Source organism: Plodia interpunctella, chromosome 20 (genome assembly GCF_027563975.2).
Source record: "Plodia interpunctella isolate USDA-ARS_2022_Savannah chromosome 20, ilPloInte3.2, whole genome shotgun sequence".
NCBI classification, from domain to species: Eukaryota; Metazoa; Arthropoda; class Insecta; order Lepidoptera; family Pyralidae; genus Plodia; species Plodia interpunctella.
In genome coordinates this window covers 76,966-1,230,398 of record NC_071313.1, presented here as the reverse complement: position 1 = coordinate 1,230,398, position 1,153,433 = coordinate 76,966, and the positions used below count along the sequence as shown (strand labels likewise).

The following is a 1,153,433-nucleotide window of genomic DNA, read 5'->3' as shown; positions in this document are numbered from 1 at the left end:
GAAGTCTGATTTTGATGAAATTTAAAAGGGATATAGAATCTGTCTGAATCTTTGAAATATTCACATTTTGTAAACAAATATTGTATTCGAGAGGCCTAAGTTCGCAGCGAATAACTAATTATATAAACAGTTTATTTTTATAGGAGTTACACATCAAATGTATCTGTGTGGGTGGATCCTGGGCTCCGATACTCTATGGCTTTGGAAGTGACCGGGAGATCAATCAGACGTAAAATAAAATCAGAGAGACATCGAATGTCTATAATAAATAGTATTAGGTATTATGCGAATGTGTGAATAAAATTATTGTTGTCTCACACCTGTGAGAAACAATTGATCTGAACATTTAAATTCTGCGTTCATATTTTTCTATTTACTGAGCAAATTTGAATTTTATTCCTGGATAATATTTCGAAATCGGGCGCAATGATTCCAATTGCATTCTACTTTCTTAATCTAGTATTAGGTAACCTATTTCTTTTAGTAATAATTTGAATAAGTTACAAAAGTTTGGCAACCACTGTCTAGTCTATTGTATCGGAATAAAGTCTTTGCAAGTCTCGCTGCCTTCTTTATTTCCCTAACGAAATGAGATTGGATATTTCCTAAATAAAATTCTGCCATAAAACAGAAATTATATTAGGGTTAAATTCTGTGTAATATTGTGTCATTGTCAGGACTTCGGAATTAGGTCTGTTTTTGATCTGTTTTGTCTGTTTTTCAATTAAATTAAATGTTGTTTATTTTATTTATATGACGAGTACAGAATATAGATATATTACATGATAATTATTATAAGTATAAAATTTTAATGTAAATGTCTACTAATATTATAACACATATGCGACGAAATTCGCAATAACTGTAAAAGGCGACTAAGTTATAAGCAATAATTGTAATTACTTTAAGATCATTTATGATATGAATCATCATCATATCGAGTGTGTTATTGCTAACACTGGTGTCAGATTTTATTCAAGTCGCCAAAAGGCATCTGACACGACTTTACGACTACTTACCGCCATCTAATGGACATCATTGACATGACAGGTAGTCGCATACATGTTAGTGAACTAAACTGTCCACCAGAGTGCAGGTTTCCTCACGATGTTTTCCTTCACCGGAAGCAAGTGGTGGTCTATGAAAACTACTATATATGAGTCAGATTGGTATACAAACACATATGGCACGAGTAGGATACGAACCTGACACCTTTCGATCCACAGGCGGGCGTCTTAAACATTACACCACCACCGTTTCCACAGATTTTAAATCATCAACAGATTTCATCATCATTTAGATTACCCCATTGCTAGGACACAGGTCTTCGCAGACTAGCGGCCCGTCCCGGCTTCGCTCGGATAAAAACATAATAAATTATACATATTGGTGAAAACTGCATGAAAATCCGTAAATGAACGAATCCATGAAAAAGTTTTTGTTTCACATTTTTAAGTAATTATTATATTATTTATCTTTGAATGAGGTGTCTATCCACGTATCGGGACACTTGCGCGAAAAAAATTGCGCGACAGACACATGCGCGAAAGACATTTGCGCGCAAAGACATTTGCGCGGAAAGACATTTGCGTCTTTTGCGCATGTGTCTTGCGCGCAAAAGTACCAAACTCGTCTGTCCACCAGCTTGTATAAACTTTTTCGTCGTGTCGAACGTTCTGACTGCAACATATTACCCGTATATAAATTTTAATAATCACTTTTCTGTTTAAATGTATTTGTTAACAAGTCACACATGCTTTTTAATTTATTTTAGTTAGATAGTCTATCCGGAAGAAGATGAATTCATTCGGCCGATCTGGCATATGGTCTAGATAGCTCAGTGATTAAGAGCACTCTGTCCCGGATGGGCGTGGATTCAATTCCCGCTCGATTCCAGAATTTTTCCATCTTATTATTATTTTCAAAAATAGATTTTCTAGTCAACTATTATCTGTGCAGGGCTTATTATTACATTTACCCTATTTGAATTGACTACGTAAGTTGCCTCGTAGCTAATTGATCAAAGGGCTCTGAATAGTTCAGTTAGTTTCACTTGTTTACGTTAATAGATTCACACCACAGCTTATGAATTATTAATAATGCTGTATCTTGTATGAAAATATGTCTACATATTTTAACATGATAAATGTTTGTATGTCTATGTTAAACTTAATAAATGGAACCTATAGGTCCCAAATTAGTTTTCTACTATCGCCACATGAGTCAGCGGCACGCAGGTTAAAGTCAACGTCAAAGTTAACTAGTATTTAGTTGCTCAAACCTAATACAAGTTCCATATTATTATTAAAAATAACAAAACACACAATTCTTGTCTCAAAACATTACATATTGTTTCTTTCCACCCAACAGACGTGGTATTTAAGATAACATTATATTCTTGCCGAAATATCATACAAACCGCTCCACACACTCTTATCTCCATTGGTTTCCGTACGATTTCCCTCCAAAACTGGCTTTATCCTTCCCGCTTTTGACCTTTAGATCTTACTAAGACGATTTCTGTATGTACACAGAACAATATAAATATATATGTTACGGCTGAACCCCAAAATGCGCCTGCTTAGGTGATTTGGCCAGTTTTCGTTCCTAGATTTATCACTTATTTAATCTGACAGATCTAACTGCTAGATAAATAAGCCTGATATGGCTGGCCACTTAAATCCTATGAAACAATTTTTTTAAAGCTAACTGTTCGAAATGTCACTTGTAAGCTAACTTTATCAGTTAGCGAAACAGGTCCTTAGATACGTTCCGTAATCAATTCAGTGAAAATAATCCTAATTCTGTTCTAAAATAAACAGTTGGTGATCTAAAATTCAAATGATAAAACTTGGGGAGTGAAATATCCTTTTAAGAACACTAAGCTACGAAATAATAATGAACAACGGTCTGACAACTAGCTATGCCGACGACCGTGCGAGGTGGAGACCCAAAAGTAGGAAAGCGGACCCTGGGCTCCGACGCTCAGCGGCTGGGGAAGTACCGGGAAAACGATCAGATGAGAGAGAGGAATGATGATGAAGAATTAAAGACATCCCTTGATAAGTGAACTGATATAATAATTACGTTATAAGCGTTTACGTTACACTAGCTATTGCCCGCGGTTTCGCTCGCGTAAATTTCCCACGGGAACATTTATTTTTCCGGGATGATAGTTATCTTCTCCGTATTTCAAACTATTCGTACGCAAATTTCAAGAGGGTAACAAACAAACTTTTGCATTTATGTAGTTGACGACCTCGGTGGCGCAGTGGTAAAGCTTGCCCCTGAACCGAGCGGTCCCGGGTTCGATCCCCGGTCGGGTCATGATGGAAAATGCTCTGTTTCCGATTGGCCCGGGAAGTTTATCTATATATGTATTTGTTATAAAATATAGTATCGTTGAGTTAGTATCCCATAACACAAATTTCGAACTTACTTTGGGTCTAGCTCAGTCTGCGTGATTTGCCCTATCTATCAGTATTAAACTAATATATTATAATATATTATTATTATATTATGATTTAGTTGCATACTATATTAGTTAGGATATAATGCAACCAATATGGTAAAGGTTAAATCTCTATCCGAAGATATATAAGACATACTTAGGTATAGCAAACTGAGACCAGCTGTTTGCCGTAAATATACTAGGTAAAAATTTTTGAAAACAATTTATATTCAATACGGTTGGTTTACTCAACTAACAATAAATCTTAGTGCATTGTATTGTGTCTCAAATTGACTGAGTTTCAAAGTGAATACATATGTGATTTGACTGTCAGATTTAGCAGAAAACGTGCCAAAGTAAAACTTCCTCTTGACGACCTCTGTATCATGCCGGAACGCTGCACTGGAGGTCCCGGGGTCGATTCCCGGTTAGGTAAAGATGGAAAATGTGTTATTATCCCTACGATGTGTTAGTACGATACTCAAGACTCGAACTTACTTTGGGGCCAACTCAATCTATTACCTATATTACCTTGCTATATATATATATATATATTTACACCAGTGCTCGTGGTCCACCCAGGTGAACCTTTAGTTGGACGACGACCGACGCCCAAATTACTCAAATAATGGATAAATAATTGCCGCCTCCATAAATTCTTACCTCGGACACGCAAGGGTGCCCACCTGCGAGACGAATCCAAAATTAAATCAATTGCGAGAGTTGAAGGAATCCCCAGACTTACTTCAGAAATGGGACAGAGCACCTATTTTACAACCCTTGAACAAAACTAGGAGTGGTGTATACTTTTTACAAACATTTATTTAATTTTCAAATGCATGCGATAAGCGTAAAATGATGTCAGCTCTCTGTCTCATTCTCGTGTATTTATAATAAACACATATCTTTCTTGTGTGAGTGAAATGGAATATGTGACGGGATCTATAGTTTTCTCTGTAAATAAGCAGAATATCACAATGATAGACGTCAAATCTCTTACAAAGCACTCTCATCTCATCACGTACGTCAGAGCCATCGCTACGTAATACCAGTCGCTTAATATTTCCCATTTTGATAAAAGCGACGCTTAATAAAGACAATTAGCTTAATTGCCTTAGTAGGTTCTTTTGCGGATGAGTAAATATGTACAACAAGATAACCTGCTACCTTTACTCCTCATGACATTCGACTATTTTATCTTTAATACTATCCATAGTGTTATCGACATAGGATTGAGGTTTTCAAGAAAATAAAAAAATTAGTACTTACACGGAGTTGATTGGTATTAAATACCAAGTTTTCCAGTTCCAAGTTAAGTAGTATCGTTATTTTCTATTTATTAATATTTCACAGTAATATCACAATGAATCATACACATATAATAAATAATAATAATAAATAAATACATTAGGACAAATCACACAGATTGAGCTAGCCCCAAAGTAAGTTTGAGACTTGTGTTATGGGATACTAACTCAACGATACCATATTTTATAACAAATACATATATAGATAAACATTCAAGACCCGGGCCAATCAGAAAAAAATCATTTTCCATCATGACCCGACCGGGGATCGAACCCGCTACCTCTCGGTTCAGTGGCAAGAACTTGACCACTGCGCCACCGAGGTCGTCAAGTATATATGTCTCTATGACGCAAGACAACCTCTGCTCTTCTCAGTTAACATCATAATACCCCCACAGTCTGTCTGCACGTGGGTCTCCCCACCGTCCCCACTCCCATAGAGGTGGGGTGAGAATCACACGCAAGAATGACAGTTTCATTCAAAACAATACCGACTTTCCACAAGATACTTTTTAATTCTTTAAAATTAAATGAAATACATTCAACAAACAAAATTAATAAACTAAAGTATTCATTATTATTGAATATATTGCGAGTTAACAATAGAAGAGATAGCAAAAGACGAAATTATAAAACTGAGTTCCTGTTAAAGGCTAGAAAAATCATTGTCGCATTATTCCTAGATTTTATAAATATTTTTACAAAATAAATTTTAATAAAAGAATAAGGGGATTTAAATTCAAGTTTTAAGTCATACCTTTAGTTTTAAGTCTATGGTTTCAGTTTGCTATGAGAATGCACTAGTTTGTTTTTGGGGACACCCGCTTTCTGGTGCTTGCTGCGTCACTCTGTATGGATATTGATGATTTTTCACAGCTCGAGTTATTGTATCCACAGTTATATTTTGACTGGTGATTATCCCACCGATATCCATCACGACGATTTCAACAAGAACTCTCTTGTGAATGTTCTGATGCATTTCGGCCATATGATGTGTAATATGTCTTTTTGAAATACTCACTATCTGTGGTGTATTTACTCATGTGACCACGCGACTGTGCTCTTAAGGCAATGTATTAGATTACACATGTATAGGACGCTGAGAAGGCACTTACGATTTTTCTTCTGCCTTGTTCATTGAATGTTAAATGACCCAAATATTTTGCTCTCTGCAAACGTGTTTTATGAGAGAGCGAGTTATTTACGCATTTTTATATTTCTCTATTTAGTTTATATCAAAGTCTTATTGTTTTAACGTACTTTGCAAGCCTTTATTTATGATACAACAGAAAATAATCGAAAAGATAGCTGCTGTGGTAGAACTTTTAGTCATGTTTAAATAAATAAGACTGGGATAAATCCGCAATTGTGCATTATTTCTATATAATGTACTTTCTTCATGTTTTTTTCATAAATATATGTCATGTATGTATGTAGACAGATAACTAGTAGGCGACTGGTAGACAGATAACTAGTAGGCGACTGGTAGACAGATAACTAGTAGGCGACTGGTAGACAGATAACTAGCAGGCGACTAGTAGACAGATAACTAGTAGGCGACTGGTAGACAGATAACTAGTAGGCGACTGGTAGACAGATAACTAGTAGGCGACTGGTAGACAGATAACTAGTAGGTGACTGGTAGACAGATAACTAGTAGGCGACTGGTAGACAGATAACTAGTAGGCTACTGGTAGACAGATAACTAGAAGGTGACTGGGAGACAGATAACTAATAGGACATTGGTAGACAGATAACTAGGGTCATTGAAAACCGTGAGAAGTGGCAAAGAAGAAGCAGGAAGCGGACGCTGGGCTCTTACGCTTTATGGTATAAGCCATCAAAATCATGCTGTAAAAAAAAACAAGTCTCGCAACTCAGTTATTCTACCGCAAAAAGTTGTGAGATTCATGTAATACCCAATAACGGCGACAGGTGGACAGATAACTAGGTCACTGAATACCGTTCGAAATGGCAAAGAAGAAGCAGGAAAGTGTTCCCTGGGCTCTTATGCTCAATTGTATGTTAGAGGGCGAAGCTCGGTTACGCATTTCACTTCTCACTGTCGAGTCGACTCGAAATGAGTCGCAGCGAACCAATCAAAGATAAGATAATGAGAAAGGCTCAGAAGAGAAAGAGAGGAGGGGTATATACAATGCAGATAAATATAAATGTACCTATAGCCAACACCTGCACTCCCATAACCCGGGGCAGCAGTAATAAACATCCGTGTAGTTCCTGGATCCTCTGTCTCCCGGGACCTGACCCGCTAGATTAGTTCCGTCTGATAATTGACGCAGAGAATCGCTAACGAATAGGTACGTGACACCGAGGCATTCATTGAGCACTTAGTTTTCTAGACTATAAGCTGTAGCTAGCTGTAACAGTAGCGCCATCTACATTGACTATCAGATTTTCCTAGAATCCTACAAGAACCGCTTACTTTTGGGATAAAAAGTGTTAATCCAAGGTATCAGCTATCTCAATACCACATTTCATGATAATTGGCTAAGCCGTTTGAACGTGAAGAAGTAACAAACATAGTAACAAACTTTCGCCTTTATTGTTAGTGGAAAGTGGGATAATAGTGCGCCTCATTTGGGAGTTGACATCCGTCGACGAGCCACGTAGAGATTGTATGAAAATTCGATGTACGTCGATGCACGTAAATGTCTAAACATTATATTTGATCTTATTTGTACTGTGCTGTTTGTACAATTTGAGCAAATAATATCCACTTACAATTTGTATTTACTCTCTCCAATATCCTAAATTTCTTTTCTCCGCCCTATTTCCTTATCTCGTCGGATATCCATACCTAACTTTATAACGTTATGCATATATGTATCCCAACTACTATTATAAATGTGAAAGTAAGTTTGTTTGTTACCTCTTCACGCGCTATCTACTGGAACGATTATTATGAAATTTGGAACACGAGTAGAAAATAACCTGGAATAACACATTGGGTACTTTTTATCCCGAAATTCCCACGGGAGCGAAGCCCCGAGGCGCTGCATATGTTATAATTATATTTTAGTCCGCCTGAAAACCGTGGACTGATATTATAACGTTTAAGTATTATTCTATATCCTTCTTACTATACTGTACTATTCTCAACACTTTGGCAAAATCATCGTTTCGGATTCTTCATTCTTCATTTTTTCATCACCAATTAATTCTCTAAATCTGTGTGTTATCTGTGTAGATTTAATAATGCTCGTTTGTTCCGTTTAGTATTATTTGTTCAAGAATTTTGGTTCAATTCAAACATCAAGGGTTATTGGGGCGTCCTATATTGTGTTTTGCTGTTTTGCCCTCACAATATAAATTGATATATGACGATGTTTTGAACTCGACAAGTTGGTATAAAGTTTCTATCTATAGTGTTAACTGGAAGACCTCTTTTGTATTTTAGATGTATATTTGATTGAATTGCACAAATGAACAAAGAACATCGTGAAGGCGTGCGCGCACTCTCTCTTATGATACAGGTTACATTAGTGGCTGTGACACCACGACGCCCAGGTTCAACGGAACTAAACTTATGATAAAATTTGAGTTTAATTTTACGAATGGTCGACTGTCTAATGGAAACCCTTTTTGGAATGTTATTGTTGTTTATGAGATAGCAAGGACGTTGTGCGGAAAAAATCCAATTTTATCTTTATTTTAGATGGAACGAAAAAAGCCGGGAAGGAACTGATTGAAGAAACATATCTTCCCAAGTAAAATCCGTGAGCGTATGCTCACGCTTTGCATATGCGTATGTTCGCTCACCGTCAGCGCATGCTATTCCCAGATACATATCCCTTAGTTGCCTCTTACGACATCCACAGAAGAATAAGGAGTATCGTGTTTGTTTCTGAAAAAAATCTATGCAGTGTTCTAGTAGTAAAAAATATTACGGAAAATTATAAGTGGAAAATATGAGCACTCGAACAAATCATTCATATATTTAGATAATCATTCGATCCTCCAGCATTCAAAATGGCTCTTGAACGCATTGCAATTGATGGGGGAAATCCATTTCGATGCTGGAATTTTTATTTCTATAATCATTGAAAACTGAAAAACACACTTTTCAACCAATCAATGTGGAATGTGGTTTAATAGAGTGGCCACTCTGATATGATGATATCGAGGAGTTGAGATAATAAATAAATGATGCATTTATGACTGACTATAGCTTGTTGTTCATAGTCGTATTCCTCATGGCTGAGGGTCGTGGTCATTGCGGGGAATGAAACACACACAACAATTTTCTTGCCATTGTTAATGGAGTGGTTTGCCATTGCCTCCTCAATTTCACACACGAGTTAATAATAATCAACCAGTGTTCAGGTTTCCTCACGATGTTTTCCTTCACCGGAAGCAAGTGGTGGTCGGGCATCTTAACCATTACACCACCACTGCTTCTACTATATTTTTGCAATATTCTTTTCAAATACTTACGTTTTCAATTTCATGCACAATAGCGCCATCTGCTTTATAACTTTGGCTTCTATAATAGTAATGGTATGGGTTAATACCTAGCTGTTTACTGTAAACCGTGTGTACTGGGTACATCCACGTCCTGCATAAATCGACAAATTACAAATACCTGGCCATGCCGTTTCTAGATCAATTAATAAATAAATACCCTATAAGGCCAAATCACACAGATTGCTAGCCCCAAAGTAAGTACGAGACTTGTGTTATGGGACAACAAATACATATATAGATAAACATCCAAGACCCGGGTCAATCAGAAAAAGATAATTTTCCATCATGACTCGACCGGGGATCGAACCCGGGATCTCTCGGTTCAGAGGCAAGCTCTTTACTACTGCGCCACCGAGGTCATCAGAGATCAACAGAACAAACACAAAAAGTGCTGACTTAATATTGTCAAGGAGCATATTTGGCCAATGATCAGACTATTACTGATGCTGAAGAGCGAAGACAACAGACTAGTAGATGCAACCGGGAAACCGATCGACCGCTCAAACGAGAGAGTCTGAGTACTTTTGCCTGTCCATAAAACAGTCATATTTTTTACGCCCCTAATCGAATATGCATCCTAAAAATTAAAATTCAAATTCAAATCATTTATTCAGAAATTAGACCTTCGCACTTTTTCTCGTCAATTTTTATATTTATAGTTATTTCTCACAAGCTACAAACTACTGGCATTTCGGAACGACCACTGCTGACAAGAAATGCCAAAAGAAACTCATTTGAACAGTGTTGGTCCCTATCATACCAGATCGGCTTACCATTATTGTTTCTTACAATGCTTTTTTTTTTCTAATAATATATAAAAGTACATAATGTACATAGTCAAAAGGTATATCAAAACAGGTTATGATTGTGATCCGAGTGCTGATTATAATATATAGATAGATGTGAAACACAATTAACTCACATGAAAATATATGAGAAACGAGATGACCAGTTCCCTTACTAACTTTACGCATTTGGTCTACGTATTCACAAAGTCCATAGCAAATCTCATGGTTAGTTAAAGCTGTTTACATAATCAACAGCCCGGCTTGTGATCGGAAATTGGTAAACCTGTAGTTCTGTTTGAGCTAATTGATTGCAATTGTAATGATCTTACCAGGGGAATTCGGGACCTGACAAAATTTAATGAAAATCCAGTTCTTATTAAGTTGTTTTCTTATGAGTCTTCAGTTTTTTTTAGCAATGTATTATTATTTTTTTATTAAACACTACCTGGTGGTGCAACTAGGAGCACCCAGGGGCAGGAGTTCCCTCGTTGGAAGCAGATCCTGGGATCCGAGGCTCAACGAGGAACACACTGCTGCACTCACTCAACGGATTATTGCAACGCAACAATATTATTTTTTGTCACGCGTTGAATGTAACAAGATCTCTTTAATGATAATGAAAGCTATGAGGAAGAATAACAGTTACTTTCCTTGGCCGGACTTAAGAAATGAAATTATAAATAAAACATGGTGTCCCTTCATTAGGGACTTAATTAACGCGACGGAAACAGCACATCAATCTCACCTGTTTGTTGTAATAAGCTGAACTTAAACTAAGCTAGTAGTTAGGCAAGTCTTGAGTCAGTTGTTACAATTTTAGTATACATTCGGCGAAGCGGTGATTGTCCAGAGGTTAAGACCGTTCGCCTGTGAAGACGGTCCCAGGTTCGAATCCTACTCGTGCCATATGAGTTTGTATATCAATCTGATACGTGCATAGTAGTTTTTATAGACCACATAGACACACACAGAATATTAAATAAACAAACCAAAACATAGAACATGTTTTGGTTTGTTTATTTAATATTCTATAGTTATTTAATATATAGTAGGGTCTTTAAATCACACGTACTGCACGCGGAGTACCTACACTTTTCGCAAAGGCAGCAGCTGAAAATCTGCAGTTGTTCTCGGGAATGTTGTTTTGTGTGTATCCATTTGTTGTCTCTTACATCATCCACGCTATTATAATGGAGTGGTCCTATTCTAGGGCGGAAACCGCGTGACGCAAACAACTTCCACCACCGCCACATGACGATCATACAGTAAATGTTAGAAAAATCTACCAATCTGAACTCTGTATGTAACAGATGCTACAAAATTATATTTTTTAGTGTGTCTTAATTAATGTAAGAAAAGGCTTTTTGTAAGGACAAATGACACACGCAGTTCGCAATAGACAACATTTGTTTGTTTGTAATATTTTTTTTGTTCGACAAATAAAAATTAATACAAGAAAGTACAATGGCGGATTTATCTCATTTATCTTTTTGGTTCATTACCATTACCCAAAAATTTATTTATTAGACAAATCAAAGAAGCCCCCGGCTTTCAATATTCATTTCGCTACAACTTTTGAAGGGGTGAACCGATTTCGATCAAACATATCTAAGAATCACCGCATAAAATATAACTATGAAATAAAAAAAAAACGCATCCAAATCGATTCACTGTTGATAAACTACGGTGCCTCGTACACAGACAGACAGACACAACAAACTTATAACAGACATTATGCAAAAAGAAGGGTGCTTTTTGCGTCGGGGGTTAAAAAAGAAGTCCCCCTGTCGCGTCTGTTTATACATGATAAACTCAAAAACTACCGAACAAATTTTTGTACGGATTTCACAAATAGGCTGATTCTGAGGAAGGTTTAAGTATTATGGTTTTACATAAGCGAAGCCGCGACGGTCCGTTAGTAATAAAAAAAAATCGTTCTCATTCCGGCCGCCAAGATGTGGGCGTCTCAATATAAGAACAAGTAGGTACCTAGTTGGTTTGTTTATCTCAAGCTAGTGGGAGTACAAAACTTTTTCCCCTACTACAGTATCAATTTGTTTAATTTTCTTTAACTCATATCTTACTTGCATCGTTGCACTCAATTCAAAAGCGGTGGTGATGTAATAGTTAAGACACCCGCCTTTTGATCGAAAGGTCTCAGGTTGTACACCAATCTGACTTATATAATAGTAATTTTCATAGACCACCACTTGCTTCCGGTGAAGGAAAACATCGTGAAACCCGCACACATTAAAATAACCGTTGATATTCAACCCCCAACTGAATCTTTCACCTCACGAACGGGAATTGAATCTAACCTACATCGTACCATTCGAATCGATTCGCAGTGAGACGCAGCTAACCAATCACAGTGCGTCTTTGTGACGCAACGTCAACGCAATGTGATTGTTTCGCTGCGTCTCACTTCGAATCGACTCGATGATGTGAATAGCGAACCCGCACTAAGCCCTCTCAAGGCATTTTCTGAACATTCATACCTAACAGTCGCTTCATTTTTAGATATTATATTCTAGAAACATATATCATGTTATGTATACATATATTATGTGTCAAGTATAAAGTATGCCATCAAAAACATGCTGTAAAAAACCCAAGTCTCGCAGCTCAGCTTTTCTATCGTAAAATGTTGTGAGATCCATGTTACCAAGTCGATTAATTTATTTAGTCCCTACTTAAGGGACCTTCTGTCTTAAGTTATTGCGCAAGTTATTAATTATCATATCAATATTTAAAATCTTTTAGGTTTTAAAAAGTATTATTAGTAAAAAAAAGGTGAGAAAGAGATAAGGACGGACAGCAAAGTAATTGAATAAGGGGTTTAGTTTTAACCATTTGAAATACAGAACCCTAAAACGATGAAAATCCCTGTTGCTTAGATCAATCGAGAACCAGAAGTAGTAAGTATCAGAATTTTTATCAGTTGCTTTAGTACCGGTTTATTTGGCGTCCACTTCTGGCAGTTGTTTTTGTTTTATCTGTGTGTTTCTGTAACTTTGACAGATACTTAGTGAGGCGTTTTGTTCTGTTTCAGCGCATGAATAATGGTCGGTCAATGTTGTATAGTTTCCGTTTTGTTTCAGCTTAGATTTCGACAAAATAAAGTTGTTCATTTTGCCACTATTCTTATTTCATAACCATATTGTTCAATATTTTTCATTTAAACATTTTATTTTTCATTTAAACATTTTATTTTTCATTTAAACATTTTATTTGTAAAGTTGTAATTCAATAGAAATTGTAATAAATTAAATAGCATCCATACTAATATTATAAAAATGCGAAAGTCTTCTGTCTGTTCAGTTCAAAACCGCCGGATCGATTTTGATGTAATTTGCTATGGACGTAGTTAACGAGCCCCGTTCAAATATTGGCTATTTTTTTCATAAATCATGTCTGTTCCGTTTTTGCACACAAATCTACGCAAGCTAAGCCGCAGACAAATGCTAGTTGTCTATATACATGTGGTGGCGTATTCAAAGTTTTGAATTTTATGTGTGAATATTTTTAAAAGAACTTTGAAGCTCAAATAATTCCATTCCATTCCTTTAGCAATTTTGACCAGCAAATTTTCGATCTCGGTGGCGCATTGGTAAGGTTCTTGCCACTGAACCGAGAGGTTCCGGGTTCGATCCCCGGTCGGGTCATGATGGAAAATGATCTTTTTCTGATTGGCCCGGGTCTTGAATGTTTATTTATATGTGTATTTGTTATAAAATATAGTATCGTTGAGTTAGTATCCCATAACACATGTCTCGAACTTACTTTGGGGCTAGCTCAATCTGTGTGATTTGTCCTAATATATTTATTTATTTAATTAATTCTATTAAAAAAATAAATAATACCTTTTTTCATAGCCTGTATTATGTGTACTGCTGGGCAAGGTCCTCCCTTTTTGTCTTCCAAAGGTCTCTATCTTGAGCCATTTGTTGCCAACTACGCTAAATAATTCCTCATCATCATGTAATTTAAGAGCGAGGCTCTTGTCGGTGGAGTTCCTTCAATTGTTCTCTCTCCAAAGCCAACTCCTTCTTGATACGACACGATACCCACTTTTTCTTTAATTTGTTTGGCGTAACTATCTCTTGGTCTCCCTGAACGCCTCCTTCCTTCCATCTTTCCTGAATAATACATAAATGAAATACGAATACCTATATAAATAAAATTGTATATATATATAATTTTAATTGGGTTGGGATCAAATCCATGTGATTATTTTACTCAAAAAAATTTACAAATTCGTAACTTATCACATCACAGCGGGACCATAATTTCCCAATCACATTAAATCGTTTTCAATCACACCGCCAGTAAATAGCGGTTCTTATCACTCTGAATATTTATGTCGGTGTAAAACAACGAGGTTACAGAAATAAAAATTACACTAGCTTTTGCCCGCGGCTTCACCCACGTTAATTTCTCTACGACAGCAGATCGGATATAATTTTCATAGAAACTTTCAACCCATATTATAGACATTTGGGTGTTGATTTTTGAAACCAATGTTTGAGGTTCGTTGCATACCAAATTTCATCAATATCGGTCCAGCGGTTTAGCCGTGAAAGACACACAGAGTTTCTGACAACTGACTACAAATCTGAAACACTACTGAGAACCATTGCTTGCCATTAGTCATAGTAGGTTATCATAAAAATCATGGGAGATGATTTTAGATGACTTGGATAATCTGACAATGATAATCTATTAGCAATTAACACACTTGAAAAGAAGAAGACTGTTGAGAAGAAATGCCAAAAGAACTTATAGCAGTAATGACTCATATATTGGCAGTAAGGCTTAGCTGAAAATCTTTTAGCGCCCATCTGCGGTCTATGTAATTTGCGCGACAGCTCTGTAAAACCGAACGTATCCGGTGTGAGCCGCTTTCAGCCGAATTGAACCGGAAAGGTATGAATGTTTTAAACATCGCCCGATAAGAGACGTGTGAAATCGGAAGCGTTTGAGGCTGGCTGTTATGAGATTTGTCTGTTTCGTTTGTGTCGATATTTTTGAATTGTTTTTATTCTAAAATTCTTACGTTCTAGTTGGTATATGATAGAAGAGATTTTTTCACATCTTGTACAATGCTTTTTGGTTATGTTAGCTATAACATGAATTACTATTAATTAAGGCTATTAATTATTACTGTTACTTAAAATATTTTTTTATATGATAAAGGAACAACGGCACATTTTGCATGGCAAATAGTTCCAACACGTGAAGGCCATTTGTGTACCATAAATAAAAAATACGTCGTTTAAATAGTCGTAGCAGTGTCAGTACATATATCTTTATTTCTTATTATTTTGAAGACCACAACTTAATAACTAGCTTTCCTTATGGATAAAATGAGAAGAACAGAAGTGTCAGAATTGTATTCCAAAAAAATTAAGCTAGCAACAGTTATAATGTTGCAAGTTGCAATTAGAACGGCCGACTCGACGAAGAAGAAGAATAAGCAGAACTGGCTACGACCCACCTTGTGGATCCAATACGTATTATTTGATTTTAATGACTGCAAATACAGCCACGATCATTTTGGTCATCCAAAGGCCAAATATATGTATATATAATATATTCCATTTTTAAAACTAATACCTACTAATTGCCAGAACGTGACCAAACATGACGTAAACAGCTAGTTGTCCGCACAGGATTGATATGAGTAACGACTATGGGTGGCCCTGGTCATTACTCATATCAATACTGTTGTATGATGTAATGTATATTAGGACAAATCACACAGATTGAGCTAGCAAAGTAAGTTCGAGACTTGTGTTATGGGATACTAACTCAACGATATTATATTTTATAACAAATACATATATGTATAGATAAACATCCAAGACCCGGGTTAATCAGAAATAGATAATTTTCCATCATGACCCGACCGGGGATCGAACCCGGGGCCTCTCGGTTCAGAGGCAAGCACTTTACCACCAAGGTCGTCATTACATTTGATAACTGTCCCTTTTATAACAATCATTGCGCCATAGAGTACCTATTCGAGAGTTTTCTATTAACATAATATTAAAACACAAACAGCATTCATATTAATAAAACAAATAATCGCCATTCAAACATCCACTTAAGGCAACAAATTTCTGTATTTTCCTCCCCTAATAAAGACGAGAATCAATCAAAAAATTGACGTCAAACACGACGGTAACACAGCGGTAATACACAGCTAACATAATATTTTTCTTGTTACACTTTACCTTTCATATAAGCTTTTTACACCGTATTTCATTTTCTATTGTTACTTCTCATGATTTACCTGATCGTAGATATTTTATAACGTTGAGACTTTCGGGCAGGAAAATTAAATTTGCATACAGGGTTCATTGAATGCCGGGTTCCCACGGGGCGTTTATTAAACCGCCGTCTATTAGATTACACCATCTTCAACGTTACTATGACATAGAAAATCATTCGTATGGGAGGAAGATAAAATAAAAAGTAAATATAGTAAATATGACAGTTTTCAGTCGTAATTTGAACACGAAGTCAAGTCTTTCGTGAAAATTGTGGAAAATCCGTTCGAAGCCGATGATTTTATTTCAAAAATGGCTATAATTTGATGCATAAGTGGTCACAGTTGATTACATGGATTTTGTTGGCCATCGTTTCGGGATAGTCAGCAGTGACTACATTGTGTAATGGAAAACTTTTTAATATTTCCTAATAAAATTATTTATCTCGTTGGTATGTTTTGTCAAATTGTATTTTTTTTATTTTTCGTAAAATAACTAAAGAAATCGATTTAAGTAAATGGTGGCGCTAGTGTGCGGCTAGATAAGGCTGTAAATTTAGAATATTATTCTTTACCAAATTTTATTTATAGGACGCGAAAATTTTATAATTTTAAAAGAACCATCTAGAATATAATTTATGAAAAATATTTTCTCTCTTTCAACAGGATTGTTTTACTTCAGACACGGAGCTCAATTCACCTACGGGCGTCAAAAAGCCGCTCCGCTGAAACATGCCTTAACGTCTGCAAGAAATGTCTTTTTGTTCGCAGGTAAATTTCGGTAGACGTGTAAAAGTTTTTGCTAAATTATTCCTTCCACGAAATTTCCGAGGCCAGCGTTACGGAATGGTAACGTGATCAGGTTTTTTGCTAAGCGTTAACGACTGTGATCGCTATTTTTGTTATAACTATCTACGCAAATAAAATCAAAACATTTATTCAGAAATTAGACCTTCACAGGTAATTTTTTTATGTCAAATATTATCCAAATAATGTTTGTGTACAATACAATACTCTTTATTGCACCAAAAGCGAAATTAACAAAAAAAGAACCATACAAAAATAAAATAAAAGGCACAAAGGCGGACTTATCGCGAAAGCGATCTCTTCCAGTCAACCTTGGGGTGGGAGGAAACGATAATGGAGAGAGGCGTTGGCGCAGGAAATAAAATAAACTAAAACATAATAATAACATATAGTGTATTTCCTCTTCACGCTTTATCTACTCAACCAATCTCCTTAAAATTTCTCATACATATAGTACTAAGAATATGGAAAATAACATAGGGACATAAAATACATTTCAGTCCGGGAAAACATGTATTTCCCGTGGGAAATTGACGAGGGCGAAGGCTGCTTATATATAGTAATTTCTCAAAAAGCTAACTAATGACATTTAGGAACGACCACATAGCTGTGAAGTGCCAAACTTACCCTAAGAGTATGACGGGACTCTATAAGAACCCGCTGTCTGTCTGTCCGTCTGTCACCAGGTTGTAGGTACTCCATACACCGGATAAACAATTCAATTTTTTACAGATAGATATTTCTTTCTTTAAAAACAGAATAAGGTAATTATTGAAAGGGGTTTCCATACAAAAAACGTATTTATTCCCGGTCCCAGGTTTGAATCCTACTCGTGCCACATGAGTTTGTACACAAATCTGACAATATATATATATATATATATATATATATATATATATATATATATATATATATATATATATATATATATAAGAGAAGGCAATGGCAAACCACTCCATTAAGAATGCCAAGAAATGCCAATTCCACGTAATAACCACGACCCTCAGCTATAAGGAATACGACTATGAAGGATGGCGTCCTTTGTCCATGAGTCGGTCCGACTCACACTTAGCCGCAATTTCATACTAGAGTTACTAATTTATGCCTGCAACTCCCCCCGTGTGAAATTTCCACGGGAACAATTCGTGACTTCGGGATGATTATATCTCATGTTTTCTCATTCATAACTACACAATTTCCCAAAACATACCAATCAATATATAAGTTCTTGTTATAAACTGTCAAATTACTCGATCAAAGCTCCACAAATTAAAATGAATACGAATTAATTTAATCGATGTCAGTATCTGGTTAAACGTAATAAGCGCGTGGCATCAAGCATTGGATTAACCCAATTAAAATGGCGGTGTTTAAATTTTAACTTTGAACAAGTATATGTTGATTGGTTCAGGGCTTAAAACCGGTATTTTTATCAACTGGTTAAATAAGGTGCGGAATATTTCCGCGAGCGTAACGTTGCGATTAACGTTGATAACGACACGCGTAAACAGAGACCACATTATGATTCTCTCTTTCTTCGTCTTCAGGTCGTTTGACGTGGTATGTAGAAAATGTACAAAATCGTTTTGGATTTAACTGATAGAACTATTCGATATGAGAATGCTCTTCGATCAGAAGACCAAAAAATAAGGGCTCTCTCAGAGTTGAATCGTGATGAAATCGCTCTCTACAAAACGAATGGAGAAGCGCGATAAATGGCATAAAAAATTAACCAGGTATCCGATGCCTCGAATAAATACGGTTGAAATTGGATGAATGGAATGATTCGAAAAACCTTTTTCACACGGTATTACGCAGGACAAACATTCGAGGCCCTCATATGTGCTCAATTCAAATATGTTCGGTTTTAAATAAAATTAAAAGTGGTCTGATTAATTACTGAATTCATTTATGCAACAGAGAATACAGTTGATAGGTACTAAGCTGATGGCGTCACGATTTATAGGAAGGAAAGTAGGGTGAGAGAAGCAGTGTAATTACAGGGCACTGTGGCAAAATATGAGTTGTTCCCGTTTCTCGATTGGTACTCCGTTTGGTAAGAGAAGCGGGAATATTTTTTCCTACTACACAGATTTTTATGCGGTTTCCATCAATAGATAGTGTGATTTCTGAGGAAGCTATAGGTGTATAATTTATTAATTATTTACCGGAACAACGGGCCGCTAGAAAAAAATAAAATTAACCTTGACAATAAATTTGATTTCCTAACAGTCATCGTGTAAAAAGCCAAAAGGTTGTATTTATACCCCTAAATTGGGGGAAAAGAATGGAGGTCTCTAGGCGACTCGTTATGGGGCCTGTTTACGCCTTAAGACTTATAGTCTGTATAAATTACCATTTTATTTGAGAAACCAGGTGAAAAAGTCAAGGCGCAGTGTCGCGACGGCAATGTGATGAGTTCGAATTAATTTTTAGAGATTAAATTTAAAATATTATTCGGAAATTAGACCAACATAGGCACTTGTTACGTTATATTCTAAGTTAAATTATATTTATCATAGCTACAAACTACTAGCATTTCGGAAAGACCATTGCTAGAAGCAATGCCGAAAGAAACATTTCAACTTTCATTCATTATTAAGCTAGAAAGGCATAAGTACCATGATTTTTTGAAATATATTTTTTCAGTAACGATACATTATATTAGGCTTGATTGTGATCGAGATCTGATTAAAAAATGGCCGAATGTTAATCATATTTGCGAATTTTATTGTTGTTATCAGCTACCGAGTCTATATGCTTCTCGTTCTCGCAATATGTACTCGACTCATACGATGTCCACAGAAGCATACGTTGCAACTTTGACTATAATCTGCATGCATCCGACGTTTAGACAAAATGGTGTTCTTTTCATTTTCTGCGCAGTTTAAATTCAACGTCCATGTGACTGGTGCAACTAACCCTTGTTAAATAAAATAACTCAAATTAAACTTTAAAGTAAACTGTATTTAAAATATATACAAATTGTATGACCTAAGTACTTTTGGCTGTTTTATTTCGCGGCGTCTTTGTTTTTTTTTTCCGTGCCCAAGTTTATTTGAAACGCAGTGGCGTCGGACAAAACTGGCTTATTAATAGAAAATTTATACGGCGAATTAACTCGGCATCGCTGTACGTGAGACGGGTAAAGTGTATTACAATTTTTATTCTACGCAATTTTCCCGTGGAAACTTTTTAGCACTGGATTTTCATAAACTTATTCTTTCAACTATGGCGTTATAAAAAAAAAATTCAACTATGGCGTTGTAAAAAAAAAAAAGCAGGATATCTGCTGTATGTAGATCGGTGTTCAAGTTTTTGGCATTTTCGTAATTATTAGTATTATTATTTATTAATTATGATTATTTATAATTTGATTTGGTATTTAAGTTCATATGTTTAATTTTAAATACACGTACAAGACGCATTTGAGGGCGTTCTTGAATTTAATATTGTTTTTAACAATTTCTTTTTTGGTGGTTTCTGGGTTTCTTGCTAAGAAATCTACTTATTCCGCTATTTAAAGATAAGCTCTTGTCAAATTTTATGCCCGTTTGTTTGTATTTTATTTCTTCACAAAAGCTCGTAAATAATGAAACAAAAAAGTTTGTCCTTTGAGAGAACACATTAAATCTTAATTTTAATTCGCCAACTTTCGAAATACTTTCGCCAACCCGTCCTTTCTGATGCAAATCACTTCGACTTCAAATGTTTTCATTAGAAATATTAATTAAATGCTGTAGTGGCCACAACATTTTTTTCAATTATAATTAATATATTTTTTTTTTATTACAGAATAACAAACAGTTACAAAACAAGGTAGGTACTTAATTAAAATATTATTAAATATGTATGTACTATTCTTCTAGAAATATAAATTTATTCATTTATTAAACTTAAACATATTACATAACATAAATGTATCTGCTAGCAGTGTAACAAACCTTATTTTTATAATATATAATATCCATTTTCATGTTTGTCTCCATCTGACCAACAATACAAGTTTAGTTCTTAGTGTGGTCGTTATAGCGAGATCTATTTATTTATTTATCTTCTAGAAACATTAAAAAATACTAAAAAAAAATTAGAAAATATGTAAAAGAAACTAAATATACTTTTAAAATATATACTACCTATATTTGATAAAGTGAATAATAGATACTGTGCTTTAATCCTCGAATCAAGCATTAATTTCAAATCTGTTTTCGGATAGTTGTTCAAATGTGTTGTACGGATTTAGGAGATATTTGGCGCATGACCCATATTTCTCCTAAACAATGAAATAATAAACAATAAAAACAATTGAAAATTCCATCTGGAACAAAGGATATATATTACTCTAAAATATTTAAGTAGGCACTATAATAAATTGTGTAATGCATTTGGTAATTCCGACAATAACTTCGAATAATTAACTGAAACATAGACCTCTAGTAATCTCTTAGAAATGTTGGAATTAGCCCAATGCCCTTATATATAATAATAAAAAATTAGTTTCTCTCTTTTTTTTTAAGGACAAATCACACACATTGAGCTAGCCCCAAAGTAAGTTCGAAACTTGTGTTATGGGATACTAACTCAACGATACTATATTTTATAACAAATACATATATAGATAAACATCCAAGACCCGGGCCAATCAGAAAAAGATCATTTTCCATCATGACCCGACCGGGGATCGAACCCGGGACCTCTCGGTTCAGACGCAAGCACTTTACCACTGCGCCACCGAGGTCGTCACCTTCTCTGAAGACCCATTCAGCATAATAACACTGTAAATAAATATATAGGACAAATTACACAAATTGAGCTAGCACCAAAGTAAGTTCGAAACTTGTGTTATGGGATACTAACTCAACGAAACTATATTTTATAACAAATAGATAAACATCTAACACCCGGGCCAACAACTTAGCTTGCCAACTAGCTTAGCTTAACAACTATTTACCTACATAAAATTATCTTGCTCTAAAATAATGCTTGTTGAGTGTTTACTCAACAAGAACAAAAACAAAATTCGCGCTTTGAAGAACTTGACATCTGTCATCTGACATAAATTTAACTTTTTCTTTTTTATGGCCAGGTAGTTTGAATGCAATGTTCCATTTTGGACAGTAGGGCGTGTTGTAAGTATTATCTGTAATAATCCAAAAAGTAGAAATTTGTAGTGAACAGGTGGCGTTATAGTCCTAATTTCGTGAGGAAGGTTCAACACAATAACTTTTATGAAAATTGGCCACGGCTAAGCCAACTGAATCGATGTACACTTCGAGGCAAAATGTTTTGGTGTTCGCAATATGGTTCTGTTTATTTTTTCTGTTTACAAAATTGAAATGTAGTGAAACAACAAAATATAAAAATTATATTTTATCTATGAAAAAATAAGGTTTAAGGTTTATGAAATATCTTGAATATCAGTTTTTGTGTGCATTTTCTTTGCAGAGAGGTGTATGAAATTCCTGTCTCAACCACGCTATCACGTGCAAGCATAATATTGGAAAATGTCTTATATTTTTATACCCTTAAAGGTACAGTTTCAACGGGAATGTCAGTGATAACGTATATCTTTAAAAACCAAGTCAATTTAAAAGGTCACTTTACAATAGCGAGTATTACTGCGCATTTATCCCGCCAGAGTACAGCACTGTATGTTAGGTATACAGAATCATTGCCGGCTTTTGCTAAGTCGATTAAAACTTTTATATTAGAGTACTTTATTAATCCTATGGAAATATTGGTGACGAAATATTGGGAAAAATCGTGTTCCATAAGATAAAAAACTTCGAAAACTATGGAATACGCCTCACGCAGTAAAATTTTCGAGCCAGTAAACGGTCGAAAAAAAGCGCGGGACAGTTCACACGTGAAGAAGACTTATTAAAATATGGACTGTATGAACAGGTAAGATCTTCAGTCAAAATCAAGTTTGTATCAGTTTATCATCACAGTTGAACAAATGATGCAGAACATAACCTAAAATAGTGTTACTATTATTTTCAGGACCAGTTAACCGCCCTTCAGTTTTCTCATGGTCTAAAACTGAAGTCGTAAAAGTGTACTCAAAGACGACAAAGATCTGCTAAACGTGAAACCCGATTTTTGCTAAACGTGAAACGCTAAAAATCAAATATGTGTCGTGGTATATGAAGTTAACCCTATAGACGGTTTTTTGTATTTATATTTTTGATTTGAATAGATTTTGGTTGAAGTGGTTAATTGATTATGTTGTAGAAGTGGTGGTCGAAATCCCACAAATAAGTAGTGCAATTTGAATCAATAGTGTTCAATAATTTATAATAAAGGTATTGTGTTATACAATGGACTTGAATAATTTTTAGCAAATTTGTCTTTTAACTTTTTTAATTCAAGACGAATTTTGTATTTAATTTTTTGAATTTTTCTTTTAAACTCGCACTACGTTTGCGAAGAAGGTATTTTAGTCGTAAATCTTCATAAATATTGAAAATTGGCGCTTTTTGCCTCTATTGGCAATGTTTGTTAACCCTAGTTTTACCAGTAGTGCCATCTGCGCTTATCTTTGGGCAATATGCCCTATTATACCAGTCTATATAAAGCAAAAAGAGGGTTTAATGAAGGTTTAATAGAAATAAAGAAATAAATAAAAATATATTTGCCAAAAACATAAGTACAAATATACAAATTGATGCTAAAATGAATTAAACCTACATGTTTTACCGAATATAGGTATGCAAATATAAATAAATAAAGAGGAGCATGCTATCCACTACAATTATATATATATATATATATATAAATTTTAATAACATTTATCAGTTAATAAAGACTTGAGTCTGAGACTTGCTTTTTTAAATAGATAAGTTTAAGCTTTTATAATGATTTGCAATTTTGTTGTTGTTTGTTTGATTAAATTTTCGGTGGTCCGCAACGTCTGGGAAATAAAAAAGGTATGTGCGCATTGAATACCTGTTCTTTAGTATATAGTAATCTCTGTGGAGTTAAAAATCGGGACTTCTGTAGCTGTAACCCTTTTCCTTGAACCTGATTATGCAGATAGCCACTACAAGAGCACCTGTTACTATATTTACATAATAACGGTTGGTCCTGGCTCACTCATCTGAATTTAGTTGAAACAGTTTTGGCCATAAATGTCTTGCAAATTTAATCACAAATATATCAAGAATATCAATCAAAGAATATGTAAGATGTGTTATCTATGTAAATATTGTTGATTTCAAAGAACTTAGATTTCGATATTTAGTAACACTGTTTACTGTGTTATTAAATATGTCTCAAAAGGTACTCGTATACTGACAGGATTTTTAGTCTTTTCAAATTGTGAGTGTTTCCGTTCGAATTGCACGGTGGGTCACGATGGGTATATTATATCCTCCACATTATGGATGGATAACAAGGATTTGTTATCCATCCATAATGAAGAGCAGCGACCCAGCAGTCGGAACATGAGGCTTGTAAATATATGTTTCATTAATAACAAGTACCTACATTTGGCCGTAAACAATAACAATCCAATGAAAATTCCATACGGATACCGTGAAATAATGTCAGTGATTCATCAAAATATAACTGTGCTTGGTCGCGCGAATAATTAAGGTGGACGAGTTGGCCTGATTTGTATCAACTAATTGATTTAAATTAAATCGAGACGCGTTATAAATCGTGCGCGAATCGCCATGAATTATTCAGACAACGGCCCAAACACGATTTTCTGTTAATGCTATAAGCGATGCATTGTTCGTTCGAACATAATTCCATACGACTGAATGCCAGTACTGTTTTTAATCTTACTATTTACCTACTACATATATATAGTACTAGGTTTATATAAGAAGATAATTTCGAGGAGATTTAAAAAAAAAAGCTAGTCGATAAAAAAGTTTGGTGAAAATTTCTGTGTTGACTATAAGCGTCTGTGAAGGTTCACTCTTGAAGAAACAAATTTAACTGAAGTAATTTTCTTAATAAAACAAAAAGTTTCTAGCTTCTGTTGGTGTTTGGGAACTATTTTTAAAGCATTGATAGAGTATGAATAGTAAAATAATTTATCTACCTATCAAATATTCTAGAAACTTCGATCACCACATATAAGTAACGAGAATTAACATAGGATACCTAAATTGAAAATTTGGAAGTATGTAAAATCCCATCGCCACACACGCCGTTGATGCCAAAAGCTAGAATAATAAACAAACTAACTGGTTACCCTAAGTCCACATAGTGTTTGAACTGCATTGGAGCAGTGCTTCTCAAACTGTTGACCTGTTTGTTAAACTAAAAATTTGACGGAACCCTAGACGAGTTAAAATTCAGTTATGATCAAATCACATGTATCACATTTTACTGAAGCAAAGCCACACAGGAACCGAGATACATAGCATAGGCAACTGAACAATAGTAGCATTCCCAAGGTGGATCGGTAAGGCAGTTGGAATAGGAATTTAAATTAATAATTAAAATGTGTTATTACAGTGTAGCTGACATTTTATTTGTCAATAATATTGAATGTAATGAAGAATTGTAACTGTTATTATGTGCGACATATTAATTAACACAATTTTTTGCATGCTTTTAAAGTAAAATATAATAGGCACTAAGTAATCTATAACATCTTATATCATCTATATTTATGCAAATAAATAATTTCAATTTGAATAGGCTTAGATGAGAGAGACAATATTTTCCCGGATGCGCACATATTTTACGGAGACCTAGGGCTTCACAGAGCACACTTTGATTACCGCTGCATTAGACAAACGCTTCAACTGAAGCACACAACCGCCAGTGTCATAGGCAATATAAACAGGAGAAGTAATTAACTGCCACAAATGTTTGGCTGTCTATCTGCATCGTGCAAATTGAGTGCATGAGTCCAGCGTTGTTGCGTAATTTCATGGTGCGTTTAAACGATAATTACTTGTTTCGGTTCTGTCACGATCTCATGAAATACTAATATACATTTGATACTAGCTTTTGCCTGCGGTACGGTAGCAGTTATTTTTCAGGGATGAAAGGTACCCAAGGTACGGAGAAGGATATATATCCTTCTCCGTACTTCAAATTATATGTATGAAAAATTTCAAGAAAATTGGTTTAACAAACTTGATTTCGCATTTAAGATATTAATTAGAATTAGGACTAATTAGGATATGGTAAACCGTTCTGGCATGATAGTAACTGTTCAAATGAGTTTTTTTCGGCATTTCTTCTTAGTAGTTGATAGCTCTTAAATGCTAGTAGTTTGTAACTTTGATTAATATTAATTTAGATAATGACGTGTAAAAGTGCCTGTGAAGTTCTAGTTTCTGAATAACTCCTTGAGAATGTTATCGTTGCCTATCAGCTACACAAAGTAGAAAGATTTATTCAGAAATTTAATTTCATTTATTTATTTTCATTGTACATTTATGTACACTTAACCTTATATACTTAATCTTATGTGTAACAATACAATCATTCTTCATCTTCACAGGCACTGTTTCAATTCTATCACGTTCCTTTAATCGCCTCGTACGAGTCTCGCGGGAGACCATTGACAATAATAATAAAACTTACACCTTTTGTTTTACAAAAATGCGAGACATTACGACCAGAAGAGTTAACTGATAAGAACCTTTTAAATTAACTGCCCAGCGAAATAATTTGGTCCTTTTTTTTTGTAAAAAAAGTGCCTGTTGCCATAACTCAAGCAGTAAATCAGTCGGAGGTAACAGGGAAATTCTTAATTACTAAGCTTAAAAGGGCAGTAAAAAGCAATGAGGAATTTAATTTTTGCTCCTATGATGTTTTTTTTTGTGTATCCGTATTAGGAATTCGAGAAGGAATCGTGATGGCTTACGTGATTTTTCAGTTTATGTTCTTTGAAGATAATTAAAATTTATTTCTGTTAAGGAATACCTATGTCCAAACTGTGGTAGGTATATTTTTTTAAAACATTTTAGTGTCCACGAAATTCTTTAATTGAACTATGTGTACGTGGCTCTTTTTCTCTTATCGAATATGTTATTGCTGTCACTGGTGTCAGATCTCATTCAAGTCGCCTAAAGGCATCTGACATGACTTTTAGGACTTCTTGCCGGTATCCAAATTAGTGTGCACGTTACCGAATGTTTCCGTTCGAATGGGTTGATTATTATTAACATGAGTGTGAAATGGAGAAGGCAAAATGGTGAATGTGTTTCATTCCACGTAATAACCACGACCCTAGCCACGAGGAAATACATATATGAAGAGGACTAGTAAAATCTTTGTCAAGTTGATTAATACGACACAAATACGAAAAAAATATATATTTCGTGTTCTAGTGTGTTTGCGATTGCTTGCCACTAGATTGCAGTAGTCGTGTCAGATACTTTTAGTCTACTTGAATGAAATCTGACACCAGTATTAATAAGAAGAAATAAATAAGCATCAATGATTTTATAAGAACAGCTTAAAAAAGGTGATGCAACGTCATCAGAGCCATAAATCTGTGTGATTTGTCCTTAAAAAAAAAAAAAAAAAAAAAAAAAAAAAAAAAAAAAAAAAAAAAAAAAAAAAAAAAAAAAAAAAAAAAATTATTTCATTGTTATTTTCAGAAACTGAGTCAGGTATATACATGTTTGTAAATGTTGTGCTCGCTGTTAACTGGTGTTTATGTATCACATTAAACTGCAAGTACAATTTGCTTACTATAATAAGTATTATATATGTATAAACTGTAAGCGTTCCTAATGTTATATAAATAAATAAATAAATTTAAATTTCACAACATTCACAATCTTCTGTGGTACAGTCAACTGCTCAACAAGTTGACCTGTATATCTCTATGTGAAGATGAATTTACAACAAATTGGGCTAGGTTGTTTTGCGGTTGGCTGTACAGAAACAAGGGAAGCACAACCACTGGTTGAACACCGCTGGGGAACTAAAGTAACAAGATTTCATTGGAGATTGAAGTCTCATTCGATTATGTGATGGAAAATGTGATTTGAAACCGCACTTTGGACTTCATTGATCGGTCAATATTGCATTTTTTAAGGAAATTGGTATCTAGTTTCACAATTTGCTGATAATAGCAAACGTTCCAAAAAGTTCTCCGATCTTTTATAGTACCAGAGTATGTTACTTGGAAACATATTATGTAACATACCGAAATAGCGTTAAAATTGAATTTTATAAGTGTTGATTCCAAATCAAACTTTATTAGAAAGTAGTAGTACAAACTCATATGGCACGAGTAGGATACGAACCTGAGACCTTTCGGTCCACAGGTGGGCATCTTAACCACTACACCACCCACCGCTTCTGTGGTGAACCGCTTCAGAAGTTATTGGTGTGTCGATGTGTCGTATCAGATATCAGATTTTGTCAGATATTCTTTGTATGAAAAAATTTTGAGCATAGTGTTAAAATGCGTTTCATAACCGTTGATAATAAATTAAACTTTATAAGAAAGTGGTATTAATAGAGCCTAGATTGATTGTAATACATATAATCTCATTTTAGGCTATTATAATAATTTGTTTATTTGTTCACAACTTACATCTACCTTTACAGGCTAACCCAATTCGATAGTGTAGCTTACAGAAATGACTTTACAACCTATAACAAATTAAAATTAATGATATATGTGTGAATTCACTCAGGGTACAATTAATTTATGTCTTAAGAACTCTTTATTGCACCTAAGTAAATTGGAATAAAATACACTATACTTCACATAAACTCTTTTAATCTTCAAAATAAAAAAAAAAATCCTCATGAATAAAGTCAACATGATTCTTTATTGAACATTGGAAAAAAGAGCATTTTTTAGCTTTAGCTTAATGTAAAGAACTTACTATATCAAGGTTATCACAAAATAAATGTTATACGATTTTGACAACCTCGGTGGCGCAGTGGTAACGTGCTTGCCTCTGAATCGAGAGGTCCCGGGTTCGATCCCCGGTCGAGTCATGATGGAAAATTATCTTTATCTAATTAGCCCGGGTCTTGGATGTTTATGTATTTATGTATTTGTTATAAAATATAGTACCTATCATTGAGTTATATCCAATAAAACAAGTCTCGAACTTACTTTGGGGCTAGCTCAATCTGTGTGACTTGTCCTAATTTATTTATTTATAATATTTTTCATCGAAATGCAAAAATAAAAAAGTATTTGGAATAACACCTTTTTGATTAGTTGTCCGTTCACTAGCCCACATAAACTCAACACTATCTTTTTATATAAGTTAAAACTATGAATAAATTACATATATTTATCAAAACAGCGTCTAAACATATTGTATCATAACGAACTACCCACCAAAATGTACAAAATTCATAATTTATGTAATATATATGGTAATTCATGCAAACACGAGCCGAACAAAATACCACTACATTTAGCCTCCATTTAGTATATTAGGCTTCTTAATCGGGTTTTATAATTAATCGAAATAGATTTGACGACCTCGGTGGCCCAGTGGTAAAGTGCTTGCCTCTGCGAGTTCGATCCCCGGTCGGGTCATGATGGAGAATGATCTTTTTCTGATTGGCCCGGGTCTTGGATGTCTATATATATATGTATATGTTATAGAATATAGTATAATCGAGTCAACACAAGTTTCGAACTTACTTTGGGGCTAACTCAATCTGTGTGATTTGTTCCTATGTATTTATATTGCTATTGCTTGTACATAGGCCTTTACATAAATATTTTTATATATAATTTGTGTGTTACATTATGCGTTCTAAATGTTCCTTTTTTGTATTATCTCCAGTGTCAAATAAAATATGCGTATGGGTTGTTTACAACGTCAACTTTGACGTAAAAATTAACGCGTGCAAAAAAACACAAAGCACTTCGTTTTGTCTAAACGTCATCGGCGCGCCGGTTAAAGTCGACGTCAAATTTGACGGTGCAACTCACCCTGTCTTAGATATAATTCAAAATAACGCAGCCCCTCCATTAGCATAACGTCAGAAAATCAAAACTGATCCGTTTTCTCGCCCTCTCAATATCTGATTTGCATAATTCAATTTGTAAATTCTGCTCCTCAATAACCAGCCATTGACGGCTTCAGATTATGATATGCAAATATTAAGAAATGTTTTTATAAATATATATTTTAAAAAATAGTGTAAATCATCTAGCATACGAACTACACACTAATTTTAGAGTGAGTCGTTAACTTTAAGGTGTGCAGAAAAACTCAAAAGTAGGTAGGTACTCACGCCATTTTATCTAAACGTCGAATATTATTAACGTCAAATTTAACGGTACAACTCTGTTTGTTTCGTACCTATGCATATGCGGCTGAACCGATTTCCATGAAAGATGCCTAAGAACACTCGGGATAAAATTATCTATGATACAAAAAAAAAGTAAACGAAAATCGATGCAACCGATTCATATAATCAATACACAAATTTCACTCTCTGTAAAAGTGTCGTAATGGTTAAGACGCCCGCCTGTGGATCGAAGGGACCCAGGTTCCTGAATCCTACGGAATCCTACTCGTGCTACATAAGTTTGTATACCAATCTGTCTCATGTATAATAGTTTTCATATATTACCACTTGCTTCCGGTGAAGGAAAACGTCGTGAGGAAACCTGCACACTGGTTCATTATTATTTACTTGTGTGTGAAATGGAGAAGACAATGGCAAACCATTAATAATGCCAAGAAAGTTGTTGTGTGTGTTTCATTCCACGTAATGACCACGACCCTCAGCCATGAGGAATACGACCATGAAAAAGAAGAAAAGTGTCGTTATATCAATACAGATGTCGTAAAAGGGGTTCTAACCAAGATTTATAGTGGCCTCACTTTTAATATTAAAGTGTGCTGACAAGGGTGAGCGGTCTGCTGATAAGTACCTAGTTTCCCCATTTTATCAATTCCTTACTGCTATTTTCTCTAGACAGATACTAGCTAATTAGGTTAGGGTTTCGCTCTCTAACAATTTAGGAATAAAGAAGAAGAATTATTTTTGACGCTAGCTTTTTGTTGCATTCAAGAAATTATGTCCGTGCAGTAGGCCGTCGAGGAGTTCCCACATGGAGCCGATCCTAGGTGCACTATCGGTCATGCGTGTAATATGATAATAATAGCTTCCAGGAACCTAATTATAAAATAATTAGAATTTCGTAATTTTAAGTGCACTATCAGATCATGTGTGTGATAATAAATAATATTTCGTAATTTTCGGTGTTTTCGACCAACGACATTGCTTTGGTGATTCGAAATGCTCAATCCGTCCCAATAAAGAAGTCCCGCAGACGTGGCGCTACTGTCGCTGAAAACAACAATGCAGTCTATCTGTTAATGATAGTTCCTCATATTGCCACGGGACTTCTTTCGTGGTGCGATCTCTACAGACCGCTCTGCATTAGTGGGGTTATAAATAAATAAATATATTAGTACAAATCACACAGAATGAGCTAGCCCCAAAGTAAGTTTGAGACTTGTGTTATGGGATACTAACACAACGATACTATATTTTATAACAAATACATAATATAGATAAACATCCAAGACCCGGGCCAATCAGAAAAAGATCATTTTCCATCATGACCCGACCGGGGATCGAACCCGGGACCTCTCAGCTCAGAGGCAAGCACTTTACCACTGCGCCACCGAGGACGTCAAATTTGTACGTCAGGTACTTGTACGGAGTATCTACTAATTCCATGCTAGGCGTACATCCACTAGTGTAAGTCCAAATGGCAGGGTCAGTTACTGTAAATTTATTCATAAGCAATGTATGGATCCCGCGAGACACTCAGTCTGTGACATCAATCACAGTCAGTTGCAGAGGTCTGCCGGGACACACGAGCACACAGATTAAGCAATTGCATTAAAAAAATATTTTATGATAAACTGATTTAAATAAGTATGAATCATGTAACCTATAATATAATTTCGATTGAGTCACGGGTCAAAATCGGTCATTACAAAGCTACAACGCCACAAACAGAACATAAATAAATAAATAAATATAAATAAACATATCAGGACAAATCACACAGATTGAGCTAGCCCCAAAGTAAGTTCGAGACTTGTGTTATGGGATACTAACTCAACGATACTATATTTTATAACAAATACATATATAGATAAACATCCAAGACCCGGGCCAATCAGGAAAAGATCATTTTCCATCATGACCCGACCGGGGATCGAACCCGGGACCTCTCGGTTCAGTGGCAAGAACCTTACCACTGCGCCATCGACGTCGTCATCACATCACATATACAATGCAAGTCAAATTTATGCCTAAAACCCTCTCTATTTCCGTAGAGGATTAAAATACATAATTATTAATAAATATTTGGTCTTTTGTTGATTTTGGGTTTGTTATCTTTAAAATATTGATCATGTCACGTCATGTCCTCTTGTATTTTTTTGGCACGCAGACGGTAAGAGTAGACCACTGTACCAAAGTCACTTTCAGGCGCCAAACAGCAGTGCTTGCATTGTTGTGTTCCCGCTTGAAGGGTGAGACGCAGGCGGTGTGATGTGAGTAGGGGTACTGTGGCGAAAGATCCTAGGCCACTAAGTAGGCAACGCGTGTAACTCTCCTGGAATTGCAGGCGCTTATAGACTTTGGTGATCACTTACCATCTGATGGGTCGCATGCCTGTTTGCCTGCTTGATACCATAAAAAATTACGTGAGTTAGATTCTAAATGAAGTTTAACTTGCTAAGTATTTCATAATCTGTGGTTAAAACTAAATAGTATAGCTTAAACTGGTTAAAGTTTATGAGCACACTGATTCCCGTTTGATATTCCAATGTAAAACACAACGGTCAGAACTAAATTCTATTCAATTCAACACAAACGCGTTTCACAACATTATATCTTACTTTCTTGTTGAAACTTTTGCAGCTTAATCCGAGTTACGAGTTATTCCTCTTCTCCAGAACAATATTCTCGAGAACAATCAAAGTTGCTTTCGCAATTATCTGCGAATGGTCAACTATCTGCTGCAATAATGCTGTGGTAATGCTGCAAGTTTTTAAATACTGCAATGCAGGGATGCCATTGTCTAGATTGTATCTTTTAAAATTGTTGCCTTTTTGTAACATTTTGAAGAGATCTGGGGGCACGGGAGTGCCCCCGCCGGTCAAGCATAAAAAAAAAAGGCACGGCCGTAGCATCCTTTTCTCGAAGCAATTCAGGCCAATAAATTCGTTGTGGATAAAACAGGAAGCGTGCATTTTCAGTAACTAAGTAGCTATTGTATAACGTATGTACACTGTAAATTTCAAATTTTATTCGATCTGTTTATTTAAAATATAATATAATAATATTTATATGATAATAACTTAAGACAGAAGGTACCTTAAGTAGGGACTAAATAAATTAATCGACTTGGTAACATGGATCTCACAACATTACACGGTAGAAAAACTGAGTTGCGAGTCTTGGGTTTTTTACAGCATGTTTTTGATGGCATATATAATAACAGAAGTCGTGTCGTCAAGTACTTTGTAGCTTTGGTAAATATCATTTAATTTAGAATATGACGTGAAATAGTGCCTGTGAAGGCCTAATTTCTAAATAAATGATTTGATTTTGATTTTTTGATTTCTATTTGATGCAGAAATTTCAATTGCCGTTTTTGTTTTAACTGATTCCGATTCAGATTTTATTGCAAATCACAAGTTATATAGGTTGGTTACAAGCACAAGGGCACAGTAAACATAGAGGGCAACTAGATGTTTTTCTTATATTGGAGTTTCCTCGTGTAGTTTTTTTTTTTAACGTTAAAACGATGATGTTGATACAAGTATATAAAACTGACAACCCACAGTCAAAGCTACTAGACGTAGACAGTTGAAATTTGGTATGAAAGTGCTATAATCACTGTAAAAGAGCACTGAGAATTTTTTTTTCAAAATTCAAATTCAAAATTCTTTATTCAATTTAGGATGTTATACATCACTTATTGACGTCAAAAAAATTATTTAAACTAAGTTTACTGCCGGCTTCCAAAGCGCAAGTGAAGAAGAAGCGGCGCAACAAACTTCACCGCAGCCTTTTCTCCAAGGACGTCAATTAACAAATATAGGTCTTATATATATAATAATAATAATTTTACAAAACTCTTACGCTCAAATGAAGTCGCGAGAAGCCAGTAGAATTTATAATTCTACTGGCTTCTGGCAGTTTGTAGACAAGTATTAAAACTGTACTGTGATCGAAAGATCGCAGGTTCGAATCTTACTCGTGCCACATGAGTTTGTATACCTATCTGTTTCATATATAGTAGTTTTCATAGACCACCACTTGCTTCCAATGAAGGAAATCGTGAGAAACCTGCAAACAGGTTGACAGTTTAAGTTCACTATTGACGACCTCGGTTGCTTAGTGGTAAAGTGCTTGCCTCTGAACCGAGAGGTCCCGGGTTCGATCCTCGGTCGGGTCATGATGGAAAATGATCTTTTTCTTATTGATCTGGGCCTTGGATGTTTATCTATATATGTATTTGTTATAAAATATAGTATCGTTGAGTTAGTATTCCATAACACAAGTCTCGAACTTACTTTGGGCCTAGCTCAATCTGTGTGATTTATCCTAATATATTGAAAAAATTTGAACTAGTATGCGAATACTTGCCACTAGACGCGACTGACGCATTTAGAAGACTTGAAAAAATACTGAAGTTTTAGCAATTAACACTCGAAAATAAAGCAAGAAGTAGAATAAAAAGTCCGGCAGCCCTAAAACAAATGATATCGTAATAGCCTTGTTCCTTCTCTCTCCATTTGCTGGTTGTGGTCGTGTTTACGTAAGCAATGCGTTCTTAAAGGTTTATTTTTATCCCGTATAACAATTGACTCGGAACACATTGGATGCTTCTGTTGTTGTAATGATTGTACTAAATGCAATGGGGTTTTTTAAGAGACTCATCACTTTTTGGCTACTCTTAGGGTATCAACTTTAACCTGCGCAGAAAAACGCAAAATAAGTACGCCGCGTGCAGGTTATTGTCAGCGTCAAAGTTGACTGGTGCAACCAACTCTTTAGTAGATGTCGTACGTGACAAAGGATTAAGTCCAGACAGCTGATAGGCAATAAAAATATTCCCAAAGAGGTTTGGCGTCAGGCCGGTCATAAAATCAGAACCGAATCCTCAAAGTTTAATTATTTTTTAGGCTAACTAACCGGGCTTCAATAAGTGGACGAATATTCATTCATGAAAAATATACATTCTATAAATATCTATGTAAAAAAATAGCATTTTCAATGAATACACGCTACAACACTGAGAGATGTCATAACTGTCGCCGACACTGAAATTAGTGTCTTCCCGTCCATGTGTCCCGCTCTGTCCGTGACATTTGTGGTTATCACGAGATAAATCTAGGTAATGTCCGTCATGTCTCTGATTTGTGTCGCGATTTCTGTTTGAATTAGTGGCGATTTTGTCATATTTAAGCCATAACGAGAAGGCAATATCTGCTTCAAAATTGAGTTGCAAAATATAGTTAAGTATAGTTGGACATTGGAAGTTATATAAAAGCTTGTAAAAATAATACAACTGTCCAAAACAGGAAAAAAAAGAAAGAAAAAAACAAACTTTCTGGGCACAAATCCCACTAGCTTATTGGAAAACGAATTTACAAATGTCCAGTACAAATGTCGTCGGCAAAGAAAGTCGATACATCAGCGAGGCCGGGCTGTACCGAAATATACTTATCTGGATTGCGTTTTGAATTTGAATTCGGAAATAAAGTTACACATTTTGCTATTGAGATTCTTTCAATTTAAATTCGAATTGCAGTGAGCTTTTTGCAACTGAAGTTTTAGTGTCCTTTAGACAGAATATTATATACTGAGATGAGAATGAATACTCTTGTCATTTTCATTCAGAAATTGAATAGAGTGACAACAGTAAATTAATCGGTCAAATTCGTTTTCAAATGTACTAATCTGGATTGCATTCTAAATTTGAATTTGGACAGTGATTCATGTGCTATTGAGATTCTTTCGGTTTGAATTTAAAAGTTTAGTTAGAAATTTAGTTTTCTGAATTTAAAAGCATTTAGAACGATTAATTTACTTTTGTCACTCACATTTATTTCTTGATGACAGTGACAATAGTAAATTAAACAATAATGAGGGTTTCGTTGTATCCTAATGTAAAGTGCAGTGTAGTTTCTGTGGTAAAGGATTTTAGCCATAAAGTAGTGAACACGTGCGCGTGACGCCATGTTGTTTCCTAGTTTCATTGTTGCAGACTTCCAGTAACAGGCTGAATAACCACTGTCCATTTGATGGGCTATGTTCCTGTATTCAAACTTAGTAGTAAATATGAGAAAAAGGATACTTAATCCGGTCCTGGGCACCCAAAATCACTGTTTTCATATCCAATACAGTGTGATTCCCGTTTAGAATAGGACCACCAAATTCTCCCTTGGATTAAAGCATAGCCGAATCTTCAAGGTTTAATCGTTATTTTTTACGCCACTCATACGTCACTGAGATTACAATCAGGAACACGCGAGTAATTACAGCTGAACTTAACCAATCTTCAGATAATATAGGTACGGCTGCGTCTTGCGTAGACAAATTACGTAGGGAACAAACGTCTGGCTATGCCACTCCCGCCTGGCCTTGACAGAAAGGGCAAGCCAAAGAATTGTTGGCTTGATGTCATCAGGGATGATATGCGCGCCACTGCTGTGACAACCAAGTATATTGACGACCGTGCGAAGCGGAGACGAAAAATTAGGAGGGCTCCGACGCTCAACGGCTATGGAAGAAACCAGGAACACGCTCAGATGAGAGAGAGAGAATGTTCAGGTAATAAAAAAGAATAAATATATTTTCGAATTTACTTTCAATTTGTATTAAACGAAAAGCCATTGGTCCTAAATGCACCACAACAAAATTGTTCAAGAGGCATGCGACACAAAAACAAATTGTCTTTTATTTCCCATGAGACGAGGTTTCCATTTCTCCTCTATAAATGAGTTTATAATGATGATACGGCTTTGTGTTGTAATAGTAATAAGATTGCTCATTTGTAGTCGTGTGGCTATGCTGAGCCTAATATAGAGAGAATTGTTTTGAGAGTTTTGGGTGTGGTCGATGCATGTAATAGTATCATTATAGAATCATTATCAATCATCTTCTTGAAATTTTGCATACATGTAGTTCGATATATGGATAAGGACATAGGGTTCCTTTCATCCCGGAAAATTATAAATAAATAAATATATTAGGACAAATCACACAGATTGAGCTAGCCCCAAAGTAAGTTCGAGACTTGTGTTATGGGATACTAACTCAACGATACTATATTTTATAACAAATACTGAAATAGATAAATATCCAAGACCCGGGCCAATCAGAAAAAGAAAATTTTCCATCATGACCCGACTGGGGATCGAATCCGGGACCCATCGGTTCAGAGGCAAGCACTTTACCACTGCGCCACCGAGTTAACTATTAACGAGAAAATTAACTCGGGCGAAGCCGCTGGCAAAAGCTAGTATCATATAAATCGGGATCGATAATAGAGAGAGAAAGAGAATAGTAACCTAGTCAAAATACTGAATGACTAATAGACTGGAATATTTAAAAATCTAGAACGAAATCTTGGAAACGGTAAATTTTTTCACTCACCTACTTACCTGTGTGGTGCGGTGGTGGTGTAATGGTTAAGACGCCCACCTGTGGATCGAAAGGTCCCAGGTTCGAATCCTACTCGTGCTACATGAGTTTGTATACCAATCTGACTCATGTATAGTAGTTTTCATAGACCACACTTGCTTCCGGTGAAGGAAAACGTCGTGAGGAAATCTGCACACTGGTTGATTATTAACTGGTGTGTCAAATGGAGAAGGCAATGGCAAACCACTCCACTAATGCCAAGAAAATTGTTGTGTGTGTTTAATTCCACGTGATGACCACGACCCTCAGCCATGAGGAATACGATTATGAAGAAGAAGACCTGTATTCGTGTCTGCAGGAATTTATATTTTCTCTGCTACGGAACTTCAAAAATCCTAAAATATTTCCTCTCGCATTTCCATTAAAATCTCAATCTGATATCCGAATGACTTTCCTCAATCATCATATGAGTTCTTTCACAACAAATATCGAATAACAGATTATAAATATGATTCCAACAAGTACTTCCGAGCAAGTATTTTACTAAGAATGCCTATGTGTTATTAGAGCGCGGGTCTTATGGATAATTTTAACATGAATATATTCTTATATTATATTTAACTAGATGTCGCCCAGGGCTCTTTCTAATGGTGAAACAATTCTTGAAATCGGTTCGGTAGTTTCGGAGATTACCCGCCTCAAACATACGAACTTACAAACGCTAACCTACCTCTTTATAATAATAGTATAGATGTAGCATTATATATCTCATAATACAGGTATTGAAATACAAAAATATTTTCCTTTCAAAACACATGAAAATTAACACACTTAGAGTGGGTTACACTAGTCAACTGTGCCGTTAACTTTAACCTGCGCACAACAAGGCAATGGCGTAACTTAGCTTGAGGTGAAAAATCGCCTAAGAATTCCCAATCCTAACTAGTTTGTTTGTTACCTCTTCTAATATTCTTGAAATTTTGCGTTCATGTAGTTTGAAGTATGGAGAAGGACATACCGGAAAATTAACGCGGGCGAAGCAGCGGACCGAGACTCTGAACCGAGAAGTCCCGGGTTCGAATCCCAGTCTGGTCATGATGGAAAATGATCTTTTTCTGATTGGCCCGTGTCTTGGATGTTTATCTATATATGTATTTGTTATAGAATATAGTATCGTTGAGTTAGTATCCCATAACACAAGTCTCGAACTTACTTTGGGGCTAGCTCAATCTATGTGATTTGTCCTAATATATTTATTTCATTATTCAATTAGAAATGTGTCAAGTCATAATTTAATTCATAAATATATTATCTGTGGAGACTACCAGAATGAAAAAAGAATTCCAACGACGGCAGGTCGACACGCCCACCTCGCGCGACCTCGGATGCAAACTGACCGAAAGAGACAATATTACATAGACATTACCGCTAAAAAAACTACACTCACAATTATGGGAAATCGTTCACTTATCGTTCATTAACTAGTCTATAGAAATACAAAAACGATTAAATACTTTTTTTTTAGGCGAGTGTGTACTTTTTTCTGAGAAAATATAATCTTTCCTTTTTTCATCGAGGCTAAATTTTTCGTGCGGCTTTCCAAGGCGGCAAATAAAATATGTATCATGTAATCTTGGGAACTTATTGCAGGAAAACCGACAACGACGTTGAGGAATCATTGTGGTGGAAAAAGGCTGGAAGCCTTTTTGGCCAGAGGCTCAGCGTTGCAGTGTTAATTGGCAATGCTGCGAGTGCAATTTTTTTTCAAACGGACTGTACGATTTGTAATTTTTTTAAATTATTTTATTTTAAGTTTATATCATTTCTTTATTCGAATTATTAAGGAATAGTTTTACTTTTATCTTGTCATATTAGGTGTAAACAAATCATGAAGTCACTGTGTCAAAATCATGGTTTTAATAAGTACTTGTACGGAGTACCTACTAATTCCATGGTCAAAATAAACTTTAAGTCACAAAATTTTGTCTATTACGACATAAATTTGTTGATTTTCAATTTTGTTGATTACGTAAACCAGATAACACACAAAGTCATTACGGGCATATTTCTCATATCGCCCTAATAAAGTATAACCTTCATTAAATCACCTCTATTACCAAAACAAATTACGTTATACCCACTAACCCACAAAATTATCCGTCCAAGTAAAAATGGTAACACGAAATTTCCTTCGCATAATCCTTGTAAAACTACCAAAATGGCGCCGCCGACGAACCCTGTAACCATTACTGCCTTTTGTAATATTGTTGGACATTTACTCGGCTCAATACCCGGATTAACCTATAAAAGTCGGCTGTATGCATCAATAATTGTCCCCCTAAATAGAAATTGTACATTTTGCGTTGTTTTATTGTGTAATGAAAAAGTTTGCGAACTTCTAAATTTGTTTAGAGCTTGTAGCTCCCTAAAAAGATACCATTCTATATCCTATAAATCTTCCCGTGGAATTGTTACGAGTTAACTTAAATAAAAGTTAACGGGATACAATTTTAAATGCTTGACATATAATTTTGAAGCGTTGGTGGTGTAATGGAAGGCTAAGACGAAGGTGAAGGCAAAAATTACGCACCTAACCCATCTTCAGAAATCATACTATCTATTGGTAAAAATCGCAATGAAAATCAGACGTTTTTGAGTTTATCTCGAACAGACAGAGCGTCAGAGGACTATGTTATTATAACATGTAAGGAAACGTACTCGTATATGGAAATCAACAGCATTACAGCGTAAAACTTATAAAAATACAAAAATTCATGAGTATTTTTGTTGTCATCACACAATTTATTAACAAAAATATCACCCACACTACATAATTAGGTTATCGGAGTATATTCATTACTTATCGAGAATAGTTTCGTTAGTGTTGAACATAATATACTTAACCGATATTAATTTATTGCAACTAGTACGTAGCTACGTGTACGATTCGTGTACGATAGCTCGGAATAAGAACAAGTATTTTCGAAAAATACAGGGAGGAGGCTCAATGGCTTAGTGGTTAGCGCACTAGGCCTATGATAGTGGCGGTTAAGACACTCTCAGTATGGTCGCTCATTGGATTGGTGACCAAAAATGGAACATTTTTGGTTCCGATTACATTTTGCAGAGTCGTTAAAACCCGGCAATACGCAATGGGTCCGCGTGGTGGGTCATGGCTCATAGTCATTGTCCATCGGGAAGGTCTGTGTGCCCCAGCAGTGGGGGACGTTTAAATGGCTATTAATGATTATGATTTAAAAAAAATAAACAAAAGTCAGAAACAATAATGACTAAGAACAATGTCAATTATTTATCTTGCAAAATCTATTTCATTTGAGCGGTTTCTCTGTTTCTTTGTCAGCCATAGAGCGTTGGAGCCATGGATCATTGGCATTTAAAATTGTTAGCATTAGAGAAGAGTGGCTGAATAAGTTTATTTGTTAGACAAATTAAAAAAACTCCGACTTTAAATATTCATTTCACAAAAAAAAAACTAAACGAAAATCGGTTAATCCGTTTGGGAGCTACGATGCCACAGACAGATAGATACACAGATACAAAGACACGTTAAACTTCTTTTTGCGTCGGGGGTTAAAAAGGGTGCTTTTTGCCCAGCAGCGAGACAACAACCAAGGGCTAGATAGAAGTATTAAAATAATTCTAAGGGTGGGTTGCACCGTCAACTTTGACGTTAACTTTAACTACGCACGTTAAATTTAACGTCAAAGTTGACGGTGCAACTCACTCTAACTATCGTAACTTGTTATGTTTAAGTACTCAACTTTTATTTATATATTCTGCTTTTATTTATGAAGATCATTAATTGGGTCGTTTGTTAACCAACTCCACGTGTAGTTAGGTTTATGTAACTGTAGGTCATCTTTTTTTAACCCCCAACGTAAAAATAGGGGTGTTATAAGTTTGGCCGCTGTGTACGTTCCACCGTAGCTCATCAACGGTTGACCCGATTTGGATGCGGTTTTTTATGTGATAGCAAATTTTTATGCGGTGGTTCTTAGATATGTTTGATCAAAATCGGTTTAGCCGTTCAAAACTTGTGGCGAAATAAATATTACAAGTCGGGGTTTCTTTTGATTTGTCTGATAAATAAACTTGTTTAAATTCAAAGTTCTTTATTGAACTTAGGATGATATACATCACTTATTGACTTCAAAATTTTCTCGTGAATGTGAATAATATGTAACTAGTTGTTCGCCACGTACTTAGACATTTTTACAAAATTGTGAATATTTCAAAATCTACCAAACCGATTTTATTGCCCCTCGAACTTAAAAATTCTATCTGACAGATCCTACATATACTTTTTAAATTTCATCAAAATCAGACCAACGGTTCGAAAGTTATCGCGTTACAAACGTACATACAAAAAATGTGTTTTTGCCCTAAGTTGATTCGTAGACTAGAATAAAATGCTGATATTTAAAAATAAGTCTGAACAAATAATAATTCTGGAACTATCAAACTCCAAACAAACTATGTACTAAGAGGTCATCATGATAACCGAGCAATGCTCAGTATTAACTACACACAAATAAAAACAAGACGTTTCTTAATGAGGTCGAGATGGAACAGTGGTTAGGACTCCCGTCTGTGGAAGACTACCACGGTTTGAATCTGTACAATTTATCGTTGAACAGTGCTTATGTGATCGCTAATACCACGCTGAAAAGTGTTTTTATTTATGCTGCGAATGATCTTTGTTATGAGGTAAGTATAAATTAGTTCTAACAAATAATTCAGATGAAGTATCACGTGTTTTCTCTTATGCCTATCGACATAAAGTTCAGATAATTATATTACATTGCTGGGTTTTTCATTGCGCACTTTGTTAAATGTAATGCTCATTTATTCCCACGCCTTTGTGATGTTGTATTAAGAAATCATCGGGATAATTATAGACTAAGTTTACACCCTTCTAAAACGGCATCACTCAGTAAAAGTATTGTATGTATGGCACATAAAATTTGTAACAAAATTCCACAACAAGTCAAAGATCAGAATTTAAATTTATTTAAAATGCACCTCAGGTGTTCGCTGATTGATAAATGTTATTATAATTTGAACGATTTTTTTAATGACTGAGATAAAAATTTGGTTAATATTGTTACTTTTATTTATTCGATTTTGTTTTGCGGGATGATAGCATGCTCTCCATTTAAATTTGCATACCCGTGGACGGTGTGAGACAACACCACATTGTAAAAAAATATAAACTCATGTTTTTGCAAATAAATAATTTCTGTCTTTGTGGTAAATAATATCTCTGATAGATACTCCACAACGTAATGCGCAATTGCGTTGTAACTGTCTGAGTTCGGCGGTGGTCTGTAGCTGGTATTAGACACAGCCAGATGATACTAACTGTATATATTGATGACTGAACATCAGTGTTTGCTCGTTTAGCATTTTCAACACTGAGTTATTAGTTACGTCATGGAAACAATAACATTATTATTATTATTTATAAATCGAATCAAATCAAATAATTTTATTTACTTTTAATAGGGTAGATAATACAATATCCACATAATGGTTTAGAACAAGCCTATTCAGCCGTTGTCAATAGCATGCAAATGTTAATAATAGCATATTTAAAAAAACCATAAAATGACATCAGATTAAATTAAGATAAAATGTCACTTACAATCTAAATGTATGTTAATTAAATAGCTTTAGATATTTTTGTCTAGCATTGTTCCAGATTTTATTTTTTTGTATGTGTCTCAGTTGATGCAAATAAACGTTTTATCTATCATGGCGACCTCGGTGGCGCAGTGGTAAGGTTCTTGCCACTGAACTGAGAAGTCCCGGGTTCGATCCCCGGTCGGGTCATGATGGAAAATGATCTTTTCTGATTGGCCCGGGTTTTGGATGTTTATCTATATATGTATTTGTTATAAAATATAGCATCGTTGAGTTAGTATCCCATAACACAAGTCTCGAACTTACTTTGGGGCTAGCTCAATCTGTGTAATTTGTCCTAATATATTTATTTATTTATTATCTATAACTATCTATGGTGAAAATGAAAAAAAAAAATAAAGCAAAATTTTTTTCTCATTTTCTTTTTGCTCATAATGACATTTTAAAGTTTTTACACAAGTATAAAAACATTGCATTGTAATATTGTTAAATCTGTGAGTTTTTATCAATTTATTGATTTATTTTTACACTAGCTTTTGCTCGGGGCTTCGCCCGCGTAAATTTCCCACGGTAACATTTAATTTCCGGGATGAAAGCAGAATAGGATTAGGATTTAGTTTAGATCGAAAAACTGGAATAGAATTGATCAATTCTGATATTTATTCTAGGACTTTTTTGTACCTATAGAATATTGCTTGTTCTCCCAAATGGAAACTAAACAAACAAATTCTGAGCACTGGACGCACGCAAACATACCATGGCAATGGAAAAGCATGATTGTTTCAGATGTATTTCTGCAACCTTCTGTGTTTGTCAATGGAAAATTAGTGGGAATTATTGGGCTGGAAGCTATAAGTGCTTTGTTCTGTATCCATGACTGTAGGAATGGATAAATAAAGCAATGCATGATGCCGTGGATGTCGTACGAGACGATTAAGGGACACATAGTCTTAATAGCTGATAGGCAACAATGGCATTCCCAAAGTGGGTTTACGTCAGGCTGACGGCCTGTTGTAAAATCATCAATCTTCAAAATTTCACTTTTATTTTTTCCGCGAACCCGCGGGCTTTGGGCGTCACAGCTTCAAATGCAACCTGCACGCAAAGATGAGTAATGAACTGCTGACCGTAATTTCAATATTGCCAGATGATAACACCGACCAAAATTGTATTAAATACACGATACATTCATTTACGCACGTATTAATAAAAGAAGTATTTATTTCCGCAACGTCCCTGTATATCAAAATGAAAACGCAATAAAAGTCACATAGTCCCAACTATCGGTTCCAGAACATATCGGGTTACTTCCGCAGTTTAGAGACGTCCTAGCTTGGTGGACTCCCTCTGTGTCTATATCGCTTTTAGTTTTACTTGCTTACTCCTAAAGTGTGAATGCAAAACTGTGATCCTAAAGTGGATCCGTAAAAAAATCCCAAAACCAAGGTCAGAGCACCAGGGTCTTTGTTTATGCTCTATTCTACTAATTTTATAAGCAAGCTTTTGCCCGCGGATTCACCCGCGTGAATTTCCTTCCCTGATAAAGAATCAACATAATCAATCATTATTCTTTTATACCATGTGTTTTCATTAGAGAATGATTATTACTGAACAAAAATCGATGCATTAGGGTACCAACTAAAAGTAATAAAATAAAATATTTAGTATTTTTATTTCAGGCTTAGATACGAGTAGATAGATAAACTCTTTATTGCACCATTCATAAAGGAGTACAGTTACAACAAGATATTCAAACATAATGAGTGCAAAGGCGGACTTATCGCTAAAGCAATTTCTTCCAGCCAACCTTTGGATTGAAAGAGACACAAGTAAACTAAGAGGGTGCAGTAAACTTAACAGTAGTTTCGGAGATCAATAAGCCAACTCCACACTGTTGCCGAACTCAGACAAATGCCGACGCAAATGCGTGAATATTTTGTTCTTTTTTTTGTACCCTAAAAACGGATCTGACTAAAGCTAGGATATTTTTACCCATTTTTGTTTTGATTTGGCGCTAAACATCTGGGTACAATGGGAACAAATCATAAGAACCAAGCGGAAGAGATTAAACGTTATTTTTATCAGGAAGGCTTATCCGATCGAACGGCTTTTTATGAACATTTTATTTATCAAATGTCCCAGTCAATGGCTTCCATTTCTCTTCAACCAATAAAAATAAGGAAAACACTTGTGATTTGTGACAACATAATAATACAAATAAATACTAATTGTCGTAAGAATTATGTCAGAATCCTTTAGGTGACTTGAATGAAAACTCCCATAGTTAACAATAACACACTCGATCAGAAAAAAAAATATGGTTTACAAAATCTGTGATTGTGCTTATGTTGAGTTAAAAAAAGAAAGAAAATTATTTATTGTTAATAATAGCTAAGCTAGCTAATATTTTAGTTTACCTTTTTATTGTTTATGGCTTTTTATTGTCTATTGTTTGTTCCCGCTCTCTCTGTGCCTCCATCTTGGAGATAATACACGTAGTTTCAACACCTCCGGACCTTTTATTTACAAGCCCTACTACAGTTTTCAACTAATATTTTCGTATATAAACACTAATATTACAACTGCAAAAGTAAGTTTGTTTCTTACCTCTTCACGCTCTATCTGTTCGACCAATCTTCTTGTAATTTTGTATACATGTAGTCTGAAGGAAGGAGAAGGACTGTTTCCGTGGGAAAACGGAAAGCTAGTGTTTGATATTGCGTTCGGCGTCGTTGTAGGAACCAAACTAGTTATTTGGTTTACAACTGCTGATTAATTTGAATATATTTCACGATAGTCCAAAAATATTTAAGGATAAAACTTTGAAAAATTAGTTTGTTTTTATATAATTATTAAGTTATTTTTTAAGGTTACTAAATTCATCAGTAAGCAAAAAATGGAATGTTGTGCACATCTATAATTGATGTAAATATCAGAAATTACTACCATGTTTTCTAATAATGTTATATATTTATGTTGTTGATGTGCCTTATAATTAAATAAACTGTATCCACCACCACAATCTTACACCGCAATTACTCCAATCTGACTGCTTCCACGGTGACTGCAAGGTCGTTGAAGCATCAGCTACATTATATGAAAAGGTCCTAGACTTCCTTTAATAATGACATATCTGATAAAAATATTCATATTTTACATACAACAAGAATACAACTATGAAGGAAGATTTTCATATTCCTTCATTGTTGTATTCCTCATGGCTGAGGGTCGTGGTCATTACGTGGAATGAAACACATACAACAACTTTCTTGACGTTACTAAGGAGTGGTTTGCCAGTGCCTTATCCATTCACAAACAAGTTAATAATAATCAATCATTCCTCATGATGTTTTTCTTCACCGAAAACAAGTGGTGGTCGATGAAAACTACTATACATGAGTCAGATTGGTGTACAAACTCATGTGGCACGAGTAGCTTTTGAATCTGGGACCTTTTGATCCACAAGAGGCGTCTTAGAACCATTTTTCACCACGCTTTTTTTCATATTCCAGTGTCCGTTTAATCTAGTTACGGAGTTGAGGCAAAATGAAGAGACAACATGGATAGTGGACACGAGCATGCCTTACACTTGGAGACTGATGAAGAAGGATTTGGGGTCTTTCTCCAGGAATATTAAGAGGTTATATTTCAGTTTTATTTTGATCAGTTTTTGTACAAGCAAGATATAAGCTGTAAATAGGAAATTAACAACAAAGGTGCTTCTTATTTCAAATTACCTTTTCAATCAAAATTCAGAAAAAATATTTTTTATAATTATATGTGTTTTTGTATAGCGACTGTAACTATATTTGCACACCATACTATGGAAAGGCATGTTGATTCAGAATGTTTTGTTTTGATGTACCAATTTACAAGTGTAAACGTTATAGATAGGTAAGTATGGGTACACGTGTATATGCATATCTACAAATAACAATACACAAAAAAAACTTAATACTTTTTATATAAATTAATGTATGTATGACTACTCATACATACATTAATTTATATAAAAAGACATCAATTCTAATGAAACTTGCAATTTTATATATGTTTCATTTTTCTATCCGAGTGCGACCTCCTCTGTCAATTCTGTCCCAATTATTGTGCCCGACAGCGCCCACAAAATGTACTTTTATTTTATATATAGCACCATTTACTATATCATATTTTATTATATCAACTTTGTGGATGCAATAAAGTATTGAGTATTGAGTGTTTTGCAAATAAGATATATTTTATCTTTTTGTTACAAATTGAATATTTTACCTTTTTGTTACAAATTGAAATGTAAAACTTATTTTAGGGGTATCCTGTGTGAAATGCGACCTACACTCAAAGAGTTTGGAGTCTATCGTTTGGATATCGGAAGATGCGAGGCCAAGCCGTTGGTTCCTACCTATAACAGCTATTTTCGTAAGTACCTATTCTATTGTTCCACTCGATCACAAGGAAAACCTTTAAGGGTATTATCTATATAGAACAAGAAAACTTGTTTGTTTGTAATAACTTTATTGCACGAAAATAAGCAAATTAATCAAAATTAATGCAAGAAAGATACATTGTACAACGGCGGACTTATCCCATGTAGGGATTTCTTACAGTCAACCGGCGATAGGTTGAGAGGACGTGTATACAGTAGCAGGCTAGTCAGACGTAATAACGCACAACATGAACAGAGAAGACTATAAATTGTAAGAAAATAAATAAATATACTTAGGAAAAGTAAAATCTAAATAAATAAATACATAAATATATATAACAATAACAAAAAATAAAAAAAATATATATAAATACATTTTAGAAATAACATACAATTATAAATACATATTAATACTTACATACAAATATAAATACATAATATAATAGCCTAAATGTTAGACGCGACAAGAGAGAACTTAAGAAGTCATTCTTTAAAAGAGTTATAACTTATTTCTAGAAAATGTATGTTGATTGTATTAATTTTCAATTGTACATTAAACGCTGTTTTGAAGATCGAATACTTTTAATACTTTTAGAAATCTAATCATTTCACGATGACCTTAATAAAAAAGAACCTAGTTCTATGTGTACAGATTTATCTGTATGTATATAACATTAAATGAAGATATTATTAAACTTTTAAAAGCAACTTTTTTCAATGTTCGTATTGAAAAAAAAAAGTGTAATTTCGGTATTATCTTTTGGAACCGCTGTTATATCTATTCTTTAAAACGTAACATTTTAGAATATTAGTACATATAACTTATTTCCCATAACACAAGTTTTAAACTTTGAGGCTGGATAAATCTGTGTGGTTTGTCCTAAGTTTATTTATTTTTTGCGTTAAAATATTTATCTTTATTTCAGCTCTCATACTATTCACGTCAATGCTTCTCGTCTGCGGAGGTATATACGCAGTCATTAAATTTGCCCTCAAGTGTAGGGCACGGAAGGACGGCGAGGCAGAACTAAGCACTACTGATAATGAAAGGGCTAAATGCGTACACTTCTATAGGGGGTGAATATAATTTTGTTTTCATTTTAATGAACTTGTCATTAAGTTTGTCTTGCAGTGTAATATAGTAAATGTTGATAAAATTATCAACATTATTATGAAATCATAATTCTATTTCTAAGCCAGAAATGAAAGTAAACAATAGTCTTATAACACTCTTTTATAGATTTTGTAAGTTCAGCTCCAGTCGTGGGAACTCCTCAACGGTTTACTGCACGGATGCGATTTTTTTGTCACACATTGTATGCAATGAGATCTCTCTAATGATCTCAACAATAAAAGCTTGTGTCATGATTTTTAGTTAAAAAAAAAAAACTTTATTTTTATTTATTTTTATCGGTTTGCAGGGTTCTTTTACTTCTCCTGATCTTCATAACGTCGGGCGCTGGAGGATACCCAGTCTTCAGCATCAAACATGGCGGGCTGTCCGTAGCAGACTGTCTGTTCTGCGTATACGCATGGACTATCGGCATCAAGATACCCACCGCTATGGACGAGGCTGTGAGCAAGGGCAAAAGCAAAAGGTCCATTTTTGGAGACATCTTTATTGTAAGTACTCCCTCATGTATATAATACTATATTTTTTAACTTGGTGCATACGATAAAAATAAAACTAGTTTTTAACTAGTCATTTTTTGGCATAGATCTTGTGAAATAATATATAATGTTGTTATAATTTCAGAGATCCTTCATCCTCATATTACTGGGAATAACAATAGAATCAACATTGTCCCAGTTCCCAACTAATGTGCCTACACTGTGGCGTCCACTGGAGATGGTCGGCGTGGCTTACCTCTTAGTTGGCACCGTTTACTTCTTATCCGTACACAAGTTGGAAATAAAGTCAGAAGTAAGTCAGTGAGCGAATTACGATTTTGTTTCTCCTTCATCTTCTTCTTTTCGAGACGAAATAGCAAACAAAATTTTACGTACCACCATTCACGTAGTATCCAGCAAAACATAGTCAAGCCTTTGAGCCCAAGCAAAACACAGCAATTGCCTTAGCATTGGCCTCAAACAGATCCTCTGTGGAGCAGTAGAAGGGACAGTTTAGGCAAGACATCAGATCGCAACTTTGAATTTATTAGAAAGGTAGAGCTTGCTACAAAGGTCATCTGCATGGGTATCGCGTCATTTCAATCACTTAACTGTGCTTGCATTGTTGTGTTCCAGTTTCAACCCTGTAATTTATAGGGAGGCAAACTATCCTTTTTAATTACAGGATGCTGTGGCAAAAGACACTAGGCCCTAAGCACTGGGTTTGCCACTAAGCGACCACTTACCCACATGTTTGCCCGGTTAATAGTTTCTATAAATTAAATTGTAGAACACTGCATTGTGATCCTACAATTTAAGGATCTTGAAGACAAGTGAGATAGGTAGTAGCCTCTCGCACCCTATAACACCCTACAGGGTAACCCTTTTTAATTACAGGGTGCTGTGGCAAAAGACACTAGGCCCTAAGCACTGGGTTTGCCACTAAGCGACCACTTACCCACATGTTTGCCCGGTTAATAGTTTCTATAAATTAAATTGTAGAACACTGCAGCTGTGCATTGTGATCCTACAATTTAAGGATCTTGAAGACAAGAGTGAATCTCTGGGTATTTTTTGAGCGTCCGTGTACATAATAATACCCTAGACCAAATCTTTGCTTTCCATCAGGATAGAATGATCAGCACTCAAATTTTTAACGATAGATATATTTATATTTCAGAACATTTTCTTCAAAATGATTTCGAATTTAACCTCCCTAGTGTGGTGTTGGATCATTGCTAGCTTCGTGTTGGTGACCATCATTATCTTCGTGACTATGCTCGCATCCTATAATTGTATAATGTAAGTACTTAGGGTTAGTTAGTTCACCGTCAACATTGAAAACAATCCTCCTAATTTTTAATATATGTATAAGACCTATATTTGTTAATTGACGTCCTTGGAGAAAAGGCTGCGGTGAAGTTTGTTGCGCCGCTTCTTCTTCAGCTGCGCTTTGGAAGCCGTCAGTAGACTTAGTTTAAGTAATTTTTTGACATCAATAAGTGATGTATATCATCCTAAATTGAATAATTTTGAATTTGAATTCTTCCCTGATTTGTCTGAATAAAAAAAATATTTGTAGAAGTACCTAGTTAAAGTTTTCGTAAACTCTGTCCAGAACGCTAGCTTTGGACAGAGTTCACGAAAACTTTAACTACTTACGTCTCCTATATTAGCGTATTTAATAGTACCCAGGACGGAATTCTACTTATCTACATTAAGTAAATAAATTGACCATTCTCAGCGGCCCACACTAAGCATATAAGTGTACAAGCATTGTAAATCATTTCTTGTTACTTTCAACTTTTGTTGCTTACAGCAAAATACCTCTGACCAGCACAGAGTACACGTACGTCGTGCCGGAACAGTCCACATATTGTAACAATGAGTTCACCAAATGGGTCAATCTACTGTTCACTGGAGAAGCTGAAAAGACTATATTAGTAGACGGATTCAATGGATTTAGCGGAGGGATCTTAGGTGAGGACTGCAGCCAATAAACCTAGTACTTATAAAAATATATATAGTTTCTCTCTGTATTACCTATTGGTAAACTGTGATGAAGTTAAATAAATAAAATCATTTTTTTTACAAACATTATATTTTGTTGTCTTTAGTTATTAGCGCGTGACAAAAAAATATATCCATCGTGTAGAAAAACATCAAAAGCCACGGCCAAAAATCACCAAAAATGTAGCTGATTTTAGATTTATAGTAATGAAGAAAATTGGACTATATTTGAATTCGGCGTAATTCTATTCTTTTCAGATTTTAACATTGTATTTCTATTTCTTCCAGGTTTGCTCTCAACTACGCTCTCAACTCTGATTGGAGTAAAAGCGGGATATGTCTACCTAAACTATGACAAGCATACAGACAGGATAAGACTGTGGGCGTTGTGGGGTCTCCTGTTTTCTGTCGGAGCTGTTGTCTTCGCTGGGATATCCTACGCTGTTAAATGTAACTTGTGGTAAGTGACAACAATCGCGTTATAGTAATTACGATATCAGAACAGTAACAAGTCTTCTTTATGAGCATTTTCCCTGTCACTTTCGCAGCAGTTGAGCTCCACTTTGTGAAGTAGAGCTCAACTGCTGCGAAAGTGATCGGCACAAGTCAGCTTTGAAGTTGACTGTGTAACCTGCGCGTCGCTGGCGTTTCGACAAAATTGTGTACCTTGCGTTTTTCTGTGCAACTGAAAGTTAACGTTACAGTTGACTACAACAACCAACTCCAAAGGTCATTTAATAAAATATAGTATTTTTTTAAATTTCAGGCCGATATCATCGATCCTGTTCGTCACAGCGTCTTCGCATTTCTTCCTGATTACTATATATGTCCTAACTGAATACTACAACTGCAGCTCGATTGTGACAGCCCTAGGTGAAACATCTCTGCCAATACTGGCAGGCCACCTGTTATTTTCAAAATCTTTACCATTCTCATGGCCCGCAGAAATTAATAACCATTCTTTGTTTTTACTCCAAAATATTTGGATTGTATTACTATGGATTTCCATAGCTGTTTTTCTGAGGAGAAATAAAATTTCCTTTCCCGTTTAATATAGTCACTATTACTATTATAGATATACATAGAAAAAAACAAAAACACTTCCCGCTGTCTTCGATCTTCAAAACTACGCAACGGATTTTGATGCAGGTTCAGGTCGATATTTTATTATAATTTTACCCGAGCAAAGCACGGGCGAACCGCTAGTAATTAATGAATTCGACTTGGTAAATAAATTAACAGTTTCATACAAACTCTTTGGGAAAGTAATGGTTTTCTATGCATACATGATTGTTTAGAAATAAATTTATTGGGAAAAAAATCATCGTTCATGTTTTTGTAACTTTCAATGTAAAAATTTAATAAATAAATATTTTTTCTATATTTGAAGCACTTTTGTTTAATTTATTTTGCCATTATTTATATACCCTTTCATACTTTTTCGCGGATGATAATTTTAACCCTTAATTTTGGATTCTGATTATTTTAACTTAGGGAATGGCTAGTAATTCCAAACCAATAGCGCAGCTAGTAATTCATATCCCATATAACTGACTCTTATCGTAACAATATAGGGTAATTATGTTCCAAACTCGAGATGTGATTATAAAAACCTATTCTATATATATTCCACGACGGCTCACACGGCTCGCAACGCCGATGGCCCAATTAAATACATTATTCTCAGGGTTAATTACGACGAAAATTATCTTCTTAAACTCAGACAGAGGGAGAAGGGGTTAAGTTATAAACGGCAGAGAGTAATTCTTCTATTTTTCACCATAAACAATTTGTCTACGTTCGTATTGATGTTATATTTGTGTTTAATGTAACAATTTGTTTATGTACACGAAAAATGAATATATTTAATATTTGTAGATATTATTATTTAGAAATAAGTAGCATATCTCTTTAGGCCCGAGATTTTTCGTTGTGTTATTGTTATATTTCGATTTTTTGTTGTTCTATCATCAGAATTCCAAATGTCATGGAACAATTTGCAGTTGAATTTATTCTACATGCAAATATACAATGGGAAAACATATAGAGTAGAGAAATGGTTAAAAACTTTATTCAGTTTTGTTAAATAATATAATTTTTTGAGGTTCGAGGAAAATCTACCTAAATCTCTGTGGGTTTTGATGTGTTTCAGCTAGTCGCAATAAACCAATGTGTCCTGCCCAATATGACTTACAATGCCGAGACATGGACACAAAGAGGGAAGCTGTGTACAATTCGAGAGTCGCACAGAGGGCCACGGAGTGGGCCATGCTTCACATCATATTCTAAACACCACTATTGGACAGCATACCACAGTTTGGGATGTTTAAGTCATGATTCAGAAATTGAACTGGACAGGACACCTAGCACGTTAGTGGGAATAGAATAAAGCACTGACTGTGTGATAAATATAAATATATTAGGACAAATCACACAGATTGAGCTAGCCCCAAAGCAAGTTCGAGACTTGTGTTATGGGATACTAACTCAACTATGTTTTATAACAAATACATATATAGATAAACATCCAAGACTCGGGCCACACAGAAAAAGATCATTTTTCCATCATGACCCGACCGGAGATCGAACCCGGTACCTTCCGGTTCAGGGGCCTAGGACAGGTGAAAGAAATGTCGAACAACCTGCAATTACATGGGCTAACTATATAATGAAAGTCAACAGAGAACAGAGGATGGTGGCGCACGCTGATAGAGGCCTATGCTCACCGGTTGACGGAAAAAAGGGGCTAAAAATGATAATTATGAGTTACAATTAAATCACAACTTTAGAAAATATTCATTTGGACCATACAATGAAATAAAAGCTCGCTTCGTGTCTAAAATATTGCTGAAATTCCAACAGTGAAATGCCTACTCGATCCAAATTATAGCTAATGACACGAAAATTAAAGAAATTGATAGCTGCTCTCCTTGACATTCAGTCTTGTGCCGAGCTCGAGTCATTTCTGGAAGTTGTAAAATATTAGATGATTTTTCTTCATCGCGAATTAATGGTTACATCTGTAAATTAATGGGAGAGAAGGTCTATAGACATTTGAGGTAATGTTATCTCCTATTGTTACAAATCCTGTTTGATCTATACGCATTCCAGATTGTATGTCGATGCCGTAAAGAAAATTTCCTGAGGGTAATATTGATGTCTGTAGTAGAAAAATAACGAGAGGCATTCTGCAGTTATTTATTGATTGAGAAGTTATATTATAAATCAAATCACAGACTCATCATCATCATATCGGGTGTGTTATTGCTAACACTGGTGTCAGATTTTTTTCAAGTCGCCAAAAGACATCTGACATGACTTTTACATCTACTTACCGCCATCTAGTGGCAGGTAGTCGTATACACACTAGGGAACTAAACTGTCAACCAGTGTGCCAGTTTCCTCACGATGTTTTCCTTCACCGGAAACAAGTGGTGGTCTACGAAAACTACTATAAATGAGTCAGATTGGTATACAAACTCATATGGCACGAGTAGGATACGAACCTGAGAACTTTCGATCCACATGCGGGCGTCTTAACCATTACACCACCACCGCTTCATCACAGACAACTCAACTACTAGGTATTGCTTACAGAATGCAAAATCAAGGTCAAGTTAATTATGCGAAGTGAGAGTCAATAGCGAAGTGAGTTGCGAGTTGTGGTTCAAATAAAAGGTGGCACATCTTAATTGTAGTATGTTGATTATTTACTTCATATGTAATAACATGGAATAGTTGTAATCAGATCCAATTTGATAATACGCAGAAAACAGACATAAAATAAATTAGTTTCGTTTCTAGTCTATCAAATATGTAATTATATCCTGAATACGTTTAGCAGTTTACTAGAAATATGGAAATACAAATAAATTTGATGAATAATATCAATTTAACACGGTCCAAAATTAAATTTAAAAAAAAACATACATAAAATAAATTAGTTTCGTTTCTAGTCTATCAAATATGTAATTATATCCTGAATACGTTTAGCAGTTTACTAGAAATATGGAAATACAAATAATATCACTTATGAATAATATCACTTTAACACGGTCCAAAATTTTTTACTACAGCGCTAAACTGTGAGTTTTTTGAGAACGTTTTTTGAGCTATTATAATCGAGTAAAAGCACATAGTGCTTTCATATTTTAGCGTTAAATATGGGTCTTGTTATGATAGCAATTAAATACAAGAATTTTATGACGGGACGTTTAATAAAACATCTGTAAATTTTACTTATTAGTGTAATTAAAGCTTGTTGTCGCGTACGAAAAGTATAGAGACAGTCAAACGTAAAATTAAAAATTTTAAATGTAATATATATATATATACACATTACATTTAAAATGTATATATATATATATATATATATATATATATATATATATATATATATATATATATATATATATATATATATATATATATATAAGATAAGATATAATAATATAAGATATCAAACTAACCTATTTGTTCCTATTTTTTTTGTGTGCGATATCTATGGTAAATTTCTGAAACATGCAAGCAGGCCACAACAAGTCAAAAATACAATTATTACTACAAATATGCTGAACACTGGCTTTGTGTAACCAAGTGAACATCTGCTACAACTGCAAGGTGAATGCACTGCATATGAGCATTGCATTACGTGTATCGTGTCATGTTTATTTTATCCGTTTACCTCCATTACTGTAGAGGCGTCACTCTGGAAGTTTGGTACGAATATAACGAGGGTACCCCTCGTGGGGCAATTAAAAAACGCTGTTGAAGATCTAATATTATTAGTGCAAAGGCGGACTTATCGCTAATGCAATTATTTAAAGTATTAATTAGTATCTTGCACCGCTAAGTAAATATAATAAAAAGATAGATATTTTTTATTGCATTATTCACAATGCAATTAGCGATAATTATGTTTGAATATCTTGTTGTAACTTATAACTCCTTTGTGAATGGTGCAATATATAAATACAATTCAATAAATATAAATAAATATATTAGGACAAATCACACAGGATGAGCAAGCCTCAAAGTAAGTAGCGAGACCTGTGTTATGGGATACTAACTCAACGATACTATATTTAATAACAAATACATATATGGATAAACATCCAAGATCCGGGCCAATCAGAAAAAGATCATTTTCCATCATGACCAGACTGGGATTCGAACCCGGGACTTCTCGGTTCAGAGGCAAGCACTTCATCACCGAGGTCGTCAATGAACACTTTGGTCTTTTATTTTCCCTCATCTGAGTAGCTTCACTCATTATCAGTAGCTTCTTCTGGCATATTATTTAGAAATTAGCTTTTTCCCGAAGGTCGTCATATATATATATATATATATATATATATATACAAGTATTGTACATTACATTGTAATTGTGTATACGCTGTAGGTTTCAATTCAATAAAATTATCAATAGTTTTTATTAACACACAAAAGAACTTCTATTAATTAAAACTACATACAATACGCTGAGTCCCTATAATTAATTGTATCGAAGTCAGTGACGTGAATTTTTTTAATGAAAAGAATGATTCTCGTTTAAAGCTGTGAATATGCCATTGTAATAATGAAATCTATAAGCGTGTCTCAAACTAAATTTTATTCGAGAGTGCCTTATCTGTATAATATTCTATATCATATTCTTTGATTGCTGTGAGGCTGGAACTAATGGAAGGGTATTACTGGTTTATTTTACTGTTCTTTGCTATTATTTGTCTGGTCTAGAGAACTGTTCTAACAAACGCTAATACAATCTTTCCTGTGTAAATAAACATCTTCAACAATTTCAATTAAAGTTTATGGTAAGATATTCGAATGGTGGTAACTAAGACGAGCACAAAAATGATTTTATACATTTAAATTCTCTATTTATTTTAAAAGTATAGTTTTAATTAGAACAATAATGATTAATCATTACGATTTTGTTAACATTTTCATAGTGGGTTTGTTAATGTTATCATGTTACACAATTATGTAGGTACTAAATAAAAAAAAATGATTGAATCCATGTAATTATGATCTCTCTGGCATAAATATATTTCTTTTATCTATGGGACCAACATTGTTTTAATTTTTTTTTATTGACCGTTGTCGTTCCGAAATGCCAGTGAGAAGTAGTAAAAAGTGACTGGGACACTCTAATTTCTGATTAAATACTTAGACCATAGATAAAAGAAAAATAATTTTATCTATGGCTTAGACTAAATCTTGATTTAAATCCAGGATGGCCTGTCGGTTTGTCTCCTCAGCGCTCAATAAGAGATAACTTTAAAATTTTAATACTAAGGTAACTTCCTAATATTATAAATGCGAAAGTAAGTTTGTTACCTCTTCACGTACTATCTATTCAACCAATATTCTTGAAATTTTGCACGTTGTTTGAAGTATGTCGCCTTCTACATACTTCAAACAACGTGCAAAATTTCAAGACATGGGTTCATCCCAGAAAAATAACTGTGGGAAATTTACGCGAAGCCGCGGTGGAGAGCTTAGTATACCCATGTTTTGAAGTTATCTCATAAACGCAGTAAAAACTGAAGGTGGAATGAAATTTCAATGAAAACTAATTCATTGTCAAGAGTCTGGCTCTTTCCAAGAGTGATAAAATATTACTTGGCGGAATTAATATCTTTCCTGTTTTTCCTCAGGTTAGGGTTAATTAATAATTTTATGGTGATCGTAAAACTAAACGTCAGGGACAGTGTTATTTTATTATTCGCCAGGGTTTTATGGTCGCTACGTTGATATTATATTTAATCTAAGTAATGCTTTGGAGTAAAATCGGAAGCTAGATTATCCAGGGATAAACATAGGTTTATACCACTTCTTTCCTCGTCCGTCGTTGCTATTGCTGACTGAATGATCTATTAGCGATATCTAACAGGGCAGCAGTTTTGTATTTTTGTTTTTATTGACTAAACTCAAAAACTACTAGGCATATTTTGATGAAATTTGACACAGAGATAGAGGAAACCTTAATGAGAGATATAGGCTGCTTTTATTATCGTTTTAACCGAGCGAAGCAGGGGCGAGCCGTTGGTGTTTAATAAAACAACTGTAAAATTTACCTAGTAGTGTAATATATTAACTAATTGTCTCGCAAGAAAATCTTCGAGACTGACAATTTTATAGTAAAATCAAAAATTTGAAATGTATTTATTGTTCTCCATACAATCTCCACCACACGAATTTCAGTTTTTCAATTTGTATTTCGGGACTGGCATTTTTATAAATGATTTAATTTGTAAGTTTTTAGTTAAAGTTTAATTTAGTTATATCTAATTTTATTTATTGACCGAGCGAGCGAAGTGAGTGAGGTTTACAAGAGTCAACTTGGGGCAAAAAAACTTTTTTTGTATGTATGTTTGTGACTCTATGACTTTCGAACCGTTGGTCTGATTTTGATAAAATTTATAACATCTGTGTAGGATCTGTCCGAAATTCTGTTCCGAACCGTTGGTCTGATTTTGATAAAATTTATAACGTATGTAGGATCTGTCAATAGAATTTCGGTTAAATAGTTTTTGAAATATTCACAATTTTGTAAAAACGCATCAAAAATTATTATGTTCGCGGGGTCTAAGTTCGCGACGAACAACTACTTTTGTAACATTTTCATCTTTGCAAATGTTGAAACACAGACACGTTACACTTACAACTCCCAATCTTCTGGCATCGGGGGTTAATAAACGAAAAGAAAATATTGTTCTAGATTCTGGCCGTTATAGAACAAAAGATTTATCTATTTCCTCATGAAAGCCTAACGTAATGGGGCACGCGGTGCGCGGTCAGCGTTCCAGTGAGATGTTCCGTTAATGAGCTCTCGATATACCTTGAGGGCCATCAGCGCGCATAGCTATATGCGAGACACACGGTTTTTTTAACTAGTCAATATCTTACAAGGGGTTATTGTATATTCGTCACAAAGTTAATTCGTCACGTTTTTGTATTCTCCATACATTCAAAGTAAATTCGTCACATGTATTTAAAAAATGTGTTAATTATTAATAGATAGGTAAGGGTTACTGTAAATTCGTCACAATTTCACATTTTACATACTTTTTGCATGAAGTAGCGATAGCAAGCAAACTTATGAGCTTACGAAAGATTATGAGCGCTTGGAATGAGAGAAAATAAATCTTAAATTAAGAAAGTACTTACAGGTAGTAAGTACTAAGGTAAAATTTAAAGACATGACGATGATAATTGTGATTAAATTATCTTTTTTATTTATAATTATAATGTGGGCAAGTCGGCTACTTGAGAACTACTGTTGAAACTGATGATGTTGATTAAAAATAAATAACTTTTTTATTCTATTTATTGTTTGATTTTTTCCGCTGTCTGTACTGAAAATAACGATGTGACGAATTTACAATAATCAAAATTAATATTTATTAGAAAATTATAAGTGTGACAAATTTACACATACAATTTTTCGTGACGAATTAACTTTGTGACGAATATACAATAACAAAAAAAAATGGACTTATGGTCTGAATAAACAAATTTTATTATTATTATTATTTGTATCTCCTTTTGGGATTCACGGCACTAAGTCCGGTCCTTTGAGAGGCTTGCGTGGGGATATGGATCCAACACGTAGAGGCCCTTTAGAGAATTTTGATGTTGTGTAGGTCTCCCGCCAAGACCCGCTCCCGTTATTATTATTAATAACCCGTTACAAGACAATATACTAATATACTTTTTATTAGTCTTCACATCCCGCTGTTGGACAAAAGCCTCTACTTTGCAATTCATCCATGTTTCTAACTTCTTCAATTCTCATCTGTTGCATTTAGATCGTCCGACCATATCTCATGGTGGCTTTTTTTGTCGCCAGCTATACCTATTGTAGATACAAGGTAGGTTTTTTTCCGCCACGAGACTGCTCTGATGGGCTTCTTTTTAATTTATTTACCTCCTCATATATATAAAAAATTACAATTTTCTAATAGCTATATTATAATTTGTACAAAAATATTGAATGTTTTAGACCAAATATTTACAATAATTTCTGTCTGTTTACCGCTACGGAAAACAAGCTTGATCAATACATACAATTAAATATGACTTATTTTCATATTCAAGTGTTTTAATCAAACACGACATTGAAATTAGTGTTTAAAACAACAAAAGCAACAAAACCAAGTTTAATACATTCGAAATTATAGATACAATTAAAATCTACTAACTGACGACCTCGGTGGCGCAGTGGTAAAGTTCTTACCACTGAACCAAGAGACCCCGGGTTCGACCCGTCGGGTCATGATGGAAAATGATCTTTTTCTGATTGACCCGGCTCTTGGATGTTTATCTATATATGTATATGTTATAAAATATAGTAACGTTGAATTAGTATCCCATAACACAAGTCTCGAACTTACTTTGGGGCTATCTCAATCTGTGTGATTTGTCCCAATATTTACTCGCAGCTCCGCCCGCGTTTATTTCCCACAAAAGCAGTTATTTTTTCACAACAAAAGGCACTGTCCTTCTCCCTATACTTAAAACTACATGTGTACAAAATTTCAAGAAGATTGGTTCAGTAGAAAAAGCGTGAAGATGTAAGAAACAAACTAACTTTTGCATTTGTAATGTTAGTTGGGATTTGCAAGTTGACAACAAATTTACTCTCTATTCATCCCGACAGTGTGTCACCACTTAGTGATGCAGGCGAAAATTTCCGATAAAATTATCATAATGACGTTTAGAACGAGTGGCCTGGGATCGACATGGTAATCTTCTCGAGTACAATGATATGTGCTTATTATTGCCTCTAGAGGATAGGCTGTGGTTGCTGATTACGTATAGTAAAACTCTATTTGGGTGTAACTAAAAATCGTGCTTCGATTAAACTAACTCTTGTCCTTTTCATTTTATTTGGAACTAGCTTTTGCCCGCGGCCTCACCCGCGTATTTTCCCACGAGAGCAGTTATTTTAAAGTTATGAAAGGTAACCTGTGTTCTTCTATATATGTATACAAAATTTCATAAAGATTGGTTGAGTAGACAGAGCATGTAGAGGTAATAAAGAAGAAAACAAATAAACAAACTTACTTTCGCATTTATAATATTAGTTAGGATTAGGATAAGGGTTAGGATACATCAATTTGAAAAAACATTGGCATTTAATAAGATGCGGGAGGCGAAGAGAGGCGTGTGAGTTAAACAAGCGTTGATTGTAAACTGGTTTATTGAGATCCCAACACAAATATATAACATACTTGTTACTACATCTTACACTACATACACCACAGGGGTTGTTTTTTTTTTAATAATGTTTTCAATTTTTTTTTTCAATCATGAAAAATTAAACAATATTTGTTTTCAATGTAAAACAAGAAATAAAGGAAATTGTTGACAATTCGTATATTATTTTCCTTTTATTTTTAGGTTTAAGTTTAATTAATAATTGAGATTTTACTTCACCAATCGACATGAAAATAAATATTATTTATGCCTTAATAAAGATAAGAATAAAAATGTATAATTTCAATTCTAATCCTCTATAGCTCCATGAAAAAATTATACACTGTTATATAGAATTAACTCTCGTATATGTGTACGTTCACGCACACAACTTAATTCTAATACTTAAAACTTATCGGAAATTATATTGTATACAATTTAGTTAGGCATTTTTATGAACTATATCCGATTTATTATTAATAACAATTTTCACATTTGGACCCCATCATCATGGGATGCTATCTTCGAATTGAAGTTTGGAGGTCAGCATACGGATATCCTCACGGTTTTGGGCCGCAAAATTCAGTTGGTTGTATCTAAGTCCGGTCCAATCCTTTATATCATCAAACCACTTTCGTCGAGGGCGGCCAGGAGGTCTTTTGCCAGGGATTTTGCCTTCAAGAATCAGTCTTAGAAATTCAAATTTGGACCTAAGTCTTCTAATACTTTATATGGTCCTAGATATAGCTTATCAAATCTTTTACACGTTTCAATTTTGATCAAAATTAAATGGTTAAGTTTATTAGTAATAGGATTAATGTAATGTAATGTTTTTATTACTACGTCTTACACTACACTACACTACAAAGAAATGAAACCTAATGTCACACGATAATAAGTAAGAACCCTTAATATACTAATATTAAAAATGATAAATCTGTCTATTATGCTTTTCAAGTCAAGCCTCTGAACAGATTTCAATGTAATTCGGTATGCATATAGTTCAAAACCGTATATTTATAACAGACAATATATATATATATATATATATATATATATATATATATATATATATATATATATATATATATATAGAGAGAGAGAGAGAGAGAGAGAGAGATCGGAAATGGAAGTGAAAATTTGTATGACAAACAATATGTTTTTCAGCGGACGGCAACGCGGACAACATCTAATCAGATTTATATGCGGTATAAATATATTTCACTTGAACAAAGTAATGGTGCGAAAATGAACCGAAACTAAATGAAACGAGTTATGTGAATGTTATTGAGTAATCAAGTATTTATGAAAAACGTCGATTCCATAGGGATCCTACTCAACACAGGCTGGTTTATTAATCAGATACGACCAAGATTTTGGCTGGCAAATGTAATATAATATTAAAGTAGCTAGCCAATGATTTGTTGAGTCACAACAACACACAGGAATTATATTTCGTTGGGAATATTTGAATAGAGACAGTAAGTAGTCTTTTTAGTTAAACATAAATTGTGGGTGTTGAGTTAAAGAAATATTTTATAGATGCTTTGTGAATTTACGAGTGACTCAATTAGTGTGTAGTCGTAAAAATCATGTCTGGAACTTTTGTCTTGTTCAAAATTTGTTATAAATCACGTGGAAAGTGCTTGACACGGTCCAATTTTCTGATTTCGATTTGTGGGCCACCATTTAACACCTCGATAGAAACTGAGAATACAGGAAACGGGACAGGTGTAGGACTTCGGCCATACGAAAGAAAGGGATGAAAAAGATCATAGATAAGTTCAAGGCAAGAGAGTTGGAAGCTTTTGCCCAGCTTTTGAAAATATTACAGCTACTAAAAAAATGTTTGACAAAACCCCGTCACCTATACCAATGCTTTGTGTCTCGATTCTCTGCGATCGACAGGACAGAAATACGATCACGTTCGATTATACTGCTATATGGTGACCACATCTGATCAGAATTGACCACATTCGCCAAGTGTGTGGTCACAGGAAGAATCACCCGACCAAGCCACTACGTATCTCAGGCCTAACAGACCCCATTAACTTGTTTAGGCTGTGGTTACAGTGGAGAAAGAAGCGATTTCCATTTATTTATTTAAAAAAATATATTTCACAGACATAAATATATATACTTAACAGTAAAACAAAGCTAGATTTTTATGTCACATTACAGTGCACATAAAAATAACATTGAAATTGTGACGCAGCTACGATTTGTTTGGAATCTCTTTCGATGTATTTCGCCAGCGCTGGCACATTTGGAACTACTGTCATAAATTTTCAAATTCTAAATCCGCTCGAACACTTTGACGCGTAAACATTACGATCCGTACATTACGAGGCCATGATAAATTTAGAAACGTTAAATAAAATAATAAGAACAGACCCAATAAGATTAAGTGCTCCATTTAATGTGAATATATAATACAACGTATCACCTAATCTCTATTTTAGATTTTTAATTTATATTTAATTGTTCTAGGTCTTACCTTAAGTTTTATAATAAACTTACTTTACTACCTACTGCCTAGTACCTATATACTATCCAACCCACGATAAAACCTCGACAAAATTACAAGGTTAGCCTTGTTTTGTATAAATGATTCTTTCTCCTATACACAAAAATCTTCTAAATGGATTTCGATGTAAAATATAATCTGAGTTGCATATATAAAACGCGACCGCGGCTTCGCCGCGTGAATTTCTCTGCGAAATCGGAACAGACATGATTTGCATACAAAGCTTCACCCCTCATGATATTCATTTGGGGATAGATTTAAAGCTATGCATACCAAATTTCATCAAAATCGGTCCAGTGATTTAGGCGTGAAAGCGGAATAGATAGACAGTCATAAAACATTAGATAAATATAAAAGCATACATTTTAAAGCAAACGTTAGTACGGGATAAGCAAAAGTATACGGAGCGTTTCCGCCCGCTTCCGCCTATCACTATAGTCTGTAGCGTAACCACGGCCATAACGAACTAATGCTGACGCATCGCCATTACTACCTCAATGCGGAGTAATGTGGCGACGAATTGACAGTCCGTTAAGATTCACGGCTCCTGACCAGTGTACTGAGAAATCTAGATCTAAAAATTCAAAGTTGAAGCCTTTATTATTTGGAATGATAAATAGACTGTATAGTTTTCACGAATAAAACAAATTAAAAAAAATCTTTAATTTCTACTTCGTCATAACCTAAAATTAATACTGAAATTAAATTCTCAAGGGAGACTTTTGCTAAAATAACTTGAATTTTGGTTAAAACAATATAGAAGCCGCAAAATAAACTGTTATTTAATTTAATTACAAGCAAACTTAACAATGAAAATGAGAACTTTAACGATTATAAAGATGTTTTCTAGAATATTTCAATTCTAATAACGAGCCGCTAGTGTAACCCGAAACGGCCCAATTGAGAAACTTACGCGATAATTTCAACTTCGATGTGTAGGGTTACCAAAATGATTAATAGGTAATTATTATTATTTGTGATAAGTATCGATATATTTGAAGTGAAAACGTTTTTAACGGCGTTGTGCACTTTTTGTGATGGATAAAAAATGTTAAACTCGCGTCAGGACCCGTGACCCTGATCGGAAATTCGTAAGTTTTCATTGCGGAACTAATAGATAGTTAAAATAAAATACTTTTAGCTAAAAATAAATCGAATGACAAGAATGCAAAAACCAAAAAACTATATTTGTAGTGCGCGCGCAGGAATCTAATTTAAATTGTAGTGTACGATAGCCATTGGCTACTGCGCGAGGGGTCGCGGGCGGGACGTGCCTAGTGTTGTGGTGTACTGGCGTAGACAGTAAGACTTCAAAAATGCACAACGTTATTCAAGTTTTCACTTCTGCCAGGATATTTTATTTTTACTCAATTGAGATAATAAACGTTATTCAAGTTTTCACTTCTGCCAGCATAATTTTTTTTTACTCAATTGAGATAATATTTAGAACATATTTCATACAAAAAGAGAGAGAGAGTACATGCTGTACCTATTTATGTAAAATAAATGATACTTGACATTGAACGTGTTTGCACTGGAGTAATCCATACCATCTACACATTTTTATATAATTATTATAATGTTTGTCTGTTTGTCACGTAATTTTCGAGATACAATGTAAAACACTAAAATATATTTCAATATTTGCAATATAACACTATTACTAAGAGTACGTTTTGATATCCATGCATGATTTTGATTACATGCGGCCTATTTTTTGTGTTTGAAAAAGTACGACATTTTTTTGTCACTGTACAGTACAAAACGAAAAGCAATCATGAAGAAATGTATAAGAATGTGAAAAAATAAAAAAATGTTTTTATCCTTTATCCCAAAAGAATGCCAAATAATGGTGACCGTAGTCATAGCCCCCAAGAGATGCCTTCACACATAACTGCGCCCCTCTTACAACCCATATTTTTGACTAAGCCCAATAACCAGGCGACGAGCAAGTTTGCCAGCCTTCTCTAATTAATTTCTACTCCGTGCCGCTAAAATAAGAGCATTGGATGTGGCCCAAATTACAAGAAATCGTTTGTATTCATTTATATTTAGAATTTATATTTAAAAATTTCATTTATATATAGAATTTATATTTAGAAATCGTTTGTATTCATATATATTTCCCAAAAGGTTGTCTGGAAGAAATTGTTTACAACGATAAGGCCGCGTTTTGTACAATGTAATGAATGTAATGAAATCATGATGTCATGCCATGTGTGATAATACATTTTGTACTTATGTATACTAAGTAACTAATTTAGTAAAGTATTATTGTTTTGTAATTTTAGTTATTGTACTAGAATTGAGAACTGTCAATTGGTGAACCATAGCGCAGAATAGAAAATATTGGCGCTCTCTCTCGTTTCAGAGGCCAAGATCTACTTCGGAGTCATTGAGCATTCGTCACAATTCTCTATCTTTCTCCATATTTGGATCCACCCGCAGCAACCTCATATCCTCCCTGACACAAGGCCTAGGCCTTCCTCGTCCTCTATATCCATTTACTACTTAAAGTAGGAAGTACAGTAATCTATGTGTATTAAATAATCTTCTAAGATGAAACCGATTTATTCATTGATCATTGATCTCACACTAAGTAACTTAAATTCCACGCTATGTTATTTAGAGAATCAATTATCGACTTAATTATTACATAGACATAAATGTGTTTTTTGATAACTCAATATAAAAATATTAATAATTCATTAAAAATTTTATTATGCGTATATTTTGTTTTTGTTAAACAGATGTAATTAATCCGAGATAGTTCCACAAAAAATATTTTTCCTTTATGGTTTAAGATATTTATTCTCATTAAGAATTAGAACAAATTCACTTCACATGGGAACAACACAATTAAATCTAAACAACAAAATCTATGTTCGGTATGCGCGTACAAATTTGCGTCTCACTATTATTAAGTGTTCGGTGTGCGTTTATCCTCACTTAAAAATATTGCATCGATCTAGCGGTCACAACTTCGAGCGTCGAGTGGTATCATACAATGATGTAAAGCCCAACGCAACTGGAAGGGACATCGAATCTATATCTGAGTTGGTACATAGGTAAGTTTTTACATGTATATAATTTATTATGATTATATGAATACGTACGTATCTATAATATATATATACATTATATATACACGATATATTAATATATTTTTGTTAATTTTTTTTCAATTTTTTTTTTATTGTTTGTAGTTTAATACATAAGACCCGCTATCTCTTATAACTAGTACCACATTTTATGGGACTTTGCGCAGCGATAGTGTAACTTGCCGAGCACTGAATTGGCGAGATTAATTCTGCAACAAAAGTGTGATCTTTCCGCCTGTGCCATCGCTGTAATATATCCTATACTAGTTAACGCCTGCAATTTTCCTCACTGTCCTAATATGTCTATAGACTTTAGATTTGAAAGAAAGAATATTTATTTGTTTCCAAATGTTTAGTGAAGTCAGTCAATCTGGGGGCACTTTCACTTTTATTTATTTAAAACCTAAAAGATTTTTAATATTGATATGATAATAACTTGCGTAATAACATAAGACAGAAGGTCCCTTAAATAGGGACTAAATAAATTAATCGACTTGATATTACATGGATCTCACAACATTTTACGGTGGAAAAACTGAGCTGCGAGACTTGGCTTTTTTACAGCATGTTTTTTAGGGCACACACTTATAGAAAAAATGACATAAAATTACGTAAAACTTTGTAAATGTATTTTTTTTTTCTAGCCCGTTGATTGGAAGAGATTCGTGGGATATGTCCGTCGTTGCATTCACTATAATGTTTTGATTACATTCTTATTCTGTGACTGTTACGGCCTAAAAAGGTTTTTGAAAATTTTAACGAAACGAAAAAACAATGACTTCAGATATCATACCAGTCATATCAGTCACGGGAATAAATCTTAACTTTGACGTTGCGTAAATAAAAATAAAACATTATTTAGATTCTAACATAAAGATACAACCTCCCCGGATAAAAACAAAACATCTTTTTTCCCAGCGAAATGACTGCGCGCCGAAAGTTATTTATCATAAAGTTAAGTTCAGAAAAAAACCGACAAATCTCTGTTAAGATCTCGCGGCACAAACGAGTTGGCGGAACTGTCTGTTGGCTTAAAATATGAACTGTTGTTTCGTGGTGTTCGTTGCGTAAATAAGGCGGAATTCGATTACGAAATGGCGAATTTCTTGGCCAGCTTGCCCACAGGTTCTTTCCGGGGAGTTTTGTCAATATTGTATCCAATCAACTTTGGTTTACGAGTTATCGAGGGTTTTATATCGTATTTCATTCGTATGTGACTAAATTAAATATTAAACTGTACAATGTAAAAAGCATACAAAGCATAAAAAGCATACTATTATTATAAAGAGGTAAGCGTTTGTGAGTATGTTTGAGGCGGGTAATCTCCGAAACTACCGAACCGATTTCTAAAAATGATTTCATCATTAGTACAAAGGTACATTATCCAAAATTGCTATAGGCTATTGTTTATCTCAAAATTCACACGGGAGCGTATCCCCGGGCGACATCAAGTCATTAATAAATAAACGAGGTTCTTGTCGATGGAATATTTTCCATTTTATTATGTTTCTTGGGAATTTAACCTCCCAATACAACACGATTTTTACTTTGTCTTTTATTTCATCTATGAAGTCTACATATAATGCTTTTATTGCCAAGGCTGTGTTGGCTCGTTCTACTTTTACGGTAGGACGAGACGTGGTTCTAACCACACACATCACATGGCGATGTCGTAAACATAATCAGTTATTTATGGCAACCGCATAAAATTTATAAATGAAATACAAATTAAGTCTAACAAAGACATACCTCATTTAAATTTAAAGTGATCGCGAATGTCCCACTAAACAACACCAGTGAAAAGGGACCATTATTAACGTTACGGACCAAAATTAGTGTTTCCATCCCAACTTTAATTATTTATGTGTCGGATATGGGCCTTAATTAATAAAGTTCATCTTTTGCGTGCAATTAGTGAGGTCGCACACATTTATTTTTGATGTAACCCACCATTCTCCTCTTGTCTGAGCGTTTTTTCGGTTCCTTCCTTAGCCGTTAAGCGTCGGAGCCTAGAGTCTACTTTACGTCAGCGCACGTCAGTGTCGAAACTAGAAAACAATGGAACTACGACGTTTTGTTTTTTTAATAGAGCACGGCTCTCAATCTGTAGTTGACAACAACGACAAGAGTGTCTGAAACGGTTCACCGACAATAGCTTCGTCTACGAACGTTTCGTCGACAGAATATTACGACATCGGTCGTTTGAACTACTGAACCCTTCATCTTCACAAACGATTCGTATTCGCAATTGTCGGAGTACCGTTTCAGACTCCGACAAGATGTTGACAACATCATATTTCTATTTCAACTTACACCCAGCCAGTATTTTGTGCAGTCCTGAAACGAGGTAATGTCAAATACAAACCTACTGCTTTTCCGTGTCGTGAGAGGCTAAGTGGAGTTTTAATACTAACACCTGTGAGGCCAAATGAGCTTAAGATAAGCCCCCCATAGATAAACTTCAAAATAGATTTCCTTACAAAAAGAAAATGAGAATCTCTGTCTGTTTGTTACACTTTCACAGATAAACTGCGGAATCGATTATATTTTGATATGGCATGCACTTAGTTCAAAGACAGGCTTCTTTTTATCAAGATTTTATACTTCTAATATAATTATAACTTAAAGTTTGTATAACAAACGCAGCGCACAAAGGTAAAAGAAGGTAAGGCTGTAGATGCAGCCTGCTACAAAAAAAAAAAACAATCGATATTTTCAATTATTCAGAACATTAATAACAAAATCAGATTTCACTTTGGAACTTTATTTTTTTTTTGCGCGACGAATCAGCCAGTTAAATGAAAACTTTTTATCTTAAATTTTTCACTAGGTAGATAATATTAGCGAAACCTGGAACCTCCGACGCTCAACGGCTAAGGAAGAAACAGGAACACGCTCAAATGAGAGAGAGAGAGGTACTACTATTTTAAAGTTTTTTTTTTGTGAAATTCCATGTCTGATAAGAGAGTACTGCAGTAAGATTTCTCACAATGTCGAATTTCGAACATATATTCTGTTTGTCTCAAAGTTAAATTGAATTCCGAATACAAGACAGGACAGGCGCACTTAAAGCACTCTAGAAATAGTGTTGCATTTCAAAAAGTACCAGCCATTTTGTTGCAAAATATTTTTGGGAATTCTTGATGGTGAAATATGAAATGTAGCGAAAAATAAATATGTATTCTTTGACGACCTCGGTGGCGCAGTGGTAAAGTGCTTGCCTATGAACCTAGAGGTCCCAGGTTCGATCCCCGGTCGGGTCGTGATGGAAAATGATCTTTTTCTGATTGGCCCGGGTCTTGGATGTTTATCTATATATGTATTTGTTATAAAATATAGTATCGTTGAGTTAGTATCCCATGACACAAGTCTAGAACTTTGGGGCTAAATTAATCTGTGTGATTTGTCCTAATATATTTATTTATTTATTCTATTCAACTGGGAATACATACATATGGAAATCAGATCATTTTTGTGTTGATTTGAATCTAAAATTTTTACCTTACCTACATTTTTATTGAAATTGTGTGTAAAATTATTTTTGATGTAATTTGTGCGTGTCAGTTGTTATTATTGTGTGAATCCTATAATCTATACTATTATAATAAAGAGGTAATCGTTTGTGAATTTGTATGTTTGAGGCGGGTAATCTCCGAAACTCCTGAACCGATTTCAAAAATTCTTTCACCTATAATATTAGTAAGGCCGGCGAAGCTCCGGGCAATATCCCATTTATTACTAGACTTTAAATAAATTTTATTAATTTATTTCAATATTTATTTAAAATTAACTTCTTTTTAGTCTGAAGAACAACAAAGTAATGGATGCCATTCTCTTCCGTTTCACGCTTTCCTTTTCAATCTTCTTCCAACACTCTCGACCAGACCGTCCGCACATCTGGCAAGTGGTTACCCACACTTCGGCCATCAGTTCTGGTTCTCCACTCAACCACTATTCCTCTTTGTTCATCTGTGGTGCGCATATGTGGCGCCGTTCATCGCCAGTTTCTTTTTGGACTGATTCCCGATCCACATCGATAAGTGCTGTCTGTTTTTGCATCAATTATTTATATTATTTTAAACAGAAATACCAAGCATTTAATTGTATACCCGTAGCTTTTTGGGCGACTTAGTATGTAAGTTTATGTAATATATACTCGTAAACCCAAAAGTGGGTTGATTATAATCTGGAATAACACACAGGATACTTTTTATATCAAAATTCCCACAAGAGTAAAGCGCCGGGACGCAGCTAGTTTTGCCTTTTGACCTGTAGTTTCATTGATCTCCTTTAAGGATTTATAAGGTATATAAAACCGGGATCGACGACTTCGCATACACAAAAATAATTGCATTTTCAATAAATATATTGTGTGTTTGTGAGAACAACATCAAATCCGTTGGAGATCACTCAATCGCTGACCTTTTTTAAAACGCAAAGATTTTTTCCCATTCATCGGATCTCAACCCTTGCGAAGTAACAATACATGCCGCAAGTTAATGACCTATAAAGCTCCAGTGATTCCACCCTAATGTGTTTTTAATGGCATACACTTTGCTATTGAACTGTCATTTAATATGGCTAACCAAATTTACGGCCGCTTTGCAAATGGGCGGCAAAAATTCTGTTAAGCTTCCGTAATTATATTTGGTTCATTATTAATTCTTTAACATTTTCCGTTGGTTATTTCAAGTTTTAATAAAATTAACAGCGTTTCTATGGTTCCGTAGCTATATTCTTGTAAAAAAATATTTTTAAAGTTTTGGGTAGCGTTTGTTTAGGCTACGATTATATCGCCTAAATTTTGTAGCCATATTTTCTATAGTCTATGCTTTTTTAGATAATATAACCACCATAATATAAACTACCTAAACCCTAGTCAGGGAGTCCTGGAGGAGCCCTTGTCCGGAGACGGATAGGGCTGCAACGGTTATGATAGGTAAACAATTTATTATATCAGATACGGTTTATATACCTACAGTTTGATTCTACCTAAAATTTTATTATTTCGAGGAGTTCTCAAAAAGCCCAGTTCCAATATAAACATCTTTTTTTATATATTTTTTCTTAAAAAAATTTTTTTTTTGCTATTTTTTTTAATCGATTGGAACATTGAAAAATCTTGTTTGTCCTCTGACTGATTAAATATCAATTAGAGGACAAACAAGTTTAAAAAAAAAAGATTAACGGTTTAGATGACGTGAAAGAGTCAGTTTTTTTGTTTTGTCATTGTAATTTGTAATTTTATCTCGGCACCACCTTATTATTTGACTGTTAGAAACAGCCTCAGACTTTAAATGACTATTATATGTTTTTGTAATAAAATAAAATGAATATATAAATAGATACTCAACGTCTTCTACATGTTTTGTTATAAAGTTAAACAAAAAAAAAATAAAAATTCTCAAATAAATCAATGTTGCGTAATATTTCTCAAAATAAATTCTAATGAGGCATCACAGCAGTGATCCTCGGATTACATTCCTCCTGCAAGACGAATGCCAAGATTTACAACTACCCGCGTAATTCCGAAAATTCCCTTCTTCTTGCTCCCCTTGAGTTATGGCTTGGAAATGATGCGGAAAAAATATAATTTCAAAAGCCGCTTTGGAAAGTTACTATAGTCAATTTTTTTCTTCACAAGTCTTAACGTGTAAACAATCTTCAATTTTTTGATACAAAAACTATTTTAGGTACTTGGATCCTAGTGATGATCTGTCTGAAGGATTAAATTCATTCCAAAAACTGGAAAATAAATTAAACATATAAGATATCCCGTCAAATGGTCAAATTAAATCGCTTTAGAGTAGATACAAATTAACGATCTCATATATGTATGAATAAATTACTGTAATTAATTTGTATACCAGTATTGGTTTAATGTATGGAACTTTATATTTAAAGCAAATAAATTTCATTTCATGTTATTGACTCATGAATAATTTTCTATTTAACCGTAAATAATATAGTTAAAGGAACATGTTCACATTTTGAGAAAGAAATGTGTGATTCTAGAAAAAAAAATACATAAAAGAAAATGTTATTATAATTTCATTGAATATTATTAACAGTATCTCCCAGTATTCGTGAGTAATTTTCTTTGGACAGTTTAAAATATTATAACTTATCACCAATTCACCATTTTAACTTTATCTCTCACCATTTTTGCATGAATTTCTCAAAATTTTCCTCCAAATCAAATATTGAAATGAGCACACGACGTTTGTTCAGTTTATTTTTGTTTCTGAACAAAGACTGACGCGAAATGTTAGCAGTTTTCTGCAGGTTTCGACAACTTCATTCACAAGACCTTTTGTGACATACATATATAAAAACGGAATCAATAGGTCATGTCACGTCGTGGCTATAGAGTGAGTTGAGTGTAGAGCACGCGAGCAATGAGTATTTATTATGTCGTTGTAGAAAGTAAATACTCACATCTTCGTGGGGTTTTATTTGGAGCTGTAAAAGCCTGGAGTTAGTGTACAAAATAAATATTAAAGTTTACTTTGGTTGTCATTATGCATCGGCCTGCCTGATATCGACCCTCCATGGGATAATATTACTATTGTCATGTTACATGATGTCCTGGTTTGGAGGACGTGATTGTAAAATATGAAGTAACAACATGTTTTAATTACGGCCAGCCTATTCGTAAAATAAATAAAGTGAATCTGAGAGTGAATAATAAAATTAAATATTTCATATTAGCGAGCCGTTCCGGCTTCGCTTGTATTAAACAATAAATTATACAAATAAAACTTCCTAAAAAATCCTACTAACAATTGGTGAAAACCGCATGAGAATCCGTTCAGAGGGCGAAGTGCGGGTTTGCATTTCACTTCTCACTATCGAATTGATTCGAAGTCACAATAGCACACTATGATTGGTTGGCTACAACTCACTTCGAATCAAGTCGATCGTGAGATGTAAATAGATTTTGAGTTTAACGCGAACAGACAGTCGTAGCAGAGGACTTTGTTATAAGTACCTCTATTATGTAACATAAGCTATATATTGAGTTGTTCAAATACCTAAATCATTCATTAAATTAATACATCAAATGATTCATCAAAGGACATCAAAGAAAGTTTGTTCTACGTAGAAAAGGTGCTCTAAGTTTAGAAGTTCCTCGCCGTCTATATTCGTAAGGTCTGATTTGATTGTCATTTCCAGATTTAGCAGATGTTCAGACAAAGTCCAGTCTATTTTTACGAAATGTTTTGTAAAAATAGATATGGGTTTTTATTTTCGTCAGAGATTTTCTTGTTACTTGAAGAAGCGGTGGTGGTGTAATGATTAAGACGCCTGTGGATCGAAAGGTCTCATGTTGTCGAGACGAGTGCAAAAAATGTGTGATTTTATTTTTGTCATATCTAAGAAAGCATTGTCATTATCACAGTAATTTTTCACTGATGTTTATAATAATTTAAGGGTATTTAGTCATTAAAATTCAAAATGACCTATTACATATTTATATACTTTTTATAATTGTATAGTGATTCAAATAGATATTTAAAATAGGTACTTTAATAATAGGTACTTTAAAATATAAATTCCACAAAAATACTCAAAAATTCGCGTACTGAATATGAAATACAATTTTGCATCGTCCAACTGAATATTTTATTGACGACCTCGGTGGCGCAGTGGTAAGGTTCTTGCCAATCAACCGAGAGTTCCCGGGTCCGATCTCCGGTCGGGTCATGATGGAAAATGTTCTTTTTCTGATTGGCCCGGGTCTTGGATGTTTATCTATATATGTATTTGTTATAAAATATAGTATCGTTGAGTTGGAATCCCACAACACAAGTCTCAAACTTGCTTTGGGGCTAGCTGAATCTGTGTGATTTGTCCTAATATATTTATTTATTTATAATATTTATGCGTCACACGTCACGTTACGTCAATAAAAAAAATGCGACGTGATCCCAGGTGACGTCGGGCAGTCCGTTGGATATTATAATCCCAGTGGTGGGTACAGTAGATCGCACACATGTCAATTTACCCAGCACGGTCGATGTGCTTTTGAATGTACCTCCGATCGTTACTCTGTTCGTTAATGCTGCGTTATTAAGGATGAATTTGCTATAATTTCGGATAGGCTGATGTGCCGTTGACTGTACATGGAGAGTGGAAATAAAAAAAGATAATCGGGACGTGTCAATCTGGTTTTTATAAAGCCACGAGTTTCGTATTACAAATCATTTTAATTTTTACTCACCCGTTAATTTTTACTGCTTTTCGGCGGTAAAGAGTAGCCGTTTAGTCAACTGTGATCATATTGTATTGTAGAAAACTATAATTCTATTCTATGTAGCAGAATAATCTGTTAACATTATGGTAGTGCTAATGTCAAGAACAAGCGCCTTAAGCAACAACATGTCAATTCAAATAGGTATATCAAATCTCAATTCAACATTTCAAACGTCACAAGACACTTCTTGGAAAGTTTGTAAACAATCTTAGCATATGCTCACAATTCAGGCAAATAGATTTATCAGCGGCTGCCAGGCTGTGTCTGACTGTACTTGGTACAGTCGTAGCCGTTAACTTTTACGCCGCCTATTAAAGGGATAATTGTCATCCTAATGAACTTCGCTCTGCTTATTCACAGGCATTGAGTATTTGTTAACAGAATGAACGTTGATTTTGTAAACTAAATAGTTAAAAAAATAAGGTTTAAAGAATTTTATTCTCATAAAGAAATTACATTCCACTTAAAATGAGATGAGTAGGGTACATTAAAAAATATTTACAAATCACAAATTAATTATATGGTACTGGTCGCGATGTGTAGTCTAAGTTTTTTCTTAAATACATTTATGCTCATTCTTGTTCTAAGTTCATTAGGCAAATAAAACGCACGAGGCAGTACCTTACAGTTTATTATAGTTTCGATATTTTTTTATCTCTCTCACTCAAATGAAAATAAAAAAAAATATATAAATATGTTTATTTCATACTAGCGACCTGCTCGAGCTTCGCACGGGTACAACATTATGCATTAAACCTTCCTCTTGTTTCACTATATTTACTAAAAAAACCCGCATCAAAATCCGTTGCGTAGTTTTAAAGATCTAAGCATAAATAGGGACAGACAGCGGGAACCGGCTTTGTTTTATACTATGCAGTGATAGTGATATGCGTCCGCTCATAACTTATTATAGCCAATATCTCGCGTTCTAAGCAACGCATCACCATATAACACATACAACAGTGAAAATCGCTTCAAATTCCATACAGTAGTTTTAGCATAATAGGCACAGACAGAGAAACAAAAATTAAATAAAAAATTTTTAAGATTTTCTTTTCTTTCACGTCTTCCATAAACAGACCAACCCCGCTTACAATTTTATTACATGTTATAGATCAAACGTCATACAACTTCTATTCCTTATACTTACTCTGTGACACAAGTTGCCAGCCTAAAAAGCGATATTGGGGGGGGGGGGGTAACTTATGATAGTAATTTACCTTGATGGGTACTCCACATTCTCATGGAAATCTTACCCCTTGCGCAACCCATATTCATTTCCTATTTCTCACTAAACACTGCTATATTTTACACTGGAATAGCTCGTAACAAATGCTTTACTTAAATTTTTGGCATGCGGCTATACGTTTTTGTTAGCCAACACCCGAAAAATATTCGGCTACCTATACTTTCCTGGAAGCCCTTCGGCCGTCTACAGCACCGGAGTTCCGGTACTGGTTCCGTACAAGGGTTTTTAAATTAGTATATTTTTGTAGTTGTGTCTGTGTTTTTTTTTGTTGTTGTGTTCAATCCTACTAATATTAAAAATGCGTAAGTTTGTGAGGATGTGTGTATGTTTGTTACTCTTTCATGCAAAATCGACTGGACGGATTGTTATGAAATTTGGTGCACGGGTTAGAATATGATCTGAAATTACACATAGGGTACTTTTTATCCCGAAATTCCCACGGAAGCGAAACCTCGGGCCATTGCTAGTATAAAAAATAAAACAAAGTCGCTTTAAATGATCATATATTATAAGATTTCAATGCAGACTTCATTAAGTTTAATTACTTAGAGAAGTTATTACTGCGGGACTTAATTTATTTATTCTTTTTTTTAAATTAGTTTAAGTTTGGAATAAGTAAAAACGTACTTTAAAAAGTTTTTAAATTTTGGAATTATTAATAATATTATTGGCAAATATAATTGTATTGGAAATTATCTTAGTAAAAATCCAATAATATGGGTAATGGGAAAAATATATTTATTTATTATTATTATTATTCATATTTACAAAAAGCATCATAAATACAAAACAAAAATGCCGTTTTACAAATAAAAATAATCTTCCAACGTGCCACAGGGAGGCAACGTGCCCAGTATACTGGCAGCGTTGCCCCGTTGTATAGCGAGGCTTACACGCTGAGCAAAAAAGCTGCCAGCCCTCGAGTCTCCCGTTGCCTCCACGAGGCGCGTCGTTATTTCTCTTAAAAATAGCCTTGCTTCAGGACCCCAAAGACCCATCGTTTCAACAGCAAAAGGTAAAAAATAATAATTATCCACCAGACCCATATATTTTCGCATTTTGCCTGCTTCAGCCGCACTAGCCGCCGCGCCGCCATGAAGAGAGGTGGACGGTAAATGTGACGGTGCCAAAGTGTCAACACATGTGGCATCCCAAACCAGGCTCCTTCCCAAGCGCCAAGGGACAAGGGACATACCGTCCGGGCGTTTACCGTCAGCACGGAATATCCCGTTGGGTTCCAAGATTGAGGGGATACCAATCGTTGCCAATGTTCTGCGAATGATATCATTGAGAGATGCATGACGAGGAATTCGCCCTACACTTCTCACACAAGACAGGCCATGATGGCCGAAACTGTTAACGGCCATACCACATTGACAAATGTGGGGTTGATTTATTTTCGCACCCAAGCGAAGTCCCATAGCCAAGGTAAAAGTGGTTTTGTCTAAAAGAGTGCCTACATGTTTTGATGGGAGTGCCCGAAGCCAATAACCAGACTCTTTCTCCATTAAAGCTAGAAAGCGAGCACGATCCTCCAAACGGCTGCACTGAGACAGAGTCCTCTCCTGGATGGCCTTGCATAAAGGATTGTCCCACTGTCGCTGTGAACTTCTGTTTAGTGGTAACTCCTCCGAACTAATTGACCGCCATACCTCCTCAGCCTCGCTCAAGCCGCACACCTCAATGGGACCCGATAACGGGGACAGAATCCTACCACATAATGAGGATGCCGCATGAGCGGAGGACAAAAAGGCTGGAAGAGCCACATCAGATACTTTACGCACGCCTATGCCTCCAAAACGAACTGGTAGTGAGGCAAACTGCCAGGCCTCGCTATTTATTTCAGAATTGATCACTCTTACCAGTGAAACTTTAATAAGTTCATCAAGGACTTCTAGATGATTGTGATGCTTCCACAATAACGAGCACCGTATAGCATAAGTAAACTTGGGCACAAAGAGGCAGAATTTTATAATAAAGTAAGCCATGTGAGGATTAATTTTAAATAAAAGGTCTGAAGACGCATTAAATTTAATGACCTGTTCATTTACGAAATTCTCAACAGAACCCTCCAACACCGGGGCACCCAAAATACGTAAACTATCCCCATTCACCAAAGTCAATCCAGGAGCTACTGATAGAAAACTTGAATAAATATTGTCTCTGTCTGAATCTGCAAAGGAATCGCCTATGTATAGTTCGCACTTGGAGAAATTTAGTTTTAACCCTACCTCTTCAAAACTATGAATCAAAGTCTCCAAGTCCGCCCTTACGGTCTCAGCGTTCCCACCCAAGGTCCCATCATCTAAATACCACATATTTAGAGGAGAACTGAGAGTAGATATTATAGGGTTTATACCGAGACTAAATATGGCAGGTCCCAAAGGATCTCCCTGTTGACAACCTGTTACAGATTTTATAAGTTTATCCTTGTAGACAAGATTTGATGGTGTACCGTAACATTGCCACAAATATGAATAAATATCTGGAATGTGCTCTCTAGCTTCTCGCAAGAAAACACCTCTATCAATTGAATTAAAAGCATTACATATATCAAGTTTTAACAAAACCTCACTATTAGCAGAATTGATAAAAGTCCTAGCAGAGTGTACCATAGCCTCACAGCCACCCTTCACTCCAAAACCTAACTGCTTAGGCTGAAATAATGAAGACAAAGTAATGAAAACATTTTTGCAAACAATTTTGGAAGCCAATCTTCTTATTGTGCAACCTACTGCTATCGGACGTATACCACCATCCTTTTTGACGAGGGCACATAAATTAGCCCCATACAAAATCCTGGCTACTTCATTGGGAACCTTACCGGCCAACATTAAATTAATGAGCGCAACCAAACTCTGCAGTAAAGCGCGGCCCGTATCACCAGTGGCACCACACAAAAGGTCTTTCAAATGCTGTGGTGATAAGCCATCCAGACCGCTTGCAGATCCACCTTTAAAAGAATTAAGAGATTCCAATACTTGATCAGCAGAAATTTGTAGGTTATGGTCTGCGTCTACAGGAGGATCCGGGTGAAGATTACGCGTTGTATTTTGAGGATGTTTTCTCACCAAGGATTCAAAGGTTTCATCAGTTTCTGGAGCAAGAGCATCATTGGAAAAAATCAAATGAGCTGCCCCCTTCACATCCCCATCGCTAACCTTATTCTCAATTCTCTTAATCCTACCAAATAGAACATTGTTGGACCTATTTATAAAGCGTTGCGCATCCCCAATACTAACTAGATAATGATCATGTTGACAACAATTCGATTTTATGAGTTGGGTTAGGGAAGATGAACGTCCTTCCTCACCGTGTACATGCAAAATTCTGAAAGCAAAAGACAATAAGCTTTCCCAGCTTTCTATACTGTTGGTCACAATGATATTGTCGATAACTTTTTTTAAAGCTGTTGCAACCGACAATCTTGCACCCCTGGGGATTCTCTTGACTACTGGCAAACATTTTTTGTACTTAGACAAAAGAGCCCAAAACACACCCTCCGGATGGTGACTATCACCTGGACCGGAAACTGCCAATAAAGGAGGAGGCCCATCAGTATTGGACCTGTGATTAGAACTTGATACCGATGAAGATGAAGCCTTATGAACCCGAGAAATATGTACATTAAGACCCCTACGTCCTTTAAAAAAAAAAAAACGCGGGCGATCACACTGCTCACACTTTTGGTAAGAATCTAAAGAAAGAACCGTGGGGCCAGCTACAGGCGACACTGCAGCAGGAGCTGGGTCTGGTAGTGACATTATAAAGGTAAAAAAAAAAAAAAAACAAATAATAATAAATAACATGCAACACCATGCATTAAATTAATATAATTTCCAAACTCGTTACAATGACAGTATTTATATTAAATCAATCGCTCAGAAATATAATAATCCAATTACAATATACATTTTTTAATTATTAATTATATTAATGTTTCATATAAGTCAACCAGATATAAAATAAAAAGTTAAACTGTCAATTGCCTAAATACATTTATAATTCAGTCACAATAATCTTGAAATAATATGAATTTATTGCAAATCGTCATTATAATTTAATTCCTCTAATCACAAAAATAATAATAACAATGAAGACAAAAAATTATTCATGTAAAACATTTGCATTCCAGTTCATAACATGTCCATAAAAAAACACAATCAATAATATAAATGTAATATTTTAATGATAATAAAAAGAAAAACATAACTAGTAAAGACAACTAACTACAGACTAAGATTCGAACTCGTAACCCGCAGATCAGAAGCAAGACGCGTTGACCACTGGACCATTTTATTGATGACGATGACGATGAAATTGTTTATCGGAACATAATAACCAGCTGATATTTAATCATATGATGGTGAATATCGATTGTTGGTTTTAAAGACACCTTCAGCCAGTAGTTGTTATAAAACAACCAATTGAATAAAATAACCAATTAAGTACTTATATAGATTTATAAGTGAAAAGCACTGTTGCACAAAAACCACTACACTGCACTGCACACACTTCTTCATGATTCTTCGACTTGATTGAGCCAAAACACGACCAAAGCCAAAGAGCAGTTATTTCCTGAGGTATTTTCGTTTATTAGCCAATTTAGAAGTATTCCATTGTCGAATTATACCACGAACAGACACACATATGCCTCGATGCGTATACTTTAAAAAAAATATTCAATTCACATTAAAGTGGTAACTGTATTATTTTTAAGGAATTAAAATGTACAGAGTCTGTGTTTACTGTGCAGCGCCCTTCCACCTTCACATGGGAAAAATTAATATTTCATATTTCACAGTGATATTTCTGATGATATTTAACAAAAGCATATTAAAATGTCCGTCGCTGGGAATTTATGGAAAGCAATTTAAATTAAACATTTAAGCCAGACAGCACCAACTTATTAATCAACTTTGCCCAGAAAATTTAATTTGCCGTAATTCACTTTACAGTAAATAATTGTAAGAAATTAAAACCCCGAAATGACTGAGTTTTTCTTATGTTTCTTTCTATGTATTCAATTATACTTAGCTTTTTTAAAAGAATGGTAAACATTATTAAATCGTGTAAAATTTATAAAATCATTGGAATTTTCACATTTAACTAGCTTATTGCCCGCGGCTTTGCCCGTATTTATTCTTTGCATCCTCTCATAAATTATTTTTGTCAATATCTCGCGTTTGTCTATAATCGCGATGAAACCTATAACAGATTTTAAGTTAGACCATTTGCTATACAACTGTGGAGACCGCACCAAATTGCATCCAGTAAGATTTGCATGATGCGCGAACAAACATACAGACAGACAGACTAAAATATTAGTACCGGAAAAACGGTCAGATAAGTGAGACACCGTTTTAATAGCCATTCTGTTTGGAGAATAAAGAGATGTTTATTTTTAGACGGATAAAAGTGGCTTTGATATTATTAGTTATTTTCATCCGATATTTATAGGTTAATGTATTTTTATAGACAGATAAGAGTATTAAGGGATAATGAACATAAATTTAAGACATGATAAAGAACATTTTTTAATGAGTTTAAATCTTGAAGATATAATTTTAATGTATTTCCATGTTCATTGTATAGTGTAATTTTTTTCACGAAACTAGTGTTGCCATGCCACTAAATAAAGTTTTACTATCGATTGTTGACTTTACATAACGTCTAAACTAACTCCGATAAGTTTAGGATAGTATCGATGAATAAACTATCGATAGTTAAATGATATTGATAGTCTGAAACAATCAATATTATCGATACTATTAAATAGCATCAACAGCTCAAAATGAGACAATACAATCGACACAATCATTCCTTTTATATCGATAACATCTCTCGAAACTATCGATAATTCCACTATTGGCAAATTATGAATAGTTTGTAACGCCACGCATTATGACCTCTTTAGTCATATCGCGTGCGCGCTGGCATGATTTTTATTTCTTTCATTCTAAATTCAAAATTTTAAATTATTGTTCCACTTGATATTTTGAAATCACATTTTGACTCATTCATTATCATAACGATATCGGCACGTACCACACGCACGCTGTAATTATATATATATATAATAAAATATCTTAAATTGTTTATAGACCCTTGAAGGGTCTGTATTTTATTTATTAATTATATTATTATATAACTGTCTGCCTTTGCCTATTCCTACCCCAACCCTACCTGAGATTACCCTACCACCTAACAAGTCTATTATAGAACGAGACTAATAAAACAAAACATTTAATTATATTTTCAACACTTTACAAGTTCAGTTATAATAAAATTGCGATTAAAACAAATTCTTTAATTAAAGTCTGCAACGTTCGAGTTGTTTTATGAGAGTCATTGAACCTCTATTATTGTTGACTTCTATTTCAGGTATATATATATATATGTGAAACTATAATAAATCCTACATATTATATATTGGTTGGCAAATTACTGCGTGATTTGTCCATGTATATTTATTTATTTTATTTGTTCTGAAAGGGAAACCAATTCCAATATAACTGGCAAACTATATTGGTTCACTTTTATGCTGCATACATCTAGTGGGGAGGGGCTGGTGCACTGAGATACAAGCTCTGCTTAGTTCAGACACCAGTCTCTCAAAAAAATAAAAAATAAATAATTTTTTTTTTTTAATTTTTGAATACTTTATCAGTGCGCTTGGAACATTGTTAATTAGAAACTTTACATAATATATAAGTATATAATTTATAAGTATATAATTTATAAGTATTTTAAAGTTATTTTTGATTTAGATACTTTTTAGTCTAAATTAATATAATTTTAAAACTTAACATATTTATTAGTCATTAAAAACAGTTACTATTAAAAAAGAACTCCGTCTTTAAAAACGAACTTTTGTAGCGTGTCAAATTTATTTTTTTATTAAATAAATAATTTATTCAGAAATTAGACCTTCACATGGATTATTCCACGTCAAATTTTATATTATATAATATTTACCAAAGCTGCAAACTATTAGCATATCGGAACGGCCACTGCTGATAAGAAATGCCAAAAGAAACTCATTTAAACAGTGGTTCCTATAATGCCAGAAGGGTTGCTATTTTTTTTATAAAATGTATTATAAATGCTATTTTTTTAATAATAATAATTCATTCTATAGACCAGTATTTCTATCCATTATTCTGCAATAGTTCACACTCCCGCCGAGACCTGCTCATGGGCATATCATTTCATTGGTATATCCGCGAGCGGGTCTTGGCGGGAGACCTACACAACATCAACATTCTCCAAAGGGCCTCTACGTGTTGGATCCATATCCCCACGCAAGCCTCTCAAAGGACCGGACTTAGTGCCGTGAATCCCAAAAGGAGATACAAATAATAATAATAATAATATAAAATGTATAACTTTTTCTCAATAATATAACAATGTAGGTAAACAATAAAGTACATGGTCAAAAGGTATAAATGGAAATATATTATGATTGACCAAACGAAATACTTTTAATAAGAGATCTAGCTGACCAGTTCCCCGGAAGCACGAGTTGACGCATGGGTCAGCCAACGGAGGGCACATCTCGATTCCCGCGGCCCACGATGCCGCCACCGGTTTGACCATTTGTGTTACGACAACTTCTCAAATCATAATCAAATCTCATACCTTTTCATTGAAATCTGCGTATTTATTGAAATTGAACAGGACTGCATGAAATTTTACAACATTATTAGCAACTAGAGGCCCGTTCCGGCTTCGCTTGCGTGAAACTATAATAAATTATACGCTTAGACCTTCCTCAGGAAACACACCATCGGTGAAAACCGTACAAAAGTCTGTCTGGTAGTTTTTTAATATATCGCGTTCATACAGACAGACAGACGTATTAGGGGACTTCTTATTATAATAAGTAAGAATATACTTTTATCTAAAGTTATGTAACAACATAAAAACTACATAAAAACTTAAACTGAAATTATTTGTCTTAAAACCCTTGTTAGAAAAGTGGCTCGAAAGAAGTTTTAAAACTTCATTCATGTATTTTTAACTAGGTCAAAGTCGATATCGAACTCGAGTTAGAATATCTTCGAATACTTATTCGAAATCTATCGAAAGTTTTCGTAAGGTATTAGTGCGATTTTCAGATTCACTTTTCACTTTTTGTAGTGAAACGCAGCAAACCAATCGCAGCGTGGTATTTGTGACGCGACGTCAACCACACAATCTGTTAGGTTCGCTGCGTCTCACCGCAAACAGTTTCAACCAATATCTATATGCAAACTTGCTTCACAACGACAGATAAGAACAGCTGTCGCTTTGTACGCCACTTAATCGAAACTTGCCGTAACTGTATGTAAAGCGGGTCCTATACATGTTTGCATAACTCTGCATATTGCATGAAGCGCCTAACTGAATTTAAGTTCCGTATCTTAGATCGGCTGCAGGCTAGATTGTTACAGAGCTTCTTGAATAAATTGGCGATGACAGTGCATGGTTTGATTAAATAAGGCGGTATATAGACGACCTCAATGGCGTAGTGGTAAAGTGCTTGCCTCTGAACCGAGAGGTCCCGGGTTCGATCCCCGTTGAGGTCATGATGGAAAATGATCTTTTTCCGATTGGCCCGGGTTTTGGATGTTTATCTATATATGTATATGTTATAAAATATAGTATCGTTGAGTTAGTATCGCACAACACAGGTCTCGAACTTATTATGGGGCTAGCTGAATATCTGTGATTTGACCTTTTATTCAATATATTTATTTCAAGTTATCATCCACAATTGTTTAGTACAAATCCTTAAAAAATAATGTTAGTAATTATATTTTTTATTTATTTATTATTCTATAAGTATGAACTCCGTTTTGGGAGGATACGCAGGTTGGTCCATTGCTCAAAACACGAACTATGAACCAAGTCTGCTGCCACACTCAGGAGACTATTGTTACTGCCACGCACCATGAACAACAGAGAAACTTTCGCATTATGGCATGGACACCGTCTATATACACTCCGGCAAACATTTGTGATGCGCTACAGAAGCGTGGCAATCGCAACAGAATCCTAAACATACCATACAAAACTTATTGATTTGAGGGCTTTCTGAGTATATTTGGCCCATATCCGTTAATTTTATATTTATATATAACCAATAATCTCTTGAACTAGCTTCGATAATGTTGGTTGGACAAGTGCAGAAATACAAAACTCTCGCAACCAAAACAAATGTTTATTTTTGACCACGTTTATTTTATGAGCCATGAACGACAATGGCTGTGCGTGGTAATGACCGGCGTTTCTGTCATTCCTCCAGTGATTGCGTGGGCAACGGCAAATCTGGGGCCCTTGGGTATGTCACCGCAAATATTTTTGGACATTTAGCTCTGGGGATCACAGAAATATGGAGACATTGCGTAGAATCCCTCGTAGAATTGTATCACTCTACCATATCATCCCATGGATGTCGTAAAAGGCGGAACATAGACTTGGTAGCTGTTAAGCAATAGTATTCCTATAGCTAGGTCCATTGCGAATGTTATAAACACTGTTTTGTACACAGGGATAGAAAATAAACAGAACGTTCGCTGTGATTTTTGTGTAAGAACATTGTTTTTCATTTTTTGACAATATATGTTAAGGACGTTATCCTTAACATATATTGTCAAAAAATAGGATCCCTCTAGATTTGTTAAATAACATCTAGAGAGATCCTAGATCTATATTCAGACTGAAAATCTACTGAATACTTACCTTTGAGGTACGTATGTACCTTTAAGTACGATTCGATCGATTTTATCGCTCTGGAATACAACTTTTTGATAAAATAAATAAATAAATAATAAATATATTAGGACAAATCACACAGATTGAGCTAGACCCAAAGTAAGTTGGAGACTTGTGTTATGGGATACTAACTCAACGATACCATATTTTATAATAAATACATATATAGATAAACATCCAAGAACCGGGCCAATCAGAAAAAGATCATTTCCATCATGACCCCCGACCGGGGATCGAACCTGGGACCTCTCGGTTCAGTGGCAAGAATCTTACCACTGCACCACCGAGGTCATCAAATCGAGGTCGTTTGATGTTTTGATAATAGAAAGAGGCCAGACGTAACTGGCAGGAAAGTGAAGTCAACTATATTTTTTATATTTTATGATAGAGAAACACCATAACATAGCCAACCCTGCATAATAAGTTTCACGTCAGACAGGCATGTAAAATCACTCACGAATCTTCTAAATTTTAATTCAAAGTACATTGAAATATACATAATATAACAATCAAAAATATATACATCTATATAAAATATGTATAATATCTTTGTAAAAAAAAAAAAGCTTTCATTTCGCCGTATTTCTTTCTTTCTGTTATCAAAGTTCCATACCGACCCGACTAATAGCAACTGTAATGGTGTTAAAATGTAATATATGTACGAATTTTTCATACTGTTTGTACCACGGAGTGATTTATACATTTTGCAGACATTTATTTAGTTCCACCCGCTGTTCTAAGTTAAGTGTTAAAAGTACAGTAAAACGCATATTAAAATTAGTCCGCACGGACCTCTATCACACGGTAAAAGGACTTCATTATTTGGGGTCGGCCTCAATTATTTAGTAGAAAATAATCGAAATTAATAATCAGATAGGTAGATGCGAATTTGATTATTTTGTGCGACAAAAACGTGAAAAAATTTTATAGTGCAGTAAATCGTTGAGGAGTTACGAGTCACGTTGGAAGGCGATATATGCACCATAAGGTCATTGGAAGAATATACAAAAATGCTTATCATAATAATGTAATTTCACAAAAACTGGAGCGATATGGAAAATTTTATAGTTTCACAAGCGGAAGCAGGTGAAATTTTACTCACAGGTTTTCTTTCTCTCTTTCTCTTTATCTCTTTCTCATATTTCTCTCTCTCTCTCTCTCTCTTTGTCTTTTTCTCTCTTTCTCTTTTTTATCTTTCTCTTTCTATCTTTCTCTTTCTCTCTTTCTCTCTCTTTCTATAGATCTTTAACTCTCTCTTTCTTTCTCCCTTTCTCTCTTTCTCTTTCTTTCTTTCTCTCAGATTAGATTTGACAGTGTTTCACACCTTAAAGTCGTTTTAAAATCCAATGCACCAACCAGTATCTTGCAAGTCTCCTCCTACCACAGATGTGCTCCAGAATCTTAGCGAACGAGTCGACAACGACACGAGTCACATTCAAAACAATTACATCTGTCGCCGCTGACACTATCTCCAGTCTCACTAATAGATATAACACCCACTCTTAAGTTACTAAGTTGCAAGCGGAAGCGATTTAGCTAACGGAATACACAGGTATTTCTTTTCACAACATTATTTATTTTAATTTTATTGCACAATATAAAAAGTTAACAAGACCAAACAGAAATATGTAAAATTATTTTCTATTGATATTGTTCGAAGCTGGTAATCGCGATAAGTAAAATAGGATTTATTGCATAATGTTTTTACACATAAAAAAAAAAACAACACGAAAAAGTTAGTGATTATAATAAATTGTGATTTTATTAAATTCTAGAGGCAAATTTGGCATCGTATTTTTTATTCTCAATCCTTACATATTATAAAAGAAAGACCTCTGCCGCGTCTGTGACTGTCTGTCTGTCTCTGCGATAAATTCAAAAACGATGGCATGGATTTTCATTTGGTTTTCACCGAAAGATAGTGTAATTCCTGAGGAAGGTTTCGATGTATAATTTTTTATGTTTCTATCCGAGCGAAGCCGCTAGTAACTTTATAATATAGGTATTTATGGTATAGTGTGTGAAGAAATTAAGTCCTCTATTACTTTCTTCACACACTATACCATAAATACCGCGAGTAAAATTTGCAAGGATCGTGGCAAGTGGAAATAAACAGAAATAGGTAAAATTCCCTTATCTCTGCGTACTAAAGTAAAGTATTTTCTCTCTTTCTGTCGTCAAGTCTTTTCGAATTTACTAAAAAATAATAATAATAATAATACATTTTATAAGTACTTAGACAGTTGGCAAACCCCGCCATCTCTCATACTTTGAACCACGCAATAGTTGTCCAATAAATTTTTGTAAGCCCCAATAACCGTTTGCTTCCCGGCGCACTTGTAATTAATTTCATGGTAACACCGCGGCTCGGTGTTGCCACACGAATTATGAGCTCGTTGTGTACCGTCGGTTTGTCTTGTCAGGCTTCTGTTTCTATGACAGTGCGGTAACCTGCTAATGACAACCTCGGTGGCGCTGTGGTAAAGTGCTTGCCTCTGAACCGAGAGGTCTAGGGTTCGATGGCCGGTCGGGTCATGATGGAAAATTATCTTTTTCTGATTGGGTATTGAATGTCTATATGTATTTGTTATATAAAATATAGTATCGTTGAGTTTAGTATCCCTTAACACAAGTCTCGAACTGTCTTTGGGGATAGCTCAATCTGTATAATTTGTCCTAATATATTTATTTATTTAATTATCTGTTTCTTGAGTTTGTGTTTGTAGATATGTCTTGAGTGTTATTCGGAGCTGTAACGCCCGGGGTCAGTTGGTAGCTGTAGTTTATGAACTTTCTCGAATGTTGTATGTCGGCGTTCATAATATTATAAGTTATGTAGAGAAATAAGGTACTTGGCTCAAATGTACCAACTTCTGTGAACAAAATTAATCTCAGGCAGTCCACATAAGAAAGTTATATGTGTTTTGTCTAGACTACTAGAATTCGTTGTGGTTTTAATTTTATGCACTTTAATTATTATTAATTAAAGCAAAATGTAAATTACACAAGTTAGTACAAAGCTAACTTAATATGAACGGCTAATTCACACTTTTACAGACGTCTTTTGGGAACGTTAGTATTTTTTTCAAATTTTTAACATCATATGTCACTATTTTAGTTGTTTAAAAATATGCATAATTTTGAAATGTTTCAAACACGGTGTTTATTTTCCAGCAAAATCAGTCGACCTAACTAAAGCACCAGGAAAGGATTCTGTAGGAACTGTCACATTTTCGAAAACATAGAAGATTTTCCGTCACGGGCTCTTCTCGTCTGGTCTTGACTAGTTATAGTTTATATAGTTAGTTGGCTCTTGGTCTTGACTACAGTTATAGTTTATATAGTTAGTTGGCTCTTGGTCTTGACTACAGTTATAGTTTATATAGTTAGTTGGCTCTTGGTCTTGACTATAGTTAAAGTTTATATAGTTAGTTGGCTCTTGGTCTTGACTATAGTTATAGTTTATATAGTTAGTTGGCTCTTGGTCTTGACTACAGTTATAGTTTATATAGTTAGTTGGCTCTTGGTCTTGACTATAGTTATAGTTTATATAGTTAGTTGGCTCTTGGTCTTGACTACAGTTATAGTTTATATAGTTAGTTGGCTCTTGGTCTTGACTATAGTTATAGTTTATATAGTTAGTTGGCTCTTGGTCTTGACTACAGTTATAGTTTATATAGTTAGTTGGCTCTTGGTCTTCACTACAGTTATAGTTTATATAGTTAGTTGGCTCTTGGTCTTGACTATAGTTATAGTTTATATAGTTAGTTGGCTCTTGGTCTTGACTACAGTTATAGTTTATATAGTTAGTTGGCTCTTGGTCTTGACTACAGTTATAGTTTATATAGTTAGTTGGCTCTTGGTCTTGACTACAGTTATAGTTTATATAGTTAGTTGGCTCTTGGTCTTGACTACAGTTATAGTTTATATAGTTAGTTGGCTCTTGGTCTTGACTACAGTTATAGTTTATATAGTTAGTTGGCTCTTGGTCTTGACTACAGTTATAGTTTATATAGTTAGTTGGCTCTTGGTCTTGACTACAGTTATAGTTTATATAGTTAGTTGGCTCTTGGTCTTGACTACAGTTATAGTTTATATAGTTAGTTGGCTCTTGGTCTTGACTACAGTTATAGTTTATATAGTTATATACATATTTTTCATATTTTTTACGATATCTGAATGAATATTAGGGCCCCAAAAAGATCGGTCATGACGAATATATCAAACCAAACACAAATTTCGAAAATCGGTCCATAATTGACGGAGAAATCGTTGAACATACATAAAAAATATATATATACACCGAAACATAACATAACCTCCTCCTTTTTTGGAAATCGGTTAAAACGGTATATTTTGCGATTTTCTGCACATGTTAAACTTTAAGTTGCAACTCACACTTAAACTTACTTTAAGCTAACTATATTGTCTGCTAATTAAACAGAAAATGGCGATTTATATTTGAACAAAGTTATTAAATACCTTTTTCTCGTAATGATACAATAAAAAAAGTTTTTACGTAAGGAAGTACAGCTTTTCTTAGCAATTAGGTCACTGCAGACCACACAAAGGAAATTATTGTACAGAGCACAAGCTTCATTAACATGCAACTGCCATGAAACATACACGTAGTATACATGAACAGCACCTCATTGCGTCCACAAGTTCTTTTTTTAAAAGATGCAACATGGGAAAAAGTGTTAGCATGTGAACTTTAAAAACGTGCTATGTATTTGATTTGATTTTAGACTCAGAATATGGACCTATTGGGTAATTAAGCAATATTTAAAAACTTTGTTAGTATGTTACAATTTTTTCAATACCTACCTCTATCTACTATTTGATGACCTTGTGGCGCAGTGGTAAAGTTGCCTCTGAACCGAAAGGTACCGGGTTCGAGCCCCGGTCGGGTCATGATAAAAAAAAACGATCTTTTTCTGATTGCCTCGTTCAAGCTGCTCTGGTTTATCTATATATGTATTTGATATTAAATATAGTATCGTTGAATTAGTATCCCATAACACAAGTCTAGAACTTACTTTGGGGCTAGCTCAATCTATGTGATTTGTACTAATATTTATTTATTATTTATTAAACAGTCAGTGCTTTTTTAATCACTTGGATTTACAATATAAATATCTGAATATCAAATCAAAAATATATTCATGAAAACAATCGCATTCGAATAATTGCAATTCAATTGCGATTTAAGATTTTTTATGTCGTAATTTTGTCTTAAATTCATGTGTTTTATCTAGTATTTGGTACATTATATTGTTTTAATTACTTACTTCCAATTGCTACCCTAAAGTGTAATTAATATTTTGTACTTACTTGGTATCTCGATCGTAGTTACTCTGTGTTGCAGACTATGTCTTAATTAGCTTGTTCGAGGTAAAAATTTAAATTGTTGAAAATGTAAAAAGGAAAGACTTCGCAATTAAAATCGGTTCAGTAGTTTTTCAACGGAACGGAACTTTCTTGAAAATGTTTAAGTCGAGGCGCTTTTATGTGAGATTGTGCCTTTTAATTTTTAATAAACATTTTTTACAAGATTTTATTTAACTTGCAATTTATGTAGGTATGTATGAGATATGTTGTTTTTTTTATACTTTTTATTCTTACAACTCAATTTTGAAGTAGATATATTTGATTGATTGGGTTTAATATTTGTATAAACGTTTAGTTTGGATGCCAATACATTATTATGATATACATGACCTGATGGTGGACCAGTAACGGCTCCCAACCGGAGAACCCCTCAAGAGCTTACTGCACGAACAATAACTTTGCGACGACAGTAACGTAAGCAGCAAAATCAACCCAATTTTTTTTTAATTACAGCCAAATATGCAAGATGGAAGACGACGTCTGACAATAAACTCGATTATTGTCCTAATATTAGTCCTAAAGAAAAGTATTTAATTTCTAGAGGCCTGTCCTGACTTCGCTCGGGTGAAGTATTCCAGAAGGTTTCGTCTATCTCTGTGCCAAATGTCATCTTAATCGGCCCAGTTTTTGAGTTTATCCATACATACAAACAAAAATACAAAACTTCTCTCTTTATATTATTAGTATTGATAACAAAAGTATTGTTTAATATACATTATTCAAACAAGGCTATTAAAATTATTCCATAGCCTTTTCGTTAACTTTATAAGCTAAAGGCTTGTTTTAAAATAAATTATGTCTGGAGTTCAAAACATTTATTACCCCGATGGCTTATACTGTAGGGTTATTGGCTGTAATAATAGCAAAAAGCTGTATTCATAAAGAAAAAGTTTGTTAATACATCAGAATAAAATATAGAACAATTTAACTAGTACATTGTTAGTTTAAGGCTCTATTAGTTAGGTTAGTTAGCAAAGCGTATAAAAAGAAGCTTTTACGCGCGGCTTCGACCGCGTTTATTTCGGGAATAGTTATTTTTCCAGGATGAAAGTATCCGATGTCCTTCTCCATACTTCAAACTATATGTATGCAAAATTTCAAGAAGATTGGTTGAGTAGATAGAGCGTGAAGAGGTAACAAATTTACTTTCGCATTTGTAATATTAGTTAGAATACGGTTTTTTTTTCTAATTAGCTAAACGAAACGAAAAAGTATTGGAAATAATCTACATAATAAAAATCCGAGGAAAACCTGTTATTTATATAAAAATAACAAACCAATGTTCGTCTATTCAGTTTTGTTCGTCCATTTAAAAGCTTCTACAAATGTTTCTTGGAAGAAAAATTTCAATCCGCTAAGAGGACCGTCAGCAAATGACGCGAAAAACTGTTGAACACGAGACAAATTTATCTGCTGACCTTACGCTTTTTCGAGTTTTAGACATTGTTTGCGAAGAAGTTTTGAATGGGCACTAAAAATAAATGTATTCTAAGAATGAACAATATTTTGTGTTATATAAACAGGTCAAAAGTGATAGAAAAGCTGTTGAACAAATTTTGATAAAACTTTTTATAATGTCAGATAAAAATTAAGAATAAATGACGGCAATTTTCATAAAAATCTAGTTTCATCACGAGCACCGGATATTTTTTTATGTGTATGAAAAATTCATAATTAATTTTAAATTAATTAATTTTAAAAAACGACATGTCAAAACTAATCTCTCCCTCTCATCTGAGCGTCTACCCCGTTTCTTTCTCAGCCGTTGAGCCTCGGAGTCCAGGATTCGCTTTTCTACTTTTGCGTCTTCATTTTGCACGGTCGTCGGGATCCCTAGTTGTCAGACCATTGGCACCAGCATTTCGTGGGTTTGCCCCTTCTGCCAGGGCCAGCCGAGAGAGATAGAGCATTTTACTCTCTCTCTCTCTCATCTCCACTTGTTCCCGTCTTCGTTCGGGGCTGTGACACCGCGAAGCCCGAGGTCAGCGTAAAAATAACCTTGAAATTTTAAACATTCGGCTGTGTCTTTACAACCGGCCGCGTGCCTGACGCCAACCCTCCTTGGGAATGCTGTTGTTGTCTATCAGCTGTCTAACTATATGCCCTTTAGACTAAGTTCCACGGGAAAAGATATAGTGGTCCTATTCTAAGGCTAGTAGGTTATTTTATCACAAACTTGCGGCTTGCCTCGGTTAAAACCGTAATAAAAAGTAGCCTATGTCACTCCCGAAAGTTTCGCCTATCTCTGTGCCAAATTTCATCAAAATCGGCCTAGTAGTTTTTGAGTTTATCCATTAGAAACAAAAAACAAATTTACGTAATATTAGTATGGATACAGTCGTAGCCTCGTAGCACAGGTCTACGAGACTACGAGTTTCGTAGCACAATGCTACACGCCTACAACGTTGCTTAGTAGATAGACAACGCAGCGCCAAACAACAGACTGCCAGCCAACCAATCAGAGCGCGCGTTTGTTTTAGTTGCGTCCCGATGACATAGTGCGATTTGTACCAAAACATTATTTATTTATTATTTATTTATTTATTACATCATGTTACATGGATTATTTGAGCGTAAATTGCACTTAGAAAACTGAGGTTTGTGGCGCACTGCATGGATGAATTACATCAAGTATATATAGTATTTTAAGACTAGAACTACCTATTATCATTAATATAAATGTACACAACCAAAGCAATAAACCAATAATTGAAAATATGCTAATGCTTGGCAGCTACGACATAGCATCGACAAGAGCTTGACAAAAAAATAAAATTATATAAAACAGTCCAGAAACAGTATCCAAAACAATAAATTTATATTATTTAAAAGAAAACTCTTAATCTTTTCTCTCTTTTTTAAAAGAAAACTCTAAATCTTACTTCTAAAAATATTAAGTTTAAACTTAATATTTTTAGTAGTAAGATTCTTCTTTAAATCGTCCGGTAATTTATTAATCAAGGGAGGTAGCAGATCACCGTTCTCTCACTGTAGGTATTGTTCGCGCGCTCAGTAACCAACCGGTTCCGTGCGACAGACAGACATTAAGTGTTTTGTTTTCTTTTCTATCTATCTAAATGGAATTAAATCCAGCCAGTCCATTCATATTATAGTTGTACTCTACATAATCTGTGGTCGCAGGTGCGGTACCCTCGTCAAGCGGACAGTCCGAGTCGTGGCGTCATCAAGTAAGCCCGCTGATTTTGATATTTCGGAGATTATGAAGTTGAATGTTGGCCCATCACAAGATTTTAGGTATATTACACTAGCGGTTTGGCTCGGGTAAAACCTTCATAAATTATATACACGTCAACCTATTAAATCACTGCATTTATTTTAAAAAAATCGCATTAAGCAACTTTGGGTTATACTGTCTAGTGATAGGGAGAAATATTCATAAAGATAACACATTTACATTTAAGAAACGAACACCAAATATAGTGGTGTAAATATTTATGTTAATCTACGTAATTTTTTTTTTCTTTTTTATTATGTATGTAGTTACATCCTTCACAATCAAACTTCAGAAGTCCACGTATACATTCAAAGGAAAAGCGGGTCATTCTCATCACGAGTTTCATTTGATCTCACTGGGAAATCCAACTATTATTTTGTAACCAAGTATACTGCAATAAATGACATTTAATTAACCTCCAACGCAAAAAAAGGGGTGTTATAAAATTGACAGCTAAGTGTGTCTATTTGTGTACGTGGCACCGTAGCTCATCAACGGGTGAACTGATTTGGATGCAGTTTTTTTTTTTTATTTGATAACAATTTTTTATGCGGTGGTTCTTAGATATGTTTGATCAAAATCGGTATGAATAATGAAAGTCGGATGTTTGTAATTTTGTCTAACAAATAAATTTGTTATATTTATATATGTTGTCGACGAAATTTCGCTCGATATAAATTGAAACATCAAGTAGTGATGTGAGTCGAGTGCATTGCCCTTTGCACTCTGCATTCCGCTTCACTTTGCATTCTGAGCAAACTGCAAAGAATAAATGTTTATACTTTTATATATTCAGGAATATTTAAATTTCATCACGTTTTTATACGAAGAATTGAAAATGCTACTGATATTAGAGTCTCGTACGGAAATCGTTGTGATAAAAAAAACTTTATATTCCAAGAAATTTCATGACAATTCGTCAAATTCAAATAATTTATTCAGAAATTAGACCTTCACAGGCACTTTTTCACGTCAATTTTTATATTAAATAGTTATTTCTCACAAGCTACAAACTACTGGCATTTCGGAACGACCACTGCTGAGAAGAAATGCCGAAAGAAACTCATTTGAACAGTGTTGGTCCCTATCATGCCAGATCGGCTTACCATTATTGTTTCTTACAATTTTTTTTTGTTCTAATAATACCTATATCAAAGTACATAATATACATAGTCAAAAAGTATACCAAAACAGGTCAAATAGATTTGACGTGAAAGAGTAACAAACATACATCCACACATACTTTCGCATTTATAATGTTAGTTGGAACATTAATGTTATATAGTAATTATACCCTTTTTATTTTATCTTTTAAACCTCAATTTAGCTCTATTGAAGTAACATGAATTAAAGACATTATTAATATCTATGACAACTTTCTTGGCATTATTAATGGTGGTTTGCCATTGCCTTCTCCATTTCACACACAAGTTAATGATCAACCAGTGTGCACATTTTTCAAAGAACAAACAAACATAAATTCATTAGGCACAAATGTTATACATAGTCATCCATCCCATCGACTAATCATCGCTAAGCAACTGAGCTGAAATCGATTGAAATGAACCAAAAATCCTTTAAAAAGAGGCCTTATTAATATCTATTATTATTATTATTATATGAGTGAGACCGTCTAAACCATTGCAGCGTAATTGTATAAATTGATTTTTTTCTGTTTTCAATATTCAATTTCTCATATTTTTTTTCTGAATTGATGAAACTTGTTGAAAATTAAATGTATTTGACGACCTCGATGGCGAAGTGGTAAAATGCTTGCCTCTGAAACGAGAGGTCCCGGGTTCGATCCTCGATTCGATCAAGTCTCGAACTTACTTTGGGGCTAGCTCAATCTGTGTGATTTGTCCGTATATATTTATATTTATTTATTTATTTATATTTAAGCTTGAAAAAGTTAACAAATGATTCGAGCCTTTCATCGAATTTTAACAATAAATTTTATTTTCTCTTTATATTACACAGATGCAATATTTAATTTATAAAGAAATGATGGTACAATTTGTTTATTATTATTCCTACTAATATTATAAATGCGAAAGTTTGTGAGAATATTTAATTAGGAGTACGGATCAACCTGATAGAATCAACTGATACGTGTTAAAAAAAAACATTTCATTCCCAAATCAGAATCGCGTACTGACTGAATGCAATAACTTCTAAAATTCAATGAAATCGAAATTTTGACGAAAATTTATTATTTTCAATAACTTTCCACTGTTCATTTTACAGTATAGTTACCTCGACGTCTAGACTGTGTAAATTTGGTGTATTGAATTTGGAAGATTACCAGTCAGGCATCGTGAATTGAATTTTTGTACACGATTTCCAAAGAATATATTAAACTATATTTTTTATTGATTCAAATTCTAACATCTATTGGTTGAACAGACAACTTCTGTGTCGTATTTTGATAGTTATTACAAATTAAATATTTCTTATATTAATTAAAACTTCGTAAAACTATCAAAATAAATTTTCCAACTAAAGATTTGTTTACGTTGACAGAAATGATGGGTATATACCCAGTTTACGCCCGAGCGTAAAAAAATATGGTTTACGCCGGAGCAGAAAAAGTTAACGCTTAGTTTTTCGTGCCGGAGTAAAAACATCCCTGCTTCCAACTGAAGATTGGTCGAGAAAAGATAAAACACAATTTACATTAGATTAGTCCCTCATACAAGTTCGAAATTAAGTTCGGTAAAGTTGTTAACGAGTGCATGAGAACTTCAAAGCTTTCACAGATACTATAAATTGATCCAAAAGAAAACCAAACCAATGCTTTTATAAATCGTCCATATCAAAAAATTGAACTCTACTACTTACGAAATAGAATCGAGAATTATTGGCAACATTTAAAAGATTATTATTTAAATTGGTATCGTTTTTCGAATCAGCAGAATTTTGTACTATACCAAAAGTAGTCTCCTTAATTGTTAATCTTATGTTTATTAGCATAGGGTTTAAAACTGCACGGTATTTCATGTTGTTAGTTAATTTTGTGCGACACAGCGTGGTCATCAGGATGCGCTTTTGAAGGCTCTGCCTCAATTTGCATATTAACTGCTTGTGTTAAGATATGTAAAGTAGGTGGTTTGAATTAAGGAATTATGTGGGGAATATGTTGATAAGGTCTGAAAAGATTTTAATTAAGAATATGTTGAACACTTACCAGTGTTCCTAACATAATTATAGTCATATATTCGCGTAAAAATTCAAAATTTTATCCGGCCCCGTGGGAATTTTGAGAAATTATCTTTTTATATCCCTACGCATCTAATTTCAGCTTTGAACACCAAGTAGTTTTAACTGTTCCATCAATATTGAGGTTACTAAAACCGAACTTAATTCAAAACTTAATTAAACTTATCGCAAATCCAAACTTGTTTATTAAAACGCAGATTCGTTTTTTAATTTTAAAATCATGAAAGATGTGCGTGAAAAGTAATTCTAGTTTCAAGTCCTGGGACGGACAAAATCAAATCATAGTCAAATCATTTATTCAGAAATTAGGCCTTCACATGCACTTTTTCACGTCATATTCTACATTAAATTATATTTACCAAAGCTACTAACAAACTACTAGCGTTTCGGAACGACCACTGCTGCTGAGAAGAAATGCCGCAAGAAACTCATTCAAACGGTGTTGGTCCCTATCATGCCAGAAGGGCTTACCATTTTTTACACAGTACATGGTGAAAAGGTATACTGAAACATATTATGATTGTGATCGAGTGCTGATGAAAGGGAAAAAGATATAAAATATAATAAATTAACCAAACGAAAAAACTTTTAATAAGACACAAGTTGCTTCTATTTTGTATATCTGTATTCAGACATAGAAAAGTTTCATATTACCGTCAAGATATTCAAAAACACATACCGAATTTTCGAGGCCGTAATAGAAAAGCGACAAGAATTTAATATTCCTACCGGCTCATAACTCAAAATATTAATATTCGCGATGTCTCACATTTGTGTGCGATTTCGCCACACTTTGTTTACTTTTAATATGACATTTTATCGGATTTTCGAAAACACATACAAGAAAATGAGATATCGAACTATCGAACATTTTACTCTTGCGTACTGAGAATGTATTTCTGAATATTTTAGGTATAATTTATGACGAGATGTGTGGTTGCACCCTAGAATAAGATACTCCACTCCATATCCTCTCGTGGATATCCTCGGTAACTGTTTCTGCCGCACGCGGCAACAATAGTATTTCCACGGAGTAAGGTTGTAAAATCAGATTTCTTTCAAAGAACTTCTTCATAGTCGTATTCCTTATGGCTGAGGATCGTGGTCATTACGTGGAATTAAACACACACAACAACTTTCTTGGCATTAGTAATGGAGTGGTTTGCCATTGCCTTCTCCATTTCACACACAAGTTAATGATCAACCAGTGTGCACATTTTTCAAAGAACAAACAAACATAAATTCATTAGGCACAAATGGTAATACATAGTCATCCATCCCATCGACTAATCAGCGCTAAGCAACTGAGCTGAAATCGATTGAAATGAACCAAAAATCCTTTAAAAAAAAGCCTTTTTTAATTTCGAAACATTATTTGCTTACCGAATGAATCGACCTGTCAAATATTGAATGGGATACAATTTATAACCTCATAGAAATTTAAATATATCGTTGGCCACACGTTATGTAAAACTAAAGACAGGTGTAGGAGACATGGGTCCCTCTCTGGGTGTAATTGTCATGTAAATCTGAATGCACAAAAATCTACGTCCCTTTACACTCTTATTACCATAACGTACAGTTCATATTTGAATAAATTTAGGAACAGTGATATGAAAATATCAGGTGAAGTACTGGGATATTGTGCAGTGGTGTTACGCTTTATTATGTTGGCTTAAGGTTTAGTTTTGTAAGTTTGAGTGGTTAATCAATTGGGCATACTCAATGTCTTGTTAGGGTGACCCAATGAAATGTTGACATGGGATAAGGAAAATTATTGTGATTTATGTGATGCATAGTCAGAGTACGGCAGGAAATAATAAGTTTTAATCTATGCATCATTTGAATAATGTGTTTTTCACAAATCATCAGTATTTTTTTATCTAAAAAACTTTGTTACAAAAATGAAAATAGTATTGTGGCTTAAGATAGTTGGGTGATGAGACGAGAAGAGACGAGACGAGACGAGACGAGACGAGACGAGACGAGACGAGACGAGACGAGACGAGACGAGACGAGACGAGACGAGACGAGACGAGACGAGACGAGACGAGACGAGACGAGACGAGACGAGACGAGACGAGACGAGACGAGACGAGACGAGACGAGACGAGACGAGACGAGACGAGACGAGACGAGACGAGACGAGACGAGACGAGACGAGACGAGACGAGACGAGACGAGACGAGACGAGACGAGACGAGACGAGACGAGACGAGACGAGACGAGACGAGACGAGACGAGACGAGACGAGACGAGACGAGACGAGACGAGACGAGACGAGACGAGACGAGACGAGACGAGACGAGACGAGACGAGACGAGACGAGACGAGACGAGACGAGACGAGACGAGACGAGACGAGACGAGACGAGACGAGACGAGACGAGACGAGACGAGACGAGACGAGACGAGACGAGACGAGACGAGACGAGACGAGACGAGACGAGACGAGACGAGACGAGACGAGACGAGACGAGACGAGACGAGACGAGACGAGACGAGACGAGACGAGACGAGACGAGACGAGACGAGACGAGACGAGACGAGACGAGACGAGACGAGACGAGACGAGACGAGACGAGACGAGACGAGACGAGACGAGACGAGACGAGACGAGACGAGACGAGACGAGACGAGACGAGACGAGACGAGACGAGACGAGACGAGACGAGACGAGACGAGACGAGACGAGACGAGACGAGACGAGACGAGACGAGACGAGACGAGACGAGACGAGACGAGACGAGACGAGACGAGACGAGACGAGACGAGACGAGACGAGACGAGACGAGACGAGACGAGACGAGACGAGACGAGACGAGACGAGACGAGACGAGACGAGACGAGACGAGACGAGACGAGACGAGACGAGACGAGACGAGACGAGACGAGACGAGACGAGACGAGACGAGACGAGACGAGACGAGACGAGACGAGACGAGACGAGACGAGACGAGACGAGACGAGACGAGACGAGACGAGACGAGACGAGACGAGAGAGTCATCATCATATATAGTGTATTATTGCTAACTTCACTGTCAGATTATATTCAAGTCGCTTAAAGGCATCTGAAACGGCTTTTACGACTATTTACCGCCATCTACTGGCAGGTAGTCGCACACACACTAGTGAACTAAACTGTCCACCAGTCTGCTGGTTTCCTCACGATGTTTTCCTTCACCGGAAGCAAGCAGTGGTCGATGAAAACTACATACTACATTAGTCAGTCACTGGTTGATCATCAACTTGTGTGTGAAATGAAGAAGGCAATGAAAATCCACTCCATTATCAGTGTCAAGAAAGTTGTTGTGTGTGTTTCATTACACGTAATGACCACGACCCTCAGCCATGAGGAATACGACTATGAAGAAAATAATATGAAAGTGACGCGAGATTTCCCCATAGAAAAGGGCCACTTTATATCATCCCGTTAATATCGTACGAGGCGACTAAGGGATAGCCTAGGCTACAATAACAATAGAATTTCCAAGGAAAGTTGACGTCAGACGTTTGTAAAAACACAACAGAATTTTCAAAATTTTAATCTTACATATTTCTTACGCTGACCCCGAGCTTCGCGGCGTCACAGCCCCGAACGCAACATGCGAAGGTGAATGAGTATGAGATAATACGAGTTTCCATTCAATTCTGACTCGAATTGCAATAAAGATGTCATTTTTTTCTTACTTTACTGATCAATTCATGGGATGTCCTTGCGAAAATAAAAAGGGTCCTGAACGAGCGTGCGACAGATGGACAGACGACATCGTAAGGGTTTTATAAGGGTTGCACGGAATCGTAAAACATTGTGGAAGTGGTGTATTTTATCTACGCCCCTGGGTGTCTAACGTTTAGGAGTAATGGGCTGTGCTTTGGGGGAAATATCATCTTGAAGCCTCGTTTTGGATATTTCTTCGATAGTTTACAGAATTTTTAATATGTAATATATGTATGTATATGTTACCTAATAATGACATAGAGGGATAGAGACAGAGGGATTTCTGCGGGGGTGGCATCATATTGCACTCGATAGATATCTATGGAAGCAGAAAGGGGAGGCCTTTGCCCAGCAGTGGGACACTTAAACAGGTTATTAAAAAAAAGCTAATAATATTGTTTATGATGATGACGAAGCGGAACACGCTGACGATGAAGCGGTGATGGTAAAGTGGTTAAGACCGTCCGCCTATGATCGAAAGATCCTAGGTTCCAGTTTCTACTCGTGTCACATAGACCAGCTTCGGGTAAAAGATACATCGTGAGGAAACCTGCACACTGGTTGACAGTTTAAGTTCCTTAGTGTATATACGATTACTTGGCACTAAATGTGTTAGGTAGTAAAAGTCATGTTATATTTGAATTGAATACAATACAGTATTAGCAACACACTCGAAAATAAAGAAAGGGAGACCATTTCATAAGCCAAATTGATTTTAAACTTTCGTCTGATATAGTTGTAGTTCGGGATAAAAAGTACCTTATGTGTTATTCCAGGTTATATACTATCAAATTACATAACAATATGTCCAGTAGATTTTGCATAAACAAATATACACGTATGCATCCTCACAAACTTTAGAATGTATAATAGATATTAGTAGTATTGGATATGTGTGGTGATTTTGGCAAATGCCTAAACTAAGTCGTGTGTGTAAGTTTGATAGCCAATTGAACTGAAATATATATACCACTAGCTTGGCCACAAATTTGTATGTAAGTAAAATCCGTTTCCCGTGGGAATTTCAGGAAATCCCTTCTCTACACTGTCCTATGAACCTACACACCAAATTTCAGCTTTCTACGCTCATTAGTTTCGGCTGTGCGTTGTCTGTCAGTCAGTCACTCAGTAATGCAAGAGTTTTATATACTCGTATACAGATTTATCATCTTCCCTACTACGCTTACATTAGAAGCCATGCCTGCTAAGTCGTATCTCAATTGACTCAGATTCGTCGCGGTTTTTGGACCGTTACTAAAGCTCTCATTATTAGGTAGTAATAGTTTTTATGAAAGTGAAATTACTAATATCAGTACGGTGGGACATCAAAAAATTTGGGTGGATATGTACAGTTCCGTTCGAGGATGGCGCACAACACGTAGCCGTATACCACAATAGTTTAAAGCAGTTTAATAAGAAAGATAAAAATATGCTTGGAAAAATTTTAACTATCATTAAATTTACTTAATAACAAGGTCTGTTAAAAACTTCGCAGTTTTAGAAGTAATTTTATAAGTAACGAAACACAAGCTTCGAATTAGTGGTCAGACAGATTTACTTGATTACAACGATATAAATTTAATCAACTGCCGGCAGTCGGTTTGCATACATTACCACTGAATTTACATAAACGGGATTCAATTTGCACTGAGCGCTAATATCTACACTATTAATACAACATTACTAATATTGCAAGTTTTTGTCTCATGTAGAAAAACACCGTAGGAAATCGCACAGTGTATTTTTTTTCGAGTGTCTTAAATGATAACGATTTGATTGATTTTAAGCGGTGGTGGTTTAATGGTAAGACTGTGGATCGAAAGGTCCCAAGTTCGAATTTAACTCGTGCCAAATATGTTTGTATAATAATCCAACTAATGTATATTAGTTTTCATAGACCACCATTAACTTTCGGTGAAGGAAAACATGGTACATGATATAGGTATTAGCGCTTGTAGAATCAAATAAATAGTTTATTTATTTAACTATCTACTTATCTAGTATCGTAGTATCCCAGTATATATTTCACTAGGTACATATTTTAAGCACTATATTACTGCACTCATGTTTCGCACCAGCACCTACTTAGTAGTAAAGGCTCCAACTGAAAATCAGTGTATTGCTCCTAGAGTAATAACATCATTGAGTTGTCGCCTGTTTAGATTACTGCAGCACACACACCCATAATCACTTTTTGTACTTACCCACGTTTTGTTTTTTTTTTTTTATCTTAATTTTCTTTTTTGGTTATTATGTGTGTGTCTGTAGTTTTTTGAATAAATTTGTTTCTATTCTAGGTATCATAGCGACACGGTGCTTAGAACCGAGATGTTGACAATAAGATGTTATGATCGGACGCACGAATAAAAGCGGGCGATTCTAATTATAATAAAGCCACACGAAATTAATTTGTCTTTTAACTTGTGATTGAATGAACTTGTCCTCTGAGCTGAGCCGAAACTCAGCTTTAAGCAAACGAAATTTCGTAAATTCATTAAAAACACCAGATCCGAAACGAAAAAGTAGGAAAGTATACTAATATTCCTTTTTATTTTTTTAATATTCTGTTTCGTGTACATAAATTGGTAAATAAATAAAGTGGACTCTAGGCTCTGAACTCATGGGCTGAGGAAGAAATTGGGAAAACACTCAGATGAAAGAGAGATAGTATTGGCAATCTGCATCCCTGCATACGTGGTCTTATTCTGGCTTTGAAAAATATCTGATTAAAACAAATTGATTACTTTTCGTTTTTTTTATATAAATGTCCCCTAATCATATATTGACTGCTGATAAATCAACAAATAAATATCAATCATTTTTGTCTCTAGAGAGCTATCAACTTGAAAATGAGATATCCCCATAGTTCCACGTGATGGATGGAAGTTCTGGAAGAATTGACGAAGTAATTTTCATTATAATGACTTTAGATCATCACTCATATTAGGCGTCTATAGATCGACATAGATCCTTTAGAGCGTGCGATAAATAAATTGAAAATAAAAATTGGGTTTAGGAAAGTAATTGAAATTAATATAAATGTATATTTACCTACGTATTTTCCTGGTATGTTTAATGTATATATGTATGTAATATTGTCGAATAATCACTGAATATATATATATATATGAAAAATTACAACTTCTTTTTGTAAAAACGATAATTATTAGGCTGAGTTACATTTTTGATTTTCTGTAAAATTAATTCTAGATAGAATTTTTTTTTTCATAAATATATCTTTTTGACACAAGCATTTATTATTGCCAGAGAAAACCTTTGAAGAGTTTCCTCGTCGGGAGCTCCATCTAGTGATGCCATAATAAAATATTGTCATCTAAATAAAACGCGTGTACAAAATTTCAGCTCAATGGGTTTAAGATATCTGCTATCCGGGATAAACCCTATGTCCTTCTCCACACTTCAAACTACATGTATGCAAGAACAAACAAACAAACTTACTTTCGTATTTATAATAATAAAACCTTTATTTATCCTTAATAAAGAGTTACAAATTATATAACTATTAATTGTTAATTTATAATATTAGTTGGAATAGTATTGAGGAATCATCGAGATATCTATCGATTATGCATGCACCAGTCAAAAACTGCTTTACTCGGTAATAGCATAGTATGTATGGCACCGAAAATTTACGACAAAATTCCAAATCAATATAAAAGCTTAAATTGAAATCTATTTAAAAAGCACTACAAGTCTTTATTAACTGATAAATGTTATTATACTTTAAATGATTTCTTTAATGATAGACTCGGATAGAATTTAGTGCTAGTATACATTATAATTCTTTTTTGTTTTGGATTTGTAGTGGATAGCATGCTCCTCTTTATTTATTTATATTTGCATACCTATATTCGGTAAAACATGTAGGTATAATTAATTTTGACATCAATTTGTATATTTGTACTCATGTTTTTGGCAAATAAATGTCTTCTTTCTTTCTTGGGATGAGTTTACGTCTAAAAACGTTTTTTCCCGATGCAAACCCATGCTCAATAAAGATCTATGGACCGTAAGACTGCAACATTATTTGCATAAAACAAAATGACAATGTTATAAGTAACGCTTTCAAACACATTTCCTTGTAAGATAATGTGTGTGGAACTGTTATGGGTCGCATAATGCATAAACATAAAAAGAGCTTTAAGTATGTCACAAAAACTTTACATGACACTGTTGCCGGCAAAAATGTATGATAATTTTTTTATGATTTTTTGAATTATTACGTCTAAATTGACGTTTTCTTATTAAGTAATAGTAATAACCACTAATAGTAGTTATCACTTTCCCTACATTACTTTCATGAGCTTAAGGAGATTAAATCTGCTGCTGTATGTATGTTTGTAACTCTTTCACGCAAAATCTGGACGGATTGTTATTTGATCACAGACAGGAATAACAAAGGGTACTTCTTATCCCAAAATTCCCACGGGAGCAAAGCCCCGAGTAATTATTTATAAATAGTCCAGGTATCTGTTCTCATAGTGCCTCGAAACTATAACCACAAATTTAATAAATACAAGTGTATTCTACTATTATGGATGCAACATACTGAACTGCATTCCAGGTAACCGGTCTTATGGGAGTAAACTAGACTCCAACTCATTAGAGAAAACTAGTAACTAAACTAAATCACTGGTTTAATAATCTGGAACAATTACGTTGAGTTCCGCTGGGAGGGAACTTGGTAAGACTTGTGGATTTAGCGGCACTACTTCTGTGTGTGCTTCCAACCGTAAGTATGTTACTTTAAGAGCATACTGTTCAAAAATATCCGACTGTTTCATCTAATGTCTTGTTGCTAAATGAAGTCATACATTAGTCTAGTTCGTCACCAATGTCAGATTTTCAGTTAGACCATCTCATATATATAACTATGAAAACCGCATCAAATTCCGTCAAGTAGTTTTTGCGTGATATGCGAACATACAAACGGAAAGACAGACAGGAATGTTTTGGCTTCTATTAGTCCTATAAATATATATATAACTCATGCGTTACTGAGTGAGTGACTGACTGACTGACTGACAGACAGACAACGCACAGCCGGAACTACTGGACGACATTGCAATTTAAAAAAATGTAAAGTGAAAATGTGAGCAAACTTCACTTGTGTCACTGACGTCGAGCCGAGTAAGTTCGTCTATCGCCAAGAGACACGCATATATTTTTTAACTTATAGTGTATGCTTCATTAGCGAGGTTTACTTGGAGTATCGTATAAAAGGAGGAATTAATTTGCATCCCGCTGCATTTAGACTGTTAATTGCACTCTGCGTGCTCCGTGTTAAGGGGAATAATTTTCTATAAAGTGACATAGTATATTATATTTTAATTGGTAGCTTATTCTTAATGGCATAAAGATTATAATAAATAATAAATATATAGGGACAAATCACATAGATTAAGTTAGCCCCAAGGTAAGTTCGAAAATTGTGTTATGGGATACTAACTCAACGATACTATATTCTATAACATATACACATATATAGACAAACATTTGAGACCCAGGTCAATCTCAAAAACATACTTTTCCATCTTGACCTGACCGGGGAGCGTAAATACAAAGGTGGACAACACAGACAGTCGCTGTTCTGTAGCGCAGCCGGGTCCGTGTATGTAAATAATTACAAACACGACTATACCACAGACATTTGGAAACTGTCTGCGCTGTGATCGGTTTCGGAAGACATTGTTTTAATAAAAACGGCTGCAATACAGGACAGGGGGGGCTTACCATCATCTCTTAACGCGATCCACTTTACGACCTACTGAACTGCATTGCAAATTCGTACCATTAATTTTTTGTATGAATGCGATTCATTTTAAGTTCCTAAATTGAACTGAGTTGCATTGGAATCGTCCTGTAAAAGTTGATGGTAGGCATACTGCTCAATAACGTGTTTAGCTGGTGTCTGTACCACGATCGCGTCCGGAATGGCAACGTTGCACAAATCCAGCGGCTTTGCAGCTAATAATTTCATTTTTTTTATTAGTTTGTCCTTGTACTAGCGACAAGTCGGTGCGTCCGTGAATTATCGGTTAAAACTATTGCATAAAGAGGTGAATGTTACGACCATGTGAAAATGTTACGGTATATCCCTTAATGACGATAATCCCATAATAATACCAATGGATTTTCAAAAAGACGAACCGAACCAGTGCATCCGAACTCAAGTTGACCGGTTAAAAAACCAATTCAATCGTGTAACCAACATTTTAGCTCAAGAAATCACACCAAATAATTTGTTAATTACAAAGAAGTTAGAAAAAGTTTTGGACACAATTGTATCATCTGCTCAAGCAAGATTATGCGTGTGTCTGTGTTGAATCCGCCTTTGTATTTACGCGACCGGGGATCGAACCCGGGACCTCCAGTGAAGCTGTCCGGTATGAACATCATTTGGCCACGTAGGTCGTTGTTACGGCCTTACTAATGTTCAAAACAGTAATAAATCATTTATTTATTTATAAAACTTTATTGTTCCAAGTAAAAACATACTTATAAACAAATGGCGAGCTTAATGCTATAAGCATTCTCTCCCAGCTAACCATATAATAACCAATAATACATCCATATAATATATCCATATAATAACCAATAATGGTTCGATTTTAATTAAATGTTGCTGTTGAATGCGTATAATAATTATATATTGTAGCAAGTATAATTTTATTTTAGGTAAATTAAACCTACATAAGTTATACCTGTTAAATTATAGTCTACTTTGACTGTAATTTTAACCTGTTCACAAAAAACAATGTACGTCATTTTATGTAGACGGCGGAGCGCACGTTACCGTTAACGATTTCTGAGTTAAAATGTGAATCAGTGAAGGCTCACTTGGCGTGACCAAGCCCTCGCCATAACACTGTTAAGACCAGTGACACTCAAATCCTCGACTCGTCTTGTCTGTTAAGTAACTCAGATCTCGAAGACAAAGACCGGCAAGCTTCAAAACGTAACAGGCTTAACGCAAAGTCTCTTTGATTAAAATAGCTGGCTGTCAAAGAACACAAATGGAAGTATGACCTAGATGTTCTTTCTCTTTCTCATATTATAATTATGCACTTTACACATGTTTGTGATATCCATCACACTTTATGTCACATGTTTGTGTCATATATACAATAATTACGCACATCCTCACATGTTTGTGACGATGTTTGAGGATGTCTACTGGACCGATTGTTATGGAATTTGGTACACGGGTAGAATATAACCTGCAATAACACATAATATACTTTTCTTCCCGAAATTCTCACGGGTGTGATGCCCCGGGTTGCAGCTAGTATAACATAAAATACGCGATGAAAGTGCCTGTTATTTCTTAATTAAAACTTTGAATTTGACTTTTAGATTTAATTCAACGCCTGCTGCTTTTATTATTTATTTTAACTTTTATTTATTTATTTTATTCAACGCCTTTTATTTCAACGGTTTGTTTATTGTTTTCAGCATAGATAAAATTATTTCTTTTATACATATAATAAATAAATAAATATATTAGGACAAATCACACAGATTGAGCTAGCCACAAAGTAAGTTCGAGACTTGTGTTATGGGATACTAACTCAACGATACTATATTATATAACAAACACATATATAGATAAACATCCAAGACCCGGATCAATCAGAAAAAGATCATTTTCCATCATGACCCAACTGGGGATCGAACCCAAGACCTCTCGGTTCAGTGGCAAGACCTTTACCACTGCGCCACCGAGATCGTCAAATATCTTAATATATAATAACATCTTCCCCTTAACCAGGCAGTAGCCACTGCATGTAAACAAGCTCTAACGCCAGCTGTTAATTACAACGTCGCCAGTAGAATTACACCTCGTAATAAAGTTCCACGAGCATTACAAACCTCTGCTGAGCTTCTGTTTGACAAGTAGCTTTGGATGTTTCCGGCATTATATCTTAGGGTTGCACCAGTAAACTTTGAGGTTAACATTAACCCGCACAGAAAAACGCGATGTAGGTACGCCATTTTGCAACTCACCATGCGGCGCGTTTGGTCGCTCTTCGAAGCAAGGTCAATTCTTTACAGCGTGTTAATTTGAGATGTGACAATGTGCTTAGATACTATGGTCGTCTATATGATCTAATATTTAAGTCGTAACATTTTATTTTACAAATAAAACCTTTACTGTTTGTTAACTTACTACAAAGCGCTGATATATTAACCATTGATAACCGTTCATGAGATGAAAATATGACTAGGGCGAATTCGATTAGATGTAATGCAGCTAGACAAAATGTATTCAAAGTGAAATGAACCATGGGATGAAATATTTTCAGTCATATCAAACGTTTTGATAATTGAACTACCGATGAAAGTAATAATGTATGTAAGTCGTCATAAAGTGTAACAAGATATAACGTATTTAGAACTGGCGTCACTACGCCAAGAACCCCTAAGAAGAGAATATTTTAAGAGCATTGTACTTAGCACTTAGAGCACTGTAACTTTATGCTGCGCGCCGCCCACTTTATTCTTAAGCAAACATCTTTGATTGAGCTGAAATTTTTTAAACATATAGTTTGGATTACAATACATGACTACAATAAAAGTTTGCGTTTGTTTTTGTATAAAAACTTTAATTAAACATGAGAAGAGTAAATCTGGATGACAATTCATGACTTGATACAACAAAGTTAAGCAGTAAAGGTCGACGTAGCGACCAACTGCAAATAGGATTCAATAAACAAAAAAAGATACAACAAAAGTTTATGTTTGTTTTTGTATAAAAACTTTAGTTAAACATGAGGACAGTAATTGGATCGCATAGTATCAAACACTATGTCTTAAACTACAGCAAACATTCAACTATGTACTTTTTGTTTAGATTGTCCGAAACTTTCTCATTATAGACCAACAATAACCATGATTAATGGATGAATATACCTTATGGCTGTTCGAAACTTAACAAAGGAACCGGTTCAAATAAGAAAAGATGAAAGAAAAATGGAATGACTCAATTGACCAAGTTTTCGCCACAAAAAATTTGGAATCATTATTAATTAGCATGGCAAAACAAAACAATTCGAGATTAAAAAGTTTGTGAATTGATTAAAAAGGCGCGGTGGCTTAATGGAGCCGCTTCAAATTAGCCACAAGTTTTGGCTTCAAAGGGCGTAATTAGACTTTTGTGTGGAATTTTGATAACGCCAGGATACCAGAGGTCAGATGCCGCTGCGTGATTGTTATTTTGTTTTGTTTTACTTCGTTTGATGAGCTACGGTTAATAATAGATGAGAAAATCAACTCGCATTTTGAATTTTCATCATCAAATTAAATTGTAATGTTAGTAGTAGCTTTGTACTTAGTTATGTAAATTTGTAATATGTAAATTTTATATTTAATCTGTTATTTTGTGTACATAAATTAATAAATAATTAAATGTATCTCTTGTTTTTTTTTTCTTTAAATTGAGATTAAGAGAGCCTAATACTGAAAAAATGTCTTCACAGCTGAGAGGCAACTACAGCATTCTTGAAGAGGCTTGACGTTAGGCTGTTGTAAAATGTCTACCGAATCTTTTTTTTTTTAAGTGTCATAACTTTATCGTTCGCCAAAACGGTGATTTTGCCAACGTCAAGGTTAATTAGGGTGGTTTGCACTGACAACTTTGACACAGCAAAGCGCAAAGTCTCAACGTCAAATTTGAATGCGCAACTCACCCATTAAGAATAGAATAGCTACAGTTTGTTTATTCAGATCTCTAACAATAATCTTAGAAGTTTTCATACGCTGGAGAGTATATTTATAATAGCCGAAGGTTAACCACGCAAAGGTATACTGTAATATTAACCAGGGTTTTCGTCAAATTTATAACCTGTGCTTACAAAATATTAATATGTACAGAAAACACCGCGTTTAGCTCATAGTTGCTATTTTGATAGCATTAAAGGGAATTTAACTGTAATATCTTCATATTATTTATGGTTCTGTACCCAATGGGAAATACGGGGCCCTATTACTAAGACTTCGCTGTCCGTCTGTTTATCTGTCCGTCTGTCACCTGGCTGTATCACATGAACATATTATAGTAGACAATTTATATTTTCTCTGGTGATGTATTTCTGTTATCGCTATAAGAAATAAATACTAAAAAATAGAATTAGACACATTTTCAGGTAGGCTCCCATATAAAAAACATGTCGTTTTTATAGATAATGATACGGAACCCCTCGTGTGCAGTGTTGGCCTATTTATTTTTTGGTTTTGGTTACAAACACATCAAATATTATTAATATGAGCATATTTCGATTCCAAAAATGTTGTAGGTACTTTGTACAGACCGCTGTTTCACTGTTATATTTCTTACTAATAAATGGCAACGAACCGATAACAATTTGTGATGTTTTTAAGACCCCTACCTTTGACACCCATATTTCTAATTTAAAGAATATCATTTGAAGTGTTTCTTTCTAGGTCATATATTCTGTACTATCCTTATTGTGCAGTTCCGTCAAATTTATAGCCTTTCATGGAAGGTTTAATTAAAAATTGATAAAAGATTGTATGGTTTGATTAATGGTATTCGGTCGAATATTGTTGCTTTCACAACTACAGCTGTTTTCATGAAAGCGATGATGGAAAGCTTGATAAATTAATGCGTCTATTTTTTAATTCCCTTCAACAAGTTCTTTTATAAATTTCTGCCAAGCACGAGTCGTATTCGCTTAGATTTTTGTTTGTTTTTTTCATTGTTGGGCATCTCTTATGTTATGTCTCGTACTAAAATAATTGATTATATTAATTATCTACATAAATCAATCCTATATATTTATTTCGTTTAAATTGTCAAACTCAGTGATTAATATAAGATGATTTTGTATGCTTGATATATAATATTTTTTATTCAATTATATCCAAATTCTAGTGTACTAAATTGGGTTGCATCAGTCTGTTCTATCAATTTTTCTGTGCAGATTAAAGTCAACGGCAAATTCGACTGGTGTAACCCAAACTAACTGAAATGAGAGCTAGTAAAAAGTAAAACAAGCAAATTGAAACGTGTTTCAGTACACGAGGACCTACATAACAATTATATGCTAATGTGATTGGCTGCAAACCCCCATTTTTTTGCCCTTCTCATCAGGGACATGAAAAACTATCACCGCGCTATAAACTGCTTCACAAATTAGACTACGCCTGGTCTTTTTATTTTATGAAGCTAAAGCTTTCTGTTCACTGTGAGACTATATTAATTTACATACCAGCATTGGATAAATATATAATGATAATGTTTCCTCTGTCTAGGTTTTATTGGAATAAAAACGCGTGTTTCTGTGGAAAAAAATCAAGATATTTATTTTTTATTGCTAAATACAACATTTATAAACTGAATTAAGTTTACCATGAACAAAAAATGTACTCACCTGTGAAAAATCAAGAAACAACATTAAGAGATCCTATTCCAAATATTCTTTAACTAATTTGTAACAATAATGTGAAATCTTAATGTAACAAAAATAAATTCCGATTCTCCTTCATGACATGTAAATTACAATTTTTAAATTAAAGAAAATCTTAAATATATAACCACTATATATATTCTACCAAACTATATTTTACCCGCAGCTTCGCCCGCGTTAATATCGAGCGTCCGCTATAACTTATTATTGATAACATCTCAGATTATACCGAACGTATCGCTATGAAACCTATACCAGATTTTAAGTTATACTTAGTAGTATTTGTGTGATGCGCAACAAACATACAGATAAAAATTCTTAAAAAAATGTTTTCATTTCCATCAGTCCTATAAATACTCCCTATAATACCCATACTCCCTATAATATCTCCTATGTACAGACATAGCCCACTAACAGTTTTGTTATATGTATAGATGAACTACATTTAAAGAAAATTTAATTAAACTTTAAGGCTTAGCACGTACTACCATAAAACGCACACGCTTAAACGTAAGTCTGAAACCGTCAAAGATTGTAGTTTACCAATGAAATGTCAAACTTGAAACATTTATTTATATTAAATATAAAGATTAATTGCGTGTAATTTTAATGAGGTTTACCTGCCTTTTGTTTATTTAATAAAATTGTTATGTAGTAAAACATTATTATAGAAGGAAATTGATTCAGGTTTTCCAGAGGGTTGTCCGATGAATATCAATATAATATTATCAATTTTTTCATCTATTTTAGTAGTCTTGTTTTATATCTACCGTCTACACAAACTAATTAATTTCGGAGCGGTGGTGGTGGTTAAGACGCCCGCCTGTGAACTGAAAGGTCCCAGGTTCAAATCCTACTTAGTACCGCATGAGTTTGTATATAAATTTGAATGATGTATAGTAGTTTTCATAGACCAAGCGCTTGCTTTCGATATAGGAAAACATCGTGAAGAGACCTGCACACTGGTTGATAGTAAGTTCACTAGTGTGTATGCGGCTACTTGCCACTAGCTATCGGTAGGTAGTCGAAAAAATTGTGTCAGATGCCTTATCAAAACCAGTAGAATAAAATCTAACACCAATGTTAGCCATAACACATTCGAAAACAACTTTGTTAAACAAATCAAAAAACCCCCGACTTACAATATTCATTTCGAACACAACTATTGAACGGCTGAACCGATTTTCAAAAAACACGGCTAAGAACACTCGGGATAAAATTATCGATGACACAAAAAAAATAAACGAAAATCGATTGATCCGTTTAGGAGCTACGATGACACAGACAGATACGTTAAAGTTATATATATATATATGTAACACCTCTCTTTTTGCATCGGGGTTTAAAAAAAGACCAACTTGGCGCCTAAGCTAGAAAAAATTTTTAAAGTATAATGAGTCTCCCGCTTTAAAACGAGGTAAGAGCGTCTCTTATTCATAAGTGTCTCTCAGTAATGCCGACGACGTCCTTCTCCTGTTAACTTATTCACGGGCTTAGATATAGGATGAGGATTTACATTAATTTTTAACCTTTTTCTAAACCCACTACATACTTGCTGTGTCAGTAACTTGCTTTGTAACAAGACATTACGTGGTGTCATTGCGTGGTGCAATGTGATTGGTTCGCTGCGTCTCACGCGAATCGATTCGATGGTGAGAAGTGAAACGCAAACCCGTACTTCGGCCACAGTCTAGTTCATGAAATAAATCATGTTAAACACATGCGCAGACGCACGAGTGCTATAACAGACTTCTCCCTTAGCTTCTTTTTAAAATAATCACTAAACTTTTCGTTAAAACTTCGCGTCCCAAAAGTAAAGGGTGGGTTGCAGTAACCAACTTTGACATAAACTTGAACCGGTTGTTTAGATAAAGTGGCATACTTTGCCTTTTTATGCGCATGTTAAAGTTAACGTCAAAGTTGACTGGTGCAACGCACCCTAAAATACAGATGTCTTAGCATGCGTTACATCAGTTTTGTTTTAAATAATGTACGTGTGGTCTGTGGACCCACTTCTTGAAATTATATGAAAGTATATAATATATAACTAGCTGCGGCTCGGGTCATCGCTCCCGTAAGAATATTTCTTTATAAAAGTACCATATGTGTTATGCCAGGTTGTATTCTACCCGTGTACCAAATTTCATGGCAATCCGTCCATTAGATTTTGCATGAAAGAATAACAAACATACATAAAAAACATCGTCAGAAACTTTTGCATTTACAATATTAGTAGGACAATATATATTTGCTTTATATTTTTAATAAACAATTACAAAATATTCTTGTAAAATGCTCGAATAGAACGAAAGTTATTAAATAACAGTGGAACGCGGAAATGAATATTAAAAAGGAAATTATGTGAAGAATATTTTCTTCGGCAAAATAGTGAACATTGCCAGACGGGAATCAAAGGCGAATTTATATGGTTCTCATTAAAACTGTAGTTTTAGTGACGTACTACTCTCAAATTAAAGCAAGCGCTGACGAGCAATTTTCTGTGGAGGAGACGTAGTACAAACATTGGAATAACGTAGCTTAAATGTTATGGTCATTTTTATATACTTGGATATGCTATTAGATCTTAGGTACCTATTCTTTGGCATACCGGTTTTGGCATAAGGTTTTGGCATAAAATATCTTAGCATAATAGGTCTAAGATGATGATTTTAGGCGTCGGATAAATGTTGTATAATTAACTTTTAGGTTAGGTTATGTTAGTTACTGTTACGAGTATGCTTCAAATAGTTACGCGTAAACCGTTATACGTAAGAATGTTATGCTTAAAAATCATTAAATTCCTTATTCATTCAGTATCCTTAGTTTTGTCTTGGATTCATGGTCTTCATATTAATGTTGCTTGCTAGTTATGCGTAAAACCGTTATACCTTATTACAGTATGCTAAATTTTATTATGGCTTAAATTTTTATGCTTACAGTTAGAGAACCTAGAAAAGTTATAGATTGAAAGAATCCCAAAATAGACAAACTCAACGGCCCACACTAAGCACTAAGTTCGTCTCGCGGGACCGATGGATCCGACACAGGAATGACCACAACACAACACAGTCAGTGACTGTGCTGTGGGCATATTTATCCGCACTGGAAATCGAATTATAGCGAACGGGCGTGGTAACCATTACGCCACGGAGGTCGTCAAGCCATGCCCTGTGTAAATTAGCTACGTTAATACACATACCACATCCAAACATAATCGTACCTCACTCTGAAAGTAGCCATTACGGCTTTCTCAACAGGGAGATTGCTCCCGCCGCACTTCATTTCTCGTGTAAATTTCATTTTTCACCGTTCACGTGCTAGCTCCCGGTTAATTTAACGGCGTGCTAACCTCCGCCATTTAAATTTTAAGGGTTCCGTAGGTCTCTAGGGATATCTCTATGTATCTATCTGTAAACCTATAGAGTAAGTAAGCTTTTTATACGAGTATGTTTTTTTTTGACGGATAAAGTTGGATCTTATGGACATTTAAATTCATATATATATATATATATATATATATATATATATATATATATATATATATATATATATCATCTAACAGCTTTATCTTTATGATTTCGATGGTTTTCCACACTAGAATGATTCTAATACACAGTAGAAAACACAAACTAATTCTGATTGGTACATGAAACAAGCCTTGAAAGCTGACAGGCATCAACAGTATCAATGCGAATTGAGGCAGAAGACCGGTCGGCCGTAAAGCCACTGAATCTTCAAATTTGTAGCTTAATTTAACTCTCTTTCACCTCCGCATGTTAGCTTCGGAGTTGTGATGCTCCGAAGCCTAGGGTCAGCTTAAAAAATAACCTTAAAATTTTGACCAATCGTCTCTGCCTGACATCAACCTTCCTAGAGAATATATTATTGTTGCTTATCAGTTGCCTAGTCTATGAGCCCCTTATTCGCCTCGTACGAACTTCGCGGGTGGACAGTGGTCCCATTCTATAGCAGTACCACACGCCTAAGGTTTATAGGTTTATTTAACTAAATCTCATCCGATTTCCCGTTTCCTTCCTCGGTCGTGAGGTGTCGTGGTGCGACCGTGCGAAGTGGATTCGCACGGTCGTCAGCATCCATAATTATCAGACCATTGGCACGCATACGAGTATCTAATCTAGTATATACATTCGATCTTAAAAAACATATTTTATATAAAACGTTTCTTCTATAATCATCCGATATAATATCTAGATCTGTATCTATAATAGAAATAACTAAGGTGAATCTCGCATCAACTCCAAACGTCAGACTGTCTAAAGCAAGCTAGCTCCTCGACTTCTAACGAAGCCAGTTTTGGCATGTTCGATGTATTTCTGTCCATGCCTTGTAAATACAAAACATATAAAGAATAGAATTAGCACTACTTAGGATAAAATCTTTTTTTTTTTACTACTCTGAATAAGCAAGCTGGATATAGGGCCCAATTAATGGAATGTGCGCTGCTTTTTTTGTTTATTTATTGGTACAACAGTTTCCAACTTATACATTCCGTGTCCAAATAGCTGGTAGTAAGACCAAAAGTGGGAAGACAATAGAACATCAAGTTACCCTGCATGAAACTTTATGACGCGGTAATAGGGGCGAGTTTGCAATGATTCTGGGTAGTTTGATGAGCTGTTGACTGTACACACAGCATGAGAAAGATTATTATTCTAACAAGAAAATATGAGTACAGTAAATATATAGCAGTGAAAACAAAGCCTCAGTGTATATTATGTGTCTTTTTATATTATGTATTAGTGGATCGTAAGTTAAGTGGCGTGTTGTGGACATTTTAAAGTTTTTTTTTTAATATAATCCTTACAATGTGTCAAAGAAAATACGCTATTCGCTTCGTCAATAAAAGACACGAAATCTGTAATAAGCATTTTTGTTTGCTTGCTCAATTGAGTATATAAAAAATAAATCGGATCTAATATTAAGTTTCATAGTTAAATTATATTAGTGTCACGTCTTGTCCCATGGAACTACTGGGATGAAATCCCATTATGGGACAACTCATTGGGACTACAGTGGGATAGACAGAATTATGTTTCGAAATTTTCATATTTTCTTTAATACAATGTATTAATTAAATAAAAATAACAAGGTACATCTATGAAACGTATTAACAGATCCAATATTTTTTTCTCTTTACTATATTGCAAGCCAACAGGCATGCGGCCCACCAGATGGTATGGTCACCGCAGCATATGGACGCGCGTTGCCGACTCTGAATGGACCTTTCCACGCACTTTTTGAAGAACTCCATGTTTTAGTATTAGGAAAAACCATTTCACATTAATTTCACAATCTTATAATACGCGGTAGGAAATCTACAGGATTGATTCATCACTACATAGTATACAAGTTTATTTGTTGGACAAATTAGAAAAACCCTTAACTTTCAATATTCATTTCGCTACAACTTTTGAACGGATAAATCTTTTCAGGATTTTCATGAAACATGAACTAAGAACACTCGGGATAAAATTATCTATGACGCAAAAAAAACTAAACGAAAATCGGTTCATCCGTTTGGGACAGATACACAGACATACACGTTAAACTTGTAATGCCACGCATTATGACCTCTTTAGTCGTATCGCGTGCGCGCTGGCATCATTTTTATTTCTTTCATTCTAAATTCAAAATTTTAAATTATTGTTCCACTTGATATTTTGAAATCACATTTTGACTCATTCATTATCATAACGATATCGGCACGTACCACAGTACGGTGTAATTATATCCAACCTACCCTGAGCACCTAACAAACATATAACACCCCTCTTTTTGTATCGGGGGGGTTAAAAACAAAGTAGCTTCCTGCTGTCTGTCACTATGTATGCTTAGATCTTTGAAACCAACCAACCGATTTTGATGCGAGCGGTTTAAAATAGAAACAGCGATTCAAAAGGAATGTTTAGGTGCATTACAATTTATCATGGTGTTACTCGAGCTGAGCCGGCGGACTGCTACTAAAGATATACATTTAAAACACCCTGACATTGAATCATTATCAAAATCGGCATAACAATAGAAGCTAAGTCGAGACAAGCTTAATGGTTAGGGCAAACTGTTGCCGTGTTGTTTTTTCTTTCCGTCTTGTTTTGTCTCTCTATCATCTGAACATTTTCCAGGTTCTTCCCAGCCGTTGATCGTCGGAGCCCAGGGTCCGCTTTCCTACATGTCTCCTGTTTTTGTTTTTCAGTGCCGTTCTATTTGCAACATTTTTAATTTGTGTTATCAATCCCAAATGCCAGATATTCGTCTGCATAAGACATAATTCTATCCAATGGTTTTGAATAAACGCGAAACATGTATACACCTTTACACGTAGTTGTAACATTTTCAATAAGATATATTTGAATTGTTTATATATTTGAATTTCCCGGTGGCGAAGTGGTAAAGTGCTTGCCTCTGAACAGAGAGGTCCCGGGTTCGATCCCCGGTCGGGTCATGATGTAAAATGATCTTTTTCTGATTGGCCCCGGTCTTGGATGTTTATCTATATATGTATATGTTATAAAATATAGTATCGTTGAGTTAGTATCCCATAACACAAGTCTCGAACTTACTTTGGGGCTAGCTCAATCTGTGTGATTTGTCCTAATATATTTATTTATTTATTTTATTTTTTATTATATATTACTTGGACTGGATATAGTCACCTACGAGATGAGTACCTACTTTAAATATTGTTTCATTAGGTTTACAGTTCGTTCAAATACAGTATTACTTAAACTATATTATTGCAATGGGAGAAGAGATGTGATTCTATCAAGTTTTCGTACGTTACGTAGTAACGTATCTTCATAGGTATATTCATTTTATACCAAATGACATAAAAACTATATTTGTTACAGGTCGTATGTAATTACATTTCTAGTAATTCTATTACACAGTCGCTCATCAACACGGTAATTAGCGTTACGATAGCGCCACTGACGTCAGTTGCGTTAATCAGACAAGACGGCTTTGATTTATCACTGTCCGCGTCGTCACACTAGGCGAGTAGCGTGCTAAAAATGGTAATCCTTTTTGGCATGATGAGTCCAACCCTCTGTTTGAATGAGTTTCTTTCGGCATTTCTTCTCAGCAGTGGTCGTTCCGAAATGATAATAGTTTGTAGCTTTGGTAAATATCATTTAATTTAAAATATTACGTGAAAAAGTGTTTGTGAAGGCCTAATTTCTGAATAAATGATTTGATTTTGATTTGCTAAATAGAATAGTTTTCTAGTGACTACTCTCTGATAAGTTAATCTTTTTTTTTAGCGTGACGAAGTGGAAGGATCGGCCGTTCTGCGTTACCCACTTGCCGTCCCCGCAGACCGTTGTCTAGAGTGTGCCGGACAACAAATATTTTAGTGCGGGTTTGATACCTAACGGGTCTGATAAATTAATTACCTATGTCTAGCATACGTTATTCATTCTAAATATTGTAGGAACATTCAACCAGTTGATTGTAGTATAATTAAAAAGACCAGTTAATGCAGAAGTTCAGAAGTTATTGCCATTTATATTGTACTGTACATTACTTACACATATTCATTGCAAACTCGCCGCTATTACCGCGCCATACTGGTTTATGCAAGATAACTTGAGTTGCTGTTGACTGTACATCTATGTTAATTGATGTCTTTGAAGAAAAGTTGTTGCGTCGTTTCTTCTTCATATGATTTTATGAAGACAACAGTAAAATTTGTTTTAAGTAATTTTTTGACGACAATTCTATATTTGTACATGGAGTACTTGCGTCTCTTTATTACGAAATTCACGTATTTTTTATTTCGTTGTGTCCTAGGGTTGTGTAACGTTGTGTAATATGGATATTCAAAACTAAGAAAAATACATATCTAAGTATACTTTTCTAAATTATGTCTTAGTAACGAACTACTCAAGAATAAGACAGTGCGAGTTAACATCATATTTGTACTACTAGCACAATGTGAACTTGGATGTAGGCACAATATGATTACATGGCCATAGAATACGAAGGCCATTAATGGCACGGAGTAATATTAAAGTGATGGAACTAGGAATTTAGTGGCATATTACCTACATTGAATAGTTTGCACAGTCTGTGGCTAATATTCCTATATAATTATATTGTATAAATTATAATTTTATTATCAAGCTGTTGCCTGTTAGATTTTACTGTTTAATTTCAAAGACGATTGCTGAATAAATGTATCTTATTTTTATATTATTTGGGATAGACACGACAGACTTCGTAGCCGAAAAATTTTAGAGCGAAACCTTATAAAAATAAAATAATAAAAAATCTACTTCGAAGAATTTAGGGCTAGAATTTAGGGCTAGTATAAGTACATTATAATTCTTTTTTTGTTTTGGATTTGTAGTGGATAGCATGCTCCTCTTTATTTATTTATATTTGCATACCTATATTCGGTAAAACGTGTAGGTCTATTTGTACTCATGTTTTTGGCAAATAAATGTTTTCTTTCTTTCTTTTTTCTTTCGTGTTGCCAGCAACATTGCCCCCGGTTCCATCCGCGGTAGCCTAAGTTTGACCTCAGAAGACCTACCGCAAGACACACCGTGCATAAAAAAGAGAAAGTATGGGCGCAATTGACGTGTTTTATGTTTCATGTAACATGACAAAAAATAAATAAATATATGGAGTTTTTATTAATATTGCAATATCACATTTCTCTTAACTGTTCCAAAAACAAACAAAACCTTATAAATTATTCTCTCATTTTATCATTGTAATTGAATATTTATTTAAATACATTTAAGCGTCTTATTTCATACGATGCCAATTCGTGAATTTTCCCACGTATTTTTTTTTTTCAATATTTTTTTTTTATTGAATGAATCACTACTACAAATGAAGGTATATTTACGAATTGAACGAAAATGAAACACATAAATAACACACAAGACCACAACTTAATATAAAGTTTACACGAATAAGTTTTAAAAAATCTGAAAAACGTTATTATAAAAATGTCCGACGGCATAACCGGACATAATTACTCAAATTCCATTGTTCCGCTAGTTCCATTCCGTTTTATTCCCCTTTTCCCCGAAAATGTTCCTATTTGACCCCAAATTAAGTCCCGTCTAATCTACCGCATTTCTGTGACAAAACGGAAGTTGTAATTAAATTACTGTCTCCGCGGACATACGCGTGGCGGTAATATGTTATTTTTCCCTTTTTTTTAATTTAAAAAGTTCATTCGGCCATTTCCCTTGAACGTGAATGTATAATAGCTAGATGTGAATATTTAAGTTCATGATATTCAAGTTAATTTAATGATATTCTCTGGTACGATCACGTGTTGCGTAGACCGGCAAATTACGTAGGGAACAAATCTGTCTGGAAGGAAGGGAAGGGTCCGTCTATACCGCTCCCGCCGCCGCCGCCATGCCGGCCGGCAGAAGGAGCGAACCCAAGAAATGGTGGCTTCTTGATGTCGTCAAGGATGATATGCGTGCTAATGGTCTGACAACTAGGGATGCCGATGCCGATAACCGCGTCAAGTAGAGACGAAAAGGAGGATCCTGGGCTCCGACACTCAACGGCTGCGAACTGGGAAACCGCTCAGATGAGAGAGATAGAGTACCAATAATAATTCTTTATCGCCTGTCGCGAATCGAGCACCGGCACCGATCAGTGTTACGTGCGAATAATTATCAATTGAATAAGTATACTTTTTTTAATTCTAAACGACCTTTATTATCCATAATCATACAATAATGTTATTTTGATGACGTTTTCATTATGATTTTGTCGCAATAAACTTTGATAAATTAATTTTGTTGTGTTGAATATCATTCCATGAATTATATTGCCATGTCGGGCCTAAATTAATGAGTACAATGCTCCGACATAGCGGTTTTTGTCACGGCAGGTAAATGTTTTGCTGAAAATTTAGGCGCGTCCGAGATTTCACTCCTGTATTATTATAATGCCCAAAAAACACAACGGTAAAATTGAAGCTTCATAATTTTTTGTATGTAATAAATAGCGCTTCTAAACATTTTTTCATTTCAAAACTAAATGGCACGCGATGTATAATATATTTGCATTTTAGGTAGAGTTGCACCAGTCAACTTTGACGACAACTGTGACCTATGTCTACCATCGTTTAGATAAAATGGCGTACTTCACGTTTTTCTGCACAAGTTACTCACGTTGTGAAAAACAAATTCGACTGCTGCAAGCGACCCTTAATCCTGAAAAATTTGGCACAAACTTAACTAATATTAGACAAGATTGTGGGACATCGGCGTGTTTTACTGTCCTAGATTACCTTCGCGTATTGTCGTACGAGCGGACTAAAAGGTAAAATAAAAAATCATGTCGGCTATGAGGCAACAATAATTATTAAGGATTACCAATAGGTTATATGTAAACATTATCTTAAACATTCTGAGGTACTTAACCTAGCATGCAACCCTATTAAAGGTAACCACAACATACAAAACAAACATTCAATTAACAATTCACAATTCAAAACAAAAAAGTAGGTTGGTATTTTTCATCTGCCCACAACACGTGATACAGCACACAGTAACATGATAAAGTAATTTTAATTATGTGTAAACATAATCAAAATTACTCTCATTATTTATCTATTTAACTGTAGAAAAAAAAATTGATCAATAATTGCAGTGACATTAGATTATCGTTGTTAGGGATCTTGTCAAATTCCAAAAACTGCTGTTTATAATGTATTTTATTTTTATATTAATTGGGACACATGACAGAGTTCGTAGCCGCCGATTTTCTTTTTTTTTAGAATAATAACCTTATAAAAAATAAAATAAAAAATAAAACTACTTGTGTTGCCAGCAACATACTGCGGGCCAGGAGAAGGCTCAACTTACAATAACAAATGACAAGTCAAATTATAAGCTCTATACAATGCACAGAACATTTTCTCATTTGGAAATTATGAGTAGAATAAGTAAATAAATTATTAGGATTTAAAACATAAAACCTAAAGCGGTTGTTGATATCCTTATCAATCGTGTTTCATGTGAATGCATTTTTATATTTTATTTTATAAGAAATTAAGATTAAGCGACATACGATTTTGTTATTGAAATGCGGATCCCTTAATAAAATACTTCCACAGTAAACAAATATTTTGCCAACGCCGTTTCTACACATCGCCTTAATTGGGTTTTAAATTAAAAAACACGCAAATAAAATGTTTTCTCTTGACAAACGCTGGCCGCTTTGCATACACGATATTATTAAAAACATTGAGATAAAATGCCAAGAATACATTTTTAATTTAAGCATTTTTTTTAAATGACGTAGACTTTGGTATAAAGGTCGTCTGCATGGGTACCTCACTCTTGTTGTGTTCCAGTTTGAAGGGTGAGAGGCGTGTGATCACAGGGTACTGTGGCTAAAGATCCTAGGACACAAAGCAGGCAACGCGCGTGTCACACCCCTGGTGTTGCAGACGTAGATAGGCTGTGGTGACCACTTACCATCAGGTGGGCCGCATTTCTGATTGCCTCATTGGCAAAATAAAATAATTGGGTAGGAAAATAATAAATAAATAAATATATTAGTACAAATCACACAGATTGAGCTCGCCCCAAAGTAAGTTCGAGGCATGTGTTATGGGATACTAACTCAACGATACTACATAAATACATCTAAGACCCTTTTTTTTTTACCCAGGGGAATGCTTGTGACGCACTGAGTGTGGGACTCCTGGGCCGCTAGTGGGCCCAGCCTACACACTAAACCCCTGGGGCGCTTTCACGCTGCCGTTATGGGGGACGTTACGGGGTCGCTAGGCATTTCACCGCGACGCCCCCCCGGCCGGCCTTTCGGCCCCGACCACAAGCACAAGTGCTAACTACCCGCCCCTTACACCACGCGAGCGTGGCGCGTATCATCAAGCGCACACCAGTCAGAAAGCTGACGGGGGGAGCGGGCATCACCGACCACTGGTCCTGAAGGGACCAGCGGTCACAAAATACATCTAAGACTCAGACTAGTGAATAATATTCTTGCATGCAATTTACATTATAATCTAGTTTTCACGTGACACATGGAAACAATTTTACAACAAGTATGTACGTATACGACATATGATATATATAGATCCAGTACATTATCATAGTTCAACACTTTAGTATCTAAACTAGGCTGAGCCTGTGTCTCAGATACTAGATCCTTCCTTTTGCGTAACACTATAGGCATACAAATTGAAATTACTATAGGCAATACTATACAAATTGGCAAGCTGCCAGCCTTTTGTGCACGTTGTCACAGGTCATGATGCCGGAACCTAAACATCGCAGCCATGAATGCAATTCAAAAAAAGGTTGAATCGTTTCATTCCTATAGTTCTCTATATAATCAGTCTCAGAGTAGTAGCCGACACAGCCACAGCGCTACGAGACTACGACTCTCGTAGCACAGTGCTACGAGTCTACGAAGCTACGAAAGTATAGTGATGAAATAAAACGCCCTATAGGCGTGTGGCTCCGCCCTGGAAATAGGACCACTCCATATCCTTCCTTCAGTTGAAAGGCAACAACAGCATTCTCAATGAGCGTTGACGTCAGGCAGACGGCCGGCTCTAAAATGTAAGCGAAACCGTCAAAATTGGATGGTTATTTTTTTACGCAAACCTTGGGCTTTGGAGCCTCACAGCCCCAAATGTAACCAGGTCCAGGCAAAGATGAGATAGAGAGCCATAAATCTCATACAAATACATGAAACTGACTTAATGGATATAGTGTAAAAAGTGATGTGGTACGACGACCTCGGTGGCGCAGTGGTAAAGTGCTTGCCTCTGAACCGAGAGGTCCCGGGTTCGATCTCCGGTCGGGTCATGATGGAAAATGATATTTTTCTGATTGGCCCGGGTCTTGGATGTTTATCTGTACGAGTATATGTATTTGTTATAAAATATAATATCGTTGAGTTAGTATCCCATAACACAAGTCTCGAACTTACTTTGGGGCTAGCTCAATCTGTGTGATTTGTCCTAATATATTTATATTTATTTATTTATATTTATGTGATTAGTACTTACTATTTTTTTTGCCTTTATGCTACTTCATAATATTCCTCAGGGCAAAAGGTCAAATGTTATGAAATAAAATGAAACGCACACAATGACTTTTAACACTATTCGCGACAGATTGGTATACAAACTTATATATGGCACGGATAGGATTCGAACCTGGTACCTTTCGGTTCACAGGCGGGCTCGACCTACACCGCTTTTTCGCCTACGTATAGTTAAAATCGCCTGGTCCGAAAATCATTTTTCTTGATATTATTGCTAACCGAGAAAATATTAAAATGCCTTTCGTCCACTTTCAATAGGTTTCGCCAGTGGCCGTCAAACTTTCGGCGTGGAATTAAAAAATCTGTCTAGAGCGAATGGATATGACTTAAGATAGGGTTCCGTAGTCATTTTTACTTCCATACGAAATAATATTATAAGCAAAAAAAGAGAATTGTATTTTTATTTCTAATATATAAATTTAAAATCGATTAGACCTATTTTAATAATGAAAATGATTACAAGAGACGGATGAAAAACTCGTGTTATAGATGTCGAAGTAAAAATTCACCCCAATATAAATAACTGCACATTCCAAGTATGAAATCTCTCTCTAATCTTCGCGTGTTCCCCGTTGTATTCGGAGCTGTGACGCCCCAAAGCCCAGGGTAAGTGTAAAAAAAATGTCCATTAAGCTTGGAAGATGTATTGAACTATGGAATATTTTTTTAACGAGATACACATTTGATTGCTCAAATAAATACCTAGTAATGTCTGCCTTGGTGCGACTTCAATTGTGTAAGCAATTTACAACACACGATAAAACACCCAAATAAACAGTTTCACAATCTAAAAGAGTATACGAAGATGACCAACTTTTGCGGAACCCCAGAGACGATTAAAGACTATTAATAATCTTGTCCGAAATGTTGACGTGACGTCAGATTTTCCGTGATAAACGAGTGCACATTGTTTGTTCGCGTATTGAACTTTTACAGCTCGAACACAATGGATTGTGGACAATTTGGGACTTTTTTAATATCACAGTTTAGTCCCGCGGTATCCTGTCGCTATGGCGTTCAATGGGGGGGAAAGAAGAAAATATTTGCATCATATATTACGAGGAGGAGCTTTGAAATCTTTTTGTGGCTTGTATATAACCGATATCACCAGTTGATATCTAATAAAATAAAATTAAAACGAAGAACGCCTTTTGATCATTTCAAATTTTCATACCTTTCACATGTTGAGATAATAAAATTTCATTTAAACTAAGCCATTTTGGAAAAGTGTGCCAGTCTGGAAAGTAGATCGTTTAGAAAAGTATACTAACTTGGAAAGTTCCGCGGAGAATTTTTGACATCATCAATCAATAATAATATATCCAATATCCTTAAATGAAGACTTTAATTTAAATTTATTTTTATTTATAAGTCTTATAAAAAATATCATATAAATATTTCATGACACTTTAAATTAAATTAAAATTTATATTTAAAAAAAACATAACAGTGTTCAAAAATATGCTTCGCATAATTTTGTTCAGCTGAAAAATTCACGTAACTTTTATTTAAGTAATTATTTATAATTACATTACATTTTTTATTGTGGCGTGTGGTCCCGTCCTAGAATAGGACCACTCTAAATCCTCCCGTGTATGTCGTACGAGACGATTAACGGACACATGCCTTAACACTAGACAATTAATAGCTTCACCAAAGAGAGTCGACGTCAGACAAAAAAAAGCATAGCCAAATATTAATAGCGAACCCTGGGCTTCGGGACGTCACAGTTCCGAATGTAATCGGGAATTAAGAAACATTGCATATTAATGGTTTTATCAAATCAAGATTCAATTACTTAGGCCCTGATTTAATGAAGCTTTTAACCAAATTAAATGAGACGATTTCGTAAATCAAAGATATTTCAACGCGAATTTCAAGATTGTGTTCAACCAATTATATATTATCTAATTAAGTTTTAACATCTTTAAGTGTACAGTCAACAACACATCGAGTTACCCTCTATGGCGCGCTAATAACGACGAGTTTGCAACAAATTTGAGTATCCCCTTTTTTCGCATAAAATTTATATCCTAATTTAATTTAGCCAAGCGAATTAGGCATATATTTTTTTGACATATTAATATTTTGACATACTTGTTTTTTTATGTTGTTACTTGTTGGGCTATGCCCAGCAGTGGGTTACGGAGTGGATCCTTGTTTTTTGGCATACCTTTTCTATAAGCATAATTATAGTTTAGGCTAATGTATTTTACCATAATTTTGATTTGCATGAAGCTTAGTGCAGCAGTAGGTTAGGGTGCGGCGGGATGGCCCTTGGGACACTCATAAGTCGCCAATATGCTTTAGAATATTATGCTTAAAAATAGTTATGCTTATGGTAGGGACACGTAAAAAAAATGTGCCTAAAACATTATGCCAAATTAATATAGGTAGTGCGTAACTATTATTATGATAACTAAAAGTATGCAATGTGAAATTATGACATAAAATTGTATGCATAAAAATAGGGAACCCATCTGAGCATTTTATGGTTTCTTCCTCAGCCATATAGGATGTCATAATAAGCCAATGACCGTTCGAAGTGGAGGCGAAGTAGTAAGAAAGCGGATCCTGGGTTAAACGCTTAGCAATTGAGGAAGTAGCTGAGAAACCTCTAGTATTCTTTATGGGTTAGGGTCGTTTCCATGTGAAATAAAGTATCTACTTCAATATTTTGTTTCATTGCCTTCATTAATTTAAAAAAATAAATGCAAAAAAATCCCGCAAACCGACTTTCTATAAATAAAATAAAGTCAAACAATGACAGGGCGATTTCGAGAAACAATTAATTTCCGTTTCCCTTTTGGGAACAACAAACCGACAAACAGAAACAAAAGTACAAAAGTATCATTCACTCTGATTGATTAAAAAAAGTTTAGATTGCTCGACATAAACATGCTAATACAGTGTTGTCATAGATTTCTATTCGTGGCATGAAACTGGATTGAATATTAGGATTTTTCACATCTTTATACAAACAATTTTATTGAAAAGTGAATTTTAACAAAAAGAAAGAATAAAACGTTTTGCACTCCGGGAGAAAATATGAATATTAACGTTGTGCATTTTTTACCTCTTACGAATTTCTGGTCACGTGTCCTGACGCCAGTTTAACATTTTTTACCCATCACAAAAAGTGCACAACGTCGCTAAAGAAGTTTTCACATCAAAATTATAAATTAAGCTACTTGAAAACTCCTGGAGTGCTGCCTGCGCTTGTGTACGTCAACGTCTTTTGTAAAGTGAACCGACAAAATTATTTAAGGAATAAATGAATAGCCAGGACTGGCCAAAAAGGGCATGGCAAATCCTAAAAGTGCTTATTTGACGTTGCAAAAATATATGATATGTACCGAAGACCGTGCGAAGTGGTGAATAACATATAGGAAAGCGATCTCCGACGTTTAACGGCTGATGAATAAATCGAGAAAACACTGAGTGCGATATTTTCACTATTTTCAGTCCAGCAACCGGCCCAAAAGACGTCAGTGTAGTTACAGTTAGATTTAGCGCTAAGTAAGTGAATGAAGTAAGGAAATGTTTCACTTTGGGAATCAGTTTGATGAAGTTTCGTACGTTTATTGTTGAAAGTCTGACAACTTTGTAGCGATGCGATTATTTGTTGGCATTAGAACTTTAGAATTCAAGACGCAATAAAAATATAAAGGACACACATAAGATTTGTACTCATCATCATAATATCGAGTGTGTTATCGCTAACACTGGTGTCAGATTTTATTCAAGTCGCCTAAAGGCATCTGACGTGACTTTTACGATTACTCACACCGCCATCTAGTGGCAGGTAGTCGCATACACACTACTGAACTAAACTGTCCACCAGTGTGCAGGTTTCCTCACGATGTTTTCGTTCACCGGAAGCAAGTGGTGGTGGCGGAAGCTAGTATATGAGTCAGATTGGTATAAAAACTCATATGGCATGAGTAGGATACGAACCTGGAACCTTTCGATCCACAGGCCAGGAGTGTCTTAAACATTACACCATCACCACTTCGTAGATTTGTACTTAAAATTATTTTTAGTCGCAGTTTATCACTAAAACGGAGATTTGCGTTTAATAGGAAAACTAGACTTAGATATATCATCGATACTGTAAGTTTTTTAAAACGAAACTATATAAAGACAAGTATATCTAAGACCCATTACAATCTAAAAAATATCATGTTCCATAAATAACTACTGTGCTATCATTGGGGATCAAACTCATTCGAAGTGACCATCTGACATGATGACCAATCAAATTGTGCCATTGTGACGCAACGACAACCACACTGCAATGTGATTGGTCCGCTGCGTCTCACTTCGAATCGATGATGAGAAGTGAATTGCAAATCAGCACTTCGCCCACAGACAATTTGACCATTAAGCCAAAGTGGCCGACGAAATTCACGAGTGATATCAAAAAATTTTTAATTATGTTATGAGTGATCGCGTCGCAAAAAAGTCGTGAGATAGTCGAAGAAAAACTTGAGACCACACTATCCTACAGATAAAGAGCTAGTTCTTATATATCTCTCTTTGTAAACAAAACTATATAATATAAATGTTTATTTATTTCAAAAGAATATTTACAAAAATAATTATAATTATAAATGATAAAGAAATTCCAGGCTGGCAGCAATACGACTCTGAACCGCTATGGCAATCCTCTGTGCAAAGTAACTGCCCGCCCTTGGATCACCCATTACCTCACGGAGACGAGCTGAAATCTCAGTCATCATCAAATCTCAGCCTCAGGACCGCTGATGGGCCCATCGTCCCAAAAACTAATTGAGTTGAAATTTAAAACTAGTTGAATCCTAAAACTACTCTCTCACTTCTTCACGCCTGCAGTTGCACTTGTACAATTTGACACAAAGCGAGTGGTTACGTTCACAACTTTGTCAGTTGCTGAGTTTCTGTCAAATCTCCCGACTTGCCGCTAATTTCTAAGCCAACTTGGGAAATTTTGGCGCATTCCGCCTGTACAGGGTGATTCTATTTCTACTATCATACTGTTCAGGATTTATGTTGCACTGCAATCAACAAAAAAAAAGTAAATTTGTGTTCCTTAATCTACTCTAAACTATTATTATAAAGAGGTAAGCGTTTGCGTGTTTGTATGTTTGAGCCGGGTAATCTCCGAAATTATTGAACCGATTTCGAAAATTCTTTCACCATTAGCAAGGTACATTATTCAAGATTGTTATAGGTTTTTATCTCAAAATTCCCATGAGAGCGAAGCCTCGGGCAACATCTAAAATAATTTTAAAAAAATTGCGATTGCCTTTAATATGAAAATTGATAAATTTATTATTGTTTGTTGTGTTTTTTATTGTAAAAAAATAATAATACAATTTCATTGAACTACATCATATTTTTATTTATTTACTAACGAAAGAATTTGATCACAAATATTTTTGTATATAGTTTTTTTGTTGAAAAGAACGAACCAATTTGTCATGTTTTAGAATCTAATTTGGAATGGTCCTAAGACTGTCAGATGCGATATTGTATATCTACGTTTCGAATAAAACTTATATATAGTCAACAGCACATCAACCTAGCCAAATTCATGGCAAACTCGCCGCTATTACCGTACCTAGAGGTTCGTGCAGGGTAACTTGATGTCATTGCGACGGATGTGCTGACGAGGACGCCCAGCACACTTTGGAGGACTGCCCAGCCTGGGACGAAGACCGCGCGCAGCTGCGCGCGGTTGTGGGGGACGACCTCTCCCTGCCGGCTGTCGTAAGACAGATGGCCCACAGCGAGACGTCGTGGACAGCGGTGCAGGCCTTTGCAGAGAGCGTAATGCTCCGCAAAGAGGCGGCGGAAAGGGAGAGGGAGGATACAACCGACCTCCCCATTCGCCGCCGGCGCACAGGGCGCAGGAGGCGGGCATACGCCCTGCACCTGCTGCCCCCACAATAGGGCCGGTCGGGTGGCGGAAACGGGATTTCCCGTCGCCCGGCTTAACGGCCCCCGGGTAGAAAGGCGCGCCCATGCCAAGCGCGCCTTTACCCAAGCGGGTAGAAGGCTGACGAGCCGTCCCGCTGGCCGCTCCGAGGAGAGCGGCCGAGCCGAGGCCGCCGTGGTAGCGGCCGCCGCGCCGGGGCTGTGGAGCGAGAGTAGCACATGGTCCCGGCACAAATGCGGTTGGCGTTGGCATCGTGTGGTTTTAGTGGGTTCAAGTCCCACACACCTGTCCGGCTTCCCGTGGCCGGATGGACGGGACGAGGGTCTTTCCACACGTTAAAAAAAAAAAAAAAAAAAAAAAAAAAAAAAAAAAAAAAAAAAAAAAAAAAAAAAAAAAAAAAAGGGTAACTTGATGTGCTGTTGACTGTACCTAAATATTTTTTATTTTTACTATTTTTTGTCAAAGAAACATCGATTTTTTCTTGTAATAATGTAACTAATATTAATTGCTTTTGTATTAATCTTTTTGGTTTAACTATGTATTTTCCTATTTTATTTTATTTATTTATTGTTTATTTTATTCCTTATCAAAAATGAATTTATCATATTTGGTGTCTCACACTTACACGCTTAAACAATCATGGCCCCTTAAGAGTGCAGAATTAACCAACTGTTAAATTATGAGCCAAGTAACGTTCCAAGTTACTGGAACACGGTTCCGAAAACTTAGAAATTGTTATCATAACTTGTATCCATGTGTACTAAAATTTAATCTTACTAAAATTATCTTCAAAAATCTTCATAGGTGTAGACACACGGCATTAGTAATAGCGATTATATTTTTACCTATTTTATTAGGTGTATGCAATGCCTAAGCAGACAATTGATATTTTATAGATACGCTTCAAAACAAAAAGATTTCCCGAGCGAAACTAACGAGGGCGAATTCGCGAGCAAAAGCTTAAATTTTAAATCTTAAATTTAAAAATTCTACTTGTATTCCATTAGGTATTAACAAAAATGTTATCCTCGAATTAGGTTCCGTGAAATTATTCTTTGGTGTCGTGTGGATATAGGACACTCAACTTCCAAAAATGGTTTTTTTTTTCTCTTCTTTACACATATTGAACACCAGTTCTCCTTTTCGAACAAAAAGATGTTTTGAACAAACTCCAATGAGAGAGACAATCGCTCCCACCACTCTACTTAGAAAAAGTGATACTTGTATCTTCTTTTCGAGTGTGTTACTTTATTTAAATCATCTAAAAATATCTGACACGACTTCGAGTACCTACCAACTTCTACTGTCCACCATTGTGAATGTTTCCTCACGATATTTTCTTTCACCGAAAGCAATTGGTCAATGTAAACTAATATACCTGAGTGAGATTGGTAAACAAACTCATCTGGCACGAGTGGAATTCGAACCTATAGGACCCCTCGATCTCAGGCTTCCGCCACAAACTGATACTGGAGTGAGCTAACATTTTTTTTTCACATCAAGCATGTCTCTTTTGTATATACATCTGAAGATATAATACTTGAAATGATGCTATTATGTTAAATACATATATCAAATATGTAATCCGCAATGCAAATAAATTGATATTTACTTCACGCCATTTATAACGGCAATGAAACCCAATTTATTAATTTTAATAAGCGCTCATTTATACTCACATACACGTTACCCGCGTGTGGAAATAAAGATGCCCATTAAATAACTGGAATAACACATGTACATTACAGAAATTAGGCTATATTGATATAATATTAGTAGAACAGTGATCAGGAATGTGTGGTGTGACGCTAAAAGTTATGGAATATTACTTAGAAAGTAATATATAAAATTACACAGACCATTTTCATGTGTTTATTTGTATAAAGTAAACAGAACAAAATCGTGAATGAAGTGTTAATCTAGATTTTATTTTACGTGTTCAGGGTGAGATATACCGTCAAATTTGACGTTGTTAACCGATGCACCGCTGACGTTTTTCTAACAACTTTGACGTAAGTTAACGTCAAAGTCGACGGTGCAACCCACCTTACCCATGTCGTAAGAATGAATGAATGAATGAATAATTTTTATATTTTGCATAAAATGTGGTACATACTATAGCGGGAAAAATCAGGAGTGTTTCTCACAGTCATTTTTGGCGTACAAGAGACAATCTCATAATTATTATTATTGGAGGAGTATACTGCAGAAATGAAACTCGAATTGTAGTAGAAAATTAGACTATATTTTGACAGATTTACACGGCTATTTATTACTAAAATTAACATTTTAATCGATTTACGCCGATTGCCGCCAGGGGTCCACTGCATAAATATGTTCGATCTGTCTCAACGCTCGCAGAAATGCAGTGACGGCCGTGTGGCGCAGGCGTGAAAATCTTGTTCATGGCGCCGTGCAGACGTCATCTCATACATGTTTGTAGAAGTCGCTACATTATAAACTAAATTGGGAATTAGATCGGGAAACAACATTCAACCGGACAAAATAGAAATTTAGTTGTTGTTTCACGTAATAAGGTCTATTCTGTATATATTGCACTTCAGAACAAACTCCTACGATTTTACATTCCTTCCCCGCGTCGATATTTCCCGAATCCTAAAATTTAGAGGTCTTCAAAGGAATAATGAAAGGTTTTTGAGCTTCCATGTATCACTAGACCCTATCTTTGCTTCCCGTCAGGCTAGTCAGAGTTCACACGAACATAAATTAAATAAGTAATTTAAAAAAACAGCCCGCACCTATCTTTATGTAAGCCTCAATGTGAAGAGCACAGGTATAGCATAGGCTTTCGTATACATTACAATTTATATAAATATATATAAAATAGTTTCAGTTATATATGTATCTATATTATATGTTCATCCAAGATGACAACCATTTCAGACCTTTCAACCTTCTAGAAGCACAATGGTGGCTGTGCTTCTACACAGTCGCTGTTCTGTGCAAATGCACAGAATAAAGCGAGAACAATATACGCTATAAAGAGATACGTCGTTAAAGGTTTAATGGTATATAAGAGCATTTATAGGTAATATTGATTTTATGTTGTATACAGTCGTAAAGAGAAGTGCCTGCATGTGTTATGGCGCGTGTGTAAGCTATACTCGATGGAATTATCTAGAAATTTTACTGAAACAGAAGCCTTACTTTTATTATATTATTTTTATTATATACTAGCTTTTTCGCGCTGCTTTGCCCACGTGGATTTTCCACGGGAACATTTATTTTTCCTGGATGTAAAGTACCCTATGTCTATCTTCATACTTTAAAGTGCATGAATGCAAAATTTCAATATGCTTGGTTGAGCAGATAAAGCGTGAGGTAACAAACAAACAAAAACTCACTTTCGCATTCATCATCATATCGATTGTGTTATCGCTAACACTGGTGTCGGATTTTATTCAAGTCGCCTAAAGGCATCTTACATAACTTTTACGAGTACTTACCGCCATCTAGTGGCAGGTAGTCGCATACACACTAGTGAACTAAACTGTCCACCAGTGTGCAGGTTTCCTCACGATGTTTAATTTGCATTTATAATATTAGTTAGGATTGGGATGGGAATTAGCTATCTTCTAAGCGAGACGACTCGGAAAAATTTGTGAAGATTATAATATAATATCTATCCAATACTAAGCACCGAAACGGTAGTTTCTGTAGTGACATACAGAGATCCCTGAGGATGCAGGTGGTAGGACACATAGGGCAGGACAATATGGGTGCAATGTGATCAGCTATGGAAAGAAAACAATGTAAGAAACTCCACCGACAAGAGCCTCGCTATTAAATTGCCTGTTCTTAGCATAGTTTGCTTGTTCAAACAAACATGTTTATGAGTATAGGTTTCATTTCACTTTTCACTATCGAATATTTTCGCATTGAAACACAGTTTTTGATACAGGCTTTTGTTTACTTTAATCTGTCCCGTCTGTTTGTCTGTGATATTTATCGTCACGTGTTAATTGTAACTAGATCTCCCATGACACAATAAAAACTTGTGTCTAAAATAACTTCTCGTTCTCATCAGAAAAAGGTCATTTTCCATCATGACCCGACAGGGCATCGAACCCGGGACCGGTCCAGAAGCAAGCACTTTACCACTGCGCCACCGTGGTCGTCGGGTGGAAGCCGCCCTAGTCTATAACACAAAACCAAATCTTCGTCTGCGAATTTCATTTTTTCCGAAGAGCGAGCGTAAAATAATATCTTATACAAAAGTAACATGCTCTAAAGTAAAACTTAAAGTCTTCGTCTATAATCAGCTCAATAGTGGTCAGTAATTTAATTCGCCAAAACGCCTTCATCTACTAGTATTAGAATGTTTATTTATTATTGTTAAATAGGTATGTTAGGTAAAACTTCATACCATGGATTAAAATATTATTTTAATAACTTTTTAGCCTTGAGTTTAAAAGCACATGTTCACAAAAAAATACATTTTGTAATAAGCTTTAAGAGCCATTCCTCATAGCTTACACTTGAAGACAAAATAACACAACACATTCTTTTGTCGAGCACCGGACACTTTTGGCTATGAATTATTACGTCCGAAAGATGATTTATGTCGTCCCAGATTTTCCCCTTTTTCTGTCCGCCATTATGTTCATTCCATTGCATCTGATGTGAAACGGTCCGGTGGTTAAGACTGTCCGCCTGTGATCGATAGGTCCCAGGTTCGGATCCTGCTCGTGTCACATTAGTTTGTATACCAATCTGACTCATGTATAGTAGTTTTCATAGACCACCACTTGCTTCCGGTGAAAGAAAACATCGTAAGAAAACCTAGTTGATCGTTTAAGATCATTAGTGTGTATGCAATTACTTGCAACTAGATTGGGTAGGTAGTCACGTCAGGTAGTCTTTAGGCCTGAATAAAATCTTCTCTTCTTCTATGAATGGCATAGATAGAGAGCTCGATATGAAACACCTACAAATCTATACTATTATTATAAAGAGGTAAGCGTTTGTAAGTTTGTATGTTTCAGGAGGGTAATCTCCGAAACTACCAAACCAATTTCAAAAGTTCTTTCACCATTAGAAAAGTACATTATCAAAGATTGCTATAGGCTATATTTTATCTCAAAATTCCTACGGGACCCCGAGCAACATCTATTAAAGTATGCAGACAAAAATCAAAACGAAGAAACGCATTTAAATTTTTTCCATAAAAAAATACCTTTTTCTGCGATATTTACTTGTATAATTTTAACAAGATGCCGAGTATATTTACTACTAATACATTATGTATATCTGTGGCATTAAGAATCAACATATAAATGCTAAAAACACTACCTACGATCCTGCAAATCGAGAAAGTACTGATAGCATATAAATCGCGCTGGCCGTGCTATAACTCAAGTCGATAGCTTCATTTTGTGAACGGACATAGTTCCATCGTGTTGTTTTGTTTTCATTGTTTTATATTTACTTTGTATTTAGCAGTTTAATAAATTGTTTATAGAACGACGCGGTGATGGCGTAATGGTTAAGACGCCTGTGAACCGAAAGGTCCCATGTTCTAATCAGATGTTTTCGGAAGCAAGTGGTGGTCGATACATGTGGGATTGTTTAGCAAAATAAACAATGTAATCTTCAAAAAACTTTTATTTCAAGACCACACAACGTTCGCCATGAAAAATAAAATCACTATTTCTCTTTTTTCTCGCTCTTTCTCCTGCCTCCCTTTCTTACATCCGCTGCCTTCCGTTTTACACCAATTTCTATCCCATATACACGAGTTAGATTGGTAGGTATACAAAGGATTCGAACTCTCCAGCTAAGAAGAATCAAAGTTCCATTTTAGCCTTTATCCAAAAGCGGAACCGAAACTTAACACGAAATATTTTCTCCGAAATTCAGTGTTTATTGTTGGAAAACTTCAAACTGCAAACAATGGACAAGTTCTAACTTATAGCTTGTTTGTTTCCGAATGTTTGTGAAAACGTTCATTGAATTTATAATACTAGCTACGCCCGCGGCTCCATCCGCAGTGTGATTTATAACGAACACATATTACTTAGTTATGTATATATGTGTTTCAAGAGCCTTTATCTCGGGAACGCGTTGAGTTATGTAATTTGAAATTTGTAATTGTTGGTGTCTGTGGTCTTTGAAAAAATGTAAAAAGAAAAATGTAATAACAGGATACGATCTTTTTTATCGTTTTTTTTTTTGTGATAGCACAAGGGAATCGTGACACTAGTTTATAGAATTTAACTTTTTATATTTGCCGCGAATTTTGTGGTTGTTAAATAAGTATATACTTTCTAATCAAACCACACCTTTTCTTTTTTAAACATACATAGCTGAAACTTAAAATCGACCGACAGAACTCATAAAAAAATTATTAATTGGTTTAAAATTTTTATAACAACAGCTAAAGGGTTGTTCTGAGCGTTTTGATACCGCTGCGGTAGCGCTGTCATGACGATCCGTCAATTTTCTTGAGCGCAAGGAATCATTCCCGAACGAGATCTAACATTCTACTTGGGGCAAAAATACATTTTTTGTATGTATGCATGTTTGTAATGTGATAACTTTCGAACCGTTGGTCCGATATTGATGAAAATTAAAAGGTATGTAGAATATCCTAATATAATTTCGAAGTTCGTGGGGCATCAAAATCGGTTCAGTCGTTTTTGAAATATTCACAATTTTGTAAAAAAATATTGTGTTCGCGAGGTCTAAGTTCGCGGCGAACATTCTACTTGGGAACATTTTTTTGTATGTATGTTTGTAACGCGATACCATTGGTCCCATTGTGATTAAATTTAAAATGTATGTAAGATATGCCAATATAATTTTTAAGTTCGCGGGGCATCAAAATCGGTTCAGTCGTTTTTGAAATATTCACAATTTTATAGGTCGCGAGGTCGCGCCGAACTAGTTATTTCAACGTCAAATATTGAAACGAATTCTTATCTTTGCAATTGCAGCGGTCGAAACGCTCTGAGTACCACCCTAAAATTCCGGCAACAGGTGTACTGTAAATTAGCGGAAAATATAAGGTATTTTCCGTATTTGCCCTAGAATTATCATAAATGGCTCTATCAACATTAAAATTAGTTTATTCACTGATTGTGACACTATAATTAACATATGCGAAATAGATCAAGTTACTGAAACAATTACGTCATAATAAAATTAACTCAAAACGTAAACAAAACATAACCTCAGTATCATTAAAAACGCCATCTCCCTTGGAATGACCACCAGTAACCCGGTTCACATAAAGCTGGGTCCTCACGAAGGTCGTTAGTGGAACACTTACAGGGCCCTCGTTCCTTGCAAAGGTCGAGCTTCCTGAGAGTACAGTCGCGGACAAACGTTAGTGTAACATTCGATTAGGGCAAAGGTATAAGGAAAATTTGTAAGTAAAATCCTGAAGCGTTAAAAGATAAGTTTTAGTGTTAAAGATTACGTGCTAACGTGTAAGTCTGTAAAGTATAGAGTAAAAGAGTAAGGAGAAAAGAGTAACAATTTTTACGTTAAAGTATTCATATGTAAAGGACTCTTCACGGATGTGAAGAGTCTATCTGTAACTGAATAGTTACAGATCAATTAATTACCTTTTTGATCTGTTGATAGAAAATCGCTGAAAAAAATCACGAGTAAAATTTTACTCAATTTTTTCAGCGATTTTCTTCATTACTTAAATTAAACACTTGTAACTGTCAGTCAAATCGAAAATTTGACTTCTTGTGAATGGTGATGACGATTGGTGAAATAACATTAAAATAATTCCATATTTTCCGTAAATAATAAATGTTAGCTTTATGATGAAATAAGATGGCAAGTAAGAACGCAACTTTTAATTTATAACATTGTTATAACTTTGAAAAACACACTTTTCTCCCCACCATTACGCCTCCCCGTCGATTTGGCGCGGCCCTTACGAATATGAATATCTAAAGTATTGTGTACTTTGTAACAGCTCCCTTCCAACTCGCAGAGGGCCTGAGTACTGCCCTCAATGGTCCCCGAAATTTGGGGATGAAAGAATGTTTCGAGGGCAACAAATAGGGTTGTTTTGTGCCTGCTCAATGGATCGGTGAATTGCAAGGAAGTATTTTGGTTTTCGGAATTTTTTTCCCTTATATTGTCTAAGCTGTTTGACGACCTCGATGGCGCAGGTGGTAAAGTACTTGCCTCTGAACTGAGATGTCCCGAGTTCGATCCTAGGTCGGATCATTATAGAAAATGATATTTTTCGCATTGTCCGCGTTTTGGATGTTTTGATTTATATAAGTTTGTATTTGTTATAAAATATAGTTATATATATGTATCGTTGAGTTAAGTATTCCATAACACAAGTCTCCAACTTACTTTGGGGTTAGCTCAATCTGTGTAATTTGTCCGTATATATTTATTTATTTATTAAGCTTGAAATGGGTATATAAACTTACTGAAAATAAATATAAATATTTAGGAAAATGTGAATTCCAAACTTGGAAAAGTTATGTATGTGTATGCAAAACATAAGAGAAAAGTAAGACTAGTTTACATCAGTCAACTATAACGTTAACTTTAACCTACGCGGAACAACGCAAAGTACGCAATTTTTTATCTAGGCAACATTCACTCTTGGTCTTCATCTTTTAACAAGCGTTATGTTTCAATTATTCTCATAATGTTAACGGTTAATGCGCCTTCAAGCAAAAATTATACAATATACCGGCGATAGTTTGGCATACTTTGGCGTTATCTATCAAAGATTCTGGATACTCGAATAACTTGGGATGTTAATCCCTCTGGTATTTTTTCCAGTGAACTGAACTTCAAATATTAAATAAAACTCCAAAAGTGCAAAAGTTAACAGAACTACGATTTCCAAAATCACAGCGAAAATATAACAATTCAATTGATCACGAAGAACTAAATAAAATTAGCGGGAAAATATACTTCTTTTTTTTACATGTCATTTTTATTTTTTAAACTATAATCTTATTTTTTAATTTATTTGCGGCCAATGTATTTTAATAACTAAACTGAAAACTTATACAGATTCTATAAATTCCTGCGTATTATTTCTTTGCTATGTTTTATTTCATAAGTTTTTTAAAGATAGAAACCGCTTGAGAAATACAAACATTACCTTGCTATCATAACCTCGTTATGCTCTCAAAGAAAGCTGCTTCCTAGTCGCCACACAGCAGCCCCGCCAACTATGGGTTTACGCCCAGTTTTTTTCTAGTTTCTGCCCAAATATTTTCTGCCCAAACTCGTCTATTTGGGCAGTAACTGAGCATAAACACTGGGCATAAACCCATCTATGCCGCAAACAACATGACTCAATTCTCCAAGGCAAACACGCGAGCTGCAATATGGCGCAAATATTGTTTCGCAGAATCATCTGCTATGTTTAGTTTTATTGGCCTGGGACAAAAACAAATGTTATCAAACAATTACAAACAGTGTATAATAAAATCTCTCTTTCATTTGAGCCTGTTCCCGGTTGCCGCCGCAGCCGTTGAGCGCCGGAGCCCTGATCCCGCCTTCCTACATTCCTGTGTGATTTGTCCTAATATATTTATTTGTTTGTTCGTTCGTTCGTTCGTCCGTCCGTCCTTCCGTCCGTCCATTCGTTCGTTCGTTCGTTCGTTCGTTTATTTATTTATTTATATTTCCTACTTGTATATTATAACCCGAACTAATCTGAATCGTACCTAATAAGATACGAAAGTAAGTTCAACAAATAGTTTGAAGTATATAGAAGGACATAGAGCCACCTTTCATCCCGGAAACATAACTATTCCCGGTTGAAATTCACACAGGCGAAGCCCCATAGCAAAACACAGTACAGGCGCCAATGATGATGGCCGATGACGAATTTGACATAGGGACAAACATAGTTTACAATTCATGTTGAATAAAAGCTTGCAAATATAATAATATTGAAAGTGCAAGACATGAAAAAAATATTGGATTTTTTTTTAATCTCATTATTACTTTCAAAAATAAAGTTAAAAAGCATGTTTGACATGTACATAATCCATTGAAGTACAACACATTTTCAACAGAAATTTCCTACAGCAATATTAGTAGTTAGCAGACAAGTCGACGCACACGTAAACTTTGACTTCGGCCCGGGTCGTTCCCGTGGCGCGCACAATGCAACGGCGCTCTAATTAATTCTGCAGCTGATACCTGAACAGGCATTGTGGCAAATCGAGAGATTTATTGGCTGAGGAAATATTGTTGGAAAATTATATTGTACTAGCTGATGCCTGCGACATCGATCGCCGGTCGGTAATGATGGAAAATGATCTTTTTCCGATTGGCCCTTGATTGGGTCTTGGATGTTTATCTTTATGTATAATATGTATTTGTTATAAAATATAGCATCGTCGAGTTAGTATCCCATAACACAAGTCTCTAACTTAGTTTGGGGCTAGCTCAATCTGTGTGGTTTGTCCTAATATATTTATTTAACGATGTCTAAAGTTGCTAAACACATTAGTCTCACATTTTAAAATGTCACTTAATTGTCAGTATCTTTAATGTGGTCGGACGAGTTAACCATTACACCACTACGCCATCTATTACATAAAAAAAGTTAAATTTATGCAGCACCTGCCGATGTTTTTGCAGTACTATTACCAACTTTAAAATTGATAAAAGTTGGCGTCCGTCTAATAACGGAACTATTTTAGTTTAGTAGTTAGTTATAGTCCACTAAAAGCAATGTTGCAATAGTTCTTCTTTTTCGTGCAACGAAAGTTTTAAAGCATATTTTCATCGCGAAATTAGTTTGGTGTGGAAAATACGCGAGAAACGGGGAATTCTATGGGAAATTCCATTATGAACATTTATTGAATTTTTTCGCATTAATAACTGATAATAATGACATTTAGAACTCATGATAATAATAAAATACTTACTTACTACGTTGGCTCAGTGACCCCAAAGTGGATCTTGGCTACCGAAACGAGAGTCGTCACAATCTTCTGTTCTGCACGGAGTTCTACCAATTGACCGCTCCCAACTCGTGCAGATCAGCTTTCACAGTGTCGCTGAGATTTCCTCTCAGCGGGGCGAAACATCGTAATATTAAAAGTACCATATAAAAGTACCATATGTCTATTCATACTCAGAAATAACAGAGCTTGCTATCTCATTAAAGAATTTTGGAAGTCGGTTACACATTTACCAAAAACCAAAATCACCCCAAAGACTTCCATTAAAATATTAATGTAGATTACTTCCAAGAGCATATGATCTACTCCGACCAATAAACTGTGAAGATATTGAAAAAAAAATCCAAATTTTATGTTAAATTAGTAAAATATTTAAGAAATTAAGTCATAAATAGATTTATTCTTAAAATTTAAAGTTTCGTTACATACTTTTTCGTGTGTTGGTATATTTATCTGAAAGTTAAATATTTAAGATAATCTTTTGTTCAAACCACGAAGTCATTGACTCGAAAAGGAGACACGACAATACGGCAACAATGGCGACATAAACGTATAGTCAACATCACATCAACCTACCCAAATTCATTGCAAACTCGCCGCTATTACCACGCCATAGAGGTCCATGCAGGGTAACTTGATGTGCTGTTAACTGTACGTTGTGGCAATATGTTTTCAACGCACGATTAAATGCTGTTTATTCCCTAGATCCTAAATAATGATAACTTAATTTCCTGCGATAATATAGTGTAACTAATATTATAAATGCGAAGGTAAGTTTGTTTGTTCATTTGTTTCTTACCTTTTTACGCTCTATCTATTAAACCAATGTTCTTGAAATTTTGCATACCTGTAGTTTGAAGTATGGTGAAGGACATAGAGTACCTTTCATCCCGGAAAATTAACGCGGGCGAAACCGCGGGCAAAAGCTAGTTTACTATAAAATATCTTAAGATAAAAATTAAAGTCTTATTTTGTCAAATATGTACTAATGTTTATTTTCGATTCAAACTAGTTTTTTCGACGTGTTGTATCATTATATTTCTTCTGAATCTCTAAGATTTTTTAAATCTCTGACACATATATTATAAAGGGTCTGATAGACCGACACTCAAGAGCGTTCATTGCCATAATTCCATGTGGTGTCTGCACAAACGGACAAAATATATTTGACGACCTCGCTGGCGCAGTGGTAAAGTTCATGCCACTGAACCGAGGGGTCCCGGGTTCGATCCCCGGTCGGGTCATGATGGAAAATGATCTTTTTCTGATTGGCCCCGGTCTTGGGTGTTTATCTATATATGTATTTGTTATAAAATATAGTATCGTTGAGTTAGTATCCCATAACACAATTCACGAACTTATCTTGGGGCTAGCTCAATCTGTGTGATTGTTCCTAATATATTTATTTATTTATATTCCAGCCAAAGATATCTATATGTATTATTTACTTTGATAATCTAGATCTATTTAATGATACAAGTTTAGTTAAAATTCAATTAAAACAATGCAGCATTTTAAAGCACATTATCACAATATGAATTTGGTAAGATTGAGGCATTCTTCAAACTCCCCAACGAGCTTAGAGATCTATTCAAATGCCGCCATAAAATCTTAGAATTCCATGTCTAAAACAAACTGCCTCCATTCATTAAGTTCACCATAAACGTCGGGCATAGACAAAAGCTGGCGTTTTGAACTGAATGGCATCCAATTGGGGGCAAGGGTGACAAATTAGCAAATTATGACCCTTTCCGAATCAGATTGTTGGTATTTTAAACGATACTTTGACAAAACACTCAAATTCTTACAACCCTCAAGGCACAAGTCAACTTTGACCAATTTCACCTGCGCAGAAAAATGTAAACTATTCCATTTTATATAAACGTAAGCGGCGCGCAGGTCAAATAATCGTCAAATTGACTGGTGCATCTCAAAAGGACCTGTTTCACCGCTTGCCAATGAAGTATCGAATAGTTTATATGTAACATATCAAATAGTCTGTCAAGAACGTGGAAAAAACTGATTTTTTATGAACTACATTTTTTTTTGCAATTGCAAACAAATAAAATGAATACAATAATAAAAATGCCGTTTATATTCAGCTCAAACTACAGAGAACATAAAATACAAAAACAAAAGAAGATAAACAGACACACAATAAATAAATAAAATGAACATTAGTGTGTGAACGTCCTACAAATAGGTGACGTCTCAATATTACGCTGGGCAAAGTCCAGAACTGAAAATAAATAATATTAAATAAATAAATATTTTAGGACAAATCACACAGATTGAGCCAGCCCCAAAGTAAGTTCGAGACTTGTGTTATGGGATACTAACTCAACGATACTATATTTTATAACAAATACATATATAGATAAACATTCAAGACCCGGGCCAATCAGAAAAAGATAATTTTCCATCATGACCCGACCGGGGATCGAACCCGGGACCTCTCGGTCCAGTGGCAGGAACTTTACCACTGCGCCACCGAGGTCGTCAGGCGTCACCGAAAATGATCAAATCAATGAATAAAACAAATAACACCAAGATTGGATGATAAACACCTGGTGTTGCCAGCCATTAGGAGACATCGTCCTCAGTTAATTCCACCACTTTCTTGACAAAAAATTGTAAAATTATGTGTGTGTTGTAAAATTGTGCCATGCACATAGCTTACAAGCACCAGATTTATCTATCTTATGTATATAATAAACTCTAATCTCTTTTCTAATCGTCTGCGGTTTTAGGTGTGTTATGTCCGTCCGATTTTGATCACTGAGCCAGATACATTCCGCTCAGTCTGTATAAACAGGCGTTATAACAAATACAGTGTGGAATATAAACTTACAAGGTTATCATGTTTTTAAAACATAAGTTTTTGACAGGAAGACCAGGAAATGTAAATCTTAAAAGCGTATAAAATTTAAAAGAGAACTTGTTGCCTTTGAACCATCTCCGGGTAATGTATCGCGTCTTTGTAACGTAAAATATTTCGAGCCGTGGAATTGGCCGGGCTATTTAAAATGCCGGACAACGCTGTGCAAAAAAGCTGAAACACTACGATTACAGTTTGTTTGAGAATATATTTACTGGATATAACATGGTATTAATACAAATACATAATTAATGTTAGAATAAAATACCTTTAATTTACGAATTTAGTTCCAATCAGGCTGTAATGGCATACAAATATAAAAAATAATTTCCACATCGAACATTAACATAAAAAGCATTTATATTCTAGTCAATTAATATCAAAACCCTGGTAGCTTTATGTCAATTGACATAAAGCTATATATATATATATTTAGTTTTGATAAATGATGCCGTGGTGGTCTAATAGTTAAGTCCTTCCGCCTGTGAGCGAAAGGTCCCAGGTAAGAATCCTACTCGCGCCACAACAGTTTTCAGTTCTATGAGTGATATACCAATCTGACTCATAAATAAAAAAATATAAATAAAATTTCGTTAGTTTAAAAATACAACTTATGTAACTTCTATAAGAATGCAAAATTTATCTATATGTTGAAAACGATAGTGTATTTTATAACAAATAAACATCCAAGACCCGGGCCATTCAGAAAAAGATCGTTTTCCATCATAACCAGACCGGGGATCGAACCTGGGACCTCTCGGTTCAGTGGCAAGAACTTCACCACTGCGCCACCGAGGTCGTCAATTTAATTATTAATAATTATTTATAATTTAATTTATTATTAATAATATTAAATTAATTTAAAATAACATTTCCAGTATATTTAATTCAGAGCTCATTTCAGCATTTTAAAGTTTTTCTAGGCTGCTGTTTAAGAATTCCCTCCGCCTCCGGGCACCACTGTAACACTTGCAATTTTGCCACTAACTTCAGTAATGTCCCATTTAACTTACTGGCTCGGAACTATATCCAACATATTTTGAGTGCAGTATGTTTAGTGATCTGGGTTCTTGGAAATGTCGTTGTTTTGTCGGTGATTAAGAGGATTTTCTACCAGCCACTCGATAATACAAAAATAGAACGTGTTTTTTTATACGCCTAAATATTGTTCGATCTTAATTAATTTTTAATTTTTCATTAACACCATGATTGATGATTGATGACGAAAATTTGCAATGGATTAAAATTTATTGAAATTGATTTGATTGAATGATTGAAAAATCGTTATATTTGTGATTAAAATTACATAGAATTTTACTATATATGTTTCTTATTCGATTAACATCAAAACCAAAGAGATTTAACACTCTTTCATTTATGCAAACAATGTTCCCTTATCAAAAATGCCTACAATACAAGTGCCTTCTCGCTTCTTTATCTCTTTTTTAAATATGTACCTTTTTGAATAAAGTCAGATCGCTAGACTCTAGTCTTAAGGAAAATGTTTACCAACTTTAGGTTTGCTGAAAAAACTTCGGATACCAGAACAGCAGGACATATAGATCTATGGAAGGTGAGCTCCGCGGTGGCCTAGGCTCCTCTAATCTTATTGGATAATATTTCAATATGGATCATATTAAAAAAGTATCTTGTTAATATAACAAAGTTCAGTAGTACCTTACTTAACATGAAATATTAATCGCTTTTTTGTATTGCGGTTTATAAATAATAATTTGACAAATTTAAATGAACTTCTAACCGTGCGAATATCATTTTGGTATCACGTCGTATATATTTATTACTAGCTTTTGCCCGCGGCTTCGCTCGCGTAAATTTTCCAGGATAACTTTTAATTACTAAATTATATACTAAATTATATTAAACCTTCCACAGAAATATATATTAGGACAAATCACACAGATTGAGCTAGCCCCAAAGTAAGTTCGAGACTTGTGTTATGAGATACTAACTCAACGATACTATATTTTATAACAAATACATATATAGATAAACATCCAAGACCCGGGCCAATCAGAAAAATATCATTTTCCATCATGACCCGACCGGGGATCGAACCCGGGACCTCTCGGTTCAGAGGCAAGCACTTTACCACTGCGCCACCGAGGTCGTCAAATCCGTCGTCAATTTCCGGGACGAAAGGCAACCTATGTCCTCCATATTTCAAACTATATGTATACAACATTTCAATAAGATTGGTTGAGTATATGTTTATTATCATCAAAGAATAATTTTCAAATTAATAAGTTCATCAAAATCAAAATCAAATCATTCATTCAGAAATTAGGCCTTCACAGGCACTTTTTCATGTCATATTCTAAATTAAATGATGTTTACCAAAGCTACAAACTACTACCATTTCGGAACGACCACTGCTGAGAAGAAATGCCGAAAGAAACTCATTCAAACAGTGTTGGCCAGAAGGGCTTACAATTTTTTAAATATAAATTTTTGTATAATTTTTTATCAGTAATGTAACAATGAAACATATTATGATTGTGATCAAGTGGTTAAAGTTAAGAAAATAAAATCAATTCATAATATTTGTTACATCAATACAATTCATAACCAATGTTAACATATTTTCAAATGCCGATGTAAGTATAAGCATCAGTTTTTAAAAGTAACGCCTTAATAAGATTACAAAGTCGATACGATAGCAAACAATTTATGCAAGAACTTGTATAAATTATATATAAACTTGTATAAATTATAAATTATATATATTATATATATATATATATATATATATATATATATATATATATATATATATATATATATATATATATATATATATATATATATATATATATATATAATTATTTTATATATTATACTCTATCTATAGTATAATTTTTAATTAAGTAGTTTTATTTTCTTTTAGTTGGTAGTTTAATGCATACAACAAACATAATAAAAAATATCATATTATGTTTGTTGTATGCATAAATAAAAATTCATATGAAATTAGGGATATCTCACGCAGAAATTAATGAAATTGCATCTTAACTACACTCGTGCATATTTCATGACCGCATCTTCTTAATTTAAGAGGACAGGCTAGTGTGCTGAAATATAAAATTAATTACGTTTTAATTAAACGTGGAGCGTTAAATCCCGTTTTTAAAGTTTATAACAAGTTCTTGCATAAATTGTTTGCTATCGTATCGACTTTGTAATCTTATTAAGGCGTTACTTTTAAAAACTGATGCTTATACTTACATCGGCATTTGAAAATATGTTAACATTGGTTATGAATTGTATTGATGTAACAAATATTATGAATTGATTTTATTTTCTTAACTTTAACCACTTGATCACAATCATAATATGTTTCATTGTTACATTACTGATAAAAAATTATACAAAAATTTATATTTAAAAAATTGTAAGCCCTTCTGGCCAACACTGTTTGAATGAGTTTCTTTCGGCATTTCTTCTCAGCAGTGGTCGTTCCGAAATGGTAGTAGTTTGTAGCTTTGGTAAACATCATTTAATTTAGAATATGACATGAAAAAGTGCCTGTGAAGGCCTAATTTCTGAATGAATGATTTGATTTTGATTTTGATGAACTTATTAATTTGAAAATTATTCTTTGATGATAATAAACATATACTCAACCAATCTTATTGAAATGTTGTATACATATAGTTTGAAATATGGAGGACATAGGTTGCCTTTCGTCCCGGAAATTGACGACGGATTTGACGACCTCGGTGGCGCAGTGGTAAAGTGCTTGCCTCTGAACCGAGAGGTCCCGGGTTCGATCCCCGGTCGGGTCATGATGGAAAATGATATTTTTCTGATTGGCCCGGGTCTTGGATGTTTATCTATATATGTATTTGTTATAAAATATAGTATCGTTGAGTTAGTATCTCATAACACAAGTCTCGAACTTACTTTGGGGCTAGCTCAATCTGTGTGATTTGTCCTAATATATATTTCTGTGGAAGGTTTAATATAATTTAGTATATAATTTAGTAATTAAAAGTTATCCTGGAAAATTTACGCGAGCGAAGCCGCGGGCAAAAGCTAGTAATAAATATATACGACGTGATACCAAAATGATATTCGCACGGTTAGAAGTTCATTTAAATTTGTCAAATTATTATTTATAAACCGCAATACAAAAAAGCGATTAATATTTCATGTTAAGTAAGGTACTACTGAACTTTGTTATATTAACAAGATACTTTTTTAATATGATCCATATTGAAATATTATCCAATAAGATTAGAGGAGCCTAGGCCACCGCGGAGCTCACCTTCCATAGATCTATATGTCCTGCTGTTCTGGTATCCGAAGTTTTTTCAGCAAACCTAAAGTTGGTAAACATTTTCCTTAAGACTAGAGTCTAGCGATCTGACTTTATTCAAAAAGGTACATATTTAAAAAAGAGATAAAGAAGCGAGAAGGCACTTGTATTGTAGGCATTTTTGATAAGGGAACATTGTTTGCATAAATGAAAGAGTGTTAAATCTCTTTGGTTTTGATGTTAATCGAATAAGAAACATATATAGTAAAATTCTATGTAATTTTAATCACAAATATAACGATTTTTCAATCATTCAATCAAATCAATTTCAATAAATTTTAATCCATTGCAAATTTTCGTCATCAATCATCAATCATGGTGTTAATGAAAAATTAAAAATTAATTAAGATCGAACAATATTTAGGCGTATAAAAAAACACGTTCTATTTTTGTATTATCGAGTGGCTGGTAGAAAATCCTCTTAATCACCGACAAAACAACGACATTTCCAAGAACCCAGATCACTAAACATACTGCACTCAAAATATGTTGGATATAGTTCCGAGCCAGTAAGTTAAATGGGACATTACTGAAGTTAGTGGCAAAATTGCAAGTGTTACAGTGGTGCCCGGAGGCGGAGGGAATTCTTAAACAGCAGCCTAGAAAAACTTTAAAATGCTGAAATGAGCTCTGAATTAAATATACTGGAAATGTTATTTTAAATTAATTTAATATTATTAATAATAAATTAAATTATAAATAATTATTAATAATTAAATTGACGACCTCGGTGGCGCAGTGGTGAAGTTCTTGCCACTGAACCGAGAGGTCCCAGGTTCGATCCCCGGTCTGGTTATGATGGAAAACGATCTTTTTCTGAATGGCCCGGGTCTTGGATGTTTATTTGTTATAAAATACACTATCGTTTTCAACATATAGATAAATTTTGCATTCTTATAGAAGTTACATAAGTTGTATTTTTAAACTAACGAAATTTTATTTATATTTTTTTATTTATGAGTCAGATTGGTATATCACTCATAGAACTGAAAACTGTTGTGGCGCGAGTAGGATTCTTACCTGGGACCTTTCGCTCACAGGCGGAAGGACTTAACTATTAGACCACCACGGCATCATTTATCAAAACTAAATATATATATATATAGCTTTATGTCAATTGACATAAAGCTACCAGGGTTTTGATATTAATTGACTAGAATATAAATGCTTTTTATGTTAATGTTCGATGTGGAAATTATTTTTTATATTTGTATGCCATTACAGCCTGATTGGAACTAAATTCGTAAATTAAAGGTATTTTATTCTAACATTAATTATGTATTTGTATTAATACCATGTTATATCCAGTAAATATATTCTCAAACAAACTGTAATCGTAGTGTTTCAGCTTTTTTGCACAGCGTTGTCCGGCATTTTAAATAGCCCGGCCAATTCCACGGCTCGAAATATTTTACGTTACAAAGACGCGATACATTACCCGGAGATGGTTCAAAGGCAACAAGTTCTCTTTTAAATTTTATACGCTTTTAAGATTTACATTTCCTGGTCTTCCTGTCAAAAACTTATGTTTTAAAAACATGATAACCTTGTAAGTTTATATTCCACACTGTATTTGTTATAACGCCTGTTTATACAGACTGAGCGGAATGTATCTGGCTCAGTGATCAAAATCGGACGGACATAACACACCTAAAACCGCAGACGATTAGAAAAGAGATTAGAGTTTATTATATACATAAGATAGATAAATCTGGTGCTTGTAAGCTATGTGCATGGCACAATTTTACAACACACACATAATTTTACAATTTTTTGTCAAGAAAGTGGTGGAATTAACTGAGGACGATGTCTCCTAATGGCTGGCAACACCAGGTGTTTATCATCCAATCTTGGTGTTATTTGTTTTATTCATTGATTTGATCATTTTCGGTGACGCCTGACGACCTCGGTGGCGCAGTGGTAAAGTTCCTGCCACTGGACCGAGAGGTCCCGGGTTCGATCCCCGGTCGGGTCATGATGGAAAATTATCTTTTTCTGATTGGCCCGGGTCTTGAATGTTTATCTATATATGTATTTGTTATAAAATATAGTATCGTTGAGTTAGTATCCCATAACACAAGTCTCGAACTTACTTTGGGGCTGGCTCAATCTGTGTGATTTGTCCTAAAATATTTATTTATTTAATATTATTTATTTTCAGTTCTGGACTTTGCCCAGCGTAATATTGAGACGTCACCTATTTGTAGGACGTTCACACACTAATGTTCATTTTATTTATTTATTGTGTGTCTGTTTATCTTCTTTTGTTTTTGTATTTTATGTTCTCTGTAGTTTGAGCTGAATATAAACGGCATTTTTATTATTGTATTCATTTTATTTGTTTGCAATTGCAAAAAAAAATGTAGTTCATAAAAAATCAGTTTTTTCCACGTTCTTGACAGACTATTTGATATGTTACATATAAACTATTCGATACTTCATTGGCAAGCGGTGAAACAGGTCCTTTTGAGATGCACCAGTCAATTTGACGATTATTTGACCTGCGCGCCGCTTACGTTTATATAAAATGGAATAGTTTACATTTTTCTGCGCAGGTGAAATTGGTCAAAGTTGACTTGTGCCTTGAGGGTTGTAAGAATTTGAGTGTTTTGTCAAAGTATCGTTTAAAATACCAACAATCTGATTCGGAAAGGGTCATAATTTGCTAATTTGTCACCCTTGCCCCCAATTGGATGCCATTCAGTTCAAAACGCCAGCTTTTGTCTATGCCCGACGTTTATGGTGAACTTAATGAATGGAGGCAGTTTGTTTTAGACATGGAATTCTAAGATTTTATGGCGGCATTTGAATAGATCTCTAAGCTCGTTGGGGAGTTTGAAGAATGCCTCAATCTTACCAAATTCATATTGTGATAATGTGCTTTAAAATGCTGCATTGTTTTAATTGAATTTTAACTAAACTTGTATCATTAAATAGATCTAGATTATCAAAGTAAATAATACATATAGATATCTTTGGCTGGAATATAAATAAATAAATATATTAGGAACAATCACACAGATTGAGCTAGCCCCAAGATAAGTTCGTGAATTGTGTTATGGGATACTAACTCAACGATACTATATTTTATAACAAATACATATATAGATAAACACCCAAGACCGGGGCCAATCAGAAAAAGATCATTTTCCATCATGACCCGACCGGGGATCGAACCCGGGACCCCTCGGTTCAGTGGCATGAACTTTACCACTGCGCCAGCGAGGTCGTCAAATATATTTTGTCCGTTTGTGCAGACACCACATGGAATTATGGCAATGAACGCTCTTGAGTGTCGGTCTATCAGACCCTTTATAATATATGTGTCAGAGATTTAAAAAATCTTAGAGATTCAGAAGAAATATAATGATACAACACGTCGAAAAAACTAGTTTGAATCGAAAATAAACATTAGTACATATTTGACAAAATAAGACTTTAATTTTTATCTTAAGATATTTTATAGTAAACTAGCTTTTGCCCGCGGTTTCGCCCGCGTTAATTTTCCGGGATGAAAGGTACTCTATGTCCTTCACCATACTTCAAACTACAGGTATGCAAAATTTCAAGAACATTGGTTTAATAGATAGAGCGTAAAAAGGTAAGAAACAAATGAACAAACAAACTTACCTTCGCATTTATAATATTAGTTACACTATATTATCGCAGGAAATTAAGTTATCATTATTTAGGATCTAGGGAATAAACAGCATTTAATCGTGCGTTGAAAACATATTGCCACAACGTACAGTTAACAGCACATCAAGTTACCCTACATGGACCTCTATGGCGTGGTAATAGCGGCGAGTTTGCAATGAATTTGGGTAGGTTGATGTGATGTTGACTATACGTTTATGTCGCCATTGTTGCCGTATTGTCGTGTCTCCTTTTCGAGTCAATGACTTCGTGGTTTGAACAAAAGATTATCTTAAATATTTGACTTTCAGATAAATATACCAACACACGAAAAAGTATGTAACGAAACTTTAAATTTTAACAATAAATATGTTTATGACTTAATTTCTTAAATATTTTACTAATTTAACATAAAATTTGGATTTTTTTTTCAATATCTTCACATTGGTCGGAGTAGATCATATGCTTTTGGAAGTAATCTACATTAATATTTTAATGGAAGTCTTTGGGGTGATTTTGGTTTTTGGTAAATGTGTAACCGACTTCCAAAATTCTTTAATGAGATAGCAAGTTAAGAAAATAAAATCAATTCATAATATTTGTTACATCAATACAATTCATAACCAATGTTAACATATTTTCAAATGCCGATGTAAGTATAAGCATCAGTTTTTAAAAGTAACGCCTTAATAAGATTACAAAGTCGATACGATAGCAAACAATTTATGCAAGAACTTGTTATAAACTTTAAAAACGGGATTTAACGCTCCACGTTTAATTAAAACGTAATTAATTTTATATTTCAGCACACTAGCCTGTCCTCTTAAATTAAGAAGATGCGGTCATGAAATATGCACGAGTGTAGTTAAGATGCAATTTCATTAATTTCTGCGTGAGATATCCCTAATTTCATATGAATTTTTATTTATGCATACAACAAACATAATATGATATTTTTTATTATGTTTGTTGTATGCATTAAACTACCAACTAAAAGAAAATAAAACTACTTAATTAAAAATTATACTATAGATAGAGTATAATATATAAAATAATTATATATATATATATATATATATATAAGAATAGATAGAAGATAAGAATTATATACACATATTTACAAAAATTCCAGTCCCATATTCATACCAATATTGTTGATTTGTTCGTATTGAACAACTCAAAAATTACTAGACCGATTTGCATACAAAAAATTGGTTTGAATATGCATACAACAATAATGTTGTATGCGTAAATAAAAATTCATATAAATAAAGTATTTAAGTATATATAAATAAAGTAGGGATATCGAGAAGTCGCTCACACAGAAACGAAAGTAATGAATTATTAACTAAAAGAAACAAAAATAAAACTACTTAATTAAAAATTAAAATCTATTTAAAAAAGGATAAGAATTATATACATATATTTACAAACATATATTTATAAGAATTATATACATATATTTATTTGTTCGTATTGAACAACTCAAAAATTAGGTACTAGACCGATTTTGTTAAAATTTGGCACAGAGACAGATGATACCTTCAGGAGTAAAATAGGCTACTTTATTATATTATGGTTTAAACCGAGCGAAGCCGGGACGGGCCGCTAGTATAAACTATATAGATTGCACACTTAAAACGGATGGTCTGACTGATTAATACACTACATAGTATAAGAACAAAATCACGTCCCTCTGCCTGTATATATATCTTTAAAACTAACGCAACGGATTTTGACCCGGGTTTTTTTTAATAGATAGTTGATTCCTGAGCAAGGTTAATAGGTAATCTATGTGGGATTGTTTGACGAAATAAAAAAAATATATCTTTCAAAAAAACTTTAACTTTCAGACCACACAACGACCACAAAACAAAATCGCCATAAGTCTTTTTTCTAGATCTCTCATGCCTCCCTTTCTTACATCCGCTGCGTTCCGTTTTATACCAATTTCTATTGGTATAAAATGGTATATGTTAGACAACGGGTCTGTGCCTTTACCTTATGGCACGAGCGGTGGCGTCGTGGCCCAAAACTTTTATACATTACGCGTTATGGCACGAACGGGACTAAAGTAAGGGACCGTATACACTACTCCTTATAGTCGTGTCCTCATGGCTGAGGGTGGTGGTTAATATGTGGAATGAAGCACGCACAATCTTGGCAATCAATTTTTTTTTATTATTCTACTTAGGATAATATTGTACATAGTTCAAATTCAAAATTCAAATTCAAAATTCAAATTCATTTATTTATATACATATTATTCTATTAATAAGCCAATCAATCAAAATAAATAATATCCTCTCATTAATTTTATTATAAACAATAATTTACATTAAACTAAGTCTCCTGCTAAGGTCTATGAAATCTGCAATACATGAGTCAGATATCAGTATCATAGTCAGATGGTATACAAACTCATGTGGCAGGAGTAGGATTCGAACCTGGGAACTTGGGCGTTAACCACCTTGACCACCATCGCTTTACTGTCTCCGCTGTCGCTAAAGCGATAATTAGATTTGGGAATTCCATGGAGCAGAGAATCTCAAAATAATTATAATTCCCTTCCTGACTAAACAGCTTGGCCGATTTTGATCATATTTGGAATATATATATATATATAGTTTAAGGACCGAGGTCATACATAGACTAACGCGGGCGGAGCCTTGGACAACAACAAGTATCTAATAAAATAAAGACTGGGACCGTGGTCCCAGTTTACAGCGGTCCCAGTTGTCAGAATCTTTAATTTAGATATATTTAAAAAGAAACAAAGCTACAATTGCCTATAATGACTTTGCTGACACGCTTCGCTTTCTTCGCTCATAATTTTAGCGAACCAGTTCGACCCTTGTAATTTTGGTATCTATTTTCATTTCATTTCAGATTCATTTATTGCAATGTCACAAGTGGAAATGTTAGATGTTACATAGATAATAAGTATGTACAGGTGACGCCCTGCGAGGGCGCAGCAAACACTGGGGCAGCTAGATGCCATTTACTTAAATATTTAACATTGTTTGTTAATTGTCATGCATTAAATAATTTAATGATTAAAATTGAAGTAATGAAAAAAAATGAAGGGGAGTCGAAGGTATCACCGATCAATTTGATCTTCAAAGAACTGATACTGTAATAACTAAAGAACTTCCTTATATTCTTTCAATGCGAAGTTTACAGATTGTAGTTGGGGTTCCACACGTATTCCAGATGACTACGGACGCAATAAAGCTCAAATACTCGCATATCCTAAAAACTAACCCTTTTTAAGCGGTCAGTTACAGTAACTTTTGATATGGGTTTACTTTTGTCTCGTTGGGAATATTAACCTCTCGGGTCACAGAGAGCAGCCAGTGCTTTTGAAATCCTTAAGGGTTTATCGGGAAGGTAAATAAGTTGTGGCCAAAATACTAGACGAACATGGCGCGCGAATTTTGTACCAGTCGTTTCTAAATATGCGATTATTTTATAGAAATGTACGTTTTAGAAGATTAAAAAAAAACTTTCTTTTCATTAATCCAATAAATTAAGTTATTAATTGATTTATTTAAAAAAGAAAATTACGTTTTTATTTGTGTAATTCTTAAATATCCTGTAATCAAACCACAATTCCATACTAATATTATAAACGCATCTTGTTCATTTTGATGTACTTTAGAATAAGTATAGTTTACTGACACAAGGTCAAACATAGGCTACCGCAGGCGACGCTGCGTCCGACAGCAAGTGTATTACAATCGCATATTGTCTCTCTCTCTCTCAGGGTCTCTATCTATAAGCATAAAATTTTAAGCTATATGTAATATTCTGTAGCATAATATATTATCATATCATTATACCATACTGTAGCATGGTATAATGATTTTTAAACACATCGTTCTTGCGCATAACGATTTACGCATAAGAAATTTGAAGCATAACTAACTTAACCTTGCCTAAAAGTTTATTATGCCATATTTACCCTTATGCTTAAAAAACAATTAAGCCTTAATATTATGCCAAAATATGTTATGCCAAACCGGTACGCCAAATTTAAGCAACTCGTTAAGTCTCACTATCTATCTAACGTATCCTAATTTTATTGTACATGTATTTCCTTCTATATAATGATATTTATGTATGTATACATATGTATTTATATGTATATGTATATGTGTATTTGGTATGCTTATATATGTATGTATATTGTATGTAATGTATTTATTTATATATAGTGTATGTAATTATATATTTGGTAGTTTGTTTTACTGCGCCTAAATGTTTTTATATATATATGTCTCCTTCCACCTAAAGGTTGACTGGAAGAGATCGCTTTAGTGATAAGTCCGCCTTTGTACCTTCTTATATTTATTACAAATTGTTTTCTGTGTATTTTTTCTTTTTGGTGCAATAAAGAGTATTTGTATTGTATTGTATTGTATTGTACGCCAAAGAACAATATCATATAATATTTTATGCGAAAAAATCGAGACTCTTCTCCCCTATTATGTTACAATAGCATGTCTCTCGTTCTTACGTTTTCAAATTCAAAATTCCAATCATTTATTCAGAAACATTAGTACCTAGGTAGGTACAGGAATTAGTTGGTACTGCGAAAACCATGTTCATAAATTAGACCTTCACAGGCACTTTTTCACGTCAAATTTTATATTGTAATTTCTCAAAAGCTACAAACTACTGGTATTTCGGAATCAAATGACGAAAGAAACTCATTTGATCAGTTTCCCGAGTTCATACGCGGCTGTAACCCCACAAAACAAGAGTCAGTATTACGAGTATCAACACATTTGGAATAAATGAATAACTATTTAGATTGAAACACAAATGAAAACACTCCTTTATAACAGACATGTGGTGTACGCTCCCCATCACGGGCCATCATGATACCACACGTTGCTTTTAGCCGCAAACTTTAAGTAGTTCAATCCCTTATGATGCTGGTTTTGTTGGATTTTAGTCTCTCTCTTTCTCTTATCTCCACGTGTTCTTGGTTGCATCGGTCTGTGGCACCTAAAGTCTGAGTAAAAAAACGTTAGTTTTTAGGCTATGACTGTTTTTAAGCAATTTTTTTATAATATGTAATTAATACTATTAATATTATAATTGCGAAAGTTTGTGAAGATATATGTGTGTATGTTTGTTACTCTTTCATGCAAAATCTACTGGTCTGATTGTTATGAAATTTGATTCACAGGTAGAATATAACCTGGAATAACACGTAGGGTGATTTATCTTCCGAATTTCTCACGGGAGCGAAGCCCCAGGGCGTAGTTAGTAATTAATATACAGAACAGAATAGGATACTTGACCGAGGGCAACGAAAGGAGTATAAATTTACTAGGTTAATTGTGAACTTTTGACGAAAATCAATCCATGCTATATACTATTATACTTTATTAATATTGTAAATGCGAAAATCTGTCTGAAAGTGGAACAATCCAGTTTTACGGGTAAACCGTTGGACCGATTTTGATGAAATTTGGTATACATGTAGTTAAAGACCCCCGTTCAAACATAGGGTACTTATATTTTCAGAAATGACTGTAATAGGGGTGAGAATTAACGCATGTGAAGCCGCAGGAAAAAGCTAATTTAATATACCTATCTCTGCAAAATAGAAGAAACATTCTAAGATAAAAATAAAACACGGACGAAGACAGATCAAAATCAGTTCTGAATATACAGTCTAAGTTCGTTCGCTAAACTCACAACTCCATGTTGTCTTATGAGTTCAAAATCTCGTCCACATTATTACTTCGCTGTTCCAAAGTTACATATTTTAACAGCTATTGTACAAACTTTGGCTGTATTTGTACGTTTGGAATAAATTGGCATTTCTACTGAAGCAATTTGCTGTGTCCAAGGGTTCTGTATACAAGGTTGGTTAGTTCAGTGCAATCTGGTAAGTTTTGACATAGAAATTGCGGACATTTGATGGAGCCAATACCTAAAGCAAACTCTGTTTGGTTACACCATTTTGTAATTCAAGAACTGCTGAATCGGTTTACGTAAAATTTGATTTATTTTAGTCACATTAATGTAATTTATACACAGAGAAAAGCATTGTAAAAATCGTCAAATCGACATGTAATCAATAAATACATTTTCTTTAATTTTTGATGGTTCTTGTTATTTATTTTAGGGTTCAACATCAATTAGATAAGATAGATAGAGAAATTATTTATTTGTTCCGCTGTAACATACACTAAACATATAATAAAACTGATATGCATTTGTGTGGCACAGTGCACAAATAGGCTACAACTCAGCTAAACGCTACCCACCGGGAGTAGCAGCCGATTATCAGCTGGCGCCCTGAGTGTGCTCGGACAAGATTTGAAAAATTATAATTTTATACAGCACGATTTAAAGAAAACGTCTAAATTAAAAACTACTATAAATGTAAAAAAAAAATTATTATGGCCGTGTAATGAACAAATCTATCAAATAGATTTTTGTTACTAAGTAAACATTCTAATTATACCTTTCTTTTGGTGTCAAAAAATGTGGAAGAATAAAACAAACTAAGGCTGAAATTTTCTGAAATTTATCAAAATATCAAAAGTTCAGTATAACTTTCGCCCAATTCACAGATACCAACTTAATTGGTCCAGATGTTACCAAAGTAGCTAAAATATTTTCTTACTTCGTTAACTTAATTACTAATCAGTATTAATAATAAAGATAAAATTATAGTTTGTTTCTAACCTTAAATTAATTACGAGTGTATGATTTTTAATTAAATGTCACTTTTATTGACGACCTCCGTGGGCTAGTGGTCATCACGTCGGACTGCTACACTGGAGGTGCCGGGTTCGATCCCCGGCCTCAGATTGGTCTGGGTCTTGGATGTTTATCTATTTAAGTATATGTTATAGAGAATATAATATCGTTGAGTTAGTATCCCATAACACAAATTTCGAACTTACTTTGGGGCTAGCTCAATCTGTGTGATTTGATATATATATATATATTTTTTTTATTGATTGATCAGTTTTATTAATTAAGAGATTTACTATTTATTGATCTCATTAAAGATTTAATTGATTGTTATTATATTAATTTTAAAAGTTAGGTTCAGTTTAAATCTGGAGTATTGCACATAACACAGGTAACACGTCATTGTTTATACGATGTGGGAGAACGAGACAACATGCAACTAACTACATTGTTATATCACTGATAAAAAATTATACATAAAAAATGGTAAGCCCTTCTGTAATAATTGGAACCAACACTGTTTGAATGAACTCATTCAAACAGTGTTGGTCCCTATTATGCCTTTCGGCATTTCTTCTCAGCAGTGTTCGTTCCGAAATGCTAGTAGTTTGTAGCTTTGGTAAATATAATTTAATTTAGAATATGACGTGAAAAAGTGCCTGTGAAGGCCTAATTTGATTTGATTTTGAAAATATCTCTTGTAATTCTTCTTTTAAGATACAATACTTTCACAACGTAATATGTAATGTCCCAATCCCAAAATGTCAGTCGCATAATGTCAAGGTCTGAAAAAAATTAATATCCATTTGTAAATACGACATTTGGCCTCCCTCAGTACTGAATCAAAATGTGGAACAGTTTATCGTAAAATGCACACAGAACACACTCGTTATCAAACATGGCGTCGTAAAAAAGTCGTTAAGCCTTAGAGCTAGTATTCCATAGTGGAAATACAATGTACCTAAAGTGCTAAAGAGACTGTTTCTGTCATATAGCAATTTTATGCTCTGTAAAAGACATTACAAAGATTTCACAGGTTTTATGGTATTATATATATGTGATATATTTATGTGAGTTTTATTAAATTTTACTATCTAAACCAGCGTAAAACGTAATAAATTATACCTCTAAACCTTCTTCAGAAATCACACTATCTATTGGTGAAAACCGCATGAAAATCCGTAGAGTAGTTTTTGAGTTTATCGCGAACAGACAGACGCGGTAGAGGGCTTTGTTTTATAAATATTTAAGAATAAGGACTCATTCTATAAATTTCAATGATTTTCGTTTGATTTTAATATCAAATCACAATGATTGAGTTTGCACCTTCTATTGGAGTCCCTTCTTTTCGCATAATAATAAAATTTGACTGCGATTATACAATCGGCCGACTGCTTGTCGTCAACCTGTCTTGGCATGCTAGGCTGTGTCCCTTAATCGCCTCGTACGACAATGCGGGAGGATATGGAGTGGTCCTATTCTAGGGTAGAACCACACGCCACAATAACTCCTGTCCTTGAGGGTTAATAAGAGAAGAAGACCTAGTAGCACTTTTGCTTAAAAAAATTGCAAAATTTATGTTTCGTTTAAAAAATAAATTATCCATTACAATTTAACATTTTTAGCTAATGTTATAACTGCAAAAGTACCTTAGTTTCTTTGTTATATCTTAACGCTTTGTCTAATCAACAAATCTTGAAATTTTACATACATATAGTATGGAGAAGGATATGGGGTACATTTCACCACGGAAAAATAACTGCTCCCATGGGAAATCACGCGGGCGAAGCCGCGGGAAAAAGCTAGTGGTACATAAATACAAGCTTATATAACAACCCTTTTTATAATCCACGGAGTTAAATAATTCATATTCAAACAGACATCTACGTGGGATGAGCGAGTGAAAATTGCGAAAAATATCACTTAAAATTCACTCAACCGACATTGTGTATTTAGGTTGACGCGTCAACGTCATTAGGCTAAGCAACGTCAAATTGTGTGACGTCAGCGGTCCGTCACATTAGCACATTGTGGGTATTATGTAATATTGCCAGCCATATTGTAAAATTTGAGGTTATAAAATGGCGCACCGCCGACTGAGACAATGGAAGCAATACTACTAATGGATTTAGTAAATACTTCGTCGGAGCACCTACTAATTCCATGATACTACTAAACCACTATATTACTGAAAAAACGTAACACGTTCATACCCCATAGATATAAAAAATAACACAATTTAATGTTCTCATTTATCCGTACCATATTTCTATCTACCTACTCTGTCTCTTTCTCTCTTAAAGTTTTCCGGTTTCTTCCACAGCTTAAGCTAAGTTAAGCTTCGGAGCTCAGAGTCCCTATATCTACTATTTCTATAAGTTTAAATGTAGGTAATGTCGCTCTTCAAAAATGTTCATCAACTTCACAGAAGAGAAATAGCCAGAGTTACCTAACTCAAATTTTATAATTAATCCCCAAGGCCCATAATGAAATGCAGTTTCTTCTTAATGATAATAATATAATCGGACTTTGGAGTTTTCTTCGGGGAGAGAAAATAAAGCAATCAGTTACCAGCTCGCCGGTTTGTTTCGGATAAAAAACGTTTACTTTGGTTTTACCGGGATTAAGTGTAACGCGGCTCACGAATGGGAGAAATTATTCGCGGTATTTTTTTTTTGGTAGGTACACTACGCCAGTTCTTATAAATACATTATGTCTTGTTACACTTAAACTATGACTACTGGTTGACCACTTATTAGACCGAGTCTTATATTAAACAATTTATATTGCACCGGTGGTTAAAGTTATTATTTCCAAGATTTATTTTGTGTAAAACTATATGGGTTTTTGCCATTTATCCTACGCTTTATCCCTTAAATCTACGTTAGCAAAAAAAAAAAGAAAATGTACTTATAAAACCATATTACTTAATAATTTTACTTAATTATTAATACGTAAATGAAATACACCAAGAGGCGTTACTCGCGGCGGTGCGGTCGGATGACGACTGAGGTCCATTTGTCCATGGGATACACCCGCAAACGACGCGTACACACAAGCTTTACGTAACATATTCGTTTAGAATGAAATGACCAAATGCAATCAAAATTAAAAGTGTTTAGGTAAAATGAACCATGGGATGAAATATTTTCAGTCATATCAAATGTTTTGAAAATTGAACTACCGATGAAAGTAATAATGTATGTAAGTCGTCACAAAGTGTAACAAGATATAACGTATTTAGAACTGGCGTAGTGAACCCCTGCCTGTTACGATTTCACGGCTAGTAATAGGCTGATTATGACGAGATTCGTAATAGATATTTTTTATGACCCGAGATCTAACATAGGCGATTTAATAACTCTTAAACTATGAAGGTATCTTATCCTATTCTATTATATATTTATATATGGTGTAACTAATGATAAGAATCCCGTCTGCGAAACAAATTTAGTTAAAAACCGATTGTGTTACTGTAGAAACAGATATGAAAAACAGTTTTCATAACACTTCATTCGGATACCGCTTAAGTACCTCCCAGTTTATAAAAAAGTTAAAGAATAGGTTAAGCTAAATTATATTTTATCACTGTCGCACTTAGTACTATTTGAAATTGACGGAAAGAGACAACATGCCGGCTTAAAAAGTCAGGATTTCTTCCGTTTTTGTTCCGAGTAACCATCCGATACGCGCTAAAGAAATTTACATTTTAATTTTGTTCCCAAGTGACTGTTACAAACTTGAAATGATACTGCTAAATACGAGAATGGCCATTTAAATGTTTGTTTTCAACGAATTTAACTAAATAAAATTAGTTGTAGTTGATCAGTGACAAACTTATATATTTGAGACTCTTTACTAACTACATAGAGAACTTTGTATTTTTAGCGTACATTTAAAAAAAGTACCACAGTATATTACGCTTGCCAGATAAAGGATTTTAATAATAGTACATTGTTCGCCGAGAAATTGAAGTCACAGATTACGAGGGTGTATGTTGCGAATCGAGACGTTTAGTCAAGAGCCGCAGATACACGAGTTGTGTGATTGTACGTGTACTCATCCACAACAAGAAAAAATTAAGTCAAAATTGAATTTCTCAAAAACAACCCTGCCCAACTTCAAAGGACAACAAGAACCAGTGAAAAACCTTTAGGGTGAGGTCTAGTGGAACCAATGGACCTTCTTATTTCGACCTCATCTACGTAGACGTAATCTACATACAAACCTATCAAGAAACTGGTTTTTGGGTGGTTCTCAGAGCGTTTCGAGCGCTGTTATTACGATCGGTCAATTTTCTTGAAGCAGGAATCATTTCCAAACGCAATCATTCACAAAATTGACATTGCCACATTATATAGATTAATTATTTAAAAGACCGATAGTAAAACAAATTCTTGCATTTGATAAAATTTGAAACGCTCTAATCCCTTCCTGGGATAAGTCCGCCATTAGGAACTATGGCAATAGTTCCTATAATGTTTACGATGTATTTTTTTATACAATCAAGATATTACAAACAATTGACAAGGTCCAAAGATCACGTGGAATTGTAGCATTTTTAGAACGGTGTTATTGGCCATATGAACTATTCACCCTTTTGGGTCGAATCCTGAGAGTCCATTGGGTTCAGACCAAATGGGACCGAATAGAAAATAACTCGTCACGAACTATTCCCAACAAGAAACGTCCATTTTGATTGGATTGGTCCTTATGTGATGCGATCGCGAGCAGGTTAGGTCGATACCATAGCTCAGGAAATATAGCGATTAAAATAAAAAAAAAAGTATTTATTTATTTATTTCATAAGGTGTCCAACAAAGCATCTTAACATCAAACAATCAATCAATCTTTCAACAAACAATCTTTACATCGTTTTCCTTACATAATATAAACAAAATTCTTCGCCGCGTCTGTTTGTTCGGACTGTTAATAACTACATAAGTTTGATTATTATTATTTATATATATATATATATATACATGTCCCTTTAATATGGGGTTTATTTTTCTATTTAACATACCAAAGTCAAAGCGTTGATAGAAGTTACATGATGGTATTAAAAGCATGGGATACTGAACAGGTAGTGAGAAGTTTCCGAGTTAGACGACGATATTATTATCGATAATTAAATGGTCCTACCATTTCGGAAAAAAATAATTGTTCCCGTGGGAAAATCAGGTTAAATAGTATAAGTAATTTGTAAAATAATTTTGTTTGTTCAATACCACATAATGTTGGTATGAGGAATACGACTACCAGGAGGAGAATTTGGAAAAACGTTAAAATACCAAACTCGAAATATTATATCCGCTACACGTCATCAACAAAGTCTCTCCCTTACTCACCCCATAGTCAAAACTTCGCGGTTCCAACTTCCATCGGGGATCTTTCATTAGATGGACCATTGCTAGGAAGTATCCACAGACTTCTCTGAATAAAATGTAGCTGTCACAAAATGAACGCCTATATTTAGGTCTCGAAAGGACGTAGATTTGTGTGTAGATGTGAAAATATTATTAAGCCGTGTCGCTGATCAAGTTAGGTTTCAACGCAGAAATATGATTACCTAAGGCCCGGCCTCATTGCTCGGTCGTGCTATGTCGCGCCGATGCAGCGCGTTATCGCTCCGCTGTACGTCGTTGTTTTGACATTGACGTGCGCCGCCCTACGTCGAAACTTCATATGATTTATAGGTTGTTCGGTTGATCCGTGGACGTGAAGCTGATTCATGGGGCCGCGATCTTCGATCATCAGATCGAAGACGACAATATAGATTTCAATTGACGTAAAATGTCGAAATGACGACTTGCAAATCTTGTCGTGTAATTCATTCATTAAGAATGAGTCTATTTTTCAATCAACACGTAATATTTTTTTTTTCTATTTCAAGACTGTGAAGATTAAGTAAAAAATATCATGACAAATCAGTGAATATTTGTTTTAGAAAACTTAACGAGTTTACAATTTCATCAACGGTATGGGATATTATGCTATCCTTTTCTATCCTTCATACTATATTCCCTTGAACTGAATTTTAAAATTAATATAACCGAGTGAACTGATTAAATTTTCTCCCACACAGTATATTCTAATAATAGATACAAGTAGCAGAGACGGATTTGATGAAGGCAAGGCTTTGGGGCCTCCAATAAGAAAGAGGCCCTCACTGACTGACTGACTGTAGACATTCATTGCAGTAATGCATTTTTTCTTAAGTCTTTCAGCATAATTGTTGACTGTAAAGGATGCCATAGGCGTTTAGTCTGGTGCAATCGAGATTAAGGGAAAGTTGCACTAGTTAAATTTGACGTTGATTTTACCTGCGTGCTGACGTCAGTGACGTTAGACAATATGGCGTAATTTGCGGTTTTCTGCGCATATTCCTAAACATTCATATTTTTACGTTGCTCAATCTACTTGAATAACGTGTAAGCGTTAGTAAATTAATAACACATTAAGAAGAATAATAAACATTTGTCTATAACTAGGCGCTCAATGACGTTGAAAGGAACCCGCTGCTTTCATCTGAACGTGTTTTCTCTTTAGAGAAGTACTGAAAGATCTTAACCGCTTGTCTTACCTACTTACTCAGAGATAAATACGGGCCCCGTCCTTTCATTGCCCCCAAGGCATTTAGCCTTTAAAATCCGACCCTGACACTCTGATAGACACAAATGTATGCATAGAAATTTTAATAAAGTACCTATCGTGTAAACTCCGCGTTCACACGGCTACCGCAAGGAGACGCATGCGATCCAATACGTGTAATATATTACCTTCAGTTTAAATTGGAGATTCTTGTTTACAAGGAAATAGATTCCTTGATTGTCTATTATTTGCATTTTTTTTTTTATATTTCACCAATATGCCCGTAACAACAGCATTCGAGTTTCGCAACTCTTGGGTCTGTCGACTTGGAAAAAAGGTATTGTGTCTATCATGCGGTCAAGTGGTTACCGCAGAATTAATAGTTATTTCTGTAATCGAAGGGGGCAACACCACGCAGAAAATCGCCTATCTACTGTAGCATAGTGACTAAAAAGGTTTTTCTGTACATATTTTAACACCGTCGGAGCCGTGCAGTTTCCCAGGCGCCTAGCCTGGCGGGAAGATCTACCCTTTGTGGCGGTCGGGCATAATGTCCTAGCTCCCGCTACAGCAGGGTCTACGCCGGACACATACCAAGTGCCCCATCCACGCACGTGACTGTACATCACAGCCACATGACTGTTGCTCCAACGTCCGTGCGCCTCGCCGTCTCGTTAGCAACTGAGCGCTCGCTCGCAGCGCTACGACTTACCTATACCACAGTAGTGGGTAGAAATTAATGTAGACGCATACACTGCATTAAATAACTTGCCTTTACGGGTATAACCATCTCTACTTCTGTCTCTTTCTACTTGGATTGAGTATTAGTAGTATATTGATACTAAAATAGACGAAACTTATAGTTCCTCGCAATCGAGTAAATAAATAAATCTATCATGCTCCATCGTGGCCTCGCCATTAATCGAACCCCGGACATCCGATGTATCATTCCGATCACATCAATATATGTATAAAATAAAGAAAATAATGGTATTCAATAACCATTAATTCAATCCCACTAATATTATAAACACAAAAGTTTGTGAGGATGTGTGATGTATGTTTATTACTCTTACGCAAAATCTACTGGACCGATTGCTATGAAATTTGGTACACGGGTAGTATATAACCTGAAATAACATATAGGGTACTTTTTATCCCGAAATTCCCGCGGGAGCGAAGCCCCGGGGCGCAGGTATTAATTTATATAAACTCTAAATACTTACAGTATGATTGAATTTTGATAAAGAAATTGCATTTACACTTAGTTTATTGCAACGAAATTCGCATTTGCCAGTCAGATGGCTTTGCCACGCGAGGAAATCTCGTGACTTATCCAGAATCCCGTAATCCGGGTATAGCAATGTTTACAACCAGTTGCAAATAGACGCACACTCGACGACAAAATGTATGTCTTACAACATGAGTACCTATTTTATACAGTCAAAAAATATCTAAATGTTTTTCGACTGTATAAAATAGGTACTTTATTTTGCTATACTTGCCATTTGGCTACTGAAGCCCTGAAACGGCAAAAACGGACCCTTATAGATTCGTCATGTCTGTGTCTGTCCGTCCGTCCGTATGTCACAGCCACTTTTTTAGTAGATGTATTCTGTGAACGCATTAAGATTTTAAACAATAATAGAAAAAAAAAACAATAAATTATGGGGGTTCCATACTAAGAACTGAAACTAAAAAAAAAAATATTTTTATCAAATCCTTACGTGTAGGGTATCTATGGATAAGTCTTCAAAAATGATATTGAAGTTTCTAATATCATTTTTTTTTTCTAAACTGAATAGTTTGCGCGAGCGACACTTCCAAAGTGGTAAAATGTGCCCCCCAAATGTTCTGTACAAGGGAGCTACTTATTTCAAATGAAATCTCTTCCAGTAGACCCGTGTTAATAACCCGTGTTAAAGTAGATAATATTTGTATCGAGTGTGGAATTGGTTTTAAATTTATTTGTGACATTCTTAAACCTTCTATATTTATGTATTAATGTCCAAAATAATAAAAAAATCAGGTAATAGTTTACTAAAAATTGTTACCAATTTAAATTACTACAATATTTATAGCCATAAACAGCTGATTGAGTCAACAACCGACGACGAGCTGAATGACACCTCATTTACATTGCTCCTGGTTATAAATAAGAATTTTAAATGTGGCTCTACTGTTTTTTTTTTTGTTAATGTACTTTTTGTATGAATGTAAAACATTTTGTAGATCTATGGTTGATGGAATTTAATTACAGATTTAAAATTAAGAATTCAGAGAAAGACACCCAGGTATACTCAGATGAAAGTTTATGGAAACTGTAATTTAGACCTCAGGCGTTTTAACAACTCAATCTTCACCCACTTCCAAACTGAAGAAAACTAATAGTACCTACCTAAATTTGTATCTACGTAAGACTACTTAGGGTCAGTTTAACTAGTCGATTTTAACGTTAACTGTAACCTGCGCGGATAAAGTACGCCAATTTGTCTAAATGACAATGTCGGCGGGGTGTAGGGTATAACCGACTCTTAGGGTGGGTTACACCGATCAAGTTAACGTTTATTTAAACCTGCGTCGCCGTTTACACAAAATGCCATACTTAACATTTTTCTGTAACTATTTACTATGTATAACGCGCAATAAAGCAACGCCATTTTGTCTAAATACCAGCGGCGCGTCGGTTTAAGTCAACGTTAAATTTGACGGTGCAAATCACCCTTAGTTTATATTTTATTAATTTATCTCCATCTAGAAGGAACTCGCAACACTTCTCCCCGGAGCGCAATTTTGTAACAAATCACTATTTGGGCTGAGTGCTGCGAACACATGGCTCTGTATAACTACGTAAAGCAATTTTCGTGTAAGAAATTAACAATTTTGCTGAATTAAAACATTATGAATTTGTACAATTAACACGAAGTTAATTGCTTTCAATGATCGCGCTAATTTTCATGAGGAAGTATTTAAATGAGATGATATTAAAACAAAATTTAAATAGCTGATGTTTTAGCCAGCTTCTTTTTGTTATTGAAACTGAAATTCTTCAAATTAATTATTTTAAACTAGCTACCCGGCCCGGCTCCGTGCGATCCGTCTATAAACCTTTGGGAATGAATTTTCTAAATAACAGTGAAAACTGCATCAACATTCATTACGTGGTTTAAAAGAAGAAAGCATAGAAAGAGTGTGACATATTTGTATTACTCAAATTTATTCAAATCTATTTATATATTTACTACTTATTCGAATATAAAAAGAACAAATACGAACCTATTGAATGAATCTGAGTATTTTAATGATATCATTGCCTTCACCCAAAGAGAAGTCAAATGGTTGGTTAACACAACAAATATACATAAAAGTAGATCACAGACCATCATGTTAGAATGGGTTCACACCATAGATAAAATAAATATTCACACCATATTTAGGTATTACAACATTTAATATTTTGACATATTATTATCCCACTAATATTATATTTGACTCCAGCTGTAGATATATTGTGTCTATATCAATATGTTGCATTTGATAAAAATACTTATCCAAAATTATATACAAGAATCCCAATGATCTAACCCGTTCGATACAAGAATCGGATACAAAATTACCGAAGTGGTTCGGTGATTTTGTATCCGATGCCCAATGTCCTAACCCGTTCGATACGAGAATCGGATACAAAATCATTGAAGGGGTTCGGTGATTTTGTATCCGATGGCCAATGTCCTAACCCGTTCGATACAAGAATCGGACACAAAATCTTTGAAGGGGTTCGGTGATTTTGTATCCGATGTCCAATATCCTAACCCGTTCGATAACATGCCTTAACAATAACACTACCATTTTCTAAAACAGTCCGCAGATAGTTAAATCAGTAAATATATATGCATAGAAACAAAAGACTGAAAAAGAAACCATCATAAATGAAACAAAGTGTTCCATCGCCCCTAGAGCGAGTGTGGATAGTTCTCCGTCGAGACATTTCAATTTATTTTACTAAGGTAACCACGGTGTTCTTTGTATCATAGACAATGTTAAGGAGAGGCGGCAGTTAGAAAAAAATAATTTAAAAAATTAAGTTCGCCGCGAACTTAGTCCTCGCGAACACAAAATTTTTTTTTTTACAAAATTGTGAATATTTCAAAAAACGACTTAATCGATTTTGTTGCCCCACTAACTTAAAAATTCTATTGACAGATCCTACTTACAAACCTTGTAAATTTCATCAAAATCAGACCAAAGGTTCGAAAGTTATCGCGTTACAAACATAAATATATACAAAAAAAAAATATTTTTGCCCCAAACTGTTTTGTAAAGCTCGCTCGCTTCGTTCGCTTGGTCAATTATACATACCAACAGTCTGTCGAGAAAGTGGATGAAAACTGATTTTTGTCGAATTACATTTCTATGCTATACCTTGCCTATTACCATTAGAAAGATACATTATCCAAGATTGCTATAGGCTATATTTTATCTCAAAATTCCCACGGGAGCGTAGCCACGGGCAACATCTAGTTTTCAAATAAAATTATGAATTTCATGTGACATACTTTGTCACAGATCAGTTATTAAGTTTCACTAAGCAATAAAATTAAAATATGATAGTGCGCTAGTGTACATTATGGAAACATTGTGCCATAAACAAAAATGGCGTATCAACACTTCCTATCTCCTTGTGATGGTGCCATAGAGTGAGGTACGTGCGTGAAAAGTAGGGGTACTTTATGGGACGCCATCTGAACAGGGTTCAACTTGTGTTGTGTGACGTACGACATTTTATAATCCCTTCCCACCACTACAATATAATGAAAGTAGGATTTATAGAAACTTGTGGTCTTTCTTACGTAGTACTTTATCGATCATACAGTGAAGTGAGGCCGGTGCTCGAGCGGCACAAAAGTCGCAGAGATGATAATGTTTCGTTAGATGTGTTCGACCGCATGAGGAATTCAAATTCAAATTCAAATCATTTATTCAGAAATTAGACCTTCACAGGCACTTTTTTTCGTCAATATTTATAGTTATTTCTCACAAGCTACAAACTACTGGCATTTCGGAACGACCACTGCTGAGAAGAAATGCCGAAAGAAACTCATTTGAACAGTGTTGGTCCCTATCATGCCAGACCGGCTTACCATTATTGTTTCTTACAATGTTTTTTTTTTCTTTCTAATAATATATAAAAGTACATAATGTACATAGTCAACAGGTTATATCAAAACAGGTTATGATTGTGATCCGAGTGCTGATTATAATAATAAGAGTGTCTGTCTATGCCGCTGCCCCCTGGCCCTGGCAGAAGGCAGAGGCCCTTCTGGTTTTGCCTTTTTTTCCCGCTGGAGGAAGAGATCTCTCCATGGGATAAGTCCGACACTGCTATCACCATATCTGTTTTCATTTTGTTTCTATGTTTTCAAACAATATACACACTACAACAAATAAATTTTACATTTTTTGCACACATTGTTACAATATTTACAATTTCATCTCACTTCGTATCTTTTCTTTAAAAAAAAAATTATTAGTTTTAATTTATTTTATTTGTATAAAGTAGTTTAAAAAATATCACCATTACTTAATTACTGGAAATAGAAAATCAACTGGAAAAGTGCCGAATAAAACGCGCATTGGACTGCAAATATCTAGTGAAAAATCAAACTCATGTTAACCCCGCAATAGACAAGGATAATATGAAGTAAATTTTATTTTATTTTAATCTGATGTCATTTTATAATTTTTTAAATATGCTATTATTAACATTTGCATGCTATTGACAACGGCTGAATAGGCTTGTTCTAAACCATTATGTGGATATTGTATTATCTACCCTATTAAAAGTAAATAAAATTATTTGATTTGATTCGATTCCCACATGATGTTGTAATGCGGATATTAAATTGACACAAATCCACCCTCACTCCCGTGGTAGAAATGATTTTCGGAGTAGTTACGAAGTAGTTGCCTACCCCGTTTGCTCTGATACACATTTGGGCCGGCTTCTTGGGTGACTGTTCCACCGTTTTGCTGCGTAGAAATACGTTTATTTCAGACGAAAAACATACATTTATGGAATACCAATGTTTGACGCCAAGCAGGCTGTGGCCGAACGCAGATTTAGATTCCGATGATATCATATTATTTCTAGTTTGGGAAATCATTTTTAGATAAATATCTAAATTAGTTATTAATAGATAAATATTATGATATTCTGACTAACATATTTTTTTAAGTTCGCCATATAATTTAACTTAATATGTAAGTAATGTTAACATTAAAGTATACTTGTGCAACTGAGGCTAAAAGTGTGTTTAGTATGTATCTAATCCCGTCTGATAATTTTTTATTTGCGGAGCAGATTTAACATACAATGAGCTATCTTTTTCTTGTCGAGTCGTAATGGCTATTATACAATTTTCGACCAATATTTGGCTGCGTTTACAGCATTATCGTCGGCCTCGTTTAGTGTACATTGTGCAAGACATTGGCCAGTTGGGACACGATAACAGACAAAAATGAAATATAAAAAAGTATTTCTTACATTCGGTGTGAGAGTCACCCGCGGCTCGCAGAATCTCCGAGAGATCTTTACGACAATATTATGCAACATTATGCACTCCGCATGCAAAACATTTCGTAGCTCATTCCCGCATTTCCGAATATTAGACTTCGCAATAATTTTGTCTATTACAACTCTGATATATTACGTCTGTAAGGAGACGTGATGTCTGAGCGTCTATATCATATTTGTGTTTTGTTTTTCCTTCTCAATGCCTGTTTGTTAATGATTCCAGAATACGGGATAAGAGATTCATATGTCAACGGGGGGAAGTCAATGCCTCAACCTACTGTCAAATTAAAATTTAAAATTCTTTATTCAATTTAGATGATGATATACTTACATCACTTAATGACGTAAAAAAAATACTTTAACTAGTCTATTGCCGAGAACCAGAACGCAGGTGAAGAAGAAGCGGCGCAACAAACTTCCGCAGCCTCTTCTCCAAAGACGTCAGTTATCAGAATGTAGGTCTTATATACTGTTGTGCCATGGTCGTGTCGTGCCCCAACTGTCCCACTTCCACAAACATTTGTAAAATAGGTGAACAATATAGGTTGGATCCGATGAATTTGATACGAAGACTACATGTGAATATTTGTGAAAAACCCTTATGAATCAAAACCCAGGACCTTCGAACAAAAATCAAAATTAATTACACTTAATTAGGTAAGATTACTGCATTTTTTTAAGCCCGGTTTGCGTTTTGATTATGTAGTGCTTGTGCGAGTGTAATGTGCCAATGTTAAATAGATTTTTTTTACTGGCACTATTAAGTGCCTATTCAGATTATATACTTAACACTTATATAAGTACCTTTAGTTTAAGAATCGCAACTAATAATATTTTGTCATGTCTAAAATCGAGAAACTCTCATATACTAGGTTTTTATTTTTGACACTTTCGCGATTTTCCGTAAGTGCCTTCCGCAAGTCGAAACACAGGTAATTCCTAACTCGGTAAGTATTGGGTTTCTTATTGTGGAGCAAGCAGCTTTATCACGATATTTTTTTATTTTTTTTTTATTTATTGATAAAAAAATACATAGTCTTATAAATGTGCATAAATCCGACGAGATTGACAGAGAAAAAATACATAGTGCATAAATCCGACGAGATTGACAGAGACACTGGCCATCAATAATATTTTTTTTAATTTGGGTATATCACAAAAAACAGATCACACAGGTATAGGTAGGTACTCTACAAGCTAGTCAAGTTACTATGTATAAGAAACGTTTACGTGTCGATTTTGATGAAATTTGGCACAGAGATAGACGAAACCTTCTGGAGTGACATAGGAAACTTTTTACAATGTTTTTATCTAAACGACACAGGGACAAACCTCTAGTCAATAATAAACTTTTTTGCCTAAATTTAACATTCACACATAACACAGACACTTAACGCTGATCAAAATGCGAACCGGGCTTAAAATTTCAATTGTGAAATCATTTGACATATATGTCATGCATTCACACTTCAATTCCACTCACAATCACAAACACACCGGATAAATGTGACGCATATGGAACAGGTCGATAAATACGCCTTAACACGATTAACCGGACCATTACTGGCGAGAACCGAGCATAACTGGACATAACCGGTTATATCCGGATGCGTGGAACACATGTGGCCGTGTGAGGCCTAATTGAACGTGTAAATTCAGTTCAATTGGATTTTAGAATGACCTAATGTTGAATCGACATTGCACCGTTTTACTATGCTTGCTTTTTCTAGAAGCTTCGCCTATCTGAACAGACTAAAGTTAGATTTTAGAAATATAAAAGTTTTGTAAAAGTTTTGTAAAAGCAAGTTCGGTTTTTTTCATGGCTAATGAAGTGTGCTTGATTCCTCAAGGTATTTCAAGGTTCTTGAAATAAATGTATTAACAGAAGAATAAGGTATTCCTTACGGGGTAGACAGAGCCAAGGACACGTTCATCTATATGGACAGAAGATTATTCACAATTTTACCATGAGTTAGACTTCCGTTTTTATTTACTACTAGTGGCCCGACCCGCCTTCGCTCTGGTAAAAACATAATGAATCACACACCAAAACCTTCCTCAGGATTCACACTATCTATTGGTGAAAACCGAATGATATCCGTGCGAATTTTTGAGTTTATCACGAACAGACAGACGTGGTACCTCCAAGCTACCTTGTAAGAGTAATTAAGTAAAGATAAAGATTGCTGTAAAGAATCGTAATAAGTATATTCTAAGTAATTTTACATTAAATACGTATGTACCATACGTATGTACGTATGTACCATACGGGTCACGATGGATAATAATATTTTCCTGATTGGCCCGGGTCTTGGATGTTTATCTATATATGTATTTGTTATAAATATAGTATCGTTGAGTTAGTATCCCATAACACAAGTCTCGAACTTACTTTGGGGCTAGCTCAATCTGTGTGATTTGTCTTAATATATTTACGTATTAATGTAAAAAATTGTGTTTGTCGAGCGATAAATAAATACTTTAAAAATACATTGCTACAATAACTTCTTTTTTCCTTTTTCTTTCAGCAAAATTAACAAAATGTGTACAGAAAAAGATAACATTTTGTCCAACTCTGTGTGCACACCGTGTTGTCCAAAATGTCCATTTATGAAATTACTCTATGTGTACAAGGTGACAAAACAATGTTTTTGTTTTGTTGGGGCCCACAATACGTACATATGGTGTTTTTTTTTTTTTTTTCACAAACACAACAGAGAATTCGAACGCAGGTGAAGTAAGATGTGTGTTATTTAACGTGAATTACATTCGTTATACAGTTGTGTTAATTACTTGTGCTTTACGTAACACCCACATTTTGAGATCTTTGTTTTCTGTTGGGCCACGAAAACGAATGAGAGTTCATTGTTCTTCACTAGCATTTCAGATCTTTTCTTTATTGCTAAGCATGTCTTCGATGGGATGGTAGGTAAGGTAGGTAAGCTTGGAGGTGAAAGAATTATCCGAACCTGTAACGAGACGGTATAATTTTATTTGTTTTTATTTATTTATTTACCAAATCTTATTCTATAATGAATTGTAAGTTATCATATGTAATCAATAAAGTAAATTAATCATTTGAAATTTGAAGTACACGCTCAGGACAATTTTTTTATTGATGCTAAATCTATTGGACGAATTTATATGAAATTCGGTACACGGTTAACATAAAACCTGAAAAAGTACATTTGGTACTTTTTATTCCGAAATTCCTACGATATCGAAGCCACATTTTGGAATTGGTCTCCTAATATTATAGATGCGAAAGTCTTGTCTGTCGGGCCGACTTTCATGTAATTTGGAATAAACATAGTTAAATGGTTAATGCTCCGAGGTCTAACATAAGCTACCAAGGGCGTAGCTGCGGGCAACAATATGTTAAAATTCAAATTTATTTATTTTTTTAAATGTAGGTATTTACCAGGCTGTTGGTAATAATATTGATTCCCTTACATTTTACGCTGTGTTATAAGAATATTATAAATTAAAATGATCTACTAATCATAACCTTGTTAAATCATTACCTTCGTCAGCGTTAAATTACACAAAATGAAATAAATTTGTAATTTAATTTATTAGCCCCAAGTAAAGCGGCTTAATTACACACTTATTTATGAGGGAGCTGTGAGAAATTTTCACTGAAAAACATCTTTGATAATACAGAATAAACTGTATTTATATACTGTCTAGATGTTGCCCGGGGCTTCACTCCTGTGAGAATTTTTTAGATAAAATATAGCCTATAGCAATCTTGGATAAAGTACCTTTCTAATGGTGAAAGAATTTTTGAAATCAGTTCGATAGTTTTGGAGATTATCTGCCTCAAACATACAAACTCATATGTATAGACTATCCAGTACCTGCCTTCCTTATTTATTTATTAATTTATGTACATAATAACAATTTTATTTATTTAATTTTGACATTTTTAATAATGATCTAAATTCGTCCTTTTAGTTTTTAATATATGTATAAAACCTACATTTGTATTTGTTAAATGACGTCTTTGAAGAAAAGGCTGCGGTGAAGTTTGTTGCTCCGCTTCTTCTTCACCTGCGTTTTTGAAGTCGGCGGTAGACTGAAGTGATTTATTTTTTAACGTCAATAAAGGGTTCCCTATGTGTGTTCGAAGCTTCACTGCGATTTTTATCATATCGAATACCTTATGTCGTTATTTTGATAGTACGATGTTTTATTCCAACGATGCTTCGTTAACACGATGCTATGTTAGTTCGACAAACCTTGGTATTACAAATCTAACAGTGATATAGGTATTATCCTAAATTGAATGAAGGATTTTGAATTTTGAACAGTGTAAATAATTTTCTTCTTGGCGTATCGACTCCGCTAAATTAGTGAGGACCAATACAATGTCACTGATAAGGCAGTTGGAACCCTTAGACTTGACCCAAGGTGGGCTAAACAGAAGATAGTAGACAGTGTGGGTAAATATAAAACTTACAAATAGAAAACTAAGGGAAAGTTACTACTTGTTTATGTACCTATTTCTTCCAGTTTAACGTTCATTTCCCGAGTCTTCGCGCCCGTGGGAATATCGGGATGAAAAGTACCATATAATGTGTTAACTCAATAAAATTGCTAACTTTCTTGTCTTCACATTGGTCATGAAGATTTTGCTGAATAAATTACGCGTACAAAACCCTTGAGCAAAAACTATTTAATGATAAAATGTCGTCTATTTCTATAGAGACATTTGCCTAATACAATCAGCGCCACCTGACGTCACTCCACAGACGTTATTTAAATTTCGAAGAGAATTCAGAATGAATATTTAGATAACATGTAAATCATCTGGTTATAGTTCCGCAAAACAGTTTTGTGGTCGACTGTACATGGAAAACCAGTGTTGTAGTTTCGCATAACATTTAGTACTTGTTAAATTTTTAACCGATTTCCAAAAAATAAGGTTTATTTCTACTAACCTTTTTAAATGAGCAATTACAGAAAATAATAATAAATTGTCCGCAGTTTTGTACACTAAGTTATAAAAATAATTTAGTTGACAGAACATGTACAGTCAAACATAATATTGTGTTTCGAGCGAGAAGATTTTTGTCGTAAGCACCAGAAAAGACAATTTTCGCATTAAAATTATTTTATTTTGCACTTTTCAAGAGCGAATTCATACTTGACTAGAGAAAATTAATCTCGAAATATGTGTTTCCTTGATATTTTAGTCCTAAAAACGAATTCTCAAACAGCGGTCGGGGCCTAGTATTTCAATAGGTTGATTAATGATTTGTCCGGGCATTAGCCTCCGTCTTAGGGTATGGTCCAAGTGAAAAGAAAATAAGAAATTATCCGAGAAAATCTAATTCTGATGTCGTTGGAATGCGTCGACACGGACAGAAGAAGTAGGTAAATATTATCCTTACATTAGCGTTACAAAAACCGAGCGCGTCAGTCAATCTGTCAAACTCAAAAACTACCGGACGGATTTTGTATGATTTTCATCAATAGATAGTGTGATTCCTGAGAAATATTTTGATGTATAATTTCTTATGGTAATACCTGAGCGAAGGTGGGACGAGGCGCGAGCGTCTGTTTGTTAAGCTTTCACGAACAAAAGATAAAATTTTATATGTACAATAAACGATGACCCACCAATTTGCATTGAAATCAGTGTCAAATGACCCAATGAGTGTAGTGCAACAGTACTTTTTACATCCCACCATCGATTCGCTGTGGGACGCTAACCAATCATACTGCGCCATTGTGACGCAACGACAACCACGCTGCAATGTGATTGGGTCGCTGCGTCTCACTTCGAATCGACTCGGTAGTGAGAAATGAAATGTAAACCCGTATACTTCACCCTCTGAGGTCAAACAAGGTTACGTTCTTATAAATCGCACCATACTGCAGTCTTTGATAAAAAGTGATCTTTAGAAGGTCGCATCTCACAACCACTCTATAACAGTAACTAAGCTACGAACAGTGGCGGGTTTACCAGTAGTTGGAGCCTAGGGCGGCAGGTTTTAGGGGGCGGCTAATTAGGTCAATGTTATTAGGTCACAAAACTTCCCCAATTATAGAATTCGACGTCTGTCTATTAGCTAATAATATTTTAATACTACGTATGATTGCAATTTGCGAACATATATATGGATTGCGGTACAGGAATGACATGACCTTTCGCCGTAATGACAGACCCCATGCATATTATAAAACTAATTCCTCTGCCGCGTCTGTCTGTCCGCGATAAACTCAAAAACGACTGCACGGATTTTCGTGCGGTTTTCACCAATAGTTAGTATAATAGTAAAGTACAATTTATAATTTTTCTTCTCGAGCGAAGCCGGGACGGGCCGATGGTTTATAAAAGAAGACACAATACCAACAGCTTCGTAAATAAGGAGATAATTCAGGAGCATCCAGCTAATAATCTGGTCATAAACTGGCGCAATCCAGATTTATCCGGCTTACGGCTGCACGCGGCACTGCGCAGCCGCCAAGATATACCGATAGAAGCTGAGTTTAAATTGGATAATAAGGTGGGAGATTTCGGAAGAAATTTAGGCTATTTGACTGAAATTTCTCTTTTAATAGAATAGTTTCCAAAGCTTTCTTAGTAGCTTGTACCTGCGACTTCGCCCAAGTGAATTTCCCATGAGAAATGTACTTTGTCCGGGAATGAAAAAAAAACATAATATACCCTATGTCCTTCTTCGTATTTCAAATTGAATGTGTGCAAAATTTCAAGATAATTTGTTGAGTAGACGAATCTTGCAGTGGGGAAAGGGCAGTATTAAGACGCCCGCCTGTGGATCAAAAAGTCCCAGGTTCGAATCCTACTACGTGCCACATGAGTTTGTATACCAATCTGACTCATGTATAGTAGTTTTCATCGATCACCACTTGCTTGCGGTGAAGGAAAACTTCGTGAGGAAACCTGCACACTGGTTGATTCTTATTAACGTGTGTGTGCAAATCACTCTATTAATAATGCCAAGAAAGTTGTTGTGTGTGTTTCATTCCACGTAATAACCACGTCCCTCAGCCATGAGGAATACGACTATGAAGAGAAGAGACGAATCTTGAAGAGGTACATAACAAACAAACTTACTTTCCCATTTATTATATTAGTTGGGATTGGGATTTCTTTATCCGACTGTGAAGGCAAAAAAGAAACTTGTATTATGTAAAATTATTCTACATGTAGGTAGATGTAATTTTCTTTACTTATTCGTATTGTATTTCTAAGTTACTTTTCTAATTTCATAATTTTAGTTCAACTGTTAAATCGCAAAATGTGCGACATATTTTTTGTTCAACATGATACCTTGCGTTTTTTTTTAAGAGTTTTGACGGATGAACGCTCAGACGGACATCGAAGTAATCCTCTAAAGGTGCCTTTTGCACCAATTGAAACAAGGAACCCTAAAATTGAATCAAAATTTAAACTATTGGCGCAAAATCCAGAATTTCCGTACCCAATCAAACTTCAATGCGGAATTGGATTCAATGACTGACAAAGTTGTAGGACATTTAATACCGCCGCCGAGTTACGACTCTGTCGCAGTGAGTCATTGGCGCATAGGAATCGTTTCCATATGACGGCTTATGCTTCGATATAAAATTCCACTCTCTCTCTCTCTCCTATTGATTATAACCACAGTTGTTTCCTCAGCCATAAACCGTTGGAGCTCATAGACAAAATCGTCTCGAATTCGCAAGGTCTAACTTCAGTCGGCCATTATATAAAGCTAGCAAGATGCAAGAGTTATTAACTTCTTGAATTGCCAAGACAAACTTATCAAATTCCATATTACGCTGAATTTTTAACAAGTTTAAAGTAACAAACGTACATATTATTATAATCTTAATCATTATTTTAGATCGGTGGTGGTGTAATGGTTAAGACGCCCGCCTGTAGATCGAAAGGTTCGAATCCTACTCGTGCCACATGAGTTTGTATACCAATCTGACTCATGTACAGTAGTTTTCATCGACCACCACTTGCTTCCGGTTAAGGAAAACATCTTGAGGAAACCTGCACACTGGTTGATTACGGCTAGTACACGATAATATAACGCTTTCCACGTCACTCTCTGATCTCCGCATGTTCCCACTTGCGTTCGGAGCTATGACACCGCAAAGCCATGGGTCAGTGTAAAAACGCGTCACTATTTCGATAACTACAAATTCCATTAATATTCAACACAGTATTTGCCATTTACATCTCACCATCGAGTCGACTCGCAGTGAGACGCAAGACGCAGCTAACCAATCACAGTGCGCATTGTGACGCAACGACAACCACACCGCAATGTGATTGGTTCGCTGCGTGTCACTTCGAATCGATTCGATAGTGAGAAGTAAAATGCAAACTCGCACTTCGCCCTCAGATTGTAAGGTGATCTGTCCTGAAATCAATACAACACGTAATGTTGTGTACAAGCCTTTCTTCGTCTTCTTATTTAAGAGCAGAGCTCTTGTCGGTGGAGTATACGCCACGCCTTCTCCTCGGCTTTGTTTTCAAGGTCTCGATACGACACAACGCCTGCCTTCTCTTTCAGTTGGCTTGCACAGCTTTTCCTCAGTCTCCCTGGACCTCTTCTTCCTTTCACCTTTCCTTCAAAAATAGTTTTAAATAAGGCGTCGTGTCGTATCCAGTGGCCAATCATTCTTCCCCTTCTATTTTCTATTTCTGTCAGCAGTCTTCTCTTTTCGTTTACCATTTCCAGCACTTGCTTTTTATCTCTGTCCAGCTTATTTTTTCCATCCTTCTCCAGCACCACATTTCAAAAGCGGCTAATCTGTCAGTATCCTTTTTGGTGAGTATCCATGTTTCGCATCCATATAATACTATCAAAATCCATATAATATTTCTTAGATGGTTGCAAAGATACACTAAATTTACATAGATGTTATATTGCTGTTCTCCGGAGGACATGATTAGCTATTGCACCTGACACACAGATTCTTATGCAATCTGAATTTATTTTATCAATTTTTGCAAATTCACAAGCAATATATTTAGACTGTTCACGATCGACAAAGCCCTGTAAATAAAGAGGCCGCTTTTGTAGAAAACATAGTATTTAGAGAATTCATTCTTAAAACTTATGTATTTATTTGTCGTACAATGAAGTTGTTACAACCAAATAATCAGTGTATTTGAATAAAGCTCGCTTATTTTATTGTATACACAGATAATTAAATGTCCTTACATTAAACCAGTGACGGATCTGAATACAAACATGTTTAAACTACATGTGATGCATATTTTAACTCAAATTATACGATGATCGGAAAACATATACATACATAGCAAGCGATTGAGAATTCGATGCATGAATTTATTGCGAACGTGGAGTAAAAATCCTTCAGTCATATGCAATACCGGTCATACAATGTCTGGCATTCCGCTCCTGGCCCTGGCAGAGGGGCCAAACTCAAGGGTGATATGCGTGCCAATGGTCTGACAACTAGGTCGTCGATCGCGCGAAGTGGAGACGAAAAAGTAGGAAAGCGGACAGTGGGCTCATCGACAACAACACAACCAGGAAGACGCTCAGATGGTAGAAATGCAATACCGATCATAATCTTCTACACTTGTTATCTTACAAATGATTTTATGTACCTAATGAAATCTGATAAGTGTTTGGTATTCTGGAACTTTTTTGAACTTTCAGCCACCTTGCCTGTTCTACGTATGGTGCCAGCTGAAAATCAATGCTATTGCGTAAGCCATAGCTTATGCTGAGCTGGTCGCACTTTGGGAAATTATGCACTTTCTTGTTTGATTGTTACTGTACTATTTGTTTTTTGTGTCGACGCTCTGCGACGAGTTTAAAAATTAGATTTTCGCCTACAAGTGTTGTGCCAGCCATGGATTTGTCGATGGCCAACATTAAATCTTCCTTAGTGCCGGAGTCAGGTCACAGGGACAAGAAAATGCTCCATAGATTTAAGCGAGGCGTCACACTCGCTAAATCCCATCTAAATTCCATCGAATCGACTTAGGATAATATACATCACTTATTGACGTCAACAATTTACTGAAATTTATTGCCGACTTCTTGAGATGAAGACATTACAAACTTCGCCGCAGCCCTTTCCCCAAATACATCAATTGGCTCATGTGCGTGTTATAATTACCTATATCTGATTAAACTGAATGGGATGTAGGATTTTCCAATTTTTTATTACCACGCAAGAAGCAGGCCCAATAACTAACAACCAATTATAACTTATTTCAGTAATAAAAACGTTTAATCCCACTTCTGATTAAGATTAATAGATTTATTTCAATCATAAGTGGGATTTTCCAAAAAATAGCCTAGCAACATACAATCATAATAATTACTTAGTTTACCTTTGTAAATCCTTCAAAATATCTTAAAAGACTTCGAAATCCTTTGAAAACATTCGCTTGAGGTCCTATTCAAATCGATCACCTTCTTTGTGCCAATGTTTCTCAACCTCCGATCTCAGATAATGTAGGCCCTGTATCAATCAATCCTTGCTAAACTACCCTCTTTCAATGTCAAAGTAAGGTCTTAAGAAACCTATCGGGGCATTTAGTTATTTACCTTTACTTAGAATTAATGATAGGCCGCATTTCTGTGACTCCGTCTTCCTTCGTTCTTTTGACGTACGTCAAGGCATGTCAATGTTTAAATCATGGGTTTAGTAAGTACTTTGTACACGGAGTACCTACTAATTCCATGGTTTAAACCTTACCATAGGTTAGACTTTGACATGCATCGACGCATAACGGAGCTGGTATGCGCTACGTCGATGCAACGAAGCAATGGATATATGGATATTTTTTGTAGATAAGTAGTGTTTTTTAAACTTTGGCGCTTTGAACACATAACTACAAATATTATATTAACGTCACTAAACACCGTTAATATAATATATGTATTTGTTTTGACTGTTAGATAATAATTTTGGTGTAGTATTTATTGTATTTTTACAAAATTTAATATTATAAAAACAATTATAATTTTATAAAAACAAGTGATTATTGAGGTATAACCTCAATAATAACTTGATTGTTTTTTATAAGAAGTCGGTATTTTCATGCATTTCGTTTGCTCCTGGTTCTCTCTCTAACGAATAATGAGTAACGAATGCGTTACCAGTTTATTTGTTAGATAAATTATTTATTTTATTTGAATTTAATTTATCTAACAAATAAACCGACTTTCAATATTCATTTCGCTACAACTTTTGAACGGCTGAACCGATTTTGATCAAACATATCTAAGAACCACCGCATAAAAATTTGCTATCAAATGAAAACAGCCGCATCTAAATCAGTTAACCGGTTGATGAGCTACGGTGCCACGTACACAGACAGACACACTTAGCGGTCAAACTTATAACATCCCTCTGTTTGCGTCGGGCGTTTAAAATCGTTTTTGATAATCCTTCATCGTTCGGATTCAGATTCAAATTTCTCAGTAATGATTCCCTTCCATACACACTCAATAAGGTGGACCCCATCAATAACTCCGCGTACAGTAAAATTAAAGTTTTAATACCGCTGCCTCTTAAATATAACATCCAAGGTGAGTATTTAAATAAATTTCATTTGAAAATGAAATACACTTGCCTCGGATTACAATATTTATGAGCCAGCTTCCCTTAGTAAAGGCGTGACTGAAATTTCACCCTTTCTTCTTCGATCGGCACTTCGCAATGAGGATTCGCGAAGATATGAGACTTACCTTTTGTTTTATTTTAAAAACCTAATTTTTATACACCACTACCTTCCTCAGGAATCACAATATATTTAAGAAAAACCCCCATCAAAATCCGTTGCAGTTTTAAAGATCTCAGGGACAGGGACAGACAGCGGGAAGTGACTTATACTGATGTAGTATAGTGACGCTATGAAGGCTGATCTGCACCAGCTGGGAGCGGTCAATTGGCAGACCTCCGTGCAGAACAGATGATTATGCCAGCGTAGTAAGTAAGTAAGTATAGTATACCCCTCGCAACACAATATTCCTCCTCCTGAGAAGCTTAATCATATAACAAATTTTATCAAAATTGGTTCAGCAGTTTAGTTTTGATGGAATTTCCAAAAATCTTAGCGGACGTCTCGTAATTTAATAGTTTTCGAGATTTCATGATGGGGGAGTGAATGTTTTTCGCTTTTAAATATATAAATAGAATAATACTAATAAAATAAAAACTACCAAACTTTTTCTTTGTACCAAAGTCCTATGCCTAAAGACCTATTATCATATCATGTAGGTAGGATATATATATAGCATATATATATATCCCTATATTATCATAAGAGAAATAAAATAAGTACTTCAGAGAAGATAAAAATTTAATCCAAGTCTAAATTTAGATTCTCTGGCTTTTATTATTTACTTTATAAAATAAAATATCTTTCTTTATTTCAGTCAGTTTTAAAATCAGTAGATTTTGCTTCATGAACCCTTACAGCCGAAAATATGCGCGAAATATTCCGAAAACGGCAAAGTCGGCAAATCCATTCCAATCCTTTCTTGGATCCGCGGATCGCCGATGGGTTATTTGCATTGGATATTTTCCAGTTCAATCTAGTTGAATCCAGATAGGTGCGCATTGGAAACTCCCTTTCACAAGTATATTTTATTTATCATATCCCCGGCATATTCCGGAGAGAACTTGAAATGAGTTTTATGACGTCGCGGCAAAAGGTGTGCTTGGTCTGTAAAACGAAACTCATTTCTATTTGATTGTAAGTAATTTGTAGTTAGTGTAGTGTAATAAAGTTGATTGTAGGAGCGATTGGGTTCATTTTTATTTATTTATATAAACTTTATTGCACAAATTTGGCCGATTTTGATGAAATTTGTAACACAACCCACGGTCAGTACCAACATATATACAATTTATTTTTTTAAGGTTATATAAGGTTTTTGTTGAGGTAATATTAACAATCCTATTCAAAATCATTGCAAATTATCTGCATAAGGGACTTCTTGGGACACTGCCCTTTGATGAATTAAATGTACCTACTTATCTGTAATATGTGCTATTTCAGGTTTTACTCTACTCACATTACAAAATTTCATAAAAATCCGGCCGTCCTTTTCATTTTTATTTATTTATATAAAGTTTATTCCACAGAATACAATTTGTAAAAGACGGAGGGCGGACAATATGTTAAAACTATATCTAACAATCCACCTATTTAGGTCATACAGATAATGATATTTGGTGCAAACTATTTATTCACATAAATGCTAATATACACATAGACTTCAATATATAATTAAACATTTAAAGTAGTGTATCATATACTGTGTATGTGTTATGTAATTTCCATACTGGCGCGAATGCGTGATCATTGCGTAGTGAGTATGAGTGCTTTCATTTACCGCAATGAAAAACCGAATTCGCCAAAGTTTGGCAAACTGTTCGACGACGGTGTGGACCCGGCATTACACTTCATTTGAATTCTCACCTTTATACACTCATTTGGCATAATAACGCTGCATACGTTCTTGCTGTCTGTTACAAAATTCCGTCCTCTTTCACGGTATCACTAAGAAAGACAGAGAGAAAACGATGTATAACAGAACAAATACTAAATTTATTCTATTCCAAGTAAAAACTTACATAAACAAATAGCGAACTTAATGCCCTATGAAACTACAAGACCTCTAACTAGCGGGAAAATGTTCCGTAATATTTTATTCGTCTTGACCAATTCCTCCCGGGTATTATTGCGGAGTAAATGTCTTGGAATAACTTTTATTACTATACTTACGTTATAATGATCAGACAAGGTTGTAACGTGTTGAAAAAAATATAAAGATGGCTAGTAATATCAAGATTAAAAAAAAAAAAAAAAACATTTTTGCCACAAGATTTTAGAGAGATGTTATGGCGTTTAACGTTTGACAAAAAACCCATGTTCATGCTGTAAACGGTTGAGGAGTTCCCTCGTTTGAAGCCGATCCGGGCTCCAACGTCAAGTCATGCTTGTGGGTCATGCTTATCATAGGTATGATGTCGTAGGAAATTTCAACTCTATGGTCAATTGGAAGTAGGAGAAATCTAAATTGCATGATTTGATTACAGACAACGGGACAGGTGAAACTAAATTAACACTTCTAAAAACGAAGTAATGAAACCCCCGACTCCGAGTTTGTCGCTTCCTTTCATTTGCTATTCAGAGCTGATGATTTACCAACGACTGAACACACATTAACCAAACATAGCTATGAACACTCTCGATTGAATTATCTTTCAAATAAATATATATATATATATATATATATATATATATATATATATATATCATCAGACAGATTGAGCTAGCCCCAAAGTAACTTCGAGTCTTGTGTTATAACATACTAACTCAACGATACTATATTTTATAACAAATACATATATTTATAAAGATCAAAGACCCGGGCCAATTAGAAAAGATCATTTTCCATCATGACCCGACCGGGGATCGAACCCGGGACCTCTCGGTTCAGAGGCAAGCACTTTACCACTGTGCCATCGAGGTCGGCAAAATAAAAATAAACTCAATCTCGGTTCAGACAGACGACGCGAACGCAGAGACGCAGCGAACCAATCAGTGCGTCATTATGACGCAACGACAACCACACCGCAATGTGATTCGTTCGCTGGCTTCGCTGCGTCTCACTTCGAATAGATTCGATTGCGAGAAGTGAAAATGAAAACCTGTTATAATTATTTAATATATATTTAATGTACAGAGGTGGAACCACAAAAGCAACCAATAAATTGAATCTTATGCGAATAGTTCTAAACAATAATTGTCTCCGCAAACTTCTGCTATTAATTTCGGAACAAAAGAGCACTGATTGGAAAACTTCCATAGAGTATAACGCCCACGCGACAATATTCAGCCACGTCGTATTATATTCATAATCCATGCGTGTGGTTCCGCCCTAGAATAGGACCACTGCATATCCTCCCGTGGATGTCGTACGAGGAGACTACTACATGTAGCTTAAGCAGCCGATAAACAGTATTCCCAAGCAGGGTTGACATCAGGCAGGCGGCCAGTTGTACAATCACAGTCGAATCGTCAGCCCAAACGAAACAAATAATAATATAAATGTGAAAGTCTCGTCGGTCTGTCACGCTTTTGGACAGGCCATAGTGAGACTGATTAATTGTAATTCAGAGTCGTATATCTCATGGCTGAGGGTCGTGGTCATTACGTGGAATTAAACACACACAACAACTTTCTTGGCATTAGCAATGGAGTGGTTTGCCATTGCCTTCTCAATTTCACACACAAGTTAATAATCAACCAGTGTGCAGGTTTCCTCACGATGTCATCCTTCACCGGAAGCAAGTGGTGGTCAATGAAAACTACTATATATGAGTCAGATTGGTATACAAACTCAAGTGGCACGAGTAGGATTCGAACCTGGGACCTTTCGATCCACAGACGAGCGTCTTAACCATAACACCAACATCGCGTCATCACTTTCGCTGACATTAGGTATGTCCTGTGTTCAAGAATAAAGACATTTTGAATTTGCGGCTAAACTTCTGGGTCGATTTCGATGTTCGTAACATAACCCGCGATCAATATACTTAAACAATCCGTTTTTTAAGGTTATCTAAGGTTTTTGTTCAGGTAATATATTGACAATCCCACTCGAAATCTTTGCAAATTATCTGCATTTGGAAATTCTTAAGACTTCCATTCCATTTGATGGATAATATTTACCTGATGATAATACGTGCTTTTCACATATGAAATTTACGAAATCCGGCAATCTTTTTTTGGCATTGAGAAACAAACAAACATCCACACTTTTTCACGTATTACTATTTCTAAATGAAATTGTAATTTATTTGCATAGTTATCGTATCGACAGCGAATACATCTCTCGATGCCAATGTAGAGTGTTGAGCATAGGTATACGTAGAGCGGACATTTCGTAATAGAAATTTAAATTTTATTTATTTGTATGACCTTATTACCTACAAAAAAATATGTACAAGGCGAACGTAAAGCCTAAGGGTACCTATTTCCGTCAGTCAATCACGAATTTATGCAATTGCATCAACTTTATATATGTTTGGTTTATTTTTATCGTATTATAATATGTGTTTTACAACTTCAATCAAGTCAAATTTGGCTCTAACTTAAACTTGCGCGCCGCCGCTAATGGAGCGTATACCTAATTTGCATTTTTTGCGCACGTTAAAGTTAACACCAAAGTCCACTGGGGCAACGCAATCTTAGGCTCTAGAATCCATTATATCATATAGATTCGACCCAAAAACAAAAAGTGCCAATTGGACATGGTCTATTCGACCTGCAATGCACAGGTCATGTTCAATTACTGCTAATTACTGCTGCTTGCGTTTGCTTTTAAGACAAATTCCAAAAAGGAGATTCAAAAGACGTTGAATATCAAATTTTAAGTAGGTTTTTTAATTGATAGTGTAAAAGAAGGTTTAGGCATATCATTTATTATGGTTTTACCCGAGCAAATTCGGAACGGATCGCTAGTTATAATTTCATATAATGAAGAGAAGTACTGACGCATATGATGGCCCTTTAAAGCCACGTAAAATCATTCGGTTAAGGTACATATATGAACCTTAATATGTAAAAGTATATCATTGATAAATGTGTATTTAACATATTTCTTACATTTTAAACACACAGGTTGTTAATATATAGCCCTTTAAGCATTGTATTTATTTTAATTCATTCATTTGGCCGTTCATTGGCGCGTATATAAATAAACTCAAACTCAAACTCAAATATCTTTATTGCAGTAACTATGTAGTACAAGGTGTGGCACATACAATACAATAGTTTCAACAGTTTACCCTTTCAGGCATGCAATATTAGCGTTATGTTACACTTATAACACATACTATATTTCTATATATGTAAATTAGCGTTATGTTACACTTATAACACATACTATATTTCTATATACGTAAATTAGCGTTATGTTACACTTATAACACATACTATATTTCTATATACGTAAATTAGCGTTATGTTACACTTATAACACATACTATATTTCTATATATGTAAATTAGCGTTATGTTACACTTATAACACATACTATATTTCTATATACGTAAATTAGCGTTATGTTACACTTATAACACATACTATATTTCTATATACGTAAATTAGCGTTATGTTACACTTATAACACATACTATATTTCTATATACGTAAATTAGCGTTATGTTACACTTATAACACATACTATATTTCTATATACGTAAATTAGCGTTATGTTACACTTATAACACATACTATATTTCTATATATAAAATCTTGTGCGCGCTATATCGTTAGCAACAAAGTTACGCTAACTCCAAGTTATACTTGCCAAGTGCCAAACTTAAATATATTTTGCTTGAATAGGCGATCTTCAAGTTTCGAGCTCGAATACGGACTTCATCTATTCAGATTCGGTTTGGGGTTAAGAATAACTTGAGTGAGTTAAGTGCTTAGTTAGCTTTTAACTGCCCTCTTTGTATTTTGTAAATGTTTGTCCCTAATCTCTAATTATATAATACGACTGTGCTCTTGTTATAAATACGAATGTTTGGATGTGTGTATATGATTGTTTCGTGTACTGTGCTTCACATCTAAATACTTTATTCTCCTTCATAGTCATGACTGAGGGTCGTGGTCATTACATGGAATGAAACACACGTAACAAGCTTCTTGACATTATTAATGGGGTGGTTTGCCATTGCCTTCTCCATTTCACACACGAGTTAATAATCAACAAGTGTGCAGGTTTCCTCACGATGTTTTTCCTTCACCGGAAGCAAGTGGTGATCTATGAAAACTGCTATACATGAGTCAGATTGGTATACAAACTCATGTGGCACATAGTAGGATTCGAACCTGGGACCTTTCGATCCTCAGGCGGGCGTAACCATTACACCACCACCGCTTTCACCAAAAAAGCAGCACTCGGATCACAATCATAACCTGTTTTGATATACTTTTTAACTATGTTCATTATGTATTATATATTATATATCATTAGAATAATAGATAGGGACCAACACTGTTCAAATGAGTTTCGTTCGGTATTTCTTCTCAGCAGTGGTCCTTCCGAAATGCAAGTAGTTTGTAGCTTGTGAGAAATTACTATTTAATATAAAAATTGACGTGGAAAAGTGCCTGTGAAGGTCTAATTTCGAATTTATTTCAATTTGTATTTAAGTGAGAATCTTTAAGTCTGTCTCTCAATTACGCTATATCTCTTTACTTTGGCTTTGCGATGTGGCACATAATTAGGTTTTTGTTTTATAATATGTATCGATTATTAAGGACGGTAGTGAGACGTATGAATCGTCTCACTACGAATCGACTGTTGTCGTAGACAAGATGGCCCACGGTGATTGTTTAGCCGCGTCTCACTGCGAATCGACTCGATGTAAATATAATAGCAAAGTCGCACAACGCATACAGTAGGTAGGTAATATTTTAACTGTGGTCTGACCATGGATTTAGTAAGTACTATGGAGGAACCACTGTAATCCCATGGGTCTGACCGATCTAGTTATCAAAAGGTCACAGAATAAAATAGAGACCCGGAACCGTTTCCAGGCAAAGGTTCACCTTATTATACAGCCAAGGATGAGGTCAATTTCATTTTCCCTAATGAATAATATTCTTGAATTGCGCCCATATATCTTTGGATTCGTAAAATAATATCTACTTTCGGGCTCGTTTAGTACGCTTTAGTTGCTTAGTTTCAATATGATTTTTTTTTCTTATGAGAATTTTCTCGGTTCTCCCACAGCCGTTTGGCGCCGGAGCCTGGAGTCCGCTTTCCTACTTTTTCGTCACAATTCACACGATCGCGAGCATCCCTAATTGTCAGTCCAACTTATTCTTTTCTAGGCGGAATTGGCATTTATACAATTTTTATGGCGAATTAATGAAATGAATTAAAAATGATGAGGCGTGGCGTATACTCCACTGACAATAGCATAGCTCTTAAATAAGAAGAAAGAGAAGAATACTTTACCGGCGATGGTTGATACAAATTACCCTAGGTGTTATTCAGAATCTGATTCCGGCATAACACTATCACGGTGCTGTTTGTCAGAATTTTCCGGATTAATAAAATCGGTAAATAAAATCCTTCATACAAATTATGCCATGTGCACCATGTGCGCCAATTTATGCACTCGCGTCGACATCTGTCCGAGTTCGGCGATAATGTTTAGCCAGCATGAAGGTGGTAAGTACAAACCTTAGCTTACTTGTCGTTAAGTAACTCGACGATCCTGCTGTCGTTGCTACTGTACCAGTTCAAACGCTCCCTAAGCGAGACTAATGCCCAGTATCTTAATAGGAATCTCGGTCTTATAATGTCCAAGTCATCAGCGTTTTCCGAAAATACCCTTCTTAAGTACTATCAACCCAGTTTTTGCTGATAGCCTCATTTTTTTAATAATACCAAGTTAAGAGAATTGGCTGAGCAAAGGAGACAATGGAATTGGGCAAATAATGAACACAATTGGATCGTATTATATTTTCATAATATGGAATTTATTCAAACTCTCCGTATAGTAACTTACTAATACTTATTTAGATATAAAATTTCGTGGAATATTTTAGTGGATAAAATGATACCTACCTACCTACTCGTACCAACAGGGAAATTGTTATCAGAATCGATTTCCCTACGACGAAAGTCTATTGATAATCTTTTGGCTCTTTGTTGTCTCAAAATTATTTGATATAGAAATAGAAATAAATTTATTCATAACATACTAATATACATCACAGGAAATGAATAAAATGTTAATATTACAAAGGTACATTAAATATGCTACAAAAGGGTACCACTCAGCTTGTGCAGTGACGAAGAGCCATGACAGTGATAGTAAGAAAAATAAAATGTAGAAATGAAAGCTAGGTTAGCTAAGCTACCTAATTACAGGATAAAAAAAAGATCTTAATAGAAAAATCTTTGTTTCAATGTCAAGAGGTCAGTTTTGGTTATCCCTCCACACTTCTGCTGGTCCCTCTGTCATGGCTATGGTTTCGTGGTAGGTACCCATTTGAAGTCTTTGCCTAGTTTAACTAGATGGCGCCATGTAATATTAACAATAAAAATAGGTCTATTGTATATAATATACTTTATATTATAATGAAATACAATAATTATATAAATTCAATGAAAATACATTAATTGAGTTATATAATGTTTTTTTTTCTATTTGGCATTTTTGACATAGTCGATAATGCAGCACAATATGTAAAATTAAATAAAGCGCCATCTTTTTCCTAGTATAAAAACATTTAGCTTACGAACTGTCGTTTATAACTCGTCATTGTCAACTGTATTTCAACAATTTAATTTACATAAAAACATTGAAATATTTGCATGATATGTAATCATCGTGACTACTGTGGTATTTACATTTCAAAAATAGAAGATAATAGTTACTTAAACTTTGTTAATTGTCATAGTACAGTGTATTTACTAGCGACATCTTGTAGAGATATAAACAAACATTACCGCCATCTATTGGTACAGAACGGAAAATTTACGTTAGTTCTCATTACACCCGTGGCGCTCACAACCCAAACAATGAATTCCAACATGGTGGCAATGTGCTACACAGTTTGAAAATGCAGGTCGTGTCATGCTTTGAAAAAAATCATTTTATACTAGAATTTGGTGGAAAATGTCGGACCCTAAACGTGCTACTCTTATAACAGTGGGTGCTCAAAATAATGGAACGAATAATGTGAACAAAACAGTGAGATTAACTATAAATTTGGTTGAAAGCAACGAAAGTAAATATCCGGAGCTGAATTACAAGGAACTAGTCAGTGCAGAAGAGGTAAGTTATAACAGAAAATCATAGCAATTTACGCAACCATACTGGTTTTCCAGCTCTTGACAGTTTAGGGAATGTAATAAAAAAATCTTGTCGCGAAATCTTTAGCTGTTTATCAACTACAAGCGATTTAGTTGGGCTCTGTATAGATGGATTTAGATATTTTTTGCTTACGTTACACTGCTTTGTATTAGGTTTGTGACATGAATTTGCTTCTACAAGCTGCACGAGAAGCCCAGATAGCGGTCGCCATGTTTGCAACAATCATAGGAGAATGTTGTCAGCCTAGGACATCGTTTGACGAGGCATTGTTTTGATCCCCTAACATAGGCTTTCTATGATTGTTTTTACGCTCAATTCTCTAAGAATCATAATGCAACTTGATTATTATATACTCAGAAAGACTGCTAATCGACAAGCAGTATTTGTGCATTCAAATCATACGCGAAAGTCAAGTTTCAATGACCTAGGTTAACCTGCCAATTTCATCGACGTTCCGGTAACAGTGAGGCTACATTTTAGGTTATTTTTTCATCACCAAATTCAATAATTTTAATTCATACTGCTAACATATGTCTTGTACAAATAAGTAATGGGCAAGTTGTACATAGTGTTTATCATACATATGATATGGGGTTAGCGCGCGAATAGGTGTTATGTATTGCGGTACTGCTCTAACACTCGGAAGAATTGCCTACGGGGATTATTTTGATTGCAATTTTGATATATATATTTTTGGTTTTGCTTCTATTTATGCAAATTTTGATTTTTTATGTTTGTAAACTTTATCTTAAATGTTGCCAAGGTGAGGTGAACCGCGAATAGGACTTCAGATGCGTAAATATATCCGGTTATTTTAGGGATGTTGCAGAGTTTATTCCTTTCTTATTGATTTGAAAGTAAATAGTTGCAGGTTACTACATACAGGCGCGCAACCGTGGGGTTATGTACTTGCGCATGTGTGCGTGAATGACAATGTTTCCTACTAGGTTTGTGTGCGTTTTCTTTGGTTCGAAAGTGTTTTTTGCATTTTGTTTGTGCGAAATGCGAATTTATCAAGCGCGCTTGCATTGTAGGGTTATAATTTAGGTGTGTAGTGGTTCCGTAGTATTTTTTTTTGTACAATGCATTTATAGATATTGTATTGCCCGTTAATTGCCCATTGTGTTATTGTTACGTAATTTCGAGATTGTTTTGATTTAAATAATAGGTAGTCAATGGACTGATTATTGTCTATTTTCGGTTTGCTTTTTAATTTTTTATTTTATAGCTACAAATAGATTTTGATTTGGTGCGTAACTATAATTTGGTATTTTTGTCCAATCTTATTAACGTGTTGATCTTTAATTAAGGTGATGAACTAGGTAGGTACCTATGTAGTTAAGTACCTACCTATTCAATAGGTATTTTATTGCATACACTAAGTTGATATGAATAGGTACTTAAGGTACATTTGTAGGCCCTGTAGGGAACGTAGGTACAGTCAACAGCACATTAAGTTACTCCGCATGAACCTTATGGCGCGGTAATAGCGGCGAGTTTGCAATGAATTTGGGTAGGTTGAGGTGCTGTTGACTGTACCTACCTACTTTATTTCGTTTAAATAACTTTGTTGTAGATATTTATTTAGGTGGGTACTTAATAGGTAGGTACCTACTGGTAACGTAGCTATGCGGCTATGCCTCTTTATTACACTGCGACTAGGCAGTGCCGTGCACCGGGGCACGGAAATTCAGGGGACCCTTGTACGTCTACACCAAATTACCTTTTGCTTTTAAGTAGATAAGTATCCTGTTCCTCCCTTATCCTGTTCCAATAGGTACCTATTTGTAGTAGTCAAATCTTGTAAGTGAAATTGTCCTAACCTATTTCAGCTGCTTTCTGCAGAGTTGAAAATTTTCCACGTCGTTTCAGTTTCCATGACAATGCATTATTATGATAAGCATGACTACACAAACTAGTTTTGCCAGCGCCTTAAAAAAAGTCGATATAAAATCAGCCATTCTTTTATTACGTACCTAGGTAGGTACCTAGGTATTCTGCAGGACTGGTAAAATTTATTTGAATTATTTTTATGGCTTGCCCCCAAAAGTTACGTGACATTCCGTTCGTGTCCCGCCTCGTTTCCCGGTACGGGTCCTGTTCCTGTCCCGTTTCCAATTTTATTTATTTTTACGATGTAGATAGGTAGGTACCTATAATACCTACACCGTAAAAAGAAATAAAATAATTGTACCTAGGTACCTACTAGGTACGAAGTGAAAGTGTGTTGTACCTACCTATAGTGTGTTACCTACCTAGGGCACCCGATTAGACGACCACTAAGTCAGTTGCCCTTCTGTGCTTTGGAAGTCGGCAATTTATGAATTAGTAAATTTTTTGACGTCACCATTGCAAATGAAATAAAGAAATTTAAATTATAATGATAATTAACCAACACAGCGTCCCCAAGGGCCCATAGCTACATGGGATGGCTACATGTAATGTTTTGTCTCTTTCCAGCGGAAGAAGAAAGTAGAGAATGGCAAGACCCCAGGGCTCGACCCGTTCTCGGACAACGACGATGACGTCGAGAGGGTCGCCAGGAAGTTCGAACAGAAATATGTAAGTTTTGTAGGTACCTAATAGTCAACAGCACATCAAGTTATCTTGCATGAACCTCTATGGCGCGGTAATAGCGACGAGTTTGCAATGTGTTTGGGTAGGTTGATGTGCTGTTAACTGTACATACCTATATAAGTACCTATACTTACCATAGTAAATAACACATGACGAGCTGTGCTAAAGACACAGTTTTACGCCAGCTCCACACTGTCGCCGAATTCAGACACATGCCGACGCGAATGCGTGAACATTGCGTAGTTAATATGAGTGCTTTTATTTACCGCAATGAAAAACCAGCAATGTATAGGTACCTACTGAATCTGCCAAAGTTTGGCGACAGTGTGGAGCCATAATTACATTGTTACATGCCTATTATAAAAGGAAGAGGCTGTCGCGCTTGTCTATTAATATAAATTTGTATGTTAATTTGATATGAAAAGACGACGAAAACTATTTCTATTTCTGCTTGTGATTGATGTAAAGAATAAACTAGGTATGTATGTATGAGTGTAGTGTAGGTAGGTACTAATTTTATCTTATCAAGTATTTCCCTCCTGATCCCATTGAGTCATATAGATTGTGTCACGCATATATTTTTGCCACATTTTTGCATACAGCTGTGACGTTGTAACTATATTATTTATCTATCTGTTAAACATAAGTGCCTAACTGCCCTCTTGTGGCGTTTCTTGTAAATAATTTGATTACGCACCTAACATAAATATCCCAACTACAGTATTGTGGATTGTTTGTTTGCTTGTTTTCATGCTTTATCTACTCTACCAATCTTATTGAAATTTTGTATTGAAGTACGGAGAAGGTCATAAAAAAACTGCTCCTGAGAGTACACGCGGAGCCGCGGGCGAAAACTAGTATAATATAATTCCTACCAGATAAGTTTCAAATGTTAACAGTAACAGTATTATTCGTGTCCGTCTCCGGAGCGTGATCTTTGTATAGTACCCTTTTGCCTTTAAATTTATTTTTAAAAATATACGTATTTTTTTCAGGGTGGTAAAAGCACATACGGGAAGAAAAGAGGGCGAACAAAACAGGACGATTTTGCAGACATCGGCGCGGGTTACGATGAGAACGACTCATTTATTGACAACACAGACGGGGTGAGGGATTACTATCTATTTCCAAAAATATTATTTCTAGCCGGCAAACTGTTCATCCAACTTGGTCTCGACGTACATTGCTAGTTTTTGATTGTGGTAAAAAAATCTCTAAATATAAACTATTCAATGTAATGTTCATTCGTGTTGATAATGTTGGTGGATGCCGGCTTAAAGTTTGAATGAATAAATAAATTAAAAAATCGATTTTGTATCACTATAATTAGTGGAAATTCGATTGGTTTTAGTAATATTTATGTTACATTTTATTGTTTTTGTTTAATGAAAATAAATATAAATGACAAATCACACACATCGAGTTAGTATCAAATTTACTTCGAGACTTGTATTACGGGATTATTACTCGACGATTCTAATTGAATTGTAATTCTTTCATTTTATAGCGTTGTTTATATTGTTAGATGTATCTGCTGTCCTATATGACCGGACCGGACCTAAGTCTATTCCTTTCTGGCACTGCCAATGAAAATCTATTTTTTTTTTTAATTTTTTATTATCCTGTCCAAAATATGTCCCCTTCACTTTATAACAGTTGTGTTAATATTTCAGTACGATGAGATGATACCGCCTGAATGCGACACCCTGTACGGTGGATTCTACATCAACAGCGGGTCGCTAGAGTTCAAAAATGTTGACAACCAAGTGCTGTCAGACGCTGAGCCCGGAGCAAACCGGAGGAATAAGGTCTGTCTTATAAATAATAATAAATAAATATATTAGGACAAATCACACAGATTGAGCTAGCCCCAAAGTAAGTTCGAGACTTGTGTTATGGGATACTAACTCAACGATACTATGTTTTATAACATATACATATATATATAAACATCCAAGACCCGGGCCAATCAGAAAAAGATCATTTTCCATCATGACCCGACCGGGGATCGAACGCGGGACCCCTCGGTTCAGAGGCAAGCACCTTACCACTGCGCCACCCAGGTCGTCTTGTTGATACTAACTTCGGCCCGGGACTTGTAAACCTGGTGTGTTATTCCATGTTATATTGTACCCGTGTACCAAATTTTATAACATGCCGTCCAGTAGATTAGAAAGATATTTATACTTACTATTGAATAGGCAAACAGACACGCCACCCATTGGGAACGGAACTCAGGATGCGCGCACACGCGAGAAACATACTAAAACAATGTTCAGATATCGAAAAACGTTTTCTATTTCCGTATGTGTAAGTGGCCGATAGTTCCTGTTAATAGTTCCTGTTAGTATATACTAGCGGCCCGTCCCGGCTTCACTCGTGTTAAACCATAGTAAATTATACAGATATACCTTCCTCAGGAATCCAACTATCTATTTAAAAAACCCGCTTCAAAATCCGTTGCGTAGTTTTAAAGATCTAAGCATACATAGGAACGGACAACGGGAAGTGACTTTGTTTTGAATATTGATAGTCGGGTTTTTTTTTAATTTGTCTCAACAAATAAACTTGTATACTATTTAGTGATATTGTTGTGTAATATATTATTATGTGCTATGTAAATTTCAGAGGCGAATCTCGTCAAGTAGCAGCGAGGAAGAATCTTCGGAGAGTTCGTCGGAGTCCAGTCAGGACGAGAAAGACACAAAGTCTACAGTCAACGGGGTCGATACACATGACACGGAACATCGGAAGAAGGTCAGTTAGAGCGTTGCCCCATTGCTCAGTTGCGCTCCGTCGTCCTACGTCACGTTGACATCCGTCGACCGACAACGCAGACGTATTGAGACATCCTAACAAACTTTCGCATTTGTAATACTAGCTGCGCCCCGGGGCTTCGCTCCCGTCGGAATTTCGGGATAAAAAGTACCCTATGTGTTATTCCAGGTTATATTCTAGTTGTGTACAAAAGTTCATAACAATCGGTCCACTAGATTTTGCATGTAAGAGTAACACACATAAAACACACATCCTCACAAACTTTTGCATTTACAATATTAGTAGGATTAGGGTTATGTATGCTTTTGCACCAATAATAGTATTATTATTATTTATTTATTTACATTTATTCTAAAAGAACATTTTATTTCTAGAAGAACAAAAAGATTGACAAGAAGAAAGCAAAGAAGATCCGTAGGACTGACTCCTCTGCAGCCACTTCCGGGAAACAGACCTCTGATGGTAAAAAAGATACATGTTTCTTTAATCTTCTACGGAGGACTATTTACTAGGTGCAAATACATAAATAAAATTATCTACATTATGAAAGATGTTAATGTTTATTCCCGTTCATAAAGATACATTCATGAATTTCATACATACATAACTGGTAATCGTCAATAATTGCTCATTATGCGTCGATTATTTGAATAGAGAATTAGGAATTAAAAATGTTAAACTTTTCACGCGTTAGTCGTTACTGACCTGTGTTATATGACAAGTCCTGCTTGGACAACGTCCAGCCAGAATGTTGGGCATTGTCCAGGCAGAGAGACGGACAATGAAATGTTCGTTTAAGGAATCAATTTTTAACTCTCGACGCAAAAAGAGGGGTGTTATAAGTTGGACCGCTAAATGTGTGTCTGTCTTGCACCGTAGCTCATCAACGGTTGAAGCGATTTGGATGCAGTTTTTTTTATTTATTCTACGTTGGTTCTTAGACATCGAAATCGGTGCATCCGATCAAAAGTTGTAGAAGCGAAATGAATATTGACAGTCGGGGTTTTTTTTTTTTATTTGACAAACAAAACTTGTTGTTACCTTTTCGAGATGCAGATCCCTAAAATGGGCTTTTACGTGCACAGACACGGCGCAGGCGGGCGCGGACTCGGACTCGCGCTCGGACTCGCCGGGCTCCAAGCGCGCGCTCAGCTCCGGGAACATCACCTCCGACAGCTCCAGGTGCGCCCTTCCCGTGGGAATTTTAAAATATTGCCTATAGCGAGCGATCTTGGATAATGTAAATTTCTAACGGTGAAATATTTATTTAAATCGCTTCGGAGATTACCTGCCTCAGACATATTACAAGCTCACAAAGTCACAAACGCTTTATTGTAATAGTATAGATTAATTAATGAACGAATTTATTAGCAGGCAAACACCTTATATGAAGCTGTGGTGGTGTAATGTTTAAGACGCCCGCCTATGGATCGAAAGATCCCAGGTTCGAATCCTAATCGTGCCACATGAGTTTGTATACCAATCTCGATTCATGTATAGTAGTTTTCACATACCACCATTTGCTTCCGGTGAAGGAAAACATCGTGAGGAAACCTGCACACTGGTTGATTATTATTGACTTGTGTGTAAAATGGAGAAGGCAATGGCAAACCACTCCATTAATAATGCCAAGAAAGTTGTTGTATGTGTTTCATTCCACGTAATGACCACGACCCTCAGCCATAAGGAATACGACTATGAAGAAAAAGAAACACGTTAAAATATATGTTATAAAACATTCAACATAACAAGCTTATTGCACCATTTGTTTTCATGCAAAAAAAAACTTAACCAAAATTATCTCTATTAAAATACATTACAGTAAAAAAATAATCAATAATTACATAAATACTTAGTTAAAAAATTATATTAGATATTTTATTGAAATTATTTAGTGGCGCTACATGTCAAATTGTTTATTTGTAAATCGAAATCAAATAATTTATTCAGAGATTAGGCCTTTTCAGGCACTTTTTCACATCATATTCTACAATATTATTTTCTGTTATCACCTATTGGTTGAATGCTTAAAAATGGCTAGAAGAAAAATGAAACTATAATTGCACTGAAATAAAACAATAATTTAGTATTTTTTATTTGATTACTAGCTGTTGCCCGCGCATTTTCCATGGGAAAAGTTATTTTTCCGTGATAAAAGCTACCCTATATCCTTTTACATACTTTAAACTACAGATATGCAAAATTTCAAGATTGAGTATAGACCGTGAAGAGGTGACAAACAAACGAAACTTAATTTCACATTTATAATATTAGATATAAGATATTTAAGTGTACAGTCAACAGCACATCAATCTATCTAAAAGCAATGTAAATTCGCCCCTATGACCCGTGCAAGGTATCATGATATGCGATTGACTGTATGATTTGTGAAAATATTTATTTTTCAGAGATGTGGAGAGCAAATTGGAAGTGAAGCTACCACCGGCTGTGATCACAGCGGTTGAAGAATTAGAAGCGATTGTGAGCAAACTGTTGTCGGACAATCCTAACTTGCCGCAGAAAGAATTAGAAGGAAAGACTGACTCCATTGTGCTTAGGTGAGGAATATTAAACGTCCCTTTAATCGTGTTCAGATTTTGTCCATACTTCCATTAGTAATATAATATAAAGATTGCATTTTTATTTGTAACTAGATGTTGCCCGGGACTTCGCTCCCGTGACAATTTTGAGGTAAAATATAGCCTATAGCAATCTTGGATAATGTACCTTTCTAATGGTGAAAGAATTTTTGAAATCGGTTCAGTAGTTTCAGAGATTACATACAAAGTCACAAACTCACAAACATTTTACCTTTTTATAATAATGTAGTATAGATGAATAAGACAAGTGTCTATAGAATCAAAAAGTCAGCAACGGTGACCCGTGGTGATTGCTTACAATTAGGCAACCATGCGGGTTGCTCGTTTCATTTTAAAAAATATATAAACTCACTACTAGACCAATTTTATTATGGTTTTACTCAAGCGAAGCTCGTACGGGACGTTAGTGCGCAATGTTGAAGACAATGCTTTAGCAGTTACGTACTTATTAGAAATGTCAGAGTGGACTCGCTAAGAAGTGTGGATTTGAACTCGTTTTATAGTTATTAAATAACTGTGAGATGATCTTTGACATATTTCAGGAATTAGCCTTTTTATGAAAAAAAAATTCTTTTCGTATTCAATTATGTAATTAGTAAAAATAAATTTTACGACGATTTTTATTATAATTTTTTAATAAGTTTATTAAGTTGTACTATTAAGACTATAATGGACCCTGGGCTCCAACGCTCCGAACCGGGAATACGTTATGTACTAAACGAGGTCTATAATTCTAACGTGATAACTTTCGAACCGTTGGTCCGATTTTTATGAAATTTAAAAGGTATGTAGGATCTGTCAATACAATTTTTAAGTTCGTGGGGCAACAAAATCGGGTCAAGTAATTTTTGAAACATTCACAATTTTGTAATAAGGCATCAAAAATTTATAGGGTTCAAAATGGCTTCAGTCGTTTGTTTGTTTGTAAACTCTTTATTGCACGAAGAAAACACATACAAAGAAAGCAGTGAAATAAAGAAAGAACGCGTACAAAGGCGGACTTATACCAGAAAGGGATTTCTTCCAGTCAACCAAGTATTTGAAAGGAAAAAATTCAACGTACATAGTAAGGTAGCGTAAGATAAACATGCAATGTGAAGAAAATAGAAGTACACGAAACATCAAGTAACAACAAGCAATGAAAACTTAAATAAGTATACTTCATTAAAACTACACACAATAAGTACAAAAACCAAAATAATAAAAATATAATAAAACCATATATAAAATACACGTCGTTTTTGAAACATTCACAATTTTGTAAAAAGGCATCGTGTTCGCGAGGTCGTAAGTTCGCGTCGAACGACCAGTTGAACTGGAATATATGTTTCAGAGTGGAGACAGCGCTGTCTGTGTGCGGCGCGCCCGAGACGCGCGTCGCCCGCGACCGCGTGGCGCGCGCGCTGCGCCGTCTGCCGGCCGGTGAGTGCTCCATCTCACTGCTCACTGCTCACACCTCACTGCTCACTGCTCACTGCTCACTGCTCACACCTCACTGCTCACTGCTCACTGCTCACACCTCACTGCTCACTGCTCACTGCTCACTGCTCACACCTCACTGCTCACTGCTCACTGCTCACACCTCACTGCTCACTGCTCACACCTCACTGCTCACACCTCACTGCTCACACCTCACTGCTCACTGCTCACACCTCACTGCTCACACCTCACTGCTCACTGCTCACTGCTCACACCTCACTGCTCACTGCTCACACCTCACTGCTCACACCTCACTGCTCACTGCTCACTGCTCACACCTCACTGCTCACTGCTCACTGCTCACACCTCACTGCTCACTGCTCACACCTCACTGCTCACACCTCACTGCTCACTGCTCACTGCTCACACCTCACTGCTCACTGCTCACTGCTCACACCTCACTGCTCACTGCTCACTGCTCACACCTCACTGCTCACTGCTCACTGCTCACACCTCACTGCTCACTGCTCACACCTCACTGCTCACACCTCACTGCTCACTGCTCACTGCTCACACCTCACTGCTCACTGCTCACTGCTCACACCTCACTGCTCACTGCTCACACCTCACTGCTCACACCTCACTGCTCACTGCTCACTGCTCACACCTCACTGCTCACTGCTCACTGCTCACACCTCACTGCTCACTGCTCACACCTCACTGCTCACACCTCACTGCTCACTGCTCACTGCTCACACCTCACTGCTCACTGCTCATTGCTCACACCTCACTGCTCACTGCTCACACCTCACTGCTCACACCTCACTGCTCACTGCTCACTGCTCACACCTCACTGCTCACTGCTCACTGCTCACACCTCACTGCTCACTGCTCACTGCTCACACCTCACTGCTCACTGCTCACTGCTCACACCTCACTGCTCACTGCTCACACCTCACTGCTCACACCTCACTGCTCACACCTCACTGCTCACTGCTCACTGCTCACTGCTCACACCTCACTGCTCACTGCTCACTGCTCACACCTCACTGCTCACTGCTCACTGCTCACACCTCACTGCTCACTGCTCACTGCTCACACCTCACTGCTCACTGCTCACACCTCACTGCTCACACCTCACTGCTCACTGCTCACTGCTCACACCTCACTGCTCACTGCTCACTGCTCACACCTCACTGCTCACTGCTCACACCTCACTGCTCACTGCTCACACCTCACTGCTCACACCTCACTGCTCACTGCTCACTGCTCACACCTCACTGCTCACTGCTCACACCTCACTGCTCACTGCTCACACCTCACTGCTCACTGCTCACACCTCACTGCTCACTGCTCACACCTCACTGCTCACGGCTCACACCTCACTGCTCACACCTCACTGCTCACACCTTACTGCTCACACCTCACTGCTCACTTCTTAAGTCGTCATGTTAGTACAGCACTTGTGACTGTGACGGCCTGAAGAAGCTGAATTTTGAGTTCATCGCGTTCGTATAGAAATACGCGACACACCACTTTTTATAATAATCCATGTGAGGGGATTCTTTGCCATTCTTACTTGATAATGTTTTTCAATTTCCAGCCGTGATACAAGCACCAATTGCTCAACCGCCCAACTCTAGTGTTACCAGTAACAATCGCAAGTCTGAAGATACTCTAGATAATATAGACGTCCAGAATATGTCGCCCGATGAGAGAGAGGCCCATATTATTGACACACTGAAAAGGTAATGTTTGTGTTACGACAATAAAACACTATATAATTTAACCTGTTACTAACATTATATGGGAAACCGAAATAAATTATTATTATATAAGCTAGATAAAATTACGTGTTTTGTGTGGAGAGTTTGTCTCAAAATGTACGTACTTATCAAAATTTGAACTGTTTTTTATTTTTTCAATATCGAATTTAACTTATTTTTGTCATATTCAGTCCATATTTTATAATGTAAAAGAAATAACCAAAGGTCGATGTAATTTATTTTGGGATCTATACGAAATATATTAATAAGGAATTTGAAACGTTTTAATTTTAGAGTTATGTACAAAATTTGTTTATTTTTAGACTAAGAATATTGATAGAAGAACGCAAACCCGCCATGATATCAAGTTATAACGCTGAATGTGCAAGAGTACAGGAGGAGAGGTTAGTAATTTCATTTTTTTACATTAGTGTTTCAAGCGGTGGTGGCTCAGTGGTTAAGACCGTCCTGAAAGGTCCCATGTTCGAATCCTATTACTACACATGAGTTTATATTACGAATCTGACTCTTGTCTAGTTTTCATAGACCACCACTTGCTTCCGGTGAAGGAAAACATCGTGAGGAAACCTGCGCACTGGTGGACAGTTTAGTTCACTAGTGTGTATGCGACTACCTGCCACTAGATGGCGGTAGATAGTCGTAAATTCATGTCAGTTGTCTTTAGGTGACTTGAATAAAACTTGTCACCAGTTTTAGCAATAATACAATCAGATGAGAGAGAGAGAGGGAGTATTTCAGTAAGACACATGTATCGTCATATCATCCATATAGATATAAATGCGGAAGTCTATTCCGCTTTTACGGCCAAAGCTTTGGACTGATTCTGATGATATTTGGTATCCATGTAGTTGAAGAACCCCGTGCAAATATAGGTTACTTTTTTTTTCAAAAATAATCCCCCGAATGTCTAATGGGGGGGGCGAAAGTTGAAATTGACGCGGGTCAACAAAAGTTAATACGAACGTATGATTTGTTGTAGGTTTTATTTGAAGAAGAAGATGAAAATATATGTTATTCTCTTTAAATAATATACATGTCGTCTTGTTGCGCGAAATATACTTATATTTGTATAAATAATGTGGTTTTATTGGCAAGTATATTATAACTTCAGGAAGAAGCTCCAGATAGCGTCAGCGGAGGGCGGACAGAGGCCGGCGCCGGAGCGACGCCTGCCCAAGCGGCGGTTCCCGTGGTGTGCGCGCGCGCGCGCGCTGCTCGCTAGGCTGCGTCGGCTGGCGCTAGACCAGGTATACTACGTCTGTTGCCTTTCCACATGGATAAACAAAACAAAATAAAGCGTCTGATATTATCTTGCAACTCGATTTTAAAACAGATATCTTCAACCGATTGAGGATTGACCGATTGGACGACAATACATTATTATAATAATAAGCATGACCTGATGGTGTACCCTAGGAATGGTTCCGATCGTGAGAACTCTCTCAACGGTTTACTGCACTGACATTTTTTTTTGGTCACACATTGAATGCAATAAGATCTCTCTGACAATAATAAAAGCTTGTGTCAAAAATAACATATTTGAAAAAAAACATATTGTAATTCAAATATGTTTTCAGGAAGCCGCCGCGATACTTTTAGCGACCCGAGCGCTGCCATTGTTCCCCCGAGGCTTTGTAAGAATGCCCACACTCTTACGTCAAGCTGAGTAAGCATTACTTTTATCAACTACATAGTATACACAACGTCTCCCTTCAAGTCTCTCTGTTTCTTTCTTCTTTTAAATTTACTTTTTCTTGCAACGAATTTTTATCAGATAAATAATTTATATCAGAAGGTTTATACATATATCAATGACCCAGTGCGAAGCCGAGCCAGGTAACTAGTTATAGTGATAAAAGAAGCACTGTTTGTCACTTGTACATAATATAAAAAAATGTATACCAAAAAGAGTAAAACTTAAGTGTAAATAGTTTACTATGCCTCTGTGCTAAGTTCAAATAGGTATAACAAACATGTGAAAATGAGGCGTTTGTAGTAAGAATGCTCGCATTATTATTTTGTATTTATTGAATAATAGGTTGCTTTTTGCAGCTGATTCTTGTCCATTACACCTTTGAAAGTTCTATAGTCAGTTTTCATCTTATAAAGTCACTTAATTGATATTTTAATGAATTTATCTTTATTTCCAGCCTCAGCAAAGAAATCAAAGCGACAGACCTGAAGCGTCAGCGACTAAACTCGTTCACACAACAACCGCCACCACTGCCCTTCACCGAGCCCATACAGTTCCCCAGTTCGCTCACCGTCACCACTACACTCAAAACATCTCCGGAGAAACCTGAAACACCAGCAACAGAGGACAAATTCAAAACTAACTCTGTTTTCGGATCGATCATCAACACTTTCTCCTTAGGCAAAGATATATCCGTAGAAAAACCTGATAAGGACACAACTGTTACTGTAGTGGATAAAGCGAAAGAAGACATATACATTCCACCAAATAATATTGGAAGCATAACTATCACTCCTGTGCCTAAAGAGAAAAAAGTCAACAATGCTCTAACAATCACAGAGAAATATAAAGAACCTAGCTTAATTAGAGTCAAATCGCCAGCGGCTTTGAATGAAATGGTGAAAAAAGATAAAGAGAAACAGAAGAAAGTGGAAAAGGAGAAGAATAGAGTAGATTCACCCTTGCACATAGATACCAATGTTAATCAAAATAAGAAACAGCCTAGTCCGAAATCTAAGGAAGAAGTGTCTCAGAAGCAATTAGAAATAATGCGAGTAGCGGAAAATGATTTGCCGCGACCCGCTCTGATACCGGTACATCACTCGCCCACGTTCGCGAAACCAGACAAACGGCCACCGGAAACCAAGAAGAAAAAAGAAGTTTTAATCATATCCGATGTGGATCCATTAGGTGACATTCAAAATGAACCAGTAGCGGTCGATGACAGCAGTAGTGATGTGGAAGTGATTGAAGAGAACACAAAATGTGACAAAAGTGATAAAAGTGAAGTGCCTTCCAAGGACAAAGTGTCTCGGGATTCTAAAACTGTCAATAGTGTCATACATAAACACAAGGATGGATCTAGAGAAAAGGATAATAAGGACATTGATGAGGCAACCAAGGAGGATATAGATAAACTTATGAGGAATATTAGTGAAATGGAAGTAAGTTGTATTCTTTTATCATAATCTTTTACAGTCTGTCAAGAAGAGTAGACAGAGTTTTAATGAACTACATTTTTTTTGCCAAGATTGGTTGATAAACACGCAGTGTAGCCAACCAGCACTTTCTTGACAGACCATACATACTGCTTAGTTTGACCTGCTTTAACAGATATCATTATGATTTCATTAAAAAGGTGAAGGCATAAAAAGTTCTGGTGGGGCATAAACTTTAAAGGTGGCTTTTGCTAATAAAAACAGCTGTAATCGAGACACAACCTGTTTTATCATAATTAACGAATCTCAAACAATTTTATTCAATAAGTTATTGTGAAAGAAATTAAAACGTGCCATTTTTATATACATAAACTTATATCTAATCAATATCATCTACCACGCTTATTAGAAAATGCTGTTTATAATTATAATTATTACAGATTATAAGCAACATTAAAAAATACAACATTATCATACTTTACAGCATTCGCAAGAGCAAAAGTTGAACAGTAATTCCTTTGGGAGTTTGTTAAATAATGGTAAGTGTGACTCTCTACTTTTATATTTTGAAGTTTTGAAGCTAGTTTAATACTTTATGCTAGTACTTATTTTGATGACTCCTTTATCTAAATTATAATATTTTAAATCAATTTGATCCTATAATAATCAAGTTCTAAGAGTCTCGAAGTCGTGTTCTTTGCTCACAAGTTTTTTAATTGTCCATCGATTTTGACTCATTCTTCAACAAAATGGACATTGCTACATTTTGTATGCAAATTTAAACAACGCCATCTATTGAGAACATATAGAACCATTATATCACATTAGCAGTCCTGTTTAGCGCCGATAGATATCGCCGTAACAATTTTTATTCCTATTTCAAATGATAAAGCAACATTTTCTCAATCAGCAAGACACGAGAAGTCTTCCTCAACGCTGAACCGCATGTACGGCGGGACGCGAGACAAATTGTAAGTGATGGCGACGTAACACCCTGTCCATCGCTTGCTGTGTATAATAAATTATTTAGATTGCTTTGCGGCCATAGTGGTCACGCGTCAATGTATAGAAACATCGATATCATCATTAATTTACATTTTCCTAACTGATAAGTCGTATGTGACGGCGTCGTAACACCATGTCCATCGCTTGCACTGTATATTAAATTATATAGTATGCTTTTACGCGTCAATGTATCAATCTTGATTTAATTTTTTTGTGGTGGTGACGTCGTAACAGCTATTCACAGCTTGCAATGTGTCTGTGAAACATATATTTGAAAGCAAATTCTCACGAGAACCATGATATATTTTTGTAGCACTAAATATCTGAATAAAAATAACTATAACAACTCACTTTTATATTAATAAATTCTTAATAATTAATTAAGGTTTTTGTTGTTTTGCAGCCATACTAACCAAAAACTTTGTTATAACTAAATTATAATAAAATGTGTTAGCGCTAAGATCAAATTTGTTATTGTAAAAAATATATATAAGAAAAACTAAAATAATTATAGATTATCTGTATGCTGCACGTAGCCTTGGTGGCCAATAGACAACAATAGCAATCCCAAGGGCAAGTCGAAGGCGGCCGGTTGTAAAATCAGAGCAGAATTACAAGGTTTAAAAGTTTATTTTTACTCTGACCCCGGCGACACAGCCCCAAACGAAGCTCGGAAAACGCGAAGATGAGAATGTAGATTATAGCTACGCCCGCGCCTTCGCTCACGTGAGAAACTGAGAATTTTGAGGCTGCAAAGTATATTTTTTCAGTGTTATCAATTTAGTGTACCTCTTAAAAGCTCCGTAGATCTCGCCTCAATCAAAACTAAAATTAAAATGTATAAAACAAATGAGGAACTCATTTTTTAAATATTTTATACAATAGCCAGGACTATTATATACTTTATAAAGCTATGTTTACTGTTGAACAACAGTAAAAAGCATTATAAAGTGAGAAACAGTATGGTACTATTTTTTAACATCATAGTTGGCAACCCTTCTCTTATATAAGCAGAATTTGTATCACCATCTCAATTACACATCATTATCATACAGTAGATTTTAGTTTGAAGTTGACATCTAATTGTTTATCATTGTTTCTTGTAAATATAAATCATCATTTTTTTTATCTGTGCTATTATTGGATGTCAACAGAGTTGAACATTTGTTTCAGATCGAACTTCTTTGAACAAAATGGATGGATGTAGGCCAATCACAGGTGAGATTTGATTTTATTGTAATGCCGCCGGCTATAAAATATCGCCGAATACAGACAGATGCCGATATGAGCATAGCTTAGTTTGTATGTCAGCTTTTGTTTACCGCAGTGAAATACCAGCAATGTGTGCCGAATCCGCCCAAGTTTGTCAGTCGATAGTGTATAGCCGGCCTAAATATTATTTAAGTATACGATTATTTTGAGAATGTTTTATCTACTTGAGCAGCAAAATCAATCCCACCAGTAATACCAAGTACTCTCATGAAGTATGCTAATTTGACGACCTCTGTGGCGCAGTGGTAAGGTTCTTGCTACTGAACCGAGAGGTCCCGGGTTCGATCCCCGGTCGGGTCATGATGGAAAATGATCTTTTTCTGATTGGACTCGGGTCTTGGATGTTTATCTATATATATATTTGTTATAAAATATAGTATCGTTGAGTTAGTATCCCATAACACAAGTCTCGAACTTACTTTGGGGCTAGCTCAATCTGTGTGATTTGTCCTAATATATTTGTTAAATAAATACCTACTATATGTATATCATCCTATATTCAATAAAGAGTTGAAGTTTAATAGCTTAAAATGAGACTCGCAACACCTAGTTATAAGATCATTACATCTGTTACAGAAAATGAATATGTTTTATTTCGATTTTTTGAACTATATTAACACATCAGAAACTGGGGCTTCTCTTCTCAGCGTGTCCTTCTGTCACGTAGGCCTCCGTCAAATATTTCCATATTTGCTCTTGCAAGTCTGACCCGTGAGGTGCCAGCAGCTCTTTGAGATCATCTCTATTATGAGTAATAAAATTATATATAGACATTTATATATTCTGTTTCTTTTTTCCAGGCTGAGTCGGAGTTCAGTATAGGTTGTTACACGGATATTAGTATTTATTGATGGCCTGAACTAACTCAACGGTGGCGGTATGTCGACATTTGTTATTATGATTCATTAAGAAAAAATGTTCGTGCCTTTTCCGCTATCAAAATAGGCATATTGTACGGCAGCTTGTAATTATTTTAATGCAAAGTCAAAACAAAATATTATTAGTACTTTTGTGACATCTCAATCTAAAAATTGTTAAAAACTAAAGTAAATTTAATGGTAACATTAAAATTGAATATCCCGATCGAGCTCGAAATATACGAAGTTGCTATTATACTACTTTGCTTGAATCATTTTATATTAATAGTACGAAAATGTATGTTAAGATTACCTTGCAACTCGAAAAAAATATACTTTTAATTAAATACAATCATCAGATAAGAATGTTTTTAAAAAAACGTTTTCTAGTTTCATTCTTAATTCTACAATACACAAAAATATTGCGCAGTTCAAGAAAATACCATACAATATTTCCAATACTTCGTAATTTTGATAATTTTTAGACATATTATGAAAGATATATGAAGATAGTTTGTGGGTTTCTTCCTTATTTCGTAGTATAAATATTTTGTCCAAATTGATTCAACTAGTTTCAACTGTTTGCAAAAATTGCATCATATGCATAAGGCTTATGCTCAATAATGGGCAAAATTGTGCCAAGACGATGATTCGACGCCGCCACCCAACTGTTGTACTGAAAATGTTCTTTTATAAGTTTGTATAGTCTCATATTTTGTATAAATTAGTTTTACGTTGTTTGAAAGATAGCTCAGCTCCCATAGCACGTCGACGGGGCGTATCCATTCTGTGATGATTTTAATTATAGATTGTCGATGATTGTTTAGTGCAGTTTTGAAATGTCAAAAATCGAACTTGTCTTGAATTACGAGGCTAAAATTTAAGAGGCAATTTTTGCTGTTTTTTATTTTATTTATTTGATCTATCGGATTATCAATCGTCTGAAAATTATATTCTATATTAAAATTATATTCATTTTTTTTCAATCGTTTCTCGTCCAGTATATTTCCTTAAATACGAAACCATGACTATAATACTCAAGACTTATTGCGTAATTTTTATTTGGTGTAGTATTTTAAAAAAGAACTGTTTTATTTTTCAATGTTGTACTAGCTAATCATCGAAGAACATAATACAGTTGCCGAATTTTTTAGCACCTATGTTTTAGTAAATATGGCAATATTCAGAAATTGTGCATTATTTTTCATATTTTCCGCAAAATTATGATGAAACTTATTTATTAAACTGTCTAGTCACTATCAAAATGCATGTTCTTCGTTCCTTTGGCTTAATATTAGCTACATTTGATGCGGTGTTCGTGATTGTTTAAAGCATTTCTATTGGGGTTTTTAGCTTTATAACAATGTTTTAATTTTTTTAAGCACACGCCATCATTTTGATCACTAATATTACGCGTTTGTTCATTGTGTTCACTGTTCGTTTAACCAAGTTGATGTTATTTTTTATTCGACTTTTGTGTATTGCCATATCTCAATAGATATTTAATAACTGTAAAGACACTATTCCGCGGAGCTGTAATGTCTACCTGTGAGTTTGTATCAATGATTCGGTTCGATTAGTTGTGATTTGAGTTAGCATTGAAATTTTAATCCCAAATTCCAAATTATGCCCAATGTAATAATTATGAATAAATATTTATAAATAGAAATTATTTTTGTCTTTTGTTTCCTTTTGATTTTACCTATAGGAAAATTACAGGTTATGTCAATTGACATGTAACGTTTATTAAAATATGGTTGTATAGGACACCTATATTAGACATTACTTATATATATATATATATATATATATATTTATATATATAAAAGATAGGATAGACACAAAAATAAAACACCAAATGATATTATGTTTATAAATATTTTTTTATTAATTTCACAAAAGTCATTAAAAGCCACAGTTTGAAGGCTTTTAAGCTGTCGAAGCGGATGACGATACGCTCCAACGTAACCCAACCGTGAACTAATCGGGTTGAAGCTATCTAATAACTACGTTATAAAGGTTTATATTTTATAGAAAATATCCATATTGAGTCCGAAGGCAGTTTAAGCTTGCAACTATTGCTTATTCAATGCGCACACTTAGGGTTGCCACACATCGGACATCGTACACTTCATATGTGGCAGGTTGTTGTCCATTGACGGACGTCAAAACGGAGCATGAAAGAGCCGCTCTCTTACGCAAAATGTTGTTACCTGCTTGTATTGCGATGTGCCATAATTAGTTACCGACTCAAGACTCAATTATCATGTGTCAAATCTCGCATATACAAGGCATTCAATAGAATGAATCGCATCAGTGTGCGTAATGCAACTTTGCTATACATCTCACCATCGAGTCGATTCGCAGTGAGAATTCGCAGCCAACCAATCACAGCGCGCCATTGTGACGCAACGACAACCACACCTCAATGTGATTGGTTCGCTGCGTCTCACTTCGAATCAATTCGATAGTGACAAATGCAAACCCGCACTTCGACCTCAGATGTGTGAAAACCCTTACCCCTTGGTCAATATGGTCCCTCGTGCGCGTTGGAACGTGAGAATTTTTATATATAAGCAGTTATTATGATTTATTCCTTGGACAATGGTTACGTGAAGTGCTTCTATTGGAGTGTGAATAATTTGTACCAATAGGATTAAGATATTTTCTCCTCTTACCGTATTCTAATGACTACTTGCCTCTAGTTTGATAACACCTTATTTTTGCACTGTTTTATAAAAGACCTATATAGACATTTGGTGATTTTTAATTATTATTTCTGCGATAAAATATTACATAATTCCAAATTCTTCGATAGGTAATTCCACAAAGTCGCGCGAGGGACGTATTCGACCAGCCATCACATACTCGGACCTAGCGTGCGCCGCCGAATATCATTTATATATAACTTTGTATAAATAATGATTTAATCCTTAATTTTAACATGTGAGTAACTCTATTTTACGTATAATAGAACAGCCTGATAGCTCAGTGTATGACATTTATATAATCAAAGCGACACTGATTCTAATATTTTGAAATATAATTTGAAGCTAGTTGTGACCTAAACTTACATTATTGGGAAGAAAATGACCTTTACATGCCAATATTGCCAAATGACTTCGTGCAAAACGATTATTGAAGATGAATTACACGCTAAAATCAAATTTCAAAGGTCTATCTCTTCCCTTCTTGAAATTACATTATTTATCTATTTTACTTTTCGTGTAACAGACACAGATGCACTTTAACATTCTTAACATACGTCGTTCGACTCCATAACGTCAATTCGTGTTGGTGGGTCCCAGATCTCTTATAAAAACCTTTGAATAACAAAATCTATTCCTACGCGTTCTATATTTGAACCGCGCGGCCATTTTGATTCCTCTATTTACACAAAATGGCGGCTGTTTTCTATCTAGTGTATTAAATGGATTACTTTATGATATTATGTGGTATAAATATAATATTTATTGAAAGCTCAACGTGTTTCTAACACCCTTGTTATGATGAGGTTTTGCATATCGTTGTGAAAGTATTACCATGGGTGTGTATTCCAACCTTTTAAAATAGCTTAAGCTTCCTAATGACTAACTATTTTAAGCCCATCATGGTAATACTGATCCAACAATTATTGTATTTCAATTAATTATGCTTTAAAAAGCTTCGGTCCATACTTTGAACAAATTTTTACGCCCAACAAGCAGATATTACACTATATTTTTTTAATACATAATGCGGTGTTATACAAAAAATATTCTTCTTTAGCAATCGAACTTTCAAAAATTTTTATTTCTTACAAGCTTAAGCAAAAATAAACTCTTTATTATAATCAATAGGATCCTATTCATTTCAATTAAAATTATGCTACGCAGTGGAATTGTCCACTATTCAGATCATCGAAGTCTTAATTCTAGTTCATACCGTGCTCGATACCAATGTCCAGGCATTCCAATATTTCCAATCATATACAATGTATTAAAAATAGCCTAAGTACATGGCATATAGTTAATTAACTATGCCTATAATGCTAACTATCCGCTTTTTCTGTGAGGGAATATAGCGTTCTTCGCACTTTGGATTGCTAAAGAATACACTATATGATAACTATATTCTTCACAACTACGGGCAGCCATGATTTAGCAATACCATTGGTATAGATTATGAAAGAAATGTTAATTTATTTACAGAAAATTAAAAACAGCATGGCTCTTTCACTGGCACTTCAATATTCATTATGTAAAGGTTTGAAGAACATAGTAGGTCTGAAATGAAACCTATATAATTCGACCAAAACTACTTGCGACTCACGATTGATTTAACAGTCTTCCATAGTCATATTTGTAAAGCATATAATGTTGTGGTTATATGGTGAAACAACTTCTTTCAAGAGTACTACACACTCTTATGACCACCCATAGTATAAGCGAAATGGCAAATATTTTAAAATCTTAAAATCCTTGGTGGTCACATAATCGCATATTTGCAAATCTTCCAACATTCAATTAACTACCTTATGACTAACACAATAAAGTTCTCAGTTATTTACAAACCATGTGTCCTAACCAATATATTATAATCTTAATTAATTTACACCAAATACTATTTTAACGTCAATTAATCTATTCTCAATGTGAATGTGACTGTAAACACTGCACAAATATACATAAGCATATCGGTCCTACTATCTATGGACTAGGAATTAAAAAGGTAACTTATTTATTAAAATTAAACGATATATGTCACCCAATAATTAATTAATTTTGTAAAATTCAGATCAAGCTTGAAGCGAGTTACAGAAAGACTTATCTGTAGCTAACTGAACAGAAATCAAAGAAAATATTTAATAAATAAATGGAAAAGTGAAAATACTCTTTGGGAAAAATCCAATAAACAACTATATGGATGAAACATTTTTTATATATTTCTATGAAAAGCAAAAGCTGTAAAAATTACAACAATGACGATGATAAGCTGATCCATTTTCTTTTTACCAATCTTCATACGTAACGGTTTATTAAAAAATAATAATATTCTAGCACATTTTTTAAAGAAAATGTTAAGTAAAAAGTAAATTTTCTAGTCCATACACTTTTCTGGTTCAAGGGAGAAGTTCAAGAGACATTTAATTTAATGAAATGAAATCTGGAATTTAATTTCAGCAGTTGATATAAAGTTACTTATATGTTAAGTATTGTATGCAGTCACCCCAAGATACACAAGATACAATTATATTAAGATAACATACGCTTACACATTAGTTTTTGGTATATATTTCGATTACACACAGGTGGATAGCCAACTATTTACTTACATTGGGGCAACTAAGTATACTCACTTATAAATGTTACCATATTTTTTAACTTTAACACACATTAAGTATATTTAATTTATCATAATCATATATAATGAAATATATATTTTCAATTTTTTCATGATTAATCTGATAAAAGTTTTTTTCAAAAAGTATAATGCCTATCTTTGTCAGTTTTACATTTATTGATATCTCAGAAACTAAGATATTGAATAAAAAGAAAATATTTATGCAATTACTTAGACCAAATAATACAATTAAACAAATAGTATTTGTATTAATTTTTCTATTGGTTATAAACATTGTTTAAATATTCAAATTGCATTACAAAACCTATACTATAATATTTGTTGTTGGTATAAAACAACTAAGTAGATATGTAAGTATGTGTGTTTATTAAAGTAGACTATATCGTCATAACCTTTCTATTTGGCTGTTATATTGCACAATGTATATGTATGTATCTTTAACGTTACATTCAATAAAACAAAATGTAATTATTTGGGCTAAAAATATTGAATCATAATTTTCCAGTCCTTAAAACTAACTTCACGAACGAACTCATGCCGTTAATGTATACAAAAATGGCGGCGGTATTGCTGTCTCGCTCACACATTGTGTGAGTAAGACACCAACGTCATTCTTGTAAACCATTGCACGCTTTGTTATTTGTATTGTCATTATACAGACTACACACAGCCACAGTAAATGGGTAAAAATAAGATTGTTTTATCTATACTTTTTCACAGAAAAACTGTAACAACTGTAATTTCGAAAATTTTGTCTCATAAGTTTTAGTAATTCTCTTAGATTTAGAAATTAATTTCAGAATCCTAAATTGAACTGCTTTGCATTTGAATCGTGTAATTGTTGATTGTAGTCTTCCTGGTATTGTGCAATGACCATTACCGGCATGGTTACCCTCGCTCGTCTTCGTCGGCCAAGAAAACCCGCTGTGTATGAACCGTGTGAGCAAGCGTGCGGTGCAGTGCAATGCGATGCGAGACTACGCGCCGGTGAGAAGACTCGATGGCTCGTCGCCGGTCTGGTAGCTTGTCTGGAAGGCAAGAATTTACAATCATCAAAAATTCTGTAAAACGCACCGATAGACACCAGGCATCAGGCCGGATGACAGAGCTTATAGCCTACTAAGGACCATATCAAAAAATAGACGCCGTAGAAATGACTTATGGGCATACCAAAGAGGTGGATGTACTATTGCAGAAGACCTTAAGACAAATTTGAAAACTGGAAGGAGAAAGAAGAGCAACAGAGTGTTGTAGGAAAGGGAAGGAAAGGAAGACGCCAAGACCCGCAAATGGTTTCGACCCGTATTCATATTGTATTGTAACATTATTAGTTGTCATAGTGGTTATAGTAATAGCCGTTCCGTCTCGACAAGAAGAAGGCGTTTATGATACGACTTTAGATAAGATGGTGTTAGTAAAAAGTAGGCGTTGTATTGTTGTTGGTGTCAAAGTACCTCTGTTGGCGGGCCGTCGTCCGCGGTTCAGGAGGCGCGGCGGCCGGTCAGCGAGCCCACGAAGGACTTGAGCGCCTGCCCCAACGACCCGCGGCCCGCCTCCGCGCCCGCGCTGCCGCCGCTGCCCAGCGACGCCGCCCCGCCGTGCGCGTCCAGGCATTTCTGGTAGCGGAGCTACAATGACGAGGCCATGCTTAGAAACTGTCACTTTTTCAGAATGATGCCGCCCCGCCATGCGTGTCTAGGCATTCTGGTAACATAGCTAGAACGATGAGACACATCTTAGGCGAAGCAAAGAAGTCTGTCTGTCCGTCTAGATGGGGTAACAGCTCTGATAGTCTGTTAATGCTGTGCCTAAACCACTCTGCACTAAAATACCTGTATGACGCCACAGATAATGCTATTTACAATATTGATCCTTACAAATTTAACAGAATCGATACGTTAAGAAGAAAAAGTTTTATTAGTATGTGAGGAAACCTGCGCTACAGCTATCAGCTGACTGGTAACTATGGCTTTTTCTGTATACTGTATAGAGTGTTATAGGACATTTACATTCATTTGATATTTTCACATCGCGTCATAACCCTGTACAGTGTACTTACCTTGCAAGCAGCCTCAATAGTCTTACAGAGCGCGCCCGAAGAAGGCTCGGCGTGGAAGGCGTGCGCGACGAACAGGTCCTGAGCGGTGTGCACGATGAACGCGCAGCGCCGCACGTCGCGCCCGATGCCCAGGAACGAGAGGTAGCGCACGCGGCACTCCACTATTGGGGTCGTCTCCTGAAAGAACGTTTAAACGTATCAAATAGTGACAAATCACTATTTGATACGTTTAAACGTTCTAGCTGGATATTTTAAATGACAAAAAGACAAATCTTTTTGTCATTTAACATATCCAGTGGGTTATGTTGGTAGCTACCTATTATCACCTGAATCTTAACAGATTGAGAATGGTCATCTTAAAGCTTTGCAAGTGGGTTTGCTCTGTGCGTATGCGACTATTTGTAACTAGATGCTGTTAAGTACACAGACATAAGAACATTACATCTTATAACAGTGTTTAGGTAGCTGTAAAACTCATCTCAGATGCCTTAAGATGACTTGAATGAGTCTGTCACCAGTGTTGGCAGAGAATCTTCATGACAACTTACCCCTTCCTCAGTAATGGTGATCATGGAAGGTGCGACAGCAACAGCGACTGGTCTCCAAGCACACGGGGCTCTGGCCGCCGCGAGTCTGTCTAGGGCGTCATTTAGCACGTCCATGCCAGTGGCTCTCGTCACCTCCGCACTGCCGAGGTACCTAGCCCGAACAGTCTTCCTCGGCTCCTCCATTGGTGTGGGGAATGATGCACCTGGTTGATAATGTTGATGAATAATGAATCTATACTTTATATGATGTTATTATCATACTTTGTCAAAGAAGTGCTTTGGTTTTTTTTAGGTGGGCTTACATCGGGGGGGTGGGTTTTACATCGATGATTTCCTATTTTGCTCCAAGCTTACTTGCATACTTTAAAAAAATAAAATTCAAAGTCACGCCACGAAAGAACTTATAAGCCATAAGTTATAAGTTATAAGTACATTGCTGTTTACTACGGTGATAAAAAGCTCACATAAACTAGGCAATGTACCTATGTTCATTGGCGTCGGCATCTGTCTGTGTTCGGCGATATTGTACACAGTTTCTGACAAAAACGTGGCCGATCTGGTGTTGTTGGTTCCAAATGTTATGGCGGTACTTGCACAGCTATCTGATTGGGCTACTTCTTTGGCAAAGCATAATAATATACCTACAATGATGTTAATAGGTACTTAGTTACTTTATTTAAAACGGTCTGAATCGAAGTATTATTTCATTCAATAAAAAATTATCTATCTAAACTGACACAAAATGAGGTTTTATTTATATATTTTCTATTCTACAATACATAACGCAATTTTTTTAGGTACCTACTTAAGTACTATTGGTGAGTAAAACTAACCCTTACTTCTATCTCCAAAGACAGTAAGCACCTACTCACTATAATCATTATTATACACATGCATCTAATTACAGAGTCGCAAGAAAATTACAAGAACTAACTCTAATAAAGTCTACGTCGTGCTACGAAAGACGTTAAACCCGTGTCTTGAATAGTCCTCGACACAGCGGTGCGATGCGGTGCAATGCGACGCGACACGACACGAAGATGTGAAATGACTGTATAGACGTATAGATTTATAGTGCCCTATATAGTCTACTAGTTGTTGCATGCAGCTCCGCCCGAGTTAGCCATGTTTCCAGAATACATCAAAATCGGTGAAAGTGATTTTTGTGTTTATAGCATGGAAATAAGGATGGATATGAAGCTATATGGATACCTACATGAAAACATAAACATTTAATGTTTTCGCGTCGCGTCGCATCGCACCGTTTTGCTTCAATGTGGACAACCAGTAAGACAGTCGCCAACAGCAATATGCAGCTGATCTGTGTTCTTTACAATGCCACATATTTTCCAGTTTTCGTAGCTCATTTTTTACCTTCAACTTTGTCAACAGCAAATTAATTTTTGACGTCCCAAGTCGACTGACTACAGAATTCTTTTTTAATTTTGCCAAAACCCATTAAACTCAAAAATTACTGAGAAGTCAAAAAAAGGAATTGTCATTACCTTGCAACGGAAACGTACCGGAGAGCGGGCGGGGCCGGCGCGCGGCGGGCAGGTCGGTGGGGCGGGGCGGCGGCTGCAGCGAGCGCTCGATCATGATTCGCTTGCAGATGTCGCGGAGAGCGTTCGCGATCGTTCGCGCCGGCGCTTCGCAGCGGAACACGTGGCACATATGTTTGCGCGTCGCGCGATCGCGTGCCACGTATGCGAAGTCCCTGATATGGTTTTAGATTAGAGCAACTACTGTGAGATTCTAAAAATGTTTAAACTTTAAAAACCGATTCAAAAAATGTTACGTGATAAATTGCCTATGAAGGCCTAATACCTTTACAGGCAATTTTTCAGGTCAAATAAATATAGTATTTCTCAAAAAGCTACACTACTAGTACATCGAACATGACCAGATCAGGATCAATCAGCCAAATAGGCTGGTTCGACCTGATCTAATACGTTCTTGCAAACTGGTATACTTATATTCAGTCAAAGAAAGTGGTATTTATTAAATGGATGCATTCGAAATTTCTGGATGCAATAACTTTTCAAAATACTACACTTAAAAGGCTTTACCGAAAACCTGTCCAAAAGAAGCTATTTCTGTTTTGGTCATACCTTTCGCTGTTTCCATTCCAAGTGTAGGTAAATGAAAGAAAAAAAATATATTTTTATTACATATTTATTATAATAGATAAATAGGCTATTCTAGAATAGAAAATAGCAAAGTTATTCACGTGAGCATTAATATTCCTCTTCAGATTATGTACTTACACCTGCGAACACAAAAACTTAATAAATAATCAAAATCATAATTCTGTTCTTACCGTCCGTTATCCCTGCCAACTCCCCACACGCGGATGGTGTGTATGGGTTGTGTGTGGAGTGTGGTGAGGCTCTCGGGGTCGATCAACTTCAGGGCTCCGTCATCCAGGTCCATGAACAGGTCTTTGCCCTGTAATTCAAAGAGAAATATACGCATCAGAATAATTTTCATCTAAATAACAATTCTACGGAGCTGCTGATGAATATCAATTAGTCTCATCGGAGCGGTTTTCCAGTTTCGTCCGCTGCGTTGGAGCCCAAGGTCCGCGGGTCTTGTTTTTTCCCCCACTTCTCACGGTACTTATCATCGGCATCATTAGTTGTCAGATCATTATCACGCATATTTTACTTGACGACATCAAGCCAGGACATGATAGCGGCATAGACATTTGTAATTTAATGGTTCAAGCAAGACAGCGAATCCACCAAATAATAATAAATAATAAAAGTACACTTACATCACCCCAGCGTCCGACTTGGTCTAACAAATCGTTGCGGCCCAAGCTAAGGTCCACGATGCACTTGTTGACGGCGCGACTGGATCTCTCTGGCGTGAGGTCCGCCTCTGATATCTCGACCCATCCGAGGGACCGGACGAAGAAGCGGACTGCTCGAGCTGCGTCTGGCTCGGGGCGGGCCGGGAAACTGCGGCGTCTGGGGACATTCACAAATCAGCAGTCTTCCACCGCAGAAACGGCCCAGGCAAGACTGGGCTTTACTGTGAAAAATAGTCCTCGAGGGAAATAAGAAGCAGTCTTCCATCTTCCACTTGGATAACTGACAGTCCACGTTCCATTTTTTAATGAAACTACCTCCCATGTATGTACGATCGACTACAACAGTATTCCCGATCCGATACGGCATTGAAACCCTCAAGACCAGATGGTTTTCCCCGGTTTTTTTCCATTGAGTACAGGCCTTTTTTATTCCACTTCAATTTTTTTCTTTCTTGACGACATTTCATGGATTTGCTAGGCAGAAACTTGATCTAATTAAGTACCTATCCAAATAATTAAATGACATTATTAATAGAAGAAATGGATCAATTACTTACGTCCAAAGTCGAAATTATGTTTCAAGCATTGCCTACATTTTTATTTGTACCTACTGTGCTGTATGTACTATTAATATGTTTGAGCAAATAAACTTTGAGATTTTATTTCTTTCTAAATTGAATTAAAATACTTCTATCAGTTGTAGATGTGTTTGTACTTTATGTTCTCTGTGCTTATACTTTTAATACGTAACGCACAAAGTCGCTTCTCCCCAGAGACTTGCAATTAACGCATGTTTGAACGAATGCACATAAATTAATATTTAAACGGTTCAGTTTCTCCACGCTATGTGGGTGTTATGTTCGCGGAACTTTATACAAGACTTACAAGTCCTACTTACTATGTTATAACTAGACCGAATTACTGGACCGATTGACCGACACCAGTGTTAGCAATAATACACTCGATAAGATGTTGACTTGTTCAATGTTTTCATTCATTAGTCGCCTCGAACGACGTAGTGATCATATTCTAAGACCCATCTTAATAATCAGTAACCATAAGCCGTAATTTGACGACCTCGGTGGCGCAGTGGTAAAGTTCTTGCCACTGAACCGAGAGGTCCCGGGTTCGATCCCCGGTCGGGTCATGATAGAAAATGATCTTTTTCTGATTGGCCCGGGTCTTGGATGTTTATCTATATATGTATTTGTTATAAAATATAGTACCGTTGAGTTAGTATCCCGTAAAACAAGTCTCGAACTTATCTTGGGGCTAGCTCAATCTGTGTGATTTGTCCTAATATATTTATTTATTTATTATAAGCCTCGGGAACACACCACATTTTGTATCAATTACACTCACTTAAACGACATATCCTCTTTCCGCTTCCTCTCCTCCTGGTCTACATGATCCAGACACCCGCTCGTGGTACTCCTCGTGACGGACGTAGTCATGACCGCCTCGTACTTCACGTCGGACAGGTTGGAGCAGTCCCGGACCATGGAGATGCGAGACTCCTTGGCTTCCACCGGAGGCATCTTGGGTATCTCCCGTTGGATCGTGCCGCTCTTTATGTGCCAGTAATAGGGCCCGTCGTTATCTGAAAACGAAAATTGTTTAAACTGTTACCATATGTACAGGTGTTACAAAATATCTATATACGAAATGTTGAGATAGTGTAAAGTGGTTACCTCTTTGGATACGTTCTGGCAATTAATAGGTATACAAAATTGTGAACGACTAGTTGTAGGGGCGGAACCGCTTACCCCTCTCGTTTGCCTCAACCCCGCATATCGTCACCAAATAGCAATACTGCGTCTGCTCTTTGTGTTTGACCTATGTTATGATTTAAATTTTACATCAATCATAATTTGTAATATAGAGTCTCAATTCCACTAACAAGTGACCTTCAAGTGCCTCAACTCCCGGCTCTGTCTACCCCGTAAGGCATTAAGACCTGGTACTGTGTGTATCATCACCATTTCTCATCATTAGGGTCGGCGCAATATGTTTTATCTCTCCGTAAAATTCTATTTATCTAATGAAAATACTGTACGTCGGTGTAACACGAAAGAGATGATTTAATTCAGCCGAACTGGCATGGTCTCGATAGCTCAGTGGTCAAGAGCACCGTCCCGAATAGACAAGGGCGCGGTATCAATTCCCGCTCGATTCCAGAATTTTTTCATCTCATTATTATTTAAGTTAAAAAACATGTGTGACATGTATAACAAATCCATTAAAATTCTATTGTGACATCTCACCTTCATGCTTCTCCCACCCTGGAGGTAACTGTGGTTCCTTCTTCGGCCTGAGCTTCACAGGTATCGCGTACAGGTCATCATTGGGCCCCTCGGCGGAGTGGGGCACTGGCCCGGAGTGACTCTTCTCTGTGTCCTCCTGGTCGGCCCGCTCCTTCTCCGGTGGGGGGGACTCTTCCCCGCCATTTTGGGGGGTGATGAGGCCGCTTTTTTCACTGCAACAAAGAAATTAAATTATGCTTCCTATTATGGGTAAATCCCTAAATAAAAATAAAAAACAATACCTAAATCTTTGTCGTAGTTGTACCTATGTGTTTTTTTAATACATACCTATTTCGTAAAAACCGTTCGTTATACTCTAGTTTTTAATCATAACCATCTTTCGTGATCTTTGCGGAAGTAAAAAAATATAAAAAAAGAATGAGTTAGTCATCAGTCATAGCAAAAAATCAAAATACCATCTAGCCAGATCAGTCTTTATCAGAAAAACAAACATTAGGTATGCATGGTAATAAATATGCCAATTCAGTAATGATGTTTGAGTGTATAATTAAAGTACATTATCATTATAACTGGGACATGATGAGGAAGTATGTTATAATATCTAAGTTTTTGTCTATTAACAATCTATTTTTAATACAGACACACCTTTAGATTTTATCATAAAGATTACCTACTGTATATTTTTAGTTAATTATCTTATTCAATGGTACTTTTTAGCTTAGAAGTCATCGCCAACTTAGCGAACATAAATTTTCATCAACAATAATAAATAAACTGACTAAATAAAAGTTCTATCAAAATAAATAAAAAGTCGCATCAGTCATCAAATCAGTTATAACGTAAATGATTTCTTTTGCCATTTCTATACATAACGGTATTATTCGCGAATCCAACTAGCATTTGGCAGGTTTTATTCATATATTTTATTAGATATACACGAACAAAACAAACAAACATACCTGCCAATCTTCTGTCCCCGTGACATGAACAGTGGTTCTCAACCCGACGACACTGTCACATCACAGCGTGGCCACAAATGACCACTCATTACGATAATTATACACAACCGACAGGACTGAAGTCGCGTAACTCGAATCACTTGTATTGTAATCGTAAACAAAATTTAATGTTGGTTTTTTGACCGAGTGAATGTTGTTGTATTTTATTGCAATGTTTTTATTATGATTCGCTTGTCCGGCAGCCGAGTGCCGGATCGACCAGGTATTCACGTTTTGTATGTCTACAGTTGACAGCAACTACAACCTACCCAAATTTATTGCAACGGCGTTTCTTTTACCGCGAAATAAAGGATGACTTGACACGCGGTTGACTGTATTGTGCCAGTCTGGTGTCAGAATATAATAATTTTGTTTCACAAAATGTTGTTTCGGGTTTTGAGATACTTAAATATTTTTCGCTTAATCTCACTAACACTCATTGTATTTATGGCAACAATGGGGTGGCCTTATTTAAAAGAAATACATAGGGATGGCTAATTATAATTCCGCACTTTTCTTCTTCTTTCATCAGCACTTGATCACAATCATAATATGTTTCAGTATATCTTTTGACCATGTACTTTATTGTGTACTTACATTGTTATATTAGTGATAAAAAATTATACATAAATTTATATTTAAAAAATGGTAAGCCCTTCTGGCATAATAGGGACCAACACTGTTTGAATGAGTTTCTTTCGGCATTTCTTCTCAGCAGTGGTCGTTCCGAAATGCTAGTAGTTTGTAGCTTTGGTAAACATTATTTAATTTAGAATATGACGTGAAAAAGTGCCTGTGAAGGCCTAAGTTCTGAACGTTATGGAACTGATCTAATGAACAGGTAAATACCATGTTAGTAAAACTATGGCATCGCATTATGTTAAGCGTAAGTCGTTTGAATCAGTCAATCAGATGAAGTAATTTTACATTTAACTTCAATATTCTACATACATAATCATCTAAGTAAATTAGATCATGTACACGCACTATTACAAATAAAACCTCCAGCCTAAGCCCCGACATGAATATCGAAATTTCTTCTTCCATTCCAATATTGAACCCTCGATAAAACATGTTCATATAATGATAGGTAAAAATCGCGTTTTTCCTCCGTCTTATTAACATATTTACCACAAATATCGTAAAGATTAAAATAAGATACTTACTTTGTTTTAACTGGTGATGTGGTCTCATCTTCGACTCTGAAACAAGCAGATAAAATTGCATTATTTTTAAGGCTTCTGGATTGATGTCATTTGTAATAGTCCAGACTTTAAAATAATAGCTTGGTTTATTACTTGCTATATATTTGGTCAGAAAAACAAAAATCTATTTAAAAAAGCTCGCATGTTAAAATTTTATCGGAGAAAGTATTTCACGCGGTCTAATAAACTAGTATGATAAATTAAAAAAGCAGTTAAGAGTAATTTTTCATCGCTCGACGTACCATTGAGATCAAGGTAAATTATGATTACTATGATCGCACATGTTAACTTAGGTTACTGGCACTTACTCAGTTATCGCATATTCATTCTTATTTTACCGTCGTGACTTCAATGGTGAAAATTTTTGAAGATATCGATTATTAAAACATAATTTAACAAACAAAAATAGCTGTACAATGTGGCTCATATTTAATATGCACTTACAAATTGAATATCAGATGTTATTATAATTTAGTAAATTATAGTTCTAAATTTAGTGGTAAGTGCTAAAAACACGAAGTGAAAATATATACCTCTTTCTCATCTGAGCATTCTCCCGGTTTCTTTCTAGGCCGTTGAGCCTCGATATCAAAATCCAATAATTAATTCAAAAATTAGGCCTTCACAGGCACTTTTTCATGTCATATTCTAAATAAAATGATATTTACCAGAGCTACAACCTACTAGCATTTCGGAACGACCGCTGCTGAAAAGAAATGCCGAAACTCATTTAAACAGTGGTCTTTATCATGCCAGAAGGGCTTACTTTTTTTTCAATATTTATCATTTTTTATAAGTAATATAACAATGTAAGTACTCCTCGAAGCCCCTGGGCTTCGAGGAGTCGATCGGACCCTGGTCCGATCTCCTAAATTTTCGTCTCCAATTCGCGTGGTCGCCCGGTCGTCGGCATCCTTAGTTGTCAGACCATTTACACGCATATCATCCTTGACCACATCTCCCACAATATCATTAAGATCCGAAAAAAAAATGCATAAAAACAGCTAAGATAGCACTTAAACTAGTATTTGAATACTGTATTACCTACCTGCCCTGTTATTTAAGCAAATAAATTATTTAAATTTAAATTATAATCCAAACATCTGACTAAATAGGTATGATCAATACCTATTTGGTCAGACGTAAAACAGAAACTGGTATTTTGAAAACTTTGCGTCTATCACCTCAGAGATAGCCCATAAAGCAGACGGCTCGCTAATTTAGCGCGAAACTCTGGCTGTTAGGGTGCGGCGTGCGAACGGGCAAAGTTTGGGGAACTGTGACCCCCGGCCCATGAGATGGGCCTGCCCAAGCCCAACTGATATAAAGATTTATAGATTTTTGGGAACGATGGAATATTTTGAACTAGGTAAATGGGTATCTTAGGTAGCCGTTAAAAATAACTTTTTTTAAAAAAAAAAAAAAACATTTTTGGTTCAAGCCTCTATTATCTTCAGAGATACTTAACAAAAACAAATGATATCCGTTGAGGAGCCAATCCTGGGTGCTTATCATAATAATCTTTATATATACATTGTCATGGAAACTGAAGCGACGTGGGAAATATGAATTTGAGTGGTGCAATTAAACTTGTAAGATTTGTTAACAGACACAGATGATAGAAAATAAAATGTCGCAAAAATATATTGATTTGAATATATTATAATAGAAAGATTTAATGACCTGAAAATTAATGAAGCCTATAATTCTAGGTTATATCAAATTTCCTGAGATCCTGTTACATTGTAAATGTAGGAAGAAAATAGGTTTTACTTTCACAACACTATCGCTTTAATGCGCAGCTGTAAAACAATATAATGTAAAACTACACGTTTTACAACATGCTGTCTAATAAAATAAAAACCAACTAGTTACCTATGTACATAATTGTAATAAATATATATCTATATACCTAAACAACATATCCGTTTTGCAATAAAACTGCACATTTGAACATGTAACATTTTAATAATTCGTGCTTCGAATTTGGCCATCTCAATTTGATCCCAACAAAAAAAAACTTTGCAGTTATTATAATACACATTTTACTCGGCTATTCCACATGCAAAATGCACCTAGGTACAGTCGTAAAAGGCACGGCTCTGTTTCACTATGCACGTCAAGACGTCATGCACGAACATCAACTGAGGTCGTAAACTGTCCGATTGCATGTACCTACCTAGCTGTTTGTTTTTACCATGGATTTAGTAAGTACTTACGGAGTACCTACTAATTCCATGGTGATTGAAATCTTAAGCATTGCTTGACCTCAATCCAATACAATAATTTATAGGCATCAGGATTCAGAAATGAACCACAAGAACCTTACCAGAATACTTAAAGACTAAATGCCTATAGATTTTGGATCGAAATCATCGAATCATCGATCGAAATCTATTGCTGTACTTATAAGGAAGGATATATATTTTTTCCTTAGATACAATGTAAGGATAAGATTTACAAAAGTTCCACAATACCGTGACATGTTTTTTTACTGTAGAATTAATAAGTGTATATGTGAAGGAGTGCTAAATATATATATATATATAGTTATATATATGTGATCCGAGTGCTGATTATAATATATATATATATATATATATTACATATATATTATAATCAGCACTCGGATCACAATGTTTTGATATACCTTTTGACTATGTACATTATGTACTTTTATATATTATTAGAAAAAAACATTGTAAGAAACTATAACGGTAAGCCCATCTGGCATGATAGGGACCAACACTGTTCAAATGAGTTTCTTTCGGCATTTCTTCTCAGCAGTGGTCGTTCCGAAATGCCAGTAGTTTGTGAGAAATTACTATAAATATAAAAATCGAGAAAAAGTGCCTGTGAAGGTCTAATTTCTGAATAAATGATTTGAATTTGAATTTTTTGAATAATTAGTAGTATATAACATTAATATCATTTGAAAAGAAATAAATAATACCATATATAGACGACGTTCCGTCAAAAAGACAAAATTTGTAAAACATATTTGTTTGGGAATCAAAATTAAAAAAACAAAGTAGTACCAACCGGCCACGTGCTGGTATTCTCGCCGACTACACTGGCCGGTAAAACAATTTAAAAAACAATAGTTCTTAACATTTTTAAACATGTTATGAGCGCGCTTTTAATTTCATATTAACGTTAAATTTAAATTGGAACTATAACCTAATTTTTATTTTATTTTACTATGTCTTTGTAGTTCAGTACAAAAGTTATGTGTTTCAGTTTCTCCTACTTTCAATCCCCTTTTCTATTAATATTATTTTCACATACACTTGTAACCACCGACCTCAAGCATTATATATTATATAAATATAATATTTTCTAGAAAGAACAAAATAAGTAATCCTGAAGTGCTCATGTAAACCACAAGCAAAGATTTTGTTGCCAACTCGACAACAAATGTCAGTGTTTGCCACAAATACGGCGCATTTGTGCAAACTGCATTCCCGTCCGAATTGCACAATTTACACAATGTTTTCAGGAAAACGAGACATTTTCTCGAAACGGACACTTATCGGAATGGCCACCATTTTATTTGCGAAAAGAGATGGAATAAACCATGTACAATATAGAAGGCTCTCATTTTTAAAATTACTATTACGAATATATACTAAATAAGATCTAGGGAGGTATGTTATTAACATTTTTTAATAATTATACAAAAAATATATCAATTGCTACATAAAATAATATGCTACATACCTACAAAAACTAGAAAACCTTATTCTAAGTTCCAATATATTTTTTTATTCAAATTTGTGTAGCTACATTATAATATGGTCCTACATCTATTTAATTGCGGTTAAAATGGTTGACACATCGGAAAAATATTATCATTTAGGATTCTGTTTCACATGAACCTAAAAAATAAAATAATCCTGCACTTCCCCAGGCCAATGATGGAACAGTGAATTCAATGCACTTTATATGCAATTTTACCGAGGCGTCGAATGTATTCAGACGCAACGCAGACGTGACTGCAATCAGAAAGTGCATATTTCTGGATTAATCCGGTTATTTCCAGACTGGCTACCTCTATAATGAGTTTTTGGGGTATGGTTTTCATATTCATCTGATTAGGTAATATAAAAAAGTTTGTTATTTTTGTTTCGAAATAAGGGTTTCATCCAGATGTCATTTGAGATCTTAGAGACCGTTGCGACTATACGCCCGTCAACTACCTGGATGTCCTGGGTTCAATTCCCAGCCCGGGAAATTGTGATCATAAATGTTATGGGGTCCGATTATGTGTTTATGTTCATCAGATTTGAATACAATTATGGTACATTGCCAGGCCCTGAGACTTCTCGCCACCAGCTTTAGTGTGGGCCGTTGAGTATTGTTTGTTTATTTAAAAAAAAAAAAAACTAAAAACAAACAGTCGTTACTCTTACGGTCGCCCGACAATATTAACATGTCATCCACATACACACTTTCTATACACATTACCACTCGATTGCTAACTGATATGCATTCGACCCATGCGCTGGAGTTTTGCAACTTTGACTATGTAATTTTATGACGTCATTTTGACATAGTCATTCTACGTCTACCTAGATATACAGTTTTCATTACATACTTTCATTGATATTGAATACTGTGTTAAATGCGAATAGTTTGTATGTATGTCAGCGAAGCAATACTTATCTTCCTGGGGACCAATTCTCACGAAGTTTACTAAATCAATTTTCTCCAAATTTTCCTGAAGGATTCCATTTGTGCACCTTTGTATTCCACAGATTTTGAGATTGATGTCCGTCATTTTTATTGTTCGTCGACGGACGTCGCGTCGATGTAACGGAGCTCGACAGAACAATCAGGCTGGGCCTAAAAGCTGGTCCATATAATAAAGGCTTTGTTTAAAACCGTAAGCATGATTCTTACAATGATCAAGGGCTTCGCGACATCACAACTCTGGATGCAACAGGAAACACGAGGATAAAATATTTTAAACAAAATTGAAACTTTTATCAACGGCTAAATGCTATTATTCTTTGAACGAGTTTTTAAGCGATAAAGAACTATAATTTTGACATTTATTATGTCGATTCACAATATTAATATTTTTATTACTAATTATTATTTTTCTTGACTTATTATTGAAATATTTATTAACTATGTAATTTAATTAACTTATTATGACGTATTTTTTATCGTTTTATTATAATATTATTATGATATGACATAAATTATTAATAATAGAAATTGCATCCAAATAAATAACTTTTGAAATTTAAATTTTACATGAAATCCGCCTGCCGTTCCATATTCTTGTTTGCAAATACCCGACAGTGTTCATATTGTATCTATTATGTAAACAGTGTTAGCTAGCTACGAAAACTGATGTACAATATGAATGGCAATAAACGATATGAATTGAATTGAACACTCGAGAGAGAGAGAGAACCACAAACATGAGTTTAATCAGTTTAATAAGAAAATTCATCAGATTTGTTTACGTCAGAGTACACAAGCTATTACTAGGTACATCATCACCGTAATAAACTGCAGTTATTTTTAGTCCCGAACCCCGAACGTTGTGAAAGCAAAACTTTTTAACTGTATTTTATGATACTCGTTAAATAGGTGTATGCTGTTGCGCCAAACTGCCGAACTTTGAACAGATCCTAAATCTATTTCTGATAATACGAGTTTGTTTTGGAACGGAGTGAAAAGTTAAAAAAAAAATGATTTAGTGTGCCTAAGTTTCCTTTCAAATTAATTACATTTGTTACTTTTTATATCATTCTTTTCGTGTCCACATTATCACAGTTTACCAGATAGAAGTTTCTAGAACATAGAAGAAAATGAAACACTATCAAAATATTTTTTGACACTCATTTTTGAAACTCTAAAAATTATGGATTCATATGTAATCCCCGAGGATTTCTTACGAGGCAACTAAGGGATAACCCCAAATAAGACAATAAAGGCATTCCCAAAGAGGGCTGACATCAGGCATGCGATCGGTCGTAAAACTTTGGCTGCGATGCAATTCTGTGGAGGCTGAAAGAACCGAGAAAATGCTGAAAGAGTTTCAAATAAAGAAGAACACCAGATTGCAAAACTATGTGTCTGAAACGTGTTGAATTCGAGAATGCATTTTCGCCAACGTTTGTTGAATAAATAAACTGCATGTTTTCACTATTACAAAACAGGCGTCATTTACGTGAAGATTCAATATTGATTTTATTCTAAACACTACATAGTTTTCTATTATTGTTACTGTTTCTTTATGGACCAAGTTGATAATAATTGTGAATGTAAATATATAAATATTAGGATGTAAAAATGCAATGTAATACCATTAATTAAAATAAAAACTAATCACCTATTCTAAACTTGAAAATAAACTTAATTAAGTATATAATTAATTATTACAAATTATATAGTCCTTCAAGCAAATTGTCCAGCGGCAAAGTAAGTAAAAAGGCTGGCAGCAATGTCGATTTGCACTTCTATATTGAGCCTCCGACCAAAAAAGCTTCCATCCAGTTGATCACGAGATACCTCGACCAGTCTTTTTGATTAATAATAATATGCATAATTTATGTACGTGAAAATAAATGACGGACGGACTACACTCTACTACTTTGTACATGTATACATGTGGCAAGGAAAGCTATTTCCAATAAACATTCTGTAACAGATGACTAACGAACAAGAGCAGTAACAAATGCACAGAAATCGTTAAAATTGTTGAAATACCGCGGAAGTTATTTGTAGTCATTAAAATACCTGTTCCTTAGCTGTGATGCTTCTTTACAATTAACAGATGCACTTAATCTTAATGTCTGAACGAAATTAGTTCCAGAAACTAGTACACGAGACCAATATAAGTCACGATATTCAGAAGCGAGTACTCATCTTGGAAAAGGTCTACTTCTAGACTAAAACTATTGTTTAATCGTGATATTAAAATTGAATATTTATGTCACTAGACGGCGATAAGTATCTAGTTTTAGAACGCACCATTGTGAGTCGCTCGAAAAATTATATAGTGCTTTGAAATGTGTAAAGTTTTAACTTTTTTGTTATTATTACATTACACGGTTGTTATAATTTTGAAGTTTATATTCTGTTAGACCACTCTAACGATCATGAAGGAAAAGAAAATAATTGAATTTCCAAAAACTCCTCAAACTTTTTTTAAAATTCAAAACAAACATATTAAAACACTTATGAACATAGACCAAAGGAAACTTCCGGTCGATACATTCGCATTTTCAAAAGTTCCACATCTCACATTCAGAGATATGAAACTGTATATTCGTACGGGAATAATTCTGAATAGTTCTTATGGGACTCTCAGTTCAGAATATAATATAACTTCTTGCATTTTCACCGGAGTTGGAATTTTCTTCAGGGATAATTAAGTTAAAATCTGTAAGATTTCACGAGATGTATATTTTTATTTTAACCATGCGTGGTTTAACTATTTATATTTTGTATTTACTGCCGGTTTCATAGGAAGTTAAGAACATAATTACCCGGGAAGCTGATTTTAGAAATGCCAATCCAAAAGGAAACAATAACATCACCAATGAGGTTCCTACCTCCTGGTTTAACACATCAGACGGCATAAATCACAGATTCAGAAAAAAATTCATAATAAATTCCTCAAATAAAGAATCTACTTCCTGGGTGCATCCGTTGCATCGGATCGATGGTGCGACTGCGCGGTGCACGGGTCAATGTACTGTGGTGTGACGTCACAGGATGGATTGGCGGCAAAAGGGCTTAAGAGCCTTCAACTATGATCTCGTTCTTTTATTACAGACTGCTTGCTTTAGAAAATTCACCGACTAGACCACAGTATCACAATGGCAGATTACTAAAGGCACGGGGCAATTTATACATAAAGGTTGGTATTCATAAACCAAACCCAATAATTAAATGTCACTTTAAATTATCAGTTTTACTAATTGCGTAATTCACATTATATTATTTTTTTATTCTCACTAAGGAATGCATTTTGCAAAAAGCGTGTCACATCGCTGTCATACAAACTCCGTACATTTTTTTTTTATTTTAACGATGGAAAAAAGTAAGCAACTGATTTGACTAGTCGAAAAAAAAATAATTGCCACGCATGCGTGTATACGTGGATTGAAATTCCATACAAATTTGCTTTGCACAGCACGTGCTGGATACGCGTTCGGTGTGCACGGATATGAAAGGATCAATCAAAAACCTACCTTCTGTTGTCGAGATAAGCGTCATAGTCGTCTGGCAGGTTCTTGTCGTCGTGCATGTCGTACAGGTCACTGTATATCGCAGACTCGAGCCGCGACGGGTCCAAGTGGTAGTTCGGATTCTCGTAAGAGAGCAGACCATTCTCTATGGACAAACAAACATAATTGTGAATAGAATGGAAAAGACAGCCTTAAATATAACTATAAACCCTGCAGCAACACCTAGGTATTTTATGAATAATTTTACTATATTAATTTTATCAATATTTGATTTTTAAGATTTTAGAAAAGGTTTTTATTTTTATGGACTGTAATGACGGTATTCAAAATGCACGAAAATTTACCGAAGAGAACTCTGCTTATGTTCGGCTAGATCTAAGTAATTTAGCCTTCATTCCACTCAACAGTAACATACAGCCCTACTAACTCGTCAAATCAAGCCAGTACATCGTGGAGGCGCCGGCGGTTGTGGTGTTTCAGTAATTTAATCTGAATCCCTACTAGTAAATTTTGTCATCATCTATACTTAGGTACGTATCGTATAGTTACTCGAATCAGTTACTCGGGCAACATAGTTGACCGAGCGAGCGAAGCGACAATTCTACTTGGGGCAAAAATTTTTTTCTTGTGTGTATGTATGTTTGTAATGTGATAACTTTCGAACCCGTTTGTCTGATTTTGATGAAATTTAAAAGGTATGTAGGATATGTCAATAGTATTTTTAAGTTCGTGGTGCATCAAAATCGGTTAAGTAGTTTTTGAAATATCAATCACAGTTTTGTAAAAACTCTTTAAAATTTGTTGTGTTCGCAATGTCTAATTTCGTGGCGTACAACTAGTACATATTTTTCAAATATATTAAAACTAGCTCCGCCCGAAAGTAGCATTGTCACTTCAGCTCGGCTCGGTAACCTATGATATCACACCAGCAGGCCTACCATCAACTTTTACAGAACGATTCCAATGCAACTCAGTTCAATTCAGGAACCTAAAATGAATCGCATTTATATACTAAAAATTAAGTCGATGGTACGAATTTGCGATGCAGTTCAGTTTAGATCGTAAAGTGGATCGCGTTAAGAGATGATGGTAAGCCCCCTGTTCTCCAGCTCCCCGCACCAAAGATCACCTCAACCCGTGTTTCGATTTCGTTTCAATCAATGTTCCGTTTTGTTTTGACTTTAAAGGACAGTAAAACTGACACATTCATTATAGGTATTTATTGAAGTACTAGCTGCTCCCCGGGGCTTCACTCCCGTGGGAATTTCGGGATAAAAGTACCCTATGTGTTAATCCAGGTTATATTCTGCCCTTGTACAAAATTTTATAAAATCCATGTTATTCAACCAAAAAAGCCACATTATTCAGCCAATCACAACTTGGATAAAGCAGCACATTCACTAATACAAAGTAACGGCCGCCCATTGCGCCCTTTAGGGCCAACACAAACTGTTATATCCCAAATAACAATACTACGGTGATGTTCAACACTATACGGTGATCGGAGCAAGTGAAAAGAGAGAGCGAGATTTGTTGAAAACGGACGCTCGATGACGCAGAGATTCGTGCAATCATTCTGTGATAGCTGGGATTGGTGACCAAAAATTCAACACGCGTAAAATAATCACGCTGCGAAGACATAAACCGCTGAGGAGTCCCTTCGTCGGGAGCCGAATCTGGGTACATTATTAGGTCATGCTGCATAATAATGCGTTGTTATAGAAATTGAAGCGACATGGAAAATTTCAAATCTGTAGAGAAAAGCCGAGAAGTCAGAGAAATTTAACTTGCAAGAATTTGTTTGCAATAATAATAATAAAAAAAACAAACAAATCAAAATGACAAACATATGCATAAACATCAGGAGATTCGGCACCAGTGATAGACTAAATAAAAGTAAAAATAAAACAGATAGATGATCGGTCTAATAACCGGAAATTAAAAAACACATTAAAATGGCGACATTATCGATACAATACGGGTATAGTACCTGCCTATAATTGCGCCAATTGAATGTTTTGAAATGAGGAATAATGTTTTCAAAGTGTAAATTATTAGTGTAATTTATGTTTGTTATATATTTTAGCTGCGTCTCGCTGCGAATCGACTCGATAGTGAGAAGGGAAATGCAAAATCACCCTTCGCTCTCAGAGCGCTGGCTTCCGAAAGCTAATTCTAGCGGGCATAAATTCAGAAATCCATCCACCCGTTTCTTGGCACGAAGCCACACGACCCCGCCTTTGTATTCCTGGTCATTTTATTCGAGAATACCTGATTTGACTTTAAATTGTCGTCACCTCGACAAAAGGCAATTTATTTGAAGCTAAATATGATGTATCGTCGACGAACATTTTTCAGTAAAGTTGTAATTATTATTTTTTAAACTAACTACAGTTTATAAAAAAGAGAAGAAAATATATGAAGGCGCTATCTCCTGATGTCTGGCAATACTGGGTGTTTATCAATAAATTAGGTATTGCAATCGCAAAAAAAAAAGAGATTCATTAAAAATTATTTTTCTTCACTGTCTTCATAGACCATAAGTACATATTATTTTATTTTTAAACTGCTATTCCATTGTTTATGTTAGGTAATGTCCTATTTTACCAAAGACCATGATTGTGATGGTCTCTTAAAGGAAATAATCTTTGCTCGTTCTACGATATCTTTTTAAACATCTTCAGACGGCAGCAAAAAACAATTGGTGTTAAAATTTTGCAGTCTCTATAAGACTTTCCTAACAACAACGTAGCTACTTCTAAACTGTATCAGATAATGAAGATTTTGTTCTTCGAAAAATACGTTTACCTTCAAGATACTTTGCTTACATAACTGTGATATACAAAATCCTCTGCCGCATACAGACGCGCACTGCCTGTCTGATCGCGATAAGCTCAAAAACTACCTGGCGGATTTTTGTACGGTTTTCACATATACATAACGTGATTCCTAAGGAAGACTTAGATATGTTTTACCCGAGCGAAGCCGGGACGAGCCTCTAGTTACAGTATACGTCGACAACGCCAAGTTTAGCTAACTGTTTGCGAAGTCTTGCTTTATGAGCAATCCAATACAAAGGCACGATTGAATCAGAAAATTCAGTATAACGTGGATTCACAAATTAGGAAATTTCAAAAGTGTTGACAATCTCAGCGCTATTTCTGAGGGCGAAGTGCGGGTTTGCATTTTCACTTCTCACTATCGAATCTATTCGAAGTGTGACGCAGCGAACCAATGATATCGCAATGTGGTTGTCGTTGCGTCACAATGGCGCAATGTGATCTACAAACGCCATTATAGGAAATCGTCTGAGACGTGCACCTGAATATAAAAACTTTGAAGACAGAGTTCTGATATAAATCGACGACGAACTACGCCGGCCAGCACCTTCTGAAGTTGTTACATTTTTAAAAGTTTTGCACTTATATTTTTTTCTTTCGTGGTTTTATTTTAAATAAGTATGACCGTGGGTCGTATCGCATTAAAAAAATTAAAAATTAATATAATATAATATATATATATATTTTTCGCGGTTGTATTTGCAGTCGTTATAACCCGCCAATCCACAACGGGCTCACGTGGTGAGTCAAGCCACATTCTCTTTATCCATCCATGAGGAAGGTACATTCCACCTCCATTGAGCGTCGGAGCCCAGAGTCCGCTCTCCTCCTTTTCTTCACAAACTCTTAAATTTCATTGTATTTTGTGCAATAACTTAATAAATAATAATGTTTACATCCTTACATATTATAAAAAAAAACCTCTGCCGCGTCTGTCTGTTCGCGATAAACTCAAAAACTACTGACCGAATTTTCATGCGGTTTTCACCAATAGATAGTGTGATTCGTGAGGAAGGTTTAGATGTAAAATTCATCATGTTTTTACCTTAAGTGATGCCGTGACGGACCGTTAGTAAATAAACAAAAAATATGTCCGTAAAAGCCAAATATCCTATAACTTGAGTCGCCCCGTCACATAAGCCCGCGTCCACACAAAACGTAACGGTAACAGCAATCGCTTCCGGCGGATAATGACCAGTGTACATACGCCACTATGTACAATTACTGCGTTACTGAATCATTGATACTATCGTATTCCTATGGTATTCTTGATTTTTCTGCCGACATAATATATTAAAGACACAGGACATCGTCACATTACACATTCTTCACGGGGTAGACAGAGCGTGTCGTGAAACGTGAACACTAAACATGGCTTTAACCCATGTTTAGCTGTTTATATGGAAGCATATTTATATTATGTCATGTTAAAATTCTTCTATCGCTTCGAGCGTGATAATGGATGGTGTCTTATCATTAGCCGCCTAAAAGCACCTGACACGACTCCAAGAAAGCTGCCAAAACAGTTTTTGTTTGCATTTCTCATTTTATTTGATAACCTCGAGAGTTGTTTTAGCAAATAAGTAAATAAGAAACATGCGCAATAAGTCAAACCAAATTTTCATTACATAGGTACATTGCAATAAAAATGTTATTTTCTTAGTCTAAAGTGTCCCACTGTTGAGCAATAGTCAAAGATCAGACCCACAATTTTCTTAAGTGCTACAAACATGACATTATCAAGTGAGCAATATTGCGCGCCAATCGACAATGACGGCATTCTTAGCGATCCATAGTTTCCGACATAACGTGTGACACGCATGCCGACATACCGTGGGAAATATGCACCGTGCAATTGAGACTGCACGTGCAAAATTATGCTAAATGTCATTACCATAGTTTTACTGTTTTCAACCAATAAGAGCGCGCTTATTTGTCGAGATACCGACAGCAAAGTTAAAACTATTTTTATTTTTAGTCGAAGTAATTTTGTGATATGGGCATAGATCCACAAAAAAGAAAAAAAAACAACGATTAATGGAAATTAGACCGTCACAGGTACTTCTTCACGTTCAATTTTAAACAGTACCTATGTACTATTTCTCAAACAGCTACACGATTCGGAACGATCACTGCTGAAAAGAAGTGCCGAAAGAGATTTCATTTCATACAATGTTGGTCCCCATCATGCCAGAAGGACCTACTAATAATGTTTTTGTATACAATCATATTGTGCTGTTATCACTAATGGATCTAGTGTTGGGAGTAATCGCCTAAAATGCATCTAATGAATAGGAAACTTCAACGAATACAAACAAAAAATTATATATTTGTTTTATGAGAGCGAAGACGTGGCTTGTCCAATATATTGAAACACAATTGCAAATCAATTAGGTTTATCGCGTGTAATGTGCAGTATACCAATCGAATATTTATGTACAGTCAACAGCACAACAAATTAATATACATGAACCTCTATGGCGCGGTATAAGCGGCGAGTTTGCAATGAATCTCAAATATTTTCATGTAAGTTAATTGTGTTTCAAATCGATATCAAATCAGCACTCGGATTGACTATGTACATTATGTACTTTTATATATTATTAGAAAAGAAAAACATTGTAAGAAACAATAATGGTAAACCGATCTAGCATGATAGGGACCAACATTGTTCAAATGAGTTTCTTTCGGCATTTCTTCTCAGCAGTGGTCGTTCCGAAATGCCAGTAGTTTGTAGCTTGTGAGAAATGTGGCGGTATAATTTCAATAAATAGTTATTATAGAATATTATAATAAGCCATACTTAGACACGTGCAATTAACGTGAAACAATCAATCTCGAACGGATATTACGTTCCGATTGCATGATGTTTGATGTTTATTATAATTAATAACTAATCGAGTGTACCTATAGGGAAATAGTTTATTGGCAGTGGAAAGTTGTAGCCATTGGTGATGATCATAAGGTCACAAGTTCGAATTAACCAATAATGTATAAGTAGTTACCATTATTACGAAGAAAAAGACACGAAACGCGCTTCAAAGATGTGATGGCCGAAACGCATCCAAATTTTCATTTCTTGAAATTTAAGAACCCTATTTCTTTTAAACTCTCTCTCTCTCTCTCCCTCTCATTATTTGTTTTTAGTTGCTAAACAAATAAAATATCCCTTCGTCGATATCCACGGGATAAATTTGAGTGGTTCATTCATAGGGTTTCTTTCTCCTTTCTGACTGCGATCTTTTGTTGTTCAATTGTTTTTATCATCTCCAGGATCAAAGGGTTAAACTACAACAGCTGACGACCTCAAGAACCTTACACTGGCGAGTTTTTGACGTCACAGTATCGATCGTAGCGACCTTCACAAGTTCAGACATTCTTACATACCGTCTGATAAGTGGCTCGGTCCTGACTCAGACTTATTTCAAGTAAAATATACTAAACTAATTTTTGTGACACATACAAGCAGCAAATCACTTTGTAGAGTCGTAGGTAAAAGTACTCTACAGAATTGTAATGTAACCTATTTACTATGTATAGTATAAAACAACGTCCCGCTGTTTGTCTGTCCCTATGTATGCTTAGATCTTTAAAACTACACAACGGATTGGAAATCACACTATCTATTTCAAAAACCCGCATTAAAATCTTTTGCTTTGTTTTATGCATAGATAAAACATTTTTTTTATATAGCGAGCGAAGCCGGGATGGTTAACTAGTTTCTGGATAAAACCTATGTGCTATAATTCTAAGTTCCATTATAATTCTGTAGAATAAAGAACGTAAAAACAAATACATTACAGCGAATATTTTGTTGTATTACTAGCTTTTGCTCGCGTGAATTTCATAGTAAAATCTCGGTCATTCTTTAAGAAAAATAATGAAGAATATGTTTACAAATTTTCAGCTTTTTATTTTGAAATTTGTATTAAGTTTCATACAATTTTTAAACCCTACTTTAAAAGGGTTTGAGGGTTAACTTTAAGAAAAATCTGAAACACGTATTCATTAATTTATTGGAAACAACTAAAATCCAAATTTTCAAGTCACTATCTTCAACGTTGTAGAATTTGCATATAAAAGTTTTTCACCCCTTTCACCCCCTTCGGGGTAGAATTTCCAAATATCCTCTCTTACTCTCCAGAGAACCTACATGCCAAATATCAGCTTCTCACGCCCAGTAGTTTCGGCTGTACGTTAGTCAGTCAGTCAGTCTGTCACTCAGTAACAGAAGAGTTGTCTAAATATTGATTAAAACTATAACATTCTATACGTTACACTAAAGCAATGTTACAAGTACACGTATGTAAAAATGTGTACATAACAACTTAGAAAATTTTTGATACATGGATCAAAATTTTTCTTATTTAAATATATCACCTTCAAATACTTATATTTAAGAAATTAATATCTCTCCTGAAAACAAAATACTTAACACCAATGACTTTATATTTAGAAATTTTATTTCGTATATAATAGTTCAAATCTATTAATCACCTGAAAAAAATCACCTACCTAGTTTCCACTTCGTTTCTTAACACTTTAGGATTTAAAAGTTTCTCGTGACATCTCAATCATACAAGTTATTCTAAAAGTTTAAACATAACAAAGTCATGTTCAAGCATCATTTGGACAGAGCACTTTCTTATTCAAAATTACTTAATGACAGAAATGTTGGCTTCCGAATTTCGCTGTGTAATTCAAATGTAATTACGTTGTAATTGGCCAAATGTTTGTATTAAATATGAATATTTAAATGGATGGATGTTGGTTTATACATACATGTAATGTAATTATCATTAGATGTGATTTTGTTTTTTCTTTTTAATTGATATAGCATAATAATATTTAAGTACAGGCGAATTTAATGCTAAGAGTGTTAGTGTTAATCAACGTAAGGAAGCTTCGCTCCCGTGGGAACTTGGGGATAAAAAGTACCTACCCTATGTGTTATTCCAGGTATAGGCACTAACCGTGTAACAAATTTCATAACAATCCATCCAGTAGATTTGCGTGAAAGAGAAACACATATATCCTGACTATATATTATCAGGTTTAGTAATTTTTTTTATTAGTTTATTCTCTGAAATGATCGAGCTCAATTGTCCGTAATGTCAGATTTGCGCTATCGACGGAGAAATCACACAGAATTCGCCGCGGTATTATATACCACTTCAATTCCTATGTCAATGCATTATTAAGTATGATAAGCGTGGGCACCTAAGATCAGCTCACGATGAAAAATCTCCACAACCGATATTGCCATGAAATAAATGCGACTAAGTGTTCTGAAAAAAGCTGTATCTCTCTCTTATCTTAGCGTTTCCCGCTTCTCCTCAGCCGTTGAGCGTCGAAGCCCAGGGTCCGTGTTTCAACTTTTTCCTGTCTACTTCGCACCGTCGTCGGCATCCCTAGTTGTCAGACCTTTAGCACGCATGTCATCCTTGACGATATCAAGCCAGCACTTCTTGGGTTTAAGCGGTATAGCCAGACAGATTTGTATCCTGAAAAATCCTGTATACTCACTTTCGCGTTTGTGCAATCCCATGATGCTGGATAAAGGCGTCGTTACACGGACGACCACGTCACATAATAGTCTAAGCAGACGACACACGCTTTCTATCACATTTCACTGTAAGCGTTTTTGTTTGTCTATTCACACTGCACTGTATATTACTAAGGAATTTATTGCGTTACCAGTTCGTCTAAAAACAAGCGATTGTAATGTTAATTACGATGGGTAAAGTTTTTTTTTTTACCTAAAAGAACAACATAATTGAGATTACGGATGTTTGATTCTTTATTCACGTGACCAAGACAGATGTTAGCACACTGATTTTGTCAGTAGAAAATAAATTTTCATAAGTTTTCATTTTAGTTACACAAACTTCATTTGGTTTTTTCTGTTTACCAGAAAAAGTAACTCATTGGTATCAAATAAAGTGAGCTCAATAATTCCTATATATACAGCACAATCTACTGAAGCTATTTTTCTTGTAGTTAAATATTTGCAGGATCATAAACAAATAATTATATAGGAATATGAAATATTAAAAAATCCGCACATGATAAGCTCATACTCATTGCAGAAACTATGTTGTTAATGTTCATAGATGTTAGTTTAGTTTTATTCGCTTTAACTCACTTACTGAGTACTTAAATTGAATGCAGACATTCATAAGCATGAAGCTAATAAACTCACGGTCAATAAAATACATAAAAATACATTTATTAAATCAGTGTAAAATAAAGTAATTTTCAAAGTTTACCTATGCGAAATACAAATGAACAGAAAAATAAACTTTACCTTCCCGGATTAATTCTCAGGCGATCGTTATGCTAAATAGATTGGTGTGAATTTTGCTTCATTGAATAGACAAAAGCATCTCATACTCAGCTATAACAAATATATATATATATATATATATATATATATATATATATATATATATATATATATATATATATATATATATATATATATATATATATATATATATATATTTTAAGTTTTAACAAATATATATATATATATATATTTGTTAAAACTTAAAATAAAGGAAATATTTAGGCCACAAAGTCGGCAAGTCGACAACGCGCGTGTGCCACCTATTTGATGGGCTACATGTTTTGCCTCTTAATAGCTACCAAAAGAAATCTAAAAATAGTATAGTTAAACTTCATGTCAATTCAATTTCACGGCACTGTCATAATTACAAAAACCTACTAGTTTGCTCTTTCTGAAAACCCTTTCAAAGGAAGATATATTGTATACCTATTAATTATTCGTATATACAAGAAATGGATGTGATTTAGGTATTTCTAAGACACAAACATAAGAAGTGAACGTATTGTGTGTTATGAAACTGAAAGCGACTCCACAGTCATTCAGTTTTTAAAGTAAATCTTGTAATTGAAATTACGAGATCCCACTTCTGAGCTTCGTAATCTGATAGCTTTGATGTATAAAGAATAATTTCTTTTATCATGTGATTTTTTTAAAATTAAATAACTTGTTCCACTCAAATTCAAATTCAAAATTCTTTATTCAATTTAGGATGATATACATCACTTAATTACGTCAAATCTTCTTTGATTGAAAAAGTAATGATGTCTTTCGGAATTTGATATCATTAAACTGGCGATAAATTACTGATGATGAATTATTGTTATTGATTGTAAGATAATAATTACGAAATAATTATTGATATTTCGGACCAATGTACGTCAGTATTCGCATTTACTTATTTATAAGTAAATTAACTATTTTTTAGATGAAGTTCCCTATTATTCGACTAGGTATATAAAATTGAAAAGCAGTCCAAAATTCAACTTTAAAATAATTTGTCACACTACACGGCGATTTCTCTTCACTATTGTCTCAAATAGGGCATTACATAAATACCTCTACCATATAACAAACCACACGTTACGGTTGAATACATTTAAAACCCACTTTACACACAACGTTGACTAATTATCATATATCGCTTCGTTAAATCTTGTGCTGCAATCGAATGGTCGGACCAATGCATTGTAAGCATTATTACGATTATACACTACTAGATGTTGCCCGGGGCTTAAAATATTGGATAATGTACCTTTCTAACGGTGAAAGAATTTTTGAAATCGGTTCAGTAGTTTCGGAGATTACCGTCTCAAACATAAACTCACAAACGCTTACTTCTATATAATAATCGTGTAAATTATTCGGAGTTGGCCAATATTTGGCGGATTTGACACACATTGCTGGTTTTTCATACAAACTCCACAATGTTCATTCATTTGCACATTATTCACATCAGAATCTGTCTGAGTTTAGCGATAGTGTGTAACCGGCATTACATTTTACGCACGTGCTTCGTAATTATTTGGTAAACATCGGAAGGAAGAACCAAATTGAGGTTGCGCAAGAGTTTCACAATAACCGACACAGACGGAAATTCATGTACTGAGAAAAATTATTGCTCTGAGATACACGAATAATAGACACTGATATCCATACAGTTAGCATACAATTTGCATAAAGCAATCGACCTAATATTGTAGCACTGGAATTTCTTTTAAAGCATCAAACTACTAGCATTTCAAAATGATCACTGCTGCGAAGAAATGCCGAAAGAAACGCATGTCAGTCATGCGAGAATTATTGCTTTTACAAGCTTTGATTTAGTTTCAGATGATTCATCCAGGATCGGCATGGACAATGGTATTTAGTCATACGTTGAATGTTACAAAATTACAAGATTTTGGCGAAAAATGTTTGTAAATTATTTTACAAAGATTGGCACTTTTGCATCATCTCATATTGTTTCTGCTAAAAGTACACACATAAATATTTTAGTACTTAATAACAACAGTACATAAAGTACTTGGACGATGAAAATTTTCAGACACCCCCAACAGAGACTATCTCTCGACTCTTATCTGCTGAAAACTGATGGTTTCCAAACGACTGAATTCGAAACTAAGAGCTAAGAGCACTCTCGAATAAATTCTCTTTCAAATAAGAAAAAAACTAGACCGAAATCGGTACAGCCGCTACAATGCCACGGACAGACATACAGATACACAGCCAACTGTTCTCCTTCTGTCGTCGGAGATTATAAAGTATACTAAATAAGAATTTCAAAATGGCAATATTGCGCATATTTCCCTAACAACGACAGACCCGCCTAATAGCGACGTTTAAATCATTCTATTCAGTGGTCATGTCAGTGACGCAACACCGGTGTTCAAATATTGCATTAGCAATAGTCTACGCTTCATCGATTACTGCTTCAATACAATATTTTGTGACTCGTGGTTGTTTGATTTAAATTTAGCACAAAATTTGGTTTGTTAAGTTTCTATTTTGTGATTCAAATCAATAAATATTTTGTTTCTAAATGTGTCCTTTTGATTGTATTTTTTATCAGCTATATTATCAGCTCTATGTAGTTTGTCTGATCACTTGTTTATTGATTAACAAGTTTATTGAAACTAAATAAAAACTTGTAAAATATCTAGTATCAAAATAAATAAATATATTAGGACAAATCACACAGATTGAGCTAGCCCCAAAGTAAGTTCTAGACTTGTGTTATAGGATACTAACTCAACGATACTATATTTTATAACATATACATATATAGATAAACATCCAAGACTCGGGCCAATCAGAAAAAGAGCATTTTCCATCATGATCCGACCGGAGATCGAACCCGGGATCTCTCGGTTCAGAGGCAAGCACTTTACCACTGCGCTACCGAGGTCGTTGTTGTTACTTATCTTGCAAAGAAGATTCATTGATTGATTTAGTTCAGTGATATAAGTAGGGACTTAATTTTATTAATATGCATTTAGTCACCTTTTTGCGTGTTTAGAAACAAAGAGTGAATTTACATAATTACGCAAATGAATTGAAGGTTGAATCAGAGGACTTATAATATGAAAGCTAAACGAATAATCATCAAACTATCTATAATAGATAGAACTGGAAATATAATCTTTTGAAATGTAGCATTAATTCTTTGATAAAAAGAAAAAATAAAATGAACAACCATTTTCCATATTTCCTGCACTTCTGGCATGATAAGGACCATCACTTTTTGTATGAGTTTGTTTCGGCATTTCTTACAATGATCGTTCCGTAAATAACAATATAATCTCAAAATTGACCTGAAAAATGCCTGTGAAGTTCTTACTTCGGAATTTATGATTTGATTTCATTTCGGCTAATTGACACATTATATTGTAAAATATATAAAAGTAAGATTCAAATTCTTCTACTTTGTGTGATGACGCTCTTGAACAAATTCAGAATCAGATTTTCCGTACAAGTGTTGAACCAGCAGGCCTACCATCAATTTTTACAGAACGATTCCAATGCAATTCAATTTAGGAACCTAAAATGAATCGCATTCATACTAAAAATTAAGTTAATGGAGCAAATTTGCGATGCAGCTCAGTTTAGGTCGTAAAGTGGATCGCGTTAAGAGATGATGGTAAGCCCCCAGGTCGCAGCTCTGTCGGTGTCCGATATTAAATCATTCCTTACATCCCTCAGAATTTATTTAAATTTTTAAGCAGTTTATTAGACAGAACAACTTCTTTTACATAGGTCAAAGTTTCTATGCATAAGTCATGTTTTGTTCGGTTTAGCGTGGGCGTGCTCAAGGCTCCTCTTTGGCGCCTTCGGAGCTTCAATTGTTCGTCCTTTAAATTATATATAAGCTCGTGTATGAGGAACGTCTGTTGGATGTTTTACATAATAAATATTGGGAAAAAAATGCGGCAGAACATATTTTCTGACTTTTTCACTAGTGTAATTGTAGGAATCAAATGTTCATTTCTACATATGAAAATAAGAACGAAACGCAAAAAGTATCGTGGTCGTATCGTATAAAATAAATCAGCTGTTTAATTTGTCAACTAATTTAAAATATGAAGTAAATGAAATATTTTATTATTTCATTGAAACAAAATAAAAACATAACTGCTTTATTTAGTAGTGTAGTATTATAATCAGATGTAGGTGTAATTAATACTTCTGCATGATTTCATATGTAAAAACGCATACATATTTCATATCACCCGATTTTTTTATATAAATATTAACATTTTGAAAGTCTAGTCTATAACATTCTATTGACCTCGCGAACGATGTCTATTTTTTTAAATGCCATGGTCGCTGGACATTAAATCAAGAAGAACTACAATCAAATTATTATTTTTTAATGGATTTTAGCAATTACGAATAAAATATTGCCTAATGGGAAATGAAGAACTTGGCATGCCTAGACCTCATCTAGGCATGCCAAATGTTCATTCTTGGACATTCCTGGAATCATACAATGAAGGCATAAATCAACAAAAAATAAAGAATTTTAGGATTCTAAAAAACAGCTACTTACGCGACTAGGGAATCCCACATAAAGTAGTTAATTATAAATATTTGTTTTAATTCTTGTCGATATTTTACTAGCGTGTGTGCGTGTTAATATATTTTGCAATTAAATAATGGTTAAAAATATAACTACCACGATGCATTAGTGTTTAATAATTAAGTTATTTTCGCTTTCACCATAATAATAAAAATGATTTAGTATTTGGTTTTTAATACTTTTTGGTTTAAGTTGACTTACTCCTCCAATTCCTCTACTACAACTATAAATTCATATTTTTCTGCTCTTATACCTCCAGCTCTATTAGATTCCTATTAATTCAGAATATGACGTGAAAAAGTGCCTGTAAAGGCCTATTTTCCGAATAAATGATTTGATTTTGATTTAGATTTTAGGTATACTTTTTGCACTTTTTTATATATTATTAGAAAGAAAAGAAAAAAAAAATTTTTTGTAAGAAACAATAATGGTAAGCCGATCTGGCATGATAGGGACCAACACTGTTCAAATGAGTTTCTTTCGGCATTTCTTCTCAGCAGTGGTCGTTCCGAAATGCCAGTAGTTTCTAGCTTGTGAGAAATAACTATAAATTTAAAGATTGACGAGAAAAAGTGCCTGTGAAGGTCTAATTTCTGAATAAATGATTTGAATTTGAATTTGCACGCTTTTGTTTCATCTGTGCCGCTGCTTGTCTCTAATCAAATCTTGTACCGACATCAGTCTTGTTCTACAAAGTTGAAATTTTGCAAGTTGTTTGTTCAGTTTGTTCGCCTTATGGTGCTCCTAAGACCCAGGAGGGATCTTTTCAATTCGTCTCGAGTTGAATGCAAGATGACAAATAAAAGCTAGTCTGAAAAATTATATTTTTTCTAGATTCCCTTGCTTCCTAATGAATGCTCGAACCGGTTTGATCGATGGGATCCAACAAAAACCCGATTTCGGAGCGGAAACAATTGAAATGAGAAGACATTCTCGTATCGTATCTCCACATTAATCTCATATCGTATCATCACATCACGCTTACTTCCCGAAGAGATCATTAGAGTTTGTTTTTTAGATTTGATTTTTCTTTATATCATAATGGGCAAACGAACATGCGAAGAATAATAACCAGGTTGCAACTGGCATCGGTCCTAGGCATTAACGTCTTTTTTCTAGCCGATTAAGTCCCACGCCTGAGCTAAAAACTGAAAATAAACACGCCATAGTGAAAGATATAGAGAGAAGTAAAATGTACAAACAAAACTTAAGAGAGTAAATTTAAAATTCTTTCTTAAAATCTTAAACCATATATAACTTTGCTAGATATTCGCAAGTTTAATATTAATAAGAGCCTTCACTATGCTCATCATTTCTTTTTTTACGAAAATTACTTTCAGTAACTGGTGTTGCTGGCAACACAAGTAGTTTTTTTTTTATAAGGTTGTTATTCTAAAAAAAGAAAATCTGCGGCTACGAACTCTGTCATGTGTCCCAATTAATATAAAAATAAAATACATTATAAACAGCATATCCATAGGTCGCTGGTTCATATCCGGCTCGAAGGACCAAATGTTAGGATCTTGATAATTTCCAAAAACTGCTGTTTATAATGTATTTTATTTTTATATTAATTGGGACACATGACAGAGTTCGTAGACGCAGATTTTCTTTTTTTTTAGAATAACAACCTTATAAAAAATAAAAAAATAAAACTACTTGTGTTGCCAGCAACAACTGGAACATTTACAAAATCAGTTTCAGAGTCAGCTCTGACGTATTCGCTATAGACTTAACTTTGTCTATCTATATGCGTAAAGTTCAATGACCTTGCTATGTTGCTTTTGCCCGATCTACAAAGTTAAAGTCAGCAAAGATATGTGTATGTTTTATGGTTATGGTTGTCCTAATAAACACAGGACAAATAGACATACACTTGATATGAATGAATTCTGTTGTATTAAATAAAACAGAAAATGTTCTGCTATATTTACTAAAAGTTTTCTTAGTCTCATTTCAAAATGAGTATTGAAAAGGTCCAAAAGTGAAACGTCATGTCGTTGAATCACTTAAAAACGAAACGTTCTGTCGACCATACGTCCAAAGGGGCGAAATTCGAGTTTACATTACACTTTCTCACCATCGTATCGGTTCGCAGTGAGACGTAGCGAACCAATCACATTGCGGTGTGGTTGTCGTTGCGTCACAATGACGCATTGTGATTGGCTAGCTGCGTTTCACTGCGAGTCGACTAGATGTGAGATGTAAAGAGCAAAATCGTACTACGCACAACACGAATCTCACCAAACTAGAAACGACTGTCGAATACGGTTTACAGAACCAAATTTTCATATAGCAATATATAGTATGAAACTGTCTGTCTGTCAAATGAGTTTCTATCGGCATTTCTTCTCAGCAGTGGTCGTTCCGAAATGTTAAATAGTTTGTAGCTTGTGAGAAATAACTATAAATATAAAAATTGACGAGAAAAAGTGCCTGTGAAGGTCTAATTTCTGAATAAATGATTGCAATTTGAACTGTTTCGACCCAAATAAAGGAAAATAACATTGTTTATTGCGAAAGATGATAAATTAAACAGATATAAATATTTACAGTCATTCATTTGTGAATTCAGAAAAACATTTCACATCGACCTTGTAGTTCTAGTGTCAATGGTCCGACAACTAGGAATGCCGATGACCGTGCGAAGTGGACGTTGGGCTCCTACGCTCAACGGCTGCAGAAGAAACCAGGAAAACCCTGGGAGAGAGAGTCCCAGAGCTAAGCACATACTTTTTATATACCCAGCGATATTATATATATGGACGTAATTTTACTGTTTTTATATATCTTATAGCCAAAACTCACATAATATACTTATATCCTAGGGGCAACGCTACTCATTCTGAAACGAGGTCGATTTTGTGATCAATCACCCACCCCATTATTTAGGCTACGTCACAAAATAATTATAGGACAGAAATAACACAGATTATACTTGATTATTCACGTAGCTGTGTAGGTTCCTTCTAGAGAGAAGACCATGACACAGCTAGTTTGAAAGTAAACTCAATAGATGGTAATTATACATGTTATAACCATAAAAATTTGAGAACTAAAAAAGATCACACCAACCTAGCTGATAATCCTAATACTAACTAATATAATAAATGTGAAAGCAAGTTTGTTTGTACCTCTTTACGCTTTAGCTATACACGACGACCTCCGGTGGCGCAGTGGTAAAGTGCTTGCCTCTGAACCGAGAGGTCCCGATTTCCCGATTCCAATCCCGATCTTTTTCTGATTGGCTCGGGTCTTGGATGTTTATTCGTATATGTATTTGTTATAAAATATAGTGTTGTTGAGTTAGTATCCCATAACACAAGTCTCGAACTTACTTTGGGGCTAGTTCAATCTGTGTGATTTGTCCTAATATATATTTTATAGTTATTTATACAACCAATCTTCTTGAAATTTTGCATACATGTAGTGTGAAGTACGGAAAATGACATAGGGTCCCTATAATTCCGGAAAAATTAATGATTCCGTGAGAAATTTACATAAGCCAGGCCGCGGGCAAACGCTAGTAATATTATATTTAAGTTTGTTTCTCAGAAAAGGAAATTGATACATGTTTTTGCGATTTTTCTACACCTTTACTGATTTGCTTGCGGTCCATAATCTATATGCTTTATGTTTCGGGTTAAATTAGACATTGTGTCGAAAAATGTTTTTTTTTTATAAAAATTACGTTGGAAAATAATAGGTCGTATACCACTTTGGGTACTGATAAAAATAGCACCTGAGGTATTGTACAATTGGCATTTATCAATATCATAAAAATTTCGACAGTTACTTATCCAGATACACTTCCCATACTGATATTATAAAGAAGAAACATTTGTAGTTTTTTTTTTGTTTGTATATAATGAATATATCATGAATAAACTCAAAAACTACTGGACCGATTTTGATGAAATTTAGCAGTTTTGGAACAGAGACAAACGAAACCTTCGGAAATAAGTTTTTGTATTATGGTCTGACCCGAGCGAAGCCGGGACGTTGTTTAAAACTCGACATATTGACAATAATAAGTTATGAACGGATGAAATAAAAGCGGGCGAAGCCGCAGGCACAAACTAGTCAGCAATATTAATAGAAATATCTGTGTTATTTGATTCCTTTTCAAATAAAAAATCTAAATAAAGTTGAGTACACCAATAACATGAAGCTGATAGCACAACAGCAGTCTAATCTCGGGTTTAACCCTAATTAATTGAAACCTCCACAGGGGCCGAAATGACCTTTGTTCAAACATGCGACGTTTTATTATAATTTATATTAATAAACGTGAATCATAATAGAAAAACACGTTTATATAGGCAGGTATTTATGTGTGAAACGAAGTGTGGAATTAAATGTACAGTATTTACTAACAGTACTAAAACTGTGTGATTGATTTTCATCAATCAACACTATAGTGTTGATTGATGAAAATCAATCACACAGTTTTTTATCAGTAATATATATACCTGTACTGATATATATATCAGTACAGGTATATATATTACTGATAAAAAATTATACATAAATTTATATTTAAAAAATGGTAAGCCCTTCTGGCATAATAGGGACCAACACTGTTTGAGTTCGGCATTTCTTCTCAGCAGTGGTCGTTCCGAAATGCTAGTAGTTTGTAGCTTTGGTAAACATCATTCAATTTAGAATATTTAGACGTGAAAAAGTGCCTGTGAAGGCCTAATTTCTGAATAAATGATTTGATTTCATTTGATTTGAAATGTAATTGAATCATGTAAATATGTTTATTTTATTGTCTTGAATTGAATACACGTATCATTATTATATGGGTTCGTAGTACCTATTTTTTATGTTTCATGGATTATTCTATGGATCAATGATATTCTAGTTTCACAGTTGAGAACCTAAACTCAAATGCAATACAAACAAATAAACATTAAACGTGTAAAAACAATTGAGTCAGATTTAAACCGCGTCAAATCGATAACCGGCGATTTCCTAGCGTTTTCCAACGACCTCTAACTAAAACAGAAAATCTATAACGTCCAGTTTACAAACTGTAACACAATAAACATTTCCTCACCTCACGAACTTTACCGTATCCGAAAATAAATCCTTATTCACGCAACATTAGAAAAATACGCAGTAACCTTTTATCAACCTCAAAGAATCGATTTTTTTTTTATCTCTGGCAGCACAACACTAACGAACCTTAGAAAAACAAATTACACAAGTCGATTTCAAATTTCGAACACGTCTCGATTGGATTTTTTTTAATTAGTGGCATGGATCGCGCGTCCGTTGCGGCGTAAGGCTGCGCGCAGACTGAGTGGGTGGACGACAAAAAGGGTGGGGTTCCACCGTTCCAGCACCCCCCTATTAAGGTTGTTCAGACAAGCTTAATGCGTTCTGGTGTTGTGGCCGGTAACGTATGGATTGGTGGCCGAAACTGGATGTCTATTCGGATAATAGTGCTCTTGTTTGAAGGTTAGGTTACTAATTAACAGTTAGGTTATTAATTATTAGGAAAATTCGTGATAAAGCTGACCAACCATGATTTATACTTGAATTTGTTTCCATTGTTCAATAGTGTATTTTTGGATTTGCACATCAGTTGGTTTTGGAATTAATAAAGATGACTACTTAATTAGTTATGGAACCCTAATAATAAAACGTAACAAAAAAGTGTGAACTTAAAAAAAAATACCAATGTGAACAATATGCTGCCAGCCTCCTGGCAACATCTAGCATGACATTTTAATTTATAATTTTAGTCCTTTTATGATTTCGATTTTATCTTCATACTTAACTTTCTGTAATTTACAAAAAATATTTTTTGTAAATTACAGAAAGTAAATTAAGTATGACTGATTCGGAAAACTTGATTTCTTTTTTACAATAAAAAGATTCCGTGATTTGGACAACGTTTCTCCTGGCTGCCACCTGGAGATAGTCACGAGTTTCGTGATGGAAAGGTAAGCTCCATGAACCAAAATCTCGTGATCTTTTAACCTGAGAAAAAGATAGTAACTACTATTTTCTTTTCAGATAGGTACTTTTTTTCTTTTTAAAATATAAATAAATATATAGGGACATAGTTGTACTTTTCTTAAAATTTGGAAATATACTTGAAAGTAATTGAAAATATTCTATCTATATTACGAACATTAAATCTGTAAGAATCCAAAAGACCGGAGCGTTATTATGAGCTACTTTATAGGACGAAAATTATTTTGTTTACGCAATATTTTTCATATAATTTGGCAAAAGGATAGAGTAAGTACTTAATTTTTTTTTTTTTTGAAAAATTTAATTCATGACACAAGCTTAGAGAAATTTATCTTGCAAGATTAACTACAGACGGACATGACAGAACTAAATAAAAAGTAAATCATGCAGCTTAAAAACTGTTTAAGTTACATTTTATCCATAGAAGCACAGACACGTAGCACAACTAGTATCCAATAATGTAATGCTGATATCTTGCCATAAATTCCGGCCAGACTGTACATTGAATTCGAAATGTTCAGCAGACAGTCTTATTGCTGAATACTGAACGCTGTGCAATATTGCTGGGATATTAAAATGTTCACGCAGTTTTGTTTTTTTACCTGTCCCGGTTCATGTATGTTTATGACCGAATCTTGCTAGATTAAATTATTTGTTTTTGTGAAAATTTTCACATGAGATAAGTACTTATAGAACAGAGAAGGATGGCATGCAAGGAGATGATCAAAAAAAGATTTTATTTTCCAAAAAGCAATAGAGGGAGCGAAATGGCGTTAAGTCCGTATTTTTAAAGTAAGTAAGTACATTTTTTTTGTAATATTGAGATTGATAATGATAATGTCTGATGCAAGTGTAGAACCTTTGTAATATAACAATGGGAAATACAATTTTATTCTTTTAATTTTATTGGTTTTGACTCAGGACGATGATTGATGATTTTCGTCGATAGATTATCGTAAAAAAGTTCTTAAACGCCCAAAAATATTGGTAATAAAACAAACACTTTTGTTGCTGATTATATGTAACAGAAATCATGTTTAATATACCAATGATAATTATCTAAAAATTGATTTCATGGTCAATTAATTAAACACATTCAGTTTCTAAATGGCATTACGGCCTTAAACGTCAATTAAATTCATTAAGTTTATTAGAAATATTTAGAAGTCGTTGCCCTTATAACAAGGCACCATAATGCCACGCAGTATCATTGAGGAGACTTAATTCGCAATTTTGAAAATGTCGCACCCATTCCTTGTCCAATTATGGCTCCCTGGTACCTCACTGATACAGCCCTGTAGAATCAAATAAAATGCAATAATTTTTAATGATGGAAAATTAGGAAATCTGATCACACAACTGTTGATGATTTTCGTCAACATTTATGACTGTTGGGAGTAAATTTTAATATGTGTGGCTGTATGCAACAAATACTTTTGCCTGCACTAGGTTATGACATTAGTTTATTTTTGTCTATTAGTTTACTGCTTCCGTTTTTGCTTATCCGGTAGGTCTGTGTATGCAAATGCAATGCATAGTTTTCGTTTTCTTTTACTGTGCAGTTCAAATAAATAGTATGAACAGAAATCTTGTTTAGAAATTGGAAATTTCTAGTTAATAATCGTTTAATGACAAATTATTTGCCTAAATTTAATCTAGTTAGTAAATAAACACGTATTCGAACAAAATCCGGAACAATTAAGATTTTATTTACTGAGAAAGTCAGAGTCAGATATTTTACCCCTGTTGCTCATCATTATCAATATATTTACATAGTATAAAACAAAGTCGCTTACCTCTGTCTGTATGCACGCTTAGAACTTAAAAACTACGCAACGGATTTTGATGCCGTTTTTGTAATAGATAGATAGATACTCGAGCGAAGCAGGGTCGCTAGTAAAAGTTAAAACGTACTTTAAGCTAAAGTATTATATTACTATCACACTTTATAATATTTGACGTTGACAGGACGAGACAAAACACACTTTAGCCTTAAGTCGACGCTCTGGACGCCGAAATTTACTAGACCGTGGAGATGGTTCGAATTCCTGTATTGACTATCCTATACTATGGCGACAATTACGTAACATCGGATGCAACACGCGATGTTATGCTCTACTGGTCACGTTGCATAGTCGCCACTTTGTAGGGTCCATGTAGAACAAAAAAAATAGTACAAAATGTGTGGAGAAGTTTACTTATATATCACATTTTTGACCTGATGAAGCTACACGAAGAACTGTATGTCTTTTAAAAACTTTGGCAACGACAGCATTGTCAAAGATAATTGACGTCCGACTTCTAACCGGCCATACAGGTCATAAACCAGAGCGAGATTTTTCAAAATTAAAATGTTCACTGTATCACCTGAAGCCACATTTAACTGTTTTATATCCAATACAGACGTGGCTTACGCCTTCTTTATTCTTCAGTGGACTATAGCCACTTTTATTTTTTAAAAAATTAACAAAAGACTTGGCTGTATGGGCTAGAACCCTTTGCCTGGAATAAACAAAAAAAAATCGTGTACACTAAATTGTAGACACAGCTTGTCTAAATGCACCAGGATTGTTGCGGAAGTAAGAGAGAGAGAGAGAGAGAGAGACAAGAAACACCAAAAAATAATCAAGTTTTACTTCGTACGTCAAATAGATAGACATAAACTCTTTATTGCACCATTCACAAGGGAGTTATAAGTTACAACAAGATATTCAAACATAATGAGTGCAAAGGCGGACTTATCGCTAATTCAATTTCTTCCAGCCAACCTTTGGATGGAAAGAGAAACAAGTAGACTAACAGGGACTGCAGTGAACTTAACAGTATTAAAATTAATAAAAATATCAGAATTATGGTAACCCTAGTAGCAGTAGACCGTAACACAACGACGACGTATTGGTCGTGTGACACGCTGATGAAACTGGTATTACACGCCTTGTTTTGTTTATAATTATACTTTATAAGATTAAGGTCCTTTTTCATCGCTTGACAAAGTATATAAAAGCCTGTATGTAATTAACAATTCATAAAAGTTGGAAAGTGGATACTGAGCTCCGACGCTCAAAAGCTAAGGAAGGAACCGGGAAAACGCACACGGGCGGACGGGCGCTAGTCATGATATAAATTGTAAAATAATTTTTATTTGACGATGATATTATGTTACTATGAATCACAATGTACAATAGTGAACCACACATTGTCCCTAACATAAAAAATATGTTTAACAATATTGTTGATGTTATAATTTATTCTAACATCAAGACAATCACTATCACGTGATAAAATATCTATGCCATGATCTCATCAAACATTGTACACAAGTGAAACAATAAGTCGGGAGCCGATCCTGGGTACACCATCACATCATATATAATGCATTGTCAATGACAACCAAACGTGTGTACAAAATTTCAGCTCAATCGGTTGAAGATATCTGCTTCAAAGTTGAGTTGCAAGACTCCACTCGAACATACATACCTAGATACCCTCATATATACATACAATTTATTTGGAAGTTTAATAAAAGCTTATATAAATATAGGCCGAGAATGAATACAAGAAAATTTAATTAAGGAAAAGTTAAGGAGAGAAAATACAGTTAAACATACTACAAATAGACATACTATATTATCTATAGTAGATAGAGACATGCAAATAAATTTAATAAAATTGAATTAAAACGATAGATTACTCTATTAATAGAAGTATAGATTATTAATTTTATTTATTTTTTTTTAATTTTTATATTTCTTACTGTAACATTGCTCATTTTATGATCAAATAAAGTGCAGTATATGCATCAGTAATAGCCACGAATTTGCAATGAATTTGGATGGCTTGATGTGACTGTGCTTTCTGTTTGAGCTGTTTGAGTATCTTGGTCAGTTGAATAAACAATATTATTGATTCCCCATTAGTGAGGTACGCTACTCGAGTATTTTGATAGCATCCATGAATTTGAATAACGACTTCGGTATTTGGCTATTGTCTGTTATGGGGATGGTACAATATAGATCTCGTTTTAAACCGTTCATTCGTAACGTCTTTTTTCATAAAAATAACAGTCATCATAATCATATCGAGTGTGTTATTAGTTAACACTGATGTCAGATTTTATACAAGCCGCTTAAAGGCATCTGACATGACTTTTTTACGACTACTTACCGCCATCTAGTGGCAGTCGCATACACACTAGTGAACTAAACTGTCCGCCAGTGTGCAGGTTTTCTCACGATGTTTTCCTTTATTGGAAGCAAGTGGTGGTCTATGAAAACTACTATATATGAGTCAGAATGGTATACAAACTCGTATGGCACGAGTAGGGGATGATCCTGAGACCTTTCGATCCACAGGCGTCTTAACTATTATACAGTGTTTTTACAATATTAAAGGCAAGGGTGAATAGGCATTTTTTGAGCTTGCGTGTGACACCCTAGACCTAATCTTTGTTTCCCATCAGGCTTGATTGAGATCAAACGCACTTAAGTTTTTAGTATAGTATCATAATATATTTCTTTAATCTAATTATAGTATGTATGGCACCGAAAATTTACAACAAAATTTCAAATCAATATAAAAAAGGTTTAAATTAAATCTATTTAAAAAGCAGCTCAAATCTTTATTAACGAAATGATAAATGTTAATTATTAAATTGTTCAAATTATTTAAGAGCTAGTATAAATTATTACTTTTTGTTATTTGTAGTGGATAGCATGCTCCTCTTTATTTATTTATATTTGCATACCTATATTCGGTAAAACATGTAGGTTTAATTCATTTTAGCATCGATTTGTATATTTGTACTCATGTTATTGTCAAAATTTTTTTTCTTTCTTTCTTTCTAATATTAAATTAAAATTTAGTACATCTTACGAACCATTCGATATAACATCCAAAATAAATGTTCCATCTAATAAAAATACTAATAATAAAAATCACTTTCACGTATTAAACACTTCGTGAATCGTTGTAGTTAATCTTAAAAATAGACATACAAACATTCTCATCTCATCTGAACGTATTCTACGGTCGCTTCCTCAACCATGTAAACAAAATAACATCTTCTTGTCTAGTCGGAATGTCTATTCAAACTGTGTTCGATCAGTATACGGCCACGCTTATTGCTCTGTCGTCGGACTGTTTAGTTTATATTCTTCGTGGAAACTGATGTGTGGTATATGTTATTATATCATTGTTATTTTACCAAATAAAATAAGTAATTAGGTACTTATTTAGGTCCTAAATTGACACATAAACTACCGTGCTCTAGCTTTATTTAATTAAGTTATAACAGCGGTAACTCACGTTTTGCCTTCTTAAAAACGCCAAACAGCACACAGACAACGAACCGGCACATGACAAGGCCATCGCTCCATTTAACTATTTTCTACCATTCCTGACTAATGCTGCATGGAAACCAAGGCAAAGTGAACCATAACTGCATCGGCTTTTTGATCCTAAATCTTTGACCTTCATAGTCTAGTTTAAGGTTCGTTTTTCAGTGTGTTGATGTAGGAGTTTCCCGATGAGTCACATAAAGCCACGTCATGCCGTTGACATGAAAGTAAAACAGTATGAATATGTATGCAGTACTTTGTTAAGAGTATATTGTGGTTGAGTATCGCGATGGTTGACCCATGCGTCAACTCGTGAACGGCTGCCAGGGGAACTGGTCAGGCTCGATCTCTTATTAAAAGTTTGTTTTTAAATATACATGAAGATTGTAGCATTGGTAAATATTATTTAATATAAAAAATCATGTGAAAAAGTGCCTGTGAAGGCCTAATTTCTAAATAAATGATTTGATTTTGATTTTTTACTGATAAATACATGATAATGACATCACTTTGAAATCGGGCCAAATAATAATAAGCCTGATATCAAGTTAAGAGTTATGGATCTTAAAGTGACGTCACGGCCGCTTTGAACCAAAGAACCAACAAGAACAATATGGAATCCCAGTCTCGCTTCTCATGCACACTTTAGATGACACTAGATTTTGCCCGGGGCTTCGCTCCCGTGGGAATTTTTGGAGATAAAATATAGCCTATAGCAATCTTGAATAATGTACCTTTCTAATGGTGAAATATTTTTTTGAAATCGGTTCGGTAGTTTTGGATTACCCGCCTCAAACATACAAACTCACAAACGCTCACCTCTTTATAATAATAGTATAGCTTGGTCAAGTCGACTTTATCTATTTCAGCAACATTCAACTAGAACTGTGATCGGTTAGCCGCGTCTCACTCGATAGTTTGAATCACATTTCAAATCAACAACTCGTATATAATTTTGACCACAATTAAATAAATATATAATATATATAGGGACAAATCACACCCAAAGTAAATTTGAAACTTGTGTTATGGGATGCTAAATTAGCCATACTATTTTCTATAACATATACATACATACGAGTATATAGATAAAACATCAATCTGAAAATGATCATTTTCCATGTTGACCTGACCTGTCGAACCCGGTACCTCCAATGTAACAGTCCGCCATGATGATCATTGAGCCACGGAGGTCGTCAAATTTCGTCTCGCAAAGAAGTGGAATATTTTTTATTTTTGGTGTGAGATTAATTAGCTAAGAGGTTTCTTATATATGCGTGACAATAACCACGGTTCAACGTCGTCGGGAGCCTTTTGATTTTTGTAACCTATTTTATTTACTAGCTCTTGCACGCGGCTACGCCCGCGTGAATTTCCCCCACGGAAACAGTAATTTTTCCGCGATGAACATGTCCTCCACACTTTAAACTGTTTGATTTGAGTAGATAATGCGTGAATAGGTAACAAACTTACTTTCGCATTCATACACCATAAACTTTTAATTATGACAAAAAAATTAAAGGCTTAATATTAAAGACCCTATTAATACTTGTATGTAATCAAAATTTATCATATATAAAATTGAATATTATCGTTTATCACCAAAGTTATTGAGGTTTGCGTTTATTCCAAAATATCAATGAATTTTTGGACGTAGGTAGTTTGAAACTCCAATTGTTCCAATTTATAGTTTATCGTGTTCTCTCGCTCTCGCGTGCAATGACCCTGGCATAGGCAAAAAATAAATAAATAAAAAATAATTGCCAGAATTTATCAATGAGAATCGACTTTGTGTGAACCGCTGTACGGAACCTACCTTTACTATGAAGCGTGGTAGTCAGGTGGCACATGGATGACACACTCTTAAGTATTATATTCTTATAAATATAAATATATTAGGACAAATCACACAGATTGAGCTAGCCCCAAAGTAAGTTCGAGACTTGTGTTATGGGATACTAACTCAACGATACTATATTTTTATAACATATACATATATAGATAAACATCCAAGACCCGGGCCAATCAGAAAAAGATCATTTTCCATCATGACCCGAACGGGGATCGAACCCGGGACCTCTCGGTTCAGTGGCAAGAACTTTACCACTGTGCCACCGAGGTCGTCAAATTCTTATACCTATAGACTTTATTGGATACATTTTGGATTTAGATTTTTTATATTTTGACTATGCACATATTATCAGTAATAGGTATGTGACTAATAGCCCCATTTTAATTTCTGGCATAATTATAATTTATGGTGTTTTCGTTAGGATTTACAAGTTCATGTATAAAAAATATGACACTGATAATTTGTACATGGAGTACACACATAGGTGCTGATTATTTATAAATAAATCTTCCCAAAGAGGAAACAGGAAGAAATGGGTAATGAGCGTGTGTAACTTTAAAACAAAACTTTAAAACAAAAGTAAATATAACGTAAAAAGTGACAAACCTACATACAAACACTCATACATATAGATAAATATATACAATATTGTTATACTTAGTTATTTTACTAGTCCATTAGTCTACTGGAAAATTACACTGTGTGAAGTTCTTGTTCAAGCCGACCTCTATTGCGCAAAACGACCTCTACAGTTCTACACTGCTCTAGATTCAGAATATGATAGGCTTTGTGCTAGTCAACTTGTATAAAGACGATACTATATTTATCACATGGTATATAGTGCACACATAATTATTTTTATAAATGTTAGCTTAAGTTTCCCAAAACTCACTTTTCCCTTATGTAAATTTTACGTATTATTGGTTTTTTGTATTCCTCTGAGAGGAGGCCCCTTGTATGACAGGTTCCTCTGGACATCTAGTTCAGACACAATTCCCCATAACAGATTATAAACTCGTAAAATTGTAATAAATTGGCATAGTATAGTATTGTTGTTTTATTTTCATTATTGAAACAAGCTTCTTACTTACAATAACGTTTTCTGTAATCGCACTACTTTTTTATATTAAAGTAGCGACCCCTCCCTGTTTTGCTCGAGTGGACCAGCAGCCTTATCAAGTTAGAACTTAACATAGATAACAACCTCTGAGAGTACCTATAAAATTTCATCGAAATCAAGCAGGTTTCGGTACCTAAAACTAAAACTGTGACGTGAGAATTTATATGTATATTTATATATATTCGAAAAGGCAATTTACTTGATTGACAAACATTGTGTAGGTAAGAAAAATATAAGAAGAGAATCAACTCATCCACTTTCTGAACAAATGTGGCTGATTGCAAATAATAGGGCGGTAGGGGGCACACAAGTCAAAAGAAAATCGTTACGAAGTAAACAAAATTGTGTTATGTTTTGCAAGATTAATGTCAAGAATTCAGAAAAAGATTGTTTTTCACTGCTCATGTTCGTCTTGACTATGAATTTATTTGTTGCTCAATTGCGTTAAATATCTTATACAAAAGAAAAATGTATACATAAAATAAGATCTTCGTCTAATCAGTTTATAAGTCGCCAGTAGCTTAATTAGCTAAAATAAACATGCGCATAGGCACCCACAAATATTAAAATACTTATAACACCTGCCTAATAATACTTATAGTCGCAAGTGAAAAGTAGACTAATACATATTGACAGTTATATCATTTTATAGTATAACAATATTAAACAGCTATCTAGCATTGGAACTGCGATGTTTAAATAAAACAAATACAATTTTAGTGTACAATGCTTTTGGCATGATTTTTACATACAAACAAAATTATTACCCAAAATTAAAAGTACTACTAGGAGTTCATATTCCATAGGCGTTATCATGCCGGGTGCGGGAGGCGCCGCGATGTCTGCAGATAGGGCTGTCGCGTGCCGACGACGCCTATTTCTGTATTAGGGCTGTGCTTTCGAGTTAGTGGTTACCGGTTGGTACTCACTGTTGTTAGCTAATAAAGGTAGAATTATATAGAATAAACAGCCTTTAACTTTTATGGCATATGTAAGTATACTATTAGTTATAAAGCGTTTGGAAGTTGGTATGTTTGAGGCGGATAATCTCCGAAACTACCAATACGATTTTAAAAATTCTTTCACCATTAGAAAGGTACGTAAGTTGAATCCTACGTATCTTGCTATAACGTCATAAATCAGGAACTAAGTTTAAATAAATTTACAAACTACTTACCTATCTATCAAAAGGTTTTAATGAATTGAACATAAAACCTCGAATTTGAATCATACCATCATCGCTTAAAAACCTAGATGAAAATCGTTTTATCATTCTGTGGTGTCATCCATTTACGAGCTACTTTGCCACAGACTGATATAAATGCAAATACACATACATGTCAAAATTATAACACCCTGTTGCTTGAGGTTGTGGGTTAAAAAATACACGTTATACTAATCTAAATCTGTGCGATATTATTTCATGCTGAAGCTGAATGATGGTAATAACTTGTGGCTTGTGGTTCCGCCCTAGAATAAACCATTCGTGGCTGTCATATGAAACAACAAAGGACACACAGCCATGGCACCTGTAGGCAACAATAACATTCTCAAGGAAGATTCACGTCAAGCAGACGACTTATAGTAAAATAATTGCCTAATTTTCAAAATTTAACGGTTTATTTATTACGCTCATTGCGGACTTCATGGCGTCGCAGTCCCGGATGCAACCGGGGCCACGCGAAGGTGAGAGAACTGAATGATGTGAAAAAGGCTTTAGAACCATATAACCTCATTTTGAGATCAATTTTCGTCCTTGTGAATGGTATATATGAGGTTAAGTAGCTTCGCCCAAGCTTTGCTTGACCTACACACATCAAGTTTTATAACAAATCAATAACACGTGCCACGATATGTGAATCATTTTCTGTGAAATTGGTATGAAGGTTGCTTCATTGGAAGTTATAACTTTTCATAGAAGTTAGTAGATAAGCTTTGAATATTTAAGCACTATTTAAAATGTGACATGTTCACGACGCCAGCTTGAGATAAGGATGGTTTAGCAACTTGTCTATGGTCAGTCACGAGATGGGTGTTCACATCTATAAGTATACGTTTTTGGTTCTCGACAACTCCTCTGTTCCTCGGAATTCGTAACACGCTTGATTGGACCTACGTCACACAAATTCATGGACCACGATCTTTTTAAAATAAATTAAATAATATTATATGGATCAGATTGAGTCAACACCAAAGTAACTTCAATTGTAACTTGGCAAATACAAAAAATATTACAAAATTTAATACCACTATCTACTTATCTCCACGCAAATAATCTGAAATCTCATGCAGTAAATGTTAGTACAGTCAACGGCACATCCACCTGCACAAATTCATTCTAGATTAGCTCCTACGACCGCGGCGTAATGTTCCATGCGGGGCAAGTGCTGTTAACTGTACTAAAAAGGTTTATTCGAGGCTGTAGCTCACAAACGATTCTGTTTACCTAACTAAGTACATTTTGTGAAGTTAAACAATGCTCGCTACATTGAGGTCAACACAAGACGCGAAGTCAGCCAATTACAAAGCTTGATAAAGTTTCAGATAGTCAAGCTTTTGACCTAGTTCATTCGTTAGGTACAGAATAAAAGTAAATGTTACGTAATTTTTTAATCATAATACATTTTTAGGTATACTAACTGGTCATTTAATTTATTATTCTGTTGTTGACTGAGTATGGCATTGTGACTAGTGGGTTTCAACTACTGCAAATACAGTCAGGACCACCTATTAAAGTGGAATTATCATCAGCAAAGACTTACCTATGAAACTGGAGTCATCATCGATCCGGTGGTCGTGTAGCGCGTGCATGACGAGCGCGGCGAGTATGGCGGGGCGTGCGGCGGGGAGGGGGGGCGCCAGTCCGCGCAGTGACACCGGCGCGGCGGACCAGATGGCCCCGCAGAGCATGCCCTAGGGGCCAGTTGGCATACCGCTCCTGGCCTCTGAAAGAAGATGAAATTACTTAAAGTAGACTGTAGGATTTGGTGGGGTGTGGAAGTAGTGCTGCATACTAATCCAGAGTCCAGAATACTTTCGATTGATAGATTCGCCCTAAGGCTAATTAGGGTGCCGCTCCTAACCTCTGAATTGATAGATTCGCCCTAAGGCCGCTCCTAGCCTCTCATAGCGAAGGCATTCATAAATCAATTCTAGAAGTAATTTTGTAAATTTTGGTGGTGCGTATATATTGAAGAATAGAGGGTTGCCAGTCTGCGCGATGATGGAAGCTGAACAGAGGATGCTCTAAGGCCAGTTGGCATATCGCTCCTAGCTTCTGGAAGTAGTTGAAAAAATTCGAGGTAGATTGTAAGATTTGGTGGAATTATTTCGCAGAGCCCAGAGTTGAATACGCTCTTAAAACCTGTTGACATGTTGCTCCTAGCGTCTGGAAGAAGATTCTAAAGACTTTACGGGATAATTAAGTATATGTTTTAGCAGACTGTAGAAGTAGTTTGCAGAAAAGAGGGTTACCAGCAAATGTAAGTCAGGAAGGTAACCTAGAACCGTATAACGTTTTAGTTAGTTCCAATTCAGTGAAAGTGTAAGTGTGAATACGCTAATGCGAATCTCTGTAATACCACCAGCAATAAGACAGCAGCAGTCTTGAAATGTTTCTAATAGGAAAATTTAATGAATGAGAATTGGCAAAATCACAGGGAAGTAATGAATAAAACCTGATGTCAGAGCGATTTGTTCCAGAAAAAGAGTAAGTAACTAATTATATCAATGAAAACGAGAACATTAAGTATTATCTCGATTCGTAAAATTATGAGACACCTTCACAAGGGCAACAAACAAGGGTTTGTCCAGTGCATCTGAATGATGGCGGGGCAATATTGACATTCGAGTACCTTTACAAGAAGACTCAACGACCAATAAAAATATAATTCCGTGGTATAGTATTCACCACACCCTTCCTGTATCTAGATGTCCTGGTTTCGATTCCCAGCGCGAGCTTTGTAATTATGATCACAGTTATTTATCTGCCTTTCCGGGTGTGTTGTGCCAGTTTCTGTGTGTGTCCATCGGACCCGCGATACAAGCTTACTCTCTAATACTCATATCCTCCCGTGGATATCAGATCCCGTTAGAAATAGCCTGATAGGAAACAATAGCATTCCCAAAGAGGGTTAACGCCAATCAATCTTTGAAATTTACCTGGCTTCGTCTCACAGCCAAGAAGAGAATGAGTTATTCAAACATTTCCAATTTTGATAGCCAATCTTACAGTTTCTATTGTCAGGCTATACATTAACTTGCCCATAAAATTCCTCTTGTAAGAGATTGAACGCTGTAAATTTAAATTGAGACTAAATGATTATTGATGGGCCTCATTATGTAAAGTGGGGTACGCCATGGGTACGCCAGTAATTTATGTGCGCGAGATGCGTGCTACCCAACTTCCTCTAGGTACATGTATTGGAATGTACTTATTATGTACACTTAGAATTTTCTGCTTCAAGGTTTTTTTTGTGTTAGAAGATTGCCTGGAAGAAATCGCTTACAGCGTTAACGCTGCCTTTTATTTGTCTTGTACACAAATTTTGTAGTTGTGGTCATATCACCTGTCCGCTATCTGGCTATCCTGGGTCTGATTCCCAGCGCGGGCAAATATTTGTACCTGTGACCACAAATATTTGTTAGCGGTTCTGGGTGTGTGTCCATCGGACCCGTGATACAATTTTAGTGCTTAGTGTGGGCCGTTGAGTGTTGTCTTGTTAGCGTGTCGACGAACCAGATTAGTGGACCAAATAAGTTGCCAACGATACAGTTCTAGATAATATTAGTTATACTTACGCCAATTTGTTTCACAAAAAGCTCAAAAATGGCACAGTGAGGACAAAAGCTTAAAAGCTTTTATGAAACGCAACGGGAAATAGGTCGCAAGCTGATCTTCTGAATTTAATTGAGAGCTTTCTTTTACGAGCTTTTCAGATGCTAAAGTTTAATTTAATTGCAATACTAATTGGTAGATAATGTTTTCTTCATGAAAATATTGATGACTAGCCGCGCCCTGGGGCTCCGCTCCCGTGGGAATTTTGGAATACAAAGTACCCCATGTGTTATTACAGATTATATTCTACCCGTGTGCCAAATTTCATAAGAATGCGTCCAGTAGATTTTGCGTGAAAGAGTAACAAACATACATACATAGACACATCCTCACAAAATTTCACATGTATAATTTTAGTAAGATATGGAGGGACAAAGTCATAGGACAAAGTGTTGTTCTAATTAATATAAGGCGAGAACCCCACGCAGGTCGCGAGAGATTTTAATATATGTTATAAAACATCCAAACCAGACCAAATTTTTTATCTCCTTGTTTTTTTTTTCACGCAAAATTGACTAGATATATTTTGAACAAACAACTTTTCGTTTAAAGAAATTGCTAACCAAGACTTATAATATCTAAATATATAATTTCAGTTATGGAGCTATATACTTGAAAATAAATTATTTTGACCAAGAAACCTTGTATTCAAACACGATAATAAATGCAAAAAAAAACGAGAAATGCAAGTGTGTGATATACTTAACTATGAATCATTAGTTCCATCGGAAAATAGTTCCATGGAACTATTGAGAATTTTTTTTCTCAGTAGTTCCATTGACGCTTCAAAGTCAAGTGAACTACTGAGAAAAAAAATTCTCACTAGTTCCATGGAACTATTTTCCGATGGAACTAGTGAGAATCATCCTTAACTATGTATGCAAAATTACAATATTCTTATATCTGTGATGAAACACGAGTGCGTCTTAGAAGAATGTTGTCTACGGATAGGTACTTTATGGTCGAAAGTTTAAGTAAAAATCAATGTTTCCTGTACCAACCTCCAACGAAATTGTTTAAATTTACATCTAGAACCATATTTCTACTGAATTTACTAGAGATTTCATATACATTTTAGTGAAAAAAGAGCATTTTCTTACCTTTCTAAGAGTCCCGTAAAACACTCGATGAAAAGATTCCAAAAAAAAATATTACGTAAGCACTGAATTCGAGTTTGTAAACGACTTTGAGTAGATCAGTCGATCAAAATTCACTTCACCGTAGGCAGCCAGTAAAATTAGTTCATTTTAACATCCACTTTTCAGTCTAAATGAAACATTAGCTGGGAAAATAGGAAATAAATTAAAATAAAATGGTGGCTCCTAAGAGGGGTTAGACATTCGCTGTTATATACATGTCCTTGTGCGCATGCGTGGGGTAGGCACCCCTGATGCGTTCCTATGCGCCCCAATTTTTGAGGGTGACGAAATATTTTTCCTTACGAGGATATCTTTGTGACCTTTATTTATTGTCATATAGTAATTGAATTAATACATATGGCATAGTTAATTATGTCCTTCATTTGTTAATGGGCTTCACGTAGCCCAGTACCTGATTTTATAGAGACTGCCAAGGAGCATTAATTGTATCGATAGTCTAATCATTATCACGGTTTCATACAATCCGTACTATCGATCGGCCTATCGATAGTATGGCCCTTTTCAATTAAAACCATTGATAGTTCGGCAACACAAATTACTATAGCTAAGTATTAACAAACTTAACTATAGCTACCTACATACTGACGTAAGATTTTGCATCCCCTGTTCAAAAATAAAGACTTTGTGTTAGGATAAATAAGATAAGTGGACTCAAAACTAACAATTTCAAAAAGTACCTACCCGCTTCTTATGACTACGGTGGGTTCAAACGAGGGCAAACAGAAGTCAGGAAACGTTGGGTGAATTTCACGAATGTTTGAACGCGGCGTGTAGCGTTTCATTAGTGTCGCATATTTTTTTAATAATCTTTTTTTTTTTAATAAACATTTATAAAATTAACATTGTACCACGGCGGCATTCGAAACAAATTCAAATTCAGAAATTATACCTTCACAGGCACTTTTTCTCGTCAATTTTTATATTTATTATTTTAGTTATTTCTCACAGGCTACAAACTACTGGCATTTCGGAACGACCACTGCTGAGAAGAAATGCCGAAAGAAACTCATTCAAACAGTGTTGGTCCCTATTATGCCAGAAGGGCTTACCATTTTTTAAATATAAATTTATGTATAATTTTTTATCAGTAATAGGTATAACAATGTAAGTACACAATAAACGAGCTGACCATAATCTAACATAATAGATACCTATGTTACTTTCAGACACTTGAAGATCACAAATAAACATGTCAAGAAAATATATAAATAATTATAAAACGGTTGGTTGAAAATATATAAATAATTATAAAATTTACCAACTTTACCAACTCTAAAAATCAATGTTATTCATTTCTTTAACATTAGACACATAAAAATTATAAATTTTGTGTTTTTCTGTGGATATCGTATGAGACGATTAAGGGACTACGTGTCCCTTGATGATGTTAACATCAACCGTCTTAAGCCGGTTGTAAAGTCACGGTTGAGTCTTCTAAATTTCAGGCGAATTTAATGTTTATACACACACATATAAGACAAAAAATTGTAAGACTTAATAATATACTTGAAAAAATCGACCAGGTGCAAGTCGGACACGCACACTGTGAGTTCCGTACAAACTTGTTGTTTTAGTAACTTTTCTTGAACGCCGCTGGATGGCGCTAATTGTTGTTTAAAGCTCGCAAGTTTTAGTGCCACTTAATTATTTTATCCTATATTTAGTATTTGTTTTTATATATATCACCAATGGAAATGCTTCATTGTGAAAAGTACTGTTTGAAGTGTTTGACTATCACAGTTCATGAGATACGGCCTGGTGACAGACGTACAGACAATAACAGACAGCGAAGTCTTAGTAATATGGCCCAGTTTTACCTTTTTCAACCCTAAAAATGCTCAACAATGCTTAATTTTTAATATACAAAGAAGACTTACACGAAATTGTAAAACGTAAAAATTATCTCTGTACGAATGTTCACGTGGGTACTATTGTATTGTACTTATAAATGAAGAAGGGGAAAAATAAAACAATCAAAAACTATAGGAATAAAATTTGTATTTTACAATTGAAATGTTTAAATACACAATATTATTCTTTAATAAAATATAACTATCGTAATTGCAATAACACTCAAAAATACATCGGCTTAACAATTTTAGATAGATTTCTATAGTTAATACATATAACATTATTCGCCAAATATGCAAGGTATTAAGCACTATTTCTAAACTAAGTTACGTGGATTTTTTTATACATGTGTTGTCATTATTCTGAAACATTCAAAATATTAGTAAATATATTTTTTTATTGATAAATTTATTAAAAAAGTGCTAATTTCACAAGGTCCTTCAGCTAATTTCAATAAGATGGTTGATGGAGATTTTAGATTTTATATATTAATTTATTCTGTTAGTAATAATATGTCAGTTTTCTGTGACAGATCATTCTTAAGTTTCAAATATAATTTACTATTGTATTGAATAAGAATCAGGGCGTTGTCATATTTTGAACATGTGTGTTGTCTTTCGGGATCGAGACCAATGAAACACGACATAATAATGTTTATACCGTTCTAAATGATGTTTATATTCAACGAGGTTCACATTTATTTCCACCGGATTGTAATTTGTTTTATTCCCATGGAAATAATGGAAACCCATACAATTTTTCCGGCCTCTTTTTTTGTTCAATTTCAATTACATAATTTCATATCTTGTTATTATACGTGTTATGTGTATATTATGTTGTAATTGTTTATTGTACAAAGGACACATATTAATAGTACAAACACAATAAGAAGGTATACATATACAGCGGACTTATCCCATGTAGGGATCTCTTATAGTCATCCAGCCATAGTTAGAGAAGTGAGAGGAGATTTTATATATTATTAGAAAAAAAAACATTGTAAGAAACAATAATGGTAAGCCGATCTGGCATGATAGGGACCAACACTGTTCAAATGAGTTTCTTTCGGCATTTCTTCTCAGCAGTGGTCGTTCCGAAATGCCAGTAGTTTGTAGCTTGTGAGAAATAACTATAAATATAAAAATTGACGAGAAAAAGTGCCTGTGAAGGTCTAATTTCTGAATAAATGATTTGAATTTGAATTTGAGAGGATATATTTATTTTATTAGGGTAGAATATAATTCTAGGAAACTGACATATTAATACCTAAAAATATAAGCTATACAATCCATGGTCAATGTCATTTTAATAATAAATAATCATTATGACCGCGAAATTAGCATGTCTCACATCACCAACCTGATTATTATCAATTCCACAGCGAATATTGACAAAAATGTCAAATCATTGTACTTTACTGTACAACAGAATTATTGTAAGGCGATCAATTATATTGTACAAATATTAATGGATCAAAAGGTTATCTGGCCCGGTGAAATAGTCACTATACTGCTGTGAGTTTGTCAATAAAAATAAACTTTTTAATTTGATCAAATTTTCTTCTCGTTCATTCATATTGTGCAATATAATTGATCGTTTACAAGCCGCTTGAAGCTAAATATTACCCATCGGCTTTTAGGCAGAGACACTCGACTGATTTCGTGAATAGAGGTAGGTAAATCTAGGTCGCTGTGACATTGCAGTCATTGTACAATTCGTATGAGACTATGATTGTGTGTGACTGGAGGTTGTGGTAGTCCCAGAATAAGGCCACTACATATTCGTGGAGGACGTTTGAGGCGACTAAGCCTAAACACCTGATAGGCCACAATAAGCATTTTTTGACGAGCTTACGAGCTTCTTTGCCAAGCTTTGAGATTTTACTTGTCCCTTCAGGCCACAGAGCGTCACAGCCGCGAATACAACTATGAATAAGATAGATGCCGCGAATACAGCTATGAAGAGATAACGCGCGGAAATTTTCCGATTGTGTCTCTGTCCAAAGGCCGAGGTGCCATATTCGGCCGGTACGGTAGTTGTAATGTCATAATTATATTTTAATCATAATAAATGCACAATTGCGCTGACATGTAAATGGAATGACTTCCATTCAAATAATAATGAAAATGTTCTTTATTTCCACTGTAAATTAAAACTATTATATTTATCACGCCATCTATCAGAGTTCTTTAAAACAAAATATAGACTACACTCAATTTATTGTATAATTTATGCGATGTGAATGTAAGTGCTGTATTCAGTAATCTAGTTTTATTTACACTAAAGTGCTAACTTTTGTTTATCTTGTGAATACACTTAGTGCAGTCTATTTTAATTCTATCATTTACACAATGCAACTGAGCAATATGAGCACATCGGTTGATATTTTTGGCAATAAGTTAAAAAACATATCAACAGTAATGATATTTCTACAAAACTTAACAATGAATTAAATTATTGGCAAGATTTTGAAATTTGTCACTATGTCGCATTGTGTGACGTGATCAAAGAATTTGCGGAAATGTGTCAATGTTTGTAAAATCAAAACTATTTAGTATTTCGTGATAATTAGTTGGCTAAATATACGAAAAGCACAAAACTTAATTGTCAAGATTCATTAGAAAGAAAAATAAGTGATCATGACATTTAACTTAAAAATGCATTTACAATATCGGCAATCGGGTTTGTTTTCTATTTATATTATAACCTTAATTTTCGTCGTACGCGACTTGTAGCACAAATGCCTTCTTAAGACTGTTATCATATCACTTCTACATAGTAATTATAGGTATACACTCAAGTATATTATGTTGACCATTTTGTTAATTATAAACATACAAGAATACGCAAGTAAACATTTAGAAGCGTTCGATCGTATAATTTTTTTTGATCTCTTCATCAAAGTGAAAGGGAAACAAAAGAAAGAAATTGAAGTCTTAAAAATTTTGTAGACCCAATCTACAAATGAGACATATCGAAATCTAGAATACTGAAACGACGTTACCTTGTAACTAGCACCAGTATTTATTTGGTCATCCCCTGCTTAGCCCGTCGCTCCCACTCGGCCCTCATCTGCAATATACCTTTGAATTGTGGAGACGCGTCCGCCTCTCCATCAGCACCATCCTTCTCCTTCACGCCTTCATCCTTTTCCGTATCTACATCCTTTTCTATCACAGCACTCTCGCGTTTCTCTTTCTCAACAGATAACCTTCTCAATTTATCATCATCTTTTCTTTGCCACGGTCTTTTAGTCAGCGTATCAGCTTTGTACGCCATTGCTTCGCTTTTTGCGATGTTTTTAATATCATCTCTGTCATTTGACGGATCAGGAAATGTCCGGTTTCTTAACCGTTTTTCCGGTGTCGAGTCCGATACTTCTTTCTTGTATTTATTTACTTCATTTCGACATACTGGGGCACTTTCCCTTTTAGGATTTGACACACTATTAATGCTGATGCTTCTCTGGTAATGGGGCACACCGAACTGACTTACTCTAGCAGCTATATCTACTAATCTTTTCTCCTCCGCTTGTTCCTTCAAGCTGGCGTCTTCATTTTCTTTATCACTATCCCTAGATTTAATAGAAGCGTTAAATTCATTTTTATGTATCTTTGTTCTAGTAGCATTGAGATTTTCATCAATCTCATCCTTCACCTTATTGGTATCAGCAATGTCCTGAGCTAGACTGTCAGCTTCAGAATCTTTAAGTTTCAATGATCTCCGTGCGAAAACTTTCATCAATTCGGGTTCATCGTCATTTTTTCTGTCACTACTATTACGAATATCTTTAGGTAACATTACGGGTTTTCTACGGTATACAACAGCTTCTTCGTGTCTATCAGGAGCCTTTACATCATTACTGTCAATACTTTGAATAGAGCTCTTACTTCCAAAACTGGAATGTGATTTTTGATCCATAGATATGTTGTCATATATTCTTTCCGTGCTCCCATCAGTACTCATTGAGTTAGTCCTCGGCTTTTCTGGTCTGTCTTGTAGTTCAACACTTGCAGCTTTCCTTTTGAAAAATGCTTTGGGTGTTGAAGGACTTTGTGGGATATTAGATTGCACGGATTTTCTCGAAACAGCTGGGGATACTTTATCTTCAGAATGAACAGCATCTATAGCATTTTCCAAAATTTTTTTCACCGATTCTTTTTTTACTGGAATACTTTGCGTTACTTTTGTTTCAGTTATTTGAAAGCTTTCTATATCTAATTCTTTATCAGCTTGAGGACTATCAATTTTCTTTGGCGTTACATTAGCAGTCAGTACAATATTAGTAATAGGTTTAGTATCAACTTTATTCAATTGAATATTTAGAAATTCGGGAACTCCTGGTTTGATGCCTGATTTCTGTATTTTCTCATCGCTTTTATTAATTGCTCTAGTAGTTTCATTTACTTTCATCGGCGTTTGATCATTATTTATGTGTGTCACAGAAATAAAACCATCTGCATCTAACTTCTCTCTCTGAGTATTTAACTTTGAACTCTGACTCAACGCACTTTCAACAGATATCGTTTTCCTTCTATCTTCAATTGGCTTCTCTGGACTACTCTTAACACTATCTAATGAACTAGACTTGAGTATTGGGGAAATAATAGGTTTAGGTGAGCTAATAATATCATCAATTTTAGCCTCTATCTGAGATATATCGCTATCACGTTTATGACTGTCCATTGTGATGTGAATGCTGTTAGTAAACAACTTACGATCTTCATTTACATCAGTTTTAAGACTGTCTAAATAACTGCTATCAGTACTGGGTAGGCTATCATAGTTACCATCCGCGGTTGTATGGAGAATATTGTAGTTTCTAGCAGATATTCTCTGAGAATAATCATGTCTTTCTGTAACATTTCTTCTGTAATTGACTTCCCAACTTTGTAATAAAGGTTCTGAAATACCAACAATAGCAGGAAGACTAGGCATCTGATTATCCTGTGAACTTATTGATGTTGTTTCTGAAGCATAGCGGAAACTATGAGACTTTCCAATACTACTTCTAGTCTCGACATATTCATCGCCCAGGGATCTCATTTCGGAACGAACGAATGCATCCTCTGTGTTACTTGGTCTTTTTATAGACTCGCGTTTACCATCTGTTTTATCATTAAAGTTTGAGACGTGTTCTGAAGATCGGTGTTTAATATTTTCTGCACTTGTGTGTTTGCTTGTCTTTGGCGGGGAACATGAAGATATTCCTATACCAGGGCTGAAGTACGGAATATTTTTGGGCATACTGCCACTATGAAATGTATAATCATGATTAGCACTCTTGATTTTCAGTGCCTTAGTTGACGCATCATTCTCCATTGGGCTTATTGCTGGCAGCAAAATGTCTTCTTTCACTCGATTGGCTACCTCATTATTTAGAAATGTTTTCGACGAAAAAGGGTCTCTTTGCATAGAAGTAGGCCTTTTAGACTTCTCAGGCATTTTGCCACTGTCCTTCAAAACGTCAATGGCTTCTTTTGAAGAAGTACGTTTAGCTCTATCTACTTTCTCACTAAATTCATCGCGTCTGCTGAATCTGCTTTTCATTTCTAAATTCAACATCTTATCAGTTTCTTCAGCAACTTTGAGATCAGTTATGTTGTATTCGACACCTGGTACTTTGGCTGCACTATATACATCTTTGTATGCACTATCTTGAACATAACCTCCTTTATTATCCAACCGTTTATGCATTTGATTAGCAAACGCCTTCTGTCCTGCAGATTTATGTGTTCTTTCAGCGGGTGTCGGCTTATACCCCTGTCCATCTACATGGAACCCACTTCTTTCATTATCAACAACTTTGTATTGTGCTGTTGCTTTTTCGGTTTTAGATTTTTTAATATCTTGTTGACCATCTGTATCTGTAGCATCTTTCTTTGATTTCTTACCACTCTTCCTTAATAGCAGTCTACTGAAGAACGACTCTTCCTTCTTTCGTATAACTTCGTTTTCAATTTTCTTTTCTGACTTAGATTTCTTTTCGAGGCAAGATTCTTCGGCTTTCTTATCCGTACGGTATTTGTTCATTCGTTCTTCTGAGTGGTAAGTGGTAATCTGATTTTCTGAGCTTGTGGTGACTTGTGGTTTGGGAGAGCTATCTCGTAAAGACTGCCCTTGTGAACTGGACTTGCTTCTCTTTATCGAGGACCGTGGGGTATCTACTTCGACTATGCTGAGCTTCGCCGGTGACTGGCCCATGAGTTGGCTGAGCGCAAGTCCTGGAGGCAGTGATGAGGACTTCAGTTTGGTGTCGCTCGGTGTCTCCAGGACTCTCTGTAGTTCTCGATTCACTAGCAAATGCTGTTCTTTAACTATCATATGCTTCGTAGTGGTCGATGAAGATAATGATTCTGAAATAAAGCAAAAAATAATTGTTGATTTGATATTCAGAATATTAACAATTAAAGAAAATGTATAATCTATAATGAAACATTTGTTTTCTAAGAACAAAGCCAAAAATAACCCAAGGACACGTACCAGTAACAACTTCTGAGGTTTTGTGTGCGACTTCAGGAGTAGTGCTTCGTATCATTTCTTCGTTGAGTTCGGGCGTGATTGGCAAGGCTGAAGCAACAATCTGGAAAATTAAATAAAAGTTTGATCTCAAATTGTTATGTCGATAGGTTTTCGAAATTTTACTTTCGATAGGTTATATGACATATAAAAAATGCTTTTAATGGTAAGAAAAGAAAACCATATTATATTAATGAAAATAAATAAAATTGACGCGGCGTGTGGTTACGCCCTACACTAAGGGACACATAGCCTAGGCAACAATAGCATTCCCAGTATGGTTTACTTCAGTCGGGCGGCCAGTTGTAAAATAACAGGTGAATCTTCAAAATTGTATGGGTGTTTTTTACGCTGTCTCCGGGTTTCGCTGTGTCGGCCTACAACACAACCGGGAATATGTGGTGATTGGAGAGTAAGTGAAGAATCTGAATTCAACGCACTGGATTGTTTTTCTTCCGCCGCGGAGCGCCATGCGTGCGTCGTGGACGCACCGCCATTTTGTGTTTGGCAGCAGAGTGCGACAGTGGCGCCACACCCGTTGGTGGTTCAGATGTGTCTGTAATTTTGAAAACGATCGAATTATAAGACGTATAATTAGATAATAATCAAGTTATTCAATCAATAAAATACATCTCATGTTTCTTTGTGCCCTACACAAAGCTCATGCTTAGCGATAAATTGAACAGACTGAACGTACCTACTATTGAGTTGTAACAAACATAATAACCAATTCTTTACATCGTCGCAGACTCATTTATATAACATTAGTTACTTATCGTTTCGTACTGATATAACTTAAATATAAAACCTGAAAAACCCTAGAAATGATTTGATTTAAAAGTCATTCCGATTCCGTATCGACAAGTAGAAGCTATACTAAATCTCTTTAAGAATAAACGCTCACTTACTGTAAATATCCGAGTGGTCGCTCCTGTTGGAGTGGTCGTGCGAGTGGTGGTGGCCACTGCTACTGTCCTCGTCCATCTCCGAGGAGCCCACGCTGAGGAGCGAGCCATCGCTGCAGGACGACTGCGAGATGCCGGCATGGTGCCTCTGAAAGTAAATAAAGAATAGGTAATTTCACTGCATGGCGAGTAGTGCCCATCGGTCGACTTCAATGACTACCTATCGCCATCTAGTGGCAAGTAGTCGCATGTAGAACTGGAGAACTAAATAGACAACCAGTGTGCAGGTTTTATGACGATGTTTTCTTACACCAGTAGCAAGTGGTTGCCTATGTAAATCTCGTGTGCTGGAGAAGCCACTTGGGTCATATTCCCTATTATAACAGTTAATCACTCAGTAAATCTGGGCAATATTATTGAGAGTACCTGAGAAGTACTGTCTCATCAACTTCCATGCCACACACATACACACACACACACACACACACATGTCAAAAAATTCGTGATCAAAGCGAAACTTAATGCATTATTAATTTTCAACTTCCATTTCAGTATATCCATTAGAAGTTCTACTTAGTATAGTTATACCATCGTACACAGGAAGTTCGTTTAGGGTAAGCATTGTACCGAAACCGTAACACTATTTTTGCGTTTGATAACATCTTAATAGTAGTACAATCGGCTGAATTAACTTTCGAATACAAAATTGAATTAGTGACATTTTTACGTACGTATATTTTTACGCAAATAACAAAAAATAAAGGTCATTAACACTAATATTAATTAACACAGAATATATTTTGACGACCTTGGTGGCGGTGGTAAAGTGCTTGCCTCTGAACCGAGAGGTCCCGGGTTCGATACCCGGTCGGGTCATGATGTAAAATGATATTTTTCTGATTGGCTCGGGTCTTGGATGTTTATTTATATATGTATTTGTTATAAAATATAGTATCATTGAGTTGATATCCCATAACACAAGTCTCGAACTTACTTTGGGGCTGGCTCAATATGTGTGATTTGTCCTAATATATTTATTTAAGTATTTATTTATTTCAGTTGTGACATTGACCTATATTATGTGATTCTAGTCTATTTTGTTAAATTAAATATACGGACAAATCACACGGATTGAGTTAACCCTAAAGTAAGTTCGAAACTTGTGTTATGGGATACTAACTCAACAATACTATATTCTATAACATATACATATAGATCCAAGACCTAGGATATTGTGAAAAAGATCATTTTCCAAGAAGGAACGAATTTGTTAAATTACATTTTTTTATAACACAAAAATAATCTAACTCAACCAATCTTCTTGAAATTTTGCATACATTATGGTTTGAAATCTTTGAAAATTTACGCGGGCGAAGCCGCGCGAAAAAGCTAGTAGAAAACAAAAAGACCAGCTTCATAGGGAGAACAAACAAAAACAACGATTATTTATTTTTAAGAACTTAAATGTCTATTTGAAAGAAAGAGTTTTTAACAATAACAGTCGTCATGACTAGGACCTCAATCGAAACTGGCGCTAACTAGTGAAAGCGGTGGAAACTTTTTTAATGAACATTTTTTTTTCGTTTTTTTACCTGTATTCTGGCACTTATATGCTTCCGTCTCGGCGGTCGCTTGACTGGCACCTCCTCAGTTTGGGTGATGTATAGCATCATATTATCGACTTATCGATATCGACACACTAGGCATTCAACACAGCACTATTTTTATCACATAGTCCTTTGGCACTTTCATGTCCATTATATTATTTGATGTATTCTTATCACACTGTCTATAATATAGTACTAGTACCTATTTGAGTAAAAATACTTTAAATTAACTGAAAAAATGTGTGTTATGAAACTCCGTTGTAATATATATTTTTTTTTTATTAATAAGTACGACGTGTCTCTAATATTTCAAAGATCACAATTTTAAAATACTGGCAGTCGAGTCATAACAAAATAAAAATTAATATTATTCGTTCAAAAACGTTTCAACCTTCTCCAACTTGTGCGCTATACTCGTACGTCAAAGTTTTGATCATGCACCTAGGTGCGTGATGGTCATATCTTATCAAAACTAAAAATGAATAGATAGCTATAGACGAGTGCGTTGTAATGCACAATTTGTTTATTTATTTCAATAAGTACTTTAATGATTTGAGAGTTGACGTTGATTTAAACCGGCGCGCCGCTGATGTTTACACAAAATGGCGTAGGTACTTTGCGTTTATATGCGCAATGTGTCAAAGTTGACGGTGCAATCCACTCTAAAACTACCTAATTAAACTAATTCAGTTCGATGGTTCATACCAAGTTGAAACATTTATTTTCAATTACTAAATGATTCTAAAAGCTACAAACTACTGGCGATTTTGATATATTGAAGCTGAGAAGGGAAACTAATTAAATTTTGTAGTATTACTTATATTATTTTTCAAATATATCAATGTTGAAGGAAAAATATTGTTTCAGATCGATTGCGGATAAATTTTGCTATTATCCTTACATAAACTCTGCCGCGTCTGCGTCTACGAGTATTGGCGATAATCTCAATAACGACTGCACGGATTTTTTCATCAATAATGTGTGATTCCTGAGCAAGGTTTATATGTACAATAATGTTTCTACCCGAGTGAAGCTTAGAGCCGCTAGCATAAATATATTTAACCAAATAAATGCCTCATGGAAGCCGACCAATAAGTACTGGAAAAGTATATCATGACATGTAATATCTGTTCTATCCACACGTAGGTAATAAATCTTATCAATAGTAAATCTACTCAGACAACGGAAGAGATGGCTCTGGCCTTATAAGGTAATATTGTCTTATCGCTTTTTTTATCACTGATACGAAAATGAGCGCTAGATCAATGTCAATGACGCAGATCGCGATAAAATTGATTGAAGGCTGAAGACTCTATGAGATAACTATCATTTTCAGATTTAAAAATGTATTTTTTTTTTATTTAGAACTAGCTAGGATGTCACAGCCTTACAGCCAGGAAATCAACCAGGAACATGCGCGGATAAAAAGGACTTTTTTTTAAGTTTGGTTTCGATGTTTGTTGTGGTTCACTGAACTGATTATAATATTTTTTGCTAAAGGATTAAAGTAGGTAATTATGTAGATGAGAACATGGCACTTATTGGTCTACCTACCTTCTACATGGAATAGAACAGAAGCAAAAACGTATGGCGCACCTAGTCGATCAATCAAACAATATAAAAAACTTTTCCGTTGATAACTTAGAGACAAGACATCCGAGGCGCCGTAGTAACAGGGGGTAGAAAGCTAAAGTTTGTTAATGTGAGGTTCCTTGGGGAATTTAGGCGAGAACTAATAGAGGTACAAATGTAGAATCACGTCTATCCCTTACGAGATAGACAGAGCTAAGATTTGCGAAAGTATACGGCCAGCTACACAGCAATACGGCGGGCTTAGGTTTCTAGCCGCTACAAGAATCTACAATTTATAGTCCTTTCCCTTGATTGACTTTTACAATCTTTTTACAATGTTCACGGGAGAAGAAGCAGCTGGTATTTTGACATTTTTTTCGCATGCCATATCAGCTTGGAATCAACTACCTAAGAGGATTGCCCGAATTTCTCTCGGAAATGGGAAAAACGTAATATTGCGCGAGCAAAAAAAAACATTTGTAAGATTAAATCTACATATATTAAATCGATCTATATTTATTACCAGTGGTAATTTACAAATTAACAACGCAATGACAAAATAATATTGTTGCTTACTCATTCAGACCGCACTGTAGGCAATTAGTTACTAATTGGTAGGTACCATTTTTTTTTAATAAGCTATCTCGTGCGGCAACAATGTTGAAGCAATATTATTACAAGTTAACCACACGTGTACAACACTTATGAGGGTTTCAGGATATTACTCAAAATATTACTGAACTTAAAACACTTTTTTAAAATGAACGCACCACAAATAGTAACAGAATACGTCCCTGAAACTTCACTAACCTAGACACACATTTTACAGTTAAATTAATTATGCACGCAATTCTAAAATTAAAAATTAACGTTTTATTTTTATTATAATAAGTGTTACTGGCCAGTTTCACGCTAAAGGACAGGCAGTGTAGTAAGATTACAGTGGTCCATCGACCTTCATATTGTCGAGAGTACTTATAATAATGCTAACACTGCCCTATCCCTCATGATGGGACGTTACCCGATTATCATGCAACCAAAGATCATAAGCATTTTAACCATGTACTTTATGTACCTAGTTCTACATTAAAAAATAATATAATATACGTAAAAAACATTAATGGCAAGCCGTTCTGGCAAGATAGGGATCAACACTGTTTAAATGAGTTTCTTTTGGCATTTCTTCTCAGCAGTGGCCGTTCCGAAATGCCAGTAGTTTGTAGCTTTTTGAGATATAAGTAATATAAAATTTAAAATTTGATGTGAAAAAGTGCCAGTCGAGGTCTAATTTCTGAACATAAATGTTTTTGCTTTGGTTCCTGCTTTCATTGAAATACAAAATCGGAAAAGTTCGATCGGAAGCGTCTTTTACTATTGTGACGTTGCTAAAAACTGGACAAAATCGACAAAATTCGAAATATACCCAAGTTCAAATTAGACTATTTGTCCATAAACTCATGTGGTCCCATAATGAACCCTTTTCGATGAATGGCATTCGCCGAAATAAAAACCGATGAATCGATTTTCATATTCGCTTCGTTAGACAAAGACATAGGTTATTTATTAGCAAAAACATGAGTTTTCCCATTGACACCACATTGTAATGTAATGTATTACAGTGTGGTGTCCACGGGTATGCAAATTTGTTCGTCACATCATCATTCGGTTCACAATAAGGATCGTTCATAGAGATAAAATTGATTTATATTAGGTAAGTGTAGGAAGTAATGCAACTCCCAATAGGATGTGACGGGACAGGAGACAATATCCACATTGTAGACCCCTCTTCCTAATATCACTGATAACAGACAACAGCAAATCGCTATAGGTTTATTACTCGTCCCGGCTTCGCTCGAAAAACAATACAATTAATTACATCTGAACCTTTCTCAGGAATCGCAGCACTATGTAATTTGGTAAAATCCGCCTGATGAAATCTGTGTTGTAGTTTTTATTTTAAGTAAGTTAAGACAGACAGATGCGGCAGATGATATTGTTTTTTTTTTTTGAACGAAATAATTTAGAACAAAAAATACTATGTTTTATGAAATCAAAATCAAATCATTTATTCAGAAATTAGGCCTTCACAGGCACTTTTTCACGTCATATTCTAAATTAAATGATGTTTACCAAAGTTACAAACTACTAGCTATGATGTAAGATAAGGATATTAGTTCTCTACTACCCACTTACTTGCTTACTTCTTACGAATTGCACAAAAGTTAATACTCTAATGCTCCTCTATACATCTACCAATCGACTTATAACTTAGTAATATGCATCGAAATACTACTATCTTGGTGCTGCCAATAAATATATTTTATTGGATGATCGATAAAATCGAGTTGCAATAAAAAGTCGATCCGATGCTCGCAACAGATGGACACTAAGAGGAATTATGAGCCGGACGTACTATCCCATAAATTCCACGGGAGCGGAGCCTCGGAGCAAAGCTAAGTAGTACAATGATAATCACAGTTACAGGTGTGGCGAAAGTCGGACATTAACATCTATATGTACACCTAAGTGCAGAGTTAATTATTCACATCGCACACAATGACGTAAGGACGCGCGCATCAAACGTCATGTTTCGCAAATCAATAGGTTTTTTTTGCACGCTAATGGCCATTTGATTGACAGAACACGTCCACACCAGGTCCAGTTGGGGCTGCAATGGCAAACATTGGATCAAAATTGGTCTTTTTGAAACCTTCTGTGCCAAAACAAATCATGTATCAATACCAAATCATTCATTCAGAAATTAGACCTTTTTTGGATAGTCTTATTATGTTCTATCACTTGATTAGTAAGGCTGCTCACACACGAAAGTCATGGTTTAAGGCAAAACTATTCACTGTCTAATAAAATTTCTTTATCCAGTGTAGTGATCTGTTCCGTTGTTTTTTTATTGTTCGCTAAGAAATAAAAGGGATTGATAAAATTGTGACAACACAACAACATAACACTGTTCTTGTGCAGTCGAGTAAATAGTCCAAGTTTCGGTCGGCCCATTTACCAACACTGCATTCGTATTGCACATAAATGTAATCGTTGGAAATCAATACGCAGTGCTAATTGAAAAAGAAATGGTTTCCTTGTCAGATTCCTCGGGTAATGAGCGAAATACTAATGCTTTCTTTTATACACACGATTTTTTCTTAGAAGTCTTAAAATGTAAACAATTTTCACAATATGTAGATCATAGAAATTTGTCAAATATTAGTTCAAACCTATTTATTCTACTATAAATGCGAAAGTTGTAAGTATGTTTGTTACTATTTCACGCAAAATCTACGGGACCGATTGTTATGAAATTAGGTACACGTGTAGAATATAACCTGGAATAACATATGGGGTACTTTTTATCTCGAAATTCTCACAGGAGCGAAGCCCCGAGGCGCCGCTAGTACATTCTAAAGTAAAATTTATTAAGAACGAAAATAATTTCCTAGATCCAAGAGTCTATAAATTTATATATTTTTGTAAAATTATAAATAGACATGGTAAGATTTTTTGTTGCATAATAAGACTTGTAATGCCGGCTCCACACTGTCGAACAGTTTGCCAAACTTTTGCGAATTCGGTATACATAGCTGGTTTTTCATTGAAGTAAATAAAATCACTCGTACTAACTACGCAATGTTCACGCATTCGCGTGTTCGGCGACAGTGTGGAGCTGGTATAAACAAAAACCTGATCTTACAGTGTTCGGCATATTCTTCCCTAGAAAAGAAACATTCTATATCCTCAAGTGGATATCGTACAAGGCGATTAAGAGACACAACCTTGGCAGCTGATAGGTAACCATAGCAAAACCCAATAAGGGTTGACGTCACCCAATCCAACATTCCAATAAGACTAATCGTAGATAATGGATAAAGACGTCTATAATCTTTTATATTTGCAAAATAATTATATGAAAAAACCTAATATGTAATGAAATGTTGTAAAAAAAACCGGCCAAGTGAGAGCTAAACTCGCGTGAAGAGGGTTACGTATAATTTATAAGTGGAATTCCTATAAGATTTCCTCTATTTATTAATATCTAGAGCCTCTATACATATTATATATAGATTATCTACAAGCAAGGAACTATATTTTGTATTTTTCCTAAATTTTAGGCTCCACAGTCAATAGTTTCGGATATGAAGGAGCAACAACTCAGATACATGCCAATGCGAATGCGTGAGCAATGTTGTAATTTGCAAGGTTAGCAAAACCTTTTGGTAATTTGCTGAGTTCCCTCCGAAAGTCACCCTCAATATTTATTTACTCGGCACGTCTGTATTTTGAATCATAGAATTACACCATCTTACCAAATTTCACTTGATTTGGTCCAGTAGATTCGCAGCAAATTGGCGGAGAAGAACGGACAGACAGACACACAAGTGATCCTTTCGTTTCTTTCCTTTCGGTTCCGTTTTTTTTTAGTGTTTGAACAGAATCCTAAAAAGAGACCTAATTATAGGATATCTATTATTGTAAAACTGTTTATCATTGATTAGATTAACAAAATATTAATATAAAGTGTGATAAGTTTTATCGGCAATAAATCGACTTAGCTAGTATGTCAGTAAGTTAGATCTTCTGCTATGCAACTGTAACAACCCATCAGATTCCATCCAGTCGATTTTGCTTCTATTATTATATATATATATATATATACATATATATATATTTTTTTTTTGTTTGGCGTTACAAAATAGGAATAGAATTTATTAATAAATTTATCACTTTAATAGAGAAACTATAAGTATTGTTCTAAAGTTTTATCGGAGCCGATATAATTATGAATTTTTCTTTAAAATCTTGAGGTTAACAATATTAAATAGGTTAAAAGTTAATAATATTCTGTTATATAAATAAATGTCAGTGATTTTTTGTTATTCTTTTTTTTTTAATTACGAAAATTATAATTTTCTTCAGCATTTTGTTGATATAACAAAATAAAATGTGTAATAACTCTGAAACGGTTTAGCTGGACGTGATATAAACTCAGTGAAATTCCCTTGACATGTTCTTAAATGTCAACCGCAAAAGTTGATATGTGGTACACTTGGTAGATAAATAAATAAGTACCTATTTATCTATATATCTACAGAGCACACAGATTGAGCTAGCCCCAAAGTAAGTTCGGTGGCGCAGTGGTAAAGTTCTTGCCACTGAACCGAGAGGTCCCGTTATTTGTTATAAAATATAGTATCGTTGAGTTAATATCCCATAACACAAGTCTCGAACTTACTTTGGTGCTAGTTCAATCTGCGTGATTTGTCCTAATATATTTATTTATTTATTTATAATTTATTTATTTAGTATCTACACCACACATGTGCCAAGTTTTGAAAGTGAGAAATTTAATTATGAAGTACTTCATAAATTAAAACGTAACGTATTATGTAAACCATTGTAGACGGAAAAAAATTTTTTTTTTTAATCTGAACAAATTATTTTATTACTAAAAAAACCGGAGAAAAATCAATGAATACAATATCTTGTAGAAAATCCTAACGTCCAGTTTTTCTGACCCTCACTTGTATAGTATCTTTAGTAATACTGAGTTCTTATTATACTGGTGAATCTGGTGCATTGGCTCACGCTTTCTATGCACTTTCCATGGTTCAATTGTTTCCACGGGCATAGCAACGATCATCTTGTTTACAACTGTCTCTTAGAGAGTGATTAATATTGTTTATGTTATTACTTTCGCCTATTTATTGTCAGCCACTTTTGTTCATATTATATACTAATCATAAAATTAATGTGGAAAGAGAGAGGGGAGGCTTTTGCCCAGGGACATGTTAAAGCTAAATAAATAAATAAATATATTAGGACAAATCACACAGATTGAGCTAGCCCCAAAGTAAGTTCGAGACTTGTGTTATGGGATACTAACTCAACGATACGATATTTTATAGCAAATACATATATAGATAAACATCCAAGACCCGAGCCAATCAGAAAGAGATCATTTTCCATCATGACCCGACCGGGGATCGAACCCGGGACCTCCCAGTTCAGGGGCAAGCACTTTACCACTACGCCACCGAGGTCGTCAAGCTATAAAAAAAATATGATGAGCTGAGTCGGCTAATACAAAATTTGTTTCTAATTAACATCCCATGGAACGAGATCGAACGGCCTGAAAGAGGGATAAAGATTATTAGTACAGTCAACAGCACAACAACCTACCCAAATTCAATGCAAACTCGCTGCTATCACAGCATCATGTCGTAGAGGTTGATGTAGAGTAACTTGATGTGCTGTTGACTGTACTGTGTATAGTAGATTTTAGTTATATTCTTTAATAATGATTTTGGTGCTTATGCATTTCACAACTCATTCCCGCACTCAGTTCTGAATATTTTCATCTCATCATTCCTAAAAAAAAAACAACCATTTAAGTACAAAAATAGTGTTACCTACATTTTAGATACCTGCAAGTATAGTTACCATATAAGTAGGTACAAATAAAACCTTCGTATTATCGATATTAAATATCTGCAAATATGATTTTTAATTAACTAATTAACGAAATAATCTTAGATCCTTGGGCCACATTCGTGTTACAAAGGTTGGCTTGTATCCTCCCGTGATATCGAGTTTCCGCAGAGATGATAATTCAGCATCACGTTAGTAGCAATAATACAAATAACTAAATCAAAATCAAATCATTTATCCAGAAATTAGGCCTTCACAGGCACTTTTTCACGTCATATTCTAAATTAAATTATGTTTACCAAAGCTACTAGCATTTCGGAACGATCTCTTCTGAGAAGAAATGCCGAAAGAAACTCGTTCAAACAGTGTTGGTCCCTATTATGCCAGAAGGGCTTACCATTTTTTAAATAAAAATTTATATATAATTTTTTATTAGTAATATAACAATGTAAGATACACAATAAAGTACATGGTCAAAAGATACTGAAACATATTATGATTGCGATGTGCGAAGTGCTGATGAAAGGAAAAAATATATATGTATGTACTCGTATAATTAACCAAACAAAAAAAAACTTTTAATAATAGATCGAGCTAACCCGTTCCCGTACATATAACAACTATGTTTTAATTCACAAACTGCAAAGCCTGTGAGAAAACAGGAAATAATTGGTTAACTCTTTTACTGCAATTTAAAATTTATTTGATTTGAAAAGAATATTAATGACATTGACAAAATTATAAAATCACTTTGTATTTAAAGATTTGGTCATTAATTTGTGCCACTAATTCGCTAATTAAGGTAAGTTACACATTTTACAAAACAAACAATTAAAAACAAATAAAAGCTAATAGTTTTATAATCGATTCACAGATAGTGTACATTGTTTTAAAAACTCAATTAACAAAGAAACAATTTATCGCTTGTCATCAGTAATTTGGCGATCGCAGACAAAAAATAAATTTAAAAAATGTAAAGTTTTTAGCGCAACCTCGTCGGAAGCGCATCCGGCCTTGCGCAAGCCGAAACAAAACGTTTAAAACTAAACGCAATCTACGCAGCTGTTCCATTTGAACGATTTGAATTTCTGTGGAAATCTTTAATCTGTGGTTTAAAATGCACCAAAAAAATATAGGTGTGTGTAACCCATTTAAGGGTGAGATTAATTTTGGTTGCCGTATCGAGTATTTTAAATTCTCATTTTATAAAATAAAATCGCTAATATTATTGCAGTTTTAATATGAGGGAGGGAGGAAAGTACAAAGATTTTAATTATGTGAGATTGATTCTCACACAAAATCATACAATACATTACCACTTTATATAGGGGCACACTAAATAACCATTGATTTCGAACTGAACAAACATAAATTATTTTTGTATAATGTCATAGGTAATTTGTATAAGTATCTATCTAAGTATGTTACACTGTCCTATTTGCCCTAGAATTAATTCGGAGTTGCTTAAATGACATTTGTTTTCACAATTGCATTACAATTGCATACATGTCTGTGCATACTTTGTGATGCAATTTCACTGTTTACTGCAACTATTTTTCACAACGCAACGTAACCAAGTATAATAGAAATTCTTACACGGTCGACGGAATGAAAAATTAGGCGTATTCTCAAATGGGCTGCATTATTGGTTACAGAATTGCAGTAGAAAACACAAGCGATTAGCTTTGTGTAACTAATTGTAGCATACAGTGTTATTATACTACTAATATTATAAACGCGAAAATTTGTGAGGATGTGTGTATGTAAGTATGTTTGTTACTCTTTCACGCAAAATCTTTTGGTACACAGGTAGAACGCACGAAATTTGGTACACAGGTAGAATATAACCTAGATTAACACATAGGGTACTTTTATCCCAAAATTCCCACGGGAGCGACGCCCCGGGGCGTAGCTAGTATGATTATATTTAAAATCACACTAGCTGCGCCTCGGTTAAGTAAATACTATGTTCAATAAAAAGAAAATGTTGAGTTAGGTAATATTTACATAGGTAACTATTACATGTAGTGGAAGTAACTTTATTAGTTATGTTCGTGATCAACATCATCAGCTATTTTAACGTCCCCACTGCTGGGGCACTGGCCTTCCTTATGGACGGATAAGGAGTATGGGCCATGTCCCACCACCCGGGCCCATTGAGAATTGGATATAACATAAAGGTATTACAATTATTTACAACTGAAAATTACGAGTATTTCATAGTCGTTTTTATTACGCGAATAAACTTGTCCCACGATGTTTCCAAAGTGAAAAATCACAATGCTATTTAATAATTATCAAATATAGGGGAAGAGACAAGATATGTGAATCGTGAATTAAAGGAAGAATATTTCAATTATACATATATCTGCTGCTCTTCAGCTTGGGTTAATTAATTTGCGTTCAAACTTTATGGGAAAGTCGATTTTCTTGCCAATGGGTTTTTTGGTAAGACGATCAAAAAAGTAAAAAAAAAATATTTTTCTATCTTGAGAAATAAGTATCTACTTCGGTTAATAATGTTTCTAATTGTGAGGTGCATCAAATAGACATTAACATCAAAACAAGAAATGAATGTGTCGGTATGTATATAACATCTGATATTGAATTTTGCCTTCCGTTTTATGTTTTATGCAATTAACTAGCAATTAGTAAATGTCGATTCGACTCGCCGGTGGGCAGTGTGGCTAATGTGTGTTTGTTTGTTAGCGGTTACCTACGCAACCGTTCGTATATTCTTAATGAGGGTTAATGAGCTAGCACGGAGCTTTATATGGGCACATCTGATTTTTATTTTACTGTTTAGCTTCGATTGTCATCACATAATCATCTCCGTGCAGTAAATTGAAGAGTTCTCTCGTTGGCGGTCGAACCTGTTCCATCTTAAGGATATGCTTAACAAAATAAGGCATTTTCATCCAAACTAAACGTGTACACAACATTTCAATCGGTTGATGGTATATCTTCAAACGATTAAGCTGAAATTTTGTTATTGTATTCCATTGTGGTAAATAAAAGCACTCATATAAACTATGTAATGTTCATGTATTCGCGTCGGCCATTATGTCCGAGTTCAGCGACTGTGGAACCTACATCAAGTCAACGCAAGCGCCAAACTATCAATATATTGTTAGCATCTGATCAGAATATTAGATTATCATTGGAAATCAAATCCATTCGGTGTCGTTCAATAACATGTATTCACATCACCTTATCGATAACAGTGTCATTTACTTACAGTTTTTCCATTAAAATATTACAATTATTTCTCTTTTAACAATGGCGTCTCGCTTGCGCACAGATAATGTATGCCGGCCGGCCTAGTAACTTTTTAAATTGAGGTAATTAATGTAAGCAAAGGAATCATCAACTAATTGACAGTTGACAGCTGTCAATGGAAATAATCGGTAATGTAAAAATAAGCTATGGTTCCATCAATAAATGGCCTTTACGATTCGTTCAAGACTTAAAACTATCAACAAATTATCTTCATACATTATGAACAATTACAATACATAGTACCTAATAGAGGCTATTGTGCGATTTCGGACAAGACCGTGTTGCAATACTCAATGTCAAACTGCAGCCGTGGCGTTCATTAAGATCTTTATGAGCGGATTTTTATCGACTGTGAAAATTGACCTCCTTTTTGATTTTCAACGAATTTTGCAGAACACGAGATTTATCGATACAGGTTATTTGTTGAAATATTTATAAAATATTACCTACCAGAGGTAGGTAGATCTTGGTACCAAGGTCACTCACTCTCATCTATATCTGCCGCCAAACAGCAGTGCTTGCATTATTGTGTTCCGATTATGATATAAGGTACCTATTGTGGCAAAGATTCTAGACCATAAAGTAGGCAACGCGTATAAGGGCGCACAGCACAAGAGGCTATCAGGGGGTTAATCCTCAATATTTTCTTAGCCGATTAGTAAACACGCACATTAAAATGTCCATAGAATTTTTCAACAAATTGGAGTTTTCAATTGAAACAAAAAAAAAATTGTTTCTTGTGTATGAGTTGCGCAGGGGCGAAAGTTTTGTATGAAATTATTTGTTCAACTCGACCTTAAATGCATAGCACAAACTCAAAATAAAATCTTAGTCTGAACAAGTAAAAAGTACGCAATAAGTACATGTTAAAATTGGATTAAATCACATGTAGTGAAGCATAAAACACTAACGACACGTGTTTTGCTACGACAGCGGACGCGTCACTAAACCGATTTGTATAGAAACAGCACTGCTAATGCTTCTGCATAGTTTTTGTTTAGAAAATCAGTTCGCGAAATCTTTCTCTTTCCTTTTTTCCTTTTATATAGATGTCGGCGTAAAAGAAGAGAAATATTTTCTCAGTAGAATACACAACAAGTTTATTTGTTAGACAAATTAAAAAAGCCCCGACTTTCAGTATTCATTTCGCTACAAGTTTTGAACGGCTGAACCGATTTTCATGAAACATGGCTAAGAACGCTCGGGATAAAATTTCTATGACACAAAAAAAAAAACTAAACGAAAATCAGTTCATCCGTTTTGGGAGCTACGATCCCACAGACAGATAGATACACAGATACATAGACAGACACGTTAAACTTATAACAACCTTATCTTTTGCGTCGGGGGTTAAAATTATGATGATGATAGGGATTCTACTATCGAGGATGGGTTGTTTTGTCTTTGTCATTTCCTCACTCTTTATGCGTCGGAGTCCAGGGTCTGCTATAATTATTAATATGTCTACTTGGCGAAAACTTATGCAAGTACCTGGCGTGTAGCTGACATACTACTTGTATAAGTGACTCGTATCCTTAACTGGCATGCAAGTACACAAGCTATAGGCATGTGGAATTCCACCCAACATAAGCATTTTAAATGCAAATGTGCAATTGTTCATCTCCACCCTAACTTGAGCATTTCTAATGTAAATTTAGAGTCATTTACGCTCAGATTTTTTATCGTCAACTATGATAAGATTTCACAACTTAGGACGACCTCGGTGGCGGTGGCGCAGTGGTAAAGTTCTTGCCACTGAACCGAGAGGACCCGGGTTCGAACCCCGGTCGGGTCATGATGGAAAATGATCTTTTTCTGATTGGCCCGGGTCTTGGATGTTTATCTATATATGTATATGTTATAAAATATAGTAACGTTGAGTTAGTATCCCATAACACAAGTCTCGAACTTACTTTGGGGCTAGCTCAATCTGTGTGATTTGTCCTAATATATTTATTTATTTATTTATTTATTTATTATTAACTTAATCGTAGATCATAAAATAATAGTAACACAACATTTTGAGTATTTTACATTACATGATTTATGCCATGCAAGAGTAGCTGGCTATATGTGTAGCTTGTGAGAAATAAATATGGATAGAAATCATAGATCTCCATCGGTTTAGGTGGAGATTTATCATTATCAGTAAATGAAGATCAGGCCCTTCCTACTTCCATGAGAAACAGACGTGATAATGATGATATATGATGAGCAAATATAAAAGACTAGCGGCCCGCCCTGCTCGGGTAAAACCATAATAAAAAGTAACCTATGCCACTCCTCAAGGTTTCGTGTCTATGCTAAATCTCATCAAAATCTGTCTAGTAGTTTTTGAGTTTATTCATTAGAAACAAAAAAATGAGTTTATTCATTAGAAAAAACGGTACGGTACGGTTACGGTAAAATCAACAATACCTAAGGTAAATCTTTTCTCTTTTTAATATTAGTATGGGAAAAAACGCGTCAGAATTCTTAGGTCACGACTGACGCGGCTTCGCCCGCAATTTTCCCGGGAACAGTTATTTTTCCGGGATGAAAGGAAGGTACCCAATGTCCTTCTATATACTTACTTCAAACTATGTATGATAAATTTCAAATGTGCAAGTAGCATGCATGTGTGAGATAACAACAAAAAAATCTATGTTGTACTTTATCTAATCTCAGTTCGACATTTTGTATTTTGGAAATTTGTCTTCTACATAAGGATAAATAATCATTTCCTTACAGTCGGAATTTAGTGAACGTAATAAAAGAATATAAAAACATAAAACTGTGATAATTTATATCTTTTAATTAAACAATGTACAACAGGAGCACAATTAATAAATCATTAATTAGTGTACATTTCAAAAAAATAAAACGAGCCCAATCCTTAAATTATTAATGTCTCTCAAAAAATTGAGCGAATCGTGAGCGAATTTATCGTTTTATTAAATTGTTTCCAGTTAAATAACCAGCACTAATATCACGTAAGTTTCTTTCCTGAATGGAAGGCAAGGCACATAACCATATACGGCCTAAAAGTAACAATAAACTGCGAAAGATTATTACACGTCCATTTCAAATAAAATATGTACTTAGAAATTACATAACCTACTAATTTTCTACTTTAATGATATTACGAGTATGTATGTTTTGACAAAATATTGCGACTTTCGTTTTGCCCGTTTGTTTTATTTTGTGTAGAATGTGCAACACGTCAAATCATTAAGTTTCATAGTAAAATCGTGTCTATTGCTGCTGAGTTGAGAGTTGATATTTTTTTATATTAAGAATTATTTATTTTTATAACCTGTTGCATTTTTTACCATAACACACAATTTCTCAAGTAATTTTAATTTTACCTATTTATATAAACTACACAGCACTAATAAAAACTATTAAATATTTTGTACACTTCATTTTTCACAGAGTTAAAATCACGAATATATTTTTATTTTTTATTTTTCATAAATATTGTACACGTTTTACCACTAGTTCCACATTCAAAAACAAAAACTGAGTTCCATTTTTAGGAATAACTTCTATTCACTCGCTTTAAATTTATTAAAATAATAAATTATATTTTCATAAAGATCAAGTTTTCAAAAAAAGAAAATGTCAATTCGCGCGCTTTCCACGCGTGCTACGCGCGGCAGCGTTTCACATAGACTGGCCTAGGCACATAATTCAGATAGTGTGTGAATGCCTTAATTGGCGTGACGATTTTTTTTATTTCGATGACCATGTATGGATTGGTATTATGCCAAAATGAATAGGCGTATATCGTGGGTTTATATCTACAAAACCTTACGGTTAATCTTACATTTATTTGTACCTATTTTGTTTTCTTTTAAGTAGTAATGTTATCACAAAACAGTAGGTAATTAAAAAAGAAAGTATTTAGTACAACATAAAAATAAATTATCAATTTAATTAAAACGATAGATTACGTATTAAACGTTATCTAAGTATAATTAAAATCAAATTATATCACAGTTTTGTAGTTGTTACTATTTACAAACGATAAGTTTTTTTATTATTATTATTTTTATTTGTGTGTGATTTAACGGTTTATATTACTCTTTAAAACGCAAAATTAAAAATTATGTTCACTTATCACCAGAATGAATGTTGATATTTAAAAAAGTGGAAGTTTACTCTGTGGTCCCACAAAGAAATGATTCTACAGTTAAATGTTTTTTTTTTCATCATATTAGCAATAGATGTCAGTAGACCTGAAGGCCTACCATCAACTTTTACAGAACGATTCCAATGCAACTCAGTTCAATTTAGGCACCTAAAATGAATCGCATTCATAGAAAAAAATAAGTACGAATTTGCGATGCAGTTCAGTTTAGGTCGTAAAGTGGATCGCGTTAAGTGATGATGGTGAGCCCCCTGTTCGTAAAAGTCATTTATATATCAGATTCCTCTAGTCGACTTGAACAAAATCTGACACCAATGTTCGTAAATATATAACACACTTAAGCAGATAAAGTACACAGAAAGTTTCAACGAAGTCATACAAAATACATATACATATTTAATCACTGAAGCCCCCACACGGTCAAGGCTTATACGAACGTCAAAGTTCTATTGATTTCAGTTATGTTTACGTTTGGAATTTGAACTCTTAACAAGTTTAGAAAAAGAACTCTTGCGTTACTGAGTGACTGACTGACTGACAGACAACGCACAGCCGAAACTACTGGGCGTAGAAAGCTGAAATTTGGTGTGTAGGTTCTTAGGACAGTGTAGGGGAGCACTAAGAAGGGATTTCCTGAAATTCCCACGGGAAACGGTTTTTTACTCACATACGAAGTTGTGGGCAAAAGCTATGTTGATAATAAATAGATATATATATTCTCTTTCTTCCATAAATCAATAAAAAATGGTTTCTTTATTAATCTGGGGTCAAGAATTCAAGAGATCGAAGAATGCAAAGAATGAATGGAGTTTTTTGTTTCCTCTTATACATGGTACTAAACAATAGTAAATTTTAATTGGCACCATAACTGGACTATACTTGGTGTCAACGGTGAACAAGTGAACCGAGCCGTTACTATTACAACGGGTGTTTTCATAGTCTTCAGACATTACTAGATGTGTCTACGCATTGTTTGACCTCGGATCATTGACTTTTTCTATTCCAAATGTCATCAAAATCTGCCCAGCAGTTTAATCGTCAAAGCTTGACAGACTTTTGCATATATATTTTAGTTGACGACCTTTGGTGGCGCAGTGGTAAAGTGCTTGCCTCTGAACCGATGAGGCCGCGGGTTCGATCCCCGGTCGGATCATAATGAAAAATGATCTTTTTCTAATTGGCCCGGGTCTTGGATGTATATCTATATATGTATTTGTTATAGAATATAGTATCGTTGAGTTAGTATCAACACAAGTCTCGAACTTACTTTGGGGCTAGCTCAATCTGTGTGATTTGTCGTAATATATTTATTTAATTATTATATTATTTTAGATTAATGCCTTGACTTGTACAGCCATATCTAGAACTGCCGTTGCGCCTACACGTTTGATGCACCGGTGAAAGTGCATGTCGTGGTGCCGAGGTCGTGAGTATCGCCTACGTTACACATGCCTTGTCACGTCATGTCTCTTTTTGTTCAAGACGGATCTTAATATAGTGGCGCCCTCTGTAATTTACGTCGTACATTTAAATTTCATTATTTTTTTTTTAATTTTCGGTAATTAATTGTATAAGCTACATTAGCTTAACTATATTCGTATTACTACTAGGGATGTATTAGGGATAGTGGTACAAAGATTTTCTGACTGGACAAAAGTAATTATATTAATTAAGGGTGGATCCGTTCGGTAGATCAGACCGATTTGGTAGGATACGAGCATAGCTTAGTTATGGTCTTGGTCAAAATCGAGTTATTCCGATTTCGGAATAAAATCGGAGCATAAAGGCATTCTCGTCATTGTCAAATCACTGAAAGTCATGAAATATATCGTTTTAGGTCAAAGTCACCAACGATAGTATAATATTTTAAAGCCGCCTATATAGGTACATAACATTACTATTTTCACGGTACACTTTGCCGAACATTGGCGTGTCGGTATACATTGCCCGTCATTTATGGCGATTAATTAACTCTCATACAAACTGCGCAATGTTCATGCATTCGCCTTAGCATATGTCGGAGTTCTGCGGTAGTATGGAGTGAAATTAGTAGGTACTGTTGTACCTACTAATTCCATGAAAATATTTTAATAACAATCATCGTATCATCGTGTCATCTATATATTAATGTATTAACTAACAATCAACATTCACAACAAAACCGCAAGCCATTGCGTTTATCTGCTAACTAGAGTCTGCTCTATGCTATAATAACTAATACACGAACAGCAAACTAGATGGCGTTAGTAGGAACTGTCTTATCAGTTGGTTATTTCTTCCCGTGTTGTTGAACTTTTTATGATTCAAATGTCCCCATTCTATATTCATTCATTTGTTTATAACAATTACAGATTTATACCTATTCGGTTCTTAATAATGATTAAGGTATCTAAGTACATGCGCGTAATATAAGCGTTGTTTTGCCTCGTAACATAGCTCACAAGAAAGACAAGCGATCTACTATTGCATTCGAGCAAATATTACTACTGTTAAGTTCATTTTGACCAAAGGGACACTGCAGACGAAAAGCAATATAAGCAACCTTTGTTGCTTATATTGCTTTCAATATAAACCGGCTGCAAAATAACAAAATAAATAACTAGACCAGGCTAGTTTATTTACGACACATATTTTTTATTTGACGACCTCGGTGGCGCAGTGGTAAGGTTCTTGCTACTGAACATAGAGGTCCCGGGTTCGATCCCCGGGCGGGTCATGATGGAAAATGATCTTTTTCTGATTGGCCCTTGGATGTTTATCTATATATGTATTTGTTATAAAATATAGTATCGTTGAGTTAGTGTCCCTAAGCAGAATCGTATACGCAAGCTTAAATAATGCCTATTCACTCTTACCTTGTAACCATAAATTGTAATGCAGCTACACACTATCGTCGAAAAGTTTGCCAAACTTCAGAGGATTTTGTATAAGTACATTGCTGGTATTTCATTGCGGTTTAAGTACTCATGTTGTATACTCATTGTCATAGTTTGGCGACAGTGTGGAGCTGGCAATAGATATCGATCGGGGAGAGAATTCCAGCCCTCATATGTTCGCAGTAGGAAATGGGAACCAAATTTCTCACCTTATCAGCCTTATCAGTAGGAGGGGATGCGGGGGGACTGCGGGGCAGGCCCAGGTCTTCATCATCGTCGCTGCCGTCACCGCGCCCGCGCCGACGCACCGCCGCCACTAGCTCCGCCTGGTGGAAGAATTAAGAATTAAATTATTAAAAATATAAATAATGGATACCTTCCAGGCATAGTGCGGAAGAGGATAGCCTCTCTGATGTGGAGGGTGGATGCTAACCCCAGCAGCCTTCTCTCTGTTATTGCTGGCAGAGTGGACGGGTCCATACTCAAACGCTGGACCCAGATTAATTTAAATAAGTTACTAATATAGTCTTAAGAACATTGTTACTAACATTTACTATGAATTATATGAAATAAAGAAATTATTATTATTATAAAACTGCTAATAGTGCTTTTCGGATCAGGCGGTTTTGGAGGCTAAATATTCTTATAGACTGTATTGTCGGCTATATACTCGTAAGTACCCTATCGCCAAACTTAGAAGCCGACGCGAGTGCGTAGTTTATATTATGTATTATGCCACTATCGTGGAACAGTTCGCCGAACTTTGACGGATTCGGCATAAATAGCTGGTTTTTTCGTTGCGGTAAGTAAAAGAGGTGGTGGTGTAATGGTTAAGACGCCCGCCTGCGGATCGAAATGTCCCAGGTTCGAATCCTACTCGTGCCACATGAGTTTTGTATACCAATCTGACTCATGTATAGTAGTTTTCATCGTCCACCACTTGCTTCCGGTGAAGGTAAACATCGTGAGGAAAACCTGTGCACACTGGTTGATTCTTATTAACTTGTGTGTGAAATGGAGAAGGCAATGGCAAACCACTCCATTAATAATAATGCTAAGAAAGTTAGTTGTTGTGTGTGTTTCATTCCACGTAAATAACCACGACCCTCGGCCAATGAGAAATACGACTACGTAATAATGTTCGGGCAACGGTATAATCGGTGTGAGTTCGACGATAAATGTGGAGCCTACAGTTTATACATTTGTCATCTTTAAAATCGAGCAATGTAAAACCTATGCCCAATGCGCCAAACATTGGCAACCTGCTTGGCTATAGTGTATAGCCAACATATTAGTAATTTATGAGTCTTGGAAAGCAAAACGTAATAAATTTAAAATGGATTTGTTGCTGTGACTGACCATTCCAATAAATTAGTTCTCCATAGTGTCGGGTCCCCTGGGCTCCGACGCTCAACAGCTGAGGAAAGCGATCGAGAAAACGCTCGGATGTGAGAGAGCTAGTAACGTGTCATAAAGTTTTTATATCGCACGCTTACGTTGGTTATGTCAAAATCATAAATTCATATAATGTTGCATGTCAAAAATCAAAAATAGTGACAATACAAGCGACAAAAAAAAACTATTGTTCATCTTCAGATACGTGTAGGTATCTACTGAGATTACATTGCTAATCGAACTAATTTTCATATTTTTTTCATCATTGTTTTGGCAGTGATTGTTTGAAGAATACGCTGCTACATATTCAGATTCCACATAATATTTCCTTAAAAAAAAAACTTAGTTGAGGTTAGTTCAGCGTCGCAACACATTTACAAACATAGATTTTTGAATTTCCTAGCAGAAGCGGCAAACCCTTTAACCCAAACAAAAGAAGTGCTGGCTTGATGTCGTCAAGGATAATATGATTGACAATCATCTGACCGTTCAAAGTGAAGACTAAAATGTGGGAAAGCGGACCCTGGACTCCGACGCTCAAAGGTTAAGGAAATAACACGAAAAACACTCATATGATAGGAGTTTCCGTGCGTGAAAATAATTGAGGTGCGTTACAACTATGACAGAAACATTTTATTATCAACAAAATAATGCGTAATGCGTAATAAAATTAATCTAAAACGACGCCTTTCGACGGAAACGATAACAATTATCATCATATACTTACTGCAGTTTCCTCCCAATATTGCAATTCAGAGAAAAGAACTAAATAAAGAAACCAGATCTAATTTAGAGGTTACGTGAATTGTCTAAAGGCATCTGACACGACTTTGAAAGTAACGCCATCTAGCAACATTAATCATGGGGTGAATTAGAGAAATACTTGGTTCGAGAAAATACGCGTGAAGTTAGCTAGGTTTTTCAGATTCATTGTTCAAAGGCGTCCCATACATTTTGTACTAGCTGCGTCCGGGGGCTCCGCTCCCGTGCGAATTTCGGGACAAAAAGTACCTTTTGTGTTATTACAGGTTATATTCTAACGGTGTACGAAATTTCATAACAATCCGTCCATTAGATTTTCTGTGAAAGAATAACAAACATACATACCTATCCTCACAAACTTTGGCATTTATAATATTAGTAAGTAGTATATTGTATTTTAAAAGAACATTCTTTGAACACTGTTACATAACAGTGCATAGAGCAATGCCGAAGAAGGGTTGTGATTGTCGGTAAGATATAGCTGAAAGTAATATAAAAGATCGGTTAACATCAGACAGGGAGAAGTGGTGAAGCCTGACATGCAGGCAGATGATGATTATGACGAAAAATCCATACTAGTATTATAAATGCGAAAGTCTGTCTGTCTGTCTGTCTGTTCCACTTTCACGGCTAAACCGCTGGCACGATTTTGATGAAATTTAGTATGCATGTAGTTAAAGACCCTCGTTCAAATATAGGCTACATTTTTGTCCAAAAATCAACCCTCAAATGACTATAACTATTGTTATATTACTGATAAAAAATTATACATAAATGTATATTTGAAAAATGGTAAGCCCTTCTGGCATAATAGGGACCAACACAGTTTGAATGAGTTTCTTTCGGCATTTCTTCTCAGCAGCAGTGGTCGTTCCGAAATGCTAGTAATTTGTAGCTTTGGTAAATATCATTTAATTTAGAATGTGACGTAAAAAAGTGCCTGTGAAGGCCTAATTTCTGAATAAATGATTTGATTTAGATTTTCAATGGGGGGGTGAAAGTTTGTATGAAAATCGTCAGTTCCGCTTTCGTTGATAAATTTACGTGAAATAATAATGAATAATCCACACAAACATTCTATATCGAGATAGATGATGGATTTTATGTTGCAAATAATAAGAAGCAGAGGGGAAGCTGTTACTTAGTCATGGAATATTAAACATGGAAAAATTCAATACAATAATTTGTAAAAATTGAAACTAAGTTGTTGGAACTTTAAAATTAATAACGCAAGCCGCCATTTTGAAGTGACTAATTTTTATTACATAAATGATTCCTTTATTCATTATTTTCTAGTGATGTCACAAATAAGCGAACTAATTGACAAGTCGATCTAGTTCAATACGAGGTAATAAAAAAATTAAATATATATTTTTTCTGTACACATTCAGTAAAAATTATGTTATTACATCATCTCATTGCCTACAAGCACGCTTATTAGTTTTAACTGTTCATATTTTAAATTTGAACCAATCCGTCTTTTCTAATTCAGGTGTAATTTTACACGTATTACCCGTTCTGATGGTGCAGTAAATTTGTTATTCAACACAACACAATGAAATACTTAGCGACGTAAATTTACTTTATTTTTGAAAATGATAATGCGATTGAAAAATTCTAGAATGTGCGTGTGGTTTGAGGGCCCACTTCTTGAAATTCTATGAAATTATGCTCGGGATTTAGTGAACATTCCAAATGAATTGTAAAAGTTGGAATTCGATTTTATGAAAGCCAAATAAGCGAGTTTCAATGTATTACGCCCTTTTAAATAATATAAATAATAATTAAAGGCCCTCAGTCCTCATAGTGTCGTCTGAGGGCCCACCTGGAATCTAGCTGCAATTGAATTATTACGCCACGCCCATTAATTATTACGATTTTCAAAAAGAAGTTAAAAGCATGTATGACGTGTATAACAAATCCAATCAAATTACTTTGACTTCGAAAGCCTCAGTCTTTTCTTAAAAAACAAATGTGGATGAATCATTGCGCGGCCCTAATGGGTATTTGCAAATGTTACTTTAAACGATGCCCTAATGTACCTTTCATGACACGAAGAAGCTCAAGATCACCATTTTGGTCCATCACGTGATTGATTGATTGATTGATTGACTGACAAAGGATTGCATCCGGCGTCCACGCTGAATGACCTAAATTGCAAGACAACGCAACGTTTACGAACCTAAATCTTGGCTACAAGAACTGTTATAATATACGCTAGAGTTATAGTGGCGCTGTTATAAAAAAGGAGAAAATTTTAAGACGAAAAGAATAATACTAATATGGACCACGTGTCACAGCTAGTAGCATATAATTGATATAATTAAAATGATGACATTTTGAATAAAAATCGTACTTAATGTTGCCTTCTTATAGATGTTGCTTTTATTTCTACATATTATCTCTCGATAACTCTTCGAACATGAACTTCATTCATCATATTTAAGAGTTCCGTATCAAAAAATCTTACCCTACCTCGGTATAGACCTATACACCATGTATATAATTCATTCAATTAATTTTGACAAAGCATACGAACCCAAAACCAGGAGAGCTTCCTTTTCCATGAGTGACTCATCACCTCACTAATCCACTATAACACTTTTAATATCACAACATCACATCACTGTCATCACCAGTTCTATTCTAAGAGAATAAGTTCCAATTTTAAATAAACAAACACTTTTTTAGGTTCTTTCTTTGCAGTTTAACTTTGACGAGAAATTGTAGGTATAGCAGGTTACTATTAACCGTTTTATAATGTTAATTAAATGTTGTTGAAATTATAATGTTAATTTTGATGTTATTATATAATTTTAATGATTAATTTATTTAATTTAAAATAAATTAATCATTAAAATTAATCCATATTTTCTACATTTATTAGCGCATTATTGAAGTACAATTATTAAATATCTCCTACCAAATTATATTTACACTCATAATAAAACTAAAAATTATAATTAATACGTCTTTCGCGTTCTGTGGTTGTATTTAGACTGACTCATTTTAGATAAACTGTAAAAATATATTATTGTTAACAATTATTCATGGAAATTCAGTGGAGGAATACGTACATGCAGGAATGAGACACATAAGGATAACAATATCGTTAATAATAACAACGAAGCCAAGCCAACAAAGCCAATGGGGCAAAATATTTAGCAGGTACCTAATTAGGTATATATTTTTTGCAGAAATAGAATTTCAACTCATAAAAATTATCCGTGCGTGAGCGATACATTTTTGCTGTAATACTGCATTTACCCAATCTTAGACAAACCTCAACGCACATTGCTGGTTTAGTGAGAATTATGTTTGGACACAGGACTAAACCAAGCAATGTACGATTCTCCACAACGATTGACAGGCACGTAAACTAGACTTTAACTGATGCAATGATTACGTCCTATACATTAAGTTTTCCTTCTTTTTACTGGAATGAACTATATCCAAGACCTTTTTTGTATCAGGTACTTTTACACATGCATGAAGTAGACAGAGCGTGAAAAGATAACAAACTCAATTTCAACAACAAATTTTTCGCAATTATTATATTCGTAGTGATTTTGGAGTTTAGGTATGTTTTTTGACAATCAAAGAATCTACACCTACATCGATTAGACTATAATGTTACTCAAAAATTATAATAAAGTAATGTATGTTAACAAGGAGCCAAAACATTGTGAAAATGTTAACTTAATTAAGTGTCCTTAGAAAACATTTTTCCCACATTAACGTTCCCACGGATAACAAATTTAAGCTCAAGTTTAAATTTGGTAGAAAGTTCATTTTGTTTTGGAAATTTCAAATATGTATACTTATCACAAATCTATATTGAGTTCGTATTAAATTTGGATTTACATTTCCATTTCTATTAGTATCCAATTAAGCTAGTATTTATCATTTTAAATCTCAAATAATCCATGCTGATAGGAGTTTTGGTTGAATGAGATCCGAAGTTGCCTCCTTGAGGAACTCCTACACGAGAAATAATGAAAGAAGTCATATTTCATTCAATTATCATTCCAATTGACATAATTATAATGCATTACATAACAATCTGCTTATCTGTAAACATTTTTTTTTAATACAAAATGGATCTTTCACGTGACCTAGCTTATCAAAAGCGTTGCATAAATCATCACACTCGAGCATTTCCGATTTTGCAACACCTAAAAACAATGGAGGATCAAACTATCTCATTGTTTCTCTGAATATCTCAACAGATCGCACAGCAAACCACAAGTCATGTTACTCAGCATTGAATTATATGTATCGGTAATAGAGGCGAATTTGCAAAGGTTATGGGTAAGATTAGATACTGTTGATTGTACATTCGCTTGAACAACGTTTATGTCATTTGTTTTTGGAATTTAAATTCACAAAGATGATTCTATTTGAAAGTTTTGCACCTAATTAAGAGGTTACGACTCTCTTATGATTAAACAATGTAATTATTTGGATAAAAAAATCATGTTACGAAAAATTTTACGTGAAGAAGTGCCTGTGATGGTCTAACTTCTGAATAAAAGATTTGATTTGTCAATCATGTAATTTCCAAAATTCTTTTTACATTATTCCTGAACGATAATGGGTACTTTTTATTTAGATATTCGCTCGGGAGCGAAAGAGTTGCTTCTAGGGGTTGAATCTATATATATCCAATTTTAAGTCTATAAATGTACATCTAGTAGTTGCCTGTAACGCCAAAGGATCTAAAACGCCTACAGATACAGTTTCAGATCTTATAAAGCCAGCGCCTACGCATGTCTCGGTAATCATTGTAATAAAAGTTTGAGGAGTAGGTACTCAGACTTTTAATTAATTGCCTCTATATTTAGATTTATTTTAATCTTGTACGTTTTTATACGACTAAGCTTTGGTATCAGCGGTTTCGCTTGTACGAATATCTGATAGCCTAAATGTCCTATCAAGCAGATATCGTTAAAAAATATTTTTCACAATTATTGGATAGGAATAACTGTCCAATCGCATCAAGCTCATTCTTATTATCTAGCAGTTAGTTTTTCTGTCAGATTACAATGTGATATTTTATCAAATAAGTGAAACGGTAGTACAAAAGTAACCTAATTTTATCAAATAAATAATTAAGCATTTAATTTCATTAATATAGAGTTACTTTTCACGTTACTCAAAACTACCTATATATATATAGTAACCATGCGGAATTTCAAAATTAGTGCTTGAGTATATAAAGTGTAATGATGCAAAACTTTCACATTTATAGTTAGGATAATAATGTTTCATATCTACACTTTTTATACGGAAATTCATATTATGTAGATATATGAAATTAATTTGCATAGCAGACAAGACTTTAGCTTTACAGTTTTAGCGGTAACTTCTCTATGAATATGGAAATGCAATCAACTATAACGATTACTTTGTTGCAATGTATTCTGTTCAACTTTTACTACTTTATTAATGAACATTTAATTCTCTGATTAGGCTTCGAGTAGTATATCTTTGTTTTGTCCCTCTCTCTCTCTTCAGTATTTCACATTGAAAGAACGAGACAATACAAAGAATAATAACTATTCCGACGCTAATCAGAGAATCATATTTTTATTAAAAGGAGGTTAGATAGATAGATCATTTGTTTATTGCTACAACCTCGATGTGAAGACCTCGTTAGCGCAGTGGTAAAATGCTTGCCTCTGAACCGAAAGGTCCCGGGTTCGATCCCCGGTCGGGTCATGATGGAAAATGATATTTTTCTGATTGGCCCGGGTCTTGGACGTTTATCTATATATGTATTTGTTATAAAATATAGTATCGTTGAGTTGGTATCCCATAACACATGCCTCGAACTTACTTTGGGGCCAGCTCGATCCGTGTGATTTGTTATATTTGATTATATATGTATAATATTAGTAGGATGAATATAGTATTGCTACATGGAATCAACAGCACATCAACCTACGAAAATTCATTGCAAACTCGCCGCTATTACCGCGCCATAGAGGTTCATGCAGGGTGACTTGATGTGTTGTTGACTGTACATACAAGTTGTTTATGACAGCAATTTTCCTTGTGGCTCATTATAAAATTATATCAGATGTCTAAGCTCAACCACATTCAACCTCGCCATGTCAATTTGAATGTTGCTTGTATAATGCACATTTTTTGCATTATACAAGCAACATTCATTTTCAAATATCAAAATACAAATTCTAATTGTAGTTTACAACAAAAACGCCCGTCACGTCTGTCTGTTTGTAAGCTTACTTCTTTCTTTCTTCTTCACGCAACGGATTTTGATGCAGGCTTTATTGCTGTTAAGACAATTTATATTAATGAAGATTATACATGCAAAATAACGTATTAGACCGTGCGTAGCTGGGACTACTGGGTTTACTAGCTGTGCCCAGGGGCTTCGCTCCCTTTGGAATTTCAGAAAAAAGTATCCCCCTATGTGTTACCCTAAGTGGAACCCAAGGTTGTGTTCTACCCGTGTACCAAATATCATAACAATCGGTCCAGTAGATTTTGCGTGAAATATTAACAAACAAACAAACATACATACACACATCCTCACAAGCTTTTGCATTTATAATGTTAGTAGGAGTGAGTTGTTTGCCGATAAGCAGTGTATGGGCGGCGTAATACGCAAGGAATATAAACAACTAAGAATTACGTTAAGGACTTATATAGTGGAGACGAAAAAGTAGGAAAGCGGAACCGGATGACAGAGAGAGAGAGATGTACATCTAAGAATTCCACAAAACAGACAAAAGCCAAGCAAAATCGGGTTATATAAGCTCATTAATCCGATCTTGGTTTCATAACGACGGAGCACAACAACCGCCCACCGGTATTGCCATGTTTTGCATATTCAAATCCATCTGCCGTAACATTGGATTAAGTTCATGTTTCCGATTGGAGGTTTTACAAAAGATTTTTAAATTTTAATCTTATATTGTGTTATTGTTAACACTGGTGTCTTTTGTGTCTTCGGTCTTTTGTGATTGTCTTCAACAAGACCTGAAGAAACTAAGCAAGAAAACAACATGGCGCCGGGAGGTCGAAGACAGAGCGAAATGGAAGAGGGTTGTGGAGGAGGCCAAGACCCGTTAAGGGTTGTAGAACCCCAGGAAGTACGTAATTAGAAAGATAAATCCTTACTGAGCGAGCATAACGAGCGAGGTGTAACATTCTTCTTGGGTTGATCCAATTTTGATGAAATTTAAAAGCTATGTAGGATATGCCCATAGAATTATGAAGTTCGTGAGGCATCAAAATCGTTTCAGTCGTTTTTGAAATATTCACAATTTTGTAAAAATTTATTGTGTTTGCGAGGTCCAAGTTCGCGGCGATCTACTAGTATTGTAAATGAAAAGTCTGCCTGTTTGCCTTTCTGTTCCGCTTCCACTGCTAATTTGTATGCATCTAGTTAATAACTACAATATACATGCCGGAGAAGCTGCGGGGAAGAGCTAGTAGATATATAAAAAGTTTAAGTACTTGCATAAACTTGAAACAAAAAAAACTTGTAAATAATTTGAAATTAAAAAAGGAACTAAATATAGAATACTAGCTGCACCCCGGGGCTTCGCTCCCGCGGGAATTTCGGTATAAAAGTTTTCTATACGTTATTCCAGGTTACATTCTACCCGTGTACCAAATTACATTAACAATCGGTCCAGTAGATTTTGTGTGAATGAGTAAAATATACATCCTCACAAACTTTCGCACATAATATAATATTAGTAGGATTTTCCAAACTTATATATTTTCTATTAAGAATATAACAGAATAACAAGTTACGTTATGTCTTCACGAGTGTTACAAATAAGACGAAACTACGAATGAGTTTGAAATCATCAGTTTCAATCTTAATAATATGATACCTTTCCGGTTACAATTAAATGTGGTTCGCACAACAAACACGGTATTTTCCTTCTGGGTTCTCGAACGTGGTCTAAATAACAGGCGGCTAGCGGGAATTATTAACGTAGGAATCGGTGGTGGTCCAATGATTAAGACCTGTGAACCGAAGGGTCCTGGTTCAAATCTGTTGCGACCCTAGAGATGATGTGTAATGTTGTGTCAGCACATCAAGTCCAAGAGAGACGTGTAACTACAGGGTCGATCCAACGTTATAATTATTAATAGTATGTATATAAGCTGTGTGAAGTGTTGCTGTGCTGTGTTAAGTAAAATAAAATTTATTCACCGGTCGTCTCGCTGGTATCACTTACCACAAGAACAACTGAGATTGTGGACCCAACAAATCCCACTAACGAAACATCGCGAGAAAATCTTGGCAACCTGTGTGAAATGGAGAAGGCAAACCACTCCATTAATAGTGCGTCGCACATAAAAGGAGGGTATTTTTAAATGACAGTTATAATTGTTATAGTTCGTTTTAATTTTAGTTTTAGAAAAATGTATTATCATCACTAGCTGCGCCCGGAGGATTCGCTCCCGTGGGAATTTCAGGATAAAATGTATCATATGTGTTTTTGATAAAATGTACTATATATTACTACCATATGAGATTTTGTGTGATAGAATAACATACATACACACATCACAAACATTCGCATTTATAATCACATCTAGCACATGAATATCCCCGTGGCAAATATATCCGTATGAACGAAATAAACTCAAAAATTACCAAACAGTTTTTTTACGGTTTTTACCAACAGAAAATGTGTAGGTTCCTGAAGGTTTGCGTGTAAATATCATGGTTTTACCAGAGCGAAGCCGAGACAAGTTAAAAAAAAAACAAATAAAAAAAAATACTTTGACACCACCCCAGCTCAGCCAGACTTGTGTCAGATTTCACTTTTCGTCGACCGCAGACAATGTCCTTCCATATATGGATATTAGATTTCACAACCTGATAAATTATGTATTTACATAATTTTATCATTTTCATCTGCGCTAGATGAGACTTGAATGATATCCCCCTGTGCTTTTATGTAAACGTTGAAAATATTTATGTTTTAGATGCCTAGGTACCTCAAGGCAATAATCTTATAGCCTAATTAATCTTGATCCTAACTAATACTATAAATGGGAAATTCACACAAATATGTTTTATATAAGTACTAGCGGCCCGTCCCGGCTTCGCTCGGGTAAAAACTATTCACCTAAACCTTCCGCAGTTATCACATTATAAACTGGTGAAAACCGCATGAAAAACGGCGCAGTAATTTTTGAGTTTATCGCGAACAGACATACTTTGATTTATAATATGTTTAAGGATAAGTGTATTTAATTTCAATAAATGATGGGCCCAGGTAGTGTACTTCATTGTTACACAATGCTAGTTAATATTGTTATTATAATAACCTTTAATTCGCTCAAATATTGGTAAGAATAAAAAAGAATAGCAAAATATTACCAAGCACACTTTAGTGGCCAGCAACCACGCCAGGTTCCAAATACGGCGTATCGCTCCTGTCAAAGACCGACCCATTTTAGGTCTCCGTAACAAGGAACCCTCCTTATGCCTCTGTTATCTGTCGCTCCGTCAAAATTACGATAAATGACAGATGACACTAAAAGTTCTTTTTTTAAATTAAATCACAAACATAAATAACAAAAACTACCACATACACAATTTTTCAATTTCAAAATAATAAATTCGAATCATTTTTTTTTAATGTAAAGCACAGAACACACAATCGCGCTGAGATCACCCAAAACACTGAGTGACTGAGTGTTGGGAGAATTTTGGAAAGTCGCAGCCAGCCATTCGGTACCGAGCATTGAATTTAATATCTACCTATATTGAGATGGTAAGGCTTGATACACGCTAGTGAGCTATTGTGTTGTTGTGGTGTGAAATAATTACAAGTTTTAACCGGCTTGAAAAAAAAGAGGTTATTATGATGCTGACTTGATGTCGTCAACACATATCCCACTAATATTATAAATGCGAAAGTTTATGAGGAAGTGTGAATATTTGTTATTCTTTCACGCAAATTCTACTAGACGTATAGTTATGAAATTTTGTACACGGGTGGAATACAGCCTGGAATGGCACATAACTATTTATACCGAAATTCCCACGGAAGCGAAGTCCCGGGGCGCAGCTCGTACTCCATGGTCATGATCGAAATTCTGTTAAAATATGTAAATTCTAAATTCAAATACAAGTGACAAATAAAGAATAGGAAGTCCTTACGAAGAGAAGAAAAAGTAGGTAACTGGCTCTAAGACTAAGGAAGGAACCAAAAAAAACTCATAGAAAGAGAGGTCTTTGCCCAAGGGACATCAATGACTATTTATGATTATTAAAAAAAAAGTATTCCGGACGCTGGCCAACCGAATATACCATATAGTTTCAACAAAATAACTCACCATGAAACATTTGCAAAAAATCTTGCTTGAAATTCTCCTGCATGGTCGATACGTTAAAATTATAGCAAGACTTAATTGCAATTAGGTAACAGCGATACTCATTTCTCAAGTTCAGTTGCACCAGCATATTTTGACGTTGACTTTAACACAGAAAAACCGCATAGTACGCCATTTAAAACTGTTAAAGTTAACGTCAAAATTGACCGGTGGAATCTTGAATAATGTATACCTTTCCAACGCTGAAAGAATTTTTGAAATCTGATTTCAAACTGTTAAGTTTTGGAGATTACCCGCCTCAAACATACAAGCTCACAAAGTCACAAACTTACATACGCTTACCTCTTTAATAATAATAGTATTGATTAATTATAAATATAAATAAATCAATAATAATTAGGATTAGTAAGACAGGATATCCATTCTAATATTATATATTCGTTTGTTATCCCATCCCAATCCCAACTAATATTATAAAAGCGAAAGTAAGTTTTTTGTCACATCTTTACGCTTTATATACTCGCCAATCATTTAAAATTTTCACATGCATATAATTAAGACTACGGAAATAGATATCCATTCTAATATTATCGATATATTAGAATGGACATAAGCATACACACGGGCTAAGCCGCAAGTAAACGCTAGTAAAAATATATTTTAACTATTTTTCTAAAAAAATATTTTCGTTACCACAATTGTACACTACGCTTAATGACTGCGCTTTCTAAGATCTAAGATAGTTCCTCTATTATGATATAATTATCGGAATTAACATACAAAACCATAAAAATACAATTGGAATTTAAACTAGTTATTAAGTTAAGTTTAAATTAAGTTTATTTTTTCTAATTAATGTTAGCGATATATTATGGGTCTTGGTTTTACAAATAATTTATGAGATAGGACTAGCTGAGCCCCGGAGCTTCGCTCCAGTGGGAATTTCGGTATGAAAAGTACCCTATCTCTTGTTCCAGCTTATATTCTACCCGTGTACCAAATTTCATAACAATCCGTCCAGTAGATTTTGCGTGAAAGAGCAACAAACATATAGTAGGATATTATTACACATAGCATCGTATTGTAATAATTTATTATTATTATTGTATACAATACATTAATGATTACTTTTCCTGTTTCCTTTGATGTCAGTACTGACCTAGTGAGGATATAATTTCGATAAAAAAGTCGATGTAGCCTAAACAAGAGTTCGTGAATATTCTCTATCTGAAGATATTAGATCTTAGGTTTAGGAGACTGCTTAATAGGAGGGTCGTAACTAACCTTTGTATATATTTTAGTTTTTTTATGCACATTTATAGTGATAAAGCGCAGAGATACGTGGATTTGAGTCCACTGGCAAAAAGTGGTGTAGTACAGAAATGAGGACTATATTCTAGTTTTATATAATAGATACTTAAATAAATAAATATATTAGGACAAATCACACAGTAAGTTGCCAAAGTAACTTCGAGACTTGGGTTATGGGATACCAACTCAACGATAGTAATTTTATAACAAATACATAATATAGATAAACATCCAAGACCCGGGCCAATCTGAATAATAGCATTTTCCATCATGACCCGACCGGGGATCGAACCCGTGCCCTCTCGGTTCAGAGGCAAGCCCTTTACCACTGCGCCACCGAGGTCGTCAAAGATTTTTTAAAGAAAGTCAAATTTGGAAGTTAAGACCCCCTTTGGATCGCTGAGCCAGTAAAGTTTTTTTTGTTCCACAAATTCGCACTCACAGTCTACTGTCCATCGACCAAAGAATTATACAATTAGAACGCGCAATTTTTGACAAAAAAATATTTTTCTACACGCCAAAAATGTATCAGAAGTGGGACGACCTCGGTGGCGGTGGTAAAGTGCTTGCCCCTGAACCGAATGGTCCCGGGTTCGATCCCCGGTCGGGACATGATGGAAAATGATCTTTTTCTGATTGGCCCGGGTCTTGGATGTTTATCTATATATGTATTTGTTATAAAATATGGTATCGTTGAGTTAGTATCCCATGAAACAAGTCTCGAAATGACTTTGGGGCTAGCTCAATCTGTGTGATTTGTCCTAATATTTATTTATTTAGTTCTAGAGTATGTAATATTGTCCCATCTCTGACTACGCTTGATTTATACTCATTGTTCGTAATACAATTATATTGAGTACACTGTAAATTGACTCTTAAGCCACATTAGTAGAACACAAAATGCAATATTGTCTCACGCCACTCCCCGTCAACAGGTGGTCAAGTTAAGTATTAAAAGATTTACAGTCTGTTGTTTCATTTGTGTTGTCTACAAGGCTTCAGGCTTAGAATACTCCCACTCTGGAAATTAAATTGATGACTAATTCTTCTAGACTATTAATATATCTATTTCTATTATTATTATAAAGAAGCAAGCATTTGTGAGTTAGTACTCCGAAATTACCGAACCGATTTTAAAAATTCATTCACCATTAGAAAAGTACATTATCCAAGATTGCTATAGGCTATATTTTATCTCAAAATTCCCACGAGAACGAAGCCCCGGGCAACATTTAGTTGTGCTTACTTTTATACTACCTCTAATCAATATAAATGCGAAAGTCTATCTCGCTTTGATGGTTAAAGCACTGGAAGGATTTTTATGAAATTAGAAATAGATAGATATAGTTAATAATCCGAGGTCGAAAATAGGCTACAGGAGAAACTGTGTGTGATAGCTAGTTAGAAAATAAAGGACATGCTGCTATACTAATACCACTTGCTTGTGTGAAAAAGATCGTAAATCGTAAAATTCATCACCTAAACCTTCCTCAGAAGTCAGACTATCTATTGGAAAACAGATAAAACTGAATAAAAACCGTACAGCCGTTTTTGAGTTTATCGCGAACAGACAGACAGAGGCGGCAGAGGACTTTGTTTTATAGGTATATGGTAAGAGCTGTGAACTATTACCATATACTTAAGAGTATGAGAGTGTACCAAAGAGTGATTTAAGATAGTTCATTCAAAAGATCTCATTGCTTGAACTGTACAGCTGTTAACGGTTTTCAAAATGATTAAGTATTCACGTAAAATTAATAACTTTTGAAACTTAAAAAAAATCTGGTGTAGGAACTATTTAAAATTATACATAATAAAAATTTTTTTTAATAAAAAAGAAGGAAACAATTTTAAACTAACCAGTGACATTAAAATGACATTTGGAAATGTAAATATTCAAAAACAGAATATTGAGAAACTTTAATCCAGCCAATGATTGTACAACATTTGAAAATGGAATACATTTAAATTCGAAAACAGAACGCGATGTGTTCGAAGTTGACGCGTCTCAATGCCAAACAAGTTGCTTGGCCAGTTATTGATCAGAGGAACATGAGTCACGGTGCAATTCAAACAAATCCCACTACTTTACAGCCATATACAGACTGCAATGACTGTTATTAGGTTTATATTTATCCATGTTTACTAAACTAATATTATAAGAAAGGAGATTGGGTATCAATCTATACTATCTATACTATTATAATAAAGAGGTAAGCGTTTGTGAGTTTGTAAGTTTGTATGTTTGAGGTAATCTCCGAAACTACCGAACAGATTTCAAATATTCTTTCACCATTAGAAAGGTACATTATGCAAAATTGTTATAGGCTATATTTTATCTCAAAATTCCCACGGGAACGAAGCCACGGGCTTCTAGTAATAAAACATCTAGTAATAAAAATTTTTGGTACCAGTTATTAATGAGCAATAGTAGAATAGGCCGCGTGCCAGTGGACAACTGCTGAAGACCGTGTAAAGTGAAAGAAAGTGGACCCTGGGCTCCGAGGCTCTATAGCAGAAAGAAACAGAAACGCGCTCAACTGGAAGGGAAGAAGTCAGTCTAGAAAAAGACAAAGGCTGCAAACCCAGAAGGAGCTGGCTATCAGCAAGGAGAAGTCTGACGCAGAAGACCAAAGTAAAGGTGAAAAAGTAGGTAACCGAATCTTTGATTTTATTATTATTATTATTTATTAAACGATGGGGGATGAATACGGAAAGCGAGATGAGTGAGATCAACAATCAAACCATCAGATTATAGTTAATATTAATATATATTGACGACCTCGGTGGCGCAGTGGTAAAGTCCTTGCCTCTGAACCGAGAGGTCCCGGGTTCGATCCCCGGTCGGGTCATGATGGAAAATGATCTTTTTCTGATTGGCCCGGGTCTTGGATGTTTATCTATATATGTATGCGTTATAAAATATAATATCGTTGGGTTAGTATCCCATAACACAAGTCTCGAACTTTGGGGCTAGCTCAATCTGTGTGATTTGGTCATAATATATTTATTTATTTATTTTATTTATTCACATATCTTAGGTTCTTATAATACCATAAATGCGAAATTACGAATGCATATTATATTTCACGCAAAAAAATGGTGCGATTAAAAGTACAAAACTATCTATGTAGAAACTTAGAATAACACCTACTTTTATCGCAAAGTTGGTACGGAACCAAACTGCCGGAGCACAGCTAGTATCAGACATTATAGAATAAATAAATAAATATATTAGGACAAATTACACAGATTGAGCTAGCCCCAAAGTAAGTTATAGACTTGTGTTATGGGATACTAACTCAACGATACTATATTTTATAACATATACATATATAGATAAACATCCAAGACCCGAGCCAATCAGAAAAATATCATTTTCCATCATGACCCGACCGGGGCTCGAACCCGGGACCACTCGGTTCTGAGGCAAGCACCTTACCACTGCGCCACCGAGGTCGTCGAAGAAGAAGCCTATTGTATCTCCACGGACAGTAATAAAATGTAAAAATAGATTTTATAACACTATCGAACAGTACATTATTATATTACAGAGTGTTAGTTATTGCTCAATAACTATAATTTAATGCGTTATTATAGTAGTGTCATGATTTCGTGTTACGTCAACTAAATTTAACATTAAGTAGTTAAAGTGAGATACTAGTCAGATAAATTTACAAAACTCATTTACTACAAACAAACTTTCAAAATGAACATTAAGCTTAGCACATACGATGCAGAAAATGTTAAAACATCAAACAATGTATTAACAAATTTTGATGATTTGTTACTTATATTTCTAAAATTAAACAATTTTGAGCACAAAATTAAGTAAAATAAAAGTAACGACCGCAAATCTACTTATACATAACCGTAAACATAACGCTACTCTCATGTGTAGATATTACGTGCTTTAAAATATTGCATTCATAATACCATCACGGTAATTACTTTCGTACGAACATCTTTCGATTCAACATGCTCCTAACCGAATATAGATTAACGTTTAAAAAGATTACACAAAACAGGTTATCCTTATGCCATTTCAACCTTGGAACTTATTCTCTTTAAAAAAAAATTAGTCTTTGATCACTGTAAAGTAAAACACTGGCCACTATTGTTTTTTAAAATTCGCGATTCAAACATGGAAGACTGCTTCCGTCCGCGCGGGGATGTCGACTAGCGTGTGATTCATCCCATCTCGCGAAGGAAAATAAAAAGTAGTTTTAAATACACAAAAAATCGTGTAAAACACACTGGTGCACAGCACAGCGTATGTTGACGTACTAAAAAGCTAGTCGTGGGCACAACAGCATAACCGGACAGGCGTTCAGTTATTCTTCTAGATCAATTTTTTGCTGCCAGCGCGCTGCGAATTTTGATTGAAAGTTCGAATTTTAAAATAAACACTGGCTGACCTTACAGTCGTAGCTTCCAAATATGACGTTATCAATTTAATATTCACTGTTTATTCAAAGTATTGGTCCGTGTCTCAGTTTCTTGAGTAGTTTCGGATTTACGCGTTATAATTTAACAAAATACTGTTCAGATTTACTTTTTTTTTATTACACAGGTTGATGTCAGGAACTTCCAATCACTTGGAATATTTTTTTATTCATTTAATAATGTTAGCCAGTTAGAAGCAGGTATAAATAGTACTCGTAATTAGTTAATTATGTACTTTAAGAGGATTTATTTTAACCAAATTCTGTCGTGTTTATTATTTTTTATTTATTATGTGAAGAATGCAAAGTTATTTCTAAAAAGTTTAGATCATAGGGCTTTTTTAAAACTTGCTTATTATTCTTAGGTTAGTAACAGTTAGCTGTGGTGGTGTAATGGTTAAGACGCCCCGCCTGTGGATCGAAAGGTCCCAGGTTCGAATCCTACTCGTGCCACATGAGTTATATATAGATTGGTATATATAACTCACGTACCTATAGTAGTTTTCATCGTCCACCACTTGCTTCCGGTGAAGGTAAAGATCGTGAGGAAACCTGCACACTGGTTGATTCTTACTAACTTGTGTGTGAAATGGAGAAGGCAATGGCAAACTACTCCATTAATATTGACCCTCAGCCATGAAGAATACGACTTTGAAGAAGAAGTAATAAAATATATCTAGTTACAACTACAATGGAAAAACATAAAAATATATTTAAATAAATAGATCTCCTAATAAAAATATCATCAAAGCTGAGGTCTGAGCATCGGTCTGAGAGCGAAATAAAAACATATATTGTTAAATATATAAGCTGCTTCACTCCCGCAAAAAATAATGAAGGGAAAGTTTTATAAACTACATTCTTCTCATAGGCGATAGAATCGATGCGTTAGCAAACTGTCACCAGTGATGTCCAGTTCCCCGGGAACGTTCCTTCTCATTTTGGGAAAGTTGGCACGTTCCCGGGCACAGCACATCACTACCTGTCACTATTTAACCTCAATTCCAACGATAAGCTCGCCATTTAACTAAACGTGGCCTCCGAGTTACACAAGCCTGGCTCTGTCTACCCCGTAAGGTATAATGACGTGACACTGTTCTGTACCTTACATAAATACATGTCAAGGTCTTTCACTGAAGTAACTTGTTACAGTTCATATTCCCAAGTATAGATAACTAGAGCCCGAGTAACGGAAATATTTAACGAGGAATTATTTAACGAGGAAACGCGAAAGTGTAATGGTTAAGAGCCTGTGTGGATCAAAAGGTCTCAGGTTCGTATCATACTCGTGCCACATGAGTTTGTATAATGTTTTCATAGACCACCACTTGCTTCCGGTGAAGGAAAACATCGTGAGGTAACCTGCATACCGGTAGACAGCTTAGAAACTACTATAAACTGCCACTAGATGGCGGTAATTAGTCGTAAAAGTCATGTCAGATGCCTTTAGGCGACTTGAATAAAATCCGACACTAGTGTTAGCAATAACACACTCGATATGAAAATGATTACACGAGTATGGTCATTCATTTCACTTCATTCATTCAGCAAGAATATCTTCAATTATCGCATACCAACTGCGGAGATTGAACGTTGGAGAAAAAGTGTCTAACTGTCTCGTTAAAATTGTTTGTTTGACAGATAAAATAGGAAACTGGGTGTCCCGTATAAATCCATACTTAATACTATCAATGCGAAAGTCACGCTTTCACGGCTGTATCGATAGGCCGATTTTAATGATATTTGATTTGATATATAGCGGTGATAGTGGCGTGTGGTTCCGCCCTAGAATAGGGCCACTTCACATCCTTCCATGGTGTCATTTTGACACCATATGAGTACCGTCATATCGTGAAAAAGTAAGTATTCATTCACAGTCACAGTTCATTCGTTCAGTTGCGGTGTGGTCATACTACAATTAATCAATTATCATTTTCAGGTTCGGTATAATGATATTATTTCAGTTAAGTTTAAATGATAATTTTGATGTTTTAAAAATATTATGATTGTATTAATGCAGGATAAACTGAAAACCGTCTGCACTGATACGGCCACGTTGAGGTGATACATAACTGCACACAAGCGCCGTCATCATATTTTTACCAGTTTCTTTTGTTTATTAGCGAAAACTAAAAACTCCTGTCTTTGGAATTGATTGCAAAGTATTATAGTGTTAGCATGTGTATAGGGAGGTGTTAAGGGACCTGCCCTTGCGGGTATATCCCATGGACAAATGGACCTCAGTCGTCATCCGACCGCACCGCCGCGAGTAACGCCTCTTGATTGTATTTCCGTTACGTATTAATAATTAAGTAATATAGTTTTATAAGTACATTTTCTTTTATTTATGCTAATAATAGTTTTTCATTACACAATGTGGTCACAGTCTACCATGAAGACTTTGGTGGCCACCGTTTTCAATTTAGTGAAACTTTAATAATTTGTAATATACTAATATTTTGAAATATCCTTTATCTAGTGTAGAATTTGGAATGGAGATGCTAAAATGCATAGGCACTTTAATATAAGCCTCCGCTTTCTTTACAATCAATGATTGTCACAAACCAAGTGACCAAGTTATACGAGAATCACTACTAATGAGTGATAGGTACTCAAGTAGAAGCTTCAAATAGAAATCTAACCTAAAACGCAACGTCATGCGCATAGATATGAAGCTAGGATGGAGTTACATAATTTGGAAAAAAAATATCAGCATTAATTTTATAACATAAACTTACGTAACGGATTTTTATGCATTGAATTTTAACATTAATATTTGCATAATCTGTTCAAATATTTTTTTTTATTTTCCGCTATGAAATAAAATAAATTGATAAAAGTGTGATTGTACGGCTAATAGCGCCTTAAACCTCATAACGGATTTTTATGTAAGTAGTTTTTATTGACATGTCATATCATTTAAATGATACACATATTATTCCGGAATCTTGATAGACCTCGTGCGAAGCCGGACCGGATCGGTATTAACAACTAATTTAACACAGAAAAACATAGTAAGTAATAAGGGCAATATATTAAGATATTATTTTAATCTTCAAAGTTTTCTCATTCACCGTAACCGCTGGGTACTCATGCGCGGTCATTCAATTTCCGGTGGCAGGTAACTCCTAAACAAAGTATTAAATACTTTGTACATTAATATTAACTTTAGGGACCGGCGCAGACTCTGACACTGTATAACTTTCGCCAAAGATAAAATCCGCGTTTACATTTAAATTTGACTTCCAAGACTTGTTGTAATAACGCTTGTAATGTGTCTTTTTAGACCTGATGTCGTAACACTACGCACGTAGTAAGTCGAAGTGGCATGGAAACGTGGTGCAAAAAAGAATTGAAACCCAATTCTATGAATTAAGAAGTAGGACGATCTGATAGCAGCCACCGATATAGTTACAAAAATAGCGGCTCACAGGGAAAGTTTGAATAACTTTATTCAGAAATTAGGCCGTCACGGACACTTCTTCACGTCATATTCAAAATTAAATAATTTTTCCTTTTCGTGTTTTATTTCTCCCAAAGAAAAATAGTTATTCATAGTAATTTATTTTATCGAACCTTTTTACTAAGACAAAAATGTAATATTCTCCGGATTCGGTGACATTTCCCTAAACGTTAAGCGACTCGGTTACCCCAACACCAAATCAAATTACCCTGCGTGAACCTTTACGGCCTGGTAATAGCGAGTTTGCAATGAATTTGGGTAGGTTAATGTGCTGTTGACTGTACATACGATAACAATGTCGGTAGGATAAGAAAAGGGCCTACACACATCGATTGACAAAGAAAACAAACAATATTCTCTTGCCAAAATTACAATAACACCACGTGCAAAACACAAACTTCATATAGGTACTAAAGTTCATTCAACACTTGACAGAAATGAGCCAAAACAAAGCAGACGGACACGTCCGGGCATTTAACAACAATTAGCGAGGTGATTGTCGTCTGCCACAACTGAATCATTGTTCAGTGTACATAAATGGAAGTTATGAGAGAAACAAGGCAACAAAAATCGTGTGAATCACAATAAACATGTAATTTCGTCCTGGATACTCTGAATGATAGCGTCTTATGTACAATTAGTTACACGCTGATGATTATAATGTCCAGTTAAAATTACGAAAGCTAGTTCAAATTACAGCAAATCAATGAAGGCGCCTTGTCTTAGTAGTATTTGTTTTTAACTATCCCGTCTTTATGTCTGTTTGTTTGTCTGTAATCAAATCTTTCAAGTGAAATTTCACCTAATTCAACTTGTCCTAAAGAGTTGAAATTTTTTTTGTCGCATCAGTTAACATTATTATGATAAGCTTGACCTATTAGAGCAATCAGGATCGGTTCCCAACGAGCGAACTCCTCATAGGTTAACTGCACGAACATGATTTGGTGTCGCATGTTAAATTTCAAAAATATAATTTAAAAGATACCTAATTTCTTTACTTTAAGGTTCAGTAGCACCAGTCATCTTTGACATTAACTTTAACCTGCGCACTGCATCGGATTAGATAAAATGGCAAACTGTGCTTTGTTTTGCACAGTTTAAAGTTGACATCAAAGTTGACTGGTGCATCGCTACCCAATAATTTAAAGAATACGTACCCGATGTGAGTTAGCTAATTGCGCGAGGTGGTGCGCAGGAGTCGGTCGCTCGTCGCTGGACTCGTCGCCGGAGCGCTCGCCCGTGAACACGGAGTCGTGGGACACCGACAGCCCGCTGCCATACGCGCCCTCTCTGAGAATTAAGCCATAGCTTAAGTTGTGGACGACCTCTATGTAACAAAGCCAACACTTTTTAAAATACTATTAAGTAAGACATGTGGCCCATCACATAGGACATGGTCAACGCAGTCCATAATGGTCGTTCCGAAATGCTAGTAGTTTGTATCTTTGGTAAATATAATTTAATTTAGAATATGACATGAAAAAGTGCCTGTGAAGGCCTAATTACTGAATAAATGATTTGATTTTGAATGACTGCAATCCTGGTATTGCAGGTGTCAATAGTTGTTACATGAGTTTCTTCACCACTAGCTTCTGGTCAAGGAAAGCATCGTGAGGAAACCTGCTCACTGGTTGACAGTTGAGTTCCCTAGTGTGTATGCGACTACATGCCACTGGATGGAGGTAAGTAGTCGTAAAAAAGTCATGTAGGATGCCTTTAGGCGACTTGAATAAAATCTGACACCAGTGTTAGCAATAACACACTTGATCTGTCGATGAATGAGTTTTTTCGGCATTTCCTCTCAGCGGTAACCATTGCGAGTTTGTAGCTTTTTGAGAAATACTATGTAGAAAGTGCCAGAGGTGTAATGGTTGAGACACCGGCCTGTAAAACAAAAGGTCCCGGAAAGAGTCGAAAGACGCGGAAAAAGTTACTTGTCTTGAAAAATGTGAGAGACCAAAACGAGTGACTATTTCCGCGTCTTTCATTTGTAAGATTTCTCGGTCCTTTCTGCTCATGGCTGTTTTTCTTGTTCAGCTCCGAGTTGGGCTCCGAGTTGGGCGCCGAGCCCAGCGTACGCTGTTCTAGTTTATCGTCTCCATGTGGAGAGTTAATTTTGTTTAGTTTCTATTAGCGTTGCCGAACTATCTATAGTTTTTCAATCGATAGTTTCAATCGAAAAAGGCCACATTATCGATAGGCCTATGTATAGATTAGAAACTATCGATAGTCAATCGAAACGCAATCGATAGTTGACTATCGAGCGGCAACACTAGTTTCTATCTGTCGCCTTGTCTGCTTACTTTCTTCTGGCATGTCGTTCAGCATCCAATAGCTCGCTAGTCGAGCTGCTTTTGGGGTCCGGCGAGGCGTCGACTCTCGCGCCGCTGCCCCGCCTCTTGAACATGCGCCTGAGACCCCGAAGAAACCCGCCGCGGCGACCTTCTCCTGGAATTGAATATTGTGGATGATTAGTACATTGAATGATGTTAATTTGTCTCTATGTTACTAAATAGGTCCGCAATAAGGACTAGGAGTGCAGAGCGCAGAGATAACTATATGCATATTCAATTGTCTGATCTACTTTATTCCCTTCTCATACAATAAGACCTCTCCCTCCTCCAGAGCGAGCAATGGCGGGCCCATTTGAAACGAATCTTCCAGTAGTTTATTAACTTCACCACAGTTAAATCAATGTTCCAGAATCCACACATTGTATGGATGGATTAATACAAGATAAGAACAGCTTAGGAAATATGTTCGAAAAGCACTTCCGAAAAAAAAAGAACTCAAAACACATTTTAATTAGTCATTCGGTGACCTCTGCGTAATATAACGAGGGAATCATAGCTGTTATTTGAGAATCTTACAATACCTGCGATACTTATAAATAAATAAATATATAAATATATATATTAGGACAAATCACACAGATTGATCTAGCCCCAAAGTAAGTTCGAGACTTGTGTTATGGGATACTAACTCAACGATACTATATTTTATAACATATACATATATAGATCTATATTTTATAACATATACATCCAAGACCCGGACCAATCAAAAAAGATCATTTTCCATCATGACCCGACCGGGGATCGAACCCGGGACCTCTCGGTTCAGTGGCAAGAACTTTACCACTGCGCTATATTTGATACTTACCATTGCTGTAGGGCGGTATTCTTTCCTTCGCGCACACAATAACTAACCTTACTAGTGTCTAGATACTATTAATTCATTAATGATTACGTCTTTTTCCTTTTATTCGGTTGAAACTTACTTCCACCATCTTTCTGGACAAAAACTCTATACAAACTAAATAGATATATAGTGATCCTTACCATTGTTGTGAGTCTGCGCGTGCGGTGGTTTGTAAGGCGGCTCCAGTGAGCCCTCGCGCACACACGACATCAGCCCCGCGCCGCCGCCCGACATTCGACCACGCACGCCCCTGTAATCAATTGAAATGAAATACATTTATTTGCAGGCAAAAACGGTTAGAACACATGTTAGGACAAAATGTCAATTTCATTTGATCAAGCGTGTTGCGCCAACAATCGGCATGCAAATATTCAAAGTCCTATGCATGTAGTAATAATTACAAAATCTTATAAGCTTAATAAAACAAAATTTAAATAAAATGATAGAATTAGGTATGTCAATTGTCAATAGTTAAATTTGAAATAAGTACATAATAATGAAAAAAAAATATTTGAGGGCGCTACATGTAAAAACTTAAAATTAACATATTCATTAATAGTGTAGAAACAATTGGTGACCAGCAATTGTATTCAGTTGTTTTTAAACTTTAAAGATGGCAGTGACTTCAAACTCTCTGGCAAATTGTTATAGAGCTTTATCGCCATATTATAACTGTTCTTTTGATACGACGTCGTTGAGAATGCTACAGTTTTAATACATGCCAGACTTGAATAATATCTAATTACAGAGTTAGCAATTAACGCATTCGAAAAGAAAGAAATATGTTGACAAATATAATGTCTCGCAATAAGCTTTGATGGAGAAAAATTTTTGTGGAATCAAATTATTCATGACTAGATGTTGCCCTGTTGGCTCGCTCCCGTGGGAATTTGAGATAAAATATAACCTAGAGCAATCTTGGATAATATACCTTTCTAATATATATCGGTTCGGTAATTTCTGAGATTACCCGCCTCAAACATACAAACTCACAAAGTCACAAACGCTTTCTAGACGATGAAACAAAACAGCTGTATAAAGAACAAGAACGTAATTGCTGCTCAAGTTTTGCAACAGTTATAACTACTGAAAGTATTATATAATCTGTGGTTATAACTATATTTTGATACAAAGTGTCTGAGGGCCCACATATTGAAATTTTTGAAACATATGATTTAGTGAACATTCCGAAACAATTGTTGGAACGAAGTTGGAACTAGATTTTGTGATAGATAAATGAGCGAATTACAATGTTTTAAGACGGAATCTCAGTTCTTATCTAAAGGACTGAGGGCTCACCTGTATGTTACTTACTATAATTATAATGATTTCATCCTTGTTCAACATCTGTTAAAACGTAAAAAACTGTAAAATATATATAAAATACCTAGTAATAAAAGTGGTGGTGGTGTAATGGTTAAGACGCCCGCTTGTGGATCGAAAGGTTCCAGGTTTGAATCCTACTCGTACCACATGAGTTTGTATACTAATGCCACATGAGTTTGTATACCAATCTGACTCATGTCTGTATACCAATCTGTTTCATCGTCCACTACTTGCTTCCGGTGAAAGAAAACATCGTGAGGAAACCTGCACACTGGTTGATTCTTATTAACTCGTATGTGAAATGGAGAAGGCAATGGCAAACCACTCCATTAATAATGCCAAGTTGTTGTGTGTGTTTCATTCCACGTAACAACCACGACCCTCAGCCATGAGAAATACGACTATGAAGAAGACCTAGTAAAAAAAAACAAATATTAACATATAATAAACCCAAGAAATAAATCGAATCAAATAAAGTTAACTCTTAAGTAAGTTTTAATAATGATTACATCTACCTAAATCATCCTATCTAATTTTTAACCCCCGACACAAAAAGAGGGTTGTTATAAGTTTAAAGTCTGTCTGTGTATCTGTCTGTGGCATCGTAGCTCCCAACGGATTAGTTTAGTTTTTTTTTTGTCATCATAGATATTTTTATCCCGAGTGTTCTTAGCCATTTTTCATGAAAATCGTTTCAGCCGTTCAAAAGTTACGTAGCGAAATGAATATTGAAGGTCGGGGGTTTTTTAAATTGTCTAACAAATAAATCATTACTTACATCCATAAACTACGTTCAGGCGATTTCATTCTCACCACAACATTCCTAGCAGAGAGGTGCCTTAATAAGGTCCAAAGTTAATTAGGCTGGTAGCAGTTAATTTATTGCTCAGTCTTTGATTTTGGTGCCCTTATTGGCCATTTAACTAGACCCAGTGGCGTGTGGTTCCGCCCTAGAATAGGACCATTCCTTGTCTCCCGTGGATGTCAAACGAGGCGACTGAGGACACATAGCTGATAGACAACTATAGCATTCCCAAGGAGGGTTGACGACAGGCACCCGGCCGGTTTGTCGCTGTTTTTCGCTGACCCAGGGCTTCGCGGTATCACAACCACGAACACAACCAGGAACAAGCAGAGAAGAGACAGAGATCGAATATTGTAATTTAAAAAATGTAACTAGGTATGAAACGGTGGTGGTGTAATGTTTAAGACGCCTGTTAACCGAAAGGTCCCAGGTTCGAATCCTACTCGTGCCACATGAGTTTGTAAACCAACAACTGACTCATGTGTAGTAGTTTTGCTTCCGGTGAAGGAAAACATCGTGAGGAAACCTGCACTCTGGTTAAATATCAACTTGTGTGTGAAATGGAGAAGCCAATGGCATACCACTCCATCAATAGTGCCAAGAAAGTCGTTGTGTGTGTTTCATTCCACGTAATGACCACGACCCTCAGCCATGATTGATACGACTATGAAGGAAAAACTAGGTATATTGGGGTAAAATTTGAAGTCTGCATTACCGACTTCCCTGTCAATGCTGTCATTCATCATCTGGATTAGGTTTGAGGCTGGTTTGACGCTAAGAGGACATTGTGATTGACGCGGGTCGGAAAATTACGCTACATTTCGTTACTTGATAGGAATTATGTCTGTTTTTTGCTGTAATGTAGCTCAATAATATAAGTTTCCTTACAAATAAAATATTTTAGACATAAGCTTCTATCGTCGTCTGTGAGATCTTGCACTTAAGGCGATAACTCCTTTATTTATATCCTTTATTCGATTAGAGATGGCGCTTGTGTGCAGGGGCACACAAGCGCCATCTCTCATTTTTATTTCTTAACGAAAATTACCACCAATGCACCAATAAAACGTGGGTGACACTTTTTGAATTTATCGCATTCATACATATATACAGACACGGGACGCAACACACACACACACACACACATATATATATATATATATATATATATATATCGCTCAGGTAAAATAGTATAAAATTATACACTTAAGTGTGTAATTAACTAACTTAATTAACTTTCGTCTTGAATCACTAAATCTTTCAAAAAACAACTTCAATTCGAAGATGGCACCCCATGATGATGATGAAGCATACGTACGGACAGAGGTGACACGGAAGTAACTATATTGTGATATAATTCTCTGAAAGCTACAAACTACTAGCACTTTCTTAGAACTGTAAGACAGTTCCCACATTGAAGCTATAATGAATATCAAGCGAAAACATGCGGTTGATAATTTGACCAAGCTGATTATGGTACGTCCTTGAGACAGCTGTCACCAAGGTCGTCGACCCCGCTCGCGGGGGGTCGAGTGATGGATGGCGAGTAATGAAATTCCAAGCTTTAGATGTGTGATATCTGCATCATCAAAAATGGCTTTTATCATACCTACGCTTGATTCGATTAGAAGTGTTAGGAAAAGTTCGTACCTACATTTTTTTTGTAATCTTTTTAATCCAAACTGTTGTCGAAGTCAAAACATTTATTCAGAAATGACACCTTCACAGTCACTTTTTCGTGTCTTTTAAATCTTTAGTTTATTATAAAAAAGAACCCCTGTCGTGTCTGTTTGAAAAATATGCATAAAATCTCAAAAACGACCTAACGGATTTTCGTGTGATTTTCACCAATACTATAAGAAGTACAAATCATTATGGTTTTACCCGAGCGAAGCCGGTACGAGCCGCTGGTTATATAGTACTTCCGAAACGACCACTGTTGAGAAGAACGTCGAAAGAAACTCATTAAAAGTCAAGTAAGCTGAGTACAGTCTACCCTACCTACCACCTTCCACGATAAAATATGTATTTTATATCTTAATACGACACTACGTCCCAAGACGACAACGTCTGTCTTCTAGTCTGCTTAAATAGAACACTACGCCCAACGACGTCAACGTCTACTGACGTTGTTTTCTGTCGGATATATATTTATATCCATGAATATAATACAACGTCTATTAAAGCACTGGTTCGAAGTTAGATAAAAACATTGAAAACCTGTTTACCCTAAAATCTTGATTCCCAGAAGAGATAATATTTTCTCAATCCATAAGATCACTCTATGACCTCCCGTGGATATCGTCCAAAACGAATAAGGGATGAAAAGTTTTAACAAATCAAATACTACAACAGTATTCCCAAAGATAGTTGACACCAGACAGGCGGCGTGTCGTACTACATAACCGATTTTTCACGAATTTGAAGGTTTATTCTTGCTAAAACCCGAGCTTTGACAAGTAACAACTGATTATGTTACTAGTAACACTCAGATGAGTGAAAAAGACATCAGTTATAGGAAACCTATTCTAATGGAAATCGCATGTCGCAAGATAAGACGCCTACAGCAACAAGAGTTCCCAGTTTCTTACTTAACCGTCTTTTACGATATCAACGCGAAGACACGTAACGTTCCAATATCACGCATTATTAAATCCTTCAGAACATTTACCAAACATGAGTATTATAAAAACTGGGAGTAAATCGTGTTCGTACCATCCTTGTTGCTCTTCAACAACTATCTATACAGTGCTCTCTTTCTAACACAGCATCCGTATCGATCTGGAAGCTGTCCTTGACCTTCGTGTAGCCCTGACCTTGTACCACGACATCCCGCTATTGTTATCGTTACGCATTCTATCGCAAGATTTTAAAGTTTCTCTTTGGAATTTTGCTGATTGGCTTCTACCATGATATTTTTACTTTTTTACACGTTATGACGTCGAGTGATTAGGGTTGAACTAACTAGGTTTGAGTGGATTTTAAAAGTTCGTTTCACTATGTAAATTTTTACTTCTTTAGATATATAAACCTGTGGATCTTGCCACAATTTTTGAGCCTAATAAATCTGTGGATCTGGCAGTTTTGACTTTTGACAACTGAAAATGTTCGTTTATTAAGTCTCGGACCAAAGATGTTGGGATTTTACACAATCATACGTACAGGGGTCATCTGATCAACCAAGCATTACTGTTTGTGAGAGTGAATCCTTTGCCAGCAAAAATCTATATAGACACATCAACTTTCATATTTACTATTCAACTACCAAGACTTTCATAACATCTGTTTTTGAAAAGAACTGTAAAATACAAAATCAAAAATTACGATTTTTTTATGACTGTAATAAAAACCCGTTCAGTTATTTTATTTATTGATGCTGTATATAAGCGGCCTTTGGTAACTGCAAATAAAAATTAACTTAATGACAGTAATGCTTGATAGATTGCAATTGTATTAGTTCCAAAGATATCCTGATAATTTTCTAAATCAAATAATATGAAAAGTGATGATGTTTGTAATGGATGCACACGGTGGCCTTTAACATTCAAAAAGAAAAAAAAAATCTTTATACACTGCCAGTAACTGAGCTCTAAATCACAAATGGACATGGCCAGTAACAAAAACAGTAAAAAGAAATAAACTTCATATTATACAGTGCCAGTTACTTACCACTACTAAAACATGAGATGAATGATCTGGCTAGCACTGCAGCTGTTAGGGTGATTAACCTATGCAGTTAAATTTAACCCTTCTAAATAGGGGCTGGCGATGTTGACAAATCTCGGGTGCTAATAAACCGCTTTGTTTGCTTGCTAGACGGACATGAGTTATGACTTTTGGTTGATGGAATAAAATATGTATATTTAGATGTCAGATGAAATTTAAAACACTTATAAGGGAAAATTTAAACGTACCGTTGGAATTGCATCGACACGCCAAGAAAAAGAAGATAAGAGATTGAAACAAACATTGATGATTCTAGAATTAGGAAAACTGTGGGACAACTTATTGTAATGATAAGTACGTAAAATTCATATTTCGTCACATGCTTTTATTGTCATCAGAAAAATTTAAGCTAAACACAAAAAAAAAGTGTTAAAACCAAACGTGTCTCAAATGCAAATGCATTACATACATAGTTACACAATGTAGAATAATGAAAATTGAGATGATATCGGCGGGATATCGATATATATGAGCGGGATATCGATAATTTCATGCGGGGGTGGTAGCAGTAGTTGTAGGGGTAGTAAAGTGTAGCAAAACTTGATAGAGATTTAAGGAAAAAGGAAGGGAAGACTTTTGTCCAGCAGTGGGAAATTGAACAAAATAAATCGTATTGATTTACTTCCTGGATCTAGTGCATCTACTACACAATTTATTTGGTCAACATCCAAATTTTTACCCTGTTTTCTCTAAAATGTTTATTTTGTAAGCTAAACTGTTTATTAAGCTATTGGTCATTAAAAAAAAAATACTGACATATTATTTTATTTTCGTGCAATTATTTTCCGAGTAGTATATATTTTATTTACGACCAAACCAGATTACGTTCGAATGGAATCATTACAATGTAAGGTATCATTAATGGTCATCATGTGGAATGTCTGGGAACTGGACCAATGACCAAATGACCGTTTTCACTATTGCGACAGTAACAATACCATTCTTGTTATACAACAGTTGCAATAAATAAATATTGGTATGTATATTGGCATGTATTGGTGCATCTGGGTCTATACAGAGCTCCGCGCTGTTAACCACAACACAACATTTAAGTTGATTCAAGTTAAATTTAAATTTAAAACCTAGTTTTCCAAAATGTTATTAAACATAGTTTATTAATCTACATTAAAAGTAGCTAAAATTTATTTTATTTAGTTAGACCCTAGTTTTTGCTCTTGTTAGTACGAATATATTTTCTAAAATAAATTTTATAAATCCTTCTTCTTCCGTCAGGTCTACATGAAACCTAATTCCATTTATTACGAACAACTAAATGTTTTATGTATCTATATTTACATAAAGTGCTAAGTAATACTTAGCACCCTATGTAAAGAAGTACTTTTCTTAATGTTAATGTACATACTTAGTAAGTGTCCTGTTAGTAAGTCTAAAACTACTTTTATCCACTACTAGTTTAAAACCAGATAAATGAATCGACTATAGTAACACTTTTAGAGCAAGTTCTTTAGCTTGAACTCAAATGGAATTAGTATTTGATTCAGACAGTCCTGTAAGCTACAAAAAAACTGCTAAAAGAAAAGATTGAAGTTTAAATTGACCTGCTTCCGTAATGCAATCTCTTTTAACTCTGATAGTTGCTCCATTTAAAAGAAAAGTTCACTAAGCGCTAAGTAACTATCGTTGAAGAGCTTAAGTTTTGAATCTCAATATTGGTTTTAGTTTTAGATTCAAACGGTCATTTCTCAGAATTTTTATATCTCGATCGAGAATACTAGCGAATTTTCAAATCGATTACTACTGAAATGTTACATAAGTTTTAAAAAAAATCTAAGTACCTAGATAAATACATTCTAAAAATCATACGGAATTAATTTATATATACAAGAACAGTCAAAATTTCATAGATTCTTGAATCTTTTGTCCTTTCTTTTATAGTAATAACTTAGTGCGACAATAGAACAATAATTCAGTAATTCAAGTTTACTAAGTAAATAAAAGGTCCAAGGAACTTCTAACAGACATAGAAGCTTCAAATTTAAAGGTCCCTTCAGTAGGGACTAAATAAATTAACGCTTGGTATTACATGTATCTCACAAATTTTTACTGTAGAAAAATTGAGCTGCGAGACTTGGTTTTTTTACAGCATATTTTTGATGGCATTTAACTTGAATTGTTAAATCCACGACTAACTGGTTGTCACTGGTAGAATTCAATTAAAATGAACTGACACGACGTAAATCTAAATAACATATGATGTCAACATTATCATCATTTTAATACAAACCACAACAGATAATAGATAGCTTTGAATAAATTACATGTTATAGCCCAATTTGAAAAACCGTTTTATTTCAAGAGCGGATCGGTCTTCGTGTCTATATTTATTTACATCCTCTGCATTAGGAATGAAGTTAACTATGGAATGACAAGGGTCAGGCCGAGAAGGAGTGTTTCTAGGGTCTCTTTAGCTTTTTTATCTGTGGTGGCTGTTTTGGGACAGATCTAGATCTGTTGATCTGATCTGATCTGATCTGTTCCAAAATCGTCTACCTCAGAGGTAAACTGTAAACAGCACACAATTTACAAGCAGAAGTATCTGGTATCTAAGGTTTCTATTTATCTACACGCTATTAAACTACATCTTAATTGACATTTAATTTCCCGATCCTGACCCGATCGAATTGCGATCCTATTGTTGTTCAATTGTGTCTACTATCTCCAGGATCGAAGGGTTTATTCGAGTTTGTCAATGTCATACCACTGTCCAATAAACCACCAATAAATTGTACACCAAAATCTTGGGAATCACAATATCTAGTATAAAAAAACCGCATCAAATTCCATACCGATACAGATAGCCGGAAGCGACTTAGTTTTATACTATGTAATGAAGTGGTGCAACATATAATTATATAATAATAGGTATGATGATTGTAAATAAATATAAATAATAAATATATTAAATATATTAGGACAAATCACACAGATTGAGCTAGCCCCAAAGTAAGTTCGAGACTTGTGTTATGGGATACTAACTCAACGATACTATATTTTATAATAATTACATATATACCTCCAAGACCCGGGCCAATCAGAAAAAGATCATTTTCCATCATGACCCGACCGGGGATCGAACCCGGGACCTCTCGTTTCAGTGGCAAGAATCTTACCACTGCGCCACCGAGGTCGTCAATAATGTAAAATGTACGTCTGCTATAAAATATTAATTTTCTTGTATTATTTTAATCGTAATCAATTTCGCAATGTCTGTCTGCTTGCTTCAAATGTATTATGACAGCAGACAGACATGCGGCCCACCTGATGGGAAGTGGTCACCGTAGCCTATGGACTGATAGAATATAACATGATATAGCACACAGAGCACATTTTGTCTAGAAACCGACACGGAAGCTAACACCCGTGGCTTAGTTAATAATGAAATGAAAAATGTACGGATCACAATATATGTGAAAGCCTTGTAAAGAATACAATACATTGAATGACAATAGGTATCCTTTGATGATTCAGCGGAGGTGCTATATAAATATAGGTAATCAAAAGTTCCTTTACCCTTCGCCTTTTAATGGTTTCCTCTCAATCTATCAACAAGCAATGACAAAAAATTAAATTCTGAAAGCCATACCTTAGTACTAGATTTATTATTATAATCTGTACCTTAGTTAACAAGATACAAAGATTTTGTTTTTTAATTGTATAATTGCTAACAATAACACACTCGATATGATATGATGATTAAGAAGTTCTATCATCTCTCATGTGCTCTGTTGCATTCGAGGCTGTGACGCCGCGAAGCCCAGCTTTAGCATAAAAAAATAGCTTTTAAAATGTTGAAGATTGTGCTACGATTTTTGTTGTTCTGCTGTTTCTGTTGTTGCTTATTGGCTGCTAAAGCTATGCTTCCCTTAGTCGCCTCTTACGAAATTCACGGGAGTATATGCATTGGTTCTATTCTAGGGTGAAACCACGCGCTAAATTTGGCCATTGCCAATTCCGAGGGTCTATTGTCATGCGAATTTTAATAGCTACGTAATTAGATTGTATGAACCAGATACCCGAGTCATTTCATTTGAATTTCTGTATAAATTCAGGTAGGTACGTATAAATTATGGACTTGACAATTTCAATAATTTCCATACTGCGTCGTCATCTCAGTTCCACTTAGATATCGACATCTGAACGACTCTTGAAAAATATCACAATTTTTTCTTAATTCGTTTCGTTCGTTTTTACATTTTAGATTCGTCTGAAGTATGGATTTAAAAATATCATTAGTAATTTTTTTTCTTTTTTTTCGTTCTACGTTAAATAAAAAAAATCTGACTAATGCTGAAATTATATATTAAAAGAAAGATTTACTATATATATTAAATAAAGATTATATATTAAATAAGAATTATAATGGGAAATATTGCTTTCTCAAATAAATATGTATGTTGTTTGGTTCTCTTCCACGCTAAATCTGGACGGACTGGACGGATTGTAATTAAATTTGGTACACTGATAGAATATAACCCTATGTGTTAACGTAGGGTACTTTTATCCCGAATTCCCACGGGAGCGTAGCCCCGGGGCGCAGCTCAGCATTCATAAAAGTTAGATAGTAAAACTAATAATTATAACTAACAATATTAGTAAATCTTGCCTTTGTTAAAATTTGAAAAATTGTAATGACGCGCGGCCGCAGCGTTCGAAATGCTCTGAGAACCACCCCTTAATGGATTTGTCTAGATCTATCTAGTATTTTTTATTTGAAAGAGACTTTTATTGCGAGTGTAGTTAGATGTGTTTGGTAAATAAAGTATTCAACCATTTCGAAACTATCAACTCTTTTCTAGTAGATGAGCTGTCACTGTGGCGTCGGGGGTTTCTTAAAAATTTCAATTTAGTTTTTTATCGATCCATAAAGTGATGAAACAAGAGTTGGATTCGAACCTGGGACACCAACACTCACCTTCTCAAAGGTTTGTTTCAGTGCCGGTTGCCATGGCGACGGCCTCGACCCGACCTGGAATTAAACAAATAGTTTTAGGCACACGTGTTTTCGGATTTATTTCTTCGATGCGGATAATCAAGTAATTCCACAAATCATTAGAAGTTTAAGTAGCTATAGCTTCCTCTTTGAACAAACTTATGTAACACAAATAGCTATATATAATATAGTAAATCTGTATGTAAATATTTAAGCTAAATTATATTTAAAAGTTTGTAAATAAAACACAATCGCGCAACATAGGATAGTGTCGTTTCAAATCACTTATGCCCATACGAAAAGAGAAAACGTGTTTTTACTCCTAATTATTATCCGAACTCAATGATTTTTTAGTACGTCATTGACACAATAAAATACTAGGTTATAGTTTATTTTTTCTTGAATTAAACCTTTTTATATTTAATTTTTCTTATTACTATAATTAAACCTTTGTCGAAGATAACCATTTGATATAAAAACATATGTTTTAAATAAACTAAACCAGTAATTTTAATTTTACGTAATGCTAAAATTATTGACACTAATACAAGAATGATTTCATTAGCGAAAAACATTTCTTTGTTGTTTTTCAAAATAGGTACCTATTTCGATAAAATCTCAATCGCTTGCCTCAAGTCTTAAGTATCTATCCATATAGATCTTTGAGCCTATAAGGTTTTGCAAACAATCCAGTTTTAATGTTAATATTATTCTGGTAATGGAACCCAAACAATCTTGAATAACAAATGCTCTGGAGTTATGGGATAAACACAATATCCTACATCAAAATTCAATTGAAGCGGAGAGAATATTCTTTTTGCATACCAAAATACCTACCCAATAAAGACATTCTAAAGGATTTATAAGACATAAACATCTTTAATATTTACGGTACGGCCACGTCATGCGTGAACCATAAAATACGTACGTAGGGAACAAATCCCTCTGCCGTTTCAGTTTGGTCCTACGTGAAAGGTGCCCTTTCTCCTAGGACCAAACTGAAAGAAGTGAGAATATGTGTAAAAGGATATGTATGCCGAAGATCGTAGGAAATGCAGATTATCGTCCATATTTTCTCCTTCTTTAGAAGTAAGAAAGTGGATCTCTCATTCTCGCGTGTGCCGCTTAAATACAGAACTGTGACGTGACGCCCAAGGAACTAGTAAAAAAAAACCATCAAAATTCGAAGATTTGGCTATAGGTACTTCTACGAGGGCTGCTATTTATGTACGAGTATAATCGGCTGCCAGCCCGAACTCAACTCGTAGTGCGACTGTACCATTCGAAATCGACCGTCGAAATTTTTTGAAGTGAAACGCAACAAACCAATCACATTGAGGTGTAATTGTTGTTGTGTCAACAATGCCGCACTGTGATTGGTTGATTTGTGTCTCACTGCGAATCGACTCGATGATGAGATGTAAATAGCAAAGTACGCACGCATTGGATAGTGGTAGAGAAATCAGCTGTCCAAACGTTACGCTCATTTATTGTTAAAATAATTAACTTATGCTAATTGACTTTCTAGCGGTTATCAAATAAAACGAGAATACTTCAGGTAAAGGGAAAGCGAAAGATTTGCTTCGTTTTGGATTTACGTCATTGTTAACGCACCACTTGAAGTAAAACAGTCTCGTTATATAGCATTGCTCAATTGCGCTCCGACATTTTAACGTGCGTCAATATGCAACGCAGAAGATTACGAAGTGTACGACAACGCATGTCAAACACTACCTATAGAACACAAAGGAGCCACGACGTGCGTCGTCGCAACAGAACACGACTGAGTGATGGGGTATGCCCCTTAGTTACAGAAAACAAGAAAACTTGACAAAATTAATAAAAAATATATAAAATAATTTTCTTGTTAAATTTTAAACAGTAGCGACGTCGCCCTCAGCTATGCATTAACCATTTTTTAAAGTGAGGTTCATAAAACAGGCGTAGACGTAGTAATAAACATGATAGACAAGCTTAAAATAAAGCTGACCATAGGCTTCACGGCTTCACAGCCCCGAATAATTAATTTCTTAATTAATTTGAACTTGACTTGAACTTCGTACAATAATTAATTTACATTTCCACGTATATAATTATAACGCATCTTAGTTCCTTGTAATAAAGGTGTTAACAATGTGCAGATCGATGCCTTTATACAAGAACCGGATGGCACAAATCTTGAAGCATCACGCAACCAATGCAATTTTGTTGGTAGATAGAGATCTATTATTTCTATTGGTAACACAGTGGTTCCTATTGTAATTGGTTGCACTATATATCTATAACAAAAAAACCGTTGCGTAGTTTTAAAGATCTAGGCAAACATAGGGACAGACAGCGACTTTGTTATATACCACGTATGTAGTGATGTGTTGTGAAACTACTAGTTGATATAAAATGACTATATCGAAATAGATGCAAGTTTAATGCTTTTACAAAACAGTTTCGTAATTTTGAAGGCCACATTCATACGCTAACAACCGCGAATCTCAGTTTTTTCGTAATATTCGCTTTGTTTTTTTTTTTTTTACTTCTGTGAGAATCAGCACAGCGCCACGGTAATTGAGTTGTTAACCGTAATTATTACTTTGAAGTCATTTTAGGCTATTATCTAGTCAATATTTAGTACAAAGTCCGTTTTTAACGTAACTTCTTCTTGTGCTAAACTTCTCTCAGCTATGTGATAAGAAAAGAGTTTTCCCTTTCTCAAAAAATTGGCAAAGCACCGGTGACCTCTGTCGGATTGCAATATTTCCTTACTATCAAGACAACTATGCTCGCTTGCCTCCTATGCTATTAAAAAAAAAAAAACATTTTATATATATATATAGAAGCCAGGTGCTTGTGAAAAGATGGAGTTATTAATTGTGAAAAAAATATGTAATATATTTTAGATATTTGAAAAAAAAAAAACCAAGTATTAATTAAACCCTACAACAGAAAAGATCCCGAGGAAGACCTAGAAAGCTATGGAATTATTATAATCATTCGGTTACTTTTCCGAGATAATTAGAAATTGTCTAAAAGATACATAGTTATGTTTCTTTTTTGCCTAATGGCAAGAACTAGGGATGCCGACGACCATGCGGGAGATACGTAACAATTAGGCAAGAACTAGGGATGCCGACGACCATGCGGGAGATACGTAACAATTAGGCAAGAACTAGGGATGCCGACGGCCATGCGGGAGATACGTAACAATTAGGCAAGAACTAGGGATGCCGACGACCATGCGGGAGATACGTAACAATTAGGCAAGAACTAGGGATGCCGACGGCCATGCGGGAGATACGTAACAATTAGGCAAGAACTAGGGATGCCGACGACCATGCGGGAGATACGTAACAATTAGGCAAGAACTAGGGATGCCGACGACCATGCGGGAGATACGTAACAATTAGGCAAGTACTAGTGATACCAAACGCTCCTCAGCCATAAATCATTGAAGCCCAGGGTCCGCTGGAAGCCTTGTCTTTTCATTGAATTTTACAACCTTTTCGGCATATTTTATGAATTTTCTTCGCAGAATAAATATGAAAATGATTAAAAGCCAATAAAATGTGTACAGTTTTCACCATACCTGCACGTGTGTATCTACACACATGCACATGTGTGAATTCAATCACGTACCATTAATTCCATCGAGCGCAAAGGAAATAAGATCTTCGATTCAATTTCCTATAGGTCTGGTTGAGTTTGCGTGTGAAATTGTGTGTATTGTCCAACTGACGTGAAATATATGTAGGAACAAATTTTTGAATTTCCAATTATACATGGCCAAAAATCTTTACGAAATTAGGGATATTATAAAGTATTTCCACACATAGAACTTATATTCTTATATGAGGGCTCTGTTCTATGCGTTAATCTGACCATGATCGCTCGACATCGAACACCAAAATCAAATAAAGATCACGACCCTCATCAATGACGATAAAATGCAAGGAAGAGGTTATAAACAGTACTAATGAAACACAATTAATTTCATTTGGTTTCACATTACTTTGTCTACATATGAAGTTTCAACGATGTAAAAATTGTATTAAAATAAAGCGGGTCTCTCCGCATGAACAGACAGACTGTCAATCTAAAAGGGTTCCGTTTTTTGCCATTCGTCTACGAAACCCTAAAACACAATTTAATCCATCCTAAGCCGCGATCCAATTATCCACTGAGGTCTAAAGCTCCCGGAGATTTCCTTTCCTTTTTGGTTTTCCTAATTGTCTTAAATACTCTTTTTCTTCAGAAGGCTCAATGACTTTTCCGAAACGTTTTTTTGAAGAATGTGTCATTTTATATTTCGTAAGGTAGGTTTAAAGTTTCATTCCGATTCATAAATTATGTTTGCAGTTAGTTTAAATAAGCTTTACACCTATTTATTTGAATATCACATAATTAAGTATATTTATATCTGCTTGTTAAATTTTCACATATAGACTCCTTGCCTTAGAGTGTGATTCCATGATGATTGGAAAAAAAATACGATTTTAAACATTTGACGACACAGAGCGACCCACGTCACTCTGAATAATCATCTCTCTCTCTCTCTCTTTTGAGCGTCGGAGCTCAGCGTCGGTTTTCCTACATATTCTTCTCCACTTCGCACGATCATCTTTATCACTAGTTCTAATTATCCATTGGTTCTAATTATCTAGTTAACCATTGGCACTCATATCCTTGACGACATAAGCCAGCATTTTTGGATTAGCCTTTTCTGCCAGAGCCAAACGGCATAGTCAGATTCCATACGTAAATTAGTGAGTGTATTCACTATATTATTGTGATCAATCGAGTGACTTACTTTAAAGAGCCTTTTCCCACTATTTGGGACTAAGTAACAACTTAACTGGAAAACATATCAAGTTTCATCCCAAGCCGTTTCAGCTTCCTAATGGTTCAGCAGAGATTCACTTTGCTATCGATTGCGGTGTAAGTTACGAAGCTATTCGCGGAGTTTCTGAACTCGAGAGAAAACATAGGAATACAGATTCTGTATACTGTTTTGTATGGAGCACATAATAGTGTAGCGGAAATTTATACTACAAAGATATTTTTGTGAAAATTTCGTAAATAATATGAAAGCGAGCCAGAAAGGTCTTATCTAAATAAAAATAATGAAACATGATATCTTAAATGAGACATTTTCATGTGTAATATCATTTGTATTGTCATTTAATTCAATTTAATCATTGACGACCTCGGTGGCGCAGTGGTAAAGTTCTTGCTACTGAACCGAGAGGTCCCGGGTTCGTTTCCCGGTGGGGTCATCATGATGGAAAATGATCTATTTCTGATACGGGTCTTGGATGTTTATCTATATTACATATATATTTGTTATAAAATATAGTATCGTTAAGTTATCTGTGTGATTTGTCCTAATATAATTATTTATTTATATTTAATGTAACCCTTTATAATTCAGGACTGAGTGACTCTTTCCGCTCCGCTTGCCATGAAAATTGCGACGTGGGCTGAGCATCTTATCTCATTTTATTGTCTTGCTTTTACTGGTTCTAAAATTAACTGGTTCATTGTTTTTAAAATTATTTTATATTGAACTAGCTTTTGCGAAGCCTCGGGCTTCGCCCGCGTTAATTTTCCAGACTGAAAGATACTCTATATCCTTCTCCATACTTCTAAATACATGTATGCAAAATTTCAAGAAGATTGGTTGAATAGAGCATGAAGAGATAACAAACAAACAATCAAATAAACGTACAAACTTACTTTCGCATTTATAATATTAGTTAGGATTAGGTTTCCACCAAGAACTTAGACGGGAGCTGGAGAGTCTGGAAAAATTCCGAAATAGAGGAGCTCGTGAAAGAGCCTAACATATTAGACGTGATAAAGTCACAGCGCTGGCTTGGTCATCTAGAGGGAATGAGGGAGGATCTTGGCGTTAAATCAGCTTATCTGGGAAAGGTGTCGGGGAGGCGCCCAGTCGGACGTCCCAGATACCGCTGGAGCGACGCTGTGAAGGCTAATCTGCGCGAGCTGGGAGCGGTCAATTGGCAGAACTCCGTGCAGAACAGAAGATTGTGACGTACTCTCGTTTCGATAGCCAAGATCCACTTTGGGGTCACTGAGCCAGCTTAGTAAGTAATTAGTAGGGTTCCACCCGAGTGAAGCTGGGACCGGCTGCTAGTGTACAAAATTCGGACAACCAACGACCGGATCGAGCAAGAAAGCGGCAGAAATTATATTTTTTCGCTTCTACACGCCGCATTTGTCTCGATTTAGTTTTCAGTTGGATAAATATAATAAAAACTTTATGGCTAGTGCCCTTGTGTTCATTATCGCATTAAGCAATAAGATTTTAATGAGATCATTTGAGCAAAAAATCTCGATAAGACGTTTACTTTTTACAAATTTTTATTTACTTAGTTTCCCATTGTCCGTCTGTAATCAAAATCTTGCATGTAAAATTACACCAACTTCCAATTGTCATACAAAATAAAATTTTCCACGTCGCTTCAGTTTCCATGACAATGCATTATTATGATAAGCATGCATTGGTGCACTCAAGATTGTCTCGCGACGAGGGAACTCTTCAACGGTTAACTATATTGTTGTCACGCGTTTTGCAACAAGATCTCTCTGACGACAATAAAAGCTTGTGGCAAAAATGGTGTTATTGTAAAAATACTTGTATAGACAGACCTACTGCACCTAGATCTAGCCGGCTAAAACTGGGTGTAGCGGCACTTCGGGGTTTCGCCGTAACGTAACATAACGACCCTGTTTCATGGTTGGTTATTCCCACTTGGGAATAGCATCAAATGTCGGAGGTCAAAAAGCGAGTAATTCTCGCCATTTTTATTGGACGTATTTATTGTTTATGTACAAGGAAATCTATTTGGAAATAAAAGGAAACGGTGAAGGCAATGGCAAACCACTACATTATTAATGCCAAGAAAGTTGTTCTCTGTGTTTCATTCCACTTAATGATCATGACCCTCAGCAATGAGGAATACGACTATGAAGAAGAAGGAAGTAAAGGGAAAATGCATCCATTGGAGATATTCCAACCTTATAGTTAAATTTTCCCTTATACTTCTAAGATCTATAGCACAGGTTATACAAGTAATAAATGTAAAATTCGTAGCTGATTCTTTATTCATACAGATAGAAAAAGTACTGGAATGATTCAGATGAAATCTGGTACATAATACTTTTCAACCTAAACAGTGGCCAACTATTCTTACACTCCATATTTTTTATTACCGTCAACAGACTTTTTCTAAAATTACAATTGCCAGCACTTCTTCGATGCTTCCTCTCTCTGTCCAGCTTCTTGACGTCTATCCTTCTATATAATAGTATATAACCTACATAATTATAATTGAAATCGAAATTGACTAAAACAATGTCGTATTTCCGAAGGGTTTTCTGGAAACCCGTTCAGTAACAATATCTCCTAGGTCAAGGTCTTAGTTACCGAGTTTGGATGTGGTTGTCGCGTCGTCAATTAACTGGAAAGCGTTAAGTGCGAAATAAAAAGACTATTAATGTTATCATGAACACAAAATTTGCTCAGCTTTCATTTTATACTGATAATATTTTACAAGTTGAAAATCAACCTTTGATTGAAAGCAATCAACATACACATTGACACGATCTAAAGTAGAAATAATAAACTTAAAAATAACAATATATTTTGTGGCAGAATAGGGTAAGATAGTGATTCAGTCTTTAGCTCAAGTTAAAGTTACCACGTCAAGTTACCCTGCAAGAACTTCATACCCGCAAAAGCAGCGAATTGACAATAAATTAAGTATAGTATAGATTTATGTACAGATCGTGCTTCCATCTTAATTATTAATGGCATTTATAGCAAAATTTTAAAGAAATTATTGTCTCTATTGATGCAGGTTTTTATACCATCAAATTTATTACACATGATAATAGTTACAATAGTCACATGATAATAGTGATGTGTAACCATGCTTACGATCAAGGAGTGATGAAGGCAAAAACGGCAATTCCAGTGAGGTCATATCCATAACGCTTATTAGTTTAATGGTGAAGGGAGTGCAGTGCATACAAGTGCAATTGGAAACCTTGGGTGTAATGTTGCAGGGCCAAATGAAATAGCCAGTCCTATCAGACATGAGTTGATTGGCAGAGGAAAGATCCCTTCCTAAGACAAGTCCGTTATTGTGCATAATTCTTTTAATATATTACAAACAAAATCAAAGTAGTAATGAATGAATATAACATTTATATATATAAATCATAACTTTACTGAAGTCTAGGTATATTGTGATATTTATTTTTATTTTGCACAAAAAAATCACATAGTTGCATAAACATTTTCTTGTCGAGATTCTATAAATAGAAGAAGAAAAAAAAAAGAGAGAAATATAACAAGAAAAAAATTCTTTCTTTTGAAGCAAATGATATGAAGTAGTACTTATTCGATCGTAACTAGTTCTTAGAAATATCCTCACTTGAGAAATACCGCAGATTTCCAAGAAAAATTCTCATTGTAAATTTTAAGGGGAAGATCAGAAAATAAATGTCGGGAATTCTCTAGAATGTTTTTGGAACATCCATGCATATTGCATTCTCGAAAATTTCTAGAACCGAACATCGACTGTTAGAGAAAACAGAAAATGCAAGTAGAAAATAAAACGGTGATTCTTTAAAACGTGATTTTAATGAAGATCAAACGAACTTCAATCGTAATTAAATGAACAACTTCGTTCAAAGTCATTTACATATTGAATGTTATTGCGTTTCCAATTCGACACGTAACGAGTCAGAATTGAACTTGATCGATGCAATCCGTATCGATTACTAGCAAGGGTGATGCACCGGACAGCTGGCGAGAAGTCGATGGCCATGCCATTGTCATTGTTCTAATTACAGGGGCTTTCGATGCTATAGGAAATAAACATGAACTTGGACTTAAAGTCACCACATTAGAAGTATATTGACCTTTTGAACATACGCGCTTTACGTTTCGAGATAGTATTTCATCTTACTGGTGATCTTACAGATGATTTCAAGGTACATAATGTGGAATGATAAATTACTCTCTACGGGTGCAAGTGATTTCTGGACATAAAAGTGTGGAAGTTAATAACCTAGTTTCCACTGCGCTTACCTAGGTGATGTTCATCTATATATACCGGAATAAACCGGAATCCGATATTGTTGAATACGTATCTTAGATTTAGAATTCGATTATAGGAATAATAAGTACTGAATGAAATGGCGTGTAATTGGAGAAGGCGAATCAATAGAAATATATTTGTTCAATAATTATTCACATCTTGAATAAAATCTAACACTATATAACCCGCGATATGAAAAATACTATCTCTCACATAGCTGAGCGTTTTCTCGGTATCTTCCTCTGAATGTCGGAGCCCAGGGTCCGCTTTCCTACTTTTTCGTCTCCACTTCGCACGATCTTACCTTAACCTCGATAGTTGTGAGACTATTGGCACGCATATCATCCTTAACGACATCAAACTATTTATTTCTAAGGCTAATTTGCCATCGAGTACTTGTATTTGTATACAAACCGCAGTTACGACATAACCCAAATAAGGGCCGGCGCCAACCGACGCGTGAATGGCATCAAGGCGGCCGTATGTGGGTGGAACTTGCTTGGTTTACATAAACTTGTGTGTTGTGCTTGCCAATGTTTTGTTTAGATTTGAGGAGAAACTTAAAAGCGACCATCTTTTAACCAGAAAATTAGGAGAGATATTTTCCTATGTTCTGTTATACACGTCAAACGTGTTTTTGGAAACTAATTTATGTTGATTCAGATATCTTTTTTACCTTTATGCAATCATAAAATAAAGATGACAGACCCGTTCAAAACAATCATTAATCTGAGTTAGTAGGTACTACGTAGTAATTCCATGGTTTATAATTACCTAAATATTACCAGAAATGTCTTTGACAGCTGAAATAACATTTATAATTAGACCACTTACACATGTTTATTAATAAAATTTGAATGATCTTAATTTAACCAGTTTGGAACGCAAAGTTTTTCGACTTGTTCTACACAAGAGCTCAAATAAAGCCTATTTCAATTTCTATAGTGATTCAGAAATGCATGATGTATGATGAGTATCAGATCCCTAATGGTGTCACAAACAATCCTCCTGCATCCAAAACAAATCTGGAAATATCTATTCCAGTGTTTGGCCGCTAGCCAGAATTCCACTGGTTGCATCAAATCGTGCAACAACGTCTCAACTCGACTTGGTTTTGAAACGAACTATTTCTGTATGTGAAATTTGCATCACATTTTTGTGAAGAATTCCAAAGTGTTGTTCTACTTGAAATTTGTTCAAACTCTGGATTGCTTCGTTTATTTGCAAGGGTTCATGTGACCGATACGAGTATATCACCTATTCAGATTTAAATATAGCGTTCTCATTAGATTTAGATAAAATCTGTGCATATTTCAAGATGGAAAATGAGTAAAATCATACCTTGCAAAGGAGACATCAGTACAAACTGATAAATAATATATTATTTGCCCCAAATCCAATAACTATAAAGAGTAAATACAAAAATTGGTTGCTCAAGTTAATGCGCGTTGTTATTGCGCTGTCGTTTAGATAAAATAGCGTGCTTATCATTTTTCTATGCAAGTGAAATTTAACGTCAAAGATCCTACACTATAGGTATACTATACTATACTAAAGGTGCAACACGACCTAAGACTAACAAACCGAACATGCCACCACTGATTTTCAGAAACCTAATATCGGTCCTCATAATCTAGTTACTACCGAATGCGTGAAACCTCATTCAATAATACCAATTAATTACGACTATCTAAATAGTTACGTCAATTACGCTTTGTTTTTATGTAACACTAGACAAGCTACGGGCTGAAACTCCCATAGGAATCCTCGGGATTAAAAATATCCATTTCTCCATAACTAGGTGCCTCTATAAATATTCTATCAGTTTTTTTCATTTGGAACCTCTTTATATTTACGCTAAAGTCTAGCTATTAGAACATTGCTAACTCTAAGATTAAATAAAAATGAATTATTTATTTAATGGCATCGATACCCGCCTGTAACCTAAAGGTCTCTGGTTGGAATTGTAAAAATTGTGCGTCCCTATTTGTGCTACATGAGTTTCTATATCAATCTGAATCGTGTAAAACTTAATTACTGTTATCATAGGCCATTACTTGCTTCCAATGAAAGAAAACATTGTGATGGAACCTGTACACTGGTTTCTGTGTCAAGTTCACATGTTTATGGGTTTGAGCCCCACAAACATACCCTGCTGAACTCATGGCAGGATACAGTGATAATGCGTATTGGCATTTAAATCACGATAATGATAAACAAAGTATAATGGTGATTCATCCGCAGCTGCGCCTATTTCCGCTTCTGCCTGCGCCTACGACCTTGCTCCCCATATGTGATGAGCATCACTGATTTGTTTACGATACAATACGATTTGTTTGCGTTATACAATGCTTCCAGATTCGAGTATAGATTGTCATTTACTGTCAACAAGTTAACCTTGATAGATTTCATATCATCATCTTTATTTTCCTCCATGACCCCCTGTCTTCCTTTAATCCCCAATTAAAGGGCTTTCTTTAAGAAAAACCTATTATCAAAGTACAAGATTTGACGTAAATCAGCTTAGTGGTTGAACAATAATATTTACATAGATTGATAAATACGTGAGAGTATATTTTGGATTTATTGAAAATAAAAAACCGGGATATCGTATCGGAATACCGTTCGATCGTCGACCACTTCCGTCTAATCTGATCCTGTCATAAGTTGGGATAGCGATTGTCACTGAAATAAATCTCTTCAACTGGTGTGGCCACGAAAGGTAATGTGGAAACATTATCTTGAACATACTGTCGACGAATACTAACCGATGAATTTTTATCAAGCATTAAGTTAGTTCCGCCTGTCCTAATATTGGTCTGTGTAATCAAACTGGACTGAGTAAATTAAAACCACTTTATGGTTGCATTGTAAGTATTATGAAATGATAACAGAGAATTGATTTGTTATTGAATTCCGAAATTTTTGATCGTACCTACGACTATGAAGCTATATATATTAATTGTCTTTTTAAAGACAATTCTCAAGTTCTATTACAACAAGTTCTCTTTAATAGCTTCTCTCTGATAGTAATAAATCAGCCAATTCTCAAGTTCTATTACAACAAGTTCTCTTTAATAGCTTCTCTCTGATAGTGATAAATCAGCCAATTCTCATGTTCTATTACAACAAGTTCTCTTTAATAGCTTCTCTCTGATAGTGATAAATCAGCCAATTATCAAGTTCTATTACAACAAGTTCTCTTTAATAGCTTCTCTCTGATAGTGATAAATCAGCCAATTCTCAAGTTCTATTTCAACAAGTTCTCTTTAATAGCTTCTCTCTGATAGTGATAAATCAGCCAATTCTCATGTTCTATTACAACAAGTTCTCTTTAATAGCTTCTCTCTGATAGTGATAAATCAGCCAATTATCAAGTTCTATTACAACAAGTTCTCTTTAATAGCTTCTCTCTGATAGTGATAAATCAGCCAATTATCAAGTTCTATTACAACAACATGTTCTCTATAGCTTCTTTAAATAAATAGTGATAAATCTAGCATATGAAGTTTATTAGTCCTATTTCATTATGGTCCTTTTACACTTCACTAATTTTATTTGTGTCCGCTAGTGCCGTGGCCCCATGGGATAGAGATAAATCTTTAATACTTGATCTCAGTTTAATAGCTTCTGAGCGACTTCTGGACGATAACGCCCGCGACCACTTCCACAAATTATTTTCAATAAAATGATTTTTCTTGTGAACCTAATCTATAAGTCTTTCAGAATAAATTAAGTAATAAATCAAGACTTAATTGTTATATTTAACACCATTTATACCAACCACATATTATTGGAAATCAGCAGCACCTTTGTACTTTCCTAATTACTGTCTGTTCTTACGTTCTTTCTGTCCATAAACTGATAAATACACAACATGACTAAGTAACCAGACAGAAGGGAAGCCAATCATCAACTCGCAGATAACTCGGAGTAAAAACTTCTGAGGCAAATAGTACGAAGCAGGTCCAATCCCAAATGAACTAGGAGATAAGGTGAACGAAGAAGAAGTATTATAGTTTCTTGTAATTATTTTTGTATTTGTTTGTTCTAGCAGGCTAGTCTTGACTTAGGTGCAGTCGCATTACGACATTTAGTCGGGGCATATATCAAAAAACCTTCACCGTATAGATTACAACTAGTGACGCGGTTGATCCTATTTATATCACTTGCATGATGTAACGACTGATGAAGCTATCTTACCGGGACAATCTTCAATCACACGTAAAATATTACCTGAAAAATAAAAATAAAATTATTTGACGCTTACTATAGAAGGGAAAATTTTCGAACAAAGAAAAAACAAAAGAAAAAAATAAGAATTACAATTTTTTTAATAATTAATCTGTAATGTGGTGTGTGTGTCAATTTTGTGAATGATTGATTTTGGAAATGTTCTTCTTCACCGTGCAGCCATCGAAACGCTCTGAGAACCACCCAAAAATAAATAAATATATTAGGACAAATCACACAGATTGAGCTAGCCCCAAAGTAAGTTCGAGACTTGTGTTATGTGACACTAACTCAACGATACCATATTTTATAACAATACATATATAGATAAACATCCAAGACCCGGGCCAATCAGAAAAAGATTTTCCATCACTCCACTTTACCACTGCGCCACCGAGGTCGTCATAAAATACAACAAAAAATACTTTATTCTGATAAAAATATATTTAAAATTGCACGGATGTTCAGTTCATACAAAACTCGTTTCAATGTCAAACGGCACCCCTGCTCCCACAAACTTAGAGTGGGCTCATTTATGATTCAAGAAATTACACTTTTTGTTGTCATGGCTTGTTAAATTTGTAAAGGACACTTTTTTTTCGGTGTAATAAATTAAAATTAAAACCATTTCCCTCTCAAGCCAGTACACTAGTGCACAGACTTAGAAAAAATTAAGTAAACAATCCTTATTTAATTATTGATATTAAATGGCAATCCATTTAATATTAACAATTAAATAAGGACATCATTAAAGAGGACCAAGAACACTCAATAGTGTTTTTGGTCCTCTTGAGCATTTGAGCATTGGGGTGATGTTTGGTGTTGTTATACTCTGAGAGCTCTAGACAGTATAGGCTTTTTTAGTATACTAGTAATGTAGTGAGACACAAAATAGAGAATTAAAACAGTCAACCTCTTTGTGGTTGACTGTTTTGATTCTCTATTTTGTGTCCACACAAAGTTATACTAGCAATTAAAAAAAAAAAATTCAAATCCAAATCATTTATTCAGAAATTAGACCTTCACAGGCACTTTTTCAATTTTTATATTAAATAGTTATTTCTCACAAGCTACAAACTACTGGCATTTCGGAACGACCACTACCTTTTCCTTAGTTTAGTTGCAGTTTATGGCAACACCTTGCTATCTCTGTTTGGTCTATGGTTAACCAGTAGAGAATGCCATATGGCATTATTTACGTACTCTTTTATGTAATTTTGAGCAATATAAACTATAATGCTTAAATAAAATAAAAAATAAATAAATGCGAAAATAAGTTTGTTTGTTTGTCACCTTTTCACGCTATATCTACTCAACCAATCTTCTTGAATATTTGCACACATGTAGTTTGAAGTATGGAGAAGGACATAGGGTACCTTTGATCCCGGAAAATTAACGCGGGCGAAGCCGCAGGCAAAAGCTATTTTAATTTTGTTTTTCCCGTGTTGTGGTTAGACTTAGAATACTACCTAATCTATAACCCTAAAATACTGAGATTAATAATATAAAGGACTGCTTATTTATTCATTTATCAATGTATGAAGATACACAAGAAACTTCAAGTACCTACATTGAAAAAAATGGTGCTACTTATTTCCAAGGAAATCTCTTCCAGTACAAGAGTTAGACCACATTATATCCGTGGATATTGTACGAAGTGAAAATGGGGTGAAAAGCTTTGACACTTGATTTTTATTTGTATCTCGTAGGATATATATATGTAGGTATTGAAACATCACAACCGTGAATGCAACCGGGATCATGCGGAGGCAATGATCGTCATTCCTTCTAATTTGTTAACTAAATATTTTTGTTACTCTTGATATCTCATTTGTTACTATTAGCAAAAAAAAATAAGGTAATAATTACGTTTAAAACTTTTTAAAATAAAAATATAGTTTTCTTATAGGAATGATAAACCTGATATCACTCATAGAGCCGGGAGTTAACTTTTCTACACAAGTATTTTAGAACGTAACGAATAAAACATGCAGGTAAAGTGTCGTTCAACACATTCAACCTTTTTCCCTCCCATTACCAGCGACGTGAACGACATGTAGGAAGCAGATAAATGTGCATAATTCCATACTAACTCGAGGATGCTTGACACAAATTTTTGATGGAAAAGAAGATTAAGAAATAAAAAAAAATGTTCGCACTTTTAGTCCACTGCTAGAATCACATGTGGATCGAGGAGATTCTAAGGAAAAAACGTATCTTCTTCCTTTAAGACTTAAAAGTCTTAAATATTTTATATTTGTATCATTACAAAAACTAAATATATAAGGACAAATCAGTCTCAACTCAACGATACTATACACACATATATATATATATATATATATATATATATATATATATATATATATATATATATATATATATATATATATATATATATATATATATATATATATATATATATATATATATATATATATATATATATATATATATATATATATATATATAGATATATATATATATATATATATATATATATATATATATATAGATATATACTCGTATGTATAAAATATATATAGATAAACATCCAAGACCCGATCACCGAGGCCGAAAGTACCGATTTTGATGAGATTTGGCACAGAGACAAGTGAAACCAGACGACGTTTTTATTATGGTTTTACCGTGGTTTTATCCCAGCGAAGCCTCAGGGTCTCTAGTAAATATATAGAAGACGCTTAATAGTATCTATGTGTGTATGTATGTTTGTTATTCTTTACTGTTATGAAATTTGGGCTGGGTACTTTTTATCTCGAAATTCCCACGGGAACGAAGCCCCTGGCAGCTAAGCTATTTATGAAGGAAAAAGACATTGAACCCTTTAGAAATATTGCACAAATGCATACAAAACACATGGTTCCAGTAGTCAAGTGATGCAACCGTCAAGGAACGCAACGTTATGAGCTCATTAGCGCCCGAAATGCAAGCCTTAATGAATGCAGCCCGGAATAATGGAGTACACAGAGTAAAATATTTTTCTATTATTAATTTTTTAGTTTAGATATACTCGTAACAAGCATACTTGGTGATAAGCAAACACCATCCATTGATACCAATAGCCAAAGAGTAATTGCAAAATGCGTCAACGACTTTTAAATACATCTATAGGCCTCTTGAAGGAGATTTGATTGATGCAAAAATAAAAATGTTTCCACTCAATCACGCCAAATCTCCTGGATCGATATTTGATGAAATTAGTAACATAAACAGAAACAATAAGACTGGAAATGAAGCATGGGATAATTCAATCCAGAAACATGATAAATATGATGACGTGCCAGGTGTTCTGCCCAGATCCATTTAAGATTCATGACGAACTTTGGTGCGTTGTCGAATCACGATGTTTAGAATGCGACCTGGATAATAATACTTATGAGAAAAATGAAAGAGCTTTAATTTCAATGAACCTTCATAAAATATCGTTCAAATAAGTCTTAACAAGACTTACAGCTCCGATAATTTGAACGATCTAACTAGAACTCTTCTATGTTTTAAAAGTAAAAACACGAAACCAGTTTAAACCAGATACTAGGAAATGTCAGTCAAATTCTTGGAAGCTGGGAGGTCATTTGTTTGTGTTTGCAAGTGCGTTTATCATTTACTTTCGTCGAGTGAAAGTTGGTTCCTACCAGACCGACTTACAAAAAGAATTAAATAGTATTTTTTGTTATTTAAATGATGTTGATTTTTTACACTAACCTGAAACTTAAGTTATTTTGTTAGATGACTTATATCAACTAATTCATAATACAATTCGTCACAAGAGGTCTCTTTTATCTCCGGATCCAGAACTATTTTAATATTTCCGTGGATGGAATTCGCGCCACGAGCGGCGAAAAAACTCCCGCAGCAATGTGGAACTATCAATAACAGTTTTGTTGTTGCCAGTCAGGACACAGACGCTAAAAGCATTTGCTTTTAGCGTCTGTGTTCTTTTATAAAATACTCGTTAGGTACGAGTCTAGTCCCTATCATGAGAAAATCTATCCATAAATTCCAAATTCCCACATAATTGAAACAGAGAGACGGCCAGTATTCTATATCTATGTATTTTCTAATGTATCAGAGAATGCACGATGTAAGTCACGTATTATGTACGCTTTCCTCTTATATGACGTCATTTACGACCTCTGGCAAAGTATGCTCGCCTAGTCCTTGCCCTCACAGACTGGATGGTTAGCACCCTTAACAGACTTTCAAAAAATGATTTTATTTTCAATTCAATTCTCAAATGATTGAGACATGGAGTGATAAAGAAAAACTTTCGTTGAAAGGTATATCAATTTTAATTAATTATTGTAAGACTTAGGGTGAGTTGCACCGTCAAATTTGACGTTGATTTTAGACAAAATGGCTTTGCTATTTTCTTCGCAGGTTATAAAGTTAATTTAAGTTGACGGTGCAACCCACCCAAGTACGCCATTTCGTCTAAACGTCATCGGAGCGCCGGTTAAAATCAACGTCAAATTTGACGATGCCCCTTAAAGGGTTTAGAGATTAATTGGCAAAAAAAATTAGAAGTTCATTTCCAAAAACGACCATAAAGAATTAATTCTGAATAGAAGAAAATAAACAAGCGAGGCAACCAAAAGCGAAAACGGTGAAAAGGATTGGGAAAGAAAATTAAAAATCAGAAGTGAGATTGAAATGAAAACTTCGTCGTTCGCCGACGTCCCACAAAGGGGATTATGTCCACAAACTGAATGAGATTCAGAGCTTTTATAAAGGGATCCGACCAATTTTTATTTTACTGATTTAAAAATGACAAGATAGATAGATAAACTCTTTAATGCACTATTCACAAAGGAGATATACCAGTAAGATACAACAAGAAGGAAATTGAAAAAAATATAGAAGTTACATTACTTGGATTAAAGTTTGCGTAAAGTATATAAATTAAGGTACATAAATCATAGTACATATATTTGATAACAGCGACGTACAAATCATAACTATTCAAGTCATGTTTGATTAGAGGTTTCCAAACAAGATAAAGTCAAAGGACATTGTTTGTAACAACAAATATCGTAATTTAAACTATGACTCGATTAACGAAACACCAAACTTAGTGGATATGAGCGAGACACATTTGCTGGATGCAGGATGAATTGTTGGCTCGAATAGCCACAGAATGGTCTACAGCAGGCTGGTTACGAAGAAGAAGCCGTCGCAGACCAAGATGGTTCGAACTATTCAGATGCTACTTTTCGAGTGTTGTATTTGCTTGTCAGATTTCATCCAAGTCCAGAGGCAAGTAATCGCTACATATTATGCTGAACTTAACTGCCAACCAGTGAAAAACAGTGAGTTTTTAAATCCTTTTTGTAAGTATGGCAACTATCAGCCCTCATGTTTGATGTCAATGTGTTTCTTTTTACCTATGTAACGACTACAAACTTGTGACTTGCAATAAATAAATCTGAATCTAAATCTGGTACTTCTTATTTATTGCCAATGAAAATTAATGGCAAAAAGTCTATTGTAAAACTATAATTAGAATCGACGCCGTAGTCATGTTATTTTTGACCGTATTGGGTTAATTTCCATTGTTGAGTGTAAATGTCAACTGAACTATTGATATATTAATATTTGGATAAACTGTGGACATGACGTGGCGATTGGCTATTGGTTTATTTGGTTTCTTCACACCCAAACGGCTGGACTGTTCAAGCCAATATGAAATGTGGTACTCGTATTGAAGTTGTTGATACCTTGGATTAACACATAAGGGAACTTTTATTTATATCGAAAGTACGCGATTCTCGTAGGATTTTAGTAAAAAGTCTGACAGTCAATGACCTTTGAATGAACCTTGTTACTACTGTGTATAAAAAAATATAAGTATCTTTTAAATAATTACAAGGGTAACACCGCAGTGTGGCACCTAGTAATTTATATTTAAAAGGTGGCAACCCTGGAAATTTCCATAGGAAACTTCCATATGAAATGAAGGAAGCGTTAGTATTCCCAACGTTCACGAGATAAATAAATGTGAATGTTCCTTGATTGATATTTTGTACGCCACAGTTAACGAGTTATGAGATGTAGCGATTTAAGTATGGAGATTGATTGCAACATACTTAACTAGCGGCCGTCCCGGATTCACTCGGGTAAAACCATAATAATTATTTAGCTACACCTTCCTCAGAAATCACACTGTCTTTTGGTGAAAACTGTACAAAAATCCGTCCGGTCGATTTTTATCGCGTTCATACAGACAGGCGCGACAAGTACCAATGTACCAATGTCTTTTTACACACACAATATAGGATAAGGTTGTTATATTGACAGTGTATTACGAATAATTTTGCACACTAAAGTACTAAAGTAATAAATATTACGTACATACATACACTTAAGTGATTAGATTTCCTACGATGATAACTCTCTACCTTAAATAATATATTTTTTTGTTTTAAAGTGGTACAATAAAAGTTATATATATATATATATATATATATATATATATATATATATATATATATATATATATATATATATATACACCAAATTTAAACCAGGAAGATTTTCAAACGTTTGACTTAATCCAAACACACATGGTTTAATCAGTTCATTGAAAATTAAGCCGTACACACACAAACACAAGGTCGATTCTACATTGCTATGGAAATTCCAGGTCGGTATTAAGGCCAGGTCATTTCTCTCGCCACGTCTATTGCTGTTTAGATTGATTTCGGGGTCGTATTGTATGTGCTAATCATGATCAGTTTGAAATATGAACGGTCTTACCGGAAGGTGGAAATTATTACAATACTAGCAGATCGTCCCGGCTACGCTTGGCTAAAAACATAATAAATTGTACACACAAACCTTCCTCATGAAACATACTAACTCTTGGTGAAAACCGCATAATAATCCGTGTTGTAGTTTTTGAGTTTATCGCGAACAGACAGACAGGCGCTGCAGAGGACTTTGTTTTATAATATGTAAGGATAACTGCTATTGTATGTGCCTTGGGCTCCAATTTCAAATAAAAATATCATTTGAAACTACACGTGACAAAGATTATGAACGCCCATCCGTTCTAGAGTTCGATTCCCAGCACAACCCAATATTTGCACTTGCGATCACCGATATATCTGTGGCCCTGGGTATGTTGTGCCTGTTTGTTTTACAAACACATAATTTTGTTTGTGTCCATATGAACCGCGATATAAGCAAGTCCTTAGTATTAGTCATTAGGTCAGGCAGACAGCCATTTGTAAAATCACACCCGTATGTTCAAAAATTTATTTTAACGCAGGGCCCCGGGCTTCGCGACATCACAGCCCCGCACGAATGTAGATAAAGTGAAACTTATGTCAATGGAGTGTCAATTTTAAAATTGCTGAAGTCAACCAACCGTGTCAGATGTCCATAATCTGATATCGATTGGGTATCTCTGCTCGATTACGTATCTCAACTCGCTTTATTTTAGTCGTGTCGCGCTCACAAAACATGTATTTTATTGATTTTCTTCCAAATAAATTGTTGATAATTGGTAAGATTCTGTAATTGGCACCTTGTTTACGAGTACGCAAGAAATTTCACGCACTTGAATTTTAATACAGATCTATATAGATATATATGGAATTTAACTTAATTTTAAGTTATTAACCTGAGTACGGACCAGTCGTTACGCACCTCGGATACCAAGAATTTCTAATATTTTCTCAAGTTTTCTGTTTCTAAATGAAAATTTATCAGAGCCAAGAGTAAACAATGTGCTTATGTTTACGATTTTATAAATCGGAGATGATAGATATAAGATGCCCCAGATTCATTTATAAAAATGCACCATAAAAATATACATTTATATAAATGGGCAAAAATTATAGTCCCATTGAAAATATTCAAACTAACGGCTCGCCCTGGTTTTTCTCGAGTAAGTAAAACCATAGTAAAAATAGCCTATGTCAATCCTGAATGCTTCTTCCATATCAGTGGCAAATTTCATCAAAATCAGGTCAGTAGTTTTTGAGATTATTCATTACAAACAAAAACACAAAAATACAAATCTTTTCTCTTTATAATATTAGTATGGATATGGATAGTAAAGATAATTAATGGAATGAAGATATCTAATAATTTGCCGACCTCGGTGGCGCAGTGGTAAAGTGCTTGGCTCTGAACCGAGAGGTCCCGGGTTCGATCCCCGGTCGGGTCATGATGGAAAATGATCTTTTTCTGATTGGCCCGGGTCTTGGATGTTTATCTATATGGATATATGTATATGTTATAAAATATATTATCGTTGAATTAGTATCCCATAACACAAGTCTAGAACTTACTTTGGGGCTAGCTCAATTTGTGTAATTTGTCCTAATATATTTATTTATTTAATAATTTTTATAATGATAATAATTAATAGAATGAAGTTACCTCTGCAGTTTTCACAATATGTAGCACTGCAATGCCCGTCTATTTTGAGTCTCAAAGCTTGTTAAGTTTATTTTCTTAGTTCAACAAAGAGAAGTTATCTTTGGTAGCTATCCTGCGGATTAGATATCCAAGTCAGAAATAGAAAGACTTGAGCGAGATACTCTAGGGATAAAACGCAAGAATATATTATTATTTCAGTAGATTTATCATTGCTAGAAATAATTTTAGACATGTGTTTGTATATTAGAGTATTATGCGATATTATCTGTGTATCTTTCCGTCCGTCGAAAGGTTCACTGACTGAACAATCTGACTTACTTGTATATACATATAGTAGTAATATTCTTATACCACCACTTGCTTCAGGTGAAGGAGGAACATCGGGAAAACTGCATACTGGTTGACAGTTTAGTTTACTAATAGACTACTTACCACTAAATGGCGGTAGGTAATCATAAAAACCATGTCAAATAAGGGGACTTGGATAAAATCGGATACCACTGTTGAAAATTAATACATACTTATGATAAGAAAGAAAAAAGTGTTTAACGTGTGTTTTACGTCATGGAAGATAAATGTTCAAGTGCATCTCGATGATGGAAAATCAAATAAAAACAATGCTTTAATAGTTACCCGATAGCGCCTGGTAGGAATTTTTGTATAATGATATTATATGCCATTTATTCCATTCAAGTTATATTATATTAATATAGATTCCAAATCGTGTCACAAACGAGTTGATTTTGCGTGATTTATGACTGAATTATTAGTAGTAATAGTACCTAATTCACTCCTATAAACACATTCGTGTTTTAAGTTTTATTAATATGTCCATTTTATTAAGCATAATTTTATTCCATGATCAACTTTATTATATTGTCTCATGTAGTTAATGATTATACATATAGTGATAAATTGTCTTTTTATGTCAGCTAGCGAATGTTTATATACTGGTCGTCTTAAATCAAAGCCATTTGACACCATTTGGTCCAGGGGGCTTACCATCATCTCTTAACGCGATCCACTTTATGACCAAAACTGAACTGAGCATCCCAAATTCGTACCATCGACTTAATTTTTAGTATGAATGCTATTCATTTTAGGCCTAAATTGAACTGAGTTGCTTTGGAATCGTTCTGTAAAAGTTGATGGTAGGTGATTAACCTATTTAAACACCGACTCACTAATTTGGTGTATTTATACATGATTTGTATTGATTTTTCTTTATATCAAAGCTCCAACTAAAACTTCTTCTACTATATCCTTTTTTTCATTCCGTTATATATTTCAAATGTATGTGTTATCTTCGAAAAAATCACTTTTCTAATCATTTTATCATCTAAAACTACACAAACACTCGTTCTATCTCCTTTTTAAACCTTCATTTGTCTTTCCATCGTCATATTTATCGTCTTTCTCCCATTTATAATTCGAAACATCTTTATCAGGTATGTGGATGTAGGTTGAACGCTAAAATTTCATACTTTCAATCTAGATAAATTTTAATTATAAATATATACTGAAGGACATAGTTTGATAGACTGATAATGTCGGGACGAGAGGCGCATCCGGGCGTATGATAACTGGTCAAACATTGCACTATTTTGGGACACGTTAAAATAGGTTAGTTGGCTTTTCAAGCGTATCATATTCGCGTTACGAAAATCCATTTATTTTAATCATAGTTAGCTAGAAACAAATTTTAAAATGTGCCATGAAAAATAGTTATTCAATGAAGCTAGCATAGTCTGAAGCATTACATTTTGTGGCTATTTATGTAGGTTGGTATGTTCAGATGGTTGCCTGGAAGCATAGATCAACAGAAAATAAATTACCTGGAAAATATTGCTCACAGCGATAAGGCCGCCTTTTGCGCATATAATTTAATTTTCTAGATTATAACTGTGTGTGTTTTTATTATGTGCATTATTAGGGTTTCGTATTTACAATACAAAACCCTAACAAAACTAAGTGGGTCGGAGGGCAAATGATGAGGTCATCACGGACATGATATGATGTACTTGAGGATGATGTGGATAAGCCTAATGGAAACAATTATAGAAACGAAAGAAAAAGAACGCTAAACAGGGCTTTATATATTTATATAATTATATTGAAAAAGCAAGAATTGGTGGCATACAAAGAGAACAGAGCAACGGTCGAACATAGATGAAATACACTAAACAGACAAGAGTCATGTTCTTAATTCTTTTTAAATACTAATGATTTTAAGATTCACGATGAAAAAAAGAAGGGTAGAAACCCTAGAATCGGTGCTTAAATCATTATTTTCGCTTTCTTGACTGTAATGTTAGTGGAAGATGTATCTCGCATTCCGTTACCTGAATGAATGTAATATCACTACAGGCGACAGGTAACACGACATGTTTTTGTCCGCATTCAGAAACGCGAACTAATTCCAATGATCTACTTAATGATTGTTAATGATATAGTAGGGTAATGAACCTAGGAATTGTTAGTCAAAAGGCAAATAGTTTTCAAATCATATTTTTTATATATTTATTAAAGCTATTAGGTCCCACAGCTGAGCAAAAGCCTCCCCTTTCTGTTTCCAACCACTTCTGTACCTCGCCAATTGTTGTCATCCCTTATCGAAGCCCGAGAGTTCGTCAGACCATCTCATCTGTTGGATTGCTTTGCGATATTTTTCCATCAGTCGGGACCCAAGAAGTTACTCTTTCAGTCCATCTTTCAGTCTTCTTGCGGCTTACAAGTCATAAAACATTACACTACAATATTAAAGGTGCTTCTGTTTATTCGTTAGGGGGTCGACTATAACTGCATCAGAGTATATTTTGTGACTTTATCAAACTTGTTTACCAGCCAAGCAGATCTTGATGAACGCGCGCAGAAACTCGTAGACTGTGATGGGTTTACGCCTAGTATTTTTTTAAGCATATTGACAAAAAGTCCGTAACTAACTAGATGCTATCTACTGGGCCCAATTTGATAACCTCGCTATCAATTAGCAGGCTATTCGAACTGGAGGCATCTGTGAGTAAACAATGAAGTCAGAGCGGTCTATTTTGGTGATGATTCCGAGTTGGGCTACTAAGGTCAGGGTCATGTTTGTTTAGATCTTACTTACAAATTTTCACACTAATTTAGGCTAATGTTAGGATCCATAAATGAAAATCATAAACGTGAAATAAAGTGTAATAAGATACAGACATTTCATTTGAAGAAGATGTTATGCACAAAGCTCTTTTGAAATTATAAAAAATAGGTACACAACATACAACAAGAAGTGTGGGTAATCAAATCAAAACAAGGACAGAAAATAAGAAAAAATCATCATATATATTTTTGCAAGAAAACATATAGGAAATACTTTAGATAATTGGTTCAAATGTATAGCAACGACACACAACGTCAAACTTGTAACTTAAAATCTTTTGGGATATCAACAACAAAAAGTCTCTGCCCTTTGTTCGTGCTCATGACATGAATGATGAATCTTCGCAACTCTTTCACACAACAAACACCTAACAGAATTATATAGGTGTACCGAACCTAAACGATAATAATAAAATGGTATTAGATATAGATATGTCCATTTTCATTTCAGGATCAATTGTTTATAATTTGAAATCCCCACGAGAGCGAGACACCTCATGGAGTTTGTATCAACAAAATTAAAACACCTATTTAAACAAATTAGTACGTATTATCCACCGTAACAAGGTGCTGGCTGACGTGTGCGACGAATGCCGCATATGCATGTGCAATGCTGAGCACGTGTGTTTAGATTAGCACGTAATTTGTGCCTAGACTGGACGCAGATAAGATAACGCATAATGTCAATGCGTATTAAACTGATGACCACCTCGAAAAGCTGTACTTGGATGCAATAAGTTATTGCTTTTCCTTACTTTAATACCCATATCGTGAGGTTTGTGGCTCAGTGGTTCTGTAATCGTCCTGCGATAGTGGCGGTTGTACAACTATAAAGCATTGTCGCAATTGAAGTAACTATTGGCAAGAATGAGAAGCACTGGATATGTAGTCAGAAATGTATTTATTTTGATCATACTCGTACATCGTATTCGGAAAGCTCAACTTCCTGCGTGTTTTTACACGCAAGAACAATTCACATAACATAGTCATGTCAATCAAGATTATGACCCATCATCCTAATCAAGAAAGACCAGTGCCTGAACAGTGGCGTAACGTTTACGTCTAAATGTTCCCACTTCCCACTCCCACAATGGCCATGATCAAAAGTATAAGATTTTTTATGTTCAATCTTCAGTTGTCGAAGAATATTGGAAATCATTCCACAGGCAAGAAAAATGTTCTTCAATTAGAATGCATGGTAGTTATATAGCCTGTCATGGGCACATCTGGTCTGACATTGAGTGGAAACCCGTTAATAGGAGGGGGGCGAAGGTGACCCTCGTTTCCTAACGTCCATCAGACGTCATATGAAGTGCATTAGTTGAATGGTATTGAACTATATACTATGTGCAGTCAGTTCTATGTCAAGACCGGGAATAGAGGATTTGCAATAGTAAGATAATATGCTGTTTACTGTTCCATTTCGAGGGTTTAATTTAGACATTTCCCGTACATGGCTTATCAGACAGATGATATAAATCCAGAAAAAGACGCAGAGAACCAAGTCAAATACAACAATAGACCAATTGATAAATCTATCAGACTATCAGATCTATGAATCTATCAGAATCTTGACCTCTACTTGCATAAAAAACAATTCCTTGAAAAATTAAACACAACATTGATCTAACCTAACAAGGAAACACGCTCTGTTTAACAACAAACTAGCAATATTTACACTATTTGCATGCACGCAGCTTCTAAACTTCCTTTTCCGATCGTATTTCTTCATCGCAACTAATAGAAATAGATTTAGTATACATATATATATATATCCTAATAGATTTAGAAAATCACGTGACTCCTATGATCAATTTAGTTTCAACAGTGTAGTTTCAGTCACTTTTAATTTCGTATGCGTACTTCGTTGTAGTATTTTTGTTACAATTCCTTCACACAAAGGCGTGAAATATAGGTGGTAGTTTGGAATCTATCTATACTATTATTATAAAGAGGTAAGCGTTTGTGAGTTTGTGTGTTTGAGGCGGGTAATCTCCGAAACTACCGAACCGATTTCAATAATTCTTTCACCATTAGAAAGGTACATTATCCAAGATTGCTATAGGCATATATATTATGCTACATTTTATCTAAAAATTCCCACGGGAGCGAAGCCCCGGGCAACATCTAGTATACTATAACCTATATTTCGCGCCTTTGTGTAGCATGTTTATGATATAATCTTTATATCAAATTGTCATGGTAGGTAAATAAAGGTTATATGTACCTATTTGATTTAAATGAAAGTTTAAATGCGGAGGAAACATGTTCAATGTTTAGTTACCCCACTTCAAATTTCTTCAAATAGACGAAACAAATGACAATGCAAATACTTAGATCTGATGAATATCTGTTATTTGCTCGTCAAAACTTCTATTACTGCAAATCATTAGCACATCGATGTCAGTTTCCACATGCTCATTCATACATCACGACATGGCATTTTGTAACGGGCATCAATGTAACAATAGTGTGACGTAATTAAACCATCCGCTTAAATGCACCGACCTCGATAAGTTGGAAACTTTTGACAGAGTTGCATCTGTCTTGGTTAAATAAATAAATAAAAATATATAAGGACAAATCACACAGATTGAGCTAGCCCCGAAATAAGTTCGAGACTTGTGTTATGGGATACTAACTCAACGATACTATATTTTATAACAAATACATAAAAAGATAAACATCCAAGACCCGGGCCAATCAGAAAAAGATGATTTTCCATCATTACCCGACCGGGGATCGAACCCGGGATCTCACGGTTCAGAGGCAAGCACTTTACCACTGCGCCACCGAGGTCGTCAAATATAAACATCTCATATTAATAGCTATATTTCTGTTAATGGCACAATGTAACCTCTTATTACAATAAATTTTGCAAACAATTTATGCAATTACATTGACATAAAAATACAAAATCAAAATCAAATCATTTATTCGGAAATTATGCCTTCACTTTTCACGTCATATTCACAGGCACTTTTTCACGCCATATTCTAAATTAAATTATATTTACCAAAAGTTACTAACTACTAGCATTTCGGAACGACCACTGCTCAGAAGAAATGCCGAAAGAAATACATTAAAACAGTGTTGGTCCCTATCATGCCAGAAAGAAAAACAAAAAAATAACCTAACCAGGTAGATTTCTTGAGGCTGAACTGATGATGAAAGGGTATCCAAAGGCAGAATATGAATCTAAAGATATCCTGGAGCAGATTTCAGTGGCACACGTATACAAATAAAATATGCAGATGAAAAGAACAACATCAATTTACTTGAAATCTTCAAGAACATAACAAGAAAACAAATAAGAAAGAAATAATTTATTCGGCAAACACATAAAATACAAACATTAACACTGTCACAGCATCAAACACATAAAATTATCAAGCACTTACCACAAACATTAGGTCGTCAACATAATTGAGTTTATTCTTTACAAAGTGGAAGACTGATAAAGTGCTCACAAATTGACATTGTTTTTATTCTAAAAGAAAAAATGTCGCGACGATAAAATACAGCCTGCAATGTTCAAAGTGCACCGACGGGACGGTATAATGAAAAAAGTCTTAACTCCGGTAGATGTTACATCATCTAACATTATAATACTGATGGGTTCATACACCTTTAAATACTACTGGGATCTTTAATTGAGTAAAAACTCAATTATGCTGATCGTCGAAACACAAAAAGTCAAAAAACCCTATGAAGCTATGCCACTAAAAATATATCTAGAGCTCTACAAGCTTTTATTGTTATATGTTACATTCAACGCGTGACAAAAAGTCATTATGTGCACTATCCCGTTGAGAAGTTCTCTCGTTGGAAGCCGACCCTGGGAGCACCATTAGGCACAAACGATATCTACATATATATATATTAAAATAACTTCATTTCCCTCGATGTGCAGTTTAATCTTGGAATGAAAAACGAAGGTTACAAAAATCTTGTAATAATAAAAGGATCCTCCATCATAGGGGTGAAACCAAGAATTATTTCCTGTATTTAGAAGATTTTGGCTTAGGGTAAGCTGCACCAGTCATTTTTGACGTTGACTTTAGCCTGCGCGCCGCCGTCGTTTAAATAACATTAACGTCAAAGTTGTCTCCTGCAACTGTGAAAATCAATCTTAATGTCAAAGTAAAGATTCAAAAATATCTACTAAATTTGCAAATCGATCTAGTAAATGTCAAGATGGCTTAAAGTTTAAAGTTCGTATTATTAATACTCCAATGTTGGGTAAATGTGATAATGTGCGTATCAACACGAGTTTAATGTTGTAAATAGGCTGTTGGTATTGGGTCATATGACAGTTATTTGAAAATAGATTTAGAATAAAAAGTAAAAGCGAAACTGTACAGTAACTGGCCGAAAATAATTTTATCTAGATAGTATTTTTAATTAGATAGAATAATTTAATATCAGGCCAGCAACAGTAACGAAACTTTATTAAATTTATTTATTTTTGTTAAATTAGTAAATGTGGTAGGGACATAATTTGTGCTACACGATTTATTTAATTTAAAAAATCATACAAATACAGTTAAGCAAGTTAGTTATTAAATATATGGTAGTCATTTGCCCAACTCTGATGTGAATTTTGATCGACCAAATCTAATGTTAGATTTCATTATAAACTACCATCGTTTTTGTGCTTTATATTAGGCACATTAATTGTAAATGTTTTTGTTAAGAAAGTGATAAGAGATTTAACAGTATTTTAGAAATGCTATATTTATTATCGCATACAACACAAGTAAAAGAAAGGTATTGGAATAAAACAGAGTAGTAGTATTGGTAGAAAATAGATGCAGAGACACTGAAATTATAGATCTGAACTGAATCAAAAACATTCAACAAGTGGGAGAAGCGTAAAACGGTAGATCATTAAAGGTTTTAGCGAAGAGTACGAACAGACTAATCTACAGATCAGCAGTTCCAGTCTATTTAGTAGCTGATACCGATCTTGCAATTTGCAACAGTATTATCGACCGAATGTAAGATCCATTTGCACAACTCTGACGTAAAAAGATTATCACAAAGATTTTGATCACAAATCTAATGTTAGATTTCATTGTCGAGTTGGCACTCGAATGGGCCACATCCAAAAGAACAAACGATAGCTCGTTTGCGCTTTTTGATGTGGCCCATTCCTGGCAAAACCGTGTTGGCTTGTTTCATCCTCTGTATACAAATAATAAGAAAATCTCATCAGCGTTTGAGTTTTACATATATAATATTGGGACATATTGGAATAATTTTCCATATTATTAAGACTGAATACCAACTTATTTTATCAATTGATCCATACGACTCATCTATTGATAACCAAAAGGCAACTCAACATTAGGTATTATCCTTAAAAAGGTTATCTCAAGAAGCCTTTTCGCCTCGCGATTATTAGCTTTGTCTGCCCTGTAAGGTGTAGACTTGATTCTGTAACATAATGTGGTACGAATTACGACGTCCACACACGGTTATTGAGATACATAAGTGGTGTAACAAACGACCAACAAGCACCATGACAAAGCATCTAAAGTAGGGAAAGTTACCATTACGTATTGCGATAGCATACATAACATTTGCCTACAGAATCGTGCAAGTCTTAATTACGTACGGTGTCGCGTAAAATTTTAATTGAGCGCTAGATCAGATGCAATCTTTATTGCGAGATTTATTAATATGTACTTAGTCAAAATGTTACTGACTGTATTTTAAACTTCTTTTCCTATTGTCAGAATATTTGCATGCCCTGCTGAAACTGGAGAAGCATTGCTCGCTCATCAAGCATTCTGAAAAAAATTGTTAACAGTTTGGATTGTCATACGGACGTCAAAGTTCAAGACGTGGTCTCCAGAGTCGCGACGTTAAAATGAAATTGGGCTGGACACCTGGCTAGAAGGAACGATGGAAGGACGTGGAGTAAAGCTGTAACTGAGTGGCACCCCAGAACTGGAAAACGGAGCGTAGGACATCTGGCAGCTAGACGGGTCGACGATGTAAAGAAAATTGCTGGCATTAACTGGATAAGGATGGTCCAGGACAGATACGGAAGGAGGCCCGCCAATGGGACACGGAAAGCTGCAGAAGATTATGGACTGTCATTAACTCCAGCAGAACTTTGGTAGACATCTCACAGTACCTATGCCGTTGAGAAGTTACTAATAAATATACGAGTATAACAATCTTTACGAATAGGCTTATATCCTGCTAATCCTAGTTTTAGATTCCGCGTGGTAAATCCCAATTTGTACAAATGGGTCGCGTTGTTTTGCAACTAGGCGCTTGACGGATACATTATTCCGTTAAGGCAATAAATACGTGGCTTACATACAGTGCTATTTGGAGTTCATTGATGTGTCGCTATTGTCTCATGGAGCAGCTGTTGGTGATATAGCTACGTCACGGAATATGTGAATTTTACTACATTTGGTAAAATGTGGCTCGTATTTTTCTTCAACTTAAAACTACCTACCAATAACTGTTAATAAAGCTAAATATGCTAGTTTTGCAACTAATTAATGTACATCCAACTAAATAATTGAATTGACACAAAAAATAGCTATAGGTAGCTAATCAACATATTGGATTTACAATGTAAATTTTTGAATTAGCATATAACCTTCTGAATTTTACTCTGAATGTCACAGTATAATGCAAACGTAAGTAAAAAATTAAAAGAAGTTACCACTTTAGAAGTTGTATAATTTACTTGAAACAAATAAAACATTTATGTTTAGTAATATACCTAATAAAATTCACTTACTCATTTTGTGAAACATATACTTCAGTATAACAAAGAGTTATAGGCCTTGTTCGTGTTATTTCTTAGAATAATGTTCAATGTCATATCACTTCACATTTCTGAATACGTATACCGAACTTAGTTACATTTAATTTCAATTTAAGACAACACAACATTCACATGAATCGTATCGTTCAACTCCCAAAAGCCCAAAACTAGTCTGAAATTTATGCTTTTTGTCGCTATAAAATATTGAAAATTAAACTCTATTATGTTAACAATAAGGTCCATCAGGAAAACTTTGTTAAAGTACATATACATCGTACCTATCTAAAAACTGTTCAGTTTTGTACTCTAATGCAGATGGAATAAAGCCTAATACTAATATTAGCTCAATGTGAGTTGAGAATTAGGTTACACACGAATTAGATTTTGATGATAATTGAATTATGTTCATGTCGACGTCTGATGTCGCAAGAAACACTGTGATTGTGCTCAATTTGGACAATTTTTGATTTATTGTGGTTAAGTAATGATGCTCTGGTGGTCGAGTGATTTGAGGGTCTTCTTGACCTAAATCTAAATGGTTTCATTTTTCTTTTACAAGCAAATTGTGCTCACATAGCCATCCACCATAAAATGTTGGTAAATTGGTATAAATATGGATTCCGATTGGCAACAATATAGGTGGGATCTATAATAAGTAAAATTAGTTACAATTATCGACGGAGACATCGACTATAATTTCAATCTCTTCAGGAATTATTTCTCAAAAGGAGTGTGCCTCGACCCGAGCCGTAGTAATTATTTTCTTCGTCATCGAAGAATGATATAATTACAAGCGTTTGAAACAATGTCTATTTTCTACGCTAGTCATCATCAGAACTAGCTTTATTCATACTATATAACAAATAATCTATTGTTAGGTACTTTTCATTTATCAATGATCGATCAACTACTTATGACGATGTCAGAAAAATAATGAAAAATGCATAGCAATGGTACCTCAATTGATTCTAGGCTAACACAGAAAACCATCAAACTGGAAACTCGTTTCGTGTAGTATGATATCACGGCAGGGATCCAATCTAGTGCGGTTGGCGACCACAGCGGCTGCAATAACAGGTAACTATAACTTGTCACAAGTTCAGCGGATATGATTGACACAGTTTAGATTGTATATTTTGATCTACGACGAAATAATGAAGATGATATATATATATATATATTATAATCAGCACTCGGATCACAATCATAACCTGTTTTGATATACCTTTTGACTATGTACATTATGTACTTTTATATATTATTAGAAATAAAAAAAACATTGTAAGAAACAATAATGGTAAGCCGATCTAGTATGATAGGGACCAACACTGTTCAAATGAGTTTCTTTCGGCATTTCTTCTCAGCAGTGGTCGTTCCGAAATGCCAGTAGTTTGTAACTTGTGAGAAATAACTATAAATATAAAGATTGACGAGAAAAAATGCCTGTGATGAAGGTCTAATTTCTGAATAAATGATTTGAATTTGAATTTGAAATAATACATCTTTTAGGAACTACGTCTTTCCAGGACAGATTGTAGGAGTGATGTCGTTGAAAGAAATAGAACCTGTAAATGATTGTGTACACTTCTGGGGGAGATAGTTTAAACATTATCGTGTGACCCGTGAGCGACGAGTAACGGAGATATACGGATTACAAAATGAAACATCAACGCAGAACCGAAACTAGTTTGTGTAGAATTTTTTTGAGAGGTTCTTTAAAATTTAATATACTTAGCAAAAAAAAGACATTTTGAAAATTTTACTCCAATTTTAAGACTGAAACGGATGATAAATTTCGATCCCACGGGCGAAGCCGGTGCCTTGCAAAACCTAGGTGTCGATAAAAATCACTGGCATTAATTTAACGTAATATCTTTCAGCTCCAACGCCATATTTGCTCAATGCAATAATCATATGTATAGCATAGTTATTCAATTTATATGCAAATAACTCAATCGAAAACCAGAAACTAGGTCAACTTGTAAGATTTGATCACAGACAGTCACACGGGTATGAAATTGTGTGTACCTACCTGTGTTCTCAGCAACCATTTTATAATTAAGTTCAAAAGTATTATTTTAATCCTTTGTAAACTTCTAACATTCACACTAAACAGCAAATCCTATTTTTCATTTTAGATTCTTAGCAAAGAATTTGGACGTCCGCCTGTAAACTGAAAGGTCCCAGATACGAATCCTACTCATGCCACGTGAGTTCAACAACGTTATTATTGCCAAGAAAGTAGTTATTTTGTTTCATTCCACTTAATGACCACTAACTACCCTTAGCCATGAAGAGTACGCCTGAAAGAGGAGGATACAAATAAAACTATGTGAAAAATTGAAAAAAAAAACGGCTGATTAGTTGAGATCGATCTTAGTTGGAAAATATTATGTTCTTTTTTTGGAAATTGTTATATTCTATTGACCTGAGAATATTGAAATTTATTAGATATAATTATTTTGTAGACGACCTCGGTGGCGCAGTGGTAAAGTGCTTGCCTTTGAACCGAGAGGTCCCGGGTTCGATCCCCGGTCGGGTCATGATGGAAAATGAACTTTTTCTGATTTTTTTGTATATGTTATAAAATATAGTATCATTGAGTTAGTATCCCATAACACAAGTCTCGAACTTACTTTTAGGCTAGCTCAATCTGTGTGATTTGTCCTAATATATATATTTATACAGCATTAAATTACCCACTAGGCTGGTAAGAAATAAAAATATCGCTTACCTGTGCTGCTAACTATATATAAATGTAATTGTATCATCAGTTTTATAATCACTTTCGTGTGGTATCATTAAAATAATATGTATAATCATGATACATAATCGCCGCGCAAGAGAATATATCTTTTCACTAAACAAATGAGTATTTACTTTAGTTACATAAAGCTATCATTAAGTTTAATTAAGATCCAGTATGTAGCTGTAATATCGTTTAAATTGTAACCATTTCACCCATATTTTAGAGCATAAAAACTTATTAGCTGTAACGTAACTAGTAAAATAAAATGTATACTTAAGTGGATACAAACCAATTTATACAAGGTGATGATGATCATCTATATTGTCATATTGTGTATAAAATAAAAGCTTAAAAGGCGTTAGTACTTCCCATAAATATAAGACGAACAATGATCGTCTGTGTTGTGTATGAAATAAAAGTTTATAACTGCATTGGCGTCAGTATACTTCCCTGAGAGACGCCATAATATGCGATAAATTACGGAACTACAAGTTTTGAAAATTCAAACCTAGAACGCGCAAGGAGTGCGTTTACGATTGGATGCATATCAACAACCTCCGAATGACACCGTCGGAGCCACACGGGTTTCCCAGGCGACACACCTAGCCTGGCGGGAAGATGTTCCCTTTGTGGCGGTCGAGCATATCACCTCGCTCCCTCTACAAATCTATAAAAAGCATCTAGGTACACCTAAAGGGATTACTGTCGCTTTAGGTGTACCTAGATGCTTTTTAGATACCTTTATAAGTGTAATAAAATTAGATCCTATTGTGCTATAATCTCATAATGAATCACAATCCTGCCCTTATCGCTCTCTAAAAGAGTTTGGTCTTCTCCACTTCTCCCGGTCTCATGTCAACTGTGCTGATGTTTATTATTTTCCATTTTTTTCTGCGATTGCTACTTTTAGACATAGATTAACAAAAAATAAAAAAAGTAACCCCGAGGATTGGGCTTTGAAATTATTTTCCCTTCAAATCTTTCCGGCGTGATAGCTTCTACACATTAACTCGTGAGGTCGACTCCGTCTAGCTAAGAATCAAAGCATACCTAGTTATATTCAGGCCTAAAGAGGCTTGTGTTTCCCTTTTGTTTTGACAAAGGTAAGCCTTCTCCATACCGGCAGTAATTAATGCTTTGAGACATCGATTTTCTTTCGTTTTGATACGACCTTATAATCATTCATCAGATGCGCCTACAAGAGTTCAGCAACCTTATACGCGCAATTATACAGAGTTAATTGGAGTGAGACAGTGAAAGGCAATGCGAGAAAGTCAGGTGAGTGAGCGAGACAAATACCACGATTTACCGTAATGCTAACAAAAAAAAACAATATCAGGTTATTTAGTTAAACATTATTCTTTGTGTTTACATTTTGCGAATGGTCCGACAGACAAGGCTTTTAAGAAAACAAATTATACCTACAAAAATTTGTTTGTATATTAACAAACAAATTTTCAATAATAACATCCCAATGATAAGAAGCTGAACGTGAATCACAATAAATAAGTAGTCTGTCATCATACATGTATGTACGCAGAATTGAAAATTACAATTTTGTATTTTACGGTTACCAACTTCTCGATAGTTCATCGAATTTATTCTAACAATTTTCGATGATATTATTACAAGATGTATTTATTACTTACTTCGTAAAAAATATGGTGTAATGTTCAACATGAATCGTTAAATTATAAACATACTCAAAATAAATAAACTGAATAAACAAACAGGTTTACTTATTCGGTTAGGTTGTGTTAACCTTTTGCTTTTAAAAATAAAAACAACAGGACTGCCAGCAAATCAGCCAGCTTGGGGTCTAATAGAGCTATTTTTTCCTCGAAAGGGTTAAAGTTCAGAGTTCAAACTGGTCAAAGAGCAAGGGATTGAGACAAGCAATTTGTACAAGACAAGTTTTTGCGGCATTCCAATCTATACGTTTATTAAGAAACACTAACTGAACCCTGAAGTTTCAAGCGTCGCACAACTTTCGAGATACAATTTGTCAAGCGTCTGTTATTTCAGATTTTGTGAAAACACGATTAATAAAACTAAATATATGGGAATCGAGCGGACAGGGACCCCCTGTCAGCACCAGTTCACTAGTTCAATCACAATCATCTCCTTTTCACTTCACTTCTTCATCTGATAAAAATAGTCCTTTGTACCCAAGTACTTTTCTTATAAGTTGATGATGTATTTTAGAAGAGGTGGCTATAGGACACTAGATTTGGCCTAATTGCTACGTAATTAACTTCTTACAATTTCCACATGTTCAAGGTCACTCAAGATAACTCACATCAATCAACTGAAGACATGCATGTGTAGGAGTGACGTGTCTGACATAAATGTCACTATATGTAGACACTAAGTTAATGTTATACAAAGCCTGAGTCTGCATTAAAGATCCTAATTGATTGGTTACTTCAGAATAATTATTATATAAGCATAATGTTAATTTGTCGACCTCGGTGGCGCAGTGGTAAAGTTCTTGCCACTGAACCGAGAGGTCCCGGGTTCGAAACCCGGTCGGGTCATGATGGAAAAATGATCTTTTTCTGATTGACCCGGGTCTTGGATGTTTATCTAAGTATATATATATAAGATACTATATTTTATTTGTTATAAAATATAATATCGTTGAGTTAGTCTCTCATAACACAAGTCTCGAACTTACTTTGGGCCTAGCTCAATCTGTGTGATTTGTCCTAATATATTTATATTTGAATTTATTTAATTATTTGAGAATTTGTGACGATGAGTTATTGCGTAGATCCTCGTAAATGCGTACAGAACTTTATCAAAAACTTTGCTTTTACAAAACGTCATTTATCTTGACGTGCAAGATAGATTGATGAATTAGATACAAATTTACGATACGAATAGGCCCGTAATATCATTAAAGAATTATATATAAAACCTGTTCCAATTCCTTTTACCTAACCCTTCCAAGAAAGTGGATACGAATTGCTTTCTAGACATGATGCCTAAATTTAAAGCCCTAGTTACATTATCTAGTCAATTCTAGTGCGTTAGAAAGTGTTATATGCATTTGCATACAATTTAAATTCATAGGTTCATAGGCGTTGGTGCAAGGTATCTGTGATCAGAATCTACCAAAACTAATCTTGATAAATGTTACAGCTATGTAAAAGAGTCTTTCTCTCTCTCTATCATTTGAGCGTTTTCTGAGTTCTTTCCTGCTGCTGCCATAGAGCGAAGAGTCTTTCTCTCTCTCTCTGTCTCTATCATTTGAGCGTTTTCTGAGTTCTTCCGCGGCCATAGAGCGTCGGAACCCAGGGACCGCAGGCCTACTTTTCCTCCTACATCTCACACGGTCTTGGGCGTCCGACATTGTTAGCCCATTGGCATAGGGAATCCATTTGAATGTAAAAAACTATGTATCTCAAATAAGTATTATATCAATCTAATATAGATATAGTTTGGTTTGTGCATTGAATTATATGTTGTATGTATGAAACAAATATATATTTATCCAATATGCCAATAAAATTTGAAAACAAATTCATGTACTCTCATATAGGTAGGTACATTATCAATTCTTTCACGTTAAACCTGCTCTCCGCCTAATACTATTTACAACTGAATATATGGATTTGGACTGAACTAAAAAATCTGTAGAGAACTTTGTTTAACATCGACGAGATAAGTGGAAAATGTGAACTAGGTATGAAGGACTGTCGGTACATCAATACATAACTACAAAACAATATTACATCATGAACACAAACAGAAACAGATTCGTGCTTCGCAATAGAAGCCGCAGTGTTTGAACGGGATGAGTCACTGGAGACTGTTGGGATCGCTCTGGGTGACCCCGCCGGCGGGCATGACTCAGACATGCTCATGAGAGCAAGGCTAATATCGAAGAGTTATAAAACTTTAATAACCCTGCAAGCTTTAGTCAATGCCGCACAATTTGGGCATTAAAGATCAGAGAAGAAACAGATCAAGTACGTGTGCGACGGATCACGCGCAATAAGTATAAGGTTCCAGAACGTTTGTCCTCCACTGATATAATACTAGTTGTCCTCCATATCACAAAAATTACATACCTAAGGAAACAAAAATGATCCAGTAGTTTGTAGCTTGTGACAAATAACTATAAATATAAAGATTGACGAGAAAAAGTGCCTGTGAAGGTCTAATTTCTGAATAAATGATTTGAATTTGAATTTGATCAGTCGGAAGCGGTATGGCCATCCTAACAGATGGAACGAGCTCAACAAGTGCTTGATATCATTCAAGATGACATATTAGGATACTAAAACCCATGCGAAGTGCAAGAGAAAATATAGAGATGCGAATTCTGGACTTCGATGATCTGGTGGTCGTGGTCCCTTAATTTGTGGATCTATTTGATTTTTTCACATGGTGGTTGATATCCACAGTTGATTCTATTTTGAATAGACGAAAACTCACAATAAAGTAAAATACACAACTAGGGTAATAGAAAAAAATCATAAAAGAACACGAGATAGGTTTCTAGAAAATGCTGCATATAGACTGTCGTTATGTAATAACGTGACTACAGTCAATGAAGTTCATGAATACAAAGGATAAAAGGATAAACTAATGAATCACACACTGACATAAATATCTCGCACCAAAATAATAATAACATTTATTGTCAAATTCCTAATATCAATAGGAATAACAACTCAAATTACGGAAATGACGAAGAATCGATGTAATGCGATCTCCGCATTCCGTGAAATTGTAAACATCATTCATTCAAATGCATTGACACGTGGTCTGGACAATTTGTAATTGATGATTGCTTTTGTGTTTCCAATTTTTTGTTATTTAATTAATTATTTATAAAAAGTCCTCTGCCGCGTCTGTCTGTCTGCCTATCTATTCGTGATAAACTCAAAAACTACTGCGAGGATTCTCATGGGGTTTTCACCAATAGATTACGCGATTTCTGAGGAAGGTTTAGGTGTGTATTTATTATGTTTTTAACCGTGCGAAGCCAAAACGGGCCGCTAGTATTATAATATAATAAATACACATGAAAATCTAGATAATCAATTCGAAAATATAGCTCAACTGTGTACGCCAGATCTTAACCGTAAGTTAGAAATTCCAATACACCATAACCACCCATAACTAAGTCAGCGTTGATAGGATCTGTGATCTCCAATATTTTTCCCACCGCCATATTGGGAGCAGAACGCGGCAAATTGCTACATATCCGTAAACTTGGAGATTTTCAGATATGTAATACCTACTAACAAGAATAGGGTGATACCATATGGTAGACTTGAGAATTTATCCAATAACGATATCTTCTGCCCTGGATTACGACATGTATTATTAGTTATTCCTATTATGTCTTTATAATACTTATGCCACAGAATAGAAATATAAAAGCAAGGTTAGATACCTTTATATGACTTGATTAAGATCAGACTGACACTAGTGAAAGCAATAACTTGAAAAGACAGATTAACTATTCATGAAACCTTCGAATTACCAAAAACGTGACAGAAAACACAAAGTTTAAAATACTGAACAAACAGATCAAGTCAATAGCTCAGGGAATTTCATAGGACAAGAAGATCGCATTTTGCTTAGTACAAAAACATCAACATTGTAGATTAGGTAAACATAAAATGTTTAATTTAAATATTTAAATAAGGTGTGCTTGTTCCTCCAAAAGTACTTCAAAGTCAGAACAATGTCCGTAGAACAGACAATTTGCAAACATGATTCAGATATTTGTCTGTGAGAACATTCGAATCATCACGAGTAGATTCCCAATTTACGTCAAAACGCGATAGCATCACTTGTTTCCCTGTTTTTCTGAGAATTCCCGTGAGTCACCGGGCATGAGGTTACCTATCCCAGCAATAATCCATAATGACTCAACCCATTTCATGAGACCATTCATACGAGAATAAGAATAGATAAGAATTCTTTTGTTTGACGCTGATAGGCGTTTACTTAGAAAAATATAAATACCAAAATAAGTAACACACTTAAATGTGTTTGTAAGCTTTCATTTCAAAACTCAACTGTGTACTCTACTAATATTTTCACAATTTTTTAACGTCGACAATTTATTAATTACTATAGTACAATTTACAAATAGTCAAGACTTCAGTATATTGAAACTTAAATTTTTGAATGATATACTACCTCCTTTATCATAAGATTTTATCTGTAACAACATCGTTCGTTTTTTTCATTGTCCGCACTACTTGCCCCACAAATCGATGTCGAGGGCAAGACATCTGTTACAATCAAGCGAATTGTCGAGGAAATATCTGAAGGTTAAGTTCATGTTATCGACGACGAAGTTCACAATATTCCAAACAGTTCAAGTTCGATAATAGACAAACGGGCGGATATTCGCACGTAACAATTACAGAGTGAATTCTTCCCAAGAAAGCGCGGCGTGCGTGCGTGTTTTTATGATAAGACTTCGTACGAGAAGCTAATTGATGCTAAACTCTCTACTCACAAAAAGTGCCCGCTGGGGTGTGAAATCCAGTGACAGATATCACTGGACTCTTGTTACTCTGTTGCTGCTATATAATAAATTAGTCCTCCAGATTAAACACGTATTAAACTGTTTGGTTTTGGCATAGGTAATTTTGGAACAAGATAAAAAGAATATTGTACATAACATCTATTTAAACTATGTTTCAAGTGAATAAACATTTCATTCATTCATTCGTTCGTTTCATACATTCAATCATTATGTCAGTTCGATTTAGAACACCCGGTGTACCTGAATAACATTGCTGGAGGACTAAATTGTAACGGGTTAGACTAGAATAGGTTAGCGGCATACTTGGGGGCATATTTGGGGAGCAAGCAAAAAAACATACCTCAGGATGTAATAAAACAGCACGGTAATGCAACAGTAAAAATGCAAATGTTTTTGAGAATGAGAGTTTATGTTTCAGTATACCTATTGACCATGTACTTTATTGTGTACTTACATTGTTATATGATTATATACTGTATTTAAAAAATGGTAAGCCCTTCTGGCTTAATAGGGACCAACACTGTTTGAATGAGTTTCTTTCGGCATTTCTTGTGAGCAGTGGTCGTTCCGAAATGCTAGTAGTTTGTAGTTTTGGTAAATATCGTTTAATTTAGAATATGACGTGAAAAAGTGCCTGTAAAGGCCTAATTTCTGGATAAATGATTTGATTTTGAATGTTTGGAATGTTGGAAGAAGAATGGTTGAATGGACATTTTTTTGCTCATGCTCCATCAAAACTTGGGAACACAGATATGTAAGCAAAGCATAAGGATGATAAAGTTATTACCAAAAACTATACAGAAAGGAGTGCAGCTACCGCAGTCATCCTTCCTTTTCGAGTGTGTTATTATATATATATTTTTTGCTACCCACACTGGTGTCAGATTTTATTCAAGACGACTAAAGGCAAATGACATGACTTTTGCGACCACCTAACGCGTCCTGTGGCAAGTAATCGCATACACACTAGTGAACTTAAACTGTTAACAAGTGTGCAAGTTCCGCACGATGTTTTCCTTCACTGGAAGCAAATGGTTTATGAAAACTACTATACATTAGTCAGATTGGTAAAAACTACATGTGACACAAGTAGAATTCGAACCTGGGACCTTTCGATCACAGGCGAACAGTCTTAACCAATTGACCACCATCGCTTCGTACTTATATAAAGCAATAACGCCATTGTAGCCGTCAAATTAGCGTCATTAATAATGAAAGCTCCGGTGAATTAATTGCCGCTGAAAGCTGCAGGTCAGTCTCCAAGCCTTAATCTAAACGGGAGCACTTTGGCGGGAATCTGCAAACCAAATAAGTTTCCAAGCGAATGAAATTTTATGAACCTAGATCTACACGTATAAAATATTGGGTTTTAAAGGGAAAACATATTATAGAAACAGACCAGTCTTCTCTCCAAAAATCTACAGTCTTTTCAAGGGAGTATGAACCTTGATGGATTAATGACGAATGTTTCACAAGTTTCAAACCTTTACCAAAAAAGAAACTAATGACAAAAAAGTTTTGATAGATTTATACAATTTTCTAGAATAGACTATAAGATTTTTTTACATTTATGAAAATATCCGAAACAAAAATGCGGTACTATAAACAACCTAGAATTTGGCATACGTTTATGCCAATAGAATTAATATAGTCCGATTTCGTGTTCTCGTTTCAACAAAAAACAAAACAATATTCGACACAGAACCGATAACAGCTAATGGTTTGCTACCGCTCTTACAACAGAATTCAAAATAACATAAGGCTGATAGAAATGACACAGCAAAAACTGACGCTGTGACGACATTTCTGTGTATTGCTCAGTTTGTATTTTATTTTGACGTGGTTAAAATGTTGTCAATTTTTGTTTTATGTATTTTTGTATGTTTAAGTATTATTTTATGTATTTTATTTGCAAAATAACGTCATTAGGTATGTTCTATTCCATTAGATATATTCTATTCTATTCGATGTTTGGTCGACGTCTTACAAGTTTATTTATTTATCAAAGTTATAGCTATCATTACAGGATAATCCTAATACGATAAACGCAACGACCTATCTTCCAAAAGCACGTGTATGAACCTAGTTAAATATTATAAATCTATGAACAAACATATAAATACGAGACATCAGCCCCAATCCGGTCAAACCGATCGTAGGTAAACCTCTTCTTAGTGATTGTCAGAGACAGTTAATAATGTAAATATCTTCAATAAAAGTTCTAAAGGATCTAGGTTAAAGTTACATTTAAATCAAATAAGGCAGACAATATGATACACGAACACGTCAAATTTGACGTGTCTCTATAACACATCTCTATTTGCGTTAAAGGTAAAAACATAATTTTCTGTATTTTGAAGTTGAAAACACACACTTCTCTCATCTTATTACTCAAAATTCTTGGATATCTCGGTACCTACTACTGTTTGGTAATCGCCGTTGTTTTCAAGCTTTCTCCCATGAATTAGATTTTAATGGTGGAACCGTTTTGTTGATAAAGTGTTTCGGTTAATAGATAGGTAGGTACCTACTATTAGTCAGTGATATATGGCTGTTTTTATTGTTTATTATACTATAAACAATGTAATCGTAAAGAGCAAAAAATGGTTTTGTTCGTAGAATTGGGTAATATTTGCATCAAAAACTAGTGGGGTATTTGGATTATTTATTGTTTTTGTAAGTTTCCCTCTTTTTTTACAAGCATTTATTTAGTTTCGCCTATGCCGCCTGCTTGTCGTTCTGTCTGTAATCCAAGTAATGTCCACTGGTCCTACAGAGTTTAAACCTAACCCATACACGATCGTCCAGTAATTTTTAGCCCTATCTTACGTCCTCCCTTCGACATTGTGGTCTGCTCATTTCCTTTTAGTAACAAGATGCCTTAATTCACTAACTAAATATTCAATTGATTTAAATGTAATAGAAATGCTAAGTAGTGTTTAATTGAGAGTTAAAGTCTTCAGATATAAAGGAAAATTAAGAAAGAGATGGATGGATTCCGACAGAAAAAGTGTGAAATTTTGCCGAAGATACTATGTATGTGTACATAAGATGTATTTTTTTAATGAAACTTAAAGACACAACAAAAGCCTTCTCCGTTCAATAGGTATTTAAACTTGGTACTCATTTTCCCATTGTTCCGATCCATTCACATGCTTATTTAAAACATGTTTGACACGACCATCATTGTTTCAGGTGCCTAATGTCTTTCTTTACAGCTCATATTACACAACGACTTGTCAGCGCTAAGTTATTGTTAACTGCGACTTGTGAGACAATATGCAGCAGACCTACATAATAGGTAAAACAATGCAGTTGTTTTATAATATTTCCTAGAGTTTCAAATGATAATTTTGAATATTTTTGATGCTTGTAATAATTGTACAGCCTACAGCACATTAACATATGACGTGCTATTTGTATTCGGAAATACGTAACGAATGTATCTAGTGTTTTTATATGTCATTATAGGCTATTCAAATACCCGCACAAATGTTCACGCTAAAAAAAAAAAAAAAAAATCTACCACATTTAACTGTCAATTCCAATTATTATGTACTCGAAACTTCACTATTTTAATTGGCTTTTAATGACTGAAGTGTTATTTTAATTGAATTATTACACTAATATAATAAATAATGTATGTAGAAAAGAAACTTAATTTTAGTTGTACAACTTAATTTTTTGCGAAAGTTTTCGTACCTTTTTTATATATTTAATTAATTTAGACTATATGACCTAAGTAATTTATTAACTTTTGACTGTTATATTACATTTATTTCGACAAGAGATGGATGGAAAAGACCAGAGAGGGACACAAGGAAAGAGAGTGAGAAGGCATCTGCCCAGCAAAGGGAAATGTTGTGGCTAGCCATAAAAATATATTTATGTATTTACGAACTGATCTTGCAGAAAGACGGCGCTTTTATTCAGCAGCGGGACGCAAAATATGCATCGACTATTCGCTGACCATTTGAATTGAATAGTAACTTTTTGGTGTTTTTCGTTCATTTTAGTTAGGTGTAATATTTACAAGAACGTTATACATAGGTATATGTACCCTGACGGGTAAATAATTCATTTAGTTTTCATACAAATTTTAATATTTAACAAGAATATTTATCATAATTCTTGATTAATCATATAATATCTGCCAAGAAATTTGCTCTAAATATACAATGAGCTCAAGACATGACCAAGGACCCATGTGGCATGAAGGGGTATTGTATTGGCATTCCTTACTCGTGACGTGGGCAAATACCGCGAAGTCATTGCAAATTCACCGCTATCACCAACGATAGAAGAGATAACTTTTGTGTTTGACTGTACGTACATAGATATTAAACATTGTCCCAACATCTGGAAAAACACCTGTTATTTTAGTTCAAACGCCACAATAGTGTTATTACTTTTATAATGTTCGCTCTTCACGTGACTTATTTACGGGCAAAATACATAAAGTGTTTTTGTAATACATAAATCTCTTATCAGTGCATAACTTATAACAAAATTATGAAATGTAAGGACAAGACATTATTCGCAATTACATTCTTATTCTTGTTGTTACATTTTTATTCAGCATGGCTAACAATTTGGAATATAACACACACAACTTTTTGGGCAATATTAATGGAGTCGTGTGCCATTGTCATCTCAATTCACATCGAGAGAATCAGACAAATAACTGCGTGATGAGGCAATCAGAAACAAAACACACTTTTGATTTTCGAAGCAAATTTAGATTATCATAAGTCATGAAAGAACGCAGATAGAAATAGTTTTTTTTTAAATAGAATAAATAACAAAGCGTGTATTTTGCAGGAAATTTAATAATCTTTATTTGTAATTATGTGCACATATCTAAGGAAATCACTTCAACTATACGTGACTATGTCGCCCTCAGACAAGCAGTGTATCATATTACTAAAAAACCGAGCCCGCATCCTGTCTAGAAATAAACTGACAAGTCGCATGGAGCGACTAGGGTTACCACTTCTCAAATATTATCTGAAAAAAAATACGATATAGAAAATTACGAAAATAATAAATAATAATAAATAATAAGTTTAAATAATAATTCGTAATCTATAAAACTGTTCACTATTCCTAGACAGTTACAACCGAATTTCATAAAACGTAACAGAGACCACCAAACCAATGTATAACCAAAATTTATTTTTAGTTTAGAAGGCTCGATAATCCGTTAGTCCCGGCTATCGCTCCGTTCACAATCGCTATTATCCACCAACCAGCAATTTAGGCCACCAGGCCCTTTAATATTATTATATATCAAGAATAATAACACATCCATCATAGAAACAACCATTTATAAGGAAGACCAATGCCTCAGCAATAATAACGTTAAAAACACACAGAAATTGTGGAAAAAAAGAAAAGATTTCGTAAAGGTGGGAACCCTATAAGTGACTCTTTCAGACAACATAAGAAGCAACTATTCTGGTAAATATACGGAGATAGAAATGTGGTGCTTATAATAGAATTACACATAAGTATGTAGGTACTTACACCGATCGTTCTATATAATCTAGATCGTATTGAATTATATTATATCAGTAACTTCCTATTAGATACGGTACTAACAGCTTCATCAACATCCGCAAGCCAATTTTCAAAGTTTCTTATAATTAAAAACAGCTTTATTATTTTTATTCCAGTCGTGACTGAATGATCCATTATTTATTTAATTTATTGATCGATTGTCAGTTGTTAGTAACATTCAATTAGATGTGCACTCTGAGCACGAATAATGTTGGTAGAATTTCAAATTTCAGGCATCAAGAGCAATGAAACGAGACGTAACACGGAAAAGGTGGACCCATGTTATTTATTTGTTTACGCAAGAAGAAAGAAATTTTTACCCGACTGCGAGGAAAGGAATTGTAGTTAAAGTCGCTTGTTATTAAACATTAAGGGTGGGTTGCACCGTCTTCGACGTTAACTAACGTGCGCAGAAAAACGCACAATAGGTAGGCCATTTTCTCTAAACGTTAGCGGCGCTGGTTAAAATCAATGTTTAGACAAAAAAGCGTACATTGTACTTTGTGTTTTTCTGCGCATGTGAAATTTAACGTCAAAGTTGACTGTGCACGTGCACCTTAACTGTATAACATATAAATTTGTTTTTTTTTTTATATGTGTCCCGTTTTCATTTTTTCACTTTGCAATAAACATGCAGGCTGCTTTTTTTTTTCTTTTTAAACATATTTATTTTCTCGCTTCCTTCACTTAGCAAAACCTAAAAGCAATCTCCTAGAGCCTACAAATTGAGTTAGTCTCAAGTTTTCGATAGTGACTTTGAAGATAAAGTGCCACTAACTGTTAAGATCACTTCAGTTTTGCTTCTGCCTGCTAGCTCAGGCTTATATTAGAATTTTAATTTACTACATGAAGTAAAGAAACGATAATATAATACTTTTTTAATACCAATGCCTCTTAGTTTTCCATTATTCTTTCGCGGGTCTACTGGAAGAAATTTCTATAGAAATAAGTAGTGCCTTCGTGCTTAGTTTCCTGTTTGTAAGTTTTATATTTGCAATGTTATGTTGTGTACATAAATCAATAAATAAATATTTTAATTTAGCTAAATCTCTTGGCCTCTTTTCGAAATCAATGGTTGTTTTTAAGATATTTTAGTCAATAATAAAGCCAGGCAACATAATTTTTGTCTATTCCGAAAAGAAAACAATTGGAACAATAGTTTTCCTTAAATGTTTGGTTTTAGAACTTTTTGCAAAGAAGTGCCACACAGCGAGAAATTTTGTAAGTACTTAATGCTCAAAAGTTCCGAGCCCTTCTTGTTTTAGTATCGATTAGATAGTAAATGAAAAAACTAACACCTCAAGCGATCTAATATTTTGCAGCCCTTGCAGGTGGCTTGAACCAACACGCTATGTTTGAGTTCTCATTGATGAAGATTTTCGGAGCCGACATTTTTCATCATTTCTCTAAAGTTGGGGCTTTACGAGACGAAAATTAACCCAGGAATTCGAAGCTAAACGAAGTGCTTAATGCCTTCCTTTTTTGCTTAATTTCCGACTTTTTTATTTATTTCTTTAGATTGGTAATGGAGGAACGGGACAAAAAGAAAATGTGAACTGCAATTGATAGCAGATTTGCTTACTGATTATACCTATAAGCCTTTCTAAAATCAGTATGCTGCAATTACATGTTCTCTTCAAGCAATTGAAACAAGATTTGATTAAGCAGTAACATTTGCATTAAAAAATAATCGTTGTAGTAAAACGCAACTTTTTATACACCAATTCATTTTTTGATGCCAGAGTATATGAATATACACTCAAGTGCTGCAGGTGTTCATTACACTTTATTATGCTCAGGCTCATTAGATACCACACACTATTGCGCAGGAGCAACCTCATAATATGAGGCGGACACTAAGTGTAACAAATTAAAATCCTAATTTGTATTCCATTCAATCCGAGCCAACACCGTTATAAAGCGATTAAGATGAGCATTAAAAATAAATCTCTTCTTCATTATTGTGTAGAATTTAATAAGTGACATCATGTCGCTCGGTTGGTGGTGATTAGATTGAATAGAGTTTTTAGATGTCCCATTTTCTATTCAACAATATTTACTTCATAATGATTATAATCGAATGTATCGCGGCCGCCATTTAGTTCTATAGTTCGTCAATGATCAAATTTATTTTTTTATAATCAAAATGTCTACCATATTGTTTGACGTTTCAGAATATTGAAGCTAGAACCACAAATACACACAGTATGTGTAAATATACATACTTAACCGCAAGATTTCTCTTGAATATTGACATGTCATCATTCAATCTTAATGAGATGTCATTTCGCTCTTACGCTTTTCTCTTCACGGCACAAGGACCCTTCAAGACCTCGACATTCACCGATGTATCTTCTGCTCATTCGAATATCTTCACTGATTGATAGGATACTCTGGCTGTTACGAAAATTATTTTGAAAGTCAACTTGCTAATATAACATTATATTTAAAGAGCTCACGGTCAAATGGATGCATTTTAATGATCATATCGATTGAAATCTTTACATCAATATTTATAGGTCCCCCCCCACCTAACCACAAATTGTCAATAAGATCAAAATTATGTCTTCAGGGCCACCACAGCGGTATTGGACATGATCTCCGTTTGCCGTTGAATTACTTTTAGATATATATTACTACTACTTACTTAATTAAAAACTTTGGTTTGTACTGCTACGTATTGTTAATGTAATGAAGTCATAATTACCATTTCGCTCACATATTATGTATGACACAGTAAGAGTAGACAACTAACTACTTACAAACTGTATTTGGCAAGTACCAGGTTGTAGGCGGGACCGGAATCCAATGCAAAGCTAGTCAAGATTCCACAACTTGTTTCATAAAAGTTTTTGCTCTGAATAAAGCTAACTTTAGCCACGATTCAGGTATAGCAAGTAAGCATAAATCGATCAAGTCTAACAAACTAAAAGCTAAACTACATTGCGAGATCGGAAACCTGACATATTTTTTGTCGGGTGGCAGGATAACCGGCTTGACGGGACTACTAGTCAACAGGTAGGGTGCAGGGCACTGACCTACAGTGCATGGTATGAATGGCGTTCAGCTGGTGGTATTAATGAAATATCGATTGTCGATTGTTAAACAAACTTTTTCAAACGAAAGAATCTTCAACAGTTTCGCATCGATTTTATTATTGACTTGATGTGTCACGGAAATCTCGAATATTCCCACTTCCACGTGTGAATTCAATCAACTAAGGAAATCAGGGTTGATGCACGGATTAGATTATAGCTACAAATCCATATTTGATCATGATATAAGCTACCTTCTAGAAATTAGAGGTGGTGGAGTGGTTTCAGAAATTATATCTTTAGAAAACAAAATTTGAAATAGCTCCCAATACTTAAATAGGTTGTTGAGGCTTGTTTCGAGTCGACAAAAACGTCTGAAGTGTAGTTTTAAAAACGATAAGGTTTGTTTACAATGTGTTACCCATTCAATGCCAAGCAATGTAAATAAGGTCGTGAGATAATTAACGTACAACGGACGTGAGAAGATAACATGGTAGAACTAAATCTCTTAAATAGGCGCTACTGCTTCAGGTTCCTAGATCTCTATGAAAACAATTTGAAGCTTGTCATGTTTTCAAAGAACTAAGGGACTACTGCAGATAATAGTGAAAAAAAAAGAATAAAATTAATCTAAGCTATTGATAAAGATTCATATACAAACAAATGACTTAGCTAGTTGATGAGTTTAGGATACTTCCTAAGCTCATCAACTTCTTGAAGGGCAACAAAACAACAAGCAAGAAGTAGGTAAAGCAAAATGCCACTCACCTCTCGTAAACCGCGGGCGAAACGAGTCGTTTCGAGCTAGTTGCAAGCCGCCCGTGTCCTTATGAACAGAACAAAGGTCTACTTTCACCAGACGCCAGCCCCAAGAGTCAACCATATACGGCCCTCTTGCGTTGCGATGAGCTCGACTTCGTCTACTTACGCGCTTTTTTATTGAACGAAACAGTAACGTTCAATTGAAACGGTAAATTACAATCGCAAAAAAATCGTAAAACGCACTTCACAAACACTTCTCAGGACTCATCACTGTGATCGCACCGCACTGATATCGCTTTAATGACCGAGAAAAGTTTATCAAGGGCCCGTGTTTAAAAAAAAAGTTGGAAACTTTTCGAACGCCAATTTGTGGTTGACGCGACCATACATGCGGCACGGAGCGAAGTCGCCGCGCGAATGAAATGCCGGCATCAGTCGGCCGCGACGCGATGAGAACAAAACGACACGCTGGAGAAGCGGAGCGTGCGGACGCGATAGAGCATGCGTGTTGCATCCGAGTGCGAGGGAGACAAAAATCAGAACCGTTTGCTCGCCGCCCCTTCCCGCAACCCGCGCGTGCCAAATTTAAGGGGAAGTAAAACACCTGCTCAAATTATATTCAACTTTATTCATGAATATTTTATGATATTTTTACTTACTGCAGTTTTGATTGGTAGTTTAGCATTCAAAGTATTTGATAATAAAATAAATAAAGTTAAACATGGATTAAAGATAAAATTGTTTTTAAAACATAGATTTAATTCTTAAAATTACTCAGTCAACATAAATTTATTTTTAGGGCAGAAAAGAAGCTATCAAAATTAAAAACATTACTCAAAGTAGAAAACCAAAATCAAGGAAACTTCTGATACTTAAATGTACCTTTGCAAGTAGTTTTGGTGTTATCTTTATCCTTACATAATATTTTTTTAAAGTTTTGTCAAGTCTCTCTGTCTGTATGAAGCGATAAACTCATAAAGTAAGTACCCGACAGATTTTTGTATGGTTATCACCAATGAATATAGTTTCTTTAGATGGTTTTCCTCGAATGAAGCCGGGACGGGCAGCTAGTAAATGCAACAATACGGATACCATACTCAAACTATCGTCAACTTTTCCGTTGATGATCACACGTGAGTGACACGTATTTTTCATTAATCACTTTATTTTTGTATACTCTACTACAACGCTTACAGTTGAAAGGTTTCATTATAATGCTTAACATAGGAACATTAAAACAATGACTGATACTTATCACGTGACATCTATTGATAAATAGTTGAAATACATGCACATATTAACGTTTTAATTTTTTTATTTTCAAGATTTATATTATTACCGATGACCCTGGATTTTGAAGTGAGAGAGATGAATGTACAATATTATGACTTATATAGAATTTCATACAGTTGCTTAAACAATATTTTAAAATAAACAAAATAGATTATTCACATTCTATATTGACAACGGCCACATGATAGTTGTAGGAATTAAATTATTTTTCTAAAAAAATATATAAACCTTTATTAAAAATACTAAGAAACTGTAGGAGATATTACACATACATAGGTATATAACACACACGCACACATACATACATTTCACATGTAATTAGTAGTTAATTTGTTGTATGTTAATACTAATTCCATGCTGTTTCATATCATAGTCATTCAATTTGACATCTCACATATAATTAAAATGTCTAATAAAAATGGAATAGTTATGTAAATATAATTAAAAATCATAGAAAATGTAGAAATAGAAGCGTATAATCAAATATAGTATAGTTTTTAGATATAATTATCAAATATTATATGAATATAACTTATTTAAAATATAATTAACTACATGTTGCCCGGGGCTTCGCTCCTGTGAAAATTTTGAAATAAAATATAGCAGTCTTGGATAATGTACCTTTCTAATGGTGAAAGAATTTTCGAAATCGGTTCGGTAGTTTCGGAGATTACCTGCCTCAAACATATAAACTCAAACGCTTACCTCTTTATAATAATAGTATAGATATACACAAATATTTCAAATAAAGTGGTATATGGTATCTAATAATATAGTGTAAAAGCAATATTGCAGTATTATTTGGCTTGTGAGACAACATTATATAGCCTGGCAACACAGTTGATATGAAATGTAGCAAAATTGAAATTTATTGTATTTATTTTTCTATAATTATGTTTCTCTGTGATGTCACATGTAATAAAAACCCACTGGACTTACAGACTTGAATGAGATTTTCTCCTCTATATAAAACATATTTATGTGACATTCCACATATAATATATTTATATATATGTAAAGGTACCTTGTGGTGGGTGTTTAGTTACACATATTTCTGTTATCTACTACTCAAAAACTATTCAGATCACAAATAAAACACATACAAAATACCTACCATAAGGCACCTTTCTCAGGTGGAGCACTAAATAAATACATTGTTTACGTCACATTGGAAAAGAAAAAATAAAATTCTTATGTACAAAATTATTATCTTAATATTATACTAACTATCATTGCTTTACTAAATCTACTGGAACACTAAGTTCTGGAGTAATCAATAGCGGGTTCACCTGTGTTCTTTTATCTTCGAGTATTTTCTTCTGCAACAGTACTTGAGGAGCGACCCTCTTAAAGAATAATGTTCTTAGCGATAACACTACCGTATTAATAAATCCTATAATAAAATATATGCCTCCAATAATGGAAAACAGTCTAAGCATGAACTGTAATAAATTTTCTCTTTCCTGATGCACTTTAATCTTCAATGCAGCCATGTCATATTTGAAAAAAACTCCTGGCACTCCATGCGATCCTTTCGAGTGGCTAATAGGTCTTTCCAACTCTTTGACTGAATACTGAAATGTCTTTATAGACTCAAAAGCTGTGTTCACATCAGTTGGAACTACGTCAATAAAGTATTGGTACAACATGTTTTCATCATCAGTGGTCTTTTCGTCACCTTCTAAAGGGTATATTATCCCATACGCTGGACTGCCGAAGCTGAGTCTATGTATTCTGTGACTGAAGTTTTGGGGCATATCGTCAAAGAGCATGTTTAAGTGAATATGACCTCTTGGCAAATGCAAACTCTTACCAGCTGTTATGTGGAAGTTTCCAGCAACTTTATTTAATGTTAAAACTCCGTGAAGCCGGCAGGCGTCTGGCCGGCGATTCGGTTTTGTTTTACGTGGCGGTACCGTCGCTCGAATCGACCCATGTCCCTTTTTCCATAGAAGTTTCCATACAGAATGGTATTCTTCTCTGAGATATGAATTTAAATACTTCACCGCATCGAATGCGTCTTGCTGTTCTTGTGTTAATTCGAACCACGTATCTTCTTCTTGTAATTCTCCGAACCCAAAGACGCTCTGTGAAGTAGAATCCAAGATATCAGCACCGATATTCGAACACGGCATAGCGACTGTTATATCAATGTTTATTCGCAATTTCTCGTCCATGTCTGTGTCGGGCAAGAATTTGAATACCAAATTGCTGTCTAGATAATAAGTAATTTCACTGTAAACTAACCAGAGTACAATAAAAAATGTGATAATAGAAAAGGTTCCTCCCACAGGTGTACTGTCCACATATTCATCAGGCACTTTAGGAAAGGCATCAAACTCTCTGACTTTGTCCAACACTTTCTTTTTACCTCGATATCTCAACATTTTAAATTGAAACAAGTAAATAAATGATTATTTCCTATTTTCCGGCTGTGCAGAAGTTCGTTGACGTGTTTATGACTTATTGACCTAACGTCGATTGACATTGACAGAAACAAAAGTTCTTTCAGAACGTGTACCCATAAAACATTTTACCTGACAAAATACTTTTGTCCAGCCCCAGTACCTAACAGCACATAAATCTTTGTAAACTAATGATGGGTAATGGTAAAGACAATGGGCTAGCAAAGCTAAAGCCTGGTAGTGCTAAATCCTGTACAAAATTGTAGATACAAAAATTAAAGACTATGTCATACCTTTCGTTTCGCTCATAGAAAAGCACGAAAGGAAACGGAAGAGATCCGGTTTGACAATCATTTGGCTTGTGGCGTATCTCCATAGTCTCGAAACGTGAGCGATAAGTGTTAAGATAGCAAGTAAAGATAGGTCACTGATTTTAGATAATGTTATAATGTTATTGATAGATAAGACATCGTATATGATCTGTAGTACTACTGTTGCGGGATATAAAATAAGACATGAGATAATCTGTGCCTAGCAACAGCACAAATCTGTGCACAGATTTGTGCTGTTGACTTGCTGGACAATGTTGATTTTGCAATTAAAATGGTTGTTGGGTGTGAGTCACATTAATAAATTGACATTGACAGAATAACATTCATATAAATGTCAATGTCATTTGTCATTGTGCGATCCTTTCCTCTTCTTTGGCAATATATTATCGGTGCGAGATACGGAATTTTCTATTTTTATCCGCATTAGACAGGCTAATAACACAAATATTTATGCAGTCCAACGACGACGACACGCTACATTCATGCTTCGACTCATTAAAAAGTGCAGTCATGGGTTGTTGCTACAGCATCTGCCACAAAGAATCTGATCCACAGGTATTTTTCGCCTCTTTCCATAACATACATAACATTTATACATAATTTTATCATTCAATAGAGGTATAATATGCATCTGAACTTGAATCCTGCTCTATACTATAGGAATAAGGTAGATTTTTCATGTCACAAACATTTCCTTTGTTAATATCTGTTTTATTGAAAATTATATGAGTGACTACGTTTTCATGCAATACTATCGTTTAATTTTGTTATCAGTAGTTCCTATTGACCTGTTATCTATTGTTTGGATGTAAATATGGAAGTAAACTCTTATTAGCTACATATTGTAGCCGGACAGTGTCACTTTGGGTCATTTACACAGTTTGTTCAATTTATACCTAAACTTTTATTGAGATGAATAGTTTTGTTGTATTTATATTATTAGGAAGTCATTGATATGATACACAATGCACCAAATTAAAAATTATTCTCTATAATAGTTTTTGTTTGATATATAGTGTCCCTGATCTAATTATAAATGATCTTTATGTGCAATTAGTGACTAGTTGAGTGAGATGTTCCCAATGGGAGAGCCGATCTCCTGTCTCTTGCTAAAAAAAGCCTTCCAGGCATTTGGAAAATTTGAGATATGATAAAGAGTATATAATTAGCCTTCTGTTACTGAGCTTAGATCAAGTTTTGATTGAAAAAATTCCTATAAAATATCTCTGAGCTCAGTGTGCCTTTTGGCAAAGGCCTCCTCCAACTGCCTCCACTGGTCTCTGTCTAAAGCCACTCTTGTCCAATTAGATCCCAATGTTAAGCTTAGCTCGTCTTTCCACCTTGTTATAGGGCGACCTCCCTTTCTTTGACCATCTCTGAGATACCAGTAACAGATAGCCCATTTGTTTACTCTATTTATTTGACTGACATCACAGCATATGACCTGTCCTGTGTATAATAAAGAGTACTTAATTTATTTTATAACACACAAGCAGCTAATTAGGTTGATGCTTGTGTTTCGAAGTTTGGAGATTTTATCTAATCTGTTATTAAAACTGTCGACTGAAGTGATGACATTCTCATTGAGTTTGTTCTAGTCTTGTACTGCACGATTTGATAAATTTTCATACAAGATATGTGTGAAACACATAACCTTTCTTTGCAATCAGGTAAAAAGGTTTATAAAACTGGAAATCAACCATGTCTGGTGATACAGATTTGTGTTCCCATGGTTAGAAGAGGCTGACATAGTTATATATCTATTTTACAGGAAAACACAGTAAATGAGCGTACACACCTGTTAGAAGTGGCTGAGCAGCAGCAAGACGCTCCGCCTCCGACAACTTCGGCCTCTACGCCCCCTCGGAAGCCCGATGAACAGAATGCTCTCAGTAGGATACTGCATGAGACTGCCACGTAAGACCACTATTATAATAAACTATACGCTATAGCCTGCAGCTCCTCTTACATCCCTCGAGGACTGTTTTCTGCAGGTAGGCCTCTTGTCTGGGCCCTTTCAAAGCCCCTTTTGTTGTGACCTATTTTTTTTACTTTTGGGAACGCCAGACTGGTGATTAGTCCTCTCACACTGGGTTATGGCCAAGTAGCCACCTAAGCTTTCATTTCACCCTATATATTTATTTATAAGTAGGTTAATTTATTTATTAGGAACATCTACACAACATGTGATATAGGTTTATGTCTCACTTATAAATATTACAGTAAACAGTCTTTACGTGATATTATAAAAAATAAGTCCTGTTGTATCTGTTTGTATGAACATGTTAAACTGAAAAGGAAGGATTATTGTACAGTTATCACTGATCAACACCTCATCCTATCGGGTTAGATTCAGCTCAAACACACACAAATTGATAATAGAAATAAATATATACATGACACTTAACCTTCCAGTAACGTGATAGACGTAGGCGCACTCGGGCCTTACGCGTTAGAGCCGGGAGCGTACAGCGAGCGAGTGCGCGCGTACACAGCGCGCGCGGCGGGCGCGGGGGCGCCGGCGGGGGCGCCGGGGGCGCCGGGGGGGGCGCCCGCGCCGCGGCTGCTGGCCGATGTGCCCGCAGCAGAGCGCAGTGTGCTGCTGGCCCGCCCCGGCCTCAGCAATGAGGATAAGGACTTAGTGAGTACTTAGTTTAAGGTTTTTTTTAAGTTGCACAGCCATTTGCAAAATAATTACAAACTGATGATTAATTATTAAATAAATGTATTATGATTATAAAAAATAATTAATAATTATAAATGTCTCTTAAATTTTGAAACTTATTACAAGGAAATACAATTCAAAAGTATCACTGGACTTTCACGGTACATTTGTAACCTAAAATGATTACAACAGCGTGATACTAAGGAAGAATAACACTATCAATGATTTTGTTTTAGAAAGCATTGATCGATTAACATCAGACAGGGATTTATGTAAGAGATTTACCGACCGAATAGATGGGGGTCAATGATTATCACACGTTCAAACGAGATCTAACCTATAAAAGGCGATTTTTGCTCGTCGACTTTGCTAAAATCAAAACAGCCGTCAGCGTGTCGACAATCCAATCAGGGTTGTCACAAAATATTTTGTGAAACTAAATCATTGAAAAAATATATTTTGTGACAACCCTGACTACATTGTCGACGCTAGCGGCTGTTTTGTCTTTAGCAATGCTTGTCATTGACAAAGACACGATATATTGTATCTGTATTAATTAATTTTAATTTCTCAAATTTACAGCCATAATTTATGGCTCCCACATGTCATATTTAATTTTTAATAATTATGACATTGTCTATTGCACGTCAGAAATGACAAAATGTATGAAACACTACTGATTTTTCCCACCATTGTATGTACAACATTTTATGCAATAAAAATAATTCATTCATATGTAGCGTTGGGAGCCGCCCCACTCAACCACGACAATTTTATTCCTGCAGCTTCTTCAGCTACACACTTGTGAATGCTTTTAATTGTTGCAACAGATATCGAACGCCGTAAAGAAAGCAGCGGCGGCCATATCTGAACTGCGCGTGGAGCACCACGAGGACCTTGTGGTGCCCTTCAGGGTGCCCTAGCGCCGCCGCGCCGGGGACCGCTGGGAGGCCGCAAGTTAGTCGCTATTAACCCCAATATTCTTCTAACATTATTAATGCGGAAGTTTGTGATGATGTATGTGGGTGGATCTCAGTGCGTTTCGACCGCTGCTGCGGCCGCGCTGTCATTACGAGCTGTCAATTTACTTGAGCAAAGAATCATTACAAAAATCAATCGTTCATAAAATTCACATTACTATAGTACAGATTAAAGTCATATAGTAAAACTAATTCTTGTCTTTGTTAAAATTTGAAAAAGTGTAATGACTGCGCGACCGCAGCGGTCGACACGCACTGAGAAACACCTATGTTAGTATGTTTGTTACTCTTTGATTCAAAATCTACTGAACGGATTGTTATGAAATTTGGTACACAGGTAGAATATAACCTGGAATCATTTTCAACAATTTATCATCTTCAAATGGAGAAGGCAAATGCAAACCACTGCATTAATATTGCCAAGAAAGTCGTTATGTGTGTTTCATTCCACTTAACGACCGCGATCCTCAACCATGAGGAATGCGACTGAAGAAGGAGGGTATATTATACTGAAACAATTGCATGTATATTACAGGTACTATATTCTCGAAGAATTCATAGTTAAAAACAAAAATTGTATGTAATCCTTAAGTTAATTTGGTTAACCGATTAATCAGTATAAACTATTGTATATCATATTGACTGAATCGGCTTTGGACCAAACAATTATTAATTTTAAAAATATTTCTCCAATATGTATTGTGTATTGCATATTATAATTACTTTTAGTCGTAAGTTTAAATGAGACTTCAAATATAAATTTTATTCCTTTGTTTTTTCTCTCTCTCTCTCTCTCAATAATAACTAAATGTTAAACACTTGAAACTGAAGTCTCGTTTGAATTTCCCACATCATATTCTAAGTACTAGAAATAGTTATATAACCAGTATTCTTTTTCGTATTCAATTTCACTTCTTAGAAATGCAACATCCTTAATATTTGTTTTAAAAAGATCATTGTTTGTTTTCATTATTATGTAATCTTTCTATTAATGTGTATGTTATTCACGAGATATGTGACGCTCCACGAGACGATGCACCTCAGGATGGAAATCGCTTAAGACGTTTCACTTGCCCATCCATACTGTTATTATAAAAATATTCAATATTTTTGTTTGCTATGAATAAATGCAAAAACTACTGGACCGATTTTGATGAAATTTGGCACAAAGATAGACGAAACCTTCAGGAGTGACATAGGCTACTTTTTTATTCTATATAAATACATATATAGAATAAAAAAGTATATATAAATTCCATATATTATATAAATTCCATATATTATATAAATTCTATATAAATATATAAATACATCTAAACCTTCTTCAGGGATCAACACTAATATCTATTGGTGAAAACCGCATGAAAATTCGTGCATTAGTCATTGTGTTTATTGCAAACAGCCAAATGCGGCAGAGACCTTTGTTTTATAATACGAAAGGATGCGCATAACATGTAAGCGAGCCTCCATATGTGGTATCTGTTCTCCGTCGAACGTTACAAGTTTTAATATTGGTCCTAAAACGGAATCTATGTATATATGTGTGTATGTATCTTTGTTGCTCTTTGACGCAAAATCTACTGGATGGATTGTTATTAAATTTGACATACGGGTAGAATATAACCTGGAATAACACATAGGATACTTTTTATCCCGAAATTCCCACGGGAGCGAAGCCACTGGGAGCTAAAAAGATGATCATAATTTTCAGATTTGAGTTGTATAGTATAGCTTATCTTTTGAAGAATACAGAAATATTTATATGGTTTTAAAGCACAATATTACCTATTTAGTTTAGTTAATTAAATATTATTTGTGTTGTCAAAAATATGTCTTGAGTGTATATATATATAATTTGTGTGTTTATGTAATATTTGTATTAGATTTGTACGAACTACTGCTTATAAAGGCGGTAATGTAAGTTAATTTATCGCTAGAGGCGCTGGTGTAGCGATAGGTGAGTTTTCAAAACAAAATTTTGATGTTTTGGTGTGTTGTGCGCATATTATGTACTTTAAAATTTCCTTTATAAAATTTGTCCTGCAGTCCGAATAAAAAAGTGTTATTAGATTTTGTATCCTAGTGTTACGAGATATGAGCTAAAATGCGACTGAATGTAGGTGTATGTAGATGTTAGAGTATAACTTAATTTGTACTGATTATAGGCACTTAAATTTATAATGGGCATGTCTAGTATTTGGTGGTTCTCAGAGCGATTCAAGCGCTGCGGCCGCGCTGTCATTACGATCCGTCGATTTTCTTAAGGAAGGAATTATTTCCAAAATCAGTCATTAATAAAAATTACAATATCACAGTACAGATTATATGTCTTTCTGATTTTAAAGTCAGTAAAACTAATTCTTCGTTTTTGTTAAAATTTGTAATGACAGCGCGGCCGCAACATTCGAAACGCTCTGAGAATCACCCATTTAATTGGTGGTGTCCACGAGGTCTTGGTCTAAAATTATAAAATGTATTTCCTTATGCAGTTCCACTTCGCCTAAATCAGTTATGTAGATTATTATTCATATAAAATGCATATTTTGTATCAATTTTGTATACTGTATATTTTCTGCTAAAAATGTATTTTCTCAGCTTGAGCAATTTGTGACAAGCTCTGTATTACTGTTCGTTTTCCAAGTTCGTTTATAAGTATGTTTTTTCTACAATGTTGCCATTATATAAATTTTGTGACATCTAATTCATTTACAAAAAAGCGTTTGTGTTATGTTTGATTTCTAAATCTACTGGAATTAAAAATTATATCAAAACGTTAAAATTGCAAGCTATTTTTTAAAATTTATTATTAGAATTGCGTCTCGTAAGGTGTACCCTTCAACAAGTTATGTGTTTTTAGATTTTTTAAATAAATGATATATTGCCATATTTGATAAATTAAACTTCTTTCTAAGCTATATGTACAAATTCAAAGAAAGAAAAAATTGTAAATCAATATGTTTGGAGATAGACATACATACATGTTCATAATATTACCATGTGAAAAAGTAATGGCCTACCGCGAAACATATAAATAAGTGTATGCGTTTAAAAAAAAGAGAGAACGTATGAACGCAGTGACGTGCTTCGTGTTTTATGTTTCATGGTAGGCCTGTTCTGAATCATTGAAAGAAGGTATGTATCATTTGAAAGGACTATATCAATTTTTATACCACCAAGTTTTAATAGCGATCTAACAAATGTTTAAATATCTCTTAGAGTTCATAACACATTTTATTTAATTCTAATTAACATCGATATTGTCTTTTAACGGCTGTGTCTGAATTGTTTTATATTTGAAATTGTATTTTAGATATTCTCAAATGAAATGGAGTAGGTATTATAATATAAAAAACTAAACGCGCTATTTGAGAATATCTATAAATACGTTATACATTACTCTACTACTCCATCGCAACTGTATAACTTACCACCGACGTTTTAGCCAATAAAATCAAAGTATTTGGTGCTAATTTTTGATTGGCTGGGCAACTGTCAAAATTTGTGACGTTACACAGCTCATGGAATTAGTAGGTTCTCGTACAAAGTACTTACTAAATCCATGACAAAGCTTTAGTTGCGACGAAGTAAGTATAATTTGATTTTCTGTCAATATTATATGGAAAAAGTGAAGTTATTTTCAAATATAATTTGAAGTACGGCACTTTCAGAGAAAGTCACATATTTGTAATGATCATCAGCCATTTTGATGTCCCCACCGGTGGGCCACTGGCTTGGCATGGTTCTATAATTTTGACAGAATATCTAATATTTTCTACAAATACGTTGCAGTCAATATTTGCCACATAAAATTATTATAGTTTTATAAAATAATTCATTCAATTAATAAGAGTCGACAGATGCGTGTCAAACTTTTTTGGCAATTATTGACTGTAAATATTTATATCTAACATAAATTTATAAGATTGGTTAATTTGTTATATTGTGCACATTATAATTTACATGATAAATAAAGTGATATTTATATATTGGCGTAATTATTTATTAGTTTTATACAATCATAGATCAACAGAAAAGGAAAAAATATCGGGCATATGACGGATAAAATAAAAAAATGAGTCGGTGCATTTGTCCATGGTATTAGTAGGTACTGTACGCTAGTGCTTACTAAATCTTACTACTACTACTTACTAATTGCATCTGGCAACTTGACCACTTGAACCTACGCAGAAATACGCAAAGCACAATATTATGTCTACATGTCAACGGCGCGCAGGTCAAAGTTAACATAAAAAAAAATATTATACAAAAGACTTGGCTGTATGGGCCTCCTCAATGAAACGAGGGAATAAACCAAAAAATACTGGTTCAGCCATGGAATTTGTAGGTACTCCGTAAACGAAGTACTTATTAAATCCATGGGTTAAACTCACTCAAGAAAATAAATATCAGAAAAAAATTAATGACTTCTAAACATCAACTGCCAAAGCGTCAAAAATTTGTCAAACCCTAAAAAGTCGTTGACGAGAAAAAAATATTTTTATTTGAATTATTTACAATTTTTTATCAGGAAAGAAATGTCCGTCTTCGATGGAGAGATCGAATTCCAAACCGTTTACATGATTGACTATCCGAAAAAAACAAAACCGTAAGTATACTGCCTACGTACATAATGTTAGGTATTAGGTATTTTATTAGGAGAATTTTTTGAACAGGAAAGTCTAGACTTTTTGAAAATGAACCAACTGAAAATATATCTATAAGTCGGTAAGTACTTAAATTTGCGCTTCGCGGAAGTGCGGACCCGCCCTTATCCTCCGTACTCATTAAGATAGCCGGTGCGATGTGACATGACAATACAAATGTATGGACTACTGGTGAGCTTCATTGGACGACCTCCGTAGGCTAATAGTGATCAATGCTGACTGCTATACTGGAGGTCTTGGGTTCGATATCCGCTTTGGTCAAGATGGAAAATGATGTTTAGATTGATCTAGGGTTTGGGAAGTTTATCTATACATACATACATAAATTATACTAACCGCATTATCGCTGAGTTAGTGTGTGTGTGTGTGATTTGAATTGTTGGTTTATTCTCCCAGTAAAAGTCCCCGTCGCAAAGCGGTGGACGACAACTGTCTGATAGTGGGAGTAAGCCGGGACGCTCTGAAGGCTAAGGAAGCACCCAGACGCTGCCCTGACGTGCTGTGTCCCATCGATCATGAATACTATAAGGAGGCAGTCAAACGGGTAACAAACGTTGAATTACTACGAATTCTGTGGTTAATTTATGAAATCGTCTCATAATGGGAGGGCCAACCACCCATCTGGTTCCCAATCCCATTACTTTTTTCCATTCCCATTATTAGCATTCAGAATCCAATCAACATTCCGAATCCCATCAGCATTCCAATTCCCATTCCAATACCTATTCCCATTCCAATTCAAATTCCCATTCAGACAGCTAAGTAGTTTACACAGTAGGTATATAATCTTAGTTTCTTTATCAGTTTTCAGAAGACCATCCGAGGCTTACAAAGATTTACATGTCAAAGGACATTGATCCTAAACCCATAGACAATGAGATACAGGACCTGAAGAGGACAGAGTATTTGACAAAGTATTGTTCGAGGGGTAATATTGATTCTCGTTTATATTATAGTAGTAGACACAGTAGATTAGTAGTAGACACCTATGTCTGCTTTGTATTTAGCTTTCTTACTTGCCTTTTAGTTTTACCTGTCCCTGTCTGTAATCAGATCTTGCAAGTTGAATTTCACCTATTTTCCGCTTGTTTTAGAGTTGAAATATTCCACGTCGCTTCAGATTCTATGACAATTTATTGTTATGATAAGCATGAGCTGATAGTGCAAAACGATCGGCTCCAGACGAGGCACGACTTCAATTACAATTCCAAGTCCCATTCTCATTCCAATTCACTGCACGCACTATTGAGGAGTGAAGTGTATCAGAGGAGAGATGATTTTTTCATTTTCACCAAGATCTCAACAATAAAAGCTTGTGACAAAAATTACTTAACGTTTCTTTGACAGAACTGCCTTTCATGTCCGTGAACCTGGCTCGACGCGCCCGCGCCCTTCAAACCCTTCGCCTTCCTGACGACATCTACATACCCGACACTAGCCAGAAGGGCTCCTACCGCGCGCCCAGGCCTGAGAAGTACGCTGAGCCGCCGTCAGCAATGTCCATGAGGCCGAAATACGATCCTTCTTTGATACGTAAGAAATTGTTATGGGTTTTCCCTAGTGAACTTTTACATAAACTACAACATGGAGTTCTTCAAAAATTAATGAAATTAAATTAAAATCTGCACGGTAGTACCCCCAAGTCGAGCAAAAAAAGCGTCACGACGGCCGTACTATCCTTTTTTATTCAGGCCAATTTCGAACCCCAATAACATCGTTGTGGATAAAAATATTTATTTCTCAAAACATTACACAACAAAAAGGACGGAAAATATTAATTCAAACTTTTAAGATTTTAAGGTAATTTTTAGGCTGCCTCCGGGCTTGGCGGCGTCACAGCTCCAAACACAATCAGGAATATGCGGAAATGAGAGAGGAAATACAAACCATTAACTTCCACATACCAGCTACCCATACGAGCAACTTCCCCTTTTTACTTTTGTCTTCCATAGGTTTCTCTGTCTTAGGCTGTTTGTTGCCAACCAAGCTGAAACTTTTTAAGGTCGTCCCGCCCTTTTTTTTTTAGTCTCACTGCTGGTCAAAAGCCTCCCCTAACTTCTTCCACTTATTCCTATCCTTTGTGTTCTCTTGCCATTCTTTGTCAAACTTTTTGGTGTCATTCGACCATCTCGTAATAATTATAAATATTTACAGAGGAGCTCCGACGTATTCAACGTATCAGGACCGGCGACACGACATACCAAGCGTGCCACAGCCTGCTGGCCAGGGTAATTCTAGACGAGCAACCGTTTGGACCCGCCAGGGAAGAGCCAGCCTACGGAAGGTGGCTCAACCCCTACACCTATACTTACAGGATTTAATTTGTTGTTAAAATTCTACATATTTTAGAATATATTCATAAAAATATTTGCCATTTGGACCCACGAGGGAAGAATCTGCCCACGGGAGGTGACTCAATATATTTATTTGTCCTGTAAATGCGCGCGGAAAATATAATTATTGTTCTGTAAATATAGCGGTCCTGTAAATATATTGAGTCTCCATAATCATTTTTTTTTTTAATTTCTGCTTATCGAGTGACCATGTGGATGTAGTTTTATATGTTAGATCTATTATACCTACGTGTTTTCTAATAAATTACCTATTACGTTATTATATTCACATTTGTTTTATTTATATTTTACAATTATTTTAGTAAACCGATATTTTATTATACTTTCTGGAGATCTATACTTTTCGAATTCTCATAAAATATTTATTACACTGGTTAAGACCCAGGTCCCAGGTTCGAATCCTAGCCACTTGAGTTTGTATACCTAGTAGTTTTCATATACCACCACCACTTGCTTCCGGTTTCGTAAAATTAGGATGTCTTTTGGCGACAAAAAAAATCTGACACCAGTGCAGAGAGTATAGGCATAAAACAATGGGTTCTGAAACTACTGCCCGTCACTTCAATCAAGGTGGAGCTCACACTTGGTAATCGCCAATCCATAAGCTACGACATGTCACAGTCTGTCATATTCCAGTCATATATGTCATCACAATGATTTAGCTTTACATACTAATAATGTAAAAAAACTGGCGATATAAATTCCAAATTTTGAGTAGTAATGCGAAGTTTCACTTCGTGAAATCATGGATCATTACCTGACGACATACAGAAAGGATTACCTATGGCCCAACTTACCAGGATCGGGGGCAGGCGGGGGAGGTGGCGGCGGCGGCGGGGGAGGACTGGCTGAGTATGTATTCTGATGAGGAAATGTTACTGATCTAAATAATAATATTCTCGTCAATCGGAACTGTCTATAGGCCAAATGTTGTTTGGGCTGAAGTTCGAGGGTGGAAAATTTCTGCTGATGAATCAATCACAAACTAGGAACTAGTGCTAGATCTAGTTCCTACTGGTTATAACACCATGAAAGACGTTATTTTGCTTCGCGCCTGGCAGAAGGGGCAAACCCAAGAAGTACTGGCTTGATGTTGTCAAAAAAAACAGGTAGGTCAAGGTAGAATACACTGCTTTACATAATGTACCTATATGCACATTTTACTCTCTCGCTTCTGCATGTTACCGGTTGCGTTCGGGGCTGTGAGGCCACGAAGCCTCTCAGCGTAAAAAAAAAACATTAAAAATATTTAAGATTTGGCTATGATTTTACAACCGGTCGCCTGCCCGAACCTCAACCTTCCTTGGGAATGCTATTGCTGCGTATCAGCTGCCTAGACTGTATGTCACTTAATCGCCTCGTAAGACATCCACGGGAGTATATGGAGTGGCCGTATTCTAGGGCGGAACCACATACCACATATTTTAAATAGATTGTTGTACATTAATGAGAGGAAGCTCAGTAATAGACTAATGATGGTCATTTATAAAGAGAGATCTAAACAGCATTACCTAAGCGAATTGTAGTTAAGTAAATTGGCTGGATAGTCGATGCACCAAAGCAGTGACGGAGTGGTCGCCGAGACAGTGACAGAGACCGATTGGTAAACCACAAGCCTGTTGGTCACTGGCACGCAGAGACCATTTAGCCTTAAGATTATGTGGTCTGCGCTGGCACAGGACCGAAAAAAAGCCTATTCGTATACATACAAGTGGATTTATATAGGCTGAAATTGATGTTGTAAACTTCTACAAGCGCATTTCATTTTACGGATACTATCTCATTGGTAACACTAGCACGCTCACCCGGATGAAGTCGGTGCGAGTCAAAGATCCTTCTCGTTGCCGTGGTGATCTTTTCACGTACTTAGTCCCGCGGTTTAAGCTCATCAGTTTTTCATTGTTCACTGTTTGCAGAACACCACAATTGACGGGTGAAGAGCTAGCCTTCTACCAAGCATGCATGCAGCACTCCCGGCCTCCAGACTGTCGTTGTCCACAGTACTCCGGCGGGGAGATGCCACAGCTCCCACCAGGGAAGGAAGGCGGCTGGAGTAGGAATGAGGTGACATCACTTTGTTAAAAACGGCTTATAACCAATGCTGGTATTTTGTTCAGTGCAAACCTGAGCCATTACCTTTTGTTACCCACGTACAACCCAGTAAACAGTTGTAATGTTTCTGTGTGCAATAAACCTCTCCCGTTCCCTAAGGAATGGTATGACTATTGCTTTCAGTCGTCTCAAGTGGACCGAATCTCACCGCAATGTCGGTTCGTGATAAGTTCTCTTTACATCGTTCTGCTTTGACATACATATTTTGTTTATTTTTAATACATTCAGTCGATGCTGAATATAGTAAATATATGAATTATTGTGGAATTTATAACTACTTAATATCTACGTTGAGTAATTTATTAATTAGTTATGAATCTTTGACGTTTTATTAAAAGTCAATGATTATGAGATGATTATTTCAAGTATACATACTCTATTTGAATTCTCGTCTTAATTTCAGATCATGGGACCCCTACTGGACCCAAAACTATATCCAGTAAAAGTAGGCGCAGCTCCAGAAACGCCAACGTCGCGGTATGATCAGCCCAATGCGTTCTTAGATAAGGTGAGGTCGCTATTCATATCGTTCGTTAAGCGGCCGTGGTTCAGCGGCCAAAAATCCCAGGTTCGAATCCAATCCTTCATCCATGAAAATATCTGTTTACAGCTCCAATCCAAGTACCCCATGCTGTACAGCATCCTGCAGAACGAGGCGTCTCCAGAGTTGAAGCAGAGGATCGACCGGGACCGCAACAAGACCACGTACCAGGTGGACTTCTGCGAAAGTGGTCAGCTCCTTTTTGCCATATCTTTTTTCCATTTTAATTCTTAAGAGCCCGTTTTTCAGCTGCACTCGGTCGACCACCGTCATGTGGACATCCGTAGAAGGACCACGCAGAAATTGTATGGAGACATACGTATGGGAGTAAGTACGTCGACGTACATCAACGTATGTCGATGTCAAAACCTACGGCAATAACTGAAATCAGTGTTTCTTTTTAATTCTTCTAGTAACAAATTTTCTAGCTGTTGAATGATTCCCGCGGCGCCGCCCGCAAAAGGCAGCCTATAACACTCTCCAACTATTACCACACCAAAAATCACCTTAATCCGTAGCTCCGTTATGATGTGAAAGACGGACAAAGGAAAATACTTTCACATTTATAATATAAATGTGAAAGTATTTAATAATATTAGCATTGATTACTTTTGTTTTAGTGTCTGTGGCAACGTTTTATTTATCTATTTATTCAAAAGGGCGTACTTCATGTTAAAAGTATTCTTTACCAGTCAACCAGAAAAACTGAAAGATTATTCACAATTTCCATGTCTAAAAAATGTTTTCCAGGTCCTGGTGCGAAATTCGAGGGTCTGCAACGCGCGTCGGACGAAAGTGGCACGGGCCCGTGCGCGCAGCCCATGCGCCTGCCCGGGGACCCGTGCCGGGTGGGGCCCAAGCCCCGGCGAGCCGCTCCGAAGACGATCTCCAAGCAAGCCGGCGCTGGAGGAGCCAGCGACCCGAGAGCCAAATGCGGTGAGCTGCAAATTCGTATCAAATTCAAAACTCTTTATTCAATTTAGGATGATAGTCTTCTTCAAAGTGGTCTTCTCCAAAGGCTTCAACAATGTAGGTCTTATATTTTGCGAGAAAGCAGTGGCACTCTATTAATTATTATGATGATAAGATTATCTGTCAAATTAGAATGATATTTTATCAGAAACTGGTCATACATTCGACCCTGAGCCTAAGAGACATTCTAAAATATTTGTTGTTTATTAGAGACATCATCAGCGGTGCCACCTCTTGGCAAGACAGAGTACCAGGACGGCGTGTCGAAACTCGGAGCAATCATTATGCGGGACAAGCTTCATCGGAGATAACTGGAGTAGACGAAAATCACGGACAAGTTATATTATATTTCATTGGATTATACACGGCACTGAAGAAGGAATTAATTGGTTTCATTTTCATCTTTCTTAACCGACTAGAACATAGTAGTTTTTTTTTACTATCAAGAGGTAAGAGGTCACCACATCCTATCAACGCCTGCAACACCAAGGGTGTCAAACGCGAGTTCCCTACTTTATGATCTAGGATCTTTAGCCTCTCTCATCCTTCAAACCGGAACACCCTTCACCCTTCAAGGCCCACCCTTACGGAACTATAAGTCTCGTCCCATCCTCACTTAGTTCCCTAAACACCTGACGTCATAGCTGCAAGTAATGAGTTTTAATTAGAGACCTTATTTTTGAAATGCCATAAAAACTTTTGTTTTGCCATGAGAAAGTCTTTGGTATTTATTTCATTCCTTCCGAATTTTCTCGGTTCCATCCTCAGCTGTTATGCGTCGTAGCCCTGTTCTTATACAAGAGACAAATACCTGATTTATCACCAGTAAAACACAGCATGATAAATAGACGTTTATGTATAAAAACACGTATATAATTTTGTCATGTGGTAGGCGATCGCGCGCTAGATATTAACTCTCCTCTTTTATACAGCGTGGCGCCTTCTTTCTTCGTTTCTTCTCTCCTATTCTCTCCTTCTCTCCTGCTGTCTCCTTCTCTCCTGGCGATCTGTTCCTCTCTTCTAAAGAACTGTTCTTCTCTTCTTATCTCTTGACGGTTGGATATGCGTCGTGCAGTAGTGCTGGTGTCGTCTTGTTGACGAAGAACCACTGCTCGGGCATCAGATGTGTTACGCTCTCTGTATAGAATAAAATAAGATTTAAAAAATCATTTTTGAAACTTCTTAGATCTGCTTTGATTCAACGCGTAACAAATAATTATCTGTCCAGTAAACCGTTGAGTAGATCCCATGTCGGGTACACCATCAAGTATTAGCATCAACTTATCATAATAATGCATTATCGGGGAAACTGAAAGACATGGAGAATATACAAAACTTGCAAGATTTAAAATATTGGTATGGATACCAATTGTTTTCACCTTCCAAGCGATATAAGCCTATCTATATCGATATCCGCTGGTCTAGCTGTCCGCCTGACTTCGCCGGCAGCCGACAGCACCACTCTGACGGCGGAAGCGGAGGACAGCACGGGCGGGGGGGAGGCGGGGGGACTCGACGCCGCTGAAGCTGAGGCTGAGGCGCCCGAGGGGGAAGCGGAGGCTGACGCCGCTGATGATCCCACTGCTGAAGATGGAATAGTTGTATTATATTAGTTCATTTAAAAGTGTAACTTTCCTAAGTTTATCATTTAAAAGTGTAACTTTCCTAAGTTTATCATTTAAAAGTGTAACTTTCCTAAGTTTATCATTTAAAAGTGTAACTTTTCTAAGAGTAACATTCAAACGTGCAACTTTCTTAAGTGTAACAGTCAAACGTGTAACTTTAATAAATGTAACATTCAAAAGTGTAATAAATCTGTTACTAACACTTAGTAGCGCTATCTAAAACCCGATAATGCAGATATTTAATAGAAAAGTAAGGTCGTCTTACATCTCTTTCTTTTAAATACCTGTATCCCTTTCTGTGCGTGTGTGGCCGGTCTAAGAAGCTACAAACCTGAAGCAGGCGAGGAGCCGACGGCGGAGTCCCGCTTGGCGCTGGTGTCGGAGCCGGAGGTGGAGCGGCGGCGCGCGGGCGCTGCGGGGCGCGCGCGCGCGGGCGCGGGGATGTGCAGGAAGCCCTTGATCACGCAGCTGTCGTCGTCCGACCCGCCCGCCGTCTGTTACATGGACCAATACTTTACTCATACGTACTTCATCTTTGTTTCTTTAATGCGAAAGTTTGTTAGCATGTACAGTCAACAGCACTCCAACCTACCCAAATTCATTGCAAAGTCGCCGTTATTACCGCGCCATTATTGAGTTTCATGCAGGGAACTCAATGTTCTGTTGACCATACATGTGTGTATGTATTTTTTTACTCTTTCACGTAAAATCTACTGGACGGATTGTTCTAAAATTTGGCACGTGAGTAGAATATAACCTATGGAATAACACATAGGGTATTTTTTAGGGAAGTGAATCGAGTGTATTTGAAAGTATTTATATAAATAGTAATAGACGACCTCGGTGGCGCAGTGGTAAAGTTCTTGCCACTGAACCGAGAGGTCCCGGGTTCGATTCCCGGTCGGGTCATGATGGAAAATGATCTTTTTCTGATTGAGCTCGGGTCTTGGATGTTTATCTATATGGATTGGATGTTTATTTATGTATTTGTTATAAAATATAGTATCGTTGAGTTAGTATCCCATAACACAAGTCTCGAACTTACTTTGGGGCTAGCTCAATCTGTGTGATTTATCCTAATATATTTATTTATGTATTTATTATTTATTAAGTGAGAAAATTAAAATGTCTTTTATTTTTACAAAATTGTAACCACATTGTATAATATAAAGCTTTAATACTTTCAAACATTTTTTCAAGATTTATTTTTATTTTTCACAAGGAAATATAAGAAATTCATGAGAATGTGATGGTGGCGTTAGTTTGCGACTGATTCCCATGAGACTGGAAGGACTATGCCGACTTTAATTTAAATTAGTGGGGAAAATCATGCTACGGAAGACATCTAAAACCGGTCTCGGTTGTATAGCAGTCGTTAAAACCCCGCCAATCCACTATGAGCCCGCGTAGTGTCATGGACCAAACTCCTTATCCATCCGTAAGAGAGGCCAGTTTCTCAACTGTGGGGACGTTTAAATGGCTGTTGATGAGTGGGGGAGATGTATCAAGAAGTGTAAGAGTCAGGCTGACCTCATTGTAGTCAGATGCGGAGTCATTGGAGTCAGCAGCGGAGTCCCTCGTGTGTGAGGCGCTGCCCACGCCACTGCTGCCTTCGCTGCTACGGAGCCTGCAACATTTATTTACTTATATACATCTTTAAATACCCAATAAAAACAAGGTGGAATTAATGATAAAAATATATATAACAGTGCGTACACCATATCTGTACACATGTTCCAATCCAATTCATTCATTCATACACATACCAAATGATCCAGTATAATTGGAGTATTCCCAAAATATTAAAATTACAGCTCAATCTTTTAAAAAAAAATACGCTGATCCTAAGCTTCACGGAGTCACAGCTCCGAATGCAATCGGATACGCGTAGAGATGAGGTCCAATCTAGTTGGGGCGCAATTTGCTATGTCAGACAATAGACGTTATTCTCTCATTTACTGTTGCTAATTTATTTTGTGCTTTTGTGACTAATCATCATAAGACTCACGATTATTACCTATATTAGTGTGGGTCTGGATCGTTCAGTGTTGTGCGTATAACACTCATATACCTCTTAAATTGTTTGCTTCGAATTTATCCTCGTGTTCAAACATAGTTCAAGTATGTCATCTAAGCGTTTGGAAATCATTGCATGTCTATTTGTTAATGCATGTATGTTGTTTGTTTCGTATGTATGTACCTGGTGACAATGGTCATGGCTGAGGATATGGACCCAGAAGAGGTATCCGAAGCTTCTCTCGTTCTCCTCGTACGAGAATATGTCTTCTCACTGTTCCTGCCGACAAGGACACTTCTATTAATTTAATTTAACTTCATGTCTGGCTGTGACGTTCCAGCCTGACTTGGCAGAAAGGGCAAACTCAAAGGCTGGTTTGATGTCGTCAAGGGCAACTAGACAACGGTCGGACAACTAGACAACTAGGGACGCGAAGTGGAGACTTGGGCTCCGACGCTCAAAGGCTGATAAGAAACTACGAATAAAGCCCCAAGAGACCTGGCGTCGCGGCCGCCGGTGGCGGCGGCGCCGTGCAGGAACTCCTCGCGCGACCACGTGCGCCGCGCCGCGCTCGCCGCCGGGGGCTCCGCGGGCGCGCTCCTATGGACAGAGGATACTATGTTATCAATATATAAAAACCTCTTCCGTTACTGCGTGAGTGACAGACTGACTGACGGACAGACAAAAGTACTTGGCGTAGCAAGCTGAAATTGGACTGTAGGTTGTCTGGGGAGTGCACTAAGATATGATTTTTGGTAATTCCACCCCGAAGGGGGTGAAAGATGTGAAAAAGTTTTATATGAAAGATCTACACCGTTGAAGTTAATGACTTGAAAATTTGGATTTTAGTTATTTACAACAAATTAATGAATACGTGTTTCAGATTTTTCTGAATATTAACTTCCAACCCCTTCAAAAGGGGGGTGAAAGATTGTATGGTACTAATACAATTTTCAAGAAAATTTTTGTCTGTCTGTATGTTTGATCGCGCATCACGCAAAAACTGCTGAATGGAATTTGACGCGATTTTCACAGTTGTATAACATATGGTTTAACTTAAAATCTGGTATAGGTTTCATAGCGATACGTTGCTTAAAACCCGAGATATTGACGAAAATAAGTTGCGAACGAACGCACGTAATAAACGCGGGCGAAGCCGCGGCCAAATATAACACATACATAAACAGGGTATTCTCACTATGTGAGTAATTAGTTATGTAAGAATAACATCTAGATTTTGGGCATTGGGAATGCAGTGGCATGCAGCAATGGAAGCAACCGTAGGAAGAGGCGCGTAAAAAGTGAGGTCTATATACCCAGCAGTGAGTTAATGTAAGCTGAAAACAATGACGATGATTTAAGTTTATTGGTCTTTTTCTTAGTACACACCAATGACTCTTTTTTAAAATTTTCTTCTCAAATTCAAATTCAAATCATTTATTCAGAAATTAGACCTTCACAGGCACTTTTTCTCGTCAATCTTTATATTTATAGTTATTTCTCACAAGCTACAAACTACTGGCATTTCGGAACGACCACTGCTGAGAAGAAATGCCGAAAGAAACTCATTTGAACAGTGTTGGTCCCTATCATGCCAGATCGGCTTGCCATTATTGTTTCTTACAATGTTTTTTTTTTTCTTTCTAATAATATATAAAAGTACATAATGTACATAGTCAAAAGGTATATCTACTGGAAAAACTTCTGTCGGGTCTACTGGAAGAAATTGCTATGTTTTAGTTATAAACGGGTTGCAAAAATGAGAAAATTTTCTTCTATTGTAACCGGTTATAAAATACAGAATTACATAGACAGCCGAAAGGGAAAGTAGTACCTTTGCACTGTATCGACTTTGTAATATTTAAATATACTGTTATGTTGTGTACTCACACATATGAATAAATTCGATGCTACAAAAAGATGAGTTACGAATGAACATTTGACGCGCGACATATCATTCTATCATGTGAATTGTAATGAAAAGGAAAGAACGATATGTTCCGTGTCAAATGTTCAAATAGTGGCTAAACTCACTCCACTCTTCTGTGCAGCAGGGCGTCGAGACAGGCGGGCTGTGTATGCAGCAGCTGCACGTACGCCTGGTGCAGCGTCTCCGCGGACAGCGCCCACAGCTCCGCCTGCCGCTCCACCAGCGTGCGCACCACGTTGATCACGTCCACCCGCTCCGAGAGCTGCTCCGAACTGTTACATTAACACATTTAGCTGGTTTATCTGAATATGACCTAACGGCAGGTATGACTAAACCGCTTTAAGACTAAAATCTGGATATACCTATATCGTGTTATGTATCGGCCTTATCTTTCGTACTTTTCTTAGATCTACTCTACTTAGAGTACATCTAAGAAAAGCACGAAATATATAGTTATTCCAGGACAACTATACTTTACAAATTTTATCGAAATCCGTCTGATAGATTTTACACATAGAAGTTATTATTAGAAGTTATTGTTCTTCTTCTTGTCTAGTCGGAATAGCTATGCAATCATCAACATAGCCCATTCGATCGCTCTCACTTTCTATACACTCATCACCCTCTTCATACGTACATACTCTTCGGTTATGGATGCTCATAATATAAAGCATAGCGAGCTCTAAAGTTGTATAATCGCCACGCAAAGAAGAAGAGCTACACTAAAATTGATCTAGGATTCGACCATATGTGGTGAAATGCCAGTAACATACCTGGCCGGCTCATTAGGTTTGTTTCTGTGAAGGATATTCGGCGCGAAAATGGTGGCTAAGTTAGCTGAGGTCATCTTGTTGCCGGCGGGTTCTCTGTCGTCCTCCGAGTCCGCGGAATGCGTGGCGAGCTGCGCCAGGAATGAGAGGAGAGCGTTCAGGGTGTCCCTGTGGGCTGCCGGGAGCAGCTGAACGATTAGCCGAATAGCCTCGAACTGCGTGCGCCGGCTACGGATTTCTGGAACGTGAATCAAATTTCAATTGGCGAACCACCTCTGTCTTGCATACTAAACTTGAAGAAAGAAATCTTTCTCGTTTGAGATACTGATAGAAAGGGCTGGGTAAAGTTGATCCAAGATATAATACCATTGCCCAGGACCCGTGTAGAAAGACTTATAAAAGTATCCGCTCGGGAAAGCTAAAAGTTTTGCCATTTTCATCCAGCGAACATAAATCCATACTGGTACATATTTCCATACTGAAATTATAAAATTGAAAATCTATAATTATGTCTGTATTTCTTGTCTGTCACCAACGCTTTCACGGACCGATTTTGATGAAAATCGGAATTGACATTGGTAATGACCAGAGGTCAGTTATAGGCTGCAGCGGGTGAATATTTAGAGCTGGCCATAGGAGCAGACTCATAAAAATTAATTGCGTGAAGAAGGTGCACTAAACAAAGACTTAAAGTAAGAAATAAATTAAGTAACTCACTCTGCGTGTGCAGGAAGGCCTGGTACAGGTCCCTGCAGAGCAGCGGGTCAGGCAGGTCCCTCAGGAACTCCTTTAGCAGCGTCGCAACGTCGTGGGGACACGTCGTCTGATCCAGGGGGGACGTCTGACACCGCTCCCACTCTTCACGTAGCTGGTACACGAAATTATTACCTTAAAATCCATTCTACGTTTTCTGAACTTCATCTCTTCGAGTGTGTTTGCTAGGGCTGGTGTTAGATTTTATTTAAGTCGCCTAATGGCATCTGACATAACTTTTGCGAGAACCTACAGACGTAAATGTGGCAAGTAATCCCATACACGCTAGTAAACCTAAACAGTCAACCAGTGTGCAGGTTTCCTCACGATGTTTTCCTTCACCAGAAGCAAGTGGTGGTCGATGAAAACTACTATACATGAGCCATATTGGTATAAAAAATCCTGTGGCACGAGTAGGAGTCCAACCAGGCGAACGAATGAAGAGAAATAGGCAGACGATCTTAACCACGTTATCTAATGTACTGATTTTTATTAGAAATGTAAATAAAATACCTGCTTGGTTACTGAAAATGCAGGCTTCCTGTTTTATCCACTACGAAGTTATTGGGGTTCGAAATTGGCCTGAATTGCTTCGAGAAAAGAATGGTACGGCCGTGCCTTTCTTTTTTGTTCGACTTCCAGATCTCTCATCGACATTTCTATTATTTTCGGCATTTTCTATAGCTGTCATAATTTGTTTGATCTAAAATGAAATATCCAAACATACAGAAGACTAGGGTCACTGCACTCGGTGTAACCAAATACCTACATGCGTTACTAAGTTTCATATCGGCACGGGCGTGAAGATTGTTATAAATCCGAGAAAACTGGGTCGAGGCGATCGAAACAAGCCGAAGTTTGGGAAAACTTCTAAATTTGTCTGCCGATGTTTTCATCTGGTGTAACGTAAGAGCTAGAACGTTAAACACACGACAGGATTCGTTTTTAAACCCCGATGGGAACAGAGGTACGTTATAAATTGGATGTGTCTGTGTATTATGTGTTTGTTGTCTGTCTGTGGAATCATAGCCAAATGTATGAATCCATTTTGATGAAGGTCACAGAGACCATGCTAATCTTCACGAGTTTAGCTTCTTAAAAAGAACGAGAAATGTTTACTTATCAAAGTTTTAATGTAAATAATATTATTACGGTATTAAATATACTATCGACTAAATAATTAAAATATAACTGAAACTCTTTATAAATTATACTAGCTGTTTTCCCGCTGCTTCTCCTGCGTAAAATTTGCCTAGCCTATGTCACTCCCGGATGTTTCGTCTGTCTCCGTGCCAAATTTCATTAAAATTAGTTTTCGAGTTTATCCGTTACAAACAAAAATATAAATATTTTCTCTTTATAATATTAGTATGGAAAAACTTAAAAAAAAAATAAACAAGCATTAAATGCATGGCCAAAAAACTTCAAAACCTAGTACTTCCCTAGTTTGGAGCCGATCCTGTGTGCACCATCAGGTCATACTTATTATAATAATGCATTGTCATGGAAAGAGATGCGACATAGGAATCTCACCTCTGTGGGGCAAGTGACAAGGTGAAATTTAACTTGCAAGATTTTACCAAAATAACACTGTTTCAGTATAATCTAATGTGTTACCTGTCTAACCCTCTTCTTGGAAGCCGATACCCTGAACAGGCCTATCGTGTGCAGACCGTATCTGCGCAGGTGCGAGAGGCAGGCGTTCACGACAGCAGGCACCTTGGGCCCGCCGTCTGACTCCTCAATGCTCGCCCAGCCCCAATCACCGGAGTCGCAGGATTCATTCTGGAAACAATTGAAAATAATTGTTTACCGAACTGCAATAACGGCATACAACAAGTTTATTTGTTAGACAAATAAAAAAAAACATCAATATTAATTTCGCTACGTCTATTGTCTCAATCTTTCTCGCTCAATCTTTCAATATTCTGAACCGATTTTCATGAAACATGGCTAAGAACACTCGGAATAAAATTATCTATGACACAAAAAAACTCAACGACAATCGGTTCATCCGTTTGGGAGCTACGACAGATACACAGACAGACACTTTAAACTTATAACACCCCTCTTTTTGCATCGGGTGTTAAAAATAGAGGCTTAAGCTCACAATGGGCGGGAAGAAGCTGAAATTATGATCCGACTGCAAGGAAATATGTATCGCTCTTTGTATCTCTCCCTCATCTGAGCGGCGGAGCCCATAGTCCGCTTTCTTAATTTTTCGTCTCCACTTCACACGGACTTTGTATGTAGGTAATAATTTATAAAACTAGAAGGAGTTTTCCAAAAGCCATCGAAGTATTGTCAAGAAAATATTTAGAGCGTTTGTAGATTTGCAAAGGTTAAAAAAAAATGATAAATCAGCGTATTTTGTTTTTGTATAAATGACACCTTTGATATTATAACAACAGATTAAAATATGAAAGTTTCGTCATAAGATAAATTTAGCCCGACCAATGACGGCCGTAATTAGATCCCGGTGACGTCACATGACGTAATTCTCAACCCAGTGCTTGTCTGACGTACTCGTGTCATATCAAATTTATGGCATCTTTACTGGGCCAGATGTTAATCCGATAGTTGCTGAATTAGTTAAGACTTGACAGTAAACAGCTGTCCCGCATTCATCATCATCATATACCCATAGCCGAGGGTCGTGACCGCGAGCTGGGCTCTCTTGGACTAAGGTTGTCCGATACGATCTTAGCCTGCTGTACTTGAATAAAGATTTTATTTATTTTATTTATTTATTTAAATTGATTGATGAAATTTTCTGCGTAGAATATTGTACCTACGAGTACATCACTAGGGCAGTGTCCCAACCCTGTTGTCATGATTGATTTTTTTTTTATAAAAAGGAACTAAGGAAAATGTGTTTTAATTTATAATCTCCCGAATTAATAATACAAGGTCAGGTACATATTTTATATGTACCTTTTTATTATCATTCTCTATAGTTATATATCTATAGCATATTGAGCTTTCCATTTGGAAATGCTATGCTGAAATGATATGCTGCGTGTAGGAGCCCTTGTCATACTGCGACGACCAAGAATTATTCTGCCTTGGCAATCACTTTCACTTCTCCTGACCTTGATCTTGATCTTCATTTTGAATTTTGTCAGATACTTGCGAAGTGATGTGATGTTCAAGTAGTGTTGTAAACTGCTCCAGTAGACGCTTGAATAGTTTATAAATACTGACTAACTGACCGCTGACTCGAGTCAGGCATAGAACACTCGAGTGCAATGTGAGTCTACTCAAAACCCTCGAGCGTCGTCTGGAGTCGGGTTCAGGGGGGCTACCACATATATTTTAATGCTATATATATATATATTTCAATGCCAAAGAAATCGATCGAAAGCGTCAACGTTCTCGATGTAAATATTTTGAGAAATCGGCAATTCGCCGTCTGGTCTCATCCTTCGCGGCACCGATTCTGAAAACTTAATTTAATGTTTTATTAAACACGATGCGAGTTAGATACTGTACTCCAATGGATTGAGCATGTTTCCTTCCACGAGTTCAATGTATGAAAGTTCATCACGAAGTGTAAAACGGCCCGGAATACGGAAAAAAATTATTCCCCACAGATATTTATCTAGAGGATAGATAAATAAATTAAATGTATGTGGGGAATAGTCAATTTTTTTTATCTACGAGAATAGTGAAAGCAAAGAGTATTCTATATTACCGATGTCAGTCACGTAGAAATACGTTCTTGAATAAAGATTTTATTATTTTATTTATTCAAGGCCTGATGGAATTTGCTGTATAGAATATTGTACCTACATCACTAGGGACGTGTCCCAATCCTATATTGTAATAATTGATTTTTTTTTATAAAAAGGAACTGCTTACGGAAAATGTGTTTTAATTTATAATCTCCCGAATTAACAATCTGTAAGTATCCCGAATTAATATCAGTATCTGAAAGAAATACGTTCAAAAACTATTCATAAAGATGTGCCATATCGGAGTGTGAATAGAAAGCATAGGTTATCCACGGAATAATAAAGTCTACAAGGTTATATCAGACCAGCGCGCGGAGCCCTTCATCAGACAGTAAAATTCATTGATTTAAAAACTTTTACTTTAAATATATAATTAGCACGTAATTATATATTTAAAGTAAAAGTTTTTTATTCCCGCCTTTTTTCATTAAAAAGAACCAAGTAAAGAACTTTTTTCAAGAACGAAATTGAGCTTCGCCGTTCGATAGCTACTATATTCATACGAAGACAAGGCTGAATAGCGAAGCGACCTCTTTGTTCATTGGGCTGAATGCATGATGTCTATTGCCAGTGTGATGGTTAGATGTACGCGAACTTTTTGAAAGAGTGAAGTGTTTTTTTTTAAATTACTTACCGCTAGCTATGGCTTTTCTAGCTACATTATTACCTTAGAGCGCTCATTGGTCATCTACAAGTCCCATTTGGGGGTAATAAGGACCTACTTACAGAATATAGAGATGAAAAGTATATTACTTTTTATCACATATATACAGGGTTACTGGTATCTACCGCATCCTTCAAAAGGCGCATAAGGTACATAGACTAGACTAACATCTCTTGTTCTACGACTTTTGTCTAAACGTGATAAATACAAATTTTTGTTTTAGTTTTAACGTCGCGTCTTGCCTTACTTTATATTCGATTCCGCTACATAACGCTACTGTACTGTCTCGCGTTGCTCGAATATTACATAGAGTTAAGATGTGTAGAATCGCAAAATAGATTGTTTTTTTTTATATGCAAAAAAAAACTACGAATTACGAAAAGTCGTAGAAAAAAAGTTGCTTGTTTTGATGTACCCACGTAGTCTTTGGGAGGTTTTGCGTTGTTAAAGATATCATTGTCAAAGTATTTGGATGTTACATACATGGCAAGTTGAATAAAAGCTTGTAAATCTCGACTCATCTATATATTTTCAGTTACATTTTACTGTTTAACCATAGTAAAAAGCTATAGAACATATATAAGAGCCTATCATTCTGTCCATGGAGTAACAGATAGTCATGGACGTTACATACAATTGGACGATATTAATAACTTGGCTAAATATGGAAGACTCAAGGTAACTAGAAGATATATTAACAAAGCAAACACGAGAATGCCCTATGCAAATAATGATGATTTAAATATTAATATTAAATCAACTTCCAAGACTGGTAAATATGTGACAACTATACACGAGCAGAATGTAAATGCAAAAACTGTTGAAAATTACAATAAAACTGGTATAAATATAGGTGATGATAGTATAAATGCGAGAACTATTGAGAATGACAATAAGGGTGTGGGAACTATGGCTGATGAGAATATAAGGGCAAGAACTATTGAGAATGACAATAAAAATGTGAGAACTATAGAAGAAGAGAAAATAAATGTCATAAGTATTGACAATGACAATAAAAATATGATAATAATAGAAGAAGAAAATATAAATGCGAGAACTATAGAGAATGATAATAAAAACGTGAGAAGTTTAGAGCAGGAGAATGAAAATGTGAGAATTAATAAAAAATAAATAAATAAATAATTGAGGACAAACCACACATATTGGGCTAGCCCCAAAGTAAGTTCGAGACTTGTGTTACGGGATACTAACTCAACGATACTATATTTTATAACAAATACATATATAGATAAACATCCAAGACCCGGGCCAATCAGAAAAAGATCATTTTCCATCATGACCCGACCGGGGATGGAACCCGGGACCTCTCGGTTCAGTGGCAAGAACTTTACCACTGCGCCACCGAGGTCGTCATTATAGAAGAGGAAATTGAAAATGTGAGAAACAAGAAGAAAAGAAACAGAATAAATTTGTTACAGAAGACAAACCGGAAGAGAAATAAGATAGATATAGATATACACAGAATAATACTCTTACGCACGTGTCCACATGTCCACTTAACTAGAATAGGGTAGGATAGCAAAGTCAGAAAAATGAAAAAATTATGTGTGCTTTAGATAAAATATATTTTTTTAAGATCATTGTGATAATTCATAGACTGTAACAATATGGCATCATTATCGATCATTAAAATACAAATAGTCTGCTAGGCTAAAATACACCTTTACTCTGTACATAAGAGTTAACTTTGCTGTAGCAAACAAGGTACGTTATCGAACGAGCATGAAACTAGCTTGTTTTCTAAAAAGTTCAGCTACTCCACGCCAGATGGCGGTAGTAGAATAAAACAAATCTTTAGCAAAGATTAATTATGATTTTTGAGGTAAGCTATGTTCTCGTTATTCTCCGGTGGTATGAAACACCTCCTTTCTTAAGATTTCTTCTTCTACTATCATTTTTGCACTTTAAAATTGAACAATCCCCAATTATCCCACTAATATTACACTATGCGTAAGTGAGTTTGTTTGTTTGTTACCTCTTCACGCATTATCTATTGGACAGATTGTTATGAAATTTGGTACACGGGTAGAAAATAACCTGGGATAAAAAATAGGGTATTTTTATCCCTAAAATCCCACGAGAACGAAGCCCCGGGGCGCAGCTAGTATTTCATAATAGCGGTAAAACAAAGGACAGTGCAAGACGATCGCTTCACTCACTCATTGTTAGGGTACTACGACCATCGGATTAGTTGGTACTCCGTTAGTACCTACTAATTCCATGACTACGACTGCGGCGCTGAAGTCGTTGCCGACGATTAATCGAATGACGTTGACATACGGGCGCCCACTTCGCATTTCCATGGTTTCTGTGTTCAGTGTTTATAACTGAATAGCTTGTACCCGTGGCGGGAAATTTAACATTATGGTTGGGCTTAAAATACTGAAAACTGTTATATTTATAACGGTAACAATGAAATAATTTTACGATATCGTTGGTTCGCGTGTCCAACTCTTGATCGTTTTTTAACTTTGCATATAAAAATTGTGATATTTAATAAAATACATGTACATGACTTTTTATGAAAAGTCGAATAAAAAATGGTGTATTATATCGGCTTTTTATTATTATTTCATTATAAGGATTTAGTTATTATTATTATAAGCCTGATTGTGCATGCAGGAACGGCTCTAGACGTGGGAATTCAAAAGATTACTAAGCACAGTTATATGATTTTTTGTACCATAATTTTTTGTGTGTTATGGCTTCATCAATCAATCGCCACAACGATGATTTTGCCAACGGAATTCTATAAGATCTCGCCGCGCGCGGGGTCTTTCTAAAACTATGGTTCTTATATCTGTGCTGAGAACAATATAATCTTGTGTCACAAATGATGATCTATGCCTTTGATTAAAAAAAAAAAGAAGACACATTTTGTAATCACAACTCACAACACAACAGTAATTTCTCCTATTGATATGTAAAAAATGTAACAATCATTAAACATAATATAATTCAAAATAAATTCCCTGTAGCAATATTTCTTGCGTTGATGCAAAATGCTTTTTGAGAAATTGCCAGAGGTTAAAACGTGTTGTTGCTGTTTGCCCCTAAAATTAGGAGTTGTATTAATTGCTTCATATTTCATAATTGTAAGTACCTACTCAATCCATACCTAGTTTTGTACACTAATCTACATTGTCTACAATGCTACCAATTAAATGTCACACATGCTTTAACCTTATTTATGAAAATAATAATAAGATGAAATAAATCTGGAACTGTGAAAACCAATGCTCATTTATTCCCTCGTCTAGCTGATGTTGTATTGAGGAATCATCGAGATATCTTTCGATTATGCATGCACCCATCAAAAACTGCTTTACTCGGTAATAGCATAGTATGTATGGCACCGAAAATTTACAACAAAATTCCAAATCAATATAAAAGCTTAAATTTAAATCTATTTAAAAAGCACCTCAAGTCTTTATTAACTGATAAATGTTATTATACTTTAAATGATTTCTTTCATGATAGACTCGGATAGAATTTAGTGCTAGTATACATTATAATTCTTTTTTTGTTTTGGATTTGTAGTGGATAGCGTGCTCCTCTTTATTTATTTATATTTGCATACCTATATTCGGTAAAACATGTAGGTTTAATCCACTTTGACATCAATTTGTATATATACTCATGTTTTTGGCAAATAAATGTTTTATTTCTTTAAAAATTCTGGATTCCCGCTCGATTCCATTTATTATTTATGTTATTATTATTTTCAATCCTACTAATAATATAAATGCGAAAGTTTGAGGTGAGGATGACGTGTGTATCATGCATACCATGATTGTTACTCTTTCACACAAAATCTACTGGACTGATTGTTATTAGGTATATTATATAAAGATTTTGATTTTGATGTTAGGTACATGGGCAGATTATAACCTGGAGTAACACATATCTTTATATCATCATCAACAGCCATTTAAACGTCCCCACTGCTGGGGCACAAGCCTTCCTTATGAATGGATAAAGAGTATGGGCCGTGACCCACAACGCGGGCCCATTGCGAGTTTTAACGACTGCAAATTTGTATTTACACGTGACTAACTTACGGCCTTCTGAGTACCATAAATTTTCCTGAAGCCGAAGACGCAGGACGCAGCTAGTTGCAGCTGATTTTATGATGAATTATCAGATATAGACATAATATTAACATCAGACTATCAAGTTACTAATGTAAATACTAAAGTTTGCTTTCTTGCTCTGGGTGAGGAACATTATTGCGTCGGAATATGGGAATCTTGTTATGAAGCTCAAATGGAACTAGGCGAGGCACCTAGTAAAGCTAGTTGACGATAGGTGGAGTGGGGTGCTATGGTGACCTTAGATTCCGATGCACAATGGGTGAGAAAGACACCTGATGAAAGAGAGATATAAATGTAGAATAAAACCTGAAACAATACTGGTATTCATTTCAAAATTATTAAAGGATGACACAAAGAAAGAGAGGGAAACAAAAATTAAACCTTCAAAGGCACTTTTTCACATCAAATTTTATGTTATTTCGTAATTCCTCAAAACGATATTACCTACATATAGGTATCAGCCTATGTACGTGCGTATCAGGCGTGAGTATATGTATATTGATTGATGCATGATTGAGGAACAAATATACTAACACAAACACTCACTACCAAACACCAAACCTATCGCATTAGTAAATATTAGGATACGGTAAATTAGTTGACGCTTTCAGCTCAGCCTACTGGAACACGGTGTGAACGTACAAGTAAACGATCTGTCTAACGAATCCTGCTACGCCTCCATGTATGGTATCGAATGCCGGTATAAATACACGATGCAGTACTTGGTCTACCTTGTGTATTTCCAGGCTTTCATGGCGTTCCTGCCGAGTTTTTTTCTTATTATGGCTGTAATTATTGTAAGTATCACCGTTATACCGGTTTCATTATTTGATATATCTGAAGCTCGGGATCGGAATTGAAATAAGACTTCATATTTAGAAGATTTGGACCTGATGTCAACCATCTTTGGGAATGCTATCGTAGCTTATCATGATGCAGATCATCCCTTAGTCCTTTAAGCTATACATTTTTGCAAAATATCAACTACTGATGTTGGATTGAGCGAAGCCCTAAGTAGCAGTTTGTATCAATGATGTGTTTATGGCTCGCAATAGCTCGCACTATACCGCTTGTAACTGGCACGTGCAATCGTGGATGTATGACACCGTAGGGTAACGATACATCCTACGGTGTCATACATCCACGATTCCTACGAATATTGCATGCTATCTTCTTGCATGTCATTTACATGCAAATACGGCACGTTAGATGTATGTATACACATGGCATTTTAATTTAACAGTTTATGTACACACAGATAAAAAATTATAGTTAAATAGGATAATAAGTACAATGCTGGTTATTTCATACAAGAAGTATTGGGGCTCTTGTCTGCCTTTTCATTGAGCATTTTACAGAAAAAGGAAAGTGTATTTCCGCTTTCTATCATTAAATAAATATATATATGGGAACAAATCACACAGATTGACGGCCTCGGTGGCGCAGTGGTAAGGTTCTTGCCACTGAACCGAGAGGTCCCGGGTTCGATCCCCGGTCGGGTCATGATGGAAAATGATCTTTTTCTGATTGGCCCGGGTCTTGGATGTTTATCTATATATGTATTTGTTATAAAATATAGTATCGTTGAGTTAGTATCCCATAACACAAGTCTCGGACTTTGGGGCTAGCTCAATCTGTGTGATTTGTCCTAATATATTTATTTATTTATTATTTATTTATTGATTTAGCCCCAAAGTAAGATTGAAAATTGTGTTATGGGATACTAACTCAACGATACTGTATTCTATAACATATACATATATAGATAAACATCCAAACTCCAGGTCAATCTGAAAAAGATCGTTTTCCATGTTGACCTGAGCGGAGATCGAGCCCGGGACCTCCAGTGTAGCAGTCCGGCAGATGACCATTAAGCCACGGAGGTCGTCAAAATATGTGATAATATAACGTTTTTATTTCAGAAAAATCGCGTAATAGTCACTTGTTTCATGTATTTCATCACACTTGCTGTGGTCATCGACTTCGCTATAGACATGGCGATGTTGACGTTCAACGTGACAGAACCCGCTTGTAGGACTCACGATAAAACCATAATTTTTCAATGTGTTTCTGTACACGTTTTAGTTTGGATTCGTAAGTATACTTTACCCACTAATACTAGCTATTCACCGTAGTAGGTACCCATAAAAGGTCAATGTTCTCAAACGACGAAGTATACCTGACCTCACATCACGAAAACCTATGAAAACGTAAAGAAAGTCCATACGTACTTTTGAAGCTAAACCTAGGCTAAGAAATCTTACGTTTGTAAACTTGTTTATTATTTACTTATTACCATGGTAAATAGGTACAGTAGAAATGATGAATACAACTGAATATAATGTTGTTGACTTGTATATAAAGGTATTATCCTTACATATTACATACATTATTACATAAAGCAAAGTCCGCTATCCCATCTGTCTGTCTGTTCGCGATAAACTCAACAACAACTGCACGGATTTTCATGCGGTTCTCACCAATAGATAGAGTGACTCGCGAGGAAGGTTTAGGGGTATCATTTATTATGTTTTATCCGAGCGAAGCCAGGACGGTCCTAGTTTCTTATAAATCTGCAAACGACTAGCATTCGGATAAAATGCCAAAAGAAATACATAACATTGTTGTCCCTGTCATCCAGATGTATACACCTAAAATCTTAATGATAAGGGATATAGGCTATCCTGATCTTAAATTCTGAATCCTCGAGTACAAATAGTAATTAATAGTAATATAATAATGTTTTATGCAAAAAGATCAGTTTTTGAAATGAAAAAAAACATACGAAAATTACTAGTAGTCTCTTTTCAGTAAATAATTCCCCTTTTTAGGTATTCTTTATACTGGTCTATCAGACTCCATGTGGTGCAGTGATAATATATATATATAGTATAATATATATAGTATAATAGATATAAAATATTGCTAATAAGTAATATTAATTTTCAGTTTTTATATACTTTACAATAGTAGTAAAAAGTTATAGAACATCGATAAAAGAATATCACTCACGTCACGACGTAACCGATAGCCACGGAAATAAAATACTAACAGATAAAAATGACAACATAGCTAAATATGGAAGAATTAAAGTAACCAGAATATATAGTAACGATTTAAATACAGAAAGTGCGCTCAAGAGTGATGAGAATAAAGATGATGAGAATAAAAGTAATACAAAAAGGAAAAAATCTACTCAAATCGCCCCACATTTTTACAAAACTAGTAAAAATGTTTACAACCTACGTATCAGTTCTAACAGAGCTACAGATGAGGAAGAAAATAACAATTCTGTAACAGATGATAGTAAATCCAAAAAGAATATCCGAACAGAAATAGCACGAACGAGTGCTCATGTAAACATAACTAGCACACAGACCCAAAACTTGAATACAACGGTGGCTAAAAATAGTACAGATAACAAAAGTGTAAAGATCAATAAGAGCAATAGTGAGATTTTTGATAATACACCCGGAAATACAATAACCACAGATACAACAGACAATAAAACAAAAGCTGATGCAAATATAACTAATGCAGACGTTATTGAAACGAATGAAGATGTGAATAAAAGTTATACAGATTTGAAAAGATCCAATGCAGCGTTGACAGATGTCTATACAGGTACCAGTTTTAATGAAATATATCGTTATGCAAGTAGTGCCATAGATAGAACTAGCACAGTGATCCCTGCAAATGATACTGATGAAAACAAAAGTGAAACAGAAAGCAAATCAACTGTAGACAAATAAAAAAAGTTAAAGATTTTGATGATTTTTGATGTTCATTTCACGTTATTACACAAGATAGTGAAAGTATCTTGTGAATTTTTTTTGATACAATCTTACAAAGCATTACTTACTTTAATCTGAATTCATTCATAATTAATGTAAAACATTTTCTGTGCTTTGTTATATTAGGTACATTTGTAATGTTTAAAACAAAAAGTCTGTAACTGTTAAATAATAAAATACCATCTAGAAAATGAAATTGTTACCGAGCATGTCACTTGCCGTTTTTTTAATAATGTAAAAAAATATATATTTACCATGTAAATTATTTATGTTACCTTTCATCCTAAAAGTTCCAATCCTATTCGTGCCATATGAGGTGTAAGTAGATTTGTAAAGGCCACCATTTGCTTCCAGTAAAGGAAACCTGCACTTGGTTGACAGTTTAGCTCATATAGCTATATAAGCTAGTGTGTATGTGACTAAATCCACTAGATGTCGATCATCGTCGTCGATCGTCAGTCGTGAAAGTCATGTCGGCTGCCTACGGCGACTTGAATAGAATATGACAGTGTTAGCCGCAGAACTGTATCTTGTGTTAGCAATGTCACATTCTATTAGAAAGTAAGAAGCAAAGTCAACGTGATTCGCTGTCCCTTTCTTGAAATAGTATAGGCCATGACGCATGGAATACTTCTTCAACCAGCCAGCCGAGGAATTTCCAGTCATTCAGAACAATTTTAACGCCGCAGTTAAACCATAATACCCAGAATTGTCAACGTTACGACGTCGTAAACAGCCATGCTTCGTTTTCTGGATTAAGGCGAACGCCATTGCAATTGTTTATTTTTACTCATATTGTCTCTCTCTCTCTCTCTCTCTAACCCTTTCATGCTGTGCTTACATTTTCAGCGGTGACTTTTCAAATCCAGAACTGCACTTACAAATTAGACCTTATAATTTGGATAGTTACAATTTCGTCGGTGATATTCCGAATCGTGGGGTCCACAAAATAAAATATACCTAAGTACGAGTACCTTAAATTTTTATTATGTCAGCTATTGTTTCTTCTTTTTTTTATCTCGAGATGACATGTGTTTTCATAAATACATTTAAAATATAAAGGCGGTGAGGCCAAGACCCAAGTTTCAGGACCCAGGTCAGGTTAATTATACATATATATATAAGTATATATATTTTCCTTTCATCAGCACTTGATCACAATCATAATATGTTTCAGTATACCTTTTGACCATGTACTTTATTATGTACTTACATGTTATATTACTGATAAAAAATTATACATAAATTTATATTTAAAAAATGGTAAGCCCTTCTGGCATAATAGGGATCAACACTGTTTGAATGAGTTTCTTTCGGCATTTCTTCTCAGCAGTGGTCGTTCCGAAATGCTAGTAGTTTGTAGCTTTGGTAAACGTCATTTAATTTAGATTATGACGTGAAAAAGTGCCTGTGAAGGCCTAATTTCTGAATAAATGATTTGATTTTGATTTTGATTTTGGGCTCCTGCGAGAGGAATCTCCTCACAATGCCGGTAAACCTTCTGGATCTAACTTTTTATTTTATTAATAATTGCAACATAGTCCAAGACTCCAGGTGCATGCCACGTCATCGTTACGTGGCTTGGCTTCAACTCGCGAACTATTTCCGAGCGCTCAAATGGCGTATGCCAAACAGCTAGCTGAAAACCACTCAAAACTGACCTACTCTTCCTCTTTCAAACACTCCAATAATCCAACCAAGAGGGGATCAATATGAGTTGATGACAGATCAAGTTATACTGGCCAGATTGATTGCTAGACGAATAGGCTGGGAACTAACTGGGACCAGCAGAAAATAGACGTCAAACGCATTAATTTCTATAGTAAATATTGGATTATATTTTGGAAATGTTAATTTTGTCGTCGAATCAATTGGACAATTACTTGTGAGTCGTTTTTTTTATTTTAGCAACTGATGTTGAAATCACAAAATATTCCTTCTTTTTTTTTAAGTCTTGAAAGCTAAACTAAAACTGTTTTATGTCGTAGTGGTATTTGAAATAAGAGGATTTAAAAATAAATATATTACTGGTACTATTCAAAGTGCTAAAAATAACGATAATTTTGATGAAGACATTTTTTGATAAGATTTTTTTAGAGAGATTTCTTAGAAATGGAGTAAGAGGCGAAGCATTTGCCCAGCTGTGGGACATGTTGTACGTATTACAAATGTATGTATTATTGTAAAGTATATTTTAGACTCACATCTTCCCCTTTCTCTAGCGCGCTGAGAGACGCTAGCGAAGCCCTGGACCCCAACAGCTGTTGTCTCCGAAGCGCTTTCTCTGATTCTACGCACTGCGTCAGTGGCACTCCGAATACTGCACCAGGAGAATCTGAAATAAAGGAAAGGGGAACTAGACATATTGAAAACAAGTTTTTTTACAGAAATATAGTTTTTCCCATAAGCTTTCGAGCATCGTTAGAGAGATCTTATGGCATTTAACGGCTGACAAAAGACCCATGTGCGTGCTATAATCGTTCGAGGAAGTCCTTCGTTTAGAGACTGACTGCATAATCAGGTCATGCTTATAATAATAATGTAGTGTCATGGAATCTAAAGCGACGTAGGAAATTTCAACTCTATCCGTCAATTGGAAGTAGGAGAAATCTAACTTGCAAGATTTGATTACAGACAATGGGACAGGTGAAACTAAATAAAAGTTTGTAAAAAAAAAACAACTGATATTTGCTTAGTGGTAATAAATTTATACCTCAAACATACAAACTCTCAAACGCCTACCTCTTTATAATAATAGTATAAAATGTAACACTTTATGAAATCTTATTTATGATTTCAATGTTTAACGAATAAATATTTTTATCTTTATATGTATACTAGCTTTTGCACGCGACTTCGCCCACGTTAATTATCTGTCCCTATGTCCTTCTCCATATTTCGTACTACATGTACTTATGCAAAATTTCAATAAGATTGGTTGAGTAGATATAGCGTGAAGAGGTAACAAACAAACTTACTTTCGCATTTATAATATTAGTTGGGATGTGAAGAAGTACATACTTTGTTTTTGGAGCGTAGCGTTACCATCAGCCTATAGCATTAACGGAACTTAAATAAATAAAAAATATTTAATGTTTCAATGCATGTAAATAGTAGGTACCTACTCCGTGCAACGAGTACCTACTAATTCCATGTGTCAATGCATCACGCCCGCGTCACTCGACGTCTACGGAACACTATTATGATTGCCTAAAGGCCAGCCTATTTCAGTCTTCCTATTTGTGTCGGGCTAAAGTTATCGGCACAATCGTATAAAGGTGGGATGCTTTTAGACAGTCATATAAGCGTGTTGGTGGTCGAAGTATTTTTACATCTAATTCGGTAACCTGGAAAATGGGACAAATCAATTCCTAAATGATAAGTATTTTTATTGTTTGTTTTTTTATACCGCTTTAAATATTATATCCTACGGAATCGCGTACTTTGAAATGTATCCTATGTGTTAATCCAAAGTATCAGCTACCTCAATATCAAATTTCATAATAGCTGACGCTAAAACGGCTGAGTGTAACAAACATTTAAACTATCGCTGGAATATTAGTGGGAAGTGAGACAATCCCTATCAAGACTTTACAAAACACATGAATAACATCTGGTATTGAACCTCTGTAGATACAAAAGTATGAGACTATATGTATATCAAAACATATTTTAAATAACGCAAGTCTGAAATAGCCGGTGGCCGGAAGACTGTGAGGGTCGACAAATGTAAATAATAGCGAAGCATGGGAAACAATGTTTTCCATACAATAATAGAATATGTTTAGAACCATTAATATACGTAATGCGAAAACAAATACTCAAAATACATCATCAGAAGTAAATGTTAAAGATATAGATCGTTTTGATTACGTCCAAAATGAGACCAACAGAGATCTCACTCTTGGTACACTGTAAAATATGACTTTTCTGTAAAGAAACCAATAAACTTAAATTTGAGTGAACATGTTGAAAAATGCATACTAATATTATAAAAAGTGTGTTTGTTTGTGTTTTTTTCGCATCAAAACGAAACATCATTTTTAGTTGGAATCAAATAGTGCAATTAGGCTACTTATTGTCATGGGCAAAAGCTGGCCAAAAATAACATTTAATTCAAGAATTTATCCTTGTTGACGAACTTTGTTAATTTCAATTGCAACTAAGCTTAGAGCTGTTTAGCATCTTCTTTATCATATACTTTCTTATCATATGTATCTTAAATGTTTTCTACCGTCTCTTTCTTATCATATGTATCTTAAATGTTTTCTACCGTCTCTTTCTTATCACATATATCTTAAATGTTTTCTACCGTCTCTTTCTTATCATATGTATCTTAAATGTTTTCTACCGTCTCTTTCTTATCACATATATCTTAAATGTTTTCTACCGTCTCTTTCTTATCATATGTATCTTAAATGTTTTCTACCAGCCTCCTTAGCTAACTATCTTCAGGAATGCTTTTTAACTCTTGTAGCCTCATACCAAAACCATGGGAGGGTATATAAATTAATTCAATATAATTTTTAGCATATGTATCACTAGAAGTTCAGACTGTAAACCCCACAGTCGATCAAAACTCCATAATTACATTTCTCCAAGGTCGGCATGAGGAAAAGATTGTGACCCGATTCCGTTAATTTAGGAAATACTTTCACAATATAATGTAGTTGGCGCAAGTTCAATGTAAACATTAAAATATATTGTAATATATGTATAGACATAAACAATGTTTACAAGATTCGGGAGTTTGTAATCAATTGCCACGTCCTGTTTACTTACTAGATATTTTTTTATATGAGACAATGTCGTGTGGATCCAAAGGAAAAGAAAGTTCCACACGAACCTACCCCCTATAGCCATGTAGGAACGGGGGAAAATTGAGATAATTTTCAGACTGCACTGGATAGAACTAAAAGGGAATTTATCCTATAAAAGGGAGCGGAATCAGAACTTTAAAGAACATCTTATCTGGTGCAAATGGGAGAAATCTTGATTAAAGAAGAAAGAAGAAGATAAAGAATATAGTTATAATGTAGTTTGAAATCCGAAGGCGTTGTAGTTAAGAATGCAGAGAAAATCCATGCAAAGAAAGATATAATCCTCAAAGAGAACACTGTTATAAGTAAAGGTATACATATAGCTATGCCTTCCCGCCTGGCTCTGGAAGAAGGGTAAACAAAATTAACCCAAGAAATGCTGACTTGATGTCGTCAAGGATGAAGTGCGTGCTAATGGTCTGACTAGGTCTGACTAATAAGGCTACGATCGTACAAAGTGGAGACGAAAAAGTAAGGTAACAGGACCCTAGGCTTCGATATATATATATATATTATAATCAGCACTCGGATCACAATCATAACCTGTTTTGATATACCTTTTGATTATGTACATTATGTACTTTTATATATTATTAGAAAAAAAAAAAAACATTGTAAGAAACAATAATGGTATGCCGATCTGGCATGATAGGGACCAACACTGTTCAAATGAGTTTCTTTCGACATTTCTTCTCAGCAGTGGTCGTTCCGAAATGCCAGTAGTTTGTAGCTTGTGAGAAATAACTATAAATATAAAAATTGACGAGAAAAAGTGCCTGTGAAGGTCTAATTTCTGAATAAATGATTTGATTTGATTTTGATTTGATTTGACGCTCAACGGCTGGGAGAAAACCGGGAAAACGCTCAGATGACAGAGAGAGCACTGTTATAGGTTACGTTTCTTTTTCATACTTACGGGACGGCTTACGCCTTACGGGACTTGGGACGCAAAAAACAAAAAAATAATTTTGTTCAAGCTATTCAAATGAGTCTTCGACATACAAATCCATGAGTTGAACTTGAAATGTTTTCTTTGACACACTGTTTATTTACAATAATAATCAATCAACACTACAGTTTTGAAATTCCCCAATTCAAGAGAATTTACCGCCGTTAGTAAATGAAAGAATTTGGTCAAGCGACGCGGGTTCGCCATCGATGGTTCCGTCCTTATGAAACAAGGTAAAGTAGGATCTTCTCTCAAATAACCAAGTGCACAAGTGCACTAAGCAGTAAAAAAAATACCTGCGCTAGAAACAGGTGGAACTAAACTCACTCACAATACAAAACAATCACATTCACAATAAGATAAAAATGACCCTATGTGTTATTTCAGATAATATTCTAATCGTGTACTAAATTTCATAACAATCCGTCCAAAGATTTTGCGTGAAAGAGTAAACACAAACATTGTTACATACTTAAAACATTTATAATATTACTAGGTTATAGGGTATTGAAGAATACTGCCAATCGACCCTTTCCTCACGGAACTCCAAAAATTGTAATAAAAGAGTTTCGGCCATCAAAAATGTATGTTTATGTTGGTCAGCTCGGGAACAATATATCGGCGCGCGATGACTGATACTTCGCGCATGCGTTCTAGAGCGCTATTTTTATCCAATAGTACTGCCCGTGGCGCCTACACTATTTTCAATTTCATATTTTGCACAGCATTTGGTTGTTACTAACAGCTGTTGCTGTGTGCGGGGAAGGGAAACAAACGCCTTTAATTCTTCTTCTTCTTCGTCGAGTCGACCTTCTAATTGCAACTTGCAACATTACATGTGTTGCTGGCTTAATTTTTTTCGGAATCTGCCTGTAATCAAATATGTAATTTGTACTTGAGTCTCGTGAGATTATTCTATTAATGCACAGTTAAAAAAAACACACTTTACTTTTTTCTACCAAATGGATATAGAATAACGTATAGCTGCCATAGGAAAGGCTCGTGTTAGCTTCGTGACCAGCAGCAGCAGATTTAGATGACGAAATAAAAACTCAGGAATACTTTTCTTGTACTATATTGCGATACAAACTGAGACGAAGAGAGGGAATTACAGGCACAATTAGCTTATATATGAACTTAAGAATAGCTGGCGCCAACTAGGACTGAAATAATTAACCATATTATCATCTTAAAGTATTACTATATCGATATTTATTTTCTCCTTGTAGTCTGTACAATCTAAAGTCACTATGTGGCGCCAGTGTGTTAACAGCTCGCGAGGACCCCAATTGTTTTGTTCATGAAGTTGTAATACGCGATGTGATATGGATCACTTACTGTACTGCAGTAATACGAAATAGTCATGTAATGCGGGATATAAGGATAAGCGATGAGGCATTGTTTCTAATCTCTATTGCAATTTCAAATACAATTTTTTTATGATTTGTATTTCTCACCGTTCATCATCATTTAACCACTGAAACATACGGCTTAACATTGTCCATATATATTTGCGCAAGTGCGGATAGCGTAGGACATTAACGAGGACAATATAAACGCGTCACTGCATCATATCAAAAAGATAAACAGAAATCCGAAGCAGGATGACCCTGAGACTGTTACCGAGAAACAACGAAAAAATTTTGAACATCCCAAACGTGTTTACCAAAACTGTTGCAGACTCAGTCGACGACAGACTTCAAAGAATTGCAAACAAATGTGCTGGCTGCTTGAATTTCCACTCGTGATTTCATTGGTCCACGCAATTGTCACGGTAACATTTTGACAATCACCTTATCCATACTTCGATTTTATTATAAAGAGAAAAGATTTGTATTTTTGTTTGTAACGAAATAAACTCAAAAACTCATGGACCGATTTTGATGAAATTCGGCAGAGAAACGGACGAAACCTTAAGGAGTCATATACTACTTTGTATTATGGTTTGTGGTTACGCTTAATACTTGAATTTCTTACATATTGTTACATATTTCTTATATATCTTATATACTTGAATTCAGACATATTTTTATAGTTTACTATAATCTCAAGATATCCGCAATATTAACTGCATAACAAAAGCTTAGTTATCCACATATTTTTCTTCTTCTTCCTTGCCTATTCCTAACATCTACATGTTATTGTTTTATAATAATTTAATTATTCGCACAATACTAGTACATACGTAAATAGTTTAACATATCGAAGTAACAAATTAGGTTCCCCTCCCGACTTCGCTCGGGTGAAAACACAATAAATTATACACCTAAATCTTCCTCAGGAATCACACTATCTATTGGTGAAAACTGCATGAAAATCCGTGCAGTAGTTTTTGTGTTTATCGCGAACAGACAGACATACGCGGCAGAAGACTTTGTTTTATAATATGTAAAGATGAATGAATTAGAATAAAGAGTATTTCAAAATTTTTGGTTTGGACTCTATAGAAGCGTACCTGGGACTCGAGCGATATTTCATGAAACACCGACGGCGCGCTAATTAATTCGCTGATTCTATGCAAATGTAGATATAAAAAAAAATATGCTCCACCACAAATAGTGATATATTCATTATACCATATATACGTACTGAATTATGTGCTAATTTTGTTGAGATTTAAATGCTAGTTTAGAGAAATGATAAAAGAAAACTGTAAATTTGTTGAGGTTTCACGACGCTACCATTCGGCTTGTGTTATGTTATGCTTCCAATCAAGCTATAGTTTCGGTCTAGATGTGTGTAATGTAGCTAACTATGTAGACTATAAAAATTGTGTGAAATTTTTATTGATGTATCAATGGCAAAAAGAAAAGATTCATGCGAAGTAAGTAGTTGTTTTAATAAATCGAGTAGATTCTTTGCTCAACATATCATAAGTGCTGCCAACATACTGGATATGTTGCCTCGATGCGGTGCGAGATTATTTATTTGTATAATGCATTGGAAATAAATATGAAAATAAATTAAATGTGTGACACATTAATCAAATACATTTAAATGAAACCTTGAGTATTAAAAAAAACATTATTTCTTGTTTGTAACAGAGAGGTATGTTGATTGGTTAAGAATACCTACTACGCTCTAATGAAAATGCTGTAACGCGTAAGACGGGAAGAAATGAGATACTCGGCCGAACTGGCATGATCTCGACAGCTCGTTGGAAACACTATCCGGGATAGACAGGATTCAATTCCCGCTCGATTCCAGAATATTTTCATCTCATTAGAATTTTCAAAAATAGAAAAAAAAAAACAACAACTGATTGGAAATTTAAAACAACCAATTGTGACATAGTTACGTCGGTAATGCTCCGAAAATGACACGTCGGTATTGGCAGACCGCGCCGTGAGCATGGCATTAGTACAAGTACTTACTAAATCCATGGCCGTGAGTCACACTATGACGTGCACCAGACACGATGTTGCATTGGACTTGGATTGGATTGTCCGGCTGCATCGATGTAGCTGAGTCTGAAACGGTTCTCCGACAATTGCTTCGTCTACGAACGTTTCGTCGACAGAATGTTTCGACATCGGACGTTTGAACGACAGAATCCTTCATCAACGAACGATTCGCCGACAGAATGTCTCCCCTGTTCTATCGGCGAAACGTTCGTAGTCGAAGCAATTGTCGGAGAACTGTTTCAGACTCGATGAAGCTATAGGTATGTTCTTACATGCCAATGCAGCCAGTACTTTAAACTTTATGGCGTAAGATACATATTGTTATCTCGTTCATCGGTAGAACAGCCTCTCTTCCATAAGCATTGATAGGTATGCACCGCACAATATGGAGAGGTGAATGGGACAGCAATAGGTATAATTCGGATCTTAAAGTTCTTGGACTGGATCTTGAACCGGCTCCAGTCTTAATGAGCGCATCCTGCATGAAATACACATAGTGGGTACCGATTTGCGTAGAAATATTCAAAGATTTGATTTGGTAATGAAACTGCTGGTAAGCAGGTTTATTTATTTATTTATGTAGAAACTGACATAGCCCAAGGTCGACAGGAAGAGATCGCTTTAGCGATAAATCCGCCTTTGTGCCTTTTTATTTAATTTTTTTATGGTCCTACTTCTTATTTATTGATTTCGCTTTTGGTGCAATAAAGAGTATTGTATTGTTGTATTGAATTGTATAGACATATGTAGGTACATAACGAAATCATTGAATGACACCTTAGGTGAAATGCATTTTGTGGGAACTGACTGGCATGGAATGTATGAAGGTAAAAAGGCTTAAATGTAAATGAGACAAAACATACCCTTGTCCTTGTCGTCCTTCCTGGTCTGCTCGAAGAAACCCGTAGTTAGCGCCTTCTTCTTTAGAAGAATGGCTCGTCTCTTTGGCTTGGTGGTGGCTGTGGTCGTCGTGTTCTCTAAGACAGATACACTGTGTTAGTTTATTTATTCACGTGACATGTGGTTCCGCCCTACCTATATGACCACTCTATTTCCTCCCGCAGATGTTGTGCGAGGCGACTAAGGGATAGTCTATGTGTCCCATTTAGGCCGCTGATTGGCAACAATAGCGTTTCCAAAGAGGGTTGACATCAGACGTTGTAAATCACAGCCGAATATAAAAATGTTCAACATTATTTTTACGCTGGATTTTCGTTAAAAATTATGCAATAATCGTACAAAAATGCATACTGGTTGGTTACAGTACACCTAGATCCACGCGCACACTGCGTGTAGTTCAAACTGGTCAACTATCCGCAAATAACCGCTAAACAAACAAACATACACTATTACCGAAGTGCGGAACCCGACACTTGTTCTAAGAGGGTACGGCTCGGGAAAAATGCGATGCTGTGCCAAAATAATTATGAGATGCTTTGAAGTTTGCGATTATTATATAGGTACAGTATTTTCAATTTCCAAGTTTTTATTGTCAACAGTCAACAGCAAATAAACCTACCCAGAATTATTGCGAATTCGTTTTATTACCGCGCCACAAAGTCAAGACCAACATCCAAGTCCCAAGTCAATCTAAAAAAGTTCGTTTTCCATGTTGACCTGACCGGGGATCGAACCCGGGACCTCCAGTGTAGCAGTCCGGCATGATGGCCATTAGGCCACGGAGGTCGTCAACATTATAATTCTGATTATATTAGTTGTTGAGAAGGTAGCAAGCAGCGGAGTAAATAGGCGGATCGACTGGCGCCGCGCTCATAATAGTGCGGACTCGCGTACTCTCATTATGTTAATAAAGATTTATTTGACAGTCCTGACACGCACTTTACAGGCAGACGTAGCAGCTGCTTAGGCAGAATGTACTTTACGTTAAAGGGCACTTCAACATACCGCCCACCACTAGAATTTGACTGACTTTGTAAATACATTGACTATTTGTAGCAATTAGTTTCGCTTTTAAACTATCTGATGTCTAGTTGTGGTTCAAAGTTCTCTTAATTTGCAACAAAGCACTAACAGGATTTCAAAAATTTCAACAAAGTAGTAAAGCGGACCATTGGTTTCGACGCTCAATGGCTGTGAAACCGGAAAATCGCTCAGATAACATCTATGTTATCACACACATCTATGTTATGTAATATTTGGGAAATCCTTTCTCTCACTAGAGTGAGAGAAAGGATTTCCCAAATATTACACGGGAAAGGGGAAAACGGTATTTGTACACACGTACGAGGACACAAGTCAAAGCTAGTGTAATACAAAATGGCTTCCTGTAAATTTCGATATCTATTTATAATTGCATTGAAAGTGCATTGTGAGTACATTTGAAAAGTTATTGACCATTAACAAGTAGGTACCAACCAACCAACAAAAAGACAAACCAACTCATTTAGATCTAACTATATTTGAACAATCGGCTGATTGTCAAAAATACACGTGAGGTCCAACAGAAATATAAACTTCAGAATTGTGACAACCGTGTAATGATCAAAAAGTTAAGCCAAAAGAACTTCACATATTTTAAAACACTATATAATTTCTTAAGCGACACACGATAGCGCGTTCTAAAACTAAATATCGCCATCTAGTGACATAAATATTCAATTTTAATATTGGCGATTAAACAATATTAGATTTTTTAAAATATGGAATCTAGACAACATTGCATGGCAATGAGTATTAATGTAATACCTACACGAAAATAGAGACTACATTCAAAATAAATGAGAACCACGCCAACATAAATCATACACTATTATTAGCGTTACTAATTGCAGATGATGTAGATAATATCAGGGCAATTAACGCTCACTAAAACCTGCAGTTGACATGAGGCATGGCAGTAGACCAAATGGTCGGGCGCAGTCGGCGGGCCATAGGATGGTGGTCGCGATGAAATACCGACTGCATCTAATGATTGGTATCGTGATAAATAACGATGCGGTATTAGACTTGGACGAAGACAGTGATGCAGTTTCAAACGATATTGAAGTTTTTTATGAAGCTCTTAAAAATGTCTTGCCAAAATAGTAATTAAAATGTTGTGAAAGGCAGTGAAACAAATGGGAGTGTTTTACATGAAAACTGGTCCAAAAATCAAATTTGAGAATAGTCAATGGAATATAAAGGAAGAAGTTAGGACTGTAACTAATCATCAGATAGAAAATAACGCGTTTGAAGAGTTCGAGTGTGTTTTCGAAACAATCATATCATATCAGATACTTACAGAAATATCAAAATTACATGATAAGGGAAGAATGAAGAAAGAGACGTTAGAATTTCAGTTTCCTGTAATATTGTAACATACTCAGGAACAAACAAATATTTAATTCAGGAGCATGATTAGCTCGTCAACTAATAATATCAGACAAGATATGAGAAACTTGGGAACCCTTTGAAATAATGGGTATTTAAATTTCAGAAAATCTGACGAGTCAACACGCAACTAGAGGGCCCGACCTCAAATTAAACAAAAGCTAAAAAAGAGACAGAGAGAAAATAAAAGAAGAAAGGAAGAGGCGTTAGAATACCAGTTAAACGAAGCATAGCAACAGACGCAGGAATCCCACAAACCGAGACGTAACTCGCACGCTATTTATAACGCGGAATCTGCGGCACGCGCGCGGACTTTATCTCGAATACGCGTGACATTTTACTGCGAAGTGCAATTGATTGCAGGAAGACGTTGCAGACAGACTTCAAAAGAGGTTCTCACATTCGATCTATAATCAGACGATTAAGTATTTTAATACCTCAGCTCCATTCACTTTATTGTGATGAATGATCGATACAAACGCAACTAAGACCAGCTTCCTTGGATGTAAAAAATAACATTACACCTAGTCGAAAACCTTAATAAAACATCGAAAACGGATGAATTTTTGGATAACTTAAATTTGGACCAAAATGATGATATCCTTAACAACCTTCACATGGTACGAACCTCCAAGTTTTAAGTCATAAATGTCAACTAAACATTATTTCCAATTTTTGTGGGTCAACGACAGTCTAAATACTATACTGTTTTTTACTGCCATATTTCTATCAAAAATGCGATTTCTCGAATCACAATCGCAGGAATTGCGTCAATAGTGGAATTTACGCAATACAAATTAACAATTCAATCAATGCCTCCTCCTCAAAGATAATAAGGACCAGATCACATAAAACAGTCCAGTGAATGCGCAGTGACAATCAGATTTATAGAGCGCCCACGTCTCATTCCGATCAGGAATGATCACTTAACAAACTCATTAGGTGAAGTCATGTGATCCAAACGTAGCCAAGTAGATTAACATAGGGTGTTGCGGTTTGGCAGTGCCGAATGAAAAAAAAACTTATCTGAAAATATATTGACGACATAATTCATCGAACAGAGATAAACTCTGCGAGCTTTCCTCATTTCGATAATTATAAATTTCGATAATTTAATAAAGAATAAATGATTTAAAGAAAACTATTACTGAAACATTGTGTAGCTATTTTTAAACTTTCGCGTTGCATAATTATATACTAAACAACAGATATTAAACGAGCATATACCTTTTTTATTTCCCAGACGTTTCGGACCTTTGTAACAAGGCGCGTTTAATATCTGTTGTTTAATATATAACACGGTGTAGATCAGAAACAAGTATGAAACTAAAAATTATTTTCTTTTATAGCAAATTGTTCAATTAGATTGAAATTTTAAACGTGCGAATGTGCAGCGCCCAGACAAAGTATTACATAGTTTTAGATGCCATCGTGTTTGATTAAAATTTACTTATCTAAACTATTATTATAAAGAGGTAAGCGTTTGTGAGTTTGTATGTTTTAGGAGGGTAATCTCCGAAATTACCCAACAAATTTCAAAAATTCTTCCACCATTAGAGAGGTACATTATCCAAGATTGCTTTAGGCTATATTTTATCTCAAAACTCCCATGGGAGCGAATCCTCGGGCAACATCTAGTGTTAGATAAATATATGAATTCAATTCAAAAGCAGCTGGTAAAGTTCCACGCATAATTGACTCAATGAGCACAACTGATGACGTCATATGGTTTTATATAGTATTTTATAGGCGGGCTTTTTTTGTAATAATTTTTATTAAAGTCAAATTACCTTTTATTGCCAAACTAAAATAGTATAAATCTGTGGATTTAGGTATGAATAATTTTAACATAGCAGTAGATTTATATACCTAGATGTCATGAATATGTCCATAAAATTGATTACGTTTAATTTTCGTCACACCTCGAGCTCAAAATACTATTACTATTTTCGTTAACGTGACACTGGTTAATCACATTTTTAACAAACAGCTGACGTGCTTTATTGCTAGTAAAATCGTTTATTTTTCGTATCGCTGGAGCACTCCTGCGCCTCTTTGAAGTTCGTAGTCAGCGACGGTAAATCTATATTGCAAACATAACTTTATTTAGATTTATATCCTCGTACTTAGCTGCGCAGGAGCGCCGCCATAACATGTTTATCAATGTCATTTATTAATTAGCGGAAACTTAAAAATTTTCTTAACAAATTATCATCCGTTACGCCTTCTACCAAGCAAGATACCTTAAGTCCTAGTTTGCTGGTGGATGGTCGAGCGTTGGACCTGCCTTATCAACCTGTATCAAATGTACAAAAATGTTCAAAGACAAACTTAAACGTTAAATTATTATTTTTATTTATATGTAAATGTTATTTGTATGCTTAGCTTTCTTTGATTATGCTATAACTAAAAGTTTTACTTGTAATAATTGAGCCATGATAAATACATTTAACGTAAAGAGTTTGCACCCATCAAATTGTGTGATAATGAGTATTAATAATACAAATTAGATAGATAGATAGATAAAATATTTATTTGTAAAACAACAGCACAATACACAACCAGACTAAAACACAAAATAAAAAAAATCACCGATTCTCAAACGGGTGGATTGAAATCGGTAACACACCCATTACCCATATCTGCAATGGAACACCCTGTATATCTCAAACAAGAGACTGTCACAGTGGATGACGTCACCGCGCGTCACGTTTGCGTAACCGCCGCTACGTAACGGACGTGCCGCCATCTTCAAATGCTTCTCTGAGTTGTGTCAATGTATTTTTGGACCATTGTCGAGTGGGTCATCCGCGTAAGGTTGATGCTTTCTTGCGTCTTGGAGGATAATGGGTGTGAACTCTTGAGTCCATATATATAATTTCTAATTAAAAATAGCGAAATTTCAAATTCAACTGTGGAATGGAGAGAGGGACAAACATATTTCACTTGTAACTTAAGACTTAATTTCTTAGGTTTTTTTAATTATCTAGGAGAGAACGGGTCAGTAGTTTCGCGCTATATGTGTTGTACAGACAGACAAACAAACGCATGAGTGATTTTATAAGTTGCTCCGTTTTTTTCCTTTTTAGATGCCGAACCAAAAAAAATCGTGAAAGGCTTCGAGAAAAAATCTGCGCTGCTAATATTATTATGCATATATATTTTTTATATTATTTGGCTATATAGTTTATGCTATGTAGCCAAACATATAGCACCCCATTCTTTGAGTCTAGGGTTAAACTTTGAAATATCAAAGCTATGTAATACATAGTATGTGTAGCAGCTACAGGTGACTAAGCACGGTTTGCGAGGGTTGTGAAGTCGCGAAGCCCAGGATTAGCATAAAAAAAAATCTTAAAATTTTGAAGATTCGCTGTGATTTCACAACCGCCTGCCTGAGGTCAACCCTTGGGAATGCTAATTGTTCCTTTTCGCGCGACATCCAAGGGAGGATATGGAGTGGTCCTATTCTAGAGCGGAACCACACGCCACTAATTTGAGTATCCGTCAATATATAGTGCAAAACAACTTGCACAATATTTTTTTCTTCGTAACATCGTATTCGTCTAAAAATATCAACTAAACAAATCTAAAATTAACCTCTAACTAATATTTACGAGAGAATTAAAGTAAGTATAATTTAAAAATATATTTAAAAAAAAAACAACTGAAATTTAGACCTTGTAAGTAAACGAATACTTAGCTACAAAGTCAGCTACGATTTGTAGACCCATCTCGTAGACTAGGGAAGGCTCGTAGCCATTTCGTAGCACATTTGCTACGACGAAATGACCCGCTCGCTACGAACGTCTACACGTATAGCTTCATTATAATTCTTTGCCTTACAAATGTACAAATTAGGATTTTTTTTTTTTGATAAAGATAATATGATTACACTTTAAATAAAGACCTTATCGTAACTGATTCACTTGTACGTACGGACGTAATAAAAAATAGCGATTTTTAATACTGTATATATATACTATAAATCTTGTTTTTTTTTTAGAAATTACAATTTTCCATGTTGATAGATCTGTATCTTTCAGTATCATCTGTAATTTACGCGATGGGAAATATACGCGAACGAATATACGGGCAAAGGCTAAACAGACTTCAGATTACAGCGAAAAAATTACGCGTCTTTCATTATACTACGTAACTGTTTCAAGAACCTTATATCCTTGTTATAAAGACAAAGATAAATATTATTTATTTGCAAAAACATGAGTTTACATTTTTTTAACAATGTGGTGTTAAAAGAAAAACTTATGTTTCACCTTCCACAAAACAAAATCGAATAAATTAAAAGTAACTAAAATATAAAAAAATTTTTTCTTCGTAACATCGTATTCGTGTAAAAATATCAACTAAACAAATCTAAAATTAACCTCTAACTAATATTTACGAGAGAATTAAAGTAAGTATAATTTAAAAATATATTTTAAAAGAAACAACTGAAATTTAGACCTTGAAAGTTAAAAAAGTTAAAGTATTAAAAAAGTCGTTCAAATTATAATAACATTTATCAATCAGTAAGGTGCTTTTTAAATATACATCTTGATGGTAGACGACAAATCGATTCAAATGTAAGATATTCGCTGATATATAGAAAGAAAAATATATTACCATTCAAATAACAGTAATTATTTGTTTTGGAGCATTCCAACTGATTTACGACAAGACGCGTCAAAATTATCGCCCAATTGAGAGCCCTCAATAATCCTCTGTTTATGTTTGTTTGGATGACTGCAATCGTAAACTTAACGGTCGTCTGGTTGTGGTCTGCCGGCTATTGTCGGCGGTTGACTAATTGTTGCAAGAACATGAGATATTTATACTAATTGTGTGTTTCGTGTTTTTAGCGCCTCTCCCTATTTCTGTCACACCTTTGCGTATTTCTATCTCATTCCAAACTCAATCAAAATCAAATCATTTATTCAGAAATTAGATTAATTGCCTTCACAATAAAATTCACGTCATATTCAAAACTAAATAATATTTACCAAAGCTACAAACTACTAGCATTTCGGAACGACCACTGCTCACAAGAAATGCCGAAAGAAACTCATTCAAACAGTGTTGGTCCCTATCATGCCCGAAGGGCTTTACCTTTTTTTTAAATTATAAATGTATATATTTTTTCTCGGTAATATAACAATCAATAAAGTACATGGTCAAAATATGTACAGGCGGTAAGGTATAAAGCTTTGCCAAAAATATTGACCCTTGAGTTCACAGACCCCTCGCATGTTCTTCGTTGATTAGCTATGACGCCACCGGGGCCAACCTAAAATATAATGACCGTAGGTAAGTAGTCGTGAAAATCATGTCATATGCCTTTAGGTGACTTGAATAAATTTTGACACCAGTGTTAGCAATAGTAGTAATTTTACCGGCCGGCTGCCTGACGTCAATCCAAGGCGTTTTCCCTTAGTCACCTTGTACGACATCCTCGAGAGGATAACGAGTGGTCATATTCTAGGGCTGAAACCGTACGTTTATATTATTGGTTATTTTGGCTTGATTCAATACATGTAGGAATTCGAATTTAGAAATCATATCAACCAACAGCGTCACAATGTGTGAAAAAAATAATATTATGTCTACATTAATGCATTGCGTTATAAACTTGTTGCATAGACAACCTGTACAGTCATATTAAAATAACAAAAAAAAATATTTAAAAAACTTACCTTCTGGTATCTTGATAGAGATACCCAACTTCATCTCCTGCAGCTTGGCCAGGGCTACCTGCTGCAGCGCTCGCCGCTCCACCTCCGTCAGGCTGAGCAGAGACGTATCGGTGAGTCGCACGCTGCGCCCACTGCTGTCTACCCAGCGACAGCTGCCCTGCACATAACGCGTGACGTCATCACACCACCACAGCCTAGCTATAAACTATATGTGTTAGTGTGCTTCACTGTCAGACTGAGCAGAGACGTGTTCACTGTTGTCTACCCCTGTACATAGACGTGTGTCATGTTTATTTATTATACACGACTGCCCAAAAAAGTAGTAATGTTTTCAGATACACATTCACATACATACATTGAACCTTGAAATTATCACTGCTTTTTTGGGCAGTCGTGTTATAAATAAACATGACATTAATAACCCACTCGAACTCGTCAGAACATCGAAAATTGTCTAAAAATAATAATTCCGAGGAAACCCGAGCGATCAGTCGACACAAGTCGATTTGAAAGATGCTCAGACTGAAAGATTTGATAGATGCATTGCTTGGACACGCGTATTGAAAGACGCGATGCGATTTGAAACGTTGGTGGGCCAATATTAAGACGGCCTGCCTGAGTACTAAAAAGTCACAGGTTAGTTCGTCTCATGTCACGTGAGTTAGTATGCCAATCTGACTCATGAATAGCAGTTTTCATAGACTAGTGTATATGCGATTACTTTCCATGCGATTTTAATCGACCATCACTTGCTTTCATCAAAGAGAATCTCGTGAAAACCTACCACCCTAGTCGATAAATTTATCATCATGTGAAATGGAAAGGACAATTGCAAACCACGTAATTTATTGGATTGAATTCACTTCACCTAATGACTACGATCTTCAGCCATGCGGAATACATCTATCAAAGGTGTAGCTCAATGATTGTTTATCAAAATGCCAGCGCAAAATAATAAATTTTATATTACAAGCGTGAACATTACATATAAGTAGGGATTTTCGCGCGAGTTATTGCAGAACACGATGATAAAGCCGAGCATGTAATGATTAATAAGCACGCGCGTGTGTCATGCAATATTTCTCAATACACTTGAAGTCGAAAGAAGAGACGTAACAATGTCTAATTACTATTAAGATTAATGTTAATTAAAGGGTCTTCCAAGTTTACATACAAGTAAATTAAGGTTAACATGGATTTGTTTAAAAAACTAAGTAAGAAAATTTAAAATACACATTTCAACTATAAAATAAACTAGTATTGTAAAAATCGTAACAAACAATGAAATGAAGTTGTTGACAGGCAACATGGGATAATAATATTATTATAAAAGCGAAAGTTTGTGTATCTGTCATGGAATTTAAAAGCTGTAAAACTTTTGCAATAAGCAAATAAATAAAGACGTGCATTCATAAAATATTGCTTTGCCTTTAATAGTAATCACAGTTCTACAGTCTCTTGGTCTATTTTTTCTTGAAGCTTTGTGTACACATACTCATCCGTCATGAGAGAATTCGAATCTAGGACCTTGCGATCACAGGCGGGCGTCTTAACCGCTGGACTACCAACCACCACTGTCACTGAATGATCTTTGCTAATATAGATATCACGGGGTAGACAGAGCCAAGGGTTACGAAATCCAAAGCCCCGGCTCATAATCATATCGGGTGTGTTATTGCTAACACTGGTGTCAGATTTTATTTCAATAAAGAAATCTAAGTTCAACCGAAATCAGTGACAGCATTTTCTATGTAAGTATCTGATATACATATTCACAACTCTACAAATAAGCTATCAAATTAAAAAAAACCGCATCCAAATCGGTTGACCCATTGATGAGCTACGGTGCCACATACACAGACAGACTTATAACACCCCTCTTTTTGCGTCGGGAGTTAGAAATCAAATCATTTATTCAGAAACTAGACTTTCGCATAGACACTTTTTCACGTAATATTCTAAATCAAATATTATTTCCCAAAACTACAATCTACTAGCATTTCGGAATGACAACTGCTGAGAAGAAATGCCGGAAGAAACTCATTCAAACAGTTTTGGTAGCTATTACATTATATGAGCTTACCATTTTATAGTATAAATATATTTATGACCCAAAAAAGGCTACTGAATCCCTCGATTGCGAACATAGTCGCGTCGTCGCGGAGGCGTCTTAACGTTTTAATCTAGCCGCAGTGATAGTGACTCAACGAAAGATAAAATATGTGTTTTGTCTCTCCCCCGCCCACGGTCGAATTTTATATTATTTTCCGAGAAAAATCTTTGAAATGAAGAACGATCTTCGACCGCGAGACTGTAACAAAGGGCGATTATTCTTCAAGCACGGGTGACACTAAATTGCCACAAAAATGAAGATTATTTATATTCTTTAGTCGATCTCTAAATTTTTGTGTATTCTATGTCAGCTCACAAACTATACAGTCGACTCTGAAAGCTTGAGGCGGTGTATTGGTTAAGACGCCTGTGGATCAGATCAGAAAAGTTTCAGGTCCGTCTACTCGTGCTATATGAGTTTGTATACCAATCTGACTCATATGTTATCGTTTTCATAGACCACCACTTGCTATTGGTGAAGGAAAACACATCGTGAGGAAACCTGCACACTGGTTGACAGTTTAGTTCCCTAGTGTGTGCCAGTAGATGGCAGTAACAGGTTGTAAAAGTCATATCAGATGACTTTAGGCGACTTGAATAAAATCTGACACCAGTGTTAGCAATAACACACTCGATATGATTATGAGCAGAGGCTTTGGATTTCGTAACCCTTGGTTCTATCTGCCCCGTGATATCTATATTAGCAAATATCATTACACCATGAAGATCTTATGTGGTCCAGTGGTTAAGGCGCCCGCCTGTGATCGCAAGGTTTCTGAAGATTCGAATTATCTCGTGCCGGATGAGCATATGTACACAAAGCTTAGATTGGTACATGTTGGTTTACATATATCATATCACTTCTATAAAACATCGTGAGGAAACCTACAAACTGGTTGGCTATACTACGCCCACAGTGACTACATGTCACAGTCGTAGAAAGTGGATTTATTGTAGTCTTTTTATGAGAATAAATTCTTTATACCTGAAATCATGTCAAATGCTACACATTACATACAACATTTTTTGTATGTATGCATGTATGTTTGTAACGCGATAACTTTCGAACTGTTGGTCTGATTTTGATGAAATTTAAAAGGTATATAGGATCTGTCAATAGAATTTTTAAGTTCGTGGGGCATCAAAATCGTTTAAGTCGTTTTTGTAATATTCACAATTTTGTAAAAAAAATATTCTGTTCGCAAGGTCTAAGTTCGCGGCGTACAACTAGTACGAAAGAAAGAGTGCGTAAATCTATATGCAATTAATCTACACTTCTACGAGTACACTAATATATATAATATATAAACTAATATTATAAAGAGAAAGTTTTTGTAAGTTTGTATGCAGGGGGTAATCCTCAGAACTAACCGATTCACACATTATTCCTGAGTGACATAGGGAACTTTATATCCCGATATTCCCACGGGAGGGAATCCCCGGGACGAAGATAAATAATTAAGCATAGCGGCGTATTTATTACCATGTGGTGAGTAAACTATTGCGCTAGCAAAGCTGACAAGAACGTAGTAAAACAGGTTAGTGGGTAAGTAATAGTTTTTTTCATACCTATTTACAAAATATGGAAACATGTCAAGGAATTTATGAGTGGGTGTTGAAGGTGTGTCAAAGTATTGGCGTGTAGCGGCTTCATTTGAGTTGTAAATATTTTAAAGATTTTTCTTGCAATTTTGGCAATGTACGAATGTTCCGCGCGCGGGGCCCTTTTATTTATTTATTTCTTTATTTTATTAAGAATACCAACAGCGTTTTACAATGAGATCACAACAATATTACATAAAAATAAAGCCAGTAAAAGGTTTGCCTTTCTATGACAACAATATTTTTGCTCTTCTAAATAAATCTATGAGACGAATAACACTTAAGTGACGGTACACACTTGTTTTAAGCCAAAACCATCACGTCATTCAATAGTAATAATAATTAATAAAAAATTTACAAAAATATTTTAAAATAAAACACACTACACTTGTTAAATAAAATAATAATAATTTTATCTTTTTTTATTAAAAAAGTGGTTAGGAATTAATTATAACTGGAATTGAGATCTATAAAATCTGTGCAAACATTTCACAAACATAACGTGAGAGTGACAAAGACGCAGAACATTAGCCTCTCGTGCCCCCATCCTTCATACCGGTTGACCTACGCGTCTGTCTGTTTATGTCTTAGTTCTCATTAACAAACTATTTATCCTGACAATGACATGGGAATTCCATTGGGCGTTATTTATGGAAACACTTTCATACAATTTTTTTTTTGGTGAAAAAAATATTTGTTAGATACCTAATACATGTTCATTTAGTATGATAGCGTATTTTAATTCTACAATCATGGAGAAATAAATAAAATAATACAATATATCAATATTGTGATAATTTAATTAAAATTTAAAGGCCTAGCTAATAATCAGCAACATAAACGAACATAAAGCGCGCTGGTAACCTTTTCAGTAAGTAATACATACTTATAACATACACATAAATTTTTTGTATTGTTTTTGGATTAATAAAGCTTTTGTTTCTTTCAAAAATGAAATGAGATTCTCATATAGTGACAGGTTGGCAGTCGACCGCTGTATAGCCGTCGAGTTTCGCGACAGTTGTCTCTGTTTACCCTTATGACGATAGTAGTGTGTGCAAGATCGTATTTTTTTGTATCTGGTATATGTATGTGTTATTGTTTTTTTACAAATAAATGGATGATGGATGAATCTATCTATTGATACCGAAGGTTTCTATAAAGAAAAAACTAAATTAATGAGGAAAACATCTAGAAAATCAACAAACTCATTCGACACGAAATCAAGCGCGAAGTCACTCTAACATTTAATTATGCCCAAGGTCAGGGAGGCAAAATCTAAAATGAGAATATTAAAGATGTCAGCTGTAGTCTAGTAGATTTAAAAATACACCAACAAGATTATTGTGTTGTCGAGACCACTTGCTAGTAAATAAACAACACTTCACTTGTGACAGATCATTGCAGAGATTCAGAATTTGAGGGCTAATTAGAACAGATGAAGCGAGTATTTGAAGCGGTGGTTATGTAATGGTCAAGGCGCCTGTGAACCGAAAGGTCTCAGGCTCGAATCCTACTCGTGCCACATGAGTTTGAACCAATCAGAGTTATGTATGGCAGTTTTCATCGACCACTACATGCTTCCTCAACATTATGTTGTGAATATTTGGTTATTCTCACGTTGAGTGCTTTTACGGATATTGTGGTGTGATGACCTCTCTGCGAAAGTGCTTAAATTTAAAGTGGCAAATTCTATTCTGGTCACAATTTATAAGTATAATAATGTAATCTATATTTCAAGTATACTTATTAAATAATGCTGATAATACTCAATGTCATTCGTATTTTGTTTTAATAACATAACCATATGAATCTGTAAATAAGTATTCCTGTTGGATAAATTGGTTTGACCACGTGAACATACGGCATTTATCGAGCATTATCTGTGTGTAAAAGTTTATTGACATAGAAAGAATGAAGGTAATAAATATAATGTAAAGCGACTGACCTGAGGTGTCCAGGCGGTGGCGCGACTCGAGCTCCGACTCCTTGTGCGGAAGAGCTTCCTGCTGACGCTCTGCAGCACCACGCTGCCCGTCGACCGCGACTTCTGCATGCCACCTGCAGGAGGAGCCACTGTAGGACCGCTTCTCCCTAACAGCGTCGACAGAAACGATTGCGACTGTGATGGCGACACGGGCGATGGTGGAGATGTCGGCGTTGACGCAACAGACGCAAATTGCAACTCCCTATACGTCAAAATCCACCCTTCTTCTGTCTGACAGCCCTTATGTGGACCATCGTCGTCGACATCCCCGGGCGTTTTAGGTTTTATATTACGCAAATTTTTATCGTAGTTAATACGCTTAAAACGATCAGCTTTGTCAGCGTCGACGCTTTTCTTTCGAGCCATTCGTAAATACCGTTTGATTGTGTCGCTGACCGATTGAGATACGTCGTCATGGTCGACGCTGGAGCGTCGCCGCACAGGTTTCCTATCAGGAGGTGGGCTAGTCGGACTCGTCGGAGCCGTAGCTGCCTCCTGTTTTTCCCGATAAACCCGTTCTATCTCCAACATAACTTCCTCAGGTATAGGAAGGGTTTGAGTGCCGCAATCCACGAATTTGTCCTCAGGCAATTCGCACACCTCGATAAGTGGCGGCGGCGACATGGGCGGTGACCGCATAGAGTCCTCACCGTCGCTACCATACCGCGACACACCAAGAGTCTGTGTACGCAAACCACCACGCCCAAGATTACTCGCACTGGGAAATCCACTAGGTCTATAACCACCGCCACTACCACCACTTCTGCCACCCCTATATGGCTTCGTTTTACGAAGATCATGATACAGTCTTTTTAATAGACTCCTATCGGTTAATATGTCCTGCACTATATTATCCCTATTCGGTGATCTACAATAATATCTGCTAAGATTATCCAGCAATGTTCTCTGGGACGGATTGGCGTCAGCGTCGGCGGGTGCTTTGTCCGCCTGCCTCTTCAGATACCTTCTCAAGGCTCTGTTGAGTTCCTCGTTCTCTGAACTTTTGGTTACTCCCTTATCCTCTTCTACTTTCAGGTACTTGCGCAGTAAATCGACTAGAGTGCTTTCTTCTTCCTCGGCTAGCTTGGCGGCTTCCTCTGCTTTTGTTGTTGCATTTGATGCAGTTGTTGATCCAGAGTTGAATCCCGAGGTAGAAGGTGCGGGCGGGGCGAAGAAATCTCGCCGGAGTTTAGCGATGTCGAAGCGACCTCCGGAAGTGTGACCGATGAAGAGGTCTGTTGGTCTAACCGGCGGCGGCGCGTCGTCGGACGGCGAGCGAGCCCGCACTGAGCCGCCTCGCGGGCGTTTTTTCCGGCGCGGCTTCGGCAAGGCGCCAGGATAGGAGCTCTTCCTCCACAGCAGAAACCGGGGTTCCTTCGCGCACACGTCCTGGAAGTACGCTTCTATCCTGGGCAGGTCCTCGGGCCTGTTCTGTGCGCCGTCCGGGATGAGCCGGCGGCCGGCGTCGGACATGTACTTCCAGGTCTTGCGCGTGAGGAGCCATCGCTCGCGCGGCTTCTCGCGGCGTCGCGTGACTTTCGTCATGGGGTCGACGTCGAGGCGCGCGGGTCGACGGCGGCGCTCCATGGCCGCGGGTCACATGGGTCAGGCGCGTCCGCGTCGCATGTCCGCACACCTGCCCGCACGAAACTGAGCACTCGCCACCGTGGAGAATATTATGAGCCGAAATAGCTGTCTGTTAATAGAGCGGCCGTGAACTGGATATAGGGAGCGCGTGCGCGCGTGGAGAGACCGGCGCGGGCGGCGGCGCGGCGGCACTGTCGAGTAAACAAACGGCCGCCCAGCGCCCGCCCGCCCCACACTTCCTTGACCTATACGGTGACATGCTACACTGATTGATGATGGTCATGGCTCATCTCTGATCCTTGATGCCAGCTCAATGGGACATTCAGTAAATGTCGAAAAATAAAATTTGAAGAAACAAACTGCTCTGCTCAATGAACTGACGTTGAAGTTCATTAAGCAGGTTATTGTGTTTATATATTGTGTTTTTTAATCTGTCTATGATGGATCCGCAGAAACCTCTGTCTGTTTTGGTCAAACAGATTGATAAATATAAAATGTACATAAACAAGATACATAGATCTTATTTCTATGATATATATTAATAAATATATATTATACTATTTCCATGTATTCTAAAATAACGCTACTTTATTAATTTGTGATCAAGTGAGAGTTACATGGCCCACTGGGGAGTAAAATATTGTAGAATCTATAAACCAACCGCAATAAATACATAATACTAAATGTTTTGTATATATTTAGCTTCCAAATCCAATGAAAAAATAATCAAACAGAATATCTAAATCAGCGAAGCTAAAATATGGTATTCTCATAATTATTGATTCCATTGAAAAATCATTTCAGTAGATGGCATGGTTGGTGATCGTAATAGCTACGGGGCTCGCACTACCACCTCCTCTTTAAATTTTTGTAAAAGAAAATCCGTCCACAATTAATTTCTTTAATTAACTTCATCACCGCGTCTGTCACGCTTGTCTGAGAATGGACAAAAAATGTATTTTTACATGGCACGTACTATAAGTAGACTATTATTTTTGGCGACAATAACATATGACTCTGTTTCAATAGTATCACGTGCTATCACGACTTAAAACTTCAACGGTCATCATTTGTTGACATCATTAGTTGCATTTATTGACGCATATATCGGATGATAAATATTTATTTCACATTATTGAGACATTTATTTCCATATTCATCAAATTCATTCATTCAAATTCTTTATTCAATTTAGGATGATATACATCACTTATTGACATCAAAAATTGACTTACTGACGTTGACACTTACTCAAGTAAAACGCGAGTCGAACCAGTCCAAATTAAATTATGTTCTTTCATTTCATTCATCGTCATCTTCACAACCACAAGAATTCCACTGCTAGTGTTTTTATTAACCCACGACGAGAGAAGGAGGGGAGTTATAAATTTAACTTGTCTATGTATCTGTATGTCTGTCCGTGGCATCGTAACAAGCAAACGGCCGGACCGATAATCTAACCTGTAAGTGAGCATGTCTGTCTGTACATAGCAGATATTGATGAAAGACAATCAAAAGGGGTTATCAGACTAATAATAGCCATAAGAATTTATTTTAAATGTTTTTGTCTGTCTGTATTTTTATTCACGCATCACACAAAAGTGCGGTGTTTATAGTATTAAAGCCGATGGTCTAACTTAAAATCTGGTATAGGTTTCATCGCTTTACGTGTCTTGGAACCCTAGATATTGACAATTTGAACAGAAGAAGCCACTAAGTAACCCGGGCGAAGCCGCGGGCAAAAGCTAGTGATGCAATAATTTTCATCTATCTATCTCAATAACTATTTAATATTTAATCCCGCCAGTAATTGGACACCGTTGCGTGTTTGTATAAATTTAGCAAGTTTCTATTATCTCATACGAAATTATGATGTAAGTGACTGTATCGTTTTAACGACTTGTTAATTCATCTGTTAGTTTATTGGGCCCGCTGAAATTATGCCTCGTATTGTGTTAATTTTAGTGCCAGATATCAAATTAATGTTTTATAAACACATGTTTTACGCTACGTGTTGTGATGATGGTTGATAGTCCCTTTCGGCGTACGTAACTGTATTTTGTAACCGGTTACAAGACATGAAAATTCTCGTAACATTCTCGTAAACAGTTACGTAAAGTAGTAAATATTTCAATGGACCCAGTCGACACTCAGAACAAAAACAAGTATTTATGTAAATTTAACTTTATTATTATTATTATTTTCAATAAATCGAATATCCAATTAGTATGTATTTCAGACAAGTCTCTTTTTTAATAATCGTAGTGAATTACTTAAAGCTATTGAATTCGTATTAGCAACAAAAAATATAGATGAATATCGTTTTTAATCTGTTTGAGAACTACAATACACACATAGACATAAACAAACTCATAATTGTAACACCCTTCAGTTTACATCGGTCTAATATACTGAAGTGAAAAAAAATATGTTTCAGAAACAAAACCGAACATAACGTGATTCAAAAATGTGTTTACAGTTTATCCATCGGAATGTTGGAATGGCAGAAAAAAGCGGCAGTTTTACTATCAACGCAATAAAAACACCTTAAGATCTCAATAAAGAATGTAGAAACGAAAAACTTTCTCACGATGAGCAGACCAGACCGAAAAACGTTTTATTGATGTACTAAATCAATAAAAAAGTATTAACGTAACAGCGAGTATATGCGTGGAAATCTCTCGATATTGCAACCACTTGGATATACATACTGGCCACTTATAATGTGCTCGGATTTAAAAATAAACGCTTAACAACGTAAACAAAATCGGTCGCCTTCCGTATCTGCTGGCGCCATCTAGCGGTGAGGTTGTAAACGAGGAAAATTGAGAGCGCGCCAAAACACGCGCTTTTCTCGTTCCATTAGGGTTCGAGTCTGCGTACATTTTTCTACTAGGTCAGTCTGCCGGCAGATGGCATCATAATCCGGAGTAATAATTTTTCCAACTTTTTACACTACACCATAAATACTTAAGTATGTATGTACTATAAGTAAATCATATTATTTTCTTACTTTTACGCGTATGGTATAATCTAATTCGCAAACATTTTGAGGATTGTATGCTACTGAGCATGCAAATTCTTACATTATTCAACTTGTTCACTTATATTAATTTTCTGTTTAACTTTTTCTGTGCAACATGTGCCATAGTCCCGTAATGGCAACAACTAGGACAAGTGGACTTTCTCCACTTAAGGAAGGTAATTGCCCATCAGGATACTCGTAGGTCGAACTTATAAAAATCATGGATGATATGGAATGGCATTGTACTCGATTTGGGTAAGCGCGCGCCATTTCTATCAAGACACAATTTTACGTTTCCATATTGGGTTTCACACAATACAACGATCGATTTCCAAAGTCTAATTTGGACATGTTAGGTCTTTTCTTGTCTGAGTCTTGTGAATTTATGTGTACAATTCTCTATTTAAAAAAAATATATAATCACTATTAAAAACAAAATAATAATAAATCCAACAATGCCGCTAACTAAACGACAGATAAAATTTTGACAAGCTTTTATTTAACTTGCAATATATGAAGGTAACTATGTTTTTTTAAATTCGTTTTATATATTTATCACTGGGTTAACGCTCCCGTCAAATTTTGGTATTAAAACTTTTGCAGGTACTAGGTGTTCAAAATTATACCTATACCACATTACAAAAATACATACGTCTTACACATATTTGCTTTTGTGAAGTTGTAAGCATAAAATTTAGAAAGACCGCTCGAAAACAGTTTCTGCACCATCTCACAGATCCAGAATTCCATTCATATCCAACGAAGCATATCAGAAATCTTAACATTAATTTCAGTTCGTAGTTACTCATCGAGATATTTTTATAATTTTATTTCCCCACCTTAGATTGTTAGTTTGCCAAGGAATTTGGGCGAATTCTCAGATCAACCTTACGGAACGTTAATCGATGCTAGATGACCTTCTTAACTGCGAAAAATTATATTATATTTATATTTTTTTCATCGGTATTTTTTAACTAAATTTTTCCTTATTTTTCGGAACGTCGATGACCTGATTTTGATAATAAAATGCCCACGTAGCGTTTTCCTTCACGCGTCGCCAATTTATTTCGGGCAGAAATCGTATCAGGTGTCTCCAATCTAGAGGGCTAGATGTTATAAAGTCTTCTCAAGAAAAAAAAAACCTAATTAATATACCAAATAAAATTTTATATACTTAAATGTTGATTTGCAGCAACAAACACATAAAATAAATACAAATACATGGATACGGAACTACTTACGAGAAAGAGACAGCTAATAAATATATAATAATAACAACAGAGGCAATAAAAATACATGGAAGTATTAAATGTTTCCGTAAGGAATGGGCAGCAGCACTATTCAATTTTACCAAAATTAGCTTTAACCATATCTTCAAAGAGCATTAGAACACCGCTCATACAAAATCATAAGATCAGGGTCTAACGTAAATTCCCGCTGAAACCAAGGACTTTTTCGAAGAAAATTGTCTGGGGCTGTCCAACGAATTATCTTTGCGGACATCCGAGGATGTCTGTCTGTCATAATCATAAGCATCACATGTCACGACGGCCAACCCGTCCTGTTGTGAACCCTGGTCCAAATACTTGAGCAAATTGGAATGTAGCATTGAATCGTTCGTTTTTACATTGTGATCTTCGTAATTCTACCGTGATCTCATTCGTGTTATGAGTTTGATCTTCTGTAATATTTGTCTATTGTTAGTCTATTGTTTCTTGAATCGAAGTGGGATTTGTTGAATTCAGTTCGGCTCGATATATCACTGTTGTTTCATGTAATGATCCTCCATGATTTAGATAATGTGGATAAACGCAACAATTCACTATTCAAAAATCTAGTAGATACTTCTATTTACCTATACTCATAGAGTAAATACTTAACTATCATAAAAAATTATGCTTTTTTGTGATTTTTTAAATCTAATATCAAGTACAAAGGAAGGTAGATTTAACAATCTCTTAAATACATTGTTATCTATGTGGATCACTATCAAATGCTCGTTAACTAGATGTATGACATAGATATTTATAATTCTTGTCCATCAAGCTCATTTACGTTTCTTGTTATTCTGCCAAACCAGCTTTGGTCTCTTCTGTTTACACGATGTCTCGTTCTCTGTTGAGTTTCTATCCAGAAATACCCAAAATTACCAACTTACAATGCGAATTATTTCGTCAAAGGTAGATCTATAGAAGCATTTGAGACGATATAAACCTAATATGCACGACGTACATGAAAATGGTACAAAAAGTAAAACTAGATACATCTTCTATAATCGTACTTAACCTAAAACTAACCTCAACCAAACAAATGCCAAACAACGCCACATATCTCCAATTCAATTTATTATTTTGCAGGCCTCATAAGATGTATTATAACATTTACGTTAACAACAATGAATATTTTAAAACACGTGGTATATAACCTCAAAATTTATCTAAATGCGTTATCGTCTTTCCCGCCATCATCGCCAGGCGCAGTCGCTTCGTGTCGACATTGAACTTAAACTAAAATTAATGAACGTCTTCCCAAATTCTTGTCTACATTTTTGCCTCGGGTAGACATTTTTATTTGATCTTCACGTACTCATGTTTTGATATCAATAATACTTTTAATTTGTACAGCTCGTGATCAAAATAAACAAACATGGTGAACATGGTACGATAAACGTTTCGTGTAATGATCATTAGATTAGATATTGTTAAAACATCTGCAATCTGTAAGACAAATTGTTGTAAATATCACTTTTATTACCTGATGAAAAGTTATTTCAATTTTGTACGTTTCATTTTTATAAATACTCTTTTTCTTTACTGTTTAAATTTTCTGTCTGTAAGTAAATATAAACAAGACAAAAGTACTTCAATCTTTATTTCGATGATATTTGAAATAATTTTGTCCTATTTTAAAATATTGGAATCAAAATCGTCCAGGTATTTATCTAAAAGAAACCTTCAATTAATATATTAGGGCTTTGATTTTAATGAATTCCAATGCGTTAATTAGTTCAACAGTTAAACTAGTCCCCTGACTAGTTAACTACTAGGTACTAAGGTCCCCAAAGTTCACTGATTAGGATTGAAATATTTACAGTTGAACTGGTTAGAGGTTTTTGTCCCAGTAACATAGGATATAGGTATTTAATAACACCCTGTAAAATTCTCCAATGAAAACTAATCAACATGAATTTATCAATTGAACACTACTAATAAATAAATAAATAAATAAATATATTAGGACAAATCACACAGATTGACCTAGCCCCAAAGTAAGTTCGAGACTTGTGTTACGGGATACTAATTCAACGATACTATATTTTATAATAAATACATATATAGATAAACATCCAAGACCCGGGCCAATCAGAAAAAGATCATTTTCCATCATGACCCGACCGGGGATCGAACCCGGGACCTCTCGGTTCAGTGGCAAGAATCTTACCACTGCGCCACCGAGGTCGTCATAAATCGTCTAATGATATACTTACATGCACTATTACTGTAACTGACAGTATTTTCCACTTGTATACCCATGATGACGACGTCACATGTCACTCACTGCAATCCGGTCGAAGGTGAACCACCTTCACTATCACTCGTACACTTTGCATTATACAGTCCACAGTCACTGACACCACAGAATCCTGATCTGGGGAATCGCAGTTTTTATCATTGTAAAGTAAATTTTTGTCAAATTATCTCGTAATTTCATAATTATCCTTCTCGTTTTTACTGAAGGGTCACTCTCGTAGATAATGCTTTTTGGCATTAAGTCTGCCCTTTGTAAATTGGTAAATAAAGTTTGAATTACACTTCAGTTAAGACGATAAATATTATAATTAATATTTATACTAAATAAAACTTTAATATAAAAATAATTAAAAAGCTAAATTATATATTAGTTTTATTTAATAACATGATCAAAACAGTCTAACAAAGAACTAAGTAAATAAGTATGGCAAACACATACCATTAAAAACTTCACTGGATTCTTTTTAAAGTTTACATTCTATAAAAAAAACTATACAATGATAAAAGATACGATACTCCAAAAAGTGTATTCGTACTGGAATGTTAATCGGCGGGAAGCGCGCGCGCCGGCACGCACACAAATCGTCTGTCGATTAGCGCCATCTGCAACGAAAAAAATTACACTTATTTCGGGATTCGTGGCTGAAGCATGGTGGGTCACCACTGGTTACCACACGGGATTCCTATAAGGAATATATCTATGATAAGCCATTCTGGCATGATAGGGACCAACCAATACTGTTTAAACTAGTTTCTTTCGGCATATCTTCTCGGCAGTCGTTGTTCCGAAATGCCAATAGTTTGTAGCTTTGGTTATTATTTACTTTAGAATATGCCTGTGAGTGCCTTAGAAGGCCTTATTTCTGAACAAATGATTTGATTTTTTGATTTCAGAAATGTAACGTTGGCTCCACGTTACGTTGTAATAATGACGTTTGATCGAACATGTTTTGCTCGAAGACCTTTACTCGAACTTTACCTTTTGTCGCGGTCAAACCCTCCAGTTTATAGCTATATCCCTTGATTGATTCTAACCATCTACACGGAAGAAGTCGTTGCTATACACGGAGATGATACAATATAGAAAAGTAAGTACAAAGATGCTACTTATTTCAAAATAAATTTCTTCCACAGACCCATGAGAGTTTTGAGATTTGTGATAGATCACATCATGACATTGTTGACACAAAACTCGGATAAAACGCAACGTGTGACGCCCCTGATGTTGTAGGCATCCATAGTGACCTGATGGGAAGGGATGACGATGGCGTGAACACTTAAGGGCCACATGCGTGTTTGCTTGCTTAGTTAGTATTTTGATGACTTCGGTGGCGCAGTGGTAAAATGCTTGCCCCTGAACCGAGAGGTCCCGGGTTCGATCCCCGGTCGGATCATGATGGAAAATTATCTTTTTCTGATTGGCCCGGGTCTTGGATGTTTATCTATATATGTATTTGTTATAAAAATATAGTACCGTTGAGTTAGTATCCCATAATACAAGTCTCGAACTTACTTTGAAACTAGCTCAATCTGTGTGAATTGTCCTAATTATCCTAATATATATTTAATATAAAAACAATAGAAAAAAATTAGCAACGTAGGAACGCGAAATCGACAAGTGTGTCATGCCGGCTCCACATTATCGCGGAAAAGTTCGCATTCATTCAAACTATGTAATGTTCGTTCATGCCTTCAGGTCAGCGTTCGACGATCGAGAGGTGCCAGCATTGGCCATAACACACCTAATCTAACTATCAAATAATTTCAGCCTGAATGTATCTGTGGCCATCAGACCTAGCAAACATATTTCAGGCGTAGGTATATAACGTAGCTATATAAATAAATTGTCATACTTATTATTAGAAACACAACTCTCCTTGTGCGACACCTACTCGCGCTTAGACGATTTATTTTTACATTCGGAACTATTCCGGAATATGCGGAACTATTCCGGAATATGCGGAACTATTCCGGAATGCTGAACGCCCATCTTTACAATGTACAATTTTGAAATGGGCGAAAATACTAATTTGTTACCTTTATATTTGGTCTCTTGTTTGAGTTGTAGAAAATTCAATAATTTGTGCAAGTTTTCAAAAGAAATATCAATAATTATACCTACCTACTTAACATTCACTAAAATTAAAATGGTGGACACAAGAATCCATTATTTAATTGTTTGTACGACGGAAAACTAAACTATACTATAACTAATTACATAGCATTTATTCAGAAATCTAACATTCGCAGACATTTTTTCACATGAAATTTTCAATTACAAGAAAGTATATGGTATTTCTCAAAAAGCTACAAACTACACAGCTATATAACACGGCATAATCTCCTGCAATATATATTAAAACATTGATAAAAGTGCATTCGATGCCATCTTCAGATGTAATATAGAAAAAGGTGGAAGGAAGAAGGGGCCCAGGAAGACCAAAAAATGGTTACACCAGACAAATTAAAGAAAAATTAGGTATCGTATCGTATCAAGAAGTGAAGGAGTTGGCTTTGGAGAGAGAACAATGGAAGGAACTCCACCGACAAGAGCCTCGCTCTTAAATTACATGATGATGACGATGATAAAAGTGCGTTGGAGGCGCTAGTGTGCCGGAGTGCTGTTTTCGCTTACCCTTTAGATTGAATACGTAAAAATATAAATGAAACGAAAATAATGACAACTCCGAGAAATGACTAATGAATGCGTCGGTCTTGTCCTATTAAATGGTCTGCTTCACTCTGTCATTTACTTTTTTATATTTACACATATGTGTAGCTGTTGCCCGCGATTCCGCCCGCGATATCTTCTAATGTAAATACAAACTTTCACCCCCATTGCAGGGGGTAAAAGTAGCGTACATTAACCCCTGATTCCTGTAAAGTCATCAAAATCAGTGTAGCGGTTTGTTTAGACGTAGCGATAACTTTGCTTCAAGCTCCTATGGATTTTATTTCCTAGTACAAAGTAAAAGCAAGAGTTTAAAAAAATATTTTAAACTAAAAATCCTCATCATCATTTTATAATCCATCACTCGGCATCGAATATCGCCGATTACCCTCAGTTAGTATAAATATCGATTCTGATCGATGCATCGAATAATCGCCGGAATCCAGTGAAACACGCCTGTTGCGCAAACGTAGACGCGTATTTTTAGCCTGTGTCATAGACGTCATCTTCTCTATTACTTTGATGGAATTGTGTTTTAAAGTAGAAATCATTGCGTATGAAGAACGAAAAGCGAATGATAAATATCTTTTTGTAAATAGTGCGGCACATTACCCTCGTTCATAAAAAAGTAAAAGAATAAGTACTTTAAGCTAAAGTAGCTATTTTCTGTCAATGTCAAATATTGTAAAGTGCGGTGGTGACAAAACATACTTTAACCTATCCATCGTCCATAAGATATCCATTTCGTCAAATTCAGTCCCAGTTGACTATGGATATCGATGGCGACCGTTTTTATTCTTGGTTAAACTAATGGCACGATAATTACATTTTGTTAATTGTTCCGAAATTAATCAGATTTGTTTATAGACAACATACATAACTAAAGTTTTGCGTAACGATATATATCTGGTATATATTTACAGCCATGAGTTTAACAGAATGTGGCAGTCCAATTTTTATATACCACAGAATAAACCAGTGGGTGTGACATAATTTTTGGCGGGATTCCCATGCCAACATTCCGAAAACTTCGAAAACATGAGTGACACGAAATGCAGTAGGCCAATTCAATATACTTACGAATAACGTATTTGTTATTTAATCATTTTAGTTGTACAAATATCTTTCAGTTTCTCCAGGCGTTCGGGATTTTAAGTAGTTAGGTATGTATGCGATTACTTGCCAATAGACTCGATAGGTAGTCGTAAAAGTCATGTCAGATGCCTTTTGGCGACGTAAACGGACTCTGACAACAGTGTTAGCAATTAACACACTCGACAAGAAGAAGATTTATCATGACTTTATCTAGTGCTGGCCACTAACATATTATGAAGAAAATTTTTAAACATCATTGGAAAGCACAGTAAATTCATATTAACCCGTTATTTTTATTTTAAAATTAAAGTTTATTTTTAGTATTGTTAAATGTACTCATACCAAAAGTTAAAAAAGGAACACATTGATCATGTGGCTGTTACTTTTGAAATAAAAGAAAAAAAAATCGCGGTGTATTTTATTAAAAAATGCCATCCGTCACAAGCCGCAGTCAGACCCGAAAAAACGCAGACTTCCGCTTCTCTTTTCCAAATTTAAAATCCGCAATCGAATAATTTTAGCTGGAGAATGCTTATGTCATAAGTAGTTAGTAAGTCTATGTGGTCGACTAAAGATAGTAGTTAGTTGACAAATTGAGCTTTTTTTGTAATAACTCTTTAGACCTTCATGTAACATTACAAAATTGAAAATTTCTCGAGGTGTAAGTACTATTTTCGTGTAGAACGGGAATATATTTTAATCTAAAACGAGGCATATCTAAAATTTATTTATTTTCATTGCCTTGCATTTCAAAAATTAATTTTTAACCGAGATATATACCTAAATGATTGATTTATTTATTTTTATTTTATTTATTTTCATTGTATTGCATTTCAAAAATATTTTTTTGCAAAAATGTTTAAAATGGTTTAAGAAATAAATTGAACATAGATAAACAAAATTTCAAAATTTTTGCGACACACGTCTAACCTAAGAATGTAATCAACACTATGAATTGCAGACGACAAGCAGCGTCTCGCGTGTCTTTTTCAACATTGAAATTCTTGAAAAATATTTGAACAGAGTTTTTTAGAAGTTATGAGTACCTATCATCGAACCGTCGCTGTGTCATTTCCCAGCACGCGTGTCATTTCGTCTGAATATGAAATCGTTTTCTTGATATTTATCAAAAATAACTCTCTCGTAACCTCAATATTATGAAATCTCAATAAGAGGCCCAATGTCGTTCAGTTCCTAAAAACAATTGAGCGGAGTTCCGTTTTAAAAAAAAAAACATGAAAATAGTGATGTTTTGATTGAGCTGTCAGTCCACAACGTAGTGTAGTAGACAAGTGGCTAATAAGCTATTATAGTCGAAGGGCGTGGAGTGATTTAGTGAACGTTTACTGATGTTTACAACGCGCAAGGTAAAGTACTGGCCCTTTGCGTCAGTCTAACGAGGTTGGGCCTCAGTGTCGGCGAGCGCGGTAGGGCTTGGTCTAATTGGTTGAAGAGGGCCGGGTAACAGTATTAAGCTTGTGTCAAAAACAAAATTTGAGACAAGCTGATTGTAATCAAAGAGATCTTATTGCATTCAACGCGTGACAAAAAGTAATGTCCGGGCAGTGAATCGTAACGAAGTTCTCGTTGGGAGTCGATGTCGGGTGTACCATCAAATTATGCTCAGCATATTGCATTGCCACGGGAATTAATTTGCAAGATTTTATTACAGACAATTAGGATAGGTGAAACTAAATAAAAGCTTGTTAATAGTAGTCTTTTTTCATATAAATGAGCAAGTAAACAGCGAGCTTCTTATCGCCGCATAATCTTAATTCTTATTATAAAAGTTATGGAGTTTAGTTGAGGTGGAGCTCCAGATCTATGCACGGCCTATACGTGACCAAGCTACGCTATTTATTGCTAAATTCTCTCTTCCACCCGCACTAGCACCCCGCCACACTATTTGTCACGCGTGATTCACGGACACGAATTCACGGACACATATGCGTATCACCTTATTTTTACCCAGACAGACTGCACAGTGCGTTTACATCGAGTCTGCTCGAGGCTTGTTTTATTCGTTAATAAATTAGAGTTGGATTTATCTGTCTTCTTCTTTTCGTTTCAAAATGGCAGCCAAACATTTAGGTCTATCAAAAACTTTGTGTCTGCTTCACAAGAACAATTTCAAAAAAGGGTTCTATTTTTAAATAGGTCGGAAAATGAGGTCCAATGGTATTTTTAGATTGGTCGGATGGGCAGCGTAAATGAGGTCCAAAAGGATTTTTGGCATTTCGGTCGAATTTTCAGGCACAAGACCAAGATTTTGGCCAGCGGCAGTCATTTCCTTGTCCTTACCCTTATTATAGACCTATACTGTGCAGAATTCGTGTACAGATCTATTTTATTTATCTGTTTTATTGTAACTATATCACAAAAAGCTTTTTTTTCTTTGTATTAATGGTATTAATGCATTTTCATAGTTTCATTTGTAATTTTCGAACACTCGGGGCAAATAATTACTAGATATCCCCCAGTTACTATTGTTGTGACAATAAAACCATGCAACTAATATGAGCATTTTAACAATGACAAACTATTAGTCAAAGTGCAAAATGAATAGAATAGAATTTATTAAATACGCGCTTTGTATCTTTGTTGTGAATAAACGTGATCCTATGCGAGAGGAAAAACAGATAACAACAGCTCACACAACACACGTCACAGATGGCGCCAGTATATTAAATCATCATAGTATGCTGGTCTTAGTCATAGTCATGTAAGTCTAGAGTAGTCACCATTGACGTCATACGATGTCGTAGACATTATGACTAAGGATACAAGAATCATAATAATGTTATACAATTATTGTTTGGTGACTGTTACATCGTGTGAACTCCGTATAACCTTTGCTTTTGTGTAGTTATACACAACGTACGTTGCCTAGGTCTCTATGCATCTTTCTATATATGTCCACAACAAGAATCACCTCAATCCATTGAAAAGAAGTATAAACAAACACACTTTAGCATATATAATACCAGCTGCGCTCCGGGACTTCGCTCCCGAATTTCAGGATAAAAAGTACCAAAAAGACATAGGCACTATGTGTTTTTGGTACTTTTTATCAAACTTCATAACAATCGGTCCAGTAGATTAGTAGATTTTGCGTGAAAGAGTAACAAATATATTGTAGGATTTATTTGGATTTTTGAAAGGAGCTTGGCAACTTTCGCAATAGTAGATCTCGGGATCGATGAAATTGGGCCCGCATTGCGAGCAATGGTTCATCTTTTCTATTCCATCCAAAAGGAAATTCAGACATTAAAATGTATGATAATGCCACAAGTTTTGAAAATATCTTCTCTACCTTTCAAGCTCTATTACAAAAGTGGAGTGCTCGAGTTTCTGGATAAGATGAGGTATTGCAATACATACTTTAATGAGTCATTTCGTTATACTAACTTTGAAATTTTTTGCATAATAGTAGATATAGCGTTTTAGATAAATTTCTACTCGAGGAAAATATAAGAAGAGAAAGATTATTCCAATTTTCTGGATTATTTCACCGCAAGGTTATTACTTGAAGCAATATTTTGACACCTTCACGCCTTTCGCCTGCAAATTGCGAGCACTTGTCGATGGAAACTTACAAGACTCCAGACAGACAGATCTTAGAATTAACTGTTATTTATAAATTAGCGGTTTATTTCCAACTGTCTACGTCAACGTTTACCAAGCTGGTCGATAATAACCCATCGAGCTTCAATGATTATTGAGCCGCACATCCTGAACATACATTATAGTGTTACGCCTCGTTGTGTGTTTGTTTGTTATAATAATCTCAGATATTACACACTTTAAACGATGATGTTTGTATTTTTATACGGTGTCTGTATAAAGCTGGCTAAGCTTTGATCTAATTTAGAAAGTTAAAAAAAACATGATGGTATTTGTCATAGATCGACCATCGATATATCATATAAGGATCAATGGAGTTTAATAGACATCCTTTTCGTATCTTTATATATATATATATATATATATATATATATATATATATATATATATAATTGTTTATTCTTGAACAAGTTTAAGTCCGACTGCCTGCCATCCAGGTACTTGGTAAATGTAAATTTTCAGTTTTAACAATAAATATGGTAGTATATATACAAAACATTGTGGATGGATAAATGTCATGCTGGACCGGGCAGGCCAGAACGTCCGAAGGTCTTTCACAACGGCTCTCATGAAATGGGTTTACGAGCACTAATAAACCGAACTTGCACTCTGTGGGGCGTGGCGCCTCTAACAGCGACGCAAAACGTATCTCGAATTAAATAAATAAATAATTATTATTCAAGAAAATGTTAGGGAATTGAGAAATAATTGAATCGTTTATAAGAACTGACAACAAAATAAATAAATAAATAAATATATTAGGACAAATCACACAGATTGAGCTAGCCCCAAAGTAAGTTCGAGACTTGTGTTATGGGATACTAACTCAACGATACTGTATTTTATAACAAATACATATATAGATAAATATCCAAGACCCGGGGCAGTCAGAAAAAGATCATTTTCCATCATGACCCGACCGGGGATCGAACCCGGGACCTCTCGGTTCAGTGGCAAGAACTTTACCACTGCGCCACCGAGGTCGTCAAAATGACAAAATAGACAAGAAAATGACGGAAAAATACAAGAAATTCTCATGAAACTGACAAGTAAATGACTTTACTTTATTATGCCGACAGCCTGTTACATGGGAGGTCCCAATTTCAATCCCAACACAAGTCAAGATGGAGAATGATGTTCTTCATATTGACCTGGATCTAGGATGTTAATCTAAATTTGTATACGTTACGATACAATAACGTTGAGTTAATAGTATTCTCAACAATGAGATTCTCATCAACCTATATACCTCAAGTCTCAAACTTACTTTGAAGCCAACTAGATCTGTGCCATTTGTCTATTATGTATTTACCCTTACGTATTATAAAAAGAGCCACGTCAGTCTGTATGAACGACGAATACACTCAAAAACAACATGGATTTTTGTACGATATACCATTAGACTGTGTGCTCGTGTGGAAGGTTTAGGTGTGTAATTTATATATGGTTTTACCTGAGCGAGCGTTTGTTACATTTACAAGAATTTATTGAGCGCTGCTAGTTCGCTATATGAGGCACCACCCGGCCTCAAGCATCCATTTGTACCTTACGCACGTTTGACGTCATGATTTGCTCTCATTTGCCCGTGTATTAGAACACATTAGCAGAATTCAAACCGTAATAACATGCAGTAACAACCCATCATTTACTGTCTATCTGTCGTGTGCCATTCATGAGAAAAATTAGTAAGAATGAGGAACTATATTTTCGCAATTTTTTTAAATATAACTTTACTGATTATGTCATCGGCTTTATAGTTTGTAAAGAAATCAGCGGAGATCGAGTCTGAGATGTGATGTTATATGAATTGTGATCTTTAAGTAAATAAACGTAAAAACGCGTGGACGGGAATTCGATACGGATATACAATAACAAAATATTTTGTGTTGTTTTATTTTGTGTTTCATGGTAACCCGTCTGATCCTAAATCACAACTAAGTACATATATTTTGTATGTTAAAGCTACATCATGGACCAACATTTAAATTTCTATATACATATAATAAAACAGCAAGTGGGCTATGTCTGTACATGGGAGTTAAAGAAAAATAATTATGGTTCTAATAAAAGCCGAAAAACCTTTCTTTTTTACAGATTATTGTCTGTATGTTTCATCGCGCACCACGCAAAAACCACTTGATGGAATTTGATGTGGTTATCACAATTGTGTAGCGGATGGTCAAACTTAGAATATAGTTTTCATGATACGATACTTCGAACCCAAGATATTGGCAGTAGTAGGCAGGAAATAAACGCGGGCGAAGCCGCGGACATAAACTCGTAGTAAAATATAAATACGCGAAAGTCATGACAAATCCTATTTTCGTTTACGTTGATTTATAACAACAGTTTATAGCTCAAATAATGTTACAGATGTTTTGTAGTATTACCGTTTTATTTGTTTGTTATCGTATTTATTACTAGAAAATATTATGTTACTGAACACTCAATAATATTTGCTTCTCAGTATGTTTTATAGAACAGTCTACCTACTTACATTATTACATCACACAGTTCACGGAATATAGGAGTTACCTATTCTAATGAAATGATGAACGTAACAAAAACTGAAGACCTGTTTTATATTCTATTTTCTGTTCCAATTATCTCTTTTTTCGAGTGTGTTATAACAGCCTGATTGAGTTTTAAAGCACCCAAAGTCATCAAACATGGCTTTTACGACTACTTACTGCATCTAGTGGCATCGAATTTTACTGTCATCATCATTTGCCTTAGCTTGTCCCATAATTTGGGGTCGGCGCTTTGCCATATTTGGTTCCACCCCTAGCAACCTCACATCCTCACTGACACAGTCCATCCATCTCTTCCTAGGTCTTCCTCGTCCTCTATATCCGTGTACCTTCCTACTTAAAGCGTTCCTCAGTAAATGATTCTCTTCTCTCCTCATCACGTGTCCAAACCAACCGAGTCTATTACCTTACTAATTTTATTGTCTCACACAATTTTTTTCTTAATGCCCAAAACATTCATATGTAAATATATTTTGTTGAAGTCAACTCTTTATATTTTATGAAATATAAAGAATTGACGTTAGTTTTCTTAAAAAACAACACTAGGTCCTAGAAGATCTTTCTAGATGTCGTTTCAAATAGTGGCCTCCCATTTAAGTTTATAGTAAATATTAATCAAGTACAAACAGACGAAAAAACCAAGTCCAGCTCCCTACAGGGTTAATTCCGTCAACTTGGTAGCGCCGTAAATCTGACTCGGGCGTGTTGCCAACTGCAGCTAATTGCAAATTGTAGTAGACTGCACATTCACATTATTACTATAACCCGGTTTCATAAACGGCTGTGGCTCGTAAAGCCACAAGGGGATGGTGAGAAATATAACCTCATTATTTTTTAAGATATGTCTCTGATTTTGGCCTGCCTGGTGTCAATCCTCCTCGGCATCCACGAAAGGATCCATTGTAACCGTGGCCATTATAACCACATGTCACATTTATACATAGTTATATTAGAAAAAAGAAATATAAATAAATAAACATATTATGTCAAATCACACAGATTGAGCTAGCCCCAAAGTAAGTTCGAGACTTGTGTTATGGGATACTAACTCAACGATACTATATTTTATAACAAATACACATATAGATAAACATCCAATACTCGGGCCAATCAGAAAAAGACCATTTCCCGTCACCACCCGACCGGGATCGGAGCTCTCGGTTCAGAGGCAAGCACTTTACCACTGCGCCACCGAGGTCGTCAAGAAATATAAAGGTAAGCGACTTATTTAGCCTATCGTTTGCAAAGCACTCATCAACAAAAAATTAAAGCTTTAATAAACTTAAGACTACAAATTAAGACTTTGAGAGAATCGATGCCGTAGGACAAGATTCATCATCATTAGGTACATTGTATATAGGTAAACAAAGTCGCTTCCCCCTGTCTATCCGTATAATTAGATCTTTAAAACTACGCAACGGATTTTGATGCGGGTTTCTATAAATAGAGTCATTCAAGAGGAGGGTTTTTATGTATGTGTAGGTGTATATATATACACCTACACATATATGTATGTGTTTTTATGTACGTGTAGGTGTATATATATAAAGTGCGTAATCTTGCACCCGAAATTTTATTATTTTTATTTATTTTTATAATCCTGTTCTTAAGTATTATTTCTTTTAATAATATTACTTTAATAAACTTATTCCAACATTTAAAAATGTACAATTTATTTTATAATATATTATTTTTCAATAATGAAAATAAAATTATCCCGCACACGAGCGAGGTCGGGGCGGGTCGCTAGTTAAGAATATATCTGATCTGCCTATGAAGATACTTCCCCATGCGAATAAATCAAAACAAATCTACTCAACAAGCGATATTTACGACATATAACTGGATTATATCCAATCAACCAATCGACCGCGACAGTTTAATCCCTATGAATCCTATGATTCAGAGGCCTGCAATTACGTTGCAATGTAAACAGCGTGTTGAATATAGATTCTTAACTATAAGAAACTACCTTCGGACGCAAACTGAAGGGAGAGTAAAGTATTTGAAGATTAAAATATATAGTTATCTTTTAAAAATGGTGAGACGATAACTAGATCATAGTTAGGGTGAGTTGCACCAACAAATTTGACGTTGATTTTAAACGGCGCGACGCTGACGTTTAGGCAAAATTGAATACTTTGCGTTTTTATACGCACGTTAAAGTTTTTTGACGGTGCAACTTTCTTTGTATGAAAAAGTTATTTGAGAGAGTAGTCATGATTCCATGTCGGGGTTTCATCGAATTTTATATAATTTAGTTAATATTGTTTCATATTTGTTTCATTTGCACTTACCCCAAAAAAAGTTATTTTCTCTCTGCATCACCTCGATCGACTGGTAGAAAAAGCCGCAAGTTTAGACTTAAAGCAATAAATTAATAGTTATGTAAATGAGCAAAACAAAATTTTCCCAATTTTCCTCATCTGTCCTTACCTATTCCCTTATTCGTGGATCACAGCACGGAATACGACAGGCAAATCTAAAACGGATTTCGTTGTTTCAAAAATTATTTAAAAATAAACATTATATTTCTAATGCAGACTTATACGAATTGCGCCTCAGCCACCCATCAGAGAACACTTCAGCCATCAATCCACAACGGTTGTCGAATCGCAAAAACATACTTAATAACCATTAAACCTTACTTCCATCGCATGAGGATATAATAAACATGGAAAATTGTTTGATGTTTCACACATCGACGTAATTCATTTAGTTTGTTCGTGTGTTTGCCAGGGCTTAGCAACATATGGAAATTGTACGAAATGTAACTTTATTGTGTTAGACTTACGAGTATGTAGTGTCAATACATAGTATAAAGCAAAGTGTATATATGTATATATATATATATATATATATATATATATATATATATATATAGTATAAATCAAAGTGGCTTCCCGCTATCTGTCTATCTTTATTAGATTTTGATGAGGTTCTTTTTAAGGGATCCCTTTTTTTCGCATAATTTTTTTATCCTAATTTAATTTAGCATAACGAGTTAGCCATATATTTTTTTGACATAATAATATTTTGACATACTTGTTTTTGGCATAATTATAGTTTAGACATTAGTCTAAACACATAATACATTAGTATTTTACCATAATTTTGATTTGCATAAAGCTATAGTGTAGCAGTAGGTTAGGGTGCGGCGGGGTGGCTCTCAGGCCAGACATAAGCCGCCAATATGCTTTAGAATATTATGCTTAAAAATTTTTATGCTTATGGTAGGTATGCGTAAAAAAATTGTGCCTAAAACATTATTCTAATTTAATATTGTGCGTAACTTATTACTATGATAAGTATGCCATTTTAAATTATGACATAATATTGTATACATAAAAATAGGGAACCTCTTTTTAATAGTGTATGTATGTACTATAGTGGCCCATTCCGGCTTCGTTCGGATAAAACCATATGTCTCATTAATCACACTTAAAAAAACCTTAACGAAAATCAAATTATATATAACAGATCGAAAACCATTGATCAAACAACATACAGATTCGCCCAAATTTTCATGGAAATCTATTTGAGAAGTCATAAAAAAAGAATGTATTATTTTCGAAAATAAATACAAGGAAAATCTATCGCCCACATGTAAAAGCAATGCCCTTTGAACTCTGATTAAAACTCATAAAGTCTCCAATTGGCAATCGTATTAGACAAAAATAGTTGAAGCCAAAATTAGACAGTCAATTTAGGTCAAATACCAAATTTTTATTAGATTATCTAAACTAATCTTGTAAATGCGGAAGTCTGTCTCTCTGTCTGTACAGCTTTCACGGCTAAACCGCCTGACCAATTTTGATGAAATTTGGTATTCATGTAGTAAAAGTTCCCGGTTCAAACATAAGCTACATTTTTTTTTCAAAAATTTACTCCCAAATGACTATGGGGGGGGGGTGAAAGTTTGTATGAAAATCATGTTTTTTTTTTCAAATTCACGCGGGTGAAGCCGCGGTCAAAAACTAGTCATGTAATTTAGGCGCATTTTATCTACTAATTTAAAAGCAAAGTTGTTTGTATAAAACTTAAATAGGTACCTATCGTGAATGTTGTCTCTAATACTTAGAAGTTTGCATAATATTAATGAACAGGGTTTATTTATATAGTACTTAAGTGCAATGATTCACAGATTTCGATGTTGGTCGTTTCCTTAAGCCTAATAAGAATTCGTCTTCATTTACGATTACTCTGAAATCTGGCTCGTTTTGAGCATTTTTATATAAAACTACCTACATACAATCTATTTAACACTACAACACTAATATATTAGAAGACAGTGCTCACCCAACCACAGGAAATTTCCTTATTTATTTCCATACTCAATAGTATTATTGTAAATTCATTGATACAAATATGACGTCAAATCCAGTCTCGACATAAGAGGTTTAGACATATCACCCTTGAGCCCTTTTGTGACCTGACCTGGAAGCTCCCTGCATCCCACACATTCCTCGACTTTTTGCATATTAATCAGCCATTCCCTAGTATAAAACACCACAGACCCTTGTAATAAACACATTTTAACTTCATCCGTTATCGCAACAGCCAGCCATGAAGGTCCAATTGTTTTCTTTACTGATCATCGCCGCCATTTTGTCAGTGGAGTCATCCAACCCACAATTCTATTGTGGAAGACGTCTAGCTTCAGCTTTAGCTTATTTATGTCCATACGAAGAGGATGCTCTTTCCAAAAGGTCTGTGGATAGAATACAGGATTTGGAAGGCAGTTGGTCCTGGTTTTACCCAAAATCAAGGGCGTTGGGGGCGATGAGAGCGAAGCGGCAGGGGGTGGCCAGTGAATGCTGCGACAAGCCTTGTGACCTCTCAGAACTACTCAGCTACTGCTAGAAGACTGATTTGCTGCGTACCATCGACTTTTTGTTCATTGTTTATTTGACTGATTAATAAACTAGTGTACCAAGAATAAAAATTTTAATTTTGGAACTATATTTATAATCTCCTAATGTATGTATATTTAATAAAGTTATTTTTAACATACTTAATACTAATACAGTGATGATGTTCTTATAATATTGGCATTTGTAATTTATTTAAAGCAACCTTCAGCTATCTAACAAAATAGAAATAGTAGTGATGTTAAACAGTACCATTTTATATAAACGTTTCGAATTTGTATACGTATCACGAAGTGCGGGATCCGTGGATCATAGAAGGCCATCAAACCTTGGCCAAGACATTTGACGTGAAAAAGAAGTTATGTCTTTGAATTCTCTTTGAGGTCTAATTTCTGAATAAACTATTTGATTTGCCACAGAATAATTATTATGGCTTTATGGGTTTCATTCAATACAATCATTTTGTGGGTTCGTTATTGTAAAAAATCTGTCTGATCCTGGAAAATTTCAAAAAAAAGTTTATAATATTGTGTTTATATTCCAGTCTCCAAAATATCGTCACCATACATTAAGGTATGCATTATAACCTTACATGACCGCTGCTATTGTCTCAGCCTGAATTTGATGAAACGACCATCGAATTTCTGACGCAAGTCTGATTGGCAATCACTGATATGATACTTATTTTATTTATTTGAGCAACAATTGCTATCGGCCTTAACTATAAGCAAATGAACTATGCACATCTAGACTTTATAGGTGCTGCTCCCCAAAGACCAGCCCTTATTTTCAATATCTTCGGTTTGAATCGAAGATATCCCGGTATTTTTAAATACAGGTTACCAAGATACAGAGTTGCACCAACACCTGTTTCAGATTCTTCTATAATCACATATGAAAGCTAGTGGGAAAGCAAAACTCACCTGAACTAGGTACTTTAATCTATACTTCTATTCTATCTTCTTCATAGTCGTATTCCTCATGGTTGAGGCTCGTGGTCGTTACGGTGGAATTAATCACACAAAAAAACCTTCTCCATTTCACACACAAATTAATAATCAACCAGTGTGCAGGTTCCCTCACGATGTTTTCCTTCACCGGACTTCTATACTATTATTATAAAGAGGTAAGCGTCTGTGAATTTGTGAGTTTGTATGTTTGAGGTAAGGAGGGTAATATCCGAAACTACCGAACCGATTTTAAAAATTCTTTCACCATTAGAATGGTACATTATCCAAGATTACTATAGGCTATATTTTATCTCAAATTTCCCACGGGAGCGAAGTTATTTGCTTTAGTAATACCTGTGTGTACCCCATTTTTTCTTCTGATATGTATGTGTGTGATAGTGGAAACAAATAAATGAATATCTACTATATTTCCCCATCATGGGGTATGTATATAATCTGTCGGACACTGGCATCGCCCGCGATGACGTCACACGTGACAACTGCAATGATGCGTCGCTATTTCTGCGTCTCGTTCGTAGAACCGACCGCGTATTTATATCGAGCCCTTTCCTTGACGCTAAGTTTATTGCCAAGCTTGATATTATGATCTGTCTATTTTTCGTAGTAGACTGATAGTAACTATTCGGCTGCTGATATAAGTTTCTTTTCACCAGTAGTCGTATCCAAATTGCAGTGAGAAGTGGCAAGTGCAGTGTAAACAGTAAAAGATCGGACACTAGTGTAGAAAATAGGATATTTTTCACCTCCACCTCACGCCAGGACGCTTCCACTGTCTTATACAAAGAAAAGTAATGACGATTAGAATAGCGTATCCACATGAGATAGAATATTTTCTTAACTTCACGGCCCAAATTATACAAAGTGGCAGATTGAGCCTTGTAAAATTGGGTATGAATAAGACACACAAAAGATATTAGCACTCTGTCCCTTTTCATCTCGTGTAATTCATTTGTGAAAGGAAAGTTAAAGTTAAGTCCTTAGTCAGTTAGTTCTCAAGTAATGGACATATTAATTTGGACCAGTGTTCAACAACACTCGGGGTCCGTATCTCGTAGGTTGGACGCTGCCTCAGTAGTAGATCTTATAGTCTGTTAGTGTAGACAATGTTGTACAACAAAGCGATAATACCATGTTATTGTGTCCTATGACTATATTAGCAATGCCAGGATTACCTGACTCTGTTACAAATAATACATTTCAGTAAATATAGTTTACGTTACATAAAATATTTTGTAGATTACTTCTTCATTGCTGTGTAAAACTATGTTATATTATGCCCATATCGATGTTCAGGTTGGTCGTTGGATTATTCAGGAAATTTTATATCGCTTTCTTGAAAAGTCCATAACGCATTAGTCTGCGGTGTTGCTTGCTTACCATCAGACAGTGATATAAAAATATATTTTTTATTAAATATATAACTTATAACTTAGATATATGTAGTTCAAGAATTTCACAGTAATAATCTCGTGGTTAGTTTTTCTTTATTGCGGATTATTGGTTAGGTTTTATACTTATTTATATACTAAGAAATTGTCGCTGCGTAAGTTTATTAGAGGTTTTACGAACAAGCTATAGCCGCCGCTTCGCCCGTGTTCATAATTTATTGTTGGTTATATCTCGGATTCTAAACAACATATAGCGATGTAACATATATCAGAATTTAAATTAGACCATTCACTATACAACTGTGAAAACTACAGTTTTTACGTTTTGCGCGTACAAACATAGCCCACAAAATATGGAATTTTCCCTTCCACTCTAAAGATCTCGGGCGATATGTTACATAGAATAATTATTTTTATTTCTCTCTTTTAACAAAAAAGACAATGTGTAGTTTTATACTGAAACTTTCACCAATTTATCGAACCTTGCAATATAATATAATGCTCGCCTTGAATTTCTCATAGATCTCAAAATTTGCTAGGTAAGTGATTGAACCGTAACCCAAATGGACCAAATCATTTGCGTGCAATTCGTAAACAAACACAGTAAAGCTGCACAATTGTACCATTCGTGTCATTACGAGGTTTCGAAGCTGGGTCTAAACACGATGGAATTAGAGTCGGTAAACAGTCGACATTTAGCTGAATTGAAGATTTGATTTCATCTACACTAATTTACACTGATATATTAGAAGTGTTTGTGAGTTTGTATGGGTAATCTTCGGAACATAGTAGATCGTGGTATGGTTCGAACAAACAAGGTAGCTATTAGATATATCCAACATATCATAGGGATATTTAGGGATCTCCTAACAAACGTGATTTTTTTACTCGATTTTATAGACAACTAGCTTTTTCTCACAACTTCGTATGTGAGTAAAAATCAGTTTCCCGTAGAAATTTCAGGAAACCCCTTCTTAGTGCTCCCCTACACTGTTCTTGGAACCTATACACCAAATTTCAGCTGTCTACGCCCAGTAGTTTCGGCTGTTCGTTGTCTGTCTAGAGTTTTATATATATAGATTAGCGGCCGGTCCCGGCTTTGCTCAGCTAAATCCATAATAAATTATACTCCTAAACCGTGCAAAAATCCGTCTGGCAATTTTTGAATTTATCCAGTTCATACAGACAGATGCTTCTTTTTATAATATTATAAGGATGGTACGGAACTAATCCCAGGTTTTGCAGCGCCACAGCCCCGAATGAAATAGAGCTAGCGATTATAAGAAAGATTTGAATAGTTGTTGAATGTTTCTTGTTTGCTGACAGCCTGACAGGTAACGCAAATGGCGGCGGCCGCCGCTCAAATTCAACACCGGTGTTTTGTAAACAGAGAGGTGGCAGCCCGCGGCGGCGGGTTCTGTCCACAGTTCAGTGCCGTTACAACAACACAAATGGAATAACTTCTGACATTTCTTTATCTAACTTTAGCGCCATAGCGCCAGCTGACCATACGACTTATTGATCTAATCCTATGGGAAACGCGTACTTTCGTTCATAAAAAGTACCCCCTATGTGTTAATCCAAGGTATCAGCTACCTCAATACCAAATTTCACAATATTGGCCAAAGCCAAAGCGTGAAGGCATGCTCACAAACTTTTCGCCTTCATAATATTAGAGAGATAGTAGGAAGTATGGATTGTAATGATCGATCAACGTGGATAATTAATCTATCTTGATACACAAGATTTCTATCAAATCAAGAATCCAGATCCGCAATTATATTCAAAACTAGATGTTGCCCGGGGCTGTCGCTTCCGTGGGAATTTTGAAATAAAATATAGCCTATAGCAATCTTGGATAATGTACCTTTGGTGAAAGAATCGAAGAGATCGGTTCGTTAGTTTCAGCGATTAGCCGCCTCACACATACAAACCCACAAACGCTTACCTCATTATAATAATAGTATAGATAGTATAGATTTAACATGACATACTTTATAGTTAAGTAGAATTATTTATTTTACTTAAGACGTTAGGTTTAGCAAATATTTCATGGCAGTGTTAAAAATTAGTGGATAACCACTAATTGCATCATCCAACACGTCCGGTACAGATTCACAGATCACAAACTGTTTGTCTGTCTGTTAGTTTGTGACATCAAAGCGCCGACGGCGCGGCTATCTCGGTCACTGATACGTTTACCTAACCCACTTCGAAGGGTATAATACATCGAAGTGATACAGACGAAGTTAATTTATATAAATAATATTTGTTATATAAAATGTAGTAACGTTAGGCCGATGGGGCCCTTCTGGCCTTAAACATTTTAGTTTTTTTTTTTGGGTAAAAAGCTGGCCGAGTGGCCAGGATGGCTGGTGACTTCTTCACGCATAGAATAAGCATTGCCGCAGTAAAGAAGCAGTTTTATTTGTAACACATCACTACACTACTTATAACAAAACTTCCCGCTGTCTGTCCCTACGTATACATAGGTCTTTAGAACTACGATTTTGATGCGTGTTTTATAAATAGTGTACCTAATTCCGGTTGGTGCACAATTTATTATGATTTTACCCGAGCGAAGCCGGCTCGGGCCACTTGTATTAAATAAACGATATTTGTATTTAATCTGACGATCTCGTCTGCGACTAGTGTGCACACTATGGAAAGTCACTTCAACTGTTTATTTTTGTAAATCATTGATCTAATGACGTCAACACTCGTATCACACATCCAAACTATGTAAAAATATACAAAATGGTATATTTACACATATAGTGATAGTAATCTGAATATAAAATATTTATATACAATCAATTAAGCCCATACAGCCACAAGAAGTAAAACCAAGGGATTATTTGTTAAAGCCGTCTTTTTATTGATCCAAATATTAACCAAAATTACCTATTGCATCCATTTTTCAATCGCTTGGAAGTTAAAATTTCAAAAATGTTTTATCTCCCTAAATATTTTATGGTAATGAGTGCATTACTCGTCCACAATTTACTCGATAGCGTGCGCGCAAACCGTTCGCATTCCAAATTAATTCGTTGTCTAATGCCGTCGTAAAAGGGATTAAGACGGTGAAATAAAGCTTTCAAAGGCAGAAACGTAAATCCTTCACCACTTCTTTATAGTTTCAGCAATACAAACCATTTTATATCCGCGCCTTTGATCCACTATACTGTTTACTTGCTAAACAACAGTTAACAAAGGTTCAAACGATTTTGCGGGTAACGGAACGTCCCAAGTATTTATCTCTGCTGTGGAACGTTCCTAGTTATTTTTAAAAATGTCATTTCCCTGTAGTGATCTTGTCCTTGACTTCACGCCAAATAAAAACAATAATTATGTGTAAAAACTAGTAAATATGAAGGTTAAAGAACAGATTCGAACTAATTTAGTTTTGAACTAATGTTTAGTCGATACTTACCATATCATGTTTGCGAAATCTTCCACGGATGTCGAAGTCTCTCGATAGATGAACCTGATCGAGTCATACAAAAAAAAACGATTTGCCAAATCAATTTTATATAAACAACACTATAACAACACTGGCGGTTCACATAACACTTACAAAATCCAGAAATTTGAATAAAAAATCGAATGTGAAAATTCGAAATACAAATTGGTGACACTCGCGGTCGCTTAGGCGGGAAAATCTGAGGACGCACCACGACGCACGCGCGTAGCCACTGAAACTGGCAATTACGAGCCAAGCTCACCACTGTACGTCACGTCTACCAACCAACATTGGCTGACCTTTGGCAAAACCGCCAACACCAACGAAGACTGATTTTTAGACGCCGATTGTTAACGCAATGGGAAATTGTTAGTAATCCGAAAACTCGACAAAACGTTGGTCTGTGTTCGTCAAACGTTCCGTTTTGACTCAGTTTAACGACACATAAAATACTATTACGATCGTCTTATAATACGCTTGATATCGATACTGAACAAATCTAATGCAGTTTTGGATGGAACTGGAGTAAGAACAATTTGAAATTGGCTAGGAATTCTAACCCTAAGACCTTGAAGCCGCTGAAATGTGGGTATGTGCACACTCAGCGTTGCTTCAGTTTTACCATAGAATAAGAAACCTAAATTACTTACAGATATTTGCAATATTGAGCAAAATTAAGGCTCTTTGAGCATCTACAACAATGTTATCCAGTATTATAACAGTTACGGGTTACAACAATGCTGGAGAGTAAAGTTGTATATGTTGTCTGTCAGTCAGCTACGAAAGATTGTTATACAAGTAGGTAATTATATTGATTTAAATATAATACTAAATTCTCTAGAATTCATAGATCTATGATAAATATTACTCTCTGTGTGGCAGACAACACACTGATAAGAGCATTCAAAGATTTATTGAAATTCGGAGATAAAACAAAATTTTGTACGGAATTTTCTATATATTTCAAAATCTACTACAGAGAAGCTGTATAGGCTGTGCTGGGACAGTCGAAGTAATGGCCAGAACTTCAAATCGTAATGAAGGTTGTTTACCATACATACAAAACTTGTGTATTTTTATATTACACCGAGGTATCTTAGAAGCGGTTGTGGTGTAATGGTTAAGACCTGTGGATCAAAAGGTCCCAGGTTCAAATCCTATTCGTGCCATATGAGTTTGTATTCAAATCTGACTCATATATAGTAGTGAAATGGAGAAGGCAATGGTAGACCTGCAATGACTCCATTAATAATGCCAAGAAAGTTGTTGTGTGTGTTTCATTCCACGTAATGACCACGACCCTCAGCCATGAGGAATACGACTATGAAGAAGATCTTAGAGCATTTAACTAGGAACAAATAGAATTACTATTTTTTAAAGAAAACCTCAAAATGTGGATACATCGCTGCATAACATATTGAAAAAACACTTTAGCTTTGATGAGTATAAAATAACCAAGTAATTTATACAAATGTTTTATATCAAACATCACAAAGGTACATTCAATTGCATGTCAAGTTACGGGGAAACTTTAGACCTCTTTGTATAAGTGACAGTGGTGTATTTGCGAAGGAACTCTGGAAGGTTTTTGCGCAGTTGACTGTACATTTGAAGAACAAAGGGCGGTGACGCAGGCGCATCGTTTTAAGGCCTTCAAAGCGTTGTTTGAACTATAAACGACAAAGCCGACTGGTTGTTAAACGTTTAAGACCCGGAAGAAAGGGTTTGGATTATCATTTATCGCTTAAAGTGAATCAAGAAAATTAAACCCAGTTCGTTTGAAAATCTGATCTCAGCCATATTATTAGATGATCTTCTTGCCGCGTCGATTCGGCGCATCATGAACGATGTAGTTATGTTAAATGTATCGTAATTATATACGTTTCAGTTTATTTCGTAATACTGTCCTTTTTATATAAGTACAAAAACCATTGCACTTTATAGCAATTAACTTTCCAAGTTGCAAGCTCTTTTCTGATCTCTTCAATAATCAATTACATTTTCTAGGAGCCTTGTTGTGTAAAAGCAATGTATCTACTTCTATGTTATTAATAATGTCAATTAGAGATAAGCTATCCTTTATTTTCCAATACGAATACTGCTAAACGAGTCTCTTTCGGATTTTTTTCTCAACTGAGATCGTTGAAAGAATGCAGTTTTTAGCTGTATGATTACAATACAGTGATTAGATACATAATTTGAAGTGTAACGTAAAAAAGTCTTTGAATAAATACTTTGAGTTTTGACAGTCGGTTCAACTCTTTGTTCTTTCGGAGACAGAGATGAGCTCATAGTAACAGGAACGCCTGACACCGCTGCGCAAACTTCTCAAAACATTTTCATTTCTGTGAAACTCGAAATGTAACCCAAAATGAGTCCCCGTTCTTAATTGAGACTCATTATTTTAGGTTCAGGATATTTACTGGAATCATTAGTATTTATTAGCGGATGGAACGAAATTTTTTAAAAGTATGAAATGAAAATATACTATGTTACAATCAAAGAATAGAAAATAATAAATTACTTTGTTTTATAAGTGTTTTTGGTAATATTACCAGGATATTATAATATCATATGTTCATAAAAACCTCTCGTTCTATTTCCTTTACAACTAACAACCCGGTCAAAGCCAGTTATTCTTTGGCTAAGCCTATGTTCATTGGTCTACTTTGTCTTCCATCATGGACCTTAAAATAAAAGTGGTTTGCACCAGTCAACATTTACGTAATAATTATGCCATTTTATCTAAACATAAGTGGCTCAAAAGAGTCGCAAATACTCATTGTACAACAAGAGACATCAAAATTTCGACAAGACAATGTAACTAACATAAAGAAGTACAAAATTATAACCAAGGACGTTAGATATTATTATTTCTACACACGCCGGGGATAACAAAAGCGAAGTACATTAAAATAAGTCAACATTGCACAAAATACAACTGCACATAAACAACTGACTGTTAAAACGTTCAATAAATTGACGTCAAAAAGCAAAGCTTGTGTTTATAATGTGCTTCCTACTGTTAAACAAACAGATTGGATTATTTTCCATGTTGGAATGTCTGCAGAAATAGTATTGGAAGGGATGATGTGGTTTTTGGTTTTGCTTTGGAGACACGTAGTACCGTTAAGTTAACGAAACTGTATGATATACTGCATGATATATTATGTCCGTGCGTCGGTAGGTGCGTTTTCATTACCACACGACATTTTGATCAAGCAAGTCGTAAAACTGTCTTTTCATGTACAATTTGGCAATAAATCTAAGTATGATAAAGTAAAATCTTTAGATAATATGCTTGACTGTCCCAAAGTATTTATTCAAAAAACTCTGAATAAAAGCAATAAGAAAGATTTACCTGAGTCGAAACGTGAACTAAATAATCACTTATTATGAATATAACATTAAATGGCTGGTAAATACCACACGTTCATTGGTAAAGTAATCCTTTTCCACGAGTTCTATTTTCTAGATTGAAACCAACAATACATCTAGAACGCATTAAGGTTTACTAAAACACATTGCAAATCAAAATAAAAGCAAATCAAATCGCAGCAATCAATCACAGATGATTCAACAAACACGAGGACAGGATTTCTAAGATCCTCTTGTTTATTGAAATGCCCATTCGGATCTGGTTGGACTGGAAACTGTCTGGTTGGACTGTTGGGCGAGAAAGCAACTATCATTTTCTTAACGAATTTCTTTATGACTTGGATATTAGAAAGGCGCTAGTAATGATGTACCTTTTTTTTTACCCAGGGGAATGCTTGTTACGCACTGAGTGTGGGACTCCTGGGCCGCTAGCCGGCCCAGCCTACCCACTAAACCCCTGGGGCGTTTCCACGCTGCCGTTATGGGGGACGTCACGGGGTCGCTAGGCATTTCACCGCGACGCCCCCCCGGCCGGCCTTTCGGCCCCGACCTGGGCGGGCAGCAAGCACAAGTGCTAACCACCCGCCCCTTACGCCACGCGAGCGTGGCGCGGACCATCAAGCCCGCTCCGCGCACCAGTCAGAAAGCTGACGAGGGGAGCGGGCATCACCGACCGCTGGCCCTGAAGGGACCAGCGGTCACAACACACACTGGACACACACAAAATCTTGGGTGCCACAGGGCACCCAGTCTGCCTCTGTACGGGCGCAAGAGGTGATAGGCAGGTGACACCCACACATTGCACCCGATACAGAGGCATCCACCCTTCGGCCGCAGAGGACAGGGGGATCGTCGAGAGACATACCGACTTTCCTCTTCCCCTGCGGCCCCACCGCACCGTGTTCAGCGCCACGGCCGCGCTGTGATAGCGGAGGACAAACCCCCGCGACCCCACCTCTGGTCCCCTCTAGTTTCCACATCCAAAGGCTGGTGGCGGGTCACCAGCCAATGGCAGTACTACCGAAGGGACCGTCCACCAGGCCCAGCGCACCCACCAAAGTCTCTGGGCCTTGGGTTCCTCTTGGTTCACCGGGGTGGCTGGTGTGTCAGACCAGCCCCCCGGTTACTAAGCCCCACCATCGCGACAAGATGGGAACCCGTCGGTGGGTAGTAATGATGTACCTAATCTAACTCACGGAAGTAAAAAATATGACTAAATAATTTATAGCTTATCACTTCTTCTTCATATCTGTTTCCTCTTACCTTCATTCACTTTCAAGACTCTCTTGATGATCAGTTTTCTGAATAATTAACTGTAGTGAGGTATATTATGTTTTTAATCTTAGATTCGAAAATTTCAAAGTTCATAATATCACCTATCAACATTACTTATTCACCTATTGATCCTGGATTTTTTGAAATATAAAAGTATATTTCTACGTTTCGCTGCCCGCCAATCGCCAGCAGTCAGCCGAGCTCCCAAACTTACAAAACAAACAAACAAACTTGCATCTTTGACAATGGAAATGCGTTGGCCGGCTGCCAGGCGTGTCGTCACCGAAGCTAAAAGATTTGATATTCTAAATGAGATGGGCGATGACGGTGGATGATGGCCGAGCGTGCTTGACAACCGTACGCGTCAACAATCGTAGCGGAACGCCATATTTACGCCATACATTTCTCTTTGATATTTTTATGTAGACTAACTGAAATTATAGATTCGGCATTTGTTTGATTGCTAGTAATTTGTAAAAAAAAAGGTGAAATTATGTTTACTTCCCATTTTAATTGTTTTTCAAAGTGGTAAGAAAAATGTTATACATTTATGAGCAGATTTGGATGATGTTTATTATTTTTGAGGACGCCTGCGCGAGCACCAGACGGGTGATCGGTCCTCCCACGTTGGGACCATTTCACCCAGACAATGGATGATGTTACTGAGTTGGTTTTTAAGAAATTGGTTGAGCTGATGATCAGACCTAGTAGGTACATAGAGCCGAAATTGTATGTTCCTCACTAAAAAATCTTTTGGTCTACCATTGTGTTGAGCATTTTGTAAAAAATGGTGAGCTATTCAAAAAGTAATTATATTTATATTAATTAATTTTTGTTTTTTCCTAGCTAAGTACCTAAGCAGAAATTCTAAATTCTGATTAGATATAGCCTTGATATCGTAACGGTTTGCTGAAAAAAACCGCCGTATTTTTTTCTTGAAAAACTATGCTGTCGTAAAAAGTAGATAGGTGTGGGGTTTCCCGGCTAAACCATAGTTTCCGGCCAGAACACATTATAAGAGTTAAATCGAGGATAACATTACTCGTAATGATCTTGATTTAGTCATGTGTGCATGTAATATGCACATACCCATATCATATCTTTTTATCCTTAGGTGAATTGTTTTAAAGGTCTTGAAATCTGGACAATAATGGATTTTAATAAATTTACATAATAGGTACAGATTTATATTTGAAACGTTAATTAAATAAGATAATTGTATACATAACTTAAAATTAAAATGTTACCTCAAAAATATAGTGTAGCAGCATAAAGCTATAGTGTAGCAGTAGGTTAGGGTGCGGCGGGGTGGCCCTTGGGCCACTCATAAGCCGCCAATATGCTTTAGAATATTATGCTTAAAAATTGTTATGCTTATGGTAGGTATGCGTAAAAAAAATGTGCCATATACATTATGCCAAATTAATATCGTATGTAACTATTATTATGATAAGTAAAAGTATGCCATGTTAAATTATTACAAAAGCATAAAAATAGGGAACCAGTTGTAGCCGTACCAGTAGCCGTACCTACACCCCTCTGGAATTTATCTGCTGTGTCACTTAAGTGAATAATGTCGCGGAATTTTATATAATTAGTTTTTTTCTGTTTGTCCTAATGGTTAACTGGGAGATAATGCTTTTAGCATTCACTTCGCCATTTGTTTAAATATGTTTTTACTTGGAACAATACAGTTTAATTAATCAATCAGGATAAACTATCAAGTCCAAAATGCACAAGTAAAAATAACAAATCGCGGTAAACCCGTCAGTGCTACTCAATACAAGTCGATCATTACCCGTCACTCGACGCCGGGCGATAGAATGCTTGCGCGATGCACTGCGATTCAAAACAATTGCAACTTCACGTGGCTAGCCAGGCAGTTGATTAGTCGGCGTAGAAATTGAATATCCGTGACTAAATTCTCATCATTTCAGCATATACCCATCTTATAGAAAATCTGAATATGACGGAAGTACCAAACTATAAAAGGCACATTCGCTATGATACCACACGGAGTACAAATAAACAATGTTATGGTCTTTCTTCGTTCCCATTAGGTTCTGTTGCCTAGAGTCGAGTCGTGGGCCGGGTCGTGAGGTTCCCTCTATTATGGTTGAGCTACGCGATGGCTGTCCCATGCGTCAACTCGTGAACGGGTGCTGCCAGAGGGAACTGGTCATCTCGTTTCTCATATATTTTCATGTAAATTAATCGTGTATATATATATATATCGATGTGAAACACGATTAACTTATATATATATATATATATATATATATATATATATATATATATATATATATATATATATTAATCAGCACTCGGATCAAAATCATAACCTGTTTTGATATACCTTTTGACTATGTACATTATGTACTTTGATATATTATTAGAAAGAAAAAAAAACATTGTAAGAAACAATAATGGTAAGCCGATCTGGCATGATAGGGACCAACACTGTTCAAATGAGTTTCTTTCGGCATTTCTTCTCAGCAGTGGTCATTCCGAAATGCCAGTAGTTCGTAGCTTGTGAGAAATAACTATAAATATAAAGATTGACGAGAAAAAGTGCCTGTGAAGGTCTAATTTCTGAATAAATGATTTGAATTTGAATTTGAGTTAGTAAAACAGAATGTTTAGTAGCTCTCTGCTTTGTCATCTCAATGTGCATATCGCATTCTAAAGTAATAAATTTATTATTTTCCATTTATGTTACAGATGACGCTGTTTATACGTACATACATATTACATATATACAATAGATGACCCCACCCGGCCTTGGGTTTGCCCAAGAAATGCTGGCTTGATGTCGTCAAGTATATGTTAATTGTCTAACAACTAGGGAGGCCGGAGACCGTGCGAAGTGGATACGAAAAAGTAGAAAAGCGAACCCTAGGCTCCGACGCTCAATGGCTAAGGAAGGTGCCGGTAAAACGCTCATGTGTAAGAGAGAAAGTTTTAGATGACACTCGTGTTGTACTGTCAACCACAATGCATATGGCAAATTCCTTCGCGATGTTGACATGGAATATTTCCTTCAGTTGAGCTGACGAACTAACTCGTCTGTGTATGTCAAACCTAATTCCAGCTAAGTATACAATACGTAGATGCTCCAATCGATTGACCTTCAAACTCCAGATCCAAGTTTACGAGCGAGAGCTAAAAATACAGATCTTGATTTATGGCTTCTGGTCACGCCACCCTCATGGCATGCTCAACAATCATGTCAATTTTGACTTATCACATACATACATACATAAACATAAATTTAAATAAATGTTTAACATCAAAATCCGTTGCGTAGTTTTAAAGATCTAAGCATATATACCGACAGACAGCGTGAGCAACATATGTTGTATATGTATATTGATAACACCTAAACAAAATGTTAAATAGCTACCAACACAATATGGTCCTTCATATTTCAATTGCATAAATAAATAAAATCATAATTTCATACACAAATTTGTCTCCTGAGTTTACCTCTTTCCTCTCATTTCTTGCATCCCGTTCTCCTCAATAAATCAAGTACCTAATCTCAAAACATTCTATTAATCAACCACAACATACAAAACAATACAACAAACATTATTATAGCCGATCTAAAGAAAAGTATGGTCCCGTAAAAACGCGACACGCAAACTCACCATAACATTATAACTGTGCCTTCTTATTACGAAAGAATGAAACATTACCCGAAGACTCAGTCGGTACAGAAGTTTGAAAGTTGTAGCATTACTGTAATTCCGCATTGAGAAAACTTTCACTAGAACATAAAGCCCAGATAATACTGTAGTTTCAAATGTTAACCGGTAGAAGTTACAGTTAAACGTAGATCGTATAAGTAGCTACCTACTCATTTGTGAATGCTTTATTTTATTATTTTGTTATTATAAAAAGGAAAATTAAATTTATTTTCAATTAGAGCGAAACATTTTAAAAAAATATATTATTATAACATACTTCTTACATAAAAACCTTTAAATGTGGTAAAAATAGTATTATAGTGTGATGTAGGCTTTAACTCCTTACAAACTTTTCTGAATAGTGTTGACACAAATGTCTGACAGTGATTTGAAGTGTATTGTCTAAGTTTTATTTAAGAGATATTTGTAACTGAAGGGAATTTTTGTGTCGCGTAAATTCACCGAGTTTTATAATGTCGTTCTTAACGGAATACTTCGACGAATTTCGCCAACATCCCATCAGGAAAACCAAAATGTAAGATAACTTAATTTATTTTATTTGAATTTTGCTATGATTACATTGCCTGAATTGAAAATGAACTAATATTCTTCTCGAACTAATTAGGATTTAAAGATATTATATAGGTATATAGGTATATTTAGTTATAAAAAAAGGTTATATAACATTTTTCCTTGGCCAGGTGTCGCCCAGAAAACAGATGGGCGAAGCTTGAAGGGAAATGGTTGGATCCAAAAGTTGGAACTCAAGACGTAAGTAAGGAAATGCATATTCTTAATTCATAAATTGCCGAAACTTCAAAATTTGGCCAATTATACTATTATATTTCTTGAATTTCTTGAATTTCACGAATTAATGACCAATCGGTCATTAATTCTGTATGCGTAGATGATATTTTTCTAAGCTTATAACGGCATTACGTATACTATACTATCATATCGGTTACTGATACAGAATAAAATAAACCGGTAAAACAAAATTTATTTATTTAACTCTAAGTTCCAAAATGATTGTTAGGTATTAGTGGTTAATCTTATTAGTTGCAAAAACACCTACTCAAGGTATTATGATACTAGTATTGTAGTATTCTGAAGTGGTGTTCATCATATTTGTACTTTCTATTCACTTGATACGTGTCTTCATCATCTAGTTCTGCTGTGTTACAATAATACTGTCAATTTCAGAAAGCGTGGACCGACGAAGAGATCCAAGCCTTCATCAAAGCCACCATGAAGAGGTTGCGTGGCCAGTCGTCTTACTATAATGACTACTGCTCGCATCTGTCACCAGGTCTGCAATATTTATTCTGTAATAAACTAACATTTGTCGACTTCGTCCGCGTTAATTTCCCTCTAGAATAGTATTTACTTGTAACTGTTCACCTATTAACCTGTAGAATTCAAAACACGCCCATTCAAACCGCGAGAGAAGAAGCGCTGTCCACCCAAACCAGCGGAGAAGGTGGAAGAAGAAGAAGTGCCAGTGGCGCCGCCAGCTCTCGCAATGAAGGACACGGAGCTGATGAAGGTGGCCAAGGAGTTGTATGAGCAGGACATGGACAAGCCTACCCTGGAGCCCTTGCCTACTCATTTAAGAAGTTTGTTCTAATTTCATTTATTGTCACTGCATATTAAAAGGCAGGTTTCACAGATAGATGTGACTCGTGGGCGCGACAACGGTGACTGTGATTACGCTATGTAATGTATAGTAACTACAGATTACAGAAAATAATCATACAAGAAAATGTTATCAGGCTACATTAGTCACAATTATTTTTCAAAAATCAAGATCAATTAAATTAAAAATTGAATATGATTCATTTAATACATTAAATAAATCATGACTAACGGTAAATCATGATTACTTCTAATCTGATTAACTTACGAGTACATTCAAACGCGTAGTAACTTGTGGAAATTGTTTAAGTTGAAGTAGTTCTTAGCCTCTGTTGCTGTATTTAACGTAAGCCATGCTATAGATTTCGATGCAGTTTTCACTGTTGGATAGACAATTTCTTGAGCAAGATTTGTGATATGTAAATACTAAAATAATAGTAAAAACTACGTTGCTTTAGGAATATGGAGATCTAACTTTGAAAAACTAACTCCTTAGAATTGCGTAGAATATTCTCGCTTTCCTTTATTATTATTAAATATTAGTTCTTTACTTTCCTATATTTATTAATAATGTCTATCAGGAACAATATTCCAGTAGGTACTTTTGAAATTTAGAGTAATACTTCGGTATTATTAGCCAAGGACATTTCTACTGCATTCGAATTTGTCGCAGCAAATAATTTAGTGTAGGTAAGCTGTTGTGCAGTTATTTGAAGTTTCCGTCACTATAGTGACCTTAAATACAAGGCACAATATTCCTACTGTAAAGTCAGATTTTGCGTGATAAGCAATGCATGTACAGAAAGCACGTTATTCTAAATAGATGCAGTGAGGGTAGCATGTAGACAGAGAAAGCTACTATTTATATAGATGTGTGTATTAAAAATATATAAGAAGAAACAAGACAGAGCACTGACGTTCTTTTGTCCCTCATCCATGCCCGGCCCAATCTGCCACTTTGTATGAGATTAGCAAGACTGGGACGGGAAGTTGTATGGAAACCTTATATCTCATTTATAGTTTTCTTTGTCTTTGTGTTAAAATATGTTTTTTAAGAAAACCTAAATACGATTAGGTGTTCGAAAAAAAAAACTATGAACTATGTTACGAAAACCTCAAAGTTCGTATGGAAGTGTGATATTTCCGTTTACCTACGATAGAAGCAATGTTCGCTTTTTGTTTCATTTACATTTTATTCTTTACGATTTCACTAAAAATATCATGCTAATCGCACAGGTGTGTGCATCAGTAATACTGGCGAATTTTCGACTTGAATTTGACTGATTGAATTTTGATTTGAATGATTAGATTGATGTGCTTTTGACTGTATAATTTAACTTGTATAATAGTAATTAGCATAGCTACTAACACCAACTTATTAATCCTGTCGAATTGAACTTCCGCCGGACACTGGAATATGACTAGATATGAGGTAAGTGCCCCTTTAAATTTAGGGTATTCAATCAAAATTTCTTACATATACACGCATGCCTACCATTACCAAAAATTGTGAACTTTCGTTTGCGGGGTCGCTCCAGGACCTCTGGTCCTCCACTAACCGCTGGTAAAGCATCGTTACGTATGACCCGGGGTCAAATATAAGCTACCGCAGGTGAAGCAACGGGTATTAGCTAGTAACTTTATTTATACCAATCGCGTTCGGTAATAGGGCTGTTCCATAAGGGTCACGTAAGGGCCGGTTGAAGCTTTAGTGTTCTAGTGGTTAAGACCGTCTGTCTGTCTGAAAGTTTCTAATACTACTTATAGCACATAACTTTGTATAACTCAGTTTAGTATTTTTTATAGAACACTACTTGCTTCCGGTGAAGGAAATCATCGTGCGGAAACCTACAGCACTCTAGTTGATAATTTATAATCTATCTATACAGGGTTACTGGTATCTAACGCATAACCTTCCAAAGACGCATAAGGTACATAGAGACTAGTCGTGTATGTTTCATACCACTTAATGACCACGACCCTCCGCCATAAGGATAAGGAAGATCGCTGAAGGTGAAGGTCGCTGCACGTTGAAAACCAACATCAATAAAATTAACCATCCCTTTCTCTGCCCAGTTCTCGGGTACGTGCGGAAATGTCTTTACAAGACGGGCTTGAGCGAATACCAGAACAGCATAGCCCGGCTGGCGTACGAGTTGGTGCGAGACGACCGCATCCCGCGGTACCACGCGCACAACGGCGGCCGGCCCGTGTGGGGACTCCCCCCCGAGGGAGTGAGACAGCCTGAGTTGGACGGCGCGCCGTATGACGGCGAGCGGCTTTACGATTGAGCAGAAACTAAGATGCCTATAGACAATTTGTTCGTTTGTATCTTATGAACTTTTTTAAATGATTATTTGTAAAATTGAAAAAAAGAACTCAATAAATCATATTTATTTAGAGTTTTGCGATTGCGTCCATAGAAACCACGAAAATCTTAGTGTGGGCCATTTTTCGGCGGTTCGACCACTCTTTGTATAGGCTTTTAAAGTCAACCCCACACTAAGCCGTTCCGATGGACGCAATCGCAAACAAATCACAACACAGCCAAAACCGCAGACAAATATATGTTAAAACAGATACAATTTGCCGGCTCTGGGAATCGATCTTAGGACCTGGCGGACGGGCGTGGTGATCGCAGACCTGAAATAAATTGTTTGTAGGTGTCTTACTTTTTATATAGCTTAAAAACTGAAAAGTATGATTTTGCACCAACTTTATATTATACATTAAGGCATCAAATATATGAAAAACTTGATGTTAATTCAGTAACATCGGATTAACTATATTATTTGCTTAATTATGGAATGGATATATATGATGATAATACTGATTTATTATACGCATTGCTACAATATTTCTCCTATATAAATACGACGCAGGTAAACATATTGAAGCAATGTAAACCTAATTCTAGTTAGATTTAAAAACTTTACACACTTTTGATATACATATTTATAAATAAACATGCTTTTCTTCAATTTTGTTATTTAATTTTCAGTTACATAATGAATAGGCAATTTATTCTAGCAGTATTTCGAGGAGATTGTTGCGTCTGCCCGCAAACTAGCGCCACTTAACATTTTTATCATTTCTTTAAAAAATCAACAAAAACTAAAAAAACATATATATTGGGCACACTTGCCACAATTTACCACATATACGTTACATTGAAGCATATACGTATACGTTACATTGAAGCATATACGTTACATTGAAGCATGAAATTAATAGGTACTCCGTCGTACTTATTAAAACCATGCATTGAAGCAATTTACTAATATCGAAAACGGCTGGTGGCCACTAATTTCAAAATACGTGTTTTATGTTCTCGCACACTAGCGCCACCACCAGTGGATAAACCATGGAATTAGTAGGTACGTACGAAGTACTTACTAAATCCATGGGATAAACCATGAATTTGTACCTACTAAATCCATGGGATAAACCATGGAATTGTACCTACTAAATCCATGGGATAAACCATGAATTTGTACCTACTAAATCCATGGGATAAACCATGGATTTGTACCTACTAAATCCATGGGATAAACCATGGATTTGTACCTACTAAATCCATGGGATAAACCATGGAATTGTACCTACTAAATCCATGGGATAAACCATGGATTTGTACCTACTAAATCCATGGGATAAACCATGGATTTGTACCTACTAAATCCATGGGATAAACCATGGATTTGTACCTACTAAATCCATGGGATAAACCATGGAATTGTACCTACTAAATCCATGGGATAAACCATGGATTTGTACCTACTAAATCCATGGGATAAACAAAGGATTTTTCTAGTCATCCATTATTCAATGTACTCACAAATTGCTACAAGTATTTTGGGGTCTACATCATTTTCGAATTAGTAAACTGTCGCTTAAATATTTCAAATTTCTTCGTAAATAAAACAAGCCGCAATAAATTACATTTATTTTATTTTTGTTTCGTCTGATGTCAATCATTTACATTGTGAAATACGAAATGATTTGCACATTTTACATTACCTACCAACAACATAGGTACAAACTTAGTTCAAACATGAGTGCGTTTCTAAAATCAATTTTAAAAGCAATGCAATGCACAAAATGCAAGTCAACTTCACCAACATATAAAACATGTTAAAAAGTAGTATCTTTTTACGTGATTTATTTTTCCTTAGCAAAGCAAAAATAATTAACAGTTTGTTAACACATGTTTTATTTGAGCGTCGCAAATAAATTGCATTGCTTTGTCGAAATATTATATTATACCTTATATATAAGACACGAATGCGAATCATTGATGTAATATTAATATTTTATCAATAACAGGCTTTGTTTACACTAGTGAAATTGACGCACCACATAATCGCGCTATTTCGCTCAGTGCACTTTAATATGAGTAGGAAACACGTAGTGCCATTTCACTTCCTTCGACCGCTGTGAGTAAGATAGCATATATGTGTTGTGTGTCAATGTTTCTTGGTGAAAACAAAGTTACAATGATAAAGTTCAATCACCATCGTCAATTTTGACGCGCACTTCGCCTTCTACACAAAAGGATGGATTTATACAGGATATTGAATATCTATTGCAAAATGTCTAACGTATACTTATGAGACTTTAAATGCAACGTTGAAGCCTATGTACTACATTTAAAAATCAAGTGCAAAACCAAATGAGAAACTGACCTGTACACTCATTCATACTAAATTACAAATAAAAAAAGTGCTCATATCATTCCATTAACGTTAAAATAATCCTTAAAACTAATCAATATTGGAGAATGGTCACATTGATTTAAAAATATATTTTTATCTTCACCGTTTGATTTTACAACATATATACTATGTTCTATGTGTATTTTAAAACTACATGTATCTTTATTTTTGTCAAAAATAATGGAGGTCATTGATGATAATGTATAAAGCAGTTTTTTGTGTCAATAATTTTGAATCAAACTTGGATGAGTTATACACGATACTTTACAGTTGTTCTTTGCGACATAATTTTAGAGTAAATACAATACTATTTTGAGTAAAAATGGAGCCAGATCAAGAGTTATATTTGCAACACCTGGGTGCTTACACAATTTCATATAAAAATTTGTTATTTAACTGAAATTATAATTATTGAAACACAATATTAAGCTCCAAAAGTCCTGTAATTAATCAGTCACAATACGCCTAATATTTTATGCTATTTTTTTAAAAACGTTTAAAAAATCAAACGTTTATTGAATGTTATAAGGTTTGATAAATTAATATATCAATAAATTTTGTCTATAGATACGGAGAGCTTGGTAAATAAAAAGTTTAAAAAAATTCGCTATACTGGATAGTGACGTATCATCAGTGAACATAGCGGATACGTTAGTTTCCTGAAAAAAAGAAATATTTATTTATTCATTAAACATATTAAATATTTATTAAATATTCACACATAAAACAAATTACAATCCAATATTTTTTTAAGTAACAAACATTAGCTGTTACTAGATTATAATCGAAAGAAATTAATTTATTCAAAGTTCTTGTTTACACAATGAGAAACACAGAAAGTTTTTTTTACATATTTGCTACAAGCTTTCATTATCGTCTAAGAGATCTTGCCGCATTCTGCTGGGTCGTGAGGTTTCAAGCTAAATTGACCTTTAATGTTTACAACCTATGGTACAATTTTGTTGGTGTTAGCGGTCAGCGGAAGTTGTTCTAGAGCTAGCGAGGAATCAAGCTGAATTAACTTTTAATATTTATGACTTAAGAGTATCACACACCAACACGTACCGGATCAGAACCTGGCGCGGATGTACTTAGCATACAATTGTTCTAGATCTAGAGAAGAATCAGCTGAATTGACCTTTAACATCTACTACTTAGGGTACAAATTCGCACAGCAATACGCACCGGATCAGAACCTGGCGCGGATGTAGACAGCGGCGACGTCGTGGTTGGCGTAGCCGAGCCGCTTGGCGTGCTTGAAGATCTCGTTGGTGGTCGCCGTCAGCGGCAGCGACTGCTCCAGCGCGTCGCCCAGACCCAGCGCCAGCTTCAGGTCCTTCTGCATGTGCGACAGCGGCTGCTGCGTCGAGTACGACGACTCGATCATCGCTGCAACGTTCAACACTAACATACTGATTGTTCGCCGCGAACTATGGCGGTAAGTAGTCGTAAAAAGTCATATCAGATGACTTTAGGCGACTTGAATAAAATCTGACACCAGTGTTAGCAATAACACACTCGATATGATGACGATGAATATGACACTGACCTCTCCCCTTCAGTATGAGATGCGGCGACGCCAGCGGAGTGAGGGCGAGGACGTCCAGTAGATCAGCCTGGTTGAGTCCCGCGCGGTCAGCTAACGCCAGCCCCTCGGCCAACGCGGCGAGAGAAACACCGCCCACTACTTGAAGGACGGAGTTCATCTTTGATGCGTTGCCGATGTCACCTGGGAATGGAAATTGCGGTGAATACATTTGTTCCAATCACTTGATCTTAGTCTCTCTCTCTCTCTTTCATATATGAGTTTTGCCGGTTGTCACCGTGGTTGTTAAGCGTCAAGAGTCCAGCAGGCTTACCATCAACTTTTACAGAACAGCTTCGTGCAAATCAATTCAATTTAGGAACATCAATTTTGACGACCTCAGTGGCGCAGTGGTAAAATGCTTGCCTGTAAACCGAGACGGGTTCGATCCCCGGTCGGGTCATGATGGAAAATGATCTTTTTCTGATTGGCCCGGGTCTTGGATGTTTATCTATATATGTATTTGTTATAAAATATATATCATTGCATTAGTATCCCATAACACAAGTCTAGGGCTAGCTCAATCTGTGTGTGATTTGTCCTTATATATATTTATATTTATTACCTAAAATGAATCGTATTCCTAGTAAAAATTTAATCCACGGTTTAGGTCGCAAAGTAGATCGTGTTAATAGATGATGGTAAGCCCCCAGGGCTCCACTTTCCTACTATTTCTTCTCCACTTCGCTCGGTCTTCGGCATCCATAGTTGTCTTCGGCATCCATAGTTGTCAGACCAGTGATAATCAACAACAAAATTAACGTCAATTACATGATTGACGACGTCACGATAATTACTTGGTCCTACTGTCTGTGTGTTTAAAACCTAATCTGCGTCGCAGATTCGTGCCATCAAGTTAATTTTTAATACTGTGATTCATTTTAATTCCTAAATTGAACTACGTTGCATTTGAATCGTTCCTTAAATGTAGTTAGTAGGCCTGCCACCGTGAATAATTCTGATAAAACCAAACAAAGCCCACTATAAAACTTACAGTCATATTGAAACTCCACATAAAATTGATAATTACAATACAAAAACATAATAAACTGATAAATAAAGTAACAAAAGTAACAAAGTATATTTTCAATAAATTATAAATCGCTTACCATTATGATTTAGCACACATTTTCCGCGATTGATTAAATATATACTTAAGTCAGTAAATGAAAACGTAAAAAGAAAATTCCGCGCATATTCAAATTAAAATAAAATTGTCAATCATTAACATAAGTATAGCACGCAAGAATAATATTGAAAAAGGACAAAAATACAATGAAATTATAAATGATGATGAAATTATAAAAATAAAATGGAATAAATACTAATATTCCGTGCAAAAGAAAAATAATGTAATTTTTTTTCGTTCATGCACATGCAAGTTTCGCCGCTCGGATTTGACTGTTGACACTTAAAATTATAAATAGAAGCAAGTTCTATACTAAAGTACATATAAAAAAAAACATGAAATTACGAACTAACAAAGCGAGATCTAGAACACAAAACATGCTAATCTATAACTAGGACGGCTGAATACTCAAAAACAATTTGTGTATTTCTTCTCTGAACGATTCATTCAAAAGTCTAATTTTCATAACAATACTAGAGACACCAATAGGTGACATCGTAGTTTCGTTAGTGAAAAAAATTAAACGTAAAGCTTTACAATACATGCAATGACTTCACGACGAAATATAACGTACACACGGCGAATATTTGTACACATGATCACAATATTTGCCTTCGGTTCTGTGTGTGTAAAATGTTGTGACCGTTTCTGGGTTTGCGTCCAACCACCCGCGATAGAAGCTTAGTGCTTAGTGTGGCAATTGACTGTTTTCCATTTATTTAGTACTATCGAGCCGTCTCGGCTTTACACACTAAAATTACACGTAAACCTTCCTCAGGAATTATCTATTCACGAAAACCGCATGATAATCCGTGCAGTATTTCGAGTTTATCGCAGACAGACAGACGCGGCAGAGAACATTGTTTTATACTTTGACGACCTCGGTGGCGCAGTGCCACTTACTTACAAAATTACTTGCCTCTGAGCCGAGAGGTCCCGGGTTCGGGCCCCGGTCGGGTCATGAGGGAAAATGGATGTTTATCTATATATGTATTTGTGATAAATTAACTATAGCATCGTTGAGTCAGTATCTCATAACACAAGTCTCGAACTCACTTTGGATCTAGCTCAATCTGTGGTAATATGCCCTAATTTATTTATATTTATTTACTATGTACAGATTTTGAAGTGCCAATTGTTTAGAGGATTCAGCCGGTCAAAGTGCAAAGTGTCAACGTGCAAGTTTCCTCGCGGCCGCAACCGGACAATCTGACTACTACCAAGGTAGAAGGAGTTCTTGCTCATGGCCTTGAAGCAGGACTGGCAGTCGTCGAACAGCGAGCGGTCGCCCGCCGCCAGGATTATCAGCGTACCTTCTTCCGCTTGCGTTTTAGACCCTTGGATCTGGAAGTTTCAACACACATCTACACTATTATATCATTATAAAGAGGCAAGCGTTTGTTTGTTTGTTTGTATGTTTGAGACTGCTAACCTCCGAAACTAGCGAACCTATTTCAAAAATTCTTTCACCATTAGAAAGGTATATTATTCACGATTGCTAAGGCTCAAAATAAATCTCAAAATTCCCACGGGAGCGAAGCCCCGGACAAGATTTATTGAAAAAAAGGGTAAATATTTTGCCTACCTTTTGTTTTGACATTGGTCAATTTTAGTCCGGTCTTGAGATATTCGCAGTTTTACTGTGCAGTACGAATAAATACTACGAATAGAAATCTTGTTTGTTTCTAATTAATTATCGTTTACTTAATAGTATAAAAGATAAAGTTGTCTCGCGGACCTGCGCCTCAAGATATCTCCCGCCCTTCCCGCTGATGGCTTCAACGATGTCGTGGGACGTGTCAGCGTCGATGGACGTCATCTCCACGTAACCCTTGGACTCCAGCGAGGGACAGTGCAGCACGCCGCAGTTGCCGAAGACCATCTAGAACAAATTGTGTTATTGAGAAACTAGTTTTTTACTAAAATGACATTTCTGTGACAAGCTTATTTTTGTCATCAAAGAGATCTTTTTAGATTCAACGCGTGACAAAAAAAAAGATGTGCGTGCTGTAAACCGTTGACAAGTTCGCTCGTTGGGAGCCGACCCTGGATGCACCACGAGATTATTATATCATAATAATGTATAAAGTACTACTTTATATAGCTCCCGTGGGACGCAACTAGTTATTCATAATTATTAACTATACTGATAATATCGACCGTAGCTACTATCAAAACGCAATACTATCGAAAATTATATCGATATTTCGGCTATTGGCGAACTAACGATAATCTACCAACAATCTGTTTTCAATAGTTAACATAAACACGTATAGTATCTACTTCAATTTACTTAGAGCACAAGTAGGGTCCTACCCCAGAGACCGCGCCTGTGCATTCTGACATCACTGCGAAGGTCGCCGAAAGGTCAATCACAAACCCTAACACCGGCTAAGCATTATCGCGAAACAGTTCGCCGGTACGGTATACATTGCTGGTTTTTCATTGCGTTATATAAAAGCTCTTGTACAAACCACGCAATATTCGTACATTCGAGTCGGCATCTGTTCGAGTTCAGTGATTGTGTGTGGCATAACAGTAGCTGACCTTTGGAGTCGGGTGACGTATACCGCGCGGAAAATATGAGGAAAATATTATAAGAGAAAGAAATTTACTTTTGTAGGCGTTGACAAATTTCTCGAATAAAACCACAAGGGTAACGAAAGATGCTGACGATAGTTGAGATAATGTCAGCTGGTGAATTATTTTATTTGGAAGACGTATGTACTACAGAACCAAAACTGAATTAAGGCAAATCTTCGCATTCCGCTTCCTTTCCCCTTCTTGTGTATCTAGAAAATGTGTGACGTCACTATTTCCAAGTAACTGAATATCCGCTAGTGTATTTTATTGAAGGCGAAACGATACAATAAATGAAAATAATCGACAAGTATACGACGTACATAGCGTAGTTTGTATGTGAGCTTTTTATTGACGACCTCGGTGGCGAAGTGGTAAAGTGCTTGCCTCTGACAGAAGTCACGGGTTCGATCCCCGGTCGGGTCATGGTAGAAAATGATCTTTTTCTGATTGGCCCGGGTCTTGGATGTTTATCTGTATATATATTTGTTACAAAATATAGTATCGTTGAGTTAGTATCCCATAACACAAGTCTCGAACTTACTTTGGGGCTAGCTCAATCTGTGTGATTTGTCCTAATTATATTTATTATTATTATTATTTATTACCGCAAGAAAACACTGGCAATGTACGTCGAAACCGCCAGACTCAGACAGATGATGGTAAGTATAAAACCTCGTATGTTACCTCTTTCGCCGCTTGAGGATCGGCCACGCATGAGAAGGTGATGTCAGCTTCCTCCACCACGTCGCAAGGTGTCACTGCGATCGTCGCGCCGACCTTCTCGAAGTCTTTACACTGCAACAAATAACGTTCATATTTCATTCAAATTGATATGGGAATGTAACAAAAAGAATACAACCTTGGGTTCATTGGAACAATTACAATAAACTTTTGATCTATCTATTTATTTATTTGTCTATATTTATTTAGATTAGTTAGCCAATCAATCAGGAATGGGCTATAACTGCAGGTTCTACTCATAGCAACCTATCTCATGTAGCAATAAGCCCGCCATAAAGGTGGGGAAAAGTCGCTACCGCTACCCCGTAATGGAGACGTGTTCCTGTATAGATCTGAATTTTATTTGCGTTTCTGAAGTTCTTAATAAAATTGGAGAGAAATTATCTGATTGACAAACATCAGAGAAATGTACTATCGGACATTGAAAAATTATTTCGTAAAGTTACTGTTTTCAAGATTAATTTTACAAAATAGTTTACCGCGCAATCTATCCGTGTCACTCAAAACTTTAAATCCCACATCGTCCGCTAGATGGCACCGCGAGTAGGCTACCAGTTGAATCAATAGCGCCCCGGCCGGCGACGCGGCGCGTCAACGACCGCGACAAACAACAATGGCCGCCAAGCTAGCACCGCCATTTTGATAACGGCTTTTTCATAACGCACACGCGCGAACGTTTCCAAACTAGGCGACGGACGAAGAAAACGGTTTTGTATTGCTAAAATTTCTCTTCGTTTAGAAGAAATGTTTAAATAAAATGAAATCACCATCAACACAAAACCACTAGTCAAATCACTAAAATCCTTCCTTCATGAGTATAATGAAAGGATTTCCCGAAAATATATACCTACTTAAAGTTACGGGCAAATGCTAGTACTTATTTGATAGGTATTATTAAAAGGTTGTTCATTAAGTAACAAGTATTCGACTAAATCACTGTAATTAATATTAGGCAATCCATCATCGGTAATGGGAATTGTTATCGCGAGATAAGTTGAGCAACATTTGAGTCGACTCTGGATTAATTGATGTTAAATTAATCATCCCTAGATGAAGTTCTTATAAATCCTTCAGTACAATTTGAACAAGATCGGTGTTTTTTTATCGGTGGTGGTTACTGAAATATTGCAGCAGTCTTCAATGATTTAAACAACACGAATTGAGTTCATATTTAGTTGGTACCTACCTATTAAATCTTTCTATATGGACCAAAATTTAGTCTGCAAAATTTTGGTAATTGCAAACATCTGTTACAAGTTTTAGTCGCTGCCTTACAGCAACAATTTTTATCTAACTACAATGATTGGCCTGGTCAATGATTGCTATAAAAATAGCCTACTAGCAAGATTGTAATGAATACAATTTGCGAGTACATATGTATATACATATAAACATTAACGAATTTGCGACAAATGCGTCCGACAAGTCAACGAAGGTCAATTTATGTTTGCACAGATGCTGTGTCGATAAAGATCATATTCGCGAGTTCCACCGCCTACAAAGTCGATATGATGGAAAGGTTGTCAACTAGTATTTACGCAGACATAACTATTAATTCGTCAGCTGTACTAAGATTATAATTATAAATATGTTGCAGCTAATTTCCGGTTTCGATCCCCAAATGATCGAGAAAATGATCTTTTTCTGATTGGCCCGGGTCTTTGATGTTTATCTATACATATATGTATTTGTTATAAAATATAGTATCGTTGAATTAGTGGCTAGCTCAATCTGTGTGATTTATTTATTTAATTTATTTAAACTAAAAGTATGTGATTATGGAAGTTAATCCTCCCAGAGAAAATCTTCTTGAACTACTGTTTCGTATATACGGGTAGTCTCTACCTGAAATGACACATTTTTTTTACCAAATATTAAACAGATGATAAGCTAAAAGGCAAAGCCAGTTATTTGATTTAACATTTGCTAGTAACATTACTTTCACTTTGGTTTATCTCAAAGTAGAGGCCTGTCAAATAGAATATTATTTTATTACCACCAATTAGTTCCTAAGCAAACATAGGTGAGGCTCCAATTTTGTATTACGATATGGGTCCAGATCAAATTGTAGTCAAAGCCGGAATAGCGACGTCTTTTGATGTCACTTACAGTCTGCCACAGATAAATCCCCCTAAGAGATGGTGTTCAAATCGCGGGGGGGGGTCAGATTTCTCTATGGCAGACTGTTCAATAGCCCACTGCAGGTATAGTAGGCCGCGGTGGGGTACGAGTGAATATTTATAGTACCGAAATTCTTGTGGGTGGATGCGAACTTGCCTTTGGAATCAAACTTTTCATAATACGAGCATTCAAAACGAATTTAGTGAAATTACTTATTTTGTCTGATATACAAGTTTGTGTTTACGTTAATACAATATTTAAATATAGATAGATAGATTGAACCCCTGTAATTTAAAGCCAATAATTCAATTCTGTCCAATGAGTTATAGTAACCGGTGTATCTGGGACCAACGGACAGTCGATTGTGAACTATAACCATTTGAGTGTAAAAATACCTTACTGACGCCGGTGACTACATACGAGACGCTAGAAGCCCATTTAGCTACGATAAATCGACGTTATATTTTTGTTTTCGTAGTACTACTGAGGGACTTCGTCAAGGATTTTGGGGCAAAAGGTGACCTTGTCCGTTTCCATACTTTACGAGTGTATCGAAATCAGTCCCGGAATTATTGAGATAAAACCACAAATCTCCCTCTGATATTGCGAATATTAATAAACTTATACTATAAGAAGGCAGGTGAAGACTTATATATATATATATTATAATAGACTTATTATATATTATTATAAATACTTCTAAAACAGGAGGTGCCGAGACTTGGAACTGAAATGTTCAAGATTTTCTGAGAAGTTGTTTTGAAGTTATGTTACATCTGTGAATGTAAGTAGGTCATGTAGTAGGTCAGGTACATTATCTAACACTAGTATTACATCTATACGAGGTTGCGTAATGTCCACTATAGTGTAGTGGACATTACATAGTGGCTATATGGATCTAGTATGACTGACAACCATTCATTATATGTCCAGATAGTAATAAATCAATAAATATACAACACATTGCGTTGAAAGCGAAACGTATTGAATCTAGGATTGAAGTCAAAGACTAATATTATAAGAGCGAAAGTTTCAAGGTTTTAGGATTGTTTGAAATATTTCATTATTTGTTGTGAAGCAAAATCAAGTCTTTATGATACATAATATATTAGCGTTATAAATTTTAACAAGATTTCAATTCTTTGCCGCCTACCGAGGCGCAAGAAAAGGAAGAATTTTACATCAAAAATTTCTCACAAGGTGGTCAGTGTTGGTTGGGTACTATTCTAAATAACAGTCAAAATATCATTATGCATTCTATATGGCTTTCGAATTAGTCACAATCACAACACAGTAATGTTTGCCTATTGTATCCAGTAATGATAATGGCTCACGATAAAGTGGCCATTTGACTTCACCGTCGAATTCAATTATTTTTGTGATCAAGTGTTTCGTTTAGCTTATGATTTACAATAATTTATGCCATACAATTCTTCATAAGGAGACAGGGCATCACTACGAAAGATTTTTCTTCTGTGTAAGTATCAATTTGCATTAAAAAATCAGCTCAATCGATTGTAGTTGTCTGCTACAAAATTGAGTTCCAATATTCCATTCATCTTTATACATATATATATTGCAATTATATATTTACAATTATATAGAAGCTTGTAAAAAGTACATAAGCATTGTTATTTGATTTTACTATGTTTTTAATTAAATTGTTTCTACTTCTAAAATGCGTAACGTTGAGGATAGTGATATGATGCGAGAAAACAGTCTAAAATATATATTAGTTGTTAAGTTGTTGCTTGTGTTATGAAGTTTGTCTTAAATATAAACAAATTAAAATATGCAGAGATGTTCAAAGTCAAGGTTTTCATTATATAATCTGTAATATGTGTTCGAAGAACAAATGCCAATGACAAAGAGAAGGCTAACTTCGTTAACAAGATAGCAATTTGTATGTTTCTTCTTCTTCATAGTCGTATTCCTCATGACTGAGGGTCATGGTCATTACATGGAATGAAACACACGTAACAACTTTCTTGGCATTATTTGTGGAGTGGTTTGCCATTGCCTTGTCCATTTCACACACAAGTTAATAATCAACAAGTGTGCAGGTCTCCTCACGATGTTTTTCCTTCACCGGAAGCAAATGGTGATCTATGAAAACTACTATACATGAGTCAGATTGGTATACAAACTCATGTGGCACGAGTATAATTCGAACCTGGCACCTTTCGATCGTCAGGCGGGGGTCTTAACCATTACACCACTACCGCTTTGTATGTTTACACAAACTAAAACTCGAGATAGCGTTAACTCTCGCTGTATAAATAAAATATCTTTATACGAATACAGATAATGACGCCACGTCTCGCAAGACACGACTTGAGAAGGTAATAAATGAGATTGACAGGCTCCAGCGTGCTATCTGGAAACCACAAATATTATGTAGATCTTAAGAGGCGTTTGGTCAATATCCAATTTCAATTTAACAAGAGTGGGTCACTAGAACTAGAGGTCCCCTCAGGAACGATCGGTCTATATTCCCGATCAGTATGATTCAATCACAAATATAAAATCTGACACCAGTGTTAGCTACTTGATAAAAGAAGAAGAACCCCAAAAATCACTCCGAAGGCTAAGACTAAGTTACACAATCGATAGTTAAAATAAATTAGAAAAAAAACTGATAATGCCAGGAGTCAAGTGGTGTTATAGGGGCCAAACCCACATGGATCTCATAGATGTCGAGTAAAAATCACTTACCGCTGTCTGTCTGTTCCTATGAATGCTTAACTACGCAATGGATTTTGACGCAGGTTTTTTAGATGATGAAGTTTTGATTCGTGAGGAAGCTTTACGTATATAATTTATTACGGTTTTACCGGAGCGAAGCCGGGACGGGCCGCAGGTAACATATAAAATATGAACGTTGACGTAACAATGAAAACTGCATTTATGTTATAAATACTAAGCAATTATAATTGTTGTTGAACAGATAAAGAGCCATAATCAGAATATGCAATTCGCGAAACGACGCAATGACTGCGTAGTGCAAACTCAGTGCAAGTAAATAAATCTTTGCTTCTGGCTTCGGGCTTCTCGTGGCTTCGTAAAAGATATACATTCTATATGTTGTCAGGCTGCTTATGATAGTTAGAACCTTTTAAAGGTCAATTCAAAATTAAAATATTTTATTTAATTATGTTATTTTTACTTTGTGAATGTATTAAATAATGCGCAGTATCATAAAGGCTTCTTCAGCCCGATAGACCTATTAAAATAATCAAGATTTATATTAAATGAGGAAAACATTAAAATTGTATTCAAATGTTTACACGAGTTTAATTAATTTCTATTAATAGAGCAGACAAACCAGTTTGAATTAATAACGTCAGCCACTGTGTTAAACAGATTATGTTAAAAACGTTTAAAATTTCTACGAAAACCACACGCGTATTTTCAATGCGATACCACACTAAGTTTGCACTCTCCAACCCGTAATGACGTAACATCCTATGTAGTAATCATTGTTTTAACAATAACCTCGACTATAAGCAGTATTTTATACCATTGTCTATTATAACCGTGACCTGTATCTGAATAATGTAAAACGCTGGTTCTGACTGAACTCGCTTTCGGCCCACATGCTGTCAGGCTTCCTAGCATATAATACTTAGGACCTTTTACTATAGTTTCCATGCATTTTTATTTCATTGAGTTAATTTTACTTCGAGAATGTATAAAATAGTGCACAGCATTATAGAAGCTTCTTCAGCCTGATCAAAATATTGGAATAATCAAAAAGGTCTGGACGTCCAGTACAGCTGTGAGTACAGGCGTCTACGGACGAGGAAAACCTAAATTTATTGAGAAAAAAAGTTAATAGGAGAACGCTAATATTGTAAGTTGGAGTTTGGTAAAAAATCACAACGTTGTTACATTAAATTAGGGAATTAGTCACATAGAAAAACATACAAAATTAGTGGCAACGGCCACTGATTGGTCAAAATCATATTAAACTGCTATTTCGAGGAGTCTTCTTGGTATCGACATGATTTATTGTATAAGAAAGAAAAAGAAAGGCGTAAAAGAGATACCTATGCTCAACAGTGGGCAGAATATAATAACAGCGACTCGCCGATTCCCAGATAAACCCTGCGAAGCTTTTGTGGTGCGGTTTTATTATGTTGATTAAAGAATTAAAAAAAAAAGATATGAAGATACTATATATGTATATGTAATATATATAGTAGTTGTAGTAGTTGCCACGACCAACGCATTAATCTCGAGGAGAATAAAATAACACCGCAAACCTTAAAGATGAACGGACGAACAATAACATTTTGTATTGGAATTCTATAAGGGCACGGCTAGGCCAGGCAGCCGTGACTTGACCCGTTAGAGCGAACACCTGCCCTTTCCGATCTATCTGTTTCCGCTGGCTGCCAGCTGAGGCCAACTCATTATTAATTTTCTTTATTCATTATTATTATTAGTATTGTCACACCTCTACGCCAAATTATGGTTTCTAGTGCACGTTACTTTACTATAGTTTTTAGCATTGGCAATAATTTAATTAGCAAGGAAATTATGTTCTAAACATTGAATCTTCCATTGGCAATTTTTAGTAACATCGACTACGTAAAGCTGAAGCTTGAAAATTGATTTCCAGAATCTCGAAATAATGTGCATATCAAAACATCACACGTTGTTGGTACAGAGGCAAATTTGTTCTCATATTTACAATGTAAAAATAAATTTATAAAACTTATCAGTTAATTAAAGTTAAACCCTGAAAGTACGTGCCAATTTCCAACAACCTTGAACCCTGGACTGGAGCGTATTCAAGGAGCAAGGGCGAGCAAACTGGGACGCCCATTGTTTGCCTGAAAACCAGCGCTAATGAAGAAACATGGCCACTTTCTATTCTATCCTTTATTACACGACCCTCTTTTTCGCTTCTCATAAAGAATGATAAATTGTTGCAACCTATATCATAATACAACTGTAGCAAAATCTATTTGGCGATCTAAATTTCAAATCTTTTTTTTTTTCATTTCATTTAAAAAATCAATTCGATGCCAAATACAAATCAAAAATCAATTATTCCATTCGAAATTCTTTCTAAATTGCTGACAACATACTTATACGTATATGAATGAGTTAACTCATTGCACAGTACACAAGAGATAGAAAATTGAACAAAGTGCAATTGGCGGTCTTATCGCTAAAAGCGATTTCTCTGACCAGCAGTGGTTAGATATTAAGTTTGTCTTGTGTTTTTCTTATTTATCTTACATAACATATATAACTTTGAACACGTAATACAGAACGGCTAAACTAATGTCTAGAAACAAATAGGCAGCAAGGAGGTCAAATTAAACTAGGGAAATTTGATTACAAACAGGCAGCGAGACAGGTGAAACTAAATATAAGCTACTCACACAATACGCACGATCGCGCGACAGGAGAGTTAGTTACTTCAAATCAAATATTGATCAAGCTGGTAGGAATTAATAATTAAACAAAGGAATCAAATGTTATTTGTGGGGCAGTTCCAAAATAAAAGTATAAATCTAAAATATTTATTTATATAGATAGATAAACTCTTTATTGCACCATTCACAAAGGAGTTATAACAAGATATTCAAACATGAGTGCAAAGTTTTCATATAGTCTCCAGAAGCATAGTTGAAATGGTAGGTATGAGCACGTAATGAAAAGAGAGGAAAACAGCGTTAAGTTGTGGATCTAAAGGAAATGTAAATAGAATAATGCCAAAGAAAAGAGAGAGAAGAACGGTATGTGAATTCTGTTCGGTATGATGGAATGAAAAGATGGAAAGAAACACTACAATTCAATTCTAACCCAAATTGAATGGAGTGATATGCTGAGACGAACCCACATGTAGGCCAAAAAGAACAAGAAAACTCGAGTGACACGATGGACGCTGATCTGAGTGAATTGGGAACTATCAATTGGCGCTTTATCGTTTCGGAGGTTAAGATCCACATTGGGAGCCAGTAAATAACAGAACACTAGTTTATTTCGTTGCAAATTCCAATGACAAACTTAAAAAATTACGCAGTCACCATGCAGTATAAGCTACGTAGATAGGTATAGAATACAACCGATGTATAGGGCATTATGTCGCATAATAAATTTGCCGAAATGGTTCAATGGGCACGAACTGTTTTGCACGTGGTCTCGAATGCATAAACTTCCAAGGATGACGCACAAGTTATTAAAATTCGCCTGGGGGACGTCTGTCAACGATACACGACATTTTTTGGCGTGTGTCCACAGATTCGCGTGCAATTTTGTCGCAAGACAGCTGCTAGTCTGCTATTTTTCGCTATAATTCTAATATTCAGTCGGGCTTCTTGTTCGTGTCGATTTAACTAATTGGACTATTACATACTAATCAGTTGGCCGTAGCCAACATTTTAATGGTTTGTTGTTGATCAAAAAAACAGCTTCAGTAATCAGAACTTGTAAGTGACAAAAATAATTCTGAAACCGTTGCTCGTCCCATGAATTGTACAGTCAACATCACAAGCTGCTCAAAATCATTGAAAATTCGACACTATTACAGCAGCATAGAAGTTAAATATTTACGTTATTAAAAGTTATTACGTTATAAAAGTTATTATTTTTATAATTACGAATAGAACTAATAGATATTATAATATTTTACTAGTGGAATAAAGTAATATAAAATATTATAGGATGTAAGTTAATTAACTTTCTTGGCAAAATAAAGTACATTTTGTACAACGGGAATATATTCAGAAACTTCAAAGCCAGTGACTACTAATATTAGTATCTCCACAGCAAAGATCATATGAATCGTGGATAGTGTTAATTATTTGCTCAAATTGCCGGTCAACGTGTATGTCTGCAACGTAATGATACTCGTAAACTTGGCAGATTTCCTATTGAGCAATCACTGAGTCTATTCTCAGATCCGTTCGAAAACACACACTAGTTTTGTTGGAGAAAATGTTACTGAATGAGCTAGAAAAAATGCTAGCATGTGTCCTTAGTAAAACGTGATCAAGTTAAAACTTACGTAATAAAAACAAGGTAAATTATATATTTTCCCTTTATAGAATACAAATGACCTTTTTTCGAATCGAAAATGCTGATTCCATTGTCACTCTGTCGCGGGTATGTCGAACCCACTAAAACACCACGGTGCCTCTTCACGCTATAACAGTAACAGGTCTGCAGGTACGACAGGGGAACATAAAGCCACATCACTCTTCTGCGGGCCTATGGCAGTCACGTCTTTTTTTGTGATGTTCGATTCACATACCTCTAGGAGACCCACAGAAAACTTATATTCCGTCCGTCAGCAGTCAGCCTCATTAAGCCAACACAAGGCACATAGCAGCAGCGACATCTTTTGTGTTATATTTCATGTCTTGTCTCTTTGATTGTATTTAAATGAACTTTCAGATGTAGGTTTTAGCTATTATTTGTTTAACCGATGTCAAGTGCACATTTTAATTACAATATAACATTCCTTGGGACCAAAACATAAAGATGTATTTGAAAAGTATGTTGGAGGGCCTCTACTAGAGCCCAGTGGAGATAATTTTATCGGATGATTATATAGAATCCTTACATATTATAAAAAGAAGTCGCTTTTGTATGTCTGTATGAATACGATCGCTTTAAAAACTTTATTTTCGCCAGTAAATATAATCCTGTCTGAGGAAGGTATAGTTGTATAACTAATTATGGTTTTACCCGAGCGAAGCCGGGATGGGCTGCTAATAATGCCTAAATCGATCGATTCAATCGTATCTTCGAGAATAGCCCTCGGAAGCGCCTCGCTGTGGGCGGTGATGACGGTCGCGTGACCCGGGCCGACACGAGATAAAAACAAATACCACGTGAGTTCGAAAAATGCAGTTGCAATTCAATAGACTTTTTATTGTAGTAGGAAAATGTTACCATCTGCATCAGTCGCTAGCCTGATTCTTTACGAAACGCGATGGATAACGACGACTACTGAAAATTGTTGGAGATCGCAAAAATAAGACTAAGTTAGACAACCTGAAGTTAGATCAACAAAATATATTATCATAATAAATAATCAGTGATGTAATAGCTGTAGGAATATGCTTTGTAAAATTAATGCAAGATTATGATAAAATTATATTAATATCTTATTTGAATTAACAAAGTTGACGGATATGATCCACAGGGTACACCGAATTGTACAAGTATTTTTTTGTTCAAGTTGATAAGGATATCAATGTTGTCCGCGTAATAACACACTATTGTAATACACATATCGGAGTTATGTCATCTCATAACTGTTTGCGTTACTCGACGGGAAGACTCGCAGATGGCACGTATATCAGCAACATCGATTTTACGACGAGAATCGCTGCAGATAAACATTCTTTGAAATACGCGAGAGTAGACTTTTTTAATCTGTTCGTGGAAAAAATGTCGGCATTGACTCGCTACCTAACCAGCTGTTTGTTACATCTACCATCACAATACGTACGAATAATTGATACATTCATTATTTTGGTATAAGCTTGAAGAATCCAGGAAAAGTTACGAGCTTTTTGATCGTGAAATTACGCCACAACCGAAGACCGTATAAATTTCAGAAATAGAAAATGCAGACGTGTTAGTCTGCATAACTGATGAGAGACCAAACTGTTGTAAATGGAAGACACAGTTGCAAAGAAATAAGACAAAAGGGCTTCTTACATTGGAAACGTATTTTAAAGACTAGAAGAAGCAAAACGAAAATACAAACGAAACGTCAGACAGAAAGGAAGACTGAGGTGAGAATATTAATGACGCGATATCGTCTGCAAAACGGAATTACATATAACAGACTATGAGTAATTGTAAATAATGCAATGCTCAAAAAAGTAATTTTCATTGAAATAAAAAAGAAAGAAACGAAGGATGCGTTAGAAATAGATTAAATTCCAGGCTGCAGGAGTCGTCCGCAATACGAAGGTGGACACATATATATCAGACAAAAGCGAACTCATATAAATAAATGGCACCTGATAAAGGAATACCAATATTAAGAAACAGATGTGTAAGAGGAAGCACCAAAAGAACTAGAACAGACGAACAAAAATACAGATTAAATTTCAGGAACCATAGATCACCTTGGCTCCACGCTCCGTCAGGAACAGATGATGGAGTCGTCTGCAAAACGGATGCAGATATACAAATACTTTATCAGACAAGACTGTGTTATAAATAGAGGGCACCTGGGCACGCGATCGTACGCGGCACACTTACCTACAGCTACAGAGTTGAATTAATTGAACGCGCATCATCAATGTTAATGTTACTAGCATTTGCAACTGAGTTTAATAGCAGCATTCACTTGGCATCGGTTACAATTCTACAGACTTTATTTAGTCTAGGTGGTATGTCTGTAATGAAATTTGATTTTGATGGAATATTATGAAGCGGATTCGATGATGTATTCTGTTGTGAGTAATCACAAAGTTTGGGATCTGTTTCAACATAAGTAGATGTTTCTCTTGCATTTTTTATTTGACAATATATAGATTTAATCAAAATAACTGAAAAATCAAACTTTTTAGCCAGGATTATAATACATCGACGGCTTAATAATTTAAGCCTGGGTGACGTCAAAAAGAATAGGTATATAGGCCGATAGATAACGCTCAATCTTAGTCGTTATCTGCAAGATTAGATAGGTAACTGACAGCGAAATTACCGACTGTTTTGGAAAGATATTCTATTCCGCTGAGAATGCTTCACTCGACTAAAACAGAGTACAATTTTAGGTGTTTGTCACGTCTCCACCTCTCCAATAGTCAAAGCCTAGTACTATTATAGTAAAAATTTAAAGTTTGTTTACAGTTACGAGTGTAATAAACAAATCCCCTACAATTATATTACACATAGCATGTACGTACATATTAAAAGATTTTCAATGTTTGTAATTTACAAGGTGACATCTTGTGTATAGAAATGCTAGAACTATACCGACAGGCAGATCCAATAAGACATAATATTGCTTGCGTTTTCCTTGTGGCAGTTAATAAGCTAAGCAAGCATCTACAAGAGTCCCTTTGATGATGGAACTCATCATGAGCAAGAACCTTGAGCTTCCTACATAAATACGCAATAAAGCATACAATATAGGTAATTCACCCAAAATGAAAATTTTACTATTTTGAGTTTCAAATAAGGAGTATGTTACGAACGATTTTAGAGCATTGCAAGTCTATTAACCTTTTAATAGCCATTTTACGGCTCCAGATATTTGCACAATATCCGCAATAAACTGAAAAAATGTTATACCGAAAAAGTAGTTACTTAACTTTTAAATCATTATTAATCCAATACTAAACATGCACAAAATCGTTATTGATAAGAAAATTGATAAAAAAGAATACATTGTATTTGAGTTTTCGTGTCCTTGGCGTAAGTTTTTCGCTGAATGTATTTTCGCATTCGGTCGATATGTTATTAGTTGCTAAATGGTAATTATTGCCCAGTTGGCCCACAACGTGCCAATAAACGGCTGTTTATTATAGATTGGCCCACTTCGAAATTCGGAGGAAGGTTTTTCTGCATACAATACAATGCAGATATTTTCAGAAATTACATTCTTGGATGAGGAACTTCTTTTCGAATGTCCTAAACTTGGACTTTAGGGCCTAAAGAACGTGGAATTTTAATTCCACGTTTTTTAGGCCCAAAAAGACAGGGACAGGGATTCACTGCATCGTTTTATGCTAGCCATCATCGTAAATAGTAGAATCCTCATGGCTATGGGTGACCATCAGTAACTAAGACTCTCTTGACAAGGTTCTTCCAGGCTGATCTTGTGCCTGCTGTAAAGCCTGATGTAATTTGGTGCGTGTTGATGAAGTTATTCGTCCATCTAGTAGGTTTGTTTGACTATGGCTGACAAAATTTTCTGCATAAGATCTACTGAAAAGAAGTGGATGCTAATGTTCCCTCACAAAAAAATCCTTCGAAGGAATTTAACTTCCAGAAAAACAGCAAAATTCGATTCAGTAGACGCAGTGTTAACATTTCATTTAAAAGTATAGGTACAGTCACGTCAAGATTTTGCAATGAATGTGCGGGGTTTAATGTGCGGCCCACTATACAGATGAAAGTGACATTAGATAAAAGCTTGTACCTACGTATTTGATGTTCAATCTTTATAACTTTTTTAACCTTTCAAATATACTTTATGATAATAGTACCGAAATAACAATTTATTGAATCCTACGCAATTTGAAGCGAAAGCCTGACGTGGGTGGATGGCAATATAAACGTCATTGGGTGGCATAGACTAGACACGATGGAACGATCACTATGGCAAAGCTAAAACAAATTGTTTTTCATACGAGTTTTGTTACTAGTACTAGTGTTATTGTGACTGTGGAACATGCCTACGAAATTGTTCAAATTTTCCATGAACCAATATCAATACATACCGAATACAAAATAAAGTCGTTTCCCACTGAAGCGCTGTATCTGTATGTATGCTTAGATCTTAAAAAAAATTGCAACAGATTTTGATGCGTGTTTTTTTAATAGATATTGATTCCTGAGGAAGGTTTAGTATAGTTTATTACTAAAGCGAGATTGGAGAAAAAAATCGTATACGTATGTGTGAATTTTTTAAAATTCAATAGTACTCCGCGCCCCTTGGCTGCTGAATTTTGTGATAAAAAGTATAGTAATTTAATCTTTTTATTTACTGGAATTACTAAAAATCATCGTAATCATACCAGATATCGTTCATGTATATCCAAAATATCGCATTTATATTATTAGGATAATCTATATAAAATAAATACTCTCTATCTGCTACTTGTTAAATAACAATAGGTCGATTTTATTTAAAGTACAATTTCTTTCTTATCAAGTACACTTACACTGGTGTCCGACTTTATTCAATTCGCTTTAAGGCATTTGACATGACTTTTACGACCTATAGCTGTCTACACAAGTCACATACACAGTCAACTGTGTGTCAATTCTGCTGAGGATAAAATAAAATTGTATCTCCAAATTGTGTGTCCAATATTCAACAATCATCGCAAATTAATAAGATAAGAATCAATAAGAGTAGAAGAATAATAAGACAAATTAGCAAAACAAATAAGGTATATTTTTTTTATATCAACAAACTATAAATTGCGGACAAAATAAAGTCAAACTATGATAAGTTGTGCGTTGACGGGGTCATAATTAAATAATACTATTTTACTAATGCCCCCAATTTTTTTGTAATTTTACGACAAACATGTAAACAACTTGTTATGTATTAAGCCTTCATTTTTTTTGTGGCATTGGTGACAATTTGGGTGCTTAGATATACCAATAAAAATTATGTCTAATAGATCCTATTTACTATTATAAGGGGAAGGAAAAATCAACTTCAATAGTTAATATCAACCTAAATGGCTTTTCAGTCTACCTGGCGAAATTATTACCATATTTACAAAACCAAATATTGCCTAGGTACTTTGGAAAAATAATTCGCAGCGTTCTGAATGTGTAAATTACCATAATAAAGAATCAGACAAACAACGAAGTCATTAACTAAATTACCGATGGACTATTCTACCTGGCGTACTACGAGACTGCGAAGCCCTACTGAGAAGGCCAAGATCGTTTCACAACGTTCGCTCACGTGCAAGAACCACTTTACTAACATCTATCTGTCTCCTTCTGTATATCAGCTAAATGTAAGTACGAGCGAGATCACGACAGTGTAACCCTAGACAGGTAAGTGGCGCTAACGCGTTAAGTCAATATACGAGTACCTATGTTAAGTCTCGTGTCTTCAAAGAAAAAGAACACGTGTTGGTTCTATATTCAAACTCAGATTATAGTTTCAAGTACCTTATATGACACATGAATTAATGTTATTGACCGGTTTCGGTTAATATTAGCAAAATTAATATTATGATAGCTTAATAGTTTCTTCAGAATGGAATTAGGTACCATTGGGATATTTGCCAAATGAACTGGATTTCCATATTCCACTTAGATGATCGCAACCACAGAGTAATGCTCAGAAATAATTGAATAATATTCAATGATGAAATTGAACGGCCAAACTATGTCATATATAGTTGTACCTTACTGTACCGTATTATTAATTGATTAAAAATTCTTGTAAGTACTTGGATTATCCTGAAATTATATCCGGAAAAATATATTCTTCCATACTAAAAGGTTTAATGTCCCCCTCCGTTCACATCAGTGTAATGTCTGGGTCGTTTACTTACAGGTGTTATTTTAGTGACCATAAAATTCGTGACAAGAGTAATTTCGAACTTTATCTAACAAAATCGTGTTTTAGCCATTCTCAACACCAAGATTGCCATTCGCATAAATAGCGAGACACATTCAAAGTACCTTCATGCTCAAGTTACAAATAGCTAGAAAAACAACGTCGATACGATAATCTCTAGGCCTCTGTAATGGATCGGTGTTATCGTTAGGGCATTATCAATCACGCACACTCAACTCGACTTCGTCGTTATTTTCATTTGGCACATATTGGGATTCTTATAATCACGAATCTTATAATGTGATATATAGCCATTTGAGTTGCTGTGGCATCTCTGGCTTTTAGGTTGTGTGGCATATCAGATATTCTATTTTGTTCTTAGCGTTTTCTTTTTTATTTACTTAGTTATACTATACCTACGTCTAGTTATCCGCTTATTATGTTTTTTGAGATGAGGCGCATTTACGAAGTCAGATCTAGGTTTATATAAATATCATTGCAGGAAAATCTTGTCATCAACTTCAAATTAAACTTGTTTGTCAGCTATATTAAAAAAAAAAGTTAAAACAGATAACCTTTATCACCAAAGCGTACTAATATTAGCAACATATCGAAGGCGACATTGCAAACCGGTTGAGTCTACATTGAATAGCATCCATTAGACTGAAAAGTTGCGTAGTTATAATTACTTTTAATGACGTAGCGTTGGATATTTCTCAAGAAATGTTAATAGTATCCTTTTAGTTTTTCTAATAGTCTACAATTGCTAATAATGTCGTTCGTACTGCTTAAAGAAACTAGGCAGGCCAATTTTCTCCGTGTAAGGTACTTCTGAATAGGAAAATTGCGTTCGCCGTGCACAGAACTCATTACAAGAGGCAAAAAGCTTGTGAAATCCTGAAATACCATGGAATTAGCAGTTAGGTACTCCGCGGAGTACCTACTAATTCCATGACAATAAGAATAAGAATTAGCAATTCAAATAATTGACTGACAAGACATAAGAGTCTCCTTTCAATTGTTTTGTGAATCGACAAGGAAAAACGAAGTCACAGATATAAAAACATTACACGAAAACTTACATATTTTTTTGTTATAATTGGATTTGTATCAGACAGCATTCGCGTTCGTTAAAATTTCGCTTGAAGTTATATTCAAATAAAAACGTATCAAAATATTGTAGAACAACTGTAATGTTAAGTCGGAGTACAGTATTCTTCAGCTTGTTACAAGAAACGTTTCGATGAAAATTAGAACGTACAAGTATAATCTGTAACAGATTAAACATAAACAAGGCCGCAATACAATTTGCTTGCTGTATCGCACTTAGCCAATACATGTGCAAAATGGCTTCGAGAAATACGAGTGGCTTTTCTCTCGCGACTGCATGTTACTTTCGAGGATGTATTACATATATTATGTTTACTAGTTCAATTATAATAACCTCCTCCTCCAGTATTGATTTTGCGTGACAGAGTAACAAACACACATACATCCTCACGAACTGTCGCATTTATAATATTAGTACGATTAGTGGGATTACAGAAAAACGTTACAAGTGCCTCTGTGTCACTAAATATAAGTTTGTTCAGTTTGAGCAGTCGAACTAACGGCCGTAATATAAAACAATGATCTAAGCGATTGGAACATTCGACCTTCACAAGCGAAGACTAATCGAAATCAAATTACACACGATCACATGATAACCAAGTTGTCCCATAATATCCTATACAGACCTGGACACACTACAATTTTAATAATTTTAAAAGCCAAAATAGGGTCAAGGTCATAATTAACGTTTTCGTTATTTTCAATTTTGGATACCTATATTTTTTTAATTAAATGAGTATACACATTTTAATCAAATGACCCGTTCTAGTTTATCAGACCACGCACTAGATAGCACGCGAAAATGTTACTCGCAACAAAGCGATAAGTCGGAAATCACCAAAATATATTTCCTTTGTCGAAACTCTCGAGTACTATATGTACTACATAATATAATATTTGTCAACAGAGATATACTCATTGATTTCTTGTTTATGTTTTGTTTATTTATTTGTTGCTTCAAATTCGACTACTCTCTACTAAATACTAGTATGTAATTACTCAGTTAAATCGTATGATGATAAAAAAGTGTGTACTTACATAAATTAACAAAATTTAAGTCAACTGAAATCGACTCCGGTCAAAAACCTAAAACATGTGTCTCACGTGTAAATTGTAATCGGTGCTAAATGTCATTTTTTGTTATTATACTACATATCAGTGTTATTAAATTGATTACGATGATTGATTTGAATGAAAGTTCCTTTTCTATGTGACAAAATGGTCGAGTTAAATAACATCGTTAAATGTAAATTTTATTGCACAATACATATGACATACATAAGTACAAAATTCTAAGGCGGACTAAATTCTAAGAATTATCTAACAGCCAATCTATGGATTCGTACAAAATCTATGTTTTATGTATTTCTTGTTTCCAAAAAGTACCTAATACTTTTTGGATTAGTTACCTACTAACTGGCTAGTCAATATTACAAAAACATATTTTAAGGAATTACTCCTCAAGTTGAATAATTGAATTCTAAATATTTTAGAAATTAACAGTAATATTAAATACATAAGGTTATTAAACATAATAATTATTAATTGCCGTCACAATTTCAATATCAATTTTTATGCAGCAGGAAAATCAATAAATAATTAAATAAATAAGGACAAATCGAACTTAATTTGAAATAATTTCCTTGTGCTATACTGCTTATTAATAATAATCAAAAACATTTTAGAAAAATAATTTGAATTTAAGTACAAAGACAATTTTGTAATACCTACCCGCAGGCCTACCATCAACTTTTACAGAACGATTCCAAAGCAACTCACGTTAAATTTAGGCACCTAAAATGAATCGCATTCGTGCTAAAAATTAAGTCGATGGTACGAATTTGCTATGCAGTTCAGTTTAGGTCGTAAAGTGGATCGCGTTAAGAGATGATCAAAGACGGTGGTATAATAAGACACACCATATTAGCATACATTTATCTATACTCTGTCCATAATGTATAACAGCACTCATAATAATTGATTAGTTCTAATCTGATTCATCAAGGCACAGGAAGGAAAACTGTATCGTTCTATTTATTAGCAAGCACTTCAATCAAACACTAGTAAACTCTTCAAATGCTTGAGAAATCTCATTATCTCAACTCTTGAGTATTTAATTAAGAAATTATTATTTTAGTCAACTACATAATATAGGTAGATGTTATATTCGTTGGAGGAAATTGAATTACATCTAAATTGGATTTTCTAATCCAGGGGAAAGAAGCCGTAGGAACTAGTAAATTTTATATATGATTGTGAAAAGTAGGTTTATTTACTAATTCAAACGCAGTTACAATGAAAGGGGCCTTTTATTTACTAAGCTTCGAAGACTCTGCAACAGAAATATCTACGCTTCAAAGGCTTCAATTCAAGGTCATTTGCCCCGGAGGGATTAAGGTACGACTCAGAAATCCGTTTGTAACTCACGTCTCATCCCCACGGCAGAGGGCCATGACCCCTAAACGTGATAATGTCAATTAAACCACAATCAATACCTATACTAAGATCATAAAAACGAAATTCTATCTTTCTGTCTGTTTGTTTTGTTTGATATTGCCCGCTTTCAGTTAAACCTCTGGGCCGATTTTAATGAAATTTGGAATAGATATAGTTAAAGACCTGGGTCACTCATCGGCTACCGCAGGCGGAGCTACAGGCTAGTAAAATAATATAGAAAATTACAGGCTTTAGTTAACAACTAGATGCGGCCTTCTGCTTTACGGCTCCCTGTAAGAAATTCGTGATCCAAAATTTATAGAAGTATGTACCTGCCTATTTCTATTTGTACCTATTAGTTGTTTGATCAAATGTAAGTCTAAATAATGTAAACGACTAAATTGAAAACTAAAGTGTATATATTTTTACGTGTAAAATAAAAACATTGACGCTAATAAAAACCGAACATGAATACAATAAAAAATAATTACTAGTAGTAATACGAGCAAATTTTATATAACATTACTAAAATAGGAACTAAATAGGTCGAAATAAACAAATGCAACAATATTAACGTCTATTAAGATTAAATATTCGTGAACGGAACCCTAATAAAATAGTACACTTCCTTCATCAAGGCAAGAAAATCTTGCAAGAATGCGAGCGAGTTGGACACACGACAACGCGGCCCGCTGCGGTTCCCGAACCGAAAGCACTTTCGCCTACACTCGGCTGACTTCGGCAATCTCCGTTCCCCACAGCTGACTGGGCCAATGAGCGAGCGAGACCGCCTTACGTCACGCCAGTATGTCAAACAAAGACCGCGCTCCGCGCAACTCCGCCAGTCGCCCTTTATTTCTTTTCAGTGTTCGCCTCCGCCGCGCCGTAGTGACAGCGTATTTCATTATATCAATAGCGAAGAGCTTATTCGTTTTACTTGTGAATTTAATATATTAAATTTTAAGCAAAAGTTATAAAACTAGTGCGCTGTCTATTGTGTTCATGTGAAATGTTATCAAATGTGTATTGTTTTTGATGGAAACGTGTCTTGTGAACGGAATGTGCTGTGCTGTTGGATCGCATCTGTTGTCAACACAAAATAACGTGGATTATGCAAGTCTCAAGTAAAAATGTGAATGTTTAAACAGGAATCTTTATCGCGCACTAAATGTTTCGTATGCCATTTATGTGCTGTGTTCTGGGAATGCTGTAGTGGGAATGTTCTGGAGGTAGCACCAAGTATACGAATGGTAAGTAATAAGTCGACGTTGCGGGCGACTGCAAGTTTACAATTAGCTGAACAATGTTGCCCAATTTTTCATAAGTTGTAGTTGTTATCATATATTCAACATGAACAACTTGCATTTGCATATGGTGAATAAATTAGATATTTTTGTTGTTGCAGTAAATAAGACTATGTGGGTTGTAATATAATGCAGTGGTTGCACAAAATATTGACGCTGGCAATAATTTGCGCAGCAGTGGAGGTCACAGGCTGTCCCTCCACTTGCAAATGCAATAAAACACGCCTCTCATGCTCTGGTTATGATGTTCCTGAGAACAGATTAACAAGAAAACTGCTGGAGCCATTCGGGACTGATCTCCAAGAAATAACATGGGCAGATTCCAAAATAACCACACTTGAACCTCATCTGTTTGATGGGTTATACAGTTTAGAGTACATCGACATGAGTAGAAACGAAATCAAAAGGACTGAACACGGACTGTTTGCTAGACTAAGCCGCTTAAAGCATCTCAACATATCGAGGAATCATCTCGATGATGTGCCCAGATTCAGCTTCAGTGACCTGGATAATCTGGAAGTCCTAGATCTATCTCACAACCAACTCCATGCCATACCATTCCAGGTCTTCGGGCCAATGATAAGGTTACAGTATTTGGATATATCATATAACAAAATAGCCACTTTTCAAGATTTCTATTTTAATCCTAATCGCCAACTGAAAGCACTGTTCCTAAATAATAATAGCCTAGTCAAAATTACATCAAATGCTCTAGTCAATTTAAAGGAATTAGAGACATTGGATCTATCTAGTAACAAATTAGACTATATACCAAAATTTATGTTTGATAATTTTGAACAGCTGAGAGAGCTCAATTTGAGCTACAATCAGTTCCTAAACATATCACAAGATGCTTTTAAAAATCTATTGAATCTAAAGTGGTTAAACATTGGTGGGAACAGAATGAGGAACTTGCCAGCCATGCTCTTCCAACATAACATTAACTTAGGAACACTCTACCTCGAGCACACTGAGATAACGGTCATAGAGAATACTAATTTCAAAGGCTTAAATAATTTACAGCGACTTTACATAAGGAATAATTTATATTTACGGGAAATAGAACAATTCGTATTCCAGGATACACCTTCAATAACCCATATGGATATTAGTTTTAATGCTCTCACCAATCTACCAATGTCTCTGAAAGATCTACACAAGCTTGAAGAACTGAAGATAAACGGGAATCCTTGGGCTTGCGACTGCAGAATGGCGTGGTTTGCCATTTGGGGGGAAGAGAAGAGCAGGAATAATATAACAAAGAATGATCTGAGTTGTAGGTTAGGATATCCTAATGATATGTTGCCCATATTGAATCATATGCACTGTGAGCCGCCTGTGTTAGTTGAAAGCAGCCCTTTGACGTTGAATAGACTTCAGACTGATGCACTATTGGAATGCAAGTTTAGGGGGAATCCGGCGCCTTCAATAACCTGGATCACGCCGACGCAGAATGTTTATCACTGGAACCCTGACCCGCTGACGCCAGACATATACCACAAGCACGGAGTCGCACACGACCAGGATTACCGTGTTATAGATAACACTAAATCTAGACTGAGGATTCGCGACGACGGCTCGCTATTCATTGGAGACATCCACAGAGAAGACAGCGGAACATACTTATGTTTTGCAACGAATCCTTCTGGGAATGTTTCGACTGAAGTCATCCTGAACATCGATCCAATGACTATGTACGAAATAAAGATATACAGCTTATTGTTCGGCGGTGCTTGCGCGGCGGCGTTTTTGGGTATTACACTGTTGGTACAAGCGCTACGGTACATATTCCACAGGTCAGTAGAACTCACGGTTCACGTCATTTTTTTTTTTTTACCAGAATATAATAATAATGTATTTATTGTAATTTTCAGATTTAATCTTATGGAGACGTGTTGTAGCTGTTGCACTTGCGTAAGTCGCGACGCGCCTCGCTCTCGTCAAATATACAATATGCTGGACAATATCGAACAATATAAAAGGCAACAACTGGAGAAATTACGGGAGAATTACGCGATACAAGTATGTAGATTTTCCAACACAACATTCCCTGTTATCGTAAAATTTTATTGTCAAGTCACTCATTTCTTTTTTTGTCTGCAGGTGCACAGGATAAAGGAGAACTGTACCCAGCAAATGGACTGGATTCAGAACAGTTACTCGACCCAGGCAACACACCTGCGCAACATAAGAGACATTGGAAGCAACCATTTGTCATCCATGAAAGATAATTATTACGATCAGGTATGTGTTACACATATTCATTTTATGTCTTGTTCATTAACAGTCTACTTATTATGTGTTCTGTGTCAGTCGACTGTTTTCGTTATATCAAGTTATGTAATATGTCTCTCAATTCAATTGGACGAAAATATTTGTGTATGATTATTTAGTAACAGTATAAGTAATAGTAAGAGCTATTCCACATTACACAAATAGTGATTAAGATCGTCTTGTCAAAGTGCCTTAGCTTGATAATAGGAAAAGTAATCAGAAATAGTAACTATTGAGATTGTTTGATCGTAAAGTAACTAACACATTATTTTTTTAATTCAGGTGAAACGCGTGAGGGACTACTCCACATGCCAACTGAACTGGGTGCGGGAGAACTACGTGTTCCAAAGAAACAAGATCCGCAAGTTTTCCGCACATCAGATACTCAGGCTCCGGGAGTCTTACAAGTACCAACAGCAAACCCTGAACAAAGTTCTCGAAAACCTGCCTAGTTTATACTTTGAGAACTGCCGAAGCGGCTCCTGCGGCCGGAGCGACAGCATGGCCTTCGATCCTGACGTGGAAGTCATCGACATGTACCTCAAGACGAAGATCGAAAAGCTGTCCAAACTACCCAACCTTATCGCAGACGACGAGAGCAAGATTTCAGTCTACTACACCCCCACTGAAAGATCCGTCAACTCGAGAAGAAACTCTCCTGTGCCGCTGCCTGAAGGCATCCATATCAACATGATAGAGAGAGGCCCCCCTCGCTTGCTGACTATGATAAAGCCTTTCCCGCAAATCGCCCCGCCGCCGACCCTCGATGGTTCGCCCGGGCCCTTCGCGCCCATAGACCTCGAGTGCGGCGCTCCGGTCAGACAGAGCACCAGCAAATACAGAGAGGCCAAAGAGAAGCCGTCGAGCGAGCCTTTGCTGGGGCGAGAGCGAGACGCTCACGAAAAGAGACGGAAATGCCATTTGCCGACGAGCATGAGCTCGCCAGAACTCAGGTGCGAGTCAGATGCGGAAGAGAGACAGAAGATGCACGAGCAAGCGAGAGTGCTGCTAGCGGTGGAGCTGACGAAGCCAGAGTGCCAGGTGCGGCACTTGGCCGGGCAGCTGGTGTGCGGCGAGTGCGCGGCGCTGTGTGCGCGCTCGCCCTTGTAGTACAGGCTGCTGACTCGCGTCTTCAAGATCTACGAGCTCTCGGGTCGCAAGCTGCGCCGGCGCAGAGACTTGCCGCTGCAGGACTACGGGCCCTCGTTTGTGTAATGCGAGCATCTTGCCGACAGTGGACGACCGATTGTACTTCTAAGTAAGCTGTGATAGACTAGATTTGAATTTACGTACGTTAGTGACTTATCGTACCGTCTAGTGATAGGTTGTAAGGTATACCGCGTCGGATCAGTGGTAGTTTCGTGGTTAAGCGTTCTGTGGTTCAGGTCTTGTAAATATGTCTGTTTGTTTCAATAATTTCCCATTTTGATGTATTTTTAGGGTAAACTCTTAGAGCGTTATGCATTTTTATATTTGTTTAACTTAAATCCGTAGACTAAAGTGAGGTTAAGGAAGTTGTTACTATCTTGTTGTAATTCTTGCGAGGTTATTGTATTGGTGTATCTGCCAGGGCGGCACTGGACTTGCCCGGATCTCGGCAACCAAACAGACACAGTAGATAAAATTAAATTCATTCGACGTCTAGTATTTGCATCTTATAACATAATCTGATAGAGTATTTATGTATATTTAATATATATTTTGTGAAATTGTCGTACAGTTCGCACGAAATGAGTCTTGCAGTGATATGCCAAATAATACAATCCAGCAATGATTATATTGTATAACGTTTCTTAATATAAAATATACAAATATTGTTGAAGATTTTCTAAATATATAACAAGATTAAGCAGCTAAATATGGAGAATAAATTATTTTTCAATGTAATATTTGGTATCATTTTAACTCTCATAACTTGCCAAAATATAACATCTTCACAACATATTTTTAACCATTATATATTTCAAAATTGTAATTTCAAAAATATACTATTATGTTTGAATTCATGTGAATTCTGAACTATATTAAAAATATTGCTTCGGCTTTCAAGACATTATCATATTTCAAGTAAATAAGTAACTCTTTACTAATCTACATAGCCATTACTCAGTGTCAAAGTCCACAAATAATAATTCATAGAAAGCGCATGAGTTACATTTGCCATTGTAATATGATCTCTAAGTCTTTAACATAGGAGTCGAAAAGGATTCTCAACAAAATTCGATAAGTTTAAAATGAAACACTAGAGTTTTAACATCAGTTTATTGGAATTAACACGGCGGAACAACAATCTCGACGACAATAACAATTCATAAAACAGTTGTCATCCGATCATATGGTTAATAGAAGAATAGTAAATTAATTAATTTTAAATTCGTCGATTACTTCAGATCAATCTATTAATACATGACGGGTTTATTATTCGAGATCTTCTATAATATTACAATCTTCGACACATAAGTTGAACCAAAATGGCGACGGTTTAATTAGAGATGAAAGTATTAGAAAGGATTTTTAGTGGTTATTATGTATGAAAAAATAAACGATTATTTTGAATTTCGCGGGTAAACACGAAAAATCCCATAGATAACACTTTTATCTCTAATTAAACCTGCGCTGACGGCCGCCATTTTGGCTCAACTATGTGCCGATGATTGTACGTAAATTTATTTCATGTTGATTCTATTTATGTCGCGTCTGTCTGTCTGTCTGTCTGTCTGTATGAACGCGATAAACTCAAAAACTACCAGACGTATTTTTGTAAGTTTATCACCAAATAGTGTGACTTCTACACATAGTGCGATTTCACCATCGAGTCGGAATACATAGCTTATGAAATTACTAAACCGTCTTTAAACAAAAAAACATCTAGGTGACAACTAAACAAATTAGGTTCATAACGGTAACGTTTGCGAGCCACGAAGAGACACAGACATACAAATACGAAGCCGTCAAACATATAGCACCCCTCTGTTTACGTCGTGGTGGTATAAAAAAACGTATAGACAGACTACGCCCGCCGAAATAAAAAAAAATTGCAAAATAAACCGGAATGCGGTTTAATTAAATTTTGAAGATTCGGATGTAAATTTACGACCGGCCTGCCTCTTTTTCTCGCGAGAGATATCGTCTCTATGGAAATGCTGTTATCTTAGCCTATTCCTTCAGTACCCTCGTACAATACCCTATAAGACAAGATCTATCCTATAAGACGTAAGATATATTATTACATATTCACGGCATAAAACACGTTTATGTTTTTATTCATTTATGGTATTAATAGATATATGCCTGACCAATGTAAATATTAGAAACAAGAACGAACATTTGACACGATATTGCAACATACAAAATCGGTCGTAAAATGGACAAAGCAATGAAAATATATTATTTGCAGACTGATCGTAATCCGATACTGAGCAAACAGACGGCTGACATCCCTGAAGTATCAAGTTTACTTACATCCAAGGCTTGTGTAATGGTAAATGTTGTGTTACGTAAAATTATTAAAAACAACACAAAAATTGGGGTCTTTTTAGTTCACGTGGTTGAAGTTGAGCTCAGGTGAGTTAAGTTTACGTGGTGTTAATAAATCAAAATGTCGTGTTCTAAATTCAAAATCACACAAAATTAAATCAGAGCTAATACGGTTAATTACATAACAGGACTTTAATAAATAGATTCAATTTCTTAATATTTGTATATAAAGAAGTCCCCCTGTCGCGTCTGTCTGTATGAACGCGATAAACCCGAAAATGTTTGTACGGTTTTCACCAATAAATAGTGAGATTTCTGAGGAAGGTTTAACCCGAGCGAAGCCGGGACTGGCAAGTAACAAATATAGCTGGCATTATATTAGAATCTGAAGTTTATATAAATCGGTCTAGTAATACTGTAGTCGCAATATTCATGGCAAATTTATATTTGTTAATCACACAAAAAAGAAAGAAAGAACCAGCTTCTAGTATCAAAATATAATTGTTAAATTGATTTCGTATAGAGTATATGTATTGATACATGTTAAAATCATTTGAAAAACTTGTAATGAGCCTGAACCAACGAATGAACGAATATTATATCATTCGTATTTTTAAATGATTTGTCTCTATAAGGAATCGAAAAGAATATTTTTTATAAATATATACTATGAATTTATTAAATATTAGAATTCGCGCGCGGCTCCACCCGCGTTTATTTCCCACGGGAGCAGTTATATTTCCGGCATGGTATGTACTTCTCCGTACTTCAAACTACATGTATGCAAAATTTCAAGAAGATTGGTTGAGTAGATAGAGCGTGAAGAGGCAACAAACAAACAAACATAGTTTCGCATTTATAATATTAGTTGGGATTGAAAATGAATCATATCGGATATCGCAACTTTTGTGCAACAAAGTTATTACAAACAAACATGGCGGCCGAAGAAATATAACAGAAATTTAATGGTCAAAGAGTACAAAGATGGTCATCAACCTTCTTAAATTTTCACATCATCAAAATGCGATATGCTTATTATAAGCTTATCGTATTCTGCTCACTAATTATACGAGGGCCTAATTAATCTTTAGAAAAGAAGAACGAAAGAAACGCCTATACACCAGCACACTTACATACGCGATGTATATATAATAACTAACAGTTGTTTTGGTAGTTGAATTGTTTGCTGTCCACAACGGGAATTAGTTTTGTTGGATTACGCCCGATTTTCAGTGACGGAAGAAACATGTTGTATTACTGTATTTTTCCATTAAATAAATATACAAATGATCTTGCACTTGTACTTTTATTTAATGCCCGCGACTTCGTCCGCGTGATTTTTCCTTCAGCGAAATATTTAGACTCTTTAACTAATCCGGTTCAAGTCCCCATACAAACTTTGAATCACCTTTTTACCCCCTAGAGAATGAATTTTCAAAAATCCTTACTTAGTGCACCCCTAGACACATAAGGAACCCGCGTGCTAAATTTGAATAGACCCAGCGGTTTGGGCTGTGCGTTGATATGTCCGTCAGTCATTCTGTGTCTTCTTTTATATGTATAAATAGAAGATTTGATCGAGTAAACTCTTGTTTATTTGTTGTAATTCAGTTCAGAAAAAGCCCAAAGATTTCTCTTTTCTGAAGTGTCGAAAAATGACACCAGTCAGAATTCCGTTCAATCAAAAATCAGAGTTTAAATGCTACTAAACACTGTGATGGCCGCAGCTGATGATGACAGGGACAAAATATAGCGTTCTGTCTCATTTCTCCAGATGTATTTTTACTCGACATGTATTCTACTCTGTACTAATGTACCTATGCATGTTTGCTTGCTCGTATAAAAGTATAAAAAAATTACGATTACGTAATATCAATAAATAAAAAATAAAAAAAAATATTAGCTAATGTTCTTACCTTAACAGCAGTACGGTTCCACACAAGCACCTTATGTCCAGAATTAAGTAGATTCTTCACGATGCCGCTACCCATGATACCTAGACCGAGGAAGCCGAACTTCATCTGACTCGCCTTTATGTTCTTCTCCAGTAGGGTTTCGGAGACATTCTCCAAGTCTAGAGGTGGAGTGTCCTGAGAAAATATAAGTTTGTTAGTCTTTATTTCTTATAGAGTCTGTTGTTGCTAACACTGGAGTCTGATTTTATTCAAGTCGCCTAAGGCGACCTGGGTGGCGCATTGGTAAAGTGCTTGCCTCTGAACCGAGTAGTGGTAAAATAAAAGAAAATAAAATATTATCTAATATATATTTGTTATAAAATATAGTATCGTTGAGTTAGTATCCCATAACACAAGTCTCGAACTTACTTTGGGGCTAGCTCAATCTGTGTGATTTGTCCTAATATATTTATTCATTTAAGGCATTTGACATATGACTTTTACTACTACAGACATCTAGTGGCAAGTAGTCCCACACACATTGGTGAGCTGAATCAACAGCAAAGCAAGCTAAACTGTCAACCGATATATTAGTTAACTGGTTTTAAATAATAGTTTCGATGACAAGGTCAGAAAAATTAAAAAAAATATATGTAAGTATATAAAATAGATATATTTAAAATCATTGTGATTCATGACGTAACAGTGCTGCTGGATCATTAAACAAACATTTAAAAGTTGGTTGGAAAGTCCATTACAAAAAAACGAAATTATAAAAATAAACTCAACAGGGATGTTTATATTACGTTTGTAACATACCTACATAATTATGCACCCGTGCGAAGCCAGATAAGTACTCTTTAGTGCACCAATTAAGACACATACCTATATTTCAAGTTAAAAGCTTGTAGAAACTATCACAATTAATACTCACAGGTCTCAATATATTAGACGGGCGATGCAGCAAGCTGGACTTCTTGGAGAAGGAGTGGTTGAGCATCGAAGGCTTGTCTCCGTCGCTGTCGGTGAAGGAACGCGAGAGACTCGACTTGGTCTTCTTCCGGGGTACCTTGACTCCGCTCGACGAAGACCGTTTCATAGGCTTCACCTTTGAAATGCCCAAACGAATCTATAAATTTTCAAATGTGTGAGTGCCGGCCCCAAGATTAAGGATGCATGCACTTATAAAGATATCATTTTTTTTTTCTCGAGCTATAAATTACATTGAATGGACCGGACTTAGATACAACCAACTGAAAAATAGCGGCCCAAAGCCGCGAGGCTTTTCGTATGCTGACCTCCAATCTTCAATTCGAAGATGGCACCCCATGATGATGATAAATTACATAATTTCGGGGATTTTCCCCTTCATCTACATTGTTAATGCTAACTTTATGCCAATGATTCCAGGTCAACGGGAAACACCCTGTAGGTTTAGAGTTTCCTGTGAAATTGCAAGTTAAATATTCATATATTTTGATCGCGTTTCATTTTTTCAGTTTCAAGGGACCATTGACCTGGATATTTCATGTAAATTTCAACTTTATACGTGTACGCATTCTTGAGAAAAAGGTTCTTGACAGACAGACAACATAATGATACTAGGGTTCCGTCACCTTTTGAGGTACGGAACCCTAAAAATATACCCGAACGTTTACCCGACATATGTATGTACTGTACATAAATGACCCTGTGCAAAGCCGGGCCAAGTCGCTAGTCATCGCTACATAGTATAAAACAAAGTCGCTTCCCACTGTCTGTCCACATTCTTTTCTATTAAAATCTTTTCTATTTAAATTTTTTCTATCATTGTTTCTGTGAGACGAAACAATGGAATTTTAATAAAATAATGTGTTCAAATGTTCTAAAATATAAATGATATTATAAGAATTCACTCGAATGTTAAATGTAACACCATCTTTTAGGAACTCTGATCTGTCCCTAATTTGTAGCAGAAAATTGAATAACACGGCATGACAGCTGCGACTCATTTTCCCTCGCCCGGTCGACTTAAATATGAATTGACGTGAATTTCGCTTTTGTTTTGTTTTAGGTGTAAACCTAGTTAAATCCCCAAAAAAATCTAACTGCCTCATTTGTCTTCTATGCCTTCAATACTATAAGTTAATTTTAAAATCTATTTACGCTTTCGCTATGGCCCGTGTAAATAGAAAACCCCTTTTAAAAGGGTTTTTATATTAGTAACAACAAATAATTCGTTGGAGAGCTTCGACACGCAAAGAAGTGAAAATTAAACAGTCTCATTTCGGATGAAAAGTCTGATACTGTGAGTGTTGTCTGCGCCGACCATAATGTGACTTTAACCTAGTGCGGGTAGTGTGTTTGTTGAGTAACAGCATCCACCACGACAACTTCACGCCGCAAATACTCCGACCACGGTGACTACAAGGTCGCAGAAATGTCAGCAACATTAAATAAAAATGGTTCGTGCTGTCCTGTTAATATTTATGTAGTTGGGTGAATTTCACAAGCGTTTGAACGCAGCATGTAGCGTTTCATTCGTGCCCGTTACATTTTTTTTAATAATCTTTTTTTTTTTTTAAATTAAACATTTATAAAATTTACATTGTACCAGTACTTTACTTATTTATAAAATAGGATAATTAAATTGATTACTGTGTATGGTATAATTTAATAAACACCAATGAGAGCCCGCGGCGGAGTTTAAAACACTCGTGAAATTCAAACAGTTATGTGTTCAAAGCGCGAAAGTTTAAAAAAACAATACGCAAAGTAGTGAGCTATAACTCCAGTTTCAAGTGATCCTCACCTTGGGCGTGGAGCTCTTCTTCTTCTTCTCATCAGCGGGCGCATCTTCCTCGGCCTTCTCCTCTGGCTCCGCGTCCTCGCTCTCCAGCACATCCTTCAGCTTGTCGAATTCTTCTTCAGCGTTGATCGCGTGCTCGTCGATGTCACCAAATTTCTGGGAGAAACACCGTCACTTACTCAAAAGTGGCTTGTGGTTCTAAGAATATTTTCGAGTGTATAAATTTGCTAACACTGGTTTGCTAATCTTCCCGTGGATGTCGTACGAGACAATTAAGGGACACATAGCCTAGGAACTAGGAAAGGCCAACAGAAAGGTGAAAGCAACAGTGGCATTCCCAAGGAGTGTTGATGTCAGGTTGGCGGCCTGTGAAATCAGAAGAATTTTCAAAATCTTAGGTTACTTTTTACCTTTACCCCGGGATTTGTGGCGTCACAGCCCCGACCCTAACGGGAAACATGCGACCATGAGAAAGAGATGGTCCCGTATGTGACTAAGAGGTTGCGCCGTGGCTGCGCCTTGAACTAGTGCTGTCGCTCGATAATCGATAACCATCGATATTTTGAGAAAACGCAATAGTATTCGATACTATCGATAGTACGGTAGTAGTAGTATATGAACCATTGCGCAATGGTTCACATACTGAGGAACAGACAAATGTAATCAGTGTTGTGTCTATCTTTATGTATGTCTCTCTGTGTTTATACTAACAATAGTTTTCTAACCATTTAGTGCCACTACTAACCCACGATCCTAGTTGGTCGAATAAAAGAGTATTATTATTATAGTACGGATAATACTATTTATAAAGAACAATATGAAACCATAATTACGATTTCATTAGATTGATAGTATTGTTCTGCAATAGCTATACTATTATTATAAAGAGGTAAGCGTTTGTGAGTTTGTATGTTTGAGGCGGGTAATGTCCGAAACTACCGAACCGATTTCAAAAATTTTCTAATTCACCTTTATAATGTATGTATACATTATCCAATATTGCTATAGGCTTTATCTCAAAATTCCTACGGGAGCGCCTGGCAACATTTAGTTACATATACTATTGTTAATGTAGATTTGATTCGTGATCAAAATCGGATGCTACTGTTATTTAAACTATCGACAATTTTAATCGAAAAAGGTTCGACAACAACGTCATCCAAAAACCCTTGTTACTCTACGCGTAGCGTAAAATAAACCTAAAATTTAGTTGTTACTTTGTGCCAGCTCAGACAGCTCCAAACTGTCTCCGAACTCAGACGCACGCCGACGCGAATGCGTGAACATTGAGTAGTTAGTATGAGTGATTTTATTTATCGCAATGAAAAATCAACAATTTATACCGAATCCGTCAAAATTTTGCAAACTGTTCGACGACAGTGCGGAGGTAAATACAAACATTTTGTGTGTTCCTTAGAAAATTTTAATTGATCAACGTTGATCTCTTAGTGTGGGTAATGTGTGTGTAATTCGACTAATACCCTGCTATATGCTGTAAGATAATCCTTATTCTTACATATTATAAAACGAAGTCCTCTGTCGCGTCTGTCTGTCTATAGCGATACAGGTATAATTCATTATGCTCTCACCCGACCGAAGCCGGGACGGACCGCTAGTAACAAGTAATACCAAAGCAATGGATATCTGAGATTCACACGGGACTGTGAGGCCACGAAGCCCGCGTCAACGTCAAATAGAAAGCTAGAAATTTTTAAGACTGCTGTGATTTTACAACCGGCCGCTTGACATCCTTGGGAATATTGCCTACAGGCACAATCTACATGGAATAAGTTTGTATGTCAGTATTTACCTTTTTCTTCTTAATTGTAGTTGTAGTATTATCATACATATATATGTATATGAATATATGTATTCCATGATAATTTGAGACGATTTTTGTGTGCGTGTATAAATTATTTGTCAGACAATAATAATAGATAAGTAATATAAATCTTTGGCTCACTGCACGCCTTGGGCAAGTGTTAGTGCAGTGAGTGACTTTATAAATAAGTAAATAAATATATATTTTTTCATTCTTATTGTGAATGTGTTTTTTTGGTATAAATAAATGCATTTATCTATCTATCTACGAGTCTCAAGGTTGGCTACGTGTCCTTTGAAATCTAAGAAAGTATATTAAAGTAGAAGAGGGAGATCAAGGAAGAGACATACAGACAGACAGATTCACTGGCTGAGGGATGAGAGAAGGAGTTGAAAGGATGTGAGTATGATAGAAAATATAATATTCTTATGGAGAGAAAAGACATATTACGCCAACCCCAAATGATGGGAAATAATACGGAAGATGCTGACGAAATCTAATAAGGTTATCTGTTTTCTGATGTTTATAATGTGTGAACATAATAATAATAACAACTCGCCTACTGTTACCGAGCTTCAATCAAGTTTCGACTGATACATTTTTTCTATAAAATGTCACTAAGCTCATTATAGAAAAGGCACAGTGAGCTTAGATATATTTTATTATATTATATATTAGGACTTGTCCAGTGAGGTCCAATATGTGTGCATAAACTTATAAACAAATAAGGTTTCCTACCTCCGGATTGACAATATACTCTTCGATCTGGTTGACGGCTTCCTTGAAAGCCAGAGTCTTGCAGGACTTGATCAGCTGCTCCTTGAATTCCTGGTACGGCTTGATGTTGTTCTCCTCTATCCAGGCACTGATAGGGAAGGCAAATTGTGACATTTTTTTACAGATAAAAAATTGAAATAGGCGTCGTTAATGATCCAAGTTCAAACATAGGCTGCTGAGGATCTGCGAGCAACAGCTAATAATATATATTTCAACTAGCTGCGCCCCGGGACTTCGCTCCTGTGGGAATTTCAGGATAAAAAGTACTCTATCTATTATTCCAGGTTATATTCTACCTGTGTACCAAATTTCATAACAATCAATCAAGTAATTTCACAAGAAAGAGAAACAAATATAGGTACATAAACATATAAGTCCTAACAAACTTTCACATTAATTCATTATAATATTAATAGGACAAAGAAATTGTACTTTTTTTATGTTGTTGTGTAACAATACACAACAAAACGTAGACATTAAAGAGTAAAGTTAAATGCAGAGGTGAAATTATCCCATGAAGGGATCTCTTCCAGTTAACAAAAATAAATACATAAAACAGAGGGTAGAGGCTGTGCAAATACTAAAAAAGAATAAACAGATGTTATAAATCCTCATCATATTAAAAAAGCCCGTTTGTCTGTACAAAGGCAAACAGGAAAGGGTGATAAACTCAAAAACTACCAGTAAGATTTTCATAGGATTTCACCAACAAATAGTATGACTCCTTAGGAACATTTAGGTGTATAATTACTCAATAAATAAATAAATAATTATTGTTTTACCGGAGCAAAGAGTAAGATACAGTATAAATAATAGTCAATAAGAACAAAATGTTAAGGCAGTCCTGGATGGACAATCTTTGTGCATCTAGTTGGTGTAGATGGAAGGAGGCCTATGCCCAGCAGTGGGTCAAGGAGGGCGGCAGGTGATGATGATGAAGAACAAGATATTATAATTAGGAAACACAGATTAGCTATCAATAACAGAATATTCAATGAGCAATTGCATACTAGCTATTAAGGGGGCTAAAGAGTCAATTGACTTATAACCCTATACATTAAACATCTTGTACTCCCTTGTAACCTTTTATAATATAGTCTAGTGAGAAGCGTTACAAACATTTGTGTGTAGGAGACTCGTACGTAGATTTGTCTTTGAACTTAAACCATTCTTTATGATATTCCTAAGTGCTGTTTGGTAGTTTTATCCCAATATTCCTTCAGAAACAAAGCACAAAGAAACAGCTAGTGGCCATAAATATCTTCACATCAACATGGTCTTTAGACATAAGGGTGGTAATTTGGTAGGCCTGGACACAGATTTCTATATAACCTTTTTAATGATGAAACTGATTGCACTAGATACTTACTAGTTGTTGGTGCCAAAGAAGTAAATGCATTGCACATTAGTTGCCTTCTTAGGAGGCTTCAGCTCAGGAGTAGGTATGGCTACCTGGAAATCACAAATAATTAGGTTACTTTTTGGGTAAAAAAAGTAGTAAATAGAATAGACCTAATTTATGTGGAGCATAAAAAAATACATGCACTATACTTATTTTAAAAAAATTACAGGTTTGAAAAAGAGTCAAAATACTTAGTCAAGGAACCAAACATAAGCTATTTCCCGCCCTTATTATAGGTATTATTTGACACATCATATCAATAGACTATAAATTGAGCTTGTTATTGACTTTTGGTTTCTTTGAATAGTATTGTATTACTTATCAAAATTTAATGTTGGAATTATATTTTTGGAAAGAAGAGTCACTTACCCGGCCGGGCCATGGGCTGAAGCCCTTCATTTTGGCCCTGAAACAAACACACAAGTTGAGTCACACATTTTTCAATACCATTACTATCAATATTAAACCGTAAGTAGAATTATTTTCTCTACATACCAAACTAGATCACCAAGTTTATAAGCAACAGACATGACGCACGTCCTTCCCTCACGATTTTCCACGACAAACTAAACCAAAGATATTCTAAACAAACATTGAAATGTCAAATTTGAGCGTCTTATTTTGTCTATGGTTTGTTTACCGTATTTTACCGATTCGCCTAGAATACCATTCCTATTTTATTTTAGTGACTAGCAACACAGAACCTTATCTTTACTTTATTTATGTTTATTTTATTTTTAACTATCACGGTGACGTCAGTCACTGTCATGATCTTAAGAAGGGCCGCCAAAATTAAATAATTTTCAATTTTCAGAATTGTAAATAGATATTTTATTCAATTCAAAATGTCTAAACGTTTCATATTTCTGCAGCAGCAAGGTGAACGCAAAAAAGCCAAACTCGATGTGACTATATCTGATCATAATTTTCCTTTGAGTCAAAATCCTGAACAAGGTACCTATGTTTACTTAATATTTATTCTTTAGCAGATTCGAAAGAGTTAGATATTTACCTTTTTATCACAACTCTATAATATCCCTTCTAAGATTATAGCACTTTTTGGGTAAATTTTCAGTTTGTTAACATTATAACCTCTTTTATGAAAACTTACTGTTTTCTCATCAGAATCTGACCATGACAACTGGGGGGACGATAATGACGATGAGATCCTTCTCTTGGCCAGTCAAGCCTGCGAACAAGCCTACAATAATGACATTAGTTCTTTACCGGACTATTCAATGTGTATGCAACCTCAGTCCACAAGCACACAAATCTATGATCCAGGGCCTAGCACATCCAACAATGGGTTCTCCTTTAAAAAACCCAGTTCTTCTATACCTGCCACCATATCTACCAATCTAAAGAACAAGTGTTCAATGATATCTATACCTGGAATGTCTGATAAAGTTATGACGAAAGTACCAGAGACTATCAACATTGCAAAATTTTTTAATGATAAGGTTTACAAAGGTCAGGACTCTGGTCACTTGTACAGACAATTACTTCAAATGCAAGAGGAGAATGCTAAATTGAAATCTGAAAATGGGAAGTTGTTAGAAAAGTGTGTTACAAAAGAAGGGGAAGCGTCGATACTTAGGACTCAATTGAAGACGTGTCAGGTGGCCGTCGATAATGCACGGTTGGAGAAAATCAAAGCCCAAGAAAAAGTGCAGATGGAGTGGACAGACAAACTCTCAATGGCTAATATTCAACTGCGCGATTTGAGGAACCAGTTAGATTTTAAGGTGGGAATCTACTTTGTCTCATTAATTGTATTCCAATTTGGAATACCCTTTGTATGGTGATGAAATAAATTGTAATCCTCAAAATTAAACACATTTTGCCTTTCACCAAAATGGACTTGTCTACTGTATTCTCATGCATTTTGCTGGGATTCAGATATTTTGATTTTTTTGTATGGATTTAAGACATTCGTATTACTTACCTTTTTTTTCAGAATTTAGAAATAATCAGTATAAAAGAGAAGTGCAAGAAATTAGAATCATCAAAAATAAGACTGACTCAAGTTACTGTTGGTAACAATGATATATCCTCAAGGTATAGTAACATTTCTGGAATTTAACATAATGGTCGGGAAGGGTTTTGTCTTCGCTTATAAATGCAACTGCTTTGAATAGAGTGCAATATCTTTAAGATTTTTTTAGGTTTTAAGTTCTAAAATACTCTTTTGCGTAGGTGGGGGAAATGTTGCCTCTTCACAGAAATGGGTGTATGCCCTAAAATGGATCTACTTCATAAAAACCCATCTAGGCCCCTTTATATCACAATACCTCTTAAGGCAAATGTAAAGAAAATTTAGTTTTTTCAATCACTTATATTATCCTTACATATTATAAAACAAAGTCCTCTACTGAATCTGTCTGTTTGTGATTAACTGAAAAACGACTGTATGGATTTTCATGCGGTGTTCACCAATAGAGTTATTCCTGAGGAAGGTTTAGGGGTATAACTTAGGCAAAACTAAAACGGTTAAAATTTAAAATTTTCAGTCATCGAAACAATAACAGTGTAATCCAAAATGACTTATTTACACACCAACGGAGAGTTACTACAACCAACGCAACACAGACCACTGTCCAAAAACAGCTGTTCCTGAAACTAAACAAGACTTGTATACCAGGTGGGTAAATTCAGGGTTATTGGTATCAAACGCAAAACCTCCTAAAGACTACTTGGGTACATCAAAACAAGCAACTTTTATTCTACGACTTCATGATTCCTTCATGATTCGTGGTATTTTTTTTTCATATGAAAATCTAATTTGCGATTCTACACATCTTAGCTCTTTGTAATAGCCAAGCAACACGAGACAGTACAGTAGCGTTATGTAGCTGAATCGAACAGAGTTAACGTTTTATAAAAAAGAAAAATATTTGTATTTTTTACGTTTAGACAAAGGTTGTAGAACAAAAGATGTTAGTCTCTATGTACCTTGTGCGCCTTTGGAAGGTTATGCGTTAGACACCAGTAACCCTGTATACAGAATGGTCGTAACTTAACAGTTACAGTCACAATCACTTTTCTTATATGAGCGTTTTTCCGGTTCCTTACCGGAGAACCGGAAAAGATGGTAGGAATGCTGAATGTTCTGCATTCCTACTATTTCATCTCCACTTCGCACGATCATCGGCGTTCCTAGTTATCGGACCAATCCAATAACATACAGTATCTATATCCGGTTACAGACAGACATGAAATGCAAACGCATACACGTCCACATTCAGTATCATTATTATTTTAATACACACCAATCCAAATAATGTCATGTATGATGGTTTTAATAGATCTGGGAATCGAACCCACGAACTCCAAATAGCGGACGGGCGTGTTGACTCCTGTCACCTTTAGAATTACACAAGCCCAACCTGATACAGACTGCAGTGCCATGGGCACGCGACTCGTACATCCCCCATGCTCCTTAAGATTTTTTTTTTTACGACCTCGGTGACGCAGTGGTGAAGTGCTTGCCTCTGAACCGAGAGGTCCCGGGTTCGATCCCCGGTCGGGTCATGATGGAAAATGATCTTTTTCTAATTGGCCAGGGTCTTGGATGTTTATCTATATATGTATTTGTTATAAAATATAGTATCGTTGAGTTAGTATCCCGTAACACAAGTCTCGAACTTTGGAGCTAGCTAGCTAGCGATCTGTGTGATTTGTCCATATATATTTATTTATACTTTCTACCATTCGCAGAGAGATCAGAGCTGCATGATCTTCTGCCGCTGGTGCTGGAGCCCACAGCGCAGCACCACAACATACTGGACTACAATGACAAACTGCAGAAACACACAGACTCACAAAAGTGCAGAGTCTACAGCACATTCCATAGGTAATTTAATTGTAATCACATTTGAAATTAAATGTACTAATAACTTTTGCCCATGGGATCAGTTATTTTTCCGGGATGAAAGGTAGGTAACCCTATACCCGTCTCCGTACTTCTAGCTAAATGTATGCAAAATTTCAAGATGATTGGTTGTGTAGATAATTTGTGTATAGATAATAGATAAATTTATATATATAAAGTGTAAAATTTATATATATTCGAACTCGGGCCATAAACTATATCTATTAAAAGTTTCATCAAAATCGGCCCAGCGGTGTAAGCCGTGAAAGCGTCATCGGCTCCCGACTATGGAACTCTTCCACGGTTTACTGCACGGATACGATTGTATTACTTATACATTAAATGTAACAAGATCTTTCTGATGACGATAAAAGATTGTGTTAACAATTTTTTTTGTTAGACAAATTTAAAAAACCTACGACTTTCAATATTCATTTCGCTACAACTTTTGAACAGCTGAACAGATTTTTATTGAAACATGGCTAAGAACACTCGGGCTAAAATTATTTATGACACAAAAAAAAAACCAAACGAAAATCGGTTCATCCGTTTGGGAGCTACGATGCCGCAATCAGATACACTGATACCCAGACAGACACGTTAAACTTATAACACGAGGGGTGTTATAAGTTTAACGTGTCTGTCTTTTTGCGTCGGGGGTTAAAAATTAAGTTTTTTTTTTTTTTAACTTATTATTTCAGACTCCCGTCCACGCCCAGCAGTGGGAAAGAAGTGGAGACGAATAAATTAATGTTGGCGAGTGTTCACGAAGACCTGACGATAATTGCTGCGGGGAGGCAATCCGGGGATTTAGTTGGTAGTTATTCTAATGTAAGTAGTTTTAGCTTCACTTAATTTTAACCAACTTCTGAAATATTGATTTTGTTAAAAAATCAATATTTCATTTCCGTTTCTAAGAACACTCTCGATTGAATTTTCTTTCTTATAAAAAAAAATTAGATCAAAATCGATTCCGACATTTGGCTGCTACGATGGCACAGACAGACACAGATTGTTACAAAAATTGGCACAGATTACAAGACCTTTAGCAACAGTAACACGAACTTTTATGTAAATTTAAATAATTCTTTTCCTTACATTTATATTATAAATTAAAGTCCTCTGCCGCGTTTGTCTGTCTGTTCGCGTTAAACTCAGAAACTGCTGCACTGATTCTTATGCGGTTTTCACCAATAGATAGCGTGATTCCGGATTCCTAATGGTCATCACGCCGGACTGCCACAATGGGCAATTCCGGGTTCAATCCCCGGTTGGTTAGGTCAACATGGAAAATTATATTTTTCAAAATATAACATGGCCTGCGTCTTGGATGTTATTTATATACTAGCTTCGCCCCGGGGCCTCGGTACCGTGGAAATTTCGGGATAAAAAGTACCCCATGTGTTATTCCAGGTTATATTCTACCCGTGTACCAAATATCATAACAATCTGTCCAGTAGATTTTGCATGAAAGGGTAACAAACATTCACACACGTATATCCTCACAAACCTTCGCATTTATAATATTAGTAAAATGTATATGTTATAAAACATAGTATCGTTGAGTTAGTATCCCATAACACAAGTCTCGAACTTGCTTTGGGGCTAGCACAATCTGTGTGATTTGTCCATATGTATTTATTTACAGGTGTTCAAAGCTATAAAATCAGTACTATTGGAAGTACAAAACGAATTGGAGACGGTGTCCAGGCGGTGGTCGACAGCCTTCCAGAAGGACATGGACGAGAGATATATAGATGCTACCGCTAGCTGTCGGCACGTCAACGAGCGGGAACTTCTCGCGGGAAGGTAAAATTAATAACTATGTGTTCACTTGTGTACTTTGTGTTATCTATTGAAAAACCGATCAAGTGCGAGTTGAACCTGCGTGAAGAGGGTTGTCAATGTCATAGTCTAACGTTTTTTTTCTTCGATTGATGGGATTCACATAGGTTTGCCTGTAAACTATTTGTTTGTTTGTTACCATCTACACGCTCTAGCTACTCAACCAATCATCTTGAAATTTTGCTTACTATAGTTTGAAGTATGGATAAGGACATAGGGTACCTTTCAGCCCGGAAAATTAACGCGGGCGAAGCCGCGGACAAAAGTTAGTGAATTATTTTTTGTATTTTGGGTCTCAGAAATTTAATCTCAGATCAATCAAATGTAGGGGTCATGATCAATTTTCGCCTTTTTTTCGCCTAAAATATTAAATTTGATTCCTTTTTACATGTTTCCTAATTGGCTGATACAATATACAAGATTTTACTATACAAAATTTATTGTTTCAGAAGTCTATACAAAGAGGAACAAGCCCTTTTAGCAAGACGAATGGTCGCGATTGCAGCGCGTCTACTACAGAATAACAAAACTAAAGATTTGTTTACTGGAATCGAATGTTCCGATACAATTGAAAATAGAAATTTTAAATTCTTGGAAGTTTTACAACGTATATGCGGTTTACTCGATAGCACTGTAAGTTGATTCGAGACATGGGGACTCCCGCCCTAAAATAGGTCTTAAAACTAGAACCTTTTCAAAACATTTTGTTTCATCAAAATCGGTCTAGCTAGACGGCATAATAGACGACAGCCTTTCACATATTATGTTTTACATTACAATCTCCAAAAGGAAAACAATTTTCAAAAAAAATTGTATACAGAACATAAAACACTAGCCTTTACCCGCGTTAGGTATATTCAACACAATAACTGTTAGGTATATTTCCGGGGTGAAAGGTACCCTATTTCCTTTTTATTCCAAACTACATGTGTGCAAAATTTCAATTAGATGAAAAGAGGTAACAAACAAACTTTCACATTTATAATATTAATTATAATTTGGATAGTATCATTGAGTTATACCATCCCGTAACACAAGACAAGTAACTTCGTAGCGAACTCAACCAATCAGTGTAATTTATCCATATATTCATTTTTCAGTCATGCGCAACCTTATACAGCGGACTTCTGCTATCAACAGCTAAGCTAATACAAGATATACACCACGATAGCATAGATGAACTAAAAATGGCCATCACAAAAAGTATAATATCTTCCCGAGCTATGCCGTTTGTCGCTTGCGAAGTGTTGAATATTTTGAAGAAGATGCCCGAGGAATTCCTGAGGAATTTTTGCCCTGGAAGTGGAACGGGGAATCTGAAGTTGGATTATGATCAGGGAGTCTTATTATTTAAGAAAGGTATGTATACTATATGGCTATATGGTATTAAAACTCCCAAACTACTTGTTTACGAAGACGCATTTGCCGCGGGCAAACGCTAGTATAAAACATTCTCCTATCAATTAGTATCAATAGTTATTAATTTCGAAGAGTAATTTTCTATCCAATTGTGTGGTTCCAATGAGAATGTTGTCACTGCACCTTCAGTCAACAGTTTTAAGAACCGTTGGATAAAATCTCCAAACTTCAAGACACACACGCATCAGCTTAATGAGCTGCTAGTGTGTTATAAAATAAATTAATAGTTGTTCAATTCCCGATCAATTTCAGAATGTTGTCATCTCATTTCGTATTTACAAAAAATTAGTTAAAAATAAAACTGGGCACCGTTAATCAAATAATTAACTTCATTAATCGCTAATCCGTTACTTAAAAACTTCGTTATATGTTAAAGTGTTTGTTACATTTCGAAAGATTTAACGTTAACACATGATAAAAATTGCATTTTTTATCATGTCGTCATGATAATGATATTGTTGGATGAAATGAAACGCAACCAACCAGTAGTAGTATCTGTTTATCTATGACTGAATGTCTATTGCCATCTGTCACTTTGTAGCGTTCGTTTTGCCGCCAATAAAATATCAAGTTGTCCGAAAATCACGAGTTTATTTTGTCACAAAACTACAATATTCCTACAGATATACACATAAGAACTGTTGAAGTTAACACGTTAATAACAAAAACAATATATGTACATTACAGACTCGTGCTATATTCAAGTGTTACTAAAACAGATCGAAGTCTCTCTCAAATGTATGGAGCGACAGAATACACAAGAAGCCGTCGCGGTGACCGGCAATCTTATCAACATATATAGCAATATTAATGTGGATTATACTGAGATGAATCCTGATCAGAGACAATCCAGGTATTTTATATTTAAAAACATTTTTTTTTAATTTAAGGCTGTACATTACTGTTTTTAATGACACATTTGTTGAATAACTCAATATGATTAAGAGTTCTATTCAAACCTACAGCTTTATTGTCGCGCTCCGCTTTCGATCACGCTTGTGTAATAATATACTGTTGAATCTTGTTTCAGATGCGACTGCCAATTAGTGCTAATACAAGTTATTGTGTACGGTCTAAGAATTTGTTCCGTTATGTTGGAGAATAATGAAATTACTGGTGAGTATTTGTTGTGTTTTGCAAACACAGTCAACCTTTTCTATAAAAACATGTGAAACGTAGTGGTTATGTAATTACCATAGAGGATATTAATTTAAGGGGGAAAGAGAGACATCTTGCGAGATATTTAAGCATAACAGTTTTGATGCGTGATTTAGCGCCATCTGTATTTTCGAGAAGAGAGATAACTATCTATGTGTGCGTGTGTGTGTGTGTGTGTGTGTACAGACGATGTACTACAAGCACGATGCTTTCTTTTAGCGTTTTCATCATCATCAGCCTTCTTCAGTGACCCCCTTATTAAAATAAAAAAATCTGATATTATTTATTTTACTGACAGACAGTAACGATTTATTTTTCCTTAATAACTAAAAATAAAATTATATATACATATATATATATTATTTTCAGAATCAAAAGATCGTATATTAGCGGTTTGTCGCAGCGGTATACACGTGTTGTACCGCTGCGTCGTCCGCGATGTGGAGTTCGGTTCCCAGCTCGGACACAACGAGGGACATCTGTTACACTTCTGTGAAATTATGAGAGGGTTCACACATAGCGAGCTATATTGTGAGTATTCGTGTTTTCATAATAGAAGTATTTCCTAATGTGATTTTTTTAAAATATCTAAGTAAAAAGATAATATTATTTTTCTCAGTACACGTCAAGAAGCGGTGGTGGTGTAAGCCTGTGGATCGAAAGGTTCCAGGCGCCACACGAGATCGTATAACAATCTGACTCGTGTATAATAGTTTTCATCGCCCACCACTTGCTTCCGGTGAAGGAAAACATCGTGAGGAAACCTGCACACTGGTTGATTATTATTAACTTGTGTGTGAAAAGGAGAAGGCAATAGCAAACCACTCGATTTATAATGCCAAGAGTGTTGTTGTTTGTGTTTCATTCCACGTAATGATCACGACCCTCAGCCATGAGGAATACGACTATGAAGAAGACACGCCAATGCCTCTTTTTTCATTTTTCATTCGCGGGTCTATTAGAAGAATTCTATTTAAATAAGAGTAATTTTTATGTTTTAAATTTAATCTTATCCGCACGCCTGGTCGATGTCTCTGGGGACCCAAGCCTGGTGACTATTTTGGCCTACGATTGAGTTTGGCCATACAAAGAGGAAAAGTCGCCAGCCTTCTGGGAACTTTACCGCACGACGATGGCTATTTATGATCAATTATTCATTTAAATTAATTTCATAGGTGTTTATAATTTAGTTTTCATTTTGGTTTCATTTAGATGTAGTTGTATACATAATTGTATATATTTTTTTTCAAATAAATTCTCAATACGGTGTATAAATAAATAGAATATTTAATTTCAGCAAACATGTTATCAGAAATATCGGCGCCCCAGCCGGAGCTCGCGGCCTTCCAACACTTCTCTATAGCCGACTGACTCTGACCCTCTACTTCAGAGAGAGACGGCATGTAAACATATATTACTTCGAATCTAGTGTTCGGCGTCCCATGATTTTGTAAATATGTGAATATTAATGAAATAAGCTTGTCTTCAAAATTAATATCGATTAAATGTATTTTTACATTGCAATATTAATTGAAAATGTTATATGGGCCATATTGTTATCGTGGCAACATTGGGAAATTGTTGCCATTATAGGTGTATTTCTGCTAAAATTGTATTTTACTTTTGTAATAAAACTACAATTTGAACTAGCCTGTATATATTTGGGAATTTAACTTTGTACTGTCTGTGATTAATTTTTGAAAATGAATAAAACCAATATTTTAATATAATATTACTTTTATTAAATTAACAATACTTACATCAAAACATAATTCTTTTTTTTTTTATAAAATCGGGAATGTCTAGAGGCTTTTCAAAAAGAAAATTTTGAGGTAACAAAATAATTCATTATTTAAATTTCAAAACCTGACTACCTACGATTTGGAAAACTAAAACACGATTCAAATTTTTAAATTAATAATTAATTACTTATCTAAAATAAAATCACTTTACAATTGGCTACTTTCCAACTAGTCAAATCTAGATTATTTTCGAATTAGTTTTTTTTTTTAATTAGACAGTGGTGTATTGTGACGTCACAGATTTTGAGTCAAAATGCATTCCTAATATACTTTAAGAACAAACAATTAGTAAATTACGTAATTAATAAAACTTAGCAAGTAACATTTAATTATTGTATTATGTATATTTACATATGTATTATATATGTATTTTTATATATGTATTTTTATATATGTATTTTTATATATGTATTTTTTTACCCATTCAAGTAGCCAATTAGATTGTGCCTATTTACTATGTAATAAAATAAATGCTAATGTTGACAATTACAGCCACGTATTATGCAGATATTGTTGTACTACTCACTTTCAAAGCCGTTGGCGCCACCGTACTAGAACTAGGTGTGTGGAAAAAGTACAGCATGAAACCTGTTGCCAACAGAAAGTGGATGCCAAGTATACACCCTATTAAAATTGGGAAGTACTTCGACTTTCTCAGGGCTGGCATGAGCCAGAAAATTAGAACGGCTCCGGAGACGAAAGCGGCAACCATGACGAACATCCACTGAAGCCAGGACACTTGGATTGTCCACAGGACAGCTACTGGAATGTAGATCGCTAGGGAGTACCCGTAGAGGCAGAATAGAGACATCATGGTTGGAGTTGGCGATTGCTGAAAGTGATTTTTTTTTCAATGATTATTTCCAAGATAGGAATCCTTCATTGGGAAGATTTCAAAGGGTATGCCAACCTTGACAAGATTTTTTACGTGGAACCCAAATTTATAAATCTGTGCTGGGAGTATTGTTAATTTTTTTTTTTTTTATCTTTTCTAAACATAAACAAGATATAAAGGGACCCAAATATATCTATATTTTAATATACTCTCTCATACCAAAATCAGAGTACAAACTAAACCTTTGAATATCTGGCTCAGATAGTTACTCCACGACATCCACAAAGAATGGTCCTATTTGAAAGAATGGTAACATGGAGATTGACATGATACATGGTTGCAATGTTATGTGGACAGGAAGCCAAGGAGATATGGATTGTTGTATTATTACTTTTGTTGAGTGTGAGTGACTTCTGGCAGTTCTGTTGGGCCTCTTGTCTGGGCTCTTTCTTTTCACTGAGTGACTTCACAAGAGTAAGTTTGTATATAATATGTTACAGGATGTAATATTTAAGCTGCACTATCGCAATAGTTCGCAGTAGTAGTAAGATGATGTAATAAATGAATGAGTAGTTGTTGGAATTTGCATTATCTATATCCAAAATTTATTTAGTCTTAGTATATTTAGTCCAATATAAGATAAAACCTTTCTTAAACACAAAGAAAACAAATTACTGAAGAAACTAAGAAATATTATACTAAATTAAAATTCTCACCTGATTCTCAATTTCATCCTGGCCAGCTGGAGGTATGGACCACTTCAGAGCGGTCCACAGAACGAGTGGCACCACCCACACATAGCATATGATAGCTGTGGCCGCGTACGAAACTAGGTGGAAGTCATAGCGCCAGTGTACAGCCTTGTTCGCATTTTGCAAGTAACCGGCTATATTGCCACTCACTGCAATTGTGAAAATCTGGAATCAAAAATATTAATAAACTTAATAACACAATTAACACCTTATTAATTGGAATATATAATTTGTAATGTGTAAATTTGATTTTTAAAAACAATAAATATGTCAAAAACAGCAATTGGTTATTTTTCAAATTATATATTTTGCAGTTTAAAACACCTAACACAGGTAGCTTATACATAAAAAAAGAGTCTCCTGCCATTTAGTAGTAAATAAGTGATCCAGTAAACTATTATTAAATTTTCTTATGAAAAAGTAATTATATATAAAAATTTACTTACCAAAGTCACCGATATCCATATTGGGCCATACAAATCAGGTTTTCCCTTGATTCTCTCATCAAAAAAATTGGCAGACACCTTCTGAGGCAGTACAGAAGATATTATCCTTTCCACCACTTCACTTGTCTGCACGTCAAAGTACTTTTGGTAGTACTCTATGGTCCAGAAATTGTGATTGCCTGTGAAGAGTGTGGATTGAATGAAGATGTATAAAAAATCCATTCATTATATAGTTACCATTTTAACGCATTGTTTCATCTCCCATTATAGGTAATAAACCTAGTACGATAGAATAATTAATACTCTTAATTTTACTATATTCCATATTTTATAAGTATATGGGACAAATGTTCACAAAATGGAAGGGCCATCACCCGCCTGGGGTTTGCGCTGGCGTCCCCAAACAGGGCACAATAACTGTCCAGACAAACAAGACCCTAACTATGAAACTTGTTTGTAAACATATACTGGTAACTGGTACCTATGCAAAGCTATACTTATTTTTTGTTCAGCCAAAAGTTTTGAAAATCTAGATATACCTTGTGGTTTAACGGGTTCTTCTTCTTCAATCTTTGGTTCTCCCGGCCCAAAATCGTAGTTAGGGTTGGACATAGCACTATTGTATTGATTGGTATGGACTGCTTCCACGTCGATCCTTGCACTTCGATCATTGTGCTCAGGAGAATAGTCTTGGAAATTTAAAAGTTGGCCCGTGTTCACGTTGGACATGATCACTCCTTTATTTACCAATTGTGGAAAAACTAAGAAATCAATTAAAATAAAGTTTAGTTTTCTCTATTGACTGACTCCTTTTTTATTTTCTTCTGACATATATAGGTACCTACTTTATTTTTTTTTTTTTTTCTTTTCTTCTTTGTGGCAATCAAACTTCTTCAATAGAGCTTATTTTTGCCAATGTCGAGTTACATTGTTATTGGACGATAGGATAGGACTTAGGCGGTGTTGAAGAATGAGGGCAATAAATACATATATTATCATATGTAATGTAAGGGTAAATAAATAGTTTTAAACATAAATATTATGGTAAGAAAGGAAAGAAGCAAGAGCTTTAATATATTTAAAATCTGTAAAGGAAAGGATAGTAAAGGAATCACAAGGAAGAGGAGCACGGAGTTCTATAAGGAACTGGTAAAGAGGCTTTGAGTCATATTTTGAACATCTGAACAGAAGATGATCAATATCACCTTCTTCAACTAAAGCGCAGTCACATATATCTTCACTAAGAACACCGATTCTTTGTAAATGAGTAGCAATACAACAATGACCAAATCTAAGTCTACATATGGTAGAAGAAACTCTTCTATCAAAAATCAGTTTTGAAAACCAAGGTTTTAGACAAAGTTCTGCATTAAGGCGTCGATAATGTCCTCCCTTTGACTGACTAGACCTCTCCCATGTAGAGTTCCATTCTTTCAAAAGATACTCTCGTGGAACTGCCAGGAGGTCTTGACAGTAGACAAAGTCATTTTCAGCATTTCCCTGTGATGCTGCTAAGGTTGCCAGGCCATCGACTAATTCATTACCTTGAATACCCGAATGACCAGGTATCCAAGCTAGAGTGACATGTAAATTTAAATTATGACAATGTTTTAAATGGCATTTGACCTCAAGGGCTAGAGGACAAGAAGATTGTTTTTTGAAGGGATTTGATAAAATTGCTTGAAGAAAACTAAGCGAGTCTGAACAAACATAAGAGTTTTTAATTTTGTTCAAAATAATATATCTAATACACTCAAGAATAGCCATGCCTTCTCCTATGAAGTTAGAGAATAAATTTGGATATTTAAAAAGTTGAAAATAGCCTGATGAATGTCTTAAAAAGGCAGCTCCTACACTATTATTACTAGGGTCTAAGCATTTAGAAGCATCTGTATAGAATACTTCAGGTTTAGAATCCAAATCTTTAAGATACGAGATAAATTTAGAGTTTGCTAATCTTGTTCCTTTAACAATGCCTAGGGACAAATTTACTTTTGGTTCAAAAATTAAAGTATCGTAATCGTATGAAAACACAGGATGACAATAGTATTTGTGAGTTGAGCACTGAAGGCCTTCAAATCTCCTGTAGCTAGATATCAAATGTGGTATGCTATTTTTACGCCAAAATACATTCCGATCATTAATGGTGTCACTGAGAGTACGTAATTTTGAATTTAACGGATGATTGGTATATTGTTGATTTTTAAAAATAAACCTATCGGAAAGATATTGTCTACGTAACGCCAAGGGAGGCTCGGAACATTCGACTTGTAGTGCATTTGTTGGTGTACTCTTCATTGCACCAGTTATTATCCTAAGACATTTATATTGTAATAAATCTAATTTATGAACTGCAGTTTTATTTTCAAGACAAAATGTTATAGAGCCAAAATCTAATAGGCTTCTTATTAAAGCATTATACATTAATTTAAGTATACTAGGATGTGATCCCCACCAAACTCCACTAACAGCTCTAATTATATTTATATTCTTTTCACATTTTGTGATCACATTGTTAATATGAGCGTTACCGTTCATAGCAGTGTCAAATAAGCGTCCAAGAAATTTAGCTTTATCAGACACCGGAATCATTTCATTATCAACTGAAACATTTATCAATGGAATTTTTCTTTTACGAGTAAATACAACTACTGTGCTTTTGGATTTGGATAACGAAAGATTATGCTCCGAGAGCCATATTGACAATTTATGTAATGTACTACTTAGATTTCCTGCTGCCTTTTGAATATCAGAGTGAGATGAATAAATTAAAACATCGTCTGCATACTGTAACACACAACATGATGCCAGATCTATATTCGAATGTAAGTCATAAGTATAAATATTATATAACAGGGGACTAAGTACAGACCCCTGTGGAACGCCTTTCCAAATAGTTCGTTTTTCATTTTCAAATCCAGGAACGTACACCGATATAGTTCTTTCTGAATATAAATTAAAGATAAAATTGACATACTTCAATGGCACTCCCAACGTTTGCATCTTCTCGCTTAATTTAATTAAGTCAACATTATCATACGCAGCATGAATATCTAAAAATGCAGCAACAACTGATTCTGATTTTGTAAAGGACGTTAGTATATCTGTGGTAAATAAAGCATGACTATCAGCAACACTTTTACCTTTTCTAAACCCAAACTGTGAAGGGGGAAATAGATTATTATGTTCTATGTACCATTCTAATCTCTGTTTAATTAAATATTCTGCCAATTTCGCCAAGACGGATGAAAGAGCAACAGGCCTAAACGATGTAGGATCATTAGAATCTTTGTGGGGTTTTAATATAGGTATAATAATTTGATGTTTCCACGAAGGAGGGATCGAGCCTGAGTCTACAAACGCATTGATTAAGTTTAGTAAATATGTAAGAGTAAGAGGTCTGGAATGAATTACAAAAGAGTAAGGAATGCCGTCACAACCTGGAGTTGAATCTGATAGTTTGTTTAAAACCAACTGAAACTCAACTAAAGAAAATGGAGAAGATAAAATATTACTAACATTTTCAGATAAACAGTACATATAGGGTAATTGATTAAAATTTGGAACAGTGCTGGGAGCAAGATTATTTAAAAACGGTTCAACCCAATCTACAGAATTTGAATTCTTAGCCTGAGCTACTGTAGATGCTCTAAACATTCTTATTTTCTTCCAAATTACAGACGACGGTACATCGGGAGAAAGATTTAAACAAAAGCGTTTCCATCCATCTCTTTTCTTTTTACGCAGAAGTCTTTTGGTGGCTGCTTCAGTATTTTTAAATAACAGATAGCTATTCAAGTTTAAATTATTTTTAATTGACTGTTCTGTTTCATTTCTTTTATTAATAGCCTCTGTACATTCTTTATCCCACCACGGGGGAGAGGGTATTTTATTACTGGCAACTTTCTTTTTTGGGATGTGTTTGTCTGCAGCTGTCAAGTATGCTGTGATAAGGTTATCATATGCTTTATTTATGTTTTCCAAATTCGTAGCACATAATGCGGGAAGTGGCTCGATATAATCGTCTACTGTACGGCTAAATGACTCCCAATCACAATTATTTAATCTATACTTAAAAAGAGAAGGTAATGGAGAAAAGGAACCTGTTTTACCAGAAGGAAGAGAAATAAGTATTGGGTAGTGATCACTGCTACCGGAAAGTGATAAACATTCCCAGCTTAGTAAAGAGGACAACTCGGGAGAGCTAAGGGTTATATCAACATGGCTTGGTGCTTGTCCTAGTACTGGACGACGAGTTGGAGAACCATCATTTAACACACATAAATTGTTGTCATGTATAATTTCCATCAAGCCATTTCCCATGTTATCATCATTAGGAGCACCCCATAAGGAGTGATGAGCATTAAAATCTCCTAAAACTACTATTGGCTTAGGCAGAGAATCAATGATTTTATCTAATATAGGAAGAGCAGATAAATCCTTTTCAGAAATATATATGGAAAGATAAGTTACTTCACCCACTCGAGCAGCAACTGCTTGAAGAGTTTTAGAATTAAAAGAAGGAATGGACAGTGAAAAGAAAGTATGATTATTACGAATTAAAAGAGCTGTGCCACCATATCCATCAGTTCTATCATGTCGAAGAATATTAAATCCTTGGATATGAAAATTGGACTTGGGTTTTAACCAAGTCTCAGAAATAGCTAAAAGAAATAAATTATATGAGTTAATCAAATTGATTATATCATGTTTTTTAGGTGTAATGCTTTTACAGTTCCACTGGAGGACTTGATCCATGTTTAAATATATTAAAAATTGATATTGAAATATTGTTTATTATTGTAACAGCAACGGATTCTGGAAGGTTAGAATTAGCAATAATGTTAACAAGTGTTGATAACAACTTATTAAGTTCCTCTGATGAGGGTAAAGGTGCTTTATTTGCTGGGAGAGCTGTACCTGTAGTTCTAGTTTCTTCAAAGGAGATGGAGCGTATCAAGGAATTATGTTCCTGCTTATCATAACCTGGAGAATGACTTGGTGCTTGTTTAGGTTTCTTAACAATAGTTTTCTTATAAGAATGGATATTGTTATTGTCAAGAACAGAATTTGAAGAGGGAGGATGTGAGGATTGCAAGGAAGTCGCTACATGAGAATAGGTATTCTTAAAGGGAAATAGCTTTGCTGCTTCCTGATAAGAAGTTGAGTTTTCAGACATATGTTTTTTGATATTTGTTTGCCTATTGAACTCAGGGCACAGCTTATTTGTTGCCATGTGAGGTTCAGAACAATTGACACAGACATATTCAGTCACCAGGCATGAGAGCCCACTGTGTTCCCCACTACATTTGCTGCATCTTGGTTTACTCCTACAGTTATTTCTAGTGTGACCAAAACGGCAGCAATTGAAGCACTGAATAGTTGGAAAAATATATTGTTCCACGGGGATGCTCGAAAAGAAGGAATACACTCTTGAGGGCAAGGCCTGTCCATCAAAGGTTAGGACCACTGACTGAGTAGGAGTCCATGAAACTGAGTCTGAGTTTACAGTCCTCCTACTCAATCTGCGGGACTTAACTATTGGTCCATACCCGTCCGGTATTTGTAAATTCATTTTAATATCCTCATGGGTCCATTCTACTGGGATTCCCTTAACCAAGCCCATCTTACAAATATTGAATGTTGGGATCGCAACCTTATAATCTAAATTTTTGGACATTACATTTAAGAAATTGTTGGCATCACTACATGTTTTAAAAGTAATTGAAATGCGGTTCCTCCCTATTCGTTTAATACCGTCCTGAAGTATATTTCCTAATCCGTTCTTCATCAAAAAGCTGCCAAACTTCAGGGGATGCAGTGTGGTACCTGACATGGGTTCTGATATCAGAGTTGCTTGTACCATATATGGACCAGGGTCAGTTTGCATATAAAATGTTCTATATGGAGATTCAGCTACTTTAGGTGCCCTTTGAGTCACTGAAGCAGGCTCGAGAGAAGATTCGACCTGCAAGGGGGGACCCGCGATATTTGGCGTTTTCTTATTTAAAATCAAATTTTCTGACACCAGAGCCTGCTGCAGTGGCCGCATTGACAATTGCTTATCTGTATGTTTGGTTTTGAAAGAATTAGATAATTTATTTTTCTTTTCTTTCTTTTTGTTTTTGATGTTAACAAACTCTGCAATATTTGAATGATCATATTCATCAACAAAAAACATAGGTTTGCTGAAGATGCTATTGGTAGTATCAGCAAAATCTCCTGAATCATCTTTCGGATCCGGAGGATCCGGGTCCGGCTCCAAATCCATAAGTAATAAAAAAGGCTTAAAACTTACTTACAAATTATCGGCAATGATATATACACTATACTACAATATATTATTTATAATATCTACACAGAAATATAGAGATATGAATTTTTGAAAACGATATCAAAATTTAAATCCGCCCTGTTTTCCCGCCAATCCCTACCTACTTTATTACATCCATCTGTAAAATTGACATTGACATATTTTTGTTGTGATACATGCATACATGGCTAAGGAATGTGCAGCACTATATCGTTGTTAAACAAAAGCATTGCCGCCTTTTGCTAAGTTGATGAAAAATTTTCCATATGTAAGCGTATGGAATTCCATCCATTGGCATCCATTCGTTTGTGAAAATATACAACAGTGTTGCATATTCGGGTGCCGAAATATTAGGAAACATCGTTTTCCAAAAGATAAAAATCTTCGAAAACTATGGGAAACCGCCACACACTGCAAAATTTTCGAGTCAGTAAATGGGCAAAAATATGCTCGGAACACTTCACACCTGACGTCTTACCTTACACCTCCGTCTTGAAAATATGGTCTTCATACATCTAAGGCTTTCAGTCAAAATCAAATTTATTAGTTTGTTATCACAGTTAACCAAATAATGCAGAACATTAATTAAAATGGTGTTATTATTTTCAGGACCAGTTAACCGTCCTTCAGTTTTCTCATGGTCTAAAATCGAAGTCTTCAAACAAAGTGTACTCAAAGGCGACAAAGAGCTGCTAAACGTGAAGCTAAAAATCAAATATGTGTCGTCGTATATGAAGTTAATCCTGTAAACGGTTTTTATGTTTATATTTTGGATTTGAATAGTTTTTGGGTGGAAGTGGTTGTTTGAAAAAGTGGTGGTTATTTTATTTTCTTCTTTTTTAAGCATTTAAATAAAAGTTTAAAAAAAAAAAAATTATCGATAATGAGATACCAACATTGCCATATTGGTCACCTATTATCTATATCTACATTAGCGTCAACTATTGGTATTCTATCGTATACAAATTTAAATATAGATAGATAAGTGGTTACTGAACCCCCAGTCGAAATCTTCCTCTCTAGTCACAAGTTGTTTGACGTCACGTAACTACTAATAAGGAGTATTACTGCACATTTATCACAGTAGAGTACAGCACTGTATGTAGGTACACAAAAGCTTTGCCGCCTTTTGCTATGTCGATTAAAACGTTTATTTTAGAGTACTTTATTAATCCTTTTATCATGTAAGCATTCGTTTGTGAAAATATACAACACTGTAGCATATTCGGATGCCGAAATATTGGGAAAAATCGTTTTCCATAAGATAAAAAAACTTCGAAAAGTATGGGATACGTCATACGCTGTAAACTAAGCTAAGCCTAGCTAAACTAACTAAGCCAGTAAACGGTAGCTCGAAACACTTCACACGTGAAGACTTATTAATTGACTTCATACAGATAAGAAGATCTTCAGTCACAATCAAGTTTATATCAGTTTATGACCACAGTTAACCAAATAAAGCAGAACATTAGTATTAGTAAATCTGCAATAATATTGAAAATTGGCGCTTTTTGCCTCCATTGGCAATGTTTGTGTAGCTTAGTTGTACCAGTAGCGCCATTTACGCTGAGCTTTGCATAATATGCCCTGTTACTTTATTTTTTCAATAATATTTATGCTCTAAACAACCATGCAATTTAGTCAGTATTCTTTTCAGTTTTAATTATTTTTTGTATTCAATGACATACATTTTATATCTGAAGATTTACTTTACTTAATTTTACCAACTTCTAGCAACGTCTAGCAACTGGACATTACACAACATACGCAGAAAGGGCCCGCACGGGGCACAGCACTGCTAGCAGTTGGCAACACTGCGTACGGCGGCTGGCTGCCCCTGCCCTGCCGCCATTTTGTTTTCATTCTAATCCAAATCGAGCAGCACAGGTTACGTCAACTCGCAGCCCAATTTAATTTTTCATTCGTGCTTTGTAATTTGAGGAAATTACACGCGGTCGTGTTAGCTTATAGTTTTAAATTATGGACCAATAAGTGCTACGTGAGGTGATAGCTGTTTCAATGTGTTATAATCAACCAGTGCTGTGTAAATTCCGATAACGTAAGTTTACGTGTTACTTTGTAAAATATCGCCATATTGAGTAACCACGTAGGTAATTTGAGAGTTTAGCATCTTATTATTCAATTACAGTGATGTGCAGTTGAAGATTGTGCTTGGCATGGTGAGAGCAGGGACTACGGTCGCCACCCAACATGTCGAAAGAAATAGCCGAAGAGTACGCGTCGAGTTTGGCGGACCTAACCGTCAACAGCAAGCCTTTAATCAACATGCTGACGATTCTAGCCGAAGAGAACATCGACCACGCAGGAGTTATCGTTGAGACCGTGGAGAAGCATTTGGAGAAGGTGAATTTAAATTTTTCAGTATCACGGTGGCTTGGAGTGTTAAAATGCCACGATGTCACGTGAGCAATATGAATTATAGGGAAAGTGTTTTCATTGAATGACGCACAGTTTGTCGTGCCAAACATGTTAGTATGACGACTGAGTCGACACACTTTGTGACAAGTTCTACAAACAGGTATCTCCTTGAGTATTTTATTCTTTTCTAGATGCTAATCTGAAAAAACTTTAATGTTGATCAAACAACTTAGATTAAATACTGTGTTCTTATTGGCTGTAGATTGTGGCAGAATATTTATTTCTTTGTTATCACAATTACATACATACTGTATTAATCAACATTCAAATTGCCTCCATTTTAAAAGCAATTTCACTAGATTATTCATGATGTAATTATTGGAAAACATTACGAAATTTAGGAGATGCCTGTTAAAACATAGTTACAAAACCAAACATTTTACAATGTACCTTTATGGTATGTAGAAACCTCAAACAGCTATACATTTCAGTTGTGTAAGCGATTGTTGAAATAAACTTTTTCAAAACCGAGTTCTTATTTATTTTACGCATGCTGACTATTAAACAGGTTTCTAACTAAACATTTTGTCTTATTCTTTCCCGTACCATTTTAAAAGTTTAAATGGGACAAAGTTTGACATTGAAGTCATAGAGTCATCCGGGGTTTGGGACTAGAAAATATGTTTCCTCTACACAGGTACATCCAGACATCAAGCTGCCCGTTCTGTATTTAGTCGATTCAATTATCAAGAATGTTGGACGGGCGTATACTCAGAAATTCTCCCAAATAATAGTCAACATGTTCACAAGGACTTTCAAACAGGTATGTACCATAATCTTTCATTTTTATATGAATTATCAATTTTTCTGCCCATAGAATTTTTTGTTAATGTGATTTTATTCTCCAGGTGGATGAAAAAGTGAGGTCACAGATGTTTAAACTGCGGGAGACGTGGCATGATGTGTTCCCGGCCACAAAGTTGTACCAGTTGGATGTGAAAGTGAACTTGATTGACCCCGCGTGGCCGATACAGGCGCAGCCGCAGCAGTCAAACATCCATGTAAATCCAAATTTTCTGAAAAAGGTGTTTTTTAAGTTGATTATGTTTTCATCTTTGTTTAGCGAAAAATTTAATTGGCTATGCCATTTCTCCTTGAAATTGTATCTAAATTCATAATTTATTTTAAGTATTTACGCAACTATTTAGTTTCTACTGTCAATTTGTACAGACTTTTTATTTTGCTCTTACGATTTTTGCAAAGATTTTAAAATAAAAATATCTTGTCAACACTATTATTTTAGATGTCAGAACAATTTGTTGAACTTTTTTCTTTCTACAGCCAGTTGCAACAACCAGTACAGCGACTGCTCCTCCAACTGAAGATGAGGAGAAGATGCGAACTATCGTCGCTAAGAAAGAGCAAGAGCTTCTGATGCTGCAGCGCAAGAAGATTGAGATGGAGCTCGAGCAGGCCCGCAGGCAGCTCGAGATCACAGAGAAAAGTACTAAAATGGTGAGTTACATTTCTATTACCGGCCTCTTTTTCAGCCATAATGCATTTGGGTTCCCCTTTACAACCCTTTTAAACTAGTAATATTTCTTTACCATATGACTGCAAATTAGGGCTGTTAAAAATTATAATTTTCTACAATATGTGACAGTGCTGGAAGCGAAAATAAAACTTATACCTATATCAGTTGCTTCTCTCGCGCCCATTATAAAAGTCAAACAAGGGTAATTGCTACAAACTGGACATTCTTTCATATCATAAACGATAGCTTAGAAACTATAACTATTCATTCTCAATTCCACCAATAAGCCGCGCCATACAGCTGAATGCTTTCAAGTTTCGCAACTCTTGACTACTCAAAGACCGATATAGACGCGATATTGTATGTACCTATGTTCAAAACATCAATTGATAAACTGTGCCTTCTCGTTATCGTCCAATGATACAACTAGTTTTAAATTAATAAAATAATATTAGTTCGATATCGATAAATAAAAAAAAAACGTAATCTGAAATAAGCCATAGTTTCTAAATATTTTTAGTTTCATGAGGCATTTTATCACATGTAATAAAAAAAATATTGAGTTTTATTTTTCAAATATTTGCATAATTACTTATATAAATACGAATAAATACTGAACATAAGAACATGCAAAATTAATTTGAATTTATGTATAAGGCCTTGGAGATGCTTTTAAATGTTTTCTGATAATTTTTATCTGTGATAAATCTATTTTTACAAGGTATTCGATTTAAAAATTACATATAAACAGAAAACTAATGTTTTTCCACCTCAATTTATTACAAACTCATTTGAATTATATTCAATTGGATACTAAATTAGTTACTTTTTTGGTTGATCAAACATCAAGAATGAATACTCTTTCTAAAACTTTCTTTTATAAAAATCAATAAACAAAGTTTTGGAACTGAAAAGGTATTTAACGACTTATCATCACTCTCTTTCGTCTTTGTTTGTAAACAAATCTTCGGCATTTTTAAACAATACTGAAGGTGAATGCGGGTTCAGATTAGGCAGATAGCAACACAAAAGTCTCTAAATATGCCTAAATAGGTGACGACGAAACAGAAAATTCTAAGAATTACTCTAAATGCAAGATAATGCACCTTTTTGTTATGTTACTTAGGGAATGATCCTTTATGTCTAAACAATAAAGTAAGTCGTTACAATGAGATAACATACTAACCTTCTATTTAAATAATGAGTGTCGTTATGACAGACAATGGGACCATTATTTAAAAAGCCGGCCAAAATAACATTACAAAAGACTAAATTCAAAGAATCTCTTTATGACTCAATAGAAAACTATATCCATTTTTTGGAATTTTTTATGGTTTCAACCCTTTATGTAGTACCTAAGTTAATTACATTTTAACGAGAAAGTGTTATGACTCGAATTCCTAAGAACATATACTTATAGAATTAGGATCTCATTTAAATTATTAGAATTAGGATTGGAATTGGGTAGGCTTTGCAGTGAATTTTTCACGGAAACATTTATCAGTAGTTCAATCTACATATATGCAAAATTTCACGAAGATTGTGTAAGCAGATATAACGTGAAGAGGTAACAAACTTACTTTCGCATTTATAATATTATTACTAGCTGTTTACCCGCGGCTTCGTCCGCTTAAATGCCCTCTGGAATTAGTTTATTGGGATAGTTCACATAAAATATCCATAGGGCATTTAAAATACACACAGCGCCATCTAGTGTTTCTGATTCTGATGAGTGAAATCCTAAAGGAATAATAGTCTTTTCCGGGATGAAATCCCTTGTCTTTATCCATACTTCAAACTATACATATATGCTTTCAAGGAGATTGGTTGAGTAGATAGAGCGTAAAGAGGTAACAAATAAACTAACTTACTTTCGCATTTATGATATTAGTTAGGATAGTTAAGAATTGGGATAGTTGCGATGACATTTGCGGATTCTGCAATTTCCAGATAATGGCGCATTAATATCCTGTTATTTCTTAGTCTTCTAGTTACTATTTGTATTATTGAGTATATATACACAGCGTTAGGGCAATACGTGGACCGATCGGAAAATAGACCTGTCGTTTCAGAGGGATTAGCTGCGCCCCGAGGCTTCATTCTCGTGGGAAAATCTGGATAAAAAAACTCTGTTACTCAGGAATAATTTAGAAATCGATGGAGTAGTTCCGGAGACACAAACTTCCAACACTTGGTCTTAATATTAATGTAGTGTGTAATTTAACCTGCGGACCACCACAGAGGTAACAAGTTTGTCCCTGGAACCAGTAAGCTAATTCCATAAATATATAGGTTCACGAAAATGGCTTGAAAATTTGTAAAAACTCTCGCAGGCAACGCCGCGCTAACTAACTATATAGCAGGTATAGGTGCGACTATAGGTAGCAGGACAGAAGTGCCACCTATCACTTAAACTAGGTAGGTTGCCTTAGTGATTTAAAAGTCTCCATAGCTTACTTGATGATTATATTTATATATTTGTTTTTATCCCATTATTACAGAGTCGCATCCTTTGCTACAGAATAGACTCTTTAAATGCAGTACAAATATTACAACGCATACAAATAATAGAAGACTGTACGCGAAAAGCGAAAGCTAGTACAAATATAGGCCCACTTATATGTTTATCGAAAAACATTACAGAGTGAGTGAGGATTTTCAATGTCAAACGATATGACTTTGTGTGGCACACGCGCGATTATACACACTTAGTAATCTGCGGGTTATATCCGTGATCAAAATTGGATACCTCCAAAATCAAATTTGTTCAACAGTAGCGACACCCTCACCAGCCCGAGGACGGCGTGGATTCTGTTGAATAAGATGACCATTAGACCTCAAAGGTCGTCAGATCACATAATCATTAGTTTTAATTCAATTTTAAAGTCTGGTAGCTAAACCATTGGCACGCATATCCTAATTATATTATATTATAAATGCCAAAGTAAGTTTATTACTTTGTTTATCTACTCAACTAATCTTCTTGAAATTTTGCATACATGTAGTTTAAAGTATGGAGAAGGACATAGAGTATCCCGGAAAATTAACGCGGGCGAAGCCGTGGATATCATTTAGTATTCCATAAAAAAAACACGATGTTAGCAGTCACCACGCAAGGCTTCGATGTTATCTTCTAAACATGGCGGATGTTTTGATACAAACAATTGTATTACCTTAGTCGCCATATAATTTCAATAACATCCTGTAGGCATTGTTCGGGTTGAATACTTTATGTACATAGTTAATACGCCTGTGATCGATCGATCGGTCCCAAGTTCGATACCTACTCGTGTCACACGCAAGTGGTGTACCACTGACTCATGTATAAATAGCATCTATTAGACCACCAATTGCTTCCGGTCAAAGAAAATCCCTGTGAGGAAACTTGCACACTGGTACTCAAGTCCAGTTAGTTCCCTAATGTATACGACTCGCCTCTAGATGGCGGTAGGTAGTCGTAAAAGTCATATCAGATGTGTTTCGACGACTTGAATGAAATATTAACAATTATACACGCGAAAAGAGAGACTGGATAAAGATGTGTTTGTGTATAACTGTCCGTGGTGTCCGTACGTCTGTCTGGTAGCAATATGGCCCATATGTAATGCTTATCTACTTATATATTTATTAGATTTAATTAATTTTGACGTCAATAAGTGATGTATATCATCTAATTTTAGACGTCAATGAGTGATGTATATCTCATCCTAAGAGCCAGGCCCCATTGTTACGTTGCGTCGACGTAGCACGATCCAAATATGTGATTTTGATACGTGACGTGCGTACCCCTAATCTCCATATAATTTCTGCTAGGTCCGACTTAGCAATGGAACCGCGCTCTAAGTCAAATATAGAATTTTGAATTCGACATCCTCAGCACCAAAGCGTCGGAGCTAAGGTCCGCTTTCCTACTTCTACTACACTCCACGCACGGTCTGATGTTCCCTACTAATAGAGATATGTTTGTCAACAGCCGCCAGCGGCGCCTCCTAGCGCGACAGTAGCGCCATCTATCCCCCGGGCGCTCGTGAACCCGGTTGTGGCGCCCGTGGCCCCGGTGCCGGCTGAGCCGGTGCCTGTCAAACAGAGGCTCGGACCGGTAAGTTCACATTTTTATTTTCATGTTCGTTTCATGTAGGCTCCATACTATCGTCTGTCTCTGATGAGATGTCGACGCGAATGCACGAACATTGCGGAGTTTGTATGAGGGCTTTTATTTACCGCAATAAAAAATCAGCAATTTATACTGAATCCGACAAAATTTGGCGAAATGTTCGCGGATAGTGTGGAGCAGGCATCAGATTAAAAAAATAAACCTTTCTATATTGTGATCAGTCCCTTTGAAAACTTTGAAGTCTTCCTTTGAAGTCTTTAGGACATCTCCCAATAAGCTGGGTGCAAACCGACTAGTAAATGGGTGTGCTTAACTTGGCAAACACCCATTTTGCTCAATTTCTTCCCAAACATAAACCTATCTTGGTTCTCGCTCCCGCTAGAATAGAACCATCTTCTTGACAGCGGCAACATCATCAGCTGTCTTGAAGATTAATATACCTTAGTAGACTCGTACTATATTCACGGAAGGATATACAATAGGACCAGGACCAGGGAAAACCCTGTTAACCTATCTAAGAGAACCACACGTAAAGATATCTTTGTATCTTTATTATTTGTTGGCTTCCAAGGTGGTACGGCAGTGAAAGAAAAAACCAGCAACAACGTACTACAAGCTATTATTCCGTTTGACTATGTTTGTTGGTTTGCGTTAATCAAATCTTGCAAGTTTTTCGCCTACGTCCGCTTGTCGTACAGTTGACATTGTCCGCGTCTCTCCATTTTTCATGGCAATGCATACATGATTTTTGTGACGATAATGAAAGCTTGTGGCAAAAATGTCATTTTTGTATTAAGTTTATTCAAAAATTTGCAAAAATGCCATATTTATATTAAATTTGTAAGTAAATAGTAGGGGCCGTCTGCTTCTCCCGCGCAGATTTATTAAAGACAACTGAGGATAAGGACGTAAACAAATTATTCCTTTCCTATCGACTCCTTGGGCCTGTAATTATTATAAAATTTCGATTCCACCAATAAGATTGCTGTTCATCTCAATATGGCCATTGAAATTCGTGACTCTCGGCTGCATCTTGTTAAGGAATAAAGACTGCTATTGTCATTGTTGCTTCGGAAATCGTGGTAAAATTATTCTGTTCTGGTTTTTCCACCCGTGTACCGGTTTCATCAAAATTATATATGTTATAATTTTCTTAATCTATACTATTATTATAAAGAGGTAAGCGTTTGTATGTTTGAGGCGTGTAATCTTCGAAACTACCGAACCGATCACAAAAATTCTTTCACCATTAGAAAGGCACATTATCCAAGAATGCTTTAGGCTATATTTTATCTCAAAATTCCTACGGGAGCGTAGCCCCGGGCAACATCTAGTTGGATATATTCCTACCTATGCCGTCTTAGTTTAAGTTTCACAGTGATCATAGACGAGTTTATTATCATTACAATACCTCTGAACAGTTGGATGAGTCTATATTGTTGATGTTATTGTTTATTCATAAAGGAGACTTCATCAACTAGTTTTTATAAAACAATGTATGTTGAAGAAATAAAGATTTTTTCATTTTTTTCATTTTTTTTCATTTTTCATTCATTAAATTAACAGGCCTCTTCAATTTATAAATAGTCTGAAGTTGACACACGGGAAAACAAATTAAATATGGTTGTATTCAGAGTATCTTTGTACAGAAATATTTATTTATCAAACTTTATTGTTCCGAGTAAAAACGGAACAAATAGAACAAGAATTTAATGCTAAAAGCTATCTCAGCTAACCATATTAATTTCGTCCTATCAAACTATTCGCGCGATCGCGAACGTAAACTTCAGAACATTCCATAGTTGTCGAGGCCTGCTTCAGACCAATCAAATTCGAATGCAATGTGTTTCTTTCCAGCCGGTCCCCAAACAGTCGCGCATCGCGCCCGTGAGCGGAGCCCTAGCGGGCGCCCGCCGCGACCCGCGCCTCGCGCGCCGCGGCCTCGACCACGTCATGCCCACGCCCTCCATACCGCCGCCCATCGCCCCCAACGTCTTCGACATCAAACCCCTCGACAGAATACACAAACGCAAAAACGTCATCACCATTGACGTCCAACCTGACGTCCAAAACGACAGACCGCGAGACCCGAGGCGGCGGGACCCCCGACTCGATAGACGAGACAAAATCAGGGCCAAAAGGGAAGAGCGCAAACGCGAGGAGAGACGCGTCGAATCGGAAAAGAAAGATGAACCAAAACCGGAACCCATCCCGGACTTCATCAACAAAATACCCGACATGAAAAAGATAAGCAAACTCCCGCCTATACCCAAAATCAGCAAAGCGGACGACGCTAATAAAGAGTCGCCCAAAAAGCGTAAAGATGAAAAGAAAGATAAAGATGTTCGGGTCGAGAAAAAACCGAGACGAGACGGCAGCAACAGCAGCAAGGACTCCAACAGCTCCTCTCCTGAGAAACGACCTAAAAGCAAGGAAAAGAGAAAGAAGGAGAGACGGGAGGAGAAACAAGAGGAGGAGAAAGCGGCCGAAAGTGAAGTCGTCGCGTTCAAAGAACTCCGCAACTACCACAAGGAACGCTATATGAGAAGGAACAAGGAGAAATCTGAAAGTCCAGAGAAAATCGTCGCCGAATCTGAGGATGTACCCGTTTCTGAGTCATCAAGTAAGATATTATTGTATGTTAACAGAATGAGAGGTTAAGACTTAGAAATTGAAAGGCTAGTCGGTAACTGTGATACTAGTATAGGAACGGCAAAAAGATGTGTGAAAATAAAATATTTTTTAACTCTTGGAGTATTCATATTAACGTGTTTCACGACGGATCTCTTACCCTTTACTATTAAGGTTAAAATAGTGTATTAAGTGTTGATTTACAATATTGCACAAATCACTTAAAATTTTTCTCAGCGAGACCAGTTCACTTTGCACTATTTTATGGGTTTTTAATTGTGATTAACAAATGGTGGTTTTGCTTGCAACTTCTCAAATTAAGTAGGATTCAGATTTGATCTGGACTTAGGTATAAGGACTAAGAAGAATACACAAAACCGATGAAAAAGAAGAAATATTCAAGATGTTCCTGATTCATGAAGATCTCAATTTGGGTTCAATTTCATTGGATTTTTACGGCGAGTACCAAGAGTTTTAACCGCTTCAATTCTTTAAGGTTTTCTTTATGTCGGAAACATACGAGTAGGTAATTATATACTGGTTCTAAATACGTGATCGCAATATACAGGTGTTGCAAGTTAATGGAATTTCTTACAGTGTATGTATCATTGTGAAACGCACTATTCGTCTAACTCTTCGTTCTAAACAAAAAAATCTTCAACTCGACAATAATTCGTAACTTATACGTAAAAAATAATTAGCTTACACTAAGTAGGTTAAGAGTTTCATCCGTGTGAACATGTACAACAAATCAACCCTAATTTATTTAACTTTATCACAAAAAAGTAATTTTATCACAAATAAATTAATTACTTCAAAAACTCTTTGAATGACTTCTTGTTTTGTTAGTCAAAAAAATATTCCGTTAATTATATTAATTTTCTCTATACACTGCAAGTAATTCCAGATTATATTATGACAAATGGGTTTATTAAGTTAAATATCATAAGTACATATGTACATATTTCATGTATTTTTATTACGACAAGAAAAAAACAGCAATGTACGTCGAAAGCGTAAAGTTCGGCAAACTGTTGGCGTTAGTGTATTACCGGCATTATGTTGGGACGTCTTGGCGCAAAATGTCCTTTTCTTATAATGTCCTTTCTCATAATGTCCTTTTCTCGAAATGTTCTTTTTCAGAATGTCCTTTCTCAGAATGTCCTTTCTCAGAATGTCCTTTCTCAGAATGTCCTTTCTCAGAATGTCCTTTCTCAGAATGTCCTTTCTCAGAATGTCCTTTCTCAGAATGTCCTTTCTCAGAATGTCCTTTCTCAGAATGTCCTTTCTCAGGATGTCCTTTTCTTTTCTCGTAATGTCCTTATCTCATAATGTCATTTCTTCATTCTTCATTAAATCAGAATACCCTTTTAATAAAAAAAACTGTTTTAATCAGTTGCTTATCTAAATTATCATCAAAGACACACAAGGACAGTTTTGAGAAAAGGACATTATGAAAAAAGGACATTTTGCGCCAAGACGTGTTATGATTACAAATACTTGAACTACATACACATATATCGGACGAATTAATGTTATATTTTCATTGAAAATTCTATCATGTGCGAGTAAAAAGACAAAGAGTACGCACGCGATAGTCGGCAGTTCGTGCTAAGCTAGAAGGAATATTCGTCGTAGTCCAAAGAATTCGGAATATACCTTACAGGCACTGTTTCAAAAAACATTTTAAATCAAGAAAATACTCTTGCTACAAACTACTTGTATACAACAGCGCGATAGGCTGAGCGTGACGATAGTACGGTCGCGGGGTTATACAACACGTTCGATATGGAACTGCAGGTCAACGACCTGTGAAGAAGAGGTCAGTGCTATAGATTTCTGGGGACACCTGGGACACCTGACTGAAAACCGAGCAATGACTCTGAAGTCATTGCTCGGTTTTCAGTCAGGTGTAAAAACAGACAACAATAACGTTAGCAAAGCATGTTTAAAAAATAAATTATCCAGCTAGTTCTTCAAATCAAGACAAAGAAAAGTTAACATTGATAATTTTTATAATAATTTGTTTAAAACATCTACTTTTGCTACTTATGATCTTTAAGAAATACTTTTACACTCGAAACAAACTATCTGTACTATTTATTCTTCTTTTAAAACAAATGTCAGGTTTGAGTTTGAGCGAATAAAGTGGAATCTTCTATTTCACCTCGGATTCATATCATCTATCTAGGAGGGACCCAGTCGGGGCACATTACATCATCAATTTATTAGACAATCATCTAATTAATGGACTTTCACCTACGTATAGCATGAAAAAAAATTAAATCGTGTAATAATTATTTTTAATCGATAATATTTTATAGATAAGTTATTGAGGAGAGAAAGTACCTATATAGCTATTGTCTGTCTGATTTATATTTTGGGGAATAATAAGCCTGCATTTTAAAGTAATTTGCTTTATCACCTTTGAATCATCTTTTGACACAATGGGAAAAAATGTGCGTATCCATATGGGAATATCTAGGGCTACCATTATATAGTATTATATAGTTCATATCAACTTTGAATAATTAACAAACTTCGTTAAAATATATTTTGTAAATTGTTAATACTTGTGTATTTTATTAAGGTAAGTATAAGAAGGGAAGGGAAGGGAAAAGAAGGGAAGAAAATAGGCCTGTGATTAAGTCAAGAGAAGACAGAATACTTCCTAATGAGAAGATATTAAAATACTAAGGAAACATAAGAAAGGAACATGGATGGACCCATTGAATCATCAAACTGACTTCCTTATAGACTAGGGGAGTCGTTAAATATGGGTAATAAAATATGGGTCTGGGTAAAACGTTGCCAAAACCAAGTTTATAATTTCTTGGACATCAATTTTTTAGGTCACCAAGGTGGAATTTTAATGTCTGAGCGAAATTAAACTATCTGTTGTACCCAGGTACACAGCCAGCTGTGCAATTTTTTGTAATATACTTTAATCATTTCTTATACTGCCATACATGACTATAGTGTATTTGTATTTGCGCTAAGTATGTTTTGTTTGACTATCGCATCTTTGTGAATAAACTAATATTTGTGAATTCCGGAACAGCAAAGTGAAATCACGGGACAACGTGCAAAATTCTGGGACAAGTTGCACGGTAACTGACATAAAAGAGAGGCACACAGGGACCAAATATGCTTCTAAGTTGAGGGATTTGATTACATTTATCCTAGCATCTTCGACTAAATAATTTTGGTGTGTTCACTACCCCGTAGACCTATCCCAAATTCACTAATATACATGTCAGGGCCAGAATTTCTTAATGCCAGAGTATAAGGTTAACGACCCGCATATAGCCCACTTGATACGAAACAATATAGGATTTCTTCATGGTGCGTTCATACTGGAGACAAGAAGTGGAACGCAGATGACAAAACCTTTCTCTAGTGCCAATGAGTTTTCGGGCCAAAAATATTAATTTTCGATTTTATTTTTAAGCCATTATTATTCAAGGTAATATTAAAAGAGTAGTTGCAAGCAAAACGCTATCACTTGGTGAAATCAAAGTGATAACTATGTATATACTTTGTACAGCCTTATAGATATATGTATAGTAAGTTAACTAAAATATTGATAAGAACAAAATAGGTTAAAAAGTACATAGTAATGTCTCTGTAAAACCTAGTCATGTACCTATGTAACAAATGTGAAAGTAACATCCAATTTTACTCTTAAATTATTTGTTAACAAACTGAATTGTGGAATGTAATCACATCTGAAAATGAACTTCATAAATTCTAATAAATATATAAATACATAAAAAAATAAAAATCGAATAAAAAATGAAGTGTGACCGAGTATCGATCCTTGGGGCACACCGGACAAGTAAGTAGCATGGGACTATGGGAACGACGGTGAGAAAGATAAAAGGTTGAATGCAGTTATGCAATTGTAGACTTTGATTACATAAAAATTAAGTCGTATTTTCAGATGCACCAGAAGTGGCCGAAAACAAGGATATTGACCTTAGGATTTTGCCCACCGTGGAGGTGAAAGCTTCACCAGTTACTCAAAAGAGACCTTCGACTGAGCTGCTTGAAGGAAAGTCGAAGAAGAATAAACATGACAAGTTCGATATGTAAGTATCATTCACATTGCACTTCATTTTTATTTGCAGTGGCGACCTGGTCACCACGCCCGGTTGCCATTTAGAGGATCTGGGTTCGATTCGGGAGCAAATATGTCTACTTGTGATCACATATATTTGTCTACGGTTCTGGGTGTGATGTGCTTGTCTCCGTGTTTGTGTCCATCGGATCTGCGATACAAACTTAATGCTTTGTATGGGCCGTTGAGTGTTATCCGTTTATTTATTTCTACCGACTCTATTCTAACTAGCTGTTGCCCGAATTTCCGACCGCGACAAAAAATAGCCTATGTTACCTCCAAATATTTCCACGCCAAAAATCACCTCATCCATCCATTGCACCACACCGGTTCGACGTGAGAGAAGGTCAGACGCACTTTAACATTTATAATAGTAGTGTGGGAGGAGTGGTGGTGATCCAGAGGTTAAGACGCCCACCCGAAAGGTCCCAGGTTTTTATACCAATCTGATTCATGTGTAGTTCGTAGTTTCCATCGACCACCATTTGCTTCTGGTGAAGGAATACATTGTGTGGAAACCTGCACACTGGTTGACATTTACTTTACCAGTGTAAACTTTACAGTGTGTATGTGTTTACTTTACAGTGTGTATGCGACTACTTGTCAAATTCAAACATAAAACTCTTTATTCAATTTAGGATTATATACATCACTTATTGACGTCAAAGAATTACTTAAGTCTACTGCCGACTTCCAAAGCGCAGGTGAAGAAGAAGCGGCGCAACAAACTTCACCGCAGCCTTTTCTCCAAGGACGTCAATTAACAAATATAGGTCTTATACATTAGTAGTCGTAAAACTCGCGTCAGATGTCTCTAGGCGACTAAGGAAATCTATAATACCAGTACACTGAGATAAACATTAACACACTCTATAAAAGGGATCACTATAGACTGGATGGATATGAGAAGCAGGCACCATATTCTTCATTATTACACTGGTATCAAAGAACATACTCTTTCAGTCTCTTCGGCAATGAGGACGTGGACCTCCGTCAGCTGCCCCAAGTGGAAGAGGTGTCCGCTCCTCCCCCGCCCCACATCAATGACTCCCCCAAAACTGAGGGCGACATGGACGTGGATTTGGAGCTCGAGTACTCTCCTAAGAAGGTAATGTATTTATTTTATTTTAAAATAACAATAGCCAATTACGCGGGCGCGTCGCGCGTCGTTTCGAAGTTGTTCGTCTTTTGATTTTGACTAATCAAAACTGTTGACTGAAGGACTAAATTGTAAATGATAAAGGTACCTTCGGGATAGTTTTATTGCATGTAGTTTGCAACTGTACTGTGGTAGTAGGTGATGAAATAAATAAATTTTAAAAAATATGTTGCAGATTACAGAAAGAAAAGATAATATATGTAACTAAACCTCAACGTACTTTTTCCCGTGAAATGCATCAAAATTTATGAAGAATACGTCTCAATTTATGAATTTCTTTATTTATGCTTTCAAAAGCCAACGCCTTAGACAACAACATAGTCAAATAATTTATTCACAAAATATACTTTCTCAGGCACTTTTTCACGTAAATATTTAAATTATATACTCAGTATGTATATTATTTCTAAAAATCTGAAAAAAAAAACCAAAGAAACTCATTTCAATAATGTTGGTAGAAGGGTTTACCATTATAATTTTTTAATATAATTTTCAAGTATACACCTTTGCTACTCGAAGTATAATGTAATCTGTGCTTTTGCTTTGATATTAAAACTATGTCAACACAGGTTCGCCACGCCAAGCCAGTGTTCACCAAAATTGATGGAGACGTGGACCTCAGACAACTGCCGCAAGTGGAGGAAGCCGCTCCGGCGAAGAGCGAATCTCCTAAACCTGCAGACGACAATATGGCGGTAGACACGGAATCGGCAATGAGATCTCCTAAAAAGGTAATGTTTTTGACACATTTAATTAACAAAATTCATTAATTAAAGTGACATGTAATTATTATTGGCGACCTCGGTGGCGCAGTGGTAAAGTGCTTGCCTCTGAACCGAGAGGTCCCGGGTTCGATCCCCGGTCGGGTCATGACCTTGGATGTTTATCTGTATTAAAATATGGTATCGTTGAGTTAGTATCCCATAACACAAGTCTCGAACTTACTTTGGGGCTAGCTCAATCTGTGTGATTTGTCCTAATATATTATTATTTATTGTATTTGGTTAAGTAAATACAATACAATAATTGTAAACATGTTTGTAATATGCATTTTATTTTAGAGCCAGTCAAGTAGCCAATTTATTCTTCTTCCCCAGGACTGGAACGAGGTGAAAGAGAAATCTGAGGAGGTGAAGAAGACTCCTTCGAAGCTGGACCTGGTGCGCGCGAAGCTGGCTGAGGCGACCAAAGTCAAGGACGGCTTGGGACGACCGCTTTTGTTCAGCAAGTCTCCTAGTAAGTCTCTTATCTTTGCTTGTTCCAGTTACATTCGGGTCTGTGCCCCAAACTGGGATTTCATCATTATTTATTATGTAGACGCATCAGCTGCTGCAGAAGCTGCATGTTTATTATTCGATGAATAAATTATAAAGGTTCGGCTGTGATTTTTAGACGGTTTTGCTGTTTTTGCCTATCAAAGGTCGAGGTAAAAGTTAAAGCGTTTTATTAGGAACTAGACCTTCACAGGCACTTTTGCACATCAAATTTTAAATTATATGTATACTATTTATTAAAAAGCTACTTATTACTGGGCTCCTACATCCACGGGAGAATATAGAGTGGTGCTATTCTAGTGCGGGAACCACATTCTCTCTCTACACTTCTTATGTTGTCAATTTGTTGCAGGCGTTGAAAAGGAGCGTCGGCGCACCCTCAGCTCTGAGGACACAGACCTGCGCAGTGAAAACACCGACGATTTCGACGCGAAGGACCACAAAAAGGCCATATCCATCATCATGAGCCAAGCTAAAGAACAATACAGCGACGGTAACATCGATAAGAACCAATACAACGCTCTTATGTACCAGGTCTTACAGCTGAACGAAAAGTTGAAGCTAAAAGAGGCGAAACAGAGGGAATCCTTCGAACAATCTAAACGGAAACTCCAAGCTAGCATAGACAAAAACCACAAGGTAGCCAGTCCCAAGACTTCTCCGAAAGATATGAATAAATTCGGCGATATCGACGAGAGAATCACCCCAGCATTGTTTTTAGACACGCCGCCGGACAGCCAACAGGAATACTTGAAAGATTCCGATATGAGAATGTCCCACCAGGATCTGATGGATGGACCGAGTAGAAAAGGGTTGTTGCCCTATCCGCCGAGAATGCCCGCGTTCGGTCCCTTCCCTGGCCCCGAGAGACCGATGTGGAGAGGGAACAGACTGAGAATGGAAGAATTCGGTCCAAGAAGATTTAGAGGACCAAACCCACAGTTTTATAGAGGAAATAGAGCATTAAGACCTCAGTTTGAGCCGCCCAGACCCATGATGCCTCCATTGCCAACTCCTCAAATGGGAACGTGTCAGGGTGAATGTCCTTTAGCACCATACGAACCGAGTGTGCCTCCTCCGCCTTTAGGCGCCTCTGGTATTATAATCCCGCCAACAGATTTCAGAATCCTAGAATATATTGACCAGGATCCGATGAAAACTATTCAAATTGATGGTATACCTAGAGAGATTAGGTTTTACGGTGATACCGCTGTCATAATGATGGATTGGGACGACCCTAGAGAACTGAAATTCTTGCCGGGAAGTAGGAGAGTCACATTTGATAACAAGGACTCTGTTGTGCTGTCGTTCAACGAAGGCTATAAGCAAGTGGAGATTGACGATCAAGTTTTCGAAATGAGGTTCGGCGCACCCACGAGAGAGCTGTATATAAACGGGAGATGGTTCGAGTGTTTCTTCGGCGGGCAGCCTTTAGGAGTAATCATTGATGGCAAACCAAGATTAGTGCATCTGGAAGGGCCGTTACCACAAGTGGACATCGGTAAAACGAAGCGGCAAGACTTAGTGGCAGGAAAAATTAACTTGATAGTGAACGCGACGCAGATGTTTCCGATATATTTGGACGCGAAAGTGCAGAAGTTTCAAATCAACAATCAGTATTTTACTATTCGCTTCGTGGACTCTTTAAGGACAGTTCTGATAAACGAGCAACCGTTTAAAGTCGAGTTTGGGGATTTGCCTAAGCCGATATCTTTGGGCAATGAGAAATACTTTATAAGGTTCTCGGCCCTTCCTCGCTTCATAAAGCCTGGACAAGTGCATATAGCTAACATGGAGGGTGCTCCCTTAACCGTGCCGCCGGAGATGCCCATACTCGGCTTTGAGCAGATCCACGACCAGAACTCGATGGACGTCGACCAGGAAACGCCTCGGCCGCAGAAGACGCCTAGTCCTGAAACTAATCTTGAAAATCAAGGTAAATTATATTTTATCTAAACGTTATGTTTATGATTTTAGTTTTAGTAGTAGTGGTAGATAGTAGTGTGTGCGAAATTGAGTTTGTTACTTCTCCACGATTTGTATAACCAACCAAACTCTTTGAAGTTTCACATTGACTGACCTTTTGACCTTTCATTTCAGTATAAAATAAGTAGTAAGTCATCCAAAAACGGAGCTTGGAGCTTTGCCGTTTTTTCCCATTCCTGTGAATATGTCTGGGAATTCACTCTGTGTTCTTCTGGGAATTCACTCTTTCTTCTTCTAGTACCTATATTGATTTTCTTAAAAATGCGTAATAATTAAAACATTTGTTTCCTCTAGGCCTGGATATGCTTGCAAGTGTGATGCCTTCCAGCATCGCCCCGGCCTCCGCCTCAGAGTACAGCTCAGCAGAGCCTTTCTTCACGAAGCCAGACAAGATTCCTGGACTCGAAATACCTGCAGACGAGAAACCCAACCCTATGAATCCAATACTACTCGCTAACATGAATGTGAACGATTTGTTTGCTAAGTTGGTGGCTACTGGACTGGTAAATTTGAAGAATGAAACGAAGGAGGAACCCAAAGCTGAGCCCAGTCCGGAGAAGCCGAAGGAAGACAAGAGTGTGGTGCATAAAGTTGACTTGTTGAAGCCTGAGACACTTAAAGTGTAAGTTTTCTTACAAGTTTTTGTTCGTTTTCATTTGTTTGTCAAATTTAAATTAGTGCTAAATGAGTCGAGATGTGTCTTGGCTGGTAACAGTCAATGTTTTTTAATTTAATCTTGACAAAATTATTGAAAATGTGTACAAAAGGTGGACTATCTCTATATGGCATTTTCTGGTAGTCGACCATCCAACATTCAACCCCAATTCTTCGGAAGATATGTGGCCGTCGGTCCCAGTCATATTTGCAGTGGTCCAAAACCGTCAATATGCATTGGGCCCACATTCGTCCATGAGGAAGGTCTGTCTGTATCCCAGTAGTGGGGATGTCTAATGTCTGTAGACAGTTTAGTGATAACTTGAAACTATTTTTCTGGATAAATAAAAAATGTACAAAAAAAAATCGCTGCTTGCTGCGGGGGGCCGCAGCAAGCAGCGATTTTTTTTTGTTTAGTGTTAACCCTGTAACTGTTTTTTCCGGATAAATAAAAAGATAATAATGTAGGAATCCCCCCGCAGCAAGCAGCAGGCGCTGGTGTGGCGGCTGTACGGCGGCATGCAGTGCAGCGGCTGCGGCGCGCGCTTCCCGCCGGAGCGCACGGTGCGCTACAGCCAGCACCTGGACTGGCACTTCCGCCAGAACCGCCGCGACCGCGACTCTGCGCGGCGCGCGCACTCGCGCCACTGGCACTACGACCTCTCCGACTGGGTGCAGTACGAGGAGCTCGAGGACCTCGAGGAGAGAGGTCAGTCAGTCAGTCAGTCAGTCAAATCAATATTGTTAGGACAAATCGCACAGGTTGAGCTATATAGCCCCAAAGTTCGAGACACGTGCTATGGGATACTAACTCAACGATATTATATTATATTTTATAATAAATACATATAAATAAACATCCAAGACCCGGACCAAAAAAAGATCATTTTCCATCATGACTCGACCGGGGATCGAACCTGGGAACTCTCGGTTCAGGAAGGCCACGCCACCGATTTCGATAAAGAGGTCTGTGTCCACATCGCGATCATTATTATTACTTTTGTTTGTATGAGGAAACCCTCACGCCGGTGGATAGTTTAGTTCTCTAGTGTACATGCGACTACCTGCCACTAGATGGCGTGATACGTAATAGTTCGTAACAGTCATGTCAAATGCCTTTAGACGACTTGAATAAAATCTGACACCAGTGTTAACAATAACACACTCGATATGATGATAATGACTATTGTTTATTTCTTTTATTTAGTTATTATAGCATAGTACAGTCAACAACACATCAACCGAACCAAATTCATTACAAACTCGCCGATGTTAACGCGCTATAGAAATGCATGCAAGGTAACGTGATGTTGAGAGTTGCTTGCGAGCTTCGGCCGCGTTCTTTTCGTGCGGACACTCGTAACTTATGGTCTATATCTCGGATTCTAAGCAATATGTCGCGATGAAACCTATACGAAATTTTAAATTGGACGATCCACTATACAACCAAAAAACCGCAACAAATTCTAGAAGTAGTAGTTTAGTTGGTAACTTAGTTACCGCTATGAAAAACTAGCAAACTGAATTCCAAACTACACAAAATCTATCACGGTAATGTATAGACATTGCTTTCTTTTTCGATGTACAAAATATTTTTCCTTCAATATTTGAAAACAAATTTTAAATGTTTTTAAACAGAAAAGAGTTGGTTCGAGACGGGCGGGGGCTCCGCAGCGGAGCGCGAGGCGCCCGCGCCGCTGGCGCCCAGCGCCCCGGCCGGGGCACCTCACCACCACTGCGCGCTCTGCGGCGACCACTTCGACCAGTTCTACAACGAGGACAAGGAGGAGTGGCATCTCAGGAATTCCGTCACGCACAACGGCGACCACTACCATCCGATGTGCTTCGAGGATTATAAGGTAAATTGGAAGCTGCTTTTTGTAATAGAACTAACTAATATTATAAATGCGAATGTAAGTTTGTGTACGATGCACCGTACATTTATGCTAAATCAGCGGTTGCACCTATTCACCTCATTTCGATAAAATTATATTCAGTTCGCATTCGGTCGACAAGTCGTTCTCATATTACATCGCCCATCCTAGTTCAGTTACAAATTCTATCAATACATATAATTTTATCAATTTATCGGAGTGAGTCGGTCTGTGGCCTCACAGGCCTGCCGTCTCGCGTATAGCAGCGCTAGATATTTCTCAAAGCAATGCTTCGTTTTCACGTAAAAGGACGTACGACGAAGCAACACTAAAAACATTGTCGTTAAAGTATAAAGTCTGTAACGCTTTCATGCTTCTGCCGAAGACCCGATTTCAAACAAGCTATTTATTTCCAAAAATTTTGTAAAAAAAATTATTGAAACGAATTGACTGATAAACATTTATTTCATGAATAATTTTCAGTTATGTCGCCATATTGTTAACACCTTATTTTCGTTTGCAGGCGTCTCTCACAAAAGTGGAGTCGGAAGCGGAAGTGGTAGAAGAGGTCGCCATAGACAAGATAGACCCGGAGGAGGCCATAGAGATCAAGGACACAGACGAGATCAACTCTCAGTCTGACAACGAGTCCGAGGTCGAGGTCGTTGAACCCGAGCCTGAACCCATCCCGGAGCCTGTTGAGGTCAGTGACACTGCTTTCAATTTTCATATATTATAAAAAGAAGTCTCGCCGTCGTCTCGTCTGTCTGTATGAACGCTATAAACTCAAAAACTACCCCACAAATTTTTGTACGGTTTTCACCAATATTGTGACTCTTGAAGAAGGTTTAGCTGTATATTTATTATGGTTTTACCTGAGCGTGGTCACACACGGATATTTGTTACTTTTTATGCAAAAACTACCTGCATGGTATTGGATGACACGTAGTCTATTTTATTGTAGAAAAAAATAGATTTTGCATATCTTTTGTTTCGCATTCGTATCATTATGATTAAAGTGCGACAGTCACAAATAAATTGTATATAATCTTTCTTATGAATGTTAGTATCTTAAGGGTCGTCTACGACTCACGTGAGGTTTGAAAGGAAACATCACAAGGTGTAGTAAGATATCAGGTGTGTGATTAATGGACAGCCCCTTTATCTAATTTTAATCTATCAAAATTTAACTTCAATATGATCAAAACGGTAACAGATCGACGAGGGGGAAGAAGACGACGTGGTGTTCAAGGCGGAGCCGGTGGAGCAGGTGGAGGTGGAGGACGACGCGGACACAGACGACGAGACGGCGCTCGCGCGCGCCGAACGCGACCGTGAGGCCGCGCTGCTGCTGGCGCACGTCCGCGTCAAGCTGGAGCCGCGGGACCCCGGTCAGTTAACATCTCTGAACATCATATTTGATTCTAATTTAGTGACATTCAAAAGCTGTTATATTTCACTATTAAATTCACTAATATTAAGTTCTATCTGAAACTAAATAATAAAATAACTTTGAACTAATATCTGTTTGTTAAATGTTTACTGGGTGTGTATGCAATAAATTCTATTCGGTTTAATACAAATGTTACTTACTATAATGCAAAAGTAACTCTGTCTTTAGATCAAAATCTGTCATTTTGCTCATTTGTCATATTGCAAACCTCATTTTGCTAATCTGTCTTTTTACTATTCTGATCATTTGTGACAAACTAATACCTGACGATTTGCAAATCTGTCACGTTTTCATTCTGACGTGCTTTGTCGAAACCTATTCGAAATATATTTTCCAAGAGTCCTCGAGTTAACCTCGCTCTCAATGTTCACAGACGACGAGCCAATAATAACAGCGGAAGAGGAAGTCGCGACCACCGTCGCGGACACGACGCACGCGCGCGTGACGTCTACCATCGACGGCAACGTGCAGCTGGACGCGGCGTCGCCGGCCGCCGCCGCCGCGCCGCTCGGCGGCATCCGCATCAACATCTCCAAACTACCCGCATTCGTGAATAACAACACCAACGATCAGATGTTGGAAGACATCAGCGCTGATGATGAACCACTACCCCCAGGCGAGGAACCGGAATTGGAGTACAAGTTGAAGCCGAATTTAGAAGGAATACACTTCAGTAGGCAACCTCCTGTGCAAAGGGGAAGTGAATTGTCCGGATTGTGCTCTATCATGTAACTGCTCAATGTACTCAATGATGGTAGATTACACTCAAATTTCGAAATATTACGTCACATTGGTTTGAGTTTAGTAGGAAAACTTATGGGTTAAAACTCATCGCCTCAGATAGGTGATAGCTTTAGTTTGTGTTGTATTGTGAAACTGATTTTTTGTAAATTGTAAATTAAATATTGAATTAGATCCTACTACTGCTTAGTAAAGAATTTTCTTCATTTTTTAGTTCCATAACAGTTAATTACTAAGTTTGAACACATTGAAAATATGTGACTAATATTTGTGATTTTTCAACTACTTAGAGTTGTAGTATCCAGTATTTCGGGTATAATCAAAAGTGTCGTAAATTATTGAATACTTCTAAAATAAATCATAGTTTATTTGACAATTATTAATCACTCATGTATTTAAAGTACACAATGAATGCATCTCTTTATCTGTATAGGTGAAATAAGCAAGATTACGTAGTATTACGTATAAGAAACATTGTATATTTTGCCCTTATTCTGAGCAGAAAGACAGACATGTGATATCGATTTCTCGTGTAGAACGTTTTTCTAACTTGATATTGATTAGGAAATTAAAATTTTGAATTGAATACATAAAGGGAAGAATGATAATGTTATTCTATTTTTGCCGCATGGCTTTGAGACGTTATTTATTTATGGATGACCATCGTTTATTTTTTAATCTGTAAATCCATAAAAATGTTCAGTAGTTATAATTTTCAGACTTGTTTTCCCATGGAGCTCAATTCTGAGTGTTTGGGACGTGGTGAAGTCTGATTGTTTTCTATCAATAAATTGTCAATCAAGTAGCATTGGCTACATAAATGGTTTTTATAAAATGTAACCATTATGGTTTTATACCATTTTATTTAATGAAATGTGATATTAATGTTAAGTTCCTTGTGTGCATCGATATGCGTTAGGTTCTATTGACGGTGTGTAATCTAAAGTGTATATTAGGACTTGTAAATTAGCTGTATATAATTGTATGTTGAGTTCTGTACTATATTGAATCTCTAACTTCCTTAACATAATAAAAATTAAAAGTTAAGACTTATTTTTATCACAACCCTATTAGCCTAATTAGTTCTTAATCTTTACAAAATAATCGCCAATAAGTGGTTTTTTCGTTTCTTGTTGTATGAAGTTGTAACCTACGGTGTAACTTTTGTTTCTTCGAATCAATTGTTTCAACTTATTACTTTAATATGTAAATAAATGTTTACACTGATGAAACGGTTTCTATTATTGTTACAACCTTTTAGTTGCAGACGCCCATCCATTTACTTACATACAATGCACATCTTGGCAAAAGACTCAAAAAAATCAATTATCTTTTAACGATCAACTTGGCATAATACTATACTACTACTATTGACGTCAAAAAAACATTTAAAACTAACTAATAAACTTGAATATTCGACTGTGATTTTACAACCAGCCGTCAACCCTCACTGGGAATGCTATTGTCGCTTATCAGCTGAAGATATTTATGTATTCATATTTTTTTTCCTAACTACCTTTAATATAATAACATATCATTATTCTGCCCTCTGCTGACCGAAAGGTCTACTTAACTAACAAATTAACGAATACTAGTCAAAATAATGAATAGGTAATAATTTGTTTTTAAATTAAATTATAATTATAAATTACATAGAACAAAAGAAAACAAATGTAAATCTATAAATATTTATTACATACTACAGTTGTGTGGCCATCTTGGAAATGGCAAAGTGTCCTTTATGTTCGCAACTCTACACATGGTCTGCAGCAACCGCTCCAACCCCAGGCCATATCCACCTGTGGGTATGTTCCCGAACTTTCGCAGCTCCAAGTACCAGTTGAGTTTATCAGAGGGCAGTTTATCTTTCAACTTGCCATAGCTGTCTTCCCTGAGACTGCCTCCCACGATTTCACCAGTTATCGGAGCGAGCAGGTCCAATGCGTCTACCTGTAATAATATAGAAATTATAATAATAAAACAAAAATATAAAATTGTTGGTTCGTTTCCTAAATGCAGTATTGCCTAGCCTTCTTTCGACTTCCTAAAATCATTTCAAGCTTTATCAATCAAGGGCATACAGATTCAGAGATATCAACCTGGCTTTCTACTGAGTATTACAGCTGATTTCCAAAGCTGCGTTTAGTGGTTTTTATAATAATAGTTGTACCTTGCCATTATCATCTTGACACTCTTTCATATAAAAGCTCTTGAGCTCTTTCGGCCATTTTACAATAAAAACTGGTACTCCGCCGCAGTACTCTACAAGAGCCAATTCCTGTTCTTTATTTAAACCTTCCTCAGTTGATGCTATCTTTTTCTTTTCTAAAATGGCTTTTGCTTCTTCATAAGATAGAGTAATGAAACTTTTATTCAACCAACTTGGTGCATTACCATTTTCTTTATCAATCAAACACAAATCTGCCTCATTTGTATTCCTAGTCTCCACATAAACATATTTCAATAGATCTTCAATATTCTCTTGGAGTAACTGTAAATCATCACAAAATGCCAATTCCGCTTCTAACATATAAAACTCAGATAAATGTAAGCGTGATCTATTATTTTCTGCCCGAAATGTCGGGCCTAGTGTGTAAACATTCCCCATTCCTCTGCATATAGCCTCTAAATGCAACTGGCCAGATACGGTTAAATAGGTCTTTGAGCCAAAATATACTGTGTCCTTATCTCTCCCCTCTTGCATCATTGCTTTCACTGTCTCCTCAGAATCTGGCTGTATCTTGAATACTTCACCAGCCCCTTCACAGTCATTTGATGTAAGGATAGGTGTGTTCACATTTAAATATTTGTGAGTTGTGTAAAAGTCATGTATGTGTTTAGTTACAGTGTTACGCACTCTAAGTATAGAAGAGATATAATTCGTTCTAGAACGTAAATGTGTGTATTGACGGATGTACTCTGGAGGATGAGTTGTTCTAGGGTTAAATGGATATCCGTCTAACACAACACATGCTCCAAGTACTGTAACATTCTCGGCAACTAATTCTAACTGCCCTCTAGGGCTCTTGGATAGTTTTCCCGTAATATGCACTGAACTGCCGAAAGATAAACAGTCGGTCTTCAAACTTTTTGGAATTAAAATTTGTAATCGTTGAGCACAAGAGCCATCGCTAACATCAGCAAATATAAATTCTTTTTGCACACGTAGATTTTTCACCCAGCCCTGTAAGTATTAAGTTATATTAAGTGAAATCTAGATTAATAAATCCATAAGAAAAATGATAAAATAATAAGCGTGTTTTAACCTTTACTTCAGTTGAATCGCCAACATTAGCTTTTTCCAATACAGAAGCTATTACACTGTACTTTTTACAATGAGGACTTTGGAGATATCTAATTTTACTAATAACTTTCGTAGGCCACATTTTATTTTATTGCATATTTATAATATTTTATTAGAATTAGAATAAATTATAAAACCATTTTGTTAGGTTAGATTATTTATTAATTAGATAACCGAACTGACACTGACATTGACTGCCACTTTATATTGACAGCTGGCTAGCTGGCTAACTGAAAAAAACGTTCCATTTTTAACTCTTATCAAATATTTTTATATCTGTGCATTGTACACGATTACTTGATAAAGATACTATATACTTAGGGATGCCAAAATATATCATCAATGTCAATAGTTGACCTCGAAATTCATAAAACTTTACAATATCTATATTGTACAATATAACTGTTATTAATTATTCTCTTTTATTCTAGCAACACCGAACGTTACCGTCACCAGATTCCTGGCAACACAACTATGTTCACTGTCAAAATCTGTCATTTGGCAAATCATGCGTGTTGGTATTTGATCGTACATAGGTACCTACTATTCGTACACTGGACGTTTAAATATTAATAATTAGCTGTATTATATATATTTTTGTGCGTTCATTCTGTAAATTTATGTAAGTATTGACTTATTCTCTTTGTATTCACTCAAAACTTTTGTAGTCGATGTTATTTTGGAAGTGTCACTTCGATCACTCATCTAATATTGCTCTCTGGATAAATAATTGCTCAGAGAACAGGTTTTCTCGTAATAGGTAGGTCCTTGGTTGTCATTTATGTTAATAGTTACGTGTGAAGGTTTCATTGAAGGCTCAATAAATTTTGACGCGTAATGCTTTGGTTAAAATTTCATTGATGGCCCACTGGACTACTTTTTACTGTAATCACACTTTCTCTATCGTTCATAAAGTATTTTGCGTGTAAACGGTATGTGTAACAGTTATTTTACTTTTTAATGTACTTGCCTGCTCACTTAAAACATTTGATCAATTATTTTATCAGACACTTTTTATCTACTGATAATGTAGTTATCAAGACGAGACATACATTTGATATTTTACCTACTTATATCATTGTTCAGGATGTATATCCCTGAAAATGTACCACTAATCATAATAATTTCAAATCCATCTTAATCTCTTTTGTATGATTTAAGAGTAAATATCATAGTTTGGCTACAAATCAGCAAATTAATTACTATGTTAATTTATTGCTGAAATGTCATCATTGTTGTGATGTATGTAAGGAACTAAAATAAATCCATGTGGCTATGATAACTGTTCAATTTACAATAATATATGGCATAAAATATTTTTTATTATCATTAATTATGTAGTTTTCAAGTAACAGTTCACATTTGGATATATATTTTTGGTAAATTTGCCAATCAGTCCTCCTGCTAAGCAAAAAATATGGCTAATAACTTAGAGGAACTGAAGGTTTGTAAAACACAGTGTAAATTGTATAATCTTTTAATTGTGTAATTGTACAAATATCTAGAAAAAGATACCAAATAGGAGAAAATCTTGCTAGACCAGTATTGATAAAATTTAGCAATAGTTAATTTTATCAATACTGGTCTAGCAACTTAGCTAACTTAACTTCAAACATGGGTTACTTTTATTATTTATTAAAAAATCAACACCTAGGCATAAAGTTATTTTTTATAAAACATACAATACAATCGAGGGATTCCCCGTAAAACGTAAATGAATAGGGTTGCCAATTTGGGAGTTTTGATTCCCTATTTTTATATTAAAAAAAATAAGTTACTGCTACGTGTTGTAAGAAAGACCCCCTCCCGCCCCTGTAACGCATCTACGAGACCCCCTCCCAAATTGCGTTACATCATACTTGAAGCCCCCTTCTATCTGTAGCCGAGACCCCCTCCCAAATTGCGTTACATCATACTTGAACGCCCCCTTCTATCTGTAGCCGATTCCAGAATGTTTTTATCTTATTATTATTTCTAAAATTAGTTAAGAAGCCTGTGTGACATGTATAACAAAGCTATTTATAGTTTTTTGCAGGTTTGAGTTCTGAGTTGTTCTTAGAGTTGTTACTTGAACCCATCCAAAGTTTATGGTTAATATATATTTTGTTTCATTGTCGTCAGATAATGGCCGAGCAGGATCCACAAGCGGGAGACACGGGCCCACCCAAAGGCATCCCCGCACTGAAAGCTCATGTGATCGCAAACAAAGTGGATGTAGCACTATGGGGCATTCGGGTTCTCACAGTATTGTGCACTATAGGATATATCATACCCATTTTTAACAAGTAAGTTCTTTATTTGGATTTCCACTGGTAATAGTACCTTATGGACGATTTTAAGTTATATAAATTGTTTTATGTTTCTGTATATTCAAAAACCAGATAAAAAATTAAAAACACATACAAAAAACTTATCATAACAACAAAAAATCTTATGTGTTAGTTAGTGGCCAGTATTGATGATGTTTCTTGAACATAGTTAAAGCAGCGTTTAAAACCTGATAGTTTGTTGCTCAAAGAGTCATAGTAGGTAGTCTGTAAAATTTTAGAGTGTAGTAGACTGTAGTAGAGCAATATATATTTTTTTGTTGCATTCCATTCATTTTACGATTTGTATAAAAAATTACGTACAAAAATATGAAATAACTATGTTTTAACATCTAAAGGAGGAAGTTAAATTAACATAGAAATATGAAAAAAACTATAAACATAAATCCCTAATTAGTCTTACCAGGAAAAATGCGCAATTACACCTTTGTTTTATATATTTGTTTAAATATTAGAAAACCTTGCTATCGAGGTTACGATTACTGTTCATGTTTGTAATTAAATCCTTATCTTGTAATCTGTTCGTGTTCTCATATAAGAATTGTGGCTCATTCTTATATATTACACTTTCAGTGAAAGTGTCTGTCTGAATCTAGGCTTTGTGGCGAATTAAACTGGGATCTTTGTGAGGATGAAACGCGCACTTTACCCTTTCTTCCTCGTTCCTCTCTCGGGTCTGCTGGAAGAGATTTCTTTACAAATAAGCAGTACCTATGTACTTTACGTACGTACTACGTACTTTTTATTTTTCTTATATAATCTGTTCGTGTATATAAATTGGTAAATAAATAAATGAAAGAGAAAATATGTATAAAAAAATTATTAAGATTATACCTTCATTTATAGAGAAACTGAATGTTACTTTTTTTATTTGTTTGTGGTCCCACAGCCTGGGCAAAAGTCAAATGTTAATTAATTATGTATATTTGTCGGCTATTTAAAAACAATTTATTTTCAGTATATTTATTTACATAATAAAACATGCGCAGTACACTCTCCACACAGATACATTTTACTATGTGGGTATTAAATACATAATAGCTATATAATAATATGCTTTCGGTACTATTGTTCTATAAAGGTTGTCCTTACAACCCGTGATTCGAGAAGAAGAATGATATCTGTTCCTCCGCAGTCCAGTGTCAGCGTTCTACAAGGCGCTACTGGCGAACGCGGCGACCTCAGCCCTGCGCCTGCACCAGCGGATCCCGGCGCGAGAGATCTCCGTCTCCCGGGAGTTCCTCACGAGGTTCTTCCTCGAGGACAGCGCGCACTACCTCTTCTATTCGCTCATATTCATGAACGTTGCGCCCAACTTGTGTATCCTTTTCTTTATTAATTGACTACAGTAATGCTTTTCGTGCATGGGATTCGAATAGTTGGATAAAAGAGTGTGGTTCCGCCCTAGAATAGAACCACTACTTATCTTTCCCCGGATATCGTATGAGGCGATTAAGGGACACAGCCTTGGCAATAAATTACTTCAATAATAATATTTAAATGCACGGTGTAAAGGTTGACAAGTGGATAAGGTTGTGGACAGAAGACCAATGCCACACCAATTAATTAATGTCATGGTTATTGATTCGGTCGCTTTATCTGTTACATATTCATGTCGTCCCAGTAGTTTTTACGTAAAGTAATAATAATAAAAAAACAAAAGCAGAAATTAAATTAATTTTGAAATTAATTTAATTCAAAAATTACAGGGAAAAAGTATCTTCTAGACAACACGTAAAAATTAAGCGGAAATATGTATTTACTAGCTAGTGTCTGTGGTTCCGCATGTCCCTGTCCCGCTCTCCAACTAAGTACCAAAAGTTATGTCATTCCAATACTTTGTTGTTACGTGAAAGAAAAACAAACAGCACACTTTCACAGTTACCACATGAGAGTAATATGTATGATTGTAAATGCGTCATAACTTTTGACATATTACAACAAATTCAAATTCAAATCATTTATTCAGAAATTAGACCTTCACAGGCACTTTTTCTCGTCAATCTTTATATTTATAGTTATTTCTCACAAGCTACAAACTACTGGCATTTCGGAACGACCACTGCTGAGAAGAAATGCCGAAAGAAACTCATTTGAACAGTGTTGGTCCCTATCATGCCAGATCGGCTTACCATTATTGTTTCTTACAATGTTTTTTTTTATTTCTAATAATATATAAAAGTACATAATGTACATAGTCAAAAGGTATATCAAAATAGGTTATGATTGTGATCCGAGTGCTGATTATAATATATATATATCGATGTGAAACACAAGAAATAAAAATTTATTTCATAGACTATTAGTTCCGCCTTCACGCAGCTATTAGCATTATTACAAGTGTAGATTTAAAATTACCAGCTAATTATCTGTTTACAATGAACGCGCACAAATGTATTTCTACTTCAATTGACTGCAAGGTTAATATGTATCCATCAAATTGATTTGACATCCTTGACTTACCTATTCCTCAGTGATTTTGACTCCAATATTCTTGTTCGCTCTTCTACATGCTGCGTCCTACTCGCTCACCATACTTGATGTAAGTATTTTATACAATAATTATATTGCCAATCAATCATATGTATTTGATTGACTTACCAATGCTATTAGTTTTTCTTACGAAACCATGTAAAGGGATTCTAACAGGAAAAAAAGTTTCGAATAGAATGTTGTCTGGTTTGATAAAAATCTGGAACAATATTACGGCATGATCTATATCGATTATGAATGCATTATTATTATTGATTAGAAATATCGATTGTCGAGATGGCTCCCTGGGGAAAGCCATTTTGTTACAGTAAATAACTGGTTTTATATTAAAAGGTATTTGCCCAGCAGTGGGTGGGATATTACTCTGTGTGGATTTGTCCTGACATATTTATTTATTTTATTTATTATTATCCTTACATTTGTAAAAACGAGACCTCTTGACGCGTCTGTGTGTACGCTATAAACTCAATAACTATCGGACGTATTTTTGTACGATTTTCACCTATAGATGTGACGTTTATTATGATTTAACCCGAGCGTAGTAAAATTCAATAAATGTCAGGACGGCCTGACCCATACGTGTCACAGGTCACGTAGGTACCCAAGTTATTGTGAGTACCTATTCGCCATATTTGAAGGTACGAACAACCAAACAAGTCTAAGCGGTGTTAACCTTGACCTTTGTAACCAAATAATTTAATTGTGTCTATTAAAATTGTTATATTCAAAATATTCAGAACCACATGTAATATTTTTTATAGTATAATTTTAATGTAATTTAAATTTTTCTTATTCTATTTGATAAGATCAGAATTCAGTCATATATAAAATATTTAGAAATTGCTTATTTGTAATGGTAAAAGTATAAAATAATACACATACAATCACACTAAGCTTGTATCGCGGATCCGATAGACACAAACACAGTAACGGGCACAGCATACCCAGAACCGCAGACAAAACTTTGTGATTATTGACTTTGAGATTATTGAATTATAAAATTGATAATGTGACTTAAAGTAAATATAAATTCAATTTTAACTTAAAGTAAATTTATTTGAAAAAGTTAATTCCAAAAGATTCCCCAGTCTGTCACGGGCAGAAAGCGGTCGTCGCGCTCATTCGAGTACTTTCACTAGGTTTTTGCATGGAGTCTGATCACGCACGATCGACTCTCGTTGGTTACCGCTATTCTAAGAAATTGCAGTTTAAATCGATAAACGTATTGTATTGCCTATTTGATAATAGAAGTGGTGCACCGCTTCAGAGATTGTATCGCGATGTAATTTACCTTATTAGACACTAGTTGTTGACCGGGGAATTTTGAGATAAAATATAATGTACCTTTCTAATGGTCAAAGAATTTTTGAAATCGGTTCGGTAGTTTCGGAGATTACCCGCCTCAAACATCACACACACAAACTCACAAACGCTTACCTCTTTATAATAATAGTATTAAAAAAAAATCCTAAGTATATCTCAAGCGTACAATCTTGCTATTATTTTTCGAAAATAAATAAATATGCAAATAAGATCTAATGTAATTACAGAATAATTAGGGCCTTTCATGTTAGTTAAACTTATTCGTCAAACTTACGTTACAAACAATTCGTCAAATTTGGTCATGTCATCACGTGATTATGTTTTAACATTTTTAACAATAGTTTAAAACAGACGCGAACACAACTTAATGACTGATTCGCGCCTGATTTTTTGCGAAGAAACTGGGCGTAAAACCCATATGCCTGTGACCGGTCCTAATTATATAAAAATGCTTCATAAAATAGGTTATACTTACATATTATAGGCAGTTATTTCTTCTTTCTAACCCTAAGTTTGACTGGGAGAGATTTTTTTGTAAAACGATGTTGTATTTCAGACGCTGGGCCAGAACTCGATGTGGGTGGCGCGGCTGCTGATCTCGCTGGTGGAGTTCCAGTCGCGCAACATCCTGCGCGCCGCCGCGCTCGCGGAGATCATACTCTTCCCGGTCGTCGTGCTCATGGCCTTGAGGTGAGCTGCCGTTCGGGGCTGTCACGTCGTAAACTAGGAACTCTTAAAAGTCTAAAGAATTGGACTGTTGCAGTTACGACCGAAAATATCTATGAAAATTAACGTTTATCTTCCCGAAAACGAAACTATTAAAAGTATTTCTTTCTTTGGTATTATCCAGAGTGAACACATCGGAAAGCGTTCACTTTTAAATTTCGTTAACACTCATTGGAAAAGCGGAGCCGGCATAAAGCTAACCTATAAATTCCAGCGGCTACTGCGGCCTACTGACGCCGTTCGTGTACTACTACTTCGTGACGTGGCGCTACGCGTCGCGCCGCAACCCGTACACGCGCAACACGTGCCGCGAGCTGCGCGCGCTGGCGGAGCGTGCGGCGGCGCGGCCCGCGCTGCCCGCGGCGCTGCGCGGCGCGCTGCTGGCTGCTGTGCGCCTCGTCTGCCGCATGGCGCCGCCGCTGGAGGAAGTGCGACAGTCAGTCTCTCTCTCTCTCTCTCTCTCTCTCACCGAACTGATATCTCTACATTTCGAATTCCGGGGATGTATTTGCATCGGTCTTCCCATTCCACTCGATCGACCTGAAAATATCTGCTTGCGAGGTTTAATTGTGTATGAAGAAGTTTAGTTATGTTGGCCTAAAAATATTAAAGATGAAAATTTAAAATAATAATTTGTTATTTTTCAGATAACGGCCGCAAAGCGACATCTGCCGGGGAGCTCGCGAGTCGCTGCAACACTGTCCAAACGGATCGCTCATTTATATCAAATTTTAAACGCGAACGCACACATTTAATACTTTTAACAACGACAAAATTTTATTCATTTACAAACGCCAAATTTTCAGTATTTATGAATACAAAAAGTATCAAGCGTGTGCGATCCAATGAAAAGATCATTATTGATAAGTGTTTTGTGACAGCAATATGAATCTTCAATTCCCCAAATATATTTTATAAATCATTATCGTGTTGTATTAAAACGAATTCTGCAATTTCCCACACTTATTCGTTCCTTCACTGCGTCGCAATTTTCTATTAAGAACAAACTTATATTGTTATCTGTACGAACTGACACAAGTTACCTTGCATTTCTTTTATTTCGGTTGTATTATACGGTATAAGAATGGTATTATACTAAGTTAAAAGTTTATTTAATATAAATGGTCCAATTTATTTTTAAGGAATAAAGATTTTAAGTTAGACTAAGCGAATCCTAAGGTATGCAAAACGAGGTCACAGTCAGCAGCATTAGGTAGTCCCACTGCAGATTTGCATAACTAATAGTCCGGTATTTACGTAAATAAACTGACAAGTATGTTTTGTACCGATTTAAATAATTACATATTAGACAAGAGGTATCTCCCTGTAGGGTTCGGGATTCTAAAGGAAAAAATGAACCCTTATTTTCTACTTTTATAAGACATCCAGCATAGACTGGTTCACGCGGTAAAATATTAACGAACTATATTTTTGAAGATCGTATTATTCAAAAATATTTTTTTGTATATTACAACTACGTCCCAAAAATGACAAATTTCAATCGGAAAGAACTACATGATCAGCAGTGGGAATTGTGCATATTATTTTAGTTGATTTCAAGGAAATTTTTGTTGTTTGTAAATCATGAAGAACATCGACATGAGTATATTTTTTAAATATGTAACAAAGTACATAGAATTCACAATGTAACGCTGACACTTTGTATTTAGTTAAATAACGATGCACTTGGTTTGGGGTGATTGTAGTCATGTTTTTTAAAATAAAATGTTGAAAATATTTTTCATTATTATTTACTATTCTCCTGTTGAGTCTACCCCAGTATGTACAGGCGACCGACTCACTTGGCATAGCCATGATTCATTTATTTAGACACAAAATGTCCAAATTTCATCATGAATGTTACTATCACTCATACATTTTTTGAATGTTTTTCGGTTAGTGGAACTTGAATTCTTATTAATCAAACTTTGAACTTTTGATTAAATTAGTGACACGATTGATCCCAATGGACGGAAACCCCTTACTGTTAACCATAACATACCAATACCAAGTGTACATACCAATGTATGGTGAATTTTGGATTTTTTTACACCAAAGCAGTACTCGTGTACTGCAATACTTAGAGCCGTTGAAAATAAAACGTCAAAAATACAGATTTTAGTATATTGTCTTAGTCTAAGCGGTGACAGCCACAGGCGCCGGCGCCGGCTGCAGCGCGCGGACGTCGGACACGGGCTCCGGCGGCGCGGGCTCGTCCTTGGGCTCCGTCACGAGGATGTGGTCGGGCTGCGGCTTCTTCGGCCCGTTCTTGCCTTGCTGGTCCCACGGCAACATTATCTTCACCTGATAACCATCCCTTTTGTTATTATCGTGTAAGAGTGGTTTGTTGCACCAGTAAACTTTGCAACTTGTAACCTGCGCGCCGCATTTGTTTAAATAAAATGGCGTACTTTGCGTTTTTCTGCACAGGTTAAAGCTAACATCACAGTTGACTGGTGTAACGCACCCTAAGTGTGAGCAAGGTGATACTTATTGTAAATTGATGTGATCAAAAGATGGTATTTATGTCTTGAATTCACATGGGAATAAAACCAGTAAATATATAACAAAAAATTTCGTATTATCAGTCAGTTCAGAAATACACACTTGACAGGCACTACAGTAATTTTTAAAATAAAAAATTGTTCCACAAGTACTGTACCAGAGCCTGTATAGACAAACTCCCCAATAAACTTGCTGTATATTATACCACAAACAATTAGAACACAAAACAATGGCTGCTTGTAATCCCTGAATTGTGGATATTTTAATCTGACTAGCTGATCTAGAAAAGTACCCCTCCATATCCTACCGTGGATGTAGTTTGAGGCGACTAGGGGACACAGCAGGCAACAATATCAATACCAAGGAGGGTTAACATTAAGCAGGCTGTAAATCACCAAATCTTCAAAATTTTCATGTTATCTTTCACACTGTCTCCGACCTTCCCAGTGTCATCGCCCCAAATGCAACCAGACAAGAAACCGTAATATTACCAAAACAATCCCCACCTTAATTCCGAGCACTCCCTGCCTGAGCAGCACGTGCCTGGTGGCAGTGTTGACGTAGTCGTTGCAGGGGTCTCCTGAGTGGATCATGAGCCCGTCCACAAACTTCATGGACTTGGCTCTCTGTCCGCGCAGCTTGCCCGACACCACAACCTCGCAGCCGCGAGCGCCAGACTCCATGATGAACCGCAACACACCATAACACGCACGGCGGACGGCAAGGCCTATAAAATTAGACAGTTTTCTTTTAGTGTCATCAGTTTAAACGGCAAAACAGTGATTCATATTTTAATTCAACATCATATTACAAATTATTATTTCTGAAGTATCTAACCTAGGGATCTTCACAACAATGGTGTATAGGCATTTTTTGAGCTTGCATGTGGAACCCTAGACCCAATCTATGCCCACCATCAGACTAGATTGAGATCAAACACAGATTATTAATTAAAGAAAAATAGGGTGATGCTCTTTTTTTTAAGACTTTCAATAAATACGTCAGCTGTATCAGTTGATACTAACACTGATTTATTCTAACAAATTAAGTTTTGACTACACTTATTATTAATTATTAGGATTTGTCCGATAATATTGCTCAAGTATGAAGTACCTATTTTATATTCACTTGGAAGCAATACAATGAATCTTATCAATGGTTGTTCAGCAAGCACCGTACAAAGGCCTGTATGGGACAAACCCTCCAATAAACTTGCTGGTTACTGTACCACAAGTAATTAGACCACAAGCTATGGAGCTTGCAATCCCTGAAATGTGGATCTTATAAAATGTGTTCCCAAATTTTCGTACTTTTTCTTTTGCACAGATCTGATATAATATTCCCTCAATTAAGAGATGATAATATTCATAGGACCTACTAGTAAAACTGTTTTATATTTGTTACTATTTATCAATATAATTTTGTGTGTTGTTGGTAGTGTATACCTATTAACAAAGTTTAATCCTTCTTACACTGATTAATAGAATAAAACTAGTTCAGCACAGACGGATTCAAATCAATTATTAATAACTAGAGATGGGCATCTACCCGGTAAAAACCTGAGACTTGGTTAAATTCCCATTTATTACTATATTTACCCACCCGTTTTGAATTTATACCGGGTATAAATTAAAATCAGTTAAAAAACGGGTTTCAACAGATAATTTGATATTTATGTTAAATAGAATTTGGTTTCCCAACTAAATAACCGAAATTGATAAATATATATATACTTCCAAAATACAGTATTTAAAAGAGTATTTATTGTAAACATGTTGATGGAAAATTTCTTTTGACCTGCTTTTTCGAAACAATTTTGTATTTGTTTCCATGGAAAGTGAACAGAACCGTAATATAAAATGTCTATGAATAAAATTCCGGGGTAAAAATTTAAATCTATATATATGTAATTTAAAATATTGTATTTTGACAGATATATAGTTCTTATTAAATAAAGAAACCTAACGTTATACTGGTTTTTTGAGTAAAACCGTCATCGTTTAACATATCCAGACATTTCGTTATCAGTAGAACAAAAGAACATTAACAATAGTGCTGTCTCTGTCTCATCTCTTTGTCGGGTAAGTTGGAAAGTGGTGGGGATAGTTGAGTTGATGTTGTTAAGAGGTTACAGGTTCGCCATTTTGTTTTGCATGCACCACGCATCGGTTGTGTTAATATGTACCAGGTACCTAATTTTTAAACTAGAAGGAAACCAATGTAATATACACAATGTCTTTCCTATATTTAAAGACATGAAGTCAAAATTAGAGTTTATTTTACCGAAAGTTAAAATAATTAGCAACGCAGACAAGAAAAAAATTTTTAATGCAGTCGATAAAAGAACGAAAGACTGTATAAAACCTATACATTTAGCGGCTTATCTTTTGGACCCCAAAACTCAAGGGTTAATCTTGAATGACGACGAAGACCTGCAAGCAATGGAATTTATAGAAACAATGGCCCAAACCCAGAATATAAATGTTATGACAGATTTAGCCAATTACAAGGCCAGAGATGGATTTTGGAGAAAGCAATTTCTTTGGGAAAAAGTCGAAAATATAACTCCTATTACATGGTGGAAGGGACTTTGTTCATCTAAAAACTTAAGTAAAATAGCAGTACGTATTTTAACTGCACCATGTACATCTGCGGCCACAGAGCGATCCTTTAGCAAGCATGGTCATATTAATTCTAAAAAAAGAAATCGCTTAACTACCGAAAGAGCAGCTAAACTTACTTTCGCTTCTTATAACTGGGATCTGCTTCACAAATACAATGAAACCGTGCGATCTGAAGCCAGTGACTCTCCTGGTCCATGGACTCCAGATTATGATCAAAACACTGAACAAACAGGTAGTGAAGACGAAAGCTTGGACGAAAGTCACTATAACTCCACTAGAGTAGATAATGCCTTAATAATAAGATCACCAGAATATAATATAGAATTTTTTGACTGTGGTAGTAGTAATAGTAGCAGTAATGAAGACTGACATAGATATAATGGGTATTTTAAATTTGATTCAGATTTTATTTTATATGTCTAAAACAATGCCATATCAACCTACTAAATTAGTTCTATTAGAGGAGATATATGTTAGTATTGTTGATATGTTGTTAATATTATTGATTATATTTTAAATGTCAAAAAGAAGACTGTGATTTGATTTTGATGTGTGTGATATTACAAGATTTATAGTAATTATGCGTATGTTTATGCGGTAAATGGATATTTGTGATTATTTGTTTTTATTATTACTATGCATATTGCATTTTTACTTTAAAACTAAAATCGAAATATTTTTTATAGTAAACATTTACTTGCTTTAGATTGTTGGTATTGTGGTGAACACATAGATCGTGCATCCCAAAAATTAAAAAAGTGTGACATAATATTTGTTGATAAGTACAAATTTTATTGGAATATATATTTTATAGAAATATTTATGATGATTAAAGAGTATATAATATATATATTTGTTCGTTTCATTCTAAATATAAATCTTATATTGAATGGCAAAAGGTTAAGCCAATAAAGTAATATCTTACTAATTTTTAAAGGCAATATTCAATTCTTACCCGGTATTTTTAATGAAAACCTGGTATAAATGGGTATTTTTTAATTTTTACCCTTTCTACTGGTATTTATCACTTTTTACCTACCCAATATTTACCCACCTGCCCATCTCTATTAATAACCAAATATAAATAACCAAGATACAATTTAAAATGTTTTATTTTCTCTTTAATCTCTCATCTTGGTTGACTGGAAGAAAACGCCTCCGACTGTAAGTCCACCTTTTACATATTGTTATAATAAAGTTAATTAAATGAGCAAACTTAAAAAACACTAACCTCCAATGAGTTTGTATCTCAAAGACTCTGCTTGCGCGATGGCGCACAGACCGCGAGTGGCGACCTTCTCAGCGTACAGCTCAACAGACTGCTCAGGAATGTTGAACCTCTTTTGCACAACTGAGGTTAGCTCACGGATTCTTCGGCCCTTCTCTCCCAATACGCTCTGTGTCCTGGTCGCCATAATGATGATTTCTGACCGGGTTGGGGTGACACGCACCTCCACGCCGGAGTACCCATCTTCAGCAAGCTCCCGGGTGAGGAACTCATTGAGTTCCGCTTTGAAAACTCCGTCTCCGACGAACTGAAACGTTCACGATAGGTTATGTTTTGATTAAGGCTATTCAAAGACATCCCAACTAAAACAATTCACAGTCAATGCTTTAATATAAATGTTCCAAATAGAACGGTAGATTGAGGCTAACAAATCCAACTTCAATTGCAAAATCATTGAATAAACGCAAAACACAAGTACTCAGTTCATCCACTATCATCACACTTTTCACTTGTAAAAATAAATGAGTTTCCGCATAGATGCATTCCTCAAACCTTCTACTGTACTTTGACAAACGTATTTTTATAATTCAATAACATATTTTCACGTACTTTTCGCTTTTTAGAAATGTTGTTCACCGCCATGATTGCAAAGGGAGCTGAGAAAACTTGAAAGACCGGAAACAGTCAAATGAAACGTCAATGTCAAAATAAAGTTGTATTCCAGTTTTCATAAAATGACAAACTATGTGTTACGTAAAATTAAAATATAAACTTTTAAAATAATCTTTTACTTCATAAGATATTTTAAAATCTACAGACAGACTAAGAAAAAGGATAAGTTAACTTTAATAAATAAAAACAACCTACAACGCATTGTTTGAACTCTGAGGTTTGAACTAATAGTCAGTTTCTTGCGTGATTCCATTAATTCCATTATTCAAAAAAGGTGAAAAATCTGAACCTGGCAATTATAGACCAATTTCCATATTACCCGTATTCAAATACCTTGCTTAGTATTTGAAAAGATAATGCTCAATCAAATGCTAAATCATTTTAAGACCCATAATCTTTTCCACGGCCATCAATATGGCTTCACTGCCGGAAAAAGTACAACTGACGCGGGAGTGGCTCTTGTCAGTCATATTTACAACGCGTGGGAGAACTCACAGGATGCCATCGGAGTATTTTGTGATCTTTCTAAAGCATTTGATTGTGTTGATCAAGAAACACTCTTGCGAAAGCTTAGTCAGTACGGTTTTGATTCTAAATCAATTTAGCTAATAGTTTCTTACTTAAAAGATAGGTTACAAACTGTTGATATTAATAACTTTAAATCAAATGGTTGTAATGTAAAAATTGGCGTACCACAAGGCTCAATTCTAGGACCCTTTCTCTTTTTAGTTTACGTCAATGATCTGGCATACATGGTAGAAAAGCGGGCTGACATCGTGCTGTTTGCTGATGACACGTCATTAATCTTTAAACTAGACCGCCATAGCGAAGATGTTGATGATGTAAATCGTATTTTGTCTACCATTTCGAATTGGTTTTCTGCTAATAACTTATTGCTGAATGCAAATAAAACCCAATGCGAAGATGTTGATGATGTAAATCGTAATTTGTCTACCATTTCGAATTGGTTTTCTGCTAATATCTTATTGCTGAATGCAAATAAAACCCAATGCATTAAATTTACACTTCCCAATGTTAGGCAGGCTCACGTTGTCGTGACTCTGAATGGAGAAAGCTCAGATTTTGTACTAAACACCAAATTCTTAGGAATTACCCTTGATTCCTAATTGCAATGGGAATTAATGGCCTATCTAAAAAGCTTAGTTCCGCGGCATTCGCAGTTTGGAAAATCAGACAACTGACGGACGTGGCGACTGCTAGATTAGTTTACTTTAGTTATTTTCACAGCTTAATGTCCTATGGGATACTACTTTGGGGGAGTGCTAGCACCATTAACACTATTTTCATTTTACAGAAAAGAGCAATCCGTGCTATATATGGTTTGAGGATATATGTCCGGAATTTACACTTATTTAAAAAAGTTGGTGATTACACTGATAAGAGCCTTACGTAATAAAGATAAATTGTCTGTCCCCGGGCATCGGATGGCCAAAGTGAGAACGTCTTTTATTGGGAACTGTTTTTATAATAAATTGCCTAAATGGATTCTTGATTTGTCGGACAAAAAATTTAGAAATTATAAAATAAGTACTTTGTAAAAAGGCAAGACAAGTCTGATGATTATGTGAACGACAATAATGTTTGGCCCAAGCATGGTGCAGTATACATATTTTGTTGTGACAATTTTCAATAATTTTATTGGAAATACAACTTTTATTTTATTTAATCATTAAAATTTTGACATTTTTAATAAGATGTAAATTCGTCCTCCTAATTTTTAATATATGTATAACACCTATATTTGTTAATTGACGTCCTTGGAGCTGCGGTGAAGTTTGTTGCGCCGCTTCTTCTTCACCTGCGCTTTGGAAGCCGGCAGTAGACTTAGTTTAAGTAATTTTTTTGACGTCAATAAGTGATGTATATCATCCTAAATTGAATAAAGAATTTTGAATTTGAATTCGAACCTTCTTAAAAAACCTTTAGCAATTGGGCATCTTTTTATCTAGTTACTAAACCGATTTATGTAGGTACTAAATTAAGCGTCGGCTCCGCAGTTGCGAGGAGAGGAATTGATTAGTATGAAATAATACAATGCTTTTTATTCAATGCAATTTATTTATTACTCAAGATCTTTTCGTTACATACAAACGCACCATATACTTAGCATAACAATAATTTATTATTATGGACATACTGCCCTATAAAATATTGAAAAAAAAAAAAAGACTTGAGTCTGCAAGCTAACAATTTCGATAACTCGGCAACATAAAATTCCACTACTGATGTAAATAAGAACACATATATCAACTGTAGAATTAATGTACCTATGTAATTATTTCAATTATTTAATAAAAATAAAAGTATGTGCAAGAATTATCTAGGTAGTACCACGTGATACATTTACTAAAGTTTCGACAACATGACGCTAGTGTCTAATCTACCTATTAAATATTAAACAAGGAAACGATGTTGGTTATATTAGCTAAGTACGTAATTAGATACCTACAATAATTTTAAAAACAATAATTAGTTACTTAGTGTGGAAATTATTACAGAAAATTATGAGGACAAGATGTCTGAACATATCATACCATTTGACAGAAATACACATGTTTTTTTTTTATTTCTTTACTTCTTACATCTAAAAGAGATAACAGAAAAGTTTTTGCAGCATACTTGCTAACCACTGACTCAGGACATCGCTTGTGTAGGTACACAATCAACTGTCCGAAATACAGTAAAGCGTCATTGCTACGGCAAAAGAACCGTAATTATAAATTATCTAATAAAACTTTCACATTTAAAATTAAAGACGATTCTGTGCCTTCAAAACATTAAAAAAAAATACTAACGACCTGAATAAAACTAATCTAATTGATCTACGTTCCTACTATTTCTATGTTATTGTTATTTAATATAGGTACGTTCAACAACAGCAGAGATGTAAAATATTTAAGCTTTAGGTACCTAAGTTTGCGAGCGAGGCTGTACAAATATTTAAGTGAAGATCTGTCGCGTTGACGCGAAGCGTGCAAAGTTTTATTCATTCTAAAACGTGCTGTGAACATTGCTGCGGCAAACATCATCAGCTGCTTCTACGAAATCAAATGTATAAGTACTAACTGTAGCACATACAGTTCAACAAATTATGATCTTAATTTTATCAATAAATGCTTATAAATTGAATTTTGCTTACACTTACACTTAAATGGACAGTGATTATTATGTTACACAGGTGTACTTACATAAAAACATATATTTTAATTATTTAATTATTCTATGCCAACATTGACCTAAGTTACCTTATATTAATGGACAGATTGCGTGTTTAGCGTGTTGATCAAAAGTGAGGCGTGACGCGTGTTGGAAACTTGGACTATAATAAGATTGCACGTGCAGATTGTTAAGATTGGTAAATGCTTAGAAATCAACCGAAAATACTTAATTATTTTCGTATTTTCCGTGACAGTGTAAAACGCGGGAAGAGCTCAGTCGCATTTTACCTATAGTATTCAACAATAAATAAATATATTATTACTAAGTTTTATTAATTGGGGCTATATGGATTACAAGAAAAGTATTTGTGTTCCTAAATAGGTAGAAACAAAGATATTTGTAGATAGAGGCAGAATTATGTTCTACGCCTATAAATAGAAGATACGATCTACAATATTATGGGAACTAGATAGACTCTACTAGAGGACGTGAGAATAAGGGATCGAGATTATTTGTACAACTTCTAGAATTAGCTATTTAGTAGGCTACACCTCGTTGACCATATAAATAATAAATTAGAGACAAGACAGACGATGAATGAGACAGATTATTGAAAGATCTTTGCTAGGTACTAACAAGGTATCATTAGGTTAATTTTTTTGCAGAAACCCGAAAATACAATTACAAAAGAAACTACATATGGTCAATTTGGAACTAACCCTAAAGGGAAACCAAATATTATTCCTATAAATCTTTATAGATGTCATAGATTTCATTTAAATTTGATCTGTTATATAATATTTGGCACAGTATAGGAAAATGTAAGTGCTATTAAGTCAACATTGTCTACATCACAGAAAGAAGGGAGCGGGGAGGGAGTGAGATCAATAATATGGCATTATTAATAAGAAATAAAAAGATTAATATTATTAAAAAGAACTAAAAAAACTACGTAAATGAAAAAATAGACTACTTCAGAAGCATTATTAAATATTAAATCCAAGGAGTGCTTTATTTTCAAATGTCAGTTTATGAAGCATAAGGTTTGTAAAATGCTTTTGTAGAAGTGTAATAATGCAATAGATATATGTTCTCCCATTAATTTGATGTTGAATACGCGATTTCCTTGGTAGTATACCTACCTACTTGTTGTACTTTGTTACAATACGATGCAAAACAATGTAAAATTATTTATTATAAAAATGACGAATGGAAATTGTTTAAGTAGAAATAATAATAATTACTAAGGCTAAGTAATTTACTAAATAGAAATAAATATAGGTAAGGGTAAAATAAATAAAAACAAAATAAAAATTAAATACAACCATTTAATGAAAATCAAAACGTAATAACAATATTAATTAATAAAAATTAAGTACATGTACCCATCACCAAAGTTCAAAAATAGGAATGATAAAAGGGAATTTCTTAGATTTTAAATTAGAATGAGATAATAATACAAAATACAATATACTATTAGATGTCTATGTAATAAGTATTGCACACCAAAGTACAATATAATTTAAATAAAATTATTAAGTACTTATAATCACACAAATGGACGCAAACAATTTGAAACAAGAAAATAAAGGATTAAGTATTTTTAAAATAAAATAATACATTTCATAATACTTTAATAATACAATAAAGACAGAATCAGTAGGTACTTACGATAATGTAGTCAAATACCTATGGCACTACGTTGCAATATAAATTATTCAATTTCATAAATTAAATGTTAATAAATAAAAACTCTTATAGATAATTCATAAAATTGGAATGTAATAGCTTTTAAATTTAATTTGCACTTACAAACTAAAATATTTACCAGATATTATATGGTATTTTGTTTTTCTGTCCGGTTATGTCTTGTACTATTAATAAAAATATATTACATTACAATTCTAATCACAAAAAACGTCGCACCGACTATAATAGCTTTTTATTTTATTACAATACTAAATTAAAGTTATTATATTGCTAAAGCTAACAGATTACTAAGAAAAATAGCAACTCGCCAATACGTGTACATAGATTTAAATTTTCAATTATAATTTTGTCAGTGCTCTAAGTAAGAAGTTATTGTTAGCAATACATCAGACATAGATCTGAATCTAAATTGATGTTAAATGTTTCACAACGCTGTTAATAGATGGCACTATACGCTATTCTACCATTGTTGACTTAATGGTTAGTTTTATTAACAGTACAGATATTAATCGGACTTAAGTATATCTTTTTGGGACAATATTAATTAATCTACTTTCAAACTTGCTTTTACGACGAAATTCGTGTAAATCTTAAAACTCTGTTTGGCTTAAGTTAATTTATAGTTTAGGTAAGTCAATTTTTTCACAAAATACTAATTTTTAGATGTGAAAATTGACTTCGACAGAGATTTAAAACACATTTTAGTCTCGATCTGAGAGGAATAGCCTAAGTAACTCTCAGTAACGTTGTTGGTACTCGTGGTGCCATCTGTTGAAGTCTATGTGGAACACCACCAGCGAGCCATTCTCCAGGCCCGCTAACAGGAACCTGGAAACACGTCGAAAAATATCACTTTTTAATATGATTTATCCTTAATATTACGTTATAGCTGGATAGTGGTTCTTATCAGCCCAAAATCAACAATTATTTATCGTTCTTGCTAGTGAGATTACAAGTCCACCCAGAGAAAAGTATAAAATAAAATAAACATTCCACAAAGATATGAAAACTACATAGAGGATGGACCACATGAAACAAAAGATTTCCAAACCAGCCGGTTGGGCCGGGCATGTGATGAGGGGCAAAAGATGTCAGCGTTCTGTCTCGTTTCTTCTCATTTATATCTAATACCCACATTTCTATGAGCGAAATGGAAGATACGGCGGGGTCTACAGCTTTCTTTGTAAAGGATATCCCCTAGACAAAAGTACCAGGTTGGCACAAGCGTCAAGGAGCTACTTGCACTTCTGGTCATGCAACAGCACCAGAGAGTTGATGGGCGTGTCCGCGGACGGAAAGGCGAAGAGCGACACGAGCGTGACGTACCAGGCAGCCAGAAACATCAAGGAGCTACTCACGACAGTGCGAGCGAGGTGATGAGCGGGAAGGCATAGAGCGGCGCGAGCGTGCAGTACCAGGCAACCAGAAACATCAAGGAGCTACTCACGACAGTGCGAGCGAGGTGATGAGCGGGAAGGCATAGAGCGGCGCGAGCGTGCAGTACCAGGCAACCAGAAACATCAAGGAGCTACTCACGACAGTGTGAGCGAGGTGATGAGCGGGAAGGCATAGAGCGGCGCGAGCGTGAAGTACCAGGCAACCAGAAACATCAAGGAGCTACTCACTTCTGGTCGTGCGACAGCGCGAGCGAGGTGACGGGCGCGCCGGCGGGCGGGAAGGCGTAGAGCGGCGCGAGCGTGAAGGCGCGCCACACCTCCACCACGCCCGCGTCGCCCCCGCACACCAGGTACTCGCCGCAGCGCGACAGCGCCAGGCACTGCGGGACATACATTCAAATGGAGTTAAGCCTTGTTTTCAACGACTTATATGTAAAATCACGGAGGACAATATTCGACGTCGGGGCTCTATAGTTGACAACAATACTCCTGCGCCTACTGGGCTGGTCATCTTTTTTTCTAGCTATTCAACCATCTGCTGGACAAAAGCCTCCCAAATTTCTTCCACGCATTCCTGACCTTGGTGTTCTCTTGTAATATATCTTGTCGAATCTTTTTAAGTTATCCCACCACTGTGGGCCTTTCTCTTTTCCCGTCGGAAGATCATCTATCTACAATTTATACAAAAATAGAAGGGAAAAGGTACCAGGCGTTCATAACTTACCTGGAAGTTATCATTATGTGTTTCGTTCCTAAGCCTTCGTCCGTTGAGTGTAAACGCGGCGAGGTGACCTCTCGCATACGCGACCACGACTACCCCTTCTCTAGACAGAGCTAATTGTTGTGGAGACGACACCCCTTCAGCCGGAGGCAACGCTCGGAGGAGCTCGCCGAATGTCGTGTGGATTAACACGGGACCGTCTGGAAATTAATTTACTCTTTTCAATAATAATAATAATTAGTATGTAGAATAAATACATTTGTTCATTATCGCGTAGGTAATAACCAATTACTTTTAAAATTCTGTGGTATCCCACATGTGCTCATTCAGGGTTAAGCTTTTGTAATTCTGGAGTGATTGATCCAGTGCGACCAGTACCAACGAGCCACAATTAACTTTGAAGTCGTTTTAATGCCATCCCATCTGAAGGCGCTAAAATTGCTACAAATTAAACTAAATATCACATTTTAATGAGATACATAAAGTTGTTAGACGGCCTCGCCAAAGACAAAACAGCCGCCAGTGTCGACAATGCAGTCAGGGTTGTCACGTAACATGAACAACATAGTACTGTAGCTGTATTTATTTTCCGAAAGTTACTGCTATTTATTTAACTCCCAACGTGTCTGGAGCGTTGGGAGCAACATCCTCCCCTAGATCGGCCTGCGTGGAGGCGTTCGAAATTCAACTGTACCAAGTAAATAGGTCAGCTGTTGTGGTACTCACTGACTGAAGAAGAGATGACGAGTCCCAACTCAGCCGACACCAGCACGCCGTTGATGGGCGCGTCGTGTCCGGTGAGCGTGACGCGCGGCGCGGGCGCTTCGCCCTCGCCCACGATGCCGCCGTGGCGGGCCGACCTGATATAAATATACATAAATATAGTAATAAATATAGTACTTGAGGTAGGTAAAACGAGACAAAAGGATTACAAGACGAAAATTGCTTATATATCTATATTTGTAAAATATTCAGGGCCCACCTACTGTAAAAATTATTGACTAATAGTAGCGACATCTATTTACCAATAAGCAATTTATTTAAAGTTAGAATACCTAGATGGTGCGTTAACAGAGAGAAAGGTGGAAATTATTATAACGAGATTTTTAAAGTTCAGGATCCCACATTTTATTCTACAGTTTGCACATCTTCAACATCCTTGTTCATCCATAATTTCCTTCCTTTTCTTTGGCATCTTTGATTGGCGGAGCATTTGGCACGCCTCGTCGACACAATGGATATAAGTCCACTCTTAAAATGATTAATCAAAGACTGGCTTGATGAATGTCAAAATTGTTCATAACTCACCAATGCCACAGAAGAACAGTGCAGTCTTCAGATCCGGAGGCGATGTAGCAGTCGGAGGTGATGTTGCACTCGGACCGCGACACGCACGTCACCACACCGTAGTGGCCGAATATTATCTGCACTATCTTGGCTGGAAACGATATACAACTTGTTAGGGTGAATACAGCACAGCGCGTGTTTGTTTGGTCGTATACAATTATTAAATTCATTCAACACAATAACATTCTTGTGCTACACATTTTTGCTTGCATCGACAATGTTCTTGATTTCCGGATCCGATACACAAAAATAATTCACCATGTTTTTCTTTCACTGAAGATCCAGCTCAAAATCGACTCCTGCTAATTTTAAGTCAAGTCATGTACAGGGATCAAAATTTTTTTAATTTTTTTTTTTTAAAGAAAAATTTTTTCGTTTAATTTTTTCATTTAATTTGAATTGACAATGGGGATCCAAATTTAAATGTTGTATTCCCAAATAATGTGTATAATGTCATGAAGTGTAATGTGTGAAGTGAGTGTAAAGAGTATCACAAAAAGAGAAGGTAAATAATCTCACCAGTCTCAGTGGAGAAGACCCTGAAGCTGTTGTCCCAGAAGCCGGCAGCGATGAGGAACCTTGAGTCGACGGTGGTGACGAAGCAGTTGCTGCGCGCGCGCACGCGCTGCGAGAAGTTGTCGCCGAGCTGGCGGCGAGACAACGCGGCCGCGCCGCCCGCCGCTGGGGACACATAACCAATTAGCTTATTTATTTAATTTTAAAACTACACACAACTGTTGCCCAGTACAAGCTGTGAGCTTAGAACAAGTGTGAGCTTAGTAATGGACAGTTTATGGGTGTTTATATGCGATTTTTTTTACTTTTTAAAAAGTTTTTAGCTTGACTTCTTTTTTTTTATTGTAGACCCATGTATGTTTTGCATTTGTAGTGATCGCTGTGGACGTTGCATACAGCACTGTGAGCATTGTGTATGTCTTTGCAATTCAAAAAAAAATCCGATGTGATAATTTTCGTGACTCTTTATATGGGCGCCACGAGTGCGTCGCTTTGGCCAGCGTTGGGCATGCTCAATTGTTCAACAATTATTTCGGTGACATTTCCTGACGGTTTATTGATACAGGTCTTCAATCGACATGTAATATGTGTCTGAATAAATTAAAGAAAATGTAAAAAAATACATATTGTTTTTTCAAAAGTTTTAAACAAATTCGCAATCGAATAAGATCGATCGATTATTTCTTTGATAACTGTATAAATTGTGATTTTCACCAAATGCAGAATACAGTTAAAGTTCGAAAAAAAATTGGAGATAATCGATGAGACGTCGTCGCGATGAAGGTTTCCAAGAAGGCTGACAGCATTACCCCTTTGCATCAAAATGGCAATCCTCTGCGCAACAATTAACTGGCCGTTCTTGGATCGTCCGCTACATCGCGGAGCCGAAATTTGAGTCACGAGTGCTTTTGCTTCTGGTTTCCATGAACACGGTCTCGATCGCAAAGGTATTTCCTACGTTTCGCAATTTCTGCCGCACGTGCCCCTGTAGCAGCCTGCACGACATTTTGCCGCATGCTTATCTTCCCTCCCATGGTCTGAGCTAGGGGAACAAGTAAGTGTAACTCACCCCAGACGGGGTCCATGAGCAGCGGGTGGTGCGGCGCGTGCGGCGCGTGGTCGGCGTGGCGCGGCGCGGGCGCGTGCGCGCAGCCGCCGCCCGCCCAGCGGTGCGCCGCGAACGCGCGCGCTGCGCTCACCTGACCTCACGACAACACAGCTCAAAAGTTTACATTATATTTCTCTCGCTAAATGTAGTTCACATTCACACCATAATGATTTGCTAAATGTGGTTTTCATTATATTTCAATCACTCGTCCCGGCTTCGCTCGGGCAGGGCCACATCTCTCCTGAAGGTGTAGGCTATCTTTGTGCCAAATTTAATTAAAATCGGCCCAATAGTTTTTGAGCTTATTCATTAAGTACAAACAAAAAAAAACTTTTTTCTTTGGAATATTACAATTAAATTAGTATTAATTACAATTAATATTAGATTATTTATTTGTCAGTTTTATGCAATACTTATCACATGCATAATGTTAAGCATGTGCACTTATTTCTTCGTTTTTCAAAAAGCCAATTAATCCTTGACATTTGTAATATACCATGTTACGTCAGAAAACTGTTTTGTGTGCCAATAAAAAAAAATAGATTCATACAGTCGTATGTTGACAACGTCTCAATAATCCATAACTTTGTTCATCCATGTCTGCCATGAAGATATTTATAATAAATATTTTTTTATTTGATCGAAAAGTCTTACCGTGACACAAGCGGGCATGGCCAACTGCGGATACGTGTTAGCGGACACGTGGACGACGGCGGCATTGGACGGCAGCTTCAGCCTCAGACAGACATCGTCAGGCGCCGCCGCGAACATCAGCGGCGCCAGGTGCATCGTCGACGCCCGCGGCGGGTGCGGCTCGCTCAGCAGCTGCGCGGGAGTCTGCCCGAAGCTGCGGATTTGGTCTTCCACGGCTGCCCGGGTCACCGGCTCGGCTATTTGCTCAAGCCGAACACCGCCCTCGTATGTGAGGTAGTAGAAAACGTTCGTCGCTCGCACCGCTTCGGGTCCTGGAGTGATTTTTCACAATATTTTATTTAAATCAAATCAAATCATTTATACAGAAATTAGGCCTTCACAGGCACTTTTTCACATCATATTCTAAATTAAATGATATTTACCAAAGTTACAAACTACCAGCATTTCGGAACGACCACTGTTGAGTAGGATAACTTGGAAGGCTTTAATTTGGAATATGTGTTTTTAATAAAGGTTTTATATTTAAATACATATGTAAGTATGTCATTATTATAACGTTTATTTGTATCTTTACAAGTGTGAATCTTATAATGAGGGTACTCTCTTTCGACTGTGTTATTGCAAACACTGGTAACATTATATTGAAGTCGCCTGAAGGCATTTGACATGACTTACAACGACCTACCATCATCTAGTACACAACAACACAAGTAGACACATAAAGTAAAATCAACCAGTGTGCAAGTTTTGTCACGATGTTTTCCTTCACCGGAATCAAGTAGTGGCCTATGAAAACTACTATACATGACTCAGATCGGTATACAAACACATGTGGCACGAGTAGCATTTTAAAGGAATTAAAAAAGTATTACATTTCTGTTGAGACACGTTACTTTTCCAACTATGCCAAATCGCCGCTAAAATAACAGTCGACAGAAAAACGAACTAAAAACTTACCCCTCTGTTTATATCCAAAAATGAGATCAATCCATTGATGTAGCTGGCAGCTCACGAACTCAGACTCCAAGGCCATCCTGTTGATCCTCACGAACTCCTCGGCTGACGAGGCCCATGGAGGCAGGATGACGTCACCGGAGGGCGAGTCCGGGATGCCGAGCCTGTAGCCTGAACTGTTGACGAGCATCTCTGGCAGGAAGAACAGCTCCGGGATCAACTCCTGGGAATCAATCAATCAATATGTCATTGGTGCATCATAGGTTGTACGAGTTCGTATACACTTATACGAGCTCGTGTTGTGCACCGAACACCACAAGATCTATACAAGATCTACGCAAATCTGTATGCGCATATATTGCACATTGATATTGTTGCAACAAATTTATTGTATTGTTATGTGAATGTGAAGTGAATTTGAGAATATCTTAAACCACACACAAAGTACAAAGTTCGCCATGTCCCATCACTAGGGTTTACAAGAATTAAATATCTATTAATGGAAGATAAGTTTGTATAATGGAATAAAGATAACATTGAAACAAAGTATGCCGTTATACTTTTCTGTAGTTACAAAAACTAGCATATATTGCATTACACATGTAGATATAAATAAAAAATAAATAAATATATTAGGACAAATCACACAGATTGAGTTAGCCCCAAAGTAAGTTTGAGACTTGTGTTATGGGATACTAATTCAACGATATTTATAACAAATACACATATAGATAAACATCCAAGACGCGGGACAATCAGAAAAAGATCATTTTCCATCATGACCCGACCGGGGATCGAACCCGGGACCTCCGGTTCAGAGGCAAGCACTTTACCACTGCGCCACCGAGGTCACAGATATATCCTTATATATTATAAAAAGCAGTCGTGTCTGTCTGTATGAACGCGGAAAACTCAAAAACTAACGAACAGATTTTTGTATAGTTTATTATGGTAACACAAACTAGATGGTAAGCTGCTTAAATAACTTCTATTACCTAATAAACTTTTTATTTTAGAAACGAACCTCATTTTTCTTGCGGCTTCGTTGTTGTGATAGTGTTCGTTTTCTATTAGTAGCACATTTTGTACACATAAGACACGATATGAGCATTTCTCCGTAATCATAACAGTCGATTTCGCGTTTATTCATTAGGTATAAAGAAGTTATGAATGGCAACACTAAATTAAGTACTTCGGATGTGATGTGATGTGATATCTTAGATTATGATAATCTGATGAACGAGAGAAGACTGAAGTGAAAGTTTTTAGTGGTTAAATGCCGACCCTTTCGTGTTTTACGAAAACTTTTTCAACATTTTTTTTTAGTCACGCATGTTGCGTCAAATTTTTTTAAACATCTTATTTTTAGAACTACAATGGCCATTCACTGTACAAAAAAAAAAAACCGTGTCAATTTTCCAAAATAATTCCTTTCTCCAACAATACAATTAGGCATTTGTTTGAATTCGCAGTTTCACAAACGGAGATCGTTCACCTTTACCATTGTCGCAAAATGAATGCACGTTATGTAACTCTGCGGAGGTTTCAGGCGGTTCACGTTATAGAAGATAGCATGTACAATTTTGCAAAAAGCTATATCAACAACAACAAGTAATGAGAATTTGAACAATTCTTTTTTTCGTAATTTTTTGCAGTAAACTTTTAAATAAATAAATACTTACTTACTTTAAAAAACTATATATTTATTGTATTTATTTTGAAATAGAGTAATAAAATAAGTCAAAACTTTATTGCGTTGTTTTGTTAAGGTCTAATAACAAGTAGAATCCGATTGTAAAATCTTGGAAATTGTGCTTTCGGCCTAGAAGTCTCCAAGGTTTATTTTTACGCAGATCCCGGGCATCGCAGCCTGATAACCTCGAATGTCACCGGGTACACATGATAATGAGAGAGAGAGAGAGAGAGAGAGAGAGAGAGAGAGAGAGAGAGAGAGAGTGCATTGTACTGGGTGAAATGGTCCCAGAATGGGAGGGCCGATCACCCGTCTGGTGCTTGCGTTGACTTCCCCAATCAGGAAATAATGAAAGAAAGAGACACACTATATAATTCTTCACAGACTGTCAAAAGCGTAGAAGACTTGACATCTTATATCTTGGGCCAAATTCGCGAAAACTAGGCTCGCGTCACTAACGGACCGCGTCGGCCCCGTTCTGTGCGATTAACTTTTGCGAAAACATTATATTCGCACAAAAAAATATGCAAATCTAACAAAGAGCTATAAATGCTCGTTGTGTAGCAATAAAAATTGTTACTACTGTTCTTCCTCGTGATGGACGTATTTTACATAGCGTTTTTGTGAATTATTTAAATAAATTGTCGACCGGAAACGTCTTAATATAATTCAGCAAAACCTCAATTAGGTCTGTTTCAAGTTGTTTATTTAAATTTAGCTCAAACAATAACATGTGCTATTTACGTTGAACGCGGCAGTTTTTTTAATGATTCCATTCTTAACAATTTATTAAATTATTTAGATACTTAACAATTTATTAAATTATTTAGATACTTTTGCTGATAGCTTTTGCAAAGAAAGTTGATTTTGTATGGATTATTTTATAACAAGCTAACTTTCCAATGTATGTATAACTACTATATTTGGTCTACTTAGGATCGGCTCCCGACGAGGGAGCTCCAGAACGGTTCACAGCATAAACTTGATTGTTTTGGAACGCGTTGAGAGCAATAAGAACTCCTGGTGATTCCTGAGGGTGGTTTAGGTGCTTAATTTATTATGTTTACCCGGATTATCCCGGATATTTACCCGGACGAAGCCGGGACGGGCCGGTACCTAAATGATATGACGAAGTCACAGGTTACAGCGTGTCGTCAGTCTACGCTTATTACCTTGACGTCGGAGGTGTCCCGCTGGCAGTTCTTCCAGGAGAGGGCGATGGACGAGAACAGCCTGTTGGGGTGGTCGAACTTCCCGCCCTGCAGCGCCAGGAACATGGTCGTCATCGGCTCCTGGTGGATAAAGATTGCTTTTAAATCATGTTACTAATATTTACAAATATTTCTGGTGTGCTGTGCCTTGTGTGTCCGTGTCTATGTCCATCGGACCCGAGATACAATCTTAGCGCTTAGTGTGGGCTGTTGAGTTTCGCCCATTTGTTTATTTAAATTAATATGATTAGAGTGCACGTCGTGCTATGGTTTTCCGTAGACAAAATGGAGTTTTTCAAAAAGGGCATGATAAAATTCGTTTAAAGTCGGTGACGGCGTAAAGGCGTCCATGGCTGCGGTGACCATTTGACGTGAGGTGGCATGCCTGAAAGGAGCACAAACAAACACACTTTTGTACTACTGAACAAGCATTAGTATAAAGTGTTGCTTGACAAAAAAAAACTGACATTTTATAAGTTTCTTAAAGTAAATCTTGAGAACACTTGCGCACGCGCGTACTTCAAATTCGAATTGACAACGGAAAAAGGTAAAAAAAAGTTAAAAGCTGGCGCGACCTTCCGCGACGGAAATAAATCTCCTGCAGCTTTTTACGTTTTACAGCAATTCCGTTAAGTGCAGCTTTTTGCAGGGCTTTTTGTCTCAATATTTTTTAATTTAGTTTTTTTGTGGCACTTAAATACGTATATTCTCTGTCTTAATAATTTGGGCTACAGGACGCAATTTTCAAGTTCTAACATAACAGACACGGGTCATCATCCATCTTCGTATGGTTTACAAAGCTAAAATCTGCTGAATTTAATGCTTATTCGTACCGTACTTCACTCGGTCGATATATAATTAATTAATATAAATCAATAACTATAGCAATAACCATTACACAGACTGGGAAGTATGCACTTACGTAAGCGATCTATCTCTGTTGATTGACAATTATCGTGATATTTACTTAATAATTCACCCGTGGAAGACATTTATGCTTAATTATTATAGTAATTATTTAGCTCAGTCGTCAGTCGTTGTTATCGATATTGCTATAAATAAAACATATGTACATTTGTTTAAGTTTACAAAACATTTTAAATTATCTGCAGTCTTTGGAACGAGCACTGTAGCGATATCAATATATAGCTGCGTCACACGCACAACGTCACAGACTACATGCAATGACGTTATAAGCCGTACAGATGGTCCGCAACACTACGGACAGATGACGCTGTGGTCAACTTGCAGTGGAACAGAACAAGCCTAGAACGCGCAGTTGAAGTGTTTAAGATTGGATGCATAAATACAACTTCCGACATGGTATACCGTCTCAGAGTTGCGTGGTTCCCCGAATAGCACTTTTAGGCGGTCTTTAAGAAAATGATGTTTGTGGAGCCCACATACAGTACAGTCACATACAAATGAAGTGTGTGCATCTACTTAGTCGTATTTCATTCGAGTTGTGAAAGGTTAGTTTTGGGACAAAATTCTGACATTTGTTGTTGTGCGCTTGTGTGCGTAGCGAATTCGCTGGCGTTAACCGCCATTGAGAAAGAAAAAATCTAAATCTAAAGCGACGTCGGTCATGCAATATCTGGAGTTGTTGAACAACTGGCGTTTCTGCAACAGCTAAGTGTAAGATAATTAAATAAATACGATAACACGTCTCTCCGCTTCACCGTAGCGTCACTATGTAAGCAATTTGAAGAATTATCGTATAGGTTGATCAATACACATACTTGCATTACATCGTGCTGTAATTATTATGTTATATCTATTCAAGATTTATTATTATACCGAGAACTATGTGAAACTAGAACTTTGGTTTGTGGTTTCCGACCTAGAATTTGATCAGTCCATATGTTTCCGTGGCTGTCGCACGACGCGATTAAGAGCGATAATCCTTGACAATTGATATGAAGAGCAGTATTTTTAAGGAGGGTTGACGTCAAGTATCGCGGCCGGTCGTAAAATTATAGTTTTTCAAATTTAATTAAAGGCCTAGTGTAGCCGCACTTCGGGGTTTGGCCGTAACATATACATAAATACTCTGGTACAGACGTTTTCTAGTTATTGTCATCAAGAGTATTACTTGATATTCTCATAACATGCAAGTTGCAATGAGCGCAGCATTACCGAATACAACATGCAGCATCATAAAAGATAATTAAATCGAGTCACGGCTATTCCGTTTCCTCACAATAAAAATAATCGTAATTAAATAATTGTTGACAAACATCGTGGTGACCGCAAAGGCACTGACATACATTGTGCTGGACAGAATGGTCTCAAAACTTGATCAAATAGCCACAGTTGACTGGACTCAATTCCCGCATTGTCTTGATTGACACCTGACTGTTACTAAAAATTCAATTAAAATTAAATTTTACTGGATACATTTTATACAATTAAGCGTGTTAATAATAGTGATCCGATTATTATGGAAACAATGTTTGATGATGGATGACATCAATAATATTTATACAGGCTAAAGTTTGGATGATTTTCGTGCGATATGAGGCCTCAGAAAAATATTTACTATTAATTTATATTAGTCACTGAAATTGCGTAAAAGGAGGACATGCAGATCCAAACGAAATCCTGAGGATTTTAGTGCATTATGCTTTGTGATGAGAGAAAACATATAAAGTGCTTAAAACAAGAAAAATGTCGTGATAATTATTACGACCGTGCCATATATTATCAAATTCTATCCAGCAACCAAGAATAGAAATCAAGATTGTGACCATTGAACTCAAATTAAAGAATAAGCAGAATTCCGGCAGGTCAGGAATCAGACGATTAAAAATAATGAGATTACGTTGTTTATGATAGGAAACGCATGCCGCTATGCCAATATGACTTAATCTCCGGTTAATGGATTTGAAAATGTGAAGGTAACTTGTCACATTCGCTATTTTCTTTCATTTCCTAGACACTGTTACACCCTGACGACGATAGGTCACAGGTCAGTTACATCAAGATACAATTCAACATTGTCATTATCGATAAAATCAAATTGCATTCACCAAACCTATAAGACTTGTTTTATATTATGATGATATGTTATGTATGTTGATAAACACAGGATGCTTTATTGCGCTGTGCTCTAGGCGTCCATATTATCGATCTGGAGGTCTTGGATTAGAAGAATCATAATTTCTTAGAGGCTCTTTGGAATATTACAAAGCCTATTTCACAAGATACTTTACTGGTCCGTTCATCCGTAAATAATTGTCTCGTTTCATCGGTAAATAATTGCGGCGCAGCAGTTTAGTGATCAAAATATATGATAAGATAGACGAAATCCACTCACGAGTCTGCATTTAGAAATAAGCAGCTTAGAACTTAATTACTACTACTTACTTTTGTCTGTCTCCTGTTTCTTGTATCTCTTACATGAAAGCGACAGAAAGTAAATATACTGTTAAATAAATAAATAAGAAAGTAAACACTTACAATCCTGACGAGCCAGTTGAGGACGAAGGCAGCGGTGGAGTAGTGGGTGCCGTAGTGGAAGGGCGGCGTGGACTCGTGCTCCCAAGTGTTGTACCGCTCCTCAAAGTACGCCCGTCTGCTTGGGTTCAGTGCGCCGATGGGCTTTGAAAAATAAATATTTATAAGAATTATCGACTTTGTGCTTATTACTTTTATAGACTGCTGGTTTTGCAGGTACTCTTTATGTTAGATGGAATTAAGGTTTAGAATACTTAAAGCATGTCTCAACGCTTTTTGATAAAAAATTAGATAGCCTAAATATAATAACATTAAAACTTGTATTTCACAAGTGTTGGATAGGGCTAACTGGCTAATCTCATAAGGCAGACTGATCTAGTAGTTAGTTAATCTGTTAGATAATAGTAGATCAGTATGATCAGAAAATTGTGAAACAGGCCCTTATTTTTTTATAAATAATATAGATATTTCGGCGTGCAGGTGGATCGAGATAGGGTACGGCCAAGTTCTTTAGAACCTGTTCTGTGTTTCTGAAGAACATGGTTAATATGCTTTAGTCGACCGGGGCCCGAGCTATGTTGACCATGAGGTGTCAGACCCAGACTGTTTTCATGCACAGGTAGATATTGCTAGTGACATAGTTATGTCCGATACAGAAGTATTTCAAGCGCCACAGCAACGATGTATTGAAAGTTACTTTGGAGCGTTAGATCTAGAAGATTAGAGCACAGCTACAATGAGAGTTACCTTGGAGAGGTCCCTGTAGTTGGAGGGCTGGCTGAGGTCCAGCTCCTCGCTCTCGTAGTTGGTGAGCACCCACGGGAACACCGGGTACTGGTTCAGGTCGTTGTAGGTGCGCCCTGAGAAATGAAATGAAATGAAATGAAATGAAATGAAATGAAATGAAATGAAATGAAATGAAATGAAATAAATTTATTTACACAAAGCACGGTACAAATAGATGTTACAGAACTTGTGGGTACTATGACATGCTTCGCCAAAAATATGGCATGTAAATATAAGTGTGTTTTAACAAATTTATATCTATGAATTTAATTTAATTATTCTACAATTACTCATAAAAAAATAATAATAATAATCATTGTCATTAAAAATATTAAAATGTCATTAAATATAAAGAATTGTCATTTTCAGATAATAAGTACTAGGTATGTCACAATCAGGTCAAAACTTAATGATAAGAACTTATTCATTTTGTGTTCCAAAATTCATTCATGTCATAAAATGAATGATGTAACAGCCATTTTTTCAATTCCGAAATGAATCTCTTTTTTGGCAATTCTCTAATACATTTTGGTATTTTATTATAAACTTTTGTCGCCATAACATAACAATTGTTGCTAAAGAGAGAGGTTCTACAAATAGGTAATATCAAACGAGACGGATCTCTATGTCTGAATTTTCTGCTTATGTCACTAACTCTTGTAAAAAAGAAAGGGAATAGACGACGTCACGTAAATTCCGATAAATGTGTTTACTTTAGTACGAAAGTGGCGTGCGATTCCAATAGGTTTCTTTAGTATGGAAATCGAAATTCCGCTAGAATAGGGAGCACTCGTGGATGTTGTATTAGTCGACTAGGGGTCAGATTGGCTTGGCAGCTCATAGGCTATGGTAGCATTACTAAGAAGGTTGATGTTACGTCAGGCAGGTTGTAAAATCACAACCGAATCGACAAAATTTTAGGGCTTAAGCTTTGCAGCGTCACAGCCCCAAATGCAAATTAGAAAAATGTTACTAATAATAATTTACACATATCTCTATTCAAATTCAGACTAGAATTTAAACTTTGTGTCGAAAATAAAAACAAAATATTCGTAAATTAGTTTTCTCTCTCCGTCTCACTGGCTACGTCTCAACTAATTATCAAGTTTGGACATTCCTGTCGCAACCTATTAAGCTGTGGGTTTATTATTGCCGTCTGGAACGTTTTAAACACGAAAAAGGTCTACCAAGAGACTATGTTCGTACAGACATTTTGTTTTAAATTAGGGTACAGGTTAATATATAAGTGTGTTATTTAGGGTCATATTAATGTCGGTTATGAGTGAATTTTTCACGAGTAGATAAATAAGAATACAATAATCATGTTCAAAACACGAACGAGTAATAAAAAAAAAGAAAACGACCGAAAATTTGCTTCTTAATCAGTTTATTGGATAAAAGATTTGTTTAAGTAGTAGGTACAAGGAAAAAATAAAACATTCTTTTTTTTTCAAAATGAACAAAAGGGAAAGTAGACTGATTCATCCAGAGGGATCAATTTCAAACACATATACCTTCTCCGTAATCATATACAAAATCACTTCGCCTTCGTAATAAAGGTGATAATAAAAACAGTAGCATTTGTAAAGATCGGCGCTTTACACCGACCATTACAATTCCATGCACATCTTGCGTCCAGACCATTACGTTGCAGTTTTCAAGAGATTGTGGTAATTTTCTGTAAAGTAAACCCTTCATCTTCCACCAGATTGTGAACAGCCATGGGACAGTTGCTCGCAACCATGACGGACAGTTTCACAAACCTTTCAACACTGAAACCTATCGCTGTACAACGCGACGCACCATGGCCTCGACTCACTTTGTTGCACAACTGTTGCTCAACTATCCCTCGCGACTCCTTGACATTGTTTTAGGTTAGGTTCGATTGGTTTGATTGATTACGGTTTGTAGGACGTCTGGCGGGCAGTGAAGCAGCAAAAGGGTTTTTTGGGCAAAAAATTATTGCTTTTACAAATAAAATTGTTTTATGTTACATATTTATACAAATAGGTGACTTTAAACGACGACCAATTTTTGGATTGCAATTTAAAAACTACTCGGATTAATAAAATACATACAATAATACATAAAAACCATCCATACGGTATCCTTACCCGTAGAACGTCACGTATATTCATGATATTTCCAGTAAGTAATTTATCAAAATAAATAAACAACTTACGTTGAAACAAAATTATGTCACTGATGAGAATATCATCGAGATATATTTCCCATGGCTCATTAGTAGCCCGATAGCCTTTATGACCTTAGATAACTGGCATAACGGTGGTTGTTGTTAAATAAAAAAGAAAACGTTACTCTACGCCATCGCACATGACGCATCATGTGTTTTCTTATCTGTGTCTGTGAGTTTTCATTCAGGGAACTCAAGGACAGACCCAGAAGTTGAATTTCGAACAGTTATTTTTTTTATTTATTCCTCGTGTTATGTGCTAGCAGGTTATGTGGTACATTTTGCAAAAACTTTTTTGAACTTTGACCAGAGGTTGGGTGTAATGAGTTTAATATGTCTGTGTATCTTTGTAATTATAGCCCCCAGATGGATGAACCGACTTTGATTAGTTTTTATGTGTAAAACACAAGAGATAAAAATAAGACAATTTTTATTATTGTTATGATATACGACGCTAAGTAAGAAGTCATGATAAAGTAGCGGATAAAGTACTCATTATGGTAAACATTACAGTGAGTAGTTAGATATCGACATCTAGCAAAGGAATAAACGTGATAATGAAATATAAGCTACTGCAATCTGAAGCGCATCCGTCTAATTGTATGTTAATTATCTCTTCATCCACCTGTCTAAGAAATGGACTGTATCAGAATATTAGTGGCTAGGACAAATATGTATTGTGACCTTTTAAACTGAATGGGTTTATAAATGCAAATTACAACAGTAAGTCACATTCAAAAGAATGACATGTTTCTCAACTTGGACTAATTTGATACAGAATGAGCTACCACTACCACCTAAGAGAACTACATTTTGACACGACCACTGCTGGATTTACGACCTGAATTTCCTATAATGATTCTGAATTATGAATACCCGTATAAATTAGACATAGTTGAATATTAGACAAACAAAGAAAACAGTCAATTATCGTATAAGTAAATTGGAGAACTTTAGCATACAATAAACTTGAGTTCATTATTTGAACTTCGACCTAGAGGATACGCTGGTAAATAAGACTATCACACGATAACGGCTACATTAGCTGCCCATTGCATCTCTCCCATTGTTGAGATCACGTGGCCATACCAACTTTTCCCGGCTCGCCAACGGGTGGGCCATTCGTCAAACGCTTGCCAACTTTCGCAGTCGTCAACAACGAAAATTACGCGAATATAATCTAGCAAAAGTAAAAAAAGTGTTGCAACAATTAGTTGGAAAGTGAGAGTGGAACAGATCGTACTGGTATACAATACGGTTCACATGGATTTGACAGCAAAATACAGCGTCTATCACGCCGGAGCGCGGACTTTTTTTTTTTAAATTCTAGCGGTGTGCTGTTTTGAGAAGTGACGTTGTAAATTTGGCGCGTAAACAAATGACAGACTGTAATAAAGTGCTCGTGATAGGGATACTCGTGGCGCGACATGAGGTTAAGAACTAAAGCGATGGATATCTTGAAAAGGTAAGAAGAGAACATTTTGAAGTAAATATATATATAAATATATATATAGATGTAAGATTTAATAGAGTTACATATGTATATATATACTCTTAAATTTATTGAGTGCCACCGGTACGATTTACAATTTTATTATAGACTGTAACTACAATTATTTTTTTTGCAATTAGAATGTACAGATTTGAACCACTGCGTGGAAACAGTTTTGAAAACAGGGATTATACTTATTTGGAGTATCGCAAAATTGTTATCTTAATTATAGTTAATTAGAAGAGCGATACTAATAGGATAATCAATAATAATAACTTTGTTAAATAGATCATTCAATTAAACATTATTACAAACAAAAGGAAATTGATAAGGCTAACGATGCAGGTGGAAGTCTTACCCAGGAACCAGACCCGTGGCAGGCCACACGATTACGATGGAATGGTGATACCAAACTAATTGAAAATTTTCAAGTTTAAAACAACTTTATTTTTATAACAATTATATTTGACTGACAAAACGCCTATATAATAAAAACTTATTACTGGCACGAAAATGTGACAAAACCTGCTCGATTGACGTCACAGACGAACTCACCCCGAATCCCACAATTAGCATACAAACCAAACAGCTAAGTGGCTGTAAGGAGGAACTCCTTATTGGTTCGCTCGCAACAATGCAAATACGACAATTATGGCTAATCAACGTGACGTCCAGTAATTGGCGATGGTTATCTCGTATTTACCTCGTCGATTGGAGTTGAACGTGAATCTAACTAGCATTGGCTAGTTAGATTCACGTTAACATTAGCTAAATTGATTTCTGAACGTAGATCTGCATATTGATGCAGATTTCAAATATTTAATGTTCGCTAACTAAAGGCTTATATGCCTTTAGTTAGCGAACATTAAATATTTGAAATATAGTATATATTTCATAGTTGAAATATTATAATATACCAATTAAAAAAGGATCTCCCCTCTGTACCACAATCCTCCCAATGCGGCTCGTCAGTCATCGCAGGTGGTCACATGTAACTTGCAAAAGTTTTGGCGAGATTGCCTGTAATTCATTATAGAATATTCGTATATTATGAATGCTCATTTATTTGAATTAAAAGCGGTACAAAGGTAGTTGTTCTTTATCCAAATTTTAAATACATATCTCACGCATACAAAACTTTTAGTTTACAAGTTAAATATAATCATTAGTAGATACGTCAATCTATATAAGAGTAGTTGTTTTAACCCAATGTATATTGACTGTTAATACATTAGATATCATTAAGTGTCATTTAATATTTTTATGCTTAATTAGTATTATCAAAATTATCAGATAAATATTATTAATTTCAATTTAAGTATGGTTGAAGGAAATATATGTTTTTTTTTTGGAAACAAATTGTAACGTATTATTGAAAATAATAATGAATGAAGCGGGAATTGAACCCGCTCATTATTAAACAAAAATAAGTTACAAAGAATGTGTGACAAGTGTAACAAATCCATTTAAATTGTAACATATTCAAGTACGGCTTTCACCAATAAATAGTGTTATTTCTGAGAAGATATTTTGCTTATTTGGAAGTAAACCATACTAGTATTTGATGCAAATAAAGAAATTTTAGTATGTTTCGTGTTCTTTGTGGCGCATATTTTTTATACAACTGGTGATAACGCTAGTGGTTTGAACATATTACTTTCGACGAGCATATATTCAGATATAACTAGACATGTTTGTTTACGACGCAAGTTGACACACTTGCAGACAAATATGAAATGTGATAATGAGCGGTCGTCCCCGATACCTAAAAGGTTAATTTCTATTTGTTAATCGTCACGAAATTGTCAATAAATACTCGACTATTATATGCAAAGTTTCGCCCATTTTACTCCGAATGCTCCAGTCATTTTGTTTGGACTTCATTCAATGTTTTACATTCTTCGCCGGTTCAATTACACATTTTCCATTTTTTACTGTAGCTGTCAAGAAAATAGAATTCCATATATTTATCAAAAAGTATGTAAAAGTCAATGAAGGGAAAGTGCTATAAAGTGGAGAGGTATCGCCTATGAAAAGAATCTTCACTTCGTAGCAAGTCACACAATCTCCACGTCCTAAACAAAATCTATTTTAGGTGGCAAAGCAAACTTAATTTACGATAACATAACATCGTTATTTGAAATAGTGACGTATCATAACTAAACTATAACTTATTTGAAAGAGTACCTTGTTTATGTGCAAGTTACGTCAATTGTTAAAACCTGAAACGATGATTTGTGAACGGGTGTAAATACCGTTATGTAAACTTATACAACAGTGGCATACAGAATCATGACTATTGTATGGATGTATAAACCAACACGTTTATGTCGGACGAGGCTATTAAGGGACCCGTAGCCTTGGCAGCTGATAGGCTACAATAGCATTCCCAAGGAGGGTTGACGACGGTTGTAAAATCAAAATTTTAAAAGTTGGTTTCGAAAAAAAAAATGTTTTTTCACCTGAACTACCTAGTTACGTTACGAATTGTTTTTCGGTGGCTGCCAATGGGAATTTTCTGTTGACATCGGCTTCGCAGCGTCACAGTCGTGAATGAAACCGATATATGCGAAAATGACATTTGTATTTATCTATTTTATGTTATAAATATAGTACAGTTGAGATAGTATCCCATAACAGAAATCTTGAACTTAATTTGGGGCTAATACAATCTTTGTGAGTTGTCCCATTTATATTTATTTATAAGAGAGAGAGAGATATACATAGATATAGTGTAAATGTAAGCGGCACTCACCAGCGATGGTGTTGAGGAACATGAGGTACTCGAAGTTGGAGATCTCGCGCCGCTGCCACTTCTGCGTCATGTTGGAGTTGCGCATGAGTTGACGCGGCGACATCATTGACGCGCGCCTGAAACAAACACATTCCATTAATTGTTAAATTTATTAATAATAATATTAATACGCACAATCAAATTAATTCAATATTTTTTTTTATGAATTAATATTCATTCACACTTTAGAAACTTAGTTTTTAATTAGTAACGACGTAAATTTAGAGTAAGTACTATTCATTACTACAATACAATTTCATAATTTATGATGAGAATATTTTTCTCAGAGTAAATAAATAACATGATTTGAATATCTATAGAAATGTTTCTGTCATACATTGTTGCCAGTATCTAGACATGGAAATAAAATTATCATAATAATTATTAATTGACATATGAATTCTTTACAAGGAGCCATCATATTTCACTGTAATCCGACATCATTGCGCTGCTTGTTCCTGGATTATATTGCAACGTGCTTTATTGATTCTACAATCATTATTTTGATATTTATTCTTGACTAGCTGTGCCCCGGGGCCTTCGCTTATTAAAGATATTCGGGATAAAATGTCCCCTATGTGATATTCTAAAATGTTTTCTACCTGTGCACCAAATTTCATCGAGATCCACGATATTGAATTCGCGTGATTAATTAAAAACAACATCCTTACCAATTAATATTAATCCATTTTAAAGTAATATCATCACATAGATGATTATTTATAGGTTATTGAAATTCACTTAAAAATAAATAATATTTCCCAGATAATTTAAATACATTTATCCTTAAAAAATAGGTTGTAATTTAAATTCAGTTCAGTGTAGATGGAAACAAAAATAAATATTTTTTAAATCTCATTTATTAAAATAGGAAAAAGAATACAGTGACTAGTAAACTTCCGCGTGGTTGCGCGGCGCGGTGCGGCGGTGCAAACGTGGAGTGTGCCAAGGGCGTGCGGTTGTCGACCCGCCACAGTCTCGCGACATACTGTCTCGTAACCTTTGAAATGATTGACAAAATAAATCGTAACTTATACTGGTATATTTCCCGCAAAGGTAATTAAGATTCTGGCAAACCCAAAAAAGTGCTAGATTGATGTCGTCATTGATGATATGCGTGCCGATGGTCTGGCAGGTGGATGGTCTAGGGATGCCGAAGGCCGTGCAAAGTGGAGGAGAAAAAGGAGGAAAGCGGACACTGGGCTCGGAAGAAACCGAAAAGACGCTCGGATTGAAGAAGTAAACATTTAATGACGAAGCGTGTTGACGATTTTTTGTTGAATTACTTTTTTTGGTAATAAATTTCCTATTTTTGCGAAATAGATAAAAAATTTAAGAATTTGTAAGTATTGGGAAAACATGAAAAGTATTCATAACTAGTTATATGACCAAAACCGAATAGTGCTATGCCATCACGATATCACCCTTTTGTTAGACCACTGTTTCGTGTCGGAAAAGTTTACGTGGAATAATGCCTTCTTATTTGTCAAGTAAACCTTATTAAAATTGGCTCTTCAAAAAACACACATTGGTACAGCTTCCAATAATTAATTAACGTTGCAAAAAAAATCTCTATTTCCTAGTGATATTAATAGAACGAATTCTCAAATTATACAGTAGACAGAAATGTGAAGTGATGCAAACATTTAAATTACACGTAACATACGAATCAATATTATTCGTATATAATAATTTTCTTTTTATATCTATCCCACTGCTAGACAAAACCTCCCCTAACTTTCTCTATTCGTCTCTTTTCTTTCCTGTCACCAGGAACACTTGATGACAGCAAAGAAAAGAGACAAAGACGATCTAGACATCCTCTTCTAGGCCTCCCCCCCCCCTCTTATTCGGTATCCGACTGGTGCAATCCAGTTTGTTCACTTTTCTAATACATCGCTCCGATTGCTTCAGGTACACCTGACCATGTAAGAGATTGTCTATATTTTGTGGGTCATGTTTATTTAATGATATTTTGCGTTTCGAACGTTTTAGTTCCGAAAAATGAAAACTTGCACTTAGTATATTAATCAACACCAATGGCACATTTGTAAATAAGTATATACGTACAAACTCCATTCAAATTGAAATCATTTTCTTAAACTGATGATCTAAAAGTGTTGAATTAAGTAGCATAGCATGGAGCGTAACGTATGGAGTTCCTGGGAGGCTACCATGCAACATAAAACACGTAACACGTAATTGCGTTATTTTATTGCACGTTCTCTTTTTTTTTTACACGATACGTACACGATACGGGAAAAAGAGAGCGTTAGTAACGTGCTACGTGTTTGTATGTTTCGTGGTAGGCCTTCTGTCTACTCGTCATTTTGTATGATCGGTCCCATGACCTCTGTTGTCCGTTTCCGGTCGGATATGTAAACAAAATAAAACAAACATTATGGTGTCGTTTTACTCCTACGAGACAGCTTTGTTTATATGTATTGCTAGTATTTTATTATTTTTACGCTGAAAAAAGTTACCAAATATTTTTAGTGGTTTATGCCTCGACGAGTAATGAATGAAAATGTATTGTTAAATGGTGTTTCTTCTTAGCAGTGGTCGTTCCAAAATGGTAGTACATTTTGTAACTTTGAGAATAATATTAGGTATTACTAACTGCACCTCGGGGCTTCGCTCACGTGGGAATTTCGGGATATAAAACTACTCTATGTGTTATTCCAGGTTATATTCTACCCGTGTACCAAATTTTATAACAATCCGTCCCGTAGATTTTGCGTGAAAGAGACATTTATAACATTAAGTTGGATTGCGAAATTTGACGTGAAATAATTTCTGAAGTGGCTTTTTGATTTTGAAGCATGAATAAGTACATTTTAATCTAAGTACATGAAAATAGGATTATACCATGTTCACATAAACCCACTCGTATGGAACATTATGTATCAAATTACAATGTTTGCGTTATCGTTTCATAACTCCCATTAATACAAAAAGTGCTCCACTGGGTTATTGGAGGCTATTCTATAATTAGTTAATGTGTGATAATCTATGCGAGATCTTGTAATTTATTTTAAAAATATATAATTACACGATATAAAATGATACGTGGACTGAGTCTGATACAAAAAAAAACTGAGTAATTGACCATTTGGACACTTGTCCAGCACTGGTAACCCCAGCGATTAAAAACAAGACAAGAAAAAAATCTGTACTATTAGTAATTTTAATAATGTTGATCGTAGATAGTTACGATATGTTTTTGATGAAAAATCTCGGCTAGACCGTGATAGACAGACATAGGTTATATTATACGTGTTATCAATGTGATATTGTAATATAAGTAAATAAATAAACAATAAAGAAGATTCAGTCAGCTTATTTATTACGTTGTATAATATCACTAAATAGTATAAAACAAAGTCGCTTCCCTCTGTCTGTCCGTATGTATAGGGGTTTTTTCAATAGGCAGCGTCGTTCATGAGGAAGGATTATGTGTATAATTTACTATGTTTTAACCGGGCGAAGTCGGGACGGGCCGCTAGTATTTTATACGTAATATAAAAATATCTCAAATCTTCAATTTTTTTTATAGTCTTTTGATATTTCGTGATAAGCAAAGGAAGTTCAATAAGATGATGCGCTAAACATGAAAAATCAATACATACCAATCAATAAATACCTACATTTTTGCTCAGTATAGTGGGAGGCGACCGACGAAGTATATTAATACATATAATAAAATACTTATAAAATGAAACAATGCTATAAAAGTTAATTTCGACGAGGAAGCTGTATCACTTCCGATCGAAACAGGTATTAATGTTGTCTTCCGAGATGAAGGGGCCTTAGACCGGCCGCGGCGCGCTGGCTTATTGCTGCGATCGCGGTGCGACACTCGCGACAATTGGACGATTCAACAAATGGACTATATAATAAGGTCCTAGACTTTCTCATTTTAATTTCAATGTATGTATTTATATATTTATAGGTACAACTCACACTTGACCGATTTTTAAGGCGTTTTGTACCCACCCACATCACACGTTTGAAAAAAAATATTACAGATTATGATAACTTCTAGTTTTATTATTTTATGTGGTCACAGTCGACTAAACGGATTATTGTGGCCATCGATTTTCATTTAGTCAATTGTGGCTACATTGTGTAATGGAAAACTATAATACTTTCTAATACAATTTCTTTATCTAGTGTGGAAAAATCTGTTAAAATATATGTATTCTTATTTTTCGCTAAGAAATATAAAACAAATTGCTAAAAATGGAACGGTGGCGCTAAAAAGCGTCTTAAGGGAGATCAACATTCACTATTACTCGGCCATCTTGTCATTTTGACTGATGCAACCGCACTTGATAGTGTGGTAGTGGTCGATCCAGCAATCTAGACTGTATAGCAATCTGTGACTTTTTTTCGCGCGGGCAACACTGATGTGTCAACACGTCAAAGTAAATTACTCATCATATTTAAATATAAAATAATCATAAAAAATATAATAACTCAAGATATCTTTACGTAAATTAATAGAATAGCCTAAAATCAAGTGGAAGCATATATTGTGTCCTGTATAAACTCAAAAGTTTGTGTATCAGCTGTGATAATAAAGTGACAGATCGACGCCGGCCGGTTCAACGGCGAAATTTAAATCATTTATTCAAGGAACCTACATAAACCAGATAAGTATTGCTTTTAGTATCTTTATACTACAATAATATCCTTCCCACGCCAATTACAGTAGTTACTACTTGTTATTATTACCCTCATACCCAACTCAGATTTGCTAAATAACAATAACCACTTATTACACTGGCGGCATTAATTTGAGTTCTCACTTTGCTTACCAACCTGAAAGTGAAGTTGATGACCTGCTCATAGTGCCGCATCGTCCTTTTTCTTCATAAATAATATAGTTAAATTGCTTTACATACCATTTAGCGGTTTCAGTTCAATAGTCACTTATCACTTATTTACATGTAAGTGGATCTGCTGACTGAATGCTGAGGCCAAACATAAAGATAATATCTTAGTTATAACATAAGTAAATTTACTGCCCAAATAATCTTGGTATTCACCATAAAATAAATAGAACTAATATTTTTATTTACATTCTTCATCATCTACCAACATATATATACCATACTTGCAAATTAAAAATAATTGTAGTTATTCTGCACATAAATATTTTTGTTTTAAAGACACAAGCTTCTAAACAGATCATTGTCTTATATCATTTACTTCTCTAGTCCCAAGTTATTTATCCAAGTAAACTAAAGTAATATATCATTTCCAGCATAAAAATGGCTCAATCCCGCAAAGTTACTGAACTCGAGGCCAAGCTCAAAGCTACACTCCGGGAGTTGAAAGATACTCAAGCCGAATGCACCCAGCTCAGAACAGAAAATGAAGACGGAGCTGAGCAGTTCCAACATCTGATCCAACGGAACTCCGTGCTCAAGAATGAACTAACGGCAATGGAAAGGCGCATCGAAGAGCTCTCAGCGGAATGTGTTCGCCTTCAAGATGTTATTGCTTCCATGGAACAATGTCGAGATACATTTGAAGCCTCCCTTGAGCGAGCTTCATTCCTAGAAAGACAGCTGGCTGAAGCAAAGGAGGATATCAAGTCGCTCCAGGCTGAGAAACAACTGGCTGCCTTTGTAAACACTTCGGCCCTATACAATGAGTTGGTGCCTGATCATGCTCAGTTTGTACAGTGTCAGGATGCAAATTTGTCTGTTAATAACAGTTTGGTTCCCACCATAGATCTCACTGCCACACCCATTTCAAATACCAAACGGAATTCTTTATCTAGCTCCAATAAAATTAAGAAATATGTTAAACTTAGTAAATTCATCAAAAAATCTGAAAATATTGTTAAAAAACAAAAGAATTCTGTAAAGGAAATTCCGATTAGACAACAAAAGTTAGATTTAAAAGTCCAGTTACTGTCCTGTGAAGACACCATTAAAAGTAATAATAAATTTATTAAAGAATTACAAAATAAGATATGTTCTCTGCAGTCGGAGTTGCAGTCCATATCAAGTAAATATGAATTATCAAAAAAAGTGGTAGGTGAATTTACTCAAGCACTTAAAAAGCTAAATGAGGAAAAAAAAATGTGTAGTTGTAGTTCAGGCGAGGAAATCCAAAACATGGAGGCATTCTCCCCTGACAATGCTGCTTGTGCAGCGGCTACAGCCTTGACAAAGGTTGTGTTGCCCCTGGAGACTTTGCCCCCTTTACAGGTATCTCCGGGGACTTCACAACTGAATTCTTCGACAATCAGCAGCACCACTAGTACTTTGGTTAGGTCAGGCTCTACTGACTGTGAGACCCAAAGAACTGTAATCTACTCTGATGAATTGGGTGCTAACCTGGGTCCCTTGCTTTCGAATTATACTACACAGAACACATGCAATATTTGTATGCCAGGATTACACATTTCACAAATAATGTCCAAGATAAAGAATGAGAAATTTGATCACAACACTACTCTTATAGTAGCCATAGGCAATAGTAAAAATGTCTCTCGTGGAGATTTATTAAACTGTAAAAATGTTCTGGCAGAAATTGAAAAATCGGGTGTTGGCCAAATAGTTTTAGTTCTCTTCCCATATATTAAAAATTATTCTAACAACAAGTATATCCATACATTGAATACATGTTTATATAACCTCACTTGGGATTTAAAAAAGATTTATATTTTAGATTTAAATAAATATATTAATAACTGCTTTTACAACAATGGTACTGTGTACCTGCCCCATAGACATAAGTCGACTATTGCTAAACTTTTAGCATACAATATTTATAGACCCGTTATATCAAATATAACGAAGTCACCAGATATTAGTACTAGTACTAATAATTTAGTTTTAAACTAGGTAATAAGACAGAGGTGAAACCTTCTTTTATAAACCTTGTTCATCAAAATATACAGGGTTTCACCAGCAAATATAATGAAATTTGTTTATTCTTGGAACATAGAGAGGTTGATATTTTTTGTGTTACAGAACATTTTTTTAAAAATGAAATTAAATTAGCTTTTCCAAATAAATATATAGTAGGAAGTACATTCCTAAGACAAAGTTCTGAACACGGAGGGTCCTTAATTTTAATTAATAGAAATTATAAGCATAAAGAAAGGAAAGACATAGTACGGTTGTCAGTTGAATGCAAAATAGAACTTTCCTGTGTAGAGTTGGATAAATACATTATTATTTGTGCTTACAGACCTCCTACAGCCTGTTATGAAACTCTTTTAGATGTTTTAGAGGAAGCCCTCAGGCGAGTTACCTCCAGCAATAAGCACATAGTTTTATGTGGTGATTTTAATATAGACATTTTGATTTCATGTTCTGAAAGCAATGGCTTTAAAAATTTGCTCGATTCATTTAATTTAAAGCACACATTCTTTGAACCCACTAGGATAACCTCGACCTCAGCCAAATGTATAGATAATATTTTCTGTGATTGTACTGTTTCTGAAGGAAAGCTGTTCGCCTGTCTGGGGTCTGACCACCTGGGCCAACAAGTGTCACTTATTCGTAACGAAGAGTCTAACCTTATCTCCGCTCCTGTAATCCGTAGGCCGTTAACTAAGTACCGCAAAATGCGTTTTCGCGAAACCATAAATAAGAAATTGCCTGAATTAGATTTAACTAAAAATCCTAATGAACATTATAATAAGATTTTTAATACAGTGGAAACAGAATTCAAAAAAACTTTTCCTCTTAAGACCTTTAATAATAAAGTGAAACTTAAATTTTGCGATTGGGCTACAAATGGTATTTATATTAGCAGAAACAAGTTGTATGAACTTTATGGTCAAAAACAGTATAATTTTAATGCGGAATTTATATCATATGTTAAACGTTACTCTAAAACTTTTAAAAAGGTATGTTCAACAGCAAAATCTTTATATTTAACTTATAAAATAAAAAATTCTAATGACAAAATCAAAACAGCTTGGTCAATCATTAATAAAGAAACCGGCAAGTTTAACCCACGCGACAACAATATTTCTTTAAAAGTTGGTGATAAAACCATTAATTCAAATGACGAAGTGGCCAACGAATTCAATAACTTCTTTGCCAATATTTCTAAAAATATTACGGGCTCCCTTTCGTCTTGTCCCAGTGCTGCAGATGATTTATTAAAAAGAAATGCCTCAGATCCTAAATCTACCTTCCGATTTAGACATATTTCTCCTGAAGAATTATTATCTGCTTACAAAGCACTCAACATGAAAAATACAGAGGATCTGTGGGGTATATCTGTCTCAGTGCTTAGCACTATTATTGATCTGATTGCTCCCCACTTAACTATTATATTCAATAATTGCATCTCAGATGGAGTTTTCCCTGACCTCATGAAAATCAGCAAAATTATACCTCTTTTCAAACAGGGCGCTAAAAACGATCCCACTAATTACAGACCCATTTCTATTCTACCTGCATTAAGTAAAATTTTTGAAAAGCTAATTTTAACTCAATTAGTTTCTTATTTTAACATAAACAAAATATTACACAATAGTCAATTCGGTTTCACTAAAGGTCGTTCCACTACTGATGCAGCAGCCACTCTAGTTGGAATTATCAATGATGCTTGGGAAGCCGGACAGGATGTTATAGGTGTATTTTGTGACCTTTCAAAAGCTTTTGACTGTGTCGACCACAACATACTGAAAAATAAGCTTAAATTCTATGGTGTCACTGGAGCGGCCCTTGATGTACTATCTTCTTACTTAGACAATAGAACTCAGAAAGTAGAAATTAATAGAGCAGCCTCTAACAGCGCTCCTGTGCACATGGGCGTGCCTCAAGGCTCCATTATTGGTCCTTTTCTATTTCTAGTTTATATAAATGATCTTCCTTGTCTTGCCCAACAATTGTGTGATGTAATTTTATTTGCTGACGACACGTCACTACTGTTTAAAGTTGATAGAAAAAGTAGAAATTATAACAATGTAAGCAACATTATGTCACTTGTGCTTGAATGGTTTACAACTAATAACCTGGCTTTAAACACAGACAAGACCAAGTGTATTAAGTTCTCTCTTTCAAACGCACCCCAACTTGATATTCCTTTAGTAGTTAATGGTAAAGTATTAGAATGGGTACACAGTGCCAAGTTCTTGGGCATTACTGTGGATAGTAAGTTTAAGTGGGATAAACATATTGAAATCACGGCCAAAAAACTTAGTTCGGCAGCTTTTGCAGTGAGAAGGATCAGACAGTGTACAAACATCGAAACAGCTAGGCTCGTGTATTACAGCTACTTTCATAGCATAATGTCCTACGGATTATTGTTATGGGGTAATGCAGCTGACATAGGAAAAATTTTTGTTTTACAGAAACGAGCAATTCGTTTTATTTATGGGCTTAAGCCACGGGATTCCTTGCGAGAATTATTCAAATCGATAAATATTATGACTGTTGCATCTCAGTACATCTTCGACGTACTTATTTTTGTTAAATCTAACTTACACCTGTATAAAACATTGAGCGATGTTAACAGTGTAGTCACTCGTAATAGGCATAAACTTTGTATGAACAGATTCCGACTTAAAAAGGTTAGGCGGTCTTTCGTGGGTCAAAGTGTTAAATTGTTCAATAAACTCCCTGTAGAGGCTATTAACTTGCCAATGCCAAAATTTAAATCATATATTAAAAATGCTTTAATGGCTAATGCTTATTACACGATTAGCGACTATTTAAATGATAAAAAACCTTGGACCCTTCCTAAAACTTCCACCTCTCACACTTGATTTTAATTTTTTTTTATTTTTTATTATTATTTATATATTTTCTTGACATGTTTATTACATATATTTTGACATTTATTGTAAAACATATACGTGATTTGTGATCTCCAAGTGTCTGAAAGTAACATAGGTATCTATTATGTTAGATTATGGAGATCGAATATGTCATGCACATTCAAATGGTCAAACCGGTAGCGGCATCGTGGATCGGGTCGGGAGGTTCCCTCTATTGTGGTTGAGCTTCGCGATGTCACTCTGTCACAATGTCACTCACGCGTCAACTCGTGAACGGGTGCTGCCGGGGGAACTGGTCAGCTCGATCTTTTATTAAAAGTTTTTTTTTGTTTGGTTAATTATACATATATATATAAGTATATATATATTTTCCTTTCATCAGCACTTGATCACAATCATAATATGTTTCAGTATACCTTTTGACCATGTACTTTATTATGTACTTAATGTTATATTACTGATAAAAAATTATAACAAAAAAATTATACATAAATTTATATATAAAAAATGGTAAGCCCTTCTGGCATAATAGGGACCAACACTGTTTGAATGAGTTTCTTTCGGCATTTCTTCTCAGCAGTGGTCGTTCCGAAATGCTAGTAGTTTGTAGCTTAGTATCATTTAATTTAGATTATGACGTGAAAAAGTGCCTGTGAAGGCCTAATTTCTGAATAAATGATTTGATTTTGATTTTGATTTATAGACCTGTATGTACCCATATCCATTGTACAAGAATCTACATATTAACACAATTATAATAATACAATTAACAGGTTTGATGTTTCGTGAATCATACTTGCACAAATTGATTATTATAACTATAGTTATAAATTATTAAAAACCGACAACTCTTTGCTTTTCCATTGCATTCCAAAAATTGTACAAATAAAACTGAATTTTCAGCTTCTTTTAAATAATTTTTTTTTTGTATAAAAAAATAACAGCCCAACATTTGTTCAAATATTTTCGTCACGCGTTGTCTAAGTTTTTAACTTATGATGCTAAAATAGGTACAAAAAAGATGCCCATAGCACTGCAATCAGTAGAGATTTTTGGAAGGAACGAGCCCAGCAGTGGGACACGACAGGCTAGAAGAAAAAAAAATTACCAACCGAAATACTTGATGTTAGTAAATCGCACCACAGTAATCCTAATTCCCACTAAAATTACAATTGGGAAAGTTTAATTAATGTGTAATTAATGTCTGTTTTTTGTTGTTTTAATATTTCCACGTAATGCTTTTGAAATAAATGAATATGAATTTGTATATGAGTGTGTTAGTATGTGTTACTACTTCACGAAAAATCTACTAGGCGGATTTCGATGAAGTTTAGTACACGGATAGAATATATCCTGGAATAGACCAGGGTACATTTTATCCAGAAATTTTCAAGGAATATTTTATTAGAAATAGATTCAGTCAGCTTCTTGCTTTGTGAATCGTTTTCGTATGTTGATCGATAAAGTGTTCAAGATTTTCCTCGACCGATTCATAATAGACGCCCAGAGTTTTAAAAAACAAAGGATATAAATCAGCCTAATAAAAAAACCGCAAATGAAGGCTAACTGAGTAATGTCCAATTGTAATGCATTACGACCCTGTCGTTACAAACGCTGTGAATGCAAAAATCAAAATGGTAAAACCGAGTGATGTAAATGGTAAAAGACACCTTAAGAATTTACCTTAATTACAAGCTCTTTTTTGACTTGCCTCCATGTGGACTGTGGTGTTCCGGATTATTTAGTATATAATTATGCAACGCGAAAGTTTAAAAGTAGCTTTTATGCTCCTATACAACTGTGAAAAGCGCAACAAATTCGATCCAGTAGTGTTTGCGTGATACGGAACAAACATGCAGACAGACTAAAAATTGGTTTTGGCTTCTATTAGTGCCATAATATTTTTATTTAATATCTCCATGTACAGACTCAATGTGGGCATAGATTTAGGTATGTATTTGTCATTGAAATGTATGTACTCGACGACCATTATGGCCAATGGTCATCAGGCCGGACTGCTACACTTGAGGTCCCGGGTTCGATCCCCGCTCAGATCGTTATAATATAGGTGAAATAAATAAAAAATCACGAGTATAAATATGGTTTTCCAGGTTGAATCTAATCACAATATATTGTTTTGTATCATAGTTAATACACAATGTAAAATCAGTTGTAAAATCTACACTTATATTACCAGCTACTGAGAAAAAATATAACCGTACAATTTCTAATAAAACCGCAATGTAAGTATACTTATTTAGAGTACTCGATTTTAGTCAAAAGTCATATGATAAATACTTAGTTCAAACAAATCTCGGAAAATCTACTTTGTGGTCTACCTACGTAATGTATTTCCCAAAAAGTTGTATCTAAAAAGCCTGAATAAACATCAACAAAGAATATTGAAAATGCTTGTTTAAATAAAATCGTCACGGCATGTTCATGTTCTCATGAATATATATAAGTAAACAACTAGAGAAACGAACGAACGCACAACGAGCATTGAATTATATTAATAGAGTTGACCTCTAGTACTAATCTACTGAAATTGACAAATGAAATGTATAAATATTTTACTACGTTCCCAATTATTGTAGTGGTTCGACGAACTTATAATAACCGCATCAGAAAGCCATTGTTCTCATTCGCGAATGATATAACATTGTCTAAACATCCTCAGTACACGTACTCAAATTTGTTTGATAAAGAATCAACAGAAATGTATGCTTGCTTAAAATATTGAATGAATCAAAAGGCAATATATTTTTGTAATATTTATTTCGTGACCAGCGTTATAAGCACTAACCAATTCGTTGACGAAAAACGACAAAAGGACGACGTAGATACGCATACTTACTCTAAATATATTTTTCTCGATTTTCATTTAATTTTCTTAATAATATGTTGCGTGTTACTTTATTATATATAGTAGTACAAGTATGGGTATCAAAGTGTCATAACATACGCCAAAAGAAAGGGTACGAGCTTACAAATGTCCAGGTGGAATCTCACGAATGTGATTTAAATCATCATTTTGTCACCTCTCTAACAGTAATACTCAATGTATCCAGGTAAATAACGAGTAACCAGCCAGCGCGAGGGCGTGCGAACCAAATGTGTAAATAACAGATATCTTTAATGATATTATAATTGCCATTCAATTTATATAAAAAATTGACAAAGTTCGTTGTAAACAGGCAAAAAGTATTCATTAATTACAAAACCTTAAGCCCTTAGAGATAACAGTATCAATTGTTGATTTGATAAGCATGACGAAGGCTCTTAACTTAATTAAAAGTATTTGTTTGAATTCTGTACAGTATTCGCTGGTAGTTTGTACGATTTGTCAGTAGCTTGTGGCCTTTTTGAGAAATTATCATGTCAAAAAGTGCCTGTGAAGGTTTTTTGAATAAATGATTTGATTTAGCTTAGCCTGTGTAGCCGTCAAGGATGACGTGCGTACCAATGGTCTGATCACCAGGGATGCCGTGGACCATGCGAGTGTAAAGGAAAACGTAGGAAAGCCCTGGAAGGCCTGGGCTGCGACTCTCTATGGCTGAGGATGTAACATAAAACTCCTATACGCATGTACTGTTTGATTTATGCAAATCACAAAGTACATACAGACAGTAAAAAGAAAATTCAAAATCAAGAAAACTGGAATTAAAAGAACCCTAATCGACATCGTGATACACCGATGGTAAACACTATTATTATAAATAAATAATATCAGATCTCAGACCAAGACATGAGTATAGGACGTGTTACATAATCGAAATCATAGAAAATGCACTTGGATACTCAGTCGAATATCGTTATGCAACATAATTGCTGGTGCATGCGAGCCCTGATAACATAATGCGGTCTGCTCTTCCGCCGCGAGATGCAATTATGCACTAGTGAGGTACCTACACACAAAATGATCACGATGGAAAATCCCGATCAAGAAATTGACATATTTCTTGAATATTCTCTTGATGTACTCCGATGATCGCTTCTTTGGTTTTCTATCTTCAAAAGAGAATTATATATATTTTTTGTAAATTAAGTTAAAAATTATCATTATCGTTTAAGTGTAACGCTGCTGGGCAAAGGCCTCTCCTATGGTCGTCCACTTTTATTTTCTAGCTATTTAAAAAGTCTCCTCTGACTTTCTCCACGCATTTTACTTCCACAAAAGATTTTGGCTTCCATAGATCATAGATCCAGAGACTTCTTCACCCGCGTCAATATCCACGGGAACAGTACATGTTTTGTTGTTTAGGTGGACTTAATTGTATCTAACAGCATTATTGAACAGTCAACCATTGTTCATTCTGATAAAGCGATGTGGGTACAACAAATGGAAATGGCATTGAGAGTTAAACGAACAACAAATCTTTGCTCTATTATAAAAACAATTTAGATCTACACTACATATTTAATACACTTTCTCTACAAACTATTAACATATATAAAGTTCACTAGGACACTCGTGCTGATCCCAATGTCAGAAGGAAGCATAGAAAATATATGAGAGCAAATCATGACAGCATCCAGTAGAGCTAGGGCTGTCATAACTTAATAACCAATATGGGATTTAGAAAAATAAGACATTTTAACAGTTGGTACTAAAAGAGTTATTTGATAACGTGCGTAATTCGACTTAGAAATTTATATGACACCATCGAGTTGATTAGAATTGAGACGACAGCTAAATAAACAAAATTTATTTACTCTAAGACATCTGCTCTGAAAGAATAAAATTCCATGTTGAACTTACAACTGAAGGTATGTAATTGAAGTCGAGCAAAAACCGGCCTAAAAATTGGAAAGATAAATAAATTAAAATTTAAAACCCGTTCGAAATAAATGTGATCCTCGCTGCATACAAACGTAATTTAGACAGAGATAAACACAATTCTGTCGTGTTATCAATATTAAATGAGCATTCTTTTTTTTTATTAGAAGTATTTAATAATGCAGACTGGCAGCAAAATATTCATTCTATTTTTTTAAAATACGAACTTTACTGTGTATGTGAATATTTGATGTACGTTGTTGTAATAGGTAATATATGTAATAGCTAATTATTTATATTTTTTTTGTGTGACAATTTTCAATAAATTTATTGGAAATACAACTTTTTTATTTTATTTATTCAATTAATTTTTGATATTTTTAATAATGATATAAATTCGTCCTCTCAACTTCGGATCGACTCGATAGTGAGCGATGAAATGCTAACACGCACTTATGAATCAGCGAAGAAAACTCTCTTTCCATAACTAGTCAATGAATTGTCCCTTAGAAGAATATATCCACAAGAATACTAAGGCAAATTTTTGTCAATATTTTTTTTACGTCGCGACTGTATTGTCAAATTACGGTAAATAGTGAAAGTTCGATATAAACGGGATGTGTGGCAGCCCTAGACACAACGACCTACTCAGCATAACTCACTGATAATGATATCTGATGTCTGGAAACAATCGGCAGCTATTCTTGAGAAAGTTACAGCCTGACTGTTATCAGGCTATTTACTCCTTATCGACTTGTGAAATGTACAGACATACATATATATATATATATATTCGTATCGATATTGATATAAGACTGGCCAAAGGAGTGCAACCAACAAGTTATTATTGTTTTATATCTAGCTTGGTAAATTTTTAATTTTTAAGTAAAAAAAAAAGTAAAATAAGTAAAAATGTATTTATTTTTCTCCAATAAAGTTAACATAAACAGCACAATGCAATCATAAGGATGCCGATAAGACCGCAGTATCTTGGAGACTGGCGTCTAATGTAGGCAGTGCCTGTTTTAATATGTATAAGACCTACATATTTTGTTAATTGACGTCCTTGGAGAAAAGGCTGCGGTGAAGTTTGTTGCGCCGCTTCTTCTTCACCTGCGCTTTGGAAGACGCCAGTAGACTTATTTTAAGTAATTTTTTTGACGTCATTAAGTGATGTATATCATCGTAAATTTAATAAATAATTTTGAATTCGGTCTTCTCTTATAGCTCAAGCCAGCAGTTAAGGACTCTCTCTTTCATCTAAATTAAGTATATCATTACTTTTTACTTACTAGCGATTATGTCATAGATAGCTAATCTGAACATTATTATGGACAAAAAGATTTTTATTATTTGAATTCAGTTGGCTATCATGACTAGCTAGAGTATGACGACCGCCAAAAAGACTAGGCGTGTTTCGTGTGTCGTCTATTATTCATAAATAAGTAATTTGACGATGAACAAAATGGGTCTAGACTTAAAACACACAGACTGAAATGAATCGAAGACTTTACCTTGACACCGTTGAAAAAAAAGTTTTTATCTGAACAATGTCTAAGGGCGCAGCCATGGTGGAACAGGGTTATATGTGTTGTCTCGCTCTAGACTGTACTTCAGGTGAGGAAGCAAACAGATAACAATGTTCTTTATTACCATATGGGTGGCCAGTGCCTGTATGTAAACAGTTGTTTCTAGGCAGGCTGTATATTAAACTATTATATATCCAAATAAGAGATTCTATTTTTTGGATATCATTGTTTGGATTATTATTAAATATAATAATAAACTAAATATAATCACATTAAATATAATATCATTTTCTCACCACTCTGTTACACTCTCTTTCATTTAAGCGTTCAAAGTATCCATTCGCCTTCCTATTTATTTATATTTCATTTTGCGTGAACGTGATAATCTTTAACGACACGAAGCCAGCATTTCTTGGGCTTGAACCTTCTGCCAGGGTTGAGAGGAAACGGTATGGCCAGACATTTATTGTCGAAGTTGTAAAGGTATATAAATAAATAAATATTAGGACAAATCACACAGATTGTTGAGCTAGCCCCAAAGTAAGTTCGAGACTTGTGTTATGGGATACTAACTCAACGATACCATATTTTACAACAAATACATATAAACATCCAAGATCCGGGCCAATCAGAAAAAGATCGTTTTCCATCATGACCCGACCGGGGATCGATCCCGGGACCTCTCGGTTCAGTGGCAATAACTTTACCACTGCGCCACCGAGGTCGTCAATGGAGTCGAGGATAATGGTATAAGTTAGTATGAGGACGGTGCTTTTAACAACTCTTTGATACGTCAGGGCCTAATATTAAAAAAAAAACAAATATACTTAATTATAACTAAAATATTTACATGGACTAACACGCGATCCTACTGAAATCCGAATCAAGCCGTGCGGTTTCCGCTAATCATCACTTCTGATTGCAGATTGTGTGTGACAGCACCGGTGTCCCATCACGTCGTCAATGTCATTAGTTGTCCTTTATATATAGAACAATACATATATAAGTACTTAACAAAACTGTAGTATATCTATACTATTATTATAAAGAGGTAAGCGTTTGAGAGTTTGTATGTTTGGGGCGTGTAATTTCCGTAACAACCGAACCGACTTCAATCACCGTTAGAAAGGTACATTATCCAAGATTACTATAGGATATATTTCATCACAAAATTCGAATTATTTAATTTTTGCCACGAATATCTTAAGACAGCAGAAACTTTGTATGTTTCGTCACAAATTAATTCACCATTTCCGTTTGAATATATTATTATCACATTACATTTCATGCGATGTGATAAAATATAAAATTTTCCAATTAGCTGTAACTCTGGATCGTCAAGCGACACTAAGTGAAGATAATTATAACATGGAAGTATCAATGACATAACTCATTCAGCAACTGTATATATAAATGCGAATATATTAAGTGCGTAATGATACTAACGATTTGTCCAGGCTTTTGGTAACATTTTCCACCATGCCGATTGTAAGAGTCAATCAAGGGAAAGCGCTATAAACTGAACAATATTATCATAGGCTAACATATTACAATTTTAATCTCAATTTCGCGCTAAAAGTGGTCTAAATTAGTAACTATTTACTCTGTCTACCCCGTAAGGGGTAAAGACGTGGTACTGTATCTGTAACTTATTTGAAAACAATACAGTCCTTTGTGTTTTTTGACAACAAGCTGTTGTTAGTTGTTGTTGTCCTTCAAAGCTTAGATAGACAGCTCAGACATTCTATTGATAAATTTATATAACTAACTAACTTATTAAACATAGCATGTGTCCATATATAAACTCTAGTTTCCGGAATAAAATAAAACGCATTATAAAATCAATTTGTAATAATACTGATCTATAATATGTATATAATCTTCTTTGTCCTAACAATAGTATTCAGCATATTCGAAGTTCATAAATTACAACTGGTGGGCAGTAGCGCCACAAAAGGGTGACAGACAGACGGACAGACGGACCGCACTCATTATCAGTGTGCGGCGCACGGTAAAAGTTATGACAACAATAAAGCGTTATAAAACACGGCGAGTGAACGAAAAGCCACTTCAGTACGCGGTGGAATCGCGCAAGGTCAAGAACATATGGGCTCTTTTCAAAACAGTCGACCGCCGGTCCCAAACGTGATGTGACATAACCTTACAATAAAAAAAAATATTAAAAAAAATAAATTGACATTACAACTCAATGCTGGCAGTAAATTTGGGAAATTAAAAACAAAGTCGCGTGCGCACGTGGCGTGCGTTCTAAATTTGAACGCAAGCTCCTCATGCGGCGGATCGTTTCCCGCGTAAAAGCTGTGACTGTGGAAATTTAGGAAAATTTCTTGTTTTACAAGCTGCTTTGTGCGATTTGTTTGTTTGGAACATTTTAAACGAATATAAATCTGTGCATTATTGTGACTATTGTGGAAAGTTCTCTCTCCCATTTCAAGTGAGTACAATTAATTTTACCATAATAATAGTTGTTGATTCCTTTATCGAATTTTATTGCCCGTAATGATTTTAATTAAAATAATTATAATTCTATGCATTTAGTGCAAATGGGGTTTTTAGCAAAATTCAAATTATTTTTACAAATGTATGAATCATATTGGCCATATGATATGATTCATACTTATTGTCATATCACATTATTAACTCACAGTTAATATTTCAATTAGCGTCATGTTGATTGACGAGTGATAGTGATCTAATGCTATTAATATTAATCAACTTATGAATTAATTAGTACGAAACAAAAAGGAACGAGCTGGTTTAAATAAATACGAAACACGACAGTATATGAATAAAAACAAATATATCAAAAACAAGTTCATCCATTTAAGAGTTACGATGCCACAGACCGACATACGATATCAAGACATGACTCGTGTATATAGAAAAGGGTTATATATGAGCCATATCTTATTTATATATAAAAAAATACACGTATATCTGCATCTATTTTCATTTCTGTACTTTTATTTTGTTTAATGTCCTTATTTGATTTTAAATAAAAATACATAAATAAAATAAATATAAAATAGAAATAAATATATTAGGACAAAACACACGGATTGAGTTAGCCCCAAAGTAAGTTCGAGACCTGTGTTATGGGATACTAACTCAACGATACTATATTTTATAACAAATACATATATAGATAAACATGCAAGACCCGGGCCAATCAGAAAAAGATCATTTTTCGATCATGACCCGACCGGGGATCCAACCCAGGATTTCTCGGTTCAGTGACAACCACTGCGCTACTGTTTGTATAACGACGTTAAACAGTAAAACCGAGCTGAAAATAAATATACAAGGATAAATAACTCAAATTCAGGTGGACCCCGAAAGATTGTTACTGATACAAAATAATTTTCATTATCAATAACAATCCTACGAAAATGAAATCGTTGACTGCGCTAGAAATAATTTATTATTATCGAGTGTTGTTCAGAATCGGCGATTCGTCACGTCTCATCTCTCACGGTTCACGGTTACGTTTATCGATATGATTGCTGTCGTTGTCGACAACATTATTTTTTTCGCGACACTTTTCCCACTCTGATTAGTGCTGATAATGTCCTCGTTCAACACTGTGTTTTCTGAGAAGTAAGTGTCTCATTTGTTTGGAAAATTCGCAGTGAATTTGTGACAGTGTTATCGGTTTTGGAGAAGTGCCAGTTTTGAGAAGAAGCAACGCGAGGAAGCGCAAATAGATTTTCATTGTCCGTTCACACATTTTTTTTAAAAGCTTCCCTGAGAACAATACGAGGAATAGGGAATCGAGTACGGCTTTTAATTAATGCATTTAAGAATCGTCATTATATCATGTCTATTATGCATTTTTGTTCATATTATTAACACACAAAGGCAATTTCGCACCATTTGGACGTCCTGGAGGAGTTGATGCAGTGCCTTAGAACCTTTACTGTAAAATTCTCGTAACCAAAATAAGTAACTGTTGGTAATTTCTAAAAATGTCTACTTATTTATTTTGTATTTAAGCGAGGAAATACAAACGTTTTTAATTTACTTATTATACTGAATAGTCAATATATAAATGTTCTTTATCCACATAATTTATATATTATTATATAAACAGTTTCTCAGCATACAGGTATTCACAATAAAGAAACATTTGTTGATTGACATAAAGTGTTAATAAAGTGAGCCAATAAAGACGATCATGAGAAAAAAATAGCGAACGGAATAGCCAATTAAAAATTTAATAGAATCAACAATTACAGTGAAAATATTTATCTTTTTTATACCAAACACGTATTCAATTGAACATTTCATTCTATCGGCAAGTGATACAAGAACAATAGTATTGTTTTATAAACACGTGCGAGTTTCATAATAAAAAAAATATGACGTGATAGAGGTAAATAAACAGTAAATTGTAGTTGAGTGTCGATGTCTACCAGATTATATTGCAAGTGACTGAAGCTTCAGCAGCCCAATGTATAGGCAGTGTGCTGTAAAATGATATTTCAAAGTTATCAAGTGCTATACATAACAGTTTCGCAACCTTTGCGTCTTACGGGGTAGACAGAGCCAAATACGTATGTTATATGTACAATGTATGTTGTATGTACAAATATTGTGTTATACGTGCAATGTTACAACTCAGCACACGAACGCTAGCGACTGCTTTCATTACGAGAATTCAGAAAAAAAATTATGTTCTTTTGTCTCATGCAAAATTTTAAAAATCATCGATTCACAAGTGCTGTAAATACCAGCGTGTTCAATTTTTTTAAATATTGTTTTTCGAATGTATTTCATGTACACAGTAATCTCACAGTAATTGATCACAGACAACAACATAGCACGAAGAAGTACGTTTATGGCGACATACAGGAGTTTCAGACTATTTTCTATCTTGCCATGTATTCATACAAACACAGATAAAATGAAAAATTATAATACAACATTTAGACACTAATAATTGTGTAACTAGGTTATTTTTAATAACAAGGATATTGAAACAGATAGAAATCTTCAAAACAAACAAAACGTATTGAACCAATGTCAGTTTTTGATAACACATCTCGAGATGGTGATAACAATACTGATATTTATTGATGCCTAGCCGACTGTAGATGTCTGACTTACATTGCACAAACACGCACACGACAATATGTCTTATATTTCATCAACTTATGATATGATTGTTGATATCAATTTAGAAAAAATGACATTTCAAAAACTAGTTCATACATTTACAATCTAAATCTTATTTCCTGTATATATTATGCTGCTTTTCATGTCGATGACCGACCATGGCAATAGATTCTACGAATGGTAATAAAAAACCAAATGTTATAAATCTACATTGTTATGACAATTGTATAAACTCGCAGGCGGCTAACGATTGAGACAGTTTTTTAGCGTCTCTTCTTGCAGTGTTAAATATTATTAAGACTTGACTATAGTAAGTTAACGATTAAAAAAAATATATTTTAATAAATTTATTATTTAGAGTATAAATAAATTTATTATTATTACATCCCAACTAATATTATAAATGCGAAAGTAAGTTATAAGCGAAGCCCCGGTACTTCGCAGCTAGTATACCACTAGATTCTCTAAAACTATCACGAGATACGCAGAATAAACAAAATCTTTGATAACATACCCAGGTCACATATGGAAAATCTCCGCTTGTTATACTTACGTTATGTTGAAAAACATATATATTATTCAATGTCTAATTACAACAATCTATATCTGAAAGTGTAGGTTCAAGACCGGGTCACTTCCGTAGAAAATATAGACGAATTCAGTGGCCCATTGCCAAATATGTCTATAAATAACTATAGCTATAATAAACATCAATCGAATTCTATTGGTGCTGAGTCTGGAAAACATGTTTATATACGTCAATAATGACGTCACAAGTGTTACGATTAAATTCATACCACAACCCAACACGTTTTGCAGTGTTAGAATCCCTCCGGTAGGACCAAAACTAAAATCACCAAAGTGTTCAAATGTTCATAGTTGTAAAATGACTAATCTGTTCAGAGCCTAATAAATAAAATAAAATAACTTTAGTTCAAGTAACTAAGACTCATAAATTGATGCAAAATATACATGGCAATCGCTCTTAATAAATAACATTAAATACATTTATGCACACACATTAAATTATATCAAATTAAATTATTTTTGTATTAGTAAATGTCTAATGATTTGTTCCTATTTTGTGCAAATTGCAAAAATTGGCATTTTACGCAATGCATCATTAGTTTGTACATATAGAGATACCATATAAATATTTCTTATCAAAATGAACTTGTTGTGTATCATATACATATTTAATTAGACTATTATGACAAAGATAAGACTTCAGCTACAGTTCAGCTACTCTTGCCTTTCGACATTTGGTCGTAATAAAATGATTTTGTTTTAAAAAAATATATGCAATATTGACGTTAAACTATATTTACTTATATTAAAAAATACTGTTGGCGCCAGGTAATATTTTTTAAAATAGATAATAGATTCTATGGTACTATTTGTTATCTTACAAATAGGTAACAATAGCCATCAAGTATATTTGCATCATATTTATCTCGCGAATCAATTACAGATCATTCTAGATCGTTGGCACTTGAGTGAAATCTAATATAGATAAAGATAAGTTACAAATAGGTATTTTGCAATATAAATATAGTATATCGTACATTTTGCACTGCACAGACACTTGATACAAGTGTTCGCCTCTTCTACTTTATGCCTTCTGTTTATATTACATGGATATTGCAGTTTTCCAAGAGGAAAATACAATTGGGTAATTACCCCTACTTTCTATACTCTCTCTCATCTTCGCGTTAGCGCATCGCGTTTCATTCGCGGCTGTGACGCCTTGGGGTCAACGTAAAAATAAGCCTTAACATTTTGAATATTCTGCTGCGATTTTAAGGCCAGCTGCCTGCCTAACGTCAATTCTCCCTGATAATGCTGCTTGCACGATATCCTCGGGAGAATATAGAGTAGTATGGGTTAGAAGCTTTTAACGACTACATCTTAACTATCTAGACCATCAGTTTAGGGCAGAAACCACACAATAATAGTCCATACTACTCATTAAAATAAACTATTTTAACAGAAATTAAAAGTCATGTCACATCCATATTTTGATGCAATAGCAAACATCGAGAAATTAACGGCATCAAAAGTTTTATTCATTAAATTCATTTAAATTACTATCTTATCAGTCGAGTTAAGTCAGAATATTGTATTAGTCAGAATACCGACAAGGGAATATATGTTTGGATAAAAATTGTAATAGGAATTCTAGATAAAAACATACAGAAACATGTAACAACTGAAAATTGTTTGTTTGTTAACAGGGGCGCTCGGTGCGCACGCGCGGCGTCTTGCTCGAGCGCGGCGCGGTGGGGGGAGCGGCGCGCGCGCAACATGCTCGCGAACATTAAGGGCTTCTGGAAGGTGTGCAGATATGGCGACCTCTACATGGTATGAAACATTGTAAACATTTATTTTTTGTATTTGAAATATTGTTTTATAACATTTTGTAACTAATATTAATTTGTATTGCATTTATTTAAATTTATTGATTCATTAACTTTTCCTCTATACTTCTTTGGACCGAAAGGAAAAAAATAGAATGCGCCAGTTGCTTCTCCGCGTATATTGTAAAAGTCAATCAAGGGAAAGGGCTATAAACTTAGTAAGAATGTTCTCATAGGCGACGTGCAACTTGTCACTATTTAATCTGAATTCCACCAACAAGTGCACCATACAGTTAAACGTAGCCTTCGAGTTTCGCAACTCTTGGCTTTGTCTACCCCGCAAAGGATAAAGATGTGATACTGTATTTAATAGATATATTTTTTGTATTTGCAAACAAACCCGTTAGGATTATCCTGAAATAAACGATCGTCGATATAAATAAAGATTGAATTATATAATCTTTTATGACCCAAAGGTTGAATATAAGTTTAATAATTTACGGTTTCCATAATACGAAAGCGGGTGGCTTCTCTGTTGTGCACAACAGGGTGCGTGGCAGCAACAACAGTCTCCTGGGTGTGGTAACAGGCTTGGTTCATAGTTCGTGTTTTGAGCAATGGACCAACCTGCGTATCCTCCCAAAACGGAGTTCATACTTATAGAATAATAAATAAATATAATTACTAACATTACTTTTTAAGGATTTGTATTACTAACAATAATTATGGAGAAATAAATATATTGAATTGAATTGAATTGAATTAGATAATGCCCATAGCATGAAGTCTGCCTATTGTACTTTTAGATACTGTATTTATCTGCAATAAATCTTAAATAAATAAATACTGCGACAACTTAGAAGATATTATTGATTTTAATATAAATTTGTTTTCAAAAAGATTTTTCTACATATGACTTTTTAACTATTATAATCGAGTCACATAAATAGTTAACAAAAAACATAACGACGCCACAACTCTTTTTTCTTATAAATAATTTAGGCTGAACGGGGCTAGGTCAACATACTACAATAAAAATGTTAATATGTCACATTTACTGATACTACGTTTTGCAATCAAATACGGATAAGGTAAAAATCAATAACAGTCAATGTAGGTGTTATTATGTATAGGTGTTATTATATTATGCCAGCTTATAAGCTATCACAGAACTGTTCGCCAAATTTTGGCATATTCAACACACATTGCTGCTTTTTCATTTTAGGTAGATAATAGCTTTCATACAAACTACGCAATGTTTATTAATTCGCGTCGGCGTCTGTCAGAATTCGTCGATAGTGTGTAGTCGGCATTATGCTTCGCCTTGCGGATATATTGGTATGGATTCTGAAATTTTAGGGGCACCGTACAATGTCACAACTCGCCTGCATAAAGTCGCCAGTTCTATTATTATTATTTTAATATTAACCTTCTCCGAAAATGTATGTGAGGTCGGCATTGTTATTCTCCTTTTTGTATAGGAAGAATTTTGCGTAATTTTTTGTATATAATATAAAAATATCGTGATTCTGACAACGTGTAAACGTATCCATTTAAATGTAAAATAAGATTTTTTTGTGCTGTTTCTTCATCACTTGGGTTTTGGAAGTCTGCAGTGGACTTCGTTTTGAGTAAATTTTTGATGTCAATAAATAACGGACATAATCATAAATTAAATAATGCATTTGAAATTAATATAATGAGACTGCCATCGGGACTTTACAGGCGATTTTTCACGTGCTTGTTTTTTAATTATCTAATTAGTAAATGCTTTGATTTTGATCATTTCGACTCGAAAAGAAGAGGAGGGTTAGTCTCAACTCTCAAGTGATCTACATAAGTCAATGCCGCACGTCGGCAGCGCCGCAGTATATAGTATAGCTTACGATAGTATCTTATCGACTGTACACTTCGGAACCTGCGCCGGCGCGTGTCAACTGTCCACTTCCGCTTCCGTCCATTATGCAGTAAATCACCTTCGCTGATTTACACATACAATTCGCAGTAGTTCGTTCGTAATTAGTAATTCGCTATTTTAATCCAGTCAACAATGGAAGCAAATTTCAGACGAATTTATGAAATATGAAATCAAAAATCGTTGTCGACTAAGTGTGCTACAAGAGTTGATTAACATACCATCTGCATCATGTATCACATTGACCTATGTGAATTATTCTCACGACCGTATAAAACATGTATAAAAGGATCTTTTCACTAGTAAATTACTGTAAGTTCGACTGAATAAATCCTTTATTCATTCATAATTACAAAAGTAAAGTAAGTAACTTGCCGCCACAAGAGGTTATATATTATTTATTAGAGTTATCATCCGCGGTGAGTGCTACAAGTGTCTTGTTCAAATTTTCATGATAATTTACACTGTAGCATTGAATATCTTCTTTATAGAAGAGAAAGAGTCACTGTATTCTTGAACAAGCCCCCTTGTATTGAAAATTATGACCAAAAAATACAGTGATTATTCGTTAAAGTTCTAAGAAAATTATCATCATAATTGACAAAAATAAAAACAGACATTTTTCGTATCAACATAAAGTTAAATATTGAAAGGCTAAGAGTAGAATAATTAAAGTTGACAGTTGTGCAAACATGTATGACAACAAACCTCAATGTGAGGGAAACCACGACCATAAACATATTAATTCCATAAGAAGAATGACGAACAGACAAAAAGTGCACTTATTTAATAGTGACCGCTAAAGACGGATCGTGTGCTTCGGCATTGACATTGGGCGCACTCGCGATGTAAACTAACGCGAATACAGATGTATACGAACTCGGTGGCGCATTGGTAAGGTTCTCGCCACTGAACTGAGATGTCCCGGGTTCGATCCCCGGTCGGATCATGATGGAAAATTATCTTTTCTGATTGGCCCGGGTCTTGGATGTTTATCTATATATGTATTTGTTATAAAATATAGTAACGTTGAGTTAGTATCCCATAACATAAGTCTCGAACTTACTTTGGGGCTAGCTCAATCTGTGTAATTTGTCCTAATATATTTATTTATTTATTTATACCCTAAGCCCGGTTCGCTATTTGATTATTGTTAATTGTGAATAATAATGTGTGTACTTTATTATTCACAATTAATAAATCAGTGCCTGTCCAGACTGTGTAGTCTGGACAGGCACTGATTTGTCCAAGTATTACTTGCTAACATGCTTACTTTACACGCCATCTTGATGTCCAGACATGTTGGTCCTTACATTATCTGTTACATCTTTTACCATGTTTCACGTAAATAAATCATTTCATTTCATTTCAACACTTAACAACACGTAACACTCGAGTGCCAATAAAATTTTAATGTCAATAAATTCATTGAAGTTTGACAAGATCTTCGTCTTATTTGTTATATTCTTAGAATTTATTAACATACCACCTTTAGACCTAAAACATTTGTCAGTTTGGTCCCCAAGCCATAATAGGTTTCCCTTCGTTGGTACAATTGGCACAATTTGTTTGGCATAACTGGTAGTTTTAAATGGATTTGTTATACATATTACACATGCTTTTTAACTTATTTTTGAAAATAATAATGAGATGAAAATTGTACACAACAACTGGTAGTGAATAAAATTTTTATTCTATCTTAATTAAATTATTTGCAACTCTCAAACTTTCAAAATCTGTGTCTAAACATTTTTCTTTGACTTTAAATAAACTTAATTAAATCAATTATCACTCTTAAATTTTCAAAATATAACACATTTCTTTGAGCTAAAATAAACTTTTGACTAAATGATATCGTACGAGGTATTCCAGGCAGTACAATATAGAGGGAAAGATTTGTAAAGTCGTTATTTGTGGCTGGCATCGTGATGTCAAGTTCAGTGACAAATGTGCTATTAGAGTCACGCTACCGTGACTTGGATAAGTGATCGAAATACGTTACAAATTATTTAAATTTATTAGTAAAAGCAATCTATAAAGGAACATAAAAAATAAGACTGACTCATTAGTCACTCAGTCAGTAACATAACGCTTTTTTTTTCCTCTTTCCTCTCTCGGGTCTGCTGGAAGATTTTCCCATCCTTCTATATATCACTATATAGTGTAAAACAAAGTCGCTTCCCGCTGTTTGTCTCTCCTTATGTATGCTTATAAATAGATCTTTAAAACTACACACGGATAATTTGATGATTTAAGTGTAAATTTAATCTATCTAATAATATACCTAATCTATTGTTGTGTGTGTATAAAGAAGGTCTAAAGTGGGGACATTAAAATGGCTATGACGATGATAATGTACTAATACTCCGCTTCTAATAATATGTATTTTATTTCGTCGACTTTGGATAGTTGAAGTCTTTATTGCACCATTTAATTTACAAAGGAGTAATAAGATATAACAAGTTATTCAAATACTTTTCGTACTTAAAATGTAATTTCTTCCAGCCAACATTTGTAAACAAATAAATAACAACATCAATTCTTAGGAACCAGAATAAGGTCAAGATGATTTTTTTTATTAGAGATTTATTGATCATATCCACGTGCTTCCACGGAACTTAATTAAGATGCAGAAAGCTTCTCGAGACTTCATGATATGTATAATACTAGATAACGATATATGACTACACACATGACCTTACATTCACTGGCTTATAGATTTCTAAGTCTACTGGAAGAGACTTATGTACTTAAACTAGTTTAATATTATAATAATTATTATTACATATACGAGTACATTTTAAAGATTTCATGAATCAGATCTTCAAAATAAAATTACGAAATCAATTCTTGGATGTTTATCTATATATCTATTTGTTATAAAATATAGTACCGTTGAGTTAGTATCCCATAACACAAGTCTCGAACTTACTTTGGGGCTAGCTCAATCTGTGTGATTTGTCTGTATATATTTATAAATAACCTCAAACATACAAATTCACAAAGTCACAAACTAACAAACGCTTACCTGATAGATGATGTTATAGAATATAATATCGTTGAGTTAGTATCCCATAACACAAGTCTCGAACTTACTTTGGGGCTAGCTCAATCTGTGTGATTTGTCTGTATATATTTATAAATAACCTCAAACATACAAATTCACAAAGTCACAAACTCACAAACGCTTACCTGATAGATGATGTTATAGAATATAATATCGTTGAGTTAGTATCCCATAACACAAGTCTCGAACTTACTTTGGGGCTAGCTCAATCTGTGTGATTTGTCCCAATATATTTATTTATTTTAATTCCAATATATTTGTAACTAAATCATTCAGATTTTTTTACATGTTTCCCAATAATATAAATGATTAACATGAGTAGTCGAGCTTCGACATTTATTTTCGAGTATGCTATTGCTAAAAAACACTAACACATAAGACTTGAATAAAAATCTGACACCAGTGAGATTTTCATTCAAGTCGCCTAAAGGCATCTGACTTTACATTTACGACTCTAGATTACATCTAGTGGCAAGTAGTCGCATCGACATCGTGGCAAGTAGTCTGTCGTGTTAACCAGTGTGCAGGTTTAAAATAGTCGAGCTCAAATTCACCAAAGTCATTTCCAGAATTTTATCGATCGAAGACCACCTATAAAATGGCCGACATTTGATCTGTATTATCTAGTTATATCTGGTCATAGCTACAGTTGGTCAATATTAAGGTGGCATGCGCAAATCGACACAGGCAGACTTTAAGTCTGTCGGTCGTTGTTTGACTGTAAGTAAGGCTGCAAACATTATTGGCATTGGCTTCACCATTAATGCAACAAAATATCCTTTGATCAACATTTGCAATGTTTTAAAAGTCATTGTGATAGGATAGACAATATACACATATATAATATATGTGAGTGTTTAAACACCATATCAATTCAATTGTCTACAAACTGCCATGTAATGTAACATGTTTGCGATCCATCATACTTAGCTATCATTTTATTTATACACTTCTACGCATACATACAGGTCCACCTGAGTGTAAGTGATCTACAGCTTGTGGACGCCTACAACAGTATGGGTGTCAAGCGCGCGTTGCCTGCTTCGTGTCATAGGGTCAAGTGTTGCCACAGCACCGTGAAATTACACTACCTTTCTCATCCTTCAAACAGAAACACATAAATGCAAGCCCTTATGTTTAACAGCGGAAATATATGACACTAGTGTAGACTAATTTGATAAAAACATTTAATATGGTGTTAAGTCCACCAGTTGTACATATATTTTATTTCAATAAATACAAATAGTATGAAACAGTTTTATTTTCGTTATATAAATTTGATTACATCAAGTTTGTGTGCGTTGCATAATAATTACTAACATGACTAAAGTAGCATTTTCCACACGGCTTGATTACTACGGTGTCCATTAAAAGGGATTTTCCCGGATAATCCGATACGATTTTTCATTTTGCAAAATTCACAATAATCATAATGTCGAGGTGAGTGATCAATGTGGAGTATCTATGTTTATACTAGGAATATCTATACTTCCATAGTAACTGGAGATACGCATCGTTTCTGCTTGTCCCTTTAATGGCACGAACATAAAGTCAATGTAACAATTAAATATTATGTTTATAATGCATAAATCGTTAGCTGATGCAAAATTTATGACTAAGATACTTTTTGAGAGTAATTAATAAATAGAAAATGTACAAAACTATAATATATGACGTAACTACAATAACTGATAACATACATTACACATACCACCAATTAATTGTAAATGATTAGGTTTACACTATTGAAGAATTGACTAATCAAAAGGCAAGTACCTTAGTAGTAATCAGTGCGTAGTTCCTTAGCAATAATATGAGTACTTTAAATCACAATGACAATACACGAATGACGGGATTCTCATTTTCCTAATTACACGCGCAATGATCGACATTAGCATTTTTTCGTATCGTAATTATTACGCATAATATTCTAATTTCTGGTCACACTACTCGTTCTAAACGTGTTCACTATAATTGTTGGGTCTTCTTCATCTGAAGCAAAGTCATGGTGTAATCACCTGTAGCTTCTTTAGCGATAATATATGGGATTGCGTTCCGCTCGCTGACTCCAATTGTCAACGTCAAGAGAAAATTACATTTGATGATGATTTGATGTCAGAACATTATCATTTTGGAGCTAGCTCTTTAGGCATTTGACAATTTCATATTCGCTCTGTTTTAACAACAGCTATCTATCTTTACGGACCAATTCAAATGGTCAGTTCAATACTTCTTCTTTTCGAGTATTTATACTACATTTATTGCTATTGATATAATTTGAAACCAATATGTGGCTTCTTATTCATATTATTACTCTAACGTTTTCGTTGTGTCAGTTCAATTTATTTTCACTTATAACAAAATATCATTAAAAAGTAATCCCAAAACAAATACTCATAGTAAAGGCTCAAACACCTGCTAACAATAGGGCGTTAAAATACGATGTTACATAATTGTAATTATTTACTGTTTATATGCCAGTAATTCTCTGTCCACGTTGCGAGTCGCCCGAACAATTGTCCAGCGCATAGCATATTCATTCTAAATTGTTGTTGTAACAATGGCTCATTTTAAGTAAATTATCATGTGCGTTCTTCGGTTACGCTTCGGCTTCGCTTCAGTTAATTACAGTGTTTATTGAGCAATTAATAGAATGAAATTGACGAACATATTACTCTATTCATAGAAAATAACGTAAACACCAGACGACATTTATTATTATTTAGAAGAACTATCTGTCCAATGAGTTTTGTATGTGAAGCGAAAGTGCTTATGTGGTCTATCTACCAGGATATCATAAATTGGTTGCAGGTATTGGCAGCGCTGGCCGCGCAGTCTATCAACATATCGGTGGGCTTCTGCCAGGGCTTCTCAGCGGTCCTGTTGCCCCAGTACACGCACGAGTACCCGAATATCACATATGAACAGAGCTCATGGATAGGTATGTATTTTTTCATATTTTGAAGGAGCAGGATATTTGTCAGTTGGGGTCGATGTTTGTAAAGTATATAGCTGGCAAGAACTAGATTGTGACTAAATAATGATGGCTTAGTATTTGGTCTAGGAAAGTTGATATAGTGTTGGCAATGACTTTCCAATTATTGTAGGAATCGCTTGTAATTTGAAATGTGAGTCACGTGTAACTGAATGTAACATGTAGCTTGAAAATAACCAGCTATTTCTTTAGATTAGGTATGAAATAGAAAAATTACAAATAGCGTCAAAAGGTGAATGTGAAATTCGTCACCACTACGCTTCGATAACACGAACAAAGGAATAAAATTGTATGCAACACCTATTCGAGGGCATTTCCTTTAATCAAATAATGTCCGTGATAAACAAACCACGTGGTGAAACACGCGATTCGATATTCCTTATTAGATGTGTTAATGTGAAACAATATTAGAAAGCTATATTATACGTGCGTATGTTTAAATAGAATTGCTGTTTGCTTCAATAAAAATCACTGTTATGTACAGAAGATTGTGAAGCACAGAATTATAAGTCAAAAGACAAAAGTCACAATTGGACGCAATTTCTTTGTAAATATTGGAAGAATTCAAAAGTATAGATTTGTTTTGATCAAAGTTTTTACTGATAACTTGTTCCTATTCGAAAGGAAACAAAATCAGTGTCGGTAATAGAAATGAAACGTGAATGGAGGTGACAACATTTATTTTCACATCTGAAAGCGAGCCAAACGAGAGCTCGACAAAACATCACGTTTTTCAGGTCAATGAATATACTAATAATAGTTCCATACTTACATTCATATCAACAATATACATTACGACAAACAAACGACGAAGAAAAGGCATTAATCCATTTGGTACCATTATTGGAACCGCTGTTTTGAATGACAATGATGAAACGAATAGGTAAATTCTCATAACTATCAATCAACTTAACTCCACATAACCGCGAATTATTGATAATCTTGCTCAAAAGCAAGATACAATTTTACATTTTTACTCAAATCTATATCAACTAAACGAGAGATGAACTCTACAGAAAGTGTTCGATTTAAAAATCAAGTTACAACGGAGCATATACATCTACTCCCTCATACAGTCATACACGCGTTAAATGATGACAATCACACAATCACAGTCGTCACACAAACAGCGATTACAGTGGAAAAACTAACAACCGCTGTTTCATATCATTGTTTACACAGCGTCGAGTGTGTGCTGGTAGATAATGGCTGAGGGTTTAAAGCAGGTGGTTACATTCAATGGCACGTTCTGGGGTCAGGCGGTTATGATTAGCGCACTCAATTTATCAATTCTCTAGTCCATACCCCTATATATCTACTACAACATTAGCATTTACTAAAACGAAAGAATTCCTTGTGTAGACCTCTTGATGAAAATCTGTTGGTCATTAGAAGACACATAGACTTATTAAGACTTTTTTTTAAATCAAAGTATTTCCATAAATAAACCGTACATGAGACGATGAAGTGATGATTATACTAATGCACTTGTCATGGACAATTTCTAATCAAATTCACAGTTCAATTAGATAGATGCAAAGATGAAGATTATACCTTGAAGATGAAATAGGATAATAACATTGCTCCATCCATTCTGGGTACATGTTTAAATGCACTCTTTTTTTGTTCTCATTATGCTGCACATGTTTGCAAATAAATTATGAATCGAATAAAGACAAAAAATGAAAAGTAAAATATAACAAAGACTGATTAATGTATTAGCATGGGATCGATTACTTTTGTTATTTTATCTTTCAAAATATGAAATGAAGAATATCTGAATTGTCATTTCAGCAAGCCTGGGCGTGATCTCAAACCCGGTGGGGGCGTTGCTGGGCGGGATGATGGTGGACGCGGTCGGCAGGCGGCTGCTGCTGCAGAGCATAGTGCTGCCGAATCTGATCGGCTGGCTCGTCATAGCGTTCTCTGAGACTTATGTGTTCTTGTGCGTCGGCCGGTTTATCACCGGGTTCACTATTGGTAAGTTGGTTTCTGATATAATTAAATCTACACAGCTTAACTACGTCTACTATAGAATACTCAAATTATTCACTATTGAATATAGGTTATGTATTGAATATAGGTTAGGTATGTTTGTACTTTCTAAATAGTAATAAATAAATAAGGCTATAAACTAAATCCATTTTGGGCATAGTTTAGGACTAAAATACATGTTAGGTTAACTTTAAAATTAATATTATCTTTAAAGAGCAATTATAGTTAGCTCCTTTTTAGCTATATATCGGTTTAATAAACATATGCAATCAACATCTACTTCTATATAGGATTATATATCTTATCTAATTCAAAAAATAAATTTTCAATGGTTTCAATTCCAGGAATGTCAACAGTCTCTTACATCTACGTGGCAGAAATCACAACCCCTGAGAAACGAGGCGTCCTCAGCGCCTTAGGCCCTGGGCTGGTCTCCACTGGGATCTTCATCGTCTATTCCTTAGGAGCATTCATACACTGGAGGAAAGTCGCTGCCATTTGCGCGGGAGTTTCTCTCCTAACTCCAACTTTAATGTATTTCGCTCCAGAATCACCATTATGGCTAGCCTCTAAAGGGCACATGAAAGACGCTTACAGCGCGATGTTTTGGCTGAGACAAAACAATAGCACCGCTCAGCAAGAATTAATGGAATTCACCAAAGATCGCAAGAGCGGGGAATCCATGACCTTCAAAGAGAAAATGTGCTTATTCAAACGGAGGAGCGTTTTGAAGCCTTTCATCCTCCTAATAGTATTCTTCATCTTCCAAGAGATGTCTGGTATTTACGTGATACTGTATTACGCTGTTGACTTCTTCAAGTCTGTCGGGACCAGTGTTAATGAGTTCACAGCTTCCATTATCGTCGGCGGAGTTAGAGTATTCATGGGGGCAGTCGGTGCGTGTTTAATAAATAGTTTTAGAAGAAAGACATTAGCTGCTACTTCGGGATTATTGTTAGGCATGGCGATGTTAGGAGCAGCTGTTTGTGCCACTGTCAACGGACCACCATTGGTCAAATTAGCTTGCGTACTATTACACGTATCATTCAGTATGGTGGGATTCTTACAGTTACCTTGGATAATGTCCGGAGAGTTATATCCTCAGGATATTAGAGGAGTGATGTCTGGCGCAACATCATGTTGTGCCTACATTCTTATATTCTTTAATATCAAAACTTATCCTCAGTTGGAGAATATGTTGACTTCAAATGGTACTTTATATCTATTCGGTGGCTGTGCTTTGTTAGGTGCTGCGTATTGTTACTGGTTCCTGCCAGAGACCAAAGGGAAGTCCTTAACAGAAATCATGAAGCAATTCGACGAAAGAAAGGATTCAGACGCTGAGGCTGGCTACACAAAAGAGAAAAGATTTAGCATAGAAGGAAAACCAGTACAGAGGAGGCACAGTGCAGGCGCGGCAGTTTCTTTAGAAAAGAATCAAGAAGTCTTCGCTCCCTACTGGGTGCAGGAGAAAGAGATAGAAAAGAAGTAATGTTCCTTATAGTAATTAATAGTTAAAGAGACATTGTACAGTTTGTAATTACTATTGTAAGTTGTGAGTGATTTTTATATAGTTTTTTATAATGTTACATTCCGTAGACATAATTAGTTAGTTTTGTATACAAGGTGACATGTATTAATATTAAATTCAAATTAAGTACAAATGTGCATTGTGATTGCACTGGCCGAGAGTGATATTTTCGCTAGAACAGATTTTACCGTTGATAATTGTACCGCTGCACTTTAGGATTGCACAAACAAACAATGACTTATTGTAGAAAATTAATACATGATACATTTAAAACAATGTGGCAATAAACTTTTAGCTGATATTAAATTATGTTGTATCCTATCATTCAAATAATTATAGTGTTTTAGCAATAATAAAGTGCAACAATTTTTTTTAGCGCAAGGATGCTATAAGTTATTACACAGGGTGACTGAGAGTTCGTTGACTGTCTGTGATGATATAAAACTAATCTATTTGTAATAATAATATAAAGTGTTGTTTTTCAGTTGTATTGTTTTATTTTATATTCGGTTTGCCTTTCTTTCAAATTAATTAAATAATTCAACGTCTAAAAAGTAGGTACGTAAATAGATGAAAACTGGGATCTGGAATTAGAATTGAGATCAAACTGTATCTCCCAGAATAGAAATTCTGGGTAAATTCTAGAATGACGAAGACGTACTTATAATGCTAAGAGCGCGGCCCCATTGCTCAGTTGTGCTCCGTTGTTTTGATATCCGTCGATGGCAACGCAGAAATTGTCAAAACCGCAACCACATCGAAGCCGCAACGTGCCTCGTCAACGCAACGCAACGTAACAATGGTGCCAGGCTTTAACTAATAATAGAAATGGCTACTTACCGGTTGCGCCATCTATTTAATGACAGAGCAAACAAATATGATAAGCAGGTGCAACGTCGATCGATATTAAAACACCATTTAGTCAAATGTGAGTAGGCTGAATAAAGTTTATTTAGTTCACTGTCAAATTTGTAGATGGCAGTATAATGCGTACGATCAATCGAATTGGACTTGTTGAAACTTTTTAAGATTTATATAAAAAAAAAGCCTACCATTTTGAAAATTTCATCACGTTAATAAAATTTTGAAACACAAGTTTCCGCAACAGACAAATATCAACATTTACTTGTTGTCCTATAAAATTAAAATTGTCTGATCAGCTAATCAGACCTGAAAACTAACATTGTTTTTTCACAAGCTGGTCAGTTCACCTGACCGTGTGACGAACTTATTTCATCCATTTTTATTGTATTTTATGTTGATCACATCTGTTAGCAACAGTTATCGGAAGAAATTGGTGTTTACTGATGGTTAAAAGCTGTATAAACATCCAAATATAAGCCGTATCACTACGTAATAGATGATAATATAGTGTACACTGACCTGGTCTGCGGGATGCCGTACTTGATGCCGACGCCAACCCTGGGCAGCGCCTTGATGACTTTCTTCACCGTCGCCTGGTCGGGGAATGCGAAGAATATCGACGCTGGAATGGAGAAACAAATGGTTTTCAGGAAAATGTACACTATCGCTATCACATAGTGTACACTACATACAAAATTACACTACACATTATCGCCGAACTCAGACACCCACGGAAAAATATGAACATTGCGTAGCATGTATGCGAGTTTTTATTTACCGCAATGAAAAACCGCAATGTACGTAATGTAACCGGAAAAGTGTATTGCGATAATGTAAAGCCGACATAATATGCTTATAGTGTCTTTAACTAACTCTCTTAACTTGAGATCTTTAGAAAAAGCCGTAGCTAGGAGAGAGGAAAGAAAATAACTGGCAGTTAATCTGTCGTCTTTTCACCGGTAGCTGACTACCAGCGTTAGCAACAATACCAATATTCCAAGGAGTGTTGACGTCAGGCAGGCGATAGGTTGTGATACACACATAGCCGAATCATCATTTTAAGTGTTAATTATTTTTTACGCTATCCCTGGGCTTAGCGGCGTCACAGCCTTGTATGAAACCGGAAACATGCTAGAATGAAAGAGGTGACTTACTTCTGCTTGCCAGGAACATCTCGACGGCCACATTCTGCAGCAGGTACCGCCTGGAGAAGATGGCGCGAATCTCGCTGAAGTACCATTTGCCGTGGAGGTGTTCGCAGTATTTCAACACCTGGAATCAAAGATAAATTTGTGTTAGTACGTTTCTTTTGCAAGTTTAGGAGTTTAGACGCAATATTTGCAGTAAGTAATTAATGGTTTTAATATAACAATACAAAATTTCAGTTAACAAGGAGTCACTTTTTCATTTAACAAGGAGTAACTGGTGCATGAGGTTGAAAGTATAAGATATTTGAAGTATGTTGTCCTACATAAGAAATTTTATTATGTAGGTACCTAGTTTAAATAAAACAAAGAGAAAATTATAGACAGTTAAATTCATAAGAATATAATAAACAAATTTATTCTAACTGGAATTTTATTGTGTCGTCGAATTAAAAACAGATATAAAACGCTAAAGATGTCACGTGGTCGTAAACCGAAGTACCAGGGTCGTATAGTTCGTTAGTAGTTAAATTTATTTGTACAATAATTTGTGTGTAAATCAGACGACGACTTGTCTCAGCGTCTCGCATTGGTCGGCCCTAAATTATGTTGTTTCGTGGACGGTTTTATTGACTTTCTTTTTTAAGCGCCTCCAAAGAAATGCAGCTGATTCTAAATTCGATGCGCATCGCACGTTCCTTCTTACGTAACTAACTGATCATTAATCTAAATAATATTATAAAAACTAATATGTTCATCGATGTTCTTTTTTTGGTGTACCGTTTTTATATATTTTTATGGTAAAAACTGAAATTATCGCAATTGGTAAAGGGTGTAATGTAAACGTACCTGCTTCAAAATTTGAAAATTACGGTTTAACATTTGAAAATTAAGGTTACAGCTGTACCTCGGGGCTTCGCTCCGTGGGAATTTGTAGGATAAAATGTTATTCCAAGTTATAGTGTACCCATGTACAAAATTTCATAATAATCTGTCTACTAGACCGGTCTAGTAATTTTGCGTGAAAGACTAACAAACATACACACAACCTTACAAACTTTCGTTTGGCAAAAGTACTTTCAATAAACAAATTACAGAGAAACTTAATAGTCGAATAAAAATTTGTTTCAACTCCATGCACGTATTACATGCATTGTAGAAATCGTTTTTCTAGTTGTGTTTTCGGTACCTCTTCGCGAACCCATAAAAGGGAGTGCATCCCGTGAAATCCCATCACGGGAGGGCGGCAACCCTCTGACAAATTGGTCCACAATGAGACGAGACAGACCCTGGGGACCTGGCCGGGGCTGCTTGAGACTATAGGGTTCCCAAAGACACTCATGTGTTTGCACATGAAAATTTATTTATTTGCAAACCTTCCTCAGGAATCACTATATATATTGGTGAAAGCCTTACAAAAATCCACTCGGTAGTTTCAAGAGTTTGCGAACAAACAGACAGACGCAGCAGAGTACTTTGTTTTATAACATGTAGTGATGACAGTGACATGGTGTTTATAGAAAACATAATTCTATATAAATATATATAGAATTATGTTTTCTATTTTCTACCGAAAAATTGATTAGCCAGTGATTTCACTGGCTAATCAATTTTTCGGTAAACAATTTAATAAGGCGTCTGTAAGGATATACTATATTATGTCGAGAGTCTGTCTGTACATAATAAAATTGAGGACAATTTATATCATTTGGAATATTGGACAACCCTGTAGTAACCGGCACCCTCGCATTGCAAAGCACATTGTACTAGTATAATTGCATTTTAGTTTGTTTGGAAAACTTGTGATTTATTACAATGAGGCAATTCAACTGAACTTGTAATTGAACACACGAAATTGTGTTTTAATGGAGCCATATTGCGCTTTCATTTATAATGACGACAGAAAGATAATGATGATTTTGAACTTATTAAGTTAACAGCAGATTTTAACTGTTCAATACTTTCTTCTACAATATTAGCATGCTTCCGTGCGAAGTGGAGACGGAAAAAGTAGGAAAGCGGATCCTGGACTCCAACGCTCATCGGCTAAAGAAGGAACCGGGAGAGAGAGAATTTCTTCTGCAACAATTCTTAACCTTGACATTGACAAAACCATCGTTGGAACGAATGAGCAATAATATTAAAAAGTGAAGTCAGCCATCCTCAATCGAGAAACTTTCTCATAATTCTGAACTTCAAGATGTGTGAACACACACTGACAGCAACACAGTCGAGCCCCCCAATTAACTAATGATATCGGGGCAGGTCCATTCAATAAAACGTCGACAACAATAGAACATTCTTGCTCCCCAAATTTGGCCATTATGTACCAATCAATACAGCACTCGCCCCACGAGTTGCTTGTACGCTAATTACACGATATCTAATAACCCTAATAACCCGGCTCGATGTCGGCTGTGGCCGTGACTTCGTTCGTGTGAAATTTTCGTTTTCTCGCAAGGCACAAATCGACGCAATGACCATATTTCCATGTACCGTCACTTTGAACTTATTGTGAAACGTTTATAATGTTTTCAGTTTGTTTTGTGTGTTATGTTGTTCTCTAAATTTCCCCGGCTATGGAGCATTCCGAAAAATATAATCAGTAAGAAAGGTGTACCACGGGAAGACAAATATCTGTTACCTGATATGTGAAATTAAGGTTGTAACGCCACGCATTATGACCTCTTTAGTCAAATCGCGTGCGCGCTGGCATGATTTTTATTTCTTTCAGTCTAAATTCAAAATTTTAAATTATTGTTCCACTTGATATTTTGAAATCACATTTTGACGCATGCATTACCATAACGATATCGGCACGTACCACACGTACGCTGTAATAATAAAATATATATATAATAAAATATCTTAAATTATTTATAGATCCTTGAAGGGTATGTGTTTTAATATGTTTCGGAAAAGTGTTCTAAATTTTACAGTGATTTAGTTGTAGTACTATAGTTTATATTTTTTTATTTATTTGGTCTGTATTTTATTTATTAATTATATTATTATACAACTGTCTGCCTTTACCTATTCTTACTCCAACCCTACCTGAGATTACCCTACCACCTAACAAGGTAAACTGGGAAGAAAAAAAACGTCCTTGGTATGCATAGGAAGACCACTGGCTGGGAGGGTGGAGGAACGGATTCTCATTTTACGCAGATCTGAGCTCAACTACTGAATTTTTGATGAAATCTGGATTGAGATATGGGGTTATTTTTATCAAGAAAGCCTCTCATGGGTCGGCTGGAAAAAAATTCATTTGAAATAAATATAAAACAAAATCGTTTCCTGCTTTAAAACTACGCAACGGATTTTGATGTGGTTTTTTTAATAGATGGAGTAATTCAAGAGGCGGGTATATGTGTATAATTTATTATGATTTTACCTCAGCGAAGCCAGGGCGGGTCGCTAGTTTGAAATAAGCAGTACCTTTGTACTCACTTTCCTATTTACTGTTTGTCTCTTTCTATCTCTGTGTACACACGAGTATATTGTCAAATAACACAGATCCTATAATTTTTGTATATATTAATAGTTTTAAAATTACATATTGTGTAGTAAATTGTGTAAAAATTTTCCCAGATCAAATCTCTAGAAGGAATTTCGTTACCTGCAAAATGTTTTCCAAGATTGTAGAGAGCATTTATTGCAATTTCTATTTAGAGATTACTTTCAAAAGTTCCCACACCGTCCATCACACACAGATCGCTATTAAGCCTAAGGTATGGTAGATAAAGATAAATATAATGAGAATATTTAGATGATACTCTGCTTATTGTGTCGAGTGGTTTCCGCCCTCAAATAAGGACCACTCCATACACTACTGCGGATGTCGAGCGAGGCGATTAAGGAATAAAAAAATAAAGCAGTTGATAAACTGCTTGCAAAAACAACAATTCCAAAGAGGGCTCACGTCACGCGACTGGTCTTAAAATCACAGCCAAGTTCACAATTTTTAGGTCTATTTTTTTCTAGGGATTCGGTGCGTCACAGCCTGGAATGCAACGGCCAATAGCGAGAAAGAAATAAACAGTACGCCTGTTTCTGGCGAGGCAGAGATTATAGATTTCTATTATTCACACAAACGCAAAGTATCATAATTTTTCAACTTTAATAATGGTTTTTAATTGGCTTATAAAATAACATATTGAGCTTGTAATATATAAATTTCTATCGCAATTCATGCTTCTTAGCGGTCATAAAATGTAACAATTTATAAGAATTCTTTAGCACATGTCTATGTAACACGATAAATGAATTTAAAAATAAAGTTAAACTCGTGGAAACACGTTATTAATAACATTAGGTGGGTACTATAATATCGGTATTATGTGCTTCTTTTATAAATTAATTGAGACACGCTTTTCTTCCATTAAATTCCATACAAGCGAACACTAGTTTCTTTGTTAGACAAATTAAAAAGCCCCAGACTGTCAATATCTATTTTGCTACAATTTTTGAACGGCTGAACCGATTTTGATCAAACATATATAAGAACCTCCAATTAAAATTAGCTATCAAATAAAAAAAAGGCGCATCCAAATCGGTTCACCCGTTGATGAGCTACGGTGCCACGTACACAGACAGATATACACACTTAGCGGTCAAATAAGTTTGACCGCTAAGTGTGTATATCTGTTATTTAAATTTAATATAACAGCCCTCTTTTTGCGTCGGAGGTTAAAAATAAAAACAAATGGAAATCAATTCTACCCAATTTTGCTACATTTAATATGAGTATTAGCGATCAAACTTTAAAGTCCAAATGTCGCCCGAAAAATATGAATTGATTTTTGTTATATTTTGGGAATTACACTTTGGATGCTAAAGTGATTTTTTCATTGATGATTCAAAATCAAAATGTCTATTCAATAATCGTTCCAAATTGGTCGTAAATTTGCTGTTTGTTGAAGATATACTGACTAAAGTCTAAGACTTCTTTTATGATGCTGTTGTTGTTTAAATAAATAAATAAATGACGCAAAAAAGTGGTGCTGGTAAGTTTTATCTGATTACACTTGATGACATGATTTAATGTCCATATAGAGTTGATCTAGTGCTTACAATGTATTTATTCTAGGAGAAATTAAGCGAATTTGAAAAAAAGCACATGTCGGTCACTTTAATAACCTCATAACACGACCAGAAAACACGCATTACGTGTGAAACAATTAGACAACCCTAAGAGCGCAATCTCCCTCTAATGGTACCCGGTCACGGAATATCGTGAGCCTTTGTGATCTAGTCGGGGAGGCTGAGAGCGGCGTGGGATGTGCCACGTGTGATTCTGATTTATATCCTGTCATAATCAAATGGAAAGCAGTAGTAAAGGTACGGCTAAAATGTGAAAAAAAAAACTTTTTTATTTAAAAAAATAAAAGACAGACACTAACCCCTCTGTTCTTAGGGTTTTAGCAATTATTTGGAAAGTAACTGGGAAAATACTAGGTGGAAACCCATCTACGAATATGGTCCTTCCACGATATTATCTTAAGTCCTGTCTGTATCCATAGTACAACGATATAAATTATCTATTTAAACATATTACCATTTTATACATGAAGTAGTACGTTTTGTTTTCAGTCCATTTGATAAAATTTTATTAAAATAGAATTGTTGCTCCCTTTGTTTTTTGCTTATCAAAAGTAATAAAAACCTTGAAACATATTCGGGGGGTGAAATCGGAATAAATTAACTACGTTCACCAGGCGCTCATAAATATGCAGGAGCTGTCAATACGCATGTGACGTCCCATCGGCTCGGGGCTATGGAGATACAACTGATAAAAGGACCAGCGTACTCGTAGATAAAATATTAAATATTGCGCGCAAGCGGTAGATAAAAAATAGAAATTTAGTTGACGCAGAGAAAGAAAGAATGAGAGAAAGAAAACAGTTTATTGCAAAAGACATGTGGCTGTTACGCTCTAGTGTTTAGTCGAGAGCTACTCGAAATATAACTCTCCCACAATTACGAAGGATAAACATAAAAAAAAAATCTGAATTTAAAGAAACTGATATTGTTCAATGTATTTGGCGGGACTAGATATCGGAAAGCGTTTTCGTATATAACGAGTTTTTTACAAGGCACGTCCCTTTTCGTGGATTTAGGGTTAACACTCGAGCAAAGACTTTATTTTCTGTGCCTGTTACCATGAGAAATAAAAGGCTGAGAAATAATAATTAAAAGCTTTAGACACTGTTTACAATTATGATGACGGCATACATTGTTTGTTCTTTGATTCAGCACAATATCATTCTTAGTATGTGCCTTTATTCTGCGAAAAAAACATCAATATCATTAGCTCAGTCAGAGCTTTCTAAATTTCGGCAAAAATCCGGCCCAAACGAACTAAAACTGGTTGAAAAATAAAATAAAAATGAGAGCTGTCAGCCCTACAAAGATGAGCGGCTTGCGCGTCCCAAACCGCGATTGTAATCTCTTGCAGTAAATAACGCGGACGTGACAAGTGCGCCCATTAGCCGGTGACGTCGGGAAACGGCGCGCTCGACAACCCTAGTTCGGCCCTGGCGAATTCTATGTACAGTCGGCAAAATCATAAAACCAAATGACTGGTTGATGACAGTTCGTAGTCGTAAAAGTTATGCCTGATTCCTTTAGGCAACTTGAAAAAATCAAATAATATAAATCAAAATAAATTCTGGATTAGTACAAAGCCAGTGGTTCAATTAAGGATGCTGATGACTGTGCGAAGTGGAAAAGAAAAAGTATTAAAGCGATCCGTTTGGGTAAGCGACAGAGCGTGTTATAATCAAATTTGAGCTATATAGAGTGTCCGTTTGTAAACATTTGCAGTCAAAAATACAATGTTGTTTAGTTGCATTTTTAAGATTCAGTTTGTCTGATTCGTCTAGACAAGGAGTGTAGATAATAAAATAGTAAATTAATCAAATTACGAAATTAAACACTTTGGAATTAAGAACTAAAATTAGTTTTTAGTTACTCAAAAGTCAAACACAGAAGAAATGCCAGTAGTTTGTTTCAGTTAGTTGAAGGTCTGTGAAGAATCTGAATTTGAATCTGATTTGAATTTGAATTTGAGACTGAACGAGAAGACAACGGGACATGCTTGTAAATAAAAGAATACAAAAAGAAATGATTAAATTTGCACGTTTCTACAGACCGTACCAGACAAGGTGTGTCAAAACAGATAGGAAGCATTAATAATGCGTCCGTCGCCACGTGTCGCCCGCTTGTATTAGATAATATTTATATTGTATTAATTCATATTATTTCAACGATGCAGTAATGGCCACCCCTGTATCGCTGACAGTCAAATATATAACTGCTATTTGATAGTCAAATGATACCCGCAGTAACTGAATTCATTGTTTCTGTGACATTGTTTTATTTAAAACAAAGTATAACTCAAGTCATGACTTAATATATAGTAGAGTGAGTATTAGTAAGATATCAATGGAAGAACCTGCATTTAATAAGGTTTTATTTAGTATGTAAGCAATTCATGCATGTTAAGCTTCGTACTTCGTACACGTATAGTCCCTGCAAAGATGAAGTTTTCCACGTCGCGTCGCTTCAATTTCCATGACAATGCATTATTATGATAACCATGACCTGATGGTGCAAGCAGAATCAGTTTCCAACTAGGGAACTCTTCAAAGGTAAAAATGATATATTAATGAAATGTTTTTTTTTTGTCACGCGATCAATGCAACAAGATTTGTCGGTCGACAATAAAAGCTTTGGGGAAGTGTTTTTCTTGTAAAAAACTTTTGTCAAATATTTTCTTTAATGAGCTGTAATTACCTTAATTATACTAATGAGCTTCTCGACCAACGGAAACCCCGCACTTTTGATTTGTATTGATAGACTGCATTATTGTTTATATTTTATTGCATTTCGTGACTTGCTCATCGCTCGACTCGAGCTATATTTCACTGCAGTTAAAACTAATTAAAATAAATAGCAAATTTACAGTATTCATACGGATGAGCAATCTGCTAAGTAATAGAAAAATACTGAAGATTTTGTGTTTGTTTGAACGTGACTATTCTCGGAACTGTGTGACTTGAAAATTATCATTGTTCGTTTAATGATGAAATATGGAAAACGTCTAGGTTTTTAGCTTAGGTAGCTTTCCATTTTTACTGGTAAAAAGGGTAAAAAAATGTGCTGACTTGAAGGTTTGTACCAATGGTCTGTTAAGTAAGGACGCCGAAGACCGTAAAAAGTGGAGAAAAAACGTAGCTGAAGAAGTAACCGGGAAACCGTTAACCTTATATTAAGGACAGTAGTCGGCATCAACTAAAAGCATATTTATTTTTAAGTATTTATTTTCCTATGAACGTATCTTAACATCAAGCTGACATTGCTTTACGTCCCTCCGCGTCAGTATTTATGTCGTGGGAGCCGGGCGAAGCGATTCCGCGAACTCCTCGGGGACAGCTCCTTTGATATCCTGGTACCCTGGTACCGACTGACATTCACCATGTCAATAGCAATATCCTATTAAAAAAGCTGCTTTTTAATTTTAACAAATTCTTGTTGAAATTAAGAATTGTATCAGATTTCCGACTCGTTGATTGATATTTAGATTTCTTAGAAAAATAATAACGACGTAAAAACAATAATTTAAATTTAAATCGTTACTTTGTCATGTCCATGAACAATTAGCAATTGTGAAGCAGATGCAGTTGACAAAAAAGGGAAAAAGAAGTAGGTACGGAACTAAATTTCACCAAGAATATATTAATTTATTTTTTATTATATAGAGTAATAAGATATCTATAATCTAATTGGAGGGTAGAAAAAGAAATGTTTATTCCATAGAAAATTTTCTAAAAAGATTCTTTCAAAATAAATATAAAATATTGGTGTATAATTTTGTCAGCAAGAATGAAGTCTCTATTTGGGCTGATCAAACAAAACATTGAGAGCGCGTCTAATTTACGCTCGCCGGCGGTGGTCGTCAAAGGAAGTCCTAATTAAAACCCCATACGTCACGTCATATGTGAACGCCACCTCTATTAAAGTATTTACAAAACGCCGTACCAGCGGATCTTTGCGGAGAAAGTATTGATTTTTGAAAATATATAAGTTTTACATTGTGTGGAATTTTTGAAATCACTATAATCGATCACCATCGCTATATAGTGCTGAAATTAACCAAATGTCTATTATTCCATTATTAGTCTTGATTATAATCGAGTTTGTAAATCAACAATTTATAATGAGTATTTAATTTTCAGTTATTTTTGATCAAAGATCTAAGCTAATTTTTCATTTGTTTTGATTATGTATGTTAGCTTTTGTTTTTAAAAATAATTTAAATGTATCTAAACAAACAACGTTTTTTAATTAATTAATTTCTATTGACAATGTTAACAAACATCTCGGAGAGTTACTCTAATTTTTGGAAACTCACCTCGAACTCGATTCCGCTAGAATCGAGAATCCTTGGTACCCCACCTACCCCATTTCGCAGTATGTCATCCCGAATGGATAATAAATTCCCTGTCATCGCGGCCCGCGCTATTCCTGGATCTTAAACTTTTTTCCCGGCGTAATGCTCCTTTTCTATCGTGTGTTTATAAATGGTTGTCTTTTCATGCAGAACAGTTTAAATAGAAGATAATTCATATTCTTTAAATCAATTCCTGTGTATATGTAATTGGTAATTGGTTTCCCCGAATCGATTGTTACGGTTTGACCAATTTTTTTATACTATTACAATTGATTTAGAAATAAATACATTTATTAATATAATTTTTATGTTATCTCAGCTTGTGCGTGCATATTATTTTGATAAAGTATGTGTATGATTACGAGAAATTTTATATTTAAAATATATAATAGGAAAATATTTCAGTGTATTGTTGCGTGTTCCACGATACGTTGCATTTAAATGACAACCATTTTCTGAATATTCCTTGACAACTTTACGACAACAGACACAAACACGATATTTACACATCCGTGCAGAATAAATGGATCACCCGGACTATACGAGGATTTTGTACTTAACTCCAGAACTATTTTTGTACAGCAAAATGAATCGTCGTCGTTATAAATCTTTGACAATGCTTTAATTAAAACTTCATAATTCAACTGAATTAGGGTTTTGCAGATAATCCCGATTTAAAAATGGATAAATCTTTTTCAATGGTTATTGTTAACAGATGATACTTGATCGATGTGGATCAATCCATTTAACTCAACATTCATCTTAGTATGTTCGAAAGTATTAAAGAATTTTTATACTCTTTTTGGTGTTGTGCAATAGGTTCCAACAAAGTCTTTCAAGAAGTTGGTGAAATGTTATTAAAAATATATAAAAACAGATCCGCTTTCTCAGACAAACAAATAATAAAACAGTTTGTATAGGAGAGATTTAAATACACAAGTTTAAATACGGCTAACTGGATAGACATATAAATTCAATTGGATATACAAGTAGCATTTTTCTAAAATGTATGCCCATTTCCAAACAATTATACGTCAAACCAAACTTCTCTTTGGAGTCTTTGGTTTAATTAAAACAAGTTATAAATATGACATTACCAAGATGATGAGATGTAACTGAAGCGAAACGAACGCAAATTGTCTCGCAGTGTACCGTGTGTGCGCCAGTGTACCGTGTTGGATAAAGCTGCGCCCGCGTCGATTTGCGTTTGCAATCGCGCGGGAAATTCATACCACGTGACATGACTTGGGGTTGCCAGATAATCAATATCCGACTGATTTATATATGTTTTAATACTAAGCTACTCACAATATTTTAAACCCGGAATTTTGATACACAAGATACCATGGGAGTGAGCTGCTAGTTATTTTGCTCCGAAATAAATATATTTATATAAAACTATGTATTATTTTTTAATCTATACCAACGCCATCGGTTTAAAAATTCAACTAGGTTATTGATCATTTTTTGCCGGTCTCTTTAAAAAGAAGTTCCCAAGATGTTATGTGTTTTTAGTACTATTATGGAAAAGAATAATTTTGGCCCAACTAAAATGATTCTTTGCTATAATTTAATATTTTTCCCTAAAATAATCCTTCTGGACTACAAGGTTAAACTTGTATAATGGTTGAAATTAAAATCAGAACAAACATTTTGTTTTGTCAACAAGTTGGCAACACCACTTTCACCGGAAGTGCACACGTGGTATCGGTTAAAGTGGCGCCAGTGTCGCGAGCAAAAAATAGGAAGTTGACAATTTAAATCTCTGTTCCAATTTGCTTTAAACGACTGCGCGAGCGCATTACTCGGAAACGTCTCGGAAATTATGTTGTGACTTGTGAGAGTAATAAGGCATTGGTGAATATTTTAGGTCAGTACTTAGAACTAATATTAGTTTTAATTTAACCCATCTTTTAAGCAAAACGAAGTTAGCAAGAATAGATAGAGAATAAATTAGATCAATAATATATACATACTAGATGGACCCCGCTACAATATCGGTATAATAAATGCCCCATTCCTCCCAACTTAATCGGAATATCAGGATAAAGTGTACTTTATCTATCTCTATTTTAGGTGTTAGTTTTAGGTCAAACGCGTGTACCATTTTCATCCAATACCGACTTGTAAATTTTGCATGAAGAGTAACAAACATGCATACATTCGTCCTCACAGACTATCCCATTTATGATAATACTGTACGATCAACTAACCAATGCACTTCTCATCCGTCTATTCTAATCCAAATAATAGAAACCTGTGTTTCTAACCAAGAAACTTGCTTCTCTTCAAGGCAAGAGTGAATAGGCATTTTTTCAGCTTGCATGGTAGCTAGACGGTGCTAATAAAGGTCAGTGGTACCATTAATGGTCCTAATACTACGGGATCCCATATTTGCTCCCCATCAGGCTAGATTGTGGTCAAACGCACTCAATTTATTAAATAAAAAAACAAACTGTGTAAAAGCAAAATAGTAGCAGCAACTTCATAGAATTTTGAAAATAGTAATTGAGATGAAACAATTTTGAAATCATGCGGGAATTGAACCCACGCCATGTCTATCCGGGACAGTGCTATTAACCACTGAGCTATCATAGCACATGTCAGTTTTTCTTTTCATCTTTCAGGATTCCAGAATTCTTTCATCTCGTTATTATTTTTAAAATTAAGTTAAAAGCATGTGTGTGACTTGTATAACAAGTTCATTTAAACTTCATACTATCTATCTATCTCCTATCTATATCCCGTTTATCCAGTTTCTATCGCTTCTTACTACCGACGACAAATCTCGAACGCTACAACACTACCGTAACAGCCTAGATAAGAGTGCCGTTTACAACGCCCGTTACAGATAGGAGCGCAGTAAAACTTGTGTGGTGGGCTGTATCTTAACGACCTCTTTGATTGCCGGTGAGAAGTGTCGGTGAACGAATTTCTCGATTAAATGATGATAAGATCATATTATAAATATAATAAATGATTTAGTTACAGTTACAACTATGTGCATGTGTCAAATCTTGGCGAAAATCTGTTTGCTTCGATCTTTCTGCCCGAAAATTTTTCCGTTTTGATGATGATTACGATGATGCACATCACTAATGACGTCACAAATTTGTCTAAACTTAACATATACTTCTAAAGAGCAGACGAAGAATCTCTATTTATCTCTTTCTTAAAAAAGTAAATGCAGGTTCTACAAGATTTCTTGACTTATTAGAATATGTTGAACAGCTTCAACGACCGCAGGAATACAAATGGTCGTGTATCCGATAACAAGGTGTAGTATAGACACAACATGTTAATTAATTAAATAATTAAATCAGCTGTACTATTCTCATGTAAACTAAATAATTTACATATACCAATAAAACAGTGGAGTTATTTCAATTTGTTTGCATAGGAAGTACACGTGGCCTCAACGCTACTTAAAACAAAGGATTCCTATCTGCCCCGTTAGCAAAGCGTAGTTTTAGCGTGAATCAAAGATGTGTTTTTAGGGTTCCGTAGTCCTACAGACAAGAAACGACAAAGTGGTGAAATAAAACCCCTACACGTGAAGTGGGATTTTTTTTTCATCTTATAAGTATGGGGTGTTGTTGGATAGGGCTTTTTATCACGAGTAATAGTCGACCAACTGTATTCTACTATTAGCTGCGCCCCGGGGCTTCGCTTCCGTGGGAATTTCGGGATAAAAAGTAGGTACCCTATGTTTTTTTTTGAGGTTATTTTCTACCCGTGTACCAACTTTCATAACAATCGGTCTAGTAGATATACTAGACCGATTGTTGTGAAATTTGGTAATATGTAAATGCGTGAAGAGGTAATAAACAAACTTAATTTCGCATTTATAATATTGGTTGGGATAAAACTTCGGACAACTGGTGGCATGGTACAAAACTCTCGGTCCAAACTTGTGGTACTGAATCCGAATATGTTATTCATTATTATGAAGACATTTGTTATTGTCATCATTGCTATATCATCCGCCTATTGGACCATCCGAATTTTTTTTTGTATCATCAGTCAATCCACCCACGATTGCTGCACAAACCATTTGGTATTGGAATCTTACAAAGTATGTCATGTCTTCCGTTTCGCTCGTGGCCCTACTGCACTAATGATACGAAAATGCTGAATAAAACGAAGACGAGCGACGTATCCTTATCGCGATCTTTATAATAATTACAACGGACATGCGGACGTCTCAATCGCATGCATCCTCGGATACGGAGCCAATTACCGCGCGCAAGGGACCGAAATACCCAAACGAAAAACGATAAATTAAAAAAAACATGAAGCACAACCCTAGTGATTCTTCACAAAAAACACGCTGCATTCTCAATTGAATTTTAGACACCATGATATAAAGACGAAATTACAATAAATCACGACAATACTTCAGTCGTTATAGAGATGAGGGTGTTTCGAGAATGGGCGGAGTTATCCCCACCATTCTTACACAAGGGTGGGACGCGCTTCAGTCTTTCTGTAGAAGTGGGGGGTGACAGATGGCTGTTCGCGTGATCGCTCATAAAACACGCAGCCAAATTCAATTGCTCATAAATAATATCTCCTCTCTCAGATATTACAAGTGACACAGTACGTGTAAACAGTATATTAAGTAGTGGCTAATAGCGATAACTGTTTCGTTAGATTATTCTAGGTTTGAAATTAACGGATGTAGATTTACGCGTGGAAAACGAAAATTAAACTTGTGACGTTTGGATTTTCGGAAAATTAAATTTGTGAGCGATTTCTGTTGCGATGTAAATAACGGGATTGTTTTTATTTTTCTAGACAGATCAGTGTTAAAGACAGGGTTGCTATTCGCACCATATATACAGAACTGTCACCGTATTTAACCATATGTCCCGTATTTCAATAGATCTGCTATTTTAACAACAGGTCCAAAAACTATGAGCCTTGTTGCCACAAGTCTTATGTGCATGTGTTAAAGTGTGACTTAAAAAAATCACAAAAAAATCTTTTGCCTCTAATGTCCCGTAGTACTGGTTAATTGAAGTTATGCCAACCCTAAAGTCTCGTGAAAATTTCAGGAAATCAATTCCTATCGTATTAAATAATTCAGGAGATAAACTGATTTTAAATTTGGTTAGCTATCGAAATAATGCAGATTCAAAGTCGATGATTTTTCTCAGAAACTACACCTTCAACGGCGCTTTTACGCGTCAATTTAAAAAAAAATACCAAAGCTACAAACTTCTTCAAGATTGACATATTTTTGTCGCGAACAAATTAATATATTGATCTAGGCATATGTTACTCAAATTGTTCGGGTTCAGAAGCTTTTGTAATGCTTCTCAATAATATGACTGTCGCCTAAAAACCTATAATAGTAAGCCCTTCTGGCATGATAGGGACCAACACTGTTCAAATGAGTTTCTCTCGGCATTTCTTCTCAGCAGTGGTCGTTCCGAAATGCCAGTAGTTTGTAGCTTGTGAGAAATTACTATAAATATAAAAATTGACGAGAAAAAATGCCTGTGAAGGTCTAATTTCTGAATAAATTATTTGAATTTGAATTTGATACGATTATATCGCGTAAAATGGTGTACATATGCCCTATTTTAATTTGGGAAATTATTGAATCCTATTCTCAGTATATTGTATATTGGACAAAAAACGCAACCATACGTTAAGATTAAGTACGACTTAGATGGAGCTGGCATCCCGGAATTTCTTTTCAGCGTCGTTCTGAAGGGATAATAGTTTCTAGCTTTAAGAAATATCACATACTTCGTTAATTTGTTAATATGGCCTGAAAAATCTTAAAAGTCTAATTTCTGAACAACGCTTTGACTTTAACATTATAGGGCATTTGACAGTAGTCAATAAGTATTCAATTAAGTAAAATATATCCCAACCTGTATACGTGGACTACGAGACCAGTTACGGTCACTGCGAGGGAATTACAGGTAGCACAGAGGTATGGCCGAGTCCGCCCCGGATATCCGGCGGCGGGCGGGGCGCGTGTCGACGCCATTTTGCGGGAAGCGAGCCTGCGCAATTGCTCTGTTTGGCCCGCAAGTCTTTACAGAATTATATTTATGGCATTTTCTCTAGAATTTTCCAACGCGCTAGAAATACCTTTTTTATTGATCAATATTGAAAAAAATGTTGGTACCTACCTACTTACAGCAACTGTCATTTATATTTCACAATTCGGCAGATTAAATGTTTATTTATAAAATGAAAAAAAGCTCTAGTAAAAAACTAATGTGTCAACATTAGAATTTCTGATAAACGTGTTTCTTGAATATTTTCTAAGAAGTCAGGTCATTGGTTGCTTTATTAATTCGAGGCATACACATTATTCATTAAAGATTTAATGGTTTTATTTGAATCCTGTGAGAAACGCAGCGGGGCAGACATTTCTACGACCAATTTGTTAGTATGGTCACATATTATTTAATAGTTTAGCCAAGGTGAATAACAACTATGCCTACATTGTGAATGTCAGAAAGAACTTTAAAACGTAAAACTGAATAACTAAGCTGTTGGATGGATACATATGTTTGTTATTCTGTCACATGATATTGAAGAGTTTTTGTAATCAGAATTTATAGATATATAAGCTGAAAGTAATTGCGTGAACAAGTGCTTATGTATGTGAACGATATAATAAACGGACATCCAAATGGTTCTTTAGGTTTATTTCCTTTCCCGGCCTCGGTATCACGGTGCTGGTACCAGGATCGCATGAATCGCTAGGAGTGACACGTGGACGTAAATCAAGCAAGCGCGGGCCATCCATCAAGCGTCGCCGCCACATCAATCCAGTGCCCGAAATAGAGCGGGCATGCCTCACATGGAAGAATTCTAAACCGCCGCTGTGTTCCTGGCATACCTTGTTAACGATCACGAAGATTTGTTTGGGAATCGAACGTTGTTAGAAAAGCCTTATTAGGGGTGAACTTTGTTTAAAAACTGTACAACATTTCTATAGATCCTACTCAAATCCAGCAAAGCGTAGCTTTCTATAATTAAACCAAAAGGATAAAATCAATATTAATATTTTTTACGAATGTTTAGAACACAACATAAAAAAGAGAATCTAAGAAAAACACGAGATATTGAAATATTTACGAAAATATCGAACAATGGTCGAGGTCAGCATACTAATCGATTAGAAAACTGTAATTTTCGTGAAGCTAGCAGAAAATGTATAGGCATTTTTTTTGGTATTAATTAGTGAATCCGCAATGATTCCGGCTCTGTGAATAATCCAATTAATTTAATTGAATGATTCACGGCATCGGATTTAGAAATATGATTTCTGCGCAATTAATTTTTTTTTTTTTTGCAAAGTGTTTGCGCTTGTGAAACTTGGCGCTGTAAATAATGAAAATCTGTATGCTAGGAATACAGATTTTCACAAAATTTCAGTATAGGTACCTAGCACTAATTTCCTTTCCTATTTAATGAGTCTAATTTAGTGTTACTAGGTACTTATAGCAATTAATAGGTAAAATAAAAAATAGAATACTGATTTCCAATCGATTATACGAATACGATAAAATATGGTTGAGAAGTTACATGTGAAAGTCTATCAGCATAGTCATTTTAATGTCTTCGTGGATGAATCTTGAATGTTAAGTCCTCGCTCCTTGTGGATGAATAAGGAGAATAGGCCGTGATCCAGCATGAGGACCAACAGCGGACTGGTGGGTTTTAATGACAGCATTATGCAGCAAAGGCCAAAGGCACAACATGTCTTTCAAAGCGCGCTTGAGCTCGAGATAATACCTACATTTTCAATAAAGTCTTTCATTTATGCTTTGACTTCAACAAAAGAGCCTATCACTTTCTGAAAGAGTTGGCTACCCATTGCTGACCTTTGTTGGGTTGCTGATAGTGGTTCATTAACAAAACCTGCATGTGGAATTATTAATGCCCCTGAATGCCTAGACCGACTGTATTATTTATTAGCAAGTTAGATAGTTCAAAAAGAGGAGCCGTGCTTTTAATAAAATTAGAGTCATTAACTTTAACCCAGACGAGAGTTGAATCAAGAGGTTAATTTATAAGTTATTTTTATAACCGCAGTCAACTCCACAATGCGTTATGGGGACATTAAAACCTTTACGATGTGGAACTAACTCCGCCATTAACAACTAGTTTTAAAATTTAGAACATTTCTTTTCTGGTGTCGTTTAGCCTTCGTGATGATTTCGAAAATTTTTACTGTTGTCTAAAAGTCAAAACTCATCATTATTACATGATTCGTTTTCGGTTACAAAATAAGGTTTGTCAGTAGATTTTTCCAATATTTTAAATACTTTTATGAATTTTAAAATTAAAAGAATAAAAATAGCCTTTTTTTCTTTAGAACTACACTTTATCACTCGTACAAGATAGTTTTGGTACAATTATTAGTTTTTTTCCACAAAATAATTATATTTAAAAACAAATTACAACGACACTAAACGTCAAATCAACGAGATATAACAGAAATTAGGCCCTGATCAAATGTATCAATACGCAATTAAGGCGAGATAGCGTTCCGAGAGCGCGTCATTAATGGATCCAAACTTGTACCTAGCTACCGAATTAACGAGCGTAGTCCATAAGCCATCGCGTAATTACTCTGGGATACCTACGGCACCGAGGCGGAGCCACGACGCGATCAATACTCCAACTCCACAGAAAACATCGCTGTCCTTGTCTGTTCCTAGGGTGCTTCGTACGAGAGCGAGCGAGACGCGAAACGATCCTACCAGTGAACAGATTCACCTCCATGGGCGTTCCCTAACGTTCATCGCTCACCGGCCGTAATCCGACATGGCTCAGTCGGGTTCGAATCGCCGGGCGCGCGCGTGCGTACCACCGAGCCATGCTCGCGTAGACACAAAGACAAGCCACCATGCTCGTGCCTCCGGAGATGATGGCGGCCCAATCCAAACTAGTCTACCAGATGAACAAGTACTACAATGAAAGAGTCGCCAATAGAAAGGCGCAGATCGCAAAAACTATACACGAGGTCTGCAGAATCGTTCAAGATGTCCTCAAAGAGGTGGAGTTGCAAGAGCCGAGGTTCATCTCGTCCCTCACGGACTACAACGGCAGATTCGACGGTTTGGAAGTCGTCTCGCCCCATGAATTCGAAATCGTCATTTACTTGAATCAAATGGGGGTCCTCAACTTTGTCGACGACGGGTCTTTGCCGGGCTGCGCCGTACTGAAGCTCAGCGATGGCAGGAAACGCTCTATGTCTCTCTGGGTGGAATTCATCACCGCTTCAGGATATTTATCAGCAAGGAAAATCCGTTCGAGATTCCAAACGTTGGTCGCGCAGGCTTGCGACAAATGTTCCTACAGAGATTGTGTCAAAATGATTGCGGAGACCACTGAAGTGAAATTGCGAATTCGGGAGCGATATATCGTTCAAATTACGCCGGCTTTTAAATGCGCTGGCCTTTGGCCTAGATCAGCTGCTCATTGGCCACTGCCAGCTATACCCTGGCCGCATCCGAACATCGTCGCCGAAGTCAAAACTGAAGGTTTCGATTTGCTATCAAAAGAATGCCTGGCACTACAAGGGAAAAACTCCGCGATGGAAGGCGATGCTTGGGTATTAAGTTTCTTTGAGGCTGAAAATCGTCTACTTCAAGGGGGATGCCGGAGAAAATGTTTAAGTATTCTCAAAACAATACGAGATCGGCATTTAGACCTTCCTGGCAACCCGGTCACATGCTATCACATGAAAACTTTGCTCCTGTATGAATGCGAGAAGCATCCAAGAGAACACGAATGGGACGAGGCTGCTATAGGAGATAGGATCAATGGGATCTTCCTCCAACTGATATCTTCGCTCCAATGCCGTAGATGTCCACATTACTTTCTCCCACACGTAGATCTGTTCAAAGGAAAGTCACCGACGGCCTTGGAAAACGCCGCGAAGCAAGTTTGGAGGCTAACGAGGGAAATGTTGACAAATTCGAGAGCATTTGAAAAATTGTGAGCGCTTCTTCCGTTCTGTGAGCCTAGTAACGTGCAGTGGTTATCCTATTATTTTTATATTCGTCACTGAGTCATTTGTAGTTTAGGAGATGCATTTCTTGTGAGTTGAATCCAATAGGAAGTGTATACGCGAACGTAATGTGACTTGTATGTATGATTTTGTTCTGTGAGTCTCGAAATTCCATTTGGAGCGGACTGACTGTAAGTAGAAGTGATACTACTAATACACTAGGGACTTATATTATTTTGTGATATACTGTAAATAGCTTATTGTTGTACAATTTTAGTGATATATTTAATTTAAAAATATCTTGTATTTATTTGACTGAAATCTTATAAAGTAGGCATAATATCATTAATATAATATTTAGAAAAATAAATAATTTCAAATTATGAATATTTATTTTGATTTCAAGATACCAAAACCAAACAACGCAGAAATATCCTAAATCGGATAGGCCTAAATGGTTACATTCGCAGAAGCGCACAATTAACAATTTAACCGCATTACAGATTACGTCCTGTTTGTCAATGTTAAAGACTAGTGTAGTTATTTTAGGACAATGAATTAATATATAAGGAACTGATTCAGGTTAAAATATTTTTGTAATACCATCATCTCCATATTATCAGAATTTCAAATGCATTAAGTCTTTTTTGCATGTAAACCAAAAGTTATATACGTGATTTCAAATCAATTGTTTATGTAAAGTTTTAATCAATATTATGTGTGAGAGATAAAAGAAAGAATTTCGCTTCTGAATTAACTAGTTCCTCGCGACTTCGTATACGTAGAATTAGTATTCTCGTAGATAGTTGAGCTGAAAGTTTTACTTTTCCTTTATATTTCCACAAACCTTCACAACCTCATAATAAAACATGTAGGCTTGAAAAAAATATATATGAAAAAAACAGCGAATTAGTCCCGAGGGAGGGGCATAAAGGCGGAACAAATTAAAGCGTTCTGTTTAATAATTTTACATCTAATAAAGTAATTAATATATGTTTTTATTTCGCAATATCAATTATTTTATATTCACTTGTGTGAACAATATTCTACTGTTCACACAAGTGTAATGACGCGTACGTCATTCGTACTAGATAGATTCAGTCTTTAAGAAATTCATTTTACAGATGAGTGAGATTCGACTTGATCGTCAGGTCGCTACAAATCATAATGTTTATTGAATTTAAGGTTTAATAGAATTAAACCTTTTGCTACACTCTTAAACCTAGAATGATTTTAACATTCTACTAACAATATGAATTGACAATATTCATCGTGGCAAAATTGAGTTCATCAACATTATTCTACCACAAAACCTGTCAACTTTATTCACAGACTATCCGAAGATAGTGTGAATAAAGTTTGCAGTTTATTGAAAACACATAAAATACCAAAGAAAAATCGCATCAAACACAAACATGAAATCTAACAACACATAAAAGCGAAATACAAGGATTAATAAAAGTCACATATAAAGTAAAATAAGGTTGGATTAATATGCAAAAGAACAAAAGGGGCTCCTAGGAGGAGTATTCTCCGAACAAGCTTGGTGCGCGACCACGGGTGTCAAGTTACGGCAATATTTTAGGAGTCGTGGGCTGACGGGAACATAAAGATTTCGCGTTCTGCGTTTATATGTTCGTTAGATACAGATCGTAATGGAAACATCACAAGTAAGGTATTGAATTTCGCGTCAGGATAAGAATATTTGAATCGTGCTATCAATGTGAATCGTGCTCTCTTTCACGAGGAATTTATTCATATTATAGTGAAATACACATATGTATAGTGTTAGGAGTGAATATAATGGTATTTGATAAAATATGTGAAGCTACGTTACAATTTGTGAAGCAAAAGATGAAGGAGGCCAATAGAAACATGTGGTTGTTATAAAAATTACTTTAGCAGAAAAGTTTGTGGAGACTCACGTACAATGTGAATAAAAATTAATCTTTTATTATGTATCTTCTCAGAAAAAGTCAACAAATCGTTGAAGTTAATTGATATAGAACTTCACAACCACAAACTTAGGAACTTCAAACCTAGGGTTAAAATATCTAAATGTCTTCATATGAAACTTGCTTCATATGTCCTAAAGTTTATGTAGCTGAATGATATACTAGTGGAGCTACGAACAGTTCTCCTTCAAGGTCCCTAGGTATAACGAATCTTGCATTAGAATTTTTAGTCCTTCCATCGAAGTCATACTACAAGAATGCAACGAAAAAAGTACAACTTAGCCCCGGTTTTTTTCCGATCGAATCATTTATTTCCACCATTTTGGTCATTACTTTTCGTCCTAAACTGGAAGTATGGCCACCAGTCGCAATTAAACCACCTCGATAAAGTGTACAGCGACCGGCGCCCACGCATGTCTTGTTTTACATCCAAACATTAATTCCGTATTTACAACACGACAAATATGTGATAGAAAATAAAATTTGAAAAATACGGCATTTCTTTACATTACGGATCGTTTCGAAATAATAGTAAATTGTACATTTGACGTGGAAACGTGTGGTTTAATTTCTGAAAAAATGTATCGATTGTGACTTCAAGTCGCCAAATGGGCTTTAAAATGAAAGTAATGAGAGTCACAGCAACAGGTTTAGTAACGGCAACAGAAGAAATATATAGTGCCAAACATGGTTTAATTAGGAAGGCAGTAGAGACTGAGAAAATGGCAAGTGACAGGGCGAAATGGACGGTATTTATAAAACTGTGTGTGGAAAAGGTCAATAACAAGAAGAAACAGGGTAAGCTTAAGATCCATTTCTTTGTATGGTTTAGGATAAACGGTTCGATAGATGAATTGGTCCTTCCACACCAGACTTATATATTAGTTCTACACCGTTAATCATTCATGGAATGATTGGCGGCTGTTGTCATGTTGCGCCAACTGCGCAAGTGCAAATGGACTATTAGCGCCATATTTAGAATTGAAATTAACATTTGATTACTAGAAAAATGTTTGTCCATATTTCAATAATTGAATGGCACCAATAAATATTTACTTAATCGTGTTAATTATTGGTATAAAGGTGTAGGACAATGAGTGAGTAATGGAGGGACTGCGGCCGGTATGAAATTGTTAGGAATTACACAGCCTATATTCCGAAATGCCAGTAGTTTGTAGTTTCTTCTAAACAATTTGAAATTTAAAGTGAAAATATAATATAAATAAAATATAAGAAAATATAATATAAATAACCAGTGAAGGTCTAGTTTCAGAATAAATGCTTTGAATGAAAACAATTATTGCGCCGACTCGAGATGATGAGACATGACAAGGAATCCTATTAATATTATAAATGCAAACGTTTGTGAGGATCTATGTATATGTGTGTGTATGTTTGTTACTATTATCTGTTTTGTGCACGTAAAATCTACTGGACGGATTGTTATGAAATTTGGTATACGGGTAGAAACTGGAATAACATATAGGATACTTTCCATCCCGAAATTCCCACGGGAGTGATGCAAGAAGTGCAGCTAATATGATATAATGGCGAAGTGAAGGTGTATTGTTTTGTAATAATATCTAGGTTTTTTATTTTGGCAAGGAATAAAAGAAATTAATAAAATGTGATGATGGCTAGATAGGGCCTCAAGGATAGATACTGTTAGAAGAACTTTCTTAACCGTTACTTAAGGAGTCAGAGATTCAATCAAGTATTTAGATAACGGTTTACCATTTTTAGCTTTAAATTGTCGAGTTTGCAAACTGGGGGATACAAAATATTTCCATGTTGATGAACGGCAGCTGGTTATTTTACATGTTACAAAATAAAAGCAAAAAACAAGTAGGCCTATTTAAACTCTTGAAAAAACCACAAAACTAACAATTCAGACCGATGTTACGCAACCGAAAGATTTATTGACATTTTTATGACAAATAACAGTTATAAATACGGTATAACAGTTATAAATAACACAATGGGCGGACGTGGACGTCGGGGTATTCAATATAACAGAGATTATCGCAATAATGAGGAGGCGAAAGGGGGCGTGTGCGCGGCCGCGTCAAAACACACACAAAAAATATATTGTAGATATAAAGACCGCACTTGGAATATGAGAATTTCGTTTTATGTTGCTAAATAGGCAAACAGACTGCTGTACTTATTCTTTAGACATATTTTTATCAATTTCTAAGGAATCATAATCTAAGTCTCTATCTATATAAATAACTAGCTGCACCCTTGGGTTTCGCTCCCGTGGGAAATTCGGGATAAAAAGTACCCTATGTGTTATTCCAGGTTGTATTTTACCCATGTACCAAATTTCAAAACAATCGGTCCAATAAATTTTGCGTGAAAGAATAACAAAAATACACACCCACACACACACATACAGACTCACAAACTTTCGCATTTATAATATTAATAGGATAGGATTATAGGGTTTGTCCTATTTGTTTGTTTGTTCTTATAGAGCATGCGTTCAGTTTTCAAGGATTTTTTGGGGCCGGTAACCTTACGAGTGTCATCAGTATGCGTTACGTCCGCGCACAGGCGCCGCTACCTCATAACTCCACCATTAAAATATCAATATCATATGCATAAATATCAGGTGACTAACCCCCCTCCCTTCTCCTTCGTCGAGTCGACCATTGTAGTAGCAATAAAAATTAAATTAATGAAATTGTTATTACAAATACTAATTACACTTCCACGTATCGCCTTATATGTACTTACTATATTTTTACGTAAACCAAGTTTTAGCTATCAAACCCTGAATCCCAAACATTAAAATTTTCACGATATATCAGTTGCATGTTATCGTCTCGTATGACATCTATGGGAGGATAAGAATACTTATCGTATGGCGGGAACCACACGCCGCATAAAGATAACCAGAGTAATAAATTCACAAGGAGTTGACAATAAATATCCAGCAAATAAGAATGGACGTCACGGCTACGATTTTAATCGTCGGTGTGGTAGCTGAAGGCAAGAAAACCTACAGCAGTGCCGGACGAGGGATTAGCATTTTAGCAATATTATGTTTCGATTGTAAGTACAGTCCACACCGGATCACGGTATACTCTCTCTCTCGGTGTCATCTCCGCATTGTTTGGTCAAGTGTTAGTGGAAGACCAGGGTCAGGTCTAGTCAAGTCCTTTAATAAATTGTTTCTGCGATCAATAGTTGATAATATTAGTTACATGATATTAGATATTCGATAGCCGATTTAGGAAGAAACGCAGAATGTATGTCATAAATACAATTTTCAATGAGCAAAGCAAATAATTTCAAGTACAATCATTTAAATTCTCAAGAAACTTGGTCTTAATAACAGCAATAATATTGTTAGTTTCAGCTACAGACCTAGGAAATAATAGACACGACTCTTTCAATTTTGTAGGTTTTGTAAAAATATTTGTTAGAATTTAATAGTATCGCCGCACTATGGGAACCTTCCATACATTGTCGTCCTTGACGAGATATTTCACGTCATATTCTAAATTAAATATTAAAGTTACAAACTACTAGTATTTCGGAACAACCACTGCTCAGAAGAAATGACGAAAGTATCTCATGTCAGCAATCGCAAAGCTCAACGAGGGAGTTTTACGACGCGGCCCATGACGTTGCCACAGATTTTACCATGAAAAAAGTTCCTTTCGATAATCATGCCTCAAACAACGTTTCGTAATTTGGAATACAGACTATGGTCTGAATCAACATAAAGAATTGGTATAAACATGTAGACTGTTTGGTCTTCTGCTTAACGTGTCGAATCGGCTAAATTTGTGAGGAACAATACAACGCCACTGAAACATCACCTTCACACAGGTCCTTCAGTGTGAGGTGACTGTTTGGTAGACATATTTATTTATGTTTAGTTCGAGTTGCGTGCACAACTTACGGGATTAGCATCTTCTTCCTATTTAAGAGCTACGTACATATATAACGGTGTCATTTAGATATGCAACGACTTTCTTGGCAATTTAAATGGAGCGGTTCGCCTTCTGAACTATTACCTCATATCATGGAATATCACAGTTGCTATTCAGATCAGTGCTCTAAAAGGATGCCACTTTAATGTAAGTGCGTGGGCTTGAAGCGAAGTGTGTTAAACAATTTTGTCCGGTCACATATTAAAACCTATTTGCTACCGACCGGTCTATCCTTTTCAGTAGTCTATGGTTGCAATATAAAATTACTAGTTGCAACGAATTCCGCTTAAGACACAGGAGCGAGCTTCGGGGCGACAAATTCAATCTGTATAATAATACAATTTGCCCGATGAATTATTCAATATGGCCGGCCGATGTTTATTCGATTATTTCCAGATTTCCATACACATACGCACATATTGGTAACCTGTTCTTGGGTCTATAATTCGTGGTCGAGTCCCTTTGGTCTTAGGCGCTGATGTCATTACTCTTTGATATATCCTAATATATGTGAAAAACATATATTAGGAAAGTAGTCGCAAGTCACCTCCGTGACAAACGTGACTTCAAAGTGAAAGATTTTAAAGGATCAATTGACACAGTGGTCGATCTTTTTCCTAATACTCAAACGAATCTGAGTTTAAGTATAAAGATAAAAATAATAACTCCTCAAAAATTGAAATCGAAATACAACATAGCTCTGACACTGTTGTGTCATATCATTATATGAAAGTGAAATTTGGTCTTCGAGACATTATAAATACCTTTTTACGAAATCAGACAGCACAGCGTCTGAAAGAAGATCATTCCATGGGCGATAAGACAGTCGTCCACAAGAAACCGGTAAAGAACAGAAATGCCATTAAAATTATATAATATAATCGTCGGGACAGGCGAGAGTCCACCTGCCACTGAATGTGCCAGTTGACCCCTAGCACCGAGAGTATCAACGTTACCAATATGCCAACTGGTCATTAGTCGAAATTGATAAAATCTGTGCCATTCCGCTCGTCCCATTTGCATAAATAGGGCGGTCGATTTTAATTCCCGCGGACGTTAAACACTATTAATAATTATATTGCCGAGATGGAAACAAGATCAATAAAGATCACGAGATAGTAAAATAAGAATCGTATTTTATGCGCATGCGCTGAAAAAGATACTTCCTGCGCTTGAGCGTTTTCTTGATTCGTAAATTGCTTTTGAAATAAGACTTTTTTTGACATTTCACGTCTGACACAATATTTTTTCATCAAGGAGCTCTTGTTGCAATTCACCCTGGGTGCACCATTAGGTCATGGTTATCATATAAAGCATGGTCATTGGAACTGACGTGAGGGATGTGGAAACTTAGTAGGCTTAATATTACTTAATTTAACTTACGAGATTATATTACAGACCGGATACGTGAAACTAAATTAAACAAAGGCATGTAATACTATGATTATTTTTGTGGAATAATGTTTTAACATGACATCAGAACCTAGGACATCCGAGTTGGGCACTACTTTAGTGCCCAGTCATTGTATAACAAATTCTAGAATACATTTAGCCGTCTAGACATTGAAATCATCTGTGGCTGTCTATTCGTCTCTCAGGCCAATGGTTTTGAATTTATTTGATTGGATTTTCATACAATTCCATGGTCAGGCTATGGCGATCTACTGAGTTGCAAAGATTCGGTACTTCTCTACATTTAGCTAGTAACAAGAAGAATACATTGTAAGTTTAAATATAATATTTTGTTTTTCAAACAGCTGTCTGGTTGTCATCTGATGTTCGCCGCGGTTATACGTGTCTTTGGCATTTAAACAGTTTAAAAGATTAGTTTCGGTACTTACTAATAAGTAGATTAATCCTTTTATTCTTAAAAAGTTAAAGCATACTTTGAGCAAAAGTATATTTTGTCTCACTCTGTCAATATCAAATATTAAAATGTAAAATAAACTTTAGCTTTAAAATTAACGTGAATTAAAACTTTAAATTAAATTTGTATTTTTACTAGCAGTCCGTCCTGGCATCGCTCAAATAAAACTACAGTAAATTCATCTAAATCTTAGGAATCACCCTATTAAAAACAAACCCTCATCAAAATCCGTAGTTTTAAACACAGACAGATAGTGGGAAGCGAGTTTGTTTGATACTATGCAGTGATAGTGATTATCTTATTCCCGTTTCAATGCTCTTGAACATAGAGGTTTGCCTCTATAGGCAGCATCTGTATGTTTCTCAATAAACGAAGAAACGTTGCTGGCAGTCAACAAAGAAACAATCGAACAGAGGCGCATCGTCGGATATTTAATAATTCATCCGAACTGCGTGTCCGCTCGAGCGTTTAATGTGTATGGACGTGAGTGGCGCGGCGCAAGTGGTGGGAGACAACGGGTACTTTGATAATAAACACAATTAATTTTGAACACTAAGTATCATGCACACAAACAGTCATGCGGTCCATTTGATGGTAAGTGGACAACTAGGTTTATTACTTGTGAATATGCTACAATAAATATATTTTTTTACTACCGACTAAAGGGGTGTTATGAGTTTGATGAGTCTGTAACTGCACTCACTCAAATAGTGTAGGTCCCAAACCTTTCGTTTGAACGTGCATTGAGAATAGGCTTTAGTGAGGTTGGGTTAGTTTAGTTTAGGTAATCTAACCCCGAAGTCTAAGAAAAGGCGTTTCTTGGGCTTCGGGGCTAGATTTTCTATATAAAAAAAGATCTCTTGTACTTTTTTAGTTTTTACTCTACACAAAACTGTTTATGTACTGTAAATATCTCAAATTACTGTACTTGGGCATCGGCGCTGTGGCGATAGTGGCATTTGGCTAATACATAATTTAAGTCTAGCGTTGTTGACCGCAACAGAACCCGCGCCCGCTTGTAACTTGTACTAGCGAGCACCGATCCGTGAAACATTGAATTTTTACTGAAATCACCCTAGCTTTTAAGAAATTATACCGCATTGTTGATAAAGAATAATGTTTGAATTTTCATATAAAGAGTCGTATTATGTAGCTGCATAACAACAGATAATAAACGTACATGAATGAATAATTTTGGAGAAAAGCCGAGTCGGTTACACATTATGAAGTATAACATGTATTTCCGTAAATATATTATTTGGTATAGTTAAAATTGAGCGTGGTGGATGAAAGGTGAACCATTTTTACTTGCTTAATTAGAGTATAGAGTATTGATATTATGCATGTTGCATGAGTGAGGACAATATATACGTATTTTTTAAATAAGTAATATTAAAATAATATGTAATATGATTTTAGATCATGCAAGACGAAGCTCATGAGTTAGAAATATACTACGTAAGACTTTAATAAGACTTGAAGGACACAAAATACTATCGATCAAAAAATTTGGATGCCCAACATATCAGCAAGCATCTAATTTGAATACAAAAGTACCTACATCCCATCTCGGGACGTCCGCGATTTTTTTTAAACACTTTTTTGCGATAAACGAGCACGACCAAAAAGCATTTCTGTGTCAGCCGAGGAAAAAACGTGCAAGACCGTGACGCAGCCGACATTTTTCAACATCGACGGAAAAAAAATATATTAGTCGAATAAGTACAAGAAGGCAAAAACAAACGGTGCGGTGTGACACTGACTACCAAAGGGCTGCGTATGATTGATAAAATTTCGACTGTAAAATGGAGTATTAAGGTTAAAATTCAAATCGTTGTCAGAAATTATCAGCGTTATTGTTTCAAGCAATTCACGCATCGCTTACTCGTGAAAGGGAAGAACATCTGTCTTCGAGTTGGAGAGGGATAGGGGTATATATGATGGACGGATGGCGTCCATTGCCGCGACGTGGGCCGTAGCTCACGCCACGCCACATAGTTTCTCATCGGCGTATTCTAAAATAAACACCAACTTTTTATGCGCTCCTATTTAGATGATATTGTCGCGTTGTTTTCAGTGAAAAAAAGTGTTAAGTGGATGATTTATATTAAGTGCGGCCCGTTATGGGCGGCTTCCGGCGTAATGACTTACTAAACGAATATAGAGTAGTTTTACGAACTTCTTGGCTCCATAATGCGATATATGTACGGAATAATTCATTTTTTGTGGTCGCTGTTACATACAGACTTTGCGGTGAATACTTTGAATATACAAATAAAATTTGAATTTTTAATTCATGGTAAAAGCTCAGTGGCTAGGTACATCATTAACTAGGATATAAAAGAGGGCCACATTAATGTCTCGAACACTTAAACGTATGAAAATAATGTTTATATAATTGAATTATAACAAAATATTTTCAACAAACAACCACCTTCCATAAAATGTATTTAGCTTAGAGCATCCTATACTCGCCTCCTACTACAACCACGAGAGGACGGGAAAGGGATTCTGAGGTAAAAACCATACGCCACAATCCAATCCAAGATTAGTTAATCAAGAGTATTTTAATCTATGTGGATAAATACAACCAGAAACCGACCCTTTGTTCTTAAATTAAAGTTTAATTTAAAATAACAAAAATCGAAAAGTTATGTATCTATTATTCACAATAAAAAAACTGTTGTGTTAAAGATATGAAATGACACAATTATTTAGTTTCACAGGCGAAATAGTGCAATTAAATACATATAAACATAATACAATTAATATGATGATGAACACTCAATAAAATTTTAAAAGGCGTTGATTTGAAAATTGCACAAAAAATTCAAGGTGCCAGGCGATTCTGCTACTTTGCAAAGGACATCGTCCGATAAGAACGGAGCCTGACCTTATATCACATTCGGAAATAAAACTAAAATTACCTATATATACACACACTGTTGAAAGAGACGGCGCTCTACATTGTTCCTCATTATCGGCGACATGCAAAATTTTTTGCCGATATAATTTTATGAGGTTTATAGAAATACATCATAAATTACAACCGGTCTGATTTTTTTTCGAAAATTTCATAGCGCACCACATGTGTGTGTGGGCGTATTTATCAAGTCGCTAGTATTCTAGTAGCAATTTCCGATTTTGTTATGCCATACGTCATGTTCAGTTTAGCCAAAGGTGGGCGTAATGATTACGCTAATCTAAATGAATATTCATTAAATTTTTACGTTCGGTTTAACATTATTAGATAATTTTGGGCGTTAATTTTTGGACTCGAATAATCGTTCAGTTTACTAAAGCCAAAATTAATTAATTCGCCAGCGATTTCAGCATCTTAACTAAAACGATATCTATTCTAATTCCAAATTTAGTTTATCTTGGGTGTAAAAAGTGTAGATGAGAATTATGACTTTACATCTGAAGTCTTATCCATAGCTTCCGCAACACTTGTGTTGCGAGCACTTAGATTTTTTATATCCTTTTTTTTAGAATTTAAAATTTTAATATAGGTATTTGAAAATGTCAACATAAAAAAATATCTTGTGAAAGGATTGTCGCCAAGGCTTTATTTATTTCTCCTTGTCCATTTTGCTTTTCATCCGTTTCACGTGTCTCTTCGTACTAGGCTGACATGATTCACAAGGAGCTAACCTGCGGTCTCAGATTTTTAATTTAAATTCGCTTTAATTACCGAAGCACTAACATAGCATAATCACGAGGCATTGCACCGGGGGTCCTGTAAGTGAATCTGATGAAATATTTTTTATTTCGCTCTCGCGCGGCGGGCGGTAGGCGCCTGCACGATCGCGCTCCGAACGGAACGTCGCATAACTTCGTACCCGGAGGTCGATACTATCCTATGAGTAGGAAATCTTACTAATCATAAGAAAGTCCATAGTGTCACCTGCATTCTTCTTTTTATCAAGTCGGTATGACTGTTAAAAAATTTCCTATGAAACTACGCTTATGATCGTTGGCCTGGTTTATGTCGTCCATGGTGCAGGACGTGGCGCTGTTGGGAAACGATAATGAGCAATATTCCATAATTTTACCCAAGGAACGTGAAATCATTTTTTTTTTCTTGTGTGTAATAAAATTATTTCGAACAAAACGGACAAGCAATTTTCTTTTTGCACTGTAGGTACTAACGATTTGGAATCATTGGATTTGTGACTTTAAATGACCGATGAGGCTATGATTTTATGGCCGCCTACCTAACATCTACCCACCCTCTTTAGGAATACTTTTGTAGCCTATCATCTATTATTATGTAGTTGTATCGTGAAGTACTTGTCACACTAATAATGTTCTATAAGCACCCTTGTCAAGTGACCACCCCAAAACTACAAGTGTTCACTTAGTTTTCACTGACACGCTGACACTGATAGTTTTCAACAGAATCTTAAACTTTAGAACATAAATATAAATAGGCAGACTTTACCCTGGACAGCGACAGATGGTCTTCACCCACAGTGTGACAATATCTTTATATTGCCCCACTGTGGGTGAAGACCGAAGAATTTTTTAGCAAAGGCTAATAAAAATATACATGAATCTAAAAAATTGCGAGAATACATAAAGCAATCAATAAATAATTCAATAAGACAATGTCGCGTGAACAAACATGATTTAGGAAAATAATTCACTTGACTAAGTATTATGGTCACGCGCGGCTGCCAACTGAATTGCATATTTGGTGTATTTTTCTAAGAAATAAATGTCTAATTGATTAACCCATTGAGTTCCTCACACTTCATAATTTGATATATACAAATGCCTTACAGCTGGTTGCGATCATAAGGGCGATCTCATGTCTCCGTCGACTTCACTAGTATTGACGTCCGTCAACGGATCAACACAGAAATTAGTACGTCGATCTCGAATCTATATTGTAAATATTGAACTAATACAGTTATTACCAGTTTTTCATAGAAGCTGAGCAATTTAAATAAATAAAATAAATAAATAAATATATTAGGACAAATCACACAGATTGAGCCAGCCCCAAAGTAAGTTCGAGACTTGTGCTATGGGACACTAACTCAACGATACTATATTTTATAACAAATACATATTATAGATAAACATCCAAGACCCGGGCCAATCAGAAAAAGATCATTTTCCATCATGACCCGACCGGGGATCGAACCCGGGACCTCTCGGTTCAGTGGCAAGAACCTTACCACTGCACCACCGAGGTCGTCATCAAACGTACGGTTAAACAAAAAACGGAACACAATGGAGCGAATTATTTAAAGTCGTATTAAAAAAAAAATTAAAATTGTATTCTGTGGAAGATATATGCACGCAAAACAAACTTAAATGACTATCTCGGGATGAAAACCCATAATTCTATTAAATTTTTAGATGTCTTAAGCAGAAAAACAATTATTCTTGAATGCAAAACTGAACATATATTTTTTTTCTAAATAAAAAAGTTAAAAGTTACAAGTATGTTCTCATAGTCGGTGCAACTTTGGCATGTTGGCAATTCATCGACTTTATTGTGCACAGACTGAAGCACAAAACGAAGTGATGGGCTTCGAAAATTCTTATTCAATTATAAACGTCATAACTCAGCGCGTGCAAACCGCGGCGGAAAAATAAAAGTTATTAAATTCAATTCTCTATTTCTGTGCGCCGTGAATTGAATTTTTTATGGCGCGCGCGTGTGCTCTGTCGTTTGTTTTCATTACGGCCCGGGCAATGTGCGGGGAGCCCTTGAACTGTGTTCAAGATCAGGAATTTTGGATATTAGTATCCCACTAATATCATAAATTCGAAAGTCTGGGTACAAGAAAATATTGGAAGCTGGCAGTAGACTTGTAAATTTTTGACGCAATGAGTGATAAACAATTTTTAATTTTAAAAAGATGTTGGTTACTCTAACCCGTAAATTCAGGACGGATTTCGATGAAATTTCGGTACACGGGTTGATTTTAACCTGGAATGCCACATAGGATAGTTTTTATACCAAAACTCATACGGAGCGTAGCTAGTAAATAATATAGGGCGCACATCTATAGTATCAAAAATACAATAAAAACATGAAGCTGTATAAAACTTCCCCTTTTACATGGAACTCGACATTAGCATTATTCGCAAAGCGTAAATATAATGATGATGGTAATATTTTTAATAGTAAACAAAAACTGTTTTCGAACAAATGCGAAACACCTTTATACTTTTTCGCCTCGTTTTCAACAGAAGTCGAGTGAAACACCTTATGTAAGTTTGTACTATAAAGTGGCTGCCATTACACTTTTTCCCTTTTAAAATTATTACGTCCTACCCTTAATGAGCTTTGCTATTAAACAATTACCAGGAAGACAGCACCTGGCGCGGCCTGTATTCTATTAATACGTAATCGCTTTAAGGAGATGCGTTTAATGGTCGCTTTCCATTAGGCCACGTCGTAAATTATACCTCCTTATGGAATATACTGTCCTGGTACTTAAGCTACTGGTTGGTGACAATTTAAATGATTTATAGTGAAAAAAATAACTTTTTGGTTAATGTGTTCTACGAAATTCTAATAAAACTGTTAAAATCTAAATAGTTATTCAGAAAAGGATAGATGTGGGCTATTTAGCACACAATAGAGCAGGATAAGTAGTGTATTGAAGAAAGTACCCAGCAATTCCTAAACAGTGTTACTAAGTTCGCAAGCTTTCAAAACAATGGTACAACCCCGGAATCAATTTTCGGAAACAAATTAAAAAACATAAAACACACAGCGTACCTCGTTAACCCTTCGTTCGCTATGAAATTACTGCGCGAATTAACCCCAACCCGACGCCCAATCAAAATGACCAGTTTCAGATTCAGACCAAAATGGGCTTAAAAAGACTGAAACCGAATGGAATCGCTTTTCTAGAATATGACAATTTACCTTTGCAAAAGCTGGCGTTTTGCTCTCGTGAGTAGCATATAGATTTATAATATATCTGACGGATATTATTATTAAGCAAAGTAGAGAAATATCTGTGTGAAACAGGAACTAAATCACCACAAATTGGCTTCCAGAAGGGCGCAAGGTATCTCAAGGTAGGCGCAAGGTCTACCAACGCTGAAATGTGATCATCGCGCCATCTGGTACTGGACCAGTTGGCGCGATGATCTAAAACATTCCAATGTTGGCAGCAAGTTGCTGAAGATAGAGAATTCTGGAAGACTAAATGGGAGGTCTTTGCCACTTGTGCCACACGTGACTAATCTTGGTACACCCGTACAATGACATCGTACGTATTGACTTGTGCGACCGGTCAGCAAACGTCAGTTCAGTATTTCCGCACGCAATACAATAGGTTGGCAAAATTTCAATGTTATTGCTGATGGCAAATTACGTCGTAATCAGTGATTTAACCGTTATAGCGTGATAGATAAAGTTTAATAACTTTCGCATTTATAATATAAGGAAACATTATTAAAAAAAAAAAAAAAAAACATTGCTAAAAAGCCCTGTTTTGGTCGGATTATTTCCCGACTAGCTCCCCAACCCCTGTACTCCTGGTACTATTCGACCCCGTTCAAATTATGATAGATTGGAGTCGGGTGACAAGGGACTGTTAAATTCATACAAGTTCACAAATGTATTAAAAGATGTGAGTATTGTTTGTGTCTGTGCGCTGATTAACACAGATGTTAGTTTTTAGTGAGAGTTCTTGATATAATTTAAGTGGACTGAAAAATAGTAGTTTACGAGCAACGTGAAAGAAGTACAAGCCGCGTAGGTCGTATTGAGTCTGCTAGTTTTCGACGAAAAGTATTCGACGGAAGTATTTTTTTCAATATTGCAAAAAAAAAATGCTTCCTCCGCTTCAATAATCTCGTGCATATTTTGGACATATACGAGTAACAGTAAGTGCAGACATATGGCCTAGGGTTGGTAGATTAAAAAACTCAAAGATAACACGGCAAAAAGCTATATCCGCTTACAGTAATTTGGCTCTCTAAGGATCTGTGCATTTACAGCAAAGTATTACAGGGCTGATGTTAAGAGCTGACGGTCAATATGCACGTGAAGAAGAAGGGCTGCCAGTGATGGGTTTACACTCAGTACTTGACTTGACCAGTTAAGTTCTAAAAAATCGGGCAAGCCTATCTGAAAGTTGGATTAGCGAAAGACTTTTTATGCTTCTGAGGCTTTAGGTATAATTTTTGCAGGACCTGTACTCCTTACCAATAGACATTAACTTTCTTTAGCTGTGTAAATGAACACAAATAATGATTTTTTCATACATCTAATACTGAAGATTATTGATTTATTTATGTGGTCAAAAATTTCTGTCAATAATTTCGTTATAGTGAACAGTGCATCTACAATGTTTCGATTCATCCCTAATAACACGGTACATCGCAGCTCAAGCACCACGCACCCCGCCTGTTTTGACTCCGCAGCATCCCATGGATAAATCACACGCCTAATGTATCGAAAACATCGTCAACCCTAAATAAAAACATATCAAAAATAAACCTTAAAACTTGCAATGCAAGGTTCATTCACTGGGATTACATAGGGAATCAGTAGGGTTGCTGAACATAGCAGTATTAAAGTGCAATTTTCTTTGTTACGGACGCAGGTCGTGGTTTGATCGAACGAGATCATACCAAATAACAAAGTATAGTTTAGGATAGTTCGGAAAAACATATGATCAATAACATAAGGGTGAATTTTGTATGTTTTGTAATATGCGAGGTACAAATAAATGTTTGTGCACTTGTAATCCACGCGAAAGCTTTCGGATTAGTGTTTGATGACATCATTATTTTTCAAATGACTATCGAGTTGGGATTTCCTCCGGGGATGCGCTAGGGGTGTGTTTTTTTATAATGTCGTGATTTATCGTTTTTGTTTGCAATTTCGTAAGTAAGGTTTTATGAAGATTGTGTTTTTAGAAAAGTGTTTATTTTTACGCAAATTCGTAGAGTGAATAAAAAACGTCGTCTCCCTCCGCTCCCCTGCGAGATACATAAACTTGAAAACGCTTATCTTTTCAAAATCATCCGCAAGGGTTAATTAAAAAAGTAATTTAATGTCAAAAATTAAAATGCAGTCTATACAATAAGTACCATTTTACAAAAATACTTCGAAAATTAAAAAATCACCATTCTCCAACTACATGACTGCATATCGACATCTATTATTCTCTAAGATTCAGCATCAAAAAGGTACATATTGCTATGATATAATAAAAAAAAATTCGCAATGAATAACACTGGCTATCAATAAAGTCCTCAAATCTGCAATTCGCAATTTTGAAATTCGAACAAGTGATGACCGCATGATGGGCCCTTGTTTCAATTTTCCAGCCCAGTGAACTCCATCGGGCCCGAGATTGGGATATAATGCATGGGATTCGCAGATGTCGCGAGATTCAAAGATGGCCATGTATCAAAAGTTAATGGGCTGTCTCTATGATGCAAATTAATTACTATTTGAGACACGTGTCGTTTATTTGGCTCATGCGATGTTTTTGAGAAAAAGTATGATTGTAGCTATGGGGAATATAAAGAACAAATTCTACTACTTCGTTCCATAATGGAACTGGAAAACACAGCTACAGCTAGCTAATATGGCAGAATTGTACAGTAATAATTTCACAGACACTATTTTGTCATGAGAAAATACAAGCAGTAATTGAACTTGTATATGATTAATGTAATTTTAATTAATACATAGCAAATTTACAACTTATACGTGCTATTAATTAAGTTTATTATTATTAATATTATTGTAACAGTTTTATTTAATTTATGTTACAGGATACTATTTACTTTTAATTATTCTATATGTATAAAAATATTTACAATACAAACGACCATTTGATTTCATGATTTGACATGATGATCAATTTGTAATCATTACTTTTTCTTAGGTATCTGTATTCCGTTATGTCAAATGAATCTCTATTAGTGATATTCCTTTCAGTGCGCAGATTTAAATAGCTTCTACTCGAATAGCTGTTCCGATTAGAACACCAATCAATATATACTATTACAAAGACCATAAAAATTGTACTGTCTTTAGACAATACACTTCAAATTGTAAAATACTGATGTTTACTAAGCATTTCTGGTTTCATATTACATAACTTCGTCTATTTTATGAGCTCCTAGTAAGTGCCTTAAATATTGGCGAAATTTTAGTATGCACTTTGAAAGTGGCAGGAGCATCAATTTGTTGCATTATTTAGTGAAAACACTCCGTAGGGGTCGGGGCTTGTAATCCAGGCCCTGGGGGCCCGTAACACTACACGACGGACAAACAGATAAATTTGTACACACATAACACTATGTTATGTTAGACGATGGTGCCTGCCACTGATGGGGTGTAAAGTTTCTATTTTTGTGTACAGTTACTTTGTTAGGAGCCGTTGGTGAAATTATTTCCGTGAATATTCATAAAAGCAACCGATCATATAGTGTATCAAGTTATTTTCCGGCCAACGTGTCGACCAAAGTATCTGATTCTTATAAATAAATAAAAACTCTTAGAAACAAAAATCTTGTCAACGACACTCAAATGGTTGAATACCATTTGAGTGTTCAACAACATTGCCTGTTGATGGCTCAATTTACCTTGCAAATATATCGCTTTTAAGAAAATAGTTAATAAAATTTATATTATTAAATCACTTACCTTTGTTGAAGCCTTATGTTGCGTTACGGTCGATGGTTTCTCGTGTGTGAACTTAGCAACGTGTATGACAAAAAAAATATGTGTAATAATAGTACAGTCTAGCAATTCCAACTGAATATTTCACTCAAACAAGTTAGCTTTAGCTATCAAAACATACTATATATTTAGCGTCTATTTAATGTTAAAATACTAATGTTACAATAAAATGACTATCAGATTTTTTTGTGAACGCTTTGATTTCTAAAAAATGTTTATATACATAAAGCCAGTACACATGAATCTCCCAAAATAATTTGTTAATTTAAAAATACACCAATGTTTATTGCTGCTAAGCTCACACACAACTTGCCTTTGCATTCTCGACACACACACACACACACACACAAATCTGCGAAGGCTTATCTCGATCAATTCCGAGGCTGTCCGAAAAATCTCCAGTTTCACCAACTTACCTGGAAAGATAAAGAGATAAGTTACACAGGAAAAAAGATGATTAATCGCGTAGTTGTCATTTACTAAGTAATCGATGAATCATATGTATTTGTAGGAGCGTTATCATGTTAGGATTTAAAACTTTTTTGTTCAAGTCCCGCTGTCAACACTTGTTTGTCCCCTGAGGATAAGTGTATTCATCATATTCGAAAGGATCCTTAAAATAATAACGTCTCTTTTCACTTCCTGGTTTCAAAAGTTGGAAATATAAAATGTTATTAATTTCCAATTGTATTATGTTTTAAACTCCTATCACAGGTGTTTTTTGATTGCTTAAAATATTATATTTCTCAATGACGTATTTGTTAATGATCAAAAACAAAATGTTTTGATCCGACCGACCATATAACTCCATCGTATCATCAAATATGTAACGAGAAAAAAATACATCTGAATTTATACGTATTATATTTTTCGATTTTCTTTTTTTTTTTGTTCTATGATAGGTCCAACAAGAGTCAACCATTTCTATTATCTCACAAAACCACTGTTAAAACGAGACAGATTTGATTAATACGTACGAGGCAACAATCGTCTGGAGTTTCATTTACATAGTTTGATGTATTTTATCTCATTTTACATTCATTTGTCAGCTCAACCTGGCGCTAATGTTATATTTTACAAGCTTTTATTACTTAGTTCAATTTTTTTATGATTAATATGACGTGAAAAAGTGCCTGAGAAGGCCTAACTTCTGAATCAAATCGTTTGATTTTGATTTAGTTCCACCTGCCTGTCTATTTCTGATCTAATCTCACACGTTGAATTTGCCCCAATTTGTTGCGTACTAATAAGCTTAAATGTGAGCGATTTTCCGGTATCTTCCTCAGCCATAGAGTATCTTGAAGCCTAGGCCCGTTGTCTAACATTATCTTCTTCACTTCGCGTTCCTACTGAGTCTATACATTTATAAATCGGATCCCATAAGCACGAGTCAGTCAACTCTTTGTATACTCTTTGTAGCAACTAAGTCAGGTCTTCCTTATGGATGGATAAGGAGTATAGGCCATATCCTAACACGCCAGCCAGGCAACGACAGCAAATACAGCTGGGTTCGGCCTAACGTGCCTTCCGAAGCACGAGATAATACATTTTTGGTCGCCCTACGACCGACCATTGCAAGTGACAACCGCCACTATCGCCGGCCAAGTACGCTAATCTATGGGGTAAAATTTTACGTGAATAGTGTCTGTGAACGTTTAATTTCTGAATAAATAGACTTATATCTGTTGTAGGTATAAAGCGACAATATACTAAATATAAATAAATAGGAGAAAGTTAAGTTCCCGTCTTCCTGTCCTGTCTTATAAACTGTGAATTGATTTAACCATTAACGTGTTCAATAAACCATTCCAATACCTTGTTATCGAAAACTAGTCGAATTCTAATGAACAAAATGGCCGTCTTATCTCCAACTAGCTGTTCAGTTAACTCGTCTAATAAATAACTTAATTAAGTTTATTGCTCTTTTTATCTGTACAAGTGGTACAGTTTACCGAGACACTGGTTTATGAGCGAAGGATGGTTTTATGTCGGTGGGACGATGTCAACAATCTTGGAATAAAAGTGGGTTGAGGAGGAAGGAAACAAATATAAAAAAAACTGTAGCAACATTTTACAGCGTAACTGTAGCATATTTGTCATGAATACCACCACTACATTCATATCTCCAGCGGTTGTCGTGCGAGGCGACGATACAGCATTCCCAAACGACTTCAGGCAGACTACTCAGAAAGATTATTGTCATGTTTCTTACGATAGTATTTTGTATTACTATTATAAGGACAATGTTCTTGTTCTGAGGCTGATATGACCACAAGCATTTGCTTAGTTCAGACATCAGTCTCTCACAAAGTACTTGAAAGAATTGCAACCAGTAGGTTGCGGTAGGCTTGTGAATTACAACCAGTAGGTTTTCTTTTAAAAGAATTTTGTAATTGTTGCATTAGCAGGGTCGACACGACGAAGAAGATGCCTGAAATAAATCGTTTCTTTGTTTTACACAAATATCAAACTTACTCAAAATAGTCACCACACAAACAGTCACCGGGAAAAGTTAAACTCAAAATCTTCAAAGTCGCTAACATGCTATTCATAAAGAAAGGAATATATTCAGGCATACAATCGAAGGCTAGCTGTGTTTCGTAGACTTTTAAATTCTGGCCGAGGACATAAATAACTCCAGCGGTGGGAGCTGAACAATCGATGAAGCATGGTGGCGCGTCACCCACCAGTCAACGAGTCTGGGCAAAAAAAACAGCGAAACACCACTCCTGAATACAATATTGAGGACACAAAGCTACACGGTATTGGTTCTGCTTAAGTTAATATCGCACGAGAACTACTATTGAGACGCGATATTGACTTAATATTAGCAGAATGGAAAATGAAATGCTATATTTACTAGTGGAGTACGTAGCAGCCGCCGTCGCTTCATTTTGATTTCTGAGTAGAGCTGTAGAGTGGAGTTGATGATTGAGATGTGAACGTCTCCTATAACTATTATCTAATATTGAGACGTAATCTTAAACTCCCATCTTCATCGTCCCAACTCCCATTCATCTTGCACCGTTCATCGACACGACTTTCGGTTTGCATGAGATATATTTTTCTAATTGTGACAAGGACAAAGTAAATACAAATCAGTTTTAGTAAAAACTAATATAAAATCTTAATCTTAAACACTCATTGGAGTTATCCTTTTAGAGTTTTCTTATTTTGTGATCTGGACCCGAACACATAAATATATCAAAACGAAAACAATAGCAGGACATCGAGATATCGCATCACACGCCTAACCCACGGACATATTTCAAAAAAGGAGATAAAACTATAAAAAGTAGAAACGTAAAAACCAACATCGTAAAAAAAAATACGTGATGGGCATTAATTAAAATGGACCCACGACCAGGAATCCAGAAAAACAAAGAGGTTAAACAAACCTTCGCAGTGGGAGCCCCCGCAATGATCATCATCTCACATTTTTAATCATCGGACATAAAATTTCAGTTGTCGATCGAAAAGTGACTTTAGTGCTGGGAAATAGAATAGGAACTGCTATTGTGTTATCGATAAAAAGCTGTTGAAAATTATTTTTTGGTTGGATTGTCACCGTTGTTTTAATGGTATTACGCATTGAGGAAGGGTTATCTCTCGGGTCCGATCTTCAGGTACGGAACCAAGATTGATTGGACAAGACCCGACATTTTTATGCTCATGCTTTGGGATGTCGTCGACTTGGACGGTATAGTTTATTAAATTAGTGGCCCGTTCAGACGAAAAGGGGACATTAGCGCCACGCTCGTAGTCCAACGTTTAGTTGTTGTCAAATGAAATGTCAACGCGAATGATCGGGGTGACGTTGACGGCAAAGCTCTGGTGGTCTACATTCTTCAATTACTATCAATTTTTATGTTTAATTAAATATTAGAAGTTTATAAACCCTGTTCTGAAAATACTGTATTTAAAATATATCCTTTAAAATATTTTACAAATCGTTTTTCTCTTGCTACTGAATTTTGCATTTATACATATTTGCGATTTTAACAAGATAAAGGTATTAAAATAAAACTGGTTCAAATGGATTTATTGGAATATCAAAATGTCCATTTGTTAACCTCACCCACAAGACTCGATAAGGAAAAAATCAATAAGCAAGATAATATGCAAATGATCTCATTATAAGATTTGCCCAAGTATATTTTATAAATTTCGTTCCAATTATAAAGGGATAGCGCCACTGCTTCGAGCATATTTTTCTTGGACAATAGTTTTTTTTGACAAAGGTTGTCAACACAATCGAATCGGGGATTATGACGGACAGATGGACAAAAGCGGCGGCGTTTAATGTTTCGTGAACGGGAGATATAGGGTTATTTTGTTTTTAAACTTGTTTGAAGCTTTGATATTTTTTCTGTATAATTTACGAAGACATACAAATATTAGTTTAATTTAATATGGTTTGACAACTTCAGCTGTAGTTTCGAATATTCGTAATCCGAATCAATATATGTGTTTTATTCTAATTAAATATTTTACTTTTACTTTATTTATGAATAAATGTATATACTATAATTTATTTACTAAAATCAATTTTGCACTGGCTCTTTTTTCATCGACATATGGAGATGAAAAGAGGCAGATAAAGAACATATTACAAATATTACAAACACAGAAAACGATACCAGGTGTCAAGTACTTACATCTACACGTCAAGAAGACCAAAACTACGACCAAACTTACAAAAGTGAGATCACCGATAATAGATCCATCTGGATGAACAATGAGATATTGCATTACGAAATAAAAAAGTAAAAAGGGCACAAAACGGCACTCGGCCGACAAACAATGGTGGATAGAAGCTTACGGCTGGATTTAGATTCAAAGGGCCCTCAACTGAATCCCTTTTTGTTTCTGGGGTCTTTTAAATTTCTATGGTTGGAGCAACTGGACCGAACTCAGTGGGTCTTTGGTTACAGCGTTTCGCACCATAGAATTTTTTTAAATTGTATTTCTAGAGGTTTATATTATCTCTCGTGGTGAAAAATGAAAGGGCCATGCAAATGTTATGTCTTAAGAGAATAAGGCTCATCTGATATCAAAAGTGACTAATAACTTATTTTCATACAACCGGACGTTTTTAGAAATAGTTTCGCATTCCACGTCGATTGCGATGTGTTTAAGGTTTTGTAATGGAATTTTTACGAGGTACTCTGCATTCCCATTTTATTTTCTACAACTCGCTGCGAGCCTACGTTGCTAATTGTTATATTACTAGGAAATAATAAGCTTTTTCCAATATAATATTACTCGTATAAAATATATCGCAACATAAAGATCTGAATCAAGCAAAGAATTTGTAGTAAATTTCTCAAATTAAAATAACATTGTTAAATTGCTCGAAGAAGAAATTCTATGATACGTTGCTCATATTAAAATGACATTTGTGGCCAGTCAAGGGAGCTAACGTCAAAAAACTAACTTTTTAAACGGCGAATACGTTTGCGTTAGCCTCCATATAGTATTTAGCGAAAATCGAACCTTGAAATTGTCGCTAGAAGTCGCACCACACCTTACCCTAGTCTCAAGTACTCAGAATCCCTTTTCGGCGTCGCGTCGTCTTTGTGCAAACCTCTAAGGGCGTGTGATTGTAGTGCGAGCAATAGTGTTTTTTGCCGCCGTCGTGCCATAAAAGGGAGGCGCGGCGTACGCGCAATCCCTTATTTAGACTGAGCCTGATTTGAAGAGGTGGATGAGCATTAAAGCAACGAATTATATAATACGTAGATTGAAGAAAGGGGTCAGAAAGAAGGACTTGGTAGTAGTTTATCAAAGTTTATAAACAAGTAGACATAACGACTCGAAAAGAAGAAGCAACGTTTTTGACTTTCCATTATATTTCCATTATTTACGTGTATAAAATAAAGAACATGCTGTATCGTAGTAATACCATATCATATTCGTAACAATTAATTTAAAAAATCTGACAACCCTTTGTGCTAATATCTACACTCGAAAAGAGGGAGTAGGATTTATTTTGTCAGAAAAACCTGTACTTATCAAAAAACAGCATCTAAAAGTTTTGTCCTTGAAAGAGAATTTGAAAGATCTAAACAACTGAGTTTGATCAACGGATAAGTGGCCAGTGCAATAATAGTGTTGTTCATTTGAGTGCAAGATATGGTCGATGGAACCGGAGACAGAGGTCACCTGCAAAGCGGCCGCCGCCATCTAGATGCACGTACAGTCTAAATGAAAAGGGATGGGCGTCGAAATGTTTTACGTACAAGCAACTTAAAGTGGTCAGAATAACACAATTTGTAGCAATACTATTGCCTTATCCATGATGATGATAATATGTATTTGATGATATATATTTAGACCACTCAGCTAAAAATCAGTGATTGCTCAAAAAGCTTAGTCTCCGAGCAATATTACCACTGAACTGTGGCCTTTTTATTGTTATCAGACCATAAACTTTGTGCATTGTTTTTAATCAATTCGTTCTTGTCGCTTGCTTTCTCTACTTTGAACCTGTGTTTTACATGCCCTCTTGTATTTTTTGTTTGTTAGTACCTTATATACTGATTATGGTAAAACAGAACTGAATTATCTGTTTATATATCTGTGTCGGTTTTACATAGTCTTGTAACGTACATAGTATCACATCTCTTATCCCTTACGAGGCAGAACAACGCCAAGAGTCATGGAGCCAATGAGATTATATTTAAAATCGCCTGTCACTTGCACCGTTTGGAAGACAATGCTACGTGTATGCACCGGAGCAGGATTAGTTAAGGGCAGTGGAGCGCACGCGCGCACCAGACCCGACGTAATGCGGCCGGCGCCGGCGGCGATGCGATGAAGCCTTGTGGTCAGTCTAGTTAGCTAAATCTCAAGGTGAAGAATTCTGTTCAAATTCTGGATTGCACCTGAAATGTGCAAATTGTAGTTGTTTTTGACAAGAAAAACGGTAAGAAATTAGAAGACATTGGATATGACATTAAGAAGATTTGTTTAGATCTAGAGCCGACACAAACATGAGTGGACAAGAATAACATGAAAGAAGATTTAAATTCGTACAACTAGTCTAACATGGAACTTAAGACTTCCTAACTGGCTAGTTACGCTATTATTGTTGGCTAACAATACTATAAAATGTTCCTTATGATAAACATGATAGCCCAGATAAAAATATGGGCGTTGGTCATGTAATTTCATAATCAGGTCGCTAAATGAACACATTTAAAAGATAATTGCTTAATTAATGTACTCTTTTACGAATGTGAATATAATATTGCATTACACCATTTTCATCAGTATGTAAATCACTGCATTCCTTGCAAACGTGGGTACTAACAACATATCAGCATAATCCTCTACAGAAATGTATGTCAAAAGTACACAAAATTGTATTAAAGATTGACACTGAGACATGTATAACTTGATGAAATCAGGAAGAAAAAAAAAGGTATTAAATATTTTAGCTTATTTTATGACTAGAAAAGATCCAAATCTTATCTCCCTTTAAATAATTTAGAAGACATTACAATCAAAACCTCAAACATTATTAAGCCACAGTTGGTAGATCTAAATAGCATGAGATATTATAGTGCGGCGGGTAGGTGGTCCGCGTGGCTTGTCAAATTGTATCGATTTCATCGCGAGATGGAGCGTGTTTAGATATCAAATGTATCGCGTTACAGACGACCAACCAATTGTTAATAATGCTTGTTATGGCCGTTTCGACTTTCCGTTTTATAGTTACATCAATTCCAAAAACAATTTGTAGTATACACATTTGAATTTCTGCTTGCTGCAGGTAATGAAAATACCTAGGTATGATAGGTATGCAAATAAACAAGCAAATAATATATATTTTTTTAAATTGTCTTTTTTATATTATGTGCTTGTTTATTTGCAAAAAACATGAGAAAATTACAACAAAATAAAATTTATCGGCTATTGAGAATATCCGATAGATATTGCTATTGATATTATATGCCCGAAAACTAATGCAATATTTTTTTTCATAGGCACGTGCTATGTAACTGTTTAATAACAATAAGTAACTTAGGACTCCGTGTTTCCATTAAAACTATTAAAAAGTTCAATTAAGAGAGCAAGTACTCCAAATATTAATTTATAAGATTCTAGTGTTATTAATGATAATATTTTAAGTAATAAACCACTCAACACTAACATTAAAAATAACACTAAGTCCAAATTAAAAAGTACAAACGATTTTAATTTAGAAAATACACAACATAAACTAGATGAAGATTATAATACTAATTATGATAATATAATAAATAATTTACAAGTCATTCGAGCCATACCACTCATGAAAGATAATAAAAAGTTCAAACTCAAACGGAGCACTCAAAGTTTTATTTTAGAAAAGACAGAACTTAAACAGGATACAGTGTTATTTATTATTATTTAATAAGTTATTTATCCCTCACTCTACTATAAAAATATTCGAAAGAAAAAAACATGCCCAAGTTTTTAATTTAAAAATACAACGTAAACAGAATGAAGGCTGTAGTGTTATTTACGACAATATAATAACTAAACCACTCACTTCAGCCATAAAAAAAATATAAGGTTTTAATTTAGAATACAATGCAAACAGGATGAAGAAATTAAAAATATATCTAATTATGAGACCTTTATTTTATTATCAATAAATAACACTGAAACTAGCGAGTCAAATATCGTAACGTTCAAAATAACTGCACGAACGAACCCCCTATAGTTTTACATAGAACCAGGGTATTTACTTAAATATTTATTTACACATAAATTAAACGCTAACGAGCATAAACAACTGAATAATTCTAATTAAAAGCCTGTTCTATTAAGAAGGTAAAGTAATTTCTGTCACGGACGGTACTCCCCGTTGTGATTTTAACGTTCTCTAGCAACAGCCCTTTATCACTCATCTGGGTTTAGTCGATAAAACTGAAGACTTAGTGCTGCGGCGAGATATCGACAAATGTGGGACATCACTACGGCCGGAGGCGGCGTAAGCCCCGCCCACTATGTACGCAACCGTGTAATAAGTACGTCCCTTTCTCGCTTTTGCTGACGGGTATTTTGTTTGGGAGCATGCTTCCTACTTGGTTGTTTGCGAACACTCATATTTTGTACATTAGCTATGAGGTAGAATCTTAAGGTGAGATGTAAGCAAGCGGACACAATAAGGGTCCTTTTCGGATGTTCAGTATTTTGTGTTTTTGCTGTCTTCTTAGACTATTGGGGTAATTGTTTTAGAAGTATTCATTTCATTATGATAAAATACTAAATATATTTAATAAAATTGTATTCTTTATTTCATTATTTAAAAAAATCATAACAAATCATTTTCGCTGATAAAGGAAAAAAAAGCTTTTGTTTTCCTAGTCTCAGTAATTGTATTTGTAATTTCATTGGTTATTGGTTTGTAATTTCAAGTTTAGCATTTTATCTTTACGGGATGTTTTCCTGCTTCAGTACTTCAATTACAATTAGGTACAATTTTAGTGTTGTGTACATGTATGTAGTGTTGTGTGGTCATTAGGATTTCAGAAGATGTGCAGATTTTTGTGCTGTAATCTGTGATTGTACCTTTATTAAACAAACAATTTAATCGATTTAGGACTTGTTTCTCCGTTTGCTGATGAAGTATGTATTTTATAAACAAGCGGACAAATTCAAATTTGTGACACAATATGCAACACTAGGGACATCAAGCGCGGCCTGTAGATACTGTTTGATATGAATATTTTTATTGATAAAGATGGTGAAAGAAGTTACATGCATATGTTTAATTAAAATGCACATATATCACATAAACTATCTAAATTTATCGTCGGATAATGTAGACACGTGTAAAAATTTATGCTTGAAGATGCCAATTGATTTCAGGAAAGCAGCTGTCACTCGGATTTAGTTTTTTTTTTATTACGACGTTTAAGGCGATGACAGCTGGTGTTATTAAATCATTCGTATGTGAGAATAATCCCTTGGATTAGGCGCGCTTAGCGAGATCCTCGTGACAACACAATTTGTGGTTCCGACTAAAATCTCGGGATTTCAGACTGAGTTACTGATACTAAAGTTACATATACATACGTCAACCGAAAGAATCACGAATACATCATATAGTGTCAAAGATATGTTGTGTTTATCATTACCGATATTTTGTACACATGAAGAGAAAACTCAGGATTATGGAGATCTAAGATAAACATTTAAATTATTTAAAGAAAAATTTAAAAGAAATCTTAATTATTTAAAGATCGCAAACTAAATTTTATCCTACTCCTAAAATAACTGAAAATGTATGTATCTAAAATTGACAATTAGCATGCAGTGATTGCAACTGCACTGGAAATCTCATTTCATGGACTAGGAAAGCAACGAAGCACAAGAGGCCATGGCGGGCGTGACGTAACGAGCGTGCGCTCGACACGTGTCTACTGATTTATAAAACTTAATACCAGTGTCAAATTGCAATGTTCACGTAATTTGAAGCAAACTTTTGGTCGGCCTTTTGGAAATGTCGACCTTGCTTTTATTCACATTCAAAAGGAGAAACCGTTGGTTCAAAATGGAAATCCAATCGAGTATATCTACTAGGTACTCTTAATTTAGTAAGATTAGAATTCGAACCAAGTATGGATGAATCTCCGATTAAAATAATTCAAGGATTCTCTGGAACGTCTTTTAATTTTGCAATGAAGATGATTCTTTCATAATTACAATTGTATGTATATCAATAACTTTAAAAGTATTGCAATAATAACCGATGAATTATTAGAATAATTTAAATAGAAAATGGCGAGTATAGATCCTTAAGGAATACCGCGGCTTATATATAGATAACTTTTGGGTTTTGAAAATATTATCTCTTCTAAAAATACAGAAACGTGATTTGACAATGTAGTTTGTAAAAAATACTAGTTAAAATGTATGAGTCAGTTGTCGGCACAGCGATGACACCCAAACAAAAGGCAAACAGGGGTGCTAATGAAATCCGAATTAGATTAGAGGGGGTAATGACCCGCGGGAGGGGAGGTAACGAGATTACAACGCACTAAAATGATTACAACCCTTCGGGTTCGGATGCATTAGTCGATTGTGACGAATTCCATGGTACGATTCGATTGTTTTTGTTTGGGGATTGTGACCTTACTGATGATGATGATACCAATACTAAAGTCATTAGCAATATCGACTTAAATTGTAATCTTAAATAAAACATTACATAAAACTAGTCTTTGATGTTGTTGATTTACTCATGTCTAGCTTTTCAGATTAGATTTATTTTTAAGTTTTTAATCGTGACTTTAATATATATATATCTCTCTTTATTATTGCTGTGCGAATCTTCATCTTTTTCCCTTTCTAGTCCACGATCTAAGATATCTACTTTAATATTAGATAACTAAATATAATTTGCTTCCAAAACTATTAAGACTTTCTGATAAGAACCAAGACATACAAGAATATCTTCTTGCATCTATCTGCAATGCCATTCAAATAATAAGAAACTACCAACACCAAGGTGTAAAAGTCAACTGACCCAGTACACTTAAAGAGTGATTCAATAGCAGTCCTCATATATCTGTCCTGCTTCACAACAGAGCTGGGGTCAAAATTAGATTGTCTGCGGATCGGACCCTATCGACATTAGTTTTCATTTGCACTTATTGCATTACCCACTTATTGAGTTTACGTAAAGTGCATTCGTACTTGAACAAATACAGTTTCTTTTATATTTATGTATAATTTTGCAATTCGTTCATAGATTTTTTGAACGGTTAATATATTTTTAATATTTTATAGATGTTTTGAAATTTGGAACAACGAAAGTCTAAGCAATCTGGAAGCAATACGACACAATGAACATTTTTGGGACCCTGCTAAAAAAATCGCAATAGAAAATTGCACCCGTCGCCCCTTGTACCAGGGCATCAGAAACCCGCAGGAGATACACAATCCAATCGCGTGACAAGCATATCAGAGCGCGGCGCGCACAAAGACAAAAGCGCCGGTCTCGCTCGCGGCCGCGTTGATTTATCAATCAATATCCACATCGTTAGCCTGCAGGCGAGGCTTTGTACTCGCCCGCACCACTGCCCGCCAATGAAATGCACAGAACCTGTGTACATGACCGGTGAAAGATGTGACTTATGATAGCCAGACATGCTTTGGAGAATCACGGATGATAGAGTAATACTCCTCTTCAATTTATGTTACTTTAATACTTTATGATTTGATCTGTGGCTAGCGAAATAGTCCCCTAGTTACCATATAATCAATTTGAGTACCATATAGTAAACTTATTTACAGAGTCGATGAAAGGTGTGACTTATGATAGCGAATCTTGATTACTTAGTAGAATATACATGTGTACCAAAAACATCTGAAATTTATGCAACCTTAGTACTATTTAAGCCATTTAGATGAGCTAAACTATAAAGATATGACGTAAAAAATCATTGCAACTAAACTTAAAAAAAAAAAAAATGTGTATATATATATATATATATATATATATATATATATATATATATATATATATATATATATATATATATATATATATATATATATATATTAGCAATAAATGTTGCCGTATCTCTAAATATAACAAGTTACCAATAAAATTTATTCAAATAAAAAGTTGTCAGAAACAGATATTAACAAAAACAATAGTCGGAATCACACGTTGATAGATGATATCGCTCCTACGGCTAAAACAAACGTACTTACAGAGAACTACGACACGGGGCGCGGATACGCACCAGAGACGTTTTGTAAATGCAGATGAGTTGCCCGATGTTATTATAACAAGAAATGTTAGCAAGGCCCTGTTTCACCGTTTACTGATAAAGTATCTGATAGTGTACATATAACATAGTGAACAGATAGCGCTAATAATTGTGTTTCACAAGTGTTGCATAGGGCTAAGCTGCAGCTGATAAAGCCGAATTGTCATCAAATGAAGGCATATAATTATCAATGAGTCGTTTCGGGAAATTTCCGAATAATGAAAAGAAGCGGTCGAAAATTGTCAGAAAAGAAATTGTCGTAAAATTACAATAGATATTAAAAAAAACTCAATTTTCTATAGTATTTTCCACAATACAATATAAACACAAATATGATAATTAAACATTCGTTTTTCTAATAAGTTTGCAAGAATTTCCCTAGAGCAGGTAAAACGTCAGCGGCATGACATCGTCGCTTTCCAACGCATCTACAAATAAAATATCAGCGGTACCATTATTGATTTATCGACGTTTGCTGCCTCTGCCTACCTACTATAAATTATTATACGTAATGATCACCGGTGATTTATTGTTACGATAAATAAATCGATACGCACTCGAATAAAATATTCGAGAGGAAATATTCGAATAAGAAAAAGGTTTGCATAGACGGTTAATGATGGTAAGTAATTTGTGTCTAATCGAAACATTTGCGTATTATATTTGTATTGAAGTAAATCTGACAAATTTAAATAATTGCCTGGTAGTTATCCTGTAGCTATCCCTATAAAGACAAACTGTTCCATCTGTTTAACAAGTGTTTTAAAACACAAGGATACGTGAGTTAGCAACCAAAACTTGCAAGTAAAGTTATTTTAAAATGTAATTTTTGTGTCAAATTTATTCAACAAGTTATAGATAAATATAGATTTTGATCCAGTCACCACAATCCATCTCCCAGATCCGTTCATCTCCACCAAGTATTTACATTTAAATGCCGTTTGGCCATCGACACGCAAAGCTGAACAACGTTTAAAATTAGCTCAATCGGAGACAGAAATGCAAGTGGTAAGGACCTGTAGGACCTTATAGCTCCATGTCAAAAAATGACCTCGTCAAAATTCAGAGGCTGCATCGGTTTTTCCGACACATGTTTAATTCATCGTTACACGTGTTTGTTCGGACGCGGACGCGACACGCTCGGCCAGTTTTTACTAAACGCGAACAAACAGACAGACTCACCAAACGGATTCCGAATACTTGTAACGTGAACATTTTTACACGACGACAATGGATTTGGAGTGGTTCCACAGTTTTTGCGCAAATCAGAATTTATTTGAAGTGTTAACGCAAGCTTTTATGATCCCTGTACTAGCTCTTGATATTTTGTTACTCTGTTCCATTTACGGATTAAAAGCAAACATATGTTGAGACGGTGAACCAATAAGCTTCTGTTATATTCGATCTCCTAGGTCTAAACATCCATGTCTTGGAAAATAAATTTGAGTAAAAACAAATAATCTGTGGTATCATTGTTGTTGTTGGTATCGTGGACATACGATAAGTTTTGAACGTTTCGCCGGCAAGTCTTCTTCTCCATTGATAATCAATAAGTTACTCTAATATGGGCTTCATAAAATAGCGAACACATTCTTTCTCGTCCGAAGCACCGTCGCTGTCGCAGCGCAGACGATCACACAGTACGGGACGCGTTCCGCATAACTTTTGGTAAAAAACTTCAAACAAAGACACAATAGGATATTAATCATAATTCTGTTATTCGCGCCCATTATGTTGTAGCATGTTAGAGACGAAAAAATACTGACTGTTAAAGGAAGCGATGTCGTTTGTGCAAACGAAGATTTTAATTCTGTTCTAAATCATCGCTATCATCTTTTATTTGTTACACAGTTTAATACTCAATTTAATTATTTGTGTGTACTTACATTGTTATATTACTGATAAAAAATTATACATAAATTTATATTTCAAAAATGGTAAGCCCTTCTGGCATAATAGGGACTAACACTGTTTGAATGAATTTCTTCTCAATAGTGGTCGTTCCGAAATGCTAAATCATAAAGACAAAAGGTTTTGAACTAAAAGTCTAAGATTTTTACTACGTTTTGTTAAGGTGTTGAGTTGGAATCTGATAGTAATTAATTTTGTGGAAGGCAACTTATTTTTAGGTCTCAAATTATATCAAATCACATGAGACTCGATAAAAGAAATAAAGTCTACGGTTCCTACACAACTCAAATAAATTACTTCAACATTACAATTAAACTCGATTCACGTACTATCATTACTTACACAGAGAGAATTACGATTCGATAAAAACAATTACATACAGACATGCCTTTCAAACCAATCACTAAGATAAACTAGGCGGCGCGTTTGATGAATCGATCATATATCAATCGGCACGGGCTCTAATCGATACAAGATCGATTGGCCGGATGGCTGAGTGATGTCTGACACCGAATGCGAATTTAGCGGGTGAAGGTTAAGACGAAATAATTTTATTTAAAAGATTGGAAATTAAGACAGAAAAAACTAATAAAGTTTGGAAATCGCAACTCCAAAACTTGATCCGTACACAGACACGTAAAACTTGCCACTGCCTGCATCGAGGGTCAAAAATATATCTGTTCGCGCTGAAGCCTGATTATGTCTGAATAGCATTGTAACTTAATGGGCTTAGTATAGAGTAAAGAAATGGTTAACATCGGAGAGCAAGAGAATTAAAAGTAGCGGCGTTTGGATGTATCTCAGTTGCAACTCTCCGTCCGTACAAGAAGACTTACTTCGTTTTGCTGAGATTCGTCTATGTATAGTATAGTATATCCCATACTTCCGTGCTCATATTACAAATGTAAAGGTCTGTTAGTCACGCTTTCATGGCTAAACCGCTGAACCGATTTTAAAGAAATTTGGTATGCATATAATCAAAGACTTGAGTTCAAACAGAAGCTAAGCTATGAATGTGAAAGTCTGCATGACCAACGCATATAGGTATATCACGGGCGGAGCTGCGGGACACAGCTACTTTATATAAAGCACTTCTTCTTGGTGAACACAAAGAAGAAGAAATACATCCCTCAAAATATTTTAAAAAGTAGTTACTGGTCTCACTACGAACACGTTATATTCTTAATCAGATTGTGGCTATGTGAGAATAGAATGTGAAACGAAATATCGTCGCGTCTTAATGTCCTATTTCTACTAATTATTCTTCCCAAGAGCCACCTTTTTCACAGTCCAAGACCATTAGACGCCTCCACTAATGCCCCAGGTTTTCAAATTCTTATTTTGACACAAAATAACAAAAGTACAGAACTATGGACTGAAGCAATACAATGTACAAAAGACCGAGGATTCGGGAAATCAATAATCAATATTTTTATGCTAAGAAATAAAGGCGTTATGAAATTTTCTTTTATTCTATCTCTCTCTCTCATATACGTGTGTTTCCGCTTACATTCGGGGTTGTGACGTCGCGCTTTTCAAGTCGGCAGTAGACTTCGTCATTTCCTTCTGTCTGTCCTTTCCTTCCGTCTGTCTGTCTGTCAGTTCGCGATAAACTGAAAAATTGGATTTTCATGCGTTTTTCACCAGTAGATGGGAGGTTAAGGTTTTTAGACGAACGAAGCCAGGACGGGACGTGACGGCAAGTTTGAAATAAAATTTTGACGAATAAATAAGTGATGCATATCATACTAAAAGTACGAACAAAGTTCTTAAATTAATTGATAATAATGATGATCATACTAAAAAGAATTTAGGATTTCAAAGAATTTGAATTTGTATATTCCCTCCTCTCGATATTTTGAGAGTTGATAAAATCAGGGGGTAATAAAAAAGCGCAGCGGCTTTATTTCACCATCGCCGGCGCGCGCAGCATCTCGGGATTTTCAAATGGCCGTTCGGAATAAAGCTGATCGCACATTACATATCGTTTCAAGAATGGCCGTGTTGCCACATCGCTATCATCTTTTATTTGTTACACAGTTTAATACTCAATTTAATTATTTGTGTGTACTTACATTGTTATATTACTGATAAAAAATTATACATAAATTTATATTTAAAAAATGGTAAGCCCTTCTGGCATAATAGGGACCAACACTGTTTGAATGAATTTCTTTCGGCATTTCTTCTCAGCAGTGGTCGTTCCGAAATGCTAGTAGTTTGTAGCTTTGGTAAACATAATTTAATTTAGAATATGATTTTTGATATTTGATTTGAATTTTGATATTTAATTAAGAAAAAAGTACAATTGTAACCATATAAAAGGTTTCAGATATCACATCACTAACTTTAAGTTTTATTAAAGAGTTACTTCTCTCTATTTCATCAGAGCGTTTTTCCTGTTGCATCCACCGCTACAAAGCGTCGGACCCCAGGACCCATTTACTACTTTTTCTCCTTCACTTCGCATGGTCTTCAGTATTCTTAGATGGCAAACCATTAGCACTCATCATTCCTGACGACATGTCATGTATGCAAATCGTAATCATTCGTGAAATTCAACACGTAACAACTTTCTTGTTGACAATGAATGTTTTTTTTTCAGTCAATTTACAGTCCATATATGTTAGTGTTATAACTATGTTAATTTAAAACTAAGCTTCTATATTTGCACGTTGAAATCGTGCACATTAATAAGCGATCAGAAAACATCAGCTTACGATGGGCCTTACCGCTCCCGTCGAAATACAACTCCAGCCGTTAAAAACTCGGGGAGAGAATTTAAAAAATAAAAAGTTGAAAATTCCGTGACCTTATCTTCGAATGCATCGAGTTTCCCCGGCGTCGGGAATTAAAACATTGCGTTTTTAAACAACGGTTAGATGATATCACGCGTTTATTTATTTAACAGGTTATGTTTATTACGACGTGTCCTATGTCATTTACCAAAGTTGAGAGACGATCTCTGCTTTTTAAGCGGGCCTCAGTAAAAAAGTGATGCCGTGGTGGTTCAATGGTTCAAGACGCCGTATACCAAAATGTCCCAGGTTCGAATCCTACTTGTGCCACGTGAGTTCGTTACCATTTTGACTCATGTGAAGAATTCTCTAGTAGATAATTTATCATTTAGTGTGGAAAAAGAGAAAGCAATGGCCAACCAATCTATTAAAATTGCAAAAAAAAAAATACTTGAGTGTGCTTCATTCTACTTAATGACCACGACGACGGCCATGACGACGATAAGGAAAAAAAATAAATAATAAAACATGAAAATCATTGTGCTATTCGATGACTTGAGTCATTCTCAATTTCTTTCGTTATTTGAGGTGAGCTGCAATACTGACTACTCTCAGATTGAGAAAACGGACCGACTATTCAAAATAGACCAAACGGGAAAGTAGACTGATCATTCCTGAGGGTCTGTAACTTCCAATCCAAGCTAGTACGCACATCGTCTCGCCTCACTATTGGTCGTTTCTTAATACAAATTTGAACAGCAAAAAAATCTTAAACAACACAATGAACTTATAAGTTTTATGTAATAAAAATAACATTTACCGATTCAAATATATTTCAAAAAAAAAATACAAAATAAAAGTGACACAGACCAGTTCTGCAGATTGGTCAACAAAAACAGATTCGTCGTTAATCGCTTCATCCTGTTGCGTCCACATTTCAAAGTCCGGACATTTTCACGTGTCTGGTACAAAAGAACCTGGCACTTCGCGTGCCATCACGAATAATGTGAAAAAGAGCGAATAATTTTTTAAACATTTTATATTTATAAAATGAAGCCTCGTCTCACTTTAAAAATTTTATATTATGAATAGCTCATTTTATCTATGGGAATAATAATATTACCAGCTATATAGGTTAAAATTAAAAACTACCTCTACTAAAAGATGAAGATTTAAGAGGTTATGCATTCTAACCCAAGCACACAAATAGTACAAAATTAATAGTGTTATTGCAATTGAAACAAATTCTGAGAACGGTAACCGATACGCAACTAGATTGCAAATAAATCGCTATATCACGTACCGAGCTGATATAGAGCCTTCTCAATATTTAAAAAGATGAAACGAATTTACTCCTCCTGCATCCACATAACTTGAAAAGAAAATTAGGCATGAATTATTTTGAGCGTACGAATTAATTCTACAGGTAGATGGTTAAAATATCAACAACAACTTGCCGAAATCTATATCCTATCTGATTGCTGATATTTTATCTCAAAACTCCCACAAGAGCGAAGCCCCGAGCAACATCTAGTTAAATATCTTAAAAAATGATTTCGTTTAAACATGACTTCATTGAAATTACCAAAGAACGTAGGGATAATTGTGGTAAGTATTTTCGTAGATCTCTAATCTCGTTAGAGATATTGGAATTTGAAACCTAAATTTAATCCAAGAAAATTACACCACTCATCATATTTCCCAGGAGAACCCTTTACAGGCTAAGCGGGAACCCAACAGATCCACCATAAATCCACAGGATCGCGTGACCGGCCGGTGTTTAACTGAGGACGCCATAATAATTACAATCAATAATCGATACTCGATACATAAAGCGAAATGCGGCGATTAATCTGACGATTACCCGGCATTCTACCCGACTGATTGAATTCTCGACAATTTATAATAAACTCTAAACTGAAAGCATTAAAATTCATACTGCAGGTTCAGCTGAGGTTGTTTAAGCCGTTTAAAGCAATGTGGATATGAAAAGTTTAACTGTGATAAATAAACCTTAAGTAGCTCAAAGGCGATATGTGGGAGAAGGACGGGGCGATGTGGGGGATTGGAGGAGTGAGAAGGAGAGAGGTATAGTGAAGAGTAAAGGGGTGAACAAAACAAACATTGGGCGGCAATTACATGCGCCTGCGGCGAGCGCGTCGCCGACTGCGCGCCGCTCTGCTACGCCGAATTTATATTTGGTCTGATTTTTAAATTATTAGCAATATTTACTTTATTTTTTTTTCGACTACGTTTTACGTGTTTTAGTTTCTCTCATATTACTTTAAAGAAGTAAAACAAAATCGCTTCCCGCTGTTTGTCTGTCCTTCCTTATGTACGCGACCTTTAAAACCACACAACGGATTTTAATGCGATGAGGAAGGTGTAGGTGAACAATTTATTATGGTATTACGCGAGCGAAGCCGGAACGGGCTGCTAGTATAATATAAAATATGAAAATTAGTAACCTTAGACCTGCGTAGTGCGCATGTGCACCAGGTTTCCGTATTGAATACACATGTAGTAGCAAGTATCCTTGTAATCTGTTGTAATTTTCATAGACAAATTGAGATTTTAGTGTGGCTGAAGGTTATAGGCTCGTGACTAACTGTAATCTATATATATATAAAACTCTTACGTTACTGAGTGACTGACTGACAGACAACGCACAGCCGAAACTACTGGCCGTAGAGAGCTGAAATTTGGTGTGTAGGTTCCAGGACAGTGTAGGGGAGCACCAAGAACTTAATAAATTCATGAAATTCCCACGGGAAACGGACTTTTTCTCACATTGCTTGTGGGCAAAAGCTAGTATTTATTATAAATCTAAATATACCTCTTCGTTTTTTTAACAATTTCATATATTCAAATCCAAACGACGAAGGACAGGGGGAAATATTACAATCATTTTCAAATTCATATTCAGTTATCAGTCACATTGATATGTTAATATATGGAGGAATGCTTCCATAAATTCTTCAGTCCTGGCTATATTTTTTTTCCTACGGCTGGGCCGTCGGCAAACGGGGTCGGGGGTCAGCATCTAATATTCAATATCGAATCGGAAGCGCAGTGACGGATGACCAGGCTCCTGGTCTTAGACACGTGATCTATCATGGCTTGAAGCTATTTATAAAAATAACTCATGCAAGTACAGTATGTCTTGATAAATCCACACGTTCTTGAAACACTTCGTGTTACAAAAAGATGAACAGTCTGGTGATCATAGGTCGGGTCTATATATAATCTACAGTACAACAATACAATTACCATTTACATCTACAATACCACTACAGTTATCATTTCTTTATAAGGCACGGAATCTTAGAAAACCTGACTTTGAGGATTTCTACTGATAGAGAGATAAAAACTTGCTATTTCACACAATAACAGAATCAGCTATAGCTTTACCCAGACGAGTAGCAGCTGATTGTCAGCTGACACCTTTGAGGAGGCTTGAGTGGCTATGGTAGTGAGGTAGTTCGTAAACAAGTTTATAACTACTAACCCTTTATTCAAAGATTTCGTAGGAACTAATCCAAGGATTGAGATCCTGAAACAATTGTCCTAAGATTTGGTATAAGCTGATACCAAATAAAAAGCTGTCTGTACCACTCCTTGGCCCTTTAACTATATCGACACCAAAAATCACTTCAAGTCAATGGCTCACATTTCATATTAAAGAAGGAAACACACACATCACATTTATAAATATGTAGTGTGTATGCTACCGCTAAATGTTGGTAGGTAGTCGTCAAAGTCTTATCAGATGCCTTTAGTCGACTTGAATAAAATCTAACACTAGTGTTAGTACACACTCAAAAGAAGAAAAAGTAAACACAAAGTTAACACTTGTGAAGCGGAGGTACTCCAGTGTTTTATACTTACATACAAACATTTTAAGCAACGCACTAAGCCATTCCAAAATATAGCTACAATTAATTTTCACTATAACATAAATTAAACTCGAAAGGATCTCACATGCTAATTTCGACCCGCGACCTTCCTTATCTACATTTTACAAGGTTTGAGCATCATTGCAATGTTGCATTAGTAGATGCAAATATCGGAACATACGTTTAATGCAGCTCATTAGAATAATAACCTTTAATCGTAGCTGTGTAGTGATCAAATGGTTTAAGAATATCGAGGGCATAAGGTCAGGGGATTCAAGTCCCACAAAAATAGCAATAATTACTATTTTAGAAATAGATTTTATTAGTTTTGTTAGGATTATGGTTTTACTGATAAAATTGACAGCAATTGAAAGACACACGGATAGTACCTATTGTGTACATACAACTTCATAATGAAAATTTTATCGTATCAACGTAAAGTTTTACAATACATGCACTGACTTCACGATAAAATTTGAAGTTTAGATGTGAAATCGTTGACGATATTAGCGTTGAAAATATAGGCAAAATAATTCGATCATCCAATAATTTGTAAGAAATTTTGAACGCTAGATTTTGAAAGTAAACCAACAAGTCATTCCCATGTCGATACAGATGCGACGCACCAGGGGTCCATGACTATAGAAGCAGTATTTCTACACGAAACACACGATTAAGTTCAATTAATGGGCTCGATCGCACACGTTGTTTTGGAACAAAAAAAAAACAGATAATTTATAAAATGTTTTCTGTATTCGATGGTTTTCTTAATTAATTTAAATAGCAAATTGATGAATCCACATTATTGAGATGTTTGTGTTTTGACACAAAAAACGATTCACATGGTTTGGGTCCGCCTTGTCATAAATCAATTCATTAGTAGACCACTTAATTCGGTGAGGTTTCAATTTCACATGCAAAGTGATTTAAACTTGTCATGCACATAAACAAATGACCTTGTTGTGCATAAAATGCGAGCTTTGATATCTCAAAGATACATAATTATGAACAGTCACATTCTCAGGCTTGCACCTCTATAAGCTAATAGTAACTAAACATTTTAAACTCCATAGTAAAATTTAAAATACACGAACCACACTATAAAAATACAAATTTAATTAGCCACCCTCATTAAATCACCATAAATTAATTTGGCCGGAACAGCCGCCACCAGGGTCGTATAAAACAAAGGATCTAGCATAAATCAAAACGCTCGCTCGTAGAGGAAGCGGTCAATCATTCCCTTTCTTGTCGGCGAACAACTGCTTCACTGGTTGACGTTAGTGTAAGGCCACGAAAAAGACGTAATATAATAACCTTACAATTAATATTTCATAAACAGTATTACTATAAAACGAAAACATGTTTAATCTATTTGATAACCTATTAAACACTGCTGCTTAAAAGTACAGTAACGGGCAAAAAGCGATAGTATAGAAATAGTAGAATAGAGTAGGGCTTTGGTTTGTTGAAAATTCAATTATTCTAATAGGAATAAGTTTCTCATTATGAACAGTTTACCCGAGCCAGATACATCTCTGATTATGAACAAAACATTCTTTCAAACGCCGTTTTCAGAGCCACACTTAAACTTGCACACCTTTTTGAAGAAAAATAATACCCCACACAATATTGTTTTGTTTTATTGTACTGACAGTTCTAAACAAAAAACCTTTTATATTTGAAGAAATGAGTTTAGTTAAACAATTATTTACCTATTCAGATTTATTCAACACAGACATTAAATCTTAAAATATTTATATTATAATATTACAATATATTTTTTTTTAATGTCAATTAATTAACAATTAAATAAATCACCATTAATCATTTTAATATATCAGTGAAAAATAAATACAAAATGATCTTATACGAAAAAAATTGATTTACAAAAAAAAAAAAAGTGTTTTAATATCCGGGTGAAATCAGAGAAATTCACTAACAATGATAAGATCAAAAAATACCAGGGTAGCATATTCATAATGGAGCTGGCATAAAGATAGGATGCACTTACGGGCCGAAGGTCAATGGATATTTTCACTCATGCAAATTCAACGCTGCAGGGCAAAGGACTCTTGCATATTCATGTTGACTTAATCTGTATCGTGTTTTCTTGTTTCTGTTTTATAATAAATTACGTTTTGTTATCGAAAGATCCGGATTATCTTTATGCATTAGGTACTATTAAGAACAAAAAGCATTAAGTTGACACGAAACTTCAGTTAAAAGATTGATGTGTTTAATAAAATATCAAAAATTGATCATAAATAATTATATAATAGATCATAATTTCTAGCTGCGCCCCAGGACTCCATTTCAGTTGGATTAAATTGTATAAAGAAATGTACGACAATACAGATAATTTCAAAAATTAGGGCAAAAGTTAGGGTCTATCGAATTAGAGGTACCTAATTTGATTTTGTATTGACAAAGGACTGGTTTTACAATAAACCACATGGAAAATTATTCCGTCAACAATTCTGGTTCATACTCTTACAATATATCCTCTTACAATATTCGACGACCTCGGTGGCGCAGTGGTAAAGTTCTTGCCTCTGAACCGAGAGGTCCCGGGTTCGATCCCCGGTCGGGTCATGATGGAAAATGATCTTTTTCTGATTGGCCCGGGTCTTGGATGTTTATCTATATATGTATTTGTTATAAAATATAATATTGTTGAGTTAGTATCCCATAACACAAGTCTCGAACTTACTTTGGGGCTAGCTCAATCTGTGCGATTTGTTCATACATTATTTATTTATAATTTATTTATTTATTATTATCCTACAATTTATAAATGCGGAAATTTGAACGTGGTGAGTATGTTCGTTACTCAATCACGCACAATTTACAAAACGTACTTTTTATCCCAAAATTTCCGCGGCATCGAAATCCCAGGTACAGCTAGTAAAGAATACATTTACCTATCTGAGCGTTTACCCGGTTTTTTCCTCCGCCGCGCGAGCACAGGACCGGTTTGTAACTAGTAAAGAATATAATATTCTATAACATCTTTTTGAGTGTGTTATTGCTAACACTGGTGACAGATTTTAATCAAATTATAAAGGCATCTGACATGACTTTTACAACTACCTATCGACGTAAACTTGGCAAGTAGTCGCACGAGTGAACTTAAACTATCAACCACCAGTGTGCAGGTTTCCACACCACGTATTCTATAGCATGAAATGTATTCTGTAATACAGGCAATGTCGGGAAGATATTGTCATCATTACAGATTTCCGCGGCCTATCTCAGGCGATGGATGGAGGCTTTTAGCGGTATCGGCCCCGGCGAGTTCAAACGGCGCTCGTGTGCGCGAATATAATGCGTCGGGACTGGGACTGGGGCTGGGGTCGGCTAGGACATATGCTATATATATTTTTTATTGATTTTAAGGCATGTAGTACAATAAAGTTATTACAAGCAAAAATAACCTGGTAATTTGCACAACGCAACTTCGACAACCTCTCAAGCTGGACTGATCGCGGGAGATTTTTATAATCAAAACTGTTTTCTCGTCTTTCTCTCTCTCATATTCTCGGTTCCTTTTAGTCATAAAAAGTCGGAGCCTAGGATCCGATTTGCTTATTGTTTTTATTATAAAACTATGTTACATGTAACACCATTTTTTACTTATCATGAAAATAATATTGATTTTAAGACTTAGAAAAATCAATGAACAATAGCTTAAGGCAAACATTTTAAAGATTTTACATAGTAATAATTGTGAATATAGATATCTATATTAGCATATTATTAGTATTGCATATACAATTAGTACTTAGAATTCGTGTAATTGCTGCTCACAATACGTTGCATGTGTAATAAATAAATAACATCATTTGTATCAGCTGGCGTGTAAGTGACAAACGACATTTTCAATTGGTGTTATCAATTTAATATAATTTCGCTGTCTTTTACTTGATTGATAGAATGATTGCTACTCTGTCAATGTGCGAAACAGACTGGACCCCAGAAAAAGAATAAAAAGAATAAAAAGACTTTTAAAAAATCGGCCATATTTATGTATGACTATACTTAGGCTGAGATTATCGGTTCCTAAAGCAGCGAGGCGATTTTCTTTAAGTATACGTATTTTTGATACTAATTGGTATCGGCCGATAATATAGGTAAAGTCGATGCGTGTCAAAATGTCCTGCACGGATATCTTGAACTTAGTAATGTCAGGGAAAATGCAAAGAATTTGCACAGATATGTGAATTAGTAGAAAACGACTCAAGCCTAAATAGGACTAAATGGTCGAATTAACTCGGAGATTTCGACAAGAGATGGAGATAGACCAGGGACAGAGACACCTGAAGAAGAGAAGAGAATGGGCGCAAGCTTTTTGCCAGCAGTCGAATATGAGTATGTTGTAGCCATTCATAAAAATACTTTTCTAGTTTTAGTTGTTGAGAAGAAAGACGTAAACCCGCTCGTATTTCCTATGTGAAATTGAACAAGAGAGCCCGTTGTGATTCAGCTCCGACAGCGGCCAAACGCTTGTAATTTCCGAACGCTCACAAACCAAAATAACAAACCATTAAACAGTTAAAACGCCATTAAAAACAATTCAGCCGTAGAGCCCGCGAGAGGAACATTTACACCGACGTCTCGGATGAGAAATATTATTTAATCAAATCAATTTATACTAGATATAAAATAATCTCAGAGAGAAAAGTGCTGGACGACCGGCATCGAGACGATAACATCATCCAAGTCGCTACGTACGTGGATTAGATAAGCACAGGACAGAAAAAGTTAGCATAGAAGAGAAGAGCAGAGAAGAGAGCTTTTCGCTCAGTTGTGGATAGAAAATGGCTGCGATGATGATGATGATGAATAATTTGTCAACATTTAACATAGATCTTTCTTTCTAAATCAAGTAAAGACATGTTTAGGCACTACTGTATTTCAAGTTTAGTATGAAAAACAACAGCCGATTCACATTTTTCAATATTCTTAACACAAAGGTTCTTCATAAGTTTAAGTAATTTTTTTGACGTCAATAAGTGATGTATATCATCCTAAATTGAATAAATTTCGAATTTGAATTTGAATAATAATAGTAAATGAAAACAAGGTACTTGGCTGGCTGAGGGCATGTGGCCGATGCGACTGAAAAACGTCACTTACCAAGAGGTACCAAAATTAAAGTCTTGTTTGCAAATTAATTGTCAAATTGAATAGTAGCATAAATAATTACATCTACAATCAAACTTTGCGGTGTAAACGACCGTAATATGACTCGAGGATCGCTCCGGCGCTAAGCGGCGAAGGCGGGCGGGGCCGCGGGCGAGGGCTCTCTCCTTCATTGATTTACCACCTTTGTTTACACAACGATAGATGATATATTGCGGGCCGGTACTAATGGACTAAAATATGGGCAGTCCCATATTATTTTCTGAGGAGACTAATTTTGAGTTTTTTACAAGCAGCTTATGCCGATTCTTCTTCACCTGCGCTTTGGATGTCGGCGGTAGACATAGTATTATTCAATATTTGAAGTTAGTAAGTGATGCTATCGTAGATATTCCTAAGTGTAATATTTTTTTTTTTAATTTGAAGGAAACTCAATAGCGTACGCCTTTCGAAGCTTTCTTGTATTTTTTTACGAGTTTACTTATGTTATATGTATTACCAAACTTACGAGTCAGAAAGACTTTTGCGAAGAAAATTGCCCCGTAGTTCAACTGGTAAGATCTACTCAGTCACTCTACCGGAAACTGAGGAAATTATATACAGTTGAGTTGGACTTGAAAAGCTATAATTATAACAATGAGTGAGTATCAACTTGTAGAATGAAAACTAATTAAACGATGACAATTCGATAGTGTTTTTATCATGACAACACAGTTTTTAGCTTAACAGTTTTTGGTTCCACCTTTTGGTTTATCATCAGCCCCGTGTCATAATAATGCGCTGTCAACCGTCACACGTATCTATCAGTACAATTCAGCTCAACTGAAAAGTGGGTCAGAATTAATCAGTCAGATTTAACAAGACAGACCATACCAGGTGAAAAATAAAAGCTTGTCAAAAAAATTAAATTCCGACCACAGTTTAAAATTTAATAAACAACAATCTACACACACAAACCAGCAGCGAAAAATTCACCAAAACACCGTAGCTCGTTAAAACTGCAATTAATATCAATAACAGTGCAAATTTCGCGTCATCCGTCAAGGGCCGAGTCAGTCAGTGAGTCAACAACCTGCGCGCATCACTCACACTGTTTATTTTTCAATTTAACCCGTCACTGGTCGCCGCGGCTCTCGCGGCCCGCTGAGTAAGGGCCGCCACACACGGCGGCGACATATTAATGCCGTGTGTACACGCCCTAGCCTCGAGACGAATACAACCCTCGCTTGTTGATTGTCAATTTATGAAAATTAGATGTAGTTTTATTGAATAAATTTAATATTGATTTTCGTTATTTATTGAATAGCTGTTGTAGCTACGTATTGTTTTTTTCCAATCTAAGTCCCTTTCAGTACGTATAAAAATGTGTTTGCATAATGTGTTGAGAAGTCAATGCGTCAAAGGGTAATTAATGAGCACATTTTTGCGTTTACAACAATTTTCTTCACCATCCTTCCTTTCAATTGATTCCTATATTCATTGTATATTAATGTCTTTGTTTAATGTGTTTGTTGTAGAGTTTTTGTTTTGTTTTATAAAAGTTTTCAAACAAAATTAGGTATTATATAAAGTTAAATAACATAATTTGATATAGCACGACTTCTGAAAGTTTCTTTATAATTACTGTATTTTGATGTGATTTTATTACCTAATTAACAAGACTACATAAGTTGATTAAAATCAGGGCTGGTGACGATAATCGTACGCTGAACAATTTAATTTTTTATGCAAGTCTAATAATAAAATCTTTAAAATATTATCGGCAGCCCTACTAACAAGCTCGCAGGCGTCGAGAACCTACAATTAGGCGAGAGCAACAAAACAAGAACCGTAATACACACTCTGGCAACTAGTTATACCCTTTACAAAATTAATTACCCCAAGATAAACGCGAAAACCACCTTTAAAACGTACACCTTAGAGCTCACGAAAATTTGTGACGCGCTGAAGGGTTAAAACACTACTATGAGTGATTTGCAAAGTTGTTTCACGAAAAAATATTACATTTTCGACTTTAAACTGATAGTAATAAAGCTTCAAACAGATGTAAATGTAAAGTGGTAGTTGAAGCATGGGAAAATTGTTGTTTATAGATTATTGGTACAACATAAGCGTTCATATTTTGAGTTATTGCACGCGAAATTACCAAAAAAAGTGGCGTGAAATTGATTTTCAAACGAGTTAAACCGTATTGCCTTTTTGGGAAGGAGAAATTTCTTAAAAAAATTACTGGTCCACGGGAAAAATGTTCACTGTTTCAAAAAAAATAATAATTTAGGAGTTAGGCTTTGTCGGCGGAGTTCCTTCTATTTTACAAGCTTTTATTTAGTTTCACTTGTCCTGTCTGTGTGTCTATCTGTAATAAAATCTTGGAAGTAAAATTTTACCTGCTTCCGCATGTCCTAAAGAGTTGACTATCATATATATACAGAATTAAGTACTAATATTAAACTATCCTACATCTATGTCACCCTGGTATTAGTAGGATCTTATGGAGTAGTTCATAGAGTGGCGTGTGGTTCCCGCCCTAGAATATTACTACTCCATGTCTTCCAGTGGATGTCATACGATGTGACTAAGGGATATAAAGCCTAAAAGCAAAATCTCAACGACAGCATTTCCAAGGGTTGACTTCAGCCAGTTGGTCAGTCGTAGAATCACATCCGAATCTTCAATGTTACGGTACTTTTTTATCGAACCCGGGCTTCGAGGCGTCACAGCCAGCCGGGAAAACGATTTGATAATAGAGAGGAGTAGTTCATAGAGACAGAGTACTGAAACCAAACAAAAAGGTATTAAGGCCCCACGCGGATCGTAGACCAAGACCACACACGGCGTCAGTAGCTGACCAGCAACTCTGTGGTTATCGTGATACCGCGCCCACTAGGGTTCCTACCGATTGGTTATCTTTAAACTATGCCATTCTTCTGTTATCCTGGTACTCGCTAGATCTCATTCTATCTTTATTATAAGTTCATCTAGTTTAATATTTATTATTCTTCTATTTTTATTTATGCAGAAAAAGCGAAAAATAACCTAATAATAATAGACTCATAATTTTTTATTTTTTAAAAGTGTGGATCTAGAAAGTAGGTAATATACTAATGGACAATAGATAATATAAAAAAATAATAATGAGTACAATTGAATTGAAAGCATATTACTTTAATATCTAATAGGTAGATAATAATTATTCAAGTCACAAATTGACTAGTTTAAACCCTTTAAACTTTTAGTAATTGAAAACAAATCTTCATTTGTGATACAGATGTACTTGTGGTACAGATGTACCAGGGAATGATAAAACCATTGAGAATATGAAAATCACCATGTCCGAAGCAGGCCTGAACCTCGCTTCAATACCGTAATTCTCGCATGATATACAGCGTTCTGACGCGATCACTTTGATTATAGTGATTATGTCCGGACGCTCTCGGACAAGCTCGGGATTTACTAGCTTTGCGAAGAAGCTGCGTGTTCTGTGGTTAATACGGCTTTAGTAATAATAGGACCCAGGTTTGAATACTGCTGGACTTCCATACAGGTCTGGGAGCCAAAGAAAAACATACAACGTGTTAGATGAGCAGAATGTAAAACTCTTCTTCAAATTCAGGTATAGGCCTATAAATAAGAAACGCTAGGCTAGCAATAAACCAACACTATTTAATATCATTTCCACCAATAAGCCCGACAAACAGCCAAATGTAGCCGTCGAGTTCCAGAACTTTTGATTCTGTCTACCTCTTAAAGGGTAAAGACGTGATATTGTACCTTATTTCACAAACCAGGCATGTCTGTCAGTTGGGTCATAGTACATTTCTTCTAAAACAGAAGTTCACGATCATCCAGCTCAACTGATTTTTCGAGCTGGGTAGAAGAGCCCAGCTTATTATCAAAAGAAAAGTTATCATCTTAAATTACTTAAGCCTTTCAACTGGCTTTTCAACTTGAAATGCACTTGCAAATTTTTTGACTTGATTCGATGTCGGAACTAAAAGATTCTTAAGAATTATGTGATGAAATCCAAACGAATTTGTGCTCTACTAACGTAATAGAGTTGAACAGTTACTGTTTCAATCAGTAAACACAAGAGGATCTTTGTCAAGATGTTATTTATCGGATCTCCCTGTGAAACACTACCAAAAGACAACGGGACGTACGTAATAAAGTGTAGGAGCACTTAGCGTCACAGTACACAATTAATTTTATTTGTAACTGCGGCTATTACTGTCCACAAGCAACTTGCACTGTCATTATAAGAAGGGAATGCGTTGGCTTTTATACAGATTATAGAATCAAAGAGATGTGTACATGTTCGGGAAATCTGTTTTAAAATAATATAGTAACTTTTTTTTAGGTATACAAAATTTATTATTTTTAAAAAACATTAAAAAATTAAATATATTTTTTTACAAAACTTATAATTATAAATAATAAAGAAATTCCAGCTCGTCGCCGCTTGGAAGTGTTCCAAGAAGACTGGCAGCATTACTCCTCTGAACTGCTATGGCAATTCTCTGTGCAAAGTAACTGCCCGCCCTTGGATCGCCCGTTACCTCACGGAGACGACCTCAGAAACAGAGCTCAGACGAGCAAGAAATCTCAGACAAAAAGGATTTTGCCTAAATATAGTTACTGACTGATACATATCAACAAAATGGGGAAGACGGAACATTCACTAATATTCCACTGTTTAAAAATTGATAAAATACTCGAACGCATTCTAAATGAAGATAGAAAAAGGATTTTGCCTAAATATAGTTACTGACTGATACATATCAACAAAATGGGGAAGACGGAACATTCACTAATATTCCACTGTTTAAAAATTGATAAAATACTCAACGCATTCTAAATGAAGATAGTTTTAACACTGACGCTGTGCCCGTCCGTGCATATCATCTAATAAGTCCTATTACATTAATATCGATTGAGTTAAGAAACGAAACTTAACACGCTTTTTATGCGCCGCATCTCCCAATTTCCCTTACCCAAACAAGTACATACGGATCACAATGCAGTAGTCGTCAATCGAGTGAAACGGCTAAAATATTTGTTTACATCCAAGATTGGTTGTGTTAACGTTGTTTTGTGAGATTTATTTCTTGTATTTAGTTGCACGTTTGTTCTTATTCGGTCGAGATGGAAACACAACATATATCACTTTTTCAGGATCAGAAATCTTTTACATAATTCCGCAGAAGTTGCCTACAATTTTCGCCCGTAGACCTTTGAATGCTGCATAGGATAATATTCACTTACCTTGAACCCCAACTTTATGTACTGCAATCGATGTACTTACCTGCAATAAAAATAACACGTATGACACTTTTTTCTCAGTAATAATAAGTACGAAATTATATGGTTTGACATTATTGCTGGATCTACTGACATTATAGGAATTTATGACAACACTAAGAGTCTTTCTAATATCAATTAATTCGTATCGTGCATATTTAGTCTTGCATTAAATAAACAACGGGTTAGCCTCAACAAAAACTAACGACACGTGTGAGCCATCAATTAAAATCTAATTAACAATTTAACCGTCAAAAGCAATTTCCATCGCCTAACTAGGACTGCATAGCATTACAACAATTCAACTCTAATTTTCACAAAGCTACGATCCAAAATCGATTGTTTTATACGTTCGAGAACTAGAATAACATAACGCTAAAAGAATTCGAAACTTATTTAAATGGCAGTAAGTTCGAAAATTTTAAATTTAGATTTGAGAGTATAGAGATGAGTAGCTACGGCTACAAATTGTGGAAGACACTGGCCGTCCATGGCTTATTGTTTTTTAATAGTCGGGCCCGCCCCCGCGGGGCAAGACACATCCATCATAACCTTAGCATCTCTTAACTTTGGGCTTGTCCAAATAAAAACGAGCGAGCGAAATCCCCGCGGCGATGAGACGCATTCCTTAGAATTTCTACGTATAAATTAATATTTTCGAGGTTAGTGATAATTTAATGCGTTATATGATAATATCGACATATCTCGAGAGTTTCATTAATCTAAAGACTCACTAGTGCTAGTCCAGACAAAAAATCATAAAGTAATATAATTATTATTTGAACTTTTCAATATTCCTCTAACTAGAAGGATGCAAATTTTGACGTGAGCAAAATCTACTAAAAAGATCCATAAAATATTATCTAACAAAAGTTGCGTGTAGTAAACCTTGGCCACCTGTAGTCCGACCTATACGACCTATCGTTATCAGATTGCGAACACATGTCGCTCCCTTGATCGGCCCGATTGATCGGTCCCGCTTTATTAACTAGACTGGTAACAGGTGGAGGTAGTTAAGGGGATGTCACTCCAGGGACGAGATTCAGCTAATGTTAAGTTAATATCGCGACTCGATAGTAGTTCTTATTTACACGGAACTACGGTGGCGTGTTATTAACTTTAGCAGAATCAACGCCCAAACCGATAATTAATGTGTATTTTTAATTATGAATGGCTATGATCTAGAGTTGGATTGTTTTAGGTATTTGAAATAAAAATAAATTTGTTTTCGAATGACCGACTATAATTATTTAGTACCTCATTGCTGTTGTAGTTATTATATATCTATCTATACTTTACGAAGCTCTCAAAATGAATCCATTTTGAATTCGCGGCTATTACAATAAAATGTATCGCGGTTTACGCAGGCAGGGTAACATGGCAAGCAGTTGACTGCAGCACAACCACTCGTTACCAATATTAATCGGTCGTCAGATATGGAAATAATTTTATTCAAATTAATATTTATAAACTGTAATGTCTATTAACTATACTAGGAAAGCATAAGCTGTCCAGCGGTCACAAATGTCACCATTCCAACCACCTTGCGAGACAGAAAAAACGCAGTGTTTTGTGAATAAACACACCCGATGAAATACGCGGCTCATTAGCGGCAAAAATTTACATGTTTAAAAAAATAAGACAGTAAATTATTGGCGACGGGCGAATAAAATTCGAATGTACTTACAGCTGGAAGGTGGGTCTTGATAACGGCCGATAAGACGGCCGAATGTTTTCAAATCGCCTCAATAAAATGTGTCGGCTGACATGTAACATTTTAGTTCGAGACGTCCGTTTGTTTTAATCTAATTAGTGCCCGTGTATCGAACTTTTCGAATGTTTTTAGGGAATGTTTCTGTTCGTGTGAAAATCTTTTTGAGCAAATAGCTAGAAAACAGCAACAATTACGTGGGAATTTTGTACAATTTCAGGAGATACGCAATTATTACAAGATTTTATTTTAAAATTTGCAAGTTAAATTACGTTTGTTCTTTGATTGTTCGAAATTGAAATTTTCGACGTCGCTTCAGTTTCCATGACAACGCATTATGAAAGTATTTGTAATTGCTGACGCTGGCTGACGAAAAGAACATGTCCGTTGAGTTGAGGAGAGAGCCGTTGCTGGTTGCACCCTCAGATCGATGAGAGGTCAAGCTTGTCAAAGCATCGAGGATACGATGAGTACAATGAGTGCCATGAAAGTTAGAACCTGGCCTGAACTGAACGTAAGATATTTCTCTATTATGTGGTCAAACCAATACGCAAAGTTGGGACTTTGCGAGATTTTTTTTATTACGAGCTGGGGCTCGTAATAAAAAAATCACAAAATTAAAACACGCATTAGCAATAATCGCTAGAGAATATAAATCAGACACTAGGCACAATAGTCAGGGTTAGAGCGCAAGAGAATGGGCTGAAGAATGGGCTAACTAACGAGAAGTAAGTTTTACGACGGTGCCGTGCCCGCTGTAAAGAGGCGCCTGCGCAGCGGTTTATTGCAAATGACAGTGGCTCTCAAACGTACCACTGTCCTACTATGAAACTGAGGAATTACTAGATTTGAAATAATTTAGGTTAAAATTACTTTACAAATCATATACTTTTTTTTTTTTTAATTTGTAATTGTTATTATGTTATTAGCATTTTAACGCCTGAAACACTGAATTTTTTACATATATGAGTTAGGAGTGGATGCGAGTATGACAGGAAATATAAAGATTACGATTAATTGCACCGGATAATTACCGGCGCAGTGGTAAAGTTCTTGCCACTGAACCGAGAGGTCCCGGGTTCGATACCCGGTCGGGTCATGATGGAAAATGATCTTTTTCTGATTGGCCCGGGTCTTGGATGTTTATCTATATATGTATTTGTTATAAAATATAATATCGTTGAGTTAGTATCCCATAACACAAGTCTCAAACTTACTTTGGGGCTAGCTCAATCTGTGTGATTTGTCCTAATAGATTTGTATTTATTTATTTATTTATTTATTTATTTAAGGAAAGAAAAAACATATTGCTCGGTCTTCGAACCATGGGAAGATTAATATGGAATTGCTTTGATTACATGAAGAAAATGAGCTTTATAAAAACTCATTTTCTTCATGTAATCAAAGCACAACACCGTAAGGTATAAATAATAAGGTATAAATTATGAATGTATTTATGATGAGTCATGTAACAATAAGGTTGAGAAGCAGCGTCCTAGTGCATCGCCGGTTTTATTGACGAGCAAGAGTTACGAGCAATTACCGAATATCAATTAGCACGTGATATATTGGACGGAGCGTAAATTAAAATTCAATTTGCGATGGGTAAAGTGTGGGTGAGTGGTGTTATAAAATTCTTGTGAACTTTCTTTCGGTTCATGTTAGCTTGGTAAGATGATTCATCATCACGACATTTATCAAACGATTTTTTTATTTATACCTTTTTATTGGCACTGTTTCTCGTTTATAACAAGGCCAAATCGGAAAGCCTCTTTTTCATCTGAGTGTATTTTCGGTCGTATGATGCCCCGTAGCCAAAAAGTCCACGCAAAATGTTAACATTTTGTAGATTCGGATGCGATTTTGTCTGGTCAGCTCCTTGATGTCAACCTTCTTTGAGAATGCCTATTAGCGGTCAAGGTTTTTAACATTTAATCGCCTCGTACGACAGCGAAAGAAGTATTAGAGATTTCCTATTTTATGGTGGAGATCCACTCGTCGTTATTGCAAAGTAATTTTAGTTCACAAAATATATTAGAATTCAGGGTAGTATATACTTTCAATTACACAAAAATATTAATATTCATATTATTATATGGGCAAGACACCATCACAGCAGATATTTTGTAAAGCCAGCGCGAAAAGTCGAGGAAATATCAAAATAATAAATTATTTTAAATTCAATTATTAGCTCATAAATATACCAAGAAGATTCACTCCAACAAAGCAGACATCCACACACTTGGTAGCAATGTGAATGTTTTATTTGTACATCAGAACGACGCACGCTCGTATGATTGACGCAGCGAGCCGCCCGCGTTCCGTTTTACATATAAATTACCAATTACACGGACGCATAGTATACTGGGAGTAGCAGAAGTGGCACATTGCGTGTTCACTCTAATTGGACTAGACTTAATAGCTGTGCTATAGATAGATGACAGCAAAAATAAAAGTACAAATCTCAGGCAGACAATACATGACGCGACTCGACAGTCAAACATCAGACAGAGAAGGAATGACAAACAAAGAAGAAAAGGACTCTAGAAATGGGGAAAACTTACACTCGAACTGAATGATAGTTTAAGTAATAATTCTAATATAACAACTAACACTTGCGGCCCGGGTTTTCGCTCGGGTAAAACCATAATATGTAGCCTATATTACTCCTGAAGATTTCTTCTATCAATTTCTTCTGCCAAATTTTATCAAAATCTATCATTCCAGTAGTTCATGACTTTATTCATTACGAACCAATAAACAATACGAATCTTTTCCCTTTGTAATATTGTTATGGAAACATGTATTAAAGATTCGAAGATAAGAAAATATAATATAACAGAATAAGAAAATATCTCTCGAGATCTCAAGAAATAAGAAATAATTGGCGGTGAAACATAGGTCAATCCAGTAAAGTAAGTTTTTTAAAATATTTAAATCGTGTCTATCTCTTCTCAAGTCACCATTATCGGTAACGGTAGCCACTTTTAATAATGAGTAATGAGATAGAAAGAATGCAGGATAACGACTGACGGTGTTATAGATGGGTGAAATATATCCACGAGACTCCTAACCGCCTGGTACTCTCATACATTAAATAGACGGCCCTCATTAAAATCTATGATTGATTTTGAAGCAAAACCAATACAGTAGTCGCTACTGGCATTTTAGTCATTACGCCGTTGATTACCCATTAGATTTAACATCAAAGGCACCGGATTGTTATTAATACAATTTTTAGAAGACCAAAACAAGATTTGGAAGATTGCTTGTGAGCCACTTTCCCAATCAAATCTAGTCGTATTTTAGTTAATAAACTATATTCTATAATGGACTTTGAACTAATCAAACAGGTCTGTATGGCTTAAAACCAGTGCAATGCAAATCTTTCACTCAAGGACCAGGCAATCATCCTCTGACAAAAGGTATGCTTAGAGGGACAGGCAGTCGGCCACCCGCCGCGACGCCCGGGGCGAGCACGCGTTTGTTTTACCTGTGTATTCTGCAAAATAGTCCAATCTGCAAGTTGAGCAATGGTATCTTTGCGCTATGCGATCCTAATACTAGTGATTAAAACATCCACAACAACGGGTCAACATTCACCACCATCATCACAATCATTTGATTCCCTAAACTTCAATTACAATACTAATCAACATAGATTAATTCATGGTAAAAATCAATTATTAAAACAAAACCTAAATTAAAATTAACCTCATTTTAATATTTGGTAACATCTACTATAGTTAAAAGGAGGAGTAGTAGGGAACAAATGTCTGACTACCTATGTCGCTCCCGCCTGGCCCTGGCCAACCCAAGAAATGCTTGCTTGATGTCGTCAAGCATATGCGTGCCAATGCGAGGTGCGAAGTGGAGACGAAAAAGTAGGAAAGCGGACTCCAACGCTCAACGGCTGAGGAAGAAACCGGGAAAATGCTCAGATAAGAGAAAGAGTTGTACGCGGGTTAGCAATAAGTTACACTAATCATAATGTATAGCCGTTGCAACTCTGTAGGATTCGAGCGAGCAGTCGTTCTAATTCAGCTTGAAACAACCGAAAACACGTTATTTTCTTACACGAACATTGCAAGTTAAATAAAAAAAATGTAAAAATAACTGCACGTAGAGCGATTAAGTTAACTCCCATATGTTTCCAAAATGATTTCCGAGAAATTTTGATTATCAATTCGTGAGTATTGCTTTCTTATCACGTATTCGAGATGACTTTATTTTGATATTGCACGGCCGGAGTTTATTGTCCATTGTCTTTGGACTACGTGCCTGAATGTCGGCGCCGACGACCAAATTCACATGTCACTCAAATGCGCTGATGTTATAATTAACCTATTAACATGTACAAAACGTAGTTCACTTCGAAATTATTAATATTCCATGACTTGTCAATGAAAATAATTCGACGAATATTCGCGATTATGATTAGTGTTACATTTGTAAACAAAAAGCTCTTTCAATAATAACAGATTTCATAAACGTATTAACAAAAGGAGCTAGCAACGTAAGTGCCGACTGCCGCCCCTCCCTCCGTGAGAATGTTGATAAGTAGAGTACTTAATTACAAACAGTGCATTTTCTGCCAAAAATTCAATAATTTGATTACTGAACAAAATATTATGTGTGACTACAGTAGACAAACTGTTGTCATTATTTAGCTTTCTTCAAAACCAAGATATTTAAAAAAAAAGTCTCCATTATTTTACACGGATACGAAAAGTATTCGTATAATTGGTTTACAATAAGAGCGTGCTAGCGACTAGAAGCTTTTTCTTAAGTGTAATATAAATATATGAATGGTTGTAATTGCGTTAACTTGTTTACATTAACTTGAAAGTTAATGACAGTAATAAAAATAAATAAAACACTGACTGAAACACTAATAGCGTACATTCTTATAAGAAAGAAGAAAAAAAAAAACCTAGGAAATTGACAAAAACGAAATCATGTTTCTGGTTGTTCCTGTATAACCAGCACCGCTTGTAATTTACAATAGTTTTTATAATAAAGTTTTAATTGCGTGAAATGATTACATTAACTTAAAAGATAATGGTAGTGATAAAATTCAATAACACTGGCTGAAAGACTATAAATTGTACTGACTTATACGAGCTTTTTCTTCGGCAGAAAGGAAGAAAATCTAGTACTTAAATAAAAAAAAAGCGATCACGTTTTCATTAGCCCTGAAGAAATCCACATCCTGAATAGATGTAATAAATAGTTTTAATTGCACCAACTTATTACATTAACTTAAAGGATAATTACAGTGATAAAATTTAATAACACTGGCTGAAATGGCAGTAAAATTAAAAAAGAAAATAATGAAACAGCGATATCTCTATGACACCAAAGTTCCATTAATGGGTAGCGTGAAAAGACCGCATAAAACATATGCTAGTTTCTCGGAATGCGCAAACTTGGTTGCGTGCGGTACGTTTACGGCTGTGTTTTGTTTTTTTTTTCTTTTTATCGATGCCTTAAAAGTCAAGGTTGGCCAAGGGAACACACATATGTTGATAAGTTCCAAAATATCGACCAAGAAATATTAAAAAACATATGTACCTACACACATATACAAAAGTTATGAAAAAAAAAAATTCAATTGTTTTAAGCAAGACTCGTGTTCCGACTTATTTAGGATACATTAGTTCCGTTTTCCAAAAGTATAGGCAAAAAATTGAAAAAAAATATAAAACTACACCCAGGAGACCAACCAAGACGTTCGACTATTTCCTGATCAAAAACAGATGATCGACAACTGAATTTGGATTTTTTTTCTTATGGTATAAATAAGGAAGCGGTTCTGCAGTTCCTCCCCGGGTTAAGGCAATTAGGAATTCGATGGCGCCCCCGGGAGCGCGCCGGATGCCGCGCTCTCCTGCTCTGCTATGCATTCCTGGTAATTATGTCTGATAAATATGCATGACCTATGACATGACTGACTAATTTTGGGAGTTAATTTATTTTGGTATGCATTTATTTATTTATACGAGAGTACCTACCACCATTATTGCGGATTGGCTCAAGATAATTTTTGGTCACCCATCCAATGAAAGACCATTTTGAGGGTGTCTTAACCGCCACTATCACATGCCGAGCGCTAACCACTGCGCTATTAAGCTCCTCCGCAGTGGGCAGTGGGGACGTTAAAATAGCTGTTGATGATTATACACGTATAAATATTTGTATTTGGTCATTATCATATATCATATATATATCATTCATTTAAGAACATTTAAGTTCTTGTCGGTGGAGCATTAAATTACATGTATTACTAGCAAGTAACATGAATTAAGAAGGTATTTATTAAATATTTAAGATTTTCTGCTTAAGTTGGGCTGGGCTTCTGGAACGTCACATGATAACATGTAAAGTAATTAACATTTAAACACGAGTATGTAACGTCCTACAGGTACTCAACAATTATTCAAATAAAAATTAAATATACATACAAAAACACAAACTCGTGGAATGTCGCATATCTGTGGCGGCTTAAATGAAAGTTGACTCCAGGTAAACCTAGCTAATTTAACTAATTAGTTCAACGATTGGACTCAACGAGAATTTAGAATTAACGAGAGCAAAAGAATTTTATAAAATGTATTTCCCGTAAGTTTCAAACCTCTGTAAACGAGCACCTGTGTAACATACCAATAAATAACGTGAGACGTCTCTGACCGATTTCGCATATAAAAATTACCCGTCATACTAGAACTAGAGATGTGCTATTGTCGATAGATCTCAGCGCGGCGGGGAGCCCTAATCTTTGAATCTGGCGCCTAAATTCCTGCCCACAATGAACTGCTGTCACTGACCGAACAAGCAATCGTAAAAAATAATACTAACAAAACAACGGTTAAATAGCTACCGTAATTTCGAACATCAAAAATAATATAATTGAAAAATATATATATTAACGGCAAATTTTCTTAATTACAAATAAATTTTAAAATTATTAATGGTAATATTATTCACACATGCTGCAATATAGTTATCCCTAGCACAATAGTTTGCAGTTTATTGATAAATTACTATTATAATATTTGATTGACTGACTGACTTCGACTTTAGCCAAGGAAGTGTTACAAAAAGCAGACACTGTATAGCGTTTTTTTTTTAAATCTTAAGAAACTAAATATAAAATTACGGTATGTATCTCAAAATAATGGAGATTGCACCGACCAAATCAAAAACAAAACACAGCTTTATTGCATTTACAAAGGGTTGAATTTATTACAAAAAAAAAATAACAGGAGCAGATGAAAGTTATTCAATTTACGACATTTAAAAATAGCACTTTATAAGAACGGAATACAGTTCATTTTATGAAAATTGTATTTATTTTCTTTTATATGTCATAGTGATGTAATATGTTTATTTATGGGTGTCAGTTGTCAGCGATGACGTGGGAATCCTGCGCGATGCAGGGTAAATAAAGATCCATATCGCTGAGGTACAAAAATAACTAAGGCAGACTTCCCTGTAATTTTAAGAAAAGATATAATTTGTTAATTTCTCTATGTAAATAAATTATGAAACGTTATAGTATAAGATTAAATTATGCAGGAAATATTTGTTAAATTTAGGTTAAATACTTTTATAATTGCTTAGTTTTACTTTCACATACTTATGCAACGGTACATTGATTTATTTTTTACTAGCTTTTGCATGCGGCTTCGCCCGCGTGGTGAGCGATTTAGCCGTGAAGAAGGCACAGACAGACAGATATACTTACACATTTATAATATTAGTATAGAAGTATGGATTGCTATTAAATGACAACCTTGTGTATAATATTGTATGTGGTGCTACACCACGGACTATCAATGTTAATTTAAACAATATGTATGTTAATATTCAATTGGACATCATAATAATGCATAATATCACTATTATATTCAGCAACAAATTGACGTTTCATTTGCAATAACATACGCACTGTATTGCCACAGGCTGCCAATAAGATCAGAGCTACGCAAATCGTCCTGCGTTGTTTCTACTATTAACGAACACGTTCATAACTTATGAAGCCCTAGTACATATTTTAATAGAAGATTTTATACGATTCTGACAACAAATGACATAAGTACGCAAACACATCGAATAATAGCTATACTAATATATTTTACTTATTTTATATTTGAAGCGGTGGTGGTGAGGTTAACACCGCATGTGGATCGCAAGATCCCAGGTTCGAATCCTACTTGTGCCTATAAGTTTCTACACCATAAATAATGCTAAGGAATATGTTGTGTGTATTGCAATCCACGTAATGGCCACAACCACCCTCGACAATAAGGAAATACGACTATGAAAAGAGAAAGAGAATCTTTTTTACAAAGTGGTAATTGAAATCTTCAAATAATAGCTTTAGTAAGCTATTTGACAAAGTCGTTATGGAAATCACGAGATATTACAACATATATTGGTGTTATACATATGTATTACAAAAGGAAGTCCCGTCTGTCTGTATGTACGCGATAAACTCAATACTGAACAAACCTAACAGTAATCTAGACCACTGTTAGGTTTTCACCAATCGAGAGTGTGATTCCGGAGGAAGCTTTGTATAATTTATTATAGATTTCCCCGAGCGAAGCTGGGACGGGCAGCTAGTAGACTCATGACAAAATTATACATTGTGACGCGAAATCAAATTGGTTATCTTCTTATAACAATGCTTTCCCCAAGTAAAACTAATGAGTAGGAAAATTGACAATTGATTAAAATACTCAATTATAAATTATGCGGCTATAAATTTGTGTTCGTTCGAGGCAACGCCGCCGGACCCGGCCGCATAGCTCGGATTCTCAACGCACGCATTTTGGTATGTTCCTTACGTCTCCGCTAGTTTCATCTCTCATTTAGCTAGACACTACTTCTTTCGCCTAGTTTTGATCACAAGGAGTTCAGTGGAGTTCGCTAAAGCCTTATCTTTCTTTTAATTTTAGACATTGAACAAACAATTACATATTTTAATTAATATGATATTAAACGAACATCCCAAGTATAATATCAATGGGTGAATTGCATGCCGTTCAAACATTCATAAGATGAGTTTGTATTCGAGTCATGTTTTCATAGACCACCTCTTGCTTCCGGTCAGTTTCGGTGACGGAAAACATAGTGTGGAAACCTGCACACTGACCTTCAAAGTTTAAGCTCACTAGTGTGTATGAGATAGGTAGTCGTGAAAGTCATGTCAGATGCCTTTAAGCGACTTGAATAAAATCTGACACCAGCGTTAGCAATTAACACACTTGAAAAGTATCAGTATTCGTTATATTTTACGAATTAGATGTCGAATATGTAAGTGGCAAGAGAAACGAAGCTTGTTCATCTCGCTTGCACACATCATATCGAAACGATAATTAAAACGGTATATTAGCATAAACAAATAAAATGCCCCATTAGGATTTCAATTTACAATCTTCGGAATCGGCTGAATTAGTCGCAGTAAATAACGCGACGGACACGTCTTGATGATGTGTGGTCCAAGTTAAAAGAGTCTTAAACTAAATCTAGTAAATATTAATTAAAAATTAAAATAAATATTAAAAATATTAAAGAAATAAGCAGCACCTATGATTATATGAAAGACTTAGACTTAGTTTAAATATTTTTTTTTGACCTCAATAAGTGATTGTAGATCATCCTAAATTGAATAAAGAATTTTGAATTTGAAATTAAGTACAAATTAATTACGTATACATGAACTTCTACACAAATAAATAAATTATATTAGCAACCAATAGTTTTTTCTCAAATTCAAATTGAGAGACACATTCATTTGTGCTTCTTCTTACTGTGTTTGCATATTATCTATGTATACTTACTATAACAATATACTTGAAAATTTTGTTTGTTTGAACGAGCTACCCTCTGGGCCTTCGTCTACTTTGGTCTGAAATAAGTTAAGTATCTTGAATATCATCAATAGTATCTCATAAGGAATGTTATCTATTCCTGATTGATGTAAAAGACTCAAGAATTTTGACAACTGTAATATCATTTTTAACCACTACAACAATCTCCTTTTTAAACACTAGGTATGTGTATAGTGAGACTAAGCAAATATATCTATCATCTCGAATTTCCCACGGCAAAAATATGAAAATATAGGCTGAAATTTTTCAGCCTGATTTCCATATTAAAACTGTAAAATAAGTCAATTTGATAATTAATAGTGTTAAATTTTAAGTTCACAGTACAGTTCAATGCAACGCAATCAGTCTATGATTTAGAGACTGAATAAAATATATCTTCGTGGTACATTGGACTAACGTATGCCTTCATCTCGACTCGACGTGAGCAAGCGTAGACGCGAAGCGTGTAAGTTCTGATGAACTTGTACTCTGTAAACTTTACGATTATATAGTTGCTTGATTATATTCACTGGTTTTAAGACCAGTCGTTTATAGATACCTCACTTCCTAAAAAGCTCTTCGAACTGAGTGAAATGGTCCAAAAATGGGAGGACCGATCACCAGTCTGGTGCTTGCGCTGGCGTACGTACCCGGAGATAAATAATAGATGACGTATAGCAGAAGAATGTACCAATAGTGTGGTGTTGTGGTGTGGTGCCAACAATGGATGTCGAAGGTCGTGTGAAGTGGAGTAGAAAATGTAAAAAAACGGACACTTGGTTGCGGCAGTCATAGGTTGAGGAAGGTACTGGGTAAAATCTCAGATGAGAGAGAGAGAGAGAGATGAGAGATTAACATTAATTAGACCAGAGTTTTTCAGGCTTACCTAATTTTGTCAGCTATGACGGTGTAATTATTTTTCTCAACTAATAGAGAATTATCAACATATAAAAAATAAAAAAAAGTTATATCTATTTGGAAAACTTTACATTCTTGCAATGCAACTAGCACAATATTACTTTTTCCCATATAGAATAACAATTGGAAGGGTAACATATAAAGAGAGGAACGTAGAATACTCGCATATAAGATAGGATCCGATATGAGTCGTACCTGTACGTGTATTACTAAACAAACAAGACATCCCAGCTCGTCGGATAACAATCGTGCTGCGAGAGTCGAAGGATGGGAGTGCTAATCCTCTTGAGTATCGATATCGATATCAACTTAATGTTATTAACGCGAAAGTGAGATTTTTTGTTTGTTACCTCTTTGCGCATTATTTACTCAATCAATGATCTTAAGATTTCGCATATATATGTATATTCTCCAGGTAGGAGGAATACGGAGGACAAGTATAGGAGTCTAGGGTCCGTTTTCCCACTTTTTGTTCTTCCTCGGCATTCTCGACATTGACTATTAACAAGTATCCAGTACCATAAAGTAATTTGTTATAAATTAATTGCCCATGAAATTCATTAATAAACCAAAATTTGAGATTATATTATTACTATATCGAATGGTGCGGTGCAATTTTCTATATTAAGTTCTGAATAATTGTAGATATACGAATAAGTATGACATTCCACGTCAAAGAAAGGGCAATACAATTATTTGGAATTTATTCATTTTGTCGACATGTCACATCGACAACAGAAACTTCCCAGCACTGGGTGGCGCCTCGTGGGCCGCTGCGCCGCGGGGCCTCATTGTTCGGTCAGCTAAGTGCCTCATATTCGGTTACCCGCCCGTATCACGCGCCTATACCTTCCATCGATACTCCATCCACCTTCAAACCATAACATCACTACTCTTTTTTGACAGTCAAACCAAAATCTATCTTATTTGCTAAACTATAGAGTTGAGTTTCAAGTGGTTGATTACTGATGTGATACGACAAGGAATATAGCTGAGAAAAATGTTATAATTTTCGTTTTATAACCTGAATTTGGACACAGAAACCGTCATAAATTCGGTAACAAAGGTTACACGTCGAACCGTATTTGAGTTCCGTTTTGTCAAATGACTGTCTTCTTTATTTATAATATTTGTTTAATAGCTGCTAACAAAAAAGTTAATTTATAAAGGTATAATATAATATGTTTTATGGTCGTTTTTTGTTTTAGCTTTTATTAGGTTGGGAAATTGTATTCTTTGGTATTTTAGTAATAATTTGTTTATTGATTCTAAGAATAACAATTCTTTACTATATACTATATCGGCTACACAGGAAACTTAATATGTACAAAAAATAATAATTCATAGAAGATACTACTCCAATAATTCATAATTAGGTACCTAATAAACCAGTCGAAACAGTAAACAAATCAAGCCTTTTTAGTCCTCGGTGGAGATTCTGTTATATTTGATAGAATTTATAATAAAAGCGGACTCACCTCAGGGTCAATCTTCTTGTACTCAAGGTCATCCTCGTCCACTTCGAAGTACAACTCGGTGGAAGTCAGCGACACCGTGCCCGGAGCCACCAAACCTGGAGCCACTAACTTCGCTTTCGTGCTTATGTTCACTGGGCCTATGGGAAAACGTAACGCCTGATAATATTCCATGGCAACGTTGCACGACTGCGTTTGTTGCTAAGAGGAGTTCTTTAGTAAGGATACAATTTTTTTATATGTTTAATAAAATATTTAAAGTAAAAGTTACTTAGACGCGCTAGGAACCCTTTGGGATCTTTTATTATATTAATTTCTTAAGTTTTGTTGAGAGAGTCCAGTCCTTTTTAGTGTTAATGTTACCTATGAGATGCCAAAGCTATATGTCTTAAATGTTTCGTACGATATCAACGGGAGAATACGATGTTTAAAACCACTTTTAGGGCGGAACCACACGCTACAGTACTCAAAAGAGTCCGGAAATATGGACAATATGTTGTAGAGTGTATTGGACATAAAACACAATGGTCTAGTATTCCAAGAGTGTGACAAATATTCAGTATTCCATAATATTACGCCTTATGGAATGAGACGGCAAAGTTTCGTGTACGCAATTATACAATTTCAAAAGGGTATGAATATCTATTTTTCAATCACACGCTTTACTCATAATGCTTTACAGTTTTGATGTACTCGTATTAACCAAATCCAGTTCATAAAAAACTGAAAGCATACTTTAGGTATCTCCACGTGAGCATAGCACATCCAAGTGAGCGATAAGGTGCCATCTAGGAATGTGGTAAAGTTAGCTTACATATTTTGTCTCGACCAGTCAAGTCTAATATTGCAAATTGATAAAGTGACATACCATCATATACCATACTTTAAGTTTTTTATGAATAAGAGGGTTCAGGTCTACATTCTACAGTAAAAAAATGTAACGGTAAATACCAGTAAGATCGGCATCGATCTCGCGGTCGTCCACCAGGAGCTCAGCGTCGTCGAGGAGCTCGGCGGCGGCCGGCGTGGGCAGCTGTGCGCCGCGACCCGCGCCGCCCGCCGCCAGCCGCAAGTGCAGCTCTTCTGTAGCCTGCAGGTCATGTCCTAGTCGTTACCACTGGTGTTTATGTGTTCCTAGTACCGCTGACAAAGGCATTGCTCTTAAAAATTAAGTGTTATTACTAGGATTCAAAACTGGTATTTTTGCCATCCGTTTAGGATGAAGGATGGATCTGTGCGGTGTCATTCATTTTTCTGGGACTAATGCGGCGATCTTCAGGTATGTGATCAGTTTCAGCTCCTATTTCATAGCGGGTTGCTAGAATCTGTGTTTAACTGAAGCCACTGACCCTACTGAAAACTATTTTATCTGTAGCGTTCTATATTCATTTTCGTCTTACAAAAAAAACATTGTTATCATCCCTTAAATTCTGATTTATCTTTTCGCGCTTTCTCTTTATAGGAAAATACTTAAAACGCAATAACGTGTACTGGAGTTAGCAGCTGCGGTCGTGTTGCAAAGAGCTCGACGTTGCTGTGTTGTTAACAATCAGCATCCCTATCATCTCTATTTTACAGATAGAGATGATGACAAATTAAACCCAAAGAGTGTGAATGTCTAATTTTATTTATCCTACTAATGTATGTGTGTATTTTTGTCACCTCTTCACGCAAAATGTACTGAAACGATAGTTATGAAATCTGATAGACAAGTGGAATGAATGCACCTGCAGGATGGCGTCGAGCGGCGAGGCGGGCGGCGAGGCGCGCGCGCGCGCGGCGGCGGCGTGCCGCGAGCCGCGCGCGTCGGGCACGAGTCGCCGGCGCCGCCGCGCGTCGTCCTCCCACGAGTCCAGCTTCCAGAACTGGCTGCTGACGCTGCCGGGACACGTCTCACTTGGATCAAATCTTATCATTTGTCTACAAATTAGGCCTTCACAGGCACGTCTTCACTTCACGTCCTATTTGTCAGAGGTCAGAGAATTGTGATAAATATGTATAATCTAGGTAAAATTGACATATTTAGAATCATTATGATAATTCATATACTATAACAATGTAGCACGTGCAATGTGTACGAAGATTTAAAGTTGGTTGGAAAGTGATTTTTTTATAAATATTACATCATATAAAACTAAAATTAACAACATTTATTAAGAAGTCATTACCGCAAACGTAACATTTAATGTAGCTGTCGAACAAACGTAGCTTTTGTTGCGAGCATATTACGACGTTGTGACGTCACTTCTACATGTCATACGGAGTATTTGGACGAGTCTAAAAATGTATGATTTAATTTTTATCTTATCTTCGAAAGTATCATTACTACCACGGTATTTTTTTCACTGGAAATTATATTAACATGACGGCCTACGAATAATCGTTAAAACAAAGAATTTACAACAAGTAATTTTTTTGTTTTAACCTCTCACTACCTATTTGGTAGTGAGAGGCTTAAGGTAATTAACACTACCCGGGCGCACTCACCCGGGCGCAGCGTCGGTGTGCCGCAGCTTGTCGAGGTGCCGCGCGGCGGCGGCGTGGTCTCGACGCCGCGCGGCCGCGATCAGGCGCTCACACGTCCTCTCCTCTTCCGCCCGCTCCGCGCTCGTGGTTGCGCATACGCACTGGAAAACGAGACAACAAGGTGCTGTAAGTGATACGTCGATAAATGACTTGCAGAAAAACAATCTTTTATTTCCATACAAGTAAAACTTTTCCACTGTCTCATTCATATTTACAATAGTCTGACATATAATACACTAAGCTATATACAAGATAACTTTTGGTTATTAAATTACTAAAATAAATTTAAAACTTTTTAAAGGCCATTTGTTATTAATTAAACTCTTTTTCACAAAATACAATATGTAAAAGTACAATAAACAAACATTAACTAACAGTCCACCATTAAGTAATTTAGAGAATGCTATGTGGGAGTAAAATTCTTTTTACTTCCATATTTACTTCTATAAATTGTGATAACATGAAAGATAGGACATTAAATCTCACTCACCTCAAAATCAGCATGTTTCAGCACATCATCGGCCCTCATCCTGTTCAGTATAAACTCTGCTTCATTCGCGACCCTCACAATATGATCCCTCATCGCATGGGACAGCAATCTCCCTTCGTTGATCAACTCTATGAACGCCAGTCCCGCGTGCTTCTGGAGGGAGTTCTGCCATTCTTGAGAACAGAGCAGCATGACCAGTTCCACTACAGACGTGCTCGATTTGAAAGTTTGAAGACCTGGGGATTGGGATTGAGAATGAGCATAAAATATGTTAAAAAAGACTATATAATTGTCTCTGGTATCTGGTTAATTAAGAACAACATTAATTTTTTATCATTGCAATACTAAATCGAGTGTTAGGAGATTGATTATTAGCAACCCAGAATTGCCATCCAAGTCTCTTCCGTGGGTTTGTGTGTGAAGATACAAATTAACTACTAACAAAAAATTTTTACAAGAAACATTTATGAATGTTTCTTTTAAAAATGCATCATGCCATGCACTAATTCATTTCATTTATCACATAACCTGATAGATGAAGTATCCACTCCAAAAGAAACGATATTTCCCCAACCCTCAACACGTCAAACTAACATGTCATATATTCTGTCCCGAAATCCTTTTACCGTATCAAGTAAGACTACGAATTTATACACCCATGCATGCAAAACCGATAGCAAAAATAATTGAAAAATTGAGAAACATATAACGCAGTTTGATTTATTTTCTAGGCAATGACTTTGTACCTATTTTTCAGGATATATTTTAAAAATTGACAACATTAACTGGCTCACACCACGCAATAAGCTCGTATCGAGGGTCCGATGAACACAAACACGGAACAATACACAACAACACAAGTATAAATATTTTCCCGAGCTGGGAATCGAACCCAGGATAGCGGACGGGCGTGGTGACCCAAGGAGGGCGTGTGTAAAAAGATATATGTACGGAATGCAATCAAATACACACTGCCTAGAAAATATATATGAAAAATAAGAAATAAAAGAAAGCACTACCATGCCAAATAAAATGGTACCTTTACCCTCCATAAGCAATTCCTGTCCGTGGCTTCCGACCAAGGTCTTGGAGAGGAAGGGCGCGAAGTCCAGCATGATCTCGCGCAGCAGCGGACACACGGGGCCCAGCGCCGTCTCCAGCTTGTGCGTCAGCGACGCCTCGCGCGACGCGCCGCCGCCCGCCAGCGACGCGTTCATGGCGCTCAGACCGGCCAGGGTTTCGTTGTCCTGCCATTTTAATTGTATTTTTAATGACATTTTTGATAAGTACAACATTTTGTTGACGACAAAACTTGTCGCTTGTAATCTTGTTGTGTCTATCAGCGCGTTTCTCTTTCTTGTATGAGCGATGGATATGGCCATGTTTTTCGCCGCATCTAGACTTCTCTAACGTTTCAAACAAACGTCCAGCTTTTAGTTGGCGATTGTTAAACTATTTAATCGTTAGAAGTACCAGGAGAACATAAATCACCTACAGACTTCTGATATTCGAAATAACTAACCCTCGCTCCGATACGGCCGATCCCAATATTCGATCCTAATCGAGGGTTAACAGAAAAGGATGTACGTATACAAAAGAAAAAGAAGCGGGACAGCCTTCCTTTTCTATTAAATACGCGCATCTCGTTCTCTAGACCCAAGATTGGCTCTTTCTTGCGATTGTCAAAATTGTAAAAAATACTAGGAGAACATAAATTACCGGGTGTAAATGCCTTTGTGCCGCCTGCAGACTTCTATTCTGATGCCTTTGCTGTAGGTGATGGTGCGACTCTGAGTTCCGCATATGGATTTGTTTGTCTATATCTGGAATTAGAGGAATAGAGCGATAAATTGGTAATAAAACACATTCATCCGAAATTAGTGTCATACCTACAACGCACCTACACACTGGTTATCTATTTAGTTCATGTGTTTGTGACTACTTGCCACTAGTCGTAAAAGTCGTGACACATGACTTTAAGCCTTTAACTAACTCCAAGTAAATAACAAATAGTGAAGGTTAACTATTCTTTTGTGTTTAGATCGATGGAATAGCTCAACCGCGCTCGCTATTACGGTCAATTCTCAGATTTTCTGCAGCCAAGATTTCCTTCTTCCGGCCTATCTGTTTTCAGCGACTTTTCCCATCATTATTAGGTTGGTAAGAATACCTTCATGTATATTTCCCTCGTGGTCCCTAGCCCTGCCAGTAATGGTAGCGGGCCCTCGCTCCCCGTCCTCGTTTAGATTCACATCAGTCCATGATTCGTCGTTGCTTACCTGCAAATATACGTCAATATAATATAATCTAAAAGAAATGGTATTGTGCACAAATCCCGCGCACTTAAACCCATTATTATAATCTTATATATTTATTTATTTCGATTAAATTTATATTTATTTCGATTTTCGGATATATTTATTTATTTCGATTAAAGAGTGGACTACCAGGCTAACATAAAAATATAGCAGATGTATTAAATTGTATTGAGTAAATTGAAATTTTAGTAGCTTACAGGATGTTTGTTGTCATCCATGGCAATCTCGCTTGACGATTCAGGATCATTGTTAGTAGTCTCCGTCGAGTTTAGGTGGAACGACCCGGCGTCTTCAATGGAATCCACGCTCTAAACATGAAGGAATAAGGTTCAAATACCAATGCAGAAATGTGCTGGAGTTGTGTGATTGGTGTGGTAAATATGACACAGTGCACTTTGTGTGCTAACATAACATGACCATTAGCATTGATATACCTATATATTATATTGTAGTTAGTGTTAATAAGCATAATTAATAGATTAGCGAAACTTGTTTTGACATATTGCTGTAATAATTTGTGTACAATACACAAATATCATTAAAGTAACCGATGCTAGAGTAGTCATTCTTGGATTATTGTTTTGTTAAATAATCAAATCTCCATATGTTTACAAATACATAAGTAAATATCTACATTCATAGTCACTATAAAATATATTCGTTATATAAATAAACCTTACCTTTTAATATATCATCTAATATTAGAAACATCCAACAGACTAATAGATATTAAAGAGAAACAATACTACAGAAGTAATATGGTACAGTGTGAGTGATAGTGTCAGAGGCATGCAAACCAAGGATGGGTGAAAGAAGCAAGCGAAGCAAATACACACGTGCCCGACGTACCTCATATCATGATATGTCACAATATCGATTCTCCGTTATATTGAAAACTGTTTATAATACTTGGCTTGTCAGTTTACAATTGTAGGTTTGTTTGTCTAGTTAAATAATAAACTGTATTTACAATGTTACTGTACTCGTATTGTGTGACGCGATTGTCTTTATATTCTATCAAATAGATCAATTGTGGGTTACATAATTATCTACACATAAATATTTAATTAATTAAGACTTTATTTTGTAACTGTTTGTTATTCCGTAATAAAATAAAATATTGCGATTCCGGTATAATAGATTGGATTGTAAGAAACAGTTTTGATACAATACAATGTGATCAAAAAATAAATCTTGCCTATAAGTACATACTCCTGTATTTGTGTTAATTTATCATATATATATACGATTAAGTAGCTCTGAACATGACACCTATACAATAACAAAATATATACCAACAATTAATATACACAATCGGTACACATCATAAGATATTTACAACTTACAATAATTATATGTTAGCTATTTGTGTTGTGCTTAGTGCTTTGTATACATTTATGTTATTTATTTGCGAGCGTCGCTAGCTTTGTAGACATCTAGTGTTATCAAGCTTGTGTCTATATTGTGACTGTTAATATGTCAGTAAGTATAACATGTTTTTAGTTAAATTTAAACGACTGTTTTCTTACGAAATGACGGGATGCTGCGACACGAAAAACAATATACAAACATTTTACGAAGTGGGCCCCAAATAGCTACCTTGAGGTGTACCAATTAAAATTATTTTTATTACAATTTAGAATTAAATTAAGATAATTTAGTCGTTTGAATTTGACTCTCGTGTACCAGGCTTCCATGAACATATTGCATGTTAATAATAGAACTCTTGTCAATATAATTACTTGTGTACAAACCAAATTGACCACAGACACCGTTATCCCAGACAATGTTTTGGACCTTGCAGTTGGAGGCTTACAAAAGGACAATAATACGTATTTAGTACAAGGAATTCATATCTCACATCGAATTACAGGAATGCTAAGAATTAGATCAGCATTCACGAAAGTGGGACGGTTGACAACATTTACTAAATAATAGTCGAAAATAGGTTAAATACTGTTGACATTCGGAGATTGGTGATGATTCTGTTACAAATAACATTTACATAATCAGTGTAATTTAGACAGAATATCAAACAAATTGTAAATGTCACGAATTACATAGAGAAGGTGACGTAAATTACCAGACCTCATTTGAAACCGTAAAAACAAGATTTTTTATATTTTTGTATAACACTCACACTCACGCTGGGAAAGTATATACGAGATCCCACTTAAGTGAATTCAAGTGAAACCACAACGAAGGATCCAGATCAGTCGGAAGGAGATTCAAATTCTAATAGAAACAGACCGTCCAGAGCAGCTCCAACTAACCTTTTGTTTAGTTTGCATTTTGCGCAGGCTCGACTTGAAAAGTGGCTCTTCTTTCTCTGCGGTAGGTGACGTGGCGGGAGTCTGACTGTCTTTCGGTTTCTCTCCAGAATTGGGCTTCAGTTCGTCGGTCGTGGTCTCAATTTTGGCGACGCCATCCTCCTTCTCCGTTTCCTTACAATTTTATTGCAACAAAACCAATGATAAAAAGCAGTCACAGATGACGCCACCGCACAACACTGTGCACACACATCGTAGCCACATCGAATACCAATGAACAGCGAAACAATCTGACAGTAATGGGAATGACATTCTAGGATTTTGCTTGAATGTCATGCACTATTAGTACTAAAACTAATTTAGGTACTAGTTATCTTATCAAGAGTCTACTGAGGTAATAGAGGCTAGAAGCTACTGAGGTAATAAAGAATTTAAGAAAAAAAATGTTGGAGTATTTCAAACCTATAAACAAGGGAAACATGCGTATCAAAGAGTAACATAATTAAAATATTAAATGAGCCATGAATTTACTACAGCTGCGCATAAGGCCAATATTTAATTTAATTTTAAATCATAACAGGCCTTAAGCCTAGCAGATAGGTTTTCAAAAATAATAATTTTAATGTATCATACGATTCGTACAACATACCTCATAGAAAAAGGAGTAACCTATTACATGCTGTCGTCATCAAACAGTTGCAAGGAAAAACAAAATGGCGCTATACACATACCTTCATCGAAGGAGAATCCATTTCTTCGGGAATTGTAGAATTATTCTCATCAACAACTATCATTGCGTATTCGACGTCCTCGCCGTTATGATCTATGAAGAAGATTGATTTATTAGATAGTTTTTATTTGGCAACAATTCCGTCAAACAACATCGATTAAGCTTGCTTTATAAAGCGGGTAGGTCGAGTTTTAGACGGGATTAAATTCTAAAGACGTCCAATTCTATCAAAAGTGTACAGAATTCACTTCCACGTGACACAATAACAAGTGAATTCTGTACAGCTTTCATTAGCGAAATTTGTAGTTAACATCAAATTTTGAAATAAATTTTAAAATTATATACATAATTAAGGAATTCAATCCTATACTATCGTATTTATTTAAATTAAACTCTACGTGCATTATTCGAATTGATGATGTTAATTAATCTACTGAAATGATGACGCAACTCATATAGAAAAAAAAACAAAATTCTAAGCAGTGCTCCAGCGGTGCAATCTCATCACAGTCTAGTCTCCTATTACTTTATTTTGTCCTGGTAGTTGTCACTTTTTCTTCGTGGCAACTATAGTCATTGGTTAACCCTTAAATTATAATTTCAATGTAATTCCATCTCTGTCTAAATCCAGAGGGACCTTAGCAAAGGCGTGATTTATTAGGAACGACCAAAATGGAAAAATGTGCGATCAATAACCATTAAATTTTGACAAATAGTAACGGAATGATAAACCAATCAGTACAATAAATATTGGTCCAATAATATGTTAAAGGTCATTTAACATAGTTATAGGCAGGCTCACTGAGCTCGAACACTGGACACGTGGTAAAACTACGTATAAGGTATAACACGTGTAATAAAATATTAGGAATACATAACTAAGCCAGAGCTCGTATTTCATATTGACGCGTTTTCCATTTTTGCCCAGAATGAATTTTTGCGTTGCGAATTTGCAATACACATAATAAATGTGCCAGGACTGCATAATAGTAACGGAGTCGAAATCATCACCCCTTGGTCCCGGTTCTGAGAAGTTCGTATTGTTCGCAATGTTTCCATTTCGTTTGTTCTGTGAATTGCGCAGGCGGTGTCTAGCCGCTTTACCTGCGTGCGCGCGGTGGTAACTAGCGATGCGTGTGTGCGCGTGCGTGTTATTGTTAACGTGTTGGCTGCAATCGAGTTTGCAGTGAGAGTGCGGGTGGCGATGCGCGGGGTGCCCACCCGGCAGGAATTGTGGGTAAACGTGGTGAGACCACTGCGGGAACAGCGGGCGACTGCCAGCTATCCGTAGCAGCGGTTACGAAAATCGTTTACGGGAGCAAATGGTAATGATGCAATTTCGATCGTTTCAAAATAAGAAATGAACGTTCGAAATTATGACGTGTGTACCAACGGTGAAGTGCCGCAGTGTAGTAAAATGTTGACGATTTTACCAGTGTCCCAAACGTGACGCGTATATCAAGCGGCGTGAAAAAAGGAGAAACGACACACTTCAGATTATAAATCTTATTATTTTCTGTACGGCCGCTGTCAAACTCACTAAAAATATTTATAAATTATTATTTTATTATCTGTCAGACATCATTACATATAATTTAATTATATCTTGTACATAAATATCATAATATATTTGTTTTGACTGCGACAGCACATTTTAAATGCCTGGTAAATGATAAAATATAGAATCTTAACAATAATATATGTACGAATATGTATATTTATGAGAGATAATGATAACAAGTGCGATAAAGCGTATAAAAGAAGCGAAATAAATAGCGTTTAGTAGAAACCTCTAAGAAACAAACCGGACAGATCTATGGATAGTAGGGAAGTAACAGTTTAGTAAAACATATATAATAAATATGATAATTTCTTCATCTACGTACAATATGTGAAAATAACATAGATCGTGATAGACACTACATAAGATTACAGTGTATGTATGAAAAGTATGTACACGTTGCATTCAAAATATAAATAGAAAACATATAACCATAAAATAGCGCTTTTAGCATTTATATAAATTGACTACACCAAAATAGAGGTTACTGAATGAAATTACTGCAAGTTTTCAAGAAAAAATCTATTATCAATAACTTTGATTAATTATTTAATAATATTTAAATTATTTAATGTACGTACTAAATAATCTTAAATAACTTAATTTACAAGACATTTTTCAAAATTAATGATAAATTGTCACGAGAAAGTACCAGAAGTTCATAACCATACCGTGGTGTTCGTGCGGATGGTGGTTGCGGCGCGCGCAGTCCGGCGGCGCATGCGCGGGCGGTTCTAGAATATCCCGGTACTTGGACACCATCAGTACTGAGATGAAGTACACGATCGCCAGCGACAAAAACTGTGCTTGTTTTGTTTCTTCCTGGAATTCAAAAAAATCTAGTCAACTTCAGCTGTTACAACAATTAGGAGGCCATCATTTGATTTTGAGTTGAGTTTGAGTTGTCATTTTAATAAGATCTTTACCTGTCTACAGCACTTATTAATAAAATTAAATAAATGTTGAATGCTAATAATTTTTTACAAGAATAAAATTTTGGACACAAGTTTCTATTGTTGTCAGGGAGATCTTATTGCATTCAATGTGTGACAAAAATATCATGTCCATGAAGTAAACTGCTGAGGAGTTCCCACATCTGGAGCCGTTCTTGGGTGCACCATTCGGTCATGCTTACGATAATAATGCATTATCAAACAAACGAAACGTGTGTATAAAATTCCAGCTCAATTGGTTCAATATATCTGCTTCAAACTTTAGTTGCAAGATCCCATCCGAGACATAGGGGCACATACATGTGACATACATGGTTACATTTCAAGTTAAATAAAAGCATGTAACTGAACAATGAAGACACGCCTCGCGCGGTTGCGGTAATCAACGTGATTTTGTCAAACCTATAATTAGTAATGTTTCAGACTGAATATTTGTACAGGAACAGAGGATTTTTTAAAAATCTCCTTAGTTACATCAATTTATCCACAATGGAACAGAATTATTTTCCATATTTACAGTAGTACAAAAAATAACACAAACTTTGATTAAAATAATAGTTTTATACTTACAAAATAAAAGCCAATTGCAAAAATTTCCACTTACAACATCTCTGTATATGACAGCACGTAGTCTGTTCACGTCCATGTCTTGCAAGAGCCTCTCCGGGTCCTTCACCGGACTAGACGAGTCAGCCAAACTTGCCACCACACTCTACCATTGCAAAAAGAAAGGCCTATATTAACATTTTACTCTGCTGCAAGATTGCCAATAATATCTACGTACAACACGAAATTTTTAAATTTTAAACTGCGCCAACCCGCATTTCGTACCATCATCACACATTTTTCAATTTATTTTTTATTAGCGGAAATTAAATAAATTATCCTACACCAGATAATTGATTTTATTACACAGTATTATAGTTTTCTATTGAAAATGTTTATTTCTATTTGCAGGTTTTTTTGCCTTATGGCATTATGTAAATAAAATTCGTGAAAACAAATAAAAATATAAGGGCCGTTTTTTTATTACCATATGAAAAAAAATAAAAAAGCTAGTAATTTTTTGTCCTTTTGTCCATTTCCACAATTTACTAAAAAGAAAACGAAGACCGTCAAAATCCTTGTTACACTGGAATTAAATTGTGTATTATAGAAAAATATAACACAATATAAAAAAATCCTTTATCTAATGCAGTTTTATGTTCCGCTATAAATTAAAAGAAATCTATAAAAATGAGATGGTGGAAAGTATACAATTTATAAATAAATTAAGAGTCCATAAAAACCCCGAGTATCAGTGACTTCTGTAAATACTAGGATATCATGATATAGTAGGCAGTTTGTAGATAAACTAGTACAAGATCGGGATGACAAAAAGGATGCAGGTAAAGAAACGCCCTCACAGTAGGACGACCTTCCTTTTTTATTAAATACGTGCGTCCCTTTCTGTCAGTCGGGCGGGGTGTCCGCTAAATCTGAACCTATAATTTAACAGTATTGAATAGATGGCTTTAGACATAAAGAAAAAATACTGCTTGATTTTGAGATAATGCGGTGCAGTGTTGTGGATTATGCAACATTGACCAATCAACAGACAAAACTTGAATATATTGTTAAAAGTGCAGTAAATAGTGCAATATACTAGAGTCACATGAATTGAAAACAGTAATTGAAGGCTTAAATAACAATTTAAACTTATTTTAAATACTTAGCTCTAAAAGTCAAAGTGGCTTGAACATCCTTACATTATAAAATAATTTATGAGCAATGTAAAATGATCAACATACACATAACAATAGTTATTTTCCCGGAGGAGTGTTGTTTTTTATTATAAAATGCAAGAGCATGCCTTCTCTGTCTAAAAGAAATGTTGAGGAAAAAGAACGAAACATAAGCTGTTCAAACAAAACTATGCTTTAAAACAAAAGGAATAGAGGCTATTTTACCTTATTATCAGTGTCGTCATTGGCATGAGAGGGGTGCGCGGCGAGCGGGGTGCGGCGCGCGGCCACATATCGCTGCCGCTCCTTGCACTCGAGGCAGTTGCGCACCGCACACGTGCACACCTACGCACACATACTACTGCCGCCCACTATCGCTACACTACTGCCACTACTGTAGCGACGGCGCCGAACTCTTACACTTTCATGTTGACCTGGTACTTTCTTAACCCTTAATCATTCAGGCGTGACTTGGATTTAATAGTCCTTTTAATGGGAGCTTTTTTGTCAGACCCAGTTTTTTGTCACACTAATAGATTTTTTAAATATTCTTAAATAGAAGTCAAAGTATAAGAGTTCGGTTTACTAAAATAGTATCTAAATATAGAAAACTCATGAAGTAGATAGTCTACATCCAATACATAAATAATTGCTCTAGATTTAAGAACTATTTTTCATCTAGAACTCTGCACAGAACAGGAAAGAAGAATTAAATTTTATCAATCTAAGCATTCATTTTCAATTTTAATCGACTACATCAATTTAATTTAATTTTTTAATATTTAACTAAAAAACTTTCAACACAGAACATGTAGAAAGAAATCAAGTCACTGATTAATAAATTTAAGAATAGATACATAAAATAACAGGACACATATAAAATAATTTCGTTCTTACCAGACGCAAACATTGTCGCAAGATGCCGCCACTAGACATATTCTTTTCGGCTTCGAGCTCGGCGAAGTTTAAAGCGCTTGCGAAGATGAGGACGTCTGCCATGCTGACCAGTCGTTGCAAAAATGTCACAGCTACCTCGACAGGCATGCCTTGCGTTGGCTCAATCACATCTAATTCATTCTGTGGGGAATAATAAAGTACTCATGTTCAGATAGAAATTAAAGGGTCGGATCCAAAATAACAAGTTATCATCTCATATCCAAAATAATAGATATCAACTAGACTATAACATTTATCGGCTAGACGTTTCATCCCTATTTACCTTTAGCGTAAGTATATTAAAGCTAACGGCTCGCTTATGCTTCGATTTATCATCTTGATGACGTTGAGGATATCTTATAATAGAGATTTTTCTCGTTTTATGGTTATGAGTTCACAAAACACGAACTATAATAACAAAATAAACCTAAAACAACATTTTATTTATCTTTTGTCTTTATTGGACCGGTTTCAACATACATAATAGAGGACTTGATTCCTTAACTTGATTCCTGAAATTTTATAATTTTAATACATGAACTAAATCAATTTAATGTACTGTAACTGGATATGATGTCCTCTCTCGCTGAACTCTAAGACTCTGAACGTTATAATGTCCTAGTACCCGTTAACTTTATAATACGCGCGTCGTGTGTTGTGGTGTTTTGAGTGGATTTCCAGGGATATCTAAATAAACGCCTACGAAGCTATGATGTCTTGGTAACCGCTAAATTTAGAATACGCGCGTCGTGTGTTGTGTGTTGAGTGGATTTACAAAGATAACTAAATAAACGCCTATGACGTTATGGTGTCCTGGTAACCGCTAAATTTTGAATACGCGCGTCGTGTGTTGTGGTTGGTGTCTTGGGTGGATTTCCAGGGATATCTAAATAAACGCCTACGAAGCTATGATGTCTTGGTAACCGCTAAATTTAGAATACGCGCGTCGTATGTTGTGGTGTTTTGAGTGGATTTCCAGGGATATCTAAATAAACGCCTGCGAAGCTATGATGTCTTGGTAACTGCTAAATTTAGAATACGCGCGGCGTGTGTTGTGTGTTGAGTGGATTTACAAAGATAACTAAATAAACGCCTATGACGTTATGGTGTCCTGGTACCCGCTAAATTTTGAAGACGCGCGTCGTGTGTTGTGTGTTGAGTGGATTTACAAAGATAACTAAATAAACGCCTATCACGTTATGGTGTCCTGGTAACCGCTAAATTTTGAATACGCGCGTCGTGTGTTTTGGTATTTTGAGTGGATTTCCAAGGATATCTAAATAAATTCCTACGACTTTATGATGTCCTGATAACCGTTAAATTTAGGTTACGCACGTCGCGTGTTGAAATTTCTGTGGATTTCCAGGGATATTTCAATAAACGCCTATGAAGCTATGATGTCCTGGTACCTGTTACATTTAGAATACGCGCGTCGTGTGTTGTGGTGTCTTGAGTGGATTTCCAGGGTTATCTAAATAAAGGGTCTCTATTGGTTACCCTAATTTTTTGTATTACTAATTTAGGTTGGTACACAAACTTTTTGCTTAATTTTTTTTCGTACATTTTTATTATTCTTAATTTAGTATGACCTGTTTTTGATTACCCTAACATTTTACCGCTGTTCATTTACTTCACAAATTAGTCAGTAGTCCAAATAATTTATTACTTCTAATATTCATAATGGTTTAATTATGTTTCTCACTAAACAATTAAGTACAAAAGTATAACGCCTAATCTTTATTGTGCAATAATCTTTATTTATCTACCATCATGCAGTAAGTATATGTAGGCTCTTTCCAACCTAACCTAACTTTTAGGACACATATCCAAACCTAACCATCTTAACTTTTGTTGGCATAGATTAAAGCTTGGTATGTTCACAATACTAACCTAACTTAACCGACACAGCTGGGTTTGTTATCTATATGTATTTTTTTATTGCTGGGGACTAACACACCCCGGCCCCCTGTACCCCCTACAGTCCGAATTAAGTTTTTAACCTGTTGTAGTACATTTCCAAATTATTATTACATACATACATTTTATATGAGAATATTTTCTCAAATATTATTAAACTAGGTTACTGTTAAATCAAAAGAAATAAATTCCAAACGATTTTAGGATGCCTCACAATAGAGATTCTAAAATTGCAGCTAACAATTATAAGGCTAAATTATAAAAGTGCAGAAAAATCTATTAGACTAGATAATAATTGTGCGTTGTAAGTTTAGGCCAAGTTTGACGAAGTGAAATTAGAAACAATAATTTTAAATGAATCAAAGGGCACCCCTAAATAAACGCCTATGACGTTATGGTGTCAACATACATAATAGAGGACTTGATTCCTTAACTTGATTCCTGAAATTTTATTATTTTAATACATGAACTAAATCAATTTAATGTATTGTAACTGGATATGATGTCCTCTCTCTCTGAACTCTATGACTCTGAACGTCATAATGTCCTGGTACCCGTTAACTTTATATTACACGCGTCGTGTGTTGTGGTGTCTTGAGTGGATTTCCAGGGTTGTCTAAATAAACGCCTATGACGATATGGTGTCCTGCTAACCGCTAAATTTTGAATACGCGCGTCGTGTGTTGTGGTGTTTTGAGTGGATTTCCAGGGATATCTAAATAAACGCCTGCGAAGCTATGATGTCTTGGTAACCGCTAAATTTAGAATACGCGCGTCGTGTGTTGTGTGTTGAGTGGATTTACAAAGATAACTAAATAAACGCCTATGACGTTATGGTGTCCTGGTAACCGCTAAATTTTGAATACGCGCGTCGTGTGTTGTGGTGTTTTGAGTGGATTTCCAGGGATATCTAAATAAACGCCTGCGAAGCTATGATGTCTTGGTAACCGCTAAATTTTAGAATACGCGCGTCGTGTGTTGAGTGGATTTACAAAGATAACTAAATAAACGCCTATGACGTTATGGTGTCCTGGTAACCGCAAAATTTTGAATACGCGCGTCGTGTGTTGTGGTGTTTTGAGTGGATTTCCAGGGATATCTAAATAAACGCCTGCAAAGCTATGATGTCTTGGTAACCGCTAAATTTAGAATACGCGCGTCGTGTGTTGTGTGTTGAGTGGATTTACAAAGATAACTAAATAAACGCCTATGACGTTATGGTGTCCTGGTAACCGCTAAATTTTGAATACGCGCGTCGTGTGTTGTGGTGTTTTGAGTGGATTTCCAGGGATATCTAAATAAACGCCTGCGAAGCTATGATGTCTTGGTAACCGCTAAATTTAGAATACGCGCGTCGTATGTTGTGTGTTGAGTGGATTTACAAAGATAACTAAATAAACGCCTATGACGTTATGGTGTCCTGGTAACCGTTAAATTTAGGTTACGCACGTCGCGTGTTGAAATTTCTGTGGATTTCCAGGGATATTTCAATAAACGCCTATGAAGCTATGATGTCCTGGTACCTGTTACATTTAGAATACGCGCGTCGTGTGTTGTGGTGTCTTGAGTGGATTTCCAGGGTTATCTAAATAAAGGGTCTCTATTGGTTACCCTAATTTTTTGTATTACTAATTTAGGTTGGTACACAAACTTTTTGCTTAATTTTTTTTCGTACATTACGCTGTTCCCGGGCTACGCGGCTTCACAACCCTAAACGCTGTTACAATATTCCGTAAACGCATCAAAGAGTTTACTTTATTGCGGCAAATTGAGGGCAACACATTGAATTATTTTTAGTTTCATATTTATACTTTATATATATATATATTTTCCATAGCTTCCATGTAATTTATCTTTATTCCTTTTTTTTCATTTTTTCCTAAGTCAGTATATGTTTAATCCTATTGTTTGCTGTTGGTTGTTTCTGTTTCCGTACATATTAACTTGTTTATTTTGCCACCTTACCTACTTTTGTACTTGGTTCCAGCTGAAAATCAGCGCCTTGGCTCGATACCATGGCACCATGCTGAGCTGGTCGCCATTTCGGCTTACATATTATATTCGATCTATATTCGTTACTCTTTTGTATGTTTGGATTTTATGTGTTTGCCGAATAAATGATTTCTTTCTTTCTAAACGCAACAAGGAACATCTGCATGTTATGAGATGTTGAGATGAGATTGAGTGTTGTGTAAATAAATAATAAAAAACCAGACCACTACCAAAACAAAAGCACTTACATTTGGTGAAGTGGCAGAAGCCAGAAGTGGTAACAACCCTCCACAAGCGATGATAAGGTTGTCCGCCAGTTGGCTTATAAGATGAACCGTATTGACGACGAATATCGCATTTTCGCTGCTGTTCACAAAGTCGATGACTGATTTCGTAGAGTGGCTTCGCCACACCTGAAACACGTTCAGGATATATTAATGAATCATTGTGAAATTTCTAGGCCGAATGTGTTTTCTAAAATATTGTATCTGTATCTGTTTTATTCATAACAGGATTTATATCCTATTCAACCCTTCAATCCTGGATATAATAAAAACAATTGAACAAGAATATGATTAAACAAACATAACTAAATAAGTTTATTATCTACCGTTAGGTAACACAATTCAATATTTCTTTTAAGATATTTATTCCACTACGTGTTTACTACGAATATTAAGCCTAATTTTCCCCAGTATATTTGAATAATAGTGACGCGTAGATAGTTTCGTCAAAATAATCCAAGGTAAACTCCAAACTTTAAAACTTGACGATACACATGAAATGTTTGACGAACGAAACGATATAGATGTCACTACTGTTATAATAAAATTAAAGATTTGATATAAATAATACCTGTATATCAGTCTCCAATGAGAACAGGACATCAGAAAGCAGCCGCTGGTGTATGTACGACCAGCGGAACTCCGGGATCCTGAACGGAGGCCGCGTGGGCCCGGGAGAGAACATCGCCCGCGAACACATTGATGGCCTTTTAGTTTCTGGAATAAGATCATAAATTAAGGGGCAGGCTGTAGACAGAGAAAACTATCTAGACAAAAGTAACAGAGAAAACTAGCCTTCGTCATATCTTTTATTTTGCTCTGTCCCGTTTCTTCTCGTGTATTTCCAATACGCATTTCTCTTTCTATACAAGAAAGAAAGTGTAGCGTGTTTAAATTGCTTTTTATAGGTAATATTCAAATAGTCTATATTTTTTAAAACTTTACCCGGCACATTTTAAAATGTTCGGTTAATATTAAAACGCCTTTTGCATTTTGAGCACGTAATGTTTTAAAATGGTGGGTCCATATTTAAATGACATTAAAATTTTCACTTTACCGAAGGATAGGGGCGGTTAACTCAATTGATGGTTACCAGATGACTTCATAGCATATCAATGTAACTGACAGATTTAAATTGTAATGGGACACTTTGTATTTCAAAATGGTCGGTTAAAATTTAAACGCTGTTTAAATTTTCATTTCACCGAGAGATGGTGGCTGTTAACTTAATCGATGGTTACCAGGGTATTATGACTCCATACGCGTTGCTATTTCAATGATACGGACAGCTTTAGTATGTCTTTTGAATACTTTACTAATTTTAATACCAGCCGTTTAACATACGAATATCATTCATTTAAACCAGTACAACTTTTACAAGAGCCTAAATAAAGGAAACAAAAATACAAAGCCGAAAATTATCCCGTGGTGTTTTTCAAACACTATGCCATGGAACCTATGACACGGGATTTCCTTCTTCACGCCTGTGGAAATTCCGGAATATGAATAGTCTTTCTCAGATTGCATAGAGAGAAATATTTTTTCAAAACAAACTATCGGTATAGGCAAAAGAATTAAAAATTCGAGGTTAAACATTTTTATTTAACATCAAACTTACCGAAATGATTCGAATCCACTTGTGTACTCGTCGACGCGCTACGTGGCCGTTTCGGCGAAGACGTCGTGTTGGTGCCCTGAGTAGACATCCCGTCATTCCTAATACCGTCCTGCTTCATTTCACTATCGTCAGGCAAACTAACGCGTCTTTTGTCTCTTTCTAAATCTCGGTTCCTTTCTTCTTCATGCTCCTGCTCCTTCTTATTGGCAAGAGAAATATTCTCACTAATCGTGGAAATAGGCGGAATCTCTGGAGTTGTATGCTCCTCTGGGCTTGGCATGTCCACTCTATGGCTGTCGTTCTTTGCATTTTCTTCTGTAATTTTATCAGTTATGTCAGTCTCTACTTTTTCTGGTTCCTCACACCTTGAATTGACTAAAAATTCTCCATCTAGAGGCAAAACATTGCCTTCGTGTGGATGATCTGAAGGTATAACCCTTTGTGGACTGTTTTCGTCCGTAATATTACTAGAATGTTCAGTATCTTCAATAGCATCAGTAGTTCCTATTAAGTTTTCCACTTCGTCTTCACATTTTGTTACTACTGTCGATATAATATCACTTATTACTTCATTGGCTATAGTTTCAGCTGTTCTGTTATCTTCAATAATATCTTCAATTTCTTGTTCGAAATCATCCCTACCATTAGGTGTGTTACCTTCAGAATGTAATCCACCAGAGATGGCTCCCGAATCAGGGTCGTCATCAGTTTTTAATTTGATAGTTTCTAGTGCAATCGTGAGCACATCATTGACAATGTTAATCGCTATGTGTTTCGGGTCATCACTAATTTCTTCTGGAATGTTAACATCAGTCTTCTCTGTTTTCTTAGGACTAGTTGCTTCGCTCGGAGTTAAGTACAATTCGGACGGATCAGATAATTCCGATTCCCTTTCCGCCGTAATATTTAATTCGGCCACCCTTTCAGGGCTCGCCGTTTCGCTTGCAGATAAACTCGAAGGAATACCTTCGCTTTTATCAGTATTATCGTCTTTCGTTATATTTTCTCCTACATCTCGCACTGGAATATAATCAAGACTTCCTTGTCGCGTCAAAGGTTTGTCAGTTTTCTCAGAATTCTCAGTTCCGATACCGGATTCCGAGCTTTCTAATAATTTATTTTCGCTAATAATAGACTGCACTAATTCGTTATCCGCGTTGAGCAACTTACTCTCGTCGACACTATCTGTACATTTATCACTATCACAACCGTCGCGGGGCACTTCGTGTTTAATTGGACTATGCACTTTACACACTTCACTATACACTACTGTAGTCCGACTGTCTTCGCTTTCGTTCGTTTTGCAATTGCACGCTTCGACTTCTCGGAGGGATAGACCTTTTCCGATTTCAGTTTGGGCTCCGTGATTGAGGACGTTTTGTTTTCTGTTCGAGCTGGGGGAGCTCGGAGAGCCGGGGCAGCTGGTGGCCCTGGGGGCGCCGGGGGCACCGGGGGCGCCGGGGGCGCGGGCGGGGCGGTCCCAGCCCGAGATGGTGGAGATGGGGCGCTGCTGGCGCTCCGCCGGGTCCGTGATGTTGTCGGCGCGCCGCTGCTCGTAGTGCTCGTACATTTGAGCGAACTGAAGCTTGAATTCTTCATACGACACCTGAAATGATCGACCAAAATAAGAAAGTAAAAACTTCGTATGATTTTAGACAATTACAGAGTGTATAGAAATTAGAAATCATGAGTCATGTTTGTTCTGATCATTGATCTACAACATATATATTGCATATATATGCGCGTGTGTGAGGCAGTTACCTTGGAATGCACAATAGCCAGCGTATCGACCCAGACCCTCCAGCCCCCGTACTCGTGTTTGATGGCGTGGTGTAACAGCATCCGGAACAGGGAGTACACCATGTCGGAGATCTTCTGCTCCTCAGAGTTCTTAGGGTGGATGTACGCCATTGCTATCAGCCACTCCTGAAACGTGAATGTAAACGATGGTAATATTTTCCATGATCAAAAGCTTTCAATATAATACACAGCCTTTAACAAAGAACGATTGTAAGTCAGATCGTTTTTATTAACGAAACTAGTAAGTAAAACAACTTAAGTCAACATAAATATTCTAAGTTTTTTCCGCAACTTCCTTAGTAATTGAGCGTCGGAGCCCAGGGTCCGCAATTCTACATTTTCTTTTCCACTTTCAGTTTTCATCATCCTTAGTTATCAGACGATTCTTGACGATATCAGTTTTCTATCCTAAACTTTGGAACAATATAGTTTAGTGGTAACCTCTTACCTGCCACACCGACATCTGCAGCACGGTGCGCCTGTTCTCGCGGTTGTTGCTGCACAGCAGCGTCATGTCCGACAGGAACAGCTTCTTGACTTCCAGCAGCTGCTCCGTCTGCTTCGACTGCCGGATCAGCGTCGCCACCACCTTCAGGATCACTGCAAGTAAATAATACTTAATACACTATTTATTCAAATTCAAACTTAAATTCAAACTGATTTTAATGCTTGAAATTATATTAGTAAATAAAAAAGCAAAACACGAACTACAATGTTTTGACGTTACTATAGGTACATACAGAAATGTGAACAAAAAATATACATGTGCCTATTTTACTAAATATTCGTCGGTCGCGTCTACTAAAATAAATACAACCAACTCCTTCCGAGCATCCTCACTGATAATATTAATTTGAAAATTTGCATAATTGATCTACCCAAAATATGTATATAGAATTGCTCGTTTGCTTTAATGCACATGACAAAATACATAAAAAACAAAAATGAGAGTAACTCAATGAGAGTAACTCATCCCATCCCATCCCATCCCAAGAGATCTCTTCCAGTCACTCAGCAATCTGTCACACGATGTACATATTTCTTACTGGGGTTCTCGAGTCGGAAATGCGGCTGCGGCTCGGGGTGGCTGGTGTAGAGGATCTGCTGGCCGACGTGCTCCGTGAGCAGCTCGTACAGCGCGTTGTAGACGGCCAGCGCCAGCCCCTCGCCGCCCGCCCCCGCCCCCGCCCCCGACCCCGACCCCGCCCCCGCGCCCGCCCCGGCGCCCGCCGCCAGCCGCGCGCCCAGCAGCGTGTACAGGTTGTGCGGAGACATCACGTCGTACTTCCGTCTGCACAGTACGTTCATTTTATTCCATGTTCATTCATGTTACCTATCTGTGGAGCCTATTAATGGCCGAATGTTACTAATTTTGATCATCTATAATGATGTTGGCCTTCCAAATAAAAAATTTCAATTATAAGCATCTGTTATGGCTTCATCAAGTTATTAAATTAGTAAAAACACTTTATTGCACTAAAAACAAAATATAAGAATTGGTGGCCTTATTTCAAGTAAACGGGATCTGGCATGGTTTCATCTTGTTCGCGTTAAAAGATTAGAATGACAATCTGAAAAAATATTAGCTATTAAATCTACAAAGTTACACTCACAATAAATTTGTCAATCTTACTTGTGTGTACTTCTGCTCAAGAAGAATCCTAAAAGTTTGAGAGCCTGTAGCCTAATTAGTTGACTTTCAGACGCCAACAATTTGAAGATGGTCCTAACTCCGCCCTGTAAAAATATAATTGAAATCGATTTTAATAAAATCTGACAAAGTACATACCCAGTTACACTATGATAAACATTTTCCCTAGAGGAAAAATATTTTTGTCACAAATTTATTGTCGTCAAGTAGTAAGGTTTTTTCAAGATCAAAATTTGATTACAGACAAAAAACATCGGGACAGGTGAAAATAAATAAAAGCTTGTAAAGTACCTTCGCGTCGAATGCGGGCACCATGGAGCTTGGGTGTTCTGACATGAGCGAGATCAACATTTGAAGTACGTCATGTAGATTTTCATCCTGAAAATGTTGACAATATTATGTCAATTAAAATGTCATCAAACTTGACATCAAAAATTGTATGAAAAGGGAAGTCTTGCGTTTTTCCAAAGTACTAGGACAGCATACCTCATGCATAGTCGTCAGATAGTTGAGTATGGATTGAAGCTCGTCCTCTTTCACACCGTTGCCGATCATAATCAGCTGTTTGAGAAACAGAAGGATGTACGCACGTATCGTCAGGATGTCTTTGTGCGCTGGCCTTGGACCATCTGGAACATATTGAGGTGACCATAATTAAAATTGAATTTTTGTCCTAAATACCAGATAGACTACTTCCGGCGGCAATGGTATCTGGTTATTTGAAAAAATAAAACGTGAATACTTGTTAGTCCTTAGTATTTTAATGCTATATTCGTAAAGAGGAATTTTTCAAACATTTTTGCAGTTATCAAACAATTTACTAAGACATTAAGCCATTATTGGATTAATTTTGTGACTTCGTGCAGTATTATCTGGAATCTAATATCGAAAGTTGGCGCGAAATCCTACATTATCTGCGGATAATGACCGCTTATCGCAAAATCTTTGCTTGTTTTTGACAGAGATAAATTCCGACTCAACCAGAACTCGGATATCAGAAAAGAGAAGATGTAGTTCTCTTTACCTAAACACTTTATACAAAAGTATTATAAGTCTATTTACCACAGATTGTATAATTGTAATCATCTGATAGATTGAAAAAAAGGATATTAACAAAGACAAATGTAAATCCTATAGACTCCGACTTTAGATTGAGCACTCCCCAAAATTATTTATATTGAAGTGAACAGTCAGAATGTATGAATCTGTCAAAGCTAAAAGTTGAAGAGTATTCTTCAATTTATGAGCACTATTTTCTGCCTCATTTTCATATTATATACATAGGACAGAATATATTAACCATACCAATTACCCCGACTCAAATACCGCCGTATATAGTCGGGGTAATTGATATGATTAAATTCATTATTTGGTTAAAAGAGTGAAAACAATGTTACGATGTAATGAAATATGTTAACGGATCAAAAATAACACAGATTTTTTTATTCTGTAATTTTAATAAATCATTTAGGTTGGCTTTGATTGAACACAATAAAAAACCAGTTTCATAATGATATAATCTTCTCAATTCTTTTATCCACGCTTCGGACTCAATTTAAGCAGTTTAAAGGCATTTCCATCGTTTACGACCGCTTCGCCGGAGACAAATCACGAAACAATTAGTAACTGACAGCGGCATTTATATTTTTATTCTGTGCTTCAGACGGGAGCGGCCGTCGTCGGCCGCGTTTCATATTTCTACGGCCAGCATAATGACTCAACCAATTTATTATGCGCCAGTTAACATATTATTTTTGCATAAGTAACTTTTCAGTTAGGTACAAATAATATATACTTCAGACTGAAATAAATGCTTTACGGAACCCGGATTGTTTCTATTGAAAATGAGTTACATTAATATATGAAAATATAATAATAGCAATTAATAATAGTTTTTGTTTCATCCAACCCGGACCAGGATTTCCAAAGTTAAAGCGTTGTATATTTCACAGCTTTTTTAAATTTGTGTTCTTTCGCGCTATACTGCGATGACGTCACGACGCGAGTCTCGTGTCCGATTGCGGCTGATGCGGAGTGTTTACGAGTGGATTGCAGAAATGCACTTACCCAATCCTTTAGGCGTGATCCCGCTCTTTGTCCTAGGGTTGACCACCCAATAGTAAAACTTCAGCGTGTGTACAGTTTGCAGCACGGTGCTGACCCTCCGGACGCTGCCGTAGATGTGCGCGTCGGCCAAGAAGTCAGTCGCCAGGTAGCAGTACAATCTCGCTTGCACCGCCGCCGGCGTGTGGATCCATAGCGCAGGGTTGAAGAGGATGTGATCCAACAACTGCCAGGTCAGAAAGGATTGGCAGAAAGACTGCATTAGCACAGACTTATGACTGTCCGATGGTTGACAGCGTGATGCTCTCTTGCTTGTTGGGTCTAACAATACGTCTATTGATCTACAAAGATTTTTAGCACGAATTGATTTTAGAAAAAATGCGATTTCGACATACTTGAATATTATCAAGAGTGATACGAAGCCTACATTTAATAAAAGTACAAAATTAGGGGAGGTCTTAGGACACAAATAGTTTTGGTGATGTAGGTAAAGTGTTGCCCATATATAATTTTCTATTCGTATAATTTGAAAAGGGGTAAGCCCCATTTACCATAGCTAAGCATGATGTATCTATGTGCATTTAAGCTATTGTGTATTTGCATATAACGCACCAGTTTTCGTGCATGTTTTTATTTCTATAAGTGCTAAAAGTGTCACAAAACTTTGGCAAACGGTACTAGGGACTCAGAAATCACGGGAGCTATCCGTTTCTTTAAAAGGAATGTACGTTTTTGTTTTTTGCTCATCTACCTGCCACCATATCTGACGAGTTTGAAGCTTACATTGGTGTCCATAAACAGAGGTGGGTGAACTTGTGGGTGGGGCGTACTACTACATAATTGTTTATTCACAAATGCTTCTCAACATATTTTAAAATTTTAAATGTTGTTTCATATTTATTTAATCTAAGATATTGAAGTCGGAAACATTTTGAACATCTCAGTCATGCTGTAAGAGGGCTATGTAAAATAATAATAAGAAAACTTTGAAGAATCTGTGAATTCTGTACTCAGGAGAAACAAACAAAGTTAGACAACTTTTGTTGACTCGCTAAACAATAACGTTTTATATTATATTTAACATTTTTCACATAAATATCAGATTCATAAATATACTATTTGAGGGAATAGGAACTGTTTATACCGATCTCATACAACAAACAAGATTTCTTTTGACCTCTCACATTTTTCACAACAAAATAATACAGCATCAAGCTTATCATTAAGAAGCTAATTATCGCGTGAAAAGGTTCAGAAAACAGTAGTTACTGCTATACAAATAGAAGTCATATTTGTTTGTTTCTCTTATAGCTGGTAATACTGGGAGACAGTCGAGGTGAAAGCAAGAGGAGCATGCGCTGACAACCATCGGAACAAAACTGAAGGGTCGTGTGTTGTGCTGGACGAGAGCTTAGTGCGAGTTTTCGATTCGGACTCTACTGCATTCGCTTTTCGGAGCCAATAAATCATAGCTCTCTCTCTCATCTCCGCATGTTCCTAGTGGCGTTCGAGGCTAAGACGCCCGCGCCGCACTGCCGGGGGTCAGCATAAAAAAACCGTAATTTTTTTAAGATTCGGCTGTGATTTTACAACTCACATCGATCCTTGGAATACTATTATTGCCTACGAGTTGATTAGGCTATGTATACCTTAATTGCCTCATACGACATCCACGGGAGAATATCGAGTGGTCGATTCTAGAGTGGAACCACGTTCCAACCAACTATGTGATTAAAATGATAACACACCGCAGTCAGTTTTTGAAAAGTGAATGCAATTTAAATCGAACCTAAAACTCGCACTGCGCATACTGATATTGTTACTCGTAAGAGTAAAAAAAGTTGTGTATAGTCACACTAAGTTACTTTTTGCAAAGAAACAACTTCCAATATATTTTTATTCATAGAAAAAAATATATGTATCCTCGTAGAAAACAAAACCAAAGTTGTTATATTTTATCTGGAAAAAAGTAACTTCAGTAAAATCATATTTTCGAAACAAATTTATACATGGTACATAACAGGACAAGAGAACTGCGTAAATTATTAACAGCAAAGTTATGTATTTTTTTTATTAAGATTTGTAAAAAAAAAAATTATAAATGTCAGACATTTACATTCTCAGACATGCAGATAATTAAAAGTAATGACTGAAAAAAGAGCCTTCACATTTAATTTTCTTTTATTTTCAAGCCTGCAAGTAACATATATAATAATTATTGTTTCTTGACAATCGCTGGCTGATTGCGTGGTAGTAGATGTTCGTTAGAGTTTCTAGACATTCGCGCTTTGAACACATAAATACAAAAATTATATTAACGGGTCAGCAACATTAAATAAAAAAGGTTCGTGCAAGTCCCGTTAATATAATTTGTGTAGATTTTCGTTGTCAAACCCAATCAGGTATTCGTCTATGTAATACCAATATTTTGCTGTAAATAATATCATTAGCTACAGATATTTCAATCGACAAATTAGATATATACAAAGGGACCGACTGATATCGCGTGAAAACATCCACGAAATAGACACACTGAGCTGTAATGTTTCATGAGACACCAAACACAAAACACTAAAACAATTCAAAATATTGACTATACTAGTTTCGTTCTGTATTCTAGCTCTTAACGATAATAATATTACTTTTATGGTGTATAAATAGTACGTAATGTAGATTATTGAATGGGATTGAGATTTATATCTATAGCTATGACATCGGTGTGCATAGAAACAAATTTGCATTTAAAAATAAATTATAGAATACGTTCTGTGGCAATATTGTTCAAAACACTCGCTAAAAATCGATCAGATATATGACATTAGAAGAAACCTAATCGTCTCACGTACATAAGGCATATATTTCGTTAATAGCGCCCAGTTCCATATGCTGACGAATACAAAACTAATTCCCAATGTTTTACGCTCAAACATAATAATCCAATTTGATTGATTTACAATCAAATTCTCCACGAATTATAATGTATAAATTGTAAGTAAATTTCTTTAGACAAGCAATTTTCCTGCTAAATTTTTAAACGTTTATTATTATGGAAATATTCATGATTAAATTAAATATTAATGTTACGCGATACGACGTGAATTCATGATTCTAATTTATATTTTTATAAACCTACTTTTTGGAACGAGAAATACCAACTTATTTATAATTTATTGAGTAATATATAATATATAATTATAGTAATATATAATTTATTGAGTAATAATGATAGACGATGAAAAAATTTTTATTCAATTAAATAAATACATTAAGACAAATCAATCACACAGATTGAGCTAGCCCCAAAGTAAGTTCGAGACTTGTGTTATGGGATACTAATTCAACGATACTATATTTTATAACAAATACATATATAGATAAACATCCAAGACCTGGGCCAATCAGAAAAATATCATTTTCCATCAAGACCCTACCGGGAATCGAACCCGGGACCTCTCGGTTCAGAGACAAGCACTTTATACCACTGCACCACTGAGGTCGTCACTTGTCAATTTGATAACATAAAATCTATTAAAATTAAACAAAACATCAAAATAAATATACTAGTATATAGCTTTAAGCAATGAATGGAAAAATTATATCATAACACAAAAAACATTGAATATTATTACAGTTATACGATTTTTTTAATTTTGTAAAGTTGTTCAGTAACCATAGCACACATGAACAAAGACCTTTAATAAATTAAATTTTACTATTAAATCTATCACAACGAAAATGCGAATATACCTATTAGTTATTAAATATAAATTTTAAAAAATGCAATAATGAAACTAATAAATAAATATATTAGGACAAATCACACAGATTGAGCTAGCCCCAAAGCAAGTTCGGGACTTGTGTTATGGGATACTATAACTCAACGATACTATATTTTATAACATATAAATATATATATAGATAAACATCCAAGACCCGGGCCAATCAGAAATAGATCATTTTCCATCATGACCCGACCGGGGATCGAACCCGGGACCTCTCGGTTCAGTGGCAAGAACTTTGCCACTGCGCCACCGAAGTCGTCAAATCGACGATGATGAAAGCGAAACATAAATAACATACCTGTTTCAAAAGCAGATCAGAATTAGGAGAACAGCAAGTGACAAGATGTTTCGTCAAATGCAGAAACGATGCCAGAGTATCAGGAGTGAGATGGTCGCGACTACACCGCTGTAGCATGTGTGAGATTACCAGGAACCCACGACACTGCAGCATGTGTTGTTGTACCGTACCGCACGATTCTACCAGGGAGCACACGAAGCCGAGTAGTTTCGAACTGTAATTACAAAATTGTTTAAGTATAAATTCACATTTTCGTTAAAAAACAGGTCGTTTGGCAAGGACAACATTTTTAGTAAACAATTTATTAATGCTGAAAATAGCTTACCATGGACAAAAGCTTTTGTTTCGAGACATAAAACATATTATAATGACCAAAACATAATTTCAGAATATCTACTAGTGGGTGTGCCGTACGCAGATTATTATAACTTTTGAGACAATTAGAAAATACATTACATATAACTTCAGTCCTTATTTTATATGCTTTATAAATCACGTTTTCCAAGTAGCTATATTGGCTTTGATTTCGCATCGTGTTCTCTTTACCCATGTAGGTTCTTACTATAAAATTATCTCAGTTGTGCAGTGTCATTATTTTATAAAAGGAATTAAGTTAACACAAGTATTTTCTAAGAAACGGGATTGTTACAAAGCGGTAGACTTAGAATAATTATAAAAGGAATATACCTATATATGTTTCCAGAATTTTATCTGTATATTGTTAATAATCATAAATATTCTGTATCTGATTTATCTTCTAAAATAATTTAATAACGACGCACCCGCAACCCCATCCCTATAAATTGCGCCACAAAATGTCGCCAATAAATCTACTAGTCTAAGCGGAGTCGACACCAGGCAATTAGGAGTTGGAAGGAGTTAGTTCACAGCTATTAACCGGCGCCGGTAGGAGTCCGAACAGTTCCAGCGGCGATTGGGTGCCGACGGCGAAAGTGCATTTGGGCGTTTAGTATGCGATCTGAGCTACTACGAATATTAATGAATGGACTTTGAAACTGTCTGAGTTTGCAAATCGAGGAGGTAGAGTTAGGTGAACTGCCGGCAAGTATACACGAAGTCAACGCGTTTGTCATTAGCAACTTGATCGAATCGATCTCTAGAACACTAGAGAGAGATACGTTGATATTTATATTATGCAAATGAAAATGACGATCCACCAAAGATTCTTCCATTTTGCTTTTAGCTCCGTCTAAAAACGTGTAGGTATATATTTTTTTACATACTTCTGTCTCTTTTCATGAAATTACTCCAAATGAATGCCTCATTCTGTTGGAGTAATTAATTAATAAGGAAGAGCAAAATTATGTTATCTACACATGCGTATAATGTTTACATATCCTTATATATAAAACTGAATTATTTCCAGTCGGAACGACAATAAAGGCTAAAAGGATTCAAATCCACACACCGGATATTTGAAAGTCTCCAGTTCCGAAATGTATATTAAATCAGAACACAACTACTTAATAACAAAGTTTGTTTACATTTGTCGGGTCCTTTTCACCTGTTACCAAACTGAAGTTTAATTTTGGACGCACGGAATACGGATAAGTTTCAGAAGCAAAAGTTTAAATCCGATTTTAATTATGAAACTTGAATGTTATATACCAGGGCGGAAGAGTTACACAGAAGATGTCTAAATTATCTGAATAGTTCACCGTAAATTGGAATCTCTTTAGAGCCTTGTTATAGTGAAATTGGATTTTACTCTAACAAGGCAAGATCATTTGTTTGATATAAGTAATGGACCCAAAAAACGTTGCTTTTATTTATAACTCGATTGATATCATATTACGGCATATGGTTCGCTCCCTGGAGTAAAACTACAGCTACTACAGGTTTGCTAAAGGAACACTCAGCTGAGAGGTTGAAATTTGATAATTTCAGTTCAAAAACAGTTTAGTGCATTATTATCATCAGCTATTTCACAACATCCCCGCTCTTTGCACTGGCTTTTCTTGTGGATGTTTCCGGAGAAAATATAAACTACAAATAATAAAGCCAATAAGTCTCATACACACCATAGCATAGGGTCACGTTTGGGGTCAGTCGCGGGCGCATCGTGGGCGAGGTCCAGCTGCGCAAATAGCGGGAACAGGACTTGCACCCCGCCGATGGAGTTCAAAGCACTGTGGATGGAATGCGTCACCACCGCTTTCACCTCCTAAAACGAAAACATAACTGTATCAATTTATATTTTTCTAAAGATAATCAGATACTATAAAACAATTAATTTAATTACAGAAAATTATTAGCATTAAGTATAATTAATTACTTTTATATTTTAGGTTACACACTGAACCGTGTTTCATATATCATTATAACATATTATATTCCGTGTCAATCTCCTTCACGATCAACCATTCATCCATCAACCTTGACGATTGGCAAAATCATCATTGCGAACGATGGAGCCATGATATTAAAAAAAAATTATAATTATAATATTTTCCAGCATTTGATAACTATAACCTTTTTTGAAAACATAAAATCTGAATTTTAAATCTAAGGTAGATTAGCCTAGCCTTTATGTCTATTTAATATTACAGTTGACAAAAAAAGTTCGAACTTAATCCGAACAAAAATGCATCAGGTAAAACGCATCTGCATGCATGCTTTACGTTCGTTCTCACATGTACTAAGACCACATAGCCGACCAGTCGAACTTTTACAGTAGAAAACGATTAAAAGCATTTTTTGTCAATGTTTTTTATCCCAACCCTGCGGTCACACGTGGGAAATTTATGTTGGCGGAATTTCAAATTAACTCTTAAAACTTTATGTCCCTCTAGTATTCGTGGGAGTAAAACGTGGTTGTGTCGGAAAATTTCTCACGCTAAGGTGATTTTTTTAAAATTTGCCGTTTCATTCCCACAGGTACCAGGGTACAATAAACTAGCAGGCGGTTGTTACCTGGAGCATTAATGCGTGAGGAGTGTGGACGAAGTAGGAGACGTTCCCTTTCGGCGCCGACTGCAGGCACAGTTGGCCATCTGTCGCCACCGGATTGTACATAAACACTATCGCAGACGAGAGCTTCCCGTCGTATAGTACCTGTTTGTCGATATATTACAATATTAATTCATATTGTTTATTTTTGATGTCAAGTAATTTGCTTTACATTGTTTACATGCTCAAATTAAACTTGTATATTTATAGGTGAAAATATTTATTTATGAACTTTCATTTAAAAACCTAAAATATACATTTAACTTGGAAAATTACTTAGAATTTAATGTTACAGTTATATTTTAAGCATAATAGCTTGCGGCAAAACACAAGAAAGCGTTTAACAATCATGCAATAAACAGACAGGACAGACAACATAACACTACAGTAACCGAATTAGCGTACATGACATTAACCAAACCCAATTACTACAATGTCTGTTTTCTATTACAAACGACAACAGTTTGTGTGCGAAAATACAGTGAATTTGGGACAAGAATTTTGGGTTTTTGGCCCGCGATATTTCAGAACAGTTGTGTTTAAATTTAATGTATGCTCACAAGAGCCAACTATATGCACATGAAGAATTAACATTTAGATTAATTTAACTGAATATTTGATGAGTTATAAATTAGTCTAAATTCATGAGGGATGAAGCGGCAAAAAGTTGTCATTCATGATGTGTTGCTGCTGTAGTTCTAACAAGTTTTAACAGTAGAAAACAAACATTATAGGTAATTTCAATAAACGACACCAGGACAACATCACACAAAAACAAATGTTATAACGATCATGTTACTAACGCGGGTTAGCAGGAGACGGGTTAGGATGACGCTCCACGGGTTTTGTAGTTAGGATTATTACAATATGTTTAATAAATATTTATTTAGAAATATTAATGACGAACCCCAAGAACTCATAATTGATACATTATGAGTTTTTGTGGTGGGATTCACCAAAGTTTCTATGACAGTGGCTGTGTAATAAATAGTTATGAGTTAATTTGATATGTTATCGTTCATCTCGGAACGTGTGATATGCCACACTATAATAACTACACAAATACCATGCACATCTTGCACATATAGGATAATTATTAATTAGATAAGATTTACTTTGATTTTCAAAAAAAAGGGATTTTTTTTAAAATTAGGAAGCATTTTAGTAAATTTCTTTTAACCGTTATGTTATGGAAGTGGAAAGAGACAATATGCAATATAGGGTTTAAAAAATTGAAAGGCGCCAATTGTCGCAAATCGTTTGCGTTGACCCTTCACCAGCCGCACTACAGCGGCGATCCCATTCGCCACTAAAAGCGGACCGGTGTTGCGTTACCGCTCCGAGAGGATAAACACACGTAAACTAGGCTAGGACTGCCAACAGTTGTACTCATGGTAATGGTGTTTGCTATTTTTAAAATTAGAAATCCTCTCCGCTAAACATTTTTGAGTTAAAATAAAATGTCTAATCAATGCTTAAAAAAAAAAGAAAATTAAGCGAATTGTAAAAGCGTAACACTGAATATATCGTAAAGAAAATAGGTACATTAAAATTTTATTTCGTCCTGCATTGCATATTGTAGTATATTGAGAGTTATGAAGTTGTGAAGTGGCCGAAGAGAAAAAAAATTCATCAGAGTTTTCGAAATCAAATTCTAAACCGAAAGACCGGCACCAAGATAAGGGAAGATCGTAATTCAATAACTTATATCTAATAACAGGTATCCATTGTGCTCGAGAACTTCCGCCGAAAAGCTTCGGGAACTCGACAAAAAAAGCTCAGTTGTGAAAGTACAAATAGCCGGTCGAGTTTTTTCCGCGCACAAACTTTCGTTTGCTGAAATGTCGCAGTCATTTTGACCTTGTTCTACCACGACTTCCTAAAAAGTAGAATATTTTGTTTCGAGACTGCCTAAATGGTCTTTTCAGAGTTCCGAAGTCATATTTTTAGGTGTCCATTATAAATTTTTTGAAGGCAAATTTGGAAATAAATAAAAAAAGTATTTTTCTTTCTTGAAATCTGTTTATTATCTGTTAATTTTACCCCTTTATCCCTCGTTACCCAAGCAACTCGTTTTCTTTCCAAGCCATTACCCAGTGACAGTACGTTCACTGGCAGACTTCCTGGGAATAATCTAGATTCTAGCACAAACTGGAGTGCACTTAGCACACGTTGGCTCTCCGACTAACGCAGATTTATTTACTTGGTTTGTCGATTTGAGGATGAAAGTTTATAACGATTTAGCTGAAACTGTTTGAAAAATGCTCTTATCAGCGAAATAAATATAACCATTTAACGACTATCGGATTTTAAGTTTATAATTACGACTGACATGAGCTCTGTGGCATAATGGTTACCACGCCCGTCCGCTACCTTAGTTCGAGGGTTCGATTCCCACGATTCGCGTGGGTAAATGTACTTATGATTACTAATATTTGCCTGCGGTTCTGGGTGTGTTATGCCTTTTTCATTTGTGTCCTTTTTGTTTGGTACAAGGGTAGAATATAACCTAGAAGATCACATAGGGTTAGATCACATTCCTTTTAACCTGAAATTCCCACGGAAGCGAAGCCCCAGGGCGAAGCTAGTTTTATAGATGCGAAACTTTGTGAGGGTGGGTGTGATTCTTTCACACAAAATCTACTGGACCGATTGTTATGAAATTTGGTATATATGTAGAATATAACCTGGAATAAGACACAGAGTACTTTTTATCCCGAAATACTCATGGGAGCAAAGCCGCGGAGCGCAGCTAGTCTTACATAAATTGCCCTAAAATCTTGCAAATTACGTTGACAAAAGACTTAATTTTGCTGCCGATAAACAAGTCTCAACTTTGAAACGATATTTTATTCAATTTTAGTTTATAAGCATCTTTAAAAGTTTTACTAAGTATAGTACAGTAAATTAGACGCGGATATAAAAATGGCGGGTTCCTCTTGGCGCCCCCGGCATGCAACGGAAATATTATATCATATTTTTTCTTACAGTCTATGTACTGTACGGATATGAGGTACTGATATTTTTTAAAAAGTACAACAAGTATGTCTCGCATGTCATTCTTAGCTAAGCATTGATCGAAATAACGTAATCACTTTTATTAATTACGTGATTTACTATTTTTTAGACTTATAATTAATTATAAGTCTAGTCTAAAGAATTATATTTGAAATGATTTTTGACTCCAAAATCCGTGACGTCACAACACATCACTGTCATACAACTCCATATAACATTTTGTTTTTGATATTTGATAAAAATATTTGATTTAACAAGTTGCAAAGATTTAGGTTAAAATAATTATAAGGTTAAAATATGTAAAAAAAATGTGACTAGTTGCAAAGTAGCTGTTTTGTGATAATTTCCGCCATTGATACTTTTATAAACACACAGGAAAGTGTCAATGAAAACAAACCAACATAAAATCTCTAACATAAACTCCGAAGACTCGCGAGCAAAACTTCCCGACAAATGTAATATTAAAACACGTCTCAAGACAATAGGGGTGGGGGTAAAAAGGGGTTAGTCTCATCTCGTTGCTCGGATTGTTTGCCAGCTGTATCGGGATCTGCGGGCAAATATAGCGAGGATGCTGAGATAGTTTAGATATAATTCGGTTGGAAATATATTTCATAATATTGAGATGAATTTGTCAATATTTTCATTGAAATATATTATAGAAAATTTAAAATTCAAACTTCTCACCGACATTATGGTCTCCGACTTTTCATAGTAAACAAAATACTATGGATATTGATTGAAGCTATATATCGATAAACTACATCAATGTAAAAGTAATTGAAAGTTTGGTATAATCTGTTTGATGTTGCGCATCTAAATAAATAAATAAAATCAAATAAATCTCTGGACTGAAATCTCTCGGAGTGTAGACCAAATATTCAAAATAGACCAACCGGGAAAGTAGACTGATCGTTCCGGAAGGTTATAAATGTAACAAAACTCAATTTACGTCGTAAAAAATTTACATTTTCCTTCAGAGGGCGAAGTGCGGGTATGCATTGTCACTTCTTACCATCGAATCTATTCGTGTAAGTGTGACGCAGCGAACCAATGACATTGCAATGTGGTTGTCGTTGCGTCACAATGGCGCAATGTGATTGGTTCGCTGTATCTTATTTCGAATCGATTTGATGGTTAGAAGTGAAATGCTAACCCGCACTTCGCCCACAGTTCTCATTATTAAATACAGCGATGACCTTGCCAAAAATAATTCATCACAATATCAGCGTCGCAATAAGGGAAATCCATGTTCGATGCAAAGTTGGAAAATTGTCGCTCAATCTTGTTCTCGATCAAATGAGTGAGGAAGCGTTATGTGCGATGAGTTCAATTAGTTGGTGTTTGGAAATGCAAAGGCAAATGACAAACAATTTCTTTCGTAATAAAATAAATAATCTAAGAATAGCACCTTTTACTAAATATATGGTTTGATGCCCAGCATTTAGTTAATACTTATACATAATACAGCATTAATATAAAGTTTTGTCATATCTCAAACTCAAGAATAAATAGAAAATCTTTTGTCGAGTAAGATTGTGTATAGCACTGGTATCTTTTAAAATTCTACCAAGAACTTTATTGGTTCTAATTTAAGAAAATTAACCGAAGAATAAAATCAATTCTGGGTGAAATGCGAATTGAAAGGAACCTGACCTTTGCAAAGAACGGAGCTAACACGATCGCTGTACTAGAACTTTTTATTGGCTTAATTTGTGCGTAACTTCTTTACGAACTCCAATTACGTGGATTTTCGGGCAACAAACTTTCAAAATAAAATAACCTAAACTTCGATAATTAAGGTCTGAGGTTACATGGCCATTAAAATATGGATTATTAATTTATATGAGCTTCAAAAAATTCAAGCTATTATAAAATAATCCAGCTACACAGTACTTAACCGACGGGTATGATAAATATTTAAGAGCGAACGCTCAGAATACCAGGGCCGCAACATTGGTAAGGAGTGAATATTTCACGTGTTTCCAGGGCATCAAGGCACTGATACACGAGCCAATTTTGTTGTTTGGCGCGTGTGAAGGAGTTCTCACACGTGTTATGCCTAAGTACGTGCCATAACTCGTGCGGGTGTTGAATAATAAAGATACATATTTATTTATTCAATTCAAAACGAGAACCCTAGCAAGCTTACAGAAACAAAAATATTAATTTACAAACATAAATTCATAAAAACCGAAATCCCACAGAAGCCTTAAAAAGGTGGGGAAATATCTACAAATTAATTACACCAAGAAAAATATTAAAACGAGGTTACTGGTAGCGAGGTAGCATATTCATGAGTTACCGGGGTCTCATGGGCGTGAGGAGATTAAACTAATCAGCGAGCAGGTGGGCGAAATCTTATTATCACCTACATTAAATGTCCTATTTAGGAATATAAATAATATTATGACTCTGACTAAGTTATAAATGTTGGATACGAATTTTCGCTTCTTTTTTTAGCCAACCAGATACTTATGATTCGTAGAAAAAACTTCATCCAAATATCCCTACAAAACTCCAGCAATATTCCAACTTGTTACTAACTCGCCAACCCTTTTACATACCAGGGTTGGAATGTAGCATTCGGCACATAGTTTGAAACGCTTCGAATTAAAGCTAGAGCGCGCCGGACATTTGGGAAAATGTGGAGAATGCCCCGGAACAAGCCATTTTACAATGCCCTCGTCACATTGGGAATTTAGGTAAATACACAGCAGTGGTTTAGTAGAATTTCTGCAATTTATTTGCTTGATCAAGTTTGTTTCTTTTTTCTTTATTGCATCTTGTATTCTGTAATATAGGTACAAGGCAATCTAGAATACTTTTTAGGGTCACGTACCCAAAGGGTAAAAATAAACCCTTCTAATACTGGTCTGCTGCCTGTCGTCGCTCTGTATCGGATGTATTATTATTTTTTTGAAGCGGTGGTAGTGTAATGTTTAAGACGCCCGCCTGTGGATCGAAAGGTCTCAGGTTCGTATCCTACTCGTGCCATATGAGTTGGTATACCAATCTGACTCATATAAAGTAGTTTTCATAGCTTGCTTCCGGTGAAAGAAAACATCGTGAGGAAACCTGCACACTAGTGGACAGTTCACTAGTGTATATGCGAGTACATGCCATTAATAACTAGTCGTAAAGTCATGTCAGATGCCTTTAGGCGACTTGAATAAAATCTGACACCAGTGCTAGCAATAACACACTCGATATGATGATGATATTTTTTTCTGTTTTCTCTAAACTGTTATCGTGCATCGTAACGTGTCTACTACATATACTAAGTATATATACAATAAGTCATAGTTTCAAAAATAAAGCCGCACAGAAATCGGTACATACATTTTGGAAACGGAGTTCGAATCGGCTGTCGAACTATTCACCTTCACTACACGCATCCTCACTTCACCATATCCCTATTCCCTAAAAAGGGCGTGTCTGCCGAAAACAGTTTGTATTTACGCAGAAAACAAATCAGCGGTTCGGCACCCATTATTTATTTAGGACTAATGAAGTTGTGAATTTGTATTTGTACCTGAAAGTTGACTAACCCTGCGCAATAAATAGGTTCTGTGGGGTCCGCGCACGCTGACAAATGAGGAGTTACCCCTTTTGGTCTGCAAAGGCCAGTAATGGAGTTATAGGATCGACTGACTTGGCATTTAAACAGAGTTACTTGTATTTTTTTGTGATGTAAATGGTGTGGTTAAACGAATTTGAAATACGCATTTAACACTGATTGAATTCACAAAGGACGCGTTTCGTATTACACCGGTTTATCAAACAATTTTGACGACCTCGGTGGCGCAGTGGTAAGGTTCTTGCCACTGAACCGAGAGGTCCCGGATTCGATCCCCGGTCGGGTCATGATGGAAAATAATCTTTTTCTTGGATGTTTATCTGTATATATATTTGTTATAAAATATAGTATCGTTGAGTTAGTATCCCATAACACAAGTCTCGAACTTACTTTGGGGCTAGCACAATCTGTATGAATTGTCCTAATATATTTATTATTATTATTTTATCGTAAACAAATATATAGTAAAAATGTTAAACAAATTGAAATAATGAAAGTTGATGTATCTGTTGATTTATTTTTATTATTTATTCGAGAGATATTTGACATCTCCATTATTAGTCGTATCATTGTGTTTCGAAACACATATTATGGTGTATCAGTGGGTTTTGTGGTCTGAAGGCGCTAGCGGTTGGCGTAACAATTTGATGGATGTGTGATAATTACCGTAGTACACTGCCACGTGGGTTCCGGCACCACCAGAATATAATTAAGACATTTAAATGTAGAGATAAGGAGATGAATTGACTAGATATGCAGACATTTACTCTATTTAAGAATTTATGAAAGATTATCCTGAAATTAAGGAAAAATGTCACCTTTACTCCAAATTACCCATCTCATGCAAATTCATACACTTGTTGAATAAACCATTTAAGATCAATAACAATTCACCAGGACAAAATTTAAAAGTTAGTCGATAATGATAACCCCGTGAACCTTGAACCGAATGCCTTACATCGTGAATGTTCTGCGTCGGATCGTGGACCAGGTCACCGAACTGATCCTCCTTGACATCGCTACTTGGCAGCGGAACGTGACACTCTGCATCGAATCGGAACTGACCCTGGCACCATACGGACAAAAGCAGAAGTATATTACAAAATGCGTGTGAAATTTAAACGGGTGATGGTGAACATAAAAGTCCTTATAAAAATTTATACACAGTGTAAGCGAGACAAACATTTAAATAAAATAAATAAGAGCGAGCGGCGCGACATGCTTACACGCTTGCATGCTTCAATATCTACGAGCAGGGACGCATGCGCGGCGGCCACTTCTTTCGCTTCATCTGCCATACGCCGGCCTCGAGGAGTCGCGTCTTCTTTGACAACTACGCAACTATCTTCTATTTCTGGCTCCCTGGTATCTTCATTGTGCGAAGCGTTATCAAGGGATTTGGGTTCGGGGGATTCGGGAGAAGTTTCGGGTTCAGGCGGGATTTCAGCATTGTCAAGCTTCGGCGCGGCAGTCTCGCTCACCCTTTTATGGTTTTCCGGTAAACTGATGTTGCATTCGTTGTCGAATCGAAATTGACTCTGTCCAGGGTTAGCAGGAAATAAAGTTACATAACATCAAAATTATTGTTCCATTCTACAAATAACACTTGACTGCCCTTGTATGCGTTAAATATTTCATTGTGAAATGAGCAAACCTCGCATACATATACATAGTACTTACATGAGTATCGACAATAAGTCTTTGTGAAATAAAGCAAACTAGAATTATGACAGCTTGAAACTAAAGCACGTAACCAAATATTATTTATTGGGAAAAGTCTGGAATTTTAGAGTTTAAAGTTACATAAACTTCCGCAGACTTCCGCTACACAGTAAACTACAATAGAGTATCCCACTTACAAAATTTTAAACAATTCCCATAACACTCTAAAGTTTCAATTAAATAATAGCTATACTGTATGAGTTTAACTTCAAAATATATATTATTACTACGAAACTCAATGAATTATTATGCTACTAGATGTGATTAAGAAATAATATAAAAGAAAAGACAAAATTCTGTTTTTTTTTAAGAAATAACTTTGTTCAAGCTATATCAACATTTTATTTAAAGTTGTTATCAAAAGTCACACACTTCTGCCGCAAGAGGAACAGAAAAGGGATGCACGTATTGAATAGGTGGACGTATAATAGGGATGCACCTACGTGCATCCCTATTCCCTATTTCCTTTACTACTAAAGGAAGTCCTAATAAGCTCTCTTTCTTTTGTATTTGTATGCCATCCCTTTCTGTTGCTGCTGCGTTACTCTTCTCTCGCACGCAGTTTATTTATTCATCATGCTGTCTCACACGCAGTCTTATTTTCAAAAGATCAAGGTAACAAATTGTACTAGGATATCATAAATAACAGCAGCTCACCTTATACCCAGGGCCGAGCCTGTGCATTGCGCAGATCTGGTGCGTAGTCAGCGCCTCTCCAAAGAGATAGATGGCAGCCATCTGTCCGCAGAACACTCGCTCCTCGTCTAACTCCGCCGTGGCGCCGATGTAGCATTTGTCGAAGGGCTGGAAAAAAAAATTCGATGTGAAACACATGAAAATTAAACATACAAACTGGACTGGGAACGTTGCTTGGCGTGCTCTTGTATTTTATTTTTTATACAATCAATTTAAACAGATATATAACAAAAGTTATGAGCCAGACTGTGACCTAAAAACGAGTACACACAACATTTGAAGCCAAGCAAGACTCATTTTGGATCACTGAGCCTGGATAAAATTAATTAAAAAATAAAATAAAATAAAATAAATTCTTAATATAGGGATGTCAAATAAGTTGATTCAAATATTATTGAAAGGAGACATGGACAAATATGAAACTTTGAAACTGATCTTAATTTGATTTGATTCGTTACAATGAGGCAAGGAAAATGAGCGAGAAGTAGAATTAGTAATTAAGGTGTTTTCTTCAAATAACGAAAACATTAAAAAAAGAATTCATGAAATGAAATTGAAATGAAACATGAAAATTAACATTTTAATTTTGCGTAAGTATACCTACTCGTCAAGACAGATAACTTTTCGATACTTTTTACCTTCTCATTACATTAAAAATGTAATATTTCTAATTTGCTTTTAAATTAAAGCTACGTAGAAATTTTGCAATTCATCAAATATTAAAAACGTCCATCTTTATATTGCTGAAAATGGAAACGTTTCCAAAGAAATGAAATAAAAATGCTGCCCACGACCGTTTACTTTATAAATTAATAAAAGAGGCCAATTTTAAAAGCAAAACAAAGGAGAGAATTTGCATGAGATTGTCCTGACCGGGACAATGTTTCATAAAAACTGGGGGCAGGACAATTTTCCACTGAAATTTAATTGTAGTGCCTAAAAATTCAATAATCTTCGCGCCGTACATTAAAAATTGCTGTCTTCAATGGTACCTACTAGTTATATTTATAATTGATACAATGTGGCGTGCGGTTACGCCCTAGGATAGCACCACGTATATCTAATATTAGTTCAAACCTATATATTCTGAAACATTTGACAACGAAAGTAAATTCTATTTTATATACTTATTGTTGTAAAATCATATACAGACAAGTTATGATTGTTTACTTAATAAGTGTTGTAAGAAAACACAAGTTTAATTTTAGTGCTGCACTCTAGCGTGATAAAATAGCAGTAATAATATTCCCTTCTTCCATCAGCTCCACACTGATGAAGGAGCTTCATAGTATATTAACGCTCTACAATAAGTAAACGAATAAAAGCATTTTCTTGTGAGTGTGCAACCTAAATCTTTATCATAAAAGTATCATATAACAGATTTCGTAAGAAAATTATCTTCTTTATGAAAACCTAACAGCGCGTTGAGAGTGGTAAATTGTTGTGAATGTACCTTTTATGTTAAGGATGTTTCAAGAGAACCACCGACGCGCCGGAAAGTGGGTGAAACGTTCGCGTTTACTGAATTACGGATAAAGCGAATCTCAAGAATTTTTATAACAACGACTTTGATGACGGTCTAAGGTGCAGGAAATCCACCAAATAGAATTTGGCCGAGTAAAAAAATATAATAGCTGGAAATAAGATGATCCAAATCAATCAAACAATAAATCGGATATTTTGATATAGAAAGAATTTAAGAGTCGAGTGGGAATCGAACCAACGCCTCTGCCTTACCGGGACAGTGCTCTGATTCTTGCGTTTCTATTTCATTATTCAAGTTCATGAGACTTCGAAAGGTCATATCAAAGAGTAAATCTTAACCACCATTACTGACTTTACGAAAAGTCGTCAGCAATAGGAAAAATTAAAAGTTGATTTTTAGACATAAACTTTTTAGGCTCAGGAAGATTTCAATTGGGAAGAGTCCAGTAAAATCTAGTCCTATAATAATTAGAGAGCGACGACACGCAAATAAGAAGCCGCAAACTCTACCCGCTACCGTTCCTCCTGTACACCGCACATTCCCCACACGAGGTTTACCAAGTTGCGACGACAGGCCCCGTTCCTGCACTCCACGAAATCTCCACGTAATTGAACCAATATGTCATAGCGTAACGCTGATTTATCACAATGCATTACTTCCTACGTGGAATAACCTCTTCGTTTATTTAAATGAGTTTTGACATTTAGATTATAACGCGGTCATAATAAAGTACAGGCATTTTCTTACAGGTAATTTTGTTTGTTATAGTTCTTCTTCTTAGCGGGTTGACTCTGGTGTTCAAATTTGTGAGAAACAATACCTCATTCCACAAACGAAGTCCTATGCCGCGACTGTTTGTTCGCGATAAACTCAAAACTACTGCAGATCATGCTGTTTTCACCAATAGATAGTGTATTCCTGAGGACGGTTTAGGTACACGAACAAAATTCTAAAGATATACTTCATATTCCACGAAGTATATATGTACTCTGTCAGATATCCTCTCAGGCACTAAGGAAGGTAACGTGAATCACCTTCACGTTGATAAACACTTCTAGACCTAATTGGCCAAGCGCTATAAATTCGTTTGAACTTTGAATACACTAAACATCTAAAGAACCAATTGGAATAGTTTCTAACAGTCAGATACACCTATTTCTCTAGAAAGTTTGATTTGAATTAGTATTGCATTCTCAGTAGGCAGCTATTTGGCACGTTCCGTGCAGAGTGAACCACAGGCATCAAAACAAGCGTCCACAATTAGCCCACTGCCTGAATTATGAATGAGCTCGTGCATTGTGATGTTCCGACTTATTTAACAGGACTGTGTCGGTCGCCCGCCGCAATTTGAAGAGGCTAAATATTTCATACAGTATCGCAGTAAAGTCAACCAACCACCTACTTTTTTATAAAGTAAAACTGTTGGTTACACATAACAATTAATTAATAATATAATTGTGTGTGAATTTACGATGTTACGCGTACCGCGTACGATGTTGCAGGCGGTCGTCTACAGGTACTACAAAGTTGGTGAAGATATACGGATAGCTGACAAAAATGATATGAATTGTCCACATTATTTCCGAAATTAATTTCCGAATTATTTCAGACAAGAAATAACTAAGTTATCATAAATAACAAAAGATCAACCAGAAGCAAACATGTCATTTTCATTGAAGTTATTGAAAGGCTAAATAATCCTTACAAAATAAATGCATCTATCAACTGTATTATGCAGGCACACGTAACTTGCCACGAATGAATATTCATGCACCCAAACTACCTATCAGCTCAATTTCTCACTAGTGAGTATTTAGCACGTACACGGTAATTACTTTGTAATACTTTTAATTACTTTACCAAAACTATTTTATGTTACAAATTCATAATGATCATATACCCTGTCGGTCTCAACTGTTCAGTTTTCATTTTTTAAGACACTTCTATTTTGCTAAAAAATATTTTACTCTCGTGTTATACTTTAGCTCCTCGACTAGCTTACTGTAGCGTTATTGTCAAAGAGGTATCAAATAACGAAGATTAATGTCCTCCATAAGCACATTTCACCTTATCCCCAACTTTCCAACTCCTAATTCCTCTATTATCATGTTACCCTGGCATAGCCAGGAAAATTTGCATGGCATTTCTTGTTATAAATTGCTTCTAACGACACGTACGTGACGATTCGAACACACGACTTGCGGAATGAGAATGTTCGTTGTAGATAAGGAATATTATGCTAAGCTCTCATCCAGTCATAACGGCCTGGTTTTCAAAGCTGGATTAAGAAGTTGCATGAATAGCTTACAAACAGCTATAATATTAATTTTTCGAAATCTAAGTCAGTTTCTGTTATCATAAAATTCGTTTTTTACTTTAATTAAAATACCGAATAACCTAAGTTTGATTATGGAAACTCACGTCATTGGTGGAGACGAACCACGCCATCTCAGTGCTGGACGCTAGCTGGCCGTTAACAAGACATTTGATCTCGCTCTTCGTCCATCTGTTGTATATGTAAACCACCGCTATTGCATACCACCTGCGTAAGAAAATGTATTAATTCGTATATTTAAATTGGCAATTGAAATTTGAGATTCGTGACTCTTCACTCTGCCCAAGAAGGGGTAAAGACTGTTAGTTTATCTGAAAATGATGAATTCATTTAATGATCAAGCCATAAAATCATTGACCTAGTAGTCCGTAACAAGTGGTTTAAATTAATTAATTCTGTGGTGAAATAATATACCTACGTATATTATTTGACCATAGAATTCTCAATTCACGTAAAACATATGCAATCTATGGGTAATGGAAACGGCAATGTGGACAAATTCGAATTATAAGATTGAAAGAGAATAAAAAAGAGCAGAGCCTTCTGCTTGTATATGTACCAAAGGAACATAAATGAAACAGAGTAATTAATAAACGATGTAAACGTACCTCCTAGGCTGGAATTCGTACTTGACGCAGTGCTGGAACCCCTTCCCGCGAACTTTCATAGAAGTTAGCACTAAGCAGTTGCCGACGAAATGGGCCGTGTAACCCACGCCTTTGCTTGTCTTAAAGCTGCGAACACACATTTACTCTGAACTTGGCGATACTTGAACCCAAGTTGAGTGTTTAAACAACTGTGAACTTTATTTACACAAAGTTGGTAATTTAAGTTTCAATTTCCCAAATATTTGTAGGATTTTATATAGATTTTAATTATTCGTGGTTTTAGAAAATTGAGTCCTAACTTTGCAAATATAAATAAAAATTGCGTTAGTACCCAGGAGCACGCATTATTTTGCAATTGATATGAGATGCTTTGTAAAAGAAATGTCCCATTATCAAAATTGATCTTATTATAACTACCTTAAACTAGTTATCTGCCGAACTGCAGTGTATATGGGTATAGTAGACCAACATTTACCAGTACAAATAAGGCTTTTCCCTCTCGATGTTGACGGAATTGATGGGGTCCAAACGAAACCACGTGGTGAATGTGAATCCGTTCTCGTACGGCCACCTCGCCAGAGGGGGCAGCACCACCGCCTGCAACCATTATGTAAATTAGACAAATTTGCATTTGTATGCCTAATTTTTTACATAATATACGACTATATGTACATATCACGGGTAAAGATATATTATGGATGGTTTTTTTAATTTTTAACCTGAGTAGTTATTTAGTAGCCAATTACTGAAAAAAGCGTAAAAACAAATGGACTAATTAATCCGACCATAAGGGACCTTTATCCGTGAAAAAAAAATCTCTCTACATTAAAAAAAATATCTAGGTTTTCCTGGATTTTTCCTTCACAAGATTGCGTTAGTGGAACGCCATGTCTATTGTCAATAGTAAAACAGTCATTCAAATTTGACCACTGACTCGAAGTGTCATGTGACTGGTAAATCATTAGTACTATTGTCGTACCATGTGTCGCCTTTTTGAAAACTCTCATTATCATGCTAGAACTTTTAGTTTTCTCAGCTTACATTTATACAGCCAAATATTATAAGATCCCAAGAAATAATTCATCTAAAACAAATAAATCAACTAGCGAACTACCCAACCCGGTTAGCATGAACGGTTAATAGTAAAACGTCATCATTCTTCCGCCATATATCATTCATAATTCCTATGTGAATATTTTTACGGCTGCTTCCCTCGTTCGGGGACGATCCTGTTTTTATTTTTTGACGGTTATTTATGTGGAAAAGATATTTTACTCATGTTTACCGCATGACACCCATATTCATGAAAATATATTTTATTTATGTCCAGGAAAAACGAAGTCTAGTTAGGGTATTTTAGTTACATTTCAGATTTATTTGACCGGAAGACTTGTCAAGTTTAATGATGCCCGAGTTTTCTTTATGATTTACGGCAATAGTGATAACGTATTTGTTTTAAGTGCTAGTGTATCAGATTGGTTCAATATTTAGAATCCTTACGTTATCCCGGATAACACCGAAATGTAAAATTTTTATTTGTATTAATTTTCATTTTACTGTGCCGTTTAGTATTATTTGTAAATATGTAAAAATACTAATGTGGATCACAACACACAAAAGAAGACATAAAATATTTGATCGTGATTTACTATCTAATAAATCTTTATCACATTACAATGTCCTAAAATCATACTTGGATCGAAACTTGGGAAGATGGAGAAATTAATTTTCGGCGTTTTGTTAACGACGCAAAACATGAGAGAAAAGTACGTCTTTTAGGCTGACAAAGTAAATCTGAAACTAATACGTGTCTACAAAGGCTAGATATTCATCTAGCCTTTGTAGGAGACTATTCAGTCTCGAGCGAAATTAAGCCGAAGACCGCCCGAAAAGGAAAATATTTCTCGAAGCCGGAAATCTTCTCGGGAGTATCAGCCGAGCAAACTGAATAGACGAACTTAATTTACATTTTTTAAAACTTGGCCGCGACTATGCACATATAACTGTTTATTTAAATCAAGACTCAAATTGTTTCTTGGATAAACGATGTAATCAAAAATGAAAACCAATATTTTTATGAAATAAACCTATTTTATCAGGTAGGAATATCGCACTATCTGTAAAAAAGTCCATCTCAAACTAATTTTAGTAAGAAAAATCAACGCCAGATTTACGTTAAATAAATACTACTCTATCTACTTAACTAACCTGAATTTCCTATTGAACTGAAACAGAACGAAGTCAGAATATTTTGATAACTTTGGCTGAGAAGTGCACACAATCTATTCGCCAGGTGGCACAATAAATAACTTAATTAAAAGTTTAAAATATGGTTTGCAAACCCTGAGTTATTTTCAGGAAACTTCGCGCCACCTGCCGTCAAACCGCCATTATTTCAGTTACCGAATGAAAAACGACTGTCGATTAGCAGATGCCTTTTTGTAAATAGAGGCCATATTTAACGTTATACCAGCTGGCATAGTTATAGATATTTTAAACCAGAACAGTGTAATTTTTAAAATAAATTATGACGTTTATTATAGGGTAGGAAAATACTGGTTTTCGTTATTAGTCTGAAAATTCCATCAGACCTGAATATAGTTTGAAATACAGTAAATACCTCGCTCAAACATCTACTTCCTTATCCTTAGATATTAGGTATAAAACAAAATCCTGTGCTGCAAAAACTACCGCAAGGATGTTCGTGCGATTTTCACCGATAGATAGTCTGATTTCTGAGGAAAGTTTAGGTGTATAATTTTTGGCCGAGCGATGTCGGGACGGGCTGCTTGTATCATTCAAAAATCCGTAGAATTATTTTTAAAAACATTGAATTCCTTTTTGGACAGACTATTAAAAAACAGACACTCGACGCTGCTAAAGCGACGTCTAATGGAAATTTTGTGAACTTAAGATGGTTTGAATATTTTAATATAATAAAGGATAATACCGGGCAAGGCAAATTTTCCTTGGCCTTTGTGAGTCCAGCACATTATTTATTTAAGATTCAGAAACAGAGCCGCATCAGGTAACGGAGAAGCACCTAGGGAATTCAATATTCAGGGCTCTCGGTTATAAATACCAAGTCTAGTATCGACATTTTTTGATTAGAAAATACAAAATTCCTTAAAAAGCAAATATACCTATTATATCGCATTTAGAGTTACATTATAAAGAATTATAAAAATAAAAGAAACATACATACATACAAAATATATCGATATAAAGACAAGGAAAATAGCCAATAGTTTGGTGAAAATGTCATAATTTATATAATTTATTACATGCGTACCTAGATTTTAATTTGAACTTGTAAATAATAAGTATCGACAATTACAGTAAATTAATGTTGCCAACTTATTAGTAAATAAAACGTATTAGTCTTGTGTGGTCTGATAGTCTTTAATCAAGCCATCGACCATAACGTCAGAAATAATCGAATGAACGATTAAAGAATTAAAGTAGCAACACTGTTGACCAAATTAATGTACTGTAAAACGGTTAAAAGCTTAAAAAGTGGGGGGTGTCTCGTCCACTTTTGCAATGGCTGTCGAAGAATAAACACCATGATATCTTTAACAGACTTGCCTTGCTGTGAAAATAATGGATATTTTCCGTCTACATAATTTATTTTTAATTTACAAACCTGAGAACTGTCATACTTTTAGACCAGTTGATATTTTATTCTTTTACATAAATTTCGACAAAAAAATTATCTTTAAAACATTTAATGCAAGATAACATTTTTTTACTACCATAGTCATAAACTATACAAATGTTACCTTGTAATAAATCTATCAATGATAACTTGACAACAAAAAGATGTGAATGTTAGTTTAGAATTGAATTGTTAAATTCAACATGACAGTATCAAGTTTCCGTAGTGTAGCGGTTATCACGTGTGCTTCACACGCACAAGGTCCCCGGTTCGATCCCGGGCGGAAACATTTTTTTAGTATAAAAATAGGTTTTTTGCGCTTAAATAAAATTGTTAACCAGCATATAAGAACAGGAGCACAAATTAAACCATCTTCCTTATAGGCAATTCTTATTCAAATGGGGACAGGCAGGCGTAATCCGCGTGACATACTGGGCTATCTGTGTGTCCGTTTTTTCCTTATTTATCGCTGTCCCGACTAGGGCCGTCCATTTCTCTCTGTCGTGCTTATCCGTAGATCTGACGGGCGGACTGAAGCTTCTTAGCTTCGTCTGCTTGCCTGGTACGTCCACGGTGGAGGCGTAGTTACGGAGAGTGATTTATATCTGTTAATTAAATTATCTAAGCCTTCTTTGTAATAGCGGGGAGGGGATCTGTCTTAAGTTAATTTAGAATTTCTTAGTTGTTCAGATTTGAAAAATGACATTTAAGATAATACAATATTCTCCAGACTATTAATATAAAAATAAATATATTTATGAATACAGAAATTGCCAAAGGTATTAAGAATAACCACTGACATATAAGTACCTTCCACAAAGTACCTATACCGCGACTAGATATCACCCGAACTATGCACCGAACCGAACTAGAGCCTGGATAAAATCCTATCACCATCACATTCCACTCTGCTAGTAAATACCTCTAGAAATAGAAAATTCAGCTAAAATCTAAACTCTTTCAAACAGTTTGTGTGTTCGCACTAAAACTTACGGAGTCTGGGGGAAACTTTCAAAGGTTTGCTCCTCGAGACATTTTCAATTCATTTGACATTTCCTTCGAATGACTTTAAAGACTTGAAGAGTTAAACGAAAGATCGAGTTTGCTCATTGAACAATATTTTAATTTAATTAACTCGTCGCTTTGAAGTTTCGAATTATGCAATACGTGCGCATAGTCGTCCTATTGTTACACTAACAACTAATAAGAAACAAATTCAAACATTCAAATAAATTGGCGTATTGCTAACACTATATCACTGTGATCGGTACCGATTGATACTTGATTTTTTTGGTTGCGGTTTCAGTGGCAATTTGTCGGTATCAAAAGAAGAACTCAACAATTTATAACTGTGGAATTGCCTGTTTCTTTCAAAGAATATTGTATTTGCTGATTCGAATTATTTACGAGTATGAAGGTATCATAACTTGCCCCCAAATCGAAACAATCAATAATGGAATGGAATACGTTAATGGAACTTGGGTCGAAACCAATCTAGATATAGTGAAAGGCAAGCACGTTCAGTTTCGTACCACTTAACGTCCTTGCCCGCTCGTGGCAAATTAATTCGAACTAATTTACAATTGTAATGATAATTTCATCATGTTTATCGACGGGGGCGTAGCTCAGATGGTAGAGCGCTCGCTTAGCATGCGAGAGGTACCGGGATCGATACCCGGCGCCTCCAATTGTTTTTGATGTAATGCAAATTTATTTTTGCCGAAATGAATCGCAGAAACTTCTTCAAAAGATTCACAATCCATATCAAATACTTAGGTCTGACTGATTCAAATCAAAATATGGCACATTTGTGTGTTCAGGCATTACATGGCATTTTCTTCAGTTGTCAGTAATCATCATCAGCCTTCAGAGATTACTAAATAAGCCTAGCTATTCTCACTAAACCGGAATCCATCCTGATTTAACAATACTTTCGGCACTCGAAGTAGCAATAAAATTTAAACAGCATTAGTAGAAAATAAAGTTGACCTTCGAAGAAGTTAATCATTTGTTCTCATTTGGTAAAGTCGATCGGTGTCTTAGGCGACGGAAATACAATTTGGGCAAAGGGTACTTTCATCATACACAAAACAAATAATATATCACTTACCGATCCTTTCCGTCCAGGAAAACTGAAGAATACGTCAGGTCCATTCCTGTGGGGCATCTGTCGGAGGACATTGAGCAGCTTGGCGGAGTGACGAGGCTAGAACATAATTGCAAATTGCAGTAATGAAATGTTACTCGTATGGTGACTCTGAATACATGTTTTTGACATTTAATTTTTTGCTTCGAATACACTATTATTTAAACATATTTAATTTCAATCGACTCTAACTCATATCTCTCGTCTCCTTTTTCGTCTTTAAACTCATCACTATAAAACTTTTGATCGTTAAAATACATTTCAAACCCTTTTTAAAATGCCAGCACAACGGCGCCATCTCAGTCGAATCCAAAGAGCGATGTAAAAGCGACGCCCCCGCAATACCGGTATAATTCTACCAGGATAGCAGAACCTCACAAGAGATTCTACAACCGAAATTCGACCGAATATAGAGGGAGCTACTAAGTGCACAATTAGTTAGGCCACGAATGCTTTTTGAAATTTGTATCGTAGTACGCCACTGCGGCGAACGGTAATTAGCCGGTACAAATGCTTCTCGGTTACTTTGTGTTTATGTTTGCCTCGGAATTGGGATCACTGCGTTTACTTTTTCTAACCGCTCCAAATCGGTGCTCAATAGGAACATTGCATTAAGATTTTGCAAATAGTCTATCCAATTAGTTATCCCTATTTAAACTAAATATAACACCATGTCTCACCCATTTGCCGTTGACAGCCTTCATGGTGTTGAACAACTGTTTGAGCTCTTTGACGGTGACGCTGTAGCTTGCTAACACACCGAGCATCTCTATTAGGAGATCTGCAAAAAAAATAAATTGATCATCATTAAACTAGCAGTATATATAGCAGTTGTATTTAGAATAATAAAATTACCTAAAGGCACATTAACATCAATAATCGCTCAGTTAAACTTTAAAGCTTTAACTATTCTGTACTCTGTTCCATCGCTATGCATTATGAAAGGCACTCAAAATTAGGCAGTCGCGCGTTAATTATTCAAACACGCGCTGGAACTCGCTCTAATGGGTATCCGAACTACTGATTAAAACTAGGAAAGCGGCGTTGCGAACTATTACAATTCTTGTTCTTGTTACTTGCAAAATTAAAGGTATTACAAAAATTGAACTGCCGCTATTGATATTTTATCCAAGCAAATTTAATTATATTTTCCTAAATTCAAATCGGTACTATGATTTATGATTAATATGATGACTAGTAAAGAAACACATGAAAAGGTTGAATGCTTTTTGCAAATCTATTGATAATTAATATGCGATCAGATCTCGCCGTATCCTAAACGTGTAGATATAAATAAGATACCCGTTTCGAAAAACCAAGCTACCATAAATAACGTAGAGGTATTAATTGGAACTACCGCTCATACTGGGTTTTGGGACGGAGCGCAGAGTAAATTAAAGCTGACAACTCGCGCGTCGACGACATGCACACAATTTGTCGCAATTGCATTCGTGGTGCTGTTTCTATATTCTGCGACGAAACAGGCGTGTATGTGCTTGCGAGCAAATAATATTATTAGATCAACAGTTTTTGAGAAACGAAAGTCGCCTCCGAATGAAATTGCACGCGATAGATCAAAATGGAGGGATTCCCAAGGAGTCAGGAGATAAGCGACCGGTTTTTACGGCCCAGGCTTCGAGGCGTCAAATTCCTGAAAGAAACTGAGAACATGCGGTGATGAGAGAAAAGGATCGAAATGGAGTGATCGGAAAGGAATTCTCCTTTCCGATCCATCCATCGATTTCCATCGAATTCATTCGAATTCAATGGATGAATAATATAAGTGATATGCCGACGTCACAAAAGTGAGAGAAATAAGGAAATACAGGAAGGAGCTCTTGAGGAATCAAACCAGTTCTATGCAATACCAGTATCGTCTATGAACAACAATGAATTAGTACGAGTATTTCATAGATACTAGCGGTAGACATGAACGTGCTCCGAAGATACTAAATATTAATTTCGGCGGAAATTGTCGGGACCGCAACTAAAGCCTGGTGCACAATCTACTGAGTGGGTCCGGGGCCCTTTAATTTACTGCTTATTGAGAAAATAACATATTCTACGAGATATGGAACAGGGGAAACATAGGCTGGTAGAGAATGTCATATGCAATAAAAAAGGGCGGAAAGAAGAAAGGAAACAAGTAAGAGAGAAGAGATTAAATTCATTGATTCAAAAATACACCGAATTTAGTTAGTTAAAGCAATCTACTTTAACTATTATAACTAAACTAATGACAAAATCACATACAATCTTAATCGTAAACCAAAAATATTGAAAACGTAGGAAAAATGTTTATCCTGATGAGGTATTTATTTATTTAATTCTTTGTATAATATTAGAATGATATTACATATAAAGAGTAATAATGAATGATAATTATAGAAAACAAGTTTATTTGTTAGACAAATTAAAAAACCCCGATTTTAAATATTCATTTCACTAAAACATTTAAACGGCTGAACAATTTTCATGAAACATGGCTAAAACACTCGGGATAAAATTATCTATGACACAAAAAAACTAAAAGAAAATCGGTTCATCCATTTGGGAGCTACGATAACACAGACAGACACGTTAAACTTATAACATTCCTCTTTTTGCCTCTGGGGTTAATAAATAATCTACAATAAACAAATTAAATGATAAATGATGGAATGAGTGTTAATCTGATTAAAAACAGAATGTTTACAGATTAATGTTTACTTGGACAAATAGAAACAGGGAAATAATAATCGAAACAAGTTCGCGAGAAACTTCAGAGCTGAGCCTCAAAGAGCCTACAGAATAGGCAATCCCTTTCATCCCGATGGAAATACAAGGAAAATGTTTGCTATAATTGTTACGGACAAACGGAATACCAGAGATTTTAATTTCACTTCAGAAACATATAAGATTGCAAGTGGAATTGACACAGAAATCCTAAAGGTACTCATTCTTTAATATTTCTAGAAGGAAAATTATTTTAAATATTAGCTTGATTACTAACAGTTATTGCAAACATACGAGCGGATTGTTTTTAAGAAGTTTAGCACCCGCATGTCGCACCCACATTGACGGCAATAACTGAAAATCTGTGTTTCTGTACATTAGTACGCCATGACCGCAATCGTTGTGCATTAATATGCACTATATATAAATTTCGATTATTTTGAATTTGCTGTGTGCTCGCATACTAAAGTATACTAAGTAAAAGCATATTAGCCATAAATAACATTATTTAAGTAGTTTGTGGGGCCGCAGTATTGTTATCTTGTAAAACTGATAATTATATTTTTTTTGTTATATTTAAAATAGAAATGGAAATGTATTCATAGCAGAACATACAAATATACATTACCGAAAATGAATGCAATTATAATTGTACAAAGGTACATTAAACATGCTACAAAAGAGCACCGCTGTTTAAATTAGTGTCTGAATGTAAATTTATTATTTTCATGTCTCACCAAAATTTCAACAAGATTTATAAAAGATTGGGAGTAATTTTAGCACAAATATATTAATTTAATACGGAGGAGGAGGAAATCTGGCAATTTCAGTGATAAATTGTAATCGTTATTCAGAATAGCAAAACCTTCGGTAATTTTGTTAACTCGACCGTTTGGCGTCTTGACAGTCAAATTACAATCGTTAAACCAAAAAAATTGTAATTACGGAACAGAATTGAAAGATAACAGGCGGACATAACGGGAATTGAACCTAACACCATAAACACAGTAGTTGCGGTTACATACTATATATACTCCGAAAAATAAACCAGTCTAGGGTTGACGGACTTTATCTATGAAGTTGTTTTGTTGTACTGGGAAGTTTCATGCAGCTTATTTATTGTGATTTTAGTTAATTGTAGTTCATGCATCAATTTATTCAGTCGTCGGCATTTCAGCATCCATACTCGCTACATGTCATATGTTTGTCAATATCTCTCTCATTTGAGCGTTTGCCTTTTTAGTATCTTCGTCAGAGCGGCACCCGAGGTCCACTTTCCTACTTTTAACACTAATTCGTTTCTTTCATTTTGTTTAGAATTTTAATTGTACTTGGATATATTTTGACCAATTGGTAGGTAACTAAGTATATTAGCAATGTCCTGCGGAGGCACAGACTTCTATTCTGGACATGACGGATCAAACAAATGTTAAATACTAACATGATCAACATAATTATGTTACAAAAGCTTGAGAATTTTGGTGAATGTTGCCAGGTTCCCATTACCACAGGTCTACCACAACGATTCTATAAATAAAGTGCGGGTGTTAATTTTAAACCGCAGCCGGTCAGACCCGGTGGTTGTGAAAATAAAAAAGAAAACGACCTTTGCGGAAAGCCCATCTGTCACCTAATGTCGGCCGTATTGTAGCCGGGTTAAGCCCGGGTGCCGCGTCGCCGGTTAATCCGGGCGTAATCCGGCCCGCTTCTGATTGCAAGCACGAAATAATGCCAACGCAGAACCATGGCTCAATTTGAATGGACTTTTAAATTTTCTCGGCTTCCTTGGTCAAGTTTGATGTAAAGCAAATTCATTCTAAGAATGGTGATGATGATTCCCGACGAATTTCGCAAAGTTATTAAGGATGTCCATAATATAAAATCATAATATAATAATAACCCTCTGAACACCAGGGACGCATGAAATCATAACGATCGATTTCCTCGCGAGCGCGCAGCCATAGTTCGAATACGAGAAGAACAATAGCGCGCAAATGAACTTATTAATTTTGTTGACTCACGTGCCTCAAAACGGGAAATGGGGCATCTGAAACCACGAAATGCTTCATATTTTAATTTTGTTTAAAATTTTATAGAAGGATTATATAAAACTAGATGTTGCCCGAAGCTTCACTCCCTTGAGAATTTTAAAATAAAATATAGCCTGTTGAAAAAAATGTTTGAAATCAGTTCGGTGGTTTCGGAGATCACCCGCTTCAAACATACAAACTCATAAAATCATAAACGCTTACCTCTTTATAATAATAGTATAGATTATCGGTGCTAATATTATCTGCATAAATACATCTATTTTCTCAGTTATCGTTTGTCTGATAAAATCAGCAGTCTGTGAGGTTTTATTGAAATTTCTTTTTCGCTGACCAAATCTACACTAACATACTAAAGGTCGGAGGGCATGGGCAGTGTTGATTGATTCATTAGTACGTGGGCGAAACATATCGATATAGCCGATTGATAAAGGTACCTTGAGGAAAATATAATAGTACCGTACTTATTATATACCGTAATGGGTCAGAGCATTATGATTATCACTACATAGTATAAAACAAAGTGGCTTCCCGCTGTCTGTCCCTATGTATGCTTAGATCTTTAAAACTACGTAACGTGTGATTCTTGATTTTAGATGTATTATTGTTTTACCCGAGTCAAGCTATAGAAACTAGAAACAAGAGGAACAGTTAAGACAAATAGGGGAAAGATTAAGTCCAGGCCTTTATTTCAAGGGTGATATTTTATTTCTAAATAGCGTACAAAATGCTGACTTTTTATTTTAATCTCGACAATGAGTTATGCAGGAAGGAAATGTTTATGTGAGCAGGCGAAACAAACAGCTTTCGCTGTACCAAGTGAAGATTGTTTTAGATTGTCCTTGTGAATTGTTGTGCAGGAATAAATGGTTCCTTTTTATCCGAAATAAAATAAAGTAGCTTTCTAGGGTTTTACCTCTCATCTGAGATCCTAACAACAAGAGAATCGATACAAAAAGAAGGCATTCAAAAATTATGTATCGGAGATATCGCATCACGATTGGAAAAAGTGCAAGTGCTATGAAAGTTGGTTTCAACGAATGCAAAAGTGCATCCACCATCACAGCTTATATTTTGAAAAGCAATAAAATCATATTTAATAATTAATAATAGCTTTTTTATTTAATTTAAATAACAGCTTATGTAAGCATAATGCACACTACTTTGCGATACTAACGTCACATCACAATAGAACACACTTTTTTGCACATGAAACAAAACATGTATGTAGTTACAAACTTGAAAACACACATAGCCTTAACAGCAGATAGGCAACAAGAGCATTCCGAATAGGGGTTTACGTGAGCAAGGCGGCCGGTTGTAAAATCATAGCCAAATTTATTGGTTATTTTATGACGTGGGATAGGATTTGTTTGTGGTAACATGGAGTCGGGTTTGGGTAAAATTAGAAAACTATACCTATTCTTAAAAAAATATGTTTTGGAGGCGCCGGGTATCGATCCCGGTACCTCTCGCATGCTAAGCGAGCGCTCTACCATCTGAGCTACGCCCCCCGTACGAACTACCACGAATAAACGATACAGTTGAAATTTAAACTAGTTTAATATGAAGCAATAATATATTAGTCAATCTTCTGAGCAAGCACGTGTGGTCACTGGGTGTGCTGAGCTGTGCAGTTACGTAACTTGAAAATGTCAATGTATTTTAATGAAGGTTCTCTTTAGACCAGTTTTTCGTTTTATTCACGAAAATAACCATTGGGTTATTTTATTTATTATTGTTTAAAGATTAAATATGACTTTTCGATAATTTTAGATATTATTATTTTTTTGTGTTGCAATACGTACACTAACAAATATTGTGAATGCGATTGTTTGGGAATGAGTGAATGTGTGAGGATTATTTCATAGCATTGGGACCACGAGTGAAACATCGATTTTTATATTTGTGATTCAATCACGTTATTCTACTGGACGGATTTCGATATTTGGTATAGCCATCATTATCATCATCTCAGCCCACTTTCTAACGTGAGAATACTTGACATGAGTTGAGTCAACATGCCAGCAAAAGATACAATTCATACCGACCTACATAATGTAAGTCGAGCAGTGAAAGGCCACGGCAGAGGACGTTCAATAAGTGTCCTCGCCCGAGGCTACCGAATTCAATAAGACGTTTAAATTTCGAGACAAATGTATCGGGGGGCGTAGCTCAGATGGTAGAGCGCTCGCTTAGCATGCGAGAGGTACCGGGATCGATACCCGGCGCCTCCAAATTTTTGGATGCATTATTTTAACGAAAATGTAATTGACACAAGCTACGGATTGTCGCCAGGGAAATCTTGCGTGACATAAAACTCATGTCCATGTAGTAAAACGTTGAGGAGTTTCCTTGTCAGAAGCCGATCCTGGATCCATTCTCTTCATGTATATGATAATAAATAATGCATTGTCATTGAAACTAAAGGTATATTACAAATTTCAGATTAATTTAACTTGCAAGATTGACCAGCTAACATACTAACAGGGCAAGTAAAATAAAAGCTTGTAAAAAATAATGTCCCAATCAAGCCATTGTTCATCAAATATGAAAGGGCACATTGTGAGAATCCAGAATGTTATATTTTTGATTATAGAATAATTTTGGATTCAAATTTGGGATCCATTAACTACAAGCGGGAATTTGGATAATTCTAAAAACTGTTGGTAAAGTTACAATTTTAATAATCATACATAATCGTGTTTTATCATTTTATCTAAATCTATGTCATCAATGGTAATCACATATCGAGTTACAATTTATGAGCGTTCGGATAAATCATGTTCATTTTTATGACGCAAGATTTTCAATGAAATTGATACAAAATTTCAATATAATGTATATCGGGGGGCGTAGCTCAGATGGTAGAGCGCTCGCTTAGCATGCGAGAGGTACCGGGATCGATACCCGGCGCCTCCAATTTTTTTTGTACACTTTTATTACTTGTACTACTTTTACGCTACGATGGTAAGTCTCCCATGATCATTGAAATTCGAACCAACAATAAAACCTCGTTGCATTCTGTCACTACAAACAAAAAGGATGCAGGTATACGAAAGAAAGAGAAGATGTACAGGGGGTTCCTTTTCTATAATATACGTGATTCCTTTTTTAGCGGCGTTTAAAGTTAGGAATGATCTAGTTTGTTCACATCTTTACTAGGAGATCAAAACGCAATAAGATAATGCAACGACTCTATACTAGAAACATTAGTCGTAGTCGGGGTGAAAGATCTCACAGCAAGACTATGCCGCCCTGGAAATTTCAAGAAGTCCCAAAAACCGGTAACTTTCTTAACATTCACACGTTTACTAAGGTAGCAGAAACTAAAAGGGAACTTTAATAAGGGCGTTTAAAAAAATAAAGATTAAGAAAATACCTACATCTTATAATTTTTCTTCATATTCACATGTCTACTAAGGTATCAGAAACTGACAGAGGATTGATAAGGAAGAGATGCCGTTTCAACCAACACACATATTTACACCAAAAAACATTTTTTACAAAAACTTAATAACAGTGAATCTATTTTCTAACTTTCACACCCTTACTAAGGCATCAGAAACTGTTAGAAGATTAACACATTTTTTAAAGAGAAGCGTTTGAAAAATGTTGATATCGGTTGATAGGAAAAAAATTTTTACAAATAAACGGACTCACAACTAATATCCCAAAATCAATGAATCATCTTAAAATTTCCTTAACATTCACACCTTTACTAAGGCATCAGAAACTAACAGAGGGTTGTCAAGACGTTTTACGAAGAGAGAGGACGTGTAGCAATAGAAAGAGAAAACGACATTACCCCTCGGATAAGGGGTATAAACTATTAGTTTAGGAAGGGTTCCAAAAGTATCAGGTAAATGGGGCAATAATATTTTGTTTAAACTTCTCTCAATCTATGATAACCTAATATATAAAATTTTTCAAGCAAACAATAATTAATGCTCAAAACTATTCTGGGAAAATAACAGATGAATTGACAACTAACATTTTAATAATCACAAAAACACTAGAGTATCATATCTTTTAAGGAGGTTTCCATTCGTAGTTTCATTCGGGAAAGAAAGGGAAAAAAATTGAGACAAAAATGCAGGCCCTTCGAGTGATGTATTTTATTTATCTTCAATGCAAGGGTTCATTTATCTTTAAACTTTGGTTCTATGAGCAAGGGAGCTCCAAACTTCTGTCAATTTATGATATCCTCAAAAGCCTGAGAAATCAAGTTTAACCCTTCCAAATTTAATCGGAATTTTATTTTTCGCCGTTTTATTTTGTCACTACTGTCATAGAAATTAAAAAGTTCTTGATATTTCATAGCATCATTTTGAATCATGTAAAAAGATATCTACACTAAGAGTACATAGTTTCAAACAAACATCAATTTCGTTTTTTGAAACTGAATGAAATCTATGATTTATTAACTTTCGTTAAATGAACGATAAATGAATCTAAAGATAGGTGTAATTAGGAAAATTGTAAAGTCTCAATTTTTTGTGTTATGTATTCCATTTATTGGGAAAAGGGCGTGATTCGTAGTAATAATTGAAACAAAGCAGCCAGAAAAAGTAGCGCATTTGTTCATTTGAAACTCGAGGCACATTGACCTAGTTTCACCTAAAGGCAGCTAAATCAAGGGAGGCAGATACTAAGGTGAGCATATGAGTACAATAGGTGGGAAGAGAATAGCGCATGTGGAAAAGACGTGTCCTTTCATCCACACTGCATGTGAGTTATGTATGTTTGTTGGCTCAATGAAGAAATTAATATTTACGTCGCTTCTTATTCTTATCGAGTTATTGCTATGTTACAGACACATATTTTTTCTAATTCAGATTTTAGTTTAATAATTCGCATACCATCGTCAAATTTCATTCTCATGGTTACCAAGGAACCATAGTATAGATAGAGCTATATTAACAATTCTTACGAAATACACACAAGTTCACGGTGCTACTGACTCCCAAGGTTACCAAGGATACATATCTCAGCTAGAGATCGTCAGCTCATATATTATTTAATATAAAATCCCGGAATCATTGATTCTCAGGATAACTACAAGGATAAGGAGACATAGATAGAGCTAAACACTGATTTTAAAATTCACCACAGTCAAATCTTAATCACAAAATCAAAGTATCATTGATTCCCACGATTACCAAGGTAGCATACTGTAGAAAGAGATCAGCTAAATATTACTTTAAAAAAAATATTATAAAAAATAACATAAGGGCCCTTCAAAAGGGCGGAGTCAGCTCAGTCAGCAGCAGGAATCAGCGCAGGTAGACAACGCCATAAATGTTGGCGAAGAATACAACATTATTTTTTTACCAAGAACACATTGACCATATTGCCAGGTTGTGGCATAGCATCCGAATCAGATGGTTAGAAAATATAATAGATGTTCAAACAGTCATGTTCAAAGAAGTAGAAAATATTTTATGGGTTCTTTCATGAACATCAGCGAGAATTATATACTTTTTGTCCTTGTCTACAGTATGGCTATAGATACCTGGGTTATACTCCGCCCTTATACAAAGGACACGTTTTTGTACGTAAAAAATAGGCTGAGCTCTATTTAAGGCATGTTGCCTTAGTAGTCCTGGGAATCAACGAAAATAAAATTTTATACGAATACTGACACATTTTTTTTATATTATTATCTCATAAAAAACTGTTGTTCTGTCATAATAAGGTATACATTTATATTCTCTTGGTAACCATGAGAATCAAAATACCGTGATTTTCTGACAAATTCGCTTTTGTGACCGTGTGTGTTGTCTTTAGAGCGGTCGCTGCGTCTCACTTCAAATCACTTTGTGATAAGTAATATGCAAATCCGTACTAGGGCGAGCCCTGAGATCACTTGTTGATAAGTACCTGCGACGACGGTCTCGGCGCGCGGCAGCCTCTGCAGGACGTGGTGGATGAGGCCGACGTCGGTGCAGGCTTGCAGGTTGCGGACGCTCTTGCGTAGGATGGCGATGAACACCGACCATATCTCCGCCTGGAACAACATCAAAATACATACATAAGATTTTGGGTGATTGAGCGTCAAACATCTTTAATCTGTGTAAAATAGTTTTCTATGGTATCCTCACATTCCTCACTCAATCACTATATAAGATTTCTGATGTGGCTGGTAGTTTCACGAATTAACGTTTAATTATAATTTCAATTTCTTGTTAATAAGTCTTTTGTTGGTGTCATTCCTAATTAATCTATTTACAGATGCTATAGCGTATTTTAAACTTTAAACTTTTCTCTAAAGCATACGAAATTGTGGTAGAATGCTACCTTAACCTCAGTTAACAGGTGAAAAGCCAATTTCGTCTTGCACAACGTAATTCGCGAGCTTCATTTAGCTAATGAGCGAAGAACAAGTCGAGCAAAGGACAGGCAACGCTCCTTCTACAGTCGGCTAGCAAACACGACGTCTCTGTTATATTAGCATAAATTAGTGCAAATTAAGCCAGGCGCAGAGTGTTGTGTAAAATTAAAATTACTGCAGCGTCGCGCGCGCTGGCCAAAGAGAAAAGAATTTCATTAAAAAGATTCGCTGCTCTCTCGTAACATTATTGGTTTGGAATTGGAATTTTTCTGGGCTATCGGATAATAAAACGTTGTTCTAAAGGTTTTCTGGTAAATTCTAGAGGAATGTTTTAAACAGAAGACAGTTTTGCCGGAGATCTCGTAAAATTCCTTCCCTTGTCAATCAAGCATAGTAGTAGCCAGGTAGCCACAACTTTCAAGAAATTGTATTTTACTAAATTGCATAATATGTATGCCAATAGTGTCAAGTTTACTTTATTATTGAGAAATTTAAAACCTGCACATAAAAACCTATCATTAAATATTTTCGTTAGTCGACAATTTCTCGACTGAAAGAGATCGCTACAGCAAAATTCCATAACAATATTCCGTGCGGCACTAGGGCACCAGAAATGGGGTGTAGAACACAAAAGCAATAGTACCACGTAACGAGGGCGCCTGTAATTACATTACATTCTTCTCCCGTTAGTTGAACAATCTCGGCGGAATTACAAGTTGAGTGAATTCCCACGATCACCCACCGTCCGGGCGGAATTCCAAATGAAAAATATTTCTATTGCTCGCAGACGGCGTTGTTTTCCGAGCAGTGATTAAACAGAACCACCCCTTAATTTTCCACTGAATGCCGATATACGAATATTCTAGAACGTTTCTGATCAAATATATAATTTATTTGTGAGATTCAGCGTATTTAATGTTGTTTGCTAGTTAATTACCTCTAAAATTACGAGATATCCGGTCTCACTGGATGTTTATAGAGTGTCCATTGTTTCCCAAATAATCTACTGGGACCGGGGATTTGTTTCAAATTCAAAATTCAAAAATTCAAATTCAAATCATTTATTCAGAAATTAGACCTTCACAGGCACTTTTTCTCGTCAATCTTTAAATTTATAGTTATTTCTCACAAGCTAGAAACTACTGGCATTTCGGAACGACCACTGCTGAGAAGAAATGCCGAAAGAAACTCATTTGAACAGTGTTGGTCCCTCATGATCATGCCAGATCGGCTTACCATTATTGTTTCTTACAAAAAATTCATGACAATGGGGTTGTGTCAATGGTAAATATGGTGATGGATGTGAAGTAATAATTATATTACAATATTTCAATAGTTGTATAAAGTAAAATACTGATTCATGAAGTAATCAGTAAACAATGAAACAATAAGGTGCAATTAACTAAAAATTTCATTGTGTAATCACAACCAGTGAAAATTTCGACAAAATTAATCAATTCCAAGCAGGTAACTAATCAACTCAGCATCCCAATATTCAATTGATTTCACCATTTCATCTTTAAATTTCCACTTAAATAAATACGCTAAAATTTCTTAATAACTTGGTTAATTACAAACTCCTGCAGATTTATGATCGCCAGTTAATAAACCTCGGAATCATTTGCATGCGCGACTAGGAGCGCAGCGGTTCCGCGGCCGCCAACTTTTCTCATTAATATTTCACGTAGCGGATGGTTAGGAAACGTGAAAAAACATTAACCTGATTTACCTTCGACTCTTTATTTTTATGTGAAATCGCGGAACTGAAATTTGATACCTTTAAATTTTTTATTTTTGTTTTGCAGACTTTAATCAAACAAAATTGAAAATTTATTATTTTTCTCAAAAGTGTATCCTAGATACATGGAAAACGGACGTCCCATTTAAAGTTGCAGATTTATCTAAGCTAATTAAGAGATACATCACTTTAAGTACCAGGGTCTGAGCGGCGACGCGTTGGCTCCTTGAGTGATGGACGAGGCGAGCGTTTGTGCGAGTCATCTTATGAGGCGGTTTTTCTTTAGGGACGTGAAGAGATGGGCAATATCCCGGGCAAGAGCAAAGCGCCACATTTCAGTCCCATTCAAATTTATTAAGACGCTTTGAAAATGTTCAGTTTTGGCCTGACCGTTGCCCAACTACAAAGTGTTATGTAGGCCTCGATAGGAACCGTCAAAGGGCTACCTCGCTATTACACTTGAGAGGGCTTCTATTAGCTTTGTTATTAAAGGATTCTTTTTGTGTTATGGCAACTATTTTGGGATGGAATTCGGCATATTCTTTGCTATTGCCAAAAATGCTAAGTGAAATTTCCGTCTAACTATTATTATAACTGTCAAGTTATGAGATGGCGTTAGATATCAGTCACCGAAATAAATATCAGTTCCCGCATTTTTTTCACAAAACGTTGCATAATATAAAATTATAAGATAAACATTCAGTACCTGCTCTCTATCAAGACAGTTTGGAGAAGAAACAGTCGAGCGAGAGTAAAAGAGGAGAGAGAATAGAGACCACCTGTATAATGGACATAGGCTTTTGCGTATACACAACACAATACAGGGTCACTAGAATCACTTTACAGGAGAATCGATGACTAATTTTAGACACGTTGCTCAGAGTCTCAGACACGAAGAAACTCTGAAGAAAAAGGACTATCCTTTTTCTAGTCAATGTTTCTACATTGACTCGATGATTACGCGAAATCTCTTTCTTATGGGTTTAACAACGTAAGATGAAGTAGGTAAATAGGGCTAAAGTCAGTTTAATGCCATAAATAAAGTTGTATCGTTACCAGGAGAACATGAGACGCGAGACGTTGATGAGGCGCAGAATTTCATCAGATAATGAGGATATGTCTCGTTTGTTTGTTACGCGCAAAGTTTTGTCGCGGTAACTGAGTGAAAAGTTTGACAGCAACACGCTTCATTATGTACGATGCCGGTATATTTCATGCCCGTAGGCTGTAGGAAACTTTGTAATTCATTCTGTAGATATGTTTTATATAAGCAGTTAGTTATTAGAATTTAATATTTCAATCTATAGATAGGACGTGAGCTCGTGAATGAGAGAAATAGTTCAATCGAAAGGCGTGAAACCATCCACAATCCCATCATGTGCGTAAAATGTCTCTTCTTTCAAAAAAATCCTGTCTTTCTTCCCTGACATAATCCATATTAGGTCTTCCTCTCCCCATTCCCCGTATAACCACTCCACTTATGTTCCTCTTCTCTCCCGATCTTGTTTCTCTCAAATGATGTCTATTTATTATTCTATAAGACTAATGAGCTAATACGTCAAAGTTTAAAACACAAATCTCTGCATAACGGTACATTCACTGGGACAAGATCTTTCAACATAGACGGCAATGACGTCTGCACTGTGCCTCATAGTAAAACATAATCGTCAGTTAAGAAAACTAGATTGGCCCTATTTAGAATTTCTCTAAACTATATACTTCATTCTAGAACTTAATAAAATTCAATAAATAAATCACCAAATACAGGCAACGAAATTTTTAATTAGGAATTATTGGCGGTCTCAACACAACTAATGTTTGTCGGCAAAAGTTTATTAATTAGATAAAACAAATTAAAACCCGCAGCGGAGTAAAATAAATTATAACTTCGAACACTTTATCATTTAATCTTGCTTTATCATGGCTTTAGAGATTTGTCAATGACCTCTTTACAGTTGGATTAAATCATTCAATCAACGTTATTTTCCAAATCTATCTAAATTAACAATGTATGACAATGTCGATGCCACCAGTCGTCTACAACATTGACAATTTTTTTAAAGAAATTCTTAAGATGGACGACATGAACAGCATCTTAAAATAGCCCGATTTAACCCTTCCAATAACGTCTCCTATTACCAGGAGCGCATATATAGCAAGGAGATTGAACCTCGTTAAGCGTCGCCCAGGGAACGATGACTCGAATGCACCCGGTTCGACTTGCGAGATTTCTCCAGATTCCATTCTTTACCTAATAAGATTGTGGAAATTGTTTATTAAGCTTGTGGTTTATAACAAAAAACAGATATATTTTTTCAAAAATATCACTGTAATAATAAGGCCATGTAAATGCCAATGATACATTGAAATGTACATCATTATAAGTCCAGGCTATCCTTAATTTGCATTTGTGTGCCAACACAATCGAATGGTTAATAATCCAACAATTAATTTCCTCGTGTAAGCCCAGTATTGTTTGAATTCACTCTGAATTGGGAGAAATAACTGTACATATAACTGCCTCAATGGATACCATTTCTAAACGCATTGTTAGGCCGGGCACTTATATTCATTTTCCTGGTACGAATGAGAATTCTTGTTTCTGTACAAAAGCCACTTACGTCCAATTCACTTACTTCTAAAAGCGCAGACAATAAACAGGTGCAAACAATACACAAAATACATATGTATTTAATATTAAAATAAAGAAAAGATAATATTTTTTTGTCTTCATGTCTATGAATGAAAATGTGGTTGTTTAACCACGTATCAAGTTACCCCGCTTTATGGACTAGGCCGCTATAATAGCTGCGAATTTCAACTTGTATAAATGAATATAATGTCGACTATACTGCAGAAAAGCCAAATACAATAAGCTAGGCATTTTACAAGTTATAAGCCCCAGATTTGCACCTGTTCCTGCACCATACGTCATACCCACACGCGCCTTGCCTGACCACGGCACTTTTTCCTTTCAAAAACAGGTTAAAGGGTTATACTTGATCTACTTTGTTACCAGGAACTCATACAATTATAGAAGATAAGAAAAGCACAAATATAGAGGAGCAATGTATATTTAAGTAAAATGTATGCGTGGAATGTAAGTAAAATCTGTTAACCATGAAATGCAAAAATGACTTCGGTAATTAAAAGTAACAAATCAGAAGCTAAACGGGTTAACTTGAACTAGTTTAATACCAGGACGACAAAAGTTAATAGGAGTTTCGGAAGATTATAAGAACACAAAGTCAGGTAGGTCCCGCCCTCCTCCATGGAAAGGATCGTTTACAAAACAAGAAGTTCAAGTTTTTGTTACAAACAGATAAGGATGGCAGACAAAATAAAAAGAGATAAAGTATTACCCGACGAAGACTACTAAAAATCTATATGACGTTGAGTTTATTATTTATTTTTGTGAGTAGTTTTTAGTAGATTCGTTCGTTTACTAGATTGTTATTTATTTATATATTAGTAAATGAAAATCTTATCCGAAACCTTACTTATTCATACCATTATGATTATATTTAATTAATTTTGAAATATTATTTTAAACGAAATATTGAATTTATATGTAACTTTTTATTGTGAACTGATGATGGATAAACTAAAAGAAAAAACTAGTTTAGTTTATTTACAACATGGTATTCATGAGAACTTATTAGCTACAACTATGTTACTTCGGTAACAAAGCTACTCGACGAATTTAAACTCCTCAAACCTCACATTCTGAAAATCAAATCTTCAACATAAAGAGCTAAAAAATAATAAATTCGTTAAATTCAACTGAAACGAAAAATTTTTTTTTCTAATTCTTCATCCTTACATGTTATAAAAAGTTGTATAAGTCTGTCTATATAACCTCTATAAACTCAAAAACTTTTTGTGCGGTTTTCACCAACAGATAGTGATTATTGAGTAAGGTTTAGGTGTGTAATTTATTGTGGTTTTACCTAGGCGAAGCCGGGACGGACCGGGAATAATATTAATAAGTCTTGTATACATTTTAGGGCACAAATTTAAATAATAACAATCATGAGCACACATGAGGCAGACGGATTGCGTCACTTTACGACCATTTGGTCAAACATTAAAACAAAGCCCCTAATAACAACAAAACATTCAACTTCACACATTAAAACTTTCTTTGGGCCTGTGGTACCTACATTGGTCACCACAAATGTTTCCATTTCGACCGAATGTGCAATTTACCAAATACGAGAGGTATTTTAAATAGCGATTCAACCAGACTTCACTCGGGTTGAAATGAACCCCGATGATAAACATTTTTGTGAATGTTTAAATATAATGCAGATATAATATTTTAGTTGACCCTAGAATGGGGTTAAGAAAAAAAATATTTTTCTAAACGTATACTCCATACCAATAGTACCGTTAATCTTTCACAATTACGAAACAGACGTAAACGTGTTTGACTTTACAGTCATGTAACACACATAGAATCTCACGTTTACAAGAGTCGCATAAACATGCAAGAATATTCTTGAAGCAAATTCAGCTCAACGTATGAATGTAATAATTAACCCTGCTTAATTGCAGACCACGTACCCGCCACATACGAAGCTACGAGAGCTGCAAACGTTCATTTCACATCGGAAATTTGCATTCATAACTTTATACAATCTGATGAAAGTTTTTAAGATAAATAAAAGATTCGTTGAATGTTCTATTAGAAACATAATTTCATAACAGAGTGGGAAAACATATAAAGTACTAGCTGCGCCTCGGGGCTCCCGTGGGAATATCGGGATAAAAATACCCTATGTATTTTTCCAGGTCATATTCTATCCGTGTACCAAATTTCATAATAATCCGTCCAGTAGATTTTGCGTGAGAGAGTAACAAACAAACATACATACACATATATATACTCATATACTTTCGCATTTATAAATATTAGTAGGATTCTTCATAATAAATAATAAATATAATAAAATAAAACTGGTCCTATTATGTGCCCATTTCGGTTTTAGTAAACAAGATAACATCCACTGATTGACAGAGCTAAAACCACACAATTTAATTAGACCACCGCGAAAGCAGTAATCGATGGCCAATCCATCGCCGTTTTCGCGGTAAAAAGTAATAGGCGATGAGAATTTTACAGAAGAATTTACCTGCAAACTGGGCGGGCAGTGGTCTAGGAGCTCAAGCATGTGCTGGATGTTCTGGGCGTCCTGAATCACGAAGTTCAGCTCCATGTCGAACTCGCCGCCCACCAACTGTTGACAAAAGAGATACTTTGTTAATATCATTGTTAAAATAATCTGTCGTATAAGTTTGCCAAAAATTCAATAGCCAATTTGTAAGAAAATGTATAAAAGAAGTAGAAGAGTAAATCCTCAATATTATCCTGTCGTAAGTAAATATGGCTTTCGAAACAAAATTGCAAGATTTTGTAACATAGATGAGCCATTCATCAAATCCTTTTCTCGCCCACGCCGCGTACAAATCTTCAAAGGACGTAGTACAATATCGACTCTCCTTGTTATTCCCCCCTAGTATAAGGTGTATCAATACTTCGGATTTACTTGAGGTAACACAAACACGGGTTTATGTGATAGATATACACGTATAAGTATAACATGTAGAGTGTAACATATAAATAATATCGGTGAATTCCTTCATTCTCATTCTTATATTATTCAGGTATTCATCAAAGTGTCGACATTGTAATTTAAATCCGAACATATTATAAAACAAAATCCTCTGCCACGTCAATCTGACTGTCTCTTCGCGATAAATTCAAAAACTTACTGCACGTTTGTCATGCGGATTTCACCAATAGATGGTGTGATTCCTGAGGAAGGTTTAGGTGTATAATTAATTATAGCCAGGACGGGCCGCTGCTATGTAATTTCATCACACTAGAACCAGAAAATACATATTTTGTTCGCGAATGAAATATTGGCTATATATCTTGAAAAGCCAATGGGACAATAGGGTGTAGTCCCCGTCGTGTTCGACGGACATTCAATTTGCGCGATCGGTCAATCTCTGTATAGATTCTGCGCGCCTAGTGCCTCGGCCTTTTGTGTTCTTCAACAATGGCGTCAGAAGAACATGAAAAATAGCTAACAACTAACAAGCTCTTTTGTATCATTTCTGTTTGTATTAATTTTTCACTATTAATATCATATATCTAGTTATTGCCTTGTAAATAAATCAATTCTCTGGTTCACCTGTTACGATAACAATAGGCTTCAATTCTTATGGTGTTAGCGTACCAGGCTGCTATAATTTTAGAAGAGCGTATCTTCACCATAAAGTTGGATCCCATAAAACACATTTTTAAATAATCTATGCATGTAAGAAACTCCACAATATGAACGAAGTAAATCTTAACAATAGGCTTTCAACCCCAATGGTGTAACTGTACTAGGCTACGATAAATACAGAAGAGAATACAGAACACCATGGCAATGGGGTTGGGAAAATATACACCCTACTACGCCCAATGCAGATCAATAAAAGGCTCGACTAATATTGAGGCGGAGCTTAAAGCTCTATCTATAAGATCGTCATAATAACTATAAACAAACACACACATAAAAATAAACAAAATTTTCCTCAGTGTACAGTCACGTGTTATTTTTAACATTAGCTACTAGGAAAACATAGTGAATAGGGAGCTCGTAATCGTAGCCCACCCCTCTTTATTCACACAATGGGGTGCAAGTGCAGTGCGCCCACTGGTCGACTGGCACGTGGCATTCAAACCGTTGTGGAATAAAAATGAATAAGTTCCGTTATGTATTTACGTACTTTTATTCGTTTTAGTGTATAACTGTAAGGAAAACCAAATGTGACATCTTTCACAGTCAAATGTTTCATAATATGCCAAATTTATATAAATATATATTTATATACCAAAATTTTACCTTAATCGAATGCTCCGATTTAACGCTAATAACTTAATAGCGCACAATGATAATCGTGTCTCGTCAGTCATGAGCAACATAGCCAGCACGCTTGTAACGAAAAGTGCTATTTATATCTTATAATATTATCTCAACCAAAAAAACCGTAAACCCTAACACCCAACACCGATCGCAGCCAAACTGACCCGTTCAACCCTAAAGTAATGATGTTAAAAATTACGATGCCAATAAAAATGGCGTCTCCCGCGGAATACCTTTGCCGGAGACACATCGAGCGGACAATGTCACTCATAAACGTGATTATTACCAGGGACGACGAGTGAATAAGGATGTCTGATTATCATTAAATAAATATCGATAGTTTTTTCATTCTAATATAAATATATAACCCTAAATACATTACAAATTAAGTTAGTCCAAAAACAGAGAGTTGTGTCATGGGATACTAAAACGATATTAGTATACTTTTTAACATACATATCCAAAACGATTAACCTTTGTTTTTAATAATGCCTAAAAAATATGATTATCTATTTTGACCTACCCGGAGGTCGAATCTGGTACTCTGGTGTAGCAGTTCGACATGAAATTTACTTCACCGGGCGCAAGGCGCTTACATTAAATAAGCTACACTATCGGATTGGTTCAGCCAGTAATAGATGTAAGTTTTAAATAAAATAAATAACTAAATAAAAATATATGTACATAAATACATAACGATTGTTGTTGATAGAAAAAGTATCGATAAATTCACACCTCTATAATACGGGTGGCCGGTTAGTAGCGTCCGGTAATTTGATTGCGTGCCGCCGGTTATTATAGCCAGCCCTATATCCGGGCAGATCCGGTTATGGCCTCTAATTATAGGGTTGGCACTTGTCTACCAACACTTCGTAGCCGGGGAGAATGTTCGCGCTTCAACTATAAACAGATCATTTTGTACAATTGTATAGTATCATTTTGTATAGTTGTTGTATATACGACACCAACTGGAGATTCTTCCTATTTTCTTTTTGAATCTTAAGTGACAATTTTAACTTATTAAATTGAAGACTGTTTCGTTACGGGGATATTTAGAAGAAGAAGAAAATATTGTCAATAGATAGACAAACATGTACTGAATTGCTGCCAGTGTTTCGCATCTAAAGAGCATTAAATACAAATTTATACTTATAATAATCTAATTTAGGTCGGAGGTTAAAAACTTCAAAATCCAGATAGTTTAAGGGAGATACCACTTCAATTTTGTGCGCTCCGAATATTTCCCTTGCGGACGCACGCGTCCACTCGACGTGATTACACTCCAACCTGCCACAATGGCAGTGCTGGCGCTGTCACACCCTCCAGCTGCTAGAATTGCTTGAGTTATGATATCCTAGTAAAATTTCGCCGGGAAATATATCTATGGAAAAACAAGAAATTCCAAACATGATAAACCAAATTCTTGAAGTCAAAATTGTTTAAATAAATTTAAAATACACAAACTCTACCTAGACCTACAGATTTAGTTAGTAAATACGGAAACTCTGCTATTAAAATTATCTATGTCAAGGATCTCCAAAATAGAAGAACTGGGAAATAGTAGTCGATCGTGCTAATGGTTTGATCACCACGATCGACGACTGTAAAGTAAGAGTAGAAAGTATCACATGAAAAACATTTTCATATTAATTCAATCACACGGCTCGATAATAGCCATAGGCATTAATCCCTGGATATCTCTCGACATGATAATTGTATATAAATACTCATATAATAAAAATTAAATGGGCGCGTTGCGACGAGCGCACCGCAGCAGTGGACAGACATATCGTATTTACTCGGATTTTACGCTTGCGAGTTGAAATAAAGCCTTTCCGGTTTATTGACCAGCGACGTTAATTAACGGTTGGTTGGTATTAATTATATTGTTTTTTTGTAGAATAAACCAACATCTGAAAACAGCCAATTTAGGAACGATACCAATATCGTGGACCGTAGAATTAGGTTTTTGGAATGAAATGGCATCTATTCGTAAAAATACTTCAAAGACTTCAATATTTTAATTTTGTTAATCATCTATTTTCTAACTATAAATCTGATCTGATCCAGTTCCGCCACGCCATTCTTTTCATTTATAGTTTCCTAGTGGCATTTTGTTATAGGGGTAGTAACGAGGCCACACCCCGTACCCCATAATAAATCACCTAAACAAACGACCCTATTTTTTACTGCAAGCAGCTGCATCACCAAAATCTCTTTCAACCTCTTGAGCTCTCATGATTCCCTAGTAAAATGATTAGATATTATTGCCAAAATAAATATAATAAAGTTTATGAGGGCAGTTAGCAACATTCATTTAGCAACGTTATTCAGGAAAATCCCAAAGGGTTAAAATATTATTCATGTCACTAGGACTACATAAAACGGGAGAGCTATAGAATTCTTACTGAATACACTGCCACCACATGACGTTTCTTCAACAGCCCCTTGACTTGAGTAATGTGGTTTTTATTTTCAAAGTCGCGAGGGGTATTCCACCTTATTTTTGCATTCATAAAATAACTAGGCAAGAATAAATATACAGGAGGTCTTGATTGCAATAATATATTTTTAAATCGATTTAACGAAATGAAAAACGTGTGGATCGCGTCGCGTTTGCTAGATGTTGCGAAACTAAAAAGTATGGCATGAATATGCAATAAAAGTACCAGGACGACATGGAGTTAAAAGGATGCTAGTTCGCAACAAGGGATGCTGCAACGACCCCCTGCGGTAAGGGGCCCGCCCCTTACCGCAGGGGGTCGTTGCAGCATCGCTTGAATAGTAAGTGTCGCGGGTGCAGGGCACCCTGCACATGTTTCATCCCATCTGTCAACAGACTCGTGCTTCCTTTTGAGTTATACAAGCTTAGTTTTTGTGACGTTAATCAAATATTCAGATCTATTGTTTTGTTTAAGGCTTTCAATTCAAAGAGAAAATAAAATTGTAAAAATAAAAACTAGACCAACTCGTTAAAGAACCTAAACATCTTATCAATATCAAAGCTTACGAATGTTAATCTCTCAAGCCAAAACAAAAAATAATGAAATCACAGAAGAGCATCAAAATGAACGTTTTCTAATATTATATCTTCTAAAATGTAACATATTCAATTCAACTTATTTATTGCTTTTTACAATGTACAGTAAGGTAATTCAGTAACTTAGTCATCTCAGTCATTATAATCTAAGTACAATGTAAACCCTGCCGAGCATTGAAATTTAAAATACAAATTAGATTAAAATTAAGAATATCAAACTATAAGTCAATGAATTACAAAATTAAAAATATCAAAATAAAATATTAGGATAAAATAGCAGGAACGGCAAACACATAATCATTAATGTTTGTAATAAAAATAAAACGTAAACGTTTCCCTATATTCTATTCACCCAGTACGTTAAACAACCACGACGATAATGTGTGTCAAAGCATACAAAGCAAAGCATTCTTAATACGACTACTGCTGAAACTACGAAGAAATAAATTCCTTTCACCCTTGATTAATCCGGACTTAGTTGTACTTCTGAACTTATATAATTTTCTTTACATCTTACCAGCAAATTGCTTGCGCTCACATATGTAGAACAAATATCAGTACAGACACGCAATTACTCGATAATTCCACTTGATTGGAAATTCGATATCTGCGAGTGATCATTAAATTGAAACTGCAAATTAACTGTGTCGAATTGGCTCAGGAGATTAGGGAAAAGCGGTGGTGGCTCAGTTGGTTCTACTCTCGTCTTGCGTGTAAAAGGCACGGGTTCTATACTTGATTACAGCCCGACATAAACTTACCTCGAGTATGTAATTTTTATCGACCATCCCTTGCTCCCATTTAATCTATTTTGTTACTTTTCAAGACATTATGGCTAATATTTAGAATATTCACATGTTATGCGTCATCAATATCGTTTTCAGCCTAATGTGTAAATTATTATACTCGTATATATGAAAATCATGTTTGTGTTTGACTAACATTTGCAATATTCTCAGTGACTGAGAAGGAATCTCTTTAAATCTCTAGGTAGGAAGAGTTACAAAGGATCGTAGGCTAGTTACAAGCGACATTTCTCAAATTGATCCCTATGACGCTGAGCAGTGAACAATATCATCCCTTCTAAGATAATTATGATTCATTAACAGCTTCTCGCGGAAGGCGTAAAGGATTCATCAATGTGGCCACTCTAATTTCTTAATTAGTACGGTCAAGCAATTCCCTTTTATAGGGAGTAATTATGAGCAGAAAAACAAGTGCCTCTTTGCAATCATTTCGAACAAAGCTCGCTAGAAGAGGAAAGTCATAGTAACATAATAGCAGAATATTAACTTAATCGTGATCTACTATTTTCACATTAAAACACTGGTGAAGAATTTAATAATGTATGTTTGTTAAGATAAGGGCTGTCTATATTCTTTTATTCCTTAAAAACTGGAGACAATTAGGAGGCAAGAGCCATTTTTCTTTCTTCTATCATGTAACTAGGCATGACTTGTGCTCATCGAAACGAAAACCATTCATCACAAAAAATATGATTAGGTCCAATGGCGTGCCCCGCCTTTATAGGGACACTCCACCCCTCGCTTGTTGACTCCGCATACTACTCTATGCCTGTGTTCTCCTGGTACTTCAAATCAATATGGATGACGTAATATGACCGGATTAGCTTTGAATGAGGCCTCCACATACATGTTTGATTTCATCAGTTTTCTGTATTTAACAATGCTAAATATAGAAATACAACATTTTTCTTTTACTTAATGTAGCAGTCTAGACTTTTTTTTACCTTTTACTGAGCAAATACCGATTTTTATTATTTATGAAATGAGTGGGTGACAGCGACAGGTATCTTGTTGATAGATGGTGATGATTAAATTAAAGATATGTTCGCTCTAATAATTACAATTTTATTAAACAAGATAAATACCAAAGCCAAGATTGCAACGACATCAGAAGATGTGAACACAAAACGTTGTCAGTGCTGTCTCCCTTGGCGCCCGATAAATATCCTCATGAATAAGAATATTGCATTATGTATTCCTGGTACTCTGGAACGAACACTGAAAACTAATTTACGTTAACCGTGCGCACGATATGTTGACGCGGGTATATGGCAAAGGGAAACCTATATGTACATTAAGTTTGTTTTTGAGATAATCTGTCCCATCCCATTGCAATTTCCGACATCCACGAATTTATAAAATTAAATTCTAGAACAGAAAATGTAATAAAAAGTATTTTTTTTATCTTATAATCTTTCTTTCATCTATGCATGTTCCACGTTGAATTCAGGGTTGTGAAGCCGCGAAGCCCGGAGTCATCGTAAGAAAAACCTTAAAATGTTGAAGATATTTTACAACCGGCCGCCTGCCTGACGCCAACCCTCCTTGGGAACGCTATTGTTGTCTATCAGCTGCCTAGGCTGTGCCCTAGTCGCCTCGTACAACATCCACGGGAATGCAGTGGCGAAACCACCAGCCATACAAATAATTGTTTAAATCATAATGATTAATTAGAAAGATAAATTCAGAAAGGCTTATGTACCTATGGAAACAATTTGTTAAGAAGAATTCAAATGCAGCCGAAATCCGTCGGCCCAACAAAAAGAGTCTACGTGACTTCGTCTCGGAGTGTTAGAAGAACAAATATGTATCATATTATACGTTTAATCTTAAACCAAACATAAAAAGAATACGGAATTGTCACTTCTTGACATAAATGTGAATCTTGTAGAATCGGCTTTCACAGTAACTTAATCGATCATCGTATTCTTAATACGGCAGTGAAATATAACACTACAAAACATCTTGTAAAAAATTGTCATTATACGTATAAAGCGAAGTGAAGAAAGTGTATAAAAGGGAACCCTGGACTCCAACGGCCATACGATCGGCAGGACAAAGGAAGTCGGACCACTTTTTGAAACAATTGCACAACATTAGGATCGCAATCCGATCGGATCACACGGGAACTAAAAGGCTAACATATAATCCTATACTTTAAAACAGTATCTATCACAATATCACAATATCGAAAATATAAAACTACCCTTCTGTGGTCACGTTACGGTAAATCCCTAGCAACACAATAAGGCAGGCGCCAGATGCGCAAACATCATGAAATAGAACCTACTCTCGGCGTTAAGCGTCCTCTATTCATCTGCGCTCAGTTTCCGGCAAAAAACTACAAAAAACATCTAGGGAGCTATTTTCTATGTGTAGAGTTGCTACACTTACGGGTTTCTACGGATATACAGTTACTTTTAATTAACCATTCATCGTCATAGATCATTCGCTCAACATTTGTTCGAATGTTTCGGATAACACGATCTCACTGAACTGAAATCTTTAACAAAATCACTTTCCTCTTTGTTCAGAATTTGTTGCAAAAACATACATTTTAAAACATAACTTCCTTCATAGAACACCTTCACCAGTTTTGATCAATTGTGAAAGCGTCCCGATTCTTATTTCGACAAGTTAACCCCAAAACGCAACTTTTTGCCGTATGACGTAAGAACGTAGATTAGAAAGATCTTTATTCGCGACTCTCGTACGTGAATGTAATTTTTGCAAGTTTCGCCAAAGTTTTAGGACGGCTTATGAATATTAATCAAGTTCCGAAGATGTGCTATTATTAATTGCCTATTCATTGTTATGAGGGACAATAACGAGGAAAATTTTCTGGTTATGGCAGTTGAGCAGTTTGGATGATAAATTAAAACTATTATTACTAGCCTATGTTTATATTATTTTAACGAAACCTTTGTCGTGGCATTATGCAACATTATATAAGTAATTGTATTAATGTAGTGAAGTTTTGTAACAGTATTAATAAATTTGTCTTGCCCAAACTGTCCTTCCTCCTGCTCCATGGAAGACTGAATGGGGCCAATGGCAAGAAAATATTGCTGTAGCTACGTACTGGTCTAAGTTAATACAATTGTTTGCTATTTGCACTCGAAAATAAGAATGTAATGTAGTGAAAAAATAGTAATCCTAATGTCTACGATAAGTAATATACGCAGCAAACGAAATTCACAAATAATTTCAATGATATTAATATGAATAATTTAAATGAATGAGAAAAGTAACAGGGTAAGTTAAAGTAATATAAATACCCAAGGAATTATACGATGCAGGTGACATGAAAACCATTCATTATTCAAGCACACGCGCTACGGATTTTACAAAAGCCGTCAGCCGGTCTTAGAATATGAGACGTGTTGCGATTAGCCCCGCATCTTATGTTACTCTGGGAATAAGAATTTAATCTCTTTCAACCAAAGTAACTTTATACCTACAGCCTTTGGTACATTATAAATGCCTTAACATTTGCTCTCTACTAGTTCCATTCCAAAGCATCTTAGAAATCATAACAAGGATTGTGGTTTAAACTAACAGCGGACGTAAAATGTGGGATCACCATTATACAGGTCGGCGTAATTGCTTTGATGCGACCTACTGCAGCGTTCTGTTTTCTTGGCGCAGTTGTAGTTTTTGCTCCTGTAGTCTTTCTGACACGATAGAATTTCAAACTCCAAAGGCAGTCTTAAAGGCTTATTAATATTAAATGTTATCATCTTGAGCTTGAGTTAAATACATTTTTATATTCATCTTTCTGCCTAATCCCATAGTTGCGAATGGTATTAGTATACGCAACTAACGACTAGCCCAAATTGTATAATTTGCAAAAAAACGCATACCTACTGTAAAAATATGTGATTACATTTCCAACAAAAAGCTGTATTCATGCTCAATTGCTTTTTGTTCAACATCGTATTTCACACAAAGGGAAAATTAAATTAAAAATCGCCTATGATTTTACAAAGGATTTAATTCAAAATTCACAGCGTTTAATTCAGTGAACAAAGCCGATATTTTATGGTCTGTTAGTTTATCTGTCGATGTAAATTACGCTGTACAAACTGGTATTAAGAGAGTTGCATCTGTTCAGACTGAAGACAAATATATCGATTTGTTTGTGTCTTGGCTGCGGATAAATAAGACACCTATAAAAGTGCGATACTATATTGTCAGTAGACAAACTATTTTCGTTGAATATTCTTTTCAAGATTAGTATCTGAAATGTTCAATCAGAAACAGAATTAAAAATCATATCAAAATAAAAGTACTTATTTCTTATGTTACCGAGATCAAGCCACTCGGTGTTTCAAGAATTTCCCATTACTGTTTCTCCCAATTTCAAGCAACCATACTTGTAGAGTAATAGAAGAATCAGCAGTTGAGTCCTTACCAGAGATATATAAAATCAAATAAGTACTCAAAAGTGAACAATAGCTCATACAAAATTAGCCAAGTCAGCAATAAAATTCAACTCGACAAAACAAAATTGATTTCAAAGCGCTTAAATTTAATAGGGAGGTTCATGAGGCGTCGTATCAGACCCAAATCATAAACAGACAGACGAGTGAGCACGTAAAGTGGTCGAGAGAGACGGGTAGATGCCTGAGCAAGACAATGCTACTTCAAAACGTCTAGTTTCAGTCTTATTTATATCTATTGAATTCAACGTAGTCGTTTTGAAATATTCCATCTTTGGTCCGAACGTGCCCGTGACTGGTCGAGATGCGAACAAAGGAGTACCTTCCTCGGCGGCGCCTTTCCTGACAGACATTATGAGCCCTTCATTATTAACGACGGATTTACTTTAGTGCGGACCCCACTAGCGCCATAATCCCGTTTAAACACCATCCTTGTTTGAGAGTTAATTCTCAAGATTTAGGGCAGGTACATTAATATCTGTGAATTAATATTTTAAGATAAATCTACTCAGATTTCGACGAGGTTGGATCATGATACAAGGGTAAGTATTTATTCTTATGACCGCGTTTTCAGTTCATAGTTTACAGATATGGGTTTAAAAAATCAATACATTCTTGCGTTGAATTTGATTCCCTCACGCAAAAGTGTTTATGATAAACCTTATTTAACCGATTCCACTTAGCCTCGCGAGGCAGCCGCACTAAGTATATTGAATAAGAATCCTCCATTTTTGAATTTGCCGATTTATTTATGTTCACATCCACGATTTTTTTTCTGCCTCGACAAACTAAGACGGCAGTCTGTAACAGCTTCGAATTAGACAACCAGATCACCTTTCAAATAAGGCATTTTATTTTCACAGCCATATCTAAACAACTTGGACAGTACCAGGGGAACAGGGCATTAGAGACGCGACCAGTCAATTGAAGGCGAGTGCACTTTAACAATAGCTTAGATTCGCGTCAAGGGAATTGGCCCACTTCGTAGCAATTTGTGCCAATTTTCCGCAGCTATTGTATTATTTTACTGTGACATAAGTGGTCTAGGATTATTTTGAAAATCAATAAAAATAGATTAAACAAACTACAACAAAACTACACTTTAACTAACTTCAAAATTAAAATAAAACTATTTTCCACGCAATGCAAGAAAACTTGCACAGTTGCAACACTACAAAGAAGCGTTGTTTAGCAAAAAACTTGTTTCCAAGTCGAGGCGAAGGCAAGTTGAAAACAACTTTACAATTGCAATCAATACCAAGGAGGAACTACTCGAGCGTGTGACTCACAGTTATTACATTCCAAGGACGACACACAAAACTTTGTATGAAGCTGCATGCTAGTATAGTATAGTTATCCTGCTTTGTTCATGGTCTAGTGATCCGATTTTTGCGAAATAGGTATTTAGGAAAATCGCTAATGGCGATAGAGAGCATGGGAGTTTGAGCTTGAGGTTTAATTGAATGATAGTCTCGTCATTGATTTGTATGCATCCTCTGTGTTACTGCTCCTTCGCCAACTACTATTCTCCATTGAAAGAATTGCAAAGATCCATATAGCCGATAACGGCGTAATAAATCCTCTACAAATACGAATAAATAATATGATATTTGCATCATTCGCAAATAATTATAAAATTATAAGAACCCACAAGTAAATGTGGCGGTAAAACTGCAACCAGTTTCAATAAACATGTTGATAAAATAGAAGAATTTAATTAGGTAAAAGAATTTTTACAAATTCAATAGTCTAGATATTGGCGCCTAGACTCATCTTAACGTGCCTTCCGAAGCACGACAATTGCCAAGATATGAAACGCCCAACTTATTTGTAACAACAATAATTGCCATTCCTTTGTGGCCGGGAGTCTAACTGGAACAGATTGGTAAAATTACTACAGAGTTCTCTTCATAAAACTTTCGGCGCCCGAGGCTGTCAGCTCCCGGTCTATAATTATTTTAAAGAGGGTCAAACTCGACGGCAAGTGGTAAACAATGGTATCTATTAACTGGCTAATGGAATTACATTAATTATAACGGTTTATGATTACCCCACTTCATTATTTTAAGTTTAGAGCCTACGAAAGGGTAAAAAAATATTATCGGAAATTTTGGATTAGGAAAAACGTCACTTTGGTACATAAATACGTAGATATTATCACGCCTGTTTCCTGTTGGTAGGCGGAAACTAGGGATTTTCACTTGCCATGAATCTGACAAATCTCACTCGCTTCCTAAATACTCGTCACTCTCTTCATGCATGTTTCAAGGGGTCCCAGGGGTCTACGTACTTAGGTCATGGAAATATATTACATTACCCTACATGACGAAACACGCCACAGGGGACATAACACCTAACGAGGCCGAATTTGGGATTTACGGTAATTTAATTAAGGAGAGTGTAGGCGAGGTTGCCGTAACAAAGGTGTTTAATTAGAGCCCTGGCGATCCACTACAAGTTGCGGTGGTAATTGGCAGGAACACGGCAGTATGCTGCCGGGGCCTTTCCTATCGAATCCCTGAGTTCCCATCCAAGACATATTAAAATTACAAAATAAAAAAAATCAAATTTTCAACATTGAGTGTAAAATATAACTTTATGAAATGAAAAATACATAGAACTATGTGTTCAATGTATTTTTCATTAACAACATATTTTAACGGGATTTTGAACAAACCTTTTTTATTTAGAAACTGCACCCACTACTAGAAATTCACAGGGTCGTTGAAACGTCAGCTACATTAAATAAAAAAGGTTCGTGCTAAGTCCCGTTAAAATAAAAAATGCTTATTGTTATGCTCCCAATACTTTATTATAATATGTATAATCAGATTGTGCTACTAGGATCGGCTCCCGATGATGAATTCCTCAACGATTCCTAATTCAGCCGAACTGACATGGTCTCGATAGCTCAGTGGTTAAGAGCACTGTCCCGGATAGACAAGGACGGTTCAATGCCCGTTCGATTCCAGATCTTTTTCAACCCATTAATATTTTTAAAAATAAGTTAAAAAGCATGTGTGACATGTATAACAAATCCATTTAAATTCCTCAACGTTTAATAGCACGGTAATTTTTTGACACGCGTTGAATGAAACTCTCCCGACGACAAACGACAATATGCTTGTTTAGCTTGTGTTAAAATAGCATCATTTTAAAATAAGCATAATACTCTTTTGGCTTACTACTTATTTAGATCAAATATACATACATTTGAAATAAATCTGCACGTGTGACCTTCAGTTGAATTGTTTAGTTCCAGAGATCACATTGTTTGCCAACAAATTTTCACTTTGTGTGAAATTAATTTGAAAGGGTTGACTGAGGTTGCCATAATTTAAATAAGTTTTATTTGACGTTTATTGATTCACCTGGCACGGACATATTTAATAAATAATGTTGATATAGGTATCAATTTGCGGGATGTGTAGTTCAAAATTTGGGTACCACAACGTTAACTATCCAGACGGAACGGATGGATAAAAAATTTATCGACCCCTCTTGTCATTCCTTGAAAACTTACTAGGGCAGCAGGGTTTAAGAATGTTTGACTAAACGAAGTCGATAAACAATTTGAAATTCGTGGGAAAGTTTGAAGGATAAGTTTCACTTTTTAAACTAAGGGAGCAGAAACGTGAAGAAGATTTCGATCAACTATAAGAATCCAACAATTTCTTAGTTAGTTAATTTGAACGCACTAAAACAATGGGGTTATGGTGACCTTTCTTGGCATGTACTAGGATAGCATGAACTTAAAAGAGTTCGAAAAAAAGACCGTGGGGTATCAAACACATGCATCGTTCCCACAGTGGAAAAAAGGGAACTTAAAGGGCGGAGCTTAGAACAGAAAGAGACGAAAGCTAACATGAAAACAGAGAGGAACGTCCCTATCTAAATGGCAAGTAAAAAGGGTCCATTCAAATTGCATTATTCATACGAATGCTAATGACAACGGCAGGTCTTAAAAGTGTGGGGAAAAACACAAAAGTTTATTGTTTTGAAACGTAGTCGCGTGCGTCATTTGTGGTAAGACGAGACGGCCTCAAAGCGCAAACAAGTGAAAATTTTAGGAAAATAAAATACGCCAAGCTTTTGTTTGCACAAAATTAACAAATTCGTTTGCGCATTTACGACCCGGACAATAGCCGAGTAAGGTTTTGTTCAACAATTTACAATAAACAATCGTTACATTTTATAACAACTGGTAAACGACCCTCGAGTTTAAAATGTTGATTTCTTTGCAATGTAATATTTATTTAGAGTTACCACAAGGTCTATGCATTTACCAACAAGAGATGATTCTATAACTGTCAAGTGTTGCAATACCCGCAAAATTTATAAGTGTAAGTATTTATTTATGATATTAATTGATGTTTTCAGTAATAGTAGGTTAAGTTTGGCCAACTAAAGAAATAAATTCAAATTCAACCAAACAATTTCTCAAATATAAAATTAATCTAGTCTCACTTTATAAAAATAAACGAGATAAAACAGTTTTCCCCTTTTTTCCGCTCTGTCATACCAGGCATACATAAGTGCTCTACAAGTCGAAGCAGAGCAGATATTAAGCCTCATCCTCGCCCTCGCGCAGGATGTGTCAACCAGGTTTAATTTAAATCTCGACGCACGCCTGGTTTACATACAGTATACCTATAACTAAATCAGTAATCGCTACAATGCATGGATAATTATCAACAGGCGTATCGTATAAATGTGGAAATGTTATTAATTGAAACAATACAATCGGATATTGCAAAAGTAAATTAGGAATTTAGTCAAAGTTTTAAATTGATTTCCAAATGAGATTACAAACTATAATAAATATAGAAATAATATCTAAATAAAGCCTAATATATAATCCGGACATTGAAATCTCTATAATGCAAAAATAAAAATGCTATAAAATAAATATGCAGAGTGTAAAAAATAAAGAACAGTAATTAGCATCGGGCTTCATTTGGAAAATAAAACCTACTCCACTGTCTGATCTCCTCTTAACTATGCCTGGATTCGCCCTCAGTCGGATGCCCACTTAAATGCATTCGAAAAAGAGGTAAATATTTAAACGTCCATTCCGCTAAATCCTCTTTACGATGCAAACTAAGAAAACAACTGTGAATTTTAATTTTTACAAGCTATTATTTCATTTACCTGTCTGGCGTGTATTTTCCGATTGAGCTAGATTTAGCAGAAACCACGGCATTATAAATTAGGTTTCATACATTTAAAGTAGTAACTTAATGAATAAACATCATAGCTCAGCGACACTATAAAACCTCTGCGATATAATAAGCTTAACAGATAACCCAAAAACAATAAATAACATTTAGTTTAAGCAAAACGTAGAAACCCCAAGATTTAATATAAAATAATAAATAAATAAGGCACCCCCATTTGCAAGTCGCCATAAACAACAATTTTCTTGAGGTTGGCATAAATAAAGCCCGGTGGAAAAGGTATCGAGGCACTAGGAGAGCAGTAATAGGAAGGAGCTGGGGCCTGCGGGCGACGGGTGACACCGTACAATATTGATGCGACCGGCGCGCTGAATAGATCGTCGCGACGGTAGAGATGACGAAAAATAACTATGGAACAGAAAATATCGCAACATCATAGTAATACACACTAACGATTTTATATCAGTAGGTTATCACAAACACAATATGGGCATAAAAAAGTAAAAGAAGGAAGTAAATATAGCTTGTCTATGAACCAAGGACCAAACTTGAGAGATAATTCTACTTTTTGCTTTTCTGACACTTCATAAAAACAGATACGATCTTATGTTGTTATATTATGATAGCCTGTCTACATAATAGACATGCTACGAGCATCTGTTACATCTTCAATTTGTGGGGATAGCTGGACCGCCGACTCCACCACCGCTACAAGCCACTCGAATAGACCCATAAAATTCTATCGGGCTGTTTAAAACCAATTTATAGAGAATATTCCCCGATTTATTCCTGTATAAATTGTTTCATATAGTGACACTAAAGTGCGACGCTAGACCATTCGTTGTTAGATGTATTGTTATATGTATTGTTTCTTTTTGTCAATTTCAAACATTATAAAGTGCGATTGTGACAAAACATACTTTAGCTTAAAGTATGCTTTATTTTTTTTTATAAATGGGTTAACCTTACCTTTTATTCTGTTTCACGTTTACTAATCACCGTTAGTTTTGTAGATTTAGTGCGAAAGGTAAACATGTGGTTTGGCCTTTTGCTATTTTAGTATATTCAAATTTCCGATACCCAAAGTATGCCTAGTGCACAGTACCTATCTATCTCCAAGGGGACCCTACGCGCGATAATGTTACGGTAGTTACACAGACATTCAGCCATCTGACTATTTTGTATTCTATAACGCTACATGTTACAAGTATTTCTAGGGATTCATTTTATACATTTTAAGACTTCACATTTCATTATCGTCAAATGGCTTTTATGTTCGATGGAAATACGTTTACTCGTTCAATATTATTATTATTTTCCGAAAATCCAAAACCAAGTTTAATATAAAGCATATACGAGTACATTATGTTGCAGAATCGATAACGCCCCGTCGATAGTTGCAATAAGTGCACCTGCAGATGCATTTATGTTGATCAATGTGCATTGCGATTGGGCGTAGTACGCTTAATGGTTATTGCCGCTATTTGGAAGTCTTATTTTGTTTTCTGACAGTATTATAATAATAAAGTTAATTACACTTTCAGCTGACAAGGAATTTCGAGGTGTGCAGACATTGTCAAAAACACTAGTTAGCCGCGACCTCAGACCTCATCATATTTTTACAACATTTGTAAATAAAATAGTAGTTGTCATCGTATACCAACACAAGAAGTACGAACCGAGGATAGCGGTTGAGACGCCCGCATATTAACCGAAAGGTCCCAGGTTCAATCTGACTGTAACATGTATAATAATTTTCATAGGCCACCACTTTCTTCTGGTGAAGAAAACCATCCTGAGAAAACATGCACTTTGATTGATGTTGAGTGTGCATTTGACTACTTGTCACTAGATGGCGGTAGGTAGATGACGGTAAATCACGTTTATGAAATCTGCGATCTTTGCTAAAAATTGTAGCAAATACTATTTTCGAAACTTCTTACCTTATGGTGCCCCAGTATTTCTAGCCTGGCCATGTTTGCCGTGGCACCGGAAGCGGCAATGCGGCCATATTGACGACCGGAAGTGTCTCCGTCGCCATTGTGTCTGACCTGCACTGCGATGCTTTGTGTTGTGGTAGACTGTATCCAACTGAACTAGGAGGGACCACGCTTTTTGATAGAACTACTAGATACGTAGGCTCGAGTAAGGCTTGTGATTTTTGTAAGATTTTAGGATATTATCATGATACAGTTTTGAAAACCCAAGTAAAAGATCAATAATATTGATAGCAATGTGTCAATTCATCAAAATAATCTGTCTAAATCTCCACTTGTAAAAAATATATATTTTGTTTTATGTATTAACCTTTGTGCACCGAACCTAAATGGTTCTATGAAGTGCCTGCACTCCTTTTAGTAGTGGCCAGACACGGCTTCCCTTTACAGGTACCACGACGACGTCACAAAATCTTAAACGTAAATATGCTATAGGTAAATATACGTAAATTTTAAGTTATAATATCGCAAATGACTATATATATAGGCACAACTGATGATACATAATCGCCTGCTCTTATGACCTCCTGTTTTCCTGGTACACGTAAAGACATGTATACAGTAGACGACATCCGGGCCGGATCGTCTGACGGCCGGAAACCGCGCGCCGGAAGACCCGCCATTGTGGCCCGACGATCTTACTCTGTTGTTGTTGATAGAGGTATAATTAGCGTGTATTCCTATTTTGTTCCATGACATTTTCTGCCGACCATAGATAAATGGGACAAGGTAAGGCAGACTATGTGTCTAATGGGCTCAATGTTACCTTTTTAGAGTTCCACTTACAAAGGATGCGGCCGGAAATATGTTAAAAGGACATGTCTGTCCTTTTGCCAGAGTCAGAGCTGTATATGTGAATTGTTTGAATTAACTATTCGTAAAGTTAAAGCTTCAACTCTGGAAATTTTGCCTCTGCAATTTTTGCCGCTGCAATTTATCTCGTGTCGTATATTTAACACAAATAATAAACACTTTATTATTACACCTATGTATAAATCAGGATAAAAAACAGAACCGGGTAATTATCGGCCAATTTCAGTTTTGCCAGCGTTATCAAAAATCATGGAAAAAGTTCTACATAAACGCCTACAAAATTATTTGGAGTCAATAAATTTCTTTTTTGATCGCCAATACGGGTTCAGATCTAAAAGCAATACAACGACAGCAGCCATTGACCTTATAACTAAAATTAAAAACAATATCGATAGAAGAAATGTAGTACTTGGAGTATTCATTGATATAAAAAAGGCTTTCGACACTGTCAGTCACAAATTACTTTTAAAAAAGCTAAAAGTCGCTGGAATTTCAGATAAAGCTCTGAAAATGTTCGAATCCTACCTACAAATAGAATTCAAATAGTAAAAATAGATGGTAGATTCGAGAGTGAGCCACAGTCCATATCCTGTGGAATCCCACAAGGATCAATTTTAGAACCGCTGCTCTTCTTGGTATATATCAATAACATGCACGACTTAGGATTAAAAGGTCACGTCACTCTTTATGCCGATGATACATGTCTTTTTTATTTTGGCTCATCAAATCACACCTTAGAACAACCACCAACCACCCACACAAGCTCAAAAAGATCTTAATTCTCTCCACAGTTGGTTTCAATATAATTTGCTAACAATTAATATCTCAAAATTTAGTTATATACTTTTTAAAGCTAAAAATAAACCTGTACCTGATTACTTACCCTTAACAATAAATAATAAACCCCTGCAAGAGAAAACCAACGAAAAATATCTCGGCCTGTACATGGGCACTTATCTAACATGGAAAATCCACATAAAACAAATCAAAACTAAATTAATATCACTTCTAGCCTGCCTCAGGACTAGTGTTCGCTGTATTCCACGCAACTTGCGTTTAAAAATATATAATGCCTTAGTAAAACCGCACCTATTATACCTAATCGAAATCTGGGGAAGAGCTGTTAAAACTAGAATACATGAATTACAAATTTTACAAAATAAAATCATAAAAGTACTATTCAACTATAATTTTCGAACAGCAACCACAAAAATCTATAACGAAACTAAATTAATGAGCATCAAACAATTATACATTAATAACATCTGCATATTTATCCACAAAACTATGCATAACATTGTCCGTTCCGATCTACAATTTATTAAACAGAAAAAGGTTACGCGCATCTGCACTCGACGCACGAGCTTCATAGTTCTTCCTAAGTCGCGAACAAAATACGGATCGACAGCGATAACAGTTGAAGGAGCGCGTTATTTTAATAAACTACCTTCACATGTTAAAAACGTTGAATCGCTCGCTAATATTTAAAAAAATGCTGGCCAAACACATAATCTTAAATATACCTATCTAAACGTTACCAGATAAGGTGTGAGTGAATTATTGTACTTGACTTGATATCTGCTCCCTAGTAATGATTAATTATGTTATGTTTTATTTTTATACAAGCTAAATACTTTATTGTGTAACTTTTAGCCAATGAACGAATATATAATATTGTAAAATTAATTTAAGTTTTCATGTAAGTGACAAATTGTCTTAATGAGAATAAATGTCTTTCAACCTAAACCTACACTTTACGCTGCATGAAATTAGTATTTAATTGAGAAATAATATAATTGGGGTATTATCATAAAACAATTTGGCGCGTCTGTGTAACGCACTAAATAATTACCGTTAATATTGCCAATTAGTTTTTAATACTCGTGTAATTTATGTGTTAATATGCGGTGATTGTACCGTAGATCTTTCGTGCGAAATGCACTAGGTTAAAGCTCCCCATTAAGCATCCTGCGAGCATGTCCTTTAACTTTTCCGGTGTCATTGCTAATACTGATATTTGGGAAGAACAACAACCTATGAACCAATGATTTTTTTTTATTACCTGCAGTCATATGGCTATAGGCGGTAGTCTTGTACCAACTCCAGGAGTACACCCGCCCGCGCTGGTACGGCCACGTCTAGCTTAGATCGGTCAAGTACGAGGGGAACAAATGTCTGGCTAAACTGTTACTACAGCGGATGATATGTGTTTTAATGATCTCACAACGAGTGGAGACGGAAAAGTAGGAAAGTGGAACCTGGGCTCCGACGCTCAAAGCCTGGGAAGCAACCGGGAAAACGCTCAGATGAGAGAGATAGAGATATATAGCAATAGGAAACGGTGAGAACAATAAAGCAACCGATGTCTTCATAAATTCAAACACCACCAGATTTAGTGCCACCATTAAGATACTGGAACGTATTAAGCATGATATATTAAGTGGAGGAAAATCTGGAAAGAAATGTATTTGTTTTAGGCGAAAAAATTGATGAATGATAATTACTAGTAATGTTTCTTCCGTGAACAATCTATGAACCTTAAGATAACCATATTAGTTTGTTTGAAAAATATAAAAACGTTATAAGCTTTCTCGTCTAATATGACTAATGTTTCAATTAAAAATTGTATTAGTCACTTAGCATCATGTTGGCAGCATGCCTGGCTTTAATACAAAGCAGTCAAATGCTTGGTAGTATTTAAAAAAATATAAAAATTAGGAGAGAACACAAATATATCATGAGAATCCAAGTCCGCATAACATGAATACGAAAAGAGGAAGCAACCTGCAGAATAATTTGTCGTAATCGTAAACATTACGATGGCATAAAGCGGGTCGCCGAAACAATACGCTTTACGTCCACTTTTTACTACGGCTAGTACTAAACCGTGAATAAGCACAGTTTTATTGCTGATGAATTTCATACGATTGTAGATTGTACACATTCCAACGTTGCAGAGAAACGTGTCGTCTACGACGATACTTCAAAGATCCAAATTAAATTCGTATTTTCGACATAGCTACGCTCAATTCTCGTACTTCTCGTTTGTGATCCATTAACATTATAATTCAATATTCTAAAACGGGACAAACTGACAAATATCCAATACAGATCACGGCCCCGGTTCAGTTAACATCTCGGACATTAGCGTGAGACCACAAACACGTCGCAGGCTCCAGGGATGATCGGATCTCAAAGGCAATTTGGCCGATCCGACCTGCGGCCGCGTCATGCATGCCTGGTAACACAGTCTCAGTATTCTCTGGACTTGACATTATTGATTTTCGATCGGCACGCAAACAATGTTCATGTAAATTGAGTCAAATGGATGTGGATTAAGCGACGCCATTGGAATAATAGAATCATTTATCCTTTCAAGGTCTGCCAAAGATTTCTAAACCTGTGAACTTTAATACAGGAACAGCCGTGGGGAACACTCCCTTATTGTTAAATCGTTGATTTTATAATCTTTTACATATATTATATTACTTCAGTTTTAACAACAGCAACTGCAGACTGAGAATTAATCAAAATAATATCTCAGTCTGCTGTTCGGCAATGCCAAACGCAGACGTGGGAAATTAAGGCCAGTAAATCGTTGTAATACTACTAGGCAATTTTCTACTGTGATTTTCTAATACTGATTCTCATCATCATCCCTCTGCGATGTACTGTTAGGAGGTTATAGGTCGCTTTCCGTCCGCGCCAACCTTCGTAAAGATTTACGTAGTCTTTCCAAATTTCTATACTAATCCAGTGGAATACTCCTAAACTGTAATACGAACTTGGTATACGTATCGAAGTCAACTAACAAGATGAAAACGTGGTGAAAGTAGGGTAACCGTGGCACGTTAGTTGACGGGTATTAGAAACTTGGTCACTCCAGAACTTGTACAATGCAAGTTTGTGAGAGGTCAATCTCATGTTAACTTTACTAGCTAAGAACGGTTAGAACGGAAAATGATATTCGGATTACATTTTACAGATAACAAATAACTGCAAGATATAAGTATAGTCAGACCAAATTAAACTTTAACCCTTTTTAACTAAACAAATTATTATTTTTTTCTAAAAGCGCTTTATCCTTTTTGACATGCCTGTTGGTTGGCAAACAAAAATAAAGTTCGAGGCAATGTTTCACAATTTGTAACATTTAAATACCAGGATCACAGAGCCGCAAAGCAGTTCCGCCGGTCAAATAGGATTGGAGTTTGAAAGGGCTGTCCGGATCAGGTGTCCGTTTTCGGTTCGGTCGGATGACTAAAAGCTTGCGCCGCGGGCGGAGGCTTCGATGGGAAAAATGGAAACATGCTTTATTTGCCTACATACTATTTTACACAGAAAATAACACGTTTTGTGTATATGTAACTACAGATTAAATTGTTCACGCAAATGGATTCATAAATTAATAGCACTGCACTATATGGATTTATTAATATACTATTGAAAAGCAGAATCATTGTCACAGTGGTTGCGAAAGCTCTTTCAAATGTTTTATGAAAATATCGCCACGTTTTAAATAATAAATAAAAATGTTCTCGTAATAATTTAATAATTTGATGAAAATGTATAGGAACGTATGGTAATTATAATCATGATTTTCGTTTTTATGACAGTGATAGTTACAAAATCTTAAGACGCACCTAAGTTATTATTGGGACCAAAGATATTGTGAACCAAAGAATCTTATAATTCTGTAAACATTTAATACAGGTAAAAACATTATGTAAACTTTATTAAAAACAGAGCATATTAAACACATTTACGCGAAAATCACAAAAGTTCCCGAGAAGATGGCTCCTCCTACATTTAGAGGTAATTGAATCCCGCACGAGGCGACGCATCCCCCACGTGTAAAATGCGGTTAACTCGTTACCCACAGCGTTGTATGGAAAAATTTCCCGCCGATTGACTCTGTCTTGTGAATTATATTTATTTCCTCTTTTGAAAGCAAAAGTAAACCACTTTTTAAAGAAAATTGATAAGAGTACACACATTAAATTTAAGATGATAAAGTATCCGACTCAACCTTAAATGAGATAAAAAATTGCCATTATGACTACAGCTTTCTGACTACATGACAAAGCCGAATAAATGCAATCAAGGGCAAATTCTGTAAAATTTAGTACTTAGCAACATTTCTAAGAATTGCGGTATAAAATGGACCACCCTCTGTGCTATTTCAGATTATATTCTACTTCATGTACCAAATTTCATCGAATTCCGTCTTGAACAATTGTATGATTGGAATTGGACCAACAAACATCCAAACTTTCGCATTCATTCACATTTCGTCGAATTTACATTAAATGCCGTTTTGTCAGAATTTATAATTACAAAGGAATCTTGGTAAGAGGTAATACACTCATATCAAATATAGATATCGTATTGAAGGATATCTCTCTCTTGGAGAACGTCGATACTCGCATATAATATCTAATTACGTACGAAGCAGCTGGCATTTTCCTCGCTCTTCTATTTCTTTTAAGACACATTTTATTTTTTTCAACAATCTTCACGATGCTTCCATAGATTTCTATCGGGAGCAATATGATGCCTTTGCCCAGCAGTGGGACACTTAAACAGGCTATAAAAAAATCTTCACGAAGGATTTAACATACCTTAGCATAATTCATTCTTTAAGATAACTAGATCAATACAAACAATAATAATGATACGTGATTTTTATATTTCTTTCTGCCGACATAAATATCTGATTTTAGAAACTGGCTCATTTTACACTTTACGGCTAAATTAGGTATGATTAATACAAAAATTAACAACAATAATCTTGAGAGACCGATGAGGGGTGAGAAATATAAATATTATTTGTTAGTTCATTGCACAACTTGTCAAAAAGACACTTTGTGCTCTATCTATGAGTAATAACCATAAAAATTTAATAATATAAAACATTTTAATCACATAATAACTTGCGGTTTTGCTGATTATTACAATGTTTTAAAGTTGTAATTAAAACATACCTATAATAAATTATGATTAATTTAATCAAAAACCTTTTGAGGTTTTTGATTTAATTAATGACATATTTATGGACGGTTTAAATAATATTGATTTCGTTGTTTCCAAATAAATGATTTATTTTAGCACCATGGAGAACGTTATAATAAAATAAGATAAAAACGCAACAAATGTTAACGCTAAACTTGCATTAAAACGTTTGCTAACTAAACTTTACACTGCAAACCCAAGTTTTGTGTATCTGAGTTGCCGAAACTTCTAGTTACCGACCACTGAACTTAACACCAGGGCGCCATCAGTTTGCAGAAGGCTACAGAATGCGGGTGAAATTCGAACCCCAAAGGTTTCCACTCATTCATTAAATTCCCCGAGCTATTTTAATTGATTGCCCTTTTCAGGATTTGGTCATTTCAGTTTTAGATGCCCGTGTCCTATATTTTCATTAATTTATTTAATATCGTACTTTTTTTACTTATTCAAGATGACAAAATATATCTAAATATCGGAGTTTAAAAAGGTCATGATTTGATGGCCGATTTGATAACTGGGTCGATATGCTAAATCAATCGATGTTAGTCTAAGCTGTACTCCAAAGCCTAATTTAATAACCTCGACAAGGCTAATCCACTGGGGCTAATACGTCGAAGCGTGGTACGGGATTTCAAAGGGCCCGTTATGTACTTATGTTATGTACTTTACCTAACTTTCAGGTGTTATTGGCATAGTAGCGTTTATGGCTTTAAGAAACAATATGAAATTAGCAATACCCATCTACATACGATACACCTTGAAAAAAACTTATGAAAATTCGGACTCGGTGGGAACCCACGTCTCTGTCAGCCGTCCGTCCGTCTGTCCGGGATATCAGGTCTTCCAACTAATTTATCAAGGTGAGATATCATTAGAATTTTAGTACTTTTAAAGCACCATAAAAATGTTGGAAAATATACGAACAAACCTGCGACTTGTATGTATATTTGCTATTCTTCATTGATTATGAACACCAATACATACCTGAAACAAAAAAATACAACGTTAAATAAAGTCAACCAAACTTAACAACTGCCGATAACTTTAGTCAAGGAACATTGGCGCAACGCAATATGGTTTACCCAAAATATTAAACTTTTTGAAAGTTTATTTTACAACACATAAAACTCTGCGATACCAGGGCAGCATAACCTGCGGGGATCATCCGGATTGCTATCCCGATGTTTCCTGGAGGGTTTCCAACTACGGCGATCAAAGCTGAAATACTGGCGGATTAAAATAACTGCGAAATACACCGTGTAATAGCGGGCCGTTAAACTTTTAAAAGGCTTTCCGTGGTGGTAGTGAAAAATGTAATTAGATACGCTTGTTAGCAGATCATCCAATCAAAAGTTTCCACCATAAAACCTAAAGGATATGACTTGATCTGTGCGTATATTACTTTTTAAAGTTAGCATTACATCAAAAGGTAAAATCGAAAGCTTTAATAAGGATAAGTTGGTTTATTCGTTTGCAAAAATCCTATCTCTCGGGAATGTTTAGAAGTTAATCTAGTCTATTACCTACTTTCTACTTTAAAAGGTTTACCTTGATATACACAAGTTAAGTATACTTTAACTTTTTTTATGAATAATAGGGGTTAAACTTTTATAATCGCCATTTATAAGCCATGACTTGTTAACATTACCCATAAGTTCAGTAACTACGAGTATATACTGTACGTGGGCGGTTCTGTTTTCGTATTAATCTTTTAGAACATCTTGGACCGCCTTTTACGGCAAACATCAAAAAGGGAAACCAGACGACACAAACGAAGAAAAATGAAGATGCGTTAACAGCCATTTCTTTCCATTTCGCCTACTTTTAAAGGGTACTTGTGACATATCAGGTACGTCAATGTCATTGGTATTTTATTACAATTCCGTGTTCCTGTAATAAAGTAGGTAAGAATTGGCAATTCAAATAAGTAAGTATATATCGCTGAAGATTTTTATGTGAATCTACATAACGAGAACACTAAATTCTTATAAGACTTGATGCCATACAAAACTGCGTGTAGAAAACGTAAATATCTATTTTCTTAATTAAGTTTTAGGAGCCAATGAGCGTTTAGACAATGTGACGACTCAAATTATGCAGCCAAGTAACAGAGCAACAATAGCGCCACGGCGGCGAGGCGGTGTCATTGTGCGCTCCTCATGTTAATTTAATTTGGCGGTGTAGGTACTCCCAAGCCTCGTAATGCCTCGAATATTGGCCCAATCGCCCTCTGCCACCGCATAGTCGCCTGGTAATTCGGAATTATTCAAATTGTATGTGTGACTGTCTCTCAAAATTAACGCGTAATTGATCCAGTAATTTTAGAGTTATTTCGTACCTCCATCAGCAATACGTTTTGAATAGACATTGTTGAGTTTTCATTTACGAGCGGAACGTAATCATTTCTGTTCATTCAAATTCAAATTAAAACTTGATTATACAAGTTGAAATTAAATCTTGGCTCGCCGCGAAATACGTTCACGTTCGCACAGATTCTGTGGAATTTCGTGCACAACGGGGGCGGTACAAAGCATCCGTTTTCATTTACTGCCCATTGTTGGAGCCAAAGCCAAACACACAAGCAACCCGCACGACCCACTCGTCATGTTTAACTTTTTAGCGTAACAATGTCCCAACGCGAAACATTCAGGGGCAGATTAAAACATCCAACTTTCGGGTGAGCTGGACATTTTTCCGGCGGCAGTACAGCGGAATCTTAATGAGTCGGTGAAACTTTTAATTAATTCAACGCGTTAAAGTATACTTTAAATATTTTAGGAAGAAAAATCGGCCAGTCATTTTTGTTGTGGCATGAATTTTAATTCGTGGATTTGGAAGTTTATGAAGGAAGCGGTGAAAAGGAGATAAGCCCTGGGGGATATATAATTGTGGCGCGGCGTGCGGCGGAGGCCTATGGAAATTTCAGGGAATTTGTTTCCAAATGGAGTAATGCGTACGCAAAAAATTGCCCCTTGACAATTAAAGGTGATCCTGCAGCCGAGTTTGAATTTTATGAAACCCTCAATCATGAGTTGATTGAGGGTTTATAAAATATGCCTTGTAATTTAAATTCAAAAATATCACATATCCGTAGCATATCTTATATTTACAGTAAAAAACAGCATACTTCCCAAATCTTACTACTCTTAATCATCAATCAATCTTATAGTGACCAATAGAAACCAAAAATCTTAGTCATTCTAGTTGTCAATGAAAAGGTTTAGGCTTTAGGTCTTTTGGTCGCTCGAGTAACTATTTTTACATTTAGATCAAAAGCTTAGCGACAAGTGATATTTATGTTATAGAATGAAGAGAAAGAACCAAAGAAAGATACAGCAATAAAAATAGCCAATATTTAAATTGGAAAATTTGAAGTCTTGCAGTGATTCCTGTACACAAATAAACAATGTTTATTTGTGTACAGGAATCACTGTCATTTTTTTATACAATATGCAAACACATCATATGTTCTGTACCTACAAATAAGTCGCTAGGGCAACTACAAGCGAATTCCTCGATGGAAGCAAACGAACCGACGAGAACAGACACACACACACAGGTCGGATCAAAGACGGCCTTTCATCGACGTATTTGCTGGGAAGTCGAACGTAACTGATTTAACTGAACGTCGCTACCGGGTCTGCACTTTCGGATATGATCTGACATTGGAAAGTCAACGTTATGCAGAGTATGTATTCAAAAGTAACGCCGACAGAAGAGATACTTAAGAGAAATTAATGAGAGTGATACTAAGTAGAAGGTCCTCAATTTATCTGAAAAACATTAATGTAAACCAGCACTTAATCACATTGTAAAGATGAGGTCTCTTCGTTATCTACGAGGAGTTCCAAAAAAAACATCTGTTAAGCTGATAACTGTAGTGTAAATGTATCAGAGAACACGACCTCATATAAACTAAGAGAAAAGGTGAATAAAGAATGTGTGAACTAGAACTGTACTAGATCCATTAAAAAATACGCTCAAACGATTAAGCAACTCAAACAGTTTCTACTGGCATAGCATAATCCCGTAGTCGCACAAGTTTTAAGCCTGCTGGTAAATGGCCGCTATTAATATCCACAGGGAACTCAGTTAAGGGAAAGACATAGCACACTAATTGCAATTACCTACTGAAATTGTAAAATATTCAGATTCAGATAAGGAAGGATCTTTTGACTATGTACATTATGTACTTTTATATATTATTAGAAAGAAAAAAAAAACATTGTAAGAAACAATAATGGTAAGCCGATCTGGCATGATAGGGACCAACACTGTTCAAATGAGTTTCTTTCGGCATTTCTTCTCAGCAGTGGTCGTTCCGAAATGCCAGTAGTTTGTAGCTTGTGAGAAATAACTATAAATATAAAGATTGACGAGAAAAAGTGCCTGTGAAGGTCTAATTTCTGAATAAATGATTTGAATTTGAATTTGGATATATTTGACGGATTTTCTTCAGATAACTGAGATCATACTGAGTCTGTCTGTCAGGAAGAAGATCCGACAGATACCATAAAATCCCAGTATAAATGAAAAGACTGAGAAAAGGTCTTGAAATATATATAATAAATACATTATTTATTCATATCGTTCTTGTGTAAACAATACAAAAATAACCATTTTAATATTTGAGCAGATAGGTTAGCTTTTAGCGTGATTGCGTTTGTAACGGCCTTTCTTCTTACCCTTTTGAATAGGAAATCGGTAGTAAACATTTAGTACATACTACCAGAAGCTTTGGAATAAATCTTCTGTTTTTGATAGTATCACGAGGTGCTACGTCCCTTATACGATATTTTCATATTCTCACGAGAGTGAAACTTAAGGACACAGCTATTATATATAGATTAGAAAATAGAAATAGAAATTCCCTTAACGCAACGATCATAATCATTACTGTTAAAATAACCTCCATCTCAACTCAGTAGTTTGTGTAGTAATTAGAATTAACAATACCCTTGAGAATCCTTCGTAGGGTCCGTACGCCCCGCTCATATAACCATTTATCGCTCTCAGTTCACGTAATTTGTTAACATCGATGTTTCATTTCACTTCGGGCACGAAAGATCATACCTATATTTCATTACGTAAATAACAATTTATTTTGTACCCAAATAACTGAAAGCTAATCGTGTAGAAAACGTGCGTGGCACCCTGAAAACGGAATTTGCTACATGGAACACCAATATCGCTTACTTATGCATTTATCAGATGTTACCAAGGCAACACGCGTTCACAAGAGTTCTGAATATGAGGCCTTTCATACGCAGTGCTGCTATTGATCGGAGATATATCATTCTCCTGCTAGATAGTCATTATCTTTCACATGTTATTGTTCATTATCTCTTCGTAATCTGTACGCTCCTAGTAAGACAGCAGACAGATGATCATTAATCCAATACGAATTATGATCGTATTCGTATTGGATTAGTAACTTAATTAATTTCTATGGTACAACATTGTAGGTTTCTTAGCACTTTGTTGGAAATGAATAATAGATATCATCCTAATATTATGAACGTAAGAGCTCTCAGATTACATTTATTAGCAACATTTTTTCAGTTGACGATAAACTTTCTAGTATATGTAAAACTCTTAGATCCCGATATATCGACATGAATATGTTAAGATCTGCGAATGTGCAAAATAAATGCGGGCGAAGCTGCAGGCAAATGCTAGTTTCAAATATAGTTCAACCATGGTGATTCTTAAATATTCAGAAGTTTCATCACAGAAATCAGTGGAAAAGGTCTACGAATATAGAAAAGACAAGAGAAATATGAATAATTAAGCCCGCTTTTCATGTCAAGTCATTCAGCCACTCGGTTTTCCGCTTTCAAAACGTCGCAACAATTTTTTACATAACATCAAACAATAAAAAGCACATTATTTTCGTCCTCGAAGGTACGTGCGTCGGATGACGTCACAAGACGCCCCGCCGTCGCGGCGCCGACTACAGAGTACAGACCGTATTGTAGCAGGAGCAGGTTCCGATCGGGAATACCGGGAAAAACAATTTTAGATCGATTCACTTAATCCTGAAAACCTTTGCAAAAGATTTGATGGTGAGCTGTGTGTTCGTGCTAACGCTACAGTGGTCTGATATGAATTTGAACTCGCTTGCGGGAAATTAGTCAGAAAAATTGTAATTCAAAAGTACACATTCAAAGAAGAACACGAAAATGTCAATTGACAAAATACTATTATAAAGGCTATAGTTTCATAAGTTGATTAATAAAAGTAAATTCAATACAAAGGCAAACAGTAATAAATCTATTAAAATTGCAATCACAGTGGGTTTAATTGAACAGTTAATCCAAAATCAAAACAATGATAAAATACTAGAATTCGTGATGAAAATCCAGCATTAATAAATGTTTAACAGACTGAAAATAAATTGGACAACATAATCATTTTCGATTTATTTGAAGTTTTAAAGGTCGCATTAATACTTCTAAATGAATTTTTGCTTTTTTGCAGCTATAATGCATTTAATTGAACTCTGATCTCAAATTGCCACACCTGTATTAGGTGGTTTTTTTTTAGGGAGGTAGCATTAAAACTATCAGTTGTGATTTTTTGTCTCTCCAGTTTTATTTAAAATATAATTATTTCTATTGTGTTCTGTGTGTAAAAGTATATGTTTATCAGTTGCATATAAAGCATACTACCTGCCAGCAGTTTAGTTTCCTTCATACATTTCACCACTTCACTATGGAATCTATTCAAAAATCGATCACTGATCTAATGACATTGTTCAATAACAAGATGGCGGATTTTGAAGAAAACCTAAGACAGGCCAATCCTTCCCCAACACTCACATCACTGTCCACTGACTTCTCCACATTTCAGCAGCTCATATCTACAGCCATGGGCACTCTACAAAGTCAAGTAGAACTACTTATGAAACACCAGGATCACCTCGAGATGTCCACTCGGCGTAATATGCTACTACTTCACGGGTTGCCTGAGAGTCCTAATGAGGAGCTGGTGCAAAGAATTGCTGTGATGGCTACAGACAGTCTGAATTTAGATAGTTTCTCCATTGCAGATGTTGCTCGCTGCTATCGCATAGGACAAAACAGGGGTGGTAAGAAGCCAAGGCCGATTCTTATTGAATTTGTAAACATATGTTATAAGGACAAATTCTGGCATGCTAAGACCGGTCTTAAAGGGACGGGTTTGACACTGTCGGAGTATCTGACCAAAACAAGACATCTAGTGTTTATGGCCGCTCGTCAACACTTTGGTATTACTAAATGCTGGACGCGAGATGGCTGCATCTTCGTCATCGGGCACAACGGGCAGAAACATCGGGTCTACGCCTTGGAGGATATAGACAGATTGCGTGAGGTCCCAACCGTTGGCGAAAGTTCGCGAGCGGCGAAACCAGGCGTGGCATCGGCGTCGACGCCGGCTCCCCAGCCTGCAGCGGCGCCCGCGAAAGCTGCGGTTGCGACAGCGACGTCTCGAGTCCGAAGAGTCAACAAAAAATAGTATCCGATTGTGCTCCACATCCTAATCATATTGTAACCACTCGTCCTTGTTGGCCATTTTGTTCACAAGTCGTCCGTGACTCAAATTTCAATAGGTTGGTTCCTCTACCTCCATTTAGTGTTTGTAAATTTGTTTTTTATGTTTGCGAAACTTATCGTAAAACTTTTCACCACACCACACTTCACATTTTCCTTTGACATTGTCACTGTCACTTCCTGACTTTGACAGCTGAATGTTGTTATGTCAATGCCATTTGTTTAAAATCGTTTTTTTTTTTTTTTTTTTCTTAATTTGGCATACACATTATCAGCTTTGTGTTTTTTTTTTTTTTTTATTGCTCTTTTTTGATCATTTTATTTTAATCGTATCCTACCATAGACTTAAAATATATGTATCCTACCAATGGCATAGTTTCTGTCGGTTTTGCTGGCGGGTGGTAAGGTGTATTTATATTTGTAGTCTTTAGTATAGTATTATATTTGTAGTCTTTAGTATTATTTGTTATTTATTATCTTTTATATTTGAGTATATTTTTTTATTTTTTATATATTATGTGTAGTGTACAAGATAACTTTTTCTCTGCATCTTCCACTAGTAGTGATGACAGTTTTTATTCTATTACTCCTCCTTTGAACGAGATTCTTGATGATGTTTTTTCAAACGTGCACAAAAACTTTAATGCTGTTCACATCAACGCACAAAGTATTCCGGCACATTATCCAGATTTGCTTGCGACTTTTGATAGCAAAAACATACATGCTATATTTGTGTCAGAGTCCTGGTTCAATTCCTGCCACCCCTCTACTTCTTACTCTTTACCTGGCTTCCAGCTAATTCGCAATGACCGCACTGACAAAGGTGGAGGTGGCGTTGCGATTTATCTTAGATCCCACATCCCTTTTAAAATCATTCACACTTCTCAGGTGGCCGATTCTTCCAAGGAGGCTGAATATCTCTTTATTGAAGTCACCTTTTCTCATGATCCCGTTCTTCTTGGTGTCTTCTATAGTTCTTCGTCTAATATTAGTTATTTCTCATCTTTAGAGACTCTCTTGGAAGACATTGTGCCTGCCTATAAACATACTATTATTATGGGTGACTTTAATACATGCTTAGCAAAAGATGACAGTCGTGCTAACACTTTAAAATCAATTGTCGATGCTTGTAATTTGGCCATTTTACCTCTAGATACCACCCATCACTTTCCTAATTGTATTCCCTCCCTCCTTGATCTTATTCTAGTGTCCTCTTCCGATCTTGTTTCTATTCATGGCCAATTCAATGCTGACATATTTTCTTACCATGATCTGTTATATCTTTCCTATAAAATTCGCCCTCCAAAATTTAAGTCCAAAATTCTTCTGCAGCGTAATTTTGGTGCCATAAACCTTGAGTCCTTGCGCGAGGATGCCGCTGAATGTAACTGGGCATCTGTTTTCGACTCTGCTTCAATTGACGATCAAATTGCGACTTTTAACGCTCTGTTGTTAGCATTGTACGACAAACATGCCCCAATTCGTCCAGTTAAAGTCAAGCATTTACCTGCACCCTGGCTGACTGATGAAATAAAAGCTTGCATTGCTAAAAAGTATAGTGCAAAGTCAAAATTTAAAGCTGATCCTGATAGATATCGTTCTAAATACGTCGAGGCTCGCAATGTCTGCAACAGGATGTGCAGGGAAGCCCAACGCCGTCACATTCATAAATCCGTAGAAAACGGTGACCCAGGCAAAGTCTGGAAATTTCTAAAGTCTCTGGGAGTAGGAAAGAAAAACCACAACATCTCAAATAACCTTGACATAAACGGCCTTAACAGGCACTTTTCCTCTTCCAGTAATTTCGGTGGCAATGATAAAGTTTCCATATTAAACCACCTCGAGTCACTTTCACCCCCCGACTTTTCTTCCTTTTCTTTTACTCCAGTGGCTGAATGTGATGTTCAAGAGTGTGTTTCTGCAGTGACTTCTAATGCAGTAGGTTCCGACGATATTAGTCGCAAAATGATACTTCCGATTCTTGATATTATCCTGCCTGTTATTACACAAATCTTTAACAACTCCCTCTCCTCTGGTTGCTTTCCTTCAACGTGGAAAACTGCCTTCATTACTCCACTTCCTAAAAAACCTAATCCTTCCTCATTTTCCGACTTCCGTCCTATTTCTATTCTTCCTTTCCTATCTAAAATTCTGGAACGTTTAGTTCAGTTACAATTAAACTCTTTCCTTCATAAAAATAGCCTACTTAATGTGTATCAGTCGGGGTTTCGTGCTGGACACAGCACAACCTCGGCCCTTCTAACAATAACTGACGACCTTCGTCTCGCCATGGACAATTCGCAGTTGACTATCCTTACTTTATTAGATTTCACGAATGCATTTAATACTGTCGATCATGACGTTCTGCTAAGTCTGATGCGCACTCTGAACATATCTCCATCAGCTATTAACTGGTTCGGTTCATACCTGGGCGGCCGTCAACAATGCGTACGCATTGAGGACAAAAAGTCTTCGTGGTGCCGGATTTCGGCCGGGGTACCTCAAGGTGGCGTGCTTTCTCCGTTGTTATTTGCGCTTTTTATTAATAATATCACTGATAATCTTCAGTCTTCCTACCACCTGTATGCTGACGACTTGCAAATTTATTATCACTCGTCGTTAGCTGACTTACCTTCTTCAATTGCCATTGTGAACGACGATTTGGAGCGATTATCTAGCTGGAGTAAATCTTTTGGTGTTTTGGTAAATCCTTCAAAAACTAAAGCTATAATTATCGGTAGTCCTTATTTTACTTCACGCGTAGACTGGAATTCTTTGCCATCCCTAAGTTTTAACAATGAAACCATTTCCTTTTGCGAGTCCGTTAGAAATTTGGGTTTGGTGTTTGATACAACTTTATCTTGGTCAGTCCACATGAAAGAAATTAGTCGGAAGACATTTGTTACACTTGGTTCGCTCAGACGGCTTCGTAATTTCTTGCCCATTAACACCAAAATTGCGCTTGCACAATCTCTTCTTCTCCCTATCCTTGATTACGCTGATTGCTGCTTTCTTGACCTTACAGAAGAACAGCTGAACAAACTCGAACGCCTGCAGAATCTCGCTATTCGTTTCATTTATGGACTTCGTAAATATGACCACGTTTCCACGTTCCGTTCCCAGTTAAACTGGCTTCCCATTAGACTTTGTCGTAATTTGCATATTGTATCCATGCTTTTTTCAATTTTATTCAATCCCTATTTCCCACCTTATCTCAAGGACCGTTTCAAATTTGTCGGTGATGATCGCAGCTCCTCTCGTAGTTTGCGCAGCACGGTATCCTTGAGACTCAGATTTCCCGTAGCTAATTCTAAATTTTTCTCCAAATCTTTCTCTGTTCAGGCTGTTCGTCTTTGGAATGCTCTTCCTTTAGATATTCGGAATGCCCAGACTCTGACCAAATTTAAGCAACTCGTTAAGTCTCACTATCTATCTAACGTATCCTAATTTTATTGTACATGTATTTCCTTCTATATAATGATATTTATGTATGTATATATATGTATTTATATGTATATGTATATGTGTATTTGGTATGCTTATATATGTATGTATATTGTATGTAATGTATTTATTTATATATAGTGTATGTAATTATATATTTGGTAGTTTGTTTTACTGCGCCTAAATGTTTTTATATATATATGTCTCCTTCCACCTAAAGGTTGACTGGAAGAGATCGCTTTAGTGATAAGTCCGCCTTTGTACCTTCTTATATTTATTACAAATTGTTTTCTGTGTATTTTTTCTTTTTGGTGCAATAAAGAGTATTTGTATTGTATTGTATTGTACATGACTACGTGAGCCAAATGTTTTTGGAAATCCTTCATCTCATTATAAAAAAAGACACGTTCAGTACAAAGTTCAAATCGTTAAATTAATTAGGTAGGTCTTTAATAGTTCTTTACCAAATTTATATCTCGCAGCCTGCAAAAAGTTTATTTTCATTAACATTCTATTTCACACTTTTATTTCTGTACAACATGTCTCTTCTGTACATTTCGATTCGTTGAATCTATACCGTTCAACTTCAACAAACTTCTACCAATCAGAGGAGATTGCTCTTTTCATTTCTCGCTAATCAACTTTTGCAATAACCGCCATCTTATATCATCGATCATCTGATTTTCTAGAGACGCGGCGGAGAGATCGGTAATTACAGCCACTTTGAAATAAGTATTTTATAAAATCTGATTTGTGTATAAGTTTTTATTATTGGAAACTGTTTAGCAATCGAAGTCCTTATCACAATTAATCTCTAACTACAATTTGCTTCAAAATACTCACGAGAACTAACGTAAATGATATTAAAATATCATCACGAGTATATATATTCGTAATAAACCTTGATTTTATTCCAGAATTCGCGTCTTAAGTAGCAAAGGTAAGAGTGATTTAAACTTAACTTTTAATAATAAATTACTACTTAATGATGTATCCATATCAATTACACAATCATATACAACAAAATGTTATATGATACTCTTCTTCCATAATGTTTAGCAAAGTTTTCTTGATAAATGATACTCTTCTTCCATAATGTTTAGCAAAGTTTTACCCCAAGTGTTTTATTACAATCCTTCCAAAATAGAGCAGAACGTCTAGAGGATCGCTGTCAATTCTCCATCCCCTGACGGCTTATGGTGTCTTAATACCCAGAGCACTTTCTTACAATTTTGTTTCTGGTTCATATTAGTTTGATGATTCGGTAAACCAACTTGGAAACATAAACAATTATCTCAAACAAAATGAACTAATGCGAATTACTCTTACCAAATATATATATTTTTTATATTTTTTATAATTTTTTTTTTATTTCTAGTACCTCCAACATTATCGGAGTCTTTCCAATTCTCTGGGTTACTCTTTCATTCCAGTTCTCACTTTTATGCCTCTCGTACTTTCATACCTCATACTTTTACCTTTCATACTTCGCTCAACTACTCTCTTGCGAGTGGGACTCTCGCCTAAAATCTACTCTAGTTTTTTATTCTCTTCATGGGATTTGGGATGCTAGTAAAACATTTTCGTTTTTTTTATTCTGATCCTACCACTATAACAATCAGCTTAGTAACTAGATTCTTCTCTAATATAAATGTTTGTTGACCTAGTCTAGGTATTTAATTAGCTTACTTCTAATCTATTTACTACTTTACATGTTTGTGTGCCACTTATGATATATACATTATTATATATTGTAGCATTTATGTAGTTTACATTTTATTTCTTTTGTTTGCTCTGCTTACAATAATTTTACAGTATTCCATAAAAATTTCATTTTTGTCAGTGTCAGTCATTATTTTTGCTATATTTGCTTTGGTCAACGTCATGTCAAGTTTAAATTGCAGGTCATGTCTTTGTCTGTCATGGATGGGGCAGTCCAGGATGAGGTGCAGTTTGTCCTCGGCCACTCCAGGGTCACAGGCACACGACGGGTCATCCTTGCGCGTAAAACGATGCAGATAATAAGCGAAGCCTCCGTGTCCCGTTAGGGCCTGCGTTATAAATTTTGTTGGCCTCAACCTTAGGATTATCCCATACGCCTCCGATGCCACCGGGAAGAGAGCCTTCGTAACAGCCGCAGTCTCTCCCGCTCCATATCTGCGGTCCCACTCGCGAAGCGAGTCCGCGCAGCTCTCGCCTCAAACGACACCGGGCACCTATCGTAGTCGGGGATTCTCTTCAATTTTAGTGCTGCTTCCTTGGCCAAGTAGTCCGCCCTTTCATTACCCTCCAGTCCTTCATGCGCTTTTATCCAGAACAAAGAGACCTTCTTGTTCTGTAGAGAAGCTATTCTAATGTTCTCTCTCGTTTTTACTGCCAGAGGATGGAGGGTAGCTATGTTTGTTATCGTTTGGAGGGCAGACATAGAGTCGCTGTATATGCCAAAAGTAACGGCCTCCTTTCTCTTCTGGGCATACTCCGTGGCCCTACATATCGCGAGTAGTTTCGCCTGATAAACCGTGCAACATGATGACAGTTTTAACTTGATGGCTTTGGTTTCAATCTCATCTTCCCAAATTGATATCGCAGCTCCAACCCTTCCATCTATTTTACTGCCATCTGTAAAGATTTTTACATTGAAGTTGGAGTTAGATTCGACTGCTTCACCGTTAGCCAGGCTTATGAACTCTTGGCTGATATGTTCTGCCGGATGGGGGGCCTCGAGTGCAGGGGTCATCCGTTCCACCTCTCCCACTCCCGGTTCCGGCCGGACCAAGCCCCTCCTGATTTTGTACAGTGAAGCAGCTTCACTTATACGAAGATCAAGTGGGAGCAGCCCAGCCAGTACCAGCGCCGAGTTGAGAGAGACGGTCCGGTATCCAAATATATTAAAAGTAATCAAAATAAACTTCCTTTATTATAAGTTTTGTAAATTACATATTTTATATCATTTTTTAATTTCGTGTCTGGCTGGTATACTCTAGCGTGTCTTCCCAACTTTCCAATGGCGCGCTAAACTTCACCGGCGCGCGCGGCGCCGGCTGAACGTCATACGTGACCGTCCTCGAGTCGACTTATTACAATCACCTAACGTCCCTGTTGCCCTAATACCGCGAGTACTGAAGCGTAACATTTGCACAGATTAGAATCTGATTTCTCGGCCTGCGGGGAAAAGATGGTCGAACTCAGGTACTTACGACTAAAGGAATAGTGAAGAATAATTACGAATAAAGGAAGTTATGTCACCTGAAAGTGTACCAAAATGTTAAAATAAGTTGGTGGTGATATTGATGCAATTTGTATAATATTTAAAGTATGTATGAGCTATATCGAACAGCACAGAAAACTAAACGGCAGCAGTCCGATACATCCATCTATTTTTTATTACAAAAGCATAACTGTAAAAACTCCATCAGCCCCGCTAGAGTATCAACAATAACATTTTATAACTGAAGCGTAGCCACGTCATCATAAATTTGAGGTTCAGAAACGAGTTACATTTATCACAAAAACCAAACAAAACAACGCTACCGCGAAAATGTACAAGTGTTTAATAAACATTTTATAGCCTCGCCTTATAAGCCTCATAAGAATACTTTCTTATTAATATTTATATATTATTTAAATGAAACACAGTCTCTGTTTTTATTTTATCGTAAGCATAACATGGTCCAGGGTTGTTTGTAAAAGAATAAAATCATAAATTCAGGGAAGATTCAGGACTAGTTCAATAACAACGATCTCGCTCGATCTGCACATAAAAAAAAAAAACTATCATGTTTTTTCCAAAATGTTCTTAACAGAAAGCTAGGTATTTGAGAAAATCTTCAATTTATCTTTATGTTCCAATGAATGTACCAGTGGGCTGAATGCACAGAGAATAAAATCTACGGGCAACATCTGCTTAATTCCATAAGAAACATATTCAATATCGCGCCCCTCCCATTTAATTAGGTAGGAAAATGTTTCTGTAAATATGCGTGAGAGAGGCGCGAATGAATGCCAAACGGTTGTTCTCCACAGTTACAGTTACAGTTCATTGCCTGGAAAGATACATCGGTCAATCAAATTTCTTTATGAGCAGATTGAACATGATAATTAAGGGTGGTAATATGTTTTATAATTAATTGTTCTATAAAATCTTTTCCTTTACAGCTAGCGTATAAAATCGAGCACTTAAATGCGATTTGTTTCTTGAAGACTCCACATGGATGAGCCAGCTATGCCATGACTGTGGACTGTAACCAATTATAAATTATAATTAATTAAATGTAATAAAACATTGTTCCCCATGAAGCCATGTTCGGGATGAAGTTACAAAATAGGACACAAAGTTCTTCTGTACCAAATAGCGAGCGTAGTGTACTAGGTGTTACAAGACTGGACAAAATCCAAAACTGGAATCATTGACATGGGATTCAAGTCCGCGACACTAAAGTGGAACTGGTTGGGCCATTTTAGCTACACAAAATTAACCTAAATATAAAGAAATATATTATATTATCATTCATAAACATCACCGGGTAAAAACGAATGGCATCCAAACAAGCCCGTCTTAATGGTAGGACATTTGAGGATATTAACTCTTAATGCCCTAGTTTAAAATTGAGATTAAGATCGTCTGCGCGACGAGCTCATTTGTCATTGGCGGCCTCAAACTCGACGGCCTTATAAATCATCTCCTGGCACTATTTATGGAGATAACTTTAAATATTCCTGCCGCTACGGGGATTAAGGGTATTTTTTCAGAGTAAGATTTTGCGATTTTCTTGTGAAGTGTTCCGTTTGGACTAGTGAAAGTTATAATATCTTTTATCATCGCTTCAATAAAAATACTTAATTTATATGTTTTGATAATTACACAACTCCACTCCATGACCAAATGGGATCAAAACAAGAAATCTGTCAAAGTGCGGTTAAAATTTACAGTATGGTATCAAAATTAATATGAATTGAAAAACCCCGCGTTACCTCATGCTCGTACATCTCGTTCGGAACATTAACTAAAGGTAGTAGGGCCGATTTGTGCAGTCAGCTGAGTTGCTTCTGGACCTCAGTCAGGGAATATCAAGTCGTCCATGTAATTCACTCTACATGAAATGAATCTTAGACCCAAACCGGTTTCACATGTCTGATATAAATTCCAATTAGAATTATCTTGCTTTGGTAGTCTATACCAATAGTAGAAAAAGTGAGGGCTAGTATATATACTAGCCCTCACTTCAAAATGCTAATTCTAAGAGTGAGATATATCTCACTGTCAGAGTTAGCATTGTTATACAACGTGGCGATGTTGCTAGCCTTCCTATGTGTGATTCCAAGTTCTATTCTACCCGTGTACCAAATTTCGTAACAATCAATCCAGTAGATTTTGCGTGAAAGAGTAACAAACATACACACATACATACACTTACACCCTCACAAACTTTCGCATTTATAATATTAGTAATAATATAGTATGAGAAAAAAGTCAAATAATACAATTTAAAAAAAATTAGTAAAGAACACAGTTTTTAGGAGAAAACATGACAAAGTAATTAATGACGAATTTACAAACTGACGTTTTTTTAAACATTATTTATTTAAAAATGTATATAAACATAAACAAACGCAAATAAAACTATATCTACGGTCAACAAGCGACGCCTCGGAATGTCTCCAGTATGAAACTGCCTAACAAAAATATTTTAGCACGGGGAAAAATGAAAAAGATCTTACTCGGCATCAGAGTGTAATATTCGATTCAGCAACTATTAGACGAACGTTGGCAGGCGAAAAATTCCTTGTAGTAAATCATCTCTGTGAGCGGAATGAGGGTTCCGTGGAAACGCCACTTTTTGCCGAATCGGCCATCCTTTGTGCCCAGTTCGTTTCGGTGATTACCTCTGCCAGTTCCTAATTTTTTAACGGTCCTCAAGCTCGTCAATATTTGCCTCGTTTTAAATACGTTTCAGATAACGACATTTCAAAAATCAATCATTTGTAAAGTGCATAAAGAAACATGAAAAGTTTCAGATACAACAAAATATTTCAATGAAAAAGTTTCTATTCTTCAACTTAAAGTACAACTTTCTACACATTGAGTTATTTTCGTCTCCATCGCCTGAAGAGGTCTACGGACCAGAAAAGTACTTTTTGCCGAGTCGTAACGCCTTTGTAAGTTTGTTTCAATTAGGGCGTGAATCGACGGTTAGTTTCTCACTTGGAGGTTCTTTCAAACTGCTTCGCTTGTAACTTTAATTTCTGTCTGCATTTGCAGACTCGCAGTTATCTTGATGGAATCATTTTTTGTCAGATTTTCTATATTCTGAAATTTAGTTATAACAAAGTTTCATTTTTAAGTAAAAAATATTAAAGTACATTTTTGGATGCGTAAAAAATACACGGATATATTTAAGTTTATTGAATTTTAACTTATTACGTAATTATAAATGTATAATAAAATAATTATAAATTAAAAAATGTAATAAAAAGCATATAAAAATCCATTTGCCTCCATGTTTTATAATCATAAAAAATTATGATATTTAATATTATCTCTCACTCCGCGAGATCGGTAAACATTATGGCTAACAAAACAATGGCCAACAAGAACCTCCTTTCATCAAGTGAATAAAATAAATCACAATAAACAGTGTTCCCCTGCATCGTTTACGAGAGGCGCAGGAATGGCAAGCGTGTGTGATTCAGACAAAGGTTCACTAGTATTATTTATAGAGAGCATTTCACCTGCGGGCTTTCTTTCTACGAGCCTCCTTGATACGTGTGCGACCCCAATAAAATCACCATTTTTATAACCTGTTCACGGGCCATAACGTGCGCCACCCTTTATTTAATGCGGCGCGCAAAACTCAGATTTACGATCTCTATATAAAGTTCCATTGTTATATTCATGTAGTTATTTTCAAGTAAACTGTTGCTTGATTTAATGTTACGACGAATACAATGTTTGAAGAGTTCCTTGGAAGAAGTTCTTAAATAGAACTCCTTTAAAGACCCTAAAAAATCGTGTTAAATAATAGTTATACTAAGTGTAAATTAAATGCTCGCAATGATATGTTCGATTTTAAAATAATTGTTACATAACGCCTTAAACATGTATTAGTAGAAACAATAAATTCAACATGACAGCGTCAGCAGCATCAAATAAAATCTAATTTAATTTGTTAGTGTGTCTAGGTTTTGTAAAAGGTATCATTAAAATTAATTTTGTAGAAACTGAGTTCACAAAAAATTTTGACTGACGATCGAGTCTAAGTTCATTATTACTTTATGCTTTAAAGAAACTCAAAAGATTCATCGTAATGTTTCTAAAACTACGTCGTACACGTTCGATGTCTCTCTAAATTGACTTGGTACAAGCTGGCTGTTTGTAAATTTAATTGCTCGATCCCTAGTGATTGCTGATTCACTGCCAACTAACTTTAAAACCTCTTCCGGGTCGAAGTTGAGAGAACCTTTAAAAGTTACTTTTACTTCCCAGTTCGGAATGCCAGACCCTCAATTCTGTCAAGGTTGGTTAGTTTTTGATTTAAATCTTTTGCATTGGTGTCTTGACTTATTGATGTCTACTGAATTAATAATTTCATAGTTTCGTCCTGAACATAAAAGCGTTTCATATTTGCCTCAACAGTGCCGTATTGAGATCTTTAGGCAAATATTTTGGCTTGGTTCTCTGAGAGAGAAGAGTAGATAATACCTCGAGTACGAACTCTACTTATAGTTTTGTATTTCTACAAGGCGTCTACTTATAGACGCAGCCAGGATAGAAAGACAAGTTTCGTGAAATCCTTTCGGATGTCCTTTTCAAGAGAAATCTAATTCGTCTTTCCCTTATCCTAAATTATCTCCTTATCATAACATATTTTTGTACGCATTCGAGATATCGAAGATCTTGATGGTAAATATGACACGATGAGAATCTTAAAAGCATTTGTCAAATGTGAGCGTGAAATCAAATTTGTATTCCAATATTTCCATTCGAAGGCGCCGTGTGATATGAGAATAATTTTCTGATTGATATTTTATATCGGTTTGCATGATTCGAATGGAAAGCAAGGCATGATTGCTTTATTTCCTCTGGGATTGGGAATTGACAACTAAAATAATAAATATCCCATTCGAATTAAGATAATGGTATATCCGAATTCTTTACCTTTACATACAATAATATATTACTATTTGTATTACAAGTATTGTGTAGCTTTAACAGCTGCACTGAAAATCTTCTCTCGTGGGAATTTCGGAATAAAAGCACTCAATTAATAAATTCAAGTTCAAGCTACGAACCTATCTCAGAAACTTTCGCGTTTATAATATTAGTAGGAAGACGGATGCTGTACGTGGTCTAACTGCAAAGCGGGTAACATACGTGATTCATTTCAGAGCGCTCATCGGGCGTTGCGGAGCGATAATTAAAAAACTTTCGAGATCTTCCACCGGTCACGCCGCCAGACGCTTGGCTGTTTATATTTTTAGTTCTATCTAGTACTTACATTAACATAAACTTAACACTTAACTTACGCGAATTGGTTAGAAAAATATTGACGTCATTTAAGGAACATGAAATATGAATTATAAATATTATAAATATGTGAAATTAATTCAAATCAACAATTAATGCAAAGAAATGTAAAAAATAATCTGAAACAACTATGACGACGCATAGAAATCTCCAGTTAGTTTATCTCACAAATTATGTTTGTGAAAAAAAAACATAGTTATAAATTCAATCCTGAAAATTGCCAATTCCACGCATTACGATTACCAGGAGCGCATAGGTACCGGGAGACATTCGTCAACAAACAGCGTCGATTCAGCGACTCGTCGTCTGACAGCGGTTCCACTCCGCGCCCTTCGCGGCTTTTAACAAAATAAACACGCAGTGAGTGCTAGCGCTGAGCGACGCCACGCTTCTTATATTTGAGGCTTTTTGCAAACACGAATTAACCGGCGTTTGATATTGAAATGAGGACAGTGCTATTTTTGAAGATCTTCAATTTGCAAATTATCTAATTTTACCTCTTATTCATAAAAAAATAACAATATTTGATAGTGACAGAACGAGACAAAAGATACTTACTTAGAATTCTTTATTGCACAAATTAATTACATAGTATAAATAAGTACCAAATGTACATAGCATGACATCATTAGTTAATAATGTTTTTTTCTAATCCTAACTAATATTATAAATGCGAAAGTAAGTTTGTTTGTTACTTCTTCAAGTTATATCTACTCCATCAATCTTCGAATTTTGTATACACATAGTTTAGTGTACGGAGAAGGACATAGGGTCCATTCATCCCGGAAAAATAACTGCTCCCGCGAGAAATCACGCGGGCGAAGCAGCGGGCAAAAGCTAGTATTTGATAATTATACGAGGTTCTTCCGGAAAAAAACGTTACACATTCAAATAAAAGCTTAGTCGTCACAGAAAATGTTAAAAATATATAAAACACTGAAAATCCTTACTTTTCTCATCTCAAGTTTAACAATCCTTACTATTTACGCATTTCTCGGGCGCATCAATATTAATTAACGTAGTATGAGAATATTCCTTCGCCAATCGATAAATTCATTAGCGCGTTAACACATCCTGGCTTCGTATATAATCTCTTAGAATATTTCACGAACACACTGCACTTACATATTCAGTGACGCGGAAAATCTCGCAAAACTCTTAGGTAGGTACATGATTTGAGTTTTAGAACAAGGGAATGAACGAATGGGGAAATGACAGTTTGAAAAGAGTTGAGACGAGCGTCTACTTAGCATTATAAATAAGTGAACAGTTTTTCCTGCTGCGCTCCCGTGAAAATTTTAGAAGACCTAGCAAGACGCTCTATTGAATTATATTCCCGGTTATAAATAGATCTACTAGTGATATTTCACACATGTACATTGTAATGGAAGTATTGCGAGAGAGACGTTTAAACGAGAGTCGTAAATTAGGCATCGAATCTAATGTTATTTCACATACATTAGTGACTTAGCTTATATAAGCAAGAACAGCGAAAACTGTTTGTTGTTACTGCTCAAATGTTTAAATAAAAGTAATAGTGTTCGTTTAAAAGAAATAATTTGATTCCTAAAACTATTTTTCTATCGCCCGCTTTGTAAATGTGAAGAATAAAATCGTAGTTCTCGTATTTTTTTCGTCAGATATATAGTAAAACTCATTTCCATGTTTACACCAGTACGTAGTGCCGCCAGGAGATGTGCTCTACATAACATCAGCTAGAGCATCGACCCCAAACGGATTTATCTGTGTTTTATGGCGCCGAATCAGCGTGCAGTCCCTATGATCGATGAGAAGCTGTGCTAAGTTGACCCATCCCGTCTAAAACACCCGTATAGATGCGAAAAACAAACTGGAAAAAACGCAAAGATCAGCATCTCACAATAGTTCCCACGTAGGGAACCATAATGCTGGTTAAGATTGAGAATAGTTTCAAAATTAAAATCTTGTCAAAAATACAAAGATGTTTTCTAATTAACATGCAAACAACTTCCGAAAATTCAATACAGAATCTGTTGTCAGTTTTAATAAAAGGCAACTTCCAGAGGCATTGTTTGACTAAACAATTAATAGGTGCTTAGATCCAATAAGTTTCCAGTTCCCTCCCGGTATTAATTCGGGAACGTTTTACTAGGCGCCCAGATTTGAAAGGAGACGCCTCCACCGCGGGCGCGTTCCATTTCACGAGCGAACGACTGCAATCCCCGGATTCGAAGAGAATTTGGCGACACAGAGATTTCGATAGCAACCGCTAGATCGTAAAGCTTTCGAAATAGTGTTTTGGATTGGGACCAAATAAAATCCCTTTAAAAGCAGCGTATTTAAGGAAAATCAAATTAAAGGACATTATGCAATGCAAGTTAACTAATTTCAAAATATTAAATTTTATCACAATAAAACATTTCTTTCTTATTTCTTCAAATTCTCGTCAAAATTTTTTTTTTAGTAAGATTGGAAACAAACATCAAAAACAAATTCTCTCATAGAATATAGCTTAAGCCCTTGCTCTAACAAATTTTGTTTCGAATACAGTGTTATTTAACAATATCCCATCAATTACTAGAAATAAATGTTTATGATAACCACCATAAAGTTTGTCAATAATCACCAGGGCCTCATAAGTTAGGAGGATCTAAGTTATCAGCGTAATTTATCGTGTTCATCCCAACAGCGCGTAGCAGCGCGGGTGCGCGTTTAGACTTTCAGACAAACGGCTATTTGGCGGAGCGACGCCGATATCGGCCGCATTTATTTCGCTAAGATATTCCTTTATCTCGAAGCGCCCGTTTTGAAGTGATTCATCCGCCGATAAAATCATCCGAGCTCTTTTTGTCGCTTTACATAACGTTAAGGGACTAGTTACATTTGTAAGCAAGCACTGTGAAGGAATATATTTTTATCTTGGATATAAATATAGACTTTATATGATAAGCAAAAAGATTTAAAGGATACTTTTGAAAGAAATAATTTGAATCTTAATTTTTTTTGGTCTTTTCTTAGTATATGTCCTTACTTTTGTCAGTAATTTTATTAAAAGAATTACGTAACATAGAATAGCTGAATTTATAATAATAAAATTTTTAGCTGTTTTGCAAAATAAACAAAGCAGTACAGACAACAGCATACCAACCTACCCAAATTCATTGGAAACTCGCCGCTATTACTGCGCCATAGAGGTTCATGCAGGGTAACTTGATGTGCTGTTGACTGAACCATTGGTGTTAAATTCTCCAATTAAGCTGCGTGATCTCTCGGAGTTAAGCGGGAGTACATTTCGGATCGAACCATAGCAATCAAGATTCAAAAACGCAATGCTTATTGGATCTCGACTATAGGTGATGGTTACATGGGATACAAACAGGAACATGAGGATTTCTTCCCACAATTTAAACCACAACAATAATGCCACATTCAATCATAACATAAAACGCAACGCAGCAGCCATAATGACTGTTTATTAAGTATTAACGCATCGTAATCGTGAATTCTATGACCGTCAACAAAGCGCAGTCCATTTGGTTTAGGACACAGCTATACCTAAGCATTTTACAGTTATAGATTCAACTAAACTTTATTGTCCAATTACCCACTCAACATTATATCAAAAAATTGTTATGTTATGGTTATAAAAATATTCAAAGATTCCAAAATTCATACGCGCATTGCCATTAAATCATTTTAAAAGACAATGAAATAAATGGCTGCTTGATAAATGTTTTTTAAACAATCAAAGATTTTTTTGATTAAAATTACATTAATTAACATACATGTAGATTGTAGGTGACATTTCATCTTAACTTAATCTGTCATTTTATGATTTTTTAAATATGCTATTATTAACATTTGCTAACGGCTAAATAGGCTGGTTCTAAACCATTATGTGGATATTGTATTACCTACCATATTTAAGCAAATAAAATTATTTGATTTGATTTAGATATTCCTGAATGGAAATTGGTCCTATACTGTCACGTGTGTTTCCATTTTAGAACAGGAATATAGTTTGCAAAATAAATACACGTGCATTCCAATTGATGGAACAGCAGGAACTTCAACAAAACTTAGATTCTACTACGGAACACGCAGTTGCATCGCAAAGTCTTCAACTTTGCAGCGGCATTTCCTGCAGCTTCTTCGGAACTGAGATCGCGTCTGCGTACAACGCTCGACTTCTCGAACATTTGTGGAACATGGGAATAAATTTATACAGTTGACAGAGGTCAACTCTATAAATTTATTCTTGATGTCAGTTTCTGTCCAGTTTATTGTCACTTTCATAGACACATGACTTAATTGCCATATTACATGCGATCTTTCTTCTTTGTATCAATAAATGTTTGTATCAATAATCTCACAAACAAGTTAAATTTAGTAATTTTCATATAATTTTTTGTTTAATTTAAACTGAATTTATATTATATGTTATATATAATTAGTTGATCGTTTTTAAAGACGTATATGTCGTTTCTGTGTAGTTCGTCTCCGCGACGCAGCGACTGGCAACAACTGTAACAACCCGATTGCAAACTTCGACGGTAGCACGCTTCAAACTGAAGTTCACTTCTTTACTACTGCAATATTTATTAGCAACTGAACAACTACGTCAAAACACAGGTGGTAATGTGTATGTTAGTGGCCGATTATAAGGTTAATCGACGCAAATACATGCCAGACCCTCAAAATGAAGTAGCTACTTATCTACCTCCCTTACATTTAGTATGTAAGCAGACTAACTGATCGAAAAGTCAAAGGAGCCATTAAAATATTAATCCTATTTTAATATTATCAGGATACTCAAGATACACGTATAAAATTTTCATATCCAATATACTTTTTCAGCTATTTAATTCGTGCGCATACAGAATATTATTTTCGCATTTATAAGGAACATAAACATTGCAGTCCGCTGTTTCGTGAAATATACATCACTCATAAGTTATTGAACAGTTTAACACAAGTACGTGTAGCAGATCGTAGGATAAAAATTATTGACTTTTCAAGAAAAATATTACTTATTTTAAATAAATCCAATAAAAATATACATACATTTTTACAGCAATATGATATTGGGAAACCAAAATCCCAGGAGTGAGGTAAGGAAAAACACGGTATTTTTTTGTCGTAAACTTTTCCCAGTTACTCAAAACGTTTATTTAACAATACTTCATCGTTAAACCAACATTATTTTTACCCATAATTACTTCGCATTTGCTGGACTACGCGGAATCAACTGTATGATAATCAAATTCATGTTTTTGTTCCGACAAACTTTAGCCTAATTTGGGAACCCGCATCCTAAGTAAACTTGATTCGGAGAAAATATATATTTGCTGCGTTCCTATGGGAGCTTGGTATTGAATCATTGGTACCAAATTATTCAGATCTGCGGCTAAGTTTGTGAGTAATTCTATTTCTGACCATATATATTTTTGGAACTAGCAAGTAAATTGTTTTATTTTAATTACAGCCGAATAAGTAACTGATCATGGGCCTAATGTATGAAGTAACTAAACAGCACTTTCATGGCACACCGCCATTTGGCAAACTGAGCAAGGTTCAAAATACAGTAGCTAATAACAAACTGTCTATTTACTGGGTAGTACTGATAAAACACCTCTTAACCAGAGGTTATGTGTTGTTTTGTTCGCTACTAAATAAATATGAGTCAAAATAATCACCTACCATTAGTAGCCTCGCAAAGGAATGAGGTAGGCAGGTAAGCATATCTTCAGCCAACTGGCACCAAAGATTAATAACTGTTGTTGCTCCTTCTGCCCCCAGGCGAAAATCCAGTGCCACATATAAACTTTGAATTAGACTTCTTGAGCATCTGTTTTCCATACAATTTTCATCTCTCAAGGCACTTGTAATTAGGAAACATGAGCTACGGATTTTTTTAAGTATTACATGAAAATCTAATTAAAGGACATTTTCACTGAAAGTCATAAAACATGACAGATGTCACTGGAAATGGTGGTGTTAAGGGTGATTAAAATTACCAGGATTTCAGAAAGACCCAGTCGGTAGGCACAAGGGGAACGAACAATGGTTATGAGAGCAATTTGCTGAATGTCGGCAGAGATGCCGTGACATTCATACACGATTTATTGAGAAGCACCAGAGCTATTACGAACTACATTGTGTGGGACTTCATCGATTTATCACAATAATGTAAAAGTAGAGAATAACATGAAGCTAAAATGTTCAATAGCAAATGAAAGTTTCATTAAAACCGTTGAAAGTTGTTTATATATACATTACGAGCATTTTATTCGCGTTTTATTCTGCTCTTTTGACAAATAGGATTAATAAAATGTTCACTCTAAAATTACACTTCTGATGCCATATCCTACATCAACTTGAAACCGTAATCATACCGTCGTAGCACCGTAGTATTATAATATCACAATCCATCAAGCCATAAAAAGAGTTATAGCCGGCTAGAAATTGATATTTCCCGCCCTGATTGGATATCAAAGCCACAATAATGAAACTAGGATTGACTTGAGTGCCTTTCTATTGAAAGCTGACACTAACGCCTTTGTTCTAGATCCTATTTTTTTTTTCTTCGCCATAAAATTTACCAATAATACAATATCTACAGTAAGTCTGTTCAAAACTGAAACACTATATTTTTAACGTTAACAATGAGTTGTCGTAGACCAAAAGTTACAAAAGAATTGAAAAACATTTGAAAAATCTGAATGTCTTTGTATGTAATCCCATACGTGTTGTTATAACTCACGAATAAATCTCTTAAACCTATACAAACAATATCCCTCTGATATTTATTCCTGTGGTTAATTTATCTTATTCAATGTACACAATTACGTACAGTCGACTGCATTTCAAGCTGCTCAACGGGGGCTTTTATGCGACGGTAATAGAGATTTGCAATGAATTTGAATATATCATGTGCAGTTGACCGTACTATTCAATCCGAAGCTGTATTGTGTTTACATGGAATATCAAATAGGATATTACTCAAAATAGATTCGTTTGAGTTAAGATGTTTACCGATATATTTTGTTGTTATTGTTCAAAGCTTTCCTTAGATTACACTCGGTTCACAAGTTACAAATATGCAACGGGAAAACAACATTTATAAGGTCATGTATACGATATGTATGACGACCTCGGTGGCGCAGTGGTAAAGTTCTTGCCACTGAACCGAGAGGTCCCGGGTTCGATCCCCGGTCGGGTCATGATGGAAAATGATCTTTTTCTGATTGGCCCGGGTCTTGGATGTTTATCTATATATGTATATGTTATAAAAATATAGTATCGTTGAGTTAGTATCCCATAACACAAGTTTCGAACTTACTTTGGGGCTAGCTCAATCTGTGTGATTCGTCCTAATATATTTATTTATTTATTTATTTATTATTTATTTATGTATGATGTGTCCATGTGTATTTACAAACTTATTATATTAAATAATTCAGTCATGAATTCGTATATCTCCTGTTACTGGGAAGACAGAGTCAAAAAATCCACGATTAGATAGTCTACCAGGCCATCAAGTTATAGTCACACGTCGCTAGATTATCGTTTATTAGAATATTCCACATTTCGAAGTTCTCAAAATCGCATGGAAGTGTTTTCAGTGGCAGTAAGTCACATATACATTACACTAGTTACTACATATTGCACACAACGTTGTCACGAAACACTACCATATCAAGAGGCGTCTGCACCAAATAAGCCAGTAATTACATTAGGATTTATCTTGTGACTAAATACAGGCCACAAATCGAGATTGACTCCCGAGGGCGCCAAAGACATTAGCAAACCGTACATGATTTAAAGCTGCGATTCCACGGAGCGATTTTCTACAAGTACAAGTAACTATTTATGGAATGCGTGAACAAGGGAGCAACGAGTGAAATGACAAGTGACAGAACAAAATGGAAGTAATTAACATACTTGTCTGCCACATATGATTATAAAAATAAGGCAATATAGTATATCTATAACGAAGCTTAAATATCGTTATATACTATACGTAAATCGCCTTCTTTCAAGTCGAAAAATATGAGAAATATAAATAATCATCGAAATATCAAGATGCCTAAAATGATAAGTGTTGATTAGAAATCAGCAGTTTGTAGATGAAGCTACTTATCATGTCTGACTTAGGCACAAAAGATTAAAAAATTTCTCGAGATACAATGCCACATGTGAAAATAACTTTAGCATAGGTACGTACTTAGATTAAGGATTGTAAATTTGTCTCGTGTAATGCATTGGGGCCGCACGACTCATTAAATTTGAATAGCGAGCTCTGTATCTTGGCTTTCGAGTTGTTGCCCCTTGAGAGCTCCTTAGAAATTGTGAAAGCCTGGTGCATTGACCTATGGTCTGTCCAAATTATAAGTCTCTTTTCACGGGAGAATCCAAAGTTATAAACAATCAATTGTTTGCGCACAATGTTCCTACGTCATTCAAAAAATGAACAATTTGAAAGCGGTCTTCAAATGTACCATAAAATCCAATATTTCTTAGTGGAATTTCGTAAAAATATGGAATTTATCCGAAGGAATAAGTGTCAAGCAAGCCTAATGTAACGTTTTAATATCTTTGACAAGAATACATTCATTTGTATTATCCCCAAAGGAAAACAAATTTCGAGCAAATATTTCTCGCTACTTGTAACGTTTTTATCGAATTTGTGTCAGTGTCGATGGGCAAAACCGAGGTTTCCGAACGGCAGAGAATCCGTCGCCTGGGGCGGGAATCGAATTTAGGACCCCGAGATACCCAAATTGATTTACTTTACCCTTCCGCGCCTTACACGTTCCCGTAAAATCCAAGATTCCAAGTGCGAGTGGTGTCAGTCCGATATCGAAAAGAAATATCATTAAAAACGTACCGCAGGGAATTTGTGTCATGTCATATTTACGGTAGTTTACGAGGAAACTCGAGAAAATAAACTAAATTTAAACAACCACTTTATCCATTTTATCTTTATCACAAAATTACTTATTTTTAGGATAAGTAAACTTCTGGTATTGCAGGCTTCATAGCAAACTTTTGCATTTATACTGTAACAGTTTTATAATTGAGAAAATGAACTAGGTCTACTAGATCATTTTGATCTGATGAGAATGAGAGCTGGCATATTCTGACGCCGGTATAAATACACTTTTATCAGAAAGGTCTTCATTCACCAAGATGGTTGATTCAAGAAAAATAGTATAACAGACTATCACATTTACTAGCTAATGATCCATGGCAAGTGGCACGTTTACCGCGCATTAACCGGCACCTCGCGCGAAGACAACACGAGCCATTAGGCGGTTTACGAGTAATTTACCGGTTTACGGCCTGCGCAACTTTCATAGCCAGCTGCTGGCAGAGATATGGGGGATATTTTATTTAATACAGTGTAAAATATGGCAGCTGCTAGCATATACTATGATATTTCGTAATTTATATCATGTTATGACCACTAATTAACTGAAGGGCCCAGACAAGAGGCCTAACTGCGGGAAATTGTCCTCGAGGGAAGTAAGAAGTAAGTAAGACTACGAATTAAGAGCGACGATATGTTTGGATTATATAATTGTGGCTAATTACTGAACGTGTTTAACGCAAACTTGTCATTTCTATCTCAAATGAACAGCATTCGTTTATTGATAACTGATAAGATTGTTTCGATACTCCAATTTCAAGTTGGTATTGTGAAAAATTAAATAGATTATTCAGGAAACATGATCGAGTGGAGTGGAGGTAGAAAACAGGAGCTCCAGTGCAATCCGCCGTGATAAAGAGAAAAGCTGGGTCAATCACTTAACAGCCACTATACGTCATATCGAGCTCGACACTCCTGAAATGAAAGAATTAAATTTATACCACACTAGCTGTCGCCTGCATTTTGACTTAATTTTACTGTGTATTGGCAGGCTAGCCCGCTCTTAAACGTCGAAATTCAATCGAATGACTAAATGACAACTAGCCAAATTGTTGAAACGTTCAACGAATTGGCTGAACGCCATTTAGCCGTTTTGTTAAATGGGATGGGATATAGACGACTTCGTATTGTTTGGTAAGGTTAACTATGAGTTCGCATCTTAAATGTTAGTCTTTCTTAAGATAAAAAAGAAATTGCCTAATTGTTAAATATATCTCACTTTTATTTATTTAATAAACTCACGGAAGAACATTTGATTGATATATTTATTGGAAATAACAGTTTTCTAAGCATCTTGCAAGAATTTTAGTCACTTTTACATGTTTATTAAGCTTATATATTATGCTGTTAATGTGTTTCAGATATGTGAACGAGAATAAAAATTTGAAAAAGAATGCACTGGCGCGAAGCCTCGCTAAGAAGGTTTGTTAGTCGTGCATTATACTGCATGGGGAATCCAGTTAGGGACAAAACAAGAATGAATCCATAATTCAATGACTGTTGCCAGCCAGTCCACGCCAGCGGACACTAGCCGAAGGCAAATAAGCTCGCATCGAAATTAACCTGTTGGTTTGTTTGCCCCGCCAATACCTGCTGAATGAATACCAGTTGTTTCATATTGGCCCATGCACGAGCTGTCTGAACTTTCGACAGATAATTAACAACTTACATATATTTACAAGACTTATTTCATCTGGCTAAAACATCATTCTTTAGCAACATAATGTTTCTATGATTTACGATCATTGTCATACAAAATTATGATCCGTCCCATACATTATCAACCCAGAATTTCCTAAATTTATTTATGTACCTTTATTACAAAATTCTAGCTTTCAAATCTAAACATAGGCAGCGAGAGCTTCAAACACAACGTCAATTTTACTGGCGACGCGTATGGTAATTTCCAGCCAATTTACACGCAACTAATCTGTAATTCTAATTTATTGATTCAAATTTAACTCTAGGGACAAAGCTGTCGATGCTTGTTCAGCTAAAATTGAGATAACAGCTATTTCGATACGGATGGTGAGCCGCGTGGTAATTGATTCCGCCAAAATATTTGATGCTAATATGTTTGTGGTTTTGATGTAATTCAGTTCGAGCTGAATCAGTAGATTTAGTATTTCTGATGCTTATATATATTGCCGATATGAGAGTTAACAATAACGCAACACTAAAAATATTATTTACACTTACTGCCCTGGCTCAGTGACCACAAGGTAATAGAAGTAAATTATATCCATTTGTCAGGAATACGCTAGCCATGAAGCGAAAGAAATAGCGAAACTATGCAACAAGATAATCCTATAACGACATCTAGATAACAGAACTTTAATTAAGACCAATCAAACAAGACAATGCGTGAAGTGAAAGAATCATGTCGGGGATTTATTAGGGTTATAAGATCTTGTGTCATGAATTTTAATAAATACATAAGTATTTATTAAAAAATACATACACAACATAAATGGAATTCAATATTTTTAAATTCAGCGTAATAGTCGTCAAGGAATTTATCAATAACTAACTAAATGTGTTGCTGGCGTTCCTATAAATTCTAAATTTTTATTGTGATTAAATTTGGCTCTGAAAAGTTATTTTTTTGTGTATTTGCTGTTGGTTATGACAATTTATAACATTCATTTGAAATGTATTTTACATTCCACACATGAAATTGCACACAAGCCGTGTTTTCGTCGACGCGCTCGTATCTAATGAGAGCGAGTAATTTGGTTGGTCATCATCGATCTCGCAATTAGCACTGTATTGATATTCCGATGTACGCTGCAACCGACGCGACGGTCTGTTTGATTACAACTGTTATCAGAAGTGCTATTTTTGAATTATTTGATTGTGATGAGCAAAAAGCAACGCAGGCCTGTCAGCAAGTGATTTTCTAACAATCATTCCAGGATGTGGAATTGAAACTCATTCTATGCAAATATGAGTTTACGTCAGGATGTAAACTAAATGATCTTGCATTCCGATGGTCACTGCTGTGGATGTGGAATGTGCTATAATGGGCTACCCCATAAAAACTACATTAACTTTAGTTAAAATATTTACACTAACATACAATAAATTTATGTTACGTGTGTGTTTGTGGCTTTTTAAATAAACGTGATTATATTCTATAAATTATGTGAACATAAGAGATCCTATCTTATCAATAAATAAATATTGAATTCAGTAAAGCAACTCTGATTCCATGTCAAATGAAAATCACTCCAGACTTAAAAGCCAAAAATAATATCTAAATACTTTGCCATCATATTAGTTACATTTTAATAAATAAAGATTGTGATGAAGCAAATACGAAATACTTGGGTTTCCTTTTGTGTCCGTCCCTCAGAGAGCGGTCACAGACATCCGTTTTCCTGATTCAGAAAACATGGCAGGAAATATGGCCGCGCCAGAAATGAATTGACTGAATAAACCCAAGTTACGAAAAATCACGTCCTAAATATAATGATAGTACTTATTGGCATTGGTAAAATTAAATCTTTATTTTGAGTTATATATTCTGTATTCTCAAGTTCTATATATTCTAGCTTTCTAATAACAACAACTATTATTTGATATAAGCTATTACGTATGCACTAATATATAGACTTGACATCAATCTAGAAGACATCAAAAACACTTAGATTGAATAGTAAACATGACATCGAAAATCTGCCGATGAGCCGTGACTCTGGCCCCCCGGCAACCCTTAAAGACGTACCTAATCGGGTATGGTCATGTAGTCCAATGAGATGCAACGGAAAATAAAACACGGCTGCAGTGCTCGGCGTCGGCGATAGAATAAAGAATGCAAATGAGGGCGACCAGTCTTGCATTAATGACACTGCAGCCCGCAGCATGGTCGACGCCGCAGAGTCAGTATTTCACTTGCATGATTCAAAAATCAAATAAATACGAGCTCAACTCGTATAGAAAGTGTTTCGCACTTTTACTCTCTCTATATATAAATATTTTTCCATTAATACATCGGTATTAATGGAAAAATATTTATTTTCTGTTATATGTTTGTATATCATAAGTTATGGTTAGTCAACTTTATTTAATGAATTATTAAACGTGTATTCAATTCAACAGAAAATTATAGATTCCAAAACTCCGAAGCAGAATTGAACAAATTAAGTTTCGATTTGGTCACTTGAGAAAAAAAAAAGAAAATCACGTTTTCTTTTAGGAGTTAAAAAGTAGCCACTTCTAAACGGCCGGTAATAGAATGGGGGAGAAAGCACGCAATATTGGCTTGATTAAAAATTGTACTGATTTTTTTATATTTTAATTAAGCCGTTAGAAGGTTGATGCGAAAAGGTTTCCGCTTTTAAGGGGTTTATATCGGTCAGGGCCTGGTAGAAACTTTCGAGCGATTATAAATTAGGTTCAATTCTCTCATTATTCTTTCAGCTTACTACGAATTGCTTTTATGGTATTATTATTCTTGTTAGGTTTTTTTCTCTATTACATTTTGTAATGGATTGTTCGACATCACGCATCGAGGACAGCACGCATTATATTTGTTGACTTTTCTTCGAATCCCGAGTTCTAACTTATTCATTCACACTTTGATCGCAGATAAATGCTACCATAGTAAAGAATAAGTAGCGCTTACTTACTAGCGCGATTTTTATCCTAACGTACGAATTTCAAAGAAAAAAGTTACGAGTATTCTAGATCTTTTTGTGAGAATTTTTGTCATCGCATTTTGTTTGTAACCAACTTCAAAAAAGGAGAAAGTCTTAATTCGTTGCGATCTTTTTTTTTCGTAATATTCTTGTTTTCTATACTTATTTGTTATTGAAATTTGACATCAAATTATGAAGATTTGCCTCCGTAAATTTAATTTTACTTACAAAAACTTTTAAAAAATGCGCCACTCCTGAATTCGGGTTTTTCAGGTAGAAAATGATTATGAAACCGGTATTTTTTACATAATCTACGGTTCCAGCAGGTAATTACGTCGTCCAACATTAGATAAGAATCGTTGAATTTTTACCCGGCTTTACGACCGCGCATATTTCATCCGGCCCAGACGACGGCCGGGCACAGCGAGAGACAAGAACTGACAATCATATTCACATAAAACCTTGAAGTTGAATGCAACACATCACACTTTTTTCCAACAGAGCTGACATTGGAGAAAATTGTATGAAGTTTGTTATTTTCCCACTAGCGTGAAAATTTCGGAGTAAAATGACATTTCTAACATAATTTAATATAAATATTGGTCGAGTCGAACGTGGTCGGATTTTTAGGATCAGCTCCCTCCGATGAAGAAAAAAACACCGTAAGAAACCTGCAATCTAGTGGACTATATTTCTAGCTATACTAATATGTGTAACTACTTACCATTAGACGACGGTAGTTGTAACAAAGTTTGCAGTATGCACGCAGAATGGACGCATTCACATCACAACATTTAGAACAAAAATGTTTTTTGCGCAAAAAGCTTAATATTACACTGATTTGGACACTTCTGTACACTCATTATTTTTATCGGACACCGGGATCGCGCCAATTTTATTGCCCGGATTAATTCGTCCGCAAAACGCGCGATGTCTGTGCGATGTGTACGCCTGATAAACACTCATTGTGTATCCACGGTTCATATCAAACAATACTATTGCAATTATTCAAATATGTTGATCTGTTTCAGCAAAACAATATTTTAACCTTTTTGAAAAAAAAGTCATCCGGAAGAAAAACGTGGATTGTATTTGATTTAAAAACATCCGCTAGATCGCTAAAACTAAATTACTTTTAAAACTGACTTTAAAAAATGTAATCAGTTCGCAAATTGTTTTTAAAGCTTTCCTAGCTAAAGTGGATTGGAGAATGGGGAAAAAATTGAGGGTATCGTTAGATTATCTCGATTACTAGGGGTTGTGAAGCGGCGAAGCGGTGAAGATACGGCGATTCAATCACGGGGCCATTACGGCACACGTCGGACCACCCCCGGGCGATCTGATCAACCCCCGTCGCGAAATTGCGAACGTCGCAATTCCTTGCAGATATGCTTGCCTGGTACATTTATTGCATAATTTTGTTACTTGCCAAGCGTTCATTGGTCGTGAACTAGCGTAACTTACCTGGAAAGATAAAATAAATCATTAAAAAAATATAGTTAAAGAATAATAAGCATTGTAGAATTTCTAAACCAGACAGAGTTGTTCAACATTTTATAGCTAACGGGGCACAAAATTTCAACAAACGAGAGTAACTTAACTTCTTGTCTCTCATTATTTTCGCCATTACTATCTCCGTCTCTTTCTCAACCTCGTTTCCTGAATCAGTGTAAAATTTTTAAGATTCGACTATGACTCAAAAACACCCGGCCGTCTGCCTGACGTCAAACCTTTTTGGGAACAATTATCGCCATCACTGCAATTCTAAAACAAACCAATACTGAGCTAAAACAATATCTTTTAAACAAAAGAATCCTCCTAACAGCTAAATAAACCCAGACAAAGAATGCAATTTGGGAGTGTCCGCAAAAATAGGCGGCTCCCGAAAGTATTTGTTCATCTGATGCAGCCACTAGGGTCGCAGAGTCACGTAACAGTTCCGCAGTGCAGGCTGCATGTGCAATGTGCTAGCGGTCGCCTTTATTATGTCATCCAGGTAAGTACGACACGCGCTGTTTTTATTGCAAAAAGTTGAAATGTTGCACGCGTTTTACAATAACTTTTATTACCGAATGGATATTGTACTTGTTTCTGGCCTAAGCAGTATTCGTCTTAGAGGAGATATATAATAAATATTTTGATTTTGACGGGATCCACGTAACACCAAGCTTGTGGAGAAAATAAGCCGTGATTAATTTTCAAGCAGCGAATAGGTCTAAGAATCCTATTTATATTTTTCCGCAAAGGCCCGGCCGGAGTATGAATGCGAAGGGATCTTTTGACGGTCCGTTCGAGGAGATTGCGTATTGAGGCCGGTTTTTATTACGTCTCCTTTGTACGCCTTGATTACGCAGATTAATAAACGTCGGAACGGAACGCCTTTATTTTACGATGTTTAAATTAATAAGTCGAGGTTTACGAGCTTCGGAACGGTTCTTTTTCATTCCGGTGGCGCCCTCTGGATGTTTACAACGTTTTTTATTAGGACGATATTGGCCCCGGCGGGTTCGTGCCGCATTTTTCCATTTCCACAGCGCGACACCGCAGTGCAAATTCGTTTAATTTTATTACATTAACACGTTTCATTTACTATGGATCGTTATATTTTGAATGCTTACAATTTATTTTCAAATATAAACTTATTTCAAAGTTAATATTTCATTACTGGACGACGAAATGTGCAAAATATTTAAATACAAGCAGCGTAGAGTTTAGTTTGCCCCGACTATGTTCTTTCTTTATTGGGCTTTGTCCTGTAAGAATGTCAGTGTGACGAGGGTAGCCGACGTGTTCACTGCGATATTGCACGCAATCTCCTCGTTGTTACTGATTTCCTGGTATTTTGCTACAGTATGTGCAGTTATTTTTCTAACATTCATTGCAAAATTTTGTAATATGTCGTAGACTCAAGATCTCAATATTTTATTTGAAAGGTATCTCGTAATGTGTATGAATGTCATGAACATTATACGAAATTCTATGAGCGATTTCGCTTTGAGCGGAATTAACAGAGCGGATCTGAAATGGTTGATATTTTACATTTAACATAAACATTAATGGAAAACTTTGTAATAAATATCAATCGTTTATATTTATTATAAAGTTTTCCATTCCAAAGTTCATACATCCTATGTCCACCCACCCACAAACCCACCAGTTTAGTTGAAAAGCATGTAAAATTGACACAGGATGTGTGTCCGTGAACACTATCCGGAATATCGACTTGATATGCACGGGGAAGCAATTTTCACGAAGGCAAAATTTAATCTTTGACAACGAATACCAAACCGAACAACTACCAGTCAAAAGCAAAAACTAACTAAAACTCTGGACATGAAACCTCGGCGAATAAAATCCGTAAAAAAAAATGGCTATTGTGCAAACATTATATAATATTATATAGTAATTTCTCAAAAAGCTACAAATTAGTGGGGTTCGAAAGGACCACTGCTGAGAAGAAATGCCGAAAGAAACTCATTTGAACAGTGTTGGTCCCTATCATGCCAGATCGGCTTACCATTATTATTTCTTAATTTTTTTTTCGAATACTAAACTAAATACACACAATACAAAAACATGTTATGATTGTAATCGAGTGAAGACTGATGTCAGATATTACTCAAGTCGCCTGACAGGCATCTGACATGTTAACTTAATCGTACAGCAAAGTAGACAACGTAAATTGTAGAAGAGGGATATTTAATTTTACTCCATTTTATTAGTTCTATAACTTTCCCAATTTAAACTTTGGTACTGCTTATTAAATTTAAGAGATGCACGAAACTTTATCCACCATATTCAATGGCCCTCTGCCCATGTCAGCTCTGCAAGCCGACACGCAATCCAAACAAAGCCAGAACGCGTTTGTCCCCGGCACCGCGGCCGTTGTGTCGCGACAGAACTCATCTAACTTCCGCGGTCGAAACGTCCTCGGCAGATGCGCATAATTCGATGGAATTCGGATTGAGCTACCCGACTACGGTATACGCGAGTTGTCGATGTATTAGGCTCCCGTTTATAATTGAAACTATGAAAAATATGGGCATTTTGGTTCTAGTTTCTAGAAGACAATTGCATTCTTAGAATTACTTGTTAGAGTTTTTAAGACTTATTTCCTAATTTCCTCTTTTGATATGTGTATAGTAGCAAATAAGAATAAATTATATCATGTAAATTTGTAAAAACTTTATGCTCTTTTTAAAACTTGCATCAACACCTGTCTAATATTTACACTTTCCACATTCGTTCCACAGACCTATTTCGAATTGAGATTCCCTCTCCGTCTCTTGATTCTCTATTTGGTGTACAGCTTGCGCTGTCCATTACAACTGCCTTCACTCGGAAGAACCAGAAGTCCAGTCCTGCCTAGACTTATAAAAAATTCATGAACGTGTGTCAGTACCTATTAATAAGGCTGGAATTTGCGCTAACGCTAACGTTTACTTGATCTGCCATGACAATTAATGGGTTCTAATATTTTTATAAAGCTTTAATTTTTTTACTAATGGAGAATCGAAATCATTTCAGCGAAGTCAAGCGTTCAGGAGCCCATCAAATTACCACGACGGCGTAGTCGCAACTTTCACGCGGTTTAATTTGCGGCACCGAGCGCTAGCGCGTACCCGTTTAACTCCACTTTTAACTTGATCTGCTGAATGAACCGCATCGCCGCGGTTTCATTCCACTAAGTGAATTTTGGGTGCGGAATTTTTGCTCGAAGTTTTTAGTGCAGAATTTTTAAACTAATTATGCGACCTGATTTGCGTATCTACGGATTGTTTTAGTTTTTGTGTGGCGACAATATTTTCAAAGACAGTTTAAATAAAATCCACCTCTAAAATAACAAAAACAATTCCTCAAGAAACACTTCACAGAAGACGCTACAAATCAAATTGACAGAGGTGACGTTTCAATCTGGAAGCGTTCAAATTAATTCAGGATGCCAGGGGTGGCCAACCGGGCGGGACTAATAAGCAAGAGTCTACTCTAGCCACATTCTTCAATACGTTTTGAATACGGCCACTATTAAAATACGAATGGAAAAGGACAACGCATGACGATGATCATGTTCGGATAAGATTACATTCAATGTAATTGTAGTGCAAATGTGCAAAGTGGAACACCTTTCTCCACTTCGTTCATGTTCGACCTTTATCTTCAAGTAGAAAAGCGGATCAAAAACAGGCAGATAAGAAACAACCGGACAAAAAAAAGAAGAGAAAGTAATCCAGGATGCTTATTCATACTAATATTATAAACAGAAAAGATTTGTATTTTTCCTTGTTTGTAATGGATGAACTCAAACTACTAGGCCGATTTTGATGAAATTTGGCACAGAGATAGGCGAAACCTTCAGAAGTGACATAAGCTGCTTTTTATAATGATTTTGTAAAATCATCTCCCCGGCTTCGCTCGGGTAAAACCATTATAAAAAGAAGCTTATGTCACTCCTGAAGGTTTCGCCTAACTCTGCTAGCTAGTATAGAATATTACTAGAATTTCAGATGAGCAAAAAAATCGGCTTTATTTCCTAATTATCTCCAAGGAAATGTTTCAGTGAATTATGAAGCTAACAGTCTATACGAAGCATCTTTTTCGCTTAAGCAATTAATGAAATTGAGTTTGCCAAAGCCTACTCGTAAATCTGGCCTAATAGTTAGTTAATAGCTCAACCCACTAAAATCAAAATTTTTGACAAATTGATTGTTTGAATGTATATATTTTTGGGAAATAAAGAATACATCTGGATACAATTCTAGGTGTATTTTATTCACAGAGACCGCGTTCTCGGATCGAAAACAATTTCCGTCGGGACAGAGACAGACGTCGAATCCGTCAACGCTTGTACCACAAAATATTCAGGATATAGATGAGCTCTTTGTGTTTTCAGCTGGAAGAAGACAAGAAACAAAATAATGAAAACGACAAGACAAAACAAAACACCTCGCCTGGCTCCGCGAGATATATGTATCTACTTTAACACTAATTTTATGTAAAAATAGCAACATCAAACTTGAGTGCGCAAGCGACATTGAATCGTGTACCAAATGCTGCATGTGGATGAAAATGGAAGAGAAAGGAGAAGATTAATAATATCTAACATTCTCCATATTTTGAGCCAGCTATATTTGAACGGACGTAATGTCATCCTACGTTGTATTTATTGGTTCGGTTTCCTCCAGCGAACATTCCCCCCTCCATTTCCCGTAATGGAGCGGCCACCTTGTAAAACTACGTTTTTGTGCGAGTTTGTTTTGCAAAAAGTTTTAATGGACGAACGGAATGAAAGTAAACGAATGTATGCGTAAAAATTCTGTCGAAATAGAATTCAGCTGGCTGTCCAGATTTTACCGGAACACGTTCGTTTATTTTTCCTAGAATGTACCTTTGTGTATTTTATGAAGTACGACTTAGGATGCTCTAAATGTGCTTACTAATTTAAAAGTGGAAAATTGAAATTTTTCAAAATATAAATCATACGCATGTCAAGGTAAATGTATGGAAGGTTTAACAAGTGTGTGAAAAGTTTTATGATAATCGGATAAATAGCCGTGATAAATAACAAACTTATTTTAATAATGAAATTGTGGTTGATTTGGTCAAACATATTGGTTCTAATTGAATAACTGGCGTACACATAGACAATATTGCTCTAAGAAATGATGATAAATGTAAACGCTGTAGAGCATCGTTAATGATAAATGAAGTGACCCCGGCGGAATAGACAAGAAAGCATTTGGCAGTACAAGCAAACAGCGCCCTTGGCTATACCCTTTTACATTTATCATGATTAGCGAGTCGTATCTCAACAAATACAAGCAGTATGATAAGATATACATTAAGCTATATTGCTACGAGTAGTATTTACCCCTAGCGTCTTTTCTAGCATCTTCCATTGTATTTTATTTTTGGCCGTCTTTTAAGTAACCCTTCACGAATTTAATGTATTTATACACTCCATGACACCGATAAATATGACAAAGGGATAATATTTAAATTATGTGTTGAGTTAGGCCATCAACTACATGTGTGTAACGTTTCAGTTCCGTTGAGCGACTGAATCGCGAAGCAATGAAATAAATCACAAATGTGATTGTTTATACGAGTACTTGAAAGAGTATTTTACCTAAAAATACCTAAACAAATAAATCATCATATAATAATAAAAAAATAAATATATAAATAAAATAATAAAATTGAAGAAAGGCCAAATTTGTACATTGGATATTTTTTTAAATTCTTCATGTTAGTTTTGGAAATTTTTGTCTGTCTAAGGGGTGAAAAGCTGTAAATATGAAAGTTCTACACCGTTGAAGTTAGTGACTTGAAAATTTGGATTTTGGTTATTTACAACAAAGTAATGAATACGTCTTTCAGATTTTTCTGAAAATTAACCCTCAACCCCTTCATAAAAAGGGGGGTGAAAGATTGTATGGGACTTAATACTATTTTCAAGATAAAAAGCTGAAAATTGGCACACTTACTTTTTGTAGCAAATAACAGTAATAGTAAATACAAAAAATGTTTAATTTACGTTTGTGGTTAATAAAAAACCGGTACGTAAAACGTCATGGAAATTGGGATGGCGCGCGTTGCAGAAAGCGGGAGTGGAGTGGAGTAGGAGCGGGAAATAGGAAGGAGACACGTAGTGGGAAGCAGGACGGGACACATTGCAAAAAACATGATGGCACAATATGTAGGAAACGGTACGGGATATCTACTTTACATAACATAGCAGGAAGCGGGATTGGACAAGTTTTCGAGATGAGACACGCAGCGAGAAACAGAAAATTGAAGTTAAGATGATAAAAAATGCGAATTTGAATCATATATGTTTACCAGTATTACAGAGTACGCGATAAAAAAAATACTAAGATTTTGCTATGAAATTCACGCGGGCGAAGCCGCGGGCAAAAGCTAGTAAAAAATAAATTGATAATTTATATATTCACAATCGATAACGCGAACAATCGCTTGCTTTAATCTCAATTCCGAAAAGTTGTCCCGAACAGGGTCGTAAGTAACTCGAGGATGTAGCAGCGAGTATGTATTATATGTGACTTCTATTGTGAATTTCCCATAATGGAGCGAGTCGGGACGCGGGGCGCGGGTCCTGTCCAGCCCAGGCTAGCTAGGGTTGGTAAGACATCAAGCAGTCCATTAACTGATAGTTAGTTTAGTCAAGCAAGTTTAGCTGTCAAGTATATGTAATGATCCATCTTTGTATGTGAATTCTTTGAAATTGCATTCAATGCTTATATAAATCGAATTATATCGAGCTTGGGTTCGTTTGTTTCTTCTGATCAGCAATGTCCTGCAACGAATGTAGCAAAGGCAATATTTTAAAAAAATCTTTTTCTACGATTTCGCTCTTGTATGCTGGTGTGTATTGCTAAATTATTCAGGGATAATACAGAATTCATATCAAAGGAACAATAAGAAAGCTTATTAGCTAGCTTCGCTGACTGGTGGCGGTTGAATGGTATTAAATTGATTAGCATAATGAGCAGTAGCGACACCCCTACGTCCAGTGTGTTCACAGGACCCTATGGTCTCATAAGTCTCAGACGCCTTTTCATGCTAATTTAACTGACCCTGCGCTGGACACTTTTTGCACATTGTTTAAAATTCATGAAATTTTAATGTCCATTTTTCAGACATCGTAGACTGAAATTTCATTCAGAACACGTATCATATCTTACACACAGACGAGAGAAGAATAAGATACATATTACAAATGTGTTAATTATGAAGTTCAATAATACAACGAATAAAAAGAATGCTAAAATAGATATGTATACTAATCATTAACCATCGTAGGCGATGTGTTATATAATAGACTATGATCTTAATATGGATGTGGATTGTATTGTTATTGTACTCTCTCAAGAACAAATTCGCACTAATTAGATCAGTCAAAAGCACTCTCAATCTCAATCAATAAGGACGCATTCTCCATAATGACTACGCTCGTTTGAAGTCCAAAGCGTTTTGTCGATGTCGTGCTATCATTATTTTCCTTATTTCATTTCCGGAAACGTTTGATATCGATATCCTCGAGGGACAATACAAAATAAACAAATTGACTTTAAATGAAATTCCATTACTCTTCTCTTGGTGCATAATATTAATGCTTTTTCCCACGACTTCGTCCGCGAAATAATTCGTCCAAATAGTATGCAAATTTGTTTGGTGGAACACACAAATTTACTTTCACATTTATAATATTAGTTAGGATTAAAAGATTCGAGAGCTGCAATAGAACATTCACAATGTATATTCGTTTTATAAATTTAATTCGTAATTTATTTCGTATCAGAACACGTGTTTGGACATAAAATAAATGAAATCACTTTATAAAATAGAATAGATTCACACATCAATTTATCTTGTAATTCAACTGTAAAAGTGCCAAAAGTTATTAACAGTGACTTACTAAGTCCTACTTTACTTATATAATCCCATTCAAAACTTTCTATCCAATTCAAAGTAATTGCAGACTTATCAAACATTTTACCAATAATAGGTTTAAAAGTTATTATTTAAGGATTTACGGTCGAAAATTTCCATTGCCAAATTAAAAGAAAATGAGCTCCTTTATCAATATATTCGATATGACTGCAAAAGTCAATTAGGAGCAAATCAGGTTTATATTTTAAGATACATATTTTGAAAATCTTTTCGTGTATATGACTTATCCGCGACAGTTTCAATTCTGAGTTAATTTAAGAGTGCTTGCAGCATCTTTCTAAAAGCAAATCTTCCGTCAACTCTGCAGGACCTGATCCCGGGGCGCGGGGTGCGCGGGGAGGGATTCCAATGACTGGAAGGGACGGATCTACTCTAAACTCGGCTCGATGGCTTTTCAAACTTTTCCAATTTTCCAAAAAATGTGATAAGTTTAGCAATCCGCATGGTTTATTCTTAGAGTTTATTAAGCAGGAGATTTACGTTATTAATATAGATATGTATTATGTATGTACAAACTCAATAAACACAGGAACAACATATTGTATTTTTTACATTTTCTGTACTGCATTTTCTGTTCACTGTACACATTTACATTTTCTGTAGTTTCGATTTGGTTAGGTTTCAGTAAATTCTCAAGTGATACTATTAACTCTAAAACTTTATGAAAAGTGTATCAATACTATATTACTCAGTTGTATAGTCCTATCCAATATGTAACACAAAAGACGTAAGGAAAATCTATGATATTAGAAAGAGATTGAGTTCTCTCTACACCTCATGTGTTTGCATATCTACATTCTCCGAATTGAATTGGACTGTCATTCAAGACAAATTTAAGAAGGTACTTCTAGTCATTTAGCTGTTGGGGCGGCTGTATGTATACTTCAATAACATACCAGATATATTATTAAAATATCTTCTTAAACAAGGTCTCAAAGGAAATATCGAATGTCGTGCATATTTGGCCGATATCGAATATTCCCGACGCGCCCGTCCCCCCGGTGAGCCGTTTCGACGCAATTACAATACAACAAAAGAATATGCATTTTCCGACGTAACATGCACGTTCATTCGAATTCCGAGTATTTTATAGAAAAAGAGCACGCTTTTTAATTTGTCTTTTTCTGAAAATTTCATATAGTTTTTAACATATTATTTGAACGTGAAAATTAACTTGGAATGTTACGTCAAACCTAAAAAAAAACTGTAGTTACTTACTGGTTTTTAGGGTTTTGTAAAAAAGGAATAATGAAAAAAAAATCACAACGGATGATAATACACCAGGCTATCATAAGCTTCTAGAAGACGTGCGCACATTTGCATGACCATAATCATTACATTAGTCTTCCATATCGACAAGGAGCGGGAGATAAAAACGGAGACTGTCCTAAAGGCTTATCGGAATTGGCCGAATAGTCCCGGATCCCGCGCCTCCATTACAGGATTACTGGGATAATGGCCTTTAGTACGGGATGGTTTGTTCTAGTTGATACTCCCTGGAAATCTAAAAATCTTGCAAAAATTACACCATTCAGAGAGAGTGCGCGCGAAACATTCGACGAATGAGATTCTGGTAGATCCTGTAGTTTTTACTACATTGGGATATATTTTGATTAATGGTGGTCATAGCCTCAGTTTTATGTGTGGCATGTGTAAATGTCAACATCACATAAAGATAATTCAATGTAAATTCGACGCTAACATAGGTGTCTTAGCGTCCAATTTACAATGAAATTTACATAGTACAGGCAATTTGACATGCGGTCGACAGTATGTGCATGTAGATGTGCGGAACTAGCAAGTTGGAATTTCTAAGAAAAAACAGTTACTTTTTCCACAAACGGGCGCAGAGCGGAGCAAACTCCCGAAATCGCATCGAAACAACTATGCGCATTAAGATTTTCCACCGAGTCTGCTGCGCCGAGACACGATTCCTCCATTTTGTGGTGGATCACAATCATGTCTTTATTTCGGTTTCCACTCGCCTGATTGGACGGTAAATACGGTCTTCAGATTGGCTGGGCCATTATGTGGCGCATTATGGGTATATATTGTTGGGTCATGAGAGGCTCTCAGTGCTTTAGCATTCAGAGAACATGAGTTAAGTTTAAGAGTACACACTACAACATAAACAATTATGTAAAATGAAATGGACCTTTATGAAATGGAAGAGCCAAACTACTCTTAAAAGAAAGACTTTGTCTGACATCCGCTTAATTCTGTTTATACTGGAGTACTGGTTAAACTACTTTCAATACCCGTTTTATCGTCCTGTGGGACGATAAAACGGGCAATAAAATGGAAAAAATATACGAAGAAAGATGTTTCCCAATATGATTACAAGCAGATCCAGCGAAGCTGCACGTCACTGCAGTAATGCGATGGACCGCCACCGTATAATTGGCGAGCGCGGCCGCGTCTCGTCTGCGGAGAAAATTAAGGCCTTCTTGCGACTGGCAGACGTTCACTTGGCTTTATGTGGCTCTGGCTTACAGTTAATGGCTTCAGTAAGATAATTGAGGGTTACAAGTCTTATCTTGTGTATTACAAGTCTTATCGTGCTGATTTTTTTAAAAATTGTTAAACAGATATGCTAATATATACGCAGAGAGAAGAGCCGACTTCAAAAAAAAGCATAAAAAGCCTAACTAATCGAATCAATTTCTGGAAGCAAAATGGTTGGCTCTTTCTTTTTTTAGTATTACAGCTAAAATACTGGTATTACAGCTAAAATACTGGTATTACAGCTAAAATACTGGTATTACAGCTAAAATACTGGTATTACAGCTAAAATACTGGTATTACAGCTAAAATACTGGTATTACAGCTAAAATACTGGTATTACAGCTAAAATACTGGTATTACAGCTAAAATACTGGTATTACAGCTAAAATACTGGTATTACAGCTAAAATACTGGTATTACAGCTAAAATACTGGTATTACAGCAAAAATACTGGTATTACAGCTAAAATACTGGTATTACAGCTAAAATACTGGTATTACAGCTAAAATACTGGTATTACAGCTAAAATACTAGTATTACAGCTAAAATACTGGTATTACAGCTAAAATACTGGTATTACAGCTAAAATACTGGTATTACAGCAAAAATATATTTAGAATTAACTGATGTTAGCTTGCAAATATTCATACGTTATTCGTATCCCAAACATCAGGAACAAAAAGCAAATAATTACATAAGCATAAACTAAACTAACATTCATCCAATTATTTACCGCTGAGACTTAATAAGCATGTAGGTAAATAAATTGAATCATCGTGATTTTGTAACTTAATATTGAACGCACGTGAATTGTAACTAAATAAAATGCAGTGTATCACGCGGAAAGCACATCGAAATATTTGATATACCGCGTAGGCTGACACGACGCACTGAACAATATATAACTGTTGCTGTAATCATTCAATTTATATATGTATACCCTCATTCCGATCCACGAAGAAATCTGACTTAGACACTACGCTTTCGCCGTTTTACATGTTGTTCGGTATTTCTTCTCAGGAGTGGTCATTCCGAAATGCTAGTAGTTTGTAGCTTTTGAGAAGACAAGCAATTTTGTAATAGTATATATTTAACAGGAAAAAGTCTGGAAAAGTCTAACTTCTGATTAAATGTTTTGATTTCGACGTTATGTTCCTTAATGATAAATGCTTAGATATCTAATTCGCAATCTATATATCTATAACAGATTACCACAAGCACGTCTTAAAAGAGCATAAAAAGAGACACCAACTACTAGTGCTAATGTAAAATTTAATTACCCAATGGACATTTTTATTTTCTTATAAGTAAGGTCTAACTTCAGTTCCAGTATCTTAGCATTAGAGCCGGCGATTTGGGCGACAATTGTATTGGTGACAAAACACATAACAAAATACTGGTTCACACTGTGCAAACATTTGCTATCTCGACGAACACCCCGTGGTTTATTTTGTTTACACTATTCAATGGCAGATTTAGCACCCCACAAACATACCATCCATTCTAAACAGTGACAGACTCCAAAAACTGGGTGCCAGATAAGCTATCCTATCGATTTTATTTATTTCTCGCTACACCTGCAAGTTAAAACACTTGAGGTAGTTTGGGGTTTGTATGTGTTTATCAAATTTGACCTTGGTATACTCTGTCTACCCCGTAAGGGGCAAATATGGATAGGTACAGTATGTGAATATATTCGGTTGTCTGAGACATCGTCTTGTGGGTTAACTATATGGTGATATTGATGTTGCCCTATTTCACTTATGTATTAAGGTTAAATAAGTTTTTGAAAAAATATAAATACTGAACGGACAGAATGCCGGCCAAAGTCTAGAGAAAAAAAAACAAAACTTGAAACATTTTACAATCCTCTCGGGCCGATATCGGCACAATTAGGGAGGAAGACGTTCAAAAACAAACAGACGGATGTGACGAGCAATTACTTGCGCAAACGAGCTGAGGGCGAGCGCTTCATTAAAATGCTCCTCCGATCCGATCGCAAACACCGACGTTTGACACATGGAATAGACAAACGAAATAGAAAGCACATATATTGAACAAATATGCTGTGGCTCCGTCACCATGGCCTGGGTTGACAGCACATTTTGAACTAGCTCTAGCTTTCATAAGTACATAGAATGTTAGGACATATTATATCATGCGCACACTTTACGCGTAACGTAGAAAATGTTTGACGTTTTCTATTTGATCCTAAGGTTTGGTCTATTAAGTCCACGTATTTTTAACTTTTAATTCTGTGTAATAAAGTTACTATTTGTACATTTTAAACCTTGACTTGTCTAGTATAAGATTCATCTGTGATCAATAAAAAAAACAACGCGCAAACATTTTCGTTAAAAAACATTTATATCGGGCGATTTGTCCACCCGGATAGAATCCCTTTTAATTCGATGAGCATATCGCTAGGTTGGGTTTCTTTTGTATTTAAATCGGTGAATGGGTATCAATAAATACCATCTTGGGTTCTGAGAGATAGGTGTTAGGACGTGAAAAGGTACATGTTTATCGTTTTAACAAAAGGGTTTAAATGTATATTACGTTGTATTGGTTAAGTTGAGACCGATAATATAACTGATATATTAAATTGGGTATTTTTTCAAATATAACAATTTTGACATTTAGTTTATGTCAGATATTAAAAAGACTTATTAAACGAGCGTTTTTATCTTAAAATAATTACATTTGATAGCATATATTTATAAATAATATAATTCTGTGATATATTTTAATTTATCACAGAATTATAGAGACTGGCACAATTTCCCAACAAATGAATGGAGACCGAGGTCACACTCATTGCATCTATTAGGTACGAGAAAGCCACTGAATTTACCGATTCGATTGCTAAATTTGTGTGGAAGTAATACTTACATCTCTTCTGTGCTATGTTCCTGTATTTTGACGACATTTTCATAGAAGCGGTTGATTGACGGAATTCCGAGTGAGCCCAGTGAATGCATGGGAAATATCGACAGGCTTTCCATCAAACACGGCGCGAACATTAAGGCTTTTGTTGGATTTTGGAAAAGGCACATTCATATTTATCACTAACGTTGACTTTACCTACAATACTAAGTACAAGTAAAACTATTAATTTCCATGTAAAAAGAACTTCTGTCCACCTTGATGGAAGTAAAATCCAGTCAAACACATAGGAACTGGTGATAATTTAGCAGACATTCGTTTAAAACACAGTTAACTATTTTTGTTAAAAAGTTTGAGTTTGAGTTTTTGAGTTAAATTTTTTAGACAGTAAACTATACTATACGCTATAGACGAATGCATGCAAAAAAATAATTTTTTGCACAAACATGATCTTTGCATAATCCCAGATGCCTTGATATGTGTCACGAACTGGCCGCGATATACGGATGCGATTTTTTCAATCATAAAAAAAATTATTTCTATCACCTAAAACATGCAAATCGCATTGAAGAAATCGGGAAAATATTTTTTTACCTTCAAATATATTTGGGATAGAAAAAGAAAATGAATTACATTTAGCTACACAAGGAAATAGTTTAATATTTAAGGTTTATATTGTAAATTCCTATATCTGGCGTTCACGTCCAAAAATATAATTTTCATCTCTGAACTCCTTCATAAGTAAGAGACAAGCCGAAAAGACCAAAATTTGTAACGTTGTTAGACGAAACTGAACCATAATTTTGTTACGCACTTTTTTCCGGTTCTGAAATTATTTTATGTTAGCATAATCCAATTACGGTGTCATTCCTGGTAAACGTAAAATACTGTCGACGTGAAAAATAACACGAAAAAATACACGATGAAAAATTGTATTGAATATATGACGTAAAATTATCCTGAGACTTGTAATTTTTTCGCAGAAAATAAATACTTATGACCATTTGTTTTTTTTAATATTTGGTCAATGCAACCAACTTAAATTCCTAAACGCCAATTTTACAAAAATGTAATTTTTGCATTAAGCTTTTATTGTCCTCACAGAGATCTTGTTGCATTCGACACAAGCGGAAGTAGGTTTTATTTATCTTGCAAAATTTTAATACAGACAAACAAACAGGTGAAACTAAATAAAAGCTTGTAAAAACGAAGCACGGTGAATGTTAATTAGGGCTCCTTCTGTTCAACGTTTGAAAAATACGCGGCAGGTAGCATTAATAATGAAATATTCATGCGGAAACAATCTGCTGATGTCGGACCGAAACGGACAGCTCGATAACCCAAATTTATAACAATCAAAAATCACCTCTAACATCATAGCATTAGAAGGCTGTACGACCGCAAAAGCAATTCCAGAACTGTACAAATAGGGGTGGCCCATATCAACGCTACACGGCCTCCATAACAATAAGCATAATCTAAATGGCCAGGATTTGTTCGACATGTGAGCTCACGACTATATATAAGGCGGTTCACCTTCCCTGCTATGCTGATTGCCTGGTGTACGGGTTGGGAATAGGGCGTGGTAAAACGTCACGGATGTTAAAATAAGTTTAAAATAAATTAAGAAATCACACATCCAAATTTATAAAATACTAAATTCAAAATTCGTTATTTTGGTGAGCAGGTCAATCGTGTAGGTACAACTGCTGCTGGTACACTAAAATAGTGTAGGAAGCAAGCAGACCTATTCTTCGTTATCTTCACATACTCACATGTACCAGGATACAAGAAGCGTGGTAAAGTACACTTGTAGCAGAGGGCTGGGATCGAGCGTTGGGGCCAATTAGAGCTTAACCTTCGCCAAGTGCCCTCACCGTTCTTAAGCCCCCAATGGCCGACTTATACAACTATGACCGTTCTTTCTGAGAAAGGATTAATTAAAATCGTAGTGATTAGTTCGTTTATTAGTCTCAATCGTTTTAAGATTCAATTTATTATGACTATATTTGAAAGTAACTCAATATAACCTATCTAGAAGCTTAATTTAAATTAAATTAAATATATCAAATGTACTTATTTAGTGTAAATTTTATAAATTTATACTAATTTAATGAATAAAGCTCAGGATTCTTATTGTTCAACTCTTTTATTAATTTAATTAAACTCGAAAAATGGCTGGAACTAACAATGAAAATTGTTTTGCATGTGCGGCAAGATTAATCAAAGCTAGTACAAAGATTCTACGGTTACCAATACGTTAACTTACTTACATTAAGGATGCAAATAAAGAATTGAGAATTAACCAATATATTTGTAATTTTCATGCTTTCAGTTTTATTAAGATAAAGCACAGGTACACCTACTATTGTAAGTGTATTGTGCTTTAAAAATAGTTGAAAATTAATCTCTCTGAGGAAAAATAAATTGCATGGATGCACATTAAAATTGATTTTAACGAGAAAACAGATTTCAAAATACTCACGAGAGTCAAGTAGGTCCCATTTAATAGACTAGTCCAGTGGAGTTGAAAAGTGATAGTGTGCTTGAGGTAACTGCTTTAAGGGCGCTTGTCAGAGGTTAAGCTAATTGGCCCTAGAGCTCGATTCCGGCCCTCTGTCTTGAGAGCTCTCAGCGTCTTCTGTTGGCCCGGTACAAGCTGACACTTGTTTCACCTTGGCTTGGCGATTTTGTCCGATAAACCACAACACCACTTTTTAAGAAATTTCTATTTGTGACTAAACGAAGACGGTAGTCGCAGCTTAGTGCCAGAACACAACTTTACCATAATTAAAATCCTATCAATCAATATCTTCGACTTATAAAAATCTGAAAGTAATTCATATGAATTGTAAAACTGTGAAAAGCAACTTGTTTACCGGGGCAGGTGCTGAAACTGCCTCACAGCTGATCCTGTCGCCATAAAAGTTTACCTTTCATGGTACAAATAGAATTGCTATTTTCCCACGGAGCCCTAAAACCGCATTGGGGCTGAATTAATTTGCCGGTCGAGGACCGTCAAAGGCGCTTGCATTTCATTTAATATCAAACAAGACGCTTCGTTATTGCCTCTTTGTTATGCAAAAGACAAGCAGGTCTAATAGAACTACTCTCTGTTTTATTATAGCACTATTTTGACCTACTTCTGCCGGTTGAAATGTGAACAACTAGTCAAACAACAGCGGGTTTTCAATTTCTTGGAATAAAAATGATACTGTTCCAAAGGCAGATTTGTGACCGTTTGACTAGAAACAGCTTCGTGGCACAAACGCGAGACAACAATATACAAACAATATTATCGCGCGTAAATTGAAACATTTCAATGACAGAGCTGTCTTTAAAATTTTTCAAATTTTAACACAGACGAAGAGCTGCTTTAAGAGCTGATTTTTTGTACTATCCCACCTTAAAATAATTAATATGTATGTAAAGAAATAAGATTATTATTTCTTCATTTTGAATTTGCCGCGCTTTGCGTTGTCGACAAAGCAGCATGGTAAAGTTGGTAAAACAGTTCTGTTATTTAAATTTGCCGCGTTCAGTCACGTCAATGTCAAGTCGATAGACGTCAGACAGAATAATTTCAAAATATAGGAGGTGGTAAAATAATTTGTTGATGATTGTATTGTGAAATAAATTGGTGGATATAATTTTGATAAAAAGTGTAAGAAATAAACTTTATTGTCGTTTCTTTGTTTACAGGTATGTACCTTTATATTTTAAAATGTTAGTTTAAGTCGATAGTAAGAAATAGTGAATGTTAGTTAATACAAAATAAAAACTTTGTTTACAGCAACACAAGAGTTTATTTCCAACACTCCTGAAGAATTAAGATAAGATCTTATAAAACGACAATCTTGTTTTAATGAAAAATGGAGAAACTTCAATTTAAATTTACATTATTGCCCGGAAGTGATGGAAAGTCAAATGTGTATTCTATAACCTCAATAACCACTAAGGACAACAAAGTGTATGCAATACCTGAGGAGTTTCAGGCGGTTGGCCATCACAAAGAAATCATTAAAACCTCTGCATATAATAAAGTGAAGAATAGCTTAAAAAAAAGGTTCCAAACAAGAAGAGTCTGGATAACAATGACACAAGAATTGGCTGGAATTTATTTAGATGAAGACGGAAACGTGCAATTTGGAGATCAATTTTTAGAAGAAATAATAGAAGAAGAAGTGGCGCAGAAGAACGAGTCAGGTACACTAGAAAAATTATTTGAAAAGTTTATAGAAACCACGCAAGCAAATAGGCAGCAAAGTTTAAAATCAATTGCAGAAAAATTTGTATTAGAAAAATTTACTAGTAAAAATGCCAACGCAAATCTGTGGATTGACATTTTTGAAAAAGAATGTTTGCGATGTGAGGTAACATCGGATGAAAAAAAAATTGAAATACTCAGATTGTTTTTGGATAAGACCTGCGCTGACTGGTATAGTTCTATGATTATGAAATTGTCATTCAAATCTGAATGGTCTATATGGAAAAGCAAATTTTGTGAGACATTCGCCAATAAGGGATGGAACCCAGTCACTTACGCACTGTTTTTTAAATACAAAGATGGTTCTTTACTAGAATACGCTATAAAAAAGGAAAAACTTCTGCTGGAGATGAGACCATCAATTGATACAGGTACTTTGACAGATCTTATTGCAGCGGGATTACCAGAATTCATTTTAAACAAAATAGACCGAGAAATTCTAAAAGATACAATGGATTTATTTAATGAGCTGAATAAGCATGAACACTCGATGAATAAAAGAAATTTTGTGGCCAAGAGAAATTATGGAAATCAGAAGTCTTATGTTAAAACCGAAACAAAAATTCCATGCAAAATATGTGAAAAATTAAATAAGGGCTCGCGTTATCATTCTGAAAATTTATGCTGGTTTAAAGAAAAAGAAGAGGAAAAAATTAAGAAAAATTCCATTAGGCATGTCAATAATTCAGTAATTGAAGCAGAATTAAACGAGGCTGATCAAAAAAACTAATAGTAACACCATTGATAACTGTCAAACTAATTATAAATGATAAATTACAAATAAACGGAGTCTATGACTCAGGCTCTAATGTCTCTTTGATAAATTCAAAATTATTGAAGTTAAAAAAGAACGAGAACAATACTTATACAAATGAAGCAAATTTAATAACAATTAATGGTGTTCAAAAGACAAGTGGTTTGACAAGCTTAAAAGTAAAGATTTTTGGATTAGAAAAACAAGTTGATGTGTACATTATTGATGGAAAAAATTTTAAGTATGACTTTTTAATTGGATTAGATTTAATAAAAATATTTAAACTTATTCAAACTGAAGACTTAGAAATTATACAGAAAAGGTATCCAAATAATGATAAAGTCGATAAAGTAGAAGAATTTAGTACAACTTTTAATTACACATCAGGAAAAGAAAAAGAAAACAGTAGTATCTTAAAAAAATACGAAATAAATTTCAATGAACATGTAAATGAAGAAGACTTTGAAATGAAAATAAATCATTTAGATGAAGATAAAAAGGAAAATATAAATAAGTTGATAAATGAATACAAATCTGTCTTTGCAAAAGATAAATACGATGTTGGTACTGTTAATGGGTATGAAGCGAGAATAGACTTATCAGTGGAAAAATACTGCAGTAAAAGGCCTTATAAATGCACTATGGAAGATAAAAAAGAAATAGAACATCAAATAGCAAAATTATTAGATAACAAGCTAATAGAAGAATCTTACAGTCCTTTTGCAGCACCCGTAACACTAGCATTTAAAAAAGAGGATAACAAGAAATCAAGATTATGTATAGACTTCAGGGATCTGAACAAAATTGTGGTACCTCAAGCTCAACCTTTCCCTTTAATTGAAGACTTAGTAATTAAGACTAGAAACTGTACTTTTTTTTCAACCTTAGATATAAATTCTGCGTTCTGGTCTATTCCCTTGCGGATAGAAGACAGAAAGAAGACAGGATTCGTAACTCAAGAAGGTCATTTTCAGTGGACCTGCTTACCCTTTGGTTTAAAAACATCCCCAGCAATTTTCCAAAGAATTTTAAGTAATATTCTAAGAAAATACAATCTTTCAGAATTTGCTGCTAATTTTATAGACGATATTTTGGTTTTTTCAAGGAGTTTTGATGAACACATTAATCATTTGACGCAATTACTGGACGCTATAAAAAAAGAAGGATTTAGACTAAAATTCACAAAATGCACATTTGCGTCAAACTCGGTTAAATATCTCGGTCATATAATTCAAAATAATTCAGTTCAGCCAGTCAAAGACAATGTCATTTCCATTAAGAATTTTCCTATTCCCAAAACTCAAAAGCATATAAGACAGTTTCTTGGGAAAATTAATTTTTACCACGAATACATACCGAGGAGCGCTATAATATTAGATCCTTTGCACAATTTATTAAGAAAAAATCAGAAGTTTGTTTGGTCTGATGAATGTCAAAAATCGTTTGATATGGTAAAAAATCTATTATGCTCTCAACCGATTCTAGAAATATTTGACAAAAATTTGCCTATCAATATTTACACTGATGCTTCTATAGAAGGCGTAGGCGCTATTTTAAAACAGGTACAACTAGATGGAAAAGAAAAACCAGTAGCTTATTTCTCAAAAAAACTAAACGAAGCCCAGAAGAAAAAGAAAGCTATATATTTAGAATGTTTAGCTATAAGAGAAGCTGTTAGATACTGGCAATATTGGTTATTGGGTAGGTCATTTACAGTGTACTCAGACCACAAACCTTTAGAAAATATGAATTTAAAATCAAGAACTGATGAGGAACTGGGAGATTTGACATATTATTTGTCGCAATACGAATTTAAAATAAAATACGCTCCTGGGAAAAATAATCTCGAGGCGGACTGCTTAAGCCGAAACCCAGTATTGGAGATAAATGAAAATACAGATGAGCAATTAAAAGTAGTGAATTTGATAAATTTGGAAGATATTATAGAAGATCAAGAAAGTAATACAGAAATACAAAAGAATAAAAATAAATTAATAAAAAAGGAAAATCTATACTACAAAAAAGTTGGAAACAAGGAAAAGATAATTTTATCAGAAAGATTCAGTTTAAAACTTCTTAAAAATGTCCACGAAAGCTTATGTCATATTGGTGTCGGACAAATGCAGAAAATGGTTGGTCCTCTCTTTTCTACAAATGAAATGTCAGCAAACATCAGAAAGATTTGTAGGAACTGTACGACTTGTATAAAAAATAAATCAAGAGGACATGGCAAATTTGGACACTTGTCTCATCTAGGACCAGCCACAAGACCTTTTGAGATAATTTCTATAGACACAATAGGAGGTTTCGGAGGCTCAAGATCTACAAAAAAATATCTTCATTTGTTAGTAGATCATTTTACCAGGTACGCGTTTATTCTTACTTCGAAGACTCAAACTGCAAATGATTTCATAAAGCTTGTCAAGAATATATCGGAAACAGAGGTCATAGGTATGATTCTCACAGACCAATACCCAGGTATAAATTCTTATGAATTCAAAAAGTTTTTGGATGACAAACAGATACCAATAGTATTTACAGCAGTAAATGCACCATTCTCTAATGGTCTTAATGAAAGACTAAACCAAACATTAGTGAATAAAATTAGATGTCGAATCAATGAAAGTGAGAAAAAGCAGGCTTGGACATCCATAGCTCAAGAATGTGTAAGCATATACAATAAAACTGATCACTCAGTTACTGGATTTTCACCATCTTATCTGTTGTATGGTACAAATGTATCAATTCTACCAGAACAACTCAAGCAAGAAGTATCACATAATGATTGGATAAGGGATAAAAATATTGCATTTGCAAATACTATAAAATCACATGAATACAATAAAAGATTATTTGACAAAAAACGAAAACCTTGGATATTTAATGTTGGAGATATGGTCTTTGTGGAAAATGGGAATAAATTAAACAGGAAAAAACTAGATGAATTGAAAATTGGGCCATATAAGATAATTGAAAAAATTTCTAACTCAATTTATAGAGTAGATACAGGTCACAAGAAAATAGAATCAAATCTTTTCCACATAACAAAGCTTATTCCTGTCCCAGGTAAAGAGGAGTTACTACAAGAATAAGAAGAGTGATATCATATGATAGAAATTTCGAGAAGAAATTTCCTCCGAGGGGGGGAGATGTAAAGAAATAAGATTATTATTTCTTCATTTTGAATTTGCCGCGCTTTGCGTTGTCGACAAAGCAGCATGGTAAAGTTGGTAAAACAGTTCTGTTATTTAAATTTGCCGCGTTCAGTCACGTCAATGTCAAGTCGATAGACGTCAGACAGAATAATTTCAAAATATAGGAGGTGGTAAAATAATTTGTTGATGATTGTATTGTGAAATAAATTGGTGGATATAATTTTGATAAAAAGTGTAAGAAATAAACTTTATTGTCGTTTCTTTGTTTACAGGTATGTACCTTTATATTTTAAAATGTTAGTTTAAGTCGATAGTAAGAAATAGTGAATGTTAGTTAATACAAAATAAAAACTTTGTTTACAGCAACACAAGAGTTTATTTCCAACACTCCTGAAGAATTAAGATAAGATCTTATATGTATTGTCCGGCTGCACCCAGGTCTGACCGACTAACCTTGGTTAGAAGTGCAGCTAGCACTTTCAGGTTTAGTCGTAACACATACATTGAAAATCAAATAATTTTGTAAAATCAATCACTCTTCGGGTTTCGTGTGTCCGCCCATATGCAACCGTATATCTCAATAACTTTTTTAATCTATATTTAGTTTGAATGTAGATTTATATTAGGAGCCGTGCAAATGCAAAACACAAGAAAACCATACTCCATGGATGGATTGATTAAATTTTATAATTTATCAAAGTGATAGATAAAGCTTCCATATAAGTAGTTGCATAAAAAATATGAACATGTGTTCGTTCCGCGTGTGAAAACTTCACGGTTAAAGGGGCGAGCTTAAGCAACCGAGCTTTTGATGAGAAACCTAACCGACCTACTAATGAGTTTCTTTAGTCTTAGCGAATACTATTTGTGGAGGGTGAAATATTAAACGAAATAGTGATGACACAAAGATTATTTATTATGTCTGCTGTTTAGACTAATAATTTTAGCTTATTTTTTTGATGAAATAAAACTTAAACATACCTTGTTAATCTGGCAAAGAAATATACAATTTCATTTTACACAATCAACATCATCAGCTATTTTAACTGCTGGGTCACCTTCGATATAGAACGATAACAGGCAAACAAACTGTTTTAAAATTGTGTTCTTGAAATAGACATTTATTGCTAAACTCTTATTCTGTATTTGATTTTCTTTGTTGCCGTATATTTGCAATATTATTAGCCCGACGTAATATTTCTAAGAAAATACGTTTGACAAATAATACTTGCAAATTATAATTTAACATAATAACTATGTATTCGGTTTAGAAACATGTTCTTCAGAATTAAACAGATTCCTTTAAGAATTAGGATGAGTTGCACTTTGACTCTGTACCATGTAAATGTACCACGGTAGAGCACGGGGTATTGATAGGTATACATACTTTTCAACTAATTTTGAAAATAATGAAATTAATAAAATCACACTTGACTCCATAATTTTTTCATCTCATTATTATTTAAAAACAATACGGGGTTCTATTTCAGACGTGAGGAAGGATTAATGCGGGACACGGACGTCTGGGTGGACGACAATCAGAAACGTGACATTATTTGGATCAAATTCAATGATACACCACTTGGATTACATTTCGACGTGTGGGTTGATCTTAAATTGGCGGAGCTCTGTTATTTTTAAGAATTAGCATCATGCTAAGATTAACACCAAACATAAAATTGGCAGACACCTACATTAAATAACATACAATACATTTTTAAAATACAAGCATTTTTAACATCTACCTACGTTTTTAAGCTAGACTTTGTATGATTAAGAATCAACAACCAGGTCATCAAAAAGCTGCAGGTAATATTGCGAAATTCATTTAGCATCGTGCTCGAAAACTCATTAGGAGAAACGGGATGTTAATCTCTTTCCATAAATGAATTCCTGGTAGATTTCAGCAACAGAAACCGGCGCTACGGAGGCGAGGGAGCTCCCCTTCCATTTATCGATCGCGAAAAATGCACTGTTTCTTATCTCCGGATATAGCACACGGATGCATATTCCATTAGATGACAACGAGCGAAAATGTTTTATTTGTGTATTTTGAAAAAGAAAATCACAAAGTAATTCAAATTGAACTGTATACTTTATAACTTTTGTTTCATTTGAATATTTATGATTGAAATGTGTGAAATGAAATAATGAACGTTCCAAAGAAAAGCTAGGAAAGTAATAATAGGAAAACTTTCAGACCTTCCGAGTGATGCTATATTCCGGGGTTAATCATGCGTTGACACTGACATATTGACAGAGAAGGAATCTGTACTAGATACCCTAAAATGTCTAGAGGCTTTCGGATATCCTGCTGAAATGCCTGGGTTGACGTGATTAATTTTGGACATCAATCGTTCCGGCCTGATTGAGATGAGTCAATTAATATTACTGTATCTAATAATATATTATCTATGCAGTTCGACCTATATCTGAGTAAATTTGTATGAAAATCATGTATCTAATATTTATCTAAATCTGGCCTGTTCCTATTTTATGAATAGAAACATGATGATTTTATTGTAATGTTAAATAGTGGTATATGCGCGTGAGTTTTAGCGTCTGCATGCACCCATTACACCATTAACGGTGCTAATTAAATCGCATTGATACTAACATATAGTGACCGCTTTCCATTAGACTAGATGACTGTTTATCTACTTCGTATAAAATACTCCATGTACTCAAATTGAGATAAAAACAAATGCCTGAATGGCAGATAAAACTGTTCAACGGCCTTTTGACTTTGCAGATTAGGCAGTTAGTGTCTGAAGCACTTGGAAACTTACAATAAACTGTCAGAATTAAGAATTCCATCTACAAAAGAGCCGTTCAATTAAGTTAATACTAATTAAATCCCCGATCTTTTATTGAGATAACTAACAAAAAGAGAGAGGAGCGTTACTTTTAAACTTCCAATCCAATTAATTACGCTAATTCAGTTCGGATAAGCGGCCATCTGAGCCCCTTTACAATAACTTATGCATAATTCGCTCTTCCTTTTGACTGAAAAGTATTTCCTATCTCAAAAAGAAACGATCAAATCGGAGTATAATCTTTTACTGAAGGTTAGTTGGGAAGTCAGTTGAATTTTTTTTTTATTTTCTAACAAATGACTAGAAATCGAAATGAAAAGAGTGGAATTAAAAGGGAAAAGCCTTTACCTAGCAGTAGGTTTTATTTCGATTTGTTGAACTTTGTCCCTAACAAGCATATTGAATTTTCTTTTATACCAAAAGTTGAGGTACCAGTTTTATAATACTTCTACAGGTTCGAGCACGGAAAGTGGTAAACAAAGAGCTCAAACCACCATATGTTATCAACAAATCCAAAACACAGGTTATTAAATTCTCTAATAACGATGCGGCGTCAAAGTCGGCGGAACATTATTTTGCCACAATTACTATATTATATATGTGGGAATAAATACATCATAGACTTTTACAAAGAAAACCTGAACTGTAAACTTGAGTAATAGAAAGTTAAAAGAAATCTATAAATTATAAAAAAGCCGATTTTATGTCTCCGTTTGTTATGGTTACAATAAGGATGAGACATGACCCATACGAATCTAACGCGGATTACTCTCACACATAATTAGTACGATTATTAAAATTTTAACACATTTAAAATTAAAACACACATTATTCTCACACATGATTATGTGTGAGAATAATGTGTGTTTCAGTGTGGTGCGTATACCGTACTGATTAGTACGGTATACGCACCACACTGAATATTCCCACACATAATCAGAATTTCGCTTATCCGTGAAATCAACATATAATTTTAGAGGTCTGCGGGAGCAATTTAATTTTAATTTAAAACGTGACACCTTTTCTGCGCACATGATCAGATACCAGGACATTAGAAAGGGCTGGGAGCTTTCGAGCCGTGAATTACGCAGAACGAACGCCGCCCCTCATCAAAAACCCACATCAGCGGCATAAAGGCCGAATAATCGGTAGTACCCGTAGTGTTCGCGGTTAGCAATATGGAGGTTTAGTTTGTCTTGTACGCAATTAATTAATAAAACTTTACTGATTATGTGGGACATCGATAAAATTAACGAAACTATTTATCATCGCAATGGAACTGCAAACCACAACAATCATATCAATATATCATATGTTGCCCTTCTTACTACTAATCTTACTACCACTTCATCAATAATTTTAAATATGAATCTTAAGAGTTATTTTGTTAAAAAGTAATTAAGATTTAGTTGAAGCATATCAATCACTTCAATACTTTCAAGGTTTTATATAAACGTCAATATTTTGCAAAAGTTAAGGATTATACTAAGGGAACATATACATGTATTGTATATGTATGTAAGAATATTGTACGACATCTCGACAGTTCGACAGCGCTCTTCAAACTTCACGTGTTGCCGAACTTCTGTACTAACGAGAGTTGGATAGCGAGGTATCAATTTATCAATGCCTTTTTTGAGGCGTCTCGGCCCCTTTCGTTAAACATTGCAGTCGATTTTTAAGTAGAATTCAAACGATAAAGTTACTTTTTTTGAACAGAAATATGAAGACATTTGCAATAAAATTTTAACAAAACAAAAGTTCATTCTTTTTTTTACCATTTGTATAATATAGATAATAATATTCGGATTCCATGACCCGAAAAGGGCACTTTCAACATTAAATAATCTGGCTAAAATAAGAGTAATTTTCTTTGACAAAGTTATTTATTTTTCTTTTATCTCTTCCTTTAAAAAAATACATAGTTTTTACTAATATGAACAACATTGAATAAGAATGCTATTAAAATATATATTTTATAAGCTTTGTTTTAACATGTTATAATATGCATGGCCTGATACAAGATCGGCTCCCGACGACGAATCTCAACGGTTTACTACGCGGACATAGTTTTTTGTCTCGTGTCGAATGCAATAAAATCTCTCTGACGACAACAAAAGTTGAGTAAAAAAAACTTATTATACCTATTTGTATTTGTGGTCGTAAGTTAGCCACGTTACGCAACAGCAAGCCACGCCAAACTAACACTTGCAGCGTTCGTGACGAGACACGACTCACCATCTCGACCCACAAGGCAGATGCTACTCCCCCCCGGACGTAAGTGAGCGTTTAGGCTTTTAATACCGTTTGATTTATAGGTGGCATGATATTATTTGTTAATGCAAACTCATCTTAAAGGAACAACTCTTAAAACACATATATCCACAACGTTTTTTCGCTTACCGGTTGACTGGAAGAGATCCCTTTATGGGATAAATTCCTTTGAATTTTCTCTTTATGTACTCTTCTATATTTTGTTATGTGCAATAAGATTATATCAAAAAAATATAAAAGATAAGTTTTATTCTGAACCTAAGTAAGTTACAAAATGCCAGTTTAAAAATGCTTCGTAGCATAATATTTATAATTCGCAAAAAAATTCTAATTTGGTGTATATTTTAATAACGTCAATTATTTCTTTTGCAATTTCCCTTTACCCCGCCAGACTGAATAATTAATCCTGCTCTTTGCTCATTTCAAACGCAAATCTACGAGACACAAAGCTGAAAAAATTCAAAGAAAATTCTGAAGCAAATTATAGATAAATAAACAAGAATCCATAATGTGCGCGGGTGGTGGGGAGAGGAGGTGGGGCGCATTGTCACTAGGGATTTCCATTAGGGCTCCATCGCATTAACAAAGGGCACTTGACCGAGATGCCATGGTATACGGTCGACAACAACACGCACAGATTTGTTTACAATGAGGATTCGAACAGCGAATCAGTAGTGGAGACGTCTTCAAGCCGCATTATCTATATAAGTAAGCAGACTAATGAAGAAGAAGAAATATAGACATGGAAATAGTAAAGCAGTTTGAGTTGGTTGAATGGGATATGTATGGTTGAGTCTGCACACACCACACCATCATAAAATGCCACAGCAATTCAGAATAGTCTTAGGAATCTCCGACAACAAGAAGATGCCAATTCATCTTGCAGCTTACTGCTTTATTTTCACTGGCAGAAATCGTCATGTAGCGAAAAAAACAGCGGCAGATCTCTTTCTTCGATCTTCTTTCCCAGCAAAAATATCTTATTGTCAGAGATTACTAAGACCACCACGAATATGTTTTATTATTATCAGAATGTAAGTTCCCCGTCGCGTGTCATGTATTCGCGGGGATTAAGCTATCTTATGATAGCTTAATCCCCGCGAATGATATACAGAGACAGGCGCTGTACAGATAGGTAGCTTAGCAGCTGATTATCCTACGGATTTTATAAGTGCTTACCACGCATAATCTTGTTGTTTTCGATGTAAAGATACGAGTAGGTTAGAGCTAGGAATATTAGCAACTGGTAATACTAATTGACTAATGTATAATGGCATACACATTCTCCTGTCCTTGAATTTTGTGAACCACGATCCAGAAATGAGTTCCAGTGTGTATAATGAATAAAAATTAAGAGAAAACACATTACGATTTTATTTTGGACAACGTACGAGTACTTGGATAGTAGTAGAATCTACTAATCAAATGTTCATCGTTTGGATACCATGTTAAAGTATCCTTGTGTTTAAAAAGTAATGTCTGTTCCCTCCATGATATCACAACTACTATAAGGCTGTCGCCGTGAATGTCAATTACGGAAAGTTTAGTAATATGCCAAGCCGTGAACTGAACACCCGCGCTAGTCGATAACGAACACTTGCTTCCCGTATATTTATTACTTCCAAACGATACTTATCAAATATTAATTATTATCAAATATTTTTATAATACATGTTTTATGCCGGCTCCACACTATTGCGGAACAGTTCGGCGAACTTGGCGGAATCGGAACATATACTAGGTACTGGCTTTTCATTGCGGTCAATAAGACAATGTTCATGCATTCGCGTCGGCATCTATCGGAGTTCAGCTATGTCTGTAGCTGGCATAAAATGCAATTTGCATTACTGATCATAAACCGACATTACAAATTAACGATACCATTGACCAGAAGCCCATCAATAAATAGGAGTATAATTTATGTGATCAACTACCGCACGAGGGAGCCACGGGCGTGAAACCGAAACAGGGGCGATCCATCTTGCAGAATCTCAATTAGAGGCAGACACCATGACTGATGACGCTCCGGCGACCTCTACAATCGATGACGGGAAGACAACGGATGAGCGCTATTCAGGACAAATTTGAGGGTAAAAAATATTGATAATTTAGAGGTTTATCTGATTATTTAATTAAACATAAAAGATGACATTTGGAAGTGGATCAAGATGCGGTTGATTTACAACAATTATGTGATATGTCAAATGACCGACTTTGCATCCTTGAAATACAGATAGGAACTTTAATTACTTTAACTGTTTGCGATGATCTCTAGTAATGAATACCTATTAGTCGCTTCTTGAACTCCAAGCTGGAATAGTTGTGTTACCACTATTCATTTAAATTACCAAATATTGAATAATATTCAATATGATTCAAAGGTATAATAATATCCCAAACAGAAAGCTGTTACTTCTAAACCTTTTGTGGATCGCTGTACTCAAGAGTGTAACGTAACGCAATACAACACAATGACTCCATTTCATTCTAAAATTATACTTAATTATTTTCATTTCGTTTACAAAATAACGAATGAGGAAATTCCAAGATGGAAAGTTTAAAACCTACGAGTTCATTAGTATAAAGATTGATTCCGCTCATGAAGTGATCCAAGATTATGAAAAAACAACCTTTAACATAGGGGACACAGCACGGGGGCGAGGTGCCGGCAAGCCGCCAAAATAACGAATCGCTAACGCCAAGATTCAATTTGCAGTGCACTCCTGCCAGCCCGGGCCGCGGCCGGTTAAAACTTGCCAAATTGGACAATTCCCGTTTCAAAACTGACTGAATTCGAACCGTTTGTGAAATATTACTGAATTTGCTTAACTAACTAGCATACGAACACGGAATATGGACCACAGAAATGTAAACATTTGTCACAAGAAATACAAGCTTGATTTCTTGGTCATGATGAAAAGTTTCATATTATTCACGTTTATCAAAAGTTCACCAAAAAGATTAACTAATTTTAAAGTTTCGAGTTTCATTATTAATCTTTATTTAACTGATATCGAAATATTAATTTAAATAAAAACAGGAGATGTTGGTTTTGATTGCGTAGCAATGAGTTAATTAACTGGAAGTTAAATTATTGTTGTTTCACATTCAATTAACTCTCGAATTGTATTTCGATTGCGTTTTTTGGGCTTCCTATTGTAAAAAGTAAACCTTAGAATGATATTATTCATCAACCACAATACAGGTATCATACCTATTGTGGTTTACGGATGTATTGACCAACGCTATGTCAAATGGCGTCTATTTTTGTACAGGTTATGTAATAGCCCTTGATTTATGACTGCCCTAATGGACTAAACTATACTACTAGTCAATACGATAGTAACTGGGGTGCAGGGTAATATCAACCTTAGCTGAACCTTCTCGTATAAAAACCACAAGAAACTATGAAGGAACTTTACTTTCACGTCTTACGTGCCAAAAAAGTAAACTGTATTGATAGAACAAGATATTTCAATGCAATTACATTTGAAAACCGAGAGTCAAGAAAACTCTTTAAGGTTGTTTCCATAACCGTCCCGCCGCGCCGGCGGAATATAAGGGATCGTGCGGAAAATAAACGCATCTAAATTCAGCAAGCATATCCAGCCATCGAGGGACTCATTCCACATGTACTGGCTGCGATAGAAGGAGAATATTATGTTAAACAGCTATAGAGCAACGTTGAAATAATGCGAATAATGCATATAATGCATTCATCCCTTGCGTTTTTCGTTGAGTTATACATTAGAGAAATAGCACTTCTGATTTATATGTTTGTTTATGTACGAGAACGAGCAGAGCATCGACTCGCTTGATCCCAAGGGACGTCTGTTCTGTTGTCACTCTCAAGTGTTATACAATCTCATTTTGCTGTCAATATGTGACAGTTCATACATATTTCATTATTCAAATATAAATAAAACCCATCAAAAACATTCCGCAAAAACTGGTATTTTTTTCGGAATCGATGATGTAACCTGTAATGGAATGTAATTCATAAAATAGTCATAAAATTCTTAATCCGTTTGAATTTTCTTTTGTAAATTTTCCCCTATTGGCTATCATTCGAACTTATCATTCGGTGTTCGTCTAGAGGTGTTTGTGCGGTAAATTGAAAAGGACCGGTTCAGTTTGCCATGTGGCGAGTGTGTATTAACTGGCTCGAGAGGCTTTCTATATCCGGCTCGAAGGACCACCGACGTCCTTCGTTTTGATTTGTGTCAAGAGTTTTAGGGCGAAATATGGTTTGTGATTTAGTTGTTGCTATTTATGCTAAACATTAACCATAGCAAAACCTTTTACTCATATCATTTTATTTACGTTTAAGAAACTTGCATTCTGAACTGGTTAATCAAATTTACATCAAACCCGAGACGTCAAATAGCCTTGACTTGTGACGTGGTTATTGGTCGGTTACGCAAAAGGGTCAAGTATTTTCGTTTAGCGATTCACAAAATTAGGAATTCCAATTTTTAGGAGAGCCAACAGTAAACAATTTAGGACGCTGCCCGAAATCAAATTACGACGGAATGATTGCAGGGCGGGGAAAATATTTGCAGCGGTTGCGGGTGACAGTTTGCGTATTGGCCGTCTCAATCGCTCGATGGCCCACTTGGCGCCCGATTTCCAAATCTTTGCTGTCCTCCTGATTCTGCGATTCGGTCGTGATTTTTTAATTCGCATTTAATTGTCGTCTGGTCTTTTCAGTTCTACAAGAATTTTTAGTTCTATTCTCTCTCCGCTATTTTACATGAATGCAATGTTCCTTTCTTTCGAGACGTCTGTCGTATCAAGTGGCCCATTAATCTTCCCCTCCTATTTTATGACGATGTCGACCTTTGTGGCCTAATGTTCATCATGTCGGACTGCAACACTGGGGATTTCGGGTTCGAGCCCCGGTCAGGTCAAGATGGATAATAATCTTTTCAGATCGACCTGGGTCTTGAATGTTTAAACCTAATAGATTTCCGTCAATAGTCTTATTAGACCTTTATTTTTTTCACATTACCACAAAATCATTGTCCTCCATACTACTTTAGACATCTTTGAATGGCGTATAATTTTCAGCTCCAATTCGTTTTCATCTCCAGACTCCTCGGTTTTCACGTGAATTCTCGCAAAACACTTGAAACTACTTCGTATGATTTTATGAGTATGAAATTACTGTAAATGACACTTTGTACATATTCAACATAACATTATTCAGGGTACCATTTCAATTCTTCATCATTACATTAGAAGCCAGGGCATTGAGCTCCAGAAGGCAAAATCGAGATTTCATTTTTCCACTGCAAGAAAAATAAACATATTTATGAACAGAAAAGCTCAAATGCAGCAGCATTTTTCGTGCATTGCCGTAACATGAAATGGCATAACGATTGGCAGATGTAGTGAGGTAACCAAACGAGCAGAAAATGCACTCGTGTATACTTCACTTCGGGGTCTACAATGTGCATTTAAAGTCTAGTTAAGGTGCACTCCAGAAGTGTATCCCAATATAAGTATTTAACTCATTAATTGCAATTTGACATTATATTGAAATGGTTCGTTTTTTATAATATAATACACGAGTATGTCTGTGGGTAAGCACTCACATCAAATCAAACCAACAGCCACCCGCGTCAGTGTGTCAAATGTTAATTTCTATATAATTTTAATATACTAATATTTAAAGCAAAAGAAACATTAAATATAGATATAGTATTATTACAGACATATAAAATCATATGGTACCAAACTGAGATAATAGTAAGTAGAAATAGCACGATTCCGATTTGTGTATTACTTTTCTTGTACAGCGTTACTTTTTTCAAGTCACACTCGAGAAAAATTACACGAAAATAGAAGGTAAGGGTGTATCAATTCGATCTCATTTCAGCGGATATTGCATGTTGAAATTAATTTCCACGCTCTTTAAGGATCTCTCAAGTCGAGTAACCCTTGGATTCTTTGATGTCGAAGTCATCTTAAACAGTTTAATTTTTGCTAAAAAAGTGAGGTCAATAATTACTTAAGTCCAATACATTTAAGTGCACTTACTTATTACACACATTATGAAAGAATACTACGTAGAAAATATTGCCCTTTTGTAGAGTAGCTCGAACTTACCTGAAAATAAAGAAATTATATAAATACTCCATTCACTATTACAAATCAAAATTATATCAGTTGGAGTCTCAAAAAGCACTGCATTTGTTCAGGAATTTTGGATTTAGCCAAAAAGGTTTCAGTTGGAATGAGAAATGGAAATAAAACACCGACCAAAGGGGGGGTTAATGGAGGGGTTGTAATCCTTTGTGTGGCCGAAGCGGTACCAGGCTAACATAAATAACAGGTAGTTAACGCTTGGCCTAGCGGTTGGGCAATGACGCCCGAATTTGCAACATTGGCTTTAGATAGCTGTAGCCGTAAAAGTTTTAAATGTGTTATATAATATTTTATTTGGGAAGATTGAGAAGTATAAAAACTAAACACAGTTCACTATTAGTTAACGGCACTAATTATTGATATAATCAAACAAATTTAACAACGGTCATAGATTCAAACTACTGTATGCATTATTCTACCAACCAATAATGACTAATTGAGGCGTACCTCATAATTATAGAGAATTAAATATGTCTGACCTTCGGAAGCAATACTATGTTGTAGTTAAATACTACTTCACTCAAACACTTCTGTAATAAATTCGATTTAAAGTTACGCTGATCAAATTTACTTCTTACTAGAGGAGAGAGCATGTAACTCAAGGTCTTATCCGAAGTATGTCCAGCATTTGAGATCTTCCAGATTTACGAGGAAGACTCTACTTCTAACTCCATAAGATCTGAACATTAATTTGAATATATCTTTATATTCCTTAGTCTTATAACTCTTAAGCAGCCGCGGCGCACCCCTGGGTGCATGTTTTATTCATAATCTAAGTAGGAACTCCCAAAACACCGATTTGGCTGGAGTCCATTAAGATCCCGTCGGATTGAATTTTAATCGGGAACGTTCGAGAATATTCGGCTCGTGGGTGCTCGCATTGTGCGTCCTTCAAACTTAGCTGCGAAACAGATAATTTTCACTTGGATATTATGTGTAGTAGAATACATATAACAGTTCGCGTATGTACAATTTCGTGGGATATTAAAGTCAAGAGGTAAAGGTTTTTCCTCTCCTTTTCACTCTTGAGCGGTAGAAATGAGATAAAATGACCTGGTGTCGTCGGTTGGACGTTCAGTGTAGTAGTTCGTAACATTTGAAATGAAAAGCTAGATAGAATCAATTGAAGTAAATTGGGCATTATTGCAATACTCCACTAACATTTTATCATTAACTCAATTATTATTATTAGCAAAATATTGTAAGATTCGCTCCCGAAACAACTAGATATTAAAATAGTTATGTCCAGACCGTCGATCACTGGATCATTTTGTTCGCCCATTTATAAAATTTCATTAGAGGTCTCTGACGCGTCTGCGCATTTGCAGATGGCACATATTATCAAAAAACGTCGACGAAAACGTGAGCTAGGTAAATAAATATACACTTGCAGATTTAATTAATTCATCAAAGGAAATTATAGTCAGACGTACTGTAATAGATTGTAACATGAGAACAACTACAATAGCTTCAATATCGATATCTAATTGGAAATGTTTATTGGTCGAGGCTTCGGATTCCTAATGCGTAGACATATCAGTATATAAATATCAATTTACAGCTTCCAATATTGTTATTAATTGATGTAACATTATATTCGAATCATATTATTGTAACGTTCAAAATTAAAATTTCATATTGTATATTGGAACTACCTCTTCATTTAGATATTATTGCGATCACACATCTATTGGTGTAAACCGTATCAAAATTCGTTCGATGATTTTTATGCAATAAAATTTAAATCTCAAAGTGTGATTATTTCTTTCCAGCAACTTTGGCATACTTTTGATTTATATTACATTCTTTCACTTGCTTTATAATGGTTATTCATTATTTGCCCATGAACATTGTTTTCGTTTCAACCAGTGAGTAAAATTATGACTAATCCGGCTAATTCTATAGAACCTGAATCATGCTACTTGTGTCGGAATATTATATTTATCAAGGACTCCATTATCTTTTAAGCGAACACAAAAGGAATACATTGTCAGTAGCTTTGCATAGAGGAGTATACTTTGGGAATCACATCTTGAACAACAATCTGGCTACAGATCATTTCGAATGTTTTCTTGCTGGGTAAATATTAGAAGAGTCTTTAAATATATATCATAGAGAAATTTATATTACAAAGTTTATCTGATTTAGATTTTCTGCTTATTGTTTAAAATTTATGCTTCTTCTATTTTACTTAACTTTATAAAAAATATAAACGGCGGCGGACTGATTCAAAATGCGATAAAGTGTCTTTAAAAGATTACACAATGAAAATTGTTTCACTGTATGTTTTACGTGAAAGCCATTACGCGTTGTCTAATCACATTCGTACTCGCTGAGACGCGTGTTCGTCCAAGTGTGACGATGACAGCTCGTCAACGTCTGTATTAATGTCGTAATATTGAGCACTGGCGTATTTTGTGACTTAGAGACCCAGGACAATTACTTAAGTCGTTTTCCTTATAATATTAATATTACATTTTGGTGATAATGTAGATAGAATGATACTACTCTCTGTTTTAACACCTTACCTTTAAGTACCTTTAAGTACTAAACTAAACAAAAAATAAAATAAAATAAACGGACTTATGGCGAAAAGATTCAGCAAGAGAATGTTAAAATATAGAAATAGAAAAAGCGCGAGGGATACTATGTTCGTGTGATTGATCAGGCGTCTCCTTATTGTCGTTTGAGGGATAGAGCCGCTGAAGCTGCATATTGTATAGACTGCTGACAATATCCATATATGTGGCTGTTTCTGTGTTCGTTGCTATCGGACGCTTACAAGCTTAGCGCTTGGTGTGTGCCATGGAATATTGTACACTTAATAGTTATTTATATTAATACGGTTCTTTTTTACTCTACGAAACCAACAAACCAGGTGTGTTCCAGGCTGTCATGTCACTACGCATATTAGCAAAACGGTACTGTGTCCAAAAGTACAAAAATTCGCACGAACAACACACTCTTCTAATGAGAAATTGAGACTTACGACCGTACGAATACGTTAATAATGCCAATCTTATCTGGTTGTTCTGAGCATGATGGGAACATTTTTCAAATCAAGTAAGATAATATTTGAAAACCGTTTAATTTTTATTGAAATAAAACGGTCATGGTTTTCACCTGTCACTGTTTGAAAGCCCTACTATCCTAATCGTCCTTCGACACATTAGCAAAAGGCTGGAGTACCAGTCTAGCAGCAGTGTAAAAAGGTTAACCTGATTATAGCATTCACAGCGCCAAGACTTTGCGGTTTTCTGCTCGCTGGCTTGAGAGCTCTTTGCATATTTAATGTTCGCCACACTTGTCACCGCTCAAAAAAATGGGAATATTCCATAAAACTGTTTAAAATTAGTACCTCAACATCTTAGTCAAACAATTTGGAAGAGCTACCAAACAAACGAACTTGCTTTCGCATTTAATATTAGTTGAGATTTGAACGAATATTTTCTCTTGAAATATCACATACATAAGTAGAAATGCGGCAAGTAGGTGTTAATTAAATTATCTTCATGTAAAACTTGACAGTCAAAATCAAAATGACCTTCCTTGACTAAAGGTCAGTCATTTTCTAAACCTTAATCTGTTAACATTAATATTAAATTGTGTTATTAAAAAAAAAAAGCTTATCTCACAAATTCTCAAGTGCAACCCTTTAGGTGTGTGATTTTGTGAACACTTGATATAAACATCTTACATTATGGTCGTTTAAAATTCTCATTCGTGTTGTATGGTAAAGTACTTCGTTCGTCTCAATCTCAAACTCAATTACAACGCTTTGTTGACGACATAAGACGGAATAAGAAAAAATGTTTCAGGCAAAAAATCTAGTTCGGAAAATGCTTTCAGTAAGAAACAAAGCTTGTTTAAGTAACAATATAGTTTATAGTCAAATAAAACTTATCGTTAAATTTTAAATTTACTGAGAGTAGTCATAGTCATACTGAAAAAATGTTAGTAAGTATTCCTGATAATTAAATACAACATTATCTAAATAAGCCCAGTAAATTCCTGATGTAATTTCTCCGTTCATTAATAACTGACAAAGCTCCGCGCTGCTCCTAAGCCCCTGGTACTCGGGACCTTAAGCCCGACTCGGCAAAATTCAACTTTATTACTTAGTTATAGTTTAGAGAGGACTTTAGTCTTTTAGTCATTGACTTACTTGCTTATATTTGTTAACTTTATTATTTAGGTGTTAGGTATTCGTTAACGAGCCGCTCATTTGAATTTCCTTGGTAACGTGTGTGTGAAGTGATCTGAGCTGATAACGTGTAGACTCGAGTTCTGAATCAACTGGTTGTAATGTAATATTATAAAAACAAATCTAGAAACTTACCGAGAACGCCTTGAGGAAAACCAGGCACTGTATGATACCCTCCATAGTGTCACCAGTAAGGCAGAAAGTTCCAGTAAGATGGCGGCCCTTCTTGTCGCCCAGGGCGGGGGCCGCGGCCAAACTGGCGTGGACCAGGGCGCCCCGGGGTCTCGCGTCTCTAGTCGCCCCCAAAACGCCGGGCAGGGGCGCGCCTTCCATCAACCGTGCTAACGGGTCCATGCCCGTATACTCAAAACCACTTCATTTCAGTAACTTACACTTTTTGGCACTGATTAAAAAGGTCGGACTTAATCCACTTATTCTGAACAAGGCTCGTCAAATAGCCTCTATGTACCATCGCCACATTTCATTAAGACTTATTTGGCACTGTTTAACACTCTACGCACACACAAGTTTAGAGAAATCGTTACAAACGCTCAAACAAACAAATCTCTGACTTACGAATCAAAAGCATCAATACGAGAGGAAATAGAAAGAATTGTTGGCGTTATACGATTTCCACTTTGGCAAAGGCTTTTACACTCTTCACACTGACACTTCTGGTGATCCTCATTCCAACAATCACTGTTAAGAAATATCGTGACAAAAGTATATATAAGCACAGCCATCCCCACTATAATGTATATTTCCATGCTGCTTTTATAATTTTATAACCAATTGATTGGCAGACAAAATCTGGAAAAAGTTAGAATTTCATGAAATATGAATACGAATCACCAGATATGAACGAAGAATCGGTGGTATACGGTTCATAAAATTGAAATGGAACAATATGAATTGCCGTTAATGTATATATGCGTTATTCAGATTCGGTTATAATAAACATTGACGACAAATGAAAGAATTGACATGGAAGATTTAGGTTTATTTTGTCGAGTCGAATTTGTTAATCGTAATACGAGGAATTCCATACAAACATCATCATCTATGTTTATGATACGATACAATCAACAATTTACTTATTGTGAAAATAAGAAAAACCTGGACAATATTGTGTACTTTCCTGATATGATTTTCGTTGTCAATAAATTTACGATGACCTATAGAAGATTCAGTGTAATTTGTTTTGTAATAATGCTGATAATAACCGTTCAGCACGTCATTTCTAGAACGATTTGACCTCATCGACACCAAAACTGAATATTCCTGAAAATTTATCATTTTAACAGCGTTTGTTTTGCGAACGCGCGCCCTTTACGGGACGTGCCTGATTTACATATGGCGTTTAATGAAATCATTGTATCAGTTGATGTTATTCTGTTTCGTATGTCGATGTTGACGTGACATGTTAATGGAACGGATTGGTTTATCTGCCGGAATGATGGCCGACGTTTCGGGCCCGTATAGATGACAGAATATGATTTGTTATTGACACAGAGTTTATTTGGACTAACACTAGTCATATATATGATTAATTGAACTTTTTTAATAATAGCTATTGTATTTTTTGATTTGATGTTTACGTAATAATAAACAGTTAATACGAGTAAAATTTAAATTATTACATTTCTAAAATAGTAATATCTGAAATATTAAAATTCAATGATACACAAAATACATTTATAAATTCATACAAGATACATAGCTCACCCTACTCTATCTTAATACTATTTTATATTATAACGCCGGATTCTGGAATATAATCCGGAATGGCGGTATATAAGTGTACTGAATGGATAGTGATTGAGATGAGACGTGCGCGATTCAATGAGCCAATCAGCGTGAAGTTTGTTATCCGAGCCTGATCTGACACTGGCGGTATGATATAGATATATTGACAAAGCCATAGACATTCATCAGGATTTCCAAAAGGTAATCAAAGTCATACACATAATTATAAAACCTTTCCAGCTCTCCTTGTCGGATAGATATCTTCAAATCACGCTTATTGTTCGAAACGCAATAGCTCCATCACGGATACCAATAAAACCGAATCAATACTTCCAGCAGTGTCCGTTTTCCCGGTAATCTAAACTAAATCGGGTATTGTGCGGCTATCGCGACGGGAGATCGCGATAGGAAATACTTAGGGTTCGGCAAGGTCCGTGGTAGAGATTGCTGCTTTCTTTTCTATGATAAATGAGTAAGAATACAAGGAAAATACTCGGAATGGACCAACAAACGAGAGAAAAGTACAAAGAATATTTCTATCAACAAAAAAAAAACTCCGAAATTTTTTTGCTATTTCAGAAATAACAATTCAAAATCCCAAATGAAAATTTCCATATTCTAAAAAAGTTGTAACAATAATCGTCTTTCTGCTTGAATAGAATAGAATAGTCTTTAATAAAAGCACACACAAACGTACACATATATAAAAAAAGTTAAGGTACTCAGGGTTACGCTGAGCAACAATGCCCAGCACTGATTTTCAGTCGTCACCTATTGTGGGTGGCGCCACGGACAAAACCTTCAACTCAATATAATAATAATAAAAACAAACATAATTATCACATTACCATTTTCTTACTGTAGAAACGAATATTACTTAATATTAAATATTCATAGAAACGGTAAGAAAGTATTACCTAGAAATGAGTCAACGTCTCTAGGTTCCACAAACAGACAGGCTGTCAATTTGATTAAAATAAAATATCCTCAGGGTTAGCTGAAAGGTTAAATGGTTTCGACTACAAATATAATTCAAGTATCCCTCAAAATATCTTGCTCACGATTTTCTGATGGTTCGTTTAGAAATCATATTGTTAACATAACTTGTACAAGACTTGTCTTCAAATTACTATATTATCATTCAAGGATTCTTGATTTCCCGGACAAAAAATTTAGAAATTATATAAAAGAAGTACTTTGTAAAAAGGCATATTACAAGTCTGATGATTATGTGAACGACAATAATGTCTGGCCCAAGCGTGGTGCAGTATCCTCATAAGATATGTAATTGATTTATGACATTATCACGTACGTTCTGTACATTTAGCTTTTTATTTATATATATATATATATATATTTTGTGTGACAATTTTCAATAATTTTATTGGAAATACATATTTTATTTTATTTATTTATTCAAATTTTGACATTTTTAATAATGATGTAAATTCGTCCTCCTAATTTTTAATATATATATAAGACCTATATTTGTTAATTGACGTCCTTGGATAAAATGCTGCGGTGAAGTTTGTTGCGCCGCTTCTTCTTCACTTGCGCTTTGGAAGCCGGCAGTAGACTCAGTTTAAGTAATTTTTTTGACATCAATAAGTGATGTATGTAACATCCTAAATTGAATAAAGAAATTTGAATTTGAATCATTCACCGGTCTACCCTAGGGACATGAAATCATTTGATAAGAACTTAACGCTTGGCCAGTGGGCACCAACAATTCTAAACAGTTAGAAAGTCTTTAATATACGTTTATTCTAAAGACTACGACTGGTTTATATAGTTTCAAGGAAATCTGCTGCTTCTCATTAACGTTAGCCTTCTTATATTAGAAGTTAATACGCATGTGTAGGTGTTTGATAAATATCAGAATTCATTGTCATCGAGAGTAAAGCTCAAAAACAAGCAGCTTAATAATCATAGAAATGCTTGTTATTATTCTCTGAATCGCAATCGACACAGCCAGAATGTAATATTTTGATATTAACTTAGATTATGTTTCCACAGTTTTGTTCTTGTTATTTTTATGAGTTCATATTCTAATGAAGGTTGTAGTTTATTATTGTCAACGTTTTCTTTTCACGATGTCGTATTAAAAATCAAAAATATATCGAAACATATGTTATAACAAACTCACTAAACGGACTTAAATAATTTTAAAATTATTTGGATCTGGATAAACTTTTATGATCGAAAATTTGAAATCAAAGAAACAATAACAAAGTTAAGATTTAAATGCTATAAATCTATGAAGATCACGTTCTGGTCCGTATTTATTCTAATACCTCACGTTTTCAATACAGACCGCTTTTAAATCGCAGAAATTTTCAATCAGACCTTGTTCTTTGGATCTATTGTGCTTTATCACTGATGCAGGAGAATCTAAATTTCTTTGACAATGGTCGTTGAATAGGAAATTTTATGAGGACAATATGAATGTTGACTAAGCTCGATGCTGCTGTAGATTAGTATACTAATGCGGTGGGAATTCGAGGGCGTATTCATTCATTCACTACAATAATTAAAGCTGTGGAAACATAATCTAAGTTAATATCAAAACATTACATTCTGGATTGCGATGTGTCGATTGCGATTCAGAGAATAATAACAAGCATTTCTATGATTATTAAGCTGCTTGTTTTTGAACTTTACTCTCGAGATGGCAATGAACTCTGATATTTATCAAACACCTACAATGTGATAAATTAATGTTCATTCTGCACACATCTTCATAATCTAGTGTTCTTCGTGTGATAATTTAATATAATGTATAAACATTAAATATATTAGATTTCGGGACGAGAGATCGATTTCACAAAGACGTTTAAGGCCGAACCACAAATGCTATCTCCGCCCAGACTAAATAGAGATTTGACTCTCACCCACATTACTAATGGTGAATTAAATTGGATACCTACGTACGTCCTATAGGCATTTATTACGATGTAGATTCCATGGAAATAAATTGACGAGTACAATGGAATCAAAACTGTATTCATATCAAAGAATAAACTATCAATTATATAATTGATCATTAGGTTAAATTGTACCAAAAGCCTGTGGCTTTACTTTTACTGGTAAAACAGTACCTATTAGATAGCATCAAAGACTGAGCTTAGTAAAACAGTACAACATTCGAACTCAGATGCGCGGTCGGAATGTTCGGCCCCGGATTTGGTCCGGAGGAATCCGACTAGTTAGAGTTTGCGCCAGAACTGGACACAACTATTCCGATGCAATAATCTGCCTTTGATACAATAACAAGCGAAATCGCGTTTAATTCTAAGCCTGACCTGGTTAGCTGATAACTATAAACTAAAAATCATTTCAGTATTTATAAGAATTGAAATTTGCAACAGTAATTTTTCATAGAATTTTGTATTTACAGAAAAATTACGAAAGAATCAAGTTTCCTGTGAACATGGCAATTTGGTTAAAATGTCAACATCCCAACATAAGAAGTTAGCACATGTTACAAGTGCATACCTACAGCTTAAGATATGACGTTAGTTACTCTAATATAGAATGTAAAGTGAAAAATAATATCCCCAAATTATCAAATTTATTATCATTATAAAACAATATGCAAATACATGTGCACGAAATATTGGATTAACAAATAAATCAAGCCTCTTTGGGTACAACATTGACATAGTAATATCAACTAACAATAACGCGACACAAACTATATGCAAAACTAATGACAAACACAATAGTGCTAATCTGAAGGATCGCATGGAAACTAAAAGGATTAGGATAATGATCTACAAACTTCTATCTTCAAGCTAAGCTGAGTATTAGCATTGAGTGTCCTTTGGGCTTGGAGAGGCAATGTAGACAAATTGGTACATTTTGAATCTAACCAACATCAGTATATTCGTATAAACAGGCTAAAAAGTTTAAAATTTAAGCGCGCAGAGTCATAAATCAAAGCGAGAATGAAGTATCCAATCTAAGATCCAACGATTCCCATCTCATACTTATAGCTAGTAAAATTTATCAGAGACTCGATACTGTTTGTAAACCAGTTTATAAAACGCAATAAGAACTAATTAGGTACTATTGAGACACGGACACACATTAGAAAAACGTTAGTAGAATAGACACTTCGGAGAAAAGAAATAAAAACTTAATTCAAGTGTTCACTTAGTTAACTTTCCAACGGAACACAAAGATGACAAACATTTCTTAAGAAACTTCAAGACACACTGACGTCGCGCGTCGATGTCACAAATTCCCGTAAAAATATTGTGGGAAATCTGAAACCAATATACATCGATATTAACATATCCAAATGTTATATTCAACAAAACTAATTAGAAAACTTCAATTCTCATTCAATTTCATTCAATTATGACAAATGTGACTTTGTATATTTCTTCAAAATTTCCGAAGAATATTCTTATCGACGGAGTGTTTTTCAACTCTGTATATTCTCAACCATTATTTTTTTCCCTTCGTATCACAAAGCTCTGTCTGTGTGTCTGTCTGTGTTGACTTTCCTCCTATTCCTTCTTATTCAATGTATTACAGTAATCAAAATCGACCGAGATTTCTTCTTAAAAATATTATTATACCAATGTAGGGAGAACGAAAGCGAGTATGCGAATGTACATAATTGAACAATTTCAGACGTGAAATTCGTTTTCGCTGCGTACTTGTCAAATTCTTTAAGAATTATAGGGTGAACGTATGCTTTTGACAACCTCGGTGGCGCAGTGGTAAGGTTCTTGCCACTGAACCGAGAGGTCCCGGGTTCGATCCCCGGTCGGGTCATGATGGAAAATGATCTTTTTCTGATTGGCCCGGGTCTTGGATGTTTATTTATATATGTATTTATTATAAAATATAGTATCGTTGAGTTAGTATCCCATAACACAAGTCTCGAACTTACTTTGGGACTAGCTCAATCTGTGTGATTTGTCCCAATATATTTATTATTTATTATTATTTATTATGCTTTTAAAATTTATTATAGAATCGCAAACTTTTACATTTTCATTTGTGCGTAATGAATTTCGGAAATTCACAAGCAACATTTATCTGGAAGTCGCATCAGAATAAAGAATCCATTATTTTATGTTCACAGTGCAGCACATAATTATGAACTTTTCGAAATCGTTCTCTCTTAATTCAGTCAAATATTTAAGAATAAATGCCACAAGCTACGAGAACCACAGAAGACACAGAGTAACATAGAAATATTCCCTAAACTCTTTTCAAAAAGAATTTTGTGCCGCTGTCTGTTTCCCAACCCACATTTTCCGTCCGCCGCCGCTTTGAAGCTCCGTTTAGTTCCTGCCTTTAATTATGTGTTTCAGGGAACGGGGCCGAGTGAATGGCGCCCGGGAGTGAATGGAAAAGCTGATCGGTTCATTGAACGCCGCAAAGGCGTGCACTTTTGTCTATTTTTTCTAAGAAAAAATTAAATTGGGATCGGGAAAACAAACAAGTGCAATTTACTTCACTTATGTTCAAATTAATTTAAATTTTTACAGTACTATAGACGATTTTTACGACGAACAATTTATAATATATTATTATAGCCTGTGATGTTTAATACCTCGTATGTCTATCCTATCATCGACAATAGCCTGAAAAAATTTCGAGTCATGTGAAAACGACCGAAGCGTTAGGTAAGAAACGACATAAATAAAGCTAGACAAAGAAAGAGTCACTTGTCGAATAAGATAATAGACAAAATGTTGGAAATAAATACATAAACTAAGAGCTCAGAAACCAAGATAGTTCGTGTGACATTATGAAATGTGTTGATGTTTATGGTGAATTCAGTGTATTCCGAACTTTATATAGGTACACATTGTGTGGAGGTATACGCATAATACATATACGAGTGTAGCTTCCTTATCATCCGCGTAGCACTTCTGAGCGCGTTTATTTTTCGCAAGAGACCGTTTGCTATAAAGGCAATGGAGGAACTTGCACTATTTTACTTGAGAAACGAATATAAACATTTATATTCCGGCCGAAGAGACTTTATGGCACATAACAATGTTTATTTCTGAATATCTTCCTCTATTTTACATTCTGACTGAATAAATAATTGTGACTGCGAAAGAAACGTCTGTTTTGCTTGACAATATATACACATTTCCGAATAAGGTTAACCGCGAGTTGAATGAGAAAAGGCCTTATTATTTTCAAAGCTAATCCTACATCCCACCCCGTGTTGTTAACGTGTTTGTTTTACCACAGATATCGGATCGGTGTTCACGTTTTGTTCGCGTGACAGTCGCTCGCGCGCCGAAACCGTGTGTCACTCTCGGTCTCGGTAGTTCGCAATTATCTACTGAAATATTAACTCATACATTGAATTAAAAATCGTTTATTTTCCACAAACGCCAATACAATACAATACAATAGCGAGTATTATTATTGAGTGGACTGGAGCCTGAACCAGGTTAAACCTGTATATCAAGCGTCCAAGACACCCGCGCCCGGTTAGAGAAACTTATAATAGCTTCTAAAATGGGTATACATTATTGAGGTATTTCTGTAACTATTATTAGATGAATACGGTATCAATTATTAATGAAATTAAAAATATCAGATAATTTAACTAATATTCAAAATCACTGCAATTTCTTATATAGATATATGGATCTTCAGGACAAAAGTGATCAGAAGTTGCAAGTTGCAAGCAGCATACATATAAGAATCATGTATTTAAATAAAATATGAATGTGAAGTTAAAAATGCAGGTTTACATTGCGATTCCCGCCGAGTTCATCCGCACACGCCGACAATTTGTTAAATGTTTAACGGCCATTTTGACAAAACTATTTCCTTTTGTGAGAGCTATTTACTCACGTACCCACCAGCGAGAAGTTGGAAATATTTTATAAAATATTCCATGAGTATGAATCGTGAATGTTGCAGGTAAAATTTTAGTTTTTGAGGTTGTAAAAAAATTCGTGTTTAAAAGTCCAGTCCACATTTTTATAGTGCCCGCTGCAAATTATGTTATTCCATCAAACTTTATGTTGGTATAGATTTGGAATTGGCCTATTACAAATACTAGGTAACTTAGATCCCAGATTCTTCACTCATTCAGTCTTTTGGGTTTATCAAAAGACTAAACTTTCGATCATTCTATCTGAAAAATACAATTATAAAATTTTGTCTCGTCGACGTTCCCAAAACTACCTACGTCTTAAGGTGTACACCGCTTTGGGCTCACGATGATCTGTTATCTCGTATAGATGATTGTGTGAGGGGAGGTGTATCTGATATTCTAAATTGCCCCCTCAACAAAAGATGTTGGGCTCAAGCAACACTGCCCGTACGACATGGTGGTATTGGGATAAGAAAAATTCCCAGTGTAGCACTGCCGGCGTTCTTGTCCTCGGTTTATAGTACGCAAAACTTCATTGGTAACATTCTTGGCCCATCACTTTGTGATGCAGAGGTGGCATGCTTGGCTGAGGCTAGGAACGCCTGGTCCAGTGCAGTTGGACCGAATGTCGATATACCTTTGAATCTGGCCTCGCAGCGACAATGGGACGAGCCGCTTTGCTTGCTTGTCTAGGAAAACTTACTCGAGACTGCTGATTGTCCTGCGGAGCAGTCTCGTCTTTTGGCAAGCTGTGAGCCAGAGTCAGGTTTTTGGTTGAACGCTATTCCTTCAGCTAGTGCAGGTACACTACTGGACAAGACTGACTTTAGTCTGGCACTGGTGACTATTTTGGCCATCGTTTGAGTTTGGCCATACAAAGAGGAAATGTCGCCAGCCTTCTGGGAACTTTACCGCACGACGACGGCGATGTAGTGTCAATTTTTTTATTTAAATTAATTTAATATTTTTTATTTTAGTTTTAAGTTTTAATTTTTAACAAATAGCTTAAGTGTGTATATTTAACATAAATAAATAATAAAAATGTCTGAAAAATATTTTATAGAAACCTCATTGATGAATAAAATATCTAAATTGTAAAATCAACAAGGCCAGAACATACCCAATAGAAAATTTTATTGAGAGTTGAATTCAACCAACTTCTAGTCGCATGATACCCAGACTTGTTAGTTTGTCTGTTTGTTGTTTGTAGACTGGATTAGGCGTATTGATTGGGAGCGTCCGTTTAACTTTTGAGCATCTGAAACTTCACTAGTTAGATGGTTCGAGTTTCGTCGCTATTTAATTAGGACATTGAGGGATATCTCAATAACTAATTCAAATGGTTTCTTAAAGACATTTTGAAGTTTGTGAACTTTCAAATCCTCATTTTCTTTTCTGACGAATGTTATCAAAAACTCCCAAATCACTTTCGTTTCCTTAAACTGTGTGTTATATGGTATGTAAACTTCGTGTTTAGACACAATATAAGTTCATGACATAAAAAACTACAAAAAGACACAAAAAAATACGAAAAGACACAAAATAAATTCTATTATAAGAGCAGTGATAAAATATTCAGTTAAATTTCTCGAGAGTGAGCGAATTGCTACGCGCTATGTCGTAGCAGGAGCTACGAGCTACGAATCGCTACGGCGTAGATTGTCTTTTCATATCCGATCGAAATGACGAACGGCTCAATTCTTATGAAAAATATTATATATATATATTTTTCAATTTGCTCACTCTCGATAAATTTAACCAAATATTTTAACACTGCCCTGATAACAGAATTTATTTGTGTCTTTTCGTAATTTTTGTGTCTTTTTGTAGAATATACACAGTGAATTATTTGTCAAACTTTCATATAACATAAATAAATTCGTTACATAGACCAACTCCAACAGTGCTTAAAAGTTAATTAATATTTTCCCGAGATACGGACCTCGGCAGTATATAAAAGTTGTTGATAACTCTTTTTTGTTTTATTCGGGACCCCTGATATAATTAACGAGCGCAAACTTCTATTTTACGTATGAAATATGGACATGACAAAAAATAAAAATATTTTCTTTCGAATATAATCTCCACGATTAAGAAGGAATCTAATCTTTATATATTTATATATATATATATATATAATAATTTATATATATATATATATATAATCATTTATATATTTATATACTTATATATACATATATATATATATATATATATATATATATATATATATATATATATATATATATATATATATATATATATATATATATATATATATATATATATATATTTATATATATATATATATATATATATATAAATTTTATATATTTAGAAATCTGCTCAGCAGGTTCAACGAGCTTCACGTGTTGAGGACACGTTGAGCCTGGGAGTGGATTTCCGGTTGAAAATATTGAATTTTCATTATTATTATTATATTATTTTATCAAATTTAATTTAGTTTAATTCAATTTGTAATTTATAATTTGTAATCAATCAATCTATCTATGGACAAACGTCTGAAAATAAATAAATTTTATTTTATTTTATTTTTTTATTTTATTTAATTAACTTGAAAATGTTTCCTAAGTATGGAAGAATAAATAGAATAGAACAATGTTTTTTTAACAATAAAATACAAAAATCCGTAAATACATATTTCAAAGGGGAAATAAATATATGCTCGTACAGTTGGTAAAAAGGTTCAAAACTGATGCATGTGCTTGCGAGGTATCGCATTTCATTTGTCATTTTGAATGGAGTTGCTGAACTGACTTACGTTGCCTAGACTAGCAGGAGATGCCGGTTTTGTTTTTGGATCAATTGGAGAGTATAGAATTAATGTTTTTTCTTAATCTTACGAAGACACATTAATTTTAACATAAAATGGCGTTCCGTCATTATGTTCATTTGTGGTCTCGAATTTCGCGGACTAAATGTCTACTCCTAAAAGTGAGGTAAAGTTATAAAGACAATAATTGACTTGAGCAGTATCATTTTTTTCAATGATACGATCCCTATAGTACGAAAAAAATATTACCCGAACCCCGACCTCCCAGTTTAGAACACGTATATAAAAGAACTGAACAGTAATACATATACCTAATGTAGCGCGCCGATTGCCATTCTCATAATAGTATATTATACTATCAGCTGTTGACCGCGACTGCGCCCGCGGCAAAAAATAGCCTATGACGCTTTCCAAATCTCTAACTATCTCCACACCAAGAATCAATCCGTTGCTCTCTTTTGACATGAATAACGGACAAACAAACAAATACACATTCACATTTATAATATTAGTATAGCGAGATAATCCGTCAATTGTCACAAATTCGGTGACTTTACACGGTCTAGCATTATAATGTTACACGTCTTCGAGCTCCAAGCAACATGAATCAACTCCGACAGTACACTCACGCCTATTTGTCTTCGCTGCACTAAGAAGGCTGCATTTTATATTTCTTTCTGATTACACTCCTTGCTCGAGTTCATTTGATTATGTCGAAGCCTTGTTTGTCTTGTTCAAACTCCTTTGTGCATAAGAAACATTCCGAAGAATATAAGTTTGTGTTGAAAAAATAAGTTTTTGCAATTGTAAATTATTTCTTAGTGCTGACTTGAAAGTAGATTAGAGAGGAAAGACATTGCTATGTAGAGAGATCTTATGCTTCTAACATTTATTAGATGCTAGATATCGATTATCTGTTTATCTAATACATATTTCATTGTCTGTGCTTATATATAGCAATGTTAATTGATCATGATTGTGCGTTTAAATCTATCCATGACAGAAAACATTTTTAAAATTTTCTTTAATTTACGATTTTCCTTTAATTTCTATATTATAATTGCCATAAACAAAATAGATTTCTATGAAGTATCGCGTTGCACTCAACGCGTGTTTATTCACAACTCTTTTTGAATAAAGCTCTAATATTAGTATTAATTAAAGTCTGTGTTCATGACTTGGCATGAAAAGGCACTCACTATTAAATACGTCAACATAGAATTTCATACAGCAAGAATGTCGTGTATCTCGGTTACATTAGTTTTATTGCAGTCCTTATTACATTTGTACATCCAAGTCTATAAATGATACACTTATAAATTATATATAATTTCTCGATTTAGTTATTTCTCAAGTAAAAAGTCCCCGTTTAGGAACTACGACAATGTCACGGACAGACATACACATAGTCGTTAAACTCATGACACCCCTCAGGTTTGAGGAGCAAAAAACATATCATCTATCTCCCTCAGCAGCAGTCAGCAAACGAAGACAAAAGATACCGTTGATTGCCGGCCGCGAGACTGATGCGGCGCATCACTCTTGCAACGAATCGCAATTTAAGGCCATCCCGCGCCGAATTCAATTCCACTGACTAATGTCACGTCCATTGACCGAATGGACTGATGCTCTGATGGAATGAAATTAGACAAACCTGTTACAAGTTAAAAAATATATCGTCCTATTTGATAGTGAATACATAAAGCATTTTTTACTCTATGTGTCTTCCTGGCGTGTTCCCGGTTACATTTGGAGTTGTGAGTCCGCGAAGCCCGAGGTCATTGTAAAAAATAAAACCTAAGAAGATTTCGACTATGATTTTATTACCGGCGGCCTGTCTGATGTTTGGGACTAAATACGGTACGGTACGGTAATACCTATAGTTATATTGATAACCTTCGAAGTTAATGTGCGTTATTCAAAGGACTGACCATTCAAAGCATAGCTCTCCAATTTGAAGAAGAACCGCGTGGTTATCTGACAGACAGATCTGTGAATCTTATACTTCCATACATTTGTCCAAGTTACCAGGTACTCGTACGGTGTAACACGTACAACTGACCCCATTACTATCCTTTTTCAATTCTCCTCGACCCTCGGTTCGCCGGAAGTCATTACATTAAGTTTAACTGAGCGATACTAATTCCAAAACATATTAAAAGGTATATTACCAATGTACCTTACTGATTTACTTAAAATTTATATCCTCGTAAATATTTAAGTCCTTATGGTGATTGGCGATTATTATACTAATATGTATATATTATTTTGCCTGTTTCAACTGACTATGTAACTCGAATACTTGTAACATTTTTTATAGGTTTTGTAGATGTGTCTTGCTTGACCGATAGATAGAGCGTGCAATGGCCGGACACTAAAAATACAGAAAACAAACTAAATACTAATAACTTCGCTTGTTCAGATTTGTTTAAACGTGGAAGGAAACTAAAATTCAAAACGATACTAAATGATTTAAAAGCATCCGATTGCTGCAAACAAGATGCAGAGTAAAATAGAACACGCAATATCGATTACCGAAGTTATTGGAATGGAAATGATATTCATGAGAAATAAGAGTTTCCAGGAAATATCCGAGCGACGTGTTCAAAGTATTATAGTGATTGACAGACAGACAGATTTGAGTCGGGTCTCTCGCCAATGTCCCGATAAGTGTGATAAGAATGAAGTCTATGATTGGAGTTTACAAGTTTTTACATAAATCCTAGCCAGTAATGCAACATTACGGGGAAATTTCGTGGTTCGATAAAAATACCCTAGTGATTTATTATAACTGGATATCAAATCAAAGACCAGTAAATGCATTATGAAATTTCATCCAAACATTCTGTTATAATATTGGTATGATTTAATTTACATCAATGATCAGTGTAGGATGGCGTTAAGCGAAATGCAGGCGTTGTCTGTATGAGTATGTATTTATATACAACAGCATTTATTTATTTGTGCTTCCGATTGGCATAAACTTAGTAGATAAACATAGACAAACATCTATGAAATCTTAACGAAATATATGCGAGATGAGAATCAAACCAAAGAAAGACATGCAGTGCAGTGGAAATGCGAACCACTGTGCCGTGAGGCCGACAACAGGAGAGGTCAACAACCACAACAATCTATTCGTTAAAAACAAATAAGTACATATTACTGCAGATGTCAGGCGAAAACGTTATTCCACGGATTTATCTCAAATGCACAACACAATGCAAGTAATTTGAATGTATACGTATGTATACATATGTGTGTACGGCACAAATAAACGCCTATTTGTTGCCACAGCCATTTATCTCAATAAAGAATGTAAATAACAAGGGACAACTGAGGGAATCCTACCGAGGGAGCAGATTATGTGTAGATTTAAGATCTATATCGCTTTGTTTTACGCATTGGAATAAATTGTGAGTGACGTACCCTACGAGATAAGCTAAAACAGCTTTCTTGTAGCTTGTCATGGGTAGATTTAAGATCTATCCTTTTAATTTTACGTATTGCAATATGTGATGTACCCTAAGAACAGCTTGCGTGTAGCTCGTGCAAGAACATGGCTTATCAAGAATAGAATACAAACAGCTTAAAAATCCTATTTGTAGTCTATAAATTATTGATCTCCAATATTTAGAGAACGGCAATCCCTTGACACAGGGATATCATAACCAATTGGACGTATTAGGACTATTGACGTCCGAATCCGCGCACGTATTCCATTTGAAAAATGTACACCACTGATGCTTCGTTCAACGCACCACTTGTATTTCATGCGATCCTGGTATCCGTAGCGCACATGACGCTGTTTTTCACGAAAGATCCGCCTACAGACGCGTTCGGGCGCCAGGGCGGGCGGCCGATCACTGAGAGGCCCGGGCACCCCTCAACCCCGCCCAGCATCCCCCGCAACAGAAACTCTCAATTATTTTATTGGGAAAGCTAATGAGACGGGAACCATCCAGTGGATTGTTGTCCGATATTCCCATGGTTACATCTAAAAATAAAACAATGATAGGCTTAATTGGTAATCTATGACGTATTTGTGTCTATCAGGGTTTGGGACTTTAGCTTCAGATCACAGAGGTAGGGAGATACACGTAGTCCGGTAAAATTAATTCGCAAACGTAAAAAACAAAGACGAATGTATGTTATTAATATATGATATTGCTTTTATTTAACCAGGCAGAGCTTTATTTTAAAAAACTAATTAAAAGAGCTCGTGTAATTTATTTGTTTTGTTAAACGCGTTCAATTATATTTTACTGCAATCGAGAGAAACCTCTCTGGCATTTGTGTTAGAGTTCTTATTACCGCCATCTATACATGAACGAATTCGCGGAAACTCTTCATCTATGACATCTTTTTTCGGTCTTTCCTTGATCTCAGATTCGGATCTCCTGAAGAAACAATTCGAAAAATCTTCAAGTAATCTAACCGCAGTATGTCATGTCAAATAGCAGGCTGTAAACAATACCAAGATATGGAATAATTTATATAAAACGATCCGTTGTTTTTTGGTGACCTTTGGCTTTGAGAACCAATGTCTAATCAAATACACGAAGATTGATCTGAAACGAAGTAGACGTTGTTTATCGTCGGGACGTAATGCGATTTGAATAATTCATGTTCGACATCAAACACATCATACATACATTACGGCTAGTACAAGAGCTCAAAGCATAATTCTTTCCCAAACGGTGTGTATACGATCGTGGTAGAGTAAAGCGGTTATGGAAATTAAAGCTAAGACCCAAAGTACCGAATCACAAACCAGAACAGATATCAGAAATTTCATCCACCGAAGATTTTCTACAATTTTTAATTGGTGTATCCAAAATAAAGAATTATTTATTTATTATTACTAGCGACCTGGCCCGGGATCACACGGGGTCAGGTCATTTATGAATGTATAATCCTTGGGAATAAATTGTCTAAATAAATGAAACAAAGTTTAAGCGAAAAAATGAAAGTAGGTTAAAAAAAGGAGGAAGCTTAGAAACAAACACGCTGAGGGCGACTTTGTTTTATTTTATATTATAATACAGTAGCAGTCAGAAGAGACGAACTGTTTTCTGTGACAAAAGGCATTGAGATCTCTGACTACGGGCTTCGTGGGATAAAGTGTCGCAAGGTTGGGGCGAGCTGACTCCGGAGGACGAACTGTTGAAGGTGAGAATATTGAAGGTTCTTCACGATGTAATCTCTATCGGATGACATAGTTACGTGTTTCTGAGTCAACATCAAGTGATTCTAGGCCAACGGGCTAGGCTTTTAAATATTCTATTTTTTCTTTTTAAGTCGAATAAGTACAATTACTTATGATCCGCAGCAGAGGTGTACCTGTACTGTAGTACCATGTAAGGTACTGTAGTACCTTATTACTACCATTTCCTAACAGTAGGTGTATTTGGTATCTCTGTAGATCCCTCACGCGAAAACAAATATTTTGGCATTCTGTTTATTTACGTCAGTGAATTCAGGAATTCGGTATTTAACATTATAATTAACTGTTTGTCTTAAAAACAATGAATACAATTTTGTATGTTAAACATACACTAAAGTAATCATGTGGCTAGATTCTGCGTATTTGTATTACAAATACATAGATTATTACTATTCGGTCCACAGTTTATGTCATGAAAGATTCATCTTTCATTTGGATTTGGTTTTACTGGTTCATATTTCAATATGAACCAGTTTAACCAAATCCGGTTTAATATTGAGGTAACGTAGATGTAAAACGTTTCTATTTAAGAGTCAAAAAGCAAAAAAAAAGGGATTTTGTCATGTCATTAAGATGTCTCAAGACCTATGGGCAAAACAAGTAACAGTAAATGATAAGATCAAAGTTGATTTATAGCAAGCAGAGCCGGTGTCCAATCCAATGTTTAAGTAAGTTCTTGTGGCTGAGAATCGTCTCAGCAACAAAAACATATTTCAATGTCTACCGAGACAATGGTGAAAGTCGCTCAAGTATTCTGAACTTTAAAAATAATAGTATTGGTTCCTTGAATTCAGCAACTATATCCAAAAATATTAGAATATAAATTTGTTGGTTTTTTTCTGCAACTAGTTGTTGCTAGTAAAGACCAAATTTTCCGAATAAAAAAATAAAATAAAGTTTAAATCTATAAAAACTTTTTAATAAACGGACAGTTTCTAATATGATAGACAGAAATAGCAAAAATGTTGGCCGCAGCTGCCGGCACGAACATAAAATTTCTTAAGAATTTAATATCTGCGAGTTTGCTCGAGAAAATAAAAGATTTACACCAACTGTTTGGAGATAGCAGAGTTTTTGAAATAGCCAGCTTAAGAGTTGGGGGATTCCGACGTTGTTCAAACTTGAAGAATGTTGTTTCGTTTAAAAGTACTTCGTTCAAGAAGTAAACCTGCTTGATTTTCACCGGTTCAGATTACGTATAAAACTATTTTAGTAGTTACATTTTGCCTATTCGTCAGAGTGAGGGATTAGATGGAACGTTTCAGTTTTTTACTGTAAAATATAATATTTCGATGACAAAATATTATTTGATGGATCTTCACAGACTACAGTAAAGTTGCGACAGAGATACGGCGAGATAGCTATCATATTACGAATGTGATGCGGGCTCGTAACAAATGAAGCATCGGACAACCGAAACAAAACATCCAGTGTGCAGTCGTGCCCTCTAGATTATTATTTCACTAATATTAGAAATGCGAAAGTTTATTTTAATGTTAGTTACTTCTCCATGCTTACATTATACTGGACAATTTGGCAAATATGCAGAAAATTAAGTTGAGTTTATTGTTCAGTATTCTCGTTAGAAAGTTATAGAAAGCAATAAATATATATTTATCTTTCATCTTTATCTTTTTATAATGATAAACCGCAGCTAGTTTTAAATTAGTGGCAACATGATCGATCAATTTACTTTAATCCTTGAATAAATCAGATAGTTACTGTTATTGTTTTCTATATCAAATGGTTGAATTTGGCATTGGATAGAACGCGCGGCTTGTAAGGTTGCTTTGCCCAGCAGTGGGTCGGAATTTATTATTAATTTATTTGTTTATTGTTCATCAATGCAATAGACATTCTTGGAAAAAGTAAGGGGAGGCCTTTGCCCAGCAGTGGGACAAAACAGACCAGAATATGAAAATAAAAAATAGACATTCGTCAATAATTGTGTCAGTTATGTTACGAGTCGACCTTTGTTGTACATTATAACATAAACTTATGCATTGCGTACTAAGCACACAGTGAGTCGCGAGCCATATCTCTGTTACTGACCATCGTTTGTGACTTTCGGTACAGTGACTGATGTTAGGACCAAGGATACGTGACGAGGTGTGAATATACGATATCGATTGTGGGTGTCGTTCAGGACAATCCTATTTACTGCTGGGTATATGGACGATCCTTATGTGATGGAACACATGTCTTTTTACGCATTTTAAATGGCGAAAGATCAGAGGATCCATGTTCATCATCAGAGACATGAGAAGTCATTTTAATAACAATCTTAACGACAGCAAGACTTCTGCTTTAACTTTAACAAGACTTCTGCATTAATATTGTAATAAAATAATATTTTAAAATAGGCCCAAATTGGAACGTAGGTGTTAAACAAAAATTTAGGTTCGTCGAAATTGAGGGTAAGCCGCTTAGTAGTACATATACACTGTACAAAACGTTCTTCAAACACTGTCATAATCGAATTGTTAAGACCGTTAATGATTACTGCACACAAAGACACACACAATTGTATTGAACAATAAATTACTGAGTACAATTATATTACATCTGAATCCAGTTCGTAACAATGCATTTTAAGATGGTATTACAGCTGCTTTGACTAAACCCAGTTCTCAAGTGTATATCAAATTCATCTCCAAACTGGCATTGCATTTCGCAGAATATTGTCAATGGAATATTCTGGTTGCGACGAGTTCCCTGCGCTTCGTAACTGTTCCAGGAATTGTTGATGCGTTCACGCTGTTTTGTACGTAACTGCAGAATGTACTTCATTACCATATATTCTTCAGGGTTACGAAATGTTTTCACGTTACGTTATTAATGCTTAAGTCCAAGCCGTAAGCGAGAGTGCGGAGTGCGTCGAGGGTAAAATGTCGCTTTACTATCGTATACTTGATTGACGACCTCGGTGGCGCAGTGGTAAAGTGCTTGCCTCTGAACCGAGAGCTCCCGGGTTCGATCCCCGGTCGGGTCATGATGGAAAATGATCTTTTTCTGATTAGCCCGGGTCTTGGATGTTTATCTATATATGTATTTGTTATAAAATATAGTATCGTTGAATTAGTATCCCATAACACAAGTCTAGAACTTACTTTAGGGCTAGCTTAATCTATGTAATTTGTCCTAATATATTTATTTATACTCTAATTTTCATTTCAATTGGGTGGAAATTCCCAACCCTATCCTAACTTCCTAATATTGTAAATGCGAAAGTAAGTTTATTTGTTTGTTACCTCTTCAAGCTCTATTTACTCAATCAATCTTCTTGAAATTTGTATACATGTAAGAACGAGGAGAAGGACATAGGGTACATTTCATTCCGGAAAATAAACGCGAGCGAAGCCGCGGGCAAAAGCTATAAATAAGCATGTTTATCTTGAGAAATTAAATTACTGGCCACTTTTAAGTTGATAAGACAAAATTTATTTTACTTTATCTCTAGAGCTTAAAATCTAATTTACATTATGATTGGATGTAAGCTTAGGTAGCTTACATCCAATCATAATGTCAAACTTTACGAGCATGAGAAGTGAAAATTGATTCCAACACAAACTTCAAGATTTTGTCGTCAATGAACATTTAATTCACGATTAATGAAATGCTTGATTTTACTCTTCCTTTTTAAAGAGAGCAAATTCACATCACAAAATATTGACATAATTATGTACCAGCAAATCATAAACGTGTAAGAGGTTACATCTCCAGCCGCCCATGCATTCTGCGCAGCCATGTGCACAGACTTGAGGGGCTTATCCTTCGATAGGCTTACCTTTGTCACCCACGAACACTGATACGGGAACAACCTTTACGTGCATGACTGGAGGCGCCTTCGATTCGCATTTCTATATCCTATGAGCTGAAAAGACGGCCTTTTGGTGAATGTGAAGATTTTATTTCGCATTTTTGATAATGTTTTCCAAACGAGCACGTATGGCTTGCGATTTAAGAACTGCCTGTAGAATGGGAAAATTTTTCAAAGTAGATCGTTTGAGTAGTTTAACCTCATTCTAAAGAATATTCATTGGAAACGTATATTCAACTTGTTAAGAGATAAGACATTTGTTCCGAAGTGTATTGTGGGTTAAGGGTAGGAATAATAAGAATAATGAATTTCCGAAGCACGGATATCGGATTTGAAGCCCAGGACGAAAGAAGCATGGCTGGTAACAAACAGTTTAATATTAGACACAGAGCTTACAGAGCATAGAACTTGGGTATTTGCCATTGGGGTTGACACAAAGGAGGAATTTAAGCTGAGCTTCAAACAAAACACTTAGAACGTAGATCTACTGAGTACTTTGCGTTAGGTTCCACTATTTCAGTAAGTTAATGGATATTTCGCTCCTAAACAGATATACTGTCAGCCACAATCAACCACAACTTGTTTGAGTATTGTTGCGCACGTAGCAGATTCATTAGTAATTTCATAATATTACTGAAATGAATTAATAGCACCTATTTTATCTTAGAGTATCGACTCGTCTTTGTATCATAGTAAGTAATTAAATTAATAATATAATTTAGTTTACTAATATAATGTTTTATATGTAAATTACTTAATATTGCAAAGTTGCCTTGTAAGTTTAAACAAAAGGCAACTTTGAAATATTCTTCACAAATACAGCGTTTCACACTTCACTGACGAAACAAAAAGATCGCAAACTGAATAATTGAATCTCTATGACAACGGCGTAAAATACAATGTCGAGAAGTTTATTGTATCGAAAATGAGAATAGGGTTACCGCAAGACCCGACATATAATATACCTGTAAACGGTTATCGAAGTCGACAGTTATAACTAATAACGGTTAATCAGTGAAGCACTCTGAAATTTTCTTGAACGACTATTAACTGTTGTAAGTTCGCTTTAATTAAATTTGGACAAGACAGCCAAGTTGAACAGGACAAAAAGAAACTGTCGATTAAATATTCAGGGCTGTTCGCGAGAGGATAAAGACGTCGCTTTGAGTGAATATCGACTATTATCTAAATATTCTGGTTGCTGCTGTAGGCTTTTAAAAATATGAATAGGTAGGTGAAGCAAAACATTGTGAGAAACATGCAGTCTGCGATGACTTAGCAGCTAGTGTGTGAAATGGAGAAGGCAATTGTAAACCATTATTATAATACTTATTGCCCAAAAAGTCGCCATCGTCGTAGCGGGTGACGCAAGCTTAATATGCTAATCAAACCAAAAACACAGCACGCAAGCTCGTAATCGATCATATGAAAAGCACTTCGACCATTGAATCACAGCCGAAGTTTATAACGGATTGTTTCAATACCAGCGTTAATATTTCACAGAAATCGCACAAGGATGCGGACGCCATGAGAGTGGCAGGATGCAATCGGGACATCTATTTCAAACGACAAACGCTGATAAACGATGAGTGTTGTACAGACCTAATATCATATAGACAATCAATATAAATTTCAAGTAAAAATAAAGAAAAAAACATAAACCTTTTTGTACTTACATTATCTTTTAACATATAAAATGCCTTACAATTACTTAATTATAAAAGTCATATAATTATAGATGTATAGTGTCGCGGACTTGTTTATGGATCTCCTGAAAACCTATATTTTTGTGGTACATTATATGCGTATCGTACATACCTTTTAAATTTCATCAAAATCGGACCAACGGTTCGAAAATTATCGCGTAACAAACAAACAAACAAACAAACAAACAAACAAACAAACAAACAAACAAACAAACAAACAAACAAACAAACAAACAAACAAACAAACAAACAAACAAACAAACAAACAAACAAACAAACAAACAAACAAACAAACAAACAAACAAACAAACAAACAAACAAACAAACAAACAAACAAACAAACAAACAAACAAACAAACAAACAAACAAAAAAACAAACAAAAATTGTATTTTTGCCTTATCTATATTATAAAAAATATCTACCAATACAAAGGTAAAATGTCAAAATGCAAAATGTCAGCGAAATGTCAGCGAGGCACAAATTCATATATTGAATTTGGAGCATTCACAAATACTAATGGAATTAGTGCCTTGCGCTCGCTACTCTCTAGTTTCTGTCGAATTAGCTACGTATTTGTACTGTAACTGTGCTTTTGACTAAAACCCAACTCTTATAGAACTCCAATTGAAAACATACAAAACATAGTAAACGAATTACTAAAATATTTTGTTTTAATAGAAACGCATATCGTCCACATTTCAGCGTTATTCTTCTCACTGCTGAACATAGGCTTCTTCTCCAGAGAAGGCTGGAGTAATTACGGAGAGTAACTGTAGTGGTTATATGATAGGATAAAAAACGAATTGTTACAAACATTTACCGTGCGCGAAATTCACCCATTAGTTAACCCATTCCCGTCTTCGTAAACATGCTTTTAGATATACGATCGTATCGGTCGCGTATATGGCTCCTCTGTAGCAGTTCTAGTGGTTTCTCAATTGTAACACTGTTTATTTGTATTTAAGCTGAATACACTGCAGGGGAAACTTGCTTTACGATAATATTACTCAAAAGTTCAACAGATGCAGGAATTCTCACGCTAAAGTTAGCTTTATAATATTTTTTAAAGGTCTTAGTATATATTCCACAAGATAACGATTGTTTTAATGTTGCTAAGATTTAAGAAACCGAAAACATCTAAAAATCAATAATACTGGTTTTAACAATACAAGTTTATTTGTTAGACAAATTAAACAACCTCCGACTTTCAATATTCACTTCGCTACAACTTTTGAACGGTTAAACCGATTTTGGTCAAGCATATCTAAGAACCACCGCAAAAAAGATAACTATGAAATAAAAAAACCACATCCAAATCATTCACCCGTTGATGAGCTATGGTGCCACGTACACAGACACACACACTTAGTAGTCAAACTTACAACACCCCACTTTTTGCGTCGGGGGTTAAAAATGTTTTCAGACCAGGCTTGGACGAATAAATATTGTCCTTACTAGTGATTGTGTTTGTCATTCTAATTACTCTTAAACAAGTTAATGTTTAAGTAAGCCTTAAGTAAGTCCACATATAATCTTTAGCTTCATCAAGACCGCCTCAGGCGCAAACTACATCTGGAGAACAGTCGTTATGCCAAAACTTTAGTTCTATTCATTAGTTATTCTGCGCTCCTGTGCCAATGGCCGGTGCTTAGCGCGCTTCTTGCTGTCTCTGAACTGCTACAGAGATTATGGAGACTTTTTGATTGAACCTGGAGAAGGCATTTACATGATGATGGCAGGAAAGCAGGCAATAAAATAGACGTGATCTTTAGATTCTTTAGAGGAACTTACCTGAAACATAAGAAAAATATGTTTGTAAAAATATTGCGTGGCCAATAGTTCCAAACATATTTTACTTCATAAAAAGTCGGAAAGTATGTACCTACATGTTGTGAGTTGTATGGAATGTTGTAGAGAATGCCATAAAGAGTGAATTCCACCTTTTGTAAATTTTTTTTAGGAGTTAAGGCCATATTAGTTTTAATTATTAAATAGAAATATAAATGAACTTTCGATGTACATTTGCTATTCTGTATGTACCAAATTTACGGATGTGGACTCAGCTGATCAGAGATCTCCTAATACTCTAGTCGAGCCCGCGCGGCTCCTTACAAAGGTCTTCAATCCACTTACCCCTCCCGCCGAGGACTACTACAAAGTATCGATAATGTATTTATCAGTCCCTTTCGCCGATCGAGTTAAATACATTACTCATCCTTTTATAACGACATCGGACTACACGCCAAGTAGTGAGAGGCGTGGCTACGCCCGTGTAACAAAGCAGGATTTGAGAAACGGTCTTATTTCGACTTCGAGCACTGATATCAGAATTTCTCAAATTAAAAGACCAAAGAACAGTTGATCAAAAATGAACCAAAAACAATCATAGGATATGGCGTTCAATAGATAAAACGAAATTAGACTTTATGCCGATATTCTATGGCAAACGATTTTCTAATAATGGAATAATTACATTAGATAACCTTCAAAATTGGAATGATAAACTTGTCGAATTCAATTTCGCTTACAATGGCACGTTATGTCGGAAACGAAAGCATCACAAAAGGTGGCGCAAGTCATGAGCAGATGGAATGATAGAAAACAGATCTCTTAGTGGATTTGATTGCAAGTCAAATATAATGTGTCTTTCCAGTTCATTCGGGGCTGTGATGCCAAGGGACAGCAAAAAAAAACTTAAAATATTGAAGATACGGCTTTGATGGAACATTTTTAAGTTTTATTAGGTAATAAACAATCAATCAAACAAATTTAATAGGTATTTCATAATAAACATGTTTAATTTAACTTTTTTTAGTTACAAAAATTAAAAAAGTATAGACGAGAGTTGACTTCGTCAGTTTTTGGATTAGGAAAGAAATATAACACCCGCTTTAGCTTCTGCATTATACCAACGACGGCCGCTCGTCCGAAGTCACCGAAAGCGAGCAAACTTAAATTGGATCCCAAATCCGCGGCTCCACCTCGCGAAAAACTGTACAATTAATGCAGCGAGAAAATTAGCTATCGATCCGGGTGGACTGGTCAACTTGTTGATAACCCTGATCACATTGAGATACTCGTATGGTGAAACATCTTACTAAACTGATTAGAATGTAGTAGACTAGTAGTTCTTCTGAATGCACGAAACCCAAATCGTTATATAAAGAATTGCTTATCTTTTATATTCCAGGACGACAGGCGCCTTATTCATATTAATGGAATTCTTAATGCATGAATAAAATATCAGAGATTAATTATTAAAGTTCGTAATAATGGACCAGTTTTGAAATAATATTTGCTTAAAATGTTAAGTATCTGCGAATCCATTTCCATATTTCTTAAATCTGAATTCGGGGAAAGATGTTGATTTTGATATTAGTGCGAATAGCTTTTGCTCCAGGCTTCACCCACCTAAAATATATTTTTACATCCCTTTAAAAATTCTATTTTAAGAAGAAAATACATAAGATTCTAGTTAAGTTTCACTTTGGAATTTTTTACTTTTTCTTGTCAGAAATAAGCTAGCATAACTTGGCAATACTTCAGTGTAATCTCTGAGTTTCGCGCGACAAAAGAATTACCTGCAACTGGGGCGCGTGATCAAAGGAGGCACGCGCTCACCTCCTGCCGTGTTCTGAATGCCTAGTACCAGGGTATTGTTATGTGAACTTTGCATGTGGGTCACACTGCATTTTGGGTTTAGCCTGGAATGCGTATAACTGTTGTTTTTAAGCTGACCAGACTGAGCTAAGCTCAAAAGTATTTGGGGATGGGATTTGTCAACTGAAAGGTAGACTTTTATTACATACACGTATTTCACTTATATGTACACTACTATGTAATGTATATGTGAAAGTAGTCAACAGGTTTTCAAGTGCGAACATAAAAAGGCATTCACAGGCCAATTATCTCTAATTATACATTTTCATATTACACTGCTTACCATCACGTCATTCTGAACATAACGGCCAAGGATGTCATAAATTCCAATTTCGCTAAAATATTTTCCTATTTCTGCTCAACATGAATACGTATTACTTAGTTACTCCGCCTGTAGCCGTCCCGGCCGAGTCTCGAAGGAGTCTTTTAGCTAGCTCCTGATGCCGTTGGATGTTATTACGTCACAACATGTTACATGTTGAAGTTCCGCGCCACACTAGTTTGTCCACCAATACTCGTAACTCTCACGTGAGCGTCATTTGAATCAAGCTCGGACACTTGCAGTCTTACTTCAGGCGCTGTCCTCATTGAGACAAAACGTGATGCGCCGCGATACGAAAATATCAAATATCGAACTTTTTTTTTCAAATTGACTTTGAACTCCCAACCAGACTATGACATGTCTATGTATCTATACATATATCTGTCTGTCATCGTAGATCCTAAATCTGAACACAAATTCATTAGCGTTATAACTAGAATACTTCAGTAGAAAACTTTTGATGTCAGTTATCTATCCAAATTAAGACTTCATGACATATCGAGTCATTAGAAAGCTCGCATAATTGCATTAATGTATTCCTACGGGAATGATTTCAAAACAAATGACCCACTAAAGAATTAATATTATGTATTCATATATGTATTCAGGGCAGTACAACCCGCGGGAGAATCTGATTTTTTCTATGGTTTGAGACACAAATTGTACGAGTATCCGCTGATTGGTATGTAAGCCGAGCTTTGATGAGAAGACGGTGTTTAATGAACTAATGCCAAATATATAACTTTATTTGCATCAAGTCGACTAAGGTCATTTCTAAAGTAAATGCCTTGTATCGCTCAAATAAGAGAACACGAACTTTTGAACTTTTTCCTTATTTCTTTCTCAGCCTTTCCTATTTTTTAATTATCCATCTTCAGCGACCGGCTACCTGTCAGACCTCGACTTAACAGCAAAAAACATTTTGATTATTAAAAAATATATTTTTCTGGACAATTATATCAATTGAATCCCGTGTTTACCTCAAAATTAAATGACAAATCTAGACAATGAACAACAATAATACGCCTACAATTTCCAAATGCGTACACCACGCTTGTGTGCGTATGAATGAACAATTCATCAGACTCCGGTCATAGCCTTCTGTATACACACACACACATACGTATATCTGTTTATCTTTATAAAAACAATAACAAACCCCCTGGAAATTCAAAGCAATATTATTTCAATTTAGCTCACACAACACTTCACGCGACAAATTATGCACATGTTTTGCCAAGTGAAAGGCATATTAAAGGCCTCTAAAGGCCGGGCCTCGCCGCAGGCAACGCGATTTGAATTTAATATGCAGTTAGTGATAACATTATTTGGATGTCTTGCCAATAGGGGGCGTAGCTCAGATGGTAGAGCGCTCGCTTAGCATGCGAGAGGTACCGGGATCGATACCCGGCGCCTCCAAATTGATTTTTATCGACAAATTCAAAAATTTTAATCAAAGGCATAAATAAGGCAAAAAAATGTGTACGTAAATATTTCTCCACAAAAGGAAAGTTTTCAAGACGTGATAGATCTCTTTTGTAATTTACCGTAGTTGGACAGTTGACTGATCGATCGTATAAATTCAATAATTAGATTAACTCACATCGAAGAAGCCATTGCCAGCCTGAGCCGTAATGAGCTACTCGTTGGAATCACATGATCTAGCATCAACAGCAATCACAGAAGAATAAAGTCATTATGAAGAAAAGTCAATCAGATTTATTTCAATAATGGCTTGAAACAGAACTCCCGCCAAAATTGTTAATATTATAAGAAAATTCAAAAATACAACAAATTTCCTCGGATCGAATTCTATATTCGAATTCATTTCTGACAACAAATTCCTGATTCATTTGTAAAGTGGATGATATCGGATTGATTGAATACGGACAACGTCACACTTTAAAAAAACCTACGTGAATAAATACGTATCCACGGTGTGGGTTCGAGATTCTTCGTATTACTTGATAAACACATAGATAGACGATAAAATTTCTTATATAGATTTGGCAAACGATATCCATCTAATATTATCACCTTATAGAAATAATTATATTACTTCTGACTATAAAGTAACAAAAGAAGAACTTAATAAAAACAGAAATGAAATAATAAGATCTTCTTAACTTGGCGCCCCATGACTTGTAAGAACGACCTTCAGTAATGAAAACAACACTAGGGCGGCACAAACGGAATATAGTGTGGAAGGACACTCAAGAGCACTACGTACTTTCTCTTTGTCATCCCTGTCGCCCTGGTAGCACTCGAGCCGTCCTCGTCTACTTTTACTTTGTTTGCCTGCGGGCAATTGTACCTTGCGAACTTTTCGACGAGAAATGTTTATTTGCTTTAGTTTTTCTTTTCACGCTGTGTAAGAGTATCTCGTTAAAAAGTGTTGCCAACCTTGTACTATGTATTCTCCAATCATTGCAGCAATCTTCAACAGTCCACGATATCAAAATGTCTTCTCAACCACATAATCAGAATGGCCACTTTTAAGTGTGTGATATTTGCATACTTATATAAGTAAACAATTTTAATATTGCTGGCGATTTCACGAAGACTCGTGTCTAGCAATACGGAAAAATCCTCCAGGCAACGAGGCACGCAGAGCTTGTAGGGAGTGGATTTACAAGTAACCTTTTGCCCCGTTTGGACAGGAGAAATATGCGCCCGGGGCACTTTAGGCCCATTAAAATTAGTTTCCGCGACAGAATTCAATTTTGCCCCCGAATAGGCCCACGAGGGTTATCCCTCGTCCTTTGTTTTTCTCGCTGCGAAAAAGGCCATCGTTTTAAGCACAGTTGGGTTGTGATAAATTACGCCTATGTTTTATAGAGGAAGCAATAAAAATCGTTACTAAATCTATGTTGGTGCCCCGTTAATCTTGTTCTAAAAGGCTGCTTAGACTTTAATGTTTGGATTTAATCTAAAATTCTCTAAGGTTGTTCCAAACTTCTTATCAATTATTTCTCGTGAACTTCAGTGAATACTCAAAACGTTCTTCTAGTTTCCTGTTGGCTGAATAAAATGACTAAATTGTTGCAACAAACATTATTTGAACAGTGAATAAATGAAATTTATTCATATTAATTCCAGGAATATAATTATTTCTCTCATACGAGCTGTTTACAGTAACGCTGTTGTTCAGCAAATTGGTTCAGTAGCGAGGGCGAGTGTGTGTATGTAATGATGTCGTTCGTGTATGCAGGCTACACTTGCCGGGATGTTTTTTACAAAACCACTAATGACACGCCTCCAGTTTCAATTTAAAGCAGGAAATTTTTAAATTATAGTTCTAACATACATCAAAAAGTAAAAGTATTGTTCAACTTTTCAGTTTTTTAAAATGACGATAAAAAACAGATTATTATCCCAAGGGAATGGTCAGCTTTTAGAGCTTTAGGACCGAATTCTAGGTAACTGTTATATAGTACCTAACCATCTTGTGCCCGCGGCTCTTCAAATTTAGTTCTTTGATTATTTATTATATTCATCGTAGTTTATTGATTAAAAAACAACAGAAACAGCTTCAAGTTAACATTTCCAATTCGCCACCAAGCCCAAACATTTTCATTCTTCAGCCTGCATTACTGTGGTAAATTGCCACTAATGTTTTGGGCGAAATTACCGTCCATTGGGGCCGCCACCAATTCAGAGGTTCAATCCCGTTGATTGATGAATGGCTACCTCTTATGTGTGTGTGTGCGTGTTGATATCGTAACCGTAGAGCGTGAAGCTGGCAGGGAGAGATAAAAAATTATAGGTACCCACCCATTATTCCCATCAAAGACAGAGCAATGTGGGAATGGGTTACTGCATGTTAATGTTTAACCTTCGACCAGAGGGGTGTTATAAGGACCAGTTAATGAATGAACTCTTTATTGTACAGAACACCGTAATAAGTATTGGAATATTTGTGGAATAATAAGTATGTTTGTGGAATTTTAAATCCGTAAATATGATCTGATTTTGATGTTTAATTTTTGTTGAGAGATAATTGCCATGATGTTACTTTTTTATATATTTTTTTACCTCTCGGTCGTCACACCTTTAAATGAAAGTATATTATTATGCCGGTTATACACAATCGGCAAACAATTCACCAAACTTTGGCGGATTCAACATACATAGGTGTTTTTAAAAGTATAAAGTTCGCGTCGGCATCTATCGAGTTCGGCGACAGTTAAAGACAGTATAAGTAAGCGCCCTCTTTGGAACGTAGCGAGAATCACTGCACATTGCGGGACGACGAAAGCACATACGAAAAGGGAGAAAGTATGGTTCTCCGGTGATCTCACCGCCGTGAAAGCAGTGTCCATTGGTTATTTAGTTTAAAGGAAATGTCATAGATGGCGCTAGTATGTACAAATTTGGAACATACTCTTTTTGAGTAAATTAAAAAACATATGTACTACTTACATAATGGACTACGTTTTTTTACCTCGGTTCAAAATTAACTCTCATCCTGCATGAATGACTAACATCGTGTACTTACCTGAAAAGAAAATAATACTAATTAAGACTTGTTAGATAACCGATTGCTCTATAAAATAGTACAGTCAACAGCACATCAAGTTACCTTGCATGTAGTTTGCAATTATTTTGTGTAGGTTGATGTGCTGTTGATTGTACATTTAACTTATAATTTTCTAGAGAAAGTAAAAGGTTCAGGGCGCAACACGGAACTATTACCGGCATAGAGTTAGTATTTGTAGAATTATTGTATTTTTTTCTTTTGAAGATTTGTTAAGTTGTTTTTTATAATATGACTTAATTACCATCTTTTATAAAAGTGTTAAAACACCGTCATTATTTTTCATAACAAGTTTTCCTGCTTAACACAACATTCTCGCTAACAGGCATAATTCCACAGAAGTCGGGGGAGGCTTTCTGTAAAACATCCTCAAACGAGAACGGACCGCAAGGGAATTACTTAATTGTGTTAACGGCTTAAAAATAATAAAGCATGAACTTTTCACTTAGAGCGGGGAGCGAGTTAACCGCGAGGAGCCATGACGCTCAATATGAACTAGTTTGACAGAAACATTACAAAAAACAAACCAAAATTTCCAAAAATTATCAAAAGTTATAGTCAGGTAGGACGTTAAAGGACTAGCAATGTATGTTCAGGATGTACTCCTACACCTCGATCAGTTATATGTATTCGTACGTATAATATGGTTCAAATCTCGCATGATAAAACTGTAATGACAGACGGTCTGATACAACGATGTTATATTAAACATTGAAATGCTTTTAAGCAATCAATAATTTATATTCTTATCTTAATATAAAAAGAAGTCCCCTTGTCGTGTATGAGTGTAAACGCGATAAATTTTAAACTACCGGGCGGATTTTTGTATGGCTTTCACAAACAGATAGTGTTATTCCTGCGAAAGGTTTTTGTGAATAAGTTATTATGGTTTTACCCGGGCGACGCCGAGACAGGTCGCTAGTTATGTTATAAACCTAAATGTTTGTGTTGAGTATTAATGCACAGTTGAGTAAGCTACTAGTTAAAATTTGATGTTTAGTGTTTAGTAGTTTCTCACCCTAAAGCTCGTAGCTGCAGTTTGCGCCGCACAAACATATTACATTGAAATAAATAAAAAAACATGAGTTAATTAACTCGTGTAATATGTTTAGTTAGTTAACTAACCCAGCTAAGGTTAATTTCTAAGCACAGGCTGGCACGTTCCTCGGGAAATAAGGTTAGATTTACAACTATTTTTTAGCATTGTAGCAGTCTTCTTTTCCTGGAAGAGGAGGCTTGTCGAAAGACAAGATGAGAGGAAACAGTGAATAAAGTAAATAAATTTACTGAAAACAGAAATATTTTTTTATATATAATAATTATTAATATTTTTTTACATTCGTTTGTTGTTATCGAATGTGCTATTGCTAACTCTGGTGTCAAATTTTCCTCAATTCGCTCCATCCTAACCTACCTCTAACTAGTGGCAAGTAGTCGCATGTACACGAAATGGTCAACCAGACTAGAACTAGTGTGTAGGCACAAATACTCCTTCACCGGAAGTACGTAGTACTCTTTTTTATACTGTGCCGGAAATAAGTGGTGGCGTAAACCTACTACATAAATGTCTTATATGAGTTGCACCTAAGAATAGAGAAACTGCATTTGCGTAAGTTAATACTACGTATGTAATGTAAAATGTGATGTGCGACTAGCGATGAATGAAACAATTAGATTAGTCAACTTGACTGGTGATGCAGTTTGTGGAATCAACACAGCAATATGACCGGAAGCGGGAAACGCTTGAGGGATTAGCCCGGCCACTTAGTTAATAATGCAGTGAAAGCCGACCGCACAGGACCACACAAATATTAGGTAGTTAAAACTTTTATGACAAAATTTCAGAATTATCTCTGAGTGAACCCTGTATTGCTTTAAAACATAAACTTTAGCATCTTTAATATAAATATGGTTACTTATTATATTTAATGCCATTATATGTATTTCTAATATAACAACAAATTATAAGGTCGACGACACTAATGCTAGTACATCCTTACTAGAATTTACAACAGAACATGCAGTAACGTCTTCATAACTAACAAAACGAAACTTAGCAAGACAAATGACGTTCCATTCATCTTCCATTCACGTCGTGATAACAATAAAAACAAAACGTGCAAAGCAAGCGCTATATACGTCAGCCGGTAATGGGTCCCGACAACTGTCGCCAGGTGGCGCTGGTTCATAAACAGCAAGGAGCTGTTGCGGGCAAGGTATAGGAGACAGCGACACAAAGTACAGCCTAATAATATAGGCTGTCATCATCATCATCATAATTGACAGCCTGCTGGCAATAAGCCTCTTTTTATATCACTCTGCCAAACTTAGCAGTTTCGACGTACATTGCTGGGTTTTTCTTGAAGTAAATAAAAGCTTTCATATAAACTACGCAATGTACGCTCGGCATTTTTCTGATTTCGCCGATAGTGTGTTAGTATTAGTGTGTTGCCTAAGACGTGTTACTAGAGCAGGCGGTACAACTACGATAGGTTTTGCTGTCGGTCGTATGACAATGTCGTGTACATTTTGCATAGAGCATACAATCATTACATGGGTAGCAGGCAAACAGTCATAATTATAAATATAGTGAAAAAAATAAAATGTGCTCCTTTCAACATTATCTCCCATCTTTTGCTTTGCACCACATTCTTCGATACTTTATTATGTCATGAAACGCGTCTTACGGCTCCAGATAACAGCTGTCTGGATTTCTCCCATTTTATCCCAGTACTAAATCCGACAGAACCAACTCTAATCCAAGATCGAACTGTTCCAATGCGATGATCTGACAACTCATCTCGATTTCGCAACAGTTTTGGAAGCTCAGTCTGAATCATTACAATAAAGCAAATGAAGGAAATCTAATCTACAATTGGGATAAAAGGGTCGTTCAATAATACGTTATGAGATTTGGCGAATTTTCGACCAATATGAATAATTCTTAAAGGATATAAATGTTTGAAGTGGATCCCATGCCAGCATGAGAGAAAAGACAGATGTATGAAAGTTGTCTTTCGCTGATTATCACGGTCTCGTATAAAAAATTTTCGAAAAAAGGGCGTTCGAGGATCTATAATAAAATCTATTTATTGAATCCACAGATTTCATCCTATTGGCTGTTTGGAAATATTTATAGTAATCGGTATACTTTTGATAGAAAATTAACATGGAGCAGTCGTAGCCTAAAAGTAGTTTTAAATAGACCTGTTGTTCATTGCGGGTACACTCCTAGTCCGGTGGCGTGTGAATTTTTAATGAGTGTTAGCGCGGCACAGGAGTCGGGGCATAATCTGCATCGGTGGGACGCGACGGGGAATGTTAAGCGACAAAGTCACTGACTCGGAAGTGGTGCCTGTTGGATGGACTCTTTATCGAAGTGAAAGATTACAAAGTATTTTGAAACATATTGCTGATGCAATTCAGCCTGTTTTGGATAAGTTCATCTAAGACCAAAGAACTTATATATAGTTAACCGAATGCTCTGGAACCTGTTGTGCATTATTAATCTGCTTACAATTACTCCCTTGAAAGACGATAAAATTTTTTGAGTTTGTGTACGAGAAGTAGAAAATATAAGGGGAACTTGATACGATGCGACGCTTTATATAAAACTATTACTAAGTCAGTGCGAGTCGTCAACTGAAACAGAAAGCAGGCGTCATCGCATGAGAATCTAAAATGTAAAGCCGGGAATAGAGAAGAGAGACGAAAATCCACTGAAGAAGAAAAAGTTCCATTGATTAGAGGTTCAAATTTCTCCTTTTCTTTTTTAATAAACTAAGGTAATTTGCGCACTCAATTATTGTCCATCTATACTATCAGTCTGTATGTATTTTAGTCAACATAATAAAAACAACTATTAAGATATTGATTTGGCTAACAACGGCTAACAAATGTCTGATAGAATTTAGAAATATTTTATGAAATGTATGCAAAGTTTTCTCTGTTAAAGCAACCACTTTGAGTCAATGGTATGGTAATGCATTCATAAGGGCTGTTCGCCCACCGCTCCGGAATAATGGAAACGCGACAGATTTTATATTAAATTTTGATATTAAATGGTTTTAAATCAATATGATTTGCACTTGGTACACAATCATCCATTTGAGGTTCTATAATAACAAGACAACTCTTCCATAATTTGTAGAAAAACACTTTTATTGATATCCTCAGCGAACATGTATTACTAACTCTGTCATGGTCGAAAAGGCTCGCCCTAATGTGCTTTTCTATCGCATCTGACATTGTAAATGGCATTAAATGGCCCCACACAACGGCCTGAACCTTTGAGCGCACGACAACTCCTGACAAATGCTCCTAGGATCATTGTACCCGTTTTAAAGGATAGGCAGAATAAGCCGGTGCTCTAAGAGATAGTGAACGAATACTTCGAACAATAGTTATATTGCTGGATGTTAAATAGATAACATCCAAGTTATCATTTGGGAACCAATTGGAATGGGTATTATATTACCTATTGAGTCATTAAAAAAATGGGTGTAGCAATTTATCGAATGAAGAAGTCAAGATTTTAATGGTTCTAATTCGCTCTGGAGTCGCCGAATTAGGGGTGCCGACTCCAACAGCGTAAAAGAAACAAAGAGCATTAAGCAAAATGTTTAAAAATCGGATGAACGAACCTTTACGATATTTCTAATCGACAATTAAATAAGACATTAGATGCATATAAAAAAATAACACTGAAATGCTGATTGCAATTGAATACAAGCTCCTAACCTAAAATCGAAAAATTCGAGGAGGCTATCGGGGCCACACGTACCAACGACAAAAGCTTTAGATTATTTATGCGACCCTGGTACCCAATTCGGGTATGTACAGGTCTACATAACAAGACTTATCTATCATCAAGTTTTCCCATGATCTGTAGTCGTTAAATTAATACCATGGTTTAAAAAAATGGCGCTTTTTGAGCTGGCAAAATCATAATTTAAACTTTACTACGTTCATGTCTAGGACACTCGTTGAAATACCAAATGCATAAAACTCAACATTTGGTGGATTCCTATTAAATTTTGTCAATGATTCGTAAGGTGAACACAATTTAAAAGCATACCGAAGCATTATATTCTAAAGAAAATCCAATAGAGTGAATTTCATTCATACTATCCGTTATTTCCTGATCAGCCGTAAATCCCGAATGCCGTTCCACCGAATATATAAAAGTTAAAACTGAATGAAGCACTTTAATTTGAAAGTTCTTTTCAGTATTATTCTGTGCTGCGATTGAAATACAACTTTATTATTTTCGGGATAGTGTCTGTATTGGATTGGCTTGGTGTCAGTTTAACAAGTGATCTTGAGGCCGCGGGTATTGCTCTCGACTAGAGGACGCCTCCCACTGGTAGCAAATTTGAGATAGAACAGTCACGATTTTTTTTTTTCAAAAAAATACTATACCTACTCTTATGATTAATAAGAAGAAATACAATGCAACTAAATTGAAAATGTAGTCATGATCTTGCCTTAAAAATTTTATCATGGTCATGGATTGCAAGCAGAACCCAAATCGGAGACAAAACATAAATTCAGCTGTGTAAATATTATGTTGTCAGTAAACTATAAACACAACTGGCGATTCATGGCTCAACCATCGCTCCGGATGGAACACAACCTGAACCATTTAGTAGCGGACCGTAGGAGAAGCGAAGCTACGCTATGTATCATGTCACCCGGATTACTACTAACACTATAGTGTTCATCCCTTGAAAAATAAATTAAATCTGAATAATAATAACAATTAGAACTAGTGTTGCCTAAACTAATTTTGCTACGCAGGGTGCGCATTATTCAAAAGCAATTAGAAGCAGACAACATGTCGGCTCTTGTTACTCAATTGTTGGTTTAGACTGGTAGAAGGCGCCTTACTGTCAAGGTTTCGTACGATCGGGCGAGAGAGACAATCGGGCAAAGAAATATCGTGATTATCATTTTGATCGAGGGACAGACAACAGTTTAGTCAAATCGATGAACACCATTAAACTAAAGTGATACATAGTGATCTTCGATGGTGCTTGATTCCCATAAATCGACCCGAGTTGATCGATACACTGCTGTTCGAGATTGATGATCGAGTTAGACCACGTCAAAAATCATAATAAATCATCGCACGAAAATTGTCTAAAATAGTGAAATCCATTGTGATAACGACACGCAATTTTTATAATCGCGCCACACAATAAAGACAGCGACAGTCGGATGAAATAAACTGCATTCTACAGTTAAAGAGATCTATTTTCAAATGTAGTAATGACTTTTTAATTTTTGTAGTGACCAGTTCCGGATTCTTAAATAGCAGCCTCGCAGTCTTCTAGCATTTACACATGTCAAACGACGAAAGATATTGGACGATAAATAACACGAGCAATATGTTGTTCTAACCGCTGCGGTCCACTTGGCGACCAATGTGGCGAGATTGAAAATAAATCGAAATAAAATTACCACATACTACTTGGTCAGTATATTTCTGATATTGTGGAAAATACATGCAAAAATGTAATAAATATTATTATATCCGTTAACACAGCAACGCTTTTCATAGTGTTTTTGTTGCATTAAGAGCACTGTAAGTTTTAAAGTAAACTAAATTGTTGAATGACATTTATGGCAAAAGCTATAAAAATGCGCCAATGTGCGTCGGGAGCTTTTATTACGTCCGTGCGAACGGGGGATTGCAGTATGAATACAATGTTCCGTAACGTAATTATTGTCTCCACGATGGTAGTCGTTTGTAACTAGTACGAACTGGTTTGTATAGAATTAAAACTTTGTCACTAGCCATTCCCGCGTCGACGCTTTATTAACAAGGTAACTATAAAACAAGAACCTGCTTTTACTTCAATTTGTTATTTTCATTTTCCCTTAGATTCCAAGTTCATTTTGTCGTTAATTTTTTAAATTCTTAGGGTATATTAAGAAAATATCAAGGTATCAAGATCACATTCCAAACACCGAGATCCGATAGCGTACCAACGTACGGGACGTTGGAGACGCGGTCATGAACCTGAAGTGAAGCTGGGCAGGTCACCTAGCACGTCGGCGTGATGGCAGGTGGAGTAAAGTGCTGACTGAATGGTGGCCCAGGGCCGGCGAGAGGTGTCGGACGACCTCCAGTGAGATGGGCGGACGATATAATGAAAGTCGCAGGTTGTACGTGGATGAGAGAGGCGTAGGACAGAGGAGGGTGGCGTACGCGAAGAAAGGCCTATTTACCGAATTAAATATCGGTATCTTGTTATTTAAATTTATAGACGTAGAGACCGGTGCGGTGGTGGTGTAATGGTTAAGACGCCCGCCTGTGGATCGAAAGGTCCCAGGTTCGAATCCTACTCGTGCCAGTTTGTATACCAATCTGACACATGTATAGTAGTTTTCATCGACCACCGATTTCGTCACGACATCGTTCACGATGTTTTTGTTCAGGAAAACATCGTGACGAAACCTGCACACTTGTTGATTATTAACTTGTGTATGAAATGGAGAAGGCAATGGCAAACCACTCCATTAATAATACCAAGAAAGTTGTTATGCGTGTTTCTTTCCACGTAATGACGACGACCCTCAGCTATGAGGAATACGACTATGAAGAGAGACCGAGTACATAAGCACCTACTCTTACATTTCCATCTGTTAATATTTACATTGCACACGCATACTCACTCCCAGAACTATTCGCTCACTGTTTCACACCAGAATCAATACAAAAATCCTGTATTCAAGACCTACAAGTCACGATCAACTGGCGATCGAAGAGTGCAAGGCAATTACAGACGAATCGACCTCGTTATGCAACTTTTGTGCTTATTGCAGCCAGAGCTCGCCCGAGAGCGGACACACGGCAGTTTTATTTCTGTTTTATTTTTCTTCAAAATAATACTACTTATAACAAAAAAATATAGCAAATACAATAGTATATTTTATTTCATCCGTTGCTACTTTTTCTGTTTGGTCGCAAGGTGCTAGCAGAGATTGCCTTATGACATTAAGTCCACTTGTTGTTAACTTTTATGTTGTGCAATAACGTTTAAATAGTATTGTGGAAAACTGGCGCCTATACTTTAACTTACCTTATTTAATTCAAAGCCAATAAAGTTGGACACAAGAAGTCCAAAGTATACTAACTTTGTACTACAAATTTCCAATCAAAAATAAAATGTTACTAGTAGTATTGTTATAGTATTATTGCTACGGTTGTTAACACCAAATCCTTTGTTTTTTTTTTTTTGATCTTTTTAAGAAAGCGTTGATTGCTACCTCCCCTGCTTCAATACAATTGAGTCAATGTGTTATCAAAGTCGCTCTCGCTTAAGTTCCGCTTTCTACTAAGCCCCGCCTTCGTCTGCCAATTAACTCCATTGCCATAACGAAGAAATCCTCAAAAAGGAATTCTCAATAATAATAAATAGCAGATAATCTTTGACATTCAAGAAAATTATAGATGAAACTCGTCGTGTAATCAAGTCCCAATCACAAACGCAAGGTATTTAGGCAATAACATCTTAAGTTGAATAATACTACTTTTTAGATCGAAGGAAAAAAAGATGCCCTTTTTAGATTCAATTGTTTTTAAGGACGAGAAGTGGTCTGGCTTAAGTTTTCCTGCAAAGGGTAAGAAATCTTAGCTATAGTGTAAAGTCGAAAAAAATAACATTAACCTTGACCACTAACGGCCGATGTAACGTCATAAGGAACTTATATAACAAATAGTAGTCCCTAAGGGTCTTTATTGTGAGCGATTGTCACGGCGCACAAAGATCTTCATTTCGCCCCTTTATCCTATCGCCGGTCCCAATAGACAACCTCTCAATTAATTGTATTGGGAAACAACGATCGATTTCGATTTGAACTTGTAATTTGGCTCGTCAAATATGAATGATTGTAGAAACATGCTCTTTATTATATATCTGAACTGTATCTGACAATTGAGATACAAATAAAGAGATATTTAATTACTACTACTTAGGTCGATTTAAAACTTAATAAGTAGTAAGTAAGCAAGCTATATCGTAAATTTTACTTACGTGATAAACTCTTGCAAATGTAAACATTACTTGTAACTGATAATGATAACTGTGTCAATGACATATTAGTCTTAGTAAACATTCGAGTACGTTCATTTTCTTCTTAGAATATCGACTCGACCAAATTAGTTTCACTAATTTGATATCCTTCTTATATACCACTTACATAATAAATAAAATTCTTTATTTTCAACATGTAATATGTCTTTACGTAAAAGTATAATGAATACACGAGAAACATTCAGCCGCGGGTAGAACTGCGAGCGACAGCTAGTCAAAAATAAGAAGTCATTAAATTCATCGTCCGAAATTGTAACCCAGCGAGTTCGCCCGGGCTTATCTATCCACGCGGGCGACCAAAGGAAATGTGATTCGGTAAATCTTCAACGGTCAGTTGGACATTTCCTCTTGACTCCATATTATTAATTGACTTTAAATTACCATTATTCATGTTGAATATTATTTTAATATCTCATTTATTCAGCAAAATAAACCTTGCGCCCATCTGCTGTCACTAGATTATTATTCGTAAAAGTCATGTCAAATGCCTTCAGGAGTCTCACATAGAATCTGATACTGCACACTAGCGTACGATGTGCAATACGACTGAGCTTTACGATGATGCATAAGTGCATGTTAAAGCGGTGTAGCCGGTCCTCGATTATATTAAAGACATATAAAATATGATTCGTAATTTTCTTAAAATATCTATATTCTATCTGATTCAGAATTGTTTATTTCTACGTAGAATGAAACACTCCATTTGTTAACGACATTAAAGCTCAAATCGGAGCTTTTGTAGATTTTCTAAATTTACCTGAAATTACTAATGAAAAATAGGTAACTGATATACGTATATGACGTATAGGAATGTATAAACTTTATTGAAACTTTGCAAGCGGGTCGTAGGCTTGAATTATTTAGGCATCGAAACGAGGTCGTTGTACCCGTGGCGCGGCAGAGGCTGACTCGGGGTATTTTAAGAGCACCGTCAAATATTACGACTCGAATATCGATGAAATCGGATTTTTAGTTTGGAAGAGAAGATATAAGAATAATTGAATCTCATGGACACGAATAAAAGATGCAATAAGATACTAAGAAATACTTCAAAAGTAAAAAGGAAACGATTATGGGATCAGCTCGATGTCCGTCCATATGTCCGTGACCGTCTGTCAAAAGCCTTTTTAACAGAAACGCGAAGATTTATTTTACATGCAAAATTATTTGTTGGATACAAATAATATTCGAACGTCAAAACGAATGCACGTGCAACGTTTGAATATCGTCTGTCGTGTAAGCTACGAGCGGCTGCTACAAGCTACGAGCCGTCGCCTCGTAGCGCTACGATGCCTACGCCGTAGTAGATAAGCCGGAGCTACGACGTAGCACCCGCCGGAAAATGAAATCTGCTGGGAATTAGAGGCGTACATAGACCAATCGTGAATAGATTGGGGAAATGGAATATTAAAATACAAACATAATTTGTATGGGAAATAACATAACTATGATCTGTGTAAATATTTCTAACAGTGGACTACTTGTGGCTGACTCGACGATGATTAACATTGCGAATGATTAAATTGTGAATGATGAATTAACATTGCGTAGAATAATGTTTTGACATTACGGACCATATCCAAATAAAATACAAAAATTACCACACATAATTGATGTTGCTTCTTCGCAACATTTTTGATGGAATTTACTTTAAAAAGCGCGGAAAGAGAAGAAGCCGTCATTTATTACAATTTTCAACACCACCATGAATTTCGCCTTTCATTCCTTTCTTAGACAAAATTTTGTATTCCAAAGACCAGTGTGTACAAACGAACGTTTTCGAGTTTAAATTCACTTTATGGCTATGTCTAGCCGCAAACTAGTGCCTCCATTACATTTTTATCAGGTTCTTACATGTCTTAACGAAAAATAAAAAAAATGATCTCGATAAAATTTGTTGGCTGCTCTTGGCATAATTTGTCCATTTTTAATATTTCGCAAAGAAATAGATCAACATGTGACGGTGGCGCAAGTGTGCGGCTTAATAGCGCCTTAATTAATATTCCATATTCATCTCGCACACAACGGACCGAGTTTTAAATAAAACAGTGTGTTTCCACACAGACTCCCTGAGCTCGGTTCAGTTTGTTCTACTTACAAAGGAAAACTTACAATGTCGGAAGGCTTTCATTTACAAATTGGCTCACTTTATTTACAACTTGTGGTTGGTTATAATTGCCTTTTGAAAAATGTAATAAAAGGATCCAAAAATACTTTTTAATAAGTAAAAATAAATTTGTCATCATCACAGTCACCAGTCACTGTTGGGAGCCCACTGTTGGGAATTGTTCTCTACAATTAAAACAACTTAAACTAGCCTTATATTCTAACTAGGAGAGATTTTTTTATTTACACTCTCTTAAAACATTAAGTACATTGCTTTAGATCCCTACATGGGATAAGTCCGACATTGTAGATCTGTCATTCTAGTATTAATTTATGTATATATTTAAGTACAATCAATCAAATTATGTTAATTTTAATCTGTAAAAAATTTATTCTAGTCTCTCTCAACGCCTCTCAATTTCTTTGAAGGGTTGAGAACAAAAATAAATACATAGAAGGATGATAATAAATAACAAGAACCCACACGACACTCGCCAATACAACAAAACGAAATGGTTACAAAGCGGTCGTAACTTGAGCTTAAAAACAATTACCTAACATCCTGCATCCCCGAGGGGTGTCACTTAATGAGTCCTAACCAATATTATAAATGCGAAAGTATGTTGTTTGTTTGTTACCTTCATGTCTACGCTTATACTGACATTTACATACATTTTTATGATATAAGAAATTGTTACATGTGACGAATCTACAAAGACTCTAATGTCCGAAATGAGATTAATTAAGAAAAAGAAAAGAGAGTAAATATATATTTCTGGATGTTCGCATTGTGTTACTTTGGCATAAAAAAATACTGACCTTTTCTAAAGCATAGACGAGTGTCTAATAGAACCCTTAAAATAGATAAAATAGATTTTCTGATTCAAACGTGTTATTTGCCGCACACAATATTATTCTTCTTTTTTAATCCAACCAATCGGATTAACCAATAAAAATGTAATTCCTTTTTCAAGAATAATGAAATAACCCTATCAGAGCGCTCCGTTAAAAATTGGAATGCACTGTCGGCGCTAACGAACTGTATTGTTGGAATTAGCGAGCGACGTAAATTCGGCTGTAAAGGCGAAATCTTTTTATGCTAAATACTTGACTGTTTAGGTAGCGCGGGGCGCGTACTGGGAATTTGATTAATATTATTCAGTAGGCTTTTATTTAACTACGACGACTTTGCGTGAATTTATATCCATGAATATTTAGTTTTTGATGCAATTTGTTTAGTGTATTTTAAACATTTGCGCTTTGAACGTTTCAAGGTCGTCGAAACGTCAACAACATTAAATAAAAAAGGCTCGTGCTAATACTTAGTATGTATATGTAGTTGCTTTTGTAGACGATAATATAATAATTCAGTAGGTTTTTATTTAGCTACGACTTGAATTGTCCTTTCCCGTCTGCCGTATCTTTTCATTCTCAAATACTTAGTTTTGGATTAAATTTATTTACTTGTTAATAACTTCCGACAAAACTTTCTTATCTCTTGCTAAACAGATTACCTGCATAATTTTGAATCAAAAGAATTTATACTCGAGTAAGATGAAGAAGAGAATATATTAAGAAAGTATTATTTAGATTATAAATAAATGGCTGTTTTTGCGCGTATCTCGTTCGTAGTAGTTCGTATTTTGATTGAGTGTACTTACTCATACATTTTCTCATGTCAAAGTTAATCGATGTATTCAAACGAGTCCTGACTGCGGAGAGAACCCTTGTTATCTCGCACATATAATCATGAGAGGCGGGTAACGTCTCACGTATGCTTGGGATAGAAACTATAATTTGTTTTGTCTTTACGAGTATCTATTTTAGCTTCAAGTATATTGACGTTGTAATGTTTGCTGTTTATTTATGTTGTCTTCTACGTATTATTTCAAGTAATGACTAGCTTTTAGGTACAAAAAATGTGTCGGATAGGACAACTTTTTTGGTCGATTAAATTACCCTGTTCCTTAATATACCTAGGAACTAGTTTTAGAACTTAAACGAACTTAGTTTATTTCAACTAAAAGCTTTAATCATTATTTGATTAAAGCTTTTAGATGCAATGTTTTAATCAAATAAGATTTTGCTTATTAGGCAACGTAATAGAATGATATACCTACTTACTTATCGGCTTACTGGTCGGCTGCAAATATCCAGTAAAACTTTGGAGTTTTATTTCCTAGAAATTCAAAAGTATGACTGGTCTTTTGCAGGCGACCGTACAAGCGAAGTACAAAAATACAGAATTTCAACAGAAAGAATATTACGATCATTTAGCACCACATTAAATTAGCAAGGAAAGCGCGACGCGACTTTAAGGCAAGGTAGGTACCTGTTGGCTCCGAATTAGAAACTAATTCCCTGGCTTCATTGAAAATTCAAATGATTAATGACAGCTGCCGTCTCGCTCCCTCGGGATCCCGACTTCAAACCGTCACAGATCTCCAGGGGATGTGTGTCGTTACAACTTTATTAAATACTCGAGCTAACAGTTAAGGACGTTCTCCTTTCTGAGTAAAATGTTATGAGCAAAGTTAACTTTGAGTCGCTAACGTCAATAACCAATACTTTGTCTCTCATATATATATATATTTCATTTGAGGCTGATGCCAGGCTGTAAATAACAAAAGTCTAAAACTAAATACGAGTAAGCATCGCAATCAGTGTGCCTCGTCTCATACAATTTGATACGTGACTGCTGCGCGAACGCTTATACTTAAGCCACAGTTACGCATGCGCTCAGCTCAGGCTTCAGACGACAGGAGAAACGAACCTCAACCAATATATTGGACCAAATGGCCAATATTTTTCTAGGTAAACATAAAGTACCGTATCCAACACGCACCAACACCGTCGTAAACACACAAAGGGTTGGCTGTAAAAAGATCCAATAAATGAGTACACGGGGAGGGCAACTAAGCTTTATGGACTATCCATTATTACACAGAAAATCCTTTCATGGTCCGTTATTATATAAATAATATTTTAGACAGGAACACGCCGTGTGACTGGTAGATTTGTGGCAAAGAAGATCTGAAATTCCTTTGGCGCTTCCTTTACGAGTACACTCTACAACGAAGCCTCAATCACCAGTGATCCATCACAACTGCATTTAATAACATTTCTTTAGACGACTACGCAGGCAAATTTGCCGGTTTACGGGAACTCGCCCTCAGTGTACCACTAGTTAAGCCGTAGTTAGTCGTCTTATTTCACTATGCGGGGCAGAGGCCGACGAGTTGGGTAAGCGGTTCCGCAACGTCTCCGCCCCTACATCGCTATCGCTCTATTCATAGATGACAAGAAAAGGAAATAAGCTTCATCCGCGCCCCGCTTTTTACGCGAAGTATGCATGCGCACCTTTTATTATGTCGCACAAGTAGATCCACTGAGTCCTATATAGTTGGTAGGTCGAAACGCCAGGCCCGTGTAAGCTCGTAAATCAGTCAATATATAGGTCCGATCGCTCGTTAGGGTAGCCGGCGCCGCCTGACCAAATAAATACACTGGGCGCTTTTAAAGGCTGCGGCGCGCCCGCTTGTGTCAAATACCAGTTTAGCTAGACCTGAAATAATGCTATTACTAACATTATTTGTTATTATTATTATTTACTAAGTATTTGAAGGGAACCAAAGTGCTTCGAATGTCAGTTAACATTTCATTGATGTACCCAAATCCATTGCAAAATGTCCGCTATCACGAACGCATAAAAGTCTATATGCTACTTAAACATGCAGTGACTGTACATATATAAAAAATGTGGCTTCCAAATTCCACATCAACTTTGTGCGTATGTAAATAAAGATACTAAGACAGACACACCGCACAATTCAAGTGGAACAAAACATGTTTTATTTACCTTCGCAAGATTATCTTCTCTCGAACAAACATACCTGGGATAATGGAATCGAATATATTTGCATAGGTATACGGGCCTATTAACCACACCTATTACCGCGTCGATCCTGCAGTGATATATATAAATTACCTTGGGTGAGAATGGCGTATTAACGTGTAGCTTAGCTTAGAAGTTAGCGGTTAAATTAATACTTTTCCATTCAATCCAAGACGGTCGAGAGTAAGGGTCAATTTTATTTTATTTTATTACGGAATAACAAACAGTTACAAAATAAAGTCTTAATCGAATTATAAATTAAATATGTATGTGTAGGTAATTATGTAACCCACAACGTTATTCACAGCCTAATTAAATTCTTATTAAACAAAAAGTTGCCACTTTCGATGTATTGTATTGATCTTTATGTATTTATTTCTATATTGCGAGTTATAATTAATCTCCCCTATAATCCTCTTTAGAAGTCACGACAACTTGACATTTTGCAAACGACGCCTAAACACTGGCATTTTTGGTTTCGTTTAATTTGGCCTTAATTTTGAGGGAATAAAGTGCATTTTCGAGGGTTTTGGCTGGAGGTGACGTAATGAGGAGAGTTGGAAAGGCGAAAGTTGAGGGCACTCAGTGACATTCATTCCGGGACAAACTGGGGCAATCTACTGTTTCACTAAAACTGAAAAAAGACACTGAACAAAATGTATATGCCTGAATTTTATTAATTAATCGATCTCGAAACTAAATCGAAATTTCAAGATGAAAACAGCAACATTTCGTTCAACTATCAATTAAGTAACTTATATCTAAACACGGTTTATGAGAAAGTTAATGTAAACAGAAATTTATCTTCATGTACACTTTATTTACGGTTAACGTACGAACTTCTCAAGAGACTTTTATTGATTCATTAAAGGCTTATTCTAGTCTTAACGAACTAAACTCGATACTATTGTCGTTCTGTTTCGTCCATTCCATGGCCTCCTTTTGGCTGTATCATCAAATTTATTATTAGCAGTACCGACTTATTTATTAGTAATGTTGCTCAATTTACAAAAGTACCTTATGTTAGTACCTACTTATGTTAATTTTAGCTGAGATAGAAATCAGGGAAATAATTTCACATTTTTACACGATCTGATTAGAGACACAAGACAGGGAAAACTAGAGAAAATATTGTATTTGTCAACTGTAGATCCCAAATTGCAATTTCACCTTATTATATTACCACGACATATCCAGCATAAAAGCAACTAAATGTAGTGGACCGTACCCAAAAATTTAATAAAAAATCAGAAGTCCAGAAGCGCCGGAGAGTATGAAAGTCAATATTTATCCTATCTACAAAGGCGGCGTGTATGCGCAAACCATTACACATACTAAACCCTGTGTACCGAGTACTTTGACAGTTGACACCGGAAAATTGGACTGGAGTGTTAGTCTAATATCTTGGCTATGATATTTTTTGACCAGAAGTGCCCCGGGGGCAATGCTCTCCTCGTGAAAATTTCTAAAATAAAATATTAGGCTAATTATCTGTCTCCGGAAATATGATCACAATTTCAAATACCTGTTATTATCACATCTTAGAATTTCGAGTCCGACTTAACATGCAGTTGACTGTAAATTACCTATTCAAGTGCACAGAATCACAGCTCCGGGATTCCTTGGCTTGCGAGATATTAATTCAAATGGGGATACATTGCGCGGCAGAAACAGTAACGAATGGTGACGTATATTCACCACTCCTCGCTTTGTTCGCGAAACGGGGGTTGGAAGGCGCGCTTTGTCAATCGCGCTTGATATGGTCGGAATTAAAATTTCCAGGAAGAAAATACATGGAGTGAAAGGAAGTGAAAACACCTAGTAAAATAATGGATATTTAGAAAGGTAAGTATAGAGAGAAATCATGGAAATTCGCGACATTTTGTGTGATTTTAAAAAACCGGCCACGAAAAACTCACGCATCGAGGGTTCCCACCACTATTATTCAAATAATGTAATAAAGATTTCAACGGCGGATTGAAAGGACGAAATTATCCTCAAACCTTATCGTGAAACAAAACAGTGGATCGAATTAGAAGTAGGGTTTATATTATGTAAATATATTAATTAACACACTGTTGTGGATGTGGATGTGTAGGCAAAAAATAATGAATATACACTAGGGTTCGTTCTCGGTTATTTTCCTAGTGAAGTGCTTATATCAATTAGAGTGGGTCAGCTAGGGTTGTCTGAAATCTAATAATATATCTAATTTTCATCATTAACAGAGGCAGAGTGCAGTACTAATTTTATCGAATTAATTTGTTATATTTACATGAGATTAACCCTGATAAATTTCTTTATTGGACTCATCTTCGAAATTCGAGACTTCGGTTTCTCATATATTAATTGGATAAATTTTCTGAGAAGTACATTATAAATTATAATTTATAACACACCAGCATAACTAATAGCAAAGCGGTGGAGACCTATGTCCACGTCCAGTAAACATTAATTTAAACAAATCCAATGGCAGACCAAACAAGTACTCAACCCGAATACGGCCATCGACAACCCTAGATAGCGGGGCCGGTAATCGCAAAAACAATCCGACTCCGGCAGCCGGAGGACGCAAGTTAATTAAAATACTTATTAGAGTTCGTACCACGAGAAGAGTCCCGCAGGCGTGGCGCTACTGTCGCTGCAAACAACCCTCATATTGCCAAGGGCCCACTTTCATGGTATGGTCTCTACTCGGCGACAGTCAAATTATAACAACAAAAAAGAAGATTAATACAATTAAAGGAGATATGTGCATTCGGTTTTATAAGAGATATAGAACGACGAAATCTTCTTTTATTTCATAAGGGCAACGGATCCTTTTCCTAAACTTTTCTAATAATATTATTTAGGGGAATCTGTTCTTGCTAGTTAATTTATGCTTTTCTTCCCATAGTCAAAGATAATTAATAAATTCATTAATTATTAATAAGAAAATTCTTTGAAATTTCCATTTCAGCTCAATTGGTTGATAATCTACTTTTATCTCGGGAAAAATATATTTACTAGAGAACTGAGGTGCAAGATTTCACCCAAAGAAACAGTAACTTTCAACTCACATACATATACTGCAAGTTAAATAGTTTGTAAGAAGAATCAGCCCAGCGGTGGTCCTGGTATAGGAAGCAATGATTACTGTCCCACATACTATCTAGAGGAACCAAAGAAAAATTAAAACAACAACAGAGTTCGTGATGAAATAAATTTCCTTTCATAAAAGAAACGTCAAGCCAAAACAGACGCCAAGGAACGTTACAACGAAATTAAATTTTATATTAGTTTGCATGCGCGGCCACTTCCATTCCCTGCCGCCGTTTCAATTAAATTGTCTTATTTACTTTTCTGCGTAATAATATATTTATTTGGGTTTCTAGCTGTGTCCCACTGCAGTTTCGAGCAAACCGTAAACCTCACTACTCATCCCTTCCTTGGTCTTTACCCTCCATTTCTAATACACACATGCTTTTAAGTCCTTTACGCGGTAGACAGAGTCAAAAGACTAGATTAGATCTAGAAGTTTGGTAGAATATAACCTGGAACACATTGGGTACTTTTTATCCCTAAATTCCCACGGGAGTGAAGCCCAACAAAAAGTTCTTCAATAGCTCGTTATGAGGGCGTCCTAGCCTAGGACGTATGAGAATAAGTGCCTTATGGGTGAACTCCATGGTTCATCACAAATTAGTAATTTTTATGTTACCAGTACAGCCTTTCCTCGTATTTCTAATACCATGAGCAAGTTCGTGGGCCTGTATCTATGCAGGTCGTAAAAGTCCAGCGAACAAAGACCCCCTTTACAAATGGGTAATAAAACGCTGGCCATAATATTTTATCGAAACAATATTTTTCGTCAATCACTTGGTAGTCGTTAAGTTTAAGAGCTTTATACACATGAAGAATCAAAATAACAATGAGGAGTTTGCACGACCTACATTTACATTTTCAAAAATTAAACATGAATGTGACCTATACTCTCCTATCCCAACTACTATTATAAAAGCGAAAGTAATGTCTATATCATAGTTACCTCCTCTACCGTACGAGTTTTGAATATTGATAAAGAATTGAATATTACGAGTAAAATTTCGAAAACAAGTAGTTAGGAGTACAGAGGTAGGACGTGCTTATTTTTTATCTCTAAAACAAAAGTACGTATTCCTTGGGAAATTCACGCAGGCGAAGATACGGCAATAGCTATGGGTACATATAAAAAATATTAAAACTGTACCCTTCTATCAAAAGCAAAAAATATTTATTCATATAATTTTAACGTCTAAAGGAAGAAGACGCAATTCAATCACAGATTGTCAATTGCCAAATGTAGTATGTAAAACATTTATTACACACGCGTCGGGTTTGATAACGTGCGAAATAATAAAATTTATTTACAGCCGTTCGAGCGATATTGAACGCCAATAAAGAATTTCGCGAATTTGGCTGTTACATTTATGTGAAGCCCTCAAATCCCTGAATGAAATATGATGTTCTCTGGTACTGTATGAAATCAAGCTTTTTACTAGATTATTCCATAAACCATTTTTTTGAAAATTTACGCTTTTTTCAGAAATTTCCGTTCCATTCGCCGCCATAATTCTTTATCAACTTTTAAGACTAGTCGCAATTTGGCGTCCTTCCAAGTGAGATTTCATTCTCGACAGACTATACTAGATGATCCTCACTAGCTGCCAGTGTACATACCTGAAACAAGAAATATAACAATGACATACGATATCACTGTGCTAAACTTCACTTAGACGCAGTCGAGATAGGGAACCTTTTGTTTGTGTGTGCGTTACCATTTCCAGAGAAAAGTATTTTAATCATGAAATAAAAATGTCTTTTTTTGTAACGAGAGTTTATTGAAGGAAAGACTTGGAGAATATTAAAGAAGAGTATATATAATTTGAATACTTTCTTCTGAAAATAAGGTGACAGGGCCTACAGCGAGCATAAATAAACATGTTTACCTCTCACCGAGGCTGGGAGAACAGAAATATAGCGGAATTAAATTAACCGCCATTGTTCGCTCGCACGCCGGGAAAGGCAACCGGCAGAATTGACAAACACTGCTCAAATTGAGAGGCTATTTGTTTTATTATACGTTACCTTTATTTTCGTATGGAAAGGAATCTGTGGTAAAACGTTCATAATTACGAGCTTTCCGTTCACCTGTCCCTACGGTAATTACGAGTAAGTATGTTATTACGTTGAAATACTTACATCATGTAAAACTTTGTAATATGGTGCTGATAAATACACTCAATGTTTGACTAGTAAAAACTGCGGAATTACGAGAAATGTTTAATAATAGAAATGTTTAATTGAACAGTAATTTCAACACCATGTTCCAACGATGTTATTCTTTGTGAGATTACTTAGCTAGCAAGACTTGGCCAGACTTGGAAGAAGTTGGGCCGCGTCTGACGTCTCGACGCTAACTTTGTTCAGCCTTACCCAAACTAAATTAGACCTCTTTGTGCGTTATTAAAATTCCACCGACCCGCAGATTTCAGGCTAGCAAAACTTTCATGAGTCACTCGCAAGAATATTTATAACGGTTTCGCCACGAAAAGTCAAGGGAAAAGTGCTGCATAATATGACTTAAATTTATTTACAAAACTTTTTAATTAAAAGCTGATATTCGATGTTGAAAAAGGCACACAATCAATAGACAACTGACGCCCTGTTTTATCGCATTGGGTTAACGTAAGCTTAATGAAATGATTAGGTTAATAATTAGGTTCCAACTAAGCCCGAATTTAATTACACTCTCAGATGTAGCACTTACTAGGCTGACATAATGCTCGTACACGTGAGTGTGTGCTCTCGATTGCCCAATAGTGCAGTATAAATGCAGGTAAAGCAACATCCGTTCAGTTGGAGGCAATAAACAACCGGACGAGCTCGGAAATGACTGCTAAGTGCTCGCTCTGCGCGACTGACTGAGATATTTTAGGTTATCCGTAAATAGGTGATGTGTGCGTAGCATACACAGCTAAATGTGCTGATATGTATGTTATTGTTAGATTTCTATTATATCGACGGACATACACCTGTCCCTGGTCGAACAAAATAGGACTTCGTATGCAACGTCAAAGTGTTTTCTTCGCTGCACAAATTGAGCTAGCCTGAATTAATTTTCCTTAATGGTTTTAGAGAGCCGACTGACGTTGAGCCCTGCCGCATGTTAAGTAGTAATTTTTTTAGTGCCTACTTCAAACGAACGTCCGAATTTTACCTGAAACATCAGTTAACTTGTAAAACGGCAATGTTTCCACAGCGAGAATTAACCTAACCGTCCATTTCCCACGAAACATGTTTATTTTTCCATCCCGCGATGCCAGCGCTTCCGAGCAAACAATGGGTTTTGGTACCGTTTTGTTTCAGTTCCAAATGTAACTAAGATCTTTAAAAGTTAAATTTTAAGGAAATCGCGTTCTATTTTCCGCAAAATACAACAACGCCGCGGAGCCGTGTTGATCTATGATTTTACGAGGTAATTACGAGAAATGTTTAGTCAGAAATATCATGCAGACGTGATGACACTTATAATTTTCGACGAAAATAACGATGTACTTTAATTTCAATTTTGAAAAATAGAAGTGTTGAATAAAATTGCAATGACGTATTTTGGTGTCCTAAGACAGTAATAATACCTTCTTACGACACCAAAATATGTGAGTCCAAAAAATGATAAATAAGATGTATGATTTCAGCGATGTAAACCTTATTTTTACTTTATCGCACGAAATTACAGAAATTATGTACAAACTGCGAACTTTACGCCATATAGCGTGAGGCATTTTCCACCAGCCAGCCATTACACTAAAAAGAAACAGTTATTAGTACTGTGTGTGTATTGTGTAAAGTTTTAAAATAAATAAATAGCAAAATGATGCGATAAAGTGCATCTTACTTTCAGAACCCTATCCGTAATTTCGACTTAACTTGTACTTAATATTTGTATGTTTAAGTTTTTGACAAAAAAAAAACATTTTTGACACAAGCTTTTATTATTGTCGGAGCTCTTATTGCGTTCAATGCACATGACAAAAAAATATGTCCGTGCAGTAAACAGTTGAGCTGTTCCAACGTCTGGACCCGCTCCTGGGTCCACCATCAAGTCATGCTTGTATGTGTGCAAGCAATGCTGTGTCTTCCAAACTACACATGTCTACAAAATTTCAGCTTAATCGGTTGAAGAAATCTACTTCAAAGTTGAGTTGTAAGATTCCACTCGATACGTAGTGACATAGTTACCATGGAAGTTACCTATTAATAACATTACAAAAAAATGTGGGACTGTACTGATTGTAATTACATAGATGACATGCAAAATTCTAGTAGAACAAAGGGATTTTTTGTGTGTACTTGTATTATGACCGTTTTCTATATGGTAGGCGGCATGTATGTCTGATTGCTCTGTAGTAAAATAAATGTATATAATTTCTGTATTCGTATTGCCAAATTAACAGTTCAAAGTTTCAAACGAGAGGAGAGGAGCGCGAATCTAAACGGTCCCGGCTAAATCATGTTGATTGTTGACCTTTCACAGTTCCCCCGAGGTCGCTTTATAGCCGGACACAAAAGCGGTTCTATTATTATAATACCACGAATGACTTTACCTTACACTGATTTTGTTAACCTTTTATTTCACGCTTTTAACTACAGAACATAACAACAGCGGACATATGTACTTAAATATAATTTTAATTCACACTATATCTGTCCTTCCCAATCTAATATTTCTTCGAAAAAGGACAATCTCATAAAATTCGCAAATTACGGTATGAAAAGCCAAAATCTCGCGCAACATTAATAAGCTAACTTAACCTGAATTTATAATTTATATAGTAAGTACAAGATATTAAAAAAGTTACATGTGGAACAAAATATTATATTCTGAGGAAATGGTAAGTAACAAACATAGAAAGATACCACCCGAACAAACTTTTCCACACATGCATACGAACGAACATACATTCATTTAAGTTAAATAAAAGCTTGTAATACTAAGAGAACTCAGTGTACGCGACTTGTACCAATAAATTCTTCTATTACACCGTCAGGACGTGTCGCAAGTTTCTTCAGGCTGTCAGCACTGCTGAATACTCATCCCACTTGGGAAATTACCGCCCGCGACACGAGACTAACTTTCTTAATAACTTACTCCTATATTGTTAAGTAACTCTTTCACTCTATATACCCCGTTTTAAATTTGTTCGGTAACCGAAAATATAACATAATTAGATAATTACGTGAAGACTATGTATTGAATAGTGGCTATTATTGGCCCTAAAAGATCTCTTATACTTAATTTTTTATCCTATTAATTAATTATTCGTTGCGATAATAGAAAATAATTGCCAGGAAGCGAGTCTTACATCTGAGAAAGCTTCATCCTATATTACTGTACTTTAATTTGTCGTAAGTACAAAGCTCATCAATCAAGTAACAAGAAGAGCTTTATGTTAATCGTGTGGCGAGACCCAGGCTTACTAGGAGTGCAGATATGTGGAGGCGTCAGTCGCTACTGAATACAGGGGTAACCCGACCTCATTAAACGTATTCATATTATAGTAGAGCGAACCGCAAGGCTTTATGTTTTCCTGGTTTGTATTACCCAAATCTTGCTTTTAGTATGTAACCCTAGTAGATTCATATAAGACGTGCCGAAGGCAAACGGACTTCAAATCATCCGGGCGCTAAACATTATGGAAATTCAATATTTTTGCAATTCAAAGTCACAGAAGGACTTTTGGGAAGGATGTTTTTAAGAAAATCCTATTTATTGTCTTCAATCCTTTTAGACTATTATTTGAGAAAAAAGATTTCAATTAAGACTTAAGATTTTAATTGCTAAATCAAAAACTGTGACGAAGCTCTCCAAAGCTGCCGCTTAAAACAACAACACATTTAATGTTCTCCTGTTATTTCCTGAAGCCAACCAAGGCAAAACGGGGTAAATTTAAAGGTACAGTTCAGATTGCGTCACCCTCAGCATGAACAAGCCAGTCTCGGTGTCGTCTGAGCACGCCACTATGAGATAACGCGCGCGTGTACGTAAGCGTTTTACTCGTGGAACAAGTGTGTGTGAGAATATACACCAGAGACCAAGCTTCATACAATTACTTAATTGAGCTAACATTTTCCTATCGCCTCTTGTCGCTGTCGGAAAACAAACTAAGTTGTTGACTACTCTGATTTTGCAAGTCAACTTATAGATAAAAGACTAAAAATATTCTTAGTATTTTCTGATGATTCTATTTTCGATAAAAATAGCTACATTGAGCAAAACACATATATTCTTAATATATATACGAGGGCTGCTATTTATGTATCCGGAATAACAAAATTAAACAAACATATATTATTACATATGGTTTTATTGTTTCTCGAAGTATTCTCCGCGATGATCTATGCACTTCTGCATACGATGAAACCAATTTTCAAAGCACTTTTTCCATTCTGATTGAGGTATGTCCAAAACGTGTGTTTTGAACGCATCAACGGCCTCTTCGCGGCTCGAAAAACGTTGACCACGTAATTTATTTTTAATGTTTGGAAATAAATAAAAATCATTGGGTGCCAGGTCGGGGCTGTACGGCGGATGACCCGTCAATTCAATCTTTTGACCCTCCAAAAAATTATTTGTTTCAGCCGACTTGTGGCAGCTAGCATTGTCGTGATGAAGTATGATTCTGCGTTGTGGGTTGTTCTTTCGTATTTTTTCAAAGACTTCTGGCAAACAAATGGTGGTGTACCATTCAGAATTAACCGTCCTACTATTCTCTAGTGGCACTGTAGCTACATGTCCGTTGATACCAAAAAAACAAGCGACCATTTGCTTTAAAGTGCTTCTCGCACGAACAACTTTTGTTGGATTCGGTTCATCTTGAAAGACCCACACCGTTGACTGCTGTTTAGTTTCAGGGTCATAAGCATAGATCCAGGTTTCGTCACCTGTGTAGATATTATAAACAGCTTTTGACGTGCCACGGTTGTATTTTTTTATCATTTTCTTACACCAGTCGACACGAGCCTGTTTTTGATCTACGCTCAAGTTGTGCGGAATCCAACGCGAACAAATTTTTTTAACAATTAAATGTTCGTGTAATATCACGTGTATACTCGTCATACTAATGCCCAGAGACGCCTCTATCTCGCGGTATGTAACATGACGATCTTGCATTACTAATTGTCGCACAGCATCAATATTTTGTTGTACCACTACCGATTTAGGACGACCCTCCTTAATTTCATCCGTGAGCATAGACCGTCCACGTTGAAATTCTTTAAACCAATAATACACAGTGGTTTTCGATGGTGCTTCATCTCCAAAAGTTAAAATCAGTTGTTCGATGCACTGTTTTTGAGTTAATCCACGCCGAAAATCATAATAAATTATCGCGCGAAAATGTTCACGAGTTAAATCCATGGCAATGAAGACAAGCTATTTTCAAAATTGGCGCCAATTGAAAAAAACAAATGACAGGGACATGAAAAATATTTATTCTCTAGCCGAAGAGTTCTATTTTCAAATGTTGTAATTACTTTTTAAATATTCTAGAATTATTGGCCAGTTCCGGATACATAAATAGCAGCCCTCGTACACTTAGGCATAATGTTGGTTATTGTATAAGATATATTATGTGAGATTATGCCGTTTTTGTATATTATAACTAACTATATACCGGAGCACCTTCCTGAATTCTTTGGCTTAGGCTACATAAATATCTCCTTTGTGCACTCTGTGGGACGACCGAACAGGGAGGCAGCGAGTGTGATCCGACAGAACAAAAAAAAGAACGGTGAAATATGAGTCTGCCGCGAGAGAAAAGTTTCAATCGTTAAAAATATACTTTCAGAATATTTTTAACACGTTCCAGCCATACATTGTTTAAGTGGGTTTACAGTCGCACTATGAAAAGAGCGTATGACTTTTCTTTTCCCGAGTTATAGCCAGAGATAACATGTACTTTTGAATCATAATAATCAATCAAATCAATCAATCAAAATATTTATTTGCAAAAAAATGTAGGTACAGTAAGGTGATACAGATTATATTATGTCCCTGATACATTTTACCTCTTGCGGAGGTATGCAAAATTACATTAAAAATTAAAAATATTACAAAGTCAATCAATATCTATTAGAAAATTAAATTAAAATAATATAAATTAAAATTATATAAATCATCCAACACGTTTAGGAAAAATGACCACACATTTGTTTAAATTATATTAATTATAATATTATGATGTCAATGAAATAAATAGAATTAATTATTATGTCGGTAGTGGTGAAATTCAATTGTTTTCATTCATAAAGTCCGATAACGAATAATAGCTCTTGTCACACAGCCACTGGTAAAGTTTCTTTTTAAATATTATTATATTGAGGCTTCTAATGTCTTTCGGTATCTTATTATATACCTTTGTACTCATACCTAATATACTCGAACTGAACATTGCTGTCTTGTGTGGTATATAATAGAACTGGATAAGTAAACGTATTATTGTAATTTCCCATACCACACACACTAGGCATATATAAATAACTGCTCTGTGTTTCGGAATCGTTTCACCAAATCACTACCAGGCGCGCAGCAATCTGACAGTTCCATTACACGGTAGACGCGCTCGGTCATCCGTCACGCGACTACTTCATCTGACCGGCCTCCAGTCAAGCTATGAGCGCCCGGTCCACGATTGTTATTTACCGTGATTTGTGAGGCAATTTTCCTTACAATCGTCCTAGATAGGATATTAAGGCACTTTCACAGATTAAATACAGAGTCGGGTCTCAAAATATATAGACAAAAAATAAAGGAATCACAAATATTTCAGACAAAAATAACCATAAGCAATTAATTAATTACGTAATTCTATTGAAAATCAATCAGTCGACAATAATTCTCATGTAACAAGCAATGTTTTTGTTTCAAATCTGGTATGCGTCTAAAGTAGTTTTATAGTAAGCTATCTTGTGGTTAGTCTACGCTGAGACACTACATGCTATAAAAGTTTAATTTACGTTTATGTCGAAAGATAAGTACTCAGTTAAAAGTCAGTTAAAGCAACATTGCAGTTAAGTTGCGGATTGCAGTGTACTGCTATCGACCGTGTATGAATATTTCAATAACTTATGAATCATTCGTGTTTTAAATAAACCATTTTAAGTTACCATTACTATCATTTTTATTTACAGCTAGCTCATTTATAATAAAATCTAGCTCTATTTGTCATTTACAATAATATACAAGCAATAGTACTACATCACGTACCAGAGTGTAGCCCGTAGCAGAGTAGCGTAGCCCGTAGCAGAGTATCGTAGCCCGTAGCAGAGTATCGTAGCTGTGTAGCACGAATTATAATTATAACTTATAAATATAGCGTATTGCTAAAATTCGCCTTGCGTATTTAGGTTCAAAATGTGTATAACTTCCGAATCCCATTAGAAACATTTTGGGATATGAATATTCTGAACCTAAACGATTCCAGGGAAAAGTCAAAATTTTATTTTTTTTATCAATCCCATGTTTGTGAAGATATCGTCTTGCTAAAAGAGCATGAATCGAGATTTATAAAACAAAATGTGTTAGATATATCTATAAAATAAACGTTCCAACTAGACATCCTGATAAATATAAAAAAGCCTCGAGACTTGTAGGGGCTCTTGAAATGTTAACGCGGGCGACACCCGGCATCGGAAGTAGGCCGCCATTAAAATGTAACGTGTGCCTTCGAAAGCGGGCCTTTTATATTGATAACTATCTAACCTACGAGTGGATAGTGTTACTTAAAGATTCAGGAGAAACGTGATTTCGTACTATATTAGTTTTTAATAGTATTTGCTAATTGTAGGGAATTCGTTGTGCCAACAACGCCAGCGACAGTGCTACGCCGTAGCATCGCTACGACATTCTGCTATCGTCTACGATATCCTGTAGCTGACTGGTCTAGTCGTAGCCATAATGAATAACGTAGTTTCGTAGACGCGAAGCACGGCATCTTATAACAAAATTCTTGGGTTTCATGTAAAATCTACATTAGACATAAAATGTTGTCAGCTCAATATTTTAAGCTCGAATACAAAACTCATACAACTATTTGAAAAGGAAAACTAAAGAAAAAGCTTACGACATTTTTAACTTGTAATATTTGAAATTCTATTTAAAATTGCATCTTTTAAAAGCTTCAAAGAGGCGTTCGGTATTGATGCACGATCTGTGAAAAACATTTCTAGATTCGTTTTCTGTTCCGAGATTTTTGTCCATCTCGCTTTCGGCATTTACACGAGTTCATTGAACACGACAACATTCAACCATGCTGCAAAAGGAAATCTTTTATTGAAACCCAATTTGCTTGAATATTTTTAATGACTAGTCCATTATTATAAAACCACTCGTTTGTATATTCATAAATACCGAATTTACTCAACAGATCAAGACGATAAAAAACACAAAATTGTTTTTGTACAATACAGCGAGAGACAGTACACAAAAATCAAATTGAAAATGTTCACGTCGCAACTCGAGCCCGACCAATGCGAAATCGTCGGTGCAATTTCGCTCTGTATACTTTATCTTACTAGAATTTCCTTGTATTCGTTGTAGTAAATAGATTTATTTAGTCGCAGTTTTTACTGCTCAACCCGCCTCGCGGCGACCTAGGTGAGCGACTAGGTGATGTGACGCAGTGCGCGTAGGATTGATTACGGCGACAATATAGGCCCAAAGGAGATAATCGATGGTATACTTATGTTGTGGCTAAACCCCTAAGTGGGTAACCAACTGCGTCCGTTACACCGCTTGTCTAGCTGGCTGAACCTAGGTTCAAAGCATTTCGGGGTTCAGTAACCGTAAAGTATATGTTAGATATTGACGCATCGCGATCGCTACACTGTCGTGTTTGTCGCTCACCTAGGACGCCCCGGATGACAGCCCGAGTCCCGTGGGATTGCGAGGTCTGAGCGCCATCTATCGTAGTTTTATTTTTATCTGTCTTGTTCGAATTACGGAAGCAGCGATGTCATGTTCGTTTTACTAAAAGAGGATGACTTCGATGAATGTACTAACCGCTGTCATTCTTTAAACTTTTTAAACCTTAGAATATTTGCGCGCATTTGCTGTTCATTTTCTGTAAACTTTATATTTACGTTTATCTCTGAAACTAAAAAAGGAAAACAATTTTACATTTATCAAACTAAAAAATATCTAATAGTTTCAACAATTATATTATTTCGGCTTTAGTTCTTATTGGCAAACCACGGGTACGAATTAGGCGATCCGTGCTACTAAGAATTATAATTTTATGGTTGACACTGGTTTCGAAAAAAGATCATTTTTTTCATCCTACTCACCTAGTTTCGAACCAGTATAATGTCGATGGCAGCCCAAGGGTTTGAGATAAATTCAACAAAATCTAATACAACTATTAAAATAATATTCATGATGAATGAAGTTAGTTCTACGAACTGTCGGCATTTGATAAGGGATTGCAACAACTGAAGAGGGAAACTCGAGTTGGAACTTATCTAAAATAAATAAATAAATAAATAAATAAATAAATAAATAAATAAATAAATAAATAAATAAATAAATAAATAAACAAACAAACAAACAAACAAACAAACAAACAAACAAACAAATAAATAAATAAATAAATAAATAAATAAATAAATAAATAAATAAATAAAAACAATTCAGAGGATCGCGCACGCTCGCCAGTGCGGCGCACACTAGTTGCGGAGTTCCGTAATTGCCCGCACACTTGACCCGCGCTACTTGTACGGAATTCGCTCGTTACACGGAAAAAGCGGTAATTTATTGCTGTGCGGATGTTTATGAGAAATTGCAATCAGCGTACATTGCATAGTTTGTACATGATCTATCATTACCGCAAGGGAAAAAACAATAACGTACGCGGAAAACGCCACGATCGTCGAACTTTTATCCGATAGTGTATTTCTAACAACAGACAAACTAACTAGCCAAGGCAACTGACAATATTCATAACTAACGAAAAGTAGAGCCTGTTACGCTTTAGTTCGTTATATTTGAAAGACTTTCGCATTCCAACTAAGCCCGAAAATCGGAACTTCAGGAACAATTGATACAGATTTTGCCAACAATCACCCCTTGCCCCGGCAGAGACAATAGAAATTGCTCGACGAGGCGCGAGCGATACCGCGGCAACTCTGCAAATATGCTGCTTATGTAATAAGCCGTGTCGCTTTGTTGGGCGATGGCGTGGATTCGATGTCTTCCTGCTGTTTCCTAAACAGAATCCAAACGCTGTTTTCCCGAGTAGGTTCGACATTGGGGCTTTCAAGAAAAAAGTAATCGTTTTCTTAAAACTTCGGTAACTCATTAATAACTCTTATCGGGTTACTGGTGTTTATAGACTGCGATGTTTGCTTACCATCTGGCCGCCGTCTACTATGCTACAAAATAATCTTCTCTCACTATCTAATTAATCATGATCATACTAGAAAGTTTGACGAAATCGTATTGAAATGGCATTTTATTAGCGCCTGACACTCAAGCAAATTAAAACAAATTATAAGCACTTTATATATTTGCCTTATACAAACTAAAATATAAAAGAAATCTCCAAATCCAAACTTTAAAATTATTTCTATAGACATTTTTTCAGCCATGTGCACTGTGCCATGTGTGTGTTGCCAATCTAGGTTATTATTTTTCTCAGGGTTTAAGCAAATAGATCGGCCGGGAGCCGAGCGGCTTTATGAAATAATCCGCGGCTTTTGTTCCTGCCACGTCACATGCAGAGTGTTCACAGTCGCACATCACATTCCTATAAACATTATCGAGTTTTTGTTCATTTTATTCTACACTTTCATGTTCCATACAAATGGTGTTACGAAAAAAAGGTAGGTTTTTATTTAACTTGCAATGTGTTTATATGCTGGTCAATAATTGGAAGTTACATAAGAACCATTTTTCCATACCGTGTACCTACTGAGTTGAAATAACATGTTAGTTCAGTTCCGATAACAATATGTTTATTGTAATATTTATGTCACAACGCATTTCTAGGAGAAATGGTCTTACAGACGAAACAATAATGGATCCTCAAGTCTAGGTGCATTTTATAACCTATTTCGGCTCAAAATCTTAAAAATATTTTTTTCCCTAGATACAAAAATTGTTTGGCTTAAAAAGTATTTATACCGATGATGGCAGCCAGGTCATTGCTCCCAGGGCGAGCCTTGGGCGGGCCGACGATAACTGACCTAATCGACCAGAAGATACCCCTAATATATAAATGGATCACGCGACGCACGCATAAGCTTTAATTAAATACGGATGAAGCGAATATTCTCATGTCGTAAACAGCTTTATTTCATGCTGAAACAGAGAGAAATCATCGAAAATAAAACAACAAAAATCTGCTAGTCTTGTGTACTTTGCCATTTCTAGTACTACTACATCTTTATATTACACTTTATGTTCCAAGTAAAAACATACAAAAATAAATGTCAAATACATACAAGCATAATACTAAAAGCATTCTCTCCCCTAACCATTAGGACAAACAGAAAAAATTGTGCGGCGAAAAAACGTAACAATATATAATAAACTTTACATTAAATAGGCTATGTACGAGTACAAAATTAAATACATAAATATGAATATATACTACATATTTAGATGATACATAAACATAAATTCAACATATTTTGATGTCGATTTACGAAAATAAAAAGACAGTAAGAAGAGCGTCCAACTTTTCTTTAAAAAACACTATTTAATTAAACTATTTGTATCAGCGGGCCAAGCCAGTCCAGAGACGTGAAGACGTGTTGTTGTTCACCGATAGTTACTGAAACGCGTTCAAATACGAAACACACACCGCTATGCAACCGATCAAAAATCTCACCACTCGACCCGCTTACGTCACCATTGAAAAGTGCACATTTCCCAAATAAAGCAGCACATTTTTCGCTGCAAACGACAGGCAAATAAAATGTAGCAGCGCAAATCAGAACACATATTTCACTACTCGTTTCCAGGATTCTATTTTAAGCAGATTTCCGTGTACGTGGATGTGGAACCGTTCATTTTAACTGGAATATATAGGACAGGTGGATTTCATTGAGGGTTGAGAGCTAGAAAAATGAGATGTTGAATGTGGTGAATCAATATCGTCGCAAGTAGCAGGATTGTCTGTTAAATTAAACGTTTAAAAACTTCAACTTAACGGGCATTTATTCTTATTATCATCATTATAACAGATACAGAAATCCCCCTCGGGAAATCTTGACAGACATCTAAATATCTATGAAAGTACTGATCACGGGGTAGATAGTGCCAAGAATAGTAAATCTGTAATAGTAACAGGTTGCTTGTACATAACGAATAAAAGTCCTTCAAATATGTAGGAAATAAGCCACTGAAGTGACATATATACAATCACTATTTTGGCGCTGATTGAACTCAAATTTTCAAATACGTGATAGATGATTTGAAATTTTCAAAAAATACAGAGGATTGATTGTACTTCCATTTGCTTTACTATCAAATTCTGTAGGTTCATCTGACAAGCTGATGACAACCAGTAGTAAAAACCGCAATTGAAACAAGTCTGACCGACAGCCGACACTCGGTGTCTCTGCATGTGGTCGATCGATGAGCGCAAACATAGATGCACTGCACATCTATGTTTGCTAAGGCGGACTTATCGATATAGTCAATTCTTCCAGCCAACCTTTGAAGGGAGGCGAGAGTACAGTAAACAAGTTATTTTTATACATACTATCAGGGTTTGTGAGAATTACTTGTAAATAAATTATATATCTAACATTATTGATGTTGCCTTTTAGCAGTTATTTTATGTTGTATTAGTATACATAGTTTAGTTAGTATATAGTTTAGTTAGTTTGTGATTGTGACTATCGAACTTTTCAGGCGGTGTGGTCGTATAGAATTCAGCGATTTATACGTAGGTAATTTCACTTATATAGAATTTAATCACGCCGTCATACTTATACAACTAGAAAGAAGACAAATTAACAAAATCAGGTGGGGCGCGTATATCGTAGTAATTTATGACTGAACAATAAGGATTCACTTATTTTTTAATGGTAATGGAATCTGAAATTAGCACCACCAAACCGCATTCTTGGTATTACCTACTTACCCCGAGTTCTTCGACCCGCCGCCGCTGCCTTTTGTCCAAGTTTGTAAGAGTGTGGACCGCGGACTCAACGAGAGACCAGAAATGACACTATGTTCTAATTTAGTTTTGTTTTTACGAGAGATTGGAAAATTCTATTCTACCTAGGATGAAGAATGGATGCTTACGTTGAATCTTCCCTGAAAGACTACAATCTCTGGTAAACACGAACTAGAGAAGTAATACCCCGATGGACCGCTTATACATGTAAATCTCTACCCGTGAGTCTGTTTTTAAGGTAACATTTCCCTCTTGGTTTGGGCAATTTTGAGTTTGCGTGTTCAGATAAATCCTTCTTACTCATCAGGCAAAATTGGGTTAAAAGGAACTCAGATCAATTTATAAACACTACATAGTATAATTAAAGACGCCCACCACTGTCTGTTTCTAAGCTAGTTTCTTTTAAACGTATATAAGATAAATACCACGTAAGATTTTGATGCAGTTTTCACCGTTATTTAGATAATTTATTTCCGAAGGTATATAGACCTCGCGCGAAGCCAAGCAGGTTCGCTAGTAATAAAAACACAATTCCATTTCTGCAATGTAATTGTTTTGTGTTCGCACTGTGTTTGCTAGGCTTGTACTGAGGGCTGAATGTGCGCCCCAGAAACATCCGCGATATAAAAACGTTTATTTTGTTTTTACTGCCGCTTTCACTGCTTTTTAACACCTCGTCATTAACATGGAATAATTGAAGTCAGCACAAAGTTGCAAGTTAACGGTGCGGGGTGTTATTTTTTTAATTTATAAAAGACATTCCAACGGCTATGCTCAGCGAATACTAATATTTATCGTTTTAGTTAGATCCACACTGACACTACTAACTAAACTCTTTATAACAAGGATTTTATAATAAGCAATTGTCAATTGATTTCGAGTATAAAACCAAGTCCGACATATAACGTTATATATGTGGTGTGTTATAAAGTATGCTTTACCTTTTATGAATAAGAGGGCTAGTACTAGAGATATTAATTTAAGAAACCATTTCTGACAACACCATACACAGGTAGGTGCAGAGCAAATATTCATATAGTTTTACGACTTTGTTTACGCTTGGCTTGCGGAGGTCGATAGAAAACTTCATTGAACAGTCGCGGGGAAGTCTAGTAAAATTCATGCGCTGCATCTGTGTTCGCGCGCTACTTAAATACACCTTCACACAGTTTTCACCAAATGATATGGTCACAAACGTGTGTAATTATTACGATAAAATTGATACGTGTAACAGTAACAAAATATTTATTGTAGATAGTCTATGTATTACGTAATATTTGTATTTATCTTAGTGTTTTTGTAAGCACATATTTTGCACCCACTTAGCATTATCTGTATGAGCCAAAGGTTGAGCGTTGTATTTATACAAAATGTATTTTGTGCATTGAAGTTTAAATATTATAAGGATTACCAAAGTCTTGAGTTATATATTCTAGGACTAAGATTATGTAGTTCCAGAACAAATCTATATACATTTAGTAACCCTAACCACATTCAAGCTAATGGCACGTGAACGAAACGCCATAACCACAACCCGATGGTCCTGATATAATCTAAAGGTCAATGGTATCGGTTAAATAAATAAAACTAAAGCACAAATAATAAAGATTCTGTTTCGTAAGTTGGTTTTATCGTGTTCTTTTCAAGGGTTTTGTCAGTAGCCGGGGACCGAAAGAAAGCACAAAAATAATTTTCAAATTGCAAGAAATATTCCACTTACGAGTAAGTAAGACACTTTGGCACCGGTAGATTTCAGAATTGAGATATAAAATAGTATGAAAAATAAAAAAATTGGTTGCGCTAGGTATGATTTCAGGTCCAACCCTACCTCTACCCAGAATCGCAAACTGATTTCAATGGATCACCACGGATGTCATCTGTAGGAAGGTAAAAAACCAATAACTGAATCATAGTACCAAATGCATTTTACTAAGTATAATAAACTTTCTCGAAGCAAAAGGTCCCAGTCTACGAGGCTTTGAAGCACTGCTACGGCGTAGTGGGGCGTACGGAGCGACATTGATTGAAAGACGAAGTTGACAAGCTTTTAAAGTTTATGAGAAACGCAATTTGTTGTTGCACGTTCTGAGCTCTCTGTAAAGCTATATTTTTTATGGTTACTTTAACCATTCAAATTTTTCAAATAGAGATTCAAATCTTTGTAGTCCAGAAAAGTAATTTTTAGCCCTCGGCATCATACCGGGTCGTCGTTTCAAACGAATGATTTTGATTACCTTTTTTTGTTTGACGGGTGACTGAATAGTTAGATCTCTTAGCCATTAAACTCGACGACCTCTAATCGCTGATAACCACACACCACAAGTCTGATTACTGTAACTGATAGATAGGCTATATTATGTACTTTATTTAAACATGTACAAGACCATTAAAGAGACCTCATTAAACAAAACAGTAAATAAACTGTCGGCAGACGTTGGTGCCAAAAAACCCATTTCAAGTTTAAATTATCTTGTTGACTACTCCTCCACGATGCCTTGGCTTTCATCCCAATAGCTTTAATTTCACGCTCTGTGAAAAAATATGTCTGGTGAGACGGATTGCTATGTTAATAATGACATAGCTCTGAAGCATGGGCTTGCCTGGTGATACTCGATTGAGAACTGTTATACAATCAGGCGCAAATAAGACTAGTCGACCATCCGACTAAATGTAAGTTGTAAGGTTTATCTACCTGGCTATACATAAGGCAATCCGAGTAATTGGTAATTTGCCTCAGATAGCGCACTCACGAAAGTCCATCGTTAATAGTCAGCACTTAATTTCGTTTGCAACAAACATAATGCCTGCAAGACTATATTAATTAAACTTGAAAGAGCTCAACGAGCTCTTCTCAAGGTCTGTACCTCCAAACCATTTTCATATCCTATATTCCAACTATACCAATATTGTGAAGTATTAACTGTCCGACAGTTATACATCCTACTCAACAGCACGGCAGCATTCGCTATGACCCGAATCGACGCAATCGTCTTGTAGCTACCTCCTCTATCTTCTGCACTAAGTTCGCACATAGATTTACTTGTTTTACCGGACCCTTTTTATACAACAATGCTCACTCAAAATTAACTTTGATAACACTTTCTACCTACTCTTGGAAAAAATCCATCCTTAACTATTAGTTTTCACTTAATTAGGACGAGACTGAAAATCTACATCCACGTATTTGACTTGTTGTTGTATTTTTGTCTTCTTGAGTAAACTACTATTTATTTATGTTGGTTGGTATCTATATATTCACATGAAATATTTTATATTATTATAAACTAAAATATTTTATATTGCAAACTTTACTAATTTTTAACTCCCACCCCAAATTACACGTTACACGTCACGTAAATTTTTACTAATACCTAATACTTTTAAAACTGTAATCTTTCTATAGAGTTAATGAAAATTTGTTCTACATATTATGAAATGTATGTTTTCTCTATTTCAACCATTTTGTGAGAGCTTGGCGTGACGAAGACCAATGTTTTTTTTATTATTTGTGCCTAAAGAGACGAAATAAATACTTTTTAATTTTACTTTACTTTAAAAAAATATATTTCAAAAGTTCCCCGTAATCATTTCCACACAAAAGCAATATATTTCCCCAAGCTAAAAACACTAGGGGATAAAAAATTCACACAAAAGATGAACAGCAGGCAGGCTTTAAAATAAGAGTTTAAGGGAAACACCCTCGTTTCTTGCGTCATTACAGAGATACAATGGGAGCGCCTAAATCACAAAGTAGATTGGAAACAGAAATCAAGGCACATTTCAATGAATAAAAATCCAGTTTTGGAATCGGACAATTCACTGATTAATCTTTCATTTAATTTCATTAGTATTACACTTCAAAAGAACCAGACAGAATAGGAGGCCTTCGCCCAGCACTGTGACACGAGTAAGCCATCAAAAAATCTGTGATACGAAATCTGTTGAAATCAATACACACAGACATTCTGCTGGCCAGCATCGATCGAGCTCGGGATATTATGCAAATTAAGCGTTTAATACCCGACGTTAATTTCATCCATGTTATTTTAGGACACAAATTGCCATTGACTATTCCGCAATTAATATTTGCATGAATTTGATTTTGAATATTATTCAGATTATATATTGAAATACTTCGATGGTTAAAATGTATCATAGGAAAATAATTGAAATCATAAAATTTAGTTTATTTTGCAAGCAGACCCGTGGATTTGAGGCGTCACAGCCGCAAATGAAACAAAAGAGAGATAAATTGTAGTTCAAGTTCAAATACTTGAAACTGATTTATTATTAACCTTACAACACGTTGTGTTTCAGTTTAATTCCTTAATAAGGAATATTTGAGACACAATGCATGACAATTATTATATGGTAGCCAGTTATCGGTCCCTGACCCGTCGTCAGGGACCGATAACTGGCTTAATCCGTTAAAAATTCATCGTGACAAAACAATGCGAAATGCTTCGGATTAACTCAAACGTAAAATGTCTTGAAATTAGGCTTTCATACTGATATTAAAATGAGCAGATTATTTATTCCCTTAGAAATAATTTGGTCGTTTGTCTTTGGGCAGGAAATCGCGAGCCTCCAATTAGAGCTCATTCATCCAGCGCAGAATTATTTCATCCGATGTAAGGAGAGCCGCGGCGAGACACAATGACTTCCTATTAGCTCGAGTATTTAAATGAGCTCACTTTTATTCATCAGGCAAAATGTTCAAATTATTTCATATTCCGGGCGGATTTTATGTTCTGTATATAACGACACAGCTAACTACTTCGTATCTTCTTGCTGTGTTGGATTTTTTGAATCACACATTAGTTCTCACATACTTGAAACATTATTGCTATGAAATTGGAAATTTCTATTATATATTTATTATAATTATCGTCAATTTTGTACACATAAAATAATTTCTTCTTGATTTCTACTAAAACTGTTACCATCAACATAAATTGTGATGTATTACCGAATCGTTACGGGTTATTTAAGCGGCGCTGGCGGATTGGCATAGATATGCCGTCATGAGGGTAACCGCTCATAAAATATGAACCGCGGTGGACCGCGATATTGGCGAATTACTGCCGTATTTACGACAACACGGCCAGGGGAATATTACTGTGTTACCTTACATAACATTTACTAGTAGCACTTATATATTCCGGAATCAAAAGTCTGATACACGCTACTTTTAGCATAAAAATCATTCACGCAGCATTCGCTATGTACAGTGTGTGCAAAAAAGTTATAAGTATATCGAATATATATTATAGGTATGTATTTCCTACTTAGAGAAAGTGAGAAGAGAGTAAATTAGATTTAAATTTATAAGTTACTAGAAACCTAAACCCGGCTTCGCACGGGATCATTTATGTATATATGTATAAACAAAAAGTAATAAATAGTCTAAATAACTGTCGAAACTGCATCAAAATACGTTGCGTGGTTTAAAAGAAGAAAGCTTAGAAACAGACAGACTGGAGCGGAGGGTGACTTTGTCTTACACTTGTAGTGATTTGAAAAACGAAATTTAACATTAAGCGTGTACATGATCAGCTTTAATGGTTAAATCTATATTTTTATTTAGTTTCGTCGATTGTAAGGGTTAAGTTAACGGGAACATTGTATCAACACTATGAGCAATTCAAACATAACAATATATAAATGGTGGATCCGAAGAGTCAACACAGCGTTACACATGTAAATCAATTAGTTTGAATTGTTTTGAATGTAAACAGACGGCTGACTTCACACGAGTGAAAACAAACAATATTAAAATGCAAAAAATATTGTATGGAGAATTATGAAGTGTGTGTTTTTTCATAAAATAAATACTAGATTAAAGATTTTTCTTTAAGAAATAATGAGACTTAGGGCCTGTTTCACCACTTTCTGATAAAACATCATATTATAATTTGACAGATAAACTAAATGCTAGAGCATTAAATAAATCTGTATTAGATAAATCTGCCTGCAGTGATTGGCCACTAGGCACCACCCAACAATTGGGGGAATCACAATCTTAACGCTATTTGTTCGAAATTTTACATACATATAGGCTATTATTACATACTTCATCAGCAAAGGGTGAAATATGCCCCAAATAATGAGCGTCTGTAGAAAAATCTAAAACGTAATACCATCTTTTTTGTATAATATAAATATTATGTTTTGTAATTGTATTAAAATAATAAATGACACAACACAATCTAAAAATGCAAAATAAACAATTTCTCTGTAACGTTGATTCTTTTAGTACATCCAGAATAAATGCGAAGTTTCCTTAGCAAGAGAGTCGGGGTAAATTGCATGTCGTTGCTATAATAACAGGGACCGACGTAATCTCGCAGACTGTTTAGAGTTTATGGGTGTTTTGTTGCTGCCTTGTGATTGATGCTATTCTAGTATTCGTTAGCTTAGTTTTACTCTGATCTTGGCATTTTTATACATCGTATACAAATTCATTTATTAATCCAAATTCGATGCAAAGTCATCGCTGTAATCGCCACATCCATCAGGCTATTTACTCCAGGGCGACTTGACTAACAGCCCAACCCAAACATATTATTAAAGCCAAGTAAATATAATGCTACCAGGAAGTAGCTATGCTTCTTCTTTTCGAGTCGCTACAATGGCTTTTTATATGATGTGACACCAGTACGAGTATGTGCCATTTTTATCATTTTGTCGGTAGCTTCGTTGAAGTCCTGTATGGTACAGGAAGTGGGAAAGTGCTTGTATTTCTTAAAGAAACCATTCATGGTTTTTAAAGGAACCCATTTTTCAGATGCATAGGTACTTTCTTATATCGATGTTGAGATACACTTATCATCACGATGTGTCTAAAGTACTCAAACGTTCGGATTCCAGATTGCAAATGAAATGAAATTCGGAAACGTTACAGGTTAATACAGTGCAGGAAACCGCAAACTAAACGCAATTCAGTCCGCCTCTGTTGCAACAAGCGGATAATCAATGAAGTCCATACAAAACATTCAGAGTACAGATATACTTCTGTTAGTTAATATTATAATATAAAGTAGACTTTGCCCGCGGCTTCGCCTGCGTAAATTTCCCACGGAAATATTTATTTTTCCGGGATAAAAATTACCTTATATTCTCTGTACTTCAAACTACATGTATGCAAGAATTATACATTTCAAGTAGATAAAGCGTGAAGAGATACTAAAAAAATACTTACGCATTTCTTTTGAAATGACCGGCCCATTTTTTTTCAATTTGATCATTGTACTAAGCGTTTCCATTTTTTTTAGTATTTTCCCATAATTAATAAACTTTAGTTACGTAGACTTATTCTTTCAGTTTTAGCAGAGGAACATAGTTAAACACATTTTTTTCAATTTTGTCTACAAAGGAATATTTTGTCACTCACATTTGAGTCTCGTAAGGGAAGTCATTTCATTCAATCTATAATTTATGTAAAAGCAGGCCCGCTAGTAACCACAAACCGCGTCAAACGAAAACAGACACACGGGAACGGTAATTCGGAAAAGCGGTTCCTATTTATTTGTCAACAAAAGACTGCGCTCCAGCCTCGATTCGTACTTAAATAATTTTCCAACATTTTTCCCTCTTTTCCATAACCCACTCAATTTAGGGTTGTCTCCACGAGGATTGTTGATTTATTTATTGTGTAATGTACAATATTAAATAAAAAGTAATATAATTTATGATGTGATATTTGCCTGTCAGTTTCATATTGTTATGTGCGGGTAAGAGAATAAAATCAGTCTTGGTCTAGCATGTCTTTTATTCACAACATGGTGACAGCGGTTGTGCAAAATAATTAGATAATAACTCTCAATAGTTTGGGATTTCGTGTATTTGTAGTGTTTTTTAGTGACAGATTTGCAAGATAAATATGGAACACGCGAGGCCGCCATCGGAATTATGCTTAGAAGGTGGGCCAGCGAACCGCGCGGACGCGTGGCGGAAATGGCACAAACAGTTTTTGGTGTTCCTAAAAGCATCGGGAGTTCACAAGGAAAACAGTGATGTACAAGCTAGCTTGCTCATAAATTTGATCGGATCGGAAGGTTATGACGTTTATACAACATTTAAATTTGATAAAGAGACTGATCGCGAAGACCTTGAGAAGCTGGTGAATAAATTTAACGAGCATTTTGGGACGAAACAAAATACTACAATGGCCCGCTTTAAATTTTTCACGAGAAATCAGGAAAGCGGGGAGTCCATAGATGAGTACGTCACTGCTTTAAAACTTTTAACTCAACACTGTCAATTTGAACACCTCGAGGAGGGCCTCATACGAGATCGTATAGTTTGCGGAGTAACAGATGGGAAACTACGTGACAGGTTACTTAGAGCTGACGATCTCACCCTCGCTCGAGCTGTTAAAATATGTCAAGCTAACGAGATGTCTACAGAAGAGAAAAGGCAGATAGAAGAGACCAAGGCCGACACAGGCGATAGTGGCGCGTTGTCGGTAGCCGTGGACATGGTATACGGCGGCGCAGGAGCGAGATGGCGCGCTGCGCGCGGCGGCCGCTGGGGCCGGCCGCGGTCGCGCGGCGGCCTGCAGCAACTCGGCGGCGGCGGGTCGGCCGGCCGCTCGGGGGCGGCCACAGCGGCGTCATCATCACGTATTATGGTTAGAAGTGCGTGTTCAGCGTGTTTAAAAGTTCAGTGTGACGGTGGTCTTCGTTGTCCAGCTAAAAGTGCTCAATGTTTTTGGTGCAGTGAAAAAGGACATTTTAAAAATGCGTGTCCAAAATTGAGGAATCGAGTAGACCAAATAGAGGAAGAAGGAACGACTGAGAGTCAAGATTTATACTTCGTGTCTACAGTTGATAGTATCGGTATGGACTGCAACAAATGGTATGAAACTTTATACTTAACTAATAGTGATGTAAAGGAAAAATTTAAGCTAGACACAGGTTCCGATTTAAATGTTATGTCTGTTAAAACATATTGTAAATTAGGTTTTAATATGTCAAATTTAATTTCAGATAATACTAGAGCTTTGTCATTTTGTGGCAACTTAATTCCAATCATAGGTTCATGTCGTATTAACTGGATGTATAAAAATAAAATATATAACCTACGTTTTATTATATCGGAACATAACTGTCAAAGTGTACTTGGAAAATTTTCATGTGAGGAATTAGGCCTGATAAAACGTATATTTTCAATAAATTTTGATGAATATGATGATTTGTTTAAAGGGTTAGGCAAACTTCCTGGTAAATATAAAATAATAACTGTATCGGGCGCGCAACCGTCAATCTGTCCTGTTAGAAAAATACCTGTAGGCGTACGAGACAAGTTACGCATTGAATTAGAACGTATGGAAAATATGGGGGTTATCAGGAGAGTGACACACCCGACTCCATGGGTGAATGCAATCGTAGTGGCGGCTAAGAAGGACGGCAGTATACGCGTGTGCCTCGACCCGCGACCGTTGAACAAAGTTGTGCGCCGTGCACACTACCCGTTGCCGACGCTCACGGACATAGCTACTAAGCTAGAAGGAGCTAGGTACTTCAGTAAATTAGATGCACGATCTGGATTTTGGATGGTACAATTAGATGATGATAGTGCAGACTTATGTACGTTTGGGACACCTTTTGGTAGGTACCAATTTTTGCGCCTACCCTACGGCGTCAATTGCGCGTCTGAAGTTTTCCACGAGAGAATTCGTCAAGTATTAGAAGGTCTGGAAGGCGTAGAGTCTTTTATAGATGATATTATAGTCTGGGGAACTTCTATATCTGAGCATAATGAAAGGTTAAAACTTCTACTTGATAGGTCACGCAAAGCTGGTATTAAATTCAATAAAGAAAAATGTGAGTTTGGTGTTCAAAAGGTGAGCTATCTTGGGCACACCTTTAGTGCAGAAGGAATGCAAATAGATGAGAGCAAACTTAAGGCAATCAATAATATGCCAAATCCTCACGATAGGCCTTCATTAGAGCGTTTTCTAGGTATGATAAATTATTTATCTAAATTTGTACCTCAATATTCAGAAATAGCAGCCCCATTACGTATTCTTTTAAAGAAAGATTCAGTATGGAATTGGGATGAAGTACACGAAGAGAGTGTTAGGCGTTTGAAGCGTTCAGTGTGCGTCGCGCCTGTAATAGCGTTGTACTCGGCGCGCGAGCCTGTGCTGGTGTCGGTGGACGCGAGCTCTCGCGCGCTCGGCGCCGTCCTGCTACAGGGCGGGCGGCCCGTCGAGTACGCGTCCTCCACTCTCACCGACACACAATGTAGGTATGCTCAAATTGAGAAGGAGCTGCTGGCCATCGTGTTCGCTCTTGAAAGGTTTCACCAGTATGTTTATGGTCGAAAGGATGTGACAGTGGAGACTGACCACAAACCGCTGGAAGGGTTGTTCCAAAAGCCTTTGGATTCAGTTCCGGCCAGATTGCAGCGAATGATGCTTCGTATACAAGGGTATGATTTTAAAGTTGCATACAAACCCGGAAAATATATGTTTGTGGCAGATACATTATCCAGAGCGCCTTTGCCAGATTTATTACAAGAAAAAGTAAGTAATGAAATTGCTGAACAATCTTGCTTCTTGATAGAAAATGTCAGATTTAGTGATAGTAAAATTAATTTAATAAAAGAGCATACAGTCAATGACGAAGAATGTCAGTTAATTATAAAATACATAAAACACGGGTGGCCCAATAATAAACACGATGTAGACAAAAGATTAAAGGAACAATGGTCATACAAGGAAAAATTTGAATATGTGAATGGCGTAATATTTAAAGATAATTTAGTTTATATCCCTCAGGAGTTGAGGTTTGAAATGATAAATCGGGTTCATGACGGGCATATGGGCATAGATAGATGCAAACGGCATGCACGTGATGTAATGTTTTGGCCTGGGATGTCGCGCGACGTGGAGCGGGCCGTACGCCGGTGCGCCGTCTGTGCGGAGCGTGCTGCGCGGCCCACACGTGAACCGCTCATGCCTCATACTATTCCATGCCTCCCGTGGGCTAAGGTAGGCTCTGATATATTTCAGTATAGTAATAAACATTTTTTAATTTTAGTCGACTATTTCTCAAATTTTATTGAAGTTAGCCCCCTATCCAGCATTACTAGTAAGTCAGTAATTACGGCAATGAAGGATCAATTTGCAAGACATGGTATTCCGCAGGAATTGATCACTGACAACGGACCCGCCTATGTTTCGAAGGAGTTTAAATTATTTAGTAAACAATGGAGTTTTAAGCACATTACAACTTCTCCGTACTATCCGCAATCTAATGGACGAAGTGAAAAAAGTGTTCATATTGTTAAGAACATTCTAAGGAAATCCTTATGTTCCGGGTCCGATTTTTACTTAGGGTTGTTAAATTTAAGAACAATGCCTACTCATGGGGCGCAGGCTTAATACGAGGCTCCCATCCCATGAGAGCAAACTTCACCCACATCGTGACAATGCCGAGGATTACGAAATGATAAAACGTAAACAAGTAATTAATAAACAATATTATGATAAGCACGCACGTGCGCTGCCTCAGCTGCAGGCGGGCGATCACGTGGTCATGGTGGACGCCGGGGGCAGGAGGCACGCCCGAGTGCAAGCGCGGACTCAACAACCACGATCTTATTTTGTCGTGGATTCCGCGGGAAAACGTTACAGACGAAACAGACGGCATTTGATTAATGTACAATCTTCCGACGAGACGCCGACACCTAAATCTCAATCAGTAACAGATGAACAGACGCGTGGTGACGAAGAAGAGTGGTCTAGCGCAGAAAGTTATAACAACTCGGACGAAACGTTTGCATTCACCAGCGAGGACGGGTCACGAGTTTCTGATGACGTCACGCCTAATAACAACCGCCCGGAGCGCGCGCGTAGACTGGCGGCTGAAACGGCCCGTATTAATATAGCCAAACTTCATTCTAATAAATAACTAGGTACCTACCTTAGATTCGTAAGTTTTTAATTATTTAGAGTATGCTTACATAATCTAAATGAGTATGTCATAAAGTACCTACTTTATGTCGTTGGTCAAATGTTTTGTAAACTTTTCTATGATTACGCATTATTATATATTCTATAGTTTACAGTAAACAACGTGTGTAATAAGCTATAATTTGTATCTATAAGTTTTTTTTTTTCTTTTCTTCTTTATTTTCTTCTTTAATACCTACAATGTACTACTCGTATGTGCGAGTTCATTATAACATTCTCATTGTAATTTTAGTACTAGTTAAGTAGTATTTTAATATACTTTATAAAATACATAGTATTGAAAACATTTAAAGATTTAAGCGTATAATAAGTATTGAAACTTCTTGCATGGTAACTGTAGATCTATAACTAAACTCTAATAGCTTTGTTTTAGTTTATATTCCATTTTAAATTAGATATTATGTCGTATTGTTTGTTGGGGGAAGATGATGTGATATTTGCCTGTCAGTTTCATATTGTTATGTGCGGGTAAGAGAATAAAATCAGTCTTGGTCTAGCATGTCTTTTATTCACAACAATTTATGCTACCAATTTATTGCTAGAACGCGCTGTGGTATGGCAGTTATTTCTACAAATTACTTTTACAGGTGTCAGTGTAGTGTAACTTAGTGTCATTTCGTAGATGTAGTAGTTTGTAGTTAGATCATTACTCCGCCGCCAAGCATGTTAATTGTTTGTAATAACTATATTGTGCAAAAAATAAGTACATATTTATGTCAATACATTCAGTATATTAAAACTACAGAAAATGGCAATGTCATTAGAAATTCAAATGTATTTGTAGAATCTTGGAAGACATGGTTAATTCTATGACAAGAATGCAACATGACATTAATATCTTCTAAAAACGTGTCGTAGTTTTCCGTTGCCCTTGCCAAACGAAAATAACTACAAAAGGGAATGAAACATTTGTACCTATATCGATGTCGATTGAAATGTGCGAGCGATCGAAAGCACAAAAACCTATACAATCGTTCACTGATACAAAACTTAAAGTTGCGCCTAGTATGTTCCTCACTTAAGGACACAAAACTAATTAATTTTTGCATATTTCAAATATTGTCGAAAAGTCTTGATTGATTGGACAAAGTTTGTGATTTTCAAGCGAATGTAAGATTATTATAATATTAGGTATATTTATGTGGTCCAGTCTACCTCTGTGTACACAAATGAAATCACGGATATAATGTAACTAGTTCATTTTTGTTTTTACTTCAATCATACGTATCAGCAGCTGAAACAAAACAATGTGATCATAACCATTTTTAATATTACACAAATTGAGCATACGTTCGTGTACATAGGCTAGGGGCAATCTCATTTTGCGTGTTTATCCATAGAAAATATGAAGAAAGCTTACCATATACACGTCCATTATCATTTCTGATCCAATTCATTTTATACGGCATCATAATTACAAGGTTTTGTTTAACTTGCCTTGTTAGTGTGTTAGTCTGTATCCAGTTGTCCTACGGTCCTACCTAATAGTACCCCCAAGATAATAAAAGCTTGCATCAAAAAAGGTTATTATCAAAACTGATTGATCCCGACGTAATAACTACAGTCATAGGATTACCGGATATATATTTCATCTCGTCGAGCTAAGAGCCTCATCACCAGCTCTCGCTCGGAGCAGGCACTCGGGCGTCCTTCAATTAACTGGATATCGACTACAGCACCCGTCCACATGTTGCTGACACTACATTTTACGAGCACTATACATCATTAGTATTGATAACGAATTAGTTTTCAACGAACGCTTTTAAATGATCAACCAAAAGATGATGAACTAAACAAATAAAAAATACTACAACTTAGTGTGCATAACATGCATGAGAATCTAGAAAAAGTGATAAGACAGACGATACGATCAGCCACCCAAATCATATCCATAAATAACAAATCTGAAAAATCTAAACATTTTCATAAAAACTCTACTGTTTTTATAACGTGTCATATTCTCCAAACGAGATGCGCTTGACACGTAACTGAAGATAATAACACTCAGCTCAAGTGGACAGTAATGACATCCACACAGATCGGAGATGAAAATAGAAATATATTTATATTGTACTCGGAATCTGACTTACAATAATTGACAGCAAACACGTGGGCTCAACTTCCTTATTTTTCAAGTAGGCTAAGGTCAACCAACCCGCACATCTAATTGATAGAGATCAAACTATGTCCAAATAAGCAGTTGGGGGCTGATAAAACTAACCCACCACTTCATTAACACATGTATCTGCCCTCAAATGCACAAATACTATAACTAATATTGAGCCAAATGTATAATACCGCGTTTGAAGCTTCAATACATCAACATCTAACTACTTCGAAAAAATATTTACTTTCCTTTCATAAGGTCCGGGAAATTGCCCGATACCGAGCTAAAACAAACCTCTCCCGATAAACAAATATTTGCTTATAAATATGTTGATTACTCATTCCGTAAGGCCTTCGCCGACTCTTCAATTCGTTGAATTAATGATGTTGACTGTAACTAAATAAAATAAAACTAAGATACAACTAATAAAGGTGAAGCTATTTTAGTCTTTCATTTGATTGACTTGACACATGATTTTTATTTTTTTAATTTCATGGCTCCATCGTTTGTCAAAACGATGATTTTGCCAACGTCGAGGTTGAGATTGACACGGAATATAATTTGTTATAATGATATATGAAACACGGTTCAGTGTGTAAACTAAAATATAAGAGTATATAAATATATTATACTTACATACATACGGATATAGGGAAGAGTAAATAAAAATTATAAGTAGATATTATTATTTTGTATAAATTTTGCCAATAAAATTATAAATGGGGAGAAAACTAATGTTAATAGAAATTGCATATTTACAGGTCTTAGGACATAAGGGGGAAGCAAGTCGTATAGATATAGAGGAAATTTCATTATTTCTAGATCGAAATCTTTCAAAGCGAGACCTCAACAACCAATCGAATTGAACGCGTTGACATCTGTCAAACCACTGTCACATCTCATCTAGAAGCAGACACGATACGTACAGTCATATCACAAAAATAAGCTAAAAGCGTGCATTAGTAAGAAAAAAAATATTTTCTATAAGTTATGTTAGTGGGCTCTTGAGCAATGGTACATTGCATTGTAAGTTAAATATTATAATAAAGGAATGATTAAAACTACTGTAATTATTTTACAAATACCTGACAACCCAGATCGTAACGTCACGTAAGAGTATTATTTAGCGTTCAAAAATGTGTGATTTTATTTTTGTCATATCTTTGAAAACATTGTCAATATCACAGTATTTTTTCAATGTTGTTTCTTATAAAAGAATTGTTAACAAAATTATGAAGCTTAGCTTCTATTTCGATTGCCTGTGCTGAAGGTATCGGCTCCGGCCAAATTGAGGCCACTAACTGACCTAAAAACTAAGCAAATTAACGCCGGCAGCCTACGTAATGACCAATCAACTATACAACTTCTGTGTTAATATAATTTGTATCTCTTTGCGACAACATTGCCTACTTGAGAATATACATATTTAAATTTAATGGAGTTACATATTGGTAAGGAAATGTAGATACAATTCAGTTAAAGAGAAACAGAATAATTCACGCTGATTTCCTCCGTTTTATTACACACAGCTTAATTAACAAAAATAAACAAAATAATGCCAAAAATTCATGTTTGAACCAAATAAAGTTAAAAATATTGAAAAACTCAAAAACCCAAAGCAAATAAGACTTCGGGCATTAAAACATTGCTGGTTGAATATAAAAGCTTGTTTTCCACAGCCAAGTATTCGGATCAAAGGCCGCAACAACTTGAAGAACCGCAGGCGAAATAAAACAACTCCGAAAATGTATTGCTTGTAAAAATAACAGTCGGGAACGCGGCCAGATTTATGGAGACAAACACGAGATAGACGAATCTGTCACTCTTTCTCTTCTAGCTAAGTAAAATCTATAGTTATGCGCCAACAACAGTAAACTAAAACTTTTCTTCGAAGTTTCATTAATTCCGTCACTGATTTTGTAATGTGTCGTGGAAAATGATCAGACTGTGTTGACATTTCTATGTCTATGTTCCTTCTTCAAATTAAGAAAAACGGGACCACGACGAGACTCGATTAAAATATATCTTCTCCAATAATGTTCAACCCTAAGTAACTGTGAAAACTAAGAACCCCCAGATAATTTTCCAATACAGTTAAAAAAAACATTTTAGTATCGGTGAATGATATCATCAAAAAATATCGGTGAAATATATCATCAAAAAGTAGGCCTAGTACCTAATACCATAAAGACCACTACATTTGCTCCCATCTTCAAGTTAAGACGCGGTGGAGCCAACCGGCTAGACTATGAAGATTACTTGCCGCCCACCGCTCCTGAGCCACGAGCAATCACTTTCAAAAGGGATGACTTACATATAGTACAGAAGAATACTTTTTGTATAGAGATCACTACAATATCATGAAAATTGGACACAGACCACTTTCTAATGCCACAATATAGGCAAACAGTTCGCCAAATTGTGCGGTTTCGACGTACGTTACTGGTTTTTCCTTACGGAAAATAAAAGCTCTCGTACAAACTACGCAATGTTCGTGCCTTTACATCTCGTCTGAGTTCGACGATAGTGTAAAGCCGGCATAACAGGAACTATGTGGAATGTCCACCAGAGATCTTGTGGCAGATAATGACTTCAAGATAGTTGACAAAATGTCCTCAAACAAAAGCAACTGCAATCCTTCTATCTGAAATTTCTGTATACATCTTACGACCCGCGCAATAAGACAAATTCATGTCGCATCTGTAGTCCCTATAGTTTGTATCAAGGGTTTTAACTGCTGTAAATATCTGTTGTAAAAGTGGTCTGGAAAACGACAATCCTAGTTCGGCTTAAGGTCTTGTTCTGTGTTTTCATTTTCAGTAAATCACTTACGGAAGCTTTTGTTTCCTCTCTGCTTAGCAGTCAAGGTATACACCTGGAAAATGTCAGTTCATATTTTAAATTTTATAAAGCGTATTGCAAAACGACGTTGCCTATTACCGAGATATCCCTAACAACTACAATAGCTTAGCTATATAAAAAATCATCATCGTCTGGAATTCTCGATAGAAAATGTCGCACTGACAAACAGACAAGCATGTTGCCTGATCTGATTATTTTTGCATTGTTAGTCAAAAAATGCCAGTTAGCAGAGGGAATCTGTTTATTCGACGATTCACTTGCGACCCCATCTGTCAGACACGAAGGTAAGCTGAAATTTTATTATTTTTGTAGTTTTGTTTGGAACGACAAAATCGTCTAAAGCCCTTGTTGTCTGAACAAAAGGGATAGCTTAATGAGATTATCAAGCAACGGGGTCAAAACAAACGTTTACGACGGCCGCGGCGCCGGAACACATAAAATATTCACTTAACACGCTCGTTCGACACGGCATAGCCCACCCGCAAATAAAATTAATAATAAGTAACACCCCTGGGGCAAGAGCGGTATGGATGAATAAATGGATATATGTTTTCAATGTGTGTATTGATACAAAAATAAATATGAAGCAGTATTGAGCATTGATGGTATGGTGGTATCGAAGGAGGAGGTCACAAAGATGTTTGAATTAAAGGACAGATTGAAAATAGTCAACCGAACCGAAGCACTACATATCATTTAACTATGCAAAGCGGAGTTGCAATTTTTAACAATCATATTCACGTCCGCCCGCTGTGAGCGGTCAATAAAAACAGAAACTTCCCCGCTCGCGCACCGGCCGAATGCAGAATGAATGTGAATCTACCCGCAGTCGGATAACTGCCTACTTATACCTTTACGATTCTATTGTTTATTCAGGAAGTAGCAATATCGACGTGCGTGATATTTCACTTCTTTGTCTCACAGTTGTCTTTAACATTTCATTTATAATAGCACTTCTTTATTTTTCTACCCTTCAAGAATAATGCACGGTGCTCAAAACTCAACTGCTGCATTAGAGTAGGTTTTATATTACAATTGCAGAAATTTGGATTCTTTCGCTGATGAAAAGAATCCATTCTTTCTTACATAAAACAGATGTCAGAACAGATTGTTTTATAAAACCAATAGAGCAAAAACGCCTAGGGGCAGTCAAGGGAAAATGTTCTGATCGTGGTTTGAACAAAATACGAAAAGTTTGAGAACCTGAAGTACTTATCTGACATATTCTTCTTTCGAGTTGTTTGGAGAAGCGCCGTTAATCACGTGGGTGCTCCTTGAATAAAGTAATTTTGGCTTTGTAGATATTACGGCTTATGATAGCCTAGTATCAACTGACTTCTGTTAAACTTTGATATGATTTATCATTTCTTAGTTCGATGTTAGTTTGCTGAGCTGAGAATAACTTGTAGACTGTAACACAATGTAAGTAGGTACTACTAATAGTATAGATCTTAATAAGAACTCGACAGTGTTAAACTGTCTAAAAAATCATCTAACTTAATAAGTCGAATTTGTGGGATAAACGTGTTTCGTCACCAAAGTCAGGCACTGTACTCCGACAACTAGGAGCATCTTCACCTGTTGTATAATTTATGTGCAGTGTGTTTGTAGCGGTATCGATCAGTCGAGGCGACAAAATTTCTCGCGCCTGCTATCTAACACAACCCAAGCTTTACGAGTACGTTCCATTATTTCTTCTGTTGAGTGTGTTATTGCTAACACTGGTATCAGATTTTACCCAAACTGCATGAAGGCAGTTGACAAGTCTTTTACGACTGCCTACCCACAAATAGTGGCAATGGCAAGTAGTCGCATACACAATAGTGAACTAAACTGTCAACAAGTGTGCACCATCCTAATGATGTTTTACCGAAAACAAGAGGTGGAAAAAAACTACGAAAACTGCTAATAATAAGTCATGTATTATACATTAGTCAGACTGGTACACAAACTAATGTGGCACGAATAGGAATCGAACCTGAGACCATTTAATCAAAGGCGGACTGTCTTAACAAATGGACCACCGCCGCATCTTAAATATCTCTTCCGTTAAAGATGAAGGACTGGTTCAAGTATATTCACATGAAATACGAGAAGCGCAAAGCTCATATGTTGTATAATTTGCATGCAACCAAGCCGTATCGATCCGTAGAGTGGAAGCGACACGTGGCACACCTCTGTATTCCACGCTACTAATTCTCATGTTACTAATACATCAAGACTAAATTGTACGGCGTGAAACTAGTCTAGTTATTTAGTCACATTATTATTAAATCTAGTCAGATTTGATAATAAGTCTTCACCTCTTGTACCAAGTATTTACTATCTATTAGGTACTTTAAACTCTCTCATTTGAGTTCCCGGTTTCTTCCTGAGCTGTTGACCTCCAGAGACAGTCGTCTCTGGAGAAGAAATAGTAAAAAGCGGAGAAACCGGGAACTCAGGTGAGAGAGATTAAAGTACCTAACAGATAGTAAATACAACGTACAACATCCTTGTATAACGAAGAGGTTTACGGAGTAGGTAGAGAACTGAACACTATAGTTAACCACTACCATATTAATCGGAATGCTACTCTGTGTATTATTCTCACTAATATAGTTACTGCATATCCGATCGCACTAATTACACGATACGGCTTTCATTGAGGATCAAATGGCTGATATTAACATGACAGATAGGTCACTGCGGGACTGCGAACCAAACAGATATTAATAAACGAAGCGCCAGTTCGCAAGCAAAGCATCCATTACATTAGTATGCTTTATAAAATTCCAAAGAAGTTGAGCAAAGCCCAACTTAGGTCAGTTTTCCTCGTAATTAATTGAAATAATACGAAGACAACGATTTTATCTGCAAAGTCAAGAAGCACGACTGCTTCCTCGAGTTTTCACTGCTAATTGATTACTGAATACAACTTGCAGTTCGTGGAAAATATAAATAAACTTTCTTTACTCCTTATTTTTTCATGTGATAAACTATTTGGTAAAATATAGAGTGACACAGAATTTCGTGAATTAAGATTATTGGCTGTTTTCAAATTTATCCTCTCATTTAATAATTTCATTTTGTTTATTCTTAAAACTATAAGGAAAACATAGTGACCACCTCACCACATAAAAGATAAAAGTATTAGTTAAACATTTTATTTCCCAGAGAAGACATTATTCTGTTAGTTACGGCCAACAAAGCATAAAAGTCTAGCATTTTTCAGCGTAAAATATTTTTAGTGCGGCTACAATTTGCCTTTACGTAACGTTATTCCAACTTCATCCCAACAAACAAGATTTAATTCCCTGAGGTTATGGCCATGCCGTTCTGCAATATAGTTTAAATTCCTACGATATTTTAAACTACCTAGGTGTATTGGGAGTCTGGATTCCCGACGAAGGCAGGCTAATGGAAATAATTAGAACGCCGGCGCTAATGATCCAAGCGAGCAATCAACTCTAAGATATGAAAGGCATAAGGTAAAGACTACTAGACGATAAAATATGAGTTAATATTAACAAAATAGGATAAAAATGCTCTGGAATGAACCCAAATATTATTTAATGTTAAATCAAAGAATTACAGCTTTTTAGGTGCCATCACTTATATAGTTTCACAAAGAAAATTATGTTTCTTCGAAAAGTAATCAGCTTGTATGATTAAAATGTAAAGCTGAAAGTAAATTTGCATTTTAAAAAACAAAAGTTTCAATCATTCATCAAAATTCAAATTTATAAGGGTTTAAAGAAGTGAAAAATAAAAATATCCAGGATTTTCCTAGTATGTAACTAAACAGTTCATAAGAGTTCCAAAAACTGATAAAGTTAAACTTAACTCAAGCAATCCGGAGCTAGATTATAAAGATTGGAATTTTTAACGTACACTTTTAAAGTTGCGACTACGGGATGACTTCAAACCTAGAATGGTGAACATAGTCATTAACGTGGAAGACCAGCGTCGTGGCTCACCCCAGGGTCCACGACATAGGCTGAGCGAAGTCCGATTTGGTTTTGTGTGTTTTGATTATAATTCAAGTATTGTTGTAAATAAACGATTTTTCCTTCTTTCAATGTGTTATCTGGACAGATATTAACTTGAGACAAATTTAAGTGAGTAAGAAGATACAGAGATTTTCTGAATATCTCATCAAGAGAAGAAGGAAAAACAATTGTTACTATTTAACAATAGTTGTCCAAAGTACAATAGTAAAGATTCCTCGACAGAATGTTAACTTTCGGACGTTTTGTCATTCTGTCGTGGGAAAACGTCAGTCCTTTTCATTTTTAAGTAATTCCTCGACAGAATCTTTCTTACTTTCGGCGATCATAACGGCTCTTGCGATGACTTTGGTTTGTTTGTGCCGTCGACTGTAGCACCAACTCGATTGTTGCACAAACTGGTCCCGGCAGCGGTCCGGATATTACACACAAAAATTACCTTGTAATTAACGTCCGGCTTCCGATTTCAATTAAATTAAAGAGGTTAATTCGCAATTTTCTTGGAAACAAACAGAGGCGACTGCTGAATGAATTTTAACAATATTCATTTTATTTTGTGAAGGATTAGATCGCCTCGATTTCACTAAGTTATTAGAAAAATAAAAAGCTAGGTTTCGATTTTAGGGTTTCGTAGTCCTATAGACAAAGAACCCTTAATAGTTTCGTCCGTCCGTCCGTCCGCGGTCTAGCTCAAAAACTAATTAGTACTAGAAAGATTTAATTTGGTATATACACATATTAATCTCGCCGATAAAGTAGTCAAATTTTTAACGATAGAAGTATTTTTTTAACGATTTTATCGTTAAAAAATTAAATGTTTAGGTACACCTCTCCTACACGCGAAATAGAAATGATTCTTTTTCATCTTTCCTGATAGTATGGATTGTTGGATAGATCTATCAACGAAACGGTTGTTGTTAGGAATTCAAACGTTACGACTTTAGTACTCATATTTAACGAAATTAGAAGGAAAACACAAAATACAAACTTTGAACTGGTGGCTTGGAACGAAACTCTCGGTCAGTGTGAATTCGACTCGCACTTGTTTGGTTGATGTAGTAAACTACGGAACAATCTTTTGTCTTTCTTTAAATAGTTTATTACTTTAAAAAATCTGATTGAAGAAATTCTTTCTGCATACAAAACAAAGAGAAAATGTATAAAGAAAACAAAATCTTACTCTACCGGATTCACCTGAAAAATTACACTTTGATACAAGAGTCAGAGATAATAGAGTCGTTCCATTACCGAAATGGCTATTCTATGTAAATGTCGACGTCTCGCGCAGGACGCCGGAAACTCCGGTGATGTTTCGGCAGTTTCTCGATAACTCAAGAAATAGTTCAATATTTCAACCTTTTTGAAGAAATTTTGCTTTACTAGTGCGTACTTGTAACAAATCGCCAAAAAAAGTGCAAAGTAATACGTATGGTAATTTTAGTAAAAATAAGTTTTTTTCGAAAATATTATTTTTGAAACAAGCTTCTATAGTCGTCAGAGGGATCTTATTTCAACGGTTCATTCATGTGACAAATGCTTCTTTTTAACAATTTTTAAAAATAATAATGAAATGAAAAAATCTGGAATCGAGCGGGAAGTGAAACCACGCGGGGCAGTGGTTTACGTTACTGGCATTGAGAGCCGATCCTGGCCACAATTAGGCCTTGCTTAGTGCAATATTGCATTGCTATTAAGGAACGGGAAAAAATAATAACCGTATTATTAGCCGTTGAGAAATTCAATCGTCGGGAGCAAGTCATGCATATCATAATAATGCATTGTCCTCCAAACTCAATCGGCTGAAGATTTGCTTCAAAATTGTGTTGCAAGATTCCACCCGAACACTACTTCATACATATACTTACATACAATGGAATTAAATACAGTCAAACGTTATTTTTAGTAAACGGAACTCCTATGCCGGTGCCTTCCACATTGCTGACAAAATTATATCCATACACGGAAATATGATATTGCACCTGCACTTAGATAATGATGAAGACGCTTGTAAAAATCTTAGTAACATTACAAACAAGATATTTTACTAATTCCACCCTACAAATTAGATTTAAAAGATCATCATCGCCATCTCAGCCCTTTTATTAGCCAATGCTGAGTATAGACCTCTCTTATTTTATGCCGCCCTAACGCAAGTACAGAAGCTATGGAAATACAAGCTTCAGAAATTTTTATCTCAGGGATTATTTTTATCTAACAATGCATTAATACATCTAAAAATAGCGAGTCATCTCATTGCAAAGGCACGCAGCATTGGATGCTGCATTAAGTCGGATCGTTAGCGGCAAATCGCCTATTCAGTCGGCATTATAACCCATAATCGTGTATTACAAACACAGCTCGAGCAATTAGGTTCTGTAATAGCCTGTTGTTGAGACAGACGTGATAATGGTGGATTCGGACAAATGATGCTAAGTTTTAAACTACACATTTGCCAAATTTCAGATTTAGTCATAATTTAGCATTTATGTGACAGTCGATTCTTCATTGATCAAGCTGAGATATCAAGTTACCTTACATGGAACTGGGCTATGTGGGGCATCCGAGGCGGTTGGCATACCTATGTATAAGATATTATTGATTTAAATAGACAGGGAACGTATCCACAGACTTTGTGAAGTATTTAAAGAGCTCAATCTCAAGGCATTGCTTTGTTCTTAAACATTTGTACATTTTTCAAATATTCTACTCATTTCTACTCTATTAGTTCCGTGCATAAAAAGGTAATAACGGAACTGTATTAGGATTGCTCTGTCAATACATATTTTCTCAAGTAAAGGTATTATATTTATAACATTATGACTAATGTCCACAAACTAAAGCTTGGCCACGACCTTGCTCATTATATAATAGTTACCTGAGCACGCGAAATCGCCAACCGGTATTTTGAACTGGTCTCGGTGCTATTAATTTGACTGCACCGACTATTAACACTAGTTAGTTCCTAGGGCTCCGCTTATGTGGGAGTTTATGGATAATAGTCGCCCTATCTATTTAAATACTAAATAAGTAATTGCAAGGAGCTAATTTGAAATTAAGTACTATTATAGCATTGGAGTAAGAATGATTGAACGATAATGAATAAGTTAAGGACTTAAAAATTATACACAAAGGGCCTTCTAATTTGTTTCTCCAATATTTAGCGTTCTATTTTCTTTTCAATTCGTCGAGCAGTGAATAATTGCTTTTGTTAGTTTCTATTGCAGTAACTATTCATGTCATCCAATCGAAGTTACAAAATCTGGAAATGTGTAAAAGTATCCTTTTAATTAAGTTGGCCCGATTGTATTCTACCGCAACAATAAAACGCAGCATGGCACACTGCACCGGTGCATTTCCAATAACGCGGCTCTGATATTATTTGCTCGGCTTCTATCGGCTTATTTTCGTAGTTATTTTATTGAACGGACAGCGGGTGCTCGTTGCGACTTTTCATTTTATCAAAGCTACTAACATTGATAAAAAGAAAAGTCATATATCCTAATAGTAATTAACCGTGCTTCAGATTTTCTATGTTTTGTCGTCATGATATTCCACTAGGATCCGTTGACTAGCCATAACGAGGTTTAGTTTTACCCACTATGCTTCAAACATCATCGTCTAAGGCTCTATAGCCACAGGTGCGCCTTGGCCTGGTCAACTAAATATTGCAAACCGCTTCTGTCCTTGGCGAAATTTCTCCAGCCTTTAACTTTGAGTGCTTTATTGTCCAGCTGCACTCCATCCAATCATCTGAGTTTTGGCTTGCCAGGGATCTCTCTCCACCCGTCGGATCTACCATTTATGAGACGCTTAGGTGTTCTGTCGTCCTCCATATGTTCTACTTGGCGTCCCTACGCGTTTCCCTTCAAAAATTCAATAATCTCATTATATTATATACTAGCGGCCCGCCCCGTTTCGCAAGGATGTAACATTATGTATATTATGTACATATAATCACTATATATTTAAAAAAAAAACACCCTTGAAAATTCGTTGCGTACTTTTAAAGTTGTAAGTTATATAGGAACAAAGAGACAGCGGGAAACTACTTTATTTTATAATATGTAGTGACGATGTCAACATAGGTCGGGTGATCTTTAATTCAGCGAGTTCTTACTTTAGATTATAAAACCCTTGAATACCCAGAAATGAATTTGAAATGCTTTTCCAATAACTGTTATCTCCTTTCTCAATCCGCCGATTCCAGCAATTTCCATCGGTTACCACACTTCGCTGTCCGCCCGACGACTTCGATGCTCAATTTATGTCACAAAGGATAGCTGTAGATTAGATCTCAATCTTTAGTGAGATCTAAGCTTCAGACATTTCTGTCATTAAATAATGTTAGTTAGGGTAGTGCATATTACGGTCGACAAAACCAAAGACGTAATTAAACGGGAGTTTGATATACCTAACATAAAGCATCATTAAACTGCAGAATCTATTCTTACAAATAATTACGACCAAATTGAAAAAAGAAGACAAAAAATTGCAAAACGATGATTCGCCCTTCCTAACACCTACCTAGGTGTTTTTTACAAAACGGTCACGAGCGAGTGCTGACGGCTCGAAATCTGACGCGGGGCTAACGAATAGACAGAGCCCTTCCGAGGGGTGCCCGGTGATATGCGAAATTTAAGTTATTTTTGTCTTAAGGTGCATTTACAAGCCAGCGAATGCTCCTTCTATACCCACTCTGGCTGTCCTATCAACGGTTCACCATACCTTGGTGGACCGCCAGAAAATGGATACAATGCGCATTCGCTCATTTGGTGTAAATCGGCCTTAGATGCAAATGATGATCATTTATGAAATTGAATATTTATTCGTGCTTGCAAACGACTTCTTCCTGAAAGAGATCCGGTTCTGCAGTTAACTAATGCTGATGAGATATCATATTTTTATACTGCTTCAAATACGACTAAGCTATCATCAACCCATGTTATCGTGATACTTATCAGGTGCATACCTGCTAATCTGAAATTACGAAAATGGGTAACAGAGTAACAGGAATGAGATAATTCGATCTCATTCATCTATTTTACCTAGACAAGTATTTCCTCTTGTGTCGAACTATGCTTATGTCGTTGTCACTATAGACGTAGATGTAACTAGGCGATGTGCCGCAAAATTAACTGTTTAACACGGAAATTTCCTCCCTTGAGAATTCCCGCAGATTTCCAAGAGAAATTCTCTTTCGGAATTTCTGAGAATATTTTCACACAGTTGGCAACAAAACGTCACATCGCTGATGTAGGTACCTACCTACCTATGTAACACGCAAATATTCCTTGCAATAGTGGTGAGGTTTTGTCATGCCTTCTTCATTTCACACAGACAAATCATTGTTATTATACAAACTATTCAGGTTCGGTGAAGGAAAACATCGTGAGGAAACCTGCACACTGGTTGATTCTTATTAACTTGTGTGTGAAATGGAGAAGGCAATGGCAAACCACTCCATTAATAATGCCAAGAAAGTTATTGTGTGTGTTTCATTCCACGTAATAACCACGACCCTCAGCCATGAGGAATACGACTATGAAATTCAGGTTCAATGATCTCGATGTGTTATTTACTGGGAGCCAGTGGATTCTGCAGGTGGGCAGGGCCTATCTACCTACCTTATTCATAGACTCATTGTTTGACTATGTAAGTCATAATGTGACAAAATGTTTGATTATCTGCTAACCTATCTAAAGCCTACTGATAGTTATAATAAGACAGGTGTACGAGGTAGTTAATCCTATATGATAAGACTGTCGCACGATCCCCAGATTCCTTTACCTTACCAAGTACAGTACAATATAACATAATTTAAAAGTTAACTGCTACAACACTACACATACCTACATAAAACTTCAGTCAGTACATAATATACTTACCTACAATTTCAAGGTAAAAGTAAAACCACGTCATACCTACAATAACATTCAGAAATTAGCGAACGGCGGCCGTTTAGAAATCATACACTTACGACAATTTATGGACAAGAAATATAAAAAAATAATGATCAATTTTACTCAAGACATGACTTGATACGAGCGGCAGGCACGCAGCAACGATATATCAAAACAAACAGTGCTAGCCGGCCGCGACTGTCCTAGCTGGCCGCGCGACCGATTCACGATCAAATGCGATCGATAAAAACAATGAAAATAGACGCGCCACTCCAACACATCATAATCACAATATCTCATATGTAACACCACGTTCCAGTCACTTAAAATAATTTCATCCTATAAGATTCCAATAAATGTGAATAAATTAAATCCAATGCACGACACTGCAATTTTCCAAGACGATTCTAATAAGTCTTCGCGTAACCTTCCTAAAGTAATTACCATGTAATATGAATGCGCATTAAATCTACTGCTTACCAGATGAAGCACGGTGTTCACCACCTCCCTGTTGGTCACCTGTCCAACTTCAATAAGCCCGATAAGAACTGCAAATTTCAGGCTATCATTTGTCGTCATCCTGACGACCTCTTCAGGTCTCTTGATATCACTAAACGGCGGTGATTTTAGGTCCGCCATGGTTAATTGTGTCACAAAGCACTAGTTCACAATTTTAATATTCACTCGCGACGAAAATAATCAAGAAAACATCATCACTTCGGCTCACATGATAACACACCAAAGTCGCATTCTGCCATTTTGGATTCGAAGTGTTGCCAGGTTTGGGTTGACAGTAATTTTCCCTAACGATGACTTTAATACGTGCAAGGGCAAATTACCCATACTAAATTATTATATACTATATTATTATATACTATATTATTATTATGTTTCTCCTTTTAAAACTTCACGGCTTAAAGTCCGGTCCTTTTGAGAGGCTTGCGTGGGGATATGGATCCAAGACGTAGAACTAGATATAGATAGAATAGATAGAACTAGATAGATAGCTAATATCATAAACAGCTAAGTCCTACGAGTATCTTGACAATTATATATCTACGTTTGCACTATCGTCGCCTACAATCTTACGACTTACCTTCTATCTTATCATCTATCTCTTTATCCTATCTTAGTAACTGGGGAAATATTTGGCGTTAACCCTTACTGGGTTAACCCTTACTGGGTTAACGCCAAATATTTCCCCAGTTACTTCCGAAAAGTCCGGCTTAAACCTATCTACTTATAATAAGTTGGGTTTGTGCCGGAATGTTTGAAAAGATACTTTGGAAAATACTACGCAAAATCTATGCTTGCACGCAAACCGCGTAGTTGTTTTACATTCAACCGGAAAATTTGATTTTTATTTGTTCTTCATCAAGTCTTGCAATGCAACATTGCTGTTGTTGATAGTGTTTAAAGGCATAACTAAGACAACTATACTTATTTTCCGATGATAAATCAATGAAATGTAAATAATGTTGACTAAGATTAAAGCATTTGTTTTACTTTTCATCAGAAATGTATTCGTAAAATGTTAATACCTAGGTTTATTAGGCGAATACTGAACTATTGTATGATGTGATGTCTACTATTGTGTGTGTGAAAAAATTGGACGCTTGAGTTTTTATTCGTATTGTAAATTCATTCTAGATACAAAAATTAATATTTAATTTTTGTATTTATTTAAAAATGAAGTAATAAAAAAACATTTATTTATTACATTTTGATATAGAAACAGAAAATACGAATAATTTTACATTTTATTTTAGAAAGAAAGAAAACATTTGCCAAAAACATGAGTACAAATAGGCAAAATGAATTAGACCTACACGTTTTACCGAATATAGGTATGCAAATATAATTAAATAAAGAAGACTATCCACTACAAATCCAAAACAAAAAAGAATTATAATGTACTTATACTAGCCCTAAATTCTATCCGAGTCTATCATTAAAGAAATCATTTAAAGTATAATAACATTTATCAGTTAATAAAGACTTGGTGCTTTTTAAATAGATTTAAATTTAAGCTTTTATATTGATTTGGAATTTTGTTGTAAATTTTCGGTGCCATACATACTATGCTATTTATTACAATCATAATTCTCATGTTCGGGTTTAGTTACCGGAATTTTATGGCAAAATCAATCACATGGCAACTAAATACTAGCGTCATCATAAGTAAGCATGGGCAACAACATTATAAAATAAAATTCACTTAGCTCCGGTTTAAGCATATTCAATATTTTTCAAATATTATTATACATTTAATAGAATCCAGTACCGTGAACATTTATATAGTTTTTATTTATTTGAAAGTAACAATTAAGATATTAAAAAGTGTTTAATTTAAATTTATAATTTAACAATCAATAATTATTGTAAATTATTGTTTTGTTTTTGTTAAGTTGGTTAAACTGTCTACTGTCAAACAAGTAGAACTGACTTCACTCTGAAACAGTCAATTCATTTCATTCAGTCAATCAAATAATCATGGCGGCTATGGATGTCGAGCCACCAAAAGTAAGTACAAAATTGTTTTTACCGTGTTTTGTGTGCTTTACCAATGAATTATGTAGTATATATTTTCTACCTTTTATATTTCTCTATACACTTGTGATGTGTTTTTCTTAATAAAAATAATATTTTCTCTAGAAATTGATGCATTGGGCGTTGCTCTATCGCCCAACAATTACAATGAGAAAGTGGGTTTACTCGGTCCATATTCGACTGAGGACCAACGGAAAAAGTTCTCCAAGAACCTGTTGAAGAATGTAAACAATATGTTGTTGTAAATTGTTTATCTTTGTATGGATAACAAACATTACTTGTGAGGTTGTATTCAGTTACCATTGTATCAGTTTAGTGTTGGTTCAGAGTACTTAATTATGGCTTTCTTTCAGCTGGAGCAAGCGATGCGAACCCTAAAGTTGTCAGGGCATGTCGGTTTCGACAGCTTGCCTGACCAACTGGTGAACAAGAGTGTCCAGAATGGATTTGTATTTAATATTCTGTGCATAGGTGAGTGATTCATTAAATTACAATGTTAGTTGTTAATCACCCACGTCGTTTGGTGCAGTTTATCTGTTTACCTTGGCTGATGTTTCGACACCTCACTGGTGGGCTTATCACATTTGTTTTATGTTGGTTTACATTTGCCATTAGTCACTGCACAATTTATAGAAATAGTGTAGGCAGTTTTCCCAATGCTGGTTGTATCAATTAAATTTTAATGATCTATAGTTATAGCATATGATAGTGTACAATAAATATGCAATTAATTTTATTTGTTCAAATTTTTAATATACTACTGGTGACTTTGTAATATACTAGATGCACCCTGAGGTTTAACACTCGTGGGAACTTCGGGATAAAAAGTACCCTATGTGTTATTCCATATTTTCCACCCTTGTACCAAATTTCATAACAATCAGACCAGTCGATAGTGTGTGAAGAGGTAACAAACTTCCTTTCGCATTTATAATATTAGTTGGGATTTAACTGGATGTAGACAGTTTAAGAAATACAATTTTTGTGGATAGTATGTGGTTGTAATAATGTGCTGCTCTGAATTCATATATCATACTAATGTTATGATTGTGACAGTTTGTGAGAAATTATTTGATTTGGGGTGTAGCTCATTGTTCATACTATGTAACATGAAGGTCAATTAAATTCCTAGGGTTTGATAAAGCATCTGTTGTAATTCCATGAAAAATTTAAGCATTTTGGAAAAAAAAGTACCTTTTTGGCCTTGTAACATGAAAAGCATGTCACAGAAAAGATTTTTGTTATCATTTAATTAAAACTGAAAGTCTTAACAGATTAGACACTGTTAATGCTGTTATGTCTGTAAACTTAAAATAATTTTAAATTTAGGGCCCCTTCAAATGCTTAGCTATCCATAAGGGTTCCATCTACAAAAAAAATATGAGAATACAAATCATAAAGATGATTGTTTGAGTTATCACAAACACATGACACAGTTGTCTTTTTTAAAGTAAAAAAATCATCAATAATATTAATTTAATTATATTATTTACTTTAACTACAAGTATTGTAATATCTGGCAGGTGAGACGGGCCTTGGCAAGTCCACCCTTATGGACTCCCTGTTCAACACTAATTTCGAGTCGTCTCCGAGCCCTCACAACTTACCCACCGTCAAGCTGAAAGCTCATACATATGAACTGCAAGAGAGCAATGTCAGACTTAAGGTGTGTATTGGTGATGTTGATAGAAAATAAACTTTCTGAGTATTATGGTTGAAGTAGTAGTATATGGTATTATGGTTAAGACTGGGCGAAGTGGAGAAGAATATTAAGAATGTTGAATCTGGACTCCAACACTTTACTAGGAATTTAGAATTGATAGTAATTACCACTCATGCCTTTTTTAACAAGCATTCTCCACCTTCTTGCCTCTTCCCACTTTGGAAGTTGCAGTAGATTTAGTGCAACACCTGTTGTTTGTTACCTGATCAACTAATCTTCTTGAGAAGAATTAGCGTACCTTTAATCCTGGAAAAATAAATGCTTCCATGAGTAATTAACGCGGGCGGGGCCACTGCTAGCCAAAAGCTAGTACTATAAAATTGAATGAGAAAAAGTGCCTGTGAACATCTAATTTCTGAATAAATGCTTTGATTTTAAAAAAAGAATGTTGAATTTAAACTAGCTGACGATCTGCGACACTGTGGGCTACGGAGACCAGGTGAACAAGGAGGACAGCTTTAAAGCGGTGGTGGACTACATCGACGCCCAGTTCGAAGCGTTCCTTCAAGAAGAACTCAAGATCAAGCGCTCGCTCGCCGCCTACCACGACAGCCGCACGCACGTCTGCCTCTACTTCATCTGTCCCACCGGTCAGTTCTATTGCTCTATAGGGGCACTCACTATAATTAAGTTTAAGTTGGGTGAAATGGTCCCAGAATGTGAGGACAGATCGGTCGGGTGCCCTGCACTGGCGTTGCAGACTAAAAAATAATAAAAGAACAAAGTATATCTGGTGGTGGTCCAATGGTTAATAAATTCGCTTGTGAACTTAACGGTCCCAGGTTCGAATCCTACTTGTTCCATGAGTTTGCATTCGAATCTGGTTCGCCTCCGATGTTAAGGAGGTCAGTAATTAAAATAGTAATCCATAAAGAGCATGGTGTGTAACCATGGCCGTATTTAGCGTTTGACATGTATTTATTTTATGACAATCGGTCCAGTCGGTAGATTTTGCGTGATAGAGTAACAAACATGCGTACACACATACATCCTACAAATTTTCGCATTTATTATATTAATAGGAAGTAGAATTAGTAAGACTCATTTCCTATTTACATTAAAATCTTGGTAACGATTGAATGACTGCTTATATTAGTTTTGCAGCTACTGCGAAGAATGCTGGTTATATTATTGAAGGTTCACTCTCTCCAGTATTTAGAGTAATGTAGTAGCATATTGACCCGTGTCCGCGATGTTGTCCGTCTGTCCTTGACATTAGCCATTGATATTCAGAGTTTGACAGTATGCCGGGCGCGTACAACACACGAAGCCCACTGGGACGCGGGTCTTATAACGGGGTTTATAGATTTCACTGTTCTATTTTTGTTTTGAGTCTTCATAATGTAATTCTTAAAAACACTTAACACTTATAAAATATATATACTAGATGGGGGAGTTATCCCAAGAATGAATCTCTTTTAGTTAAAGTATTAAATATCTGAAAAAATAAAAATAATTGTGTTTTATTGTCAATACAAGTTACTTATGCATTTGTGACTACAAAATATCGGTTAAACTTGTCAGCCCTTCAGAAGTTATGAAAAAAAATCAGCTGTACACACTCAAAAATTGGAAAGTTTAATGCATCATTAATTTTATTACGATTTCCTGGAATGATAGACAACAGCTAATTGTAGTACAATCGATCAAGCAATAAGTGACGGCCTTAATGTCTTAATGCATCTGGGTCGCCGCGCCGGTCGGCTCCTTATATATACCTATGATAGTTAATAAGGACGAGTGTGTATGAATGTGGTGCAGTTTGTACTTGTGGAAAACTAGTTTTCCATCATGAATATTCGGTCAAATAATTTGTAGAAGGTGGGATTTATTTTATACACCGCCTTGCTTGCCTCCATTTGTTAAATTTTAGCAATTCATTTAATGAATCTGATGCAATAATGTGTCAAATATAGGTACAATTATATTATATTATTTTCATATTAATAAATTTTTTAATATGAAAATAATATATATAGTGTGAATGTTTCACGGATTATTATCCATGAAACATTCACACTTTATAATATTCGAAAGGATTTGATTGGAATAGATTTCTTTAAAAATAATTAGTATCTATGTACTAATGCTCCATATTTAATTTTCCCATAAATATGCATATAAGCCAATCAAGATGTGAATGAATAACATGACGATATAGTTTAAGAATTTCATGTATTAAAGGGTCAACAATGATATAGAATAGAATAACTCGTACGGAATCTATAACTTGCAGCAATGTCAACAAGTGTTTGTTTGCTTGTTGTTGGTCAGTAAACAGACTATTATTCACTTGGCATTGTTTGTGTAATGGCCAGGCATAAACGTTTAAGATTAAAAATGGGTGACTTACTGCCCTCAATAGCTTAAATGTGACATTAAATTTAAATAGTCTTAATACTTCACCATATGAGAAGATAGTAGCCTGCTACCCGTCTGACTCAGTGGTCTGGTCATCCGCCTTATTTACCTACTGGCCATACTTTATTTCCCATTGTATGTAAACCTAAACTTCTTACGACTTAGGAAAATTAATAGGTGAATAGGTTTTCGTGGCGTGGCCCTGTACTGCTCCATATCCTCCTATAGATGTCGTACGATAGCATTCCCAAATATGCTTGACATCAGCAGACAGATGGTTGTAAAATCCCAGTTTTTGTTGACCGTCACGGCGTTACAGCCCTGAATGCGCGTTGAATGTTTGAGAGAGAGGTGTATAAGTTTTGGACTTTATATGAAAGAAAGAATTATTCAAATTACAGTGATCCATTTTATTGAATGTTGTTTCATGTTGCAGGACACGGGCTCAAGTCCATCGACTTGGTCTGCATGAAGAAGCTGGACACCAAAGTCAACATCATCCCCATCATTGCGAAGGCAGATACTATTTCCAAGACTGAGCTCCAGAAATTCAAAGTATTATAGCTTTCCTTGTGTTTGAATACCTATATCATACAATACTTGTTTCCGGTGAAGGAAAACTTCGTCAGGAAACTTGCACACTGGCGTGTCTGCGCCTACTGCTACTATATGGCGGTATTCGTAAAAAACATGTTATCAAAATCAAATCATTCAGAAATTAGGTCATCACAGGAATTCATCATGCATCACAAATGATATTTATCAAAGCTACAAACTACTAGCATTTCGGAACGACCACTGCTGTTAGGTGCCTTTAGGCGACTTTAATGAAATTGACACTGGTCTGATTGGACTATCTAGATAATCTACATTACCGAGCCTGTTACCTACTATAAACAAGTTAAAGCATACTGTAAACTAAAATATGTTTTCTCTTTCTGACAATTTCAAATATTATAAAGTGATTTTGATAGTGATGAAACAAATTTTAGCTTATTAACTTTTTTATGAATAACGGGGCTAAAAATAAATGAAATATAGCGTTTGTCCAGTAACCAACATACTTTGATATTGGTTTCCTGTTGTGACTGTGTGCATCATAACATGGATTGCTCGATGCTCTGTTTATGCCATGTACATTTGTTGACACTGCTACTAACCACTTTGTAAATTAAAACCAGACACAGTTATAAATTTCAAAATTTTAGGATAAAATCTTAACAATTTATAAATAACTAACTTTTCCGATGTGGGTTGACGTCAGGCAGCCTGACCCCAGATGTCGCCCCACGCCATGCATGAAACTGAGACGAGAAGACAAATTTAAATTTTGATGTTTTGCAGTCAAAGATAATGCAAGAACTGCAAGCCAACGGCGTGGAGATCTACCAGTTCCCTGTCGACGATGAGTCTGTCTCCGAGATGAACACCAGCATGAACTCCCACATCCCGTTCGCGGTGGTCGGCAGTACCGACTTCGTCAAGATCGGGAATAAGACTGTGCGCGCTAGGCAATATCCTTGGGGAACCGTGCAAGGTAAGATATCCCTGTTCCTATGAGGCCCTAGTACTTTTCGCATATTCTGTTTGTGAGTCGGCCGTACCGACTTCGTCAATACTAAGACTACCCGACTCCTATGGGATTATGCAAAGTGAGATATTCTTGTTGGTCATGATAGCCTAGTACGACAGTAAATCTGTTCAGTGTACTCGCAAGGTATAAAGTAGGCAACCCTGCGGAAGTAGATTCAATTTTAAGTATTTTTTTGTCGTTAATCCCAAGTAATTACTAACTAAACTAGTAAATAAACTAAACTAATATTATGAACGCAAAAGTAAGTTTGTTTGTTACCTCTTTACGTATTATCTACTGGACTGATTGTTATGAAATTTGGTACACGGGTAGAATATAACCTGGAATAACATATAGGGTACTTTTTATCTCGCAATTCCCATGGGAGCGAAGCACCGGAGCGTAGCTAGTATGTTATATGTATAATTTGGATTTGCGATTGCGATTGAGTGGTAATAAAGAATAGATATAAAGCACTATTAACCAAACAGAATGTATGAGAATCAAGCTGACCAGTTCTCCCTGGCAGGACCCGTTCACGTGTTGATGCATGGCCGTCGAACAAGTGTATGTGGTAATAGCATTTGGCTACAATTTCCAGTGGAGAACGAATCGCACTGCGACTTCGTGAAGCTGCGCGAGATGCTGATCCGCACCAACATGGAGGACATGCGCGAGAAGACGCACGCGCGCCACTACGAGCTGTACCGGCGCCGGCGCCTGCAGCAGATGGGCTTCACCGACGTCGACGCCGACAACAAGCCGGTCAGTTCACTTTTTTTTGCCTCTCTTTCTCTTAAAACGGGTTGTAAAATATATAATTCGATGGTGTTTGAATTTTTGTCTGATTTACCGATTTTTATTTTCAGGTGTCATTCCAACAGACATTCGAGCAAAAGCGTAGCGCTCATTTGGCGGAACTTCAGCAGAAGGAAGACGAAATGAGGCAGATGTTTGTACAGAAGGTCAAGGAAAAGGAGGCCGAGCTCAAAGAGGCCGAGAAAGAGGTTACTAGACTTTTCTTTTGGTGGAGCTTTTTCCACGGCGATAAGAATTTAAAAATAGCGAAATACCTAGTGATTTTGAACAGACTTTAAACTTTCAGCTTTATTAAATTTTGACTCTCCTCTGAAATTTCACAATATTTTAAATTGAAATAAATTGACCAAAAATGACGTCTTCCAGCTGCACTCCAAGTTCGACAAGCTGAAGAAGGACCACACGGACGAGAAGAAGCGGCTGGAGGAGCTCCGCAAGAAGATCGAGGACGACACCATCGAGTTCACCCGGCGCAAGCAGCAGGCCGCCGCCGCGCACCACACGCTCACACTCGGCAAGAGCAAGAAGAAGTAAACAACTCCCCGACTCCCGCGCTCCCATGCGGCCCTGGTACCCCGCGCCAGTAAGCGGTCATGTCTTGCGATACCATTCGCGTTGCATACCAAATGTCGCCTATCCTTTCGTTTTCATAACAAGTGAAGTGGGAGAGCATTAATTGTCAAAATACTTTGTAACTTCAACAATTTTAACATGCATACGTGGGTTTACCATAAAATATACAAATGACTTGTAAACTAGTGTTGCCGGATTATCGATAGTTTAAAAGTCGAAAAAGGCATATTATCGATAGTGTACCTAGTATATTATTGCGAATCGATACTATTAATAGTATTTTACACTACACTTTATACTATCGATAGCCTATAGATATGATATTGATAGTAAACTATCGACAAAACTGCAACACTATTGTAAATCTGAATTTGTAGCTGGCAAACTCTTACGTACGTTTGTGATGATTAGGTATGACAAGGAAGAAAAATCTCAATCCCAATGCCTAATAATAAATATCGCAATGATATTCGCATAAACATTTTAGAAATCTAGTAATGGTGAAATTTAATCAATAATATTTGCTCCTTTTACTATGCTTACTGTGGAACAAGTATAGAAGTGTGCATTACAAGTTTAAAAGGCCTATTATATGGCGTACTACGTCTTTTAAATTAGCTTATACTGACGCAAAACTCACAGTCATATGAGATTGCTACGATTGCTAGCTTTTATATAGCTTCTCAGTCTAATTTGATACGCTAGACCAGAATTCTCGTCGCGTGATGTTATGGAATCGTATTTTATTGATTTTTTGACTGATTTTACTTAAGTCATTTCAAACTGATATCATTCATAAATTTCGTGTAGTTTTTTAGGTTAGATGGGTTAGGTTATTCAGTGCACAAAGTTTAAATATCACATCGCTTGCCTGCGTTTCATATTTACATCGTAATTATTCATGGGGTTCATATGTTTATTATTGATATTTTTTTTGCATAATTACGAAAGAGCATACGTTTTGCCAAGTTTTTTGTACAACCAACCCTACCTACTACCTACCAACCAACCCTAGTAATTTTAAACCTATAATAGGTAATTCGGCCAAATGACTAACACTTTAGTGCGGTTATACAACTATCTACCAAATGTATTAAATTTAATTATTATTTACATTAAAATAGCCGTATTTTTTATTATAAGGAGGGAATATTCGATCACGTTTCAAATATTTAATGTGAAGAACATATCTAAGTGTTGAACTTCCTACAATTACGGTTACGCATAATACTAATATTTTCAATGTTTGCAATGTAATATTTACTGAACATAATAAAATTAACTACGAGAAACGTGGTCGACTATTTATTTAGAAAGTAAGTTTTATATGAAATGAAATATAGTTGTGTTTAAATAGTTTATTGTGAATGCGCCACACCGCTTGTAACAAAATTACCCTCGACTGTGTATGACTAGAGGTTACTATAATTATATTGAGAAGTCATTGCAAGACTACCCATGTACCAATTTTGTACCTTATATTAGGCCATTGTCTACAGGTACGTATAGTAATAGATAGCGCAATTTTTCCGCCATATATTTACGTTAAAATTCGATGATGAATTTTGATATTCTGTACATTTACTATATTTGAATATTATCTATATTCTTTCAAAAAACTGTCTACTTGGGAAATAGAGACATTACTAGTTGTAACATTTCTTTTGAGTCGGGTTAAGGAAAGTGATTGATCTTCCAATCCTAGCGTTGTCTATTAGGATATGACTCTGTGGTTATGCATTACAATCCAAAATGTTCGGTATTTTATCTACAAATAGAAATAAGTAAATATTTCACATTAATCACTTACGTACGACTGCTCTCTAATTAATTTATATCTATGAACAAGTGGAGCATCTTTAATGCACGTTCCGTATTGCATTTATTCTTTCATTCCTAGTTTACGATGATTTTATATATTTTTATATTATTTCTTTACCTAACTGAGGTATACAATAAAATTATAATATGACGAAAATATACGTTTTCTCGTGATGTCTTTTAACAACAGATTGTCTTTTTGTCAGATTAAGATACTTTGAGCCTTTGACGTCACAATGGCAAAGATCTAGTAAATTGAGGCTTGTATAACGTTTGAAACAAACTTCGTCACACGTTGATTCTAGAGCAATTAAAAATAACAAATAATAATATGTTGTGTAATACATCATTTTAGGTACAAAAACTCACGTTCCTATACATTCCATATTTCAACATTTTTAACTGGTATAAGTGGTGGCAAAAATCCGCATTTTTCTTTTGATGAGCCGAATGAAAGATATGTTTCATATCTTTCATTTTGGTACTCTAGTCTTTAGTTTTCTGTGTTTGTCACGAAGTCCATAGCATTTTCTGTGTACGTCAAACATAGATTAGACGAGCGATATCTTGAAAGGCTTGGGCAGTTCGTAGCACATGGGCTTGAACATCTTGTAGTAGGTGTAGCGGCGCCGGAGCGGCGGCACCTCCGCCTGGCGGCGGGCGCGGCCGCGGCACTGCGGACGTCACAACATTAACACGGGTTGCTTATACGGGTTCAATATATTAGACAGTGACAAAGCATGAAAGTTTCCAATTTTGTTCACCGGGTATAATATCCTTGTGACTGTGAGTTAAGTCTGTATTTTCAGTTATCAAAATAAATAATTTATTTTAACTTTATGGTGGAGAAAATTTCCACTTTCGATCCATTTGAATTCCATACAAACAATAATACCATGACCAGTTCTTACCTTCTTCCATTTGGGTGATTCCCATTTCCCTTATGCTTTGTGACACGATTGTGAACAATTTATACCATTGTGTATTTATTTTGCAAAATTGACTAATTGTGATACTATTTTATGGTATGATGATAATATCTAGTTTATGAACCTAGGTTCAAAACGTATTGAATCTTGTGAGTCTTCCACGCCGCATGCTACGAGTAGTAAAACCCTGCATGTCTATTACTAAGTGATTGTAGGTAACTATGCTCTTTATGTGCTTTTGTATACCTCCTGCCTAAATACATGACTTAAAACGCAAAGCAATTGCTAAAATAGGCCTTATTTGACAAAGACTGCACTTAGAACAAATTGTACCAACAATAGGTTGCAGTTGCGTTGCAAGATTGTGAAACACATTGAACTTAATTGATTGTAAACTTAGTGGCCAAAAAGTTTATTGGTGATGCTTATTCTTAAGCATTGCTAACTTTAGCCAGAAGTTTGCTATTGCAGTGCTGTGCCGTTATTACAAAAGGTGAACGGAATGGTGCGAGGCAGATGTAACACGCTCAATGTCCTTGAATCGATTTTTATAAACATTCTTTGTTTACTGAGTGTGTTTTCTACCTTAGAATTAAAACCAGCAAATAATATTGATATCAAAGTTTATTATCAACCATACATAATTAACCGTTGGCACTATATTGCAATAGGTAGGTAGATTGGCAGTTACACGATCATCACTTATCATAGTATCGATAATAATTCGAAGCTCGAGGGACGCGCTGCTGTCAAACTCGATTCGGATTCAATGGCTCTTATCTCTCGATACAACTGAATGTATCGTCGCTAGCCATGTATCGATAAAGACTAAGTTTAACAGCATCGCGCGCGGTAACGATTATAAAGCGAGAGATAGAAACGTTTGAACTCTTAAAACTATTCGTTGATATCACTACAAGTGTCGAAATCTGAATCTAGCGTCTTCAAAAGAGTAAATAGTCACCAATACATCGTTAGGAATAACAAGGGCACAATAACTAGCTTGAACAGATGACATTCCCCACGATCACTTCAGTTATTAGTGTAAAAAAGTATTAAAGATTTTTTATTTATTTTTAACAAGGCTTTGTCTAGCTAGTGCTCTATCTACTGGGTGCAAAAATACTGTATAATCTAATGTTTCGTATCAAAATATAGGATGTGTGGATATTGACGAGTTTGTACCGTAAGGTCATAAGTCACTTGTTTTAAACCTACAAGATCCCTCTCACATATGTATGGTTGCAGAGATTTTAACGCTAATCTAATTGGAAGATCTGTATACCTAATGGTTCTTAATATATTGTCAATATTAGGGATATGGCTGTTATTCCTTGACAATGAAAAACTATATTCACACTAAAATAAAAAATATTCGAATTATTGCAATTGGAAATCATTAAATTAATAATATTATGAATAATTAACGTTACAAATTATCATTAGAAAACGATCCATTATGACTAGTCCCCGAGGCCGTCGGGCATGAACATGAATTAAATTAAAGCGCCTACTCACTACGACATGATGAGATTGCTCGGAGATCTGACTGTTCACTGATGATGGAATCTCCTTAGCTTAATTAAAGTCGAGTTTTAAAACTAGTGGAATGAGGAGAACTATCTCGTGCCAGATTATCTCGGGGGGACTTCGCGCGGCGGCGGACTTCGGTATTTAGCTTTGATGTGCAAGAATGGCTTCTTGGGCGAGGCTTCGTCGGCGATGCTGGCGGCCAGCGACAACCTGATGCTCTCTTCAATGGCGGCCTGGGTCATCGGTCCGTTTGTGCTCAGCGAAATGCTCTTATTTAGAGGCTTGATGTATTCCACGGGCGCGGCGAGGCTCATGCTTCGAGTTTTTTTCGCGTAGCCGTTCACAGACAATGGTCGTTTCGGCTCGTTGGTCGGGGTGGAAGCCAGGCTTTGACTGCGAGTTTTTCGAGTGATAGAGGTCGCCGTCTCTGTGGAAGTAGTCGCCGCGCTGAGGCTTTTTTTCTTAGCTTGATTCAGTCGGTCGGTCCCACAGAACGGTTTCTTCTCATCCTTCACCACGGCGAGGCTCATGCTCCGCGACTTCTTCGGCGTATTATTGACCAGAGACGCAGAGGTGAGTGACTTTCTATATTCTACTGGCGGTGTTTTGACTGTCCTGCCCGTCGGGGTGTTGGGCGTGCTAAAGCTAGGTGCGGACTGTTTTCTAGTGCGTGCCGGAGTTTTGTTCTCATCCTGTTTCAGGGGCAAGGTCAAAGCGGACCTTAATTTATTTTTGGGGGTTGAAGTTCGGCGGATATCCGGGGAGCTTTTTCCGCTAGACCGGGGTCTTTCGACGGGTGAAACTTTGCCGCTGATCGAGGAGGCTTTGCTGTCTACGGGTGAAAGGGTGCCAGCGAGGCTGGTGGCGGGTGAGAGGGTGTCGGCGGGAGGCGGGGACACGGGCACGGGCAGCACGCGGCGCGCGCCGGTCACGAGGCGCACCTGGCAGGGCTCGTGCCGCGACAGGAAGTGCTCCAGCGTGTCCCAGCCACCGCCCACGCGCACCATCATGTGCCGCCCCTTCAGCAACTGAAACGACAAAACTGTTAGTGCTTGCTTTAGAAGAGTCGCTCTGCTGGAATTTCAGTCACAATCGAGACTATATTGTTTTGCGTTCACCATCAAAGCTCATATTATAATGTACTTATGTGAAATTGCATTTAAATAAAATAGTAGTAGTGGATAGATGATGAGTCAAGACCATAGATCGAGATCCCCCTTCGGCAATCCAGGTATGGAGTTTTTTGTCGTGACTTATCAAATATAAGATGAGAAGTTACCCTGATGAAGACATTCCTGCCGGCGATGTTGTAGCGTCCCTCGCCCACCTTCTTGACCTTGAGCAGCTTGGAGCACTTGCCGTCGCCGCAGTTACAGCCACGCTCCATCAGCCGCGTCACCAGTTGCACCTGATTAAAGGAAAAACAATTTAGTAATTTGGACTGCAAGTAAAACATATGCATAGACTGTAACAGCTAAATCGATTCACTTCATAGTTTTTGCCTGAAGTTTTCTGAATTTTGAATGATTTCTTATTTTTCGAACAGACAATACGAGGTTTTGCAAATGTTTGTTTATGTTTATTCACTTGAAACATAGCGCGAACAGATTTTACGTATAAATAGATAATTGTATGAACTTACATGTTCCGCCAGGAGTATGGCATGTAAACATTATAGAATCTTTATGAAAATGAAATTAAAATTCGACAATAAGTACCCTCTTGTCCAGTTCGTTAGTGGGTTTGAGCGGCACGTCGGAGTCCGTGCTGGCGACCGTGCCGCCGGACCTGGTGCTCTCGTTGTCCACGTTGTCTACCACCGACAGTTGTGCTGCACAATAAACGATTATATTCATGAGGATTTAATAGTTTCCACATGTACATCTTGACAAAGTATTTGTCATCAACCAATCAATGCTTGCTTTAGAAGATTCGCTCATGATGTCTAGACAATAACGGTAATTTTAAAAACAGATTTAAAAATACCGTTGTTAGATCATGAGGACATTTACTTTGAAGAATAAGCTGCGGTGTTTGCTGCACTGTTTCTTCTACTCGCTGTATATCATTACTTTATTATACATTTAATACATACTGAATTTTGAATTTACATAATTGATTTTATTTACAAATATTTAATCTTACACTACTTACTATCATTAGGATCTGGAGTGGTAGGCGGCTCGTCAAGAATAGATCTGGAAAAATAATGTTTGTGTTATTTATGTATCACTGTGTTGGAATAAATAAAATCGAAAGTTTAACTTAAATTTTACATATATTATCTATATCATCAATACATATAATAAAATTGAAGAAAGGTCAAATTTGTACATTGGATATTTTTTTAAAATTCTTAATAGAATATACTTAGTTACTGATATAGATGACGAAAATATAGTTTTGGAAAATTTTGTCTGTCTGTCTGAACGCGCATCACTCGAAATGTACTGGACTGATTTGCTTGAACATTTCATCCCGGTAAATCGTCAGGTTCCCGTAGGATAATTGAAAAACTAATTATAAATCAATAATTCCTTGGAATCCCAGGTTAACATACAGATTTCATCCCGGAAAATGAGGAGGGTCCTGTAGGAAATAATACTAATAGGAAGTAATACAATTTTCAAGATAAAAAGCTGAAAATTGGCACACTTACTTTTTGTAGGAAATAACAGTAATAGTAAATACAAAAAAATCTTTCATTTACGTTTGTGGTTAATAAAAAGCCGGGTCGTAAAACGTCATGGAAAATGGGACGGCACGCGTTGCAGAAAGCGGGAAATGGGAAGGAGACACGTAGTGGGAAACAGGACGGGACACATTACAAAAAACATGATGGCATGTAGGAAACGGTACGGGATATCTACTTTACATTACATAGCAAGTAGCAGGATTGGGCAAGTTTGCGGGACGAGACACGCAGCGGGAAACAGAAAATTGAACTAAAGATGAGAAAAAATGCAGTCTTACAGAGTATGCGATAAAAAAATTACTGAGATTTTGGCTATGAAATTCACGCGGATGAAGCCGCGGGCAAAAGCTAGTTAAAAAATAAAATCATCTGTTGCTTCAGATCGTTGGTATACACTAACTTGTCTTGTCCGGGCAAGGGCGAGGCGTCCCTGAACTGCCAGCCGGCGCCGGACATGGCGGAGTCGAGCCCCGAGTCCCTCTCTTCCATAGCGATCTCCTTCTCCAGCTGCACCAACCCTGGAGGCTCGATGTTGAACTTGGTGGCCAGGCGCGCCACCTCCAGCAGGCAGAGGATGACTTGTCGGGGCTGATTGTGTAACACTGGAATTTGAAATATATCAGGAATAAATTAGGGCGCATAACTAACGCATATTCGGGACTTAGCTTGAACCTATAGCTAACATTAATATATTTACTCTGCCTTTGCTCCACTTTTTACGCTTCACCCAAAATTTGACTGGAAGAAACTGCGCTAATTCATGTTTGAATACCTAGTATGTCGTAGCTTATGTTTCTTTAAATGGTGCAATAACGAGTTCATCTATCTAACTATCGTTGGAATGGTCCAACGAACACCCTGAGATTGCAAGTAAGTAGCAGAGACTCTTACCAAGGTCATCGCTCTCAAATAGGAGGTTCTCGTGCACGCCGAGCTCGCGACAGAAGGTGATGAAGTTCTCTGTGTTGTCTCGCGAGAAGAAGCTGCGGCGCGCCGCGCGCTGCCAGCAGCGGCCGCGGATGGCGGGCACCGGCTGGAAATACAGGATTATTTAGAGGTACAGCAAATACCTACTTACTGGTGAAAACGGAGTAGAGTATATGGAAGTTTTCTTGTACAGAGAACGAGTCAGAAAACTTCCATAAGCTTTTGGCTCAAACATCTCTCTCTCTCTCATCTGAGCATTTTTCATCATATCTCTGCAGCAGAGACATGACTGAGCTTTGACATTTTATAGCAGCTATAAAATGTCGAAGCCCAGTCTGCTGGCGTTTACATGTTGTAGTTATATGAAATAATCCTGTAGGTATCTCTTTGTCCGAGATCCCGTATGTACGGCCACATTTCATCACCGCACCTTTCACCATCGACTCATCCTTTCACCTTGGACGACAAAGTTTCACGTAGAATGCGCTTCAAAAGTAACATCTACTAATACTACTCTGAGATTGTGGTATGAACTCCATAGCATCATCGAAGACTGCAACATGGGGTTCTTCAAAAAGGGCGTGAAAATATTCAGCGTCAGCAACGCGCGTCTGACATCCCTGGTTTTACTTTCCATCTGTTGGCCAACATGCTTGTCTACTTCGTAAGATTAAGACTAAGGCACTCACCCCTACAATGAGCCCCTGGTCCAGCGCCTCCCTGGCGCGGTCATGGATAACAGCCGCTAGCTGACAGAGCTCCGCGCCGTTGTCCAGCGCGTCCAGAAAGTTCTCGCCCGTCAGGTACGTTATGCCTGGAACAAATCATGATCATTGTTAGGAGTGTTATCATCAAGATACAACATGTTAGGACTTGATACAGCTACAGTATCACGTCTATAAAGACGTAGGGAAGGTAAAGGCGAAGAGATAACACATAGGGGTAGACTGAACCAAGAGTTGCAAAACTTGAAGGTCACGTTTAGCTGTATAGGTGCTGTTAGCGGCTTATTAGTGGAATTAAGATTACAGCTACAAATCTTTTATTTGAAAGACCTAATGGAGACCAGGCATAACGGCTTAATCAATGTAATGGGAACCTCCTCCAAATGCTAATATAAACATTATAATTATAACTAGACATAGTATTCTATTCACTGTATAGAAACTTCAGTATCATTTTCTACTTATCTACCATCTACTTACGTAAATAACTTTGTTACCGCTCCATAAACTTCATACAGCCCATTCCAATCTTTATTGCATTAAGGTATAGGTAATTCATTATATCAAAAGGACTTCCTTATACATACCCGTGCCCTACAGGCGGATTAATGCGTTTGCGAAATCGATAATCGGCTAATCTACAATATTATGTTGTGTTTACGATGCAGTCGGCGAGCTTAGAAGTCACTCGGAGAGTGGAACGATCGCTATTTACAACACTGAATGGTGTTAACTGCTGCTCTATTTGGTGTGTACCAAATAAACTCGAAAACTACTTAACCGATTTTGATGAAATTTGGTACATACACATATATCGGTTATCGCACTACCACATAAATAAACAGACAAATCTGCACATTAATTAGTAGATATATCTGATTTTGGACGAACCGTAAAACAGAAAAGGTGATTTCAACTTTTAACACCGACTGAAATCAACTTTGTTCTTTAGCCCATGCCAAATATAGTTATTCTCAAGTTGAAGCTTTAATAGCTTGCTGCACATAATATGCGTGTAGATGGAGTAGAGTACCGTCGTGTAATGAAGAACTGTCTAGTTGCATAGTCTCTGGCACACTGGTGCATTGGAGCACGTAACTGGCAGTGGTCTAGGTTTGTCTGTCCGTTAGATAACCGATACATAACTTGGCGTTTTTTATTCGCATTCCGTTTTTACACACTTTTTAATCGGAAAACTTGAAGGCACTGGCGTAAAACCTGTGTTAATAGCCATAATTATACCCGCCTGCGTAACGGATGAATATTCCATGTTGTATTTAACGGTTCTTTCTGTGATTAGATAAAAGGACTTTTATTACAAGCTAGATGTAGCCGCTATTAAGGCGATGGTGATACATCTGCACACTAGCGCCACTTTTTTACCAATTTCTTTTATTGGCGAAAACTGAAAAATCCGTTTTCCAAATTATTCTACGCTAGATAAAGAAATTTGTACATATTACATTCAAAGTTCTCGTTATATGATAACACCAAACCCATAGTTCAAGCCAATCAAGCTGGCAGGCTTGTGGCGCCCTACAAGCCAGGCCAGGTCACGAGATCGGCCGCGAGACGGCGCCACTGTCGTGAAAGTTCAACCTCCACGTTTGGAAGCCATTACTGCTGGACCAAAACAATCGTTATCTTTGCAGAAAGTCAAAACAAATCACTAAAAGGATTAATTGCGGGTGTGTTGTAAATTAGACGTGGTGTGTATCGGAATCTGTTTTAGATTTGAAAAATTTTCTGTATTTTGAGATAACTGTATGTCCGACTGTAGAATGATGAACCGATTTTTTTTTTAAAGTCTGTCTATTTACAATTTTAAATTCCCTCTCCGGCAGCTTATTTACTTGCTCCACGTAGATTGGCTAGCATCCATTTCGTTCGTGTAAACTTAAAATTCCTCATGACAGATTCGCAAACTTTACTGCACCATCCCAAATGTTTACAAAATGCAGTAATTAATTTCACCCGGGTGACAGCAATCCGGATTAAACGGCGAAGAGCTGGATATCTTGCACATAAAATGAAAAGTTACTTTTATCTTTATTCCTTAATTCGTTCTCAAAGACTTGATATAACTCTTATTTATTTTATTTTTATTTAATCCATAAATATTAATAATGAGTTGTGTGAGGTGGGTTAGATTCCTGACGTTGTCTCTTTGCGCTGATATTACTATGTACATTATGTACTTTTATATATTATTAGAAAAAACATTGTAAGAAACAATAATGGTAAGCCCTTCTGGCATGATAGGGATCAACACTATTCAAATGAGTTTATTTCGGCATTTCTTCTCATAAGTGGTTGTTCGAAATGCCAGTAGTTTGTAGCTTGTGAGTAATAACTATAAATATAAAAATTGACGAGAAAAAGTGCCTGTGAAGGTCTAATTTCTGAATAAATGATTTCAATTTGAAATCTAGCAAAGGTGGATAGACTGTCGATGACTATGTGTTTCGAACCTTGATTAATTAAACAATTTCGTTTGAACCCTACAAGAAGAAATCTTATTGTGTTGTTTCAAGTTAGATTTGGTATAGGTAAAACAGTTCGGGAGGAAGTTCTAGAAATAAAATTATTTTTCCGTTGTTATATGACGACGAAAGCTTACCTCGCAAATTACCTAGTGACCATTTGTGAAAACTTTGTAGCTTGTAAAAATTATTCTTGTCAACCAGACAGATAAGCGCGGGTGTTACTTATAATAAAACTTGCAATTATAATAATGTAGTGATAAATGGATCTTCTTTACCACCGGTCCATCATTTTAAGCCTGTAATGTGTTTACCCTTGAAATGAAGTCGTTAATGCAGGTACAAGCAGTCACTTAATATTCAGGCAGTTACCCTGAGCCGCGCCTTGGTCGTGCCATGCTGCTGTACTCGGGACTGAGCTTTTTGTGAAGACTTATAATTGCGCTTACGTGACTTGTACTGTAAGCACTGTTGATGTATTGGAAACCTCCACCGAAAGAGGGTAAAGGACACGTATGAGTAAATACAAATCAAGAAATTTTCTATCCTATCCAATAATTGTGAATTCGATACCGGTGTATCGAATTCGCGGCGCAGTTAGAATACATAGGTATTACTTTTTATATATCGTCTCTGCAATAGTTGTAATAAATCACTTTACTGGTTCACTTGTCTGATCACTGATGAACACAGACCTCTCTTCATTTATGCCGTCCCTCTCTATCCCGTGATATTCTTGTTAATATTATGTTGAATTTATTCACAAAAATAAACATCATTCATAAATCGTTTCAAATTGGACCCGCCACACACATCGCTAAACCAGTCTATATCGTGGCGACCATTTATCATTTACTTATTCCGCATAAGGCTTTATATTTATTATTTAACCGTTACTTTTAATTCCCGCGATCAGTTAACTAAAGCATTGTAATTATGTCCAAGAAAGGTCGTAATTATTAAGTTATGTAAATGATATACGTACCTATATCGTTTACAACGTTTATGGAGGAAACTCGAAGATATTTCAGCTTTGAATATTTCAACTTTGGTCGAAAAAAATGCAATTTACAACGAGCTCGACTCCTCATGGTATGACATCAGAAGTGGGACGCTTTCTGCAGGTGTTTGATACGTGCTTCTCAATGTGGAATGTGGATACAAGTTTTATTTCAGACAAATGAGACACGAGGTCAATATTATTTAAAACATAAGTAATTTTGTGTTTACAACTAGTAGGTTATATAGGTGCTAGCTACGGCCCACAGCAAATTACAGTTTCTATCAAACATACATTTTTATTAAAATATTTTTGCAAATGATGGTAAATAGTAGAATACCGATAACACCAAAGAACAGTTCCTAGGCAACAGCAGCTTATCCTCCTCCCTGAGAATGATGTTGCCATTTCCATATCTCGTAGATCCGTCCTCAATACCGTCATGACGGGTAGAATAGAAGCCTGTCACACATTCACGCATACTGCACATATAATAACGGTATGCAAAGAGTGTCAATGTGCGCTCTTATGGTGCAGAAATATATTATGGTTCCGCATGCTTATTGCATATTATAGCCAGCGGTATTTATAAAATATACCGTTACTCGATTTAATTACGACCAGAGCAACATAAATACTGCAACAATGTACTACTATAGGACTATGTTGCAGTTATTGTGATAGTTCATGCGCCATTTAATGAAGTAAAAAACAAGGCACGACTGGCTACGGAACGTATTACATTTTGCAGATCACAACGTTTATTTGTCATTTAACCCTAACATACTATAACATACAGTGTTCTTACCTATACGGTATATTGTTATTTGTATGTCCACTAGCATTAGCTACGTAGCACAAACTACAGTTACAGTTCACTGTATTCGGTTAATTCCCATTCACAAACTTTATCATTATTATCATCAACCCTTTAACATGTCATAAGTGCCAGGACTTTACAATCATTAAATTTTTTTTTGTGTACCGTGTCTTCAAACAGAAAGACTTATTACTATAATAGTTTTAATGTTTTCTAAATCATAGTTAGATTATAAATTTATTTTTCTACATTTCGGAATCGGCAGTATTTCCTTATACCTACTTCTGATCTGACGGGATATATATATATATATATATAGCGGACATAATGCTGATCCCTACGTTGCAGTTGGCAGTGCCAGTCTGTCTGAGACATCGAGTGCAGCAGATGCATAAGTTATTACTGATTGCGAATTGTATTACGATGTCGTCAAAATTCAGAAACACAAAAGACGAATTTTATTTCTAAAACTTGTGTGTGTTCTCCGAACCCTAAACAATATTCACTGAATCTAAACAATAAAGTGTTATTCACATAAATAACGCCGAACCCGCATTCATTGTTCAATAATTATACTTCGTTAAGATTAATTAAGCTCCAATAACAAGCGTAATAGAAAAACTTGTAAAGTTAGCGATAAAGCTAACAAGTGAACGATGTTCATTAAGTACTTAAGTGCGTCATCGTCGCGACGTCGGTAATAATGTAATGACCGGCCGGTAATCACTTAACTAAGAAAGTTCAAGCTGTTTAATTCAATAGATCTCGATCGATGTGCTTGTTCATCGCATTAAATTAGGATTGAGGAAATTTAGTTGTTTCATCAATATCAAATTTCCACAAAAACAAATCAACGAAGGATGACTATATTTACTTGTTCTTCAGTTGACACGTTTTCCAAACTTTAGTTTGCAGTAAAATATAGGTTTGATGAGCACGTGACCGCATAGTTTTAAACTAGAGCCAAGAGTACTTTAAAATCTTTGACAGAGACAAATAATTTTTTTTTCATGAATGATAGGATATGGATGAAACTGTTTTCAAGAGTAGTTCTATCGATCAATGACCCCTGTTCGACCACGTGATGCATTTGTTTACTTACCACGTGCACTATATCGTCATAGCGATTATATGTTCTATAGCACACGCATCGACAAATATATGTATAAGTATTATGTAATGAAAATTGAATCTGCCACACAACATGTTGTTTCTTAAAATTCTTTGAGAATAAAAACTCGAAAATGTTTTCTTCATATACAGGTTCTCATAGATAATGAGTGATTACCTTCTACATGGTAGACGCTCGCAAGAAATCGATATGAATCACGACACGAAATCCGATACATTACAGACCGCTTAATTTCACATCGATTACGAGAATCCGCGACGAAGCTTGAAAACTGAACCTATGTTGCTACTTGATGGTAAATCTTAAGTATTTGGTTATAAAGTTTGAATTTTCTTAAAGACGAAGACGAGACGACGCTGAAAACATGGAGATATGTATTTAGTATTAGCAGTTGCGGAGACACGAGACGTAAAGACAGGGTTGTCATTGGGTTTCTTTTGCTATTATATTTTTTATTGCTAAAAATAAAGACCTGGGGTCCGCTTTTAATACTGTGTTGGTTGGTGAATTAGTCCTAACTAGTAAAGTTGTAGTAGTCTGCTAGTGACAGAGTTGACGGTCGTATTTCACTTCATGAAATAAACTATCTCGATATTATCAATTGAAATAAATTAGTCCATCTCAATCACTAGACATTCTGAGTGGCTCTTGAAAAAGGTTTTTCTTTCACTATCTGTTTTCTAGAAATAGAAAAACGTATAATAACAGCATCCATAGATTTGGTGATAGCCCTAGGCTTCGAGGAGATTCCGTGACAATCTGTCAGACTTGGTACACGTGTGAAAAGTTGGGAACACGATTAGATAATGCTGATCGCAGGCTAATAGCAACAGACGAGCCGGGACGGTCGTGGCAAGTTGGAGAAATTTAAACGGTTATACGGCTACAACTCAACGGCTAAATATTACGTGGATACTAATATACCTACAGATAAATTATTGGTGATATGCGAAGTCTTTCTAAGGAATATCTTTGAAGGTGGAAGACAGAGATACCTATATAGATGAAGGAAAAAATGAATTATCTTGTAACTGAGTACTTAATTGGCAATTAAACCCTTTATCCATTAGTGCTAAATTCGACGTTAAAAGAAACGCTCTTTATATTACAACAACATCAGAACAGACAATAAAATCTAGTTTAGTGTCCATTATCACCAATTGTAGAATCCTACGCGTTCTGAACGAGATCCAATTTAGACGTAAATACTGCCACTGCGAATTACTCACTCTAGATAAAGTAGGCTAAAATTATTGTTGAAGGAATATGACATATCCGGACATACATTATATCCTTATGATATAATGTATGTCCGGCTGAAATCTTGCAAGATCTCACTGACGACACTAGCTTGTGCTAAAATGATTTATAGAAAAATCCAACGCCTAAAACTATTGACTAGCTATGACATGAAAAAGTTGAATGTGAAACAAGCGGCAAGAATGTTTTTTAAACAGTGGAAATCTGTTTGTAGTCGGAAGAGATTGCTCAGAGAATAATACAGAAAGAATACGGTTGCCAGTACATTATGACCGATACTTAACACACGTGAAGATTATGTAAACTTCTTACTCGACTAACTGTAAATATACTTGTTTTTGACTGACACGTCGAGTTATGTAAAGCTGGGGCATCTGAGTAATTTACCAAATGTGGTTAGGCGGTTAGTAATGCATTCAAATACCTTGCTACTATTATAACGTGCAAACGGCAAAAACCGGTCATACTCGAGTTAGTCCCATCAGTCACAAACATAGCATCAATGAGCTCTAATCTCCTGTGAAACAAACACATTTATCAACAGGAACAAATCGAATTCTGTTTAATATCGATATAAATCACGGGAATTCGAATGCAACAGAAAATGTCAAAAGTTATTCGACGGAATGGGCAATAGACATCATCAACTTCCAGCAACCCCTTACTGTCCACGAAAACAGAAAATTAAACATTACTCGTACAATCGCGATTTTTATGTCTTGCTGTAAACGTCATAATAATGCATGGCACAAACACATAGTATCCATCCGCAAAACACTCATTGGTCTCTTGGGTGGACCTGAATCGTAAGCAGCGCCCACGCTGCATGCCGCAAAACGTTACGAATATGGAGCGATGATACCATCGCAGATATGCCTTTGATGCTAGGCTTCACAACCGCCGACCGTGCTAATGGACCTACATAGAAGATTTGTTTTTGTTGTAGCCTTTCTTTAATCATCGGCTATATGAAATCAATTAACTTACTATGAACCGTTGAGTAAGAATAATAATAATTTTTATTGCCATAAAAATTATCTACAGGCCTACCTACTTTTACGGAACGATTAAAATGCAGTGCTTAGTTAATTTAGGAACCTGAAGTGAATCGCATAAGTATTAAAAATCAACTTGATGGAACGAATTTGCAGTTCAGTTTATTTAGGTCCTGAACTGGGAGATGATAGTAAGCACCCTTAGTCCTAGGTGTATATAGATACAAAGATAAAACATAGCAAGAGATTTTTTTGCAATGAGATATGTGGTGCAAGAAAATGAAAACCTTTTTTTTTACCAATGTAAATAGAACCAAGGTTTTAATTACAGTTATTTACGCAACGGTAATTTAAATGACAGTTTTACTGTAGGTAGGTAAAACTGACTGCCCATATAAAAACTAGAAGTAATGACCCTTAGAGATGAATATCAGATGAAGTATGTACTCGTAATTCGGTGAAACTCGTATAATTGCGATTTCCACGCGGCTACTGCCGCCGGCCACTCGCTACTGATATCATCAAGTATACACGTAGTTTGGAATTTATGCATGGCACAAAAACCACCATTCACTAAGGTAGAAATTCAAAAAAGTTGCTTTTGTTTTGGAGGTTGAAGTAAAAGACGAGTCGTCAATGAAGGGCACCGGCTCGCTGCGCCGGTCAGTTGCTCACGTATAAAAAAATCGACAATTTTGACATTTGTTTATTCTCGATTTTGCTTCATAGTGCATAGATTGGTTAACATCCAGTATTTTTCAGTTCACTTCAAAAAAAAATTTTTGGTATTAAATCGGGGAAAATATTAGCCATCAACATACCTTTGATCCTACCCAACATGATAATGCTATTAGTTTATCAATGCTGGTAATAAATTGTGCAACGGATTTTTATGAATGAAATAGATGTCCATTATGCAGGTAAGAGTAAGTACTCACCAACAGTTTTGTTGATCCAGTCGGCCAAGTCCTCCTGCAGCGGGAACAGCTGCCTCGCCTGCGAGTACAGGATCTTCTCCCGGTAGAAGTCCTCGTCCTCCGAGCACGGCGCCTGCGCGGCCAGCGCGCAGTCTGCCCGTTCGAAGCTGCTGCTCATCTTCCTGTTCACGACTATATCACTATGTCCCACATATCTTTCCTCATCCTTCCCTTCAAAGTTATTCTTCACGTATTCAAATGCATTTGTCCGCTCGAAAGCATTGAAGATTCTGTCGAAATTCCCGCTCAAAGGTCTGTCAAAGTTGGTATCGACTGGTGAAGACACCGGTCCCCAGGACGTGCGGCTTCCAATGGCCGTGGGCCCGCAGCGGTAGTGCGCCATACCACCCACCGACCTGTAACAGAACACGAACACTATTAAAATGAGAACTATCAGTAATGAACTTTTTATGACAGTGACATCACTGGGTAATTACTTTATTAATGTGTAGTCGTTGCTCCATATTACGAATGGCCTTCGAAATTATAAACGAAGATTTGGTTCAGATACTTAGAAACCTAATTTGCATGTCTGACAAGGGCTATATTGTTAAATCTGTTTCGGTAACTAATGGTGTGACGAAGGTCGACAGAGACCAATTAAGACACAAAGCTGCTGATGGTTTGACGGAAAATATTAACAATGGCAAGTGATCTTTGTAATCTGTGGCTTTAATAAACTGCCGGACAGACCATTGTATTTGCCGAGCAGACTAATAACAGAGCGGCATTCGGAATACCGAAACAGTTTTACGTAAAAAGAAGAAAATTATTACAATTAGTTGAGGTTATCGTTTAAAATTTACATATAGGCGTTTAAAATTTCAATAAAATATACGCAAAATGCATAAGGAAATCTTGTATTATTACCTTGCGTCCCATATCATTCATATCACATCCTATTTAACGTCGTTTCTTCAAAGCTTTACAAAACGGACAAATCATGTTATAAAGCTCTTAATACCGCGATACGAGTACATTAGTCCGATAGGACTAAAAGGCTATCGGATATCAGTCCGCACAAGCCTGGGCCTTGAACCTGAGGCGGCGGTACATCAAGGGATGCCCTTATACAGGCTGCTGCTGTCAGTACGTGCCCAGCCCACCAAGGGGCCACGACCAGGCGACGCGTTCCGGGTTCCCACACTAGTCTATTTTATATAAGTCGGTAGAAACCAATACTTCATTTTTAGAAAGGCTCAGATTACAGAAATATTTTTTGTGGCTTTTCCATTTTATACGACGAAAACTTAATTTTATTCATTTTAGATTCTTCAGCGACTTTACATTTCTTTATAAATAAAATCAATTTACTATTTTTATTATAAAGTTGACTGTTGATCTTAAAATATAATCAATTATAATATTAATTACTATTGTGAAGTACCTACACTACATTGTTCTTTTGTTCTGTAATGATGAGTATACGACTTAATAGCCACCTCTCATTATGACGTGTTAGGCATAACTAAGTAGAATTTAACTAATAATAACAGAACTTAGTAGCGCATCAGGAAATAAAGCTTGCAAACCTATAGACATATTTTACCAGAAAAGAGAAACGGTGCCATACTGTGTTATTTGTATAATATGTATGTATTTACTACAAGTTCCTCGAAATCTCGTCCTAGCGACATTTGGGAAAGTATTCATGAATACTTTCCCACCAACAACAGCCAACAAAACTGTTGGGGCTAAACGAAATAGGAATTCTTTATGCGGCAGGAATTCTTCGCACGACGCCATGCTGCCATGCCTCACGACATCGTGACTTCTTCCCGATCTAGAGGATTTTATTTCATTTTTTATTAAGTAAATGTGCAGGCAGAATAATCCAAACAGAAGTATTTGAATCACACACGTGAATCCCTTGAGTAATGTTACAAAAATAAATATTATTATGATTACCTCGATTCCTCTTGTCACCTCAGCAGATGTCTCGTAACACTAATAAAGCGCTAAATCGTTTCATACGACCAGCTCGGCCACAAGAAATAACTTGCTAAACATCAGTAGGCTTAATATATAGTACTACAGAAAAGTAGAAATTAAGGTTTTCGTGTGTAATCAATTTTGATGTCATTCGCAACAGATGGGACAAGCCGGCACCGCTTCCCGCAATAACACGGAACCTAAGAAATCGATCCATTCAATTGGGACAATATTTTGCATGAGAACTTCACTAGTTCACATGATATTCGTTTCTAATACAAATGTGTTTGAGTATAGAATGCCTTGTAGAATGTCAGCACGCGAGGATTGCAAGCAATATCCTAAGGTATTTTTGCTTTCGTTTGCGGTTTGGATCAATATTGTGTTTATTCTTTTTACAATTAGTTGCAGCGAACGATTATGTGATTACTAATTCCCACATTAGTCAAAAGAATTCCAGGATTTTAAAATAAATTATGTACCTAATGGCCTGGATCCGACACGGTGTCTTTCAAACCATTATTACAAAATCATCTGCAGTTAAGCAAATGTCACTAGGATTTTACAATATTTTTCATGTTTTTTGTATGTATTGTTTATATTCTTACTATATTGTTAGCATATTTATTTCGAGATTAAAATCGTCAAGACATGATGACTGAATTGACACTATCCAACAGAAGCCCTTTCAAAAAGACACATAGTTTTTGGGTTACATTACAGAAGCAGCTCTCCTTGGCGCGTGCATTCGCTGCAGTCAGCATTGAGCGTCAATCACACAGTACTTGAACCTAAGTTCGGCCCACGCTTGTGCGATTAGGTCAAGTTGAGCGAGACATCGAGAAAATCACCGATCTCACATATTGAGAGCCCTTGCTGGCCCTTAGCCTTCTGAATAGACAAGGCAAGGGCTGGTCGACATTACTCTAGGTTCTCAGTTGTTTATCATTACATTTCGAACGCAGTATAATCGACGAGAAAGATCACGATGACACATCTCACAAGACAAGAGTGATGTCCTTATACACCGAGAATTGAGTCTTCATCGACTTCACAGTCACTATCTCAACAGTACCATAGTTTATCGCAGGCTGTGTCATCTTGTTTATCATTATCATTAACACCTTTCCATCTATGGATTTATTCATGATTTACTATGTTTATTTTTGGACCTTTAGCTTATCTTATAATTTAATTTAAAAAGACGACATTATGCCCTGAGAACCGAAAATTAATTATAGGTGTGGTAGTACTTTTTTATCGTAATTTCCAAGCCACTATTTAATTTTATTGCTTTTCTATGAACGCTCAAAGCCCTAGCACTCCAAAGCAGCAAATTACCTCGTCAAAGGACGGACGTTGAAGGACTCTCAAGGGTTTTCGTATTTCCCGACTCAAATCAAGTGCACTGCAATTGAAGTCTAAACCTAATTTTCCAAAAATCAGAAATTTCATTAAGGAGTTGTTGCATGACACTATTTTTATTATTTATACTTAATTGTGAAGTATCGATATTGTGAATCAACTACATACTACGAGCATGCCTATATAATAAGATAGGTCCATATTAAACGAAGAATTCGTTTGCCGCAAGAATTATTACCAAATTGACTGTTGTTCATGAACCTTTACTAACTAATGTAAATAAATGCTGAACTTATCCCACTAAACAAAAGTTCTTAGCAAAAAAGGAAAAATCTCGTGGACGGCATAATAAATCAAGCGAGGTCGGTTTCGCAAGCTTCCTCCCTTTAAGGCAGAGCTAGTCCTGACTGACACCAGCCCAGGTTCATGTTGGGGTGGGAGCTAGTAGAGCTTTGAATAGTACAGAACCGTTTTCATCGTACAAAATTATCTATAAGAGGGAAGAAACCAGGAAAGATATTTATTTATCATAGAAAGGCAGTCGCAGCATCCGTAAAATGATTCACTTTTTTATATAATGAAGATATGCTGTACCTATGATTTTTATGCACAAGAAGACCAAACATTAAAAACAAAATTAAGGAATTTATTGAATCTCATTGCTATTAAACCTTTATTTATTTTTCTTCTCAGTGTGTGGATTATACTAAAACCAATACAACGTCACCGACACGGCATTGTCTGCGGCGTCCTACGGGTCCTGCAAGTCTATTGGTTTACTGATCACACATGACACCTACCAGCTACTGGCATGACCTCATCAACTCGGCCAGTGTGAGCTTGAGCTAACGACCCGAGCGTTGCTCCCGCTCTTTAATTGGATAAACGCATTCGTCGCAGGATACTCTACTACTCTACTAGTCGCTTCATACGTAAGGACATTGCGCGCATTAGGGACAATCCATGATTCCTCGTATGGACTTCCTTTCTCAGAGTTGTTCTAGCTAGGATGAAGAAAAGCCATTTGTATGTGAAAAATTATGGGTTTAAATGGCAAAATTTTCGTGATAGATTAGTTATGTGCAAGTATTTCTAAGAATTCAGGTGTTTGTACTTACAATAATCTATCAATCAGAGACGACTAGTCTACAGAAAATCTCAAAGAAATGACGATTAACATAAACTTAGATCAATCTTTAATGTTTCATCAGTTCTTTTTCATAAATCTGTACAGAAAATACATACAATACAGTATAATTTTATTAGTTACGTTAAATAACTTGTGGAAAATTAATTAACGAAGTGAGGTTACTTATATCAAAAGTCTATGCATTGCAAGATTGACGCACTGTGTGTAGGCCAGAATCAATTTGCTTACAATTTGCACAAGGATTAAGAAAATTACATGGCACTACAATGCTTGATATTGTGACATCAGAACTGTACCTTTATAGCTACCCAATTGTACGTAAGACTAATTAACAATAGATTCTCACATTCTGGCTTTTTGAAAAACCTTGTTAAAAATGTTGTTCAATTCAAGTCCAGATTTATTACATAGCCTAAAAACACTGCAAAAGTAAATATAAAGTCGTAAACACCCTCGAGATCTGAGAGGCAGACGAAAGATTTACTGAAGTGGGATCAAGTTTAAACTCTCAGTCAACAAACAGCGGATGACGAACACCAAATGTCTCGATTACGGAAATAGTTTTCGGATAGTTGAAAGAATAGAAATCGTACGTCATTATTAAAATGAGTTTTCTAACTCATGAGACTCATGAACTCATTTCGGGCGAGAATTTTTTTATAACTTTGGTTTGAAATTACCAGTGCCATATTATTTCGTTTAATTGTTATTTATCTGAATAGGTCGGTAGAGAAACGGATTCTTATATACTACTTAGAAACTACTGGCCCAATTTTGATGAAATTTGACGAAACGAGATATAGACGAAGCCTTAGGCTACTATTTTATGGTTTTACCCGACCGCAACCGGTGCGGACCGTTAGTATGTTAATAAGTCAATTCCTTCCAGTTAATCTGACCAGCTATCCAGATGTCAATAGATACATAGAATATCTCCAGGAAACGTGTTCATTTTACAATCAACTGTAGTCAATGAAGAATCATACCCAGAAGACATTGCACCAGGAACCGATTAGTTCACATCTCTATCGATTCACTACTCGAGTCCAATTGGTTACGTCCAGGAGCTTCCCGACTTGCCAGGTCGATGGCCGAGAAGATTGCATCCTTAGCAAGAAACACGGCTTCCTTGATTTGTAAAGACAAAAACATTGTATTAAACACATAAATCAGTCGGGTGATGTAGGATAACTACAAAACTCTATGACAGTAGGTATTTGTTTTAATCGAATTTTGTTAAATTAATTCCAAAGATAGCGTATAATTTAATTCTGAAACGAATCACTATTTTCTTGTTATTAATCGAGTTAAAATCTAAAAATCCAATTTGAGGTTCGAAGACGAAAAACAGTCAATGCACTTAGATTTACAAAACTTTTGAACAAAAATCAAAACCTGGTTCGCTGGTACAGGTTTCTGAACATAATCAAAAGCGTCCGAGCCGCTCACCTGACAAATCTGTAATCAGATATATCACAAAAAGTGAAACCCATATGGAACCGGTCCCTACTCGCGGATCTTTATCAGACTGGAAAAATTAGCGAGATTTAATTGTAGTTCACTTAATTATAGCAGACGCTTCACGCGGAAGTAAAGTATTTAGATCTCGCGGGCTGTTGTAATCTCCACTAGAAGAGCTAGAAGCAGTTACAAAAAGTAATAGAGTAGTTATGTATTTGCTATTAACCACGTATAAATTATCATGTTCGAATTCTATTTTAACTATTAAGGATTTGACAATTTTGAACACAGATATAAAAACATTTAAAGCTCCTATTTTGAATATTGGAAATTATTGAATACTGCTACACGAACAGCAACGGGCGCAATTTATTGTAACGTTATCGATTTCAACCACAATCCCAAAAGGAGCGTTACTATCTTGCACAATGTGCGGAGGTTCAAATAGGAAAGGTGTCAGTAAGCCAACCGCAGTGGTCACTCTGATCCTCACTCAGGGCTGTCACACGGACAGATGCTGATCTTAATCGCTAAAGCGATCGAAAGATTTCTACGCCTAGTTCCAACGGCAACTCGTTTCGGGATGAATCAAATTAGCCGTTGGTTCATCAGGAGGTCAAATTTTCACCCAAAGTGTCGTAATAAATCAAATCTTGACGAGTCCTCTAGCATTAACAGGCTATCAACCCTACCGCCACCACAACAGATTTCCCGTCACAACTCACCACATACTCACTTTCGTCTGCGGTCGGTTATGAATTTATGATCTACGAAATTGTGTTAAAGAAATTCAATATTGAAATAGAAACTGAGGTTTCGTAATCAGAGCGGCTTGAAGCAAAAACAAAGTTGTTCATTCGATGAAAAGAGATCATTCGTTTGATGGTTAAGATTTTGTAAAGAGAAAAATAGACTTTTGAAACCAAAATTTAAAAATAAAGCTCATGTATAATAATATATTACGGATAACTAATTTTGTCATTGAAGTTTATTATAATGACATTAAATTCACGATATTTGATTGAAATCTTTATATTAATAAAATGTATAAAATTAATTAACCTTTTTGAAGAGATGCAACGCACACAGGATATTCAGTTTTATTGTGCTATACTTTTTATAAAATATTATAACTTTTGTGTATTTTAGATACTTCGAATAAATGATTACTTATTTATTGTTATTATAACATATCTTGTTATCATTTTGTTATGGAGAAATCGTACGCTTTTCTTGTATTATGCGAACAATTATATGATGAAACCTACATTATCTGAGTTCCCTTCAGATCTGCTTGTCTATTGTACATTGTACAAAACACAACGTAAGTGAACTCCGACAGGTCATCAAAACGCAGCTCATTGACAAATGCACTCGATCCATCAATGGGCTCATCAGACCGTCTCCCCCCCCCCCATCCTCGCAGGGCGCGCCACTTCCGTTGCATGTTGCATCGCCCTTTGTATGGTACAAACTACTATTGTTGGCGATTCTAGATGACGCTTGGATAAAAAAAAATATATTTTTAAACAAAATATCGCATTCTAGGTCATTTTTCTTCATTGAATACTCCATCCAAATCAAATCGCTATTCTATTCAAAGGAAACAATCAATTACTCATTGCATTTGCATTCTAATTATGGTTGTTCTACTTTTTCCGTAAAGTTTTCTGCAGATGTTTCTATTTATCGAAACAAGGGATCTTTATCATGGCTATTAGTAGAGGTACATACCTTCGACCGCTGTTGTGGTGCAATTTGAGCCACATAATTATTTACCGACTGCACCATCTATTTACACCACACACCCACTCAACCTCTCCCATTGTACTCGAGTGCAAACTTCAAAGTCTAACAAAGCCATTCTTTTTCTCCATATGCCACTGGTAATAAGAGCCACAATGGTGTCTGTTCATTATTTGAAGTCTGTGTACGGAACCAATTTATTTTACGTGGAAACCAGCCGCGCCCGCCATGGCAGTGTTCCCAACTACTTTCAAAATGCCCTTAAGTTGTTTAGATATTGGATATCCTTTATGGAAAATTAATGCTATTCAAAATCTTCAAATTCCTTTTGAAGGTTTATTCAAAATCTTCACAACGAAACTCTTCCGAAACACGGTTTATTATAATTACGAGATTTTGAGATTTTACTTTTTTCTTGCAAGAAAGGTTATTTGTCCTTTTTCTTACTCTTGGCAAAGGTCGATGGAAAAATGTCGCGGAAATCGGCTAAGCAGACTTTTTAAACCGAAACTGTAACAGTCTATTCTTAACACGGTATTCATAGATTTTATTATTTTGCCTGAAACGGGGAAAAGCTAGACGTTGGCAACATTGGTCTCAACCAGAATTGGATAGTATTTTACGAGCCATTCGTTTGTGATGTTTAGTAATGGGAGTTGGTGCTACGTCTAGACTGGGGGAATGAACTACTTATCGGGGTCATGTTTCATTTTATGGCAGTCACACCATTGTTAAAAAAGGAGTGTTATAACGATACGACTGTTGTAATGTTACATATATAACATGCAATAAGTTGAATGTCACTAGTTCCTCTACACCTGCATAAATAAAAGCGATTGAAACTTTGAAATATTTGGCCTGCATTCCCAATAGCCCATATTTTTTGGAGCTGGTCGTTTGAGACCGTATTATTTTGTTTTGACTTGCTTTCCCAATTCCAATTGCTGTAGTATGAGATGAGGCTGATGACGCCACAGATAATGATGTGTCGGTGACATCTTATTCGACATGCTAAGAAGAATTGTTTTCCCGGTTTTCAATCACCCGAAATGTTCCGAATTATTCCGAAAACGTTTGCTCCACTGAGCTGATCTTCAAACCCCAATTTAAATGAAACAGGTGACCCATCACTAGGTTAAAGCATTATTTCCTACTCAGTCCACGCGCCTTGTATGTATGTTTATGAGGTAGTTTGTATGCAACAGGACAAATCGGAGGCTTTCATCACCTGGGAAGTGGCGCTGGGCAACACATCCATGGAATAGTCAACATGCGTTTAAAACTTAAATCATCGTTAAATGATGGCAATTATTTTGTTAATAAATTGTCTAAACTACAGGGAAAACTGCATCAATCCATTGTTTGGTTTAAAAGAAAGTTTTAACACAGACGACGCGCCGGACGACGTTTTGTTTTATATGTAGTGATTGAATAAATACTAAACTTATACTAAGATATCGCTTCTTACTTCAACTCACTAATTCCAATTTTTTTCAAATCAGTCAATCGTAATTATTTGAAGCTTGTTTTCTTCATTAAATAAGTTTCTCTAATATTGTTGAAAATAATCACATTTGTATATTTATCCTTACCCATGAAAAGTTTGAAGAATGCTTATTAATTTGTCCATTAGGGCGACTTTCGAGCTTATAATAGTTTATCTTTTAATAACATATTAATTATATAGTTTTCTAATAACATTTACTTGTCGTGCAGTAATTAATTATTTCTGGGATCTACACACTAATATCCTATACGGTGAGTTATATACGCGGAAAGACAGCGACCGCAAAATGCATACTAACTCCACATAACGAGGGAAATGGTCCATTCATAGCTCCAAGATCTATTCACGTCCAGAAATATAGAATAATAGAAAATAATGGAAAGTTACGCAATTTTGAAAGCGAACTTCAGATTTACATGATAACTCGCCGGTCGTTTGATTGGTTTTTGGACTGTGAAATATTGAGAAATAATGGCGATACTTTATACTTTCTTTCTCATTTAAATAGTCATTCTTCGAGTTTCAGCTAACTACGGATTTTATAACACTCCCAGTATTATACAATTCGTAGCTTTTGTTTCAAATTTTCTGATCTCTCATTGGCCGACTGCGTCGGAGCTAATAATCGGTTATGTTGCCGTCTGACCTGTGTGCTATTTTAATTTTTAATAATGCCGTTGCTCGATGTCACTTACTGGATTTAAGAATAAAAAGGTTTAAAAATAAAACGGCGGTTAGCATTAAAATGAACGATGGGGCATTAACCGATAAAATTCCCACATTAGTCAAGAGAAAGTGTCATTGTTTGCTATCAGTAATGACCGATACAGGAGAAAGCATCAATTTGTACAAGCCATTAAGATTACATGCAACACAAACAGGTGCGCCGGTGCTGCTGCGTCTGTGAGATGGGCGGCTCGCAGTGACGTCACTGGTGTAATCAGTCATGGGCAGGACGACGATGGCGGTCATGGGAAACAATCATGAAGCTATAGATAATACTAGAGATCGCATTGCATCGCATTGCACCTGCACACTTGTTGATTATATTAACTTGTGTGTGAAATGGAGAAGGCAATGGCAAACCACTCCATTAATAATGCCAAGAAAGTTGTTACATGTGTTTCATTCCATGTAATGACCATGACCCTTAGTCATGAGGAATACGACTATAAAGAAAAAGATATAACTTATAGCGTACATACTTACATACATACAACAGAGTTGCGTAGGGCATCAAACGAAAGAGTTTCATGTAAACATTGGAACTTTTGAACACGTTCAAAAATCTAAAGAACAAACCCAGCCTTATCGAATAAAATCTAGCTTTAATTAGGTCAACTCAGACCAGAGCTATTATTTTAATATCCTGGAATCTCCGGCCCAAGCAAGGCCATCTCCATAACGGGACGAACCACCTCAGAGGATCTATTTATACCGACTATACAGCAGCAGATGGTGAACAAACCCGGAGCAGGACACATGTCGGGCCAGATGGCGCCTACTGTCTGTTATGTATATTGAGGGTGAGAATATAAAACTGCGATATAAGAGCTTTATAGAAAATCCCGTAAGGAATAAAATTTTGGGGTAAATAATATTACTTTGAGATAAAAGGAATGTTTATTTTGACGATATTTGATCCATGGACACTAATTTGTAAGGATTTCATAAAATACTTTCAGAAGTACACAAAATAATAATAAATATAGAGGAACGTTACGTTTCCTTTTTTAGGTAGTCTTGTAGTAAAATAGATTGTTTGTATGTAATCTGGATATACTCGTAGATAACGGTCGCCCTTGATGGAGTGTGAAAGCATCAAGACGGTTTCAGTAACAGGAAGTGACGCAATCAGTTGCATATTGCATACTAAACATTTTAAAATTCTTATGATAATGTTAAAAAGATTATACAAAATACTTGAAAATAATATAATAGATACAAATAATTCTTATTAATTTTCAGCCCACATATACTTACGCACTGCTTACGTACTTACGTACGGGCTTCCCTTCATTGTCCCCTATTACTCTGGTCCTGAGGCACTCTCATCCATCGTTACCCAAACAATGTCATGCGACGAGTGAGCTGCTCTTTTTTTTAGGAATTTCAGGGTAGATAACGGTTGTTCTTCTCAATAGCATATATCTAGATAGATCTCTACAGTATATGAAAGTTTTTTTAAGTATAGTTAAGTAAGTATAGTATTTAGTAATTAATAGTCATGTAACAGTCACAGACTTATTGCATTATGAGATTTGTCAAGGGAACAAAGCTGGTTGACGAGTGTTGTTGTCACGGAGAGTCAGAGACAGTCAGTGCTCTCGTGATAGACACCGTCTCGGTTATCTTGAGATAGTCATGTTTTCATTATTCGCCACTAAGGTTTTCATATACTTTTGTGGAGTTGAAACTTTATCCTTATTATCATCATTTCAATTTGCTCCAAGGACATAAAAAAGCGAGCCCAGGCAGATTGTGCAGGGTACTTGTATCGAATCGATAACATAATCGACAAACAGTCGCCGCGGGCGATTCAATTAATACCCAATCGATTCAAATCGATCTATCTCGGCCTGCCGCGATGTAACGTGGCGTGCTAAAGGACGCTGATTGCAATTTATTCGCTCGCAATTATTTCATTTTCCACCGATTTAATTCAACGTTGACGTTTATGTAAAAGTTACGTGATTAGATTTTTGAACGGATGTTAAGATTAAATTATGATTGAAAATTTTAAGACCGGTATACACTATAATGTAAGGATTTCACGCAAGAAGCATTTCGATGCAATTTCAAGACATAAGATAGGACGAAATTAATATATACACGAATTCCACCTCATACACAGAAAGAAACAATGCAAACATTGCCTCATTTTTATAAGATCTCATTTTTGAAATATTTAATCAGAAATAAACAGATTGTTAACACAAACAACCATTCATGTATGAGTCATCGGCTGGGAAACCGCTTTGGAAGATATTCGTAGTCACTAAATTTTATGTACTTTGTTGATGTCTTTCGTTCCATACCTTTCCGCACCTTAGTTAACGCCTTGACAGTAAAGATAGCGGTTAAACATAAATCAATTCGCCCAATTTTAATATAGTAATAGGCACGAGGTTTCGACATCATTAAATTATTGACTAGAAATGAGTTTACTGCAATTTTTATAGTTAATCTATATAGTTTACTTCAAAGTTTTATAGTTAATCTGGATTACACTGGAAACCACTTCACTTCTTCTAATTAGTTAACTCAGTAGCGTTTCCAATGTAAGGCTAACAAGATTACTAAAACTCCCGTTGCCTGTTTTTGCCCAAACTAGTTATACTAGGCTATCATGGACTGTTGACTAATACATCAACTTTCTGCAGCAGTTCTTACCACCATAAGTGTATGTGTTCCTAGTACGGGCTGCCGTATGCGGTATACAAACTTTCTTCCGTAAAAAAGAAATAAATGTAGAATTAACACTGTAGCAAAATTACCTTGTGTAGATTACATAACAACATGGAAAACGTTGAAAAAACCTGCACTTTCTTTGATTATCAATCAACTTGTGTGTAAAACTAATAAGGCATTAGCAAACCACTAAAAGTGCCAAGAAAGTCGTTGTATGTGTTTCACTCCACGTATGATGATGATAAATCAATTATTTTAACATTGTTTTATATAAAATATACTACTGTAATGACTACATTTGCAATACTCGCTGAGTTGCTATGATAAGAACAAAATTGTACATAACACCTGTATTGTAATTATGACTCATAGTTGGCAAATAAATGTTTGAATCTTTGAATCTTTGAAAAAAATACTTTAATGTAAATATTGTTTGTATTTGAGAATATTTATGACATGTATATTTATGCATGTATGATCTTCTAACGTGATAAAAAATAATAAAAAAAGTAAATAATATTGGTTTTGATTCCGTCGGGGAGATGACTACATAAGCTGATTAATCTTTGCATGTTAACGAGAAGAAATTACGCAAACGATAACAGAAACAGATTCAGCATTTAAAAGTAAGTCAAACACTGAATCCAGTTACATGTACGTTACATAACCGTAAGTTTTAATAAGTTAAATAATTCAAAAGATTCTTCGCGGGCACCCATACGTCTCAGATTCCGCTGAGTCAGTTGCCGAACCAATGAGATTTATGCATAGGCCCAGGCGTTCTGTCGACGACAGACATCGTACATAGAAAAATGTATTGTGACTTTGATTCCCTGTAGTGGTAGTGTTAAGGATTTAAAACCACCGATGACAAATTCCCTATGATAAAATTTGACCATGAAACCATCATCTATTTGAACAGATTCCATAATTCCTAGGACAAGATTTCGATACAAATGGTAGAAAAATTCCTCGAAATATATTAGCTTAAGTTAAATATATTTAACTCATCTATTTGAACAGATTCCATAATTCCTAGGACAAGATTTCGATCCAAATGGTAGAAAAATTCCTCAAAATTTATTAGCTTAAGTTAAATATATTTAAAATTCACTGCACATAATACAATGTGTTAAGTAACAGAGGCGGATGAGCATTATCTAAAAGTTTTCATCGTCATGCATTTACATATTCACGGTCGCTAATAAGAAATGGGTTAAAATGTTACATTTAAGATTTAAACAATTTCTGATAAACATTAGGACGTGAATAATTCGCGTAATTTCAGAGATGCAATGTTGCAACTGTATTCCTATTATTAATTGCGCGTAAACAGGCTGCGGCCATGATGTAACAACTAATTAGGGTTAATATGCTATGCGTTATAATTTGTGAGCGCATCTGAAACCAAACGTTCTAGAAATTTTGTTTACTTAATTTATAAATCAATCATATCACATCATAGTTACATATACCTATCACAAAACAAGGTCCCTGCTGCGTCTTCTTGTCTGAACGAAATAGTATAATTATTCAAAAACTACAGGTTTTCTTACGGATTTCAATAATTCCATAAAAAACTTATTAATTAATATACTAGTGGTGTAAATTATCTTCAGTGTGAAAGTTGAATTAAAACTTCAATTAATTAAATACCATCATGATTCAGATATGAATCTGATCAAATCTTTATTTTTGTTGACCAGCTGACCTCGGTGTGACAGACACTTCCCTATCTGAGAGATAGCCGTTACAACTGTCGCTGTCAGTTAATCCAGAGTCAGACAGACGGACTTGCAGTTGGTTTTGATTTAGAATTAATTGCAGACAATGTCCTATCCAGTAACATCGAAAGCGATCTCTTGTTGAAGTGGGGAGGTGACTAAGCACGTCTGCAGTAGGTCCCGGTGTCCATTCTTATAACATTTCTAGTTGTACTTATTTTCAGTTATTTGTCTTCAAGTCGTGTTGTGATCTATTTTGTGTCACCACAAGACGAGTATAGCCCATTGCATGTAATTTTATTTTAGTAATACCCATAGATTACCTTAGAATACCTATATTACATTAGAATACCTATTTATTTACGTGTTGTATGTAGTCGTAAACCTTCTACCCCGTTAATCTTCTTATGGTAAAATATCAGTATACAAAGGTTATGTAATTCGAAAACACGTACTCATATCAAACACTCAAATTAAAAATCAATTGGAAGTTTAAATCAGTGTCACGAACCCACGTCAGTCCTCGGATTTATAACATTTTATCGTGACATGCATCAACATTCCATCTATTATACAAGTTATCAGAAACATTTAGAAAACCATCGTTCTAAAACCATTTGACCTATTCTGATAGGGTCCTAACGGAATACTTTTTATTGTCTACGAAAAATATGTATGACCTACGTACGTATGTAAATGAGAAGCTAGTTAAGGGAACATATTTGAAGCAGTGACCCACAGAATGCTAGTTTCAAATCCTACTCACGAACTTTGGTACCAGTTTAGATATATGAATAATAATTTGGTCACTATATCCTACATCACATTCTTTGGGAAATAAAATAAGATATGAACATAGAGGATAGTTGTCTTTTTATCTTTGGTAGGAATAAAAGCAGACATTTTAAGAAAGATTCCTCTAACAATAACTGTCGAGTATTTTGCAACATTTAAATAAGATGTCTACCAATTTTAGGATGCTAACAATAAACGCTACGCCACTACTGTTTCTTTCAACCATTTACGTAACAACTACAAACGCGTCAGTCAGTGCCGGAGCTACAGCCTTACGTACTCGCTGAGCTACATAAGGCTGTGGCCGTCGCTGGTCGAGCCAGCCCGATAAGCTATTCAGGCTGCGCGAAGAAAGCTGATCATTTCAATCGGCTTTGACCTAAGTCTTACGCAAAACCACGTTTGGGTGGTAGGATTAGGTCAGTTACGATTTCAGCTGACACGAATTCAACAAGTATCTGAAAGCTTATGTACATATTATTGTAGCAAGTACTCAACTTTGTAGATTAGGATTTGTAAGTACATAATCATTGAAAAATATATAGTTAGCCATGATTCGAAATTTATAATCAGAAAAAATAGTTGCAGAATGTTCCGTTTACGGATATGTTTCTTTAGTATCTCTCTAACTTTGGTTTGATTGGACACCGCACTTTAAACCCATAAATGTAGAATTTTCTCTCGATTCTTAGTTACCTGTCCAAGAAGCAGCGAAACAAATCACAGTTTCCACCAGTGAGCGGTGGCCGGTGTGTCCGATCGGTAATGTCGGACTTTTATAACAGAAACGCACTCGACTTTTTGCGCTTAATAATCACTTGAAGTAAATGCTTGCTCCTTGGTTTGTTCGCAGTTTTCATGACTGCTGTTAGTCGTTACCTATTTAAAGTAAGATTTTCAGGATTTATTAACAGTTGCTAATATCGTAAATTACTCCTTAATAATATCGTAAGGCAAATGAAAAAGAAATAATTATCAATCAATCAATTAGTATCAATAAATAATTACAGATTATTTCAACAGTAACTTTAAAAAAGACAACCTACCAAGTCTCCTCAATAGTTCATATTATACAAATTACACCTACATTACGTGCAATAGCAACATATTTTACTAACAGCAACATGAGAATTAAAGGCGGCCGCCGTAACAACAGCTATAGCTGTAATTATAATCGCGTACTCACTAACTGTCACCGACAGTCGTTTATCGCCGCATAATTATAGTGCTACAGCTATGTAGAAAGCCGATCGAGAATCTGACTAACTATATATTATAGAAGATTTTGTAACTTTTATAACTGTCACGCTCACTAACGACATTACTTCAACTTGATACTATAATTATTCGCTGTAATCATAATCAACGAGTGCATCTATAAATATAGTTTCCACGTTTCTAGAACGCATAAGTAAGACGTTGAAATTATCCTCAGACTTTCAGATTAATAAGAAAATGTGTAATATTTTTATAGTTGTAATTTAATAATAATTGAGATCGTGTATCTTGCCGTTCGCTAGAAAAAGGTGGCTAATGAATAAAGAACGAAACAATAAGTGTTATTTTTTGAGCCAGAATATCATAAACATAGAATTTTCCATTCTTCCCTATTCTGCGCCACTTGATGTCAAGCAGCTCTTTGGAGATATAAGGTTAATAAAGCGATTAATCATAATCACATGGTAAGTAATATAAATGCTTAATTTCGTCTGATTTCTTAGCTGTAAAAGAAACCTAGCGATCGCACTCGAGCTAATTGCCATCCATCTGTGTTTTCCGACTTGTTAATTGTCACTTATGACGCGTACCAATTATGGACCACCACGAAGGAAATCGATTTGCTGTGACTCGGTGCTCGCGATTAATCGAAATCGATTAAATAAATTGAGATATCATCTGATATGAACAAATAAGATGCATCAACAGGGAAATAAAAATCGTATTCTTAGTTACTGTGAGAAGAATCAGTCAGTGGATACGTGCCGTCGGTCTAACGACTAGGGATGCCGCCGACAGGGCAAGTGGAGACGAAAAAGTAGGAAAGCGCACGCTCAACACAAAGAAATCAGGAATACGCTAACATGATAGATAGAGAGAGAGAGGGAGAGAAACCTACAATCAGCGGAGATATAACTACTAGCTAATATGTCAAAATTGTACTTACATGCCAATGTTTTATGTATGTTTGGGCTTTGATTAGTAAATAACGCAAAATGTACAGACTACGAATTTAGATGAAATTTATACAGAATTTTTTTCAGTAGCTATTTTATGTGTAAATACTTACCAAGTTCTCAAATCATGTGCATTCTCCAACCAGCGGTGAACTGTAAACAAGAAATAATATCAATTAGAACATTTGTTGAATTAATTTTTATACCCAATTGATTCAAGATACATGTTATTCAAATTGATCGATCTTTGCCTCGATTTCTTAATTCTCCATAAAAAGAAAGATCTCTACAAAACTGATAATTTTTGCATAAACTTTTAAATTATAAATTCATTTTAATCAATTCCACGATGTTTTATGTATATTTTTCCAAACATTATCACTTTTATCGACTCCTAGAAAGAAAATGAAATAGGTATAATTCTCTAGCTAACAAATTAGGCTATTAATCTACGATCAGCCCATTAACATAAAGTTATGTCATGTTGTGTACTGATAGCGGCTGGACCCGCGAACATATTAACATATTGGTTTATTGCTTGAATTGATCTGAATATTTATGTCTAGTAAAAGTGAATGTGGTGTGACGGCGATGTTAACACAATTGTGATTTATTATCCTTATCCTTACATATTATAAAATAAAGTCCTCTACCATGTCTGTCTGTCTGCATGTTCGCAATAAACTCAAAAACTACTACACGGATTTTCATGCGGTTTTCACTGAAACTGAGGAAAGTTTAGGGGTATCATTTATTATGTTTTTACCCGAGCGAAGCCGGGACGGGCCGCTAGTTTTATATAAATTCAATATTTTAATATGTCATGTAATTAATATCAATATTAGATTACTTCAGTCATTTGCGGATTCTAATAAACTTTACAAGTTTCGAGATGGCAAAGTAAACCTATTGTCATATATATCTATTGTCATATATTGTTATATTTAAAATTTGAAGAAATAATATTTTCGTAAATATAAATAAATGTATATGAAGCCACATTTATTTCTTTCTAAAATTTTGTTCCTACGGATTCCGAGTAGATTATGCCACAGGTCGGCTGTAATGTAATCGGTCAGTGACGAAGACGCCGATAACGATTGTATAATACAGCCGTTATAAACATAAACAGTGGTCCAAAATCTCGCTCGGCGTGATTGCACCTCTCGCCTTGACCGTGAGGCGGCGGCGCCCCGTCGAGAGTGAAACCTCGACCGTAACTCACAGGGCTTCGACAGCTGGAGCACGACCAACACCAGCATTACCTTCACGTTTATACAAAAGGCGAGGCTGCAAGCCGATATAGCCAGAGCTGATACTTTCGAAGAAAGGGATCTTCTCAACTTTCTTGTTAAGCTGATTGGAAGCAATTGAGTTGTTTACGCGAAAGCGATTTGTGCTTTCTGTGGGTTTTATCATCCTCTGATGTACCTAAGGCCTAAAGCTTAGAACCAATGGAGTGGCAATTGTTGCAATCTGTCGTAATAGATCAGAGGGTACTGCATCTTGTTCGTCCATTACAGTATTGTCCCTTATGTCTCGAATAAGGTCAAAGTTATTGAAATTTATGCCTATGCGTATATACTTGAGAGCTTAAGAGACTACACGGAGCCGATAAAACCTTGTTAAATGATTTTAGCTTTAAAGCTGCAGTAATTTTGCGTCAACTGATTGACATACCTGTTTGCCTACGTTTAGTAAGACAAGCACCGTCAATAATGCTTGAATGGTAACAACTCATTACATGGATCATTAAATTACCATTAATCTATAAAGTAGCATGCGGTAGTGAGGGCTGGGGTCAAGTGGTCTCGGACTCTGGTTTCACTTTCGAAGGAAGCGGAATAATGAAGTACATAGATCAGGACCAGCTGCCGACCGGTATAGCTGCTGGCGGTAGACGGCCGGTAGCGATCCGTTTATATGCGCTTTAGTTGGGGGGCTTAGATTGTAAATGTGATATGCATACTTGTTGTTAAGATGGAATCACTCAAAAAAGGAAGAATTTACACAACAGTTTCTATCGCTTACAGATTATGTACTCCATACTTACTACATAAGTACTTCGTTTAGAAAAAGAGAAGCATAGATAGCCGTAGAAATTTTTTGTTCGGTAGAAGATTGACAAGCCTTGGGACACAGTTGTGTTAGTACAGTGATCTATAATGTAAGTCTAAATTGTAAATTTTGTTGCACAGAAGAATGAACAAAACATAATATATGTAAAATGTGAACGAACAAAAACTTCGTCTTTAATTTACACATGTAAGTGATTGTTTTGCTTTTATTCATCATTTAAATTAAAATCTTGATAATGTATGCATTGAAGTAGCCAGATCCAGACATCGAATGGTGCTCGCTCAGACCTTAACGCCGGTGGTCTGAAGGGCAGGCGCTCGCCGCCCATCGCCAAAAGCGGCCTGCGACAGGTGCAGCGTTACATAACAGACTGTTGTCGGCCAGTTTAATATGTAAATATATTTGGCTGTAGTTGGTATTAATTACATTGTTCAATGATAAAACATTTTGGCCCTTTAAGCGAATGTGCAAAAAATTTGACACATCTTTTCCTTGAACCTGCTATCCTTATCATGTCTTTCGATGCTCACTTTTACAAATTGTTTGATAAAGCATAATGAATTTATTATTGTAAATTAGTTGCAATGCAACATAACAAAGAATTTGGCTTGAATTACTGACTGTGCAAATTGGTGTGATGCAAACCGGAGTGGATATCCTGCAGTGAAAGCCGGGGCCTGCTTTGTTGCAAGCCTTAGAGAAGCGATTGTCAACAGTTGCAACTTGCAGGTTCATGTTGTTCGCACAGACCAAGGAATGGACTCTATATCATCACTTTCATGATATTTCATGAAGTGAAGATAGTGAACCGCTGACCCCAAATGATGGGATAAGGTAAAGAAGACAATGATAATGAATTAATTCTCATTGTCTTCGCACCACACACTTCTTGCATACCACACACTATATTTATCAGTTGGAACTTAATCAGCTAGGGTCGTGATGTGATATTGTCTTGTTATCACATCACTATAATCCAATAAAATTGAAATATAACAGCAACAAACAGGCACTACGGACGGTGGTGTGTGGTTATAATTGTGCGCAAGTATAATAACGTTCCCCGACAGCTCTGTAATTCTGCAATGTGCAACTGACAATTAATTGACCTGAATTCGATGCTCAGCAATCTAGGAATCTAGAAAGTAGCTAGATAATTTTGAATTTCTTTTATTTTTTCATGTATTCTAGTAATTTTATTATACAAAGAAAATATAGCTTCAATTTGGAAGCCGCCAGTTGACTTACAGTAAAATTATTACGCCAGTAGTGACTTTTTTAAATGAACTAACTCAACAATACAATATTTTTAATATATATATATATAAGCACTAGGTTACACCCAAATTATCGAAGGGCATCGGATTACATCGACCACATTACAATAGAGAAACCCAGTGAGCGCGGTAACGAGCACGCTTTCTTCTCATCCCGAGCGGGAGACTCGCTTTATTTCACGCCCATTCCTCCTCCGAGCCGCTAATAATGAATACTAATTTGCTTGTTTACAAACAAACGCGCAATTGCAATAACAAACGGACGAACCGGCAGTCTAAACTGTCTGTGTTCGAATTTTGATTTTTATTGCACAATTAAATAGATTTTTTAGCTGCTTACAATTAAAGATTGTTATCCTGTGCACTGGTGAAAAGTACCTGTACATACAGTGCTGTAAGTACCTACATACATATGTATGTATGTCTGTGACATTGGAGCATCGAAAAGGGTGCAGGTACTTTTTTTAGTCTAACTAATTTTTGTTTCAACCTAGAGTTGTGTGTAGGGAATTGAAAAAAAAAAATATTTATTACGAGTTCAGCATCATAAGTGAAATAATCTTAGTCTTTGATAAAAATTATTTTTATATTGTTTGATTAAATCGTCGTTCGTGTCAACTTCACAAAGGCAAACATTGAAATTTATCATAATCATATTTCTACTGCACGCTAATATAATACATTAAACTTTGGTTTACAGAGATTTACATGAGCTAGGTATATCCCTCTCAGTCTGACATTACTTACATCTTTTAATTACTTACATCTTACTTAAATTTAAAAATTTATGAAATAGATATTCAATATAATTTATTACCACTCAATATATTTAATCAATGCAATCATTATGCCACCAGAGTTTAATAATAAAATTGAAATATTTGTTATTATTACATACTAAGTGTAAAATATGTTTTACAGTTTATGTACGTAAAATACATGATGAATGTGAAATTAAAAACCGCATCATTACCGTGGTTTCGTAACGAACTGCACACGCCATTTCATTTCAATGATTGCGAGTCGGAATGCGAGACGTTTACCCGCGGATTCCTGCGCCGAAATGTACGAAGAATGCATAATACAGTCTACAGTTAATCATCCAACGCATATTTATTTCCAATTCTCCACTATTACCACTACATAGCGATCCGTGCAAGACAACGTGATCCAAGCAACTGCAGTTGCTTGGACGCTGGCTGTTTACTTATTAATTAAACTCATAAGGCATAAAATTGGAGGAAGGAAAACATTCTCTTACTTCCTGCATTACCTGAAAATTACTCGATATTTTCACTAATTCATGAGTCAATCAAATCTTACGAGATTTCCTCGTGTTGTTTATTGAACTACTCATGATTATGTGACCATTTGTCTAATGGCGATACTGTAACAACTATTTATGTATAAATTACGATTAAGCCCAAGGGCTTATATATACATACATAGCTCTATAAAAAGTTCCTTGGAGCTTAACCCAAATGAAATTAACATTTAATGTCAAAGCAGCTATAAAATGTATCTAAACTTTTTAAACTTCCAGACATTGCATATTGTCTACGGATATAAGTAGCCTCTAAAAAAAAAGGAGAACACACTCAGAACCATTTTGTTTACGTTCTCACAAAAATATTATAGGAAAAACTTGATAAAACGCGGCTCCTATACAAATGTGTACAATGAAGTCAGTGTAAATCTCCGTGTTTCTTATTTTAATTTCACAAGAAGTCTGGGCGCGCCGCGAGCACTGCAGCGCTGCACCCAGCGAATTCATTATTGCAACGAATAGTCTCCGCTTTCTATGGAAATGAATGCAAGTCTGCTTTTACGTGTAATTTATAACAATGCGGTTTTTTGAAAATGATAAAGAAATTAAAAAAAAAAACTGTTTTTCGCAATTTGATCTGATTCAGCCGACATTCTGATCTTCAGTATGCTCAGTTAGTCGATATATTATTTTTTGCAAAAGAGAAAACACTTGCAGAAGCAGCTGCTCTCCATCAAACAATCGTGATTCAATCATAATATTATTATATTCCTTTTCATCATAACACAAATCAGCAGTATCACTTACATGTATTATCAAAATCAAATCAAATTATTTATTGCAAATGTAGGTAACACAGTGATTTTATATAGATAGAAATTAGTACCGCTACATTTTACCTTTCGGCATGCAATACTGAAATACAATTTTAACATTATTAGTGTTATTATATAGGATCTGTGACTGTTTCCACAATAATATGTTTAGTGCTTTGGCCCGCGCTTGTACCTCGCAATCGTTGGTGCATTGACATTGACCAAAACTATTAATTAATATATAATAACTATATCATTCGGTAGCGTGAGAAGTTTTATTGCAGGGAACTTTTACTTTTACAATTGTTTTGAATTTACGATTGCAAATGACGACTTCATTGCACTTTCTATCCTTCAATATTTCAGTCTGACTCGCGTATTCTCGGATTTCTCGGTTGCGTTCGAGGACGTGTCACACCGAAATCCAACATTCGCCTGTGAATTTACCAACGGTTGGACCCCCTTTGAGAATGCTTTTGTTGCCTATCAGTTTTCGAGGCGTCTTTTCATTTAGTCGCTTCGTACGACTATCATGGGAGGATAGGAGTTGTCCTATTCTAGGGCGGGGTCCACGCGCCTTCGCGTCTTAGATAATTGTAGCCAGGTATAGCACAGTGGTAAGATTTTGCAATATATAGAAACAGACAGTATATGTATATAGAAACGACACATGATACCGTCATTAACGTTAATCATGATGATAAGGCAGTAAAAACCAAACTACATATCACATACTTTTCGAAAATCTCGACGTTTTATAACACATCAATTTACACTAACAAAATGAAGAAGGAGGAAAAGTAAGTCAGTGTCCACTGGGCCATAGGTAATGGATTTAGCAATTTATGTAAACAAGAAACAACGGAGAATCCTTAAAACACTAACCACTTGAATTGGTTACAGCATCGTTTAATTAACAAGTGAATGCATTAACATCTCTTTGATAATAAAAAAGCTTGTGTTCAAAATATCATTTTTATAAAAAAAACTTATTTTGACTTCACAACGTAGCCACTTACCTAGTTACCGCGGTACTAGCCACTGCAACATCAGTAAGTACAAAGAACTACTTCCACAAAAGCACAAGTCAGATGACTTATGGCGAACAGTCACAAACACTCATTGTTCTGTTGACAAGAACAATCGGAACCAGGTTACAATCACTGTTACCGAGCAGCCTTTATAAGGAGCTCAACGAGCGGCTGCTCAGCCTAGTTCATGGCTTCCAGGGTTTCTATACCTGTGAAGTAGGTATCGGCTCAAACTCATTGTAATACAGCAGACACTTAATTTTTTCCCGATCGTCAATTTGTTTCCCGTGGAAATAATGTAAATTTTCCGGGATCAGATCATTCTTATTGATATATCATTATGGAAGACGTATGTTTATCCCTGTGGTTGATCCGCAACAGAATTTCAGCCCAACTATTGTCAAATAACCAGATTTAAAATGCATCAATATGGATCGTTAGACCGTTTTAGGGTTGAACCGTATCCAAATTGACCTGTTTAATGACGTATTAATATTAATTAAATTGACAAAAGGTGCAAATCGTAGTTTAAATTAATTTGTCAGTAGGCAACCAATAAAGCAATATTCAATTACGAACAGTGACTGTAACACAGACCAAACGTATTGATATGGTCGTGTTTACCGCAAGTTCGTTTTGATCGGATTGAGTCGACCATTGTTCCCCGGTTATTTATCGTCTGTGGTGTTGTGACTCCGAAACCTGAGCTGCAGACGGTGGCTATCGGTCACTTGGTTTACCAAGTTTGGTTTGAATTCTAAATGACACAATTGGGATAAACCTTAAAATTTTGGCGCAGTTATATTAATTAGCTGCAAAATAAAGATAAAGGTCAAGGCCAGGAGAAGTGAAAATGATTTGCCAAGTGTGAGTGATGTGACTTTTACGGAATCGCAAAGCTGTAATTCGTTAACAGCACATGGATGCCATTAAATGTTTACCAGTGTCTAATTGGCGATAATATAATCATTTTCATTGCCTTCTATCCACTAACTATCCACTTCTGGCGAAGATAATGATGAGAATAGCTAAAGCTAATTCGTTGCAGTCTGAGGCTCTGGATGGTAGACATAAAAGTGAGCCTTTAAGCGACTTGAATAAAATCTGATATCAGTAGTTCATACAAATATAAGATAAGAAAGATTATACGACAGATACTAATGTATGGTTACCGTGAGGTTTAAATATCTGTAGATTTGAACCCCACGTCCACGGACGCCAAGCCCTCAGACTAATTCACCATAGGATTACAAGATACAGACTGAAAGACATACACTACGTTGCACTCACTACACACCACACTATGTGCGTGTGGTCTGAGGGCCCACTGCTTGAAATTCTATGAAACCAAAAACTAATCTCTACCATGGTTTATTCAAGAGCTTTCGAAAATTTGGGCTTTCAGTTCCTTACTTTTTGACATTTCTCGTTATTTCTAGTTAACGGCGAAACATACAAGAAATACAAAAAAGGCATCTTTTTGTGAAAAATTTCTGAAGCCTATTAATGTAGTTATTATTGGTAAGAATTACAATTCAGTTATAATTTCATAAAAAAATTTTTGTTTCACAAAATTTCACAAATTATGTAGTAGCATAAATGATTTTAAATAGAAGCCGAAAACTTGTCGTAAGCCTGTCATTGGCTTGGAAAGTTTGACGAACGTGTCACTTGAGGGCCAATTTCAAACGAAGATTGTATAATATAGGACAGTGTTTTACGACAATATGTTATTTTCACAAATTTCGTTATACAAAACCTTACACTTTGGGGTAAAAACTTTATCTGTAGCATGTATAGTTGTTGAGATACAGGCGGGCCCTCAGACCACACTATGAGGACTGAGGGCCTTTCGTAAAACATCGTAAGTCGCTTATTTGGCTTTCACAAAATCTAATTCCAACTTTCACAATTGTTTTGAAATGTTGTTTTGAAAAATCCCAAGCATAATTTCATAGAATTTCAAGAAGTGGGCCCTCAGACCACACGCACATCACTCACTACCATAGTCACCGACAGCCGATTACGTGAGACATGCCACAGACGTATTATATGTCCATATACTTAGATATTTTCGTAACGCGTCGTTAATCCAATGAAGACAACGACTTTTCCCATGGGGAGACCGAGACCAGTATAAATTATGTAAAATTGAAATCTTACCGTAATCTTGACTGAGCCTGGCGAGCAGGAACTGTCTGCTATCGGGCGCAATCTGCACGCACTACAACTGATAACGTTATCAGTTCATGAGAAAACACATTTTCTTTGGCCGCTGACGTATACATGCAAATATTTAAATTAACATGACGGAGTGTTTGAAAAATATTTACTTAATTTTATAAAACGAATTTATGAAGACTTTTTGGAAAACTGTCGTTTTGATATTGAAGATTGTTCCATTAAGTCACTTTCTTAACTTAATTATCAAGTACTAATAACATATTATTGCACTGTCATATTTATCGAAAAATAGTCAAATATAAAACTATTATTGTCTTATCTCTTATCACTAACCTCTTTACAACCATATTATAAACAAATACAAATTCTGTCGCCTTAAAATTTTAGATTTTTTAATTCAGGAAGGTAAAGGTGCGTGCACACTGCGCAAAAAGCGAATAGAATACGCGACTACACAGAAAGAGGGTGCGATGTACAAGCGCGCGCCGCGCACTAGCCGTGCGATACGTCGTCGGGGGCGGGAGACGGCGGTGTGCGGGAATGAGCCAGGGAAGGTCAAGTGCAGGACCGGGTAATACCGATTTCAAGATGAAAGCGCTGGGTAAAAACTTCAGTTGAAATTACAATTTCACTATACACTAATAAATTACTCTTACGTTTATAAAGACAAAGAAGGACCCACGCCAGGAGGGATTCTCTTACTTTATTTCTAATCATAAATACAAAAACCCATACGTAGCATGTTAAAATAAAAACAGATGTTGTGTTTAAAAGTAACAAACATGAAAATTTCACCTTTCACTTATAAATAAAAGTAGATTTTTATTTAAAAAGTGTTTTAAAATACCTAGCAGAGATAATTCAACAAATTATATTCTAAGCACTAAGTTTTTATTACAACGCGCTACTGTCATTGGGCTCCATTCTGCATACCACATCCCCAGCATCCGCAGCACGTGAATCAATCTCCGAATCTCTCTTTCCTTCCTACAAGCAGTCGCACAAGAGTAACCGAGACAGATAAACTACCACGGCGCAAGTCCTCACCCTATGCACAGACGGACAAGAGAATTATTTGGACAATCAATATAGTTAATGGAAGAATGAATAGCTTAATGCATAAACAGTGAGAGTGGCTATAAAAATATTATCTCTTAGAGCAGTTAAAAATGTTTATGGTTTTGGTTTCAGATAACGAAGTATGAGAATAATTTACTCTTGAAAGAACATATGTTTGATTTTAGAAGTGATTTGACATTTAATATTTTTCAGATATAGATTAAATAACCATCTTGACGACCTCGATGGCGCAGTGGTAAAGTGCTTGCCTCTGAACCGAGAGGTCCCGGGTTCGATCCCCGGTCGGGTCATGATGGAAAATGATCTTTTTCTGATTGGCCCGGGTCTTGGATGTTTATCTATATATGTATTTGTTATAAGATCTTATCTTAATTCTTCAGGAGTGTTGGAAATAAACTCTTGTGTTGCTGTAAACAAAGTTTTTATTTTGTATTAACTAACATTCACTATTTCTTACTATCGACTTAAACTAACATTTTAAAATATAAAGGTACATACCTGTAAACAAAGAAACGACAATAAAGTTTATTTCTTACACTTTTTATCAAAATTATATCCACCAATTTATTTCACAATACAATCATCAACAAATTATTTTACCACCTCCTATATTTTGAAATTATTCTGTCTGACGTCTATCGACTTGACATTGACGTGACTGAACGCGGCAAATTTAAATAACAGAACTGTTTTACCAACTTTACCATGCTGCTTTGTCGACAACGCAAAGCGCGGCAAATTCAAAATGAAGAAATAATAATCTTATTTCTTTACATCTCCCCCCCCTCGGAGGAAATTTCTTCTCGAAATTTCTATCATATGATATCACTCTTCTTATTCTTGTAGTAACTCCTCTTTACCTGGGACAGGAATAAGCTTTGTTATGTGGAAAAGATTTGATTCTATTTTCTTGTGACCTGTATCTACTCTATAAATTGAGTTAGAAATTTTTTCAATTATCTTATATGGCCCAATTTTCAATTCATCTAGTTTTTTCCTGTTTAATTTATTCCCATTTTCCATAAAGACCATATCTCCAACATTAAATATCCAAGGTTTTCGTTTTTTGTCAAATAATCTTTTATTGTATTCATGTGATTTTATAGTATTTGCAAATGCAATATTTTTATCCCTTATCCAATCATTATGTGATACTTCTTGCTTGAGTTGTTCTGGTAGAATTGATACATTTGTACCATACAACAGATAAGATGGTGAAAATCCAGTAACTGAGTGATCAGTTTTATTGTATATGCTTACACATTCTTGAGCTATGGATGTCCAAGCCTGCTTTTTCTCACTTTCATTGATTCGACATCTAATTTTATTCACTAATGTTTGGTTTAGTCTTTCATTAAGACCATTAGAGAATGGTGCATTTACTGCTGTAAATACTATTGGTATCTGTTTGTCATCCAAAAACTTTTTGAATTCATAAGAATTTATACCTGGGTATTGGTCTGTGAGAATCATACCTATGACCTCTGTTTCCGATATATTCTTGACAAGCTTTATGAAATCATTTGCAGTTTGAGTCTTCGAAGTAAGAATAAACGCGTACCTGGTAAAATGATCTACTAACAAATGAAGATATTTTTTTGTAGATCTTGAGCCTCCGAAACCTCCTATTGTGTCTATAGAAATTATCTCAAAAGGTCTTGTGGCTGGTCCTAGATGAGACAAGTGTCCAAATTTGCCATGTCCTCTTGATTTATTTTTTATACAAGTCGTACAGTTCCTACAAATCTTTCTGATGTTTGCTGACATTTCATTTGTAGAAAAGAGAGGACCAACCATTTTCTGCATTTGTCCGACACCAATATGACATAAGCTTTCGTGGACATTTTTAAGAAGTTTTAAACTGAATCTTTCTGATAAAATTATCTTTTCCTTGTTTCCAACTTTTTTGTAGTATAGATTTTCCTTTTTTATTAATTTATTTTTATTCTTTTGTATTTCTGTATTACTTTCTTGATCTTCTATAATATCTTCCAAATTTATCAAATTCACTACTTTTAATTGCTCATCTGTATTTTCATTTATCTCCAATACTGGGTTTCGGCTTAAGCAGTCCGCCTCGAGATTATTTTTCCCAGGTGCGTATTTTATTTTAAATTCGTATTGCGACAAATAATATGTCAAATCTCCCAGTTCCTCATCAGTTCTTGATTTTAAATTCATATTTTCTAAAGGTTTGTGGTCTGAGTACACTGTAAATGACCTACCCAATAACCAATATTGCCAGTATCTAACAGCTTCTCTTATAGCTAAACATTCTAAATATATAGCTTTCTTTTTCTTCTGGGCTTCGTTTAGTTTTTTTGAGAAATAAGCTACTGGTTTTTCTTTTCCATCTAGTTGTACCTGTTTTAAAATAGCGCCTACGCCTTCTATAGAAGCATCAGTGTAAATATTGATAGGCAAATTTTTGTCAAATATTTCTAGAATCGGTTGAGAGCATAATAGATTTTTTACCATATCAAACGATTTTTGACATTCATCAGACCAAACAAACTTCTGATTTTTTCTTAATAAATTGTGCAAAGGATCTAATATTATAGCGCTCCTCGGTATGTATTCGTGGTAAAAATTAATTTTCCCAAGAAACTGTCTTATATGCTTTTGAGTTTTGGGAATAGGAAAATTCTTAATGGAAATGACATTGTCTTTGACTGGCTGAACTGAATTATTTTGAATTATATGACCGAGATATTTAACCGAGTTTGACGCAAATGTGCATTTTGTGAATTTTAGTCTAAATCCTTCTTTTTTTATAGCGTCCAGTAATTGCGTCAAATGATTAATGTGTTCATCAAAACTCCTTGAAAAAACCAAAATATCGTCTATAAAATTAGCAGCAAATTCTGAAAGATTGTATTTTCTTAGAATATTACTTAAAATTCTTTGGAAAATTGCTGGGGATGTTTTTAAACCAAAGGGTAAGCAGGTCCACTGAAAATGACCTTCTTGAGTTACGAATCCTGTCTTCTTTCTGTCTTCTATCCGCAAGGGAATAGACCAGAACGCAGAATTTATATCTAAGGTTGAAAAAAAAGTACAGTTTCTAGTCTTAATTACTAAGTCTTCAATTAAAGGGAAAGGTTGAGCTTGAGGTACCACAATTTTGTTCAGATCCCTGAAGTCTATACATAATCTTGATTTCTTGTTATCCTCTTTTTTAAATGCTAGTGTTACGGGTGCTGCAAAAGGACTGTAAGATTCTTCTATTAGCTTGTTATCTAATAATTTTGCTATTTGATGTTCTATTTCTTTTTTATCTTCCATAGTGCATTTATAAGGCCTTTTACTGCAGTATTTTTCCACTGATAAGTCTATTCTCGCTTCATACCCATTAACAGTACCAACATCGTATTTATCTTTTGCAAAGACAGATTTGTATTCATTTATCAACTTATTTATATTTTCCTTTTTATCTTCATCTAAATGATTTATTTTCATTTCAAAGTCTTCTTCATTTACATGTTCATTGAAATTTATTTCGTATTTTTTTAAGATACTACTGTTTTCTTTTTCTTTTCCTGATGTGTAATTAAAAGTTGTACTAAATTCTTCTACTTTATCGACTTTATCATTATTTGGATACCTTTTCTGTATAATTTCTAAGTCTTCAGTTTGAATAAGTTTAAATATTTTTATTAAATCTAATCCAATTAAAAAGTCATACTTAAAATTTTTTCCATCAATAATGTACACATCAACTTGTTTTTCTAATCCAAAAATCTTTACTTTTAAGCTTGTCAAACCACTTGTCTTTTGAACACCATTAATTGTTATTAAATTTGCTTCATTTGTATAAGTATTGTTCTCGTTCTTTTTTAACTTCAATAATTTTGAATTTATCAAAGAGACATTAGAGCCTGAGTCATAGACTCCGTTTATTTGTAATTTATCATTTATAATTAGTTTGACAGTTATCAATGGTGTTACTATTAGTTTTTTTGATCAGCCTCGTTTAATTCTGCTTCAATTACTGAATTATTGACATGCCTAATGGAATTTTTCTTAATTTTTTCCTCTTCTTTTTCTTTAAACCAGCATAAATTTTCAGAATGATAACGCGAGCCCTTATTTAATTTTTCACATATTTTGCATGGAATTTTTGTTTCGGTTTTAACATAAGACTTCTGATTTCCATAATTTCTCTTGGCCACAAAATTTCTTTTATTCATCGAGTGTTCATGCTTATTCAGCTCATTAAATAAATCCATTGTATCTTTTAGAATTTCTCGGTCTATTTTGTTTAAAATGAATTCTGGTAATCCCGCTGCAATAAGATCTGTCAAAGTACCTGTATCAATTGATGGTCTCATCTCCAGCAGAAGTTTTTCCTTTTTTATAGCGTATTCTAGTAAAGAACCATCTTTGTATTTAAAAAACAGTGCGTAAGTGACTGGGTTCCATCCCTTATTGGCGAATGTCTCACAAAATTTGCTTTTCCATATAGACCATTCAGATTTGAATGACAATTTCATAATCATAGAACTATACCAGTCAGCGCAGGTCTTATCCAAAAACAATCTGAGTATTTCAATTTTTTTTTCATCCGATGTTACCTCACATCGCAAACATTCTTTTTCAAAAATGTCAATCCACAGATTTGCGTTGGCATTTTTACTAGTAAATTTTTCTAATACAAATTTTTCTGCAATTGATTTTAAACTTTGCTGCCTATTTGCTTGCGTGGTTTCTATAAACTTTTCAAATAATTTTTCTAGTGTACCTGACTCGTTCTTCTGCGCCACTTCTTCTTCTATTATTTCTTCTAAAAATTGATCTCCAAATTGCACGTTTCCGTCTTCATCTAAATAAATTCCAGCCAATTCTTGTGTCATTGTTATCCAGACTCTTCTTGTTTGGAACCTTTTTTTTAAGCTATTCTTCACTTTATTATATGCAGAGGTTTTAATGATTTCTTTGTGATGGCCAACCGCCTGAAACTCCTCAGGTATTGCATACACTTTGTTGTCCTTAGTGGTTATTGAGGTTATAGAATACACATTTGACTTTCCATCACTTCCGGGCAATAATGTAAATTTAAATTGAAGTTTCTCCATTTTTCATTAAAACAAGATTGTCGTTTTATAAGATCTTATCTTAATTCTTCAGGAGTGTTGGAAATAAACTCTTGTGTTGCTGTAAACAAAGTTTTTATTTTGTATTAACTAACATTCACTATTTCTTACTATCGACTTAAACTAACATTTTAAAATATAAAGGTACATACCTGTAAACAAAGAAACGACAATAAAGTTTATTTCTTACACTTTTTATCAAAATTATATCCACCAATTTATTTCACAATACAATCATCAACAAATTATTTTACCACCTCCTATATTTTGAAATTATTCTGTCTGACGTCTATCGACTTGACATTGACGTGACTGAACGCGGCAAATTTAAATAACAGAACTGTTTTACCAACTTTACCATGCTGCTTTGTCGACAACGCAAAGCGCGGCAAATTCAAAATGAAGAAATAATAATCTTATTTCTTTACATATAATATCATATCGTTGAGTTAGTATCCCAAAACACAAGTCTCGAACTTACTTTGGGGCTAGCTCAATCTGTGTGATTTGTCCGTATATATTTATATTTATATTTTTTTATTTATCTGGGAAATTTTCTCCAGCTGCGCTTTATTTTGTGTCTCGTATATGACAGTGATTAACATTGTTATCACATTTTAAATCAGTTAAAGATCTACGACTCTGGTAGAAGCGCTCGCTTTACGTTATCACATCACCCACATCACCTTCAATCATCAACAACATCGAAACGAGTATACAATAAGAATTTTTAAGTGTTCTATTTGCATGCTTAATTGTAACAATATTTAGAGACTCTCAGACCCCTTTATGATAAAAATAAAACTCTGCCTGATGTTATTGGCCAGGTAGCCGTACGCAACATTTGTGAAATATAAAAAAAAACATAATATCAAACAGATCTCTAATATCTGTTTGATATTACGTTTCTAAAGACTATCGGATACTTTATAAGCAAGCGATGAAACATGTACATAAAATTTAGTTTTAGTAAACCCACAATGCTGAATTTAATTCCCTATAGTGCCATAAATATTAGTAAAGGAGTTCCCGGACTAGTTCCCACGACACAAATGGCGGAGGTGATTGGAGCACTTGTGACTCGAGACAAGTGGGTGAAGCTATTTGTTATGTTGATGTTACTAAGGTTTCAGATTCAAGTCAATTCAGGATTCAGGTCAATGCTCACTTGTAGCGACGTCTCAGTGGTGAAATAAAGTTAATTATATTTTACTTACATTTTTATTTAACTAAATTTGATATCGATTAATATATATAATGAAATATATTATATAATAATGATAAATTTGATATATTTGAATCCGTTGAAACTAATGTAATAATGATTACTAACTTCATGAGGTTGTAAAAGCAATTTTACTATTTATTGGTCCTGTTAAAAAATGGATCTACTTGTACACGATACAACTTAATTCTCATCAGTGACAAATAGATTAATTTGCTTACAACTTATTTACTTACTGCAAGAGTTGTAAAAACAGTTGCAGGAAAACAATGGAAATATCCAGAATTAGCATTTTTTAGAAATAATATAGAATTAGTAACTAGAACAGTTCGGTTCACATTACTCCACACAAGCTAGAGTTTCTTCCAAGTTAAAGATTTTTTTTTGAAGAATATGTCCCAGGGCTCAGGTTTACATAATGACATGTGTAATCCACTGCAGTCAGTCGGCAGGTAATTTGCTGGGACACTGCACTTGCTGCATTAATGTAATGCACAAGGTTGAACAGCTTACCTCGCTTTGAGAGGTTCATCCAACAGGCAAGGTTGTTTATAAACATGTAACCGTCAACTTTATTATGCTAGCGCTAGATTTCATTTGATGCTGTCGATTCTCAAAGCATGTTCTAAACTATGGTACTAATAGTTTCCATCAACTATTTTGAGAGCATCAAAAGCCCTATTCAATTGTGGTCATCTACAATTTTATTCTGCAAAAACTTTACTACAACAAACTGCGCATTATAAGAGATTGGTTTGCATCTATCCGGCTGTAAAAATCCCAAATATTCTCTCTTTGCTTTTGAACCATTCATATGTTTAAAGTAGACTAAAATTTAAAATTAACTCTAGTCATCAACATTCAGACCATGTTTGAAGATTTTGATTGGAGCCAATTACAATCAACGTTATTAGAAAATGGAATTACACGACCCCTCTAAGATCGGCCTGTTTACATAACGAATGCCAACAATGAAAGATTTCCGTAATAATATGAATTACATTCCTTCGACTTCGACGTGAGGTCGCCCGCGGCCTGCCCCGTGCGGAGAAAGGTCCTTCCGCGGTTTCTGATAGATCAGCCCACTTAAGTACTGTGACATAACTTGGCTATCTTTTAGATTATGTCAATTTTCTTCCATTTTTTTTATCATATTGGTAAATTATTTTATTGACTTTAACAACAATTACGATTGCTCATACGTGACTTTGGATCTAATTGAAACTAATCGACTTTGCTAGTAGATATTGTTGAGCAATAGGTTTAATTAATCTGAAATTTTAAGTAGTAATATCAGAATTTCTGAATCGATTCTCCACAACCAATCTAAAAGTAGAACGATAACATTTGATATGTGAAGAACAAATTCCCTGGAACTCCCGCGGGTACGAAGCTAAAATTACAAGAATGTAACAACATTCTAACGTACTATGTTAGTGATGTCCGATGGCTTGCCGCAGACCCCGGCTCCAGCGGCGGCTGTCTTAAGTCTAGACGTGCGTAACTGCAGTGCGCCTGCGCAGAGGCAGCTTATTATTATTTATTAGCTTCCGTGTTCAGTAAAATTTAATTTTGTTTGTCATTTTCCATGCACTAATACTTATTAAAATACTGAGTGTATTTTGATATTGATAACTTTTCTCATTTCTGTAACAAAACGATTTACTCCAGCATAGACAAATATTTGTAGGAGCAAAGATACTAATACATAATAATATTTTGTGTTATAATAATTTTATCCAAAGACTTGTTATTAACATTGCTCCCTGATTACTATGTACATAATTTGAATTTAATTTATATCGGAATTTCTTCTGACTCACTCAGAACACTCAAAATAAGTACATTAATACACTGTATAACCGTTGTTGTGGATTATTAGCAAATACCTAACGTCACGCTGCCTATTATCCACTTCATGTAAAAACAAAATTCCTTAGATTTTTCTTCCAATATTTCAAAAGTCTATATTCTTCGTTTGTGTGTTCAGCTGAAAACATGTTTTTCATTCGTGATAAAGTCATGATTAAGTAAATACATCTGGGTCAACGTTAAATACTGCGTCGTAAAACGTGGAATAAATGTCGCAAAATTGGTAAATGTCTACTTGGTTGATGGCCAATACCTACGTGAGAAAATATTCAGATACAAATTCACTAACAGCATCAAATCACAGGAAAGAATTTTAACATATGTCACCATAGGACCGATTGGTAAAAGAGTACATTCTTGGTGTTTATACAGTACAGGCAGGTTCTGCAGCTGATGCGGCTGGGCGGCGTTGAACGTTCTATCAAAATACTTTATGAAGTAATGATGGTGCAGTAACTACCTTTTCAGCCAGCAAAGTTCAGAAACATATATTTCTTTTATCTATGAGAAACATCATACGACATTTCGTATGATGTACAGAAGAACATTTCTCAACCACATCAAATTCATCACCATTTCGAATCAATACCTCAGATCGGAATCCATATAGGGGATTATGAAAGGAATTCCATAATTATTTACGTCGCTGCCGACGCCGGCTACCATCACAACTTTGATCTCGGCGATGCGGCTGACGTGTTGACTGATGTGGAGATGCATCAGTTTGATACTCTGGCTATTTCTGTCTGTTATTAATTTCCCTAGAGTTGTGGTGGCGGTACTCGACTGGAACAGTATTTCCTTTTGGAGTCCACTGTTTATACTGAAAACCATGACAGATTTCTTTACTTATCATAGATCATTTAGATCATTATTTTAGATCATCTTTTACTTAGATATGTGAGTTACTAGAAACCTAGAAAAGTTATTACTTAGTTTACTGACTTTGAAAAAAGAAATGAATAAAGAACGATTACGAAGCACAAATATAACCACATCTAGTATAGATCTTGAGATGAAGTCAACATTTAGTACTATGTAGCACTTCAGTTTTAACGCCGCGTCACATCCGACGCCTGTCTCAACTAGTTAGCTAACTTAAAGTGTCATCTCACTCAGACCATTGTTGTGCGCCAGACAGACACTTCGCCGTGTCTGCAGCCAGCACGCCTCGCAATACTGAGGCAGAGAAGTGAATATAGCGTAGTTGTAGTGTTGATAGGTTAGATAGTCTTAGAACACACTTTAGCTCATCTGAAATATTTAAGTATAAAATGGAAACAGCATTGTCTGGTCTTAGATCTATTGTCAAGAACCTTTGCTCCGAGTAGATCATAGCTGAAGTTATTCGGTAAACAAACCAAACATCATATTCCGCAGTGCAGCCAACACAAACAGTCGAGAAAGGAAATTTAGTCTATTCATAAATTCAGCCGGAATATAAATATCCGGCGGTACCGAAAGCGGTTTGCTTCGGCACCATCTTACATTGTGCGAGTGGTTTCGTTAAGTAGTTTGATAAATCCAATCTAGAACTACAACAACATACAAGACAAGTAAATAATTCATTGATTATCTTGAAGAAAGAGGAACTAATCGATAATGATTTGTCCGAAGTTGGAGAAGGTTACTAGAGTAAACAGTGGCTGCTTTACAAATAATATTTTAACTCCTATTTTTGAAATGTAACAATCTTCATAAGTATCGCAAGTATTTTTTTTTAATTTTCATTTAAGTTATTCATTTAAAAATTGAGAAATCTTCGTTGCAAATTTTCATTTGAGGCTTTATCACTCGAATCCAATCTAAATCAGGGTAAAATAAATGAATAAGACATATTTCGTCGTCGAATTTCTCCGGCGAGTTTTGAACATGACTGAACAATTTTCAAAACTCGCCGGAGAAACTCGTTCAGTGTGTGACAATAAAATGATCTCCGAATTACATAAGTCACTCGCTCTTCGTACGCAGCAATTTGTTGGGGCTTTCATCTCCCGACGAAATATGATGCCTTTTAATAGATCCTTCGGTTCCGCTCACGGGAGATTCCGGGGATCACAGCGTGGCTGGATGCCTCGGAATGTATGTCTATAGGGTGTTCTACTATAAGCTTGAACTACATATAGTTAATTTTATTTGGCTTACTTTCTTGTATGTATTTTATGTTCAATTTATAAGAAGAACTGAAAAGGACTCTTGGTATATATTTCCTGTTCATACGTTTTTCCCTCTCTATGTGGCTTTTCGCTGTGATTGAGAAACATTTTCTTTCCATTAAAAATAGCATACTGTATTGATCACCTTTTTTATATTATTTCTAATTATTCACCAACTTTAGCTTAAGTTTTAGACGCGCATAATATGTTGCTAGTACTTCACGCAAAAGAGGTCCAACCTACTTGCGGAAACAAGTAATTTGCTTCGTATCATCTCTTTTGACCCTAGTTAAATAATTCTTATAGAGAGGTTACATACAATACAATTATTTGTTGCTAACTACCTCTCGTTTCCGTTGCACGAGCTCACTGAGAATAGAACCCTTTTTCTAACCCAGTGAACTGTGGAGGTGGAGGTAATTCAGTGAAAGCGAACAAATATCACGGCGGATCTCGGTGACATTCACTTTCACTCAATTCAAATTTGCAATCAATGATGAGTTGAAACTGTATACTTGCAGGGTGAACAGATTTACGGATCACCGCCAATCTAGGGCTAGTAGTATACGTAAAGCGTCATTCAAGACACCGATGAAATAAGTATATGGGCAGAGTATTTCAATGCACTATTTAGTTAAGTAGATCACGTTCAAAACGCCAACTAGATCAAATTTCAACTAATAAGAGTAAGTGTTTGTAATTAGTTAAGTGTAAGTAACCACTAAAACAATGATGTCGTGGGTGGCATGAGACGCAGGATCTCCGCTGACTCAGTTACAGTACTGGCACAAACCGTCCTTGTGCGATTCCCAGGCAATGCAGATAAACGAAGGTAGTAAACGCAGTCGTGGGTGGCCAGGTCGGGAACCCGCCGCGGCAGGTTAGCGCGGAGATGCACAATAACCAGGACTCTTTGTACAGGTGGAAAATGATATTAAAATCGGTTTGAATGCTTATCAGACACCATACGCACGGGCACCTTAGGAGATATACATATGCTACCACGGATTAGAATGTTTTATATAATATGTATAAATCGTCTGAAATAAATTGTATAAATAACATGAACTGCATCAAAATCAAATTTTCAGAAGAAGAAAGTAACATTGTAGTGATTAAAACACCTGTCTGTTTCATGTAGGTATTGTTATAACTACCATAGAAGGGAATGGGAGAAGGCCTCGGGGCTTTATTGAAACTTGCATTTATCAAAGTACGCGACCCTTAATTACTTGACAGGATACTACCCCTTGTAAAATTTAAGATTTTCTATCGTCGATCGGTAGAACATAGTCGTGTTTACAAAGGGAGTGATATAATTGGCACAGGATGCGGGCATCGAGCTTGCTTACCGGAACGACCAATAGTACTTCACACCACAGATTTATATAATGCTTGTCGGGTACTTTCCCCCTCTTTGCGTCAGCGGGAGAAGCCATACTTGACATCGACTGAAGGGTTAAGATTGTATTGTTTTCTAGTTGGGTTGCAATTAAGGTCTATTTATAAGCTCCAACTTCCTGGAACCACTGTAGTGAGAATTGGAAGTGATCTAGAGAGCTTCTATGGCGTCTACTGGCAATAAATATGTAAGACTTTGATGACATCGATCGATTCATATACTGATGTCAGAATATTTTAAACATTTTGGCGCTATTCATATCACACTTCAAACAAGTTCCAATCAAATTAAAACAATGTCGAATAGAAGACCTGAAAGAATGATAATAAAATAATAAAACTAATTGCTGAATGAACTGGAAAAAATGTCTATTTCTGTAGGACGCTGGAGAGCCGACGGAAGCGCGCCGGCGTCCATAATAATAAACATTGAGTGTGGTCGCCGGGACACCTGACCTGACGGCTGCTGTTCTGACGACGACAGAGTTTTAATTGAACAGTTTGCTACTTAACTTTACAAATAGACAAGCTTTTTTATTGGCCACAGTCACAGTACAAGTCGATGCGTCAGCATATAATAGGTACATATCTATACCTCCCTCCCTCCGTTCACTGGTCTCTTACAAAATACTCTCTCACAATTTCGGTCAATTAGTACAGATCAATTACAAGAACTCAAAACAACCACGACGAAGCTGAAGCATTACAAATTGCTCAGCAATCAATGTCCGCAAAAAGTAATTGTTATGTTTTTACGACTTGTAATGGAACTACATGGAACACAAAAAAGCCTGAAGGGCAATTAGCAAGGTCGTTAAGATAAATAAATGCACGTCAAATGGCAGATCAGAGATCAAAAGATCCGATCAGATGCCAATCTACAAATAGTTAATTAGTTAGATGAGCTTCTGAGATGCGGTCGTCGGCGTCCACGCAATGCGGAGAATGGCATTCATTGAACACTATTTAAAGATCAACGATATGGGTACTCGGAATCCTAAACATAGGCCAAATAAAGGCACAAAGATTTCACTCAAAGATATAAGTCCGAAAACAATTTAGTACGCTCATGGTTCAGAAAACTTGAAAAGTGTTATGTGTCTTTCTTCGTTATATCAAATCTTAGCTAGGTACTTCACAGCTCTTTCAAAGAAGTCATACTTTTTTTATTCAGTTGAACAAAAGTATCATCTCAATTATAAAAATCATCCGTATAATAAACTAAACGCAAGATTGCTACAATTAAAGGCAAATGTTTCATTTAAAACAATTGTTCCATGTGTGACTCCCTTCAAATGGTATTTTTACTACCAGGATCGGCGCGATTACGAGTACAATTAGCTCCGCCATTCATACGACACTCGACGCAATTGAGGACGGCAGATTATTTTATAATGGCTGACTAAATGGATTTGATTCAAGGGTCAGATTTAATTCAAGGTTATGCTAACCATCTATTAAATCTGCTATGTTTGCTCTTTTATAGAAATCGTAATTTATGGATAACTACCTATAATTGTAATTTATTTTGAACATTCATATATTCTGCAGCAGCAAGAAATAGAACACTACATTTTATTAAATTCCTCTCATACGTTTTTTATACAATACGGAGCACCCACTTCAGAATTATTTTATGAAGTCTGAATATGTTTAGCCGTGAGAGCAAATACTCAAATCGGGTAACTTGACACTGATAGCGAAAGTTCAACATTCTGCGGCAGCGTTTGTGGTCACCACGCGCCGGTTTGGACACCAGGTATCTGATGGCATTTCCAAGCCGGAACACAGTCACGTATTACTATTTTGCGGTAGAAGCCATGACATAAAAGTCGTTAGAGTAATCTTGTTCTTCATATATTGCAGCAACGTAAATTTAAAATTCTCACATTCACGTGCTAAGAACAACAACGAAACGCTATCTAGCTACAAAATACGTGTATATTGCATACGTAGGTACTTAATTTAACTTTAACTAATCACTCAACTAAATGCTCTGAACTTGTCATCATTAAGCCGACTCTCATAAAATAAGATGAAGTCGAGGCGAGCACAAAACTGTTTCCAGAAATAGCTAAGTTACCGACATCGTTCGAGGAATCGGTTTAAAGCGGTTTACATCAAATTGAAGACGCCATGAAAGCGAAGTGACGATGGCTCGGATAATCTTAGGTTATGACTGACGGCTTGCTATTTGTGAAGCAGGAATTAGACACAGTCGTGGAGCAAAGAGATTACTGAAGATCTTTGCAGATTTCACAAAGCAAGCAAAAAAACAAACAAACTTATTTTCTCAATGATTCAGTACAGAGGCCTTCGCGTGGTTAGTAGTTGTAGCAGTATCAGCTATAATTTACCTGAAACTATGCAAAATACATAATTTTTGCCAATCTATTTTTGACTCATATAACAGCTTTGCGATTCCGTAAAACTCGAAAGTCACATCACATCACTCACACTTGGCAAATCATTTTCACTTTTCCTGGCCTTGACCTTTATCTTTATTTTGCATTCTGTCAGATATCACCTCTAGATTGACATTCATCTTATCAATCAATATTGGGACATTCTGATGACTATCACTAATGCCACCCAACACATAAGTAATACTAATATTTTTTATGAGTACGTGCTCCATAAAGCGAACATTATAGAGGAGTTACGAAAGACGCCCAAAAAATTACTACAACTATTCATCGCACGTCCAAAATACTAATCAGTTAAAATCAAGCCTACAAGCAAACATACCGTAACCCCTGTTAATAAAGACTTTTGAAGTGGTGTTGTGTGATTGACGTGATTTTTCATTGTAAGTGGAGACAATAAGAAGCGTCGTGGGTGGGTGTGGGCTGGAAGAAGACATTAGAGCAGCGTTGCTGGAGAATGATTGATCAGTCTTTGATTAGTGGTGGTGTGATAGATTACTTCGTCACAATGCAGATAAACTATTTATTAGGCATAGTTAACCTGATGTTATAGTAATAAAGACGTTAGGTTACTAAAAGTTATTTATCTCGATTTGTTCAGAAGTCTTCAGTCTTCATAAAGAGTTCTTTGCAATGAAGATAAATTGAACGTAGTATACAGAAAACATAAATTAACAACTTCAAATTAATATCAAGAAGTCGAGAGAAAAATAAATCAGACCTCGCCACAAAACGTTATACATCCCGTAAAAAATCACTGTTTCTATGCCAATAATTGATAAAAAAGTTGAACGTGTGAACTCGACGATCTGATTCGACAGACGGTAGATAACACATAATCCGTGGCTAATCCTTTTTATACCGACAAAGTTTTTGCGAACAGAAATTAGACACACAAATAAATTACATTATTTATCTATAAAATCATTAACAATATTTAAGCCTGTTTGTTTTTTTGGAAATACACAAAATACTGAACATCCGAAAAGACACCTTATTGTGTCCGCTTGCCAGTGACTCGCCCTAATAAGTTTTTTAAAACAAATAAGCGACAGCTCTATAAATAGCATGGAGCCCTGAAATAAAGAAGCACATTGAGAAATGTAGACCATCAATATGAATGATATTCAGTGACTATAACAATGGTTTGTTGGTCTGTCTGTGATGCATTGCGACACTGGCTTATCCTCCTTTTAAAGAAACTTTGAGCCATAACAGTCGTACGAGTCTGGCGCGCGGTTGGTGAAATAATACAATAAAATTAAGTGATAAATGCTATAATAAAATATAGAAATTGCTAGCAACAACTGGGTGGGGATAGCCCGGAATAGAGATGGTTGGCGGAGACGGAAGGAGGCCTATGCCCAGCAGTGGGTCACGGAGGGCTGCAGATGAAGGGATCCAGATGATAAATGTTATGAGCTAATATATACCTCCATCAGTTTTTAAATCCAATTAGGAAGAAATTGTGATATTTAAGGCATGGCGTCTCCAAGCTGACATTGACTTAATTTCAATGGTTTACAACAGCAAGGGTCTTTTACTCCGCCAGAATAGCTTTACGACGCACTCGACGGCAGCAAGAATGCAAGCTCTGCAAATCCTGCGAGATATACTGCAGTGAATGTTTTACGGACTATCTGGACAGCACCATTAAAACCAAAGGTCACGCAAACACACCATTTGGAATTTAAAGTTCTTGCTATTCTTAATATATCTGTTTTTGCGGTTAGTACTTGTCAACTGCACTATAATCTGTTAGTGTTGTAAACACTTCCGAACTCCCTTCAAAATCTCATTTCGAGTAATAATCTTAAAATTATTGACACACAATTCAAAATAATTTAGTTCTTCGAGAGAGGAGAAATATATTCATCGAAACATCGGGAAGAGCTTAATATAATCGAGAGCAAGAGTCAGCATATTTAACTTTTTCACAGTGCACAGCCTAGTTGACTACAACTAGATATATGACTTGGTAACACAGCTTGGTAATTAAATTTTGACTTAATGAACATTATAATGGAATATATATATTACATAATATGCATTTTGTATAGCAACCAAAATTGACCATGTTTTTCAAAACGAAGTCATGACATGACATGAGTCATTCTCCCTTCCATCCGTAACAGTCTCCGGCCCACGTATCTGCGCAGGCGGTGGTCATTTCTCGCAACACGTTTACGGGAAGAGCATCCTGCGCAGACTCGAATCTATTTAACGAGGTTTCAGCGTTTACGACCACTAAACCGTCGCCGTCGCAAAGCAAAGAAACTAGAAGATGTGATGAATGAGTAATTAAATTATCCAGTATACCTTTGCTCTAATGGTTATAAATAATGTTTTACAATTTTTTTATTAGTTTCGCAGGCTTACAAGCATAGGTGAATAAAGCGGCGACGAACGTATAATATATAAGAAAGTATTATATTATTTGCATCGTTTTTGGAGGATTATCGTAGAATTTCTGATTGAAGTACTTCTGCGCGTCGATAGCATTTGGCAACGAGAACAAGTCAAATAATGTTTTCCCAAAAATATTACCTCAATGGCTTCATTGAGGTTGTCCATTTTTAAACTAGCTGCGCCCCGTGGGAAATTTGGGATAAAAAGTACTTTCTACTATCAAGTTGTTGATAATATAATAAAATTCATAATTAAATCTAACTGATTCCACCATAGCTCATCTCCTCTTCTCTCTGATCTGAAGCCCCTTGCCATCGTCTGGAGGAGGCACAATGATTCGGCAGTAAACTCCGTCTCGCCGCATGAAACACGATCTCCGCTATACAACACAATATTGCCAAAAGCATAATTTAGCATTTATATTTGTTGTCCTTGCCGCAGGCGCTTTGCAGTGCATCGAAAATATTTTTCTTTTTTCGGGAGAACCTTCATAGTTATTGTTATGAAATTCAAACATGATTTCTCCACGGTCTCTATCGGTTCCATAAATCTGAAATGAAGGTGGTTAAACAAAAATAGACACAAATGGCCCTTTATCTCCTAAAGTGGACGTTATCTCAACAACGAATGGGTAAAGTTTTGTAATCTGTCAGCAAGCGCCGAGATAACCTGCAGGTCAGAGAAGGGAGCTTCTACTAAACAAAATATTACTCCAATATAAAAGTATGATGTATATTTTGTATTTGATCTGTCATTTGAAAAAATGTCATGCAGTAAATTCAAGCATACATACCTTAATATTTTGATTATAGCAAAACGATGACCAGAGATTGCATTAAACCATTCATCTCGTTCACTCTTCCATCATAACCATCTAGTTCTCTTATAAGTTTATCGTATTATTTGATTTAAGAAAAGAAGGAAACGTACCTACTCAAAAATTATAAGGTTTCCACGCGTTAGCTAAATTGAAACATGCGAATCCACAAACGCCCTGATTTTCCTATCTCCATGAGTCATACGCAGCATAGAGCCATGGATCGGTACGTCGTGATCACAGCGCACGTAACGCACGTAACATGAGCAGTTGACGATGTCATAAAAATAATGAAAGTGGACTTCACGACTAGTTGCAGATATGATTCACCCACGTCCAGCCCACGGCTGGGCAGGGAGCCCTTTGCATGAATGATAAAGACAATATCATGTCATAGCTTATATCTTTATAGCAAGAGATGTAACTTACGGGGAGATAGATAAAAGCTTAGTGTAACTATATCATAAGATTAAGTATAAAAGGCACTAAAATCAGTAAACGTTAACAATTCAACAATCGTTTAATAATAAATTATCTCCCGCACTCGGGAGTCTCCGTCTCACTCCGCAATCTCAGGGAGAGAGGTGTCCGAAAATCTTCAACAAATCACTGTTGGGGTTACCACAAGCTGAGTAATTCCTTAGCCATATTATTAGTTATAACAAATTGTATAAGTATATTTAATGTCTACTTATAAATAAGTATAATATTGTAAGTAGTAAGGCAATAAAGTGATTTTTATTATTATTTTAGAAATAATTTGTCAGTCCAGCTTGAAGTATTCCGTGTTGGAATTAATGTCTACCTATATAATTATGACGTAATGTACTTAAGCTTATCATTTGTCGATATACCTAGTAGTAGTCGATATACCCGAGTAGGCGTGCGCTGACAGGCGATCTAATTAGATTGTGAAAGACAGCAGAAACTGATTCCGTGCTGTGTTCATGTCGGCTTTGCGATGTGACCGATCAACGACCTATTAACCGCAATTACTATATTTATAAACTACAAAAGATTTCGCTGACGATTTGTCTTATAGTGCGGACTGGAGTTATTGTGTCCTATTGTTTAATTTATTTTATCTTTCTGTGTGACGTCAATTAAAACTTGTATCATTACGTGTGTACGGCTAACCTAACTATGTGTAACATACGCCCCCAGGCTCCGTCTACATCGTAATCCCTCATATATTTTTCTAAAACAAAACGTCATATGGCCTGAAGAAAACTATGTAATGTAACCAACATTATAGAAACATATAATTACCTCCCATCAGTTCGTAACGAGAGTACTACGAGTATTAACTAAACGTGTCGTGACTCTCGCTGTCCCGCTTTTGGTGACCGGACAGACAGACAGACAATGACTGACCCACTTCTGCTAATACATCAGAATATGGGACGGACCAGCCCACACCTGCGTCCGTTATTATGTCACAGTCACAAGAGGATTGCTTCCCTCGTAATTAACTTCTAAATGTGTAATTGTAACTCTGTAAATGTGGAATTGTGAAAACAGTTTTTGAACTGGAGAACAATTCTAAGCAATATAGATATATGTTCCAAATTTTGATTTATTTATAAAAATAATGACAGTATTTTGTATTATACTGTCTGTTGATACAAGGATTCTTTATACTTATTAGTTATTAAGCTCTTGATGTTAAGCAATTCAGTTGTCTAGGCTATCACCACCATTGGCATGTCATTTACTGCTAGCAGTACTAAGTTGTTTTAGAAGTCGCTGTAAGCTGTCCGGCCACCGAGCTAGTGAAACTTTTGAGTAATTCGGTTTTATGAAAATCACCGAACGACAACTTTTAAGCGCCTGTCTTTTTGCTCATTAAAAATGAATATTACAGTCAATACATTTTCTAAAACGACATTTAGTCGTTTTAGAAAATGTATTTGTGTGTTGTCATTTCATCTTCTACCACAATGTCACGCTTGATCAAAAACTCCATTAGAATGCTGAGAGCCGCGAAGTTTACGACTACATCCGCGCCGCGTGCGCACGGACGTGAGGCGCATGCCTTATTAGGTGTTACAACACATATGACCGAAAGAAAAGTCCAATGCATTCCCTGAAGTGTACCTCGAGTTAGACTAAGAAACCGTAGATATGTGGTTGAAACACAGGTCAGGAGATTGCGGTAACAATATCTACAACGAATAAATTACGAGACGGATGAAACGAATGACTGTATTGACATTGGTATAAAATTGAATGTGCGATAATGGTCATTGTTATTCCTATATATAAATATTAAACCTTAATTTACTGCAAAGTGAAGGAGCAACCTTTGTCATAATCGAGCGGGTTCACAAGCGAGGACACACTCCCGCTTGTCCGGCTTCCATTGGGCCGGATGTCGACACTCCACTCACATACACCATGGCTGAATTGAATAACATATACCATGATTTGAATGGGTTAAAATCGCGATTACTAAGTAGGTATGAAAGACGTTTGTTCTACTTTGTGCAAACACCGGGCAAACAACTGGTCTGCTACGCAACAGTATAACGAGAGTTTTTAACCAGATTAAGAATGTCCTTACAACTTTATACATATTATCATCCAGCCTTATTTATTATTTTCCTAAACCCTTCTTCTTCTTACCGTGGCAACTCGGCGAACAGCATTCAAGGTTCTCCAGCGAACAGGTGGTAAGACACGCAGGACAAGACAGCGTGTGCACCATGGTTTGGAGACCACAGAGGTAAGCAGTTTCCGAGCTATATCCCAATTGGACGAGCCGGAATGGCAAAGGGAAATCAAAATTATCCATGTAATTAACTTCGCACTATCAGGATACGAACCTTACTGCATACCTACAGTTAACATTTTGCTTCCCTGCAACACGTTTTCCGATAGGGTTTTCCGTGAAGAAAAAACTAAGCAAAAAAGTTGAGAATATAGAATGAATCTTGCTTAATAATGATATATATGCGTTCTGCTTTGTTCACTCAAACGTTAAATCGTAAACAAGATATTTTTTATTTAGTCCATTGTGCAGGTGCCTGCTAGATATGGTCTCCTGACATCACGCTGGTCCTCACTAAAACTGTTCCATTGATGTTAGCTGCGTGTGGGAGGAGCCCACGCGGAGTGTATTGCGTAGAATCCTCGGGCGATCCTACTGCCATTCAAAAGTAATTGATAATTTTACTGAGTGAAGAAAACGATTGATTAATGACAAGGACTTATTTAATCAATCAGGAAATGAATATTAGAAACTGTACTTATAAATTCCTTAATGTATGAAGTTATTAGGTGCACCACCAAGACATTTTCATATAAATAATAGCAATGTCAAAAATTATCCAAGCTTCTAACCCAACATGTTCTGATGCGTCTCTCTCCACAAAATGTACTTTATTCAAATGTAGGTCTCTCATAAGTCATTTTACATTTTATGCATTTACAAAGTAAGTGATTAACAAAAGAGAAAGAAGTAACTCGCGGTGTGCAGATGTGCAAAGTGCAGCGAGACAGAGACACACATACATCGTCATCACCCACGGACTATAAAAATAGTGAACTGTGTAGGAGACGATATAATCATAAGTAAACACGGATTAGGGTCATCATAGAAGTATTAACTTATAATGACTTAATAATAGTATCAAATCTGATTATATACTGCATTAATGACCACCTCCGACAAGATTATTGCGTAAATAGATCTGCATCACCTATTGATTGACTGGTATAAAAGCCTCAGGCGAAGTTAAATTTGTCCCTTTGCCTGATCTCCTTTTTGTCCCTTTTCACATCCTATTATAAAAGGAGTCACCGCATAATGTCATAAAATAAGTTAATTAAATAAATTAACATGTAACAATGGCACTTTAAGGATTCCGTTAGTTCGTTTGAGACTAGGAAGTTATGAGATCAATAAGAAGCAGCGATCATGTCGACAGCTGTCCACAAATGTATTATTTATGTTATAACTGACTCCCACGTGAGCTTATCTCATTAAATGTTTGTCCGTAGCAATAGCTATGCTACGACATCTTGGCTTTTTCGAGAATACGATATTGTAGACTGAATGTGAATTTGAATGTTAATTATATGAACTTTATTGAACAAAATTACTAAGCTACATAAGAATGTCATAAGCCATTCTCAGCAAACCAAACCTTCGGATCAAACATCTCATTAATTTATTTAAAGACTTATCAAAAACACAGGCTGCCGTAATTGTTTTCTTTGTAACAACTTTAAACTTATGACTTTCGATAAATTTTGTTTCATGCCCATAAAAAACAAAGTATTGTGGTATCGCCAACAGTCTAAGAAAATTCTGATCAACAGGTTAAGACGTGAGGCCTAAATCCTGTTAAAAATACAACTGAGAACATAGACTAAAGTAATTTTTAATGTCCTGATACATAAATTACGAAACATAACAAAGAATAGCTGCAAAAAAACTTAATATATTAAGCGCAATACTGGAGACGCGGCTTTATGTTGTTTACGTCCGATCCAAGCATGATCCAAGTCAAGGCGCGAACGGCGACCCAGACTTCTGACCGACACTGGTATCGCCGATCGCGGAGATAAGAGACAGCTTGCACCCAGTGATCAAGCTGTGTATCCGTATCTGCACAGCTGTCAACTGCGTAATTGAATATTCTAATCATAGACTCCAATCTAGATCGCAAAATTTATCAGTCGGCATTATTTTAAATAATCGCGAGCGTAGTCACGAACTCCTCAGATATCTAACATGTGAAAGTATTCTTGATCGACAATTTTGAAAAAAAAAGGTTATCATAAATCATTAACTCTAATTAATTTATTAAGCCAAAAAAAATATTTTTGCCCCAAATAGAATTTTAGACCTCGCTCGCTTCACTCTTACGGTCAATAAATAAATATATAGGGACAATCACACAGATTGAGTAAGCCCTAAAGTAGGTTCGAGACTTGTGTTATGGGATCAAGTCTTACAATATTCTATAACATATAAATATAAAACATCCAAGACCCAGATGAATCTGAAAAATGTAATTTTCCATCTTAACCGGAGTGGAACCCGGGACCTCCAGTGTGGCAGTCCGGCTTGATGACCATTACGCCACGGAGGTCGTCTAAACTAACTCACGTGCACTTATAAAAACTAATGTGTTCGTGTCTGAATAATTAATTAAGAAAAAAATCAATAAGCATTTCTTGTGATAACAATAACACGAGGGGGGCCAGACAAAAGGTTATCAAGTCTATAAAACGTGAGCATTTTCTTAACAATACGTAAATATTATTTTTCCGTAGAATTATTCACAAGTCTAAACTAGGTATGTGCTCAATTTTTTAGCAATGATTGACAAGTTATTGTGTTGTGGTACCTCCACCTCACTTTTTGCGCCGCTCGCACTTGACGAAGCAAAAACTTCGCTCATTAGTTCCAATGGAACTAGTCCAGTAAGACTGATTACATATAATACGTGATTGATGGAATGTACCACGCGACAATTGTTATTCTCCTAAATATATTTGAACGGAATAAAAATGTCGTGTATTTCTTATTGCCGGTCTGAAGCCTAGTAGAACCGCAAGAAAGGTATGAGATGACCCAGCATTGAGTCTGGAAATTTCGAAAAATTACTGACGGCTAAAGCTATCTTAGCAAAGCTGAAATTAAATACTGAAATACCCAAATAATTACGCTGTAATTAGGTAGTCAGTCATAAGTCAGGCTATGTTGCTTAGGCAATTTCTCACATCCCTTCATTCGTTCGTCAAAGTTTATCACAAAGTGTAAATGTATCCAGTTGCTTCGGTACAGAATTAATTTGACGAGTAGTTATTATGTATATCTCATAAAGTAGAAGTAATGGCTGCAAACGACAGCAGCATTCAGCGTTACTGGAACAGTAAATGGCGTGCAGCAGCGCGCTGCCATACCTCATGTCGACTCATTATCACCAGTGCTTGCGTGACGCCGCACGGTTACTCATCGCCGTCATCTCCCGGTGAGTCGCACTGATGGTCTACAACACTTCTTAGTTCTATACTAGTGTGAATTAGCTTTGGCCCGGGCACCTCTCTCCCGTCTCCCGGCCCAAATTTCACTAAATTTCACGCCCAAACTCTACCAAATTTCACCATGACCACGCCCATTCATTATTAGCACCACATAGTATAAAACAAAGTAGCTTCCCTCTGTCTGTCCCTATAGATAAGTAGATGTTTAAAACTATGCAGTTTTTTTTCATATACGTATAGAGTGATTCCTGAGGAAGGCTTAGGTGTATAATTTATTATGGTTGTACCCGAGCGAAGCCGGGACGGCCCGCTAGTGATTTATAAATTGTAATAAGTAAGGTTTTAGTTTTAAGTTCCGAATACTAATAAGTAGTCATTTGTAAGTTAAATGTAAAAGAAATATTGTTTTATTTACTTATTTGACAGGAATGATTTTACCTTTATCTCCGTATTTATTGTATTACCTGACACACATTAATGGTAGGTAGTAAAATAACGCGCCTTATCCACTTTGTGCAGATAAAAATAAAACAAAAAGAAACAAAATAAACAATCCAGAATCTTTATTCTCGCAAGTCCCAATTCTAAGTAAGGTCCTTTGTTTTCAAAATTGCAAATTCACGGAAATGCCCCGATCTGGATTACCTCTTACTGGCGAATATCAACAGAACAATAGAATGTGTACGACGATCTCAAGGGTTGTTGACTGAATTCTGAGAGCTTCGGGTTGTTTGCCACTTGTTTTGAATATTATTACTTCTACTAAATTACTACGAAATAATTTTATTCTCAAATTAATACATTATGTAAGTTAATTTTTCGTTAATACAAATTATTTAGAACTTCAGATTTAAGTATATTGCAAGAACTAACTTATTACATATTAGTGAGTAGAATGGTTATTGGTTACTCTACGATATAGACAATAAGTGTACTGTAACCGACCGACCTTTTGCAAAAAATCGTAAATGCCTAGAGAACAAGTTTACAATTAATTTAGCAATATAATTACCGTGTCATTAATAAAGTTTAAACGACATTGTGTTAATTGCATTTTATCGTTGCTTGCGCTCGTATTCTGCTCCAAATAACACGCTGAGGTCACGTTCTGAACGCAACACATTCGATTTTGATTACTTTAAATTGCTTATACGAAAATAAATGCAGATTATTTTACTACTTAGCCAAATATGGTACCAATATTTTCAATTCTTATCTACCGACGTAAGATTTTTAATCTTTAATCTACCAAGCATGCAAACAGGCACTAGGCCCACCAGATGGTGACTGGTCACCACAGCCAGGCCCACCTGATGGTGACTGGTCACCACAGCCAGGCCCACCTGATGGTGACTGGTCACCACAGCCAGGCCCACTTGATGGTGACTGGTCACCACAGCCTATCAACGCCAGCACAGAGATGTTAGTTACGTGTAAGAGCTTTTGCCACAGGACCCTGTGATTACACTGTCTCTAATCTCTCAACTTCCACGACACGAAGATAATCAATGCAAGCACTATTTTCTATTTTTAAAAGTATTGTCTCTGACAAACGTACAGCCAGACACACAACTATGAGGCAGAATTATGTAGGTGCATGTGAATAACAACATGCTACCTGCTGCATCCGAACCGAACACAGCATCCGACTGATTGCAAGGACCTATAGTCCAGGGGTTCTCTCATTTGGGAATTTATTGTGATTGTAGTGCGATTGTACATCAAATAAACGTTTGTATTTGATCAGTATAATTTTAGCACTTGATATAATTTTAGCAGTAAAGGAGTATAAATACCAACCTTGACAAAACAATTCAAGGTCTATAGAAAAAAATGTCTTATCTACAGTTTCTTTGCAAAGAAAGTGCAAAGAATAATCCAGATAAAGGGTTCTAGAAAAATATAATGTGGTAATGACTCACACATATTTCAATCCAAGCAGGCGAGTATATCATTGGTTGATAATGAAATTCACACTAATCTTTTATATTCGCCTAAAGAAAGACGTTGCTATTCAATAAAATTTTGACACACACGTGTAACTCAACATTGTGTATTTTTTATCCCAGAATTCTTAATTCCTTGAGAATTTTGGAATAAAAAGTTGGAAGAAGCCCTGGGCGCAGCTCGCAGGTGGACTTCTTGGCTAGATTTTTACAAACTTCCGACATCAAATCCGCAAAAAAGAAATACAATTTGATCTGATTTTATTATGTAAGTTCCTAAATGCGTGGTGAATACCTACTTCTTAATTTTGTTTCTTAAGTTTGTTACAGATGAGTACCTCCGTGATAGGATCATGTGAAGAGGGGGATGAAATAATTGATTTGACGGGTCAGCTTATTTGGACGGCCAGCGGAAATATAATCAATTAACCAACTTTATTGATAAGTTATGTTATTACCTCATCAGGTTATCGTACAAAGTGTAGCCCATGTGACGATGTTGGCGGTGCACTTAATTAGGAAATCATAACCGATATTATTGACCGGGCGCGGTTTACAAATCATCTTGGGGCAAAAATATTTTTTTTGTATGTATATATATATATGTTTGTAACGCGATAACTTTCGAACCGATGGTCTGATTTTGATGAAATTTAAAAGGTATGTAGGATATGTCAATAGAAAATTTTGAAGTTCGTGGCGCATCAAAATCGGCCAAGTCATTTTTGAAATATGTATTCACAATTTTGAAAAAGAAAATTGTTTTCGTGAGCTCTTAATTTTGCGGCGAACAACTAGTGGCAATGAAATAGTGTTAAAGAAGTAAACTATTTCCTAATTAACTACCTACTGCTTCAGTTACCCTCCGAGTGTTCTGTGGAGCAAATCTGGTTCGGTTGGGTATTCATAGTTCATTCATATTTATTTATTTACGTTACATGGCGCTTTCTGGCCGATATAAGGTCATCGGTTAATTTGGTTGATAATACAGAATCCAAATAAAGCAAAATATGTATATATATCTCTTATCTTAATATTATATAGGTATTAATTAGTTGTTATTTTAGAGGGTAAACATCGCAAAAGAAAAATAAATAAAACCGAACCGCGCACGCGAAAACTACCCGCAATTAGAACAAATTAAGCGACAACTCACCAAAATATTATGATCCCCGGACCGGCGCCATCAGAAACCAGAAGCACTGTAATCACTCTCACTCACTAATTAGTGCGAAACTTAAATTACCTACGCGATAGTTTCGGTTCGTGTTCGTTGGCCGCGAGGCGTGCGGTCCACTCGGGCGCGGCGTGCGATATGGCAACAGTCCGCTCGGGCGCGCGATGCATCGCTGCGTGCCGTCTCGCCTGCATTCGTTCGTGCTGTGGCTGTGCTACGTGCACTTCACACAGCGCTCCTGCTGCATTCTGTATACATTGTTAAAACTAATACAGTTTAAGTCAAAATTGTCTCATTTTTTCTAATAAGTCCATCAATATTGCCAACATGAAGTACGTAATGAATAGGCACATAGAGAATAAGAAGAATCAATATTGCCAAAAGAATTACTTAGTTTTATATAGACCCCAGTCACATCTAAAAACCGTCTGAAAATGCTTACCATCTGGCAAACCAAAAACCAAAAAAAAGATCGGGAAAGTAACTTAGATGTACTTACTGTGTCAACCTCATAATATAACTCTGAGTACATAATGGGCTGGTGACTCGGGTTCCCGCAGATGTGGTTACAGGAAGGATATAGGATCGATACTGCACATCCTGACGGAATAGGTTCCCAAGCTGACCTCTGCGGCTTGTGGCAGTGCCACTACACACATCACAGCGACACATCGTGTATACGTCGTGCAGCACGCCGATGCATGTATCTATTACTTTGTAGCTAATAGGATATTGTTATTTATATACTGACAGTCAGCAATTGATAGAAGATTACTTTTAGCGTATACATTTACGGTAATCTAAAAGCCCGGCTGCTTCCTAAGCCATTAAGCATCGGAGCCCAGGGTTCGCTGTCTTATTGTCGACCAGCTACCGCGTTAGCCTATGCCATGTGTGGAAGATCACAAATATCACATATTTTGAAACGATACTTCAGGTACATGAGAAGTTTTTTTAATAAATAAATAAATATATTGGGACAAATCACACAGATTGAGCTAGCCTCAAAGTTCGAGACTCGTGTTATGGGATACTAACTCAACGATACTATTTTTTATAATAAATACATATATAGATAAACATCCAAGACCCGGGACAATCAGAAAAAGATCATTTTCCATCATGACCCGACCGGGGATCGAACCCGGGACCTCTCGGTTCAGTGGCAAGAACCTTACCACTGCGCCACCGAGGTTGTCAAAAGTAATTAAATTGTAATTAAATAATTAGTTGCACCTTGCACAATGATCTTGAAATCTTCTCATGTTATGATCTCAGGGCGGCAACAGAGCTCTTTATTGTTTGGTAATAGCGATGATCTTGCAATAAACTGTCCCAGGGTGAAGTTTAGTTGACAGTAGCGCGTGTTATGTGAACCTGTGCATAATGACGTGGCTCGAGTCGCTCCCACGGCGCCGGCGCGCCGTGTTTACGTCCTCATATTCCATGTAGTGCCAATCTCAAGAACTCTCACGCTTCACAAAACAAACAGCGGTTGATCTGACGTGTAAACATGGTAAGGAAGCTGGATTTCTTGCTGGTCACTGCAAAGTTTCAATATTTGTTACATATACAGTCTCTCTCTCTCGTCTCTCATCCCAGCGTGTCCCCGGCTGCATTCGAAAGTTTCGAAGATCGCTCCCTACACACATACAAACATATCCTCATTATAATAAGATGGATTTGATGAAGAGCTCTAGTTTACAATATGTCTTGAACAGAATGTTATAAATACTAAAATATCAGTTACATCTGCAGCTAGGACAGGCCCAACCGCGCAGAATGCAAGATAAATAACGTTAGAAAATATTAGTCTCTCTTTTGGTACGAAAAAATTGTAAATGAACCGAAGAATTAAAATTATAATAAACTCGAAGAAAAGACATCAACGAGCCAAGATTTAACATACAATTAATTAATTGACTTTTAATTGTTTTCAATAGAAATAAGTAATATAATTAATAGTAAGAGGAAGCCCCATAACCACCCCACAACTCCAGCGGGTGCGCAAGCGCCGGCCGCCATATGACGCCACGCTACACACCAAGCCGTACGTCTATGACCAATCGAACCTCTATATCCTAAATAGTGTCAAAGTTCCTTTTTGTACAGCTCGGCCAGTTTACTGGTCAAATGTAACTTAAATATATTCAGATTTATTTGAAGACTGTATATGTTGTTCTCGTCTCAAAAGAAAAACAGAATGTCATTTTAGTAGATTTCTTCATTCTTTTTGGTACACGTGGTACTGTAAGTGTACTGTAAGTGTACTGTACAAATACAACACCCGTCTGTAACAAAATGAGTAGATATCGAGTTTGTACCTAATTTGTATTCTTTAGAATAACAATGTCATAGGTAGTTATTGTACTGCTACTCTTATTTACCTGCTGCGAACACTACACATCAATTCAGGTATTTCTGTACTCAATGGGTTTCAATTTCAACAAAGAATTTTAACATTACATCACTCGTCAAGTATCATTTTCTTGCCAAATCAAACCACTTAACTAACGAATTTCAATTACAATCCGCCGCGAAGCGGGTACTCCTGCATATTGCAGATTCAATATCAACTTGGCACCGCGTCTGCCCCCTCCCCTCCCCCGACCCTTTATAATTCATAAAAACCTGCGGCGGCTCGCGGCCGCAATGCAGCTGGGAGCGCCCGCCTTCCCGACTTTTATAGGGTTATCAAATGTTATCCTTGTTATCCAATCGTCGGATGACGCCTATGACCAAATATAGTCTAGTAATCACTACATAGTATACGCGTCTGTCTGTTTCTAAGGTTGGTTATATAATTACAACACTTGTCATTGTACCTAATAAAGATTATTCCCGTTATTTGGAAGGCACGTTAGAAGGTTGCCATCTGGTGTTTAGAGTTCCGTTCCGTATTTCAAAATGCGAATACCGAATACTCGAGTACTTCATAAAAATAACAATTTGATAGATACCTGTAAACTACCTTTAAACGCTAAAACTGTTGAGAAAAAAAGTCTTCCTTCACAGATGGACAGATAAATGATCGTAAAGGAGTTTCTTTTTTACCATTTGAGGTGCGGAACCCTGATAAATAAAAACATTAATCGAGCGTTAGTTATTGCAACTTTTCAGTATCAACCCTTCCACAGCGTCCACGCCGCAAGAAGGAGGCCGCTCCTTAACCCTGTTCCTACAACCACGTCGTCGGATGAAAGGCACGTTCGTCCCGTATTCAGACGTCCGCAACTGGGACAGGCTTATGCAGACAGGCGTATGTTCAGAGCATACAAGTTCATTTTAACTTGGTTTGCATTTAAACTAGGTTTATTTACTTTTAGTTTTCGACTTTTTGTATATGTTTATGTGTCCGTGGCGTCGCAGAAAATGAGGGCTGAAATCAGTGTTGGGCATTTTATTCAGCGTAACACGAGCCTTCACATATTGCACGTCATCCAGTTTTATTTGTGTTAAGTTTGTGTTAGTGAAAATATTTGTTGGGCGTGTGCTGTGTATGCAATAAAGTTTATTCTATTCTATTTACCAATCTCAATGGTCTGACGGCAAATCAATGCATGTAACGATTGACTCTAACTTGACTACGAGATTTACAAAGCTTGTAATATTCTGGCTAGTGTGGAGATTATGAAAACATTTTTCGTACTCGTATCCTCAATGATTTCGTAGACATATAAAACTCTTTACTGACGTAACTCAGCGACCCTAAGAGGGTCTTGGCCAAAGGAACTCAACAAATAGGAAATTATAGGATCGTAATCCTATTTTTCTCTCCTAGTCTCCTTTGTTGAGTCATTACTATTAATTATATACTTTCGATTTTTACAATGTGTTATTACAACAACAATAAATGAGTAATTAACACTGGCTGCTTAAGAATACCGCGCACTTTCCGCAGTGTGGGCGCGAGGTGTCGGTTTATGGCGATTATACAATACGGTATAGATCGCTATCATGATATGCACATCAATTACAGTAGTTCCTGGACCAGCGCCCGCGCACCGCCACCTGTGTGGGATTCTGTTTACCACTGCCACTTAGAATTATAACTTGAAGAAGGATTGCAAGTACACTGTACTGTACGCTAGACTCTACCAGCACCAGCGATTGAGCGGAGGCAAGACAGAAGATTTCATTTCAGACGGCAGAAGCAAGCGTAGACGTAACTCCAGCCTCGCGCCTTAGCTGAATTAGCTTCTAGAATCCACTAGATGGACGAGAACTGGCCTACTGGAAAAACTACTGGAAATTTACTTCCCTACAGTCTAGCAACATTGTTTACCCACTCGCAACCGCAACGCCGAACCTCCAAAATTACATTAACTTTTTGAATACTCTTCAGAAACCCAGATATACCTTCTATATACTTTGACGAGGATATTATTCCACGGAGTCCAATAATTATTGAACCTATTTGCATCATTAGCTGCATGCTAATTATTGCATTTATCATATTTTATTGCGATATAAATTTACTATGTACTTGCAACATGCAAATTGTATGTGTGACGGAATTATTATTATAGCTAATGCTAGGTCGGTAGCTATCTACTTAGTGGTCTCCAAAAAAAATGGACAATGTCCATCTGTCTACACCCCGATTCTTGTCCTTTAGTTAGGACTTGAATATTCTAAGTAGGTACAAACAGTGCCGTAAAAACGTATGAAGAAGCTTAATAATTGAACTAGTTCATGTGAAGGCAACGTAAACATTCGCTAGTAGGTCGCGTGGCGGCGAGCGACGTCGCGAGCTGACTCCCAACGACTCGCCGCGTCCGCAGCTGGCGTGATCTGCCATTATTACGCGCTAAATGACGAGCTAATGCTTGATGACATGCTTAACGGTGAAAATAACTCACGAAAATATCGATTGATGCAAATATTAACTGAACACTGCTTATAGGCAGATGTAGTGTACGGTACACTACACCTGTATTTTGTGTACATACTCGTGTATGGATATAGATCACAGGAATGTCACGGAACGATAATAGTCATCGCCTCAGTATGATATATTTATTGATTAAAAAGTTCCGAAACCCGTAACGAAACGAGATATTAGTGTACTTATGTACCAAAAAGACCGAATAGAAATGGTTATTTTCACACGTCGACTCCAAAACTCGAACACTTAACTTTCCAAAATGAGCCTGTTCCTGTCACGGACCGTCTTGAATGTCTCAGAGTAGTCCTCACATCCAACCTCAACTTCAGCAACTATATCGAAGACCACACACATCTAAGTTATTATAACTAAAGCACTTCGCCTGCTGAATTTTAAGAGCAATGACACGAATTCTTAACTTATTATGTACCTGCATCCACCTATTTATTACAGGGAGTCCTATTGTCGCGTCTGTTGGTCTGTGTATATGAATGCGAATATTTCAAAAACTACCGGACGGATACTGTTGAAGGTACAGATGTATAATTCATTATAGTTTTCTTTATAGCAAAGTCGGGACGGCTAGTAGAAGAGTCTGAATACAAATTACAAACAATATTTTCGTCAAATAAAAAGTAAGTTATAGGAATCATTAACTGTTGGTACTTCCCATTTGAGAATAAATTAAAGGTTACAAATACAAAGTAAGTACAGATGGGAGAAAAATTCTTTTTTGAGTACCATATTCAATGTAAATACATTAAACAGGTTATGACTCCGATATTGTCTTCAATATCGGAGTCATCATGGATATTTTACATCAATTCCCTGACATTCATTTCAATTCAGATGGAGATGGTCTAGCTGATGAAATGCAACACATAATCTTATCAAAAGCCATATTTTAGAGACTGGAGAAGATTAATAACGTGATATGAAGTTCAAGCTAAAAACTAAATGCAATAAATAGCCAAATGAAATAATTTCTTTGGGGTTATTACGTCATCTAGGGTTTGCAAGCCTAGTAATGACTTCTATTAGTGGTTCAAAATTACGAAATTTGGTAGAATAAAGCCTGGGATGATACATAGGCCACTTTTTATCCCGAAATTCCCATGGGAGTGGAGCTAGGCCTGTCACTGTCAATAGTAAAAATTGATTTTTTAAATGTGTTTATGTTAGGCACAAAATCATGTAAAATATACTGAACAGGTTTTGATACAATTTGGTAGACTGATAGTACATATCCCGGACAGCATATATGGTATTTTTGTTTCAGAAAACCTTCGGAACGGGAACCCCAGGGCTCTACCAGTTTATTAAAAACTCGAATATTTATAAATATTTATTTATCCCACTATCCAATGCAGTGATTCACCAAACCACAGATTTTAATTTAAAATAATAGTGAGTATTACTGCGAATTTATCTCACCAGAGTGCAGCACTCTATGATAGGTAAACAAAAGCATTGCCGGTTTATTTTACAGTACTTTATTTAATCCTTTCATTATGGAAGCATTCGTTTGTGAAAATATACAACACTGTAGCATATTCGGGTGCCGAAATACTGGTACAATTATTGAAATGTTCAATAGCCAATGTTATATCATCGTCTGTTTTCAAGGGTAGTTTTGTGTCTATGGTAGATGATACTAGTCTCCGGAATAGGTTCCAATTCGTTTTGTGGCTGTGTAATCTACATGGGCTTTGATTTTAAATCACTTCCTTTTTGAGAGTCACTATAACTGGTGTGTAATCCGATGATAGGTCGAGACATGATTCTGCAGTTATGTAGCTTTCAGGGATTCCTTTTGCCACGCAGAAGTCAACCATATCGGGATGGCGTTTCTTATCTGTAGGCCAGTATGTAGGTTTCCCGGAAGAGACAATGCTTAGATTTAGCACTCGGCTTGCGAGCAATAACTGTCGTTCCTTAGGTGTTGTGACTCGTGATCCCCAATCTATATGCTTGGCATTGTAGTCTCCACCAGCTATAAACCTATTTCCAAGTGTTTCAAAGAAGTCAATGTAGTCTTTCTCTTTTAACTTATGTTTTGGTGGACTATACAGTGCTGATATTGTTAAAGGTCCAATGATGTCTTCGATCACTATATTTGTTGCCTGTATTTTATCTGTACAATACGGTTGAGTGATATGGTGCCGGATATTTGTCCGGATAAGTATCCCGGATCCAGCATGTGTAGTTCCATCTGGGTGCTTTGTGTAATAAAATTTATAATTCGGTATTATGATGTGACTTTTGCTGTAAAGTGCGTTTCAGATATAATAAGTATGTCCACACTGTTTTCTTGTAAGAATGTTTTAACTTCAAGAGTATGTTTTAGCAGCCCATTGGCATCCCAGATGACTATTTTTAAGTAGGTGAATGTGAGAGCCTGTTCGTGCAGAACTTAGGTGAAAAAAGATAGAAAAAAAAAGCATCTAGTTTGACATTGATGGATGACATTATTGACCTTTCACCTTTATCATCAGTCTGTCAGTCAACTCAACGCAAGTAAAGCATACGATAATGCGAAATTAATTTTAAGAGATTTAACACTTTACAAAAACAAATTACCGATATTCGAGGAAATCATCACACTGTGTTTTACAAACAGGCAGGATGTTCTCCAAAGCCTACAAACTAAAATCGAACAGCACTCTAAAAAATTCCGAAAAGTAAGGTAGATTTTTCTCGTAGTGTCGTGTCGTATTTGTGTAAATTAAAATATAATCATTTGTTTTCTGCAGGAAACATCTTGCTCTACGAATACAGGATGAGTTCTCTAATCTCTCTGAGGAAAAAGTCAAAGAGTTGGTGACAGTAAAGTCGAGTGCGATTTGCGTGAAGTTGGCTCTTCATTCGGGGGACATGGTAGCAGTGTATACAGTAGACGGAGTGCCGGTGCTGATTGAGACGGCAGAGCAGCTCGTGCCGACCGTGTGTGCTCTGTGGAAGGTGCCAGACATGGTGCCTACCATAACCGTCCATTCGCCGGTGGTGCCAAAGGTTCCAAATTTTTCAAGTTCTAAATTGTTTCTGATTAGACCTATGTAAGAGGATTTTTCCTAACGTACGATTAGTATTTCCTGATCAAAAAATATAACTATATTTGCAGTGTATTGAATCATAAGTTGACATAAAAAACAGTACCTACCTAGGTAGTAATATTAACTAAAAATCCACTAATATGCAGTTAGGTATAGTATATATATAATAAACTACATTTTTTTCCATTGCAATATGAAATAGAATGGTCAAGATTGGTTGATTTACACCCAGTGGTACAGCCAAGAGGATACAGCATATTAATTTATTTTCTACTCTTTGAGAGAGTAGATTTAGTAGAGTGTTTTATCCCTGACTTAAAACAAAATGTTTCTCTTAGGTACTTGGTGGTGCCTCAGTGTACTTGCCTGGAGTGACAATACCAGCAGGTGGGGTTGGCTTTCCTCAGTTTGGTAAAGGTGCCATAGTAGCTGCAAACACGACAGACAACGCTGCAGCAGCCATCGTGGGCCGAGCTGTCATGTCAAGTGGAGATATGCTGCTGAGAGCTGCGTGAGTTTACTTGTTACTACTTTACACCTAAAATACATGTATTATAAAAAAAACTATGTCTACATGAGAAGCTAAAACTTTGTAACAATTAGATGGAATATAAAAGAATTTTTGGTGCATATTAGATAGAATGCAGCCAACATTTGTAAACATTGAAAGAAATCCCTTCCATGGCTCACACCTTATGGCTGTTTCCAATATGATTCCAGAGGCACGTGTTTAGAAGCTATTCAAGTGCTTGGAGACCATCTGTGCAGAGACCACAAGATGGGCAAGATTGAGAGGCCCAAGCTTGGTCTGCCTTCATATGGAAACAGAGAACCTGCCATTGATCTTGCTGCAGATATAAACCAGGTAATTTATTCTGTTACCACTAGATTAATAAATACAGAAATAAGAAGTGGTAAAAAGTTTGCAGATGCAGAGACATTATAAGTGCCCAAATAGAACTTATAATACAAACACTTCCAATTTCCTGCAGAGAAGTGCAGGTTAGGTCGAAGACTTCAACCTAAACATATAAGTGATGGGAAGAGAAAAAAATATGTATAATATATTTTCTCTCACCAAAATCCCACTCCTGGGCCAGGCACCCCCGCAACTTCTTCCTCGCATTCCTGTGATCTCTGCCATTTCTTGTCGAATCTTTCAACAATCTCATCCCAGGCCTTCCACTTTTCCTGGGTAAAATAAATTAGATTTTTTTATTCATTTAAATGTGTTGAATTTCTACATGCAATGTAGAATCTCCTCTATTCACCTGTTGTCTACTTATAATCTGGCTGATTTTGAACATTCCTACCATACTTTTTAATTAACTTTAGAAAGAAGCACAAATTACAATATGTTTGAAATCAGATTTCATTTCAGCTGAGCATGAAAGAAGAATGGCCAAGCCTGGGCAAAAGAGCCCCAGAACCTGCCCCAGCTCCTGTGGCTAACGAGCCCAAAGTTATTTTGGAGACACCGCGGCCCGAAACCCCAGTGGAAGACGATGCCGACGAAACTATAGTCACAGGTAAGTTAATATTAATAAAGTTTTGTGACCATTTAAAAATTGTCCTCCCACTATAGTTGTAAAGTCTGACGATTATGTGGATGACAATAATGTTTGGCCCAAGCATGGTGCAGTATCCTCATAACATATGTAATTGGTTTATGATATTATTACGTACGTGTTGTACATCTAGCTTTTTATTTTATAAATATGTGTATATTTTGTGTGACAATTTTCAATAATTTTATTGGAAATTCAACTTTTATTTTATTTTTTCATTCAAATTTTGACATTTTTAATAATGATGTAAATTCGTCCTCCTAATTTTTAATATATGTATAAGACCTATATTTGTTAATTGACGTCCTTGGCGAAAAGGCTGCGGTGAAGTTTGTTGCGCCGCTTCTTCTTCACCTGCGCTTTGGAAGCCGGCAGTAGACTTAGTTTAAGTAATTTTTGACGTCAATAAGTGATGTATATCATCCTAAATTGAATAAAGAATTTTGAATTTGAATTTGAATTTGAGTTAAATTTCTCATCAGTTTTGAGGTAAAATAAAACACAGACAACTGTCTAATTCAGACAACTTGATAATTGGGTTTCAGAGGACCGTTGGGTTCGATTGCTTAATGTCTGTGGAAGCAACTGGAAAATGCTCAGATAACAGAAAAAATCTAAGTAATATTAATAGAGTGGTTTTCCATCCTCCTTTCACACACTTGAATTTAATATAAGTGTAGGTTTCTTTATCATGTCTTCCTTCTTTGAATTATTATTCAAATTTATTGAAAGGTTATTCTGGTAAGAACAATTTGTATTAATGTACCACTGCTGAGAAGAAATAAATGTCCAGTAGAGTTACGCGCAGGTGTTGTTGCAGAGTCGCCCGTGGAAGAGGACGGTGCCCCCGCAGACATGGACGCGCTGCTGCGCTGGAGCCTGCTGTGCTTCCTCAAGCTGGACGGCAAGACTGTGGAGTTGCCGCTCAAAACCAACCTGCTATACAAGTCAGAACTTTACTTCTTCTTCCTGTCAACACTAGTTTTTAAATGGTTTTTGTTATACACGTCACACATGCTTTTAACTTCATTTGAAAATAATAATGAGATGAAAAAAATTTGGAATCGAGTGGTATTGAACCCACGCTCCGTCTTTCCGGGCACTGTTTGGGATAGACGGGGCGTGGGTTCGATTCTCGCTCGATTCCCGATTTTTTTATCTCATTATTATTTTCAATATATGTAGTTTCCACCAGCCACGGCTTTACCAGAATAACTAGAACTTTAGTTATCTATTGTCTGAGCCTGCTACTGTTTTTACATATTTTGTTTATATAATGAAAAGTTTTGAATTATTAAACGCGACTACATGTCACTAGATGGCGGTAGATAGTTCTAAAAGTAATGTCAGGTGCCTTTAGACAGCTTGAATTAATCTGATACCAGTGTTACCAATAACCATTCTGTCCGTCTGTCATAAAAACTAAACGGAGAAAAATATCTATTAATTTATTAGTAAACCAGAACAGCTAAAAAGTCTATCCTATTCGTACAAATGAATGGAAGAAAATATTTAATCCTTTGTATATATTTGTGCTGTTCGTTAATCCTATCCTATTAAACGGACAGAAAAAACTTGAGGAACTTAGTTGGCCTGTCAACGAGAGTAAATAGTTGTATCATATTGAGTAAGAGTGAGGTGATTAATGATCATTAAAACCGATATAAAATTTTTGTCTATTCGATATCCACGTATGATAAAAAAGATGCTAAGGGCATTTGTCCACCGCCGCCGTCACCGGACCGTCACCGAGAACGAAATTATTTCGGGCCGAGTTTAATATAATGTAACGGCGATCGTTTGTCCATCGCGACCAATTCGTGTACGGTTGTGTGTGAACAAGTTCATACGTGTTTTGTGCACTTTATCCAGCAATTTATTTTAAGTTCATATGTGTTTTGTATTGCCGTCGCATCGACCCGTCTTAATCTCGGGCCGCGTTCTAGCGGTCACGCCGATCTACTCGCAATTTCGACGGCCGGGATGACGGCGCTCGGGTGACGGATGTGCGGAGGACACGCGGCTAAATAAATGTACTCGTATGTACCTCGGCGCCGTCATCTCGTTCTCGGTGACGTGGCGGTGGACAAACGCCCTAAGGCTGGTTTAAATTATGTACGGCATATTTGCTGGATAAAGTGCACCAAGCGTGTCACAAGTCAAGCGTGTTTAAATAAATTATAATTAAAATTATTTTACTTTTGGTCTAATTAATTTTAGAAACTACCTGATGCCGCTGTGTCCGCCGGACCGCCCGCTGGACGTCAAGAAGTCGAGTTACAAGAAAATGAGCAAATTCATGGAGGCTATGCAAGAGGTAATTTACATCAGGTCGGATTTACGTCTTCACACTTAAGCTTTGCAGATTGTGGCTTCATTATAGACGTAGCGCGCTGTAATAATATATATTGTACCTGTTATCATAGTACGTATGTTGGACATTGTTCATTATTCGTCAAAAATGTATTACCAATAATAATATGGAAACTAAACTGGAGCCAGAGGCATCCGCCGTATCCGAAAGGAAATGCCTGATAACGAGCGATGTGATCTGTTCAAGGAAGGCCTGGTGGAAGTCCGCGAGATCGACCGAGGCGTGTCCGCGCTGGCCGGCGTCCGCCTCGCGCACCCGCGCCTGCGCGCCTTCCGAGCGCCGGCGACACTGCGCATGCGCGCGTGTCCGCTGTCTCGCGACTATGTGCCGCCGGCCGTCACTGACCTACACTGCGTCACCGCGGCGGTGGCGCCGCTGTTGTCCGACCACAAGTGAGTTGATGTTACAAATATTCCGTCATTTTGATATGCAATGATTCAAAATTCAAACATTGTTCTCAGAAAAGGCACTCCGCTTTCGTCAGCAACAGTACGCAATGAGTTAACAGAATACGTCAAGTCCAGACAACTGAACTCCACGCAAAACAAGGGGGCAGTGATGCTGGACGCTACACTCGCTAAAATACTCGGTAAACAAGAACAGGTACGTACTAATTAAGACATGAAATAGCATTTTTTTATTAAGCATAAAGTAGTAAACGTCACTCATGACGTTTTACAAATGACATTAAATAAGGCAATAAATATTTACAGGAGTGCGTGAAATGGGACGCTCTAATGTCAGGCGTGTTGGGTCGCATGACCGCCGCCACCGAGATGCAGTTTGCGGACGGCACTGTCAAATTAGTCAAAACCAAACTGGAACCCATCACTATGACCACAGTTACTAGGAGCGGGAATAAAAAGGTAAAGTAGCAAACGCATAGCGCGTTTTAATGATGAACGTAGTTTTAATTAATTCAATGAACTTTTGTCGTTAAAAGAACAGTTTACTGTACCAACGCACCAACGAAGCACCTGTGTGTCCGACACACGTACTGATGTATACCCGTCGCAGGTGACGCTGGTGTCGAACCTGGAGCAGTTCGGGTTCGAGCTGCGCGCGCTGGCGGCCGCGAGCCAGGCGCGCGCGGCGGCCGCGTGCGGCGTCACGCGCGCGCGCCAGCTCATGCTGCAGGGGGACCAGGTCCGCACGAACTATACTATTCTTATGTTTTGTAATTTCATGTTTTGCTAATTCATTAAAAAACAGTTTTCTATTCTTTATAGATAGACTACATACACGACTTATTATATTAGCTTTATTATACACAATTTTTTCCAGTGATTCATATAGTTTCATAACACTGCAGGTGTAATAGATATATTTTATCGTACCATAAGGTGTGTATTTATTTATTGTGAGGAAACCACCAGGCTTAACCAGCAAAGTCGAACTTTAATTCTTGTATGGTATCTTTAGTGGTATTAAAATATAGCTTATAACTATTCAACATAAAGCTGCAATATGAGCACCAAGAACAATCAGCAATAAAGTCCAATCATACCAAAGCTATTTACCTACCAGATATCTAATCAATTTTCTTGACTTACAGACCCACTTTGTGGCGAAACTGCTGTGCGAGACATATGGACTCCCCAAGAAGTTTGTGGAGGGAGCCGATAAGGCCCTTAATAAGAAAAAGTAATGTTAATCCTAAGAACTGAAATCTAATTTCAAACCATGTGATAAGACTGTGTGATCTAAAATAAAACTCTTACTATGTTTATGTTTCTTTATTGATTAAATCCTAACTTTATTCCACATATAAGTTCTATATAAAAGTATTATATGTATATATTGATTTAAATCTATATTTTAATAAATCCAAAAAACAATCTAACATTATTAAAGGAAGACACACAAGACTAAAATTTGATCATTGATCACAATTACAATATTATTCACATCATAAAAGGCAATAAAATTTCATTATTTATGTACATTAGTATACTTATGTGAGCAAAAACAAAAATATTGAATACAGTATATATTTCCTGCACATAAGCATACAATCATATATTTTTCCTATTCTAGGGTTAGGGTGGGTAGTTGTCCGTATTTTCAACTTATTTAAAAGTTCAGCACAAAATATCAAGTTTATAAAAATTAAGTATCTGCCAGAATACTTTTCAAATAAATCAAAGGAACATCAATATCTCTAAAAACCTAAGAACTAAAGACTTACATGTATTTGTATGATAGAGAAATCCACAACCAAGACACAAAATAGGTAAGTAATTTTAAGAAATTACTTTAACACACCATTGAATGGAGATCAGTATAAAAACTAAATTAAATTACACACTAATTTTCCCAGTGAAACTTTACTGAAACAACACATTTCAATTGCCACTTAATTATTTCCCACTCTATTTTACACTTTAGTGGAAGTTTTAAATTTGAATGGTGTTTTGAATGGTAGCAGAGACTTCCTCTTAGGTTTCTTCACTTCAGGAGGGGCCTTAGGTGTCTGCATCAGGGACTGGCGCATGCTAGAACGGGTGCGGTCACACACATTGCCTTCACTGCCCTTACTGATACCTGAGTCGATACTCCACTGGCTTCGCAAGGACATGACAGAACATTTTGAAGTATTTGAGCTCTTAGATGTCAAGCTTGCTTTAGATGGAGTCTTCCTAATGCTCCCCTGGCTCATATTGGTGATGTCTCCAAAGATGTTCTTGCTTGTTTTCGCCTGTTTTGATGGCGAAGAGTGATTCCAGTTCAAGGCAGCTCTTTTTTCAGTGGTGATCTTCTCAAGATCCAAATACTTGAACTTGCTGATGTCTTTCACTTCTCTAGGCTTCTGATACCCCTCATTATCTAAGTTTTCCAACTCATAAAATGTTAGAGTGACACTATCATCACTTTCCACAAAGGGATTGACAGATGTAAAGTGCACTTTCTTTGATGAGACATCAGGAAAGATGTTACGACGTGGCATGTTGTCTTTAGTGAACTTTGTGGCTGTTATTATGACACTCCCGTCCCCTGCATCTGCTGACAATGAGCTGTCCAGGTCTTCATAAGCATAGCTCTTCCTGCGAGGTCTGGCGCGCGTTGAACTGGTGCGCCGCCGCCGCCGTGACATCCTCTCATCTCCAACCTGAGACAACATTGGTGGCAAAGTGATCCCGTTGCTCACACCTCCGTCTACATCTAAAGACTCATTCAATGGGATTATCTTGGTGTTGGGACTGTTCAGTATCTCCTTGGCCACCAGATCTCGCTCCCTCTGGTTCAGTGACTCCTCTCTCTGTCTCAATGCCACCAGGCAGGACATCCATTGCTGACTCAAAGTCTCCTCTGATACTTGTTTGGGACATGTATACCTCTGCACACATTCAGAGTAAGGTCTTCTGCTTCGAGGAACAAATCCTGGTAGTTCTAATGCCAGAGCAGCCAGTGTTGGAGACAGGGAGTGATTAGACAAGTCAAAATCATCACTCTTATTCAACTTGTGCTTGGGACTGACATTGCAGTAAATGGGGCTGTCGACAATGGTCACAGGCTTCCTAGGTAGTGGCTTCACAGTCTTAGACAGTTCTACAGCCTTCTCAGAGTCACACTTATTTGCCTCAGAAACAATGTCTTTGTTATCTGCACTAATAAGTATATCTTTGAGTGGCTTCGCTTCAGACAATTGTTCGATGTTGCTGAGAACTGTAGGATGGTAGAGGATGACGTCAGGGCGCAAATTGTAATTTTTATCGTCTGTGAGGAATCTGATGATATCCTGGAGGTCATCACTGTAGTGAAACTCCTTGATTCGATTCTCGCCAGTGCCAGTACGGTAGCAAAAAGCGTGTAGTACATAGCCTATTTGTCTGGTCAAATTGCTGTTGGTCGTAGAGGTCAGATCGAAACAGTTCACACGAAACTCCCCACTCTCGCTCACGAAAATAGAATCCGTCGTGATACATTTCTGTAATATTGCGAATCGCAGATCTTCAACTTGTTTGCACAGCCTTGCTAGCTCGAACAGCAGCCGCCACAGAAAGCTCTCCGCGAAGTAGAGGTCCTCAGCACAAGTCACCAGCAGCTCTCGCGCACTGCGCCAACTGCTGTACTCCACGACAAAATACAGCGTCCTCGACGGACCGTGAAGTATGGTGTCGAAGTACCGTAACGAGCAATCCGATATCACTTTGTTTATTGTTTTCACGTCGGTTACGATGTCCTGTATTTGCGAGTCAGAGTACGCGGAGCAATTGTACGCCTTCCACGCAAATATGTTGTTGGTGACCTTGTGTCGCACTTTGTAGAACGTACCACCGCAAAATACGTCTAAAACTTGATAATCTTTCAACTTTTCCGTCATCTTGCTGTTATTTTCTGGTATTTATTAAACTATTACATTTTGCAACCGAAACAAAGCACCGGATGACTTTTGAATGAAACGACGGTTATTTCAATAGGGCTGGCGATTAAAGTTTTAAATAGATATCGACTAAGTCGATGACTTGTTTAAAAAATAAAAACAGCCTGAACAATATATATGCATCTGAACATTATTTTTAATTTATACTTAGCTCTGCATTAAATTTGTAGTGTAACTGCACCCCGCGGTTAATCATTCGTTGTATTTGTTCGGTATTTCTAGTTATTTAAACGTTGTAATTATTACACATACGTACGTTTTTAATTGTATGCAGTACTAAACTATGAGACTTTTTGACCAAATCCTACGGAAATCACGTACTTTCGGGATAGAAAGTTTGAACAAAATATACAAACTGATACAAAGTTTCACAAAAATTTGCAACTTTTGAATGAATAGACGCGAACTTTACTTTTTTTTTTAAATATCTCGCCCAAATGACATACCGACAAACTTTTGCTAAATTTTAATGGGAAAACTTACGTCTTTCGTTTTAATGTATAATGGTATTTCATTACGCTAATCCTGCTCAACGTTTACAAATGCTTGTCAGATTTTATTTTAACACAGTTGTATACATAATATATTTCGATTTATATTTTGTAAAAAAAAAACTAAAATACTTCTTATTTTTGTTGAGGAATTAAGTTATTCAGGATAAATTTAAATACGTAGCTGATTATATCCTAAAGATTACTGATGTATGAATCCCACAGAATATCAAGAAGGAAAAAAGTTCGCATGAAATATTCATAAATACGGCTAAATATTAATCTTCTTCTTGCTCCTTATCAAATTTAATTAATGACACCTCATAAATCTATTTTATTAATTACAGATTATATTTCATTAAAGTATTTAGGTATGTATGAAATCTTGACAGCATAGGACATCATCGTCATTTGTCATCCTTTCCTATATTTTTTGTCTCTGATATTTAGAAAAAAGTATCTGATTTGACTTGCAAATGGCCAATTATGTAATGTGGTATCCAATTATTTTAATGGCTATTCGAAAGGATTTATATTGCTAGAAACACCAGTGAAATAATTAGGTACTGTAATAATAACAATACTTTCAAAGATATAACAAAAATAAAATCATAAATTTTTGGACACGTCCAAACGCTCCACACTAAAATGATACAAACCTGAAATGAAAACAGCTATGCTTGTTCGACAGCTACCTTAATATTGCTTTTATGCTATGACTTCCTAATAAAAGTTGTTTAAAAATTTTAGTTTTTTATAAAGGTTGAGTTTTTCAAATGGACTTTCCTATAAACTTTTAATGTTCGTATAATGATCCAGCAGCATTGATACAGTATCACAATGGTCTTTCTATAAATACATATTTTTTTACTTTCTGACCATGTCAGCTACCCTGTAGTAGCAGTCAAATTTTATCGATAAATTGGTTAGTCAATAAAATTAACCGACTGCCGACACCACTAGACGTCAATCAAAATAGGCACAGGAATCAAAATGTATACAGCCAAAATTCCTGGTTTCATTTTCTGGTCAGATACTGTGATTTTCTACTTTATCCTTTTATCATTCTCTATATTATAATTATATTATTCTAATAATGGATTATACAAGTTTATAAAATAAAATATATATTATTTATTTGTTGATTTAGTAGACAGACGATAGTAGAAAATATCTCAAATAGTTTCAAAGTACTGACTATTTGCCATGTTTTTATTACAAGGCGTAAGGAAATTTATACAAAATACAGCATATTATAATTTCAAGAACATAAGGCTGCTTCTACCTGAAAAATGTGTTACTGCACTTGGTTGGTTCTCTCAATTTTCTACAAAAGAACTCTCAATTTAATGAATAAAAATAAACCTGAAAATACTTATTGTCTTTAAACGGTGGAAGGAATGATTGCCACATGGAAGAGCCCGAAGACTAGCCCGCAATTCCCACGTTAAGGATTTTTGTTTTAAATAAAATAACTGCTTAATTAAAAATTCATTTCTTTATTAGTGAATATAAGCGTGTTTGCGGCACAGCTGACTAGCGGATTCCAACGACATATCACATGATCTCCTCCATTCATTCTCATAATACAATGTAACGTAAGCCAATGAAAGAATACACATAATATATACGCTCTAGCTCTTAAAATATTAGATGCCTGAAGTTTGGGTTTTTCATATTGTAGTATAGTAACAGACTCATCCGTTGAGCGCTAGAGCTATAATAATACATATCGCTAACCTTACGGACTTAATTAAAAAATATATTATCAACTACCACAAGGAAATAAATTGGGAAAATACGTTCTCATGATTTCGTATCTTTTTGCCTTTATAACTGAACATAATTGATTTGACAAAATTTTTGGTCTGAACATTACAATAATTTGGTAATGGGCGCCTCCCTGGTACTTAAAAAGTATTGTGCGAACGTTAGCAACTACCTACACTATGTCTAAATACTTTTTAAATACCTATAATGTTAATAATATTTACAATATTTGTATACAAGACCATTGACTAGAATCCGAGCCTAGAAATAAATAAAATAATATTCACAACAAAACCTATCAAATTTATGACAAAGGAACATGATAACTGGTAATGTATTCGTAATATCAACCACAAAATCAAGGAATGGGCCGTTTCTTTGGTAACGCGTTGCACTACGTAGCCGTCGAGTGTAAAACACGAAAAATTCAATATACAAATTTCACGTTATACATATCAATTTGAATGTACAATATAACTAGCTAATATCACTCGCTCCTGGACGAAGCGATCGAGTACAAAATAAAATTTACAAAAAATAACAATGGTATAAAAGAATAAAATTCGGGCGTTATACACATACGAGCTGCGCGGTCGACACAGCTTACACGAATACTGAAACTTAACGCGATGAGATCACTATATCGAAGTTCACATTTGCCAACGTTTCCATTTCACTATTGCAAATCAGATGGTTTGTAATAGTAGGTTAACATTTTAGTTAATTGAAACTGTATCTGCCTCCCACAAAATAAAAATAATACGGTATCAAATGTGGATTAACAGATAACTTGTCTAACACAAATCTATTATTTACATCACTAGAGATTTATTATATCGAGCGCTGGCAAATGTGAATTCATATGAGACGCCGTACGATCGTATCGCGGCAAATAAATAGCCCATGTATACAGGGTTAAAAATGTTTCGTCCGGCGAAATTTCCTTATGTTATTGGACATAATGATATCGACACAATCGACCGAGGCTCCACAGCTCTACCTGCCGCCGGCGGTGCCGAGGCGCGAGCGCGCGCCGCGCGGCGCCGCCGAGCGCCGCGCGCCGATGTCCGGCTCCTTCTTCACGGGGGTTTCCGATCTCTGGACAGAGCAAATTTACCATTTCAAATAATCAAAAAGAAAAGCGGACCGATGTGTGATCCTTGCAGAACGCATAAAGATACTTTTATACCGAAACAAGATGATGTAATCCCAGATAGGCAGCAATGGAGGTATGTTATCGAGTAAGATATTTCAACATGAATAAACTTAATACTTCCTTGCAAGGGCAAGTTTTTGTACGAATCCATTGTGGTGAAGCATGTCAAACGTTTTGGTAATTTTTGTAGAAATTCACCGAGTGTATAAGCTAGGTAATGTGTAACCTGTGTGTGGTTGTGCTGGAGGGCGGGGCGGTAGGGGCGGGTGGTGGGCGGCAGCGGCAGCGGCTGCAGGTCCAGCAAGTTGTCGGCGCGGCGGCGCGCGGCGCGGCCAGACAGCGCGGCGCCGCACGTGGCCTGGCGCCGGCCCGGCGCCGCCACAGGCCGGGCCGAGAGCGGCTCCGCGCCGCTATTATGTCAAATTAGATTTTCACAGATACAAAACATCGTTAAATTTAACGATCTTTTAACATTATATGTGTATTTTCTGACATCGGTAGTCAACTGATATTTATATCAACCAGTTGTCGACACAAATTCATTGACAACGAATTTTAACATGATCATCATTCGATATTTTAGTATTCTTCTTCTATTTCGTCGAGTCGATGATTTCAATTTTTTTCATACATAAATAAATAAATCTATACACTATTATTATAAAGCGGTAAGTGTTTGTGAGTTGGTATCCAAGATTGCTATAGGCTATTTATTCTCTAAATTGCCACGAGAGCGAAGCCCCGAGTAATATCTCAATAAATAAATACATTCTCAACTTTATAGCTATATCTTAAGCACAAGAAAGTATTAAGAGTAGGTACCATTAAAACAATGATGCAATAATAAAGTGAGTTAAATTATTCCGAAATATAGTTTGTATAGTTTTAGTATTAATAGAAGAACGAACCTGTGTTCAGCCATCTCCCAGGTATCACTATCCTCATTATACCGCAGGCGCATGACAATGGGTCGACCAGCGTCCGGCACGAAGCTGTCGGCCAGCAGCAGCTTCCTGCGCAGCTCGGCGATGAGCGCGGCCTGCAGCGCCTCGTGCTCGCGGCGCTCCGCGTCGTGCGCTTCGCGCTGCTCGACCATCTCCTCGCGGAGACACGCGTATTTTGATAGGCATTTTTTTAATCTGCAAACAAAAACAATGTTTTTGAAGACTTTTACTATGAAGCTAAAGTTTCCCGGTTGCGAATGGTCATGATCCAAAAATCGGGATTACGTAATTGACCAGTTATTTCAACGAATTGCACTGGCATTCTTAAATCATCAACACAAGTGTGCAAGCTGTTCTTAGGTTCATAGAAGATGTTCTTGAATGTTTGTTTAGATAAAAATCAAAAAGTAAAAATACTGACCTCTGTGTTTTGTGATCGACCTCTTGCTGCAACGTTGTAAACGTATTGGTTACGATCGCAGTAGTTTCCTCCTCCAAGTCGATCTTCTGCTGCATCTCCACCTCTCTCTTCTTCCTCTCTGCGATCTCCAAATTCCTCTGCTCCAGTATTATCTGACTCTCATTAAGGTTGTTTATGAGATCCTTTCCGCCGCCGCCTTGAACTAATCTGTCTTCTAATGCACGTATCTGTTGCTCTATCTCCTCTGTTTTGGTTTTCTCTTGCACAATGGTCGATTCAGCGATTATGTGTTCGTTCTCTATACTCACTGTTTCTTCTTCGATTTCCGCTATAAATGTGATAAGACAAGGTTTTTCTTAAGTTTCTAAAGATTTTTAGACTTAAGAGAATATCACGAAATATATTTTTCTGTATGTGACGAAGCCTATTGAGTTCTCACTATAGATACTGCACTATCGGTGGTGTTTTATTGGTCTTCACAAATATGGGATCAAAACTGTTTAAATGAGTTTCTTCCGGCATTTGTTCTCAGCAGTAGTGGTTCCGAAATGTCAGTAATTTGTAGCTTCGGTAAATATCATTTAATTTACAATATGGCGTGCTGAATGAGCGATTTGCGTTGGGAGTGTAGGTGTGTAGGTACTCACAGGAGTCCGGCGCGTGGGCGGGGGCGAGGGCGGGTGCGAGGGCGGGGGCGGGGCGCGCGCGCGCGCGGCGGCGCTGCTGGATGAGCGCGCGCAGGCGCTCGATCTCCGCCTGGTACTCGCGCAGCTTCGCGTCCTTCGGGTCCTCGTTGCGGACCGGCTTGTTCTTTATCGCTGCACCACAAATTATACTATTTTAGCGGACTCTGGGCTCCGACGGTCAACGGCCGGACCGAAAGAACGTTTAGATAAGAGATAACAAATAAAACAATATTAAGGGCTTGTTGCACCGCAATGGAAGAAACTCCACCAAAATAACCTCGCCCTTAAAATAGATGATGATGACGACGATGTAACAGAACATATAGCGTTTAAACATTGTTTCACAAGAGTTGAAAAGGAATACGGGCAAATGCTTGTTACTTCATCACACTCAAACCGATTTCATGAAATTTGGTATTGAGGTAGGTGATAATCTTGGATTAACACATAGGGTACTTTGTATCCTGAAATCCAGCTAGTTTTTAATAATGACGCGGGTAACACCGCGAGAAACAGTAGAAAATAAAGTAAAAAATAAAAACCTTTGGCACGGTGCGCGTATCGCAGCGTGGTGATGGTCTCGTCGTAGTTGTAGCAGGCGGGCCCGATGTTGGCGATCATGATCGTCTTGCTGTTGCCGCCCAGCGAGTCCTGCAGGATGCGCGTCAGCTTTGAATCTCTGACGACACAAACGTAAAAGGAGTTTATTTATAGCATACATTATAGTCCATATATAATCACTACATGGTACAATACGGGTCCTTTTAAAATAAGAAATATTCAAATGGAACCTAAATTTCATCGTTAGGGACACACCATTGTCCATTGTTAACGCTGTATATATCTAGTTCGTATGACATCCACGGGAGAATATCAAGTAAGAGGAAACCACACGCCACAACAGAAGCTACCGTTTCATATACCAGGCAATCATAAGCCGCGTGCAGTACCTGTAAGGTACGTGAGGACTGTTCTCCGCCAGCGCAGAGATGACGTTGCCGAGAGAGGAGAGCGCCTGGTTGATGCGCGCCGCCTCCCTCAGACGCTCCGCGCTGGCGCCAGTTTTGCGTTGTCGCTCGCTGCCTGCCAAGTCCACCAGGTTTAGCTTGCCCACGCTGTAACAAAAGGAATGAGCTGTAAGTGCTAAATAAATAACAATAAAAAAACTGGTAAAATACTCCTTGGTTACTTTTTTGTAGATACAACATTGAAGTACAAAGTATACATTTTAAGTTTCACACACACAGTTTTTTCTTTGCAAATAAATAATCTTTGTCTTTGTCTTCATAACCTTCGATAGGTAGCTTTGGAACTACGACCTTTACTTTTCATGGTGACTACGATGAGTCAATTCATAGAGCTCATTAAGTAATTTTTATCGAAGGAGTAGGTAATTTTAGTTAAGACTAATACTGAACGCTGTATCTAAGGAGTTTAAATTGTCCCACAAACTCTGGTGCGGTGGAAATACTTGAAAAATGATACACCAAAGGCTGAGCTTCCGGAGCATAAATTAAAGAATACTGCAGTCATTTCAAATATGCATTCCGTAGTTTTTCAGAACATTCACCCACTTTGTTAAGATGGTACTTAAGAAAAAAGGATTTTGCATACGCAATTTGTTAAATAAATATTGATATTACACGATATCACAGCGCACGTTTGTGTGTTCCGTGGCTTCGCACATACCCGTGAAAAGACACAAATACATCGTAAAGTTAATATTTCTTCAACAATAGTGTGAGGCAATTTCCTTACATATCGGCCAGTTTACGACCTCCGAGAAACAACAAACCCTCGCGCTCAAGGTTCCACGTGAGGCTGAAACTTGGTTCATTTCATGTTAAGTACATCAAATACTTATATACACAAGAACTATTTCATATATTCACACTTTTAATGACGAATCTTGGAACAGCCTAAATATGGGAAAAATATAAAAGAGAATAAGCTTGATACATGGCCACATCTGACATTGACACGACGAGTAACATTTGTTTGTTTATCCCAACGATCCCAATCCCTTGTCAACTAGTACCAAGCACCTAGTTTATTGAAAGGTGTTTATTTGTTTGTGACCCTCTTCACATTTCGAGCAATCTAAAATGTCGTATTCACGCAGACGAAGCCGTAGACAAAAACAAATATTGTTCTCGCTGAATACATAAAACACAGGGAGACATGAACGTACATTACAATGTTCATAGGGTTGGATCGGAAGCGCTTGATTGCGAGGAGGTGGCTAATCGCATCCGACGAGACCGAGGCGCGAGGGCCCATCGACTGAATGCGGCGGACGGAGGGCTTAGGTCCCCGGCCTGTTCTACTACTTTATGCCTATACTCAGTGTGAAATTATATGATAAGTAATTATATGAAAACAATTCAAAGTTCACCAATTACCTCACAAGTTTAGTTATATCTCATAATCATTCTGTGTTTCACTAGTGTCTGTATCTCGACCCTCGCCTTGACCCGAAGACCAGACTGTAACAATAGAAAACTATACAAGTGCTCCGAGAATTGTGCACCGTGGTCTCCGTAGTACATTACATTGGCTCGTAATATAAAATTATTGATATGGTATTGTTTTCATTAAGTGCATATTCGATTGTGCAAGCAAGTTAAAATTATTGCAAAATAAAACATGCACTTAAAGGAATTGAAAATTCCAAGGAGTAGGCGCAGGAAAGCACGCCGATATTCCCGGAAATCCTTCGGAGTGTTCGTCACACATTATCCACCAACATTCACAAGAAATAAAATGGGATACTAAAGTCCATTAATAAGAATAACATCCAGTTAATTTTTATATTCAGATAAAAGTAGCTTTTCAACAAAGATTTCTTAAAGAGAACGTTGTACCTTGTATCATATCCCAATACACGATTGATCTGCACGATCATATCCCAATCCACGATTGATCACGTGAACGGGAGACGAAGGTATGGTACGAGTACCATATGACTCTAGACGGAAACATAAAAATGGTTAACTTGAAATATTGTCATACACATATGTATACCCACATGAGGCTTATGCCATATTTTTTGATTTCGTGAAAACGCAAGTATCTAGGTACTGATTAGAACAAGGCCGGATTGTAGGAAAACAAAATGGATAATGATAGTGTGATTTACATTGCGTTAGTACCGGCGATGTGGGCGCTAATGAGAGTAGCAAATATTTACATTTTGAGCTGAATAATTTTGAGCGGATCGACGCCGAGCGCACTCAACTATGGAGCGATACGTCACTTCATAACGATACATATTTTTGGCCCTTCTTCTTCTTTGCGTGTCGATGGCAAATCTACAAAGTTTAGGACCTACTAAAAATAAAAACTAAGAAACCTTAGTAAAATTTTAGTGGTTCCTCACTTATTTTAAATAGCAAGTTCGACTTGAAGAAAACAGAAAAAGGTGAGGTTGTGGACAGAGGTACGTAAATCGCACCGCTGTGTCCTCTAACTGAAAAATCCTCCAACTTTTATGGATTCTATTGACGAATTCCAAAAATGTCAATGTTTCGGGAAGTGCATGAGTAGTGCCATAGTCGCGAGAACACGTCATGTTATGTCATTGATTAGCATCTATTGGCGCCCACACTGTTTGCTCATATATCAGGGTTACCAATAAGTACAACATTCAATTTAATATTACAAAATCATTTGTGATATACAAAGTAATCATTGAGATTTTTAAAAGAAATTTCCGCACAAAGTGCATATCAAATAAATGGTAATGGTACTGGTAACGTCCAAATATCACAATTAGATCCAATTCGAAGAAATGTGTGTGAAAAAGACTTATTAATAAGCAATGATGTATAACTGAATAGTTGATGGATTGATAAAATATTACAAAATCTACACACAAGCTAGGATTGTTAACGTTTATTCCAAAGCAGCAACAACTTGAAGAAAAAAAAATATACTAGTTAGAATACAAAGCTGCTCCTGCTTAATTCGGAAATTAATAATGTAATCTGAAACGCGCGCCCCTGCCCGCAATACGGAACCAAAATGCCAGCCCACATCGCACGTGCTAACTCACGTTTTGCCAAATTTGTTGTCTGTAGTAAACTCATTCAGCTGTCAGTAGCTACAATGATGTTGGTCATTACATTGCATAGTAATGATTAATATGATATTTAGCATTTGTGATGATGATACGCTTGATTAATTCATAACCTTTTGACTATGTACATTATGTACTTTTATATATTATTAGAAAGAAAAGAAAAAAAATTTTTTTTTGTAAGAAACAATAATGGTAAGCCGATCTGGCATGATAGGGACCAACACTGTTCAAATGAGTTTCTTTCGGCATTTCTTCTCAGCAGTGGTCGTTCCGAAATGCCAGTAGTTTCTAGCTTGTGAGAAATAACTATAAATTTAAAGATTGACGAGAAAAAGTGCCTGTGAAGGTCTAATTTCTGAATAAATGATTTGAATTTGAATTTGAATTTTAACCATTCAACATATGAAATAACACTTTCGAATACAAGAACTTTCAGTGAATTGATCAATTACTACTGAAATACTTTACTATACATGAAAAAGTAATCATTCGTATGTAATTGACTAGAGAATCAAGGACGGAACACACAGCCATTTATGTAACAGTGTAGAACGGTGGACGGCCCAAATGCTCGCTCAGCAAGGTAACGACGCCGCCACTGAAAAACTAAAGCCTTCACGCTGCAGCGCGCGCCAGAGTTCCTGGCTCCCGCCGAGCGCCGGAAAACATTTCACATTTATAATGCTAGTTAGTTAGGATTGGAACAAGTATGATACTAAGTAACATCAACAAAGATTAGATGAACTTTTGTCTTAAACAGACACACTTGTAATTTTCTTACACACACATTATTCCATTATATAATTATGCGATTATTCATCATACTGAATGGGACGTAACCCAATTTTGGACCCCGGCGTCATGAACATGCAATTAGATTTTGGTCTAAATAATAAATCTAGTATAAAGGACGTCTGCTAGCAAACATGTCTGGACGGCGACGCGCCTCGGTGGCGTTGCATTTTGAATTTTCCGGCAGGAAAATTATTCTAAGTCTGGGATATCTTTTAGCATTAAACATTCATTGTCTAATGATGTTGATTTCCAAACAATGAATCCTAAAAGAAGTTGCAGATCAAGACCACAGACGCAGATTATTCACAGCCAGTGCTGAAAATTTAGGGGAGCATATGAATTACCTTGGTCTTCAATGTTATTAGCTCTCTAATAAAGAATAAGTAACTTTTTTACAATCAACAAAGTTCGACCGGCGACTGCAACTTAAAACCATACATCTTTTATTTCATTTATCATCAATATACCTATATAGCACAGCGGGTCTGTGGCTACTATTGGTTGGCACGTAGGGTAGGTAATGTACTGAGCAAAGCTCCCAGTATTGTATTGATCCACCAAAGTTAGCAATTTGTGGCCGCCGCGCCGCGCCGTGACGTCATCGCCAGACAAAACAACTGAGGGAGGCTTAAACCTTTGCAATGCCTTCACATTATCGAATTTATAAAGCTAATGAGGAGGAAACTACATTAAGTAGTAGTCTTAGTGGCCTGTCGACCGAATGTGAAGGAAAAAGAAGATCAGCCCAATAACATTCACTAAAAGAGAATTAACATTTTGTTTCGTATAGAAGTACTTAAATAGGTAAAAGAATTTGCGGATAGGGCAAAAATCAGGTTGCAGCCCCGATTACAAGTGTTGTTTAATTATTACGGTATCTGTAGCTGCTTGAAATTAACCAGACATCAAGTAGACACATTGGATTTAGCGTGCACATTTACTCAACTAAATGTTCAATAAAACATGTAAAAATATTTATCCAATTCAACGCATCGTTACCAAGTAAGAAGCATCAGGCCACGGTATTTTGTGGACACGAGTTCACCCGAGCATTTCACGCTTGCATCGCATCACCAAAAGCATTGAGAAATACGACCATTGTGCAAACCTTTACAGAGCATAAACACAAAAACATTAAAAACACGTGATTGCAATACAGCGCGCCCGTTTATGGAATATACACTGTATTGATTCGCGAAGCGTGCGTGTTATTTCCTACTAATTATTCGATGTGTGCTGTTTTACAAATAAGGTACTGACTTCTGTGGCGACATCCTGATTGGAAGAGCTGCTTTATCGCTACTAGGTGAAGTGCATAGAGCAAGCTGACAACCCCGTTGTCTGACTGATTTAAATGTATAAATGAGCAAGAAACTGAAGACTTAACACAAACAGATAACCACAAAACAATATGCAAAACAGTGGATTAAAATTAGTATTGATCTACACGTAACTTTAGATTTTAATGTCAACCACAAGATATTTGTGCGATCAAAAAAGAAGAATAATTACAAAAGTAACGTAAGGTCATCTAATGAGGCCGTTGAGAACAATGGAAATTGATGATTACATAATAGGTGACATTAATCTATAATTGCCAAAAAATAATCAACAATTGCAAAATAATTTACCTTGTGTAGTAATCTTCCTCATCATCAATCCACTCGTCGCTCCAGGACTCCATCGTGAAAAGATTCAAGTCAGGATTTTTCAAAAGACCCACTTTTTGTTTCCAATTCCCACATTATTATATAGCACGATGTACCAAACGAGATCTAAATAGGATTTTGCTTCAACGTATTTCTTTTTTCGTAGTTATTTAGAGTTTGTTCAGTATTTATCATGAACTCCAGAACGAATTCAGACAGTTTGAGTTAATTTCGCTAAAATTCTAGTGCGTTCACCCGACCGTTCCTGGAGGTTGAACACGTAATACAGGAGTTGCTAATATCAAATTGAGCTGTAACATTCAACTGCCCACACGTCAGGTTTTTGTCTGTTTAGGCGGTATATACACACCTTTCGGATTCATTCACGCTTAGCCTGAAATAATGGCTACTAACCAGAAACCATAGGCAGTCTCAACCACATCGGTTTTGCACATTCCTTCGTCTTGACAAGTATTCAGAAAGTTTTAAAGCTTAAAAACTATATCAGAATTGTTGAACTTGTTCATAATTTTGGTCAGAATTATAAAAATCATTATTAGTATTTATTAGTCTCCTGGGAACCCTAGTGCATAATATGGCTATTTGTAGGCGAGGACGTATGACGAATCTTGATTTGTCTGGATCATATTATTATCATCCTACTCATTTGATGACCTGGTGTTCCAGATATTTCTACAATTCAGTACTGACTCATCACAAGTTTAATATACATTAATATTACTATCATAGCTTACTGCTACTCTTAGCCTAGACTTACGAACAGCAGTTTTGTGGCTTAAATAATGATAATGATGACACTTTCCTCTCAGTAGCTAGTAAGAAAGTAAGCAAAACCCGTAGGTAATTGCATCATCAAATAGATTAAAGAAAATATGAACATACAAAATATAATAAAGCAGGCGGAAGCTAGTAGGATATTGCACGACGTAAAGTAAGCAGTGTGCGCGTAACGTGACATGGTATGTTTGTCCGGACATGATGTCCGCCTGCAGATGTCCAATGAGGAAGCTACGGGCTGACATTAGAGAAAGCACTGAACCACTTTTACATCTTGATCTTCTTCTTCATAGTCGTATTCCTCATGGCTGAGGGTCGTGGTCATTACGTGGTATGAAACACACACAATTACTTTCTTGGCACTATTAATAGAGTGGTTTTTCATTGCCTTGCACACATTGACAAATTGACAATCAACCAGAGTGCAGGTTTTCTCACAATATTTTCCTTTCCCGAGCAAGTGGAGGTCGATGAGAACTACTATACATAAGTCAGATTGGTATACAAACGCATGTGGCACGTGTAGAATTCGATCCTGGGACCTTTCGGTTCACAGGCGCCCGCCTTAACCTTTACATCACCACCGCTTCGACCACATCACTCAACCACACCCTGATCTACATGCGAAATAACGAAAAGTTTTATTAAGCAGGAAAACAATATCTTTGTAAAAGAAAGCAATAACGACATAATCAACTGCTTACAAGAATGAGTTTGCATTTGCAAGACTATAATATGTTTTGAGGAACAGCATTTTGGCACCATCGCATCTTACATGTTGATCTTTACTAACAATAGGATTCCGGAAACACCATGAATTCAATAGATCTGTCTAGAATTCTAGATCATTTTTATTTTAGTGTTGTTACACTGACAACAACCGCAGACAATAATTTTGGCCCCAATCCAGATAACGCATAAAGAATCTAGTTATTGAGAGACAGACCTCATACAGATAGTGTAAATGGATCATCAAATAGATAATATTCTCGAAACAATAGACAAACAATAAGTGTAATAAACACTCGAATTCAATTAGTTTCATTTCAAGTGCTAATACAATTGTCTGAATACGTTCACCACATGAAAATGAAATAGAATAATGTATACATGTGTGCACGAGTTGATTAATATACTTAATTATTATATCTATTTAACGACTAATGAATACCTTGCCTAAAGACTAAGAAATGTAAGTAACAAGCGCTGAAATCTAAATGATGATTAATTTGTAGTTCTTTCATTGTACCATGTTAACGCTGTCCAAACTAGGCGGGAATGCCGTAGGAGGATAATGAATGTGCATAATTAGTTTAGTCTACGAATAAGCTACGCAAGGAGGGATTTAGCTCATGTAGTTGATAAGCTGAAGCGCGTCCGCCTCCGACTTCACATGCGTAAGTTTGATTTTGTGGGAGTTGTCCCGCAAGTAAATACACAGCAAATGGCACAAAACAGGAATTCACTCTATACAAACGTTATCACTACACTTTCACTCCCAATCCACATTCGAGTTCATATACGCAAATCGCATATCCGAGTTGAGATTGGAGATGAACCTAGTCGAGCAGAAATCTTCTTTGTGGCAGTTGATCATAGATAACATACCATTCCTGCTACAAAATAAAATGATGATTAAAGAATCCTCGTGGACTCACCGAATCCTATTATTGGACCGATGCGCAGTCTCCACAGTGACGAGGAAGACGGCGTGACTTCTGGAGGAGTGCTCGTTCATGTCGGTGCGGCCGGACGCGCGGTTCTTGTTGCCTGCTTTCATGACGCGTACCATCTCCGCGGCAGACTTGCACACCACTGACGTCATTTCCGGTATGTAGAAGCCGTTCAGCTCCTGGGTGGAAAACAAGGGGAACTATAACATTATCATCTGGTATTAGAGACTCATTAAGTGGTTTTACTCATCTTGATTGTTACAAATTTGACATTAAATATAGCCCAGCTATTGAGCTGGTTTTGATGAACTTTTAATATTATTACAGTTATTAGATACTCTCCAGAAATACCCAGGTTATTAGGTACTCTCTAGAAATACACGCTAGGATCCGGTCTATCATTAAAATTTGTTATAGTTGCAGGAGAAAAACAACATAGCCAAACAACTAAATACCTATGTCATAATAGCCACCCATTACCACAACAAGAACATTCAGAATTCATGCATGGTGATTTAATTGCAGCCTTGGACATGTCAACACAATGCTGTTTGTGATGTTCAACGGGTGCGTGAAGTGTGACCGGTCACAATGCCCACAGGTTATGTAATACTCTGGGAAGAGGGGATTGGTCCACTGAAGCTGAAGATTTCAGTTAACTCAAATGATTTAGTCTAGTGAAACAAGCAGTCCTCAAATTTGAAGCGTCTAGTAATACAATTGCTAGTGGGGTTTGATAGTCACATTTGAATTGTAAAAAACCTTTATTTTACTTTACCAACGTGTCCGTCCTTTGGATAAAACATCGCGAAAACGGCTAAACTCGTTAATTTTCTTTCACACATGTGTATCGTAATAGCCTTTGTACAAGTTCTTGTAAATACAAATTGCAGTTTGCAATACAATGCTGTACTTAATACTCGTATATTTAAAATGTTATTACAATTATAACACACAACAGTCATCCACACGCTACATGATCTTACTAATGGAAGACTCCGTTCAAAGCCTGATCTTGATAACATGATGGATTTAATATTCGTCCAAAACTTTAATCATGTTCATTTTCCAAAAGAAGAAACTGCAGACTACAGCAGCAATCTTTATGTCCTCTAATAACTGTTCTGATGTCCCAAAAGTTTACAAGACAAGTATAATTCTTGGATGGGCATCTTGTACCATCAACCTTCGCACAGTTGCAACGAGATTCCGTTTACAGCGAGAGTAATCAACACCTCATGTTTAATGCAAACACGTATTAATTTGAAAACGCTTTCGTTTTCGTCGCACGCGTCGATTCACAATACGGACACCAAATTAAAACTTAAAATTATAAGCTGATGTCGAACATCTAGATCTCTAGAATGTGAAATGGTAAAATTGAGATTAGCTTTATTTTATCACAGTTCAATCTACTACCGATTGCCTGCTGAGGTCACACGCCAATTAGTTACCGAATTCGATTGATAAGAAAGTAAAAATAAATAAGTTTAATTTGTGTAGCTACGAGTACCAACTTTTATCATGCTATATTTTAGGAATCGGAAACAGACACCGTGTCAAAATGTATTTCCTCTTCGTCAATCAAAAAGGTAATATAGTTCCGGGCAGCGAATCTGCAAGTGAGATCACTTGGTGATCAATTAATTCAGCACTCAATTCTGGACACAGTCACACGACTAATGAACTAATGAATAATGAATTACATTCGCCATTCGTTGCCCCGTGACATACAAGTTCAGAGACTAATTCGCATCCAAATTTGTATTTTATGTTTTCATATATTTTACGTACCGTCAACAGCACATCAATCAAGTTATCCTGCATTAACCTCTATAGCGTTATTACCACGCTACCACGGCGAGTTTACAAAGAATATGGGTAGGTTGATGTGCCGTTGACTGTAGACTCCTCTTTTAATTACAATTGTAATTCGATTGTAATTTTTCAAATTAGAATCTGAACTAGTGTGCGTGGGTGCAGTGCAGACTACTACTTAAATTGAACTACATCATTGGTGTATCAATCATCCATTATTTCAGCAAAATCTTCATAAAAACATTTGCGTGATGTTGCCTGCAATTAAAATAACTATTAATTGATATTTAGATGAAACTAAACAGCTTCATAATTATATCAAATAATAATGTTATAATCAACAGATCATCGATAACAAAAAGCAATAAGTAGTGATCTTAAAAAAATGCGATTGAAAGCAATCTTCATATCGACAACATCGCGGATTGTCACTTTATTGATGTGATCGGATCATGTGGCATGGCTATTATACCAGGGCGTGCACCTCAGTCTCGACGACGAGGGGACAACAAACTGCCGAAAGACCCCCACGTCGATAAAATGGGACGTTGAACTACAGGTCATGTAGTTACTACATCTAGTAAAGTTCTATACAATACGTGATTATTGGTTTGTAATAACTGTATTGTCCGAAAAATACTTCATTGTACATACATTAAAATAAATACAAGAATTATATATGTGCAAGTACAATGGCGGAATGAATGATAATTAGTTTTGACTTTCAGGAAAAAGGAATATCGCGAATAATTTGTTGAAATTATGCAATGTTATAGTAATTCGTGAAAATACCGATAATGCTCATTTAAACAAGTAGCCGAACCTTAAGACTAGTCGCCGCAACAACAACGTCCATGACGTCGTATTTTATATCAATAAAATCGATATCTGGCGATAACTAGTAATTTATGTATTGATAACACGGCCCTGAAATAGTAAACGCGCTGAAAAATTTATAGCACAATTTAAACGATCGATTCACTTGTCTTTTGACACTAAGTTGTCTTATCCGCTTCGCACTATTTCATAATCATATATCATATTTTTTAATTATATTTTATGAATTTTCCTAAACCTTAATATTTCACCGCAATAACTAACTGTACAGAGGACGCAAAAACAAATGCATAATAATTTAAGCTAGTAATATAATATTCGCTAATGCATTGCCAACATTATATGTGTTTACAGATTATGGCAATAGTTTACCTTAATCTGAGCATTCACGTGATTACGGACCTTGGTAATATCATGCTGCTGTTTTTCTTTCGGAAAACAGTTACATCTATATGCAACTACCTTGACAACTAATTAAGTACTATTACTTACTATAATAAACCCAGTTGGTTTAATTGGTCTTGGTACAGGCACCAATGATTACCATATATGTAAACAGCCAGATGGCACAAATCATCATTTGTAAACAACGACAAATGTCCATATTTGACGATAGTCAACATGAGCCTAGGGCTGATCGTCGCGTTGATTGATATAATCTGCATGATAAATATGACATCATGTTTGTTATGTCCTTTGAATAGTGCATTGAATTCGTCGCGAACAACATAATCTGCATTTGCACCTACTTACTATCTTTATTGCAATGTATGTGTCGGTAAAGCATGTTATTTGCTCTATCCGATGGCATTGCTCATTGACATTGGTCGTAATGACCGTAACATAATGCCGTGACCACAACTAAAATGATGACGTCACGGGCCGCGGTAGTCGGCACCTGAATTAGGTCAGATTCCTGCAGGACAGGGCGAAGTGAAACAAACGGAAGGTTTTATAGCACTGCTGAGCAAAATATAAAATTTTATAGTCGCTCTTTATAGTGGAAATCGATAAGACCTCGACTAGTAGAAGACGCTGCTACTATTGATTTCACGCAAAAATTAAAAGCTTGTTGATTAGCAGACAGAATTAGTCGAATCCATCATAATATAATGAAACACATTCACTGAGGCCAAAAATCGTTTTCTTAAGAAATAATCTAATTGAAGAGAGGAAGCAGTGATGGCATTATGTGAACAAATGATAACTTGCTGTGTGCTGAGACATGAGATTATAATGACTCATTTATTTTATCAAATTTATTTTTGCTCGAGTCATTCACTGATGTATACTTTGGACTAAATGGAAATGTAAACAAATACAACAAAGTAACTTAAGCTTCTATTCTTTAAAAAACTCTGTTACTTTAGTATAGTGCTCATCAATAATTTTGTGATTTATGGTAATGGACTTGCCTTCACGTCACGTTCAGTCAATATTAGCGAATAGCTTTATACCAATGGTTTCCAATTTGTTTGGGGTTGACGCCGGCTTGTTTCCGTCTGCTTTGCGTGTCTTATCTGTTTACTATTCATGGTTTTACGATAACACTACACTAACGATTACCTGTTGTTTTACCTGTATCTGCGCGACGTAAACAAATAGTTGATATTGTGCATAATACTGTCAGTAAACGAAAAAGTTACTGAAACAAATTCTTCTGGAAAGTTAAACCTTAAAATACTCGAATTAATGGTAATCTGTAAGTAATTTAACAAAATAAATTATTGATTTCAAAAGAATTACTTTGTTATGAAAACAAAATGCAAAAAAATAAAAATAAACCTTTGAAGCAGAATACTAGCATATGAAAATTAAGAACAGGAACCTTGAGATAGACTAAAATTTGGGTCAGACATTGGAAACTAATCGATTGTATGCTAAACTGCGGGTAGTGACGTGTGCTTCCATCCGCCGTCCGTCAATCATACAGTCTCGACGTAATCGAAGCATCAACGCACCGCTCATTTGCACATAAGTGATCAATAAAATCGATTTGACGTAATTTTTTTTGAGTTAATTAGTTATATATACAGTTCGTTCGTAGAGTTTCCTGTTTGTGGCTCTTTTAAGGTTTGTCTAATTGAACCCCTTCCTTGCTTACCATTGCTACCCATTTATCAAATCATTTTAAATCTAATAATTCAATACAATCAAGGATTACATGCATGCTAAAGATCATGCGAGGTGGTGAACGCGCCTGCAATGCCTGACTGCTGAGAAAAAACTGGGATAACACTTATAAGAGGAAATGAACGTACACTATGACTCGATTCAAAATTAGGAAGTGGATAAAATGACTTGCAAATTGTTGTCAGACACCGCAACACAAATACAATAATAAAAGCTTATAAAGAAGACTCACCTGCCCCCGAATAGTCAGCTTCTTGCACTCCTTCGAGAGTAGATCCCTCACATCTTCGAGGTACAGTTCGACGTAGGAACAGGACACGAGATGCGTGACGTCGGGCGAGGCGGTGTTCTCGATGTGCGCCCACATGTGGTGGAAGGTGCGCGGGATGATGCCCTCGTCTGACGAGGTACCCTCCATGGTGTGCGTCTTGCCCGTGCCGGTCTGGCCGTACGCGAACACGCAACCGTTGAAGCCGTCCAGCACGGACGCGACAAGGGGACGTACCTGACGGAATTTTATGATTTAAGTATACCAATTAGTTTATTGGAATTCTACTAATATTAAGTTTTTCAGGAACAAAATCTCTGCCTAACATCATGGGAAACAGGTCTTAAACTTCTTTGCATGTCAGAGCACTCCAAGGATTATGTTTTATATTTTTCCAGTGCAGTGTGACCCTCTCTTAAAGTCTTTGTGGAACAGGGTTCTGGTTGTGAAGTGGATGTCTAGGATTCTAATTCTGAGAACTACGCTCAAAAGCACTAGCCACTTCTCTGCGGAGATTTGTTTGCCATTTGTCTGATTGTTGATCAAATTTGATGAACTGATTTTAATGAAAATGAAGAGGATAATCTAGCTATTCTTTCTAAATTGCCTAACATCTACGATCAATTAAAGATGAATTGAAGGCACATTTTAAGGAATTTTAAGGAATTATTACAATGTTAGGGCCTCCCGTTAAGCAAGGCTCAGCCTTTTATATGATGATGACGATAAAAATATAGATTACCAAACCCTATTACGAATTCCCGCTCATTAATATGCCACGTGTCACCGAAAGCTATGATCCAGGACACAGATGTCAGGCGTAGGCACGCGACAGGCGCATCGCACGTAGACTTCAGTCATCGTCGCTGAAGTCGCGTGACGTAAACCGCGCAATATTGGTGGCACAGCTCCTGTACTGCTATTAAACTAAACTAAATTTTACTGTCTATTATGATGTTGAATATCCCAATGCACAATTTACTATTACTGATTCAAATTCATCTATTCTATGTGGTATTAAAAGGACCGTTCGGTCTTTTTGCTTATAGCTATGACATCCACATTTTGTAATCGTTACAAATTAGATATTACTACCTAATACTATTTTCAATGCATTGGAATTAATTTGTTTTATCAATACCGCGTGTTCTACAAATTAATTTGGACTAAATATGACTGGTATAAGTTCTTACTTATACTATAATAAAATATCAGGTATTCACACTATTTCTATAAATTACAGTACGCTTTACCTTCCTAGTTTTCAATGAATCACGTTTCGTTTCGTATTGTATCATAGTAATTACAATTTCCTTTATGAATTTATTAACTCTTTCCTGCTGATTTTTACAATTCGACTATCACGGCCATAGTTAACTAACACAGCAAACATAATTGACTACAAAGCTACTTGTAAATTGTAAGTGCTCTTAATGTCCACTTTATTTTTTACTTCAAAGGTGAGGTCGTTTGTTATTAAACTAAAGAAAAGAGTCGCTGATAGACTCAATACCCGAAAATAGATAACGTTACCGAATGACGCAAGTGCAGTTTTTGATAGCCTTGGCGCGAATCGGATCAAAGTCGCGATTATTGTGCTTCTTCGTGTTTGTTATAGAACAAAAGGAAATAATCAGTAGCAATGCAAATTTTACTACACACAATTGTATTTTTGGAACATCTGCTGATAGGACGTCGCCAACGACAGCCAATGGCCGCACAAATCACCACAAACAAATCGCATTGACGTTTACGTAAGATCTCATAAAATTACGACCTTGTTCCATTATTTAGTACTTAAAGTTGCTAATACATCATTGCAAATTCTTATTTATAAGAAATAAAATAAACCTTCCTAGGGAAGTCAGTAAATCAGCATTGTTTTATTTGTGCTATAATATAATAGACACTGAATTATTTAATTATAATATTATTACTGTAAGCAATTGTTAATTTTTTGATAAAAATTAAAAAAAAAACATTACATTGGATAAAAAGCCGATGAACATTTTTATAATTTTTCTCCTAATTTTCTTTATCTTTGAGGACTGTATAATTTTCTAATATCAGATTTAGCTATTTATTCCCATATTTGGTGCATTTCATTTTATTTCTGTATTACGCCTTAGAGATAGTTTAGATCGATTTCGTAACTAGACCACTTGTTGAGCAGCTCTGACATCGCGTGCTGGTTCGTTTCGGATACGCAGTTAGTTTAATTCACCAGCATTGATTGAAGTTTTTATATCAATGTTTACCTAGAATCGGCCGAAAGAACCGACAGAAACACCGTTTTTTGCTACCTTCTCAGACGATATTCTACGTGCACCTTCAATGTTTTCAATTACTACGCAATAATACGAAAGTAGTTATTATAGTAAAGTAGTTATTATAAAATTCATTCGACGAACAAAACTAGATAATTCTCAACACTAAGATATTAATCAGGTTTGTAGTTATAATAAAACAAACTCAAAATTACAACACTTAAAATCCAACAGTGCCTTAACAACAGTTAGGTCTAAGGTATTAAATTTGTTGCCTTGGTAGAACCCACGACTAAAGTTGTTGTTTTAAAACTGACAAAAAACACACAAACCTTCTGCCTCAAGGTTCATCAAGGCTATCTATTGACAAGCAGCATGAGTGGTCGCGCGTAGGACGCAACATGGCATCACGGTGTATTCATAGTAGACGGTAGGTAATTAGTAGTTTTAGAGGCTGCAGGGCACATCTTTATTTTGCAATATGTACAAAAATTTGCCACCAAGATAATAAATATACCCGAACACCAAACAAAACAGCTGTTGTATGTTCTTATCCGTCAAGACGTTACATTTCACGATTTAGCCGTATTATACAATAGAAAGCGTCTAATTTACCAAATGACTAATGCACCCGCGTGCCGCCGCTGACAAACGGCTGTACATGCTCGACGAGACATCGCGATATAAATCCTAGAATGTTTTAGAGTTAGGTGTTCCACAGGGATGTGTTCCACAGGGACGTGTTCAACATTCTCTAAAACTATGTAAATGCTTACATAGTTAAATGTTAAATGAAAATTATGCAATTTTCATTTACCATATACGGTAATTTTATTTTTAACTAATAATTAACTAATAACTGAAAATTGCATTATAAACGCTTAATAAATCATTGCAATGACAACACGATAATAAACTTTTCGGCAGTAATCGGAATGTACACGAGATTTCGGCAGCTGATCTGATTTCTCCTCAAACTGCTATAGTTCCGCTGGGATCACCAGACATGGGAATACCAATTTATTACTAGTAAAATAAAAGTGTCATTTCGTAACATTTTAAGTAGTTACAGAAAAAATACCTTAGGTTGCCAAATTCACGAAACGTTACGAAAAGTTTCATCATTTACAAAAATGCTGGTGGTTGTTATATTTGAATCAACTTCAGTGTTCAGTCGCATCCATAAATATCTAATTACAACACACTTAAACTTACACTGCAAGAGCGGGGAATCCACCATTTTTTCCAAAATCAAGTAATTTGCATATTCGAGATTGGTGCAAAAAGGCGATCCTCTGTATTTTTATTTTGAAAAATGTTAGAAGCGTCTCTTGTTAGGTATAAGAGATGAATATTGAATAATGAATTCACGAAGGTAACAAACATTTACAGGTCATGAAAACTAAGCACAGGCTGGAAATCCTTAAGAGATATAAAAAAAAGTATTACCATCTCATCGTAAATGGTCTGGGTGTCAGCAGTGGAGTCGTAGGCGGCATCGTAGGTGAACAGCTTGTCCTGGCCCTTGGGGTTGTAGACCTGCACCGCGCCGCGCTCCGGCCACACCTTCACCACCTGGATATCAAATTAGAGTTAATATGCAGATCGATATAAGTAAAGCCAAGATTACATTTGCAATACTCTCTTTACAATCTTCTAATAGTATTCGTTCGGGTAACCGATTCGGTAACCCGATCGGTACTGAAGAAAATTTTAATGCTTCTATTATACGTGTTTCTCAATCTAGTGGTAATTATCGATATAAGAAAGCAGAAAATGAATTCTAATAACACATTACTACCTTAGATCTGTTAGTAAATATTTGAGGATATGTTGTGAATACGAGCTAGTTCAGACATGGCGGATTCCGCGCAGATGCAAATCGCGCGGTTCTAAACGCAAGTGTTCAGACAGGCGCGGATGTACATGCGGAGTGCCGTTATTCGCATAGGGTGACAGTCCACCGACCGCGCGAATTCATTTTCTAGCGGTTGAGTGGCGGGAGCCGCGCGGATTGTCAATCCGTGCGGACAGGTATGAACGATTTGTAAGGCGCTAATGTAATTAGGATCCGCGCGGTTCAACCGCGCTGTTTGAAACCGCGCGGAATCCGCCGTGTCTGAACTATCTCTACGATTACTGGCACAAGAGTGTTTTTAATCGAGAACAATAATAAGATACCACGTGCCGAATATTATTGTTTTTATAGCACAGAACAATGCTGATTGTCTCTTTTTGAAATGGCAGGTGTTTGCGATGTAAACACTAACACTGGCTCCTCTAATAATGATACCTAGGTGATGTCGTGATAATGGTATCCAGACATTTCATTGTATTAACATTTTCAATTAACAAACTAGTACCGTTGACAAATCAAATCACTTATTCAGAACTTGGACCTGCAAAGGACTGCACTTTTATCGTCTATTTTCAGTAACTAATAATTTTCGGTAAATAATTCGATATACAAAATTACATCACAAGTGCTGTGAAATTAGTGATCACCCATCATATGAATATATTATGGTAAATCGATTGTAAAAATAATGAAGTCTAGCACAATAATGCTTTAAACAATTAAAATAAGAAAGATAGACGTCAATGAGACATCTTTTTCGAATCTGGGCTTGACTGACTAACGGTGCTCGTAATTAATTATTTTTAAGATCAATTGAAATGGACCTATATCGATAATGCAACAAGCAATCTTGATCTCGGTTTCGGGTCTATGGATTGCATTGTAACTAATGCAACGATGAATGTGGATGTTAATGAAATGATTCCTATTAATTCCCACCTCCACCACATTATCTTGGCACCTTGCCTAATTAGTAGAAACACAAGCAATCTTCTTTACAATGCTCGAATATTTTCCAATAATTTATGACCAAATTTTAAACTGGTGAAAACGAATAGATCATTATGGACTGTTGCATTAAACCGCAGTGTTTGGTAACGATCTTTAAAGTGCTTTAGTTGCATTTAAAATGTTTCGTAACCCAAGTGGTTTTATTTTTAATCTCGAACATTGTAACAGTTTACTTTGGTCCAGCACCAGATGTAGCACCAAGTCCTTTAACGTTAGTATAATTATCTAGATAAAGATCGCAAGCTCAGTAGGTCCATTTCTTCTTCGTAATGCAAAGAAATTTAGCTCAAGTACCAATGACAACATATCAATCAGAAGCACTGTCGATAAAATGTCGATATCGCTGTGTTTTACTTTTATTTACCATCTAAAATGAGGACCTAATGAATTAGATCATTTCCATGGTAGGACAATGATGGTGTTGTTGTTATTGGAGGTGAATGAAAACTACTTTCCACCGACTAATGTGTTAATAGATATCTCCTTGTACTCTGTTATGAATTTCCGTTAAATTAATTGTTAGAGCACCAAAATCCAACATCATTAAGCAGTCCTTCAACCTCAGTGTCCACCAGAGCTCGTGTGTCACCATGGTGACCGATCTCAGACCTGTAATGAGACATCCGACTTTCTGTCGTCCACGAAGTTTCGGCTGGACAGCCGCTCGTACCATTTCATTTCCCGCTTCTTGGACACCTGGATATAACGGCACTCTTTTGTAAGATACCCGCAAAACATGGTCAACATCGCGATTACAAAGTGCTCTTATGCTATTCTAAAATAAATGTAAATACACAGAATTGCTTCAATATATAATATGTTCGACAATGTTTTCTTAATTATCTTTCGCAAAATTTGTTGGCGTCATGACTGAAAAGTACCTATTTGCATTTTAGGGTTCCTGAAATGGTCCTCTGGTTCCAGTTTTTATTTTATAAGATAACTACGGAGCCTTAAGCACTGGAAAATTCTGTAATCATATAGACTTAATGATTGAGCGAAAGTCGCGAAGTAAATACACAGGTAAAGAGTACCTATTGATGCTATGCAAGTCTAAATAAAATGCTGTCGAATTGTTTTCCAGAAATTTAATGTCATTTAACAGTGAAGAGTTTCCCAACAATAATCTTTTGATGTCCAATTTATTTCTAAACATTCGCACGTAAGTTACGATGACTTTTATGATGCATCAAAATTAAACATTTTCTTTCTCTTTGTGATCTTTTATCTGCTCTTATGTTACTTACATTTCGTTTTGTGCGACTTGAAATTCAGTCAACCGAACATCATTTGTCCATCCCTCGAAAGACGGTCGAGATAAATAAACCACCAAAGCAATTTGTCTCGAAAGAAATACGCAGTGCGTCTAGTCGGCCAGTCTTAATCTTATCCTAATATGTATGTCCTGACGTGACTGAAAGCCTCACACTCAGTTGGAACTCATATTTCACAATAGAATAAAATGACTTTAATTTTATAATTGTCAAATGCCACTTAACCAAACATCGAACATTTTATTCAAATTAAAATATGATGGAAAAAAAAATCGAAAAACATTATGTACTTATTATCTATCTATAGCCACAATACCTATCTATAATAAAGAGTGTGTACTAAACGAGTACGAACCGGTCAAAGGGAAGAGTGGAATGTGCAATTAATGGACATTTTTGAAGATGCACAAAAAGGCAGTTGGTTGGTAGCTTTGATATGTATGAGATTTGACAAACAAGGTGCGATGCACCGCGTCGCCGCGCGCCGGCCCACATTGATAACATTATGCAAATTCGCCAGTGAATTTTACGCATTTCTTGGATGTTCTTCGCTCGCGATAAGATTGAGTAAGATTGTGCGTATTGTTTTATGATCATGGCATTTCCTGTACTATTTCATCGAATTATACGTTGGACCAGTCTGGTATGGGATTGATCTATGGGCGGAATTTTTTTTAGAACAATAGATTTGTGGAGCGTTGGGATTCTGCCAACTATACGGATACAGTACTGGTTACAATATGCGGTACCTTCTTGCGGAATCATCGCAGATATTTCATAAGAGCTAATGTTGTAAATTTTAGAAATAAAGCATATCTAGATACCTACCGGCGGAGTAGCTTGCCCTTTGCCACAAAGAAATCTAGGTAACTAGTACATAAGAAGATAAAATTAATAGGTATGTATCAATAAACAAATCAAGTACTTACATACTACAATAAATAATGCAGATCAAGTATCGTAAGAACATTTTGTATGTTTTCCGACATCTAATTGCATAAGATCCGGCAGCCGAGTACGATAACCGCGATGCAATCTGAAGGTCGATTTTCACGTGGAAAACGATCAGTTGCATACAAACTACGTAAATTTAATCTGTGTACAATCACGCTAGACCGTTCACGGCAACAAAAACTGTTCGGACCTTTTCGAGGTGGATCAAAGTAATTTTGATGCGCAAAAAACGCAAAAAATGAGATCTCACTGTCTTTATTTTGTCGATCTATTATGGTCAGACGTCGGTTAGATTGCCATTTCAAAGTTTTTTGTATTGTACTGTATATACGTAACTACATGGTGTTCGATGTCATTACCTTTCGAAGATTAACAAACAGCAACCGTACTTTACTGTTGCTGTAATTAAATTTAACTTGTCTAGAATGGTGATTCAAATCGATTTAGAGCAGCCCTTTGTAGTGTAAAATGATTTATGCATGTATCAATTAAAAAAAATAAATGGAAGTAATGACCGTCGCATTATAAGAAAAAATATAAAGTGTAGAACACGTTCTCGTTAATTTGTCTTGGTGCTGAATGCAGCTGGTAGATCTATGCCTAAATACGGTGCGCGCGACCGCGCATGGACCACCTCACCTACTTGCGCGGGTCAAGATCTCGGGATTTATTGCGTGTGCACATTTATTTTGAGCGATCTACCAACTTCTACAATGCAGCGAATACGCGAATGTGTACTTTATCTAAGAACCCTATGTTTCTAATGAATACATTTACAAGATACATACCTGCCTTTTAAATACTAATTCTACTTATTAAATAAGTGTATTATATGTTCACAGCCCGGTATTTTATACATATAGGTTAAACTCAGTAGGCACCTATTAAAAGATTTGTCGTCATTTCACAAATACTTCTTGCGGAGATAGAGATTGCAATCTTTCATTCATAAGATAGGTAACTATTGAACACACTATGACCGTCATAAATATTTTACGGCAACAGGGTAACCTACCTATGTTTCCTCTGTTTCCTATTAAATATTTTGCTCTCTATTTCTGACTTATGATACTTTTTCCCTTTATTTTTCTCGCGTCATTACCGAACACTATTGCCTGGGGAACACGAGGAAGATATTGACGTCATCACGTGTCAGAGCGACCGCCAACTAACTTCTGTACACACCTCCTGTTATTTTGGACGTGAGCAGCGTGACGCACGATCCTCTTCTCTTTGACGCGATCTTTTCAAATTACACAAAATACATAATTTTATTAGTGGGTTCCAAGGCTGTCCAATATACACTGGAGTCTTTAAATTGAATAACTCTGTATAGTGACTATAGCCAGTCTATGTACAGGAGTACAAAGCTAGGGTGTATGTATGAGACCCCTTTGCTCTCCTGTAATATCTTGTAGCTGAGATGGTGATGTTTAGGTTTAAAGTGTCAAAAGTTTAAGTTTTAAACTTTGTTTTCTGAAGCATAACAATTATGATTTTTTCAAGACAAATAATTTAGTCATTCAGGTACAATATTCTAACAACCAACTAGCTTCACATGAAATTTGAATCAGCCCACAAGGTACCTATTAGACATTCAGTTTAATTTGTTTGATGTGTAACAAATGAATAATGCAAATTATACCAAAACATTAATAATCAATAGCATATAGATGACTGTATTTGCAAGTTGGGGCAGGAATGTAAACAATTTGACTCAGTACAAACATGAACAAAATATTCTAAACAACTACCTGCCTTAGATTGAGAAAATAATGATAATATCTCAAATGTGAACCACTCCAATGAATTGTTTCCTGTATCAGAATACAGCTGAGGAGATAAAGGCAGATCAATCCAAGCTGTTTGGCACAGACATCATTGATCCTGTTTAGTAAAATGGTACAGAGCTTTTGTTTTTAAAACATTACAAAACTGTACATATACACTTATTCCAGAATGTAAATAAGTATTGGCATTCATTGGATAGCATTTACTTCTATAGCAAATATCAAACTGACTGGTTGTTAAAAACTTCAAACTCCTGTAGGGGTATATGAAAAACAATTTTATGATAAAAAAATAAATGCTTCTCCTAAATTTCTAAATTTTCCAATGTTTTGTTATCATAAAAACTACTTATTTACAATAAGGTGAGTAAGGGAAAATTCTTTTGATATTACCACCCAAGATAGAATCTAAAATTATGAATGAATCTAGCTTCATAATAAATTACATTGTAATACATAATTATAGGCGCAAATGTAAAGAGGCACAAAGCCTACATGCGTGATTCAGGTCTACCTACATCCAGAGTTTTAGCTAATCTCCATAACATTAAGATACGCAAGATAATACGCAGTCATGACGCCTTTTAAATGAAAACAGATTAAAATTAATTATCATGTGTATTATCAAGCACCGAATCCAGCCGACGCACTTGGTCTGCGCAGCCCTAACACCTGATACAAACAGAATATCCAGAAAACTCGCTCACCTCATCGTAACCCTCTTTTTTCTCTCTTTCGGAGAGAGGCCGACATCGCACCACCACCTTCACGCATTCGTTGAGGGCGGTCCGCGGTCGAGCTGACTTCTCCATGGCTCTCTACCAGATATTCCGAGTAAATATTACTCAAAACACAAAGTCACCGATATCGATCCATCCGGGGTGTATTGGAGGGCATCACCTGTTCGAATCTATCTCGAACAAAAAGAAATAAACTCTTTCACGACACGATTCCCACAATATAATTAAATATTACTGTAAAATCTTGTAGCACACGATTAAATATTTGAAAACGTAACAAAATAAATAAAAATCGTACTCAATCGTTCAAAACGATTTCACATCGTCCGCCACAAGCGGACATTTCTACTCAACTAACATTTTAAAAGCATTTGACAGCTTACGTTGAGTGTTGCTAGCTACGCTATTAATTTCCAAATGGAACGAACATAAATACAATACACGCACCGCTCACACCACACGTTTCAAAGCATAGGTACTCTTCTAGATTGCAGTAAGGAAAAAACCTAAACCTGAAATTGATTAGTTCAAATAAGTTAAATGCCATAGTAATTGTTCATTATTTTGTTTTTAAGTACCTACATGACAAAATGGTTTAGAACCATTAGGCGTACGAAGCGCAGGATGTGGTCACTTCACTACTAATATCATAAATGACGGTGACGGATGACGGACATAAATAAATAAACAACAATCACAACTTTGTCAGTTTGTCTACTTTTACTCTTTTCTTGTGCTGTGTGTAATCAATCGTCAGTTCAACGAAGAAAAGTGAATTTTCTTTCTATTCTACGTGTTAACTATAATGTCAACAAACTTATCAATAGTCTTAAAGAGAGCGAGTAAAGTTTATCATGAGGGCGTAAGTTCTGATCATTCTGCAGATATCCCACATTTGTACGAAAACTATTTATATTTCTAATGTATGTTTTAAGGAGACGATTGCTGGCGTGGCCGTGGTAGAGAGCAGCGGCGATGTGCGGCACGAAGGTCTAACATTGCTGGTGGAGGGATGCGTCAATTTGCAGCTCAGCACTAAGAATGTCGGGATCTTTGAAGCCTTCTCAAACAGTATAAAGGTTATTATAAAGTTTAGTTTCGTATGTTTTTGTTGTTGCAATTACCGGATAAAGGCCTTGCAAATCTAGGTCTGTAATAAATATTTTAATTTATTTTGCTATTTCTTTTCAGCCTCTAAATTTATTATACACAACAATAGAGCTTGCACCACCAGGGAAAATTCCCGTAGGCACCACTGAGATCCCATTTGAGATCCCCTTGCGGGCTCGCCAGGCTGTGTCTCCGGGGTATCCGGGGCTGTTGGAGACGTACCATGGAGTGTTTGTGAACGTCATGTACACTATCAAGTGCAGTATGAAACGGTCTTTCTTGAATAAGCCACTTAATGCCAGTTGTCAGTTCTTTGTACAATACAGACAGGTTAGTTTTAAAAACTTATCATTTATTTTCCAAAAAAGTTCAAACTTTTTTTAATACAGTCTTCCTGGCTCCTTTCTGAGTTGTTAGGTATCAGAGGCCTTAATCTGTTTTTAATTAATTAAATAAGTTATATAGATTTATAAATAATAGGATGAGATGGTCGGGTGAACTTAGAGATTTCAACAAAAGATGGATGGAAAAGAGCAGAGAGGGATATATGAAAAGAGAGTGGGGAGGCTTTTTCCCAACAGTGGGATATGTTGAAAACATAGTTATTATACTTACTACATAGACTGTAGCCTCTGTATAAAGATCAGTCAAAAATATTTGTTTTTTTTTGAGCAGCAAGAAGCTCCACCGCTGAAGCCAGTACGCTGCGAGATCAACCCGGCCACCATCCGAGCGTCGGCCACCGCCACCAGCGCGGGTCGCGTCGCGATGCCGCAGTTCCAGGTCTATGCAGAGATCTGTTCTACAGTGTGCCCACTGGACCAACCAATCACTGGCAAGGTAAAATACACTTATGCCTTGCAGGAACTATGTAAACTTAAAATTGTAACTTTAACCATCCCTTATAGGGTAACAGACCTATTGCCTTTGATTGACAATCTGCTTGGGAGGAACAGCAGCTGACATATTCTGTTTTCATTCACGCCTACTAGACCAACGTGGAAGACGCGAACTTGGTACTATAGCTAAAAAATTTTCCAGATTCGTGTGGACGAATGCAGTGTTCCAATCAAGTCCATTGAGTTGCAGCTGGTGCGTGTTGAGACATGCGGCTGCGCAGAGGGGTACTCCCGGGACGGTCTGTTACCTAGCTAATAAAACTTTCACAGCAGTTTGATTGCTAATTTTAAGAATGGAATGGGTTGGAATACACTTTCTACACTGCCCAATTTAGATCCAAAATGCGTAAGTTTGCACGGATGTGTTAACACACATAAAATAAAATAAATTCGTCATGGTTGAGGCTTGGCGACGTTTAAGTGGAATGAAACACACAACGACGTTCTTAGCAATATTGAGATTGTCATTGCCTTCTCCATTTCACATCAACTAGAGGGGAGGTTTCCTCATGATGATATTCTTCACTGGAAGCATGTGGTGGTCGATGTAAACTACTGTACATTTGTCAGACAGTACTTTTAATTATGTTTTCACATACATGTATATCCTTATCCTTACATAATATAATTCTTATATTTATTATTATAGTTACATTATAATTATTTTTTTTGTTATTTGTAGTGGATAGCATGCTCCTCTTTGTTTTATTTATATTTGCATACCTATATTCGGTAAAACATGTAGGTTTAATTTATATTGACATCAATTTGCACTCATGTTTTTGGCAAATAAATGTTTTCTGTCTTTCTTTCCTATGCTGAGTCTGTCTGTCTGTTGCGATAAACTCAAAAATACTGCACGGATTTTCATGCGGTTTTTACCAATAGATAGTGTGATTCCTGAGGAAGGTTTATGTGTGTAATTTATTATATTTTACCCAAGGGAAGCCGGGACGGGCCGCTAATAATACCATAAAGTTTTATTTTATATTAAAGTTAAAATAATTTAAAAAATAAAATTCAAGTCAAATTGGTATAAAAATTCGCATAGCACAAGTTGGATTCGAACCTGGGACCTTTCGGTTCACAGGCCGATGTCTCACTAGTGCAGCTACAACTAGTGTACAATAATATGGTGTGTCTGCAGCGACCGAGATCCAGAACATCCAGATCGGGGACGGCGACGTGCGGCGCGGGCGCGACGTGCCGCTGCACATGGTGCTGCCGCGGCTGTTCACGTGCCCCACCACCACCACGCTCAACTTCAAGATAGGTATCACTCGTCCTCGCGTGCGAATCGGGCCCGGGTTGTTGACGCCTTTTAGATGTTAAGGCTTCTTATCACTGAGGTCCTTAGTCTAGCGCACGCCCCTATGGTTCCATAGAGGCCAAATAATTTCAATTCAATATTGGAACGGTAAATAAGGACTAGACTTTGGTTTTTATAATAATGTTCTTGTTTCAGAGTTCGAGTTGAACATTGCTGTGATATTCGAAGACGACTACCTTGTCACTGAAAACTTTCCAATACTGCTGTTGAGAAGCAAATCTATTTAAGATTTTTAAAATTAATTTAGTAAATTATGTGTAAATATATTATTATGTACGTATTATTAAAGTTAATGCCAAATATTATGTTATTTATCTTATACTACCAGCTTCGTCGGTGTAAACTTAGTATGAACCATCCATAAAATGAAGATTACTTATTGCAATATCGGTCTATAACCATGGAAAATGTAATTTTTTCATGGTCCGATTGATTAAGACTTCAGCCGCACAATGGGCAAAAAGTGAGTACGCTGCGTGAAATTTTTTCCGTTATGTTGTAAATGTTCTTATAGTTGGATCCTGAGATGAAGTATTGTATTTATATAAACTGTGGTTAGATCATGAAATTAGGTTTTTATTCAATTTATCATCTGTCCTTTGCCATTAAAAAAATCGACACGGGAAAATAACCTCATGATTGTTGTTGTATCAATCCAATGTCATATGTCAGTCAATCAACTTTGTTATTGACTTTGTTTATACCTAACCTTGTCGTTTCGGTACGGTGGTTAGGTGGCAGTGGTAGGAGTAGGTAGTATGCGCAAGTAGAAACAATAACAATTTACCTATTGAATAAACATATAGCACAGCGCTATGTCACGATATTTAAGAGATATAACAGTATATATAAATTGAACCGTAATTCATGATGTACGACTGTCTTGGCCAACATCTTTACAATACTTTCGAACCATGCTCTTCTCATCACGAAATACATCCCAACGAACTCACTGGAACCTCCAGTATAAATTATGTATCTTCTGCATTAACTCGTGATGTTACTGAAGTAATCCCATTTCCTTTGGCGCAAGTTCCAATGACTGCTAAGAAACGGCGACAAGTTGAGGGAAAGAGACAGGTCGATGGACTTGTGGTGGACACGTCGGCCTTCAGTGTGGAAGAGCGGCTAGTCGCGGCCGTGTGGGTGCACGAGAGGAAGCGCTCCAAGACCAGCATGGGCCAGGTAAGAAAAATGAGTAATGCTTTTGCAGATAACATTGTCAATTTTTCATCTGGCATGCAGGCAGCTGCTGTAGCTGTGTTGAAAGTTTTATACTTTGGTATCTATAGGTACTAAAGTTATTTAAAGATTTGTATTTTTACATCTGCAATGAAGAAAATCAAATATATAGGTATGAATGGGAAAAAAATTATGTGCTTTATTTTCTAACATAAACATGTAGTCATAGTTTATTCCATGTATATTATAGGTAATGACAAACAATGGTTTGTTCTATACTTTCAGATAAAAAAAGACTTTCTCCAAAGGTTTAGCCGGGAGCCTCCCGCTAAAAACACACTCTTGGTGTGGGAGCGCAAGCTGTTCTCATCTGGTAGTGTTTATGATGCCCCCCGCCCAGGGAGACCTATTAACAGGTATGTAGTCAGACATGAAAATTGAACTGGGAGAAAAAAAGGGAAGGTTTCTTAATTTGATTATTATCAACATGAGAACAACTTTGTACACTTGTTGTTTCACTTTAGATTTGCTCTTTTGTAATTACATACTGTAACCAATAATTAGTAAACACATGTTTTTTGAAACAAATAATCTTTAGTCAGTGAAATAATTTTTGGAATTGCATGGACCATATGTGGTTTCCCAAGAAAAAGGGTACCACTGGGTAGATTCTAGTGTTTGAGATATTTGTGGAAAAAGGTGGAAAATTGGCATTTTGTGATTTTCATGCAACATGCTAATGGCTAGGTTTTCATACAATAAACATCTCTAAATCATGTACACAATGTGATAAAATTGCAATTGTATGTTTAGTAACTAGAACTCTAGCTATTACAGTTAAAACTTTGTCTGTTTGCCTTGTATTTTTGTAAGTGTGAACTTTTTTTTCCCAATAATGTGAATAATGTTAACTGTTCATATGATCAACTAATTATTTAATTGAATACAGCCCTAATATGTACCACTAAAGTGGTACCAAAACGCTTGGAACACCACATATAATCATTCTCTTCAGCATTATTGGTATGTCGTCCTTTAGAGCCAACAAAGTGGAGGAAGTGTCGGCGTCGCTGCAGTCGGCGCCGACGCTGTCGCTGCGCGCGCGCGCCGCCGCTCTGTGTGTGCCACGTACTACACTGCGCACTATATTACAAAGGGATTTACAACACACGCCAACTAATCGTATGTATTTCATTTGTACTCAAATTGTTTATAGTTCTACTTTCTTTTGAGAAAAAGAAAAACTTTAAAAGATCTAATTGTTCAATAAACTCCCTGTAGAGGCTATTAACTTGCCAATGGCAAAATTTAAATCATATATTAAAAATGCTTTAATGGCTAATGCTTATTACACAATTAGCGACTATTTAAATGATGAAAAACCTTGGACCCTTCCTAAAACTTCCACCTCTCACACTTGATCTTACTTTTTTATAATTATTTATATATTTTCTTGACATGTTTATTACATATATTTTGACATTTACTTGTAAAACATTACGTGATTTGTGAACTTCAAGTGTCTGAAAGTTATGTATCCTATGTTAATAGGTATCTATTATGTTAGATTATGCAGATCGAATGTGTCATGCACACTCAAATGGTTCCCTCTATTGTGGTTGAGCTTCGCGATGGCTGACTCACGCGTCAACTCGTGAACGGGTGCTGCTGGGGGGAACTGGTCAGCTCGTAATGTTTCAGTATACCTTTTGACCATGTACTTTATTGTGTACTTACATTGTTATATTACTGATAAAAAAATATACAAAAATTTATATTTAAAAAAATTGTATGCCCTTCTGGCATAATAGGGACCAACACTGTTTGAATGAGTTTCTTTCGGCATTTCTTCTCAGCAGTGGTTGTTCCGAAATGCTAGTAGTTTGTAGCTTTGGTAAACATCATTTCATTTAGAATATGACGGGAAAAAGTGCCTGTGAAGGCCTAATTTCTGAATAAATGATTTGATTTTGATTTTGTATTTTAGCTAAAAGGCCACCAAAGAGACCCAATAAGAAGCGGTGTGTTTTGTCAGTCGCGCCGGCGCCCTGCGTCCCGCCACTCCTCTACCACGGATACTCTTAGTTGATATTCGCCAAAAACAATAATAGATGTAGACCTGAAAATTCACAAGACGACAGGCATCTAATAAGAAGACTGAACTACCTTGCATGACTATGTGTTGAACAAGATAACCATGAGATTTGGACTTGTTTTATTGATCGTATGCTTCACATTGATATCCTGGAATGTGGCCAGAATACTGTTAATTTTATAGCTAATTTAAGGATAATACATTGATCTCATGTAAATAAAACTTATCTATTTGCAATAATGGTTTCAGTGGAATGTATGTCTTTTCCCAGATTGTAACAAACTAGACCCGTCACTATTGAGTATTGAGGCATACTCTGCATATTATTGCAATAAAAGTCCTCCTATTGTCTCAACAATATATTTTATTAACTTAATTGGGTAACAATGATGGTAAGAAATCATTGGTAAATCTATATAAGTGGTACAATATGCATAATAAAAGATTTCTAGGAGTAGTGACTGCTATCTCACTTCGAGTTTGCAAATACTACTCAACTGCAAATATCGACGACGACGATCGACGTATGTGTAACGTCGAACATATGTCGAAGTTTTAACCAAAGTTTTGTTAAAAATATTAAATTTAAAGCATCTTGTCTTTGCTTTTTATGAAAAAACTAGTCAAAATATGTCACACACAATTAATGCATAGGGTATAAAACATAATCGCGGAAAAGATAATTGGATAACTTTTACATGTACATATAAATCTAAAATACAAATACATTATTATCTATAATCTGTGTGCACAAAATACTTAAACCCGTGAATACTTGAGTCCTTGTAGTATGTATATGAATATCTCCACCCCTTCTCCCAGTTTATTTGGGGTCGAGTGTCTCGTACATTTTTATGTAATTTTTGTAATTACATATTGTTAGACTTGTGTGCGTTTGACCTCAATCTTGATCTGATTTTTAATACTAATGTAGATCTGAGTTCTTGTAGAGATATCTATACATTTATGGGTATTACTTCTATTAGATTCGAGCCGCACACCGTGTCGTGACTCGTGCGAATACTAAGATCACCAAAGAAGCCTCACGTTTCATAAATGTTCGCGGCTCAAGTATGTCTGGGGCATAACACAATAATAAAATATAATGCTTTGTGTGGCGTCCGCGGCACCACCAGCTGGTTACCACCGGCTCGTAGTGCGGTGGGAGTGAAGGCCGTAAATGCCGTTACATTATTTTTTGTAAAGTCTTATTCAAACAAATACTAGTAATAAAACATTCCATTAAATCCCTTACATAAAGACTGGTGTAATTTATAACGCTTTTAATAAGGCATATGACGATATGTCTTGCTAATCCAAATAGCATGACGTATAGTAATTTTCCTTGTTATAAGTTATATGTCCACCTGTGACACGCTTAATACCAACGTTTTGGCAATTCTAAAATAGTCTTTAACATTTTTTAAAATAAATAAATACACTCTTAGATATTATACAACTTAATCTTTGTTAATACGTAATTATTGGTATGATAAATATAATAGGTAGTTTTATCTCATTTTCACATGTGCCATCGCTTTATTTATATCGATAGTTGAGCAATATCAAGATGAGATAATTACTTAAAATAAGCGCTTGAAACAAACAATCGAATTTAACCATCCACACAGGCATACCGCACCTTCTCAGTCTCAATAACCCGCCAGTCTCAACAGTTCATCGTTTACTTCCACATTGACTGCGAAAAATCGCGCCAATCGTATCAAATTAGGTCGAATGGCGCGTTTCCAAATCGCCTAACGTGACACGCTCGGCGCATTTCCAAACGTCTATAGTCCAAAGAGATCGCGTCAGAAAGAGAACCGCAGCTCGAGTTTCAGAGGACGGGCGCTCGCGCCGGGCTCTCGTCCATCGCTTCCTCCGACTCGGAGTCGCGCTCCTCTATCCGCGGTTGGACGTAGTTGCGGCAGAGGCCGTAGAACTGTTGCGGGCGTAGGTTGCGCTTCATCGCGTCGAACCTGTCATATATATATATGGATTAAAATAAAAAAAATGTAAATAAAATATAAAAATTACTAAATTGGATTTGTAGTTTCTATCGTTGATAAACTTCATGATCATCACCAGCCACCATAATCCAATGCTATAAAAACTTTTTTTTATATGTATATTCAAAGCATTGAGCTCATTGTATCACTAGGTAATGTCGTCTTGACCTCCAGCCGACGTGCGCCATGCAGCCGCCGCAGAGCGCCACAGTCCAGCGGTAGCCCGGGAACCACGAGAACTCCGCCGACGGCGCGCCGCTCAGCTCCGTGTTGGTCGCCTGCGACACCGTCACGAGGTCGTGCATGTACCCTCCTGCCACGCAATGTATACTTTCAATATCCTCTCGTTCATGTCGTCAGAGGGACGCGTAACCCTAACAGCTGAGAGGCAATAATGGCATCTTCCGAGAGGGTTAATGTCAGGCAGGCGGCTGGTTGTAAAATATCTGAACTTAAGGTGTTACAGCTCCGAATGAATGTAAGAGAGATTTGAAAGAACACATGAATACATGAACAGTACACAGATTTCTGTTCATGTATCAGTCAGTAGCCTAAGCATCTATACACAGTAGGTATTTATTTATTAACAAAAAATCATTTTTGACACAAGCTGATTTGTCGTCACTGTTTCGGTACATAAAATTTGGCTGAAGATATATCTGCTTCCGTCAAGACCAGAACAAAGTGTACTAAGTTGGTATACTGTAGTGTTGGTGAACTATTGATAGTTTCAATCGAAAAAAGCCATACCATCGATAGTCTTCTCGTCATAACAGTTGGATACTATTGATAGTATTACTCTTTATCAATAGTATTGCACCAAACTCGGCTATCGATATTAATTTTCCTCAAAATATCGATAATCAATCGAAACGCAATCAATTGTTGAGTATCGAGCGGCAACACTAGAACTCACCGAGGTTAGTGTAGTTGGAGTGCACGCCCTCGCTGGACATGGCGAAGATGTGTTCGCGGCGCGCGATGTCGCTCGCGCACGACGCGCAGCACAGCACGCTTTTCTGAATGTTTAAAAACTTCATTATTTCTTAATTATTTCATTGATCAAATTTCTTTAGCAGTTTTATAAATATATAGTTATTTATAAAACTGCTAAATAAATTTGTCGTTATTTTAATACCTTTATAGTGAAGAACTTCAGCGTCGAGGCACGCTACGTGCCTTTTAGTGAATAAAATCGTACAAAATCATCAGACTGGTAGACGGCGGATAAAGGTTTACGTGTATAGTTTATTATTGTTTTACCCGAGCCGAGCCGGGACAGAGCACTAGTAAAATATAAGATATATCAAGAGACCCTGGCGATGTAGCCGAGCTCCATGTGCAGCCGCAGCAGCGCGTCGTCGACGGCCAGCAGCCGCAGCCGCTCGCGCGCCGCCAGCGGCAGGTTGGACGCCGTCCAGAACGACAGCGACACCGGGTCCTCCGGCAGCTTGTCTGCTCCGACAAATAGATAATATGCTTTTTGCATTAAGTCCGCCTAATGTACTTTACAAAAATATAGTTTAAATAAATAAAAACAAACACCCAGCGGTCATACACTCTGTAACGGGAGGAAATGAAGGTGCTGTGTGCTCTTGGCTGGCAACACAGAGTGTTTAGTTCATATAGACCAGTATGACGTTTTTATATATTACGGAGTAGACAGAGCCAAGAGTCGCGAAACTCGAAGGTCACATTTAACTGTATGGCAAATATGGTAATAGATAATACTACTACTGATAACTAAATAATTCAAACAGTAGTGCTACTAGCGATTCGTAACCATTGCTAGCGGGAACGTCGGCGGAGCTCTCGGGCCGAGACACTCTCGTGCCGCTGGACTGTCTCTTGAGGTTTTGTGAAAACAAATCTTGTCCTGTCGGGAAGAGATGACTACGATGATAAATACAAATATGTATACATAACTTCACTGCTGAAATAATTTGGTGGATGTTGGAAGCTAATTAAATTAGGTAAATTGCTCTTTCTTGGTTCTAATATTTAGGGTTTCAGTTTCTTTGTATGATATTACCAGTTGTCACCGACTACATGTCCACATCTGACAATCCGTCAGTCAAGTTCAAGATACGTGAAGCAACAGTAACTGACTGACCCATGACGTTGTGGAAGTAGTCCTGTATGAGTCCGCGCATGTGGCGGTAGTGGAACATGTGGTACACGAACGCGGGCCACGGCGTCGCGCCCGCGTCCAGCCGCCGCACCAGCGCGGCCACTCTGCGAGCGATCGCAGTTACGATATATTAATACGCTTTTGAATTTTCAATCGCCTAATAGACGACGCATCAGCGGCACAAATTGCTTGTCTATTAATAAATTTATTTATTTTTTTGCATAATTATCAGCGGATCTCGGAACTCGATTAAAACTTGTGAATATCAGCTGTCAAGGATTTTATCGCTTAGCTGTCTTGTACGACATCCACGGCATAATATATAGCAGGCCTAATATTGGGTTCGAGATTAAATAAAAAAGAATTCTAAATCATCAAGATAACACCACTGCGTGATGTCTCGCACGATGTGTAAGATCACCACAGCGCACCACTTCCGTAACTGTAGTTTATAAACTGAATGAAAAAAATAAGTAATCAATAATGGTTTTATAAAGTGAAGCGTACAGACGCTAGTACCCGTCTATTAAATCATTTATAAGCGATTTATGAACTTTTCATACAAATCGCATGATTGTGTTGTAGCATAAGATATTTTGATTAAATACGAAACAGGTACAGACAAAACAAGCAATGACTAACTTGTGTGTGTGCGGGCGCGCGCGCAGCGGGTCGAGCGCAGTGAGCCGCGCGCGGCGCAGCGGCGGCGCCGGCTGCTGGTCCGGCAGCACCACCACCTCCACCACACGCATCCTGACAACCACACACACATTTCTTTTATAAGCGGTGATAAAGTTCGGAGTTGTGATGCCGCGAAGCCCGGGGTCAGCGTAAAAATTTACCTCAAGAATTTAAAGAATTTTTTGAAATGAAATAGATTTGAAACGGGCGAAACCACACGCCCCCTCCACGCCGCCACAAGCACCCACACCACCCCTCCTTCCATGCCTTTGGGAAATTCAGATTCAAAAGTATCTTATGTAGTACTTATTTATTTAAAACATAATTGCAACAAAAATCCTAAATAATATTATAAATGAGAAAGTAAGTTTCTTTGTTACCTCTTTATGCTCTAACTAGCTGCGCCCCGGGGTTTCGCTCCCGTGGGAATTACTAATACACCCTATGTATTATTCCAGGTTATTTTGTATCCGTGTACAAAATTTTATAACGATCGGTACAGTAGATAATGCGTGAATTATTTTTTTTAGTTGTGACAACTCAACAAATTTTTTTGAAATTTTGCATACATGTAGTTGGAACTATGGAAATGAATATAAGCCGCGGGTGTGCGAACATTTGCATTCATAATAGAAATATGAATTGATTAACGGGTGTAAATAGCAAATACTACTACTTTGTCCGAGATTTTTTTGTTAAAACACATAAAATATTTCTGTAGAAAATCGACGCATTCTGTATGCACAACATAAATCTGTAGAGTGAACAGTATACTCGCCTGTTGTACATGTGTATGGGCACCTTCTGCTTGGGCATGTCCTTGATGCGGAAGCGATGGCTGGCGCGCGCCTTGAAGGCGAGGCTGAGCGGCGTGTCCGGCGTCTCCTGCGCCTCGAACACCTCGCACAGCGCGCCGTAGCCCGACACCAGCGTGCCGCTCTCGCTGCAACGTGTCCTCGCGGTCTATCTTGTGCACGAGGTGCACTAGCTTCATGTAAATGAGCAGAGTCTCCGTCTGCCTTAACCCCGCGTATTTTTACTGTCTTTGTCAAAAAAATTGCAACAAGTCACCTCTTCTATTTTTTCGTTTCCCGGTTACAGCCTCTCTCAAAAATCTTACAATTTCTGATGAATCATAGTGAAAGTAACATGGAGAAAGGGAGATAATCAATTTATACAACTAATTTAAAATACAATCTTAAATACTAACTCGGGGCACAGAAGTCCAAACAGCTTGTCCTGCTTAATAGCCCTGGCCAAAAGGGAGGCGTCATGTGGGTTGGGCAGCCGCATGGGCACGGTCTCGCCCGGGAACACGGCGCCGTGGTGCGCCAACACGGGCACGCGGCCGCGCCAGCCCGCCTCGCGCACTGAGCGCCCGCCCACCGCCACCAGCCCTGGGCCCATGTACTGCAACCGCACCATACATGAGATGAGATCACTATTGCTTTGGGAAAATGTACCTTGATGACATTTGAAGTTAAAAACTGTGAAAGATTTGGAAGTACATGCTTGAAGTTGACTTTGAACCATGTTTCTTGTCATAACAATACACACACTTTTTTAAACGCTTCTACTTCTACTTCCGCATTTTTTGTAAACACTTTTAGATTTGTAAAAAGTCAAAACTATTTCAGCAGGCTGCTATTTTACTAGAAAAAGCAGAAGCTAATTTACTCTGTCTCACCTCTGCATGAAGAAGCTATATATAATAAAAGAATAATATTGTTTTCTTTATTCAAAATGCACATACTTATTCTATTAAAATATTCACTAAAGTTTACCAATCAAAATAAAAATTAATCAGTAATAACAATAAAACTAATCAGTAAAAGCTTTTATTTGCAATGTATTTCCTTGCAGTATATGTAAAATGGTAAATATGTTTGGGTGGAATCTTGCATTTCGAAAGATATTTGATAAAAACGTTAAATTAATGATCGATTACCGAATGTGAAGCTGCAAGTGTGATGTCGAAATGCTGTTCTTCCTCGTCAGTATCATCTTCGATCGCGTCGGCCGCGGCGGCGGGGGCGCCGGCCGGGTCCACGGCCACCGCTTGTATAACCCCAACTCTGTCTCCTCCACCGGCTGGCGGAGCGGGCGCTCTACCGTCTCCTGCCAAGTACCACGCAGCTTCCAAATAATATTCCAACCGGCTTCTTTGCTTACATAAAACCAAACCTTACAAAAAGTTTTTCTATTCTATTTCAAACTACCGTATTATGTAAATAACCCAATATCTAAAGAAAACCCATTAATCTCGAAATAAAAACAAACAGTGCGCAGTCTGTTGTGTGCCAAATCTTGAAGAGAATTTCCACTCACCGTTGTCCTCACTCATGATTCTTCTTAATAATTCTCGTAGGACCGAAATTTTGAATATTAAAATATTCGCCTCACTGAATAAAAAGTCAATCTACTCAAAAAGTTATTAGAAAAACTATCAGAATTATTGATAAAATAATTTATCTATTTCTCCTACCACACACACACGTTTGACGTTTGCGTTTAGTTTAGACCAATTAAAAACACATACATGTCAAGTGTTGTGTATTTCCCATAGAGTAGGTCTCATATTTAGTTTAGGTAGGTAGGTACCTAGGTATTTTCTTTTGCATAAATATTGAGAAAAATTGATATTATGCCCGACTATTATGTACGTTTTCAACATTTCAATCATGGAACACGTGATGCAGTGAAAACTGAAATATTTGGTACCTGTAGTGTACATACACTAGGTGTACCTATTGAATTTTACTTTAGTAAGTAGATAGATACCTATTTAAAATGTCATAAAAAACCTGCTTGAGCGAGACTGCAACATAGATACATACGTAACTAACACAGTAGTTAACTTCGTAAACATACTATTGAATAGAATAGAACGCATCCGTTTGCCATGGAGATTTTCTACATGACATTTTGGTTTATGAAATGAGAACGCATCGTATCGTATCGTTGTCTGTCTGTCTTGTGAGTGAGCAGTGAAACGAGTGAACTGATTGCAATTTGATAAAATTATCAAGTTGTATTTTGAGAATGTGAATAAACAGTGATTTCTATCTTACAATCAATCAAAATGTATCTGAAAATGGTGTGGTGTTATGTTTTTATATTGACTTTATTAGATATCTCGCTGAACACCAAACTGACAGCCCAAGGAAAGAGCCACGGTAAAATCGATTTTAAAATTATAAGCAAACTAAGACCTGTCTTTTGATACACAAACAATGTTTATAATTAAATTACGTAGTGATATGGTATTCTGAAACAGAATAAGCAAACGAAGATGTTTCATGGTATTGTGGCAATTCACGCGGCAGTGTACGACTCGCCCGATGTTATTTTAGATCGGGGACGAGGCAGACTTGTTTTTCTTTCACTATTCACATGGTATTTTAGTCCTCCTGAATATGCACTTAACTAAGAGTGACGAGCTTATGGTTACAATACTTTCTGAAGTAGTGACGAAATAAGGCCAAACCTGGGCAGTGCCTGATTATGTTTATATAAAAATACTGAGACCTTTGCTTCAATATTATATTTATTAATTTAAACTGCTTTACAAATGTTTAATAATGTTACTGACCAAAAATTACTTTTGTCATTGTTAATATTTATTAGGTTTAAAAGTACCTATACAATATTTTTTTGACAAAGTAAGAATGTGTTAATATTTTTAAATGTTGGTTATTTATCAAAAGACAGTCAATGTATTGGAAAAAATATTTTCATCATTGTTCATTTTATGAGGTGAAGGTACTTATACAATATTTTTTTGATAAAGTGGGTAAGAATGAAAAGAATCAAAATTAAATGTTGGTTATTTAACAAAAGACATATGTGTATATATATGTAGGTAAGTTGAAAGGTCCAATGCCCTGGAATTGTAGAGATATGTATGTGTGGTCCCCACTGAGATCTCAAATAATTCTGCTAGTTAAATTTTAAGAATTTGTATTAGTGTTCCCAGATAATTGATTTATTACATCGAGAATGGAGACAAAGAAAATGTCTTTACCATTCACAAAGTTAGAATATAGTTTAGACTGATGAGGAATATTTTTTAAAAATAAATATAAATATATTTGGACAAATCACACAGATTGAGCTAGCCCCAAAGTAAGTTCGAGACTTGTGTTATGGGATACTAACTCAATGATACTATATTTTATAACATATACATATATAGATCTATATTTTATAACATATACATCCAAGACCTGGGCCAATCAGAAAAAGATAATTTTCCATCATGACCCAACCGGGGATCGAAGCCGGGACCTCTCAGTTCAGTGGTAAGAACTTTACCACTGCACCACCGAGGTCGTTAAATATCCTTCTAATATCAGAAATGTGAAAGTTTGTGAGGATGTATGTATGTTTGTTACTATTTCCAGCAAAATCTACTGAACAGATTGTTATAAAATTAGGTACATGGGTAGAATATAACCTAGAATAACACATAGGGTACTTTTTATCTTGAAATTCCCATGGAATGGAAGCCCCGGGTCTCATACTCTTTAGCTTTACCAACAAGTAGAATAAAACTTATGATTTATAGAGAGGACCAAGTCAATGGATTTGGATAAAACGCAGCTTAAATATCTTCAAAATCAAAATAAAATTCATTCATATATAATTTATTCAGAAATTAGGCCTTCACAAACACTTTTTCACGTCATATTCTAAATTAAATGATGTTTATCAAAGCTACAAACTACTAGCATTTTGGAACTACCACTGCTGAGAAGAAATCCCGAAAGAAACTAATTTAAACAGTGTTGGTCCCTATTATGCCAGAAGGGCTTACTATTTTTTAAATATATATTTATGTATAATTTTTTATCAGTAATATAACAATGTAAGTACACAATAAAGTACATGGGCAAAAGGTAATAGTCTTTAAAATATTGTTTCACGTCTTAGATTGACAGATTGCAATAAAAAGTAAGGGCAAAAGAACAAGCTTGCATAGTATATCAACAAAATAATTTCCTTGATAAGTTAGAGCAGGTGGTACTAAGAAGTTGTTTAAAAGTAATGTTCAATTTGCAGGAACCGTGCAGGACCAGTGGATGCTGATAGAGAAAGTTCACTTCCAGGTAACTTCAGTATCCTAAAGTTTAGCTAGACAACACTAATAGAAAATAAGCTTACCCGCAATGAAATTATTGTTATTATGTGTGTTTATTTGGGTTGTGACATGTCTCTGTCCTTTGAGACTTGCATGGTGACATGGCTCAAACATGTATGTATGGCCATGTTTGATATTTGTTCTAAAAAGGTATTATATTAATTTGATAATAAAATGTGTAAGAGAGAAATCAAACTATGGGATGAAAGGAACTGGTCTACCAGATTTTGTTGCCAAATAAAGTATTACACAGTGATTCTACTCTCAGTTGTTGTAAAGTCAGACAGTTGGTCCTAAATCTCTTGAGATTCAATAACAAAAATTAGTGTTCTGATATGAATAGAACAGGCTCATAAATTGAGTTTACTAATCCTCAGGAATATGCCAAAGACTCTCTGCCCGTGCCGCCGGAGTCGCTGCGGCTGTCGCCGGCCGAGCTGCAGTTCGGTCGCGCGGAGCTGGCGCGGCCCGCGGCGCTCACCGTCACCATCACCAACACCGCCAACACCACCATGCATCTCGCCTCCGTCGCCGGCACCACGCCCCACTTCCACGCGTCCTTCTTCGAGTCGAAGGTTTCAAACTTCTAAAAGATTTCCTGATGACCTTATGCCCTAGGGCGCCCGGCACTTACGCCATTATTGCCGTTGTTTTGTATTCGAACAACGGCAATATAGACCTAAGTACCAGCCGCCATAAGATCCCATTTGATTTGCCATATATAGTCGATATAAATACCATTTATTAATGTGGCCAAAATAAATTGCCACCAATAAAATATAAACAAAGAAACATGCATGCAAACATATTTAATTGGTACCCAAAAGTTTATTAGATTATTTGCCCTCTATATTTTATAATAGATATTTTGCAAAATGTAAGTAAATATAACTACATATTCTTATATTTAATTTTATTAGTTGTTTACAACAGCATAGTGATGTATTGTTGGACTGTGACATGTATTTGTGATCACACTATGCATATCCACTGTATTTGGTGTTATAGTACCAGTGATAATCAATACCTATCTGACAAAATCAGCTGGTTTTGATTTCGTGCGTAACCTTTATAGTATGATGACTGATCATTCATATCTTGAAAACGTGTGTGTGTGTATATATCATAAAGTAGGTATGTCTTGAGCTGTCCTTATACTGAGCGTATTACAAGTGCAATCGTGAGTAAACAAACTACATTGGGCGCTCTTCCCTATTTACATTTTACCATAAACATATGTCTTGATATAATGAGCGTTATGAGCACAAATGCCCCATTATTGAAAATGTACAAATTCTCATAATAAATTTCAAATTGACGCAGCAGTAATACTATCGAAGTTAATGGTCTGCCGAAGGAAGGAAGTGTGCCCGCACTTTGCGTTATCACTTTAGATAAATGCTCAGTGGTCACTGAACTAAATAGGTCAGGAAGAAGTTGATTTGTTTTTAAGTAATAAAGAGAATTATATTACTATTTTTGTTAGGCAAATTAAAATAATTAGATTTTCACAATTTTTTAAAATCTAGTATAGTTTGAATGAATAAATTGATTTTACGAAATGGTGAGATTTCGATTTTGCCGAATCAATCAATCGGCATAGTAACTGCGTATCTTGTTTCAAGTTCTATTGAGAAATACATAATACAAACAAACAGCTCCATCTACTATCTTCGACATAGCATGCTGAAATTATGATCTAATCTCTATAATTTCCACAAAAAATTAAATTGGACGAAAAACCTTACAGTCTGTACCAATTGTATGGTGAGTATTCCTGGACTGGAGAAGCAATGGGTTTTAAGCGAAATATACACAAACCACAAACCTTGATTATCAACTTGCGTGTGCAATGGAGACGACAACTGCAAACCACTCCATTAATAGTGCCAAAAAAGTCGTTGTGTGTTTTTCATTCTAAGCAATGACCACGAGGAAGCTCATTCATGCCATGAGCCCCTCAGCCACGAGGAAGAAGATAAGATACTTGTAAGTGGAAATAGGGATGTTTAAAAATCTAGACCTGAAACTAGGTCCGATATATTTATTGTTAATGAAATTGCATTAATTTATATTCCTTTAATTATGAGTAAGTATTGAAATGTGTTAAATTCTATGCATTCTATAAAATTCCCGCTCGATTCCAGAATTTTTTCATCTCATTATTATTTTCAAAAATAAGTTAAAAAGCATGTTTGTCATGTATAACAAATCCATTTAAATTTCTATGCAAGCTTCAAAGAATGGCATTTAGTTGTCGGCTAGCCTTCCATACCTACTGTAATGTTTGGTGCAATGACGCAATGTATTACGCTACTGTTTATCGTTACATTATGCTACGGTCTACTCACTGATACCGTGCACACATCCTCATTATATTACAAAGGTAAACATCTTGATAAATAACTCAACTATTATGTGGCACATATAAATACGAGCGCAAATGTTTTAATATCAGGGAAATCGTTGCTGGTCGAATGCATTTTACAATAAAATAATATAAATACAATAAAATGTATTATTAGTATTGCAATCATTATATTCGTTTAAATATACGGTCGCGGCATGAAACGACTGAACGACACGATATACTTTCAAATTTATATAACCCAATCTGCGCTCTCGTGAGAGAATTTTGAGATAAATAATTTTCATATTTAAGAACAAACATCTCCTCAAAGTGACATCTCAAATGACCTAAATATTTTTTTCAGTATATTATACTGTTTATGTTTATTATTGCTTATTCTTGTAAGCTTTCTTATTGTAGAATAGTTATTTAACACGTTTACTGAAGTGCGTCAAAATTAAACCAAAGTCAGTCCAAATTTTGTATGAGATAAACCCGCCGTGCTTACGGGATGCATATTAGCCACCCTAGGCGCATTTTCTTGCAGTGAACGTGTTAAGTATACATACGATTAAACATTTTAGCTTCACTCAAGCAAGTATGAAGATGAAGATATAAACACAGAAAATTTTACTTGAAAATATGTCACAGAAGATTAAGGCGTGTCGGGGGCGCGGGAAAATTTCGTATTTTGACGTGACGCCGCCAGTCAAGCTCGAATTTTTCCTGCGTCGCTGAGCGCGTTTCTTCTACGATATGCTGAACTGAAGATGGAAGAAGCTTTCATTTTAAAATCTGCATTTTAGTTTATGTATTTGTGAGATGGGTTTACACAGGACAATAACGTTTATGCCCTCGCGTAAACCCATCATCTCTGTTCGAAATTAGGCGGACATGACACATATAACATGTCTGCGTAATTTTTGAGTAATTTAGATTTATTTTGTCCAGTTTTCCAATGAAATGGTTGTATTGTCAGACGCTGCCGCCGCAAGCTAACACGACCTTCACCGTGGTGTTCCTGGGCCGGCGCGAGGGACTCGTCTCAGCGCACCTCTACATTCACACCTCGCTCGGCGTCCACAAATATCCAGTAATATACGTCACACGCGCACACATACACATCACCATCATCCTTAATCTGATATCATTATTTGTTGGCGTAACCAAAATCTATTAGTCAGAGACGCCATTTTTGAAATGATTTAATTATCGTTTTTTTTTAACGAAATCCGATTAATATCATTTTACATAAGTGTCAAAGTAGTCGAATACGCACTAGTCGCATCATTACACTTAGTTTCATTGGCCATATTCAATTATAGATTGTCTCATTTCAAAAATAGGCCGTAAAATTATTTAATTGTATATGTTACGTCTAAACCCAGAAGTGCGGCTAGTGTAGTGTAGTTTCGATCTAATCTTGTAATTCATCTGTGACCGACTGCTCCTAGGTCTAGCCGAAATGATAAAGGCTATGTTTAGTCGACTATATGGCCCGCTACGTTTGTATAAATGTTAGCAACCTTTCAATACTACATGTTGTTTTGCACATGACTTTCACACCAATATTTTGATAGGAAACATTGTTGCAGTTAATATGTACCCTCTGAAACGCCATAAGTAATGTGTGTGTAGGTGTCTGCCGAGGGCGTGGGCAACGAGTTCGACGTGTGGCCGATCATAGGCGTGCGGGTGCCGCTCAACGCCACGTTGGAGCCGCTGCTGACCATGCGGAACCCCACCGATCAAACTATACAGGTAAACTCCTTCAAGGCAGCTGGAATAGTCTTTAAAAATGTTCTGCTTTCATTTGTGGTCAACATTTCGTTCTATATCTTTATTCTTTTCGTCCTCATCGGATGTAGTAGCCATTTCTACCAGGTTTAAGACGATTCCATCATTTGACATAAGACTGCCATCCGACACGGATGGATGTCTATGACAAATGACGGATGATTCTTAGCCGAAAAGAAGCATAACCACGTGATGGTTTGTCTACAGTTTTCATATTGAAATGGTGACTGGTGGTGTTGTTTAGGTGACTGAAGTATACTCATCAAGTGCGTGGCTGGGGCTGCAGCTGCCGGACGGCGGGCAGTCCGCGCCGCGCGACCTCTGGTTGCTGCCTCCGCACAGCACCGTGAACCTCGTACGGCTGCGGGTTACTGCGCCCGCGCACCAGCCCACACAGCGGGGCTACATCCGGTGAGTGCTCTGTCAGGCTCTGTCTGCTGTCTCCCATCACTGCTTAAGGTTTAGATTAAATAGATTGAGATTAGTTAACGCATCAATATTTGTTACAGGATAAAAGCGAACATAACGGGCGGCGGGCTAGTGGTGGCTGTGGAAGCCCGAATGACGCCGCAGCAGGAGTTCCTGGAGCCGCTGCAGCTGCGGCTGCGGCTGCGCGGCTGTCGCGACCCGCCGCAGACGGTAACCTTGATCGCGCTCCATTCCCTTTTTATGCCACATTCAGTCGGGTGACTAGGTCACGCTGATAATAACGGGCATGAAATATGTTGATATGTCTCGCACCTCGATTGCTAGCGGACAGAGTACTGTACCACATTAGGGGTCTTACGGAATTACACAAAGGTCACAAACATCCGTTAGTATGTCATAAATAATTATCAGTTATCACATACATTTGACATTTTCATGTACATTGGACCTTACGCCTAGAGAATGATATACAGATACAGTATATGTCTTCAATTCGTATGGTGTACACAGAGCCAAGAGTCGCTCAAAACTCGAAGGCCTCATTTAGTTATAGGATTTAATGATGGAATTGAAATTAAACAGTGGCAGGTTGCTAGTCTATCGTCTATGAGAGAAACCTTTCGCTTCATGTGAATAAACGATTCTATTCTAGCCGATTTCCTAGTTTGACTTTTACAATTCTATGTTTTTGTTCCCAAATCTGTATGGAAGATGATAAAGGATTTTTTATTTTAGTTTTGATAGTAATGTATGTATATTGTATATGTTCCGTCAGTGGGACATCCTGGCGGGCAGCAGCTCGGGCGCGGCGATGAGCGCGCACGCGCGCGTGTGGGGCGCGCGCTGCTCGCACGCCGCGTTCTCGGCGCGACATCCGCTGGACGAGCCCGCGCGCCGCGCCAACGGCGCGCCCGACCTGCTCCACGGTACGTACGTCGGGGCTCAGGGGCTCAGGGGCTCAGGGGCGGCGGGGCGCCGGGGGACAGGATCGCGGGATCCAAAACGGCAACGAAAGATTAATTTGTCTCTAAACTTTATCGAAACTGATTGTGTTAAAAAAGTGTAGTTGTTCGCAATATTTTTCGACCTTGAAATGTACGATTTTCACCATGATGTTATTTTGATTGCTCGTTCCCCAGGAGTGAAATCAGAGGGCGTCCACGTGACGCTGCTGCGGACGCAGCTGGACGCTTATCAGCCGCTCACGCCCACCGTCCGGCTCACGCTCGACTGTAAGTTTATAATTTTTATTTGACAGGTCTTTAGACAATTTGAAACCACAACAATTTTCGTTGTCTAATGTTAGGCAAAGGTCTCCAAAATGTACATAAATTGGCCACTTATTCACAAACGTGGCTCTAGTTTAATTTCGACCCACGAAGAGGATCGTTCTTGGTGCTGTAGCCAATACAGTAAATGCTGGCTTGATGTTGTCAAGGATAATGCGTGCCGATGGTCGATAGCCGTGAAGACCGTGCGAAGTGGAGGAGACAATATAGGAAAGCGAACTCTACCTACCTACCTTCTACCAGTTCGTGTATCTGTAAATTTGGTGATATTTTACTAAAAAGCGGTGAAACTTTTTTCGAGAGAGATACAGTCCATGTTGTTACAGTCGGCAAAATGTGGGACAGCTTCGTGACGGCGGAGTCGACGGAGATGAACGGGTCGGGTGGAAAGAAACTCAGCGAGGCGTGGTGCTCGGGCTTCGTGCGCGTCGGGCGCGCCGCGCTGCCCTACAGCGTGCGCCTCGTGCCCGGCGGCCTCGTGCTGCTGCCCGCCTCCTTGCAGTGAGTCTACCGCTCTAGCGTATACGTCGCACTTTATATAATATATTTATATCCAATTGTTTTTTTTTTCTTAGTGTTATTTCAGCAGTGTTTATACAATTTGTAGTTCTTGAAGCCGGTGTAATTGTTTGCTTGTTATGCAGGTTCATAACTGCGAACAAAGAGGAGGTGATGAAGGAGCGAGAGGTCCGAGTGCGCAACGACTACAAGATGGCGGTGCGGCTGCTCGGGCTCGAGTACGATCAGGAGTTGCAGGAATTTTTCGATGTGAGTCAACAACCTTGTCCCTTCCCATTTATTACCTAAATAAATATTTTTTTCATCCAGACACAAGCTTATACTTTACTCATGAATCGTCTTTTATAATCGCATTAACACCGCGAATCGTGAGTATGGATGGTTTTACACATTCATTAGTACTATTTCTTCACTCACATACTCTAGCTCTAACATATTCTATCATAAAAATAGTTTTGTACTCGTACAAGTATACTTTTTTTTCTATTTTTTACCGCGGTCGGTTATAATATCACAGACGATATTTCAAAATGTTGTCTTTGCGTTCGACGGGCTTCGCGCGTTCCCGGTTTCAAATCAAATGAAATCGGGAACACGCGAAGATGAAGTCGCGTTTGTTTGATGACGGTCCCGTGCCCCCGACAGATAGAAGAGACCGCTGCGGCCCGGCTGCCGGTGGAGGGCGGACAGACCGTGGCGGTGGCGCGGCTGCGGCTGCGCCGCGCGCCGCCCGAGGACGCGCAGCTCAGCGCCGCGCTGCTCGTGCGCAGCGCTGTGGCCGCGCATCGCCTGCCCGTGCGCCTCGCGCCCGGCAAGTTCAAACTGGTGCGTCTCTGACCTTCTCATCTATCCTTGCTTATTGGAAACTTTATTCAAACTCAGCTTAACCCGTTGCCTAGTGATTGGTTGCAATCCGGTTAAAGTCATAAAAAGTGGCAAATTGGGTTGGCCATGTGAGGAGGGACAAAATATTATATTCAAATATTATAAATATCGTTTTTTCTAATCTGCACATCCCTTTTTTGAATGCGTGAAATGACTTTTGACTTTGACTTTTGTTTTTTAAATTTGATTTATTTTGTATACGTTCATAATACACACATGTGGAAATACATTATCGCTTGGTGCAGGAGTGGGAGTGGCCGAACAGCGCGGACGGCGTGCTGCGGCTGGGCACGCTGAGCACGTCGAGCACGCGGCGCGTCTCACTGCTGCTGCACAACACGGGCGCGGCGCCGCTCTGCGTCACCGCGCTGCACTGCGACCTGCGCGGCGGCGACCTCGCGCTCGAGCCGCACACCAACCACTCCGTGAGTACAGCGATCACACTATCCACATTAACAATCTATTAAACCTAACATTTTTGTTTACGAACGCACCGCGTGTTTATTTTGTTTCTTGGTTTGGGTTCATCGTATTTTCTCACAGCAAGTTACAATTGAACTCATTGCCCCCAGCGCTGCGTAGAAGGCGGGCAGTACTTGCGCGCGTGGCTGGTGGTGGTGGCGCCGGCGCGGGCGGGCGCGCTCGCGGGCAGCGTCTCAGTGAGCTCGCAGCACTGCGCCGCGTCGGCGCGCGTCACGCTGCGCGCGCGCGCGGGGCTCGTGCGCGCGGGGGACATGATCCGGTTTATGGTGAGTGCACGAGCCTGGCTGCACTGGGGCGAGCGACATATGGTGATCGTGCCGTTCACTAAACCATCGTACACAGATTATTCTAATAGCTTAAAATACTGTTACCATTATACACTGTTCTTTTGTCACTCCATATGAATTTTTATCTCTCTGTGACTGACGCCTTACAAAACAAAACAGACTTATCGCGCGAAATGAATAAAGCGTACAACGTCTTAAGTCTAGAGCCAACTAGTGGACATGACAAGTAGTGAGAGAGTGTTGTGTCGCAGCAAGGCGCGCCGTACGCGCCGGCCAGCATCCCCATCCAGATCCACAGCACGATGGCCGCGCGCATGCGCGTCACCGACGTCACCGTGCGCGACGCCGCGCTCTACGTCACGTGAGTATATCATGTACATTAATGTATACATGATCTTTCATTCTGTAATAATTAACTTATTTGTGTTGAGTTTTGGGTGAAATTTTTGAAATTCAGCTTTTAGCTTAATTTTTGAGAATTTATTGAATTAGAATTTGGTATATAATACTAGTAATGTATTTTTGCCTGCCATGCCATCGACACTCAAGATGTAGGATAGTGATCGCCGGAAGGTTCAGACTAGAGCTGGCTCTATCAGGCGCTAATTTCCAGTATTGTTGTGTAGCCTGGACCCGGAGGCGGAGATCAATGCGGGCAGCCACGTGGTGGGCACGCTGCACTACGCGCCCGAGCGCCTCTGCGCGCCCGACTGCTACACGGGGCTAGATCTGCTCTCCGAGGGTGAGCCTAGCTTGTGTCTTTATTGCAGCCAACTGTTCTTGTAATATCTTATGTATACTCCTCATACTAATGCCCGAGGACGCCTCTATCTCTATATGTATCATGACGCATTATTAGTTCACGCACTACGTCGATGTTTCGTGGTTCAACAACTGATTTAGACCATATTTAAATTCGTCCATAAACTTACTAAATCAGTGACACACAGTTGTTTTCGATGGTGCTTAATCCCCAAACTAAGTTGTCGAACTGAGTTGATTGATCTACTGCTGTTCGACATCGATGATCGTGTAAAACCACGTCGAAAATCATAATAAATCATCGAACGAAAATTTGCTCGAGGTAAATCCATTATGATAATGTTACGCAATTTTTTAAATGGCGCCACACAATGAAAACAATTGACAGTCGGATGAAACAAACTACACTCTACAGCCAATGAGTCCCATTTTCAAATGTAAATAATATGATTGATATATTGAGCTAGTTCCGGATTCTTAAATAGCAGTCTGAAGTGGAGATGAAAAAGTGGAAAAGCGGACCCTAGGCTCCGACGCTTAACGGCCGCGGAAGCATCGGGGTAAACGCTCAGACCAGTAAGTCAAAGCCCGTGTTCGTGTGTCAGAGGGCGTGGCGTGGTCGTCGCGGCTGCGGTCGATGCCGGCGCTGGCGCGGCGCGCGGCGCTGGAGCGCGACCTGGCGCTGCTGGAGCGCCGCCTCGCCGCCGCCACCGCCGCCATGCACAAGCACGCCAACCTCACTGTCTACGTGCACACCACTGAGGTCAGTGGGATTGTGAACTGCTCTTGATATGCCTGCATAGAAATTAAAATTTGGACTTCAAGCGAAAATATAATAGTTATCAGAAGTAGAACTTGGTACAAATGCCAAATAGCCGTGCTTGCATGGTCGTGTTTTTAAAGAGTGGGAGAGGCAGTGTGCTTACAGGGTACTGTGGCAAAAGAAAGGTCATGTAGTGTGCTTAGACTACTCGAAATAAAATGCCAATGAGAAGAATGGAAGTAGAATAATTTATTTTACAATATTTACATATATTTATAGTACAACATTGATACTGCACACGTAATTCGCATCACGGCACAACTCGCGCGGTGGTGGGGAGCGCGCTGAACGGAGCGCGCGTCGCGTCGCGTTGTTTCTACTCAAACTGTTTGTGGGCTCCACATTATCCCCCTTCAAGCGAAGCGTACACAAGGTTTGATTACTCTTCCATGTCTTGATATCTTCGGCATAGTTGTTGTTTCCTGTTTTCCCGGCTTGACAATACGTGGTTGCGGCGCACTCGGCGTGTGAGCAGATAGTGAGCGCTGAGATGTACTCGTTGCTGGTGCGGGTTTCGAGGAGTGGGGATGGCTCGGTTGCGCGTTTGCCGCTACGTCGTCATCTTGCTTGATTATGTGTGCCGGTTTGAGTCGATCTATGGATATATTGGATGCTCGAAGTGGCAATTCAATCTTGAAATATTTGTTGTTTCGCTCTATCACTCTGTATGGACCGTCATATGGCGCTATCAAGGGGCTTCTCACAGTGTCATTGCGGACGAATACATGACTGCATGTTGATAATTCCTTATATACGAAGAGGTTCTTACTCGATGCGATTATTCTCTGTACAGGTGATAGAGTTGACATTGTTTCTGTGAACTGGCGGATGAATTGGGCGTCTTCATTCTTTGACTTTGTAGGTACAAAGAAATCGAACGGGACTCGTAGCGTAGAACCATACGTCATCAGTGCAGGACTAGTGTTGTCGTCACGTAGTGCAGTGCGTATGCCAAGCAAAACTGTAGGTAAATCTTCTATCCACCTTGTACTGGCCTCTCTTGCCATCAATGCCGCCTTCAATGTGCGATGGAATCTTTCCACTTTTCCGTTGGCTTGAGGATGATAGGCTGTAGTTCTTATGCGCCTTATGCCACATTTCTTCATTAGTGCATTGAACAATGATGACTCGAATTGCCGTCCTTGGTCCGTGGTGATTCGTAAAGGACATCCAAATCTCGATATCCATCCTTCATAGACTGCTTGAGCAACAATCTCGGCGGTGATTTCTTTGACCGGTATCGCTTCCATCCAGTTCGTGTTGCGATCGATGATTGTGACGAGGTAGCGGTATCCCTGCGAGATCGGTAGAGGTCCAACGATGTCTGTATGTACATGTTCAAATCTTCTTGCCGGTGAAAACTCGCCTAAGGGACTGACGACATGTCTATGAATCTTCGCACGCTGACAACCAATGCAGGATTTGGCCCATGTTCCGACGTCCTTGTTTATAGACGGCCAAAAATATTTTGAAGTCATTATTCTTCTCGTCGTGCGTATTCCTGGATGGCTTAATTCGTGTTGCGCTTTGAAAGCGGCATAACGAAAAGCTTGTGGTAGATACAGTCGATTTTTCCCTGTCGATGTCTCGTACGTGATAGGTTGAGTGACGCCTGTCAGAATTGTGTCGGCAAAAGTTAATTTCGGATGATTTTTCAAATCTTGTAGGGTGATATCTCTTTTCTGTTCTTGTGATAATTTTTCGTAATCTATGCATGTGAGTAGATCTATTTCTTCTATGCGTGACATGGCATCGGCTGCTAGATTTTTTTCTCCTTGTATGAACTTGATTCTTGAACAAAACTGGCTGATATAATGTAGTTGTCTCTCTCTTCTCGGTGTGTCACTGTTGCTCGGCGGTCTTGTTAAGGCGTTTACTAGAGGTTTGTGATCGGTGTAAATGGTCACTTCGCTCCCCTCTATAAGACGTCGTAGGTGTTTGACAGCGGTGTACATAGCTAGTAATTCGCGATCGTACACGCTGTATCGCCGTTGCGTCTCGCTCATTGACTTCGAGAAAAATGCGAGTGGTTTCCATACTTCATTTTCTTTTTGCTGTAGCACTGCGCCCAAACTGCAGTCAGACGCGTCGGTCAACAAAGATAACGGTGCACCGGGTACTGGATGTGATAACGTAGTAGCTTCGAGAACGCTTTGTCGGCATATATCGAAAGCTGTTTCGGCTTCAGTTGTCCATACTATCGGTGTCTTGTCGTTCTTCTTGGCGTTATGTAAGTATTTGTTTAATTCGTGTTGATGTTCGGCTTGATGAGGTAGGCAGTCACGATAGAAGTTGACCATGCCAAGAAATCTTCTAAGATCTTGCACCGTGTTTGGTTTCGGATAGTTAGAGATGGCGTGAGTGCGCTCTTCGGTCGGTGTTATCCCCTCCACTGAGACTTGATAACCGAGGAATTCAATCTTGTTTCTTCCGAATTCACATTTCTCGATGTTTAACGATACTCCATATTTACTTAGGCGTTCCAGGACAAGTTCTACGTGCCTTCTGTGGTCATCCGGATTATTTGAAAATACTAATAAATCGTCGATGAATGAGTAGACGATGTCATCCAAGCCTCGTAGTACCTCGTGCATAAATCTTTGGAATGTTTGGCTAGAGTTTCGTAGGCCAAACGTCATGCAGTTGAATTCGAAGAGTCCGAACGGTGTAATGATGGCTGTCTTTGCTTTATCTTCGTCTCGAATTGGGATCCAATAATATGCCATTTTTAAATCTAATTTCGTAAATATTTTCTTATTGTGCAATCTGTATGTGAAGTCTTGAATTCTCGGTATGGGGTAGCGATCGGGTACAGTCACGGCGTTAAGTCTTCTGTAGTCTCCACACACACGAAGTGAGCCATTTTTCTTTGTGACGACGTGTAATGGACTCGCCCATGGACTTTTGGATGGTTGGCAAATACCCATCTCCATCATTTTCTCAAATTCAATCTTGGCCGCTTTGTACTTGTCGGGTGGGAGGGGTCGAGGCCGGGCGAAGAGTGGGGGGCCGGCGGTTTCGATGTGATGTGTGACGCTGTGTTTTGCTGGTTCCTTCACTGACATCGGGCGTAGTACTTCGGGATATTTTTTTAAGATATCTTGATATATGTGATTTTGGTCTATGATGTATACTGTGGGCTGATTGCTTGTTGTTTCTATGACTTCTATCTTCAAATCAGTGACGCTGTCTATGAGTTTCTTTTGATGTAGATCGACGAGTAACTTGTGACTTCGTAAGAAATCTGCGCCCAGTATGGATGTCTGTACGTCTGCAACGATGAATGTCCATTTGTATGTGCGACGAAGGCCTATGTTGAGATTTATAGTTTTCTCTCCGTAGGTTCGTATCGGCGTATTGTTCGCTGCGTACAACTTGTAGGTGTTGCTCGGAGTTTGGTTTCTGTTTTTCGCTGCTAATACAGATATGTCTGCGCCGGTGTCTACGAGAAAACGCTCTTTCGTGTTCAGCTCCCTGATGCAGAGGCGGTTACTCCCTTTAGTAACACCAACGCCCGCCACCGTCGATGTTGCTTCTAGTTTTCCGACCGTCGCCTAGCGCAGGGTGACTGGCATTTTCTGGCCTTATCACCGAAGCGATAGTGATACGAGCATTCCCATTTTGGGTCACCTGGTTTTCTTCCGTTTCTCGACTTCGATCTGGTTGATGATCTGTTCTGGCGTGGGTTTCTAAAGGGTTGACGACCACGAAATCTGGACCGACCTTCTTTGAGAGCGGCAATCTCAAGTGTAAGCTTTTCTATTTGTTTGCTTAAGACTTGAAATTGCAAGTTGTTTTGCGTTTCACTGCTGCTTCTAGGGGTTGAATCTTCACGGACTTCTGCTACCGCTTGTTCTGTGTGCTCCATCATCTTGTCTGCCATCGTAGCCATGGTGTCGAGCGAGGATTCTGTGCTGACAGATAGCACGGCTCGTACTTGCGACGGCAAATGTCCCATCCACAGAACTTTCAGGGCGTCATCGGCGACTTTTGTTCCGGATAAATCTCGCATTACACGAAGAAGTTGAGAAGGTTTCTGTTCTCCCAGCTCTAATCCTCCTAGCAGCTTTTGGAATTGCTTGGATTCGGATTCTTCGTACACCGACAATAGTCTCTTCTTCAGCGCTAGATATTTTCCAGTGGATGGTGGATTGCAGATGATATCGCTCACTTGTTCGATGTCTGTTCTCTCTAACACGGCGACAGCGAGATTATATTTTTGATCTTCACTGGTCTTGTATGAAGATACCACGGCTTCAAATTGTGCGAACCACAGCTTAGGTTGGGCTCGCCAAAACGGCGGTATTCTTGACTGTAGAGAAATCGTTGACACTTCCTTTGCAACCGCTTCCGGAGAGGAGGACGCGTCAGAGAATTCTTCTTTCTTTTCTATTTTTATGAGATTTCTTCTTTTTTCGGGGTCACCAATTGTAGTGTGCTTAGACTACTCGAAATAAAATGCCAATGAGAAGAATGGAAGTAGAATAATTTATTTTACAATATTTACATATATTTATAGTACAACATTGATACTGCACACGTAATTCGCATCACGGCACAACTCGCGCGGTGGTGGGGAGCGCGCTGAACGGAGCGCGCGTCGCGTCGCGTTGTTTCTATTCAAACTGTTTGTGGGCTCCACAGTCACAAAGTATGCACCGCGCGTGTGACACCTCCGATTTTGTAGACCAAAGTGATGAATGTGATCTACAATACCAGTGTCACATGCGGCACATGGAAAGTGGTCACCACAGCCCATCAACATAATCTGTGGTGACCACTTACCATGAGGTGGGCCGCATGTATGTTCGTCTGCTCGGTAGTACAAAAAAAGTTAATAAAGCATGTCTTCGATTTAAACGAACGACGACGACTCCATGAAGTTGTGTTACAACGTTTGGTCTCCCACTGTAGGTGGTGCAGATCCCTGTGTCGGTGTCGGTGCTGTCGATCTGGCCGCGGCTGTGGGCGGGCCGCGCGGCGCCAGCGCTGTGCGGCGTGGGCGGCGCGCGCGCGCTGCGGCTGCTGCTGCGCAACCCCTCCTCGCGCCCGCTGCTGCTGCACGCGCGCGCGCACCACGACATCTGGCACCAGCCCACTCTGTGAGTACACCTGTCGACGTTTCACACATCGGGAAAGGTCATAGCACCGCTTCGAATGTGAGCTTTAAAACGTCCTGTTGAGACATAATTCCTTTACATTTTGAGTGGTTCGGCATAAATGTGTTTTCGCGAGAACCTTATAAATGTTTTCCTTTCAGCGAGGGTTGGGAAGAGAAGCCTCAATGTTTAGAATGCACATGGGCTCCGGAAGCGTTCACTCTGACCGAGTGGCATGTGGTGAAGGGAGAGGTTCGCTTGTGGAACGAGACGAGCGAGCGAGTGGAGCGCGACGAGCGAGCGGAGCGGAACGACACGGGGCTGCCGCCGCTGCTGATGTCGCCGGCCGCGGAGATCGAGCTGGTCGTCAACTTCGCGCCCAAAGTCGCCGCGCCGCTCGCCGCCAAGTTTTACTTACGGTGAAAATATGTTACACAACTCATATTTTTCACAAAATCAGAATAAACACCTCTTTTAGTTTTGGTGACGTTCTGACAGACTTTTTCATATACGTTTTCGAAGTGTTTGTTTGTTTTTTATTTTATTTTTATTTGATGTAACTTTGTTGCATATAAAATGACGACAATAAAGACAAACACTGAAACAATTATAGTAAAGACTTATCCCAGGAAGGCATCTCATCCGTTAACAATGTATAGAGGTTTAAGTATAATCGGTTAAATGTGGTCGGTTATAACGTGTATCTTGATTTCAGGAACAATTTGACAATATTGGAAAGCGTGCAGGTGTGGGGCTACGGCGTGTACCCCAGCTTCGAGCTGGGCGGCCGCCGCCCCGGCCGGCACTCCTCCTTCACCTTTGAGGTCAGAAAATTACATTTTACTTTACAAACGAGAGGAACACAATTATTTTGTTCCATTATATACACTTAAAAGTGTATGGAAATGTGTTTAGATATATTCTCTCTCTCATCCTTGTGTCGTCCCTGTTTCATTTGTGACTGTGACGGCTAGAAACTCGAGGAGAGCGTACTAAATAAACCTTAGAAAATGATAAGGCTTCCACGTGAATATGTAATGACAGAGCACACGTCCCCAGATCACGCAGTGCGGCGAGGCGGGGCTGGGGCAGGTGCGGCGCACGGTGGTGGCGCGCAACACGGGGCGCGTGGCGGTGGCGCTGCGCGACTGGCGGCTCAGCGGCGCCGCGTGCGCCGCGCGCGGCTTCAAGCTGTGGCCCTGCGCCGCGCTCACGCTGCAGCCCAACGAGTCGCGCGCGCTCTCGCTCGCCTTCCAGACCGACTGGACGCTGGCCAGGGTGCCCGCTGTCTTACAGGTGGATGTCTGTATATTGTTACAAGGAAAATTGATTTCTAACTTGTGATGCGTGAACTGCTCGACATTGACGAACTATAATAAGCGTTTGTGATTCTGCTCTGTATGGATTAGTGTTTACACCTGTAAAATGTCGGTAACGTGTAGTCGGGCACGCAGGTGTGGACCGACATGGGCGTAGCGGAGTGGTCGCTGTCGGGGCTGGTGCCGGCGCGGCTGCTGGCGGCGTGCGGCGCGCAGCAGCCGCGCGCGGGCTGGGAGGCCAGCGCGCGCGCCGGGGGCTCGCTGCTGGCGCTGCTCGCGCTCGCGCTCGTGCTCGCCGCCGCCGCGCTCGACGCCGAGCGCGAGCTGCGTCGCGCGCAGGCGCAGAGACCACAGGTCAGATAGTCTTATTGCAACGTTTGCTTCGGGAGATTATCAAATACAAAAACAATATTTATAGAACTTTACCGCACGACGACGGCGATGTAGTGTCAATTTTTTATTGAAATTAATTTAATATCTATTATTTTAGTTTTAATTTTAACAAATAGCTTAAGTGTATATGTGTAGTTAATTTTATATTCGAAGTAGGATTTGAAATAAAATAACATATTATATATATTTTTACAACAAATTAGAATCCGACGGACGGAATGGTCAGTACAGCTTATGAGCGCCTGCAACATCTCGCCCCTAGCGGCGAGGCGACTCGCGTTAGAGCCTATCAATACTGTGTCCCTGCGCAGGCGCCGGCCGCCCGCGCGCCGCTGGACCTGCGCGGCGTGGCGGCGGAGTGCCGCGCGGAGGAGCGGCCGCCCCCGCCCCCGCCCCCGCCGCCGCCGCCCCCGCCCCGCCGCAAGCGCGCGCGCCGCGCCCCCGCGCCCCTCGACCCGCAGGCGGAGAGGCGCGCCTTCGAGCGCTGGCGGGCTGAGGTAACGTATTGGATACTATTCCAATGTTGATTTTAGTGTATAGTTAACGAATAGGTATTTTTTGAGCTTGCGTGTAGACCACATCTTTACTTTCCATGATTCCAGGATTCAGATTATACACACTCAAATATGTATTTAAAAAATAAAATAAAAACCTTCATACAGTATATGATATATGAGCTGCTTATTTTCACTTCACAAATGAGTAAGGTAGATATGAATAATGCAGGTGCTGGGGCGCGCGGACGACCACTCGAGCGAGGACGCGGACGCGGAGCAGGAGGCGGAGGACTCGCCGCCGCCGCCCGCGCCCGCGCCCGCGCCCGCCCCCCGCGCCTGCGCCACGCCCGACGACGACGTCGGCTCCACAGGTCATCTGCCGCTCACTATTCAACGACGACATTTAACTATTGACTCGATACAGAAATCTCGTCAGCCTTTGAATTTGAGTTGTCCGGTAGCTAGTGGTTGAGTTGCGAGAGGATCGCATCGTAGAGGTCCGATCGTTTCGAATGTGAGAACGATAATTTCGAGACGTTTCCGAAAATTTATGGTTTTATCGTACTAATATTGTAAATGTACGTAATTGTCGCTTTTACGGCTATACCACTGGGCTGATTTTGATGAAATTTTAAATTGTTATAGCTGCGGGCGACAACTAATTTAGTAGTTGAAGTTCCTTCGACTGTTGAGAGAAGAGCCTCATTTTTATAATAGTGGAAACGAAAATATACGAAAACGGACCCTGGGAAAATGCTCATATGCGAGATAGATAACCGATGTTCCACCTTTAGGGTCGGACTCGTCGTCCCCGGGCGAGGAGCGCGACGAGCCGGAGCCGCTGGAGGCGGCGGCGGGCGACGCGGCGCGCGCGGGGGAGGAGAGCGGAGCCCCGCGTGCGCGCGCTGCCGCCTGCGCGCCGCCTCGCGCGCCCGCGCGCGCGCCCGCCGGCGACGCTGCGCGCGCGCGCGCGCCGCCCCGACACCACGCCAGGAAGGTACGCCTTGTTATATCACACAAGGACATTTTGTGACTTTTTCGTGCCAATCGTCATTTTATTTTACTTTATCTTTTAAATGATATTAATGGCTGTGGAATAGAATCGGTAAATATTTATTTATTTATTCATTTATTTTTTTAATAAACGTTTGTTCGGTGTACGATCGACTTGCCTTTTTCAGCGTGACCGTAAAGTACATTATTATCACGCGATTTTATTGCCTTTATGCTCACTGTGACCGTGCAGGGTGCCACTCATTTGTTACCTGTGAAACAATTAAGCAATAAATAAAGTGTTACTGTCACTGTACTGCTGAGTGCATGTCGATGGACACGAGAACATAATGTTACTTACGGTATAACAGGAGAAGAGCGTGCGGAGGCGCGCGGGCGGCGAGCGCGGGGCGCGCGCGCCCAGCACGCCGGCGCGCGCGCGCGACGTGCCCGCGGACGCGCGCGCGCCCGCGGCGCTGCGGCGCGGCGCCACCTGGAGCTCCGTCGTCGCTGAAGGTGACTGCCGCTTCTATCACTAATGCCGCCGCGGCCTAATTGCTCCGCTGTCCTCCGTTGCGATAACAATATTGACGTGCGTGGACATTACATCGGAACTGCCGACCGAGCCTAACGGAGCAATGGACCTGTGGCACAAAATGAGTTTAAATTTTAAGACTATAGCGATAAATTTTACGCTATTCATATCTGTTATGCTATTCGTGCCACAAATATTAAAATCTCGCTACCAAATTAATACATCGCTTTGTTTTCTAATGTCATTTTTGAAAAAACTTTTGAAAATTAATTCCAGAAAATGGAACATGAAAAACTTTTT

General features: G+C 35.9%; 34 protein-coding genes, 4 long non-coding RNA genes and 7 other non-coding genes across 98 annotated transcripts in view; 27 read left to right on the top strand and 18 right to left on the bottom strand.

The window, feature by feature from the left end:
• Positions 1–42,231: 42,231 nt before the first annotated feature.
• On the top strand, positions 42,232–52,801 carry LOC128678869 (uncharacterized). The gene is made up of 10 exons (XM_053760749.2): positions 42,232–42,432; positions 46,881–47,008; positions 47,675–47,784; positions 48,718–48,868; positions 49,213–49,414; positions 49,548–49,715; positions 50,583–50,704; positions 51,222–51,382; positions 51,701–51,872; positions 52,179–52,801. Exons 1-10 carry the CDS (start codon positions 42,289–42,291, stop codon positions 52,462–52,464), a joined length of 1,644 nt encoding a protein of 547 aa, XP_053616724.1. The 5' UTR covers positions 42,232–42,288; the 3' UTR covers positions 52,465–52,801.
• Positions 52,802–87,886: 35,085 nt separating this feature from the next.
• Positions 87,887–104,464, top strand: LOC128678868 (uncharacterized). Its single transcript, XR_008405698.1, has 3 exons — positions 87,887–88,060; positions 95,041–95,154; positions 104,372–104,464. It is a non-coding gene; the product is annotated as an uncharacterized LOC128678868 (long non-coding RNA).
• Positions 104,465–194,791: 90,327 nt separating this feature from the next.
• yem (yemanuclein) lies at positions 194,792–214,176 on the top strand. Of its 4 annotated transcripts, none has more exons than XR_008405697.1 (18): positions 194,792–195,040; positions 197,540–197,641; positions 198,652–198,762; positions 199,330–199,464; positions 200,285–200,413; positions 200,809–200,896; positions 201,520–201,616; positions 202,843–202,992; positions 204,368–204,456; positions 206,057–206,201; positions 206,543–206,623; positions 207,352–207,487; positions 207,818–207,906; positions 208,391–209,378; positions 209,857–209,911; positions 210,287–210,343; positions 211,551–211,595; positions 212,450–214,176. XR_008405697.1 is itself a non-coding variant. In XM_053760745.1 (18 exons), exons 1-17 carry the CDS (start codon positions 194,882–194,884, stop codon positions 211,582–211,584), a joined length of 2,649 nt encoding a protein of 882 aa, XP_053616720.1. In that variant the 5' UTR covers positions 194,792–194,881; the 3' UTR covers positions 211,585–211,595; positions 212,450–214,176. The 4 variants fall into 4 exon arrangements, 3 of the variants coding, with proteins under 3 accessions (XP_053616720.1, XP_053616723.1, XP_053616722.1); XM_053760745.1 differs by having other exon boundaries at positions 210,283–210,343; XM_053760747.1 differs by lacking the exon at positions 210,287–210,343 and having other exon boundaries at positions 194,793–195,040.
• A 189-nt stretch (positions 214,177–214,365) lies between these two features.
• LOC128678865 (protein Fe65 homolog) lies at positions 214,366–270,205 on the bottom strand. 2 transcript variants are annotated; one of them, XM_053760734.1, is made up of 13 exons: positions 269,950–270,205; positions 266,775–266,957; positions 235,955–236,096; positions 227,700–227,735; positions 225,536–225,747; positions 224,634–224,871; positions 223,233–223,428; positions 222,777–222,904; positions 221,962–222,173; positions 220,457–220,659; positions 219,909–220,085; positions 219,304–219,477; positions 214,366–218,877 (listed from the first exon to the last, which is right to left on the bottom strand). In XM_053760734.1, exons 2-12 carry the CDS (start codon positions 266,920–266,922, stop codon positions 219,331–219,333), a joined length of 1,839 nt encoding a protein of 612 aa, XP_053616709.1. In that variant the 5' UTR covers positions 266,923–266,957; positions 269,950–270,205; the 3' UTR covers positions 214,366–218,877; positions 219,304–219,330. The 2 variants fall into 2 exon arrangements, with proteins under 2 accessions (XP_053616709.1, XP_053616710.1); XM_053760735.1 differs by having other exon boundaries at positions 221,980–222,173.
• Positions 270,206–271,990: 1,785 nt separating this feature from the next.
• On the bottom strand, positions 271,991–385,663 carry LOC128678862 (uncharacterized protein). 7 transcript variants are annotated; one of them, XM_053760726.2, is made up of 10 exons: positions 385,238–385,663; positions 334,894–334,947; positions 324,244–324,353; positions 323,206–323,350; positions 322,060–322,192; positions 299,398–299,514; positions 279,288–279,432; positions 278,820–278,935; positions 278,344–278,443; positions 271,991–278,216 (listed from the first exon to the last, which is right to left on the bottom strand). In XM_053760726.2, exons 3-10 carry the CDS (start codon positions 324,335–324,337, stop codon positions 274,885–274,887), a joined length of 4,182 nt encoding a protein of 1,393 aa, XP_053616701.1. In that variant the 5' UTR covers positions 324,338–324,353; positions 334,894–334,947; positions 385,238–385,663; the 3' UTR covers positions 271,991–274,884. The 7 variants fall into 7 exon arrangements, with proteins under 7 accessions (XP_053616701.1, XP_053616704.1, XP_053616702.1 ...); XM_053760729.1 differs by lacking the exons at positions 322,060–322,192; positions 323,206–323,350; positions 324,244–324,353; positions 334,894–334,947; positions 385,238–385,663 and adding exons at positions 303,885–303,991; positions 317,014–317,257; XM_053760727.1 differs by lacking the exons at positions 322,060–322,192; positions 323,206–323,350; positions 324,244–324,353; positions 334,894–334,947; positions 385,238–385,663 and adding exons at positions 303,885–304,088; positions 317,045–317,257.
• TRNAQ-CUG (transfer RNA glutamine (anticodon CUG)) lies at positions 356,385–356,457 on the top strand. The gene has a single exon. It is a non-coding gene; the product is annotated as a tRNA-Gln (tRNA).
• A 176-nt stretch (positions 385,664–385,839) lies between the features above and the next one.
• Positions 385,840–389,016, bottom strand: LOC128678864 (uncharacterized protein). The gene has a single exon (XM_053760733.2). It carries the CDS (start codon positions 388,909–388,911, stop codon positions 387,754–387,756), a length of 1,158 nt encoding a protein of 385 aa, XP_053616708.1. The 5' UTR covers positions 388,912–389,016; the 3' UTR covers positions 385,840–387,753.
• A 590-nt stretch (positions 389,017–389,606) lies between these two features.
• Lamtor1 (Late endosomal/lysosomal adaptor, MAPK and MTOR activator 1) lies at positions 389,607–396,890 on the top strand. Of its 2 annotated transcripts, XM_053760724.2 has the most exons (5): positions 389,607–389,816; positions 391,033–391,178; positions 391,677–391,902; positions 392,757–392,883; positions 393,442–396,890. In XM_053760724.2, exons 1-4 carry the CDS (start codon positions 389,712–389,714, stop codon positions 392,847–392,849), a joined length of 570 nt encoding a protein of 189 aa, XP_053616699.1. In that variant the 5' UTR covers positions 389,607–389,711; the 3' UTR covers positions 392,850–392,883; positions 393,442–396,890. The 2 variants fall into 2 exon arrangements, with proteins under 2 accessions (XP_053616699.1, XP_053616698.1); XM_053760723.1 differs by having other exon boundaries at positions 389,608–389,816; positions 392,757–396,890.
• Positions 396,891–397,150: 260 nt separating this feature from the next.
• LOC128678857 (uncharacterized) lies at positions 397,151–400,188 on the top strand. Its single transcript, XM_053760721.2, has 5 exons — positions 397,151–397,512; positions 397,967–398,114; positions 398,375–398,498; positions 398,918–399,103; positions 399,725–400,188. The coding sequence occupies exons 1-5, from the start codon at positions 397,442–397,444 to the stop codon at positions 399,889–399,891; spliced, it is 696 nt and encodes a 231-aa protein (XP_053616696.1). The 5' UTR covers positions 397,151–397,441; the 3' UTR covers positions 399,892–400,188.
• A 319-nt stretch (positions 400,189–400,507) lies between these two features.
• LOC128678855 (uncharacterized protein) lies at positions 400,508–403,931 on the top strand. Its single transcript, XM_053760720.1, has 6 exons — positions 400,508–400,776; positions 401,841–401,988; positions 402,440–402,544; positions 402,647–402,767; positions 403,328–403,513; positions 403,760–403,931. The coding sequence occupies exons 1-6, from the start codon at positions 400,670–400,672 to the stop codon at positions 403,858–403,860; spliced, it is 768 nt and encodes a 255-aa protein (XP_053616695.1). The 5' UTR covers positions 400,508–400,669; the 3' UTR covers positions 403,861–403,931.
• Positions 403,932–404,387: 456 nt separating this feature from the next.
• RhoGAP102A (Rho GTPase activating protein at 102A) lies at positions 404,388–475,846 on the bottom strand. Of its 8 annotated transcripts, XM_053760714.1 has the most exons (18): positions 475,719–475,841; positions 475,575–475,628; positions 455,430–455,593; positions 454,948–455,108; positions 446,810–446,922; positions 441,148–441,304; positions 432,988–433,101; positions 425,156–425,286; positions 412,262–412,429; positions 410,609–410,759; positions 409,895–410,129; positions 409,226–409,393; positions 407,690–407,791; positions 407,375–407,470; positions 406,705–406,801; positions 405,506–405,668; positions 404,929–405,133; positions 404,388–404,686 (listed from the first exon to the last, which is right to left on the bottom strand). In XM_053760714.1, the coding sequence occupies exons 4-18, from the start codon at positions 454,991–454,993 to the stop codon at positions 404,431–404,433; spliced, it is 2,202 nt and encodes a 733-aa protein (XP_053616689.1). In that variant the 5' UTR covers positions 454,994–455,108; positions 455,430–455,593; positions 475,575–475,628; positions 475,719–475,841; the 3' UTR covers positions 404,388–404,430. The 8 variants fall into 8 exon arrangements, with proteins under 8 accessions (XP_053616689.1, XP_053616687.1, XP_053616686.1 ...); XM_053760712.2 differs by having other exon boundaries at positions 455,507–455,593; positions 475,575–475,846; XM_053760711.2 differs by having other exon boundaries at positions 475,575–475,845.
• Positions 417,928–422,485, top strand: LOC128678861 (uncharacterized). Its single transcript, XR_010370183.1, has 4 exons — positions 417,928–418,158; positions 419,769–419,954; positions 421,080–421,251; positions 422,107–422,485. It is a non-coding gene; the product is annotated as an uncharacterized LOC128678861 (long non-coding RNA).
• On the top strand, positions 469,227–470,046 carry LOC128678860 (bombyxin A-3 homolog). Its single transcript, XM_053760725.2, has one exon. The coding sequence runs from the start codon at positions 469,478–469,480 to the stop codon at positions 469,772–469,774; it is 297 nt and encodes a 98-aa protein (XP_053616700.1). The 5' UTR covers positions 469,227–469,477; the 3' UTR covers positions 469,775–470,046.
• An 8,367-nt stretch (positions 475,847–484,213) lies between the features above and the next one.
• LOC128678858 (uncharacterized) lies at positions 484,214–488,562 on the top strand. The gene is made up of 5 exons (XM_053760722.2): positions 484,214–484,481; positions 484,648–484,717; positions 485,150–485,255; positions 485,362–485,562; positions 487,658–488,562. The coding sequence occupies exons 1-5, from the start codon at positions 484,420–484,422 to the stop codon at positions 487,870–487,872; spliced, it is 654 nt and encodes a 217-aa protein (XP_053616697.1). The 5' UTR covers positions 484,214–484,419; the 3' UTR covers positions 487,873–488,562.
• Positions 488,563–489,515: 953 nt separating this feature from the next.
• Positions 489,516–531,557, bottom strand: Ndf (Nucleosome-destabilizing factor). Of its 4 annotated transcripts, none has more exons than XM_053760716.1 (13): positions 531,476–531,557; positions 531,350–531,386; positions 530,948–531,030; positions 529,540–529,666; positions 526,983–527,135; positions 525,126–525,320; positions 524,213–524,386; positions 496,278–496,388; positions 494,749–494,892; positions 494,228–494,354; positions 491,846–492,025; positions 491,482–491,685; positions 489,516–490,955 (listed from the first exon to the last, which is right to left on the bottom strand). In XM_053760716.1, exons 1-12 carry the CDS (start codon positions 531,508–531,510, stop codon positions 491,486–491,488), a joined length of 1,566 nt encoding a protein of 521 aa, XP_053616691.1. In that variant the 5' UTR covers positions 531,511–531,557; the 3' UTR covers positions 489,516–490,955; positions 491,482–491,485. The 4 variants fall into 4 exon arrangements, with proteins under 4 accessions (XP_053616691.1, XP_053616692.1, XP_053616693.1 ...); XM_053760717.1 differs by having other exon boundaries at positions 494,231–494,354; XM_053760718.1 differs by having other exon boundaries at positions 525,126–525,299.
• Positions 516,087–520,706, top strand: LOC128678853 (leucine-rich repeat and immunoglobulin-like domain-containing nogo receptor-interacting protein 3). The gene is made up of 5 exons (XM_053760715.1): positions 516,087–516,491; positions 516,647–518,341; positions 518,420–518,567; positions 518,649–518,789; positions 519,102–520,706. Exons 2-5 carry the CDS (start codon positions 516,675–516,677, stop codon positions 519,927–519,929), a joined length of 2,784 nt encoding a protein of 927 aa, XP_053616690.1. The 5' UTR covers positions 516,087–516,491; positions 516,647–516,674; the 3' UTR covers positions 519,930–520,706.
• Positions 531,558–531,731: 174 nt separating the features above from the next.
• Positions 531,732–541,000, top strand: LOC128678846 (uncharacterized). 2 transcript variants are annotated; one of them, XM_053760704.1, is made up of 13 exons: positions 531,732–531,934; positions 532,106–532,725; positions 532,938–533,038; positions 533,491–533,621; positions 534,698–534,833; positions 535,553–535,682; positions 536,500–536,660; positions 537,149–537,329; positions 537,797–538,055; positions 538,803–538,968; positions 539,146–539,231; positions 539,643–539,804; positions 540,571–541,000. In XM_053760704.1, the coding sequence occupies exons 1-13, from the start codon at positions 531,826–531,828 to the stop codon at positions 540,642–540,644; spliced, it is 2,316 nt and encodes a 771-aa protein (XP_053616679.1). In that variant the 5' UTR covers positions 531,732–531,825; the 3' UTR covers positions 540,645–541,000. The 2 variants fall into 2 exon arrangements, with proteins under 2 accessions (XP_053616679.1, XP_053616678.1); XM_053760703.1 differs by having other exon boundaries at positions 537,146–537,329.
• Positions 540,993–543,949, bottom strand: LOC128678849 (uncharacterized protein). Its single transcript, XM_053760706.2, has 4 exons — positions 543,648–543,949; positions 543,109–543,287; positions 542,627–542,827; positions 540,993–541,907 (listed from the first exon to the last, which is right to left on the bottom strand). Exons 1-4 carry the CDS (start codon positions 543,835–543,837, stop codon positions 541,575–541,577), a joined length of 903 nt encoding a protein of 300 aa, XP_053616681.1. The 5' UTR covers positions 543,838–543,949; the 3' UTR covers positions 540,993–541,574.
• Positions 543,950–547,722: 3,773 nt separating this feature from the next.
• LOC128678848 (uncharacterized) lies at positions 547,723–549,464 on the bottom strand. The gene has a single exon (XM_053760705.1). The coding sequence runs from the start codon at positions 549,377–549,379 to the stop codon at positions 547,838–547,840; it is 1,542 nt and encodes a 513-aa protein (XP_053616680.1). The 5' UTR covers positions 549,380–549,464; the 3' UTR covers positions 547,723–547,837.
• A 1,621-nt stretch (positions 549,465–551,085) lies between these two features.
• Pcf11 (Pcf11 cleavage and polyadenylation factor subunit) lies at positions 551,086–574,572 on the top strand. 2 transcript variants are annotated; one of them, XM_053760702.2, is made up of 18 exons: positions 551,086–551,480; positions 551,571–551,785; positions 552,498–552,623; positions 552,709–552,861; positions 553,142–553,315; positions 557,308–557,433; positions 559,306–560,071; positions 564,023–564,170; positions 565,163–565,307; positions 565,928–566,089; positions 566,456–566,594; positions 566,985–568,568; positions 568,913–569,240; positions 569,755–569,981; positions 570,911–571,131; positions 571,670–571,849; positions 572,363–572,537; positions 572,973–574,572. In XM_053760702.2, the coding sequence occupies exons 2-18, from the start codon at positions 551,633–551,635 to the stop codon at positions 573,329–573,331; spliced, it is 5,166 nt and encodes a 1,721-aa protein (XP_053616677.1). In that variant the 5' UTR covers positions 551,086–551,480; positions 551,571–551,632; the 3' UTR covers positions 573,332–574,572. The 2 variants fall into 2 exon arrangements, with proteins under 2 accessions (XP_053616677.1, XP_053616676.1); XM_053760701.2 differs by having other exon boundaries at positions 551,098–551,480; positions 552,709–552,885.
• A 442-nt stretch (positions 574,573–575,014) lies between these two features.
• On the bottom strand, positions 575,015–576,841 carry AsnRS-m (Asparaginyl-tRNA synthetase, mitochondrial). 2 transcript variants are annotated; one of them, XM_053760696.1, is made up of 3 exons: positions 576,607–576,839; positions 575,511–576,524; positions 575,015–575,290 (listed from the first exon to the last, which is right to left on the bottom strand). In XM_053760696.1, the coding sequence occupies exons 1-3, from the start codon at positions 576,724–576,726 to the stop codon at positions 575,033–575,035; spliced, it is 1,392 nt and encodes a 463-aa protein (XP_053616671.1). In that variant the 5' UTR covers positions 576,727–576,839; the 3' UTR covers positions 575,015–575,032. The 2 variants fall into 2 exon arrangements, 1 of the variants encoding a protein (XP_053616671.1); XR_008405692.2 differs by having other exon boundaries at positions 575,152–575,290; positions 575,440–576,524; positions 576,607–576,841.
• A 271-nt stretch (positions 576,842–577,112) lies between these two features.
• Kr-h2 (Kruppel homolog 2) lies at positions 577,113–585,250 on the top strand. 3 transcript variants are annotated; one of them, XM_053760698.1, is made up of 7 exons: positions 577,113–577,266; positions 578,766–578,929; positions 580,107–580,291; positions 581,446–581,513; positions 583,344–583,477; positions 583,728–583,949; positions 584,161–585,250. In XM_053760698.1, the coding sequence occupies exons 2-7, from the start codon at positions 578,769–578,771 to the stop codon at positions 584,162–584,164; spliced, it is 774 nt and encodes a 257-aa protein (XP_053616673.1). In that variant the 5' UTR covers positions 577,113–577,266; positions 578,766–578,768; the 3' UTR covers positions 584,165–585,250. The 3 variants fall into 3 exon arrangements, with proteins under 3 accessions (XP_053616673.1, XP_053616674.1, XP_053616672.1); XM_053760699.2 differs by lacking the exon at positions 577,113–577,266 and adding an exon at positions 577,421–577,576; XM_053760697.1 differs by lacking the exon at positions 577,113–577,266 and adding an exon at positions 577,925–578,088.
• A 373-nt stretch (positions 585,251–585,623) lies between these two features.
• Positions 585,624–590,576, bottom strand: RpS3 (Ribosomal protein S3). The gene is made up of 4 exons (XM_053760700.1): positions 590,480–590,576; positions 589,874–590,177; positions 586,525–586,745; positions 585,624–585,817 (listed from the first exon to the last, which is right to left on the bottom strand). Exons 1-4 carry the CDS (start codon positions 590,510–590,512, stop codon positions 585,650–585,652), a joined length of 726 nt encoding a protein of 241 aa, XP_053616675.1. The 5' UTR covers positions 590,513–590,576; the 3' UTR covers positions 585,624–585,649.
• Positions 590,577–595,032: 4,456 nt separating this feature from the next.
• On the bottom strand, positions 595,033–992,766 carry rg (rugose). 20 transcript variants are annotated; one of them, XM_053760671.2, is made up of 56 exons: positions 916,345–916,443; positions 901,314–901,988; positions 805,574–805,678; positions 798,250–798,376; positions 788,284–788,384; positions 787,568–787,663; positions 782,275–782,396; positions 781,800–781,925; positions 781,278–781,398; positions 777,332–777,478; positions 776,179–776,490; positions 768,319–768,459; positions 767,427–767,569; positions 765,385–765,598; positions 761,308–761,560; positions 759,727–759,869; positions 759,532–759,618; positions 759,223–759,326; positions 758,636–758,880; positions 758,038–758,189; positions 757,551–757,715; positions 755,790–757,395; positions 754,743–754,888; positions 754,136–754,300; positions 749,940–750,119; positions 749,268–749,387; positions 747,923–748,030; positions 747,037–747,187; positions 745,909–746,085; positions 744,806–744,897; positions 744,078–744,248; positions 743,547–743,615; positions 742,002–742,112; positions 741,657–741,765; positions 741,206–741,309; positions 740,532–740,733; positions 739,487–739,722; positions 738,958–739,097; positions 738,204–738,348; positions 737,422–737,566; positions 736,474–736,610; positions 652,842–652,959; positions 652,207–652,309; positions 615,720–615,835; positions 609,240–609,352; positions 608,496–608,636; positions 604,995–605,114; positions 602,133–602,352; positions 601,176–601,486; positions 600,483–600,612; positions 599,417–599,578; positions 598,859–598,988; positions 598,277–598,410; positions 597,554–597,750; positions 597,058–597,209; positions 595,033–596,260 (listed from the first exon to the last, which is right to left on the bottom strand). In XM_053760671.2, exons 2-56 carry the CDS (start codon positions 901,530–901,532, stop codon positions 596,170–596,172), a joined length of 9,675 nt encoding a protein of 3,224 aa, XP_053616646.1. In that variant the 5' UTR covers positions 901,533–901,988; positions 916,345–916,443; the 3' UTR covers positions 595,033–596,169. The 20 variants fall into 20 exon arrangements, with proteins under 20 accessions (XP_053616646.1, XP_053616652.1, XP_053616648.1 ...); XM_053760677.2 differs by having other exon boundaries at positions 740,526–740,733; positions 746,026–746,085; XM_053760673.2 differs by having other exon boundaries at positions 740,526–740,733; positions 761,308–761,530.
• Positions 612,592–651,307, top strand: LOC128678839 (facilitated trehalose transporter Tret1-2 homolog). 3 transcript variants are annotated; one of them, XM_053760691.2, is made up of 5 exons: positions 612,592–612,937; positions 639,198–639,324; positions 647,114–647,243; positions 649,092–649,277; positions 649,637–651,307. In XM_053760691.2, exons 1-5 carry the CDS (start codon positions 612,900–612,902, stop codon positions 650,782–650,784), a joined length of 1,629 nt encoding a protein of 542 aa, XP_053616666.1. In that variant the 5' UTR covers positions 612,592–612,899; the 3' UTR covers positions 650,785–651,307. The 3 variants fall into 3 exon arrangements, with proteins under 3 accessions (XP_053616666.1, XP_053616668.1, XP_053616667.1); XM_053760693.1 differs by lacking the exon at positions 612,592–612,937 and adding an exon at positions 633,885–634,282; XM_053760692.1 differs by lacking the exon at positions 612,592–612,937 and adding an exon at positions 635,325–635,445.
• On the top strand, positions 671,082–672,641 carry LOC128678840 (protein mab-21). Its single transcript, XM_053760694.2, has one exon. It carries the CDS (start codon positions 671,171–671,173, stop codon positions 672,266–672,268), a length of 1,098 nt encoding a protein of 365 aa, XP_053616669.1. The 5' UTR covers positions 671,082–671,170; the 3' UTR covers positions 672,269–672,641.
• TRNAV-CAC (transfer RNA valine (anticodon CAC)) lies at positions 785,674–785,746 on the top strand. Its single transcript has one exon. It is a non-coding gene; the product is annotated as a tRNA-Val (tRNA).
• TRNAA-AGC (transfer RNA alanine (anticodon AGC)) lies at positions 787,072–787,144 on the top strand. The gene has a single exon. It is a non-coding gene; the product is annotated as a tRNA-Ala (tRNA).
• On the bottom strand, positions 793,808–793,880 carry TRNAA-AGC (transfer RNA alanine (anticodon AGC)). The gene has a single exon. It is a non-coding gene; the product is annotated as a tRNA-Ala (tRNA).
• TRNAA-AGC (transfer RNA alanine (anticodon AGC)) lies at positions 794,531–794,603 on the top strand. The gene has a single exon. It is a non-coding gene; the product is annotated as a tRNA-Ala (tRNA).
• On the top strand, positions 795,216–795,288 carry TRNAA-AGC (transfer RNA alanine (anticodon AGC)). The gene has a single exon. It is a non-coding gene; the product is annotated as a tRNA-Ala (tRNA).
• Positions 880,985–886,100, top strand: LOC135309920 (uncharacterized). Its single transcript, XM_064436609.1, has 2 exons — positions 880,985–881,260; positions 881,352–886,100. Exon 2 carries the CDS (start codon positions 881,431–881,433, stop codon positions 882,553–882,555), a length of 1,125 nt encoding a protein of 374 aa, XP_064292679.1. The 5' UTR covers positions 880,985–881,260; positions 881,352–881,430; the 3' UTR covers positions 882,556–886,100.
• On the top strand, positions 928,666–928,738 carry TRNAA-AGC (transfer RNA alanine (anticodon AGC)). The gene has a single exon. It is a non-coding gene; the product is annotated as a tRNA-Ala (tRNA).
• Positions 971,371–979,701, bottom strand: LOC128678841 (uncharacterized). Its single transcript, XR_008405691.1, has 4 exons — positions 979,546–979,701; positions 978,300–978,378; positions 972,363–972,528; positions 971,371–972,113 (listed from the first exon to the last, which is right to left on the bottom strand). It is a non-coding gene; the product is annotated as an uncharacterized LOC128678841 (long non-coding RNA).
• Positions 992,767–994,398: 1,632 nt separating the features above from the next.
• Positions 994,399–1,003,611, top strand: Septin2 (Septin 2). 2 transcript variants are annotated; one of them, XM_053760668.1, is made up of 9 exons: positions 994,399–994,525; positions 994,906–995,023; positions 996,076–996,218; positions 996,679–996,865; positions 999,073–999,191; positions 999,981–1,000,173; positions 1,000,811–1,000,974; positions 1,001,079–1,001,216; positions 1,001,395–1,003,611. In XM_053760668.1, the coding sequence occupies exons 1-9, from the start codon at positions 994,496–994,498 to the stop codon at positions 1,001,560–1,001,562; spliced, it is 1,260 nt and encodes a 419-aa protein (XP_053616643.1). In that variant the 5' UTR covers positions 994,399–994,495; the 3' UTR covers positions 1,001,563–1,003,611. The 2 variants fall into 2 exon arrangements, with proteins under 2 accessions (XP_053616643.1, XP_053616644.1); XM_053760669.1 differs by lacking the exon at positions 994,399–994,525 and adding an exon at positions 994,819–994,837.
• Positions 1,003,612–1,004,957: 1,346 nt separating this feature from the next.
• LOC128678835 (GAS2-like protein 3) lies at positions 1,004,958–1,072,604 on the bottom strand. Of its 2 annotated transcripts, none has more exons than XM_053760666.2 (10): positions 1,072,395–1,072,604; positions 1,036,277–1,036,316; positions 1,018,860–1,019,254; positions 1,010,196–1,010,320; positions 1,009,471–1,009,612; positions 1,008,980–1,009,181; positions 1,008,039–1,008,082; positions 1,007,603–1,007,715; positions 1,007,164–1,007,292; positions 1,004,958–1,006,912 (listed from the first exon to the last, which is right to left on the bottom strand). In XM_053760666.2, exons 3-10 carry the CDS (start codon positions 1,019,239–1,019,241, stop codon positions 1,005,986–1,005,988), a joined length of 2,064 nt encoding a protein of 687 aa, XP_053616641.1. In that variant the 5' UTR covers positions 1,019,242–1,019,254; positions 1,036,277–1,036,316; positions 1,072,395–1,072,604; the 3' UTR covers positions 1,004,958–1,005,985. The 2 variants fall into 2 exon arrangements, with proteins under 2 accessions (XP_053616641.1, XP_053616642.1); XM_053760667.2 differs by lacking the exon at positions 1,072,395–1,072,604 and adding an exon at positions 1,044,796–1,044,950.
• LOC135309921 (uncharacterized) lies at positions 1,046,296–1,051,416 on the bottom strand. The gene is made up of 2 exons (XM_064436610.1): positions 1,051,142–1,051,416; positions 1,046,296–1,051,050 (listed from the first exon to the last, which is right to left on the bottom strand). Exon 2 carries the CDS (start codon positions 1,050,969–1,050,971, stop codon positions 1,049,847–1,049,849), a length of 1,125 nt encoding a protein of 374 aa, XP_064292680.1. The 5' UTR covers positions 1,050,972–1,051,050; positions 1,051,142–1,051,416; the 3' UTR covers positions 1,046,296–1,049,846.
• Positions 1,072,605–1,079,786: 7,182 nt separating the features above from the next.
• Positions 1,079,787–1,086,027, top strand: eIF2D (eukaryotic translation initiation factor 2D). Of its 2 annotated transcripts, XM_053760663.1 has the most exons (12): positions 1,079,787–1,079,984; positions 1,080,057–1,080,315; positions 1,080,695–1,080,867; positions 1,081,077–1,081,221; positions 1,081,738–1,081,885; positions 1,082,745–1,082,871; positions 1,084,145–1,084,241; positions 1,084,485–1,084,690; positions 1,084,760–1,084,901; positions 1,085,012–1,085,164; positions 1,085,316–1,085,444; positions 1,085,854–1,086,027. In XM_053760663.1, exons 1-12 carry the CDS (start codon positions 1,079,929–1,079,931, stop codon positions 1,085,944–1,085,946), a joined length of 1,728 nt encoding a protein of 575 aa, XP_053616638.1. In that variant the 5' UTR covers positions 1,079,787–1,079,928; the 3' UTR covers positions 1,085,947–1,086,027. The 2 variants fall into 2 exon arrangements, with proteins under 2 accessions (XP_053616638.1, XP_053616639.1); XM_053760664.1 differs by lacking the exon at positions 1,085,316–1,085,444.
• LOC128678834 (uncharacterized) lies at positions 1,080,503–1,082,814 on the bottom strand. Its single transcript, XR_008405690.2, has 3 exons — positions 1,082,691–1,082,814; positions 1,081,435–1,081,547; positions 1,080,503–1,080,894 (listed from the first exon to the last, which is right to left on the bottom strand). It is a non-coding gene; the product is annotated as an uncharacterized LOC128678834 (long non-coding RNA).
• LOC128678831 (uncharacterized) lies at positions 1,086,020–1,089,078 on the bottom strand. Its single transcript, XM_053760662.1, has one exon. It carries the CDS (start codon positions 1,088,620–1,088,622, stop codon positions 1,086,676–1,086,678), a length of 1,947 nt encoding a protein of 648 aa, XP_053616637.1. The 5' UTR covers positions 1,088,623–1,089,078; the 3' UTR covers positions 1,086,020–1,086,675.
• Positions 1,089,079–1,090,652: 1,574 nt separating this feature from the next.
• Klp68D (Kinesin-like protein at 68D) lies at positions 1,090,653–1,118,468 on the bottom strand. Of its 2 annotated transcripts, XM_053760660.1 has the most exons (12): positions 1,118,064–1,118,468; positions 1,113,948–1,114,034; positions 1,111,919–1,112,044; positions 1,108,167–1,108,439; positions 1,103,132–1,103,325; positions 1,095,101–1,095,265; positions 1,094,693–1,094,829; positions 1,094,112–1,094,282; positions 1,093,465–1,093,792; positions 1,093,008–1,093,238; positions 1,092,326–1,092,509; positions 1,090,653–1,092,041 (listed from the first exon to the last, which is right to left on the bottom strand). In XM_053760660.1, exons 1-12 carry the CDS (start codon positions 1,118,166–1,118,168, stop codon positions 1,091,940–1,091,942), a joined length of 2,103 nt encoding a protein of 700 aa, XP_053616635.1. In that variant the 5' UTR covers positions 1,118,169–1,118,468; the 3' UTR covers positions 1,090,653–1,091,939. The 2 variants fall into 2 exon arrangements, with proteins under 2 accessions (XP_053616635.1, XP_053616636.1); XM_053760661.1 differs by lacking the exon at positions 1,113,948–1,114,034.
• A 291-nt stretch (positions 1,118,469–1,118,759) lies between these two features.
• LOC128678829 (uncharacterized protein) lies at positions 1,118,760–1,121,737 on the top strand. Its single transcript, XM_053760659.2, has 7 exons — positions 1,118,760–1,118,958; positions 1,119,032–1,119,175; positions 1,119,288–1,119,536; positions 1,119,882–1,120,046; positions 1,120,248–1,120,344; positions 1,121,253–1,121,378; positions 1,121,571–1,121,737. Exons 1-7 carry the CDS (start codon positions 1,118,902–1,118,904, stop codon positions 1,121,660–1,121,662), a joined length of 930 nt encoding a protein of 309 aa, XP_053616634.1. The 5' UTR covers positions 1,118,760–1,118,901; the 3' UTR covers positions 1,121,663–1,121,737.
• Positions 1,121,738–1,122,132: 395 nt separating this feature from the next.
• On the top strand, positions 1,122,133–1,124,949 carry LOC128678828 (uncharacterized). The gene is made up of 4 exons (XM_053760658.2): positions 1,122,133–1,122,620; positions 1,122,903–1,123,033; positions 1,123,657–1,123,799; positions 1,124,605–1,124,949. The coding sequence occupies exons 1-4, from the start codon at positions 1,122,303–1,122,305 to the stop codon at positions 1,124,700–1,124,702; spliced, it is 690 nt and encodes a 229-aa protein (XP_053616633.1). The 5' UTR covers positions 1,122,133–1,122,302; the 3' UTR covers positions 1,124,703–1,124,949.
• A 109-nt stretch (positions 1,124,950–1,125,058) lies between these two features.
• Positions 1,125,059–1,132,054, bottom strand: LOC128678827 (protein cereblon-like). Of its 3 annotated transcripts, XM_053760655.1 has the most exons (11): positions 1,131,862–1,132,054; positions 1,131,482–1,131,651; positions 1,130,744–1,130,943; positions 1,130,312–1,130,476; positions 1,129,495–1,129,605; positions 1,128,835–1,128,956; positions 1,128,505–1,128,597; positions 1,128,037–1,128,176; positions 1,127,638–1,127,740; positions 1,126,890–1,127,034; positions 1,125,059–1,126,691 (listed from the first exon to the last, which is right to left on the bottom strand). In XM_053760655.1, the coding sequence occupies exons 1-11, from the start codon at positions 1,131,875–1,131,877 to the stop codon at positions 1,126,550–1,126,552; spliced, it is 1,407 nt and encodes a 468-aa protein (XP_053616630.1). In that variant the 5' UTR covers positions 1,131,878–1,132,054; the 3' UTR covers positions 1,125,059–1,126,549. The 3 variants fall into 3 exon arrangements, with proteins under 3 accessions (XP_053616630.1, XP_053616632.1, XP_053616631.1); XM_053760657.2 differs by lacking the exon at positions 1,126,890–1,127,034; XM_053760656.1 differs by lacking the exon at positions 1,128,505–1,128,597.
• A 419-nt stretch (positions 1,132,055–1,132,473) lies between these two features.
• The window catches only part of LOC128678826 (uncharacterized), a 21,842-nt gene continuing 882 nt past the window's right edge, over positions 1,132,474–1,153,433 (top strand). Inside the window, exons 1-26 of the mRNA XM_053760653.2 lie at positions 1,132,474–1,132,709; positions 1,134,595–1,134,641; positions 1,135,051–1,135,248; positions 1,138,003–1,138,116; positions 1,138,662–1,138,784; positions 1,139,065–1,139,231; positions 1,139,330–1,139,459; positions 1,140,025–1,140,175; positions 1,140,389–1,140,481; positions 1,140,865–1,141,039; positions 1,141,183–1,141,306; positions 1,141,703–1,141,882; positions 1,142,188–1,142,367; positions 1,142,515–1,142,691; positions 1,142,964–1,143,073; positions 1,143,339–1,143,454; positions 1,144,080–1,144,237; positions 1,149,212–1,149,399; positions 1,149,558–1,149,815; positions 1,150,112–1,150,220; positions 1,150,456–1,150,692; positions 1,150,851–1,151,069; positions 1,151,420–1,151,605; positions 1,151,835–1,151,976; positions 1,152,400–1,152,602; positions 1,152,970–1,153,114. Of these exons, the coding sequence (XP_053616628.1) occupies positions 1,132,616–1,132,709; positions 1,134,595–1,134,641; positions 1,135,051–1,135,248; positions 1,138,003–1,138,116; positions 1,138,662–1,138,784; positions 1,139,065–1,139,231; positions 1,139,330–1,139,459; positions 1,140,025–1,140,175; positions 1,140,389–1,140,481; positions 1,140,865–1,141,039; positions 1,141,183–1,141,306; positions 1,141,703–1,141,882; positions 1,142,188–1,142,367; positions 1,142,515–1,142,691; positions 1,142,964–1,143,073; positions 1,143,339–1,143,454; positions 1,144,080–1,144,237; positions 1,149,212–1,149,399; positions 1,149,558–1,149,815; positions 1,150,112–1,150,220; positions 1,150,456–1,150,692; positions 1,150,851–1,151,069; positions 1,151,420–1,151,605; positions 1,151,835–1,151,976; positions 1,152,400–1,152,602; positions 1,152,970–1,153,114 (4,024 nt within the window). The 5' untranslated portion in view covers positions 1,132,474–1,132,615. The remainder of the gene's footprint in view (positions 1,132,710–1,134,594; positions 1,134,642–1,135,050; positions 1,135,249–1,138,002; positions 1,138,117–1,138,661; positions 1,138,785–1,139,064; positions 1,139,232–1,139,329; positions 1,139,460–1,140,024; positions 1,140,176–1,140,388; positions 1,140,482–1,140,864; positions 1,141,040–1,141,182; positions 1,141,307–1,141,702; positions 1,141,883–1,142,187; positions 1,142,368–1,142,514; positions 1,142,692–1,142,963; positions 1,143,074–1,143,338; positions 1,143,455–1,144,079; positions 1,144,238–1,149,211; positions 1,149,400–1,149,557; positions 1,149,816–1,150,111; positions 1,150,221–1,150,455; positions 1,150,693–1,150,850; positions 1,151,070–1,151,419; positions 1,151,606–1,151,834; positions 1,151,977–1,152,399; positions 1,152,603–1,152,969; positions 1,153,115–1,153,433) is intronic.

Bases quoted from the DNA above. Each gene is read 5' to 3' on its own strand.
- LOC135309920 (XM_064436609.1), top strand. From the start codon at position 881,431: ATGGAGAAACTTCAATTTAAATTTACATTATTGCCCGGAAGTGATGGA.
- Septin2 (XM_053760668.1), top strand. From the start codon at position 994,496: ATGGCGGCTATGGATGTCGAGCCACCAAAA. The intron at 995,024-996,075 runs GTGAGTGATTCA...AATATCTGGCAG, and splicing joins ATTTAATATTCTGTGCATAG to GTGAGACGGGCCTTGGCAAG. The intron at 999,192-999,980 runs GTATTATAGCTT...GATGTTTTGCAG, and splicing joins CTGAGCTCCAGAAATTCAAA to TCAAAGATAATGCAAGAACT.
- Kr-h2 (XM_053760697.1), top strand. From the start codon at position 578,062: ATGGCTAATAACTTAGAGGAACTGAAG. The intron at 581,514-583,343 runs GTAAGTATTTTA...GTTGTATTTCAG, and splicing joins ACTCGCTCACCATACTTGAT to ACGCTGGGCCAGAACTCGAT. The intron at 583,478-583,727 runs GTGAGCTGCCGT...TATAAATTCCAG, and splicing joins GTCGTGCTCATGGCCTTGAG to CGGCTACTGCGGCCTACTGA.
- Ndf (XM_053760716.1), bottom strand. From the start codon at position 531,510: ATGTCTGTTGCTTATAAACTTGGTGATCTAGTTTG. The intron at 524,387-525,125 runs GTGAGTATTAAT...ATATTTTCTCAG, and splicing joins CGTCTAATATATTGAGACCT to GACACTCCACCTCTAGACTT. The intron at 492,026-494,227 runs GTAGTCAGATTG...TTCCATTCCCAG, and splicing joins GAACTCCTTCTACCTTGGTA to GTGACATCGGCAACGCATCA.
- LOC128678846 (XM_053760703.1), top strand. From the start codon at position 531,826: ATGTCTAAACGTTTCATATTTCTGCAGCAGCAAGGTGAACGCAAAAAA. The intron at 536,661-537,145 runs GTAAAATTAATA...TTATTGTTTCAG, and splicing joins CGGGAACTTCTCGCGGGAAG to AAGTCTATACAAAGAGGAAC. The intron at 538,969-539,145 runs GTATTTTATATT...ATCTTGTTTCAG, and splicing joins CCTGATCAGAGACAATCCAG to ATGCGACTGCCAATTAGTGC.
- LOC128678865 (XM_053760734.1), bottom strand. From the start codon at position 266,922: ATGCTCTGCGGGGCCATCTGGTCCGCCGCGCCGGTGTCACTGCGCGGA. The intron at 222,174-222,776 runs GTAAGAACAGAA...AAACCATATCAG, and splicing joins GTTGGCAGGGATAACGGACG to GGACTTCGCATACGTGGCAC. The intron at 219,478-219,908 runs GTAAGTACACTG...TCGTCATTGTAG, and splicing joins CTATTGAGGCTGCTTGCAAG to CTCCGCTACCAGAAATGCCT.
- LOC135309921 (XM_064436610.1), bottom strand. From the start codon at position 1,050,971: ATGGAGAAACTTCAATTTAAATTTACATTATTGCCCGGAAGTGATGGA.
- LOC128678839 (XM_053760691.2), top strand. From the start codon at position 612,900: ATGAGGTTAAGAACTAAAGCGATGGATATCTTGAAAAG. The intron at 612,938-639,197 runs GTAAGAAGAGAA...GTTTGTTAACAG, and splicing joins GCGATGGATATCTTGAAAAG to GGGCGCTCGGTGCGCACGCG. The intron at 639,325-647,113 runs GTATGAAACATT...AATTGGTTGCAG, and splicing joins GATATGGCGACCTCTACATG to GTATTGGCAGCGCTGGCCGC.
- LOC128678828 (XM_053760658.2), top strand. From the start codon at position 1,122,303: ATGATGTACGACTGTCTTGGCCAACATCTTTACAATACTTTCGAACCA. The intron at 1,122,621-1,122,902 runs GTAAGAAAAATG...CTATACTTTCAG, and splicing joins CCAAGACCAGCATGGGCCAG to ATAAAAAAAGACTTTCTCCA. The intron at 1,123,800-1,124,604 runs GTATGTATTTCA...TTTGTATTTTAG, and splicing joins ACAACACACGCCAACTAATC to CTAAAAGGCCACCAAAGAGA.
- rg (XM_053760670.2), bottom strand. From the start codon at position 901,532: ATGGACCCGTTAGCACGGTTGATGGAAGGCGCGCCCCTGCCCGGCGTT. The intron at 741,766-742,001 runs GTAAGCTACTAA...GTATATTTGCAG, and splicing joins TGGATGACAACAAACATCCT to GTAAGCAACGACGAATCATG. The intron at 602,353-604,994 runs GTAATAAGCGTA...ATTGATTCCCAG, and splicing joins GGGACACCTCCGACGTCAAG to GAGTTGATCCCGGAGCTGTT.
- LOC128678840 (XM_053760694.2), top strand. From the start codon at position 671,171: ATGCTCGTGCCTCCGGAGATGATGGCGGCCCAATCCAAACTAGTCTAC.
- LOC128678849 (XM_053760706.2), bottom strand. From the start codon at position 543,837: ATGTCCAACGTGAACACGGGCCAACTTTTAAATTTCCAAGACTATTCT. The intron at 542,828-543,108 runs GTAAGTAAATTT...TTTTGATTCCAG, and splicing joins TATGGATATCGGTGACTTTG to ATTTTCACAATTGCAGTGAG. The intron at 541,908-542,626 runs GTGAGAATTTTA...AATCACTTTCAG, and splicing joins AGGATGAAATTGAGAATCAG to CAATCGCCAACTCCAACCAT.
- LOC128678853 (XM_053760715.1), top strand. From the start codon at position 516,675: ATGCAGTGGTTGCACAAAATATTGACGCTGGCAATAATTTGCGCAGCA. The intron at 518,342-518,419 runs GTCAGTAGAACT...TGTAATTTTCAG, and splicing joins CTACGGTACATATTCCACAG to ATTTAATCTTATGGAGACGT. The intron at 518,790-519,101 runs GTATGTGTTACA...TTTTTAATTCAG, and splicing joins AAGATAATTATTACGATCAG to GTGAAACGCGTGAGGGACTA.
- AsnRS-m (XM_053760696.1), bottom strand. From the start codon at position 576,726: ATGTGGCCTACGAAAGTTATTAGTAAAATTAGATATCTCCAAAGTCCT. The intron at 576,525-576,606 runs GTTAAAACACGC...TAATACTTACAG, and splicing joins GCGATTCAACTGAAGTAAAG to GGCTGGGTGAAAAATCTACG. The intron at 575,291-575,510 runs GTACAACTATTA...ATATTATTACAG, and splicing joins GTCAAGATGATAATGGCAAG to GTAGACGCATTGGACCTGCT.
- LOC128678835 (XM_053760666.2), bottom strand. From the start codon at position 1,019,241: ATGGCGCACTACCGCTGCGGGCCCACGGCCATTGGAAGCCGCACGTCC. The intron at 1,007,293-1,007,602 runs GTACTTATTGTC...TCCTTTAATCAG, and splicing joins CTAACGAACTGGACAAGAGG to GTGCAACTGGTGACGCGGCT. The intron at 1,006,913-1,007,163 runs GTAACTTCTCAT...TTGTCGTTTCAG, and splicing joins GCAGGAATGTCTTCATCAGG to TTGCTGAAGGGGCGGCACAT.
- LOC128678858 (XM_053760722.2), top strand. From the start codon at position 484,420: ATGTCGTTCTTAACGGAATACTTCGACGAATTTCGCCAACATCCCATC. The intron at 484,482-484,647 runs GTAAGATAACTT...TTCCTTGGCCAG, and splicing joins CCCATCAGGAAAACCAAAAT to GTGTCGCCCAGAAAACAGAT. The intron at 485,563-487,657 runs GTTTGTTCTAAT...TTCTCTGCCCAG, and splicing joins CTTGCCTACTCATTTAAGAA to TTCTCGGGTACGTGCGGAAA.
- LOC128678864 (XM_053760733.2), bottom strand. From the start codon at position 388,911: ATGTTGAGATATCGAGGTAAAAAGAAAGTGTTGGACAAAGTCAGAGAG.
- Lamtor1 (XM_053760724.2), top strand. From the start codon at position 389,712: ATGCAGTCCAACGACGACGACACGCTACATTCATGCTTCGACTCATTA. The intron at 391,179-391,676 runs GTAAGACCACTA...TTAACCTTCCAG, and splicing joins ATACTGCATGAGACTGCCAC to TAACGTGATAGACGTAGGCG. The intron at 391,903-392,756 runs GTGAGTACTTAG...TTGTTGCAACAG, and splicing joins GCAATGAGGATAAGGACTTA to ATATCGAACGCCGTAAAGAA.
- LOC128678860 (XM_053760725.2), top strand. From the start codon at position 469,478: ATGAAGGTCCAATTGTTTTCTTTACTGATCATCGCCGCCATTTTGTCA.
- LOC128678827 (XM_053760655.1), bottom strand. The intron at 1,128,957-1,129,494 runs GTTAGTCATTGC...GATCGCTCGCAG, and splicing joins GCGCGCCCGCACACACACAA to AGTGGCCGCGCTGGTGCGGC. The intron at 1,126,692-1,126,889 runs GTCAAGACGACA...TATATATGACAG, and splicing joins ATGGCGCACGTCGGCTGGAG to GTTCGACGCGATGAAGCGCA.
- yem (XM_053760745.1), top strand. From the start codon at position 194,882: ATGTCGGACCCTAAACGTGCTACTCTTATAACAGTGGGTGCTCAAAAT. The intron at 207,907-208,390 runs GTAAGCATTACT...CTTTATTTCCAG, and splicing joins ACACTCTTACGTCAAGCTGA to CCTCAGCAAAGAAATCAAAG. The intron at 209,379-209,856 runs GTAAGTTGTATT...CATACTTTACAG, and splicing joins GGAATATTAGTGAAATGGAA to CATTCGCAAGAGCAAAAGTT.
- eIF2D (XM_053760663.1), top strand. From the start codon at position 1,079,929: ATGTTCTCCAAAGCCTACAAACTAAAATCGAACAGCACTCTAAAAAAT. The intron at 1,080,316-1,080,694 runs GTTCCAAATTTT...TGTTTCTCTTAG, and splicing joins ATTCGCCGGTGGTGCCAAAG to GTACTTGGTGGTGCCTCAGT. The intron at 1,084,691-1,084,759 runs GTGAGTTGATGT...CATTGTTCTCAG, and splicing joins CCGCTGTTGTCCGACCACAA to AAAAGGCACTCCGCTTTCGT.
- Klp68D (XM_053760660.1), bottom strand. From the start codon at position 1,118,168: ATGGAGAAGTCAGCTCGACCGCGGACCGCCCTCAACGAATGCGTGAAG. The intron at 1,108,440-1,111,918 runs GTAATACTTTTT...AAATTCCGTCAG, and splicing joins AGACCATTTACGATGAGATG to GTACGTCCCCTTGTCGCGTC. The intron at 1,095,266-1,103,131 runs GTGAGTCCACGA...CTTTTGTTACAG, and splicing joins CGGTCCAATAATAGGATTCG to CGTGGGCAAGCTAAACCTGG.
- LOC128678829 (XM_053760659.2), top strand. From the start codon at position 1,118,902: ATGTCAACAAACTTATCAATAGTCTTAAAGAGAGCGAGTAAAGTTTAT. The intron at 1,120,047-1,120,247 runs GTAAAATACACT...AAAATTTTCCAG, and splicing joins ACCAACCAATCACTGGCAAG to ATTCGTGTGGACGAATGCAG. The intron at 1,121,379-1,121,570 runs GTATCACTCGTC...TTCTTGTTTCAG, and splicing joins CACGCTCAACTTCAAGATAG to AGTTCGAGTTGAACATTGCT.
- LOC128678857 (XM_053760721.2), top strand. From the start codon at position 397,442: ATGTCCGTCTTCGATGGAGAGATCGAATTCCAAACCGTTTACATGATT. The intron at 397,513-397,966 runs GTAAGTATACTG...TTATTCTCCCAG, and splicing joins TATCCGAAAAAAACAAAACC to TAAAAGTCCCCGTCGCAAAG. The intron at 399,104-399,724 runs GTAAGAAATTGT...AAATATTTACAG, and splicing joins ATACGATCCTTCTTTGATAC to AGGAGCTCCGACGTATTCAA.
- LOC128678862 (XM_053760726.2), bottom strand. From the start codon at position 324,337: ATGTCGGGCGGCGGCGCGGGGCTGATGTCGTGTGTGCGCGAGGGCTCA. The intron at 323,351-324,243 runs GTAAGGATCACT...ATTCAATTCCAG, and splicing joins CGCGCAGACTCACAACAATG to GAGAAGGTCGCCGCGGCGGG. The intron at 299,515-322,059 runs GTACGTATTCTT...TTCTTCCACCAG, and splicing joins AATTAGCTAACTCACATCGG to GCGGAGCTAGTGGCGGCGGT.
- RpS3 (XM_053760700.1), bottom strand. From the start codon at position 590,512: ATGGCGGTGAACAACATTTCTAAAAAGCGAAAA. The intron at 590,178-590,479 runs GTACGTGAAAAT...TGAACGTTTCAG, and splicing joins ACATTTCTAAAAAGCGAAAA to TTCGTCGGAGACGGAGTTTT. The intron at 585,818-586,524 runs GTGGGGATTGTT...GATGGTTATCAG, and splicing joins AGGGAGTGCTCGGAATTAAG to GTGAAGATAATGTTGCCGTG.
- LOC128678869 (XM_053760749.2), top strand. From the start codon at position 42,289: ATGGAACAGTGGTTAGGACTCCCGTCTGTGGAAGACTACCACGGTTTG. The intron at 49,415-49,547 runs GTAAGTACTCCC...TTATAATTTCAG, and splicing joins TTTTTGGAGACATCTTTATT to AGATCCTTCATCCTCATATT. The intron at 51,873-52,178 runs GTAAGTGACAAC...TTTAAATTTCAG, and splicing joins GCTGTTAAATGTAACTTGTG to GCCGATATCATCGATCCTGT.
- LOC128678831 (XM_053760662.1), bottom strand. From the start codon at position 1,088,622: ATGACGGAAAAGTTGAAAGATTATCAAGTTTTAGACGTATTTTGCGGT.
- RhoGAP102A (XM_053760707.2), bottom strand. From the start codon at position 448,435: ATGGAGCGCCGCCGTCGACCCGCGCGCCTCGACGTCGACCCCATGACG. The intron at 412,430-425,155 runs GTGAGTCTAAAA...AATTGTTTCCAG, and splicing joins CGCTAGAGAAAGGGGAAGAT to AATGAATCCTGCGACTCCGG. The intron at 410,130-410,608 runs GTGAGTTACTTA...TTCACGTTCCAG, and splicing joins GGCCTTCCTGCACACGCAGA to AAATCCGTAGCCGGCGCACG.
- LOC128678848 (XM_053760705.1), bottom strand. From the start codon at position 549,379: ATGGATTTGGAGCCGGACCCGGATCCTCCGGATCCGAAAGATGATTCA.
- LOC128678855 (XM_053760720.1), top strand. From the start codon at position 400,670: ATGGATCATTACCTGACGACATACAGAAAGGATTACCTATGGCCCAAC. The intron at 401,989-402,439 runs GTGACATCACTT...TCTTAATTTCAG, and splicing joins GCGGCTGGAGTAGGAATGAG to ATCATGGGACCCCTACTGGA. The intron at 403,514-403,759 runs GTGAGCTGCAAA...GTTGTTTATTAG, and splicing joins CGACCCGAGAGCCAAATGCG to AGACATCATCAGCGGTGCCA.
- Pcf11 (XM_053760701.2), top strand. From the start codon at position 551,633: ATGTCGAAAGAAATAGCCGAAGAGTACGCGTCGAGTTTGGCGGACCTA. The intron at 565,308-565,927 runs GTAATGTATTTA...ATGTCAACACAG, and splicing joins TCGAGTACTCTCCTAAGAAG to GTTCGCCACGCCAAGCCAGT. The intron at 569,982-570,910 runs GTCAGTCAGTCA...GTTTTTAAACAG, and splicing joins CGAGGACCTCGAGGAGAGAG to AAAAGAGTTGGTTCGAGACG.